General features: G+C 35.3%; 6 protein-coding genes, 1 long non-coding RNA gene and 1 other non-coding gene across 31 annotated transcripts; 3 read left to right on the top strand and 5 right to left on the bottom strand.

Annotated features, from left to right (window-relative positions):
- Positions 1–138,072: 138,072 nt before the first annotated feature.
- Ppfia2 (PPFI scaffold protein A2) lies at positions 138,073–433,114 on the top strand. Of its 16 annotated transcripts, none has more exons than XM_090328318.1 (33): positions 138,073–138,307; positions 143,010–143,260; positions 192,423–192,476; positions 305,575–305,676; positions 314,598–314,762; positions 319,356–319,430; positions 342,181–342,297; positions 356,314–356,535; positions 361,210–361,356; positions 361,689–361,823; positions 365,278–365,364; positions 365,790–365,873; positions 366,138–366,269; positions 367,114–367,176; positions 370,272–370,363; positions 373,725–373,860; positions 375,605–375,825; positions 376,295–376,532; positions 378,297–378,326; positions 380,029–380,159; positions 382,206–382,360; positions 389,035–389,128; positions 406,912–406,993; positions 410,020–410,220; positions 412,817–412,879; positions 414,024–414,050; positions 414,839–415,014; positions 416,788–416,885; positions 423,551–423,726; positions 424,851–424,919; positions 428,447–428,606; positions 429,753–429,844; positions 431,717–433,114. In XM_090328318.1, the coding sequence occupies exons 2-32, from the start codon at positions 143,012–143,014 to the stop codon at positions 429,809–429,811; spliced, it is 3,840 nt and encodes a 1,279-aa protein (XP_090184444.1). In that variant the 5' UTR covers positions 138,073–138,307; positions 143,010–143,011; the 3' UTR covers positions 429,812–429,844; positions 431,717–433,114. The 16 variants fall into 16 exon arrangements, with proteins under 16 accessions (XP_090184444.1, XP_090184442.1, XP_090184443.1 ...); XM_090328316.1 differs by having other exon boundaries at positions 414,821–415,014; XM_090328317.1 differs by having other exon boundaries at positions 414,021–414,050.
- Positions 433,115–435,188: 2,074 nt separating this feature from the next.
- Positions 435,189–576,800, bottom strand: Acss3 (acyl-CoA synthetase short chain family member 3). Of its 3 annotated transcripts, XM_090328307.1 has the most exons (17): positions 576,584–576,800; positions 574,159–574,315; positions 526,103–526,247; positions 512,030–512,218; positions 510,199–510,333; positions 506,039–506,179; positions 501,240–501,320; positions 500,958–501,053; positions 480,577–480,728; positions 469,466–469,569; positions 456,408–456,503; positions 454,204–454,267; positions 448,004–448,085; positions 444,095–444,217; positions 437,338–437,437; positions 437,078–437,253; positions 435,189–436,024 (listed from the first exon to the last, which is right to left on the bottom strand). In XM_090328307.1, the coding sequence occupies exons 3-17, from the start codon at positions 526,232–526,234 to the stop codon at positions 435,956–435,958; spliced, it is 1,740 nt and encodes a 579-aa protein (XP_090184433.1). In that variant the 5' UTR covers positions 526,235–526,247; positions 574,159–574,315; positions 576,584–576,800; the 3' UTR covers positions 435,189–435,955. The 3 variants fall into 3 exon arrangements, with proteins under 3 accessions (XP_090184433.1, XP_090184434.1, XP_090184432.1); XM_090328308.1 differs by lacking the exons at positions 574,159–574,315; positions 576,584–576,800 and adding an exon at positions 549,272–549,327; XM_090328306.1 differs by lacking the exons at positions 574,159–574,315; positions 576,584–576,800 and adding an exon at positions 548,752–549,138.
- Positions 549,869–755,429, top strand: Lin7a (lin-7 cell polarity scaffold A). Of its 6 annotated transcripts, none has more exons than XM_090328309.1 (7): positions 625,300–625,355; positions 625,803–625,893; positions 680,666–680,784; positions 718,459–718,530; positions 720,807–721,016; positions 749,557–749,775; positions 755,303–755,429. In XM_090328309.1, exons 1-6 carry the CDS (start codon positions 625,347–625,349, stop codon positions 749,773–749,775), a joined length of 720 nt encoding a protein of 239 aa, XP_090184435.1. In that variant the 5' UTR covers positions 625,300–625,346; the 3' UTR covers positions 755,303–755,429. The 6 variants fall into 6 exon arrangements, with proteins under 6 accessions (XP_090184437.1, XP_090184435.1, XP_090184436.1 ...); XM_090328310.1 differs by having other exon boundaries at positions 625,345–625,359; XM_090328311.1 differs by lacking the exons at positions 625,300–625,355; positions 625,803–625,893 and adding an exon at positions 549,869–550,171.
- LOC150067295 (uncharacterized) lies at positions 656,443–659,989 on the bottom strand. The gene is made up of 3 exons (XR_016539547.1): positions 659,927–659,989; positions 656,932–656,998; positions 656,443–656,540 (listed from the first exon to the last, which is right to left on the bottom strand). It is a non-coding gene; the product is annotated as an uncharacterized LOC150067295 (long non-coding RNA).
- A 42,869-nt stretch (positions 755,430–798,298) lies between the features above and the next one.
- On the bottom strand, positions 798,299–800,844 carry Myf5 (myogenic factor 5). 2 transcript variants are annotated; one of them, XM_090357343.1, is made up of 3 exons: positions 800,162–800,844; positions 799,259–799,334; positions 798,299–798,489 (listed from the first exon to the last, which is right to left on the bottom strand). In XM_090357343.1, exons 1-3 carry the CDS (start codon positions 800,660–800,662, stop codon positions 798,299–798,301), a joined length of 768 nt encoding a protein of 255 aa, XP_090213469.1. In that variant the 5' UTR covers positions 800,663–800,844. The 2 variants fall into 2 exon arrangements, with proteins under 2 accessions (XP_090213469.1, XP_090213460.1); XM_090357334.1 differs by having other exon boundaries at positions 798,299–798,477; positions 800,162–800,662.
- Positions 800,845–809,311: 8,467 nt separating this feature from the next.
- On the bottom strand, positions 809,312–811,477 carry Myf6 (myogenic factor 6). The gene is made up of 3 exons (XM_090357322.1): positions 810,706–811,477; positions 810,282–810,372; positions 809,312–810,008 (listed from the first exon to the last, which is right to left on the bottom strand). The coding sequence occupies exons 1-3, from the start codon at positions 811,219–811,221 to the stop codon at positions 809,890–809,892; spliced, it is 726 nt and encodes a 241-aa protein (XP_090213448.1). The 5' UTR covers positions 811,222–811,477; the 3' UTR covers positions 809,312–809,889.
- An 8,190-nt stretch (positions 811,478–819,667) lies between these two features.
- LOC150067291 (U6 spliceosomal RNA) lies at positions 819,668–819,775 on the top strand. Its single transcript, XR_016534700.1, has one exon. It is a non-coding gene; the product is annotated as a U6 spliceosomal RNA (small nuclear RNA).
- A 10,225-nt stretch (positions 819,776–830,000) lies between these two features.
- Positions 830,001–992,226, bottom strand: Ptprq (protein tyrosine phosphatase receptor type Q). The gene is made up of 45 exons (XM_090357310.1): positions 992,170–992,226; positions 991,717–991,825; positions 990,806–991,032; positions 986,639–986,708; positions 983,240–983,439; positions 982,281–982,530; positions 981,841–981,969; positions 979,481–979,627; positions 970,624–970,796; positions 960,149–960,326; positions 958,641–958,802; positions 958,357–958,536; positions 957,545–957,652; positions 954,971–955,252; positions 950,618–950,800; positions 948,994–949,095; positions 945,643–945,763; positions 934,456–934,616; positions 933,450–933,595; positions 928,056–928,224; positions 926,500–926,790; positions 925,978–926,253; positions 925,508–925,659; positions 918,773–918,914; positions 917,599–917,868; positions 898,107–898,430; positions 885,906–886,027; positions 884,080–884,266; positions 879,320–879,564; positions 877,342–877,408; positions 873,638–873,796; positions 872,495–872,717; positions 869,719–869,792; positions 858,301–858,400; positions 856,556–856,684; positions 846,282–846,308; positions 845,513–845,594; positions 841,612–841,702; positions 838,375–838,451; positions 837,176–837,310; positions 836,656–836,781; positions 835,758–835,906; positions 835,031–835,166; positions 831,277–831,400; positions 830,001–831,043 (listed from the first exon to the last, which is right to left on the bottom strand). The coding sequence occupies exons 1-45, from the start codon at positions 992,224–992,226 to the stop codon at positions 831,006–831,008; spliced, it is 6,900 nt and encodes a 2,299-aa protein (XP_090213436.1). The 3' UTR covers positions 830,001–831,005.
- Positions 992,227–1,014,672: the final 22,446 nt, after the last annotated feature.

Below are 1,014,672 nucleotides of genomic sequence, written 5' to 3'. Positions count from 1 at the left end.
ATAAAGGAAGAGGATATCTCCCTGCAGACCAACATTATCCAATGAAATGGAGTGCTCCTCTGTGCTTTCCAAGATGGCAGACTGACAATAAAATTCAAAAAAAAAATAAAAACAAAAGAAAACTATAACATATTAACAAAATAAATAGAAAGCCACTCAAATAAATGAAAACACATCCCATATGTATGAATTAGAATTAATAGTAAAATGTGTATACTAGCCAAAGCGGTCTACAAATTCCATGTAATAACTATCAAAACTCCAGTTCTGTTTATATATAAATAGAAATCAAATCCTGGAACTTACCATAATGCATGATGTGTACTTGAACATTGCGAAGAGTCAGTTTTAGGCATTCTTGTCACAACAAAAGTTAAACATGTGAGGAAATACATTTTAATAGCCTCGCTTTATCCATCCCAAAATATATACATTTATCAAAATATGTTGAACACCCTGTGCATATTTTAACAAGAACTTGAAATTAGGTAACATTTGTGATTATGTGAAAGGAGAGGCACTGAAGTAGCATTAATATCATCTCAGAACCAAATACATAAATGCTGCTTCTTTATAGTTCTTGCATTTGAAGGTGACAGACTAACAGATGGAAGGAATGGATGATGTGTTCCTGACACAAATTAAAGAACTGGCAGAGAGGCAAAGTGAGGGAGTTTCTGGACATGTGCGGGAAGTCTCGGTTGGCTAGGATCAAAGAATCCAACAAACTCTGGATTTGCCTTGATGATGACTTCATCTCCCCAAAGAACAATCAAGAACAGAATTTGCTCTTCTGCTTTTGACCCTGCCTTCAAAATAACGTATTATTTCCTGTCCTTGCAGAAAGGATAGTGATAAAGTAGCCATGAAAGGAGACTTGTGTTGGTCAGCCAAGTATTGTGGAGTCAGACTTCATAAGTCTCGAAGAAATACAGGCTCTTTCATGAGATGAGGCTTTTCAAAAGAAAGGGGTTTGTGCATGTGTTACTTTGCTATAGCTGTTGTAAAAATTCACTACCTGATTTGTGGCCCTAAGCCAAGCAATTATTATTATCACACTGTCACTCTACACTCTGAATGTGTGTGACTAAGCCTGACTATTTAAGGCTCACAAAACTCAATTCAGTAAGTGATTCAAATTCATTTCCTTGGTTACTATTTTCTTGCTTTCAGTAGGATTTTGCCTGCTTTCAGTTGTGTGTGTGTGTGTGTTTGTGTGTGTGCGCACATGTGTGTTCCTTTTGCTCATTGCATGTAGCTTCCTCAACCAGCAGCAGATTGAGTCCCTCTTGTAATTTCTCTGTCTTGAAAAACTGTCTTTAAGCCCGAGCATGAGTATATCTGGGACATCTTGATCATAAGGAAAATTACCCTACCTTTGAAAAAGTCCCTTTATTAATTCTTTGCATTAATGATGTGGAGTACTCTCCATGTCTTCAACTTTATTTTGGATATTTTTCTCTTAAATATCTTGGACATTCTTTTCTAATCATCTTCCACTCATTAACTTTTCAAATTATACGTTTATTATCTTTAAGTACTTGTATAAAATGGTTTAACCCATTTATGGTCTGTAAATATAATTATATGTGTAAATTCTATTTTTCAATTTGAGAGCCATTATGCATCTTCTGCCATTTTATGACTTACCTGTATAGTATACAATGTGCTGTGACCAATGGAGAAATGGCTAAATTGACCCTTCTTCCAACTCTTACAAAATTGAAATTATCAAGAAAACTAAAAGAACTTTTATATTCATTATTGCTAGCAGTAAGCTTAGTCCAAGTAGATATTGTTCCTTAAGTTTTTCAGCAAATGATAGTTTGGAGCCATCATAATTATTATAACCTCATGATATTTTAAACAATCTGAGTTTTAACAATATATTTAAGTAAGACTAACATTGTTCTCAAAATAAAGTTAACATATCTTAATACCATAAAAAAAGAATAGGCTTAGGTTTATAAATTTAAAAAATTTAAGAATAGCCAGGTGCTGGTAGAACTGAAGAATTCCAGGACAGTGTCCAGGCCCAGAGTTCAAGCCACACAATGGAGAAGGAAAGAAAGAAAGGAAGGAAGAAAGGAATGAAAGAAGGAAGGAAGGCAGGGCTGGAAGGAAGAAAGATGGGTATTAGGAAGACTAACACATTACATGAGGTATTTTTTTCTAGAAAATTACATGTATATGTTAAATAAGAAGATAAAGAGGTTAGGCCTGGGGCAAGCTGAAACAATAATAATGAAAATCTCAGGGATATTGGAACTTTTCCCTTAAAATTAATGATAGATAAATCAGGAAACAAATCCAAAAAGGAAATAGAAAAACTAATTGTTTTGCCTGTTGAAATAAATTCTATCTTGGCATTGCATGGTTGCATTATATAAAAAACTCAATGAGAAAGATACCAGACAAGACTTTTGAGGAGGCATACTGGTTGGGAGAGAGTGAAGAAACCCAAAGCATTGACTTCTGTGGTTTTTTTCATATATTTTTATTATAATTAATAGAAGGTTTACATGATATTTGCCAGATAGAAGGTACATTAATTCACATACATTGATACCCTTTCACATGTCTTGGTACCCATTTCCCTCCCCCATACCCCACCCCTCATCTTGTTTTCCCCCTTCCCTATCCAATTTCAAATAACCAAATACAAATATATCCAATATATCAGATAACAAAGTGAGATACCGTAATAATATGAGATAACCAAGGGACAACAAAAGAGATGAGAGATAACATAGTACAGTAAGGACCACAATCATTCATTATATGGTTTTTGTTTCTATATCCTAGAGGTTCTTTCATTTAATGTCATACTATATGGCCTTATGTATCAAGGTTTTGCTCTATTGCAAATCTCTGCTAGAAGAATTCAAGGTTTCTACTGATTATGAAAAATGAGGGAAACCATTGAGCCTAAGTTCCTTTGAGTCTGGCTTACTTCACTTAATATGATTTTTTTCTAAGTCTTTCCATTTCCTAACAAATGGGGCAATGTCATTCTTTCTCACAGCAGCATAGAATTCCATTGTGTACAAATACCACATCTTGTTGATCCACTCATCAACTGAGGAATATCTAGCTTCGTTCCATATCTTTGCTATGGTAAATAGTGCTGCAATGAACATCGTTATGTTAGTGGATTTAGTATGTCCTTGTTTCTGGACAATTGGGTAAATGCCAAGTAGTGGAATTGCTGGGTCATAGGGGAGCTCTATGTTTAGTCTTTTGAGGAACTGCCATACTGCTTTCCATAGTGGTTGATGAGTTTGCACTCCCACCAACAGTGTAGTAGTAATCCCTCCTGGCCACATCCCCTCCAGCATCTGTTGTTATTAGTTTTCTTGATCATGGCCATTCTAACTGGAGTGAGGTGGAATCTTAGAGTTGTTTAGTTTTGCATTTCTTTTATGGCCAGAGATGTTGAGCCTCTTCATGTGTCTATAGGCCATTTTTGTTTCTTCTTCAGAGTGACTCTCTTTAAGTCTTTGGCCCATCTTTTAATGGGATGGTTGTTTCTTTGGAGATTAGTTTTGGAGTGATTCAATTTTTAGAGCTGTTGATATATTTGAGATATGAGGCCTTTGTCCATTGTATGGTTGGTGAAGATCTTCTCCCATTCTGTAGGCTTCCTAATTAATTTGCTACCTATGTCCTTTGCCATACAAAAGTTCTGCAGTTTAATGCAGTCCCACTTATCCAGCCTTTCTCTGATTTGTTGTGATTCTTGGTCCTCATTAAGAGAGCTTTGACCTGTGCCAAGGAGGCCTAGTGTATCTCCTATTCCTTCTTATAAAGTTTTCAGTGTGTAGGCTTTTACCTCGAGGTCTTTGATTCATTTGGAGTTAATTCTAGTGCAGGGTGACAAAGAAGGATCCAACTTTAGTTTTCTGCAGGTTCTACCAGCACCATTTGTTGAAGAAGCTGTCTTTCTTCCATTCTATATTTTTGGCTCCTTTATCAAAGATTAGCTAGCCATAGGTCTGTGGTTTAATATCTGGGTCTTCAGTTCTATTCCATTGGTCTTCAGGCCTGTTCTTGTGCCCGTACTTTTCTGTGTTTTTTTTTAAACCATCTTGACAATGGCTTTGGCAAGCATAATACCTTAGAAAATACCTTGTTTTTAATCAGTAAACATTGCAACTCAATAAAATTCTGACTTGAATACTAAAATATGAGATGCTAATGATGATGACATGAATGATAGGCTGATAATATTTTTTAAAGAGAGGGAGGGGTGACATAATCTGAAAATTATTTGAGTTGGTGCTTATTATAATTTGAATATGAGGTAGTCTTTTAAATTCTTTTTTTTTAAATTTATTTTATTTTATTTTTTTATTGTAATTAGTAAAAGGGTTACATGATGTTTGCCAGATAGAAGGTGCATTAATTCACATACATTGATACCCTTTCACATGTCTTGGTACCCATTACCCTCCCCCCACACCCCCCACCCGTCTTGGTTTTCCCCCCTTCCCTATCAAATTTCAAATAACCAAATACAAATAAATTCAATATATCAGATAACAAAGTGAGATACTATAACAATATGAGATAACCAAGGGACAGCAAAGGAGATGAGAGACAACATAGTACATTAAGGATAACAATCATTCGTTATATGGCTTTTGTTTCAATATCCTGGAGGTCCTTTCAATTAGCTTCATACTATATGGCCTATGTATCAAGATTTTGCTCTATTGCAGATCTCTACTAGTAGAGCCCAAGGTTTCTACTGATTATGACGAATGAGGGAAACCATTGAGCCTAAGTTCCTTTGAGTCTGGCTTACTTCCTTAATATGATTTTTTTCTAAGTCTTTCCATTTCCTAACAAATGGGGCGATGTCATTCTTTCTGACAGCAGTATAGAATTCCATTGTGTACAAATACCACAACTTGTTGATCCACTCATCAACTGAGGGACATCTAGGTTGGTTCCATATCTTTGCTATGGTGAATAGTGCTGCAATGAACATTGTTGTGCTACTGGATTTAGTTTGCCCTTGTTTCTGGATGGTTGGGTAAATGCCAAGTAGTGGAATTGCTGGGTCATAGGGGAGCTCTATGTTCAGCCTTTTGAGGCACTGCCACACTGCTTTCCATAGTGGTTGAACGAGTTTGCACTCCCACCAACAGTGCAGTAGTGATCCCTCCTGGCCACATCCCCTCCAGCATCTGTTATTATTCATTTTCCTGATCCTGGCCATTCTAACTGGAGTGAGGTGGAATCTTAGAGTTGTTTTGATTTGCATTTCTTTTATGACCAAAGATGTTGAGCATTTCTTCATGTGTCTATAGGCCATTTTTATTTCTTCTTCAGAGAAGACTCTCTTTAAGTCTTTGCCCATCTTTTAATGGGATGGTTGTTTCTTTGGATATTAGTTTTGGAGTGATTCAATTTTTTGAGCTGTTGATATATTTTAGATATGAGGCCTTTGTCTGTTGTTTGGTTGGTGAAGATCTTCTCCCACTCTGTAGGCTTCCTAATTAATTTACTAGCTATGTCCTTTGCCATACAAAAGCTCCACAGTTTAATGCAGTCCCATTTATCCAGCCTTTCTCTGATTTGTTGTGATTCTTGGTCCTTATTAAGAAAGTTTTGACCTGTGCCAAGCAGGCCTAGTGTATCTCCTATTCCTTCCTGTAGAGTTTTCAGTGTGTCAGCTTTTACCTCCAGGTCTTTGATCCATTTGGAGTTAATTCTAGTGCAAGGTGACAAAGAAGGATCCAGCTTTAGTTTTCTGCAGGTGCTTAACCAGTTCTGCCAGCACAACTTGTTGAAGAGGCTGTCTTTCTTCCATTCTATTTTTTTGGCTCCCTTGTCAAAGATTAGGTGGCCATAGGTCTGTGGTTTAATATCTGGGTCCTCAGTTCTATTCCATTGGTCTTCAGGCCTGTTCCTGTGCCAATACCAAGCTGTTTTGAGAATTATAGCTCTGTAATAGAGTCTAAAGTTTGGAATTGAAATTCCTCCAGCGCTGTTCTTTCTGCTAAGAAGTGTTTTTGCTATACGGGGTCTTTTATTATTCCATATGAAATTTTGCATTGCCTCTTCTATTTCTTTAAAGAATGCCATTGGGATATTGATGGGTATTGCATTGATAGCCCTTGGCAAGATTGTCATTTTCACAATGTTGATAGTCTTTTAAATTCTTATGCATTGAAAGCATGTGGTCACCAGCTAGTAGGACTATTTAGCGGTGATTAGATCACAAATTCTCCAAGTTGTTCAGTTGATGGAACTTTGCTGATGAGTTCATAGCTAAGTAAGTTTTTAGTTGAATAGATCAACGGTTGATATTAGTTGTCGGGGGCATGTGTTTGTAAACTCTATCTTGTCCCTGGACTCTTCTACTCTCATTCTTTGTTTTCTGCACACCATGAACTGAGAAACCTTCCCTGCTCCTTCTCTCCCATGAAGAGATATTTTCTTATGTTGGGCGCAGTGGCTCATGCCTGTAACACTAGCTAGTTAGGAGGCTGAGATCTGAGGATTGCAGTTCAAAGCCAGCCGGGCACTAAAGACCGTGAGCTGAAGAGTACAGGGACAATGCCCAGGCCCAGTCTGCAAGCCCCAAGACCAACGAGAGAGAGGAAGAGAGAGAGAGAGAGAGAGAGAGAGAGAGAGAGAGAGAGAGAGAGAGAGAGAGAGAGAGACAGAGACAAAGACAGAGAGAAAGAGAGAAAGAGAGAGAGAGAGGAGAGAAAGGGAGCAAGATTTTCTTATATCTGGTAAATAGCTGTAGAACAAGCATAGATTGAAACCTTTGTAAGCAGGGATCTAAGTAAATTTCTCCTCCTTTAAATTATTTCCCTAGTATTTGGTCCCAGTAACATAAGGTGACCAACATAGCTGGTGTCATAGTAAAGCTTCATCTACATAGTTTCATTGTCTATTTTTGATCTTAACACAAGCAGAAGGGGATGGGCTGGTGATATGAAGAACATGACACTCCTAGGGCTGTTAGCTTCTGTAACACCTAGCAAGTAAAAGATGCCTGAAGATTTCCAAAGGGTGATTAGTGGAAGAGACCAGAGAGACTCTGGGACTCTGGCTGGGACTGTGGAAGTGCTAAAAAACAAGAGGCTGTGGAAACCTGAAGATTAAGAGCCACGGTAAAGGTGAGAAAGCTGAGAGAACATAGAAAACAGGAGGCTGAAAGACCACAGAAGGCAATGAACAGTATAGATTTCAGATAGTAGGAGAGGCTTTCCAGTTCCAGGCCGTGGAAAAATGGCAATGTTGTTGCCAGTTGAATTACTGATGATAAATGACCCAGTTGTAAATGTATATTAAAAAATCAAATATATATATAATATAAATACTATACTATTAACTACATACATACTTTATACTATACATGTATTTTATAGTATTTTATGCTTTTCAATAAAGACAATTTACTTTTAAAGCAAATGTGCTAGAACGTAGTCATACAGGGCCATGTGTATTGCTGGCTATTAAACATCTTTAGCTTGATCAAAGTTAGATCAAAGTCCCTGAAACTAAAACTTTCCAGTGTTATACTTACATTCTTTTTTTTTCATTTTTTTATTGTAATTAGTAAAAGGGTTACATGATATTTGCCAGATAGAAGGTGCATTAATTCACATACATTGATACCCTTTCACATGTCTTGGTACCCGTTTCCCTCCCCCCCCACACCCCCCACCCGTCTTGGTTTTCCCCCCTTCCCTATCAAATTTCAAATATCCAAATACAAATAAATTCAATTTATCAGATAACAAAGTGAGATACTATACTTACATTCTTAACCTGAAACCCTGACCACATATCTACTAGTATCTTTACAATCTAGCTAATTATGTAAACTATATTTCTAAGAATTTACCAAAGACCTTCATCCTGCCTCCATAATCACTGCAGTCCATTAGGAAATCTTGCCAAACACACACACACACACACACACACACACACACACACACACACACAGAATTTTTTTCTGTCCTCATCATGACTACTCTAATCTAGGCATCAATCATCTGTTACCTTAGTACTGCCAGCAGCCTTTTAATCATCTTCCCTAAATAGAGTCTTTCCTGTGTACAATCTGTTACAATCTGAAAACAGAATCATCCTTTAAAAACACAGATCTGATCATCTATCACATTCCTCTCTTGCTCAAACCATTTTATAGATTGATACTGCTCTTAGGATATGGTTTCATAGTTAATATGGTTCTTGAGACCTTGGCTTCAGATCAACTTCCCATATCACTCTGTTTCTCACACTCCCTGTCTTCCAAGCATACGGACCTTCTACATTCCTATGTCTGGAGCATTGTATATATGCTCTCCTTTTTCTCCTTTCTCTGAGCAAAATCTTCTTAATCTATCATCTCTCACCTTAAAGTCCATTTAGGCACCCATCACCCAAAAAAGATATAAGAAAATTTTAATGTTTCTTTTTCTTCTTATTGCACATCAAAGCCCATAATTCTACTTTTGGGAGCTATATTTATATCCACACTGACTATATATGTGTTGTACAGAATTCTGGACTATGTTTTAGTAAGGCTTTCATTAAGCCTGCATTACTTAATAAATTGCAGCCATTTGAAGGTCATCTTTTAGGGCATGTAACCGATGTGTGTATATGTATGTGTTTGTGTGGTGGGGAAGTGATCCTCAAGTTGCTATTACCCTTTCATGGTATATACCATTGGCAACACGAGTTTAAAACACAGTTGAATGATATTTGACATACCCATGACATGATATCTAACTCACGAGTTACTCCAACCCCACCCTCTGATTTCACACTGTGACAGATATGATTGAATACCACACATAATTAGCATACCAAGGCCCCTTCAAAAATTATTTTATACTTTTCTCTAAAAGAAATAATATGTTGTCTTGAAAAGTCTTCTTTTTTTTTTAACATGAACTTTCAAGAAACAAGGTTCAGATCAGATGGCCTCATAGATACCTCGAACTTTGTGAAGAATCTTGTTGACCTACGTGTAGAAATTAAATTTGTCAAATCACTGAAAGGGAGGCATAAAAAAGAGGATCACATATGTCTTATATGGGTCTGAGACTCTCTGCTTGGATGTCAGGGCTGGACTCATGTGGACCAAAGTAAGTCATATAATTTCCAAAATTTTCCAAACAGGAGATTATAAATACATAGAAAATTTAGTTAAATTTACTCTAATAATCTAACTGATTGGTAATATTACTGATGCTCAGGACATGCAGCCTGTAAAGTTTGACTAAAGCCTATCAGATTGTCTGACCTTGATGAAGTCAGCTTAAATTCTTATAAAATTCTGGAGTCTCACTATGTATTGAATAATGAGAGTTAAATTCCTTGTTGTTTTCTTTTTTATATATACTCATCAAAAACAGTGTCAGACACAAAGTTTAGAGGATGCCCAACTCAAATATATCAAACTGTGTAACAAATGGGCTTTTCTTTTTTTTTTTTTGCCAGTCCTGGGCTTGAGCTCAGGGCCTGAGCACTGTCCTTGGACTTTCTCAAGGCTAGAGCTCTACCACTTGAGCCTCAGCACCACTTCTGGCTTTTTTCTATGTATGTGGTACCGAGGAATCAAACCCCGGTCTTCATGCATGCTAGGCAAGCACTTTAACCACTAGGCCAAACTCCCAGTCTGGGGCTTTCTCTTTTATTCTGAAATTATGTACAGTGGATAACAAGCATAAAATATTGGCTATGATTCACCTGGAGTACTCTTCAATTCATTTTAATAAAATAAGCCGAAGACTTAGAAAATCTTTGAGGGCTGAGTACTCTTTTATGCTAACATTTAGTCCTTAGGCTTTTGTATGTCTAATCTTAAAATAGCAACCACTCTTTGAGGAAAATGTATAATTTCAGTTTAGCTAAAAGCTAGCAATAGCTTCACAAAGGTTTGGTCTATCTTGGAAAATAATCAAAGAAAGACTTTGAAATCTTAATTGAATTTAAGCTTAAATGATCAAAATGTTTACTCATTTTTCTTATTTTAATTTTTTTCTAGCACCATATGGCAGACATCTCTAAACTCTGGCCACAGGTTTGTCAGTTTGCATATGAATATATAAGGGTGGCCACTCTCAGTGGGAATTTATGACTTTATTCAAAAGTCTAATCCTCTCCCTTGTTTTCCCAGCCACTCATAAAGATGATGGTTGCCATGATCTGAATGTATGACATAATGTTAAGGGCTTGGAAATTAATGTCTAACACAAGAATGTAGAGTGATAAGAAGTTTAAAGATTAAGTCTTAGGAGCCTCTACTTCAAGACTAGGTTAACAAGGTTACCTTGGGAGTGGGCCAGATATTTTGAGAGAAGGCTACAGGTATAAATAAGCTAATCTCTATCTCAATGGTTTCCCCAATTTTGTTCCTTCCAACATAGAGTCATGCAAGGTGAATGCCTTTCCCAATGTGTGTGGCAAGTCCTGGGACCTCATAGCTTTCTGTGTCCTGAACAAAAAGAGCTATATTCTTCAATGACTTCAGAAGTAATAGTTTTGGCCCTTTCTGAGCTTGTAATAACTTTCTTGAATGTAGTACAGTGACTCAACCGAAAATTAATATAATGATAAGTGGCATTCTATGGTAGAATTTGAAGCAACTATTTTGTTTTCTTTTAAGAGGGCAAAAGAAAACACTTTGCAACATACAAGATATATACTTGGGCAATAGCTATAGTTTCCTTCATTGCTGCTGATAGGTAGGTATGATAATTTTCAAACATCAATTCGATATCACAACATAGCCAGTAAAGTTTAAAAACAATGTAAAAAATACAACAACAGTATTTGGTATGGATAAGATGTCACATGGCTATGATTTCAGCTAATTGGCAAGCAGAGGTAAGAAAAGCTCAGGTCTAATGGTCAAAGTTACTGGAAGACTCCACCTAAAAGCCAAAAAAATACTAAAAGACAAAGAATTAGGAGTATGGTTCAAGTGGAGGGCATTTGTTATGTCTTGAGTTCAATATTCAGCAGCACCTAAATAGCAATAACAATAACTTCCTAAATAAAAAAAAAACTTAAAAAGCTTCAAGTAGTGGTAGTATTCATGCTCTTGATATACTCATCAAAAATACTTTTGTAGGGGCTGAGAGTTTGGCCTAGTAGAATGCTTGCCTAGCATGCACAAAGACCAGGTTTGATTCCTCAGTACCACATACACAGAAAAAAAGCCAGAAGTGGTGCTGAGGCTCTAGTGGTAGAGCTCTAGCCTTGAGAAAGTCCAAGGACAGTGCTCGGGCCCTGAACTCAAGACCAGGATTGGCAAAAAAACATACTTTTATGGAAGATAACCTATGTTTCTACTGTGTCCCAGCATCATATTTATAAAAGCATTGATATATTATTCTCTGACTTATCTGTGAAGGAGATGAGAGAAAGTGTGCTTTAGCTCTTTAACTTCATTGTTGCAATTACATTTTGTGATAGAATGCCTTTCAAATCATTTTCAGTCATCAATTGGGCCACATCTCATGCATTATTATGCCTTGAAGGTATAACTGGCTATTATATCATCAATTAATGTTTGTTCACCTTTACTTATTTGAACTACTTGGTATTGTCAATATGCAGTATAGGGATATCTCAACTGTACCATGGGCTCAGTTCCAGACACTGCAAATAAAGCAAATGTCAAAATAAAGAGAGTCAAATAAGTTTGTGTTTTCATAGTCTGCATAAAGTTATGATTATATTACCTGTGGATCACTAAGTATACAATAACAGTATGTCTAAACTAGGAAACAAAATCTCTATTGCAGAGATCTTCTGAGCCATACTTTCTAGAATAGTGTGGACCTTGTCTCAATATCGATGCCTGCTGATTTATGATGAAGGCACATTTTATAAAATAAGGCAAGAGGAGTGTCTTAGCTCTTCCTTTCACCAAAGGTTATTCTGTAGCATGAAGTACTACTTAAAAGCATTTTTCCTACTGTAAAATTACCTTCAAAATTGGAGTCAGGCCTCTCAAATTACCTCATAGTGTCTTCAAATAAATATCTATAATTCTGTGGATTGTCATCATTTCAATAATTTTCCCAGCATCTTTATTTAAAAAGTTTTCTGCCTCAAGAAACAACTTCCTCTTCTCATCCATAGAAGCAAATTCTCATTTGTTGAAGTTTTATTTTGACACTGCCTCACTTGAATCCCATCTTTAGATTACAGCTCTAATTCTGGTTCTAGTGTTATTTCTATCTCAGCTGCAGCTGATTACTTCCTTGGTCTCAGAGTTGTCCATGAAGGTTGGACTTAGCCTCTTCCTAATGCCTTTAAGGTTGAAATTTGGTCCTCTCATGAGTCATAAATGTTCTTAGGCATCTGGAATGAGGGATCCTTTCCAGAAAATGTCTACCTTCTGTGGACACAACCAATTGTCATGTAAGGGTGTGGTAGACTTTGAAAAATGTTCTCTTCTTTCTTTCGCTCTTCTTGGCATTTTTAGGTAAACTTTTACACTGTAGTTCATGCTGGTTTCAGAATTGTGTTATTTCAGAGTGCTAGAAGTATATGTGAGCACAAACATGCCTGGCTTTAGAAGGTTTTTGTTTTATTGTACTATTGGGATTTTGAATTTGTTCCATTGTACTTGCCTAAGTAGGCACTCTGACCTCAATCTGGTTATATGAGTCTGATTCTTACTGTCAGGTTATTATTATTTTTTCCAACACCAGATTTACATTGGTCCATTCCTCCTTCTAGAATGACATACTTGAGACTAGGTAATTTGCAAATAGCAAACACACACACACAAACACACACACACACACACACACACACACACACACACACACAGTTCTAGAGGCTACAAGTACAAGAACAAGGTACTAGCAGAGCAACCAAGCTTTTCCAAGATGGCACCCTGAAACCTCATAAGATAGGCATGAATAATGTTGTGTTTTCCCATATGGGAAGATGGAGAAATCCAACAAGTGCCAACTAGTTTCTTCCTGCCCTTTTACACTGGTTTTAATCACATTCACCAGAGAAGAATTTTCAGAACCCATCGTTTCTCAAGAGCTCCACCTAAATTCTGTTGTACTAGGATTAAATTTCTTTATTATTTTAGATGTGATATGAATATTCTCATCACAATTTACTTGCCTACTAGTCATGATAATGCTGGGGAGAGAGCTAGAAAGAGAGAGAGAGAGAGAGAAAGAGAGAGAGAGAGAGAGAGAGAGAGAGAGAGAGAGAGAGAGAGAGAGAGAGAGAGAGAGAGAGAGAGCGCTGTTGGTAGCCGAGTGCAGGGTCAGGCTGGCCCATGAATCTGCATCACTGAGTAAGATAACCACACAAAGAAATGAGCTGTCATGTATGAACATCATGCCTAACTTTGAGCTATGTCATCGGTATTGTGAATCACTTTCTGTTGAGACTTGATTACTATTGGGTATGAATGTGTTATTGCTTTAGCACTCTCTGCTGAGAACTATAGTGAGAATAAACATGTGGACCACCTCCCCCTGCCCACCTTTGTGCTGATAGGCTCCTGCATCCTATGTTAGCTGAATGTACTTCCTCAATAAATGAGTTCCTGCCTTGATGGGTCTTCCTGACATGTCTGATTGTCCTCCGGCAAGGGATGGCTGGTTGCGGGTGGTCAGTCGGCCCTCTCCTTTCTTGGCTCATCTTAGTCGGGGCCTGTTCTCTCTCTATCCCTCCTGCAGGTCAGGAGGGCCCAAGGACTAAAAATCCCAACAATCTGGAGCCCAGCGAGAGGCATGAAAAGAGCACTCATCGAAAGCAAAACCATGGGCAAATTGAGCCAAGCAAGGTACAGGAAAGGGTCTCCCCGAAAAGATGGGGCAATCTCACACCAAGCATGAGGACCTGGTGCTCAAGGCGTTGAGATTTATGCTTAAAAGCCGAGATTTGGAGATCTTGGATCCCCAGGCTGAGAAGGTCTGGGAGGCCTTAACATGTTCTGCTACCTATGTGATGCTATCAGGATCCAGTGATCTGTTTTCCACAGGCCTCCAGCAGGCTGCTATCCCTGCTCCCCTACTAAGAACAGGTGCGGGCTTTGGGACTGGCTGGATGGAAAAAAATGGAAGAAGGCCCCTCAGAGCATCCAGTAGCAGGAATTCAAAAGGCTATGGAGGATTTTTGCCACCTTTATAGAAAGAGTACAGCAGAGCCTCCAATGTCTGACATCAGGTACAAGATCTGGAAAAATAAATTTCAGCTAAGTTGCCTTGTTAGAAAGCTTTGTTTTAAAACTTGGTTTACACCTGCAAGAATAAGGTGGCAAAACTCTCTTCACATTAAGACTTCCGGAATATGATCTGCTAATATTAATTTTGCGCACTTTAAGATCTTTGAGTATGAATGTGTGTGTGAATGGATGTGAGTGAACATATTCAAGGTTAAATTGTCAGCGTGCTGTGTAAAATAATGGAAAAATTTATACTTGGAACATAAAGGCAATTGGGTAAATCTAAGTCTAAACTTCAAGAAAATGATTAGGTTTGAATGTTTCCAGTGTCTGAAAGGATTGTTTTAAAGAGGAACTGATTAAATCTGAAATCTGCTGAAATCTGCATTTAAAAAATCTTTTATTGTAATGCCTAGAACTATTTACATTCTAAGTTTCTTTATAGCAATTTTTAGCAGGCCCATGGAGAAGAACAGCAGATCCTTATTCAGAAGTTTGTGGACCTGAGGCTGTGTCCCCATTGATCTGTATATAGGCCTACATAGGTAACTGAAGCATTGTTAGGTTCACAGAGATTAAGTTCCCCAAACAATCAAGAAAATGCCTTTGCAAATGGGTGCTAAGAAATCTACACTGTTGTAGCCAAAGAAAAGGTTTGTGCAGTTGTTAAATGTTTTATATGATCTCCAGTTTATAGTATATGTAATCCTGACAACTCCTTGGTAAAATATGCTAAACTTTTTAGGGTCCCTAAAGTATACAGACAATGCCCCTGAGACAGATTGAAGAATTTACAGAAGATGGATCTTCGCCCATCAACCCCCTTAAAATGAAGGGACCAGAGTCATTTTTGGAAAATGGATAGGATAAATTAGAGACATGGGAGACAGTAGTAACAGATGTGCAAGAGTAGACACTGCATTTGTGGAGAATGATTATAGGTTCAAGTCTTCTATGCCTGCCTAGAAAATCCTAGCCTCATTAAATCAGGCTCCAGATAAATAAGTTTCCCATGAGAGGAATCGCAGCCAGGAACGGGTGCGAGGGGATGCTGCTCTGACCAACCTAAGACAAGGCCTTCAGCTTGAACTGAAGAAGATGTTGGGAGCTGAGTGCAGGGTCAGTCTGGCCCATGAATTTGCATCACTGAGTAAGATAACCACACAAAGAAATGAGCTGTTATGTATGAACTCCATTCCTAACTTTGATGTATATCGTCAGAATTGTGAATCACTTTTTGCTGAGACTTGATTACCAGTGGGTACAAATGTGTTATTGCTTTATCACTCTTTGCTGAGACCTATAGTGAAAGTAAACACGTGGACCTTCCCCACCCTGCCCACCTTTGTGCTGATAGGATCCTGCATCCTATATTAGCTGAATGAACTTCCTCAATAAAGAAGCTCCTGCCTTGACAGGTCTCCCTGACGCATCTGATTGTCCTCTGGTGAGGGAGGGCTGAGTGTAGGTGGTTAGTGGCCCTCTCCTTTCTCAGCTATTCCTGGTCTGGATGTGTTCTCTCTATCCCTCCTGCAGGTTAGGAGGGACCAAGGATTAAAAACCCCCAACAGAGTGTGAGAAAGAGACACAGAGAGACAGAGAGAGACAGAAACAAAGAGACAGAGAGAAGCAAAGACAGAGATAGAGAGATGGAGACAGAGAAAGAGAGACCGAGACAGAGAGAGACAGAAACAAAGCATAGGCTTTTATTGTAGTTTGTTTGATCTTGGATAACAGGAAAAATTGCACTAGAGTTCATTTTCCTCATCTGTGCATATAGGGATATGCATTCCTGCTTCCACAGGATTGGTGGAAGTGATTGAAAGAGTTAAGACAGGGAAAGAAGTTAGAATTTTGCTACATATATTGTCAACACTATTACACAGTATAAAGTATTCTATTTTGCAATGCTCTTAATTTGGATAGACTATGACAATCAGTTCACATTCTATGCAGCAATTTACTTTAGTAACTTCGTGAACTGCACACTCTGAAGATCATATTGTTTTTATCTCACATGGAGAATTTTAGTGGAGTTGCACTATGTTCTCTGCATTCTAATGTATTACAATTTCGTTTTTCCTGCCACTAAACTTTCTAGTTTTGTTTTCATACTTGCCTCTGTGAACATCTGTTCTTACCTCTTATGTAGGTGTCAACCTGCCTGAGTAGCTACTTAGCTGTTACTTATTGAATGCGATGCCAACCTGACTGTTTCTGACTACTGCCTGTAATAGGTTTGTTCTGCTCCACTGAATATTTCTAATTCATTTCCTCGTTTTATTGTTTAGATGCGTAAATCTCATACCTAAAATAAGGCAAGATTCCTCAGAATTCACGATCTTTCAAAGAATTTTAGATTGCACTATTTATTAGAGTGAAAAAATTAATTGCTCAATAATACTCAATAATAAATGGCTACCATGTTTGTATTGATTGTTACTTTTGAACCAATAACAGTGGTGATAAACCTTATTACCAGGTGCAATAGGTTATTAGTGCTATAGTAGTCAGTGGAGCAGATATTACATTACATTATTAAATCTACTGCTTCTGAAGTCATCTTGTTGGATCAAAAGATTAAATTTATCATTTAGTACTGAATAAGTACAGACAGCAGAAAATATTTTGACACCCATATTAATCCTTTTTGTTATTATTTCTATTCCTATTTATAGAGCTGTTATGAGTCTGTTAGAACTATCACTTCCATTCTTCTGATGCTTTCTTACTATTTTCTCTAAAATATCATCTTACAGTTTTTGGACACTCAGAGATCCCTTTTATGAGCTACTTGGGCATGAAGAGTATATTATCCTATAAATAATATCTAAAATACATTATTATTAATAGAAAATATATTCTATAGGAGGCTAGAACATAGTGAATATAAACTCCACATTTAGAATAGATGAATTGATAACAAAAATCACATGACATTGATATCACATGGAAATCTGCCTTACACATTAGAAACAATGTCCTTGAATTCCTAACACTCAAATTTGGAAAGGGGTAAGAATCATACCAATGAGAAGAATAACAATAGACATTGTACATGATCATTGGTTTTGAGTAGCTACTTGAAGCACTTGAAAAATGAAAACATTTGTTGACACATTTATGTGCAAGTTTGCCTTTCTTTAAGAAGTTAATGAGCTTTTAAATAAACACAGTCTTAGGAGTCTCATTTAGCTTTTATTAGGACCAGAATTTTTTTAAAAAGAATATAAGCATCAGAAACAAAATCATAACAATAATGTTACATATTAGGAAAAAGTGAAAGTATTTTGGCACTGGACCAACTATTATTTGGGCATAGTACTTCAGGAATCATATAACTGAGATCCTCGAATTATAGGTGAAGGAAATGAATTGCATTTATGTCATTTCATTGCTCAGAATTACACAGAGAACATTAGGACCACTTAGTTCTATATTCCCAGCTATATAAAGTACTAGTGGATGTAGAATAACTGTAGAAGAAGACACCAGGCCTGTTCCATTTGAATTCAACCTGCATTAATTGATTCAAGTACAACTACACTTTGTACATGTATCACAGTCAGTCTTTGGCCAATTTTACATTGTAGCTGCATTATCTAAGCACCCCAGTTTTGCTATGTATAAATTTTCAGTTTGATGTATGTGTTATATTATTGACTAAGTGAACGAGCCTTATGTAAAGATAATTTCATGGTGAAATTTGTTCAGTATAAAACCTAATCCCAAGGGAACCTATAATGACATTCAGAATCTAGAATTCTTTTTTTTTTCTTTCCTCTTAGAAGGCGATGGTAGCCTATCTTAAATTGGGTACAAAGGTAATTGTAGAGTGCACTATACTTCTTCCTTTATGCTTACAATGCCTGTCTAGTCTAATCCAGAGCCTTTATCTGCTAAGAAATCACTTTACCACTGAGCTTTAGCCCCAGCTAGACTATATTTTCTGTTTATTTTCAGTTTCCTCAATATCACCACACAAAGAAAATTTAATGCAACCTGAAATCTGTAGGGAGAATGAAAATACAGAATTAAACTTTAAATTCTCTCTCTTCATTTAGCTAACAATGTAAGACAAAATATTTTGCTTACCTGTTAACATCTTCCCTGGTTTCCCTTCCCTCCTTCTTTCTATTCACTCCTGCATCTCTGCCTTTTCTGTCCTTCTCCTCTTTCTTCTCTACTTTTTTCAACTATGCAGTTCTCACTGATTTATTATGCATGCAGAAGAGTTTAGCGAGGTCTTTTCTCTACTTTCAAATATAGCCCAAGTTCTGCTTCCTCCTTAATAAGTTTTATGTCTTAGCAAATTTGAAAGCAAGAAGTTTTGCCTTACATCTGCCACTGAGTCAATTGCATACTGCTGCTGCTAGTTATACCATCTGTCTTCATTCAAGTGATGTATCAGGTATGCTACCTTTTACATAAGCAGCTAGTAAAAACATTTTAAAATTAGGCTTCTATTTTAATTGAGTTCTGTCTCCCCATGGCCTGCATTGCTATTTGACCTTAATGCTACTCATTCCAATGCATATTTTTTTATTTAACAGAATAGTTTTAGTTATTTCCACATTATCGTAGATAGCAGAGAGTATTGAGTATTCATTTATATTCTTTATTGAAGAAAATGAAGATGTTTTGTCAAGGGCTCTGATACCTTCATTATTTCCTCCTAATTTTTGATGGGAAGCAAAAATATAAGAATAGAGCAATTATTGAATGAAACCTTAACCTTAAGAAAATAAGTTCCTCGTATATTAAGTCTAAATACACATTTAATTTTATACTTTTTACTTCTAGTGTATTTAACATTAATTTAAATGAAGATAAATTCTGAACTGAGAAATATTTAAAATTATAACCTTCAGAATTGTCAAACATATATCCAGAAACCAATTCATTGTTTCTCATTTCCTTTGTTTTTGTGGTAAATCCATGTATGTTTAATTATTATGCAAGGGAATCATTATCAATTTTTCTCTCACTTCTTATACTCACATTTTTATTAATGTTCTCTCTATCTCACCTTAAATTGTTATACAGCTCTTGAATTTTTTATTCTTTCAACAGCCTCCTAAATATATTGTTGTTTCTGATCTGGAGTCTGCACATAATTATTATTTTTAAAATTCAGAGTCATATTTCTAACATGAATATCCAAAGAGTTCAATAGCCTCTCATCAATTCAAAAATACTAGCATAAATTAATTGTAGAGTTAAAAGGAGTGAGGGAAGGAATGGGTGAGAATGTTGAGAGGGATGACATTGAGCAGGACACATTATGGTCATGAACACCTTTGTTAAATAGCATCTCCTTTGTACAACTACTTACAGATATTTCTATATATACATATAAGTTATTGACGAAATCATCTAGTCTGTTTATGCTTTCTTATTCTTTTTCCACCCAGCTTTTTTCAGCAGTTTTTAGTGAGCATTATTCTGCCATTTTCATGCACATGTATGAATATATACATACATAATTCATAGCCTATTTTATCCCTTTACCAACCTTATCTGCTTTTGCTGGATTTTCTCCACTATAATATCTCATTTTCAAGCATGTCATTGTTATTTTACTGTTTTTCTGGTTACTTCAATTATTCCTAATAACTATGTTCTAAAGACCGTGCTTTATTTTTTTCAATAACTGCATAGCAGTTGGAAGGGCTTTGGTTATTATCTCTCAACATTACTATTAAATTTCCTTCAGTTTTATTATTTTTAAAATTTTATTGACATGGTGGTATACAGAGGAGTTTCAATTACCTATGTAAGATAATGAGTACATTTTTTTCATATATTTTCATTGTAATTAATAGAAGGGTTGCATTATATTTGCCTGATAGAAGGTGTATTAATTCGCATACATTGATACCCTTTCTCATGCCTTGGTCCTCATTTCCCTCCCCCCCACCCCCACCCCTCATCTTGTTTTCCCCCCTTCCCTATCCAATTTCAAATAACCAAATACAAATATATCCAATATATCAGATAACAAAGTGAGATACTGTAACAATATGAGATAACCAAGGGACAGCAAAAGAGATCAGAGATAACATAGTACATTAAGGACAACAATCACTCATTATATGGCTTTTGTTTCTATATCCTAGAGGTGCTTTCATTTAGTGTCCTACTATACAGCCTCATGTATCTAGGTTTTGCTCTATTGCAAATCTCTGCTAAGAGAGCCAAAGATTTCTACTGATTATGACAAATGAGGGAAACCATTGAGCCTATGTTCCTTTGAGTCTGGCTTACTTCACTTAATATGATTTTTTTCTAAGTCTTTCCATTTCCTAACAAATGGGGTGATGTTATTTTTTCTCACAGCAGCATAGAATTCCGTTGTGTACAAATACCACATCTTGTTGATCCACTCATCAACTGAGGGACATCTGGGTTGGTTCCATATCTTTGCTATGGTAAGTAGTGCTGCAATGAACATCGTTATGTTAGTGGATTTAGTATGTCCTTGTTTCTGGACAATTGGGTAAATGCCTAGTAGTGGAATTGCTGGGTCATAGGGGAGCTCTATGTTTAATCTTTTCAGGAACTGCCATACTGCTTTCCATAGTGGTTGATGAGTTTGCACTCCCACCAACAGTGTAGTAGTGATTCCTCCTGGCCACAACCCCTCCTCCAGCATCTGTTGTTATTAGTTTTCTTGATCATAGCCATTCTAACTGGAGTGAGGTGGAATCTTAGAGTTCTTTTTTTTTTTTTTTTGCCAGTCCTGGGCTTGAGCTCAGGGCCTGAGCACTGTCCTTGGACTTTCTCAAGGCTAGAGCTCTACCACTTGAGCCTCAGCACCACTTCTGTCTTTTTTCTATGTATGTGGTACCGAGGAATTGAACCGGGGTCTTCATCATGCTAGGCAAACACTTTAACCACTAGTCCAAACTCCCGGCCCCCTTAGAGTTGTTTTTTTTGTTGTTGTTGTTTTTTTTTTTTTTATTGTAATTAGTAAAAGGGTTACATGATATTTGCCAGGTAGAAGGTGCATTAATTCACATACATTGATACCTTTTCACATGTCTTGGTACCCGTTTCCCTCCCCCCCCACACCCTCCACCCGTCTTGGTTTTCCCCCCTTCCCTATCAAATTTCAAATATCCAAATACAAATAAATTCAATATATCAGATAACAAAGTGAGATACTATACCAATATGAGATAACCAAGGGACAGCAAAGGAGATGAGAGACAACATAGTACATTAAGGACAACAAGCATTCATTATATGGCTTTTGTTTCACTATCCTGGAGGTCCTTTCAATTTTAGAGTTGTTTTTATTTTCATTTCTTTTATGGCCAGAGATGTTGAGCATTTCTTCATGTGTCTATAGGCCATTTTTGTTTCTTCTTCAGAGTGACTCTCTTTAAGTCTTTGGCCCATCTTTTAATGGGATGGTTGTTTCTTTGGATATTAGTTTTGGAGTGATTAAATTTTTGGAGCTGTTGATATATTTTAGATATGAGGCCTTTGTCTGTTGTATGGTTGGTGAAGATCTTCTCCCACTCTGTAGGCTTCCTAATTAATTTACTAGCTATGTCCTTTGCCATACAAAAGTTCTGCAGTTTAATGCAGTTCCACTTATCCAGCCTTTCTCTGATTTGTTGTGATTCTTGGTCCTTATTAGAAAAGTTTCAACCTGTGCCAAGGAGGCCTAGTGTATCTCCTATTCCTTGTAAAGTTTTTAGTGTGTGGGCTTTAACTTCGAGGTCTTTGATTCATTTGGAGTTAATTCTAGTGCAGGGTGACAAAGAAGGCTCCAACTTTAGTTTTCTGTAGGTGCTTAATCAGTTCTGCCAGCACAACTTGTTGAAGAGGCTGTCTTTCTTCCATTCTATTTTTTTTTGGCCTCCTTGTCAAAGATTAGGTGGCCATAGGTCTGTGGTTTAATATCTGGGTCTTCAGTTCTATTCCATTGGTCTTCAGGCCTGTTCTTGTGCCAGTACTAAGCTGTTTTGTTAATTATAGCTCTGTAGTACAGTCTAAAGTTTGGTATTGAAATTCCTCCTGCACTGTTCTTTCTGCTAAGCAGAGTTTTTGCTAAATGGGGTCTTTTATTATTCCATATGAAATTTTGGATTGCCTCTTCTATTTCTTTAAAGAATGACATTGGGATATTAATGGGTATTGCATTGAATTTATAGATAGCCCTTGACAAGATTGTCATTTTCACGATGTTGATTCTTCCAATCCAGGAGCATGGGAGGTTTTTCCATTTCCTCAGTTCTGCTTTAATTTCCTTTTTCAGGGTTTTAAAGTTTTCATGAAAAAAGTCTTTTACATTATTAGTTAAGCTAATTCCTAGGTACTTTATTTTCTTTGAGGCTATTGCAAAAGGAGTTACTTTCCTGATTGTTGCCTCATTCCTCTCACTGTTGGCATAGAGGAAGGCAGCTGATTTTTGAGGGTTAATTTTATACCCTGCTACCCTTCCAAAGTTTTAAATCAGCTCTAGAAGCTTGGGGGTGGAGTTTACAGGATTCTTTTAATACAGAATCATGTCATCTGCAAAGAGGGAAAGTTTTACTTACTCTTTCCCTATTTGGATTCCCTTTATGCTTGCTTCTTGCCTTATTGCACTGGCTAGGAATTCTAAAACTATGTTATAGAGGAGTGGAGGGAGTGGGCATCCTTGTATGAATACATTTTTTTTGTAGGTGGTGGGGCTTGGGCTGTGGGCTTGGGCACTGTACCTGATCTCTTCAGTTCAAGGCTAGTGTTACCACTTGAACCACAGCACTACTTCCATGAGTACATTTCTTTTATTTTTGTAAATTCAATTTAATTTTTTATTGTAATGTATAAAGGGGTTACAGTTATATTCACCAGATAGAAGGTACATTACTTAACCTACATTGATATCCCTTCTCATGTTTTTGTTCCCACTTCCCTCAACCCACCCCTCTCAACCATCTTGTTTCCCCCCTTCCCTTTCCTATTTAAATTTCTTGTTGGACATTGTAACTCTCTTCCTTGCTTTGCTCACACTTTCCCTCCCTACTCCCTGAAAGTTGTAAAGTTGTAACATATTGTTATGAATATCACTGTCATGTTGGTTCACACTTTATCCTTTGTCTCACCACTTTGTTGTTCCCTTTCCCTTCCCTAATTAAAAAAAATTATCTTCTATTGTTGTACAAAGAAGTTGACATTCTCTGAAGTAGTGTATGAATAAACAGTTTTACTATTTTTAAGGCAGTAAGATTACAAGTTAATACATTGGAAAAATCCAGATGTTCTCTTTGATTTTTTTTATGTGAATGAGTCAGGTTATTACTAAAGCAAGAGCTATTATACCTTGAAATACTAAAGCAAAGAGAAATTTGAGTTCTTCAGTTGAACAATTGTCTTTAAAATGACTTTTCAAAATCACTTTTTCATGTTTAAATCATGAATTATATATTACAGTATAGAAGTAACCATGAGAGAAGACTAAAATAGAAAGTACCTGACATGATTGATGCAGTTTTAATTTACTCTAATTTCAGTTTTTGAACCAACCATGTTATAATTTTGTTGAAAACGGATGCATATACTATAATTAAAAAAATAGGATGTATTCTTAGGAATCACAGCTGAACTTTTAAAAAAGATACCTTATCATCTCTACAAATCATAGTTATTTGAAAATGTATTACTGCTTAGACAAACAAGAACAGTTTAATTCTGTTGTGTGTGATTCTTTTAAGATCATGCACATATTTAAAGATATTTACTCTTCTTTAAGATTCTGTGGCCTCTCCAACGTTCACACAACCATCTAACATTGCATAGTATTCTCTTCTGAGTTTTTGTAAGAAGCAATAGGGTATATAAAGTCATTAAGTATTTAGAGGACTATGCCAGTTAATCTTGGTTGTTGAGTTGTTAGATTAAGAAACACCCCAGGGATGTATAAAGTTAATGTAAATGAAGATGTTTGGGGAGATAATTAATATGTGAGGCAGCCACTTATAGGGAGAAACCTACCATCCTTGTGGGTAACAGTCCTGGATGGAATAAAAGTGGATAAAGGATCTAATCAACACTCCTTTAGAAGGTGTATCAACTGTCATTACCTGAGGACAGGAAACATGGGCTATATACAGTCCTATGGGCTGTATAAAGTCCTATGTTAGGCACTTTAAGCATGGTAATGCATTTATTTTTGTCATTAATATAAACAAATCTTAGAAAATGCAATTTGCTTAGAGAAGTTAAACATTACTATGCAATTAAAGCATTTTACAGTCAGAGTACAAATGTGGGTTTGCTTGCCTACAATGACATGGTTTAATATATAAAATTTCTGAAGAAAAACATCAAAGACTTAATTCCATAATCTAATGATATGAATTGTTTTCCTGTAGTATTGGACTTGATGCCAAATGTTTGAAAAATCTATTCTAAATCAACAAAATATTTTTACTGACATATTTGGCATCAGGATAAGATTACAAAGCAACTACTAGCAACACCTTCAAAATTGTGAAACATCATGTAAATGTAAGACTCATGTGATCTTTAGGGTGTTTGTGGTAAGTAAAGCTTCTGTTTCACTCCTTCCCTCCCACTCTCTCTCATTCTGTCTCACTTCCATCTATCTGTCTGTTATCTATCTATCTATCTATCTATCTATCTATCTATCTATCTATCTATCTATCTATCATCTATCTATCCTATCCATCTATCCATCCACCTACCTACCTACCTACCTACCTACCTACCTACCTACCTACCTACATCAGTCATAACAGTAGGGAGCCTATATGGTTAGAGTCCACATGAAAAAAAGAAGAAAGCTATCTGTAAGCCAGAAAGTAGGCTTTCATTAGATGCTCTACCTGCTAACAAGCTTGGTCTTGGACTTCCAAGAATCCAGAACCAAGAGAAATAAATTTGCACCCAATCTGTGATATAGTTGTTTTAAACTAAGATACTGATATATCGGTCTGTATGTATATGTGTGTCTTGCATTGAGAATCTATTTTTGAGATATTTCTAAATAAACTGTGAGGAAAACCAACTTTGAGTCAGTATGTTATTGGTCTGAAACATCCTGAAATGCACAAATGTAGACAGAAAAGTTATTTTAAACTCCTGAAGACTTGTGTTCATGACAGTTTGTTACTTTATTTTATCTTAAATAACAAGTTGCATGTATGTATATAACATTTTGTGATCCCTTAATGTTAGCTGAAGCATCATGAATTTGTATTTCTCTGTTATTTGATTCAGATAGTATCAAAATGAATTTGCAATTATTTCCTCTATCCAATCATGTTCTTTGTGGCTGATTCACACAGATGCTAATATCAATTCTAAACAGCTTATTAACTTATGTTTGTAGTTAACTATCTACAAGATACTTGTTTGTTTCTCCTAGAGAAATGAAGAACTAGATAAAAAGCCTAAGACTGGAGGTGGCCCTTGATATCCCTCCATGTAATTTTTAATAAGTTTCAAATTAAGTTTCAGCATTCTTTATTTTTTTGCCAGTCCTGCCCTTGAGGACAGGGCCTGAGACCTGTCCTTGGACTTTTTCAAGGCTAGAACTCTACCCCTGGAGCCTCAGCACCACTTCTGGCTTTCATTTTTCTATGTAAGTGGTAGTTAGGAATCAAACCCAGGTCTTTGCGCATGCTAGGCAAGCATTCTACCACCAAGTCAAACTCCTGGCTCCTAAGTTTCAGTATTCTTATAAACGATAGAAATGTTTATAAAGGCCACAAGAAAATCCTTTGAGATTATTTTCAGTTATATGATACAGGAAGTCAGAATTTTTTTTTCTATACGTAATTATTTGGCTAAAATTCCTCACATTGAGTTAGGGTTCACACTCATGGTCATTTCCTACTTGGGAAATTGAAATTAAAAGAAGATTTGATAGAAATAGACTTTTGTTCCCCATATTTATTAGAGTCTTGATACATATATAATAAATAAATCATCATTAAATTAATAAATGAATTAATGAGCAATGAGAAAAATCAGTTTGTCTATTATTTGGATTATGAAATGTTTTTGTAGTATATTCAAACAAAATTGAAGGGTCATAGAAAGATGGTTAATAAAAATGGCAAGTAGACACACTGACATGCTTGATACATCTGGATATAAAAATGCAAATTAAAACAACTTTGAGATTTCACCTCACCCTAGTTAAAATGGCCATTATCAAGAAATCTAACAACAGATGCTGGTGAGTATATGGCCAGAAGGGATCTCTACTGCACTGTTGGTGGGGATGAAACCTGTTCAACCACTCTGGAAAGCAGCATGGCAATTCCTCAAAAGACTAAACATAGAGCTGCCCTATGAACCAGCAATCCCACTTCTAGGCATCTACCCAAATGTCCAGAAACAAGGCCATACTACACCTACCAGCACAACTATGTTCATCACAGCATTATTCACCATAGCTAAGATATGGAACCAATCCAGATGCCTCTCAGTAGCTGAATGGATTATGAAGAGGTAATATATTTACCCCATGGAATTCTAAGCTCTCATCACAAAGAATGACATTGCCCCATTTTTAAGGAAATGAAAAGATTTGGAAAAAAGTCATATTATGTGAAGTAAGCCAGACCCAAAGAAACATAGGCTCCATGCTTTCCCTCATAACAATCAGTGTATGTTTAGGATTCTCCTAACAGAGGATCATAATAGCGAGAAAGCTATGTAAATATTCTCAATAGAATGAGGCTAAGCTAAATAAACTCCAGGATATGGAAACATGAGGCTTATCTTTGTGATTGTTGTTCTTAATGTATTATGTGAAGCTCTTTCTCTTTTATTCATTTCCCCTTAAGGTTTATCTCATGTTACTGTATCTGACTTTATTACTGGGCATATTGTATGTATGCTTATTTGTGTATTTGAAAATGGGAAGGTAAGGGAAAAACAAGATGACTGGGAGGGGATGGGGAAGGGAGAGAGGGAGAAAAACATGGGAAGGGTTAACAATGTTCAAGAAGTAATGTACCCACTATCTGATGAATGTAATTGCAAAACCTCTATACAACACCCCAACAATAAAGTAAAAATAAAATAAAATAAAGATGGTTAATAACAATATAAAACAAATTGTTAAGTCTTGAATTATACAAAAACTATCTGATAATAAATGAACTAAATTCTTAGGTAATATAACTTATTAGATGGCTCTTCAAATGAAGAATTCAAGTCTGGTTGTTGGCAAGAACTGTTAAATAAAGTAAGTGCAATTCTAGGTAGTTGGCATATTACGAGGAAGGGATTTGCCCACAAATAGCAGAACATCCAGCTTGCACTATAAAATAAGAACAGTTCATTTTAGTCATATTTTTTATGCAACAAGTAACCTAGAATGAGATAGTGGCTGTAATTAGTTAGGGACTATACTAAGATATAAGAAATAATTGTAAGATCTGAGGAAAAGAAACTCCCTCCATGCAGTTCAGGAGAAAAGGGTTTATTGTGTGAGGAAAAAGCAGACTCCTGCCGCCCAAGATGGAGTTAGGTGAGCAAGAGAGCTTAGGGTAGGAAGTGAGAGATTATATAGGGGGAGGGGAATAGACACAGCGAAAGTGGATATGACCTCAGAGGATGGGGAAATACCTCAGTGGGGACCTCCCACTGCCCCCAGGCATGCCAGTTGCCAGGGTTACAGGGGCTGGGTGGGGATTTCCAGGGTGCAGGGGGAGACAGCCAAGGAAAGAAGTCATTTCTTCTAGTTGGACCTAAAACTAATGTTTTTAGTAATATTTTGGCAAAGCTAAGGTATATTTCCTCTTGAATAAAAAGAATTGGAGAATACTGACTGATTGGAAAAGAATCTTGCCAGGCATATTATTGAGGAAGAAACTTCTTCAGCCAATATCTCCTCAAGAGAGGTCTGGCCAGAGAAGGATCCTTAGGGAACTTGGCTTTCAGAAATGTTGAGAAATCAAATGAAGATGCAGCCATGATTGACTACCAGCATCAAACTTGAGAATTCCATATTGCTTTCTTAATTGAACCTATGATTCTCTTCCCAGAGTAGGGATATTCTCCTCACAGAGAAAAGATATTGGGAGAAAATGAACAACATCTTTCACAGTTGGCCATTTTAGCCCAAATGCACAGTTTAATTGGCTCTTTAAAGAGAGTGTTCACAGATGTGCCCATCCTGTTTCCTTGGCTGACTCTTTTTCATGATTGTTTACAATAGTCTTAATTAGTGAATATATTACCTAACGGGATGTAAAATTTAAGGGAGAAAAAATTAAGTGGCTCAAGCTAAATTGCTTTTTTTCTTATCTTCAACTTGTGTTTCCTAATTTGTAAATACTACTTACACTACCAAAGCGTCTCTGACTGTAAACTGGCCAGCATATAGCCTTAGGAAAAATTGTCTATGAAATAAAGGCTTCAGAACTGGATTGTCATGGAATAGAGTGATGCTAAATTGCATCTGAGATTTGTCAGTATAAAGACATTTTTGTAAACTTCTTTTATCCGGGTGGTTGATTTTCCTTGAAACAGTAATTCCTCAATGTGATTAAAATTATATGATTCTCCAGCCTTGAACAATCTGTTTCAGTTCTCTGACAACAACTGCAAGAAAGATATTAACTCCAGGGAGTCTTCATCAGGCTTGAAGAGCTGTGATATCTGGCATGTCATCAGGGATTTTTATAAATCGGTGAAAACAAAATATCTTCTGCTTATTTTTAATTACTCTAAGAAAATGAAATACCAGGTAATACATTTAATAACAGTGATTAAAATGCCTATCAAAGTATACATAACATCTTATTCCTTAAAATGTATAAAAAGATCCATCATTTCTTCATCACTTCATCTTCAATATAAAATAATGAATATTTTTGTCATGGAGTAATTTTGGGGGAAAAGGAAAGTATATAATCTATACCTAAAAGATACAATCCAAAAATGTTTTCTTATTTACTAAAACTCTACTTATGATAGTTTCTAATTTTCTACTTCATATTCTATATTTACATATTATAGTTTACATTGGTATATTCCATAAATAAATCCTAAGGTATGTCTTTTTTTGCCAGTCTTGGGTTGAACTCAGGGCCTGAGCACTGTCCTTGGGTTTTTTTGAGGCTAGAGCTCTACCATTTGAGCCACAGCACCACTTCTGGCTTTTCCTCTGTATATGGTACTGAGGAATAGAACCTAAATCTTCATGCATGCTAGGCAATCACTCTATCACTAGGCCAAACTCCCAGTTCAAATACTTTTCAGAGAATTTTTTTTGTCAACTTATAGATGAAACAGAAATAACCTATATGTCTGAAGAAATTAAGAACATTTAACAGAGTAAATGTTGCTTTAGATTACAGAAGTTGTCTGAGAGATCTAAACTTAACTATTTTGTTGAAGAAGAAATTAAAAAAACACAGCCCAAATCATACTCTCCTACAATGTTCACCACATTCTATTGACTGTACATTCATTTTCCTACATATCCAGCTAGAATTATTATTTAAAACAGGAAACACTTCAACAATTCCTAGTATCATATACGTTAAACTATTCCATTAAACTTCGTGAAGATCCTACGTAGTGAATTCCTGAACCTCAATTAGAGAAAGATGGGAGCTATGAATGAGTGGGCAGGGTTGATACATATCATGAGGACTGTGTTTAATTAATTAATTCATTAGGCAGTATATCTTCATGGACCATTTATTTGCCTAGAGTCGTTTGAGGAACCGTGTATAGGATACTTGTGTACAGGATAGATAGCATTCTTCTCATAACACATTTAGAGAAGAAATATGGGAGATTAACAAAGTAAAGTATAAAAAGTGCAAGGGCGGGAAGTTTGGCCTAGTGGTAAGAGTGCTTGTCTAGCATTCATGAAGACCCAGGTTAGATTCTTCAGTACCACATACATAGAAAAAGCTGGAAGTGGTGCTGTGGCTGAAGTGGTAGAGGTCTAGCCTCAAGAAGTCCAAGGACAGTGCTCAGGCCCTGAGTTCAGAACTGGCAAAAAGTAAAATAAAATAAAAATTAATAAAAGGGTATTTATTTCAAGATTTTAGCATCCTTCTGCAATGTGATAATACCAATCTGAGAAATGTTACATCATTTTCAAAGTAGACAAAAATTCTGAAACATATTCAAATGCTTTCATTGAATTTATTATATTGCACACCAACATTTGCATACGAGAAAATCACTTTCAGTCTGTATTCACACATATAGCATCTCTGGTATTTAATTTTCCTCTTCTAGAAAATGGACCTAGCAGTATGCGTAGCACATTTTATTTGTGTTCGCTAAAAGCTATTTCCCTGTTCTTCTCATTATTATGCTTACAAATTAAAAATGTATAAGAATATATTTTTCTTGATTGTCTTCTTGGAATCCAATTATTTCAAAATATAGTGTGAATAGTGGATAAGAGTAGCAGTATCTTGATATCTTGACTTTTAACTTGGGAAATGTCTGTGTCTTTATTTAGTAGGGCTTTCCATTCTTTTACAGTAGTTAAAACCAACAGATCACATAGGAAAGAGTCCTTTGCCTATGTCCTTCATCGTGTCTGTACTTCAGGCTTGAGTAATTCTCTAAGTTCCACTTTTCACGATCTTGATGTTTTACTGTTCACTGGGAGGGAATCATTTAAGTTGTACAACATTGCCTAGAACACCCAATTCAGATATCATTAATACCAAATGTAATATAGAATAAAAAACCAAAATATTTCTACATAAATAGGCTTCGCATAGAATTAGAACATATATGATGGGAAATGGCAGGAGGAGAAGAAAATGGTTATGTAGCGAGAGAAAAAAAATTGGATACTGGTTTAAAATTACAGAAACTTCTAGGGAATTTTCAGATGGAGATACACATATTTGGTTATTCAAAAGATACATTTCTTCTAGCAGCATTTTACAGGATGCAATGGGCTGTGAATATTAAAATTAGAAGCATAGAGGTCACCTTTGTAAATAAGAAGGAAAGCACTGGAGGTGGAACTGGAAAGACTTTAAGATTAAATTAAGGCAGAGAATCATCAGTGTAGAAGATTAAAACAAGGGCCCAACCACATGCAATCTGAAGCAATAATTTTTTAAAGAAAATATTGAGGCATAGTAAATGCAAACATGATTATAATTATAGGTGTTACTTCCTCATAAGTTATATGGTGGAAATGAACTATTTTATAAACAGTATTTAAAGATAATTTCTATGCAATTCATGGCACATTAAGGTAGCCTTCAGGTATATACAATATGTAAAGGCTTGTGTAGCTGTAATTAACTGATTCTTGGAAGATTCACATGAAAGAAAAAATGCAATAGGATATTTAAAGTACCTATTTCTTTTGCTATTATATATTAATTATGTTCTAAATTATCCATATGATCAATAATCTATTTTCTTTATTTATTATGTTTTTTTTTCTTTTTGCTACCAAGACTTGGGGTACTTCAAATTGTTGTAATAATGAAAATTTTGTTGGGTTTCATATCAATATTCTAAGAATGAAGCTAAGTTATATAGAATTGCCAACAAGAATGGAAGAATGAATGAGATAATTGCAATGAAAAGATAAATTTCTGTGGATTTAATCTTAATGTAGTCTTGTGGTACCAAATTTTGTGAGGTGATTAAAGCCAACATATTGTTATCTGAGTCATGCTTTTCTGTGGTACAATAGAAAGTAGACATTAGTGACACAGTGATGTCAATCGGAAGTTTTATATACTCTTGGTGAGATTTTAAAATTTAATTCTGTGTATTTTCAAGAGTATTTTACAAAGCTTTCTTATTATTTTTTATATTCACTTAATAATTGTGTTAAGTATTTTTTTTCTAAGAGAAAAACGGTATTGAGTGAGGCTAAATTACTTCTGAACTTTACTGGTTTAGGAAGATGAGAGATTTGTTTACTGTCCTGTGAATACGTAGGTCCCATACTCACTCAACTCTTGACCAGTGGAACCAAAGGAAAAAGGAAAATAAATGTAAAAAGATACTCTAATAATAATTCTGCCATTTGCCTGATTTTGATGAGATTCATTTCTTAAATGATATGGCCCATTTCATTGCCTATTTTGTCATATGATCTAATGGTATGTCAGAACAGTTACCTGAGATTAAAGAAAGAAAGCATATGTTTTAAGTCATTTGTAACATGCAAATAAAAACTTGAAAATGAAAGGATTGTGGATCTGTACCTTCAGCTGGATGGATGTGATGAGATCTTGCTAACTTTTCACCCAGACTGGCTTCAAACATATTCTTACTGATTTGTTTCTGAGTTACTGGGATTAAGGGAAAGTTTTAATTAATGATTCAGTTTTCACACTTACTGTTTGTTTGTTACTAGTGTATATTACTTCATTTGCTCTTGTTCCTAGAACTGTACCCATTTCTCCTGTTACCCAAATGTTCATCTATAAATATCCACAATATTTTCTTATTTTCCTTTATATTTCTTCATTATCCATTGTAATAGTTCTTTATTTCTAGTTTTATTAGATTGAGGCTTTTATATTTCTAAGAAAAGTTTTATTTACCTTTCTTAAAAAGCTAACATAATTTTATTAATCTATTTTGTTGATCTATTATTTCCTTCCTTCCTTCCTTCCTTCCTTCCTTCCTTCCTTCCTTCCTTCCTTCCTTCCTTCCTTCCTTCCTTCCTTCCCTCTTCCTTCCTTCCTTCCTTCCTTCTTCTTGCTTTCTTTGTTATCATGTTCTCTTATCTTGGAGATAAGAATTTCTTGGACATTCTTGCCCAGGTTGGTTTAGAATTGTTCTTTCCCAGGCTCATTGGAATTGCAGATCTCATCTTCCTGAGTTGCTGGGATTACAAGCTTGAGGCACCCACTTGGTTTCCTTGCTTTTCTTGAGATCAAAACTGAAAATTAAATTAACAAAGTGTAGCAAACTTTAAAAGTACATGAATTTTCTTCACGATGATCTGCTTTTAGATTTCGACAACTATATATAAGTAATGGAAAGAGACTTCAGCTAAAGGTGTCAGTTTCTTATCCCACAAATTGAAAAGAGTGATATTAAAACAAGAGGAGTAAAATCACTTCAGTGAGATCTGTGGGAGACACCAGTGTGGAGGAAGGAGCCAAATATAGACTGCTTCTAAGCATATTTATATTCTGAGTGTAATGAAGAAACTGAGACAGAAAGTTGTTTCAGGGCCGGGAGTTTGGTCTTGTGGTAGAGTGCTTGCCTAGCATGCATGAAGACCTGGGTTGAATTCTTCGGTACCACATACATAGAAAAAAGCTGGAAATGGTGCTAGGCTCAAGTGGTAGAGCTCTGGCCTTGAGAAAGTCCAAGAATAATGCTCAAGCCCAGGACTGGCAAAAAAAAAAAAAAAGAGTTCTGTTTCACCAAATCCCAGAGGTGACACTTTACTCTTAGTCCAGTCTTTCAGGAAATCTGAGAGGTGAGGAGGAGATGCTGAAATAACAGACACTCGCAAGCCTCCTATCCTTGTCTAGTGTCAAATTATTTTAAGATGTCCTCAAGGTTCCGATAAATGAGGATTCAAGCTTTTGCCCATCCTCATATGTGCAAGGTAAGTAGGAAACTATGGATGAGCTAACACCCTACAGTTCACACGTTCCCTGTGTTACAGCAGATATTAAAAGTTCACTGATTTTTCCAAAGTGGGGCAGATTTCCAATAGTCAAAAATAGTCACAGCTTTACTTGTTATCTCTAATGACTGCACAACACATTTTTCTCTTCTTCTATGGTTATTTTTTTCCCAAATGGACAGTGTTCATAAAGTAATGATTAAAGGATTACTTAAACCTCTTTTGGAAAAATAGAGCAATTTACTTCTTATATTCAGAGGAATGTATGAACTTACATGAAACAATGTCATGAGATTTCTTGTATAGCACCAATGATTTTTTTAAATCAAGAATCCATTCTTGTGAGTCTTCACCATTTAGTTTTTTCATATGTTAAATCATGCATCCTAAGAAATACTATGAAATCTGCAAAATTCCACTAAATTTCAACATATTATGATTTTGACGTTATTTAATTCCCCTTCAGAGGAATTCCATATAGTATTTTGGATTTCATAGGGTGAGATGCTAAGCACTAAGTGGCAGCTAGGCAGCTTACAAACAAATCCAGATGTTGTAAGTTTTCTGAACAACTTCAATCCAGGAGAAAATATGTAGCAGAAATCAACACAACTCTGACAAAATTATCATCTAATCACAAAATAACTTAGTTCATGGCTGGTTTCAGGAGATCCATCTCGACATGTTTAGTTCAGAAAATAAATCACATCTAAGCATATCAAGTTGACATTTTTGAAAAACATTCATAAAGAATTTTACTGCTAAGCATAAGGTTGCTGTTATTTTTTATTTTTGTACTTTATTTTTTTCTTTCATATATTTTAATTGTAATTAATAGAAGGGTTATATTATATTCACCAGATAGAAGGTGCATTACTTCACATACACTGATACCCTTTCTCATGTCTTGGTCCCCATTTCCCTCCCCCCACCCTTGCCCCTCATTTTGTTTTTCTCCCTTCCATATCCAATTTCAAACAACCAAATACAATAAGGTTGTTTTTAGATGAGGAAGAATTAAAAATGCAGCTTAGTACTCAATAGTAATATTTGAGAAAATGTGACAATATGGTCATGTGTTTAAATCATTTAAACCAAATAGCTTCCAAAATAAAACATTATAACTAGGGATAATAACTTTAAAAATAAATATGAAATAAAACTAATTCAAATAAATGAAGGCTGAAAAATCAGCAAGTAACAGCTTGTGAGATTAGCAACATGCAAAAAATAAAATATAAAAAGAAGAGGGAGAGAATAAATAGAGTTAAAGGACACTAAAGTTCTAATATTTATAACAGAATAAATATAATTACAATTAAGATCATTCTCATCTATTCCAGGAGGTCATGTGTTCATTTCCTAATGCAAGAAAAAATCATACTGTTGTTGCAAATAAATTTATTTGAGTTTTATAACCATATGCTGATGCCCGTTGGTTTTGAATCTTAGTAACCCTTATATTGCATCTTTGAGAAGATAATTTACTAAAAGTTAGGTAAAAAGATATAATGTTTTCCATTTAGTGATAATTACTCTGCTATTATGGTTGAAGACTAAATGAATAATTGTTTAGGAATCATATTTCATATGGTATTGTAACATTTGAATTCTTTATGACTATATTCTTTAGCAGATGTAAAGTCTTTTCATAGCAGACCCAAAACATTGTGCCTATTATTCAGTGGCTTGTTTTGGAGAAAATTTAATTTCCTGATGAGTACAGCAAAATAAGAATTGTATTGTAGACTCAGTAGGCAATAACATTTCCTTTCATACTTAGATATATCTATAAATTAAATCACTACGAATTTCATGAACTGTTGTGCCTTGAGTGTTCTAAGAAACACAAAACATTTTTTACATGGTTTCTCTAAAGAATTTAGGCTAAAGAATAAATATCAAGATTTCCACTTGCATTTTTAAGCTTCCCTTTTAGGACATAATTAAGTGTGGCGATGTCCCCCAATGTTGGTGCCAACTCAGGACTTAAAATAGCTGCGCTTGAAGAAATTTTTCATGAACAGGTTAAAATTAGATAATGATTGATGTAAAGATGTTAAAAATAAAAGATGGAAATGTGTGTTCCTTTGAATATACATAGCCAACAGTGTCAACACTTTATAAAAAGGATTCTTCACAACTTTCCTAGAAATTGTCCTGGAAAAAATAGATTAACAAAAACTGTTGGCTTTCTTTTCCTTGTGAATTAAATTGTGCTCTTAATTTTGGAATCTTCTGTTATCTTGAACCACAAACTTCCATTATAAGTTTATGCAATGTACTTGAAGTGGTACCAAACATACTTTGACTCTTTGATGTCAGAGATAATGTTACTGACATCCCAACATAGCTCTCTGTTTGGGAAAACTATTGACCCTAAAATAACCTGGAGCACAGAATACCACTTTGGCAAGATGCACTGTGTTACTCTTGTTGTGACAGGCCATCAGTGAGTGGGGTGTTTTCCTGCCTGCCTGAATACAGAAGACTACCAATGCCAGAATTAAAAAGCTCCCTTAATGTGCATGCATAATTCAACACATGGACTCTACTCCAAGCATCCAGTCTACTGCACTAAAAGAGAAAACATTGTTCACACACATACACACACACACACACACACACCACACACACACACACACACACACACACACACACACACACACACACACACACACACAAACTGCCATGCTCTGAGTGAAAAGAATAAGACCTTCAGAAGGAACGAAAAGAGCATTTTATTATTTTATTAAAATAGTATTAAAAGCACTAACTTAAAAATTCTAACACAAAGTACGAGCCACTGACACCTCATGTATACAATAGTTATTCATTTAAGTGGTGGTGATTGACAAATATATATTAAATACTTTGTTATTAGTTTGTCACTTTTTTCCATACATTTTTATTGTAATTAATAGTAGGGTTACATTACATTTGCCAGATGGAAGGTGCATTACTTCACATACAATTATACCCTTTCTCATGTCTTGGTCCCCATTTCCCCCCCCCCACCCCACCCCTCATCTTGTTTTCCCCCCTTCCCTATCCAATTTCAAATAACCAAATACAAATATATCCGATATATCAGATAACAAAGTGAAATACTGTAACAATATGACATATCCAAGGGACAGCAAAAGAGATGAGAGATAACATAGTACATTAAGGACAACAATCACTTATTATATGGCTTTTGTTTCTACATCCTAGAGGTCCTTTCATTTAGCGTCATACTGTATGGCCTTATGTATCTAGGTTTTGCTCTATTGCAAATCTCTGCTAGAAGAGTCCAAGGTTTCTACTGATTATGACAAATGAGGGAAACCATTGAGCCTATGTTCCTTTGAGTCTGGCTTACTTCAATTAATATGATTTTTTCTAAGTTTTTCCATTTCCTTACAAATGGGGAGATGTCATTCTTTCTACAAAGATAATTTAAAGTTATCAGCAGCACTTAGTTTTAATAGCGTCCTGATTTTATATAGTTGAAATTGTTTTTGAGTTGGTATATGACTATGAAACAAGTCATTATGCTTGCTGGACAAGTGCTCTTCCATTTGAATTACACCCCTGTTCCAAGCCAGTTTACTCTTACTTATTTTTAAAACAGCAACTCATGTTTTTGCTCAGGTCATTATTAGGCTATGATCCTTCTAACTATGCCACCTTTACTATTCTACTTGTGTAACTAGGATTACTGTACACCAAACTTACCTGCCTTGTGTACTGAGAAGAAAGTCACACTAACTTTTTTATTCAGTAGAATTTCAGCATAATCTTGTGAATCTTCACTTCCCAAGTAACTTAGTTTATAGACATGTATCTCTATTCTTGGCTCTCAAATAAGATATTCTTAGTGTGAATAAAAACAGACTAAAATTAGGTATTCACTATGTACATATTATCTTCTATGTAATTAATATACAATGCCTTCTTTAATTATTGAGATTCTTTTCCCAAATACTTTGCAATTTCTCAAATTGAAGTTATTTTATTTCATTAGCTCCTATGCTATGTTTCCTTTTTCTCACTGAGGGAAACTCACCAAATCAATTGCAGCTGCTTTCTCTTTCATTTTATTGTGTTTTCTCTTAAAACCAATTCAAATAGTAACCAAATACTCTATGAGACATGAATGTCCCATAGTGTTGCCATTATAAACTATCATTAAAGTCACTATTTTAAAATAACTGCTTGTAAAATAATATGTAGTCTGTCCTGAATTTAACCATTAATTTATGTATTTGAATTTCTAATCTGTTTTTAAAATTGATGCAGCATTTTCATTAGAAATATATTTTATTTTCTGATTTTAGATGAAAATACAACTTAGTGGCCTCTAGAATATAATGGTAAACATAATGCTGCATATTTGCCATGCAAAAACTACTTTTCAAAGTATATATTGTCAAAACACTGTGAACATATTCCATCCTAAAGTTATTTTTGCCTTTAATGTCCTTTCATATATAGTACAACACAGTCTATATCCATCTGTAAGTTTGTTGAAAAAATTGCTATATGTGAAAAGGAAGTTTATCTTACAAAGTACTAAAAACAGCACAAATTCTAAAGGGAGAAAATATCTCATTAAAATCATCTGCCTACTAGTTCTATTTATAATTCAGAGATATATTTGGGCAGCTCAAAATAGATTTCTGCTAACTCAAAGTAAAAGTGGACATAGCAAGAAAATCTCAAATAAGCAATTCCTGCATAATGTTGATAAAGAGTTAATTCAAGGTTTATTTACATACTTTGACAAACTGTGTGTGTGTGTGTGTGTGTGTGTGTGTGTGTGCGCGTGCGCGTGTGTGAGTTTAAGTGCTATAGTTTGAACTCATTCTTCCTCAGAATTCTTGCTTATGGCTTATTCTGTTAGTTGGAGATGGCTCCCCATAAATTTTTCTTCCCAGTTTTTGACTTTGACCTGCAGTCCTTTTGAGTGCTACCCAGCATTCCAAATAGAATAACAGGCATGGTCCACCAGTGTCTGTTATTACTTTTTAAATATGTTGGATGTGCTTTTTACAACCTAGTATCATACTTATGGTAACCCTATTTCTAGTTAACTGGCATTGAATTGTCTAGAAAATGACCTACTATTTCTCATATATTTATATAAGATGGCATAAAATTTTAAAATATTTTGGGCACCTCTTTGAAATGTTTTTACACTCCACTGTATGATCAATAAAAGAATGAATATGTCCTAGCTAAGGTATTTACTTAATTTCATGAGTTTTAGATTTTATGTGCACTACAAATGCTCTATATAATACAGGATTTTTCTTCAATGGGATATATGCATGTTTGTATGTTCTGTGTATTCTACAGGTAGAATTATACATTTTACAACTAAAGTAAAATAAATTCGCTGAATTTTTTTTCTCTAGAAATACCAGTGTCAACTATGGATTTGGATATGTGGTCGTATTATATTTAAAATATTTTAGTATACTGTTAAAATTTATTTTTCCATATATTTTTATTGTAATTAATAGAAGGGTTACCTTATATTTAAAAACTTATTAACCTACTGTTAGAGTTCATATAAATAGAACTGCAAAATTATAACTGCATGTATAAAATCAAAACAACAGTATAAAATATAAATCTTGTAAGTTTGCAGTATGTATCAAGTTGTACAAATTTTTTTTATATTTTTCTCATGGAACTGAGTTATTTTTGTTGTAATTTTGTGCCATAAGATATTGTGATAAAGTACTTAAAGGACCTCCAAGATATAGAAACAAGAGCCATATAAGGTGTGACTTGTTCTTAATGTACTATGTTATTTCTAATCTTAACTTGTTATCTGATATATTGTATATATGTTTACTTGTTTATTTGAAATAGGAAACAGAAGAAGAAAAACAAGATGATGGGAGAAGGTGGGGAAGGGAAATAGGGATAAAACCATGAGCAATGATTGTTAAATGTACCTTCCATCTGGTGAATATAATGTAGCCTTCTATTAATTACAATAAAAATAAAAAATTCAATCTTTTTGTTAAATTGAATCATATTCAAATGTTAAGTGTGTATTAATGTAAGTATTTTACTGATGTTAAGTTTTATGGTCCTTAGTGGTTTTCTCAGTCTTTGAAATGAATCATAATGGTAATGGTAATGAATCAAAGCTGGTTTGTGGCATAAATGAGAGAATAATTTTAAGTGTCAGCACCAGAAAGTCTCCAATAAGTATTAAATATTAATGTTTTAGAAATTAGATATCAATTCCTTCCAGCTATAAAATTAGAAAATCTTTCCCGATGTGAAAATGATAGGTTTCTATTATTTTAGATTTTTCTGTTATTTAGTGAGGTGGAGCTTTAAAATCAGTTATTTGGTTAAAATGAAAGAAAAACTATATAAACAGAGTTTATGAAGAAATGGTTCAGAGTTATCATTCCAGTTAAGTGTGAAGAAGATGCCAACCTGGGAAAAGTAAGACACTATCTCAGAAACAAAACAAAATTGAAAGGACCAGGTTGGAGCTCAAGTGATAAAGTATGAGTTCCATTCCTACTTCTACTGTTCCATCAGAAATAACTGATTACACTTGGATGTGATAAATTATACAGCATTCTAGATGCACACAGCAAGATTAAATGAGGGTACTCTTAGAAGTGAAAGACAAAGAAGCAATGACCACATGCCTTCTACGTTAATATAAAATTATATATAAACAAATAAGAATTGATCATGTCATTAGAACTCCATTGATAAATAAATACTTTTTACACCATACGAAGTCAGTGGGATTAATACTCCTTGAAATCATTTCATTACATCACTATAAATAGTTGTCAGCTCCCACAGCTATTTACCCAAATTATGCATGATACATTTCACTAACATTAAACATATTACATCCTAAGTAAGGAGTGCCTTCAATTAGTTTGATTTGAAACAATATTTTTTTCATGTTTGGTAGGGACACAAAACTTCTCTTTTCTAAAACATTGCAATCCTGTCAGGTTTAAATAGATTTTGTTAAATATAATAACAATAGAAATATGTAACCACTTTCTCCCAATAAAAGAAAAAGAACAACAACAAAACTATGAAAAAAACATGGTTTTTCTTTGGAAACAGATCTTACAACAGTCAATAAAGCTGGATCATTTTTTATCAGTTTAGATATGACATCACGCATTACAGCATTTGTTTTTGTCTTGAGTTGACAGGATAAGCCATTTGAGAAAATGTTTGGTTTCAGTATGCACTGTTAAATTTGCCCATCAAAACTGATATCGCTTTTTTAAAAAGCATATGAAAAATGAATAGAATTTTGTGCATATAACAGTAATCTCAGCTACTGTTTCTCACTGTGAAGGACAAAGTAGTTACCATAAAATAAGCTCACATTAGACTTTCTATTACTTTCTTTAAATTGTGTACTAATTTCCTTCTATTGAATTTCACTGTTGAGATGAAGTTGGCACATTACTACAAAACATCTTTCTGTTCTTTTTCTAATAAATATTTGCCAGGAGATGTGACTTACAACTAAAAATGCCAATAGGCATATGTAGGTTCAAGTAATATCAATAATGAACTCCAAAATCAAATTTATTGTAGTTAAGCATTGATGTACTTCAAGAAATGAATGCTATGACAAATAATATTCATTAAAAATCCTTATAATTAAAAAGGGAAAAGACCCAGAAATACATCAAATCAAAGACAGTTAGGATAAGTGGGACTACATTAAACTGCAGAGCTTCTGTATGGCAAAGGACATGGCTAGCAAGCTAAATAGAAAGGCCACAGAGTGGGAGATCTTCACTAACCATAAAACAAAGGCCTCACATCTAAAATATATCTACAGCTAAAACAATTGAATCACTCCAAAACTAATCTCCAAAGAAACAACCATCCCATTAAAAGATGGGCCAAAGACTTAAAGAGAGTCTTCTCTGAAGAAGAAATAAGAATGGCCTATAGACACATGAAGAAATGCTCAACATCTCTGGCCATAAAAGAAATGCAAATCAAAACAACTCTGAGATTCCACCTCACTCCAGTTAGAATGGCCATGATCGAAAAACACAAGAAGAGATGCTGGTGGGGATGTGGCCAGGAGGGATCACTGCTACAATGTTGGTGGGAGTGCAAACTCGTTGAACTACTATGGAAAGCATTTTGGTGGTTCTTCAAAAGACTAAACATAGAACTCCCCTATGACCTAGCAATTCCACTCTTGGCCATTTACCTAATTGTCTAGAAACAAGGACACACTAAAGCCACTAGTACGAAGATGTTCACTGCAGCACTATTTACCATAGCAACGGTATGGAACCAACTCAGGAGCCCCTCATTTGATGAGTGGATCAACAACACATGGTATTTACACACAATGGAATTCTAGGCTGCCATTAGAACGACATTGCCTCATTTATAAGGAAATGGGAAGGCTTGAAAAAAATCATATTAAGTGAAGTAGGCCAGACCCAAAGAACATAGGCTCAATGGTTTCCCCAATTTGTTATAATCAGTAGAAACCCTGGACTGTCTTCGCAGAGATTTACAATAGGGCAAAACCTAGATACATAAGGCATATAGTATGACACTAAATGAAAGGACCTCCAGGATATAGAAGCAAAAGCCATACAATGAGTGATTGTTGTCCTTAATGTACAATGTTATTTCTCATCTCTATTGTTGTCCCTTGGTTATCTCATATTGTTACAGTATCTTACCTTGTTATCTTATATAATGTATATATGTTTATTTAAAATAGGATAGGGAAAGGGAGAAAACAAAAAAATTATGAGGGGTAGAGGGAGGGAAATGGGGACAAAAACACGAGAAAGTGTAGCAATGTTTGTGATGTAATGTACCTTCTTTCTGGCAAATATAATGTAACCCTTCTATTAATTAAAGTAAAATATATTTAAAGAGGTAAACATAATAAGACCTATTTAGGAATGGGGAATGAAGAAAGAGGAAAATGGTGGCTGGTTGATTATGATTATGAAACATTGTACACATAAATGGACTCGATCAATGAAACCCTCTCATACAAATAATTGACATATTAAAATTGTGTTGTAGTCACAGGCATTTATACCTTGAATATTCCTCAAAAACTGGTATACTAACTATGTAAGGGAACAATATGTTTCCTCATGACAAAGGAAAAAATATCAGAGGTATGCTGATATCATACAATCAATTATACTTCATCTGAAATGAAGAAGGCTCCTCATATTTTTCTGTCACTATTATATTTAAAGTTCACAAACTTAAATGCCTGATAGAATTTTACTGCTGCCACACATAAGTAAAGAGGGGAGATTACCTGGCTATAAATGTGCTTACATAACCCATACATAATATGTGCCTAGTATCATTGCTGATTATAATATAAATCCCAATACAGATTATAATCTGTACAGTACATATCGACTGGATTTTCATGTAACCTGAGCATGTAGTATATTTCTGCCTTTTATCTCCAATAATTCTAGCAGGTTCTGCACATCTGCATACTGTTTTTTTTTATATATCATTGCCATTGTTCTCATAGTTAAAGTGTCCTTTTTTCCTTTTTGTTACTTGATATAAGATTTTACTTTCTAGGGCCGGGAGTTTGGCCTAGTGGCAGAGTGCTTGCCTAGCATGCACGAAGACCCGGGTTCGATTCCTCGGTACCACATATGTAGCAAAAAGCCAGAAGTGGTGCTGTGGCTCAAGTGGTAAGAGCCCTAACCTTGAGAATCCAGGGACAGTGCTCAGGCCCTGAGCCCAAGCCCAGGACTGGCAAAAAAAAAAAAAAAAGATTTTACTTTCTAATAAAATGTTAACTCTTGGTTCATCTCTGATTGAATGTCACCTCGGTTTACCATTTCTGGTTTTTGAGTGGCTTATGGGAAATGATAATCTCACAGGGACTTTCATGTCCAAGGTGTCTTCAAACTGTGATCTTCAGATCTCAGATTCTGGCTAAGGACCTTAGTTTCATCCGTGCTCTTACCATTTTTCATTTCACACTACAAACTGAAATGTATGTATATGTTTTTATATTTGATTTCTGGGCAAAGAAAAGTTCTTATTAAGTATCTCTTCATCAAAGCTTAATAGTACCTGGAAAACAGGGGGTTTATACTTATATCTTGTTTATGTCTATGGAAAAGATGAATAAATGAGCTAGCACCATGGTAAAATTAAAATGCTGTTTATTTCCAAATATGATAAATGTTTCCTACAGCTTTTCAGTGGATATGATTTTCATTCATCAATTTGAATATATAGATGAAAAGAACAAATACTTTGGAAACCTTCAAAGGAAATGCTTATTCTATTTTCTTTTTTTTTAAATTTTTTATTGTAATTACTAAAAGGGTTACATGATATTTGCCAGATAGAAGGTGCATTAATTCACATACATTGATACCCTTTCACATGTCTTGGTACCCATTACCCTCCCCCCCCGTCTTGGTTTTCCCCCCTTCCCTATCAAATTTCAAATAACCAAATACAAATAAATTCAAGAAAAAATGACATCGCCCCATTTGTTAGGAAATGGAAAGACTTAGAAAAAATCATATTAAGTGAAGTAAGCCAGACTCAAAGGAACTTAGGCTCAATGGTTTCCCTCATTCATCATAATCAGTAGAAACCTTGGGCTCTACTAGCAGAGATCTGCAATAGAGCAAAACCTTGATACATAAGGCCATATAGTATGAAGCTAATTGAAAGGACCTCCAGGATATAGAAACAAAAGCCATATAAGGAATGATTGTTGTCTTTAATGTACTATGTTGTCTCTCATCTCCTTTGCTGTACTTCAAACAAGTGAAATAATCACCCATTCTGAATATGCTTGTATCTGATGCAGTAATTTAGACTAGAGCGAAGACTCTGAAAGTCAACCTGTGATATTCTCAAAAACACACTATCATGTCTCCATAAACATCATTCATTTTTATTTTTAATGTACTTACAATGGTATTAGCATCAGTATTTATAATGAATCTTACTGATAATTATATTTTCTAAATGTAGCTTCCTTTATTGTTACTGTATCTGATTATGGTACCTAGTATATTATATATATATTTATTTGAAATGGGGAAAGGGGAAAAATAAGATGATTGGGAGGAGTTGGGGAGGATATAAAGTGGGAGAAAAACATGGGAAGGAATATTAATATTCAAGAAGCAATGTATCTACTATCTCATAGATGTAACTGTAACCCCTCTATACATCAAACTAACAATTGAAAAAAAATGGCTTTAAAAACCAATGGAAAAGCGTATAATCATTATCTATACTTTTTGAATAAAGACAATTATGTATGTGTGGATCATAGCTGAAAATTTACTTTCTTTTTTTCATATATTTTTATTGCAATTAATAGAAGGGCTACATGATATTTGCCAGATAGAAGGTGCATTAATTCACATACATTGATTCCCTTCCACCTGTCTTGGTCCCCATTTCCCTCCCCGCCATCCCCACCCTTTATTTTCTTTATAGGCTTTGAAACTTTCCTCTGGTATCTTTGAAATACCTATGTTTTCATAAAACTATGCATTCTATTAGAATTGTTGGTATTTTTATTATAACTACTTTAATATTTATCTCTCATTTTTTGAAATGCTAAAGCTACTCTGATATCTCTTTTTATCCACAGTCTTAGTTTATGAACTTGGGTTTTGATATTTAGCGATAGTCTGAGTAACTTTTCAGTTATTATCTCTGTTGTTAAGGATCTGTTTAAGACATTTAACATTTCTAAGTTGTAACACCCATATCCTAGAGTTTCAAATATTGAAAAAGCAATACACATAAAACAGTAGCATCTTTCCTAGAACATAATGTGATTGAAACTTGAACTGAGGACTAGTGCTTATTAGGGTAGTGCTCTGGCTTGTGAGTCACAATCCCAGTCCTTTTGCCCTTTCTTTTATCAGACAAAGTCACATAGTTTTACCCAGACTAACGTAAGATCATGCTTCTACATTCACCTCCAAGTTAGCTGGGATTTTTTAAGTTAGCGCATCATATTCTGCTTATTTTTGAGATAGGATCTCTTTCACTTTCCTTCCTTCCTTCCTTCCTTCCTTCCTTCCTTCCTTCCTTCCTTCCTTCCTTCCTTCCTTCCTTCCTTCCTTCCTTCCTGCCTGCCTGCCTGCCTGCCTGCCTGCCTGCCTGCCTGCCTGCCTGCCTGCCTTCCTGCCTGCCTGCCTGCCTGCCTCTCTCCCTCCCTCCCTCCCTCCATTACTCCCCACCTCTTCCTCAGCTTCTCTCTTTCTTTCTTCCTTTCTTTTTTCTTGCCTTTCTGCCTTTCTTTCTATCTTTCCTTTGCCTAAACTAGTTTTAAATTATGATCACTCCTGCCTCTGCTCCTCAGTAAAATAATTTTCTGATTTTTTTTTCTGGCACTAGAACTTTAGTTTCAAAAACTAGGATGGTTGAGAGCTGTGTTTTGCTATATTAGGATGTGTGTTTTTTCCTAGTCCTAATTTGAATTTTAAAGATATCTTTGGCCCAGAAATTTTGGGGGTAATTTTGTCTCTGTATATTTTTGTGATTCAGAATGTTTTCTTTAATGAAAATAGAATTGATTCAGTGCACCTCTAGGTTTATTCTATGCTTTCTCTTTCTGAGGTATGATTTTTTTCCAGTCCAAGTTATAGGAACTTATGAATGTATATATATTTTTTCTGTGATTTATCCTATCAGATCATGATTATTCTTCCCTTTGAATTAGTTCCACTAAATAAGCATGTTGTTAAATCCTCACATGCTTATTTTCCAAGTGTCAATATCACTAAAGAGTAATATGAGATTGGGCTATTCATGGATAGAATTTTTAAGCTCCTGTAGTCCCAATCTATGCTATGAGTTTATTTATGGTCAGTGGGAGAAGTAGTTTACGATAAGAAAGAAGTTATGTTATTTTGTAGTATGCAGAAAGCGAAGATTTAGTTATCTATTTCTTTATAGGAAACAATGTCATGTATGAGCCTACATTCAGTCAAGAATGTTACTGACAATCTTGTTCATTGTATTAAAAGAGTCTTTCCTGAAAGTCTTTAGGATCGATTTTGCTGTGGTCTCAAAACCAGGATGGATTATTGTTCCCCTTGAGACACTGGTTGCTTCGGTCATAAGAAAGGAAGAATCATGACTTAGTAAACACCATTCTCTGGATCCAATATATAAATCTTCTACAAAGGATAATCAAATTTAGTTTGTTTTAAATCCATTCCATCTCCAATTTACTTTCTCCTTCATATTTCTGATTTGCTTTGTTTTTTTGTTAAAAATATTCTTTTTTTCTATATTGCATGAATCTTTTACTGTGTATTTTCTTTTTTTCATATATTTTTATTGTAATTAATAGAAGGGTTACATTATATTCACCAGATAGAAGGTACATTACTTCACATACATTGATACCCTTTCTCATGTCATGGTCCCCATTTCCCTGCCCAACCCCCCATCACTCATGTTGTTTTCCCCCCTTCCCTATCCAATTTCAAATGAACTCATTACGCATATACACAATATATCAGATAACAAGGTGAAATACTGTAACAATAGGAAATCACCAAGGGACAGCAAAAGAGTGAGAGATAACATAGTACATTAAGGACAACAATCACTCATTATATTGCTTTTATTTCTATATCCTGGAGTTCCTTTCATTTAGCCTCATACTATCTGGCCTTATGTATCTAGGTTTTGTTCTATTGTAAATCTCTGCTAGGAGAGCCCAAGGTTTCTACTGATTGTGACAAATGAGGGAAACCATTCAGCCTACTTCAGAAGTATGATATAAATGAAGGGGATACACATCCAACAAAAACTACAAAATGACTAAGTGTCAAAATGTTTGAGTACACAGAGTTATATATTGAAAATAATTTTCATATTGAGTGTATGCAATAAGCTTTTGTTGTGTCTATCAATAGATAACTAGGGAGTTACAGCTGTAGAAGCTGGTATTCAAAAACCTCTATGTTTCAGATTGAGAATAATGTATAAAATTCAGTTTCATAAAAATATGACTTAGCATTACCTTACACCTCAGTATATTTTTAAACTAGAGAATTAGATAATAATTTTGTATTAACTGCATCTCCATCTAGGATAAGGAAAATAATGTCCCAAAAGAGGCTGTGAGATTTAAGCATTTGTGAAGTACCAATTCTCAAAGAAAGCTCAAAAAACTACCTTAGTTGGTATTCTATGATTTTTTTCTTTATGATGTAGTAATTATAAAAATATCCATTTATTGTTCTGTAAACTATAGATTGCTTTACATAAATGTTTATGAATTTATCTTTTTTATTTGTGTACTATAAAGTACTGTTCATGCAATACATTTAGTCTGAATATTATAGAGTTAAATTTTCAGGAGGAATGTCACTTTTATACCTCATTTCTAGAAACTTAAAATAGCTTTGAATAAATTCAAGATCTATACTATGGCTGGCATTTCTCCCTTAATCTAATTTCTGTAATACAGGTCTCCTTCTCATTCAATATATGTATATATATATATATGTGTGTGTGTGTGTATATATATATATACATATATTGAATGAAAAAAATATATATGCTCCTTGTTCTCTCAGGAATTTCCTTCCATGAAATTTCACCTGAAATTTTCAATGATTAATTCAAATTAGGCTTAAATGACTCTGATAGGTACTATATCTCAGCAGTAGGGTGTTTGCTTAGCTTGAACACTGACACCTTGGTTTTGATCCCCAAAGCACAAGAGTGTATTTCAGGATTACCCAGTCTAATCTAGACTACCTGACTGTATCCACACCAACCACTCCACATCACATCATTCTTCTGCTTGTTTCATGCAACTAGTTTATATCCTATTCACTGATTACTTCTGCTAGATAAATACATGCTCCTTCAAGGAGTGAGCTAGTATGTCTTATTGATTTTCCTTAACAACAACAACAACAAAACATATATGTATACAACTTTTCTTGTTGGTGACTCTCAATAGAAGATTCAGGTAGAATTGGATTGACATGTGGTTGGCCTGAACTACAAATTGCACAGATTTTGATGTCTTGCCCTTTGGTTATCTTCTAGAATCTTCCTTCCTCCCACATGCTTTTCAATCCTTCTGTAAGCATTTCTAATTCACTTAAATATTTGTAATTACAGCAAGATTTTCACACAAGCTAAGTTGTTTAGAGAATAAAAAATATTTTATAAAAATATTTTTTGTATTGCTCATGCCTGTAATCCTAGCTACTCAGGAGGCTAAGAACTGAAGACCAAGGTTCAAAGTCAGCCTGGGCACAAAAGGACTTTAGACTCTTATCTCCAATTAACCTCTAGAAAATGGGAAGTGGGGCTTGGCTCAAGGGTAGGGTGGTAGCCTTGAGCTGAAGCACTCCAGGACAGTGCCCAGGCCAGTTCAAGCCCCATGACCAACAATATGTATATGTATACATATATGTATATGTATATACCCATGTAATCTTGCAGTTATTATTTTTCCTCTAGTGTTTTACAATGGTTATGTGTTTATATACATGTGTATATACACATATATACATATGCATGTGTATAAATATGTATGTACATACATATATAATATATACACACATATACTTGTCAAGGTATGTGTGTCTAAGTGTTTTCTATTCAGCATAACCCTATATTTCTTTGTATTTAATCCAACATTTTTTTATAATACATATGTCTAGAGTTTATGGCAAACAATTGTTCTGTATTAAAATGCTAATCCTTAGAGGGAGGTGTCTTTTTTCATAAATACATTTAATACAGACATATTAAAATTTATTCTCAAGACTTTCAGCTTTATTTAATAAACATGTCCAAATAAGGACATGTATTATTTTTCATATCATCAATCTCAAAGGCAGTTTCACTGGGACACTTTTACAGTGCTCTACAAAATGAAACGCATATTACTCTTTTGTTGCTGTTGCCTAGGAACACATTGGATTTAAAAATGCTTCCAGAAAACAATAGACTTGATCCAAACAATATTTTATACTATAAATGTGGTTTACACTAAACCCTTTTTATTAAATGTGTCCTCCAATATGGGTAGTAAATTTACTCCTGAGTTAACGTTGAAAAGAATACCTCATAGTAAATAATATTTCTTTTGTAAATTATTGTTTATTATTTTGAGTAATTATACAAAGGAGTTGCTACTTAACAAAGCAATTTATGAATATAATGTATCTTGTCCCTTTTAATGCTTTTCACCCATCCCTAACCTACCCACTCCTCCCCTCATTCTTGTTAATTTTTCAGGATATACATTGAATTCTTTTTTTTTTTTTGCCAGTCCTTGGGCTTGAACTCAGGGCCTGAACATTGTCCTTGGGCTTTCCTCAAGGCTAGTGCTCTACCACTTGAGCCACAGCACCACTTCAAGCTTTTTCTGTATGTTGTACTGAGGAATCCAACCTAGGCCTTTGTGTGTGGTAGGCAAGCACTCTATCACTAGGCCAAACTCCCAGCCCTACATTGAACTCTAAAATATTAAAATAAATTCCCATCTTGTCATACATAATTTGGCTAATTGACCAGATAGTTAAGAAGCTATGACACTAAGCATTTTTTCTAATTTATCCTCAAACTTAAATGTGATTCTGGTGACAAAATGCCATGAATAAAACTATTCTTGGCTCTATTATGTTTCCTGTGTAAGAGAATATTTTGTCTGGAGTTAACCAGGACAAAGGTATATTCAGTGCTAGAAAAGCAGAAACAGCTGGTTGTGCTCTGAACAATTTGTTGTTTCCTCATGTTAAATAATAGGAATAAGTGTTTTTTCTTTGTTGATTTTTTGCTATTGGTTTAATCATTTTATCATTAGTCACTATCTCAAATGGTTTATATTTTGTATAAATTATCTTATTAACTAAAACTCACATTACTCATGCTAGGGGAAATATGCATGCAGTCTTGATTTAATTGGAGAGTTAATGTCTGATTATTTTGTTCGACAAACACAATCAATGACTCATATCTCAAATATACTGGAGCACAGACCATTTCTGAAAGAAGAAATTACTGCAGAAGTATTTCTGTCCAAATAATTTAGGTGGTATTTGAAACATATATTTGTTTAACATAGTTATCCAGATGAATAGGCCAAGTAATTTTGCAGACAGATTAACCCAAAACATTTGGATCATACGTATCATATTAAGTCAGACATTTCCTGAATGAAGTCTTCTGGTATTTTAACTTACTTTGATATAGGCTCAAAATTCTAATTTCTTGACTTTTCTGTACCTTTTCTCCAAGTTTGTGGATTTCCTAGGATTTTAGTCATTCTGGTATCTCAACATTGAGCTTAACATCAATATTGCTGTGTTTTGCTCCATACTACTCAGAAGTGAAACTTCGACTTTCAAGATTTTTTTGCTATTTTTTAAAATACTTTTATTGTAATTAATAGAAGGGTTACATTATATTCACCAGATAGAAGGTGCTTTATTTCATAAACATTGATATGATACTCTTTCTCATATCTTGGTCCCCATTGTTGTCTTTGATGCACTATGTTATCTCTCATCTATTTTGCTGTCCCTTGGTTATCTCATACTGTTACAGTATTTTACCTTGTTATCTGATATATTGTATATATGCTTATTTGGTTATTTGAAATAGGATAGGGAAAGGGGGAAAACAAGTTGATGGGTAGATGTGGGGGATGGAAATGGGGATCAAGACTTTCAAGATTTAAGAGGAAAAATTCCTGCAAGAAAACCCTTACAACTGAGATAACTCCATGAAAAATGGCCTGGAAAGGGGATTATAGAAAGGGCCTGGGATCTGTATATATCGAGATAACAGAAGCAAGTAGAAAGAAAAATTGAAATACTTCTCAGAGGTTTTCTTGTGGAACTGAATTTTTGCTTCTTCTGACCTAGTTACTGTTTACTTGTCTCTACATTCTTCCTGCTTAAGAACTAAAAAAACTTTCAATATCAAATATTTGCATTAATCTTAACCTTCATATACCTCAATGTATACAGAAAGTAGCTAACCTGGAAAGACTGTGAGATTGGGATGCAATAAAGGCTCATGCTTTTGTTTATTGTAGCACTTAGTCTAGATACTCTTTAATTGATGAATGGATCAAGAAAAAACAGTGGAGATACACAATGGATTCAGTCACAAAGAAGTATAAAATTGTGGCAATCGCAAGTGGATAGAATAGGAAAACAGACTAAAACAGTAAGTCACATAGAAAAGGACAAAGATTTTTTTGTATCACATGTGGAATCTAGACCTAAAATGTGCACACATGTGCACACATACATACACACAGAGACATGAGTAAAATTGAAGTACTCCTGTGAGAATAAGAGGGAGTGGGGAAGGGGAGAGGATTGTGGGGTGAGTACTAATGAAATGCACTGTGTTTATGAATGAAGATGTCCATCAATTTCTACTGAAATATGTGGAGAGGGATGATCAGGAAAAGAGAACAACAGATTTTATCTATTCAAAATACATTAGATGTATGTGTGAAATGTTGTTGTGGATCCACTTTGTATAATTAAATAATTAGGAATAAGAAAGAAGCTTAAAGATTCATTACCTCAGAATATTTTCCTTGAGATGAGTTCTTAGCTTTTACATGGGAAATGTTGTTAGCATATGAAGCATAAATGGCTTCCATGCAACGGACTACATTGTTATTCCCAAGGGAAGGTTTTGTGCAGTTATTCTTTGAAGAGAATATAATTTGTAAAAATTATACGATAGATATGCCACTGTAAAATTTAAACAGAATTTTCATAAATACTCAAAGGCCTCTTCAGTCTGGCTGTGAAAGATGTGACTGTGTAGGCTTTAAACATAAAGGTCTTTTTTTGTGATTGAATAAATGCTAAGCACACTCAATCTTCTCAACACTAACAAATAACTATAGTATAAAGTATATTACAGAATGTTTAATTCTGGATTTTAATGGTGAAATTGCATTAATTATTTACTAATTTGAAAGTCAACACATACTTTCAAGTCAGTTGTATATTTTTGTCATATATTTTTTCAGAATTATATGGGGATTATATTGATTGAGATACATTGTATCCATAAATTGATTCTTTAAATATCAAGTCTTTGTATATCTACTTAAAGATGATATTATTCTTATTAATAATAGTAATATATGCAAAATGTTCCATTTCCAAATCAAGCTCATTTATCTGGAATAGCTAAATAGCTTTCTGTTGCTCTCTTCCTTGCCTTCAAAAGTTACAAAAAAGAAATTTAAAGGAGTTAGAAAATTTTTATGTGTTAGCAGTAGTAGCAAAAACTAAGGGAACAATTATTATTGCTATTAACTTAATTGTAATTTGATATTTCTGATTGTTTCCTACACATCTATTTTCTTTAAATACCTATGCACATATGCATAAAATCATTTTCAAATGAGAATACAGGAAATGTTTATTTTCAACTACAAAAATTCAGTCTGAAATGTCAGACTAATTACTATAGATCTCACATGTTTATATTTTAGGAATGTCTCCATATTTAAAAATCGTTTTACACTGTTGCTTAGCAACAGTCCGGTCATTTAATTCAAAAGCTAAACTACAAAGCCTTTTGCAAAAAATACATCAAATAGTCTTATTTTGTTTTCATATATCAGAAAACATTCAGAGTAGGCCTTATGTTTTGCAAAAACACAAGAATTTGGGAAATCAAATTCAGACTGAATTTGTTATAAGCTTTAAATCTTTTTATTTAAGATATTAATAACAATGAAGTCAATTGTCCTTGAGTTTATTTACATAGTTGGTGGTTAGGTTAATAATCACTTCAAATTTATGTCCAAAAGCTTGAATGTATATAGAAGCAAATCTTTTTAGAAAAGAAACAGTAAAGGAAAGCCTTTCCTGTTATATTGGCTAGAAGGAAGTCAGAAGAATATTGATATTTATAGCACCTAAGCATAAGCTATAAACATTGAGGTTATGTACCTGTTATAAATACTTGCTACATTCTGCCTCACAGTAAAGATTCATAGAAATTTTATCTACCATATTATTGTGTGTGTGTGGTGTGTGTGTGTGTGTGTGTGTGTGTGTGTGTGTGTGTGTGTATGCTTTGGTAGGTCATGGTACTTGAACTCTGGGCCTGAACATTGTTTCTGAGCTCTTCAGGTTAAGGCTAGCTCTACACCTTGAGAGAGCTTCTAGTTTTCTGGTGATTAGTTGGAGATAAGAGTCTGAAGGACTTTATACAGTGCTCTGACTGGCTTTAAACTGCAATCCTTAGATCTCAGCCTCCTGAGTAGCTAGGATTACAGGTGTGAGCCACTGCAACCCTCTTGGTGTATCTTAAAATATTTTCATTATTTGTTGAGTTACCTACAATCAAGTATTATTCTGTATGTGACAGGGACTTCATAAAAGGGTCTAATTAAATATGTTAATATTAGTAACAATAACATTTGAGTAATTATCTATGGGTAGTAGATATATATACATATACATATATATTTACCAAATATTTTACTTTACTGGTCAGAACAGTTATGGTTATTTTTAGTGATTTCTTTTCAAGGGAAGGAGCAGGATAAAATCTTAAATTACAGAGCATGAAAGGGGACATTTTGGAATAGGTGATCTAGAATTTATATTCTTTCACATTGTGATAAATATAGTGGAACGATTATATTTTTAGAAATTAGTAGATTCAAGGGTTGTTGGTTACAACTCAAAGCACATCCGGAATTCTTGGTTCTTCCTTACTGTGAAGGGTACCAGCTGAATTTCTCTTTTTAGCTGAAAACAATACTCAGTATCTTCATAATGTGTCTAAGTTATGAGTATATAGGTACACAGAGGGACAATTCCAGTTCTGATTATAGGAGAAGCAAAATAACCAATGTTTTTGTTATGGTAATGGTCTTTTATTTCTCAAAGGTGTTCAATTTATTAGGTGTGTTGTAACAGGAGTAATAGATGTATTTTTTTTGCTGAGTTTTTTTTAATTGTATAAGGGTGTTGCCATTTAACAGAGCAGTTAATGAATGCAAGGCATTTTGATCAGTCATCCATTTCAACATCCTCACTTTTCTCTTCCCTACTCACCTTTGCTCTTCATTTGGGAGGACAGATGTTGAATTCTTGACTTCATTCTCTCCCTCTTCTCTTCATTTGTCTACCCATTTCATCTTGACTCCATCCTACCCCTTTTAAGTACTCACTGGCCTGTGTTTATTTTGTTGAACTTTGACTTTGCATGCCTACAGAAATATGCCATTGAGTTCTCCCTTGAATTTATCATATTTCAGTTGATAACTTTGTACATACTTGCATAATGAATTTACTTAGTAGTTTATAAGCAAATTCTGGCTTCCACATATTAAGGCCTGATTTACTTCACTTACAATAATTTGGGGATTTCTTTCCATTCCTTTACGAACGATACCAGATCATTCTTTCTAATGGATGATTAAAATTCCACTGTGTATATATATATGTATACATATATATGTATATATATATGTATATATATATATATATATATACACCACAGTTTCTTGATCCACTCATCCACTGAGGGGCATCTAGGATGATTTCATACCTTGGCTCTAGTGAGTAGTGCTGCTATAGGCATGGTTATACCTCTGGCTTTACTGTTTCCTTGTTTGTAATCTTTTGGATAAATTCCCAGTAGTGGAATTTCTCAATTAAAGGATAGCTGGAAAGCACACTCTTTTCCAGAATGGTTAAACAAGTTTATATTCCACCTATAGAGCATAAAGGGTTCCCTTTGGGCTGCATGCTCACCAGCACCTGTTATTATTTGTTTTCTTGATAATAACCATTTTAACTGGGGTGAGGTAAAAATCTCAGTGTTGTTTTGTCATATCCTTTTTTTAAAAAAAGGTTTTATTGTCAGGTAATATATAGAGTTGTTACAGTTACATTCACCAGATAGTAGGTGCATTACTTTTCACACAATGATACCCTTTCTCATGTTTTTGTCCCCATCTCCTTCCAAATACGTTGTTCCTACTGTGCTCTGTTATTTCTCTTCTCTTTTGTTGTCTTTTGGTCAATCCCATATTGTTACTGTATCTGACTTTGTTTCCCGATATACTATATATATGTTTTGTCATATCCTTTATGGCTAGAGATATCAAGCATTTCTTCATGTGCTTATAATGGTCATTTTTTCATTATCTTCTAAAGAGGATACTCTGCCTCATTAGTCCATTTATTAACCTGGTTGTTGTTTTTTATTAAAGAATTTATTAACATTGATTTTTACATCATATTTTAAATGACATGTTTAACAAACGCGTGTTCAAGAAGGGAATCTCTATATACAATCACTGGCACTTAGTTTTTAGAACATAATCAAAATTAGGCTAAGGGTTTGTATATCATAGATACATATTAATTTGTGAAATAAAATATGTCTATAGAGTCATAGGTTTTTATATCTTTGTAGTTATGTTTATATTTCCAATACCACGTCCATAGCATTGGGTATGCAAACATGGAGTCCTCGCTCTTGTACTGTTTGGATCTAATAGCCACATATTAAGGATACCATGCGCCTTTTGTTCCTTTGGTCTTGACTTGTCTCACTCAACATGATTCGCTCTAGATGTTGGTTTTTTAAGGGTTTATTTTTTTTAAGCTCTCTGTATATTCTGGATATTAGGCCTTTGTTTGCTGTGGTGCTAACAAAATTTTTCTCCCATTTCTTAGATTTTCTTTTTAGCTTGTTGACTATGTCTTTTGCCAGGCCAAATATTTTTAGTTTGATTCAATCTCATTTATCATGTCTTTCTTTGATTTGCTATGACTTTAGATCTTTAGTTAGAAAGTCCCTTCCTTTGCCAACCTGTCCTAAGGTTTCTGCCACTCCTTTCTATAATGCTTTCACATTACATTACAGGTTTTACATTGAGGTTTTGATCCATATTCAATTAATTGCTAATATAAGGTGATATATAAGGTCACATTTCATTTTTCTGCATGTGAACATCCAATTTTCCCAGCATCATTTGTTGAAGAAGCTGTCTTTCTTCCACCATATATTTTTGGTTCCTTTCTCAGATATTATTTGTGGTTTGTGGGTTTATTTGTAGCTCTTCTATTCTGTTCTATTGGTCCTCAAGCCTATTTCTGTGCCAATACAAAGTTGTTTTCATTAAGATAGCTCTGTAGTAAAGTTTGAAGTCTCATATTGTTCTATTCCAGCACAACCCTTTCTGCTAAGGATTGTTTTTGTGATTTGGTCCCTTTTATGGTTTGAATTTCTGAATTGTTTTCTCTATCACACTGAAAAATGTGTTGGGATTTTAATGTGTGTAGCATGACATTTGAACATTGTTTAGGACAGTATTCCATTTTGACAAGATTAATTCTTCCAATTCAGGGGAGTGGAATATGTCTGTTTTGACTTCCTTCTTTAAATAAGAAATGTTTTTATTATTGGGGTCAGTGACCTTGCTCGACTTAATTATTTTCATTATTTCTTCAGCAGCAGTGTCTTTCTGAGAAAAATGGTCATATTAAAAAGTCCCTAACCAAACATCATAGAACAGCTATTATTAGAAATATCCACCAATAAGTACTGAGATTGTTGTGTGAAATTTAGAGAGGAAATAATATTGGCACAATTCCAGTATGCATAGGGATGCCAACTACAAAAAGAGAGAAGCTAAACTTACAATGGGAAAAGAAATATGGTGGAGGAATCCTAAAGAGATGATCAAGGATAATATCACCAGATATAAACATCATCAGATATAATATCACCAGATATTACATTTCTTCACTATTATGCAAATAAATATTTTTGTGCTTCCTTTCTTTCATAATCTCAATGCAAACATGAAGTTCAGATCAACACAAGTCAAGACACATCTCTGTAAATGATTGGAGTCCTTGAATGTGCTAAAGCCAAATTGATGTCAAGACTCTGGAATTCTTATGAATAGGTGAAGACAGAAGAAACTAAACAAATAAATGCAATAAACCTCAGGTGGAACTTGAGGATTTTCTAAGGAAAATTTTGTGTGTAATTTAAATGGAATGTAGTTAATTTAACAGTATTGTTTCAGTGTTATTTATTTAGTTTTGAATATTGTGAATATATTAAATATAATTATCTTTATGTTTGACATAGAAACAACTAAGAGACATATTTGAACCTTCTGTAACATTTTTCAAACAATTTTTGTAGCTCTAAATTATTTTAAGTTAAATAATGAAAAAAGAAGCAGAAGATTAAAAAAAGAATTTACAGTTGGCAATTTTTATACATCTTTCAGCTGTATTTGAAAAAAAAAGAGCTATCATCAAATACTATTAAACATATACTCCTATCTATGTAGTGTATCCACACATATACATATCGTATATTTTGATGAATATTTCTCAGCATAGTTTTCTAAATAAGTTATCATGATCACAATTTGATAAAAAGAAGAATTAAGTTTTAAAAAAGGAAGGGATGGAAGGTCATTTGCCTACAAAGCCATGAATTCATACCCAAGTGATACCAGAACTATACTAACTCTTTTTTTATGGCCAGACTTGGGCCTTGAATTCAGGGTCTGGGCACTCTCCTTGGACTTTCTCAAGGCTAGAGCTCTACCCATTGAACAATAGCATCATTTCTGGCTTGTTTTTTTTTCTATGTATGTGGTACTGAGGAATTGAACCCAGGTCTTTTTGCATGCTAAGGAAGCACTTTACACTAGGCCAAACTCCTGGCCCTATACTAACTCTTTTAAGAGCTAGTACAATGTTTTTATGACTTGTCTCTCATAACAGACCTTTTATCTTTGTTGATGTGAATATATGTTTTATTCATTTTTTTTTACTTTTGCTTCAGCATGTCTATTCCCTAAATCTCCCTTAATTCCTGTTACTTTTTATCTTGGATTCTTTCACCTTCTGTCCCTTGTACATGTATTGAATATGTAATTAATCTGAGAGATCTTCACTTTAATTCAATCTCATATGCGTCTATTATTATCTATTCTTTTATTTTCTTTATTGAAGTAGAAGCAGATATACTGAGCAGTCATTTTCTTGGCTTGGAATCAATTCTTTTTTCCTTGCCAAGTACCATAGATTCTACAAAGTGCTTCTGTTGCAGTAGTAATTTGGTTACTTAATATAAATGAACATCCCAGTTTCAGAGCTTTTGCTATAAATAGCTGGGAGTTGATCCAAGGTCTCCTACTGATCCTTCACCAGACTGATTTAATCTGTTCTAATAGTTTTAATTCATAAATTGACATTTTAACAGTTCTTTTTGGATTTTTCCCACCTTCTTGGTCATTAGCTTTCTCATTCTATATAGAGGATTGTCTCTCCCTTTTTTTGAAAATTTCTTTTAGTAGCTTTACAAATCAATATGTCTAATCTTACAGAAAAGGGAAAAAGGAACTAGTAGGAAGACTTGAGATTTTATCTTCTTTCTTATTCATGTACACTGCTCGTCTATCCACTTTATGAACAAAATTATAATTTGGAGACTCCCCGGTATATTTTGTCAGTTGTGATCATCGGTTTGTAAGCAAATATGTTGCTCACTGACTGTGTTGAGAGTGCCGTGTTCAGTGAAAGGGAAAGGATATAATGATGTAATGCAGAAAACCCTGGGAGAGGAGCCAGGAGAGGCGAGTCTTAGTCCCAAACATGCCAATGTATTCCTGTGTGCTAATGTGGAAGTTTAATTATATGTTGTGAGATAGTTGGGCATGACTACATGAATTCAAAGAATATCATTTCTTTTTGGTCCACAATGTAATTGAGATGGAGAATAAGAAGGTCCTCATTGCTCGAGAGTCTTGTAAATTTTTAAATTAGGAAACATGAGCAAGAGCTTACATTTGATATCCAAATATGAGTGTCTGAAGCTCCATTATCAAATAGATTTAAACCCAGCCCCTCACTGAACAGTGACAGAACAATGAAATAATTTCTGTCAAGGTGGCTCCTAAGAAACCAAATTGTTAATAATATGCTAATTATTCCTGGAACTCTAAAAGTCTATGTGCCAGACTCAAGCTATACTGTCATAGAGTGCATTGAATCTCACTGAATTTACTGTTCATGCCTAAACATGGGGGGAAATGTCAAATTCTTGATGACCATATTCTCTAAAGCCTATAGGCTCAAATACATTCAGTAGCAGAGAGAAAAATATCTAACTGCTGACAAATCTTACAATCTTTGACAGCTACTTAATAGTGACCAAGCACAGTCAAGATGAAAGAAAATCAATGAAAATACTCAACAATGATAGCAGAAATTTTTCCTTGCAAAGAAAATGTTTCATAGTTATTCTACCAATTAAATAAAGTAATGACTCAATAACAAATAAATAATGAAAAACACTTCAAGAAATAATCTGTATCAAGCATTGGTGCACTGTCTTACATGAAGTTATTTGACTTTTTTCCACAAAAATAATGACATATCAAGAAACAGGAATATATGTCTCATAACACAATAAAAATCTGTTTGAAGTAACTCAGATTGTAGAATTAGCTCACAAAAATGTCAAGGCAGTTACTATATTTCCACATGAATAATGAAATGTATTCTTAAGGATTCAATAAATTTAGCAAGTCTTCCATTTCATAGTATCAATTACAAAAATCATTTGTTTTAGTGGATTTTCTGTGAAACCTATGTAAATTAATTACCATAGCATTCCATTTTAATAACATTATGAAGAATAAAATATTTATGTATAAATTTTACAGATTAGATTTTTGTAGAAAAGCACAAAATTTGGAAGCAATTTTAAAACAAATAAATAAATAGAGATAGATATCATGTAAATTAATAAAATAATAATAAATAATAAAGTAATAACTGTGTCAATATCAATAAATTAATGAAAAGTCAATAGTACTATAAATTATTGAAAAGAGCCAAATTAAAATTCTGTAGTTAAAAAACAAAATAGTTCAAATAAAATATTCCATAGAATGATTTTTACAGATTTGACCTAGCTGAAGGAAAAAGAAGTGAAGACAGGAAGATTGTGATTATATAATCTTAAAGTAAGTAAAAATGAACATTAACAGAGCCTGAGGAACATGCAGAAAACTGAGGGAAAAATCAACATTCTTTCAGTGGAAATACCAAAGAAGATAAGGAAGCAAAGGAGAAGACAAACTACCAAATAACTAGTGATGAAAATTTCATGAATTTGATGAGCATATATTGCATTAGATTTCTGTGACTGTGATAAAATACCTAAGAATGGAGAGTTAAAGAAATAATGTTGTTATCTTGGGAGCAGATTCAGTGGTTTCAGAGCACTGTCACTTGAATCTATTGTTTTGCGTCCTTTACCTGTAGTGAAGTAGATCATGGCCAGGACAGTATGATAGAGAAATTCTGGGTAATCTGGGAAGGGTGAAAATTGAAAGGAGATATATATTGAAGAAAGGTAGGAAGAAGGGAAGGAGAGTAAGGGAAGGGAAGAAAGAGAGAGTGGAGAGAGAGATACAGAGATAGAGGGGGGAGTGAGGGAAAGAGAGGAAGGGAGAGAGAGAGAGAGAGAGAGAGAGAGAGAGAGAGAGAGAGAGAGAGAGAGAGAGAGAGAGAGAGAGAGAACTAGTTCTGAGCTCCCAATATTCATATGTGTTAGGATAAAAATGTTCCATCTATAGAAAGGTTATACATGACAGCAAAGTCAACTGACAGTAAAAATAGTTAATAATTATATATCTAATAAAACTATGCTTCAAAAATATATCTAACTTTGAAAGGAATAAATTAAATTATATTTTTCAGACTACATTTAGGGAATGCTAAAGAACCTATCAGAACTGAGTCTTCCATGTGCAAGATCAAATACAAAAATCATATCAGTGAATTTTCTGTGAAGCCCAAGTAAATTAATTACCATAGCATTCCATTTATTAGGAATATAAATATTTAAGTATAAATTTGACAAATGAGACTCATACTCAGAAAACCACAAGAAAAGTTAAATCTATTTTAAAACACATAAATAAAAATAGACCTCATGTTTATGTAAGACTTCATATTGCTGAAATGGCAATACTTACTAAGTTGTTCTCAAGAGTCAATATAGTTTTTGAAATGTCTGTTGGCTTTCTTTGGAATTTCATAAGCTGAAATTAGAACTCATAAAGAACTGCAAGGGACCCAGAATAGCTAAACAATCTTGGCTTCTACTTCTCATTTCAACTCTTCCGTACTGCATTGCTACACTAATCAAGACAGTGTGGTGCTGGCATAATTACAAACATATGGCCAATTTATTTTTGAAAAATATACCAAGAAAAATGGTGAAAAATAGTCATTTTAACAAATACTGCTGGGGAAACTGAATTTCCTCATGAATAAAATTGAACCCTTACCTCAAATCATGTGCAATACAAAAACAAACAAACAAGAACTGAAACAACACAAAGAACCCCACAACATTTAAGGTCAAAATATACAAAGGACAAAATGTACAAATCTTTTAGCAATAAATACAGGAGTAAGATATTATTGATTATTAATAAGACAGTAGCTTCATCAGTAGGACACCAAAGGTAAACACAAAAGTAAATAAAGTAAATTATTTTATAACTTTTGTCAATAAAAATTGAGCAGCGGGACCTGTATTGTATCTATGTTTATTTGAAATATGGAAGGGAAGTGGGGATGGGGAAACAAGATGATTGGGAGGGAGTAGAGGGAGAGAACATGTTTTTGTCCCCATGAGAAGGAGTATGAATGTTCAAGAAGTAATGCACCCACTACCTGACAATGTAACTGTAACTCCTTTATAGTCCGACAATAATTTTTTTAAATGAGCAGCAGATTTGAGTGGCCATTCTATATGAGGATATTCCTGTGATCATTAGACACATGAAAAGATACTCAATACCAGTAGTGAAAATCAATTCAAAACCATAGTGGAATATCACTTTGAAATTTCTGGTTTGGTTGGTTATATGAAAGATAAATGACATGGTTTACAAAGTTGTGGAGAAAGTGGAACATACATATTTCTTTCAGAAATCTAATCTTTAAGTAATGGGCAATTTCTCAAGATTTAAACATAACATATGACCCACGATTATTCCCTGAAGCCTATCTCCAAATGACATGTAAAATATATATTTAAAATCTTTTATGTGAAGTTATAAGATCCAAAGGGAAGAAACACAGTATTTATTAACTGTTAAATATATAAGGACATTGATATATCACTGGGATTTTGTTTGATAGTAAAAGAAATGAGATTCAGATTACATTATGATAGATACAGAATACATTATACTGAGTTAGAGAAATCATTCAGAAAAGAACATATATTGATACTGTTCCATGCACAGCAAGTGATGAGAGTAACGATAAATAAAAAGTCAGAAAGCATGTTAGCAGTTGCCTAGAGCAATCACAGAACACGAGGGAATGATGATTAATTATTAAATAATAATAAAATTTTCTTAGAGAGTCAAATGTGCTTCAAGTTAGGCTGGTGATAGCTGTATAATCCAAGTAAAATATATAAAAGTACTTAAATACATACTTTTAAAAAGTTGAATTTCATAGTGTGTTAATGTTATCATTACAAAGCTGTTTGGGAACAAAAGCAAGGAAAGAGAAATGATATCTTAAGATTTGGGAATGAAATATCTGAGAACAAATATGTATTGAGGGATCAAAAATTAGCTATTGGTTAATCTCATCTCAGACCCTTAGGTCATATGTGTTATTAAGGATCACATAGACAGAAGGGACAAATAGATGGATAACAGGGCATTTACAGACAACAAAACTATTCCAGGTAGTGCAGGAATGATAGATGCCAGTATACATTTGCTAAAACCTATAGACTGTAAAACATGAAGAATGCATACCAGCCTTTAATCTGGGCCTTCCATTAGTTCTACATCACTGTTTCATCAGCAATGTGACAAAAGTACCACATTAATGCAATGGGTTCACAATAGGTAGAAACACTGTTAGGGAGTTGAGATAAGGGAGAATTTTGTCTCCATGCTATGATTCTTTTTTCAACTTGGACAAGACTCTCTGGTTGAAACCTGAAATAATCCTTGGTTTGTGTCTATACGTATAAATGTAACAAATTTAGCTGCTTTTCTCCAGCTTAGTTCTGCAGATTAATTTTCATCACTAATTAAGACTGACAAATCTAATACAATCACAGATGACCAATTTATGACCAAAACAATAAGCCCCTCAAGCCAATCTCTATTGTATTTAAGTCCCTCTGGACGTAGAGTATAATTGAACACCTAGATACACAGCATTGCTCAACAACCATCAAATGTAGAGTTGAAGGATGAACAGAGGACCAGAGGCAAAAAAATAATATGAAAGACAACAAGGGAGGTAGGAAGAGAATAATGCAGAAGTGGAGATTATTATAGTAATGAAGAAAAGGTATCATGTAAGGATAACTGACCTAAGGTGATAGACAGGTAGAATATTTAAGTAGAAAGTTTAGATGAACTTAGATAAAACTTATGAAAATAAGAAGAGTAATAAGAAGAATATATAGAGAAAAGAGGGAGGTAGATATAGGAGATTTCAATGATACAAATTTTAAAAAGAAAAAAAACCAAAACAACAACAAAATAAAAGAAAACAGAACACACACACACACACACACACACACACACACACACACACACAAAACAAAAAAAGAAAAGGTGGGGGGAGATTCCTCACTGTTCTGAGTTCTTACCCAAGAGATACTAGGCTTGAGAACCAGGAGTTTAAAAAGCAGGTGACTGTATCAATATGGATATCGTTTTTATTCAGACTGTACCCAGAGCTGTCACTGTGTTTCTAGGAATGACCACAGTGAACAGAAGGATTGAGGGAAAAGAGAGGAGAAAAAAAATTGGTTCCAGAATGCCTAAAAACGCAGCCATGGACCATCTTTAACAGATGCTGTACCTTATGAAGCACCAGAAAAATTGTAAGGAACCTGGTTATTTTGCAATACAACAGATTTCCTGTGTATTGAGAGATACTCAAGCAGCTTTTTCTGGTCCTTTCTCCTAACTCTCTCACTCTAGCTCCTTCTGTATATTCAGCTTCATTTTTTTGTTGTTGTTCAGATAGACTTGTGTTTGTTGAATCTATCTATGACCCCTTGAGACACTAGCTATTTATGATACTAGCTCTACCACCAATTGAATATTAGTATTTCACTACTACAAAAAATCAATGTCAACAAGATTGAAGATTGAATCTCAAAATATAAATCTCCAAGATATAGGATAAACTTAACCGTATTTACAAGACAGTCACAAGTGTCCCAGAGGCCTCCTCCCCAAACAGTCCCCATTAACTTCCAAGAGAGAAGCTGCCATTAAATTTTTCCCTGAATCACCAGTTTTTCTGTTTTCATATTGACTCCAGTCCTTCCATGTAACCCTCAATGAGCCCAATCTTTTTTCTTTGTAAAATTGCAAACTCTCATTGTTACAAGAAATGAGATAATCATAAAATACCTTTGATAATATACTCCAATTCATGCTATCTCAAGACCAAATGTTCTTTTTTAATTTCAGGTGAAATAAAAAAGTAGCTATTTAAACTTAAAACATTACTTCATTTTTTTTTAATTTTCACAAATAAGGTGATAACTAGAAGTTTTGCTACCTGTAGAAAAGAATGCTCACAGCCAATTTCTTTCTCTGATGTTTCTTTTCAAGAAACGAGTAAGTGGATCTACAATATGCTTTTTTAAATTTTTTATTAAAGAATTTATTAACATTTATTTTTGCATCATATTTCAAATGATGTGTTTAACAAAGAACTATTCAAGAAGGGAATCTCCATATACAATCTACAATATGCTTTTTAAAAAATAAAATTTCTCTTCAAAATGTTTTCACTATATCATGGATATTTAATTTTGTGTGTAATAGTCTCAACTGAATTTTACCTTCTAATGAACTGCATAAAGTGGATTTTTGCTTTTCAAGATGTGTTAAAATGCAGCTTATTAAAAAACTATTTCATTTTTGTTTTCTTCTTTGCTGTCTTTTGTGCTTTGTGGATTTTTACATTTAGTTTTACTTTAGTGGAGGATTTGAAAGTTTCTGGGGAAACACAAGTGCACATTTTGCTTTCTCCTCTATTGATCAATTTCTCCTTGGAGGTAGCACTGTTTGTAAAATGGTCACAGTGTCAGGAATGTATAAAACTATATTTAATTTTGTCTCTTTAATGAACTGTATGAACTAGAACTGCCAATACTCTTATTGATCCTAAGTTTTCTCATCTGTAAAAGGGGAGAGATATAGGTAGATTTATATTTTACTTTTCTTCTAACTCTGAGATTTTTTTCTATGAATGCTCCTGTGACACTATTGTCAGTTGATCCCTGCTTATCACAGTAAGTTATAATAAACTATAACATACATGAACATTCAATTACATTTAAAATTTCTATGCAACACCATGAAAGTATCACTATCAAAGACAAGAGTTAGAATGTCTTTATTGCTTCATGTACACATGCATTTGTTCCTGATTCCGAGCGTCATGCTATTTGCCTGAATCATTAGGATATCATGATAGGGAAGGTATGGAGTGACGTAAGTATGCAGAAACAAATAAGACGAGATTTGAAAGAAGTAGAATATTCTCAAAAAACCAATAAACAATATTGAGAAAACACAGGGAAGCTTTATGGTTGTTCACTATTCAATGTGTCTCTTCTTCTTCCTGCTCTTCTCCTATTTGCTATGAACGAAAAGAATTTGGGAGAAGGAGAGTACAGAGATTGAGGTCAAAACAGTCAAATGTAACTCAAGTTATGAACTTTTGATCAAAGCAAGCAGCATGATCACAATTCGTGAGGAAGAGCAGGATTGGAAGAGCAGAAGAATCTTGGAATCAGTTTTTAAATGTATCATGTCCTTAGGTTTTGATAAAGTTCACAGAGAATATTTACTTTGTACAGATTTAATAAGCACTGAAGGAAATGCAGTGCTTCCATACCTAGCTTAGAATAGCTTTTCATTAAGTAATATTTCTTTTTCAGATACATGATTGTCATTCAGAAACCTGGATTCAGGATGATTACATTTTAATTTCTATTTTGCTTTCAAAGTATCTCTTTTCTCTACCTCTGGTACTACTTCTTTAATTTAACCTTCATATTTTCTGACTATGTTTATTGAAACAGCTTTCAGACTACTCTGCTTAAACAGTAATCTATTGCTATCTTTTGAAGAACTATAAACTCTGCATACAAAAACAGTGACTTTAACACTCATCCCTGTCTCTATAACATTACCTCTTATTCTTGTGACAATCACTACTTTTTAGCAATATTTCTGAATATACCATATCTTCATGAAAGGGATCTTTCTAAAAATAACCTGATCACTTAATGTCTGTCTCTAGTCCTCATTCATTCTTTTGAGACAATAATTGAGGTTTCTGGAACTAGTCAAGTATATCTCTTCCATTCTCACAGCACTCTATGTGTAACTGTGCAACTTAATGAACCAGTGCATCATCTTTGATTCTACATGACTCGCAAGTATCTGGAATGTTATAGGGACCTCAACTTATGTGAGTGGAGACAGCAGAGCAGTTGTAAAATTCATCATACTTAAGCTTGGGGACATTTACTTCTTCCACTATTTATCTCTCATTAGAGTGTTCTCCCACTTAATGAACTGGATTGCTTTTCTTTGTTCTAAAAATAATTCTCAGCAGTAAACCTGATGCTATTCTATCCCCAGATGATTATTATTCTAACTTTCTTGTACTGAAGCGTGACTTCATTTCTTTCTGATTGCTTATTTTGATTGAGTAGGTAGTTTATGTTTTATTCTTAAACAATCTCAAAAGGTAGTGCAAGCTAAGCTAGATTTGGATAATGCTAAACTATACATTTGATTGTGCCTAAATGATTTTGGCATCTCTTGAGCACCAGCCAGTCTCAGCATCTTCCATAATAATATCTCACAAGTATAATGGCCTTCAGGAATGAAGAGAAAGTCAGTATCAATTTGACAGGACTAATGTTTGAGTGGATCTTTCTGCATTTGCTTTTGGATGGAAAGAGAAAAATGAGTGCTATACTAAGTGCTGTGTGAATCTTGTATATGCCACTGGTGCATAAGTTAAAGCAGCCCCAGGCAATGTTTAAGTTACTCTATTTGATTTACTATCTTTCTTAAAATGGAGCATGAAGGCTTTCTATGAATTACTAGGTCATCCAGTGCTTTTCCTCATGTCCCAACTATGAATTCAATTCTTTAAATTTTAAACCCTTTAGTAGAAAAGTGAGAAATAAGACTTATGATTTACCAGAATAAAATTGCTATGAATAATCCCAATCTTTCTTCCTTCCTTTTTGTCTTCCTTCCTCTACTTTCACTCTCCTTTCTCTTTTTCCCTTCCTTCCTTCCTTCCCTCCCTCCCTCTCTCCTTCCTCCCTTCCTTTCTTCCTTCCTCCCTTCCTTTCTTCCTTCCTCCCTTCCTTCCTTTTTCTTCCTTCCTTCCTTCTTTCCCTCCTCTCTTCCTCTCTTTCTTTCTTTTTTATGCCATACTGGGGTTTATGTTAACTCAGGACTTTATGCTTCATAAGCAAGTGTTCTATCCTGGCCATGCCTTTAGTTATCTATTTACTTAAAATCTCTCTCTCTCTCTCTCTCTCTCTCTCTCTCTCTCTCTCTCTCTCTCTCTCTCTCTCTCTCTCTCTCTCTCTCTCTCTCTCTCTCTCTCTCTCTCTCTCTCTCTTCCTCCCTCCCTTTCCTTCTCCCTCTCCCTCCCCCTCTCCCCTTCTCTCTCGCCTCTCTGCTTGGACAGAAGTGAATCACAATCCTGTTTATGCTTCTATTTCCTACTCTAGATAAGATGACATGTGTGCAATAGCTATTGGTTGAGATGTGATTTCTTCTCTGGCTGGCCTCTAAAGCACAATTCTGCGAATCGGGGATACAAATGTACAAATGTGAGTCATTGGAAGATCACAACTTTCAGTTTCTTTCTTTCCTTCTTTCTTTCTTTCCTTCTTTCTTTCTTTCCTTCTTTCTTTCTTTCCTTCTTTCTTTCTTTCCTTCTTTCTTTCTTCCTTCCTTCCTTCCTTCCTTCCTTCCTTCCTTCCTTCCTTTCTTTCTTTCTTTCTTTCTTTCTTTCTTTCTTTCTTTCTTTCTTTCTTTCTTTCTTTCTCTCTCTCTCTCTCTCTCTCTCTCTCTCTTTCTCTCTCTCTCTTTCTTTCTTTCTTTCTTTCTTTCTTTCTTTCTTTCTTTCTTTTCTTTCTTTCTTTCTTTCTTTCTTTCTTTCTTTCTTTCTTTTTTGCCAGTCCTAGGCTTGAGCTCAGGGCCTGAGAACTGTCTTTAGGCTTTCTCAAGGCTGGAGCTCTACCACTTGAGCCATAGCACCACTTCCAGGTTTTTCTACTCATACAGCTTTCTATTTCTTAATAGTAAACTGTAGTAAAACTTTGATAAGTATATTTGATTTTTTCAGAGGTTTCTTTTTGGAATCAGTTTATCCTTTATTTTTCATTTTAATATTGCTTAAGGCTGACATAGTCTTTCATTATTTATCAATTAATTATTTTCCTTACTGGACTAAATAAAAGCTTATATAATTAAAGGGCAATTTACTGTAGACCGAAGTAGGCCTAACCTTATGCAGTATTATCTTTACCCAACTGAGAAAACTGAAGCCCATTGTAAAGAGCTGACTAATCCAAGGTCATATAGCCAGCTAATAAAAAATTAAGCTAGGGATGAAGACCTCTGTTCTCTTGCTTTATTTCTTTACTACCCTTTTCCTATAAGTTTTATCCACATGAAATTTTGATATTTTCATCTTTATTTGTAACAATTTGTTGTAGTTAAAAAGAAACAATTCTTTTCCTTCATGAAATTGTTTCTGGCTGATTTATTTACAAATACATGATAATTATCATCCTGCCCCAATTCCATAATGCTCTCTGTTGTTCTGCAGTATTTTATGGAAATGAACATGAAGTTTATATTTAATTAATGAAGTAAGCAAATCTTATTCTGGTTATTATGTGATTCCTGCCACAGGCATAAAATAAAGCATATCATTTATATTTAACTTGTATTTGAGCTTAAATTTTACTTGGTGCCCTAAGAATTACTTGGGAATCTTCTAAAACATTGTTCTGGACCTGTTAATGACATCTTATTATGTTTGCATTGAATCTTTAATATGAATATTCATATTTATAGCAATACAAACATTCATTTCCAACTAGATCAATACTTATACAGTGAGATACAAATGTGTCTAGATAATATTGAGAAGTATCAGGTTATATCTTCCTTTAAGTTAAAATGCTACACACATGGCAAGGTACTATGCTGTATATACACTCTGTACATTTTGCTTGTGATAAATGCTTACAGGAAAATATTTTTATATCCCTCTTGTGTGGAAAAGCAAGACAATCACTGTTAAATATTCTAAAATGGAAATAACATGCATGTATTACATTGTGTTTTAGGATTTTTGTCAGACTGGTACTTCATTTTATCAAAGCATCTCACAGCTCTTCTTAATAAGATTTTTGCAATACAATGACAAATGCATATAATTCTTAATATAAAAGCAAGTATAAGTAGACTTTCAAATTTATTTTTTCCCAGATATTATTTTGATCAAAATAAGGAAGGTTAAGTCAAGGCCTGAAATTTTACCTCTTATACTCTCCTGCATCTATGGACCATAATATTGTTAATTTTAGAAACTACCAATTCTAAAGTAGACATTTTATTAATCTAATAATAAAAAAGGATGGGCATACTCTCAGGTTACAGTGTATAATAATACCATTATTAATATATTAATGATAATAATGATGTTTTAATGGTAATAATATTGAAGTCCTTTTTCCATGTGTGTGTATGTATGTGCATGTGTGTAGTTATTTCTGTGTATGTGTGTGTGTGTGTGTGTGTATGTGTTCCAATTTAGGAAAGAACAAACTATGAATATTTTTAGGCGAGTATGAGAATGGTTTTGGGGTGATTGTAGACAAAACTTGTAGGAAAAGGAGAAAGGAACTATGATAAAATAATAAGCACTTAGGAAGACTCCACTTGGAAAAAAACCTTTTAATGAGGCCAATGTGGCTGCGAGCAAGAAAAACCCAGCTTAATTTGACTTAAACAGAAAGAAACACCACAAAAGCATCCTAAAACAGATCTGTTGCAGATCGCTTAAATCGAGACCCCCAGTGCTCCTGATGCCACCCCTTCATTCTTCTCTCTGTATTCTATAAGCCTGATCTGAAATCTTCCGACACACAATTCTTCAAACTCTTTCCTTCAAAGTTCCAAATTACCAGCATCTGTTTTTTTATATATATTATTTTTCTTTCTTTGTATTGTGCCATAGTGGGAGAGGGTGCTTGTCTAATCTGGATGACATTCTAAATAAGGCCTAAGGGTTAAACAGCTTAGTATGTGGGGTTACTTTGTTATAATCCAGGTGACATGAAGTGTAAACCTGAACAGCCCTCTGTCTTGTTTTTGATGACTGTTTCTGAAAATGCCTGAATTCTCTCCCTGCTAGCCACAGTTTGGTGCTATCTGACCAATGGTAGCTTTCCATTCTGGTCTAGATATACATGGAGATGTTCCAAAAATTATCTTTCAGGACATAATTGTCATTTTAGGATAATTATTAATTAATTTTCTCCTGATATTTGAGGACTGGAAAATATTGATAAGACAAACATCTCTTTCAGTACCTGCAGTTCTATTACTTGACTCCAGTCACTCTTCCTCTCTAAATTAAAATTATAATAAAGAGCTAAAACTTTGGCCTGGCATCCTGCCATGTTAGGCAGTATCTTAAAAACTTCTCTAGAATTACTGAATCCTCATTGACAAGCATAAGGGTCAGTATACAGCCAAATATCAATTCGCTTTTGTAGACTGTGAATGAAAGGAGAAAGAAATAATCAAATTTGGACAAGATAGATGAGACTAGGTTTTGGAGTAGAATAAGGAAGATCTATGTTATGAAAATACAGTCTTGTTTCCTATTTAAATCCCTTTTCTCTGAAGGAATGAGAGATAACTTTCATGGCCTATACATAAATTTCATACTCTATACATAAAAGAGAACATCAGATAATATTCAACATTCTTTTTAAAGACATACTTTTCCTTTTTGCATGAGTTTGGTTCATAGTATTATTAAGAAGAGAGCACAGCAATTTCTCAAATATCCTTCTCCACACATATGCATTGTCTATCCTATTGAGACATATGCTACCAGAGCATATTTTTTTTTGCTACTGATAAACCTACTTTGTTAATGTTCTCCTAAATTCTCCGTTGAATGTCCTCTGTGAGTAAAGAATTGCAATAATGTGGAATATGTTTAAGTGTTTTTTTCCAGCTGAAGTATTTTGAAATAATTTTCTCACTTGGAACAACCAGAATTATTAAAGTAAGTTATCATGGATTGAACAGTGGCAAGTTTTAAAATAAGTATGGCTATTAAAACAATGTATCTTGCTCCTGTATACAGTGCTTTATTTTCATTGCTATTAAAACGGAGCTTCTATCAAAACCATTGAGATTTGTTGGTTCTGTTTTAGGATAATTACATGTATACAAGCTTTTAAACATTAATATCTGTCATTTTATGCATTTCTTAAAACTTCAAAAGTCAATTTTACTGTCAGGGTGATGTACAAAGGGATTACAGTTACATAAGTTGGTGAGTACATTTCTTGTCAAACATTGTTACCCCCTCCCATATTTTTCTCCTACTTTCCCTCCTCCTACCCTCTCCCCTGCCAAGTTATAAAGCTTATTTCCAATATGTTATGTTGTAAGTTCATTCTATTCTCCACTTTGGGAGCTCCAATAGTAATTTCTTGAATGTATTTTATTTATCTAAATTACCTAGATCCTTCTAGTTGTTTTCATGTCTATATTTAATCTTTGATTGTCTATATTTTTATATTTCATTTTTGTTGTATTACTCTGTTTTGATGGCATTGAGTTTTGAACTCAGAGAATTGAACTTGCTAGATAGGTGGTCTATCACTGAGCAACAACTCCTGCCTTCTTTACTGATTGTTTTTTGTATGTTATTCTTGGGATAATGTATAGAGGCATCACATTTATATTTTTCAGGTAGTGGTACATTACTTCTCGAAACTTGGTACCCCTTCTCATGTTTTGTCCCCTTTCCATCCACCCTCCCCATCCCAGTCACCATGTTTTCCCCCTTCCCTTCCCCATTAAACAAATAAAACATGTAAATACAATATACCAGGTAACAAAGTCAGATACAGCAACCACATGAAATTATCCATCAGTCTTGGAAAAAGGGAAAAGAAATTAGCTTCACATAGTACATTAAAAACAACACTCACAAAGATAAAACTCTTATTGACATAACCTAGAGTTCAATTCGTTAATCTCATTTTTTATGACCCTATGTGCATCATTTTTGAACTAACTATTGTGATCTTCTGCTAGGAGAATCCTAGATGTGTACTAATTATTAAGATGAGGATGTCATGGAGCCTATTATGCCTTGGGTTTCACTTACTTTATTTAATAAGATTTTTTCCAAGGCTTTTCTACTGATTTTTAAAAAATATTGTAAAATCCTTTATTTTTCTCTCCTTGAATGGATAGCTATTCAGTGATGAATGAAATAAAAATGCAAATCAACTTGTTTTTTTCTTCAGATTACAAAGGGTTGTCAAAAAGTTAGGAAGTTAGTGAAAAGGAGATTTTTTTTACCTTAATTGTAACTGATCTGCATACTTAAAACCTTAGCAAAAACTGTCCTTGTTAAATCAGAGAAAAATCTGGATAAGTGGGACTGCATTAAACTACAGAGCTTCTGTATGACACAGGACATGGCTAGCAAATTAACTAGAAAGCCTACAGACTGGGAGAAGATTTTCACTAACGATACAACAGACAAAGGACTCATATCTAAACATATCAACAGCTCAAAAAACTGAATCACTCCAATACTAATCTCCAAACAACCATCCCACTAACAGATGGGCCAAAGACTTAGAGTCTTCTCTGAAGAAGAAATAAAAATGGCCTATAGGCACATGAAGAAATTCTCGACATCTCTGGCCATAAAAGAAGTGTAAATCAACAGAGTAGTAGTGATCCCTCCTGGCCACATCCCCACTAGCATCTGTTTTTATTAGTTTTCCTGATCCTGGCCATTCTAACTGGAGTGAGGTGGAATCTTAGCGTTGTTTTGATTTGTATTTCTTTTATGACCAGAGATGTTGAGCATTTCTTCATGTGTCTATAAGCCATTTTTTTTCTTCTTCAGGGAAGACTCTCTTTAAGTCTTTGGCCCATCTTTTAATGGGATGGTTGTTATTTTGGAGATTAGTTTTGGAGTGATTCGATTTTTTGAGCTGTTGATATATTTTAGATATGAGGCCTTTGTCTGTTGTATGGTTGGTGAAGATCTTCTCCCACTTTGTAGGCGTCCTAATTAATTTACTAGCTATGTCCTTTGCCATACAAAAGCTCTGCAGTTTAATGCAGTCCCACTTATCCAGCCTTTCTCTGATTTGTTGTGATTCTTGGTCCTTATTAAGAAAGTTTCGACCTGTGCCAAGGAGGCCTAGTGTATCTCCTATTCCTTCCTGTAAAGTTTTCAGTGTGTCAGCTTTTACATCCAGGTCTTTGATCCATTTGGAGTTAATTCTAGTGCAGGGTGACAAAGAAGGATCCAACTTTAGTTTTCTGCAGGTGCTTAACCAGTTCTGCCAGCACCACTTGTTGAAGAGACTATCTTTCTTCCATTCTATTTTTTTTGGCTCCCTTGTCAAAGATTAGTTGGCCACAGGTCTGTGGTTTGATATCTGGGTCCTCAGTTCTATTCCATTGGTCTTCAGGCCTGTCCTTGTGCCAGTACCAAGCTGTTTTGATAATTATAGCTGTGTAATAGTCTAAAGTTTGGTATTGAAATTCCTCCTGCACTGTTCTTTCTGCTAAGAAGTGTTTTTGCTATACGGGGTCTTCTATTATTCCATATGAAACTTTGGATTGCCTCTTCTATTTCTTTAAAGAATGACATTGGGATATTGATGGGTATTACATTGAATTTGTAGATAGCCCTTGGCAAGACTGTCATTTTCACGATGTTGATTCTTCCAATCCAGGAGCATGCGAGGTTTTTCCATTTCCTTAGTTCTGCTTTAATTTCCTTTTTTAGGGTTTTAAAGTTTTCATCAAAAAGGTCTTTTACATTCTTAGTTAAGCTAACTCCTAGGTACTTTATTTTCTTTGAAGCTATTGTGAAAGGAGTTGCTTTCCTGATTATCGCCTCGTTCCTCTCACTGTTGGCGTAAAGGAAGGCTGTTGATTTTTGAGGGTTAATTTTAAAGCCTGCTACCCTTCCAAAGTTTTGAATCAGCTCAAGGAGCTTGGGAGTAGAGCCTGTACGATTCTTTAAATACAGAATCATGTCATTTGCAAAGAGGGATAGTTTTATTTCCTCTTTCCCTATTTGGATCCCCTTTATGCTTGCTTCTTGCCTTATTGCACTGGATAGGAATTCTAATACTATGTTAAAGAGGAGTGGAGAGAGTAGGCATCCTTGTCTCATTCCTGATTTTAGAGGGAATGGCTTTAGCTTTTTGTCATTAAGTATAAACTAGCTGTGGGTTTGTCATACACAGCCTTTATTATATTGAGGGATGTTCCATGGATTCCTAGTTTCTCCAGAACTTTTAACATAAAGGGGTTTGGATCTTATCAAATGGCTTTTCTGCATCTATGGAGACAATCATGTGATTTTTGTCCTTGCTCCTGTTGATGTGTTGAATTATATTAATTGACTTGCATATGTTGAACCAGCTTTGCCTCCCTGTGATGAATCCTGTTTGATCAAAGTGTATAATTTTTTTTGATGAGTTGTTGTAGACTGTTGGCCAGTATTTTGTTGAGAAGTTTTGCATCGATGTTCATCAAAGAAATAGGTCTATAGTTCTCTTTCTTTGATGAATCTCTGTCTGGTTTGGGGGTGAGGGTTATACTGGTTTCATAGAATGAGTTACTCGTTCAACCACTATGGAAAGCAGTATGGCAGTGCCTCAAAAGGCTAAACATAGAGCTCCCCTATGAACCAGCAATTCCACTACTTGGCATTTACCCAACCATCCAGAAACAAGGGCATACTAAATCCACTAGCATAACAATCTTCATTGCAGCACTATTTACCATAGCAAAGATATGGAACCAATCTAGATGTCCCTCAGTTGATGAATGGATCAACAAGATGTGGTATTTGTACACAATGGAATTCTATGTTGCCATCAGAAAGAACCACATTGCCCCATTTGCAAGGAAATGGAAACACTTAGAAAAATCCTATTAAGTGAAGTAAGCCAGACCGAAAGGAACATAGGCTCAATGGTTTCCCTCATTTGTCATAATCAGTAGAAACCTTGGACTCTACTAGCAAAGATTTGCAATAGAGGAAAACCTTGATACATAAGGACATATGGTATGAAGCTAATTGAAAGGACCCTAGGATATTGAAACAAAAGCCATATAATGAATGATTGTTGTCCTTAATGTACTATGTTATCTCTCATCTCTTTTGCTGTCCCTTGGTTATCTCATATTGTTTCAGTATCTCACTTTGTTATCTGATATATTGGATGTATTTGTATTTGGTTATTTGAAATTGGATAGGGAAGGGGGGAAAACCAAGATGGGGGGTGGCAGAGAGTGTAATGGGGACCAAGACATGTGAAAGGGTATCAATATATGTGAATTAATTAATATGAGGCTAAATGAAAGGACTTCCAGGATATAGAGACAAAAGCCACATAATGAGTGATTGTTGTCCTTTATGTAGTATGTTTTCTCTCATCTCTTTTGCTGTCCCTTGGTGATGTCATATTATTACAGAATTTTACCTTGTTATCTGATATATTGTATATATGTTAATTTGGTTATTTGAAATATGATAGGGAAAGGGGTAAAACAAGACGATGGTCACGGGCGGAGGGCGGGGAGGAAAATGGGGACCAAGACATGAGAAAGTGTATCAATGTTTGTGAAGTAATGCACCTTCTATCTGGTGAATATAATGTAACACTTCTATTAATTATAATAAAAATATGTGAAAAGAAAAAATACATACACCTCAAAAAAAGAAAATACATAAATAAAAAATTGTCCTGGTTGACATAATTTCTCATGGGGCACATGTTATTTCAACTTTGCCTTTATTATTCTTCAAGGAAAAAAATAGAACTAGGTAATTGACTGGAAAATCTAATCAAATTTAGTATGATTCTGTGGAGCTTTCCTCATTGCTGAAGTACTGTAACTACTCTGTGTTATGAAGCACAAATTTGGTTCCCATTTCTTCTGAGCATTTTTGAAGAAAATGGACATTTGTCTTACTGTGGCCCATACATGTCTCCTGTTGACATCATAGACATAATTTCTTCTCCAGATGCCTAACCACACTTCAAGATGAGCAATGTGTACCAGCTTAGATCTCTCAGAAGAGGGTTTAATTAAAGATAAATCTCAACATACTCACCACACAAGATATGTAACATGAGGAGAAAAATTGAACTTTTCTTTAAATCAGTTTGTTCTCGTGAATTGTATTTCTTTTTTCATAAATACAGATCTTGGTATTCAGAAGTAACAGGTTTCCAGAAAAAGACCAAAAAAAGGCAGGAAAAATTAGTGCATTCACTCAATGTGGGACTGGTGAGTAAGAGGGCAATGCAAGTTATGTGATAATGGCTGTTATACTGTAGCAAAACAACTGGTTAATCTATCTGCAAAGGCAATACAAGAGGTACAATGAATTTGCCATTAGAGGGAAAAATTGGGAAACAGTATTTATGTTGGTTGCTGATGGTATCATTTGTCCTGGAATTTCAGAAAGCTGTGTGTGTGTGTGTGTGTGTGTGTGTGTCTCTGTGTGTGTGTGTGTGTGTGTGTGTGTGTTTGATTCAGAGCATACAACTGTAAAAATACAGAGCTTGTGCAAGCCACATTGCTATATTGGACATTTACCTGTAAGGAAACTAGATCTGGATAGTTTAAGTAGAAGTCAGAAATTAGCATGGTAAGAAGGCCCTATGCTTCTAAGGCAGATGTGGGACTCATTCAGGTTTCCCTGTTTTGTGTCTCTGAAGTTTTTTTTTTAATCTTCTATGATTTGATTTACTCACTTTAACATAGAATTAATAATATGTAGCTCATAAGATTACTATGTAGGTATGTAAGAGGTTGCCTCATAGTAAAAGCTCAAAAATGTTAGCTCATTTGATTTTGCTGCTGTTCTGGGTTTGTTGAAATTGTTAAAATGAACAGCCCAATGAATAACAAAGAAAACCTAGACAAGTGTTTACTTGGACACAATGTGGATGTTGAGCAACTTAAAAATATATACTTACATGCTAATGACTAGTCTAATCTGTTGTCTATATGTAGTTTTCATTGGTACAACTTTTCTAAGCAATTATTTCAACTCTCATAATAAAGTAAATGCACTCAAGACCACCCCCTTTAAACAAATTGGCAGGATGATTATGTATCTAAAAGACAAATGATATATGGGAAAAATTGAGTGAGGCCTAAGAAGAGGAAAATAGCTGAGTAAAGGACAAGCAAAATTAGAATTCAGTACAAACAAGAAGGAAGAGGTGACTTATATATATACGTATATATATACATTTTTTTGTGTAGTGACTGTCATTTTGTGGCAGTCTACAAATGTCAACATATATATAGATAGGAATTGATAGAAGTAAAATTGAAGATTTACTTTAAAAACCACATGGTTTATAAAAACGTATGTGAGAATTTTATTTGTGGGTTATTGAAATATACTAGTTTATACAGGAATGATTAATATTGAGCAATTTCTGTTTTTTCTGTTAGACATTTCCTGGAACATCACCAAGGCAAGTAATGGGTATTATAATTTATTCCTATAGTGCTTGAACATATTTTTCATGGCTTTCATTTTTATATTCTTTACAGACATCTTCAAAAGGTAAATGCACATATACTGAAGAAATAGTTATTGGTATTCTACATCATGACAGAGACACTTTGTCAATTTTATATTTACTGTTTCCTCCCAGTTATTTAACAATGTCAGCACTATTAGAAATATTGTTGAAATCTTCAATTCTATGAAAAATTGAAGGAAGGCTTTTGTAGCAACCAAATTAGTTTTCTACCACATGTCATGTGTCATTTTCATTGTCTCTCATTAGAATGTATACATAAAATCTCCTTAGCTCATTACTGGATTTTTCCCTAGTAAGCTTAACATCTTTTATTTCATGAGGAGTTGTTATTTGGGTGCTTCAGTTTGTAGTTTAAAATGAATCTGTATATTATTAGATGTTCTTAGTAGTTGGCCAACTGTTTTATGTCATATGTATCCCAATATTGAATGAGTCACAATATTTACTGTTTGTCAGTGTTGCATGTGAAAAATATAAAATATCCATGACATATATTCCTGATACATTCATAAATAAAGAAATTATTAACCACAATTTTGTGACTCATGCATAGACCTCATTAACTACTATATGCATTGAGAGTAAGAGAAAAAATAGCATGGTTTCCCTCATTTGTAATCATTAGTATATGTCTAGGATTCTCCTAGCAGAAGATCACAATAGCTCAAAAGTTATGTATATACAGCCACATAGGATGAGGCAAAGTGAAATGAACTCCACGATATGGAAACAAGAGGTTTATCTTTATTATATGGAGTTATTTCTTTTTCTCCTTTATTTTTTACTCTTATGGTTTATCTCAGATAGTTACTGTATCTGACTTTGTTACCTGGTATATTATACACACATTTATTTGTTGATTTGAAATATGAAAGGGAAGGGGAAAAACAAGATGATTGGGAGGGGGTGAGGTGAGGGAAAAAGGGAGAAAAATGAAGGAAGGGGCATCAGTGTTCCAGAAGTAATGTACTCATTACCTGATGAATCTAACTGTTACCTCTCTGTATATAACCTGACAATAAAATAAAATTTAAATAAATAAATAAATAAGACATAATTAAGTTAAAAAAAAAGAAAGCTGAACTTTTGGACTTAGGAAGAAGCTTTCTAGGAAGAGTTACAGAGGCTCAGCAAATCGAGATAAAACTGGTAAGTGGGCTTTTCTTTAGCTTAACCAGTTGAGTCTTTTTCAACCTGTATGAGAATTACCACACTATTTTTTGAGGATTTTGTACCCAGTATCAAATATTTATTTAAACTTTGGCATCTGTAGTTTGCACTGCTCTTGTCAATTTCTAAGTTGCTAGATTTACCATAGAAATAGTAATTATAGAAACAATCTAGTTTAAAGAAGTTTCTAAATATTTAGAAAACTTTCAGAAAAAAATTATAAAAATTATGTTGACACAAATCATACTACTTCTTTTCATTTCAGAACTCTAATAAGAAAACAGAAGAACAATGAATCTGACCGATCACATTCTATTTTGTATTTATAATCCTTAACTGAATGAATTTGAACCTCTGCTATTTTGACCCAAATATTCATGGACATTTTTTTAACCCTATTAAGAAATGTGTAGGGGCCCAGAGTTTGGCCTACTGGTATAGTGCTTTCCTAGCCTGCACAAAGACCTGGTTTTGATTCCTTGGTACCACCTATAGAAAAAAGCCAGAAGTGGTGCTTTGGCTCAAGTGGCAGAGCTCTAGCCTTGAGAAAGCCCAAGGACAGTGCTCAGGCCTTGAGCTGAACCCCCAGGACTGGTAAAAATACAGATAAATATAAATATAAAGTGTATACAGGTGCCGGGAGTTTGGCCCAGTGGTAGAGTGCTTGCCTAGCATGCACAAAGACCCGGGTTCGATTCCTCGGTACTCAACATCCATAGCAAAAAGCCGGAAGTGATGTGCTGAGGCTCAAATGGTAGAGTGCTAGTCTTGAGAAAGTCCAAGGACAGTGTTCAAGCCCTGAGCTCAAGTCCAGGACTGGAAAAAAAATGTGTATACCAGATCACACGCACATGTAATAAAGTCTTTATTCAAGATTATTTCTGTAGAGGAGACTATTACAATAAAGAAGAAAGCCTAAATTCAACTCCATTGAAGGAAAATACAGAAGAGTGGAAAAGTACTGAGTAACTTGGGGGGTAGGGAGGTGGGTCAGTAAGTTTTAAGCCATCTGTGTTTGCTAATTAGCATTTATGGTAATTAGTATCCTATTTCCCTAAGAGATACTGGGAGATAGAGGGCCTAATATGATTACATTTTAAAAGGATAACTTCCAAATAGTGGAGAAAAATCACTCCTGGTTTGTAAAAGACTTAACATTTAAAACAACAAAATAATAAAATATGTGTTCTGTTTCTAAAACAAATTTTCCAAGAAGGGAGATTGGGGCTCCATCGCCAAGACGAAACCTGTTTAAAGTTTAGACATCATGAATGAAATGTTAGAAAACACATCTTGGTAAATGATACCAATATTCTTATATTGGATCTAATATAAAGATTTTATAAAACAACAACTTATGCTGTGCCTTATACCTCTAAGTTTTTTTAGGACAAATATGAAATTATGACCTCCATGTTAATCTTTGCTTTATCTTGAAGTATGGTATCTGAAATAAGGTAACTTTTGACAGTCATACCAGTTCCTGGTAAGGAGTGGCGGCTGTTGGCTTCTCGGGGACCCTGGCACCTCTTGCTGGGGGCAGGAAATTTTCCACCCAGTGCTGGAAAGCCTAGAGCTTAGGTGCTATTTATTAAATGCAGATGTTTAGCTGGGAGGGCTCTGCTTAAGAGAAAACAAAGCCCCCTCCCAAGACACATCCCTGGAGATAGGGGTGGGCACTTGCCTGATAGTTTAACAGACCTGTCAGTCCAGTGTTTGGGACTGGGGAGCTTCCTGTGACCCTTCCTTCAGGCCCTATTAAGGCCCGAGCCAGCCTAGGTGCCATGGCGCTATGCAGTGTATCTCCTTGGTTGGGTCCTGTGTCCTGTCTCCTGGCTGTTCTCCCAGTCACTAGGGCATCTCAGTTCAGCTCTCCCTCAAAGCTGAATTGACCTGTTGGTATTGTATCTGTTGTTTCTCTCACCTCTGGCCTGTTTCCTGACTGTTTTCTGGCTTCCGGACTTATATGAGAGTCCGCCAGGCAGTTACTGGCCTTTTAATAAAGACTCAAGATTTGAATCTTCAATGAATGACTTCTGTATATTCTGTATATTCTTGCCTTATTACAATCTCTAGAGAATTTGGCGCATTTCATTTTTTGTTTGGCCTTTAAAGGTTATGCCTCAATAAAATTAGGGCTTTCACACAATTGTAAAAATGTATTAAGTTCTTTATTCTAGTAGTCAAAGTTTTGTCCATAATAATGAGAGCCAAGGAAATGCCCAACTGTTGAAGAAGTAATAAAATTATGTGGGAACTAGAAAGGAAATCTACATTACAACCCTCCTCTGTGGGAGGGTTGATATAACAATATGTCCTTGTAAAGAAGGCCTCAGCCTTTGCATGAGAAAAATTCTTTCAGGCAGTTCAGTGGAAAAAAAGAACCTTCCAGAAAGTTGTCATTTTTTTCAGATTGAAAAGAATTTTGATCTCCAAAATTGTTCTTGACTTAAAATTTTATTCACGTAGTTCTGAGCTGGCTAGCTTTTTAAGATGAGCAAAAGTTGCATGGGGGAGTTTTTTGATAGTGTATTTGTGAAATTATGTCAGTGTGTCAATCTCATTGGAAAGACAAGCATAGGAAATGAGTGATTCAAAGAAAAGACAATAAGTGAGATGAAATATTTTCTTAGATATTAACAAAATGCTAGAAATAAAAACATTTGATCTATGACTTTATAAAACAGAAATAATTATTTACATACAGAAAAAATCTGTAAATGTGAGAAGAGAACATAGAAAGAAAATGAGAACAATGCTATGATGGGATATAGAAATGGGGAAAACACATAGGGAAACCAAGACCTAAAATAAAACTTTGTGTGCATCTCACTTAAAATGCCTTATACACATGCTAAAACAGACTGAATAAATAATATTTTACTGTGCGAAAAAAAAAGAAATGGGGAAAACACACTTCTGAAAACATTGAGGCTTAGTCAAAATTTCAATGTGAAGAAATGGAACAATAACATTAGGAATAAACTATAGGTATTATCTCATGCTAATTTTGATTCTATGTTAATGTTGAGGTTTATAACACATTCATAGGAGTCCATTTTCATAATGGTTACAAAATATTCAAATTATGTCGTGCATATACATGTGTTTATGCATGTATGTACATGTAGAGAGCCATTGCAATCGCCATTACAAGATGGCGCTGACATCCGCCTCCATGGTTGTTTTTCTGAGTTGTTTGTCTAAAAGTTTCCAGGAAGAGATTTGACTGTTCACGCCCCTAATGCGTGATTGGAAGTATGTCCGGAGTGTGCTGGAGTTATGCTGTAGTTAATTGGATGTTAATGTTAAGGAAATAATTGTGATTGGTTGATAGGCCTATTTAATATTTAAGGTCTATGTTTGAGGAAGTTGGGGTCAACCCAGCATGGCTGTACTAGCTTGCTGAATAAACTGCTGCTCGAGAAGAAGTTATCTTTGTCGTGTCCTTCCTTGCCGGCCGAGGGAGTCACGGCATGTACACATTTTCAAATCCATTTTTCCACCTGCTTTTAAATTTGAAGCTGCTTAAGTGAGGGTCTTTAAAATCCTTGATCAATTAAGTCTTTTCTTATCAATTGTATACTCATAGCTGTATATTTATGATTGTGGCTTATATTCTACATGAAGGAAGAGGCTATATAACTCATAAGTTTATATATTATGCTATTATGTTACATTACTATATATTGTTATTATGTAACTTTTAACCTAATAGAAAATCATATATAATAATATATTTACATATTATATTTAGCATATATTATATTATAACACATAATATATTATATAATTTATTTATATTATATAATTATATAATATACAATCATATAATGATACAATATGATAATGAATGTCATTTTATATTGGGCACTGGTAATATAAAGGGATGTGATTCATATTTCTGTACCTAAGCCTATGCACTAAGTTCAAAGCAAACATCAATGACTTCTCTTGGTGTCATCTCTACATAGCAGTCATGAAGGTATTTGCCTCAAGAGCACTTTCAAAACACCTAAAGCTTCGCTAAGACCAAACATAGCCCATTGCTGGTGCCACGTTCCTTCCTTGAGCTTTCTGCTCATTTCCTTTTCTCTTCCCTCTCCTTCTTTCCACTGCATTACTGTGGTATGTTACTTTTACAGCTGCCATGCCTTTTGTCCTTTTATTTTATTTTGCCACTTCTGGCTTGAACACTGTCCTTGGGCTTTCTCAAGGCTAGCACTCTACCACTTGCACCAAGGCACAAAACTTCTGGCTTTTTCTGCGTATGTTGTGTGGGGGCATCAAACCCAAGTCTTCATGCATGCTACACAAGTACTCTAATACTAGGCCAAACTGCCAGCCAACCTTTTACTTTTGTCCATTTATTCTGACTTCATTTTCTATCTGTCATTATCTGACACATAAATGGAACAGCTGTATCACCTGCATCTAACTCCTTTCTAGATATAATATCAAAATCACTTCAATTGCCTATTTCAGTTTTTCAATGACTTTTCTCTTGTGTATGTGTACACCGATGTGTGCTTGCACATGTGTGAACATACATGCCTGAATGTGTCTGTACTAGTGTTTGAAGTCAAGGCCTCACATTTGCGAGACAAGTGGAGTCCGATTTCCAGACCTCTTTGCTAATGTAGCTAATTAGCTACATTTCCAAATAGGACTGATATTTAGTTGATGGTCTGCCTGGATTATGATTTTCTTATATATGTCTCCCATGTTGTTCCATGGAATGTGTGTGTAATTATGCCCCACATTTTTCATTGGTTGAGAATTCATCTTGGGAACTTTCTGCTCCCAATACATGATCCTCCAGGTTTGTCTCAAGTATCTAGAATTACAGGATGTGATCAGCACACTCTGCTTTCAGAGTAATATGGAAGTCTCTTTCAGTGCCTTGCGCTGATTGGCTCCCATTTCTCTTACCAGCTTTTTCCCATTCCAGGCTCCCCTTATCTTCTCAGAAGCCACATTGCTTTTCTTTTTCCTTCACTGCTTCCCTGACATATTATTTATCATGTTCCCACTTAGAGATTTATGCTTGCTCGTTCCTCTACTTGGATGACAATACTGTCTGCTCCTTAAGCCTTCTACTTAAATATCACTTCCTTAATGAGATCTTCCCTGGACATCTTTGTTGCTTATTTCTTTCCTGTAGCCTTTATCTTGTTACAGACTCTACATTTCATGTATTTCACATATTTTACTGCCTCGTTATATAATGAAACCCTTTGCCTTTGGGAATTTGTTCTGTTCACTGCTTATATTGCCAAGTTTAAAAGAATATCAGGATATAATGCTAGATGCCCTTATGTACTGCAATGAACTTGCTCTAAATTCTTATCCTCTCTGCTCTATGCTAAAACTCCATAGCTGGCCTCTACAGGATTTCTTGGTAGGCCTCCCCTTCCAGCTAGTTCTCCACTTTTATAAATTAGCCTGTATGAAACCCATTGAGAGCACTGGAGGGGAAAGGAAACATTATTGGCTATTACTCCCTTTGCAGCACTCTGTACTGGTTTGTCTACTCAAGTTCACTATTGTTGCACACAGCTTTCCAAAGGCTGCATGATCTCTTAGTTTCCTTTTTCTCTGCCATTGCCAATCAAGGTAGATTTGATTTCTGCTTTCATTCCTTTTCTTTGACTCCTTCCATTATTCCTATACCCTGTCCAATTTATTCCCCGTATCCACCGGTTCCACACCTATGGATTCAACCACTCCAAACAACAACAACAAAACAACAACAACAACAACCACACATAATAATAAACTGCAACAGCATTTTCCTTTTATTGTTATTATACCCTAAACAATAAACAACACATTCATGTTGTATTAGGTTTTGCAATTACTTTAGACAGAGTTTAATTATACGCAAAGATGTATAGGTTATATACATAGACTGTTTTATAGAAGGGACTTGAGTAACTTGAAATTTTGATATCTTTAGGATATTAATGGATGTGCCCTGCTTCCCATTCCCTATGATAACTGAAGGACAATTCTCATTCATCCTTCAACAAAATGTATTCAATTATCTGAGTATTCTGTCTATGTCCTGATGAGATCCTGGAAGATAAAGTAGGCATCCAGTAGTAAGTATCCAATTAAATTGTATCAATAAAATATGTTCTTGAAAAACCGGGTACATAAACAAAGTATGTTTCCCAACATATTAGAATAAACAAATAAATGGCATTCATTATTATGTGGTCAAACTTACATATTGACATTTTCATATGCTTCTCTAACACAGAATTTTGTACGTTAGTAAACATTATCGCACATGATGTAACATTTTTACTAAAGAAATAAGACCTTCTCCACCTACATTTTTTTTATCTAGGAAGCAAGCACTTTAATAAATTTAGAATTTAGTAATAAGTGAATGTTTATGATTAATTTATTTTCATTTAATACAAATCCAAGGAGAGCCTCAAAAAATCTGCTATAGTAACAGAAATGCATTCATTTATGTCAATGGTGTGACTCTTCTGTGTATAATAGTGCTGTTCCAATACAGCTCAATTTATGATATAAGCAAGAAGAAGATAAATCATAGAACAAGAATTCTAAAAATAGCCAGTGATTACCTGTCAGCTCCCCGAGCTTCAAGGAGTAGTAAATGGGACATGGAAAATGGCTTACTTCATCTTAACTCAGACAATAGCTACAAAACCCAAATGATCAAATAGAAAACTGTGAGATGTTTAAATAATTAACTTTAGAATTGGCTTTGATTATGTGCTGTTCTAATTAATGTTTGTGTATATAAATGTAAATATGATGCTATCTACCAATAACATTTTAAATGTTCTCTTGGTTAAAAAAAAACCCAAAACCAAAACCCAAAACAGAACAGCATTTCAGCCTTCTGTTTGGAAGTCCTCTTACACTCACACCTGTGTACAGCCTAATCTCTTGAGATCCCAGAAGCTCCTTAATGAGCTGAGAATTACTACATCAGGGAGCTCTGTACGTTCTTTGTTGCTAAGAAGGAAAAATTCAAAAGAGCAACCACTGCCTCTGATGTAAACTGAGAAAGAAAATGGAGAATATTTATTTCTATGGACACATGATATAATACACATTCTACTACAATATTGAACTACAAGTTTTTCTTCTTTTTTAGAATTAAATTTTTTAAGCTGGTCACTATGGCTCATTAGTTGAAATCCTAGCTACTGAGGAGGTGGTGATCTGATGATCATGGTTCAAATCCAGCTGGGGCTGAGAGAAGTCTGTGAAATTCTGACCACCCATAAACTACTCAGAAAAAGCCAGAAGTGATTCTGTGGCTCAAGTGGTGGAGCTCTTGCCTTGAGCACAAAGAGGCTCAGAGACAGGGATCAGGCGCAGAGCTCAAGTCGCAAGACAGGCAAAATAAATAAAGAGAGGGGAGGCAGGACGAAAACATTTCTAATAAATTGGTGTGGTCTGTTTGTCTCTCATTCATGCCCTTCATGACCATGAAAAGTAGAGAAGTTTACATGTTCTATGACTTGCTTCATTTAGAATTCTTCTGAATCAACTACTCCTGACACAGACAATCTATGTCTTCTAGCTCCTCATTTCTGGCATGTAGGAACCATGTAGATGTTTTCCACTTATCCCTTCCAAGCCATGTGACTTAGTGATGCTATCTCACCTCCAAAGATTTACAGGCCTAGATATACTGTGTACAATTCTATAATCTTCTGGTGTTCTCTAGAATTGCATAGTATAGGAATCAGGATTTCTCCAAGTATAATGAAGAAATAAACACCATTGTTTTAAAAAGGAATAGGATCACATCTAATATTTTGAAACTGCATACCTGACTATACCTACAAAATCAAAATGAATATTCAAAATATCATATGAATTTGAATATACACAAGTATTTAGGTTATAATTAGAACAAAATAAATCCAGCTGGGCATGGTGGCTTACATCTGTAATCCTAGCTACTCAGGAGGCTGAGATCTGAGGATCAAGGTTCAAAGCTGCCTAGGCACAGAAAAATATGAGACTCTTATCTCCAATTAACCTCTAGAAAATGGGAAGTGGGGCTTGGCTCAAGGGTAGGGCATTTGTTCATAAAGAATGCAATCAGAATTAAGGTACCAAGCACAGAAACGGAGAGGGAAATAAAAACTTACAATGTATAGAAAGCAACAACATCAATTTACTTTTGAAATTAATATGTAAAATATTGCTTATCTGAAATGATAGCAATGCTTTTAAAAAGTATTTGCTTCTGTTTGGGAAGTTGTGATATTGTTGCAGACTTTTGAGTGTATGCTTAAATATGAGCTTTTCTTTAAAGTAAAAAGATAAATTGTTCTATGTTTAGTATTCTTTGCAAGTTTCATCTGAGGTTCTTTTTTTTTTTAATTCTCAGGCTTTTCTTGTTTTTCATCAAAATTCATTTTGAAGTCTGTTGTCATCTCTTCAAGGCATCTAATTAATCTATTATTGGCATTGCTCCAAGATTTAACATGACTAAATTTATAATGCTAACATTCATAGAGCGCTTACTAAAATGTGAATTAAATTCATATTTTCAGATGTTATAAAATTCTTTCATGAATTGATTTAACTTTTAGAAGTTTGTCTTAAACAGTCTTGAAGTTGAGATTTACAGAAAATTGCACTTGTTTGAGGAGTTTGCTCCCTTAAAAATGATTGACTGAATTACTGAATTTAGAATTGATTTGGGAAATCTTGTTATATTTATTTACTCACTTCAAACATTTACTAACTTTTCCCAAATCTTTCCATTGCCCTAAAAATGGTACAGTATCATTCTTCTGATGGACAAGCGGAATTCCATCGTGTGTTTTTTTGATCCATTTCTCTAAATTTTCCTCATTTAGAGGAAAATTTGAGTAGCTATAAATCTACAAGTCAGTACACTGGATGGTTTAAAAAATACACTGGGACATGATAAATTATGCAGGTCTCTAAGCACTTACACACAGTGAGACCAAAGGAGTATTGTTAGAAAGAGGATCACAAAGACAAAATATCTATGAGTATAAAATCATATCTATCATACAATCAAATCATATAAAATAATATCTATCTAAATGAACTCTAAGAAATGGAAACAAGATGGTCTTTTTTTAAAAAAATTGTTACTGTTTTGTTTTGTTTTCTTTCTGTCTTTTTCTTTTATCTGCATTTTGTAGGGCATAGAAGTAGTCAGACACAGGATTATCAAATGCAGCAGTAATACTCACTAGACACTATGTTGAAAATGAACTATACTTGTAGGGGACCATGGGAGGGAAATACTGTGAAAGAGCATTTCCTTGCCTTGAAAAAATTTACTTTTTACCTGACTTACTTAACTGTAACCTCTCTGCACATCACCTTTATAATAACAATTAAGATGCATGAAAATCAAAGAAAAAACTGAAAACATTTGCCAAGATCAGACTATACATTACTTATACTAGCCATTGATGTGACTACAAAAAGAATAACGTATGGTAAGCTTACAAAAATAAACACAGTGGATTAATGCTGCTTGGAGAATCTGAAAGAGTTAAAAAGAAAAGGATACAAATGAACTGGCCTTTGAAAATAACTATAATTGTATCATACAGTAAAGAAACATCAGAAGGCACATGGCAGTATGAATAAGCCCACACACTGGAAAATAATTTTGATGAGATGTAGGTTGCTGATGTTATTGGGGTCAAGTAATGAAGTGTTTCATATTGAAGCATTGTTATCCAACCAAGGAAAATTGGAGATGTACTAGAGCAAGATATTGAAGAATATATGGAGATTGCCCTTGAGACAAGCTAATTCAGTATAAAGGGAACCTCAGAATTAAACCTACTAGTGACTTAGTCAGAAATCATAGGGGGTAAAAAAAAGAATGGATAATACTTCCAAGGAGGAAAATGGAAGAAAAAATTTAAAAAATGATGTTAGCTGACTCTTGATAATAGAGGATGTTTGCCTATCCAATGAACTTCTAACCGACTCTGCCCAAAAAAGAAATGTATTCTTTACTTGACTTTGTGTGACTGTAATGCCTCAGTGTATCACCTTTATAGCACTTTTTTTTTTACAAAGTTACCATTAAGAAAAAAATGTGAAATAGTTTCTTATATTTAAATCGCAGTGACTTCAGTAGATTTAGTAAAATAAAGGATATTGTAGTATGAAATTATGAGTAACGGCTATAGAAAAATGTTAATATAATTAGTGAAACAGCTATGCTGTTTTTACTAAATGCATTTTATGCATTTTTACTATAAATAACTTTAATTTTTAATAGTTTCATTCAATTCAGCAATAAGTAAAAAATAATCGCCAAATACTAAGCTGAATTTATCTCAAGTGAAGGATGCAGACCAGCCATGGTGGCTCACTTCTGTGGAATACAATTTGATGACAATTCGTAAGAAAATGGAAAGACTTGGAAACGATTATATTAAGTGAAGTAAGGCAGACCTGAACAAACATAGGTTGCATGGTTTCCCTCATGTTGTAACTAGAAAGTGCTTTAAATCTACAAGTAAGCTTGGATGGTAAAAAAAATATATACTTGGAGATGGTAAATTAGACGTGACTCTAAACATTCACACAGTGATACCAAAGGAGTATTTTTTTTGGAGACGATCACAAAGGTTTTATAGATATGAATATATGATCATATAAAATTATGTTTACCAAAACCAACTCACAGAAGTGGAAGCAAGAGATATATTATTTTGCTTCTAGGTTTTTCTCCACTCTACTTTGTTGATGTTTTTGACTTCTATACCTTTAGTTTGAATGTAAATTTATCTTTTGGGGGAACTCCTAGGAGGATAATAGAAATGATGGGACAAAGAGAACAAATACAACAATGATATTCAGTAGACACTATACTGAAGATGAACCGTACAACTTACGGGGAAGGGGATCTGGAGGGAAAAAAAACTGAGAAAACAAGGGAAGAGGTGACATTGTTCGAAAAGAAATGTACTCATTACCTCTCTTATATAACTGTTACCCCTCTGTATATCACCTGTATAATAACAATTTAGAAAAAGAATGAGTGTTACCAAATATGTATAAGATGTGTAAACAGAAGTTTTCAACAAAATTGTGGTAAGTTTTTGAGAAAATAATGTGAGTGGGTACCTCATATTTTTGGATAGGAAGTCTGCATGTCCAAAAGAGCCATAAGCCTGAAGGAAATAAGACAAAAATGCTGAATTGGTGCATTGATTATTTTATGAGGCGGGACATTCTTCACAATATCAAGGCGCTTTTTTATTTGCCAATCTTGGGACTTGAACTCAGGGCCGGAGCACTGTCCTTGGGCTTTATCAAGGCTAGAGCTCTGCCACTTCAGTTACAACACCATTTCATGCATGCTAGGGAAGCCCTCTACCACTAGGCCAAACTCCTGGCCCTAGAAAACATCTTTGATCACACTAAAAGACTGCTCCTTAAAGCTTCAGTGAACCTGAATAAACAAATGCTTTCATGTTCCCTTATAGTCCCCAGCATTTCTACCTCACGCCAACTATCATATGTCTTAGTGACAGCCTTAGAATTTACTTCCCAAGCCTGATATACTATTGTCCTTAATCTCTGTATAAAATATCCAATTGTCATTAATTTCTGTATAAAAACCATAAAAGCACTGTGCTCTGGTCATTTCTTCAGACTTCACTGTACTTAAAGAACTTCACATAAAATTAATAAAACTTGTATGCTTTTCTCCTGTTAATCAAATCTTGCATTAGAAAGTGAAATTGGATCTCTCTCATAAAACTTAAATCTTAATTCCAGAATATTATTTGATAAAAGGCATTTTTTTAAGTTCAGTTCATTTTTAGAGTAGGTACAACTTACATGATTAGACGTAGCTACATTAAACACCCATGTTATGATGGTAAGATTAGATATTCATTTCAGTAAACACGAGCATGTTTTAATTAAAATGCCTTCTGAGAAAATGGAATGTCACATTTTAAATAGAATTTCAGGTTGCTATAGTAACTAATAAAACTGTCACTACTTTTTCTAAATAACATAAAGCCCGTCTTTAAAGATGGTAAATCATTATCAATACAATTTGATCACTAGTTACTTACATTAAAATGAATAATTACATTAACAATTAGATGAGTGTTTCATATATGAGAAACTGTAGAAAACTATGTAGGGAGAGAAAATAGAAATGTCTTTTAAAAGCTGACTGGATTCGATGGAGACAAATGTTCAATGTACCTGATGCAAGAAGAATGTCTTTTCTCCAATCAGATTATCTGTGAAGTTTAAATCATCCCACAAAATATCTGCTTCATTTTTATACCAATAACAGTGAACAAGTTACTGAAGCAAGAGTAAGTAAAAAAAACCATAAAACATAGAATAAGGAACAAGAGAAGTAGCACTTCCTGGAGCCATGGATTATAAGCCTACACATTTATCTGTGTCCATCTCGGTCTCTTTATTTGAAGGAAGTAATGCTATTTTATTTATTCTGCTCTGTTTTTCTTTACTATCATCCAGAAGAATAATGTCTACTGCAATTAAGGAATTTATTTCAGTGATACCATCACAGCATTTAATAAGCCTCAGTCCTCTTTCTATGCCATTCTTATCAAAGCTTCATAAATCATACTCTGTCATGCAAGTTTATAAAAGTGTTTCACTAATAGTGCGATTTGAAATAGTGACTTAAAAATTCCAATTCCTCCAAAATTTCTGAAAAGAAAATACCATGTATGACAAACTAGAGTAACTTGTTTCTTCAGTAAAGCATGGTGTATGATCATTTGTCTTACTGGGGCTAATGGGACCCAATGTATATTGAAGAATTCTATTATGGTCTCCCAAAGACTTGTGTCAAAGCTTTCATTGCTCATCTTTGGCTTTATTGGAAGAAGATGGAACCTTTAAGAAATGAGACATGGTGGTAAGAAGTTAATTCACTTGAAAGAGATAATGGAACTCAACCTTTTCTTTTGCTTTTCGAAGTGAATGGGCCTTCCTACCCTTTCATATACAATTACCATGGCACACTGTTCTTTCATGAGCCCAAAGCAACAGGACAGGCAAGGATAAACTGAACTAATGAAAAAGTTAAAACATTTCTGCTTTTGCTGTTTTGCACTTCCACTGATTTCAAAGTTACAAAGTAGAAATTCGACGACCACAAATTATGAATAATGTATTGATTTTATCATGTCCTTACGTTCTACAATAGTAAGGATAATTGAGCTAATTTCCTTGGCAATGCATCACTTTAATGTCAAAAGAATTAGAAAAAAAATAGCTGTTATTCTGCCTTACCTCTTACTGTCTTCCAGAACTAGTTATTTGCATATTGGTTCCTAAGATTTCTTTGTATGGCCAAAGTACACACATACATATCTGTCATTGAATAGTTATTAGCAAAAATAATAATTTCAATAGGCCCTTGAGTTTTATCAATGCTTCCTGAATTAGCTATTGTCCTCCTTAGTTTCAGAAAATACTTGTTGGATAGCATGTGTTCTTTTACTTTACAAGGTATGATCAGAAGAAAGGATGAGTTTAAATTTTATTAAAGGTTAAGGATAAAAGCTATGAATAAGTATAAATAGTACCTTAGGATGAGGATTAGATATATTTCTAAGAATGAGTAATATAAGGATATGCAATTATGATAACTCCTTAGTCCAAAAGCATTATACAGTTGCCAATAAAAGTATTTTAGGTCATTATCTACAATTAGTGAGTTCCAACATTCTATTTTGTATCTTCAATATCTATTTTTTGAACATTGAAGGTAATTACACTTATATTGTAAGGTGGCACTCTATGGAGCATAAAATTTTGCTAATATTAGAAAATTTAAAGTATCCATCCCATATTCATTGCATATCCAGTGATTGCCTCCTTCAATTTCAATATGCTTCAATTCCTTCAAATATACAACAAAGGTAATTAACAATTATAAAGATAACAGATAAGATACCATTAGCAAATTGTGTGATGCTAATGAGAGTCCCTCAATATACAGAATCATTAAACATATATTTTTCTTCTTGTTACACTTAATATAATTAAGCACAGAATTTACTCTAGAGTTTGTAATTTAACTTACTATTGAACTTAAAACCAGACATGAATTTTCAGGAAAATTCATGGCTTCTACATTTCTGATTCTCCATAAATAACGCATATTTTTAAATGTTTTTATTTTATTTTATTTTATTTTGCCAGTCCTGGGCTTGAGCTCAGGGCCTGAGGACTGTCCTTGGATTTTTCTCAAGGCTAGAACTCTACCACTTGAGCCTCAGCACCACTTCTGGCTTTTTCTAAGTATGTGGTACCAAGGAATCGAACCCGGGTCTTCATGCATGCTAGGCAAGCACTCTACCACTAGGCCAAACTCCTGGCCCCTTAAATGTTTTATAAACATGATAAATGACATACATTCATGCTTTTCCCAAGGAATGTGATAAGGTACTAAATAATCTGCTTTTGTTTGATTATAACCAAGTGATGGAAATGCAGGAAGGAAAGAACTGAATCGATATCATTTCCTTAATAATGTAAAAATATTTGAACGTGCTGGGTGCTTGTGGCTCACACCTGTAATATTAGCTACTTAGCAGGCTGAGATCTGAGGATCATAGTTCAGAATAAGCCAAATAGACAAATTGGAGAGACTTATGTCCTATAACTATAAGAAAAACATCCAAAAGTGTAGCTGTGGCTCTAATGCTAAGAAAATTAGCCTAGAACATAAAAACTCAGGGATAAAACCTAAGCCCAGAATTCAAGCCCCAAGACTAGGGGAAAAATGTACATTCTTAGCACACATTTGTACATTTCTGAGATAGAGTAGTGTATATGTGTGTTACAAATGCACTATGTCATTGTATCTTACTATACACTATAGAGGTAATTTTAAATACCATGTAATTTATTATTAAAATGGACACCAACTAACATAAATAATCACATGCTTCAGTTCCACATTCATGTAATAGCCATTTTTTTTGTTTGCACTTCTATGACTACCATATCAAACAAAGTAGTAACAAGTCGCTGGGTGTTTTAATCCTGGTTTTACATATTATTTGGAGAAAGGAGTAGTAGACAATCAGGCTAAATCTTGTCAAAAATAGGCCTTACTCTGTATTGAATAGTAAATGTCACAACTATCTGCATATATTTACCACAGTGGTACAATTTGAAAGAAATATATATCTAGAATTGTATATTTTGCAATCATTATTGGTTTTGAGAATAGGTTAATAAGTTGTGTTCTTAATATTGTAAGATTCCTTTCTCTAAAAATCTGCCAAATGTATAATTATTGCAATATTTATTAGTGTTTTAGACATAAGTTTCAGTTTGGGATTACTGTGTTATTTCATATTTCAGTAACTACCTTCTGATCACAACTCATCACTTGCATTATAAACCTGTGTCTTGCCATGAATTAGATCTGTGTCATTTGTGTCATTACATTATATTTTGTTTTACACAAACAAAATGGTGGGGGGGGGCAAGTTTAACTATAGAAATGTTGTTTCAAAGATATATGGTTATGTCAAATTATAACAGCTATAAATGTTAATGGTTTGTGCTGCTGTTTTTAGAAATTATTTTTATGTTTACAATACCTCATGTGTTTTTTAACTTTATTAAGTGTTCTATAGTGACAGTAGGAGTGGAGGGATTTCTGATGGATCTTGGCTAATGACTAAAACAAAAAGAGAAAAGAATATACTGATTGTGAAAAATATCAGTAAAGGAGAATTTATGAGGTACCATTAAACAATTTCCATGTAAAATATGTATGTATTTCTATGTATTTTTTTAAAAAATTTAAGCTTATTCTCATTTGAATACCCCAATTATTGTGGCAGCTCAATATGTTAAAAAGATTCTGATACATCACAGTTAAGTTTATTTGACTCCAGTGGTTTGAATTTTTTATTAAAGAATTTATTAACATTGATTTTTTACATCATATTTCAAATGACATATCTAACATACAAGTATTCAAGAAGGGAATCTCTATATATAATCACTGGCACTTAGATTTTAGAACATAATAAAAATTAGGCTGAGGGTTTGTATGTAATAGATACATATTAATCTATGTAATAATACATTGTGTATATAAAGTCATAGATTTTTATGTCTATGTAGTTGTGTTTATATTTCCAATACCATGTACATAGCATTGGGTATGCAAATATTGAAATTTTTAAAAAATGAATTAATGTCTTTACTGTGCCACTTTACTGGCAAAATTATCAGCTTATGTTTCATGAAGAAAAGGCAAGAAATAAATAATAAGACATCACTACTAAGCTTCTTTCAAAATTACTTTATCTCATCATTCAGCTATGAAACTGTTATTAAACTACATTGTCATATGATAGTTACAGTCTTTCTTTGTCTGACTATCTGAAACATAGTGGCATACATTTGAAATCCTACTGTCTTGGATGTGCTAATATGTTTCCTGATTTCTCAAGGTCTCAACATCTTTTCTAGCATAGATGGCTTCTTATACAGATTTTCTCACTTCCTGTCTTTCTTTACAAAGTCAGATGTTTCCCCAACTTTATTCCCACAAATGCTCTTGCTAACTTGTTTCAAATCTACTAGCAGAGAGCTTCACTTCTGTCTCTATGTAGATGAGGTGCCAAAAGGTGAGTGTGTCCACTGATAAGGGCAAACATACCAAGAACTCGAGCCTGGGCCAATCTGGACATAACGCTAATCTCTACTTCAAAAATAACCAAGGCAAAGAGAGCCTGGATAACTCTTCTATGCTCTCCAAATAGAAATTCTGTTTCCTACTTTGGAAGTGTCTGTGTGTAGTTTCAAAATCGACATACCTTGGATTCTGAGTTTTATTTCACAGAAAAAAAATATGATGATATACACTGTTTAAATTTTAAAAAGTAATAACTTACTTATGAACACAAGGGCACCAATGAGCAATTAAAACTGGATGCAATGGTTGGCATAGAGTAGACAGAGATTTCGTTTTTATTACAAGTCATATTTTTCTAATTGGAAGTGCCTTATGAAACACAAAACATCTATGCCCTTCCCAGAATATTAAGAATTTTATATGTCAAAACATGCTTAGTAATACATACAAAGGCCTTTGTTGTAAATTATATAACAATTAAATTATTATTTTTAAACCAGGAAATGTTTTCCTTATTATATACTATTCAAACTTATAATATCAACTTCTCTCTTCATCCTCACAAAGGCTTGGTAAAGAAGAACATTGACACATTATGGATACCATCATTTTAGACTTAGTAAAAATTTCTAATAGCACAGTGATATTATTTATGATTTCAATTCAGTATATTGATTTTAATAAGAGAACGTTCAAGTTGATTTTAGATTGCTGCTTAAAGTTGATTAATATTTAAAATTAAAATAAAATTTCCATCCTACATTTCACAAAAAAGTCAATGTCAGAGGTGAAAATTCATAATTGGCTCCAGTTTTTATTGTAAACCAGTGAATTCGGATAGCAAAGATAATAAATCAACATTAAAATAATTTATTACATTATCCATTTAGATTAATTATATACAAACTCAAGTACTCATAATAATACACTGTAAGTTCTTTTATCATATCAATAGCCTCTGTCTTTTCACTCTGCGTAATCCACTTGAAACTGATAAAGAGCTGATTTTTTTTCTTGTGTTGAACAATATCTTTTCGATCAATAATAAAACCCTCTTGAAAAGTGAGAAGAAAACCTAATCATAATAGTGGGTTAACTGATTTGTATGCTCTGGGATGTTACCAGCTGCCGCTTTTAATAATAAATGAAGTCATCACTTTTAACAATCTGGAAAATAAACTGAAATAATTATGTTTTCAGTTTTGATTTAACTGGAAAACAGTGACTGGGAGAGGAAAAAGCATTCTCCCAACTGGAACAAGCTGTAGTTCACTGACAACCAGGTCAAGTGTGTATTTCTCACAATGGCCTAATTCAATGGTATATTTATCCACTCATCTGAAGGGGACTACAGAAAGCTTTAATGCAAAGGTGCCAGAAGAGAGCTCAAAAAGCCCTGTGTTCATATTAACCACATATCACTTAATGACATTTTGAGAATGCTACTGATTTCTGATCTTGTTTTATACTAACCAAGTATTTGAAAATTTAATTTTTAGTTAAAAATTGTATTTATATGAGTGATTGTTGTCCTTAATGTACTGTCGTCTCTCACCTCTTTTGCTGTCCTTGGTTATCTCATATAGTTACAGTATTTCACTTGGTTATCTGATATATTGTATATATGCATATTTGTTTATTTGAAGTCGGATAGGGAAGGGAGGAAAACAAGATGAGGGGCAGGGGTGGGGGGTAGAGAAATGGGGACCAAGACATGAGAAAGGGTATCAATGCATGTGAAGTAATGCACCTTCTATCTGGTGAATATAATGTAGCCATTCTATTAATTAAAATAAAATATATGGAAAAATTGTATTTAAAACAAAATTATTCTTTAAAATAGATCTGAGAAGGTTGGAGCTCTCTGTTCCTATTTTAAACAATAAAGAAGCTGAAATGGTCCAAGGTTACCCAAAAAGTGATAGCATTTTTTTTCTACCATCTCTCTGATTGCAGCTTTATATTTTAGTCTTTGTGATACTGACTCTCTATGAGTTTGTTATTAAATATACTATTTATCCAGTGAAATTATAATTAATTTACATTTATATTTAGATAGCTGTTATCAAGAGAGTCAAAGCAATTCCTTGTTTGTTATTAATATACAATAATTAAACATGCATTTATTTCATGTTTGTTAATATCTAAAAATTTGTAATTATGACAGAGATAAAAATAGAGATGTTTACTTAACAAATACTGAAAATCTACCATTCTAGAAAACTCACATTGTTAGACAACTTTCCTGCTGTATTTGTTTTACATTTAACATCAACCAACCACCATGAAGATTTATGGTAATACTAATAGTCCATGAAAATTAAAATTCTTAAAACTACTGAAGTAGTATCAACAGATACATTAAACGGTAATAGCAATCTTAAGAAAATGATGTTTGGGAAAATGAATAATTTACTTACATTTTCATAGACATGTTTACAGATCATTCTCAAAGACATAAGTTTTCATTGAAAGTAATCAATTTTTAAAACTAGATTTCTTTTATTCTTTTCATTGTAAATTCCATTTTCATATTCCTCTTAATATATGGGTTTATTAACAAAAGAGGAATTTGGGAAAGAGATAAAGCCCATTTTTTTTTCTGACCAGAGATGAATATTTTATGTCAGATATTTCAGAGAAAAATTCAGCCCAATTAACAGTTCTCATTCATTAAATGAAGGGAAAAAATATTTGGTAGTCGATTCTTGTACAAGGCAAAAGATGTATGATTATGAATGATACTTCAAGTTAAGCTTAACAACCCAATTTGTTACCAAACACATTTTCTTACAAAATTTAGGAACTTTTGTGTTAGTAATGTGCATGCTTCGGGTTGTGATGAATATAAAATTTAGAATTACATACAGAGAATGTTTTTCTACAGAGAAACACAAATGAATATTTTTAGACAACGTTGACTGAATAGTATTAGCATATCAAACTAAAATATTTTACAGGAAAAATTTAAATAACAAACAAAAATATTAACATAGTTGCCTCTTTAGTTTGCCTTTGCTTTCCATGACCAAATAGATTACTGAGTCTTTGCTGAACTTCATTGTGTATTAATTTTCAGTGTTTTAACAGTAATGTTAAATTTTCTGTGCAAAATTTACTCACTGAAATTTGCTTGTGTTTGTTTAAAATCAGTTGTAAACAAGAAGTCATAAACAATACAATAATTATCTTTGGCTTTTGAAGGTGATAGTGAAAAGCAATTATTGAACATGACATTTACAAACCAGGAATTCATATGCTTTCTTCTAAAGTAAAAAAGAAATATCATATTAAATGATAGGAGCACACATATTTGTTCTGAAATTTTGTGATTATATTGTATGCTGATTCTGAAGGATTTCATTTGTTCAGCCATGTACCTTGATATTCCATGAAAAACCTGAATTAACTTATAAAACACTATCATATTTCAGTGTTTAAATTTAGGGACATAAATTAAACTAATTGATTTGTTGAAGTTGTTTCTCTTGATAAAGTAAGTTATCTTTTCTCCATATGAAGGCAATAATACATTTACATTTACATTTGAGAAAAATGTAAATGTATATTTCAGTTCAAAAAATAACGAAGTGAGAGAATATTTCTGTAAATTTCTTTTTCTTCACACTGGTGGAGAATTTTTTTCCAAATACAACATCATAGTCTTGAAGAGGTTCAGTGAGACATGTCAAGGTTTTGAATTTAATCTATCAGTAGTGGGATCTTGAACATAATCTCTGTCAATGTTATGGAACAGAAAATTAAACAGACTGGCTACCTTTTAGAAAAGTAATAGAGATGGCATTAAAATTATATTTCTAGCATGTAATTACTTTCCATATGAAACTTACCAGCCATTACAAAAAGTATTAGTAGAATACAATGACACATGTAGTTTAATATAATTATACTAGGTGAACTCACTGATGTACTAAGAATGAAATTTACTCTACCGTCCTGATTGATTTTGTCAGTTCTGTGTGCATTTGTCTTTTTACTGAATGTTATTTTCAGAATAGCATATTTGTCACATAGTTAATTCATTTTTCTTGCTTTGTAAAATTGTTATTGTGTGGATATACCAAAATGCATTTACCCATTCTCATTCTGATGGGTATCTTTATAATCTGCAGTGGTTTGTGTGAAAATGGAACTGAAAATTATTATATTAAGCACAATCAGCTATAGTCAAATGACAGCTATCAAATATTTTCTTTTATATGAATAATATGGACCCCCCACACACATGACATGGGTGTAAAATGAGCAGTGTTGGGGGAGAAAAAGAACAACAATGAGAAGTGAGAGTGAGAACCAACGCTGTGGTAGGGGCAATTATTATAAACAAAGTACTTTTTTTAATGGTGTGTGTGAAACAGTATTGATGAAATCTGTTAATAACTAGTATGGAGAAAAGTGGGTTAGGAAAATTAATAACAGCAACAGGAATGGGTTTGATCAAATTACATTATATGCATGTATATAAATGTGAAAATGAAACCCCATTGTACAATTAAAATATGCTAATAACAGTGCTCTTGAATAAATCAGAGTTTTGTTTTAAAAATTATGGGTCTCAGCGGGACTGAGAGTTTGATCAAGTGGTAGAGTGCTTGCCTAGCATGCACAAAGGCCAAGGTTCGATTCCTCAGTACCACATACATAGAAAAAAGCTGGAAGTGGTGCCGAGGCTCAAGCAGTAGAGTTCTAGCCATGAGAAATTGTCCAAGGACAGTGGTCAGGCCCAGAGCTCAAGCCCAGGACTGGCAAAAAAAAAAAAAAAATGTGTCCGGGAGTTTGGCCTAGTGACTCAGGGCTTGCCTAGCATGCACCAAGACCCGGGTTTGATTCCTCAGTACCACATACATAGAAAAAAAGTCTGAAGTGGTGCTGAGGCTAAAGTGGTAGAGCTCTAGCCTTGAGAAAGGCCAAAGGTCAGTGCTCAGGCCCCGAGTTCCAGCCCCTGGACTGGCAAAAAAATAAAAATAAATAATAATAATGTATGCTCTATGCTCAGGAACAGGTAGAACTAGAATTTCAGGAGTCTGGGCTTGGGTCATATTTGTAAACAGTTTTGTATTCAAAATTCTATAATCTCATAATAAAAATAAAAACTTTCGTAGGCCAAGATATTTTTTCATGTATATGAATTAAAGTTGTCTTAGTTTGATGAAAAATATAAAAAGCTTACAGCAATGTAACAAGATCTTTCTCTTTTAAAGATCTCTTTTATTTTCTCAGCTTGCAAACAAAGGAATATTTTTGTGGCATGACCATCTGTTTTCCTAAACAAAAGGAATACTTATTTTCTATGAATTAATTTATGTGCAACTTAATTTAAATAAAATTCAAGTCGGATACAGGTTAACCTGGGTCATGGAACAGGAAATAAAATGCTTGTTAAAAGTAATGCAGCTACTACCTGACAAATGTAACTGTAATACCTCTATACATTATCTCAACAATAAAGTACAAAAGAAAGAAAATATAATTTTTTACTAAACTACTTGAATAATTAAATTCAATTTCAAGCGAGTGACTAAAAGAATAGAAGTAATAAAACTTAAATTGATTATCTTATTATTAAACTCTAAAATGATTATCTCTTGATATTCATTTTAAATTTAATGAGAAAATTATAGCACAGAAAAAGATATTATAATATAGTTCAACACTATGAACTCTAAAACTTTTCTTACTTAATTGGTTTTGTAGCAAGATTACTTAACAAAGGATTTTTGTTTTTAAGTAGCATGTAAATTGTTTTTCATAAAATATCATTGAAACAATACCTGCTACTTCAGAATTCTTGCTATTCTTAGAGTCCTTTATGATTTTATTGTGATTTGAAAATCTTTTCCTCTTTTTGAGACAATGAGTAATCAAGTAATTATTACTGGAAAATGATTTAATAATTTGGCCAGAGTACAATAACTGAAGATAACATTTAGGTTGGAAGAAAATAAACAATTTTATAACATTTAATGGTTTTTAAGGGATTTGGGCTTAAGATGCTGATATTGACTGATTATTGTGATAAAAGTTAGTTGTATGCTTAGTTCTTTTGGATAATTTGTGATAACTAGCAAAAGGAAATATATTGATCAAGAAACAATGCTTTATAATTATTTTGGAGAAAAAAAGCAACTATTCATGGTCCTTTTAGGTTTGTGCCAAAGATTCAAGCCAATAGATAGGATTTGGAAGTATTCATATGACCAAAAAAGTCATTGGAAACTTTTCAATTAAGTGAGATAATCATATTTATTGCTTAAAAATGCTACCTGGAAGTTGAATCAATCTATTAGAAGGGAAACAGTGCTGGAAAGCATTTAAAGTTTTGTGTTTCTCAGTTTTACTTTAGAGACATATCTCTGCCTTCTGCTAAACGGACATTTTTTAATTACTTCTTATTCAGCTAAGAAGCTTATATTTAAAAACATCAAGGTATAAGAGATCTTCAAAGGAGAGGCAAGAAGCAGAATATATAAACAGGAAAAGGATTATTACACAGGAAATGAATAAAGTCAGAAGGACATGACTGTGAATGGAATAGCCATACATTGTAAACGTATTGAAGACTAGAAAATAATAACTGTTCATATCAATTTCACTTATTTCTATATCTTGGCAAGACTTTTTTACTTAGTAATAGGTATGTATGATGAATGTTGATGAATATGTATGACGAATATTAGTACTGTATTAATATCATATTTTAAGCTTCAGGCTGGAAAAAATGAGTACAATTTGAAGAGGAAAAGAGACAAATAAGACAAATAGTGAGAAAAATGATAGCACTTAATCTTGAATATATTTTAGATGAATAGATTTTTATGTTGCCTAACAAAACTGAATTTAAATTATATTCGAGTTTATTGATTATTTTTGCTAAACAAGAGATTGTTCTTTCGGTATTCTACTGGGATTTATCACAGTTGAAGGGATTCCATATTATAAATTTATTGCTTACTTTTATAGTCACTGTATGAACATTAAGACCAAAGAAGCACTAGTAATTTTTTTTTTAATTTTTGCCAGTCGTGGGGATTGAATTCAGGGCCTGAGCACTGTCATTGGGCTTTTTGCCTTTAGGCTAGCACTCTACTATTTGAGCTACAGCACCACTTCCAGCTTTTCTATGTATGTGGTACTGAGGAATTTAACCTGGGTTATTGTACATGCTAAACATGCACTCTACCACTCGGGCAAACTCCTTGCCCATAAGCACTAGTATTTTAAAAGGAAAAAGAATTGCATTAAATTTCTACTTTTAACTATTTTCTCAAAAGTATATTATGTTTCAAAAATTTGTTTTAATTATCTTCCAGCATAAAAACATTTTGACACAAACCTGAGTGAGGAACATGAAGAAGCTTTCAGTGATAATGACTACATTTATTTACTTAATTTGGGGATGGTGTCATAGGTTTTTGAATGTATGTGTGTGAGTATGAGTGTCTGTATGTGTGTGAATGTCTCCAAACTCAACAAATTGTACATATTCAATATGCTCTTTTTTAATATAAATTACATTTTTAAAAATGCTAAAAAGAAAAATATTGTTTATTTAGTTATATAACAGAAAATAAAGCTTTTTACAAATATTTAAGAAATTCAGCATATTTCACTTTGCAATTTCTAATAAAGTACAGAAAGCAATTCTTATATAATCATAGTAAGGAAAAAATATAAGCTATTCACATCAATAATTTCCTTTCATTCATAAGGAAGAGTAAATAGTTTGGGTTGAACATGATAAAAGTACATTAAATGCATGAATGGAGGTATAAAAACCACCTTATTTTGTACATATATGCCAATGAAAATAGTGTCTCTTTTGGAGAAACAGACATTTTCATTTCTAATTTAATTTTAAGTGTTAGATGTACTCCATTAAATGTAATCCTATACAATTACAAATTAACCAACCTCCAGTTTTTTTGGTGACTAATTGGAGATAAAAGTCTTTTGGACTTCCCTGAAAAGGCTGGCTACTATGAACCATGTTCCTCAGATCTCAGCCTTCTGAATAGCTAGGATCATAGGTGAGATCCATCAGTACCTGGCTCTACTCTAAGCACTTTTTAAGAGGTATGAATATATGGGAATAGGCAGAGGAAGGATAAATATCCTGAAAAGAATAAGTTATTAGAAAGACAATATTACCACAGTCTCTTATTGGAAAGCCACATCCAAGTCAGCAACTATGTGCTTCTCTTTTAAAGGAAAGGAGAAGCAATGATTTGAGAATACTAATGTTATAGGACAATATTTTTCTTTATTATGAAGAAGTGTAATTTAAAAAACCTTCCTAATTCTAAAAGTAATCTATCTTATCAGTTTATTAATTTAAGAAGATTCACAATCTTGTCAAAACTCATAAACCATGAAGAAACTACTGGAGAATCATTATAGATCTGCATAAAATATTTAACCAGACATAGTGTTGATCAGCCTTACTCTTGTGTAGTCTTGTGTTCAAAAATTTTGTTCGTGATGAGAAGCTTGGCAGTCCAACTCTTTTTGTAAGAATTTATTAACATTGATTTTACATCATATTTCAAATGACGTGTTTAACAAACAAGTATTCAAGAAGGGAATCTTTATATACAATCACTGGCAATTAAATTTTAGAACATAATTAAAATTAGGCTGAGGATTTGTGTATCATAGATACAGTCCAACTCTGTTTTTATATATCTTTTATTGTAATTATTAGAAGGGTTTCATTATATTCAGCAGTAAAAGGTGCATTACTTCACAAACACTGATAGCCTTTCTCAAGTCTTGGTCCCCATTTCTCTTCCCCCACCCCGCCCCTCATCTTGTTTTCCTCCCTTCCCTATCCTATTTCAAATAACAACATAAGCATATGTACAGTAGATCAGATAACAATATGAAATAACAAGTTAAGATACTGTAACAATATGAGAATAACCAAGGGACAAGAGATGAGAAATAACATAGTACATTAAGAACAACAATCACACATTATATGGCCCTTGTTTCCATATCCTGAAGGTCCTTTCATTTAGAGGCCATCAACTTATAGCCTGAGCAGCCTTTTAAAGGTTCAACTAAAGTAGGAGCTGAGAGGAAACAATGACTGTGTAGAAACCCATCATTCAGAACACATATATTTTTCATAACGGACAACTCCATGTGGTTCCATGCCCAGTAGAGAGGATATGTGAAGTAGAAAGAAAATGTCACTACCATATCAGCATTCCTAATAGCACCCGGGAACATTTTGTGATATATCTAAGACTAGTTTCCGCAGCAATGAAAGATCTGAAACTAAAAGGTGACATTCACATCAAGGAAACTGATGCTGTTACTGCTGCTGTAACAAATCATCTCAAATGTCATAATACCTATGCAGTATCATAGAGGTTATGGAGACAAAGTCAAAATTAGATTTCACTTAATTGTAATCTAAGTGTCAACAGGGAGAAATTTCTTGGAGAGGCTCTGTTTCCTTTACTTTTTCTAGTTTATTGGTTACAGGTATTTGTTGGCTCATAGTTTCGTTCCACTGTCTTCTAGCAGCTTCCTGTCTTTTTCACACCACTATCACTTATTTGCTTCCATTTTTACTTCTAAAGGTATTGGTGATGACATCGGGAACACCATAGAATAATGGGAAATCTTTCTCTTGACTTTCCTCACGTATCATTTTATTAAATAATATCTGTATAACCCCCTACCTTTTTTTTATTTCACTCTGCTGTCTACCTGGGGACACAGACATGAGTAAACTACCTCAGGATCTTCTCTCTTCCTTTTCTTCTCCTTGGGATTGTAGAATGTGGAACTGTGGCAGGAAGTAAGTACAAGGTGCAAAAGTGAGGTTGGAGAAATCACTACCTGAAGATTATTTTTTTTCTCCAAAAGGTCATTGTGTGTGTTCTCTCAATCAAAGTTCCAACACCTCTTAAACCAGTCCTTACAACAGGAATGCTTGCTGCTAAACTTATGTAATTGTTCCCTCTTTGGGGCCTGCAGAATATAGTAGTGATATATCCAGAGTATAGTAGTATCACTTTTTTTCCTTTCCCCATAATTAGTCTTGGTTATTATGTTCATTTGTTTGTTTGTCTGTTGTATTACTTGCAATTAATCTCAAGACTTTGCTTGCTAGGCAAGAACTATACCCCTTGAGCAATGTTTTAAGCCTGATTACCTTAGTTATTTTTCAGGTAAAGTCTTACATTGTTTGCCCAACAACAAGTCTCAGGTTGAGATTCTTCTATGTATGACTTAAACGTGGTAAGAGGTAACTCTAGTACCATGTCCAACTCACTTAATGAGATGAAGGTCTCATTAACTTTTTTTCTTGCCTTGGCTAAAGTTGTGATCCTCTCCATCTCTTCCTTTAAGAAGCTTGTATTATAGGTACATGATAAAATATTTTTAGCTGAATGATCCTTGGACTTTGATGATGTTATACCATTAGCAAATTTTCATTATTTAATTCCTAATGTGAATTTTCACATGTTATTTTCTTACTTACACCATATATTCCTTACACTAAATACTAATAACCAAGGGAAATACTGGCTCTGATGAGAATATATGTGTTAATGAGCAACAGGAGTGATCGAAAGGGATTTTAAGATCATCTCCTCATATTATTAAAGACCTCAGTTGTTGAAAGATTATGCCTTGTGGATGTATAGTATACAAAGATAGAAAAAACAAAAAGTAAAGCAATATATCTCAGTATTATACACAAAAACCCTGTGAGGAATTTTCCTTTTTGTTACTGCAGTCATGAAAATAGTAGAGGCTTCCTGGTCCCCAAACTGGAATGGTTCTTCAAAGAAAAAAAAGTTTTAATTCTAGTGAGAGACTTCTATGCCTAGTTCTGTTAGGAACCAGGTTTCTGTGGGAGGAAGGTATCTGAACAATGGGCAAATGGATTATTTGTGGAAACTAGATTTTCCCTAGAACATCTCTTCTTACTTACTTTTTAATTGCCCTGATCAATAGAACAAGGATGACTTTGTTGTGGGAAAGCTGAGCATCAGATTCTACAGAAAGATGATTTAGAATACTGAAGAGGTCTGTGAATAAATATTACCCCCATAGGCAGGGGAGAATATAGAATAAATGTATTATAGATTTAGGCAGTTGTGATTCCAAACTTTGGGACTTTTGATGAATTAAAACCATGGAAACTTAGTTATATTTTATCCCATTTAATACTTTCTTTTTCCCCTCCAATTACCTTATAAAACACTGTTTATAGAACTTTGTGCATCTACTCTAATGAAACATACTTCTCACTCAGAACAGACAGGAGTGTGTGCTGAAAAGGCCAAACAATGAATTGCGTTGTACACCTTCTCCATGTCCCTTTCGATTTATTCCCTAAAGCTTTTCCTTGAAGGGGACCTGTATTGAACACTTAATCAGGTTGTCTTGTTCCCTCATTTCCAAGTGAGTTTGAACAAAAAGAAATATTGCATTAGAAAACAGAAGTGTATGGAGAATAAATACATGGAGCTAGTCTTTGAAAAACATTCTTTCAATAATCAAATCTAAAAAAGTGTACAAGGAATCTCTATAGAAAGATATCTGATAGACAGACAGATAAATAGAGTCAGACAAATAGATATTAAAGTTGCTTACAATTGATCAGAATTCCTATTTTTAAGGTACAAATCTGCTTCAAATACTACTGAGAACTGGGTGTAAATTGTTACAATTTACGATCTGTTGTCTTCCAATTTGTTCACAACAGAACAGTGCATCTTGAGAGACTTAGACTCATATCCTGTCTTTTTGTGACTCCCCACAAATCAAACCTGGAAAAGCTCCATGGCTAACATTTTTAGTTTCATTTAGGCCCTACCTAAATTGATGGAAGAATTTTTGTTGTTTCAATATACTATATAACAATTACTTTGATGTAGACACCCTAAGGTTTATGTGAAAATGGAGGACATCTATGAGATTGTATATAACAATCCAATGGAGAAATCACAACAGGATGTCTTTTCTTTCTCATTCGCATAACACTTACATCCACATTAAAGTCTACCAGGTTGTAACCTGCTTCTAAAACTCCAGGACACAGAGAGTTCTCTATACCCTGGTTTCTTTCTATTAATATCTAAGAATTTTAAGAACTGACCATTATTGGAGAAATAGAATTTCTCTTATTATTATTCCTTAAAACCTTAAGTTCAAACTGAAGTAGTGTGATTATTTTTCTCCTTCAGCAGAGCCCTTTCCTTCCTAAACTATTTTACCATTAGTAATTCAGGTCCTGTCTTTTAGTTTATCCCACTTTCTGGGATTGAAAGGCACAAAGATTCTTCCTTCTGTTTACTTTTTCAAGCACTACAGATAGCTTTAACTTTTGTACTTCTATCATATATTTATTGGAATTGCCTCAATCAGACATATGAAGGTAGGCAAGTGGTCATTTCTAGCCAGGTTTCTCTCAGATGTCATCACTGAGCCAAGCTTCCAGACTTCTTTCTTTTTCTCTGTCGTTTGGCCTTTCTGGATGCTTTATTCCCTTTTGGCATTAGAGAGGATGGTGCCATTCTGACCATGGTGTTAACATTGTAGACAAGAGGAGGAAGAGAAGGGAAGATCAAAAGTCTTTTGAGAGATTCAGGTTGTTTAAATTTAGATTTTTCAGGAGCTAAAGCTTAATGTATCATTCCTAATTCTATGGGCTGTATAATTCTTTTAATATTGATGGCTTCTCCCAAAGTCCAAATGCAAAATCTTGAACCCCAGGACTATAATATTTCCACTTACTGTTCACCGTTATGAGATTTCCTTCTCCAACACTACCACAAGCAATGCAGGACCTGAATTGCTAATGGTAAAATAAGTTAGTAAAATAGGTTTTATAGTCTGGGGAAGCAAAGTATAAAGACATTACATTTCCCCAAAGTATAAAACATCTCTGGCCTTCAATTTTCTAGTCTTTCCAGTGTACAGAACCTCAGGAACATCTCCAAGGCCAGTGGGGTTAACAAGGTCTCCAATACATTGGACTCTATCCCATTTAGCACCCCTTGTGGCTGTTTGTAGAAGTCTTGAGCCACCAGTACACCCAGAAATAGATACCACATAGTGTGGGCCCTGATCCTACTCTAGAACTGTACTACTGGGCTTGCTGTATTGTGGACACAATATGACACCATATGATGACCTGGGTGGCTAAAGGGTAGAGATAGAAGTCCAAGGTTAGTCCATCCTTGACACTCTACATACAACTGGGCAAGATCACACAGTGTCTTGTAACTATAAAGAAAGAATCTAGACTTACCAAGGTTTCAAAGAATATTATGGCAACATGACTCTCTTTTCAAGTGCTTGATCAATTATATCTGAGTAACACACTATCAACAAATCATACTACAATGAAAATATAAATCACATGAATTCTTGAGCTGGAAAATCCATTCAGCACAATGAAATACAGTATAAAAGGGGTCAAATAATTAGTGAGCTCAAAGGCAAATGTTCTGAAAATACACATGTAAAGGGAAAAATAAAAAAGAAAATACAGGGGGGGAGGGAAATGAGGCCAAGACATGAGAAATGGTATCAATGTATGTAAATTAATGCACTTTCTATCTGGCGAATATAATGTAACCCTTCTATTAATTACAATAAAAATATATGAAAAAAAGAAAATACAGAGGAATGAAGAAAGGTCATGGGATCATGGAAACTTTATTAAAGCAGTGAATAGTTGGGCTAATGTTTGAGTTCTTGTGGTAGAAGGAGCACTTGAAGATATAAAAGACAGAAAGGTTGTACAAAGAAATAAAAGCAAAACAAATCTTAAATCTAGAGTAATAATAATAGTATGCAATAAAGGAAGCTGATTTCCAGTCATACTTAACCAAGTTTATGCCTCCAAAATTTTGTATGCAAATTCTCAAATATGAAAAGATAAAGATGAGATTCTCATAGCTTCAGAAGAAATGAATAACACATAGGGACACCTCAAGTCACATAATTGCTTATTTTCCAGCAGCAACTTTTCAGACTATGAGGGCCTGGACTGAGTAACTGTCAGCTATAAATGTTATATGTACCCTGCAAATCTATCCTTTAGAAATGAAGGAGACATAAAGATATTCCAACAGGAATAAAGACTGAGATAATATATCTCTACCAGACCAGACATGTTCTAAAAAATGCAAAAGGAAGTTCTTTATAGTGAAGAAACAATTGAGAAAAAGAGAGAAAGAAAGAGAGAGAGAGACAATCTTCAGATATTTGAAAATAGTTGCCAAATGCACATTTGACAAAAGATTGAACCACAACAACTCTATACCAGAAAAAAAAAACCTTGGAGCAAGAGTACTCAATAGACATTACTCAAAAGAAGACACATAAAATGCCAACAATTGAAAAATGAAAAACTACTGAATATCAGCCATCATCAGAGAAGTGTAATTAAGAACATTGAACATAACTGACTGGCTATTATCAGAAAGAATACAAGGAATTGCTAAAGAGTTTATGGACATAACCAAATTCCTCCATACTGTTGGTAGAATACAAGTCACTAGAGCAATGATGGAAAATAGTATGAAAAGCTCTTAAAGATAGAAAAATAGAATTTCCATATGATTCCAGTAGTCTTACTATCGTTAGTTGGTTACCCATTATTTAAACAAGGGAAATGAAATAGGTGTATGAAAGAAACAAGAACACTCATATTCATTGCACTACTATTCAAAACAACCCAAAATAGAAAACAATTCTGTCATCCAGTAATTGATGAATGGATTAAGAAATGTACTGGAATATTCTTTAGCCATTAAAGAAATGGAAAATTGCTATTTGTGATTAAATACACCAAACTGTTAACTATTATAAGTAAAATAATCCAGCTATAGAAAAGCTAAATGCTGCATGATCTCAACTTATATGTGGAATCCAAAACAACACCAAAAACCCAAAATGTATCTCATAGTAGAATGTTTAACAAAATCTGGTTAAAGTTGAATATAGAAGGCCAAGGGCAAAATTGATCACTGAATATTTTTGGAATTATTTCTCATTAACATAATTATGAAAAACATTAATACAAATACAATTGTAAAACTAGCAGAAATGTTTTGAAAGTTTTAATCATAAAGTAACAATACATGTTTAAAGAAATAAATGTATTTACATTTATATTACTTATTGAAGAACATTGTACAATGTGTATACATATTGAAATATAGATGTTACATTAACATGTAACTTTTTCACATTTTTAGGTATTAGTTAAAATATAAAAAGAAATAACAAGACTTATGAAAAAGAACTTGGTTTAGGAGAACATCATATATATCTTTCAATTTCTCAGGTAATGCTCTGAAATGTGAGTGCAGTTTAACATAACATATTTTATTATATCCTTTAAAGATTACAGAAAAAGTAGATTAAAGATAAAATAAGTTTTCATTCTTACTAGCTTATGTTAAGTAATTTACAATATAATAACAGATACCAGGCACATGTGTAATGAAAGATGAAATTAATTCCTATAAATGGAAAGTTATGTGCCAATTTATATAATTTCCACAATGGATAGATTTTAAATGAGAATGATTCCTCATGAAAAAATAAAAATTCTAGAGTAAGACTTGAACAATTTTGAAAAATTTTAGCTAAATATACATAGCCTAATCATCTTAGAAATACTCTTTATCTACATTGTGTACAGTTCTAGATGGTGAGAATAAAGGGAGTTAGGTCATTGACCACACTTTTGATGATGCAGCCTAGAAATAATGGATTTATTATGTGTAGTTTGGTTTAAGAATAAGTGAGTAGAGCCAGAGTTGCCATCGTGACTACGCCACAGTTAGGCAGTTTCAGATCTACATTCTAGTTACAACTATAATTAGAATTTCAGGTCTCCCTGTTTTGATCAACTGATATCTTTCTATTTGCAAACTGGAAGTCAGAAATGAGTTTGTATTAGTGAAATGGAATGGTATTTGGCAGCTCTGAGAAATCATTCATTTGAATCCTCAGCGGAGAGGCTGGTGGCAATAAAAATATGCAGGGTTTAAGATGTTTTGGAGTTATTTTTGCTTTTGGCCAAAGAAGGCTGAGACTGTATCTATGTTCTAATGTAAGCCTCTGGCAAATGTGATAACTAGTTGCCTGAAGAAAGATGATCTTGAGCACAGCAGCCCAATGATTTATTTGTCCATGGTGAAAACTGTGGTTGGCAGGCCTCAAATGACAGATTTATTACATGAGGACTAAAGGAAAACTGCTTTGTAATAGTTCATAGGAAGGATTCAAAGTGGCTGACAACTATTATTATAATGGCATAGTGGTAAAGAGACTTCAGAATCTTCTGAAGTCAAACTGTACAGGCCTAAATGCTGATGCAGACATGTATTAGATAATAGCTCTTGATAACTCAATAATAAATGACTGTACTCAAGTTCCTTCTTTATAAAAATGTGTTAGTAAATGCTAGACACGGTGGCTCATGCCTGTAATCCTAACACTAAAGACCCTGAGACTCTTGATCGCAGTTCAAAGCCAGCCCAGGCACTATAAAAGTCTGAGAGATTCTTATCTCCAGTTAATCACTAGGGAATGAAAGTGGGGCTGTGGCTCCAGGGATGGAGAGATAGGCTTGAGATGAAGAGCTCAGGACAGCACCCAGACCCAGTATTCAAGCTCCCGAATCAACAACAACAAATCGTAATAGAAATAGTTTATAGAGCTGAGGTAACTGATGAATGCTTGAAAGGTAATCTTGTGCACTACTAGACTCGGAATATTAATTCTCCAAAATATCTATGTAATAATTGCTTTGAATTCTCTATATTAATATGTAGGAGAGCCTCCTTTTTCAGTGTGTGGAGAGGTGTTTATTTATATGGAGACAGAACCTGTGTAAGTCAATGCCTAGCTCGCACAAATCAGGAAAAATGTTCGTCATTACTTGAATCATTTACTTAGCTCATTCAAACTGCTTGAGGATATAGTTCAATCATTCTGCATCTTCCTTAAGGCAACATTTCCTGGGGATTGACGCATGTAAAATAGGTTTCTACAGTTATAAAAGTAGCCTTGTTTGTAGCCAAGCAAACACCTGAAAGATTTTGGATTACAGAATCTAGTCTCTGAACTTCACATGAGAAGGAGTACCAATGTGTGAGAAGTAGTGCACCTACTATCTGGCGAATGTAACTGTAATCCCTCTATACATTACCCAGACAATTAAAAAAAATGAAAAAACTACAAGAAGAATAAAGTATTCTGAAGGAATACGTAGAAATAGAGGGGCTCTGGCTCAAGTGGTAGAGTGCTAGCCTTCAAGCAAAAGAAGCTAAAGGACAGTACCCAGGCCCTGAGTTTAAGCCCCAAGACAAGCAAAAAAAGAAAAAAAAAGAGTAAAGAAAAAAAAAGAAATAGATGGGAAGACCGCAAGAAAGAAACAAAGGTATTCAGAGAAATTCATGTGATTTGGTACAGGCATATTATTTTGATAACTTACGTCAACATTTCCATTTCCCAGTTTTCTGGATGGTTTTAGAATATGATCATGTTTACTTTTAACAAAATTACACTGGGATGGGTATACCTAATTCTCTGAATAGGTGAGGAAGAAAGACAAAGAAACTACCACAAAGACTGAGAGGACCAAGACTTAAATCTATTCCTAATCCAGCTTCCCAGATAGGATATGCTTGTGTCAATATGCTTATCCTCTAATCACTTCTCAAATGCTGAACATGTAAGTTGTTTTCAATATCTTGCTAGTAAAAGTAATGCCACCATCAATATACTTATGCATTAGTCTTTGGCAGGATTTTATTGTCTTTGAGGAAATAGATATACGATAGATATACAATAGATTTCCTTTAATTATATGGAATAAAATTACTTACCAAAAGGTAGCACTGAGCCTTATTCCTCTCAGGTATAGGACTGCCAAGTGTATGCTCTTCTACTACATTTTGCATGTATAACAGAGCCAAGAAGATGCTAATGCAGATATTTGATATATAATAATGAGCTTTAAATTTCTTGTATATTTATAAGCCATTATTTTTTTCCTGTGAAACAGGAGACTAAACAAAAGGAACTCTGGGACATGGAAACAAAAGCTTTATCTTACGTGATTGTTGTTCTTAATGTACTATGTTATTGCTCTTCTCTTTATTTGCCCTTTGGTTAATCTCATATTGTTACTGAATCTGACTTTGTTACTTGGTATATTGTATATACATTTAGTTGTTTATTTGAAATAGAAAAGGGAAGGGAGGAAAACAAGATGGTTGGGAGGGGGTGAAGGAAGGGAAATGAGGACAAAACATGAGAAGGGGTATCAATGTGTGAGAAGTAATGCACCTACTATCTGGCAAATGTAACTGTATCCCTCTATACATTACTCTGACAATAAAAAATAATAAAAAAGATCATTTAAAAATGAGATTTTAGAAATTAGTTTGCAGGAACTCTTCATATATTGAAACATTGCTCATTTTGGCATTTTATAATATTTCTCTAAGCTACTTTGCCTTGATTTTATTTATGATGGTTTTATTGTTTTGATACATAGTTATGTATAGTATAATATCTGTTACTTTTCTGCATTTTTAAATTTCATATCTGCTTGCTTTTGGTAACACACACATATATACACACATTCTTATCTAGTCCCTTTATTTTTCTGGGCTTCATAGATAAGCTAAAACTAATTTTTCCAACTTTTTTCCATTATTATTGAATATAAGGCACAGATATACTATAATTTCATGTTTTAAATCAAAAAGCATAAAATCTTTCATCAGATTATACATTGATCTTTTGGTAGCATTTATAAATTTTAATTTTGTAGATTGTCTCATAGTTTTCATTTTTACAAATTTATATAAATATATATATAATGTGGCCATGGATATGGTTATATATATATTTATATCTTAGACTTTAGCATCCATGGTTGAAAATAAACATTTGTGTTTTGTCCATCTGAGCCTAGCTTACTTCACTTAATAGGACATTTTCACATCCTACCCTTTCCCTATAAACGACAATTTCATTTTTGTTGATACTTGAGTAGTAGTTCCTTCTGTGTGTGTGTGTGTGTGTGTGTGTGTGTGTGTGTGTGTGTGTGTGTGTGTGTGTGTGTATTTCCTTCTTTGGTTCTAGAACAGCTACATTATTTCTGTAGCTTGTCTATGCAGGTATCATTAGTATTTTCAGCCTTAAATTATTTGGATAATTGTCCCAATAGTAGTATATTGGTTTTTCTTTTGTTGTTTTGGGGTTTTTTTTTAGGTTTTAAAGAACTTCCATACTGACTTACATAGAAGTTGAACTGGATTACATTTCCATTAACAATGTATTTTGTGAATGACTATATTTTTTAATCTCCAACTACCATAATGATAATCATGATGGCCTGCCTTCTTTTTATTTGATTTCTTCTCCCCATTTCCTCTATTCTTTCAGAAAGCATTATTTTTTCTTATATTTTTGGTTATAATACATAGTAACTGCTATGGAACACACTTCTATTTTACAACATTTCAAGCTTAAATATTTCATTGTACAGTTAAAAAGATGGCTCCATTATGTTTGTGTGGTCTTTGCTTTAACATAAGACCACTTTCAATCTTCATTAAACTCAGTACTTCATCCTGGAAAAGAGGACAGTCTCTCCCTGTATCTCACTATTCACCACAGATAAGATGCATATTTTTCTCATTTGCTGTGCCAAACGTTCTCCCAATTTGGCATTCTTTCGACAGTGGAGTTCTCTGAGATTAAGAAATAATTTTATCCTTCTCACTTGGACTATTCCTCCAACTAAGAAAGAATGAAGTTATTCAGTCTAGTATTGAGATAAAGGGAGTTCATTCATCAGTCACAGAATGACTGTCCAAACATTCGATAGAGTTCACATGTGGGACTCTGCAAATGCCCTCACCTTGGCCAACTATATCCTTTTATACTCAAGGTCAAGTGTTAAAAGCATATAGGGGCTACTAATAGTTCGGAGCTGAAGAAAGTGGTTTCCCAGTGTTTTGCAAAGTCTGTCTTTTAGAGATTATTGAAGTTATGAGTGGGTACATGAACGTTATACATAGGCCTTTCCTAAATTGGTCTGTTGATTGAATTCCTCAAAATATAGGGCAGTTCTAAGGGTTTGTGGACACTGACCTAGTTATTGTGAATCAGTAAAACATTACTTCCAGAATGTGATATTTTAGCATATTCATTCTGAGGGTGTGGAGACTGGAACATGGGTGATTTCATGGATACTTTGAGGAGAAATTGGTGAGAACAGATGAGTCTGTCACTAGTCACAAATATTAACACAAAAGCCCTAGACTTGCTTCAGAATTGCAATGTCACAGAAACTGTGAAAATGTACACAATCACAGCGCATCATATCCACCACTTTCCTGAACATATTCGTTTGTAGTTTGTGACTACACATAAAGGAACAGGAACAATGGCCCATTTCCTGTCATCAGGCTTTGTTCTTTTTCTGGACCTATTTTTCTTTATAGAACAAAATGCTGTGAAGCAATTGTGAGACACATAATAAATGGGGGTAAGCTGAATGTAAAGAGATTTTCTTCTCATTTACTTTACTCCCATGATCTAACTCTTCCTACTTGCAGCAAGGCTTTTCTTTATGAAAATCCAGATGAAAGCATAAGTGGCTCTGGACAGCATCTGAGTCATTATCCATTCCTTCTCTTCTTTTTATGCTCTGAGAACTGCTCATAAAGGATGCCATTTTCTTTTGAATCAACAGTTTCTTCCGCATTCAGGTAATATTTTACAAATATTTGAGACAATTTCTCAACACTTACAGAATGAATTGTTTGGGACAATTTCCAGCACTTGCTCACAGCAATATATCCAAATCAGTGATAAAGTTCAAAGTGGATCTAAGAAGCTAAATGTAATAGGCTTAGAGTAGAAACTTCTATTATGCTAACTGCTTCACTGAATGATTAACATTCATTAGAGACAACATTTGGTAAATAACATGAAGTATGTGATATAGTGTGAATCCTACATGGGTAAATAATGATTATATTAATTTTTATAACAACTGGCATGAAAGAAAGAAATAAAAGAATATGAAGAAGTTTACAGTTTCTTGCACATAGCACGTGTTTCATAAGAATTTATTCTCATTAAGTAATTACAGATGCCTAGTAAGTAGCTATTGACTTTAAGTTAACAAAGACTTTAATTATTAAGCTTTATGATTATCTTTAGATTGATATTCTCCTTGACTTTATGATTTTAGACTGCCCTCACTTCATTTCTTATATAATTTAATCTTCCATATACTATAAGTAATTTATGATTTATATGTGAAAGTATACTTAAGTTTTTCTTCATATGTTTGAATTCCTTAAGGATTATGATTCATTGAATTGGCCAGATCTAAAATTGTATTCATGGAGAAATTCTCTTGAAAATTTACATATGATATTTTTACAATTATCCTTCTTGATCACAGTTTAAAAATTCACAGCACTCTTTTTATTTAACATTCCTCAGATAATGAATATATAAAAGGGAGTATGTGTATGTATATTATATATATATATAAAGTCTTGAATATAATAAATATTCATGTGTGGGAAGATTTAGAAGCCTTGACATGCATGGAGCTGTAGCTGTATAAGAAGAGTTCCTGACTATTCTTATATATGCATACATATATATTATGTTTACTATAGTACACGGATATAAAATAAATGTATATGACAAAATATGTTCTGGTTATAAGCATCAGAAACTACAGTAGATAGACCATTAGACTGAAGGTTACGGGAGGATTAGAAAGAAAGTGAATAGTTCCAGTAGGCAATAGAACAAAATTTTCTAAGTTAAATACAAAGAACAGTCGTGGGGTTGATTCCCTAATGTCTAAAATGAAAGGCAATAACTATACACTGTATAAGAGAGCATCGTACTTTTCACAAGCAATGTTTAACATATATCCTTTGTGAAAAGAATATGTGTATTATATAACTAATGTATATATTACCATCCATCTGGGCTTTCTGTCTACTCAATATCCTCTGCTGCCCAAATATACACCCCCCCAATCAGATGATGTACCCTATCTGAGTTTGAAGTCACAGAAATCAGAGCAGTGTAGTATGGAGGATGTGACATGTCCCTTCAGGAGAGGAAGAGCCCATTTCCTTTGGGAAAGAAAGACTGAACCTGATGGAGACACAGGCCTTTCTGCCTTGTTTGTTTGCCTGCTCTGTGAAGTGTGGATGGATAAGCTTGGGAAAGGGGCAGGGGTTCTTTCCTATGTAGTGGGGAACTTGCTCAAGGTGAATCAGTCTCTTCTCAGTACTCCATGTTTACTTTCTCTTGACCTGATATAAGGAGATTCTCTGGTATCTATTAGTTGCATTAAGATGTGATCTGACAGTGATGGAAGGAAAACATTTCCAGGCTGTTAATGATGTGTGTGCCAGCAGGCAAAGACAAAATTTGATGTTCCAATTTAAACACGATTTATTGAGTAAGGAGTGCAACAAATTGGGTGTTAAACGAACATACCTATAGAGTCTAATCAAATAGTGGCATAATTCTAGATGTACTGTAAGTATGGTAATATAGATGGTCACTTATCTTGTGTCTTATTTTCTTTTTCCTTGCCCTGTCCTGTGTGTGTGTGTGTGTGTGTGTGTGTGTGTGTGTGTGTGTGTGTGTTGGTGTGTTCTGGTTGGGCCCCATACTTTCATTTGGTTAACAAATGAATGAATGAAGTCCTCCACATTTTTCAGTCTCCCATTTCGCATAGAACACACACATGAGCCACTGGTACCTGACTTCATCTCGTTTTTTAAATTGTAATCTGATGTAACCATTTGGCTGTGCCTGGCTTATAGTTTTCTTTCAGTAACATATTTTATAAAGAAAGGAGAATATTCATTTCCAGCAATAGGAATACTAACATGAACTAATAAATAACTATGATATTTGACGTTTCTTAATTTTGGCTTTCATTCTTGGAAAAAAATGCATGTTGCTCCAGTTGATAACTTCTACTAGTACTATTACTTATATATGAAATTATATATTATATATTTCCTTCCTTCCTTCTTTCTCTTTCTTTCTCTCTTTCTCTCTCTCTTTCTTTCTTTCTCTTTCTTTCTTCTTTCTTTCTTTCTCTTTCTTTCTTTCTCTCTCTCTTTCTTTCTTTCTCTCTCTCTTTCTTTCTTTCTTTCTTTCTTTCTTTCTTTCTTTCTTTCTTTCTTCTTTCAAAAGGACAAAACTTCATTGGCAAAAGAAGCATGGAGCTAAGCTATAGAGGAGGGAGGCTACACAGTGTTTTATCAACACCGTTGCACAAGAACTTGCAATATTTCACAGAAACCACATTCCAGTGTGTTGCCTTGCAAATGTTTTTTTTCTTGGCTTTAAGATGTTACAAAAGGTAAGACTTCTAATACCTAATAAATAGCTTTATTATTCTGTTTGTTTAGAACTCTATAGGGGTCAACTTCCTTTTGTATGCAGATGGTTCAAATTGCATATCTCTTTAATAATTTTTATTGGCAATTTTGTTAACTTTCATGTTCTGCAAACATATAGCAGTCCTATTACTGAATGGCTTGGAATGTGTTGAACTTTAAAAAAAATGTGGACATTTTCTCTATTATGAAATCACTTAAGAGACAGTAAATGACTGATAATGCAAGAAGCATGGTGAGAAAAAGTCCGGGTAGGAAAAGAATCAAAAGTGCTGAGAATTCTCTTTAAGGAAGCAAAACAACATATCTGAGATCAGTCCTTGGAGATTATAGGTGATAGGCAAATATTACTGTTTGTATTTCCTCTGCATCTTAACCTATTCTCTTGAATTCATATGTTTAAAACAAATATGTTTTATATTTCTAAAAGTACTCACAGGAAAGGATTGTAATTTCCAGAACTCTAAATCACGGGGGGAACATCAGCTTTTGTATGAGTATTTAAATAGCTTGTAAGGATGTGTTCAAGGACAGATGACCAAGATGGTAAGCTTGTATTTCTCATCATGCTCTCTAATGAATATGAGCCATGAAAGAAACAATATGTGCTTCAACAATTCTGAAAAGGAAATGATTTTTGGATTTATTTATTTTTGTGCTTGGGGCTTGAACTCACAATCTGGGTGCAATCCTTGAGATTTTTTTTTTCTCAAGACTAGTACTCTATCACTTGAGCCACAGCTCTGCTCTGGCTTTTTGGAAGTTAATGCAAATAAGGGTCTCACAGATTTTCCTGCCTGGGCTAACTTTGAACTAAAATCTCAGCCTCCAATTAGCTGGTTTTATAGATGTGAACTCCCAGTGCCAGCTTGGAAATAAATATTTTTCAAATTTATGTGCCTTGATTAAATGATTCACTGCTATAGGAAATCAGTGATGACAACTCAAAAACAAGTTAAATAAGAGTACTTTTAATTTTTCACCTTTTACTCTCTCTTTCTCAGGCTGTGTGTATGTGTGTGTAAAAGAAAAGCATTAATTACAGATAAAAGTTCAGATAAAAAGAATCTTTAGAAATAAATCCTAAAAACTACTGAGATCATATTATATTGTAATGTAATGATTCAGTAAATATTCTATGCTCTGAGGTCTAAGGAAAAATAATTTTCTGGTGATAATTTGATACCTGATCAAATATCCAAAAGTGTATGTTTAGTATTCACTCTGTATGAGGCTATGTCCAAGAATGTTTTATATGACAATATAACACTAATATATTGTTAAAATAATATTTTGTTTATTATACAAGTTTAACAGAACCAGACAATGTTCAATGAAGCAGTTTATCAAATAATTCTTGTCACAAATAATACAAGAGTCAATAGTTAAATTTTATTTAAAAATGTAAATATCATAGATAAATAGAAAATCAGGAAAGAGCTCATGACAGCAAGGATAATTTGACTCTTCTAATTAACCTAAGAGGTATTTTGTTATGTAGAAAAACAGTTTATTAAGAACATAAATGTTTCTGAATATTTAGTTTAGAAGAGTCTTGCCAAGTTCCCATTAACTTTAGAAACATAGATTACAAAGGTGAGTTTACTTGGTGAATGCTGGTACATTGGGCAGTGAATGGGTGCTAATGAAATGTAGAGATTAGAGATAAAAGTTCAAGAAGATTAATCATAACTCTCAATAGATAGGGAGAACCATACATTTTCTTCAGGTTAGGAAATGTTTTAAGGGATAGAGGAGCCTCTAATTGTTTTACATATTTTCAATATTGAGACACAAAATTGGAGGAATTAATAAACTAAGCAGAAGAGAGCCCAATAGACCCAGATATGAAGAAAGAGTTGTGGTATAAAGCTCAGTAGTAAAGTGCTGGGATATCATTACAAGACATTCGATGTCCAAAACGAAAAAGACCACATATATATATATATATATATGTATATATATACATATATATATAGCATGAAACCTCCAGAAAACAGGCATATGTTTGAGACTGAGGTAACACCTTATGAAAAGCTCATTTGTACTTTTATTAAGGCAGCTAAAGTCACTTAGAACTAACATAAAGAGCAGAAAGAAAAGCTAAACTTATTAAGGAATAATAAAATAACAACTTATGGAGACATTATCAGTAGTTTTAAAGGAATTTCATTATACAGTGCATTAAATAAATGAGAAAATATCAAGCAAGTTGATCACAGCAGTAATGGGTTTTAAGTTTTGTGAAATGCTGCAATAATTAGGTCAGAATTTTCAAGTGGATATTGAGCTATGATCCTTAGAGATGCCAAGTATTCATGGAAACTATAATCAGGATGATATTAAAATGTTCTGATATAATCCTAGCACAAAATAATAAGCTTTCATTTATCATTCAGAATCTCTATAAAATTAGAACCCAAATGCTTTTTTATAGAAATAAAAATTTTTTGTAATAATCTTTATCATTTCTGGAGAACTTTTGAAAGTCAACTAGATTTATAAAACTTTATATTATCTTGAAAGAAAATGGTTCTGTTATATATTGATAAAATTAAGGGATTCATATGTTTAAAACCTTTGTCCACCTATGACATTATTTCACCTTTTATGTATCACAGCAGAACTCAGCACTTCGCTGTATCACTCCTCCTGTTCATTATTTATGTCATTACTCAAAAGAAATCAGTATCTGCTTAATGTACTATAGATGATAAAATAGCATTTATTTGGTATTAAGATACATGATACATCGATTCTAGTAGAAAACTTAAAAAGAAAAAAAAACAGCAGTCTTATAATTGCACTCTAAGCATGAGGTTTGAGGCTTTCACACGGTGTGACCATAAAAGCATCATCCATGCCTTTTCCTGTTTATTGTTACATGAAATGAAATGTATGAGATACAACTTTGAACGTAGTCACAAAAGAAGAGATTTCATAGGTATAGCTGTCTTATTATTTGCAGCACTTTGACTAGACTATTACTGGTAAAGATATATTCTGTTTGAGTTGAACAAAGGATGAACTAGTGCGACAAAGATAGGAGACATTATGTTGGCAGTGAACTTTACAGTCTAGAGGGGAGGGAGTGGAGAATGGTAAGCTGGAGAAAATGAGGGAAGGGGTAACACTGTTTTAAAAGAAATGTATCTATTACCTTACTTATAATTGTAAGCTTTCCTGTTCATTACATTTACAGTAAAATTAAAAGAGATGTATTCTGTTCAATGCTGCTATTTATCGAATATGTATGGCTAAACACTGTTAATGAAACAGTTTGCTTCCAATTAGGTTGAGTCAAAATAATCTAGCTTATTTTTTATTTCTACTGGTGAAAATTGTACCACAGGAGACAGAAATTTTTCTCCTGCAGCAAAATAAGTGGACATGGAATTATAAATATCCTATCTGCATGTACATTAAGAATAAGATACAATTATATATATTTATAGCTTGCAAATTAACTCCATTTTATTATCCAAAATAACCCTAAGGATGACTCAAGTGGTAGAGTGCTAGCTGTGAGTAAAAGAAGCTCAGGGACAGTGCTTAGGCCCTGAGTTCAAGCTCCATGACTGGCAAAAATAAAATCCAACTTTTATTCCGGGAGTTTGGCTTAGTGGTAGAGTGCTTGCCTAGTATGCATGAAGACTCAGATTTGATTCCTCAGTACCACATATATAGAAAAGCCGGAAGTGGTACTGTGGCTCAAGTGATAGAGCAGTAGCCTTGAGGAAAAGCCCAAAGACACTGCTCAAGCATTGAGTTCAGTCCCCAGGACTGGAAAAATACAATAATGCAAATTAATGAAGCATGTTTTTCCTCTATTTCAGTCCTTTCATTTTTTTTTATGGGTCATGGGGTTTGAACTGGGCACTATTCCTGAGCTCCAGCTCAAGGCTACCACCCCACCCCTTGAGCCACTGCACCACTTCCCCAACTCCTTTCATTTTCATATATCAGTTCTGCATTATCTGAGAGAGGATGATCACAGTTTGAAGTCAGCCTAGGCAAGGAAAACATGAGACATTTATCCCCAGGAAACTACTCAGGAAAAGCAAGAAGTGATGCTGCGGCTCAAGTGGTAGAGCACCTTGAGCACAAAGGGGCTCAGAGACAATGCCCAGGGCCTGAGTTCAAGAGTCATTACTGGCAAATAAACAAACAAACAAACAAACAAACAAATAAATAAATGGAAACAACTGGTGGTATACAGTAGGATATAGCTGGGTTACAGAAACTATTTAACTACTTGTTTTTAGAAGCATTTTGTAAGCTATGAATCCTTGTGCATTTTAGTGATAGGTCTTTGTTTTGAGTTGTCAAGCAATGCTGCTTATAAAAAAAATTTAATTAGAGAGCCTGCATAAAAGGTGGATTTTATGTAACTGTGGAATTTTGTCTTGAATTTTCATAATACTCGACATAATCTCTCCACTGAATTTTTTTTGGTGAAAATACATTCATTTAGAACAAAAAGTAATATATACTTATGAAAACATTAATTAGGGCTGGGAGTCTGGTAGAGTGTTAGAGTGCTTGCCTTGCATACACAAAGACCCAGATTCAATTCCTCCATACCACATACATAAACAAAGCTAGAAGTGGTGCTGTGGCTCAAGTAGTAGATCTCTAGCCTTGAGAGAGGTCCATTACAGTACTCAGGCCCTGAGTTCAAGCCCCAGGACTAGCAAAACAACACCTTAACTATTTTATTTTTAGTTTAGACATCTTTATTATAGATTATAGGACAATTTGGCTTTGAATATCTTTTTTTTTTCAGTCTTGGAACTTGAATTCTGGGTCTGGGCACTGTCCCTGAGCTCTTCAGCTCAAGACTTTTGCACTACCCCTTGAGACACAGAGCCACTTTCAGTTTTCTGGTGATTGATTGGAGATAAGTGTCTCACAAAATTTAGTCCCTGGGCTAGCTTTGAACCTCTATCCTCAGATCTCAGCCTCCTGAGTAGCTAGGATTGTAGGCATTAGCCATTGCACCCAGTGGCTTCAAATATCTTAATTACAAAGTAACTCCTTAAAAACCTGAAAGTAGTTTTTCTTGTGATATAAAACTAATTTGTCAAAATACTTTATTGTTTATCTTTGTTGACTTGTCATATTGTATGATGAGAAAGGCAATGGAAAAGTAACTTGAAACGTATTTGTGTAGGTTACATGATTTGGCATAATCATTTCTGCCATTTTACATCACGTGGGAAGGAAAAGTCTATATAGTGCGTTGGAGTTTGGAAACCACTTGGATTAGGAGAGAGCATGCTTTCTGAAATGGCTGTTTTCTGAGAACAGGGAATGTCACTGGGAATGGGAATAACAGCTTGTCCATGAACATTCTGGCCCTATAGCAACTCCTCTACCAGATAAAGGACATATTCTGGATTATAGAATCATCTGTTTCCATGAAACACCAGAAAGGTAGCAAGTTTCAAAACTCACATCCATTCCTTGTGTGTGAAAATTGAAAATATTCAGCAGGTTGTCTGGATATTAGCTATGTTTCAAGTCTAAGGGAACAACTCCAGTTCCACACAGGGAACTGGACAGTGAACCAAGAAAATGGAGTCAACACTTTCAGACTCTATGCATGACATGATGAGGGGGACAGGTGAAATTCAGAGGACTACAAGGTACAGGAATGTCTGCAAACCATTCCTCCAAAACATGCCTTGATGGGGATAATTATCAGAATCCTCAGCATCTATTTCCACCACTTTCATGAGAATAAGTAGAACAAACAAAGCCTGTACTGAGATGCTATTTCTTATGTGCTAAGCAAAAGTGTACCTTTGGGATTTTTTTTCTGTTTTAATTAAGATCCTTCAATATTGTTTGATAAAAGTACTTGGTTTTCTGAGACTTTCTTTCTCTCTTACCCTATCTCCTCTGAGACCAAACGCTCCTTTAAAGTACTGGAACATGGCTTTCACAAAGGACATAACACAAATGAATAGAATCACTGACAAATGCCTAAGCAACTTTTTCAACTGTAACCATGGTTTCCTCATTGAACATCTCTATTGTTAGTTACCTATTCTACTGAAGAAAGGCGAAACAACAGGACATTTTGATATCAGCATAATTTTAATGTAAAAATGACAGAATATGACACATAGCTGGACTTTGGGTGACTATAATTTCAAACATATACTCTAATTGCTAAAAGGTGATGTACATTCTATGTCAAGCAATGTATTTAATTTAGTCTCCAAATTCATTGTGAAGAAAGGAGTGCTTGAGGAAGCATGAAACCGAACTGTCAGAACTGATGTTTACATGTTGTGATTAGAGGTGCTATTCAGAGGCAGAGAACATTTGACTTGAATTCCTTGCTGGTTAGTTTCTGATTCAAACAATATGGTTCTTACAATCTACTACGAAATGGTATATATATACCTGTGACTTATTTGTCCATTGTAGATATTGGTCTTGTCAAATCACAGGTCCCAAAGGAAATATAGTCAAACAGTGGTTAAAAATTATGGATGCAGGGGCTGGGAGTTTGGCCTAGTGGTAGAGTGCTTGCCTAGCATGCACGAAGACCCGGGTTCGATTCCTCGGTACCACATACATAGCAAAACGCCAGAAGTGGTGCTGAGGCTCAAGTGGTAGAGCTCTAGCCTTGAGAAAGTCCAAGGACAGTGCTCAAGCCCTGAGCCCAAGCCCAGGACTGGCAAAAAAAATTATGGATGCAGATTTCAAAATGTTTTAATTTGCTTAGTGGCACTTCAAATGTAAATCAGCTTCATAGGCATCTGTATTTCTTGCTATTGGAAGAAAGTGCATTTTTTATATGTATAAAATAAGGAACATTGATTTGTTTGGTAAATAATGTTAAAATATTAAGTGATGGTAAAATTGAGTTGTATAAATTTTATACTCTTAAGAATAAATATTATGTAACCAAAAACATTAGAGTTGTAAAATATACTAGTTATCTGAGTCTCACTGAGATACTTCCGTAACTGTATGCAAAATATATGGATTAACCCCATCACTCCCTCCCATCCCACTACTTCATCTTGAAATTTCAGTGGTTTCATTGTTCTGTTTTCATATATGATAATGAACTGCTTCGGCCATATCATCTACATGTAATTTTTTTTGTTTAGCCTTTGTCAGTCTTGTCATTGTCCACTCCTTTATTCATTCTGATCCTGTTTTACTTTCCTGTCATTACTTTTGTGGTTGTTTTATTAACATGTATTGATTATATCACTAAGATATTTTAGTTCTGCATAGATTATGTGTTTGGTGAAGATAGAACTCTCTGGATAGCCAAATTATTTCTTGAAATGGATCCCAGAATGATATCACTCTATCTATCTATCTATCTACCTATCTATCATCTATCTATCCACCTATCACCTATCTATCTACATATCTATCATATATCTATTCATCTATCTCATCTTAGCCATTGTGAAATTGCCTAATCTATTGTTTGAATTTTTTAAAAGTTTCTAAACTTGGAAAAGTTTCCAAATCAACCAGAGATGAAGATTACAGAGGTGTTTAACTAAACTAATAAGTAAAATTTTTTAAAGTAATTTGACTTATATACCTGCTAATAAAGATTGGTTTAACTTTTTCAATTTGCACTGGAATTAGATGGAGTTTGACACGTATAGTGGTAGACCTCACTAAAGAAACAATCTATTATTCCCAAATTTCTTGTTTGTGATTATTTTCTAAGAACGGATTAGAATCTCTCCATTATTTCAACCTCTTGTTTGTTATACTACATTTTATCTAATCACACCTGAAAATAAGAAGCAAATGCCAGAAAATGATATCAATACCCAAAAGATAGCAATGTATGAACATATTAAGCAAGGTACCATTTAAAGACTGTATGTACAGGTATTTACATATGAGTGTGTGCATGCATGTCTGTATGTATACATTTGAGGAGACTTCAGCATATTAACCATCTTAGATATGTGGCAGAGGAGAAGGAGTTAGGGGGAAATTTGGAAGAGGCTTCATCTTCTTGTGATAAGGAATGGTCACGCAACGTTCCATGAACAGACATAAGTAGTATGAGTACTCTGCATCAGTATAGAAGTGAGGTATATTCCACCCACTGAAGGCATTCCAGTAAATATGGCAACAAATAAGGACTTTTAATCTTCATTGGAGAGGACTTTGAGTATCAGAAAATAGTAATAAAATACACCAACAACCCATTATAATAATCCAGGCTTGGCCGAGAGTTTGGTCTAGTGGTAAAAGTGCTTGTCTACCATGCACGAAGACCCGGGTTCAATTCCTAGGTACCACACACATAGAAAAAAAAAGCCAGAAATGGTGCTGAGGATCAAGTGGTAGTGAGTGTTCTAGCCTTGAGAACGTCCAAGGACAGTGCTCAAGCCTTGAGCCCAAGCCCAGGACTGGCAAAAAAAAAAAGAAAAGAAAAGAAAAGAAATGCACTCCTTACCTGATTTGTCACTGTAATCCCACTGTGTATCACCTTTATAATAAACATTTAAAATAATAATCCAGGTTTTAACATTATAATGTACATGGTGTATGGTACATGGTGTATGATAGATTGATGGAGACATAGGTAGAGAGATGAGAGGTAGAAGATAGATAGATAGATAGATAGATAGATAGATAGATAGATAGATAGAGTAGACAAATGGGTCCTGATCTCAGGATTTTGATTGCCATAAAATTCTCTTGTAATTACAATCACTAGTCATCTCAAAGAAATGTACTTTTGCATATACAAGCAAAAGTCTTCATAATAGTTTAGGAGATTCTTCAAAAGCCCATCCAGAGTCCACTTGAAGTTTTATTAACTCTTAAGATAAAATCATTTTCTTTTTTTCTTTCTTTCTTTCTTTCTTTCTTTCTTTCTTTCTTTTTTCCTTCTTTCTCTCATTTTGTTGTTGTTTTTGTTGTTGCTTAGTGTTATACAGGGGTATAACAGGGGTTATAGAGGGGTTACATTTACATTTGTCAGATAGTGAGTACTTCTTAAAGACTGTTACCCCTTCCCATGTTTTTCTCCCACTTTCCTGCCCCCAACCCCCACCAAAGTTGTAAAGTTCACTTCCATTGTTTTGTGACTATTGATGTTAGACTGGTTTGACCTTTATCATTTTGTTTTTCCCCTTCCCTTCCCTGATTCAAATAAACAAATAAATATATATACAATGTACCAGGTAACAAATTCAGATACAGCAACAACAAGGGATAAACCATAAGGGCAGAAAAAAAAGAGTGAAGAAATAACTTCTCATAGTACATTCAAAACAATAAGCACAAGAATAAATCTCTTGTTTCCCTGTCCTGGAGTTCATTTCACTTAACCTCATCCTATATGCCAAGACAAAAACTCTTATCTCTTTTCAGCTTTCCTCCATATTTTAAAATCGTTAACAGCATTTTATGGAAAAGTCATTAGTTCCAATTAGGCAGTGTCTATAATTGTCTCAAGTCATAATAATTTGTCTTTTACAATCATCCTTTTCTTGGAATTTCCTTTGCCAAATACCATATGGTAAATTCAAGTGATGTTTTAAAGTTTATCTTATTTAAATATTTAGTAATGTCTCAGATTGGTCACCATTCTTTTATTTTTATTTTAATTAATTAATTTATTTATTTGCCAGTCCTGGACCTTGAACTCAGGGCCTGAGCACTGTCCTTGGGCTTTCTCAAGGCTAGAGCTCCAACACTTGAGCCATAGTATCACTTCCGACTTTTAGCTATGTATGCAGTACTAAGGAATTGAACCTGGGTCTTAGTGCATGCTATGCAAGCACTCCACCACTAGGCCAAACTTCCAGCCCAGACTCTTCTTTTTTTATAATGGCTCTCTTTCATGTCTCTCCTTCATCGGCTCTGTCTATTTCTTGTCAGCATCATTTCCTGAATATTTGTGCTCACTGAAGTTCTGTCATTATTCTCTCAGCTTGTCTAATTCTGTACTCTACTCATTGTCAGAATTGTTCACTTTCAGCCTTTCAAATGCCACTAATGATTTCCAAATATCTATCATCAACCCAGACTTTTCTTCAAGACTGGCATTTTTAACTGCCTTTGAATATCTCTAATTGAATGGCTCACACTCAAGGAATACAACTCAACATAATCGAATTGAATTTTTTTCAGCTTCAGTGTACTATTCCTTCTTTCATATGCCTTTGAAGGATGGTTCGGTGTATTTATTTAACCTCCTTACAAAAAATACTACTTGCTGTTGATTGAAAACTTTCTACACTCTCTGTTGCCTTCAGGACAAATTTTAAAGCACCCTAAAAAGATCTGAATGTCATTTCAGGTACAGTTTTTATATAGATTTTCAGGTGTTCTTTTAGAATAAAGCAGATTCCTATCTCCATGCAACAACCAAATGGAAAATATTCTTTCCTTCCTATGTAAATTATAGCTTATCTAATTCTGGTTGTTGCTTATTACCATTTCATATAATTTACTTCAGATTTACTTTTTGTCTCTATCTCTGACTTCACACAGCTTGATTAGATCCTTATTTTCCCATGCTGCACATCATCAACCTTATCCCTGTCAGCACATGGTTTCTCTTCACGTTCTACATTGCTAGATTTTGCATGATGCATGGAAATCAAGAATTATAAATCATCACATTATTTATGAATGATATCCCAAATAACATTCAATTTTAAAATGTCCTTTGCATCCTTTAATATCCCAATGAAGATTTTTCTATAACAATTTTTAGAGGAAAATTCATCATCATCATCATTGGAAAATTAAAAACAAATTACCTGTATAAAATTATTTGCACCCTACTCATTTTAAAACCATCCTCCCTCCTCATCTTGTTTTCCCCCTTCCCTAACCTATTTCAAATAAACTAATAAAAATATATACAATATACCAGATAACAAGATAAGATGCCAGAGTTATTTAAGTAAGTATTTTTAATTGAATTTTATCCTTGGGATAATATATAGATGGATTACAGTTAAATTCATCAAATAGTAGATGCATTTCTTCTCGCACATTGACACCCCTTCTCATATTTTTTTTAATTTTTTCAATTTTTTATTGCAATGTATAGAGGGATTACAGTTATATTCACCAGATAGTAAGTTTATTACTTCTCACACATTAATACTCCCTTTTATGTTCCCATTTCCCTCCACATACCCCCTCCCAATCATCTTGTTTTTCCCCCTTCCCTTTGCTATTTCAAATAAACAAATAAACGTATATACAATATGCCAGGTAACAAAGTCAGATAGAGTAACAATATGAGATTAACCAAAATGCAAATAAAAACAAGATAAATAACATAATACATTAAGAACAACAATCACACAGTTCTTGATGATGGCCATTCTAAATGAGATAAAATGGAATCACAAAAATATTTTGAATTGCATTTCTTTCACGGCCAGAGATGTCAAGCATTTCTTCATGTGTCTATAGGTCCTTTTTATTTCCTCTTCAGAGAAGTCTCTCTTTAAGTGTTTAGTCCACTTTTTAATGGGATGGTTGTTTATTTGAGGATTTGTTTTTGAGAGATTCAATTTTTTTAGCTGTTGATATATTTTAGATATGAGGCCTTTGTCTGTTGTATGGTTAGTGAAGATCTCCCACTCTGTGGGCTGTCTATTTAACTTGCTAACTATTTGACTTTGCCATACAGAAGCTCGCAGTTTAGTGCAGTCCCATTTGTCCAAACTTTCTTTTGGTTGTTGTGTTTCTGAGTCTTCATTAAGAAAGTTTCTTACTGTGCCAAGGAGTCCTAGTGTATCTCCTATTCCTTCTTGTAATGTTTTCAGGGTATCTGCTTTTACATCAAGGTCTTTGGTCCATTTGGAATTGATCCTGGTGCAGGATGACACATAAGGATCCAATTTTAGTTTTCTACAGGTGCTTAACCAATTTTGCTAGCATCATTTGCAACCATATATGTTTATCATGTGGTTTGACTCTGCTCTCATTGGAAAATTGTTATCTGTGTTTCTTTCCCCCTTGAAAACAGGGGAGCGTGTGACTATTACCAAACTTTGTGCTGTGGTGACTATCTGTGACTTCTAAATCTAGATCATAAAAAGTGAATCCACCTTATCTTGTTCTACACCTTGCTCTCAAAGATTCTCTTGCCTTGTATGCCATTGTTAGGCTACCATAACATGAAAAACCCTAAATTCTCACACTTACCAATATTCCATGGAGAATCCATTAGACCATATACTCACAAAGAAATATAAATTTCTTACATCTGCAATGTAAGGGAATTTCACTATGATATTTCCATACATTATTACATTGTAATTTTGAAAAAAATACAATAGTATAGATATACCACAACCTTTGTTTTCCCTCTCATTGATCACTTTCTAATTTATTCTCCATTTATATGTTATATGCATGTCTCATTACTATTATTATCAGATTAGTGCTTTAAATAATTTAAGTTTTACCATGATTGTTTTACTCAGTAAGTAGATACTGAGTATCTCATACTTCCATGCTTCCATGCTTGAGTTTTCTATGTTTGTGTCCAACACATTTATGACTCATCAGAAGACCATGGCTAATAAATAATCTGTATATAATCAGCATTTTGGATTATCCTGAATTATTTCACCTATCTGGAAGCAGTTAAAATTAGTGATCAATTTGGAAATGAACATTTGCTTCTTCACTGTCTAGAGCATGCATTTGTGCTCAATGCCCTGAAACTTGAAACCATATCCAAAATAAAGTTTATCCATGTGAATTATTTTAAATATTCAATTTGCTGCCCACACATATTTCCTCATGGCTTTTCATGTTATTGTAATGTTTTTAAGCGGTATTGCATACAGAGGATAGTAATAATCACTATCAATTTAATACAATTTGTGCTGTCAATTGTCAGTTATTCATCTGACATCTGTAATATCAAACTAATTAAGTGATCACAAATAAATTTGAGTCATATTCTGGATGACTGACTTAGAAGTGATATAATTGATACTGAGAACTATCAGTAGCATAAATTAGGCAAATAACATTAGAAATAGCTTCTTTAGGTACTGGCCTGGAAAATACAGGGATTAGCATTTCTGTATTTTCTTTTACTCATCTGTAGGACTTATAGTAGAGCAAGATTCTCATCACAACATTCTATGATTCTTTAATGATCAACTGAGGGACTCTGACATTAGAAGTCTTTCTAATCAAAGAAGCATTTGTGTGGAAAAAAATATAGGCATGGACTATTTTTTAATAGGAAACTTATTTTCTTTTAAAGAGGAGGAAATGTTTTAGAAGCTTTCAGTATTTTTATTTATATTTTTCACTGCCCTGGTATGGCTTTTACATTTGTTGTCATCAAAGGCTGAATGGTACAACATAAAACACTTTGCAAGTTATCTTCCCTTAATACACAATGATTATAACAAACAGCTCTTCAACATCATTCACCTATGCTTAGTTTTAACTCCAGATTTCAGAATATATTCATAACATTCCTAGGTTACATACTAATCCCATATAAAGCAAGAACATTGACACATTATATACCAATGACCAATGTATCTTGTGAGAATTGATGGGTATAAATTTGTTTCAAAGATCCATACTCAGGAACTATGTAGCTTCATTGTGCCACAGCTTATTTTCTTTCTTTCCTTTTCCTTTTTTTTTTTTTTTTTTTTTTTTACTTCCGCCAGTCCTGGGTCTGGGCCTGAGCCCTGTCACCGGGTGTTCTCAAGGCTAGAGCTCCAGCAACTGAGCAACCGTACCACCTCTGGATTTTTTCAATGTACGTGGTACCGAGGTAGGCCAAATTGCTGACCCCGACAGTTTATGTTTGTGTGTGTGTGTCTTAGGGCTTCTTGAACACTGGGTCTGGGTGCTGCCTTTGAGCTCTTCAGCCCTTGAGTCACAGCCTCACTTCCCATTTTTAGGTGATTAATTGGCGATAGGAGTCTCACTTTCTTTAGTGCCCAGCCTGGCACTGAAAGTGATCCTCAGATCTCATCTTCCTGAGGAGCTAGGATTACAAGTGTGAACCGATGAGCCCAACTCACAGCTTACATTTTTTTAGTACAGTAATGTATAGTTAGAAGAAAAATAATATTAACCTTAACAAATAGTGTTCACTATTTGATAAAATTGTTTGATATTGAGTTCTATAACCAATGATTCTGATTAATTTTATTTGAACTATGTATTAATACATGCCCCACAGAAAGTTTGCATATATTTTTCACATCTTTTATCTTTTCTGCAAGTAAAATATAAGAGAAACTGACTAAAATTTTGCCAAAACACTTTTTTTTTTCTGCTGACCTTAGGACTATTGTGTGCATGCTCAGGCTGTCTTATAATTAGATCTTGCCATAAGGGTTATTCTTTCTAGTGGAAGGTGAGAGAAATTTGTGTCTGTTCAGGACTAAAGTTCCTTGAGAAATATATTTGCTTCCTCCAGTCTCCCCTTACAAACTCTGGATGAAAAACCCAAGGTAATGGCACTGCACAGGCTTTGTGCCACAGAGCTCATAGAACAAGGTAACCCACTGGCCATCATATTGGAATATAGAGAAAGGGAACCACAAGCTTCAGTTGGATTTTATCTATTTGGCATGTGAAATTGTTTTTGCCTTCTTGCAGCCTCTTAGTATCAAAACTATTGCAGTACACAAAAGATTAATTGTTATCATTTACTTGACCTTGCATATTTTTTATAATTTATGCTTAAATACTCCTTCGCTTTAGTATGTGATCTTAAAATATTTATCTTTATGGACCAATATATCTTTCATTTAAATATAAATTTTTATAAGACAGGCATTATTGTCATTCCATCAGTCATGCCAGTTGACATTCAGAATACGTAGAGATGAAAAACTGTTCACTAATGTACACATTAGCATGTATACTATATATATGATATGTTCCAATGAGATGATATAGAAATAAATTCATACTTAACATAAAATGAACAGCAGAAGCACTTGTAATAGTAGTTACCATAATCTATATGCCTCTTACTGATGTTTGGAACTAAGACTCAAAAGGCGATTTTAACTCCCTTGAGCTCACTGCACTTGACAATTTGTGAGATAAATATTCTTTATCTTGAATGATTAATCATCAGAAACAGGAGGGAATGATAACAAGATAAAACTGTATTTGTACTTGTATTAAGACTTTGTGCTTCAACATAGAAAGTCATTTCGTCTTTTTCCCCCTATTCTTGTTCTATACATCCTTCTTCAGAATGTCCCAGCACTCATGGTCAAAGTGGGATAATGATGTGGCAGGATTTGTATCCTTTGGGAACTTATTGGAAATGCAACTGCTTGGATACCTGTCAAATCTGAGATTTGGTAACTCTGGGATTTGTAAACAATATAGGTTCTAATAACCTATTTTAGATATTTTCTTATATGCTAGATTTGATTACCTCTAATCTCGAGAATGAGTATGAGAGTTCTTTTTTCAAATGAATTCCTTCACTTGATGCCTTCTGTAAAATTGATTTTTCAAAATGCCTTTCTTAATTTTGTGTTATTTATACCTTTTACAATGGTGTTCTTAATGGGAGTCTGGTTTATATGATACACTGTTACTTTCTCATCAAAATATTCTTTGTTCTATGGTTATTTCCAGCCTTCTATTTTTATTTCTGTGATGTCTTTTATAAGGTAGCCTGTCAACTATTTTGTGTCATCTAAATGTACACATGATGCTCACAATTTGACATCAGATGGTATTTTGATTGGCAGTCTAGACTTTTGCTAAAATGGGTGTACTATCTAGAAGTTATTAGAAGTGCAAAAATTAAGTATCAATTAAAATCTTGGTGACCAGATCCATGGATGATAAATTTGAACACAGTGTATGCAAAGTATTATTCCAACGGATGATTTAAAAAATCCTCATTTGTTTGTACTTCATATTTCACTCATAATTGTGATTCAGAATTTGAATGAAAATACAGAAGAGGAGGGGATAAATTCTGAATTTAACCCCACATTCCATCATAGAATCACAAATTCAATTAAATATTAACCCCAGGAAAAAGTCTTTTTCCAAAAAAAATGTACTTAACGAATTTTTCTCTGTTACCTCTGGATTCTTTGCTCTGCACTTAAGTAAAACACACCTTTTAGATATTTTATTTTTCTTGCACTCTAAGGATCTGCACTACCCCACAATTTATTTTCAGTGTTTAATCTGGCGTCCAATCCCATCATTTATGTCTTCTACATTGTCACCAAACCCATTCATTGGTTCCTTCATTGAAACCTTTCCTTTCTGTACTAATTTATTTTTCTCCTTATTCCTTCTCCTGTGCTCTATATGAATGGATTTCAGGGGCAGTGGGAAGAGAAGCAGGGAGGGGAGAGAGTGAGGGCGGGAGACAGAGAGGGAGAGAGAGAGAGAAGGTTTAAGAACAGGTAATTCAAGTACAGCCAGAGAAATCGAGGTCCTGCTCTAGAAGTACCCGAGGAACTGGAGGGTGGACATCTGGGAGAGACCAGACTCTGCTTGAAGCTCCAGCCATGCCTTCTGGCTGGGACTGGCACACACACCATGTATTCCTTCTCAGCAAGAACGTGAAGCATAGGACAGGCTTGATGAGCTAAAGCAAAGTGACAAATGCCACCACACCCTCGATTGGCCTCAGGTCCTCCCTACCACGGGAGACTACAATGTCCCCGATTCCAGGAAGACGGGGGAAGCAGGCTGATTCCAAGCATGATGAGCTCTGAAGGCCAGAAAGCCAGAAGGTGCCAAGTCAATGCCTGCACTCCACGGTGCGTGCCCACACTTGTCTCCCTATTGTGTGGGAGAAGCCCAGAGCGGGGAGAAGGTGTGGGGTGAGGGGGAAGAGTACCCCATTTCCACGCGAGCCCATCCCTGGCTCTCCCCATCGCCTGGGGCGCTACGATCAGCCTGAACCTCAGCAGATGGGGAGCGAGGAGTGAACCCGCGAGCGCGCGTGTGTGCGTGAGGAGGAGAGCAAAGACGTGATTACTTCAGAATTTATTTAAGGGCCGGTGGAAACCACTGCAGCAGCTTCCAGGGGAAGCCCTTCCAGAGGAAGAGGAGGTGGCGGCTGCCAAGGAGGAGGAGGGGAGGAGACCAGGCATCAGGCAGGCATGCAAGGAGGGAACAGGCTGTAGCATCCTCTCCGGCTCTGGGCAGGTTGGTTTCTGGCTTCACCCAAGCCAGCAGACAGACAGACACAGAGCTGGAAGGAGGTGGGGCGGAATGGGCAAGGAGAGGTGGAGGGGAGGTGGGGAGGGGGGAGAGATGCTGGCTGCTTCCCTTCTGGGAAAAGAAGTGAAATCAGACACCCTGAATGTAGAGACACTCTAAATGTAGAGACACCCTAAATGTAGAGACGGGCCAGGCGCCAGGAGGAGAGGAGTCCAGCTTCAAGCATCCCTGAGAACTCATTTTCTGACACCTCTTAGCCTGAACCCTCCAGGCATGTGTGGGCTCCGGGTGGCGTGGGGGGAGGGGGGAAGACTAGGTGGAGAACTTCCCTCCTCACGCCTTTTCCCAAAGTTCCATCTGGGAGGACATCTCTTCCCTCCACCCAGTGGCCCAGGAACTGAACTGGAGTGGACAGTAGTGCCACTTGTTTTAAGTTTCTGAAAGTCCACCATTCCCTCCCCCCTCCCCCGTCCCTCGATCACCACCCCTCCCACCCCACCCTGCAATCCCACCCCTTCATTCTCCAACTACCCCCTCCACCCCCCCTCCCAGGTTGGTTCCTTCTGGGGCTCCAGCTGCACGCACAGGAGCTCTGGGCTGCTCTGGCAAAGGGGCCGCGGCTGCTTTAAGAAGCGCCTCCCCCTCTCCCGGCTTTGACAATGGTCTGAGCCGAGAGCTCTGCTTCCCCAAGCAAAATTTGTAATATGCCATTTTTTTCCCTCCTCCCCCTCCCCGCCCCCCGCGATGGATGCTTCTCCTTTTGGCTGCTGACGGAGCCGTGGGAAGATGCCGAGGCGCCGCCACGCCACACAGCCCCGGCACGGTCGGGGAGAGCGCGAGGGGCCCGCGGGTGTCTGAGCTGCTTCTCTCCGCCCCTCGCTAGGGACCTGGTCCACCGCCGCTGGGCGTGAGCCTAGCCGCTCTTCGAGCCGGGGAGACTGCGGTTGTCACTGATCCCTTCCAGAAGCAGCAGGACCCGAACTCACAGACCTTAGGTACAGACCCTGCAAATCCCGTAGTCCCCGGATTTCCTCTGGTGCTGGGTGGATTTCTCTGGAATCACCTCCTTCCCCCACCCCCCCATCCCGGCCCCACCCCACCCCCAGGGAAGGTGAGAGCACTGGGAGGGACCTTTTTGCTTTGCATGCATCCATCCTTTCATCCCTCCTCCTGCCCCTCTCTCTCTCTCTCTCTCTCTCTCTCTCTCTCTCTCTCTCTCTCTCTCTCTCTCTCTCTCTCTCTCTCTCTCTCTCTCTCTCTCTCTCTCTCTCTCTCTCTCTCTCTCTCTCTCTCTCAGCAATTATTTCAGTGTGGAAAAGATGAAGTCAACTTCTTCAGGGTGGTGATAGGGGGTGTGGCCGGGAGAGAACTGTCCAGCAGTGCAGCTGGCCCTGGCGAGCCGCTTCTGAAGCCATCTGTAAATGCACAGCCATAAAAGAAAAGTGCAAATGTTTCTGTTGGGAGGTGATAGGGATTTTTTTTCCTCTCCTTGCTGAAGACAAGGGGATTTCAGAGTTAAACAGGAGGAAGCATATTCATGCCATGCAATCAGACAATGGCTAGGATTTCTCTCCTCGCTCCTGGTGGGTTAGCTGAGGTGGAGCTGGGGTGGTGCTAAGGAGGAAATTGTTGCAGAAGAAACTCATCAGGCTAGAATTGAATCTCAGCAGAAAGGACAGTCCATATTCTAGTGATAGGATGAAACAAAGTTAGTCATTGCTAGAAATGAATAAAAGCTATTGGAACCCTACCATCACTGGAGGGGTAGTGGTTGGATGGCATATTGGATCTTGAAATCGTTAGGGATAGTGACTCTGTTGAGCATTCAAAACTTTTATTTTGAAAGCTGAGGGATTTAGGAGACAGTCAAGGTTATGTGCTAACAATATGGGAGTTGGTTTCTCTGCTCTAAAATTCTTCAAGCTAAATTTAAACAGTGGGATAATTAAATCAAGCAGGCTTAATTTTTTTCCACCTTTTATAATGAAATTATCAGTGTCTCAACCTAGATCTTGACATCTTTAGATAATCTAGTGAACAAGTTATCGATATCTCTAGACAATGTTAACATAATTAACACATCAAATTAACTAGTGGTGGTGTGTGTGAAAGGACAAAGATCCCATCAAATTGCTCTTATTGCCTTTCTAATTTTACAGGAATTATGTGATTCTTTTTGCATTTTCTAAAACTAGAAAAGACTAAAAAAATTAAAAGTGGTATATCTGTGAAATGCTTAAGTACTAAAAGAACATACTCTTCTGAAGCATGCAAGTAGGAGAATATCTGCTATACATTTTTCATTGCTTCTAAACCTCAAAATGTTCATTTGAGTGTTATTTTTAATAAATAATGTAATATTTGCAGTTCAGGTTATGAACATTGATTCTTCTTGTAGACATGTTTTTTTTCTTCCTTTCTGATTTTGATGAGAAGATTCTGATTTTTTTCATTTGGATTGGCTGTAAAGAAAAAGTAGCAGGTAGTCCTTTTTTCCTAATCAACTTCTTGGTAGTGTGAATTTTATGAATTTGGGAAGTTCTGAAATATATCTAAAGAATTAAATATTTAGGCTTAGAAGAAGAATGAGACATAAAGGTAAAATAATCTTCCTGCAAAAATGAATTTTGGCCACTTTGTAATGGAAATAAGGCACTGAAGTTATAATTAACTTTCATATTTTTATGTTATCTCGGACTCTTGTAACTCATTGGATATTTAAAGTGAGATTCTCAAGAATGTAATTTCATTCCTATATTATAGGAGATGAAAGTGAAAATTTTAAAGGTAGCTGACTTCATTTCATGTTTTTTGGAGTGGAATGAATTCAATTCTTCTGAATGTAGATTTGGTAGTCTTCTGAAGTCATATAGTAGCTTCTCATCATAGCTGATTTTGACTGATCATATCAATGACAACATTGTTTTACTGAACTAAAACCTCATATATGAGAATGTCCAGTGTCTGACTATTAAGAAGTTGCATAGAATATCATATTGAATTCAGGTGAAAGTTCACGTAGTAATTATAGTAGTAGTTATACTTTTCCATAGAATATAAGGCTGTTGAATTTCAAGGTAGAGAGGTACTAAGGGCTTTATTTTTTTAAGAAAGTTATGATTTAAATAAAAAGTAATTTTTAAATAACTTCAAATTAAAGTTTCATTGTATTATGATGCAATTTTTCAGAATGCTATTCTTTCTTCTAATACTTTATTTTAGCTTAAGTGTCAAAAATGTACACATTGGCTTATAATAATTGTTTCTCAAAATGTCATGGTTGCTCAATACATAGATTCTAAGCATGACCCATGAAGTTATCACTTTCAATTAACAAGTGCCATTTAAATGATCCAAGTTTTTTATTTTGTTTTCCAATGTCTTTTCAATTAATATGAAGAAAATATATAGCAATTTCTCTATGTAATTTCTTTATGTTTGTGAGAGTTTTTGAGTGAACACCAAAGGTATAAGAACAGAAAATAATTGTATGTTTATGTAGTAAATAGTTAACATTATTATGAAATATCTAAGTAAGTGAATATGCACATTTAATCTACATGTGTATTCTGTACTTTGGTGTAAATAGAAAACAAACAAGAAAAGTACTGCCTTCAGGTAGCTCAGTCTTTTTACATTGAAACATTGAAAATGTTTCAAAGCATTTTAAATAATTCTAAAATCATCAACATTTTGATTTTTTTGTGCCTAGGTTATCAGTAGAAAAGCAACTTTATTTTTAAAGTTATTTTTTTAATTCTCATGAGACCATAGCCAAACACTTCACATGTAAATACATTTTCTCTCCTTAATAACTTAATTTAAATGAAGACTCATATGAAAAGTAATTAATTCTTAAGTTGTAAAACCTTAAATTAAAAAAATCATCAGAAGAATTTACTTATGGACAAGAATATTAAGCAGAAAAATGAATTGACTTTACATTATAAATCCAGAATGCTCCCGGATAAACAGCAAAACCAGCCTTTCTCCATACCAGTTTTTTGCAAAACCATGCCTCTTAACTACTAGCTCCTGGCCATTCAACAACATCTGAAATCAAGATAAGTTCTAATATACTTTTTTCAGGGTGAAAAAGAAAATAAAGCACTTCTGATTGTTGAGATGTCACATAATTGGACAATATTGCAGCTTGGTGTCTCTACTGTCAATTTTAAAGCAAACTCATAAGTGATTTTTAAAACTATTTTAAATAATTCATTTATTTGATGACTGAGAAATTGTGACTAGCAGCTGAGATGTAAAGTTAGTATATTAGCTAATATAATTTACCATATCTGTTTTGTAGAATATTTGGAATAGTGTTAATTTGTACTGCTTGGACAGAAACAACACAATACATCTAACAGGAAACAAGGGGATATTGAGTGTAATATATATATATATATAATTAGCAAGACAATTATCAAGGAAACTCAAGGGCTTTGCCCTATTTCATATTTCAGAGTATGTATAGTCTAGCCATATGGCTTATCAGCTTTTTGTAGCATTCTTAAAAAATGTAGAAAGACACTTTCAAAAACTATATGTATATATAGTTGCTCTGGAGACATCTGTTAAAATATAATAAATCCCAATTCACTTGATTACTTAAATCATTTAAAAATATTTCTTTCCAATGTATGTAAGGTCCAGACAATGCTGTTCTTTATTTACAATGTAATAACAAAGAATATGGAGAGCAGTCTGGAAATGTGTAAGGATCAGTGTTTCTTTAAATATTTAGGAAGCTGTTACAAATGGGAGTGATTAGTTGCTAAGCTGTCTAGTAATTTACATAGCAGATGACACCTGGCATGCATGAAGCAAGTCAGTCACTTGGCCTAAGACTACACTTTCTATACTGATACTTTGCTTTGCCTCCTGAAGATACCATTACAGTAGTGAGATTTTGAAACAACATTGAGATAGACTTAGTCATTATGTTTGAAATAAAGCTTTTTGGGTTGGATGGCTATAAGAAATGATGTTTTGTAATTTATGTTAAATGTTTCCTTTCTTGCTTGACTTTTAGTTTTTAGATTACTATGTAAACTGTTTCCTTTTAAAGTTTAATATGAGTTTGTGTTTTAAAAAGCTACAGGTAATTTTCAAGGTGTGATAGGATTTTAATGGGAGCCTGTATAAGTTAAACTTATGAAAGGGATCACTTTTTCTATAGTGCATTCAAGGTTATTTAATTAGGTTTAAAAGTAAAGTGTCTGATTTATAAAGTATTAAACACATTTGAATTTTGTCTTTCAGTCTGTAGTTCATCTCGATATATTAATAAAATAGGTTTGTTCTCATCAAAAAAATAGGTAGTTACACAGTGTAAGAGAGTTGCAAAGTCGCAGGAAGTCAACGGGTGGCAATATAATAACTGATAAGCCATTTCTACAAACTGACATAGGTGAGGTGAATCATGGGGAACAAAACTAAGAAGCAGGTGGAGTCAAGTTGCGTGTGTTATGGGACATGCCTGATGTGCCAGGGTAGGGGGAAGGCATGTCGTTGAAGGAGGCAAATGGTTCGTATCTTATTGTGGCCAAAAGAGTTGGGTTGGACGTGGGCAATAAGGAAAGGAAAGGAAAGAGTGGTTAACTGGCTGAAATGTTCAGTGAGCCAAGAGTCTGGTGGCAATATAGAAAATCATCTCTCTTCTAACATCCCCCCCTTGTGTTTGCTTTCTTTAAGCAATGATGTGTGAAGTGATGCCCACGATTAATGAGGACACTCCAATGAGCCAAAGGGGGTCTCAAAGCAGTGGCTCGGACTCAGACTCTCATTTTGAGCAGCTGATGGTGAATATGCTAGATGAACGCGATCGTCTTCTAGATACCCTGCGGGAGACTCAGGAAAGCCTGTCCCTTGCCCAGCAAAGGCTACAGGACGTCATCTATGACAGAGATTCACTCCAGAGGCAGCTCAATTCAGCCCTGCCACAGGTAGGAATGAGGTGCCTTGGTATTTCTTGTTGTGACGGAGGACGTAATTGCTGCGTTTGGGACCATCTCCACTGCTTTCCTCCTGTATAGGTGCTATAGATATTTTCATGAGGAACATTCTTAAGAATAGATGGTTAGATTACATGACATTCTGTCTCACAATCGTCGTGTAATGACAGGTGTGTGCAGAGTAAGTTATTGTCTAGTTTCTTCCTTGGAAGCGCTTTTCTATATGCTTTGATGAAGCAAGAAAACCACTTATGAATCAGCTTTTCAAGGCCAGGATTGGGGATTGATTACCTTAATTTTTTTTAACAGAATTAAGACATTTAAAATGTCTGCTTTGGTTTTTCAGTTGGGTATTCTGTCTTTGGAAATGTTAGTTCTTTGGAAGTCTATATTATTATTATTATTATTATTATTATTATTATTATTTAATTTGTCTTTCTTTAAAAATACACAGCACCTCCTTTAAAACTCTTAGCGTTTGAATCTTTCCTCTCACAAGATACTTTACTAGGTTCTTTGTATTTGTAAAGTACTTTAAACATTGAGAAAAGCCAAGTCAGCGTTAATTTCCCCAAAATAATGTTGCTAGATTCATTATTTTTGAATACAAATCTGTCTTCTCTGAAAAACATTTTAATGATGACCAGTTTATTTATGAAAAGTTAATGGTGAAGATAAAAATATTTACATGAGTATACTTTTACACATAAGGAAAAGTATAGAATATGAGTAAGATTTTAATAATCATTGCAAATAAGCTACAATTTCTTTGAAATTCAAGATTTGGGGATTGCATAAATATTTCAGTGTGTTCCCATTCTCTTTATGATCTTAGTGAAAGTTACAAAAATGTGACCCTACATGTAATGTTCTACAATTACATTTGCTATCTGTGCTAATCTAAAAAGTGTTCAGTATCAATTTTAACCCTATCAAGATAATTCTAAGTTAAGACTGAAAATATTTTCTTCCTATAAAATGACAGGTCATTACTTCCAAAGAATGTGGTAAAATTAAATTATCAGAATAAGCAGAATAAGATATTTTGGAAGAAAAAGTGAAAAGTATTTTCATACTGAACTGTATACATAACTTGTATACATGAACTTTTCTGAAAGGTACAAGAACAAAAATATTAATTTTAGCAACTCAGATTAAAAATCAAGATCATCATGCCATGTAATATATTTTTGATTGTAATTATGCACAGTGCATCCAAATTCCTAGAAGCCCAAGTTATGTTCACAAGTTTGGTTTTTACCTGATTTTCTACTTGGGGTTTCTTTTTACTGGTTATCTAAGGAATTATTGGATACACCATTTGATTTCTGCAAGTGTTTCTTCACCTGGAAATATTAAGTAATATCTATTTTTAAGACTAGACAAAAAGAGATGGATGCACATTTCTCAGACAACTGGGAAATGTCACAGTTTCCATGAGTTGATTCCCGTATATCCTGGTGAGGAATTATGTTCAGAGTTAGTGTTGGCCTTGTAAAATTTTAAGATATAAAGTAGAGGGAAGTTGGAGAAAGTGTCAGATTCTTCTCTAAAGATCCTTTTATTCTGTAGGTAAATCTTTTTGCTCTGCTTCTTGACTTGCTCAATAAACCTGGTCCAAGTACTTAATTCAAATAATGATAGAAACTGCCTCACAGGATCATTATGAGAAATAGATGAATTGGAACATGTCAAATGATCAGTTCAGACTCTCACAGATAGTACATGCTCAATAAATGTTAAGTGAAGTTATTGTTGCAGTTATCATTATGGCAGTTATTATCACCAAGATCTTCAGCCAGCCTTAACTGCACAATTTTGCAGTTAAGATCTAAGATCACCAAAATGCCAAACTGCTCTCAATCTTTATCCAATTATTTACATTTTATTATTACTAAAAAGCTTAGCTACAGTCTTCTAGTCTTGGCAACCCTCCACTTTCAGGATATCTAGTGTCACACATCTTTACTATGACAAACAGCATCCCTTCCTACTGTGTTGAGATTATAACATCTGGATGGAGCTACTTTATTGGTAGTGATACCAAAGGGCAACACACCAAGGTTCTTTTTGTTTTTGTTTGTTTGTTTTCAATCTTTTGCCTTGAATTATGAGCCCTGGTACTGCACCTAGGTTCCATTTGCTCAAAGCTAGCATCCTACCACTTGAACTCCAGCACCACATTGGATATTTAGTGTGATTAATTCGAGATAAAAAGTTTCATTGACTTTTCTGCATGGACTGGCCTTGAACCACAATCCTCAGATTTCAGCTTCCTTAGTAGCTAGGATTACAGAAGTGAACCACTATCACTGGGCCACAACAAAGGTCGTTATCACTTGCACACATTCAAAGTAGCTTTTACCCACCATTTTAGCTATTCTGTTCTCTTATGTTGCTTTTCTTCGTTCCCTGTAGTTGCTCCCTGTTCCATATGCAAAGGGTAGTTGCTTGCAGCCCTTATTTCACCAGGCCTCTTATTTAAGGTATCAAGTGCTATTTATAATTAAGCATCTATTATGTTCTTCCAAAAATATAGTTCTGCATGCAACTAATAGATACTTGTTTTTGTAAAGAATCTGATGAATCCTTTCCATGTTTGCTACTCCTTCAAGTATCTATGTCAAGCAACATGAATCATTTCCATTGGCATTCCCGTGGTCTTAATTCCTCATTGTCATTCATTTTAGAGACTACTCAGTCTTTCCCTCCATTCATTATCATTTCTGTACATATGATGCTCTTTTTCTATTTGTGTTCCTAACCTTAATGGTTGCTCTTTTTTAGACTAATGATTCACTCTAAATTCAAGAATCCCGCCTTTTAATCTTTAATATCTCTTTCAATGATTTTCCTTCTTTATTATCCTCAGCAATTCTTCTCTATCAGCTGCAATTTTTGATGTCATGTCCACTTCGATACCTTATAATGAAAATGATAGATACAATGACAGGGAAAACTCCCTGTGGGTCTGTTCTTATAGTCTAGTTAATCCTTTTGTCATTCTAAGCATATTTTCTCCAATTTGTCTAAGTCTCAACTTCTTCATTCCCTTTGTATTATCTTAAGGTAGTTGTACAAAAAAGTTTTAATTCAAAATGTCAGTTTATAAGTGCATTATACAATGGTCAATACATGTCACCCCTTTTAATCATTCTCTTCTCTTTCTCTCAACAATATTATTCAAAAATAAAAATAAAAGTCACTAGATGTTCACATCTGTAAGCTTAGGTACTCAGGCAGCTGAGATCTAGAAGAGCAAGGCCTACACTAAAAGTGCACTAAACTCCATCTCCAAAATAGGTAGTAAAGAATAGGGCTGATATAGGTGTAAGTGGCTCATAACCCTAACTCCTTAGGAGGCTGAGATGTGGCGGTTTCCATTTGAAGCAAGACCAGAAATATAAATTTGGGTATCTAGAATGAACCAGCAGAAAGCCTGAACTGTAGGTATGTATCCAGTGCTAGAACAACAGGAAAGCAAGCTTGAGACCCTGACTTTAAACCACAGTGCACTACTACCAAAAGAAGGGAAGAAAAAGAGAGAGAGAGAGAGAGAGAGAGAGAGAGAGAGAGAGAGAGAGAGAGAGAGAGAGAGGGAGGGAGGGAGGGAGGGAGGGAGGGAGGGAGGGAGGGAGGGAGGGAGGGAGAGGGAGGGAGGGAGGGAGGGAGGGAGGGAGGAAGGAAGGAAGGAGGGAGGGAAGGAAGGAGGGAAGGAAGGAGGGAAGGAAGGAAGGAGGGAAGGAAGGAAGGGAGAAAGGAAGAAAGGAAGGAAGTAATGAAGAAAGAAAGAAAGACAAGAAGGAAGGACAGAAAGAAGGAAAAAAAGGACAATCTTACTTTTTGTTTTTGCTGTTGTTGTTGTTGACTATTGACTATAGGGCTCAAACTTGGTCTGGCACAGTACCTGGGCTCTTCAGCTCAAGGCTAGCTCTCTACCATTTGAGCCACAATGCCACTTCTGGTGGTTAATTGGAGATCACAGTCTCACAGACTTTAATGTTGTGGCTAGCTTTAACCATGATCCTCAGATTTCATCTTCCTGAGTAGCTAGGATTACAGTCTTGAGACACCAGTGCCAGGCTACTTTCTCTGATTTGTAACCCTAGATCCAATGTTTTGATGCTTCAGTCTTCTTTAATTTTTCTCTCCATATTTTTATTCCTGAGGGAATATAATTTCTCATCAAACAGATCCTTCCATATTAAATGGTAAATTTAAGATTTGTTTTATTAGCACCCATATAATATTTAACATTCCCACTATGCCAAACAAGATTACTTTAAGCATTTGGATGATAAAATAGTCTTTTTTCTGTATGTTTATTGTAAGGTTAATCAATGATATATATGACTTTATTTGCTGGCAAGACTATAATATAGTACATACTAATAGTAAGACCAGTAAGCTAGTATTTAATAATTCTCTAAGAGCAAGGTGAAAAAGACAAATGAGACAGGATTTTGATGAGCCTTTGATTTTTAGAATGGATTATTATACTAATTCTTCACCTATACGTGATGGGATGAATCCCTTTCTTAGCCAAGTGTTAGGGACTTCAGGAAAAGGGATTATTACCAATCTAAGCCCATCTTCTTTATGTTGGTTATAGTAAACTTTGCTAGACACTTGAAGACAAATAAGTCAGTAAAAGCATTTCCAATGATTATTCCTAAATTCTATCAAGGCAAAAAATGTATTAATGACATGAGCTGATTATTGGAGTGAACATAACTATACTGAATGTAATTAATCAGGGATATCAAATCTTGGTGGTTATGATACTGTAAATTTGCTTTTAAGGTAATTTCTCATTAGATCTCATTTCTAAGCAAAAAAATATGAGTTACAAAAAAAATCTTCTGTTACTAAGGGCAATACCTGGATATTAGTTTCAATATGACTGACTAAGCTCCATGACAATGGAAAACCACTAAAGTACTGAGATGTTTGGTCACTGCCTTATAAAAGGGGTGATTCTATTTCCTTCTAATTGTTTTCATATTCTAAAGAATTTTAAGTGATTATGCCCTGTACACATTTTAGATTTATTCATTTAATTGAAAGTATTTAATAACAATTACTATTTGTGTGTGTATGTGGTGTGTGTGTGTGTGTGTGTGTGTGTGTGTGTGTGTGTGTGTGTTAGTTCTAGGGTTTGGACACAGGGTCTAAGTGCGGCCATAAGCTTCTTTTGCTCACAGCTAGCATTCTACCAGCTGAAATACAGCTTCATTTCCATTTTTAGTTAGTTTATTGGATATAAATGTCTTATGCACTTTGTGCCTGGGATGGCTTCAAACTGGCATCCTTAAACCTCAGTTTTCTGAGTAACTAGGAACACAGGCATAAAGCCACTAGTGCCCGGAAATAATTAATATTTATTCAATAATACCCAGGGTCTGATTTGCCTCAGAGCCTTTTCTTATGTAGTTGTGCTGCTAATATGCATTTGATTTATCTTGAGATTTTGTTCAATTTTTGTCCCTTGGAATATATTGTTGCAGTAACAAGATACTGATTTAAATACTCTGAATATTAAATGTATTTTCTGAATTATTTGAAAGTGCCAGTAAATTTTTCATATATTTTTATTGTAATTATTAGATGGGTTACATTATATTCACCAAATAGAAAGTGTGCTACTTCACAAACATTGATACCCTTTCTCATGTCTTGGTCCCCATTTCCCTCTCCCTCCCCCTCCCCCCGCCGCTCATCTGTTTTCCCCCCTTCCCTATCCTATTCCAAATAACCAAATAAACATATATACAATTTATCAGATAACAATGTAAAATACTGTAAAAATATGAGATAACCAAGGGACAGCAAAAGAGATGAGAGACAACATAGTACACTAAGGACAACAATCACTCATTATATGGCTTATGTTTCTATATCCTGGAGGTCCTTTCATTTAGTGTCATCTTATATGGGGTTATGTATCTAGTTTGTGCTCTATTGTAAATCTCTGCTAGGAGAGCCCAAGGTTTCTACTGATTGGGATAAATCAGGGAAACCATTGAGCCTATGTTCCTTTGAGTCTGGCTTACTTCACTTAATATAATTCTTTCCAATTCTTTCCATTTCCTTACAAATGGATGATGTCATTTTTTCTGACAGCCGCATCGACTTCCATTATGTATAAATACCACATCTTGTTGATCCACTCATCAACTGAGGGACATCTGGGTTGGTTCCATATCTTTGCTATGGTAAATCAAATAGTGCTGCAATGAACATCGTTGTGCTAGTGGATTTAGTGTGTCCTTGTTTCTGGACGATTGGGGAAATGCCAAGTAATGGAATTTCTGGGACATAGTGGAGCTCTATGTTTAGTCTTTTGAGGAACCGTCATACTGCTTTCCATAGTGGTTGAATGAGTTTTCACTCCCACCAACAGTGTAATATTCTTGTTGCTAATTGCAATGGTAAATGTTATAACACAGCCCTTCTGACATACCCAATATCTCCCTGCTTTTCCTCTGTAGGAAAATAATAATACAACAGTATATAGTACATTTTTGTCATTTATTTTCCTTTTCTTACTCCATTGGTGTCTAGTTCTATATGGAGATTCTTTACTCTTAGCCACACAATGCTATTATGTCTGTAATAGTATCTGCATTTATATGATGAAAAAGAATGGTAAATAAAAACCTAGCCCATTTTATTTAATTAACTATTTGATAAGTTTAGTGCTGCTGGAGTTTGTTCACAGGTCCTTGAGTTTGCTTGGTTTGATTTCTTGTCAAACATTTTACTTTTTGTTTTTGTTTAGCTTGTTATTTAAATACAGATTTTAAAGGACTTTTTGCCTGGTTTGGATTTGGATGGTAATTTTCCAAACTTAGACGCCTGTGTAGCTAGAATTACAGACAGTAAACACTGACATCTTTCAACAACAACAAAAATCATTCTGTTTATTAAAAAATATTTGTTGTATCTGTGTTTATTTGGTAAATCAGAAAAAATGATAAAATATATTGAAAGATCTTAGTAGAAGAAAATGTATAAATTTAATGACACTTCATGGTTTAAATGCTTACAGTATCAAATTAGTTATGCACAAGAGACCAGAATTGCCTTTGAATCTCAAATACCCTCGTACAATGTCATGAGTTTTATGTGAAGAGATGGTTGTGGCATTTTGAATATCTTCCAGTCAGAGGACTGGGAGTTAGATCACTAATGATGTGTAATCTGGGATATTAACACCAAGTTTCTTTTCTCTTTGAATTCCATTTCTTTTTATACCACTAATGTTCTTTTACTCAATAATTTATTTCCTAAATTATAAAAGAAATGTTATGTATAGTTACATGGCATTAAAATATTACTACTATTATTTGTTAACTATGTCTGACTTGCCTTTGTGGAAGGACAAAAGAGAGGTAGAATGTTCTTGATTAAATTTTGTCTTTTAAATAATTTATGTTTTAATCATTGGTACTTTCTTCTTTCCCTTTTTCTTATTCTATTCATTTTCATTCTTTCAGTGTGAAGGTCACTCATAGCCATTAGATTTACCACGATGAATTTTTAACCTGAGATTTCCTCTAAAATATGTAGTCTAACTGAGTGCACTAAATATTGACATACATATGATAAATTTCATTTTCATAAGCTTTAAAGAGAACTTCAAAGTTTAGTAACAGCCTCTGCTTTTGTGGAGTAGTTCTCTTCACTCTTTGGGGCTCAAGTCTCCTTAGGACCTATCATCTTATCACAATGCCCAGTTGTGGTAAGAGTTTACAACTATGATTGTGGAATTTTTCTATTAAAACATGCCTAACACATCTTCATTAATTTCATCTTACATTTTTGCATTGTTTTACACAGTCTATTTATAGGTAGATTATGGTCCTTAGTAGATTCTTTAATACTTCTTACTAAGTCATAAAAATTAATTTTTAATTTAAATGAATAGTAGACAAAGGAGATGCAGAATGAGAATTTTTAAATTATGCTTTTAATTGCAATCAATTTTATTTGTGATTCTGTTGATTTTAAAATGACTAATTTCTAGTAAATATGATAGAGTTTCCTGAGTAAGATTCTTGAATGATTGGTATTATTTTTCATGGACCTTGTATCAAGGACAAATTTTTCCAGTGACAAATCTTTTAACTCCTTTTTACCTTTCACAATGTGATATCCTTGTCCCTGGTCTCGTTCCCTCTTATGTTCCCCATAAAACATACTAATGTTGTGCTTTTATACAGGCAATATGTGTCTTTAGATATATTTACATATTATTTGTATTACTCATCCTACATTCCAAATCTTAAAGCTACCTGAGATTATTTTTCTCCTAACTTGAAAAATAACAACATTTTCTTTTATAAATGTGTGAAGACAAATACTTTTTCTCCCTTCAAGATTTTGTATTTGGTTATTTGAAATTGGATAGGGAATGGGGAAAAACAAGATGAGAGGTGGGGGTGGGCGGAGGGAAATGGAGACCAAGACATATGAAAGGGTATCAATGTATGGGAATTAATGCACCATCTATCTGGCAAATATCATGTAACCCTTCTATTAATTACAATAAAAATATGAAAAAAAGATTTTTAGAAAATGCCTTTAATTTACCTTTCTTTCTGTAGGATGTTAGTAGTTACTAAAACCACAGTTTAAGGCCTCAGGCCTAACTCTAGGCATTCTACACATCATGGCTGACCACTGGCTCCAACAAGTCAAATAAAGATGAACAATAATGAAGGACAGAGGAAGGAAAAACTGGAAAAGAGAGTGGGAGGCACTTATAGCTACACTGCCCTAGTCAAGGTGTGACTCTGTTGCTCATAATTTGTCCTTGTGTTGAGAAATGTTCTTTAGATGCTGATCGTAGTGTCTGGTGAGGAGAGCAATCTGGGCAGGATTAATAGGCTTTGGTGCCTGTTAGATGTTCTGTCTTCCACAGGCTCTTCTGTTATGACTGGTGTGTGTGTGTGTGTGTGTGTGTGTGTGTGTGTGTGTGTGTGTGTGTGGCAGTTTTCACCATACTTCCTCATATGGATGTTATCTTTCCTACATTCCAAGGTAGCTAGAAAGGCAAAAGTCTCAGAGCCAAGAAATATACAAAAATGGAAGTCAGAATACCTTTTTATCTCCTTTCTCAGCCAAGGGAAGAAGCCATTGCTTTTTAGCAAAAGCAGTATAAGTATCTGTTTCATTGCCTTCTCTGGGCATTGATCAAATGGTTTTCTTCTGACCTTCATTGTTACTATTAAAAAAGGAAGTTTCTATTTCACTTGCCTCTTAGAGAGTAAAAGGGCTTACATGTTTTTCCTTCTGGCCACCATAAAGATTTTGGTTCATAATTCCACCATGTGCTTGAAATGTGTATTTCTATTTTCCCTGTTTAGTGATCATAGGAATTACTGACATTGTAACCTAGTGCCTTTTCTTATTGTGTTGCCCATCTTGTTCTGGAAGTCTATTTTACACTAGATAGTTCTTTTCAACTTATGTTTTTATTATTACATTTCCATTTCTACTTTCTATCCTCTGTCTTTTCTTTTTCAGTAATACTGGGCCTTCTACTTGTTAGGCAAAATCTCTACCACTTAAGCAACATTCCAGCTTTATGTGCTGTTAATTGATCTGATGAAGTCTTACTTTTCACACAAAACCAACTCCAAATTGCAATTCTCCTTACCTCTGTCTCTTATATAGCTGAGATTACAATCACTTGACTTTGGCAAGAATGACTTTGAACCATGATTCTCCATTCTCCTATTTCTAGATAGCTGGGATTATACCTCTATATGATCCATTAAGAATTTTACTTTTTTTTTTTGCTAGTCATGTAGCTTGAACTCAGGGCCTGAGTGCTATCCTTGGGCTTTTCTCAAGAATAGAGCTCTACCACTTGAGCCACAGCACCACTTCCAGCCTTTTCTATGTATGTGGTACTGAGGAACCAAACCCTGGTTTTCATGCATGCTATGCAAGCACTCTACCACTAGGTCAAACTCCCAGCCCTAGAATTTTACTTTTGTATCTACCTTTGGTTTACATTTTTTCAGCTATATTTAATTTGTAGCTGAACATGATTTTGCCATTTTGTTTTGTTTCAGTTTTTTTTTCATTTATGTGCTTCAACATTACAACATAGCTATTTCAATTCTTTCAAATAAATTCTGTATCTGAAACTGTTACAACTTCTTTTAACTTTTAGTGTGTTGTTATCTATTCTTATAGAATTGTCTTTTCTAGTACATGCGTATTTTTGAGTTTGTGGTAGTTGTTCATTTATTTATTTTTATCTGTATAATTAGTCTATATTAGTCAACTATTGCTGGGAATAGAAGTCTACCAGCTTCAATTAATGCAATATAGGTAATGACAAAAAGAAATTTAAAGCAGTTGATTCTCTTTCATGCTTATTTCTGTGAGAATCAACCAAGAATTTATCTTCCTATTTCATTTTCTGGTGCACTCCTAACCTTGTTACATATTCCAGTTAAGAATATAATGAGAGGGGGGAGGGAGTGAGGGAAATGGGGACCATGTCATGAGAAAGGGTATCAATGTTTGTGAAGTATTGCACCTTCTATCTGGTGAATATAATGTAACCCTTCTATTAATTACAATGAAAATATATATTTAGAATATAAAAAAGAGTTTAAAGAAAAATGTGTTAAAGTAATCTTAGCCAGAATATTTTGTCAATTTGCACAAAATATCTAAGATGTAATAATTATGAAATCAGTAATTTAGAATTTGTGAATGAAGGTATAAGTGTAGATATTTTATATAAAAGGTAAACTGAATAATAAGCATCTTAAAATGCTGGTATAACTAAAGTAGGTCTTATATGTAAGTTGGTTACTAAATAAAATATGTATAACAACAAAAAAAGAATAAGAAGGTCAGTAGCCACCAGAGCTGAGAAATCGCTCCCTTCCTCCAGTATTTTCTCCTTCAAGTAATCCTCCTCACAGCTGCAAAATTATCTATCGAAAATGCAAATCAGACTGTGCTACTCTCTTTCTTAAAATACTTCCAAGTCCACGATGATAATTCATGATTCACTAAAGTCAGCAAGGTCACAGGATAATAAATGAATATATAAAAATGGATTGAATGTTCTATATATGTGAAAGAATAAGAAAAATAATTTTAAGAAAATAATTCTATCCAGAGTAGTATAAAAATAATAACAAATTTAAGATTAAATTTCAAAAAGGAATATAAAAGGATTTCATGGCAGTAGGTATAAAACCTGACCAAGAAAAATTAAAGAAGAGCTAAATAAGTGGGGAGAAATTCCATGTTCATTTTAGAAGACCTCCTATTTCTTCTACCCCTATTTCCACTCTGTTCTCCTTTTCCTTTTTCCTTCTCCTCCTTCTCCTTTTCCTTCTTTTTGTTCTGCTGCTGCTGCTTCTGCTGTTGCTTTTTCTTTTTCCTTTTCTTCTCCTTCCTCTTCCTTCTCCTGTTTTAATGATCATGGTATTATTATTGTTATATTTATGTAATATTGATCCAAGTCTCCCTACCCATGATTACTGAGTATTTTACTTCTACTTGCTGGCCTCAGTGTTAAGATTTCACTTACGCACAAACTTTCCATAAATGTTAAACAATGATAACAAAATATTAGCAAACATTTTTTTTCAGGCAAAGATATGTCAATCCTGAAATTTGTTTAGAAAATAAAAAGGACCCAAAGAAGATTAAAAAAAAATCTTGAAGTAAGATGATTGGAAAAATTAAACTTAATTTTGCTAACACTTACTCCGAAAGTACAAATATTATAATAACTTCATGTTATACATAAGAGGAAAATTTTTAAAAGTACACAATATGTCCCTAACTTTATGACCAAGTGATTATACATATTTAGGCAAAGATAGTTCAATGTGGAAAATACAGTTAAAGTGGGATTATAAAAATAAGTATGAATAACTACAGATGAACATGTAAAAGGCAATCATAACTCTAAACAAGGACTTGTATTGAAAATAAATCAATATGAGGAAAACAATCTAGTTTCTAAAAGTGGAAAAACAATTGGAATAGAACTTAGGCATTTTGGCAATAATGGTAACTGATTAACAGTAAGCACGGAAAAATATTCTTTTTTAAAAAATCCAAAATGTGTTTATTGAAACTGTTTCTCACCCATCTTGGTACAGGATGGTGTAGTACTGCTTCCTTCTGAAGGAACATCCTTCTGTAAGCCTTGCTCTTCCTCCTGTAGGCTGTCAGAGGAGAGTGGAGAAACCAATACACAAAACTGTGTAGTATCACACAAGGCTTCCGAAATGAAAAAGTCAAATGAAAAATGCCTTACTCTTTAAGGGATGCTTGGCTTATTTGAGATGAATGATGATTAAATCAATATTTGTACTGATATATGACAGAAGTATGACAGATAATGTACAAGAGCAAAGAACTCGGTGCATGGAATGAAACAAACCATCTGTTGATCAGTGAATTGGTTACCATTTCAAATATTTTATTTTATCCTCAATGAATTGTAAGATTAGTCCTTTTAATTTGTTTTTATGTAGATAAAATGTTCGGAAAAAAGATAAAATGTTTAGAAATGCATGCTTTCTCTTCTCATGCTAGTGTCAGGAAGGATGTAAGTTCAGGTTTTTCTGATTTTATTTTTATTGTGATAGTCATCATCAGTCCTATGCTCTTGAATGTTAAGTACACAATGCAGTATTAGTTTTGTGCACAGCTGTTTTCTAGTACTCAACCATCTTGCAGAACTGAAAAATCTCATAGCCATTGCACTTTATAAATACCAGTTCTTACCCCAGAGCTCCTTCAATGGATGAACAGATCCAGAAAATGTGCTGTAAATATACAATGGAATTTTATCCATGCATTTGAAATAATAACATTGTACCATTTATAAAGAAAAGAAAATACCTGAAAAAATTATATTAAGCAAAGTCAGACCCAGAGAGACAAAGGATGCATGTTTCGCCTAGAAGAGGATGTTGGATTTAGATTATAAACTTACAAGTAAGATGCTGGGTGGTATGCAAGTATGTACAAATGTATTAACTGAAATATGGTAGACTGAAGAGTACTCAAATAATGGAATTCTTTTGAAAGGCAATGTCAAAGTTGAACATAATAAACACCAGAAAGCAGATACTTAAAAGGAGTGGAGTAGGGTCAAGGGGAAAGGAATAGAGGAATGAAAAGGAGAAGAAGAAGAGCTTGCTGTTACAAAATCAGTTTATATCCTATAAAATTAAGAAAAGAAGAGGAAAGGGTGAGTAGGCAAGGAATGGATGAGAATGTTGAAAGAGTTGACATTGATAAAGATACATTGTATTCTTAAGTTGCTTTGTTAAAATGACAACTCCTTTGTACAGCTACTTAAAGACAATTTAAAAAAATCCTTTTCAGCTTCTGCACTAGGAAATGGTATTTTTTCAAAGCTCAAACTTTAGTATATTTATGTATCATAAAATAACTTTGTGTGTTGCTTTTCTTCAGATATCTTGGGATATAATATGATTAAGTTTTTCTTCTTTTTTCAATTTTGCTTTCCTTATGTTGGCTACTGTAATTGGTTCTTTACAGTCCATTTAATGAGATATTATTTCTAACCAAACATATTTCTTTTAAAAAAGCCCACATTTATGTCTTTTAAAAATCAATATTTCTTTATTTAGTCATACCAAGAAATGAATTGTACCATTTTATGTCTAATCTGTAAAGAGACTGAACTGAATATTTGCTGTATGTGCACTTTTGCAAAATCTAGGCTTCACCAGTTGTGATATCATAAATTGCACTTTACCATTGAATGATGTGATATACCATTTGACTTTCAGATTTATGGCCTACATTTGCATTCAGGTCTGAAGTTACTTATCTACAAGTATTTAGCACTATTTAGGGTCCAACTTATTTGAATTATAGTATCCTCTTATACCACCATTTCCCCATCTATGTATAATATGTTTTATTTAGATTCCTTCCTTTGAACAAATCAAATGTACTCTTACAAATGATGTTTGAAAGGATTTTTCTGGGCACTTATATACACAGTTGATACTATTCACTTTACATGTGGTTATACTTTATGTTATATTAGACAATATGCTTCCTATAATGGTGTGATATAGGTTTAAGTAATGGATTTATAGATTTCCTTTGGGGGGAGGGGAGAATGGGATTTGAATAGAGGCCATTGTGCTTCTGGTATGATGTTTCAGTTTCTTGCTGTATCTATAGTAAGTGATTATAAATTCTATGGGTGAGAAATCCAGGTACAACGGGGGTCATCTGGACCTCTGAACAAAATATCACAGATTGAAAATCAAAGTGTCAGAAGAGCTACATTTTTCCTGACAGTTCTGGATATGACTTTACTTTCAAGCTCATTCAAGTTGTTACTGGAATTCAGTTGTATTTACAGGACCTCAGCCTCAGCATGATGTTAAAACTATAGTTTTATGTGAAGTTATTTTTTTTCTTTCCAGTATGGTATCTAGCTTTGGTACCTAGCGCATTGTATGTACCTTTATTGTTTATTTGAATCAGAGAATGGAAGGAGAAAATGAGATGATGAAGGCCAAAGGATTAACCAGTGCTAAAGCAATATTTACAAGACAATAATTTGGAAATGAACTTTACAACGTGGAAGGGGGTGGAAGAAGGGACAGTGGGAGAAGAATGTGGAAGTGGTAACAATGGTGAAGTAATGTACTCACTATCTTGTGAATGTAACTGTAAGCTCTCTATACTTCACACTCATAATAAAATTAAAAAATAAAAAGTGTTGCTTTACAGATTTAAGGAAATGGAAAAACCTCCAGTGCTTCTGGATAGGGAAGATTAACATCAAGAGAATAATACTGCCCAAAACTATCTCCAAATTCAGTTCAATACCCATCAATATCCCAACAACATTCTGCAATCCAAAAATTCATATGGAATAAGAGAAGATCCTGAATAGCAAAAACAATCGTCATCAGGAAAAACAGTGCTGGAGGAATGATAACAGCAACTTCAGACTTTATTACAAAGCTGTAGAAATAAAAATAGCTTAGTCCTGGCACATGAACAGGCCTGACGATCAAGGGAATGGAATTGCAGAAATGATCCTACAGAGATGTGGCTACCTTATCTTCGATAAGAGAGCCAAAAACAGGCTGGAAGAAAGACAGCCACTTCAACAAGTGGTGTTGGCAGTACTGGCTATACACATGTAGAAAAACTTTGTATACCATCCTGCACCAGAATCCAAAGGGATCATAGACCTTGAGGTAAGAGCAGGTGCTCTGAAAATATTACAGGAAAGGATAGGGAATACACTAGGGCTCATTGGCACAGGTCAAAATAATTCCCTAATAAAGATCCAGAAACACAGCAAATCAAAGAAAGGGTATATACATGGGAGTGTATTAAACTGCAGAGCTTCTGCACAGTAAATGGCATAGGTAGCAAGATAAATAGAAATCCCACATATTGGGAGAAGATCTTTACTAACCATATAACAGAAAATGACCTCGTATCAAAAATATACCTAGAGGGGCTGGGAGTTTGGCCTAGTGGTAGAGTGCTTCCCTAGCATGCATGAAGACTTGGGTTCAATTTCCAGCAGAAATGGTGCTGAGGCTCAAGTGGTAGAGCTCTAGCCTTGAGAAAGTCCAAGGACAGTGCTCAGGCCCTGAGCTCAAGCACAGGATTGGCAAAAATTATATATATATATATATATATATGCATATATACCTAGAGCTCAAAAGATTAAACCACCCAATAACAAATCCTCATAGAAATACTGAGACTTCTTTGGAGAGGAAATAAGAATAGCCAGTAGACAAATGAAGAAATGTTCAATATCTCTGGCTATAAAAGAAATGCAGATAAAAACTACATTGAGATTCGATTTTACCTTAGTTAGAAATCATTAACAAGGAAACAAATACTAACAAAAGCTGGCATTTATGTGGCCAAAAGGGAACTCTACTACACTGTTGGTGGGAATGTAAAATTATCCAACTATTCTGGAAATCATTATGGAGTCTTCTCAAAAGACCAAAAACCAGAACTACTCTATAATCCATCAATCCCATTCCAAGGCATTTAACCAAATGAACACAAACAAGGCTACATTAAAGCATGACTATGTTCATTGCAGCAATATTTACCATAGGTAACTATGGACCCAACTCAAATGTCCCTCTGTATATGAATGAATCAAGGAACCAACTCAAATGTCCCTCTGTATATGAATGAATCAAGAAAATGTGGTATATATATATACAATATTGGAATCTTATGCTTCCATCAGAATTAATGACTTCGCCCCATTTGTAAGGAAATGGCAAGACTTGGAAAAATTGTTTTAAACAAAGTAAGCCAGGCCCAAAGAAACGTAGGCTCTATGGTTTTCTTCATTTGTAGTAATTAGTGTATGTCTAAGATAGTCCTGGCAGAGGATCACAATAGCTTAATAACAACCTACATGAGAGGGGGAATCACAATGTCTGACAATAAATGTACTCATTACCTTACTTACATAACTGTAACCCCTCTGTACATCACCTTTACAATAAAAACAAACAAACAAGAACAATCTGGAGCTTTAATACCCAGCATCATACTCTTACAGTTCCACATGTCAGTTCCAGCCACTTGCCTCAACAAACCCAGTAAAGAGTCTAGTAATTTAGAAGATCAGAAAAAGATTTATTATGGACATTAGTATGCCATAGGAAGAAAGCATTTCAATTAGAGACATGAATTTCTGACTTAAATAGGAAGAGAGGACAAAGTGTTGAGAAATATTCATTAAACATCTGGGCTTCTTGGTCCACAGTTCTTGTTCTGAGAAATTATCACTATCATTACTTCTAAAATGATAAAGATGTCATTGTTATTTAGTGGGTGATCTGTCTTGTGCAAGCTCTATTGTTTTGAGGAGCAAGTGTACATCAATTAGCCTTGTCCTTCCTCAATTCATGATGACTATAAGGTGAATAACCATTCAAAGTACAAAGGCAGATACAAAACTGTAGGCATGCCAGTTGCCAGTGGCTCACACCTATAATCTTAGCTATTCAGGAGGCTGAGATCTGAGGATTGAAATTCCAAGCTTGCCTGGGCAGGAAAGTCCATGAGACTATTATCTCCAATTAATCACAGAAAAAGCCTAAAGTGGCCTTGTGCCTCAAGTGGTAGAGGTTTAACCCTAAGCAAAATGTTGCCCAGGAGTAGTGCCCAATCCCAGAGTTTGAGCCTTGGAACCAGAAAAATAAATGGAGGCAGTAATGACAAATGTGTGTTTGTTTGTTTCCTGTTCTTAGTTAATCATGGGCCAAAATAAGGAATCACAGCTTTTCAGCAAAAGTTGTTTAAGTACTTGTCATACTTTCAACTTTTATAGTGGCTCACCTTTTTCCTTATCCCATCCGTCTTCACATGAGCCATGTTCTGTTGAGCTTAGCTCTTGATCTCTCTTGTTTCAGGAGGGCTACATTATTTTCTGATAGCTCTGGAGATGATTGCTTTCAAGTTCATTTAAGTTGTTAGTGGAATTCAGATTCTATCTTCACCAACAATAGCAGAAGAAAAAAAAAACTACCCTCATTTCCATTTCCTGGAATTCATTTTGATAAATATCATTTTATATATGAGGAACAGAGGCATTGCGCCTTTAGGTTTTGCTTTATTTATTTTTGTTGTTCCTGGGGCTCGAACTCTGGGTCTGGATGCTGTCCCTGAGCTCTTGAGCTCGTCTAGTGCCCTACCGCTTGAATCATGGCACTGCTTTCACTTAAAAGAATGACAACATTAATAGTTAAATCACAACCTTAAATTAGTGACTTCCTTACTGCAATTTGCCCTTATAGAAATCAAAATATTCATGATGGTTAATGGAAATAAGAGTCTCATGAACTTACGTGCAGTTGTAAAACATTTTGTTATTGCCTGCGACTATAGGGTTTTCAGGTCACCAGCAGGTATCACACAGTGATTGTCATTTTGAAATTTATCAATATCAAAACCTTTTTTTTTTACCAGTCTGGGGCTTGATGACTCAAGGCCTGGATATTTTTGTTCAATTTTATTCATATATTATTATTATTTGTCCAATTTTATTTTATTCTCCTATTTTTTTCTGATAGTTCAACTTTTCCTAAATAGAATAGCTCAAAGGACATTTTTCCCCAGCACATTTTTCCCAATTTCCTTCCCTCTTTATGTGTGTGTGTGTGTGTGTGTGTGTGTGTGTGTGTGTGCACGCGGGCGCACACGGGTGTTTGCATGTTATTCCTTTGTTCTGTATACAATTTTCTTAATGAGCTTTTTTCTATACAGATATTGTAGTGTCCTTATATTTAATAATTTATGTGTTTTTCAAATTAATGAGCTCCATTAAGACATTTCAACATATTTATAAAGCAATGCCACAATTCTTTGCTCAATGAGTAATTATCTTTCTGTTTACCTAAGGAGTTAGAATCTAAATAGCAGTGACAGACAATTTACTAATATGAAAGTTAAAGACTATATTTCATTAACTCCTCCTAATACCTCATTAAAGATAACTTTCTTCACTGTGACACATTTGTAATTGATTAAAAAATTTAAAAGTTTTGTTAAACTTTTGTTTGGTGTTTTATTAGTCTGATTATTAGTTTCATACTTACTCTTTTTTCTTTTGCAAATTTTATATCATTCATCAATATTCATTTTAATTTATTTTTGTATTTATTGATGCTCATATCATTGTCTGAGCTAATAACGTTTCATATATCATTTAATTTTTCACATATCATTTAACTTGTGCCATCATGGCCATGCAGTTTCTGAATACAAAGAAATGCCCTATTTGTGTTTCTTATTCAAACACAGTCAGAAAGAGTGCAATGAACTTGTCAGTTGTTTGAAATGTTAATTGCAGGGTTTAAAGGGGTTGCATGCAGATAGTCACACAAAGAAATACAAAGCCACAGAAGCACAGCCTGTACACAATACTGGGTTTTCAGAACCTGTTTGTCTGCATGCTTTACAATTTATGCACAGAACATCTAGATTTCTGCCCCCAAACATTGTTTACTGGTTCTGGGGTTTGAGTTTAATGCTTCACTTTTGTCAGGCAGGTAATTTACCTTGTAAGCCAAGCCCTAGCCCCACATCAACTTTTGAAAGAAGATAGGCACAGACGATAAAAGGCAATATCCTCAAGTAAAGTCCTGTTGCTTAGGGCTACATATTGTTAGGGTACTTGGTACTTAGTACTTCATGTATTTTGGAAACCTGCCAAGTTATAGAAGTAATTAGTATTTTAGATGCTTTGTACAATGTGGCCTTAGGAGCGTTCAGAAGAGAAATTTTGAGAAATAAGTCATATCGTGACAAGACAGCACCTGAGGTGGATTGAAATGAGGTGATCTGGAAAATAAATATGAAGCTGAAGTTTGATAATATTTATAAATACTTCCTTGGAGAAAGTGGAATGTGTGTGAAGTACTGGCCTGATTTGCATTTAGAAAGCAAAAGGAAGAAAATACACAAACCATTCCTTAAGGGATTTTGCAGGGAAAGCTGAGCTTAATATAGAAATGAGATGCACTTCCTATTTCTCATGGGTTCTCTGATATTAAACAGTTTTGTTGTTTAATGAGGGCTTTTTTGTTTTAGGAAGCATAACAATATTTTATTTAAATAATATATTACCGAGGTCAATGTCACAGCTAGTCTGTTTATATTTGGAGATAAGAACAGTGATGTTGGCAGCAAGAGAATTCTTGTAAATGTACTGCTGAATGAACATCAGATCTTTAGAGAAAAAGTTAATAGAAGATACAATGTTATATATGATATCAAATCCTTAGTGTAAATGATATATAGTGTTAAATTAATGACTATTTGGTATTTGTTAAGATTAATTTGGGGTTGGTGCAGATTCAGGATTGGTAGACAGAGGGGGAATGAGACATACTTCTGAATCTTGCCTGTTTGTGTTTAATGTGTATATCTCATCAATTTTATGAGGTATTTTTTTTTAGTCAGCATAACTAAAGAACTAAACCTGACTAAAGTAAACATGGAAATTAAAGTTTTCTCTTTCAAGATGACAGAAAAGATTTTGCATTGGGGCAGCATAATAAAAGAATTATGAATTCATGGAATCAGTGGACGTAGTTAATAAACATTTACCAACAAAGAGCTGAAGCCCTTTACAATAAAGTTGAATATTAATATAAAATAAAAATATTTTCAAGCTAATTGAATTACAGGTTATTGATATTATTAGTCAACATTTCTTTGAAATATCATCCTCAAGTTTCCTTTTTTTTTTTTTTTTGCCAGTCCTGGGCTTAAGCTCAGGCCTTGAGCACTGTCCTTGGACTTTCTCAACACTAGAGCTCTACCACTTGAGCTTCCACTTCTGGCTTTTTTCTATGTATGTGGTACCAAGGAATCTAACCCAGGTATTCGTGCATGCTACGCAAGTTCTCTACCACTAGGCCAAACTCTCAGCCCTTTTTTTTTGAGCATGTGACATTACTAGTATTGAAATTAACCCCGCACTGGATTGCTTTTGTTCAGGCTGGTACTCTAGTCCCTTCAGTTCCTTTTCATAATAATTCACTTCTTGAAAGATAGTCTATTCTGCTCTTCAATTTGACATGAATCTCTGCATTGGACATAGTAGAACTCACAGTGTAACTATTTGTCATCTAGGCAGTGGCTCACTTTTTTATATGAAGAATGTGGTTTACTTGCTTGAAACTAGTATTAATGTTTTAACTATCCCAAGAGGCTGAAATGAGAGGGAGGGTGAATGCCAAGCTAATGTCAAGCTGAGTATATATTCTGATCCTTCTGCAAAGCCAATTGGCTCTGACCCTTTTACAGTTTTGCCATTCATGGGATGACATTAAGATTCAACTTGTAAACCATTGTAATATGACATATAAAAACTGTTGCAACATTTATAGTAGAAGTTTCTTTAAATATATTTAGTAGGAAGTTATTTTCCAGATACTTTACAACTGGATCCTTCTCTTTTAGCTGCAGGAAGATTTTTACACTGGAAAAAAATGCTTTAAAATCCCAATGAGACATGTCTTTTGATAGTTGCACTAGTTCTAAAATTATATTTTAGAGATGTTGGCACCTTTGTTTTCATAGCAATGATATCCAACATTCTGTATTATTTGTCTACACCCCTTCCCCCTCTACACAGTTCTTAGCTCTCTACCTACCCATTCATACTGAGATACACTTGCATTCTAAGGCTAATAGTATTTTATTTAATTTGTTCTTCAGATAACTGCTTGACTAGCACTCAGTTCCCTCATATTTCTTTCTAAATCTCATATCACTATGAAGGCATTAATTGACCAGTTGATTCAGATCTTTCAAAAATTCTATCCAAGTAGAGAAATTTATACCTTCATCAACTTTATTTTCTCTTTTTCTCTACCCACATTCTGTTATTACCTAATATAGTAAATATAAAGACATTTCTGCTCATTATTGTCTTCCCCTTGGATTGGATGATATAAAAGTTCACGGTTAGATTTCTCTAGTGGTCACTCGGTGATGTATCTGTGTATCTGTGTTTGGAGAAGGGCTCTTGGATAAAACAATAACTCTATTTCCAGAGAGGAAGACAGGAGTCCAATAACCCAGTTTGTTCCCTCACAAGACAGCTAATTGGGGTATAACACCCATTTGAAAATTTCTTCCTGGATTCAATTTGAAACAAGTCATGGATTTAAATGACATTGTTTTTTTCATATATTTTTATTGTAATTAATAGAAGGGTTACATGATATTTGCCAGATAGAAGGTGCATTAATTCACATACATTGATACCCTTTCATGTGTCTTGGTGCTTAGCATGTTTCCTTTCTGATGTCTGCTAGAAGTCTTTCTCCCCTGAGAAAAACGTTTTCTCACAAAAGAATGCATACTTTAGGGGGCCGGGAGTTTGGCCTAGTGGTAGAGTGCTTGCCTAGCTTGCACGAAGACATGGGTTCAATTCCTCGATACCACATACATAAAAAAAAAAAAGAAAAAAAAACAGGAAGTGTTGCTGAGGCTCAAGTGGTAGAGCCTTGAGAAAGACCAAGGGCAGTACTCAGGCCATAAGCTCATGTCCAGGACTGGCAAAACAAACAAACAAAAAAGAATGCACACTTTTGGCTCTGCTTCTATCAAGCCTAGTCTAAGATGCTAAGATGCTGCTATGTAGTATCCTGTAAATTCTTCAATATTAGCTAATCTGTCTCTAAACAATATTTGTAGTGTCTCTTTAAATTAGGTAGAGCTTTTGTTGTTTTTTCTTTTATAGATACTATGAGTAGAAGAGAAAATTCTCTCTATCCCTCTCTCTCTCTCTTCCTCTGTCTCTCCTTGCTTTCTGTATGTGCATTGTTTGTTTTTTCCAACTAAGAAGCAACTTAACATCTAGTTGAAAAACTGATGTAAGAAAAATCACAGTCACTGTAAATTATAATTCTTATTAAACGTGAACACAATGACAATTTTATAAACTGTTTTAGGATTTAACTATCATAGTTAACCTTATATCTACTAAGTTGATAAGCATGAACTTCTCTTTTCTTTCTTTATTTTCTATTGCTTTGGTTTTTTTTTTTTTTGACATAAAAAAATTGTTGCAGAAGCTGACCATTAACTCAGGATCTTCCTGCATTAGCCACTTTACTGCGTATTCTGTTCTTTGTACACATTTCAATTAAGCCAAATTATATTTTATACTATATAATGCTGCATGTTAGTACTCTAAAAGTCCATTAAGGACTTTAAAAGGTCAAAGATATTTACCCCATTTATATCTAAACTTTTCAGTGAACTTTGAATTAGAATTTAGTTACACACTAAAGTTAGCAATGTGTGAAGAATTACCATTTTATTCATGAGTATTTATAATTGGTGTCACTGATGTTACTTTCATTTATTTATTTTTACCCCCAAAGTAGTCATTTTTTAAAATTATCTTTAAGTAGATGTACAAATTTCCATTTAACAAAGCAATTGATGAATACAATATATCTTGATCAATGTCACACGTTTCAGCCTTCACCCCTCCCTTTTCTACCCACACTCTTCTTAATTTTATTTTTCAGGTTTTAACTATTTTTAAATTTATACATCATATAGCAGGGTTACACTAACATTTACATATGTTAGATAGTACATACATTACTTCTTGAACATTGCTCCCCCTTCCCATGTTTTTCCCTCACTCCCCTCTCCCTATCACCTCCCAAGTTGTAGAGTTCATTTCCAACATATTATCTTGTGAATGTCTGGTTCATTCTTTGACCTTGGACTCATCATTTTGTTTTTCCCCTTCTTTTCCCCAATTCAATTAAACAAATAAATATATAAACAATGTACCAGGTACCAAAGTCAGATACACCAATACCAGGGGATAAACCATAAGGGATAGAAAAAAAAGAGAGAGATAAAAAAGAAAAAAAAATAAGAGTAAGGAAATAACCTCACATCAACCACAAGGATAACATTCTTGTTCCCTATTCTGGAGTTCATTTCACTTAGCCTCTTCCTATAAGGCCATATGCACATAGCTTTTGATCTAGTGTGATCCTCGCCTAAGAAGATATTAGATGTGTACTAATTATTACAAATGAAGGAAACCATGAACCCTGTGTTCCTTTGGTTCTGGCTTACTTCACTTAATATGATTTTTTTCCGAGCTTTTCCCATTTCCTTAAAAATGGGGCAATGCCATTCTTACTAATGGCAACACAGAATTCCATTGTGTTTATATGTCACATCTTCTTGATCCATTCATTTATTTTTTATCTCATTTTTGTTATTTTCCCATACTAAGCTTTGAACTCAGGGTCTTGATCTTGCTATGATTTGCTTATAGTGATGCTGTTCTACCAGTTGAACCTCACAGTCACCTCTTCATTTTACTGGTCATTTAATTTTTTTAAAATTTTTTACCAGTCCTGGGGCTTAAACTCAGGGGCTGAGCACTGTCCTTTGGCTTTCTCAAGGCTAGAGCTCTACCACTTGAGCCACAGCACCACTTCCACCTTTTTTTTTTAATGTATGTGGTACTATGGAATTAAACCTGGGTCTTCGTGCATATGAGGCAAGCACTCTACCTCTAGGACAAACTCTTGGCCCTGGTTATTATTTTATTTTATTTAAGTGGCTGTAAAACAGATTTCAATTTGACATGGCATTTTATGAATACAATGCATCTCGATCAAGTCAGCAGAATTTAGACTTTCCATGATTCATTCAGATCTGTATTTTAGTATTATTCTTTCATTGAGATGGGCATGATACAGGTACTGACTTCACAGATACGCATGAGCTTGAGCCATGACCCAGTTATTTGGTTCTTAGTTTATATTTCAGATAAAACATTACATGTGTGCTCAGGTAACCACAGACTATGATTTTCCTATCCCTGCTTCAAAAAATCTGTGATTACAGATATAAAGTGCCATGTCTTTTAAAAATAGTATCCTTGATTCAGGGAGTAATCTCTCATATTTCTCCCCTCAAAATTTCAACATAATGCTCTTTGCTATTTCCTTATACCCTCAAAGACTGAGCTCATCTGTTCCAGGTTAATCAATATAATTTATAATGTGCTTTGTTTTTTCAAAGAGAACTGTCATCTACAACTAATTCTGCAATAGCTCCATTTCAATTTATCTATAACTTGGACACCTGATTTCCATCAATTTCTGAAGGCATTGTTCACATAGCTATAGTAGATTTCCCATTACATCTTTAATAGATCATAAGCTTTCAATTGCATAGGCAGAAATTTTGAATCATACTAATCTTAATTTCTTTCATAAAAATATTTATTCTATAAATTAAAATCTCCACATTAATAGCTAGAAATATATTCATTTTTTATTTTTACATTGTCTTCTCTCTTTGACAGTATACTACTTTCTTTTCTTGACAGTTTCAAAGTTGCACTTTAGTTTTTCTTCTGATCCTAGTTATATATAAAGAAACATTTATGTAGATAGTTTTTATCATTTTATTTGCGGAGTGAGTCATGGAGCTTGAACTCCCTGAGCTCTTCAGCTCAAGGCTACCTCGCTACCCTAGAGCCACAGCATCATTTCTCGTTTTCTAGAGATTAACTGGAGATAAGATCTCAGAGCTTTGTAGTGCTCAGGCTGTCTTTGAACCACCATCCTCAGATCTCAGCCTCCTGTGTAGCTAGGATTACAGGCATGAGACACTGTGCCCACCTACATACCACTTTCTTAATCACACTGCTCTCCACGATGGACTTCAGAATTCTTTTAGAATGATCTTTTCTTTTTTTCCAGACCTGAATGAATCACTTCAAAATATCACCAAAGTATAGAGGCAGACCCCAAATCACTACATATAAAATGAAGCCTTCCATTTTTTTTAACCACCTCATCAGCAGCCTTGGTTTACCAGTCTTCACATTTCTCTAAAACATTACCTTCTGAAGAATTTATTGCCTATTTTCAAAGTGGCTGAAATAATCATGAATTTAATCAATGCATTTTGATGACTAAATGAATTTAGCTAAGACAGGAGTAAAATTAGACAGCAGAAAAGTTTGTGGTAATATCACAGGAATATGCCATATTTAAATTTATGAGTCAATACACACTTCCAGAACTTGCTAAGTGTGATCATAAAAGCTGGTAATTCTGAGTCAAAGAAAATCCATCTATTATTTTCTTGTTATTTGTCATAATTTCAGATTTCTAAACCTGAAGAAGTTGTATTAATTATAAAGAAGGTGATCTTACAGAATTTTTTGTTGTATAGAGAAACCCTGTATTGCTAATGCTCTTTTAAGATCTATCAGTAGAAAATAATGATTTTCATGCACCCAGAGAGCATTCTTATCCAGGGTGATGAATTTTGTATCTCAACTCTGTGGCTCTTTAGCTATGTGGTCTTGGAAAAGTTTCTGCATTATCTGGAATATTTCATTTCTCATTGGTCAAATAGGAATATAATTTAAACCAGCTTCATAAGTTATCTTTGAGGTACTGAAAGCTGTTACGTTTATTAACCCTGACAAAAAGCTCTGTTTTTAATCATTTAATATTTTCTGATAATTTGGGCTAAGGCAGTCAAGAAATAAATTTTAAACAAAAGCAGTCAAAGAAATAAATTTTAAATATAGTAACTGTAAACAAATGAAATTGGGCTTAATGTAAATATCACTACAGGCAAAGATGAGCAAGAAAATTTAAAAAAATAGAAAAACACTTTAGACTTTGAGAAGTCAACCCCAACCTCTGCTTTTTCTTTCCCTCCCCCCCCACCCCCACCCGTCTTGGTTTTCCCCCCTTCCTTATCAAATTTCAAATATCCAAATACAAATAAATTCAATATATTAGATAACAAAGTGAGATACTATACCAATATGAGATAACAAGGGACAGCAAAGGAGATGAGAGACAACATAGTACATTAAGGACAACAATCATTCATTATATGGCTTTTGTTTCACTATCCTGGAGGTCCTTTTAATTAGCTTCACATTATATGTCCTTATGTATCAAGATTTTGCTCTATTGCAAATCTCTGCTAGTAGAGCCCAAGGTTTCTACTGATTATGACAAATGAAGGAAACCATTGAGCCTAAGTTCCTTTGAGTCTGGCTTACTTCACTTAATATGATTTTTTCTAAGTCTTTCCATTTCCTAACAAATGGGGCGATGTCATTCTTTCTGACAGCAGCATAAAATTCCATTGTGTACAAATACCACAACTTGTTGATCCACTCATCAACTGAGGGACATCTAGGTTGGTTCCATATCTTTGCTATGGTGAATAGTGCTGCAATGAACATTGTTGTGCTACTGGGTTTAGTATGTCCTTGCCAACCTCTGCTTTTACAACTGAATTTTGGTCAAAAGAAAATGATCTTTATCCAGGGGCTGGTGGCTCATGCCTGTAATCCTAAATACTCAGGAGACTAAGATCTGAGGATCAAAGTTCAAAATCAGCTGGGGAAGGAATGTCCTTGAGACTCTTTTTTTTATGTTTTTATTGTAATTAATAAAAGGGTTACATGATATTTGCCAGGTAGAAGGTGCATTAATTCACATACATTGATACCCTTTCACATGTCTTGGTACCCATTACCCTCCCTCCCACCCCCATCTTGGTTTTCTCCCCCTTCCCTATCAAATTTCAAATAACCAAATAAAAATATATCCAATATATCAGATAACAAAGTGAGATACTGTAACAATATGAGATAAGCAAGGGACAGCAAAAGAGATGAGAGATAACATAGTACATTTAGGACAACAATCATTCATTATATGGCTTTTGTTTCACTATCCTGGAGGTCCTTTTAATTAGCTTCACATTATATGTCCTTATGTATCAAGATTTTGCTCTATTGCAAATCTCTGCTAGTAGAGCCCAAGGTTTCTACTGATTATGACAAATGAAGGAAACCATTGAGCCTAAGTTCCTTTGAGTCTGGCTTACTTCACTTAATATGATTTTTTCTAAGTCTTTCCATTTCCTAACAAATGGGGCGATGTCATTCTTTCTGACAGCAGCATAAAATTCCATGTGTACAAATACCACAACTTGTTGATCCACTCATCAACTGAGGGACATCTAGGTTGGTTCCATATCTTTGCTATGGTGAATAGTGCTGCAATGAACATTGTTGTGCTACTGGGTTTAGTATGTCCTTGCCAACCTCTGCTTTTACAACTGAATTTTGGTCAAAAGAAAATGATCTTTATCCAGGGGCTGGTGGCTCATGCCTGTAATCCTAAATACTCAGGAGACTAAGATCTGAGGATCAAAGTTCAAAATCAGCTGGGGAAGGAATGTCCTTGAGACTCTTTTTTTTATGTTTTTATTGTAATTAATAAAAGGGTTACATGATATTTGCCAGGTAGAAGGTGCATTAATTCACATACATTGATACCCTTTCACATGTCTTGGTACCCATTACCCTCCCTCCCACCCCCATCTTGGTTTTCTCCCCCTTCCCTATCAAATTTCAAATAACCAAATAAAAATATATCCAATATATCAGATAACAAAGTGAGATACTGTAACAATATGAGATAAGCAAGGGACAGCAAAAGAGATGAGAGATAACATAGTACATTTAGGACAACAATCATTCATTATATGGCTTTTGTTTCAATATCCTGGAGGTCCTTTCAATTAGCTTCATACTATGTGGCCTTATGTATCAAGGTTTTGCTCTATTGAAAATCTCTGCTAGTAGAGCCCAAGGTTTCTACAGATTATGACAAATGAGGGCAACAATTGAGCCTAAGTTCCTTTGAGTCTGGCTTACTTCGCTTAATATGATTTTTTCTAAGTCTTTCCATTTCCTAACAAATGGGTCGATGTTGTTTTTTCTGACAGCAGCATAGAATTCCATTGTGTACAAATATCACATCTTGTTGATCCACTCATCAACTGAGGGACATCTAGGTTGGTTCCATATCTTTGCTATGGTGAATAATGCTGCGATGAACATTGTTGTGCTAGTGGATTTATTATGCCCTAGTTTCTGGATGGTTGGGTAAATGCCAAGTAGTGGAATTGCTGGGACATAGAGTAGCTCTATGTTTAGCGTTTTGAGGCACTCCCATACTGCTTTCCATAGTGGTTGAACAAGTTTGCACTCCCACCAACAGTGTAGTAGTGATCCCTCCTGGCCACATCCCCTCCAGCATCTATTGTTATTAGTTTTCCTGATCCTGGCCATTCTAACTGGAGTGAGGTGAAATCTTAGCTTTGTTTTGATTTGCATTTCTTTTATGACCAGAGATGTTGAGCATTTCTTCATGTGTCTATAGACCATTCTTGTTTCTTCTTCAGAGAAGACTCTCTTTAAGTCTTTGGCCCATTTTTTAATAGGATGGTTGTTACTTTGGAGATTAGTTTTGGAGTGATTCAATTTTTTGAGCTGTTGATATATTTTAGATATGAGGCCTTTGTCCGTTGTATGGTTGTTGAAGATCTTCTCCCACTCTGTAGGCTTCCTAATTAATTTACTAGCTATGTCCTTTGCCATACAAAAGTTCTGCAGTTTAATACTTGTCCAGACTTGTCCAGACTTTCTCTGATTTGTTGTGTTTCTAGGTCCTTATTAAGAAAGTTTCGACCTGTGTCAAGGAGGCCTCGTGTATCTCCTGTTCCTTCTTGTAAAGTGTGTCAGCTTTTACCTCCAGGTCTTTGATCCATTTGGAGTTAATTCTAGTGCAGGGTGTCAAAGAAGGATCCAACTTTAGTTTTCTGCAGGTGCTTAACCAGTTCTGCCAGCACCACTTGTTGAAGAGACTATCTTTCTTCCATTCTATTTTTTTTTTGGCTCCCTTGTCAAAGATTAGGTGGCCATAGGTCTGTGGTTTGATATCTGGGTCCTCAGTTCTATTCCATTGGTCCTCAGGCCTGTTCTTGTGCCAGTACCAAGCTGTTTTGATAATCATAACTGTGTAATAGAGTCTAAAGTTTGGTATTGAAATTCCTCCTGCACTTTTCTTTCTGCTAAGAAGTGTTTTTGCTATATGGGGTCTTTTATTATTCCATATGAAACTTTGGATTGCCTCTTCTATTTCTTTAAAGAATGACATTGGGATATTGATGGGTATTGCATTGAATTTGTAGATAGCCCTTGGCAAGATTGTCATTTTCACAATATTGATTCTTCCAATCCAGGAGCATGGGAGGTTTTTCCATTTCCTTAGTTCTGCTTTAATTTCCTTTTTCAGGGTTTTAAAGTTTCCACAGCTAGTATTATACTTAATGGCAAAAAGCTAAAGCCATTCCCTCTAAAATGAGGAACAAGACAAGGATGCCCACTCTCTCCACTCCTCTTTAACAGAGTTTTAGAATTCCTAGCCAGCGCAATAAGGCAAGAAGCAAGCATAAAGGGGTTCCAAGTAGGGAAAGAGGAAGTAAAACTATCCCTCTTTGCAGATGACATGATTCTGTATTTAAAGAATCCTTTAGACTCTACTCCTAAGCTCCTTGTAGCAGGCTACAAAATTAACCCTCAAAAATCAACTGCCTTCCTCTATACCAACAGTGAGAGGAAAGAGGCAACAATCAGGAAAGCAACTCCTTTCACAACAGCCTCAAAGAAAATAAAGTACCTAGGAATTAGCTTAACTAAGAATGTAAAAGACCTTTTTGATGAAAACTTGAAACTCTTATCTCCAATTAACTACAAGAAAACTGGAAGTGGTCTTGTGGCTCAAAGTGGTAAAGTACAAGCCTTAAGCTGAAGAGCTCAAGGGCAGTGGCCAGGCCCAGAATGCAAACTTCAAGCCTGACCAAAACAAACAAACAAGTAGTCTTTATTTATTTATTAAGTTTCCAGCCCTATCATCACTTCTTTTCTGATTGTTTTAGAAAGGCTTGAAAATTCTCAGGACTGAAGCCTCTTTATGCAATGCCAAGACACCACAGTTGTCAGGAAGGCAATCTTTTGTGTATATATTTGAGTCAAGTGAAACAGACTACTGATTCCCCACTAAAATTCTGATAAAAGAAAATCCTTTGTGATATTATTAGACCTGAATGAAGAATTGAGTCCTGTTGTAAGGCTCTGTCAAACCATATCTCTAACTCTTTGAGCCTTTGGAATGTGCCCGAGAGTGGGATCTTCATTAGTCATAACTGAAAAATACCAAGTGGTACTGAAATACATCTTATACACTTACCACTAGACTCCCACTCTGTTTCTAAGTGAATTTAGTTCATGTATATTCTTATAGAAACCGAATTGAAGTTAATGAGAAGATACTTATGACTGAAAGATGTTAGGACTTCTGTCTTATATAGAAAAAAATATTCACAAGATTCTCTAAGATGAATCAATAGGAAGCATAAGTATGATATCTAAAACTATTACGATGGCACATCAACCTATGCTTCAACATATTAAGATAAGATCTATAGTAAGATACTTCATTAAGTCTATTAGCTTACAAAATGTACCTTTGAACACACTTGTGTAATAGGTGGTGGGAAGCTGATATGTGTGTCCATGTTTGTTTAAGTGTGTACAATTTGTTAATGATAATGTATATTAATGTCAGTAGAAATAAAAATAAGATTCCTGCTGTCATGGAAAGCTCTCAAGTACAAGCAACTTAGAATAAATATTGACAAAATGAATTCAGTTTGGTATACCCACCCCCCACCTCCGCCCCCACCCATACATACACACACAAGCAATTCCTACATTCGGAAACATGGTGAGTATTTAAACATGGAACTTATGGTGCTGTACTCAACAGATCTATAACTGAAAAGAAAAAGGATATACATAAAGAATTGAAAAAGAGACTTAGAAAATAAAGATTCAGACAAGGACAGGAATTCTGAGGTCAGAATAGATTGCAGGATTGAACAGGTTATAGGATTGAAGCGGAAGGAACACCTAAGTAAAGAGAGTATCTAATCTGTGAGGAGAGGGTGTTGAGTTTGAATGCAGGGCCAAGCACTGTCCCTGAGCCTCTCTGTGCTCAAGACTAGTGCTTTACTGCTTGAGGCACAGAGCTTCAAACCTCGATCCTCAGATCTTAGCCTCCAGTTTAGCTAGGATTATAAACCTGGGCTATCAGCTCCTGGCTGGAAATCTTATTTCTGAGAGAGCACAATTTTAATGATAAAATTATTTTCTGTGAACATTAAGTTGAGTATTGCTTCATTCCTGGATTACACAAGACTCGGACCCTTCCATATATATATATATCCTACCAGAGATGTCAAACCGCACAACCAACAATAACAACAAAATAGAATATTAAAAAGAATACTAAAATTTCAGATAAAGTCTCTTCATCATTTTCCTAGAACATCACACTGTGCCTTCCCTACTAATTTAATTTATCAGAGATCTGTGACTTTTGAATCACAGCTAATTGTAAAGCCTTCAAAATTAGCAGAAATCTTCCATTATGGGTCCTGTGATTATGTTTATTAGTATTTGTCATTTGGTAATAATGGCATTACAGTGTAATTGCATGCATTTTAACAGCTGTGTTATTCCCAATCAATTGGAGAGGGCTATAAACTGAGTTTCTTATATCAACAGAGATTTCTTAAGCAAAGTAAACAGTAACAGTCAATTTTATTTGAAGGGATTTTGCAGGAATCAGTGTAACTATATAATTACTTCACTGCTTTTCATGTCATTGTAGTTTCTTATAAATTTAGATAAATAGTTGTGGTATTTCTCTAAGTAATAGCATTGTCAAAATAATGTATGAAAGCTTTTTGCATGTGGTTCACTGGTTTACAAATTTAATGCTGTTTTTCTTAATTTACAGCAAAATACTAAACGGTAATTGTTAGAAAATTTTATCTTATATACCCCACTTGATTAATTATGTGCTTTTATTTCTGAGTTCACTCAGATTTATACATGCTAATGTAAGCTGGGTGCTCATGGCTTACTTCTGTTACCTAGCTACCCAAGAAACTAAGATCTGAGGACCACAGCTCCAAACCAGCCTGGCAGAAAAGTCCTTGAAACTCTTATGTGCAATAAACTATGAGAAAATGGGAAGTAGGACTGGGCTCAAAGTGGTAGAGCTCTAACCTTGAGCAGAAGAGCCAGGAAACAGCACCTAGGGCTCAAGTTCAAGCACAGGACTGACCGAAAAACAAACAAAATGAAGACAACATACTGTACTGAAGAGCTGACCTGTAACTGAGATTGAAGGATTAATGGCTGCTGTGTGAAGGACAGTAGAAAATGGATTCTGAGGAAACATAGAACTATGCGTAAGACAGAATGTTCGTGGGTTGTGTTTTAAAAATGAGCAGTGCGTTGAAGATCCAGTGAGGCAGTCAGGATGCAGTGAATTTGGAGGTGTAGGCAAGACTGAGAGTAATGCTGTAATCCGAAAGACAAAGTAAGTAATTTGAATTTTATTATCAGGCATTAGGAATGAAGGATATAATCCATATCAAATAGAGAAGTCTGCAGAAGCAAGTAGATGAGGAAGACAGGAGATCACATAGAGTAGTATTAAGAATACTCTAGGAGTTTCTATGGTAAAGATATTGAGTGGGAGCAGTCAAGACTGTGCTACCCTTAGGGCTAGTTTTGAGGAAGAAGCATTGAAAAGGAGTACATAGTGTTTGAAAGGAGATAGCTAAAAGACTGACAAAAATTTCCCCTTTAGTAAATGTTAGAATTTTTTTCTAAAATGAATAATAGCAAGAGAAAGACAACTTGGAGCTATAGAAAACGATAGTTAATTTCTTTGAAATTTTACTGCAGTTTATTTTTGGAATTCTTTTTTTCCATGTATTTTTATTGTAATTAATAGAAGGGTTACATTGTATTCACCAGATAGAAGATGCATTACTTCTCACTCATTGATAACCTTTCTCATATTTTTGTCCCCGTACTAAATCCACTGGCACAACGATGTTCATTGCAGCACTATTTACCATCGTGAAGACTGGATCAATGGTAGTTAATTTCTTTACAGTTTACACCACCTGTCCCTCCTTTTTTTTTCTTTAAAAACACTGGACATTAATTTGTTTATTTGAAATAGGAAAGGGAAGGGGGAAAGACAAGATGATTGGGAGGGGGTGGAGAGAAGGAACTAAGGAGAAAAACATGAGAAAGGGTATCGATATGTGAGAAGTAATGCACCTACTACATTACAAATGTAACTGTAATCCCTCTGTACATTATCCTGACAATTAAAAAACACTGGAATTTTTTCTTTTATTTGTTTGTTTATGGAATTTTTTTTATCAGACTAGAATCTTTGTATTTTTCTCAATGTGTCATTCAAGTCACTGAAAGTTCTATGGGAGGCTACCATTTTTCTTTTGTGTATGCGTGTGTGTGTCATGGGGGTTGAACTCTGGGCTTGGGCGCCGTCGCTGAGCTCTTCAGCTCAAGCTACCGCCCTACCCCTTGAGCCACAGCGCCTCTTCTTGTTTTCTAGTGATTAGTTGGAGATAAAAGTCTCATTTTCTTTAGTGACCAGGCTGGTTTTGAACCGCGATCTTCGGATCTCAGACTCCTGAATAGCTAGGATTAGAGGCGTGAGCCATGGTGCCCGGCTCCATAACACCTTCAGTGTGTTTCTCTTCTCTAGTTTCTCTTCTTCAAACTGTGAATTGTTGCTATAAGAAAATTTCGGCATAGTAATCGTTTGTGAGGAACTCAGAACACAAAGATACAAAAACTTCCCTGTCTACATCTGTCAAAAAGATTACCAACAGGCAAAAAGCAACTGGGTTTTAATAGGGGTTGGCTTAGGTCATGGGAGCCGGCCAACTATGAAGAGCTCGGTGCCTATGAATGACCAGAGCAGCTTGCTCTGTTATTTGAGCGCACAAAGAAAAGGCACTATCTGCATCCTTGGAAGTGAACTTTTTCCAAAAATGGATCTTTCAGCACTTTGATCTTGATCTTGTCACCCTCCAGAATTATTAGTAATAGAAGTTTACTGTTTGGCCCCCAATCCAGGGTAATTAATTATGGCAGCAGGAGCGAAGTAAAACATCCTGTTTCTCAGTGATTGGCCCAGAGGCTCCATGTCATCTTTTTCTGTGGCATCTTTTCTGGAGTTCTCATTCAATTCTATCATTTTAAGGGCTACTTATAACTAAGGACATTCAAAAGTGTATGCTGAGAATGTGGCTTAGTGGTAGAGTGCTTGCTTGTCTAGCATGCATAAATCCCTGGGTTCAATTCCTCAGTACCACACAAATAGAAAAAGCTAGACGTGGCTCTGTGGCTCAAATTAGTAGAGTGCTAGCCTTGAACAATGAAGCTCAGGGACAGTGCCAAAACCTTGAATTCAAGCCCCAGAAGAGGAAAAGAAAAAGAAAAAAATCTTGCTGAAGCCCAGATTTTCATTGAAGTATGTCTTTTTATTGTAATGTACAGAGGATTTACAGTTACATTTGCCAGTTCTGAAAAGTAAGGAAGACACATATTTGGAGGCATCTGCAACATATTGGAAAAGGTTTTCTAGTGGTAGATATGTAATGTGGCTGGGAGAAACCATGTTTTATGTAGCTAGCGGGAAAATATCATTACTAAAAATGTAAATAAATTGTCCTCTTCTAAATGATACAAACCTGTGCCAAAAGGCTTACAGATGTTTCTAGGTCAAATGGCTTTTAAGATCTCTTTTATAATTACATGTATTACTTATTTAATTTTCCTCTGCTTCCTTTCCTTTCCTTACACAAATTAGTTATATGTCTCTCCAATCTGAGACAATAGTTACAAATGAGAAGTTAAAAATGGTTCTGTGTGAGTCAGTGTTTCAATAATCCAAAAATAGTTTTCTGAAACATATTATTTCACATAATATTTTTAAAATTTGAATAATTTTAAGGGCTTAAGAGAGATTTATTGAAAACTATCTCTTGAAGAGTACATGCTTTTTAGTGACAAGTCAAAATTTAAAGAGAGAAGGCAGAATTTTCAGTTTTATTTCTAACTTATTATATACTTAAAGTCTTCATGAAATGAAAATTAGAATTTCAAGGGAATCCATATGCTCCAGTAACCTTTCTGCTTCTGTCATTAGACATTATTTAGCTATGATTTATTTCAAAACCAAACAGTTATGAAATCATCATGCAAGTATAGTTAAGATTAAACATTTTTACTTCTACATTTTAAAAAATCTCATTTCTCAAGAAAGAGAAGTCATGGTCAAAAGGTAGGAAATTATTTCCTTTCAAGGGCATTACATTTGAGGATAAAATAATATCTTTTCTTATTCTGGAGAAAAACCTAGCAGGAGATAACACAGGACAGGACAAGTTGGATTCCATTTTAATAGGTTAACTTCTTTACAATATATATTCAAATAAGTGTCCAAAATAAAATTTTAATTTCTTTTCTAAGGGAAGAATTCATGACATATTTTAAGAAACTACTCAGTCTAAGACTAGGTCTAACAACAACAAAAAGAAAACTGAAAATATATTCCATCAACAGGAAGTTTTATAGTGGCCATTATTTTCAGAAAGCTTTTATTGGATAGTTTAATTAAGTTCCCACTAAATCTATAGCAATATTAAGATTTTTGTCTCTTATGATCATCTCTTATGATTGTCTCAGGAGTAGTAAATGCAGGTTTGTAGTCAAATATACAAAGTTTCCATATGAAAACAAGTGATATGTCAATCATTTCCTTAAAATATATTTCCAGACTTTTCTGATGACATTCCACTACTCTATCCTTAGCAAATGGATGATGACAGTAAGAATGCAGCCACAACCACAGGCATGACAGAGAAATTAAAAGGCTTAGGGTTTTCTTGTTGACAGTATACAGATCACACCACATCAAAGCAAAATTCATAGTCAAGCCCTTCAGGGTACCACAAACTAACTTATTTGCATTGGATCTGTGAACATATTTTTTCCTCTCAAACATCTGAAGGTAGTGCTATCACTGTGTAAGTTTAATGGGTAGGGAATTAAATTTCAGAAATAGATTCAGGCTGTACATCTGGCATATATCAGAATCCAGATGAAAAATCTAGGCATCTTGGTTCCAATGCTTCTATTGGTAACTGACTTCTCCACATTAATATCAATACTGAACTCCATGATGAAAACTCAGCTTCTTTACTGAATTTCTGCCCGCAAAAAAAATGCTGGGTAAATTCGGCTGTCTTTTTTTAACCCTACTCTCTGAGACAATTACATAATGTAGCACTGAGCATTACAGAATGAGGTCATGATGTTGTCTTAGGAAACTCCAAAAATCACAAAACAGAAAAGCATTTAGAAGAAGGGAAATCGACTGAAGTAGTGATTACTTGAACAGAAATATAAATTTTCTGGGAAAAGCTCTATCTATCTAAATCCACTGATTATTCCCTAGAGTTCCAGTGGAGACACCTGCGCTAGCGAGGCAGGTGTTCATTCAGTGGAGTCAAAGTCCTAGCTTCTTTCTCTTTCATTTGTACTTTACTTAATTTCCAGAAAGGATTATGAGCCACCTACTTTTGTCTTTCTAGCAGACCCAGATGTATTTCTCTAGTTTGATATATAATTTTACTAACATTTTTGCCAGGACTGGCATTGACCTTTAACCTTTACCTCACAAGTAGCTAAGATTATAGGCATATATGACCATCACTGTTCCTATGGACTTCTTGTTGCTACTGATATGAGTGGGCTTCAGGTTAATAATTCCATGAACATACTTTGAATAAATTCACCCCTTACATTGCTATAGTGGTCTTCCTTCTTCCTCATCTTTAATGTTTTTGTGGGGGTAATTGTGCTATATTTATGCATGTAGAATCGTATGACATTTATGTATACACACTTTTTTCATATTTATGTTCTATTACCATCATCACCATAATCACCATGATCCTCACCGTCATCAGAAATAAGGATGGTGTTTTCTAAAAAAAATCTAAAGGTAGAACTTTTTTACATCCCTACTTACCACTCTTGTGCATATATTCCAAGGATTGTAAATCAAGACATGAGAGAATTAGTAAATATCAATCCTGAAAATATCAATGTTACTTACAATTCAAATATAGTCAAGCTTCAGAATCAGCATAAGTGTCCAATACTGAATAAAAAAGGAAAACATTATTTTCCATGTACATATTTATGTAAAACATTATAACATATACATATTGTATAATGTATATCTGTCTCATCATCTAGCTGAAATCTGTCTTCCTAGCCTATTGTTACTTAACACATGTGCAATCTTATCTGTGCCTTTGTATCATTTCATTAATAATGACATGTACTATTGGATATTAATTTAAGTTACTAATAGGTAACCATCTATGAAATATCGAGGTAGTATCACTATTCATCCTTATGCTTTATAATCTAAAAGCTCCAAAATTAGCTACATGTACTATTGGATATTAATTTAAGTTACTAATAGGTAACCATCTATGAAATATCGAGGTAGTATCACTATTCATCCTTATGCTTTATAATCTAAAAGCTCCAAAATTAGGTAGATGGACATCAATTTATTTTACAGAAAGAATGATAAGCAATTTTCCTAAGTTGAAGGGACTAGAATTTTGAGGAACAAAACTTGAATCTATTCTTGTGATTATTGAGCTGTCTATTTTTCCCATATATTTTTATTGTAATTAATATAAGGGTTACATTATATTCACCAGATAGAGGGTACATTAATTCACATACATTGATACCCTTTCTCATGTCTTGGTCCCCATTTCCCTCCCCCCACTCCCACCCCTCATCTTGTTTTCCCCTCTTCCCTAATAAATTTCAAATAACCAAATACAAATATATCCAATATATCAGATAACAAAGTGAGATACTGTAACAATATGATATAACCAAGGGACAGCAAAAGAGATGAGAGATAACATAGTACCATAAGAACAACAATCACTCATTATATGGCTTATGTTTCTATATCCTGGAGGTCCTTTCATTTAGCATCATTCTATATGGCCTTATATATCTAGGTTTTGTTTTATTGTAAATCTGCTAGGAGAGCCCAAGGTTTCTACTGATTATGACAAATGAGGGAAACCATTGAGCCTATGTTACTCTGAGTGTGGCTTACTTCACTTAATATGATTTTTTCTAAGTCTTTCCATTTCCTTACAAATGGGGTGATGCCATTCTTTCTGACAGCAGCATAGAATTCCATTGTGTATAAATACCTCATCTTGTTGATCCACTCATCAACTGAGGGGCATCAGGGTAGGTTCCATATCTTTGCTATGGTAAATAGTGCTGCAATGAACATCGTTGTGCTGGTGGATTTAGTATGTCCTTCTTTCTGTACTATTAGGTAAATGCCAAGTACTGATATTGCTGGATCATAGGGGAGTTCTATGTTTAGTCTTTTGAGGAATTGCCATACTGTTTTCCATAGTGGTTGAATGAGTTTGCACTCCCACCAATAGTGTGGTAATGATCCCTCCTGGCCACATACCCTCCAGCATCTGTTGTTATTAGATTTCTTGATCATGGCCATTCTAACTGGAGTGAGATGGAATCTTAGAGTTGTTTTGATTCGCATTTCTTTTATGGCCAGAGATGTTGAGCATTTCTTCATGTGTCTATAGGCCATTATTATTTCTTCTTCAGAGAAGACTCTTTAAGTCTTTGGCACATCTTTTAATGGGATGGTTGTTTCTTTGGAGATTAGTTTTGGTGTGATTCAATTTTTTGAGCTGTTGATATATTTTAGATATAAGGCCTCTGTCCATTGTGTGGTTAGTGAACATCTTCTCCCACTCTGTAGGCTTTCTTGTTAGTTTGCTAGCTATATCCTTTGCCAGACAGAAGCTCTGCAGTTTAATACTTGTCCAGACTTGTCCAGACTTTCTCTGATTTGTTGTGTTTCTGGGTCCTTATTAAGAAAGTTTTGACCTGTGCCAAGAAGACCTAGTGTATCTCCTATTCTTTCTTGTAAAGTTTTCAGTGTATTTGCTTTTACCTCAAGGTCTTTGAACCATTTGGAGTTAATCCTGGTGCAGGGTGACAAGGGTGACAAGGAAGGGTCCAACTTTAGTTTTCTGCAGGTACTTAACCAGTTCTGCCAGCACCACTTATTGAAGAGGCTGTCTTTCTTTCATTCTATTTTTTTGGCTCCCTCATCAAAGATTAGGTGGCCATATGTCTGTGGGTCTGGGTCCTCAGTTCTATTTCATTGGTCTTCTGGCCTGTTCTTGTGCCAGTACCAAGATGTATTGGTCACAATGCCTCTGTAATAGAGTCTGATGTTTGGTTTTGAAATTCCTCTTGCACTGTTCTTTCTTCTCTGAACTGTCTATTTTTAATGTGTGCAATTTTTTTACAGGCTTGAAGTAGAACTGGAGGGTACCTGCCAGGTCCCTGGGGACAATGCCTCAGCTGTATCATCCACAGTACTGCAATATCAACTTTATTTTTCAGAGATTCAATTCTTTAGTAGACTAAAAACTCACACAAACAAAAGCAATCTATTTAACAAATGTCAATGTCTTAATATAAGACGGTATCTCCACTTGATTCCACAAAAAGTCCCCTACTTTACTGTATGGAGTAAAGTTCATAATAGATTAAGATGGACATTAGTTTATCAAGTTCCTTTAATATTATTGGTTGTGCTTTATGGTAATGCCAGTGATACAGAAGTGATGAGCAAATTTTCCTTCCTATGAAATGGAAAGGCAGCTAAATAGAATTACATCATAAAAGGATTTAGTAAACGATATGACAGAGTTAAGTGCATGGTGCTGTGGAAGAAAGTGGAGTGATTTATTCTTGCTTGAGGGATGCAGAAAAATCCCTGAGAGGATGAGAAGCCTGAGCTGAGACTCAAAGGTGAATGAAACTTACACAGTGACTAGAGTGCTTGCTAGACATAACAGTCTGTGGTGCATAAGCATTGGGGTATGGAACAGGTGCCTTATTCATTATTCTATCAGTACTTGATTTCTTCTGGGAGCACGATAAAAGCAAAGTGAGCAAAGTTATAGACCTGTATTAGAAAAAAATCTCATGGACAAAGTGGTTTGATGGCCCTTACTTCCAACAATGAGCACTTCACTCTAGAATTTTAAGTATAGCATTTATACAATTTACCTTCATTGGAAATGTACTTTTTCCCCACTAAGCCTAATGTTATAAATTATCATTTGGAGGTCAGTAAAGATGTTTTCTCTCATCAGAGACTACCAGCCTCCCTTCATAAATCTTTTATTTTTGTCAGTACTGGGGATTGAACTCAGGGCCTGGGCACTGTCCTTGGGCTTTCTCAAGAGTAGAGCTCTACCACTTGAGCCACAGTACCATTTCTGGCTTTTTCTATATATATGGTACTGAGGAATTGAACCTGAGTCTTTGTGCATGCTTGGCAAGTACTCCCAGGCCCCTTCGGATATCTTTTCATGCAATTTACTTCAATCCTTGAACCATTTAATAAGTATTTCTATTTTCCTCCAATTCACTAAGTGGCAATCCTGAAAGTCTTCCCTTTTTCCTTTCTCAGTCTTAAAATTTTTCAAAAGAGCTTCATTATAAAGAACAGGTCCCCTGCAATAAGCCTTATTGATTTTGGATATTTATGGTGTGACTTTTGTCAAGTCAACTGAAACTCTTAAAGTCCCAGATGTGCCATCATGACTCTGGTGGAAATAGTGACTGCTAAGAGAACTAAGATGCATTTAAAGAGACAACAGAGCTATTCACATGGGGTCAGATACAGGAAATGTTTGAGGCATGTTAATTATCCTGTTATCATGTAAGTTACTAGACAACCACTTTCTGTTTGCTTTACAGAACACAATGTATTTCTCAGAATGCACAGATGGGCACATGTTTAGATTGAAACAACCTTAAGCCTGTGTATGTCATAGCTTGTGTATTCCCTGGACAAGCTCTTTGTAGTTCCCTGTGGTGTTGAAAAACTGGCATTGTTGTTCCAATTTCTCACCAGACCCCTAGTGCTATGAAAGCTTTGACCTTGATTTATCCATCCTCATGGCCTCCCTGTGCCCTTGCTCACAGTATTTACTCAGTCACTGTTTGTGAAGCAACTAATTGGAAAGCACAAAGCAAAAAACAGTTTTGGATTGGCTTGTGTGCAAATTAAAGGCACAGAAACATAATTCTACACTGTTTTAAAAATTTAAAGAATGAGTTAGCTTCCACGGGAAAGAATTATAAAACTGGTTTGTGTGTTTCTCGTCTCTTCTCTGCCTCCCAGGAAATTTTCCATGCAAAGTTGCCAAGGAAACAATAACAGCTTAAGCCTGGCAGAGGAAGAAGATGCCTCATTAACAAACTCAGCTTTATGATTTGAATGCTGCCTTAGGACCTGGTGTGCTCTGATGAAAGATTATTGCCAGTACACATTGTAAAAAAAAACCCTCAAAACTAAATGATTTTTAAAATGACATTTTTGTCTTTTGCTACACATTCTCTCTTCTGCAAATCAGCTCACCCTCAGATGTTATGTGGTAAGAGACCTGATTGTATTCTATATGAATAATAATTATTCATGCTAAGCATATGTTTGGTGATTTTTTAAAACATGGATACAATTTATTATATAGTGATTATTTTATCAGGTCTTTTTTTACATTTTTTTATTGTTGGGGTAATTTATGGAGGTATCACAGTTACATTCATCACATAGTAGGTATATTTGGTCTTTAATGGAAGGTATTGGCATTATTTCATCAGAAGATTAAACATTATTATACTGTTTACTGTCTATTAAAACATTTTGCATTGTTTTCCCTGTGAACTAGAAACCCTGGGATATATAGAAGCATATTTGCTAATGATTGACCAGTCTTGAGGGCTCAGGGGTATCTATCATTAGTGATGTATGCTAGACTAGAAAGCACGCTAGGCCTACGGCTACAACACTCGAGCTTTCAAAGCTTTTCCCCATCTATTCATCAGCTTTACAGTCTTCAGCAAGTAATTCACTATATATTTAGACATTTAAAAAAGATTCAGTCATTGTGAAAAGATGATTGCCTTGAGCTGTGCTTTCTAAGTGATACATTTGCACAAAGATGGGAACTAGTTCATCCTATGAACTCTGAGCCTCAGTTTTAATATGTATCAATATCAAAACGGAAAATATATGTATTCATTCATTCAGATAGGCAGCCATTCCTTCATTCCAAAAGTATTGATTGAAGACAAGTCATGTGTCTGTCTGTGCTGCAATCTGATGGTTTCCTTGCACCTTTGCTGCATTTTACAAGATGTTTTGATGCTTTACAGGTGTAGCTTCAGGGTTGTCAACAGTGTTCATCTACTGCCATCGCCTGTGTACTTCACCATGCTGTTTGAGCTCTTCTTTCATTAAAGATCTTTATTATATTTGTTGGGTTTGGCCATTTTTCCAGGTGAAAATTTTAACTGTTTCAAAAGGTTGGGAAAGAAAGTCCCCAAAACTTGATTATTAGTTTAAAGAATAATACAAAACTTGAAGATTACCTGAGTTTTGTGACACAAGTGATGGTAGATTTTATTGATTATTTAAAATTTTACTTTCCACTGTTCAATTGAATTTGATGTTAAGATATTTTTATCATTTTTTTTCTTTAACTGGCAGATCCTGTTCCACAGGGATTAAAAAAAATAAAATTTGTAAGAAAGTGACTTTGGTTCTCAATATTTTCTTTTTCCATCTGCATTAGAAGAAACTGGATTTTTATCTGCTCCACTCAATGGCTTGTCCAAAAATCTGAGGAGTTAACCCAAATAACTCTCCATTCACAATGTCTTTCAAGAAAAAATATATCAATTCAAGCAGAAATTCGTAGGGATATAGGACAGTGAGACCTCCAAAGATCTGTTAAATTCAAGGTGGCATTCATTCTAAACCTTCATGGAGATGAGACCATGCCTCTGCTTACCTAAAAGTCTCACTTGGGCATTGAATGCCTTGCCCCTCAGCAACTTAGCTTTGTCGCAAGCTAGATTTCTGCTTTTCACAGGCTTTGTTTCTAGAAGCAGAGCTTTCTTGGGTTAAAAGGCAGCATGATTTGTACGATTTGTTTCAATAACAAGCTAATAAATTCACTTAATATTGTATACCTCGGAGAATGAGGTAAAACTCTTCATCACTAGCCTTTTCTGACTTTTTTGGTGGTACCAGGTTTGAACTCAGGGCATATGGCTGGCTAGGCAGCTTCTTCACCACCTTAGCTTTTAAAATGCTCTGAGGAATGTAAGTTGGTTATATAATTAATAAATAGAGCCTTGTTTGTTTTGCTCTGTACAGATGATAGAAATCTGCATAATAGGTAATGTGTAGTCTCTGTGAGGCAGTAACCACACAGAATAGGCTAGGTTGGCTTACCATGCTTCTTTAAAGGATCAGGAGATAAGGAGAGTTTATTCCAAATGGAATTTGGAGTTATTATGTATACAGACATCATATGGAAGGAAAACAGAATTCTAGCTCCCCAGGTCTTTAAAGAACCAAGATATGACTGAGAGAAATGAAGCCTGGAGAAAAAATTTTTAAAGACTCTAAGAATCATGGAAGGCACTGCAGAGTTGGTGCCTAATTCAATTTCACACCTTAACACTGTAACTCACTGAAATTCTGGAGCTTTAACTGGCCCCCAAACCCACTGGCTGCCCTGTCAGTAAAGAGATGGAACTGAAGATGCCATTGTTTTGGGAAACTATGAGGAGGAAAGTTTCTTGCCTCATTGGTTGCCAGTAAGCAAAGGGGAATCAGTATGCCATTCTCAACTCATGACCTAGCTTGCCCTATTCTAAAAGAATAGCAGACACTTGGACTGGGAGTTTGGCCTAGTGGTAAGAGTGCTTCCCTAGCATGCACGAAGGCCAGGGTTCGATTCCTCAGCACTCCACATACATAGAAAAAGCCAGTGGTGCTGTGGCTCAAGTGGTAGAGTGCTAGCCTTGAGAAAGCCCAAGGACAACGCTCAGGCCCTGAGCTCAAGCCACAGGACTGGCAAAAAAAAAAAAAAAAGCAGACAGGATATTCCATCAAGATTGCAGGATATTCCATCAAGATTGGGGAATTTATTGTTTAGCCTTGTTTGTGTGGCCAAAATATGGACATGATTTAATTTATCAAGTATCAGGGCAAAGCTATTCCTCTAGCATCAGTATTTGAATAGTGTTAGAGTTCTAAAATTATGTTTTCTGAAACCTTTTGTTTAAAACTAGACATATAATTTTCTATTGGATGGACTATAATCTTGTAAATAAGAAAAGAAATAGCTGACTTACAATGCAAGTGCAAGGCCAACATGTGTAAAGCATGTGAAGATTTCCTGGAAAATAATAAATGCAGAATAGCTACCAGCTATTTTATTAGCTGTGTTAGATGTTGGTCATGACCCAACATCTAAAATATAAATATAAAATATAAATTTTGCAACTCAGTTCAAAATAAAGTACCACATTCAATGTTTTAGTCATGTAAATAACATAGCAATAGAAATCTTTAAATCTTTCTAGGAAATTACTGCTTTTACTACTTAATACCCCCTTTGGTTATAGATATGCGTGCTTTTAGATTTGTCGGTCATGGGGCTTGAACTCTGGCCTGGGCTCTTCAGACCAAGGCAACCACCCTATCCCTTTAGCCACAGTGCCGCTTCCAGTTTCCTGGTGGTTAATTGAGATAAGAATCTCACAGATCTTTTTTAGTGTTCCGGCTGACTTTAAACTATGATCCTGGGATCTCAGCTTCCTGACTAGCTAAGATTACAGGCATGTGCTGTGTGCATTTATATAATAATATGGACACTCCTGTCTGAAACATTTTACTTTTGCAGATACATCCTGTAAAAGATCTATGTTTAGTTATTATTTAAGAGCTATGTAGCAACACACATATTAGTTCCTCCTGGGACTTAATTTATCTTACCAGTTAATTGCAATGCATAAATGCATCTGTGAACTTGGATGTTCACTACTCACACCTGAAAGACATTCTTTGTGCAGCAAGTGACAAGCCATGTTCAACTTGGGCATCTAGCCAAGTAGGACACACGTTTTACTTGAAATTGAGCATATGCTCAGAAATGTTTTAGTATTGAATGAATAAAAGAGATAGGAATGTGTATCTGTGCATCCGTTGGCACTATCATTCATAATTTGTGTTAAGTTTACTGTTAAATTTTTCCCCAAGAGCATGAAAAACTTAATGTTAGAGAATTCTAAAAAAAAATTAGCCCAGCTTTTCTGTGAGAGTAAATTATCCTAGGATAGAATTTTTTCATACATTTTATTGTCATTAATAGAAGGGTTATATTATATTCACCAGATAGAAGGTGCATTACTTCACAAACATTGATACCCTTTCTCATGTCTTGGTCTCCATTTCCCTCCCCCAACCCTCATTTTTAAATACATGAAAAAATACACTGAATATACACTTAATTTTTTATTTTGTTTCAGAGCTCCTTGAGAATTTCTGTGGTTATTACTATACAATATAGAATTTACTTCTATTCCTATTAAGAGACATGTGTTTTCTCACAATCTAACATCTCTTTCTTTGCATTAAGCTTTGCAATAATCTTTCACACAAATAGAACTTTATTTCACGACCATATGGATGTTTCATCAAACACCATTAACCATATATTTATTTTCTATTATTTTTGTATTTTGACCACTTTATTACCCAGTGTTTTAAGTTCATTCCTAGACACTCAAAACATCCTAAAAATTATATGTATGTTTAAATTCAATAGAGATAATTCATTTTGTTTGCTAATTTCAGTTTCACATTTTTATCCAGAGGGACTCAATTTACTTAAACATTTAATAAGTATATTAAAGAATTTGAGTACACAATTTGATTATTTTTGTAGTTTTTAGAAATACTAGAATTTGAATTCAGGGCTTTGTATATGTCAGATAAGTACTAAGAATCTCCTATTTAACCTGTATAGCTTATATGGTAGGTCCATATCACTATGCCCATCTTTTTATTTATTTATTTTTTATTATCATAATGTATTGAGGGGTTACAGTTACATTTGTAAGGTAGTGGGTGCATTACTTCTTGAATATTGTTACCCTTTCCCATGTTTTTCTCCCACTTTCTCTCCCCCCACCCCTCACAAATTGTACAGTTCATTTCCAACATATTGTCTCATGAGTATCACTGTTACACTGGTTCATCCTTTGTCCTTTGACTCATCATCTTGTTTTTTCCCCTTCCCTTCTCTGATTCAAATAAGCAAATAAATGTACATACAATTCACCAGAAACAAAGTCAGATACAGCAGCAACATAGGATAAACTATAAGGGAAAGGAAAAAGAAAAAGAGAAAAAAGAAAAAAACAGTAAAGAAATATCTTCACATAGAACATTAAAAACAACAATTACAAGGATAAATCTCTTCTTTCCCTATTTTAGAGGTCATTTTGCTTTGCCTCTTCCAATATGGCCATAGGTTCATAGCTTTTGAGTTATTACACTCTTCTGCTAGGGAAATTCTGAACACATACTAATTATTACCAATGAATGAAATGGGAAGCTTTTGTTCCTTTGGTTCTGGCTTACTTTGCTTAGTATGATTTTTCCAAGTCTCCATTTTCTAACAAATTTGCAAATGTCAGTCTTTCTGATGGGAGCATAGAATTCCATTGGGTATGTATACATCCTTTGGATCCATTCATTTACTGAGAGGCATCTGGGTTGGTTCCATAGCTTAGCTATGGTGAATAATGCTGCCATGAATATGGTTATGCTGGTAGGTTTAGTAGGGCCTTGTTTCTGGGCATTTGGGCAAATGCCCAGGAGTGGGATTACTGGATCATAGTGGAGCTTTGTGTTTACTCATATGAGGAACTGCCACAGTGCTTTCCATCTTACACCCATCTTTTAAATCATTTAGTATAGTTGCTAACATTGTGCCTGAGTTGTCATCAAACTGTAATTCTCCTAATGATCACTGCTTGAGTAAAAAAAAAAATGTCTGCCATCTCATTCAGGCTGATTTCATTCTTTATAGCTTACACAATGTTGGAATAGAGAATTTCAGGGGTCTACTACAAATAGTCCTTTGTAAATGTACCTAGTAATGCATATAAAACTAGTATTGTGACTTTTGAGAGCTAGAAAGTTGTCTTACACTAAATTTTAGAAAAAGAAAATGCATCTGGTTTAAATTGTTTTCAGATGACAAAGTCACAGCATAGATATTAATGGGCTCTGTATTTCCTTTTTATGGCAGGGACTTGAATAATTTAAAGCAATTTCATAAACATACTTTGAAATTAAAATGGGGAGGAAATGGAGTTCTTCAGAAGGATTCAGAATTGGGAAAATACACCCATATTTATGAGACATGTATGTACATAAGACATACTATTACAGAGAAGATAATATAATGATTTTCTTGGCAAGTATTATTGTGATTGCCTAATCAGTTTTGACTTTTAGTGGAATATGCATATGGAAATCCATCCTCCCCTGAGTTCCTCCTCAAAGTCTGCTTCTTCTGAAGCAAAAGTTCATTCTTTTCCTTTTCCTTCTTTCTCTCCTGCCATAAATATTTGTCACCTGCTCATGTCAAGTCTATATTGTGTTGACTTCCCATTTTTAAAATACTAATATGATTAGTATGACTTAGATGAATTAGCATGGGTTCTTTTATTGCTAATTAGTCATTAGGTTTTATTTTAATAATAAATAGTTATTCTTCAATCCTGAGTTAGCCATCTTTCTTGTTGACTTTGTCTCAACTCTGTTTCCTAAGCTTTCTATCTCTTAATGAGATAGGGAGGTAAGTAGTGATTGGATTCATAAGGAAGAGTCTAGCAAAAGGATTTGCTCTGTTGAGCAGACAGTTGTTTATACTCATGGGTATTTTGATTTATTTTTCCATTTTAGAGGAATGTGAGATGGCTTAAAAGTTATATCATTTGAAAATATTTAAAACTTGTAATATTTTACTATACAATCTGGAATTCTAATTCAGAATAAGTTAGGTGGGCAAGGTTATAATAATCACCATCTATAAACACAAGCTCTCTAATTTATTCTATTATTATTCATTTGTCCATTTAAAAATTACCCTTACATATTTGTAGTAAGGGCTTTCAAATTAACACTTCAATTTATATGTACAATACATCTTGACCACTGAAAAAGGTAATCATTTCTCAACTGATTATTCTAGATTACATTGATCTCTGTAAAAGACCAGCTAATCAATTTTTACCATTTTATATCTTATACATAGACTATTTAGACTATATATACATATATCTTTTTATCTTATATGTAGACTAACAGAAATTTACAAGTAATAGAATTTTTGCCATGCTAATATTATTGAAAATAATATGTTAATTGCAGTTATTTTGTTCTCTTCTATGCTCACTTCAGCTCTTTAGAGACAGACATCTGTTTTCCTGTCTAGAAATATATTATTTGCATATTTCAAGCATAATTAACCTGTTTATTTTTTCTTTTTATAGACTAGAAAGAGGAAGAGGAAATACATATGTTTCTAGATGCATGTTACCTGTTTAGTATTATAGTATTCCAGATTGTTACAAAAGAGAATAAAAAGTAACTGAATTGCAATGTCTGACTTTGAAACTAAAGGTAGTATTACTCTGGCAGAGGAGGTAATTGGGGATGCTTTTTTCTTCTGAGTAGCATTTTACAATCACCACCTCTCTTCTTTTCAGGATATCGAATCCCTAACAGGAGGGCTGGCTGGTTCTAAGGGGGCAGATCCACCGGTAAGTTACATTGTTCCTTCAATTCAAATGTTGAATGATCTACACAAAAGATCATTAGAGAGTTGATGAACACTTTTTATAATATGTAGATGCTTTTTTGAAATACTGCTATTGTAGAAACAGATACAAAAGTATGACCTTGCTTTGAAGTGTGGTCTGCCACATACTTACATTGTACAAATTCAAAGGGGATACACAGTTGATTAATTCTTGTCAAGTGTAAACAGAATTGTTAGGGTGAAAGAGCCTAGTTTCTTGGGGATAAGTGTACAGTTATTTAGTGTCTTTTAGGATTGAACAGTTTCCTGTAGCATATTACCAAAGGTTATGCAACAAATGATTTTCTTTAGATTTTTTAAGGCATATCAACAGGAGAACTATCATGAGGGAAGTGTGGAGATGAAATGGTCATGTAACCAGGGTTACGTCATTCATTAAAAATAAAGTCTTGGAGGTGGGATATAGTTCTGTGGCAGAACAGTTGTTTAGTAGCTGTAAAGCCCAGCAATCGAACTTGAGATTTTCATAAAGGAAAAACTACTCTATTTACCTCCAGGTTAGAAAACTGCAAGTCAAGAAATTTTTACCCAGTTGTACATACATTAAATTTCAGTTGAAGTTCTGTATTATTTTTCCATCCTTTAAGAGATATAATAGACTACTAAAATGCTATTTTCCATGTCTAAAGTTAAGTATTTTATAGAAATGTTTTGAATGTATTACTAAAATCATATTAGGATGAAATATTTATTGGTTAAAAAATTCAAAGGTCTTCAATTATTCATTGAACAGAATCTAGCAAATCCTAAAGAAATGGTTTCTTATGAGGATACACAGCTGAGAAGAAATTTCTTTACCAATATACTAGAAAGCTAAGATAAATTCTTAACAAAAACACTAGGTTATTCAAACTGAAATTTCTGTTCTGGGTGCACATACTGTTTTATTTCTAGAGCATTAGGAAAAAATGAAAAGCTTGTCTTACTTCAAATAGTAAGGCATATATAAGATATTGTGTCAGATACATAGATGACATTATCAACAATTTTGCATAACTGGTGAGCATAAATTTGAGGAACTCAAGGATATTTGGCATTTATATTTTAACAATAGATGGTGAGCAGGATTTTTGAGACTTCAATCAATCTCAGTTTCAATTACATTAATACAAGATTGCTGCTCATTCATAAATTTTCTATGGTAATTTAAGATGTTTTACAATGGTTTTCTTCTGCAAAAAAATTCTAAGAAATGTATTTTAAGTTCAAAAGCTGGACATTAACTGCAAAACTACGTAGATTATGCAGAATTTTTCTAAACCTAGAAAAATAATCCATCAACAGAAAATATCAGTTATATATTAACTTAAAGCTGTCTCTGAAAAATTGCATCCATGTTGCATCTTTATTTGGTGCATGTTTTCCAGTCACAGCAGTTATGCTAGGAAGATAGAAGGTAGCTCACAGATAGAGTTCTTGCCTACTGCTCAGGGTCCTGTGTTTGATTCCTAGCACTGCCAAACTTCCAAAAATGTAGCATATGTTTACATAGTAAAATAATATAAACTGATTACTTAATCAAAGTGGTTAAATAAAACCTTTGAAAATACATTTGAACTCCATATACTTAGGCACTAAATCTGTAGATGCAAATTCAAATAAAAAACTATCTTTTAAATTTAATTTTTTTATTGTCAGGGTAATGTATAGAGGGGTCACAGTTATATTCACCAATAGTAGGTGCATTACCTCTTACACACTGATACCCCTTCTCATGTTTTTGTCCCCATTTCCCTCCCCCACCCCCTTCCTAATCATCTTGTTTCCCCCTTCCCTTTCCTATTTCAAATAAACAAATAGATGTATATACAATTTACCAGGTAACAAAGTCAGATACTGTAACAATATGAGATTAACCAAAGGGCAACAAAGAGAAGAGAAATAACATAGTACATTAAGAACAACAATCACAAAAGATAAAGCTCTTGTTTCCATATCCTGGAGATCCTTTCATTTAGTCTCATCCTATATAACCTTATGTACTAAAACCATTTACAAAAGGAATTACCCCAGGTACCAGTGGCTCATGTCTGGAATGTTAGTTACTTAGGAGGCTGAAATCTGAAGATCTTGGTTCAAAATCAGCCCAGACAGGAAAGTTTGTGGGACTCTTATTGCCAATTAACTACCAAAAGAAAGTATAGAAATGGAGCTGTAGCTGAAAAGGTAGAGGAATAGCCTGGAAAAAAGAAAGCTCAGAGACAGCACCCAAGCCCTCAGTTTAAGCCTCAGGACCAGCACACATACCCTTCTTCCACCCTCCACCACACACATATACACAAGGGAATTTCATCTGTACTTAACATGTGCAGTTTTCTTTATTCGTTCTTTTTACTTAACATGTATAAATATTTATTTTTGCTCCTTGAATAATTATTCCCTTCATATACTACTATACTAATAAACTATTATTAGTATTTTATGTAGTATTTACATTGTGCTGGCTATATATTAGAAATAATCTAAAAATGATGTAAAGCAAAGAGCGAGACATATTTTAGTCATTTATATCCTCATAGTATGCTACTTTATGTAAGGTTCTGAAACATCAATAAAGCTTGGTATGTCTTGATATTCTTACCAATTAACATTTAAAAATATGATAAAGTAATGTGTGGTTATGTTTTGGTACCATTAGAATTGGTTCTGGGTTCCCCATCAATGAGTATCAAAAGACACTCACAAATTACATTATTATACTTTTTTAGAAAGTGAAGTAAGCCAGACCCAAAGGAACATAGGCTCAATGGTCTCCCTCACTTGTAATAATTAGTACAAACCTTGGACTCTCCTAGCAGAGGATTACAATAGCTCAAAACCTAGATACATAAGGCCATATAGGATGAGGCTAAATGAAAGAACCTCCAGGATATGGTAACAAAACTATATAATGTGTTATTGTTGTTCTTAATGTCCTATGTTCTCATCTCTTTTGTTGTCCCTTGGTTATTCTCATATTGATACAATATCTTGCCATGTTATCTGGTATATTGTATATATATATATATACACACATATATATATATATATATTTGTTTATTTGAAATAGGTAAGGGTAGGTGGGAAAACAAGATGAGGGAAGGGTTTGGGGGAGGGAATTGAGGACAAAAACATGAGAAGTGGTATCAATGTTTATGAAGTAATGTACCTTCTATCTGGTGAATATAACTGTAACCTTTTCTTGCCAGTTGTGGACCATGAATTCAGGGCATGAGTACTGTTCTTGTGCTTTCTCAAGGCTACAGTTCTACCACTTGAGCCACAGCACCATTTCTGGATTTTTCTATGTACATGCGGTATGGAGGAATCAAACCTGGGTCTTCATGCATGCTAGGCAAGCATTCCACCACTAGGTCAAACTCCCAACCTAACTGTAATTACAATTTTAAAAAAATTTAAAAAATGTGAAAACCTTGACAATTATGAGGAATCAACATGATTCACGAGAGTAGTCAAGCCCTAGGAAAGAAAGAACAGGGGACTAAGATTTCAGCTTTGGAGAGCAAAAAAAAGTTCAGAAGGGATGAGTTAGGACAGATATCATGAATCCTACTGTATAACAGTGCATCAGAAACCTAGTGTCTGGAGAGCCCTTGCTGTGTAGCTCCATGTAGAAGAAAAGCAGGAGGCATGGTTTAAAAATATTACTTCTATCAGCCAGTGGTGTAGCATGTAATAAGCTCTTGGGCTACTATCGGGATTTCTCAGAGATTATAAACTGAGTCTCGGTCACCAGATGGGATTTAGGAGGTCAGTTTGGACACCAAAGTGTAATAATCTACACTTAAGTAGACTAATATTTAATAATAATAGGTACTTCTACTTTGAAGAAAATATTGTGATTATTAGCTAGCTATTACCTTGTTTGCCATTTCTTAGTTTTTCCCCTATAAAAATCTAATTTTTTTCTGACCTTCAAAAGGTTGTACAAAGGGGTTACAACTTAACATGTCTATATCAGTGTCTAGTGCTATTACATGAGTCAACTCTTCCATCATTCTCCTCAATCTAATGAAAAGAAATAAGGGTAAATCTTACATGAAATAAAACTTATTGTGTGAGGTATTTCCTTAGAACATACATTGGACAAAAGTGGAAACAGATGAGTTGTATTTCAGAATACTGCCAGGGTCTAGGATAAACTCACCTTGTTGTTTTACTCTGAATTACAGCAACAGGCCAGTGGGGATATGAAATCTTTCTGACTGATTTTCTCCTAGTTTCTTTTGTATTTTGAATAATAAAGTCCATACATTTGATGCCTGAAGAATGTAGTTGTTTATAAATTGCTCTAACTTTCTTTTTTCAAAGGTTAATGTTTTTCTAGACTGTCATGGAGAAGTCACTCTCACCTAATTTATCTCTAGCTTGGTGTGCTCACTGTCCTGAACATTTTTAACTCTATTAGTTTTTTTCCACTGAGGATCCAGAATTGCACATTTTGTATTTTTGTACTTTCTGTTCTCATATTGTTGATTCTTGATAGTTCTTAGCCATTTGGGTAAGATACTTAAGAAAAAAACATTCTTTTTAAAACTGTTTTTATTAGCCAGGTGTCAGTGGCTCATGCTTGTAATCAGAACTAGTTAGGAGGCTGAGATCTGAGGATCATAGTTCAAAGCAAGCCTGGGTAGGAAAGTCTGTGTTTGACTCTTACGTTCAATTCAGAGAAAGCTGGAAGTGGCACTGTGGCTCAAGTGGGAGAGACAGTAATTTCTATGCACTATCGACTGCAGTTACTAGAAAAGACCTGCATTCATTCATTGGATGATAAGCCTTCAGTGAGCAAAGCAGAACTGGTTTCTCTAAAAACCAAATGAAATTATATCACATTTAGGCTTAAACATTTGCTGCATTTTCTCATTAATAGGAAATCATGAAAGCCCATTGGGTGGTTTTTATATGTTTCCTTAATTTTCTTTCCTTAAGATGATAAAGGAACTGAGTTCTTACCTTTCTCTTCTTAGCTCACTCTACCTGAGCTGCACTACATTGACAATCTTAGTACCAGGAACAACATTTCATTTGCCAGGATTTTATGATCTTGCCATTCTCGCTTATCTTCCCTTGGCTTAATATCTCATGTACTCTTTAAAGTCTTTGCTTAAGTGTCACATTTCAGAGAACTCCTCCTAAACATCTTAACCTTTTCTACATCCCTGTAAGTTTATTATTTAATTTTTTTCTACAAGAATATTAACTTTGGTTAAGGACTTTGTCAATTTCTAAGGAGCAATGTTACATTTTGTTTCTGGTTTTGGAGGTTGCAGGCTGTGATTGTTTGATGCTATTACTTTGGGCTTGTAGTAGGGCAGTGTATCTTGGCGGAATTGAATGGCAGAACAAAAACCTATCCATCTCATTGCCCATAGTCAAAAAGAGATGAAGAGGAAAGGGCTGAGATCCCATTATCCCCTTGAATAACATACATCCTAGGATCAGAAGACCTCCCAGGACTCACCTCTCAAAACCACCAAGAAAGAGTAAACCTTTAACCAATGATATTTTGCTATCATTCTAGATAGGTACTAGAGTTGAGAAAATATGAGAATTATCAATTTGGTCCCACTCATGATACCATTTCCATCCATGTCTATTAAGGTGAGAGTAGCCATTCATTGAAATGATTAAAGACAAAACAAAGACCATTCACTATGAAACAGAGGCTTCAAAGGCACAGCTCACATTCAATAATTTAAATCAAATAGGCCCTCATATAATTTCTCTTTTCCCATTCCCTATACCTCCTATTACTCAATGTCTTTCAGTGAGCAAGCATTTTGTAATGCCACCAAGTACTATTGTAGGCATTTTGGGAAATAAAGATAATGACTTAAGAATATCAAACTTTAGTACTTTAATTGACTGGAAATTTCTTCTTTTTAAGATGTAAATATAAAAATGGTACAAAAATAATTAGTTTTGTGTTGCATGGAAACAATAATCATATGTTCTTTTGAAAGTATTTTGTTTTATTCTAAGGCTCATTTTGATGGATGAAAGTTCTTGAGGAGATATTGTGCATTAAATTAAAATCGTTCCTCTAGGTGGTGGTAAATGTTGGATCTTTCAAAGGTTACTTCAATTTTACAGAGTTTAGCAAACTAATAAAGTTAGCTGACACAACGTGTATACAGTGTATCAGACTGGACTTGATTGTAGAATTTATATATAATAGGAGATTAAAATTGATTTCTAGATATTGTCTTCAAAATTATTTAATAGCCTGAAGCAACTGTGCATGTGCAAACCCAGGCCTCCTGCTGTTGCTTCTCCAGGGATAGCAATAAGGTGATGCTCTCTTTCCTTTGGCTAGAGACCTAAAAACTTAGTATTCTGATGATGTCCCTTTTCAGCCATTGATATTCATAAAACTATGTATGGATCGGAAACATAAAGAGTGCTTTGTCTTAGAATTCTCCACTTTATCTTCCAGGAGTTTCCAAGGCAATAATTAGCCCTACCATAAACTATTCTGTCTGTCTCTGTGTCTATCTGCCTGTCTGCCTATCTATTTATCTGTCTATCTATCTATCTATCTATCTATCTATCTATCTATCTATCTATCATCTATCTATCATCCATCTAGCTAGCTAGTTAACCAGATATCCATCCATCTATCTAGCTAACTATTAACTTGTTTACTTGTTTTAAAGTCTAGTTATCTAGAAAGCAAAGAACCGGTTCTAGTCACTTTTTGTTCTTTATTTGGCCAGTTCTGGGGCATGAACTCAGGACCTGAACACTGTCCTTGGATTTTTCCTTAAGGCTAGTGCTCTAAGACTTGAGCTTTTCTCTTTATGTGGTACCGAGGAATCGAATTTGGGTCTCCATGCATTCTAGGCAAGTATTCTACCACCAGGCCAAATTCCCAGCCACTCTAGTCACTTTTCTATAAGGATAAAGTCTTTTCAAATGCTCCTGGTGAGGGAAATATGAATCAGCAAAATGCAAATGATGGAAATTGCATGCATATTCTCTTCTTATTTTTACTTAGCATTAATTACAGTCACTGCGGGCAATTTAAAAGGAATGTGATTGTATATTCATAACAAATTAAAGTTGGAATTCTGCAGAATTCTTGCTTACAATTAAAATTTGTGTTGATTCAAGAATACTATGTAACAGGAATATAGCATAAAGATTTAAAGATAGAGTCTTCTTTTTCACTGAGCTATTTGAAGGTACTGAAGTGCATTTAGAAAACTGTGTCATAGGAAAGAGGAGAGAAAAGATATGTTAAAATTTCAACGTATTAGTTCACAGTTCCTTAAGGTGTTTTGAAGGTCATTAAAATATTCACTTAAATTAAAAAGCTGTATCTTGCTTATAAAATATATCTTACATTATAAATATATGTATGTATACAGAGAACACTTTGTCACTATTTGCTATAATAAAAATTACAGAAAACTTAGCTAGTCTCCAATATTCACACCTGTAATTGTAGCTACTCAGGAAGCTGAGACCTGAGGATCATAGTTCAAAACTAGCCTTAGAAGCAAAGTCTATGAGACTCTTACCTCCAATTAGCCACTAAAAATATGGAAGTGGATTTGTAACAAAAGTGGTAGAGTTCTGGCCTTGAGTAAAATAAGCTGAAGGATAGTGCCCAGCTCAAGCTCGAAGATCAGAACACACACACACACACACACACACACACACACACACACACACACATCAATTAAAAACATTGTATCTAAAATAACTGACTTAGAATTGCTGCCAGATACTATAAACATTACCAAATGCTATAGTCTTTATTAAGTACTTGACATATGAGTAACATACACATTTTTCATCCTACATGCTTCAGATGGGTCACACACTGTTCAGTTCACTTGCTAAACTGGCGGAAGTTTGGTAGCAGACCCTCACAATGCTGAACAGTCAGGAAAACTTCTACTCTGTGTGGTCAAAATCATTTACTTGCTGAAAGTTTCCAAACCGCTCTCCATTTCACAGTTGTTACAAACGCCATGTAAATGTTTAGGATTGGTGTGATTAGAGGCAAACCTCCCCAATTTTCCTTTTCTATGTGATTGGAAGACATTATGTCATATTAAGTCTTCCTTCTTCAGAGATGAATCATGAATATTCTTTGAAATGGCAATTATTCATTGATTTATTTACATTAGTCTGATCTTGGTTGGACTATGATGAAAGTTTTATAAAAAATTCTATTTGTGTATGTGTGTGTGGGGGGGGGGTGTCTTGGGGCTTGAACTCAGCCTGGACGCTGTCCTTGTGCTCTTCAGCTCAAGATTACCATCCTACCCTTGGGCCTGGGAATTGTCCCTGAGCCCTTCAGCTCAAGGCTACCACCTTATCCTTGAGCCAAACCCATTTTCCATTTTTCTACAGGTTAATTGGAGATAAAAGTCTCAGGTCCTTTTGTGCCCTGGTTGGCTTTGAACCTTGATCCTCAGATCTCAGCCTCCTGAGTAGCTGAGATCTGTTTGTGTATTTCTAGTTTGCCCATGTTACAATGTATTAGCCATTACTCATAACTATTTTCTCTCTTTTTTTTTTCTACCTGGCTTGGGACTTCGACTCAGGGCTTAGAATCTTCCCTGAGCATCTCAGTGTCAAGGTTAATGAACCACAGCATAATTTCTGGCTTTTTCTGAGTAGTTTATTAGACATAGGTGTCTTACAGACTCTCCTGCCCAGTCTGGCTTCAAACAATGATCCTCAGATCTCAGCTTCCAGACTACTTAGGATTACAGTCATGAACCACTGGTGCCCGGCTAATTAAAATGTTTTGGTGAGAGGTTAAGAAAGAATAATGGAAGGTGAATATATGAAAGTATATGTATGGGATATACATTTGCATTGTGCATTTATGTGTGATAAACCCCTTATGTTTTTACATATGCATGTTTTTGTTTTCATATAAACAAGTTTTGACATCTGTTTCCATATTATATTCAAACTTACTTTTATTCCTGGAAAAGAATAACCTGGCCACACTGACCTTCTGACTGCATCATACACCATGTGTCTCTTCACATTTTCTTACTCAGATTTTAACCCCAAACTTTTAGTACCCCGAATCTAACATTTCAGTAGCCCAAATCTCTAATTTGGCTTGCATATTGGCACTTTTCAGGTGTAAAACGCCAATGTGAATAATTTCTAGGTAACAAATGTATTGCACTGCTCATTAGGTGCTTGCCTTTAGGCCCTGAGCCTATGCAAATACGAAAGAAAACCGCTTCCTGTCAGAATTTTTAAATAATGATCGCCACCTGGTGGTTAAACTAGCGCTTAACCATTTATAGAAAAATGGAAGATGATGAATACTAGAGGCATAAGAGATCATTAGAAAAGAAGCATCATTCTTTTTTCTTTTCTTTTTTACCCCCAGTCCTTGGGCTTGCTCTCAGCGCCTGGGCACTATCCTTAGGCTTACTCCAGGCTGTGCTTGAGCCACAGCATCACTTCCCGCATTTTCTATGTATATGATACAAAGGAATCAAACCCAAGGCTTCACACATGCTAAACAAGCACCCCACCAGTAGACCAGCAGCATTCCCGATTCTCACCAGTCTTTTTTAAAGCATTAAAATTGATTTGAAATTTTTATTAATTTTCTTGATAGACTAACAAAATCATTTGCAAAATTGTAAATGCCAATTACTTTTGTGTAAATTTTCACTTACAATGACCATGACATATAATGTTCCATCAAGTATGCTCATAAGAAACTGTAGGTGTGAACCAAATCAAAAAGGCCTTGCCTTATCAACGTGGAACTCAAAACTGAGTATGGAAGTTTCTCAACTTACTTACTGAGTAATGATGGGTTAGATACATTCAGCTAAGTATCATTTCTCTTAGCCTTGTTAGTTACATTCCCCAGCACATTTCCTTTGCCTTTGCTTGATTCCTACCTCCTCTCCTCCCCCCAAGTAGCTAGAGTTAGAGAGATTGAGACATAAGATGAAAAATAGAGATTTCATTACTTACCAGTCTTGTGTCTTTATGGCTGTTCACAGTCCACCTGTAATGGATATTGCAGAACATGTGGAAAGACAGAATTGTGAGTCAATGCCTTCATTAAATCTAGGGTATTCATTGGAAGTGTATGCAAAGGAAGCAGTCTTGAGTTCCAGTCACATAGTGACTAGAGGTACTTACTAATGATACAGTTTTACTGTCTGTCTGGATTTGATGGGCAGAAGGCTCAGTCACATGGGTTTCACACAGTCAGTCCATATGAGGGGGTCACTGGAAGGTAGGGCGTGGTGGGGAATGATATGGATGTAGTCCATGGAGGAGCCTGGAAGAAGTAGAGCTGGACAGTTTGTAGAAGGCTTCTGATGTGAAGAAGTCCATCCTAAATTCAAAACAGCTGCAGAGACAACACCACCAAAATGAAAGTATTCACTATAATGGGAACTGGGAATTCTGAATTTTCTTTACCCTGCTAATCGTCCAATTTTGACTGTTCCATATAATTTGTAAGTGTTCTATCACTTTTCATATGCAATAGTAAACTATAAAAGATAAGTTATGATTGTTTTTTGAGTAACCCAACTTCATATATACTAAAGCAGTTACTCATCTATTTTTAAACCCTCATTGTTTCATCATTACAACTGTCTATACTTAACTCTTTTACTAAAAGCCTTATCTTAGAAATTATATTCATCAAGATGTTAGACTGTGTTTCTCTTTTGTTTTTGCTGTTATTTTTGGTCATGCTAGTATTTTGACTGATGCCTCATGCTTGCCGCGGAAGGCAATTTCCATTTGAAATATACTTTCAGCCTTTGTTTTGCTTTATTTTTAGATAGCAACTTTCTTTTTGCTCAGGGTTGGCCTCAAACTTCCATTCTTCTATGTATACTTACTGAATAGTTTGTATACAGCATACAATACTAAAATCAATCCCATCTAACCAACAACCTTTCATAATTCAAATAATTTAATTTCCTTACATTCTTATATGTTTCTGCATTGGCAAAAAAATGTAACATTGTAATTGCTTTCTCCGTCTGGGATAGGTAAGCTTAAATAAAATTCTACATGTAACATCAAAACTTTATATTTGACATAGGACACAAACATGATGAGTATTTTATTTGCAGCATCCATATATTTCCTTAGTAATGCCTTAAAAATATCTTTTGAATAATACCTTGGTGACAAGGTAAACACATCTCAAGAAGAATTACTCCTTTGAAAAATAATCTGAAGTCAGATTTTGTGGTTCATACCTGTAGTCCCAGTAAAGGAAGGAATATTTTTAAATCCAAAAGTTGGAAGCCAGGGCAGCAACGCGGTGAGATTGATCTCTTAATGACAGCAATAATAATAATAGTTATAGTAATGATTAGTGTTGGAGGAAGTGGACATTTAAACTAGATTTTTATATACAACTCAGAAATAAAGATTCTCATAGGGAGATAGTTGGAAGATGGGAAGAAAGGAAATCTGGAACAAAAATCTATGGGGAAAAAATAAAGAGCAGGCAGTCGAAATATTTAATACTTTAGAAGACCAGATTATGGTTAATTTGGCAAGTGTGATCAGATACATAGGATAAGGAGAAGTTCCTTTTATTGTTTGATATTTTGACACTACCTTCTGCTCGTTCAGTTTCTACTCACATCATAAGCAGCTGTTAGAATACTATTCAAATGTAAAGTTTCACATTGTGTATTCTCTGCTTTCTGTGCTTGACAATCACCAAAAAGTGGAATCTAGATAAAGATCAGCCCAAGAAATATTTTTATTGAACAAGGAAGTGTCAGATTCATGGTGTAAATCACTCCAGAATTTTGATAGTCTTCCAAATAGTGCATAAATATTACATTCAGATAAACATATATATATACATACCTTTATGTAAAGTCTCACTCACATTTTAGAGTTACCATCCAAGAAAAGCTATTTATTTATTTAATTAGTTATTTATTTATGAGCCTGGGTTTTGAACTCCACAAACTGGGCTTATGTTTAATAGACAGGAACACAGTTATGCTACACTCCAAGAACCTAACACATAATAATAATAATAATAATAATAATAATAATAAGAAGAAGAAGAAGAAGAAGAAGAAGAAGAAGAAGAAGAAGAAGAAGAATTTCTTCTTAGCTTAATATAAACAACATGACCAGGGACAAATGGTACCATTAATTTACTATTAATTCAACTGCTATAAAAATCATGGCATAATCTGATTTTTTTCAAAGGTAACTAACATTTTTTTTGAGATGACTGTTCAGCTTCTTGACAGGAGATATGTTACCAGATGATTCACTGTAGGGGAGACCAATGTCCAGATTAACAATAAAATTTAAATAACTAAGTAAAGTCATATCAGTGCAAATCTTGCTGTCAATACTCTAGCAGTTTGAGTTCTCCTGCCCAGAGAGAAGATTGTCTTGTCTTTTAGCTAAGAACATATTGGTGGTCTCTACATTCACCTTCCTTGTCAAAAACCCTTTCAAAATTGGCAAAACCTGATATACATAGTATATTACATATTATTGCTTACATTAGAACAACTAAAATTCTTGACTATGTAATTTGCTTTGTAAGTGTGGTTTAAGGAAATGTATGAGTCACACTTGAGGTGGGAAGAAACGAGGTGGTTGTATTTCTATTTTCCTGGGTTGTGGGTGGTATTTTGATATGTTGGGTATATTTCAAGGTTTGGGAGTGAATGTTCTATTGTAGTTTCTATTTTCTTTTGTCAGAAATGTGCAACACATTGATTCCCCCCCCCCACAGATGGTGTTTGGAAATTTGAGCCAGAGGAACAAAATTTAAGAGAAAAAAACGAAGTGTGTGTGTGTGTGTGTGTGTGTGTGTGTGTGTGTGTGTGTGTGTGTGTGTGTTGAGGGAGGGGTGGATACTAAGCAAACATCCTCCTACACTACTAATCTGGTATTATTGTTGTGTGTCTAGTTTCTCCAGGAGGGTTATCTAGTGAAGAACAAATTGTTGTCTTTCATATTTAGTCCAACAAAGGCATTTACACTTCCCTTGCTTATGAAAATTAGCACTTTCCTCAAAGGAAGAAAGAAAAAAAGTGACAGGTCACTAAAGAAGAAATGAAGAGGAGTCTCTAAAATATCGTAAAGTGAGGTTATTTAAAATGAACATTGGGGAGAACAAGAAGCAAAATCTGCTATCTCTACCATTAGGGAGCTCTAAGAAATGCTTGCATACAGAATGTAAATTTATAAAATAGTCATCGCCTGACGTAATTTGTGTATGGATAAAAATAAATTATTCAAAGGCGAAGCCTCCGCTCTCTAGTTGTCTCCAACAGTGTCTTCCAAACTCCTAGCCTCAAGTATGATTATAAAATGTATCTACACTATAAAAATCATCCCGTAGCATATACTTTTTTAATTATTTAAGTTGGAGGTTTGCCCTGAGCTCTAAACATACCTTATTAGGAAATCAAGTTGAAAGTCCAAATACCAGATTAATAATCTAATCAAACCCAAACCCTCATTTATGTTCAATGCAGAAGCTATATTGCTGTTGTCTTTCAAGGCTCACCTTAACAGCAGTCTCTTCATTAGATCCCTTACAGGCAGTGTCACTTCCTGAATCATTTTCTGAATTCTCTGTCATCTGTCCTTTGACCAGTGTGTCTGAACATAGTACAGCAGTAGAACATGCTAGGAAAGAAAAAAATTCAGTGCCATCATGGGAGGGAGAGAACAAGGAAACAGCTTTGGGAGATTTGGCAGTTGTAAAAGTTCACTGAGATTTACAACTTTTAAGAGCAATGACAGGCAATAGCTCAACAGCTAAGTGCATATGACCATATAGGATGAGGCTAAGTAAATGAACTTCAGGATATGGAAACAAGAGTTTTATCTTTCTGTTTGTTGTTTTTAATGTACTATGTAAAGTTATTTCTTTTCTCTCTTGTTTTTAATTCCCTTATGGTTTATCCCCTGCTGTCACTGTATATGACTTTGATACCTAGTGTATTGTATATACATTTATTTGTTTATTTGAATTAGGGAAGCAAAGGGGAAAAACAAGATGATGGGACAAAGGACCAAGGATGAGCCAGTTCAAGACAATATGTTGCAAATGAACTTTACAACTTGGGAGAGAGTGAAGGAGGGAAAGTGAAAAGAAACAGGGAAGGGGTAACAATGTTCAAAAAGTAATCTGTACATCCCCCTGACAATAAAATTCAAAAAAAAAGGAAAATAAAAAAGAACAGTGACAGGAATGGTGGTGTACAAAATTTTCCAGTAAACAATAAATGGAGTGATTAGAGCAATGAGAGAAATAAATAGGCATGGGGGTGGGGAGGAAGGAAATGGGGACCAAGACATGAGAAAGGGTATCAATGTACATGAGTTAATGCACCTTCTATCTGGCAAATATAATGTAACCCTTCTATTAATCACAATAAAAAATATAAGAAAAACGAATACATAATGATAGTAAAAATTTATAGTATAAATTTTAGTGGAGAAGATGTTCGTAACTAGGAAGATAGTTTGGTAATGGAGAGAAAAGAGGATAGGATTTTTATTCTTTAAAAGTGAGCAAAAGATGGAACAGGTCAGAAAAGGCAAGACATATTTTTCTATGCCTTTTTAGATTTATATTTGTATGTATTTTTGTTTTTCTTTTGTTATTCAAGAGGCTTAAACTCTGGCCCTGGACAATATCTCTGAGCTTTTCTTGCTCCAGGCTGCCTCTCTACCACATGGCTCAGAGCTCTATATCCAGCTCCTTTGTGTTTAATAGGAGATAAATAAAGCAAGGATTTCCTTGCCTTAGCTGACTTTGAACTGCAGTTCTCAGATCTCAGCCACCTGAGTAGCTAGAATTATGGGTGGGAGCCACCCATTCCTGACTTTATATCTGTATCTTTGAAAGAGTTGTACGTCCTTTTATCTTCTTGTGTCCTTGATATTGGGTAGTTTGAAACTGCCTCTGAGTAAATCATGACACATAACACATCACCAGGCACCCATACAGGACATAGGACTATCTTTAATAGTGTCTCATTCCCAAATAGCTGTAAGCTCTGGGATAACTAGAACCAATACTTTCTTCATTATTGATGGACAACCATATTTGGCTATAACTGCTCAGTGTACATTGAATCAACATTATAATTTAATACTTGATTTATGGTTTAGAAGTTTCACAGTTTGGTAGAGGCATCCGTCATGCAGAATCATGCTATTGTTAAGACAATGTAAATAGGGCACAACACCATCTTAAGAAGTGATTCTGAATGCAGTTGCTAGCAGCAGAGCTGGACATACCTTGAGCTAGACATGCAAGTACTTATCAAAAGGGCGAAGGGTGGTAGAGTTTGGGAAATGGGAAAAAGACGGAACACGACAGGAGCAAGGATAAAGAGAGGAGTCATGGCATATAATTTTAGGATATATATTGTTCAACAAGGCTTGATTGGGAGAGTGCTTTAAAAATAGTGACATTGTCAGTTCTGAAGATTTTAGACTAAATCTCATCCTGAAAGTTATGGGTTTCGTGCTAATATTATTTAATTTGTTTACTTATTTCTTTTTTTCTTTTTTATTGTAATTAATAGAAAGGTTACAGTTAAATTTGCCAGATAGAAGGTGCATTATTTCACAAACATTGATACCCCTTCTCATGTTTTTGTCCCATTTCCCTCCCCCCAGTCCTCCCTCATCTTGTTTCCCTCCCTTCCCTTTCCTATTTCAATTAAACAAATAAAAGTATATACAATATACCAGATAAAAAGGTAAGGTACTGTAACAGAGAATAACCAAGGGACAACAAAAGAGATGAGAAATAATATAGTACATTAAAAACAGCAATCACACATTATGTAGCTATTGTTTCCATATCCCAGGCACTACCCCTGAGCTTTTTTTTTTTTCTCAAGGGTAGCACTCTACCACTTGCACCACAGTACCACTTCTGTATTTTTCTGTTTATGTGGTACTGAAGAATCAGTACCACATGCATGCTGGGTAAGCAATCTACCACCAAGCCACATTCCCAGGCAAGTACTTTTCTTATAGTTGTGTATTTGCTTTCATATTTAAGTATAAGCATCATGTCTTATAAACTAGGAGCAAAGAGTGAAAAACCAAGAAATTTGTGGCCAGTGGTAAAGTGCTCTGCATAAATTAGTGCTAAAAACAAGACTTTTTAAATTCTAAAATTCAAACACTTCCTGGGGGGAGGTACATGCACATGTGTATATATCTATACACATACACACACACACACACACACACACACACACACACACGTGTGCGCATGTGTGTGATTGTGTTTTCTAAATATAGCCATTATTGTATCTCACATTTCATATGTTCTTAAAATATGGCTTGGCATTAACAGTATTCCCAATAAAAGGAGCATTCTTTTTTCCTTCTTGTGAGATCTGAGGTCTGAGATGCCTTGTAGCTATGGTGGAAACAATGCCATGTGAATCCTCTGGGCACATATTAGAAAGCAATTCAGCTTCCACTTAGCTTGTTTTCCACAAGGGAGCTCCAACTAGCACCTTCCTAGAGGCTGATGAACAAGTCAGGCATGACTCTTTCAGTTAACAGCACAGCTGGGTTCCAGCTGACCTGCAGCACCACACCACACATATGAATAAAAGTGCCCCAGATGCTTTCTGCAGACAGCTGTAAGGTGTTTTCATGCCTTTCTGCTTGAGGCTATAGACATTCTTGAACAAAAATAAGCTGTTCTCACTGTAATCTTATGAAATTCTTGATCTAGAGAAGTCAGAATCCTTTAAAAAAATCATCATTTTCTGCTATTACACTGGTTTTTTTAAATGCCATGGTCACTGGAAGTAAGCGAATATATGCATCCCTTCCATAAAATAATTTGTATTAGTAATTGGTAGCACTCATCTATTTTTGCTATCAAAGTAAGGAATTAATATTGCATTGGATTCAAAATTTTCAAAATTAACGAGGTCCAGGAGATTCTCACCATCAGGTATTCTTGCTGTGGCAAGCAAACATTTAGAAACCAATCTGAGTTTCTAGAAGCAAGGGCGCCATTTCAAGTGAGTGTTCATTCAAAAGTCACTAGAGTAAATGGAAATATTCATTGTTACTCTCATTGCCTGTCATGAGTTGATCTGAATGAATTCTGGAACAATAAATTCCAAATATATTGCATTTTGTATCAAAACCATTCCTGAGAGTATCTCATAAATGACAGTGAAGATAAATTAGTGATAATCCATACTATGTGATATTTGTAATGATACACATGGGTCAAATTACAAGGGAATATTATCTGTAAGATTGGAAACAATGTTCAGCAATGACAAAAGTAAGAAACTTAGAAACCAGAAAATTAAACAAAGAAAAATAAAAAATAGAAATGTCATAGATTCACCTTTTCTTTTGAAGTCTTCAAATCTATGTATAATGATTGAAGTAAATATTATTACACTTTTTCATTCGGTGGACTTTCCATCATTGTAACAAAATACTTAACATAAGTTAAGTTATGTTATTTTGCTTTGTATTTTCAATCCTTAACTTTTGTTTCTATTGAAGGTTTCACAAGGTTTTTTAAAAATTGTTAATGTAAAGTTGATATACAAAGGGATTACAGCTACATAAGTCAGATAATAGGTATATTTCTTTTTTAACAATGTTACTCTTTCTTTCCTTTTCCTCCAAACCCCTTATAAGTTTTATAATTCATTTAAAACATACTGTCTAATGAGTATCATTGCATTTCTTCATTTTTTGTTTCCCCATTTCTGTGATCTCCCTTACCCTACACCAAATAGATAAACTTACAAAGAAGACAAAAGGGACAGAAAACAAACAAAAAAGAAGAGAGGAGAAAAGCCTAAAATAGACAAAAACCAAAATAACAAAAGCCCTCTTGTTTCCGTTTCTTGGAATTAGTTCCATCAACATCATTTAATGATTATATGCACATAGATGTTGAGCCTTCATGATCCTCTCCTAAGAATATTCTCCTTTGAACTCACTGTGTGATTGTCTAGAAATCTGTATAAGTTAGCATATGCAAGTGTATTTTTTCATCCCATTCCAGCAAGTATGGGATTTACCTGTAGATTAATTACATTCTTGTTGTAACAAATGAATGAAACTATGCAACCTGTTTCTTTGGGTCTTGCTTATTTCACTTGATATAATTTTTCCCATGTTTTTCCCTTTCCTTAGAAATATTACAATATCATTCTTTTTGATGGCTGAGTAGGATTCCATTGTGTATATTTGCTATTTACCTTTTGCCAGTTCTGGGGCTTGAACTCAGAGCCTGGGTACTGTCATTGAGATTTCTCAAGGCTAGCGATCTATCACTTGAGCCACAGCACCACTCCCTGCTTCTTCTGTGTATGTGGTACTGAGCAATCCAGCACAGGGCATTGTGCTTGCTAAGCAAGCACTCTACTACTAGGCCAAACTCCCGAACCCTCCCCTTTAACTCTTAAGCATCTATGTACATAACCTTTCTGGGTGGTTAATTAGGGATAAGTGTTTCAGGGACTCTCCTGCCTAAGCTGACCCCTAGAAGATACTCAAATCTCTGCCTCCAAGTAGCTCTGAATTATAGGAGTGAGCCTCTAACACTGGACTAAAGTTTTCAGTTTTAAGGTATACAATGCCTGAGTTACATCTGAATTTGTCACAAGAAATCTATTTAAGTAGAATAGACTTGTATTCTAAATTTGTGTATGTTGTTGTTGTTGGTTGTGGTGGTGGTGGTGGTGGTGGTGGTAGTGTGTGTGTGTGTGTGTGTGTGTTTATGCTAGTACTGGAGTTAAACTTAGGATCTTTGGCTCTCATCTGTTTTTGTTTTTGTGTGCCACTACTGGGTCTTGAACTCACTACTAGAGCTTGAACTGTACTTTAGCTTCTTTTGCTGAAAGCTATCACTCTTATTATTGAACCACATCTCCACTACCTTTCTGCTAGCTTATTGGAAATAAGAGTGTAACAGAATTTCCTGCCTATGCTGGCTTTGTATTGGGATCTTCAGATCTCAGCTTTCCCAGTAGCTAGGATTGCAGGCTTGAGTCACTGGCCCCTAGCTCCTGAGTATTTTAATATAGCAATTTATAATTTATACAATCCTGAAAGTAGTTTTCTCCTTATTTCAGTACACTATCATACCTTTAGCTTAAATGAGCACAGTATTAACAAAAAACTGTACTTTGGAAAAAATAATTCTTATGAAACCATTTATTCATTTAATAAGAATATAATTGTAAATGTAGGAGATAGAATTTAGTTGAGTCTCTTACTCAACAGTTCAGTTCTATATTTCCATTTTTGTGTTTATAATAAGTGGAAATGTATCTTAGTATAATACCATTTGTGACATTAAAATTATTACCTATTCATGGGAACTGGCTTAAAAATTCTACAAACTATAGAAGTATTTATATGAGAGTGTGACAGCTTAGTAGTATGATTCGTTTTTAGAGAAAGCATCATCAACTATATTAAAAAGCATTATTTTTCTATTTCATAACATGTAAAAGAGTTACAGATTGAAGAATCTGCTTGTGTTGCTGGAGATGAGTCAGGCATCTTAGCTTTTGATGTTTTATGATCTTGCTTTGAACAATAGAAGGAAGATATCAGGGAGAAAATGGAGATGATGACAGAAAAGTCATCAGGACTAGAATAATATTAGGTTTCCAGAAGCTGTCTGATGAAGGAAGAAGAAAAATAATACATAGCACAGGGTGTGGTAACTCATGCCTGTAAGACTAGCTACTCAGGAGGCTGAGATCTGAGGATTGCTATTCAATGTCAGCCGGGGCACTACAAAGTCCCTGAGTTTCTTATCTCCAATTAACCACCAGAAAACTGAAAGTGGCACTATGGCTTAAGGGATAGGACAGTATCCTTGAGCTGAAGAGCTCAAGGACAACATCCGGACCCAGAGTTCAAGTCCCACGACCAACATAAAACAAATAATACATAGCATAATAATAGTGGCTGTAATTCATTCTTCCTCTGGGCTCTTCAGCCAATGAAATATTTCAGGAATGAGTTACCGTGTGCTTCTCAGAGGAAATGAGAGCACACGTGCCTTGGGGGGCCAGCCCAACACTGACTTTTCCAGTCTCATGTATGCCTGGAGAATGACTGTATTCCCAGGCCTGGCTAATTGGATATATTAGTCCAGGATTAGAATTGAGAGCTAAAGATCAAAGAAGCATTTACCTTAAGCAATTGTGTCAGCTTTCTTCTTTCTCTGTAACAATTTACCAGAAGCTCAAAGGCTACAACCACATTATCTTACTTTTCTAGAAGTCTTAGTTAAAATCATGGTGTTACCCAAATTGTACTCTTGATATTCTGTAGGGGAACTGTTGATTTTTTGTTGTTGGTTTTTTTTTTTTGCCTTTTCTCCCCAGGCCCCAGAGATGGGCACTATTCCTTCATCTGTTCCTTTAGTGCTATTTCCAGGCTAGAAGTGAAGCATTTCTCCATAGTCCTGTCACATTGCCAACCTGTCTTCCTCTTACAAGGCCTTAGTTCATGCAATGTGACCATTGAATAATCCAGGCTAATCTTTTTCTATCCCAACCTAGTCATACCTGTAAATCTCTTTTGCCAGGTAAAGTAACATATATATAGGGTTCAGTGATTAGGGTGTGAACCTTTTGTGGAAGCATAATTTTTTCCAATGTAAGAATCATTACTGGCAGTTCTCCATAGCATCTCCATTTATTTCCTAGAGGCAACAGTGTCTTAGGTCCTAATGTCTAGAGTTTAGGGAAACTGGAAATCTTCAAAAAAGTGTTACCCCTAGGGAAAGGGATAAAATAATTATGTTTAGTGTGATCTCTCTTGATCCTAAGACTCCTAGTCTTCATTTTATTTCCAAGTAAGTTTTCTCACATATTAAGATGGTTTGTGCACCATTCTGTACTCTTCTTGTAAGTTCTTTTACTGATTAAAGGATAACCAGGTTTCTAACAACATGGAGCACATGAATGGATATCGATGGTAGTAGAGGACCTAGATGATGTTGAAAGGTGGCCATTATAGGTCAAGCCTTGTGATTCATAGCTGTAAATAGTGATGTATAGCAGGAAGTAGAGGTAGGAAAATTGTGATGCTAGCCTCACCTAAGGAAAGAATACAAATCCTTATCCGAGAAATAAATGAAAAGCAAAAGGGACTGGAGTCACAGCTCAAGTGACAGAATCTTCACCTGGGATGCCTTTAGCACAAACATCAGCACTTTTCATGTACTCAGTGGATTAAGAATGATAGGTAACCACAAACAAATTCTCATAATATTAATATCATATCCTAAGATTAATCTTCCTTCTACATATTACTCATGTATCACCAGAACTTCTTTTCATAACATCAAAGTAATAAACAGCATTAAATTAATTTGATTTTCTAAATTGACTCATTATTTATATAGAATGATCAACTGCTATCTGTAGTCTAATGTCTAAACCCTAGCAAAATCCCACTTATTTATCTTTAATAGTTTTCTTGAAACCTATTCAAAAATTTCAGAAAATATGATCTTGCTTATTAATCATACTGAAGAACATTTACTGTGAATTACATTTTGGTGGATTATCAAGTAGATTTTAAGATAGTATTTGTTAGTAAACTCTCAGTGTATTTACTGGGTGAAAAAAAATATACCTTGAAATATTTTGTTGTTAGCAGCATTGTGTGACCACAAGAGGGAGACCTATGAAAGCAATTCAAATTTCAAGGAATCCAGCAGCATTTAGCATGTGGGTGGTTAGACAACGCACCTTTTGAGCTTGTTAATATATTGTAATATTTGGTATGCTATTTATGATTATATAGGGTGTTTGTTTCAGTTAATTAGAATTCAATTCCCCACCAATTGGAAATTCAACTACGATAAGCTATATATATCTATATATCTATATATCTATATCTATATCTATATCTATATATATATATATATTCTCCCCGTCTCTGTCTGTCTGCCTATCTGTTTGTCTCTTTTGGTGGGGGAAAATTAATTGGAAGTAAGAGTCCCTCCAGCTTGTCTGCCAGGACTTGCTCTGAACTACCAGTTTGTCTGCCAGGACTTGCTCTGAACTATGATCCTCAAATGTCAGCTTCCTTACTAGAGAGGATTACAGGGGTGAGCCACCTACACACAGATCTATATAGTCTTTTAGGTGACAGTGATGACAGCTATATAATACTTTCACCCTACTTAGGACACTGGGTCATATTAAATTCTACTAGTAATCTTCCTTTTAAAAAGTAATCTTTTATTTAATTTTATTGTCAGGGTGATGTACAGAGGGGTTGCAGTTACATTCATCAGGTATTGAGTGCATTACTTCTCGAATAGTGGTACCCCTTCCAATATTTTTCTCCCATTTTCTCCTTCCACTCCCTCACACTCATCTTGCTTTTCCCTTACCTTCTCATGTTCAAATACACAAATAAACATATATACAATATACCAAGTACCAAATTCAGATAAAGTAACAACATTAGACAAACCTAAAGGGAAAAAGAAGAGAAAAGAAATAACTTCATATAGTACATTAAGCACAACAGTCACAAAATAAATCTCTTGTTTCTATATTCTGAAGTTCATTTTGCTTAGCCTTATCCTATATTTCCATAGGTATATATGGCTTTTGAGCTATTATGGGCCTAAAATGGACTGTCATTACTGTCCTAGGAAAGGGGCAGTCCTTTTCTTTTTCTTTCTTTCTCTTCCCCCCTCTATTCATGAGACTTGAACTTAGGGCCTGGGTATTGTGTCTGAGGTCTTTGGCTCAAGGCTAGTGCTTTAACACAGCACTCGTTCCAGTGTTCTGATGGTTAATTACAGATAAGAGTCTCAAGGACTTTCCTTCCCAGGCTAGCTTTGAACCTTAGTCCTCAGTTCTCAGCCTCCTGAGTAGCTAGGATTAGGGGAGGGGGAGGAGACAGTCTTATAATGATAAAAATGAATCTCATTAAAATTATCATGGAATTTGATTAACTGTATCTGACCACTCATTGCTGTCAAATATATTAGATAAGATTTGAGGCAAAAATTAAAATATAAAATAGTATTGATTGGTAAAAGACCGAATACAGTTTTGTGCCCTTCCCTGTAACTTAAAGGAATAGGGTATAAAATGTCCTTTAAAAACCTCTGCCTTTCTTCTCTTCTAATTCAAATAATGCGCAGCATCTGAAATGAACCTTAGCTTTTGTTCCTAGGAAAATAATATGATACCATCCTCTAATTTAATTTCCAGAAGCAGGTGTCCTTAGATCCTGCCAAGAACATGATGTTCAGCTCACAAGTCCAGTTTTGTTAATTTCATTAGTGTTACAAAACTTCCCTGACATATAAGACATATATGCCAGGTGACTTGAGAGGGATTCTGCTTAAATGGCATGATATCTATTCAGTTAGATGCTTTCATTTTCAAATTTTTATAGCAAATTCAATAGGTTCTTTATTATCAAATAATTGATAGAATTATAATTTGATTAGTACTTCATGCTAAACAATATAGCTGTAAAATTTGAAGGTTTTAAACATTAAAATAGCAGGGGAGGGAAATGGGGACCTTTATATGAGAAAGAGTATCAATGTTTGTGAAATAATGCACCTTCTATCTGGTGAATATAATGTAATCCTTCTATTAATTGCAATAAAATATATGAAAAAATAAAAAATAAAAGTTGAAATAGGCATTCAGTAAGTGTGTGGCCCTAGAATTGCCTCATTCCTCGGAGAAAATAGGCTCCATTTTATAGAGATCTTTATGGTAGGTTTAAAGCCTTTTACTTAGGATGAATCTTTTACCCCCATTTATGATACTGTAATGAAGAAGAATATGTATGTTTTCAAACTTGTAACTGCTATCAGCATGTTAATAACTTAATGACTCATGAATCAAATAGCAAAACTGTAGCTTTACGAAGCCTTCTCTGAATGTGGGCATTTCTGCTTCATGGTGTTGGTTTAAAAAAATATGACAATGATTGATACTGGTAATAGTCAATGGCTATGATACAGTTGCGCATTTTTCTATATAAAACAGAAATTGGAGCTCTAACACATATAAGAATTATAGGAAGGAAAAGTAGGAGAGTTAGAAGTCACAAGGGGATGTGGCCAGGAGGGATCACTACTACACTGTTGGTGGGAGTGCAAACTCGTTCAACCACTATGGAAAGCAGTGTGGCAGTGCCTCAAAAGGCTAAACATAGAACTCCCCTATGACCCAGCAATTCCACTACTTGGCATTTACCCAATCATCCAGAAACAAGGACATACTAAACCCACTAGCACAACAATGTTCATTGCAGCACTATTCACCATAGCAAAGATATGGAACCAACCTAGAAGTCCCTCAGTTGATGAGTGGATCAACAAGTTGTGGTATTTGTACACAATGGAATTCTATGCTGCTGTCAGAAAGAATGACATTGCCCCATTTGTTAGGAAATGGAAAGACTTAGAAAAAATCATATTAAGTGAAGTAAGCCAGACTCAAAGGAACTTAGGCTCAATGGTTTCCCTCATTCATCATAATCAGTAGAAACCTTGGGCTCTACTAGCAGAGATTTGCAATAGAGCAAAATCTTGATACATAAGGCCATATAATGTGAAGCTAATTGAAAGGACCTCCAGGATATTGAAACAAAAGCCATATAATGAATGATTGTTGTCCTTAATGTACTATGTTGTCTCTCATCTCCTTTGCTGTCCCTTGGTTATCTCATATTGGTATAGTATCTCACTTTGTTATCTGATATATTGAATTTATTTGTATTTGGATATTTGAAATTTGATAGGGAAGGGGGGAAAACCAAGATGGGTGGGGGGTGTGGGGTGGGGGAGGGAAATGGGTACCAAGACATGTGAAAGGGTATCAATGTATGTGAATTAATGCACCTTCTATCTGGCAAATAGCATGTAACCCTTTTACTAATTACAATAAAAAAATTTAAAAAAATTACAAGAATGTGGAGGATATGTTAGGAAATACAAGAAACAGCACATAAATACAACCAAATATTTAACTACCTACAATGCTAATCATCCTTGAAAAATGCACAAATGTAATGATCTCAAAAAAACCTCTCAAGACTGTGAGTGTGGCCTGCTGGTAGAGTGCTTACCTAGCATGCTCGAGGTCTTGGGTTTTATTCCTCAGTACCACATACACAGAAAAAGTCGGAAGTGGTGCTGTGGCCCAAGTGGTAGAGTGCTAGCCTTAAGAAAGCTCAAGGACAGTGCCCAGGTACTGAGTTCAAGCCCCAGGACTGGATAAAATAAAGAAACAAACAGACAAAAAAACAAACCCTCTCATGTTACTATGCAACAAGTGAGTAGTCTTGACACCCACAACTTTGAAAGTTGAATATATTGGCCAGAGACATATAGACATAGAAGAAGTGTAAATAATTCACTAGAGTGGCAGGTAAGTGTTTGAGAGGCCACCCAGCACAGTCACAAGGTAGAAGTCACTTCTTTACACACATATTCTCACTTACCTGTATTTAATGACGGATTCTACAAATATGCTGTCAGCCATTATAATTTGTCCATGAGCTGCCACTCACCTCTAATCTACCTTATCCTGAAACCAATATTTTGAAATCTATATCAGCCAACATTGATTGAATTTCTGAAACTTTCGTATATTACCTATCAACTGGACACCTATGAGAGTTCCTAATGGAGATCAGTAAATAAACAGAACACAAAAGATCAATGTTTCCCGCTTATTACCATTGGTATCGCTGTGTTAAGACTGGATGAACCATTCTTTGGTTATGATAATAGCCTGCAATTCTGTCCTATCATGAGTTTTCTTGCTGCCTGGGGTGCCATCCAAAAATAGAAATTCAATTTTTTTAAATATGATGCTGAGTATTGTTCCTAAAGTCAACGAAACCTTTTGGATTTAATTCTCTGAGGTCAGGACGTGAAATATAGCCTTTGAGTTCCTCAGACCCTATGTTCCCAGAGGCTGAGGGAGTTCTGCTCAAGTGTCTGTGGAAACTGGACATCAGAGAAACCTTTATTCTTATTGTTATCATGTAGTTATATATATATATGTTATATATGTATGTATCTGTATTTCTCTATATAAAACTTACTCACTGACTTTTCTATACACATGTAATAGATATCTATAAAATTAATTTTGTAATTTTGCTTGCTTATTTTTAGTGATATTGGTTGTTCCCAGTCTGATGTAATTTTTTTCTTCAGCTGGAGACTAGCACTCTACCACTTGGAGCCACTGAGTCACTTCTGATTTTCTGATGGTTAATTGGAGATAAGAGTCTCACAGACTTTGGTGCCTGGGTTGGCTTTAAGCCACAAGCCTCAAATCTCAGCCTCTCTCGAGTAGCTAGGATTGCCTGCGTGAGCCACCGCTGCCTTTCTTCTGACATAAATTTTCATTGAAGCTATCATTTATTTGATGAAGTCCTCCTATAGCGTAGAACATCTCTTTGCAAGACAGTGATGAATGTAGTTAAAAATCCAGTGTTTCTCAGGAGAGTAAAACCAATTAATTTATGTAAGTAGCATTGTAGTATAATTAGCACTGCTTCTTCACTGAGTTAATGTCTTTCTGGGTTAAATTAGATTACTTATTCATATTTAGCCCACTACTGAAACTACTCTGAGCTTGGAGCTGGTGGCCTCATGCCTATAATCCTAGTTAATCAGGAGGCTGAGATCTGGTTCAAAGCTTTCCCTGACAGAAAATTCTATGAAACTCATATTTGCAGTGAATCAGAGGCAGTGTGGTTCAATGGTATGGCGTCAGCTTTGACCAAAATGCTGCAGAGAGCAGGTTGGCCCTTAGTTCAATCTGGCATAATGAATACTTCTACTCTGTAATTAAAAAGAATAATGCGATGAAAACGCCCTTAACATTTTGGCCTTTGATATATATATATATATATCATATAGAAAATTTTATTTATGTAAGCTGCAAATTAGAAAAAAAATATTTCTATCACCAATATTTGGTAAAGTAATCTGCCATGAAAGTTTTAAGTGCAGTTTTTGGTAAGATTGTAGAGCACAATCTTAAAGATAGGTCATAACTTTTTATATGTATGAATGAATGTATATATATGTATACACACAGATACATTTGCATATACATATATTCTACCCAATCCTTCGTGAGAATTATAAAGCCTTGCGCTGGGGACTTTTGCCTTATCCACAATCATTATACCCTGACCGCCAGAATTCATATTTCAAGCTATAAAACAGATGCAAATCAGCTGGGTGCCTGTAATCCTAGCTACTTACTCAGCAGGCTGAGATCTGAGTATTGCAGTTCAAAGCCAGCCAGCAATAAAATCCTCAAAAAAAAAAAAAAGCTGGAAGTGACACTGTTGCAAAAGTGGTAGAGCACTAGCCTTGAGCAAACGAAGCTCAAGGACAATGCCCAGATTAAGAGTCCAAGGTCAGGGACCAGCAAAACATCATCATCATCATCATCATCATCATCATCATCAACAACAACAACAACAACAACAAAACAAAAAACAAGCAAACAAAAAAGAAAATGATAAAAGGAACAGAACGAGTAAAAGGGATTCACAAGAACACATGTTGGTATTTTGTGGACTTGCAAGTTGGCATAAAAGCAGTAAGGCAAATGCCTGGATGGTGCATATGAGACTGCACATGCCACAAGAGAGGAAGTACATGAGATGTGCTTCCCGAAACTTGATTTTCTTCTATCTTACCTGTGTATTCACCATTCCATATGCTTTTACCCCTGGCGATAGAAGACAGCTTAATTAGCATGAAACTATATTACAAGTGACTTGCTATGAAATATTTTTGCCACAATTCTGCAACTGAGAGAATGTGGATGTTATTTTTGCTTTACTTTTTTCCAGCCATCTGAGTAATGTTCAAAAGGTAGTTGCTGTGTTGAAGGGAGATAAAAGTACGCCAAGTAAAACTTGTATTTTTCTAACAGTAACAGCAATATCACAATCTAACTGCTATAGTATCTTAAATGGTAAATGAACTGGGTATCACTTCTCTTTTCAAAATACACAATAAAGGCAAAAACATGGTAACTCAAACTAACATATAATATTATCCATTTAAAAAATACCCTGCTGTCCTCATTTATCAAAGTCTAAATTATATGAACTATTCTTGTGTAAATTATTTTAACCAATAAACATTACACTCTATATTCTAGTCCCATGCTTCTTAGCAATACAAAAACTAGAAAATATTATAATTCATTCTTCTGAAAATGTAGGAAATATTGTCATAAGTAAGGCTTTTAATTCTTACAAATTTATTGTCTGAATTAATGGGCATTGCAAACTGAAGTATTAATTTGTCTACCACATATTATGATTTACCTGTCACTAACAAGCCATCAATAATGGCTAATACAACTAGCAACTGTATTACATAAAATTAATAATAGTTAACATCATGACAAGTATTTACCCATAGTCTTTAAGAAAACCCTCATTTTATTGATGGATGTCCATGTACAATAAATTTTAATGTATAGGAATCCAGTTATTTAAGAATTCTAACAGAATTGTAAACAGAATGAGTCAATAGCATATGAAAAGTGATCCTGCTATGGGCAAATCGTTTTAGTATATCAATTATGATTTTAATAGTTATAGTTTATGTTCAATCACCCTTGCAGTCTACCACCTAGTAAACACACAAGTTATTTCTTCACAATAATTTTTATCATCTTATGCACTGCTTTTCCTGTTAGATTCTCAAAGTTGATATTGAAATGAAAAACGAAATTTAATATTTATGTCTTTTGATGGGGTGGATGTTTGAAACTGCCTTTTTCTACTTATTCTTTTTGCATGTGCACTGTTTTGGTTTGATTTAAACTGCTTTGCTCCTGTTTTTAATTTGAGTGGTAAAAAGCCTCACAAATGTTGTCTCACACATTTTAGCCAGCACTGATGATTATTGACTGGGTAAAATTACAAAATAATCATTTCTTTTTAACTCCTCTAGTTGGTTTTAATTACCACACTATTGTCACAGCTTCTACATTCACTAAAATGACAGTCTGTCATCTAGACTGTAGGATAGATATCTCTTGCTGTCTTCTAAAAAGTAAATATACATTTAGTATCTACTTCTTAAGCAAGTGTATGATTCAAGCACAGAAAATAACTTGTCTAAGGCAGACACTTCACTGACAAAACCAGAATGGTGTTGATGCCTGGACTTAACGTGTGTGAACTAGTTCACCCATTCAGTTCCTTTTTGTTGAGTTGTTAGTTTAAAATTAAACCATTTTTCTAAGCACTGGGATTAAGATGAGGGGAAACAAAATGAAGATCATCCTTCCATAAGGAAGAGAAAATGAGTGTATCCCATTCACACCAGTTTATTCTTGCACTGAATTTATTAAGAAAATACCTAGAGACGCACCCCTATGATCACGGCCTTTTCTCAGCATGGCTCTGCTTTCAGGAAATGTACCCACACAGCTGTCAAGTGTGAACTTAGGTGTATTACAGATATAGTCTGAAATCAGAATGTGGTCAGGGTTTTATATTGGAAATACAAGTCAGTCTGATATCTTTAGGATCCCAAGGAATTATTTATATTTATAAACTAGTATTCCAATTTCCAGGCCCAAAGAGTTAATGCCTCCATTCTATGTAGTAAGTAGAAGTTAGTTTTATGTCATTTAAAGTGATCAAAATTGCCTAAGATACATATCAGTTCACTTTTCTCCACATTTTTATTAACACCCATTAGTTATGGACAGGAGGTTTTGTCTTGACATGTCCAAATATGCATAGAATATACCTTTATCAAATTCACCCTTCCACTGCTGACTCCCTTCTCCTCTCCTCATACCCATACCAAGTTCAGCAAGCTTCAACATTCTGTTTTTACACATAAAGTATTATTCTGGCCATTCTCATTGCTTTTTAGCTTCTACCTTCTCACTAGTACCCACATTCTGAGTGAATCTGATTTACCTTCCTGTCATTCATATTTTAATACATGTGTACTAATTGCTCAAAGGGTTATGCCTGGGTGCTGCCCTTATGCAAATCAATCTGACCCCCAAGTCTCACTTCACTATCTCCCTGACTTCCTATTCAAAAGCTTTCAGTGAGGTTCAGCTGTTATCTTCATAGACTCTTTCTGTTTCAGCTTATGCACCTTTTGACATATTAATACCAATTTATATTTGTCATGACAAGTACTCCTTCTAGACCATGGTTATAAAGTCATTCCATATATTTTTAGCAATTCTATTTTTGACTATTTTGAGTCTGTCTTGAATCTTTCATCTCTGTAAATAAACTAGAGTATTTCTCTTGAGGGACCCAAGCAAGATGACTTTTCTATTTACAATTTCAGTTAAGGTTGTCTGGAAACCTAATCTCCCATCTGACTAAACTAGACATACTTGTGATTGTAGATCCATTTTCATGCCTGCTCTTTGTTGCTATTGTTTTTCCCTTGATAATTAGGAAGTTGCCCTTGTTTTTCTGTCTCATAATGCCTTTATAATAGAGAGTTGAGGAAATAAATATTGAGGAAAATTTAATATACTTTCCTCAAATGAATGAGCTTCAAAGTATAGTTACATTCCAAACCACGCTGAACCAATACATGTATTTTGGACTCTACTTTTCTCCTTTGCTTTAAGTGAAGATTTGTTCAAATTTAATTTTGCCTCAATGAACCCCGTTAGCTGACACTAATAGAATTACAAGTTTCTCCACAGAAATGTCATAATCTTTCAGTCGCTGGTGGCTGGTGGCTGCAATATTGGCTACTTGGAGGCTGAAATCTGAGAGTTGTGGTTCAAAGTCAACCTGGGCATGAGGTTTGTGAGACTCCTTCTTAGTTCTAATTCAAAAATGCCTGAAATAGAGCTGTGGCTCAAGGGTAGAACACTAATCTTGAGCACTAAAGCTCAGGGACAACATCTGAGCCCAGAGTTCAAACCTCAGGATCAGAAACAAAAAAAAAGAAAGAAAAAAGTAATAATCTTGGTGGATATAAAGCCCTGAAATGATGGCTGAGACATACAATCTCCTACTATGTCCAATTTCCATTTATTACTACGTGGACTTTCCCTGATAACTTCAAATATAAATGACTTTTATTAACTGCTTTTATTTATCTATTTATGCTTCTATCACTGTTTCTAATGTGGTTACAGAGAACTCTGGGATTATGTTAAGATGCCTCAAGGACAGCTTCTATGAGGACTCTTAAGTTGGCAGTTTTCTGGTTTCCACTCCACCTTAAAACCATATATTTTGAGCTTCCACATGCAAGTGTAGTTAAAGAGTATTCTAGTTATGCAAACATTGTTGTGATGTGTCAACATTGTATTATAAGAAGATATGCTCTCCTCCTGAGCAATGCATTTTAGGATTCCAGGATTACCTTTGGAGGTGGTGGTGAGGCTTAAATCACAGGGTGAGTTCCTATTTCTAGAAAGTCAATGGCTGGTCATTTGTCATTCCACTGTCACCAACATTGATTTGGCTGAATTGATTGGCTAGGAGAAATTATCCGTTTTCCCAATTCTTGGCTTGATGTTGAAATTCTTCATAGTGGGGAGAAAGGTGTTCCATATGAACCTAAAAATAGATAGTTGCATGCCAAAACTGCCAATCCTAGAGTAATTCTCGCTAGTCTACCTTCTGAGATGATCATCTTGAGAGTTTTTCATTTTCCTGGATCCTTTATATCAGGTTGTTGTAGAGGATAAGTACTAGAGCTCTTCCTTATATATTTTCCAGCCCTCGGGCTTGAATTCAGGTCCTGGGCACTGTCCCTGAACTTTTTTGTGCTCAGGGCTAGAGCTCAATCACTTGAGCTACAGTGTCACTTCCAGCTATTTCTGTTTATGTGGTACTGAGGAATCAAACTCAGGGCTTCATGAATGCTTGATAAGCACTCGACCACTGAGCCACAGTCCCAGCTCTGGAGCTCTTCAATGTACTTACTGTTGTAAACGTCTACATTGATGAGTCTAAACTTTCTCTCTCTAGTCATGGCTCTACTCCAATCCGAGTATGTGCCAAAGCACATACTTAATATCTTCAAAAGTTTGTCTAATAGAGAGTTCCGACTTAATATATTAAAAATTGAGCTCTGAATCTTTCATCTTTTCTTAGACACATCTCCGTCATAGCCAGGACAGTTTTATTACCTAGGAAAATTCTTCGAGTTTTTCTTCACTCCTGCCTTCCCTCCCACATTCAAATCCATCTGTAAAATATAGAGTCCAGTTGTCACCACCCCCTACCATTGGACATTGCTACTGTTTGTTTTCCTCTCCCTTAGTTTGGTCCACTTTGTACCCTCACCCAACTACTTGTCCCTTTTTCTGTTTCCAGTGTCATTCATATAAGCATCCTTTGCTAATTATAATGTAACACAAAGGATACACTGGAATAAAAGGAAGCAGACCAAAGTTAAAAAAACAATAGCATGTATCCGATTCCATAAAATTTATTGGTATTTTCTTCAAAGGACATGTTTTCTTTGCTTCTTGAAGTTTCAGTTAAAAGTTTAAATTTAGGCTTCTGGATTTTAGTTTTAATTTATTTACTAAAGTACAAAGTACAAACTTTATAAAAACTTTCATAAAGCATTTTTATTTTCATTTTCTCTTAATTTTTAATTATTAACAAATAGGTTACAATACTACAATTCAGGCTATAAATATAATACATGCTGTTCAATGTCGTTCCTTTCATTGTTCTCCATTTTCTGTCTACTGACCCCACTTGCAAGTCACATAGTTTAGTTTTTACATAATGTACACTGAATGTAATGACTGCATCCTTCCTCTCTCCATTTCCATGCCCTTCACCACTAAGAAACATGTTTCCATTTCCTATTATTCATTTTGATAAACAGTACATTAATTCAAACCAGTTATAACTCTGTATTCCTTCTGAGTATACCATTCTTTAGTCTGTGTATATATGCATTGAGACCCTTATTTTGTGTTTATAGTTGTATTTTTACATCTAGCATTTATATCTGGGGAAAATACATGTAGTGTCTTATCCTAATTCAAATTTTCAGTCTTGATAAACTTTGTAGTGTCATTCACAGTGGTTAAATTAATTTATATTTCCACCCATAGTGCATAAGATTCATTTTCTACCTATTCCCCTGTGCTCCAAGAGGTGTTTATGTATATGTATGTGTGCATGTCTTTTTTTTTTTTTTGCCAGTCCTGGGCTTGAGCTCCGTCTACATAAAGCCTTACACTTTTGTCCAGTACTGGCCTTGGCCTTGGACGATAATCTTCAAATTCCCTACATACATAGCTAGGATTATAGACTCATGTCACTACTCCTAGCCTCTTCCCAGGAATAAACAAAATGAGGGGTGAGTTTATGTACAAAGTAAGAAAGAGATTAGAGAATGGAGACTTGAGCCGAATTGCCATGATAGTTTCATGCAGTTAACTATTATTCAAGGTGACTACTATTAATGCAATCAGAATTCAACACAATGTCCTATTCTTTGCACATATTCAATTCAATTCAAATTAATATTTATTTTGCTTGACCGTAGCTGCCAGTGTAGCTAGTACTGTCCAAAGCATTGCAAGCATGATGCTGATGATGTGCCCTTTAGAGAGTTAAGGAAAGTGTTTATAATAAGAATTTCCACATTTGTGATGACATGCTAATATTATGTTTTGCTAATTTATTCATATGCAATAAATGTCAAGTACAAGGAAAATAAATTGAAGAAATTAATGTATGCCTGCAATTTCTTATGACTTAGTAAACAATTCCGTGTCCTCGTGGCCTGCCTATCATCAAGCTGCACAAAGGAGACTAGACACTGGTCTTTCAAGACTAGACACTGTATTTCAAGTTAAGAGATTGTGATCCGGGGTGTGCTTAGTAATTCACTTTTGATATGTGCAAATGAAATCTTACTAACGTTATTTCATGTCAATGTTTTGCTTTACCCTGTTACTCTTTCACGAACAAAACAAACTGGTGCTATGACTTGGATTTAGAATTGAATATTGTTAATTCGAGAGAGAAGAAAAAAATGTTACAAAGTTAGAACCGTAAAAAGGAAATTTTATGATTAGCAGTTCTTGACAATAAGGATTTATATTCCAGTTTTCACCACATCCTCACACTAATAGAAAAATGACCATGTTTTTACCCTCTATCTATGTAAAGCAAGGGAGGATGATCAAGTTTAGAGACTGAGTCATCCAGTTCCCAAATTTCCCTTTTTCCAGCCTACATACTTGTGTTCCTCCTTTCAACTTCCTGAGAATATGCGCAAACTCCTACCAACACAGGGCTGAACCTGTTTCCCTGTGCCTTTCTGTCCATTAACAAAGTTGGTGTCTTCAAAGCCAGTCTCTTGGTAGAGTCTATCTCTGATTATTTATTCTATGGTGTTGCTTTGGACATTCATTTTCATCATACACCATTTGTTTTTCCTTCTCTCCCAGAGCTCCTCCCTCAGCACATGATTATATTCTTAGTTCTTTTCTTCCTTTCCTTGCCAACCATTCTCAAACTTCTTGGATATCCTTTGGATATGCCAAAGAAAGATTTTGTAAACATAGCATTTTGAATATAGTTTTCCCATTTAAGTTTTATACTTACTTTGGTCAGGTTTTTAATCTTCAATTCTCCTGATGCCAACCTATAGCTTTCTAGGTCAATGGACCTATCTAGGTTTTTAGAATTAGCATTTTTGCTCATTGCCATATACCTATTGGATTCCCATTTATTACAGGGATTTCAGGCCACCTCCTCCTGGTCTTAATTGATTTTTATCATTTCCCTCTATGCAGTTTTCTTTGGTCTTCTACCAGGGCTTTGGTTTGTTTTTGTTGGTCAATGAGATTTTTGTCCCCATGTTCTATGGATATGTGCCGGAACATGAAAATATCTGCATATACATTAAGACAAGGGGAGCCATTCAGATTTGTGAAGTATTGTATGTGCCTCTCACTTTGAAACATTCTATTAACTGTTCTATAAAACAGATTCAACTAGTCAGTAATGTTCTTGCCTTAAAGAAGACAAATTGGTAGTTAGAATATCTCTTTTTGACATTCTTCAGTTAACTCATTTATTCACTAAAAAGTCTGCCAATAATTCTATTATGTAGCAAGTAGTATACTTACTCAATGTTTAAATAGCAGCTATTCCATGTACTCACTGTGAGAGTCTGATAGAAAGTATTTATTAAGTTCTCCAAAGTATTGATGGAGTTAAATAAGATCATTCATACTGAGCTGTAGTTCACAAAAAGAGAAACCAAACAGCCAATAGATGTTGCAAACATTTCTCAAATATCTGCTAGCTGCTAGCTGTGTACCACACATTGTGCTGCATCTTGAACAGGATAAACAAGGAGTTCCAGGGAGCTTGTAATTTCTGCACACCCACATATCTTATTACATTTAAAGTTTTAGTTATGAATTATGCTTTCATTCATTAGAAATTCCAAATTCTTTATGAAAGACTGAGATAAAGTAATTCTTGTAGTAATTCTATTAGAACCTAGAAATATTTTTTATTTTTTTATTAAAGAATTTATTAACATTGATTTTTACATCATATTTCAATTTGCCTAATTATTCCTTTCCCTTTTATGAATATTTTCTTAACATAAATCAGTTCTACAAGGGTTCCTATTATCTTATTTATATTTGTGAATATGCTATGTTTCTATTAAATTCACACAATCTTCATTATTCTATCCTCATTCTTCTATTTAACACATTTTAGATGGTTTCATATGTCATTTTTTACATATATAATACGTGCCTTTCATATTTATTCCTGTTTCTCTTTTTCCCTGCAAGAATGCCTAATTAGTTTTAAAAATGATAAAAAGCTTATCATAAAAAAATCACATTATTGAAGCAGATAAAGTACACATACAAGTTGAAATTTAGTATATAGTAATCTGCATGGAGTTGAGTAGGCCCAATATTGCTTGATAATTTTTAAATATATACTTGTAGAAGTTATTACTCAGCAAGAACTTCAGGTGTTACAATAAGAACATGAACTATGGGCTGGGATGTAGCTCAGTGGCAAAGCGCTTGCCTAGCAAGTGCAACGTCCTGGGTTCGATCCCCAGTGCCCCCCCCAAAAAGAAAAGACACCAAAAAATACAGTTAAAAAAAGAATATAAACTATGCCACTCCGTGGAATCTGGAGCTGTAGATAGAGAGAAACATCCTGTATGAAGCTTCATTGTAATTTAATTTTTAATGTTTTTAATTGTTTTATGTTAGTATGGGAAAGGGGTGTTGAACTCAGAACCTGACCTTCTTGCTCAGCTTTTTCACTCAAGTCTAATGGTTTACCATTTAAGTTAGCCCTATTTCTTTTATTCCAAATATATAAAACCTGGTGCGTACTTTATTTTAGAATATGTGACTAAGTTATTACCTGGTATAGTATTTGTCCAAGATGTAGCATTTGTCTGTTAAAGGATGAACAAGAAAAGGAGGCTAGGGAGAATGGTTTCAGCTAGCAATACATACTTATTTAGCTTACATATGCCACCCATATGGATTTAGAAGGGTACATTGTCCATCTGGACTGACAATTTTACTCCATCTGTCATAGCTTAGAATTGAATGCTTGCTGACAAAATTATTTGTTATTCTATATTGCTGTGGTGCAAATGATAGTGATATCTCACTCTCTCTCCCATCTCCTCTCTTGTCTTTTCCTTCCTCTTTCTTATCCTTTCACTGCTTCCTCTCCCCTTAAGCATTTAACAGGATATGAGGAACCTTTCCAGTTCATTCCTTACACTTCCCCAAGTCCCTGTCACTGAAGCCAACTTTCTTGAGCTTATAACTCACACAATATACATTCTGTCAAATCGCTTGTCTGGAAGCAGAATATACCTTACAACTGCTTCTTAAAATTATTTTGAAGGGCTATAAAATTTTTTTGAGTTGCATTTTTATTCTGACAACCTATACAATCAGAGGCTCTAACATATTGTTGGCCTCTCTATATGTTTGAGCTGATAATTTGTGTTTTAGAAGGTATAAGAACAATTATTCCCAGAGGAATAGAATGTACTGGATGGCTTCTGGGTGTTTTCTCCATGATTCTATTAAAAAGAAGAATCTGACTAGAGTTTTTATTTTATCACTGGCTAAGGTAGTATAATTAAGTCATCCTTTCAATTTTTCACTTTCTATTGATTTCTGTAAAATTTAAAATGTTTGAGCAAGATAGCTTTAAACTCCTGGAATTTTTATTTAATTTTCTTCCCTTCACACATCCCAAGAGTATTTCTTTTGTGTGTGTGGTGGTCTGTGTAGCAGCTGAAATGAACACATTATTTTCCCTTCCTAGAAGCTGTCTTGGAACAATGATTAATATCAGGAATACATTAAACATAATTTTACATATAATATATATTCTATGTATTTTACTTTCAAGTTAATACTTGAAATTATAATAGTAGAAACTGAAAGCAATCAAGTTATAGATGAAGTTTAGTGACATCCTAAAATAGTTTTGGAAAGTATTTGGTAACCTAAAGAAACATATCAAGATATACTACTCAAAAGTTTGAAAACATGACTGTTTTCAAATTGTGTGTGTGTGTGTGTGTGTGTGTGTGTGTGTGTGTGTGTGTGTGTGTGTATTGGTTGGTTCTGGGTTTTAAACTCAAGGTTATCTCTGAGCTTAATCATTCCAGGAAAGTGTTCTACCACTTGAACTACAGCTCTAATTGCAACTTTATGGTAGCTATTGGAGATATTAGTCTCACATATTTTTCTGTCTGAGCTGGCTTCAAAAGGCAATCCATAGATATCAGCCTTGAGGTAGCTGGGATTATAGGGAGACACTGTCATCTGGCCCCAGATCTTTTTTTTTTTCAAGACAAGAATATTCTAATTTCAGATGCTCGTGTAGAAATAGAATATTTTACAAATTTCAACTGTGTTGTACTTGACTTGCTGTATAAGTACCTTTTATTAGCTGATACTTGTCTCACCAAATTTAACTTTATTTAATGATCAAAATTGTACATTCAACTTTATTTTAATATAATACAGTATAATAATTATCTAAATATATAATGCAATAAATTAAGATTTATCAAATTGTAAATATGCTTCCAGGATCTGGGAATAGTACTAATCCAATTAACATCAGTTATTGATTGGTCCCTGATTTATGCAGTGTTGGACAAATAAACTAATAAATGTGAATAAAAGAAAAAAAAGGATAATTGTTTCTATTTTAGTTAGAATAATCACTCCGGTCTTGAGCAAGTTATTCTACTCCATTGAATACAATTTTATATTCATAAAATTTTTAACATTCTCTAGGCCAACATGTGTATATGTCTGATACACAGATACTTAACTTAATTCCAGGTCTCCCTTCCCTTTCAGCATTGCAGGTGGTGTATCTATATGAAAGTAACCAATCTACTTAAGTAAATTTTCTCATAGACTGTATTATTTTGGATATGGTTTGATCATGATAAATTATAAATTAAAATTTGTGCATGCTGCCTTTCCAGATAATTTTAAAAAACTCCATGAAATTTGTGTCTTTGTGTCTGTCCTAAGTAGAAATGGAGGGCATAGCCCCTGATTTACAAAGCAGAGATATTGTTTGTCTGCTGTTCTGGAGAAAAATAGACTGATAGAAAGTCCAAATTATCTGTATGATTACAACCTCAGAGCATGATAGGCCTAGATGTGCTGTTTCCATCAGTAAAAATGTATTTTTAACTTCAACAGAACCCACTGGGAATAAATTTCTAAATTTAAAGTTAAAGAATTATCTGTTTTCTTTAGGAATCAGTATATAAACTTTAACTATATATTTGGATTTACATATATTTTTAATTTCTCAATATTTATTGACTAAGTAACTATTAGAATATTAAGGGAAAATTTCTTCATAAAATTTAATATAACTACACTGGGTGTAGGTGGTTCATACCTGTTATCATAGATATTCAAGAGGAAGAGGTCCAAGAATAACTATTGGAAATCAGCACAGGCAGAAAAGTTACTGCGAGACACTTATCTTTAATTAAGTACTCAAAACTGGAAGTGGAACTGTGTCTCAGTGTGGTAGTGAGCTAGCCTTTAGCATAAGAGATCAGGAGCAGGTATGGGAGTTTGGCCCAGTGGTAGAGTGCTTGCCTAGCATGCATGAAAACCCAGGTTCAATTCCTAAGTACCACATACGTAGAAAAAAGCCGGAAGTGGTGCTGAGGCTCAAATGGTAGAGCTCTAGCTTTGAGAAAGTCCAAGGACAGTGCTCAGGCCCTGAGCGCAAGCCCAGGACTGGCAAAAAAAAAAAAAAAAGAAATCAGTTATCTAAGATAACTTTAAATTACAGTTTATGAGGGACGGAATTTTTAGGAAAATGAGTATGGTTTATAAATAATACTAGCAAGTTAGGTATAAAGAAAGTGACCAACACTGAGACAATAGGAATTGCAAAGCAAATGATGCAATATTTAAATTATAGCCAATTGGATAAAATTTGAGTGTATATTGATATCAGTGATTAAAAACAGAAATACCAACAAAAATTAAAATTTCCCCAAGAACTAAAGCTCAATTTTACCCCTAGTTGCTATCTGTTGTTATTTGTTTAATAAGTTTAGTGACTAATTCCAAAGAAGACCATAGAGGAAAAATGGCCACTGTGCAAAAGATAAAACTCATAAATGTTTCCTGAGTCAAAATGAAGATTAAAATCATTGATGATGAAGACATTAATGAGTCCAACTGTATATTCTTCTGCAACACCTGAAGCCTTAGTTTAAGTATGAGGAAACAGGAAAATATGCACAATTGCATAATAGCATTATGTGATACTCTATAGAACTATTCTAGTACTTTTCAAGACTATCTGAATGATAAAAATAATTTCTAAAACCTGAATATCATAGTCAGAGGAAACCAGAAAATCATGACAACCAAATGAAGGTGATACACTGGATTAGATAGAGCAAGAAGAGAAACAGCTTATGAAGGAATAAAATCAATACTATCTAGTAAGTCTGGAGTTGGATTACAAGTCTCACTTTTTCACCTCTACAAATGTAGCATGGGAAGTACAAGATGTTAACAATTGAGGAAACTGAATGGAATCTTTTTCAAAAAATAATCACTATGGCCGGGAGTTTGGCCTAGTGGTAGAGTGCTTGCCTAGCATTCACGAAGACCCGGGTTCGATTCCTTGGTACCACATACTTAGAAAAAGCCAGAAGTGGTGCTGAGGCTCAAGTGGTAGAGTTCTAGCCTTGAGAAAAATCCAAGGACAGTGCTCAGGCCCGGAGCTCAAACCCAGGACTGGCAAAAAAAAATAATAATCATTGCTTTTCCATAAATGCAAATTCTTTTCCATATATAAAATATACTTAATAAAAATATTGTTCTGCTCTAGTTAACATTATCTTAAGTATGTGAACTAATACACATAGTTTACTCAAATGTCAGAACCCCATTCAAGAAATTGAAAGTCATTTTATTTCCTCCCCCTTGGCATTATATATTTGAAGTAAAATTGAGAAATCTAAAAGTGAACAATAAGTATTCAGAACTCTCACTATCCTTTTATAGCATCCAGATTTAAAGAAAGTGGTTCTTGGTCCTTGGTTATGCATAACAATATCAATTTAGATACATTCCCAAAGATACATTTTGGGCTCATTCTGTTTTCCACTTTTGTGAAGTCTCCACCTTTGAACTATGTGTAAATGGAACATTTATTTTTACCTCTAGAAGTTGTTGAGTCATCTGAATATGATCTTTTATATAGACTAAAAATTTCTTAAAGGCATAGAAAAATAAGTGTGATTTGCAAAACAGTGCAATATTTACAACCAATATTTTCAAATCTGGAGTTCAAAACCCTCAGCCATAGAAAATACATTAATTAATAGCCTTGTGCACATGTATGAGGATTAATCAAAACAATTTTATAACACTTCTTAAGGCCTTGATTGTCTAGCTTAATTTTTCAGCTAAGGTAGGATAAATGAGAGGTCATGACTAAGTTTACACTGATGATGTTCCTTAAGAGTTCAGAGAAGTGAATTATATTTGCTTATTTGTTAGTAGGTTGACTTATAAAGCCTCAAAGAGCTCTATATAATGCATATCTATTTATATAACATATGCTCCCTATATATACATGCTTTATGTATGTATTCCTGCTTTTATATTCTACTTTTAAGTGTAAATTATAAAATAATTATTTTAAGAAAATTTATAAAAAAAAGTCATCTCATTGAAAACTCTGGGAGTGATAGTCTCAGACATGCAGGGAAACCACAGTGATAAAGCTATCATTCCTTACCAAATGTAGCTTTCAGCAGCAAGTGAAACATGTTTCAGGTTAGTCAGAAGAGGTCCCCTGAATTACACTGTGCATGTTTCCCTGAAATGAAACTGTATGTTATTGGTTAACCAGGATGTTTAGCATAATCACTCTGCTAGACTCTGGTGGAGGGAGGTGATTATCACTGAGAACAGATGGGCAGGTCCACGGCACTGCCAGATTCTGCACAAGCTCCATTTATCGTTGGTTCTCTTTCCCCCGTTCTGTGTTTTTATTCTTTTTAAAGAATCATTGTATGTTTTAAGGAACTAACAGCACAAAAGATTGGGGGCTGATACCCTTTCAGGTTAGCTTTCAAACGTGGAAGACAGATTCAATGCTATCACTGTGTATCTAAGAAGAATGGTACAGATTTCATTTTCCCCTCCAGTCTCCCTCAATGCACGCACGGATTTATCTCTACGCTAAGCTCTCTGCTCTGCATCTGTAGCTCCTTGTGGATTATATTGTGTCTGTGATCAGAAATGATTTTCTCGGATATGAACACCGTTTCTGGCTCCCCTAAAGTGCATCCTCCTAATGGAACCCGGTTTTACACTTTCCAAGTAAGTGTGCTTTATGTGGCTTCACTACTGAGGAAGTTAATGCATTGTCAAACTTCTAATAAAGAGCAATATGAAGAAAGGGAAGCTGAAAAGTGTGGAAGGGATAGATGGGATGCATGAGATGAATAATGTGCATGTGAGTTTAATCTGTTTCTGAATGTGAAACAGAATGGCAGTAATTCTCAGAGAATCCAAGCAAAATGTGAGTGAGCGCTTTATTTTCTTCAAAGGTTTAACAGACCTCTACAGTATCAATCTTGAAAGTTTATAGGTTGTGTTGTGTGTCCTGATATTATTTATGGCTCTAATATGGCAAATATTGTCATTATATTCCTTGTGTATCACAGACAGAATAAAATTGAAAGACTATCAGGGAACTTTGCAAACTAAGTCCTCTGTGCTAAGACAAATGTGCTATGCATATCTTAAGAAAATTTTTGCAATTTAATTTTAAGTATATACAATGTGTAAGCAGTTTACAATACAAAAGGCTAAGTTCCATATTTACTATACTTTATTTGAAATAAAGTAGAAAGAAACTCATTAAAAGGGCAGAGTTTCTGTGTTATTAAATAGCAAAAAAATGATCCATCACATATACATAAATGTGAACTATGAAAGCTGTGGCCTGCTAAATATATTTCCATTCCTGGGAATAAATCAGTTCTTCTTCTAGATAATGGTTCTGTCTAAAGTAAATCAGGCTGTACTTTATATTTATCTTCAAATGTCTTCTTTCTGTATCCAGATGTGTGTGTGTGTGTGTGTGTGTGTGTGTGTGTGTGTGTGTGTGTGTGTGTGTGTGTTTCAGTCAGACCATCATTGCATGGACAGGGCAGATGAAAAATTTCCCTCCTTTTTGTTATGGACAAATAAACAGCCTGCCATTAAGTTGTTGTGGCATTCCAGTTACAGTTTTCTGAGAAATACAGATATGTACAGAATTAATATAATAAATGTAGTCAGAATTATCCTAAAGGTGACTCTATAAATATGGATGGGATTTATTTATGATATATGAGTATCTCGTGAACTATATGAATGAGAACTGTTCTTTCTCTTCCCCATCCATACTTCTATTTTTTAATATTTTTATTGTAATTAATAAAAGGGTTACATGGTATTTTCCAGCTACAAGGTGCATTAATTCACATAATTGACACCCTTTCACATGTCTTGGTCCCCATTACCCTCCCTATACTTCTATTTTTAATCCTGTCTTCTCTCTTGGCTTACACTGACGTCTGGTGAGAGTGTAGTTCTGGGTTGTTCCTGACTATATTGTCTTACTTGTTGTGATCTGCTTATTGTGGCAATGATTCAAAATGCAGTTGGCCTGGGGCTGTTCACAGACTTATTACTTTTTATTTTCTTCTCCAAACCCTGACATATAAACACTAGACAATATCCCAGAGCTGATTCTTCCAGGCAGCTTTTGGCATTAGGCATTCTACTTGAGTATTAAAGTTTAAGGGTCAGTCAATTCCTTATGCTCAGTCATGACACAAGCTTTTTACAATTCCTTCAGTGCAAATCTTGCCAACATCCTTTTTGGCAGGTGATTTTCTTTGAAAACATGTTGGAATAATTTGAACCACTCCCTTTCTGTGGGTGTAATGACATGTTCATATAAAAACCCCAAGATTTCAGGCAAAAAAATAAATGTCAGCAAATAAAACTCCTTTTATCTTACATTTATTTTTGTTATAAAAAGGTATTTGATTTTTGAAAAAAAATGTGCAATAATGGAAACGTGTCTTTACATTTGCATGCACATCATTTTGCTGCTATTATTGTCTTGGGTTTTGGTGGAAGAGAAAAGAGAAGTTTTTAAAGCATTAGGGAAAGCTTATGGTGGAATCCCTGCTTTTAATTTTAAAGGAAAGAATAGGATGATCATTTTTATTATTTTTACACAATAATCTATTTTTAACATAGTAGATTTTCTTCTTGAAATGTCCTAAAGAGAAATGAGATGCTGTAAAAATAACACCATGTCTTAAAAAGGTATCTTGTGAAATAGATTAAATTTTAAAAAATGATTTTCATTGTCAAATAGTGTAAGGGTACTTCTGAAATGAATCTTCTTCAAGTTCAGATTTTGATACTGACTTTCTGAAAATCATTTCAGCACAGAAGTTAACCTATGCAAAACATTTAGAAACCTTAACATGAATATGACTTGACATGAATTTTATTTGCATCTTATTAAGCACACAAACCATTTCCTATCATTTTTTGGGAAATTGTGTTACAAAAATTTAAGGATATATTTTTGATTCAATTGGTTTAAAGGTAAAAGAAAAGTAATAAATGAGAAGCTGAAGAATATTCTAAGATTTTCTATTTAATTTCATTTAATTTAGTCAAATACATTCATATTCATACATATTCATATTCATGCAAATGTTTTCTTGTGCAAAATATTTAAAGCTTAATTTAAATTGATTTTCCTATGTATGAATTCTCACTTCTATATCAATATGAACACACAAGTTCTAATCAGAAGTGCCTGGACTCTGTATGATGACAACACTTAGTTTTTGCTTCTCATGTAATTAGTTACTTATCATCCCAAATAACAGAATCAGCCAGAGTCTAATTGCCTGTGATTTCCTTGAACTGGCAAAAGTTGTGTAAATGCTAGCGTGGGTAAAATTACAATGTATTTTGTATTACAATTTGTAGCACTCCAATGTGTAGCAATAGTAAACTAACCTTAAAAATTAAACATATATATATTTCTATACTAATATATTTATATCTTTAATATGTCCATGGGTTTTAGATATGTGAACATATATTGCATGCAGTAAGTTCTTCTTAATCTTGTAGCCACAAAATGACACCCTAAGATGATTTTTCATTTCTATGTTTGCGAAGGAAACTTTGATCGTTCTACTAAACCACCAGATTGGCTAATCCTGACCTATGTCTTAACCCTCTCAGAGATGTTGCAACTAACATGCTTACTTCACTATTTAGGTATTAAACACCTTCTATCCAGTGGTTCTTCTCTTATTCCCTATTTTAATTTATTGGAGTACTGTGGCAAATTTTATGTAAAAGAAAATATTACACTAGTATCAAAAACATAAGAATCAACTTGGTTCAGGGGAAATTTGATCTATTTATCTCAGAGAAGATGGACTATTTCCGCTTGGGGTGCCTTTTTAGCTATACAAAGTTAATATTGTTAGCTTTGTGAGTGAACAACACTGTGTATAGAAATATATAACATGTACCCTCAGAAATTCATAGGAAGCATTTACCTCAAACTATGGAAGTGAAATAACTCTCACTTCTATGATTATAGTCCTAGAAGGACCAAGTTCAATTCTGTACTTTGGCATAATTTGGACTTGGTGGTTTGAATTATATGCAAATAATGTGTGATTTGTTTTGAATTTGCCCTTTGGAAAATGCTTCCTTAAAGACTTATCCAAAGCATATATCTTCTATGAAGCATTCATTCATCACTGCATTGTAGCATAAGGTATTTTTTACTTGGATACCCTTAGCCTGTTCATACTACTTACTACTGCATACATCATTGTATTTCCTGAGATTATTTTATTAACCTGTATTGTTAATGAACTGATACCAACACTATAGTCATGTGATATATAAAGTGAAAAGTTTTAAAAAAGAAATATTATCACAGTAAGATATACATTAATTTTTCTATTATTTGAAGAGTCAGGTACCACAATGCAGACAACACATAAAGCTAAATTTATTTAATACTTGTATTTAACATCTACATGTTTTAGCAAAGAAAATCTTTAACTATATTGTATTTAAATATATTGATATGGAAGCTAGCCAGAAACTTTTCTGAGAAATCTACTTTTTCCCATTCTTTCTTAAATAGATATTTTAGTATTATCTGGAGAACTTGTAATCTTGATTAGAATATATTTTCATGTTTGGGAGATATGACTAACATTTGAAATACATAAAGGATGAAAATAATAAATTTTAGCACTCACTTGCATGAACAATTCTCAAACAACAGAATTGGTAACTCGTTGCTACAACATATTTCTGCATCAATATAACTGAAACAATTCTGTCTATTTAGCAAAAACCAAATCTTGTGTATCTTATGATTTTGATATTTGAGAGGAATCATCATTATTTTTCTATTATTTACAGCACTATATGAAAGCTTATTGTGTTGACAGTTGTGAAATGCATCTGGAAATACATCAGAATGCTTGACATAAGTTCCATGCTCAAATATGAAATTAGGAGTAAAGCCAAAGTAGTCCTCATCTCATAGGACTTTTTTTTTTTTTTTTTTTTTTTTGCTGGTCATGGGGTTTGAACTCAGGGTCTGAGCATTGTCCTTGGACTTTTCTCCAGGCTAGAGATCTACCACTTGAGCCGCAGCACTACTTCCCTTTTTTTCCAATGCATGTGGTCCCAAGAGTGCTAGGCAAGCACTCTACCACTAGGCCAAACTCCCGGCCCATCTCATAGGACTTATTAAGAGACAAGTTTTCATTGTAAATAGACAGACGTCTTCATGAATGGCAGAACTGAGGTCTATGTAAATTAATTAGACTGTCTGGGAGAGGCAGTACAAGTTGCATTTAGGTATATAATAGTGTGCTCAAAGCTTTTCCCTAGTGTGTCAGACAAGCAGGGCTTTAGTATAACCACCACAGAATACCAACACGGGAACTAGCCAGATTCTAAATATAAACACAGATTTGACTGCTATCCTCAGGTTTGGGGCTTAGTATGGAAGAATTTTCAGCAAAGAATGTCAGACTGGAATTTACTCTTAAGTTCAAATAATGGATGTTTCCAGCTAGGAATTGGGCTGGAAAAGAGAAAAATTTAGTCCCTTTCAATTTAATCCAGATGATACCCACACTTTACAGATGAAGAAACATGTTCACACAATGATTCTGCATATAGTGATACAAAAAGCTACCACTGAAGGATCTGTCTGTAAGGAGGGTTATGCAACACAAAATTCAGGTTCTTTCCTCTGAAATCTGTTTCCCAGTGTTATGATGACTGCATCTAGTAACAAAAGTATTTAAGTTAAATAATTTATAATCCTATTATATATTAGGTAAGAAGTTTTATTTATAATGAAACTTCAAAGTACTGTAGTAAACTTTATGTTTACTCCTCTAATACTCTTTTGTATTTCTTCTCCCATGTCAGATTTTTAAATTTAAGTTTTTTATATTTCTAGCTCTTCATTTAGTCTTAACTAGCAGTTTTCCCCTAACTGAAAATCTATTTTATCATAATAAAATTGATCCCCCAACCTCACTAATATTCTAGAACGTCATAGAAGGAGAAATTGTTCCAACTTTGCAAAGGAAATCAGTCCATCGAAATTCTCATTTGCACAAATTTCAACCTATTAGTAACTTTCTACACTATACTTTAACACATGAAGACCATAACATAGAACATGTTCCACACTACATTCTAGATCCAAGAGCTCAGGAGTCTTAACAGTTGGAGTGCTTAGTATACAGACACAGTGGGTAGGTTAATGTTGAATTCATCACAAATTATAAAGAAGCATCATCAGATCTCCAGCATGATAGCCTGATTTATGATGACAAATTTTACGAAAGGACTGGCCAGTAGAAACTTCAATATCTAGAAGGTCTTTCTCCAGTGATAGTTCTTCATATATATATATTTACTATATATTTTCATATTTATTTATTTGCTAGGTTGAAATTATATAATCATTTATTTTATAGGCCAAATTTAGCTGTAATTGATATGTGAATTGTAACAATCCCAAGCTACTTTTTTTACACTAATCACACTGAGTAATGACGATCTTTAGTTTATATATCCTTTAGAGCACATATTGATCCAGAAGTTCACACGTTTAGACAGCATATTACCATGCCGAAAAGATACTCAACAGCTGTTAAGTTGTCATTTTCCTGCCACCCAGACAGTCTACAATGAAACAAAAGCTTTAGATCCTGACCTCTGTAAACACAATTGGTTGCCTTTTAAGACACTCTTTACAAGTTAAAATTGGATCAACATGTTGTCACGTTGATCAGCTTTCTATTACTGTGACAAAATAAATGAGATAACCAACTGAAAAAGAAGCAAGATTGATTTTGAATCATCCTTTTGGAGGTTTCAGGCTTTGTCTGGTTAGCCTAGTAGCAGAAAACAGCATTTCCTGATTGGTTATATAGTCATTGTCTCAAAGGATTTTTGTTTCTGGAAATTAACTTTCACAAGAAGAAACTTAGCAATCTCTTTATTATGTTAGTTAAATGTCACTTTAAGATGTATTTTATTATTGCACAAATAATAAAGTACCTGACTTGTTGACTGTAATATCTTTATCTCCTCTATTTTGTTTTAAAATGTACAGCTCTCCATGTAACATTTACTCACAATACCCAGACAAAGTATCAGACAGTGCCTCTGAGGCACAGCCTGGTGTGGTTGACAGAGAACAGGATGGAAAATCACACTGACACCTCACCTGTCACTTACTGACTATGACTTCAGGCAAGCGATTTATTCTGAATGTGGGTTCTTTCACCACAAAGCAAGATTAAAATCACAACCCACAGTTACTTGTGAAGATTGTTAATGGTATAAACTATCCAACATATCATAGCTTTTATATTTTTGTGATGCTTAGCATTCTACGCAAGGTGTCCTGAATAGTAGGCATAAAAGGCAGTCAAACATCAAGCTCTATCTCAGCTTTCTCACTGGAAGCTTTTATAATAGCACAGCTGATCATCATCATCGTGACCATCTTGTGGCTAACGATCAGGTAATGATCATCCTAATAATGATAATAAGTGATTTGATCAGTGACCTCCGGATTAACTTCCTATAACCCCCATCCCCTGAAATTCCCACCATAAGCTAACCCTTCTTGTTAAATTAGAGTTGACCCTCTAGGGATAACATTACCTAGTGAAGTGTCAGTACATGCTTTCTGAAGAGATTTAGTGAAGCCCTGACAGCTCCTAATGTGTGTTCATGCCATGGTGTTAGTATGCTCAAGCTGCCCTGGTGAGAGGCATCCATGGAGAGGATCTCAGGCCATAGCCAGGAGCCTGCATGGATGTGCTTGTCATGTGGATGAAACACTCTGAATGCTGGTACTCCAGCAGCCAGTCCAGCAGTCAGTAAAAGCTTCCTAAGCCGACCTCTGGCTGCAATGTCACAAGAGGCCCAAGGCAGAAACTCTTACCCAGAGCTGTCCCCAAATCCTGACCCACATCAGAAAGAGGTACCTATGAAACAGGACTTTAAACCACTGAAGTCTAGATAATGTGTTATGTAATAATAGATATCTAATGTAACCATAATATAAAAATACAACAGATAACTACTTCAACAAAAAAATGTTTAGGTTAACAGTTTACATTCTCTCTCTCTCTTCTAAATATAATTCTAGCCCCCATCTACTCTACTTCAAACCTTTATGATCACCAGTATTGTGATTTTAAAACATCAATATCTTCACGTTAACCAGTTTAATGAGTCTTTCTTTCTGAAAGTCTCCTTCATGAAATTTATTCAGTACACCTGTTTGCCATTCAGCAAGTACCATTAGTTCTCTGCCTCTCTTTTTCTTTGTGTTTTTTTAACTACTCCATCATATGTACTACTGCTATTTTATGGAGTTTGAATGAACATATGCATGTTTCTAGCATTTGCCAATGACTTTGTCTTAGTAGAAAACACATGCCTGGAACACATGGCTGCTTGCCAATATTGTGCAAGGCAAGGGACTTTATACAGGGCATATTCAGCCCAGTGAAAAAATTTGGAAGGAAAATATGAAAATCTTCTTGCATAGTTTTAAAAAGCAAAGTAATTTGCTATGTTTTACAGTTTTCATGATCCCTGTGAGCTGCACATGGATCAACTAAATTCAGATGTTGTATATTTATAAATCTACTCATCTCTCAAAAAATGGAAACCCTATACACAGAAAGTGAAAATTTTTTTTCCAAGAGAAACAAATGTTCAGAGTCAGCATGATGACTGCAGGTAGAAACTCGATTGCATATAGTTTATTCATGACAACTGCAAGTAAGTAGCATTCTGGGGACCACAGTACTGAGAAAAACAGTCCATTGCATTGATTAAGTCTTAAGTACAAAGGCACAACCTTTTATTTCTGGGAAGCCAAATTCAGTGGCACAGAATTTGTATATAGTTTCTTTCTAATTATGACAATATTTTAGCTAATGGAATTTTGTAACTTTCTAAAAATACAATTGAATTGAAATCTCTGTAGGACACGTGGAAAGATGAAGAGTCAATAATGATTTGTGTAGTTTAGTCTTAAGTGTAATCTGGCTCCTGGCAAATAGATGTACTTCAGCTATTAAGTATAATTGTACATTATCAGAGTACTGCATTAGTTCTCTGATTATAGCAAGAATATATGAACATGCAATTCATAGGCAGATGGTAAGGTGTGGCATGAAACCTTCTGGCTACACAGAAGTAGATGGTTAAAAAAGGAAATGTGAAAGTTATTTTTCCTGGTGTCTATAAAGCATAGCTAGATATACAGTGATAGTTATTTTTGTATTGTGATATTAGAAAATATAACATTGGATGTGCAGCTCAGCTCCATCTGTCTAGTAACTAGATAAACCATGAACACAGACATGGCACCTGAAGTACAACTTTAATAAGAGGGTGAAAATGGGAGGCACATTCACTTCTGAGATCATTCCCCATCAAGGACAGTTTACAAATGGATTTATTTACCTCTTTCAGTGAAGATACTAAGCTATCTTTAAATTATATGTTTGTATTATATTTTAAGCTATCTTTAATTATCTTTAAATATTGACCAGAGTGAGATCTTAAGGTCACTGAAAGCTTCTTTCACAGTAATAAATATTTCAGAAATAATTTAGTATAGTTAAGAGCGATAATGAATTACAGCATACAGGTACATTTTACTGAATAATTTTGGAACTCCTGGCATTGACAATCAAACTTCTGCTCTTCCTTGGTATTCGATGAGCCACTTAGTTGGGAAGGTAGACAGGGAAGTCATGATTATAATAGTTTAGAGAAAATATGACATGAAAGTCTCTGAATAGCAGCACAGAAATCAGTGTGAGGACTTACATTCACTAAGAAAGAGCATAAGATCCCGTTGAATTTAGTGCTGACTCTGCACTTTCCCTTTGAGAATGTTGTCTTCCTAATAGCAGTGTGGCTTCAGTAGCAAAGATTATCTACGCATGTCTTAAGAATGTAATAAATGAAATGATTCTAGGATATGGAAACAAGAGTTTTATCTTGGGTGATTGTTGTCCTTAATGTACCATGTTATTTCTCTTCCTCACCCCTATGGTTGATGTGGTTACTGTATCTGATTTTATTACCTGGTATATTTTATATATACATGTATTTGTTTATTTGAAATAGGGAAAGAAAGGGGGAAAACAAGATGATTGAGAAGGATGGAGAGAGGGACACTGGGACAAAACATAAGAGGGGTATTAATGTATGAGAAGTAATGCACCTACTACCTGACGGATTTAACTGTAATCCCTCTATCCATTAAAAATGCATGCAGACATTGATAGCATTCTAGAATAGTGACATGTAGAAAATACTTTAATGGTGTTGTCAGAAAGAACTGATAGTTTTCCCCAGTGCCATAGAAAATGCGAATGACAATTTTGTGCCTACTCTCTTGGGTGTCTTATTCTTTGTGGTGTCCTGTGCTTTGAGGTTTCTGTGATAATGGACAACAAGGAAAGATATACTACTGTTTTGTGTGGTTTCCCATTTTCTGGAAAGTTCTTTTGCCTTTGCCTTCCATCTTAGGAGCACAGACAAACATAAATAAATGGTTTTTTTTATGCTTAACTTTTTAAAATTTTATTTTTATGGTCATTAAGGTCATAAGTACATTTATTTTCAAACACTGTTAGCCTCTACCTTGTTTTCACCAACTTTCCCTCCCCAAGGACTCCCTCCGTACCCCAAACAGTAAAGTTAACTTCCAACATAGTATCGTCTATCTCTATGTACATATGGAATATGTATATAAATGCATATAAAATACTAATCAAAATGAACTCCAATATATGGAAGCAAGCAGGTTTTTTTCTTTGTTTTTTTTTCCCTTTGCTGTGTGAAATTATTCCTTTTTTCTTTCATTTTTTAAAAATTTAGCTTATCCCCTTTTGCCACTTTTCTTGATTTTTGTACCCTGTATATATGTTTATATATACCTTTATCTGATTTGGGGACTTGAAATAACAAAATGGTGAAAAAAAGGACAAAGAAAGAATCAATAAACTTTTCTTAAGGATAGAACTGTGATCATCATCTTTTCCACATGGATTTGATCATAATTCTAAGATAACCTTTATTTTATATCATAGCATTTTCCCATTAATACATCAATTATTTAGTGTACATTCTTATGCATTTTAGCAACTCTATAGGTTCATGGAGGCAATGCTACAAGCCAGTTACAAAATTTCTGTGGAGTTTTGAGTGTGGCTGAAGAGGCAGAGCATTTAAGAATTGCAGTCCCCAGAGGCCCAAGACAATCCTATCATATTCTCAAGTTTCCATTTATATTACTGTTTATCACACTGCCCCTCTCCCTTGTGTATTCACTGGCAAGTTTGAGACTGCATTCTGAAAGCATATTTATGCTTTCATACAGAATGTAATTCCTGTAGTTTCCCTACTTTCCTTCAGCTTAACACCTTTGGAGATTCATCCATTCATCCAGTTTGTAGCATCTATTAATAACAAGGATTTCTTTCTTTTCTTTTTTTTTTTTTTTTTTTTTTGCAATTTAGACACAGTGCTGGTGGTCCATTTATTCTTTCAATTAATTTTTTTTCTTGTGTAGATATACCATAGTTGAAGTTGCAGTAAACTTTAAAGTACTAGAAAAATGAGCATTTAATCTAATCTGTATTAGATTACTGTATTAACAGTAATGGGGAAGATTTTATTCTTAAAAATAGTCTAAAGGTATTTTAAAATTAGGTTTGTTTGTGCGTTTAAGAATTGATTCTTGAGAGAGCTTGTTTGGAGATTCTAGCAGGGGAGCGCAGCTACTCATATACCCTTGACACAAGACCGGTCCTCAAAAGCCATATAATGAGTGATTGTTGTCCTTAATGTACCATGTTATCTCTCATCTCTTTTGCTGTCCCTTGGTTATCTCATATTGCTACAGTATCTCACTTTGTTATCTGATATATTGGATATATTTGTATTTGGTTACTTGATATTGGATAGGGAAGAGGGGAAAACAAGATGAGGGGTGGGAAATGGGGAGCAAGACATGAGAAAAGTTATCAATGGATGTGAATTGATCACCTTCTATCTGGCAAATATAATGTAACCCTTCTATTAATTACAATAAAAAATATGAAAAAAAGAATTGATTCTTTTGTAAATTTTATTGTCCATTCTTATGCACCAATATTAGAATCAAAACCTGGATGTGGATGGTGGATAAAAGTGTTGGTTTGAGTTTTATTGTATACATGTATTTTTTAAATTTTTTATTCTGTAAATACTTGAAAACAACAATTTGAAGGCATGGCAAAAAAAAAACAACTGAATTAATGTGAACTAGTAAGGCAGTGAAATTCAAACAGAGAGTATTTTGTTCTTCCAGGGGACATTTGTCAATCAATTATAGGAAATATTTAATAGTTACAGGAGACATCGACAGTAGTTGACTTTAAAAAATAGTGAAAGATATGAGAAGTAATGCACCTATCTGACAAATATGACTGTGATCCTTCTATATATTACCTCTATAATAAAAATAAAATAAAAAAGAAAAGTGAAAAAATAGTCAAAGAAGTTTGTGAATTTTTCCTTTAATTTGTTTCTTTGAGCCAGAGAGCACAATTAAATAACATTTTCATTAGGATACTTTCCTTAAATGTATGACATGTAGATGGAGCTCACTGGATTTTATCAGAGGAACACTTTAATCAACAAATACTTTTCTTTGCTGCCCATGACAAAATTTTTCTATACCTAGATGGAAATGGGTAGCAGTTTTAGTAGCCTGTACATAATTTTTCATAAATGAGTGGTCTGATAAATATATTTTTATAAATTTATGAAAAACATGTAAACTGACACATGATATCTACATGCACACATATATGCATATTCATGCATAGTGAACTATAATCTAAGTGGACATTGTGTATTCAATCATTAGGCTTGTAATCCTACATACTGATTTGTTGGTCATCTATCCAGCATGTTATGTAAGGTAACCATTCAACTGAGTAACTTTGTTAATTTTTTAAAACTATTAAATGGACTTCTGAGATTTCAGCCCATGCAGTATATGTCCAAGTCCTTAAGAAAATATGATAGGTATTTCAAGAGAAAAATTTGCTTTGTACTGGTGGTCATGGTAAAATTTGTACCTAAAAATTAATTAGTGTATGCAAACTTTTAAAAATTAATTGTATGTTGCTTTCCTATTTAATAATAAAATTTTTGGAATTGTGAATGCTGAAGAGTGCATCCATTTAAAAAAAAAACAAGATTGTTGTAGAAATAATAAATTTAGTCCTCTCCTGTTTTGCATAACTACTTCAGCCAGGGAACTAAGGGATTTTTGGAGGTGGGAAATAGAAGATAATGAACTAGCTTTAATTAGTTTTTCACCAAGCTTGTCACAGCATCCTGACAGCAGAGGAAGGTGGGACTGGGGGACAGGTTGAGGAGGTCTGCAGGGGGTGGTATATCTTTAAGCTTTAAGGCGTTGGAGGGGTGCCTGCTGGCCTTCCAGCTGTCTCCACAGTAGAGGTCAGCTGGTCTGGCTTGGGAGTAATGAACCCAAGAATGTCAAAGTCCATTTTGCAGCCCTTGGTGAGGAGCACTGTTTTTATGTAGCTCACTCAGGGGTAGTTAAACAAACAATGGCCAAGGTTAGGGAAGGTTTACAGAAGCAGAGACAAGAACTAGAAGCTCACCAAAGGTGGTTTGAAGCTCGGTATAGTAAATCTCCCCGGTTCACCACTCTCATGTCTAGTCTAATAGGACCTGTAGTGATATTAATACTTTTACTAACTTTTGGAACTTGTATTCTTAATAAGCTTGTGCAATTTATGAAAGAGAGACTAGGAATCATTCAGTTAATGGTCCAGAGAAGCTACTTCCCTGCAGGTGAAACAACTCAGGAAAATGATTTCATAGACTAGGAGCCAAGGTTGGCTCCTATGGAACAAAAGAAGGGGGAATGTAGAGATGAAAAATAACTACCCCCAGACCCAAAATTATTCCCCTTCAGTTATCAGAATAAAAAAAACCTCTGATTCGAAAAATCTCCAAGGACCCAGAGGCTGCACAAACAGGAACTTCTGAACCCTAGTCAGCCATTGTTCGCACAGGTGTCCATAAGCTCCAGGAACTAGCCTATTTTGTGTCAAAATTAGACTGCACGTATACCATCATATAGCATTTGCTTCCCAAGCCATAAAACTACTCTGTGACAGTTGAATGGGACCCAACTGGCATGAGAACTTCCCATCAGTTTCCACCAGCCTGGGAAGCTCCCTAATCCTTCTCTTATCTCACTCAACTACCTGATGGGTGTAAACCTGTGATTTTTGCCTTTAAAAAGACTGTGTAAACCCTGACCAATGGCTCCTCTCCCCACTTCACTGCCTCACTGCATTGGGGTGCGGGTGGACAGGTCCCCTGCCTGGCTTGTAACCTGCAATAAACCTTGCTTTTGCATATTGGAAAAAACAAACAAACAAAACAAAAAAACCCAAGATTGCATAAAAGTCAAATAATTGATTATTTTCAATGACTCATATATATTGTACTTATCTTGTTAAAAATAGCTGGAATTCTTATCACCGTGCCCACATGTTATAGTTTGCCAACACAGAAGTCATTTTTCTCTAAATCAATTGGCAATACGCAAAGCGGGGCAAAAAATTTAAGTGTGAATTTTGAAAAGGAATAAATGGAGCCTATGAACTTGGAAACATTTTTGTTAACACTTGAGGAAAGCATGCAAATCAATATTCAATTCAACTGAAAAGTTACAAAATAACATCTTTCATGCTACTTTTGCTGTCAAAACAATCTTGCTCTTTGATAGGTTATTTTGGTTTCTCTGATTAAAAAACTAATTATGCTGAAAGTCAACATATATTGGAGAATAGAAAGTCATAATGATTGGGTGAAGATTTGGAGAAAAATAGAGCGGGGAATGACAAGATATTTATTTTGCTGGATTTTGAATAATTGTAATTTTTGTCAGGCTATGGAAAGTTGGAAAACTAACTGATAGATAATGCTTATTTTTTCATGCATTAAATGTGCAATTTAAACTGCAGAGTCTGGAAACCCAGCATGCTCTATGTCACTGGTAAACATAAATATTTGATAAATATAAACAGACAAACATAAATGTAAACATAAACATAGAGAGTTGAACTGACTACGTTTAACTTAACCTATAAAAGGCAAATAAAGATTGCACCCATTTCATATTCTGTGTATTAGAATATACAAGTTCTTTACACATAGGTGTAATAATTAAGCACCACTCAGTGGAAGGTATTGATATTATTTAATTACTCCCTAATTTCATAATGAAAATATCCTAAATTTGCTTAATATAGTGTTTACTTGCTGTTATATTAAATCCAAGACACACTATTCTATGTAGATGATTACATTATTACTACAAATGCTATCAAGTGCCATTTAAACAGTATGACAATATGTCCTATAAGATAATATTGCTAGATTTCTCCTGAACAATACTTTTAAATAACTTCATATGTTACTAAATACATAAAGTATTTTTTGTCAGAACACTAGTATTTAGCTAACTTATGTTTTCTATGTAAATGTACACTTTCTCTTGTTGTTGGTCATGGGGGCTTGAACTCTGGTCCTGAGTGCTGTCCCTGAGCTCTTCAGCTCAAGGCTATTGCTCCACCACCTGAGCCACAAACTCATTTCCAGTTTTCTGGGGGTTAATTGGAGATAAGAGTCTCATGGTGCCCTGGCTTGCTTTGCTTTTGAATAGTGATCCTCAAATCTCAGCTTCCTGAGTAGCTAGGATTACAGGTGTGAGCAACCAGCACCCGCTACACTACTTTTCTTGTAAGCAAAGTTAAAAGCATTCACACAAATTTCTTCTAAAATATTCTTTTTAATCTCTAACCCAGAAGGACTAATAGAATAACAATTTATTCCTAGCTAGAGAAAAATCTATTGCTAGATATTTAAATCATGTATTGTATTTGTTATAGTTTAAAGAAATAAGTCTTCCTCAGTTTGCCTAAATAAAAAATTGAGAGTTTTTATTATATGCCTAGCTCATAATAAATGCAAATTATATAATATAGAAAGATGATATGATTGGGGGAGAAACACAGGCTTTGGTAGTGAGGGCTGAGATTGGAATAAAATGTAAATATGTATATAGATATAAAAATGAATATCTTCCTGTATAACTAATACAAATTAATCTAAAGGATAATATATCATAATCCAAAATATCATCTTGCTGAATTTTTATCAATATCAATATGCATTTTTATCAGAATTTACTATGTAGGTATGATAACTGAATTATTGGCCAAGTGATTGAACTTAATCACTAGTATCTTTCTTTCACTAAAAAACAGGGATATGGGGCCGGGAGTTTGGCCTAGTAGTAGAGTGCATGCCTAGCATGCACGAAGACCTGGGTTCGATTCCTCGGTACCACATACATAGCAAAAAGCCGGAAGTGGTGCTGAGGCTCAAGTGGTAGAGTGCTAGCCTTGAGAAAGTCCAAAGACAGTGCTCAAGCCCTGAGCCCAAACCCAGGACTGGCAAAAAAACAAAACAAAACAAACAAACAAAAAAACAGGGATATCACAAGAAAGAGCTAGATATCATATGCCTGCTGTTTTTTTTTTTTTGAATAGCTACCATATTCCTATTCCTAAATGTATATCAAGGACATCTTTATTATCATAAACTCAAGTTTTTTCATAGAGAACCATTTATTAAGACTCATCATTGGAGAAATGACAATGTCTCTTCTAGAAACTCAGTACATGGATGGTTTTCAAAAAAATACACTGGTACATGATAAATTATATACATAGTGAGACCAAAGGAAGATATTCTTAGAGGAAAAGCAGCATACCTGTATACATTTGATCATTTAAAATAATAATATTGAAATGGATTCCAGGAAATGGAAGCAAGAGTTTATTTTTCTTTGTTGCTGTTTTTGTTTTCTTTTTGTCTTGTTTGTTCATTTATCTGTCTTTGGGAGGGTGAGGAGAGGGAACAGAATTGGTGGAAAAAAGGATGAGCAATTACTGTGATACTATTATGCTGAAAATGCACTATACAACTTGAGGTGGGGACAGGAGGACAAAATGGAGAGAGCCAGAGAAGGGGCAACATTATTAAAAAACAAATATATTCTTGACCCAAATTATGTAACAGCAACCCCTTTGTATGTCACCTTTATAATGACAGTAAAAATGCATGGAAAAATAGGATAGATATCTAAAAATAACTTACATAAGGTTCTTAGGCAGGTGACAATGACCAATAGAAGGGAAATGGAAGACTGGAACAATTTCGAGACATTATGTCTAATTACAATATGAATATCTTCTTGATGAATATACTCAGAAAACTTAAAATCATTTAGTAAATTAAATGGTACTTGTTTTACTGGTTTTGCATTTTATACAATGAACACTTTATTCTAGGGCATGACATTGATTTGATGCGCCTGGTTTTATCTAATTCAGGAGGAGCATTACTGCAGTGCATTTGGTAGAATTTCCTATTTGAGCCCTAGTGACATTCCTCCCTAAGGAATTGTCCACAATGGCTTAAAATAAGTTGATTTCCTTTGGCCTTTTCTTACCTTAAAACCTAAACCTTCCCAGAGAGATATGAATTCTCTGTAAACAAGTGTGTATGACAGATTTGAGGCTTTTGGATTCTCATCTGCTCTTGGCAAGCAGTGTTTTCAAAAGGAAGTGAAGAACTCTTGGCTTCTCTCAAAATGAAGCAAATGGATGACAGATAAAGTGGTTGTTGCATGCTTCATGGTGTTTTAGAGAACACAGTTTGTAATATTTTGTAAGATGTGAAAGGTGTCTCCAGGAATTTGATTTCATTATTCTCATACCTAGGGACAATACATTTAGTTGTCAAGAGACCTGAGTATGTGTCTGGATTTTTGTAGTGAAAATCAGATGTTTTCTCTTAGCAATGTTCACTTATGCATCATATTCTTAATCCCTATCCAATCAACTAATATAATTTAAGTGCTATGCATGTCTATTTGACAATTGAATCTTTCTAAAAATTATAGTAGAAGTGGGAAGAGTAGTAATTTTTCTATATGTACACATTGAGACTGAAAACTGTGTGAAGTCCTATTTTTCATTGCATTTTATTGTCAGAATAATGTATAGAGAGGTTGCAGTTACATTCTCATATTTTTGTCCCCTTTTCCCTCCCCTCACCTCTTTCCAATCATCTGGTTTGCCCCCTTCCCTTCCCTACTTCAAATAAACAGATAAAGATATATACAATATACCAGGCAACAAAGTCAGGTACAGTAACCACATGAGATTAACCACTTCCAGCTTTTTTCTATGTATGTGGTACCAAAGAATCAAACCAGGGCCTTTGTGCATGCTAGGCAAGCACTCTACCACGAAGCCAAACTCCTGGCCCAATGTGCATCGCTTTTGAAGTATTATGATCCACTACTAGAAGAATTCTAGATGTCTACTAATTATTACAAATCAGGTAAGCCATGGAGATTATGCTTCTTTGGGCCTGGCTTCACTTAATATGATTTATTTATTTATTTATTTATTTATTGCCAGTCGTGGGCTTGAGCTCAGGGCCTGAGCACTGTCCTTGGACTTTCTCAAGGTTAGAGCTCTACCACTTGAGCCTCAGCACCACTTCCGGCTTTTTTGTATGCATGTGGTACCAAGGAATTGAACCCGTGTCTTCGTGCATGCTAGGCAAGCACTTTAACCACTAGGCCAAACTCCCGGCCCTTAATACGATTTTTCCAAGTCTTTCCATTTCCTAATGATGGCAGCACAGAATTCCATTGTGTATGAGTACTATACCTTCTTAATCCCTTCGTCTACTGAGGGGCATCTGGGTTGGCTCCATATCTTAGCATTGGTAAATATTACTGAACGTCATTGTGCTAGTAAGATTAATATGCTCTTGTTCCTGGACATTTGGGTAAATGTCAAGAAGTAGGATTGTTGGGTCATAGAGGAACCCTATGTTTAGTCTTTTGAGGATTAGCCATACTGCTTTCCAGAGTGGTTGAAGGAGTTTGCACTCCCACTAACTGTTTACTAGTGATCCCTCTTGGCCACATCCCAGCCAGCATCTGTTGTTGGATTTCTTGATAATGGTCATTCTAACTGGAATGAGGTGGATTCTCAAAGTTGTTCTGATTTGCCTTTCTTGTATGGCCAGAGATGTTGAGCATTTGTCCCTGTGTCTATAGGCCATTTTTATTTCCTCTTCAGAGAAGTCTAAGTCTTTGGCCCACCTTTTAATGGAATGATTGTTTCTTTGAGAAATTTTTGAGAGATTTGATTTTTTGAGCTGTATGTGTATTTTAGGTATGAGGAGCGAGGCAGAAATCAGGAAAGCAACTCCTTTTGCAATAGCCTCAAAAAAAGTAAAATACTTAGGAATTAACTTAACTAAGGCTGTAAAAGACCTTTGTGATGAAAACTATAAAAACCTAAAGTAGGAAATCAACGTAGAACTGATGAAGGGGAAAACCCCCCATGCTCCTGGATTGGAAGAATTAACATCGTGAAAATGGCAATCCTACCAAGGGCTATCTACACATTCAGTGCAATACACATCAATATTCCAATATCATTCTTTAACAAAATAAAAAAGCAATCCAAAAATTCATATGTATGAATACTGTATAGCAAAAACAATCCTTAGCAAAAAGGACAGTGCTGGAAGAGTATCAATACCAAACTTCAAACTCTCTTACAAAGCTATATTAATCAAACAGCTTGGTGCTGACACAAGAATAGGTCTGAGGACAAATGGCACAGAACTGATGACCCAGAAACCAACTCACAAACCTATGGCCACCTAATCTTTGATAAGGGAGCCAAACAAGTAGAATGGAAGAAAGACAGCCTCTTTAACAAGTGGTGCTGGCAGAATTGGTTAAGCACCTGTAGAAAACTGAAGCTACATCCTTATATATCATGCTTTACAAGAATTAATTCCAAATGGCTCAAAGACATTGAGGAAAAGCAAACACCTCAAAAACACTACAAGAAGGATTAGGAGATTCATTAGCACTCCCTGGCACAGATCTAAACTTTCTTAATAAAGGCCCGACTTCATTAAACTGCAGAGCTTTTGTATGGAAAAGGACATAGGTAACTAGTTAAATAGAAAGCCCACAGAGTGGGAGAAGATCTTCACTAAACCATACAACAGATGAAGTCCTATTTTTATAGGGAGCATAAGAAAGAGAATAAAACAACACAGAAACTGAAAGAGAAAAGATGAGTGCAGTGTCTGGTGGTATCCAAATACTGTTCATTCTTTATTCCTAAAACTTTTAATCCTATCTCAGAAGTTTGTGAGATATCTATATTATCTCCCTGTACTGTGACTGTGTTTTTGAAATTTCTTATGTAATCTATTAATATATGATTCAAAGTATTAGTGCAGGTTGAAGTTAGATATGTGTAACTAGAGTTGTATGATTCTTTAATCTCAGAGTAAGGAAAAGGAATCATCGAGCTATGGATAGATACTTATAATATAAGATACTATTACTAATACTAGAACATAAGGTACAATACTGTTATTATCACATGCTTGTCATATCAAATATTTTTAATTCTTCAGTCTAAACTTCTGTGCTACTCCAGACCCTTATTAACTACTTAGTTAATAGTAAAGTTGAACATTTTTATTTTATTGCAGTAATAACATAATAATTATAGACATATTTGAGTAATTACAATTTAAGTTGTACTTAATGATTTCTTGGAATTTTTGTCCTCAGAATACTCATGTAAACCTAAATTTACTCATATATATATATATATATATATATTTCCAGTTGTGGGGCTTGACTTCAGGGCCTGAGCACTGTCCTTGGACTTTTCTCAAGGCTAGAGCTCTACCACTTGAGCCACAGCACCACTCCCAGTTTTATTCTCTGTATGTGGCACCGAGGAATGGAACCAGGGTCTTCATATGTGCTAGGCAAGCACTCTACCACTAGGCCAAACTCCCGGCCCCTAGTCATATAGTTTTTAAAACTGAAAACAGAGGAATTACATTGACTCAATAATTATCTTATAAAACTAAAAGTTACTCTCAGGTGCTAAAAACTATATCTGTAATCCTAGCTATCAGAACGCTGAGACCTAGAAAGCACAAAATTCAAAGCCAGCCCCAAAATAAAGGGATTCCTCTCCAATGAAACAGCCGAAACCTTGGCTAGAGGTGTGGCCTTTGTCCACTGTATGATTGGTGAAGATCTTCTCCCACTCTGTATTTCTTATATATTATACATACTAACACTTTATTAGAACATATTAGAAATATTTTAGGAATAGATCTTTAAAAGCACTGGAAAACTCTAGAGAGATACACAGGAATGACCAGATTTTTAGTTTGTTTGCAGGTAAAACTCTTAGATAGTTCAAGACAATAATGAACAGGATATGATACACAGCCAGTAGTTAACTTTCAAAAAACATGACATATAGATCATACTTCCAAAGAAAATAAAATACCTGTCAGTTCCTTTATTGGTGCTGACATGAATCACGATATTTAGAAAATAATTTTCCTTAGTCTATATAAATCTATCCACAAATCAATATAGTTTCTGGTGGTTAATGTTAGTGACAATAGGGCATTTGAGTCTTAGTCAACACTGGAAAGGAGATGATGCTCTGGGAAAGTAGAAGCAGTGATAGAATTGCATATAAAGAATTGCATATACGTGAGTATATGTGCCAATGTTTTTTTCCTATTTCTGAAAGGTAGACTTTGTTGGGCAGATGATTGGTGGGTACTGATGATTCATTGTGTGTGTGTGAAGGCAGGCCACAGTTCAGAACCTTTCATTTTGATTTTTTCTCTTGTGGAAAACTCAGCTACCTTATTACTTTCCCCAATAAAAAGTTGACCAACCAAACCTTCTCAAAGATATAAATACTATATTTTCAAGTACAATGGTAAGATACTGTAACATTGTAGTTTGTGTGTATAATTAGATAATTTATTCTAATTGGAGATACTTTTTGTACAAGACTATTCAGTCCATTCATCAATTATTGAACACACTGCCTCTGTTGCTTTAGGACATTTTTCATTACCAGACATTGCACTGAATTTGGGAAACATGTCAAGTTTAAATGCTTCATATGTTTTACTGGCAAATTTCAAGTGTTACAAATGAGGCTTTTTAAAACCTACTTATAGATGAATCATTGACTAAATTCAATATGTCACAGTCTATTTATTCTCCAGCTTTGGACAAACTTGAAAATTATTCTTTAGGCGAAATTTCAGAAACTGTTTCCTTTCTCCTCTCTTCTCTTTCTCTCTTTCCTCCTTTGTTCCTTCTTTTTTCTTTCCTTTTATGTTTCCTTCCTTCCTTCCTTCCTTTCTTCTTTCCTTCCTTCCTTCCTTACCTTCTTTCTCTTCCTTTGCTTCTTGAAATAAGAATTGAGCTATCCCTCATGCTTTTAGGCTGGCAGTCTTTCATTTGTATCCTATCTCCAACTCCACACAGGCAAACATTTTTAATGGCCATCTTTGATAACAAAGAGAATCAAGATAAATGGAAAGGGGGAGAAAGGAAGGAATATAAGGAATGCCATATAAAGAATATCCTATCTCTTTAGGAGATGGAGATTGGGAAAATCATAAGCAAGAAAATGTTGGAGCAATTCCATTTCAGTAAACAAGCTTGGCATGGTAGAATATGTCTGTAATCTAAGATATGCAAGATTAATAGTGAGGTGAATTATTATCTGAGGCCTGCCCTGAGCAAAGTGTATAAAACCCTATCTGATGATAAATAAAATAATCCTACAAGGTTGTGAGCATGGTGCATGAGGTAGAGCATATAATAGAGCATTTTTTTCTAGCAGTATGGCAGTTCCTCAAAAGACTAAACATAGAGTTAGCCTATGACCCAGCAATTCCACTACTTGGTCCAGAAACAAAGACATACTAAAGCCACTAGCACAACAATGTTCATTTCAGCACTATTTACCATAGCAAAGATATGGAACCAACCAAGATGCCCCTCAGTTGATGAGTGGATCAGCAAAATGTGGTATTTATACACAATGGAATTCTACGCTGCTGTCAGAAAGAAGACATCGCCCCATTTGTAAGGAAATGGAAAGACCTAGAAAAAATCCTATTAAGTGAAGTAAGCCAGACTCAAAGGAACATAGTCTCAATGGTTTCCCTCATTTGTCATAATCAGTAGAAACCTCAGGCTCTCCTAGCAGAGATTTACAATAGAATAAAACCTAGGTACGTAAGGCTAGATAGTATGGTGCTAAATGAAAGGACCTCCAGGATATAGAGCAAAAGCCATATAATGAGTGATCGTTGTCTTTAATGTACTATGTTATCTCTCATCTCTTTTGCTGTCCCTTGGTTATCTCATATTGTTACAGTATTTCACCTTGTTATCTGATATATTGTATATATGCTTGATGGGTTATTTGAAATTGGATAGGGAAGGTGGGAAAACAACATGAGGGGCGGGGGCGGGGGGCGTGGAGGAGGGAAATGGGGACCATGACATGAGAAAGGGTATCAATGTATGTGAAGTAATTCACTTTCTACCTGGTGTATATAATGTAACCCTTCTATTAATTACAATAAAAATATATAAAAAAACCATAGTCTATGAAATATGTAAGAATATAAGAAATGAGTTAACAGTTACCAAAATAAGAGTATTTTATACTAAAACTCAGATATAGATCTATGATATCTCAAATTCATATCATTGTTATCATTTAGAATGCAAAATTGCGAAGTATGATGTTTTGGTAACAAAAGAGGGCTATTAAAGTTAAAATGATTTAGCTTTCTAGTTAGTTATTATTAGTATCTAGCATGACCATAATTTTCATAAAATAAAAGTTCATTTTGTCCTAGACAAACAATTTCCCTGCCAACTTTAGAATCTAAGTGGTGAAAAATATTATTTCCTTTTCCCTTCCAGAAAACCCACCCCAGCATCTGCCACTCTTCCCACTGCCAGGCTTAGGGCATGGATAGAAACAGAAGTCGCAACCTGCTAACACTTGTCAAAATAGGAAACAAGCAGAAAATCTAAAGCTCTCTGATCACTGCTCTTAGAAATTTCTAGAACCACTTATCCTTAATAATAGATCTATGGCCTTCTAATGCAAGCCTTTTTGACTTCTTAAATGTAAATTCACACAATTTAATTAAAAATAAAATGTATTAAAGTCAATAGCATGCTCTACCTGCAATGAAAAAAAAAGAAGTATGATAAATATCATGCATATGCCAGCATAATTAATTCATTAGATTCTTTGCTTTTGTGTATATGCATATCTATGGATGATTTACACATACCCCTACTCAATTTCTGTTATGGACATCTTGATCTACTAGAGTACATTTATCACAGCCAATGAGCCGATACTAATCTACCACTATTAAATGAGATCCAATCTTGTTCAGGTCTCCTTGGCTTCTCCATGATACCATTTTTTTTGTACCAATATATGCTCAAGGATTCCACACCATTTTTAAATCATCCCATTTCCTCAGCTTCCTCTCAGGTGTAACACTGTGTTGGATTTGGGATTTTTTTTCTGTGATCTTCAGGGTATTGAAAGGCAGCAGTCAGATGTCCAGAAGCCTGTCCCTCGACTATCATTTGTGTGATTACATTAGGCTAGCATTATGGATTATAGGGAGGAAGATCACAGAGATGCTTTTGCTACCATATCTATCACATCACATGATTTAATGCCTACTAGCAGGATTACATATCACCATAATACTAATCCTGCTCACCAATTTAGTGAAGTGCTAGTCACATTTCTTCATGACAAGTTACAATTTTCCCTCCACATCCAAAAATACCATATGGCTGATACTTCAACTATAGGTATGTTTCACTTCTTTTGTTCTGAGTATCCACGTAAATTGTTTGAATTGTGTAAATGTTGGGAGATTTGTATATTCAGTTTATTTACTTGCATGGCAGTTTGTGTATATCTACATACACTCATAGATATTTCTTTTACAATTCGATTCATACTCAATAGTCTCCTCACTTTGTTATTCAAGGTTTTCTCCCTTTGGCCACTATCTGCTCTATTCTTTTGACCTTCATAGCTTATTCCAAGATGTCCAAGAACATAGGAACTTACTATCCCAGGGGAAGTGGGGAAAGATTGTCTTCCTTATGATTTCATTTCAAATGAATGACCCCCAAATCCTCAAGGAAGAAATTCCTGAGTTGGAAACTGGTTTATATGTCTTAGAATATATATATATATATCAAAGGAAGTATGAATTTACATTTACTTATTTTCTGAAAGGAAAGCTCTAAGACATAGGTCAGGACTTACAGACACAAAGTAGTCTCTCTAAATTCAGTCAAACTGAAGGGAAAGTTCAGAGCACCTTGTTCCCATTGTTATTTGCTACTAAAGCCCTTATGACATCTCCTTTTGTTTCCTTAGCTGTTAAGTAATATATATTTATGTATCTATCCATTCACCATGATCTATATTCCTGTATCTGCTCTAAAAAATTACCACAAACTTTGTCCTAAAACTGTCAAAATATATTCTCTCACACTTTGGAAACCTAATTTTTCTTTTGCCATTTGTGGGGCTTGAGCTCAGGGCCTGAGCACTGTCCTTGGACTTTTCTCAAGGCCAACGCTCTACCACTTGAGCCACAGCACCAATTCCAGCTTTTGTTTTCTATGTATGTTCAAGGAATTGAACCTTACCACTCTACCAGTAGGCCAAACTCCAGGCTCTGGAAACCTAATTTGAAGTGTTGGCAGAGTCCCATTCCCTCCAAGGCTCTGAGTGACTCCAGGTATCGCTTAGCTTCTGGTCACATTTCTGTGTTTCTGAGCACACAATCCTCTTCTGTCTCAAATGGCCCTATGCCTCTGTTTCATAAGACAAAAAATTATGACCCAAACAGAACCCACCCAAGAAAACCAGAAAAGGTCCATTTGAGCATCTTAAGTCATATCCTTTGCTGCTGGGTAAGAGAACATTCATAAGTTTCAGTGATTAGAAGAGACAGTTTTCAGTACATTTGAGCATCTAAAGTCATTTTCTTTGCTGCTGGGTAGGTTTCAGCAATTAGAAGAGAAGCAGTTTTGTTTTTGAAATCAGCCTACTACATATCCATCTATGTGTCTGGTAAAGCAAACATAAATTCATATTGACACATTTTAATATTATCTAGTAACAACTGGTATTATAGTTTTCAGCTAGTAGCAAACCCACTCAGACATTGAGAGACTTGGCTCCACCATTAGCCATCCGTCTGCTTAATTGCTCAAGTCCATTACCTGTGAATAGTGAGAATACAGTTTACAGAATTTTTAACTCATAGCCTGAAGCAGGTCAGCTCATTGGAGAAGTTACCTTAAGGGAAAATATTTATTTCAGCACCATTAATCACAGCATGTTAAAATATACAAGGATCTATTAATAGTGTCAGTTTCTTTTATTAACTGCCATGAAGGTACAATCTGTTTGGTTAAAAATAGAGTAATAAAATGAGTAGTAACAATTTTTTTCCAGTCTACTTCTATTGTCCAAGAAAAGAAAATAAAGCGACAGACTAATTTTTACAGTTGCTCTAAATATTACATGGGAAGGCACCAAAACTGATTTACTTTATTGGATACTTCTTAGAGTTTATAACTTTGCTTTGGCAATTGATTTCACCTTCATAAAAATCAGCCTCTTCCCATGTGAATTTCTCGTGGAAATATGAATTTTACATAAAAATGATCTTGCATAGGGATGGACAGCTGTTGAGGAGGAGCTCACTAGCAGAGCTGTCAGATTTGAATGTGCCATGGACAATTTCCTACAGCTGAATTCATTTGAATAGTTATCATTAAAAACAGAAAATGCCTGACAGTGTACTGTGTTAAATGGAAGGACATGAAAGTGGAAACAGCCTCACATTCTGTGTGAAGTCTAAATCAACTGCTCTCTTCTTATAATAGGAGATTACTTAGCATCAATATTGACAAATTTCAAAAGCTTAATGTTAAGTAAAAATGGCATGCATTTTATGCAAATGTTAAACACAGTATAATGTTGTATGTGGTTTGTAAGTGCATTCATGTGTGCCAGTGTACATGAAATGATATGTGAACAAGACAGTCCCCAGATAGTATTGGGAAAAAAGAAAGAGGGCAGACAAGCAAGAATTGTTTCTCTGTTTTCCTAACATCAGATCTAAATATACAGGATCTATGTCATTTTATTTCATTTTTACTCAAGCAGACAAAATATCTGCTATAATATTTGCAAATGGATAATTATTTGAGTGTGTGAATTCATTGCTTTTAATACTCCTTGTTTCATCAATAATAACAAATAGGAACATATACAAATATGAACTCTCATCTTCCAAGTATGATAGTCCAAAGATTATTTGACTGCATGGCAAATGGCAAGTCAGTTGGAGTTGACCTGTTTGAGCAGTCTCCTAGAATGAGAGGATTCTTATTTTCCTATTTTCTCTGAATTATTTTCCTTTCTCTACATTTGACTTATCAGCTTGCACGTGTATACAATTTTTCCATTAGGAAAGACTACAGCACACTACTAACAATCTCTAAAGCTCTATCTGATTGGATTAACTGGTCTTTTAAAGCCAGGACACTGAAAATGTATGTTTCTGTCCAGCAAATTTTATGCTAGTCTTTATTTCAGATAGTAATTTTGACCTGCCTGTAGCCAAAAGCTGTGGTTGGAGAGAAATAATCACACTGAATTCTGAGCTTTTAAGAATGAGGCAACGACTTCTCTATGAAATGTGTCCATCATTCATTCCTCAATTAATATACACTTAATCAACTATTACTTATTTCCAGAAGTAAATCACAAAATGTACGAGTTGAATGTTGCTTATTTTAAATTTCATATTCTGCTCTTCTCAGTGTCATCATCATTGATTTCATACTATAGCCTATGAAGTTTCCACTGTCTCTCCAGTCTTGTTCTTTTACAATGTTTCCTGTCTTAGTCATTGTCTTGTGTGACATATAAGAGATAAACTCAAAAGTATTTCCAACTGTTTTGCAGAAAATCTTTTTCATTCATGTAACCTATGAAATTCCTAGGAAAGCACACCTTGTCTAACTTTCTCCTATATCCTTGTCACTTGCTGGTTACCAGTTATTGCCATCTCCTCGCCCTTCATTAGTTAGCTTTGTTTAGTTTTTACACAATTTGAATAAAGTCACAATTTATATTCAATGGAATTCATCATTTTTGTTCAGTGTCTCACTTTACCATTAATTGACCTGTCTGATAACCAGAAGTTAGGTTTCTTTTTCTATGATTTCATGGTATATTATTTTTATACTATCACTTTTTTTCCATTGTTGCTACTGAACTGTCAAATCCTTTCCACTCTTCTATGGGTTTCTAGAGGGCAGCCTATGCAGTGGTTGAACATATCATAACTTAATGTGTATGCTAAATGCTTTAATTTACATTTAAACCTTTAGAGCCCAGTACACAAAAGCCTAACTTCTCTTAAATATTTCAATATCACAATCAAGTATGATAATATTTTATAAGCTCTCAGTCATAAGCCAATAACTCAATTATACATTCTAAAGTGGAAACATAAGGCTGACTTCTATCAAGAACAACTGAGGGCATGATTCATAAAATATTACAAAGACATAATGTTTCATATAGGCAGAAATTTCTTCTTAAACAAGGAATAGGATGTGGCTCTGTTTGATCTTCTCAACTGTTACTTCTTCTTTTCCTCAGTCTTATTCTACACATTCTTAGCTTTGGCCAGACTTATCTTTTGGCTGATTTAGTGAGCATGTCAATCAGATTTGAGGCTGAGCAGGAGATGGCATTCTGCTCATATTCTGAGTACTTTTCCCCCTTCACAATTCCCACAGTGAGTCTCCCTTTAAAATTCACAAATTCTAAATAAGTGTTGTAAAGTTGCTTTTTTAACTCTCATAGCCCACAGGATTTTTAATATCTGGTCTATTCTAAAAGTTCTCTACTTCTCACCTATTCTGTTACATCAGTTGATTGGAGCTTATGTTATTGTAGAGTCAAGAGATGCCTAAATTTTGTTCTGCCTTCTTATCATACTCTTCCTATCTTGAAACTCGAAAGCAAATGGATCCCCAAATTCCTTTATTGGTTGTTCTGATTACATATCTATCAAAGTTTTGCCCAACTCTATATTAGTTGACCCAATTTTCTCCAAAAATCATATTGACATTACTTGGAGCTTCTGGAAGTCAGAGACGCAGAAATTCATGGCTAGGTGTTCTAATAAAGCTTTTGATGGCCACTGAAATGAAAATTTTATGAGCTTTTTGCAAATCATGCAATAATATAAAATTAGTGGCATACAATCAAATGTGAAAAAACATGTTAATATGTGAACTACACAGAAAATTTAGTCGCTTAGATTTGCACAGGTATCTCCTGGAAAGTCACTTTCTAGGAGTATTCCACTGATACAGAACAGTAAGTATACTTGGTAACCATTTATTCTCAGTGACTAGAACAATCTTGATATATAGATAACCTCACTTTCACCCATTTTCAATGAATGAATGGAAAGCTTATATTCTCCCTGTAAAAGTATTCCTTCATGGACTGGGTTTTGCTTTTTAACTTGATTCTTCATGTCTTGAGTTCCCTTCTTGCTTCATGTTTTTGTTGTTATGGTTTCTGTTTTTGACTCATTGCCTATGATTTCTAGATTGTGCACTATAACATGAAAATAATTTTAATTTGAGGATAACAGGAAATATAAGTTAAAGAAAAATGATATAATCAGAGTTAATCTTGCAAACAACTAAGAAACAGGCTTAACAATGACTTTAGACAATATATCTAATATAAGTTAAATTTAAAAAGAAAATTCTTTCATTTGTTTGGGTAAATTAGTATCTGCCAAAGTGCAGGATGCAGTATCTCAAGGGAATCTCAGCTCTAGTTGCTGGGATCTGCAGCCAAGATCCTGTCCTTGCAATCAAGATCTATAGAATTTCCCTATGACCTAGCATTTCCATTCCTATGCATTTGTCCAATAGACCACAAAAATGCCATACTAAAGCTGACAGCACAACCATGTTCATGTTTACCATTGCAAAGATATGGCCCTTGGTAAACCAACGGATCCAGAAAATACAGTTTTTATATACAATGGAATTCCATGCTAATATCTGAAAGAATGAAAGTATACGATTTGTAAGTAAATAAGAAGACTTGAAAAAAATTCTATTAAGAAAAGTAAAAAACACACTGGAGGGCAAAAGACAAAACAAAATACACTTAGACATGATAAATGATGCAAGTCTATATTCACATATTAATACCAAAGGAGAATATTTTGAGGGAAGATCATGTAGTCTCAATAACTATTTGATTAAATGATGTTTATCAAAATGAACTCCATGAAAAAGTAAATTTTGTCACTGTTTTTGTGTTCTGTGTCTTTTGTATTTTATGTAAGTTTATCTGGTTGGGGGAGGGTAAAGGAAGCACAGAAATGGTAGAACAAAGGGCAAACAAATGCAGCAATGATACTCAGTAGACACTATGTTGAAAATGAACTATACAACTTGTGTGAGGGAGATGTGGAAGAAAAAAAAAGGAAGTAGTGATTCTGTTCTGAAAGAAATGCCCTCATTACCTGACATACTAACTGCAACCCATCTGTGTATTCCCTTTACAATAATTTTAAAAGTCTTAAAATATGATATTACTCTAACCCTAGATAGTGAAACAGTAAATAAAAATTAGCCAACCACCTCAAGTATTTTTTTGTGGGGGGAGTGTTGGTCATGGGGCTTGAACTCTTGACATGGGCGCTGTCCCTGAGTTTTTCAGCTCAAGGCTATTACTCTACCAGTTGAGCCACAGGACCACTTCCAGTTTGGGGTGGATAATTGGAGATAAGAGTCCCATGAACTTCTGTGTCCTGGCTGGCTTTGAATTGGATTCTCATATCTCAATCTCATTGGTAGCTAGGATTACAGGCGTGAGCCACCAGCACCTGGCATGTGTTTTTTGTTTGCTTGTTTGTTTTCTTTTTTGGCTTTTAAATAAATTACTTATGTTTTATAACTTAAATTATTCACATAGTATGTATTGTGGTAGTATTTTCTTTGTTTAGTAAAGCCAAATTACATTTGGGTTGTCTGATTCATCTCTGCTTTTGATGCATTAACTGTGATAGTCTGTGTCCTTTTTTTTTTTTCAGAAGAATCATGTAAATGTTGAAAATAAAATAGTTTCACTAATGAAATATTGATTAAGAAATTTGACCTGAGCTAGTAATTCTCCTAAATTTTGGACTTCAGTGGCAGTTTGAATCTTAAGACAAAATCAAAGCATTTTCTGAGAATAACTGAGAACCTGTACTCATTTCAAATTTTGTTCATCCACATCCAGCACTACTTTGCAATTGTCCATGGCCATGAAATATAATTTAGGTTCACTAATTTGTAAATAATGAAACAAGTAAAGAGAAATATGACACCAGTAACAGAAACAGGCACTATGAAAAGTGTGTTAAAAAGCATTTCCATAGCAACATCAGAATAATTATCACTATAATAAGCTGTAGATGAAATGTGTTAAAGCCAAGCTCTATTTTCCCCAGAATCATGGGACTGCAGTGATCACCCACACAACAGAATTAGCAGCACGTAAAAAAAGACAATAATATTTCATGTATATAACACTACACAATTATGTAGAAGACAAGAAACACACAAATCTATTTTGTATGAACAGTATTGGATACATATTTAAGATATTTTTTCAGACACAAGATGTATCATATTATAATTTAGTATTTATCTACTTATAAATCAGCTTGCTTTAAAATAAAATAAAATGAAATACATTTAGAAATACATGTAAAATGAAATACATATAACACCATCCAGACCTGATGTTGCAGCTAATTCAAGTGGTAGTGAGCTAGCCTTGAGAAAGTCCAAGGACAGGGCTCAGGCCCTGAGCTCAAGCCCAGCACTGGCAAAAAAAAAAATAGCAAGGGAAGGGGCAGGATTAGAGAATGTCAAAAGGGGTGACATTGATCAAGTTGTGTAGTATTCATAAACTGCCATTATTAATGGCAATTCCTTTATAGAGCTACTTAAAGATAATAAAAATGAGTGTTCTTTGATGCCCAGGAACTATTCTGTGGTCTAGGATTCTACAAATAAATATAACACTCATTCTTGTGATGATTAGACATATTATTTCATTCCTATCAGTCAATTGCAAAAAGAAACTATATATGCCTGCTAGCTTCTGAAAAATAGGATGTTATCTTTCATAAATCTGGAAACTGGGAAGTCCAAATTAAAGACAGATTTGTTGTTTGGGGAGGGCTCAACAGTTTTATGTTCATACACAGTGACCTTACAACTTCACATGCCAGATACTGGAATCAAATCTACTCAGGACTCGTATAAGGACACGAATCCCATTTATAAGTGTCCTACACTTACTATTTTATCAGTCTAGTTAATGTACAAAAATCTAACTTACTAACACTTAACTATATTAGGAAGTAAGTCTCCCTAATGCGGAAAAATCAAAACTCTTTTTGTTAGAAATAGATATTAGCCCAAGTTATCATTAAACACTAAAGAAAAATAAAGCAGGGAACACTCAAGCTTTGTGGAAAGGCTTACTTGTGAAGGTTCTATTTCAGTGAAAAGGAAAAAGAAATATATAGTTTGGGGAGTTGATGTGACAGTGTGCTCTAAAAATGAATTTAGTTAGGAAAGATTAAAATAGAAAAGGAAATGTGGGAATAACTACAATAAGTAGAGACAACCTTTATAAATTTTATTTTAAATGAAGGGAGAAAATGAGGTGGTAACCAATAAAAGCGTGGAAGATCGATATGTTCTTAAGGATAGCCAAATTTTACCATAATGGCACTTGTTTAGTACAGAAAAGAAAGTAATGCTGCACATCACCCAATTCTTGTTTTGTGGTCATTTTTGATATCTTTCTTTTACAGTGCTGAGAATTCTTACAATAAGATATCAAGTAGTCTAATTCTTGGTACATGGCATGGTTCAAGGAAAAGAAATAATTAATCATATGGTTGGAATGAAGTTCCCAACATTAGTCCTCCTTGCCATCATCAATTTCCAGAATTAAATGAATTTCCCACGAATCTCAGAAGTATAATATGGCTTTGATTCTTATTAAATTCTTCCAGAAATAGTTCTTTTAATGTTTAAGTTATAGCTCCATCAATATATGGAGCTATACCAATTGCACAGATATAATTTTATTATTGTAACTCCAAAATATGAGTAAATTGAATTACAGTAGAAACTAGTCATGTAAAGTAAAATTTCCTAAAGCTATTTTGAGTTTAGGAACTACATATACATATTAATTTAAATATATTAAAATGGATAATCAGTGTTTTTGCATATATAAACTGATGGTCATATGAGGATATATTTTAAAAGATCAAAATTATAAATTTAATTTTCTGACATCTTGCCAATAAATAGTTGAAAACACAAAATTTTAGTAACTCCATTACAATATAATTTTAGAATTTGTATTAGTTAGAACTTCACGTTTTAGCAGCAATATTCCTAGTAATGTTATCCTAAATCAAGAGTTTTATTGGTAAATGAAATCCAGAAATAAGGTATGATTCAACACTGGGTTGTCAACAGTATCGTCAAAAATGCATTAATTTGTTCTTCTGTTTCCACAATGTCTTCCCTGACTTACATAATGGCACCTCCATCCAAGAAGAGGTAAATGGACTGATACTTTTCTGTATCATTTAGAAGCTGGACCACTGCAAACTTCTGTGCATGTAGCAAGAGAAAGACTACTTTATGGTACCTGCTTTCAAAGCAAGAGATGAATTAGGGTCAACCTTAGGCCAATGTCTGAGACTATGGAAGATTTTTAAAAAATGTATCTCACGGGGCCAGGAGTTTGGCCTAGTGGTAGAGTGCTTGCCTAGCATGTACGAAGACCCGGTTCGATTCCTCGGTACCACATACATAGAAAAAAACCAGAAATGGTGCTGAGGCTCAACAAAGAGCAAGTAATAAGTATTGCAAGAATTAAGTTTTTTAACGGATTTTTTTATTTTTTATTTTATCAATGAGATTGACTCGACAAGACTAGTAAAAACTTTTATAAGAGTTTTGTTGTGTACATGTTAGCCAAGTCACAAAGAAAATATTAAACAATGTATTGTATTTTATAAATGACCTATTACTACTGCCTTCAAGTAGGTAAATATAACTAGAAATATGTAAAAGAAAAAGCAGTTATATGTTATCTAGTGTGGAGATTAAGTAAGTGTCCAGTTCTAGGACTATATGAACATATATAATATATATGCACATATAGGATATGCATTCCTTTGATATCTCTGAAAAATAAAACACCACAAATTCAGCAACACAAGCCAGCATGCATTTATGCTTCATTGGTTAGAAATTTGACTATGATTAAGTCAGGTCTTCTGCTCAAGTCTCACGATCTATAATCAAGATGTCTCCATCAGAGTTCTCATCTGGAGCTTGGCATCATCTCTCAAGCACACAGATGATTGACAGAATTTAGGCTCCTGTAATTGCAGTAATGAAGATCTCAGCTACTTATGGCCAACTGCAATTTTCACTTAACAAGAGCATGTCTTTATGCTATAAGGTTACAAAATCTCTCTGCATTCTTAAATTTTTTTTCAACTGCTTGAATCAAAATCACCTAGGGTAATATTCCTTTTGATCTTAAAGCACAACTAACTTGAGAAATTCAACTTCATATGCAAAATTCTCTACACTATTTCCTGAATGGAACATACCTGTGATTCCATCTGTTCAGGAAATTGAGAACAGGAGACTCACAGTTCTAGTCCAGTCCAGATATAAAGGTTAGTGAGAGCTCTAGTTCAATGAATAGTTAGGTGTGATATTGAGCACCTGTATTCCCATATATTATTATTGGGAGTTAGGGTTTAGTGGGATTGTGGCCAAAGGCTAGCCTAGGCAAAAATACCAGACCTTATTTGAAAAGTAACTCAAGCAAAAAGAATTATAGACATAAATTTATTGGTTGAACACTTGAGCAGCAAGAACAAAGTTCTGTGTTCAAATCACAGTTCTACCACATCATACATAGATACATAAATACATGCATACATACATCCCTCCACCCTTACTATGCTCTACAGGCTAGAAGTCACAGGCTCTTTTCATATGAATGAATATATAGAAAGTGAGTACCAGAGCTAAATGTCAGGGTCATGACCCTGATCATTGGTTCTGTCTACTAAGAAAGCGAGAATGACTTTGTAAAAGGGAAGAAGATGATCAACAAAGGTGGCATGGTCCATTAGGTTACTACAAAATACCATAATGTGGAAATTTATCAACAGTAGAAATTTCCCTTGTAATTTTCGAGGTCAAGAGGCTCATCACCAAGGAACCAGCACATTTAGCTTCTGGCAAATATCATCTTTGTGACTGAAAGATGGTCATCTCACTGTAACCTCATGTGGTAGTAGACAGAAAGGTCTGTCTCAGACTACTTTATGAAGTCATTCATTTCATTTATTTATGAGAAGTGACTTCTGCAGTTTAATTACTTCTAAATATTTAAAATCTTGGGATTAGGATTCCAATATATATCTTTTAAGGTCACAAAAACATTTTATTTATTGCGTTCTATACTGGTCCTTCTTAATATGAAACATATTTGTTTGATCCCAATAGCCAAAATATTGGACTTCTTTTCATCCTCAATTCAATATCTGAAGTCTCATTTAAATAACATATTAATAAAATACAAAGTTTGAGCTTTTCCCAAGCAAATTGTTCTCCAGTGGAAATCCTGTGAATTCAAATAGGGATCACAAGTTATGTACTTCTAAAATACAGTAAACAAGGAACAAAAGAAGACATTTTTAATGGAAAACAGAAGTAACTATGTAAAATGTCAGTTTCCTACCAAATCCATATATTCAAAGCTTCATTGTAATCTTCTATGGACAGATTCTTTGCTCAGTGGAACCACTGGGACAGAAGCCCTGCATTCTGAACACAATGGGTGATAGCTTTTCTACATTGTTCAATCCCTAGGATATTGACAGCCACAGCTCCTGCCGCAAATCTCCTGGGCAGGAATGGAATTCTACTGGCTATACCAGCCTGTGGCTTAGGAGTTGTCATATTTTGTGCCTCCAACAATTGCCCAGTGGGATCTCTTTATGGTGGCTTTGGTCTGTACTAGTTTATTTCATGAGCACAAGTAATTCCTTTGCGATTTGGTAAAAGGCAAATGTATGTCCTACAGCTTTATTTTACCCTACATAGTTGGGTAAAATAAGAGCTTAGAAAAAGAAAACAAAGGCCGGGAGTTTGGCCTAGTGGTAGAGTGCTTGCCTAGCATGCACGAAGACCCGGGTTCGATTCCCCAGCACCACATACATAGAAAAAAGCTGGAAGTGGTGCTGAGGCTCAAGCGGTAGAGCTCTAGCCTTGAGAAAGTCCAAGGACAGTGCTCAGGCCCTGAGCTCAAGCCCAGGACTGGCAAAAGAAAAGAAAGAAACTTTTTGGCCCCAACAGATAATCAAGGTAGAACATCTATGGCTAGACGTTCTAAAAGTCTGACAATGTTCAGTGTGATTCAAGTTATTCACTTTCCACATTTTGCAGAATGTATGGGGAAAGCTAATGAGTGACATTAGTTTGCTCTGCTACTGGACACAGAAGCATTAGTTCATCATTGGACTGTGTGGGACTACCACACCACAGCAGCTCTGATGGGTCAGTTTGAATTTAGCCACACAGATTGCATGAAGTCATACAGATGAATGTCTGGCTCAGTTTCTTGGAAACGTTATTTTGTTTCACTTCATTTTATAGAAGTAGACTCTGTGTTCTTTAACAAGAGTACAAATAACACCCCCAGTTTGGGCAATTAAAAGGCTATGGACAGCTTCCTCATTAACAAGTTGCATTGTCAAAAAGTCATTCCAAGGAGAGAAAGGATGCAAAACTAAAAATAACCCACATGTTCAAAGAACAGTCATGTATAAGGCAAGTTACTCATACTTGGATAAGGAGAGTAGTAGAGGTGGATAGCTAAGAATGCTTATTTGAAATAAGTGAAGAAGTAGGCCATATGTTTTGGATTAGTCTATCTTATCTTCACTGAAACTCCTCATAATGAAAAGGACATAGAAATAAATGGGTCTAAGAGGCTGTGGCATCTATTAACTGTCTTGAGAATATGTTTTATACCAGAAAAGTCGCTAATGAACCCTGTTTCTATTGTCCTTGAAGAAAAGGTAGTCATGAGAGCTGTTTAGGCTATATAGAAAAGTTCCTCATTCTTTACAGAGCACATGGTTAAGGCTAATGTCCCATTTTCCTTTCCCTTGAGCAGCAGCCATAATTGTTACAAAAATGCAATCTACCTGTTTGCTTACCCATCTTAAATATTTTCCTGTAGTTCTTTGATAAGAACTTACAGTGTTGGTCCTCTTTGCACACTAGTAGCAATGCAGTAGCTTTGATAGAACTTCTACTTATCTGGATTCTGAATAACAATACGAAGTAAAGTCCTGCAGCACACAGATAGGGAAAAACCCCAGTGAGATACTTTCTTTGAGATAGAAGATACATAGATGGATTGTGAAGCTGAACTAGCAGGAGCCTGGAGGTGGAAAATGTATATGGTTTCTCATTCAGAAATATTGGGGACAAAAATATGAGAAGGGGTATCAATGTGTGAAAAGTTATGCATCTATTACCTGGTGAATGTAAACCCTCTATACATTTCAATAAAAAAGAAATATTGCTGCAGATATTGTACACTTAGAAGTGATGCAACATAGATTGATTGATGATTAATTAATTGATGCATCCATCTAGAACACATTATGATGGAACATATCTTCTGAACATAAAAGTTAATTTTTCTTTAACATATAAAATCTGAAGTATGGTCTTCACTTATTTATACATGGAAGGCATCTATCTGTGTACTTATAACAAGTCCTATTCATTCTTTGGTAAGCTGTAGATTGTAAAATCAAAGAAAAAAATAATCTGAAATTAATTATTTAGAAGAAGTTAAACAGCAACCTTGAAATGATCTTAAAGAGTACTTCCCACCTATTTTTTTATATTTTGAAGTACTTTTTCATGTCTGTAAACAAAATGTTGTCAAATATATTAAAAACCAATCTACTTAAAAGTTATACTTGGTATAGTTTCTTCTAATCACCTTAAGCTTCCTGGTTAAATGTATTCTTTGATTCCAGTTGAGAGTATTCTTTGATTATGCTTAGATGGAATCCTTACAGTTCTCTTTACATAATAAGGTATAATATAAACTTAATAACATACATTATAGCAAACTTGGACACAATTTCCATATAATGTAAGGAAAATGAAATTTTCATCAATGTATACAGCAATTTCAACAAAAGTTTATTAATGTTTCAGAAGTATGTCCCTTCAGTTGACCTATTCTCTTCGTAATTATATTTCACTTAATAAAATAATCAACAGTAAGGAATTGCTGCCTATTCATATTGCACTTACCTGAGGATGATACATTGCAAGTGCTTGCAATTCAGGGGGATCTTTTCGAAAGAATCTGTGCTTGGTAAAGATCATCACAATCCCATTCCAAATGGATGATAAATATATGTAAAATTACCACTCACCACAGTTAGTAGAGAAGGCTGCTTTTATGGGAACTGTTATCTAAGGTATGCCAAAATATGGCTCTTTGTTGGGTCATTAGACTATAGATTCTTTCATATGAATCCTCAAATTTCTAACACATGTTAGGAATCCATTAATTCCATTAATCTACTATTAATCCATTAGCTTCAGTCACTGAATTAATAGTGAATTCTCTTTGAATGCTCCATACTTCCCTTTTTCAAAAAAACATATGATTTTTTAGAGTTATGGAATTCTATAGCACTCTATAAATATAGAATGATGTTTTAAATGGGAAGAAATTGGAGGTCAATGGGACAGGGTAAGTGTGTAAATAAAGTCATTATACTCAATATGCATATGCATACATTGACTTAGGTAACAATATGGGATGGATGGGATTTGGTGAAAAAAGGGGAATAATAGGAGGGGTGATATTGATTAACATGTATTATACTCATAAATTGCTATTTTGAATTGAAATCCCTAAAAGTAATGACTTAATTTTAACAAAAATAAATAGGAAGAAATTTTGATTATATTTTATAATATTTCAATAATGTGATTCTTTACTATCTTCCCTTCACTACAGAAAAATCAGAGTTCCATTGAGCTTTCAATAGAAACCCATCTCCTTCCCTAATCTACCAGTAAATACATGACTAGAACCCTTTGCCTACTTCTTTTGATTTACTTAGGGTCACTTTCTCAGCACACTGGCTCTTAGAATATGCCATTTTTACATCATAGAAAATATGTGTATGTGCTCCCAGAAGTGATAATCATCTTTTGATCTCATCTATTATATTTACTTTTTAAGTTGATTACCATCAAAACTCTGAATCTCAGTCACCTTGTCTATCTTATTCTTTATTATTCTGCCAAACCCATCAAACAAAATGCCTGATACACAACATTCAAACAATATTATTTCAGCAAAGAAAAAAAGCAGAAAGGTGAAAAGTAATTGTCTTTTGCAATGTTCAAAGAATACTTTGTGAAATGACAAATAAATATACTCAAAATTTCCTGTGTAAAAATAAGAGTAGGATATCTATCTTATTATAATGAGTTTTGTGGGATATGCTTCTACAGCTAAAGTTTATATGGGTTTGTTTTAGTACCCTTTTAGTCATACAAGGAATAGAGACAAATAACTATACAATTTCAGACTATTCAATATAGTACAGATCCCTAGATGGTTCATTATAGTAATGGAAAGAACATTGCTGTAAACACTCAAAAAGTGGCATGGTTGTATGATATCCCAATAGTCTCTCTTAAGCACGCTTATGTAATGTGAATCCCTCTATAATTGGCTAATCAGTTTAAATAGTATTTTACTAATTTAATTTTCTCCTGTATTTCCTATTAATCGACTGTCATGGTTGATTTAGCTGATGTAATTAATAATTTGGGATCTGCCTTATGACTGTTCAGTGGCATAATTACAATGAATTTTTAAGTGTTATAAGGCAGTTAATTTTCTTCCTTAAAGACAGACTAAAGAAGGTGCAATCAATTTGAAGATAATCAGTTTCAGTACAACATTAATATGGCCTATAGTTGTTATAATAAACCAATTTAAGATTTCATCCAATTAGTTATCTTAGGTATTGTTAATATTTTAAAAATATATTCTTTGCGCTAACTGAAGTTATTTCTATTGAAGTGTAGAAAATTTTGAGAAAAACTATGAGAACATTTTCAAATGTAGGTTACATAACAAAAATTGTAATATTTTATATTTCTTCCATATCATTAACTTTAAAAGCTGGCCCTTCTACTTGCTTTTGTGTTTAAGTATTTCCAAGATAGTATTCCTTTATGTAACTCAAACTCGCCTCAAACTAGCAATTCTTCTGCCCCAGGATCCAGACTGCTGGGAGAGAAGAGTGTGCTGCCCCTACTGGTTCTACTTGCTTTAAATGAATAGACAAAATAGTTTTAAGAGTCTATTTTATTTTTTTGGGGGGGGTCTGGCTTACTTCACATAATATGATTTTTTCCAAATTCTTCCATTTTCTTATGAATGGGACAAATTCATCCTTTCTGATAGAAGCATAGAATTCCATTGTGAATATATACATATTTTGACGGGCATCTGGGTTGGTCCATATCTACGCTATGGTAAATAATGCTGCAGTGAACAATCTTGTGCTGGTAGATTTAGGGTGGCCTTGTTTGTGTTCGGTTGGATAAATGCCCAGGAATAGGATTACTAAATCATAGTGTAGTTCTATGTTTAGGCTTCTAAGGGAAATCCATATTGTTTTCCAGAATGTTTGAACCACTTTACATTCTCACCAACAGTTTAGTAGCATTCTCTTTTGGCCTCACCCCACCAGCATCTACTATTACTTGTTTTCTTGATAATGGCCATTCGAATTGGGATGAGGTGAAATCTCAATATGGTTTTGACTTGTATTTTTTTATGGCCAGAGATGTTGAAAATTTCTTTATGTGTCCGTTGGCTATTCTTATTTCCTCTACAGAGAAGTCCCTTTTTAATTCTTTAGCCCACTTATTAATGGCGTGGTTGTTTCCTTCAGATTTTTATTGGAGTTTAAGTTTTTGAGCTCTATGTATATTTTTGATAAGCCCTTGTCTATTGTATAGTTAGTGAAGAACTTCTCCCAATCTATGAACTTTCTACTTATTTTGCTAGCTATGTCCTTTGTCAAAGAAAAGCTCTGCAGTTTAAAGTAATCCCATTTATCCAGCCTTTCTTTGATTAGATGTGTTTCATCGAATTTTTGACTGAATTCTCTGATTCTTCTCTATATTCTCTGTGATCCTGTCAAGAACTGGTGTCTATTTGATAGATTCAAGGGAGTACTCAAAGTGTGTAGTTCTTTAGAAAGGTAAAGTCAAAGTTCAACAAAATAAACACTTTACCCTTTAAAATATTTTAAATGGAAACTAGGGATAATAGAATGTAAGAATAAAAAGTTCATATTTAGGCTCCTGAGCTCCACTCTGTAGTTATGGATTAGCAATGCTAAAGTTTACTAATTAAAAATAAGGGCTAAGCGAAGTTAAATGCAGAGCAATTAGAAATGCAAACAATTTTAAAAAGCTATTTAACATATCTTTACAATTAATTCAATTTTATTTAAGAAAAATAATCAAAGTCAACAACTGTGATTTCAAATGAGATAACTTTGCAATAATTAGTATATGGCTAGTAGCATCCTATCAATGGATCAAAATATCCTAATAGTGATGTACATACATATGACCCTGTAAACTGATGCTAATCTATGATATGGAAACAAGAGGTATTGTTGTTGTTGTTGAAGTACCTGTGAAGTTATTTCTTTTTCCTTTCACTTATTTTTCTTCTATTGGTTTATCCCCTGTTGTCACTATTTTTGGTTTTGTTACCCTCTGTCTTGTATATAGATTTATCAGATGTGGGGAAGGAAAGAAAAATAATAAAATGGTGAAACAAAAGACAAAGTGTGAACCAATGCAAAGTGATACAAGACATTTGAAATGAATTTCACAACTGGTGGGGGAGGGAAAGTAGGAGAAAAATGGCGGATGGGGTAACAATATTTGATCAAAAATGTACTCATTTCCTTACTTACATAGCTGTAACCCCTCTGCACATCACCTTTATAATTAAATTGAATTGAAAAAAGAATTCGATGAATATTCTACAAAACTAAGAAGAATAAGTATTGAAATGGGTGACACTGATCAAATTGCATTATATTTTGTGTGCAACCCTTCTCATCCCCTTCCTTACTATGGAAGGTTGGCAAGGAGTGCTAGAGTCTTTGAACTATGGCTCAGTCTGTAATCCAAACCTCTGAGGAGTCTGAGATCTGAGGATCATGATTAGAAGCCAGCTGGACCAGAAAAATCCCCATAAGAATCTTATTTTTTGTTTTTTTTTGTTTTTTTCATATATTTTTATTGTAATTAAAGAAGAGTTACATTATATTCACCAGAAGGTGCATTACTTCACATACATTGATACCCTTTCTCATGTCATGGTCCCCATTTCCCTCCCCCCACCCCCACCTCTCATCTTCTTTTCCCTTCTTTCTTATACAATTTCAAATAACTAAATACACATTTATCCAATATATCAGATAACAAAGTGAGATACTGAAACAATATGAGATAACCAAGGGACAGGAAAAGAGATGAGAGATAGCATAGTACATTAAGGACAACAATCACTCATTATACGGCTTTTGTTTTTATATCCCAGAGGTCCTTTCATTTAACGTCATACTGTATGGCCTTAAGAATCTAGGTTTTGTTCAATTGTATATAGATTTTGCTCTATTACAAATCTCTGCTAGAAGAGCCCAAGGTTTCTACTGATTATGACAAATGAGGGAAACCTTTGAGTCTGGCTTACTTCACTTAATATGATTTTTTCTAAGTCTTTCCATTTCCTTACAAATGGGGTGATGTCGTTCTTTCTGACAGCAGCATAGAATTCCATTGTGTATAAATACCACATCTTGTTGATCCACTCATCAACTGAGGGGCATCTGGGTTGGTTCCATATCTTTGCTATGGTAAATAGTGCTGCAATGAACATTGTTGTGCTGGTGGATTTAGTATGTCCTTGTTTCTGGACCATTGAGTAAATGCCAAGTAGTGGAATTGCTGGGTCATGGGGAGCTCTATGTTTAGTCTTTTGAGGAAATGCCATACTGCTTTCCATAGTGGTTGAACGAGTTTGCACTCCCACCAACAGTGTAGTAATGATCCCTCCTGGCCACATCCCCTCCAGCATCTCTTGTTATTAGATTTTTTGATCCTGGCCATTCTAACTGGAGTGAGGTAGAATTTTAGAGTTGTTTTGATTTGCATTTCTTTTATGACCAGAAATGTCGAGCATTTCTTCATGTGTCTATGGGCCATTTTTTTTCTTCTTCAGAGAAGACTCTCTTTAAGACTTTGGCCCCATAAGAATCTTATCTCCAGTTAATCACTCATAAAAACAGAAGTGGCAGTGGAGCTCCAGTAGTAGAGCTCTAGCCTTGAGCATAAAGAGTCTCAGGAACAGTGGCCAGGCCTGAGTTCAATGACCACAATCAGAAAAAAATAAAAAAGTAAGTGCTGCATTAGAAAGAGAAAAGAGTCTCCGTGATTAGTGATGCCAAAGCTTGTGAAATGGTTCTTGTTTGCAAGATCCTTTAGAAAAACCACCTTTATTTCAAAAATAAACTTCTTATATTTCATTAGCTTTTGGCAAACCTGCTCTTAATAATTAAAATGTTCCTTCTAATCTTAATACATTGTAATTCTCAATCTGAGTACTATAATTTGTAACTAATTTAACACAGCACACAGAGTAATGTACTTTCACAAGTTCTACCTCTTTAGCCATATTAATTGATCTGAAAACAAAAGATAATTTATTCAGTCCACAGTCACCTAATGAATCTCACTGCTGAGCCTTCATTGTGCTGGAAACCTATAAAGATGACTGAAACAGAAACTGACCTTGAGCATGTGTCAGTCCAGTGGAAGGTCACTTGAGGAATGCTGCTATACTATCAGGCCTCAGTGAAGGTTGTATGGAGGACAGAACTCAGACCTAAGTGGCAGAGAACAATTCCTAGAGAAGTTGGAAATTGTGAATTTTGATGGAAGATTAGAAATTACATCAAGGAAAGTTATATTTCATGCTGGGGTCCACAATAGCATGAAGCCTAGAGAAAGTAGTTCAAGGAATATAAGTTCTTTGTTTTGGTTGAAAGCACATAGAGAGAGCAGTGAGAGCTAGGCTGAGAGGTAGAAATAGGCCAATTCAAGTATTTTTTGTGTCAAGAAGAGGCATGTAGGGTTTTCAAACTTTTTGAATTGCCATTCAGTGATTCTGAGTGAGGGATAATAAGAACCTCATTTATATATTAAGCACATTGCTAGCTAACATGTTAACAATAATGGACATTAAAGAAAAATGAATTGAAAGCAGGGAACAAATACCAGCCTGTATTTTACAAGCCCTGAATAATTTTGCTTACTATAGAAAATCAGTGTTGTGTGTTTTCAGTAGCTTCTCATTATCTTCTGTTTTTTCATTGATGTTAATAGTAGGTGATAGGGAAATAGTAAATGGATACTTGAATACGTATACCATTCAGAAATTCGTAGTTATATGCCATTCTGCGAAGCATGATGAAAACTCACACTATCCTTGTAACTTGGGCTGGCAATCAGTCCTTGCTCCAGTATATCCACCCTGTATATGTTCCCTGCCTTGTAGTCCCTTACTGGCAAAGCTGTCTTGGTTAGCAAATCAAATCAGTCAGCAGATTACAGTGTTTTTATTTAACGAACCCGTATTTTCCTTAATAATCACCCCAAACACAAGAAGAATGATGTTGGCAATTGCCGTATGTTAAAGGGAAGCCTTAAAATAACTTCCTTTCAGGGAAGAGCAGGGTGAGATATTTGGGGAGAGAGGTTATATTCACATCACTTTCATTGCAGTCTAGAACTTTAATTGTTCTACTTCATTATTAGCTATTTCTTTAATCTCCTATTGTACCTAATTCATTAAATGTTAATGTAAGTATGCGCACAAAGGAAAAACATAGCCTACATGTGTGGTTTCAGAGGGTGGGGTGCGTGAAATATATTCCCTGTGGTAAGAGAAAATTATTCTGTTATGAGTAACCTATTATTATTGTTTCACAAAATGAATCAAAGCAATCTTCTGATTAATTTTGCAATAATATAATGAAATTTAAACTATCTTTTTTGGCAATCCTGAGCTTAAGCTCAGGGGCTGAGCCGTTTCCTTGGACTTTCTCAAGGCTAGAGTTCTATCGATTGAACCTCAGCACCACTTCTGACTTTTTCTATGTATGTATTACCAAGGAATCCAACCCGAGTCTTCGTGCATGCTAGACAGCACTCTACCACTAGGCGAAACTCCTGGCCCTATTTTTCTTTGAAACAGATTATTCCCTATGGAAATACTAGTTCAAAAATAATCTCAGACACAAATGTTGAGTTCTTTAAGGTTTAATCAGGAATATACACTTGCATACACATGAATTATATGTGCACATATGTGCATATTCATATGTTTGTATTATTTTCTCTAATTAAACACTGGTTATATTCTGGACATAGAAGTAAAAAGTAAATAAATAGACAGCTTGATGCATCCTTGTTTGTATTTTTATATATTTTAAATCTTGTACAAATCTTTTAATGTAACCCTTCCATTAATTACAATAAAAATATATGGGAAGAAAAAGATCTTACACAAATCTATATAATTACAAGTTGCATCTTAATAAATACAACTACACATCTTTTATTTAAATCTTGACCTGTATTTCTCACTATTTATTTTCAATACTTTCCTAGAGGAAGGATTGCTTGCTTAATAAATGATACGACACAAGGTTATAACCCCTTTCAGTCCTCAAGAGCACAATACTTGATAGCAGCCATCACCACTGTTAGGAGGTGCTAAATGCTATGAATGGTATCTCATGACCAATATTTGGAATATGTCAGCTATCTGTCAAAAATGATCATAAGTTTTTGCCTAGCCTTGAATCCTAATGAAGTTTAACTAATATTGATTTTCTCAAAGACTATAAGAATGTTTAAAATCATGAATGCAAACTACTTTCAGAAAAAACTGTCATACATTTTGCAATGAAAATCATACCGATCCTGAATTTTCCTCTTCCTCATGAATTACTGTTGGTGATATAGTGACAGCTGTTTCTCCTACTGACATGTGAAGATTAAGGAAGGGATGAAGATTGAATAGCACAGAAAAATAAAAGACAGCTAATTAGAATGTCTTAACAGGCACATCAGCTCCTCTGGCTCACTTTGTGTTTCATGTTTTGTGTAGGTGGACATGTTTTCATACATGGCCTTCTTTTATATTCTTTCCAGTCATGATCTTTGGGGAGAAGAGCATGCCTTTACATTTTTTCATTTGTGATGTATATGCAAAAGACCACATCTTAGCATGAACTTAAAAAATAATTATTTACAAATATATATGAGAATGTTTCTTAAGACCCTTTTCTGCCACATACATGTATGTCATTCAATACCAAGATTTTTGTTATTAAAATTTTTATAAAGATTAAAATGATGTTTCTTTGGCAATTAAAGAGAAATAAAACCTGTAAAATATTTAAACAGTCAGATCTAATAAGTGACTAATACATATTTGATTAATATTATATTTTATTGTAAAAGTTAATTTTGGTAGTCACTGATTTCATAGTGGCTGTGTTGATAGGTTAAAAGTCACATAAGTATCAAGTCCATTTTTGTTAATGTTCAGGTAATGTATAGAGGGGTTACAGTTATATTCACCAGTAGTAGGTACATTACTTCTCACACATTGATACCCCTTCTCATGGTTTTGACCTCATTTCCTTCCCCTTACCCCCTCCCAATGATCTTGTTTTCCCCTTCCTTTTTTTATTTCAAATAAACAAATAAACATATGTACAATATACCAGGTAACAAAGACAGATATAGTAACAATGTGAGATTAACCAAGAGGCAGCATAAGAGATGAGAAATCACATAGTTCATTAAGAAGAGTCCATTAAAAAAATTAATGGATTATTTGTTTCCTCAATCTCATTTCTTCTACCTTCCTCAACCTTATTCTCTAACAAGCTTTTTGAGATACCACAGTGTTGGATTACTGGCTAGCTGCCCAGGGCTCAGACGACATCTGAGTGGCCTGGACCAAGGCTCTGTGCTTTAGTGATCCTTGCTTTGGTTCGCTTTTGTCTAACTTTTCCCTAGCAGAACTGACACTTCCAAAACCAAGAAGATACATCCAGTCAGATACTCTATTAGTTCTTCCAGACCGTCACTGCATACCAGAAGCTGAAATCTCCTGACGCAAAGTGGAGAGTCTACTTCTAAGGCCTCAATGGGCCTCTTCCTTTGTGTTCAGACCTCACATCTGACATGTACATCCTAGAACCAGAGAGTCAAGGCAAGAGAGTTTTGTTTTGTTTTGTTTGCATACATGAACCAAAATGAATGTATCCAATGCTCTTCATTGTGTGTAATAATAGCAGTAGAGTTGGGGAAATAGGAGCAAAGCATGGAATTTACATGTGTTGTTCCTACAAAGCAACAGGGCAAGCATGCAGGAAAATTACAGAAAAAAGAGGCACTGGTGAACATCCCTGTAGACTTGAATAATGAAGCAATCCTTAATATGTATATGATCATACTGTCTTAAAAAATGGTAGATAGACCAAGGATTCCAATGGTATAACTCTTCAGAACAGTGAAATTACAATTTAACAAAAATGAATATTAGAGTACTGGAACATCCTTTTCTGGGTACACTGAGGTCAAGGGAAAGGAGGCACACATATGAATAGAAGAAGGGTGGGTAAACGCAGTATTAATATTCAATGTTCATAATAATAAGGGTGACATTATTCAATGAATTCATGAAAAATAGAATCCTACAGTAATAAGAATTTTAATTAATTGGGAAACATCTAACTTATTTATAAATTTATAATATTTATAATCATACATTAATGTATAATTTATTATAACTCATCCATAAAATAATTATTTCTTACTTTATTTTTTTTGCCAGTCCTGGGCATTGTCCTTGGGCTTTTCTCAAGGCTTGAGCTCTACCACTTAAGCCACAGCACTATTTCTGGCTTTTTCCTATATATGTGGTACCGAGGAATCAAGCACTCTATCACTAGGCTAAACTCTTGATCCCTATTTCTTACTTGTTTTTAGTTCATTTCAAATGAACTGTACAAAAAAGTATCTCAAAACAAATAGCAATAGCAATCTTTCTCCAATCTAGCATTGCTCAACCTTAGTCATCTCACATTTAATATATTGTTGTCCTCAAACCACTTTCTTTTCATCTTTCTCATGAACTTAAACAACTCAAAAGATTTTGTTTTTAATGAGTTTTTGAACTAAGCACTACTTAGTCTGTCCCAGATTTTTCTACATAGTAGATACTATATAAAAATGATTTCTATATTTATGAATAGGTTTTTGCATAAATTATTTAGATTTTTGAGGTCAATTTTAAAAATAGAAGAATTTTAAAGTAGAGGAAACCATTAGCTATTTTCCCAATTACCAAGAACACCAGAAAAGTATTAATTTTTTTTGAGGACTATAATTCTGTTCTGCTTGGCTTGAAGATTATTTTTAAAAAATATAAATGTCTCACGAAAAGCTTTCCATTTTACTTTGTCAATTAATATTTATTTTCATGAACAACATAACAAAGAGAACTTGGGATATAAGTTAGTGGTAGAGTTTTTGTAGCATGCACAAGGCTGTTTTTATTCTTTGGCCATGAAAAGAACACGATATGTGAAGTCTGTATCAGCTAAGCCATTGGAGAAAATCACAAGAATCATTCTGTGGAAAACTTGCTTTGTGGCCTGTGGGGATCAGTCTGACGTTTTCTTGATTTTATTCATGACTATGAGGAATATATCTGGGCTCTAGGGATTTAATTTAGCACTAGTAAGAATGATATGGAGAAAGTAATTTTCAAAAGACAGGCAAGTGACTAGAAGGCTTTTGCCACTCCTTCAACAGCAGGGCAGTAGAAATAAGAAGCCAGGAAATAAAGTAAAGATTTTATGAGTGAATGGGAATGTTTAGCATGTGAGTAGATACCACATGAATTTCGAAGTAATTGATAAGAAATCTTGTCTAATCTAGTTGTAAAATCTCTCTTTGTTTCTTTGACCTTTCTGTTTCCCTTTCTTTCTCTCTGCATTTGTTACAACATATAACCTAAAATCCAATCCTTGTCTTGAAAACAGAACTGCTCTTGCATATTATTTAAAAACTTTCCTTGAAAAGCAGAAATATTATTGAATCAAATTCAAACAAAAATCTAGAAACTATTGTAACACATGACAACACAGCATGATCATTTATAAGATGGCAATAAATAAGAGTAATTCTTGTCTCAAAGCTTTCACATTTCCCTAACATTATATCTGTACATTTTTATTTATTATTTTTTAAATATATTTTATTGTAATTAATAGAAAGGTTACACTATATTTACCAGATAGAAGGTGCATTACTTCACAAACATTGCTACCCTTTCTCATGTTTTTGTCCCCATTCCCTTCGCCCTTCCCCCTCCCCTCATCTTATTTCCCCTTTTCCCTATTCTATTTCAAAATAAACAAATAAACATATATGCAATATATCAGATAACAAGGTAAGATACTTTAACAATATGAGATAACCAAGCTCCACATTTATTTATTAAACACATTATTTATTTATTAAATAATATATAAATATATTTTTATGACTCAGTGTCAAGTACTTTTTTTAGGATCTTTAAGGCAACAATCTTCAGAACAGATAAAAGTATGTTATCACAGAGCTTATACAATGTTTGGGATAAATGGTCAATAAGCAGAAGAATTTAAGCAAATTATATAATGTGATAGTGATAAATATTCAGGTTAAAAATAAAGACAATAGAAAACAATGTATTTGTTTAAAATCTTTATGTTAGTACTTTAATGATAGTGAAAATTAAAATGGTTTCCTTCCTTCCTTCCTTCTTTCCTTCCTCATTAGTTCATTAGTATTATTCAAAAAGCCTTTCAGCTGTAGTATTTTATTTTAAAGTAATAATGACTTATTTTGCTGTACACAACAGATGGACTCAAGAATATTCCATAATTTGTTTTTACAACCTTAAGTATTCCAAAAGGAATAAAGAAACTATTTTAAAAAAACAACACCTCTAGTCAAAAAAAAAAAAAGGTATCACAAACTTAAATAAGGAGAACAAAGTATCCATTGATGTCAATGACTAAGGAGAAAGAACAACTATTTGGAAAGTCAACCAAAATGTCTAATGAAAAATGCCCTGTGGAAAGAATCCTGCTATGTGCAGGCATAGAAGATTCCAGCAATGAGAGTATGGATCAGAGCAAAGATGGAATCCAAAGGAGATACAAACAGTGCAGTGTAAGCTATAATGTTCTCTTCCTTTTTATTACTGTGGGTGAGATCAGAAACTTTTGGAAGCACTGGCATCAGAAGAGCTGATTTGTTTGGTGTGAGTAGGATTTCCTTGTGTTGAGAACAGATCAAAGTAGGGCAATTTCTATTATTGACCAGGGTTTTGACCTCTTTTCTGAAGCAGCTTTACCTGAATTAATCTGATTATAAGAAGCACAGGTCAGAAGCTAGAGTCAAGTCAATTTACACACTAAAGCTACAGTTGAGAAATCAGGGTCATCGTCACAGACAAAGTTTAGAAAAGTTTAGAGCTCAAAGTTATGGTTCACAGAACAAGGGGGAGAATGAAGCATTAATGAAAATGAACATGTGACCTTTTGACAACAAAATGAATTGTCTCTGAAATAACTAATCTTTATCAATTACTACTTACAGAATGGAACAAAGTATGACTGTGTTTATTTCATTATGTGTAAAATTAAGTTGTTGCAGTTGTTAGTGATAGAAACTTCTGTTTCTACTGCATGTCAGTGGAGTAGTTTATTGGACTGAAAAAAATGTTCAATGTTGTATGCAGTCAGCTATATAGTTCAGGAAATATTCAAAAATCTCGCCAATCTGAACTGGCTAGAATTGTAGATAAAATGTCACAGTTACTAAAATAAGATAGAAGGTGATGAAAGTTACTTAATTCAACATAATCTGTGTCCTTGCTTGAACAAGTTATCCCTTATAGAAACTGGAGCGTGCTATAGTGCTAGTTCTGTAATATTGGGAGGGTACATACTACAGTGATTATGAAGTTGGAAATTGAGGCAAAGAGATTAGCATTCTATCTCTGATATTTGCCAGCTTTGTGATCTTGAATAAGTTATTCAACCATTGTCAACCTCATTTTCCTTATGCATAAAAGGTATGTTTTGTGTATGAGGAACAGAAGAATAAAGGAATTAATTTTATGAACTGACTAGCAGTCAAGGATATAATAATGACTCTGTTAATGATGATTGATCAGTTGTTCCTTTTTGTTTTAAAGTTTAAAGAAAAAATTACCAAAGAGATGAAAAATAATTTTTAAAAAGCAGAGTTTTGTAGAAAAACTGTAGCTACACGACACATTTCATCTATCATGCTAATCGTGTATCAGGAACAAATAAAAAACTCATGAGAAAAGTAACCTTTCTTCAACAATTTGAGCAAACATAAAATGCCTAAGAAACAACTATTGTTATTTTTATAATATGAGTTTGAGAATATAATTCACAGCAGTACCTGTTATAAAATGGAGAAAGATGGTGGTGATTAACAGACAGATCTAATGATTTCAATGTATGGATAAATGGTCCTATACAATCATTGGGAAGAACAAAATAAATGTATCTAAGAAATAAATGCAGATACAATAAAGGAGCAAAGCAGCTAGATTTTGAATACCAGTTTTCAGCTCTATGTATTCAGCCATGCATTCATTTGGCATCACTTAGAACATGTTTAATTTCATTATGTGTTTGCTATAACCCAACATGGTGCTGAACAATGAAAATACAAGCTATTGCAACCCTTTCCTGCTCTTAACTGCCACGAGGGGAACAGGTATTCACTGGCTGCCTGTAAACAGCATGCCATGAAGAAGTAAATAACGCAAAGGCTAATTCTGTTTGCAATCAGGGAAAATGTAAAATTTTACAAATCCTGCAATTGCCTGTTTTAAGCTGATTACACACTCAGGTAAACTTTACAAACCTTCTCTGAATTATGATGTTTCCTTGATAGAATGGAGAAAGTTTCCACTCAAGAGCTCGCATAAATACAAAAGGAAAAGATTAGTATGTGAATATGATCACATTCAGGAGCAGATGGGAAATGCGCCTTTACATATACCCAGCAGGAAAGGAAATATGTACTACTTTGAGAGGCATCCATAGCAGTAGATGAGTCCCTGCTAGAAGAGACTAGGTAGTCTGGATTGGAGAGGTCCTGGAAAGGACTATGAATCATAAGGAAGAATGTGAAAAGAGCATATTTGAGAGACAGTGAAGCAGATAGCTAAAAATAGCTAATCTGCTTGGATCTAGACTCAAAAATCACATGGCAAAAATGTCATTGGATATCAGGTTCTCCATGTTATCTGAATTGTGCTTTTCATTTAAGCTTTGCATCTTTCTTATAAAACAGCGTGTTCTACTCAAGATCTTTGAAAATCATAACTTTTAAACTACTGATAGTTTAAATATGTCGAAACTGAAAATATTGAATAATCATTATAACTACCCTTCATGAGAATGGGATTGGATTTTAGTTTGATTTTTGATCCAAATCTATCTATCTATCTATCTATCTATCTATCTATCTATCTATCATCTCTTTTAATTAGAGACCCTGGGTTTATGTGTGAACTAATACCCAGGGGAGGAAGAAAGCAAAATTCTTTGATCATTACAAATTGGTTTGAAAAAGGCTGAAGAGTTTGAAGAGGATGCTGAGCTTCATTCTCCTCATCTGTCACGTAGAAGTGGCACCTAGCCTCATAGGATGCTCAGATTTAAATGACATGATAATAAGTGCTCAGCAAAGTATAAAGCTGTCCTAGCAGTTTATCATATATGATGATTTTTTATTAACAGTATAATTATTGCTAGTTGAAAATTTATCTTCAAGAAAAGATATAATTTAAAAAAACAGTATGGACTCCTCTAAGCCATTGCTTTTGACTGTGCCTCTGTGCCCTGATGTAAGCTAAAACTGAAAACAGACTAGAAGTTGGTAACCTAATTGTGGTAATATCAGCAATTTCATTAGCTGAAACAAAAAAATGTTATGAAATCCCCTATAGCTTTTATGATAGTGAAAACAGATGTGGAAATGGCATACCCTTCATAAAAGTGTTGCAGGAGCATGGTGAAGAGGCAAAATGTATATATGTACTACTCAGGGTATGCCTTGAGTTTACTGATGAGGTGGCTGAGCCTGAGACAATAAATATGTCACAACTACTGTAGCATGCTACATGCACATTGAAATGACTAGTAGAGCAAAAGTACCCTACAAAGGTAAAATATTGTAATGAAGTTGGCTTCCTTCCATCTTTTATATACTGCTTTTCTTTATTTCATTTGCACCAAGGAAACCTATTCTAAAAATCCTCATAACTTTATTCTTTAAGATAAAGCAATGAGAAGAGCACATCTTCTGTATTTTCTTCTATAAAGTAAATATCAGTGCAATGATGAGAAAATATCAGTAAAACCAAATTGAGTGGCAGTCAACACAATATGTAAGTGGTTATCTTAAAAACTATCAAGTTCATGGCAGACAAGAAAAGATGTTTCTTATCCTAGAATTAGACTAAAGAAACATGATAAAATAAAAAGTAGTACCTTGGATTATCTTATATTATATTAAGTTCCAAGATAGAATAAGAATAGCAGTGGGAAACCTTGGGAAATTTGAAGGTGACATGTAGTTTAAACTAGCAGTAGGAAGTCTGTAGTTCATACTGCTAGTGTGAAGTTCATGCAAGTAGTAGGTAATCTGAAGTTCATATGCACAATAGGTGGTGTGCAAGTAGTTGATTGTCTGTAATGTGTATAAATGATAGGTGGCGTGTACTGTCTACTAGTAGTAAATGGTTGATAGTTCAAGAAAGTTCTTCATCAATATTACTTGTTTTTGTTATACGCACCATAATTAAGATGTTGCCAGTAGATGAAGCTGGAAAATGACAACATAAAAGCAGTTTATAGTTCTGCAATTCTTCTATAAATATAAAATTGCTTCAAACTAAGTTTAAGGAGAACATGTACCATATATATCACAGCAGTTCTCAATCCGTGAATAGTCTGTAAATTTGTCAGAAGAGCAGCAATACAGTTTGTTTTTCAGCAGTTGGTAGGACTGTTTTCATTTATTTATTGTCTGTTCAGTTATTGTTTATTTGTTATTTATTTTTGTTTATTGTTCAGGCAAAAAACTCATAAAATGGACTGAAAATATGATTTTGAAGCAACTGGCTCAGTTCTGATTTTTGTTTATCACAAAACAATCTTTCAGAGAATTATTTCAGTAGTCACAACTGTCATTGGTGAATAAAGCATTTGGCTGTTTGGACGGGAAGGGAAAGGCTGCCGTTCATATGCCATAGGAAATGAACAAGGGTTAGATTGTAAATTCTGACCTTTATGATGTTTTGAAAATGGCATCATGAATAATAATGACAGATTTAGAGTTTTGGCAGTTCATATTATTCGATAGCTAGTACCTATATCTCTGTGTTGGGCCTTTAGTATGGCACAAACCATTGAAAGCCTATCAGGCCTGCTTTATTTATTCTGGGGCAAGTTACACACTGGAAGAGCATGGCATGGTATGCAACATAAGACATTTAAGTTCTCAGATTGATTTTTATTCTTCAAAGTGATGACTTGCATGAGCTCCCACATCCAAAACCACCTATCGTGATGCAATCGCATTAACTATTTTATGGCTGGATGAGCCTGAAAGCAAAGTCCTCTTAATTTCAGTCTTTTTGTAGCTGTTTTGAAGGGTGTGTTTCACTGCACCCTTTTCTTTTTGTGGGTCACGGGGCTTGAACATGGCCTTGGCACTATCCCTGAGCTCTTCAGCTCAACGCTAGTGCCCTATTCTTGAGTTAAGCCCCACTTCCCATTTTCAAGAGGTTAATTAGAGATAAGATTCTCAGGTCCTTTTGTGCCAGGGCTGACTTTGAATCTTGATCCTCAGATCTCAGCTTCCTGAGTAACTAGGATTACAGATATGAGCCACCGAGCCTGGCTTATCATTGCACCATTTTGATGGTGCAATGTAGAAGGAAGTCTTGAGAATGTTTTCCTTGAACTGGCCTTGAACTGCAATCCTCCTATTTTCAACATCCTGAATAGCTAGGATTTTAGGCATCAGCTACCATGCCTGACTAGTATTCCACATTTTAAAAATAATGTATTTCAACATAAACATTCTGTAGAGAATTATTTAAATTAAAAGTGCATTCCATGTTGTGAAAAATGCAAGAGAAATACAATTTCTTTTAAATGGGTAATGGAGAGTATAAAAATTGTAAGAGTGGTCTGATTCCATTTCCTCTAATAATGATATAATAATTATATTATATTACAGCATTTTGCATCCAATTGAACACAGAGTCACAGATTTTACATGATCATTTAAAGATGTGAGGAAAGGCATATGTGAGGGAGCTTTGTGTTTCTTCAAAATATAATTGAACCAATTGTTAAGAAGGTAAAGCTTAATTTGACTAACAGTTACAGAAGTTAGTTTGTAAGATCAATGGAACAAATATAAATGGAGAACAAGCACAAAAGATTATGTTGGGAAGTGGTGCTGTGGCTCAAGAGGTAAAGCACTAGCCTTCAGCTGAAGAGCTCAGGGAAAGTGCTCAGGCCTAGATTTCAAGCCCATGACACCCCCATCCTCCAAAAGAAAAAAAAGAAAGAAAAAGATAATGCTGCCAATCTGGAAAAGTGTGAAAATGCAGTTTGGGTCTTTGTTATTTGTTTGTTTGTTTTGTTTTTTGCTCCATTATTCCCTAGTGGAAAAATACATTGTAAGATTTAGATCTGGGATTTCTCACAAAAGCCCTAGTGTTCAAAGCTTGAGAGACACTGTGATGCAAGGGATACCTTTTAAAAGGTGGAGACTAGTAGAAGATCTTCAAGTATCTGGGGCTTGCTTCCGGAGGAATTGTGGGACACCAGACTCGGCTCTTGCATTTCCTTCTTGGCCACAGGCAATTCTATGGTTGCTCTGCTTTCACCATGATGTGCTCCTGTGGATCCAAAGACAATGGGGCAATTGGTGATAAGTAGCATAAAAACATAGCAAAATCTTCTGTAAAGAGAACCTAGGGTCAAAAATGGATAGGTGAACTAGCATTATGTTCAAGTGGGAACAGGAGAAAATAAAGCCAGAAATAAAGCCAACGGCCTTAAAGAAACAAAATCTGATAGTATTTCACCGTCATTTTCTTCAATCGAAAAATACTTAATACGGAAGTTACGTTTCTACCAAAGTGGAGCCAATTGGGATGGTAAGCATGAAGGGTTTGGGACATGTCTCAAGGGACATGTATGAGCAAATGCCTTAATGTCATCAACATCAGTATAACATTAGAACAAAGCAGAAAAGTGTGACAGGATCCAAGGAAAATGTTACACTGGGATGGTGGACTTGAACTCTGGTAATAGAAAAATCTGGCAGTTTGGAAGTCTTAGAAGTCAGGTGAACTTTCATTTGTTTTCTTTCTCACTAACAGTCACAGCTGCTTTACAACATTTAACTATACCTGACGAATGGTAATCTGACACCTCAAACACTCTATAGGATCTAAATATACGATCGACAAGCATCTATTATAGGTTTGTGTTTTCTCAAGAGTAAACGTCTAATTTAGTCTAGCGTGATGTTTATTTACTATCACAGCAGCACAGTAAGCTTATGTTTTTCTTTCCTGAGTGTTTTCTTTATAGATGTATAAGGTGAAACGTAAACTGTAAAGTGAATTTTCCAAGGACCCACACATGCAATGGTGATTCTAAAAATCTGTTGCTTTTAGAGCTGGCAATTTCAACCCCATTCCTTTGTTTTCTTGAGAGCCAACTTTCTTCCCTATGTAATTAGACCAGATAATACCAGATTCTCCCAGTGAACCATGGAAATCAGCATGGCATGGCTAGATTTTTTTCAAAGCTCACCACAATGTGCTGTGATTACACCAACATTTTCTTTTCTTGAGTAAATCTCCCAAAAGGAAGCATTCATACTAGGTTTTGCAAAATATAAGGATCTTCTGAAAAAAAAGGAATGAATTGCTCTCTCACATTATCAATGGAAACTGGTTCCAAGATTTTCACTAATGGACTTAGAAAGTCATATAATTAAACAGCATATATTTTCAGGTTTACTTAAAAGTTAAATCACTGCTCTGAACAATTAACTGACAGGTTATTAAAATAAACTCCAAGAAGCTGGGGGGAGGGGCTAAAGGAGAGAGTGGCAAAGGAATGGAGAAAGAAATGATAGGAAGGTTACAATGATTGCAATTATAAAACTTCATGTACGTAGGTGAAATTGGAACCATGAAGTTGAGAGATTAGTGGGATTTGGAGAGATGAGGGAGAATTATAGATATAACATGATCAAATGAATTGCACTCATAAATTAACATGTCGAACTCTTTGTATAACTACTTACAGAAAATAATGAATAAACATGTTATTTAAAAATAAAAGTAAGAATCATCATGTAGCTAAATGATACCATATTTTTCTATTTAGTTTCACTCCTATTTTGCCATCAACAAATTATAATCAATAATTATGTAAAAGCACTGTCCTGAAATGCACAATTATTATTATAATGATTATTATCATCAAAGAATAAACTGTTTCTATCCCCATATAATGTTCTATTGTTGCTCATATGAGTAGTACTTATTATGTTTAGGTATAATTGCAAGCTGCATTAATGACTGAATAAAAAATTGAAAGTATGATTGGCAGTGGGTAGGGGGAGGGAAATGGGAACAAAAACATAAATAGGGGTAACAATGTGTGAGAAGTAATGCACCTACTATCTGGCAAATGAGCCTGTAGCCCCTCTATACATTACCCTGACAATAAAAAAATTAAAAAAAATTGAAAGCATTTGTGGAAATTTATTGAGCAGAACAACCACTAGAAATCTGTAGTTAAAAATATTACATATTAAATATAAGTCCATGCTCTGGTTTCAAAGCCAGGCTTCACTACCTTGACCTGTAAACATCACTTTCTTTACCTATAATACAAAGAAATAAAGCTGCTGAGATGCTTAAATGAGCGATAAAAATAAAAATATTCTCTATTAAAATGAATAGAATGAATCTCCAAATGCATTTACTGTATCATTTACACTCTATATAGGCCTATATCCTGAAAGTTTTGCACTTCATACATTAGTCTATGGTGCAGTGTTCATGATGTGGCATGTTAGTTGGGATCAGAGGCACAATGTTAGTTTTTAAACTGAAATTTTAACACAAGCTGACTCAAGTAATAACTATCATTAAAATTAACTTACGTTAACCATTGAACACACGATTTAAACTCCCTGTGTATTCTTTCCTCCCCAAGTAACATGAGATAATCATAGTAGAGATATCGTGTTTATTGACAATATTTAATTATTTAATAAATTGAAAAAAATACCTAGAAATATTGTAGGATTATTAGTAAAAAATGACCTTCATCTAGACCATACCCTAATTTTTTCAGTATCTGTTAAGAAAGGATCTCCAAAAATTAAAGAATAGGGCATCCAAAAGGGATTTCTACCCCAGCATACTTCAAATTTTTGCACAGGGATGAGAATTAATTTACATTTTTATAGCCACCAAATCAAAAAATAAATGGAGAACTCTACATTTCAGAGAAACCATGCAATACTTGTCTTTCTGAATCTGGCTTAAGAAATGAGAACTTTTTTTTTTCTTTTTCCATTGTGGGGCTTGAACTCTGGGCCTTGGCATTGACATTGAGCTCTTCAGCTCAAGGCTACCATCCTACCCTTTGAGCCACAGTGCCACTTCCCGTTTGGTGGTAAATTGGAGGTAAGAGTCTCACTGACTGGCTTTGAACCTCCATCCTCAGATCTCAAGCCTTCTGAGAAGCTAGAATTACAGGCAACAATGCTGTTTTTTACACCTCTCCCACCCCAACAGCCTGTATCTTCAGTGATCCTTCCTCATTCTTTTACTCTCAGGCTCCTGGCAAACACTAATTTACTTTCTTGCCCTATGGATTTCCTTACCCTGGACATTTTGCCTCACTGAAATCATGACATGTACAGTCATTTATGACTAGCTTATTTACTTCTTTTCTTCAGGATTCATTCATGAATGAGGAAACATCAATGCTTTATCTCTTCTTATTGTTAAGTACTGGTCTACTGTAAGGGAATATCAAGTTCATTTATTTGTTCCTCATCATGTGATGAAGATTTAAATTACACCCATTTATTGACTGCTATAAACATTCATTCTCATAGAAGCTTTTTGTATGAGCTTTTTCATTTCTCTGGGTAATATAGCCAAAAGAGAAATTGATTAATTGAATGGTTTCTTGAAATTTAACGCCTTGAGAAAATGACAAGCTGTTGTCCAGTGTAACTGTACTATTTTACAGTCATATAAGTCCTAATAAGTAAGAGCTCTATGCAAGCTTTTAAAATGAACAGTTGACTCCCAAAGATATTCTATCATCACTTCAATAAAATAAATTTACATCTTAATATCAATTTCCCAGAGATTAAAATACATCTGAAACATGTCTGTCTTCTAAGCTGTAAGCGGAGCTTTAGAGCTGAAGCTCAGTCTACTCATCTTTGTGTTCTTGGCAATCTGTGACACATGACAGTCACTTGCAAAATGATGAATAAAAAGTGGTCTGTGGATGCAGTCCATTTATTACTAGGAACTATCACTCTGTGCCTACTAAACAAGAGTTTCAGATTTCATGTAATAGAAGGGTGTTCTACTCTTCCCTCTAGTCTTCCCTATCTTGAGACTTCCTTTCCCCCTCAGACTAAAATTTTTTTAACAGAACCCTTTCCACTTGTTGAAATATGATTTCTTTTAGTCAAATAAAGTATTTCATGTGCATTTCATACTTCAGTAAAATAAGCTTACTTGCCATGTGTTTTCTTGGTGAGTTCATTAATATTTTATGTCTTATTTAATCAACTAACAGAGACAAAAAAAATCCAGGGATTATTCCCCACTGGCTTGAATCATGTTTAATGTTAATTCAGTATAGGAACTCAACATCTATGAATATTTCATCATGTTTAACCTCCAATTTCACCAGTATGGGAAAACATGAAAATCTAAGAGACTCTCTTATTACAAAAACTAGATGAAATACATAACATAGTTCTGAAAACAACAACAAAACCCCAACCATTAAAAATCAAAACCAAATGGCACTTTATATTCTTGAAGCTGGGGCATATTGAACTAGGATTTTATGGCTCCACATTCTGTTGAGAGCAGATGAGGAGACAAGATCAATAAGCTAGGAAGAAAGGAAAATGCAAGTCAAACTTTCATTGGGACACTCCACCTCAGTGCCGCAATGTGTTGATAGTTTGATGGGTGTGACTCTCTTGAGGTGAAGTGTGGGCTGGGACCCTAAATCTCTGTTTGATCAGAGAGAGCAACTAGTATGGGTCCCTGACATCTTGCTCAAGTCCAATGGAGAGTGTACATAATATAATTCTTTAGCAATACAAACTCAAAACCCAAGACAATAAGTTCCAGGACATGGATACTTTCCTGAGGTGGGGCAAAAGGGAGGGATAGAAGAATGTGCAGGGAATAGGTAGGTGTAGAATGCAGGCAAGTATGCATCGTGTTTACCACAGAATTGACAAAAAAAAATAAGGGAAGGGGTAGTGTAAAAGGGCAGGGCAAGTGAAGATTGTTGACGGAATGGCAGTGATCAAGATATATTACATACATACGTTGCTTTGTTAAATGACAAAAAAAATCCATACATAACCTAGAAATTAAGAAGAGTGGGATGGGGGATAGTGATCAAGAGGCATTGTGTTCATTATCTGCTCAGATGAATGGCAACTCCTTAGTATAACAACTTAATGAAAACTCAAAAAACCCAGCAAGGACTTGAAACCACTGCAAACTTGAAAACAAATACACCCACATGAATAGAGCAGGAAGACCCACCAGCTATTTGTGAGCTAAGGAGTTCAGAAAATATGCTCACCATAGTACTGCACTTCAAATGGATGGAGTTTCACATTTTTATTAGCCAATTTAAACATAAAGCCATCCTCAACTTACAGTTAATTGTGGAAGAAAGTACAGATTCTTTCAAAGTTGGATTCAACTGGAACCCCTACAAAGAAATGTATATCCAATTTTAAATCACAAGAAGAACTAAGTTTTCCTTGACTGTTGTCAGAAAGAAAAACAATGTGTGGAAAGGATAGAATTAAAGATGTTAAACATTCGCATAATACTCATGTATATTAATCTAAGTTGATTACAGAATAAACCAATGCATCTTTAATACAAGTGAAACACAAATTATCCTTTTAAAAGAAAGAAACCAGGCACCCGTGGTTCACGCCTATTATTCTAGCTGCTCAGAAGTCTCAGATCTGAGGATCATAATTTGAAGCCAGCCCGAGATGGAAAATCCTTGAGACTCATCTCTACTTAATCACAGAAAAATCCAGAAGTGATATGCTGGCTCAAATGGTAGAGTGCTTGCCTTGAGCAAAAGGAGCTAAGGGACAGTACCTAGACCAGAGTTCAAACCCCAGGCCTGGGGGATGAGGGGCAGCAAGAGTAAAACAGATAGTCTGTTTTAAGATTCATTATTCAAACACTTTATCAAAAATAAGATTTTAGTTCTGTTTATTTTTAAGTAAAAGTACTAATCCACTGTTGGGGCCTAGCCTCCATCCCTGAAGCCTGATTCTGGCTCAGCTGCAATTAAAGGGCTTTGACCAGGCATTCGGTCTTTTGCATACCTCTCTTAAGGCATCTCTCTCTTAAGGCATCTCTGTGTACGTGACTCGATTGAACCCCCCCGCAGTTTCGCGGGTCTCGCAGCAGCTCAAGTCTCGCGCGCTTTCCTGCACCTGTCCTGCCCACTACCTGAAAGCCCCACCCAGACCCTTAGTGGTAGCACAGAGGCCCTCTTCCTATTGGCTAGCTTCCCAGTGCCCACCTTCTCCTACCCTAACAGTATATAACTAATTGTCTGACGCAATAAAGGAGGAGAGCATCGGAGAGCATCAGAGAGACCGAGAGATCAGCAGAGAGATCTGATGCGCTTTCATGGTTAACACTGCTTCTGACTCAGCGTGGTTTTTTCTTCCCGGTGATTGGGGGAGGGCTGGGTCTTCGACACTTACCATCTCGCTTGGCTCCCGGGGGACTACAGGCTGGCCCTGTGTGTCCCTCCCCGTTCCCGTGTTGCTGCCCCGGAGAGGAGAGGAGCAACAATCCACAACCAACTTTGTTTACTTAACATATATAACATAATATTGCTTCTGTTTTAAAAATGTAGTACTACTGTGGGAGGAGCTGATAGTCCAGAGGCATGAAGAAGGTCAGCATTGGTGCTCAGATTTTACTAGATAGATTCAAGTGCTTGACTGACAATTTTCCACTTGAGTCTTACCCTCAGTTGACATTTTGCTGACTATCTTGAGGATGCACTTTTCTACATAGGGTGGCTACAAACCATGATCCCCTTGATTTCTTTTGAGACTGGCAGCTGTAAATTGTGATTTACATACAATTTTGTGGGTCATACTCATGTTGGAATTCAGGGGGCTTCACCATTTCTGGGAAGGTTCTCATACAGGAGAAGTAGGCCTCCAATCTTGTTTGGTTTGGGGTGGTTCGATTTGGGAGAGTCTCATTTTCTGCCAGCCTACATACATGGATGCAATTTGCTTATACTAGGATTCTTGCAGAAGCCCATGACATTGTATCTATTTCTTCATTGAGAAGAGGCCTTGTAAGCAGTTGGACCTCAACTGTCCTCGCACCACCATCTATGTAATCTCAATTTATGAGCAGCTAGAAATGTAGTCATGAGCCACTGCCTTATGGCAATTCATCCGCCTTGAACAATTTCTGATCACTGTATCTAAACCATCACAAATTTGGCACACTTTTGTTACTTTGTCAAGAAATCTGACTTTCATTAGAGAACATTCCTTTTCCCTTCCCTCTAGACAACCACTAACATATGTTCTATTTCTGTGGATTGTGGACATTTCACATTAATGTAATGATACAGCTTGTGTGTTGTGGTTGGTTCCTTTTCCTTTTGATTATTTCAGCTTCTCATATCAGTTTTTAGATTCTTTTAATTTTATTCTTTTTTATTTACCTCATATTATTTTTAGCATTTCATTCTGCATTAGTGATATATAACTGGTAAATAATAAATATCACATAATAAATGTACACATTTGGTGTATACAGTGATGTGCCATCACCACAATTTAGGTGAAAACCATGTCACTCCTCTCCAGGTGTTTTGTATGTCTCAAGGTATAACTGACAGTATGATTAGTAGGTTAGTACCAAGGGAAGAAAGGTACAAAGTGTTGGCAATGTTGTTGAGAAAGAACTCACCAATATTATTGGTAATAATAATGAAAAATGGTGGGGCTACTGCAGAAAACAATAGAAAGTTTCTTTAAAAATCTTAAAAGAACTATGTACTATATGACACAGCAGTCCCATATCTAGATATGTAGGTGAAATCACTTAAACTTAGTTGGTAAAAATACACACTCATTGTAACATTATTGACTATTTACTATTTAATGGATAAAAGCTTACAGCTATAAAAGATTATACATTCCAGAGGGATCTATTGTATAACATAGTGTTTCTAATTAGCAGCTACAATGTTTTGAAAATGGTTAAGTGGGTAGGTTTCATGTGAAGTATTCTTATAATAAAGAGCATAAAGCAAAAAAGAAAAGAAATGACACATTTTAAAACCCACTCTAAAGCTGTTGCACATCTGAGCCTGCCATTTTTAAAGTATAATGAATGTTGGTACTATGAACATTCATGTACAATTTTCTGTTTGGAAATAAACTTGAATTTTGGGGGATATGTACATGGAAGTGGGAATGCTGGGTTGTATGATTTCCAAGTTGAATATTTTTCGTACTTTTAGACTGATTTCAAAACATTTTATATAATCACCCTCAATGTGAAATCTACACCTCTAGCCAATGCTGTTTTCATATTTTATAATCCTAGAGGAAATGAAAAGATACTTTACTGTGTTTTCCTTTCATGCTGTTTTGATGGCCAGTGATGCTGGACATCTCATTACTTATTGTTTGTATATCTTTGTATAATTAATCCTATACTTGGTTTCAAACTGATCAATTTGCCTTTTTATTATATAATTTATACTCATTTTTATATATCCTAGATATAACCCCCTGCAAGATATATAATTTGAAAAAGGAAACTGTATAATCTTTAACTTTCTTGATCATTTGACTTCATCCAGGAGCTGGTGGTTTGCATGTGTAATCCTAGGCCATAGCTAGGAAACTGATCTGAGAATTGAGGTTCCAAGCCTGCCTCGGCAGCCAAGTTCCCATGACTTCAAACGAACCATTCAAAAACAAGAAATGGGGCTTTTGCTGAAAGTGGTGAAACACTAGCCTTGAGCAAAAAAAATGTCAGGAACAGTTCCCAGACCCTGAGATCGAGCCCCACAACTGCCAAAAAAATAAATGTTAAAGTGTCAAAGTTAACTTTGGTAGTAGAGTAGTTTGAATTGTCAGTAAAGGATCACAGACAGGAAAAATGGCAGCATCGATATTTGTTTCCTTATATGATTTCAAATTTATTCTTTACATAATTTAGAAGCTGGAGATCAGGGTACAAATACTAACTAGTTTTGATTAAATCACTTACAGATGGTCTTCATCTCTCTGGTTTTTAATTGTCCGAGAGTGTTTGGGTCACTTCTTATGTAGAAAAAGACTAATTTTATCATGATAGCCCTTCTATCCAGATCTCCAAAGCCGGACTACAAGTATGCTGTCTTTAGAGATGGTGTTTCAATACAAACAGCATACTCTTCTTTTTGCATTCTTGAGCACATCTAAGAAATTACTAAATATAAGATCATGAAATTTATTCTTATTTTATTCTAAGTTATTTAGATTCTTCTTTACAGAGAGGTATATATGCACTGTGTCTATGCAACTATGTCTTAGATGTAATTCCATCTTTTCCATCAGTGCCTGTATCATAATGTCTGAAAACATTTACATACTCTTCAAGGTATTAGTCATCCATTAACAATCTATAGACTCAATTAAAAATCAATATGTCAATTTATTAGTTATAACAATAGAATTGTTAAGGAGAACTGGTGTCTAGAACACAGTAACATTTTAAAATCCCACGGATGACTTGATTATCCTAAAAATATTATAATTCATGAACTTGTACATTATAGTACTTGAGTATTTAGTGGCCCTGTGTCAGTCAGTTTGTGGGAATAATGCCATTGTTGCATATGCTATCTCTACCACATTTCCCACTCAAATACATTTCTTAGGCTAGAACACTCTTTTAGAGAAAGTATACTTTGAAGAGAGAGGGAAAGTTAATTTTTTTATTATTTGTTTTCTGTTGCTGGATGCCATCACTCTTGACAAATCCTCCTTTAACTCTCCATTAGTGTGACATGCTAGGACATTAAGTATTATTCTCTGAGTCATGCTCCTCAATGGTACATAGTGAATTTCTCTAGGGTTGAACAACATGTTTTGTTATGCATGACAATTTTATAGTACCCACTATAGCATTTTAACTTAGTGAATACCCAACAAGGCACAATCCCAAATACTGCTAGTTATATAATTATAATTCTGTTGATTGCTGGAGAGTCATGATTTGATTATGTTTTGTTTTGTTTAGCATTAGAGCTTTGTAGGGAGATTTAAATATTCAGCTTGAATGCTATTTTGTGTGTCTGGGACTGTTTGCCACAGCAGGTATTACCTAACCAGATGTTAAAGCCACTCAAATTAATACACTGCACCTTGTCAAACATGCCTCCTGCTTTACCCTGTCAGAGCTGCTGAAAATTGGCTTTTCCTGCCAACATAGTTTTGTGTTGGCAAGCATTCAGCACTGACATGTCTTTGCCACAATGCTTCCTGAGCCAGGTGATATTACAAATATCCTTAAAATGTTCCTTTATAGTAAGTTTCAAGTGAGTCCACTGCCAAAAAAGCAAAAATGCATATTAAATACCAGTAAAAGCAAACCATTCTTTCCTTCCTTGTCCTTTCATGATTCAGGATCAAGGACAAGGTCGGTATAGAACTAGCAGGCTTCATTCTTCTGTTAGATTCCTTTCTGATGATTTTGCTCTCTCTTATTTCATGCACTTGATTCAAGAGCAGGTCTCACAAAGTATTTTTATTTGTAAAAGGGAAGTGCAGTGGGTGGAAGGGAAGGTAAACTTGGAGTAGGTAAGTTGGTTCTAACCCATTGTGTTGATTTCCAGAGAGAAAAAAGGTACTCAAAGTTAGAGTAAGAGCCCAAAGAGACTTCATTCAGCCTGGTCTATCCTGCATATGTACGTGAGAGAATGAATAAGAGGTTTTGGACTGTAAGCTTGGTTGCTGGACAGACTCGTCACTAGGGATCACTAAAAACTCCTCTTCATATGTATTTTATGGCATCATTAAGTTTAAGAATTAAACTCAAAGATTCATGGCCAAGGGCACTGTCTTTTTTATTGTATTTTGTTGTTGGGATAATGTACATAGAGGTTACAGGTATGACATAGAAAGAATTTTCTCCAAATTCCTATTTTATAGACATTAATATTATAGAGTATTATGTTTTTTAGATAATAATAATCAAAATCTTTGATTAGCAAGAATTTAGTGGGTGCAGAATAACAAAAGTGTACTTGCAGAAATGTGCTGAATATTTTCATTGTATCACATTGATGTCCATTATGATAGTCTAGTAATGGCAAAATACTCTGCTGTCTATTTTTATTGTTACTCCTAAGGACAGACAAATTCTTCTATCTGGGTTATAATTAAGATCATTATTATGACCTTTTAAAGCAGAAGGGTAATAGGTAGCATAGTATTTTTGGAAGTGAGGCTCAAATATGTAACTCTCAGTTTATATTTCAGATATCATTAATGCCAAAAAGTGCATGCTTTGTTATGCCTTAAATATCAAATATTAAAGCAGGTTACATCAGCCTAATACAGTCTGCAATGTGGGGGGATAAAACAACATTTTATGTACAGATTTTTAAAAATCAAAGAGAAAATATATTTTGCCCAGAGTTTAAGTTTCACTTTCATTCCAATTTGGGCAACCTTACTCAGCCAGTTCTGTGAAAATTCTAAAAGTCCAGTTGTGCTTGTCAAATCGTATTAGTTCTATAAGCCATTTTACCTTCAAGCTGTCTTGCCCAGGGCTGACCAGAAGACATGGCTGTTTCACACAGTAATTCTGGATGACAGCTTTCCCTGGGCTTATGTGGGTCTAGAAGACAATTATAGAATCAGAGGTCATTAGCAACACATTTGATTATGTAACTTAATAATGCAAAAATGAAATCTTAAATATTTAAAATGGTCCTATGATGGCATAACAATTTTTTTGTTTCCAAGTTACCTATTTTCTAAATTGGAATTTGGGGATCTTATGAGATCATGGTATCTCTTGTATAGCCATGAATAGATATAAAATTTAGGGAAGAATTTTTAATTGTAAATAGAAGAAACTAGAAAATATAGTAATTAGGGAAAATATTGCCTAAGAAACTAATTATAAAGAATATTTTGAACTGGTTAATTTGTCTAACTTAAATGTTAGGTAGTCAAATCAGCATGCTTCCATTCTATACTCTCTTCTGAGTACTATTTTGGATTTGCTAAATGGTTGCACAGTAATGTAGTTGGTGGTACTTACTGAAGCTGAATGCCAATCCATTTTTAATTTTTTATCTTCCTTCCCAAACAGCTTTTTTTCACGCTTGTTTAACCAACACTTATTCAGATACATGGCTGCAGAAATAAGACAAGCACATTCAGTCATTAAATGGTGATATTAGAGAAAGCAAGTTTAATTGTAAGGTAAAGATGGCTCAATGTGTCAGAAGTCTCTCTTGGACTGTGTGATATCACTGACATGAAATTTCAAGGTTAAATTTCTTTTTGTTATGAAACTCCTCTTGGCTTGCTTTCCTGAAGTACGTATTCACATAATAAATCAAGGTTTTCCAAGCTTTTAATAGATAGGAAAATATACTTTAGCCTCCAAATAAAGACTCCTCAAGTTTGTGAGGCATTATGAAATGAGTCAGGGGAGTTAGTTTCTTTTCGTCTCTTAACCTAACAGTTAATGATGATTGCTCAGGCGGAGAGAAGCGATGAATGGAGAAAGGAAGTTCTCAACTCCTGTTTCTTTTCTTCTCCTGCAGAGATTACCTGACAGGACAGAAGGAAACAATTGAGTAAATCTTTATTTTGACTATCTGTTTTCTGCTTCAAGAATAACACATTCATTAATTTTGCATTAAAATTGATTAAAGGCTATGTGTTGAAATGAGGACCATGAGCTCAAGCCCAACTTGGGCTACTTTCCTTAAGTTTTTGTTTTGTTTTGTTTTGTTTTTGTCAGTTGTGGGGCTTGAACTCTGGTCCTGAGTGGTGTCCCTGAGCTCTTCAGCTCAAGGACACTTCCCTACCTACCCTTGAGATATAGCTCTACTTCTGTTTTTCTGGTGGTTAATTGGAGATAAGAGTCTCATGGACTTTAGTGCATAGGTTGGCTCTGAACTGCAATCCTCAGATCTCAACCTGAGTAGCTAAGATTGCAGGCGTGAACCACCATGCCCAGACATTCATTAGTTTTGATACTGTCTCAAAACTAATATGTGTATGTATGTATTATTTACATATATATGTGTGTGTACATATGCATGCATATATGTAAATATGCACATGTGTGTATACACACAAATACACATGCATACATGTATACAGAAACATGTGTATATGTGTGTACATATCTATCCACCTCACTCCAGTTAGAATGGCCATGATCAAGAAATCTATAACAGATTTTGTGTCAAAAGGACATTACATGGCTAGAAAAGGCTTATCTACCTATTTGTCTAGATTATTGTAGAGATTTTTTTAGCTTCACAAAGTACATTAAAAACAACAATCTCAAAGATAAATCTCTTGTTTCCATTGCTTAGAGTTCATTTCATTTAGTCTCATCCTATATGACCTTATGTGCATAGCTTTTGAGCTATTGTGATCCTCTGCTAGGAGAGTCCCGATTATTAGAAATGAGGGAAACCATTGAGTCTATGTTCCTTTAGGTCTGGCTTATTTCACTTAATATGATTTTTTGGCAAGTCTTTCCATCCTTATGAGTGGGGTGATGTCACTCTTCCTGATGGCAGCATAGAATTCCAATGGTACAAATACCATATCATCTTGATCCATTCATCTACTGAGGGGCATCTGGGTTGGTTCGATATCCTAGATATGGTAAGTGATGCTGCAATGAACATCGCTGTGCTCATAGCTCTATTATGCCCTTGTTTCTGCCCATTTGGGTAAAAGTCAAGGAGTGGGATTTCTGCGTTGTAGGGTAGCTCCATGTTTAGTCTTTGGAGGAAACACAATACTGCTTTCCAAGGAGGTAGAAGCAGTTTACACTCCCAACGAACAGGGTAGTGGTGATCTCTCCTGGCCACATTCCCACCAGCATCTGTTGTTACTAGATTTTATTGTTGTTGTAAAGATTTTTGACAATAGGATAATGAAAGGAGAAGTTGGGAACTAAAAAAGAAAAATCATTCATAATTTTAAAAAATTCTTAAATTAGCTTTTCTTTCAAAAAAATAGGTAATCCATACAGACTCAGATATATGTGGTTTTTATATCAGAATGTTGTTAAATATATAACCTTGATTTATATGGTTTTAAGTCAATATTATGGTGTAAGAGTGTAAGATTATTTTAAATGCCAAGGCATTAATAATAAACAATACAAAAATGTATTTGTTAATTCTTTTCTCAATCTAAACTGTATAATATATGGTGTTTAAGGCTTTTAGAGAAGGATTTACTCCTTTTACTTGTTTATTTCTATTCTCCACTTAAATAATATGGTCAGAGAGTTTCACCAACCTTTAAGAAAGTAGCAATCAGGGGAATATATATTCATCAATCAGGGTAGAGAAATGCAACAATGCAGTCTTTTATCTAGAGTCTAATCCCTGGTTTACATGTTGAAGTCTTTCAAGTACCTACTGCACTGGTGCCATTCAGAGAAACTCAGCAAAATAAATGGTTTGAAGCAAACAACAACAAATAATTAAATTCTCAATCTTTTTCACTTTATCACATTCGTCTTACTCATTTAGATTTTTACAGAATTTCCTTTGATGGAGGTTTGCTCTTCCAATTCCACCTTCTCTATTTCTTTTTGATTTTGTATCTTCTAAGAGTACCTTTTAACTTGGAACTAAGTTACTCCAAATATTTAAGTATTTGGTAAACATTGATGTTACTATTGAGACTACTGAAAATCACTTTACAGGGTTTTATGATGATATGGATATGTTTACTACTTTTTATTTAAACAATATTTGTTTATAACTTGTAATGGAGAAGTAGCTGAAAAAGTCCCGATATTGAGTAATTTTTTGTGTGCCTAAATGAATTATATAATGGTAAAAATATCTAATTCCATTTGGGTAAAAAAGATATTGAATATTCATTTAAAATGTCATTAAGTAAAAGAAAATGGGTTGTTCCAGAACATACAATATATTTGGTTACCATGTAACTTGTTTTTAATTATTATAAAAAATTAAATGCATTAATTAAATGCCTACCATGCCTGAAACGCATAATATAATAGTAAATATATTGTGCCAACATGAAATTGAACTTTTCTGAAATACTAACGAATATACAGAAGAAAACCATTGATGTTACTGAATTTTTGATACCTCATTACTTTATACATGGCAGGTACATTCTCTTCTTCACTTTGCTATGCAAGTAAATCTTCTAATCTCTAAAAAACATACATTTTTAGGATTTTACAGTATGTTGATAATTTAGTATGCTATCTTTGAATATTGATGGATTTGATTCAATGTGTAAATTTTGAAAGTTGTTAATAAAAATAGCCAAAAAATTATTCTAAAAATATGTTTTTATATTAACGATCAATACAATATAATATTTTAAACATACTTTATAGAGGCAGTAAAACACCATATTGCAATGACATGCATATAATAAATATCATGGATTAGTAATATTGACAGTACAACCAAGTTGTTTTAATAGTAGTAGATGAATCCTATAATTTTCAACAATAGGCATTTTAGATATTATTATCTAGAAAATGTTTTCAAATATTTTTATTCCTTTTCCAGGAATTTGCTGCATTGACAAAAGAACTGAATGCCTGCAGAGAACAACTTCTAGAGAAAGAAGAAGAGATCTCTGAACTTAAAGCTGAAAGAAATAACACACGAGTAAGTATAAGGCCTCCTCTTAGAATTCATTCTATACAAAATTCAGTATATGCATGTTAACAGACATTGAAAATGTTAGGTTAATACAGTCTATTGCTTTAAATAAAAAGGAGGAATGAACATACTAAAAACTCAAAATGAAAAGGCCAGGAAACATAAATTATAGTTTCAGCTTTTAAATCAGTAGGTTGCCTTATAAAATGTCCTTATTTCTTATGGCCTTTATTGGTTTGCACAAAGAAAAGATGCATTTCAATAATGATTTCAAGCTTTCAAATGCATTGGAGAAAAACAATACCTCAGAAGCCAGAAATGGGCAAAGAAAGAGAACTTTCAGAGAGGAGGGAGTTTAAATGATGGGATACTCTGATAGGACATGGTAGATTTTGGTACACACTTCTTCACAGTAAAGAACTTACTGAAAAACACAAGAAAAAAGATGTTTAAGAGAGAAAACTATCAAACAGCCCCAGCAGCAGAACATTTAGCTAGCATAGAATATGAAAAGCCCTGAGTTCATTCACCAGTACTGAAAAAACAGAACAAACAAAGGCCTACCATTTATGTTTCAGATTTCCTTCAAAGCGATTTGCAAGTGTTATGGTTGAATGTCACTCAGAAATTTCTAATTTCTGCTATTGGAAATTCTTGTATTTTAACAGTCAGATTGTATAGCATGTGATAATCAGTTTTCTATCCCAGATACTATATTTCTTAGTTCAAAAATAAGGTTACCAAGTTTTATTAAATATGTAAGTTATCACATTATTCATAAATAAATTATAAATTCTTTTTTTGCTAAAGGAAGATAGAAATCACTTTGTGTGGACAGCTGTTCAATTTAAGTATTAAGCAGAGAAAAAGTTTAAGTGTTATACCTATAAAGATCAATACTGAGAAAATAAAACACATTTTGTGGTCTAATCATTTTATGCTTGGCAATATAGAATACTATAAAAATACAAATAAATGCTCTATAAACGGTGAAGATATCTCTCTACTAAGAGATACTATGCATAATGGCATAATGGCATTTAAGTTCAATGTATGTGGTTATGTATCCCATCACATGTGTGGTAGAGAATTCACATGGGTGATTATGAAATGCTTTTTATTGAGGAAGTGAGGGGCTAGTCACACAGACTGCCTCAGATCTTTCTAAGCGCAGTTTAGATACTGTTCACAGGTATCAGATGACTATTAATATTACATACCATTGCAAAGGCAAAGGCTTTGATTTCTGCTGCGACATTTCTTCTGCTCTCTTCTAGTATTTTATGTATACTTACTATCCATAGGTTAACAATCTCTGATGAAAGAAGCTAAACATAAAATAGGAGAATAAAACTGAGAAGGGAAGAATGTCCATACCTTTGGACATATTTCCAATGAATCACCATATTTAACACTCAGTAGTCACATACTAGAGTTTCCTGCTGGTAATCCCAGCAACCTGGAAAGCTGCAAATGGTAGGACTGCAATTTAAGGTCATCCTGGGTTGAAAAGTAGGTGCGACTTCAACTCAATATAAGGAAGCAGGATACAGTGGTATGTATCTATCATAGCAGTGATGATGGAAGCCCATGGTCCAGGTGCTTCCTTACAGAAATACTCGTGTCCTCCAAACAAGTCCCACTGATGCTGCTTCCACTGACCACCCATGGGGGGAAGGTCTGACTCTGATGGACTGACCCATAAATTATCGTAATCTAACACCTACAGATAAACATGGCCAAAAAGCCCTTCTTAGATTCTATATCAGGAAGAGAGGAGTTAGAATTTCGCTACAATTAGGTGTAAAGAGTATATATAGGGTTGGAGGGAGGGCATGGATAAAGTAATAGAGCTGCTATCACCCAAACACAAAGATGTGAGTTCAAATCCCAGGACCCCAAAACAGGAAGTTTGAGCAGTAACAAATGACAAATCTTTTCTTATATAGCCTTTTCCCCTTATCACTTTTGAAAGAACAAATTTCCAAAATCTTTAGTGACCACAGCCAACTATATGCCTTGCCTTTTAGGGTATGTAGATTCTTGCATTAATTAAATCTCAATGTGTGCTCTCTATATAGTAGAATCAATAGAACAGTTCACATGTTAATCATAATATTGTTAAGGTAGCATATGGTAAGTAGTTTCTTTAAAGAATAATTTGTTATATGTATGATATATCATAAAATTAAATACCACCTTTGGTCCCTCTGGGCCTGAAGTTGAAGCTGGCAACTGTCAAATCCAATTATATTCTTTGGGTTTCACACAAACATACATGAGTCAATATATATTTTAAGAAAGAAACCTGGCCGGGAGTTTTGCCTAGTGGTAGAGTGCTTGCCTAGCATGCACGAAGACCCAGGTTCGATTCCTCGGTATCACATATATAGCAAAAAGCTGGAAGTGATGCTGAGGCTCAAGTGGTAGAGCTCTAGCCTTGAGAAAGTCCAAGGACAGTGCTCAAGCCCTGAGCCCAAGCCCAGGACTGGCAAAAAAAACAAAAGAAAGAAACCATACCTAACTACTTTAATTGATTCTGAGCATATACTAGTTGCATGTAAATAGCTTCTCAGCCTAGCCAGGTTTTATATCTAAGACAAAAACGTTCTGCTTAAGCCAGTTTTCGATTAGATCAGTTGCCTCTAAATGATGTAAGTATATAATAAAACTGGGAATTTCTGGTAGTGTCAATTGCTATTCCTTTAATTGGAAATAAGACTTTAAAAAGATCACAAATATTGAGTCTTCACTCTTGTACTGTTTGGATCTAATAGCCACATATTAAGGATACCTCAATACTTGTGTACCCAATGCTATGGACATGGTATTGGAAATATAAACACAACTACATAGACATAAACATTTATGACTCTAGAGAATTAATGTTTTATGACATAGATTAATATGTATCTATGACATATAAACCCTCAGCCTAATTTTAATTGTGTTCTAAAATCTAAGTGCCAATGATAGTATAGATTCCCTTCTTGAATACTTGTTCATTAAACACGCCATTTGAAATATGATATAAAAATCAATGTTAACTAATTCTTTAATAAAAAATGAAAGTGAGACTCTTATCTCCAACTAATCACTAGGAAATGGGAAGTGGGGCTGTGTAGGGTGGTAGCTTTAAGCTGAAAAGCTCAGGAATAAAACCCAGGCCCAGACATAGGGCAGTAGCCTTGAGCTGAAGAGCTCAGGAATAGCACCCTGGCCGAGTTCAAGCCCCATGACCCACAAAAAGAAGAAGAAGAAGAAGAAAAAAACAACAACAAGATAAACCTCTTGTTTCCTTGTCCTGGAGTTCGTGTAGCTTCATCTTATATGGTCATATGCACATAATTATTGTGCTATTATGATCCTCTGCTAGGAAAATCCTAGGTATATTAATTATTACAGATGGAGATTCTCACTTTGGAAAAAAAAATCACAAGTAATGTTAATGTGGTAACATTCCTAGAAGCAGATGGCATTGTAGGAAAATCTGCAGCCATGATAAAGGGTAAGTCCATACATGTGAGGAAAAGTATTCTAATGCAAAAAGCTATTAATCTGGCACATAATGAAATAGCCTTGCTTTACAATGAATAGCCGATCTCCAAGTACACAGGATCATGTGAGAGGGTCAATTTGATGACTCCAACTAGCAACTTAGTTATTCAACAATGGTAGTAACTCTATCAGCTTTAATCATGAAAAAAAAAATTCCAGGTCAATAACTTCTTTTCTTGAAATCAAAATCACTCTTTCATGCTTACCGAACACATGCTAAGATATCTAAGGAACTAGGCTGATATCTACAAGATGAATATTTTTACCCAATAGATCCTTGAAAACCTCTGCTGTAGTGGCAACCAAAGAATCCATTCTAATTTAAATCCATTATCTGACACATTTTATGCTTCTCATTTGCCTAGTATTTTTACTCTGCCTAAATGGCTGCAGGCCTTTTCTTATTATCTATGGTAATGTAAAAAGTAATCCTAGCATTAAAAACATGAAACAACATTTTTAAATGCTTATAGATGTTGTGATTTTGGGATTCAGAATGAGAATGGTACTTACAGCAGTTCTCTGCTCCATTCTATGTAAAGTATGAGCTAGGCAAACTTGATAGCAGCAGGGAAGATTTTTTTTTGGAGGGGGGGAGGCTGGGGCTTGATCTCTAGGCCTGGCTGCTGTCCCTTTCAGCTCCAGGTTCCTGCCCTACCCTTAGAGCAACAGCTCCACTTCTGGTTTTCTAGAGGTTAATTGAAGATAAGAATCTCATTGTCTTTAGTGCCTGGGCTGGCTTTGAATCTTGATCCTCAGATCTTAGCATCCTGAGTAGCTAGGATTGCTGGTGTGAGCCACTCCACCCAGTTAAGGGAAGAGTTCTTTTTTCTATCAGAAAAGTAAGATGGAAGAACTGATGTATAGTGTTTGTCAATTTACTTGGTGTAAAATCTTCCATTGTAGCTGATTTTAGGCTACCAGCACAATGTCCTTGAGTGTAAAATTAGAACCATAGCACTTAAAAAAATTAATGAGGATTTCTAAATGACACGTGACACTTGGTTCCTAAAGCCTGGATAGGAAAAATCTAGCACATAATGTTCAAGGGGCAGAGATAAATACATGTGAGACCATTTTCACATTCTAACTTCTAGCAATTAGAACAAAGGAGAAAGGACAAAACAATGCAACAGACAAATATATCAGAAATGTACTTTACAACTTGTGGGGGAGGGAAAGTAAGAGATTTATGAGGGAGGGGATAAAAAGGAATGTACTCATTACCTAATACATGCAACTGTAACCCATCTGTACCTCACTCTGACAGTAACATTAAATTTAAAATGACTCAGGTGTGAATTTTGAGAAAAAAGACAAGATTTGTTACTTAGTGTTACTAAGAACTTATCCCATTACTGTGCTGTAAAAAAACCTGTAATCAACTAGCCACCAGCAAATATCCCAAATGATTAAATAGTCAACCCAAACTGCCTTAGCTCAGGTGCATAAACAGTATTATTTTGTCAGGGAAATGATAAAAGCCCATTTAACATTTTCTCCACTTTTGCCTCTTGTATGAATATCCAGTCAAAACCAACAAGAATCACCTTTGCAATGTTACTGATACTCATTTCTAAATAGGCTATACTATCTTAAGATGGTTTTAGAAGTTTCTGTCATTGATCAGGTAACAGGCTAAAATCCTTGTGATCTTTCATCAAAAGGAAGAGAATGAGGTACAGAAGAAACCACTCAGACTCAATCTTCTTTCCGTGTGGCTTGTGAGATGCAATTCCAACATTGCATTTCCCAAAGCATCTTAGTACTCCAGTTTTTCAGACCTCCATCTCTAAATCCTCTCTGACCTCCTGTGTCTCCAGAGTAAACCAGCCATTAAGCTGGGTCCAGTCTGATGTACTTTTGCTTTCTATGATTTCATTATCTTCCATGGCCTATTTGGCAACATCTTCTTCACTGCTGAAATCTACAAACCCAAACTATATGGAGGATCTATGTAGTTTCCTAGTTAGTGACTAAACTACCATCAAGAGATGTGTGTGTGTGTGTGTGTGTGTGTGTGTGTGTGTGTGTGTGTGTGTGTGCCTATCTTGATTAAGATTGCAGAATGCTGTCTCTGAGGTTTTTGCTCAAGGCTGGTGCTCAAATGCCACAGCTGCACCTGTGGCTTTTTCAGTAGTTAATAGGAGATAAAAGTTCACAACTTTCCTGCCCAGGCAGGCTTCAAACAATGATTTGCAGATCTCCTTGGCCTGAGCAATTAGGATGACTGGCATGAGCCACTGACATTCACTTAGAGAGACTTCTGGATGGCTATTTTCCTGCCTCAGCTGATTGTTCAAGGTCCTTGTAACTCCTGCATGATTGTTCTGCTCTCAATTTTCATTTTATTAGGGGACACTAATCTTAAACATCTTCAAATGAAGCAAAGGCTAGAAATTTATACATTTTGAACTTGCCATTTTGATTCTAGGAATTTTTGGGAAATTTTCTTCTCAAATATTTGTGGCATTTCTTCTGTTAAACTGTAGGAAAGTTTGTTTAAAACCAGTTTTTGACTGACTTCTCCAAACAGGGTTCTTTCCACCCCTCTAGTCTTGACATTGACCTTTTCTTCCAATGTACTTCAAGCAAATGTGATGGCAGCCAACATCTATTCTTTCATTTTTTTTCGCAGAGGCTTTTCTCTGCATGAGATTTTGTCTTAAACCGTTTGCTATTCCTATGTTCACTGACTATTCTTATCCCCATAGTATCTTCAGTGCTCCTGTTGATTCATCTTGAGTGACATTGCAAGGGACATTTAGTGCCAAAGTATTCTTATATCTCCATGTTTTGTATTTCCCATGTTTGTCTAGTTTACTTACGTTTAAAAAAATTATGTCAAGTTGTGACTTCCAAGGCTACTTTTTTCTCTCCAGGTTTTCAACAGCTTCAAAATCCAAATAGACAAGCTTTGTATTCATCGCAGTTCTTGCATGCATGAGACCAAGGGGGAAAGTATTAGGGGGGGGGGGGAAAGAAAGATGACCAACATTAGTTGTTAATTTAGTAGCAGATATGGGAGAATTTAGGTTTTACACAAAGACATTAAAAGATATATTTCATGCTATCCATTCTCCTTTTTTTCTTTTTGGAGCTACTTGCTGTTTTGATTTTTCCCTTTGTCCAAGTGCTTCTTTGACAGGTTCTTTTCCCTCCTCATACTCTGCTTTACCTTTTCATCCTTCTTTTCCTCCTCCTCCTCTTCATCACTGTCATCATCCTTACCAAGTTCCCAGCTTCACATGAACAACTTTTGTAAGATAGTATCTCCTTTGTATGCTGTGGTAGCTTCTTTACCTCCCCCATCATCTTCATTACTTATTTATCTTGGACCTGAGTCTGCTCTGGGGATGTAGGTGCCAAGACTAACAAATACATTCTTCTTCACTTCCTTTACCCCAAATGACTTTTGGGGATCTCAGTTCTTTTATATATACATATATATATATACACATATATAGTAATAAATTGAAGGGTTACATTATATTCACCAGATAGAAGTTGCATTACTTCACATACATTGATACCCTTTCTCATGTCTTGGTCCCCATTTCCCTCCCCCCCAACCCCACCCCTCATCTTGTTTTCCCCCCTTCCCTATCCAATTTCAAATAACCAAATACAAATATATCCGATATATCAGATAACAAAGTGAGATACTGTAACAATATGAGATAGACAAGGGATGGCAAAAGAGATGAGCAATAACATAGTACATTAAGGGCAACAATCACTCATTATATGGCTTTGGTTTCTATATCCTAGAGGTCCTTTCATTTAGCGTCACACTGTATGGCCTTATGTATCCAGGATTTGCTCTATTGTAAATATCAGGAGAGCCCAAGGTTTCTACTGATTATGACAAATGAGGGAAACCATTGAGACTGTGTTCCTTTGGGTCTGGCTTATTTTACTTAATATGATTTTTTCTAAGTCTTTCCATTTCCTTACAAATGGGGTGATGTCGTTCTTTCTGACAGCAGCATAGAATTCCATTGTGTATAAAGACCACATTTTGTTGATCCACTCATCAACTGAGGGCCATCTGGGTTGGTTCCATATCTTTGCTATGGTAAATAGTGCTGCAATGAACATCATTGTGCTAATGGATTTAGTATGTCCTTGTTTCTGGATCGTTAGGTAAATGCCAAGTAGTGAAATTGCTGGGTCATAAGGAAGCTCTATGTTTAGTCTTTTGAGGAACTGCCATACTGCTTTCCATAGTGGTTGAACAAGTTTGCACTCCCACCAACAGTGTAATAGTGATCCCTCCTGGCCACATCCCCTCCAGCATCTCTTGTTATTAGATTTTTTGATCCTGGCCATTCTAACTGGAGTGAGGTGGAATCTCAGAGTTGTTTTGATTTGCATTTCTTTTATGACCAGAGATGTCGAGCATTTCTTCATATGTCTATAGGCCATTTTTGTTTCTTCTTCAGAGAAGACTCTCTTTAAGTCTTTGGCCCATCTTTTAATGGGATGATTGTTACTTTGGAGATTAGTTTTGGATTGATTCAATTTTTTGAGCTGTTGATGTATTTTAGATACGAGGCCTTTGTCCGTTGTATGATTTGTGAAGATTTTTCTCCCATTCTGTAGGCTTCCTATTTAATTTACTAGCTATGTCCTTTGCCCTACAGAAACTCTGCAGTTTAATGAAATCCCACTTATCCAGCCTTTCTCTGATTTGTTGTGTTGTTTCTTGGTCTTTATTAAGAAAGTTTCGACCTGTGCCAAGGAGGCCTAGTGTGTCTCCTATTCCTTCTTGTAAAGTTTTCAGTGTGTCGGCTTTTACCTCGAAGTCTTTGATCCATTTGGAGTTGATTCTCAGTTCTTATATTACAGTTGGTTGTATATGTCTATTTTAAAATCAATGTGTTCCATCAAGATTCATCATGAGTAAGTAGAATGATTGTCACCATGGTTTAAATCAACATCATATTGATATGCTCATTTCATTTGATTCAAAAAAACAATTTACATGGTCAAATATAGATAAAATAAGTTGCATATTATTGGAGCACTAGTTTTCACATTGTTCTCTAAAACATTCTGCAGCATGGATTCTTTAGTAATTATTTTTATTGGATCATACATACTTGGACAAATATTCTATTTCTGATGAATATAAACTGGAATCATTAGCATTTAGGTAGCATAACTTAAATTTCAATAACCTCCCTTTAATGTACTTTGCAAACCCTGGCTTGGACACTTCAGTTTCTCTGTTGACACCTGCCTGTTATTGTCGGAGGCTATTATTAATGAGAAGCTGGGATAATTTAAGATAAAAGTCCTTTCTGGGTACTGATGAGTTGAATCCACAAGATAATTTGATGTTGATATTCTGTCTCACCCCATAGCTGTTACTGGAGCATTTGGAGTGCCTTGTGTCGAGACATGAGAGGTCACTCAGAATGACAGTGGTAAAGCGGCAAGCCCAGTCACCCTCAGGAGTGTCCAGCGAAGTTGAGGTTCTTAAGGCACTGAAATCTTTGTTTGAACACCACAAGGCCTTGGATGAAAAGGTATAGTATAGACAAAAGAATCAAAGCTCGTCTGTACTTTTGTGATTAGGGTCGTTTCCTGTCTTCCTCTTCTCATTCAACTGAATCCTCATGTAAGTCAGCTCACAGGATCATATATGAGTTATGTCAAAAAATCACTGTTAAAAATATAAGTGGATGACTGTGTATGCCTTGGTAGTCAGCATGACTCTTTTACATACTGAATCCACGGTTTAACAAAATTAAACCTGTAGCATGAATATTATGGGCCTAGTTCAGAGGGCCATTTGAAATTCAATGTTACATGGTATTATGCAGTCTCCATGTTTCTCTGTCTCTCTCTCTCTGTCTCTGTCTCTCTCCCTCTCTCTCTCCATCCAGTTTCATCTCCCTGAAATGCATGTCTATAGATCACAAAGTAACAGACCACTATTGGAAATTACCCCTATTTTGAAGCGCAAATTGGGTATAATTTCACTTTCGTACATTTACATTAGAAACAACCCATTTTGAGGGGGCATCTAATGTCTTAGTTTCACATATATTTGAGGAGTCAGCATGTAACAGCATTATGTATTGGAAGAAAATCTTCCTCTTAGGTCTTTTAAAATATATCTGTAAGCTTCTCCTCGTTGTTACTCAAATAAGTTTTACTGGCAGATATAAGCCAATGTGACAGTAATATACTTTGGGATTAGTAAGGTTTATAATATAATTTGAATTTTGTGAAATTTTCAAGAATGATCTTTAAAAAATTAATAAGATTTACATAATAGGAATTGGGACACTTCAGTCTATATTATATGGCAGTTTCTGAGTATTAACATTTGAATTAGAAATTATTGCTTAATTCGACCTAATTTTCAAGCTTGCTGAGATCTTTGACCCATCCAATATTTATTTACTTATATATTTTTATCATCAGTCTTTCAGATGTTCATTGAATAGATTATGCACAGTTTGTGCATAGAATAGCTATAATTTTTTCTTCTAGATTATTAACAAAAATATTAATTTTTCAGTTTTAGTCACAAAACCTAGTTTATATATAAGTTGAATAAAAAGAAATACATATTATAAAAAATTCATGATAAATACAATATTAAATAATCATTTATTATATTTAATATTTAGTTTCCATTAAAACAGCACCTCTTTCATTACAAAAGTACATTGTTAAAAATGTCCAAAATTTTATAGAATATTTACTTAGAAGCAGATATATGACTCAAAAAGTAAATAAAACATTGTGCTGTATAATATAGATTCAAAAGAGCTGTTTCTTTCAATTGTGAGAAAATAAAATGTCTTCAAGAGGGAATGATAGTTTATTGACCACATACAAAATAATGTAGAGTTGTTAGAGTGGGGTTTTCAGAGGAAATGAAACATTTTGAATGTCTTAAGTGAAGGAGCCAGCCTAGATAGATAAAACTTTAAGACTCTTAGCACCAATAAATTAGCTAAAAAAGAAAAAAGAAACAAAAAACCTTGAAGTAGATGTATAAATAAATTGGTAGAGCAAAAAAACTGGGCAAGAGTGTGAGGCCCTAGTAAGGCCACAAAAGAAAATAAAACAGAAATTAAAACTTCTTGTATAAATGTATATTTCATAGTTACAGGGTAGCCCTATAAACAAGTAAATTGTCTAAGGGACAAACTACATGGACAATAGATGTATTGGAATATTGAATTTTATTTTTTTATATTTGATAGAATTAAGGTAAGAGCCAAGTGCTGTGGTACATAAATCTAAATCTCAGCCCAGGCTACCATAATGAGAGGCCTACAAATGATAGAAAGAAGAAAGGAAGGGATGAAAGGAAAAAGGAGAGAAAGTTATATCAAATATGTACTTGTATTTAAAGAAAACAAGTAACAACACTATTCCTATAATGTGATTATTCCTAGTCACAGAAGAACAACAGATCCAATAAGAAAAGTAAGGGTAAATATGACATTTGCTGGTGAAATACTTAGAGCAAACCAAAACACTGAAAGATTTATCAAGCATATTATTTTTCCAATCAATGCATTTCTAGCCAAGTTGATGAGGTAAATATACCAATGTTTTATTACCTGGAAATGTTGGTTGTTCATTTATTTATTCACATCCCTCCCCTTTTCCCTCACTAAGTAGAAGAAATATATAAGATGATACAGATGAATTTTATTAAGACATCTGAAAATTAAGCACACAGACAATATTTCATCCTATTGTCAGTGTAAGTGAAGCTTTTATGTCATTCTTCACTGATAGTGGAGGCATGCATGTTAAGATTTATATTAATTCAAAATATGTTTAAAATCATTTTTTTCATATAATGAGTTTTATATTTATCACTTGTGGGTAATAAAATCTAATTTGTAAAAATCATTTTTCAATTTATTTGTGGATGACTATTCCATTTCCACATTACTTGATTAAGCTTGATCATTTTTATTCCTTAAGAGATCCATATAATGATACTATGAAATGCTTGGTTAGTCATAATAAGACAATGGATCGTAAAAGTTGCTAGGATTTTCAATACAGCAAATGAAAATCAGGAAGATATTTTAACTTGGATTCAGGCATTCCTTACATAACTTATGACTGTCAGAAACATTCCAAAGTATCAACAACATCTTTTGTAATAGAGTATCTTGTCTACTTCAAGCATTTAAAGCATGGCCTAACTAATGTTGCATTTAGTGAGTTCATGGGCTTTTATTTACATAGCTTCATATTAATGTTCTCACCCATGTAGATTCTTAAACCTTTTGAAAAGCAGAATATTTTATAGTTGGTTTAGAAGTGAGTACAAATCGTAGCTAAACTTACCAAGCATGTTTGTGAAGCTCTTTCTCCTATCTACATTTCATGGATCAGCTATTTTACCCAGATTAATGGTTTTGGAATATTTCCTGCTTTTGCAAGATTTTTTGGTGGGTCATGGGGCTTGAACTTTGGGCCTGGGTGTTGTTCCTGAGCTCTTCAGCTCAAGGCCCCACTTCCCATTATCTAGTGATTAATTGGAGATAAGTATCCCAAGAGCTTTGTAGTGGCTGAGCTGGCTTTGAACCACAGTCCTCAGATCTCAGGCTCCTGAGTAGCTAAGATTATAGACATGAGCCACTGCACCTGGCTTGCAAGATTTTTGTAAAGAAAATATGCTCTAAGTTAGCTCATCACTGATTTCCTTCAAAAGTAACCATTGCTTAGTTATTAGTTAGCATTAACCATATGCACTACTGTAAACAATTGGATTCTGTGGTGTTGATCTACTCTAGTTCTACATAAAAAATCTTGTGCAACTGTTTTGTATAGTAAATGCTTACTTATGAATGTATCAATAATTTTCAAAGAATCAGGAAATAGCAAATATTTAATATGTGATTTAGTGTGCTCAGCCACTTGAAAATGCATGTTATCAAAAAGTATTTGAATATAATCATTTTGATTTGTTTTTAATTCCTAATTAGATTGTAGGTTACTAGAATACTACTGGCTTTTTCTTTTTTTGCTAACTGGCAAACAATATTATGACTCTGCCTTTAAAATTTTTATTTATCTGGGTTGCTATGCATTTTAAATATTAATAAATTTTATTACAACAAATATTTTACTATACTCTTTAAGTTAAAAAAGTTCCTAATAACATAATTATTTTAGAATACGTTTTTACTATATAGGTAATGTAACATTTGCATGGGAAATCTATATTAACTCCTAAAATTAAAAAATTCATTATGAGTTACATCTTAAAATCTGTGGTTTATTGATTTTGAAAGAAAACCTAAATGGCTATATTTATCTATATAATTTAGCAAAAAAATTCCATTTGAAAATTTTAATTTTGAAAAATGTAATGTAGAGCATATCTGCAGAGCTAAGCAAGTAACAGTTAAAACAATTATAGAAGTTCTATGAAAGGCAGAGCTAAAGAAATATCTCTTTGAATTTCAGTTATGTAAAAACATTTCTGAATCATCATTACTTCCGAATTAAAATGTACAGAGTTTTTGGTTCCACCAAATGTAATTGTTTAATCTTGGATATTTGGAACGTAATCGGATTTCAGAAAAGAATTAAGTACTTTGCAACTTCAAAATGTGGTAAATCCAAAGTTAATACAAAAGAGCAATGAAAGTGCAATGCGCAGTCATTGGGTTCTAAGCAGCCATTGCTTTTAGGAAAGAATTTATTTATGCAGTTAGGTACTAACTCCCGGATGAAATTTTATTGAATTTTTTAAAAGGAGAAAACTTTCTTTCCTATTTTTCATGCTAAACTAGTGACTATTTTTTCAGATGACTTGTAACACACTTTTGCACTTTGCCTCCCCTTACTACCAGTCTGAATTCAGAGCAGCACCAGTCAATCTCCAAGCCCAACAGAAGTTCTATCAGTGAATCAGAAAAGGGATTCTTACACGAAATCCCTTGATAAAGTGAGGCCACTGAGGTGACAATGTTTTTCTATTGTTCCTGCAGGTTTCTTTTTCTGGGCACTTAGAGCTATAAATACTTTACTAATTTCCCCAATTGATTCTGATGATGTTAATGATGGGATCAGCACAACTTAATACTATGGGATGTACATTACTGCACATATTTTGGTTTTTCTTCTAGGTAAGGGAGCGACTGAGGGTTTCTTTAGAAAGAGTGTCTGCACTGGAAGAAGAACTAGCTGCCGCTAATCAGGAGGTAACATACCAAACTTTCTCCTCTTTTGAGGTGCAATACCCCAATGTTTCATGTTACTTTTGTTAAACTGTCACACATAAAGAGAAATTATATCCAGCCTATGCCATTGAACAATGCCTGTAGAACAAGTTGCTTGAGTCCAGTTCTTTGATTTCTGGTACTCAAATCTGTCACTTAGCAGTCCAGAGGAAACTCATAAATAGTTCATGAAATGAAGACTTAGAATGAGGTGGTCAGCTCTAAAAGCATCTTATGTAACTCTTGGAAAACATTTACATAAAGTTAACACACACATACATGCACACCCGTGCACAGCACACACATTCATAAACACATACACATATACTTCCCCTCTGGCTGTACCTGTGTCTTCATTTTGCATATGAATATATATTTTCAAACCACAGTATATACTATTTCCAGCATAATCTATTCTAATAGGAAAAATCAAGTAAATTACATTATACTTGTGAATGATCTGGCTTAACAACTTGAACTCTAAAGATAGTGGACTTTCAGCTACACAAGTCAGGACTATGAGATTAAATGCTAACTATGCATAAAATATTAAACGAATGCATAATATTTCTCTCTTTTTTTGGTTGGGGCTTGAACTCTGGGCCTGGGCACTGTCACTGAGCTCTTCAGCTCGAGGCTACTGCCCTACTCCTTGAACTATAGTGCACTTCCAGTTTTCTGGTGGGTAATTGGAGATGAGTCTTTCCATGCAAGGCTGGCTTTGAATCGCAATCCTCCTATCTCAGCCTCCTGTGTAGCCAGGATTACAGCCAAGGGTGTTTAGCCATACAATTCTATTAATACAAGAAGATTAGAGCATTTTAATGACTAGATTCAGTTCAGCAATTTGAACTCTTTGGGAAAAAAAGAGAAGGGTAATAAGGGTCTGATATTACAAGTCATCACAGAAGACAAAAACTTTTTAGATAGTAAGTAGCAACAAAAACCTAGGCTTTTTATGAGACAGAGTAATTTATAAGTAAGTTAGAGGAGTACAGGGAGAAACGCATATCAAATGTGTATTCATTTTATATTATGTCATTGTTAATTCAATGATTTATGTATGTTAAATATTTTCTTCTTTTGGTTACATTCCTCAAAATATTTTATTGATAAGAATGCACAAACAAAAGTTAATGACTTCTAATATAAAAGCCTTGCTTATCATAATAGTGGTATAATACCTATTTGCCCTATAACTTATATTTTTTATTTCTTTTTGTGTGTGTGTGCTGGTCCTAGGTCTTGAACTTGGGACCTAAACAGTGTCCCATAGATTCCTTTTCTCAAAGCTAGCTAGCACTCTGACACTTGAGCCACGGTATTGTTGAGGGTTTCTCTGAGTAGTTGATTGGAAATTACGATAGAGTCCCACAGACTTTCTGTCTGGGCTGACTTCTCAGCCTCCTGAATAGCTGGTACTATAGACAAGAGCTACCAGCATTAGGCTTATCTGATATAATAATATCTACTTTATTTCTCCAGCATATCTCATATGCTCGTGAGGCTCTGAAAATTTCCTCAAAGAATAGCCCTTGCATGGTTCATTCAATTATACATAACATGGGATAACATAAGAGCAAAACTAGAGAAGGAGTTTTGCTTCCTGATACAGTGTTATCCTTCAAATGTATTTTCAGGCACTCAGAAACAGGACAGTATTTTCAACTTCCAAGCATAGATAAGCTAACTTTCAATTACGTTCCTCTGAATCTACTACAGGCTTTTAAAATATATTTTTCATTTTAAGTAACTTTTATAAGAGAAAAGGTATTCTCTTTATGCATTATTAATTTTATTGAATTTTATTTTTTACTGTACTGTTGATGTGACTTGACTAAAATGCACTTAAGAAATCATAAACTCAACAAAAATATTAGTTTTCAAATACTGAACTGTTGATAAATAATTCATTTTAAGAATATTACAAACTCAACCTTAATTTTATAATGAGTTACTATTTCAAAATGAAATACTAAAAATCAAAATTAGAAGATAGTTCAGATTGAGATCTTAATTCTCTATAATAACAAAAATTAGTAAAAGAAATCAACTAAATGTAAAGCACCATATACTGGTGATAGCAAGGTGGTTTAAAAAACTGTCAAAATGAGAATTCATGCTACTGGTAGCTTTAGAAAGGGGAATTTGGGGCCTAGTAGTAGAATGCTTGCCTAACATGCACAAAGCCCTGGGTTCTATTCCTAGGTACCACATACACAGAAAAAAGCTAGAAGTGGTGCTGTGGCTCCAGTGGTAGAGCGCTAGGCTTGTGCAAAATGTGTCCAAGGACAGCACCCAGGCCCTGAGTTCAAGCCCCAGGACTGGCAAAACAAAACAACAACAATAAAAAAGGGGGGATTCGGTGAACTTTGAATAATAAAGAAAGCTTTTCAAGAAAATACTATAGAAAATTAGATCCATATTTTTTGTAAGAAACAAGGTCCCATTATTAAGAGCCCAGAAAAAATATAAATGCATATACATACATATATATCATAGATACAAATAATGTGATCAAATGAATAAAAACATGTGGAAAATTTTAATTTATGCTTCATAGTTTAAAATAACATTGAAATACATTTAAAGGCTTATATTATCATTTGAGAGTGTGTATAGCCAATTCTGCCAGCATCATTTAGTGAACAGTACGTTTTTCTTCCATCCTGTATTTTTTGCTCCCTTATCAAATATTAGGTAATTACAGGTCTGTTGATTCATTTCTGGGGTTTCTGCTTCATTCCCTTATTCCTCATGTCCATTCTTGTGCCAGTACCAAGCTGTATTTTTTTTTATAAATAAGGCTTTGTAATACTGTTTGAAATTTGGTATTGATATTTCTCTAATACTGTTCCTGCTAAAGAAGGGATCTTATTCCGTATGATTTTTTGCAATTAAAGAGTATTGTTGGTACTTTTTGGATATTGCATTGAATTTCTAGAGAGATTTTGGGAGTTTTACCATTTTCATGATGTTAATCTTTCCAATCCAGAAGCATGGAAGATTTTTCCCATTGAACCTTGCTTTAATTGCCTTTTACAGATTTTTAAAGTTTTTATCTTAGAGGTCCTTCACATCTTTGGTTAATTGCTAGATATTTTTTAGGCTATTACAAACGTAAACTTCTTATTGTTGGCATACAGAAAAGCCACTTATTTTGTGGGTTAATTTTACACCCTTGTATATTGCCAAAGTTTCAGTAACCTAGGGAAAGAATCTATAGGGTTCTTTCAATATAGGCTCATATCATCTGCAAACAAGGACATTTTTTTAACTGCTTTGCTCCCTATTTGAACCCCCTTTATGTTTTTCTCTTGCCTCTTTGCTCTTGCCAGGAATTTCAGTAATGTATTGAAAAGATATAGAAAAAGTGGTCTTTCATGTTTCATTCCTGATTTTAAAAGAAATGGTTTTGACTTTTAACTTTTCACCATTAAGTATAATACTGGTTGTAGGTTTAACATAGAGAACTCAACGATTTTTTTTTTGAGGAAAACCAACAACATATAAAAAAATTGACAGCTGGAGGCATATGCTCTCATCTGATTTCCATAAAAGATTTCATGCATTATTTGACATATCCATAAGTTTTATATCATTGTCTGTGATAATTGTACAGCAGGAGGAAAACTAAAGAAAGACATTCAGCTCATGATTGACTGATTAGGACACATATTGATATTGTGCCCAGGTCTTGGGGCACATTTTTTAAAATTTCCACAAATCATCTACTCTGGTGGACATGTATTTTCACTTATTTTTTCTAGCATTTCTCTAGATTTTATGTGAATCATTATTATACTGAAGCAGCATTATAAAAAGTATAGGAAATAACTTTACATTCTATTCTGGGAAAAGCTCCGAAGCATTTTATTATACAAGAAGTGTGGAGCTGGCGGTCTGGCTTAGTGGTAGAGTGCTTGCCAAGCATGGATGAAGACCCAGGATCAATTCCTTGGTACCACATACATAGAAAAAGCAGGAAATGGTGCTGTGATTCAGTGGTAGAGCACTATCATTGAGAAAGCCCAAAGGCTTTGCTTAATACCTGAGTTCAAGACTGGGACTGGCAAACAAAAAACAGCAGTATGATATTTTATAGATTTTCTACATACAAATCATACGTAAACTGACATGTAATATATAAAATATGTACATATTAGTATAAGGAATAGAAAAATGGTTTGTATTTGCTTACTAAATGATATATTAATTGTCTTAATCTTTTAAGCTATATGTGTTTATATTTATGTCATATTTTATTTTTTTCTTAAAAGAAGGTAAGATACTTCATAATCAAAAACCATTTTCTTTAATGAAATTAATACTAGAACATTTAATTTAGTGCTTAAGTACAGTAGCAAGCATTTTCAAAATGTGCTTTTTTTTTTTTTTGTCCATCATAGGGCTTGAACTCTGGGCCTAGGCACTGTCCCTGAGCTCTTCAGCTCGAGGTTACCATCTTACCCCTGGGCCTGGGTATTGTCCCTGAGCTCTTCAGCTCAAGGCTACTGCCCTACCTCTTGAACCACAATGTCACTTCCGGTTTTCTAGTGGTTAATTGGAAATAAGAGTCTCACAGACTTTAGTGCCGGAATCCTCAATCATAAGATCTGAGTAGCTAGGATTACAGGAGTGAGTCAACATGCCTACCTAGCCTTATATGCTGCATTTTGTGCTACAATTGTCTCCCATTTTAATCTTTGAATTTGACTTAACTCTTTGCATTCAAACAGTTCTAATTTGCTGGGGGGTGGGGGCAGTAGCTCACACCTGTACTCCTAGCATCTCAGGAGGCTGAGATCTGAGGATCAAGGTTCAAAGCCAGCCTGGGCACAAAAGGACTTGAGAAGCTTATCTCCAATTAGCCTCTAGAAAAAATGAGAAATGGGGCTTGACTCCAGGGTAGGGTGGTAGCCTTGAGCTGAAGAGGTCAGGGACAGACCCAGACCAAGATCAAGCCCCATGACCCACCAAAAAAGAAAAACCAAAAATGTTCTAATTCATACAATTTCATCTTCCTTGTTTGCCAAATACATTTACTCTTATCTTTTTCCATTCATTTTGGAATTGAGGTAGTTCAGATTTTCATTATAGTTTACAGCCAGTTTTTTTTAACCTGTTCTTTTATTTTCTTTTTTCTTGTTGGGATAATGTATAGAGGGATTACAGTTATATTTGTCAAGTAGTAGGTAAATTATTTCTTACACATTGTTACCGCCTCTCATGCTTTTGTCCCCATATCTCTTCCCCCCACCCCCTCCCAATCATCTGTTTTCCCTCCTTCCCTTTCCTATTTCAAATAAACAAATAAACATACATATAATTTACCAGGTAACAAAATCAGATACAGTAGCAATATGAGATTAACAATAAGGGCAAAAGAAAAGAAGAGAAATAACATAGTACATTAAGAACAATAATCACACAAGATAAAGCTCTTGTTTCCATATCCTAGAGATCCTTACCTTTAGCTGTTCTTATTTTCTATGCAATCTGGATCATACCCTTGGAAGAAGTCTGAGATGTAACTTCAAAACTATTCTCTTCTGGTTTCTTCACTCATGCATACTATTATTTTGTATAATTGGTATGATATACACTAAGAGATATACTATAATAAATCTAAGAAAACATGAACTCCATGGTTCAAAAATAATAGATGAGTTTGTGTTCATTAATGTCAGTGTATAAAATGATAGAAGAGGAGCATTAATTTGACATGGCTCAGCCCTGTAGGGTTCTGAATGTTAAGCTGTTAGAGTCTGCTTTGATTTTGGTTAAATGTGGGTTAAATTGGAGCATAGATGAAAGGTTAACATAATCTGACATGGTATGTTAACAGGACCTGATAGGTTATTTTGACACTGACACTTGCAATTGGGCATCTTCTGTTTACTAGTTTCTTCATTAAGTGCTGGGTAGAAATAAAGAATTAGTTTTACACTTTAGTGAGGCACATAGAGATCTAAGGTGTGAGAACAATGAAAGGAATGATATTGATCAAATGGGAAGTCCTTTGTACAACTAAAAGATAACACAGTTTTAAAAGCACATCTGATGGAGAGCTAGTGTTTACTGTGCACTAAATTACAGTTTGGGTAAGTAAATAAAGCTCCAGAGATAGGTCAATGTAATAATTGCCTATGAAGATGAATGAAGTTAATACTGTTAATGATATCCTTAAAATGATAAAAAATGATAACTTATTTATGTTTGTCTCATTACGCAAAATATAATTATAATGAACTATAACATAAAATGGATATAAGTACCAACTTGGTAGTATTACTGAAATACTTAAAAGGGAGTAATAAATTACAAGAATAAGTGACATTAAACTTTTCCTAGGTAAATTTATTTTCATTTAGAATGATGAGTAAAGGGAGATTATAATTAGTGGACAAAACAGGATATACACAGGGTTAGAATGGGAATAAGTCTACAGACACAAAAAAAATCTGAATTAGGATGATCTTTATAGCCTGAAGTGGGCTACATTCTCTTTGTAGACAATAGGAAAGAAAAAGTTTTTATGGAGGGTAGAGATGATTAAATTTTTTAATCTTCCAAATGATTAGAATTTTGAAAATACAAGAGTAAAAAAAATGTATGTAATATACATGGTACTGTGTTCAAAGTTCAGGTTAAGAAAAAAATGATTGCTTTCAATAATCAGGAGTCAGGTTCAGAAAATAATAAAATGAAGAGGACACAGGCATTGTCCAGTCTGGAATAAGTTTTTGTGCTTTAAGTAATGACAAATATAGTTGAGTCAAATATTAAAACTAAACATACACATATTGAAAATTTGATGTCAGTTTATGGCTCTTTCACTGGGATCCCTTGGGCAGGTTGTATTGTTAGTACTGAATACATCTTCAAACTTATTGTCCTCAAAAAAGTGACTCTAAATTACTTAAGTACAATACAGTCTTCAATTCTTGTCCAGTATTTTTGTTTTGCTCAATATGGAGAAACTACTCAAAAGTGTATAATAAAATGGAAGCACAAAAAGGAATAAAGGGATTACATCTAACAATATGTGTGATTCCTTAGCAGCAGCCCATATATTTTTAAAATTATTTAATTAAGCCAGATAAAATGGATTCTTCAGAAGCTCCTGTGAAAATTCAATTGACAGACTAATTTGTAGTGAATGTACAGGAGTGTTTATTTTAAAAGCTTTTTCTACGTGATTGCACTATAGATAAAAACGAACTATCACTCTTTGTTGTAGACCAAGCCATTTCTTATTCATTTTGCTCTATGTGTACTAATTCTAATTACCACATTTACCAACTTTCAAGTGGATTTCCTTAAGGAAATCAACCTTTCATTTAATCTCCTTTACAAACAGACTCATCCTGGGATATAAAAAGAATATGCACAGGAAAGTAGTAGTCATAATCATTAGAAATAATCTTGGATTCAGATGTTGAGAAGAACTAAAGGAAGTGAATTCCCAAATAGGAAATTTGATGCATAGCTATTCAAAACCATTCATTGATTCATAACCACTATTCATAACCATTATATAATGATAACTAAAACAATTCTATATTGAGTGAAAGTAAAAGTACAAAGGTGAACATGCACACATAGTTAGAAAATACCAAAGAAGCAAATAAAGGGAGTTCTATTTTGTTTTTGGTTGGTTGTGGGACATGAACTCTGGGCCTGTGACTCTGGGACTTAAACTGTCCTTGAGCTCTTCAAGTCAAGGCTCCCACCCTACCACTTGAGCCACAGGGCCACTTCTGGCTCTCTGGTGGTTATTTGGAGATAAGAGTCTACTGGACTTCAATGCCCCCAGCTGGCTTTGAACCATGATCCTCAGATCTTAGCATCCTGAGTTCTAGGATTCCAGGTGTGAGTCATCACACTAGGCAGGACAAAATGTTTTGTACCATACCATATTTAATTTTGTATTGAATCTTTATAACTACAACTGGGACCCAGCAAGGTTTCGGTATTACTTACTACAAATGTTAATTTTTTCCAGCCTTGAAATTTCAGCCACTTTCAATTTTCACCTAGTGCACTTATTTTGGAAGATAATGACTTTCTGGAATAAATCATCATATGTATTCAAAATAAAAAAGAATGGATAAGGGGGAAAAGAAACACGTAGTGTAGTAATGAAGATTTTGGTTTGCAAAGGAAGGAATACAGAGAGATTGGACTGGAGAGATTCTTCCCATGGAATTGCAACTTTTCTACTAAGGGAGGTAAAAACAAATGAAAGAATTTATAAACAAGGTTATAAAGACTCTGTCAAGTTCATCAGTGTTAAGCCAGTACAGATTTATAATAGCACACTCTTCTCATAAATCAACACAATAAATCAAATAAAAGCCTGTTTTCTATAGTGTTTACCATCTGAAGCAATATGGACTCCTCCATCATATTTTCATTTAAACTTCTGCAATCCTTTTACTAACAATATTTCAAAAGAATGAATCCAAATATGAAGTGAAAGTTATCTCTTTAAGACTTGGGCCACTTGCAATAAATTTAGAGGTAAATTATTTTTTCCAGAACTTCATGGACATAAAACCTTTGGAACCTCTTGAAATCTATGAGCAGTTCATCTCTTTTTAAATGGTTTAAAAGAAACTTAATAGGTGAAAATTATCCCCCACACACACAAAAAAAATGGGAAAATTTACTCTTCAGTCCTTATGAAGGGATCTGCTTTAAAGGAACTGAAAGAAATACTCATCTCAAATTAATTTTCCAATTAATCAAAAGGCAAGTCAGTTTTCTGATCAAACTAAGAACTATTGTATATGTCAGGTAAAGTCAAAGATGTAGAGAAATAAATCACTGCTAAAGTTCTTGCATTATTATTTTTTTAAACGTGAAAACTAAAATCATTTCAAATTACTGTTTGTCAAACTATTCAGTTTTTAGAACTTTCATTTTTATTTCCCAGGTCTGTGAGAGAAAGAAGATGTAATTTTGTTTGTCTATTAGCAGTTTGTACAATGAATCAATCTTATGATAGTTTTCCAGTTTTCTGTAAACAATATAAGCTAATTCAACTGATGAGTTTCATTGCATCATTAATACACAAACTGGTAAATTTCAGACTAATTTTGAATTAATGCTGTGAATAAAATGTCAAACATAGTGACACTATTTCATGGATGATCAAGGCAAGTGAGGATCTCTAAACTCACTGGCACAAAGTATTTGTTGAATGACAACTGTGTTAGCATAGAAATAGGACATTCCTGAATCATTGAACTTCTGTCTCTTGCTATATAAAATTCAGGGGTCACTGCCTACAAAATTATGAGAACCAAATTGTGATATAATAAACTCCTTTTTGTTAGAAATGTATGTGCTTCTTCATTGCTTTTATTTTTATAGAATATTTGAATGTTGATTTAATAATGTCTATTTATTGGAGTAATACTTATTTATTTATTTCCATATATTTTATTGTAATTAATAGAAGGGTTACATTATATTCACCAGATAGAAGGTGCATTACTTCACAAACATTGATACCCTTTCTCATGTCTTGGTCCCCATTTCCCTCCCCCACCCCACCCCTCTTCTTCTTTCCTTCCTGTCTGTTTCTTTTATTGGTGAACTCAAAAGTTTCAGCAGCATCACAGCGGTATTCACAAAGATGTAGGATTTTTATTGTATGTCTCAGTTATCCTTATGAGGATATTTTATTATAAAGATAATTGCAGAAACTGTGAATTTCCAAAGTTATTACCATCAATAGGACATTTTTTCCTTTGTTCTAGATAATTATATACTCCAAGACAAAAAACCCTTCCCAAATAAGATATCAGTGTGACTTATGGAAACAGTTCAAATTCAACAAAGAAATCCAACAAAATTTATTGTTTGCTACTTGCACCATTTTTTGCTTTAGAATTTCTAAGACCTCTGTGAGGTAATTGTCTAAAATAGAGATTCATGTTGTTTCCTATTGTGTATGAAACATTTGAATTCTGTTTGCAAATATTTTTCATAAACTCTCTCTTATTTTTGTTAGAATCTTTTCATTGATGAAAACATAGGACCTGTTCTCCTAACAGAAACAAGGGATGTTTTATCTTTGCATATGAGATTGTGAACTGTTTTCTTTTTTAATATGTCCATGCAAAGATCTTTTTCATATATTTTTATTGTAATTAATAGAAGGGCTACATCATATTCACCAGATAGAAGGTGCATTACTTCACAAACATTGATACCCTTTCTCATGTCTTGGTCCCCATTTCTCTCCCCCCACCTCATCTTGTTTCCCCCTTTCCCTATCTTATTTCGAATAACCAAATAAGCATATATACAATATATCAGATAACAAGGTGAAATACTGTAACAATATGAGATAGCCAAGGGATGGCAAAAGAGATGAGCAATAATGTAGTACATTAAGGACAACAATCACTCATTATATGGCTTTTGTTTCTATATCCTGGAGGTCCTTTCATTTAGTGTCATTCTATATGGCCTTATGTATCTAGGTTTTGTTCTATTGTAAATCTCTGCTAGGAGAGCCCAAGGTTTCTACTGATTATGACAAATGAGGGAAACCATTGAGCTTCTGTTCCTTTGAGTCTGGCTTACTTCACTTAATATGATTTTTTCTATATCTTTCCATTTTCTTACAAATGGGGGGATGTCATTCTTTTTGACAGCAGTATAGAATTCTATTGTGTATAAATACCACATTTTGTTGATCCACTCATCAACTGAGGGGCATCTGAGTTTGTTCCATATCTTTGCTATGGTAAATAGTGCTGCAATGAACATCATTGTGCTAATGGATTTAGTATATCCTTGCTTCTGGACGATTGGGTAAATGCCAAGTAGTGGAATTGCTGGGTCATAGGGGAACTCTATGTTTAATCTTTTGAGGAAATGCCATACTGCTTCCCATAGTGGTTGAACAAGTTTGCACTCCCACCAACAGTGTAGTAGTGATCCCACCTGGCCACATTCCCTCCAACATCTATTGTTATTAGATTTTTTGATCCTGGCCATTCTAACTGAAGTGAGGTGGAATCTTAGAGTTGTTTTGATTTGCATTTCTTTTATGACCAGAGATGTCGAGCATTTCTTCATGTGTCTGTAGGCCATTTTTGTTTCTTCTTCAGAGAAGACTGTCTTTTTTAAGTATTTGGCCCATCTTTTAATGGGATGATTGTTTCTTTGGAGATTAGTTTTGGAGTGATTGTGAACTGCTTTCTATATTAATAGCAAGATAATGTTTAATATTAATATTTGATCATATTTCATTATAGAATTGCTTGATTTTATCCACCTATTTATAAGGGTACATACATTTAAGCTAATGACCAAGTTTTTAAACAAATTACATACTGAAACTTAATGAAAAATAAATTATAGCATGAAGATAAAAGAACATTGACTGAAAGTGAAGGGATTTAAATTTGAGTTCTAGATCATTAACTAATTCTATAAACCTGAACAAATTATTAATTTCTCTCTGCCTCTGTCAGATTTCTTGAGGAATTGAATATTTGTGCATTTTTTAGTTTTGACTAGTTTTTTGAGTAATGATTTATGGACTTGAAAATAGCAAAATATCTTATAGAAATTTAATAAAATTATTTATATATATACAAATGAAAATAATTTTCTATTGATATAGCATCCTTGATGATAAAAAGTATTTGGATAGTGTACTCAAGACTAAACATAGGTACAATTCGAATCATCATATGGTTCCATTATGAATGTTAAAATCTGGAATACACTGAAAATGTCATACGACATGTGGGAGGGAAAAAAAAAACAGGAAGGAAAATGTGTGAAAGAACAAAGGAAAGGTGGCTTTGCCTGAAAAAAAATTTACTCATTACCTCACTTATGAAATGGTAACTCCTTTGTACATCAGCTCAATAATAACAATAATTTTTAAGTTAAAATTTGGAAATCAGAGTGTTTTTTTCTGGGTGCTATAAGGAGAAATCCAAATACAAGATGCCTTCCTCTGAATTTGAAAATTGGAAAATAGCCCCTTGGCAACCCTGTCTTTCTCTTTTTTTCATATATTTTTATTGTAATTAATAAAATGGTTACATGATATTTGCCAGATAGATGGTGCATTAATTCATATACATTGATACCCTTTCACATGTCTTGGTCCCCATTTCCCTCCCCCACCACCCCACCCCTCATCTTGTTTTCCCCCCTTCCCTATCCAATTTCAAATAATCAAATACAAATATATCCGATATATCAGGTAACAAAGTAAGATACTGTAACAATATGAGATAACCAAGGGACAGCAAAAGAGATGAGAGACAACATAGTACCTTTCTCTTAATTATATATTTCTTTTCAAAGAATCACTGCTACAGGTGTCTAAATCATCTGTTTATTTTCTCCCAGCTATAGAAATTCATTATACTATCTTCCAAATCAGTAGGTTTTAATGGATTATTTCAATATTCATACTTTCTTCATATTGAAAGGTAAACTTGGTATCAACTAAATTAATAAGGCTCATAGTAAGTCATTTGGTTAATTTAGCTAGTCTTTTTATGACAGATATTAAAGCTAAATTCTTATCTCTATAGAAAATGCCCAATGAAGCATTGATATACATGCAATTATTTGAAAATGTTGGATTTCTAAATTGAATATATCCAAATGTTTCCCATTGGTGTAGAATGAAGTGTAATTGAGTCTAAATTAAAACTTCTGAAGTAAATCGCATGAGAATGCTGAAATGACTCCTGTGCTTCAAGTGTAGAAAATGTCAGCTCAAGAGTTTCATGACACCTGAGTGCACTCTTTGTTCCCATTTCCTATTAGGCAGCAAAGCACAGTGGATCTCAAATGCTGAAAAAATTGGGAACTTACAAATAATTGATCTCTAAGAACAAGAAGATGAAATAAGCTGTGAACCAACATATTAACAATTTCAATTTTCTTGAATAAATATTAATGACTATCTTTTATTATAATGTGCAGTAAAGCTATCAGAGCCAGTGCTGATATTCCTCTAATTATGGTGGAAAACATCCCAGTAAACCCATTGTAAAATAAAATTGTCATTAGTGCAAATGGATTTTCATTAGAGTATGGGCTATTTGCTCTCATGGCCAGAGACTGCTTGGGATCTGCTATTCCTTCCAGAGCCCAGAATTGCAGGAAAACATCGAGCTATTCATTGATAGCCTGGGAAGAGATCAAATATTGAAATCAAAATATAGTTTCTACTGCATATGTATTAGATATGTGATGTCCTCATGAAGTCACAATACTCTTAAATCAAACCATAACAAATCAAGGACTGTCTGTTTAGTAGATGTTATGAGCAGAGCTTAGCCAAGCTTTGAGGTTCAAAAGCACAGAACTTCACAAGAGGGCCCTTCCCACCCCCAACCCATCCCCAGTTCTGATTCCAACTGCAAGTTCAGGAATACTCACTGCTTTACCATCAGATTCAAAGATCTGCAAAGGAGACATACAGGCATATAGAAAGTTATTACATACACATAGGTCTGGTGTATTCGAAGACAACAAATTAAAATCAGCCAAGGAAATCTTTCATTAGGGATGAAAGCTAAGGATTCATTGGAGTAGCCAAACCAGAGCCCTCACTGAAGTCTTCCTGTCTTTGGATTCTATTGGGGTTCCACTGCAAAAAGTGATTGCATTTTTGACTGTTCATGTGGCATATTTCAGTCTCCAAAGCCCCCAATACCATGGTGTTGAAATTTCTTACACAGCACTCTCCATAACTTAAAATTAACAGCTGTAATCATTCATCCTTACAAACTTTTGTGATCATCCTTCAATTATTTCAAGGTTTTCATTTTCCTTTTGTAATTATTATTATCTTAAGTAGCTGCACAAAGGAGTTTCCATTTCACAAAGTTTATGACTACAGCGCATCTTACCAATGTGACCTCTTTTAACATCCTCCCCTACAAACCCCTTCCTTCACTCTCTTAAATTTATAGGTTATATATTGGATCCCTGATTGTATTGTCCTCTTCTCTAAATTTGTCTACCCTTTTCTCCTTTCATTTTTTGACCATTCAAATATAAAACAATTTACAGATTGATGATCTGACCGAATAGAGAAAAATATGTGGCAAAATTTATTTTAAAAACTCTATGAAAAAGGGATATTTAAGTGTAGTTTGAAATTAAGGAGGGCATGGTGGGGAAGTGGGGAAAATAGCTATTCATCCTGTCTGACTGAACAACATTAATATGTTTATTCTGAGGAAAGTCGCCAGAACACAAGAGGACAACTTACTTTGTCTCTAAAAGATTTGGACTTCCACGAGATCAGCGAAACTGTGGATAATCGTTTATCCTTTCTTTCCTTATTAATTATCTCAAGCATTTTAGAAGTTACTGTCCATGTGGTTGTGAATTAATACATATAAACTTAAAACTATATCTGTGCTATTAATAATCTGTGTTATTAATAATGTTGATAATGTTACTATTGCCTTTTTAGATATAATTCCATCTAATGTATTTTGCAGGTGATTGAGCTGAAATTCTCAGGGGTAGGGTGTTCTATCTATTGTGGAGTTAACAGGTGATTATTTGTTGGGCTGGAAACGGTTATATCTCTCATCATATATATACCTCATTTTCTCAACCCATAAAATGAGTATATAAAGATCATGTAAGTTCTGCCTTTTCTCCCTATGAACACATTTGAAGATAACATAAAATAAAGTGAAAATACATACTGATTAATATAATGGCAATTAATTACCCAAGTAAATGGATTACTTTAAAAGGTTTGTTCAGAATAATGGATTCAGTATTATTTTTTTGGTGGAGTGGGGGCTATTTCTAGGCAAAAAGATTAAATGGATAAACCATTTTCTTTCCCCCTGCTTATATTTTTACATGTTGGAATGACTAATGGAAATGGTTTCTGCCTTCCACATTTTGTTAAGTAGTTTTCAAGCAGTTTGAAATGCTTTCTTTTCCTTAAGATTTTTTGCCACAATAGGAACAACAAAAAAGAATTGTTCTAAAAGAAAGCCTATAATTTTGTCACTGCTGCCCTGACTGGGGAAAAAAAACCCTGTATGTACTTATAAAGTTTATCATGCCTCACTGAGGGCATCAGATCTCATGATTTTGTAAAGACAAATCATTATGTCTGTAATCAGAGCAATTACTCTGACATTTTAAAAGTCAAATATTTGCTGAAAAATACCATATATTTGAGTTGTTAAATAGAAGGTTCACTCTAAAAGTATCAAAGAAATTCCTGGCAACAGAGGACCACACTAAAACAAAAGACAGAGATACAACTAAGAGTATATAAATGTAGATTTTCAAGTATTTCCTTTTACATTTGGCTGTACAGGAATTTGAACTTAGAGATTCAGACTCACATGACTAATTTGTTAGGCACTCTACCATGTCTCCTGCCTGACTTTTAACTTTTTGTACTCTTGCTTTAGAAATATTTTTAGTTTTTCAGTGCTAAGGGGATATCAGTACCGAACTTCATATTCTAATATAGAGCTATAGTAATGAAAACAGTTTAGTACTGTCACAAGAACAGGCATGAGGACCAATGAAATTGAACTAAAGATCCATAAATTAACCCACAGACCTATGGCCACCTAATCTTCAATAAGGGAGCCAATAAAATAGGATGGAAGACAGACTCTTCAACAAATGATGCTGGCAGAATTGGTTAAGCACCTTGGATCCTTCTATGTCACCCTTCATATAAAATTAATTCCAAATGGATCAAAGACTCTGAGGTAAAAGCAGATACCCTGAAATCTTTATAGGAAGGAATAGGAGATACACTAGGTCTCATTAGCACAGGTTGAAACTTCCTTAGTAAAGGCCCAGAAACACAACAAATTAAAGAAAGTTTGGACAAATGGAACTAAATTAAACTGCAGAGCTTCTGTATGGCAAAGGACATAGCTAGCAAGTTAAATAGAAGACCTAGAGAGTGGAAGAAGATCTTCACTAGCCATACAATAGACAAGGGCCTCATATTTAAAATATACCTACAACTCAAAAAATTGAAATTCTCCAAAACAAATCCTCAAAGAAACAACCATCCCATTAAAAGGTTGGCTAAAGGCTTAAAGATGCTAAAAGGCTTAATAGGACCGAAAAATGGCCAATAGATGCATGAAGAAATGCTCAACATCTCTGGCCGTAAAAGAAATGCAAATCAAAACAACTTTCAGATTCCACCTTACTCCAGTTAGAATGGAATTATCAAGAAATCTGGGGAAAAAAAGGTTGAAAATAAAGGTTGATCAAGCAGGAAAGACCACATGAAATTGCTTTACACTGGGATTTGTGTGCTTTTGTGGTGCTTCACATCTTATTTCCAGAAAGAAAGCCCTTATGGTGAAATAGTTGCTATACTGATTTGGGGTCCTTAATTTTATCTGAACAAGCGTTTCAGTTTTTATTTTTCCGCCAAGTAATATGTAACAACACAAATTTAAACTGAATTTGCTAGTAGAGTTGCTCAATGTAAATAATAAAGCTCTTCTGTTCTATTACTTTCTTTGTTCAGTTTGTTTTATGTATTGCAACCTCAGTGTAATCTAAACATGGAAATCAACTAGAATTAGAATAAGTACCTCTGTAGAAGCAAATTATGTGTTGGTATGGTGAGATTTCTGTTAAGTCTCGCTCCTGGAATTGTTAATTGAGTTTGGAATAAAAATAGATGAAAAAAAAACCCTCTTGTTAATTAGGCTTGGATACTGCTCTGAAGTTGTGGTAAAAAAAAAAAAAAGAGGCAAATAAGAATTTTAAAACATGTCTAGGAAGGTCCCTGCAGAATTAGAAGTAGGAATTTTATATGGACATGATTTGTTTTTTTACAGTTGTTGGACAGTTTTCAAGATAAGTTTAAATAACTCTGTCTCGTAGAAATTACAAATAAACATGATGAATAATTCCTAGGAACAATTGAAGACATCTTTTGATTTAGAAGATATTTTCTACCTTGTGTGCCATAGCAGGGAAGGAAAATTCCCTACAGACTACAGAACTGGTGTCCTAGCCTACATACATATTTATTTTGTGGATGCAGGGAATCATCTTATTAGTAATCAAGCAGAATTACAATGTCAACTTTCAATAGCATTAGTTTAGAAATTGTTTCTGTTGTATCTTTTTCTGTATGGCCTCAAGAATATTAAGTATTCAATGTATGCTATCTTCCTTATTTATTTATTTATTTATTTATCTATCTATTTATCTATTTATTTACTTATTTATTTTTGTCAATCATGAGACTTGAACTCAAGACCTGGACAGGGTCCTTGGGCTTTTCCTTGAGGCTAGCACTCTACCACTTGAGCCACAGCACAACTTTCTATGTATGTGGTACCGAGGAATCAAACCTGGGTCTTCGTACATGCTAGGCAAGCACTGTCCCATGAGGCCAAACTTTTGGCACCTTATCTTCCTTATTTATAAAATAAAAGTTATATTGAACCTAGGACCCTGTTGAGAGATTAGTACATAGTATAATGTGGAATTTGTGTTTATCTTTAATCTATCTGTATACAAATAACCTGGACAACCTGTTTTGAAAACAATGAAATAATTTTTAATACATTATAATTTCATAATTTATTTAAAAATTTATGCTACAATATATTGTTAGAAGCCTATGAGGAGCATTTAGTACTGAGCTATCTGCTCTTGGAATTCTGTTTCTCTATTTCAGGTAAATTCATGCTGAATCTAAAGCACATAAGCACACTATAGTTCAATGCATTTGAGTCATAGTACCTAAGCTGCAGTACACTTGAAATTATTTTTAGTAATATTCTGATACACAGTGGAATTGTTTATTACTTTATATTTGCTTAATATCTTGATGACTCTCAGTAGAGTGCCCTGCCTTCTCTTCTAAATGCCTCCTCAAACTCCACACATGAATATCCTACAAGGCTATATCATTACTTGTTTGTTGGCTGGTTGATTTTTAACAATGAACACTTTTATAGTTCCTTTTTAACTTTAAAACATGTAATATGAGCATGTGGAAAGCCTTCAGGTTCGAGTAGTTTTCTCCCTGGATTACTAATAACATTTTCTTACATAGATCCTACATATTTTCCAACTTCCCACGGATCTTATAGGTTTTTTGCTGTCATTTGACATTCCATAAATATTTCCGGACGATCTTTTTTTCCCCCCAGCTAGTGTCCTAAGAACAGGGGTTGAATAACAATTAAGTTTCAGTGCCACAACACTCAGTGTCAAAAATGGATTACCAACCCCAATACAGTGGCTCAAGCCTGTGATCCTAGCTACTCAGGAGGCTGAGATCTGAGGATGAGCTTCAAAGCCAGTCTGGGCACTACAGTCTGTGAGATTCTTATCTCCAATTAACAACCAGAAAACCGGAAGTGGCATTGTGGCTCAGGCATAGGGCAGTAGCCTTCAGATGAAAAGCCCAGGAACAGGGCCCAGGCCCAGTGTTCAAGTCCCCATGACCAAACAAACACACATACAAACAAAAACTGGGTTACCAACACCTAACATATGATCGCAATTAAGTAATAATTTCTTAACATGAATTATTTTAAAAAATAATACTGCAGACTTATATAACTAAATTCTCTGGAAGTTATACCCCATAGCCTATTCTCAAGATCTAAGATGAGAGGAAGGAAAAGCAACCCAGATAAGAAAAATTTAAAAAATGCCTAGCCAAGATGGCTAGTGAGTAACTTCAAGCTCTTCAGAGAGCTAGAGGACAAAGCAAGTAGACCTTACATAATGAGTATTTAAGTAGCTTCAGATGCAACTTACTATTGACAAAGAAGATAGCTATGAATATTCCCACATAATACAGAAAAAGAAGAAGGCTAATTTGTACAAGACCATTTAAGTAGCAACAGTTCAAGAGGCTAGGACTTTTCACGGATCTTGAAAGCATATTTAAGGAACGCTAGCCTTTTTAACATCACTTTTTAGGTGACCTTTTTAGGTGCTTTTTAAAGTTCTTGAAGCTTAGAAAGGATAATATAGTCTGGGCACTGGATGTTCATGTCTTGTAATACTAGCTACTCAGGAGGATCCGAGGATCAGATCAAGGTTCAAAGCCAGCCCAGGCACTGAAGTCCTTGAGACTGTTATCTCCAATTAACCACTAGAAAATTGGAAGAGTTGCTGTGGCTCAAGTAGTAGAGCATTAGCCTTGATCTGAAGAGCTCAAGAACAGTGCCCGACCCCTACTCCAAGCCCTTCTCCTACAAAAGAGGATAATATAGATAAAAAGGTTTTTTTTTTATAAATGAGTGAATTTATACTTTGTGGGCACATAGTAAGGGAAGAATACAGATTATCAATTTGTTGTCTCTGTCATGGGTGTTTTTTGGAGGCAGGAGATATTTTCCTAGGATTGAATCTAGAAGAAATTTGTCTTCATTTTTCCCAGAGTTAGATATCTCTACAATAATGCTTAGCGATTATTCATTAAGCAAATAAATTTATTGATTTGAAATCTCTGATAAGTGATAAAAATTGAGGAATATAAAGACATTAAATAGTTCTGTTACTTGCCATTTCTCTTAAGAGTCATGCCTCTTGTTTTCCAAGGCATCAGCTTCCACTGGTGTTAGAGTTCTTTTTTAGGGAAAAAAATCACATAATTTGACAAAGTAATAGAAACATTTTTGTGTATCTGATTTATGTTTCTTGCACCCTCTCCTAGGAAGTCTTTATATTTTTACTTCCCTCCTGTCTCCATGTTTATATTCACAAATCACCTAATATCCATCACATTCCCTTTCCCTTGCATATATATATGTATGTATATGTGTGTGTGTGTGTGTGTGTGTGTGTGTGTGTGTGTGTGATTTTGTTTATAAATTCTCTCCTAAAATAGGATTGGAAGTTTCATTAGGTCAAAGATTTCTCTCCTTTCACCTTCATTTCATTTGTCTAAGGTGAAGTCCGAAGAGAGAATGCTTCACTTTTCCCAGTGCAAATGGAAGGAGCAGTGTGTTGATACTTACAATTAAATCAAGTGTTTAACTTTTCTTCTAAAACTACCCAAGACATTTTATTATTGGCAAGTAAAATAGCAAGATAAAATCATATAATAGTCATTGAGCATATGATGTATTTTACATCATTCTTTTAAAAAATTGGCTTGGTTTATTTGTGAAGAAAGAAGGAAAGCAAGCAAGAAAGCAAGCAAGCAAGCAAGAAAGCAAGAAAGAAAGAAAGAAAGAGAAAGAAAAGGAACAGAAAAAGAAAGAAAAAGAAAAAAGGTGTTGCATGCTAGTTGCTGAGAACAATGCCTTCCTTGAAACTGTTATTTGCAAAACACTGTGAAAACATGCTTACAGCATTTTTAAAACATAGTACAGCAATCATATATTACATATTTCATGAATGAATTTGATGCTATGATGTTTCCTATAAAAGAGAACTAATTCACTCAGTAATTCACTCACTGAAACTTTGTAATAGGTGGCATGCTTATTTTAGGTACTAGAGGACATTTGAAATTTATTTGACTTATAACAAATGAGAATTAATTGGTAAGCTGAGAGTTAAACTTGGTGTTCTAACATTCCTAAAGAAATATTGCTTCTCTAATTCTAAGGAAATTATAAGAAAATGTATAGCAATTTTAATGTCCTGGTACATTTAACTTGCCATATATATTATTGACTGTGATACTAATATTAGAAAAAAATTAATTCTCAATAAAACTTCCCCATGTATCAATGGTAAGACAACCTTATTGCCATAAAAGTCAACATGTTGAGAATGTTATATAGACATCATTTTCTAGGAATTGACTCATTTTCCCTTGTTCATTTCATGTAATCCATTTTTATGTTAACTGAGATGAAAGTAATGGCACTCTCATCTCAGGCACTCCCCAGCTTTTGTTACTCCCGAATCATTTGGCTCATGTTCTTTATTTTTCGTATCCACTTGTTAATTAAATGATCATGCTTCCATGGAATCACCTGTTCATGATGATTTGATGTGCTACTTCCAATGAAAATTCTATTGGTACTATAATGAGGCTTAGAAAATTACATTCCCTTGACATTGTATGAAGACTTCTGCTAGCTAAGTAAACATAAGAATGAATTATTCGATTTTAGTGAGTACTAGACACAAAAAATGAGCCAGGGTAGAAAGTATAACAGTCTACTTTCTTCAGAATGAAGTTTTATTGTTGTTGGTTTTTGTTTATGTGATATTAAGGATTGACCTTGGGGATCTTACACTTGCAGGTGCTCTGCTACTTAAAACATGCCTCAGGCAACCCAGCTGAGTGTTGAAAGCTGGGATATTACCAGTTGTGGTGAAGTGGGAAACACGGTGCTGGGAAAGGAACAATAAAATTGCTCTCTTCTGAGTCTAAGAGATTCAGCTGCATTTGAGGAAGAGGACTGAGGCCAGTGGGATTTAGGCATAGGTCAATGAATGCAGTATGGATCTTGTATGAATGTGTTATTTTGGAAATGTTTTAAAAATCAGCAGAGTAATATGTTAGAAGACATTAAAAAGGTGAGTCTGGATGCTTTAGGCTGTCAATGGGTAAGAATGAGAGTAGATGAAATATTGACATATAATTATGATGATCTCCTAGATATAACCCAATAGATCAAAGCACTGAAGCATTGGCAGGCAGCACAACAAAATTCCAGCCACTTCAAAGTGTCCATAAGTCCATGTCCTGCATTTGCCTTATGATTTTAAATAGCATATAGTTGTATGATTCAATGTTCATTGTTATAGAAAATAATTTTGTTAATATCTAATTAGTCTGAGTGGGTAAGATAAGACACCAATGTAATATAAAATATTTTAAAACCATGAATATAAATAGTAAATAATATTTTAAAAGGCATTTTGGAAAGATCAGAATTGGTTTGCTCTGTAGATTATACTGAGATCACATATGTTACAACAATCTAGGAAACCTTTCTTAGAAAAAATAACATATCTATAATTTTTAAGATGTAATTCCAATGCTGTATCTAGAAAATTTTGAGGATATAATTGCTTTCTGAATTTTTGTAAGTAAATTGGCCTATAAAATACTAAATTAATATGCATTAAAATAATAATGCGAATACTTTAAATATATATAGTAGTTTTAGTTATTTAAGTCCAGGTTTTGTATGTGCTTGCTTTTCATTTGTAACATATTATCATTGTATGTAAATAATATGACCAGAATTAGTAATTGCTAACCTTCAATATCTTCAATCTTTTCATTTAGGTTTCCTTTATACTTTAAAATAAAAAATGATAAGATTTTGTGGTAATGTTTCAGAGGATTGAATTCAAGGCCAGGAGCTTACTAAGGGAGCACTCTACTATTTGAGCCATGCCTCTAGCCTAAAAATATTTAGGAAATTTCCCAAATTACATTAAAGAGTATTTTCTAAATTAGCAACACATGGACCAGATTGGATTTTTAGGTGAATTTCCAAACAGATAACATTTTCCATCTACAAAATATTTTTAGGTAATTTTCATACCGCATTAACCATTTCTTTAGAAGAGATGTTACAAACTTTTATAAACATTATCATTTAAAGTATTGACTTAAACTTTGAAAATATTTTTGATAAAGCATTGTGACTAAAATTCCATGCTTATTTTTCATCATTCCCTAACATCCATTAGTGACTAACTACAAGTCAAATAAATTCTAGCTTGACACTATTTGTTTTAAAAGAACAATGCTTTTATTTTGCAGATTGTTGCCTTGCGTGAACAAAATGTTCACATACAAAGAAAAATGGCATCAAGTGAAGGATCCATGGAGTCCGAACACCTTGAAGGGATAGAGCCTGGCCAGAAAGTCCATGAAAAGGTATGGCATATCTGACATGTTCTTTTATGGAGCTATCTCTTGTTATAACATTGAATAGTACTATGAAATACAGAACATTCTTTATGCTTGCTAACTCTTTGGTCAAAGGCCTATGAGGATTTCTCTTCTTATTTACCATTCAAAATTTGATTCCCAGAAGAATGAACGCAAATATTTATGTATATGCTTATGCATATGAATTTTAAATTTTTTATTAGTTGGTTATATATGTGTATATCTTCATATATATTTATAAATATATATATATCTAAGTAGTTGCACAAAGGAGTTATTATTCTTTCTTTTGCATTGATTTTTACAAACAATTCTTTATTTTTGTGTGTTAAGTACTGGGCACTGAACCCATCTTCTCTCATGTTGGTCCAGTACTCTACCACTTGAGCTATGTCTGCCTTTTGTTTCAATTTTGTTTTTAAGATGGTATCTTGATAATTTTGCCAGGGCTGACCTGCAAGTTGTGGTCTTCGTATTTCTGACTTCACCTCTATATGCAATATACTCCTGAAACACTGAATCTAACTAAACGAATTCAATTATATGTGATTGAATTTATACATCAGAGAAATAGGTATAGATACATGCATATATGGATTATAAATTAGACTTAGATACATAGATAAATGAGTTATATAATTTACAATGTATTTAAAGTCAGACATGTATCTATTCAGGATCATTTTAAGTGAAATAATAAAACTTTGGAATTGAGAAGTCTATTAAGTGGCATAAACAAATGATGATTTAATTGTTATTCATTAGTACAAGATATTTTTTGGTAGTGTCTTATTGGATTTAGAATTTGCTTTGTTTTGTACAAAAAGGCTTCATTACTACTCCTGTTCATGGGAGACTGTGATGGATGCCACACATGAATCTGTGAAACATTTGCCACCTTTTCGGAAGGAAATGGGTCTCCTTTGGACTGTGGCTCAGAGAGTCATGGGAAATCAGCAGTAGTGCCACTAGCAAAAGATTTGCCTGTGCTAAACCATTTTTTATAGCATAAAAGAAATATTACTATTAGGTACAGATATCTAGGAAAATTACTTAAATATGTACATATCCAGGACTTGAAATTAGAATCTCCTGAATATTTGCCTCTAAAATGTTGTATTGTGGGGATCTTTAAACTTCTTAATCATTTAGGTCACATAAATAAACTAGTTAAATTGCTCTAATTGTAAATGCCAAAGGGTTCTAAAACCTAGAGATTGAAAGCAAGTGACTGAATAACGAATAAATAGTACTCCACTTCTTTCTACAGGAAAATGAATCAAGAACTTTCCAACTGAAGCTGTAGAAACAAATGGAGGGAGCTCCTGTGCTTCCTCCTTTTCTCCAAGAGTAAGATTGGAGGGAACTGAGCAGGCCAGATTAGTTTCCAGAGAAAGACTTCCATTCCAGTGACTAAGAAATGAAAGGCATTATTCATTTGAGAGATATTAGGTTTTATCCATACACTTCATAGAAATCCTGAGCTAAATATTAAGAATAAACTAGTTTACAGAAAAGTTTCATACTCCAGATCTAAGATTACCATAAACATTATTATTATATCCTTCTGCTAAATAAATGGATATTAATTTGGCCACTTATGAATCAGCTCTTAAGAATGAGATACTTGTTGTCAGCACACAATTTGGAAACTAAAATGAATTTATTGCCATTTCATTTAAGTTGTATCACCAGGAGTAAACTTGTGCATCTCAAAGAAATAGTATCACCCTGGTTTGCATACAGTTGGACTGCTTTGTCTTTTTTGTAGATGTCCATGAAATATTGTTTGCTATAAAAACACAAACACAGAACAGCAATATTTATGCCACTCAGTTCCAGAATTGAGGAAATATGGCTCTAGAGAACACTAGCCAGTATAATTAAATAGAGGAACAGATTATTGCTATTTGGAGTATCTATGAAGTCAAGCTTATCACTACAGAAAAGCATAGTATTACAAAGTATATTGCAAAATGGGCCCTCAGAGGAAGGAACATAAGACTACTGTAACATACCAATAGATCTTTCAAAAAGTGACTTGTGATCCTAGTTAGTTACGAGTCACGAGTATTACTCCTTGTTTAGGGCAGTAAAATTGCTTAAATTACATAGTCCAGAATAGGTTATTATCAAACAGGAGGTATTGTTATGTATGTGGCTTGAAAACTCTTACCAGAAAATAGTTGACAAAAATAGTCTTGTAAAAACACAGTCTGAAATAGGACTTATTAGTCATGAAAATGTCCCACAATTATCAACACTTTTGAAACAGAAGGGAAAAAGTAAGCTTAACTGAAACAAACTTGAATATGTCTACATAACATTAAATCTAATCAATCATTTTAGGAAACTAATACACATTCATGTCATCATAAAATTTTTTAGAACACTAAATGTTATCATGAACAGAAATGGTTAGAATAGCATTTTCCATGCCCCTTTCAAAGAGAGGGCTTATTGGCAAACTTCTCAAAACAAATGTATTGCTCTCAGATCAATTGCTCTCAGTATTTTGTGCTTCCAATTTTATTTTGTGGCTACAAATATTTACGGAGGCATATGGATCACTAGAAAATTCAACAGTGGATAGAAATTCAGAAGATATAGCCTCTCTGATAAATGTACAAAGTAATCATGTCTGACATTGTGTCATAGCATGATCACTAACATGATGTCACTGGTAACAGGGGGAATACTTAAAAATTCAACATCTGGGAAAAGGAAGGCTTGTTCTATTATAGCATGATCACAAACATAATGTCACAAAGATATTGGAGTGCAAAGGAAAAAGGATAAAGAGCCTTATGAATCCTGAAGTATTTGAAGATACCTAATCACTAGATGGAAACATTCTGTGGGTGGGAATGCACTTCTCTCTCCCATTCTAGGAAAGGAAGCTGACTAGTGGGCAAGGGATGGAACTGAAAGTGACAAGAACAGCCAAAGAGTGCCAAATCTTAGTGTTTATTGATTCTGATAAGGGAGTCCAGTATTGTTTGTGCAATTGAAAGCAATGACAGTTTTTTAAACAAGGAAACATTTGAACTAAATTATACTTATGAACAAATTCGAATTACATGAAAAGATAGCTATTTTCTTGATTTTATATGTAATGAAATTGGTTTGAAATGATTGTTTTACTGAGGTAAATTAACTTTCCTCCAGTTGATACTCTATATACATTCCTTTACCAGAAAATGTGTTACTGAGCTATTATTGGTTTTTATTCTTTCATAATTAGGTCTCCTTTTTTGTTTGCTAGTGTCTGGCAATACTGTTCTTGAACTCAGGGCCTATCCCTTGCTTGGCTTGCTTATTCTGCTATTATTCAAGCTCAAAATGTCTGTTTCTATTTTTATTATTCAATTGAGCTTTCAGGTAATTAAAGGAAACGGGAGGAAGGATATATGAATTTTTTATCCTGCAATAGGAAGGCCTAGGTACCTAGGACTTGTAAATGTCTATAGTGTACTAAGAAAACACATAGAGCAGGTGGTTGAGTGGTCATTATTCATGTATTTTTAAAATTTTTCAATATGTAAAGCTCCACATGCAGAGCATGCACCATATGATGATATTTCTAGTGATGCTATTCATCTGTGAATATGGTTTCTTCTAACATAATCTATAAGCTAATCTTTAAATAATTTATTTTTATGGGTACTTGAGTTTGGTATAAATTAAAAAGCTAGTGAATTAGATGTGTTGAACTATCAGGTTGTAAAGCAGTAAAAATGTGAAAAATGCAAGTTTTTTTAACTTTTTGATTAATACAACTAGTTACACAATTGTTACATTGTCATACATTCATTTGATGTTTTTTAAATCATATTTACTCTTCTATTAAAGTACTTCCTTAAATTGTTCCTCCAACCTGTCTGGAAACCTCATTAATGAAGGGGAGAAATATAAAACAAGTGTAAAAATTATTACAGTTTTCTTAAAGTGTATAAATTACTTCTTTCATCCCTGTGATATTTTTAGAGCAAAGAGTGCGGGATTAAAGTGAACAGGAAGAGTTTGACTAGAAAACTAATAGGTGTATAAAGATTAGAAATGAATTACGATTAAAAAGGCAGCATGAAAACTACTTAACTTCATGGAATCAAGAAAAGAGAATGCACTCTAAGCAAATCTTAAGCCCACACATGTATTTAATAGGAAAAGAGCTTATTTGATCTAACCTGAGAATTTTTTCATATCATTAAGAAATCTAAAGCAAAGAAAGCTTTGTTAAAGTGTTTGAATGTCCCCAGAAATCATTTGGGAAATTTGTTCTTTTTTCAGTAATTTTAGTACTCTCTCTGTAATCATTTTTCTTAGTTTGTCTACTCAGCTCTTACTACATAAATGTTGCTTTACTTAAAAAAATATTATGTCTAGCCGGGTTCAGTGGAGTACACCTGTAATCCTAGCTACTCAGGAGGCTGAGATCTGAGGATCACGGTTCAAATCCAGCCCCAGTGATACAAAACCACAAAGCTGAGAGAATTTTATAGCCAATTAATCTCTAGAAAATGGAAGTGGAGCTGTGGCTCAAGGGTAGGGCAGTAGCCTTGTGCTGAAGAACTCAGGAACAGAGCAGAGGCCAGAGTTCAAGCCCCATGATTCCCCCTGCACCCCCCCAAAAAATTATGTCTTGGCCTCATATCCACCATCACCTTTTGTTCTATTATTTTTGCTTCTCTTTGCAGCAAAGTCCATTTAAAGGGATACCTTCCAACTGTACTCAACTAGTTACTTTACATTCTCATCTAATTTTATTCCCCTGAGCAACAGGTAAATCCCTATAGCAATTCTGTTATTAGTCCCTGTTCTCATTACTTTGACAAAACCCCTGACTGAAGCCACTTAAAAGAGGAGTATTTGTTTGGCTCATGGTTTCAGAGGATCCTATCCATGAGAGTAGTAAAAATAATATGGGACAAGAAGTAAAGTTGCCTCCTGGAAAGAACTCAGGACAGAGAATCTTTCCTCTAGCTAGTCTCCACCTCTTCAAGTTTCTACAACTCTTTGAAATAGTGCCATGTTGTGATCAAGTGTACAATACATGAATCTGTTGAAGTCATTTCTCATTTAAACAATAATACCACCTCTTCCTAAAACTTCATCTGCTATAAAATCATTTATGGTAAGGTCCAGGTATCTAGAATAATTCTAGTATCTATAAATCTCATAAGAACTTAAAATATATTTGATGAGTAAACGAATATCACATTCCACTAATATTATGTATTCATGGATCACAATTATTATGGATTATTATTCACATTCCAATCAATATTATATACTTGTAGATCATAATTATAAACCAGTTATTACCAATCATTACCAATTGCCTCCCTTTCTAAGCCCTACCAAATTTCAATTAGCTTTTTTCTTTGGTTAATGAATTAATTTGACAATCGTTTCCTCTTACCATCTATATAGATGGCTTATGTATCCATTTTTTTTGTATTTTGTAATAATACTGTTCAATTTTTTCATAACCATCTTTCAACTTAATAGATTCACTTACCAGTACTTATAATTGGCTTATGAGAGGAGATAGCATTTCATTTTCATTTTTTCTCACATGAATGAATACTACTATATAAAATACTATTGATTTGTTATTGATAATCCACCCAGAAATCTTCCTCACCAACTTTTAAGTTGGTTTTGCTCTTAAACTATCTATGTAATTAAGCAGAAAGAAAGCTTTACTTTCTCTTCCCTTCCTTCTGAATTTCATTTCATTATTCTTTTTTTGTTTTTTGGCCAGTTCTGGGTTTGAGCTCAGGGCCTGAGCACTGTCCTTGGACTTTCTCCAGGCTAGAGCAATACCACTTGAACCTCAGCACCCGTTCCGGCTTTTTTCTATGTATGTGGTACCGAGGTGTCAAACCTGGGTCTTCGTGCATGCAAGGCAAGCACTCTACCACTAGGCCAAATTCCTGGCCCCATTTCATTATTCTTGGCTAAGACTTTAATACACTATTGAATAATATGAGTCTCAGTCATCTTTCCATTGTTCTGACAGAACATCTGAGATAAATATCTTTAAGGAAAAACAGTTTATTTTGACTCACAGTCTCCTAGGTTTTAGTCTGTGATTGTTTCTCCTTGTTGTCTTGGGCCTTTGGTAGAAGAAGAGAGTGGGAGGGGAGGGGGGGAGGGGGGAAGGGAAGAGGAAAGACCAGCATCCCACTGTCATCTGGAAGAACCCACATTCAGTTTTCCAACTTTCTTTCTCTAGGCTCTGACTTCATCATTGTTCTTCCACCTCCACATAGTGCCATAGGCTGTCATCCAGAATTTCAGCATATGTACTTTTACTGGGAAATTCAAATTATGCAATGGTTCAGATGACATATTAACTTTATATATATATATGTGTGTATATATATGAATATGCATATATAATCCCAAACATGCATGTATAATGAATATATTACTATATAATGCATTTGTGTATATACTTTATATTAGGTTACATAATATATACATGTGTTTGTATATATAATTAGTATAAACTGTATGGTGCCTCTAAAAATCTATATTTTCATGGTAATAGTATTTAAGCTTTATCAATTAATAGTGATTCCTCTTGCTACCTGGAAGATACATTTTATCAGAATTAGAATTCTCTTCTACATATTTACTAGAGACATTATAAAGCAAAATATGCTAATATCTTCATAGGAGCTAATTTTAGTGGTGGGTTATTGCCAGTGGCATAGTGCTTAGCTAGCATGCCTTAGGCCATGAATGTAATATTAGCCCTGTGGGGGAGAGGGCAATGTCACTTATTTCATTTATGGATAGCTTGATTATTTCACTAAAATACAAGTGAGCCTGAATGATACCAACCAACCAACAAATAAACAGTAAATCTGATGTAATTTCTTGGGGCTGTTGTTACTTAAATTACCAAGAACCCCCCAAAACAAGCACAAAAGTCCAATCATTCATTCGAATAATTTGATTTGAGTATTGAAGTAACAATTGAGAAGATGTTCTTTATTAAACTGCTATCTCTCAAGTCCGTGAAGTCCTTTTGAAAACAAACATTCTCACAAGTTCAAATTTCACCCAAACATCATGCCATTGTAAATCTTTCCATTATTCTCCTCAGTGTTGACCATTTTATACTTATCAATAAAATTTTGTTTTAGTCCTGACTTACAGTTTGTTTTGATGGTATGTTAACACAGCAATGAACTTATTTTGGCAAAATTTAATCACTTATTAGCCTGTCTCCTTTCTACTTGGATGTAGAATGAGCTTTATCTGTGGTATAAGTACTTTCAGCTTTTCTTAAATATAATTAAAGTGATTTGAATAGATGGATTTAAATTTTAGACTGTATCTCAGTGGTAGAGTGCTTGTGTAGAAGAGAATAAGCCTGGAATTCATTTCCTATAGCACCAAGAAAAGCATTTCATTTTATTGGTGATTCTTATTAATACATATTGTCAGTATAAGAAGGTATTTTATGGGCTGGGAGTTTGGCCTAGTGGTAGAGTGCTTGCCTAGCATGCACGAAGACCTGGGTTCAATTACTTGGTACCACATACTTAGAAAAAGCCAGAAGTGGTGCTGAGACTCAAGTGGTAGAGCTCTAGCCTTGAAAAAATCCAAAGACAGTGCTCAGGCCCTGAGCTTAAGCCCAGGACTGGCACAAAAAAAGAAGGTGTATTATGATAACTCCATAGTCATATACATTGTATTTTGAATATAAAACTGAAAAAAGGAAAATTGATATCAAAAACATCCCCATGGGTACTCTCAAATTACCAAGTAGAGGAAATACTGCAATTTAGTCATATACATATCATATGTGCGTATGTGTTATATGTATATTTATATGCATATGTATCTCAAGATATAGTCTGTTATATATTTGAATATAATATATTTATATGTGTATATAAATTTATATACATGTGTATATACATATATAGTTATTTACTTATATAGATATATGTAGAGGTATAGTTAGTATATATGTCAGTTCTTGGCATTACACCAATGTTTGGCCCTTGTTATTATCATACAAAATATACAATATTAACCTATTGATTTATGTTTTGATTGGAGATAGTTTACTAACAGGTAAATTCAGAGGATACGATGTTAAAAGTTTTGTATAAGCACTCTTCAACCACATAAGTCTCATTTTCTCCAAAAGCTTTATGGATCTATATTTAAATCTATAAAATTTAGGATTTTGAATGTACTTTTCAATTATTACAAAGTATTTCTCTCAAAGGTTGTCTTAATGATTGATGTATTTTAAATATAACTTTATTTAGAAACATGTTTAAGTAAATCATTCTATGCCTTGGATATATTTGTATCTAATGTAAACATCGCTCCAGTCAAAACAGAAAAATTCCCATCACTGATACAAGCTGCTCACTGTCAATCATCCTGATCTGTACTGGCCAGACTGTAAACATTAATCTGCTGTCCTAGCACAATTGATTAGAAATGTCTTTTCTAGAATTTCATATATGCAAATTGACCTTCTGTATCCTCCTCTATGTTTAGCTCCTTTATCCCAGCAGAATGGATTTGTGCTTTATTCATGTTACTGCAGATGATGCTAGATTGTTTATGTTCATTGTAAAAATTAATTATATACAATATATAAATATATGTTATATATTAAATATAAGTTATACTTGTTTCCACTTGAAAAATACAGAACATATCTCCTACTGTATCAGAAGTATTTTTTCAATTTAATCACATAATATAGTGCATACATATTACTCAGAAAGAGTTCCTGTTGGCACACTTAATAATTTCTCCTCAGAAGATACGTTAACATCTCTACTAGAAATTTGACATATGTGATAAATCATGAACCAATAGTCATTGGTCTGTACACTTGATCAATAAAATCTGTTCCTTTGTCCAAATGGAAATCAGTGCCCATTAGTGAAAAATTATCCTTTTCTGATCACCACATCCTTTGGTTGTACCCCATTTTCTACAATTCTATGTGGCTTCCTTTTCTAGATTCTCTAAGTAAGACCATATGATATTTGTTTCTCTGTTGTGTGCCCAGTTCACTTAACATAATGTCCCCCCACATTCCTCTATGCTGGTAAAAATAAGACTTCCTTTCTTTTCAAAGGCTCAGTAGCATTCTATTTGTATACACACTACATTGTCTTTTTGCATGTAAGAGTGAATAACCACTTAAGCTGATTTTCTGTATTGGCTACTATGAATAACGCTGCAGTGAGCACGGGAAGGAAGGTATTTCTTTGAAATGTCAATTTTGATTATGTGGTTATATACCCAGAACTGAGATTATTAAAGCTTACATTAGCTCAATTTATTATTGATTTTAGGAAGCTCCTTATTGGTTTTCATGAGTGCACTACTTCACAGTATCGAAGGGTTCTAGTTTCTGTGCATTTTTGCCAAACCTTTCTGATCTTGCTGGGTAGCCTTCATTAGCCTCCAACTTTTGCTCATCGTATCTCAACCTGTGAAATATCGGGGTCACAAGCTTTCGACACTATACCTTATTCATTTTTGACAGTAACTATTCTAACAAGTGAGAGGTGATAACTCGCTCTGATTTTAACTTTCATTCCCTTCGTGGTTTGTGATGTTGAAAAGGTTTGAAGACCTGACCTAGATTTTTTTTATTTTTCATATATTTTTTATTGTAATTAATAGAAGGGTTACATGATATTTGCCAGATAGATGGTGCATTAACTCCCATACCTTGATACCCTTTCACATATCTTGGTCCCCATTTCCTTACCCCCCAACCCCACCCCTCATCTTGTTTTCCCCCCTTCCCTATCCAATTTCAAATGACCAAATACGCATTTATCCAATATATCAGATAACAAAGTGAGATACTGTAACAATATGAGATAACCAAGGGACAGCAAAAGAGATGAGAGATAACATAGTACCTTAAGAACAACAATCATTCATTATATGGCTTATGTTTCTATATCCTAGAGATCCTTTCATTTAGCGTCCCACTATATGGCCTTTTGTATCAAGGTTTTGCTCTATTGCAAATCTCTGCTAGGAGAGCCGAAGGTTTCTACTGATTATGACAAATGAGGGAAACCATTGAGCCTAAGTTCCTTTGAGTCTGGCTTACTTCACTTAATATGATCTTTTCTAAGTCTTTCCATTACCTAAAAATGGGGTAATGTCATTCTTTCTGACAGCAGCATAGAATTCCATTGTGTACAAATACCACACCTTGTTGATCCACTCATCAACTGAGAGACATCTAGGTTGGTTCCATATCTTTGCTATGGTAAATAGTGCTGCAATGAACATTGTTGTGCTGGTGGATTTAGTATGTCTTTGTTTCTGGATGATTGGGTAAATGCCAAGTAGTGGAATTGCTGGGTCATAGGGGAGTTCTATGTTTAGTCTTTTGAGGAACTGCCATACTGCTTTCCATAGTGGTTGAACAAGGTTGCACTCCCACCAACAGTGTAGTAGTGATCCCTCCTGGCCACATCCCCTCCAGCATCTGTTGTTATTAGTTTTCTTGATCCTGGCCATTCTAACTGGAGTGAGGTGGAATGTTTCACATGATTGTCTCAATAGATGCAGAAAAGGCATTTGACAAGATCCAACACCCCTTTATGTTAAAAGCTCTGGAGAAACTAGGAATCCATGGAACATTCCTCAATATAATAAAGGCTGTGTATGACAAACACACAGGTAGTATTATACTTAAAGGCGAAAAGTTAAAGCCATTCCCTCTAAAATCAGGAACGAGATAAGGATGCACACTCTCTCCACTCCTCTTTAACATAGTATTAGAATTCCTAGCCAGTGCAATAGGCAAGAAGCAAGCATAAAGGGGATCCAAATAGGGAAAGAGGAAGTAAAACTTTCCCTCTTTGCAGATGACATGATCCTGTATTTAAAGAATCCTATAGACTCTACTCCCAAGCTCCTTGAGCTGATTCAAAACTTTGGAAGGGTAGCAGGGTATAAAATTAACCCTCAAAAATCAACTGCCTTCCTCTATGCCAACAGTGAGAGGAATGAGGCAACAATCAGGAAAGCAACTCCTTTTGCAATAGCCTCAAAGAAAATAAAGTACCTAGGAATTAACTTAACTAAGAATGTAAAGGACCTTTTTGATGAAAACTTTAAAACCCTGAAAAAGGAAATTAAAGCAGAACTGAGGAAATGGAAAAACCTCCCACGCTCCTGGATTGGAAGAATCAATATCGTGAAAATGACAATCTTGCCAAGGGCTATCTACAAATTCAACGCAATACCCATCAATATCCCAATGGCATTCTTTAAAGAAATAGAAGAGGCAATCCAAAATTTCATATGGAATAATAAAAGACCCCATATAGCAAAAACCCTTCTTAGCAGAAAGAACAGCGCAGGAGGAATTTCAATACCAAACTTTAGACTCTATTACAGAGCTATAATTATCAAAACAGCTTGGTACTGGCACAAGAACAGGCCTGAAGACCAATGGAATAGAACTGAAGACCCAGATATTAAACCACAGACCTATGGCCACCTAATCTTTGACAAGGGAGCCAAAAAAATAGAATGGAAGAAAGAGCCTCTTCAACAAGTGGTGCTGGCAGAACTGGTTAAGCACATGCAGAAAACTAAAATTGGATCCTTCTTTGTCACCCTGTACTAGAATTAATTCCAAATGGATCAAAGACCTGGAAGTAAAAGCTGACACTCTGAAAATTTTACAAGAAGGACTAGGAGATACACTAGACCTCCTTGGCACAGGTTGAAACTTTCTTAATAAGGACCAAGAATCACAACAAATCAGAGAAAGGCTGGATAAGTGGGACTGCATTAAACTGCAGAGCTTTTGTATGGCAAAGGACATAGCTAGTAAACTAATTAGGAAGCCTACAGAGTGGGAGAAAATCTTCACCAACCAAACAACGGACAAAGGCCTCATATCTAAAATATATCAACAGCTCAAAAAATTGAATCTCTCCAAAACTAAAAGTAACAACCATCCCATTAAATGATGGACCAAAGACTTAAAGAGAGTCTTCTGTGAAGAAGAAACAAAAATGGCCTATAGAGACATGAAGAAATGCTCAACATCTCTGGTCATAAAAGGAATGCTGACCTAGATATTTTTGATGACCTTCTTAATTTTGTAGTATAGTATTCTGGCTATTTAGTCTTCTTGTTGGATTGTTTTCTTGCTGTTGAGATATTTGATTTCTTATATATTTCTGAAGATATGTCTAGTCTTTTTAGGCAGCACTTTCAAATTATCCCAAAATACATAACCTCTTTCAGCTTCCTTCTTATAGGTTGTGTGTACAGGTATAGTTTACATCGCTGCAATTCACTATAGTAATAGTCTCTTTTTAAAAACATGTACACTTCTGTATATTTTCTTCAGCATAAAGCCTCGAAGTTTAAAATGAAATTTTAATAAAACTGAAAATACACTATTTCTGTTTTTTATTAATATTGTCTTAATATAGTTTATCTTTTTTTATTATATGTAATAAATAGATATCATGTTCTTACTATATTATCTTTGGATAACATGATAAATATAGATTTGCTAAAATAATGGCCTCTATCTAATGATTATATACTAGAGTGATTTTTGTTGTTATATATAAATATGTACAAAATATAAGCACTCATATTTTCAGCTTTTATATGTATAGTTCTTATATATTTAAGCTTTCAGTTCAGATATATTTCTTTTATTATTGTAATTAATAGAGGGGTTACAATTATATTCACCAGATAAAAGGAGCATTACTTCACACACACTGATACCCTTCTCATGTGTTTGTCCCCCTTTCCCTTCCCCTCCCCCCTCCCCTCATCTTGTTTTCCCCCTTCCCCTTTCCTATTTTAAATAAACAAATAAACATATATACAATATACTATATTAAAAACTAAGATACTGTAACAGTATGAGAATAACCAAGGGACAACAAAAGAGATGAGAAATAACAGTACATATGTATTTCTTAATCGGATTCTTTTTAGACTTTTTGTATTATCTTTAAGTAGATATGAAAAGGTATTTTAATTCAATGTATCAGTATATGAATATAACCAGTAATCTGTTTCAAATTCATTGACTTGATTCCTTATTTTAAGATTCACTAAGTTTCCTTAGAAGTTTAGCTTTTGGCCCAAACTAGCACTTTTCTGAAGTTTCTATTTCTTAGTGTGATAGCTATTCCAGTTTCACTTCTTGCCATTCCTGCATTTTAAATGAACAGTAAAGAAATTCCTAGCTGAATGCTATATGGCCCACTCCTGTAACCCTAGCTACTTAGGAGGCTGAGTTCTGAGGATTATGGTTCAACGACAGAGGGGCACTTAAAGACCATGAGACTCTTATCTCCAATTAATCAGTAGAAAATGGTAGTGGTGAGCTGTGTCTTCAAGGTTAGGTTGGTAGCTGTAAGCTGAAGAGCTCAGGGACAACACCCAGGCCCAGAAGTAGGGTGGTAGCCTTGAGCTGAAGATTTCAGGGACAGCGCATAGGCACAGACTTCAATCCCCAGGACTTACAAAATGGAAAGAAAGGAAGGAAGGAAAGAAGGGAGGGAGGGAGGGAGGGAGGGAGGGAGGGAGGAGAGAGAGAGAGAGAGAGAGAGAGAGAGAGAGAGAGAGAGAGAGAGAGAGAGAGGAGAAGGAAGGAAGGAAGGAAGGAAGGAAGGAAGGAAGGAAGGAAGGAAGGAAGGAAGGAAGGAAGGAAGGAAGGAAGGGAGGAAGGGAGGGAAGGAGGGAGGGAGGGAGGGAGGGAGGGAGGGAGGGAGGGAGGGAGGGAGGAAGGAAGGAAGGAAAGAAGGAAGGAAGAAAGGAAAGAAAGAAAGAAAGAAAGAAAGAAAGAAAGAAAGAAAAGAAGGAAGGAAGGAGAAAGAGAGAGAGAGAAAGAAAGAAAGAAAGAAAGAAAGAAAGAAAGAAAGAAAGAAAGAAAGAAAAGAAAGAGAAATTCCTTAAATTCCTAAGTGCCAATTCTTTCCATTCCCCCAGCGTCTGTCCAATGGCTCTATCGACTCCACAGATGAAACTAGTCAGATCGTGGAACTACAGGAGTTGCTTGAGAAGCAAAACTATGAAATGGCCCAGATGAAAGAACGCTTAGCAGCCCTGGCTTCCAGAGTGGGAGAGGTAGAACAGGAAGCAGAGACAGCAAGAAAGGATCTCATTAAAACGGAAGAGATGAACACTAAATATCAAAGGGACATTCGGGAGGTAAGTGGTTCAGAAAACTGGGGATCTTTGCAACCTGAATGCTGTCGGGGAGAAGCTCTTTCCATAATTTCCCTTAATGGCATGCATGTAGGCTTTACTTCTCTAATGACTGTAACTGAGAACACATTATATAAAGTACTTCTTTGGTAAGGTAAAGAAATAGTTTCCTTCATCAAATCTTTAAATTTGTGTGGGAAGAAACATTGGGCATCAAGTCTCAAACATAATAAAGACTTCCTGAGGCTTTTAATGAAGTTTGTAAAGTTCAAACTTTTAATTTTAAACAATGATTCACATGAGAATGAATCATGAATTTTCATCATCTTAGCATATAGGAATACTAAGACATCAAATGCTCTCCTAGTTTGTATGAATGTGACTGTTTATGTGCAAATGGGTTATACATACATATTACCAAATCTTTTTTCAATTTTGGGTAAGCTTGTCAATTGAAAAAGGGAGTACTTTTAAATCACTACAAAAGATACAGGGAGGTTTTATTTTTAATATTACTCAATCATCATACTTGCTAAGATGAAAGTCTTAGCCATAGAAATGAGTCATGACTTTTCACTTTTCCCGCTTTCATATTTTCTTACAAATCAGGTATTACACCTTTTTATAGGACTGGTGCATCATTAACCAATTGTGAATACAGTTGTTGCTGTTCGGTCCATGCAGTAGTTTGTACTCATTCTCTCTGTGTTATTGAATTAAGGACTGGGTTCTCAGTCCTTCAGAGTACATGATGTCTCTCCCTCACTGCAACATGGGGTTAATAAAATGCTGTACTCTGGCACTGGGTTTATAACATGCTATTATCTTACATTTCCACCATAGTGCTTGAATACCCTCATCTCAAGGACTTTTACTAGTATGCTTCCCTTTCAACTGTGGCATGCCTTCCCTGTTCTACCTGTGTTTACTTTCCTAGAAAGCTTATATACTCTCATGGCTTGGTACCCACCCATACACTCATGAACCCCAGTTTACATCTCCAGCTTGTTCTTCTCATTTCCATATTTCTAAGAGATGCATAGAAACATGTGTCTTATTTTCCTTGATGTTTCTCCAATAAAGCTAGCCCCTAGCAGAAGGGCACATCTGGTAATATTGTTGCTGGGGCTGAAAGAACTGAAGCTGTCCTTGGTACCCTGCTAGCACTCCCACACTGTGTTAGTGCAAAAGTAAATTCATTATCTATAAACACAACAGTTATGACCATAGAATTAATTATGTTCAAATTATTCTGGGATTCTCATTACTCCACAAAACCAATATCTCCCTCTAGCTTATTAAAATAGTCTCCAGACTGCTTTAGGTCTGAACTCAGACTCTATTATTTAAGAGAACAGCCTTAGTTCTATTACTTTGAATAGGCATACCTTACTCTTCTGCTTTAATTATTTTGCAGCTCTTATTCTACTTGCATGCACTTGAAATGGCCTAAACACATCTCTGTCTCTACTCTCAAATACCTCTCTCTTGACCTTACAGAGTTCAGCTCCTCTTCTTTCATCTTAGCCCTCTGTTCAATTATTGTCACTTCTTTAGCAAGAAGGGCCTATTTTGTTGCAGTTTTTTAAATCTTCTCAAAGAAATGTTCTCTGACTTTGCTATTTATACATACATGTTTTCTCTCTTTTTTCACTTAAAGCAAAGCAGCACTTACTGTTCCTTGAGTATATATTCAGGATATATATATATATATATATATTTTATATACATATATATATAGAGAGAGAGAGAGAGAAACAGAAAGACAGAGAACCATGTGTGTCTGAGAGAAGTGATATATAATATATGTATATATTATATATTATTCCCCATCTATAATGAACTCAGTTTCTTAGTAGAAAAAATTAGTTCTAATTGCCAATCCTATGACATTACTAGTACAGTATGACTTAAACATTGTTCATATAAATACTTGCTGATTAAAGAAAAATTTAAGAGGATAAGAATAAACAAACATATAATTAAATTTGAAATGTATTTGGCTTTTCATTGAGGAAAACCTGATGCATCATTTTGAGGTAAGCTGAAGTTCTAATCACTGGTTTAGTACTCCAAAACCAATATCAGTATCAATTAGTGCTACAAAGGAGTTTCACAGTGACACATCCAAGTATACCTTGAACATGCAAACTCCCTTGAACACACTCCATCTTCCTATTTACTTCCCATTCTCAGTGAACTTCATTGGTCCAATTTTGCCTGTGGACCTAAAATGTTCTGACGGTATTCCTTATTCCTCACTTTGTGTTCAACCTTGATCTTTCTCCTAATATCCACAGCCAGGAAAGAACCTGTTTTACATACCTAATATTTGCTTTTAAGTGTATTCTAATTGCTCAAAGTGGTTTCACCTTGTTGTTTTGCCCTTCCAAATTTTAATGGAATGAATCTCTTACTGTGGCCTTCCCCAGACCTCAGCATTATTATTCAACAGATTTAGTTTCTCTCACAGATACATTCTATTTCATATTGTTCACCTCTAACATTCTTTCCATATTCAATGAATTAAATAATTATGTTCCATTAATGGTTTCTAAATCTATTTTACATTTTTTACCAAGAAAGATACTCTGCAAATTTTATTTACCTTAATTTTATCTTCAGTGTTTTTTTTATGTAAAAGTAGATAGCCTGGATAGGAAAATACATATTTGAAAAGTAGATGATCCCATGCATAGGGTTTTGCAGTCCAGTTCTAAGTCCAGAAAATCACTAACCATATATAGATAATAATATCACACTGGATAAACAGCTGTGCAAAGTTTTTCAATGAAATTTTAAATGACATTTTGTTTTTTGAACCTTGTCTACCAAATTTCTTTTTAAAAAATCTTCAAAAGTTTGTAATCAGGTGAGACTTTACAAATATCATATTTTTGGTATTGGGAACATATTTATACTTTAAAAATCAACTAGATATGTCACTCTGAAGCTATATATTATATGTATGTAATAAAATCCATGTATAAATAAATTTGAGGTTTAGAAGTCATTGAATGTTTTTGCTTTTTTATTGGGGTCATTGTTCCGGTAGAAGTTTTTAGTAGCTAAAAATAGCTCTCTGCTTCAGAATCTCTAAAGGACACAGAGGGAACTCTAAATTGTAAATTTATCATTTATTTTTAGAATCACAGCCTAAGATAAAACTTGAATCAGCACATGAATCACTGAATCAAATATGCAATCCAACTGCCTATATCATGACCTTTACATGTAGCTCATGCCATAAAATAACAGGTAATCATGGACATGCTAATAACTGATAAAGAGCAACTATTTCTCAAGTGTCTATTCTACATAAGGCCATTTACAAAGTACTTACAACATTATATCACCTTACTCATGACAATAATGTTATGTGATGAGTGTTAATAGTCCAACAACAGCAAAGAACATGAGAATGCGAAAGTGTAGGAAAATAATAGTAATATGACTTAACATTTGATAAAAGGTAAATTTATACCTTTTCCTGAATCTATTGCTGTCAGAATTTATATATACATATATGTTGGTATATATGTATATGTATGTATATATAAATGTATATGTATATAGAAATGCATATGTATATATCAATATATATAAATATTTACAGCCTTGCATACACACACAGTCGAGATTTAAACATTCTCTTCAGGGAAAAATTAACACACTATTCCCAGAACTCAACATGAAGATGAAGTGCATAGTAAGTGGTTACAAAAGAATTAACTGAAGTATCATAGACTCTATGGGGAGCTCAAATCTTTCAGAAAGACTAGGACACATATACATTTGACTTCTCTTTTAAAACTTATTTTATTATTGTTATTTTATATTACAGATCCAACCCAGGTCCTCATGCATGATAGGCAAGTAAACTATAACCTCAGTCCCAAGCTTCTATTTAAAAACTGAGTTATTCTTTTTGTCTGGGTGAAGGTAGATTACTGAGGTATGATATTTCTTAGTTAAAACCACTTTGTAGCTTTGTACTGTAGTCCCTATCATATTGCAGTTCTACCTAGCATTGTACTTACTTCTACATAGTGAGGTAAATTGTCTGCTGCTGGTTTTAGAAGAATGCCATGTATACAGTAGGCAGATTCAAAGTGTTCTCCTTTGCATATTCAGATAGGAGAAAGTTCCTAGTTACTATATGATATAAGAACATTTCTGACAAGTTAAAATTCATACAAAATGTTGTATTCCTTCTATAAAAAGATATTTTAAGAAAACCATAATTGTTCTATTTTGTCATTTTATTTAAAAAACAAAACCACATTAAATTCTGTGAGAATGTGGTTATTCTTTCCTTCCTTCCCTCTCTACTCTCTCTGTCCCTTCCTCCCTCCATTCCTTTCTCCTTCTTTCTTTCCTCCCTTCTCATACTCTTTCTCTCTGTCCCTTTCTCCCTCTCTCTCCCTTTCTCTCTCCCTCTCTCCCCCCTCCTTCCTTCCTTCATCTGTTTATTTTTGATTATCTTTTAATAATTGTACAAAGGAGTTTCAGTGCAACATGCCAGTTTTGTGAGTACAGTACACTCATTTCCTCATTCTCCTCCATCTCTCCCAACCCCACCTGTCCCCTCAGTTTGCCTAGTTCCATTTCCCTGTGTTGGAGTGTTGAAGACTGAATGAACAAGTTCATAGATAATGGTTTACATTTTTATTTTAGGCAATGGCACAGAAGGAAGACATGGAAGAAAGAATCACAACCCTTGAGAAGCGTTACCTCAGTGCTCAGAGAGAATCTACCTCCATTCATGACATGAATGATAAACTAGAGAATGAGTTGGCAAACAAGGAAGCCATCTTAAGACAGGTTTGATATCCCTCCCTTGGTTTTGTTCTGAACTTTGTGTACACTCTCACTATTCTCACAAACCATGGAACAAATAAAATTTAGCAAATGATTGATTAATTATACTCAAAGCAGTAGAATAGAGCTCATGAAACAGTCTGAGTCCTACTATGTAATTTATTTTTTAGAAAAGTAGAGAAATTATTTGGCTTTATTATAATCAAAACACTTGCTATAATATATACAATATAATATGTATAATAATTGCTTCTGTAAATGGCTAAAAAATAAAAGTGATACTCTAATCTTGGCTAAACTAAATCTGACTGTCTCTTATATAACTTGAATTTCAGATGGAAGAAAAGAACAGACAATTACAAGAGCGTCTTGAACTAGCTGAGCAAAAGTTGCAACAGACAATGAGGAAGGCTGAAACCTTACCTGAAGTAGAAGCTGAACTGGCTCAGAGAATCGCAGCCCTAACAAAGGTACTGCACTAAAACAGTTTGTCAGCCTAGATATCCGTGCAGAAACAATTGCAATTAGTAAGAAAAAATATTTTCTTTAGGTAATATGAATGTCAAATCATTTTATGTACTTATATATTGTTCAATAACGTTTTTCTTATAGCATATTTCTTAATTATGTTGACTTGATTGGTTCTTATGTTGTTTCTTTACCTATTTAAATGTTAAACAGACAAATGAAATTTAATTTTATCATTAATTCTCCATGGTGATATTTGCATATAAGAAAACTCATGGAGATGTATGTGCAATATTGTTTGATTTTTTAAATGTATTTACTTGACATGTAACAATTTAATAGACTTCACATAATTGCTACTAGAAATATAGGAAATAAACTGTTGGTTTCTTTTCAGATTCTAGTGTGATAGAACTTGTTAGAAGTTGTAAGTTATTCTTTCTTAAAATGTAACTTAAAAGCTATTAGTCAGCATATAAGCATTTGTGATTTTATCTGAAAAATTAAAATTAATCATACTCTGGTGACTATTCAAAATTATTCAGCATAGTATGCTTAATGGATTCTACACTATTTTTGAATGTTAAGAGTTTTGCAGACATCCTTCTGTAAAAGACTATTCCAACTCTGACCTTCTGATGGAACAGCATTACTTCCAATGGGTACTTTTCATTGGAATAGAAGTCCTCATTTTTATCTCTGTAAAACATTCTATTTGTATGTTTTAGAATTGATTTAAAAATTGGCATGCTAATACAAATATTAGGATTTTTATTTAACACGTCAGCTTATTTGACTTTTCTTACACATTGGAGTGTGAAATGAAGTTGAACACAGTTCAAGAAGGCTGGGTATGATGGTTCATGCCTACAATCCCAGCTACGTAGGATTCTGAGAACTGAAGACTGACATTCTAGGTCCGCCTTGGCAGAAAAACCTGAGAACCTGAGAGACTTTTATGTCCAAACAACCAGCATAAAACTGGAAGTGGAAATGTGGCTCATAGCTTGAGTGATAGAATTTTAGCCTCTAGCAAAGAAGTTAATGGGGAGCATGATACCCTGAATTAAAGTTCTAGAACTTTCTTTATCTCCCCCACAATGAACACACAAAGTATAAATAAGAAATAACTGTCTGATGAGAAAGGGTATCAATGTATGTGAATTAATGCACCTTCTATCTGGCGAATATAATGTATTAATTATATTAATTATAATATATTAATTATAATGTATTAATTACAATAAAAATATATGAAAAAAAGAAATAACTGTCTGGTCCATTGTGATATGTGTAGTTAAACACATTACTATAACACATATCACTAGCACTAAGATAAATATAAATCAATAGAATTAAGTAAATGGTCACAGTATTGCTTAGAAAAAAATACTTGAATTTATTCCTTTATCAGTAAGAGTACATTTTCATCATCCTGTGTTTGTGTGTGTGTGTGTGTGTGTGTGTGAGAGAGAGAGAGAGAGAGAGAGAGAGAGAGAGAGAGAGAGAGAGAGAGAGAGAGAGAAAGAGAAAGAGAGAGAGAGAGAAAGAGAAAGAGAGAGAGAGAGAGAGAGAAGCTCACTTTCACTTAAGTTTTCAGGAATGAATTCTTGATTAATGGCTGTAGGTAAAACTAAACATTGGCTTTGACAAGTTTTTATGCAATTAAATATAATGAAGCATTTATTTCATTTTAGTACTATTAAAATATCAGTAATGACATCTTAATGTAGACATGTCACAGTTCTACTATGTTTGAAATTAATTTTCACAATGTCTTTTTGTAATTTCAATAGTTGAGGCTGAAAAGCATGGAAATTTTGAGGACTTAAAAACCATGTATTATTAAAGATAATGAATTAATGATTTATTACCTTGAATCAGTGACCTGATTTTACTATCTATGAAAATGGGCATTTGGGAGATTATACAGACATCTGTAAATCTGGATTCTAAAATTTCAACACCATCATGACTCACTAATCTCATTCTTGCTTAAGAGAAGTTTTAAGTTATATTGTAAACTATATTTTTTATTGGACTTGAAGATTAGAACAGTTTTCTACCTGGAAATTTGCAGAAAATACAGGACTAGGGAGAAAGACAGCTTATTTGTTATATTTTCATGACTAAGGTAATAAAGCTATGAGGAAAGAAAAATCTTACAAAATATAAATATTTGCATAGAAAAACTAGATTAGAAATTCATAATGTTTGCTACCTAAATTGAAAAAATGCATAAAATACCATAATTATATATGAAAGATGACTATTTTCTGTAACTGTATAGCATACTTACAAATAATATTGTAGTGGTGTAAGTTCCACTGTTTTAGACTGACATCAGCTTGAAATGATGTGCTCTGGAGTTTAGCCTTATAGTTGTGACATAGAGTTGTTTTGATGTGACAGTTACTTAATTTGCAGTTAGGACTGAAGTGTTAATGTAATGTTATGTGTGACTTGTGCCTAACATACTAATACAATTCAGCTATCAGCTGTGTCACATGTGTTAACACTCTGCATGTGTGGTCACTTCACAGTCCCCTGCAGGACATTCAACTAACCTTCACATGGGGCAAGCCGACAGTTCACAAAGCTCTCTGCTACCTTTAAACTTTATGACATAGCAAATGCACAAAGAGCCCGAGGACATTCCTCAGTGTCATTTAGTAGATACACAAAGTTTCTTGTCCTCATAGCATTATCACTATCCTGATAATTGAAGGACTTTTAATCATTTTTGTTTAAAAGTTCAAACCAATCCCAAATTTGAGGATAGGCAATTAGATGCTAAACAAATCACCATATAATGTGCACCATGAGACCAGATGCCATTTTGTAAATTGGCCACTGTTGCTAGAAAAACTCAGTCTTGCTTGAGCTCATATTGTTTGGAAAGTAGTCACTAAAATCTGCCCTATGGTTTAGCTTCATTTCTGATTTCAACACATTAGGGTCAGTAATCATTTTTTTTCTCAAATGAATTAAAGCTGAGTCACTGCTAGTGTATCATTCTCAATATTGAGACACATTATTTCTAGTTACTATATAATGAGCAAACAAACAAAAATTCGAAACTTTAAATGAACTGATGATGTCAGAGACATCTTCTGGTGTTTGGTTTCCCATAATTCCAACTCTCACATGACTTTTCCAGAGGTGCTTTAGTTTGGTTTGTGGTAGAGCTTCATTGCCAGCCATCACTAACTTCTCATTTGCCAGGTTGACAGCTTTTTCTTTGAGCATATCATTGTTTTCCATTTATAACCATCAACTGTATCATGTTCACCAGATATCAGTGTAGTTATTTCCACATGAAATTCCGTCTGTTAAAGTGATTAAATTTGCCGTCACGCTTTTATTTTAAGCATTCTGTGCTATGTTCTTTTTGGTGTCAGTGTCTTTAGTTCTGATTTTTCAATTTTGTCCCTCTCCTTTTCCTTGACTCGTTAGTCTGATCCAACCTCTTCTACCTCATCTGATGATTATCAATATGTTACGGAAGCTAAAGTACAAGAAATGATCTCCATACGTAGGAAGGTAGTCCTACTGGACTTTACTTTCTATTGCTAAATAGAATCCATCTAAGTTTTTTTCTTTTTGTTTATTAAATTATGTTATTTTATTTATTGATAATCGACCATTTGTGCAGTTCAGTGCTTCAGGAGCTTAAGATTGGACAATGGCAGGTTTGTGTTCAAACCATGCACAGTTTGCATGTTACATTTGGCTGATTTCATTGCTCATACACAACTCCAATGTTTTGCTGATGCTTGGATGTAACAGGCCTTTGTAGCTGACACATTTCAAGCAATGCTGTTCAGCTGCCTGTTTAAACAAAGTTTATTTTTGAAAACTGTTTGCAGTTGGTAGTAGCTTGCTTTACATTTTATTTCAATTTATTTAGAGGAAAGGAGTTAACCACATCTTACTTTTTAAAATGTATTCATCGCATTTCTTATCAGGCTGAAGAAAGACATGGAAATATTGAAGAACGCATGAGACAACTAGAGGGCCAACTTGAAGAGAAGAATCAAGAACTTCAAAGAGTATGTAGATTTTGAGGGGTCTCCATACCACCTATTTGTGGATGTACAGACTTCATAGAAAGAAAAATTTTCTCCATTAAGACTTATATGTGAAATATTAAGGATATGTCATGTATATATTTAATTTAAAAGATTTCTTCCAATCCTGTCAAAGCATACCTAAAATTGAATCTAATTTAAATCTCGTGAAACAGTGAAACAAAGCTTACACAGTCCTGAAATTGCTTTTTTTTCCCCCGTGTCATTTTTTTTCTTGAATGTAAGGCTAGGCAAAGAGAGAAAATGAATGAGGAACATAATAAAAGGTTGTCTGATACAGTGGACAGACTTCTGACAGAATCCAATGAACGCCTACAGCTGCACTTGAAGGAACGGATGGCTGCTTTAGAAGAAAAGGTATAGTGACTGGGGAAGGGACACAGGAAGCTGTATTGTGAGCCTGCCTGTCTCATAGACCTCTGGAGCCATCTCACCACTCATATCAGCTTCACCTTCCTCCATGTAAAAGTGGCTGACACATTCTTAGAAGGCACTCAATAATTCCTGTAGAAAATGATCATATGAATTCTGAGTGAACAAAAATTCTGCATGACTCTATTGTGCAAAAACCTATCCTAGGTCCTTGATAATCAGAGGCAATGGCCTCAAGTGTGTCGTGATCTTTCTCATACAATAAACAGCTAAGCAGACAGGAATTAAACTGGGAGGAACTATCCTACCTTTTTTTTTTTTGCAAGTAACCAGTTACTGACAATAGTCTAAAATTCAAAGAATGAGTGAGATTAGATGATCAAACTATTTTCGAGATCATAGGTTTGGGATCCAATATTTCTAGCTGTATCAGTTCCGAAGAAGGGCATATATATGAGCTTCAAGCTGATTCACAATTTCACGTCTTAATAGTTGATACCAACCAGACAGGCAAAAATGTAAGTGAGCTGGTTGCCAATTTTAGAGCATAAACCAAAGCAGAGGCTAAAACCCAGGTGGACAAAAATCATTTTGGAAATGAAAAGATATATCATAAACATACTTTAATTCCTTACACTTTTAGATAACCTCAGTGCATTGATTATCCCAGATCATGTTTGTCTAGTTACTTACTCGTAGCTGAAGAATAGCCTAAATATTTGTAATTTGCAAAGAAAAAAATCAAGAGATTTGTGCATATTAATATATACACTTAAATATTTCCCTCAATTTATTCCTCACTTCTCTTCTCTTTTCTTCTTTTCTATAGAATGTTTTAATTCAAGAATCAGAAAATTTCAGAAAGAATCTTGAAGAATCTTTACATGACAAGGTACTATGGACACATTTGTGGGGCTTCTTTTTTTCGAAATCATGCTGATGGACTGTTTCGCAAAAAAAAAATGCAAAAACATCCATAATGTTTCTTTAAAACAAGTTTCACTTTTACATTATGTCTATGGAGATGTGTTACATAGAGAGAGTAAGTAGATTTTACTATTAATACATATTAGAACATCAGTACTTTGGGAGCAACTTCATGTTACTTACCATCATTATTTCTCCATTAAAATAAGCATTATTTTGACTTTTGAGAATAAACTGTGTTGTGTCTTGGTTTAGGCATCATATCAATGAAATAAAAATGTATGTCATAAATAATGCCTAGCATGAGGTATCATTTCTGTATTATAGGAGGAAAGATCTAGCAAGAGTATGGAAATAGAGAAGATGTTGGGTAAAGAAAGGACAAAGAAAATATAGAATAATTACCCAGGATGATATACATTATCATTTAAACATTATCATTTATTTCCATGAACAAGATCTGCAGATAGATAAGTCTATTACAGCACTATGATTGGTGGGTGGGGCCTAAAATTAGCATCTTACTCTTTCTGAAATTGTTCAGAAAGACTACAGAGAGGAACCAACACTTTAGGAAGTTCATAAAGATATGCATGATCTTAAATAAGTAAGGTAGTAGATGGAGCATCCCCTCTGGCACAAAGAAACTAAAATGGTTGACTAGATGATGCATCAGAATTTGACTGTGATCGGCATGTGTTTAGAGAACTAAGTTTGACCAGATTGTGAATTTTGGACTTGATCTTGTTATGCAATGTGATGTTATTCTGGGCTTTGTGTGATCCTGGCAATATCCCCAGAACCCATTCCCCACCACCTACCCAAGCCTTAGAGCTTCCACAATCTGCCTAAGCAACCGACATGTCTAATCATTCCATTCCTTGTGTCCTTGTTTATGTCAATCTCCAGAGAAGGTAACTTCAGGTCATTTTTCATTTAGACTATCATTTCATATAGCAAAATGCATTGTAATTTGACCATATATTAATCATTCACATTTCCACTCAGCTAAATATAATCGCAGTCCACAGTCTGTAAAATTCTCTTCACTCAACATTTTCCCTTAAGACCTTTTAATTAATATAGTTTGAAATTTTGGAATCTCTTCTTTATGTCAATTCATGGTGAGCTTGTCTGTGCTTGTAGATTTGACCACTGCCTATGCAATGAGTAATTTAGCTTACTTTCTGGTTCTTCTCTGCTGATGAAATTCATGTACACTTGTTCTATTTCATTGTTTGCTTTTGGTCACCTACATAGGTCAGATATTTGTATTTGTAGCTCAAAAATAATAGGACATTCCTCTCCCACCTTTCTTCCCAATCCTCCCCTTGCCTGGATGCACTAAACATCATCAGCACCATCCGTGATCTACTACTATCAATGGACTCTTGCAACTTCTTTCTTTCAGGCACTCATGTTAGAAAAGTGGTTTGTTTATAATAACTGTGCTTATCTTCTATCCCTTGCTCAATTGAATACACAAATTTTATTCATTATTCTCCCAAAAATAAGTGACAATTATTCTGTGTTCCCCCATAAGATCGTCTGATCAAGAAAGTCAAGGCTTGACCTTTGCTGCTATGTACATTTTAGAAAGGTTCCAGTATATTTTTTTCTTTCCTGCCTTTCAATCCCAATCTACAGCCCATTCCTGAACTCTCAGAATGATCACATCACTTCTTGGATTGTCCCTATAACCTCATCCCTTCCCCATTGTTCCATGGCTCATTCACCATAAGCATCCAAAGGGTTTACTGAAAGCTTTTTCAGACCTTTCCCAGTGGTACTCTTTCTCAGTGGTACTCTTCTAAATCTACCTCATACCCACAGTTCAGTCTCCTCATCTACCTTGCCAAATATACTTCCACTAAGAGACATTCATATTTTCTCTTCCTTCTCTACACCACACATTTCCCAAGGTCATCCCATGTTTTATTAACCTTCATTTTTCAGACCTTTGCTCAGAGATCACTTTACCATTGCACATGCCTTCCTTGATTCCACCCTTTTCTTCCTGATGAATACTCTAGCCTGTGCTTCCTATTTGTGTATTATTTATCTTTCCAAAGAGATTGTAAATTAGGGGAGAAAGGAAGTTTTTCCATTTTCCTCTCACTACTCAATTTTGGGTGTCTGGCATTGATGAGGTGTTCACTGCATTTGTCTGGAAATAATGAACATGCGATCTGATTTGAGAAGAAACACTTGACTATTTTTAGGCAAGTACTTATGTTTTAAATGACTTGTAGAAGTCTGTGTGTGAGAGATCAAAGCTTGTAAAAAATTGCTGAGATAAAGGTTTGAGAACTTAAGAGTGGGATGGTGTTGGTGAGAATGAAAGAGGAAGACAGGCAAAATATTGTAAAATCCAGACAAACATAATATGTGATAAAAAATATAAATCAAATAAAATGGCCAGTGATGGCCACTAAACAGGGAAAAACAGCACATAAAATATAGACGATACATTTTTGCAGACATAAAACTTACAATTGTTAAAAGCAAATTATCTTTATTGTTGTTACCTAATAACTGGAAGACAGCTCCTTTCTTCATAAGTTTACATTTTTAAAAGTGTAATTACACCCTGAAAAAAATATCTGAAGTGTAAACAACTGTATTGATAATGTGTTAAAAATTATACTATTCATTTCCCTTTTTAAAGTGATGCTTTTTACATATACTTTTAATTCAATATTTTTGCTTTGCCCTCATGGAGTAATGATACATTTTTAATTACTAAACAAATAAAATATTCTCTTTATTGGAAAAATTTGGTATGATTTATATTCTGCATCTTTAAATGATATCTTCATAGTTAATCTTGATTTAATATTTCCCATATTTTGAAAATAATTAAAATTATTTAACACAAAGGAATATGGATCAACTTTGATAAATATATGTTGCTTCCACAATTATTCCTATGCTATCTTATCTAATAATTTTTTATAGAAATATACTGTGTTTATTTTTTCAAAAAGCTATTTGTTTACCATAATTTAATGTTGTATTAAAAACATTTGACTGCCATCTGAGTAACATTTTTGTTTTTAGGAAAGATTAGCAGAAGAAATTGAAAAACTGAGATCTGAACTTGACCAATTAAAAATGAGAACTGGCTCTTTAATTGAACCTACAATATCCAGGTAACATTATAATTTGCTAAACATGAAGATGAATCTCAATGTGGTTTTGTATCTTCTCAACTAAAATGAATATCTCACTTTGCTCAATATTCACTGCCATATTTTGACTCCTCACAGAATTAGTTTCTGCATTCCAAAAGAACTTTCTAATTTAAAAGTCTTTTCTCAAGATATTCAGTGAAAATGTAAATCAGCACATTTGTATTCTGCATTTAATTACATAGAGATAAATATATTTTACATGATTCTTTTAATTTTTATATCTTTACATAGTTGTACAAAGGGAGTTCAATTCAACAAATCAATTTACAAGTTCAACGAATCCTGATTAATGTCATCCTTTCCATCATTTTCTCCTATCTTTCCCAAACCCACATACCCCCTCAATTTATGGTTCCGTTGTCACATCTGCACATTGAATAAAATGACTGTTTCCACCCACATTTCCTCTCTGTCTGCTTCCCTTCCCTTGACCACTCTCTTGAAAACATGTTTTAGCTTTTTGATCTTCATTTGGTTAAACTGTTGGTTAATTGCTCAGAGGAATTTAAAAATATATAGTCTTAACTTAAGAAATTGTACTACATAAGAGATTATATTTTATTCCAAAACAAGGCATCAGCCCTTTCTATATATGTTCACAATAAAGAATATGTTCAATGCTTAATATGACTGATCAAACGCCACTGGTAACAGTCATTTTGCATCTCTGTGTTTTCAAAGTAATTTTGGGTGACAATAGAAAGAGAAATGATGTGCACATGTGTATATATATATATACATATGTGTATGTATAGAGAGCATGAAATCAAAACTAGTCATCTCTCCTCAATTTGACTCACTGCTCCATCATAAACAAGACAAGCAAAAAAGATGGCATCTGACTGGATAAATATATAGGTGGCCAGCTGTTGGAAATTTCTGAAAATCACATGCTCTAGAAACTGACTTTCTTGGTGCTATGATCCTAGGGGTGTTAGCTCTGCTAAGACACACATGTACATCTGGTTGGATGACAGTTGTATTCTTAGCACCTAAAATGTGTATGTTCTACATAAATATTTTTGAATGAATGAATACTGAGTAAGCCATGCTTTACATGACCCACAAAAAGCCAAATTAATAAAAATGATCATATGCTATTTTCAAACTGTAAATGAAAATAATATTCAATATTTGACTATATCTTTTTCAGTTTAGTATGAGAAATATAGTTCTGCAGGGAAAATGACACCAAAAGGATGTTTAAATCATAAGTCTGCAATTTAAAAGTACTTGCTTATTTTTCACACTTTTCAATTTCTGATTTATGTATATGAATTTAGAAAAATTAAGTCAGTAATTTTGTGCATGCATTATTAATGATTATGTTAATGAGATGAAGGTGAGGAAGAAGAAGAAGAAAAGGAAGATATATCAAAAGAGAAAATACATGCAAGAAGCATCATCCAATTAAGGAAATTGCATTCTAATAGATCACATAGCCATTCCCCACTGTTTTTTACCTCAGGTCTCAAAAATTCAGGGGGTGGATTTTTTTTGTCAGTCCTGGGCTTGAGCTTAGGGCCTGAGCACTGTCCTTGGTCTTTCTCAAGGCTCTACCACTTAAGCCACAGCACCACTTCTGCCTTTTCTCTATGTATGTGGTACCAAGGAATCGAACCCAGGTCTTTGTGCATGCTAGGCAAGCACTCTACCATTAGGCCAAACTCCTGGACCCAGGTGGTGGAATTTTTAAAATTCCATCATTGCAGTGACTAACCAATATAAGATAACAATATGACACTTATTTATAATGAAAGTTATTGGACCCTTGCAATGTAATTGTTGTGGGATAGAACAGATAGCATCAGAGAGAACCCTAGAGCAAAAATATGAGGACCCAAACTTTTCCAATTGTACTTCTCCCTGGAATTAGCTTCCATGCTATCTACCCTCCTTTCAGTTCTGCATTAGATCCTTTGCCTTCACAGAACCCCCTGAAAACTCTGGCTTATAAACATGATTGCATCAAAAGACACACAGAGCAATTGAATGTTGAAATGGGAAAGCACCCTGAGTGAGTTAGTAATTTGCCTAAAGTCAGACAATCATCAGATGTCATCTAAAGCCTGTAACATTCCTGAAGACCCCTAGGGATTCATTTATATAAACAAGCATCTTAGCGCAGTTTGGCTAAGAGTAGAGCCTTATTCCCACTCTTAGCCAACAATTTCTACTTTCAGGGTGCTCTTTATTTTCTAAATATAATTTTATTGTTAATTATCATGCATTAATAGAACAAAGGAATTTCACTATGAAATTCCATAGATGAGCCCAGGAACTCTAAGCAACTCCCCTTTCTTTAATATATTCTCTTCTCACTGCCTTTTCAAACAGTTTGTAAATAGTGTTTTTCACTATTGCAGAAATCTAGACTTCAACTAAATTTGTAAAATCTTACTTATCACTGTTCACAAAAGAAACAGAGGAATAAAATCAATCCTCCAGAATCTCAAGTTCTATAGAAAACACATTAAGTATTCTTTCTACTCATGATAGATCTGCTATTTTATAGGACAGAATGAAGTCATAGTTGTTATCATAGTCATTATTATAGGAATGAACTGAAGTTCCTGTAAATTTATATATAAGCAATGTGTATAGTGACTTTTATTAGCATGTTTATTGAAAACCAGGGCACTGGTATTTTCTGATTGGAATTTTCCAGCCATTTCATCTCTAAACAAGTTGCAGAATCAAATGTGCTTACCCAAAGATTTTTTCCCTATTATTTTGCCTTTTCAAGCAGCTGGAAAATTGTTCTTATGGTATCTCTTCTTACTATTTTAAAATAAGATTATTGATGGCATGTTAACTATTGAGTTTTCTCTATAAATCACAAAATATAACACTGTAATATAGAGACTGTGCAGACAAATTGGTCAAAACTTTTTTAAACTGGTAAAGTTTTGAGATTCCAATAGTTTGACCCCAGTAGTTTTTAGTTAGGATATTGATAATAAATATAACAAATATGATATCTACTAAGTGAAAACTATTTAAATAGCCACTAACAAACACAAACAAAATTGTCAGCATATAATTCAGCAAATCCTGCTTATCCACCAAACATATTTAATGATACTACCACACTTGAAAATAGCAATACACAGAAAGGTTATTCATATATTCAAAAGGCAGAAAATACACTGCATGAATGGGTGTGAGATTGGCATTTTTTTCTGTGTTTCCATGCAGGACTCACAGAACATAACAATTCATCCATTTTCTTTCTTAAGGCTTTGTGCTTCATTGCCAATTAGACTAATAAGTTTAATTTCTGAGACTGGATATCTTTTACATTGTTCCTTTTCTCTAGAACACACCTGGACACCTCAGCTGAATTGCGGTATTCAGTTGGCTCTCTAGTGGATAGCCAGTCTGATTATAGAACCACAAAAGTGATTAGAAGACCAAGGAGAGGCCGCATGGGTGTGCGAAGAGATGAACCGAAGGTGAAACATTAAATCTCTTTAGTCTTTATATTAAATCCATACTCCCATTTTTGAATAGAATTTTCACATGGGGAGAGTTTCAAATGCTGCCATTTTCATTAGTGTCAAGTAATGGAGTATGACATATTTAAATTGATAGCTAACTTAAAGACTACATTGTTTCCAAAGTTTTGCATTCTCCAAATATTGTTAGAATTTTACATCTTTCTTTCTTCTTTTTTTTTTTTTTTTTTTTTGGTTGTTGTAGCTGTTGGTGGTGGTCGTGAGGCTTGAACTCTGGGCCTGGGCACTGTCCCTGAGCTTTTCAGCTCAAGGCTACCACCCTCCCCTTGAGCCACAGTGCCATTTCCAATTTTTCTAGTGGTTAAGTGGAAGTAAGAGTCTCACAGACATCAGTGCCCAGTTGGCTTTGAATTATGATCATCAGATCTCAGCCACCTGAGTAGCTAGGATTATAGGCGTGAGCCACTGTGCCTGGCTTATCACCTATTTTTTTTTTGGCCAGTCCTGGGCCTTGAACTCAGGGCCTAAGTATTGTCCGTGAGCTTTCTTAAGGCTAGAGCTCTACCACTTAAAAGCCAAAGTAACCATGAGCTTTCTCAAGGCTAGAGCTCTACCATCTGAGCTACAGTAAGCCTTCCAGCTTCTTTCCAGGCATTGAACATGGGTTTTCATGAATGCTAGGCAAGCACTCTACTACTAGGCCAAACTCTCGGCCTATGATCAGAAAAATTAAGCTAGAAAGCTGACAGAGTCAAAAGCTAGACTGCTACTTGTGTGGCTTCAAATACAATGTTTTGAACTTATGTTTCCAAATATATTTTTAGTTCACTGGAGAATTTAAACAATAGTATTTATACTATTAATTCAAATACATTATTATTTTAAAGTCTCTAAAAACATTTTTGAAAAAACAGCCATACAATATATTCTGAGTGAATGAATTAATACTGAACAACTGATGTCTACATTAAAATTATGTTTTTTTGCCCATTATTATGTGACAAGTCAATGGGTATTTTGTGATATCCATAACTTGTAATAAAAATGCTAGAAGACTTCAGAACTTTTGAAAAATAATTATTTATTTCAGGTATAAAAAATTTTATTTCTTCAAATCACAGTTTGATGAACACTAGCCTATTCTTTATTCATAACCATTTTCAAAGGAGGAATTACTACTTAGAAGATAATCATGTAAATTGAAGCTATTTGGGATTGAAGTGTCAATTATAATGTGATCAAGTGTTCAAAAGAAAGAGAAAAATTAAATTATTTTCCCATATTTTAATAATATTTAATACAAACCTATGTGAGTTTGAGTAGAGAATTCTTATTTGTAATTTTCTTATCATAATACAGTCTTAGCTTTTAAGGGATTGTTGAGAATAATTAGGATAAAAAGTCCAAAGTAGAAGTAGAGATTATTGTATTTAGAAGAAAGAACAGTATTGTAAATGTAGATCCTTTAAGTAAACTGATACATATAAATATGATTGAGTTATAAATCAAGTGGAAGTTTATCATCTTTATTCCTGTTAAATAACTGATATGTGCACTGACAATACCCTTCATTACTAAAACTGGATATATTTCATCGAACTAGTAAATTAAAATGTTAATCAGTTCTTTTTGTGAGACAAGCTAAAGTAAGCTCATGCATTTTATTGTTACTATTACTCAGGTTACTTCTTTTAAAATGAACAGTCTAGTAAATACTGTATGTTGGTCATTTATCCTTTAGGTAAAATCACTCGGGGATCATGAATGGAACAGAACTCAACAAATCGGAGTACTCAGTAGCCACCATTTTGAAAGTGACACGGAAATGTCTGACATTGATGATGATGATAGAGACACAATTTTTAGCTCCATGGACCTTCTTTCTCCAAGTGGTCATTCTGATGCCCAAACCCTGGCAATGATGCTTCAGGAACAGTTGGATGCAATCAACAAAGAGATAAGGTGATTTCAACGTCGACCAATAGTTTCAAGAAATTGAAAGACTTGATACTAAAACAATACTAAATATGTGGTTAAAAAAATACTTGATACTAAACATATGATCCTCAGATTCAAAACATTCATATATTCCCAGGAGCATGTGAAACCTAGAGAAGCTGAGACCTCACTCTGTACACACTGAATCACAAGGTGCTTTTAAACAAAGGTACCTGTCTACAGCCTGTGTAAAATTAGGCAGTTCTTAGAAGGAACACGGGGTCAACATCCTAAGGACATTTAATATATTCTTATAAAACAATCAGATAAAAATAAAGCTTGGCCTGGAATTTGCTACAGATGCACCTGCAATAAAAAGGAGGGGGGGAGTATTACCTTTGATATATAATATACAGTACTTTTAATCAGTTTGTTAACTCCAATTGCCATGATATCAGTCTTTGAATTACATGCGGTGGACTTGCATCTTTAGGCTCATCCAGGAAGAAAAGGAATCTACAGAACTGCGTGCTGAAGAAATCGAGAACAGGGTGGCAAGTGTCAGCCTAGAAGGCCTGAATTTGGCAAGGGTTCACGCAGGTACCTCCATCACTGCCTCTGTGACAGCTTCATCACTGGCCAGCTCATCTCCCCCAAGTGGACACTCAACGCCAAAGCTCACGCCAAGGAGCCCTGCCAGAGAAATGGACCGGATGGGAATCATGACACTGGTATGAACTTTGTTCCTGTTCATATTAGTGAAGAACTCTCAGCATATACATACAGCCTGTTCCAGTGTATGGATTATACTGTCATCCCTCCCCCCACCACAGACATGTATGGTAGTTCCCATTATTCATCCTATCCCATTGTGAGATGAGGAAACCTATGTTCAAACAGATGGCATTTTCTCAATACTGCATTCTATGTCAGTGGACAGGCCATGTGTTAAACAACACAACAGATTCTCCATGGCTTCAAACCTTAAGTGCAGTTTGACTGAGGTCCTATCAATCAAATACATCTGGAGTAGAATTTTTTGAATGTATAGTATCATAATAATGTAATAATATATTTACAAGCAATATTATGTTTCCATATATTTTATTGTAATTGTAATTGATAGAAGGGTTACATTATATTCACCAGTTAGAAGGTGCATTACTTCACATACATTGATACCCTTTCTCATGTCTTGGTCCCCATTCCCTTCTCCCCACCCCCGCCCCTCATCTTGTTTTCCCCATCGGATTTCAAATAACCAAAAACACATATATACAATATATCAGACAACAAAGTGAAATACTGTAACAATATGAGGTAACCAAGGGACAACAAAAGAGATGAAAGATAACATAGTACATTAAGGACAACAATCACTCATTATATATGGCTTTTGTTTCTATATCCTGGAGGTCTTTTCATTTATTGTCATACTATATGGCCTTATGTGTCTAGGTTTTGTTCTATTGTAAATCAATGCTAGGAGGGCCCAAGGTTTCTACTGATTATGACAAATGAGGGAAACCATTGAGCCTATGTTCCTTTGAGTCTGGCTTACTTCACTCGATATTTTTTGTGCATATAAAAAGGTGGCAGAGCGTTCACACATTTTCTTGAGCAGGCATAAATAAATCAGCAATAAATGAAAATTATTACACTATAGTTGCAAAACCAAAAGCAAAAGGCATTTCCTCAAAGCAAAATAAATGTTTAAAATTTTAATACCCAGATTTGGAAAGCTTAAAACAAAACCTCGAAAAGTGCTTGCTACTGAAAAAAGTTATGTCACTGAACTCATTTTTAGAGTGAGGTTCAGATATATTCTTTTTTCCTATAAGTAATATTGCAGGGAAAATATATGGTTTTTAATTCATGTTGAAATATTCAGGAAAAGATTTTGATTTGTACAGACAGAAAATTAATTATTTAAATAAGTGTTCACATTACTGAATACCTTCCAAACAAAGGAGTTTCCTCAGAAATAAATTCTGCTGAGGATATAACTTCTAAAGGCTTGTGTGATTTGGGGGAATGTTGTTGAATTGTGAAGAACCCCAAGAATAGGATTCTTGGCAAAATAGAAATGAAGCTCTTCCTGGATTGCACAAGGGGAATTTATACTCTCTATGTATGTGCAGTGGATTTTGCTTCCCATTTTTAATGGCATAATACAGTTTTGTTTGTTCTGGTAGCCCTCACACTGTACTCATTCTGTGCTTTATACTGCTCTCAATCCCTGTCTGAGACCCAAAAGATTTAGACAGGGCTCTACCAAGAGGATGTGACACCCTTGCCCTCTGGAGGTCTCTCTTTATCACACATGACTACCAGGAGGAGTGGCTTAACAGAGACCAATGGTTATTATTTAGGAAAGAATGCAATGAAGCACACACAAAAACAGTCAAATGATTAAAAAAACGGCTTAAACTTGGAACACTGTCAAATGGTAATCATCAATTCTGTTCTGTTTTTTTTATTACTACCAATTACAGCCAAGTGACCTGAGGAAACATCGGAGAAAGGTACCGTAAATAACATTTATAGAGTTATTGGTTGAATATTGACTTTTATACCTGAAAGCTTTAAAGTGAGATTCCCTCTCAAATATGTCATCTAAGTTTTACGAGCTTTTTAAATTTGGTAATATAAGCATATGCCTCAAACATGAAATCATTCATTCTCACCAGGGTGATGATTAGATTCTGAGGACTATAAAATTCTTAACCCCTGGATATGTGAGCTAGTATTTTAACATCAGTACTAGAACAATGCTGAGCGTTGTGATCTACTGGTTCTAATATTATTTAGTTGTGGGTAGTCCAACCTACTTGAAGATAACCACCAAAGAAAGGATAATAATTTGATACAGGTCCCATGGGAATATGTGTGTTGGGTCACCTAGGAGAATCTGGGAGTAGGAGATGAAGAACAGGACATCATGAGTCTGTAGGAGATCACTTCAGAAAAGAGAAGAAAAAACAGGGTAAGCAGGTTTAGGATTAAAAATTATTTCAGCTGGCTGTAGAACTTAGAGATCTCAGGAGTTTTTCAGTTCGGTGGCCCTGAGGCAATTGGGGAGGAAATATTGAGGAAGAACCACTAGGATTGCTGGGTTTACATAAGAAAGACTTCTTTAAGGGAAGTACTTTGCTATCACTAGGAATTAGCCCTGAGGGGCATCATCTTCCCAGAAACCAGAACATCAAGGGTGCAGAAAATCTGACCATAAGGAAAAAAATAAGTGTATAGTATATGTGTGTGTGTGTGTGTGTGTGTGTGTGTGTGTGTGTGTATCAGCATAGCAGACACAAAGTTAACTCCAAACCTGATTTACAAAATAATATCTTATTAGATATATATTAACAGATGAGAAAAATTTAGATAGTAGAAACATTTCAAGCATTTCTCCACAGTTAATTTAATTTGAGAAAAGTTACTTCTTTTGTTATAATAGTCCTTCTCAGGTCCTACTGAAATAGATGATATCCTAAATTGATCTAGATTTGAACTGAGTTGTACTTTCAGGAATTCCTTGCATCCTATCTACCTTTGCTTTTTCAGTATCTCTTCCGTTCACTGGTAATGAAATGATAAAATGACCCAGTAATATGTTCGGTCCTTTCACTTCAGTGTTTTCATGCAGAGAGCTTTTTAAAATAATAAACTGATAGTTTCTGTAAACTCATAGTATATTTTATTAGAAAAATTCAAAATACTTTATCAAAAAGTGCATATTTTTCTAGCTTGTCTGCATTTTTAAAATTCCACTTAACATTGGCGTTTGAGGCCAATGAGAAAAAAGTGTCAGGCATGAAGTTAGAGTTCAGGCTTCAGACATCCTATCCCCCAAAAAAGATGTCTTTGTTATAACAATATAAGTTTGCATAATACCTTTTTGTTTAATAAATTTTCTGAAATATGTATTTACCACTTTTTTATAAAAAGGATATGGTAAAATGGATTGCACAGTTGCTTTCTTCATTATTGTTTATTGATCCACTTTTGAACCATAGTTTTGTGTAGCAGGCTCATTAACTGCTAATTGTAGAATGATCAATTTTGAATAGCTATGAAAATCAAAGTGTTTAAGAATGTCGGTGTGTATAGAAAATAATTATTCACCACAAGTCTTCGTACTGGAGCTACTCAAATTACCTGGCCTTCCATTCATATCAATATCAGTTGAAAATCATCTTTCATTTGAAAGTCCTATTTCTCTTCTAGATTGCAGTGGTAGAAGAAGATGGCCGGGAGGACAAAGCAACAATTAAATGTGAAACCTCACCTCCCCCTACACCCAGAGCCGTCCGAATGACCCACACCCTCCCTTCTTCCTACCACAATGATGCCCGAAGGTAATTCACCTGAGTGCACCAAACATGGATTCAGAAATATCCATTATCCCTCAGGGTCCTAATACATATTGTTGTAATATTTAGATACAAGTTGTATTTAAGTCATAATACCCTATCACTGTATTGCCTTGCTTCCTTATAACTTGTTACAAACCAAATTTAGATCCTTATATCAAATTTTGACTACTGAAATTAACTATATCATCGTAGTCTTGTCACTATGTATTATATATCATGATGTCATTGAGCTGGAGAAAGAACTTTAAGAATAGTAACAAAAAGCTAAAGGGATTTAGGAAAAGACTAAATATTAATTGCAAATGTAAAAGGAATTAAGTTCTGAAATGCCCATGACTGTTTTTCATTTGTTTTTGACACATAAGTGTACTCTGTTTCAGAAAGAGCAACTCTTTAGGCCAAATCTTTTAGAATAATAATTAAACTTAAAAAAAAACATTGCTTAAAACACTAAAGGGAAAAACACCAAAGGGGTAATATCTCATCTGTTATAATGACTCTTCATACTAACCTGTACCTTATACCATGTAATCAGGGATTAAAAGCTCCTTTCCTTCAGCCATTAAAAAAATTAAGCAATGTATTGGTGGCTCACATCTGTAATCCAAGCTACTGGAGTCTGAGATTCAAAGATCTCAATTCAAAGGCAGTCTGTGTAGAAAAGTCCATTAGATTCTGATCTACAATTAACTACCAAAAAGTCAGAATTGGAATAACAGTTCAGGTGGTAGAGCACCAGACTTGAGTGAAAAAACTTAGCTACAACACACACACACACACACACACACACACACACACACGCACACACACACACACACACAATTTAAAGGTAGGATAGTGTTCAAAGTAGATACAAGTTTATTTAGAAATGAAAGTAGTGAGATTTTTCAAAGAGAGAAGACCCAAGAGGAGTCCATTGCACCTGTCTCAAGAGTAGTAATTACAATATGGGACTTCTTCCATATCTCTAGACTTTGTGCTGATTGCTTAAAAGCTTGTGCATGTGCCTTCCCTGGGTTTTGTTACTGGTTCATCAGGCATCAAGGGCATTATGGGAAGAAGCAATATTTGAACAGGGGACTGAGATAATATGGGATCAAAACCATATTGGTCCATATGTTATCTGCCTCCCTGTGTTATGTCCACTACTTTCTTTTATCCACATTTAACCATTCCCTTTCTTTCCTTTAATACTATGAACATGCACTTTATACCTTTTTATTGTCTTCCTATTTATACTTTCTTATGTCTTCTTATTGTATCATTTATTTCACTATCTATGGAGATAATTATAACAACATAATGGTAAATGTTACAAATTAAAAATGTCTCTTAAGTATAATGTTTTAATGGCACATACTTTTTAGATGAAGCTGTCTGATTAGACAGATATTTCTCTTTGGACTATTATTAAATTAATTTTATGAAAATGATACATGTATATATATACATATATACATTTCACATAACAAAACCAAGTATATTTGAACATGAAAAGTTACTGCTTCAGAGTTTAGAGATTATGAATTCAAAAATATGAACAAGTAGAAAATTATTCATTATATCATCTAGGCATACATGATTTTAGAATTAGGCCTCAAATGTATGAAAAAGAAAGTAGGCTAGAAGAAGCTCTAGGAAAAACTCTTGGTTATAGTGGTTAAAATTCATCATAAAACCTGATGAAAGGATGTAAACAATGTATCAAATACTAAATAATATTGCATTTAACATGAAGAAAATTAGACCCTCTCAAGATCATAAGTTTATGTGTTGTCCTACCAAGAATAAAAGGGGAGGAAAACCTGTTTGAAAAAGAAGACATTTTCCTAATGAAAATGAGGAGAGAGGTAGCCTGATGCTAAGGAAACTACATTTCAGAATCTTAAGAGAACTCTGGGAAGAGGGACAAAATGACATTCAAAATCTATTTGTTCCTCCTTTTGTACATTTATAAAGGAAGCAAATCTTGTGTACGATGTGGCTATTGCACCAAAATGAACTATTGTCCTCTTTTGTGTTTTGCAGTAGTTTATCTGTCTCTCTTGAGCCTGAAAGCCTTGGTCTTGGTAGTGCTAACAGCAGCCAAGACTCCCTGCACAAAGCCCCCAAAAAGAAAGGAATCAAGTCTTCAATAGGACGTTTGTTTGGGAAAAAAGAGAAAGCTCGACTGGGGCAGCTCAGTAAGTATGCAATGTGCATGTCTGGCAGCCCACTATCGCCACTTGCTTTTGTCCCTTCTAACTGTTCATCTTCCTTTCATTTGTCTCCTTTCCATGCCTTCCCTTGCCTGACATTATGTTTCTAAATCCAACTTAGTGGAGTAACACTGAATGCAAGTTATCCTGAAAGAACTTTATAAAGACTCCAATCCTTTGATTTCTCAGTTAATAACAACTGGAAATTATTTAGTGCTAATACTTGTGAAGCAGCAATTCTGTGAGTGATCTATGATTACTGGCTTCCTCATTTGTATGAGTAAATAATGTCTTAGTTATATACAGAAATCAGATCAACAGTAAAGCAATTGCATATACTGCCATTCAGTCTTGTCTATTATCTTTTCAATGCTGGGGAGTGAGCCTAGGGTCTGGATATACTAAGCAAGTTCTTTACCATTTGAGCCACAATTCTAGTTCTGTTGCTTTTACTTTTTATCTTATTTTTATTATTACCTTTCTGATTTTCTAGGTGGATATTCTACCACTGGAACCATAGCCCCAGTCACTGTTTTTTTGTTGGTTTTTTTTTTTCTCTTTTTTGCGAGCCATGGGGCTTGAACTTGGCCTGGGCACTATCCCTGAGCAATTCAGCTCAAGGCTACCACCCTACCCTGGAGCTAAGCCCCACTTCCCATTTTCTAGAAATTAATTGGAGATAAGAGTCTCAGGTCCTTTTGTGCCTGGACTGACTTGGAGCCTCCTGAGTAGCTAGGATTACAGGCATGAGCCCATGACACCCAGCTAGTTTTGCTTTCTTGAGACAATGTTTCATCAGTGTCTTTATTCTGGGTGATCTTGAAGTCATTTTCCTGCTTTTGTCTCCTAAAGCAGCTGAGTCTACAACTGTGTGTCAACATGTCAGGCTCTAAGGAAGTTTGCTTAATTGCATAGATTAACATGTAAATACTTTTGTCCTTAGCTAAGAACAAACATACTTATGAGGAAAACAAGGACAAAACTTTTAGCTATGGAATTTTTCCCAAACCATTCAGAAAGTGAACCAACAACTTTCAAAAAACTAAAAGAAAAATATCTCTAGTGCAAATAAGAATAGAGGAAATAAGAAAGAAATACATATATCCACATGGGCAAGCACTAGAAAAGCATGCATAGCAAAAGGACTTTGCCATGACTTTGGATAAAGTATCCACTTCAGGTTGAATTTTGTTCTAGAGTGTGAGTCCTGGGTACAACAGGAAGATCATGAAAGCTTTTCAAACCCAAGATTAGACTCTTGTGGCATCCAAGGATGCAGCAGAACATGCCAGTACTCTTTCTGATGTTCACACACAAATGCAATTCAGCCCTTCACATCTATTCCCTTGGGCAATCAATAGTTTAGCAATCACTACTTGAGCTAGGGTTACTGCTCAGCAGTAGAGCACCTACCTAACATATAGTAAGAGCCTGGGTTCAATTCTGGCACTGCAAAGGAACAACTAAAATGTCCTCTGTGATCCTTCTCTTTCCCCCAAATAGTTTATCGCTGGCTCCCTTACCCTTAACATCCAAGATGAGGAAGATGAAGTGGCTTGACAAGAGCTACTCTTTTAACATCTATCAATTACTTTACAATGTATCACAATCTGAAATACACATAAATACTACAAAAGTGTAGAAACATGTATCTTTAATTAGTACAGATGACAGTTTAGGACACTGAATGCTAGCTACCAAGAAAATCTGAGCCAATGATGACATACTCAAGTCATATTTTATGACTATGTTCTCTGAGGGCCAAAGTAATATATCTGAAATGAGAGATGTCTGCTTCAAAAGGAAGGCAAAGCAGAAGTTATGATACAACAAAAGATAGCTTTATGGAAATGAAATAGATATGTCAAAACAAGGTTAGGAAGATCACCAGATGAATAAATTGACATTTGGAAAAAACCACATAAAATATGGAAAATTATAAAACCATATAAATGTATTGTAATAAAATACTGGTGTCAATGCAAATAGTTGTACAAATAAATACAACAATCCCAAAACTCTCTTAAACAATTGGGAATTTTATGGTTATATAACCACCATATTTACACAGCATTCCAATCAAAATCATCTTCATGACACCCCAATAGGTTTCCTTGTTTCATTTTTTCATCATTGCAGTCTTATTTCATCACTCTTCAAGTTCTTTTATACTCCATACCAGCGCAAACCCTTCTACTCATTCCCTTTCACTTACAGTGTATTTCTGCTCCACCCCAAACCCTTTCAGCATGCTGTGCATTCATTTTCCTGGAGCTACTCTATGCTCTTCCTGTAAGAATTCTGTTTTTACCTTTGTCTTCTCACTTGAAAAGAGTTCACCCAGAAAAAAATTGCTAGCAGGAAGGCAAGGAAACCCAAACTGACTGAACAGATTGTGAGGGTTAAAAACATTATATAATTCAAAGCAATGTCTTTATTCTCATTTAAAATAAATAAACTTGTGCTAAGACTTTGCTAAATACAAAGTACCCCCCAAGGTCTTTAGGAACATGACTAAAATATACTTATTGGTACAAAGACACTTTCAGTTTACTGAGACAGTATATTTCCCTGAGGAAGGAAGCAGTACAAATTTAAACTTTAGTAAAGATAGATAGATAGATAGATAGATAGATAGATAGATAGATAGACAGACAGACAGACAGACAGACAGGATAAATAAGATAGATGAGATAGATAGATGATAGATAGTCAGACAGGCAGAAAAAATATGTAGATATGTGTGGCTCCTAAGATTTTTTTCTACTGTTTTATCTGTCCCATCAGGACAGCTGAATTGGAAACACTGTTTCTGGACCCTCATATTCTTGATTATGAATAAATAGTTGGAATACACTCTAACTTGACTTTTTATTTTATTTGAAGGCAATAAACTATTTTGAGATAAAAGAAAATTAAGCATGGTTAAATAAATGAATTGGGTTGTATTGAAGTTGTTACCTGTATTCAATGAAATACGGTAGATTCAAGGGAGAAATCAAATCATTTTATTCCTTTGAAAGGAAAAATCAAAATTCAACAAATTAAACACTGGGAAAGAATATTTGAAGGGGGCAGGGTGGGGTGAGGAGGAAAGAGGGAAACAAAGGAAGAGAAGAGGGAGAAAATGCAGCAAAAATATACTACAAAATTAAGAAGAGTGAAGAAATGGTTAGGTTGGGGAGGATTGGGTGACAATATTCAAAGGGGTGACATTAATGAAGGTATGTATTTTGTATTCACAAATTGCTTTGTTAAATGCCAATTGCTTTGTACAAGTATTTACATATAATTTTTAAAAGTTAAAATAAAATACATAGCCATGTTAGACTATGCTTATTGCCTCTTTGACAAAGTTCTTCAGTTTCAGACCAGGATAGGCAGTTGGCAAACTGGCTCACGACATCCCCGAAGACAAAAATACTGAAATAATTAAGAGAAATGAATACCTGGTTAAATAAGCATCACTCCATGGTGCTAAGTGATATGAATCATTCCATCTTCAGGCTTTCTAGTGTCACAATCAAAGCTCACTCTGTTGCTGGTCAGCCCTTCTTCCTTCTCCCTTGAACTTTTAACACATTTCAACACTGTAAGAACCTGATTAGCAGATGACTCATATGGGTAGGGGTCATAAATGAAAAAAATCTGTGCTACTCCCAAAAGACTATCTCAAGATATAATAGGGCTCAAGGTATTATGCTTCAGGGTGAAATTTTTCTTTTTGCTTTGGTGATTTGGAATAAGTGTGAGATCCTAGTCAAATAAAAATATCAGAAGCAGAAAGTACACTGAGAGCATGTTTTTAGCAAGACAGTTCCTACAAGGTAAGCATGAAATTCTAAAGTCAACAAACACCTGCACCTAAAAAAATAAGTCTATATATTATTAAGAAATAGAAATGCTGCTTTTGCAAATTGCTTTGAAATGAATAACGGGTATGTTAAAAAATTTTTGTTTTGTATATTAACTTTTAATTCTGTTTATGGCTCTATGAAGAGTATAATATAATGATCCAATCTCACAGAATTATTATGATGAGCATAATTCTATGTCAAATATATTTCCAAATGACAAATGTTGATTGCTAAAATTAGTCATTACGTAGTTTGTGGGCTAACTTTCAAAAACTAGTCACATTTCAAGTAAACTAATCACATTTCAAGTGCTCAAAATCCCATGTGGCTGAAGAATAAAATAATAATACAGATGAAAGATATTCCTGAAGTGTCCATAGTTATATAAATCCACTATGCCTTAAAAAGAATAAGGTAGACTCTCATCAGATTGAGAAAAATCACCATAGATTAAGTTGTAGAGCTTATAAACTGAAGTAATCCTCAGGTAAGTATGAGAAAATAAACTTGGTGTTATGGAGGTAACAGAGTCAATTCTAGAACATGGAAATGAAACATTTCAGAGGACTCAGTAATTTTACTTTCATCATTCATTTCTTTTCTATAGTTTTACTCATGAAATGAAAAATACCAATATCTAATTTTGACTTTCAAAATACAGCTACAGGGGCCTGGAATTTGGCCTAGTGGTAGAGTGCTTGCCTAGCATGCACGAAGACCTGGAAGTGATACTATGGCGCAAGTGGTAGAGCTCTAGCCTTGAGAAAGCCCAAGGACAGTGCCCAGACCTTGAACTCAAGCCCCACGACTGTCAAAAAAGAAAAATACAACTAGAATTTTCTTTGTTTTCTTCCACAGATTAGTTTGCTAAAATAAATGTTCTTTAGCTATAAAAAGTTGGGTTCTTGAAAAAAAATTAAATTATAAATTCCTAGTTTTTTTATTATTTGGAATAATACTAAAGTCTGATTCATCTAACCACCTGTTATTTGAAAAATTGCATCATTTATTGAATGAATAAGTCTTTTCAATCCATCATCAGCAAAATATATGAACCAATGAACAATTTTATAACCTTTAAGTGAATCTTTTACTTTCAGTTCTATTTGAAGAGAGCATTTATATGTTACTTGCAAATTATAAATAATAATTTATGTAAGTATGTTAAGACAAATATACAGCTGAAATAAAGAAAAAAAATTTTCACTAACTGTGCTTAATGGAAAATTTCACATCTGAAAATATTCCCCAGTATTATTTTGATCAGCTAGTGAGTGTTTTATACTTAATGAAAATGTTCCATAATAAATATTAATGTCAATATTAATTACACATGTACATGATGAATAAAATAAATTTTGGCTCTTAAGTTTCAATTGGATTTGTATAATAATGTTTCGATTAAAGATGCTTTCTTAAAGTTATGCATTTTAGTAATAAGATTAGCAGGCTACAATATTAAATTATATATACTTGAATAACATAATGACAGCCACTATTGTAAATTATCAAAATAAATTATGGAAAACAGCAGCAAAAACATATTCTATTTTATTTTAGTGAAGAGAAACTATAAGAAAATCATCTTACAACTATTAAAATAAGAAAATATTCATTGCAATGGAAGATAAGTGAAAGTTGTATTTAATAATTCTTAATTATAGATAAACTGGTGAGATTTTGAAAGTAGTCTTTTAAAAAATATCAGTTGCATCCCTTAACTTGAGCTAACTGTACTTTAAATCCCTTTCAAGTAACTATATATCCATACCTTTGTCTACTTAAAATTAGAGTACTTTTAATTTGCAATGACTTGATGGTTTTACATATACATAAAATATGAAAGCAAAAGCATTCCAAATATATAAATTTTCATTTCACACTTACAAATGTTAATTTATAATCAATGATACATTTTGAATTCTGGGCTGAAATAATCATACTGTGAAAGTGTTATGTCTATATTTAATACATATAAATGTTTTCTTCATATACTTCATGCTAATAATATTGTTATCTTCATATACTTCATGCTAATAATATTGTTGCCAATTAAAATATTCTTTATTTTTTTAAGCAAAAAAGTATTTTCTAAACAGGAGCTTTTGGAGAAAGCTTAAAAAATCAAACCGAAACCCAATCCAGGGACCATATTATTATTATTTTCTTTCTCTTTATTTTTGTGGGTCATGGCTCTTGAATTTGGCCTGCACACTGTCCCTGAGCTCTTCAGCTCTAGGCTAGTGCCCTACCCTGGAGCCTAGCCCCACTTCCTGTTTTCTAGAGGTTAATTGGAGATAAGAGTCTCGGGTCCTTTCATGCCCGGGCTGGCTTTGAACCTTCATCCTCAGATCTCAGCCTCCTGAGTAGGTAGGATTACAGGTGTGAGCCACTGTGCCCAGCTCAAATAAACTTTTTTTTCATATTTTTTAATTGTAATTAATAGAAGGGTTACATTATATTCACCAGCAGAAGGTGCATTTCTTCACATACATTGATACCCTTTCTCATGTCTTGGTCCCCATTTCCCTCCCCCCCACCTCCACCCGTCATCTTGTTTTCCCCCCTTACCTATCCAATTTCAAATAATCAAATACGCATTTATCCAATATATCAGACAACAAAGTGAAATACTGTAACAATATGAGATAACCAAGGGACAGCAAAAGAGATGAGAGATAACATAGTACATTAAGGACAACAATCACTCATTATATGGCTTTTATCAAATAAACTTTTAAGAATATAATTTTAGAATGATAGAATGTGAATGGATTAATCTGAATAGTTACTCCTTCACAGGAGGTTTTATGGAGACAGAAGCTGCAGCTCAAGAATCTCTGGGACTGGGCAAACTTGGAACTCAAGCTGAAAAGGACAGAAGACTAAAGAAAAAGTAGGTTTGGAGAAGTTATTTTTTTTCTTCTCATACTAATATTTTTTCATAGTTTACAGGTAATTATGAAGAGATTAATTGGAAACAAAATAATCCTATACCAGTGTTTTCCTAGCATTATCGAAAATGAAAATGCTCATGTTTTATTAATTTAATAAGCTATATTTTAAAATGAGTAGAAAAATCCTCAGCTGATAAAGGACCATTTCTTGTAAGTGACCATAACATTTATTTTAGAACTCAAGAAAACAAGCTATCTAACTTTGTATTTTTTTCTCCAGACTAAGTTTTACTCTTTATAATAGGGTGTTAAAGTGGAGAACTGTTTCTCTGATTAAATATAAACTTATTTTAGACTCACAGCAGACTGTTTTACATCTGTCAGGAAACTGATTGTCTTCATTCACATTTATAATATGGAACATTTAGATGTCTTACAAAATTGGCAAGTTGTAGTTTCAACAGTTGTTGGAAAGCAAATGAGCCCATAAAGAACATATTTTCAGGAGACATAGTAACATTTGGAGACAAAATAGTAGCTCTAGAATTTTTTCTTTAAAAGCAAAAATTTTCATCGATCCAGAATCTATTGTTTAGTTTTCCATTTTTTTCCATTCTCAAATATTTATTATATAATTTTTCTGTTTTTCAAATTTCTCTAAGAAAGAATATTTATGGCCTAAGTCATCATTCTTCAGAAGATAAGCCTTACGGTGATAACATGCAGTATTATTAATTATCTTCACATATTTTCCCTTATGCTTGACTTGTAGATTTTTGTGAGTATTAGAAAAGGTGCACTTACTAGTTGCAGAACATCCCACTATCTTGTTTATTAATCTGTTACTCTATATAGACATATGTGTACATATATACATCCAGATTTACAGAATTCTAGAGAGGAGAAAAATATCTTAAAATACTATTTCATGAATAAAATCTATTGCTCAGTTATATTCAATGACAAATAGTTTCTTTTATAGTTACTAATCACTCAAAATACATTAAAACATCAAAATTTGTTCAAGATTTTATTTTTGCTTAGTAAAATGAAGAAATTCTATATTTAAGAGCATAGCTTTTTTGCCAGGTGTGTTGGCTAATGCCTGTAATCCTCCCTACTCAGGAGGCTGAGATCTGAGGATCATTATGCCCTATTAACCACTAGAAAACCGGAAGTGGCTCTGAGGCTCTGAGCCTGGAGCTGAAGACTTCAGGGACAATGTCCAGGCCTAGAGTTCAAGCCCCACACACAAAAAAAGAATATAGCTTTCTGTGAAGAAGAAAACAAGTAACTTATTCTTCAAGAGAGTTTTCTAATTATTTAATTACAAATTGAAAGAAATAGGAAAAATTAAAGCCAAGCCTGGATATTGAAGATACAGTCCCTAATTTTCCCAAAGGAAAATTGGCCAATGATGTCGATATGACAGCTTTCACAATTGTACACATGGTTTACACTGATATAGACACAGAATCATTTATTGGTTGTTTTAATATGCCACGTTTACCCTTTTAACAGCTACTTAAAGTTGGATATTTTACTTATGAAATCATCTAAAATGCAATATTTCAGCTTTAGGTATTATTAAATTTATATTCTCTTGGCTGATCTATCAAATGTGTAAAATAAGTTATTATTTCCTAAGTAATTTTACAGTCCAAACTTTATTTTAGTTGTATACTCACTTTGAAGATCTGACTGTGTTTTGTTTCACATGTTTTGTAAAGATGTATTTATGAAATGAATTAAATGGAACACTTGTCATTTGTATTAAAGTACTAAGTGCAACTGCTAACATTTCTTAAAATAATTACTTCCTAGAAAATGATGGTATATAAATTAATAATGCCAACAAGGGGAAAGGCAGAGTCAAATAAAAAAACAAAGTATTTTCCTGTTTTGTTTTTGTTTTTGGCTATTCAATAAGATAAATTCTAGAACCATAAATATACAACTATTTTCATGAGACATATAAATAAATTACAATTATTCAGAGTTTTCTTAACATGATACCTCTTTGTTCCTGTTATTAGAATGTGATATGTTTTCATATGCATTTCATTAGATAGACAAATCACTCCTAAAATACATGGTTTCAAATTTTATTTTTTAATGGATCTTAAAATTGAGAGCTTGCTTACAAACCTTCTTACATCTATAATTTCATTTAAGCAATCCCAGTTTTCTTTTTGTAAGAGACACTATATCCTATTTTATTATATTTTAAATATAGTCTAATCTTTGATTTTCATATTTACTGGACATCTTTTAAGATTATGTCATTAAACTATTTTATTTAAAATGAAAACAGTAAGTGGAGAAGTACTTTAAAAATCTTAAACTATCTGTTTTTTTATAAAGAGTCACAAGTACTGTTTCTGTATTACATCTACTTTCCATCTAGCAATTCACAAATATTTCAAGACTTCACTTAAAACTGTTCAGTATCTACTATTTCATGTCTCATATTCTTCTGTTTCTGGAAATAAGCAGAGTTAGGGAAAAAAACCTTACTTTTAAACTTTGCTAGAATATTAGTTATCTAGAATTAACAATCTGTACCTTAAGTTTAATTGAGAGAAACCTTCTCTAGAGGTGCTACTTATGACAATTACAAACCATACTGGGAAGAATAATTTTCAAGAGCAACCTCTGAGACATTCCTGATTTTTGCAAAATTTAGAGACTTATAATGTTGGCAGTCTCAAACAAAGGTGTCATTGGAAGTATACTTACCATCTGGAAAATTTAGCATGCATAGGTGAGAACTGTTATAAAATATGTGTTTCTATTTTAATCCTACTTTTCCTTTCATTTCTGCTATGGGCATTAGTTTTGCCTATTCCTCTCATAGGAAATAAATAATTAGTAACACTGGATCTGAAAAAAAATCTCATTTGTCAAGAAACTCTTTTCTGCATGTCTCCTTGCCTATTTTTCCAACAGAAGTTGTTAGAAATGTCTAACCTATGTACAAGCTGTTCTACCTAATCTAATTTAAGCTTATTTTTGCTTTAATTTTTACCTGTAACCCCATCCTTTGCTCTGTCAGGATTATACAAAATATAATTAATACCTATAATAATTGTGGCAAACTTGAAACTTACCCAGGCAGCAGTCTTTGAAAATTTTGGATTATGTTTTGTCTTCCCTTTCAAATTTGACCAAGTTCTTTCTCTCCCTCCCCCTCTCCCTCTTCCTCTCCCTGTTTCTCTCTCTGTCCCCCTTTCTCTGTGTCTCTATCTTTCTCTCTTTCTCTCCCCTTCTGTATCTCTCCCCTCCCCCTCTCTCTTCTTTTCTTCTTTATAGCCACCTGGTGTAGCTCTCTTAAAATGTGAGGAGAAAACAATTTACAATTTATCCTTTATATGTAGTCTCCATGTTAAAGTTGTTATTCTTTAATTTTCTCAGTGTGAGCTCCCTCTGGTGGTATCTTGACACAAGGACCTATTCCTTTTTCTATGTCTAATTTTAATGGAGTGCAGATATCTTTTCCTTTTTAACAAAAAACATTTTTCCCTTTCTAAGGCAAACCAACTGAGAATTTCATCACTTTCCTTTTGTTCTTGTCTATTAGAACTTGCATTCTTGTCTCAGCTCTCCAACCTTTTAAGAACAAAAAGACACCTAAAACTACAAGAACTAGGATAGTTCATTAAAAGCAACCACAAAAAATTAAAATTTAAAAAGAAACAGCAATAAATAACAGAAATAACATCAAGACCAGAAACTTACATGGGTTAGTCTAACAAAAAATAAATTTTTAAGTCAAGTTCAATTTCTATGAATTTTATGTAGAGTCTAGATTTATGTACTTTATAGTCCAATAAGTATATATTTCTGGACACAGAATTTATTTGATGATTTAAAAAAGAGAACCTTTCTGGTTAGAGATTAAGATGTTACCTTTTCCTCATGATACTTTTACAACAGAGCTCATATATATAACAAATGTATGTGTGTGTGTGTGTGTGTGTGTGTGTGTGTGTGTGTGTGTGTGTATTTTGTGCATATGCACGTACATGACTTTCTGGAGTAGCAAAATTCTAACAAAAGTTATCTGACACAGAAAAAGCTTTCAATCATAGTTTTCTAACATTCATTGAGATAAATTTAACTTTACCTTTACCTTTACCTTTACCTAAAATAAAATATTAGGGCTAGGAATTTGGTCTAGAGATAGAGAGCTTGCCTAGCACGCATAAAGCCCCGGGTTTAAATCCTTGATTACCACATACACAGAAAAAGCCAGAGGTGGTGCTGTGGCTCAAGGGTAAAGCTCTAGCCTCAAGAAAGTTCAAAAACAGTGCCTAGGCCTTACACACTTTCCTGTGTGGACTGGCTTTGAACTGCAATCCTCATATCTCAGCCTCCTGAGTAGTTATAATTACAGGCGTGAGTCACCATCAACCAGATTGTCTCCTCCTTTTATACAAATTATGTCTTTTTTTAGTAAAAAGATATGCTGAAATCTCTGTAAGTTAGCAATTGAACTGAAAGACCAGACATTTGAATATACTGAGTAAGTTATCACTTTCAATCTTGAGTGATAATATTGATGATATTATATGCTGGAATTTTCTACATGCTTGTACAAGGATAACAGTGATAAATGGAGTTCCTACGTGAATCAATACCTCAACATCATTAAAATGAAATTAACATCCCACCTCTGCTTTCATCAGCATCCTCTCTAGAGAAGCCGTTTCATTCTGGGAACATGGTAGTCACAGTTAATCAGAACTAGTGCATCTTAATGCTAGAGCTTCAAAGGCATAAAAGTGAAGCTCTGTAGACAGTTAATTTATTCTCCTCACAATCCTTAGGGTCTCTTTCAGTGCATAATCTTTAATGTTTTGAGATTCTACATTTTTAATCTTTGCCATTTGGAAGGTTGAGTGTGCATATCTCTAAGCAGAATAAATGTCACTGCAGATATTCATACTCCAAGGTATCAAAAAACTTCACAAAATCCACAATAAATATTTATTAAGTGTATGTTTGCCAAATTTAACTTATAAATGAATGCACACCAGAAGTCTATTTGTAAGACGTATGGTAAAAGCATCAAATGCGTTTTTTTCATCTAAAAGCTACATACATTGTAGTAAACATCTTTTTTCTACACAAAAATGTTTTCTATGTGTGTTCTCAGAAGTGCTAGGATGAAATGTCTTGCATAGCTCATAAATTCCCACTTTATGTGGTGGTCCTTTCTTCCCAACTAGTGTTTGATGTGGTTTTAACATTCCTTGTGTCTACTTTTTGCTTATGATTACTCCTATCTTCTGTTGTATTTTTATGCATTTATTTCATCCTCATTTTTATACAGTAATGATAAGAACATTTGTTTTATGTAATGACTGCACAATAATCTTATTGAACAGGAGAGTCAATGTTCCATTAATTTACCTTTTGACTTAGTTTTCTTGAGACTTTGTGGCAGAATCCACTGTTTTCATTCACATAGGAGAAAGAATGGAGCACAGAGGTACAGAGTGTATATCTCAGAACTCAATTATCCACTGGATTGTTTAAGGCCTCAGGCATAGAATGCATTTTAAAATGCATCAGCCAATCTCAATTGGATTTTTACTATCTATAATCAAGCTTACAAAGCAAGAAATCAATTGTATGCCACATATGAAACTCACAGAATTTATTTCTTCTTATCTGCAATTTCAGAGCCTAAGTTCATAAGTTTATGAAGAGATAACATTGCATTGAGCCAGGTGTGGTTGCTCACGCCCATAACCCTAGCTACTTAGAAGGCTGAGATCTGACCATCAAGGTTCAAAGCCAGCCCTGAGACTCTTATCTCCAACTAACCTCTAGAAAACAGGAAATGGGGCTTGGCTCAAGCATAGTAGCCTTGAGCTGAAGATACAGGGACAGTGCCCAGGCCCAGAGGTAGGTTATAGCCTTGAACTGAAGAGCTCAGGGACAACACCCAGACTGAGTTCAAGCCCTATGATCCACCAAACAAACAAACAAACAAACAGAAAACCAAAACATTGCATTGATCTGTTAGAAGATCCAGAAGATAAAAGGGAGACAATTTAAAGGTTTAAGATTCCCATTTGAAATATTATATATATATTAGCTGATAATATTCATATCTGAATATATGCTAACACCACCAAAGTTTGGCAATAACTGGATATGTTTTATTAGTTAGTAATATAGTCTGTTCTTTAGCAAAAAAATTATTTTGCTATTCGGAACAGTGAATTTCAATTGAAGAATATTTAATCTTGAAAAGAACTGTCTTCCTGTTATCCTAATCTTGACAGTTGGCAAAGGAGAAATGATGTCAATGTACGTTTGTGGAAAAGAGTGTGTTAAGTTTTATGAACCGAAATCTTAAATACTTTATTCATAGGAAGAACTTCTCTGCAAATACACTTCACCTCTTATGTGCAGTTTGTATTTCTGTAATTGTGAAAGCTCTTTATGAAAGTAGTTTTTTTTTGTATTCTGCAAAACAGACTTTTGAAAGCCATGAGCTAATGTGCTTAATATTTAAAATGAGCTAGCTGCTCAGAATGGATTTAAATTCATTGACTATGGAAATGCAGGAGTTGCTTAAGTGGTATAAAAGTTGGCATAAATCTGTACAAGAAATCTTGCACAAATTGAGACTACCAAGATAATAGAGCTTTGAGTAATGCCTTCCAAATTTGTGTTTCCTGTGGGATTTCATTGTTTGTTTTTTTTGTTGTTATTTTGTAGAGTGTGATGTGAGGCTTGAACTCAGGGCCTGGGTGCTGTCCTTGAACTCTTTTTGCTCAAGGCTAGCACTCTAATATTTGAGCCACAGTTAGACTTCCACTGATTAACCGGAAATAAGAGTCTCATGGACTTTGAATCATGATCCTCAGATCTCAGCCTCCTAAGTAGCTATGACTACAAGCGTGCACTACCCAGTGCCCAGCTTCCTGATTTTTTAAAGTAATTTATTTTACATTTTATTAAGCACATATTTTATTGGTAGGTGTTCTGTCGGTAGAAAGTAATGAATTAAGAAGATTTCACTGTGTACATATTGAATTAAATAATTTTATTAAACAGATTCCTAGATACTTATAGGCTAGAGATTATTTCCATCATTGTAGAAAATGGCCTCAATTCTTTTGAGCAATTGTCCTGGAAAGCTCCAGTGTTTCCTTTTTTTGGGAACTTCTAATAGAGTTCAGGGATTTTTGTGGCAAAAGAAGCATTTGAAATTTTTTTAAAAAAACTGAAAAAAATGATTCCTATGTTCTTAATTTTTGCTTTTTTTTTTTTTTGCTGGTCATGAGGCTTGCACTCTGGGCTTGGGCATTGTCCCTGAGATCTTTAGCTCAATGCTAGTGCTCTACACTTGAGTCACAGCACCAACACTGGTTTTCTGGTGGTTAATTGGAGATAAGAGTCTCACAGACTATGCCCAAACTGGTTTTGAACCATAATCTTCAGATCTCCACCTTCTGAGTAGCTAGGATTAGTTAGACAAGTGCTTAATATTTTATCTGTACTGTTTATGATATGAAAAATATGACTTGAATTTCTTTGATGTTATGGTGACAGTTTTTTCAGGACTTATATTGCTGTTTATGTGAAATTTTAAAGAGCTTTCCACAACTGTTCTAGAGCTAAGGCCAAATAATATGCATTCTTCCCAAGTGCTCATTTTGTTAAAAATTAATGGTTTCTCTGAATGAATACCTTTAGAGGAGGCATGTGCAGGGTGTTTCATTGCACGCCAAGCTTTTCTATATAACAATTGTGTAATACAAAAGAAAATGCTCTAATGTGTCTAATCTCTATGCGCAAAAAAATTATGCCTTATATTTTGTTGGGGAGAACATTTTTTATGAGTTGTAGTAACAGTTTCTTTTCTCAAAAAATTAGCCTATTATGCTTATGTAGAAATTATAAGCAATACTCCCATTGCTTTTTTTGTTGTTGAATTATTTAACTTCCAGATTTTCTCAATGCTTCTACTACATCCCGGGGAATAAGTTGGCACTTCCAAAGAATCTGTGGAGTCAGTGTGTTTTGCAATGGTTTCTGGTAATGTTAATGAATTGATCTAGCTCATTATTTTTTCAAAGAAAAGCAACATTTACAAACACATGTTCAAATAAATAAGTATTTCTTCTGAAAGTAGCATGATTGGCACAGACTTAACATTTATTTTTTCCAGTTCAAATCGAGGACAAGGTAATGGGGTAAGACCAGAAAAGCTATCCAATTCTTTTTCATTTCTTCCTGTTCTTATTGCTGGCACATACATATTTACAACATAATTATTATTGCAGCACTTGTTTAAGTAGAACATATCTGAACTTGGATTGGACTTTGAAATTTTATTTTTGTTCCTAAATAATGTTTAGAGGCTTGAAGCCCCAATTCACTAAGAACTGTGACCAATTTTGAAGAATGTCAGAATCCAGGTAGTTTAACCTTCAGACCAGTCAATACTTTATCTACTTTGTGAAGCTGCCTTTTATAGAGGTCTTGGCTTTTCTTGAAATTTAGCAGTAGTCTCCTATTGCTACTTAAAAATCCAAGTGCCATTCAGAAACCATTTGTTTCTAATTGTAAAATAACAGATGAGGCCAGAGGTAAAGAATCTTCTTTACCAAAGTACCCTGATTTTTCTCCTGGGATATACTAGAGGCTGGGAAAATGTGGCCATGCATGTTTCAGAGTGGCTCATGCTGAAGATAGACTTATTGGTCAATGATTACCACTGTTTTTGACACAGTGAGTATGTGTATCATGGTGTCATTAATAAGAAGAGGAAACAAAAGCACCATGTCATTCTCATATCTGAGAATTCTCACATCTGAAATAATGCTTTTCTTTTATTCCATGGCTTTCTTTGGATTGAAATGTATCCATTAACATTTGTGTGCTTTTCTTTTCCATCCATCCTTCTCCATCTCATGAAAAGCACATCTGGGTAAGTTGGCACACAATGGCTGCTGAACATGGTGATTTTCAGCACCATCTTTTTCTTTTATTTGTAGTGTTTTCTCTTTTCGGTTGTGACACAAGCTGCACTGCCTCTGACCTAAAGTAAAAATCATCATGTGTATTCATTTACACACAGGGGGAAAAAAGGAATCATTGGTTCAGAGAAATATTCAAAATTCAAAAACTTACATTGGCCTTTCAGGAATGTCTGTTTCTTTGATTCTATTAGATATGCGTCCAAAGACATTTTCAGAGTTTATTTTCCCTAGTTCTCAAGACATTCCTCAAGAGCTAGTGGAGGACACACAGTCATAAATCACTGATAGTCACAGGATTTGTTAGTGCCCACTGTGTTGCATGATGAAACCTGCTTTCTCTATGGCTTGTGGCTCAGCTCTCCGCATATTCTATTCAGGGGATAAACTTACTTACTAACTACAGAAACTGCACTCATTTAGAAGAGGTCAAATGTTGAGTTTTCCCAACAAAACTTGTACACTTAGGGAAGCCAAAGCAATATTTGATTTTTGGCTAAATATGTATTCATCACACTACTTCCTGTTCTGCTGGTTAAATTTTAAATATTAAGTAAAGAAGAATCCATATCTCTCAGATAGCAGTTTTAATTTAAAATTCCTCCTCAGGACAAAGCTAGAGGCTATCATCAAGTCCTAAAACAAATTGAGTTTCAAGGTATAAAATGAAATAACGTTTATCAAACATTTACATAGCTAGATTTTTGCATTGGCAGCATGGTGAGCTCATTAAAACATTTTGTACTGGAGGAAAGAGGTACTACTTTTAGATTAAAACCACTTCCCTTTTCATAAATGAAATGGCTCCAGTGAGATGTGAATGGAAGAGAATGAAGAGAATTGCTACTGGATTTATGAGCATTTTATAGAGTAATACAAGGTTATATACATTTTATTGATTAGTATTTTTGTAGTTTCTTTCTAATTTAATTTTTAATATCTAGTTGCTATTACCAATAATATCTAACATGACAATATTTGCTTCAGTTATGATAATTTATGAGATAAGGAGAGCTCCGATGAGATGCTGTTAGAGTTTTGTTTGGAATGCTAGACAGTGAGACTTCGCCAAATGAATGTTATAAACTTCTACTTCAAAAAGAAATAATAATACTCTCAGTTTTAGAATTTTGAAACACCATTTTCATGTCATCCTGTACATTTGATTTTCTATTTTCTGATAGCTTTCAAGTTTCATTAGCATTCCATGGTTAACTGGTTAATTAAAATTGCCAGGAAAATAAAATTAGTCTCACAATCCTTTATTGAATAAAATATTGAAAGAGTAAAAAAGAGGGGCCGGGAGTTTTGCCTAGTGGTGGAGTGCTTGCCTAGCATGCACGAAGACCCGGGTTCAATTCCTCGGTACAGCATACATAGAAAAAAAGCCCAAAGTGGTGCTGAGGCTCAAGTGGTAGAGCTCTAGCCTTGAGAAAGTCCAAGGACAGTTCTCAGGCCTTGAGCTCAAGCCCAGGACTGGCAAAAACAATTTTTTTTTAAAAAAGAAAGAGATAAAAGAATAATTCCTTGTAATAAATGGCGGTAAGACACTGATATCATTGCCTGTATTCTAAAAGTGAATTTTGAGTTGTCTTGCACATACATGCTCTTAGTACTTAATTGAAGCATCATATCTCAAAATTACTTCACTAATACAGTCACTAGAATAAAGATTAGGAAGGAAGAATGTCCGAGAACCATACCACAAACACGGTGAAGGTGACTTGGGAATGTCTGAGCTACCTGTGTCACTTAATTAGGAATTCAAAACAAGACTGAATTAAAAATCCCACTTCTCCCACTTGATTATTGCATCCCCTTGTAGTCCTCAGTATTTTCTGTGCTTGCTGGTATTATTTTCTACTCTCTGCTCCCCACCAATGAAAGCAAAAGAATATATAACCTCAAAAACACAGAGGTTGTCAACTCAAAGTGAGTGAAAGACATCTGAAAATTAGATGAAGCACTTAGCAATCTAACTGATAGCCTCATAAGTTTGAAAATTTACCATTGCTTTCCAGTAAGTCCTCAATTACTATCGGAAAGTGCAGCTCATAGGGTCTTGCAAAACTCAAATTGTCTAATGGAAAGTAATACAGGATCCTTAGTTTTAAATAACAGCATGAGTAATTGCATTGCTTAATCACATTTGTGTATATGCTTTTACATCTTTTTATTGGCTTTGAAAATAATTAAATTCAACTAAATTGAAGAAGATAAGTATGTAAATCTCTACTTTAATTTCTAATTTTTTTTCCTGAGAGTATGCCCTACATTTCAGTATAGCTTGAGTAAAAAGGAAAAATTTTAATGTGAATGAACTGAGGACATAAAGTAATCAATTTCTTTCAAATCGAGCAGTCCTGTGTGTGTTATTGGAGTCTAGATAAAACACTACTTTTCAAATGTGTCGTGGATTTTTGTATATTGTTGCTGAATGTGAAAATATGAAGTAACAGGATGTGCACACTTGCACACACAAAATTACAGAATGTTATGCTCTCAATCAACCTTAATGTTGAATTTAAAACTGAATTTTGTGGTGCTAAATACATATATTTAGGTAATCAGTGTTCTGAAGCAGCTGATTGAGATTTGTGACATAGTTTTGTTTAGAATAATTATGTTAAGTAAGAAGTACTTTTTCAGCTTAGAGATGTTTTCAGTTTCCATGGAACAAGATTTCGTTCACATTTGCTGACCAGAATTTCAGCTAGTTGTTCATACTAGTTTAATTTTAAAGAATTAAGAGAATTGACAACAAGTATGTATTCCAGAATGATGGGATTTTAATAAGCTTATTATAGACCAGCATGAAATCCAGTTCTACCAATTCTACCTCCATCTCACATCCTGGATTCTGAGATTGCAAGGAAGTGCTACCACATCTGTTGTAACAAAGCTCATTTGTAGCTGACATTTGAGTAAGATCATGTTCTATTTATCCTCTTACATGTGGGATTTTAATGATACAAGGAAGGTTCTATACATAGTAATCATGTAAAGTGATATTGCACGAGAGAGATTTATTCCCTGGAAATTATATTAGAATAGGTTCAACTGTCAAAACCTTTGGATTTATACATTTTTAAATCAATTCACATATTTCTTCTGGAATTATCAATAATTATGTACTTGTTATATGCAGCAGTACACCAATAAAGCCACAAAGGTAATTTTTCAACCAGAGAAAGACTACATTGCAGGCAGTCATGAAAAAAACCAATTGAACTGAAAATAAACAACTTCATGGTCAACTTTTCCATTTCAATTATATAAACTACAACAGTATTCATTTGTTCAAGAAGTTGTCTATCGATAGACAATGAAAAAGTCAATGTTCCTTTTCAAAAATAAGATTGTGCATTGACACATGTGACAGTAGTTGATATGAACCTTAACCATGAACCAGATAGTCACATAAGTGTATGGTGATTCTAAAAATAATGAAGCCATAGGAAAAGATGGGATGCTCCTCATTTTTGTGCTCACATGAGAAAGGTGCTATTATTCTCCTTTTGCAGTTATACAGTTTCAAAGAACTCAGTTAGCTAAAGGGCAGTATGACTCTGTGAACAAGTTGTGGAGGTTGAAAATTTTTGCTCTGCCATTCACTGGCTCTATAATTTCACACGGCCTCTATTGTTGTGTCCTCAGCATATACTAATGTGATTCAGAGCACATCTCACTGAAGTGTTATGAGGATGAAACAAGTTAAGAGATAGATAAATAGATAGATAGATAGATAGATAGATAGATAGATAGATAGATAACATATAAATTACTTAGAATAGTTGCTCAATAAATGTATACTAGCTTTTAACATGATGCTCAATAATTAATTTGCATCTGGAACCTTCACCCTTTAAAACCATTGTATTGTATTTCACAAGAATTTGAAGTTTTTCAAATTAACAAAAGAGAACTCTAGATAATTCTCTACTATAACATGGTCTTAAATAGTAATATCATTTATTGAAAGTACTTAAGTAATGTTACTCACTTTAAATGAAAAGTATAGTCAGAACAATAAGAGTATATGCAAGTTTTAATTTTGTGTAAGAGAAGTAATTCTTCCTGGGAAAGTCTTAGAATAATGGCAGGAAAGAAGTAAAAGTCTGATTCTCTACCCTCACAACCCGTCATCATCCTTTGTTTGACAACTGTATCTCTAGCTGTACCTCAAAACACTGGACTCACAGTTATCTATACTCAACAGCCAGAGAGACCTTCATGTGGAAAATTCATGTTACATTCCTGATCTTATACCTTCTGATGACTTCTCAGTGCACTTTGAAAGACCCTATTTCCTATAAACTCCAAGTTCACCAGATTTTGCTTCACTCTAGGCTAGCTCCCCAATTTCATTCCTCTCAGCCCCTACTCCTTCATCCCTGAAATGACTCCCATCATGCTGTCCTTAACTTGATTCCTTTCTTTTGCTCAAATAACCAATTTCAAACCTTTCACTGTGCAAAAATATGCTTATTTCTTCTCCTTGAAATATTTCCTACAAGGGTTTCACTTCCAGCACCTTTTCAACAGGTGTGTCATGAACTCAAATATTGCTTCTTCTAAGGGATCTGCTCAACACTAGAAACAAAGTAGTTCTAATTGCATCACTCACCACCTAACTAACTTGCCTAACTACCTTAGTCTATTTTACCTTCTCTTGGCATAAATCAATGCTTCAAATTTTATTGATTTATTTGATTGATTGTTTTTGAGACCTGATCATACTCAGTAACCCAGGCTGGCCATGAACTCAAGATCCTCCTGTTATAAGTGGATACCACCAGCTCTGGCTTATGTATTTATTTCTGTTCCTCAGTGGAATATGGATTCTTTGAGATATAGAGGTCCTGTTCATTTTATTCTGGCATATGCAAAGCCTATTAAAAATCAGATGACTATGTTATGGTCAACTGAGTCACAGGGGCTTACAAAGGCCCCACTCTTGAGCCCTAGGAAAGACCCAATTATCTACCACCAAGTTAAATAAAACATTAAAAGCATAGTCGGGAAGATTGCTCAATCCTGTGGGACCCATAAAATGAAAGTGTACATATATTGCCTCAGGACCATGATGATGATGGTTTCAGAAAGGAAGCAGATTGGGCTGGTGGCCTGGTGTTTGTCAGGTTCTGTGTTCAATCCCCAGCATCACAAAAATAGAAAATAAAAAAATGTAGAGGAGGAGGAAAAGAGTAGAAAAAGAGAAGGAGGAGAGGAAAAGAAGGAGATTTCTTCAATCTTACAACTCAAGATGAAGTTGTTTCGGAACATAAAGCACAATATCTGCATAGATATTGCTCTTTGCCTAGCATGGCAGAAGCATATTTTGCAAATGCAAGATATGAGGCTCTTTTTCCCAAGGCATTCTCCCAGTCAGATACAACTGCAATAGCTGGAGAGATACTAAACCCAAAGAATTGAGCCTGACATTTTCGTTGGTATTTAGCCATTTAAGCAAACATCATACCTGCTTTGTTTTGAGTGAAAGCTAGAAATGGATGTCTCTACATGTAATTGACAATTAAATATGTACAAGTCTTTAAGTCTTATTCTTGCTCTGTCTCTGTCTCTCTCTGTCTTTGTCTCTCTCTCTGTCTCTCTCTTTCTCTCTCACTCTTTCTCTCTTTGGCAGTTCTGGACTTTGAACTTATAGCCTCACACTATACAGAATTCTACCACTGAGCCTCATTGCCTCCCATTCATTTTTGCTGATTATTTTGCTGATTATGCTTCTGAGCATAATTCTCAAAAGCCACAAATTGATGCTTCCCCTGATTACTGAGATGACAGGTAGATGGTATTATGTCCAGTTTCCCTCTGTTGAAATGGAAATTTCTAGACATTTTGGCCTGAGCTGGCCTCAATCAAGACCTGGGAAACACATAACATTTTCAGAAGTGGACTGTGTGAGTTACACGCAACCCATTTTAAAGTGTGCAAATACTTCATAATTTTGGTACCTCTAATTCCCTAATAAAAATGGTATCATAAATCCAGGATGATCCTGTTAAGTTAAAGTGTGATCATATAACTTCTCTACTCATACCTCTCCAATCACGGTCTCACCAAGAATATGATAGTCTTCCATCTAATTTTTCTGACTCAACCCCCACCTCACCCAGAAGTACTAATCCACACTCAAATCACATGTTCTCTCTGACCATTCCCTATCCTTTATCTTTTGCCCCTCCCACCACCATGCACTTCCTACCTGGACCTTCCTTCGATTTTTCTCCATGAAATTGACCTTCTAATTTAACTTTTATTACTGAGTAACTGTCCAGTAAAATACAATCTCAAGAAATAGCAGGTGATTTTATGTATTTAATTCAGTGACACTTTATAAGTTTACAACATAATTGTACTACCTACTGTGTATCTCTACTTTTTTTTTATAAATGTCCTTGATGCCAGTTCAGTTTCTGCAACATCATCACCACACTCTACCCACTGCTAATTCACCAAAACAATAGCTGTTAATGACTAAAATCCTCACATTCAGCATGTTCAACTTTGCACCTAAGCAACTCCCTATATGTTGTATATGTTGGAAAGTTTCATATATTTATTTTTTATCTAGCAAGTGATCTCCTGGGAAACAGATCCATGTCTCTGTTTTTCACAGTAATACAGTCTTAGGTCATAGCCGGTTCTCAATAGATACTGAATGATACTGAATGCTGTTTTTTTTTTCCTTCAGTCTACGTCTATAAACCCAGCTCTCCTGGTGAGACTAAGCTATAAAATATGATTTTTAATGAATTAACATCATTAGGAATCCCAAGGGAACAGGGGATAACAGAGAAAGTAGAAAAGGAAACACATGTGTATTTCACTTAGCATTCAGATTATCAGTATCACTGTCCAGAAGCTTACATATACAACTTAATTATGAAATCTACTCCAGGCTGGGGGCTTCTTCAGGAGGCTAAGATAGAGAATTATGATTCGAAGCCAGCCTAGACAGAAAAGTCCTGAGAGACTCTTATCTCCAATTAACCCCTTAACTTAGATCTTTTAAAAGTATTATCTATTGAAAATCTACAAAGACTTTGTAATGAAAGTCTTGTTAGTAGTAACAAGTAAAATACGTAGGTGTTTTAATGTAGAAATGCAGTCTCTCACAATAAGGAACTAGTTGACTAACAGCAGATAATACCCAAATGCATTATTTTGAAGTCAGTTTAATATTCATGATACATTCCGAGGCACACACAAAAATACCCATTTGATTGCCAGGCAATTGTTTTTCTAATTTAATTTAAATTCAAATTTAATCAATACTGATAATGCCATATATACCTACCAGCGTGTGTGAAATTTTAAAAGACTGACAGTACCAAGTGTTATTCCCAAAGAAGCAACCATAATTCTTAAACTTTGCTGGTGGAAATAAGAAAAAAGATTGCATTGCTTCAGAAAGTAGTTTGAATAAGTAGTTTAAATAAGTATCTAACCAAATACTTATTGCACCAAACAAATACACTCATATTGCCAAGCAATTTTTATACATTTGTGTGTATATGTGATTATGTCATTTAAAAGTAAAGACAATATATTTCTTGTTATATTCCTGGGCAGATCTATAATAATTTGAGATTCAGTGGAAATACATACTTGTTTTCACCATAATATATGCTTTCCGTTTGGTTTTTCTATGTGAATGTCATCTCTAACATCTTAGTAGCAGAGACAATGAAATCATACCAGTCACTGGCAAGTCTCTTTAAATCATCTTGTTAACAATATTTATTTTTGCTGAAATGTTCACTTCCATTTAAAAGGTTAGCGACTATAAGTGCAAATAAGTATACTGTTGAATTTCTCATTTTAAATTATTCTCTAGTAGTGAAAATCAATTTACATGGGCATTCCCTTCAAAGGAGGTGTGGTTTTCAGCTATGGGGGCCAAAAGATCAGAGCAGAGAACACTGAAAAGTGTCAGCAGCACATGCATGGGCCCTGGGTTTGAATGACTTCATAACAGAGCAGCTACTGCCAAGTTTCAAGCCATAGGCCACAGGCTCCTAAGTGCATTTGTTTGAAATTACTGTGTTTTGGTCTTCAATAGGCACACTCTCTCTCAGCAGTGATCCTGGCTGTCTTTTTTTTTTTTTTTTTTTTTGCTTGGTATAACTTTGCCTGATATGTCTTTTGTAACCTTAATACATATTCAGTTTTGATAAATGATGCATGCCACGCTTGAAATGCATGTCTCCTAATTGTTGACACTAGCATAGTCTATAACTCAGATTTTCCAAATCTCCAAAAAGTTGAGATACAGGTATAACTCCCAAGACAGATCCCCGGACCCACAAATTGTATTAAAATCAAGCACATCATGACAAAAGAGGTTGAAATATTCAACTATATCTTCTGTCTTTATTCATAAACATTTTCTCTTCTTTTGAGATAGTAAGAGATAGAAAAACATGTGGAAGAAGCTAACCTTCGATTGCAAATTGCATATTAGTCTATGAGCCATTTCCTCATTTTTGATCATTTGCTGATAATACAGTTCAGCTTATTAGTTCATTGGGACTTTGTATTCAAATTTTAATGAGTAAAACTTAGAAGAAATTATTCCTAGATGTAACTTCTAATAAAACCTTTAATTTTTAAATTTTTATTCATTACTCTAATATTCTCATTATCTCACCTTAAAAATATTTAAAGCTATTATTAGTTGCCTTAAAAATATTGTCATTAAAAACCAGAATGGTCTTCCATATTATCTGACATATGTTCTTTGCTGTATAATTCAGGCATGAACTTCTTGAAGAAGCTCGGAGAAAAGGATTGCCTTTCGCCCAGTGGGATGGGCCCACTGTGGTAGCTTGGCTAGAGGTAAGAGAATCACACCTATTAACTCTTGAATCAATCCTCATCAGTTAGATGGGATTTCAATGACTCGTTTCTGAAATCAGAGCTTCCCTGTAGCACAGAATTGTTCATCAGGAAGTATTTGATTTATCTCTAGATTTCCAAGCATGGTAATTTCACTCTTATAAGTTATGTTTGTGTGTGTGTGTGTGTGTGTGTGTGTGTGTGTGTGTGTGTTTGTATGTGTGTGTGATTGAAAGAGAGAATGAAGCCCCTAGTATAATGAAAGGAGAATTTCTAAATTCCACTTTTTTTTGTACCTACAGGAAGAGATTCATAACGAAGCTACACAATTCTTGTTGTAACAAAAAGTCTCTTCCCACCTATTAGTTCTCCTGACCAGATTTCCAAAAAAAATTATATCACATAATATTTTCCTACAGCTTGTCTTAAATTCCTGAATCTAATTCATATATATATGTATATATATGTATATATATATATATTGTCTAGACCCACAAGGTTTGACACTTGAAATAAAGTAGATGTGTCACTATGGTTTCTTCTATGCCAAACATTGAATAGTGCTTCAATTTAATTAATGTTAACTAAACTAATTATTTTAAATAGTTAACAAAGCAAGAGCTACTTCAGCATTTCCTTCATTATAGATTGTTCTGCCCGCCACAAAGTGGAGGGCAGCAGCCAGAGGAGTTGACAGTGAGCAAACTACATATTTGACCTCGGAGGGTCCCTTCATGGAGCCAATCAGCCGGCTGCACTGCCCTTTCCTTCATTTCTATCCTGGCTATAGCAGCTGCTCAGAAATACCCATGTCAGGGAAAGGACTTTGGCTGTCAGAGGCAAGGATATGCCATGTTTTAATTGGGTTGAGCCTCTAAAATCATCTGCCTTCATTATCATGTCAAATCTGTGATTAGTGAAGAAAATGTAGTCTGTTTTGACTTGGGAAATAGACTTTGAACCTGGCATGATGACTCACTCACGCCTGCAATTCTAGCTACTTAAGAGACTGAAACCAGAAGGACTGTAGTTTGAGGCCACCCTGGACAACAACCCCTAGTTAACAAAAAACTCTCAGTTCACACCTCAGTACTGAAGAAACCAAACAACAAAAACAAAATCCCACAAAAAACTATAAAAGCCGGATGTTCTGCATGTTGCATGCCTGACATCCAAGCTGTAGTGGGCAGCAGGAAGAGATTACAGGACAGCTCCCAACAGACAAGAAGCTATCTAACAAATAATAACCTGGCAAAACAGTGCTAGAGGCATGGCTCAAGATGTAAAGTACTTGTCTAGCAATCCAAAGTACTCAGGTCAAAATCCCAGCTTCCCAAAGGACATATATAGGACTGACAGAAACAAGGTTGGATCTAGCTTTTACTTCACTCTTTCACATTAGAATTTCAGCACATTAGTAATCAAAGTTATTTATTGCAAATATATCTTTTAAATTATTATATTTTAAAGATCCATTGAAAGAAAGAAAACAACATGACATCTCAATAATGATACGTGTTCTTTGTTAGGATTTTACTCTGCTAAAATGAGGTACAGTTTGACGAGAGCTGCTATTTTGGCAAATGATGCACAAATTCTTCAGATTAAAAAAAAGAACAGATTTCCTGACAGTAAGGTGGTAGGAAATGACAGGTAGTGATGAGGTAGCTAATTAAACCTAACCTGAGCACACAGAAATTGTTCATAATGTGATTCAAATTACAAGATGGAATAAACCAGATGAATGAATTGGTGATTCGGTGAATGAGAGCTCCAAACTATCACCTCCTTTCACAACTCTTTGAGTGCATCGTCTGCAAAGAGAATTATAAGATTCACACACCATTTACTCACATCAAAAACTCTTTAAAATCTAATCATGAGTGACATTGATAACAATAGATTGCAACAATTGGAGTTCCATTAACCAGCATGGAAATCACAAGTCTTAGAAGCAAGGGATAGGAAATTATTAGTACCTAGTAAAGCTAAATTTAGATGTTTAGTTAATTATAAACTAAGAAAATGGCTCTTCTGTCTTCTGTAATGTACCTGTCACAGTAGGTTGTTCCTTGTGCCTTACTGTTGGAAAATAATAAACAATACACTAGATTTTTTATATTTGTCACAGACCAGGCCACATTGGATCAGAAATTTGACTGTTCGATTCACTCCATATCACCCTCCATAATCTTTTAATATTGTGTTATTTGTACAACAAAAGATATCTGTATTAATTATATATTGCTGAGTAACAAGTTATGCTCAGAAATGGCATTTATTAACTCATAGATTCTAGGTTTGGGATATTAAGTTGGTAAGCGGAAAATTCAATTTGGCTGTAATATGGACTTAGATCAAAACTGCAGATCCTGAAATGGTACAGCAGTCTCATTCTGTGACAATGTGTCTCTGCACATAGGATTACAAATTAGACTGATAAATTGAAGTCGCTTATTAGACAACCATTAATTGAGTTCCTTCACACAAAAAGGAATGTAGTGCTGTGAAAAAATTGCCTTTGTATTTCTAGTACCTACTGGTCATTAAAATGTACTCCCTGAAGCCAGAATTGCCTGCTTCTTGTTTCCTTTCTTACCAAACGTGTTTTCAGTAAACTACTAAATGTCTCTGGCTATCTCACCCTTCTAAAGAAATGCTAATAGAATTCATTTAGTGAGGGCTAGGAGTTTGGCCTAGTGGTAGAGTGCTTGTCTATCATGCATGAAGACCTGGGTTTTATTCCTCGGAACGACATACATAGAAAAAAGTCGAAAGTGGTGCTGAGGCTCAAGTGGTAGAGCTCTAGCCTTGAGAAAGTCCAAGGACAGAAAGCTCAAGCCCCGGACTGGCCAAAACAAAAAACAAAAAACAAACAAAAAAAAAAGAATTCATTTAGTGAGATTGTGAGCAGTACATGCATTCATATGAGTAAGCTGCTTAGAAATTCCATTTAATGTAAAAGTCACTCAAATCTTAACTATTGTTGTTGTTGTTATCTATATCTGTATTTTTCTGCCTATCAGCTCTGGCTAGGAATGCCCGCTTGGTATGTGGCAGCTTGCAGAGCCAATGTGAAAAGTGGTGCCATCATGTCGGCTTTATCTGACACTGAGATACAAAGAGAAATTGGAATCAGCAATCCTTTGCATCGCTTAAAGCTCCGATTAGCAATCCAGGAGATGGTTTCTCTGACAAGTCCTTCAGCTCCTCCAACATCGAGGACGGTAAGTCCCACTTCTGAGCAAATAGCAGCCGTTTTAAGTCCACAGAGAAACTGTGCCAGCACATATTTCAATGTCAGCATGAATTATTCTAAAGAGATTTGGCTTGCTTTTCATTAACCTTGCTGCTATTTTTAATAGAGTCTCAATTGAGGAGCTGTGATTCATATCCCACTTGAAGCCTGAAACCAAGTACAGATTCTTAGCTAGCATTTAGACTGAAGTTTCAGGGCTTTTTCCCCCCAAACAAAAGATTCCAGGTTCACTGATTTTCAGAATTTTCCTTTTACTCATGTAATATGCTGGCTTTTCTGAAGAAGAAAAGTATACGTAAGTATACATTGCCACGTCGTGCTTAACTCTGTATGCCTTTTAGGTAATGTTCATTTATACAAGGTTTGATTTTCTGCACCTAACAAGTAGAATACCTTCTTTCAAAATCAGTTTGAATCTCATTTATAAATCTTCAGTTCTTTTAGATGGTTGTCTTGAATCTAATGTCAGGAAAGACATTATAGAAATAGGCAATAGGGCCGGGAATTTGGCCTAGTGGTTAAAGTGCTTGCCTAGCATGCATGAAGACCCGGGTTCGATTCCTCGGTACCATATACATAGCAAAAAGCCGGAAGTGGTGCTGAGACTCAAGTGGTAGAGCTCTAGCCTTGAGAAAGTCCAAGGACAGTGCTCAGGCCTTGAGCTCAAGCCCAGGACTGGCAAAAAAAAAAAAGAAAAGAAAAGAAAAGAAAAGAAATAGGCAATATAGAAATAGGCAGGCTCTAGCCAACAATCGGTGTAATAAAAATTATTTCTCTTCTAATGGACAACAGAAATCCAAATAAAGAGAGATGTAAAAGTAAGCCATTTGGAAAAGGAAATTACAACTTTCTTTGCTTTGTAATTCAACTGGAAAGTTAAAAAAATACTTGGAAATGGCTCAGGTAGTCTCACTTTCAGCATGCCTAGAATTCTTCAGACGTCTATATGAATTACAAACCTTGCATCTTTGACATCAAGAGGATTAGTTATTCTCTCCTGATTAATTTTAATGTATTATTCCTTCGGTTCATTTTAATATTTACATTTCTGTCATGATGCTTTCTGGGATAATTTAATCAGGTGAGAACGCAAATTCTTAATAACCTTTAGGGGCTTGCCTTGCATTTTCATTTGATAACACTCACAAAACCAGTGCTGGAAGTAAACAAGGCTTCTGTGCCACACAATGTAAGAATGCTTGCTTTTGCTGGTGCCAAACTTGCACCCACATCAGGCTACAAATGGGTCATATCCTGAGGAAACATTAATTTTTACCTTAGTCCCAGTCCTCTGTTAGAAACCTGTTACATTTTTATCTTAATATTTCAGCAGTTTTTATAGTATGAAGTATATACTTTTAGTTCTACCTAAGAGATGAAAATTTGAAATTTGAGTTTCTTACAATAGTCATTGAACTACTCTTGGTAAGTTTCACTAGACAACCTACTCATTGAATTAAGGGGAAATTCTCAGTGTAATTATAGAGAAATGGCGTGACTAGAATTTAAGTCCTTTGAAAAAATTTGATCACAGGAAACTGGAACTGTAAAAATCATTTGTGTGACACAGATAATGTTGGCTAGCAAGAATAACTGTTGATTTACATTCACTATCTCAGACATATAGGGGATGGTAGCACAAATATCCAAGGGCAGAAAAACGACAAAGGGTTCTTTTATTCCTTTCATATTTGCCTTTATATTCTTTTGATATCTGGTCTCAAGTCACCTGTATTTATGATACTTGCTTTCAACTTTATATTGACAATCCATTTCCTCTTTCCAAGGATACTGATGAATCAAAATTATGTGTATGCCATTTGGTTAATGAACAACAAAGTACTGGTGTCATCATTTTCCTGAAGAAAAAAAGTTATTATTTTATAATCTCTCTTTCCTTATATAAAAGTACATTATTATATTGTGTATCATCTTTCTTCATTATATTTCCAACATACCTAGTTATACAAATATAACATTATATTTATATATTTTATATAATATATAATATTATATATTATACATTATAACTATAACTAGATATATTTGAATACAAAGCTTGCTCATGCTCACTGTTCTGAGAATCACAGAAATACCTTTTTTTAAAGAAAAGTTTTTTAATTAATTTTTTGATAGCTCTGAGATTCAACCTCAGGGCTTTTCAGGCTCTCCCCTTGCTTGCTTGGCTGGTGTTTTGCTACTTGAGCCATGCTTCCAGTACTGCCTTCTGCAGATTACATTAGAGATGGAATTTCATGTGCTTTTCCAACCAGTTGTCTAGATGTAGCTGCCTGATTGGCTTGTGTGAGCCATGCAAGCATCAGGCTCACAGAATTATCATTTTAAAGCCACAGGATCGCGACCACATATTATGCCTCTGGTCCCCTACATCATTTGAGAGTATGAAGGGAAGGCTGAGCATCCATATGGTATCTGAGGGCTCTCCTGCCTGGGTAAAGTGGGGGCACTATATTGAGGCATATTTGGCTTACAGAAGTGCTGCCTCTCTTTTTGCTCTGCTTCCCTTTCCGGATTCCAATACTAACCTTTGGGCTCCTCACTAGCCTTCAGGCAACGTCTGGGTGACCCATGAAGAAATGGAAAACCTGGCCGCTCCAGCAAAAACGGTTGGTCTTTACAGCTTTATTGAAATTGAACAGAAGTTACTGGCTGCTGTTGGAATGGAAATAAAACCAGCTTGTTTACTACAGACCACAGAAATAGGAAAAGATCATCTAGATACATGCAAAGATGTTAACATATTTTTGTAACAGCTTTATTTTATAGTTTTTGCATTTTGAGAAGTTGGAATGAATCAGGAGTTTATTTCCACATTCTTGTAAATACAATGAGTTCATAATATGCATTCATTATGAAATTTTTAATGATTATGTTAATAATTTTGCAACATTAGCTTTTTAGTAATGAATATTATTTAATATTAAGTATATTCACAGTTCATACATAGTTTTAATCTAAGGTCTGTTAAAGGAAGGTTTTTTAATTACAGAATTTCATATAATTACCAAACTCTCACACTGAGTTTAACCCCTAAAAAGTGTTTTATTGATTTGTATTGAGAAGCACAGTTTTAAATGATATCTGTGTGCCTAATAGTGGTAGACTTTTAAAAATATGACTTTTAAAATATACTTAGTCATTTTTCATATCAAATATCAAAGTTTGGTATTTCATCATAAATGTTATCTCAAGCAGCTGATTTTAAAAGTTGTTTTATTCCTATTTGAATAGTTCTCCAGAAGTTTGTGATGTATAATACAAATATCATATATTAATTTCAGTTTTACTTTAGATTGTTATGTTTACTTTTTCACACTGAAATATATTTAATTACCACAAAACTTTTTAGAAGCAGTTATCAATTTTACTTTATTAATTTATATAGTATTTATATATCATAGACACAAGCATACTCTACATATATAACCAGAAATTTGTATTTACACCACATAAGATTTTTGAGAAATTACATCTACCGAATAATTACAATAGGTTTGGTAAGAACCAGAACAAAATCCGAAAAGTCCCATATTTCATACGTGTACTATTCAAATTAGAATTAGCTCGAAAATATTATGTTGATGGATAGTTTTGTTCTAAGAAGTTTACTATTATGCAGTGACATGAATCTATGTACTTCTCTGTCTAGGTATTAAGATTATACGTCTGTTAGATCATTTTTACTAAATTCATTGCAATTAATTTATGTTTAACCTGCTTTATTAATCATTCCTGCTGCTAACACAGAAGGAATCTGAGGAAGGAAGCTGGGCCCAGGTAGGAAATTCATATGCTTGAATATGATTATAATTTAGTAGGCTATGTGCATATAATTTATGAAATTATTATAAGTTATAATGCTTAAAATGAATACTCTTCTGAATAATTACATTAACGTATATACTTAATTGGATAATATATTTAGTATTTCATTTTTTTAAACACCATGATATGCAATCATTTATATCATAACTAGCCAATGGCATACTGATTTTTTTTTCTACCTTAAGTAATGACCTGTAACTTCATGTCTCTGAAATTACTCTTTAATATACTTTAAAAAATTGCTCAAGTAATTCTAGCTACATGCTACACTCGTTATTCAGCATTCTATCTTTTTACCCTTATCAGTCATTACCCTATTTATTTACTGAGGTTTCTATTTCACATCACGATTCACTATTACACTATAGAAATGCAATAGCACTGGAAAAGGATGGTGGTGGAGTAGTGGCTGACAGATAAATTATATAAAACCAGTGATATAAAGAATGACCCAGTGGTCAACATTGACAAGACATAATTATATAATTCTCAAATTTTACTGACAAAATATGTCTAGACAATACATAACTACTTTAGCATATAAATGAATTGGTTCTTTTTTCTATAGGTAAATTCTTTGAAAAATAGATGGAGAGTTCTGTTAAAATATTTTCATGATGAACATTGTTTTTTCCAAATAGGATACTCTTTATGAGTCATATCTTTTAATTACCATCTAATCTTATTGGTTAAGTAACTTGACTGCTATAAAACAATTCTAGTGTCCGGTTTTTCTGCAGACTCTGGCTTACGGAGATATGAACCATGAATGGATTGGAAATGAATGGCTTCCTAGCCTGGGATTACCTCAGTACAGAAGTTACTTTATGGAATGTTTGGTTGATGCAAGAATGTTAGATCACCTAACAAAAAAAGATCTTCGTGTCCACTTAAAAATGGTGGATAGTTTCCATCGGTAAGTTTTCACTTACAAAAAACTGTAAAGTGTTAAATAATACAGATTTATGAGTACAAAAATAAATATTTCAGATATAGAAAATGTGTTATTTGATCTCCGTACTTGAAAAAATATATTTACACAACAAACTACAATGACCACTATATGGCTCTTTTTATATTCTATGACCCCATTTTGTAGAAATATACACGTACAAAACTATTCTCACAAAGCATACATTTGCTTTCTCTTGGCTGTATTTTTATAGGATTCTGTAACTTTTATGGTTTGTGTGTTACTAAATATTATTTATAAAGAATGAACAAAATGTATAGTTTTGATACTGCAAGTACATGTACACAAAGTTATTAATTTAGACATAGACTAGAAGAAAATATGGCAGACAATGCTATGAAGGACGAGTATGGTTTTGTTTTTACACATATCCTTCAACACTTTTACTTACTTGCATATTAACTTTCAAAAAGAAATACTTGAACGTGCTGTTAGACAACTATGAAGAAACGAGTGAATAAAGAACAATCTGCTTATTCAAGTTATTACTGCCTACCCAGGAAACAGAAACACAATTCTGTGCCATGAATGTTAAATAGTCACTTGAACACCTTGTATGCTAAGGGGCAAAGCTAAAAAGGAAGGTGTCATCAGATCTAGTTATCTGAAGGCCTCTCCCCATTGGCTAGCTGATGCCAACTTCTCTATCCTCATATGTCCTTGCCTTTAGGAGTACACATAGCTTTTCTTCTAATGGATGTCCAAATTCCCACCTTTTATGTGGGGATGGATCAAGATGATTGGATTAAAGACACCCAAATGGTCTCATTTAAATTCATTGCCAGCCCAACCACATATTCAAATGCAGTCTCATTCTGAAGCACCAGGAATCCCAGCTTCAGTGCAAGCATTTTGGAAAGATAGTTCAGCTCATCAGATTTACAGAGGTTTTCACAGATTTCTTTCTTTCATTCTCTCATTCTAGGAACATTTACTCAATATTGTTCTTCCTAAAACATATCTAGTGTTTCAGTGTCATCTGACCACTAGATGTGTTTAATTTTATATACATACCTAAAAACTTATGAAATCAGGTAATCACTTGTCTCTCCCCTTGAATCCAGAGATTCACTTTTTCCCCCATCCCAATTTCCTATGGTTGGCATATCTAATATCAGAAAATCTTCTCATTTCCTTTCCTACTCACCTTTAATCTCTGCATTTTCTTTTCCAACTTAACACCATGACCACTTAAGTGGTTTTTCTATCTCTTTGGACTACCTATCTCCCCTGTGGTTTGCTATGCAATGATATTCTTCTTACCTAAACTACAAGCAAAAAGAAAAGATTTTTTTTTTGGTCAGTCGTTTCCATCTGAATGCTGTCGAATAATTCTCCTGAATGCATTTCAAACATGAAATCCCAGACTTCCCAGCTTATACCCTTATTCTCTCCACCTCCTTTTTCTTCTCTTATGTCTTTCTTTTGAATTTCTTTCTGTCTTCATGAAAGACATAATTATCTTTGAGTGAATAAAATATTAGTCTGTCAGCACATAATGTAAAAACAGCAAAGTAAAAATCAAATACTTTAGTGAATATCTTTACTCATAGCTATTTGTAAAACAATGCTGTATACTGGTTTCCTTTTTATAGTGAAGGATTTATGTACAGATTATTATTAACCTGATTTCCTAATTAGTGCTTATAGGCTTGCTCAAAAAAATTGCTCACATTCTGAGTAAATTTAATGTGCTTTCTTCTAAAAAAATAACAGAACAAGTTTACAATATGGGATTATGTGCTTAAAAAGGTTGAATTATGACAGAAAAGAACTAGAGAGAAGACGAGAAGCAAGCCAACATGAAATTAAAGGTACTATTCCTTTATTTTGTATGAAACTTGGGGGATCTTAGTGTTATTTTTTTTGTATTTAAGATGCTCTGTAGGTTATTGTGATCATCATTGAGTGTATTTGGCTAAAGATATTATTCATGTTTTGCCTCATTACAGCATGAAAAACAATATTTTCACATAAGAGAGTGAATATCCACCCCATTTGGGACATAGAATTAATTTTTTGAATGGTGATTCATTCCTATTAACCTATTAATTAGGCATTCTCTAGTACTTAAGTGGACTCCGTATAAATAGTTTTATCGAACTTCGGGTACAATATTATCATTATGATTGAGGAACATAAACTGTTATTGTGGTTGTTTTATAGCAGTTCATTTTTGGTTTCTGCCATTAGAATTTTACTTTAGTGGCTAGAAATCTTATTTTTTGTCATGTAAATTATGAGAATTTTATTGAGATTTTTTTACAGAAATTATGTAAGAAATTCCTCCGTATAAACAAGAAGAGTTTGTAAATAATTTTAGCTCATGGTGGTTCTAGGAGCACAACTAACTGTATGTACTAAAACAAATGCATGATTTGAATAAGAAAATTCCCAGATTTGCTGATGTATCACAAAAGTGCATTGTGGTGTTATTGATTTCGCATTACTTTTCCAAAATACCCATGATAGTCTACCTTCATAAAGTGGTTTATATTTTCAGCTTCATCTTCTCTGTCACCTCATGCTGATGGCAAAGATACAAACACATGTGCTAGCTGACAACCCCGTGGCCACACGGAAAGCCAGAGAGGTCTGGAGGCCTCTAAAGTCACCCTCCTGTAAATGCAAGAGAACTTCTTTAATCACTTCCAAAGGCTATGTTCTCAACCTAAACAACTTGACTAGGCCCTAATTAAATGTGCCACATCATCTCTCAATGCCACAGCACTAAGAGCTAAGCTCTCAGCACTCACAACTTTGGGAATACACTGAATTTATGTCAAGCTACCTATCCTGTATGTTAACAAGTACCTTAACATACAGGGGAAGGAATGATTTTAAAAGAAGAGTATTTGGGGCTCTATACTTATTAGAGCACAATGGATCTTTACTATCATTGTGAAAAATAATTTGTTGAATGACAGATATAAACAACCATAGGCCTTTAATTTGGGTAAACAATATTCATTCACTTTTCATATGTAAAGGAAATAGAAGGCTTATTACATAAGGGACAGTTTGACTACTGAATTATCAGTTTTATTTCCATGTCCTATTATCCAAGAATTACTGCAGGAAAGCATATTATCAGATTTACTGTATTCTCTATGATCAGCATTAAGGATGTCTATTCTCATGTTAAGTTCCTTGGAGTTACTTAAGAAAACAATACTGAATATAATGTGTCTTTGTCTTCTTTTAATATTAAGGTTTTATCACTGTTTTGTTCTTTTAAATTACCTGAATGCCATCGGCTTCTGTAGGCTTACTTGCGGTAGCTGTGGCAGATCTTAGACAGTACATTTACTTCTAGACTGTACTTGAATGCATGAGAAAGTAATTGGTTAAAAGCATTTTTTTTCTGTGTGGCTAATCATGGAGTAGATAGATATACAATGCATTCCTGTAACACTTCGTTTGACTCATTACTGTGAAGAAAGTGATTTCCATTATCATTATTTGATTTTTATTCATTATGGACACATAAGAAATAAAAGTTTATCTCAAAAACTGCATTCTTCTTCAGTTAAATTGAAATTTGGGGATGACTGGAGCAAGATAGACCCCATCAGTAAGTGTGGGTACACAATCACCTAACAAATGGTATGTTAGCTCAGAAACAGATTTTACCCTTTGCATATCACTTTAAAATTGTCTTTCTGAAATGCTTTTTCCATTTACCTTTTATTACAGGTAGACTTACCATATGCAATATTTCACATATAAAGAGATCTAAAAGAGAAGAATTACCCACTTGGCCCAACACTAAATGCAATATTAGCATTTACAAATAGTGAGTCTGAGTATAGACTTAAGGCGTAAACAGCTATGATTCATTGTGATTATATACAAACAACTCCATGTTATAAATAGCTGTTTGTGAGATCATAAATAGTTCCTCTTTCCGGTAATTGATCTGGTGACATTTATAGGAATAACTTTCAACTGTGTCTGGGGGTCTCTGTTATTTTCTGAAGTATTAATTAACCTAGACCTTAATAAAAAGGTTCTGAAGCGAGAAAAGTGTCAAGAATGTACTAACATCCAATTTGTTGCTAGGAAACAGTCAACACTGATCTCTGGCTATTTATTGCTTAGGCCAAGAGGATTCCTACAAAGCATTGAAATTAGGAAATAAATCTTGCTTGGAAATATATTTATAGGAAGGTGTCTGACATAAAATGAAACAGGGATATGTTGCTGCTCAGAAGCAGAGAACTTTAGCTTAGTACTTTCTTTTTCCTCATTAATTAATGTATTAGTTTATGGATTTGGTGAGTCTTTATTATTGTTACTTGTATCAAAATAGCTGTACAAAATTGTTTCAGTTCCACAAGTCAGAATATGAGTACAATACATCTTGATTGATGGCTTCCCTTTCAACATTCCATTGCATTTGCATACTCATAACTAAAAGCATGAGTATTAGAATTGCAATTGACATTATTATACAGAAATATAATGACAATCTAATATGTTTCCCTCTATGAACAGAAATCTAGATCTAGAAAAGAGCAGGCACTGTCAAGTCACGAATAACTTTAATACAAGAAACAGTGGATTTTATTGTGGGTGTGTTTATGATTGCTTTTGATTAAACTTTTGAAACTCTGGTTAAAAAAATATTGCATTTAGCAAACTCAAGTGCACATCTTCCCATCTTTCAAAGTATAAATGTAGCCAGTACTTACAGGGTACCCGTTGCTAATAATATAACACACTCCACATGCCTTTTTATGAGACCGACCACCACAATGAAACAAAACACTGTACCTCAGAGAAATTAACATGTCAGAACTAACCTAGAGATACTCAAGAATCATTTGTACTATAAACTTGCCAGATACATCTCAAAGGTTGTAGGTACCATGAAAGGAAAAGGAAAAACTCTAAGGCAGACATTATATTTCCCATTTTCCACAGACCTTCAGATAGAGTCGGCAATTGTAAGACAGGGGCATATACATTCTCCCCAGAACTTTCCTCTGAAATTAGATTATTCAACCCATAACAGTAAATAAATTAAGAGGCATGAAGCAGGTATTCCTGTAGCTTCCAGATTTACATACAGTGATTTTGCCAGCATATGAAGTGATGGGCAGAGACAAAAAAGTACAGACTTAAAGAGTAGATTCAAGAAAGCTAATCTTTGACCAAAAACAAATCAATAAACAGAAATGAACAGCTATTTGGAGGTAATTCAAGGCAGCTAAGTTTTAACAGGCTGTCATCTGAGGGAAAAATGTGATGCATGTAGGTAATGGCAAATCTGTTTTCTCCACTGCTTTTCTTATAGAACAATAGGGGTTGGAAAGTTGGAATTTAGAAGTATCAAGCCTATGAGGAATTGAAGATAAAAAACATCTGGAGAATAGGCAAATAATTATGTAAGCTCGGTAACTGGGGGGATATGGCAGCTCTTGTGATTAAATCTATGGACTGGTAAATAGTAAGCATATGCTTTGCCAAAGACTGGCAAAAATGTCCCTCCCCACCAAATTCTTTACCAACATTTGTGGACTCTTAGAATCATGTAATTAGAAGATAATTGTACTATTGGGAAGTACAATTTGGAAAGTTAGGTATATATTACAATGGAAAAAATGTAGAAGAGTGAAGTCAGAAAAATAGTTACATATATCTGCAGTTGATCTTTATTCTGTTTTTTTTTTTTTCTTCCAGAATAGTCCTAGGAATAATTAGAACTTGTACGTAAGGAAAATAATATCAAAACAGAAAATTTCAATATATAGTTTTATATATATATATATATATCACTCAAGATCACTCAATAGGAATTTTCATGTAATAGAATTGTCCAGTATTAAAATTAACAGAAACTCCATAGGCTGAGTACCAAGAACAATCCTAGAAACCCTGTGTAGCATTTATGAAGCCTTGAGGTTAAACCTCTGTCCCAAACAACTCATCAATAGAAGTATATATGAGAACTATCTCATCTGAAATCTGAAAAGAAATAAAAAGATGAATCATATAAAGCAGTCTATTATAAAGAGTCTAGAATTTAGAGTCTACAAAGGAGACTCTCTAAAATATAGGCAAGCAAGAAGAGGAAGGAAGCAGTATTTTAAAAGGTAATGATGGAACATAACTGTTAATGAATGAGGGCCTAGTGGATTCGATTCCTTGGTACCACATACATAGAAAAAGCTGCAAGTGGTACTGTAGCTCAAATGGTAGAGTTCTAGCCTTGAGAAAGCCAAAGGATATTGCTCAGGCCCTGAGTTCAAGCCAGGCCTGGCAGAAAAACAAAAAAGAAAAGCAAATGAATAAAAGAATTGGATACAAATTACAGAAACTCAGTGAATATCAAGATAGGGAAAGAAGAGATACAAATACAAAATACAAAAGAAATAATAGAACATCCAATGAAAATAGAAAAAAATTGATAACAGAAGTACAATAGGGCCGGGAGTTTGGCCTAGTGGTAGAGTGCTTGCCTAGCATGCACAAAGACCTGGGTTCGATTCCTTGGTACCACATGCATAGAAAAAAGCTGGAAGTGGTGCTTAGGCTCAAGTGGTAGAGCTCTAACCTTGAGAAAGTCCAAGAACAGTGCTCAGGTCCTGAGCTAAAGCCCAAGACTGGCAAAAAAAAAAAAGAAGAAGTACAATAGATACACGTAGACAGAACAGAGAAGAACTTGAATGTATAGGTAACATTCAAAATAATAATACCAGCAGTATTTAAATTTTACCTAGAATTAAAATCTATAGCAAGTATTTTTCAAAAGGCAAGAAATGAATAAATGAAATTCAGTTGTTTGAAGTTTTTGCATTATGTAAGAAATGGTTTTGATTTTTGGTCGGGGGTCTGGGGGGTACGGGGCTTGAACTCAGTCTGGGCACTGTCCCTAAGCTCTTCAGCTCAAGGCTACCACCCTACCCCTGGGCCTGGGGACTGTCTCTGAGCTCTTTAGCTCAAGGCTACCACCCTACCCTTGAGCCAAGCCCCACTTTTCATTTTCTAGAGGTTAATTGGAGATAAGAGTCTCAGGTCCTTTTGTGCCTGGGATGGCTTTGAACCTTGATCCTCTGATCAAGCCTTCTGAGTAGCTAAGAGCCATCAGGGCCAGGCAGAAATGTTATTTTTAAAGCATATATATATATATATATATATATATATATATATATGTGTGTGTGTGTGTGTGTGTGTGTGTATGTGTGTGTGTGTGTGATGACAACATATTGTAAACTTTAAATATTACTAATAAAAGAATAATATTAATTCTAAAAACTTGCAACCTAATAGAGAAATGGAATAAACTTTTCATAAACACAATATTAAGTCATAGGAAAAATGAGAGAAAAGGCAATTCTCTTTGCCTTGTGCCTTCAATTTACCTTTATGATAGAGTTAAACTTAGATATCTGAGAAATAATTATAAATGAAAGTGTATTAACACATGGTACAACGGATACCCCTTAATGCAAGAATATGAAAAAAGAGCATAAAGGAGATATTAATGCATATACTCACTAAAGTTCCTATAATTCCTTTCTATATTAAACAATACCTTAAAGCAGGAAATGCATAACCAAAAGTTGAGCATTTTATAATTAAAGCAATTTGTATGCATCTAATATGTAGAGTAAAATCTGACTTCCTAATTAGAATTAAGGTAAGGTACACACGTCACAAGTTGTTGGGCTGCTATAACAGAAAGCACCACAAACTGGGGACAAAAACATGAGAAGGAGTATCAATGTAAAGTAATGCACCTACTATCTGGCGAATATAACTGTAACCCCTCTACTAATTACAAAAAAAAATAGAAACAGAAAATAAAAAAAGAAAGCACCACAAACTGTGAGGCATAATCAATAGAAATGTCCTGAATTACAGTGATACCACAGGGAAGCATGTGGTCAGTGAGCTTGCAGGTTGGTACCTTCTGGCAGCTGTGAAGAGGAATCCCTATCTGCCTCTTCTCTGTCCTTGCCTCTTCTTTGGCATAGATAAGAATCTACTGTGTATATATGTACATATATGTATATAAACACATACATACAGATAATTCCAGGTTAAAATAACGCAATATTTAAATAGTAGTTGTTTTACAGTTTTGATTCAGGATAGTACTGAAATCTGATTTGCTCTGTTATATGCCTATGTGGGGGGGAGGTGTCTTTGTGTTTTAAGGCATTGATAAGAAGTATCTCCACCTGGTGGTACAAATTCTAAACTGCAGACATAGCCACACAGCTCTAGCATGAAAATTGTGAGGAAAGTGATAAGAACCATTCTGAAAATGACAGCTTCTTTCTAGACGTAATGTATAAATAGCTAGTCATCAGAAAAGCATATACATCCAACAAAAAGGACTCAAATACAAAAGGGAGTTTATCAGTCAACAAAAATGTGATGTGGCCAGTACTGACAGCTCATTTTAGCCAGCGATTCTGTTTCTGTTGCAAAAGTCCTGCGGCCTAACATGACCTGTCCATTTCCCTAGATGTTTTGGTATGGAGTAATGATCGAGTTATTCGCTGGATTCAAGCAATTGGACTTCGAGAGTATGCAAATAATATTCTTGAGAGTGGTGTACATGGCTCACTCATAGCACTGGATGAAAACTTTGATTACAGCAGCTTAGCTTTATTATTACAGATTCCAACACAGAACACCCAGGTAAGATTTTCCATGCTGTAGATTAACTAGGTCTGAGCTTATATAGTCACAAACAAAAACAATATGTCACAATGTATAAGATTGTGGATTTATTCTTTTTCTAATAGGATTTATTCTTAACTGGCACATAAAGTCATAAAGAAACATATTAGCAATATAATATTACAATAGATGAATAACTTCTTTACTGTTAAAAATTAAGGGTAAACACATGTATTACCATATTGTCAACAATTTATAGACCCTTTCTTTCTAGCTTTTTAGTAATGCACAGAACATTATCAGTAGTCTCCTTATTGTGGAATAGCACATGAGAACTTCTCACTACTAGTTAATTTGTAACCTACTACTCATCAATCAATCTTCCTAGATTATCCACCACTCCCCACCACCGAACTCTGTTAACTCTCATTCTGTTCTCACTTTCTGTGAGATCGGCTCTTACAGATTCCACATCTTAATGAGATCCTATGGTACTTGTCTTCCTGTGTCTGGCCTATTTCACTAAATACAATGTGTTAATGAAGGTTAGCTCCCTCTTTGAAATGTGTCAGCAGAGTTTGAAATCCAAATGACTGGATTTCTAGCTAAAACAAAAATCATCAAAATTAAAAGTGAATTCAAGGTCATGAAGCCCAACTTTGTCCCTTCTGACTACCAGACTCCCCCAAACAATATCTCTACCAGATGGCCTTTTGCCTCTCTGAATTGTATGTCTCTCTACTTTAAATATCTGAATTATACAGACAATTAACTTTTAGTGTGCCATTGATTCCCAAACCTGGATAATTATTTAGTCATCAGAGTTTCACATAAATTAAAAGTAAAATCCCTTAATGTATATCATTTTAAAGTTTCTATTTGAAATACTTAACTGGAATTAAATATGAATGTTGGAGTCAGGTACTCTCAACCTGACATTTATGTGAGGCTATCTCTGTACTGTCACAAACACAGGAATATAGTTCTAGATAAACACTGACAATGAACGGTAGAGATGCAGAACCAAAATCCTTAAGACCATGTAACTAACACATGCCTTGTTATGCATTCACAGATGAGTATAATTTCTTTCAACATGAAGTGTTTATGTAGTGATGGTAACTATAATTTTGTACCAACAGGCAAGACAAATTCTTGAACGGGAGTACAATAACCTCTTGGCTCTGGGAACAGAACGGCGACTGGATGAAGTAAGTCCTTAGCTAGCATTTAAAGGAGACTAGAAAAGAACAGTGTTTGCAAAAGTACTGGGGAATTAACCAAATATTTAGTATGATCTAGAATTTTGCCTATGAATATTTAAAACTATTAAGTGATGGTTCTTTGATTTTTGAAATTTATATAATTGTCTGTATTATCATTTCAGTATTTACAAATACCATGAAGAATAATTCAATGATTCTTTCATAAACAGTGATTATAAAACATTGAACATCATTTAAAACTGTGTAAGCATTACATATGAAACTTATAAAAAGGGGTATGAATCCATATATATGATATATGTATATATATGTTTAAATTATTTGGAAATCAAGAACATGTAAGAAAGCTCCTGAGATGAATGAACATAAGAGAGACCAGAAAGCTGCACTGACAGATAATTTCATAGCCACAGGTGTTTTTTTAATATGATCTTACTGGAAGAAGAAGACAGGGAGCCTTTTTATGTTGTGGAAAATACAGAGAAGCACATGTTTGTGGTACAAAGTGCGAGTGTTTCTTAACTTTAAGACAAGCCATTTAAATGATATTTTAATAATTCTGTATACAAATGGGCATGGCAAATGATTTCCATATTATAAAATCCATTCTGTCCTTTGTGGAATTTAACAGAAAAGCTCTGTAATGTTGACCATAGCTAACTTCAAATAAATTAATACAATCAGGATACTAATCAATGTTGTTTAAAGTCCAGTTAACACTTTAATGCATTTAATCTTAAAAATTATAAAACGGCTTCACGTTAATTCCAAAAGGCAGCTTTATAAGTTTCTATACTTCTGAATATAATTATTCTTACTTGAAGATATGTTAGTAAAATGCACTAAAGATCTACTGTACTGCGACCTTTTAGAAGGTGGCTGGTTCTTAAAGACCTGTTTTGGTATAGGCACTACCCTAAGTGAGCGAAGGCTTTGCCACCTGTAATAAAGAAATAGAAGGGTCTATTAACTAGGACGTCACTATTCTTTAAACACTCTCCCTCCTTTCATATTTATTTGGGATTTGGGCAGTATTGGGGAACTTAGAACGCTTCTGCTTGCTTAGCATGTGCCATAAAATCTGAGCCATAACTCCATCTTTTTCACTAGTTGTCTTTGACACAGGGTCTTGTTTCCTGATTAGGCATGGATGTGAGTTGTCATTGACCTACTTTAGACATTCTGTTGTTGCTGTGATCACTGGTATTTTTCCACGGCACCTGGCTTCACTGTGAAAATGGAGTCACGTGGACTTTTTCACCCTAGCTGGCTTGGATCCATGATATTTCCAGTGTCAGAATCCATTGTAAGTTAGGATGACGGGCTGACAACACTGGATCCAGCTATGACTGGAGAATGGGTGTCACTCATTTTTGTGTTCTGACTGCCCTTGAACCACCATCCACTGACCTCAGTCTCCCCACTAGCCAGGATAACAGACACAAGCCACTGGTACCTGTCCTTTTCTCCCCGTATTTTTAAAAGTATAAAATATGAATCCATTATTCAAACCCTATAGTATCTTTTTTTAATTTTTTTCCCACATTTTCTTATTACAAGCCTATATAGTAAAACAATTTGTTTAAAATCATAATAGATTTGATGAGCACACCCAAATTCTATTAGAGTAATTTGAAAAGAGTTAATGTGCTTTATAGACTTTGAATTCGATTAAAAGATATCTTCTAATCTTAGAAAGATGTTTTGCCTATGATGTCATAGCTCAGTAGCTACATTGCATTTGTAATTCAAACTCACAACTTATTATTTTTTCCACTTTTATCTCATGTATGATCAGCATTACATGGACAAATAATGTGACGTAGAGTTTTGTGAGACACATGATTACAAAGGCTAACTGAAATAACTTCTCCAAGTGCAAAAAAGTCAGAGAAGGCCATACTTTAAAATTCTCTTTGTTTTCTACATATACAGTGTCTGGATGTCTGGAATTATATGAAAGCACAGCAGTTGAGGATAGCAGACAACTGTTAAACTTATGAAATCATTGTCAAATATAAAGAAAATTTACATTGTCAAACCTTGGGCCTGTCCAATCCAGGCAAATGGTTTACCATAAGAGTGTTTCCCCCAGACAAAATTTAAGACTAATAACAGAAATTCAAGCAGTAGTTATATCTAATCATCTAAAATTTATCTTGCTCAGATTGATTTCAAATGTCGCTGTCATTGACAGCCTATGAGAAATACCATTATTCATTTATGACAATAATTTGAGCCAAATATCAGCTGATTAGTCTAAGTTACCCAAGTGAAATCATTTGCGAGAGCAAGGCAAACACAGCTTACTTGAATCTGACTTCTGGATATCAAAAAAATTGCTGCCCTATGGGAGAAATGTAACAATTCTAAACAACAAGATGTGGAAAGATTAATATTATCTTTAGGATTAAACCCATAGAAAAATAGAAGCCAGGTGCCTGTAATCTTAGCTACTCATGAAGCTGCGATCTGAGGATCAAGGTTCAAAGCCAGACCTGCCACCAAAGGACCTGAGACACTTATCTCCAATTAACCACTAGAAAATGGGAAGTGGGGCTTGGCTCAAGGGTTGGGTGGTAGCCTTGAGCTGAATAGCTCAGGGACAGTGCCCAGGCCAAGTTCAAGCCCCATGACCCACAAAAAAAGATACAAGTTAAGTGCTAAATTACATACTGCGTTTTAGGAACTTAAAAGGACATAATTGCCTCTATATAGTTATTTTTATGTACATAATAAGAAATAAGAGATTGCTTTTGTAAGGTATAACAGAGTGAGTACCAGAATTCCTTGACTAATAAGGTTATACATTATGTGTTTTAGTGGACTTAAAATTGCACATGTTATTAAAAGAGTGAATCCACGATTGCAAAGAATTTTTTTGACAAATTACAAGGTGATTCTTCACTCAAGTCTAGCAGTTGCAAATCTAGCTATTTCCTTAACACAGAAGAGAATTTAGAATTTCGCATCTTAGTCACCCTATCGCAAATAGGTATTTCCCACAATATACATGTCATGTGCACATGAAAATAGCATTTACAAAGTGTACAAATAAAACACAGTTCATCTAACATAGGCTTCAATTAAGCCTATCATCTTATCACCTGATACCAAACAGTTGGCAAGAAGTATAACTCTGTTCCTTTTTTTAAAAAAAATCCAACTTTGGAAAACTTTCAGGTTTTCCAAGAATGTTTAAGGATGCCAACCCTTACATATGAAATCAAATTCAACATTTTATGAAAATATTTTTGTTTCCAATCTCCTATGTGTTCATTTTGTAATCAAAATGCTATGATTTGAGACAAATCACAGCATAAAAGTTGAATGAAAATGGAAAATGTCACAGGCTTCTAAGTACAGTGTTTTGTACCTGGACTACTTTAGTTTTGTTACATCAAATTATAACTCCTCTCTCTCTCTCTCTCCATATATATATATATATATATATATATATATATATATATATATATATATATATACTACACACATACACTCTTAACTGGCAGAGTGATGACAAGAATTTCAGACGTGGTTCGACCTGGAGAAGACAGTTTCCTCCTCGTGAAGTGCACGGAATCAGCATGATGCCTGGGTCTTCGGAAACACTGCCAGCTGGTTTTAGGCTGACCACCACATCTGGGCAGTCAAGGAAAATGGCAACAGATGGTACAGTACTTCTGCGGTTTTGCTTATATAGGAGAAAGCGCGTTTAACAAAACTAATGTTGTTCTCTGACTCTGCCTTGCTTCCTGGGATTGATTCTTCTCCTCACCTGGTCTGCTCTGCTTGAAATTTACTTTGCTTTCATCAAAACCCAATCCCATTTATAAACTGCATGAACATTTACACTTGGCATTCTATTCACCTGTTAAAAGTAGTTTATCAGCATCCTAAAGAGAACAATTTGGCTAATGTCCACTTCTAGCAATGACAAGGGGCACCCTTGTTGTTTTTATTCCTTTACTCTGCTATTCCCAATGTGAATAACTTAAGATAGAGCCTGTGTATGGTCTAAATGACTTTAATAAAAAATATTAGTCCATTGACATCCATGTTACAATACTGCAAGTTTTATATTTAATCTTATAAATTTAGACTCATTAGACATGTTTACCTCTGCCAAAGACAGAAGGCTTTAAATAAACAAGTGTTGCAATGAAAAGAAAATTAAGTGAAAATCCAACAACAGTTTCCTATTTGTATTTCCTTTGGTGGACATTAGACTTTTATACCATTCACAAAGTAAAAATCAGTCCTTTTTACAAATTTGAAAGAGTGATTCTAAAATGACCTGTCTTTGGTAATCATCAACAAAAAATAGTCCTACTCCCATTAAGATATTCATCTAGAAATATTGATTTGTTTTGTTAATAAATAGCTATTATGGCTCTTAAAAATATTTTCAACATAAATTGTGATCTCTGATCTACATTTCTTGTAGCTTCTTCTAAATTCATGAGGAATTTAGCATGATTAAAATTAGAACAGAAGTTTGTCAATCTTTGGAGAAAAATGCAATCTATCGTGCCAAATTCTTGAGCAGCCATCTTCTCAACACAAAGTAGCACAAGACGCTGTTTTTGTTATGAACTTTAAGAAGGGTAGCACAAAGCCATTCAAAAGCTCAAGTGACATGAAATTGGGATACATTTTCATTCATTACTGGGTTGAGAGGATGAGTGGCTTCCATGAGAAAGAAGCCAGTGTACTGATAGACTCAACATCCCTCTATGCAGGGAAATAAATCTTTCTCATCTGAACTCTCGTGTTCTATCATCCAAGAACGTCTAAAGCCCTTTTCTCCATTTGCAGTTGCTTCTTCAAGACTGCAGAGGTTAGACAACTCCACTGTTCGCACATATTCATGTTGACAAGACACTCAAAGGAGGCAGCACTGACCTGCTGTGAGTAGTTTCCCTTTGACTGACAAACAACGAACTAATGACAACAACAATCAAAAATCCCTGGAACCTACTTAAACTAGTAAATATGCCCCATGCGTTTGCATAGTCTAGCAGGACAGAGGTGCCATCAGCCCTTTCCACTGCTAAAGGGGGGAAAGGGCATGGTCTGGAGACTGTAACTGCTCATCTAGATTTCCCTACACCCTCTGTCAGCAACGGACTTGGATACTAACAATTGGAGGCCTGTCATTCCATAATTACCCATCATTGGTTGTTACCATATATATATATATATATATATATACATATATGTATATATTTTACCTTTTTTGAAAAGATTTTTTTTTTGCCAGTCCTGGGCTTGAGCTCAGGGCCTGAGCACTGTCCTTGGACTTTCTCAAGGCTAGAGCTCTACCACTTGAGCCTCAGCACCACTTCCGGTTTTTTTCTATGTATGTGGTACCGAGGAATCGACCCCAGGTCTTCATGCATGCTAGGCAAACACTTTAACCACTAGGCCAAACTCCCGGCCCTGAAAAGATTTTTTTTCTAACTTTTCGTTTTTACTTTCCGGGGAACAAAACTTATTGCATAAGAATGAAAGATAGGGACAATAGGAAAACTCAGCTATTTAATCATAAAATATAAGGTTTTTGCGTATGAAAAATTCTAACCAATGGAAAGCACACTCAAATCCATACAAAATGGCAACTGTACTGACCATGTCAGGTGAGCAAAACTGTGTTTTCCTGGACTTATAAATGTCAAATGTTCAACAATAATTTCACCTAGAATCAGCTGTACCAATATCCTTGGATTTTCAGTGAGTTAATCTTTTGGAAAAGTACTTTTGAAACAATCTTTAGAACCAAATGTGTGCACAGAGAGGAAAGAAGAGCTTGCCTTGTTTAACCCCTGGAATGAAAAGCTCCACGTAGTTTATAGTTGATCCTTCATCCACATGTGGTAACTGGTAAAAAAAATGAAACTCAAAAAGCATCCCTAGGAAAGAGTTAATTTCAGAAAGTTCGTCCCCAACATTAAATTTTCAATTATGATATATGTTAGGATGTACATATAATATTTTTTCTCAAGAAAACTGAATAAAAAGTTATTAATGAGTAGTATGGCCAACAGTGCTTGCTTCTTAGCTTCTTGACTGATGGATAGAATTCTTCTCCAATTACTTGCAATCTATTTTTTTTTGTGCATGGCATTCTAATTCATATTTCCTACTTTTTAACTAGTTTTCCTACTTTTTGAAGAAATAACAATATTTATCTATAATAAGTAACATTAGGACAACTAATTTGGGTGGGACTTTAGCTCTTTTGTTATTTAAAGTAATCTATGAATTACTATCCCCTCGTTGATCACTGGAAGGGTAAGGCTAAGTACGGAGGTTCCTCTCCACACTGACGGGAAAACATTTGTGATCCTATATTAGTTGCACAATCTTTGAAATACATTCTGTTTTGTTTACAAATAAACAGAATTGCCTTTTTAAGAGACCTAAAATATATAAACCAGACTATTCTGACGGGATAGTCCAATTGTGCTGACTTCTTAATGAGCAAATTGTGAAATCTTTAGAAGGCATGCTGACATTCTGTGAGACTAGCTTTGTTTATATGACTACCATAACTTTCCTCAAAGTCAAATAAGTCCTGGCATTTATTCAGCAATACTGTGCAAATATGAAGAGCAAATGGGCCTTTCTACCCTTATTGATTACACCCCGGATGATTTTCCTTTTCAGCATTGTTTAGGACAAGAGCAGGCAGGCTGCATGAAGGTAGACTACAGAGCAGTGGGTTGGAACTAATCCAGTGTGTCCTGAGGCATATTAACAATATCCATTACCCGTTTTAGATGTCGTCTTTTCAGTCTACTCTACCTAAAGTGCACTACCATCTAAGAAGTCGAGCAGTGAAAAAACCTGTGTGAAGACCCACTTCAAAGGAAATAACGACAAGTGATGGTTTGTGAAAAGCTAAAAACACGATGGAGGGGAGTCTAACGTTTAAGTTTGATTAGTTTACTACCATTGTAATAAAACACTTAAGTCATTTGAATAATAAGCCTCATCCACATTGTCAACTCTGCACAACAGATGCTTTTATGAAACTAAGCCACCTGTTTTTCATGATGTAATATACTAGACATTTATGTACTGCTGTGTATTTCTTTTTAAATGTGTAAGTCTTCTGTAAATGGATATAAATATGATTTTTTTAAAAAATAAACTATATGGTTCATGGAGTCTGGAGTGCAAACATTTGACAATTCCAAGTACTGTTTGTATTTTACCATGCCACCCTTTTTACAAGTTTTTGAACTGTAATGTGTCAAATCGGTATGTTTTCTTGAAGCATGTTCATGCTTCAATGTGGTTCTCCTTCAATCTGTCAATATTTAAAGCTGAATACCTGCCTCTGATCATGAACAAAGGAAAAACAAGAATGATTTTACCTGGCACTGGAGCCAAAAAAAAAAGACCTTTAAAGGCAATCAGGTATGCCCTCCTTCTTCTATCTTTAAAAGTAGCACTGTGATGGCTTTATCTCCTTTTCAGAACAAAACAAGCCAACTGTTTACAAGAGTCAAAAACAATTGTTTTAGAAAATTTATATTTAAAAGAAAAACATGATCGCCTCTTGTTGCCTGTGGATGGATCAAGAAAAAAATCTTTTGCTAAGAACTACATGTTCATACACCTTGAATTGCCAGCCAACACTGGACATTAAACATCAATCACTTAAGAGTCTCAGGCTCATTTCCACTTAGGGGTCAAAAAGAGTACCCTAACCCTTCCTTCCTTTTTATCAGTGTAACAGGGCATTAGCCAGATTCATGCCCAATGTTATAAGCCTTTAGCCGAAATGGCCTTTTGGTGACTTCCCTGAAGTCAGTTTTATCAGAGGAAATAAAGGAAAGACAGAATGACTAACGTATATAGTGTATACAAAGTATAGAAGAGTGATCTCTTCCCTGTGGATTTATTTGGTGGTGTTACTGTTGATTATTCTTGTTTATCTGGGGAATTTTAAAGTAAAGCCTATTTAATAATTCCATTTATCTAACTGCTGATTCTCTGCTGCTTGATTCTTATTAAGCGCAAGACCTGTTGTTAGTACTTTCTTTTTGTATTTTAATTTGCTCTGTTTGCACGTACATTACACTTGTTTTGATGTCTATTTTTGTTTTAACAGATTCCATCAAAGATAATGGTAACAAAAATCCTCTCCATTGTCAATAAAAAATACTTCCACCTCGATGTTTAAGCTTTGTTTTCTAGTAACAACAACAATAACAAATTCCTTGGACTGTAATGAAAATATTATTTTCATTTATTTAGTTTCTAAAGCAAGTTCACCACTAGAGGGAGTACTTAGCTAGCTTTTGTAAGTTACACAGCTCTCTAAGCTGGGCTGAAATGGGAATCTTGATTCATATTATTGAAATAAATGATAGAGGGTATGACATTAAAATGTCTAAAAACAGATACATATTTACTGATAATATACCAGTGAGTTAATCAGCTTTCTGCTGCTATAATGAAATTACTTGTGATAATTACTTTATGAAGAGAAAAGTTTTGTCTGGTGGCTCATACCAGTAATCCTAGCTATACAGGAGGCTGAAATCTGAGGATCATGGTTTGAAGCCAGGGATTTCTTGAGACACTTATCTCCAATTAACCACCAGAACATCCAAAGTGGAGCTGTGGCTCAATGTGGTAGAGTGCTAGCCTTGAGCGCCCAGGCCCTGAATTAATGTCCCAAAGCTAACAAAAATAAGAGTGAGAGGAGAGCAAAAGACATAGACAGACACACAGACAGACACACCGACACACACAGACACAGGGTGCTTATTTATCTCACAATTTGGGAGAATCAGGTCTAAAATCAGGAGAAACATTGCTTTGGGCCTCTGGTACACATTTCGGAAAGTAATGGTGGGAAACAGGTAGTGAAGAAAAATAGTCAACTATTAGCATGAAAGCAAATGACACATGAGACTCTGGCGCCTCATTCTCTCTCTCTCTCTCTCTCTCTCTCTCTCTCTCTCTCTCTCTCTCTCTCTCTCTTCTCTCTCTCTCTCACTCTCTTCTCTCTCTCTCTCTCTCTCTCTCTCTCTCTCTCTCTCTCACACACACACACACACACACACACACACACACACACACACACACCACCCCTCTTTGGCACCATGTTTTCCAATGACCTAAAGTCCTCCCACAAAGCTTCTTCATTTTACATTCCATAACCCCTTTCAAATGCACTATCCTGGTGATCTGGAGATCAAGGCTTTCACACATGCATTTTTAGTGGATATTTAATAAAAAGCCCAATCACTAAAGTCACATTCTGCTTCTAGAGATCAGTAAGAAATACGAGTCATATACAAATGATCATATTACTTGATAGTACAAAGGATGCAGCTACTTCTCTCTCAAGTTGAAATATGCTTTAATTAATAATGACAATGTCAGACTCCAAAATCCATTGTATGGCATAAGCATTCCGTGTTCTTCTATTTGGCTATTCACTTGATGAATTCTGACACTTGACAATCTATGAAAACATAGCGTTCTGCTTTCAAACATGTAGAACAGTTCTCATTTACGTGAGCTGAACTGACCATTATTTTCATGAGAAACTATGCACACTTTTCTAGCAATTTTTGAAAGTAGGTTTTATTTTCATTTTTGAGTGTCTTATAATAAAAAAAATCCATAAAATGCCAAAAGTCACACAGAACTTATTTTAGTAAATTTAGTTATGTTTGCAATTTACTAACATGACTGTTTGTAAAGGCGCATTTAATTCACAATAGTTTAGATGCTAATTGTAAGTATTAAAATAGAAAAAAATCTTTTTTTCTCCCTCTCTCCCCCAATTATAAGCATTTATGATCACAATGTATCTCTCTTTAAAATTATTTTCTCTGACCCTGAAAACTTAGTTTCCTCAGTGGGACACAAGAAATAACTACTTCTCTGATCTCATGAACTGTTTTCTAGGACCAGTCAACTAGAAAACACGCCAAGCCTACTAGATAAAGTATCCCTTCAAATGTAATTACAGGATAATTGTGCAAGAGGACCCAAAATCTAACTTTCACACATTTTATATTTGCCTTGGTGCCCAACTTTCACATGAATACATCCAGTTTTTGCAACTTTGAACAAAGTACCTTTCACATGAAAATAAAATTTTAGTACATGTAATTGTTAAGTATTTTACATGGTTCATTTATTAAATACTCTATTTATGACAAAGGATAAAATATACCCAACAGATAGACACTTCAAGGAACTCAATAGCTTCAAAGTGCAGAATGACTATCAAGTTACTTTTATTCCAGCTAATGAATAAACTAAAGACAATTTCTTGATGTAACCATCAAAAAGGTAGTTTATACAATTAAACATTTAATACTCTGAGAAGACATTTGTTTCATCTACAGCCCAACAGGAGCTAAGACTTTTAGGATGTTTCTATACAGGATTTGCATCATTTTTAAGACAATACAGGTCAACTCTCTATTATATCTGATATGTATTATCCCAGTCAGTCTCTGAAGTTAGAACAATTTGTTCTCCAAAGGGCTGACATATTTTGAAACACTTTCCAAGAGCCACTGAGCCTGGTACCTATTTTGCATTTAAATATATGCCTTGATTATGGCTGTATATTGAACTGTAAAGTCATTACCAAATTCTATTTATTCTACATAAGTGACATAAACTAAACCTCATTTTCCAAGTTTTTAATTAGAAGGATTAATAGTTTTATGTAAGTTTAAGTGGAAATACATATCAAGATATATAATAAATTTTTAATTATAATGATTTTTAAACTCAGACATTTTTTAATAGTCTGGACAATATGCATTGGGCCATATTACAAGCAATTGGCACCAATTCAAATTGAGTCCCAGAACTCAAGAGGTTTTCTATTCCTCACTAAACTAGATTGCATCAAGCTTTACAATTCATATTTCCATCAGCAAGTCATTTGTATTTAAACATGGACCTCCAGAAATATTATAATTTCAACTAGAAAATTAACAAGATCAACAAAGAAATGAAAAGAATAAGAAAAGTCATGAGGCCTGCTTCAGCACTTCCTCTATGTGCCCAAAAATGCTGGGGTCTTCAATAGTGGGAGTCACCTGGAAGGAAATGGAATGTCAAATGGAAGCTGTTTCATGAACCCTTTCTCTTTCTGAACAATTAAACCATTATGTGTAGTCTAACTCCTCTTACACTACGCCTACGAAAATGTACAAAATAGGGAACTTTGACCCTTTTATTTTAAAGCTATGGATAGTCTTCTAAAATAAAAAAAGTGGTCCAGTTAACAAAATTATTGATCATTGAGGATACCTTTTTGTGGATTTCTTGCCCATCAGAGGCTTTCTATGCATTCCCATAGCTGTCTTTTTTTCTTAATATTGCTCATACAAATACTTCTTATTATTGTTACTGTTATTAACAAAAAAAGAAAACTGCATGTATGTGCACAAATAATGTGATTCAAAGTAAGTCTAAAGTTGTCTAAAATAATTCTCATTCAAATCAGGAAAATGTTTAGCACATGTGTCAGAAAATGTTGAGCATCCATTATCACCAAAATAGTTAGCTTTCTTATTTACTCATAGTCTTTAGGTTTCCAATAAAGGAAAATGCACTGCTAATTTAATAGGGTTGAGTTTTCATAAGTATGATTGAATTAAACTGGCATAAATATTAATAGTAAAAAATCTCTACACATATTTCTAATATTAAAGCATATAATTTTAAGTACTCTTTCTTAAACCTTCACCATTTATACCTCTTCTTTATCAAACCAATGTCAGATACTAGTGGTTCCTGTCTGTACTCCTATCACTAAAGAGGCTGAGATCTGAGGATCATGGTTCAAAACCAACCCTGACAGGAAAGTTCATGACCTCTTATCTACAACTAACCACCCCAAAACTGGAAATGGACCTGTGGCTCAAAGTAGTAATGCACTAGCCTTGAGCAAAAAGAGCTCAGAGGCAACATCCAGGCCCTGAGTTCAATTTTCACAGCTCACCAAAAATCATCATCATCATCATCATCATCATCATCAAACTAACATGCATTTTAAGAGTTACAATTCATGCCTGAGAGACGTCTGCTGATGCAAACATGAAAAAAAAAATCAGCGAATTCATTAGTATACATCTTGGACCATTTACCTTATATGGCTTGCCATTGACAAGGGCAGATAGCGTAGACCTTGGAATTTTGCCAGATCTGGTTTTAGGCAACTGTTTGACAAACACTGCATTTCGAAAAGCAGCTACAGGACCGATGCTCTGTCGAACATGCTTCACAATTTCTTCCAAAACCTGCCCCTCTGTTACATTTATATCTAGGAAGACAGTGGAGATAGTAAGTTCTGATGATCCTAAGTTAAATCATTCAGGCGTTGTCATGCAGGACCCAGCTGTCTCACCTTCCTTCAACACACAAAGAGCGAAGGGGACATGCCCTTTCAATGCATCTTCCTTGCCCACCACAGCACAGTCTGCCACAGTACCATGAGAAAGGACTGACTGTAATAAGAAAAGATACGCATTTAGAATACACATTTTTACACAAAAACATTTACGTGGATTTTAATACAAAACAAAAATACATGGCATTGAACAAAAAAAAAGACAACTAAAAACATTAAAAAAGGTAGCTGCTGGCCTGAAAATGTACTACTAATTCTCATCATTATATGACGTGAATGGTTAGCAACCTCATGGCATGATAGTCAGCAAAGGTTGACAGTAATTAAGACAGATTGCTTAGCTTTCCTGGAAAGTGAGGGAATTGTTCCACCTTCATCTTGTTTGTTAATGAAGTGAGAGTATACATACAGTGAGTACTATATGCAAACAAAGGACAGCATGCCTCCTAAAGCTCGTGATCTTAGAGCTAATGGCCGGAAGCATACCTTTCAGAGGCATTCCAGAATGCTCCAAAATAAGTTTGGGAACCTCTTAAGGAATAATTATCAGACCATCTCATGCATTGATCTGGTGCCTCCTATTGAGAGAGAATTTTTTTAGGATGCAAAAGGGGAGGCTGGGAGCCCTTCTAGCAGCGAGTTTCATATCGCTCCCTGGAAGCTCTCGAGTCCTCTGAGAGCAGAGCTGATATCTGTCTGGAATAGCAAGAACTCACAAATTTGAATAATCACATGAAAAATGAATTCTTAGGGCAAAAACACCCTGCTGTGATGGGAATTTTAAAAATGCATGTTCTAAAAGTCCTCTTCTGAGAGATGAAATTATTTCAGTGGTTCTAAGGGTCTAATACCCAGAGGACAGTAAAATAAGTTAATTGCAGAAGTTCACTTGGTAGTCCTTGTTCAGTTTTCATTCATTCAACAAATGTTATATGTTTTCATTGTTTGTGATTCGAATTCACTGGGCTTGGTAGTGAGCACAAACGGGCAGACTAATTTTTCATGGGTTGATAAAGAAAATAAGCATGGGTACATCATTTTCAACAGGAACTAAATATAAAACTAGAAAAGGCATGGAGGAAATGAAGACATTTATATGCAAGAGATCACCAAGGCATTAAAGTTCACAGACAATATGAACCTCAAGGAAGTCTTCCCTTACTTAGCAAATTATTATGTGATTAATCAAAGGGGGGAGGGCTAGAGCAAAAAGCTCAGTAGAAGAATGGCACAGATGCTATTCAAACCTGAAAAAAGCCAGTATGGATGCAAAGAAGAGAGTAAAGGGTTATTGGTAGAAGAGGGCATGTTTATGAGCTGAGAAAGAAAGACAAGAGGTAAGTTAATTTTTTTAATCAACCCTACTTTTGCAGTAATTTTAGATTCACAGCAATATGAACAGGAAGAAGAACATTGCCATATACTCTGACTTCACACACACACACACACACACACACACACACACGCACGCACGCACGCACAGCCTTCTGTACTGATCTACCCCAAAACAATACACTTATTATCATCAGTGAACTAACACTGGCTCATCACTGCTCTACTGGTCCAGAGTTCACTTCTGTGGCTTCTGACAATCCTATAAAACCTGTGTCTATCATATGAGAGACTGTATCATACAGAAGAGTTTTGCAACCCTGGAAGCTGCTGCTGCTGTCTGGCCCATTCTTTTCTCCCTTTGCCATTCCCACTGCTCACACTGATCTTCTGAAATGAACTTGTATTTTCTTAGACTGACTCCTTTAACTTTACAGTAGATATTGAACAAACACTTTTGAATTCTGTGTGTAAAATGAAAAGAGAATGACTGAAGGTGAGTGTTGAAATGTATGCAGGGCAACTACCTGTGAGACAGCTGTTGAAGGTTAAAGTTACACTGGTGAGCATCCTTTGATTCTGCCTTCCCTTTTCCCCCTTTCCCTTCTTCTCCCACTTTCCTTCCTCCCTACCACACTTCTTTCTTTTCTTCCTTTCTCCTCTACACAGTCTCCCTAAGCAGTCCAGGATGACCTCAAAGTCTCATTACACACTTGAGTTCTGAGATTATAAGACATACCAGCACACTGGGCCTTGTGCTTCTTTAGGAGCAAAAAAGACAGACAAAATGTGGTGACAAATTGGATTCCTAGAATGAATAAGCCATACTAGTTGAAGAAGATTCTGTACTTTTTTTTGCATCTGGTTGAATTTCCTAAGCCAGGAAATGCTAGAGTTAGGAGCAAAGATCATGTATTTTCTTAGAGACATTCCATTATGCTTCCTTTAAGACACTGCAGTAAAGATAGTTGTATAAAGGGATCTGGAAAGTCACTGATAGATTACTTAATGGATAAAGTGGTGAGAAAACAAACTGATGCTCAAAAGGGACCCAACTATCTAATTGCTACATGAAAAAGAATCAGTTGGAATGTGACACTAAAAACAGAGAGACAGGGAGAGAGAAACCAAAATAAACCAAACCAAACCACAGTTGAGACACTACTTTTAAGTCACAAACTACGCCTGAGTTATTTTTTTTAATGAAGCCAAATTAAAAATGCGTTTTGCTGGGTACCCATAGCTCACGCCTGTAATCCTAGCTACTCAGGAAGCTGAGAACCCAATTTGCTTTCCATAGATTCCTCCATACTGTGAAACTCTGCCTACAGCAGCAAAGGAGAATTAAACAGGAGTATTGCCTGTGTTCCTGAGAGGTTCCTCTTACAAGACTCAATTTTCTTAAGAACTCCTTGAACTTCCATAAAGTTTCCCAAGTGTCTAGCTGTTGCTAGGCTTTCAAATATTAATCAACTGTTAAAATAGATCTCATTACTCAATAGCTGCAGAAGGTCACCACTTGTATTCAGATCTGCAATATTGTCCTCTTCAATTTATAAAAGCTTTTCTAGGGCTCTGTTTTCTTCTGAAAAGAATAGGAAAAGCATAAGATCTTTCCTGAATTTTTTACGTAGCAATTTTAATCAAATATCTACTAGATTTAGTCTTATGTAGGGTATTAACACTTGTAAAATTATTGCTTGGGGAAAACAGAAAAGCACAGCTATTCTCACTAGATATAAAAACAACAACTAATTAAATGTTTTCCTATAAATCCATTTTCCTACAAATCAGTCTCACAGTGTACTTCAAAAAAATTTTAAAGTGGGATAGGCACTGGTACCTCACACTTGTGATCCTAGCTACTCAGCAGGCTGAGATCTGAGGATCAAGGTTCAAAGCCAGACATGAAAGTCCATGAGACATTTATCTCCAAATAAACACCAGAAAACTTAAAATGGTGCTGTGGCTCAAGGGGTAGAATGCTGGCCTTGAGCCGAAGAGCTCAGGGATAGTGCCTAGGCCCAGGGTTCAAATCCCACAACCAACCAAAAAAAAGTTTTAAGGAAATTCAGTAGTCACAATTGAAAATTCTGGAGATCAAATGGTGAAGGCCAGACACTTTAATCAGAACTGATTATATCATCAGTATAAAACATTCAAGGAACATATTCTATACCAATGCTGTATTAAGTTTTGAAGAAGCTGGAAAGAGCCAATAAAGATGTCAACTCTATAAGATATTCCAAGTACAAAGATGACACAACTATTTAATTAGGATTAATTTAATTAGGATTAATAATCTTGGGTTATATAAATAATTAGAAACCGTTACAAAAATTTGATTCATATAAAGAGAGACGCTAACTGAAAGAGCTAAGGCTAGAGAAATGTCCTTCTCTATACTGGAAATCCTGCGTGACATAATGGCAAAGTTTCTGTTGGATGCCATTCACTGGCTTATTCTCTTTATTTTCCCACTAGCTGCCTATCTTAAGCTTGTCTTAATTATTATGTACATTGAAAATGTTGTCAGTAGATACACATAAAAGTATAACCTGTACTTCAGTAGCCTGACAGTTCTATTTCTCTTCTAAAAATAAGAAGAGTAATAGGAAGAGAATTAGAGTCTCACTAATGTAATCTTCAAATTTTGATTAGCTGAGTGTGCCAAGTATGCAATGCAAATAGTGGAGGCAATCTTCTAGAAGCAAGAAGGTAAAAGCTCAAGCAGCCAGAACTACCTTTCGTTAACACACCAGAATAGGTGAAGCAGAAATTTCTATTTCAGCTTATCACAAAACACAGAGACATTTTAAAAACAAGATATTATAATAGCAAATAAAGGTCACATGTTTTAAAACGAATTTTAGAAGTTTTCTTCATTTGGCACAAAAATGCCAAGGATACTAACAGAGAAAGAACATAAAAGAAGGAAGCAAGGAAGGAAGGAAGGAACGAAGGAACGAAGGAAGGAACGAAGGAACGAAGGAAGGAACGAAGGAACGAAGGAAGGAAAGAGGGAAAAGGCAAGGAAAGTAAAGAAGAAAGCCAACATAGTATTAGGTATTGAGCTGTTCAGGTTGGTCTAAGTATATGCATGACCATTAAAAGTGACCATTTGTTAATTTGAGGGAGAGGAGCTTAGCCTTTGAGTCTGCCTACCTGGATCCACTCAATCATAAATTATGTGACATTAAGCTTTTCTTTCATTCAACTGCCGTTTGTTTGTCCCATTCTGCTTAACACTATTCTGGACGTTAGTTCTAGATGGAGGAACCAAGCTAGGCACGGCGGTCAATACCTGTGATTCCAGGTACTTGGGAGGTAAAGAGCAGGAAAATCCTAATCTTCATCTCAACTAAGAAAATGCTGTGTGTGGGGAATGCCTGTCATCCCAGCTATGCAGGATGTGTAAATAAGAAAGTCATGGCTCAGGCCAGCCAGGGGAAAAAATGCAAGGATCTGTTTGAAAAAGAAGTAAAGCAAAGAGGCTTGGAAGGATCTGTCTTGCTGAGGCCCTGAATTCAGACCCCAGTACCATCAAAAAGAACAAAAATAAAAAGATAGAGTAGCTAGTTCCATGTTATCTCTCCTATTCCTTACAGTACAGAAATGCTAGGCGAAACATCAGAATAGTCTATCAAACTATGAGACCATTTGATGGTGGCTATGTGTTACTTTGTGAGGCTTGTGTACTTGTTCTTTACTTTTTAAAAAATATATTTGTTTCTTTTATTCTAGCCTGGGGTTTACAGCGATGCAAAATATGGAATCCCTTTGAGTAAGACAGAAAAAAAAAAGCCCATTTAACTTGCCCAGAGGCCCAGATAAAGGAACTGAAGAGGATCAACAATCTCACCCTCCCTGTGGATGGAAGCCACTAAAGAAACTCCAACAGCCTCTGCCCAAGAGTGGTCACCAAGTGAATGACACCAATGCTGAGCCCCTTCCATTCTCCAGCAGGGATCTGTTCCCCTGCCCTGCTTCAAACCAGGAAGCAGAAGCATGGCGCCCCGTCTCCCGATTATGGGACAGGAGTGAGCAACATAGAGCCCCTACCCACGATTCAGCAGAATCATAAAGAGAACATGCTGGGAATTGCAGGAGCAGCTGGTAGGCTGATTTAGGAACAGCTTAGAAATCATCTATCATCCCAGCTATTGAAGTGTTGTAAATAGGAAGATATGGCTGAGGCAACAATGACAACAAATAAGACATCACAAGTTAAAAAAAAAAGAAAGAAACAAAAACAAACAAACAAGCAGAAGACAAACAGAGGAACATAGAAACCTATGATATTGTCAATGGTAGAGATTCTTTCTCCAGCCAAGTGCAGTCTATTAATCACCCCATCAAACACCTTCTGCATTTCAGTGTTACAGTGTTTTTGTTTTTGTTTTTCGTAGCTCTTTCTTTGGGTTCTTCAGTTCTGGGCCACAGTTTACCCTTCAAGAGTATGCTACAGGCTGTATGCTGAAGGCTCACACCTGTAAACCTAGCAACTCAAGAGTTTGAGATCTAAGGATCACAATTTGAAGCTAGCCCCAGCAGGAAAGTTGGAGAGATTGTTAGCTCTAGTTAATCACAGAAAAAGCCAAAAGGCACGCTGGAGCTCAAGTGCTAGAGTGCTAGCTTTGGGCAAAAGGAGCTCAGGGACAGTGCCCAGGCCCAGAGTTCAAGGCCCAGGATTGGCAAAAAAAAAAAAAAGTTTGCTACCTACCTAAGGCCTAGAATCTTTCAGAAGGTACTACCTCTACCACTTCCCAATATTGCTGCTTGCAATTAAGCCATTAACACTTCTATTTTTGAGGAAATTTTCCCAACCAACCAAACTGTAGCTCGTGTACTGTTCATAAAACAAAATGCATTCAGGTCACCTTTAAAAGTCCTCAAAGTGTTACCAGTTATAGTATTGCTTTCCAAATTGAGTTCCCCTTGAGATTTAGAGCAAACTTAGCTGTAATGAGCCCCTACATCTCAACAGCTACGATGGATGTGAGGGTACACATCTCCTTAAGCCAGGTTTCTCACGACCTTAAACATATGTTTACCATTCAACCCAGCAAACCCAAATACACGCGCACACACACACACACACACACACACACACACACACACACAAAGATAGAATGAAGTGATGCAAAACAAGTGTCCCCAAGCTCTTTCATAAAAAGTAGTATACAAAGGTGCTTTAAAAGACTTAATAACTACCTAGGAAAGAAGAAGGTGAAGAATATGAAAATCAATCTATGCAAGCAAAGGTAAGGTAAGTTATCAGTGATCCAGCCCCTGCCACAGATGAAAAATGCCGTAATTTTTCACTTGTAATGATTTAACCTTCATGTTTCTTTCACTAAGCACTCTTTGTAGACACTTCTCAGAGCTGAATAACAATATTAATCAATTAATCTATATTAACCTCTTCAATTGCTCCTGCAGAAATCCTGTGACCTGCAACATTTATTACATCATCCACACGAGACATCACATAGAGGTAACCTTCCTCATCCATGTAACCAGCATCCATGGTGTCATAGTAGCCCTGAAATAAAGAATAAAGAGTGTTTAGTTCATATGAACTATTCAGTGATTTTATTTTGTTTTGTTTTAGTGGATTCTTTTTCTTAAGTAAAGTAGATTATTATTTTTTGTGGGTCATTGGGTTTGAATTCAACTTGGGAAAGGTCCCTGAGCGCTCCAGCTCAAGGCTACCACCCTAACCTTGAGCCAAGCCCACTTGCCATTTTCTAAATGTTAATTGGAGGTAAGAGTCTTAGGTCCTTTTGTGCCCGGGCTGGCTTTGAAATTCAATGCTCAGATCTCAGCCTCCTGATTAGCTAGGATTACAGGTATGAGCCACCATGCACTGTGCTGGTTCAGTGATTTTAAACTTGGAAAAATATAAAATGTGACAAAAATGAATGCACTCTGTGTGCTGAATTTTGAATGAGGACACTATGAAATTAAAATTACTTTTGATTTAAAAACGTACTAAATCCGGGGCTGGGAGTTTGGCCTAGTGGTAGAGTGCTTGCCTAGCATGAATGAAGACCCAGGTTCAATTCCTCGGTACCACATACATAGAAAAAAGCCGGAAGTGGTGCTGAGGCTCAAGTTGTAGAGCGCTAGCCTTGAGAAAGTCCAAGGACAATGCTCAGGCCCTGAGCTCAAGCCCGGACTGGCAAAAAAAAAGTGTACTAAATCCCTTTGCTTCTGAAAGTCACAAAAAAGTTAAACTATCCTTACATATTTTCACCTTAAGGGTTTGAACTTTGAGTTGCAAAGTTTATGGACTCAATTACTTTTTTTTAAATGGAGAAGTAGCAGCTCAATATTTCCAATTCACTTTGGTATTTCAAAGTAACTTTCCGTTAAAGTTCTTCTCTAATTGTATTAATTTTTTAAAGCTTCAAAGATCCCTATGAATAATTACAATGTAGATCATTTACTTATTAACGTGGATTGGGATTAAATTTAAGCACCAGTGAAATGTAGTAACACTTAATTTCTTGTTTAAATTTCAACCGGCTCGTGGTATCCCATTTTTGCTTGTCTGGAAATCACAACAGAAAGAATAAACTAGATGTAGAAAGAAAAAGGCACTGTCTTTTCTTATGCTTTCTAGCAATTTTGATGCCAGCATTTATGAACATGGTGTTTGCTGCAAACATGGTGTGAATTGGCAAATTCATTCATTCTGAGACTCAGTGTGCTCATATACTAAATGGGTTCAAGACCTTTTCTTATGGACACTTGTGAGGCCTGCATAAAATAGTGTATACATAGTAAAAGGACACGATCATATCATGAATTCTTGAGAATTGTGATTCTTATTACAATCCTACTGTTATTACTGTTAGACTGACCACCTAGTGTAGCAAATAAGAGTGTGACCTCAGGAATCAAATTATATTGGCTCAGCCCCAACCTGTGTCTAACCTGGGTGAACTCTAGGGGTAAGTCGATCAACACGCTCCTGATTTTAAGATGCCCTCAACAAGAGGATCAGGGTCAAATAGCAGGTTTCACTGTAGTCACTTCATGTAACTTCACCATATCTTAAAAGTTTTGAGAGAGGTTTCAGTGTTAAATGTATTCAGGTTAAAACCCCACACACATGTTGTTTACTGTTACCAGGTTATAATGAGTTGTTATCAGTACCTGATGATTTCACTGTGATCCTTCAGGTAGATAGACTGAGCTGACTGTGGTCAACTAGGCTGACAAATCTTGCTGCCACAGTCCATCAGGGTAAGGTTTAATCTTGGCTGTTGAGGTCATTCAATGCTGAGATCCTCATTCCAAAGAAAGCTATTTTTAACTCTTGTCATTTATCCAGTTGATTAGTCTATCTATCTTTCACTCACCAGTAATGAAGATAGAATACTGAATACTTGGACTCACATTTTTTATGAAATTCTAATCATTCATACCTGGTCACCTAATGCATAATTAGGACATCTATAACTCTCAGGGAAAAAAGGAGAAGGTACAGATCAGGAGAGAGATAATGGTGGAACACTGGCCTGTGTTATCAATGAAATGCTGTTACGACATAGGACATTTCATTTTGGTATGAGGCAGCAGGAAAATGAGAAACTGGAAGACAGACAGACATTGTTTGTTATCCAGACTACCAGAAAGAAGAGTGGCTTTGAGACTATGCTCAATAAAAATGTACTGATTTGTTTCATTACTCACTAATTCATTATCTCATTTACTTATTGTTTGATTTATTGTGCCAGTCTGGGGATTCGAACTCAGGACCTGGGCACTGTCCTTGAGCTTTTTTATTTTTCTCAAGGCTGGTATACTACCACTTGAGTCACAGTTCCACTCTAGCTTTTTAATGGTTCACTGAAGATAAGATATCATGGACTTTCCTTCTGGGCTGGCTTTGAAACAAGATCCTCAGGTCTCAGCTTCCTGAGAATCTAGGATTATAATTGCAGGCTACTGGGTTCTCTATTATATCTTTAAATTGGATTATTTTATTTTTTTATTTTTTTCCAGTCTTAGGGCTTGAACTCAGGACCTGGAAGCTGTCCCTGAGCCTCTATGTGCTCAAGGCTACTGCTCTACTACTTAAGCCATAGCACCACATTTGACTTTTTCAGCAGTTTATTGGAGATAAGAGTCTCCTGGACTCTTTTGCCTAGGCTATTTTCAAACAGTGATCCTCAGATCTCAGCATCCTGAGTGAATAGTATTATGGATGTGAGCCACCAGTGATTGGTAGAATTTTAAGATATAAAGTTCAGAGGTCATCCAAGAAAGAATGTCAAAAATAATACAGAGATGGAAAATATACTTTCCTACAAATGGAATAGGCCTTTTTGCGAAACAGCCTAGAGAAGATGCCAAGGGACCTTTATGACACCGAAAAGTTCAGACTAGGTTTTTTAGTCTATACAGTAAGAATCTAGTGAAAGAAATTATTGGAAAGTCAAAATAAATTTTTAGTTAACAACAACAAAAAATTGCTTTATCCAAGGTATAGAATCATCCCAGATGCCCATCAATGGATAAATCAAGCAAATGTGGTATATATACACAATGGAATTTTGCTCATCTATTAGAAAGAATAATATTCTACCATTTGTAAGGAAAATGGAAAGACGTAGAAAAGTTATGTAAAGTGAAGTAAATCAGGCCCACAGAGGCAATGATTGAAATACACTCCCTTATATATGAATGCAAGAATTAGCTTATTAACTAATAAGCAAATATGTTAGGAGGTATGCAAATGTAGATGCCTGTGTTAATTGAAATATGGTACATTCAAGGGAAAACTGAAATAGTGTAATTCCTTAGAAAGACAAAGGCAAAGTTCAACAAAATGAACACCAGAAAAAGGCCACTTGAAAGGAGTGGGGGCGTCTGTGAGAGAGGAAAGGAGAATGCAGCCAAGACTTCACCGTATACCCTACAAAACTGAGGACAGTGAGGGAATGAGGTCTGGAAGGGAGGGATGAAAAATTTGAAAAGAGGGACACTGATCAAGATACATTATATTTATAAACTGCTTTGTTAAATGGCAACTCCTTGCACAAGTATTTACAGACAATAAAATATATTTTTTAATTCATGGGTTTGAAAAGGGAAATGATAAACAGCGATTTCTGTGTTCAGAGTCTGATAACCAGTTAAAAAAATGACTTATTAAGAGAATTGTAATTTGGAAGAACTGGAAGCATATCCAGACAATATTTTCAAAGTTGCTATTAGTCTCTAATTCTAGAAGCAGTATAGATAGAATCATTATAGAAAGTAATCAAAACACAGAGAAATATCTGAGAGGATTAAAAAATATATCAAAAGTTCTTACAGGAAATTTTTCAAAGTATAAATGCTTGAATGCTTCTTGATTCTTCCAGAGTCCCGAAAAGGCCCCAGGTGGTAATGGCAACCTTATACAAAACAACAGAGCAGTTAAAATTACTAGGAAAGTGATCATCAAGAAGGCTGATTTGAATCATTAGGTTTCACTACGATGTGAATTTACACTTGAAATCCCTCCCTGAAATATAGCCCCTCAATCCACCTGATACACCATGTCAAGCCAAGCCTGAAGAATTCATCCCCATTACAACACAGTTACTGAAGAATGACTGTATTTGGACAAGTACATAGGAAGCAAACACATATGGTACTGAGGTCCTACAAATCTCAGTATTTCAATAAGAAGCAGAGTTGCAAAAATCTATCAGTAATTTCCTTTGAAGAGAATTGTTTCCTTCTGAGGAAAATAAATTCATTTTCAGAAGTACCAGCTGTCACCTTTGCCTGAGTGCAATGTCTCCTCTCTTCTCTTCTTTCCACTCCCCTCCTTTCCCTTCCGCTCCCCTATCTCCATTTCCTCCCACACTTTCTCTGCTTTTTTCCCCACACTTCTGTCACATTTCTAGTTTTGCTGTACTCATTTATTTTTTCATACAATGTCTTTATTGGGCCAGACATGGACCCTGATTCTCCTACTTATTTTTTGTGCCTAGCTCGAATACCAGGTGTGTCTCACCACATGTAGCTCCCTATATATTTTCTTTGGAACCAGCTTTCTCATATACTTTCTTCTTTTCTCTATAGTACCAAATATCTGTTATAAGCTGGCAAGAGCTTACTATCACCTATCTACCTTATATTTATGGGTTTTGTTTGTTTGTTTGCCTGTCCAGGGGATGAAACTATGCCTGAGCACTGTCCTTGAGCTTTTTTTTTTTTTTTTTTTTTTTTTTTGCTTAAGACCAGCACGCTGCCACTTGAGCCACAGTACCACTTGTGGCTTTTTCTAGCTATATGGCACTGAGGAATTGCACCAAGGACTTTATGCGTGCTAGGCAAGCATTCTGCCACTAAGCCAAATTCTCAGCCCCTATATTTATGTTCATTTAAACAAATTAAGGAATTCTGACTTTGGTTCTTCTGCAGGAAGTACTTTGTAAGAAAGATTGTTTGGGGGTACAGAAAATCTTTAGATAGTTTGTAATTTGTTTTCATTTTTGTCTTTGTGCTATATAAGTCTTGAGGACTTAAAAACACTTCCCTCAGTCATTCAAAAAGATAAATATTAAGTGATATGTTGGCTTAAGATGTTGAGAAAAATCAAACACAACATAGAAATGCCTATTTCCTCACTCATAGCCCTGGATGCATTCTCCGTGCAAACAGTGTCTTCAGTTCTGAAAGAAGGAGAGAGGAAACAGGATGGTCTAATGACCACTGCAATATTAGGTCTTGTTGGCACTAAACTTTATTCTCACATCTGTGCAACAGAACATGCCTTTACAAATAAGAGCTGCTTCCGATATTTTGGGGGCCATTCTCCGTTCCTCGTTCAGCCTTCCACTAGTAATCCTGGCAAGCTGCTTGACCCTTACTAGATCTTTTATCCTTGGTTTTGACTTTTAGGACAGAGTACAAGATCTGTCCACCATTCTGAACTGCATGTATATACATATTCATGAAAGCATTTTTATAATCGGTAAAAACAAACAACAAAAAAAGGTTGCAGAGATGCTAATGCTGTTGCTGCTATTATCATCATTGTTCACCATTAAATCTGTTTGAAAAAGTGGTCTTGTGAGGATGATTCTCCCAGGTTCTTTTCACTAACACATTCATCCATTCCAATGACCATGTAAATAATTTCATGCCATCAGTTTGTTTTAAATCAGCTTGCTGCTATTGGGCAAAAGGGAAAAAAAGTCTTTGAAATTATTCAGAATCATTCAGTATTCAAATAAAACACAAATAAGATGACTAAGAATAAATTCACTTATAGTTTCTTGATGCTAAAGGTAAAGAAGTAGACATTATGAAGTGGAAAATCAAATACCCATAAGGGTAAACCCAGATAGAGAAATAGCAGTAATGAGTGAGGCAGGTTATCTATAGGACAAACAAAAACATATCTGACAGAGAAGCACATTAAATAAGATAATGTTCAAGTGCTTTCAGGAAGTGGAGCAAAGATAGTTCTCTATATCTTTCCTGTAAGCATTTTCAGACAGACATATGAGTTTTAGAAAATGTATTTCTACTATGATAGGGAAAATAAAATGCAATTGTAATAACTAATGGTAGCTGACATTCATGTTGGAATTAGGCAACTAGAAAGCATTAGAAGCTGGACTATTTAAACACATAATATAACCCATGCTAAGAGAACCATCCATATCAAAGACCATATGATTAAACATGTATTTCTCTTTTATTTTGATCTCCTGATTTTACTCTATAAGTGTCAACATAGTGCCTCCTCATATTAACAATCATGTCTCTTTGTTTATCTCTGTCTCTCTCGGTGTCTCTCTCTCTCTAATCTCTCTTTGTCTCTATAGATTCGAAGTCCACCAAATAATATTCTCTCTCTGTATTAATACATGACCAAAATTATAAAACCTCTTAGATGCCTCTTATCTCAGATAAAGGATGATCTCTATTCATTGTCTTCTTGCAATATGATTTCAGAAATAAATTGGAGACACTTCCTATCCTCAAGATAATTCTGGAATTTGAGCTCAACATAACAGTCCTGATATTTCCTACATGATCTATAGGCTTTACCTGAGATTTTGTATGAACTTACCTTTTTATCTCCTAGAAGAGATTGCCTGCGTCTCTCTCTCTCTCTCTCTGGTAGACAAAACATGATACTACTATGTATTCTAGCTTGGGAATCATTAATGAGGCTTAGTCTGTCACAAGTAAAACAGAGCCCATATATATTTCTTTTCCTACCTTATAACAGTGCTGGTCTAAGGCAAAAAAGACAGTATCATAACTCTTGCTATGAGACTTAGAAGGGAACAAGATTACAATTATGTGACAGGCTTGGTATTTCTCAAAGGATAGTCAGTATAGTGACGAAATCTCTGCTTGTGAAGATGTGAACAGACTCTTGCCAAAGAGTAAGAAAGAGTTCAATAGCTGAAGAATGAGAAATTGGCAGGCAGGGAAGGAAAAACCACTCGACCAGTTCCACACAGCTCCCTCGTCTCCTACCACTGCCTGGAGGACACAGCTCAGCTGCATACAGCAGGGAAAGAACAAGCTGCACTTCCAACAGCAACAATAAAACTGGTCAGAAAAATGTGTGCCCATCAGAAAGGAAGAGCCAGAGACCTATGACTTTAATAACAGAGAGCACTGTGGTGCAGAGGAAGGCAATTGCAGTTACATTTTTTTCTCTCATGCAAGGCTCTCTGTTGCCTGGGAATTACTGACTCATGGTTTTATTTCTGCACTTTGGATATCTGGATGCAATTACAGGAACACCTTCTAAAATTCATGAGCATTTGGTATTCACAGCAACTCAGACACTATAACTTTCCCACTAAATTAACTGCCTGGAATAGATCTTTTTAAGAAATCAAAAGAATTTTCTAACATCCATGTGGACATGATGTTTCATTTCTAAGAGAAAAGTAAAATCTCTGAAGACAATCAGCCAAGACACTAAAACTGCAGGGCTCTTGTTTATTACTCACCCTAGGGCTTAAAGTTGTTTAAGAATCAATAAAATGTCTATTCTCTAGTGATGGGTGCCCCTTGAAGAATAAAGAAATAATGAGTGGAATGCTATAACAAAGCAAGTGGAAAAAGGTAAGTTGATCAAGAAGTTTCAGATGCATGTTTGATTTTTTCCGTAGGCCACAATGTCTAAATAGAAATCCATGTGAAAAACTCATACTGAGAAATGTAAATAGGAAATATTGTAAACATACTGCCAGCAGCCATTAGAATGGATGAAAAAGTTTTAGATTGATGAGATACAGTAGAACTGCTACTGGCTACACAAGTTTCAAAAGGAAATCCTTCCTGTTATAGGTAAACCTAAATAAAACTACTCTATTAGGGAAAAAAAGAAAGGAGAGATCTCAGTGGTAGCCTTTTCTTTTGTTCTGATTGTTTTTGTCTTACCTTTCTAAAACAATTCTACAAATAGAATATATTATTTTAAAATATGAGCTTTAAATTCTACTACATGTAGATGAATATCATATCCTCATAACTCATAATGAAATCTCAGAAGTCTGATTTTATACAATAAATATTCTCTGCTTAGAAATAAAAAATGAAGAAAAGAATTCTGAAAGGGCCACAGCCTAAAATGTGAAAAGCTTTAAGACAGGAGTTGTGTCATTTTCAATGATCTGAAATAACACTGAGGGCCATAAAGAAAAATTATAGTTTATTTGGGATACTGCTCTATTTTATTATATCAGAATGGATGTAGGGCGAAGCCACCCATAATTAGAGTGACAGAATCCATGGTGGGTTTAAAACTATGCTGGCATAAAATGCCACATCTGCAATCTTGGAAGACTTGCTTATGGAAAGATGACTCACATGATTTGGTTATATAAAAACTCATGTGGCTGGGTGCTTTTAAAAGCCTTTGAAAACCATGTGCTTCTTAAAGCAAACTGAACACCCACCGCCTACAATCATTTTCATATTTTCTTTAGCACACCCATCCACCATCCCATGGTATTTTTGTAATAATGGATTTTAATTCAGAGAATCTTCACTAGAAAATGGAATATACAATATTTAATATTTTTTGTTCTTTTGGATACTGTCCCTGAAAGAGTAATATAATGCTTACATGTTTGCTGCTAGCATACAAGTAAGAGAAGAAATGTGCCATTACCTTTGTCTCTTTTACTAATATTTTATAAATTAAAATATTTCTATTTGAAAGAATACACTTATTTACTTCTGGTTTTCATGGACATTTCAGAAGTTAATATAAATGGAGGCAACCTAACTGCTGTCCAAGAATGGATATTCCTAAGAGCTCTTTTCAATTCTGATAGAAATAAATGAGAAAACAAATCTCTTAAGACCTGACATAAGATGGTCTACACTCATAACTGTGTATTCTAGAAGGTTCTACTTAAACAAAAATGGAAAAAATTATATGAAGATAATCAACAACACTAATCTGTATCGATTATTTAAATGACACTGGTTATGTTTTCTCTAATATAGTTGGTTTCCACTAGCATAACAATTTTAACATTTTGATCTAAGCAAAGTAAAATTTAAAAATATCACTTCAAATTTCATTCTTTTTGCCTATCAAATGAACAATGGCAAAACATGTTAACAAGGAACTGTACTTGGTGAGCCCAGGATTTAATGATATGTTACCATTTCATCTGGCAAAAAGAGAACAGATAAAACCAAAAAAAAAGTATTCCACACAAGGTTATTTATAATCATGGAATCAAGGCCTAGAGGCTCAAAGTGAGGATTTACAAAAATAAAAAGGCAGTATAAGGATTAAAGATAATTCTAGGACAGAATTGAAGGAAGACATATTCATGCTCATATTAGTCAATGGTAGGATGTGTTCCAAGAAACGTGTCCTTGGGGGATTCTTCACATTGCATGAGCACAACATTAAGTATGTTTACATTCACCTAAATGGTTAATTATTCAACGGGGATGGTGAAATGCAATGAATAAGTTACTATATGAAACATGTTTTTACAAAAAAACTTCTGTACAAGCAGGAGTATACTCTAAATCATGAAAAAGGTGTTTCATATTAAATTCATGAACTAATGACTCAGTTCTTCATTATCACTTCAAGTATTACATGCTGTACATATGTGCATATTACCCACTTTTATAAGACTGATGGTACAGTAAGTTTGTTCCCAATAGTGTGACCAAAAGCTCAGGAAGATATGTGGCAAATATAGCAATGTGTTTAGGGGAGAGGAATTCTACACGTCATCATTATATATGGGAAGACCATCTTGTACTTGGTCCCACATGTACTAAAACAACATTTTGTATAACAGCGGCGAGATTTATTTTTTTCCAAAAATGGTACCTAAGTGTGTTGACCTTAATGGTGCTTCCCCGTTAAAAAACCGAAGTGGTAATACTCTACCCCAACAGTGCATGAACTGATTCTGTACACTGTTCACTTGTGCTATATAATCATTCTAGATTTTTCCTTAATCCTCCAACTTTTGATCTTTAAATAATAGTATTGAAAATTTTTCTTACTTTACCACAATGTTTCCTAAACATCGAGCCTTCAGTTTTTGCATGTTGTCATCCAAAATCATAACTATAACATAAAATACAAATCAAAATGTGAATAAAATTGGTAACCTCAAAACTTAAAATGTATCCATATTTTGTACATATATATTAGGTGAAGTATCTTTAAAAACTGAAAAGCATACATGCATTGATTCCTTACAAGATCATAAATTTTCCTTAGTATTTTGTAGTTATTTCTGTTTTTATAAGTACAATTGAGACTGTATAGATTTAGAGATTCAGTGGATGTAAATCAAATATTAACAATATCACAATGAAAAAAGAAAATAAAAATTCATAAACTAATAGTTTGAAAAAGAAAGAACAAATTAATATTTAAAAAAGCTTTCTTTCAGGGGCCAAGAGTTTGACCTAGTGGTAGAGAGCTTGTCTAGCATGCATGAAGATCCAAGTTTGATTCTTTGGTACCCCATAGATAGAAAAAAGCCAGGAGTGTTGCTGTGGCTAAGTGGTAGAGCTCTAGCCTTGACAAAGACCAAGGTGTTTAAAAACATGGAGAAAAAAAGATCCTCTATTGTAATTTTAGGCTTACTTACTTTACATTAGGTTAATATGATCTTGCCAAACTTTGTCTTAATGCTAGTTTGTGTTATCTTGACCAAACCTTGAAAGTGACTACATCTAAGCTTCTATCCACCTCTGTAACCATTATTACAAAGGAAGAAAAAAGATAAATCATCACCATAAAGCTTTAATACATTCTTTATAGGATTCCATCACCCGGAAGAAAATGTTCTTTCTTTGGGCTCCTCAGCTGTTTTATTTTAAAACACTATTTGGATACTTAATTTGTAGAGTTGCACATGTCTGCATCTCACTAGACTGACAGTTCAGGATGGGTGAGGCCAAACCTGGATTCATCTTTGTTTCCTTAAATTCTACACAGTGGCCAAATCATTGCAAATGCTTGTGTGTACTCTATTCCTCCTTCAGTTTTACCACCTATAAAATGGGAGACATCCGCTTCTCATCACAGTAGTAAAAGAAATTGTTTGAAAATATGGATACCAAGCAAGCTACCAAGTGGTGCCCAATGGTTGTGAAATTATTACCACTATATTGCACTGATGTTTAGCACAAAGTGCTCCCTTTCGTTGGTCCAAGTATCCCGTTTATTATTACAACATTGAATGCTTTATTATGCTTTCACATATGTCAATATTCACAAAACTCAGTCACTGGTTTCTCAGTTTATAGAAGCTATAATTTATCCTGTCTCGAATTCAATGGCTTCTACCCAGTGAGAAGCTTCTACATCAAAACTTAAATGTCTTATAGCTACATGTAAAAAAATGGCATTGAAATACTAAGGAAAACTATATTTAATATTTCCCACAATCAGCAACCTCTAAAAATGTGTCAACACAAAGAGATGGCAGACAGATGGAGGATTTTGTTAAATCTGGACTCACCTGTCCATGGATGCACAAATCACTGAGTTTACAAAGTATAAAAGAAAGCTGGGGGCGGGGGATGGGAGATGGAACACTTCTACACAGTTCCTTTAAAAAATGTTGTCCAAAAGGAAAATACGATATTTTCCTTAGAGAAGCAAAAGTTATATATTTTGAATATAAAGTAAATAACTTTACACTTTAATGTGCTTTAAGGAAATGTCCCTTATGACTCTATTAAACTGTTTTTAATCCCCTTCCTTGTGTGTGTGTGTGTGTGTGTGTGTGTGTGTGTGTGTGTGTAATACAGGGGTTTCACACTCAAAGCTTAATGCTTGCTAAGTTGGACAAGCAACTTTCCTACTTTGAATAACACCTCCAGCCCTTTTGTTTTCAGTACTGGCTCATACATTTTGCTTAGGCTAGGCTCAGTCCTACCTGTAAGTCTGGTATAGCTGGGTATAGGCCACCATTCACAATCTGCTTGTTCTTTGAGATAAGGTCTCACTAATATTTTTGTTCAATCTACACTGGAACCATTATCTTCCTAACTGCTTTTCATATATCTGAGATTACAGGCCTGAATAACAGCCCCGGGTCAATTAATTATTAATTTACTTAGTAATTAATTCAAAATAGTCATATAAATACCTATTGCCTACCTAACAGATGACATATAGCAAACACTAAGTTCACAAACCCAACAGATTCATTAATATTACACATTTAAATTGGCAGGGTCATTCTTACCATTGTATCCTGGAACACATTGCCCTGCTTGCCCTGGTGGAGGTGTTTTAGAGTTACCTAATCCAATACATGATGCTGTAATTGGAGATCCAGTCTCTGGAGAAAGAATTTACAATGTGTTAATGAATGCTCCACATGGGATAATAGCGCATCTTCAGTACATGAACACTTAATCCACAATAGCTTTCATCTTATTTTAGCTGCATTAAGAATAGATAACTGTAAATGTGTTATTTGAGAACAGTCCTTTATCCTTTATCAGAGAGCAGATTTTGAACTTTATAGGTATCAGAAGTAGGAGTTCAGTACTTTTTATGGACAAACCAATTTAAGATATACACAGTCTATTTATTCTTTCTCAAAAGAGGGTAGATAAAATGTAACAAATGCGACATGGGGGAATTCATCACCAGATTTTGTTGTCCTTATTCCAAAGGAAGTTATATTGTTTCCTTCAATATTTGTTGTGGACTTGGGGGAGGAAGTGTGAAAAGCAACTTGGATGTGAATTTTTTCTAATAAAGCAACATCTATCTAGCTCTAAGTCTCTCTCTCTCTCTCTCATATATATATATATATATATATATATATAGTCTAGCACTTTTAATACATCCACATTTTTAAAAGTTAAGGACACAGCTGGGTGCTAACAGCTAGAGCTTGTAATCCTAGCTACTCAGTAGACTGATACCTGAGAACAGTGCTTTGAAGTCTGCCTGAGCATGAGAGTCCATGAGATGCTTATCTCCAATTAGCTACCAAAACATGCTGGAACTAAAGCTGTGGCTCAAGTGGTAGAGTGCCAGCACTGAGCCAAAAAAAGCTTAAGGAAAGCTTCTATGTTTTGAGTTCAAGCCCTAGGACCAGCACACACACATACATTTACCATCATTTCTATAGCAGTGTTTTGTTTTGTTTTGTGTAAAGAAAAGAAAGATTGCTCTAATATTCTCAGGGATATAACAGGAAATGTGAATAGAAAAGTATCTGATCACCAAGGTTTTACACTGCAATAAATCTAAAAGATCACTAGAAAAGATGTTTTCTCTTTACTTAAAATTAATATATCTATCATTGTAAGTTTAAGCTGTGTGCTAAATATTTATGGTATTTGTCACTTTTCTCTGAAATACATTGCTCAAAGGTTTTACATTTTTATCATGCTCTGCTTGCCTTAGGACTTACTTGCCTAGTTAGAGACTCCCACATTTCAAAGCTTATTTCATCAGTGCTCCTAACTGCCTAGGAGATCCAAATGGTAGAAAGCAGATGTGTGTGCTCTATTATTCATCAACACTATAAACATCATTTAAAAGCAAAATCCTATAATGAACCAGCATACATTAACAAAGGTATTAACAAAGAAATTGAAAACAATGTTTGGATATGAAAGAGAAAGAGGAGAGACGGGGGGGGGGGGGGGGGAAATACCCTTCTTCCTAAACAAGTATTATAACTGAAAACTCCACTATTATTTTTCATATATTTCTATCACTTTAGAATGGGGGGAAGGATTCATTATTGATTATACCTTCTGAATAGATTAGTAGATTAGTTTATTACTGACATTTTATGGATTATGAGTCATCTAGCATCAATAACAGAAGATGAGTTCTTGACCACTAAAATCAAATTTCTAAATAACATCTGTAGGAGATCCTCAGCTCTATGGTCACTGCTAAAGATAAGCAGAAATGAGTAGAATCAGACATTTATGATGTTTAACAAAAACAATTCACGCTAATTGCTATATCGTGACAAAATAGAAGGCATTAATATCAAAGTGGCATTTAATAGCCATGCCATACTACTTCCCTGTGCTCTGCTTCATAAAGTATAGATGGAGAACCACAGAGATGGAAGTATTTTCTCCTTGGCCTTTAAATGAAAAATGTCTACTATTCATCTGAGATCTCTTCCCAAGTAAACATAAACACAAGAGCAGGGTGAATTATAGAAAGAAACCTTGCGGAATGAGGTTCTTAATGCAAAGTACACAGGAAGCACAATTGTGTTCAGCACAGAGCTGAAGCTCCCAGGACATAATGGAAGAGGAGATAGCCTTTGGAAATTACATCTGTTCCTCTTCCATTACGGGTGGAAGACAGCTGCTAAACTCAATCTACATACTTCCTATCAACGTTAATCCAAGAGGGACACTTCCATTGTCTGGAGTTCAAACTAAAGTTCTTAAGTAAGGACTCCATATATAATGTAATGTATGTATGTATGTATGTATGTATGTATGTATGTATGTATGTATATACATATGAATGTAAAACTTATGTATCACTCACTTGACATTAAATTTCAAGGTGTTTCAAAGCACAACACATACCCGATAAAAGAGCTAATGTTTCATACCTGTAATCCTAGCTACTCAGGAAGCTGAGATCCAAGAATCAAGGCTCAAAACCAGCTTAGGCAGAAAAGTCAGTGAGACACATCTCCAAAAAGCCACTCAGAAAAAGGCAGAAGTGGACCTATGTTTCAAGTGGTAGAACATTAGCCTTGAGCACAAAGAGGCTCAGGGACAGTGCCCAGACTCTGAATTCAAACCTCAGAATGGGGGTGTGGAGGGGAGCAAGGCAGGGAAAGCATGTTTATAGTTTAAACACTAGTAATTTAATTACCCCACTGATTTTACCGAATTAGAAAATGCACTATTACTAGTGACTTTTATATCAAACACTTAGACAAATGATAGTTCCCAGGTTCTAACCATAAGAATTATAGGAGAAAAACAGGATGAGAAAGACTACCATAGATATTTTGGTGTTCTGCCTCTGTATTGTTGAACATCTTGGTATCTGAGGAGTGGCCCAGCTGCCACACCAGCGCGCGCGCACACACGCACGCACACACACACACACACACACACACACACACATGTACTATACATTCATACACAGAGCCCCATCTCTGGTGTAAGTGAAATATAAGCCCCCAGCATAGTGCTATCCTTAACTGAAATCATTAGGTCTCTCATAGGTCTCCATTTCAAAGATGCTCTACAAACATCTGCTTCACACTACCCAGGCTATAATTAACTGGATAGCAGTCATCTAGGGAGACAGGAAATCCACATGTCATGTTGTGATTGGGAAATACCTACAATCAACAAACCCAACCATTCCCTTTGAAGAAGAGAATTGGAAAACTTCATTTGGAGAAATCTTTACAAAGATATCTAACTTTAGAAAAATTGCCGTCAAGCACCACATGATTCCTTTAGGTAAGAGCCACCAAGGAAGAAGATGGGTAGGAACTGAAGAATGTGAAGAGCAGAAAACTGGCACATTTATCTCATACTTCATTAGACATAGTAGACAAACTTCACTCTTTTGAAAAAGCCAAATCTCAGACCATTTCTATTGCCTTTACTTCACTGTATGGTGAGTTGTTACCAAATGAATTTTCCTTGAGAGATTTTTTTTTATATTCTGAACATAAGAAAGGAAACAAAAATTTTCTTTCAAATATCAATTATCTACAGGGGAAGCACTATCTGTTTATGATCACATTTAATCTGACCATCAAACAACAGGGAACAAAGAAAATAATATTTTGATAGATAACAGATACTGAAACGTAGTCAATATAAACTTTTTTTTCTAAGCCACACAATTATTTCAAAGAAGAAATAAACAAAGGGAGCTAATGATAATGAAGAGGAAAACATCTCAGGGAAATCACTCAGGCCCTGAGTTCAAGCCCCCTGATACATAAAAAAGAAAGAAAAAGGGAAATAAGTTTAGAGATATTGAGGACACTGCATGAAAGTCGATTTCAATTAATCATAAAACCTTTATCAGATTTTAGTCTGATATTGTAAGCTACGGATGCTGTAAGATCATGAGTTTTTGAGCAAAAAGTTAATGTCATAATAATGCAAATACAATTTCTTTAAACATCTGTTCATCTTTCACATTCTATGATGAGATTTATTTTTTTCAGTTGGACTTCAAGAAATAGTAGTGAGAGGAAATGAAGAGACAGACAAGAGTTGTATTAGAATAATTGCTTATTAGATTCCTGTCATTTCCTAACCATCAGCAACCCATTCTTATGAGAATTTACAAGTTTGACCCAAAAAGTAGAACTGAATGAGACAAAGGACAGTAGACAAGTGTTTATGAGTATATCATCTACATGAAACAACGATCATCACTTCTGTTTCACATGTATTATTGTGTATATAAATTGATGTGTTTTGAAAAGGCAATTTGATCTTTATAAAGTGTGGGATCTTTATAAAGGCCAGAGTGTGGCCTAGTGATAGAGTGCTTGCCTAACATGCATAAAGCTCTAAATTTGATTCCTTGGTACCATATACATAGAAAAAGCTGGAAATTGTGGTGTGGGTTATGTAGTAGATAAGGCAGTGCCCAGGCCCTGAGTCAAAGCCCTAAGACTGGGGGGAAAAAAAAAAAAGCAGCTGTATTAGCCAAGCACAGTGGCTCACACCTATAATCCTCACTGCTAAGGAAGCTGAAATCTGAGGATCAAGGTTCAAAGTCAACCTTGGTACAAAAGGACCTGAGATTCTTATCTCTAACTTCTAGAAAAACGGGAAGTGAGGCTTGGCTCAAGGGTAGGGCGGTAGCTGCAGAGCTCAGGGACAGCTCCCAGGCCTAGTTCAAGCCAAAATAATAAATAAATAAATAAATAAATAAAGTGGGCAAGAAGTTTACAAATACAAAAAAAAAAAAACAGAATTCTACAAATGCAAACCTCTTCATCTAGCTAAAGACTTTTCAGGAGTACCTTTAAATCTTTGTAAAAGTTGACAAATATTTAGTAATAGGAATGTAGGTTGTTAAGGATTGCCCCCAAATAAGAATTATATAATTAAAAACAGTGAAAAATTGTTCAAGCACCACAGAAAGATTCCTAATTGTAGGTAATAATTCTCTTAAAATTATTATCTAAAAAAAAGTTGTGAATGTATAATAAGTAAAATATGTACCAAACACGTGTGCCACACTATCTCTGGAACCCCTTGAGCTGCCACACACAACAAATACCTGATGATCCTCAAGTCACCAAGAAAAAAGTGCTGAGTGAGGGTGTTGTTATAAAATTCTAGGTAAGTTGGACTTGATGGCTCATACCTGTAATCCTAGATACTCAGGAGGCTGAGATCTAAAGATCGTGGTTCAGAGCCAGCCCGAGCACTGAGTCCATGAGACTCATCTCCAATTAACCATTAGAAAAGAGGAAGTGGTGCTGTGGCTCCAGGGGTAAGGTAGTAAGTAGCCTTGAGCAGGAAGCTCAGGGACAATGCCCAGGCCCAAAGGTAAGGCTGTAGCTCTCCAGCTCAAAGACTTCGCCCAGGCCCAGACATCAAGCCCCACAACTGACAATAAAATAAAATAAAGGCCCAGACATCAAGCCCCACAACTGACAATAAAATAAAATAAAGTCCTAGGTAAGTTAATCTTTCTAGTCATTTCTTGCCACGGGATAAAGCTGTCTATGCCCCCCTCAGAGCAATCCAATCACCACTGAATATTATAGAGGTTGTTTAGTTTTTGTTTGTTAGTTTTATTAATAGTACATGGAGAACTATATCCACAAAGTCATGAGATATATTCACATCATTAAGCAAAGGCTTTGATTTAATTGGATGTTAAGATACCAAAACATCTTTTTCAAAAGATTTAGTGCAATTCTTAAGGAAAATTTTGTGCAAAGTTACATGCACACATTCTTCTACCTTGCAGATGAAATCAGTTTACTTTTTTCTGTTAACCCTAGTCATTTGTATCATCAGGACTAAATACTTTTCAAATCAGTTTACTTTTCTCTGTTAACCCTAGTCATTTGTATCATCAGGACTAAATACTTTTCAGTCCTTGATATTTCCCACTCAGGAAATGTTTGCTGACTAGTCTGTACACTCCGATGTGATTCCTTTGTTCCATATCCCTTTATGAAGATCAGGAATCTTGAAAATGAAATGGATGATCACAGACTCAGTAGAGAAATAGAGGGCTTCAAAAGGGAGAGACTGTATGTTACTGTTATAATTGTTATCAAGTTTTCTCACTTCAGAAATGATATTCAAAGGTCAACAGTACAAGTGCTTGTTGAAAACATTCTACTCACCAAAATACATTTCTTTAGGGAGAAGGGAATATTAAAGTATAATAATGGCAAATAGAAATAACAGTATACGTGAAAGTTTACAGGGCAACATCGAGGGACTGCTGGTTAGTCAGCAAAGAAAAGCCTGGAGGTGGCAGTAGGACTGAGGGAGGTGACAAGAGACAGATTATAAAGTGTCTTTCTAGATATGTTAAAAAAAACTACAAATTAGTCCAGTCATGATGGAAGACACAAGCATTTATCAAAGGCAATTCACTCCAAATTAATCTGTAAACAAGGAAAGGGGAGCTGTTCATCAAATAAATGGTAGAGAGACAGCTTTGAGTGAAGAGGGTGAAAGGTAGTGCCCAGATTCCAAGTTCCAAGCCCCCAAATTAGCTCCAATTTGGCTGCAAATCGAAGCCTTCAGTTAATAATTCCATGCCAATAGGTCAATCAGATGGTAGAGATGTGGTAAGGGTAAACAGTGGTGGAGGACAAGGAAAATCTTAATTAAACTCAAAATTAAAAGGTAGTTGGAATATAGGGAAACAGCAGTATGGAGACACTTGGGTTAAAATCACACAGAGAGAAGATGAACAAGGTTTTAGGAAAATGACAGAGGGGCAACTTCGTAAGTCCTCTTCTGTAAATAAGAGCCCTTGATATATCTGGCAATCTTCTATCCATCTCCTTTTGTAGTTGTAGAAAGACTACATTTAGACAATCTGGATTTCAAAGTTGATAGTTCAGTATTGTACATAAATCAGTTCAGCCACTTGACACTGCTGAGTTACATTAATTATAGCATCACAGTGGTAAGAGTGGCAATTCCTAATCATTCTTTCATCCCTAAGCCCATACAGTGATCTATAAATACGTTGAATGTTGGTAGTATAAAGAAAGCAGAACCAGTAAGATGCACACTGGTGAAAGAAAATCAATTTAATCACTCTGTCAGAAGATGGTATGATTATAGTTCAGAACAATTCAAAGCAATCTAACATTGTATACTATAATCACACCACTAGTGTGAGCTGTGAGACACAGGTCTTATCTGGCTCCCTCACAGCATGCTGCAAATAGTGCAATGAAAAAGGCCACAAATAAGCTGTACTTCATTTAGAAGAGAATTAATGAATTCATGAGGACATGAGATAAAAACCTAGGAAGAAAGAACCTTGGACAACACAGAACAATAGGAGTTCAGGTTCTAGTGTTAATGATTTACTTGACATTAGCAAATTAACCGCTTCCATTCTAAATTTTCTTAAATCTGAAGTGTTTCTATAGGCTAGGATGTTAAAGATGGTTCTTATACTAATGAAAGGTTATTCATACAAAGGAAATGTAAAGCAAATAAACATACTGAAAGGTAACTCTGGACTGGGAATTTGTGTCTATAAACCTACGCCTCTGGGAGTGCTCACATGGGAGGTTGTATTTTGGGTTTAGGAGCCACATTATTTTACTTCATTTAAAGCTTCCTATTAAGCTTCTGAGGAAACACATAATCAAAGCATCCAGGACTTGCCTATGGCCATGGAGTAAGTGGCTGAGCTTGGATTTAAACACAGAATTTAGCATCACTTTGGACTCACCACTTAATTCTTCCAAGGAGCATAGTCACTTGCTGGTTTCAAAATTAAGACTGACAGCAAAGAAAGAATTGGGAGCTATTTTGTAGGGCCAGTGGTCTGACTACAAGAGTTTCCATAACACAGGGAGTTAAATTTCCAGGAAAAAGAAAAAGAAATAATGGAAAGCTATAGAAAATCTTGGTCTAGTGAAGATTTATTTTAGAATATGATGATATTTTCACATTTCTAGGATCAAAGATGAGAAATTGAGTATATGCTGCTCCGAAGACTGAATTATATCATTAACCAATTTTCCATTTTTGGTCTCTTGTCAAAATATCAGTAACAAGTCAATGGACACAAATAATGGCTCTAGTAAACAATTATGCAACAACTTGATGTGCATTTCCCACTAGAATTTCATGAACATGAAAATGATTCAATGACTGATACTAAGTGTGGGGATTTATTCTAAAATGAATTAGCAATTTGTAAACAGTTACTTTCAAGACAAGTCTTTTCCAACATGCCTTACATTTGACAAAAAATTTATTCTTTCCACAAACCAATTTCATGTAGCTTACTTCCAAGTTACTACTTATTCTAAACAGCAGTAAAATCATTACTTCACGCTAACAAAAACTTCTCAAAATAAGGGAAAAAAACCTTTTTCCAAGGAATAACATAAAGACTTTTCTTTCACTCTCACCAGATGGATCCTGTCACAGCCACTTCTAAGTGATGTGATAAGACAATACCAGTTTTGTAGCAGTTTTTTCTTTTTTTTCCAATCACAACTTCTCAGCCTCAGCTATCTAAAATACCCTTTCCATGAGTGAAGAAAAAGAAGGGATGAGATTCTTTCTGACCATTCAGTTGTGAAAAAATATATATAGATATAGTAAGACAGAAGCAATTCATTCATATTCCTGAATGATTCTGCTAAGACTTGAAAGTGGTGAAGGGCATCTTTCAGAAAACTCACTTGATGTTACAAGGGCTCTAACAATCCAGGCCTGCACACTCACTGAATACTGTTCTGCGCAGTCTACATGAGTTCAATCTGTTATATTTAAATATATAGGTATAAGGGATGTACATTAAAGAGCCTCTTTTACTATAGCTCATCCTTCATAGATTCATAAATGACAGAGAAAACCTCAGAAGCAGGGAATAAGGAAGAATTAAATGTCAAAGCATGGAAGACAGCACTTGATCATATATGGAAATATTATGCTCACAGATTTGTGGCTAGAGGAATAGTTATGAGTGACTATTGGGAACCAGTAGAGATAGATTTATAAATTGGAGATTGAGCCCTCAAGGTAAAGTCATCAAGAATATACTTTCCCTGTGTCTACTGAACCACATGCAGCCTTTTATGGCTTAGCTCTAGGAAGACAAAAATGTTTCCAGTAAAATTTGATGTGAGATTTTTGCCTGAGATACAAGCTAAATGTGTTTAAATTGAAATATGATAAAAAAGGGGGGATGACAAGGAGGCAAGAAATGCATTTATTGTTGAACTCCAGAAATAAAGACATTTCCCTGTAATAGAATAATCTTAACTGTGGCCTGAGAGATTAAAAATCCCTTTAAAAATGAATAGATGAGAATACAAGGATAACAAAGAAAAAAGCATCCTGAAAAAACAATGTGTCTTAGACATGGTACCTACTTATCAAGTTCAAAAATACTAAGCATTTTGCAATGTTCACATAGGAGAAATAACACATAATGCTAAAAGTTGGGCCTAACATGGAAATCTCTGCCTAGGGTAGTTACTATTAAATTGCATTTGATCATTTCATTTCATAGGTTTGATCCTTATAAATAATGTTTTGCAGTCTTTAGCAATTGTCATTTTCAAAATGTATCCATTCCTTTAAAAAAATATCCTGATCTAATATATCCTGCCCAGATTTACCTAAGAATAAACAATGAATTTGTTCAGCCTAAAACACATTACAGGAAAAACACTATTGTACCAATAACCTTGGAGAGTTCACTTGATTATGAAATCAAGTAATTTTTACAAAATTCTGACAATCGGGAATTAGTTTATGTATGTCTTGTGGAACAGTAATGTTGATTGAAGAACTGGCATGACTCAAGTTTTCTGCAGCCTTGGGTCCACTTTAATAAAATCTAAAATTACCAAAATTCACCTTCAGGGAGAACTTGGCCTCTTTTTAGCTACTTCAGAATTAAAACTGCAGCAATTTAATCTAATAGTGAGAAAAACAAGTTGATTTCTCTAGGATACAAGAAGTCAACAAAGATGACTCAAGGTAGATAAAGTGAAATCAATAATTTCAACATCACCAATATCTCAATCTATTAGATGACCGGCATTTACACATTGAAATTCCTCCTTGGGTTTTATTCTCTTAAAAATGCAACTTCATTGTTCATTAAAGTAAGGATACAAAATAAACAACATAATTGCTTATTGCTTCTCAAATATATGGTCATTACCTCCTTTTACATATGTCACTACTTCCTGGACAGGATGACAGTGGAAACACTACTTTTAAGAAATTCCATTGCCTATATTAGTCGTATAAAGGGATGTAGGAGAATTTCGTTGCACATCTCCTGATGGGAACTATACCAGTGGAAGTCATGAACTCTGTTTATATGTAAAACCTTCACTAAAAAGCCAGTGTAGAATTTAAGTATTATTGGTTTGTAGTCTTTGTGTTTAGCCCATAGAAACCATGTGAAAGAATGAAGTATTTCTGCCCAAGATTGAGTAACATTAAATACTTGGGGGTAAGATCTAACATTTTTTGTTATAATAATTCTAAATAGATAATATGCCATAGAATAAAAGGAAAGAATTTAAAAAAAAAACAGGAAACCTCAAAAAGGGTTATTATTGACTGCTTTTGCATTTTAAAGGTCTCTGATATATAAGGAAAACATGTTTGTTTTAGAACATTTACTAATAAGGAAAGGATTCACAGCAATATTGCTAGTTTTTTTTTTCTCATTACAAAAATAATTCCTGCAAAGGACATCAAGAACAGATTTCCTTTTAAAATTGTGCTTCTTCTTTGATTTCTTAAAAATATCCTCTTTGTACTAAAACTGACAGCAATTCATTGTTTTATCAAGGCATATTACAACTACAGATAATGCTGCTTATTTTTTTCCTCAGTATGATTAGCATAATTTAATGGAAATTTTAGCTATTCTCTTAATTGTCCATTTTCCATTATGCTTATAGCATCTCTATTACATTTTTGTAAATGAAGAAAACTGGAAAATTCAGTCAATAATCTAGATGCTTTCAATCAATTTAAGGATAAGTGACTTGGAAAATAAAATTTTCCAGTAAATGACAAGCCAACGTTTATCCAGATATATAAACTAATAGATACTGTCTTCTTCTTTAAGTTGAGAAAAAACAATTTCTTTCATAAAAACATTTACACCATTACCATCCACAGCTAGAACTGAATGCTCCAGTGGTCTGGAACAGCAACAAGTCTTAATTAAAGTACTCCATTGAGGGATGGAGGTTGATGTGCGCTTCTTCCCAGATTCTCCACAAATTCATACACCTATTCCAGGAAGCTCTAAAAAAGCCTGAGTATCTGCAGATAGCTACATAGGCCCTTATATACAAATATCAATAAGGAAAATAAAATCATAATTTCATTTTAAATATGGTAGCTCCCTTCAGAAAACTTTAGCATAGGAAGGGGGAAAGCATACAACTATTTAATTTTCAGTCCTAGGGGTCACATTATGGGCCTGGGTGCTGTTCCTGAGCCTCCTTGTACCCAAGGCCAGTGCTCTACCACTTGAGCTATCGCACCACTTCCAGCTTTTTCTGGGTAGTTATTTGAGGTAAAAGTCTCCTGGACTGCCTGGACTGGCCTCGCACTGTGATCCTCAGATCTCAGCCTCCTGAGTAGCTGAGCTACTGGGTCCTGGCAAGAATAAAACTTTGAGATGTATGTAAGTAAAGTTACTCTATTTTGCCTAGGTAATAAAATTCATGAAATCCACCTTAATGGTGATGGTAAGATATTCTTGGGTTTAAGGACAGGATAATAATGGTAAAAAATTAAAAAAAAAACTTCCTTCGAAAATAGAGAACATGACAATAATAAAAATACTATTCAGAGATAGATTTTTATAAACAGTGCAAACATGTATTTTTCCCCAATGTGTTGTATTTTCTAAGCAGCTATAAATGGGTACTTAAGCGAGTAATGTTTCCTTTAATGAATAAAACTTGAAAGGGGAAGAAACACTTTCTGATTCCCAGTTATGTTAGGAGTGTATCTCCTGGTCTGATCATTTATTTTGTACTTCATATTATCAAGAATATAGAAAATTTATTTTCCAAAGACAGCACCTAAGAAAAAATATAAAAATTGTAGTTTATTTTTAAGAATATAAAGACCTACTTCATAAAAATCCAGTTTTAATGATTGGTCTTCCAGAATACAATCATTTAAAAAATATGAGCAAATTTTTAAAATGAATCTCATTAATTTTCTAAATCAAAGTAGAAACTCTCCCCTCTATACTCAAGTGTCTTCTGAAAACAGTGATATAAAGGCAGTGTTCCAAATGATTGAACTAATTAGAACCAAACTGAACTCTATGCACATAATGGTGACCAAACTCCCATAATTCATAGCTTCTTTCATTGATTCAAATGGGCAAAACTACAAAGTCAGTGAGGCAAAGAATAGACTATCCACTCTCATATGCATACAAAGTCCATTTGCTTGTTCCTACTTTATATTTTACCTACTTACAATGAAATTACATTTGCCAAGGATCCTGTAGTATGAAGATTACAGAAAATAAGCAAAATTAATAAATACATCCTATGCTTGTATTGTGATCATTGCTTTGGAGTCAAGTAAATTTTTTCTTCCTTGAAAATAAATGAGAAGAAAGTAGACTTATTTCATACATAGAAAGGATGCCAGAGAATCCTATGACAAGAAGAGCACTGTGAGATTCTTGCCCCTGAATGGACAGGAGAATAGGAATGACAGAGATGAATGATGAGGACAGTTTACATGACGACACATGATACTGTGGCAGCCACAGTGAAAAAGCAATGGTAGAATCAAAGATGGGGATAAATCCAGAAGACACCACAAAATGATAGCTGAAATTCAGTAGCTTTCTGGGTAAAGAAACACTAAAGAAAAGCCCATTAGTGCTTTGTGTCATTGGACCAAGGGAAGGGTGGTCCATGTCACCTATGAAGACACTACTGACAATCTCACCATCACAAGTTGCTTATTTTGAGAAAAGCAAGAACTACCTGGATACTGAACTGGCACTTGATGGATTTACCCCAGAATTGCTGAGCATTTCAACAATCAATGTGCATACTTGGGAAATACTTACCCGTTTGCCACCAATGATCCAGGACAGGTACTCTGAAGACATTTTTGGACCATTCCAGTGTCTCCACATCACATCTTTCTCCAGCCACAAATAATGTTTTGAACCTGAATGCAAAAGAGATGCCGACTTTGAAATACTACTTGAAAATTAATCTAAATTATTTCATTTCCATTTGAAATATACTGTTGAAATGAACTGTATCAGCAATAAAGCAGGGGAAAACAGGGAGAGTACCACTGTTTCATACTGTTAAACAGTGAGAAGTGAAATATTTTTGGGTTCAAATGTAATCTAATGTGCATCACAGCAATAGAGTGAGCTATTTTCAAAGCAGATTTCACAGCTACAAAGTTTCAGTGCTGAAAAAAAGAGCAATTGAGTTGATCTTTGTAATGTATCTGTCATATTCCCCTCATGATCAAACATAGAAAAACTTTTGTCTTCCTGAGATGAGCCCTGCTAATTTTAGCTCAAAGCTTGATGGCTGTATCCGCCTGAAGAATATACTCAGAAATATACTCATAAGGATCAGCCAAGGGAGTACATTTGCTCATAAATATGACACTGATTTCAAGAACCTATTTATTTCATTCTGAGGATGTACAGAGGACAGAGTAGGAACATAAATGTTAGTGTGTGCTCTTGCATCATGAAAGCTCTTATCAAAAATATGTGATTACTAAAGAACAAAAGAGAAATAAGGTCATTAGAGAGAGAACCATGCCCCCAAAAAGGAAGAAAGGGTAAGAAAAATACATCTTTGAATAAGCATCATTTTACATGTGCATATTATCATATGCACACTGAGCCTTGTGATTGTCTTGTAAGAATATTCTCCTTTGGTCTCCCTGTGTGAATGTGCAGGGTCCTGTCTATCATGTCCAAGTATACATTTTTTGTCTTTTGTTACTTATTGTATTTACTGAAATGAGCTCCAAGAAATGGAGACAAGAGATATTTTTAGTTTACATTTTGTGGGGATTTTTCTGTTTTCTCCCTTTTCATTCTGTTTTTGATTTCTGTACCTTTTGGCTTGCATGTAAGTTTTCCAATTTGGGGAGAGCAAGAGGAAGCACAGAAATGGGGGGAACAAAAGATGAATTTAAGTATCAGTGATACTCATTAGATGCTATGTTGAAAATTATCTATAGTGGAGGAGAGAGGCTGGGAGGAGAAAAATAACTGGGAGAAAACAAGGAAGAAGAGACACAGTTCAAAAACAAATGTATTCATTACCTCACTGATGTAACTGAAACACTTCTGTACATCACCTTAACAATGAAAATTAAAATTAAAAAAAAAGAAAAAATAGATCTTGCCAGACACTAGTGGCTCACACATATCAGCTTTGCTACTCAGTAGGCTGATATCTGGAGGACTGTAGTTTGAGGCCAGTCCAGACAGAAACATTTGGTAGGCTCCATATCCAAAATAATGATCAGGGGCCAGGAGCATAGCTAGTGGTAGAGTGCTTGCCTAGAATGCATGAAGCATTGGTTTGGATTCCTTGGCACTACATACTCAGAAAAACAAGAAGTGGTGCTGTGGCTCAAGTAGCAGGGCACTAACCTTAAGCAAAGAGTGTCCAAGGACAGTGCCCAGGCCCTGAGTTCAAGTGCCAGGACTGGCAAAAAATTTATAAAAATAAATGACTCTGTCTCCAAAATAACCATCAAAAATAAAGGACTGGAAGCATGACTTAAGTGGTAGTGTCAACCTATCAAGCAAGGTTCTTGGGGGAAGAAGGAGGAGGAGGAGGAGGAGGAGGAGGAGGAGGAGGAGGAGGAGGAGGAGGAGGAGAAGAAGAAGAAGAAGAAGAAGAAGAAAATACATTTGGTCTGAATCTTGGTAAAGGTTTAGTTAAAGAATGGTTTAGTTTCATGTATAAAGCTCTCACATGGACTGTCTTTCAAAAGATAGTGTGTTTAATAGAAGTAAAATTATTAGCATCAAAGTAAAAACCAATCACAAAGCTTCCTGCTTATTTGGAACAGTGATCTGTGACTGTTAACAGCTTCTTCTCTTAATTTAGCATATCATTTCATGAACATTCATGTAGATTCAAATCGTCCTTCTTCTACACTATAGTCATGTTCAAATCCTGGTACAAATATGTCTCCTTGAATAGTTGCAAGTTTCTTGTGTATTTTGCATAGTATATTGAACTATGAACTACACGGAAGCATTCATTTTCATCACTCTGATACCGGCAAGATCTATGAGGATTTTAGGTATTTAAAAGCTGCTAGATGCTCAGAATCACGGTGTAAAGAGGTGGGAATTGACGAAGGTTATGTCAGTTAGACTCATCCTAACTAAAAAAGAAGTCCATTTAAGTGTATAGAAATTGGCAAAAGTACACTGATTGAAGTAGCAAACAGATCTGAAATGGTTATTTTAGAAAAAAAAATTAGTACTACAAGTGAAAGGTCTTAAAAGCAGCCATTTGGCTTTTCCGGTCTCCATCAGTTGCCTGGGGAGCCGAAGGGAGGGAAAGTCAGTGGTGGAAAGGCTGAAGGGGAAATCCAGACCCAATACTTGTGGTTGAACAGCGACGTGGGAAATAGCAAAATAATCGAAATCCTGAGGAAAATAGAACGTTGTTGAAAGGAAAGTCAGACAAACAAGATGTAGCTCTGAGGAAAGGCAATTTTAAACTTAGAAAGATGTGTCTGCACTAAAGGATGATTTGGTTTATGATGACAGTCAGACTGGAGAAACACACTAAAGAACCTAACATTGTATTGCTGGAGGGGTTATTGCCAAGATATTAAAGATTGCTTTGTACCATAGCTGTGAGAATGAAGAGGAGTTGTTATGGAAGGACGGTGAAGGCACCTCCGCAAATGTTCAAGAGAGGCTGCAAATGAGGGGCATGATCTTCAAATGAACCACTGCATCAATATTACCAAGCTGCAATACTAAAATGCACATCGTTTTTACGTGTAGATGTGCACATCCTCTCTAAGTCTCATGGGTCATTTTGGCCACAGAGCTACAGTTTGACCTTTGTAGGAGGAAACTATCAAAATTGTGACACAAGAAACCTCCTTTGCCAAGAAGTTGTTGAAAAATACATTGCTTCATTTTGACGTATAAATGAATAATGCAACTGTTGTTTACACCAGCAATGCTACGCCTAGATATTTTTTTATACAACACTATACTTGTGTCAAAGAAAGTTTTGAAGTTAAATTGTGCAAAACACCCAATGTCTTACTACTCCACACACTTCCTGTGAAGTATTATTATGTGTCTAAACTTCAGTTATTATTTGAAATACTAGTGTCTTCGTAACAATAAGTGAATTGCAAGGACTCCTTAGTCACTAGTAGCTAGTGCCTGACATGGCAGAGTTTAGTCTTATGTCCTAGGCTATTCTGAATAGATGAATGAGTGGGTAATATCCAGGTGATCACAATACATGGAAAGATTCATCTTTTCCCAAGGTTTTCATCACTTGATGCATAAACAAAATGAGAATCCATACTATCCAAAGTAGAAAAAATAGGGAAAAATAATGTGCCAGCAACTTAAGCACCTATCCACATCTTTTCTACACAGAACAGCACAATTCAAGACTTAAATGGAGCTGAAAATTAGTCAGAAAGAAAACAGATAAATTGATATATTTTCAAATTTTAAATCCAAAATAAAGGAAGCCATATAGAGATAAAAATAATAACCAATATGTAGAAATTTTTTCAAGTATTAAAGCAGAGGTAAAAGAAAAAAATGAATATTTCTAGATCCATCTACTACCCAGCCAGTAAAAATCATTCTTTACTGTATCAACAGAGGTTAAATAAAAATAATAAGTAACTTCAATAATACCTCATCAACTTTCTGATCCTGTGACAGATCATCATTATGGTGTTTGTTTGTTTGTTTGTTTGTTTGTTTGTATCAGTTGTGAGACTTGAACTCTGGGTCTGGTTGCTGTCCCTGAACTCTTCAGCTCAAGGCTACCGCCCTACCCTTTGAGCCAAAGTCCCACTTTCAGTTTTTTGGTTGTTAATTGGAGATAAGAGTTTCAAGGATTTTAGTGTCCAAGTTAGCTTTGAACCACAGTCTTCAAATCTCAGCCTCCTTGGTAGCTAGGATTACAGGCATGAGCCACCGTGCCTGGGTCATCATTTTGTTTTGCGAACTATATCCCTGTGGTGATATCTTTCATTATTCTATTTGATTCTATTTGTTACCAGCAAAATTCACATCTGAAATGTAGAGACACTGGTGTTAATATAGCCTTCTCTTATCAACACACAACTAGCACTTCATCAAACATTTCCAGGCATCTGAGAACTGGAAAGGCAGAGAACTTTTGAGCATCAGGACCACAAAGAGAAACAGGTATACATGAAAATTGACTTAATGCTCTTACCTTTTGGTACTTCCTTTTGAATAGCAGTTTAAAAGTTCAAATATAATTTTAAAAATTCTGTGACAAAGAGACCTAGAATCCAAATATTCCCAGACATTATAATTTTGGGGGAAAAGAAAGCTGAAGTTAAAACCTAATAGTGGAAAAGAGGATTTATAAAGGATATACAATGCAGTGTTGAAACTGTATCCCAGATTATTGAGAAATGGCAATAGACATTATTCTGTAAATAATGTTCTGTGAAACAGCAGTAAGCCTTCATTCTCCTCTCTCCATTTTATTTTAGGTTTGGCCTTGGGCATAAACATATCCAACAGTACTGGATAATTCCAATTACTCTTAACAGCAATGAGAGTGGTCTTGACAGTCTACAGTTTCATCAGTAAATGTCATTGTTATATATTTTAATTTTTGCCTCCATGTTGAGAGTGAAATGCTATTCAGGTAAATTTATCCAGGCAATGCAAATTTGCATCTGTCTGGATATGTAACAATGTGATCAAAGATGTCTTAAAGCTTTATTATATTCTAGTGCAGTTCTCCATGAACTGAATATAATGCTGCACCATTTTTCCAATTTTCCATTGTACTACTTATCTACATTCTCAGTAATTTATAACATATATAATGTAGCTTATATTATAACTTAAAAATACTTTTATTATTTTAATTAGTTGTGCATGGGAGCTTCCATTCCACACCTGAGGAGTACAGTGTTTTGATCACTGTCACCTCTTCAACATTCTCACCCATCTTCCCAACCCACCTACTTCTCTCTTTTCTTAATTTTCTAAGGATATAAATTTAATTCTGATCGCATTTCTCCCACCCTTCTTCCTATTTCTTTAACAGTTTTATGTTTCAAACATCTTCTCTTAATGCCTTTTACTTTGTTTATTCTTTTAGTAAGTTATTCTATCTAATGTAATAGAATGCCATCATTATTTTCATTAATATTTTATAATTTATGCTTAAAATAATTCTCTGTGAAAAATATTTATATATTTTTAAAGTATTAGTTCTTTTTAAAAATATAATTGTAGTAACTTCAATCCAGTTAAAATTTCTTTAAGTGTGGCATATGATAGGGAAGCACTTTTTTTTCTATATGTAATCAGTTGTTTCATACATGAATACCTGAAAAAATACATGGAGAGTGATGTTTATTTGTTTGTGCTACTTCCAGTACTTTAATTCTAGGACCTTATGCTCTGCCTTGGCTTTTTCACTCACTGTGGTATTCTAGTTCTTGAACCACATATCCATGTTTTTCTCTTTCTTTTTTTTCTTCCTTCCTTCCTTCCTTCCTTCCTTCCTTCCTTCCTTCCTTCCTTTCTCTCTCTCTCTCTCTCTCTCTCTCTCTCTCTCTCTCTCTCTCTCTCTCTCTCTCTCTCTCTCTCTCTTTTTCTAATTGGATGTCGGAATCTTGAAGACATTTCTTCCTTGGAGGACTTCAAACTGAAATGTTCAGTTCTCAGCTTCCTGAATACCTAGGATCACAGGTGTGAACCTGTAAATATAGAAAAATCTGTTTCCATAGAAGTGTGGCCCTTTATTCCTTTATTAAGCTCTTATTCTATTGCTATTCCCTTCTCCAACACTAATGTCATAGGTAAAAGAATATTACAAGAGATTTGCATATATATTTGGCCTCCCCTCTCACATCATATAGACCCAAGTCTGGTCATCTATCATAGTCGCATGGGGCATAGTGACTTTTTATCTAGATATAACATCCCATGAAAATTTTATAGAAGTTAATTATATAATTATTTTTTCGTATTTCTTCAATGTTTGCCATTTCTGTTTTGGGGGGAGATTTTTTGCCAGTCCTGGGACTTGAACTCAGGGCCTGAAACTGTCCTTGGGTTTTTTTCAAGGCTAGAACTCTACCACTTAAGCCACAGCAACCCATCTGGCTTTTTTTTCTATGTATGTGCCACTAAGGACTCTAACCCAGAGGTGTTTATGGATGCTAGGCAAACACTCTACCACTAAGCCAAACTCCCGGCCTCTGTTTTTTGTTTTTGTTTTTAATTGCAGGTCCTGGAGCTTGAACTAAGGGCCCAGGCACTGTCCTTGGGCACTTTTGCTCAAGGCTATTTCTTTGCCACTTGAGACATGTTGCCACTTCCAGCTTTTTCTGTGTATGTAGTACCTTCCGAGGAATTGAACCCAGGGACTTGCGCATGCTAGGCAAGCAGTCTATGATTAGGCTATGCTCCTGACCTATTGCTGCGTTTCACGCTTTTTTTATATTTTTCTTTTTGGTTTTTATAACCTATGCCATCTACCTACATCTACCCCGTGAATAAAAGCCTTTGCATTTTAAGCTTCCTTAGATTTGTTTACATTAAAATATGTATTTTGAAATTTGATAGGGAAGGGGGGAAAACCAAGACGGGGGTGGGGGGTGGAGGGGTAGGGGGGAGGGTAATGGGTACCAAGACATGTGAAAGGGTATCAATGTATGTGAATTAATGCACCTTCTATCTGGCAAATATCATGTAACCCTTTTATTAATTACAATAAAATATATATATATAAAATAAAAAAATAAAATAAAATATGTATTTTTTATTTTGCTCTTACAATAGTACTTTCAAAGTCCTATTCTATTGCCTTCTGATATCCATTGGCATTGGTCTGACATACATCTGGTGATCTGTTGTGTCTCTCTGAAGTTTATTGGATTTTTCTCTCTAACCTCAATTGATGTTCTGAAATTCAAAATGACATGCCAAAGTGAATTTATTTATATCTATTTGTAACCTGCTTGGTATGTGGACAGCATTTTCGAACTAGTATCCTTGTTTTTCCATAACACTCTCAATTACTGGTTCTTGAACAACCTTTTTTATTCTTGAGCATCTGGCTATTCTTTTTGCTGAAATTCCTATCAAAAGCATTTTTAGATTCTTATTCCTTTCAAAATTCTTTTAGAATTTGTTTTACTTTGTCTGTCATATTCTTATAGTTTTTAATAGATTCTATGATTATGGGGAAAGTATTTTATGTTTGTGCCATCCATTGCATTTTTATTTTATATTTGCAGTCATATGCTTTCAATTTTTATGTAAAATATATTAGTCTGCAACTTTGATTATAGTTTGAATTGATTGCACCATAAAATTTATTTCATAGGAAATGAATCTATGTTCTGTTTATTTTATTAGCTTAGGTGTCTTTGCATGTTTTGGAACTTTGTTTCCAAGTTCTTTGTAAAAGAGCATCTCTTTGTTCTATCTTTCACTCTCAGATAACCTCCTCTGTTTGTTTCAGGTACCTTTTCTGTCTAAGAGATACAGGTTTGGCAAACTGACCTTTCAAATCAGTGTTAAAATGGGAGTTCAATATTATTAAATCCATAGTGAAACCTGTAATATTGCTGTAGGATCGTGTTCCAGGAAAATAGGTGAGCACTTAAGCTCAGTCTCTAGTCATTGGATACTCCCTATCTCATCCAAAGCTTTCATGAGCTTGCTGTAAGTTACTGTTTCGGAAAACATATGACAGAATATATTGCCAGGCTCCTTTCACATGGGGGGCTACTGGCTCAGTTTTCTGCAAGTGTGGAGCTGACTCTAATTCCTCATGATTCTTTCAATGTTTGTAAGTACATCTGACAAGCATCTGACCTCAGACAAGCATACAGCTTTACACCTCCACACCCTTTCTAGTCCACAGAAACGTTCAGCTTTACGTCATCTTTCATGTCCTGCTTTTTATCTTTATTATCTCTCATCACTCTATGATTGAAAAAGAAGGGACGCATCAAAGTTTTAAGTTGCTGTGAAGTTTTGAATGGAAGTCACAGCATTAAATTTTTTTCTAGCTTAATTAAAATCAAAGTAGAAGAACATAGGAAAAATAAATCACTGTGATATAATCCAAGTGAGTGGAGAACTAGAAATCAGAAGGTAATAAAATGAATAATCAAGACTTAATTAATCAACATTAAAAACCATTCCAAATGCTAAGCCTTTCATTTTATCCTTAAACCACTGCTAATCTGAAGATGCAAATAAACAACAACAAAAATAACCCCAAACAATAGACATCACACGGGTAGTAAATGGTAGATTTGAAATCAGAGAATAAAATAGAGTGAGAATAAATACTGTGTAATATTGCCTCTTCCCAGTCTTGACTAGAAGAGCTGCAATCTTGAGTATGTTATTTCATTGTTCTACAAAAAGGTAACTCACCTGTGAATGGAGATGATAATACTCAATGAGTCCTAACCTAGTTTTCCAAAGTCTAGTCTCCTGAAATATTAAAATGGACTCACAGTTTTATTTAGCTTCTTACTTTGAGTACCTTGTAAATTTATTTGTGATAATGAAATGTTTGACAAATGTCCAAATTAATGGAACCAAGGTTTAATGAGACATGTAACATAGTTTAAAAATTCAGACTGCAAAATGTTCTATGATAGAAGAGAAACCCAAACTTTACAGAACATAGTGAACATCAATTCAATGAGCATAAAATACCTAGAACATAAATTTAGCACTAAATGTATAGTTGAATAAGAAGACTTTAGATTTTATCCTCTTCTAATCCAAATTAACATTTGTGGATTTAAATTTCCTTTATTTTAACATAAAATACTTGAAGTGTGTATGTGTGTATGAGTGTGTGTGTGTGAAAGAGAGAGAGAGAAAGAGAGAGAGAGGTAGAGAGAGAAGAAGAAGAAGAAGAAGAAGAAGAAGAAGAAGAAGAAGAAGAAGAAGAACAACAACAACAACAACAACAACAACAACAACAAGAGAGAGAGAGAGAGAGAGAGAGAGAGAGAGAGAGAGAGAGAGAGAGAGAGTTCCATTATTGGGTTTGAATTCAGGTACTGTCCCTTAGCTTTTTCTTTCAAGGATGGTACTCTACCAACCAAGCCACCAATATTCTTATGCACTTTCCTGCCTGGACACTCTGAATCATGATCCTCAGATCTCAGTCTCCAGAGTTACTAGTGCCTGAATTAATTCTCTGATTTTTGAGGTCACTTCTTTCCTCAAATAGTTTTAGTCTACAGGATGAACTTCCTTGGATACAAGGAGTGATTTTCTTTAATATTCATCCACAGTGTTAGATTGTTTGAGATACTCTCTCTCCCAAGAATAACTTAAACTGATGGACCTATCTTCATTTACTAGTAAATGAAGATAATCACAGTTCCTACCTTTAATGATGAAATTAGTTGTACCTGACATAAAATAACTGTAATAAATTGCAGTAATTTGTAGATCAAAGTAGTCTAAATATCTTAAACATTCACTGAAAATAACTATATACGTGACAGTGAATAATTTCAGTGCAAAAAAGAGAGTGGGCTATCATTCATTATTCTTACAATAAAACCTGACATTCCATGTTTATGTATATTCATTTGAAAAGTATGATGAGCCAGTGAACAGTCCTTATTGTCAAAGAAAAATATCAAAAACCAAAATACAAATAATAAAACAAATGTGAGACATCATCTTGCTTGTAAGACAGCTTCCAGTCTTGTAACTGGAATGCCCTGGTCAGTAAAGAAACACATGTTACTATAATTGCTGTAATAATGGAACAGGTGCACATATGGAGACATAATTTCTAAAATTTTTTTAAATTCTATTTTTTATCCATTAGGCCTACATTGAGGAAAAAATGAACTAAAAAACAAATTAAATGCAAAGAGAAGGCAAATAAAACATTACAATGAATTTTATGAAATCATTTCTGTTTAACACAGCTTTGTTTTATACACTATAATCATTTTTTCCAAAAGAATACCTTAACTGAAATCTACTTTTCACTTAAAGAACTTTCATAGCCAGGTGCAGTGCCTCATGCCTATAATCCTAGCTACTCAGGAGGTTCAAAGCCAGCCCAGGCACAAAATGATCTGAGATTCTTATCTACAATTAACCTCTAGAAAATGGGAAATGGGGCTTGGCTCAAGGGTAGGGTGGTAGCCTTGAGCTGAAGAGCTCAGGGACAGTGCCCAGGCCAGGGATAAAATGATAGCCTTGAGCTGAAGAGCTCAGGGGCAGTGCCCAGGTCTAGTTCTAGCCCTGTGACCCACCCTCCCTCCTCCCCAAAAAAGAACCTTCATAAAACTCTCTTTTCTTTAGTTCATGACAGCAATGACCTAATCAAAAAGTCCAATGGAAACTGATGTTTAACATTAATCCAAAGGACTATAATTATCTTTGAATGTACACATTACTAAACTAAAATTGATGTTAATAAGCTTAGCAAGAATCATGAAAACTTTTAACAACTTCTCATTACAAAGCAAAAGTGAAATGCTTTCCTTCGCCCAACTTCATGTAGTTTGCATGACCACTTTCACATTTCCTTCTGTATACATGAATCCAGATAATATTTCCCCCATCTATACCATTTCATTTCCAAAAGACAGTGAGATAGGGAGGTAACTTGCATTTTAAGTCATAATCCATATTTTTCTTTTGAAGAAAAAAAATGCAAGCAGTTTTAAAGAGAGAAATGTTTTGATAAGAGTTTAATTGGAATCAACATCTGTTAGCATTTAGAAAATCTCCACTGTGAAGTTAATCATTCCAGCTAATTCAGTTCTATTTAGAAGAGCCATTCTTAATAATACTCAGACTATGTTGGCTCTTTCTATAGAGATGGTGCAGTACTAAAAAGGTATGATGTTTAGTTCTTCATTTTGATTGGGTTTTTGCATAATTTGCCCTGTGTATGCTTACTTCACCTTGTCAGAGAGTACTGCTTCCCCAAGGCTGCCCCAGGGTCCTGTTGACGGATTGCTCTAATCGCAGTAGGCGCTGTAAACAAGGCAGCTACCCCATGTTCTGCAAGCACTCGGAAATAAGCCCCAGCATCTGGTGTTCCCACGGGCTTCCCCTACAATGAGATCCATTTAAAATGTCACTGGGTATACATGTCTCATATTTCATTGACCATTGTAGCACTTACACATTGAACATGGAGATATGAGCAAAGTTGTGTTCTCAACAAATCTCACTTTTCAAATAGTCCCATGCTCTATCATAAATAAACCAAATATCCAGGCATCTGAATGTTTGCTTCCTTACAGCATCTAAAAAGATAAAGTTTTCAAATGACAAGTTTTCCATCCTCAAGTTTTAAAAGGTAAAAGACCGGGAAAAATATATCATATGCAAACAAGAACAGAAAATAGTCTTTTACTTGCCACTAAATTAAATGCATTACATTTTGAGACAGACCCAAGGAGAAATGGGGTTGTTACTCTAACATTAACGCATTGCTTTCAGAACCACTAATAGAAGTGGCAATAACAATTCTCAAACATTCCAGTAAAACAAAACTCTGAAGTCACATTGATTCCTGAGCAATGACCTTTTCAGTTAAATGTCTAGCTCCCAGGTAAGTAACTTCTCTACAATAAAATAACATTTAATAAGTTACCTGAAACATTGTTTTTTTCCAGAGTCTCAAACACACTTTGACCACGTTCAGTTGCAAGATCATGCACAGATTATTGAAAAATTTGTAAAATTATACAAGTAAGAAGCATACAAAACACATTTCAATTGGTAAATTCTACAATGGAAGAAAATAAGCAAGTTATTGAAATGAGCCAGTAACTATAAATATTCTACATGACTATAAAAATCTATGTGTGCCCAGTCCTATTCCTTCTTTGTGTGGAGGAGGAATGGAGTAGCGAGGGAGGGGTTACTGGGACTTAAACTCTGGGTCTGGGCACCATCCTGGACCTTTTTCTCTCAAGGCTGGAGCTCTAACACTTGAGCTCTGCTTCTGGCTTTTTGCTCATCAGTTGAAGAAGAGAGCATCACAGACCTTCCTGAACTTAGATCTTCAGATCTCAGTATCTTGAATAGCAAAGATAACAGGTATGATCCACCATGAGCATTTGGCTTATCTCTTTCTTCTTTAACCCCTTCTCATCACTATTACTTCTTCCCCTCCCTGCTTCTGCAACAAGGTACCCAAACTGTCAGTACTCATTGTGTAGTATACACCTATCTACCAGTAAAACCTTTTTTATTACAGGTTGATAAAGCAAAGGAAAGCAAGTTTCTTTATTTAGATCTTTTCTTGATGCCTTAATAAGTGCTAAGTATTATACAGGAATTTCTGTAAGATGGGTCAAGATAGGTAATGTTTGGCAAGCTTCTCTGGCCTATTTCACTTTCTGAGTTACCTATGGATTTCATTCTGGAAAACACTCATGGGATACTCTGAACTATGGCAAAAACAAGAAAGAATTTTTGAGAAAGCTCAGAGATCACCCCAGACAATTATATTTTTTAAAATAGATGGTAAATAGACCATGGTTGGCATATATTTAAATTTAATGTACACTTCTAGGTGAAAATTTGATAGGACAATATCCCATTTTATGGTTGAACCACTGTCGTCAATATTCCTTAATATAATTATCATTCTTCTCCTTAACATAATATCCTCTCTTTGACTTTTTAAAAATCCTTTCTCATGCTCTTTTCACACCAAAGGAAGAATTTGTTGCAATTAGAAATTCCTTATTATCACAGTTATCCCAAATGACTGGATTTCAATTTACTTCACTATTATTTCATACAGATTAACATTTTCAACCATTATAAAAAGCTGCCTGTTGCTGGGAGCTGGTGGCTTACACTTGTAATTTTAGCTAGTCAGGAGGCTGAGCTCAGAGGATCATGGTTCAAAGCCAACCTGGGCAGCATACTCCATGAGATTCTTATCTCCAATCAACCCCTAAAAAAACCAGAAGTGAAGACATGGCTCAAAGTTGTAGAGCATAAACCTTGAGCCAAAGAGCTCAGGGACAACTCCCAGGCCCAGAGTTCAAGCCTTATAACTAACAAAAAGGCAAACACAAAAATAATAAAAAGCTACCAGTTATAATTCATATGAGGAATTTGACTTGAAAATTTTGAAGCTTTAAGATTCAGCCAGAAATGATTTAGCAACTTGATTCTTTTTAACATGAGGTGAACATTTGACTTTGAATATTTTGATTAGTCTTAGACATCAACAACTAGATTGTGACTTGGGAATCCTGATTTCATGGACATAAAAATGAGTTGTTGGAAAAAAATGTCTCACACATAGCCTCTCTATCTATACTTCAATTTTCTTGCCTGCTATAAAAAGAATGAGCCACTTTATCAATATTTCCTCAATAAACTCAAACACTGAAATAATGTTCTAAAATACTTTCACCTCCACTGAAGAAACATACTTTATAACCCACTGAAGTTGAATTTTACTGGAGTACAAGGATGATGGAGCAATGATACTTAGTAAAGACTGACATAAATGTTATAATGAAAGTGCTATGTTATGATTAAGTACCTACATAGACTACACAGTTTGATATAATTTACTGCCTTAATTATGCTTGAAGGCCACAAAAGGAGTGGACTAAGCATCACAAATACTATTTACAAGATACACCACATATTTTAGAAATAATATGCGATTATAATTACTATTACAAATCTGGTCCTTAAACAAATTTCTACCTATATTATATTTAGCAAAGAAAAATCATAGTACAAACCTCTCAACCTCTCATACATTTTCTATCAAATCTCCAACAAAAAGGTAATAAAATCCAAGCCCTCCACAAAATAAAGATAAATATTTAGCTAAATGTTTGAAGAAAAACACACAACACTTGCTATATTGATACTACTCTGATTTAGCTTATCCATAGCTGGTAGTCAAATGCTACTTATTATTTTGCAGACTTAGACATAAAATATTTTTGCGTTGCAAGTTTTTACTCTTTTTGTTGTTTTTATTGTTGTAGAATTAGAAATAAATCTGGTCAGGTTGTGAACACTACTTAGGAAAATGTCACCCGAGGCATGTTTATTTGTTTTTGTTTTTATCTGCAAGTCTGAAAAGAAGACACCAATATCCTTCATCAGATCGAGCAGAACTTTATTTCATCAGACAGGGACAGAAGAGCTGTGTCAAGCACATGTATCTCATGTGCTTTTACCATGAATATTTAAATGTACAACAGTAAAGCTTGAGATTTATGAAAATGTAAGTCAACCTCTAAGTTATATTACTTATTAAAAAATCAAAATGTAGAATAACACAATATCTGAGCAGAATAGGAGAAAAGACATTGCTTATATATTAAGTAACTCTAGTTCCTACACAAGATCAACTGCCTACAAAGGGGAGAAATTACAAACTTGGAAGGAGGGGACAGTGAGTTTCACACTATACTTTTGCAAGTTTTAAAATATGATTCACTTCATGTATGACCTCTTTATAATAAAACTGAGCTTTTCCAGGCTGGGGATGTAGTTCAATAGTATAGTATTTACAAGGTGCTGTATTCAATACCTAGCACCATTCTTAAGTGGGCTTTTTTCTTCGCTGGAGCCTTTCTTTTTATTACTCACACTATCTTTGCTCAGATTTTGAAAACATTGCCGCTTCTCTAAGGCAGCAATTGTTTATTGTCCTGTGCCTAGAAATTCTGCAACAAAGACTTGTGTGATTTCCCTTTGAAAAATTGAAAAGTTACTTATAAATACATTTTGATTCATACAAGACTGCTTTCCTGGCTTGTTTTCTAGAACCTGCCCTCATTTTCTTGGCCTTTCCTGTCAAGTTACACTGCTGTATAGGCACTGCCCACTTGTGAGCAGTAGCCACTTCTCAGCTGGCAGTGTGCAACATTAGGGCAATGCTTATGTTCAAGTAAGCAGACGTGCTTACCCTCATGCGAAGTCACAGTGCAGTATTACTCACTTCTCCTTGCCTAGTCAAGAGCACTGAGTCTTCTTACATTGTCCTAAGTAGGCGGAGCTCAGAACAAAGTATTTTTGTGAAAGACCCATGCTCACATAATATTCATCAGGTAATGTCGCTATGATTGTGCAATTTTGATATAAATTATGTTTGTTTATCTTTTAGAGTATTTAATTAAAACTGACCATTTTGATATAGCAAAAGATATCGTATATAATCACAATATATTCACAATATTATCACAGTTGTAGGCACACACTGAGAATATAAGAAGATGACCTAAATGCATCCCTCAAGATACAAGTGCAGAAAAATTAATCTCTAAGGGAAAGATTTTGGAAAGTAGAGGCTTTGGAAGCTGTTTAGCTCATAGGATTTTCCTCCTCATGAATGGACAGATGCTACTATCTGAGGAGCCCCCCAGGAATTGATGTGCATTCTCTTGCCTTTCTGTTCCTCTGCTGCATGAGGATCCATTGTTCCTTCTCTCTAAAGTATGCAAAAAGTAAGGATCCATCTTGGAACCCAACAGCAGACCTGTGAGGGTCTTGATTTTATATTTCTCAGGACTCTAATGGTGATAAATATACCTATTCTTTGAAATTACCCAGTGAGTGGCAAATAGTGATAGCAACACAGAATGTTGTATATCTTAAACTCTGTCTAAATCTATCCCTCAAGATGTGTTCCTTCTATTGCGGCTTTCCAGATCTGAAAGTTGACTATAGTTAGCCCAGTGAAAAAGGTAATTCCCCAATGGACAACGCAGATTTCCACCTCAGTGATTAGAATCTGACTGCTGAAAAAGCTGACCTCTGGAAGCATTCCTGTCACATAAATGAAACTAAGCACTGGAACTACTCATTCTGCAGCCTTAATGCTGGGCTAATTTGAGAGTTGGACATGTTTAGCACTCTCAGTAGTCACACAGACAATTATCCATAGCTTCCAGAGGGACTGCTTTCCCCTCTTTTTTATTCCATTCCTATATGAAATCTCTGCTGTCCTACACTAGAGAGAAATGAAAGTTTCCTTTATTCTTTAGTGCCTAGTGAGGTTTTTCTATAAGCACAGAAACTAAACACTTATTTCTTAACAACACTACCTAACTTTTGAGCAAGAAGTAGCTGAAGTTGCAACACAGTCTAATTCTTCCAACACTGTCCAAAACAACCTTCAAACATTCCCTGTTTCCTCCTTGTTAGAACAGATGAGCTCAGGAAACTCTAAATTTCATAATTTCTATCAAAAGTGATAAAGACAGCTTAGTAAACAAAGCTCTATTCTAATCTAATGTCTCTTTACTGCTTGGCACTCCTCTCATATTTAGAAAAACGTCCCTGCATGGTTATTCAGTCTACTTTGCTTCTCTGATACTCTAGTCTCTCCCAATTTCTCACTTTCATTCTCTAGTTCTGTTTGTTGGCCTTAAAGCTGACCTTGATCTCTGTTCATAATCTTCACCACTATGAGACTCTTGATCACTCCAGGAACTTAAATCATTAGATCTTCCATTCCTGAAAGACTTTCTCAGCTTCAAATCTGACTTATGTTACACACACACACACACACACACACACACACACACACACACACACACGAGCAGCACCTAGAAATTCAGCATTACCCAAAACCAAAAGTACCATGCTTGTCTCTGACTCATGAATCACTGATGTCATTTTCTCAGCTCTCATGCTGAATATACTTCAGAGCTACATCAAACTCCCCTAATACCTCTCTCCTACTGCATTTACCTAACATCCTAATATTATGCCTTCTCTTAATTTTCTGATTTGTTATGAGACACTACTCAACAGCTTTCCCTTTGGTCATCTCAAGACTGTGGAAAGGTAAAGGTTTGGCATTAAGTTCAAGGACCTGGTTTCAAATCCCAATCTTCACCCTTTTACCACTGCTAATCATTTAAATGTTCCTGAGTCTCCTCTCTACAGAGATAAATAGGAATATAAAATAGTTAGAATTAAGTCTTTGTGTAAAATGTTTAAAAGGGTCATGATTGCCTAAACTCAAGCAATGGTAGTTAGTATTTTGTTTTACTTTCTCATAGATTTCTCCCTACTTAGTAGACAGGAACTTTTCTTTAAAATACTCGAAAAACTTAGGCCTAACTTTGAGAATTAAATGTAGAACATTATTCACAGGTTTCAGTCCACTGAAGTTTACAAATATTTTTTATAGCTTCTATACAACATAAGAGATTTTTTAGTGATGTGATGATTTTCTTTTATTTACTTTCTGCCCTCCATATCAGTTTTAACTCTAACTATATTGTCAGCCTTTTCAGTGCTTGAGCCATATATATATGATATTAACTCTGTTTCCCCTTCAGCCTCTAAAATGACTCTGACCTCACAATAACCTCCATTAAATATTGTTGATGGAGTTGGGATAATAGCTGTACTTGCTTGCTCCAACGTAAAACACAGGCACATATATAGAAAAGAAACTCAATAACAGATATCTTTGAACTACTGACCATGGAAGAAATTTAAGGATGCTGACATCAGCTTCATAATCTTTTTGGAGGATATAATCTATTTGAAAGATTAAATTACATAGCCTAAATCATAGCAATAACTAAGTCATCATTTTTCTCATACCCTACATTCAGAAAAGCAGATTTTTTGCACTTGATTGGAAAAAGAAATGAAGAAAGGAAAACAAAAGAATTTTCCATTACATAAAGGAAATACAAGGTCTATGAGGTTGCCAACTAAGTGCCCTGGTTAGCCACATCATTGCTACTTGTCACAAAAGGAAGCAATAAAACCCTAACCTTGATAAAGAAATTATATTAGCAAATTACAAAAGAAATAGTCAACATACATGGAAAGGTCAATTTATGATAAAGAGAGGGTCACTATATACATGGCTAAGAACTCAGATGATTCCTTTTCATGGAAATGCAGCACAGGATGATTTGATGGAAACTGAAGATCTAATTCAGGACCTGATTAGTGAAGAAGTGGCAGAGTGTTAAATATGAAAATAGGCACTAGTGAGTCACGTCTGTCATACTAGCTATTCAGGAGGCTGAGATCTGAGTAGGATGTGAGAAGTCATCTAGGCAGAAAAGTCTGTGAGATGTTATCTCCAAATACCCAAGGAAAGTCAGAGGTAGAGATGTGCTTCAAGGGGTAGAGTGCCAGACACCCCATGCAGGAGGAAAGAAAGACAACGGAGAGTAGAGGGCTCTGAGTTCAAGTCCTCCTACTAGTACCAAAAAATACAAAAGTAAAAAAAATGAGAATAATATGCAAGTAGTTTTCATTTTCTGTATTCGTGTGTGTGTGTGTGTGTGTGTGTGTGTGTGTGTGTGTGTGTGTGAATTTGGCTTGGGCTCTGTCCCTGAGCTCTTCAGCTCAAGGCTACTGCCCTACCCTTGAGCTAAGTCCCACTTCCAATTTTCTAGAGGTTAATTGGAGATAAGTGTCAGGTCCTTTTTTGCCTGGGCTGGCTTTGAATCTTGATCCTCAGATCTCAGCCTCCTGAGTAGCTAGGATTATAGGCGTGAGCCACCTTGCCCTGCTCATTTTTTGTACTATTAAAAATGAGACTTTACAACAAAAATGGCTTAGTGTTGTGGTTTCAAAATTTATATTTCACGTCAACATAAGGTAGAACGATGACATATTACATACATGTGCAAAATATGTCTATACCATCACATGTATATACTTATACACATGCACACACAAACATACACATAAACAGTTCCACATATACTGTCCAAAAAGATCCATATGTGAACATGTCAGCTAATCATTCAATAAATATAGAGAAAGTGAGTTTATCTAAACTCTGTTCCTAGAACAAATATTCAATAAAAACTTATAAAGCTGAAATCTTCCAGTGAGAAGAGCCATTAGAAATAAAAGGAAAGGATACAAACACTCGGATAGAGGTGAACTATGAATTGTGCCTTGTTATTCACAGATAAAAAGCTTCAAGGCTATGTTCACTTCGCTCCCAGTTTTGACCCTTAAAGAACAGATCCTTGAGGGAAGATACCACTGTGTTATTTTGCACATCTGCTCCTCATTCTTCAAAGATAGTAGTTGAAGAACCATCTCTGTGTGCTGATTCCTTTGCCTGTGCTTAGAAGAGAATTAATGGGCTCCGAAGGGAGCTGCCTCCCGTGCTCTGATGATAGCTTCCATGTTGTAAGGACAGACTTTAAAAGAAAGAATGCAGAATATCTAAAGCCTTAAGCATTATAAATGAAGGAATCCAGTAGAAAGAATGGTTGGTTGGTCTTTACAATTTAGGATTCTATTCTGGGAAAGAATAAAAATATGCTTTTAAATATTGACCAATAGCTTGTAATGTCCAAAAAATGGATTAAACGATTGAATCTTGGAAATTATACCAAAATCATTTCATGATTGACCAAATAATTGATATTTAAGAAAGGTATTATTACTACTCATATTTACAAATGAAAAAAACATAGCAAAGCAGGTAGTTTATCTGAAAGCAAACAAATAATTTATAAAAGTATTAGAAATCATGATCTAGCTGTCATAATGTCTATGAGGTTTTTTCAGTAAATATATCATCACTAAATATAAAAATTGCAGTTAATTACATAGGTCAAAAGTTAAAACAAGCTGGACACAGTGGTTCAAGCCTATAATGCTAGCTACTCAGAAGGCTGATATCTGAGGATCACGATTCAAAGCCAACCCAGAGACTCTTATCTCCAACTAACCACCAGAAAACCGGAAGTGACACTGTGGCTCAGGGGATAGGGTGGTAGCCTTGAGCTGAAAAGCTCAGAGACAATGCCCAGGCTCAGAGTTCAAGCCCTACAACTGACAAAAAGAAAAGAAAAAAGTTAAAAACAAGTTACCAAATGAGGTGTTCATTCTGTACAAATAATATAAAAAAAGAAAAAAATTGTAGAAGTGGAAACTGAGATGTGTCAGTTCTTTCTTTAAGGATGAAAATGTAAACTAATTTACCTAAGGTTATGTAGATAGATTAAAAAAGATAGGTAATATATGTAGTAAAATTCTCAGTCTACTGTCCAAGTTCTCACACCACAATACAGATTTTTTAAATCCAATCCATTCTGTAACCAATATACTATTTAAGAAGGCAGAGTATCATACTTACCTTTAAAGTTAATTGCTGACTTATTAACAAAAGCCATATATCCTGTTTAGTCCATGGAAAACACAAGTATACAATATGCAAAATGCATATAATATGTAAAACATAAACAGATATAAAATATGAATAAGATTTTTGATGACTTTTCTTGAGACTATGAATACTATACGTACTGTCCAGTTTACCACTCAGTTGTAAGCTTGAGTGGATGAGAAAGTGAAATAGGCCAGAGAAGTTTCTTTCTTTACCTAGGTAATAACTTAGCTAAAGGCCATTAAACTGATTTCTTGCTTAGGTACACTTGCAGAAGCCTTCATGTCTGCATTGTGAAATGTGTTTACGAGCCACACATTCACAAACTGGGACACAGCAACGGTATGGAGAATGGCAGGCACCAGAATGATTCATTTAATCTTGAGAGGAATTTTTGGAGCTGACTCTGTAGATAGTAGGCTGGAAAAAGTGAGAAGAGGGCAGCAAACATATCCATTCATACACACTATTTGTCATCACATATGTGTGTAAGCACAATATTAATTTCGTGAATTTTCCTAGTCTTTAAAGTTCCCAAATGAAAAGCTTGTTCTTTGTACATTCAAATCCTTCTGGATCACAATTTTGACTGATTTTCCTAGGAGATGATGGAATCCTTAGGAACTGAGATCTTATGGGAGGAAGTTACAATACCGAAAGTAGGTCCTTGAAGGATATATTGGAAATCCACCAAATTATATTCTCTCTCTGTCTCTGTCTCTATCTCTCTTTGTCTGTCTCTGACAGTCTCTATCTCTGTCCCTGTCTCTCTCTCTCTCTCTCTCTCTCTCTCTCTCTCTCTCTCTCTCTCTCTCTCTCTCTCTGTCTCTCTCTCTCTCTCTGTGTCTCTCTCTCTCTTTCTCTCTCTCTCTCTCTCTTTCCCTCTCTCTCTCTCTCTCTTTCTCTCTGATTTCTTGGTTCCCTTATATTAACAACTTTTTCTTCTATCACTTCATGCCATCATAGGCCAAGCAATAATGGACTAAAACTTCTGAGTTTGTGAGCCAAAATAACTATTTGCTACTTTTATGATGATTAAGGCATTTTGTCACAATGACAGAAAGCTTCGTGACAGAGATTATTATACTTCATCCTTCTCGTGTGTAAATCCGATATCAAAATCTGTCCTTGTCCATATGATATTGAAATGAGGTATGTTGTAGTCAAAGTTCCATTATAAGCCGAATGCCTTTAAAAATTTATATTTTGTGTACTTCCCCTCAAGATAAGGATTGAGTTATTCAAAACTGGTTTCTCTGTTGTAACTGATCAGTGTTGCTTGGCTTCTCTAAGTATTTTGAATGTGTCCAGTTCACTTACAGAAGCAGCCTTATCTTTAATATACATAATATATAGCAAATATATTCTATGAATATACTATGTATTATATGACTATATCATAAGAATATTATATATAGCCTGTCCTACTTCAGTTGTTCATGATATTCTAAAAAACAAAAGAGGAAAATAATTATATGTCACCCCCTTCAAGGAAAAAGAAACTTATAAATCAAGTCTTTTCTCCCTAATACCGTTATTCAGCCACTTATTTAACTTATTTTTTGAAAACTGATTATACATCGAAAAAATGGGTACTGTGGAGAAACAGTGATTACTCTATTATAAAATCTAGAGCAGAAAGAGACAAACAATAGATCAAAGTAGCCTAAAAACTACCAGCATACAGCAAACTGACACAGAAAACAAATTACAAAGTTTTGGGGAGTGATAACTCATCAGAGAATCTGGAGAGGACTTCCCTGAGAATTGCACTTGAACTGAAACATAGGGCGCATATACTTCAGGAAAAGACAAAATAAACTGAACCTGAACCAAGCTCTCAGTTCAGGAAGGAAAATATGAATAAGTATAGAGAAACAGGAATGGGCTGTGCCTCACTCAAAAAGGAAGAAAGTGAATCAGGAAGATGTATCAACACTTCCAGATATTAAGAAATTCAGCTGGAAAATGATGAGGATGGAAAATGTCCATTGGCTCAGAAAAAAATGTTAGATATTAGACTAGTGGTACTAAAAAGGGCTCTCGTTAGGAAATGATGCCCATAGAAACAAATGGAAAGGCTTCCAAAGGAAGTTCTAGATTGTGAAACAGCAACTGAGGGCTGTTCAAAGACAGGGAGAACGTTGCTGCAAGAGGAGAAGAGGTGTAAGGGTTGTTATGTTTTATGTTAGTAAGAAAAATTGTGTGTATTTTAGAATGTGGAAATCATCAAGATGTGAAAGATAAAACTAAGGATCAGGGTTCCTTTTGTTTGTACCCCATAAGAGAGAGAGAGAGAGAGAGAGAGAGAGAGAGAGAGAGAGAGAGAGAGAGAGAGAGAGAGAGAGAGAGAGAGAGAGAGAGTGTGTGTGTGTGTGTGTGTGTGTGTGTGTGTGTGTGTGTGTAGGGTATGAAAATCAAGACTCATAGTTGACAGGCAGCAGCTCTACAACTTGAACCATGTATGATTACTTTTGAGAAAAGGTTTTTGCTTTTAGCCTAGGCTGCCTTAGACTGACTGGGACTCTAATTCTCCATTATACATCCTTTGTAGCTGGGATAGCAGATATTTTGCCCCACATCCAGCTTTTTATTAGTTGAGATGAGTTACTGCAGATTTCATTCCTGGATTGACCTTGATCTCCTATTTTCCTATCCCTGCCTCCTGAGTACCTGGGATTTTAGGCAAAAGTCACCACATCTGACTTGTACTACATACCTTATGACAGAACAAAAATATTAACTATCCATTGTATTATTTCATCTTGTAGCAGAACTTGTTTCTACGAAAATTATGTGAGATCTAGAAGAGAAACAATGCCTTAGTTTTAACTATTTGAGATTTCTTTAAGCCGAGGGGGTTTTAGATTTATCTTAAAGTCCAGAATATTAAAAAAACAACCTTTTCTGAAGCAAAAGGATGTATATATTTAGTATTCATTCATATGATATCCTGGGTTGCTTGCATTTCATAAAAGAAATGAATTGGCTCTTGTGCTCCAGACAATTGGGCACATAATGAACTGCAAATCTGCTGGTATTTTGGACTATCAGTTTTCTTCATGTGAGATTAATTGTCAAGGAGAAATACTGTCCCAGATACCGATTCATAATCTCCTTTAGATTATATTTTCGAAATGCTATAATTCACAAAGCACAAAAACAAAACTTGGATCAACTGAGACAAGCACACACATATATATAAACCTTTATTAGTGGATGCATTTGAAAATAGAACCCTATATAACCCTATAAATGACTTACTAAGTTACAATAAATGCATTTTTGTTATTTAATATGACACTGGCTTGCTAAATAAAAAAATGTTAATTATACTAAGTTAAAAGAGAAGAGTCAGCCATTCTCATTCCTATATCCATACCCATGAATTCAATCAACCACAGACTCAACATTTACGAAAAAGTAATATGTGTTTGTACTGAGTGTGTTTGTACTGTATATGTTTTATTGTAATTATTTCCTAAACCATATAATATCATAACTATCTAATCAGAATTTATATAATGTTAGCTATAGTAAGTTATCTGGATGTGATTAAAGGTTTATAAAGGATGTGTGTATATTTATATGCAAATGCTATACCATGTTGACTAAAGTACAGAAAGGGTCCCGAATCTAATCCCTTATGAATACTAATTGACAGAATGTTTTAAATCTCACACTCTGCTTAAAAATAAGGACAGAAATAGGTGAACTTCGGGGCTCACAAAACATGGTTTTCTTAGTGACTATTCATGACTTTTGATTTAGCTTAGTTTTAATGAATCCATCAGACAAAACTGAAATTTCTATCCTTAAATTGACAGTGCTCTGAAAGTAGACCACTGAGCACTGAGCAGGGACTGGTGGATCACACCTGTAACCTTAGCTACTCAGGGGTCTGAGATCTGAGGATCAGGTTTCAAAGCCAGCCTGGGCAAGAAAGTCCTGGAGACTCTTATCTCTAATTAAATACCTAAACACCAGAAGCTGTTGTTTAAAGTGGTAGAGTGCTAGTCTTAAGAGAGTGTGTGTGTGTGTGTGTGTGTGTGTGTGTGTGTGAGAGAGAGAGAGAGAGAGAGAGAGAGAGAGAGAGAGAGAGAGAGAGAGAGAGAGAGAGAGAGGGGGGGGGGCACGTCCAGGTCCAAATCCAAGCCCTAGATATGACTAAAAAAGAAAAGGACCATTCACTCAACAAAGATTACATATTTCCTAGAAATCACTGTGCCAGGAGTAAATCACAAGCAACACATCCTCACAGTTTACAGAATGATAGCATGGAATGTGTGAATTTTGAGGAATCTGAATAGCCTAATGGAAATATAAGGAATTTTTCAGTCTACCTGAGAAAATCCAAAATAAAAATATCACAGAAATAGTGATGCTTAAACCTTAGTACACAACACTTTAAGAAAATAAATACTGTTATATGAGCATATTAAAGATGAATACAACATATAATCACTAGCAGAGTTCCTTTCAGGTAAATGCCAGGATGATAGGGTTTTTGATGAAAAGCAACAAAATGGGGGTCAAGAAGCTGGGAGAAGATTACCAGGGTAGACAGATCAGATGACAACAGATCATTTGCTAATAAGCAAATGTTATAAATTATATTCATTAATAGAAAAGCATTCCTTGAAGGCTTTTATATTTTTATCTTTTATGAATTTTATAAAATCACACAATCGAAGTAGTTATAAGGAATACCACAGAAATATAAAACGTAACTTTTACGAAGTTTTCTCTAGTAATAACATCTTGTAAAAACTGCAACTGTATATCATGCAGGATAATGATGCAGTTAAGTTATGAAACAGTTTCAAATCCACAGGGATCTCTCTTGTTGCCCTTTTCAGCCACGTGCATTGATTGCTAGTATATATCAGTAAAATAGATATTTGTATTTTTCTCTGGTATTCAGAGGTGGGTTGAACTGACTTAATATTGGGAGAATTTTCATGTATCCTATCATTTTCTATATACATAATCAGGCCATTGTAAACAGAGAGAATTCTTTTTTTTTTGAGAGGGGGGTGGGGGCTAGTCCTGGAGATTGAACTCAGGGCTTGAGAACTGTCCTTCGGTTTTCTCAAGACTAGAGCTCTAACTCTTGAGCCACGGCACCACTTTCAGCTTTTTCTGTACATGTGATACAGAGGAATCTAACTTTGGTCTTCATGCATGTTAAACAAACACTCTACCACTAGGCCACACTCACAGCCCTGAAAGAATTCTTATCCACTCCTGATCTGCATGCATTTTATTTCTTTGTTTTCCTGTATTACTAAAACTTCAGTCAGTCAAGTCAAAATCGAGATAAAGGCTGAAAATGGAGATTTAGACTTTTTCCCAAATACTACAGAAAACCATTCAATTCTAACACTAAACATGCTATAATTAGAACTTTTCAGATTTTTCAGGTTGAGGTTTATTTCTCAATTCTTAACTAAGAAAGATGTTGAGTTTCTTAATGCCTTCTGTACCTACTGATATGATTATACATTCTTGCTTCTTTAGCCTCTTAATATATTTGATTAATAAATCAAATTAACTAATTTTTTAATATTGAACTAGTCTTACCTCTTGGAATGAATTCCACTTAATCATGACATCTTATTATTTTTATATACTGATGAATTCTATCTACTAATATTGTATCAGGGATTTTTTGTATTCATGGAAAATGTTAATCAATAGTAGTTTTTCTGTCATTGTATGCTCCTCTTCTAGGTCAATACTAGTCTTTTTTGTTTGTTTGTTTTTGATTTTGCTTGTCCTGGGGCTTGAACTCAGGGCCTGGACACTGTTCTTGAGCTTTCTCAACGCTAGGGCTCTACCACATTAGCCACAGCACCACTTCCAGCTTTTTCTGTGTATGTAATATGGAGGACCCAGAGCTTCCTGAATGTTAGGCAAGCACTCTACCACTAGACCTACACTCCCCACCCTACTCTTACTCTTCTTATACTTTCTGGATAAAATTATGTAATGTTAATTCTTTTTTAACCACTTGACTGAATTTTCTAGAAGCCTAGAGATTTCTTGCAGGGAGTCTTTAAAATTGCAAACTTGATTCTATTGTTATTTAAAAGGTGATGTACACAGAGGTTACAGTTATGTAAGTCAAGTAATGAGGACATTTCTTCTTGAACAGTGTGACCTCCTTCCTCTTCTTCTCCCAGTTTTTCTCTCCAGGGCCCCTCCCTCACAAGTTGGATAGCTCATTTCCAACAGAGTGTCTAGTGAGAATCACTGTTGAATTAGTTCACCCTTGGTCCTGTCATTTCAGTGCTTTGTCTAACCCTTCCCAAATCAACTAAACTGACATATACTATGGAAGGTACAGAAATAAAGAACAGTAACAAAGGAATACAAACAAACAAGCAAGGCCACACTAAAGCTACCAGCACATCCATTTTCACTGCAGCATTGTTTACCATAGCCAAGATATGGAATCAACCCAGATGTTTCTTAGTAGATGAATAGATCAAGAAAATATGGCTTGTGTATACCATGGAATTCCACTCAACCATTAGAAAGAATGGTATTGTACTAGTTGAATAATATCATAATGATATTGCCAAGGAAATGGTAAGACTTGGAAACAATTAGATTAAGTGAGGTAAACCAAATGTGACGAAACAGAGAATGCATGGCTTCCTTCATTTGTTGTTATTAGAAAGTGCCTATGAACTTACAAGTAAAGACACTGGATGGTAAAAAGACAAAACATACACAACAATATAAATCATAAATGATAAATTATACAGGAGTCTAGACATGCACACAGTCAGATGAAAGGAGGATATTCTTAGCAAGAGTCATAAAGATTCAATAGATATGGGTATATGATCATATATGATAATAAATAAAGGTTTTAATGTTTAATAAAAATATATGATAATAAAATCGTGTTTATTGAAATGAACTCTAAGAAACTTGGCTTTCTTACTGTTATTCAAATGGTAGACTTCTTATTTGATGACTTGTACTAATGTGTGTCTCTGGAGGAAATGGCCCCATTTATCTAAGTTAACAAGTTTTCTGTGGCTCAGTTAGTCTTTTTGTACCTCCTTATTGTCCCTTTTATGCCTTTAGGGTCATTTGTGACATCTTAATTTGTGATATTGGCAATTTGTGGCATTTTTTTCTCTGTAAGACATACAGATTTGTCAATTTGATTACAGAGAATCAACTCTGTGATTTATTGGTTTTCTCTATTGCTTTTCTATTTTCAATTTCATTAAATTCTGTGTCTACCTTTATTAGTCCCTTATTTGTTTGTTTTGTACTGGGTTTTTGAGATTTCTCCACATTATTCTAATACACCTATTTAGCTCTTTTCTTCTTTGCATTACTTTGTTCCCACAAATTTTGTCATATTTTCTTTTTCTTTCACGTAGACACAGACATTACAAATATATATATGCATGTATATAGACAATTTTCCTTCAGTGTTTATTTGACCTATGAATTATATAGAAGTGTATTAATTCTATTTCAGTTGTTTGATTTTTCTTTTACTTCTCTGTTTCTAATTTCTGTTTTGAATATATTATGTTCAAAGAACAGATTCTGTATAATTCCAATGATTTAAAAAAATTGTTTTTCAGGTGATACATAGAGGGACTACAGTTACCTAAGTAAGGTAATGAGTACATTTCTTTTTTAACAGTCACCCCCTTTCTTATTTTCTCTCGTTCCCCTGACTCTCCTTTCCTCTAAGTTGTAAAGTTCATTTCCAACTTTGTGTCTAGTGAATATCACTGTTGAATTATTTCACTCTTTGTCCCACCATTTATGTGATTTCCCCTTTCCTTCCCCAAATCAGATCGATTTATATACAAATCAGCTGAAGTTTCTCCTTTTAGAATTTTGTCTATCTTTTCTAAATATGCAAGAAATACTTGTAAGGAAATGTATATTGTTGTTGTTGCTGAAATTCAAAAAAATTTTTTTGGTAGGATGAGAATTTTGGCTGTGTGTGTGTGCACGTTTGTGTGTATGTGTGTATGTGTGTGCATGTGTGTACTGTTTCTATATTGCTGCTCTATCAAAAATTAATTCAAGAATGTTGAGGTGGAAAGAGCTGATAAATGAGACGAGCAAAGATAGCTTAAAAGGAGTAATAATAAAGGTAGAGGCATCTATCCAAAATATTTTAGACTATCTAATGATAATCTAGAGTATCGATAAGATTTCAGATATTATATTTGCTAATAACAGTCCGTGCAACTGAGTTGGACAGGTACAAATCAGATTAAAACCCCAAGCACAAAACAAATATCAACCAAAATGACTTCCTTGTTTATACCAGCTGAATATCAGCATTGGACATAGAGTAGAAGACATAAGAAAAAGAAGACACTTTTGATAGGCTAGGTGAAAAAAAAACTAGGCTCAGACTTTCATAAAAGATGAAAGTCTAATAATGTTTGACTATATGAAGATGTATCTAAATGGATAAAAGTGGCATGACCAGAACTACAGAATACATAATGGGGAATCATTTGTACCCAAGAATAGCAGGGCAATACAGAGTCAAGTTCATATTCTCTTGAACATTAAGATATGAATATATACCTATTACCGATGTCCAACAATAGCTGACACTCAAAAGGAAGGAAGATTGGACAAAAAAAGAGATTTAATGTTTAATTTCTTCAGCAAGTGTAGTTCCAATATGTACAGGTGTCTCGTGCTAGAAGACTAGTGCTTCTTGCGTCTAGTCTTGTCAAGAAGTCAATAGACCATTTTCAGTTTAGGTAACAATGAAACATCCTGGAAGAACACTGCATCTAGCCTGAACTTGTAAACTTTCAGAAATTGATGCCACCTAAGTAGAATCCTTCCGGATACCAGAAAGTAACCAAGTAAGGTTAGAGAAAAAAGTTAAGCAAAGAATCTGGAGCATAAGAGAGTACAATTCCCAGTAGGGAATAATAGCCATAGCCAAAAAATAACTGAAACAGAAAACCAAATGGGACTGAAGAAAATGCTCACCACAGCAACAGGGAACAGGGATAAGAACTTGGGTAGAATATGATTTAGACAGTCTTTTTAAGGAAGTTATTGGAGAAGAAAGCTAAGATTCAATAGCTACAGTGGATGAGACTAAAAAGGCTTTGTCTAAGTAAATGAACTTGAGCACATTGTATATTGTAGCAGAGAAAGAGCAAAAGAAATTCTTTTAAAGTGCTGTATCCTGTAGTCATTCACACAAGTATTTGTGCATCATTCAGCGCACCATTTGGAGACAAAGACAAACAACCCAGCTTCGTTAACATTGTCAGTTTCATGTATTAAATAACCTTGAGAAACAACAGCACAAATACAGCATGAATTGCCATTGGTAAGTCAGCTTAAACGTTATAAATATTTACAAATGTCATAATGAATTTTGCTTTTCCACATTTATGTAAGCGCAATTCAATGTGAACATTCAGTGTTAAGATTTATTTTATCTGCTTAAAGAGGAATCATTATCTTAAAAATACATTCTCTGTAAAGACTTTAATATGAAATAAATGTGTCAAAGCTATTATTATCATAAATTACTCAAGTACATATTGAGTCTACAAAGTACAAAAACATAGCATAAGAGATGGGGAGTGGTGTGTGATGGTTTATTGCTTAAATCAATGTCAGCCTTAATTTCTCTTAGCACTCAGCTGCAAGTGGTGAAAGGATTAGGAGAACCTCATGAACATAGAAAATGTTCTCTTTCTCCTCTCTCTGGTAAGTTGATTGAATTTCATATTTGTAATATTGTAAAGAACCTTGACATTATCTAATCTATTCTTCATAATTCATATTTCTTGTCTGATTCCCTGACTAATACTGACAAATTGCTTATACAACAGTCTTATGTCTAAGAAGCAAATCTACCCCCACACAGGTATTAAAATTTATCTTTATTATTCTAAAACATAAATATAACCATATTAGGGAAGTCCATGCTTACTATGTAGCAGCTTACTATACATCAACATATATATACAATACATAATCATTAAGTTTTTTGTTTCTAAGACCGAATATTCCCAATTGTTTTTTTCTTATGCATTATTATTATCTTGGACTTTTATTCCAGATGTTTTACAATACATTAATGATTTTTATCCTATTTTATGGACACAAATTTTCAAATGTGACAAAAGTAAGATTAGAACCTTGTTATAACTTAATACTATTATTATTACTATTATTATTATTATTATATTGCTGGTAAACTCTTGGTCAAGCTTGCCTGGAAAGCTTGATAGCCATGTTTACTGGATGCCCTTTCTCTGTTAGTGTGCTACAACTTGCACCATGCCTCTGCTCTTACATTTTGCTGGTTATTTTTAAAATATAGAGTATCACAGACTTTTCTACTAGAGTTAGATTCAAACTATAATTGTCTATATCTTAGCCTTCTGAGTAGCTGCATTAAATATAAAAGCCACTATGTCCACCTCGTAGTTAATACCTTTAAAGCAGTCTACCAACAGTCAATTTAGGATATGGGTAATTATAATACTTAGGGATTTATTGCACAAAATAAACCCAATCTGATGGTTTTTATTTTATTTCAGCATTATGTACGACTAAATTAAACATAAGAATATAAAGCTATGTATTTTTATAACTTGTCAGTATTTCTCAAAAGGTCTGAGACAATTTTGAAAAATAATTTAGCAAACTATGATCATTTGTTATTCACACACTATTTTGCATGCATCAGAATATTTAAACAGTTATTTGTCCTGCTATGAATTTGGAGAGTCAATATATCTGTTCCTCAAAATTGAAGCCAAAAAAATAAAATCAAACAAAAGCTAATCAAAAACTCGAAGCTGATGACACAAAAAAACTACTAATTCTATAAGAATGATAAATATCTTCCCTAAAATATTAAATTTAGCACCAGTTTTTTAAATTCAAAATCTGTTAGGAAAACACATTAGGCTTGTTATTGTATCTTCCCCAAAATTTAATTTTAGTGACTTTTCTATAAAATTAAGCAAGCTGGCTCTTATTAATTCATACATCTCTTTTATTGGAAGCATATGTTTATCTGGAAGAAAATATTAAACACTACTCCAACCCAGTTCTGCACCTCCAAAGCTCTGATTCAGTAAGTAGTCTGTAAGGATGAACCCTATGTGTTTGAACTTTTTATTTTGTTACCTCATATAAAACTGTTGTGTTCCCATGAAGAAGAGGTCCATAACAGATGTAAGAGTGTCCGACAACCCAGCCTAAGTCAGAAGCTGCCCACCATACCTAGAAAATAAGAAAATACAATGAATGGCTTTAGAAAAATAAAAATCAGGCTCTCACAATATAAAGCAAGTTGTCCTCAACTACAATGATCTACTTCGGCTTCCCAGGTGCTTAGAGTATAGTCATGAATTATCTAACTGTATTGCCAGGAATTCTCCTCTAGTAGAAACTGAAAACTCTGATTACCTCTCCAGGTTTCAGACCATATATTGAAGACATTGTCCAGTTTAACATCACAGCATATCCTCCTGTGGGCCTAACCACACCCTAAATGAGAGAAAAGGTGGTTAGTATCACCAGAATCACCAGCACATTAAAATATTATCTTCATCCTATCTATGTTAAAAGTTTCAAGTTTAACATACCTGACATTCTGTAGAGTACAAATTTGGTTTTTATATAGTTGTATTTGTATCATTATTTCTTTTGCATTTTCTTTTCTTTTAACCATAGCATATTGTAATTTATTTTGGAAATGCCTGTTTTTCAGAGATACACTACAGTGTTTTAGGAAGAATGTATTTTCAACCTTGTAGACAGAGATCCAAGGCTTGTATTATATTCCTGCACAAGTCTCTTTTTCTGTTGCATTTTCAATAGGAAACTCAGCAAAAAAAAAATTGTCTTCAATTCTATTAGGAAGATCCAATTTCAATATTCTTGTGCTTGTAAAGAAAACTTGCATTTCACAAAATGATACCTAGTAACAATTCCTCAATGATGACATACACTATTAAAGCATTATATTGTCAAATATTTACAGAACAAAACCGGAAACTGTCAAACATAAGAGTACAATGTTGCAATGTAGGTATATGCCTAAAATGGGAAATAACAAGCAGATACCTATTCCTTAAGACTAAATTATACTAGACTGAGGTATTAAAGTCCCATTCTTACAAGAACCTGGTTATAATGTTAATTGGAAATCAAGCAAACACAATATTAGAGTTGATAACTTCTAGAACTGTGAGGGATGAATTCAGATGAGTTATGCCTAAATCTTCCTCATATGCTTTCATGTGGGGTAAAATAATAAGGATTACTACAACATTAGTTTATTGTTTTCATATATTTGTTTCTTGGAGCCTTCCTGAATATTATGAATACATTCAGACTCAATAGGAAACTGTTTCCTGAACGTAACACAATAGTCAGCATTAATAAGAACTCCTGGTAAATGAAACCATGAACTTTATCCCTATAAATGTAGTTGTGAATGGAGTCATTTCTTCATCATAAACATGACTCCTCATTAACTCCACAAGGCCTGCCTATCCATGAGTGAGCAGGCAAATACAGGCTAAAAGCACTACGCTCAATCTGCATGTGCTTTGAAGCTTCTGTTATTGTAACAATTGCAATTGCATTATGAAAAACTACTCATATGATATAAGAGGAATACCTTGGCCTAATCAATTTATTTATTGTTAGTTGTGGGTAGACCTATGAAGTCTTAACATATATGTATGAATCAAGGGAATAGAAAAGAATATATCATTCCATTAGTTATTAACATAACTGCTCTCCTTGGGAACCAGTAATAAAACATAGGTATCAAACTGAGAACGTATTTTATCCATGAGCAACAACACCTGGCCTCTTGGCAGATATCACATGCAGATCAGTTGGCATTTGACAGCAATTTTCTCTGCTATGTGACATGGTTAGCAAACAGCTGACTCCCTAGACTGCCCTGGGGACACCAAGAATCCTCAGCTGCCACAGTGAGAGAAACACAAGCCTTTCCCTCATGTACTGAGTGGCTATCTTCTCAGGATAGTCAATCTTCATGCAATAAGCTGATGTATTCGTGAATTTTTCAGACCTTTATAAAACCTTGAAATCACTTTGCAGGGGAGAAGAATCAGATGTCCATAATAATATCAAGTAAGATGGTTTAGAATGCTTTCATTGCCTCACCTGCCATGAATATAGAGCACATTTTTTGTCAATAATTCAAAAATGAACGCAATGGAGTAAATTTTAAATTAGATAGTGAAATTCATGAACTGTAAAGAATTAGAGCCTGCCGACACTCATTTGAGCAGTATTTTATATGTAAAGTCCAGAATATGAATTTGAATGATCAATGACCTTATTTCTTATTATCTCTTAAAGGGGTTCTTTCTTAACATTGTATTTGTCAATTAGTAAATATTTAAACCCATCTGGCAATTAAATATTAAAACTTGAGACGTCACTTAAAGACAACATGAATGAAGAAATAGTTAATGTTATAAGGTCTAAAATGTAGCATCTAATGATTGAATCCTATGACATTACGGATCCTAAGCACATACTCTACTACTCAGCAATTCCTTGTTTAAATTCAGTATTTTTGAAACAAATCCAAGAACAAAGTTCTAGAAATTGATATTTTTAATTTTCAAATTGTAATACTGATTTTTTAATTTTAAATGCTCATATCACTCAAAAAGAAGACATGTTAGAGATAATTGGACTTTACCACCAAAGATCTTTTGTTTTAAAAATAATCTGCAATTATATAAAATATTATTTATCAAAATAATCTCCAGGAAATTGTAACAAGAGATATTTTTCTGTGTTGCAGTTTTTGTTTTCTTTTCATCTAGTTTGTCTGTTTGTGGAGGGTTAGAAGGATCCATAGAAAGGATGGGACAAAGGATGAGTAAATGCAACAGCAGTATTCACAAGAAACTATGCTGAACCGCAACAACTTATGAGTGGGAATGGGAGAGGAAAACTGGGAGAGAATAAGGAAAACGGGACATTTTCTAAAAATGTCATTTTACATGGCTTTTGTGACTGTAACTCTCTATAACACCTTTATAGTATTAATTTTTTAATTAAATGGAGCTAAACTACACAGTTTTCATTGGCCTTTAGTAATGACTACATTTGCCCTTTTTTTTTCCTGTCCTGGGGCTTGAACTTAGGGCCTGGGCACTGTTCTTGGACACTTTTGCTCAAGTCTAGTGCTCTGCCACTTTAGCCACAGTGCCACTTCTGGCTTTTTGTGAGTATGTGGTACAAAGGAATGGTATCCAGGGCTTCATACATGCTGGGCGAGCTCTCTACCACTAGGCTATACTTCTGGCCCCATGACTGCAGTTTTAAAAACATGACTAGAAACATTTTAATCATTTTAGCTGTTTTATCTTCCATTAAACATTACATTTATAATTTGATCTTCTCTTCCAAAGCATTCAATATCTTCTGCATGTAGCTATTTATAAAAAAACTGGAAGGGAAAAAGATGATTTTAAATTTGTGAATAAGATGATAAAATATATATTTCTTCTTGTGATTGTGTTTTTCATATAATGATAATTACAATGCAAAGCAGAAACACTGATCTTCCACTGATTTGCAATTTTCAAAAAAGCATATATTCATATATATGTATGTATATATATATGTAAACATATGTATATATGTGTGTGTGTATATATTGTGTATATATATATATTCTTATAGTCTTTCCACCCTAAAAGTAAAAAGCATTAGATAATTTAATATCACCTCATCAAAGCTCTTTGACCTCTTTTTTCAAAAGAAGTTGTTCTTAATGTACTATATGAAGTTATTTCTTTCTCATTTTTTCTTTTCTCTTTTTTCCTCCTTATGGTTAACCTCATGTGGTTATTGTATCTGACTTTGTTACCTAGAATATTGTCCATATGTTAATTTGTTTATTTGAAATAGGGAAGGAAAGGGGGAAAACAAGATGATTGGGATGGGGTGGGAAGAGGGAAAGGAGGATAAAAACATGAGAAGTGTATCCAGGCTTGAAAAGTTATGCACCTGACAAGTTTAACTGTAACCCCTCTATACATTATCCGAACAATAAAATACAATAAAAAAAGAAAATACCTACATTAAAGAAAAAAACAGAATTCTAACTTAATGAACTGTTTTTGAAAGTAAGAAAAGTGAAATATATATATGTGTATATATAATAAAATATATCAAGCCTTTTAGAGTATAATAGAAAATACACACTTAGGAAATATTGTGTGCAGTTTCAGTTGCCACAACTCAAATGAGAAAAATACGATTGGAATAATCTGTGTTGAAGGAAGGAAGAATGATATGTTCCTTAATATTAGGAGCTTAATATCTACAAGTTTCAAAATATGTGTGTGAGAGAGAGAAAGAGAGAGAGAGAGAAGGAGAGAGAAGGAGGGAGAGAAAAGGGGGAAGAGAGAGAGAGAGAAAGAGAGAGAGAGAGAGAGAGAGAGAGAGAGAGAGAGAGAGAGAGAGAGAGAGAGAGAGAGAGAGAGAGAGAGAGAGAGAGAGAGAGAGAGAGAGAGAGAGAGAGAGAGAGAGAGAGAGAGAGAGAGAGAGAGAGAGAGAGAGAGAGAGAGAGAGAAGTACATGATAAAACTACACGTCACTGGGCTGGGAGTTTGGCCTAGTAGTAGAAATGTACAAAAGGTTGAAAGCCTTTGTCTACCCATCTTTTCAATCTTACATTCAGACTTCTCTCCCCATACTAGTCTTTGGCAATGGACTGTATTTATCTAGTATTTCTATTATTCCATATAAACCTGAAATAAGATAAATATGAACATCGCTTGATCTTTGATTGCCAAAAGTATACACTTTATGACCTATGCAAGTAAAATCTCAACTCAAAGACTGAAAATGTTTCATTTAAATATATTATTCTTTGAATTTTAGTTCAGCACCACAAAAGCAAATATGTACTTCAATAAACAAAACTTGTTTTGCAAAGTTTTATTGAACCAACTGCTATTCAATTAAATACAGATTTAGCAGCTTTCTAAACCCACTATATATGGATGACAACTGAGATAAATTGGGCATAAGCAGGAACAAAGCATTCAAAGCAATCATTTTGTGCCCGTATAGTGGTAAAGTATTTCTGTCCAGACATCATGTCACATGTCACATTTTCAGTAGGTAATGAGGGCCAATACTGACAAGAAGGAAAAGTACTAGGGGAAAGGGTTGCTTGTTCCGAGATGAGCGTATACCTTAGGAAGCCCCGTGGTTCCAGACGTGTAAAGGATGTAGAGCGGGTGCTCTGAAAGAACAGGGACACAGTCATGTGATTGGGCTTCGGACATTTCTTCTTCCCAGTCAAGATCACGACCTGGCACCAAGGGCACTTTCTCCTACAGAGCAAAAATACAGAAATATGTACTATAGAATGTAGATTCAATCACATAAATAACGGTGGAACATCTTTTATATACATTTCTGCTTTTACCGACTAAACATCAGCTATCACTAGATTTATGCTTAAAATCTTAAGGCTGGGCATTAAAATAAGTGCTTATAAGAATCCAGGGAGGGGCTGGGAATTTGGCCTAGTGGTAGAGTGCTTGCCTAGCATGCATGAAGACCTGGGTTCAATTCCTCAGTACCACATTCATAGGAAAAAGCTGGAAGTGGTGCTGTGGTTCAAGTGGTAGAAACTCCAGCTTTGAGAAAGTCACAGGATAAGACTCAGGTCCTCTTTATGACTTAGAACTCATTATTACAAATGAATTCAAGCCCTAGGACTGGCCAAAAAAAAAGAATCCAGGGATTTGATGATGGCTTGAAATTGACTATGAAAGGAAGATGTTTTATTAAATTTGGAGACTCCCTTACGATGCATTCTAATCTGTCTATCTAATGCATTTATGTTTTCTCCAACACTCAGAGCTTGTTGAACTCAAACTTCTGTGTTTCCACACATGTGTATGCTAGGGAAAAATTTAAACTAATTCATTATATACATAATGACACTTTACAAATTCTATATATAAATTGGAAATTCTGTCTTCACAATGAAATGTAAACTAACTAAAATTCTTCCTTACATAATGGCATTTAGGATTGATATTCCAATGAGCATTACAAATTACCTCCACTTATATTAGAAGGTAGAGGATAAAATGTGTTCATTTTCTAACACAGATAATGATTTTGAAAATTATTGAGAGTATATTATTTGTCTAAAAGACTATCCACTTCTTTTAGATGATTAGTGTGGTGAAAATATTTTACAATTAGAATCAGGCTCTAAATATAAATTTTATGGTAATAGTCATACGTTAAACTGATATAGATATATCTAAATAACAAGTAGAACTTTTAAAACATTTGGTCATCAAATGGACAGATAAATAAAGAGCAGAGACACAAGCTTAATGAAAAGTTATACTCTAATAGTGAGTGACAATTGTGAGGTAGAATCCATACCTATGAAATATTTGGTTATTTTCTGAGTCCTTAAGTTCAAAATCACAGATCAGGAAATTTATAATTGATAAATTACACATAGCCTGGGCAGACCCAAGCTACACATGCTCAGTACCATTATGGAGACAACAAACTAGAGTTGACGCTGACCTTCTACTTCATCCACTTCATTCCTCAGCTCAGAGGAAAGATTCTGCAAATGGATTGCATTTCCAAAATCGCTGACATATTAATCAAGGCCATCAAAACCACATAGTTCAATGCGCATATTTTCAAGAAATTTTTTCAGTACAATATTATAGAGTTAGTGTCTCATTGAATAAAAACAGTCATAGATAGCAATCTGAATTAAAAACTCATCATGAAGGTAAAGTGTTAGGCCCATGTGCTTCCTCCAGCCATTTAGATAAATAGAAATAGCTCAAGTATACACAAAAAATGTTTTCACTTATTTTTATAAATGAGATAAAAAACAGCTCATTTCAAATGATCAAATCTTTAACATCAGAATTAAAGAGCTATAAAAGTCACCGCACTGCAAAATGAGAAGTGTGGAATAGATGATCACAAAAATGATTGCAGGTCTATGATTTTTATAGGTCTCTAATGAAGGAAGCAGGAACACAAATGATTATACTCTTTAGCTAAAGCATAGCTGTGTATAAAAGAGGTTTTACAAATAAATGCATATATATATATGCATTTACTCTATAGACATGTCAATCCTCATTGGTAAAAATTCTTTAAAGACAGAGGAGGAATACCACTCAGGTGACTGATGTGATATTCCTTTGATTCTGTCATTGCTTGCCTGAGGCGTAGAATAGCAGCCAAGTTTTTGTTTTTGCTGGCACAAATCCAATCCTGGTTAATGAGGCCCACCACCCAGCCTCATAATTTGTGACTCTAAAGTCAAAGCAAAGTTATTCCACTGGGTTTAATTACTGCCTAAACAGTAAGCCTTGGACAAGAGCTATGTCAACTAGAGGAAAGAGTCTGGAGAATAAGAAAAAGTGAGCAAGTACCATGAGATGAGAAGAGGAAAAGATTATTTGTAGCAAAAGGAAACAGAACAGACCCACATTTTAAAAGAATAAATATAAAACAGCAACATTCACATGCTGTATATTTATGGAATAGAAGAAATAACATGCATCATATTGGTCAAAAGTGACAACCAGAGTTCAAACCCCATAATAGGGGAACTTTAGACTTTGCTTCAAGGCTCAGCCTCTTCATCTACAAAATGGGACCAGCTACAAGATTTAGTTCTTGTTCTATCATAATAAAATAAGAAAATATATTTTAAAGTTCTTTGTGTTGGGCCCAGCCCATTGTTAGTTCACAAATGCCATAAGAATCCATATGTGTGTACGTATGTGTGTATTTGTATATAATTGTGGAAATACATTATTTTTATTTTTTTCTATTATTCCTCTAACCTTTCCTCATCCAAAGGTGTGTTTTCTCTTTGGACTTTGCCTTCCTTGATTTAATACCCCCAAAGCCTTTTTTTCCAAAAGTATGCTCCTTGAGCTACCATGAGCCACTGTGCAGACTGTCCTAGACCTATACTAATTATGACAAATGAGGGAAACCAAGAGACCTATGCTTCTTTTACATTTATCTAACTTGGAAAAGGGAAGGCAAATGACAAAATGGTGAGACAAAGGACAAACCAAAGCAACAGCAATACTTACAAGACAAGGTAGTAGAAATTAGCTTTACAACTTGCGGGGAGAAGGTATTAGAGGGAAGGGAAATGAGAGGAGAAACTAGGAAGGTGGTAATGATGTTGGAAATGAAATGTGCACTCATTACCTACTGTATACAACTGTAACCCCTCTGTACATCACCTTGACAATAAAATAAAATTAAAATAAATAAATGAATAAGTACCCTTTAAGACTTTGAAACTATTCAGTACATGAACTTAATGTAATATAATGGGAATAACATGATTCTAACAAAACCATGTAGTTTTAACACTCTCTGTTCCCCTATTTTGTCAGTGGAGTAATTTCTTCAGATAACCTCTTACGTAGGTCCATCAAATTGTACATGAGTATTTATACTCTTATAATTTCATTTATTAGAAAAAAACTGTTAATATCTGCTAAAAAATAGAAACACAAAACTTAGCCCACCATAAATAGATTTGCTATCAGAGTTACTTGGGAAAGTATTATTAATTCTATTAACTTCTACATTATACTGCTTTACCTGCTTTCACAGGTCACAGAACAACTTTTCTCATGAGAATATTCAGGTTTTCTTCAGGATTATAATTTGTTTCTAGCCTAAATTATTCTCCTCAATTTTAAAAGATAGTTTACATACTAATTAACCGGACATCTCAATAGGTAGAGGACTGGAGGGATTAAGCACACAGTGAGACTGCCAGTGTTCATATTCCCAAATCTGATGGTGAGCTAATGTTGGTAAATATTATTGTTAATGAACTTTGAGTAATAAATGGTACCCTTTGGGCAGTACATATAAAAATTAATTTGACATAATTCCACTTTCTTAACCTAAGTTTTTTTTTTGGTTATTTGGGGGGAGGGAGTCGGTCGTGGGGCTTGAAGTCTGGGCCTGGGCATTATCCTTGAGCTAAAGAGCTATCACACTACCCCTTGAGCCACAGCACCACTTTCAATTTTTTGTTGGTTAATTGGAGATAAGAGTCTCACAGACTTTAGTGTCCCGGCTGGCTTTGAACCATTATCCTCAGATCTCAACCTCCTAAGTAGCTAGGATAACAGGCATAAGTCACCATGCCCAGCAATAGACTTTTCTTAATCACATCACTTTTCCCTATGAAAAACAATTTCAGGATGTATATTAAATAGCTTATGACTCAATTGTCTCTTTCATATGATCTTCCTGGAATCACCCTCATTACAATACCATGAACAATAAGCAACATAAATACTGGGATTACCATATTGGGGCGATTATAAATGAGAACTTTCTGTGGTTGGTGTTGTCCCATCCTGAGAGCTTCTTCTAGAAGTGGTATGTATTCCACCTTCCTTCCCGGTTCAATGCCAAAGGATGCTGTAACAACCACCTTGGGCTAGCATGAAAAAAAAAATCACAATTGAGAAAGTTTTAACAATCCTAATTAAGCCCACTATAATATATCAGGTTCAGACTGACAACTTCACATTTCTAAAGAAAGGTGTGAACAACTCAGCTTTAAACAGAATAATTGATTTGAAAACCAATAAACCCTTCTATATATTTTATTCCTAAGAACTTACACATAAATCTCACCTACTGTTTTGAATTACAGACTCAGTAGTGTTTGAACTATGCAAAATATCTTCTACAGAATTCATTAAGTCAAGTTCATTTGCCACGATCCAGTGAAATGCAACACTTAAGGATCTGGGTTGCAAACACACACACACACACACACACACACACACACACAATACTTCTTGCTGGGCTTGTAGTATTTCCAAAATGACTGAAATAAGGAAGCATTTAGATTTTTAAAAGCCAAAACCTCCAATAAATTTTGATGTTTTTCTAATTCTGAGCACATAATACTGTATTTGTAATTTTATGTAGTCATCATGTTCATTTACACCCAACCTGACACATTAAGTTCTCCAAAGCCAAATTCAGGTGTCATTTATCTGCCTGCCTCCCATGTCTGCGATAGCGTTAGCCACACCATAAGCTGACAATTAAAATTGCGTGACTAAACAACAATTCTCCTTAATTTGCAGATACAAACACATCATCATCCTTTTCTATCTACTGTTTCTTCACCAAGAGATCCAAAGCAAAGGTGACACAATAAATTATTCAGAAGACAAGTAACTAATCCACAATATCACATGTGTGCCTGAATTCTGACTTCTCATTATAAATTATTTTACCTAGGGGATGTCTATACTGTGACAAATATATGCACATATAGTACCTTCAGCTCTTTGAATATCATTCAGTACTCATGGAGCAAAGCCTCATGAAGTTACATAGCTTTCCCCAGGTTACAAGTGGTAAAGTTAGAAGAGGGCTAGTTCTGCATGATGGTGAGATGCTTCTCTTTCCACTATATCAAGCTAAATTTCAAAAAGAGAATTTTTTAATGGGGTGGAACAGAAAAAGGAAATAAAAGCAATTCCTGTTTCCTTTTATTATATTCTAAAGGTAAATATTTGAACAGAATTCACAGTGTAACATTAGTAATACTGAAATATATACCTCCAGCTGCCCTTCCTTAAGATTAGAATTTTTTAATAAATGGAAGTCAGGTAACATCAAATCATGAACAGATATAGAATATATAAGAACTTAAATAATTTAATAGAAGCAAACTTATATTCTGCCTGTAAAAAGTAAGCCTTTCCTCATTTTTATTCATAATCTGAGTGTCCACCTACACAATCAACATTCCTTCTTCTCCAGTTCCACGGACAATGTCAGATACACAGAAGGAGCTGAAGAAGTGTGTGTTCACTGAAGCGTTATTAGTTAATTTTTTGTGTGTTTCCTAACTGGAACTATGACAAAATAATGCAAACAGCATACACATTATCTTAAGATTCCTTCAACTAACTTGCAAGATGCTTTTCACACAGAACAGACTCCGAAATAAATATTCGTTTCACAGCTCTATGCCAAAGGGGGAGGGGAGGACAAGTTTAAAGTATCAAATTGGAAAGGAATGAAATCATTCTTGGCTAATTCCTCCTTGGGCAAATGTGACTTGACTGTAGATCTATCCACAGCTTAATTTCTCCAGAGAGAGCACTTACCTTTGCATGATCAATGCGAGTACTTAGTTCTTTGGATGCAAATCCCCCGAAGATGAGGCTATGGATGGCACCAACCCTGGCACAGGCCAGCATGGTGTAGATGGCTTGTGGGATCATGGGCATGTAGATAACCACAGTGTCACCTTTCTGGATTCCATGCTTGACCAAAACACCAGCCAGTTTAGAGACCTGTGGGCAACACGAAGCATCGACATGACAGTGGTTAAAATGGTGACACTGATAACCTATCTACGCTACTATTGATCAGAAATAAATGTACTAGTGTATTGTATGAACTTCCTGGATGAGGTTTGCTTGAGCATCCACCCTATTTAGTAAACTGTCATTATGTATCTACCACATTAACAAAGGAAAGATACAGGCTTGATCCTTTAGAACAAGGGAAATTCTGTCTGATCAGAAGAAACAAAAGGATAAATTTAGATATATAGAGTCATAATTGTCATAAGAGATACTAAGAAATCCTTGCTTTAAGTAAATAAAGCAGATATGATGTTACTGTCATTTCATTTAGAAGATAAGGTAACAAAGGCAGAATTGATGGATGTCCAAACCATGGTCAAAATTCCAGTAGCCTGTGGTACCGCCAGGAACTGTCACAGTTCCACTGATCTCATGACCTCTGTTCTTCCATTTCCCTCAAGCCATTTAATTTTTCTTCATAGTTTTTAAAATAGTTATTTATCGCAAAGTAAGTTCCTATTGGATTAAACACACAATTTCTTTTGGCATTACATGTGTTTTGGAGACCAAATATACAAATATTTCTTTCTTTTTAACATGACTTTTTGCGCTTTCTATTAATAAAAGCAAACTAGATCATAATCTCATACATAATTTACTATAAATAACCTTCCCATGGACAATTATACCAGTCTATGGAAAGCATGCCCAGGTCAATGGAGTTTGCTATTCTTTCACGTAAGAACTGTTCATTCATTTACTTAATATTCTTTCTCTCTTAAGAAGAAAAACAGCACCTGAATCAACACAGCGCTCAGGAAAAATAGGCAGAAAAATCACCATAACATTCCAAAGCAAGCCCTGAACAAGATTCTGTCTCAAGGAAAAAAAACATATGCTCTCTCTCTTTCCTCTTCCCTTTGTTCTACATTCTCCTCTTTCCCTTCCCTTCCCTTCCCTTCCCTTCCCTTCTTTTTCCTCCTCTCTCTCTCTCTTTCTCTCTCTCTGTTCTCTCTCCTGTATCTTACATGCTCTAGTCCTATTCTCTTTCTCTATCCTCAGTTATCACATCTTTCTCTATCCTCAGTTATCACATCATTAAGTAAAACAACAGACTATCTCTACTTTGCAAGTACTTATATTTAATAAGAGGGAACACTTTAAAAAATCCACTTGGCATAATAATTGTGTTATATATTATCTTGATAGACCATCAACTGTAAAGTGATAGTGAGCAGAAGAGGGGAATTGGAAGTGTGAGGGAAAGAGTGAGTGCAATTTTCAATGGGAAGATTAAAGAAGCTTTGAAGTTTGAGAATAATTTGGTATCAATGAATATGCTAATTTAAACCATGGGAACATATAGCATATAAGGGTAAAGGGAGGGCTTTTATAAGCTAAATCAAAAGATATTTGGAATACAGAAAATCGTAGAAAGAATAAGTAAGGTGAAGCTGTGAACCAGTTCAGAGAGCCGAAGGATCACTAGGCATGCAGTGGGTAATTGGAAGAATGATGTCTGGCAATGGATGCAGTTCTTGAAGAAAACCAAGAGTGGAGGTTTGAGAGAAAGAAGTGAGCCATAAGCTTATTGGTTGTTCCTCCCATTTCATTCTTCCTCTCCTTTCTGGGTAAGTTTAAAGACTTTTGAATAGTGACCAATTTTCTTTTGTCTCTTCAGTGAGTCCCTCAGCATAGTTGAGGAAGGATGTCAAGAGTTCTGGTGAAAGGGGGAAAAATAATATCATCCTTTCTCTATACTGCCAATCCTACAATTTAATTTTATGTCTGGCAGCAAACTACAAGATAAACAGGCCAAAGAACTATGAACTATACATTTAAACTATATGGGACTCAGAATAAAGACTGAGCACCTGGGAATACTCTTCAATGAAGACTCACTATAGTAAACACTGTGGAATTTCATATCCCTGTCTCACAATGTTGCTGTAATATTACCACCACTTTTCTGTCCTCTGAAAGAAATGAAACCAGGGAAGTCAGAGTGGGTTGTGATAAAACAACAACAAAAGAAAAACAAAAGAAAAACACCACCACCGCATTGGGACCTTTGAATCTCTCCTGTGTTACCATGTAAAAATCTCCCGCATGCATACACACTTCTGCTGAGTGGCATCCATGATGTTGTATTGGGGAGAAAAAAAACACACCTTAGCAGAGTCAAGCATGTTAGATGCCATGTTCTTGAACCTTCAAACTCTGAACTGAGGAAACATTTCTTTTCTGTATAAAGTATGTACCCAAGCATGGATGTTGTGTGATAGGAAATGGACTAAAGCAATACATGATGCTACATTATCAAATTCCCTTCAGTAATGTGCTCTTGAATGATATAAACCAGTTGCATCTACTGATCAATGGAGTAAAACTCACTGGTGCTGGGGCTATTACCCTTAGGGGGATGCATCTTTCTTCTTTTAATCTTCTTGTCATTCTGTTCTTTTTCCTTCCATTTACCATCCTTCTTTCCTTTCCCCCTCCCTACCTCCTTTTCTTCCTCCTTTCCTTTTTCATGTTGTTGCTTATTCCTTCCTCTCTGTTTCTATTTTTTTCTTTTTCTTTCCTCTCTATATGTTCTAAATTTAAAATACATTTTCTGCATGCCAACTGTGCATGTAGGTAATATGTTTTATAATAAATAACCATAAAGTTACTGACCCACTTTGCCCATGGATATTATCTGTTTGCTCCTGAAGGTCTAGGAGTTGTCTTCCAATGTCTTGAAACCCCAACTTTCACCCAAATTAGCCTGTAGTAACCATCTGTGACCACTAGATGGAGGATATGTGGCCTTGTTTCAGCTACTCTATTTTGATTTGATACCATTATCATTTATAAAAGTAATATGTTCTAAAATTGGTCCATATACATATTTATTTTTCTTTAGTAGTTTCTAGGCATAACTATCATTATTTCTACTGAAACTTGAAAGTTTTAATAGTTGGATAGCAATAGATAATAGATGTAAAGATACAAAATGCATTTCTGATAAGTCTTTAATAAGAAAGCATTAGAATTTAGCAACAAGAGGTAAATGCACATTAATTTTAGATGAAAGTGAGAATATTTAATTTAAAACTTTCACATTATTATTATTAGTAGTAGTAGTAGTAGTAGTTGATTAATATAGAAGCCCAAAACAGAATAACTAATAATGTGACATAAAAAGAAAATCAGATTATTTCCCAGTTAAGTGGAGGCCATAGTAAGCAATATCTGATGAGAATATCTAAAAAATCCCAGTCAGTTACGAGTTTCCTGATTAGTTTCAAGTACTGCTGAAACTTCAACTGAAACAAGGCCTTGGGTCTTCAAAATTATCAAATAGAAGAAATAAATATCTATATATATGTTTATATAATGACATTTTTGTTAACATGGATGTCTGCATATAGGTTTATAATTTTTATTATCTGCATACAAAAACAAATTTTTGGTCAGTCATGGGGCTTGAACTCAGAGTCTGGACACTGCCCTTCAACTCTTCAGCTTAAGGCTAGCACTCTACCAGCTGAGCCACACAGCCACTTCCTCGGATGTAAAATATTTTAACCTATAGCTTCTCATATGAAAAAAGGGCTAAAATCTGCTTAGATATAACACTGACCTATATTAAGCATAACATTACACAGAAGAAATTGTACAAATTAGGCTTTATACTTGTTTAATAAGTGCACCACTTTGTGTCACACCTCCAGCCCTTTTGGCTTTCTGTTACTTTTCAAACAGGATATAATTCTTTTCTTCCTAGCTAGTCTTGAATTGTGATCCTTCTACCTGTACTTCTAATCTAGCTGATGTTTACAGATATGACTCACTATACTTGGCTTATTTATTGAGGTCCCTGACCTCTCTGACTTCTTACCTGAGCTGGCCTCAAACTATTTTTCCACCAATACTTTTACGAACTACCATGCCTACCCAACACATTGGAATATACAGGTATCCCATTGATTCAATTTATCTAATATCAGCATGTGCCTTATACTGAGATCAAATCTTCAAGTAGAAAAGAATACATATTTGCTCTTAAAAACAAAGAAAGTTGAAGTCACATCTCAGCCTCCTTACTAGGTAGGACTACAGGCAAAAGTCACCAGTGCCCAGTTGTATTTTGTTTTAAATATAAGTTGATTATTGATAATAACCTCTACATGTACACATGCCCATTTTTGGTTTTATGATTATATTTTTACTTACACACGCTAAAAAGATAAACCTCTAACTTCAGTGAATATTTTTTCATTTGGTCATGTTCACATTATATAACATTATATAACATTATTTACAGAAATAATATTTCAGTCATGTAAATATCTTCAGATGACAAAAAAGGCTTCTAGAAAGTAACATTTTTAGGGAATTGACAATTGGTTAGTTTCAATATTGAAAATGAATATTGACTCCAAATATTAAGTCAATCTAAGTGTGTGATAAACTTTTTAATAGCAGAAAAGTAGTATCTTTAAGTGTAAAATTCATTATTTCTTATCTCATACAGAAGGAGAAATAGTTTGTATTTAAGAGTGGCATTCTATTAAACTTTGAAATAAATTTTATAAAATAATATCTTATGTCAAAAATTTACCTGACAGTGGCATAGGAAGCATATCCTAATACATTTTTCTTTGTCAACAATTTTCTCCAAATGAATGAGTAGTACCATGACAGAATAATAATTTTTCTCATTTTCATTTTCTTCTCATGTGAGTTTTAATCAATATTTGGCCATTTTCAAGACTATGTATTCACAAGCAAAGTGAATGAAAAATTATTTCATTCATTCAGTTCAAGGTTGAAATAACTGCAATTTCAATAATCTGTGTGCTTTTGAGACTAATGTGATTTTCAGACAGTATTTCACAGAAAATTAGTTCAATTTCATATATTTTTCTATGCATATGTGGTTGGAGTCTTAAAAAGAAATATATGCTTCCATTCAAAATTAATCCTTTGGAATTTACAAGTATAGCATAAGAATTTATAACACTTGTTTTTTAATATTTTGAATGAGAATTCATAATTCTTTGAAAAGGATACCTCATTAATTTTAAAGCAACTTATAAATAATAGGCCACTGTTGTTGACATAGGAAATAATTCTGCATCAAGGAGCCCAAAGTCTTTAATGAAAACTATGCTTAGAAATAATACATACCATGACTTCAATAAATGCAATTAAATAGAAAGTATGCAATGGTTTGCCTTCATGTTTTACCATTTGAACATCTCGTTTTAACACCGCCATAGGTTTTAATAACTTGCACTTATGACTCAATCCCACTTTTGTCCACTTTACATTTTCTGCCCAAAGCCCTCATCCTTATGAGATGTATCACTTGGCTGGAAGAATAAAGGCAGTTTAGATGGGAAGGAGGGGGAACAGTGAAAGATCCAGGTACAAGAGAGGTTAAGAGAACAAGAACTCTAAAAAGAAAATAGCTGAAGAAAGGACTTCACCATGCCAAAGGGTGAACCTCCACTGTAAAAAGGGGGAAAGAGAAGACAATGGATTGGATACAGTCAAGTTTGCATGTATGATTGTGGAAAGATCTCATCATGGCTCTGGTATTTGAATCAATACTTCCAAACAACCTTGAAGAACTGAGATGAGCAGGTCAAAAGTTTGAAGTGTTCTTTGATGGGAAAATGGAAACTTCTTCAAAAAGCTAAAGAAAACATTAAAATGGCTAGGGACCAATGGCTCACTCCTGTAATCCTTGCTACTCAGGAGGCTGAGATCTAAGGTCATGGTTCAAAGCCAGCCCGGACACTAAAGTCCATGAGACTCTAATCTCCAGATAACCCTCTGAAAAACAGAAGTGGTGCTGTGGCTCAAGGAGTAGAGCAGTAAGCTTGAGCTGAAGAGCTTAGGGATAGCACCCAGGGCCAGAGTTCAAGCCCCACAACCAACAAAAAGAAAGGAAGAAAGAAAGGAAGAAAGAAAGAAAGAAAGAAAGAAAGAAAGAAAGAAAGAAAGAAGGAAGGAAGGAAGGAAGGAAGGAAGGAAGGAAGGAAGGAAGGGGAGGGAGGGAGAGAGGGAAGGGAGAGAGGGAGGAAGGGAGGGAGGGAGGGAGGGAGGGAGGGAGGGAGGGAGGGAAGGTAGGAAGGAAGGAAGGAAGGAAGGAAGGAAGGAAGGAAGGAAGGAAGGAAGGAAGGAAGGAAGGAAGGAAGGGAGGGGAAGGGAAGGGAAGGGAAGGGAAGGGAAGGGAAGGGAAGGGAAGGAAGGAAGGAAGGAAGGAAGGAAGGAAGGAAGGAAGGAAGGAAGGAAAGAAAGACAGAAAAGAAAGACAGAAAAGAAAGAAAGACAGAAAAGAAAGAAAGACAGAAAAGAAATAAAATGAAATGAAATATTATGACTCCACTGGACATGGATTCAAGAATATCTACTATGCCAGTATTTGTAAATGTCTGATTCCTTTTCAACAGGATTCAACATAGTAGATACTGGATGGTATCTGATGGTATGGAATAGGTTTGATTCAAACCACAAATTTTGCTATAAATGTTGAGATGTTCCCGCAAAACTCAAGGAAGAGGAGGAGTTGTATGGTTAAATGACAGGAACCACCCAAGTAACAAAAGGAGAAAATAGAAGGGACTCAAGTGCTAATCACATGCCATCAGAACAGTGAAATCTATAGTACATAAAACAGTATCTCTAAAAATGCAAACTATCTGTATTATATTGTATAAGAGCACATAGACCTTACTTTATAAGCTTTAATTTACATATTTTAAAAATTCTTCCTCCACTTTTCATGTACAAAAAGATCCAGAGTACAGGGTTCCATTGTACATCTGATTTTCTGTTATTATCCACATCAAGCCCTCTTTTCAATTCTAGGGAACATACTATTATGTTGCTCTCTTTCCCTTTCACCATTCATTCCACCACTCACTAAAACTATCTCTGATTGAATAGGTACTTTTTTTTGCAATAGTTATTTTTCAATACCAAAAGTATGGATGAGTGTTTTTTCTTTATATTAAAAGAAGATTGCTGAATTATTACTTTAGTTTTTTCTGTGATTTAAAGTAAAAGAAATATTAAAAAAGTGAGAGAAGTTAACAGGAACTACACATTGTTTGGGTCAATTCTGCAGTGATTACCTAATTAAAGTTCTAATTAAGCAAAAACCTCTAATTTCCAATTTCCCACAGGCAGTACGTAAAACATTACAATCTCTCTGGGTGCCTCAAGCTGGCTGCCTATGCTGTGGTGTGTTTCTGTTAATCTTTGACTTGAAAGTCAATCAATACATGTGAAGGGCTCATAGAGAATTTGCAAAATACTGTCAAGTACACGAGAACATTGGTAATGTTTGAGTCTATTCCAAGAACACTGAGATCACTCAACCAAAGATTCTGTACACACTTAAATAAATTTTACAAATATACTGTAACAATAATATAGCAAACAGATCATTATATACACTCCACATGTATCATACATTTTCAAAAATACAACAAATTTCCCATTGAACCATAAAGGAAAAATTATTCAGTTTTATAATATATATTGCTTTCCAATCAAGAATGCCATGAGAAAAATAAGCAATCAATTTACTCCAGATCTCCAATTTTATTGACTACAACCATTTATTGATTTATTCAAATTTTCTTTTTAATTATTACACATTTGTACAAAGGGCACAAATGTGAGCATAAAACTGTCAAGTAAATTCAAATAATTGTTAACTGTACCAGGATTTGAACACATAGCCAGAGCTTTGTATTCTCTTTGCTGATTGTGTGGGTCTTGTCTTTCACTCTGTTGACATGATAAACTATTTTTATTGATTTGCAAATGTTAAACCAGCCTAAGAACTGTGGGATGAAGCCCACTTGGTTATAGTGTATAACTTAAAAAACACTTCTAGATTCTGTTGGCTAGTATTTTATTGAACAGCTTTGCGCCTATGTTCATCAGAGAAATTATTCTGTAGTCCTTTTTTTGTTGTCAGATCTTACTTGTTTGGGGTATGAGTGTGGTATTTTCTTCATAGAATGATTTTGGAATTACTCCATCAGTGATTTACTACATAGAAAAGCTTGGGGAGTATTGATATTTTTTGGTCAGTTATAGGGCTTGAACTCTGGGCCTGGGTGGTTAATTCTTATAGAATTCAGCAGTGAATCCATCTAGGTCTTGGCTTTTTGTTGTTGGACAACTTCTGATTTCTTCCTCAGTCTGACTGTGTGCTATTGGTTTGTTTGACTGCTCTATGTCTTTTTGGTTCAACTTAGGGAGTTTGTATATCTCTACATATCAGTACATTTCTGCTAGGCTTTCCTTCTTGAGTACATATTTTGAAATTAGGCCTTTATAATTGTTTACATTTCTTGGAAGTTTGAGGTAATGTTTCCTATGGCATCTCTGATTTTGTTCATTTGAATCTTCTCTCTTCTATTTGTCAGTCTCACTGGTGGCTGTCAATTTTATTTATTTTTTCCAAAGAACTAGCTATTTTTCATTGATTTTATATATAGTTTTTAGTCTATTTTATTAATTTTTGTCCTATCTTTGCTATCTTTTTCCACCTACTAGTTTGGGGTCTTGTTTGTTCTTGTTTTTCTAGAAGTTTTAGTTGCATCATAGAGGTTTTTAGCTTGAACTGTTTGTTTACTTTATGTGTCCCATTACCTCTAAAACAACAATAAAGTAAATTAGAAAAAAAGTGAAATTCATTAAAACAAGGAATATCCTCATTACCATTAAGCATTAAAGTTTCCTAACATTGGAAGGGAAAATCAAAATGTAAGAACAAATAATACTTTTAGAAATAATTATTCCTGTTCATGGAGGGTTAGATTTCTCTTTACAGTTTTGTAAACATTACTGAGTGTTCTGTTCATGAAATGATTCAGTGCCTACTAGGCTCCTTCACTCAGTGAAGCTTGTTGAAATTAATTCTAAGTTTAAAGGTTGAATAAAATAGTTTATCTACCTTGAAATGTCTTTAGTCTGGTGAGAAGATTACATAAGTACATTAATAAACAGATAAAAGCAAAGAATGAACTACAGTAAGAGAAAAGGTTTTGAATCAAACACTGTGGATTTCTAAGAGTGAAGAAATGTTTTCTTGAATGGTAGAAAATAAAAGTTAATGAGTTTATGATTCAGACAGCATCTTGACTTCATGGACAGTGTCATCATCTCTAGAAATGTGGTTGAGGAAACTCAAAAGGATTGATTAAATTGTTACTTAATTTATGGGATATTCCAAACTAGCATAGCTCACCGATGGTGTTTAGATGTTTGGGTAGCAATCTCATAGCGGCTGGAAAGAAATGGCCAAAGGAGATTTCTAGGCACTTGGGAACATACTGTTTTCCGATTTGGTTTTCATTTTATGAAAAGCTAACAAAATGTATACATGTGATCAGTATTCTTTCCTTGACATTTATTTAAAGAAAAATTCAAAAAATTGAACCCTGGGGAAAAGCACGTTAGTGATTGTATTTCTATCTCATAATTTATGTTACAGATATAAATATTTTAATGAGGCTAACTATAATATAAGTGAACTTTCTAGAGTTTGATAAGTAACTTACAGAAAAATAATCTCCATCATTTATACCACTTTATATGTTTTACTCCAGAATTACATAATTACTCATAATTACAACTACTGTCATAATTACATTTCCTCTAGCGGAAAAAATTTTGTATATACATGTATACATTCATGAAAATTTCTCAAATTCTCTTTTGAGCCACTTTCTTGTTTGATGACTAAACAAAAAAAATCGCCAAAGAGGTAATTTAAAAACTAAACTAATAATGATGAAAAAGATCAGTATAGCCGTATATGAAAGTGCCTAACATATGGGCCGAGAGTTTGGCCTAGAGGTAGAGTGATTGCCTAGCATGCACAAAGACCCACATACATAGAAAAAAAGCTGGAAGTGGTGTGTCCTAAGTGGTATATCACTAGCCTTGAGGAAAACCCAAGGACAGTGCTCAGGCCCAGAATTCAGTCACCAGGACTGGCAAAAAAAAAGTGCCTACCATAATGATATATATATATACACATATATGCAATATGCATACACACACTGAACTTACTATACATATTATATATATTCAGACATACACACATACAATTTTCATTTTATTGAGGTTTTATTAGTCATTGTAACTTGAAAATAGGTTAAAAAATTATAGACACCATAAACGTGTACATATACTGAAATGCAGATCTTTGGACTGTTATATGTGAAAAAAATCAAAGAAGAAAATATTCATCTTGGAATTCTACAATGAGTGTGAATAAGTTAAAATTCTCCATAAGCAGATGTTAAATTTTACTTGGAAAGATAATCAATTTCTATTACTGCCATAACTTAAAATTTTCTGCAACCAGGATTTACTCCAAATGGATCAAAGACCTGGAGGTAAAAGCTGACACACTGAAAACTTTACAAGAAGGAATAGGAGATACACTAGACCTCCTTGGCACAGGTTGAAACTTTCTTAATAAAGACCAAGAAACACAACAAATCAGAGAAAATCTGAATAAGTAGGAATGCATTAAACTGCAGAGCTTCTGTATGACAAAGGACATAGCTAGCAAACTGACTAGAAAGCCTACAGAGTGGAAGAAGATCTTCACTAATCACACAACAGACAAAGGCCTCATATCGAAAATATATTAACAGATCAAAAAATTGAATCACTCCAAAATTAATCTCCAAAGAAACAACCATCCCATTAAAAGATGGGCCAAAGACTTAAAGAGAGTCATCTCTGAAAAAGAATTACGAATGGCTTATAGACACATGAAGAAATGCTTGACAACTCAAAGACCCCATCTCACTCCAGTTAGAATGGCCAGGATCAAGAAATCTGATAAACAGATGCTGAAGGGGATGTGGCCAGGAGGTAACACTACTACACTGTGGGTGGGAGTGCAAACTCATTCAACCACTATGGAAAGCAGTATGGCAGTTCCTCAAAAGACTAAACATAGAGCTCCCCTATGATCCAGCAATTCCACTACTTGGCATTTACCCAATCATCCAGAAACAAGACATACTAAAGCCACTAGCACAACGATGTTCATTGCAGCACTATTTACCGTAGCAAAGATAAAGAACCAACTCAGATGACCCTCAGTTGATGAGTGAATCAACAAGATGTGGTATTTATACACACTGGAGTTCTATGCTGCTGTCAGAAAGAATGAAATTGCCCCATTTGTAAGGAAATGGAAAGACTTAATAAAATCATATTAAGTGAAATAAGCTAGACTCAAAGGAACAGAGGCTCAATGGTTTCCCTCATTTGTCAAAATCAGTAGAAACCATGGGCTCCCTTAGCAGAGATTTACAATAGAAAAAAACTAGATACATAAGGCCATATAGTATGATGCTAAATGAAAGGACCTCCAGGATATAGAAACAAACACCATATAATGAGTGATTATTATCCTTAATGTTCTATGTTATCTCTCATCTTTTTTGCTGTCCCTTGGTTATCTCATATTGTTACAATATTTCACCTTGTTATCTGATATATTGTATATATGCATATTTGGTTATATGAAATAGGATAGGGAAGGGGGGAAAACAAGATGAGGGGCAATGGTGGGGGAAGGGAAAAGGGGACCAAGACATGAGAAAGGGTATCAATTTTTGTGAAGTAATGCACCTTCTATCTAGTGAATATAATATATCCCTTCTATTAATTTCAATAAAAATAAATAAATAAAAGTTCCTGCAATACATGGAGCTAGTCATTAAAAAAATTATTTTGATAGGCCAGTAGTGTGGACTAGTAGTAGAGTGATCCCCTAGCATGCATGAAGACCCAGGTTCAATTCCTTGGTACCACATATAAAGAAAAGTCAGAAGTAGTGCTGTGGGTTACATGATAGAGTGCTAACCTTGAGGAAAGCCCATGGGCAATGCTCAGGCCCTGAGTTCAAGCCCCAGAACTAGCAAAAAAAATTAAATATTGAAAATTTCTTTCATTTTCTTATCATTCAGTAAGTATTTATTTGGTGCTATTTTTTCACAAACAAAACTATAATCTCTGTCCCTGTAGAACTTACATAGGAAATAAGAAAATATCACTAAATAAGTAAATAAAATAAAAGTATTAATGATTGTTAAGTGCCAAATTTGAAAAAATAAAAAGGCCTAGAAAGGAGGTATGACATGGTATTGGCAAAAACATTTGTAGTTAATATGGTTATGGTAGATATCATTGACAAAATAACATTTAGGAAACTTGACTTATAGGACATCTGAAAGAAAACAGAAAACATTTCAAGGGAAAGAGGATAATCTGCTCTATTTTTAGACAACCAATTCCCCTAGAAGGATTTCTTTTATTTTATTTTTTGCTCACTCAGCTATGATAGTCTGAATTAGTGTCCCTCAAAAATCTAGATGTCAAAGCCTTTGTCCCAGGGTAACGATAACAAGATTTGTTGAAACCTGTAAGACATTGGGTCCAATGTGACCCAAAGGTCATTTGGATCTGTCCTCAAAGGGAATTGTGGGAGTTTGTCCTCCTTCCTCTGTACTTTGCTACCTGGCCATAGATGAGCAGCATGCGTCATCAACGTGTTTCCTACCATTGCCATCTGGCACAATCTTATATGTCCAAAGAACTATGTCCACTTGATCATGACTGAAATTTCACAAGATTTACCTAACCCTTTTCTGTGTATAAGTTAATTTCCATATGTATTTGTTTTAGTCAAGGAAAAATAATATAGGTGATTTACCATGGATTTCTACAGAATCACCCTTGTATTACATTGAGATTGCCCATCTATATTTGTTTACTTAGCTCACCAAGAAAGAATATGTTCATTTACTTGTTATTCTTTGTCCCTGTCTGTAGTTGACATCTAAAATAAAATTGTTGAGTGAAGCGTGGCTCTTAACTGGAGCTCAAATCTCTGTAAAGTATTCTTTAAAGAATTCACATCCTCACAAAACTTGGCAGCTTCAGAAATGCTGGTTCTGAATCACTGTGTAAAATTCCCCAATCTTTCATGTCACTCTGGCAACTTAGCCTAAAATTTGTTGGTTCCCTAAATAAGAAATTCTAACTAACTTAATCAAGTTTTACCTAGCCAGAAAATCCCATTAGAAATGAAACAGAGGTGATTAAGTAAGTAATAGTACAAAGGCTGTTCTCTTTTTGTTTGTACCCAGTGAAATTACCCATTAAATCTGTCTTCCCTATTTAATAGCATTAAGGCCAAAGGGACCCTGGCACAGGTAATCAAAGTAGCACACAGTGCTCCCTCTGTTTCCTAACATTTCTTCCTTCAGTACTTTAGTGAAGAAAGCCAGAGGAATCAGAGGCTGTCAGCAGGTGAGAGAAACTGTCCTCGTAAGTGCTTTGATATCAGGCTAAACTGAAACCGGTGAACTGGTACAAATGCTTAAAAAAAAGTTTCAAAGTCCAGACTCAGTATTTGAAAATAAGAGGAGCTATCAGAGAGCTTCAGAGCAAGATAAATTTGTATGATTATCAAATATACTTATATCCTAAATTAATTTTAAAAGAGATGAAGAGAAAATGAGAAAGATGACCAATCTTATTTTAGATTTTTTTTTCAAAGCTATTTGTCTGACTCTGGTGTTTTGTTAGGTATGAAAATTAATATGCTAATATAAATTAATATGCTAAAATAAGTAACTGTGAGTATCATAAAATATAGGTTTTTATATAGATTCATATACCTGTATTCACTTCCGTGGTGCATCAAAAATGAAACCATGATAATGTACCATTGTAATAAACAGACTATATAATGAGAACATGGGCTATTTAAATAATCAGTGTAACGTCCAATACACACATCAGTATTTATGGTATTACCTGCTCCAGGACTTCCTTGTAGGTAATAGCTGCTTTTGTATTTGTAACAGGGCTGTCATAGATGATAGCGATCTTATCTCCTTTTCCATTTTCAATATGACGATCAATAGCATTGTAACAAATGTTAAGCATTCCTTCCACAAACCTAAAAAGAAATCAGAAAGGAAAGGTAAATGAGTCCTTCCAGAATATATTATTGTTTATCTCAGCGGCTTTGTCTCTAGTTTGGCAGAACTGGTTTACAATCAGTGTTTTCTAGTGCATTCTGTTCCAGCTAACAATGGATACAATGAACCCATTTAAGATGAAATAGAGTGTGCACATTTATATTGCTGAATATGTATTTATTTTTATGTAGACAAGAAAAAAATACACTTTACATTTCAATGTGACAATGTGTGGGTTTTATGGCTTAAGATGAAGCTAGAGTGTAGAGCATTAAAGTCATCGATTCTACATAGATGAAATGAACCATATACAAGAGTAGAGAAGGCCAAGCCCTAGTGGCTCAAGCCGGTAATCCTAGCCACTCAGGAGGCTAAAGTCTGAGGATCTACCCAGAAGCCCATAAGACTCTTATCTCCAATTTACCACCCAAAACTGGAAGTGACACTATAATTCAAGTGATAGAGTGCTAGCCTTGAGCCCAAGAGCTCAGAGACAGTGCCCAGGCTCAGAATTTAAGCCCCATCACACACACACACACACACACACACACACACACACACACACACACACACACACAAAAGAGTAGAGAAGAAGCATCAGGGATTATGAAATAAAGAAATGGTAAGCATATGACTGAAGTCCTGGTACCTGCTGCAAATACACAAATTTACTGAAACATTCAGTGCTTTGTGGATTTAAAATCTGTTTTGGCAGGCTTCTTTGTTCACTGTGATAGAGGGGAGATACTCTATCATTACTACACTCAAATCTAAGTGGTCTAAAGAGCATCTTCTGACTGATGGGTGGTGGTAAAGTTTTAGGCTTCTACTGGTTTTCCCCATACCACCCTGGATGAGAAGAGAAAGGGCCCTCTTTTCTGCTCCCCAAATAAACTCCCAACTTTGACCAAAGTCTCAGCTCCCCATACAAACTTACCCGATAAGTCAGGTAAGATGTGATGCTATGGTTACCTTGATAGACTGGCAAAGGTAGAAATTTGAACTCGCCACTAGGTTTTTATTGGTAAGTATGGAATTAAGGTGAAGTGTTTTCTGTGTGGTATTTTACTGGAGTAGGATGATTATATCTAAAAGTTTTCTGTTCTCCAAGACCTTGTCATTTTTTTTGCTTCATTTTCCAGAGAGAGAAGGTTTGTTTTCAGTGGCTTTATAGAGTCTGAGCCCAGTACTGTTTCTAAGTGCCAGTTTCTGAGAAACCAGTTTACAATGTATAACATAACAGAGAATATAGGAAGAACTTCATTGCTGTGTCTGTTCTCACATCCTCAAGTCTTTCTTTCAATATTCTTATGTGCCCTTGATGTGAGATGGCCTACGCTGTGCTCTTTCTGTAGTGAGATACATGAGAAATTCATTTTCTTTAACTTCTCTTGAAAACAAAAGTTCCTAAATTTTATTGATCCTTTGCTCCAGACCAATACTCCAGACCTTTCCTCTGTGGAGTACTATTTTTAAGCCTGTTTTATATACAAGGGAACTGATTGCAGAATTTGCTCAAGGTAGCAAGTTGGATAGAACCAAACACTTAACAATTAGTACTTTTGTAGATATTCAAGGAACATCGATTTTTATCTAATGTTTGTGACTTTTGGATAGTTTAATTTTAAGATCATTAAGACCTTAAGGTGATTTCCTGTACTTGAACTAAGCCCAGAGTGTAATGGTTCATACACATCTATTTATGGCAACTAGAACAAATAAAAATGAACAACATATTTTGTGTCCAGTCAATGTTATGACCATTTAATATAACTCAATTCGCTGAACCTTAATAAGAACAACATGAAGCTAGGTACTGGTGGCTCACTGCCTGTAAACATAAACTACTGAGGAATCTGAGATCTGAGGATCATAGGATGAAGACATCAGAAAACGACCAAAAAGCCAAAAGTAGAGCTATGGCTCAAATGATAGAGTTTTATCCTTGAGTAAAAGAGCTCAGAGACAGCACTCAGGCCATGAGTTTAGGCCCTAGGTCCAACACACACACACACACACACACACACACACGCGCACACACACACACACACACACACACACACACACACACACACACACACAATCAGTATGAGTTAAGTATACTAATATCATGCTCAAAACCAATGAACATGGGTCCAGAAGCATAGCCTAGTGGTAGAGTGCTCACCTCGTATGCACAAAGACCTGGGTTTGATTCCTCTGTACCACACACACAGACAAAAACTGGAAGAGGGGCTGTGGCTCAAGTGGCAGAGCTCTAGCCTTGAGCAGAAAGTGTTCAAGGACATTGCCCAAGCCCTGAGTTCAAGCTCCAAGACTGACAAGAAAAGAAAAGCAGTGAACAAACTGAGGGAGACCAAGTTAAGTGACCTACATTGGTCTACACAAGGAAAATAATGAACCGGCATTGATGACAAGCAGTCAAGTGCTGAGTTCCAACCATAATTCTGTGTTGATGAATTAATGTGATAATACTCTAGTTTCACATTTATTATGTGCTTCAAAACACAAGTTTTGAGCTTTTTATTCCCAATGCATTGTTCAAAGCAAGCCTTTCAAGGAAGTAAGTGGTTGAATCATGAGGACTATGACCTTATGATGCATGGGTTTCATCCATTTGTGACTATATAACTTCGTGAGTTATTGGGTATTGGTAGAAACATTATTAATTAAGGCTCAATGTTCACTAGTAGAGGGTTTTATTTCTTCTCAAAAATGAAATGTCATAATGTTAACAACAACAACAAAAACAAGTAGCAATTTCAGAAATCTTTAAAATTAAGAATAGAAAAGATAGAGGAAAACAGGGAGACAATTGAAAGAACAAACACCAACTATTTTAGAATAATGGCCAAAAAACTGCAACCCACATGCTTAATCTGCCTCTTTGCTCAAATAAAATGTTGTTAGAACCCAGCAGTGTTCAGATGTTGGCAAATTTTGGACAGCTGTTTTTGCTGTTTCAAACAGCAGAAATGACTGTTTAACATGGAATTTATTGGGCCCAAACTAGTCAATATGATCCTTGAACTGAAAGCTTTCTGAATTACTTCTGTAGATCAGCCTTGTCCAATAGAAATTTCTGTGGTAATGGAAATGTGTTGTGTCTCTGCTGTCCAATAGTGTAGTTACAGGAAAGACAGGGGAACATACAAAATGGAGGACATTGATCAAACTGTATTGTACTCACAAACTGACATGATGAATTAAAACACCTTGAACAATTACTTAAGGCTAAGTAATTAGATAAATAAATAATTATCAAATAAGTAATAAAATTGGGCATTCATTAGTCACATGTACCTAATTTCTTTAAATTAATTAATATTCAAAGTTTAGATCTGTAATTACACTATCTATCCCTTCAGTGCTCAGTAGCCACATGTGACTCATTAATAAGTCTGAGGGACTGTTATTTTGGTTGTATTTAATTTTAACCAAATAATTTAATTTTATTAAAGAATTTATTAACATTGATTTTTACATCATATTTCAAATGTCATGTTTAACAAACAAGTATTCAAGAAGGGAATCTCGATATACAATCACTGGCACACAGATTTTAGAAAATAATTAAAATTAAGCTGTGGGTTTATATGTCATAGATACATATTAACATATGTAATAAAATATTGTCTAAAGAGTATATAGCCTATCATAGATTTTATGTCTATGTAGTTATTGGTTATACACTACCAGTGGTAGGAAAAGAAATAACAGATAGATATTAATGAACATCAGAAGAGTATTATTATTTTTTTTTTGCCAGTCCTGGGCTTGAGCTCAGGGCCTGAGCACTGTCCCTGGATTTTTTCTCAAGGCTAGGGCTCTACCACTTGAGCCACAGCACCACTTCTGGCTTTTTGCTATGTATGTGGTACCGAGGAATCGAACCCGGGTCTTTGTGCATGCTAGGCAAGCACTCTACCACTAGGCGAAACTCCTGGCCTAGAAGAGTATTATAAATAGAGAATAAGGGGTCACCTTGCAGTGACTGGAGGAATACAGGGTGAAGGAAAAACTGGAGTTAAGATTCATGTCTGGAAATTAGAGCATGGTATGCTGTAGCTTCTCTTTAGCTTGTTCAAATTTTTACTTGGCTTTAACTAAAAGAACAGGGTGAAAATGAAGAGTACTGAGGAAAAATGGCTAAGAATCAACGGAAGAAATGTTTTTTTAATAACACAGCAAATGAGAGAAGAATATAAATGGAGCAAAGTTCAAGTTCAGCTGTGAAGTGCAAGTGCATTCGCTTTGTAGAAACAAAAGGGATGCATTCGAAACAGGAGCCTACTACGAGCAGAAAGCAGGAAAGATCAGGGCAAAGTTCTTCTGAAAAGCTTGAGTGCCCTGTTAAAGAAAAGAAAACCAAGAGTTTGCAGCAAGGAAACTGCCTTCTGAGAAAGAGATTTCAGTGAGATCCTCTGGAAGACTTGAGAGACAAACAAGGAAATGGTATGCCTTGGAACTATCAACTAGCATAGGAAATCATGCAAAGGCTCAAAAATGGGAGAGGTGGGGAGAAAATTACAAAAATAAATTAAATGCAACCAAAAGCTGGATATTAGTGGCTCATGCCTGTAATCTTAATTACTAAAGGATCTAAGATCTGAAGATCATAGTTCAAAGCAAACCTGGGCAGAAAAGTCGAGAAGACTTATTTCTATTAGCCACCAGGAATGTTGAAGTGAGGGTGTCGTTCAAGTGGCAGAGCACCAGTCACGAGCAAAAATCCTAAAGGACAGAGCCCAGATCCTGAGCTCAAATCCAAACACTGACACCAGAAAACAAAAATTAGAAGTAGAAGAAAGATTGTATGACAGGTGGGTGTTAATTTAATGTTTTCTTTGAGAAAGGCCTGGAACAAGTCTGTAGAATTTTACAGTAGAGAAGGAACTCACAATTTATTAATCATCAGTGATGTAACAGGCTCTGAGCTTTTGTTTAATACATATAAATATATTTATAAATGTTGTAAGATTATATTTATAAATAATCATGCTTTATTACAATAATCATGAAATAATAAATAATTATGATATTATATATGCATATAAAATAATATAATCTGAACCATATCTATTGGATACAATGTTATCATCCCTTTACAGATAGAAAATAAAGCTCAGGGGTCAAATAATCTCCCGCTCCCAGAATTATGAATGTCACAGAGCTTTCTGATGCCCAGAACAATTTTAAGTATCTGTTTATTTGAGTCCCATTTAGAATCTCAGCTTAAAAACATGCAGTTATGCATTAATGGAACACAATCAATTCTCAGCAATTTTTTAAGTACAAGTCTGAAAGTGTGACTGAATGAGAACTGAGTTGTACTCTTGTGACACATTAACACAGATCAGAAAGAGAGTTGCATGAGGTAAAGGTCAACCTTCAGGGCAAAAAAGACCAGTTCAAAAGACTACTGTTGCACACAAACAGAGCAAACAGAGAAGGTTTTCAAGCATTTTTAAGAGGGCATCATGTTGCTTTATTCACACAATGACATCTCATCTAAATTGCAGATATTTGGCTTTGGGCAGTACCAACCGACTGTTCCAGGAAACTCTCCAAATTGGGTAATTGCTTACTTAGAGCTGAGTAATAACCTTATGTTAATTTAACCACTAAGGATATTGTTTTTATGGATGTATTTGGAAAGCACATCTCTCTGTAGGGCAGACAATTGTTTTAGCAGAGAAACCTAAGGGGAAGCGAGGGACTCTATATCCCCACACATACGATGTACTGAAGTTTGTACACCCAGAACCCATCCATAACAGCAGCTGTGACTGAAGATTCTCCTCTCCCCTCCTGTCGGCATGATAGGATAGCCCAGCCATCTGCCCCTCTGCCAGATCATCTCGGATTATAACTGAGTGAATTGCCAATGATGAGAAATGCAGCCAAGGGGGGGGGCAGAATAGAAAGGTTTTCAGGAAATCAATACCTGCTATCTGAACTGAATGCACTGTCAGTGAAGGGGACAGGAATGAATGGATGAGTTTAAAGATTCACTGGTGGTGAGTCATGCCTGACAATAAATTCAAGGACCAAGGTGAGGACACCATTTCCTCATGTTTTTATTTGTATGTGAGAGAAGATGGAGGGAAAATACAGAAAACTGGAAAATGTAGTGTAATAGGGGAAAAGGAAAGCTTGGAGAATTAATAGGAAGGGTTGAAAGCAAAAAGATTAGAGCACATCTAAATTTCAAATTATAAAATATACAATATGCACAATTACATAATACATATTATATATTATATGATGTAATATGTATTATGTTATATATACATTGCGGGCATTTTATTACATTTTAGTAATCAACTAGTGTAATTTTAATATAGACTACATATTATAATATAGTATGTATTGTCATATACATTATGGTATAATATGTAATATATAGATTTCAAATAATATATACTATATACTATATAAAATATGTATTTCAAATTACATTTTTATCATTTATATTATTTTATTTTTATATTATTTGCTTATTAAGTCAAGTGTAACACAGAATAACCACTAAGTAATTTTTAAGGATTGACAACTTTATTAGCTAACCTTATCATGATAACTCAAGAACTGAGATTACTTAGTCAAACAACTCAAAAACAAATCATGCTGAGTTCTTATGGACCTAGGCTGTGAATCAGAGCATGTTACTAGAAAACCAGACTTCAATCCAGGAAGGCCCCAGAGACTTGAAGCAGGTACTATACAAGTGACCTTAAAATGACTCCGAGAACTAGAGGAGGGGAAACAGAGGGCCAGCTCTGTGTCAACACTTATTAGGTGAAACAAAACATGCCTCTGAACATTTAAGCCAGCTGATAACAACAATGAAACAAAATAAAGGGAGTGAGAGAAAAAAGAGACTACAGCAGAAGCATGGCAGGGGATTAGTAAACCAATTTATTGCAACATATTAACAGATTTGAGTTAAGAAACAGGGGCCAGCCCAGAGTTTATTCCTCAAGTGAATTCTAATTTTGTCAGGAACACATCTTCCATTGCTAAAGAATGTAAGCTTTGGCTTGAATCACTCAGGCAATGAAGATAGCATTTAAGTATAAAAAGAAAAAAGGAAAAAAGAAACAGGGTCCAGAAATTTGGCCTAGTGGTAGAGTGCTTGCCTAGCATGCACTAAGACCGGGGTTTGATTACTCAGTACCATGTCCTTTGCTTCTTACATGTTAGCACCTGCACCTAAAAATGAGATGGTCTACAGTGTGACATCATTAAAATAAGCTGATTCTTTCATATATTAAAAGACTATTTGTTGGAGGACCACTGTTCAGCAGAATTGTAACTGTGTATTTTTGATATTCAAATTTCAGCAGCTAAAGATAATTCAAGATGGGAGTATAAACTCTTTCAACCACTATGGAAAGCAGTAGGGTGATTCCTAAAGACTTAACATAGAGCTCCCCTATGATCCAGCAGTTCCACTCCTTGGTATTTACCCAAATGTCTAGAAACAAGGACATGCTAAAAGCCACTAGCACAATGATGTTCACGGGCAGCATTGTTTACCAAAGCGAAGATACAGAACAAACCCACATGCTCTTCAGTAGATTAAGGGATTAAGAAGATGTGGTACCTATACACAATGGAATTCTATGCTGCTATCAAAAAGAATGACATTGCCCATTTGTAAGGAAATAGAAAGATACTATGTTATTTCTCTTCTCTTTTTTTTGCCCTTATGGTTAATCTCATGCTGTTACTATATCTAACTTTGTTACCTTGTATATTGTGTGTATATATATATATATATTTGTTTATTTGAAATAGGAAAGGGAAGTGGGGAAAACAAGATGATTGGAAGGGAATTGGGGGAGGGAAATGGAGACACAAACATGAAAGGGGGCATCAATATGTGGGAAGTAATGCACCTACTACCTGACGAATAATGACTAGTTAAATTATAACTAGGTGTTACTACAATTAATTTATCCATTGACTGTCAGGGCCTGGACACTGACCTTGAGCTGCTACCACTGGAATCACAGCACCACTTCTGCCTTTTTCTATTTATGTGGTACTGAGGAATTAAACCCAGACTTCATGCATGCTAGGCAAGCACTCTATCACTAAGCCACATTCTCAGCCCTACAATTTCAACTTAAAAAACCAATTCCTTTTCTTGATGTGACATGGATTTTGGAATCTATACTTTAACTCTGTAAGACATTAGATAGGTATTTGTTGACAAAATTAGATGGATTTACAGATGCATTAATGAATGAATACATTCTATAATCAAGACAAAATGCTTTTATAAATACAGAGTAATCAAACACACATATATTTACATATACATGCATGCTGGTACTTTGTGGATAAAATGGGATTAATTGGAATGAAAATACAACAAAATGCAGTTCTAATATATTCTAGAGTCCACCAGGACTGTTTTGCCCTAAATCTGTCTTATACATGCTCAATGAACATTACATGACATAAACTGCCTTTATGTTTTTGAGAAGATAAAGAACTATGTTATTGTTCATTTTACTGAATTTAACTGAAGGGCTCTATATTTTTAGCATATGATACTCAAAATAATTGTGTGTAATTAGTAAAATATTTCTTACTAAAGTTATTTTATTATTAATTTAAAATCAATCACACTATAAGCAAAAATTCAATGAGAAAATCATACCAAATTAAATCTAATAATTCTATTACAAATTATAATTCAACCAGCTGTGAAATAATTAGGTAAAGTAATAACATGTTTTGCTATAAGTATCAGAAGTATTAGCAAATGTAGTAATAGCAAATGCATTCTTAGGGAAAATAATGTTTTCCTTTGTACATTATATGATCATTATCAAAGTTAACATAGTATTTATTTATTTAAGGTATTCACACACAAAATAAATGACAGTGTGAAGACACAGTGTAGATCTAGGTCTTAAATCTGAAATTCTTAGACTTTGATGTGTGCTGGAAAGATTATTTTCCACCACATACTCAAATAAATTCCCATTCTGAGTCTCACAGAAATGTTTCCCTACTTTAGTGAAGAGTGTTTCCTTCTTGAAGAATAGAAAGTAATGTTGAGGAGGCCGGGAGTTTGGCCTAGTGGTAGAGTGCTTGCCTAGCATGCATGAAGACCTGGGTTCGATTCCTCAGTACCACATACATAGAAAAAAAAAAGCCAGAAATGATGCTGAATCTCAAGTGGTAGAGCTCTAGCTTTGAGAAAGTGCAAGGACAGTGCTCTGGCCCTGAGCTCAAGCCCAGGACTGGCAAAAAAAAAAAAAAGTGATGTTGTTGATTATAAAATACACTCTAGTACAGCTGGAAAAAAATCAATCAGGTAATCAGGGCTAAAGGCAGCCAATAGCTTCAAAATAAAGATTAGATCCATGAAGACCACAGAACTCTTCCAAAGACAACAGAACAACATCCTAATTGATGCCTTGATAATTCGAACCTCTGATTGGATGGATGACTCGTGTCCTATCAAAATTTCATTTGTACAGGAGCCTAGATTTGTGAGATAGATATATTCAAGTCCATGTACATTCTACCGCAAAAATAGCAAATGGAATTTACACTGGATCTCTGCTTTCTTGCCTAGTAGTGATTTTATTAAGCTACTGGTAAAAGTATGAATCATGAGCTTGAAAAATGAATGCATAGTAATCAACTGGAGAGGGGAGCAATTTTGTCCATGTAGTGTAAATTTTTTTTAAACTCCTTTAACAATTTTAGTTAAATCTTTTTTTCATTTTTATTGTAATATACAGAGGGGTTACAGTTATATTCACCAGATAGAAGGTGCATTCCTTCTCACGCATTGATACCCCTTCTCATGTTTCTCTCCTCAATTTCCCTCTCCCTTCCCCTCCCAATCATCTTGTTTTACCCCCTTCCTTTTCCTATTTCAAATAAACAAATAAACGTATATACAATATTTAGAGACATAAGGAAGTAAAGTCAAGGAAACAAACGTATGTTAGCATTGAAAGAAACAATAAAGGTTCACATTACTATAAGGTGCCAGGAAGATGAATGCATAGGATAAATGAGGGAAGATTCAGAGAGAATACTTAACAGTAGGTCTTATTAGAGCAATGTTCAATAATTAATACCCTTGCTGATATTGCTGTTGTGACTGCCTTCTGGGTGGTATTATTATTGTTTTCATAGTCAAGAGATAATGCATCATCTTGGGGCAGAAGTATGACTTAGTGGTAGAGTTCTTGCCTAGTATGCATAAAAACCTAGATTCCATTCATTGGTTTCACATACACAGAAAAAGCCAGAAGTGGTGCTGTGGCTTAAGTGGTTAGAGCACCAGCCTTGAAAAAACTCAAGACAAGTACCTAGACCCTGAGTTCAAGTCCTAGGACTGGCCAAAAAAAAGCGTCAGTCACATACCAGGAATTATATGTGAATTTTGTTTTTTAATCTATTACAGACTTTTAAAATAGCCCATTTATTATTTTCAAAACAATCAAAGGAAGTATTTAACATTTTTAAATCTTTTGTTCTCCAAAAATTTGGCAACACCTATAGAATTACACAATGAAAAAGATTACAACTTTTCCTTGACTTGCATTTAGATATAGAATACTTACTTGTTAACATCATTGAGACAGTTCAAGATAGAGAAAGAAAGAGGGAGAAATAGAGGAAAAGAGATAGAGATTTTTATTAGAACTAACAGCTAAATGAACTAAGATTAGTGAGAAATTCATCTCCTCAAGTAACATACACTATTTATCAAGATCTGTTTGCCTACATATCTGCCTCTTGTTTGTGCATAAGAAAACTAGGATTACAATAAAAACAGAAGAAATATAATAAATATAATCACATTTAAATTTAAATGAAATCAACAACTTCAATAATTGCAAACATACAACCAACCCTAGTTTTTTTAAGGAGAGGTTGTAGGGAAGAAAGGTTTTTATTCATAATTAGGTGATTTAATTAGACATTATTAACCATTTTCTCCTAAAATTAACATTAAAGCATATTACATGTGATGGATAATATGGTCATTATTGATTTTCCTTAAACCAGAAAGATAACGAGAATTTTTCAGAGGGAAATTAGTATTTCTTTCTGAAACAGTAGCTGTCAGCTAACTGAAACCTTTCTTCCCCCAGTATTTGGGAATTGTTGCGTACAATAAAATATAAAGTGTCATTTCTTAAAGAGTGCTTCGTTTTCCACAGCTAATACGAATATAATAATCTGCAGGTCCAGATTTTTTAGGTTTTCTCATGCCACTATTTGTTTCAAGTAAACTATTGTTCAAGGATTTCAATAGAAAGTAAGAAAAGAATCTCTAAAGTTAATAGGAATGTTCATTATTTAAGCAGTAGAATGTACTTAGAAATATTGATGCTAAATTCATACTGTCTGGGTCTAAGTTCCAGACTTCAAAATTATTTTTTGGCTTTGTAAAATTGAGACAGGGAACCCCATCTCCATCCTCCCACCCCCCATTTAAGAGAATAACATTGTCCTTCATGAAGCTGAGTATTATTCCTGGCTCACACATGCATACAATCAAACTATTTTAATCATATCCCTGACTCTACTTGTATACTTCAGCGTCATTAATGGTTCAAAAAGTACTAAATATCATTTTCCTCTTCAAATGATAAACTAGATTCTACTATAGTAACAATGGCAAAATCTCTACCTTGCAAAATTAAAGGCTGTTTCTCATTTATGGCACTCCACAGTGAGTCCAGCCAAAGCTTCCCAAAGCACAGTCATCTGTGCATTTTTGTTCAGTAATTCAGCCTACTTCTGTCCAATATATATTTCCACAATGACCGAAGCAGATGAGCCAGGAGACAGGATTGAAGTCCTAGCAGTTTGCTTCATACTCAAGTGACAAAACTTACTCTTCTTGTGAAATTACCTAACAGCATTCATAGACTCATGTTCATGTGGACTGGTGGAATCTTATGAGCTCTTCAAAAGACAGTAGGGGAGAGTACAGATTCCTATTTGTTAATAGTAGCAAATGTCATTTGGATATGACTGGGAATATTTTGAGAGGAAAGGCACAGCCAGGGGTAAAATAGTACTTCATTCTTACTTTGAGAATCATTGAGATTCTATGGAAAGCAAACAGAAAGGAAACAAAGTGAGAACAGACAAAAATGGACACACTTATAAGTCCTATGTATCCATTATCTGAGTTATTTACTAAATGGCCAATAGTATTGATTTTCTGTCCCTTCAATGAATTGCAAATTTTATCATTTGTCTTACTAAACTTTTTACAAATATCTCTATCGGTTGGTTCTATAACAGGGAACAAATATTCTTTTTGTCTTATCCTCAATTATTAAAAAAAAACTCAAATTTCTCTTAGTTTATTTATGCATCCACTTAGAAGAAACATCTGAAACTACTATGATTTGGAAATATCATTTCAACATCAAGCCTATAAAGAAATTATTCCTTGTCTCCAGAGTTAACTTGTGAGTCAAGTCAATCACTTATAGACTTTAGGGCATTTTTTTTCTACTGTGAGTAGTTAATATTTTAAATCTTTAGATTTCTTATTTACCTAAAAGTCACATAATTAAATCTTATCTCTTATTTTTTAAATTAGTATTTGAAAGATTCTTAGTATATCTGCTGGGCCCTTTCAAGCTTACAATTCTTCAAAATTAGTTTTCCTAGGTAAAAATAATAACTTCTCCTTCTTAATGTATTTTTCTTTACCTCATTCTGCCACAAAATCAGAAAAGGCAAACACTTAATGAGTTTCAAAACAGGGCTTGCAGCCTGGTAAACCACTTGAGCAATACCTCCAGAACAGACTAATACCTTTAATAAAACAAGTTCTCCATCCACATACTTTAAATCTGAATTCTTCAGTCACATATACTTCTTATAACTGTGATTTAGAAAGGTTGTGACATTCATATATATTATTGCAAAGATTCATTAGCCTCCTACACATTCTCTTACAAATGTCACAGCAAAAGAGAAAGCAAGAATTTCCTTGAGAGAATTGCTTATGAAAATGGAATTTTTAAATAGTAGCAAATATCTTCAAGAACTGTACTTTTTTTTCTCAACCAACAAAACACTGCACAAAGAAACAGTAAGCCACTTTGTAGGAGGTGCTAACACCTGGTAGTTGATAGGTCACAGCTGATTGAATTTCTTTTGTTCACTGATTGTGCTATTTACGGGCAATCCATCCTTGCTTATATAATTGCAGCATTCCTGTAGTTCAGTCTGTTCTGTCCTGAAGTTTCAGCAGCATGACAGGCTGAGAAAATTAGATACGGCACAGCAGCAAGCTGCTGACCTTCAGAATATAAAATAAGGCCCATTTGTAAAATCAATCTTCCTTCATGACGCTATTTTGGGGGACATTATTTCTAATTGGTGATCTCTCACACTGACCACTATACCTTCTTAAAATAGTTTTTAACTATAAAAAGTTTATCATTTTAAAATTTAAATATACCTATGCTGCATCTAATGTCATAAACAAACTGATTTCATTTAAAGTTTTTGAAAGGGGATTAGTATTTCATATTTAGATAAAATTCTCACCTCAAAATGAAGTATGAATTTTTTTCATGTATTTTTAATTGTAATTAATAGAAGGGTTTCATGATATTTGCCAGATAGATGGTGCATTAATTTCCATACATTGATACCCTTTCACATGTCTTGGTCCCCATTTCCCTCCCCCCAACACCCACCCCTCATCTTGTTTTTCCCCATTCCCTATCCAATTTCAAATAACCAAATACAAATATATCCGATATATCAGGTAACAAAGTGAGATACTATAACAATATGAGATAACCAAGGGACAGCAAAAGAGATGAGCGATAACATAGTACCTTAAGATCAACAATCATTCATTATATGGCTTATGTTTCTATATCCTAGAGATCCTTTCATTCAGCATCCTACTATATGGCCTTTTGTATCAAGGTTTTGCTCTATTGCAAATCTCTGCTAGTAGAGCCCAAGGTTTCTACTGATTATGACAAGTGAGGGAAACCATTGAGCCTAAATTCCTTTCAGTCTGGCTTACTTCACTTAGTATGATCTTTTCTAAGTCTTTCCATTTCCTAACAAATGGGACAATGTCATTCTTTCTGACAGCAGCATAGAATTCCATTGTATACAAATACCACATCTTGTTGATCCACTCATTAACTGAAGGACATCTAGGTTGGTTCCATTTCTTTGCTATGGTAAATAGAGCTGCAATGAACATTGTTGCGCTGGTGGATTTAGTATGTCCTTGATTGGGTAAATGCCAAGTAGTGGAATTGCTGGGTCATAGGGGAGCTCTATGTTTAGTCTTTTGAGGAACTGCCAGACTGCTTTCCATAGTGGTTGAACGAGTTTGCACTCCCACCAACAGTGCAGTAGTGATCCCTCCTTGCCACATCCCCTCCAGCATCTGTTGTTATTAGTTTTCTTGATCCTGGCCATTCTAACTGGAGTGAGGTGGAATCTTAGAGTTGTTTTGATTTGCATTTCCTTTATGACCAGAGATGTTGAGCATTTCTTCATGTCTCTATAGGCCATTTTTGTTTCTTCTTCACAGAAGATTCTCTTTAAGTCTTTGGCCCATCTTTTAATGGGATGGTTATTACTTTGGAGATTAGTTTTGGAATGATTCAATTTTTTGAGCTGTTGATATAGTTTAGATATGAAGCCTTTGTCCGTTGTATGGTTGGTGAAGATCTTCTCCCACTCTGTAGGCTTCCTACTTAGTTTATTAGCTATGTCCTTTGCCATACAAAAGCTCTGCAGTTTAATGCAGTCCCACTTATCCAGCCTTTCTCTGATTTGTTGTGATTCTTGATCCTTATTAAGAAAGTTTTGACCTGTGCCAAGGAGGTCTAGTGTATCTCCTATTCCTTCTTGAAAAGTTTTCAGAGTGTCGCTTTTACCTCCAGGTCTTTGATCCATTTGGAGTTAATTCTAGTACAGGGTGGCACAGAAGGATACAACTTTAGTTTTCTGCAGGTGCTTAACCAGTTCTGCCAGCACCACTTGTTGAAGAGGCTGTCTTTCTTCCATTCTATTTTTTTGGCTCCCTTGTCAAAGATTAGGTGGCCATAGGTCTGTGGTTTAATATCTGGGTCTTCAGTTCTATTCCACTGGTCTTCAGGCCTGTTCTTGTGCCAGTACCAAGCTGTTTTAATTATTATAGCTCTGTAATAGAGTCTAAAGTTTGGTATTGAAATTTCTCCTGCGCTGTTCTTTCTGCTAAGAAGTGTTTTTGCTATACGGGGTCTTTTATTATTCCATATGAAATTTTGGATTGCCTCTTCTATTTCTTTAAAGAATAACATTGGAATATTGATGGGTATTGCATTGAATTTGTAGATAGCCCTTGGCAAGATTGTCCTTTTCATGATGTTGATTCTTCCAATCCAGGAGCATGGGAGGTTTTTCCATTTCCTTAGTTTTGCTTTAATTTCCTTTTTCAGGGTTTTAAAGTTTTCATCAAAAGGTCCTTTACATTCTTAGTTAAGGTAATTCCTAGGTACTTTATTTTCTTTGAGATATCGCAAAAGGAGTTGCTTTCCTGATTGTTGCCTCATTCCTCTCACTGTTGGCATAGAGGAAGGCAGTTGATTTTTGAGGGTTAATTTTATACCCTGCTACCCTTCCAAAGTTTTGAATCAGCTCAAGAAGCTTGGGAGTAGAGTCTATAGGATTCTTTAAATACAGGATCATGTCATCTGCAAAGAGGGAAAGTTTTACTTCCTCTTTCCCTACTTGGATCCCCTTTATGCTTGCTTCTTGCCTTATTGTGCTGGCTAGGAATTCTGAAACTATGTTAAAGAGGAGTGGAGAGAGTGGGCATCCTTATCTCATTCCTGATTTTACAGGGAATGGCTTTAGCTTTTCGCCGTTAAGTATAATACTAGCTGTGGGTTTGTCATACACAACCTTTATTATATTGAGGAATGTTCCATGGATTCTAGTTTCTCCAGAGCTTTTAACATAAAGGGGTGTTGGATCTTGTCAAATGCCTTTTCTGCATCTATTGAGACAATCATGTGATTTTTGTCCCTGCTCCTGTTGATGTGTTGAATTAATTGATTTGCGTATGTTGAACCAGCTTTGCCTTTTGAAAACACCTAAACACAGTGTTTGCTTGAAAAATGATGAGAGTATATTAAGTTTCCACAACATAAAAAATGATATCTAGTATATGAAATATTATCTACAATAATTATATTGTTATTTTTCAAACTTTAAAACACCTTGCTTGTGATAAATACATGTATCATGTATGCATTCTTTTTTTTTTTGCCAGTTCTGAGCTTGAGCTCAGGGCCTGAGCACTGTCCTTGGACTTTCTCAAGGCTAGAGCCCTACCATTTGAGCCACAGCACCACTTCTACCTTTTTCTTTGTATGTAGTACCAAGGAATCGAACTTGGGCTGTCATGCATGCTAGGCAAGCACTCTACCACTAGGACAAACTCCCGGCCCTCATGTATGCATTTTTAGAGGGAAAAAATCCTTAATAAATATCAGAATAGATTCAAATAAGCTTAATTAAAGGATAAAAGTGAAAAATTCATAGCTCATCATCACATAACTAAGCCTTTGATTGACAAACAACCAATATTCACTGAAGGTATTAAATCTTTTTCTTATTACATTTTTCCCTTCTTTTTGAAAAAGAAGTTAAACTCATTGAAAAGTTAAAAGTACAAAGTAACTTTTTTCCCATCTGAACTACTCAGGAACATGATACCCAATGACCTTAGTATAATTTAGTTTGTAATTGCTACAAATAAAGACATTCCTCTGAAGAGCCATAAAACCACCATCAAATTCAGGAAATTAACATTGACACATGACTACCATCTAATCCTCAACTCAGTTAGGTTCTTTAATTGTCTCTAAAATGTCAATTAAGCACAAACAGCAAACACAACAAAGAATCCAATTCTGAATTAGTTATGCACCCATCTCTTTAGTCTCCTTCAATTCAGAAAAATTTCTAAATCCCAAGCCTATTTTAAATGATCAAGTTTACAATGGGCTTCTAGAATCGTTTGCATAGATATTCCTAGGGAAACATTCTGGGCTTGGAGACAGGACCTTGGGAGTGAATAATGCTAATCCAGCCACACCCTCTGCTAAACCTGGGGTTCACATGTAGGCTGACTTCCATCCTCAAGCATCTGAAAAGACATGATGATGCTAACCCTGCAGCCTGTGCAGAAGGATGAAGGACAATGCACTAGAAACCATTCAGTACAGTTCATGGCTCAGAGACAACGGAATAAAAATGAACTCATCCATTTTCAAGTGTCCCTTCTGTCAAGACTCACAACCAAGTATTTAGATCTTCAACTCACTGGAATCCTTACAGAAAGAATGAGAGCATAATATTCACAGTAAGCTCTTTATTCTATCTTTTAGATGATTCTATCCTGTTTCTTCCATGAACTAGTAACTATAGAAAAAATTAAGAAGAAAACACAAAAAGTTTAACTTGGAGGAACAAAATGTCCTATGAGGCAATTGGCTGGTTTCAAAATAAGCAAAATTCCTACTTATTTATTACACTATTAAAAGTGGGTTTCTGCTAAAAGGAGGAAGATAAATGATAAATATACAATAATCTATACATTTTATTTGATCCAGATTGTGCCACATGCTGTTCTTCTGTCTCTCCTTCCTGCCACTGTCAAATAAATCAACAAAATGTTTTGGATTGTTTTCCTCTACCCCAACTCCATTCTGTAATGGATTGTTCTAGATTTGGTCTTCATCTTTCCATTGACATTATTTTATTAAAAATCACCACTAACTCAGGCTGGTTATTTTAGATAGTCAGGAGGCTGGAACCTTCAGGAGAAATATAGTTCAAGCCAACCTGGACCAAAAAAAAAAACTTTTCAAGAATCCATCCAAGTAACTGTCAAAATCTCAGTCTGAAGGTGTGACTCAAATGGTGAGTGCCCGCTATGAGCAAGACAGTCTACTGAGAATATAAAGCCCTATTTCTAGTATGAATGTGTACACACGCACACATACACACATATACATACCACATAAATAAAATAATAATTTTGCTCAATAATCTTATATCTTTTCTAATGTCCTTTATCACTACTGACTTTTCCTGTTTTTATCTCTTCTCTCATTTGTATTCCATGATACTCAATTATTCAGCCATTCCCTTTTGTACTTCTGTGATCCACTGGCACAATTTCTGTATCATCTTTTGTACTTCTTTCCATAGGGTAATACATAATATGTTGTTATTCTTTCTCCCTCTATTTCTCCTTCCCATCCCTCTCCTTTTCCATTTTTCCATCTCTCCTCTTCCTCCTCTTCTTTTTCTTTGCAGTGTGTGTGGGGAGGGAGGGGTTCCATCACTGGGGCTTGATCTTAATCAGACCATGCCTGCAGCATTTTGCTGGTTAATTAGAGATAAAAGAGTCATGAATTTTTCTGCTTGGGCTGGTTTCAAACTATGATCCTCAAATCTCAGCCTCCTTAGTAGCCATGCTTCAGGCATGAGACATTGATATCCAGCATCCTTTAATAATTAGGAGTTAAGACATTAAAATCTTAACCAATTGTAATCTCAAAGCTAGTAAAAATAACTGAAATGTTGCAACTTTAAAAAATACACCATTTCAATCACAGAAGTGCTAGCTACAAGTAAGTAATTTTCTTTCTTTCTTTTTTTTTTTTCTTTCTTTCTTTTTTATTGCAAGTCAGGCTTGAACTCAGGGCCTGGGTATCATTCCTAGGCTTCTTTTGCTCAAGGCTAGCACTCTACCACTTAAGTCACAGACCCACTTCTGGCTTTTTCTGTTTATGTGGTACTGAAGAGTTAACCCAGGGCTTCATGCACTGTGTCATGAAGCCACATACCCAGCTCTAAATAATTTTCTAATAATCTGTATTTAGTCTTTTCCTTTTATGTATGTACTCCTCATTATTACATATTGAGTTCTAAGTTTAAACGTTTTTTGAGAATGCTGTTTAAATAAAAACAAAATTGGGGCCGAGAGTTTGGCCTAGTGGTACAGTGCTTTCCCAGCATGCACGAAGACCCAGTTTCAATTCCTTGGCACCACATACATAGAAAAAAACTGGAAGTGGTGCTGTGGCTCAAATGGTAGCACTCTAGCCTTGAGAAAAAGTCCAAGGGCAGTGCCCAGGCCCTGAGTTCAAGCCCCATGACAGGCAAAAAAGGGAATAAATAAAATAAAATAAAGTTGGATTACAATGCTTCCAAAGAATTGGACAAATTGATGATGAGAGTCAACCACTTCACAATGGAAAAGCAAATTGCTTAATTCTTCAGGGACTTGCAGGAATTTCAATTTCAGAATAGGCAGCAGAATATCTAATTTACCCAGTAAAAAATAACCAGAAACATCCACTGAGCTGTTCTAGAATTAAAGAAATCAGCAAGACTTCTCATTGTCTAGCTTTTGATTGTAGTTCTCCACTAAAGTCTCTCTGATAGAGACTTAATATCCAAAAGCTAGGTGTCACCTTTTCTTTTCAGTGTGGGGAGTGTTTCTCCACAAGTTTTCTTCTTATTATTATTGTATTGTCGGGATAATGTATAGAGAGGTTACAGTTGCATTCATTGGTAGTGGGTGCATTACTTCTCCAACCTTGATATCCCTTCTAATGTTTTTGTCCCCCTCTCGCTCCCCCAATGCCCTCCCAATCATCTTGCTTTCCCCATTTCCTTCCCTATTTCAAATAAACAAATAAACATATGTAAAATATGCTAGGTAACAAAGTCAGATACAGTAAACCACATGAGAAAAAAAAAAGAAAAGAAATAACTTCACATAATACATTAGGAACAACAATCTCAAAGATAAACCTCTTGTTTGTATATCCTATGCAATTGAAATGAGTCTTTTAAAAGTCTCAGGCAGTAGAGTACTGTAAATGTGTCTTACAGGGTTATTCACTACAACAGAAAGTCTCTTCCATATATCAGCCTTAAAGATTTCTATACTGTATTCCTTCTATATGTGTGTAAAATATTGGGTAGGATATGCCATTGTGAAAGCTAATCAATATGTATGTCATGACTTTGGATAAGTCTCTGAGGGGAGTTTACATCAATCAAATAGGGACAGCTTTATAATGAAGGAGACTAACAATTGTCTCCAAAAGGCCAAAGGGCATTATTCCCTCTGCCCTATTGGTACCAGCTCCAGCTATGAGATAACAATTATCTGTAACACAGCCTTCTTACTTAGCTTAAATACTTCACTGTCATCCTCCCTCAGATACCAGCTTCGAAGAAAATAAACACAATCCCTTCAGATCTTGTTTATGCCAGCTCACCACTTCTCAAAATCACAGAGCAGTAATGTTTCAAACTATGACTATAATCTTTAAAATCATATCCTAGCCTTACTCCATATCTTAGGAGAATGCCCACAGAAGGACTCTGAGGAGGAGATTCACTCCGGAGTAATCTGGCCTTGTGTAGAAAATAACCAACCAATCAGCAATATATGATATTCAATATCCCAAACAGTAGTAGATTCAAACAGGAACCATTCACTGAATGAAATTGGTGACTGGTATCCTATCTTACCTCCCTCCCAAACTCTACTCCATCAAGCATAATCCTGGGCAAGACTGAGTCACACTGCTGAAATGAATTCAGACTCTAAGTTTTATCATTCACTTTGATCTTCTGTGCTGCTATGAACCAAGTGCAAGTTCCTGATTCCAAGAGTAAAAAGATGAATAATTCAGATAGAGTATTAACAAATGTCAGTGATCTACAATGCACTGAATTTCTTAGAACCTGAAGGCCTTTTTGAAAATAAAACAGTATTTTATGAATGCATTTTAGACACTTTAGTCAGGCAACTACAGTTTACAAAGGAAAAAACATGAAGTTATAAAAAAGAAAATCCAGGTCTTAAGTGTCTATTTGCTAAACATGGGATCCACCTTTCTCTGCCCTCTCCTGGCCTTCCCTGACCCTCATTGTCCTTCTAGAATGACCTTTTCTCCACCACTGCTTTTGTCACTGCCTTCAGTCTGGCCTTCATTTACTTTTCACCTTAGAGCTTCAGTGCCTTCTTAATGGTAATCTCCAAACATTGGCTTTATTGTAAAGATGGACACATAAAACAGGCATCAAAGTCCTGACATTGAATTGGCCTTTGAATACTGGGACAGTTCCCTGCTCCTAAAATGACTATGTAAAATCTGGTTCTCTGGCTTTATCACATGTAGCCTATTACAGACAAAAAAGGGTCTTAATCCTTTCTTTCCTCAGTTCATTATTGTACACATAATCTGTTTTGGAGAAAGCAGAAAGAACTTGACTATAAACAGAGTTCTGAACTATGAGAAGCAGAACTCAACCCCCCCAAAATCTAGTCTGGATCTAGCAGAACTCAACCCCCCAAAATCTAGTCTGGATCTAGAGTCCAGACTATTTTTTTTCATGGCTACCAAAAAGCAGTAGCCATGTTGCACTGTTCTATCCAGTGTCTGGTTCAGGGTCACATACAAATGGAATATTATTGGGGGGAGACGGAAATGGAAAGCCATGGTGCTCATATTCTCCAGGAAAGACCTTGTAACCCCTCCCCCAGCAAGCACAACGAGAGCTGAATCACAGTCAGGCCTTACTCATAGGCTTGAATGTCTCAATCTCACTAGCCTAGCAAGTGTAATCTCTACAGTGTGGCCTGTTTGTTGCAATATAAAAATAATGTTTGTAAGCCACTTTCACTTGCATGTCAAGAAAAATTTACTCTTTCTTATATTGTCTGGCTTGGGTGTGAGTTCTTTCTGGATATTCTGTGTTTCAGCTTCACAAACACATCAGGCCTATGGAAGGACCCTCCTGGCTACTTGCCTATACTTGGGACTCTCTTTCCCACAGGAGCCCCTGACTGGCTAAGCCTCTTCTTCCACTGCTCCAGCCAACATAATTACTTGTAATCTCAGCGTCTGTCACACTTCAAGCTGTTTGCCACCACTTGGGCTTTCATAATTAATTAGACCCTTGAGAACTTTGAGAAGACAAAGGCATCCTTCCAAAGTATACTCAGATTTTATTGAAGGGAAGACAGATAACCGGATAACCAGATGATGCCTTCCTAAGTTTTGTACCAGCAGCCTGGCTTTGTTTATGTCTCCCCTTCTGGACTGGACTGTTGCTTTACCTCCAGGGGCCAAACAGAGACCTTGTCATCCAAGGAATCCCTGATGTTGTTTGTTTGCTTGCTTGCTTTTTAACAGATCTGGAAACCTCTGGTTTATTGGATCACCTTAGATAACTTCCAGAGGAGAAAGCAACACAGGATACTGAAATTACCGCCCCCCCCCCACTCCCCACCAAATTCGAGCACATCTCAGATTGGATTTTCTTTCCTTGAAAGAACTCCAGATTCCCGATTCCCAGCTGCTGAAGTCCAAAAAGTTAAGAGTGAGGAAAATTGGCCAAGTCACTCACCAGCTGGTGGAAGGAGGGAATCTGTTCTCTAACGTTTTGGTCCAGGGCTTGTACCAGCTTATCTGCTCAGCAGCTTGTCCCCAGAACTTCTCCGGGTCCGCCACCGAGGCTGCGAAGTGGGTCTTGTACTCGCTGCCCCCGCCCGAGGACAGCGCCCGGCAGCTGCGCCCCCCGAGATGGGCCCGAGGGCCCCCCGAGGCCACGAAAGCCCTGAGGGCCGCACCAGCCCCCCTGGAGGAAGGGGATGCCGGGAGGGATCCCCCGAGTGTCCCCACGCCGGTGACTTTGCGACATTGTAACCAAGAAGGCTTCATTGCTCAGGGTACCCCCTTCCCACCCGCAGAGCAGACAGGGCTCCAAGGCTCCTCCGAAGGCAACAACTGTTACCCGGTGACCAGGCCGCCGCCCCCCCCCCCCACTCCAGGGGAACAATCAGGAGGTGGAGGCGGGGACAAGTTCTGAGGTCAGGCTGGAGCCTTGAAGTTTGGAAGTCTCACTAGAGTCGCTGGGAAAAACCGACCTGGAGCCACTGGGAAGACCGCAGGCTCGAGTGGGGCCTGGGGCCGGGGAGGGGGGCGCTGGGCAGGGAGCGAGCGCGCGTCCTGGTGCTTTGTGCTGGAATCCAGTTGCAAGGCTTGTAGTAATAAGTTAACTGGCTCGGGCATTCCCGGGGCTGCGGCTTCTCCAGAAAACTCCCCCTCCCCACTCAGTCACACAAGCTGGCGGAAGTCAGGAACCAGGCACCCACCTCTCTCTTCACTCTGGAAAAATACAAGCTGCGCCCTCCCTCCTCACTCCCCTTCAATCCTGAGCATTCGGGACTAAACTTCCCTCCCTCCAACCCCCTCCCCATTATTTGTTGCATTTGTTTATTTGTGTATTGGAAGTTCAACTCAATCTCTTGTTCAAAAAAAAAAAAAAATCAACAACCAGAACCAATAGTCTGCTCCAGGGCAAAGCAATACTCCAGGATTTCCAACCGCTGGGTGGTAGGGTCGAAGGCGGGGCTTCCAGGGGTGATTGACAGGCCCTAGGGCAGGGAAGGTAACCCCACTGGGAGAAGAAGTCAGTCACCTGCTCCCAGTCCTCCCCCAGGGAGCCATGGCAGAAAGGATTTGTGCTATTTCTTGCTTTTTATTCTGCCCCATTGGAGTTTCTGTGGCCCTCTTTTCTGATGAAAATGCAAAACAAAACGTGGCTGTGGTCTTTTTCTTTCTGAAGCGATTAAAAAAAAAAGTTCTGTAAATGGATAGTGGTGGTATTTCCAGAAGTCTGAACAAGCTAACACCACGCTACGGTTAACTGGGTGAATTGTGTGATATGTCAATGACATCTTCATAAAGCTGTTTGGAAACTAAAGGAATGAACTAAAGAAAGAGGAAATGAATCTGAAGAAGAAAGGAAAATTAAAGAAGGAGAGGTAAGGAGTTAATCCCTACCATAACATGCTTGAGGCCTTGTGGTTTCTCACAAAATTAATGCATTTCACAAACATTTGTCTTAATAGTCTATCAAACACATTCTGCCTTGGTATAACAACATTTCCATTTTTAAATATCAAGGTGTGTATTCCTAAATCTTAGGTGAGAAACAGTGAAATGAACTGACCCTAGCAAATATTATAACTTGAACATCTGTAACCAAATAATCCTGCAGAAAGAAAAAAATGAAGTTCGAAGCTTACAAAACAGACATAAACCTAAGGCAAAATAAGCAACTGTAAATAAGCAACTGAGCTAGTCTCTTCCATCTGAGAAGCAGGGCAAGTAAATTAACATCTACAATATACTTATTTCCTTCCTTCAAAGGTTCTCATATCAAATAATGCATGATACCGAAACTCATGGTTACCACTTACAGCCAAAACTTGCTAACATTTGCTTCTCACCTTCATTCTCCACACTGCTGGTCTCTGACAAACAAGTTCCAACTCCCCAATATGGCTCAGGTTAGCCAGTCATTTAACAAATGTGCAAGTGTCCACATAATGTGAAGTATGGTTTAATGCAAGAGATAAAGGTGCACATTTTTCCCTCTGCACTTTTTAAAATAAATCAGTTCCCCTCATTCTTACAGAAGTGGGAAGCATAATCCCCATGTTTATAGCTCTTTTTGCATATTTACATTTCTCTCTGCAGCTCTTTTGAGAGCTTAGAGCTAAATTAACACATTCCAGATTCAGTAGCTACTACAAAAAACAGAGAAGACTCAAACCTTGCGGGGCCTCAGAGCTTTGGAGCCAGAATGCTTTGAACTCCACGTGAACATAATACTGAATACCTTAAAGAGGAGGGATGAGAGTCTACTCCAGCACTGTCCCTCTAAAGTCATAAATAAATATTTTCTCCCTGTTGCCCCAACTTAAACAAGTTAAGGAATTTGACTCCAAAAACCATGCCAGGCTGAATATGTTCATATATTAAAAACAAACAAAATATGAAGGACTTTTGCAGATGCAGTCTCTTCTCTTGAGAGATCCAAACAAAAGAACACTAGAGGTGCGATGATGGTGATGAGGAACTAGGAGGACTAAAAGTGGAACAACTTTAAAGAGGAGAGTATATTAGATTTAACTGCTTGTGAAGAAAATGCATCTCCTCTTTAGAATCAGAGATGTCTAGAACTTTTCTGGCCATGGATTCCTCTGAAAGTTCAGCTTACAAAATAAAAGATTGATTATAAAATATATAAAATAAAGGAAGATCCCTAAATTGCCAAATGAAATCATTTCCTCTGAAGCCGAAAGAACTTGCATGAACCCACTGCCTATTCAAGGCAAGGAGCTCTGTGATTGAAGAGTGTAGTTTACTGGTAGCCAAGACAGGACGGTAACATTAGAAAATTATCGGAGCCAGCCAGATTGGGAGTTGTAAAATAGTGCCCAACACCAGTACAGACTTTAGAGGATACCATTGCCATTCAAATTAAGATCTGAAAGCCCGCTGACTAATCAGTAAGTAAATGAATAATTTCTAATCACTACCCACTGAGTTCTTAGTAGTGTGTGGAAAAACTTCCTTTTCTACCTGAGTTAGTTGCTTAGAGAAGTTCTTGCTTCAGTCCTCTAGCTTGGCTCTTGTTGATTATGCTACTAAGACAATATCAGCAAGTAAAAAGAGGAATAAAGAAACTCCTTTGGGACAAGGAACACATTTTGAAGTGTAAGGTTTTACTTAATAGGCTGCTCCAATATGGAATTAAGACACACCTCAGGTGATTTACCTCAGATGATTCAAGAAATACTAGAGGGTGTGAGTATATTTTGAGAATAGTTGTGGGATGTTATCTTATTCCAGATCTTATAGTGGTCACATTATGTAAATACCCCTTACCTTATTCAATTAGCGGATAACAAGCAGATTGTAAACCTGCCCTCAACCAATCTGAGAGCAAGGGTTGGCCCTACTGCATTAAGAATAAGGAGGGGGAGCAGTCTGCCTGCTGGTCTTGCTTGCTGAGTTTTTGGCTGATGGCATGGCCTTCTGCAGAAGTAAATGCTTCCTTGCTGAGAAAATTCTTCAGGTATCATCCAATGGCTCTTGGAGAACATATTTATGACAAAATTGACACATATTAAGACTTGAAAAGTTTCCTAACTTCCCTATGCTTTATTTTTTACCTCTATAGCCTGAGTTTAATAACCATACTTCACAGGATTTTTGCAAGGTTTCAATACAAGTGACGTGCTTCGCATCTGATCAGTTCTAAGCTGAGCTTGTTCAGTATTGCAGCAAAGCTCATGATCTAACAATCATCTCTAAGGCTAACCCTCAAAATCTTTCTACATGCCTAAAATTTCACAATAAAAATATTTCAGAAGCAATTTTTAATTTAAACATTCATGTAGTGATTGTACTATTTTAAAATATTTAATTTGAGAGGTAGGTAACTCAGAACTTTTCAACATTTAAGTGTGATTAAAAAAAACTCTAACTTTGAAATACACATTATTTTAAAATACATGAGTAATGATCTAAGTAATTTATTTTTCAAGAAGACATTTAAAATACCTTAACAGAAATTCATTGATGAGTTTATCTGAGAGAAGCATTCTAGTCAATAGAAAAGTCAAAATGGGAGAGGGGATACAAAGACAGATGACTAGAGGGAGCAAAAATTGTGATAACCTACTAGGAGAATGATGGAAGAGGTGACATTAGTCAAAATACATTGTACTCATGTTGGATTGACATTACTTGTACACATACTTAAAGATCTTTAAAAAAGAAAGAAAGAAAATCTCTTTGACTGGAAAGGAAGAAAAAGAAAAGAAGAAATAAATTAAGAAAATAAAAAAGAAAGAAAGAATGAAGAAGGGGAATAAGCAGAAGCCAGATATTTAATATGAAAGGAAAAGATGTTGAAAAAATAAGAACCAAGCAGAAAGAAACTAGTATGGAAGAGAAAAAAGAAACTGGATTCTGGCATGTAATGTTTTCTGTTTATAAATGTTATCACCTAGCATTGGACCTCACCAATACAGATAAACATGGTTTTAGGAGAAAGAGAATAGCCTAAAAGAACACAGTTTAAAAACAATTATACATTTTCTGTCATACATTTTGCTGGTGATACAATTCATCTTGTTTACCTAAACTTAAGAACTCAATATTTAACTTCATACATCTTATTATGACCTTTATGCATCTTGTTTCTTAGATAATATAAAAGCCCGGACAGTGGAAGTAGAAGTGTTGTCACATTATCTCAGAAGCAGTTAATGTTAAGCTGACATCTGTGTCTATGGGAACTACATATATATTCTGATTTAGCAAAGAATTTCAGGAAAATTCACTCATTCTCATGGCTTAAAATAGTCTTACGTAAGGTAACTGAGGCTCACATCTGTAATGCTCGCTACTCAGGAGGCCAAAATCTGAGGTGTATGGTTTGAAGCCAATCTGGGCAGAAAAGTCCATAAGATTCTTAATCTCCTGCTTTAAAAAAATCCATAAAGGAGCAGTGGTACAAGTGGTGGAATGCTAGCTTTGGTCAAATAGCTCAGGAACAGTGTCCAGGTCCTGAGTGCAAGCCCTAAAATCAGCACAAAACAGAACTAAATAAAATATATTCAAGATAGGAACCAATATAAACTTAAAAAGATATAAACCATATTAAAATGAGTTCATATACCAATGTCAAAAATACTGTTATCTGTCTTAGAAAATATAATGAACTTATGTAGCAAGATTATATTATTATGAATCATTTTTATGGTTAATACTGAATTCAAACTGAAGTTTTCCCTGTGAACAACAACAAACCAATAACAAAATATGTAAACCATAAACACTAACAACATTTTTAACTTAAAAAGATATCTCACTAAACACAAAATCCATTCTTCGGAGTATATAAATATTTATGTATATTTATAATATATATACATATATATATATATATAAAATTAACTAACAATTGCCTGTCGTATTTTTTTTAATGTCTGTCTTACTTGTAGTATCCATTGGTTTGGCAGGCCTACACATTGTAGTTTTCTATATGATTTTGTAGAGGAAAATAAATTTGTATTGTAGCATTGTAAATACATTTGTGGTAATTAAGAAAATAGCAGTCCTAGTTAAGCTGTAATTAGGATAATTAAATTCTTCCATTTCTATGAAAGCCAAAATAATTATGTGGAGCAAAATAAGGACTTTTGCAATAACAACAAAATTAAATTTATCCTGGAGATTTGTTTAAATTTTATATAACTGATTTATAAGTACATTTTATGTGTATATGTTTTTAGCTCTCAAACTTAATTTTTTTCTCTACAAATACTTTTGAAAATAACATTTTAACAACTCATAATATACATCTTAATTACTTCAAAGTACAGAATTATGTAAATGTTTAAATCAACTGCTACATTTTCTCTTTTGATTAAAAATGCATACAAGGTCTATATATGAAAGATTTGAAACTTGTAGGCAATATTTTTCCTTCATTTCTCAAAAATATAAACAATTCATTTAAATTAAGAAGATAATACTAGGAAGGTTTTCAAAGAAAGGTGATAGCCCACTCCAGATTTCTCTTTGGTGATAGAACCTTAATTTTAAAAATATTAAGTGTTCCTTTTTATGTAATCAGAAAGATTCACAAAAAGCAAAAATAGTTAACAGGTTTAACTAATATTTGTGCTTTTCTTTGGTTTTAACAATCAAAATGTCATTCATTCTTAGTATTTTGCAGATCTGCAGGACTTGAGTTATGTGCCATTAAAATACAAATAACCAAAGTAAAATCTAAATACTGATGCTGAATACGCTAATATCATCCAAAAGGAAAAACAATAGAAAAAAATGTAAAGATATTTTAAGATTGTATGGGTTTCTCCAGTAATTTCAATGGCTTTCGAACTAGGAAGAAACTGCTAGGATAATAGAGAAGTTATGAACTATCGAGTCAGACACTCTGATATCAGTCTTTGCACTGTCTTATGCTGGCCATGTGATTGTTAGTCAAGCTTCTCATTTCATGGCTCAATTTTTTTTTTCATGTGTGAAATGGATTCTACCTAGGTTTATTGGAGGCCTAGGTGAGATAATGTATATAAAGTAGTTGCCATAGTACTCAGGTTATACATGGGACTAAATAGGTGATTACTTTCATTCATTCATTTAATTAGGTCCTAGCTATATGCCAATCATTTTGTCCACTCATAGGCCTATACAGGAGCAAGATTATTAAGTGTATATTTTAGTTAGGAGGACAGAAGCTATTCTACTATAAGACAATACTGTGGAAATATGGGAACACAGAAGCACTCTTTAAAAGGGTAGAAAATTGAGGTTAAATTGGAGAACTTTGCTATAAGATTATTTTTAGCCGAAGATCAAAATAGTGTAAGCTTTGTACCACTATATTTGCTACCTGAAATTACTAGCTCATAAAGAAAAAGCTTTATTTTGGCTTACAATTTCAGAAGTTCCTCCTGTCCCAGATTAGATGAGCCCTTTGCTATTAAGGTTCTGGCAGTGATGACAGATGGTAACAAGAGAGTATATGTTGGTTCAAACTATTCACCTCACTGCCAGGCAGCAAAAGAAGAAGAGAGAGCTAAGGAACCACAGTTTCCTTCAAGGACATATTTTCAGTTGCCTAAGACCTCTTCCTTACTAGATCTTTCATCTTAAAAGTTCACTGTTTCTCAGTACTGTTACCAAAGTAACAGCAATGAGCCTTCAGCAATCACATAATAGTGTATTTCTAGGAAAACTGTGATTCAGATGCCTTCTTCATTTTTATAAATGATCTCTCTCTCTCTTGGAAGCTGTTAGTTCTTGCTATACGCAAATATTGTCTTTGTTTCAAAGAACACTAAGAACACTGATACAACATGGTTTTTTTCCTTAATTATACTTTTGTCCCCGCATAACACCTATTGTTGGCTAAGATATTTCTAGTGGACAATTTCCTTTCAGAAGAAATAGAAAACTTGGGGTTTCTCAGAAGTTTGGTTTAATAAAAATCATTGTTAGTTGTCAAGATCCTTTTTATCAAATTTTGTCATGAAATACTCATTCCAATTAGAATTAATTCTCATTTAATTTCATCTTATAAAATGAATGTATTTTCAACTTCCTATTTAGAACCAAATTATGTAATTATGCTCCACTGATTAGTTTTTAGCAGTGTACGTTTTCTCATTTCTAAACATACTGGAAAAATTGAGCATCATGGTTTATAAAATTAATATAATTATTTCTGAAATATTCTCTCTTTTTTGCCAGTCCTGGGCTTGAGCTCAGGGTCTTGAGCACTGTCTTTGGACTTTCTCAAGGCTAGAGCTCTAACACTTGAACCACAGCACCACTTCCAGCTTTTTTCTATGTATGTGGTACCGAGGAATTGAACCTGGGTCTTCATGCATGCTAGGCAAGCACTCTACCACTAAGCCAAACTTCATGCCCCAAGCATTCTACATTATTTGTGCTTTCATTATATCCATAATGACTTTAAGGTTGAATAATGTTTTTCTTGAAATAAGTTCATCCTAAGAAGATGTGAACACTTTTACATCACAGTACATGATTTCATTTTGTAGATAATTAAACTGAGACAGAGAAGAAAGGAAACTTTCTCAGAGATCCATTGGTAGTAAATAGAAGAGCTATGCTTGGACCCCCATCAGAAACAGATCTTAAATCTTTTTGTACATTAAAGTGGATATATAAAATTATCATTAATAAAAAGTGACTAATATAAACATATTCATCTAAGAACAATTAGCAATAAAAGTCATTGATATTAAGAATAACCTGAAGACTTCTCCTCTTCTAATTCTCCACTATTTCCAAAAGAAATATTAGTTTTGTGAGAATCGTCAAAGACTGAAGGAAATAGCATATTAAATATTAATAGCTTTTTCATGTATGTATCTGTAAACATTTGTTTTCAAACAAATGTTTGATGGTTTCTGAACACACCCAACCTTGGCACAAACCATTGCTAAGAAAAAGACAGGCTTTGAAAAGCTGAAACAGTGTAGGTTAGTGAAGTAGAACCCTTTTTGAATTCTATAATTGTGTGTAAATATGTGCTTGTGTGTGTTGATGTGTGTATATATATGAGCATGTGTGGCATTCCTGGGGCTTGAACTGAAAACCTGGCTGCTGACCTTGAGCTTTTCATGCTGTAGGCTAGTGATCTAGCACTTGTGCCACTTCTGGCTTTTTTTGGTAGTTTATTAGAGATAAAAGCCTCATGGATTTTCCTGCCTGGAATGGCTTTCGATTGTGATCCTCAGATCTTGGCCTCCTGAGTAGTAAACCATCAGCATCCACGTTAAGTAAAATATTCAATATAGTTTTGAAGGCACTAATTCATACAAGATATTCAACCCACTAAAACACCTGGTATTGCAAATTTTAGCATCTTATAAAGTGGATATGCTTTTAATGATAGGTTTCCTATAATAAAAATCATTTCAAAAAAGTGATTATCTTAATTTCTGTTTTATGACCCAGCAAACTTAAAAGAGAAAACAATGAAATCCTAGAGAATTCAGAGCTGCATTCCACAAATTTGGTTTAAAACTTCCTACATGGTCAGTATTGATTAACAAAATGTTATGTAACAATTGAATAATAGAAAGGAGAAAGATAGATCTACAGGGATGCTAAAGCCTAGCATAGACTCAAAGTTCATGAAATTGAATTTAAACTGCAAAGAGCTAAATTATCCTATTTTCTGTTTATGCGGGCAAGTAGGTAGCTTTGTTTCAGTGGATTTTTTATTTAATTTGTTTTCATTTAAGAAAAATTTTAATTTCTCTTATGTGCTGTTAAAATATTATTTTTAATGTTTAAACAATTACCATTGGTAGAATATATGCATTCTGAATGCAGAATGGTTTACAAGGCTATGACAATGACATCCAGGACCTCACTATTTCCTTAAAACAGAATTTTTTCTCATTAAAATGATCATCTGTAGATATTGCATGGCAATTTTAAGTCTATATGAATTATGGTTATATTATGTCTCAGAAAATGGACATAATATAATAGTTTTCCCTGGGGGGAACCACAGTGGTTATTTTCAATTGGCTGTTTCTATTAAATATAGGGAAAGCACTGAGAAGCTTTGAAAATTTAATAGTCTTCAACTCTCTAGAGGACTAAGTCAATACATTGAAATGAAATGCTAGGCTGGATTTTAAAATGGGGTTTTTGGAACTCCATGCACTAATTAATATTAGAAGTCATTAGGAGAAACAATCAAACCTTGCCCATGTTAAACTAACCATGCAGGATGGCATGAGTTCAAAAGTTCAAGGGCTACATGAAATACTGCTATGGGCAAATAAACAGCTGAATTTAAATTAAAACATAACCTTCTGGTCTGTGGTAGAATATATGTTCCTGTGAGTTACACACAGACACAGACAGACAGACAGACAGACAGACAGACAGACAGACAGACAGACAGACACACACACACACACACACACACACACACACATACACAATCATGTTTTTTATGAATGCAGTTTCCAGAAATGACTATAATGGACCGTTCCCATCTTGGTTACTAACAGCTCAGTGGAATACATTTTTGGCTAGAAACCAAAACTGGCACTTTCCTCTCTGATCTACAGATGTTCTTGAATATCTACAGATATTCAGTGTTTTACCCTAGCAACATGCATCACTGCTAATCAGTGCAAAATACACTATGTATTATTCTTCATCCAAAGCCGAAAAATTATTTTTGAGCAAATATGCTATTTAACTTATCTCTTATGACTTTTAAGCCTTCTGAAGAACAATAGCTTTGAGTCGATAACAATCCATGCTATTACTCGTAGATCTGTGTAAATGCATCCTGTGAAGTGTAACTAGCCCTCCAATATGAGTAATCAGAGTTGTAAATGAAAATTACATTAAAATAAAAATTATCCCTGTTTCATCTACCAATTAATAAGACAATTGAGTAAAATAAAAATCTGCTATCTGTTCTATGTGTTAAAAAAAACCCATGCATCTATAACATAGACTTTTGTAGCATTTTGCTCATAATTTCCAGAGGAGAAATATTATTATTTTTGAGAGTATTCTTCAAAATGTTTGTCTCTGAGTTATTTTATGGATTGATGATTCTTGATAGGTATTGAATTCATCCCACTTATTACTTCAGTATTATAATCTCTTTGGGTGCTTAATATAATGAAAATAGCTCTTAGTTTATTTTCTTAAATTATTTTTATTATTATTTAAATTATTAAAAGAATTTTGTTTTGGGAGCACTGTCATTGAAATCTCAAAAAAACTTACTTTAGTTACATTACTCTGGGGGAAAATAGAGCCTTTTTTTTAGTAATAGAGTTAAAAAAAATTGTCAGATGGTATTACATAGTCTCTGTAGAAATATGCTATACCAAAAAAGGTGTTTCTACATACCAGGAATCTTTTTTTTTTTTTGCCAGTTCTGGGGCTTGAACTCAGTGCCTGGGCACGGTCCTTGGACACATTTTGCTCAAGGCTAGCACTCTGCCACTTGAGCCACAGCACCACTTCGGACTTTTGCTGTGTATGTGGTAGTGAGGAATCAAATCCAGGCCTTTGTGCATGCTAGGCAAGCACACTACCACTAGGCCACACTCCTGGCCCCAGATATCTACTTTTATATTGAATTGTATTGTGCTGTACTTTTGTTTCACTTGAGTTAGTTTCTGGCTTCTATTTTCACAATTCTAAAAAGAAACAAATGCATTACTGTTTATATAAGACTGAGGTTTATAACTAAGCAAAGGTGTAGGAGCAACTGCTAAAAATCCCTCCTTAAATAATCTCTCCACAGACATACAACACAGGATATGTGTCAAATGCCTGATACTCATCATATGATAATAATACTTTTGGATAACAACTGAGTTTTGTTTGTCACTATGAAGTACAGCCCAAAAGGCGAAGTAAATTGCGTGCTATCCAAACAGAGTTCACTGATCATTCCTGCTTTCCTCTGAGAATCTCAAGCTGTGGTTTACAAAGTTTTCTGGTGGAATGTTCTGTGAAATACCAAGCTGATTTTAACTTAGCTGTTACCTTCAGGCGTTGTTTACTCTCCTAAATGGAGAAGCAGCAGGACATAAAGAATGGATTTTGGAAAGATATGCCATCCCAACTGTTTTCCAATCCCTCTTCTGAAGAAAAATATTATGGTCAAATGCACTGTAGAAATAACTGATTAAACAAAGATGAATTCTTTCCTTTATCTGCTTTTAGATTTAGCTCTGGGCTTTTCCTACTCTAATGTGTTTTGTAAATCAGAAGAAAACATGGGCACAAGTTACCTTAGCATTCTAGAATGCAAACAGAATATTACAGTCTACTCTGCACTCATGTATTATTATTAAACAGCTTCTGAAAGCTTATAAGCAATTCTGCATAAGCACACATATGTTATCCATTTTTAATGCTCTATCACTTTGATTAAGTCACAGTCCTGCTTCTAGTTTTCTGGTGGTTAATTGGAGATAAGAGTCTCATGGTCTTTCCTGCTTTGGTTGGTTCCTCAGATATCAGCCCCCTGAGTAGCTAGGATTAACAGGTAGGCATGAGCCACCATAGCCCAGCTCAAGAATGATATTTAAAGGATCACACTTTGGGAAATATTAATCTGGTAGAGGCTAATGTCAATATCTGTTTCAAGAATCAACCATAAACATTTCAACACTATTGATAGTTTAATACTTGAAGTTGAAAAGTAATGAATTATGATATTTGAAATACTTTTCTATTTATAGTCCTAATGAGATATTTCATTTTTCATGGGATATCTACCAACTTTCTTTCTCAAAATACTAAAAAGTAACTTAATTTTTATATTTTGTAATAGATGTGATTATACAAACTATTACACAATTATTCATTTTTTCTACTAAATAATTCAGGATTCTAAGCACAAAAATATCATATGAACTACTAGTAAATTCCCCTCATTTAAAAATATTTTCTAACTCAAGGAGCAAAGTGACATTTATGAGTAATAGAAAACAAAAGGAAAAAAGTATCAACAAACAAATAGAATAATCGTCTCAAGGAAATAAGCATCATGTTTCTTTCCTTCTCCCATGTGTGGAATCTCCAAGTTTCCAGACCAGGCTCCTTGGTTTGTTATTAGGCTCTAAGCAGCTTTCATTTAGAAGAGCACTTCACAGTACCTAGAGTTTCCACATTTCATTTTAACTACCAAGGAGGGAGGATTGAAAAGACTCTACTTAAGAAGTTGAACCTATTACTCTTCTTAAGCACATTATCTACAATTTAGGCAGATGGTCAGATCTAAAGACAAGAAAGCTATTTGTCTGGCTACAAATTGAGACTAACTTCAGAAGTGAGACAAGCAACTGGGGAGATAATTAGCAGCCCCAATACTCAGGAAGCCAGGTAAGGAAAAACTTGAGATTCGTGCAGCTTTTCAGAATCTCTATCTGCCCTTCCAACACTTCATTCCCACCTATGATAGTGAATCAGGTTTCCTGTGATTAAAATGCCTGGAATACAACCTCAAGGCTCTCATTTTTCCCAAAGACCCTCTTTATTACCACAGTTCAGAATGATAAACTCATTGACTATGGATGGGTCAAAGATGCATTCTGGGTTAAATTGTATTAGAGCTCCATTTGTCTTGCAGAGAACAGGGAGAGTAGCTTTGCTACAGAGCTATAGATGGATGGCTTTTTATTTGAGGCTTTTGAGTCCCGTCATAGTACTTAGTATGTTACCCTATGGACCATAATTGCACACAAACACCCCATTCCTTGGTTTCTATGATACCATTGGCCAATTCATCTTCTTGTGCCTGCCAACCAACATGTATTAGAGCATGTGTCTGCAATCCACAGATGAGACCTTAAACTGATCTCTCCGGCACCCCCACTTCTGAATTTCAATTCCTACTCTTAGGAAATTTTAGTATAATCCAAGTTTTTACACTTTTGGTCTATATCTTCTATCTAGTTATAGATATAATTGTGTTCAGCTCATATAATGTTATTAAAATGAAATTTAGATGTAAGCATTTAAAATGAAGGGATTCATTCAAGAAGTAAACCAGACTTCAATATATCTTGAAAATTCTAAAGTCTGGCCACATTGGGCCAACAGTCTTTTGTTCATCTAATAGAGATGGCTAGGTCATCACACTGTCTGATGAGAATGGTGTGTATTCACCAAATCCTAATTCTGTTCATTCTTTATCAGACAACCGAGTCCATTTCCTAATAAACTAGGTAGAGGTGTCTGAATTTAACTAATCAAAGTTAAAATAGAAGTCACTTTAAGGAATAATTGCTTCAAGGGTAGGGTAGGAAGGAAGGATACAAGATCATTAGTTCTCACTTTCAGATCTTTGTAAGCCACTTGTATTTTAAAATAATAAAGGTGGAGAAGTCCAAGGTTTCAGAGATGTTGAGGAGCCTGTGCTAGAGCAGAGTCTTCATGCTAACTCTCTCCCGATGAAGTAATCAAGTTTCTTTAGTTTAATTTATTGGGATTAGGGGAATTGCATGATCTAATAGGGAGCCTAGCCTAAGTACTGTATCTCTTATATACAGTGATAGACAACCTAATTCAAATAGACTCCACCAAGACGATGGATTTATCTTTCTTGTGCCCATGTACTGTTAAATTATGCCTTTATGCAAGTTATAGCAGAAACTTTGAATTTCGAGGTTAAAAGACACTGAAGTACCTAATCAAAACAAAACAACAACAATGACAACCACAAAAAACAGTTTACCAAAGCCTGGACTACTTATCATGGAAGCAAAGGTTGAAGGACTATGTATGTGGAGCTCAGAAGTGCAAAGCTTTGCTGTTACCAAATGAGCCTGAGCTACTTTCCAGATTGATTTACTACTTATGAACATAACATATAACTGCTTCAGTAGTGAAATTAGTCATCAATGGCTTCTAACCACGCTAATGCTTTTACTTTCACTGTTGCTAATATTCAAGATAGATAGACATTTATATTTCTTTGCTTTAACCTTCCTTAATAGGTCCATAGACTATTCAATCTTTAGGCATCTATAATTAAATATGTTTTCCTCAGAGTCCCAATTAATGTTAATATTATTCACTCATAAAATATACTTAAATTACTTACCTAAGAATAATTCCTGTGTCTGATCTCACCACATATTTTCATGTATTTGTCCTCTTTGATCTTTGTTCATTTATCTGACTTAATTGCATATTAAAATTCCTCTAGCTTCTCCTTCCCAAATCCTATTCACCTACTTTTCCCTCCAGAAACAACCCTGAGCTACAGTTTGGAATTAATCATCTGTATAATTTTGAATTATTACTATATAAAAACTACCAAAAAGACAGATATTGTTGATTTGTCTAGTATTGAGTTGTATATGGACAGCAGGGAATGCAAATTGCATTTTTTTCAAATTTATATTTTGATGTTACAAAGTAAATCCTTTTGTCTTGTATACTTTACTTGTTTAAGAAAAGTAAGGAAAAGCATGGACTAGCTAATTGCTTCACATGAATGAAGTCAGTAAGAAAAAGTACTGTACAGTTGTCTTCCTCCCACTCCTGTACTTACTCAGTTCCCACCCACCTTAGTGCTACAAACTAGGTACCCATGGTTATTAGTCTCCTGTGTATTTTAGAAATATCTTGAATGCATAAATGAGTGGTAGCATGGTATATACATTGATCTGAACACTGCTTGGCATCATGTTTGATTATCTTTCCTATCAGTTCATAAGAATAGTCTCATTCTTTCTTAAGGTAGTGTCTTATTTTATCTTATGAATGAGTCCTAACATATTTAGGTATTTCTATTATCTTAGCAATTCCAAACAATGTACCAATATATAACTTTATTTTCACATTAATATATTATGTAATACATCTTTATCCATACATTAGTGATAGTAGTAATTTGTGGTACATACAATGATTCTTCAACCACAATAACATTTAAGGATTGTATTTGGGGCATAGTCAGTTCAGTGTTCTCATTTATAGGACTGGCTGGGGAAGGATCTGCTTTGATGCTAGCAGACGTGGTTGGCAGGATTTCTTAGAGGCTGATAAAACTTCCTGGGTTCCTCACTGTCTGTTGGCCAAAGCACTTTAAAAAAAAATTGTACTACGTAGATCTCTCCATTGGACAGCTCACAGCATTCGTTTGCTTCTTTCAAAATAAAGGCTCTGGTAGAAGACGTTGGGGGGAAAGGGCAGGTAAGACAAGGAAAAACAGAAGATAAATGATAGGGACAGAGATAGATAGATAGATAGATAGATAGATACATACATACATACATACATACATACATACATACATACATACATACACAGATACATAGCTACACAGATGGATACAAAATGATAGATAGACAGACAGATGGGATACTCAAGAAATTTTCAGTCTGAGATAGCTAGTTCAAAATAATACTATGATATGACTTTGGTCCTATATTTATTCATTAGAAGTAAGTCAATACTTAGTGAATAAGCTGATTATAAAATAACAAATATGAGCGTAGTTCCACTACTGTGGAGAATTAATCAAAATCACAGAGTCAGAAACAGAATGTTGATCCACAGTAGCTGAAGGGAATAGGAGATAAGGAGTTACTGTTTAATATGTGTAGAATTTCAGTCTCATAAAATTTTAATAATACATCAGACAATGCTTAATATCCAGTATCTACAAGGAACTCAAGAGACTAATCCCTCTCCCCAAACCCAACAAACAAATCACTAAATGGGGAAGGGAACTAAATAGAGACTTACCAAAAGAAGAGGTTAAAATGGCAGAAAAGCATATGAGAAAATGCTCATCATCCCTGGACATAAAAGGAAATGCAAATAAAAACAACCCAAAGATACTACCTTCCCCCATTAGAATGGCCAAGATTTTGAACTCAGACAATGACAGATGCTTAGTGGGCTTATGGAGAAAAAAGGAACCCTGCTTCGCTGCTGGTGGGATTATAAACAAGTTCAGCCACTCTGGAAAGCAGTGTGGAGGTTTTTTTTAAGAACTGAAAATTGACCTTCCCTACGATCCCGCCATACCACTTCTGGGCACCTATCCTGAGCATCATAACCCAGGATATGATAAGGACACCTGCTCAGCTATGTTCATCTCTGCACTATTCACAATAGCCAGGTGCTGGAAACAATCCAGATGCCCTACTGCAGATGAATAAATACAGAAAATGTGATATATATATATAATATATATATACAATGGAATTCTACATAGCCAAAAGACAAGATAAAATAATGGCATTTGCAGGGAAGTGGATGAATCTACAGAGAATCATGTTGAGTGAGACAAGTCAAGACCAAAGGAACAAAAGGCTCCTGGTATCCTTAATATGTGGCTATTAGATACAAACAGTACAAGAGTGAGGACTCAATAATTGCATACCAAATGCTATGAACATGGTACTGGAAATATAAACACAACTACATAGACATAAAACTTTATGACTCTATAGACATAATGTTTTATTACATAGATTAATATGTATCTACGACATACAAACCTCAGACTCATTTTAATTATGTTCTAAAATCTAAGTGCCAGTGATTGTAGAGATTCCCTTCTTGAATACTTGTTTAACACATCATTTGAAATGATGTAAAAATCAATGTTAATAAGTTCTTTAATAAAAATTGTAGTTGCATATTATAAATGTTTAGTAGCATGGAAATACACATAAAAATGATTAAGATGGTACACTGTCCTTATAGTTTGAAAGTTCAAATCTTTCATGAAAGTTTATTTGAATTATATTTTTAAGTATGTACTCTACTCACTATTGGTTTTCCGAAACCCTGATCATGAACCATCTTTTATCAATTTTATCCTCTCAATCTATTGTTTGTTTTGCATTTCCTGTAGCTCTTTAATGTATATTTGTCATTTCTTCATCTGATTTTTCCAGTTTCTATTTTCCCTTTTACACCTTTTAGTTCTCATTTTCATGAATTTTATCCCTTTTTCCTACTTTGATTTTAAATTATGTTCTCAGTCTCATTTTCATGTTTTGTTTTCCTTCATAATTTTTCATTTATATTTTGCATATTACTTTTTTTGCTTACTACTTAGTCAATTTCTCAATGTAAAGAAATATTAGATGAAATTTTCCAGATGCACTACTTTTAAATTTTTATAGTCATTCTTCATTTGTTAAAATTGTTACCCCTTTTGAAATTTGGTTTCTACATTCAGCAAATCCCTGCATTGCTTCTGCCATAGAGACAAAGTATTTCCTGCAATTACAAGCTCTTTCTTTCTGTGATTCAATTTTCCAACATTTTTTTAAAATGTTACTAGGACCTCAGGCCATAAATTTCCACTTATGGTACTCAGGAGGGATCTGATTACTGTATATTGATAATCAACTTTTTCTACAATAATCATACATGTTTCAATGTAAGATCTGCTAAGATCACATCCACTGTGACTCCTCTACACTCTTTCATACTCAACTCATTCCAGGTACCTCGGATCTGAGCCTGATTTCTGTGGGAAGATTCCCATGCACGGCTGCACACATAGGTTATTTTTATAGCAGAGTTGTGAAACATGGAGTTTCTGGGTACAGATGAATTACATTTCAGTGTTCCTTCCCCTCCCCTCATACTCAGCCTTGGCCATTGGCATCACTGACATGTGTTCTGAGTATATTATTTGATCTTACCAACTATGAATTAACAAAGGTGACTAGCTCCCAGTTCTAGACTTGGATCTTAATAATACTTCTGTTCCCAATCTTTTTTTTTTGCCGGTCCTGGGCTTGAGCTCAGGGCCTGAGCACTGTCCTTGGACTTTCTCAAGGCTAGAGCTCTACCACTTGAGCCTCAGCACCACTTCCGACTTTTTTCTATGTATGTGGTACCGAGGAATCGAACCTGGGTCTTCATGCATGCTAGGCAAGCACTTTAACCACTAGGCCAAACTCCCGGCCCCTTGTGTTCCCAATCTTATTTTTCAATTTCTAACTTTGCCACACTCTGACTAAGTCACTGGTGCAGGAAAATAAGAGACAGATGAAGCAGAACTACCTTGGGTGACACAAAAACCTGCAGCGAGAAACACAGCTGTCACTGCCACCACAGCCCAAAGCAGGTTTGCACAGAGGGGCCCGGACAACCTGCAGAATAACTGTTGTTTGAAGCCACAGAATATTGTGTCTTCTATGCAGCTGGAGAAGGTACATATTATTTTTTACATTTCTTTCTTTAATGTGTTTTAAAATTATTCCTAGAAAAGAAACCTGATGATTTACTTCATCGTGTTGATATTTAAAAATGAACATTTCAAATGAATTCTCCATATTGATTTTGATATAGTTTAGTTAATTCATTTTAAAGATTGTAGCACTTCATTGCACATTGCAATTTATTTATCCAGTTTCTTATAATGAACATTTACATTGTGACTGATTTTCAAAGAATTGCTTTTTTAAAGCATCTATGAGAAGATAGAGACCACAGTCATGGCTTAGCTTTTCAATCTTCCCAAATGCTTATAAAATCTCAGAAAAAGCACCTAGTTAGAAAAACAACTCCAAAGGCAATTTTTGTGAAACGCACGCACACACACACACACACATACACACACCATATATCATTTATATATATGAATATATATACATATATATACAGATATGTGTATGTGTATATATATACATACTATATATATATATATATATATGGTGAGTGGAAGGGGGTGGCCGTGGCCGGGGGAGGGAGGTTGAGATGAAGAGAAGGATATCAGGAAAAAGAAAATAAAGTAAAGCAATAAAGCACAGGTAAGAATAAGATAAGAAAAGTGACATCCTCACAGCCAGCTGGATTTTACTTTAAAGCCCTGAGAGATCATCACCGAACCTGAAGCTGGATTGGGGTAAGGCCCTCCCCAGATGTAGCTAAACGCAAAGGCTCCCAGTGGAGAAGTCTAAAGAGGCAGGAACACACTAGTCCTTACAAAGGCTTGATGCTGGCCTATTGAGTTCCAATTCCAGGACTGAGGGAGCTAAGGAGTGGCATTCAAGTTTATATGATTTCAGAATCTGGGAAGAAGGAAAAGATGATACCCAGGCAGGACTGACCAAAGCCAGATTTCTCAGGCCTCAAACTGAAACATTGAAAGAGGGAGCTCCGTGAACTTAAAAAACCATAAAGAAATGCTTCCTTGAAAACTCAGGAAACATAACTTCAAACAAAACTGAGCAAGAAACGGTGAACAATGTAGCAATGATGCTCACAAGACACTAAGTTGAAAAAGAACTATACCACTTCTGGGTCTATGGAAGGGAAAAGCAGGGAGGGAAAAAGGAAAGGGTTGGCATTGTCCAGAAACAAACGTGCTATTTACCTTACTTATGTAACTGTAATCCCTCTGTACATCAACTTTTCGAGAACAATATTGTTATTTTTTATTTTTTGCCAATCCTGGACCTTGAACTCGGGGCCTATGCTGAGTCTTTGGCTTTCTTGAGGCTAGAATTCTACCACTTGAACCACCGCAGTACTTTTGGCTTTTTTTTTTAATATACATGTATGTGGTTCCCAGTAATCAACCTTCGTTTTCGTGCATGCTAAGCAAGCACTCTATTAGTAGGCCAAACTCCTGGCCCCTGATAATGTTTGTTTGTTTGTTTTTTATGGGCAAAAGTATTGAGAGTAAATGCCATAAGTAAAATAAACATCCATACAGTAAAGAAAAATAAAATAAACATGAAATCATATCCATACAATAAAGAGCACCAGAAAAGATAGTCTCTGAGAAGTTACAAGAATCTATATATACATACCTATGAAATAAGATTGAGAGGGGTTGCGGGGAGAGATGGGGGACAAAAACATTAGAAGGGGTAATGCACCCATTACCTGATGAATGTAACTGTAACCCCACTACATATTTTCCTGACAACAAAATACAATAGAAAATAGATACCAAAACTATGTTATTTCAATATGAAACTCACTAGGTATACTAACTCACTAAGTATAAAAATGTATCTTTTTAGTTCATAGTCTTTCTTTCTGGGCCATAACATAACATGTTAATATTGTCTTCACATTTTGCAATATATTTGTGCTTTATATTTTAGATCTTTTATCTATGCCTTAACATTTCCCCAAACATTACTTTTACATTCAAAATTTTAATCTCTGAGAAATAAGTTTTAAGCATGGGATGAATTATGGTTTTATTTCATCTTTGTTATATCAATACACTCATGGAGGTAAATTCTCACTAATAGAAACAGAACTGATGACCACCTTTCATGTATATAGCATAATTTCTTTGTGGTAATACCTAGGAATGGTGATATTAGGATAAAGGATATGCTCATCTTCTAATTCACTAGCTATTTCCAAATTGTTCCCCTAAGCAATTTTTCAAACTGACATTCTTACCAGTAAACTATTAATTCTACTGCCCTAAAGATGTTATCATATAATAATTTATGTAATCTGATGAATGTTCATTATGTTGGTCGTTTTGCTTTGTTTTCCCTCAACACCCCTCTCTATTTTTGCTTTTAATTTGTTTTCTTGAGATATGGTATACAATCACTTGTTCAAATTAGATTACCTATTTTCTGACTTGATATAAATTTGTAAATCCCAGATTTCATAATGATACCGAATTTATTCGGTTAATTATGTGTTACTTAACAATTTCTGCTTTGTTATTTTGTAGAGAAAATACTATTTTAATGCTTATCAAGGAAGTAAAATTTAAAATAACTTTTTTGAACTTTCCTATCCTCTTGTTTTAAAAATCTATAATATTAACACCTTAGCACTCTATGAGAACTTAGCAGTTTTAAAAGTCCTCTTATGTTTCCATAACCATTTAAGGTTCAGAATGCAATTTTCCTCAAGTACACATAATCAAAATAGCACAATGTTCTTTTTGGTGTCAACGGGAACCATTCTGTTTTTTTCAGTAACCTACTATGTCATGTTTCATCAAAAACACTTGCATATGAATACCAACATTGTTTACTCTTTAGATTATTCACATCTGAGTGGAATGACAACTGCAGAAATAGAAGACATAATGGGTTTCATGGGGATACCTCATTATAAAAACAACAAAAAAACAGTGAAAAATATGACATAAATGCCTGCATACTAATATGGCCCCTTGTTAGATGCGATCTTGGGAACACAAGATGTTATTTATTCCTATATACAATTTACAGCTCCTTTCCAGGTCTTTTGCCTCATAGGTTTTTTCCCCTTTGTGTAAGTCATTCTCCCAGACACATTTCTGATACTAAATATGTAAAGTGTAAATGCCCAAAGGGAAAGGCACAATCATTGTGCACTGTTGCATTTCTCCACACCTGCTCACGTGCTCTTTAAAGCCAGTGCTTTGTTCTACTCAGTTCTTTATTACTTACAAATTGTTGTCTGTAATAGAAATAGGATGCTATAAAAGTAAGCATTTAACTTATTAGCATTCTCACCATATCCTCTGCTTCTTTGGGAGGACCTTAATTTACTTTGGTGAAGATAATGCATTATAAAGTGCCTTTTTTGCATATTTAATATATGCTCTGTAGTGTCCGTCTATAGGGAGAGCAAGCAAAGTTAATTTAGAAAACAGTGAAATTTAAGGTTGATCGAAGTACTCGAAAAATGGAGAAGGAAAGCAATTATTCATTTTTTTTACTTTAATACTGAGTTTATGCCATATGTGTATTTTTTTGTTTTTTTAATAGAAGGGTTACATTATATTTGCCAGATAGAAGGTACATTAATTCATGTATATTAATACCCTTTCTCATGTCTTGGTCCCCATTTCCCTCCCCCCCACCCCCACCACTCATCGTGTTTTCCCCCCTTCCCTATCCAAATTCAAATAACCAAATACAAATATATCCAATATATCAGATAACAAAGTAAGATACTGTAACAATATTAGATAATCAAGGGATAGCAAGAGAGATGAGAGATAACATAGTACGTTAAGAACAATAATCGCTCATTTCCATATGTGTATTTTGTACTCCCACCATTACCATCATGTCTTCTATGCCTTGTTATTCATGTTTCTTTAAGATTAAAAATTTTAACTATGTATATATAAAAAAGAAATTAGATTTATTGCATAGTATGCATTATGTGTGTATGTGTATGTGTGTGTGTGTGTGTGTGTGTGAGAGAGAGAGAGAGAGAGAGAAGAGAGAGAGAGAGAGAGAGAGAGAGAGAGAGAGAGAGAGAGAGAGAGAGAGAGAGAGAGAGAGAATGGAGAGAATGTGCAAACTCAGAACAATAACAAGGATTTAGGATCCTTTAAATATTTGGTTTTATTTCATGAAAGACAATTTTAGCAAAATCTTTAAACATTGCTCTGCATTTCTTAAGTTTGGTGATGTTTCTGAAGCACTATTTTCAAGTGGTATTTACAAGAATTTCAGTAGTTCATATGAAACGCTGGGAAAACTTTGATTTGGCTTTGAATCTCACTTGGAACACTACCTAACACTTCCTGATGGGTGTTCTTTAGATTTCCTGATTTTCTCAGATTTCAAAGAGAATAAATCTTGGTCATTAAAAAGTGCTGATTTCTGCACACATAAAAGGAGAATGTGAAATGATACTCACAGATGACAAAGAGAATGAATGAAGACTGGCAAGAGAAACAAGAGGGAATGAACATCAAAGCTGGACTAATTTTTGTGAAGTGCTTTACAGATATTATTTATGCTATTATTGCAGTTGAAGTCATCTACTGTAATCTTTGCATGTATTCCTCAATAAAGCTTATTCTTTCCTTTGTGGGGGAATGGAATTAAGACAAAGACATGTTAGCTTTCTAAGTGCCAGATTCAAGATTTGAACGGTTCAGTTTCTTTGACCCCAACATCTGAATCCTCTCCAACACACAGAAAGAAATGCATAGAAATGTTGACAATGTGATGCAATCCACAGTTGTGTGCAATAAAACCAGGAGTTTTTTCTGAGTGCTCTTCTAGTTTGTTGAGATAGAATGAACATGATGTCAGCTACACTTATCTGAGAAACCAAATTACCTAAAGAACAATCAAGTATTAGGTACTACTGACAGGCCCTACAATATAGAGAGTTTACAAAATATGTGATTTTTAAAAAAATTTGGTAGTACCAGGGTTTGAACTCAGGGCCTCATCTTGTTAAGCTGGTCTCTGTCACTTGTGCCCATTCTTTTCCAGGCCTATTCCTCCCGCCCCCAAGTCATTTTTAGAATGGGATAGGAAGTGATAATCCTGCCTTTCAGCACACCCTGACACTTACTTTATGATTCCTATTATGGCTGAGATTGAAGGTATGTGTTCAATATCACATTATTTGGATGTATAACAGAGTAAGGAATACTTCTTTACTTTTTTGAGTTTGTCCAAAATGAATGGTAAATGTTTCTGATTATAATTTAAGAAGACCACCTTTGCTCTCAAACACCATTCTGCAGCTCCAAATTCCAAGGACCCAAATGTTAGTTCTAGCAATAATTTTCTCAGGTAATGACATTGCTTGCTTGTTTATTTATTTATTTATTCATTCATTCATTTGTTATTGCCAGTCCTGGGGCTTAAACTCAAGTCCTGGTTACTGTCCCTGAGTTTCTTTTGCTCAAGCCTAGTACTCTACCGTTTGAGCTGCAGCACCACTTCCTGCTTTTTCTGTTCATGTGGTACTGGGGAGTGGAATCCATGGTTTCATGCTTGCTAGGCAAGAACCCTACCGTACTACTCAGCCACATTCCCAGACTGACATAACACATCTGAACTTCATATTGCCTTATATGAGTAGCAGGATAATATATTTCAGAGTCATTTAAGATAGGAGCTTTTAAAGTTCACAAAATTCTATTCAAATCCAACTTAACCAAGATGCATTGACTCATCTAAATAAAGCGGTAGAGGTTTCAAAATTGTTTTCATCAAAGGTTTGGCTTAATTTTTCTAGGTTTTTGTGCCAATTGTGGCTGATTCTACCTAATCTAAATGGCTATAATAGTTGCAAACTTCTCAGAGACACACTTTTCCACAACACCAAATACAAGCCCTCAGGTTTCATCCACATTTAACTTTCTAGAGACACAGGCCTAGCTTAAAAATATATTTTAATGATGGAATTAAGAAGAGAGAGTAAGGGAGACTGAGGATAAATTTATTGTAAACCACAGTATTATTTTCCAAACTTCTTAGTTTTTTAGGAGATATGTGTGAAATCTCTGCCCCCTTTCTTTTTGATACCTTATATAGTTTCAAGGAGGACATGGAAAAGAAGACATTGCAACATTTTTGGAGACTGCACTTGTACAATATTTATAGAGACTTAAATCTGCTCAGACAGAGAAGCTATTTCTGCTAAAGTTTCTTTTGGTTGAAATATAGGAATATGCTTTTTATAGGATCTCCTCCCTACTGAAGTTAATGTTAAATGAAAAATTTCCATCAACTAGGCTATTTTTAAATTAATTAATGTGTAGGTATCCCATGTCTATTCATTATGTGATTAAAATTTTTAAAGTTAAATTATGTTGGTGCTTAGGGAATTGTACCAATAATGGTAGCAGGATTGTAATACATTTAGTAGAATAATGATTTTAAAAAATAAAATGAATCTACTAATAAAAAAGTGCACCAAGCTCTCTGAGTCTAACTTTTAGAACATTAAGAAATCACATGAATAGTCTCAGGCTTTTTTCCCCAGTAATTAATTATTCATATGATCTGTAGAACAGGTCTCTGGTTTCTTTTCTAGTCTGACTCATTTCATTGAGATGAATATGATCAGCCAAGTTTGAAGTTTGGATTTCATTAGTTTCCAATGAAAAAAAAAAACCTCCCCAATTGAAAAAAAAAAAAAAGAAAAGAAAAAAGAACTGAGTACTAGTGGCTCCTACCTCTAGCAGAACGTGTTCTTCATCCTGATCACCTCAGCTTCACCAGAGTCAGGATTGGGAGAATCATGATTCCAATCCAGTCTGAACAGAAACACCCAAGACTCCACACATCAACAGAAGAGTACTGGACATGTCTGGCACATACTTGTCATCCCAACTACAACAGGAAGTACCAATAGGCATTTTAGGACAGTTCAAGAACAAACTGTATCTCAAATATTTCAAAATACCACGTTATTTCCTTAAAAAAACCAGTTTTAACACGTGTATAATTATAAAATTAACTGCAACTACCGCTGATAGTGAAGACATTATCAGCTCTATTATTTTAGATTATTTAAGTGTCTTTATTTCATCCTCTCTTTAATACTTGACTAAATGTTTGACAGACATTTGGTGAATGTGCACTCCCTCGTAGAGTGCATACTTCTCTCAATCACACAAAATCAGTAGTGTCATTATTGTGTGAACAACTTTCAATGATGACTTCTTTTGTACACATTTTTAATTAGCATACATTATTTGTTCAAGGAGGGGTTCTGTTATAATATCCATTCATGAACATTATAAAAGTCATTCAAACTCAGTAAATTAACTGTAATATTTGCAAATTCAGAACCCTCTCTTCTTTTGATTCAAACGTTATCATTCTAGCAGCCTTTTCCATGACCATCTATTTCAAGGCATACGTAGAATATCCCCAATCCCCAAGCTGATATTCTGTTCCCTGATATTTATAACTGTCTAACATCTTATATTTCACTTAATTGTTCATGGTCACCCTCCTGCCATTAGAATAGTGAGATAAAACATCACAAATATTTATGGTAACTTATCTTTGTTCATATCTATTTTTGTTTATTACCCAGTCACTGATACTAGAAGAATTCCTGGAAGGCAAATGTCTCACTGTTTGTCACTTATACAGAAAACAAATCATCCAGGGTGCTAGAAACATCATATATATGTATATATATCATATATGATATATATCATATAAATATTATTTTTAATTTAATTTTATTTGCTGGTCCTGGGCTTGTACTCTAGGTCTGTGCTCTGTCCCTGGGTTTCTTTTGCTCAAGACTAGTGCTCTACCACTTGAGCCACTGCATCATTTCTGGATTTTTCTGAACAGCATATTGGAGATTAGATCTCATGGACTTTTCTGCCCTAGTTGGCTTCCAATCATGATCGTCAGATCTCAGCCTCCTAAGTACCTAGGATTACAGGTGTGAGCCACTAGTGCCTGGCTAAAAAGTGTGATTATGTGACACATAATTATCATGGACACATACAAATATTTACCAATATGTATGTATAAATTATATATGTTGACATATATGTATATATCATATATGTACATGCACATAGTATGATTGTTATAATTCTCCTAATAAAATGTCAAGAAGGTTCTCTGAGTACACAAACATGGTTTGGAGTAAAATACCTGATTTTTATATTAGACATATCATTTAATATCATTGACCAACATACCAAAGGTATGCTTTGATGTGTTACTACGATCACTCTTAGCAGATGGATGGGTGCATAGAATGATAATATTTGGCAAAATCTTACAATAGAAAAGAACAATGTAGTCCTTAGTGCACTGGATTTATGCTCCCAGTGCAGATCCTAAATTATTAGTGAAATAAATAAAAAGGCATGCATGTACTGTAAGGAACAGAGGAGAGTAATCTAGAAATCCACATGAGATATGCTGGTAAAAGATTGCTAGTCCATTTTCCCTCAACAATGGTGACTTGTTCTTTCTACCTTCAGTATTCTGCAAAGAATTTAAAAAGATGTCTCCTATTGATTTTTTTCCCTGCACTTCTGGCATGCACAGCACTCTGGGAAGGAGTGGTCCCCAAATACAGTTGTATTTGTTCTCTGATTTTAGGTGCATCTCGGTGTCTAATGAAGGAAAATGCTCTATAACTGAATGGGTGGGTACCTCAACACCAGAACAGCTGGAGTCCTAGCTCATCTTGACACTTGTGACTGATACAGGATGACGAATGTAGCAATATGCCAGGTGGAGATAAGTCACTTAGCTGGCTGATTACATCAAATTGCTTCCCATATAATCAACAGGGATACATTTACAAAATTGGCATTTGAAATCATTGTGCAGAAAGTGAATCAATCACTTAGGTATATGGCTTAATATCATGTGTTCCTTATGTGTTCATAGTAGGAAGTTAATAAAAATGTTAATTGTAACTCATTGAGGGAGAAATACCACAGATAGAGTCCTAGCTACTTTTAGGAACGTTAGGCTTATTTCCATAGTATGATTCAAATATTATCTTAATCAACAACTCTGTTAGCTATCAATTATGTTTTTGTGTAGTTTAAAAATAGCCTGATGAATCAGATGAGAAAACATGGAAAGACTACAACCTGTAAGAGTGAGTACCTGATATTTTTCTGTTGTTCTCTATTGAGAGTCAATCAAAATTAGATTACCACTCCTTGTGCTTTAGTGCTATGTGTCTGCCAGCCCTTGGGTCACAATTCAGCTGTGCTGTGTCACATAGACATTCCTCTTCATTAGGAAACTCTTGGTTTGTGAGGTGAGGTTTTACACAGTCCCTTGATCCCAACAAAGTTCATTTAAATTGTCATTCCATTTTCACATTTCATTACATGGAGAAAATGAAACATGGGTAGGATGCAGCAGAGTAGCCATTATTTTCCAACCTGTAAAACAGATGACATGACAAATAAAAATATAAATGTGCTTCAAATCTGTATAGTGACATTGAAATCACCATAGATGGTAAAATTCTATGGCCATTTTTCTCTTCTATTTTAAAACAAATGTGGGAGACTATCTCCTGGGTACTGTAACAAAGGCTTTTTTGTACTGTTTGTTTAAGCTTAATTCCTTTTTTATATAGAAAGAGATTTTAAGGCCCTGAGAACATCCAAATTAGAGTTTCTGCAAAACACTGTTTCTTTTGTTGATGATACTGTATTCTGCACTTAAAAACATGTGAAGATACTAGATCTTGAGTTAAATATTGTTACCAAAATAGAAAACAAAACAATTTGACATTCTTGTATCACTTATTGTCATTAGCCTTCAAGCATTGATATGCTTTTATGGACTCTTTGGATTAAAATTAATGTCAAAGCCACAATTAATTGAATATTTTCTTTACCAGTTCAAAATTAATTTGGTCAGAGAAAATTTAAAAATAGTGTTCATTATAGGAAAATACAGCAAACTAATAACCAATTGGAAAGTATGACATTTTCTTTTTTTAATGACCTATTAAAATAAAAAGTACTTATGTTTTTAGTTAAAATACTTAACAAAATATATTTAGTCTCAAAGCAAAAATCTCACATCTGAAAGAAGCTAGGGAGCCTTTAGTTTTTATTGAACACATTAATGCTAGTTCATAAATTCTTCTGCTCAAAAGGAGATGTACTTATTCCACTGAATTTATTTCTTGAGTGTTTTTGTAGTGAAAAGTTGATTTCACTTCATATCAGGCATCTTATTCATTTTATTTAAGAAGAAATCCTCTTATGTAAGTGAGTGAGAATTATGTCTCCTACTAACCTAAGTGTCTGGATCCCTCCTCTCTCTAATCCCTTCAAATACCTGGCCATGACACTTGACCATGACATATGAGCAAAGCATCAACTTTGATCTTGAATATGGGGTAGTGAGGCCAGGTTGCAGGTGCAGTTGTCTTTAGTGTCTTATTACTGAGAATCTCTCTGAGATGCTACCAGTGTTATTATTAGCACAACCTTGGGTGTGTTTCCTGACCCTTAATCTACTGGTGCCTGCTTATTTCCAGAGATGGATTTTCTAGCTTTTCTATGAATTTTGAACTAATCTTTGTTCTTCCAGGGAAATAGTTTCTGCTTAAGTTTTGCAGAGTCAGTGTTCTTGCTTATGGATGCAAAAGCAAAATTCCCTGGTTCAGAAATAGTCACATGAATGTAGATTGCCTGCAGTGGAAACTTAGAGAAATATGTATTCTGGAATCAAGAGCAATGAATAAAATTAAAATGTATTGTAATTATTGCCGGTTAGAAATCTAGCAATGAAAGTATTCAGGGCATGAGTGATATAAGACTGCAGGGAGGGATATTTAACGTAACACACTGGATATCTTCAAGAGAAAGAAGCTAAACTAGTATTGGACTTCACAATAGCCACTCTTCTCATATAGCCACACTAGTGCAAAATAAGAGCATAAAATATTTACTAATAATTTTACATTGTTTGTAAGATGAAATAATAACATCTAAGGCACATCAGGGTAAATAAAATATAAATTTATATTTAATGGTTCATTTTACCTTTTCAAGTGCCATGTGAGTCTTACAAGTTTGGCTCATATGATGCTTCTATTAAATCCTAAAGACATCAGTTTAAGGTCGAGAGGGAAACCCTTAGTCCTTTTTATCACTGTGCTTAAAAAGTGATTTAAATAAAATAATAAAGCCCCACATGACTGGCTTTACAGCAGTAAAACTGAAGCATCAAAATACTAACATTTGATTGCCATTTATAGTAGAGTTGGATTCATGGTAATGATTCATTTTGATTATTGACCTGACTGAATTAATAAAAGTATAGATTATTAGTAAATCACACTTTAGGATATAGCCCAGGGGTGTGTGTGTGTGTGTGTGTGTGTGTGTGTGTGTGTGTGTGTGTGTTTGGGGCAGGGAGAGGGTTGTAGTTTCAGAGACATATAGATCAGGAGGAGTGTTACCTAATATGAGATCCATCCTTTGATGGATTCAAACTTCAGATGCTCTTAAGAATTAGAATCGTTTCTGAAAACCTGGTGTAAAAAAGGGAAACTATTTATTTTACAGTTCAGAAATGTGTATGTCAAGGATTTAAACAGAAAATTATTTTTACTAGCTTATCTGATTTCCCCTTCCCTGTTTGTTATTATACCTTGTGGTTGTAACCTCAGTTACTTCACAGGTATTATAACTTAGCCAATTTCTCTAGCATACACTATAACTACAATATAACATAGACTCTAGGACTAAGAGAAAGACAAGTATAAAACAAATAATTTTAAAGGTGTACAATTCTGGTAGGTATCACAAAGTTTGGACTTTCTCAAGGATAGAGCTCTACCACTTGAGCCTCAGCACCACTTCCGGCTTTTTAATGTATGTATGTGGTACCAAGGAATCGAACCCCGGTCTTCCTGCATGCTAGGCAAGCATTTTAACCACTAGGCCAAACTCCCAGCCCGGTATCACAAAGTTTAAAGGAAATATATGAGAACATAAAAATAAGTTACCTGCCAGTTAACTGACTCTGATGGAAACCAGGGACTTTTAAGTGGTAGCTAAAGATGCCACCTGGATCATATTATAACTGAAGCAATAGGTGCAAGCTTTTCTCCAACTGACAAATTTAATGCAGCTCACACAGAAGAACATTGCAGCGTGGGATGTGTCCATATGCTTGATCTTCTTTCCTCTTAGAGTTGTGGGGCATGAAACCCAAAAGAGTTGCATCCTTTGAGCATTTATACTATTTGAAATGACAGTCCTGAAAAGGCAAATGAATGTCCTCAGGTTACTTCCAATATGAAGTTATCTGCAAATGCTTTCCTTAACACTTATAGAGAATTTCCTTTCCTGGATAGTTTCTTCTTTTTAAACTAAAAGTTAAAAAGTTTCCACCTGCACAAAGTAAATCCAGGGTTCTTGAGAAACAGAAGAGTGCTATAAAAACTCACTGTTCACAAAGCAGAAAGTAGATTTTATTTTAGGCTACTGTCCTCCTTTCCTTTGCCACTTTAGTTTAATTTGGGGCTTGGGCATGCGTTCATTTTCACAAAGATATTTATTTATAGAGAGAAGAAAAAGGAAACCTTAAATATGGGTGTCTCCAATAGTGGAGGAAATGAAGAATTTCTTCAATGAATAATGTGTTTCCTTCATGGGGAAAGCTTCTTGAACAGGGCAGTAGGTTGATTCCTTTGCATGAGCAAATCATGAAGTCACTTGAATCTCACCCTTCCACTCTGCAAAATATGATGAACAGTAAACAAGATGTTAAGAACTGAATCAATCACTTATGTGAAATGCATAGTACTGAGCCTAATACCTTCTTTGAAAATGTTAGATAGTAACTTAAACATCCTTATCACTTGTAACAAATAGCAAGGGTGTGGTAGAAGTATGTGGGGGGGGGGAGGGGTTGTTTGGGAAGTTAGGAGCAGTTGTGTGTTTTGTGTCCTGCAATTAGCCTCTGAAAACATTTAGATTTATATAAAACAATGCTCAGCTCTATAATACAAGTTAATTATTTTTATAGGTTGCAATTCTTGGATTGGCCTTTATCTTATTACATAGCAGCACACTGCAGTGATGAGGAGAGAATTCTTAGAGAAACAGAAAAGCTGTGGCATCTCACTGAATGATCCTCTTTAAAAAAAAAAAATCCCAGCTCCACATCTGCTCCAATGTTGCAGTCAATAAAATGCTTGTTACTTAACATCAAAAAGAAAAAGCCTTTGGAGAATGCCTGAATATAAATGCAGTCTCTACCACTGTCAACACGCACAGTATCAGAGAAGTTCCCAAGGCCTCTGTTTTTATGTTGTTAAGAAAGGGACCTTCCTCATGTGGTTGTTGCACAAACTAAATGAAACAATAATGTAATACTGTTCTTAGACTCTAGGCACAAGACAGGCAGTCAGGAAATATTACTTCAATATAAATATATTGCAGAATATAGGCTTTCTTAATATTAGTTCCCAAGAATCAGTCATCTTCTTTCATTTTACATACTGCTGAATGGTTTGTCTCAGTAGACGGAGATTTGACCTTGCAAAATTTTCATTGAAAAAGTTTAAGCTGAATCTACTAGTGTTGCTACATCTTCACTTCTCAGGATCAGTTTGATCAATGATATGGTGTCTGTACAGGTTCAAGCAGAAAATTTTAAAGAAAAAAAGAAAAACATTTTTGGCATTGCAAACAGGAAGAAATTTTAATCAGGGAAACTAGATAATTTAGTGATGCTTTGGAAGGGTAAAGGAGCAGAAGTCATGCAGAGTGCTCCTTATTATTCGGTTCCAGCGGCTATGAGAGGACTAAGAATCGTCAGCAATCATAGGAACCTCCTTCGAGAAGCACCAGGTGAATGATTTCCAAGGAACCCGATATACTGCAAAGAATCACAGTCTCTTGAAGTGCACATGGTTTTCCTTCTGGACAAAGAAAGGTTTGATTTCTTCTTGACTTTGACCTTTGAAACTCTGTGGTCTCAACTCAGTTCTAAATTAGAAACTGGCTGGCAAAGCATTCTGAGAAGTGGGTTACCTAGGTCTCCAAGCCACTGTGATAGGAAGGCCAGAAAAGAGAAGGAAAAAAAAAGAATATGTACAAATTTCTCTCAAGAAAATTATATACTACCCTGTTGCTCCCTCAGCCAGTTAAACTTCCTATGACCTCTTCTACCTATTTAAATTCATAAGCTAATGACTTTCTCAAACAGATTGAAATTATTTCTTATTCAAATCAAAATGTATGCAACCTCTCCCTACAAAGAAAACAGAAAAAAGTTTATTTTTAATTCCATTGGTTATTTTATTTAAATCAGGGTAATGGCTGATAATCTTCTAATTCAGTAACAACACTTGGTGCTAAAATTTGATCTACATATTATAAAGATAACAAACTTTAGACTCTATTACAGAGCTATAATTATCAAAACAGCTTGGTACTGGCACAAGAACAGGCCTGAAGACCAATGGAATACAACTGAAGACCCAGACATTAAACCACAGACCTATGGCCACCTAATCTTTGACAAGGGAGCCAAAAAAATAGAATGGAAGAAAGACAGCCTCTTCAACAAGTGGTGCTGGCAGAACTGGTTAAGCACCTGCAGAAAACTAAAGTTGGATCCTTCTTTGTCACCTTGCACTAGAATTAATTCCAAATGGATCAAAGACCTGGAGGTAAAAGCTGACACACTGAAAACTTTACAGGAAGGAATAGGAGATACACTAGGCCTCCTTGGCACAGGTCGAAACTTTCTTAATAAGGCCCAAGAATCACAACAAATCAGAGAAAGGCTGGATAAGTGGGACTGCGTTAAACTGCAGAGCTTTTGTATGGCAAAGGATATAGCTAATAAACTAAGTAGGAAGCCTACAGAATGGGAGAAGATCTTCACCAACCATACAACAGACAAAGGCCTCATATCTAAACTATATCAACAGCTCAAAAAATTGAATCATTCCAAAACTAATCTCCAAAGTAATAACCATCCCATTAAAAGATGGGCCAAAGACTTAAAGAGAATCTTCTGTGAAGAAGAAACAAAAATGGCCTATAGAGACATGAAGAAATGCTCAACATCTCTGGTCATAAAGGAAATGCAAATCAAAACAAGTCTCAGATTCCACCTCACTCCAGTTAGAATGGCCAGGATCAGGAAAACTAGTAACAACAGATGCTGGAGGGGATGTGGCCAGGAGGGATCACTACTGCACTGTTGGTGGGAGTGCAAACTCGTTCAACCACTATGGAAAGCAGTCTGGCAGTTCCTCAAAAGACTAAACATAGAGCTCCCCTATAACCCAGCAATTCCACTACTTGGCATTTACCCAATCATCCAGAAACAAAGACATACTAAATCCACCAGCACAGCAATGTTCATTGCAGCACTATTTACCATAGCAAAGATATGGAACAACCTAGATGTCCCTCAATTGATGAGTGGATCTACAAGATGTGGTATTTGTACACAATGGAATTCTATGCTGCTGTCAGAAAGAATGACATTGTCCCATTTGTTAGGAATGGAAAGGCCATATACTAGGACGCTAAATGAAAGGATCTCTAAGATATAGAAACAAAAGCCATATAATGAATGATTGTGGTCCTTACTGTACTATGTTATCTCTCATCTCTTTTGCTGTCCCTTGGTTATCTCATATTGTTACAGTATCTCACTTTGTTACCTGATATATCAGATATGCTTGTATTTGGTTATTTGAAATTTGATAGGGAACGGGGGAAAACAAGATGAGGGCTGGGGGTGGGGGAAGGGAAATGGGGACCAAGACATGTGAAAGGGTATCAATATATGGGAATTAATGCACCATCTATCTGGCAAATATCATGTAACCCTTGTATTAATTACAATAAAAAATATATGAAAAAAGATTACTACTAAAAACCTCTACAAAAGTAAGCTAGGTTATTATGCGCAAGTAAACGTCTCAATTGCTAGAAAGAATGTCTGTGTATAACAGTGATTTGTGCACCTGGATTTAGAGGAATATTCAGTGATCCATAATAGGGTATTAATAGTTGCCTTCTTCTGCCAACTGTTCTTTATCTTCCTGCCTTCAGCTGATATTTTAGCTGCTCTGATTTTACCTTGTGGGGTTCCCTAATCCTTCCTAATCCTAGCTACCTTCAATTGCTCTCATTCTCTGTGAACCTCTCTAGCTGCAGAAAGAAGAAAGCAAGTTTCCCAGAGAATCTCTGCCATTTCATATCCCACACCAATCTTGGTGTAGCAGAACTCATTTCCCCTTAATAATGAAGACCACCCACCCCAAACAATTCAACCAACCCCTTTCTTACCATGAACCATTAGGGAAGTGTTCCAACCTCAAGTTTCATAGAAATTTTGCTTCGCACCATAGTATTATTTCTCCCTTCCAAATCAGGAAGCTCAAACTTGTTAGGGCAAGAATGGAATTCTCAATAATATGAGCTAAGCCTATTTATTCTTTTGATTCCAAACTCATCTGTTGTTCCTATATGTTTAGGTAGCAAAAATACCTGAAAATACCAGTGCATCTCATGATACCAATTTATTGATCTGTTTACCATATGGTCAATGGGTTTGTTGGTCAACAACGACTGGGATCCTCTGATAGTGAGGAAAGCATTTTATGAGTCCAGTGATATTACTAGCAGATCCTGAAATGGGAAGGAAAATCCATATTCACAGTGTCTACTTTGAAGAGTTTAAATTGCTCCCTTCAACACTGTATAAAAATGCAGTGGAACCTGATCGGTTGATCCTAAGGTGTGGTACCAAATGGAATGACTTAACTTGCAATTGGGCTCTTGTCAAGGTGATTGTTCAGCAAATTCTCTGTGCTCGTCTTGAAGAAAGCTATACTCATATAGTTTACCACTTGCATGATTTTCATTTGAACCAATATGAATACCTTGTTCTTGAATCTACTGGGCATATATGAGGGTGACCCTTAAGAGAGGGGAACATCACAGAACAGGGACCTCATCTACAGAACTATTAGAAGTTGCCTATGCAGTATATTCTCTTGGCTGAGTCAGTGTATATATGGGAGTGAAATATAATACTCAAAATGATCAAAGAAGTCCTTTTAAAATATATTATCACTCATGTGCCTCCTGCTCTGTGGCTTTATTGTTAATCATTGATCATATTCTTTCCTGGTCAGGATACCCAGAAGACTCACTAAGATCAGTTGTTAGGCAATATATAGGCTAAACAGCTGCTAAGATTTTTCGTCCTTGCTATCTTTAAGGACATTATTCAAGTGAGTTGTTGTTTAATACTTGTATAGTTCTGATTGTGGCAAATCTATTTTCCATGTACGAGTCACCTTCGAAACTTTTCTGTCTCATAGGAGACTTCTTAGAAAATCTTAAGTAAAATCAGATGGAGCATTCTGCCTCCTGCAGAATGTAATGGAGCCTTTCCTCAGTTTAAGAGTCCTACAAGATGTATAAATTGTCTCCCATTTGGGGAGAAATATATTAACATGTTATAGGACTTACTGGCACATCAGAAACTTTGCCAAGGTTCCTGAATTTTCATACTGATTGAGTCTCACTACCTAGAACATGATATGTCATACAAGGAATCTAGGAGGCTTGTTGATCTTCCTTAAATACATTAGTGAGTTCCTGCTATATTTTTAATTAGTTTAACCTCAATGATAGCCAATACATTTTTCATTTCTATGAGTTTGTGTTTCAGGAAAAAAAAACTTGAGTGAAAGGAAAACATTATTTGATGGTATCAGAATTTGAATGTGAAGCCTTATGTGAGGCAGCCATTCTATCTAACAAGGTCATAAGCCCTTTTGTTTTTTGCTATGTTTTAAAGATAATGACATGTGTGTTTTCACAGAACACCCCAACTGTGATCCTTCTACTTTTGTCTAGTAGGTAGCTGAGGTGATAGATGTGTAGTACCAAATTCAGCTTATTGGGTCAGATAAAACTTTGCTAACTTTTTTTCTTAGTTGTCCTTGAATGGACTAAAAAAATTGATATCTAATAAGGAGATACATAAAACAAAGGAGATGATTCAAGATATCACAAGGGTATTAAGATTAAAAATACAATATACTTCATAAAAGAGCAAGAGAGAATAATGACATCATAAATACGGGAATTAGGGGCCAGCAGTTTAGCCTATTGGTAGGGTGCTGCCTATCATACAAGAAGACCTGGATTAGATTCCTTGGTACCACATACATAGAAAATGCCGGAAGTGGTGCTGTGGCTCAAGTGATAGAGCTCTAGCTTTGAGGAAGTCTAAAAACAGTGCTCAGGCCCTGGGTTCAAGCTCCAGGACTGGCAAAAAATGGCAATTAAAAAGTATTACTAGAAATAAAAATGAATTTGGAAAGATATTATATAAATGAGGCATAAAAAGAGAGCACAGAAAAGGAAGCAATGATTATATAGAATACTGTGATAATCTATTGAAAAGTTCTTTTGTTTATCATAAATATTTTCTTTCTAAATTAACCATTATGAAAGGGAAATTATCCACTGTGTTTAGAAAATTTATTATTGGCCGGCGCAATGGCTCAGGCTTGTAATCCTAGGTATTCAGGAGGCTGAGATCTGAGGATCACGGTTCAAAGCCAGCCCCTGCGGGCACTAAAGTCCATGAAACTTTAACCAATTAACCAAAGAATTTATTATTGGCATGTAAAGAAATTAACATTTTGCAAGAATTCTGAATTCAAGAAAATCATCTATTTTATTTGAAATTTCAATATATAAAATATTTATCTAGGTATTTTCAACACAAACATCCCGATTCTATGCTTTGTTGGTCATGGGTCTTGAACTCTGGGCCTGAGCTCTTCAGTTCAAGGCTACCGCCCCAATGCATTGAGCAACAGCACTATTTCTAGTTTTCTAGTGGTTAATTGGAGATAAGAGTTTCTCATTTTTTAGTGTCCAGGCTGGCTTTGAACTGTGATCTTAAGATCTCAGTCTCCTGAAAACCTAAGATTATAGGAGTGAGCCATTGTTATGATTTTTTTTTTTTTGCCAGTCCTAGGTTTGGGCTCAAGGCCTGAGCACTGTCCTTGGACTTTCTCAAGGCTAGCTCTCTACCACTTGAGCTTCAGCACCACTGGGTACTTGGTACCCAGGAATCGAACCCCGGTTTTGGTGCATGCTAGGCAAAAACTCTACCACTAGGCCAAACTCCCAGCCCTGATTCTTTTTTTTATACACATTTTTTATTGTAATGTATAGAGGGGTTACAGTTATATTCGACAGATAGTAGGTGCATTACTTCTCACACATTGATACCCCTTCTCATGTTTTTGTCCCCACTTCCTTCCCCCCACCCCCTCCCAATCATCTTCTTTTCCCCACTTCCCTTTCCTATTTCAAATAAACCAATAAACATATATACAATATACCAAGTAACAAAGTCAGATACAGTAATTTCATGAGATTAACCAAAGAGAAACAAAAGAGAGATAAATAACAGTACATTAAGAACAACAAACACACAAGATAAAGCTCTTGTTTCCATATCCTGGAGATCCTTTCATTTAGCCTCATCCTTGTGTATCTAGGATTTGTGCTATTGTAATCATCTGCTAGGAGAATCCTAGGTTTATACTAATTATTACAAATGAGGGAAACCATTGAGCCCATATTCCTTTGTGTCTGGCTTACCTCACTTAATATGATTTTTTTCAAGTCTTTCCATTTCCTTACAAATGGGGCAATGTCCTTCTTTCTGACAGCAGCATAGAATTCCATTGTGTATGAATACCACATCTTCTTGATCCAATTATCTACTGAGGGACATGTAGGTTGGTTCCATATCTTTGCTATGGTAAATGGTGCTGCAGTGAGCATTGTTATGCTAGTCAGCTGCCAATTCTTTACATTAGTATTTTCTGAGTCATTCCTCTGGAAAAAAATTCTGTTGAATAATTTACTATCATTCTCTCTTAATAAGGTTAGCCACTTTTACAATACTGTTAAAAATTAGGAAGTCTAAAAGTAATCAATTTCTTTGCTTCAAAAGAAACATAATAAATACAAAGAGTGTTTATATTCATCCAATTTCTTTCCAAGATAACAATTTTTTACTAAGTTGTAATCTTAAAATTTGCATTTTATTGTTTTGCCGTACTGCCTTACCTTTAGTATTTTATCTTTATTTTATAGTACATACTTTATGAACATATAATAGATTTAAAATTTTAGAGCTCATCTGCAGGGTCTTTAATTTTACTAGGGCTAAGTCTTAACATTGCACATCCTCAAAATCATAAATATTTTCATGTATTTTCTCAGTCTTTTTACTTTATCAATGTAGTCTTTGAGTGACAAAAAAATTTTTCATTTTGATGAAGATAACCTGATCTAATTTTGCTTTTGTAGCTCATATTTCTGTTGTAATATTTAATTCAAAGTCACAAAATAAAAGTATTCTGAGAACTTTGATAGTGTTAGCTTTGACATTTATGCCTTACCCTGATTTGACTTCAATTTTGTATACAGTGTAAGGTGGGAATCAATTCCTTTTCTTCATGTAGATTATCAATTCTTCCAACACCACTTAAAACACTATCCTAGTCACTGATGTCTACAAGTCACATTTCCATTTCTTTTTTAGTGCGCAACTAAGTATATATATGTATATACTTAATATAGTATATTAGTATATGTACGAATACATATTAATATGTATATATACTTAAATATACATACGTATATGTACATATGCACTTAATATAGTATATTACTTTATATACTAATATATATTAATATGCATATTACTTAAAATATACATACATATATGTATATATACTTAATATGTATTAAGTATATACACATATCCAAAAATAGGTTTTTTGGCAAAAGCCCTAAGCTGAAAATTTTTATGAATATTTTTGGGGAGGCAATGTACTAATTGGATTAGTACGAAGCTATTTTCCATTTTATCTGATTGTTGGCAACATGATGCCATACCTAGATCCTTCTCTGGTCTTTCCCATTGTCTTCAAAACACTGGCCTAGATTTTCCAGTTGGAAGCATTCATGTGAGAAATGGAAAGCAGGAAAGAGACTGAAAAATGCCTTATGGCTCTTGGGACAGCAGAGGACTATATGTGAGCCAAAATAGATGTGAAGTTTTGCAGCGGACTCCAGAAACTCTCCAGCAAACTGTTTATCTTGGGGGGTTATGAGAAGTGATGGACACACATTGTGGGTTCTTGCATGCCCTAAAACTGCAGGGAAAGCTAGCAGTAGACCTGAGAGTTATGGTGGCTTTTTTCTGATCTTTGCTCTTCCAATATACCCAATGAATGTCCAAGCTTTTAACTCCTTATAGTAAATCTTCCTTGCTTCCAATAGCTTCTAGTGCTTTCTGTTTGTTTCTCCACTTGAAGCCTAAGTGATATATTTATGCTGAAATATATACTCTATGAACAATATTTTTATGTTTTATCTATACATAGAAAAGGGCTGTTATTATATGAACTTTTTTTTTTTTGCCAGTCTTGGGCTTGGGTTCAGGGCCTGAGCACTGTCCTTGGACTTTCTCAAGGCCTAGCACACTACCACTTGAGCCTCAGCACCACTTCCAGCTTTTTTCTATATATGAGGTACCAAGGAATCGAACCTGGGTCCTCGTGCATGCTAGGCAAGTACTCTACCACTAGGCCAAACTCCCGGCCATTATATGAACTTTTAAGGGAATGCATAAAAATCCCCTTTCCATTCTTATGCTGCCATGATTTCTGTGGCTTCACTAGGTGTATCTACCACAAAGAGAGAACTGTTAAGCTATGTTCTAAATGACAGCCAATGTCTTTGTCCTGCGCTTATTCATCCAGGTGTATTTGTCCCCATAGTTCATAAAATTCAATGCGAAATATTTTGAAGGCACTGGTCTAAAAAGTTTATAGTTATAAACACATTAACTCTATGAGGTAGGAACTGTTATTCTCACTTTTTACTAGGAAAAGACTTTAAAATACGTTCAATAATGTTTTCATGGTCACAAGTTTACTATGTAAAAACATTTCATAACTAAATCTGTGTGGCTCTGAAGATAGTATTTTTCAAACTAGTTGATGCTATGACCTATTTATGTCGCATACTATGAAAACTGATGGTTCTCTCGATATGAGTCTAATCCATCTCTCACTGCCACAAAGTATATTTTCTTTAAATAGATAATAGAAAGTCATATTTTTCTCACAATTCTTCAATGATTCCCTATCACTGATTCTAGTCAACTTAGACTCAATCTTGGCTCAAAAAGGATTTTGTGGTTTGTTTTCTATAACCACTGAGTTTTCTTTCCCTCTTTTTCTTCTCAACTTTATATTATTTTAACATGTTTTTGTTTCTGCCTGGAATACTTATATTTCTGATAAAGTCCTAGTAACTCTTAATGTTTCCAGTGCTTCTCCAGGCTTGCCTCAAAATGTTCACATCACTGTGAAAATTGTATTGATTTGGTTTCTTCAGAAAGGCTTTGACAGAACTTTGCATGGACTTTTATTTCTTCCTGGGCTTTTGTATAAGCAAAACATTGTGACAAAGAGGAAAGAGAGAAAGCTTGTCTTTTCTATCTTTCTTCACATGACACTTTGGAAATAAAAACATATTTTCCATTGTAGGTTTTTCTAAAGATCAAATAAAACCATCTGTGTAGAAGACTCAACAGGAAGTCTAATTTTCATTGTTACCTTAAATTTACTGTTTATCCTTTATACTATTGAACTCATTTAGACAGACATTGTGCATAGGACTACATAAAATCCTAGGAACATTCTATGCAGTTGCTCAGATCATATTTGGATAGTTCTCAAACTAAATTTGAGCATGTCTGATTACCCTCAAATAAAAGCTGCTTGTTATGATTATGTACATGTGCATTTGTATTAAAATAAAAATGATTCCGAAGAAGTGAAGTAATTCAGTGGAGCATCTTTGGTGATGACAGGATGAATGTACATTCAATTACTCCATTCCTTATAAATTGGAGGTTCTAGGGTGCTTTTTGGAGGTATCTTAATGGCACCACATAAGGTCATTTCCTCTTCTGTTGGCTGCCAAAATGTGTCAGTCTCCACTGATGAGAAAAGATGATGAAATGGAGACTCACAGACTGTGACGCATTCTACCTCCTATTCCATCTGTTAGAGGAACTCATGTTCTGTCCTTGAAAAATGACAGCCAGAAATAATATAGCCTCATAGTCCTTGCCCCAAAGTGAGGAGGCATGAAGATGCCTTGTCATCATCAGTAGAGCATGTCTATGTTGGGAGTAATCTCATCAAATATTACTATTACATTAAACATATATGGCCTTTCCCTGTATCATTTCACACATACCTTCAGATGTTTACTATTTTAATAAACATCTTGGGAGTTTTGGGACTGTTATCCTGCTACTCTGTCTCTTCCCTCACTGGTATATACCACTATTCATTATTTCTAGTTTCCTTGTTGATGTAGCTTCTTACTTCTTTTGTTTTTTGCCTAACAAAACAATTGAGGATTATGCCTCAAGCCATAATCCTTCTATCAATACCTCCCAAATAGCTTGAATTGTAAGTGTGAGCAATTGTTCCCAGCCATTTTGTTTCTCTTTTCCTTAATGTCCAATATTTGAGTAATATTCTAATCACACATCATACATTGATACTGGGAAGAGAGAGGAAAAAAGGGAGAGGGAAGAAGAGAAGAAAAATAGATAAAAAGGAATGGATAGAAAATGAAATTTAAATAATGTTCTTTTTCCTTCTGATTTTGATATGCCCATTTCTTATTCTGCCAATGTCTATAGATTACCTCCTTTAAAACTTTCTTTTCTCCATTACTCTTTGCCATATGTCACACTGAGTTACTCTCTTCCTCCCTTCACACTCAACACCGTTCTTGCGGACATAATGGAAGCTGTCCTGGATGGCAAGGAGGAGCTTTGTCCTCTTACACATGGCACCCATGTAATTTGCTCAACTTCATTAAGTTTAAAGGATTACTCCAAAGTGTTTTCTTGGTCTCCTTTTGATAGAAAGATCTCAGATTGGATAGCCAATACCTGTGTTTTCCTTCTCTGTCAAGAAATGGTGAAGCATCAAACTGATGTAGTGACCTACTTGCAAACCAAGGAAGCTTAGCTACTATGTCACCACAGCCAGAGCTCCCTGCCTAAGCTGTGTGACTCTACAACATATCTGACAAACAAATAAATGTTTTCACAACTAACATGCAGATATGAACTACAGCATAATCTTCTGAATAATATTGAATAAGAATATTGTGAATAACATTTCTATTTAACATATAACATAACATGTTTCTACAGACCTGAAAAAAAAATGTGAGGTTTTAGATCCTGAAATTCTTTTACATCTGTGATCACACAGAAGAGGAAATTCTAAATGGTGTTTCTCCCAAGAGATTGCTCTGGCTAGTCATGTCATTGGCTACACTGAATTTCAGTCCTATCTCACATAATAATTGGTGATCTCTTGGTTTTAAGGAAGAAATTCTTAATCTATGCCTGGTCTTATAAATTAAAAGGAAGAGCTCTTAATTTCCATGTACCACGTGAGGTAATGAACTAGAAAATTGTCTGCATTACAAGGAAAGCCACCACAGTAGCTTCTTCTGTTTCATTCCTCCTTGTGATAAATGACTCAGACTTTTTCCTACTCTAGTACCCATCTAACATGCAATTGTATCTTCTCCAAATAGATCGCATTTTTGTCCATTCCATTTTTATCCAGCTCATCATGTTTCTAGTTTCATCCATTTTTGCCTAAACTCTGAGGATCTTGTTTCTTCTAGACATTTTTTTACCTCTGTTTGATTGTAAAGATAAGCTGGACTTCCACAGTTTTTAAGATATGCAAGAAACTGAGTTATTCTATTTTCCCTTTGTAAGAAATAAGGGCATAGCAAACAAATAGCAATTTTATTATTTGTCAAAGATGTATAATTAATCTGACAGTTTAATTTCTTTCTTTCTTTCTGTTTTCCTTTGTGTAAATGTATGCCAGTTTTAGGGCTTGAACTCAAAGCCTGAATTTTATCCCTGAGCGTTTAGCTTTTTTTCCCTTGCTTTCTCCAGACTAGTACTTTAATACTTGACCCACACAATTCCACTTCCAGCTTTTTGGTAGTTTATTGAAGGTTAGATTCTCCCTGACTTTCCTGCCTGGGCTTACTTTGACCTCAGTCAGACCTCAGTTCCCTGAATAGGTAAGATTACAGACAAAGAATTACTTTCTTGAAGAAAACATTTTTTAAGAACCTTAACATCCTTGATTTATTTAGTCATTCAACAAAGGTTTATTTTGTGGCCATGCAAATATAGTGAGTATGGTAGCCCACACCCATATTCTTAGATACTAGAATAAAAAAACTCTAGCTCTAGAAGTTTATAGTGCTTGGCATCCTGAACAAAAGAATTAGCAAGGCTTGAGTATGATGGCTTATGTCTACTACCATTCATGTGAGAGGATCACAATCCAATGCCAGTCCAGGCAGAAGTATGAAACCCCCCCATCAAAAAGTTACTAAAGAAAAAACGATGGGAGGACTGGTTTAAGTGATTGTGTACTTGGCTAGAAAGCCCGAGACCCTCATTTCCAATCTAGTACCATCAAAAACTAAAAATAAAAAAGTATCTGGGCAGTTTTCTATGTGCTAGAGTGCCTGGCCTCATAAGTATCTGATTAAGAATGAAACAGAAAACCAAATGAACTAGACAATACCAGAAAGTTTTATGGTTTATCAATAAAGTGAAGTGATAGTATAGTGTTTTGAGACAGGGAGGGTCAGTTTAGATCAAGAGCTCACAAAATATCTCCTGAGGGTGACAAATACAAATTAGTGGTCTCCTTCACCTGAGTTCACATTGTAATAGGAGCTCTGTACTGTAAAACAAAAGTAGAAACAACAAAGGACAGAAAACTGGCTAGTCAGGAGGCTGAAGATCACGATACCAAAACAGCTAGAGTAGACAAATCAGCAAAACAGACAAAACCAGAGCCTTTGCTCAAATGGCAGAGCAGCAGCAGCTGTGAGCATAAAAGCCTGGAAAGAGCACAAGACCCTGAGTTCAAGTCCTGATATCAGCATCAAAAACAACAAACACACCACAAGTTGTTTTCAAAGCTGTTTATGGATTTGAAAAGAATGAAACAATAAACAAATTAATACAGAGAACTCTTTAACTCCCTTCATTTTCTGTTCACCCTGATTTTCTATCTCCAATGTTCAAGATTGGTCCAAATCCAGCTAGAGTAATTTTTGACTAGACAACTTGGGTGTAAGGATGTGGTGACTCACATTAGCATCTGATTCTGTGTGTTGGCTGGAAGCCACACTGCAGGCTTGGAGACAAATAAAGTAACTCACTCCAGATCTGAAAATGTCATCAGTATTGTATTCACTGAGCACCCTTTTATCACAATGCTTGTATTGACAGGTCTGAGAGGGAGGATTATTCTTATCAAAACCAAATTTCAAAACCAGTCAATGAGAAGAAACTCAAGTGCCTTGTCACACTAAAGATACTTTGTTCTGTGTTGACAGCAAATAAAGCAGCCATTTAGAACATCTAATAGTGTACACTCTAAATGGTCAATGAGCCTTCATTCACAGTGGGATTGAGGTTCTCCCCCCCACCCCCAACCCCCCACAACTCCCCCACCCCCCACTCCAGGCTTTAGGAAGGATGGTTATTGATCTATAGTACACAGAAGGCTAAATGTTATTCTCTGTGCTTCTCATGGGCAAAAGCAGGTGATAATACTCCGACAACTGACACCTCCAATCTGAGGAAGAATGTCAAGAAAATTGGGACAAAACCCAAAGATTCTGTAGACTGAGCCAGTGTGTTATATATTTTACATTCCGGGTTCCCTCAAAGTTCCAATTGGTTTCTTACCTGTGTGAGAAACGCTCCTGCCCAAGCCTAGAGAATGGACTTGGGAGACAAGATGGGCAGCAGAAAGGATACTATTACAAAGGTCTTGCAAGATCCAGTATCTGATGGACAGGCATGTCCCCGAGATGTTTCAGCTAGCTATTTATTTCCTAATGGGCAACTCTCCCCACCCCTGTCTCCATTAGTTGAGTACTACGGGGTGTACAGTCTTCCTGGGTATATTGTAGGTTTCATTTATTTTTATTCGGTAATGTTAATTATTTTGGGAGTCGATTCAATTTTAGCAGAGTCTTATCTCACCACACTTTAATCCCTTATAGCAGGAAGGCTCTCCCAAGTCTGAGCTTTCTGGCACTACACTAATTTTACTTTCTCATTTTACATGACCCACCCTTCCCACTGCTAGATATGCCCTCCCTTTGTGATGGGCTATTTGTCTACTCTGTATATGAATGGATTTGGAACAAAACTGACTTTATCTTCTACACCTGGCCATTATCAGTCTTTGCCTTTGATATTCATAGAGTCAGTCTCCAGTTAGGTTCAAGTCATTCTAGGAAAATAAACTTGGATCATTTTGGGTGTAGGTAAGGTTTACAGTATCAGTATAGAAAGCAATGGGCAGATGCCAAAAAGAGAAATAAGTAAATACATATTTCTAATGGGCTAAAGGCACAAAGCGATATAGTCTCTCAATATTCCTCTTCAGTAGATAGAGGATCTTAAGTTTTAACCATATTAGAATTACGTGTACATAACTTTAATTTTTTAAATAGAAATAGAAGAGGAAGGGTAAGGAGAAAGTAAAAAAATGGTTCTGTTGTATTGTCTCTGACTTTTTTTCTGAAGATTTTTGTGTACCAAGATCAGTAAAGAAAAGACAGGGTCCATACTGTGAGAAGTCTTGAGGAAGAGACAAATGGTGGAATATAGATTGAAGACTGGAAAGAGGATCACCTCAGGCAAGGATGTATGTTAAACCATTTTCCTAGGCTGGCCTCTCTAGATGAGGTCTGGGTTAGGGGCTCTTTTGTTTATTGTCTGAGTTTTTATGCTCTTTTTGTGACTAAAACATATTGGACTGCACACTCCTTTTTTTTTATTTCACCAAGGTTATAAAAGTAATTTGAATTGTATATGAGCCGTTTTACATCCTCATGAAACCTTTCAATATGACACATTTGAAAGTGAATGATTATATGAGGTATGTTCAGAATAACAAAGTGTACTATAAAATGTGAATTGCATTTCTGACATTTATTTATAAATTAATTACTCAAACATTCATGAATATGCAGATTTTCTTAAATTTTCTTCATCACTTAATTGTTGATCAGAATTCTATTAGTATTTAGATGCACATCATTCAGGCATTATTTTCTTAGGTAGATTATACCTTGGGAAATAAACTATTATCCTCTAGGATAATGACATTTTATAATTATCAAATAAAGTCTGAGGTAGTAAATATTGCCTTTACAACCTCTGGGAAGCCATTATTTCTAAAAATAATTGTAAACTAAGCATGATTTTATTTTGTGAAACATTACAGCTGGAAATCAATTTCTGGCTGCCTCTATTCATTTAATCCATTTTTCCCTCACATTCTCAATTTCCAAAGAAGTGATAATCATAACCCATCTACACTTTCAAGTGACTAGTGTGAAGATAAATGAGAGAATATGTGTGAACACACTAGAGCACTTGAAAGAGAATATATATGTAGCTATATTTGTATATGTATATTTTCACATATTAATTGCTTTGAGGAACTATGGGATGAACATTTAAGAAAGTAATATTTAAACAAAATTTTATTAATTTCAATAAAGCAATTTTATTATACTATCATTTTAGATATTCTGAACAAACTATTAATTATTTTTAATTTCACTTCCTTATTTTTGATAACTCTAGTGAGATCTGCATGAATAGTGATTCAGTGACATTTTTCTGCACAGTGCAACTTGAACTCATAAATGCACCCATCTTCCTACCCTATAAACAGTAAAGTCAATGGCTGTCTAGAGTTAACAAATAATATCCTCAGCACTAATTTCTAAAAGTCATTGTGTTATTATCTTCCATCTTAATGGTGCTATTCAATCCACAGTTTCACCCATAAACAGAGAGGAGTAATGATGCCAGTTATAGAAACAACAGACAATCCATTGATCCATTTATCAGAATAAGCAATTGTGTGCAGGAGGGACACTTGAAAGGATTATAAAAATGCAGCTATAATTGGGCAGGATTTAGGGTTTTTTTCTGTGGCCTTAGTATATTATTGGAGGGGAGTTCCAGCTGGGTTCAATCCCAGTTGAATTATGGCTATTCATGGTTTCAAGGTCACCAATAGTCAGAAAATGAATACAGATTAATGTAGGGAATTGAATTTAATTCTCATTACCCTGGAGATATAGCACTGGGAATGGATGCTGTGTCAGCTTGCCTGATCCTTTCACTGTGCTCTTGAAGTACCTTATCTACAGAAATATTTTCACTGGGATAAATAAATAATCCAGAAAATGGTGTAACATTTTAAAAGAATCAAATGTGGATTGGGCACTTTTACTGACAGTAACTAAAATGTGACTGGAAAGGGACAAATACTGTATAGATTATGCTTACACCAATGGATGAGTTGGAAATCATTAACTCTTTCAGGTTTGCTGTGAAATTGTTAGTCATATTCTGAAATAGGCCAAAAGTTAGAAGATGAGGAGGTTTAGTTGGATCTTGGGCAAAAGTGTTATAATTTGGACATTACTTTGTCACATAAATTGCTTTGTTGGGAACATTTTATTAGATAATTTAGTTAAGGTAAATAAAGCAAGTGTTCTTCTCTTGTTCCTTGTCCTTGGAAATTGAGGAATTTTGTTTTGGATCTTTTTAATTAAATCTCTATTTCTCAATATGTATTCTTTCCTTTGTCCACAACCTTTCATTTCTGCCCCCCCATTCTATTCTGTTTCCAACCTTCTCTCCCTTTATTCCCTTCCCCCTCTCTCTATATATATACAGCAGGATCCCCAGTGACAGCGGTATACTTGTCTTTAAGATTAAATGTTCTCTTTCGGGAAGTTGTTTATAAAACAGAGGAGCTAAGTGTCCCCAACTGACGGTTCTGCTTACCTGAGGCTGGAGTCAGGAACCAAATGGTGATCTTAGAAAATTTCATAAACACTAATGAGCCCAGCCCAAATAGGGCTTCCCTAAGACTGTCACTTTGTAATCACCTTGGCCTCCAGAAAAGATAGAATTCACTGACTGCATTTTGTGACAGAGAGAAACTGTTCCTCAAATAGGCAATGCCTTAAAGGAAATAGCCAAAAATCTTGAGATCGCCTACTAGACAACTTGTTTCTGTGCTATCCCACTAGTAAAGTGATAATAATTCTGGAATTCCTCCAAGGGCGGAGATGATGATCAACTAGGTCATACCAGGTTTTAGGGAGTGTTTTAACTATATGTGCCTTCCTTATTCCTTCACCCTAATCCTCCCTATTGAACCAGAGGCCAAGGTCTGTAATGCTGAAGATGTTTGATGATATACTGAAGTGTTTTTTTCCCACAATGGCCATGTAATATATAAGTTTAAATAGGGAGACCAGGGGTCAGGGAATGAGGAAAGTATGTACACACAGGTAAAATAATCCCTAAGTCTCCGGTGTGGCCTGATTGGCAATTATGTCAGTCATTGTTTCTTGTAGAATTTCAGAGAAGTTGTTATCACTTTACCTTTGAGACCTGGAAGGCTCAAGTTGCCTGGCTTGAGGTCTCCAGTGTGTTTAGCTATCTTCTTTCAGATGACACAAAGGCTTTACTTGCTTGAAGGGTAGTCACAAGATGCTCATCAGTGAATTCAATCTGGAGCCTAGGATGGTTGTAAAGTGACAGCAGTGGGAGGATAGCTCAGATCAGCTCTAAATGCACAGATTTGAAGTTTGAAGGCATATAATTAATTTAGAGTATTTTTCGGTTGCTTCTTACAATAAATCTGAGAATGTGTTTAAGAAAACTTATACCTTTGAAATATCAAAGGGATATATCTTGAAATATATCTTTGAAATATCTTTGTGTATTACATATTTGGGAATTTGAAGTTTTTGATATGTATTAATACACGTTAAATCTTCCTGTGATGCTAAAGTAATGCTCAGATTGTATATGGGCTATACTGGTTTGATTGCAGAGAACATTTATCATCTATTAACCACTTTCACCATGCTTGGATGTGAATAATGTAGAGGTTATTAAAATATATAAAATAATCTTTAAAATTTCAACAGTAAAAATATAGATAAATGTTCTTTAAAAGAAAATGGATTTTAAATTTGTGCTCTCTGAAGTTTACATGCAAAGACAACTGCATACAATTGATAAAGGTAAAAAACTTAAGTAAATAAATCTGACATGAGCTATTTCAGTTTTAGTGAGCTTAAAATAGATTTATTACAGAATTTAAGGAACATTTGAAAATTTGCAAACAACTGCTTAATAAAATATAAACAAGGAAATAAAAACATTTGCATGGTTGTAAAGAAGATTTATATACAACACTAAAACTAATTTCTCAGAGCTTGTTTCCTATTATAAATTCAAGGAATAGTCTTGATGAAAGAGTTGGGTAAGTTTAGCCTGAAGTTATTTAAATATTCTTTATCTCATTATTGAACCATTAGGAAGAAATCTAATAATGTGTGAGATTCTCATGATGTAATCATTGTGAAATGCATATGCATTGATATGCATTGATATGCATAACAAAATTATTCATTTAATGAGTTTTGTTCAATATTAATTTAGAATATATCACTCTTATTCAAGTGTTTAAGCTTATAATTTTGTTGAATGATTCCAAATATAAATATTGTCTTATCATTTTACTAAGAATTCCAGAAAAACTTAGTAAGACCCTATTTAAGCTCTAATGGTGAGTCAAAAGAGTTATCTATATTAGCATAACTGACAATATAAATATGTGAATACCAAAATTATAATACTGTAAATGAAACACAAATGAAAAGAGAATTTACTACATAAAATAATCATATAAACTTTATGTATGTTTTGTTTTATTATTCATCTAAAGAACTTCCTCTATTCAATGAACCAAAAATGGATAGATTATAATAATTAAATTTGGCCATTTTTTCTGATCTTCCTCTATTAAGAAATACTACTCAAGTTTAATATACATATATTTCAATGTAATCCTAATGAAGGTCCAGATAAAACTGTAAAATACTTTTCACTTGATAGCCTATGGTCCTGGTGCTTGGCATTTAAATTTTTAGTAATGGCATATTGGAACAGTACTCATAGGTATCAGGTATAAACTGGTTGTAAGATGTGTTCTGAAGGAAATCTATCTATCTATCTATCTATCTATCTATCTATCTACCATCTGTACTATTCATTTGGAAAGCCCAATCAGAATGTTACAATTTTCCAAAAGTTAAAAAGAAGGACTGCTTTCTTAGAGGAGGTGTGGATGGCTGGCAAGGATCTTGTTAAACAAACTCAAAAACATCCATGTGGTAACAGCCAACTGGCCGTGACCATTTTCAGAATCAGGACAGAAAGTGGGCCAGGCAGCAGTGTCTATGACTGAGATTCTTCAAGAGTGGACTCAGACTGGTCTACTCCAAAGCAGTCTTATACTTTATCATATTTGTTATAATAAGTATATGCTTTTATTGTTTTTTTTTGTCTCCAGATCTCAGCAAAGTAAGAGTATTTATAACCCATTTTTAACCGTGTTATAGGAGATTAAAGCAAAGGAATTCTCCATTTGGGTAGTGAGGTATTTATGTTGGGCATGGACAGAAAGGGAATAGAGAAACAATGCTTGTTTTCACACTGAGACTAGTATGGCAGTAACAGTAATAGCTTAATGAAACATGATTAAGGCAGAAAAACAATGTGAAATTACTTCTTGACATTGTTATGTACCTAAAGAGTACACACTATCCATGTATGTCTAGCTTGATCAATAAGAGAATTAAGTGAAGATCAGGTTTCCATGAAATAACTCAGCATATATATACCAAAAACAATTGAATGGAGACTAGATTTTGTTTTGGAGAAATGAGCGGGATATAGTGTATCTATGCTTGCTAAATTGCATCACAGTGGCAAATACAGACTGTAGAATCAGATTCAGATATGAACTCAACCACTTAACAGCTATGTGAAGTTGAGCGATTGCCTATCTTTTTGTGTCAGTTAATTCATGAGTAAGATACAATAAAAGGATAACTACCACATGCAGTGTTGTGAAAATAAAATGAATCTCTCGTCTATTTATCTATCATAGATCTAATAGATATTAAAACATTTAAAATAATGCTTGCTATAGTGTATTTATTTGAATAGTTTTTCTCTTGGCATAAATGCTAATCCTTACCTTCTAGGCTCAGCTTTGAAGTGTAATGGTAATTCCCTGAAACCTATCTTCAGAGATTAGAATGAAGAAGCAAAAGGATACCATTTCTCCTGCCTTTGAAGGTGTCTTTACCAGAAGTACTACTGGCAGTCAGAGTCCAGCTTTTCAGTGGGTCTTGCTCCCAGATGCTCAGTCAGCTACAATAATTGCACCTGGCCAATAAACGACAATCAAGACTATAACCCTGCACCCTTCTGAAACTAATTCCTTCCAGAAAAATCACTCTACATAAGAAACTCAGTAGTCTCTGTTTTCCTAGATGGAAACAAAGTTGATCCCACTTTTAATACTGGCTACATGATATTATTACCTTATATGCTCTGAAATATTTTCTTAAGACCTAACAGTGTCTCCTTGCCCAGCTTTGCCTAAACATGACTTTAATTCTGATCCTCATAGACATTGTTCTCGGGTCAAGAAGTGTATGTAGTGATCAATCAATAATTATATGAACCGGTGTCTCCTTGATTTGCTGTACTGTAAGTTTATCTTCATCACTGATCAAGTGCCTAATGGAAGGAGAGATTTAGTTCATTTGAAGCCAGTCAAGAATCACCAATAGTTTAGGAAAGAGATTTCTTTTGAACAATTAGGAAAATGTATAATCAATAAAAGGAGAGTTCTTATGTCTAAAAGGCAAACCTATCTAGAAATATTGTACAATTCACCTTCAATATAGTATCTTCTCTCAGCTCCCTATTGATTACCTATGACTTACTACAGTTTGGAGGAGAAATATATACTTCACAGGCAACCTTGTTGCAGGGCTGAGCAAAGGAACTTTATTCCTAATCCTGGTCTTCCCTGGTTAGAGGAGCTTTGATCAATATATTTACCACCCAAAGCTAGAAAGTCATAGAATTTGTGAATGTGGGGCTTTTAAACTGAGGAATAATTTAAAACTACTAGAAAAGACAGAATCAATATTGATGAAAAATGTGTGGACCAGCAATGACTTAAATGATTCAAGGGAGTGGCTTGGATGAGAGTGGTTTTTGTTTTGTTTTGTTTTATTTCATTTTTGTTTTTTATTATAATTTTTTACTCTCGTTCTTCCCTTTCTTTAATGGTCCAATTCTGCCTTAAAAGTATTATATCCATCTTTTCCCATTTTTTCTTTCTGAGACGATGGAGAACACAGCTGTTGAAATTGTCCATCTTCTATGCTGGCTTGTCCTGCCCAGCAGGTTCTTCATGATGCACTGAGATACATATATTGCTATAAATATTAGCTAGAAAATACCTTTACTTTGGAGGACTCTTTCCAACAACATTTTCCAGCAAAAATATTTTGACCAATTTGATCTTTTTATTATATAGCTGTACAATACATGTCTAAAAAGCAGGAAAATTAGTATCCTCCTGTAACAGAATCAGTACTGCTATCACAGTTTCATCTCTTGGGCCACCTAATTTGTCTATGAAGTACACATAGAATAGTCTGCTACTTTTTGAAAGCTGGAGAAAGAAAATACAAAGAATTGTTTGAAGAGCTCAGGCTAAATTCAAGCCCTATGCCCCACAAAAAAATACTAGAGATTAAAGTAACTCTATTTTAGGTAGAAAAGACAAAAAGAGAAGTAAAGAAGTTATACTTTTTTGAATATAATCAATTTACTCAAAGGTTCTACATAAGAGAGTTTTATAACAGAGACCGGGATACAATGAAGGGTAAAAATCTATTAGAAACATACTTAATCCAAATTTTGTACTTTGTATGCCACCCCAAAGCAATATAAGAATTTGTACATCCTTTGGAAAATTATAATGAGCCACACAATGAAATGATAATCCTCTACTGGAGGTGGGGGAAGATCGGCATATCAAGGAGAAAAACTCTCAATTCAATGGAAAATACAATTTAAACCTAAATTTCCTAAAAAATGCACTTTCTTCAGGAAGAAAATTGTACAGTCCATAATGTAACAACATTTCTATTCCAAGAAGAGTAACTGATACACAATTCATCTCTGGTATTTGTCATTTTTAAATGCTTTTGAAAAATTAAATGCAGAGCTGTCATCTGAAGCATTTAAAGTCTTTTACAGCATACTTGATCCTAAAATGACAATTCTAAGCCAAATTAAGCAATGCTGGCATCTCTTTGAAAGCTTATGTGGCAAAGGGCTGCATCAGGACCAGCCAGAACATGGCATCATCCCTGTGTTAGATACCTGGGCTCTGGTGCTCGAAACAAGCTGATAGACTTTGATTTAACCCTCAGCAAATCTCTTTATCTATACAAATAAAAGGGTGCATGCAAGTCAGCCACTTAGGTGACTTATGAAATTTCCACACCCCAACTGTGTTGTTTTGAATACATTTAACCATAGGTCAATATTTTCAAAATTTTCTCTATATAAAATAGAAAATCGCTCCATATCACACTGCGTTTGGCCTGATATTGTTGTTGTTGTGGTTTTAATCATGGTGAATCCTCAAGTTAAAGATAAAATCTATAAATCTAGGAATAATTGCAAAATAGGATGTGAAATACCCTCATAATTCATATATTATTTGTTAAATATAAAAATTCAATATGTATGGCTTTATTAAAATAATTTTCAGGGGCTGGAAGTTTGGCCTAGTGGTAGAATGCTCGCCTAGCATGCATAAAGCCCTATTGCTCAGTACCATATACATAGAAAAAGCAGGAAGTGGTGCTATGGCTCAAGTGGTAGAGCTCTAGCCTTGTATATATATATATATATATATATATATATATATATATATATATATATATATATACAGTGTGGGAGGGGCGGGTCATGGGGCTTGATCTCTGCCTAGGAGCTGTCCCTGAGCTCTTCACCTCAAGGCTACTTACTGCCTTATCACTGGGCCTGAGTGTGGTCCCTGAGCTCTTAGCTCAAGGCTATCACTCCACTCTTGAGCCAAGCCCCACTTCCCATTTTCTAGAGGTTAATTGGAGATAAGAGTCTCAGATCCTTTTGTGCCAGGGCTGACTTTGAACCTTGATCCTCAGACCTTAGACTTTGGAGTAACTAGAATTACAGGTGTGAGCCACCACACCCAGCCTCATTTACTTTTTTTTAAATAATAATTTTAGTTGTTGACTTTTTCCCATTTATTTATTTATGTATTTTTTTTGGTTGATCATGAGACTTGAACTCCGGGCCTGGGCACTGTCCCTGAGGTCTTCAATTCAAGGCTACTGCCCTACCCCTTGAGCCACCGCGCCACTTCCCTCATTTACTTTTTTTTTCATATATTTTTTATTGTAATTAATAGAAGGGTTACATGATATTTGCCAGATAGAAGGTGCATTAATTCACATACATTGATACCCTTTTTTCACATTCTTGGTCCCCATTTCCCGCCCCCCTACCCCCATCCCTCATCTTGTTTTCCCCCCTTCCCTATCCACTTTCAAATAACCAAATACAAATATATCCGATATATCAGATAACAAAGTGAGATACTTTAACTACAAATATCTATCATTTTAGCTAGTGAAGAATAAAACAGACAAGTTTAGACTAGCTCTTTTGACTGTGTGACAGTTAGACCTGATTTAAGTTCTTGGTCACTAGCTAAGTAATTCATTTTGATTGTCTTAGTATAGCCTTTCTCCAGTTGTTTATCCTCATTCCTTCATTTGACAAATACATATCTATAAAATCTCACAATGTATGAGCCCAATGGTCAATATTCTGGCAAGTAAGACTGATATTAATTTAAAAGTTACATGAGCCACGTTCAAACTGTTCTCTTTATAATTGCCAGAAAAACCTGGTTTACTAATCAGATTTACTAACCTGATTTATTCAGAGAATTATAGAAACATTGAGGAAATCATACTTCAGATAAGACTCAGAGTATGTAAAAGTATACTAGATAAGGGAAGAAGAAATATTTCCAATTAGAAGAAAGGAGTTGGAATCATGTATGGGATTTGCCTTTCTGCTTTGTTTTTGGTTTTTTTTTTCTGTCATGGGCTTGAAATCTGGACCTGGGAGCCATCCCTGAGCTCTTCAGCTCAAGTCTAGCACTCTACCACTTTAAGCCATAGCCCCACTTCTGGAGACTTTCTGGAGACTTTCTTACCTTGGCTGACTTTGAACTGCAATCGTCAGTCCTCACTCTCCTGGGCAGCTAGCATTACAGGCATGAGCCATCATTGCCTGGCTTCCTCTTCCTTTTCCTCTCCTCCTCCTCTTTTTCTTTCTTTTCTTCTCTTCCTCTTTCTTCATCTCCTCCTCTTTCTTTGTTTTATACTGGGGTTTGAGTTCAGCACTTAGGCAAGCACTCTTCCAGTTGGGCCTTGACCCCAGTCCTCTTTTGCTTTAGCTATATTTCAGAGAAGATTCATATTTTTGCTTAAGGCTGGCCTTGAATGTTAGTGCTCCTTATGTTTCCCTAGTGAGTCGCTAAGATTATAGGTACGTGCTACCTTTACCACCACACAAAAGATCATTTGAAGATCATGGTAAGAATATTTATCTTTCTTTTCTGAGAATAGTAAGACATTTAGAAGTTTTAACAGAAACTGGGATAACTAATTTAAATTTTACAAAGGAAGCACAGTTTACAATGGGAAATAATGATAGGATTGGCACTTGCCTGGATGTAGATAATTAAAGCATTATTGGCAGTCAGGTTTCAGATAAGATCTTCAGCCATGGTGTTTTCTCTGTAGATAATACTAAATGGATAAGTTTGGTTAATATTCAGGAGTTTATGGGAATAGAAAGTGGCCACTAATTCATATGTTCTTTAATTAACATTATGAAAATGATCTAAAATTAGCTAGTTGTGATGACTTTACAATTTTTTGAGCACTGTTTTTTTGTTTGTTGGTTGGGAGTGTGCAATACTGGGGCTTGAACTCAGGACCACAAGCTTTGGCTCATGGCTAATGCTCTACTGCTTTAGCCATATTTCTATTTCCAGTCACTTAGATTTGTCTGCCCAAACTGGCTGTGACTCCAAATACTCAGATCTCAGCCTCCTTAATAACTAAAATTATAGGCACAAGCCACCTGTTCCTAGTTGAATATGCTTAATTCATTGTTCAGTAAATACATATTAATGGATTTTTCCCTAGCTTGTTAGCCATTACAAATGAACTCTATGAATATTCTTAAAGTCAATGGTTGTGTACTTTATATGGGTAAATTTTGTGATGTGAATTGTTCTGAAATAAATTTGTTATATGAAATGTAAAAAATATGTGGCTATTAGATCCAAAGTGTACAAGAGCGAGGACTCAATATTACATACCCAATGCTAGGACATGGTATTGGAAATATAAACAAAACTACATAGACATAAAAATCTATGACTCTATAGACATAATGTTTTATTACATAGATTAATATGTATCTATGACATACAAACCCTCAGCCTACTTTTAATTATGTTCTAAAATCTAAGTGCCGGTGATTGTATATAGAGATTCCCTTCTTGAATACTTGTTTGTTAAACACGTCATTTGAAATATGATGTAAAAATCAATGTTAATAAATTCTTTAATAAAAAAATAAATAAATATACTAACTAGAAAAAATAATAGTCAAATTAAATGTTCAGTGTTTACAGGAAAGATAAAACTTTGGGGTGCAAATTACAAAGTTTTGGTCAGTTTTGAATTAGACAATTTTATAAGGAAGATACAAATTACAAAATTTAGAAGGAACATCACAAATAAAATGAGACATCTATGGAGCCCAAGAATTATATGAAGCAGTAGTGAAAGAGAATGTCTTAGAGATATTACATTTATATCCCTGGTTTATACTAGCTTTAGGCTATCATTTTAGAGAACAAAAGTTCCTTTGCAACCAGACAAAAATATTATTAAGATAAAAGGCACTAGCTAAGATTAAAGCCTATGGTGCTTCACTATTTTCGAAACTTCTCAAACTTTTCAAAGGTATGTGGACAACAGAACAAAGTATAGAAACAGAGGAAGAATGAAAAGGAGCCACTCACGGTAATTGAGATAGCCAGTCCTAAAATGCAAATAATTTTAGGGCATTTGTTCTGGGCTTTGAGAATGTGAAGGGTTTCTTTGGGAGGAGGGAATCTAAAGGTGGATACAGTTTATATGAATAGAGAAAGAAGATTTCAGTGAGAAAGAGACATTATATCTCTTCTTATAAGCATAGTTCATTTAAAGCAAATGTATGCTTTATATGTGGGAGAAATGATAAAATAGATGTTTTATTGTGCTGGTCTTTTTAAACAACGAACATATTATAACATCCAATAAATCAGTCTGTAGTCTCATTGTTTTAGTTGTAGTTCCCTAATCCACTTCAGTTACATTAGAATTTTATTCAACGATGTATTCAAGTCAATTCAAAAAGTCTGACAAGGTAAATAATTGTCATTTAAACAATTGCTGCCATGGATATTAATATCTGAAATACTAACCAAGAATAGACTGAGATGGAGAGACAAATTAATTTTTGGATTATTTTCTTTATTTGGTGGCAATAGGTTTTGAATTTGGGTCTTTGTGCTTACTGTCACATGCTTTCCCACAAGAGCCAGGCCTTCAGCCATGCAATGATCTAGCTCTTGGCTGCCAAGCTGACATACTCTACAATAGGTTTTCAAATATAACTTTTGAAAGATAGATTTGGATAGAATGGAGGAAAAAATGAGCTTTGTATTTTTGTTTATGAAAGTTCTTGTAATCCTTATCTGTATCCTGGTTTATTATCTGCAAATGTATAATATTTTTCATCACGACAATGTAAGAAATATAAATAAAACAATGCTCATAGATTACCTAACACACCATGGGCTCTCAAGTACTCAGTTAGCATAGAGACTATTATTTATGTAATCAGTGAATCATATTTTATAACAATGAAAATAATAAAAAAACTGCAACATTTCAATGACACCAGGATCAGATTCTGCATGATTGTAATAAGCTTTGGCCAACCATAGTCTCATGTCTTAGAAACTTGACACAGATGCACATGAGTAAAGATGATCAAAAAGTAAGTCTCTACTTAAATATGACATAGAGGGTCAGTGCATATAAACAATGTTTTCCTTATTTTTCAAGTTTAAAATGAAGAGAAAAGATATACTTCAAAGAGATTATGCAAAAACTAATAGAATGAGTGCTGCAATGAACATCGTTGTGCTAGTGGATTTAGTCTGACCTTGTTTCTGGACAATTGGGTAAATGCCTAGTAGTGGAATTGCTGGGTCATAGGGGAGCTTTATGTTTAGTCTTTTGAGGAACTGCCAGACTGCTTTCCATAGTGGTTGAACAAGTTTGCACTCCTACCAGCAGTGTAGTAGTGATCCCTCCTGGCCACTGGCCACATCCCCTCCAACATCTGTTGTTACTAGTTTTTTTGATCCTGGCCATTCTAACTGGAGTGAGGTGGAATCTTAGAGTTGTTTTGATTTGCATTTCTTTTATGACCAGAGATGTTGAGAATTTCTTCATGTCTCTATAGGCTATTTTTGTTTCTTCTTCAGAGAAGATTCTCTTTAAGTCTTTGGCCCATCTTTTAATGGGATGGTTGTTTCTTTGAAGATTAGTTTTGGGGTGATTCAATTTTTTGAGCTGTTGATATATTTTAGATATGAGGTGGTGAAGATCTTCTCCCATTCTGTAGGCTTCCTAATTAATTTACTAGCTATGTCCTTTGCCATACAGAAGCTCTGCAGTTTAATGCAGTCCCACTTATCCAGCCTTTCTCTGATTTGTTGTGATTCTTGGTCCTTATTAAGAAAGTTTCGACCTGTGCCAAGGAGGCCTAAGCCAGACTCAAAGGAACATAGGCTCAATGGTTTCCCTCATTTGTCATAATCAGTAGAAGCCTTGGTCTCTCCTAGCAGAGATTTGCAATAGAGCAAAACCTAGATACATAAGGCCATATAGTATGATGCTAAATGAAAGGACCTCTAGGATATAGAAACAAAAGCCATAAAATGAGTGATTGTTGTCCTTAACATACTATGTTATCTCTCATCTCTTTTGCTATCCCTTGATTATCTCATATTGTTACAGTATCTTACTTTGTTATCTAATACATTGGATATATTTGTATTTGGTTATTTGAAATTGGATAGGGAAGGGGGAAAACAATTGGATGAGGGGTAGGGGTGGGGGGGGAGGAAAATGGGGACCAATACAGAGAAAGGGTATCAATGTACGTGAATTAATGTACCTTCTATCTGGCAAATATAATGTAACCCTTCTATTAATTACAATAAAAATATAAAAAAACTAATAGAATGAGAAAAAATGAATAAAAAATGTCAATTGCAGAATGACCTTCTCTTCTTCACCAATGAAAAGTAGGACAGGGAGAAGTGATTATTTTTTCGAATGCCTATCCTTGTCACTCAAATCAGAATAATAGATATAGTTGAATGCCCACAAATAATTCATATTGAAGTAAGATGTACTCTGTGCTTAACAGCTTACAAAGTTAGTTACAAAATTGCATCAGTGGTAGATATTAGACATTTTTCTAAGTATAATTTTTACTTTTCCCTTCCAGATCTTATAAGTCACAGAACTAGTGTAACATGTTCACTAGTTAGTATAGTAAGTATACTGCAAAACATCTGATATACTGCAACACTGAACACAGTGATTCAATTAATGAGTCACTTAGACTGGATATGCATGTAACATATCTACCACCTCTTCTTCAGAGGGGATGGGAAAATCTTGCCCTTATATAAACATAGGTCTGATCTCTCTGTAAGAGAAAAACTCAATAGAGGTGATGAGAAGAAAGGAGTTAGAAGTAAGTTGATACAGAAAGTATGTTTGTGTGTGTGTGTGTGTGTGTGTGTGTGTGTGTGTGTCATTGTAGGATAGTGTATGTATGTGTGTGTGTGTGTGTGTGTGTGTGTGTGTAGATAAGCAACTGTGAATGTGCATGAAAAAGTGTGCATTTGTGTTTGTATGTGAGAGAGAGGAAAAGAGAGACAGAGAATGACAGAGAGAGAATAAACATGAATTCTGTGAACTATAGGACAGAAGAGTAACTATTTATTTGAGGATTTAAGCTGGGGTTGGATATGCTATAGATGAATAGTCAGATATGATTTAGAGAAAGAACCATTGGCCAAGGAGCCAAAAAATATTTATACAGGAGGAGACAACTGTCAGGACTGAGGGCATTCAATCCATTTTACATAGAAGCTAGCCCTTACAGAATGTGCATTTAATCTAAGACCACATCACCGATCCTGTTCAGCAAAGTTTCTAGATGCACTAACAGACTGGGAAAATTGGCTGCCTACTGCCAAGGTCATCACTGTATCTTCTCTAAGAATAGTGTTCATGTCAGTCTGCTCGAGCAAGATTTAAATTAAAATCCAGTATTACCTACTGTGTGCAAGGTGACATTTATCTCCTTCCCCTCCTCCTCAGAAACTATTTATTTATATTCATTAAGTACACAGAGGCTGTTTTATTAAAACAGAATAGAATAAATCCTTCAGGCATCAGGAACATTTTATAATCCTCATCCATCATTCGTTCTGTATTAGGAGTTTTATAGATATTGCAACTTTGGGAAGGAAAAAGATACACACAACAAGCCAAATACTGCTTCAAACCATTTGCACAGATGATCACATTGGATCCTCCCAGCAACCTGTTCTATAAGCGCAATTACAATCCAATTTTACAGATGTGTAAATGAAGCAATTAAATCACTTTGCCAAGGTCACAGGTCTACTGAGTGATGGATGGAGCTTGGTTCACCATCAGCAGAATCACTGTCACTGGGAAAGGCTTTACTTATAATACAAGGTTTTGACTATTGTTCTATCATATGTTTTTCTCTTCAAATTTTTAATGCATTCATGATTCACTATATAAAATAGAGACAAGCAAATCAAGGTCTATGATAGTATAAGGGATTCCAAGGGCAACTTTTGGCTTGCTAACTGAACTTGACCCTAGTAAGAAGCAATTTCCTTGAAACTTAAAGTCCCATTCATTTGAAACAAATGGGATGTAAGTAGAAGCCAGCTCTCTATACAGAGTGTTTGAATATGCTAGTTACAAATAACTTGTCAATTAATTAGGACTCAGATATTTTAGGTAAAATTAGTCTGACTGTGGGTTTGTGTGTGTGTGTGTGTGTGTGTGTGTGTGTGTGTGTGTGTGAGAGAGAGAGAGAGAGAGAGAGAGAGAGAGAGAGAGAGAGAGAGTGTATAGGAGACTTTAAATGCAACATAAATATTTACAAATCTACATTATTAGGATTATCATGAAATTAGACAAGCTTCCATCATTCTACTATTTTTTCACTTATTTGTCCCTGTTCTCTTTCTCCTATTTCTTTCCATTTATTAATTATGCATTCAACATTGTATATTAGGTTTGTGAACAAAACAAACTCCATATCCAATTATGGATGTTTATGGCATTTACTGATAAGGGAATTAGTGATATGGAATTTGGTGATAGGTTGTTCCATGTTGATTTAACTATTAAGAGCACACTAGATATTAATTAGTAGAACCAAATCTTTTGGTTGAAACCTCAAATATATCTAAGAATTTATGCCTTGATATTTATATTTCAGAACTTAATTGAGTGAAGTTCTGGTACTTGATAAGAATTGTAAAAATCTAGTTTGAATTTTTCATTGTGATATTCTCCCTTTGTGACTAGAAAATAGAAATGAAGTGATTAGCTCTAAATTTTCCCATCTGTTGTCAGCAAGGAAGGCCAATTTTCTATTTTTCTCATATTTAAAAAAACTTTAAAATAAAAGTTCTTGGATTTTTTTTACTTTCAAGTGTTAACAGTGACAAAGATAGAATTGGTAAAATTTTGATGTCTAATTGCTCTTGCATGTGCCCCAAAACCAATTCCAAAGTAATGCTTCAAAGCAGATATAACTGAATAAATGCTTCAGAGAATTCCAAAGACCAGGGAGATAAGGAAAATCAATCCAGCAGTTATTCTGTAGGAAGCATATTTGTATCCTCGTGGCAATAAGGAAATGTGCATTTGAAAGAGCTCACTTGGTAGAAATAGGATATTTCTAAATTCCTGAAAGACACCTTAACAAAACTTAAAATGAACTTATATATGCTATATTCAGAAAAATGAATGACTATGCCACAAGTTCTGACCAGATAAAATAAATCTTCAAAGTCACTCATAAATCAATGAGCATATGAAATAGCAGAAAACATCATTCCTTACAAGCCATTTGGGTTTATAAACATTCAATGATAATTTTAAATCATTATTTATCCAAACAAGGATTTTTGTCAGACTTAAATTATAAAACAAGCAAGGTAATGAATGTTTTAAATACAGATGTGATGTCAGACATATAAATTTAAGTTGAATTTTATACCTACAAAATATCCAATAAAATCTATGACTTGGTGGAAAGTTGTTTCCTCTCAGAAAGGCTGAGAAACAGTAGAAACACTAAGCTTTGTGTTTGAGAATATGGATAAGCTGAAGAGCATGATTGACATTATATAATATCTATATGTACTGAATGAAGCCTCACACTGTACCTCATAAATATATACAATAGCCGGGCACTGGTGGCTTGCACCTATAATTCTAGCTACTCAGGTGCCTGAGATCTGAGGTCATAGTTCAAAGTCAGCCTGGGCAGGAAAGTCTCTGAAATTTTTATCTCCACATCAATACCAAAAACCAGAAGTGTCTCTGTGGCTCAAAGTGGTAGAGGCATTAATCTTGAGCAGAAAGCACTTAGGAACCATGCCCAGGCCTCACATCCAAGCTCTATGACCTACAAAGAAAACAAAAAGTATTTTATATGTTGAGAAAGGCTGTATTTCTTTTTTCCAACTTTCATTCCTTCAGCATTTGTATATATATATATGTATGTATATATATACATATATATATATAATTTCTGTTTTCAACAGTGTACTGTGTTGGCCAGCTTTCCATCTCTAACCTGAGAAAAACACCTTTATAAAGGAAGGATCATTGGCTTTCAGTGGTATCAATCCATGATCAATTGGTTCTATTGATTTTAGGCCTGTGGAGAGAAGGAAACATGAACTGTTTGAAGCAGTACACAAGTCATATGTTGACAGTAAATGTGAAGCTCAAACTTTAGGAGAATTTTGACCTTGAGTTGATGGTTAGCTAGTGGCACCTTTGACACTTGATTATATGGTAATTCACCGCTAAATCAGGTTGTAATATTAACATGCATAGAAAATCCTAAAGCCAAATTCCTGAAGCTGCACATTTGAAGTCACAAATCCTTTTATCACCTGGAAGAAACATCTATAGTATTCAAGAGACTGGATCCCTAAGGGCTACAAAACAATTAAAAAGGAAAAATGACCTGTCAGGTAATAATTAAAATTACCTACAGGCTTAACATTATTGGTTTACTACAATCCTTAGCATGTCATGAAGACATCTACCAACATGCCTCTGGCTTCCTCAGCTCTATTTTTCAACCACATTCCTTGGTAATATTTTCCATGGAACTATATTTCTGACTCCATATGGAAATTAAATGGGTGATATTTTCCTTATTTTTTTTCAGTTGCCTTGAAAGTTAACCTTGTGGAACGAATTTGTTTGATAAACCAAGGCGACAGTAGTAGGGAAAAAGTAAAATGTGGGATATGTATTATAATAATAAGGAAAGGAAATGAAACAAGTACAGAGATAAATCTAACTTGGAAGGCAGAATTATAAATGGTGCAATTTTATTTCCATTTTATCTCCTGAATAATGTTGAATGCAACAATTAACCTGGCAGTAACCTCCACCCACACTTCCCATTGAATCAGTAGGAGCTCTGTACAGAGCTACAATTATGAGCTGTACATAACACAAAATTGTTAACTTACTCATTTACCATCTCTCTTATTCCCTAAATATTTTCTCTCATCAACTAGTATGAAATATCCACTGACATCAAAGGTAGGCAGAACTCTGTCTCAAGTGTTCCAGCATTTATATACATCTTCTATAAAAAGAAAAGCTAAATTTCATGTATATACTTAAAGTATATCTGATTCACATACTGATCTTTTGACTCATATGTTGAGTAGTCTAAATAAAACTACTAATTACTTTTTAACATAATACATATATGATACTTATTTTTTTGCCAGTCCTGGGCTTGAACTCTGGGCAGGGACTTTCTCTAGGCCAGAACTCTACCACTTGAGCCTCAGCACCACTTCCAGCTTTTTTCTATGTATCTGGGACTGAGGAATTGAACCTGGGTCTTCATGCATGCTAGGCAAGCACTCTACCACTAGGCCAAACTCCCGGCCCCTATATAATACTTATATACAAATTTGATATAATTTTTCCAGTTTTTCAGTTTCCTAATTGAATGGGGCAATGCCATTCTTTCTGATGGAAGCATAAAACTCCATTGTGAATATATACTCCATCTTCTTGATTCATTCTGGATTGGATCCACATATTAGCTATAGCAAATAATGCTGCAATGAACATGGTGGTGGTAGTAGGTTTAGTATGGCCTTGTTTATGGTCATTTGGGTAAATGCCCAGGAGTGGGATTGCTAGGTCATAGGGGAGCTCTATGTTTAGTCTTTTGAGGAACCTCCATACTGCTTTCCAAAGTGATTGGAAAAGATGTTTTTAATTCATTGTTATTTTAGAGTTGATATATAGAGGAGTTACAGTTACTGGAATCAGGTAATGAATACAATTCTCTTTGAACTATGCCACTACTTCCCTGACTTTCTCCCAGATTTCCTCTCATTCCCACCCAAAAGATCTATATTTCATTTTCCACACAGTGTTTAGTATCACTGTTGTATTTTCTTAGTTATTTCTACTTAATTCTTTGTCCTTCACAGTAATTTCACTTCTTTGTCTCCACTTCACTGGTTCTCATTCACTATTTTTTTTAATTCCAAGCTTCTTTTCCCTCCAGCTGTTCTCTACAGTCTTCAATGACTCCGCATAGGTAAATCCCGTGGCTTTATTTGTGTCTGCTCTTATTCTCTTAGCCACACTTGTGAAACAATCACTCATCTAGATGTGCGTGCCCACAGGCAGATTCCTTAATTTTCCTCCTACTTCATTTTACCCCTTCCTGGATCCTCTTGCTTTGCATGCAATTGAAATGTAGGATTTCCTTGAGGTTTAATCTGATACACTCATTTTCTCAGTCAGCAATCTTTCTTTATGAAGTTTTCTCCACCCTAGTGATTTCAATCATATTTCAAATGGCTGTTAAGTTTCTGCTTGCAGTTCAGATTTCTCTTCTGATCTACAGATTCAACATTATAAGTGATGGCATAACTATCCCAATATCTCAAAGCTTCATCAAACTTCATATACTTCACCGTTTCTCCCCAAACTATGCACCTTTAAAATTCCCTGATACCATTTATACATTCATATATGCCAGGAGCCTAGGTGACATTTCATATATATTATTTGCTTTGGTCACTTGTATCTATCTTATTACCAAGGGACAGCAATGTATTCCTTCAAACGTTTCTGGAATCCATTTCTCACCACTTGAATTCCATGTTCCTAACTGAAAACACAGTAACTTGTCATCTGATAACTGAACAGCTTCTTCAATGGGTTGATTCCCATTTCTACCTATTCTTGTGCCTCAGTCACTCTATATTGCATATACTTTGCCTTAAAAGGCAAAATACAATTTGCTCATTTTCTTTAGTCTTCTGTTTAAGACCTCTTTATTACTGACCATGTCTCTTGGGATAAAATACGATATCTCCAATGAATTTTCCCAGACCTGCCATTTTCATGTGAGCTGACTAGACTCTATGGCTACATTCCTTAATTACATTAGTCCTTTTTGTATCTCCCATATGATTCTTGATTTTATAATGTTCTCTACTTCCTTTTCTCTGCTTGATTAATATCTGTAGTCATTCTTCTTATCATAACACAAATATTACTTCTTTAGAAACATCTTTTCTACATGCTCAGATTGATGTACATACTAGATGTAGCTTCCATTTTGCCATGTACTTTCCTTTTAATAGCCACCCACACCTATTTTAATGGAGTAATAATTCTGTAGATATTGCTGTGATATTTATTGTCTAGAATACCATGTTATCTTCAGTTCTTGGCACAGAGTAGCCTCCAAGATGAAACCGTGGAATGAATGAAAAATAGCACTCTCGCAAGGTCTCTCTGTCTCTGTCTCTGTCTCTGTCTCTCTCTCTCTCTCTCTCTCTCACACACACACACACGCACACACACACACACACACACACACACACACACACACACACATGCATACACCCCACCACCTGTCTCTCTCAAGTAAATCACTTTAATAAAATAAGCACTGGTAATAGAATGTCTCCTGTGCATAAAAATATAAATAAATGTGAGATTTATCTTTGAGCTTTATGGGAGTTCTTTTTGAGGGGGAGGTAGAAGCAAAAGGAGTGAGGAAGAAGAGAAAAGAAAAGAAAAATACTAATCATAGTGGCAGTTGGTATCTCATGTAGCATCATCCATTCTACTTTTGTGAAACCTGCACTTGTCTTCTCCAGGAAAAGGAAAAGGAAGTGCTTTAAAAACAGCTGAACAAACTGCATGCATTTTATGAATACTATTTCTTATTTCTTATTTTTATTACTGATTAGTTGATATTTGCCAAAAACACATGTAGAGTTCCCCCATGGGAATGAATATTATACACACACACACACACACACACACATATATATACACATACACATGCACACATATATACATACTAACAGCCATAAAGGAAAAATCTAGTGAGAAGTAAAATATGGTAAATCCTTTGAGATGGATGGCATTCATGATCCTATATAACTACACATTTGATAGAGGTTTAGTTGCAATAAAGACAAGGCCAGTAGAGAGTGCTATATGCACTAGCTTTAAAATACTCTTTAAGAGTATTAAGAACAAAATGTAACAAAAGCATATTCTTTCTTCATTATACATCGTAACTCTGTTTCCAATTAATGAACAGAGGTATTGTTTTACTTGAAAATCATGGTTCTCTCTGTGTACCAGTGGATCAAGCCTGTAATCTTAGCTTCTCAGGAGGCTGAGGTCTGAGGATTATTGTTTGAAACTATTCTTTGAAGCAAGCCAAGGTGGAAGAGCTTGGAAATTCTTAGCACCAGAAAGCCACAACTTTTTCTGTGGCTCTAAATGGTAGAGCATCAGCCCTAAGCCAAAAAGCTAAGAGATATCGCTCAGGCCTTGTTCAGTACACAGTACCAGCACAAGAAGAAAAAAACAAAGAAGGAAGAAGGTAGGAAGGAAAGAGGGAAGGAAGGAAGGAAGGGAATTCAAATATCTTTGTGTTTTTCTGTATCCTTTGCACGTTCCTATACTATTTCAATGTGACAAAATAAATATCCAGAAGTAGGTCTATTATATACTATAGTGTTTATAGTTAATAATATATTCTATGGTCTTCAAAAGTGCTGCTGCAAGGTAGTGGTTCAGGTCTGCAGTACTACTTACCTGGAAGACTGAGAATGTTAGGATTGTGGCTTGAGGCCAGCTAGGTAGAAGCAAAGCTCACAAGACCTCTTCCCAATGAAGAGCTGAAAAGGTGGACATGATGGCACATGCCATTTGTCCTAATGACCAGATCAGGAATCCTAACACAGGTACATTATTTCTAGGTACATGCCACTGCAGAAATGGACAGCCCCTTTCAAAAATAATAAGCAACATTACTGGAAATGTGGTTTCATTCAGAGTGCTTGCTTAACAAATATTAGCACCTGAGTTTATACCTTAGTATCACATGTTATACATTTTAGGTACACACATCCATATTTATCTGTCATTTTTCAAAACAATTTTAGATTGTGTTTCTTAGTCTTCTAATTTTTGTTTTGCTTTGGGCATAATAACTGTCAATTTCCTGGTAGAATGTTATAATAATCCTACAAGGCTGGGAAGTGCATGATATGGTAAAATATATATTTTCAATGAAAAATTAGTCATCAGTCAGTGTTTCCTTAAATTATTTTGGATTTTAGAAGTTCAATTAAATATAAAATTTCTGTAAGTAAAAGGAATCAACTGGCATATGACAAAATATATATACTGCTGCAGAAATTACATGGTCAGTTATAATCTGCAAGGCTAATATTGAAAACAGCCACATTTACACTGAGTGATTAAAAACATAAAAATCATACCCGATTAAGATCCATGTTCATAAAAGCAATGTGAACAAGAATGATTTTCTATTTGTAGTATGTTTGAGATAACAAAGATAACAACACTGTAAAAGTATACTTATAAATGACTATTTCAATGTGATGTAGGTAAGAAGGAGTATATAGATCTACAGGTACTGATATGGAAGTAATAGTAAATCAAAACAAATCAGGGCAAAAATATGGCGTATAGTAATTTATTTTCTTTTTTGTTTGTTTCAGTCCTGGGGCTTGAACTCAGGACCTCAGCATTGTCAGCTAATGACTAGTGCTTAACCACTTTAGCCACAGTGCCCCTTTTGTTTTGGTTTGTTTTGTTTTTCAATTTACTTTTATTTTCAACATGATGTGCAGAGGGGTTACAGTTATATAAGAAAGGTAGGTAATGAGTACATTTCTCGTTGAACATTATTATCCCTTCCCTCAGTTTTCTCCCACTTTCCCTTCCTGCCCCCTAACTTCCCATCCCCTTGACAAGTTGTAAAGTTCATTTTCAACATAGCATCTTACAAGTATTGCTGTTACACTGATTTGTCCTTTGTCCTTTCTCTCACCATTTTGTTATTATCTTTTCCTTCCCTAAATCAGATAAATGTATATACAAGACACAGGGTACCAAAATCGAATACAGTGTCAGCAGGGGATAAATCACAGGGGAGAAAAAAAGAAATAACTTCACACAGCTGTTTCCGATCTTTGTTTTGTGGGCTTTTTTGTTTGTTTGTTTTCCTGAGTAGTTTACTGGAGATAAGAGTCTCATGGACTTTTCTGCCCAGGGTGGCTTTTAACTGGGATCCTCAGACATCACTGAGTAACTAGGATTACAGAGTATCTTTTTAAAGATGATACATTCACAAACACACACACACACACACACACACACACACACACACACACAGACACACACGGGCTCCTTGTTAGTAGCAATTACTCAGGATGAATGTGATTTTGTGACAAAACTTAAATTGTTTGCTTTGTCTATTTTAAGCATTTTCTGATGCTTAAGTTTGTGAAATAAAACCCCCATCAAAAAGATAATATATAAAATTTATAAAAGACTTAGTAAATTTAGTCTACCTAGACAAAGATGGCAGATGTTTATTTATTCTCCCAATTTCTGTAGGACTGCTTTGTTTCATTGTTCTAGATAATATATTTTTTCATGAATATTTCATAAATATGAAAGCTTCAGATTTGGTCTGTGTTACGCAGATGAAAAACATCTAGATTTTCTATGACAGAAGCATCTAGATTTTCATGTAGAATTAAGATCGTCATGGTCTCATTCCTTCCTTTACTAGTTTAATCCTTCAGAGGCCACTAGAAAGTTACACACAGATCAATCTAACCCTAGACTGTACAATGAGACCTCGGCTCAAAAACTAAAAGGAAGTAAAATGAACAAACCTTTGGAAGAAGAAACTTCTTTCAGAGACATTGTATTTCATGAAACGAGTCCACCTTGGATATCTGTCCAGTGCCAGGCCACACAGAGAGACAAGCAGCAGAAACACCCATCAGAAAGACAAAAGTTCATCCAGGACTCCAAAGTCCAGGCAAGGCAAACAGGACAAAAGTGAGGAATTCCGTTTTAGAGCAGCGTAACTTTGACTTCACTAGTAAGTTCAGAGGAATTCTGTATTCTTGAGGTTGTCCAGAAAGATCATTTTTAAATACTTAAAGAATGACATCACCTCATTTGTAAGGAAATGGAAAGGCTTGGAAAAAAATTATATTAAGTGAAGATAAGCCAGACTCAAAGGAACACAATCAGTAGAAATCTTGGATGCTTCTAGCAGAGGAGAGCTCACATCCTAGACACATAAGGCCATATAGGCTGAGGCTAAATGAAAGGACCTCCAAGATATAGAAACAAGAGCCATGTAAGGTGTGATTATTGTTCTTAATGTACTTTTGTTGTCCCTTGGTTATCTCAAGTTGTTACAATATCTTACCTTGTTATCTGGTATATTGTATATATGTTTGTTTATTTGAAATAGGATAGGGAAGGGGGAAAGCAAGATTAGGGGTAGTGGTGGGGAATGGAAATGGGGACAAAATCATGAGAAGGGGTATCAATGTTTGTGAAGTAATGCACCTTCTATTTGGTAAACATAATGTAACCCTTCTATTAATTACGATAAGAAGGAAAAAATATGAACTACTTAAAATGTTAGCCTTTTTTGGTTTCTTATTAGAGCTTTAGAGGATGAAAACTAATGAGTGCAAAACTCTTTAATATACTGGTCATGCTAATGGTTCCTTTAGCTATTAAACTTTCTAATTATTGACATATGTGTATGTGTTTATAAATGTATATATACATGCCTGCATATATATGCACATTTAGAGAAAACTCTCTTACTAGCCTCATTTATTGTATTGTGAAAAATAATTGAGAATGGCCCTTTTGTCTATCTACCCCTATGTCCTTAATTAATCCCAGACAATTAAAATTGGAGGAAAATTATACTGCTGGGTAAAATAATATAAGCTATGTTTAAAGAAATAAAAGCCAAATACTGAGATGTTTTTCAAAGGAAAGTATTTAATGTACTTTAACTTCTGGTTTTATTTTCCTGGTGGATTTTGAGATTAGACTAAAAGTTAAACAATTGACTGCCTGGAGGGGGAAAAAGCAGCTGTCATGTATAACTTTTGTTAATCCTAAATGTGTAAATATTTTCACAAAGGCCAATGCAAAGACACCAATGAGGTGTCTTTGAAAATTACATTAGATCAACGCATAGTCAGGTGTCACAAAACACTGTTTTAAGTCTTTGTGCTCCCCATCACCTAAGATTAATTCATTAGTTATTTGAATTTTACATGCCTGCTTTCATAAACTAGGATGTAAGGATAGAGCAATTCCTGGCTTAAACAGATGCTTATAAGCATTTGTTTTCTAGTCATATAATGGTTGGCCCCAAAGGAGAATATATTAACATTTTTAGGATGATGATGATAATAATAATAGTAAATATTTAAATATGGATTCTAGTAATTTAAATATTGCTCCAAAGAAATTGTGAAAGAGAAGTGGCGCTGTGGCTCAAGGGTTAGAGTGATAGCTTTGAGCTGAGGAGCCCAAGGACAACAACCAGGCCCAGAGTTCAAGCCACACATACAAGAAAAAGAATTTTTTCAAGCCCCATGTCCAACAAAAAAAATAAAGAAAAGAAGTTGTGAAAGATATGAGCTGTGTATTCCTTTAAAATCTGTCATTTATCTGTTGTATCTTGTAGACTGTCCTAAGAAATGTAAATATGAATTTGGGAAAAGATGAGCTTGCTAAGCAAAAAATAAAATAAATGCTAGTCTTGAATTTTAATTGTATTACTAAAAGATCAATCATAACCTTCAAGAAAGAAAATAGAAATATGTCCATTTCCAAAGGATAGAAAAGTATCATTTTATATTTTACATGTCAAAAAGCACAAAGGAACCAATTCAGAATCAGAAACACTCTATCTTTAGGAATTATATGTTTTATTATATATGATAGAAGCAGGTAAAATGTAATTACTATATTTATGATTTTCATAAAAATTTGCAAAATGACATAATATAATTATAACCATATTACTGAAGTACAGTTACTAAGATGCCAGTTTTCTTCCTTTCAAAGTTGTTTTATTTCATTGAAGAAAATGAAAAGCATTAGAATTGATATTTAGTATTTTCATTTCATCTTTAATTTTCTAGCATTCAATTCTGATTAGCAACTCTCCATTTCATTCTGATGGTACTAATTTTTATTACAGATGATAAGGAATAATTTTTTTTCTTAGCATGGATTATATTTGTCAAGTTTATTTTATTATAGGTACATCATTAGGTTTCTGTAAATTACATTACCTTCCACTGTCTGACTGGTGATATTCCCTAAGCTTCTTTATAATAGTTGTCTACAATAAACTCTGATCTTACCAGAATGTGTCTTGTTTCAGCCTTCCCCTCCTGGCTTTGTCACCTGTTCCCTAAGATCCTCTCCTGTTCCCCATTTCTGTCTTTTGCAATTCTGTGACTCTCCTGGACATAATGTAACTGTCAGCTTTTCATTCTTTAAATTGTCCTAGTCATTAACTGTTCATTCTTCTTTATTACATTTATGTTCTTTATAAGTAAAAGTCAAGTGAGCATAAAGCCTTTTCTCATTCATCAAGTAAGCATACATAGAATCTTGGTGAGCCAACAAATTAGTAGTTATCAAAAATATGTAAGTATAAGGCCGGGAGTTTGGCCTAGTAGTAGAATGCTTGCCTAGCATGCATGAAGACCCAGGTTCGATTCCTTGGTACCACATAGAAAAAAGCCAAAAGTGGTACTGAAGCTCAAGTGGTAGAGCTCTAGCCTTGAGAGAGTCCAAGGACAGTGCTCAGGCCCTGAGCTCAAGTCCAGGACTGACAAAAAAAAAATGTAAGTATAAAATGGAAGCAGAGTAAGATGTTTGGTTTATGATTATTTTTAAAAGCATATATATTCATATTCTAAAGTGTAACCTAACACTATTTTCACAAAGCTGTGTGAATTAAGAAAGATGACATAATATGTTGAACATGTCAAAAGTAATGTCTAACACCAAGCCTTAAAAAATTTCAGTGTGAAAGTGTTATTTTCTCATATGAAACTGTGCTCATTGTACTCCATTTATAATCTAACTAAACACATTTTTGGTATGCTAATGCTTTATGCCATTCCCTTGAGTTTGTCATATAATGTTAACAAATTCAGTTAAATAGACCTTAACTATCTTTGAAAGCAACTTTCAACAAGAAAAACTTTTATATTGCACAACAGGCAGTTGTCTTAATATTAAACCCTATTTATAGAGATTGGAACCTGAATCCTAGCTTTCTTTCATGCATTTATCTCTTGGAGTAAATAAATATACATATACACAAATACTCATATACGCACACACCTAAGCCTAAAACTCTAAAATTAAAGTCTAAAACCACTAAAGATTCAATAATGCATAGTGAAATAAGTTTCTTCGTAAGAAAGAATTCATGTGCTACTATTCTGAAGTAAACCACTCAACCTCTTGGATCCTCAATTCATCCAGAAAAGTAGGATAAACATGCTTATTGAAAAGAGAGGAAGCAGTGAAATTAGTTACCACACATTGTATAAATAAAGCATGTAAGTAGTAAGTGAAACAATCGTATTGAAACTATAGTTTCTACTGAATTAAGGTATTACATATTTCATGAAAGAGTTGTGACTATGTTTCTAAATAGCTAAAAGTGTAATTACAACTCTCTGATTAATATACAACAAAGAAACCATCACAGGCATAGATAAAATACATTGACCTTGAAATACTGTGGTTGGTACATGAGTGAAAAGGTTTGTGAGATACACATAGGCAGGAAGAAATTAAGGGAATTGTCTTATATATTGGTGTATGCCAATATATTGGCATACACCAATATATGTCTTAGAAAGAAATTCACAACTATTATTGGAAAAGCAATATTCATAGTTTATATAAACAAATCCTTACAGATACCAATTATTTTCTACACTAGGGCGACATAAGCTACAAACATTGAACTGGCCATTACTAGAATTAATAAATGTTGAATTCATGGTGGGATTTGCTTCTTTGTTTTTTAATCTTTAGAGAAAAAAGGATTTACAGAGTCAACAGAGGGGGAATGATAGAACAAAATGTCAATTAGACCACTAAAACCTTCTGAAATACATTATGAAATATTTGATGCTGGAAATTATATTAGGGAACAAAATACCAAAACTCTGCTTGCTTAAACCTCACAATCTGTGATTTGTGTTGAGATAGATATAATTCTGGCTTTTAGACTTATGAATCAGGCCGCTTACATACACGTACCTAATAAAGTACGTTGGCAATAAACAGCTACATTTGTGGCCAAGGGATTTGTATATCTTTTCATCCTCAATTACTAATGAGATTTGACATTTTGCAAAACCTGGAAGCATACTTTGATATCATTGTATGCAATCCAACTTCTTTCTGATTCAGAAAATGAGAAGTTATGCTAGCATCTGATTTTTTTCTCCAGCCTCCCCACAGTGCTTCTCTTTTTTGTTGCTTTGCAAAATGGCCCCACACTATCCCATGTTTTCCTTACTATCAGTCTCCTAATCAGAACTTTCAGTGTTCAGAAAGGACCATACCTTATCAGTCTTCTGAATGTTGCCAGCTTTCCAACACAAGAATAAATCTGTGTATTCCTTACTACTTTCAAAGAACAATCATGTCTGTGACCTCATCAGAACCTCGCAAAACTCAATGCATTTGCAAGGGAGAATGAGTTTCCTCATATTACAAACTGTCTATAGCATTGAATGATGCCATTTTCCTTGTAGGACAGATAAGGAAACTAAGAGACTTTGGCAAAGCATGTGACTAAGACTTGGTTTTCAGGGCCAGAGAAGTTTCTAAAGCCATGAATGATTTTGTGTGCCTTAAGGTCTGTTGTGAGTGTATGTGGCCAATCATCTTTGAACTTCTCCATCATAGGCACAACTGACTTTTTTTTCTTTACTTGTGGACTATAAGAAGATGGATAAGACCTTCAGAAGTTATTCCAGTTGTAATCTGAAGGAAAGGGCATTGATTATATGCAAATATTTTATGGTACAACACTGTGTGCTTTGAAGAGTTTGTTACTAGCTGACATCAATTTAGCTCAGTCACAAAGAAGGTAAATGGATGAAGAGAGTTTTGTTATTTCCAATCCTGCACTAGTCACCTCCATTATGTTTATAGATACTCAGATTCTGGAGTCTCTACTGTGCGTGATAAAAGATAAAATCGTGAAGTTAATCATTTATGAGGGGAAGATCAGCATAGCTAGTACTTGAAGCATTTAGTACTTAAATTCTGGGCAAATGAAATCAACTAAAATCTTCCTACTAAACCACAGAATGCAGGGACTGTATTTGATCCTCCAATTTAGGACATGGTTCATAATAGGTAACTATCCTGGCTCAATTCCCAGCACATGTTAATCAATAAATCACCTTGTGAATAAATGCTATTTAATGTAGATCAACAACAGAAAAAAGGCTGAATAAATAATTTTTTCTGTCAGAGCGATAGAAGTCAATCTTCATCTATTTTACTTGAATATATATATATATATATATCTTTTGAAGCAGCTTGCTTGAAAAGCCAAAATTGTAATCTAGGCATTATTCCTAAATACCCATAAATGACCACTTGCTGATAGAACCGTGTGCTGTGTCAGTGATCAGATACTAACTCAACATTCCAAGGGGGGGGGGAAACTTTAACAGATATTAACGGCAACTGCAAGGAAACATGAGCACTAGAAGGATGGTCTCAAGAAGATGAGATTCGTGGGTTGACCATTTCTCCTCACCTGGAAAAAAAAAAATCCTCTCCCTTCTCCATCTGCCTCCCCATCTCCTTCCCTATCTCCTGTCTTTCTCCTGACGCTATCTTCTGATCATTTTTATTTGAGTGGAAAGTTGAAGGGAAGCAGCCAGCCGGCGCTGCTGCTCAGGGTGGGGTGGGAGAGCAAACTTGCAGGGCAGAGCCTCCCTCCCTGGCCACAGCCTGGCGACGCAGTCCTCCTCTCCAATACCTGCTTGGTTTCGCGCTGCATCTGAAGATCTGCCAGCGCAGAACAGTCGCCTCTCCATCTGGCTAGCAACCCACCCAAGCTTTCTTCTTCTCCTCCACCACCACCTTCCTGCCTTCCCTCCCCACCCCCGTCTCCCCCTCCTCTCCCTCTTCCCTCTCCACCCCCGCCCCCAATCTCCTCCTCTTTTTCTCACTACAAGCGGTTGCTGATGCTGAAGCCGAGCGTCACTTCGGCTCCCACGGCAGACATGGCGACATTGACAGTGGTCCAGCCGCTGACTCTGGACAGAGGTAAGGGAAGCGACTCGCCCACGGGGCCACTGCATCCCCACTGTCCCCCTCATCCCTCTTGTGTCCCCAGCCAAGTCCCCCCCCCCTCCTCCCCCGGGACAAGGGGACGCGCCCGCTCTAGGGAAGGACCGAGGCGATCGAGGACGAACCGAGGAGCTCGATACTTTCTTCCCGGTTCTCTGTGGGCCGGGTCCCCTCTGTCCCCTCCCCGCTGCCCTCGCCTGGGAGACCGTGCCTCCCTCCGCCGGGCTCGGGCGCCCCCCGGCCGCCACTCCCAGCCCCTCGCTGCGTCCGCGGGCTTTGTTGGAGCGGAGGCGCGGAGATGGCACCCCGGGCTCGGGGTGGCTGAGGGGCAGAGGAAGCTCTCGGGCCAGGGAACTGCCAACCAGTCGCACACCCCGGGGACCCGGGAGGAAGGAAGTTTTGTCTCTGCGCCCCGATGGCGAGGGCGGCCAGATATCGGTGCTGAGGAGACTTCCCCGGGGGCCGGGAGGGCGCTCCCCGGGGGTGACCGGGCGCTCAGCGGCGGGGAGCTGCCCGGTTCCGAAAGGGCAACCGCCAAGAACCCTCAACCCGGCCGGGCTCAGGAACCAAGCACCCCGAATTGCCACGGGTGCCGCCCGCTCCGGCCACCCCGGGCCAATCTCAGCGGAGGCTGCGTAAGGCGCCTCCCCGGGACAAAGCCCTGGTGGGGTTAAACTGTAACTTCTGACCTAGGGCCCTGTGCGTCCTGTCCTTGAACTTGAATGGGAAGCGACTTTTCCCGCCCCCCAACCCCACCTCGCAGCCCCAGAGCCTCCCCAAGTACAGATCAGGCCGGTCAGATGCGCCCTGGAAGGGTTATTACCTGGGTCTGCGCGTTTGAGTTTCTTTCCTAGCTTTCCAAGGCCAAGTAGGAAGGCTCTGCAGAGAGTGGACACCACGAGTCCCCGCCCGCAGTGGCCATCTAGAAATGATGGGTTCAGAGGGAAATGATTGGGGTGGCTGGCCCACTCTTCAGTTGGTCTTTCTAGCGGATTAAATTGTACAGCGCGGGTAAAAGCAGAAGAGCAGCCAGCTGTGAGAACGCTGGGAAAGCCAGGACACTGGGTTTGAGGTTTGTTAATTCGGAGAAATCCTCGCTGGGTGACTTTAACTCAGTCTTGAGGCAAGAAGAGATGTCATGTGGTGTCCATAGCAACCTTATGTGGGATAAGAGTTGATAAATTAAAAAATAATAATTATTGATTTCATAGTGGGCTATGCTGATTTACAACCTGGTAAATTAATAACAGTAGTTACAGAGCCTGAGAAATCTATTGTATGATCCATGATTTTACCTCCAATATCATCATCTGTGCTAAGCAGGATAAATCCATTGCCAGGAAAAGACAAACAGATGGCAAGCTATTAGAAACTATGGATTTACCAAGTATTTCTATTTTAATGTGATGAGCTCTTATATTGTTCCATTACTAAATTAGAGTCATTAAACATCCCAAATAAAACAACTATGCGAGGAGCAAAATCTCCGGAGAAGGTTGCCAACCTGAGAAGCCTTTTATTCTACTCATCATAATAAAAATATCTCACTTTGTGTTGTTATTTTAAATCTGAACCCTTAAGGGTTTCAGTCAGTCGTTAAGAGGAGGTGCTAAGTAAACAAGAAATTGAGTCTTAAAGTGTATTCTTGCTCACATTGAAACTGTGCCTATCCATCCCTTCTGACTAGCATGATGAACTAGCTTAGGAAGGAAGCTGAGTTAGACTTCAAGAAACCAGGTGACCTCACCAACAGTGGACACAGCTATCCTAGGAATGATGGACAATTGACACCATAGATGTGCATGGAATATATATATATACATATATGTATTATATATGCATTTTCTCTCATTATGGCTAATATCTTAGAATGACTATTTGATTAACTTGTACTTTCCATTAATGAAATTAGGGCTTCTGACTTGTTTTTTTCTAGAAGAGTGCTCCCTGTGGTTCCATCAGCTAACCTCTTTGGAAATCAGTTTTCCCTCTGTGCCACATCAGGAGTTGGGATTAGCTGATTCTCATACTGTGAAAAGTTAGTAGTCTGTAATTCAATTAATGAGCACTAGGTCTGTGTTTGGTCACTTCCTGGGAGAATTTTTTCCAATCACACCAAGCTGATTTGGTACCCTTCGAAATGCCTTACATTTGACCACTCTTCTGGTCCCATTAAAAGCTTTTGTCACCTTATATTACATTTGTCTCCTCAGTGGCTTGAGTTCCTTAGGGGAAGAAACCATTTCTGAATTCATTTTTGAATTTACAGTGACAACCATCATTCTGCCTCATGATTAGATGCAAACAAAATTAATGTTTTAAAAACTAAAGTCAGCCATAGCTGAGGCACTGTAATTATAGGAATGTAGTTGTGTTCTAAGAGACATCTTGTATCATTAACATTTTGGTGCAAGAAAATGATGATAGAGATGATAATGCAGGCTCATGATTCTGCCCCTAGCCTCTCCCGCTGCAGTTGATGTAGTATCATTCTTACAGTAAGTAGCTCAAGAAGGGGACCAACTTTAACCAGAAAGGATTGTGGCAGGTGAGCCAAGAGGAAGGAACGAAGAATATGTTTGATAAAACCATCCCATGGTATCCACAGCAAATCAAAAAGACACAAGTTATGATTTAAAGTTGCTGATTCTTTTCCAGTATCTTCATTTTACAAATGTAAAACACAAAAGAAGTAGCAATAGGGTCTGAAGGTTCCTCAACCATTAAATGAGAGATTCTATGTCAAAACCTAATTCTTCTGGCTAGTGCCCTTTGGCACCCACCATAAACTTATAGGAATGGATTCTTCATGGCAAAGTTATAAGCAAAAAAGCAAGTTGAAATTAAGGTTGATTCCTCAAATTTAGAAGAAATATACAGATAGCAAGATTCTCTGAAGTCTATACAGTCCTTCTCAAGTCTTCTCTGGGAAACAAGACTCTTCAAGTTCTAAGCTATATCCAACAGAGTGGACAGGGTAATAGTGCTTTATGACTATGAAATCTTAAACTTTCCATCTGTAATTCAGACATCAGACTAAGTGTTCAGACCTGTGGGAATCTGTGATCATAGCAGACTCTTATTCACTGTGCCCCAGTCTTAGATACAATGGAGTCTTGGCATCCAGATGGAGATCATCTCCAAGAATCTGCCATTCTGGAAAACCCTCAAATACTCAGAATGCACAAAAAGTTCCGTACTATACTGCAGATGCTGGATTTTTTTGATTCCTATAACACCACTTGACTTTTTCTAAAGATATAGTGTCTTTAAATAATCCTAAAGTTTTTTTTATTTTTATCACATGACCACGTTGACTTTTACCTTTCAGTGCAACCTGCATTTTTTTGGGGGGGGGGGTCATATTTTCAAAATACGCCTTCAGTGCAACACTCCGTAGATCACACAGTTCAAACATTGCTGACAATATATGAGGTGGACTGAGAGTTCTTCCTTATCAATGGAGTTGTTTAATATATGTAGGAATTCAAAAATCTTGTTTTAGAAATTTGTGTTTGTGTGTGTATTTCTAAAATTATCTTTAAATATACAAGGGAGTTGCTGTTCAACAAAGCGGGCAATCAAAACAATTAATGTCATCCCTTGCAACATCCTCATCCAGCCTTTCCAATTTTCCCCCTTTCCTCCCTTTTCCTAATTTTGTAGGCTATACACTGAGTCTTTGCATTCCTCCCTTCGCTTCATTTGTGATTTTTATTTATTATTTTTAACTTTGGTCAGAATTACATCGAGTAAGGTCACAAAAAGGCAGACTTACTCACTTATTAACTTAGTGTCAAGTATAAACCAGACCCTTCAGTGGGATCAGTACATACTGACAAGATACTTTATATGATAATTAGAGGAGATCCTAGGAATGTAGCTAGATTGTGTGTGTGTGTGTGTGTGTGTGTGTGTGTGTGCGTGTGTGTGTGTGTATACGCACATACCAGTCCTAGGGCATGAACTCTGCAGCTGGGGCAATGTCCCTGAGCTTTTATGTTCAAGGCTAATAGTGCTCAGTCACTTGAGCCACAGCCCCACTTCTGAATTCTGGGTGGGTTATTGAAGAAAAGAGTCTCACAGACTTATTCTTGCCTGGCCTGGCTTCCAACCATGATCCTCATTCTTCAGCCTCCTGAGTAGCTGGGATTTGATTTTAAGAACACTCCCACACAAGCAACAATCCATCCATTTATTTAATATTCATATGTTGCCTGATGAAAGATGGAATAGGAATATTAGAAAATTTCTACTTCTATGATCATTAGAAGAGGGGAGACAGATACTAAGAATTCAGTTAATTAAACAAAATAAGTTTTGAGCCACTTTTATTTTCTGTGGCACCACTAATGAGAAAAACACACAAAAAATGTAATTGTGTTTACATGTTAATGACAGTCACACAGTGAACATTCACAGATGCACATATAAGTGTCAGGGGAAAGAAAATCTGGCAAAGGAGGATGATGGGGAATTAATTATTGTGGACTAGACACGTAACTCAAGAGAAGCTTTCCTGCGTTGGTGACATTTGGGAAGGGGTCGAAAGAAATTTTTTGGATATTTTAGGAAATAGGCTCAGGAGTGAAAACTTAAGTGGATACCCTTGAAATGTTGGAGACAACCAGTGTAAAATAGTGGGCAGAGGGACATGGAATAGAAAATAAGCCAGGTGAATCTCACTGCCAGTGTCTTCCTGATGTGACATACAAGAGATGATAGGAGTTGAGCATATAATGTTGTCTGGGGAGAACACACATTACTGAGATAAAGACAGAAAATAAAAACAGGTTACTGAGATATAGAATAATGGAGAAGGACCAATTTGGTTAGGGTTGTTCAAGGAAGACTCACTGAGAAAGAAAATGTAAATGCTGTGTGGATATATTGTATAAATACAATACACTGGGAACAAAGAAATAGTACATACAACAGCCGTGCCACCTTTGCAGTTTTGTTAACATCTGGTTGATATACCAAGAAAATGATGAAAAATTGAAATTACCAAGAAATAATTATGCCATTATTATGCATCCTAGGGTAGAAAGGTAGTTATGTATGCCAACGAAGTCTATAGATTAGATTTTTCCCTTATTTATATTGTGGGGCTAAAACATCGTATGTTCTAATTTGATTGTCAAAACTATACTGAGCACTGTAATTTACATGTCAGTACATAAATCTACATGTTGAATCCAAGTGGTCATGATGGAAGATGGCTTTACATCAGGAACGTAAGAAACAGTACCTGTAATTTACCCTTATGGCAAAGCAAAAATGCCAATAACAGAGATTAGTGCTGAAATTCTTCTTTTCAAAACTTTAAAATGTTCACATCAGCTATTCCTAGCACCAGTGATTGTCTTGCTCAGATTTTAACCCAAAAAAAGAAAGGCCTTCAGCTAAACTCAAGGCAACAAAGTAGAATGTAATGGTGATAATACCACAGTTTAAAGATTATAGCAATAATTCATTAAAGACCATGGGGTTTTAGTCACTTTTTAGAGTATAGTATCCCTGACTTTCTTGCACTTCAAATTTCAAAGTCAGAAAGGATAATATAAAATACCTTTTTCATACTTTCATTTCTGCTTACCTTTTTCCCTTAGATTTAAACCAAATGGAGTAATAAAACAACTCATGAAGCAGGATGAAAAAGTAAAGCAGTTCAAGGAGCCAATTGAAACTATGTCATATTTTTAAAATATGGCAACTGATAACATGATCAGTGGATTATAATCTGTATTAAAGACATCCAAAGTTATATATTGGTGTACCTTTCCTTATGCAAAAATGTAAATGGAAGTTTTTTTTTGTTTCTTGGCTTTTTAAAATTGCAATTAAAATATTGATTAAACTAATCATAGGGTGCACTCTTACTTTAATTAAATCCAACTCTTGTTCTTTAAAAATAATAGTATAGTGCTAAGAGCTTTTGTTTTGTAGATTATGGTGGGGGAAATCTACATGAGAACAAAAATTGAAGGTCAGTAAAAATCCCGTGGGTGCCACAGTTATCATAAGAATTTTTGATGCATTAATTTTTTTCTTTTTTTCCTTTTCACTTTTGAGGCATGCAGTGCTTATTACTTTATGTATCTTCCAATTCAAGACTTGGGCAGCCTATAGCTTTTCTAATCAGCTGTATTTACCAGCTTTTATAAAATCTGTATTTGCCTGAAAATTGCTTTGGCTCACAGTCCAACGAGGCCTGCTCCTTCTCTTCATTTTTATTAGTTCTTTTTTCTTCATCCCCATTTGACAAGAAAAAGAAGGAAGAAAGAAAATAAAAATTAAGCTCTGTGAGTGTGGTTTGGAAATTGTAGGCCCTGGTGGCCTAGACTGAAGAAGAAAAAGAGAAAATCTGTGTATGTCTTGTACCAAAAGTCTTCCCAACTCAGCAGGCAGATACATTTTTGTCCGTGAACCTGTGGTGGTTTCATGCTTTGTCATATTTTCCAAAGATGACTAGAAGATATTTAGAAAGTGTTTTTATCTTACTGTTTTGGCATGTTCCTGTCATTGATGATATTATAATTTTGCTTCTGGAACCTTTTCAAGGATCACTAGGGGTTTAGCTCCCAGTAGGGGATAATAAGCATTTATGGTTATAATAGAATATCTGCTTGCTGAATATGTTAGTTGGTTTTTCTTCAAATATTTCATAGTTTTAGGAGATGAAATGAGGAAACTGAGCAGAAGATAAAAGGTGACAGATTTGTATTTAGAAAAACATTCTCATGTTTATTTGGTTCAAAATTAGAAATGGTGCCTACTGCAAATTAGTAAACAATCTGTGCATGGAAATTGTGCAGGCAAAGTGTAAGGCAAAAAATTGCAAGTTTTGTTGCAGAATAGACTTTATGATCCAGTAATTCTTTATAATGACTTAGTCTGTGTAAATTTGTGGTCTTTCTTGATATCAGTGAAACCATTTGCAGATATGAAAAGTGCATGGCATTTATATTTAATCTATATGAAATGAAGTTTCAATTCTACCATCTACTTTGTATGGAAGCTTACAATGTTGCTGCTTATAGCTATTTTTAATTTATTTTTAATCGTTCTATGGAAATAATGAAACATTCTTTGCAGGGTGATACATTGAGTCATCTTTCCTTCATTTAGCTGGTCAATAAAAAAAATGAGAGATGACAATATGCCAGGTACCAAGTTAAAAGTTATGGCTAGAGCTAACATCCTAACACTGAAGAAAGACACTTAGCATGTAGTTTATGGGAATTATGTCTTAAGTATTATGACAACTCACACGCATTGAGCACTTACCATATACCAGAAGCACTTCTAATTTTTTAAACCATTTTCACAGTTAGCTTAAGAGAAATATATTATTATTACTTGAGTTTGGAATTAAGGTATAAAGAGGCTGAATGGAAAGGTTTGGAAGTCCAGGTAGGTGATTCTAGAGATGTAGGGCTGAATTACCAACCTATACTCTCAGGAGTGCACAGGTCTATTACATAGCACAAAGAATATGAACTTGTAAGCAACAGTAGAGGCAAAAAAATAGCATGCAAAGTCTTTAAAGAATAGACAGTTAAGGATAAAACAAAGAGCATATTGTCCTACCCAAAACAAATAGACTTTGTCTAGTCCTTATATAAAAAAAAAAAACATGGCATATTCTGCTCATATTAGGAAGGACTAAATTAGTGTGTTTTAAAATCTACCACAAATTTTGGAAAATAGCAGTGCTACTAAAACAGTTGAGATGATTGTTTATGCTTGTTATTAATTTCTTCATGCTAAAGATTTAAAAAATCTATAGGTAGCATTATTGGAAAGTAGCAGCAGGATTCTGATCTATCTTCCTGGGCTGTGCAAGTGAAACCGAGAGATGGCTGTGACCTTCATATTACCTTTCAGTGATCTGTAATGCCCAATGTTCTTTATAGATCTTAGATTCTGACAGGATCCTGTAAGGGTATGAAAAAAATAGTAATCCTGTCCCCAAGTTTCCTCTTCCCCTTAGGCATTGCTTCCAAGCGAGGAGAAAGAACAGGATTTGGGGCAGCAGCATACTCTGAATTTCAGGGATAAGGAGAAAATTGCAGTTTCTCTTTTTCCTTCTGGATTCCTTCTAAACACCCTTCAGGGTACAAATGTACTCTACTTACCCATCATCATTAAGGTACATACCTTAGGGTTTCAGTGACCCAAGCAATATATTATTACCTAATATTAAATGTGGAAGAGATGTTCTACCTAAGGAGATTTTTTATCTAGATGCATGACGCTTATTTCTTTAAGCCAGTTTCTTTTCACTTTAACCTTTTTAAACATTACTTCCTCTTCTTCAACAGTACAGCATATGTCTTTAGAGAATGATTTTTTAATGATTAGTAGAAGACAGTAAAAATTAAGACTGTAAAGCTTAGTATATGGTACCCAAAGAGTACTTGAGAAACTTATTTTGGTAGCTCAAAAGGAAGATTTTTCATCAATCCATATCCTCACACCTAGTCAAGACTGACAAATGTCTTTCTGGAAGAATAATATATTAGGTGCCCATGTTGACATTAATGTCTTCTGATGTCAGACATTTTTCAAATACTGCTAGCTTCCCATTCAAATGATTACTACGGGGAGAGAGGGTTAAGGTAAATATATTTCCCTTAATTATTCTTCATTGTTTTCAGAGATTTAAATGAACATATTTTTAGTGATTTCTTCTTAAAAGCTTCTTATGAATGTATTTCAAGATGAAATGTTTTTGTCTTGGTAAATTAGGAATTTACCAAATGTGTGGGAATTTTTTTTCTGCCAAATTAGTTACCTTATACTCAATACTTAATTGATCTAATATTAACAAACCTCTTTGCTTGTCTTACTGTATACTGAACTTACTGTTTGTAGTGACCCTTCTTCCCTTTCTCCTTCTTCCCCTTCCCCTTCTTCCCCTCCCCCTCCCCTTCCCCTCCCTCTCCCCCTCTCCCTCCCCCTTCCCCTTCCCCTTCCTCCTCCTCCTCCTCCTCCTCCTCCTCCTCCTCCTCCTCCTCCTCTTCCTCCTCCTCCTCCTCCTCATTTTCTTTTTTGCCAGTCCTGGGGTTGAACTCAGGGCCTGAGCCCTGTCCTTTGGTTTTCTCAAGGTTAGAGCTCTGGCACTTGTACCACAGCAGCACTTCCAGCTTTTTTGTATGTATGCTATGCAGAGGAATTGAACCCAGGCCTTCATGCATGGCAGGCGAGTAGTCTACCACTAGGCCAGATTCTCAGCCCTGGAGTATGTATTCTTAATAGCACTTCTTAAAGACTACTATTTATATACAGTGGACTACTTCCAGTTGCTTCCTTCTGTTATTTAAATATGAGGTTTCTTTGTTGAATTTTACCTGGATAATCTATCCATTGATAAGAGTGTGGTGTTGGTCTCCAACTGTCATGGTGTTTGTTTCTATTTGTGTGTTTTGTTTTGTTTTGTTTTATTGTTGTTGGTGGTGGTCCTGGGTCTTGAACTGTGGGCCTGGGTGCTGTCCCTGAGCTATTCAACTCAAGACTACCATCCTATCCATGGAGCCAAAGCACCATTTCTGGTTTTCTAGTGGTTAATTGGAGATAAGTGTCTCTCAGACTTTATTACCCCGGGTGACAGAACAGCAATCCTCAGGTCAAAGCCTCCTAAGTAGCTAGGATTACAGGCATAAGCCACTGGACCCAGAATCTAGTTGTGTTTTTAAGTATAACAGTGTTTTGACAAAATTTGGATGCTCCAGCATCAGATTCAACTTTCGCCTTATTCAGAATGGTTTCTCTATTTCTCTTTTCATGGCTGAAAAAGTTGAAAGAATATTTTGAGACAAGTTACAATAAGAAATTTCACATGTCAATGTCCCTAAGTTTTAGGGAAATACGTGGAAGCTGGTTTATTGATTTGTCAATGGCTGCTTTTACACTACAACTGCTGTGCTGACTACCGGATACATAGACTGATCTGTGCCCAGGGAAGGTCGCCTTTCTCTTCTACCCTCCTCTGGGCACAGACAAACAGATGCTTGTTATGAGATAATTGCTATCCTAGTGATGGGGACACAAACAGGTTTTTCTGCTGCTTGCATGGGTAGGTCTCAGAATTTGGAAGATCCTGTTTGTCTGGGTCTGAGAGAACTTTTTGCTAACCTACTGACTTTGGTCTGTCAAACTCAATTCTATCTTCCATTGATGGAGACTCCTATGTGAGAAAGTTTCTTATACTTTCTGCTGATAGAAGAACTTCCAAAACTAGAACTATTTCCTACCTCTGTTTTTTTGACCCTACCTTGTTTCCTATTTGCAATGATCTTCTATCCTGTTGTATGTTTTTCTTTATTTTATTTTATTTTTTATTGTCAGAGTAATTCATAGAGGGGTTATTCACCAGAGTAGGTGCATTACTTCTCACACAATGATACCCCTTCTCGTAGTTATTTTTTTTTTGGGGGGGGGGTCATGGGGCTAGACCTCTGGCCTGGGTGCTGTCCCTGAGCAATTCAGCTCAAGACTATCACCCTACCCTTGAGCCACAGCACCACTTCCAGTTTTCTAGTGATGAATTGGAGATAAGAGTCTCAGGTCCTTTAGTGCCTGGGCTGGCTTTGAACTTTGATCCTCAGATCTCAGCCTCCTGAGTAGCTAGGATTACAGGCTTTCTCATGTTTTTGTACCTTTTTCCAATGGAAATCTCTGAAGGCCTGCCACTTTCAGAAGGGAAGTACTGCACTGTCATTTTGGCTTACATTTAGCTTTTTATCAATTTATTAAAATTTTTGCTGAGTTCTTATTAACTTATACAATACCTAGTGCTTCTTCTTCTAATGTTGTGCCAAAGGAGAGTAACTGAGTTTGCTTCTCATCTCTGCATAGATATGTTACTATGTTCTCTATTATTACTGTCTTGCAAAGCTAAGCCATCCACTGCAAGACATAATTTATAATCACCCAGTAGAATAAAGGAATGTGTTCCAAGATGAAAAGACAGACTGAAAGAATTACTTGTAGCTTGTTTAAGTCTGAGTACTTATTTTCACATCTGAGCTACTATTTTGTTATGCAAAACTCTCTCTACATTGTTGCACATGACTCAAATTAAAATGCAATTTAGAGACTAATTTAGGTGAATCTGCAATATGGCAGACTGAGTCAACCAAGAACGTCTCCCATTATAAGCATCAAGGAGTGGTGGATAAAATTTAACAATTAAAAGGCCGTCTATGCCTTCGCTTGCTGATGAAATGTAATCTCCAGGTGTTGGAAATTAAGAAGAAAGTAAAGACTGGAGTGATCACGGTGTGCATTGAACCAACACTTTGATAAAAATAGAAGAAAGAAAATAAAGAACAGAAGTCTCACAAACCCTGTGGGTAGACCGTGCAAGAACTAGAAATGGGGCTTTAGATCTGTACTGTATCCATAAGCCAAGCCATATTGCTTAACTTGGAATCTCACTATATGCAGTTCAAAAAACACCCCTCAAAAATTTACATAAAATGTAGGCAGGTAAAACAAAAGATTGAGTGCTTAAGGGTAAACTGGTTACATAAGTTTTGCATGTGTCCTGCTAAACTAAAGGTCTGCTCAAAGCTATCTAACACACATGAGACGAAGAAGTTTGGAATATGTAGTTTGCACATGAATGAGCCCTGAGTTTCAGTACATGTTTGAAAATTGGAAAGACCTTCATATAGAAGCCAGATGCTATAAAATATTTATTTTCTCTTTTTTTCCCATAATGGTTAATCTAGTGTGTTTAGTATGACTTTGTTACCTGGTATATTGTTTATATGTTTGTTTATTTGACATAGGGAAAGGAAAGGGGGAGAACAAAAACATGAGAAGGGGTATCAATGTGTGAGAAGTAATGCACCCACCACCTGATGAATGTAACAACCGTTCCATACATTACCTGGGCAAATAAATAAATAAGTCCAAAGCGTAGCTGGCCTCCTGCATTGTCTAGAATTGGTCTCATGTTTTATTCTTCAGTTGCTCTTTTTTGGGGAGGTGGGGGGACTTGGCAAGGTATATATTTTGAGTTAAAATTTATAAATATACCATTCTCTTCCTGAATTTGCTGTTCCCTATTATTTTCTCAGGTAATTTACCCTAAAATTTGATCAGTTCCTACCTAAATATCACTTCCTCACAAGGAATCTCTGTCCTATCTAAAGTCTTATGTTTTTTAAATTGGGGGCACATTTTATGTGATGAAAAATCAACTAGATAGCTACTCATCTTTCCATGAGTCATCATTCTTTGTTTTCTATCCCTTCTTAATTTGTTTTCATAGGACTTGCTCTTTTTTGGGGGGGTGGGGGGACTTGGCAAGGCATGTATTTTGAGTTAAAATTTATAAATATACCGTTCTCTTCCTGAATATTTGTATTTAACTTTTCCCTTCCACGGCTTATGTCTCAAATGCTTAGAACATAGTGAGGCAAGTAGATATTCCAAAAATGTTTCTCAAGCTAGTAAACTCAGGGTCTTGGCAAGGCCCTTGGAGGAAGATTTTCTCCTCTTCTTTTTCCCTGTATCTAGCAAAGTCCTATTTGTCCTTTTAGCATTCAGGATTCCGGGTTTTCAAGAAGTCTTCTCTTGTCTTTTTAGACTAGACAAGATCCTTCTGCTTTTCAATACTGAAAGGAACAGAGCCCGGTATCCCAGACCTTTCTTGTAGAGAGGTAGAATGAGGGGCAGACAATCATAAGTAAATAAGTACAGACATAGTACTTCATATAAGTATAGTGATATGATGAATAACAAGCAGAATTTAGGGCATGCAAGAGCCATGGGATGTAGAGGTTGAAATGCTCATTTATATAGAGCAAGAAGAAAGTCCAGATATAGTAAATTTTTGAAAAATAGTCCTTATAGGATTGAAGGGGTCCATGAGGAAAATTTGGGAATACTAATACAGTCATAGGAAAAGGCGATAATGTTCCAAAACTGTTTGAGGGAGTTCAGTGTGTCTCCCAGTCAAAACTTTCTCCAACAGTCTTGTTGACTGTTTTATGCCTAGTGCAATATTTAATCCAAAGCAAGTTTATTTATTTCATAAAGAAATACATCTTTCATAGAAAAATTGCATACTTCATAAAGAAATATTTCTGTTAAAATTATAAAATTTGTTGCAGTAAAAAATACTTGATTAGATAGAGCTCTTTTAAATCAAATAAAATATGTGTTTTGACACTGGTAAAGAAAATGAGGAATTATAGATAATGTGATCTTTTTTTCTTTCAGATTTAGTCACCAATTCTCTAGCTGACTCAGATACTGTATTTATTTTAGAAGAATAATGCAATGTGACAAGCTAATTTGCTAAAATTAATCAATGCAGGTAGATTTTAATACAGTAAAAGAGATTAGAGGTTTTTCAAAATCAAGAATGAAAAAAGTAAATAATTTTCTTTAGTAGAGCTTAGAGAATATCAGAAGCCATTAAAGGGGATTTCAGTAGAAACATAAGAGGCAGTACACACTAACTTAATACAAAGTTTTTTCTATGATGTGAGGATGGAAAGCTATAGCATAAAAATGGTAAGCTGAGCTTGACATTTGGAGAGTTACAAGTCAAAATCATGAATGATGGCATGAAACATAAAGGTATCAGACATGTGGGCTTCAGTGTGTGTGTGTGTGTGTGTGTGTGTGTGTGTGTGTGTGTAAAGTGAACATTTGAAGATACTGAAAGGGAAGTGACTTGATTTTGGTGTATATTATGAAAATTTGTGGCAAGATAGATTGAGTATATGGAGAGATTGGTGTTTTATAAACATCACTCATGGAGATTTTATTGGATATTCTGAAGAAAAGAAAAAATTTGTAATAAAATAAGGTGGGGCAATATTTGCTCTCCAAAGAATATATTGGGATCTCCAAATGGCAGGGAATAGTCAGACTATGCTCAATATTAAGGTGATTGTTTTGACCAAATTAATGTGGTAATCTGGAAAAGTTGACCTAAATTTCATGAGTTAAGGAAACAGGAGAAATAAAGGAATAAGGAAATACATTTTCATTCTGTGTTAAATGTTGAGTATGGTGGTAAACATAAGGAAAGCAAAAAAAGTCAAAAGTCAAAAGGAAGTATGTTGATCCATGAATTCATGAGTTTAGCTTATGAATTAACTAGTTTGCCTGTGCTGAGAAACAGTAAGACAAAAAAATGGGTCTTTTACATTGGGAAAAGTGTTCACGGCTGGATGTTAGCATTGGAAGCATAGACAACGTGTATGATGTACTGATGAAGAATGACTTCAAAATAATGGAAGTATGAGTTAGGGATACTGAATACCTAATGGCTGCATATACTTTTCAAAAGAAAATGCATGATACAGCAAAAGTATTCTTAAAGTTATGAAAACAATTCAAAGTATTTTTGTTTGGTTTTGTCATATATATGGCACATGTATGACATTACATGTGAGTGAATGAATGATGATATACGATATATATCATGTATATGTGTATATAGTAGATATAATAGATATAAGAATGAATATATGTGTGTATATATATATATATACATGAAAGTCAACTGAAAGACTTATTTTTCTGCTTAGTATATTGTTTGTTTTTCTTGCCAGTCCTAAGGTTTTGAAGTCAGGGCACTGTCCTTGGACATTTTTTGTTCAAGGCTAGCACTCTGCCACTTGAGCCACTCTGCCATTTGAGCCACAGTCCCACTTCCAGCTTATTCTCTGTATGTGGTACCAAAGAATCGAACCCAGTACTGCGTGCATGCTAGGTGAGCAGTCTACCACAAGGCCAGACTCCTAACCCTAGAATATTCTTTTGTCATGGCAGTCAAAGGTGAGGCCTGCTTCCCAAATCCTCATATACTGTGGATCTTTGGACAGTCAGTATTCTCTCAGAACCTGGAAAGTCCTACTATTTTAGCTCTCTCTTCCCTTAGGTCGGTCTTGCTTCCCTTTTGTGTGCACTGGGATTTCAGTCCCAAACTACTGCCTTAGCTTCTGCACATCATTTGAGGTCTGCCTTCTTTGCCTTCTTGTGAACAGCTCAGTGAAGTGCTTGCTGCTTAGAACCGAGCCTGTCAGCAGGAATACTTACAAGTGTATCATGGACAGTGTAGGAATTTATAGAGTGGCTGAAAAGACTGGAAAACAGCATCATCTTTTTAAAAACAAAACTTAAAAAAAAACTGAGATGAACTTAAATAAACACAAAATACCATTTGCTGTATTTAGACCATTGCCCAGTTAGTTCTACCTGTATTAATGTTCAGGAAATGCATGTAGAAAAGAAAATTCATTATCAAGGTCAGAATAGGGAAGTTGGAAGAGAAATATGAAGCAGATTGTAAGCTTGTAGGAAATTAAGCCAGCCAGCTTTCCCCAGATGGTCACCTTTATACTGTGTTTTTGTAGCTTGTGAATTAGGCACCTGTGTTTTCTTCAACTCCTTCCTTGCCAGGTGAATTCTTGCATTTGTCATTTTAATTGCAAATACAAGTAATAAATCCTGTTGTGTTTTTCTCCATGAAACTCGTGTGCTCTACTCCTGTCTTTGCTTGGAATGAAATTTATATTTTAGAGTTCCTAAAATGCATATTTGAGCAATACAGTTTACTAGGTGATGTAATAGAAATGCAGGTATGTTGATGAACTCATAAAATTGAATTTTTTACACTTTTCTGAAAATTTGTTTGGGTTATATTGAAGGCTTTTTAAGTTGAAAATATCAGTAGTGTTTACTTTATGAAGAACTCAAAGAAATAGGTATGGACCTGTAATTAATAAGATAGCCATGTTGAATTAAAAAGAATTGAATTAAAAATATTTCTTGAATATGAAAATCACTTTGGATATATTTCTTCAATTCCATTTTCATGCAAGAGAAGAACATAATTCCTTTTGTATAAACAATAATTTGCTGGTAAATAATATGTTTTTCAATCACTGCTTTCAAACTTCTCTGGCATTTGAGTTGGCATTCTAGTTGGCATTCTATTATTGAAATGTCAGGTAAAGACAGGAAGCTGCTTCTCCATCCATGCTTAATAAACCAACAGAAACATTTTTTACTTTCTGTTATATTGTTTATATGAATTACCTAATTTTAATAGGAGGTAAGAAGAGACACATATTGTAATTTTCTTAGTTGTTAGAGATACTTATTAATAAATGTAACACAAATGATAAATACGTTCAAAGCATCAATAGAAATCTGATAAAGTACTTGTATATAGGTTTATATAGTCAGTTTCTGTATAATTACTGATGAGAATACTAAATTATCACAGAAATGGTTTATGTTAATGTCACTTGAAAAATATCTTCCAAATTAAACTTATTTATAAGTAATTCATCTTGCATGTTAAAAATGTGAATTAAGTACTCAGACTTCACTCATTCTCTTAGAAAATAAAGCAATGCTAAGCTTATTTTATCTTTTTCTACATGGAATGAAACTAAGCTATGGATTATAAATTCAAAACATTGTTGAACAGCCATTAAAGTTTATCATATTTCCATGCTTATTTTTAGCCAATAGTGCCTAGTAACTCATGAATGAGGAAAGGTAGAAATACAATTTTAAAGATACCTTAGTGGCTCATAGGACTAAATTTTTTATCTGACAAAATTATCAAATTATTTTATAATCAAATAGGAGATTGTTGTATCTGTCTTCACATAACTAAGTACTTTCTTTATAAAGTTTAAAATTAATTCCTCTACTCTACTTCATCTGCAAACTTGTACCTTCAGGATTTTTTAAGATTACATTTCTTTTTAAGTTTTTAATTATTTTTATTTGATAATGCTAAAAACAGGAGCTGGAATTAGGGGTGGGGGACTTTTCCTTTAGGACAATACTCCCCTCTCCCTTGCTCTCTCCCAGTTTTTCTTCCCAATCCATAAGATTGCATTTCAAAAGTTTCTGGTAAGCCTGGTACCTGTGGGTCACACCGGTAACCTAGCTACTCAGAAGGCTGAGTTCTGAGCATCGCAGTTGAAAGCTAGCCCGGGCATTGAAAGGATAGTCTGTGAGACTTTTATCTCCAAGAAACCTCCCGAAAACAGGAAGTAGCACTGTGGCTTGAGCTGAAGAGCTCAGGGACAGAGCCCAGGCCCAGAGTTGAAGCCCCACGAATGATCCCCATCCCCCAAAAAAGTTTCTGATATACATTTGAATATAAGACATGGAACTTAATGGAGTCATTTAACTATTATTTCCTCTTTTCTTTTGACTGGAACTCACTGAGTGGCCCAGACTGGCCTCAAACTCATCATCTTCCTCTTCTATTTTTTTTTTTGCCAGTCCTGGGCTTGAGCTCAGGGCCTGAGCACTGTCCTTGGACTTTCTCAAGGTTAGAGCTCTACCATTTGAGCCTCAGCATCACTTCCGGCTTTTTTCTATGTACGTGGTACCGAGGAATTGAACCCAGGTCTTGGTGCATGCTAGGCAAGCACTCTCTACCAGTACGCTAAACTATGGCCCCCTCTTCTACTTTTTGAGTGTTGGATAATACTCTACATCTTGAACAACCTTTTCAATGGTGTGTGTATATTATGAAAAGATACGATAGTATCATTACCTCAACATAGGTCCTGCCTTTTCTGGCTAGTTATTATGACTCATTTATTTCTTCATTGAAGATTTAACATATACCTGCTAAGTTGCAGACTTTAAACTAGCTGGCAAGGAAGAAAAGAAAAGAATCGTGGTTATTGTTCTCCTACAATCTAGAAAAGAGAGACATTAATCAATTAATCATGATAAATGCAAAATGATGATCATTCTGGGCAGCAGAGATAGGTAAAAGAAATATGACATGTATTGGGTATTTTTTACATACCTGAACTGTCTGGAATTTTTTTCTTTCTTTTTCTTTTTTTAAAATTGTAATTAATAGAAGGGTTACAATTATATTCACCAGATAGAAGGTGCATTACTTCGCATACATTGATACCCCTTGTCATTTTTTTCTCCTCATTTTCCCCCTTCCCTTTCCTATTTTAAATAAACAAATAAATCTATATACAACATTCCAGATAACAAGGTAAGATACTGTAACAATATGAAAACAAACAAAGGAAGACAAGAGATGAGAAATAACAGTACATTAAGAACAACAATCACACATTATATAGCTCTTGTTTCCATATCCTGGAGAAACATGACTTTTCTATTTGTTCATTCTGCTACTAATCAATTAACTACAATTCATAACAACATTACTATTTTTGGATTTTATTTTTTATATATTTTATTGTAATTAATAGAAGGGTTACATTATATTCACCAGATAGAAGGTACATTACTTCACATCCATTGATACCCTTTCTCATGTCTTGGTCCCCATTTCCCTCTTTAGCTGGCTGAAAATAGATGTTCACAAATTTAGATTGGTATTATCACTATCTCTCTCTTTTTGTGCACTTACAGACAAGTCTAATACCACCACTGATCACCGATTTATGACCAAAACAATAAATACCTCGATCCGATCTCTATTGTATTTAAGTCCCTCTGGACCTAGAGTATAATTGAACACGTAGATATACAGTATTGCTCAACAACCATCAAATGTAGATCCATACATTATAAGAGTTGAAGGATGAACAGAGGACCAGAGATAGAAAAATAGTGTGAAAGACAGCAGGGAGGTAAGAAAAGAATAATGTAGGAGTGAAAGATTAATATAGTAATGAAGAAAAGGGATAGTGTAAGGATAACTGAGCTAAGGTGACAGATAGAATATTTGAGTACAAAGTTTACAAAAAATAAGATAAAATTTACAAAAATAAGAGTGATAAGAATATATAGAGAAAAGAGGAAGGTATATATAGGGGATTTCAATGATAAAAATTTTAAAAAGAGAAGATAAATAAAATAAAACAGCAACAACAACAAAAAAGAAAAAAAAAGTGGGGGGAGATTCTACACTACTGTGAGTTCTTATGGCGCATTTGTATTTGTCAAAATTTGTCTTTGTGCTTTCCGAGGCATTGAGGACTGTTGTTGTAGTTCGCTCTGTGGTCGGTAGGTGGTCATCTTTACTTGGTTTGGGACTGGTGGTTCTGGGAATCTGCGTATACATATGGTTCTCAGCCAAATTAGTTCTGCTGGTGACTAGGTCAGAGTTTGCAGCTTTTGCTGGTGTTCAGCCTGTTCCCAGAGGCTGTGTGCTGCTTCACGACTAGCTCTCAGCCCAACCAGTGGCCCCACAGTGAGCTGTGGGATGGAGCTGCACACTTCAGTCTCTGCTAGCCCCAGTGGTTTTCCTAACCTGTTCCTAGGGGCGGGGCCCAGCTGAGGCCATGGGCTCCGAGGGTGGAGCCCCGCCTTTCTGACTCTCAGAGCCCCAGCTTGGCTACTGGTCTGCCCTTCAGTTCCTGCTTTGGCAGGACTCTGTGGGGGGGCCCCTTGGTACTGTCTTGCTGGAGACTCCCAGCAGTCGGGTGCCTTGTTTAGGTTTGGGTGAGACAGATGCTGGCTCCCAGACTCCCTCACACCCCCACCTGCTGTTGGAAGGCAGGGTCTCAGCGCCCCTCAGTCTCCAATTTCAGTGGCCTGGGAGAGGAGGCTCTTGGGCAGGTGGGAGCATGGACACCTCAGTCCCCTTTGGTTGGGTGCTGGGTCTTAGCACCCGCCTGCCTATCAGTCTCCAGTCAATGGCCTGGGGGAGGGGGCTGTGGGGGAAAGGACAAGATTCTGAACTCCGTGCCCCCCAGCCCTTGCCAGTCTTTCTTGGGTGCAGTGGAGGGGTCTGGGTTTAGTTCAGTAGCTTACCACCAGCTCTGCTTTCCTGATGGGTTTGGGGACCTGCTGGACTACTTACTCCTAGGCATTTGGCTGTGAGCTGCTCCGTGGTGCTGAAGGGTTGTTTGCCTTGCCTTCCCTCTGGTCTCTGCCGCTTCCTGAGCTTTCCCCGCTGGGTCTTTGTGGGTTCCTGTGTCTGGATTCCATCACTTGCTGGCCCAGTCTGTGCTGGTTTCTGCGTCTGGATTCCTCTGCTTCTGGCGCAGCTGGAGGTTCGGGCTTCCTAGGCCTGTCTGGAATTTTTTCAAGAAAAAAAAAATACCAAATGAAAGGGATAAACTGTACAATTTGCCCAAAGGAAATTTCCCTGAAGAAGTGATTTGGGATCTAAAGCATTAAGCATTGGGTGGTAAAGCAGATAGGAAAAAACACATTAGACAAAAGGAAAACCACTGAGAATACAAAAGAATGAGAGTGTGATAACAGTTCGAAGAGAAACACCTGCATCAGAACAAGTTGGGGTAGGAGACAAGGTTCAGAAAGGCTATGTCATCTATGTTTTTAAAAATGTAGTCTCATTTTCAAAGCAGTGGAAAGAAATAGAAGAGTTCTAAATAAAGAATTAGCATTCACCAGAACAGTGTTTGGGTGGGAAAAAAATAGGATACTACTCTGATTGAAAATAGATTCCAATATAAGCCAAAATAGAAATGACGAGATCAATTAGAAAACTGTTGCAGTTACCTAGGTAAATGACAATGACTGACGATAGGAAGAATGGAAAAAATAAACAGGAATAAGCCTATTTTTCACGGCCCTCCAAAAAATGGTAAATTTAACAAGAATACAAAATGGGTGACCTGTGGGAAATCAATATGGGACTCCAGAGAGAGAGGGAGGGGGGAGGGGGAAAGGAGAGAAAATATTCTCTAGTCCTGGGAGAAGTGGCAGAGCTCCTGCTTAAAATGTGGAAAGATCTAAGTTCAAACCTAATACCTCAAACCTCTTTCCCAGAGAAACCAATACAGATCCCTCATTTTTTTTTAAAGGTTTTTAAATGTCTTAAAAAAATTTAATGTATAGAGGGGTTACAATTATATTCACCAGATAGAAGGTGCATTATTTCTCACGCATTGATACCCCTTCTCATGTTTTTGTCCCCATTTCCTTCCCCTCCCCTCCCCTCATTTTTCCCCTCCTATTTCAAATATATATATATATATATATATATATATATATATATAATATACCAGGTAACAAAGTCAGATACTGTAACAATATGAGATTAACCAAGGGCAACACAAGAGAAGACAAAAATAAGTAATACATTAAGAAAAACAGTCACTAATAATTAATCTCTTGTTTCCATGTTCTGGGGGTCCATTAATTTTGCCTCATCCTATATGGCCTCATGTATCTAGGGTGTGAGCTATTGCAATCCTCTGCTAGAGAGTACTAGGTTTGTACTAATTATTAAAATTGAGGGAAACCATTGAGCCTATGTTCTTTTGGGTCTGGCTTACTTCAATTAATATGATTTTTTCCAAGTCTTTCCATTCCTTACAAATGGGGCAATGTCGTTCTTTCTGTTGGTGGCATTGAATTCCGTTGTGTATAAATACCATACCTTCATGCAGATCCCTCATTTCCTCTCCAATGTGAAGACATAGAAGCAAGAAGTGCATGTAGAAAATGATCTCCTAATCTGCCAGCAACTTGATGAAGGACTTCACAGACATCTATAAGGAACAATTGAAAAAAATTCTTTGTTATTTACAAACTCCCTAATCTATGCTGTTTTGTTAAGACAGACTGAATGGACTAACACATATGAACTACACTACTAACCTACTATCCACCTGGTGGGATATATTATTCAAGAGCTTGCAAGGGACATTCAACTTTCAACAAGTTGACTTTGAAGAGCTTCTAAAGTTTGGAAGAAAAGTTTGATAAGTAGGTACTTTTGTGTCTGGTGTTGGATTCGGAAGAGAAGTTTGGACTTGAATTTTTATAATGCAGTGAGGTGTATGGTACAAATATTTTGCAAGTTTTATAAAACACTAATAGGCAACCTTTTCTGCAAAAAAAGGCAGATGGTTTCTGAAAGAACTGGCAGGTTCTGGCCATAGAACAATAATGAAATGTCAAGTTCAATTATTTAGGGTAATTATATGACCAAGACAAAACAGAAATATGCATATATGAAAGCAGGTTCTATTTTTTTTGGCCTGTCCTGGGCTTGAGCTCAGGGCCTGAGCACTATCCTTGGACTTTCTCAAGGCTAAAGTTCTACCATTTGAGCCACAGTGCCACTTCCAGCTTTTCTTTCCTATGTATGTGGTACCGAGGAATCGAACCCAGGTCTTCGTGAATGCTAGGCAAGCACTCTATCACTAGGCCAAACTCCCAGCCCAAAAGTAGGTTCAGTTTTAACTTTTACTGTCTTTGTGTTATTTAACTTTCCATTCCTGCAACAAAGGATACTGGAGATAACTTCTAAACAAAGTTTACGTGTATGGGGCTGGGAGCATGCCTGGTGGTAAAGTGCTTGCCTAGCATGCACAACGCTCTGGGCTCAATTTGTTGGTACCACATACATAGAAAAAAAGCCAGAAGTTGTCCTGTGGTTCAAGTGGTAGAACACTAGCCTTTAGAAAGCCCAAGAACAGTGCCCAATCTCAGAGTTCAAGCCCCAGGAATGGCCAAAAAAATTCATGTGGACTCAAAACTTCAGATATTTCAATCTATGAACAATTAGTACCATCCATGTGGGTCTTCAGAAATCTAATCTTTATATAAACATGTCCACATTAAAATTAATTAAAAACATCACATTAAAATTTTATATTATTGGACTCTATAGGAGAACTTGGTGGGACTAGTGGGACTACATGTTCAAATAAGAAACAAACAAAAACATGCTGGCCTTGGTGGCTCACACCTATAATCCTAACTTCTTAAGAAAGAAAGATCAAGAAGATTAAAGTTTGAGACCAGTTCAGGCAAAAAATTTCTTGAGATGCCATCTCAACCCCTAGGTTGGTTTGGTGCTGTGCATCTATCATCTCACCTATGGCAGAGAGCATAAATAGAAGCATCAAAGAGCAGGCTGGCCTGGACCAAAATCAAGATCCCATTTCAAAAACGAGAGAGAAGAGAGAGAGAGAGAGAGAGAGAGAGAGAGAGAGAGAGAGAGAGAGAGAGACAGAGAGACAGAGAGACAGAGAGACAGACAGAGATTTCTATCGTCCTAGGTGAAGTGGTAGAGCTCATGCCTGGAAAGTGGCAAGACCTAAGTTCAAACACCTTTCCCAGAGAAACCCATAGAACTCCAGTGTGAAGATACAGTAGTAGCAGGAAGTGCATGTAGAAAATGATCTCCTCCCAATCTGCCAGCAACTTAATACAGGACTTGACAGACAGGTATAGGAAACTATTGAAAAAAATTCTGTTATTTACCAACTCCCTAATCTATGCTGTTTTGTTAAGGCAGACAAAATGGACTAACATATAGGAACTACACTGCTACTTTGTTTCCTCAAAACTTACTGGGAATACAGAGTAATGAAGACAGAGTGATATAGACATATGTGTCAATGAGCTAGAATGCAGCTCAAAAATAACCCACAAATACATTTGAAAACTCAACAGTTGTGCCAAAGCATTTAACGGGAAAAGCTAGTTATTTTGATACTGTGTCATGCAAATTGAAAGTTCAGTTCTTCACACTTCACTTAAAAAATCAACTTAAAATGCATCAAAAATCAAAATGTAAAACCTAAAATACACTATTTTAGAATAAAATATAAAAGATTATCTTTGAGTTATTGGGTAACCTCAGGATTTATAAACTTAGAAATAGAAAACATAACAGAAAATATAAGGTAAAGATTGCTTATCTTAAAAAATAATCAAAAGCCTAGGAGAAATAATTGTCAAACTTACCTGGTAAAAGAATAATATCCACAAAATTTAAAACACACTTTTAAAAAAAAATTTAATGTATAGAGGGTTTACACTTATATTCGCCAGATAGTAGGTTCATTGCCTCTCACACTGATACCCCTTCTCATGTTTTTGTCCCCATTTCCCCCACCCTCTTCCTTCATCTTTTTTCTCCCTCCTATTTCAAATAAACAAACATATATATTATACCAGATAACAAAGTCAGATACTGTAACAATATGAGATTAACCAAAGGGCAACACAAGAAAAGAGAAAAAAGCATAGTACATTAACAACAACAGTCACTCATAATTAAGCTCTTGTTTCCATGTCCTGGAGCTCCATTAATTTGACCTCATCCTATATGGCCTTATGTATCTAGGGTTTGAGCCATTGTAATCCTCTGCTAGAAGAATCCTAGGTTTGTACTAATTATGACAAATAAGGAAAACCGTTCCTTGGGTCTGGCTTACTTCATTTAATATGATTTTTTCCAAGTCTTTCCATTTCCTTACAAATGGGGCAATGTCGTTCTTTCTGACAGCAGAATAGCATTCCATTGTTTATAAATACCACATCTTCTTGATCCAATCATCTACTGAGGGGCATCTTAGTTGCTTCTTTGCTATAGTAAATAGTGCTACAGTGAGCATCATTGTGCTAGAGGATTTAGCATGTCCTTGTTTCTGGATGATTGGGTAAATGCCAAGTAGTGGAATTGCTGGGTCATAGGGGAGCTCTATGTTGTCTTTTGGGAAGTTGCCATACTGCTTTCCATAATGGTTGAATGAGTTTACACTCCCACAACAGTGTAGTAGGGATCCCTCCTGGCCACATCCCACCAGCATCTGTTGTTATTGGATTTCTTGATCCTGACCATTCTAACTGGAATGAGGTGAAATCTCAGAGTTGTTTTGATTTTCATTTCTTTTATGGCCAGAGATGTTGAGCAATTCTTCATGTGTCTATGGGCCATTCTCATTTCTTCTTCAGAAAACTTTCTCTTTAAGTCTTTGGCCCATCTTTTAATGGGATGGTTGTTCAAGTTAAATAAAAAGCTCACAGAGTGGGAGATGATCTTCACTAACCATGCAACAGACAAAGGTCTTATATCTAAAATATATCTACAGCTAAAAAAATGGAAACAAACTCTTAACCAGGTACTAGTGTCTACTGCCTATAATCCTAGCTATTCAGGAGGCTGAGATCTGAGGATCATGGTTCAAAGGTAGCCCCTGCAGGAAAGTCCATGAGACTCTTATTTCCAATTAACTTCAAGAAACCAGAAGGGGTGCTGTTGCTCAAAGTGGTACAGCATTTTCCTTGATCTGAAGAGCTCAGGGACAGCACCCAGGCCCAGTGTTCAAGCCCAACTACTGACAAAAACAAAAATAAATAAATAAATAAATAATAATCTCTTAGAACTCAACCATGAAAATGAATCCATTTAAAAACTGAACAAGTATTCAGTGGAGTAGACACTCCACTCATGAGCATATACAATAGAAAATAAGCATATAACAAGCTATTCAGTATCATCATTTCAGATAAAACAAATTAAAATCACACCTAGCTTTTTCTATTGGAATTTTAGTGTATGGATTACATTTTACAAGGTAAGTTTTGTGTCATTACTGTCTTTAGTGTGCTAGAGAAATGGCTCATCTTTCATGAAGCTCTCAAGTTCTTAAGTGATCTCTCTCCACAAGCAATGCTTTATTTGATGATCATCATTATTCCCCTCCAAATTATTCTTGTCATATTCTCAGGAGATGTATACTCTGTACTTGGACCTCAATTTCTTTTTTTTAATTTTTTCCCATTATTTTATTTTGTTTGCTGTACTAAGGATTGAACCCACATCTCCCTATTCTAGAAAAATGCTCTACTGCCTGAGCCATTCCTTCATCCCTGACTTCAATTCCTTTACATGTGAAAGATAGGGTTTGAAACATAAAAATATTTAAAATTGTTTCATACTATTTCAGTCTTGCAAAGTTTTTGTGCAAAGACCAAGTAAGATTAATGTCAGCATCTTTTTACTTACATTTCATCTATCCCTGGTATTAAAATTAGATATTTAAGTCTAATAAGCATGCAAACAATGCAGTATGCTAAAATCATAGCATTTATTTGTTATTTTCATTAGTTTTTATCATGGATGCTTATTGTAATTCTCATTAGAGACATATAGATTTCATAAGAATTATAGACACATCAGTTATGTGCATATTGACTTAAAAATTATTGGATTCACCCATCTGACTGGTACATTTTTGTATACATAGCAAAACTAATTACAGTTTTTAATTAAGACTAAGTGACAAAAACATGTCTTGAAAATTTCCATGTAGAAATGAGAACTGCAGTGTGAAAAGATGTGGTTTGGAATTCAAAGTATCTAATCCTTACCTCTGACATCTGGTACTACTTAGAAAAGCTCAACTTTTGTGTCTTGGGCAATGTTCATTTTGTTTTGTTTTGATTTCCTCATCTACAAATTTATGGGAACTGATAGATGATCATAGGACATCTGCAGTTTGAACAGTCTAATTACTTTTAAACTTATTTATGTCTTTAAGACACATACAATAAGTTAGATTACCTGTATGTCTTGAATATTTTTAAATAACTTATTTTCTTTGACTATCTTTTATTTATGGTTGGGATAATGTGCAAGGTTTTTTTTTTCTTTTTAACTACCTCCTACTCTGCAAATAGCGTTCCTTTACTTTTCTCTTCTAAAAATCCATATTAGTGGGACATTATATTGGTTCCATCCTTCCTGGGACTCAAATTCATGCCTCTTTATCACTTTTGTTTGTGTCTCATTAATTAATGGCAGTATTGATAAATGGATCACAGTATTGATAAATGGGCTGTCCCTTCAGACAGACCACTCATTCTTTAAGGCCAGAGGAATTGAACTCATTCAAAACATCCATTTTACAGACAAAGATGCTGAAGCTGAGAAAAATTCATCAGATTTCCAATTTTAAAAACTAGAAATTCAGGTTCATCATGTTTTTTCCCCCATAATACTTCTGTGCATTTTGAGAGTAAATACATGACAATGAAAACAGGATTTAGATCAAGATGTTAGGTTAAGCAAATATAGAAGATATATCTTCATTCCTTCTTCTGGTCCAGTTTACTATAGATATCAGAAAGATATAAACTAATTCAAAATGGTTTTGGCTGCTGGAACAAAGATGGGTATAGTAAATGCAAAGAGTTGAATAGGATTCAACTTACTATTAATCAAGGAACAATGCTAACATTTGCATTTATTCCCTTATTTAGTTCTTAGCCCTAAGGTATGTTATATTACCAGCATTTGACTGAAAATAGAACTCCAGTAGTTTGGGTGGATTGTTTAATGTAGCACAACTTGAAAATGCTGTATTGATGAATGTAAGTGTAACCCCTCTTTACATTACCCCAACAATAAAATAATTTTTTAAAGAATCCCTTAAACAGGGAAATACACATTTCAAATAAAGAGAGAGACAGAGAGAGAGAGAGAGAGAGAGAGAGAGAGAGAGAGAGAGAGAGAGAGAGAGAGAGAGAGAGAGAAAGAGAGAGAGAGACAGAGAGAGAGAGACAGAGAGAGAGACAGAGAGAGAGACAGAGAGAGAGGGGGGGAGACAGAGACAGAGAGAGAGACAGAGACAGAGAGAGAGGAGGGAGGGATGGAGGAAGGAAAATGTATTGGAATTTGATTCAGACAGCCTGTGTTTTGAAACTCCCTCCTGATAAAATTTTCTGACCCCATAGGCTCTCAATTTTCTAGATCCTATATCCCTTCTAGTCCTTTGGGGAAAATAACAGAACAGAGAAACTATTCTGCTATACTTTCTATGTGACAGGCATAGGCAGTGATACTACATGATCTCATATGTAGAATCTAAGCATGTTGACTGTTACCAGGGGATCAGTGGGACACATGGACAAATCATAGAAAACTTTAGCAGTCAGGAAAAAGTTTAAGACAGCTAGTATACTACATTCTTAGCAGGGCTGAGGGTAGATTTGAAGCGTTCCCACAAAAACAGTTGATGTGCCGTGTCTCTTGAGTGGATTTATGTGACAAGTTCACTCAGAAATGTACACATTTCACAGGCCTGTACTGTATATGACTAGTATTTAACATTTTTATGGATTTAAATACAAATCCATAAATTTTAAAAAGAACTCAGTATTAAACTAAATTACCCATGCACTTAAACTGTTTGAATTAGGTTTTTATAATAAAACTTTCAGTTAAACTTAAAGCTAAATATGAATAAACAGAAAAATGTAAGCATAGGAAACTTTCAAACATAGAAAACAATCTAAAGTACAGGACTGAGATTGGTACCTTATAAGGGTTCAAGATATTAATTTATTTTATATTTAGGAAATAACAAAAAATAATTCAGCTAATTTGTGATAATGTTTAAAAATACATTGCATACATCCTGTAACTGTAGTTTTGGTTAAATACCACTTAATTGGTTCCTATGAGTTTGTTATACACATGTATTTACCACTTACTTTTTTCTTCTCAATTGCTGAAATTTGGTTTACAAAAGAAATATCAATAAAAAAGACCTGAGAATGAAGAGAAACTTGTCCTTTTATATACATTTTTTTTAAATTAGTAGTTTAAATCATCTTAGATACTGCTTGAAAGTAGTAAGTTCTCAATAAAATACACAAACTGTTCACCGCAACAATTGCTGCAAATGCCAAGCTCTGCTGTGCCCTCTAATCATCTTATTAAAATGTAGATTGCTCTACCCTGGCCTCACCATACAATCTCTGAAGTAAACAAGGAATGGGGTGACAATATGATACAGTACTGATAGGTAAAAGAGGAAACATATTATTAAGTAGCTTGGTAGCAGAGTAATATATCAAAGTGTCAGTTGGGATGAAAATATTCATCCATTTTGTACTATAGGATGTGTCTGAGGACAGGAAAAGTTAAATTTGTAGTTTCTTTATAACAAGCTTCTTGAAAACACCCCTCCTTGATTGCAAGCCTGCAAGTTTCCAGCAACTTCCTGAGAGTCTTTCTCTTCCAATTTCCCTGAGCACAGTGAAGAGGGAATTGGGATTTACTGATAATAATTATAAGAGAAACAACCTCCCAGTCATAACAAGTATATGTTTTCTATGAAATAAATGAAGTAGAGATTACAACTGGCTTTCTTTTGTGCCTGGTACTTTAACTACTTAACTAGTCTTGACTGAGAGATGGGAGGCAGATGAGGGAAGCTGTAAAATCTGTAAACTCAATTTAAACCTAAAACTCAGTGGGAAAAAAATTGGTCCCCTCACCTAGCTTTCCAATCGAGCATTTAACAAGATTTCCAATTGATGTTAGCTGTCAGTTGGGGTCATGGAGACAGTGAATGAATTACACTACACTACACACACACACACACACATACACAGAGGTCAGGAAGCTATTTGTACACACTAATCTCATTCTGCTACTAGTTACATTATGGTTTTAAATTATTTCTACAGCTATACTTTCCAGATCCACTTTGTCAGAATTCCCTAAACTCAATCATGTCAAGTATTCATTTACATGAATGCCTTTGAGGCTAGAAAGAAGAATAGATGAAGCGAATGGATTTCACTGTGGTTAGGAGTAAGACTGTAGAATAGTTGGCTTTCATGGTGTAAAGACAAGATGCAAGGTGACTAGAACAAGAAGAAAAGATACCAAGTATGATAAAGAGGAGAAAAAGAAATTACATTCAGAAAGTAAAGTGCACGCTCTGACTTCCTGGGGTTTTAAGTAACAGGAGGCAAATCAAGCTTCAATCTTAGCTGCTTGAGAAAGAAAATTAGATATTTCTTTTAAATGAAAGAAGTAAAAGCAACAAAATGCTGAATATATTTCCCAGAGATGCTAGGAACATATTACTCCGTGGGACCACATAACATCAATTGTTTAACAATGAAAACTGCATCTTAATCTTTGTGTACCTAAAGATTTGTTTATTGGGAAAGTAATCACTTTCAAATGAAATAGGTACCTTCCATTATAGAGAATCTCTTAGCAACTACAGCTTTTCATTTTGTAACATAAAATGTTCCCTTGGTTTCAGTAAAGTTTATCTAGCAATTTGAAGAGTCTGGGTCAGGATTTTGTCATATAAGGTGTGCATTTTAGAATTGTCAAAATTTTCTTCTGCAGGGCCCGGTGGCTCATGCCTGTAATTCTAGCTACTCAGGAGGCTGAGATCTGAGGATCAAGTTTCAAAGCCAGCTTGAACACTAAAGAACATGAAACTCTTATGTCCAATTAATTACTAGAAAGTGGGAAGTAGAGCTGTGGTTTCAGGGGTAGGGCAGTAGCCTGGAGCTGAAGAGCTCAGGGACAGTGCTCAGGCCCAGAGTTCAAGCCCAGTGACCCATAACAATTCTTTTTTTTTTTTTTTTGCCAGTCCTGGGCTTGAGCTCAGGGACTGAGCACTGTCCTTGGACTTTCTCAAGGCTAGTGCTCTACCACTTGAGTCTGAGCACCATTTCCGGCTTGTTTTTCTATGTATGTGGTACCGAGATGTCGAACAAAGGTCTTCGTGCATACTAGGCAAGCACTCTACCACTAGGCCAAACTCCCGGCCCCTATCCATAACAATTCTTATGTGTGATCTAACTCTATGTTGACCCAAAATCCCTAGAGGAGAAATAACTTTTTATAAAAATCCACTCAGATTTAATCAGAAATATACAGTGAAGTACTGTCAACAGCATAATGAGCAAAATACTTTTATTGACACTGAACACATCAAAATTCATCCAGTCCTTCCTCTGGTTGAATAATTAGGTTCCATTTTATGGCAAGATGTTAGCTGATCAAAACAGAGATGGTCAAATGAGTCAGACACTCTTAATTGTCATGTCTCATTAGGGACTTTTAAATTGGTAAGATTTTCTTCACAGCCCTGGAAGAAAAGAGCATTATTGACCACTGATTTTTATTTCATTTGCACACATACTCTGTTGTACAACATTTAATTGAGCATTTTGCCAAGTTTGGATATGTCAAGCAATAGGTTAATATTTCGTGGACATGATTTCAAAGTCATTTTTTTTTGCCAGTCCTGGGCTTGAGCTCAGGGCCTGAGCACTGTCCTTGGACTTTCTCAAGGTTAGAGCTCTACCACTTGAGCCTCAGCACCACTTCCAGCTTTTTTCTATGCATGTGGTACCAAGGAATTGAACCTGGGTCCTTGTGCATGCTAGGCAAGAACTACCACTAGGCCAAACTCCCAGCCCTCAAAGTCATTTTTAAGAGTTAAGTTTTACAATATTGTCCATAAAACACTGACTTACAAATGAGGATGTATGAACTGAAGAGCTGTGGCATTTAAACTTGGATTGTTCAACCATTAGAATATACCTGAAGAAGGATACATACATAATTAACCATTTTATTAAAGGGAATGGAATGCAGTTGCAATCATTTTCTTCCTCTAATTTTACATCACTTTTTCAAATATTGACACTGATATAATGGGAAGTAAAGTATTGCAGTGGCAAAGGGTTAGGAGAACAGATAATCCCCACATATAGATGACATCTAAGGCAGTTTATATTAAAATCTCATTAGAACTATATTCTCTTTCCAATCTCACAGTAACTTTGTAAAGGCCACATTGATACATTATAGTTATCCAATGGCTTTGACTTTCAAGCCTCCAACAATCATATTCTCCTTGGATCAGTGATAAAATATTTTGGATAATGCGCTACTGACCTTGCCAATTGAGGGATCTTTCTTTCTTTTTTCTTTCCTTTTTTTTCTTATATTTTTAATTGTAATTAATAGAAGGGTTACATGATATTTGCCAGACAGAAAGTGCATTAATTCACATACATTGATACCCTTTCACATGTCTTGGTCCCCATTTCCCTTCCTCCCACCCCCACACCTCATCTTGTTTTCCCCCTTCCCTATCCAATTTCAAATAACCAAATACAAATATATCCGATAAATCAGGTAACAAAGTGAGATACTGTAACAATATGAGATAACCAAGGGACAGCAAAAGAGATGAGAGATAACATAGTACATTAAGGACAACAATTATTCATTATATGGCTTATGTTTCTATATCCTAGAGATACTTTCATTTAGCATCATACTATATGGCCTTTTGTATCAAGGTTTTGCTCTATTGCAAATCTCTGCTAGGAGAGCCCAAGGTTTCTACTGATTATGACAAATGAGGGAAACCATTGAGCCTAACTTCCTTTGAGTCTGGCTTACTTCACTTAATATGATTTTTTCTAAGTCTTTCCATTTCCTTACAAATGGGGCAATGTCATTCTTTCTGACAAGCAGCATAGAATTCCATTGTGTACAAATACCACATCTTGTTGATCCACTCATCAACTGAGGGACATCTAGGTTGGTTCCATATCTTTGCTATGGTAAATAGTGCTGCAATGAACATTGTTGTGCTGGTTATCTTTCTTACATAGGAAAAGAAAAAAAATGCCACCCTGCAATTACTTACTATTAAAATAATTTTGCCTGTTAGGATCCTTATATCATTTTATTTAGGTAATGAATCTACTATATGTATTAACACCATTTAGTTACAGATAACAAAATCTCTATAATTTATTTAGTGCTGAGAAGGATAATGTTCTCCCTAACATGCATTTCACAGAGATGCTAATCATACAACTGTGTTAGAGGTTAGGGCTCTGGTTCTTTTTCTGCCACCTTTGCTTTAAGTATGTTCACATCTCACCATCCCCACTCCACCTTCCAACTTGAGTTTCTACTATTTATTTATTTATTTATTTACTTATTTATTTATTCTGATTGCCTTTCCAGTCTTTTGTAATTAAGAAAATAGTTAACATTCGTAGTAATGTTTATAACGTGTAAATCAGATAACATAATTGTGTTCGCAGATAATCTCCAATGGTTTTGCTTAGGAAGTATACTAAAATCAAATGCTCATGATTTTTCTTTGTCGTTCACAAAATCTGGACCCTGCTTATTTCTCAAATTTTATCTCTTAGCCAACCAGATGTGAGGGTTGGTGCTTCCTTAGTTTGTGAGAGCAGACTACAACATAGTCATAGATTTCACAAGGCATTGTCAAGTGACACCCACTTGGAATATTTACGCCACAGAAATTGGTAAATACCACGGGTCAGGACTTTTAGGGTTTGCTTATTTGTTTTGGAGAGCTGGTTTTCAGGGAAGTTACTAGCACACCACTGTAACTATTGCCCCACTGAACACTGGTTTTGTTTATGAAGTTAACTTCCTTCACCGTAGGGCCTCTTTAACCCTTGATACTCTCCTTGTCACAATAGTCTTCCTTTGGATTTTCTTTTTATATATATATATTTTTTTTATTGTATTTAATAAAAGGGTTACATGATATTTGCCAGATAGAAGGTGCATTAATTCACATACATTGATACCCTTCCACATGTCTTGGTCCCTATTACCCTCCTCCCACCCCTCTCTTGGTTTTCCCCCCTTCCCTGTCCAATTTCAAGTAACCAAATACAAATGTATCCAATATATCAGATAACAAAGTGAGATATTGTGACAGTATGGGATAACAAAGGAACAGCAAAAGAGATGAGAGTTAACATAGCACCTTAAGGACAGCAATCATTCATTATATGGCTTTTGTTTCAATATCCTAGAGGTCCATTCAATTAGCTTCATACTATATGGCCTTATGTATCAAGTTTTTGTTCTATTGCAAATCTTTGCTATTAGAGCCCAAGGTTTCTACTGGTTATGATGAATGAGGGAAACCATTGAGCCTAAGTTCCTTTGAGTCTGGCTTACTTCGCTTAATATGATTTTTTCTAAGTCTATTTCCTTACAAATGGGGAGATGTCGTTCTTTCTGACAGCAGCATAGAATTCCATTGTGTACAAATACCACATCTTGTGGATCCATTCATCAACTGAGGGACATCTAGGTTGGTTCCATAGCTTTGCTATGGTGAAAAATGCTACCTTTGGATTTTCTTATGCTGTCTCCTCCATATTTAAGTCTGAATCCAAATATGACAAACAGAAAGAAGTCTTCCATGTAAGTTTTTTTTAATCAAAAGGCCACCAAATGTCATTCTCACATCAACCTTTTCCTTGAAACTTAAGAGTGTGCAGTTAAAATGAACATGGTTACCTCATAGATTAGCTTGCGGGTGGTTGCAGGCTGAAGAAGACCAAATATTAAGCCACATATTGCCTGATAGGGAGCAATCACAGGTTTGGGCAGTTGAGAGGGCTAGTGACGGAGACGTCAAGGATTCAGTACCTTCCTTTTGCTAATTCTACTGACCTGAAGACATCTTCATGATCACAGAGTGACTTTTTCACCTCCAGCCCTTTAGTGGATTAAGGCTGTCAAGAGAAAAGGAAAAGAAAAAAAATGCATGAGCACTTTGTCCATTTCAAAGGCCTTTTGAAAAAGGTCCAAGTACTTATGATAAGTTGACAAAATTACAATATAGTTTCGAAAGTGAAATATGTTGACTTTCCAGTTTCTAGAGTAGCTGGCAGCAAGAAATAAAGAGGGTTGGGGATTGCTTCAGAATAGATACTTCACATTTGCGATAGCTTTCAACAAATTCTTTTGTAGCATGATTTGACAAAAGCTTTGGTGACAGCTCTATCTTGATCCAAGTTCCATCTACAGATGAGTCATGGGTTAAATTTCACATTCTAAATGTCAATAAAATTAATAAAACTCAGCAGTATAAATGAGAAGATAACTGACTGCGCATCACTGCAAGCTTATTTCACTTTAGTTTAATTTTTTAAAGTTTTAACAAGGATTAGTTTTTATTATTATGTGAGTCAAAATGGAGAGAAATAGAAAAGGAGAGAAACATTTCTGGTTCCTCATGAGGAAATGGAAATAAAAAAGCTCAAAGTGGAAAATGTGTTTCTTTAATAACCAGGTCACTAAGAATGACTTATTCATTTGCAGTGAATGCAGCATTACCATTTCGAGTATATTGTATTCCATTGTATTGGATTTTATTGTATGCCATGGGGTCCATGGGCATTGCAACTATTCCAGATAACGGTCCATGTCATTATATGTAGAACATCAAGTTCGGTGGTTTTATTTCTTATCCATATTAAGTGTCACTTTCAAGGAACCATGGAAATCATGGGCAATAGAATCAAATACTGCTGGGTTTGAACCCTGCCTCTAACAGATAATACATTTGTATAAGCTTTGGATGTTGTTACATGTCTTTTAGTAGTTTATTTTTATTTTTGTGGGTCATGGAGGCTTGAACTTGGCCTGGGCGGTGTCCCTGAGCTCTTCAGCTCAAGGCTACCACCCTCCCCTTGAGCCGAGCCCTACTTCCTGTTTTCTAGAGGTTAATTGGAGATAAGAGTCTCAGGTCCTTTTGTGCTGGGGCTGGCTTTGAACCTTGATCATAAGATCTCAGCCTCCTATATACCTAGGATTACAGGCAAAAGCCTCAGCACCCCTGCTAATATTTGTTTATTTTTTTAGCTACATGGTAGACATAATGGGAATCCCTTTATAAACCAGTAAGGATTTTACAAGATGATCTCTATAAGTTAAGCAAGCACTGGGTAAATGAGGATCATTAGTTGCATTGTTCAGAATCATATAGTGAAAAGTAAGGGTGCATCTGTGCATTTGTGAAAGACATTCTTCATCAAAACCACATAAAGGATGAATGCATAGTGGATATTACAGCAGACATCAATATTTCTTATTTTTGATCTTATTATTTTTTATTGAAGAATTTATTAACATTGATTTTTATATCAGATTTCAAATGACATGTTTAACAAACAAGTATTCAAGAAAGGAATCTCTATATACAATCACTGGCACTTAGATTTTAGAATATAATCAAAATTAGGCTAAGGGTTTGTATATCATAGATACATATTAATCTATGTAATAAAACATTATGTCTATAGAGTCATAGGTTTTTATGTCTATGTAGTTCTGATCATATTTCCCATATCATGTCCAAAGCACTGGGTATACAACTATTGAGTCCTCGTTCTTGTACTGTTTGTATCTAATAGCCATATATTAAGGATACCATGCACCTTTTGTTCCTTTGGTCTTGACTTCTCTCACTCAACATAATTCACTCTAGATTCATCCACTATAAATGCCTATAAATGCCATTATTTTATCTTGTTTATTGGCTATGTAGAATTCCATTGTGTGTGTGTGTGTGTGTGTGTGTGTGTGTGTGTGTATACCACATGTTTTGTATCCATTCATCTGCAGTAGGGCATCTGGATTGTTTCCATTGCCTGGCTACTGTGAATAGTGCAGAGATGAACATAGCTGGGCAGGTGTTCTTATCATAACTTGGGTTATGGTGTTCAGGATAGATACCTAGAAGTGGTATGGTGGGATCGTAGGAGATGTCAATTTTCAGTTCTTTAAGAAACCTCCACACTGCTTTTCAGAGTGACTGAACTAGTTTATAATCCCACCAGCAGTGCAGTAGGGTTCCTTTTTCTCCACAACCCCGCCAGCATCTGTCATTGTCAGAGTTCAAAATCTTGGCCATTCTTGTTGGGATAAGGTGGTATCTTAGGGTTGGTTTATTTGCATTTCCTTTATGACCATGTATAATGAATATTTTCTCATATGCTTTTCTGCCATTTTAATCTCTTCTTTTGATAAGTATCTCTTAGTTCCCTTGCCCATTTAGTGAATGGTTTGTTGGGTTTGCAGGGGTGGGATTAGTTTCTTGAGTTCCCTGTAGATACTGGATATTAAGCATTTGTCAGATGTATTCTTGGTAAATATCTTTTCCCAATTGGTTGGCTGTCTTTCTACTTTTGAGACTATGTTTTTACCTGTACAGAAACTTTTTATTTTTAGGTAGTCCCATTTATCAAGTCTCTCTACAATCTGTTGTGACCCTGGGATTCTGTTCAGGAATCTTCTGCCTGTGCCTATGAGTTCCAGTGTCTCTACTACTTTATCATATAGCAATTTCACAGTTTCCCATCTGACATTGAGGTCTTTGATCCACTTTGAGTTAATACTTATGCATGGTGAGAGGCTAGGGCCAATTTTTAGTTTTCTGCATGTGACTGCTTAGTTTTGCCAGCACCAATAGTCGAATAGACTGTGCTTGTTCCACTATATATCTTTGGCTCCTTTGTCAAATACAAATTGACTATAGGTATGTGGTTTTATTTCTGGATCTTCTGTTCTGCTCCATTGATCTTCTGGTCTATTTTTGTGCCAAAACCATGCTGTTTTTGTTATTATGGCTCTATAGTAGAGTTTGAAGTCTAGTATTGTAATACCATCTGCATTGCTCTTTTTGCCTAGAATTGTTTTGGCTATTCTAGGTCTTTTCTTGTTCCATATGAACCTTTGGATTGTATCTTCTATTTCAGTAAAGAATGTCTTGGGATTTTGATGGGAATTGCGTTGAATTTGTATATCAATTTTGGCATTATAGCCATTTTCACTATGTTGGTTCTCCCTACCCATGAGCATGGGATGTCTTTCCATTTCTTAGTGTCCTCTTTAATTTCTTTTGTTAGGCTTTTATAGTTTCCATTAAATAATTTCTTTACATCTTTGGTTAATTCCTAAGTGTTTTATTCTTTTGGGGACTATTGAGAATGGGATCATTTTCTTGATTTGGTCTTCTGTTTGTGTATTGTTGGTGTACAAGAAGGCTACTGACTTTTGAATGTGAATTTTGTATCCTGCCACTTTGCTAAAGTGGTTTATTAACTCTAGGAGTTTGGGAGTGGAGCTTATTGGGTCACTCAAGTAGAGGATCATGTCATCTGCAAATAGGGATAGTTTAATTTCTTCTTTCCCTATGTGGATCCCTTTGATGTCCTTTTCTTGCCTTATTGCTCTGGCTAAGGCTTCCAGCACTATATTGAAGAGAAGTGGAGAGAGTGGGCATCCCTGTCTAGTTCCTGATTTTAAGGTAAATGGTTCCAGTCTTTCACCATTTAGTATAATGCTGGCTGTAGGTTTGTCATATATGGCTTTAATTGTTTTAAGGAATGTACCTCTTATTCCTATTTTTTCTAATGCTTTCAACATGAATGGATGTTGTATTTTGTCAAATGCCTTCTCCACATCTAGAGAAATTATCATATGATTCTTATCGTTAGCTCTATTGATATGATATATTACATTGATTGATTGGTGAATGTTAAACCAGCCGTGCATCTGTGGGATAAAGCCTAATTGGTCGTAGTGCATAATTTTTAGCCTTTTTTGTCTGGATTCTGTTGGCTATTATTTTATTGAGGAGTTTTACATCTGTGTTCATTAGAGAGATATTTCTGTAGTTTTCTTTTTGTTGGGTCTTTCCCTGGTTTGGGGATGAGTGTAATATTAGCTTCATAAAATGAGTTTGATATTGCTCCTTCTACTTCTATTTCTCAGAAAGGTTCAAAAGTACAGTTGTTGCTTCAGCTTTAAATGTCTTGTAGAATTCTGCAGTGAAACCATCTGAACCTGGACTCGTTTTGGTTGGCATTTCTCTGATTGCTTCTGCAATTTCATTGTATGAAATTGGTTTGTTCAATTTGTTTACCTTGTCATTTTTCAATGTGGGTAGCCTAAATTTATTTAAGAAGTCATCCATTTCTAATAGATTTTCTTGTTTCTTTGAATATAGGCCCTGGTAGTACTTATTCATAATGGACTGAATTTCTTGGATATCAGTTGTGATTGTTCCCGTAGGGTCTCTAATCTTGTTTATTTGAGTCTCCCCTCTCCTTTTATTGATTAATCTTGCCTGGGGTCTGTCAATTTTGTTGACTCTTTCAAAGAACCAACTTTTCGATTTATTAATTTTGTGTGTAGTCGATCTTATTTTAATCTTTGATATTTCTGATTTAATTTTTGATTTCTGTCCTTCTAGTTGTTTCAGTGTTAACTTTTTCTAGCTCCTTTAGGTGCTTCAATTTCTTTTTTAGGTTATTTACATGCTCTTCTATCTTTTTAATGATAAATTTGCCCCTTACAACTTCCTTTCCTGTGTCCCATAAGTTCCTTTGTGATGTCTCTTGATTGTCATTACATTCAAGAAAGTTTTGAATTTCTTCTTTGATCTGTTGTATAATCCAGGAGTTATTCAAAAGTGTATTGTTCAGCTTCCAAGTGTTTGAATGTTTTTTGACTTTTACTGCATTGTTCAGAACTAGTCTGACTCCACTGTGATCAGAATGCATGAGATTATATCAGTCCTCTTTTATTATATGAACTATTTTGGAGTGTGTTCGATGTGCTACTGAGAAAAATGTATAAAGTTTTGCCGTTGGATCGAAGACTCTGTATATCTGTTAAGCCCATCTGGGCTATGGTGTCATTTAAGTCAATGATGTCGTTGCTTAACTTTTGTTGAGTTGACCTTTCATTTGGTGAGAGTGGCTTATTGAAGTCTTCCACTGTAATTGTGTTTGAGTCTATCTTGTTCTGTAATTCTAAGAGAGTTTGCTTGACGAATTTGTGTGCTCCCATGTTGGGGGAGTAAATGTTTATAACTGTAATGGGTATGGATTGTACCCGTTACTAATATGTAGTGGCTGTCTTTATGTACTGATTTTACTGAGAAGTTAATTTTGTAGGAGGTTAAGATTGCTACTCCTGCTTTTTTGCCCAGTGCATTGGAGTGGAAAATTCATTTTCATCCTTTCATTAGAAATTTGTTTCTGTCTTTGGCAGTGAGGTGGGTCTTTTGGAGCAACATATGGATGGGTGGTGTTTCTTAATCCAGTCTGCTGCTCTGTGTCTTTTGATTGGATTGTTCAGCCCGTTAGGGAAATTATAGAAAAGTGGTCAGGGTCCTTTGTCATTATTTAATTTTACTTCTAATTTTCTGTCTCTTTTTCCCCCTTTTTTGTTTAGTGATTTATAGGTAATTGCTTCGAGGTGGGGGTTCTTGCTGTTCTGCAATTTGTTCTTGATTATTCAATATTTTTTGTAATGCTGGTTTAGTGTACATGTATTCATATAGCTTCTCTTTGGAATGAAATATTCTTGTTTCATCCTCAAAAGTAAATGCTAGTTTTGCTGGATATATCAGTCTGTGTTGACAGTTGTTGGTCTTCAGGATATGAATGATGTTTTTCCAAGATTTTCTTGCATTTAGGGTTTGCATGGAAAGGTCTGCAGTTATTCTAATTTTTCCCATCGTAGTATAGCTCTTTTTTTTGTTTTTGCAGCATTTAAGATCAGCTCCTGGGTATTCGGGTCTAGTGTTTTTACTATGATGTGTCTAGATGAGTTCCTTCTAGGATCTTGCCTGTTTGGAGTTCTGAAACCTTCAATAATGTAAGTATTTTCCCTTTTAAGGTTGGGGACGTTCTCTGCTTGATTTTGGTGAATAAGGGTTGCTTTCCTTTATCGAGGAACTCTGCCCCTTCATCGACCCCTATTATACAAAGATTAGATTTCTTGGCTGCATCTGCCCGGTCCTGGAGTTCTCTTTGTTGAATTCTGACTGATTTTTCCAGACTGATGATACTCTGTTCCAGCTCTTGCATTTTATCTTCCGTTCCTGATGTCCTATTCTCCATCTCAGTCAATCCATTGCTTAATGCATCCATTTTGCTTGAATTTTGGACACTGAGTTGATCATGTCTGCTGAAAGGGTATTAATCTTCCACTCCTCTTTTGAATTCGAGAAGGTCCTTGGTAATTTCCTGCTTTTGTTTTTGGAATTCTGCTTTAATCTCTTTAGTCATGTCCACAATCATCTCCTTGAATAGAGTCATGTTTCATGTCTCTTGTTTCATGTCATTTCTTGGGATGGTGACATCTCTCTCGTCCCTTCAATCTTGTTTCCTTTTGGGCTTTGTGTGGAACTTTGATTATTTATATATTTCGTAATTCGTTTTTGCACTTTCCGAGGCATTGAGGACTATTGAAGGTTCCCTCTGTCGTCGGTGGTGATCTTTACTTGGTTTGGGACTGGTGGTTCTGGGAATCTGTGTATACCTGTGGTTCTCAGCCAAATTAGTTCCGCTGCTGACTAGGTCAGAGTTTGCAGCTTTTTCAGGTGTTTGGCCTGTTCCCAAAGGCTGTGTGCCACTGCACGGCTAGCTCTCAGCCCAACCAGTGGCCCTACAGTGGGCCATAGGATGGAATTGTGCACTTTGGTCTCAGCTAGCCGGGAGGATAGTTGGTTTTCCTACCCTGTTCCCAGGGGCGGGGCGCAGCAGCAGGCCTGGGGTTTGAGAGTTCCTGGGAGCTCTCAGCTAGGCCAGCCAGGTTTCCTCCCTGTTCCCAGGGGCGGGGCCCAGCCAAGGACATGGGCTCCAAGGGCGGAGCCACGCCTTTCTGACTCTCAGGGGTCGAGCCCGGTCCCTTTTGGTCTGCCCTTCAGTTCCCTGCTGTGTTTCAGCCACTTTGGCAGAGTGTCCGTCTGTGACTCTGTGTGGTCCCCTTGGTGCTGTCTTGCTGGAGACTCCCAGCAGGCAGGCACCTCACTTAGGTTTGGTTCAGTCAGATGCTGGCTCGCAGACACCCCCACCCCCACCCATTATTGGAAGGCAGGGTCTCAGTGCCCCTCAAGCTCCAGTTTCAGTGGCCTGGGAGAGAAGGCTGTTGGGCAGGTGGGAGTAGGGGACATCTCCACCCCCTTTGATGGGGTGCTGGGTCTTACGTCCGCCTGCCTGTCAGTCTCCAGTCAATGGCCTAGAGGAGGGGGCTGTTGAGGGAAGGGACAGGATTCTGAGTTCCTTGCCCCCCTGCACTTGCCAGTCTTTCTTGGGTGCGGTGGAGGGTCTGGGTTAAGTTCTGTAGCTTACCACCAGCTCTGCTTTCCTGATGGGTTTGGGGACCCGCTGGGCTACTTATTCCTCGGCATTCGGCTGTGAGCTGTTCGCAGTGTTGGAGGGTCGTTCGCCTCCCCTCTGGTCTCCGCCGCCATCTGTGCTGCTGTCTGAGTGGTTCCTGTGTCTGGATTTTCGCTGCTTGCAGGTAGCTGGAGTTCGGGGCTTCCCAGGCCCAGCGCCCTCCACCGCATCGAGGGGTAGGGGAGGGGTCCTCAGGTTTCGGATTCTTTGAGAACGTTGGATATAAACTTTATCTCGATTTCTTTTCTGGTTATTTGAGTCTCCTCTCTCTTTTTTCTTTGATCTTGCCAGGGGTCCGTCAATTTTGTTAGAAACCAGCTGTGTGTGTGCGGGGGGGGGGGGGTGTTTGTCTGTCTGTCTGTCTGTCTATCTATCTGTCATTTTGCTTGAACTCTGGACCTGGGACTTATCCCTGAACTCTTCAGCTCAAAGCTACCACCTGCCCTTGAGCCTCAGTACCCCTTCTGGTTTTCTAATGGCTCATTGAAGATGAGAGTCTCCTGTACTTTAGTGCCCTGGCTAGCTTTGAACCACAATTCTCAGATCTCAGCCTTCTGAGTAGCTAGGATTACAGGCAACCATACCTGGTCAAAAAATGAGCTTTTTGATTTATTAATTTTAGGTATAGTAGTATTAATTTTAGTTCAATCTCAAAAATTTCAGATTTTATTTTTGTAATTTCTAGTTGCATTAGATTTAAATTTTTCTTGGTCCTCTAAGTGCTTTAAATGCGTCTTTAGGGTATTTACATGAGTTCCTTCTGTCCTTTTAATATTGGCTCCTAGGGAGATAGACTTGCCCTTTAGCTACGTCACAGAGGTTCCTATGTGATGTATTTTCATTTTCATTGCATTATATGAATTTCCAATTTGTCCTTTAATTTTTTTTGTAACCCAGGTGTTACTCAGTATCATGCTATTCAACTTCCATGTGTTTGAGTGGTTTTTACAGTATACTATGTTGTTCAGAACTAGTCTGATTCCACTGTGGTCAGATAGAATGCAAGGGATTATATCAGTCCTTTTGTATCTGCTTATGTTCTTTGTGTGAACTGTTTTGAAGAATGTTCCATACATCACTGAAAAAAATGTATAGTGTTTTGCTGTTGGGTGGAAAACTCTGGGGATGTCTGTAAAGCCAAGCTGGGCTATGGTGTCATTTAACTCAGCGTTTCCCTTGCTTATCCTTTGCGTGGTTGATCTATCCTTTGGTAAGAGGGGTATAGTAAAGTCTCCCACTGCAGTTGTGCTTGAGTCTATCTTGTCCTGTAGCTCTGTGAGGGTTCACTTGACATATCTAGGTGCTCCAGTATTTGGTAAGTATATGTTGATGATTGTGATACTCTGGTTATAAATATAAATATTTATTAATATGTAGTGGCCATCTTTATCTTTATGTTGGCCTCTTGAAAAGTTCAGTTTTTGAATGGTGCATTGGCATGAAAATTTCTTTTCCATCCCTTCACTTGGTAGGGCAGTGAGGTGGATATTTGTCCTTAGGTAATAGCTATTTGACATGATTCCCTGCTGGTGCTTTTCTACTCTTTGTTCTTTTTTATTTAATATTTTTGTAATGCTGGCTTAGTGTGCATGAATTCATTTTTTTGTTATGAAATATTTTTCTTTCTCCATCGAACGTAAATGTTAATTTTGCTGGATTTATCAGTCTGAGTTGGCTATTGTTGCTCTTCAGGGCTTGGATGATATTTTTTCCATGTTCCTCTTGCATTGAGAGTTTGTGCAGAGAGGGCTGCAGTGATTCTAATTTTCTTTCCATTGTAATATAGCTCTTTTTTGTTTTGTTTTGTTTTTGCAGTGTTTAGGTTCAACTCTTTCCTATTCAGGTCTAATGTTTTTATTATGATTTGTCTCGAAGAGTTCTCTCTGGAGTCTTGTTTCTTGTGTGTTCTATAGACTTCTATGGGTGAGATTTTCTCTTTTGAGTCTGGAATGTTTTCTGTTATAATCCTGGTGAGTAAGTGTGAACATTCGTTTCATTCGAAACTCCTCCCATTCATTGAATCCAAGTATATGATTACATTTCTTGGCCTTCTTGGACTTCTCTTTGGTGAATTCTGAGTGATACTTCCAGATTAATGACTCTGCTCCAGCTCTGGTGTTTTATCTTCCATTCCTGATCTCTTGTTTTCCATTTTAGTTATTCTATTACCTATAGCTTTTACTGTGGTTTGTATTATAAAAATTGAACCCTTCATGTTTTCTATATCTGAACTGATGGTGTTCATCTTTCCGTCTAAAGAAGTATAAACTTGGTCTATTTTGGACTCCATTTCTCTTTTAAAATTGAGAAGTTCCTTGGAAATTCCCTGTTTATGTTCCTGGAATTGTTTTTGGAATTCTCTTTTTATTTCATTGGTCAGGTCTGATATCATCTCTTTAAGTGGTGTCCTGTCTCCCATCTCTTCACTTTCAGTTCCTTTTCCGAGTTTGAATGAGACCTTGATTACTTATAAATTTTGTGATCTGTCTTTGTGACTTCTGCTCTGGGGCTTCAAGGTTTGCAAGTTACAACTATTAGTTTGTTCTGTTGGTGGCTAATAGGTGGTGGTCTTTACTTGGTCTTGCGCTGGTGGTTGTCTCTGGTTATCTGTGTATATGAATGGTTCCCAGCCTGCCCCTTAGCTGGTTCCTAGCAGCTGGGTCCAGCTGTGGATGTACACTTTTGTTATTTCTGGAGTCCAGAGGAGTGTGTGGTTGCTTTTTAGCAGGAGCCTTTGCTGGCATGCCCACTGGTTCCCAGAGGCGGCACACAGTTGTCTTTGTGTGTACCTGAATTTCAGGAAGATAGGGTAACAGTCGCTGGCTTGCCCACCAGGTTCCCAGCAGCAGGGCCCTGCTGTTGGTGTGAATGTTTGGTTTTATTGAGGTAAGGTGGGGCACACACCTGATTCTCAGTATGAGTGCACAGCTGTTTCTGCCACGCCTTCCTGCTCCTACTGGTAGCTGGCAATAGCTATCTTTGCACATGCCTTGGTTTCAGCTGAATAGCTCAGCTGTTGCTATCTTGCACACTTGATGTGCTGCTGTAGGTGAGCTCTTTAGGGTTTTCTACAGTGCAGGAGTTGTAACTAACTCCCATTAGGAGCACATGCAAGGCTACTGCTGACACACCTGCTGGTTCTCACTGGTTCCCAGCAGTGGTCTGCAGTTGTTGGCGGTGCCCACACCTGTGTCTTAGCTAGATAGCGTCACGGTTGCTGGCTGGCCCACCCAAGGCAGGGTGTAGTGCGTTTTGGGGTATTCTGCAGTAGGGTGGAGTGCACTCCCGATTTCTGGTCAGAGCAGCCTTTGCTTGTGTGCCCAACAGGTTCCCAATAGTGGCCTGTAGTTGCACACAGCTGGATAGCTAGATGTAGCAACAGTCGCTGGTTTGCCCAGCCAGTTCCTAGCTGCTGGGCCCAGCTGAAGACGAGTGCTTTCGGGATTTCGCAGTGGGGTGGAGAGCATTGCAGATTCTCAGAATGAGTGCTCAGCCCTTGTTTGTATACCTGCCTGTTTCCAGTGGTGGCTCAAGATTGCTATCCCTGCCTTTTCAGGTTGTTTGTTGTTTTGTTGTTGTTGTTTTTTCTGTAAGAGGAAAGAGCACACACCTGATTCCCAATAACAGCACAGGGCCGTTTATGGCTGTGCCCCCTTCTATGTCTCAGCTGGGAAGCCCCACTATCTCTGGTTTGCCTACTGGTTTCTAGAAGCAGCGGAATGCCCTGCCAGGTACTGGCCCGGAGGCATGCATGAGTGCATACAACAACAGTGCTGAGGGGATGCAGGGTCTTTGTGCCCAACACTCTTGTCTCTATGGCATGGGGGAGAGAATTGGGGGGGGCAGGACTCTGGGTTTCTTGTCCTCCCAATGTTTGCCATTCCCTTTGGGGCGGGAGTGAGTGGGGTCTGGGTTAAGTTCTGTAGCTCGCCACCAGCTCTCCTGAGGCCAGCCAGGTGATCTCTGTGGGCTACTCACTGATCCACTATCTGGCTGTGGGCTGTTCTATGGTGTTGAAGTCTCCTTCCTGATATGCGCATCTGCCCTCTGATCTCAACAAGTTTCTGTGCCCTCTTGTGCCCAGGCTGGGTGAGTTTCCTATGTCTGGATTCTGTAGCCTGCTGGAATCCTGGGATTCCTGTCCTGGGCAGCTGCTTTTGTGGCTTGGAGGTGAGGGGTGATAGAGGGGTCCCCGCCATTCTGTTTCTTTGAGTGTGTGAGTTATGAGCTTTTGCTGCTTTTCTTTTTCCAGCTCATATACTTCTCTGTTCTAGTTTCACAGTGTTGAACTCTTAGGAAATTTAGCTTCTGGGACGCCGACACCTCTGGTTTTTGTGGAAGAGAGCAAGGCTGGGTTCCTAGTGTTTGGGCACCATCTTCCTCTCCTCCCTGGATCTTATTTTTTAAACAAAATAGACCAAAGGAAATCTTTAAATCTTTTTTTTCTTTCTTTCTCTTCTTTAGTTTTTCTTTTTTTTTCTTTAGTTTTTCTTTCTCTCTTTCTCCTCTCTTTCTCTCTCACCCCCTCCTTCCACCCATCGATCACTACCCCATTTCTCTCCAGTACTGGGCCTTGAATTGAGGACCTTTAATTCTTGCTTGGTTTTTTTATCCCATTCAAAACTGGTGCTCTATCACTTGAACCACACCTCAACTTCCAGTTTTTCATTAGTTAGGATTTGTCTGCTTGGCCTGGCTTTCAATCCCAATCCTCACGGCTCAACCACCCTAATAGATAGGATTACAGTGTGAATCACCATTAGCACCCAGCACCAGGAATGAATTTTAACAAGGATGAAAATGTAAGAACCTAAGCAAAAAGTGACTTATCATATTAGCCTAATCTTGTTACCAACCAACTAGAAGGAAGTTCTGGAACTGACTGTAATTATAGCATCTCTTGGTGTGCACACAAATAATACTACCCTTCTCTGAAACAGGCAACGAAGTCTGTAGTTGGTCAAGTCTCATATAAATTGTAATTATGCTTGCAAATGACCTACAGCATCCTCTTGCCTACTCACCTGGTTACTTGTAATTCCTAATAAGATGTGACTGCTACACAAAAAGTTATGTTCTCTAAAATCTATACACATAAGGCCATATAGTATGATGCTAAATGTAAGGACCTCCAGGATATAGAAACAAAAGCCATATAATGAGTGATTGTTGTCCTTGATGTACTATGTTATCTCACATCCCTTTTACTGTCCCTTGGTTATCTCATATTGTTTATAAAATTTCACTTTATTATCTGATATATTTTATATTTGCTTAATTGATTGTTTGAAATAGAAGAGGGAAGTGGGAAATCAAGTTGTGAGGGGGCAGGAGGGGAGGGAAATGGGAAACAGGACATGAGAAAGGGTATCAATATTTGTGAAGTAATGTACCTTCTATCTGATGAATATAATGTAACCCTCCTATTAATTACAATGAAAATATATGAAGAAAAAAGAAGATACTATAAAAAAGTTATGTTCTATTTCTTGCAGAATGATGATTATAATATATATATATATATATATATTCTGTATATGTGCAATCACTAGAGCTATGTTTTGGGTCCATGATGGTTAGTTGAATCTGAAGATGAAGAACCTGCAGATACAGACAGATAACTGCATACAGATTTCTAACCCACTTCTCAGATATAGGCCCAATTTTTGAGTCAGGTGGCAATTCATGTCCCGACCTTAACACTTTGATTACCTCATTTTTGGAGAAGTAATTTTAATTCTATGAGTCCTAGTTTCTTCTTCTCTATAATGTGCAAAAATAATAGTACCATATCATAGTGCTATTTAGGGACATAAGCAATTTTGAACAGTGATATAATAAGCAACATCAGTGACAGAAATTGGTATCATAAATTAAAACAAGGGATATTAAAATTTCCAGTGTATGTTGTGACTTCAATGATTCCAAATTATGATCACTGCAAAGCTCTGAAAGGTCCCAATGCCACAGCCTAGTGCAAGATCAATGAAACTAGAAACATAGGTGAGTAGGATCCAGAAATCTGTGATTTTTTTTTTTATTCTCTCAGGTAATTCTGATGGGTAGCCAAAGCTGAAATCTATTCCACTTTATCATTTAAAAGCTCTCTGGGTAATTCTGTTCATCAATGGATACTACTCCCAGAGAAGTATGCTGGTAAATGCCTAAGGGTTAATCTTTCCTGAAAAAAAAAAAATAAGAGCTTAGTCTCTGACCAAGCAGGCCTGCTGAGCACAGAGCTATTATAAAGGTACTGAATGTTAAGAAAAGCAACTAAAAGTGAAGCTATGATAGAAATAGAAATAATAGGTGTTGGGTTTGCAATCACTCAGACCCAGACTCCAGACTCAAATTTTTTACTTTGTAGTTAGTTACTTAAATTTTCTGTAGGCATCAATTTTCTCATTTGCCAAATATAGATATTTACCACAATTTGGAGTTATTACAGGGTAAAATAGGTTAAGAGATGTAAAGATCTCAGCATATAGTGACCTTAGGTTCCTTAAGTAATATTTTCAAAGTCCCCTATGAAACATAAAGTTAAAATTTAATGGTCATCATAATATATTAGGAACTTTTAAAGGTGATAAGGTCATGAGGCTCTACTCCAGTGGTTGAACGCATGCCAGTATTAAGGAATGTCTTTGTTATAAGAGTAAGCATTTTTTCTCTCTCCCTTCTGCCTCCTCATGTACATGCTTGTTCTTTTGCTATGCTAACATGCAGCATAGAGCTTGTTCTTGGACTTCTGGACTTCTCAGCTTTTACAGGTGTGCAAGATACATTTCCTTTATATATTTTCTGGTCTGTGGCCTTCTGTTATAGCAACAATAAAAACCTACTAACACAGAAAACCAGTACCCGAATGTTAAGGCTGTTGCCATGACAAGTATCTGAAACATTGTAATTTGCAGAGAGAAGCAAGTGTAGTTTGAGTGACTTTAGGAAAAATCTGTATTGATACAAAGTCACAATAGCCAGGCTATGGAAACAATCCAGTTGCCCTACTGCAGATGAATGGATACAGAAAATGTGGTATATATACACAATGGAATTCTACATAGCCAACAGACAAGATAAAATAATGGCATTCGCAGGAAAGTAGATGAATCTAGAGCGAATCATGTTGAGTGAGACAAGTCAAGACCTAAGGAACAAAAGGCGCATGGTATCCTTAATATGCGGCTATTAAATCCAAAGAGTACAAGAGCGAGGACTCAATAACTGCATACCCAAAGCTATGGACATGGTAATGGAAATACAAACATAACTATATAGACATAAAAACCTATAACTCTATAGACATATGTTTTATTTCATAAATTGATATGTTTCTATGACATACAACCCCTTAGCCTAATTTTGATTTAAGTTCCAAATACTAAGTCCCAGAGATTGTAATTAGAGATTCCCTCCTTGAACACTTGTTTGTTAAACTTGTCATTTAAAATATGATGTAAACATAAGCCATATAATGAATGATTGTTGTTCTTAAGGTACTATGTTATCTCTCATCACTTTTGCTGTCCCTTGATTATCTCATATTGTTACAGTATCTCACTTTGTTACCTGTTATATCAGATATATGTGTATTTGGTTATCTGAAATTGGATAGGGAACGGGGGAAAATAAGATGAGGGGTGGGGGGGGAGGGAAATGGGGACCAAGACATGTGAAAGGGTATCAATGTATGGAAATTAATGCACCAACTATCTGGCAAATATCATGTAACCCTTCTATTAATTACAATAAAAATATATGGAAAAAATATGGGTAATTCTGGCAAGAGAGTAGAAGGCTAGGGAAAGTTTGGAATTTCTCAGAGATGACTAATGTGGTCCTGATTAAAAGAAAAAATGTTGATAGAAATACAGGTCTTAAAGGTCAATCCAATGAAGTCTTAGAGGAGAAATAAGGGATCAGAAACTGGAGCAAAGTCCATCCTTGTTTTCCAGTTGTCAAGAACTTAGTGGAATTATGCCCATACCCTAAGGATTAATGGTACATAGAACTTCACTGTAATGAACTAAGAAATGTAGCAGAAAAACTAGGCTGCATACATGCAGGCTACTACATGACTACCTTTGTCCACAAATACTAAGGTACAGTAGCATATAAGTTAGTTGAATGTGCCAAAGCAGAATGGCAAGATTTTTAGTGAATTTGAAACTTGTCCAAAAAAACAAAACAAAACAACTGGAAAAGAATACAAGAGGTTTGGTGGATATCATCAAATAGATGGGAGAAAATTACAGAAGAAAATTATTTTCAGAACCTATTGTCATAAGTTCGGAGAGGTAGGAGACCCAGGAAATCCTTGACTGACTGACTGACTTGGATCTCAGCCATTACATGCTAGCTCAGTGGAACTCAGCCACTCCAGCTGCAGCTCCAATGGGTTCATATGTGCAACTTCACTTGCTCAGTAGGAAATCCAGATGTCAAGCCTGGGAGGCATCCACCTGGTATGAAGACTGCAGACAGGCAGTATTCAAAACCTATAGGGACAAAGCTTCATCCAGTGAAACTTCCAAGGATGTTATAGATAGATTCCTAGACAGAGACTCCCAAAGTCCCTGAGAAGGCATACGGTATAGGTAATTTAATTAGACTAAGTGTCTTTAGTCATTGTTGTTTTGTTCTGTCGTGTGTGTGTGTGTGTGTGCGTGTGTATTGGCTTGGGTTTGGAGCTGTGGTTTTCTTTGGTAGCACTGTGGTTTAAACTCAAGGTTTTGGGCTTGTTGGGCAAATACTAGACTGTTTGAGCCATGTTTCTTGTTTGTGGGCTTATTTTTAAGATAGACCTTCATGCTTTTGTGTGTGGAGCAGGAGAGGTGGTTATGGGACTAGAACTTGGCCTGGGCGCTGTCCTTGAACCCTTCAGTTCAAGGCTACCGCCCTACCCTTAAGCCAAACCCCACTTCTCATTTTCTAGAGGTTAATTGGAGATAGGAGTCTCAGGTCCTTTTGTGCCTGAGCTGGCTTTGAACTTTGACTTGAGATCTCAGCCTCCTGAGTAGCTAGGATTACAGGCATGAGCCACCTAGCCTGGCTAGAACTTCATGCTTTTACCCAGGGGACCTTTTACCAATATCTCTTACCTTCATCTCTGGAGGTGTGGGAGCTGCTAGCATGTGAATACCACACCACCTTTATTTTTGAGATAAGGTCTTTCTAACACCTCTCAGAATAACCTTGAACCTTCTGTCTAAACTTCCCCAATCCAGCCCAGCTTTTAGTTTGTCTTAACGAAGGTTGTGTCTGGTTTCTTCGATGACTCTTTTCAGAATAGTATTCTCCTGACTGCCCTGATGGCCGCAGACATCTTCTGGGAGCTTTCTAATGCTTAGTGGATACTTGCTACTTTGAAATATCGTTATTTAATTGGTAAAGCATGATAGACCATTTAAAATTGCTCACTTGATTCCAAAGCCTGGAATATTCCAAGGACCTACCTGGTTAAAAAAAATAGGTGCACTCACCATTGACCTCTTTTATCCACAGGCTTTAAGAAATCATTCTGAGATGCTTAGAAGAATCACATTCAGTATCCTTTTACCAACATTACATGGAGAGATAATAGAGTGCCAAGGGTCCAGAAATGCTGAAGTGGAGAAAAAAAGCTTAAAAGATCATTTTGTCCACTTTTCTTTCTTTGAAGGTCTGTGGACCAAAAGTTACAGAATGACTGTGAGCATTCTTTAAAGAGATCTAGGCTTTATTTCTCACACCTAAATCAACATGTCTCAGACAGGGGTGAAGGTTAGGAGCCTGCATCTCAGTAAGCTCTACTTAGTGATTCTTACACACAATTCTGTTGTATAACCCTTATCTTGTAGTGGAGGTCCTCAACCCTACCTACACATTGGAACCATTCAGAAACTTTCAAATTGTCCATACTGACTACATCAGGGTTTCGATCTCAGTTCCACTAGACCTCACACTCACCTCTTACCACACACCATCTCTTAGTCACTCTTCAGAGTTACTCACTCTGACATCTGTGAAATTTTTTAATTGCCAAAGTAATTCTAATAAGAAACCAAGGTTGAGAACCTCTATTGTATGTAGAAACTCTGGGTTATTATGTTTGGAGTGGAGCTTAAGAGTTAATAACTTGGTCAGTGCACAGTATAGGTTAGGAATTGTTTAACATGAAGTCTGGTGTCCTTTTAAATTTTTCAGAACTTAGTCCCTTCTCTCTAGTACCCCTCAGAATGTAAGATCAAACTTGTTTCTTATTCTACATGAAACCCAAGTAAGTCTTTACCCATGTGAATAATGATACGTGATAATGGTCTAGATTTATGAAAATGTATGGCTCTCTGGAGACAGAGATCTCTAAGATTTGTCTTTCTGAGTTAGATTCATAAATTAACCATCCATTCGCCAAATGTGCTCTAGACACTTGTAATGTGAACAACCAACTATGGATAGAATGATTACAAACACACATTTGCAGTAATGAAGGAAGGAACAAGTGAGTAAAAACAGTTAAATCAGAGAGAAATAATTAATACAATAAATGAGTAAAAAAAAGAACCATGATAATAAAGATCTGATAGTGACTAAATCTGCCTTGAAGAATCAATGAAGAGATGCCTAGAGAGATATTACTTAAAAGTGTTCCCTGTTCAGCCTAAACCACCCTATATGATGTATTTTGTGTCTGCCTTATCTCTTGCTATTCTGTACCTGGCTTCAACTGTAGCCAAACTGAACTCCATTGGGTGTTTTGAATGATCCACACTCTCTTACAGAGCCTTCTATCTCTATTAGGTCACTTTACCTGAAACATTCTCCCTTTCTTCACTTCCATATCTTACCTAGGAATCTTCTTAGCTTCTCTTTCCACAAAGAAGTTCTCTCTGACCTCTTGCATGATGCTACTTGCTTTTGTTATAAGTTTGTGAACCATCAGTAGCACTTGGTCTATACAATGCAAAGCTTAACTACACATGTGACAAGCAGACTTCCTGCACACCACATGAAAGCCAGAGAAAAGGCAGTCTCTTCTGTCAGTGCCTCTCTCCTATGTCAGGAACACAGATGACTCAACTGCAGTCCATGTAAGAAGACACAAATGTATGTCATGCCTTAGAGGTCCGCAATTTTGCAACTTACACTAGGACTTAGCATTAGCAAGGTAGAGCCTGGGCAGGAGAGGTGCCAAGTGAGGAGGGGGAGGCCATGGCCTGCTAAAGGCCTTTGATGAAACGTTAAATGGTGAGAGCTTTAAAATGAAGGACTGAGATGCTGGTGAGGTTTAATGCCCAAGAGAATAATAATTCGATTTGTGGTTTATGACAATGTCTCTGAAAGCAATGTGGAGGATGGACTGACAAAGAAAAGGAGATCAATCAGGACATATTCCAGCACTGCAGGTGAAGAATGATGTAAGCTCCCCTGAAATAATGAATTGAAGGAGCTCCTGTCAAAAGACATTTTTAATTTTTTTCTCAAAGAATGTACAGCACTTGCTGACTAGCTGCGTGTAGGGGTTGGTGTGAAAGATGATGTGGTCTAGCTTGGGAGGCAGGCTGCTTGGGGATACTATTAATGGAAAGATAGTATATAGGAAGAACAGCACTGGTTTCAGGGGAAAAATAAATGAGCTCAGTTCTTAACATAGTGCAAGTTCTATGTACCCATGGGGCATTTGGGTAGAGTATTTTATGCAGTTGGAAGTGCACAAGGTCTCAGCTTGGTACCTTATTGATTTTAGATGTGACTAATGCTGTCCAATTGACTATGTTGTCTTCCAGTTTATGTACTAAAAGACAAATCTTGGGAACTTGACAGTGCAATATTGATTTCGTGATTTATTCTACTTTAGGGTACAATTGGCAATCAAAATAATGACATCAGGGAGAGATTCTATAAAGTCACTTTCCACTCATTTTCCTTAGTTAGATACATACACCTATGCTAAGACTGTCCAAATTCTGTAAAATTACCATTTTATTTGGTGTCATTGCTGGTCATTATCATTTTCTTTTCTCTTAGGTTTTGTTGTTTGCTTTTCAATGCATCCTCTGAGTCCCAAAGCAAGTGTGTTACTATTTTTACACATAGAGCCAGGTAAAATAGGAGCTAAAATTATTGAACAGATGGATAGATGGAAGGATGTATAATATAACTATAGCTATGTGATATTTTCTGAAGTTAATCATCTAAAACCTGGAACTTCATATCCAACAGTGTAGATGCAATGTCACTTTTCAGTAAAGTGTTTACTGATGCTTCAAGGTAGAAGAGATTCCTGTATACTGTTTATCAGTTTGCTATTAGAGATTGAATCCAGGGCTTTGTACATGTTCGGCAATTGTTGTACATTATAAGCCCTATCAATATTTTGAAATGGATTTTTATCATATTATTTTTTCATAGCACAGTCCCTAGACTTCCAATATCCACAGCTATAACCATCTGCACCTCTTTCCATACTGACCTTTCATAGTAAAAGGTGAGGGGTAATCAGATTATTGTTTTGTGGAAGAAACCTTGTGGGCCATCCAAGGACTGTAGTAGAATGAATTTCAGTTGAATGAAGTAGAGAGGAAAAGGATATGGCATAATGTAGTTGTAAAATGGACAGAATCCATTAATTTATCTCTTTACCAAGTATGTGTTCCTTGTATTACACCAGACTCTAGGGATGTAATGACAACCAAAGAAGTTAAATGCATACTTCAAAGAACTTACAGACAGGCGAAGGAGGCGCACATCAATCAAATCATCACATTACTCAATCTAGCTTTGAAGTTGTGATAAATATCATATGGGAAAAGCAAAGTCAAACTGACAGAAAGTACCTCATAGGTAAAATTGACAGAAATTATTTGGATATTTGGGGATCAGAATAAATACTAGGCATTTTTCTTTTCCTTTCCTGTTTCAAACCGATTTCCTGGCAGAAACAATACATGTGAAATGCCATCAAAAGTGTATCAAGTAAAAAATATGTACAAGAGACTAAAGTGACCTTTTACCAAAAAATGAAACCATTAAAGCTATGAGATATATATTCTGATTTTGCAATTTTATATGTTATGTTTGGAGGGAATAAGTCATCAGTAGTTGGAAAAGTAGTTGACTGTAGTAGAGATTTAAAATAAACAAAAGAAATAGCCTCTCTGTGGGAATATTGTTGTTTTGCTGATATGACATAATTGAGTCCATGTCTTTCCATTTTGATTTTTTTTTCATTCAGATGTTGCAAGAGCAATTGAATTACTGGAAAAGCTACAGGAATCTGGAGAAGTACCAGTACACAAGCTACAGTCCCTCAAAAAGGTGCTTCAGAGTGAGTTTTGTACAGCCATCCGAGAGGTAGGACACTATGATTATGTTAATCATATTCTGCCATATGCTTTCCGAATAGAAAGCATGCCTTTTCGACACAGTGGAAACAGTTAACTATTGGAACATCATCTTAGCTTTCTGTTTTTAGCTCCCTGGAGAGATGATAAAATAAAATTTAGCCTGCTAAATTCTTAAATTAGAACCAGCTAGAATTTATACATTTCTGCAGAAGCAAATGTTGATCTCATGGTACGAAAGAAGGAACTGATTCAGCAGGGGATTGCTGTATGCAGTCATCACTACTTATTAGTTCTGTGAAATTACCTAGAAATTTAGAAGTGGTTGTTACTAATGAGAGTAAGATCTTTTCAGAGGATAGAACACTCACCAAGTCTTCTACGGATAAGACTGAAATAGTAACCTTCCATGGACAACAGTTATGGCAAATATTACTGTCTGTTGCAATAGTGGACATCTCTGAATAGCCTGGCATATTTGCATATTTTACAGGAAGTCTTTGCTATAATTTCCTGCCCAATGGCTTCCAAGTAGAATGAGAGTAAACAAGTGTTTGGAAATGACTACTTTAACTCACTATGGACTTGTGGTAGTATTGACCCCGCATTAATAAATTTAGTTGATTTCAGGGAAAGTCTTGTGCATTATTTAATAAACACACAGGCACGCACACACATATGTATATATATTAAATATATAGTAACTAATTATAACATGCCTATCAAATACTCAATGATGATTCATTAATCATAGGCTAGAGCCCCTAAATCCAGGATATTCACATTTATAAATATTCCCAGTGATGAATTAATTACCTAAGGCCGAGATATAAACTGTAGGTCTATATTGCAGCAACTGCAGCATAGCTTCACTTTAAACTTTGCTGGGATTTGATTTATTCCGTGCTTGTGTTCAAGTTTTAGTAGGCTACTCTAATTTTTATTAATCCTGGACATAAGTAAATAACTGTGATTGTTTCTCTAAGTTTTAACATATATTGATCAGATGCTGAAAGGAAATTACTTAATGTATCAGTTTTCTTCAACTGGCCTTCCCTCAATTGGACAAGCATGCCTAGAAACCACCCTTCAGTGAAGCTCAGTTAAACTCCACCACTCTCAAGACTGGGAAATGTCTGGCCACTGGAATGTAGGAGGGCCCCAAACTCATCTAGCCTAGTGCATGATAGGACAGAAAAGGATGCTTTTTTCTATGCTTTATGTCAGCTGCCCTTAGTTATCTGCCTGTGATGGTAATTTTGTATGGCTTACAATTTGATGTAAATGTTCTTTGCTCCTGGCAGAGAAAAGCTTGTTAAACAAAAGCTAAGTTTCTTATGCATTTTTCCCTCTTTCTCAGAGTGTCCTTTCCATGAGATTCAGTAGCCAACATTTTCTTCCTTTGAGATCGTATGACTTCTTCAGGGCACAGCATTTTGCAGAGCACAGAGCTTACTGAAGGAGAGGATTCATCAAAATGTAGACCTCTGCCTATTGCATATATTATAGGGTCATGATGGTCCATTGAAGGTTCTCACATTCACAGAATATACATTCTGACTGCAGAAAATTCTCATTAAACACACACACAATAGGATATTAGAGAGGAGGAGAAAAGAGAGTGTTAAAGCATGATTGAGGAAAGGGAGCCTATTAAATCAGGAAGGTCAGGAAAAATAACCCATAAGAAAAGTCACACAAGTACTAGAGTTTAACGCTTCTAGGCAGAAGAAATCATAAGTACAAAAATCTCAGAGAAAAGAATGATATCAGGACATGGAAAGAACATTCTAAAATCCAATGTGAATACAGTAAACCATACAGGCTAGACTTCCAGGAGATAGAGAATAGATCATATACAAGAACACTTAACTTGATTCTGAAGGTGATAGGAGATTTTAGGAGAATTCCCAGATCTGGTTGGTTTCAGAAAAGGTTGCTAGGGCCTCTGGAAGAAAATAGTTGTTTAAAGTGTAGAAGCAAGGGAATAAGTAACAAAGGAATAAGGAGATGAAATGAGAGTTTACACAATATATGCTTGGACAAAGGTAAAAGCAGTACAAATAGAGGGAAGTTGCCAGTCTCTAAGTGTGCTTTTGAGACTAAAGGAGACATTGTTGGTATGTTGGATATATAGCAAATGAGAGGTTTCAATTGATTCTTAGGTTTGGGCTTGACTAATTAGGTGAATGGTATTGTAAAATTCAAGTCTTTGGAGATGGTACAGGTTTGAAAAATACCATCTAGTAAATTGATATTTTCTAAAAATTCCAAGTAGAGGTATCTCTTACATAAGTTGAATTCTCAGTTCAAAAGGAGAGAACCTAGGATAGATGTTATGTGTTACAGATACCTATTGAAATATAGACTGATCAAAGTACATGTTTTATATGTGTGAAAATATCACACTGCCACCCATTATTTTGTATAACTAAGACACATTAATAAAAATAATTTTAAGTGGTATGCTAATAAAAAGAGACTAGGAGTTATAAAAGGAAATAAATATAGAGCTTTGTGTAGGCATCATATCTTACAAGCCTTGCTTATATGGAAGTGAATGTGTATAGCATTAGAATCCATGCAGGCTTATAAAATTGTCTGTAGGTAAACTAGAAATTTCAAAAGGAAAAATAGGTGATATGATTTATCATCCATGAACTTTGAAAAAACTGAGGTCTTAAAACTAATTTTGTGTTAATAATATACTTCTTTGTAACAATTTTGCTCTTAAAGGCACTAAATGTTATGTAGAAATTGTGATATATCACTCTACGTTGCCTAGAATTTTATACCAATGCTATGAAATTGCATGTGTAGAGCTGTCTTTTATTATTCTTGCTTTTATTGCTGTTACTGTGGGAAATAATGGCCAAACAGGAGTATATAGGACAATTCTAAATAGTATCCTTAATCTCTCTAATGAAAATAGCCCTACTGACATTATAAAATATGAGTACACATTGCCAGATAGGTATATCATAATTCAGTAAATGAAAGTGAATCTAGGAAATGTGACTGAATATCTGACAATTAACTTGATTTGAGCCAAGAGCATTTTCACACCAAGTTTCTCTGTTATCCTGGCAAGAAACTGTTGAAAATGTTAGCTTTTATTGATAATAGTGCTCAGATTTTGTTCAAATTGACTTACTTTTTCAGAAGTATTTCCTAGTTAGTAACTTAAGGTGTCCTCAGTTACATTTATCAGAGCAAAAAAAGAAAAATGGATAAAGACCACATCAGTATGAACACTGTAAGCTTTTGCTAAAATTCTCTTTTGTAGGCATAATTGTAGCTATTATAATACACTGGGGAAATCTGATACTCAGCTTTCATTTGGGTAAAAATAAAACACCACTGAATAAGCTCTGAGAATATATGTGGCCTATAGATGTATGTATGTATATCTATATATATATATGAGGAAAATAATTTGATAAAATTGATAGGTTTTAAAAGAAAACTACATCCTTAAAAGAAATCAGAGGTTTTATTTATTTTAACTATTTTTCAGAGATTCATATAACAATGACTAATAAAAGATAATTGAAGTGGAATTCAGGTTGTAGAGTATCAGCCTGGGCTAAAAAAGGTAAGGGCCTTCACGTCTCACTACTGGCAAACACACATATACAAACACATATACATGCATACACATTCTCTTTTTCTCTCCCAGGCAAAATGGTTTAGAGTGTAGTTCAACATGTAGAAAAAGGTTAAAATAGGTAGAGCAAAGGTAACAAATACAAGCTCTGAGTTCAACACCTAGTATCACCAACAAAAACTCTTAGTATTTATAAAAGCAAACCTGTAAGCATAGATTTTTTTTCCTTATTTGACAGGACCCACATTTATCTAGCAAATGTGTTTGAACCTAAAATTCAGAACAAATTAATATAGTTAGCAAAAAGTACCTTCTTTGGCCACCAGTTGTTACATGTCAATATTTTCTAATGTAGCATAAAGATAAATTAAAAATAAATAAACCATCTCCATGTGGGCTATCATTCTGTGGTTGTCAATGGAATTATTTTTAAAAATCCAAATTCTCCTTCTTGGGTTTCTGTATCTCCCTCAGGAATAACAGAGTGGGTGATTTGTATTCCCTTTCCTCCCAGAAACCTGTGTATGTGAGTCCCTGTGTTTTCTTCCCTTTGCTAGGTAACAAGTGATACTGTACTTGATATGTCATCAGCTTAGGTTTCAGAGAAAGAAACAGGAAAATTATGCTTTAGCCAACTCTTAATGAACATGTAGTCCAAGAAAGAAAGAAATGTCAATGCTCTCAAGATTTTCAGATTGTCATACTCTGGCATAAACCTGACTAGATTGACTGACAGTATACCATAATTAGCTTGGATAAAGGATTTAAGTAGGATTAGTATTTTCACTGGAATTTAAAACAAAGTCATGATTAGGAATTTCCATGTTTAACAAGTTCTGATACGTCTTTTCAAAATTCGATATGTTTTAAAAGAAAACTACATCCTTAAAAGAAATAATAGGTTTTCTTCAACTATTTTTCTGAGATTTATATAACAATGACTGATAAAAGGTAATTCAAGTGGAACTCAGGTTGTAGGGTGTTAGACTGGGGTTAAAAAGCTAAGGATTCTGCATAGATTTTAGATTTTTTGAGAAAGTTAGGTTATAGATTTTACTTATTTCTATATTGCATCTAACTTTCTCTCATTCTTATTTTCCTTTTTTTTTGTTACTGAGGATAGAATGTGCTGTTCACTTAGCACCATTCCTAGGTCCTATAAATCCTACACCATTTCTTTAAAGATGGATTTTTGTTTCATAGACTTAAAGATACACTATAGCTAGTATAAAATAAGAAGTTGATCTATCTAATATTAAAGTGTTCTTCAATCTTCAGTAAAATTTTTTTTCTTTTTCTTTGTATGTGAACTAAAATATTTTTATTATCTGCAACTAGCTGTACAAAGGTATTGTCATTCAACAGAGCAGTTTATGATTACAATGTGTCTTGATCAGTATCATCCCTTTAAAAATTCTTATATCCCTCTCAATTCATCCCTTCTGTTCCCTCACTTTTGATAACTGTGTAGAGTATACTTTAAATTTTTTTTATCTCATCATCCCTCATTTCTTCTCTTCGTTGGTTCCCTTTCTCTTGACACCACCCATCCTGTTCATGTACCAATTTCCTGACATTCATTTAGTTGAACTAGAACTTTTGCCTTTCTTAGTAGTTATACTCTTTTAGTTGTCCTCTAAATCTACCTCATTTCAGTTAATATATTTATGCACATTTGCATACCACTATATTCACCATGTATTTTTAATTTATATATAAAATTTTATTTATGTATATTTATAAACCAATTCTAGGATATGACAGAAAATAAACAACCTTGGTGTCTCTGGCACAGACTTACTTCAATGATGTTTTTCTAGGTCTTCCCATTTTTTTTGCAGGTGATATACTACCAGTTTTTGTAGTGGAGGTATAAAATTCCATTGTGTATATTTACCACATTTTCTTGATCCATTTGTCCACTGAGAAACATTTAGGCTTTCTAAATGTTGGCAATGTGAAAAGTGCTGCAAGGAGAATGGTTGTGCTGGTGGCTTAACTATATCCTGGTCTGTGATCTTTTAGATAAATGTCCAGCTGCTGGATCATTCAGCAGTTAGTTGTATGTTTAAATTTTGAAGCCTTTCCATACCACTTTCAGTTTTTGAGCAAGCTTACATTCCTACTAGCACTAGGGTTTGCTTTTTCCCACATCCTTGCCAGTACTTGCTATTGTTTGTACTTTTGATAATGGCCATTCTAATTGGGGTGAGGAGGAATCTTAGTATTGTTCTTATTTGTGCGTCCTTTATGGCCAGAGATGTGAGTGTTTCTTCATATGTCTGTTGGGTATTTTTACTTCTTCTGATAAGTCTCTACTTGAATCATTAGCCTATTGGTTAATTGTTGATACTTTTGAAATTTTCCTTTCTAGTGGCTCTATAAATTGGGAAATTCCTACCAGGGATATATGGAAAAAGTCACCACAAGGCACTTTGTCAGATCAACAAAAACAGTAAATCATTAAAGCAGTGTTCCAGTCAAATTGACCAAGTTTAGAATCTACCCTTGACTTCTTATTTTAATCTATCTGCAGTTTGTTATCCAGTCCTAAAATAATGGGATTCTTACCAGTATGGCAGTGGCTTTGTTATCTAGAGATTGTATATGTAAAGCCCCACTACATGGTATCTGATAGAGAATTATTATTAATAAAGTAAAGCTACAAATCATCCTTAGGTATAGTGTTTAATAAGTCAGGAAATGAATAACAGGTAAAAAGAAAAATAATGTCTGTAAAAGCTGTATCTAGTAAAACATACACGACAAATAAACATATATTACTTATTCTGCTATCAAAAATAGATGGAACCACTGAATCCTAATTCTACAATTATTTGAGCATGATAATTAATATTTTGATGTGAGATTTTGCTTTCCCTGCTATTCTGAGTTTCTTACTTTGCTGTGTGAAACAAAAATCTAGAGGGCAAACTAAGGTTTTGTGAGAGACCTGATTGATTGCCTGACAGAGCCAAGAATAAATTTCCCTGAAAAATCACATACTCAGACCAATTGTAATGAGAGGAAATGAAAGTAAGGTAATTTAAGAGAAAGTGGTTGGAGGAAAGAGAGTGAGAAGGAGTAAACAAAGGAAAAAAAAGGAAGGAAGGAAGGAAGAAAGGAAAGGAAGGAGGAAAGGAGAAATGGAATGAAGGAAAGACAAATAGAAGAAAGAGAAAGGGAGGGAAAAGGAAAGAGAGGGACACAGATAGACTTGCTAATGCTGAATCATTAATGTAGTATACCCAAAAAGGCAGATATAGTATTTATAATGAATTTGGGAAAACCTGGATTTTCTCTTTTGCTTGGACACTTAATTGTGTAATATTCATATTAAAATTTAGGAACTTGCTTTATTTCCTTATATTAAAATATAAAATGAGATATGATAGCTTTGTGGGAAGATTTTTTTTAAAAAAGTAAAATGCAATAAAACATGAAATGTTTTAATGTAGTGCCTAGCTAAAATGGAAGTAAAGAGATGACAATCATCCTTTATATTAATGATGAATGAATTGCAGTTTGTTCTAAAAGGAAAGTTAATTAAGAAAAGAATACTATTTATGGAACATGGCAGAACTTTTCATCAAGGAACTCACAGTGTTAAGAAAGATATTGACACACTGTAGTACTTTTAGAAGAATGTAACCAGTTTATAAGAAACTTGACTGACTTGTCATATGAAAACAAAGCCTGAATAATATTTATTTATTTATTTATTTTGCCAGTCCTGGGCTTGGGCTCAGGGCTTGAGCACTGTCCTTGGACTTTCTCAAGGCTAGAGCTCTACCACTTGAGCCTCAGCACCACTTCGGCTTTTTGCTATGTATGTGAGGTACCGAGGAATTGAACCCAGGTCTTCGTGCATGCTAGGCAAGCACTCTACCACTAGGCCAAACTCCCGGCCCCCTGAATAATATTTAAATAGGAAAAAGAAAAAGTATGTATAACATGAGATTAGTTACCCAGTATTGATAAGTAAAGGAGCTGTATCAGAGTACAAGATGAAAAATGGAAGACAACAGGCCATGAAAGACAAGTAAAAATATCTTGTAGTGGATTCGCTTCAAGTATAGAAACAGTATAGGATAGATGTGACATTTCAGATAGCCTTTGGATGGGAATTTCCTTTATTGATAGCATAAACCTGATGTTTCATACATGTATTTGTTGTACAGATCAATTCAAAAGTATGTCCATTACCTCATATGCTTGTCATTTCTTAGTGTTGCAACCATTCCAAGACCAGCAATTTTGAACAACTTTATTGTTAACTACAGTCACTCTGCTGTACAATAGCACTAAAATGTATTACTGCTGATTACTCTTCTGTGCCTTTTTATCACTGCCCCCATGTCTTCCTTCTCCATTTCTATCTGCTTCTCTGAGATCAGCTTCTTTTCTCTTTTTTTCCTGTTCTCTTTTTTTTTCCTTTATATTTTTTAGATTCTACATAAGAGAGAACTATACAGGGTTTGTCTTTCTGTTTCTATGTGAATTTCATTCATCCGTAAGGCTAAATACTGTAGAATTTAAGTCGATTTTTATTATTAACTTATTTCTGCAAAAAAATATAGACAGCTGTTTGACCTTCAAATTTAATTAGTATACTCAGTAGTCCAAATGCTGATTCATGTGCAGTTTGATTTTTAATATATTTTCCATATTTTAATATTTTATTAGTATATGCTAGTTGTACAGAGCTTCACTATGATTTTTCTGTACATACATACCAAGTGCCCTGCTCAAAATCACCTTCACATTTCCCCTCGTCTTTCTCCCTCTCCTTAAAACAATATCAACAATTTTCATCATTCTATTTATATATAGTTATATATATGTTTATAAACATAAAAATATATAAAATTATACAATATTTGCCATAAATATAATATGCCTTCGGGCATATTAATCTTCTTTCACATTCTAGATCATTTTCTCCCTCCTTGCTAGTACCCAACCCCAATCAGAATCTGCTTTCCTTTCCTGTTATTGTTAAGGAGTAGACTCTGCATATAGAGAGAGCATGAAAGATTTGTCTTTTTCACTCTGTCTTATTTCACTTAATATTACAATGCATTAATGTTCAAGCAAACTACATAGTTTCATTTTCTCTTAATATTCCATTGAATATATCTAGATGTGCCACATTTTCCTGATCCATTCATTGACAGAGAAGTACCAAAGCTAATTCTAATTTTAACTGTTTTAAGTAGTAGTGCTATAAATATGGGTGTGCCAATATAGCTCAACTGTATGATGACTTACATTCCTAGACATGCCCAAAAGTAGTATAATTGTACCTTATTTTAAATTTCTTTTCCAGAGCAGCTATAAAATGTTATTTCTACCAGCAGTGTGCAAAGGTTTTTTTCTACATATATACATGAATATTTATCTTTAGTGCTTTTAATAATGGCAATTCTAACTAGAAATCGCATTGTGGTTTTGATTTTTAGTTCATTGATGATTAGTGAAATTGAGCATTTTTCCTATGTCTATTTTCCTTTTGAATACTTTCTGTCAAGAAATGTCTTTTACCTATTTTTAATTGACTTGTCCAATTTTCTGCTGTTAAATTCCTCATGTTATTATGTCACATTAGTGTCTGTCATATGCAGAGTTTGGAAAGGATTTTGTTTATAACAGAAACTAAAACTTCAATTGTTGGCAAAGTAAGAAATAACATGTAGATCCACAAATAATTTTTACTTAGCTTTATTTTTTTCGTTTATGCACACAAACTTATAGCAAAATGTTTTTAAATTTTTAAAAATTTTATTATAAAGATGATGTACAGAGGGGTTAATTTTTTTTGTTGTTTACTTGTGAGTGCTAGAGAGACAGGTGTATATAACCACACCTTCCTTTCTTTAATGTTTGATGTTTTTTTTAATGTTTTCTCCTTGAGTACAGATGGAGTAGCATGGCTTCCTTATGTAAAATTCTCACCCTCATATGAGGACATCTAGAATACCATTGCTTTCAATGGAATAAGAGAAAATGTATCTCGCACTATATTTATACATAGCTTTCTGTTCACATTAAACATAGCTTAAGTTGGCAAATGTCAAAGCAAAGAAAGCTGATGACTTATATTTTCTTTGATTTTATTTGCATTGCTAAATGTGGTAGAACACAAAAGACAGATAGTTCCTTGGGTGAAAATCTTTCCTGCCAAGGAGTACATACAGTCAAGAAAGCTTATTATTTTAGCACCCTGAGAATAAATCCCACAATGTAGATTGTTTTCCTTAGAGAAATATCAAGTCTTAGAAGGATGGAAATTTACCAAAGCTTATATTTTCCCCACCATGAAAGTCTTGACACTTTCCAAACCAAAGAAACCATAAATAACTGGAAAAAGCCTTATCAAATCAAGTTGTCTAGAAATGCCTGAACTGGTTGGGTTATTTAGGGCCAGAACACAAATGAAAGTCATGCCTCTGTGTGCCAGGCTCCTGAGCTCTGACATTTTTCTAATATTTTGAGGCCAATTGTGGTGAAAATATGAGCTGTCATTACACCCATTTTTTTGTGTGCAACAGGGTGAAAATGTCATTGTTTCAGGAAACTGCACATTTTTTATCTGTCACATGAATGCTAATGTCTTATTATGCATGTGAATGATGCCTCACAAATACCCTAAAGACCAAGTTCTTTCAACAATGAAGAGTTTCTTAATGAAGCAAAATTCCTAATGGAAGAAAAATGTAGCACAGGATGCACATATAGAATCTGCATACATGAAGCTCAAGGGCTGTGCAAAATATCTAGTTTTTAGAGGGTTGATCACACAAATAAGTATCTGATTTTACGATGGAGCTTTATTAGTCTGAAAAAGCCAGAGGCACTTACTACTTCAACCGTCAGCATTAGCATCAAAGATGGCCAATTGTCCTAAGCAAAAGAAAAAAGAGTCTTGCCTTGCCTGATCACCTACAAGTGTCATCCTAATGTCATAGCCTTATCTTCAAATACATACTTTTTTCATATATTTTTATTGTAATTAATAGAAGGGTTACATGATATTTGCCAGATAGATGGTGCATTAATTCCCATACATTGATACCCTTTCACATGTCAAATACATACTTTTGAAAGTTGTTTAATTTTTTTCTGAAACAGAGAAAATTCTGTTCCTTTTACTTTCTAAAATGTTTTGTTTTCCCACAGAAAAAGTTAATGCAGTTGACTTAAGATGGGTCAGAAAGTTAATTTTATTCTTTTTTTTAAAAGAAAGAGAATCTGAAGTGTAGAACAATTTACAAGGGATTAATACTTATAGCAATACTTTTTTAAAAATACATGTTGGGCCTAGAGGATGAGATGTAACAATTCCAGATCATCTAGTCTAGCAGGATGCTCTGACAACACCTGCCCTAAGGGATGAAGAAGAGTTAATGTATTGGCAAGTGCAAACTTCTGACCCTCCCTAGGCTGAAAAAGAGACAGATGGAATTGAAACTTAAGAAGTATAGGTTGTCAGTCATCCAGGGAGAAGACTTACAGCACCATTTACAAATATGGAAGATGACAAACTCTGTGTGTGTGTGTGTGTGTGTGTGTGTGTGTGTGTGTGTGTGTGTATTATGGGGCTTGAATTCTGGGCCTGGGGGGTGGGGGGCTGTCTCTGAGCTCTTCAGCTCATGGCTACTGCCCTACCACTTGAGCCATAGTGCCACTTCCAGTTTTCTAGTGGTTAATTGGAGAGAAAAGTCTCATGGTCATTAGTGCCCAGGCTGGCTTTGAACCTAGATCCTCAGTTCCCAGCTTCCTGTGAGTGACCCTGTGCCCAGCAGACAACGTTTTTTTTTTTGTTTTTTTTTGTTTTTTTTTGTTTTTTTGCCAGTCCTGGGCTTGAGCTCAGGACCTGAGCACTGTCCTTGGACTTTCTCAAGGCTAGAGCTCTACCACTTGAGCCTCAGCACCACTTCTGGCTTTTATCTATGTATGTGGTACCGAGGAATCGAACCCGGGTCTTCATGCATGCTAGGCAAGCACTTTAACCACTAGGCCAAACTCCTGGCCCCAGACAACGTTTTTTTAAGGTCAGTTCTGTGTAACGATTTAAAATGAAAAGAACAATGAGTGGGTTTGGATTTTATTATTATGTTTTCAAAGAAGAAGCAATCAAAATGGAAAATAAGATTCACATAATCCCATCTAATAAGTAAAGTGGCTCAAGGTCAAATATAGGTAAATATATGTTTACACACATGTTAATCTTTTTTTAATTTGATACCACAAAATTTCTTTACTATAAATGGACATCTGGAATTCTAAGATGAAGTTATTGACGTCTGACACCTGATAAGTTTTCCTATTTCCTATTCCCCTGGCAGAAGGAAGAAGGGGAAAGTTAGTAAGCTAGTTTGGGGGCCTATTTTGCTATGATCTTATTAGGAAAATAATGCCATGGACTAATCAATCACTTCTTATAGCTTAAGTGCCTTATTCTGTCACATTGTGGCAGTACATGAATTTTGGAGTCAACATATTCAAACCATAGCAGTAGTCTTTAAGACTTTATTTAAAATAACCCTATGAATTTCTGATTCTCAGAAGCATCTATGATATCTTCTATTATTCTTCATCTTAAAAATGAAGAGTAACTCTTGGTAAGAATTAAGATTTTCTTTGAGAAAATACTGTACCACTACTTAATATGTTACCTAAGGTCATTCCAGGGTCTAGATAGAGGAAACACATTAAATGTGACATGGTGTGGGAATAGGAAAACACACTGTTGGAATCTGGATGTCTTAATGCATTTAAATCATCACCAGGAGACTGGTATCTCAGTACTGTTGACATTTGCATTTGTTTGATCACTAAATTAATATCACTGCTTCGGGGGGGGGCATGCATTCATGTGTTTCCTTACTAGCTTGGCTTGTCACAAATACAAATGTAGTAAATCCATGATTAAAATAATACTAATGAATAATTATGATCACTGAAGTTTTCTAAGAATATGATCAACTTAATTAGAAAAATGGCCAGGACAGACTACAACATTCATTACAACCATTTTTAAAGCATAGTTTACCATGTTGTTTTTGTAGCATCATCAGAATATAGAAATGTTTTAATGATGTACTGAAAGACTTCCTCAATGTAAGCTTGTCAGTTTGTAGGAGCCAGAATGGGGTCTGTGTTGCAGGAACCATTTGTAATTGCTGTAATGGGTCATTGATCTCAACGATATCTAAACAGATGCTTACAAATAGTCTACAATAACTCTGAAGGCTTAGTGTCACAGTTGTGTAAATAATCAGCCCAAGCCTTTATTTTCTATTACAAAGGATAAAATAAACAGCATATTTCCAAAAACTTGTAATTACATGTACTCTCACAGTAGATCAAAATTATAGTCTTTGGAGACACTCTATTTTATATCCATCAGATAAAGTGAGTGTTCTGTCTTCTGTTGAGAGTACAGTATTAGAAATCAGAACTTTCTGTTTTTGGCATTATGGATGATAATGGTTTTTCCCTCCCATGGGATAAGTTATTCAACCTTTTCCTCTCTCTGTATTGCCAACATACATGGAAACAAGCCTATTCATGTTATCTCTGTTAAGTTACACCATGCCCCTTCTAAATTATTGGCTATTCCCCCAAACACTGGTTTATATATGAAAGTGAAATTAAATTAGCATTATTAATAGAGCAAACATATGGAAAGAAATTCTTTGCTTTCCCCCTTCTACCTTCCTTTTCTTCCTTTCAGGGCAATATATAATTTGAAAACTAAACACTGACATTTTGTCCTCATCATTACCAGGACTTGCTTTTTAAGTAGCCTGATTTTATACGTATTTTCCTAAAAGATTTTTAATTGTATTTTGTTCTCAGGATGATCTATACAGGGGTTACAGTTACATAATATGTTACAAAATACACTATATTCATGGTTTTTATAAATTTAATATACACTATATTCATGATTTTTATAAACTTAATATTATACTAAGATTTTAGTCTCATTGTTTGTTGTTCCTTTGTTTGGGCTACTGTGTTGTATTCCTCTAGAAGACTTATTTCACTTCATTAAGTCACTCTCCCATGAGTGGGCATTCAAACTGTTCCTCAACTTTCACTATTAGAACTAGTATTACATGTGACATATCTGGATTTTTTTTTGCCAGTCCTGGGCTTGAGCTCAGGGCTTGAGCACTGTCCTTGGACTTTCTCAAGGCTAGCACTCTACCACTTGAGCCTCAGCACCACTTCCGGCTCTTTGCCATGTATGTGGGGTACTGAGGAATCGAACCCGGGTCTTTGTGCATGCTAGGCAAGCACTCTACCACTAGGCCAAACTCCCGGTCCCATATATCTGGATCTTTTGTTCGATATCTGAAACTTCTTTTGAGTCCACAGTAGATGTAGGCTTTCTGAGTCATAACATATAGGAATGTGTGATATTTTAAAGAGAATCTCAATTTTCAACGATGGTTGTTCCAGCATAGATAACAAAGGTGCATTTGCATTATTTTCAGTACATACTAGTCAGACATCTGAATCCTTACCAATTAAATGCACTAAAGTGGTTATTTCATTGTAGTCAGTATTTATTTAGATCTTTACATTTTTGAATACCCATTCTTATAATTATAGACTTATTTCACCACTTTTTTCATGTTAATATTGATCTTCTCTACGCAAGACGTCCTTAAGTGTCATCTACAGTGTTGCTTTAGTGGTGATAAATTCTTTTAGTTTTTGTTGATCATGGAATATTTTTATTTGCCCTTCAATTATGAATGAAAGCTTGGCTAGCTAGATTATTGGATTAGCAGTTGTTTGCTTTCAGTGCTCAAATTACATCATTCCAAACCCTCTTTGCTTTTAATGTTTCTGCTGAAAAATCTGCTGTTGTTCAGATAGATTTTTTGCTCATGTAATAGGCATTTCCCCCTCCCCCACTAGTAGCCTTAAATACCTTTCTCTATTCCTGTGCTTAAAGTTTTGATAATAGTATGTCATAGGTAGCTAGTTTTCTGATCTGGTATGTTGGGGGTTCGCAAAGCCTCTATACCTGTGTGACAACTCTTTTTCAAGATCTGAGAAGTTTTCTGCTATTGATCTGTTAAGTATTTTCAGTGAAATAGGTAGATCTGGAAGAAAATGATGATAAATGAAGTAAGTCAGCTCAGAGAGACAAAGGATGCATGTGTTCAATCATATGTGGAAAGTAGATCTAAATTATAAATATATATGCAAACATATATAAGGAGTCAAATGCATACATACTCAAACATAATACCTTAAGTATGGTGTAAGCAGGGGTGGTTTCCAATGTTGTAATTCTATTCAGGAAACTAATTTCATGTGTCATTTAGTGTGGTCAAGGTGAGGTAATACACTCCTCAAATTTCCAGAATGTGTTAATAACACACGATTCCACTAACTCTATACATTCAGTAATAGTCTAGTAAATTCTCCGTGAATATTTACCACCTACCTTTTACAGGGAAAAAAAAACATACTATGACTTTTAGATTCATGTAATTCTCTAATTTTATATAAAAATAACCACATTTAAGAAATTGGGGAACAAAAAAAACTCTAGAGGTCAAAGAAAATTAAGGAAACAAATGAGAACCAATTGGGTGTGCTGTTACAATTATAATACTGAGATTGGAAAACTGAACCAATGGGTGTGTTATTTGAGGGAAATGAGAGAGAATTATGAAAGGGCTGATATGGATCAAGAAACATTGTCCTCATAAACTAACATGTTGAATTGAAACTCCTCTACAGCTGATTAAATAAGGCAAAACACTTTAAAAATAATAATGTATTTCTTTGCTCCTGGACATAATTTGTGGGTTTTTCTACTTGTCTTTATTATCGCGTGTATTTCAAACTGTGTTTTTCTTGAAAATTCTGTACTGATGATAGATTTAATGAAAATGGTTTGCTCATAATTTTGAACATAAGTGTTCCCAGTGGTTCATGGACTAAACACTTGCTCCTCAGATAATGGCATTATTGGGAGCTGAGATGATAGTTTAGAAGGAGGGCTGGGTAGAAAGAGTGTAATCACTGATGCTATGTTCTGGAATGGGATATTGGAGTATCCATTCCCTTTTATTTCTGCCTCCCAGCAGCCAGAATTCCAAAAGTATTTTTCTGCCATGTGTTATTTGCCATAATGTTCTTTCTAGCCATAAGCTAAAAGAGTGAGGCCATACAACCCTGGACTGAAACTATGGAAGTCATTAACCTAAACAAATCTTTCTTCCTTTTAAGTTGATCATATCACATATTTTGTCACCAAAACATAATGCTGTTTTTGCACAATTCTGCTCTGTAACTTGTCTTTAAGGTGCCTTTCAGCAACAGAATTCTTGTTATTTACTTTTTAACTAGTCAATGCTTTATAGGAATATCACTTAAGAAATATTTCTCTATTGTAATACTTGAGATGTTTGCCTATATTTTCTACTGAGGCAATATTTAGAAAATGTTTTCTATATATGCATCTTGATGTTGTATACAGATTCAAGTTGGCTTCTCCATAGGATAACTTTGGCCTCATTTATTGAATAGTACATAACTTCTGTTAATCTATTATGTACCTATACATCATAAACTCCACACATGAATCTCTTTCTTGTTTCTCTGATTCATTAGTTTCCTTCATCAAAATTTATTTATCCCTTCATCAAAATTATTCAACTTATTTTGAAGATCCAAATCGATGAGTATAAAGAAAAAGATCGCATATAGTTTTCATTCTAGCTAGTTGTGATCCTAAATTTAATTGTAGTGGAAAGTCTTTTGGTGAGTGAGTGTGTGTGTGTGTGTGTGTGTGTGTGTGTGTGTGTGCGCACGCGCGTGCGCATAACTAAGTGTAATAAAAGCCATTTATAGGCCAATGGATAATGATAATTTCATGCCATGAACAAAAGATTGTGATGTCACCAGTTCTGCTGTTTTGCACCTCAGATCTAATGGGAACAGAATAGGGGGAAAAAAAGGACACACTTAGACTGATATTCTTAAAAAGGAGAACAATACCAAATTATTATTTGGGAGTTTCTTTCTCTCTTTCATTAAAGTTAATTAAGGCTTAAAATAAGAGATTACCTTATTAGACCAAAGATAGAAAATATCTATTAATTATGACAGGAAACTAGCACTTAACATGTTATCTGTCAGAAAATGAATGTTCACTAAGTATGTTTTAGATGCAGGGAAGAACTTCTTTGATATGATACATTTTCATCAGTATACAAACATATACTTGAATTTCATGTAACATTTTTGAGTTTTCTGATTGGACTCTGAGTTCATATAAATCCCAGGGTAACCGTACTAACAAGTTCTAGCTCAGCATGAAATCTTAACGTTGCTTTCACCCTCTCAAAATAATTAAAACCAAAATCGTCAAATCCTTTGGATTTAAATTCTTTTGCTTTTGAACATATATGTATACATAGTGCAAATGTATTACATGTTATGCCAATGCATAATACATAGATTTTCATATAGTATATATATAAAATTGTGAAATTAATGCATACAAGTTAAAAGCTACTCTAGACTTACCAGAGAACTTGTAATTCTTACCTTTTGTGAAAAAAACTTCTTTCAGAAACTGGTAAAATGATGGGTCTTTTCCCCCCAGAAATTTGATGCATACAAATATTTGTATTTTTAAAAAAAGGAATCTTGCTGGGCATAGTGGCTCATGCCTGTAATCCTAGCTACTCAAGAGGCTGGGATCTGGGATTGAGGTTCAAGGCCAGTCTGGGCAAGTCTGTGAGACTCTTACCTCTAATTAACCACTAGAAAACTGGAAGTGGTGCTGTGGCTCAAGGGGTAGGGCTATAGCCTTGAGCTGAAGACCTCAGGGACAGTGCCCAGGCCCAGATTCCAAGCTCCACAACCAACAACAGCAACAAAAGAAAGGAATCTGGTAAATCTGAAACAGATCCATTTGTTCCCTGGATATCCTACACCTGCCTGTTAGAAAAGATTACAGATGAGTATATAAGATGCAGAAAGTGAACCAAAGTATGCTGAGTCTTACTTCACATATACTTGCCACAAGAGCGACAATAACAGAAATGTAATATGGAGAGACAATTAAATATATTATTCACTAACTTGTTAAAAATCAGCTAATATGCATCATGTTTCCTGTTTCCATAGTCTTCATTTTTTATCAGGATGCCATTAATAGCATCAATGATCATTTTAAATTCCAAATTTCTTATTCTTTCTTTGCTTCAGTTAACACAAAATCCTAAGGGCTATTACGAAGAAAGCAAATGCACATGGAGATAATATGGGAATAATTACTAGCAATGCAGTAAAATTAACAGATCTTACATTGCAGGGTCCTTGAACAAAAAATATTCCATTGATTTTTTTGTGACCAGATGCTTATCAGTTATTGTTCTCTCCTTGTTTCAGAAAGTGGCTTGTAGTTGACTTCTCTTACAATTTCTATGAGTATAATAACATTTCCCTCACTTATGGTGGGAGCATAATTATCTTTGTCATCAGAACAGAAACTAACCAGTTACCACTGAACATTGAGAAAGCAGGGACTGCTAGATATTGACCAAAACAGACGTTCACAAACAAGCAAAAAACATGTCCTTCAAGTGTTAGAAAGAATTTTTTGTCATTTATATTTCAATGAAAGTTAAATTGGATGAGCAAAATTCAGAGAAATTTGAAGGTCTTAGAAAATGATGTGTATACCATAGTAGCTCAACAGCTTTTTAATAATAAATATTTTAAATGATTAAAGATAGTCTCATGAGAGGACAGTAATTAATTACTATAGCTGAAGAGTTGGAATTATGAGTATGGTTCAAATCACATTGTTGACATTTTGTGCAAAACACCTCATCAAGCATCCATAATTATTCAAACAATAGTTAAGAGGAAAAGATTCATTTAGAATGGTCACTTGCCTTAATTAATTTTGACACTGTATCACTGTGGGGGAGGCATTTTTCAAGTGCTCCATGACTCTATAAAACTATAAATTATAGAATCACTGAATCATACTTAATATTCGAAGTTCTGTCTTAGAAGAGATAAGCTTAGGTAATAAAATATGGATTTAGTCATCATTATATAAAGAATAAAAACATATTAATTTATCTCAATTATGTTTTTACAGTCTCAGATTCAGAGGCAAAATCTGATGTCATGTAACAATATAGGCAATTATTTTCCAACTTGAAATTCTGTACAGTGAGCATTGTACTATGTTTAGCAATAGACAAAAAAATCCCAAACAACAAACAGAACAAACTAGCTTAGATTATCAATTTTCTGTTTGCCCTTATTAGCTAAATAATCACAATGATCTCAGAATGAAAAAGTAATTTAAGTATCAACTGATATGCTCATATTTTAGAAAATATGAAAATTTTCCATTTTATAAAACACTTTCCTTTCATTAAATGCTCTGCCATGGAGAAGTTTTTGTATGCTTGTTTTAAGATTCTAGAAATTTTTATTCTTTAACTAGTTGTACAAAGTAGTTGCCAGTTATAAAAAGCAGTTTATGAATACATTTTGATCAATGTCACTATTTCATAATCGCATATATCATAGTTTCAGATTTTTTATAGCCAAGTAATATTTCTTCATATATACATATCATATTTTCTTTATACATTCATTGGCTGTGGAACATCTCAACTGATTGTTCAGTTGGATATTGTGAATAATGCTACAATAAACATGAGTAGACAAGTTATCAGATCTCTGGTAGTAACTTATTCTCCTTCAGATACATGCCTAAGCATGGTATTGTTTGATGATAGAGTAGATTTATTTTTAGTTTTCCTAGAAAACTCCATCTAGAAAGATTCTCATCATTAAATTTTTACATTTAATTTTGCAAGTTGCCAGACAGCGTAGACTTAATTGAACATGGCTTTATAACCAAAATATCCATGTATTAACCACGTTTATTCAAATCAAAATGTGTATGATTTTTACTAATATTGACTTCATTTCAAGGAAGCAACATTTATAATGTTTAGGAAAAATGTTTCTAAGTTATATTTCAATATTTTCGTATTCATGTGCAGACTGGAAATCAAAATATTTAAATTGAGAGGGTTTCTTCTCAATTCATTGAATTTAGAAACAGTTGCTGAGTAACTAAGCTTGCTGATTCTGCTTTCCTGGGAAAGGAATAACTTTTTAGATTATTTTAGACTTTGCAATGCACTAATTTTAGTTTAGTTTAACAATTTATTTAGTTATATTCTGTACACTAAGTCCAAGGGAAAATTCATATCTTTTTCCTATTATCTTTGACTCATCTTTAGTCTGGGTTACAAAACTACTAATACTTTCCCTTTCCCTTCCTCTCACCCTTTTTGGACACATCAGGCTGGAAGAAGGCAAACAGCTGATTGTGATGTTTCCATGTACCTTATTTATGTTAGCCTGGAATTCCTAAGTTTTGCCTCTGACATTGGTTCCTTCAAAAATGTAGCTGATGTTATGTCTTTGTGCCTTAGAACATTTTCACATGAACAAATTTTCCATTTATCGCAGAATTGACTGTTACTTTATATTACTCAAATAATGACCCAGGTTACTTGCTTACTGTTCAAATTCTACAAACACATCATATTATTGGCAAGGACAAACAAAAAGCCAGACCCCAAGATTTCAAAGGTGGACACACCTAGGTGAATGCAATCAACAATATTTTACTTTGCAAACAAATACTAATTTTCTTGTTTACACCCAGCACCTAGAGTTGGGGCATTTTGTGATATGGATGATTCAGATCCTTTGCCTGGCATTAGCTGAAGAAGTTTCCCTCCTGTGTGTACTTTCTACTTACAAGAGACTTGATCTTCTTTTGCAGTCCCCAACTAAACCATAAATGTTGCCAAAGGAGTAGACATTCATGAAGGTATTTGCAATTCAATGCATCATTGGAACAATTTCTGGTTTCCCATGACTGCCTTGCTTTCTCTTCCATTCATTTTGCAGCAGCTACTTGTCCTATACTCTCTGGGCAACATCTGCCTACTGTAAGTACAGCATCATTTCTGATCACATAGGCTGAGAAAATTGACTTTTTATTGAAGGAGAGGGTGTCCTATCAGTAATACTTCAACTCTTAAGAGAGACTGAGCAAGCTTTTTTCACTGCCCACTTCCAGGAACTGTTCACTTTTGTATCCATCCTAGATTTACATATTTATTAGTATAATTTCCTTGCAGATAACCAATAAAGAACAGCTTTGATTTACTTGCACAGAGGTACCAATTTTGTTAAGTATTGGACTGGATTTCCCATGCTTAGTGTTGTACATTTATTACAGGAGGGAAATACCATCTATGTTGAGCTACAATAGAGAATCAGAATGTCCTAGGAGTTAGTCAAAATTCCCAGCAACTTGCAATCAGTAAGCTACCTCTGACAAAGGTAGATATCATCACTTCCCTCAGTATCTTATTGTGTCTCATCTGTCCTATTACCTGGCTAACATCTCCATGAACTCCAAGTTTCCTGTTAATTGCTTACTGACAGTATCTGATTCTATACTTAATTTCAGATTTTCAGTGATTTACATGAAACATTGTCAGGTGAACTCTTGCTCAAGTGTGACCCTACATATGAAACCCTTGGCATAATTCACTTTAGTTGACTCTTCATAGCTGTAGTGTACAATTATTTAAATCTATCTATCTATATAATTGTATAATGCAATATGTGAAATACATAAATTGTGTGTATATAGATAGTGTATATATATATATATATATATGCCAGTACAGGGGCTTTGAACTCAGTTCCTCATGCTTTGCTTAGCCTTTTCCCACAAGGTTGGTACTTGACTGCTTGAATCACACCTTGAAGTCTGGCTTTTTGCTATTTAATTAAAGATGAAAGTCTCTGCACAGGTTGGCTTAAAAACATGATTTTTCAGATCTCAGCATATTAAGTAGCTCGTATTATGATGGTGAGCCACTGGCACTTCATTAGTCTATTTTTCTACATGCACATTAAGTACTTTGATTATATTTCTCCTGTCACCTGCTTCTTTCAGCCTGAACTGCTCCCGCTTTTTATTGGTGGTCCCCCTTTAATGGAGACCCCCCTTAAGCTCCTAGTCTTTTTTTCTGATCTACATTTCCACATATGAGATAATATTTGATATTAGATTATTTCAATTAACATGATTATTTTGTCATTTGCATGCTGCATGGCCTCTACTTCTAACAATCTCCAAAAATATGGTCTGGAGTGTGTGTGTGTGTGTGTGTGTGTGTGTGTGTGTGTGTGTGTGTCCCTGTGATTTGAACTAAGAGCCTGAGCATAATAGTCTACCACTTGAATTACCATTCTATATTTGGCTTTTTGGTAATTAAATGGAGATAATAGCCTCACAGACTTTCCCACCAGGGCTGGCTCTTGAGCCATGATGCACAGATCTCAACCTCTTGAGTAGCCAACAGCATCCAGCTCAAAAATATGGTACTTCGGGCTGGGAGTTTGGCCTAGTGGTAGAGTGCTTGCCTAGCATTCATGAGGATCTGGGTTCGATTCCTCGGTACCATATACATAGAAAAAGTCAGAAGTGGTGCTGTGGCTCAAGTAGTAGAGTACTAACCTTGAGGAAAGCCCAAGGACAATGCTTGGGCCCTGAGATCATGCCCCAGGACTGGCAAAAATAATGGTACTTATTGAAATGATAGAGAATGGTTGTTTTTAAACTAAGTGTGTTTCTATTCTTTTTTTTTTTTTTTGCCAGTCCTGGGCTTGAGCTCAGGGCCTGAGCACTATCCTTGGACTTTCTCAAGGCTAGAGCTCTACCACTTGAGCCTCAGCATCACTTCTGGCTTTTTTTTTCTATGTATGTGGTGCCGAGGAATCGAACCCGGGTCTTCATGCATGCTAGGCAAGCACTTTAACCACTAGGCCAGACTCCTGGCCCGAGTTTCTATTCTTTATTTAAGATGTGTCTAAAAACTCCTGATAGTAACATCAAAAATAAAATGAGGAATGCCAATGTCCATAATTTTCTGCTGAAACCTTGTGCTTCTTCCATTGTGTTAAGCCTCTTTCATGACATTCAAATGAAATACCATGTTTTTTGCCAAAAAGTGAACCTACCCCTAGACATGCAGACAGAAACTGGAATTGCTTAGAAGGACATAAATATGCCCAGGAGTCCCCAGGTAAGCCTCTACTAATAATCCTATAAAGTAAAACACAAGGTTTTATTAATGTGTGACCAGAAAACACATGCATTTAACTTATCCAAGTAAGTTCCTACAGAGCCTTCACTTGAACTACAGAAGACCCCATTCACTGATTTCCTGAACTATTTGTCATTACACACATATATATCTATGATAATGACATATATTATGTGTATATTGATAGTTTGGCCTAAATTGCTGTTTCCCAGTTACGTTTTCCCAACTAAGTAAAACTCAGGCCACCTTAGCTTTTCCTTCTGCTGCACTTTCCAGCTTCTTGTTGGCATTTATGGCATTGTTTAGATTGGGTAGCATATTTTTATCCATCTTTAGTGTCAGGTGCAGAGCAGTTGAGATGGAAGAGCCTGGCTTTTGGCACTAAAAACAGTCTCTGGCCTTAAGATTTCCCAGAGGGTGTGCTCGTCCTGCTCCCTGATAGTAATCATGCATGACAGGAGCTCATCTGAGAAACCAGCCCAGAAGCGAGCACTAACCTGTGATCTTATGCAGAAGGCTCTGCCTGCTCAGCTTTGCTAATGAAATCTGGGGAACCAGCACTGCCACTACTGTGCAGCTGGTAAGGGAACTTCTTTGATCTCTCTTGCTAGTGACAATTCAGTGAGAGACTTGATGAGTGAATTAATTATTGCCTTAGAGTTCTGACCCAAATTATATCAAAAGAACATGAAAACATACATGTGTGGAAAGTCCAAACTCTGGTAGCACAAAGGTGACCTTCTTTTTGGCTATGTAAATACTGACATACTAAGAGGAGTTTGTGAATGATTTCCTAGGGACTATGCAGTTAGAAACACACACACACACACACACACACACACACACACACACACACACTCATATATATAATATCTGTGTGCTATTTATTATATATTATATAATCATATATATATGTGTGTGATGATGCTTATGTTGCCTCCCACAAGAGTGTTATATATAGATGTAGATATGTGTATTTATATGGCAATTTTAACATACAAAAAAAGAAATGCTACCAAAGTTCCATCAAGTTTCTGCTAGCCATCCATTATTTTACCACAAGATGCTGAAAACTGCAACTTTCAGCCTTCTATTTTCTCTGGTATCAGTTTAGTAATACCTCCTAGACAAATATTTTCATGGAGACTATAAACCCACAGTATACTAAATGAAAACGGCAATGTAAAACATATGCAGTAGAATTTGTCTTCACACATTCCCTGGTATGCAGGAGATTGTTGCAAATACTAGCAAATGGAAAAGAATTGATTTTTACTGACATTGAGCTCTTACACACAAAATGATTTAAAAGATGGAGAAAGCAATTCAGCTTCCTAGAAGATCTTACCACCTGTGGAAGCATGCTCAGGCATTATGGTTGTTCCCAATTGATGTTCCTAAGGCCTGACATGATTTTTCCTTTCTCTGGGTCACTGTCTCCATGTTAAGAGCAGACTGAAAGAAGAAAGTTCACAGCAGGAAACCTATCCAAAAGGCTGTCCGGTTGTGGGACAGAGTGTGGAAAATGAAATAGAGCAGCTACTCCGTATTTTAAAACTAGCTATCTCCTCCTCTGTATGTGGTATTTGATTTAGTGAGATGCCTGAACCAACTCTTTTTTTCATATATTTTTATTGTAATTAATAAAAGGGTTACATTATATTCACCAGATAGAAAGTGTGTTACTTCACAAACATTGATACCCTTTCTCATGCCTTGGTCCCCATTTCCCTCTCCCCTGAACCAACTCTTAACCATGCCTCAATGTGCCTTGAAAAAGGCCCCCTGCCCTCAGTGATAAGTTATGTCTGAATTGTCTAATCTCAGATAGATGTCATGGTCTCATTTCTCTTATTAGTACTTAGGCTTGGACCGCAACTGCAGTCTTGATCCAGAAAACCTGACATGAGTGCAAATTCAAGGATGAGTTTTTAATGGTATCACACTTTCTAAAGAACAAAGATAAACCGGTTCTAGTGACTCATACCTGTAATCCTAGCTACTCAGGATGCTGAGATCTGAGGACTGAGGTTTGAAGACAGCCTAGATAGGAAAGTCCATTCGATTTTTATCTAAAAAAAAAAAAACTACTCAGAAAAGCCTGGGAGTGACTCTCAAATAGTAGAGCTAAACAAACTCAGGAACAGCATCTAGGCTCTGAGATCAAGCCCTAGGACTGGCAAAAAGAAATCATAAAATCTGGAGAATTTATATGAATCTCCATGCTCAGGTTGCACCCTATTGTAGTTTAGTCAGGAGGTGTGAGTACTGGTCAGGTGCCACTCTATTTTAAATATATCCCAGGTGATTCCATGATACCATGACATTGGAGGACCATCTGGCTCGGTCCATTTTTGCTTACAACTTTTGATTTCCAAGGTCCTCCTAATCAAAACAATAAAATTTAAACTAAAGCAGCAAAACAGAAAAAAAAAACATTATTGGCTGGCAAAGTAGCCAGAAGTAGCTATAATTTTTAAAGAAGTCAGAAAATACTTTTATAGTTTTTGAAAGAGACTCCTAAGTCAGTTACTTAGCAGTCAAAATGAGCCGTATTCAAATGTAATCAAGGACTTATTAGTGTTGATAGAGTAGTCTCACTGATTATTTCCTTTTAGAAAGCTTTGTATCTCTGCAATAACCTGTAGTTTCATTTATGTAAAATGACTGAAAGTGAGAGATTCGTTTCAGCTTTATTAAATCTGGTCTTTGGAGAATATGAGTGCATAATAGAAATAAATATTGGGTTCTATTATATCTAATTTTGAGAAAGAAAGGTGAATTATTCTTTTCACTTGATGTAAATTCTATACATACACACATACACACACACAAACACACACACACTATGTTATATGCAATTGTTTTTTTGACATTTTTATTGTAATTAATAGAAGGGTTACATTATATTCGCCAGATAGAAGGTGCATTACTTAACAATCATTGCTACCCCTTCTCATGTTTTTGTCCTCTATATGCAATTGTTTTTGTCTTAACTACCTTTGAACTGTACCGTAGGGCTCTCTAGCATTCTATCTCCTTGCTGGTACCCACATTAGCATTTGGAAACCATCTAAGAAATGGTCCACAGTTACTTAGATTTCCATGGAGCCATCCAGATACAAAGTTGACAAACACTGTGACTCTTGGCAGAAAATATGTCCACCCAGCTTTCTCTTATGTTAAGGATGGCTTCTCATCATTGTCCTCTCCCAGTAAACATCACATAGAAATAACTCTTCAGGCTTTTTTTTTATTATTTCAGTCCAAATGCCTCTTCATCCTCATATTTATAAAATTCTATGTCCTTAGTGAGAATCTTAGTGAGAATCACTGTGCATCCTACAGTAGATATATTTTTGGTAACCTAAATCGCTATTGCCATGTTTGTGATCATACCACAAATACCATGGTCTAAATTGACAGCTGAAAAGGGAAAACTTCAGTTTCTGGAAAAGTCTTAAGGTCCCCTCACTCTTCTTGGCTGTATCTTCCTTCTCCCTTGCTCAGTTATTGAAGTTGGGACTTAATATCCTCTCCTCTTTAAGTACTTTTAGTCATGATAGAATAGATGTGTTTCAAGTCACCATGTCTGGTGTCAGGAAACAACACTGAAAACCACTAAGCCCAGACAAGCAAACATGGTAGGCTGATAGATTATTTGGCTCTGCATTTCCAGGTCATATCAATGCAAAATGTCATTAATTTTAATAGATAATTGATTAATAGAAGAGTGATGATAGCCAGTCTTATGCTTTTGAATACAAGATGGAAAAATATATACTGTAGAAAGAACACAAAATTGCAACAGGTACTGGATGGAAAGGTTATTTTTCTTAAGCACTGAATTGTGCTGATCATTATTTCAGATAGAAATAAATGGGCCATGTGACAGGAATGAGTGGCAGAGAGAATGTGCAGCCATCTAAACTGCTAGCATTTGTCTGATTGAGGGTAGGTACTAATGAAGCATTTCAACCTAATTAAAACTATCTGAGCTCTTTTCCCTTCCACATTTTCCGACCTAACTTAGGTTTTTATATAACTTAATTTGAAGGATAGGGAAACACAAAAACAGGATTTTTCTCATCCCCAAAGGCAGGTTAATAATATATTCAAATTCAAATCATCTTTCACATTGATAAAACTGACCTACTTTTTTCCTTTGGAGAGAAAAATGCCTTATGAAATATTATTCACATGAAAATGTTGGGAGGGCATTAGTACTTTTCTTCTTCCACATTATAATTAAACCTGGCATATCACTTCCAAAAGTTAAATGAAGTTTGTTTTGTGTTCAGGTGGGTGCTTTTGAATGAGCTGGCATCTCCGCTGCCTGGGACAAGTGCCTTCACTACTTTGCATTCTGGGGAATTTTTCTGACAGCAGTGATAATGATGCAGATGTTTTACTTTGTGGAGCTTTTCCAACAATGTGTCTAATGAAAATACATGCCTACTTCCTGGCAAATGAAAAATAAACTTTTTCTCCAAAGATTTCAAATGTCTTCATTCTCACTTGGCAAATATAAATAACCATTATCTTCTCCACATCATTTTGTCCTGTTCTGGTTTGATATGGAAACAACTTTCATTAAAACAAATTTTTATGCAGGTCTTAAATGTTGTGGGGTCAAGACATACAAATGGACTGTTGGAATTGATTTGCCATGTCATCTCGAACTTTATGTCTAGATCAGCTGATTTGGTCTCAGCACAGAAGTAAGTGGTGCTACTACAAGTAGTTGGCCCTTAAACTTATAACTTAGACCTATCTTCTGATATGTGAATGCAGAAGGAGAAGTAATGAAGTATCTGTGTGCATAATGTTTTAATGAATCTCTTTCTTTTAAAAAGAAGTAAACCAATATAATCTAGCTGAGATTTTTGCAAAAACAAAATTCCAGTTATGTTTTTCACATATAATGAGGGTGCTGCCACCATTTCCTCCAAAGAACATTTTAATGGCTGAAATCATAGTTCAGGGGTAGAGAAATTGAGTAGCATCCCTGTGACTCTGCCAGAAGAAACTAAAGGGGAGGGGAGAAAAGGAAGAACACTTACACAGCAAGTATTACAGTATATTAGTTTGTTCTTATGCAGAGAATTTCCATCTGATAAGCAAAAGAGAACCTATCTTAAATATCCAGTACAACCCAATCACAACACTAAAGAGATGATCAGGCGTGTTTGCTATGTGCATTGCATGAAAATTTTTTAAAAAGAAAAATAGTCTTGATTTTACAACATGGAACTTCTTGCTCTGGGAACTAGTAGACACCATTGAGTTATATCTGTTTTCTGATCATCAGAGCTGAATAGTAACCTAAGAGCTGTCAAGAGCCGTTTGTTGCTCAACTGAAATGTTATTGACTGCAGAGCTTCTGTGTGTGTCACCCTCCATAACTGATGACCAGTGCCTTCAGAGAACATTAAGGCTTACCAGCTAAAGACAAGGAGACAGAAATACAGCATCGGTATGGTATCTGATGGCCTGCTACTTCTCAATGCAGAGCTAAGCTTACTGAAGAAAACCTACTTCAGTGAAGATTTCATCACAGCCCAGCTGTGCCAGTCCTGGCTGAATTTAAGGTGGAACTCAACCAAAGTCCTAAATGACCTCCTCACTATCAAATGTGGACAGAGCTTATGTCGTTCGTGCATCCAGCAATAACAAGCATTTTGTAGTTCAGCTTCTTTCTGCAGTACCAAGAGGAGGTGGCTTTTAAGGAGGTGAATCTAGATGGAAAGAGTGGATAAAATGACCAAGCTACAACACTTTTGCAGAAACAAAACTAAGGGGCAAGCACCAGTGGTACTGCATGTGAAACTGAGGTCTTGATATTTTCCTGTAAAATTGAACTACATGTGTGATGACCTCTGGTTCACAGACCTATGTCAGCCTATTAGAAGAAGTTGCTTCTTATCAAAACACTAAGCTTGGGCATTTCATGAGTTCATTTGAATTTTGAAGAGGCAAGCTGAAGATGTTCAAAACATAGTAGGCACCCAAGATAGAAAAATGACTGGTTATACTGTTCTCATAGAGTGCCAGCCAGATACAGAAATGATCTGGAGTACTTGAACTGGTTCGTAGGCAGTAGAGGACCCTGATCTCAAGGTTCTCTGGTTCAGATTGCATTTCACAGACACTTGGGGCACACACAACATCTTCATTTCCACACTTAAAGATCTAAAGGAGGTGACAGAGAAGACTTCAGCGTCTGAAATGAAGCTTCTGATGTTTATCCAGGAGTCCTTCGGTATGGTAAGGCTGAGAAACTGGCTATCTCTTCATCCCTGGTTAGGAAAGAAGGATGCTGCTGTCCTCTGTGAAATCATTCCTAAATGGAAAGTTATACCTCTGGGTCCTAAAAGAACATATCCTGACTTGCTCTGTCAGAGGATGAAATGTGTATGATGTCTGTGAAGAAAGAGCAAATGAATTCATGCAAATCCAAAGACATTTATAGTTTGTCCAGTTGTTCTGGTTTTAGAAAGATTCAATTCCTGCTAACATTACTAAGAGACTGAAGATCATTTGCAAATCTGTATGGAAGATTTTAATGACTCCCTTTTCAGAACAGGAAAGCAAATCCCATCATGAAAGAAATGCCAGCCACTGGGCAATTCAACTTCAGTCTGGTATTGCTGCTGCTCCAATTACTGTGTTGCTAAAAACAAGATCCCCAGGATTTTAGTACTACTCTGGACTAAAAATTGGAGACATTTTGTTTCACAATTTGAATGACATCATACATCCATTCTTTCATTGATAAATTTATCAAAACAAACTTATTTCCGCATCCTATATAATTTCAAAACATAAAGTAACTATATTTTAACATTTCTATACTTTCTCCCTTACATTTCAGGACAGTAGGTAGAATAATATACAATTATCAGTAAATCAGTCACTCCATTACACCAAAAAACTGTGTAAACTTAAACATATATAATGTTATTTTGTATCTGTTTCATCTGGCTTCTTTCAACTGAAATAAATAGTTTCAGGCCATCTATATTGTTACATGAATTAATACTTCATTCATTTTATACTGTTGGGCAATCGTCCACTACAGAGATATACTGAAATTAATTCACTCACCTCACATTAGACATTTGGCTGTAAACCCTCTCTCCCTGGGGTAAATAAATTGCTTTTAGGCCAGTCTCTTAATTATTAACATGTACTGGGCTGGATTTGGTCTTCTGAATACAGTGTGCCAAATCTGTGTCAATGTTGGAAGTGTATATACTTTTGTCTCCATATTCCACTTTAAAGAATTCTTTCATAAAGAGATAATGTAGCATGTGTAAAATGCATGTTTTTTTCTTGTGGTTTAGTGTATAACATGAAAACAGAAAAGGTCCCTTATTAGAGGATTGCTTTAGTGAATTATAACTCCAAATTGGAGCAATATGAAGCTTTGCATAGAATAAGCATTAACATGTACCCAGATGTCTTATTTACCAAGATCACACAAACTCCAAACAGAAGTTAAGATATAAATGACAGTATTTATTTTTAAAAATCAATAAATAAGGGGATGGGAATGTGGCTTAGTTGTAGAATGCTTGCCTAGAATGCTGGAAGCTCTAGGTTCAATTCCTCAGTTCCACATAAACAGAAAAAGCTGGAAGTGGCAGTGTGGCTTAAGTGGTACAGCACTAATCTTGAACAAAAGAAGCCCAGGGATGGGGCCTAAGCCTAGAGTTCAAGCCCTAGAACTGGCAGAAGAAGAAGAAGGAGAAGGAGAAGAGGAAGAAGAAGAAGGAGAAGAGGAAGAAAAAGAAGGAGAAGGAAAAGAGGAAGAAGAAGAAGGAGGAGGAGGAGGAGGAGGAACTGGAGGAAGTAAAATGAGCTACCAATAAGTACCATAATGCACTAACAACTTTCCCTTGATTTTAACTTTTTGTTTGTGTGATTAAATATTGTCAACAGTTCCTGTAAAGAATATGAATTATCTTTACTTTAAAGTCACTACTGTATTTCTTTGTACCCTCCTTTTATCTGGGTATAATTCACTTGATCATGAGTACATGTGAGATATCTTAAGTTCAAAACACAGATGTCTTGACTTCATAGGTTCAACAGAGGACTAAACCTAGATTGAATTAGTTATTCAGTTACTAGATAGTGTTTAAAAATCTCACTTTCTTAGTCAAAATCTTTTTGAATGGAAGGCATAGACACAACTAAAGAGATGAAATGCAAATTACATTTTATAGTTTCTATGTTTCTTTTATCACACCTACAAATCCAGCCATCTACCAAACATCTCTGAGATCAGAACTCAAATGACATTGTCTAATATCAATCTCATTATCTCAAATCCTGTCACAAACTTAATCTTTCCTTTTCTTGTCTAGAACAAACTATGACCAAATTCTATTAAGTTTACTTCTTAACTACATTGCCAACATCCCACATAATAGTGTTTGGTTTACCTTATTACATTTATTTATTTATTTATTTATTTATTTATTTATTTGCCAGTCTGGGCTTGAGCTCAGGGCCTGAGCACTGTCCTTGGACTTTCTCAAGGCTAGAGCTCTACCACTTGAGCCTCAGCACCACTTCTGGCTTTTTTCTATGTATGTGGTACCAAGGAATCAAACCCAGGTCTTCGTGCATGCTAGGCAAGCACTTTAACCATTAGGCCAAACTCTCAGCCCACCTTATTACATTTATAAAGACATATTAATTATGAAATGCTATGTCTCAAGTATTAGATAGAGCCTATTTACACTAGAAATTTGTTCATTGTTTATTCCCAGTTTCAATTTAACTTGGCTGGCTTTTTATATTTTTATTGGTACACGTGATAAACCTTCACTTGCTATAATATATTATTTCAATCAAAAGAGGCAATTACGTTGGTTCTTCGTAATTGGGCTAAAGTTTTCCTTCAGTGTTCATTTAATTAGCTGATGTGGCAATGGCATTTAAGACTCAGTGATTCCAAAGCAAGCGATTTGGTTTCCTGATAAAAACCTGTGTAATATAAAAACTGACTTTAAAACACTTTCAGACTTTTACTCTTATTTTTATTGCTGAATCCTTGGGACACCTCCATGAGATTTCATGAGAGAAAGTCCACTCAAAAACAAAAAGAGACCATTTCCTTTAAGTTACAAAATAAAATTTTAAGCCAAATCTTATTGGCATCTCACTCAAAAAAAGCTAGTAGAAATGATCCAGACACTTAGAATAGTTTTCCAATTGGAAATGACATCTTCCTAAAATTTTGCTCAGGCATTTCCTGTCACTAGACACTCTGGCTGCAGAACAAGTTCAGGACAGGAACAGCTGCCTTAAGGGAATACTTTTTTGGACAACTAGAAGGAAAGAGATTTATCCCTGGTGGTTTGGCCACTGGCCCTATGAACCCTGTGTAAATGTTCTGTTTTTGTGGTTTCAGTTTTTCCTCTTAAAGTTATTATTTGTACAAATGAGCACCTACAACCTAATAAAAGTTACATATTAGAAGAACCCATTGGAAATATAAACCACTTATTAAAATATGCAGCTGAATTAAAGGTTAATGGCACCATTTTAAAAATTAGAGTCATTTTTCAGTTTTATGGTTTCAGTACTAATTACTCTGCTTTTATATAACAGAATAATTAGTACTGAAACCATAGAACTGAATAATTTTCTGTTCCCTTTGGAAAATTAAGTACATGGCACAGTCATTTTAACTTGCTTAAAATATATAAGTAATTTCTATAAATTTCAAAATGAGATTTGAGACCTGCATTATGTAATTTTATCTGTGGCCCTGATACTTCCTGACTAGGTCCCACAAAACCAAATACAAATGAAAGGAAGTAGCCTCTACTATGTTCATGCTGGGGGTGGGTGACATTTAAGCCTCTTTGTCCAGTGATTCTAGAATACTCTAGGGGAGACATCTGCCTTCCACAGCACTTACGAGCAAGAAATAGAGACGTTTCTTAATGGGCTTTTCTTATCAGACTTCACCTGCAAAGAATATTCCAGGAAAAGCTTCCATTCTGATGACCAGATATTTAAGGGTTACTCTTTGTCCAAGATTTTTCCCTTCTCTTTCCTAATCCAAGCATTGGAAATCACTTTCTATGTTAGAATACATTTTCCTTCTAGCTAGTAATATCATTTTCACATTAAATTCCCCTAAAGACTTGGGACTGATCTCATATTATTGGAGGGGAGGAAATAATGGATAATTAATTCTATGGGACTGATGGCACTTGATCTTATATTATGATAATAGATGGTGATTTAAATGCTATTTCACTTTCACTTGGAGTGAAGCATTTTGCTTTCACTGTTGCATTGCACATTTGCAGCCACTCCCTTTTTACAGTAGCCTTTATGTATATAGTAGCCTTTATGTATAAAGGGACATAATATATCATGTGAAGGTATTATTTACATAGTAATGTAGAAACAGCAATGAAAATATATACCTTCATGCAAAATCTAAAGAAAGACTTGTTATGTGCACAAGGTTTGCTTTTCATCCTTGGTGCCGAAATAGTAGTGGTTTGATTCTGTTTAGCACAAGGAAATGTGATGTATGGGAAAGACGAAAGGTTATGGAGGCTGACAGATATGAGCCTGTGTGACACTTCTGCAGCTCACACTTGATGTATGGTCACAGCAGATCACTGTTTTTGAGGTCCAATTCCCATGCATCAAAAGTGCCTAAATGGAAAGTCCTGTGAAGCAAATGAACTCATTGATATTAATTGAAAACCAGAAATATAATTTACTACAATGATTGTTCACTAAATCTCTCTAAGACCCCCTTATTCTGTGCTGCATACATGTATTTTTATTGTATAATATTTATTTCATGTATGAAGAAAAGAGTTGTTTAGATCAGGGTTTCTCACCGCAGTACCCTAGACATTTGGGCAGATACTTCCTTGCTGTGGGGGCTACTCTATGTACTGTAGGATGATTAGTGTTCTTCCTGACCTCCAAGTGCCAGATATCAGTAACCACACCTCTTTTGTGTTTAGATTGTTTGTTTGTTTTTGCCAGTCCTGGGGCTTGGACTCAGGGCCTGAGCACAGTCCTTGGACTTTTCTCAAGGCTAGAATTCTACTTGAGTCACAGCACCACTTCCAGCTTTTTCTGTTTATGTGCCACAAAGGACTCGAACCTGGGTCTCCGTGCATGCTAGGCAAGCACTCTACCTCTAGAGGGGTGGTGGGTCATGGGGCTTGGACTCAGCCTGGGCACTATCCCTGAGCTCTTCAGCACAAGGCTACTGTGCTACCCTTGAGCCAACCCCACTTTCTGTTTTCTAGAAGTCAATTGTAGATAAGAGTCTCAGGTCCTTTTGTACCTGGGGTGGCTTTGAACCTTGATCCTCAGATCTCAGCTTCCTGAGTAGCTAGGATTACAGGTGTAAGCCACTGCACCCAGCCTCTTCTGGTTTTTGACAAATAAAAATCTTACCAAACATTATCAAATGTCTCCTGGAGGACAAATTTTGACCCTTTTAGACAAGTTTTGGAAACATAAATTTAATTAATAAATAAAGTGACATTGCCGGCCGTGGGCTTGGGCTCAGGCCTTGAGAACTGTCTTTGGGTCTTCTTAAGACTAGCACTCTACCACTTGAGCCACAGCACCACTTCTGGCTTTTTTCTGTGTATGTGATACTGAGGAATCAACCTTGGTCTTCATGCATGCTAGGCAAGCACTCTACTACTAGGCCAAACTCCCGGCCAGTAATAGTTAATTTTTAATTAAACATATGTGGCAAACTGTGCTTATCTTACTCAATCTTCATAAAAATATAGAAGTTAGTTTATGTGAATGTACGTGTTCTCATTTGAAAAATGAGAGAAATCAAGTACCTAACCTGACCCACAGCAGTTAGTTAGAAGGTACTGTAGCCAGCGTTTGCTTCCAAATTCTTCTCTGGACCCTGTGCACTAGACACTACTGCCCCTTGTTTGTCCCACTTTCCAATTATAAAATCAAATTGGGATAGTAGGAATAATTATACTTGTGATAGTTGTTGGGCATTTGCTTTATCTCAGGTACTTACATAATTATTACTTTGTCTTTATCACTTAATGACAACCTACTGATTATTTGCTAAATGAATGTCCTCACAATCACTTTCTCTGGAAAGATTAGCCAGAATAAACCTAGAGAAATTCAGGTGGCAATCAACTGAGCAGGGAATGGTTTGCTCTACTTTATGAGGCAGAGAATATTTAACAAAGGACTTGTGATGTCTGGACTGGTCTTTCATTGCCGTGTTAAACTATGATAAGTAACTATCTGTCTCATGGAAGGGCAATCCCATCAGCGCTCAACAGGATGTGTGCAAAAAACCCAGACCACTGGGAGAGGTTGATATGTTCAGGGAATAAGCAGAGCCAAGAATAGGAGTGAGCTGAAAGTAGACAACTGGGTTCTGCACCAGGCTCTCTGTATTAACTGGCATAGGCTTTGTTTGGGGAGTGTAGAGGCTTGAATTTAGGGTCTAGGAACTATCCCTAAGCTTTTTCCTAAAATGGGAGAACTCTACCACTAGAGCCACAGCTCCACTTCTGATCTTTGATGGTTAATTGGACATGTATCTCATGGACTTGCCTGTTCTAGCTGGCTTAAATCACAATCCGCAAATCTCAGCCTTCTGAGTACCTAGAATTATGTGTGAACCACCAGCAATTTTGGCTTCTTTATTTCACTGTTATTGTAAGGTCACAGATGGCCAAAAATACAGTAGTGACATGATCAGGTGAGCAATTGACAATGACAGTAGAAGTAATATTGGTGGTAGGAGATCCTATAGGTACTAATGTAGGGCTTTCAGCAAAAGACAATATAGATGGATATATCACATATGAGAGTTAATTGACAAGAGAAACAGAGCAAAGGAAATTAGTCTGGTAATGGACTATTAGAGCAAATAAGTGCAATTAATTTGTGGAATTGTGTTTGTATAAACAAAATAAAGCCTTTCCATTGAAATATGTAAGGCAGCCACTCTGGTCACCTAGACATATTGCAAATCCTCTAGAGACTAGGTAAACCTGTTCTTATCATCATTCAGGTATCCCCCCAAAACTAAATATCGCCATTTGTTTCGTGGAGGACCTAAGCTGCAAGGTAGATTTTGAATTGTGTTCTTGCCTTTATAGTCCAGATAATTTTGTCTATATCATTCTAACTATGTCACCAGGGAAACATGAATCACTATTATTAGAGACTCAACCAAATGGTCTTGAGAAATGAAGAGGAAGCCAAAAATGATAGGATAACGGCAGTCCCAGATACTCAGCAGATCGTTGTAAGCTGATGAATGAATCAAATTTTGGATTCACTTTACTGACCTGTGACTGTGACATTTAAAATAAGATAAATAGAAAGCAAGCAGTTTCCCTTCAAACATTCAATAATGGCTTTATTGTTTTATTTTCTATTAAAATAAAGTATAGCCCACTTTCAAAAATACTCCAGTATAATATGAGAATGACGGTTACCTCTGTGCATTATGCAGTAGATATTTTCAACTTTACTACCTAAACCTAAAGTGAGTCTACAGTCATATATATGTGCATATATATACTTATTATGTTATATATTATGTTTTCCATGTACCTTCTTCAAGCATTTACTAGTCATTCTTCCTACTTAAAATGAAGCATTTTATTTTGATAATAGTGCATTTTAGAATCTTATTTTTGCAACTATAAGGAAAACACCATTTTGTTTCTGTTTTCTGTAGTAATACTTAGGGTCTTGTGCTTGAGTCACACATTCCATTACTTTTCACCTTGATTGTTTTTGAGGAAGCCTCTGTGCCTAGGCTGGTCTGGGCTCTGCCATCCTGTCCCTTGTGATGATAGGATGGAACCACAGCAACCAGGCATTGAATGTCATGGAGTCTTGTGTACTTTCATGCTAGGGCTGGCTTTGAAGTATGATCCCCTGATTTCTCTTCATCTGGACCAGCTAGAATTCAATCCTGAGACACCACAAGCAGCAAGAAAACAGTTTTAGGCCGGGAGTTTGGCCTAGTGGTTAAAGTGCTTGCCTAGCATGCACAAGACCCGGGTTCGATTCCTTGGTACCACATACATAGAAAAAAGCTGGAAGTGGTGCTGAGGCTCAAGTGGTAGAGCTCTAGCCTTGAGAAAGTCCAAGGACAGTGCTCAGGCCTGAGCTCAAGCCCAGGACTGGCAAAAAAAGAAAAAAAGAAAGAAAACAGTTTTACCTACAAGTTTCAAAGGTTTCTATATTTGGGTCTAAAACCATAATCTAAGATTAGAATAGCTGCTCTTAAAATAGTGTCATTAGTTTTCAAATGCTTTGAAAGCATTTTAATTGAAATGATCCCAATAAATAAATATTCTTGATCCAACACATTCTATGCTTGGGCCGAGGGAAAGATTGTAATCATAGTTTTGGTAAATATCAATTTAGAAAATATTTCCAAATTCAGGAAGTAACTAAACATTCAGGAAATAACATGACATTTTAACAAGAGCTATGATTAAAAAAACTTTATTAACCATGCAATTTTTCTAATACCAAATATAAGTATATTTTCAACATTGGTAGGTTTTTTTTCCCTTAAAGATTTTATATCAGTTGTTAAATTTTTAACAGTAAGACATGGGTAGATCAATTAAAACTTTTGAATAAATGTGTTTACCTTACTTCCTCTCACCTGATACCAAGCATAAAGGATAAATACTTGGTCCAAGTCACCCAATAATTGATTTAGTCCTATTTCACATATGATAGTGTTTGGGTCCTAAAATGACAAATGTGTTAACTGTAATAAATGAGCTGCTGTTCATAATATTCTTACATGTTTTTTTTTATGTGAATATTTTAGGTGTATCAGTATATGCATGAAACGATAACTGTTAATGGCTGTCCTGAGTTCCGTGCAAGGGCCACAGCAAAGGTAAGGCTAGAATAACTTTAAAACTATACTTGAGCCCAGTGATGTAGTAATTGATTGTGCGCGTGTGTGTTTCAGGTATTCTCGTGTGTACACTAAGAGAATTTAGACATCAGTGGCAGCCCAGAGTCTAGAACCAGTACTACTTCCCAGGTAAAACTCCTAATGGAAAATTGAACGTTTCTGCTGCTTCTGTAGCTTAAGAAAGGAGAATGATTTCATTAAATTCGCTAAATGTCCATTTGGCACAAGCAAATCTACTGGTTCACTGTCCAAAATATTTGTTTTTCTGGCACATTCCTCTGATTTTAAAGAACTTGTCTCGCACTCAGTGCATGAGGATTTATCTGCACGATATAAAGACAATAGCTAGGTATGCACAGCATTCACCCTGACCTAGGATCAATCCTTCCTTACATTCAGCTGAACGGGCAAATAGCTGAAGAATGTAAACTTGGTTTAAATGGGAGACCTGTCATCTCTTATAGTGATGAACACTTTTGCTCTTTAAAAACTCAGATCCAGAGATTACAGAGATTCTACTAACAAAACGATATGGTAATAGAATCATGAGATTTTTCTGAAGGATAGATCATTAGGAAACAATAGTAATTTCAAACTAAAATTACTGACGCAGTTCCTATTTCACAACTTATAGAAATGTTACAATAGAACATGACTTGCTTTTTGGAAAGCTTTTATCTTTCTAATAATGTATCCGAAGTAAGTATTCAGTGAATCTAATTAGAATTTTCCCTCTAGTTCTTTTGTGTTTTATCACCTGTTGTATGGTTTCTCCTCTGATTTTTCAGTTTTCATTCTGTAACTGAACACTGTAGATTTGTAAGTTGGTTTCTTTTTTTTTTTTCTCTAACTGGGACAAAAAAAAACAAAGAGGGTATAATTACCATTGCATCATGCTTTGCTTGTATTGAAGTAATGACACAGAGAAAAATGATCCCAACATGGTTTAATTAAGGAGAAAGTGAATTATGTAGTGTTTTGCCATTCTCATTTCTTATTCATGTAGAACAGCAGGATAGCAGCATAATGTTGCGATAGCACAATATTTTCTGGTTGTTTCTGGGCTGTCTGCATTGCATCCATGTCAGCCATTAAACCCTATGCATGACAACAAGGTTTGCATGAGCAAATGCATGTAGCTAAAACAAGTCATTATTTCCATGTCAGCCACTAGCTCTCACTAAATGCAGGCAGTACCATAATTCTGAATTGATGTGATAACGTTGCGTGTGGATAATGAATGTACAGTAGTCGAGAATCAATATTTTCACAGTGTTGAGTAAATCCCTGTACAGTAGGCATCTAATCAACTGTGGTTGAATCAGGCTAATGCAATTGGAAACTAAGAGGCAGAGAGAATCTTTGTTTTTTTTTTCTCAAATGCTGTTATTTCATGGGAAGGAGGGTGGGTGGAAGGAACTAATGGTAAGTTATTTCCTTGAGTTTGCTCAAAGAAATTAATATATGAATTTTAAATGAATGATTTTACTATATTTCATGATGTTTTCCATATGTTAAGCTTGCCTATGTCATTATAGTTCTTGAAATACGAATGTTAAAAGTAGGGGGAAAATCTTGGGTCAAACTAAAAGTCTCCCATAACAATATGGAATATTGCTACTAAATATGAAATAATTGCCTTGAATCTTTAGTTTCACTTTACTTTTAAGTTCTTTTGTTTTTTAAAAAAACCTCACACTTATTAAACTAGTGGTCTTATTTATAAAATCAGTAGTCTTAATTATTAAATGAGTAGTCTTACAATAGCAAGATTACATAGGTATCATAACATTCTGTGTGTAAAAGTGCTTGTCAGTTTATTAAGTATTTATGAATATTGATGGCAAGCACTAAGTTAGAATGCATGTCTCATGAAAATTACCACACACACAATCCGCCCCTAAGGTGATAATAAACATTTAAAGTACAAAAAAATTAAAATACTAGACAATGTATGTATCAAATTATTTGGAGTCCCCAATTAGAAATATTTGCATTTATCTAAGATAGTAGTGATAGATTTATCAGGGGCATGTTTATTGTGCTGCATAAGCTCTGGAAAGCTGGAACTAGGTAGGTGGGGCTTCACCACAGAAATAACTCAGAGATGGTATCTAAATAAAGACATTTGCTGTTGGTCCTTCATCAGAGAGGGCTGTAGAAATACACGGAGTTGCCTAAGTTGTTCACTGCCTATGCCTATTATTTGCCTTCTTTCCCTTGTTTTGTTACCAAAAGACCATCTTTTCTTTCAGGCAACAGTTGCAGCTTTTGCAGCAAGTGAAGGCCACGCCCACCCGCGGGTAGTTGAGCTGCCAAAGACTGATGAAGGCCTCGGTTTTAACGTGATGGGAGGAAAGGAACAAAATTCCCCCATTTATATCTCTCGAATCATCCCCGGAGGGGTGGCAGAAAGACACGGAGGCCTCAAAAGAGGAGACCAGCTACTATCAGTGAATGGAGTGGTATGTTCATAAAAATAACCAGAGATTTTCTCCCTAAGTGCATTTCTTTTCTTTTTTTCTCACCTTGATGTCTGCTATTACTGAAGTTAGTGTTGAAATTCTTGAACAGATTATGATTTTGTCCTCAACCAGTTTCCTGAGCCTTAATAGATATTAACCCTGCTAAAAACAGTCATTTTGTATTCAAAGATCCCATTTTATCTCATTCAGGTATGACAAATAGCAACCAGTTTGGAAATTAATCCCAAGAAACTCTACAAACATGTAGAATTTTTCCTAGAATATTGTAAATGAATTAATGTTTAAAAGAATATCTTCATTGCAAGGCACCCTTTCAAAATTGCTGTAAACAAATATGCACATTTTTAAAAGGGCAAAATGCATTCATGATATTGCTGCTTTTTAACTTAGAAAAAGAGTAATTTTAATACAGAGTAATTTTAATGTTTTCTGTAACGGTGACACAGGAAACAGGGAATTGCACCCAAATATGTTAAAGCCTGTCTGTAACTGTAATATAATGAAAAAAAGTCTAAACTCTCCCAAATGTTTAATTATAGTATCTATTCACTTTCTAAATTATAGTTTCCTAAAAAAATTAGCAAATTAAAATACATAGAAATTTTAAAGTAAACGTGTATGCGTACCTTATTGTTTTTTTCAAATCCACACATTATTTGGGTGTCATTACCACCTTATGGCATACACATTATGAATTACTACAGAGATAGCTTCCTATGAAATGAAGGTCCAGAGCTTCCATTTATGTCACACATAAAAAAAAAATCTAAGATAAATTTTAAAAATACGGACAGGATCATATGAATGTTTTCCCATCTATTCACTAAATTTCTTTTTCTAGGAATTTATCACTGAGTACAGGCCTTAGTTTTCCTATCAGAAAAAAAGGAATAACAACTTACTTTAGGGTCACTGATTGAAAATTAAAAACAGACTGTCCATTAAGAATTACTCAGTAGCTGGGCACAGTGGCTCATGCCTCTAATCCTAGCTACTCAAGAGGCTGAGATCTGAAGATCATGATTCAAAGCCATACCAGGCACTAAATACTTTGAAAATCTTATCTCCAAATAATCACCAAAAAACTGGAAGTGGTGCTGTGGCTCAAGGTGGTAGTGTGCTACCCTTGAGCTGACGAGATCAGGGACAATAGCCAGGCACAGAGTTGAAGTCCCTCAACTGACCAGACCAAAAAAATAAACAAACAGAAAACAATCATTCAGTAGTAATTTAGTTATACTTTTATTTCCTAGGAAAGTGTGTGTGGCTCCTGGGAACCTTTGAATTAAGTGAGGGTTACAACCCCAGTGACAGTGCTTTTTCTTTTTCAACTTAGTTAAAGGTAAATCTTAGAACAAATTCTGTTATTCATATTGGTATCTGCTAGTAAGCATCTTATTATCAGGAAGGTAATAGTGAACTCTTAAAACCTTATCTTGAGCCAGGCGCAGTGGCTCACGCCTGTAATCCTAGCTACACAGGAGGCTGAGATCTGAGGATCAAGGTTCAAAGCCAGCCAAGGGACAAAAGGATATGAAACTCTTATCTCCAGTAAACCTCTAGAAAATGGAAAGTGGGGCTTGGCTCAAGGGTAGGGTGGTAGCCTTGAATGGAAGAGCTCAAGGACAGTGTCCAGGTGGAATAAGAGCCCCATGACCCAAAAGGAAAAAAAAAAAAAACCTTGTCTAGTAATTTGACAAACTCCCACTTTCCAGAATGTTCAGATATTTCTCCAAAGTGCTAAATTTGGGGAAAGGAAAAAAATCTCATACCTGAGATGGGAGAATATACCAGGGCTTACCCTGGTATTGGTCTAGAAAACCAAAAATGCTATTAAACTGACAATTGAAAGTAGGGTGGCTTAGTGATCACATTTTGATCCTATCCTAACCATGTCTCCATGCAAACACTACTGTGATTGTACAGACTCCCCAAAATTTTTACACCCTGCTCATGTCCCCAAGAGATTTTAAAAACATTCCAAATATACTTAAAACATATAGCCCTACCAATTACATTTCATTTGCAGCATATATCATGCTAGTTAAAAAGTCACTACCAATACCAATGAAAGCCAATTTCTTACATATTTTGCTATTAGGCATGACATCATGTATTCACTGAAATAAGTATTAAAAAATGCCCTTACTGAGGACATGCATGGCTAGTGTATTGACTTTCTGACACAGGGAGCTGGTCATGAAAGCCTCCCCTTTTTTTTCAGCTCCCAAATTTACAGATTAAAATGCTACACTTCAAGGCAATTAAAGTATGTTATACATTGCCTATGTTAAAGAGTTTAAATTAAATTGTGTGCATTTTATCAGTGCCTAATATTTATCAAGTGTTCATCCAAAGGTAGTTTTCTATAAATGGGACACTTCATGACTTTATGACTTGCTTGCAATCATACAGCAGTGGTTAATTCAGTTCTAAAACTCTAGGATTTTAACATTGTGTTCAGTATATGTAATCCCAAGCAGGTAGCAATATTTAATTAAAACAAATTATAAAATACTGAAATGATTTTTTTACTCTGTAACAGAAAGGGAGAGAGAGACGGACAAACAGAATGACAGGGAAACAGAGAAATAGAGACAGAAAGAAAAAGAGGCAACCAGAGAGACCGAAATAGAAAGAGAAAGAGATAAGCAGAGAGAGAGAAAAATAAATGATAGAATGATTTCTATTTCTACTAAAATACCATTTGGAAAAATCGATATGGGGGACACCTCATGATAAAATAAGAACAAATTTAGGAATAAAGTGATTTGGAAGACCAAAACAAATGTTGCTTCAGCATAACTCTGAAGAAAATTACTAAAGCCTTTCCTTAAAAAAATAAAATTATTCCATGTATCCTTAAATATCTGGAGAGAAAACTTAATGTCTGAATATTTTTGTTTTATTTGTCTGCTGTTTGTTTTTTATATCTGGGCTTCTTTTAGGTCATATTATCTTGCAAAAACTAATATATTAATATCAAACTATTAACATGGAATGTTAGATATTAATATAGAATGAAAAGAGGGAAATAAATAAATAGAAAGAAGGACACAGCCATTGACCAAATGATTTTTTTTTCCCTTTTGGCATCTTATCAGTCAAATCAGAAGGAAACTTACATCAGCTCAGCTATCGTTGAAAGTTATTAGTGGTTTTTGTTTGTTTCTTTTCTCCTACTTTTGGGCATCAAAAGATATTTCCTATGGGATTTTTATAATTGAGACATTGTAACACCTAATATAATTTTATGCCAAATACAGAAAGAGCTTTTATGTATGAGTACTTATTTCTTATGACAACACTCAGCCTTAGACAGCTTATACCTGAATGCTAAATTGAAATTTAACATCAGTAGAAGGTCAAAATGTTGCAGTTAGGACTTATAGATTTTGTAATAGTCTCCTTTTCTCCCTTTTAAGCTCAAGTGTTACGACAAGAAACTTTGAGGAAAAATCTCTAGAACTATAAAGGTTGCAGCCGAAGTGGAGCCAGCATAGACAGTAAATGTATTTGGTGATGTCAGGATAGAAAAAAATCTCAGTGGCAGAGTACAATAAGACTAATATAATAAACACTACTTGAAGTCCTGCCCCTATGCCAGGAAACTAACAATATGTATACAGAACCAAGGAGAAGTAGATATATATAAAAGCTTTAAAAGAAATTCTGAGGGGCAGTATTGGATTTCAGGGATGATACAAGGAAAATTTGTGTGTGTGTCTATGTAGTTATATATGTGTATATATGTAGGTATATATGTGTATGTATATATGTACACATAGTAATGTGATTTACTGACATTGATATAAATGTCTTTGATGTAACATAAAAGAAATGCATCCAGTGCCACTTGCAAAAAAACAGTTTTTTCATCACCATTTATTTGTTAAGAGGCTGTCTATTCTCCAGTGTATGGTTTGAGCTCCTTTGCAAAAATCAGATGCCTGTGTGAGTATATTTTGGTCTTCTGCAGATCTTTTAGTTTGTGTGTATGCCAGCGCTGTGCTGTCTTTATTCCTATGGCTGTGTGGTATAAATTGAAGTCAGTCATTGTCGTAGCTCTAGCATAGTTTGTTGGTTTTTCTTTTTTCCCTTCAGGGTCTTTTTTTTGATTTCATATAAACTTTTAATAAAGTACATTTGATTGTGTAAATCTAAGTAGAGAAAGAATGAATGACAAATACATATTCATCTGAAGTTTTATTCAGAGGTTAGAAGACCAGCCAACAGGAGTGTTTCAAAAATACATGATCCGTGTGGACAATAAGAGCAGTTATCTTCTAGGTCCCTTCCAACCCTGACTCTGATTTCATGTCCTCAAGTAGCATTTTGCTTAGACCATTACATATGCTATGTCCCCAGCATGCATGCACCACCCCCCCCACACACACACAACCTTATACCCTGAGGCAGGAGAGTAGGCTTTACCTACTGTCTGGGGACTTGTGAGATATTTTTCCTCAATGAGAATGTTAGAAACCTAGTGCAACATGTTTTATTTATTTAAATTTGCTTAATACTTTAAAGTTAATTGATAGTATTGACATAGCATTTAGTATTCTGAACTATCATATAATGTGTAGGGCCAAGAATGTTTTCTCTGTATCTATTTCTCGGTCAGTCTGTCTCTTTACACACACACACATACACACACACACACACACACACACACACACACACACAGAACAAATGCACACTGCTGTACGCAGAAGACCATATCCAAAATCCACATATATGGAATGAATCTGAATTTTCACTATGGTGACTTCAATTTAAATTGGGTGTCTAAAACCCAATCCCAGTGAAATCTGAGTGGGTTCTCTGGTTGTACCAATGATGATTCCCTGCTTTTACGATTACGTTACGGTTTTCATTAGTTAATTTGTTTGTTTGTTTGTATGTCATGGGGCTTGAACTTGGCCTGGGAGCTGTCCCTTGAGCTCTTCAGCTCAAGGCTACTGCCCAATCCTTAAGCCAAGTCCCACTTCCCATTTTCTAGAACTTAATTGGAGATAAGAGTCTCTGATTCTTTTGTGCCCTGGCTTTGAACCTTGATCCTCAGATCTCAGCCTCCTGAGTAGCCAGGATTATAGGTGTGAGCCACCACCCCCAGCTACACTATGGTTTTATGAGATTTTAATCTTGGAAAAACCTGGGTAAAAGGTTCATAAGACATTCCTACATCTTTTTCTCACTTCCCATAAACTTCTAATTTATACCACAATAACTTTTAAAAGGGAGAAATTTACAAATGTCATACCCAAAGGTGACATCTTAATGATACTGCTGGCAGAGAATGCAGGTGAGGAGGAAAATGCAGAGGGAAGAAACGAAAAATACAAGTGTGAGAACTTAATAAAAAAAAAAATGTCCTACTGCTTAGAGTCCTTCATTAGCTTCTGAAATCCAAGTTTGTTTCAGGCCACTACTGGAAGATTTGCAGCTCCAATTCTGTATCTTTATAGTTAAGCCTAAATAAAGCTGTCGATACAGTGCATGCACATTGCTAATTAGTTTTTTAAGCATAACAGATGAACAAACAACAAAACAGGGATAGGACAGAATAAATTATTTTCTTGAAGTCTGGCCTGTCCTCCATTTTATTAATACCTATTGAAACCTCAAGGTGAGTATTCACAGCCCAAATTAGTGATGCAGACTAGAGGTCTGAGACAAAAATTAGAGTTGGGCTCATACGAAGCTAAAGCACACCAAAAGAGAAATCTGAAATGCAGTCATAAAACTCATCTCGTCAAAGTAAAGATAAAATACAACCCATTTTTTTGTCAGAGGCGGGCCTTGAACTCAGGGCCTGAGCACTGTCCCTGAGCAATTTTGCTCAAGGCTAGCTCTCTACTACTTTGAGCCACAGCTCCACTTCCAGTTTTTGAGTGGTTAATTAGAGGTGACAAACATACAGAGACTTTTCTGCTGGTACTAGCTTCAAATAGTGGTCCTCAGATCTCAGCCTTCTGAATAGCTAGCAGTGCAGGCATCAGACACCAGTGCCATGCTTCCAAACTATTTCTTACTTGCCTTGAAATTCCCTGTGGGATTTCAGTGAAAAATTAAAAATCTCCCAATTACAAGAAGGCATCATAATAAAAAGTAGGTACCATTGACAGCAGAAATGTTTGGTTTTTGCTCTGGTTTAAGAATAGTCTGTGTACATCGTCAAAGCTCCGTAAATACTTGTTGGATGCCAAGCAGTGCTGCACTTTACTTAATGAATTTATTATTATCTCATCATCTTTGGTGGTAGGTGCTATTAATATCATCCTCATTTTGCAAATAAGGAAAATGAAGAAGAATGGATTTATTAATGCAGCCAAGCTCCTACAGCTACTGAAAGGCAAAGCTGAGGATTCTGAAGGTGGCTAGCTTTTCCAATCATCATTTAATGGCAATTAAGTGAATATTTGGTACATTCAGCTATTCAATAAGGACTTTGACCTTTCCAAAGCTAAGAAGCAGTTTCCAAAGCAGTTTGTAAAAAGAAGTTTACATGAATTAAAATGACTCAGGATCCTGTGGGTGTGTGAAGACTTTGAATTTGAGATTGTTTCATACGCACCTTCCTAGCTATCCTTTGCACCAAGGCACCGGAGTGTAACCTCAACAGCTGCTGCCATCCTCTCTAAACAAACTGAAGAGTGCCGGTCATCAGTATTGTCAAACTGTATTCATTAGAGCAGAAAATAAAGGAGTGATAGAGCCCTGATCTTTCACTTCCCTGTGTACTAAAGATCTTCAACTAAATTCTAGGCTGAGAGATCTCAAAGTTATTTTCACTCCCCACTCCCACCCCCATCTCCTTCAGAACAGTTTTTTTCCCTTTCTTAGCAGCCAAGTGAGAGTGAGATTGTTTGGGTTACAATTACAGAGGAGTGCAAGCTGTGATTTCAGATAAGTACTGAACATTTTTGTTGTTGTTGTTCTCTGGATCACATCATCTGACATTTCACTTGCATTAGAAGGAGCTAAGAGATATGCAAGTATACTGCTTTCTCCCAGTCACCTTCCAAAGGACACGGTGCAGTGTGAGCCCCAATACGCTTGGAAACATTAAGCAGGTAGCTTTCTCTTCCAATCTCAGTTGCCTCCTGATAAAGAGATCTTTTAGCTTAAAAAGGAGAATAGGCACAACAGAAACAGGTAATAACAGCTACTCTAACATGTTAGAGTGGCCACACCACCATTCCTCTGTCATCAGGGTGAAAGAATGACATACCATGTATCTTCACTCACCCATTTAATAGACTAATCTGAGTTTCAGCATCCACCCAGATGCCTTAGTAAAGCTGACTGAAAGTACATAATGGGGTCTGAACTCCCAGTTAGGGTTAAAGGATAAATCTCTAGATGAATGCATTGGGTCATACCGACCTAAACCTCTTATTAGTTTGCTTGTAATGGGTGATTTCTGATACAATCTTTCTCATAGTGGTTCTTTTACTTTTTTAAACCAGTTTTCCTTTGTCTTTTCTTCATTACCAAGATGTTGTTTTAACAATGTTGTTTTACTATTCAATAATTATTTGTACAGTGATTATTTTATACATCATTACTGAGAGTTATAACCCTGGGCATAGCGCAGAAAACAAAGTAAGGCAGTTTTAATAACCCTCATGGAACTTTCTGCCTGATAGAGCGTAAGAATATGATAAAGGTAGTAATAACAAATACCTACAGAAAGCTTGTATATGTCGTAGTGATACAGTGCTGTGTCATGCATCACTTGTACTAACTTAAGGGAAATTTCCCCAGTGATTTTACGCAGTTCTCCATTGCCTAGAGAAAGCTTCTGCAGCAAATTATCACCAACTTGATGGTTTAAATGATAGTCATGTATTTTCTCATAGCCATGGGATCCAGCCATCCCAAACTAGTTTCAACTAAAATAACAATCAACAAACAAAGCCAAGGTTCTATCTAGAGAAGTAAGTGAAAATCCTTTTTTTTGTCCAGTTTCTGATGGCCTGTATTTATTAGTTTGTGGCTGCCTACTAATAGTCTCTGACACCATGACCACATTACTTAACCTTCCATGACAAATCTTCTCCTCTAATAAAAAAGACATCTGTGGTTACATTTGGAGTACACATCCCAGGATCTTCAACTTAACCACACCTAAAAGACCTTTAATTGATATAAAGTAACATTTATACATCCCAGGAAATGGAATCTGATGTCTTTAGGAGCTTCCTAAACTTCTACAATGTGTAAATATTACAACTCCAGAATGACTACAATTATCCAGGGCTATGGATTGGGAGCCATTATCCATAGGCTATGGGTTGTACACCAGCAGCACAGCATGTAGTGAGGATTTTGCACTCTTATCCAGATTCTAACAACACAAGGTCCTTCTTCCTTTGATATTATAGTTTCTTTGCTTCCCATTCATCTGTCTGTGCCATCAAGGGAAGCCCACCATCTTTTACTCCCTCTTTCCCTCAGACCTAATCTTATTTTTTTGACGAGAAAAAATACTCATAAAAAAATGTGGCCCTTGGGCTGGGAGTTTGGCCTAATGGTTAAAGTGCTTGCCTAGCATGCACGAAGACCCAGGTTCGATTCCTAGGTACCACATATATAGAAAAAGCCGGAAGTGGTGCTGAGGCTCAAGTGGTAGAGCTCCAGCCTTGAGAAAGTCCAGGGACAGTGCTCAGGCCCTGAGCTCAAGCCCAGGACTGGCAAAAAAAAAAAAATGTGGCCCTTATTCTTGGGTTCTTTAATATTTTTTTCTTCAGTGTGGGCTGAAGGAAGTGGTGGAGTGAGAGACACACAAAGTAGACAAGTTGATATATCAGGACATAGCACTGCCTGAAAAAGAAACAAGGTGATAGGTGCTAGAGGAAAAAAGAGTCACGGGTAGAACAAGGATTATTGTTTTCACTACTGCTAGGAATGGACCCCTGAGGGTCACATTTTGGCTCAGATTAAAGATAATTAAAAGCCATTAATCACCATAAAAGTAGAATGTATATGAAGTTATCAGGATAAGACAGTCCACAGATTGCCATATTGAAGTAGATGAAAGAAGGTCAAAGTAGCCTAAGCAAAAAGATAGAGAAGGTAAAAATAAACCTTAAAGGTTGATTGGAAACCTAACCAAAAGAGTCTTAAAGGGTATTGCTCAAACTTTTTCTCTTTTTTTTTTAAAAAGGGCAATGGAAATTAGCATTAGAAGAAGGGTTGAGACTCCATCCTTCTATCTGTAACACTTGCAGAACAACAACTAGCATGTCTACATTTCATTTCGTTAGGACAGACACCCAATGAGAGATAAATTTGACTTTGTTTCCCCCAAACTATAGAATTATGTATCTTATTATCCTTTCTGCCACCATCTTTCATATTGCAATGTCTTAACTTGTTAATGGGGAAAAGATAATTGGAGTTATGATCTTCCTGTTGTTCTATCTGTAAAATATGACGTTCAGCTCAAAGAAATACCACATTCATCTTCATGTGTTTCAAATGTCCAATTTGTATCATCCATGTTGTGTGGAAGTCACTTAATGCAATTTCCAATTATTTCTTTAAGCCCTAATGGAAACATCAGAGGCAATAGATTAATGGAGGGACTTACAGGGAAAGCCCGCAACAAAGTCACAAGCATATAAGCATAATGTTTATAGCTAAAGAGAGTAGTGTTGAGAGGATGGACATAAATCCTCATGAGCCATGTGAGTGAGATTGAACTTAACATTTGTAGGTGGGAAAAAGCTAACAAACATCGTTTTACTTTCCTTGTCAACAAACAATTCTGGCAGCTAGGCATGGGGTGGATAAAGGAATTGTAGATAACCTGGAGTTATAGAGGTCAATAAGACAGATGAAGAAGAGCAATTAAAATAGAAAGAGGAAGGGTACTGAAAGCCGCCATTCTGGAGATAATTTTACCCAAAACAAGATCTAGAATTGGATTAGATTTGAGAAATGAAGGACAGACGTTTATAAAAGAAGAACTTCCAAGCATTGAATCTGAAGAGAGGTAGCAAAGTGAGGAACCCTTTCTCAGCCACTTGTGGTATCTGCAGCTATTCATGCATACGTGTAAAGGGACAATTGTTTATTTGGCTTCATCTTTTAAAATAATCATGTTTAAAATTAAATTATATCTGACAGCAATACAGTTCAGGAAACATTTTAATCCAACTAAAAAGTACATTCAGTACATGTATAAAAATAGAATCACAAAATCCACTGAAATTGTTTAAAACCCATGTGATAAAAGATGAATTTGACCAGAGGATATTATGACCAGAGGATATGTAGAATTATTATAAGAAACTCCTCTGTGCAATTGATGAATGCCAATAAAAATTAAGAACTGATTGTCTTAAATTTAGGCTAACCAGGATTCCTCCCTATTAAAAGAGCTGATATTTTGAATGAGAAAGATTTTTCCATGCATCAGAGGACTTATCTTGCTCCATTTGAATCCATCCTTATAGCCATGACAATAAACAATAATTTTAGGCATCATCACCCATCCCCCGAGAGGTAAAAAAAAAATCCATAACTGAGAAGCATTGTCTTACACTACCTTAATAAGATTTCATGAAAAACTCATGCAAACCAAATAGCAGCTAGATACTTAAAAATCTAGTTAACATACAATCTATGCTGTATGGTGTATGTCAATAGAATGAGTTTCAATGAAACCATGGCAGAGAGGGAACTCAATAAATATGGAACAGTCTAGAAAAACCACTTCAAGAATGGCTTGTCTCCAGAACAAAGGATTTTCAAGGAGAAGCCTCCTTGATCCTAATCGCCAGGGTGACAAAGGCAAAGAATAATTGACATCTCACCACTGTTAGATTTGTCAGATATTTATTTGTCTGTGAGCAAACAATATTATAGGAATATGAGTTTAAGGTTTTCAATCATACTACCAACAAAAGATTTATTAACCACATTACATGCCTGGAACTAGGAACAGAACAGTTTAAAGAAAACATAGGTCATACCCTTAAGGAGTTTATTTTATCTAATGGTCCTAGAAATATCAAGTTCAATTTTTTTTCATAAGTAGAAATAGCCTGAGTTTAGTCCTGGGTGGTTTGTGAAAATATTGTGCTAGATGTCAAAAATAGAAATAGCCTTGCAGACTATCTATTCTGACCAAATTTAGAAAGCTGTTTCTCTTTGAAAACTCAGTAGTCTATAACCAGAATCCACATGGAACCCAACATAGCCCTTTCACTCTTGCTCTTCCCCTTCTTCCTTCCTTGTTTGCCTCTTTCTCTCTCCCCCTCCCCCTTCTCTGTTTTAAAATGGGTCTGAATGTAGCTGACCAGCCATCTAGAAGGTGGACAGCTTCTATCCAGAAATCCTCCTATTTTTGTATTAATTGTTCAGATGTATTTATTTTTAGTACTATATTAAAATTTTCATATGTAAGTCAAATGATTTATTCTGCCTACTTGTTCTGCTATTGGTTCTAGCTACCATAGAGCCTCTGTTCATATACCATTCCATCCGGGTTCAGTTTCATGACATGAAATTGGCAGGAAACCTACATGATCCTGATTACCAGATCACAGGTCAATTTCCGGAGTCAGTATTTATAGGTTCTTGAAAACATATTTTCTTTCATTTGCTGGCAAATAACTTAGTACATATTTGGCACGTTCCACAAAGAACGTAAGTCATTTTTATCGTGCCGTCCTCTAATTTAAAAGTAACAATCATAATGATCAAGAATTTACTTATATACCACTTTTAGTATGTATGATTTTTCTGTGAACAAATAGGCTCTTAGAGTTATAAAATTTTCCTCTGAATTGCTTTTAATTATTTATAGAAATGTGATATCTTCAATCATGTAGCTTCATCTTCCTGCTGAATTACTTTGCCTATATCCAAGTCCATTCACCAGCTTTCCCCGAATAGACTTGCTGACCCATCACTTCACCAAATCTTTAGTTTGAGGAACCTTCCATAGGACAACCAGTTGACAATAAAGACAAAAGTATTCTGCATCTGGAGCTGTAGATGCAGAGTATACCACTGCCTAGGCCTGAGCCCCAGGGTGTATTCTTCCATTCACTCAAGTATTTATAGCATCTACATTGTGTTGCTTGAGGCAGACAGGTATCTTTTCTGCAAAGGAACTTGGAAAACATGCTTATCTTTGTAGAGTTTGCATTACAGTAGGGTAGAGAAACAGTAAATGAAATGAATAGACACATACAACTTGAGACAGCAGCAGCACAAAAATGCTAAGTGGAAAAAAGGCCAGGTGAAGGATAAGGAGGACAGGCAGAGAATGTGGGGCAGGAGGAAAGATTGCAGGGCATGGGTCAAGGCATGGCATGAGTCAAGGCAGCTCTGTGACAGGGAAGTAGAAGAGATATCACCCCTAGTCCCACCCTTAGTCTTGGGACAGGGGCCCAGTAGCCAAATGTAAACTAGATCAGCCACTAGAGAAATCAATGTGGAGATTTCTTATTGAAAAAGAAAACAGATTCTTTGTTCCTAAGAGATGATAGCAGCAGTGGGTATGTGGGTTTTGTCTTTTTAGTATTTCAGTAGAGTAACACAATTCACAAACACATACTTGAATGGTAATTTATGGGATTGTGGCTAGGTCCAACTGAAGGAAGCAGTCATGGTTTAAATAGGAAAACATTAACTTTTCAAAAATGTGTCAGTCTATTTAAGTCTCAGAATACCTTATGACCATTTACCTAGTCCATGAAGGTTAGGTATTCATTCATTCAATCATTTGGCAAAATGTTATTAGGCCTGGCCTGGTTTAAGTTACTGTGAAATGAAAAAAAAAAAAAAAAGACGCTATGTCCAATTTCACCTAAAGGTATGGAGACAAAACAGGTGATGGGTCAGGTCGCCTCTGCAACCCAGATGGTTTTATCATCACAAGAAGTATGGGGTTCTGGTGCCAACCAGCCCAAGTGAGAAGCAGGGGACAATTTAAGCTGCGATAATTTTTCCTCAAGCAAGTGAATGCTGGGTAGATGCATATAGACAGTGGAGAAGGTAAAAAGACTGCCCCACTTAAAACAAACCAGACTCTACAGAAAATGGCATATTCTGTGTGGGGCCTTAAGATCATTGTTGCAGCAGAAAAAAAATAAAGACATTAAAATAGGCAAGGCACACTGTGCTGTATCTGAGCAATATGAGGATACAGTGATTTCAAGCAAGAATACTAAATTATACAGTTTCGCATGTTTGTGTGTATGGGGTGAATGCGTGAGTGTGTGTGTGTGTGTGTGTGTGTGTGTGTGTGTGTGTGTTGCATCAGTACTAGGGTTTGAATTCAGGCCTGGGGCTCTGTCCCTTAGCTTTTTAGCCAAAGGCTAGTTGCACTACCATTTGATCCACACTTCTAGCTTTTTGCTGTTTAACTGGAGACAAGAGTCCCACAGACTCCATTGCCCAAGCCAGCTTTGAACATGGATCCTCAAATCTAAGCTTCATGAGCAGTGAGGATGATAGGTTGATGCCACTGGTGCTCAGCACAGTTTGACTTTTTGAATTGTGACTGCAAACGTAAAGGTATGTTTGAAGGGTTGAGAGAGAGGAACCAGTCATGTATATAAGTTGAGGTCTAGTGAGAGACGAACATAGATCTCATTATGAATGGGTATATGGAAGATGGTGGTGTTTCTTTGTTACAATACATTGTTATTTGGGGGGAAAGAAGAGACCATCAATTTTAATTGTACCTAAAAAGAAATGAGAAATCAACTCATTTTATTTTCAGAAAAAAACTTCCAAGTTCGATTGATGTGTACCTCTCTCTGGGGTTTTACATCTGTCAAGACTGAAAGCACAGCAGTTTTTCATCCTGTGAGCCATTAGGTGGAAAACAAAAATTAAACATGAAGTATTTAATAATCCTTTTTCACCATTTCCCAGTCAAGCACGATTCTTGAAAACACATATTTATAGCATATTTTCTGAAATATGAATGATCTGCCAGACCTTACAACTGATAGACTTACATTAACAAATGAACAACTGAGAGGAAACCAAAAGGAAAAATGCTCAGATTTTAGGACATGAATGATACCAGCATAAAAAGCATCCAGTTGTGATTGCTCAAACACAATCTCTAGGCCATTCCATTATAATTGGTGTTTTGAAAGGTCCGTAGACCTCACTCTGTACCATAATTTCTGAGGTACTTTAGCTAAAAATCCCTTTATTTCATCTAAATTGAATAGGCATTTAAGGCTGAATAATCTCAAAGTAATGCTACAAAGCACTATTTAGACAAAATTATGAGTTCTTCTACCTTCTTCAGTTTGTTATAGAATGTCCCACAGCTTGTTTTGTTCACAATGTATATACACCTATATGTATTTGTATTACATATATATTGTTTACATATATTACATATATTACATGTAATAAATACAAACACATATAGGAAATATATGTAATAAATATATGTATGTAATGACAGTTTTTTAATAAGATGAGTTAGCTTAACATTTCTTTATTGGTTATACATATATATGTAATTTAAATATGTGAAATGTTTCTTATAAAATTTACCATTGGTGTATTTGAAAAGACTAAAATCAGATAAAAAAAGGACTGTTTCCCTTAGGCCCTCATTCCATTCTAGCTCCTTTCTCTTTTGTCACAAGTGCTGTCATGAATATTCATCCAAACATTTTTTTAATTCAAGTATAGACAGACAGATAGACACACACACACACACACACACACACACACATACACAAACACACACACAGTCATTTACTTATTTCAAGACAGCGCACATCGCTACTAAGCTCTTAACTCTGGGGAAACAGATGATTGTGTTAAAATGTGGCCCTGCTCCCTCTCCTCTGAAACCTCCAAAAGGGTTTCTTCATTCATAAAACAGATATCATATCATGCATACCTCCCAAGGTTCCTATGAAATATGACTCTTGACAAATTTATAGCAATTACAAAAATTGCTATTAGAAAACACTCAATGAATGTTGACCATTGTTGGCATATGAACAAGTTTGAAAAGCCAGTGATACTTTAACATATTCCCTTCACATCCCATGATTGCTTTTGATTAGAAACATGGCTTTTAGGCCTTATATTGTCAGCACAGACTTTTTTCTTTTATCTGCTGTAGAATATTACCTGAAATATGGATTTCCATGGTTAACCTAACCACAGCTCTACTAATGGAAATTTAGTTTGCTAGCCAATTGTTTCTTTTTTTTGTTTATGTACTGTAAACACTGCTCAGGTGAAAATTCTTGTGTGTGGGAATGACTGTTTTTCCAGCATGTGGTAAAGATATGTACCATAAGGAGTAAGGTGGTAAGAAATGGAAGGACACATTACTTTAAATAGATATTGACTTCCAAAATGCCTACACTGGTTTATACTTTCAACTTGTATGGGGACCTAGATATCATAAAAGAGTTGACAATAGGTTAGCTTTTGTACCAAGTGAGTATTTCTTATCCCAGCCTGAGATTTAATTCACACAGTTCTAATAAATAGTATAGTTGAGCATGTTACAGCCAAGGATTTTATGAGAGGGCCAGGTGCACAGAATTCTAGGAGTGAAATAGCTTTGAGCCATATAAAAAACAACACCTATGACTCTATGGTTTAGAATGAGTGACAAAGAGAGTCTTAGGAAGGAGATTAGAGACTCTAGATGAGAAGAAGTAAAGTACTTTAGTGGGTATGGCTCAGTTGGTAGAGTACATTTCTAGAAACTATGGGATCCTAAGATATGCGCCCTAGTACTATTAGGAGAAATAATAGGGGTTTGCATTTTATGTTGACCAAGAGAGAATTATAATAGAGAATAAGTGCTGTCTGGAATAGACATTGGGTGATGATGGGTAGATTTGGGTTGGTATGAGTAGATTTGGGATTTAATTCACTAAATCTTAAATGAATTCTTTGAAGTAGATGATGTTAATATGTCTTGTATGTAGAAAATGAGCTGAAGGAAATGAAACTTCTCAGTGCTGTAATCTTTGGGGCTAAGAATCAGAGCCAGTTTTTGCCATGTTAGGCAATTGTTGGCTGTCTGCAGTACATGGTGTTAGGCTTGGGAAAGAAATGCTCAAAGACTGGATCTCCCTAGCTTTGCTATTGTTTATTTCTTGCTGGATTTGAGGGGTTAGGGGGAAGCCAGCCTGTGACTACCAAGTAATTCAATCTGGAGTGTGGAGAATACCTTAAAGAAGATGAAAGATATTTTACAATTTAGGTTAAAAGCATTGTGGGAAATAGAGGAGAGAATGAAGTATAAGCAAATGCCAACCTGTATTGGTAGTTAATTAGAGATGGGTGTAGGAGAGAGTTTAAGATGTACCCAGGGGTTGAGTTTCTGATGGCTGCCTGCACAGCAGGAACTGTGGAGGCATGTTGAAAAAAATCTTTAGAAGTTTTAGCCAGTTAGAACATTTAAACTGAACAAATAAAAATCAGTATATGACAGAGGTGACAAATGCAAAGAATACTCCATGGTTGTGCATTTAATTGGAAAGGACATTTATGTGTATTTCCAAGAGATATTGGACAGTAAAGCTGAAATATCCTTAAATTTTCATTTCTCCTACAGGAAGGCAGCTACAGTATTGAGCCCCTACAATTACATTAAATGTTATGGGCATTATTAATGTTTTATTATTCACAGTACACAACAACATAAATGCCCATGCCACTTTATACTTCACAAGAAATATATCTGACAACCTCAGGCTCAGAGAACTCCTGCCTGCATCTGCTGTGCTTCTTCTTTATGTTATATACTAATTGTTCTACTTCTAGAATATTTTTAAGTTAAATATTGAAGTGTACCTTTTGAAGGGTGGTTTTGAACAATCCTAGCAATCTATTGCCACTATGATACCTTTTGAAAAACTTTGAACTTCATGAGATCATTCGAGTAAGATGCTGAAGGACAAAAGGAAAAGTGTACGTGATAGAATCCCAGATGTTATTCCACAGAATACATGCTGTCATACTGGGAGAGAAAACATGCTGATATCTATAGCAAGATGATTCTCCCATCCCCCAGATGTTCTATGTGCCAGGCCTTTCTATCTATGCAGTTCTCTCTCTCTCTCTCTCTCTCTCTCTCTCTCTCTCTCTCTCTCTCTCTCTCTCTCTCTCTCTCTCTCTCTCTCTCTCTCCCTCCCTCCCTCCCTCTTTCTCTCTCTCTCTGTCTCTCTCTCTCCCTCCCTCCCTCCCTCCCCCCCCTCTCTCTCTCTCTCTCTCTCTCTCTCTCGCTCTCGCTCTCTCTCACTCTCTCACTCTCCTCTCTCTCCCCTTCCCTTCCCTTTCCCTTCTCTTTTATTCCTTTTTGTTCATTTGTTTTCCTTTGGGGGGAACAGGATTGGAATGTTAAGAGGCCTCTACTTGCAAAGCAATCGCTGCACCATTTGAACTATGCATCCAACTCTTGTTTGCTTTAATTTGTTTTTCAGATAATGGTCTCACTAACTTCTTTCCTGGGGTGGACCTGAAAATTTAGTTCTTCTGTCTCTGTCTCCGAAATAGCTGGCATTGCCGATGTATAGAACAGCTGGGCGTTCTTCTAGGTTTGACTCATAGACCTCTCTATCTTTAGCTCTGTCTCCATCATGATAGCCACCCATCTGTGATAAACATCAGTGAACTGTTTGAAGGGTAGGCATTGGTGTGTGTCCTCAGGAATCTCCTCTCATGTATAAGTATACAACACTGTTTCATGTCAATTTGAATATAACCTTTTAAACCAGCAGAGCCACTTCAAACCAGTCTGGATTTTCCTTGGTATATTGCAGAGGCAGGAGATAATGCCCGGTGGTGATAGTTCTCCCTTTAAGACTCTTGGTAAAATTACAGAGGCAAGAAAAGTAACAAGATTGCCTTTAAACCTACTTTCTCAAACCTTTCTTTGACTTCTATCTTCACTTTCTCTTCTTCATGCTTCATTTTGGGGTTCAATGTCCTATTCTTTCAGAAAAGAATTATCCCCGTCCCCCAATCTCTACTATAAATGGAATCACACAGGGCTGATTCAATTTAAAAAGAAAAAAATAATCTATGTTAAATAAGTAGCATGCTCCAGTCACTGCTCCTCACCCTTCCACCGTTGCAAACTCTCAGGTATTAATAGATAAGAAAATTTCTGTGGACTAAGGTGTTTCTTTGTTTAAACGAAGTTCTGCCTCACAAGAAAACTGAGCATGAAGAGGAGCAGCACCCCTATTTGTAAGTCAAGAACTTCCATGTGCTGGGCAGAAGTTCTACCACTTGCGCCATAACTCCAGTCTCTTTGGGCATTGGCTGTCTTCAAGGTAGAGTCTCACTTTAGAACTATACTATAGTTGTCCTACCTATCCTTCTCTGTGTCTCTGGGGGTGACAGATGCATGTCACTGTGCCCAGACATTGAGAATGGCATCTTGGGAACCCGTTTTGCCCAGGATAATCTCAAACTATGAAGGATCCTGCAGTTCTGCCTTCCAAGTATCAAAGACTACAGGATTGAGTCACCTCACCCATCCAGGAGAGATTGATACCTAGTAGTCACACTGTTAATCTGAAATTTATCCAAAATCGAGCAAAAATCATCTTGATCCCAAGTGCACTCTTTCCTGCTGTCTCTCTGACTCTGCTACAGATTATTTGATTACAAAGAGATAATTTTAGTGACTAGGACTCTAGTTAACTGGAGTTGTAATAATGGCTATGAAAAGATAGTTCCTGGTGCATATATTGGTAGGCTCTGCCACCTCCACAAACCCTCCCCTAAAGTGCTACTTAAAACCAATCTGAATCTTCCTTGGGACTCTACAGGGGAAGGATATAATGTCACATGGTAGCACATCTGCCTTTATTGAGCAGAGTGAATCATGACACTTCAGATGACAAGTCTTTGTGGAAGATTCTCTCAAGCCATCATGAATTGGGAGAATATATTCGCTACCACAGCCTGCATTTCACAAGCACAGGTAAAAGAGGATCTGGGGAAGGGAACCCCACAATTTCAACTGCCTCAGTGAAACCTAACTCTCACAAATGAAGAGGGAAAGATCTCATTTTCTAGGAATACTCCAGGCAGCTTTGTACTGTTTTAAGCCTCTAAATTTCCCATCTGTTCTGGATAGAATTGTGCTCAGATGCGTGTGTGTGTGTGTGTGTGTGTGTGTGTGTGTGTGTGTGTGTGTGTGATGGTTTGGGTAGGGAATCAGTTTTTTGCCTAACAACCATTAAGGATTTCAACAGAATTACTACAAAGCATTACAACTGAGATGTGGTAGCAGCCTTGATTCCTATTATTAGTCTCCAGATCTGAAAAATTGGAATTGTGTTCTGATTTCTGACACTGATTTTGCTCTAAAGCATTCATCCATTTTAGGATTTCTGCCCTCTGGGCTGACAGTTAATATATGGCATTTTCCACTTTCATGGCTCAATTTTTTAAGTATATTTATAACTTCTCTTACAGGATAAAAATCTGTGCAATTATGTGCACTTTTCTCCCATCAACCTCCTTGTCCTTTAGCAATGGGTTATTTTGGTTTTCCTCTCTCAAGTTCCCTCACATGAAGCATGCTCCTCCTATCAAGTGTATCTCTTGCTCTCTAGTCCTTCTCTTGACAAAAATGTCACAACTTGGTGAGACTGAGACAACAACTTCCTATGAATAATAACTGATGATCATTTGTTATTAGCATATCAATTCCATGTATGGAACTGATGCTGCTAAATTATCTAGTGATTAAATCAGTAGATTCACCTAAGTTGTTTTTATTTTTCCACCAAGCTCTGGACAGCATTTAGCTATTCAGTGAATTGCTTCCTAGATAATGTAAAGGAAACTTTCACCTTAGACCTACTGAAAAGGCAACATTAGATTTTGTTGCTGCGATTGTTCTTAAGCATCTGAAATCCTAAACCAGGATTGTCTCAGAGGAAATTGTAGATATGGCCTTCAGGCCAGCCATTCTTTCAAATGCTTTTGGTGTGTTCAAGTTAATACTCATAATGACTGTACATAGAAGACACTCTTTCACAGATAGGGAAATTGGGGCTTGAAGTCATTAAGCACCTTGTCTGATTCCATAAACAAAGTTCATACTCAGGAGTACTGTTCCTTAGCCTAACAGATCATATCTACACACACACACACCACCACCACCACCACCAACAACAACAACAACCATATATATATATATATATATATATACATACATACATATATACATGGATGCTTTATTCATTGACTCTCTTGAGTACATAATAATGCTGCAATGCAAGTGGGTGGATAAGACACACCCTGCCCTAGCAGCAGCAGAATTTGAGAACCCCTCAGTTACTGTGTACTGAGACAGATATTATCATTTAGGCAGGAACTCTGGGAGAGCATTAGCATATTGTTTCCAAGGACAAATGTGACACTTTTATTTTTTTAATAAGCTTACCACTTAAGCAAGGGATAATACAAATAGAACAGGAAAGTTAACATATTTAAGAAAAGAGCAAGGTGAAAGAATCATAGAATTCTTTTCTGAATATATGCTGCTGTTTATCCATGGATATTCTATTCTGAATTAAATATAAACTTGATATAACTTATCTTGTTAGGAACCTGCTGTTCTAAATATAGAACTGTATTAAGGCAAAAGTGATAGAGTTTCCTTCACCTGACTACCTCTCTCCTTCTGCATTAACTATAGAAGTCAGTAACCCTTAAGAAAGCATTCAGTGTTTAGGTTGGTCAAAGCCTAGAAGATGGTGTCCTTGCCCCCTAACACTTGGCATAGCTGTGACTTCTTGCTGGCTCCCTAATCAGTTTTAGTCATAATGAAGAATCCATAGGAAATAAGGCTTAAGAGTATACATGGCAAGTCTAGGAATATTCTAGGTTTATATGTTCAACAGTTCATCAGTTATTTTCTTTTATTTTTCATGTTTGAAAGTTCAGTTATTTGGTTTGGTTTTATTTTTTGTATGTGTGAGGTTTTTTGTATTGTTTTGAAGCATTGTCTCACTACGTAGCTCAAATTGGCCTGAAACTTATGATATCAATTATGAACTCTATAGTTCTCTACTGGCCTAGAACCTGTGTTGTTTCTGCCTGCCACTCCTAAGAGTTCTGCTATTACAGTTCTGTGTCACCATGCCTGACCTATCTATGTATGAACATGAAGGTTAGTTTGTACAATGAGATTTAAAATTATTGGCCTAAAATACCCCCAAGAAAAATGCAAGTCACATACATGAGAGTGACTTTGCCTATATTATTTTGTTTTAGGGTATGTCTTGTTAGGTAAAATTTGTCCCTGTAATAAAAAGGATTTCAAGTCAACTCAGTCTGTTCTTGTTACTGCCTGGGGACCTAAGAAAAAAATATTCTTAGCCATTCCAATACTTACATATGTCGTATAAACATTACATAAAATCCATATAAAAATTAAAATAAATGCTAAATAGATATTATGACATATTCACACATGCCCACAGTGTATTTGTATGTATAAGCATATACAACAGACGAAATACTAATAAAATTGCATAATAAAAAAATAAAACTATCATGAACAAAGTGATCTGTCTGGCTAAAATAAATCTCATCTTATATCCTTGAAAAGAGCAGCCTTTTATCATTCCTTAGAACGTATTTAAGGATTTAGATTATGATAATAGCTTGTCTGAAAATGTCTCATCCCAAGCTCTCCCTGAATTTCAGGATTAAGAACTCATGTTTGGATAAGTGCAGGTAGACCTTCTGTTCTCCTGACAGATTTGGAAGGATTTGTGACAGCTGCAAGCTTGTGGCTTATTAGTGGAAAGGCAGCTAGCTGGATGTTCATGGGATACAAGATTAAGCATTTTATCAATTTTAATACATTTTTGGAAACTGAAAACAAAGCAAAATAATCCATTGTCAATCACCGTTGCCCTCTCAAGAAAACCTTGGGAGTCTTTTTTTTTTTTCCCACTACAGTGTTCTGAGAATGATGGCACTCACAGCACATTCTTCGGGGGTCTACTTCTTCACAAGCTAACCCATCAGCCTATCACCTATAACTAGGGATCGACAGATCTCTTCCCTGCTATTAGTTCTTCCCTTTTACATCTTACAGAAACTGACCTGCTATGTGTTCCATTTCTGAACAATTAATTAGCCTGGAAATGTAGTGTGAGGTTGTTAAAAAAGACAAGTCATCAATAATAACAAGTCCTAAAAGATTTGTACAATGGGCTAGGTCCTAGTGACTATTGGTCAGTTTCAATATGTATGAAGAAACAAATTGATACATGAGATTATTTCTAAGGGCATTTTCAGGTGTAATGATCTGAGTTTCTAAGCTACTGAACTACAATGAAACAGTGTATCCCTATACTATTGACAGCTTTCACTGGAGGAAAACATTATCTGGCCTTTTATTCAAAGGAAAGATTAATGTCACTCCATAACCCATGTATAACCCTTCCTCTAAATCTCCCTAGTTGGGGAACCTTTTTTCTGCCAAGGATCATATGGACATTTATAAGATCTTTCACTGTCCATATAAAATTACCAATACAGGAAGGTGAGCCAAGACAGCCCACAAGAATGCCACACAGGTATCTGCTGTCAGGTATCAAATGATTTAACAATCCTCTTATGGCTTTATGGGCTTCATTGTTGGCCTGGAAAAATCAAGATGCCCACCTTGAGTGTCAACCAAGTGTTGCAGCAATCAACTTAGTAGCTAACTCAGCCAGGCTGATAGCCACTTAATCTGCACAGAGAAAAAAATCTGCATAAAACTTTGAGTACGGGTCATTTGGCAAATGATTCTGTACAGATAGAAAGATCCACTCCTACAACAGGCATCTTTTCAACCTGAGGCCTGACCAGGGTCAAAATGCAACTATTATGGGAAGGTCAGGTGACCCATGGAAAAATTACTGTACATAGTGCAATCCCAAACTCTCTCTTATTAGGCAGGACGGTTACCAAACTAGGAAATGAAACCTACTCCAAACCATGGGCATCTTAATATCTCTCAGTGGGTAGAAATAGAAAAACTAGTGAAAGATTAAAAAGCAATTTTATCTAAAGGTTGATTGGTTTACCAGCCACTGCTTTACTAAATTTTCACCAAATGAAGTCATTGTTAAAGCATTCAAGTGCTTACTACTGCCTATGAATTCTGGCAAAAAACAAATATGCATCTAGTTATTTCCTGAGCTATTTTCTTCTTCAGTTTCCTGAATTAAAAAAAAGTCCTTTATAAACATTAGAAGAGATTCAGTTCTCATGGCTTTACATAAGCTTCAGGTTTCACTAGCATACATTTATAAATTTTAAAAATAGTAATAATGAACTCTGTCAATACTGATATGTATGGATGGCTTTAAAAGGTTTAACAGAAGATTAATGTAAATATTTTCAGGATAGAAGTACCATTCTTCTTCTTTTTTTTTTAATCAGTCGTGGGGCTTGAACCCTGGACCTGAGCAATGTACCTGAGCAATTCAGCTCAAAGCTGTAGCTCTACCACTTGAGTCACAGCACCACTTCCAGTTTCTGGTTGTTAATTGGAGATAAGTGTCTCATGGATTTTCATACCCAGGCTGGCTTTGAACCTTGATCTTCAGATCTCAGCCTCCTGAGTAGCTAGGATTACAGGAATGAGCCACTGCACCAGCTTACAGCTTTGATTTTTAAAATAGCATAACTATTTACAAATGATTTATATCACATTTCCAAACAGAATTTTAAACAGTTTGCCAGATTCAAGGTATATTTTCAATCAGAGTAAGAAACAGACTACATAAAAAGCATGAATATATGAAACTATAGAGTTTAAGAATTCCTGGAAGAAACTGGGCGAGAGTGAAAGAGCAGAAGACATTATATAAAAAGAAATGTAATGGTTGTCTGACTCATGTAATTGTAATCCCCCAGTACCTCACCTTTATAATAACAATAAGGTAAATTAACATAAAGAAAAAGATAAATACTTGCTGGCAATGAGCAACTTAGCATATGATCACAAGGAGAAGGGCATGCTAGAGGATAAAAAGGGAAATCAGGAAGAATAAAGTAAGATTACTTTACCTGAAAAATGTCATGATTTCCCCTGAATTGCCTTTTAAGAAAACAACACAAATTGTCTGAGGAAAAGACAAAGATAGAGATATGGGTGAGATGGAAAAGTCCCCACTTCTAGACTGGGCATGCTAAGAAAATTCCCTGGTAAAAAAAATGTTCATACTCCCTAAGGAACAGATCTATTGGCCTCTTTTCATTAATTCTCTCAGGCTTCTGTGGGAAACTGGTTCATTTTCCTGTTCTTAGCATAAAGGGAAAGAAAGTTTGGGAAGGAAAAATAATTCATTCTTATTTAAAATGTTCTAAAAAGCAAAAGCACCCTGGAGATACATAAATGATAGGTTAAGACGATGAACATATGGCTTATCCCACCCCAAAGCATAAAATAGACAAAACCAGGGGATCATCCAGAACAATCCACAAAACAAGACTGAAAACAATTTTCTAGAGACAAAAAAGCAGTTAAAGTGCATCTGGGATAAATTCTCTAAGCATGCTTACATTCCTTAAAAGTTTCTCTAAAAATGTATCCACTTTCTAGTTTCCATTATCTTTTTTTTTTTTTAATTTGCCAGTCCTGGTGCATGAACTCAGGGCCTGAGCACTGTCCTTGGTCTTTCTCAAGGCTCGAGCTCTACCACTTGAGCTACATTACCACTTCTGGCTTTTTCCTGTGTATGTGGTACCGAGGAATCGAACCCGGGTCTTCATACATGGGAGGCAAGCACTCTACCACTAGGCCAAACTCCCAGCCCAAGTTTCCATTATCTTGTTTAATTATATGACTGGTATTATTTTAGTGAAGTATTTTAAATTGTAGAAATGATATTGGATGCAGTCCAATTCTCCCAAAATGGTTATCACAGAAAGTTAGAATCAACCACTAGAGAACCATTTGCTCCAATGAGCCCAAAGAGAGAATTTAGTCTTCATGTGAACCACTCAAAACCTAGGGCAAAATTCCCAGGTTTGAAGCACAAGGAGTCTGGGAGGGGGCAATACTGGGAACTAAAGGGATTTGAAGTGCCCTGGATAGCTCCCCAGGACTGAGTAAGGAGCATGGCAGCCATATTTCTCTGTTTAACCCTGCCCTAGGAACTTGAAGGTTCCAGCCTTTGTGCCTTAGCCTGGCCCACCTGCCCTAAATTGCCAGTAAAGTGCCTCTGAGGAGACAATGACACTCACAGCATCTGGCCTAGAATCTCCAACCCTACCACAAAAAGCCCAAAATAAAAAAAGGATTAGAAACTAATCAACTGACCTAGAAAACAAGTGAAACACTTGAAAAATAGGAAAACATATTAGGTTTAAATTAAAAACAACAACAGAAATTAGAGAAGGGTATTGACAGCCAAATCACCAAGTTTTCCTTTCAGAGGAATGCTCCCTACAGTAACAAATCACTTTGGACAAACCACAAGAAAATTATAAAATCAAGGCTGAGGCTGTATAATATTATCAGTGGTTTCCCTCTGTCTTACATATTCTTCCAAAAAAAATGGAGTAGAATAGAACCAGTAGCATAAATGCTTAATGAAAGTCTATCAAGTGGCTGTGTCAAGGACTGAGCGAATAATTTAAAAAATGAATTTCATCAGTGAGCAAGCCTATTTTCATAGGTTCCAACCACAGCTAAAAATTTCTTCCACCTAGAAGGATATTTATAACCTCTTCTTTCTATTTAAAACCAGAGAAGTGGTTATATAAGTTGCCTCTGGGGCTCAATATGGCCATTTCTTAAACCCTTAATATTTGTTCAGTACCTAAATGACAAGCAGTGCTCTTTTTCTTTTTTTTCCTCCACTAACACCCACCCTCTGGTAAAATGATGCACTTGTTCACACAGTCCTCTGTATTTCCTACTCTGCCTATCAGTGGTCATTATGAATCCCAAATATCTCAGCTTAAGATCTACCTGGATTCCTTCTTCAGCTTGTGTTATGGAAATATAATTCCACCCATGTTCAAGTGGCCATCTCTGTCATCTGCCACCTGCTGCCACTTCTTAGATGATCTGATTACAATTTCCTTCCTCTTCTCCTTCGTGCCAATCCAAATATATCCTTGAAGATATCAAGAATCTCCTGGTAAACATAGTTTACCCAACCATTGTCTATGTTCTGATGTTCAAAAGTTGTTTTGTTTTGTTTTGTTTTTTGTGGGTCATGGGGCTTGAACTCGGCCTGGATACTGTCCCAGAGCTCTTCAGCTCAAGACTACCACCCTACCGTTGAGCCAAGCCCCATTTCCAGTTTTCTAGAGGTTAGTTGGAGATAAGAGTCTCAGGTCCTTGTGTGCCTGGGCTGGTTTGAACTTTGATCCTCAGATCTCAGCCTCCTGAGATGGCATGAGCCACCGCGCCATCTCCAAGACGTATTTCAAAGCCAGGCATCCGTGGCTCATGTCTGTAATACTAGAAACTTGCTCAGAATGCTGAGATCTGAGGATCACACTTCAAAGCCATCCCAGGCAAGAGATTTGGTCAGACTCTTATCTCCAACAAACTACTCAGGTAAAGGTAGACTTGGCACTGTGGCTCAAGTAGTAATGCACTCAACCGGAGCACAAAGAGGCTCAGGGATGGCGCATGGTCCCTGAGTTCAAGCCTCAGTATTGGCAATCAAACCAAATCAAAAGAAACAAACGAAGAACTGATTGATGGCTCATTTATTCTGCTTTCTGTTAAACTTACTTCACTTCTCCAGTACGTATACACATATATATTTTTATTTTTGTCTCTGATATTAGGGTATAGGCTCTTGGAATTTTAACAAACTGAGATCTGTTGATGCAACTGTGGTATCTCAGGGTAAGATGAGGAAAGTCAACCCAACCAAGTAGCTTCTTCCCTGAGCCCTCAGGTCTAGGGCACTTCCATGGGCTAGGCTGTAGGGAGGGAGTTCAGTGTGTTGATTTTATGTACAAAATTACAGAGCTTCATTTAAACATGTAAGGACTTCTCAGGAAAGCAGAAAATGAGGAGTGGGTTTACCTGCTCAGGTGCTTTCAGAATCAAGGTGGTGACTTGAGGGGAGATGGAACACATGCATTTAACCCACACCATGATCATGAATAGATGAGTCCTCCAGATAACTTTCAGGTTTGGAAAGTTCCCCTCTGGGGACCATTAGCCAGTGTACCAAGAACTAGGTCAACCAGCAGAACAGGGTTGTTTGTGGAGCTGAGAGTTTGGCAGGGAATACCCAGATGTGATTCAGGACCTGCTCTTTGGCTCCATCTGTTCAGTTGTTCCCTTTCCAACTGGATGCTTCATCTTGCTTACCATGTTTCTCTGATACGCATACCTGATGCTGTCCTTATTATGTATCCTTATTTAAAATATTCATCATTAAAGGCTTATTCAGCAAGTAACAAGAGTGCCAGTTTGATTATATTGTTAGCCACCAGATGGGGTCACATGGCTATACATCCCTGTCTGTGGACCATGATTAAAAATACATAGTTATATAGAAAATTGAACATCTGTCTACCTGTGGGTATCTTTTATGACGTATTTCTTGTCTTTTCTGTTTTGTTTGTGTTTTTATACTTGTCCACAAGTGTCATTTTGCTTGAGTGTTCATTTTTTCTTAAAAAATGTATATATTGGGAAGTAGCACTGTGGCTCACTGTGACAGAGTGCTAGTCTTGAGCTGAAGAGCTTAGGGACAGTTCCTAGCCAAGAGTTCAAGCCCCACAACTGACAGAAAAAAAAATGTATGCAATGACAAGTACATTACAAGTTTGTTTTTCCTAGAATGTTTGCATTTGCGATGTGGAAACTTAAAAACGTCTTACTCTAATTTTGTGATTTCCTACCCTTGGTGTTTTTATTGAAGAATTCTTTTTTCCATTGCAAAATGATGCTAATTACTTGTTAAGCAATTTTCTGTTTTAGATAGTAAAATTTTTATTAATACATTTTATTTAGAATTGAGTTTAGTATTCTTTTGTTATTATATTTGATATTGGTTCCAATATCGGTATTTAACTCCTTTGGTCCAAATTTTTCATTTATTGTATGATTCTTTTTTTTTAATACAGTAGGTCCTGCTCATCCACCATGCTACATATGGTCTATTTCCTCATACTATTCACAGTGACACTAATTATTTTACATTCTCCTGTGCTTTAATATCAGAGAGGAAAAGGCCCTCTTTATAACTTGCTTTAATTTTTAATTAATGTCTTGGCTACTGCAATTACTTCGTCAACCACTTGGCACTTCCTTAGTTTTCACTGGACCTTGAACTTCCTGTGCAATGTTGTCCTTCAGTAGCCTTACTAGTTGATGCATGGGTCAACTACCAACACAATACATAACAATAAACATGGTGTCATATTCCATTGGCTGCATTCAAACTTTGGGCTTTTTAACAGGCTGTTAATTACAGTTTAATCCATGAGGGATAAACTTTTAAGCCCTTCCCTAAAGGAAAGGCCCTTGTCTTTTCAGAGCGTGGAAGGGGAGCACCACGAAAAAGCAGTGGAACTTCTCAAGGCTGCTAAGGACAGCGTCAAGCTGGTGGTGAGATACACCCCGAAAGTCCTGGAAGAAATGGAGGCTCGCTTTGAAAAGCTCCGGACAGCCCGGCGTCGGCAGCAGCAGCAATTGCTCATTCAGCAGCAACAGCAGCAACAGCAGCAACAGACACAGCAAAACCACATGTCATAGGTGAGGAGAGGGGAGGGACTTATCCTGGATAGGGAGGCCCATGGTATAGGTGCAAGATTGCTCTTCCTCTTTAGATGCAGTTTCTTGGACAGCAAAACCACTAGTCCTAAGAGGCCAGATGAAAGCAACCCAACAAAAGCCAATGCTCTCAAAATTGTAAATGGGATTTTTTTGTTATTCAAATATATTTTCCACAAACACGAAACATATGCTGGAAAATAATACACTTTGTAATAGAGAAGTCCGGGCTCTAGGGTGCCTATGTGTAAATTAAGAAAATGCAATCTCTGTGCTCACCCAGATCGCTATAACAACAAAGTAAAGTGGATTCCAGTCCACACTCATCTCCTTGCCCATAATGCCAGCCTTGGTAAAGGCCCCCTTTGGAGTCCTGATATACAACTTATTGGAAAATGGGTCCACTTGGTAGAATGAAATAGCAACCCCATAGTGCCTTATCATCTCAAAGATTTTGAAGTTATATGAATTTACTTTTTCAAAATACATCTGAATATCCTGCTTTCTTCCAAATTTCATTGGGTGACAGAGAACGATAATTCAAGATTTTTTACCTGTGCTTTTTCAAGAAATGGAAGAAAGTTAATAATTAAGAGTCACAACATTGGAAGTATATACAAGTGATAGACATTTCAAGGCCAATGTGAAAACTGCCCTGTTTTTCTGGATGGATGCTGAAGCTACAAAAACTTCAGTGGATTTCCCACTGGAACTTGCACTCAAAAGTAGCATAAGATTATTTTTCTTCTGCCTTCTCTGCAGTATAAATTGTTCTGAAGTTATCTAAACTTAGATAACTATTCTTTAGGAAAAATGGATTCAGTCACTAGATAGATTACACTGTGGTGTCTACAGACTGTGTATTTGAAAGGCCATTCAAATGTTCTAGGGGAGGTGATAATCAAAGATGATGGTTTGAAACCATCCTGTTTACTCATTATGCCAACTTGAAACACTTAGAAATAATCTGCAACTTTCCATATGTTGTGACTTGCAGAAGAAATGAATGGGATGTGCTCTCTGACACTTTTTATAGCCTGGTGGTATTATTTCATATGTAGGATGTTTTGTCTTAAGCTAAAATACATTCTCTTTCCCAAAATATATTTGCTCATTAATAGATATTTACTTGCAATCAGACAAGTACTGTTCAATGAGCTTCATCATTACTTTCTGTTTAAGAGAAATCATGAATAAACAAGTAAATAAGAAACTCGTCTATCATGTATGATCAGATCTTCACTGCATTAACGTAGAGATGTTTGAGTAGAGCCTAGGTAGGTGGTGTCTTTAGACTGAGTTGTTTGGAAAAATCTCAAAGGCACTAAAAAACAAATAGAATACATGAAAAGAAGTAAAAGAGTAAGTAGCTGATGTAGTAGTGCCTGGGTGATGTGATGTTTGAGGATCAAAGAGCAGCCCTGGGTGGTGAAGGAAGAATAAATAAGGAAGGGCAACGAGCAAAGTTAAGGTCAGGTCTCCTAGAGCTTTATGCAGCCCTAAGGAAAATCAGATTCTACTACAATGCAAGACATGGGAGGTTTAAGCAAAGGAATGAAATGGTTTGATGTGTGCACCATAGAGATTATTCTATCTGTTATGGAGGGGATTGGTCCAGGATTGGAGTACAAGGAGAATTAAGCCAAAGATTAATATATGGTTGTGTAGACCAAGGGCAAGGGTATCTTGGGCTAGGTCATGGTAGAGAAAGAGTATAAAAAACAGATGTGGACAAGACCTTTTTCCCAGAGCCTTCTCCTCTGTTTTCCATTTAGATTCTTAGAATCCTTTTACAGATATTTTTTTTTTGGTAGTCATGACAATCCACTATTAAATTGAACACCAACATGGTACCTCATAAGTGCCTTTTTTTATTTTTTCATCCTAGGCAATGCAGTCTTACACCAATTTTCCTAAAGCATATGCAATATTGGCCCTTGATAAAATTGTTTAAAAGATTTTTTGAAACATCAATTTTTATTCAGACTTCTGGGATCTTACCAAACGTTTTCAATAATGTATTTATTCAATTACAGTTGGTAATACCTAGTGTCGTCTTCAATATATGCAATCATGTTCTCGGCTCCATTTCTTTGTTCCATCTGACTACATGAATGCTCCTCTGTATTTCTATCATTTCATTACCGAAGACTTGCACTTTCTAAAATACTAACGAAAAACACATTGTGCTTTGTTTTCCATTTTGTCTTTTGCATGGGATGGGCTATAGTTCTACTTATATGAACATGAACTTTTTATTTACTTCGATCAAGTCGGCCTTTGCAATGCACACAGTTGTGGTCCCTTACGACGAAAATGTAGTGGCTATTTCAAGTATAAATAAAACACAACCATGTCAAGTCATCCATGGATTGTATGGTAAATTCAATCAAACAGACCTTCATTAGTTCTTACTTCACTTTTAATTAATTCAATTTTTAAGGATCAAGAGGAATTTGTTACACTTGCTAACTCAAACTACAGTTGTTTATAAGGAGGATTTTGAAACCTATTTGGTCCATTTCACTTGGAACACAACTTAGATTTTTTCTTCATAACTAGTGTGTGTGTGTGTGTGTGTGTGTGTGTGTGTGTGTGTGTGTGTGTGACTTGTATCAAGGGCTCTCTTTGTAACCCGGACTAGCCTTGAACTCAAAATCTTTCTACTTTAGCTTGGTGAGTACATATCACATGTACCCAGACTTTTTTTTTACGTTTGGTCAGTCAAGCGAACTCCAGGTAAAAAACACCAGATGCTGCTTTACTGATTATCAGAGAAATAAACTATTATTTCTATCCCTCAAATTGGAAATAATATCTTCATCTAAATGTGAAGTAACTAACAATCATTAATTGCTACAAAAACATGAAAAAAAAGGAAGACTGGCTGCTGTAGGTATCTAGTCCTAGATACATGGGAGGTAAATATAGATGGATTATAATCTGGGGAAAGGGGATATTATTAAGACTAACTCAAAGGATAAGCCAGGGATAGCAGCTCAAATCTATGGTCCCCACTAGGAAAAAGAAGTGTGTAGAAGGACAAAAGTTTGAGACTAGGCCAGTTTAAAAAATATGGGACCCTGGGAGTTTGGCCTAGTGGTAGAGTGCTTGCCTAGCATGCATGAAGACCTGGGTTTGATTCCTCAGTGCCACAGACATAGAAAAAACCTGGAAGTGGTGCTGTCGCTCTAGTGGTAGAACACTAATCTCAAGAAGGCCCAGGGACAGTGTTCAGGCCCTGAGTTTCAGCCCCAGGACTGGCAAAAAAATTTTAAAAAATATGGGACCCTATCTGAAAAATAGTTAAAAGAACAAAAGATTAAAGGCATAACGTAAGAAACATCACCAAAAGAAAAGCATATATAAAGTTGAATGTATATAATATATGAGGAAATTTGTCTACTGTGCCTTCTTTCAATTCTAAATTTTCTTGGAATACAAATTGATGGTATTTTCCTATGAATTCTACATTTGCACATTGAAAAGAATAAACTGCTTTTCCTAATATGTAAAAAAATGTAAATTTTATGCAATTACTATACAATTACATGATAGAAATGTAAACTGAGAAAATTGACTATAGTTTTCTCATGTTATACTACATTTCTAAAAAAATGTAGCTCCTAGGATATGTTTATATTTCACTAAGATTGCCAATGAATATAAAAGTAAGAAGGAAGGAGAATCCTTCTTGAGATATCAGCATTCTAGAGAAGAAATCAAAAGCAAACTGACTTTCCACTGTTGAATAGAGAATTCATTACCTTCAAAGTCAGCTTCAGTGTTTGGAGATTTCTAAAGTACCTGGCCCCTTGTCTGTGTTCTCATTGGCTCTCTCTCTTCCAGCTCTGCAGACCCCTCCCTGCTGGAAGTATTCCCTCCCTTCTTTTACTCTCAGAGTAAGAAGTGATTCTGAAAATTGGACCCAGGAACTATCTACCTCATTGAGCCTACGTTCCTTTGGGTCTGGCTTATTTCACTTAATATGATTTTTTCCAACCATCATCCCATCTTCCAACTGAATTTCCCTTTGATACAAAATCCATCAGGTCCTAAACACTAAGAACTAGATATAACCGCGATTGTGAGGAAGTAGTCTGCTAATTTCCATGACTTATTTAAGAAACAACAAGGGAGGGCTGGTTATGGTGACACTTGCCTGTAATTCAAGCCATGTAGGGTAAAGAACGGCCCTGAGTTCAAAAATCCCACTACCATCAAGAGCTGATGATCTACAAAATTCACACTGTCTTTGGGATTTGAACTCTTGGAATGAGGGAAAGAAGGATATTTGATAGAAGTCTCCTCCCAGAAGGAACATCAGATACCCCGGGGTTGCCCTGCTGCTATCAGACACCTCGAGCTGCCTTCTCTGAGGATGGTAGAAAAGCTCCAGTACCCTCAGCACCTTCTGTCTGTCCTCTGCCCCCTGCCCTTGGCATGTGTGACTGGGATAATTTAACCAATAAAAAAAAATCCATCTCTAGATCCTGTTTGTTGGTATGTAAGTGACCTTTAGGAAGCCACTCAACCTAAGACACAGGAAAAGGATCTCTGGTGATGAGAGAAGCAACAAGAAATAGGCAAGATTCTGCAAAAGGTGCAGCAATACTGACCACTCATCAGCGTTAGCCGTAGCAGTGACAGTGGTATTATTGGTGATTTAGCACGTTCAAGGTTAATGTACAAGCTTCTGAATACTAACTTGTCATTGACTCATAGAGAAGCACAGTATCCCCAGGCGTCATTCCCAATCCACTCTGCAGTCGGCAGGGTTCTCTGATGTCTGTGAAAGGCAGCCAGAGAGTATTGGTGCAGAATAGGAAAAACATTTTCATTCAATCTGTTTTGTATATGGCTTTGGACATTCGTTAGCATCTTTAAAGTACTTTTAATAATATTTAAATAGAACGCTTGAGAATGATTGTTCCCTCTGACAGAAATGACTGGCTGCTAAGAGAGGAGTGGCAATACTGGGGTAGCTCTCTGGGGATGCAACTACCCCATATCTGATCACCCAGCACTGTCTAGTATGCTGCCTGAGGCTGACTTCTAGGCAGAGTTACTGGCTTTACTTCTACTTAGGAGAAGGAATGTTGGTGCTTCTGGCCTGTCAAGCTGGTTTGGTCAGCTTGTGTCTCAACAAAAGCTTCACACTCCGTGCCTTGCAACAGGGTATGCATGTTTTTATACTTTGCCTTCAGGAAGAAAAATAAAATCATCTGGTAATGGTAGGGGGAAAAAAACATATATCTGAGATGTTTGCGAGTGGCTGTTCTCTATTTCATTTTGGAGAATAATTGTGACTTTTTCTGTCTCCTTTGATAATTACTTTCTTTTTAATATATCATTTTATTTTCATGTATGGAAGTCTGTCATAAGTGATAGTGCCCAAGATAATCTTTGGGGTGCTCATAGAGCACATGCTCTTTTGATATTTTTAGCATATTGTCATTGATCAATGAATACTAATGACTGATTTCATTTCACTCTTTCCCCCTTCCAGGTCCTTGAGGAAAAGCTACTTGATCCAACATGTGATAGTCACACATTTGAATATGTGCTTCAAAATCCCAGCACCTAGTAAAAGGAAAAGATGATGCTGATAATTATACCTGCCAAAAAGCTGTGAACACATGGTATATGAATTCTTTATCAAGGCCACTTGACTCTGTCTTTCTCTGGGCTTCAATTCCCCTGACTTGCATGCTCTTTACACACATAGGCCTTCCATTCACTGAAGTGTGGGGTTTCTCTGTGTGTGGAGAGAAAGAGAGATTCAATCTGCAGACTGAAACAGCATGAAAAGAATACAGTCTGTGACTTTTTTGGGTAAATCACCAAGGCCAGGATGAAGTTTAACCTATAGCATTTCCAGAGATAAGCGAGCCCCTCATTAGGCTATAAACATTCAAACTGCATCAGTTCAAGGTTGCTGCCATTTGAAGGAAACTTACACATGGCCCCTCGCCCTGACGGGTTCCACATTGCTGAGTTGTCTAAATGGGAATACCAGTTCATTTGCAAATTTAACCCTTATTCTCTTGAAAATGGCAAGTTATCACATATATTCAGGTTCTTGAAGCAATTGGTTTTGTGTGTTTTTAGTTTTCATAAATTTATTTTGCATTCTCAGACTGAGACACTTGTAGCTTAACTATTAGTTAGAAGCAAGGGTAGGTCTAATAATGTCCTCTTCAAGTTTTGCTTGTATCTGTTGTCTTTAACAGGATATATTTATTTCACTATATAATATATATATATATGTACCATCAGAGGAGATGTGTTTATAACTTGGGTTCTTTTCTTACCAAAGGGTATGAGTCTGGTAGGAGAATGTAGCAATGGCGCTAGTTTTGTAAACTAATCCTTACTACATTGGTAAAAACCCTGTTTTCAATGTTTTTATTTTTTGCAATTTTGTTTGTAAGATAAATTATGGAGAAATCAAAACTCATTCTGCATATATGATGTGCTTGTCATAGATGTCTACTTGACATTTTAGACCTAAAACTTCACATATTCGGATAATATAGTCATAAGTAGTATATATACACACACATATATGTATATACATATATATGTATACATATATGTACACATACAAATGTGTATATTTGTATTATCACACACAGAATTTAGAAAAGCTTCCCAAATTATAGGCTGTAATATTTGTTACAGGCTAAGTATCATTCCTTTTTAAATTAGGCATATGGAAACCAGTGACATCGGCACAGTGAATAACAAATGGCAATTCCTCCAGAGGAAAACAGCTTAATTTCACATATTCCTATATATATATATTCTTATATAGGCCACAATTTTTCACAGATGGCAAATCTAGCTAATTGATCTGGTTTCATACTATGGAAAGAATCTGAAACAGTAATTATCAGGGCACTGAACCACCTTAAGCACAAAAAAGTACTTAAAATTTACAAAAAGGAATAATTACCTAGTTTATCTCATCGAGATAGATCTCTATGTTTAGAAATAACTAAATGCTCTTTTATTGATTTCCCAAGATCTCACATAGTTGGCATTTCAGAGAGACTTCCAAAATAGAAAAACATGATGTACAGTCAAGAGTGTGTCTTCTAACACCAGGCAGAATTATCCAGCTTGTTTTCTTTTGCCTTTGTTCTTTTTGCTCTTCAGAGTACATCACATCAGGCAACCAACAGCAAGGAAACTGGGCCTGCTCCCATGTATTTCAACCATGTCCTACTGTGGTAACAGGTTCCCATCCATGAAAACACATCATTTGCTTTTTTTTAACTAGAGAGAAATAGGGAAGGGGAGGGTGCCGGGGAGGATCCAGAATGTTATGTAAAATAGGTTTATAAAAGAAACTAGCATGACAAAGAGGAATGAATGTGGACTATATGCATATTATTCAGTTTGAAAGATAGTTCTCATTTTTATAAGAAAGAAAATAAAACATATATTTTAGTTATCATTTAACAAAGAAATATTAAAGCCATTCAGGCAACACCATAAGATTCTCATCCCCAGTACACTGTTGTAAGGAAAAACAGGTCGTTTCTACACATTTCCAAAACATTGTATGGATTTGAAGCTTAAGATAAGTATGTTTTCATTTACCTGTTAACTGTATAGTTAATATTGAAATTTATCATATGTTTTCACGTTGATCCAAGTCTAGCTTCGTGGTGTTACAAAAGCAATTTTCTAATGAGCAGATACTTTACTTTGTTGTGTTTTCTAGAAGTCTTCATATTTTATGTTTCATTTGTGGAGTGTAAAATGATGATAAATGTATGTCAGGCTGTTTGTCAAAGTGAAGGAGTGACCCAGATTGCATGTCATGGTGACTCTCTGTACAAACCACTCAATTTCTTCCATCAAATTTAGTTCCTAGAAATGTAAACCATCTTTTAACATTTTGATTTAAAAATAGCCATTCCTCAGACCTAGAGAAGCCACTTGTAGAATTACTGAATTTTATTGAACCAGAGCAAAAGGGAGAAAAATTACATTTCTACAAGTGCTATTTATTATTATCACAATAGAGCCACCAACTTTCCAAAGTCATATTACTTCTTTAAAGATTAATTAAGCTCTCTTAAGATTGCTCTTACATGAAGCTCAATGTTCAATAGAATGAGCAAACCCAGTGTTTGATGACTTTTCACTAGTGATTCTACAAATTTAGTTCTGTCCCTTGGTCAAGCTGACAGACGGGGAAGAGATTTTTCTAAATCTTTTCCCTGCTGTGATATTAAAGGAAAACACCAGGCATAGTTCAGTTAGAGAATTCCAGGAGAACCTTGTCCTCAGTGCATTTACATCTTGATTCTCTTGCCATTTGAAGTAGTCCATCTGCTGGGAGATAATGAGCTGAAATTACAATTGACTTTGGAAAGAATAACAGACATTGTGCCTCCTAAATCATGTAATCAATGAGGAATTTTCTGGTTATGTGAACTACTGCTCTCTTTTAAAAACAATGCTAAGATCTAAATGCAAAATCTAGTATCAAGAGATTTTTTTTTGAGACTGAAGAATTTGGTTTGAGATTGATTACTCCAATTTACAAGCGCAATTTTCAACTGCAACACCAAACTGAACTTATTTCATTTTATACAGCTGTACATTTAGGACTTGCAAGATGTGAAATATTTTGTCTACATTACGTTAAAACAAGTTTAGATATTGGTGAATGTATGGATAATGCCTGGAATTTTTCATCTTTTAGAGTGCTGTAAATAAAACCATCAGGTATCAGGAAGTAGACAAAGAAGTGCCCTGAAGTTTCAGGGACACCCATAGAGAGTAAAATCTTACAAAGCATGAAACAGTCCTACCCACAAGTCCCTCTCAGGATCACAAACTCCACTAACCAAGGCCCATGGCTACAACCTTGTTTATTGTCTTGCCTCAGTAGGGGCATTCAGTGAATATTTGTTGAGTGAATGAATTGTTGAAAAGCTGAAAAGACAAATGGACTGCCCCTTGCTAAATCCACTTGCACATATTACACTGGATGGCATTATTGGTTCTAAGTGGCATAATGAGAAGCAGAATTGACTCCCACACACATGAATTTGTAATCAAATTGCTTCAAAGGTTGCAAGCATTTAAGGGCATTAGGCCAGTCACAAAGTTTGGGATTTCAGCTTTTTTACAATGTAGAAAATCCAGCATTTCTAGTTCTTAATGAGAACTCCTGGAACTATTTGGCATGGTTTACCAAACATAGAACACCATTTCCAAATCTTGTAAAGAGTGTTAACTTCTTAAAAAGAAGAAAAGTCACATCAAGTATTGTTACTATCCTCTTCAAGATGTATGGTCATTGGAGATATCATCGCTAAAACTTCTGCATTCAGAAAGTTACTTCTTTATAACTGATTCCCAGATATAATGGAGCTGAAAACTCACACCTACTCAAATTTCTTTATGAGTTCACTTAACAAATACGTATTGTGTACCTAATGCAGGCCATGTTCTAGACACACAATGAGAAACTAGACAGACAACATTGTGCAACTTACAGTAGGAAATGCCTCAACATTTACTTTTGTCATTACTAGAGTTGGCTACCCACTGGGCCTCCTTCCAACATGCTAGAAGAAATAAATTCCCTCATCCCCTGGAAACCATGAAATACTCCTTGCAAAGGCCTATGTGAGCTTATGTTTCTAGACACACCCCTCAAAAAGTTTACTTGTAAACCATCATTATAACCTGCTTGACTTAGGTATGAAATAATTACTTCATAACATTTCTTCATCCTTGTAGGTACTGTCTCAAAGCTTCCATAAATGGTTGTTGAATCAGTAGCCCTACGGGGTTATATGATTTGTCCAAAGTAACACGGCTAGCCAGTGGAAAGTGGGATTTGAACCCATGCAGACTGACACAGAGCTCACATGTATCATCACTTGTGGGGTGAGGGGATACCAGTACATGAAAATGAGTGGGTTATTAAATGTGTCATTGTATATAAAAGTATCTTGAAACCGTAAAGTGTTATACAAAAATTATAGAACAGTATTACTCATTGTTCAGATCATACCAGTGACATGAACTGGATTAGATCTCAATCTAACGTTGTACCTTACTCTCATGAAGAATAGAATACTTCAAGCCAGGGACTTGGATAAAAGTACAGATCCAGAAAATATCTGACGTGATAAATATTTCAATGTCTTCTCAGAATTATTGTCAACCACTGTGTCTATCTGGTGCTACACAAACTGAAAGAAACAAAACCCCTGATCTAAGGGCTTATAATAAATACACAGTGTAGAGATAAAGATGTTACATTCATGGGGATGGATTGGGCAGTTGTACATTTTCCACACCATGGCATGTGCATTGTGTCTTTCCAATTGTTCTCATTATTTTTTTTTCTGAAAGAGCTGCAAAATTGTGCAGTGGTTCATCCAGACCAAAGTGGTATTATGCTGCTGGGAAGTAAAAATATTAAACATCAGACTGGAAGTATTGTTTTTATTATCAGTGTACAGAGGGATTCTTTTAAGTTGTTGAGGCCAGTTGCTTGTGTTTCTTCATTTGAACATCATTCAAACTCTGGAGAGGATAAAAGGAAAACACTTCTGTGATTGAATCTGGATGAGTTTAAGTGCAAATAATTTTCCCAAGTGATGGGAATTTTCCCTCTAAACATTGCTAGATACCTCCTCCACAAGTTATTCCTTGGATCAGAATCCTCCAAGGGGTTTTCCTATCTTCATTCTGTCAATCATAAGCTTCATATTCTTAGTCAAGTTTCAGCCATGACATTAGTAATGACATCACACTAGGAGAACATTGTGCTACCCTCCCAACCAGGAGTACAAGATATAATAGGGCATGAAATGAGGCTGAAATAGAGCAGTTGTAGAGTTCCATGTCTTTGAAAAACATACTTTTTAAAAAAATTTAACGTGTAAGTTTAGTAGTACTCCATGCTAAGGGCAAGTACCATGACTGCGTCAGATTTTTGACTCATCAAGTCTAATGCATTTGTTTGGAATGTGGTAGGGAGAGGGGGTCAGCTATGAGTTGAAAGAGATATCATGTGAACCTGTTTTCCTGCCCTGTATTTCATTGCTTTCTTGTCTTCTTGTTGCACATTACACAGTCTTAAGTTGACCACTACCTACCTCTAAACATCCCAAGTATTCCTCTTAGGTTTTTGGAAAATTATTTCTGAAAGTCACTTTCCTGGAAAAAAAAAAATCCTCTACCTCTAAGCTCTACTTCAAATGAAATCTTCCAAACTTTTTCCTTATTCTCCAAAACTTTATGCTATCCAAATCATCAACCTCATATTGTGATATGAGTAACCCTAGATAGACCCGTTGTGTCTCTATAGCCTTCATTTCTTCTGTAATTAGGTATTTTTTATTGACTAAAGTATCTCTAATGGACTTGCCTTTCATTTGTATGTACAAATGGTTTTTGAATTATTTTGGTTCTCCCTCAGTGCTCTGGATCTTACAGAGTTCATCTGCATTTAGAATATTGCTCCCGGGCAGTTTTAGAAGATAAAAGAACACAAATGCAAGGACACTTTTTTCTCATGCAATAAGTTTTTCTCACTGAATGTTTATCCTCAGAATGGGTGTAGAGTTTGCATAGTATTTACAAGGACAGCCACGTGACCTCCCCTCCTGCATCCCTCAATACACAATAGCTTAATGCAGATACAAATCCAGTTCATACTCCAAGAAGAGATTCTAAAGGATAAAAGTAGACCTCACAACCACGGAATAAGAGTAGTCAACATGAGCAAGAACGTATTACTGTGAGAGTTACTAATATTGTTATAATACAGGATTCATGTTACTAATAGTCTTAATTCAGTTTTAGAGTTTAACATTCATATACTTCTATAACTTGAGAAAAGAAGGTATCCTTTAAAGTCTATTGTGGGAAAGGCTCAGCAGCCAGCAGGGTGCTATAGAAAGAAGGTTGAACCCTTAGGAGGTGGATCCTAGTATACTCTTTGTCTAACTTCTAGAGTGGAGTACTAAGACCCCAGAGCCTTCTCTAAGTTACAAGGTGAGTGGTTTTGTTCCATTACATACTTCTACCGTGCTATGCTGATTCACTATGGCTGTAAAGCGACATGGTCAAACCAATCCTGGACTATGGTAAACTAAAACTAACCTCATCTATAAATTGGTGTAGACATTTGTTACATTTATTATTTGACAGAAAACTGTCCAGTATACACACATCTAGCTTACACAGGCATTTGTTGGATTTTATTTACAAGGACTAAAACACAATATCCTGAAGGAAAACAACCACACCTGGACTACCACTGACATGTTTTTAACACTTAAGAATGATTACAAATAGAAATACCGCTACACAAATACAAAATCATTTAAAGGGCTTAATTGCTAACTGCCCAATAAGTCTTTACCTCCCATTAACTTTTTTTTTTTGGTGGGTCATGGGGCTTGAACTCAGCCTGGGCACTGTCCCTGAGCTCTTCAGCTCAAGGCTACCACCTTACCTTTGAGCCAAGCCATACTTCTCATTTTCTAGAGGTTAATTGGAGATAAGAGTCTCAGTCCTTTTGTGCCCAGGCTGGCTTTGAACTTTGATCCTCAGATCTCAGCCTCCTGAGTAGCTAGGATTACAGGCGTGAGCCGCTGAACCCAGCTCCCATTAACTTTTATTAATGTCATTGTTGAATTGAAAAGAATATGAGCAAGGCCAACTGGGCACCACAGAGAAGACGCCCAGGTGCTTTCTGTAACCAACATCTACTCAGCTTTGCTGATTCAGAATCATTTATTCTCTGGGAAACCCAGGGAGATAGTCTCATTTAGCAGGTTTAAGTTTTGTTTTATATATTTTCTGATAGCACTCTTTTTTTACTTTTTTTTTGCCAGTCGTGGGGCTTGAACTCAGAGCCTGAGCACTGTCCTTGGGCTTTCCTCAAGACTAGTGTTCTACCACTGGAGCTGGAGCACCACTTCCGTCTTCTTTTCTATGTATGTGGTACCAAGGAATCAAACCCAGGTCTTCATGCATGCTAGGCAAGCACTCTACCACTAGGCCAAACTCCCAGACTCTGACTTTTAGAAGTAGCACAATTTAAACAATATGATGCAGAAGTTCAGGTATATAGCTGGCCTGCCAGATGTAATATGGCAGAGATGAGATAGCACTTCAAATGAATTATCCTGAATTCTTTTTTAATTTTTTTGACAGTCCTTGGGCTTGAACTCAGGGCCTGGAAACTGTCCTTGGGCTTTCTTAAGGCTAACACTCTACTACTTGAGCCACAATATAACTTCCAGCTTTTTCTGTGTATGTGGCACCAAGGAATTAAACCTAGGGCTTCATGTACACTAGGCAAGCACTCTACCACTGGGCTACACTTTGCCATCCTCAATTCTTATATGATCTAAAGTTTTCAAGTAACCAAAATTAACTCAGTTAAATTTGAGTTCAGAGGTAAGGGAAGAATCATCTCCAAAGAAATCCAAATCCTCTATTAAGTTGACAGCATTCTTACTTCTTTTTGCTTGCTCCTATTAAGTTATTTTCTCTTTCTCATTTGAATCCTCTCCTTGTGCACGACAGCACCAGACATACATTTTGGCAATTCTTAAGAAAGAGAAACCACATTCTACCTTCCAGTCCCTACATAGTCACCTTCTAGATGCTTGGGGCTGATTATGAAGATGCTGCTTAGATCTGGTGCTCATTTCTTAAGAAAAATCACTATAGAAACAGAAATAAAGAACCAGGTATGGTGGCTTACATCTCATTGGGATGATGATAGTTCAAGGAAGACCAGGCAAAAGTGAGAGACCCTATTTGAAAAGGACATAAGCAAAAAGGGCTAAAGGCTCAAAATGTAGAGGTTTTGCCTAGCAAACACAAAGTTGTTAGTTGCGAACTCCAGTACCACCAAACCAAACAACAATCATAGTTGTGTATCCACGTTGTGAAAGAGAAACAGAGAGAGAGATAGTGGCAGCAAACTACAGAGCAAGTTAAGAAAACTGCACTAGAAAAAGAATATCCATCTGGGGGTCCAATTATAGTGAGATATTACACATACTTCTGTGTAAGAGGAACTTTGGGCCCATGTAAAGGTTTTGCAGCTTTAAATAGAACTGTTCTCATTTCAGTAAACACAAATAATCAGAAAGTTAAAGAAAGAATCTGCCCAAAGTACTGTCTAAAGGGCTTTCAAGCAGAAAGAAGGAGGAGGAGGAGAAGGAGGAGGAAGAGGAAGAGGAAGAGGAAGAGGAAGAAGAAGAAGAAGAAGAAGAAGAAGAAGAAGAAGAAGAAGAAGAAGAAGAAGGAGGAGGAGGAGGAGGAGGAGGAGGAGGAGGAGGAGGAAGAGGAGGAGGAGGAATCACTGTTGTCAGTTATTCCATCTACTTGAGAGGTGAAGATGAGGGTCAAGGTTCAAGAAATCAGGCAAAAAGTTATACAGAGACCTCATCTCAACCACCATGTGGGGGCACGTACCGTGGCCTTATTTTCAAGAAAGGAAAACAGGATCAATTCAATCTAGGCCAGCCAGAAATGCAACTAAAACAACAGCAACAAGGAAAACAAAATCTAACTGAAGTTCTGGCTCAAATTGAAGGGCGCCTGTCAAATCAAATCACAGTACTACCTACAAACAACAAACAATAATTGCTGGAAACAATCTGGAAATAATTACAGCAACAAAAGGTCCGTGTTGTTTATGTATTCATTCCAAAGTGTTGAGATGCTTTCAGAAACCCATTACTTAAAATTCTACCTTTTGCCTTATTTTTGAACAAAGTCGTATAATTGCAATAGACCTCCCTGCTTAAAAATATAACTAATTTTAGTAACAATCCCAATGTGCTTTGGTATATGCAAAGTACAATATTAGACAAACTAAATTATTTTTTCCTATAAGGTATAGTCAGTTATTCTATTAGCATATATACTTGGGTTTCCTACATAATATTATTCAAAAAGTTATTCTATAGAATTAAGATCCCTGACAAAATGGTAAATAAGCCTAAACTGCTTTAAAATTTTTTTTTAATTTTTAAAAATTTTTTAAAGTTTACCTTTAAAAAGCCATAGAGAGGAGAAAGGGAATTTGAAAAATCATAATACAATGATCTTTGTAAAAAGGAAAGCTCTCGGAAACTGGTGTTAGGCGGAACTGGAAAGGCTAGCTTGGGGAACACACACACACACACACACACACACACACACACACACACACGAGGGGGGGGTTCTCTGAAAGGACACAATGGAGAACAGTTTAAATTCTCTACTTGCTTCTTCCAATCTTTAACTATTCCTGAGGGCTGGATTCTAATGCAAATACCCACAAGAAAGCTAAGGCCCCAGGCAGGCATCCACTGTAGGAAAACTCAAGAGAGCTGGAGCCCAGCCCAGTTTTCAACCTTGCCTGAGGCACTCACATCTTCATTCTTTCCCATCATGCCCCCAGGACTTCTCTATTAGAATGGACAATAGCCACTTTCTCCCCTTGCTAAATCTGTTTGGAAGTGAAAGGTAAATACTGGTTGGCAAGACTCAAATGGGAGTAATTATGCTAATGCCTAGGGCCAGAGCCCCATTTTCCCTCTTCCTGGATTCCTTGGGATCTAACTTAAAAATACCATGACCACTGTGAATGACTTAACCCAATTAAAGCAGAAAAAAATATGTATAATGGAGATACCTTGAAACCTTCAGAAAACCAGAAAAACCTCTTTACCTTTTGTTGCTCATCTCCATTCTTCCCTGAATTTCAACTTCCCTCATATCTTTGTTTTGACTAGCTTTGTTTTGCATGATGTATCCTGACTCTACAGCCTCTCTAAGGATGCTTAGATAGCTATAATTGCTCTAACTTCCTAATCATCAATGACCTGGATAAGTTATGTGTGTGACATTATAGCTGCTGGTGTGGGAAATAATAGAAAGAGAGATTGGATAGTAGCCTGCATAGATGTATTGTCAGCATTATGAACACACCCCTCAGAGGAGTCCAGGACAATATTCTATTCCAAGTTTAAAAAGCTAGTGAATATACCTTATGCATGAAGACAAATGATCAAAATGCTCATCAACTAATGAATTCACAAAATGTTTGTTTTGTTTTTTGCCAGTCTTGGGGCTGAATTCAGGGCCTGGAAACTGTCCTTGAACACTTTTTGTTCAAGGCTAGTGCTCTGCCACTTGAGCCACAACGCCACTTCTGGCTTTTCACGAGTATGTGGTACCAAGGAATCAAACCCAGGGCTTTGTGCCTTATAGGCAAGCACTCTACCACTAGACCATGTTCCTGGCCCCCACAAAATGTTTTAACAGAATATTATTTAGCTATAAGAAGGAAATGCTTAAATGACACGAATGACCCTGGAAAACATGTTTAGTAGAAAGAAATCAGACATGAAGGGACTATATCATATGATTCCATGTATAAAATGTCCAGAGTAGGCAAATCCATAGAGAAAGAAAAAGATTAATGCTTGACCTGATGTAATCCCAATAAGAAACAGGAGTAAAGTCTCAACTTCATGTAGAAATCGAAATAATAAGACTTTGGGGAAGATTAATGAAAGTATTATATTTGGAAGTTCTTGGGGAAAAATGTTAACATTTTATGAATTTTAAAGACTATTTTGCTCTTGGTGAAAAGAAAGATTAAAAACAAACAAACAAAAACTAGTGAATGTTCCAGGACCAGTTGTTTGTTTTGCAGATTGTACCCTCTACAAATAATGCATTGAGTAGAGCTAGTTTCTTACCCAAACTAACCTGGCCTGAGGCCATTTATCAGTTTAAAAGAGTTGTTTGTGATGTGGGGTTTTTTTGTTTGTCTGTTTTCAGTTTATCCAATGAGAGTATCTTTTGTAATTCAACTGCTCAGTTTTTGTTGTTGTTGTTCAATTTTCTGATTAAAAAAATTTGCAATTCATCTGCTTTTTACAATTTGAAACAAATAATTAACTAATAACATTTAAAACAGGCTTAATAAAAAGTAGTTATATTTGAATAACTGAGTATGTAGTCTTAAAATAGTAAGAGCTCTGATTAACACTTGTTCTCTCTGACGTAGTTGGAAACAGAGAAAGTCTTTATCTCAATTTTTCCAGTCTACATGGAGAATATCACCAACTGTACCTCCCTGCACTTAGCTGTGTTTACAGTTTCATTTGCTGATACTAAGCCAGAGAACTACTTTATGCAGAACTACATGCAATCAAGCGTGCTAAGTAATATGGAGTACCTAAGACAGAACTACATTCAGTCAACAGCATTAACTAATATGGAGTAACTAAGACCAAATATTTGCATTCTACATATGATTCTTACTGAATTGTTAATGAAGTTTCAATTCGTAAAACAATGTCTTAAGTGATTTAAGACAAATCACTTAAGCTTCCTAGTTAGGGAAATGGGGAAAGATCAAAGACTGAGCCCACACATAAAGTATAATTGATTTCTTACAAATCACCAGTGAGTAGGTGGGATACTTAAACTCAATACACACAAGAATCTAAATGCTTCTTCTTTTAGACATTCCCCAAAATCTGGAAACTGAAGAAGAGATCCATGAAGCTGTTAAAAAGGTTGAGTTATGAGGTAATAGAAAATCCCGATCTCAAAGAAGTGCTGGTTACCCAGCATCTTGACATTTATGAAGAGTTTCCTGTTTCTCAGTATTCCCCCTCACCACCTTTTGTTATAAACAATTGTTTAATATTCTTCAGATGAATATCTAGCTGATGCCTAAAAAATTCTATAACTACGAATGAAACCAGATAGTTCAGTAGATAAAGGGTGGTTGTATCACATATTCAAGGGAAATTATATTGGAACAAGTTTTTCTACTATTTTTTTCAGATATACTTTTAGAACAGGATCACATTTCATTTAGCATTAATACAATTTTCTCTCCTCGGGCAGAAGTAAACTAGAGTATAAAGATATCATAATCACATATCCTCCAATTATGAGCAAAGAAATTATTCTTGGAAAGTTAATAAAGATTTAGTTAAATTAAAAGTCAGAAGAAATAGGAAAAGAAAGTAAAAACACCTCCTGCTTCATTCAGGAGAGGAGTAAAGACTCCGAATAAAATATTATTAAGCAAAACAAACACGATCCATCTGTTATGCAGGTTAATATCTGTCTGTCTGTCTGTCTGTCCCTAGTGTCTTTAGTTCTGACAACAAACCATTTTTTAAAATATAAATACATTTTGAACCTAGTCACAAGAAGCATTGGGACATTTGATTACAGATCTGAGTAAGGAATCAAAAATAAACGTAAAGATCTAAAGTTTATGAGTTTTATTTTGTCTATTCCATGTGTGCCATGTTGAGTTCAAAACCGTAAGCAGCTCTCTTATGTCAGAGCAAAGCAAAACATTTATACTGAGGACATGTCTCACTATTCAAGTGCAAAGTTAAACCTACTACTCAGGCTTGATTCACCTCTGTGCATGCAAATGTGACTCTTTGTGTGTGTGTGTGTGTGTGTGTGTGTGTGTGTGTGTGTGTGTGTCCAGATGAAAGCCTTGCTCTTTATAAATTCAGCTTCATAGTTACAGAAATAATTGTTTATGTGGTTGCTCCACATCTTTTTCTTACCAATGGTGTTCTCTGGTTCTAACTCTACAATCTAGAACTTCAAGCAAACAGGAATTCCACTGAATATGTTATAAGAGGAAGAACATTTAGAATGTCAAGAAAATTAAGAAAACAATATTTTAACTTAACATAATACCTACCTATGGGTCAAACATAAGGGTCTACACTGCTGAATACAAATGCAAATTATAATTTTTTAATATAGTTTGCATGTTTGTTTCAAGATGTAATTTTCTTTCTGACCACCAGGGAGCAGACAAATACCTTGAAAGAAAGGGTCTTCAATCAGGAATGATCATATCAAAACTCATAATATGAATATAAATAAAATAGGGTTGATAATTTAAGTTAGGAAGAAAGAATCCAGAGAAATATATTGGAACTCAATGTCTCACCCATTTGCCATCTGCGTCTATTGTAAGGTTTGATAATCCTCTATCCTTGCAGGAGACTATCTTTGAAGGTGAACAAGTACTAATTAAAGTGAAATGTTCATGCATATGCAGCCTGTTCTGTGCAATTGCTAAATGTGTGTAGGGAATTAAACATTGTGAATATCACACAGCTGTTCTATGGATACAGCCTTTCCTAGGAGATAAAGTAGTTAGCTGGAAAGAACAAGTAGGGGAATGAATTTAACTTAGTTCATAAATGACCAAAACCTCAGTTTATACACTGGAACATTTGTAATTAGACTCCAAGGCTAAACTCATAAAAATTCAATTCAGTGGTGACCAGTATTTCTTTGTAAGAAAGTTTGAATAAATTATTTTGACATATACATGATCAACATTATTTTTCTTTAAGCTAAATAATTAAATCATATTTAAATTACACAATCTATATTACATATCAACCTCACAAAGATATAATTTAAACACTTATATATTAAAACACACATAGTTATTTATTTACTTATCCTGCAGTATTAATCAGAACCTTGGTAGAGCTAAGTTGGAGAATGAGACTTTTGAAATCTGCAATTATCTCTCATCCTAGTACGTTTGCTCTGATATCCCATCTCCATTTTCCTTAAGAACCAAACCTATTTCCCATTTGCTTTCCCCTCACTTTCTCAGTGCCTATTTTCACAACTGTTATGGAAGATATAATGAAAAGCTTTTCAAGTGAGTCACCAAAGCACTAACTTCATGTTTTAAGAGCTTTAATGCTTAAGCAAGAAGGAAATGGTTTGGTGTTAAACATTAGGCTCAGACACCAGAATGTGAGGTTTAAGTCTGAGCTTTCTCATTGACCAGCAATTACTTAACCTCTCTGTGATCTATTGGCCTCTTTCATGAATTTGGAAAATGGTTTTTTTCAGGGCTATTGTGAAAGAGAGAGGAAGAATCCTTGGCTTGATTGAAAAAAAATGAATGTGGGCTGTATTTATTTATTTCTTTGTCGGGCCTGGGGCTTGAGCTTAGGCCCTAGGCACTGCTTTTGGGCTTTCTCAAGGCTAGGGACATACTATGTGAGCCACAGCACCACTTTCTGCCTTTTTTTGTGTATGCAGTACCAAGGAATCGAGCGCAGGGCTTTTCATGCATGCTAAAACACTCTACTACTAGGCCACTAAGTGGATTGTAGTTATTCATTACTAGAGAAGGTTTTCTAACTGACCAATGATAATTGTACATATTTATTTGGTAGAGTGTGATGGTTTTTATTAGGTGTAATGATCAAATAGCTTAACTACTTAAGAGTTTCAACTTTTAAAACACGATGCATTTCTTTGCCTAGGGCTTATCTTTTTTCACTTCTTCAAACAATATGCAATAAATTGCTGTGAACTAGAGTCATACTACTGTGCTACAGAATATTACCATTTTCTCCTTTTAGGTAACTGTATTTTGATTTTTTCCAAATTTGCTTCTATTCATCATTTCATTTCACCTTTTCTATTCTCTGTTGATAGCTATTCTTTTAATTGTGTTGAATCAATTTCTTTAGCTTTTACTTTTGTGCATTATAAATATACATGTACTTCAGACAGGTGTTAGGCTTCCATGAGTACAGTTTGCAATGCTGATTTAACAAAAAATGTGTTTATAAACAAAGAAACAATTTTCTTTTGAAGGGAATAGTTATAACTACCTTTAGTTGCAGCAAAACATGTATTCATTCATTCTTATTAAAATATATAATGTGAATGATACACTCTGAATGATATTCAAATAGATCGTGTACTTGAACATATCATTCTTTAACTCCTTCAGACAGCCAGCTGATTTCAAGATAAAAATCCAAGTACGTAGTCATTTGATCAGCAAAGCCTGATGGGCCTCCACCCACTTCTCCAGTTTCATTGCAGATCAATCCTCCCTCCTCTACATTGAGCTCTTTTATTGGACCCTTGTGCAGGCAAGATCCCTATTCAGTTCTGTCTTCTGGGAGCTGCTCATGCCTATTCTCCAGCTAATTCTCCTCAAACAATGATCTGGTTTTATTCTCACACTATTACTTTCTTTCTCAGTGAAACCTTCAGACTACACCAGAGACATAATTACATGCCAGTGAGCTACTTGAGTAACTTGGTAATGTTCATAATTTTATTTCTATGTAGATTGTTAATTTGTTAATGCCTTCCTCATTAGAGAATAGACTCTATTGCAGCAAGTCATACATTGCCATGTTACATTGTAGGCTTTCATTAATATTTGTTGAGAGAATGGATAAATAAAAGTGGCTTTATCACTGAGACTTAGTGGAACAGGATAGTTTACAGAAAGTTCTCATTTGTTCACTGTATAAGATCCAAATTAGAAACAAGCCAGATTCAGAGGTTCAGGAAATAGCGCAGGAATCTTAAATCTTAAACCACGAAACTGGATTGCTTTTGGCTTAGTAATACAGAAGCAAGAATAATGGATATTGTAATTTATGCTCAGTGATGTTTTAGACAACAAATATGATTTGTGATTAGTCTGAGTAACTGGAGGCTATACATTCTAGCTGGTAGTGCACAGCTTACTAAGCAATGCATATGACTGAATTCAACTCATTAAGCATCCATCACCACAATGAATTTGGAAAAAATTTCAAAATAATAATCATCCACCACAAATTATTCTGCAAAATTTCTCTCCTTGTTACATATGATGCTAAAACAGCATGCAATTCTAAACATATTATATTTTAATACACCCACCATGCCTTATGGGTACCAGTCATAAAAAGCTTGAAGTCAATATGCTCATTTTTAATCTGAGAAGAATTTTAACAACTGTGTTGCCAAAATTCAAAATCACCATATGTATCATAAATTGACTACTGTTCAACCATTTTCCTTATTGTTTAAATAGGGTTGCAGGAGAATGCAAGGGCTCACATTTGTGGCCATTGTGGCCAAAGTTTTATTATGTCTGCTTTCAAAGTCCAATGAAAGCCAGTGTTTCTGTCTTCCTTTCAAGGAGAATGATAGATTTGCTTCTCAGTTTAGTAGTGACTCCTACCAAGTTAATTCCTTTTACTCTAAGCCAAAGTTTATTTTTATTTATTTGAATAGTCCAGGGAGACAAAAAAAACCATGGTGATTGTGCAAAGATTTGGAGATTATTTTTCTGCCAGAGCTTTAGTTTAGGCCTAAATGAGCCTTGTTAAGTGAGGAGTTGAAAAGAGTAAGGAATTCTAGACATGGAGGAAAAAAATAGAGGAAAAACAGGAAAGAGAAGAGCAACGGTGGGTAGTAAGAGTTAGGCATATAAATGGAGTGAATTTGACCAAAGTTCATTTTATATCTATACTATAACCATCACAATTAAATTTCCTTGTATAATTAATTTACAGTATTAACAGGATCTTACCTAATTAGAGTGAAGTATGTTTTAGATGGTAGCTTTAATTGAGTAAGAGGCTTAAGAGTTGATCTACAGCATTAATAAACTTATAGATTTGGGCTGGGAGTTTAGCCTAGTGGTAGAGAGAGTGCTTGCCTAGCTAACATGCACAAAGACTCAGGTTCAAATCCTCCATACCACACACATAGAAAAAAGCCAGAAATAGTGTTGTGGCTCAAGTGGTTGATCTCTAGCCTTGAGAAAGCCTAAGGACAGTGCTCAGTCCCTGAGTTCAAGGCCCAGGACTGGCAAAAAAAATTATAGATTTAAATAAGATAATCCCTGGAAAAGCTTTACGTATCTTTGACCTTACATAGTCTTTCATATAAATACTATTTTATTTTTATTATAGCTCTAATTGCTATCTAATTATTCTGTATTATACATGGATATAAGTTGATATGTATTAATTCACAGTCTCCCTGTCCCTTCTCACAAACTCTGAGATCAGAGACTTAGATGGAATGTTCTGGATTGCAGTCCTACCACCCAGAAATGTACATAGCTATGATTAGGATGGTCAAAAACTGTTTACTAAATACATTAAAATATTTAAAATTCCATTAAATATTTCTTCCAAATCTTGTAGAGGAATCCAGTGATGACCTGCATTCTCTCTTCTGGATTATATTTTGTATTCATCCATTCATCATCCATGCAACTTTCCATCCATTCACTGGTCCATCTTACTTGCTCACTCAATAATTCATCCATTCACTCATGCAGTGAGTTTGTGCAATATGCTAAGCACTGTGAAAGACAAAGAGTGTATAAGGCTGAATGAAATTCTATTGTTTTCACATTGCAGGCTAGATAAGAAAGCACAAGACAATGACCAAGAGCTATGCAAGGGATTTTAGGAGATTTTATAGAAAGAGGTCTTAATCTATTCATTAAAGTTCTAGTGGGACCTTTGAGAGAGAGAGAGAGACCCATGTAGGCTGAGATCTGAACTATCTGTAGGAGAGAAATCACATTTTACAAAGAAGAAACTTCATCTCCAAGGTTGCAAGGCTAAATAAAGAATATGATACATCAACAGCCTCTTTATTCATCTAGAAAGCCCTAGGAATTAAATAATAGCAATTACCCACATATAGTAAATACACAATAAGCATTTACCTTAATAGATACAATAGTCATCCACCACAAATGATTCTGTGACCACCACAAATGATTCTGTGATGTTTAAATCAATATCGCTTTTTCCTCTCTTGCTACATCAATATCTCTATAACATTAATTCCTAAATATATGGGACTTAAATTACTGTAAAAATAGAATATGTCTTCTACCTAGTGCTTTTGCAATACAACACTTAACACTTCAGTGATTGTAAGAAGTTCTTTTTCAGTGGGAAAAGCCCCAGTACCAACCATTTCCCCATGTCTGAAAGGAAACCATCCATCTCTCTCTTAAGAGAGAGAGAGAGAGCAGGTGCTTAAAACCTATCAAAAACTTTGACTACTCTTTGAAGTAAACAATAAATTCCATTCTTCTTTCTAATGTTGGATCTTTCCGCATTATTGGGTCATTCAGCATATTCTATGCTAGTTAGTACAGAATAACTGTGGGGATTTCTTGGCAATCATAATTCATAGCTGATTTCTCTCTGTGCTGTGTGATTTCCAGCCAACTCCCTTGTGTTGTGTAGGCTCAATACAAGCTTGTCACCAAGAGATTCACTGCCCATTTAAGGTTCAAAGTGGTAGATGCAAAAGCTGAGATGTTTCACATCTCAATCTGTAAGGCATATGCAAAGGCTAATATCCTGTTAGAATCAGAAACTGTGCCCATTACTAGACAGTGAAAAGATATACAAAGGATATAGCTCATCAATTAACTTCATGCTGAAACAAAACAAAAGTAATCAGTGTGGGATATGATGAGAGGATTGTTGAGAAAAGACTTTTGTTGCCCTGCACTGCATTTAGTGCCTTAAAACATTTCCTCATCATTGGAGCCTACCCATTTTCTGTCTTCATGTCATCTTTTCTTCACCACACACATGCAAAATTAAAAAGTTTAAAATGTGGATGCTTTGTGTAAATATGGAGGAAATGAGCCTGATTGCTTCCCCATAATAGAACTGACAATGCATATTGTCTGGGTTTTCTTGTTTGTTCCAACTCTTACTAATTGCAGCCTCTTTAGCTTTCCTCATGGACAGTACAGTTTCTATAAAAGACTGAGTTTCCTTTCTGTTATTGCTTCCTGTTTATTCTGTCAATTATCTTAACATATGGTCTCTGGAAAAGTCTTCTGCTACAATTTTTAATTTCCAAAAAGCCTATAAGTGATGACCAATAAAGACTGTTGAAAACCTAGTGCAAGACATAAAACACATTGAAGGGAAAGGATTTTCTACCAGGACCAATAGGACTTGGCAAACTATTCTTCCATTTGGGGGAAGGGTTTGAGTGCCTATGGTTCTAAAACATAGAATTGTAGATGCAATTTTTCTTTTTTCTAGAACTTTATGATTCTAGAGGTCTTTGAACTGGATTTTTCTTAGTTTCTGTACATTTATCAGTTGGATCATAAAACTCCAACTTCTTCTCCACTGAGTATGAGTGGGAAGCGATTTCCATTGTAACTTTTCTGAGAAAGGCAAGAGAAGATGTCAAAGAAAATAACACTTGTACAAGCTAAATACGATTTTAAACCAAATATTTTTAGACTATTTTTTCTTTGATGTACATTCTCTAAAACCTTCTTGTAGGGCTCCTCTTACAGATCCAATTTAAAGTTCGTAATATGGTAAGTGCTAAGCAACTCTGTTTTTACCTTACACTACACAAAGGGAGAGAAAACAAGTACCAGGAACCTACCAGTGACGATTTTGTGTAGTCTTGTCTTCCTTTATATTCTGCAGAGCAGTGAGAAATCTATTGCTCGTGAAAGATAAATAATAATAATTGTAATAAATTAATCATTGTAATAAATCCAACTGGGGCTGTCAGAATTAGGAATGTACATTTTTAAAAAGTCAACTGACAGTAGAAACCTTAGGCTCTCCTAGAAGAGACTTACAATAGAACAAAACCTAGATATATAAGGCCAAATAGTATGACACTAAATGAAAGGACCTCCAGGATCTAGAAACAAAAGCCATATAATGAGTGGATGTTGGCCTTAATGTACTATGTTATCTCTCATCTCCTTTGCTGTCCCTTGGTTATCTCATATTGTTACAGTAATTCACCTTGTTATCTGATATATTGTACATATGTGTATTTGGTTATTTGAAATAGGATAGGGAAGGGGGGAAACAAAATGAGGAGTGGGGGTGGGGGGAGGGAAATGGGGACCAACACATGAGAAAGGGTATCAATGTATGTGAAGTAATGCACCTTCTATCTGGTGAATAAAATGCAACCCTTCTATTAATTCCAATAAAAATATATGGAAAAAAGTCAACTGAAAAAACACATGTCCCTGCTGCTCCTGGCAGACTTAGACCCTAAGCACTACTACTGAACACTGAGCCTGGTAATGCTTTCTTCTGTCACTGCCCTGTGAACCTCAGCATTCCTGTCTTTTGCCCACTAGATGCCAGTAACACTCCTTCAATGTTGACAACCCCCATTTTCTTTTTTTTTTTTTTTTTTACGTTTTAGCTGTTGCCCGGTATAGTGTAGCAGTATGTGGAGACTAGGGGTGGGAAAACAATACTATACAAGTATTATTGTGTGACTGAGCTAGAATAAAATTCCAAATGGTAGGCCTTACCATTTGACATACCAAAGGAGGCAGAAACTGAGACTACACAGTTCAGTTACAGGATTCCCTCTGGGATCTGCTTGCTCCAGGGATGGAGTGTGAGAGAGAGAGAGGTGAGGGGGTTCTGAGCTTCTAGGGATTTATCTATAGGAACTTGAAGGTTTGTCAATGGTTTATTTAATCAACTATTCTTTTCTTAATACTTACTATATTATATTATATTATAATACTAAATTATGTGTCACACTTTTAAAGAATATTCATTTGTCTTTAACGTGGTCCAGTTTACATGAATGACTTTAAGATTTGGAAATCTGTTGAGTGGGAAGTTATACAAAGCTATACAGGAGGCTGAGAGAGAAGTCTCCTAAGTACAAAGTCAGCATTGGATACATATGAGTTACAGACTAGTCTCTCACACATTTTAATTCTCAAAAGAATTCAAACAAGATAACAAACAAACAAGCAAAAACCTCCTACATGGTATGATTTGGGCATATCACCGTGGTTGAAACCAATTGATTCTATCTCAGTAGAAGTGGCCCATAATGGTTTTGGCAGATGTCAGAAATATGGACTATAAAGGCAAGCCACATCTGGCTTGGCACTGCAACTGAGACAGAACAAATGGATTCATTCTTTCTGAACACTGAGAGGCAGAAAAATATTTGGGGCTTACATTATATTTATCAGCCAGTCTTTTAAATAAGGACTTTGAATGAACCATCTGGTGAGTTCCAGGTGGGCTTTATTAATAAATTCATTGCAATCTTAAACTATTAGTGCCAACCCAAAGCAGAAATTGCTGGATAGATGCCGGAAATGCCAACCATCATCGTGTTGACTTGAAGGGCTAGCTTTTTGGGAAAGTCAGAGTCTTTTCCATGTACAGCATTGTGTGTTCACCAGTACCACCAACACACAGTCTCATGTGGTTATGGTTTTGTGTATTGCCTAAGTTCTGGCTAAAAATTTAGAAGTCCAAACTATGAATTTCTGCTCAGAAGGTTAATTGTGTTAAATATGAAACAACTATGTAGTGCTTTAGTATAAAGTAGTTCCATCTTCTTTTTGGGTGGAGCTAGAAAAGTAATTCAAAATCTTCTGACAAAACTAAAGTTCATCTAATTAATTAAAGAGGCCAGTGACTGCAACGATACATTTCTTGGAATCACAGTTCCGAAGAAACCATGAAAGGCCTTGGTAAAAAATAACATTTCAGTCATGGATTTAGAAAGAAGATAGAAAAAAAATAAAAATAAATAGGAGAAGACAACTAATTATACTTGAACAAGAGAAAGAATTCTTTAACTTTAACATCATTAAAGATAATTCTCACAAGATCTGAAAGGAAAAACCATACTAGATCTTCAAAGCCATAGAAAAGCAAAAATAAAATTGTTATCAGGTCTCTTTCATTGTGAAGAGAATACACAGAATAGAGAAACTACATCATTTTCTCAAAAAGTAGCTTTAGAGTTCAGTATTTTGAACAGGCAGACAAACAAAATCTTAAATGTAAGTTAGAATGACTCTTCCCCACATAGCCGAATTCAGGACATTTTCTTTTTTACTTTGAATCATGCTATTAGAACAAGCAAAGTTTGAACAGAGTGAGACTTCTTAGGAAAAATCACTTGAAGAATAGCACAGCTATGACAATACTTCAATATGGAAATTTGGATCTCATTGGGAAAGAGAAAAACAGGACTGAGAATTTCCTGATAAACTTTTGAGCCTTTCCGAGGTCACCTGTGCTGGAACAATTAGATTCCAGGAAATGTTGACAATGTTAATGAATGGGAAATCACAGATCAATGATATAGCTTAACGGAAGATGACACAACAATCACACTGGCTTGCCTGATGTGAATATTTATTTGTGAGAGGTGTGTATGTTTTTTATGGGATTATCTACTTGGGGAAATAAAAGTGGAAAATATTCGTTTGAATAGTCCCAGATTTCACAGTTCCACAGCCTCATATTTCTGTTCATGACAGCCACAGAAAGGACAACTTCTAGAAGAATATGCAATAAAAGGGAAGTGCATTTAAGTTTGCCTCACAACTTCTCTAGCTTGAGAGATACAGGTAAGATCAATGAACAATACTTCTGGTTGTCTCTGAGAGGGTGTATCCAGAGATTGTAGTCCTGAAGGACAGCAACTGAAGGTAAAAGACACTCTCTGGATATGGCAGCACTGTCCAAAAGGCTGGAGGTCCAGATGTCATGAAGGTGAAAGGAAAAAAAAAATCAACCACGGGGTGCCAACTTCACTCTTGCTGGCAAGTGCATATATTGGTGCTGCCATGGTCTGTAGACACAAGATACCAGATTCTTCAGCCTTTTGATATAGAATCATACCAGCCACGCCACAGGAAGTTTCCATGCTTTACAACTAAGGAAGGAGGCTGTGTCATTAGATCTCCTTGCTCTCAGTCCTCCCACTTCTTTGACTTTTGAGCTTCACAGCCTTCTGGGTTTCCAGCATGAAGATGGTTGCTGTTGAACTACTCAACTAAGCCAGTAATCATCAAAGCCAATCTAATTTATCCCCTTTAATAATTAAATATAACATATTAGACACATTTCACAAGCTCTGTAAAGCTTACAATACTATGCGCTCTCTCTCTCTCTCTCTCTCTCTCTCTCTCTCTCTCTCTCTCTCTCTCTCTCTCTCTCTCTCTCTCTCGATTCCTGTTTACCTTGATTAATACAGCCAACAAAGAAAAATGACACAAATCTTACTATTACTACCTGAGTAAGCAAGGGAATAGAGAAGTCTGAACTGAAGTTTTATGAAATGAAAATCAAATGAAGAAGATAACCACTAGAAAGCAAGAATAGATCTAGGAGAGCTGAAGCTTTTTCTTTTTTGAGAAAACGATGTTCTGAGGAGCACCAGGAAGAAGTATCGGTCATTAGTTGCATCCTGAAACACTATCTTCAAACTAATAGCAGCTTCAAGTCTTCTGTCGGGGGAGACTGTGCAACCAAGCGGAACCTCACACAATAACCACCAAAAAGCAGTGGAAATGCACCATCACCAGTCCTGCTACCCAGGAGAAAGTGAAAACTGTCTATTAGAGCAAAAACCACAGCATGAAGCAAACTCCAAAAGAAGATGGAGTTTTGAATATGAAGGCTTTGAATATAAAGAGTTTTTAATATGTAGAATAATAAGTAAGAAGTCCTCATCACTGTGGATTCAAACTTCAAACTTTACCAAGAAACAGCAATATTCTGATGCCTCTGAGTAAGCAAGGGGCAGTGAAGGAAGACTGAACCAGAGAGAGGAAAGAGTGTCTTTCAGATAAAGAGGCTTGGGGCACCTGTCACAACTGAAGAATTGTAATTAAGGACAGAATTGGGTAATGATCAGAGATAAAGCTGAAGATCATATCTCGTACATAAGGAGCTTCAAATGTCATAGGTAGAAAGTATATGTAAAAAAGAATATATGTTCCTATGTTAAGAAAACAAGCCAACAGGAAAGAAAACAAATTTAGTGACAAATATACTTACTGCCTCTCAGGGAAAAGCAGGGGGTAGTAATACTTGTGGTTAAAAAAATGAGGTAAAAGAAAAAAGGGGTATTAATATAGCATACCGATGATTTATTCCTGCTTGACACTTAGAGGAACTTGTTGCTGATTGCAACAGTTTACCTTTCACAGTTTCTGGGATGGCTGGGACATTTTCTGCTGGATGTTCTAGGGGTGTCTTGGTTGCTGGCTACAGTTGGGTTCAGCTGGAATGGCTGAGCCCTTCTCTGTGTAGTCTTATAAAAGACTCATCAACAGATGAGGATATCTTTTTTCTAGCAAGACTTAGCTGTTCAATCTGCTTCCTGGTGTTGGAAACTTGCATAGTATCTCTTAAGCCATCGTTTATTTGTTCAAGCAAACCACAGTAAGATCATCACCCAATTCTCTTCCCAGTGTACTAACCAGAGCAAGGAGAGATCTCAAATATCTGAACTCAAATCCACCATCCACTCTATGTCAGACTTTCTGCCACTTTAGTCATTATGACACTTTGAGGCTCATGGAGTGTATCTATAGTTGCGCAACTTCTCTGTCCGGTGGAATTAATTCGTGTTTGGTTTGTTTTGTTGCATGAATTTTACTATCTGTTATGTATGCCCCATCTTCCATGTTTTAGCTTCTCTTCTCATAGCTAGAAACAGAAGGTCCTTTTATCATCTTACTTTGCTGAGGTTGTACTATGCAAACCAATCTGTCTTGCTTTACTCCTGTTCATCAGCTGAACAGCCATCTACTGGGAATCTCCCTTCATCCCTTTCTTGATATGTATTTCCTGTTCCACAGATCTTTGCTCTTGCTGCAATTATGGTAGAATAAGGCATCTTTCTGAAAGAATATACGGCAGGTACATTTTCTAAAGCCAGGTATATGAACTAAGTATACCCTAGGCTATATTAACAGTTTGATTGGAAAAGTCTAAATGAAATAACTTTCATCTAGAAATGCAAGCACACAGCGTTGCCCTCTTCTCGCTGTCATGATTGATCTGGAGATGGCCATTGATTGTTATTCTGATCTTGCTCACATGTACAAATCTGTATTCTCTTAGACTGGTTTGGAAATTGAAGAATGATGTTACTTAATTTGCACCAAATACTCACTATTTGCATTGTCTCCCAAGTGAGTGATTTGATGTTTACAATTCTGTTGTCTTTTGTTATCTGTTGGAAGCTTTCCTGTAATTTTGAATTTAAAAAAAAAATTCTGTTCCTCTCCTTTCTTGGTTGGTTATGTCCTATCATGTTGATGCAACACTGCTTTGGACCAATACAATTACTCATATTTTCAGTTTACTTTTTGTTTCTACTCTCTAGGAGATTTTTTTAACTAGTTTTCATTTTTTTCTCTACTACTTCAATGACCTTTTTTGTATTTTGTTTTCTACTCATTCCTTTCAAAAGATTCTTATCTCACCACAACAGGTTCTGAACAGCTCTGGGGCTAAGCTTTTTCTCAGTCTGCTCAATGTCGCAGCTCTATTTCTGGCACACAGTAGGTTCTCAAATATCTCTTGAATGAATCTCTCTGGGAATATTTTGATACATATTTTTCATTTATTTCATTTATTTCAGTTTTATTTTCATTTACCTTGGCTCCTTCCATTGTGCATCTGTTGACTCTTGTCTTTAAACACAGATGGAAAGCTCTGCACACCCAAACAGAATGTGTTGACAGTCCATTTCTTATTTAGCCTCAGCAAAGTAGAATTGAACATATTCAGTTTCTATGTTTAACAGAGATTTAGTTAAGTCTATGTAACAGAGTGTTCTAAATTATGTAGGACACATTCAGAAGTCTAAATTTAACCTGTTCTTTTTCACATTTTTTTCACTCTCCTGAACATTTCTTAATGGTTACTATAATGGTCAACTCAGAGCAAATTTACATCAAGTAATTTATTTCTTAATGAAACCTTCTGAATTGAGTCACATTAGTATCAAGAAGTCTGTATCCAAGGGTATTTATTAAATGATTCATTATGAACAACTTCTGCATTCATCACTGTGACAGCTAAAAACAAGCAATGATATCATAGAATGGGGTACCATACTGACTTTAGAAAGTATGAGAGAGTCCTACATGAGCTTACTGTGAAATGAAGTCTGAATTTTCTTCTGAGCAAGGTATAGAGCATAAAGAAAAGGTATGGAGTCTTATTCCCACAAAAATTGAGTAAGCATAAAGTCAGTTTCTCCCTCGCCCACAAATAAAGCTGGAATTGTTAGGAAGGGAGAACAATCTCTTCCTTGTTTGATTAACTTATTAGGTTCTAATAAAAACCATGACAGTTCAATTATTCTTGCATCTTCCTTTTCTAACTTCAAACCAAAATTTAAACGAACTGTCTATTACCACATTTTAGGTACTCTTTTACATACAGCTACACTTTTAGTAACAAACATAAACCTTAATTCTCACAATGAAACTCACAATCAATACTATTATCTCTATTTCCTAGCACAAATATCGTAGGTAAATTACATGTTTGCAAAATTAGAAGAATTAATTCATTCTATAATTTCTATGAAAAGTGCCAATTTATGTCAAAGATTTATGCCTCCATGTTATCTTTATCCCACCAAAAATATTGTTCCCAAGAAAGCATCACACAGTGTGTAAAGGTACTTCAAACTTAGGCAATAGCTGAAAAGGTGAGGCAAGAGTCCTATACAATTAATTCCTGAAATGAGTCTCACTTACGATTTCTTTCCATGTCTTTTCAGTACCTCTTATGCTGTAAATATGCTCTTCAGCTTTATTTGTCTGTTTTTTATATGATTCCTAATAAGTTCTGCTCACATTGATAACTGAATAAACCCATGCCCAGGGGTTATAATTTAAGCCCATCTAATCCAAATAGAGGCATAAGCAGATGAATGCTGACTAAATGCTAAAAAGGAACATGTAAACACTGCATTTGCTCAAAAGTCTTCACAAACACTTCTCTCTAAGAAAGAACACAGAAGAAACCCTGAAACCAATTGTGTAATGGAATCCATTAATCTTTTTGCCAAGCAGCAGAAAGTGAAGAAGCCTTTGAAAGGAGCTGCCCTTAAGAATGGAGTCATGGTTTAATGTGTTGTGGTAAGAGCACCGTCCTTTGCAAAGCCAGCACCTGCAGAACACTGACAGTCACTGTGTCTGGGAGCAGAGTGGGTAATGATACCGATGACATTTATGGTTCAACATTTCAAGAATTAATTTACAATGGAGATAGTTCTTACTGCAGTGAATACATCATCACAGTGAAAGACTGTCTCCTAGTTTATCAGCCATAAACTATGCAGGTCAGCTTAATTCTTTTAGATGGCAAGTTTCAAATGCATTACCACAGTCATTCACTGGGAAGATATTTGAAATATGAAAGTAAATGCCACAATAATTTTTAAAGAAAATTTTAAAAAAACAAAAGCAAAAAAAAACCTGCAAAGAGATTTTGAGGGAGAGGGAAGCAATGAAAGGATTTGTTGTTCCTCTTCTAGATGGATTTTTTTTAACAAAGCCATAATATTTCATTTCCAACACTCAGTATTCTGCAACAGCAGTAGAATGTCATGATTTCCTAACTGAACTGCAGCTCTCTATCACAATGTACACACTGCTTCAGTAAAAGCTAGTATTTTCCTGGAATGTCCTCTAAGTGGTTCTATGTATCACTTCTTTAGGCCGAAGACGGTTTTGTCTACTCAAAAAACAACTATGTTTTAGGATGGATGTATTGGTAATAAATGCAAAAATAAATGTTTAAATTTAGTGTTTGTGAAGTCTGTGAGTATTTTAATTGCAAAAACTAATGAAAAGGGGCTAAAATAAACTACTAAACTGCAGAATGTGAAAACTAGGAATTCCATGAAAACAATCATTAGCAGGGAAGCTGGGAGCTGGTCGTTTTTGCCTCTAATCCTCTGCTACTCAGGAGGTTGAGATCTGAAGATTGTAGTTCAAAGCCAGCCTGAGCAGAAAACAAAAACAAAACAGAAAAATTCATGTACTGATTTTGTTTTATGAGAATGATCTGTTTGACATGAACTTACCAAGCCTAGTAAGTCTTAGCGACCACATTCATATACATCTTCCTTCTCTTTCAACTCTCATTCATTCTTATGTCTCTCCCAAGAGCCAAAGCTTGAATGCAGGGATCTGATGGTTTCTCAGCTTGCCTGCTTGCCTGCTTAGGGCTGGCACTCTACTCCTGGAGTCATACTTCCCCCCTGTCATGTTACTTGTTAAATGGAGTTGGAGTCTTGGGCATTTTTCTGTCCAGGTTGTCCAAATCTCAACCTCCTGAGTAGCTAGGATAACAGTTTTGGTTTTTACTAATATTGAGGTTAGCTTGAACAGGATCTCTGGATGTAACCAATATTAACCACAACCCATAATCTGCCATCTCAGCCTCCCAAATGAAGTGATTGTGTGAACTATCATACATACTATCATACCTGGGTTTGTTTCCATTATTCAAATGTTCACCTAGAAAATTTGGCTGGAAAAAAATCACACTATAAAATATAAAAATACATATGTATATGTAAATATATATGTACATGGGCAATGACATCTACATTTCCTTATCCAGAGATGTTTTCCAAATACGCTGTGTTAATAGGTAAGGATTTATAGTTAAGTACTAGGTAGAATAGCTTTCAATATTCTGTGGAATTGTGGAATGTCATTACTTTTGACTGAATATGTATTGGGAAATAATTCATGAAGTACATGCAAGAATACCACCTATGAAAATAGAAGTGTTTCATGTAACTTACCAGCGAGTAACTTGACTCAGTGAGTAAAGCTGGAATGGACATACCAGAGATGATCAGCTCTTTGTCAACGTTTCCAAGTACCACAGTAAAAATAATACCTGAAATTCAATAGCCACAATTGAAAGAATTAATCTCTGGAGAAGAGTTGACCACTGAATTGTAGCTACTTGAGCTTTAGCAAGCTATAAGCGCTATTCTTTTTAAAGAAGACTTTAATAGAATGACTGCACTTACCACATTCTAGTAAAAAATTAAAAAGTGTTTTACTAACCTTACCTGGAATAGTCAAATGAACCTAGAGAGACTAAAGAGTACTATGATTGCAATATGATTACAGACTAGTTATAATAAATGCCAGTATAGGGATTTCATATTATGACTCAGGGATCATTCTATAAGAACTATTAGAAAAGTTTCTGTAGTTCTTTATGTTACATGTTTTAGTATATTTATTAATATTTCATTTTTAATTTTTTGTTGTGTAAACATTTTAAAATTATGACATCTTAATTTGTAATTTTTAATTGAGGCCAAACCACAGAGTAGACAGTCTTTGATATTGAAATAAGATTTCACTGAAGCTTTCAAACTAGCCAAAATAAATGAAATGGTTACTCTTACATCATTGATTTTAATAAACTTTATAACTGACTTTTCTGTGACTTCTGGTATAAAAAGGATCTCTGACTGAAAAATCATACAATTTATGAAACAATTTGGAACCATTAATTTTAAGATTGTGATTAGACTTATTTCTGAGCAGAAATAATACAGGGGAAATCAACAAGCATATGTTTTTATTTGTTTGTTTGTTTGTTTGGCCTGTCTTGGGGCTTGAACGTGGGGCCTGGGCACTGTCCTTGGACAATTTTTGCTCAAGGCTGGTGCTTTGTCACTTGAGCCACAGCACCACTTCTTGCTTTTTCTGTCTGTGTAATACCAAAGAATTGAACTCTGCTTCCTGCATGCTAGACAAGCATTCTGCCTCTAGGCCACACTCCCAGCCCAAGCATATGTTTTTTTCCTAGTTCTACTAAATATGACTTCTAGCTATAGCATTTTTATCTCAGCATTTCCCAACATTCTTAAGCCAATATTTTGTCATATTCCTAGGTTAAGAATTACCAGGAAATTTGTAAATGTTTCTCTGAACTCAATCTTTGAGCATTTTATATGAATTTTGATGGTCATTCATTTATGTCCATAAATTTATTATATATATATTCCTAAAAGAGCTTGTGAAGGTAGAGATGGAAAAATAACTTGATTAATTTATAGAAGAGGCTTAGCAGCTCAACCAAGTTTATTCTTCCTTCAAACATGTTACTAACCTAACATGCTAAAAGAATAGCATCTTTTCTCAGTACATTATTGCTTTTGCTTTCTTCATATTGGATCATATACTAAAAAAGCTCACTCAATTAAAAAATTGAGTGATTCAATTACATCTTAAGTTTGATTTAAATGTAGCGTGAATCTTAACTACTATCAAGGCTCCTAGAAACTGTATACACAGATAACTCATTTAAAATTTCAATCCTGGACAAAACTCTAGTTTGAACAATTTTCCTTTGATGCTCTATTTTTGATTAGCTAAGCCATTCATCCTGTTTGACACTGTTGTGTGGTGTTGCTAGGCTTTACTCTTACCAGCTGTCGCATTCCAGTCCAGAGGTGCATGAACTGATTCTTGTTTATGTATAATTCTTAGAGAACATTTAGATGCTTTTAGTTGTCCACCTGTCATCAAAAAACACATAAACAGCCTGAAAGAGTTTGAGAATTCTTTATACAGCTATAAAAAATCTTTCCACCATTCAAATGCTGGCAGATTATTTTTATGCAATTATTCACAGCTCTATAATACGTTTGGGGCTCTAAAGAGGTGTTCCTGGGGCGGATAGTCCTTTTTATGTTGAATTGATTCTAAATTTATACAATTTATTCATATCTTGTATCCTGTCATTGTAAAAGAGAATATAGCATTTAAAACCAGATAGCTTCTTGATTTTCAATTAGACAGAAATAAGTTTGATTCCTCTAATAGATGGTCTTCTGATGTGTACACACTGTAATAAGAATGTAGAAATACATCCAATGAGCATTTATTTTGATAACTTTTTTTTCCCCAGTCCTGGGCTTGAGCTCAGGTCCTGAGCACTGTCCTTGGACTTTCTCAAGGCTAGAGCTCTACCACTTGAGCCTCAGCACCATTTCCGGCTTTTTTCTCTTTATGTGGTACCGAGGAATCGAACCCGGGTCTTCGTGCATGCTAGGCAAGCACTCTACCACTAGGCCAAATTCCCGGCTATTTTGATAACTTTTTGTGCCTTATGGAAGACTTGGTGATAGAGATTCAGAGGAAAGTTCCAAATTTAGGGAATCCAACCAACAATTCAGCACCGTAACTATCAATGTCTTCATCATTCTGCAAACAAGATTACTTGATTAGGTTAGCATCTCCATAGAAAGACTGGCTAAATTAAAAAGAATTGCTGCCACTCACAAATTAATTCTCTTGTTTCCAAGTTATATTTATTTTAATCTGGATATAATTTTAAGGGCATTTATTTTATGCATTACCATTATTTAGTTGTAACATTATGGTTTAATCAAAACTAGAATTCTCAAACTATGTTATTATGTGAGTTGCTTATTTACAGTGAGCTGCATATGAGACTACAGTGTTTTGTTTTTATATTACATTTTAACTGTGCCCACACAGTGCCCACAGAAGGAAAGTGTTAAAATTAATTGTCTGTGAAATATTTTCAAACAGTTAGCTTTGATGTGCAAAGAATAATAGTTACTTAGAGAACTGTAATGCTGTAAGCTTGAGACATCAAATCCAATGCAAATTCTTTGAATAAAAACAAGAGAAACCACAATCAATAGTCTTTAAAACATCTCCAACAATGCAAACCACTTCCTTTCTCTGTTACTTACTAGTTCTCACTTAGTTTCCTATTCACCTGTCTGTGGTACCACTCAATTTTATTTTTTAGTGACTCATCAACAACCTGATGAGTTGAACTGTCAAACTGATTAACCATTCCCTTGCAAGGAATTATAAGTGGTGTATGCTCAAGCTGAGTTAACTTAATGCTGCTCATCTGGATGGAAAGTTAAAAAAATGGCAGTCACTCATTCAGTTAAAAGTTCCTTTTCCTTTACTTTATGGTTACATATCATATAACCGTGACATCTGGATACCGGGGTTTTCCTTTCTCTATCCAGATGTTAGCCATCACAAGGACACATCTCAGTGGCTTAATCAGTCAGCACATTTCATTGAAAAGTGCTGGGCCACTCTGGGAGAGCTGAAAGTCAGTCCCATCCCCAACACAGGCTTATTAAACAAACTTTTTAATGAGTCCAAACTCCACCCGTTCCTTAGTCCAACTGCCAGAGTACTAAAATTCCATGTTCAAAAATGTTAGTTTTTTGCTTGAAATACTTGCATTTCCTAAAGTTAAGAATTTCACTCAACTCTATTTTTAAAATATTTTTAGCATATATGTGTTTTTAATTTTTTATTATCAAGGTAATGTATAGAGTTATATTCGCCAGGTAGTAGGTGTATTACTTCTCACACATTGATATCCTTCTCATGGTTTTGTCCCCATTTCCCTCCTCCCACCCCCTCCGAATCACCTTGTTTTCTCCCCTTCCTTTTCCTACTTCAAATAAATAAACGTATATACAATATACCAGGTAACAAAATCAGATACAGTAACAATATGAGATTAACCAAAGGGCAAAAAAAGAGAAAAGAAATAACAGTACATTAAGAACAACAATCACAAAAGACAAATCTCTTATTGTCATATCCTAGAGATCCTTTCATTTAGTCTCACCCTATATGACCTTATGTACTATGTTTTGCACTATTGTAATCTTCTGACAGGAGAGTCCTAGATGTGTACTAATTATTACAAATGAGGGAAACCAAATTGCTGCACAGGACTCTAACTGGAGAGTTTACAAAACCCCACTTGTAAATTGATGCTATCACACACATGCAATCTGTAAATCCTTTCTCAGCACGGAGGTGGAGATGTTGGTACCTCATTCCTAGTACTGTTTCTATGTTTAGGTGTACATACTATATATATATCAGAACCCACACAATTTCCGGCATGTACTAGTCACTATTAACTGTTACTATGTAGTACTACTAGTATATTTTAATATTTCTAGCTAGAAATGTGTAACAAATATCCTTTGAATTTTCCCTGGTGTTTCTGCCACGTTTCCTTTATTCTAAAATCTGATTGATTATATGGAACAATACTCTCTTGAAAAGGAATTCTACTCAATTATATGCAGGCAAATGCTACACATCTCATACTGACTTCATAAATGATACTTCTGATAAAAGACACTATTGATTCTATTGCTAAAAATAATATTATTAATATAATTATGTTCCTCATATTCCAAGCAAACAATTGTCTTGAGAAGAGAGAAGAATCAAAACTGATTATAAAGCATAAGATTCATCAAAATGAAAAATTTTTTAGATATATTCAATTCTGTCCATGTTGGGATCAACATATTTAATTGGTCATTAAAAATACCTACAGCTTGCTTTGCAGATGGAAGATGTTTAATTCATTGAGTTGCTTGAGCATAGTTCACATAGAGGATTCATGATAAGTTATAAGAGGGGTAATTACTTAGGCCCCTGTGTATTAAAGCACAAGGATGTTTCAGGAATTATGAATATTTCAAAGATACCCACAACAATTTATACATAATGGAATTCTATGCTGCTGTCAGAAAGAACAATATTGCTCCATTTATAAGGAAATGGAAAGACTTAGAAAAAATCATATTAAGTGAAGTAAGCCAGACCCAAAGGAACATAGGCTCAATGGTTTCCCTCATTTGTCACAATCAGCAGAAACCTTGGGCTCTCCTAGCAGAGATTCACAATAGAACAAAATCTAGATACATAAGGCCATATAGTATGACGCTAAATGTAAGGACCTCCAGGATATAGAAACAAAAGCCATATAATAAGTGATTGTTTTCCTTAATGTACTATTTATTTCTCATTTCTCTTGCTGTCCCTTGGTTATCTCATATTGTTACAATATTTTACCTTGTTATCTGATATATTTTATGTATGCTTAATTGGTTATTTGAAATGGGAGAGGGAAGGGGGGAAATCAAGTTGTGCGGTGGGGGGTAGGAGGGGAGGAAATGGGACCATGACATGAGAAAGGGTATCAATATTTCTGAAGTAATGTACCTTCTATCTGATGAATGTAATGTAACCCTTCTATTAATTACAATAAAATATATGAAAAAAATAAAAAAGATATGGAACCAACCCAGATGCCCATCAGTTAATGAGTGGATCAACAAGATGTGGTATTTATACACAATGGAATTCTATTGCCCCATTTGTAAGGAAATGAAAAAACCTAGAAAAAAAGTCATATTAAATGAAGTAAGCCAGACTCAAAGGAACATAGGCTCAATGATTTCCCTCATTTGTCATAATCACTAGAAACCTTGGTCTGTCCTAGCAGAGATTTGCAATAGAGCAAAACCTAGATACATAAGGCCATATAGAATGACGCTAAATGAAAGGACCTCCAGGATATAGAAACAAAAGCCATATAACGAGTGATTGTTGTCCTTAATGTACTGTTATCTCTCATCTCTTTTGGTGTCCCTTGGTTACCTCATATGGTTAGAGTATTTCACCTGGTTATTTGATATATTGTATATATGAGTATTTGGTTATTTGAAATAGGATAGGGAGGAGGGGGAAACAAGATGAGGGGCAGGGTTGGGGGGGAGGGAAATGGGGACCAAGACATGAGAAAGGGTATCAATGTATGTGAAGTAATGCACCTTCTATCTGGTGAATATAATGTAAACCTTCTAGTAATTACAATAAAAATGTATGGAAAAAAAGGTACCCACAACAGAAATCTTGTCAGTTGTCATTCTAAAACTCAGTCATGATCTTTTTAAAAAAATAAATGGTCATTTGATGAATATGTTTTATAGTAAACATTTAACGGGCCTTATCTCCTACAGTTCTAGTAATTCTACTGCCCATATTTCTAAGTGAAGAAACAGCATTTGAGAATTTAAGTAACTCACCTAAGTTCACCAAGCTCTCATTAGTGGTTACACAGGCACTAAACCTCAGTTCTTGTTCAGGACCTTACCCTACTCCAGATAATAGGACGTGGTAGTAAGGTTCCCTGTGCAGTCTTTGCATAGTGTTCTACTCTCCAGTGATGTCTATATCTCACACTACTAGCCTGGGTATGACCATCATAGTTTTTCTAATCCCACCCAAATAATTATTTTCAAATTTAGTCCTATTACAGACTAGGGGTTTATTGTTTTGTCACTAGGTCTGAGTTCTTGAAAAAGAAGCAAATTTATCCCAGTTCAAATTGTTGAACTGAGTTTTACAGTTCATAAGTGTTGGTCAATCAATGGATTGGCTGCTATCGGGTCAGATGCCCATCACTAACTGATTAGTAGGAAGACTGGACAGACCAATTGTAGGCTTCATATGAAGAAGCATTGTTTCAAAGATGGTATGAATGAGGAAATAGTAGGAACCTCTCTGCTGTAGAAAACAGGAGGTAAAATTGAGGAAGTTTTAAAAAAAAGTTCATAACAGATAAAAAAGAAAAGGAAGCTGGGAGCCAGTGGCTCACGCCTACAATCTTAGCTACTCAGGAGGCTGAGATCTGAGGACTGCAGTGCATAGCCAGCCTGGGGAACAAAAGTCTGTGAGACTCTTATCTCCAATTAACCACCAGAAAACCAGAAGTGCTGCTATGGCTCAAGTGATTGAGCTCTTAGCCTTGAGCTGAAGAGTTCAGAGACAGCGCCCAAGCCCATAACCAACAAAAAAAGGAAAAAAAATAATAAAAAAGAAAAATAGACCACACTACAAGAGTCTTAAGAAATGAATATATAAAAGCTGGCCAAATTAAGAGAACATAGTGCAATAAACTGAAGTAAATTTAAAGAGAACCAATAAAATAGATAATTGTGTTAAGAAATTCTATGGTGGAGAGTTTGAAAAACAAGAAGCCATACACAAAAGATTAGTACTTCAGCTATGTGGAACCATTCATTACAAACACACACACACAAACACACACACACACACACACGCACACACTCACACAATTCATTGTACTGTGTCCATACATATGTGAATATATGCATGTAATCCCTCTGTTCATCGCCATTGTAATAAAGTAAAAATTAAAAAAGAATATGTGCATGTAAAAAATGGGCATATGGATATGGACATGAGTATATATATGAATAAACATATGCAATATATATCTAAAATACAAGAAAAATAATTCTGTTTCTCTAACACTCTCACAATCTCAGATGTGGCAGTAGAGTTAGAGGGGGTGGTTCCCTCACATACCAAGTAGTCCTTTGGCAGTAGATACTACCTGAGTGACCTTCCATTCAATGTGCTTATGACATTATCTATCTGGATATTTATTTTGTCAGATTCTGTACATGGACAGCTGAGCCCTTCAGAGCTACTCCCTACTTCTATTACCAATCAAAAGTTCCAGTTTTCTTTACCTGTGCTTCTGAAAAACCAACTATAAATCAGCCTTCCCATAACCCCATCAGTTTATTTGTTAGAGTGATTCACAGAACTCTGGGAAATACTTTACTTACATGAACCAGTTTACTATAAAGGACAATGCAAAGGTCGCAATGACCCCTCCTTGCATAAAGCCAGTCATGTGGGAAGTGGGGAGAGCTTGCTTTCCCTCTGTGGAAGTACTCTCCTCCACTATCTTCCCGGTGAGCTGCTTTGTAGAAATTTTCAAACCCAGAGTTTGGGGGATGGTTTTATGGAAACATCATTTAATGATAAAATAATTGCCTGGTGTTTGGTCATCTTAATGGTTAGTCCCTTTCTCAGGGGTGCAATTATGTGACTGACATGTCTCAAGGATTTTAACAATGGCCTGATCTTCTAGTGACTAGTTCTCATCTTGAAGCTACCTGGTGATGACTGGACAATGATCAGATCATCAGCTTATGAAGTCATTTATCATATTGAAGATAGCAATGATTTTCCACATGTATATTACACAACAAGCCAGAGATAAAATATATGCTTTATGATATTACAATGTATATCCCCCTATTATCGAAGGGTCACGCAGCAAAAATACATCCTTGTGGCTGTCATAATAGAGGCATAAACAAATCTTAATAGTAATGAAAAGTGATCCATAATTTTGATTATGCCACAGTGAAACCATATAAATTGAGCTCATAGGGCAAGAGGACTTATAGACTGCTCAAGTATTCAGGAAAGAAGTGTATAAATGATGATGATGACACTCATTCTATAGTTCCAATTCACTTGCTGAAAAACATGGGTTCCATCTATTCAGCAATGGTACCTTCCTTCAGTATTCATTATTCTGGTGGGGGCAGGAAAACCATTGAGTTCAGGACTTCTGGGCCATAGAGAACCGACACTGTTTTTGGGATCAATAAAGTATACTCCAGGGGCTGGGAGTTTGGCCTAGTGATAGAGTGCTTGCCTAGCATGCACAAAGACCCGGGTTTGATTCCTTGGTACCACATACATAGAAAAAAAGCAGAAGTGGTGCTGAGGCTCAAATGGTAGAGCTCTAGCCTTTAGAAAGTCCAAGGACTGTGCTCAGGCCCTGAGCTCAAGCCCAGGACTGGCAAAAAATAAATAAAGTATGCTCCAATAAATGGAATCAGCAAGTCCCATGAATCAGAAATAGAGAGGCTCAGCATGATTGCCTGAGCTGAGAGATGAGTGGGAATTGACTGGGTGAAGTAGAAGAGTGAGGAACCAGAGAATATGTAAAAAAAAATCTTTGGTAAGAAGGACCATGATGACTGACAAAAGCCCTTCTTTAGGACAAAATGATCAGAATAGGGACTTGACTAAAACTCAGTGTGCAAATGCTTTTTAGTCACATCAGCAATCTTTTTTGTCGTTACCCTCCATACAGTAAGCAGGGTTGAAACATGGTTTCAGATAAATATTAAGACCATTACTCCAGCAATGATATAAAGAATATATCAAAGAATGCTATTGTACAAGACTATTTCTATTGCAGACTGATTAGAATTTTCATTCACATTGATTTAAAGATAATGAGATCATTTGTTGGCTCTCAAATTATTAGTTATGACAGATATTCAGACATTTTAGGATACAATTGCTCAGTATTTTAGGAATATACTTTGGCTCCATGGTTCTGCTTTCTAATGTATGGATTTTATTTCTAGGTAGGATATCATCTTCTGGAATGGGTTAGTATCCATAAGAAGAGACTTGTCTTCTGAGAGGCAAATAGTTTCATCACAGCAGAAAGTGACCTTGTTCCCTCTATAGTTGCAGTTGTTCACTTACTGAAAAACTTGCCTTCCAACTATTCAGAAAACAATCATGCTGGCCACCAGAGAGCAAATACTCAGGATCACAGCTGGAGGACTTCCTCATTCTCTAAGTTAGCTGAGAGAGAAAAAGGCAGACATTCTGGCTGAAAGGCAATCGTTCAGATTAAATAGTGGGGACTTGTTAATCATTAGAATAAATGTGTAGAATTTTGAAATAGACAAGTGTTTTAAAGAGAATGGGATAGAAATAAGAGATGAAAAATATTCTTAATTCCATGTGTCCATAACTGATAATGTCATGTACTGTGAGTCAATATTGAAAGAGAGCCAAGTTTGGAGGTAAGAAGACAGGGCAAGATGCCGTGTTATTTGGGATATATTCACTTGGAGATTCTATTGTGACCACCATCCATTCCCTCTCCCCCAAGACAATGTCCCTAAGTTTCTTTTGCTCAAGGCTAGCACTCTACCACTGCAGCTGCTTCAGGCTTCTGTGATCAGTTGGAAGTAAGAGGCTCATAAACTTTTCTGCTCCAGCTGGCTTTGAACCACGTTCCTTACAATCATTGAAAAGGTGATATACAGAGGGGTTACAATTACATAAGTCAGGTAATGAACACATGTGTTTTTGAACAACATCACTTCTTCCCTCATTTTCTCCCAGGTTTTCCCCTCCCAACCCACATCCCAACAAGTTGTGTAGTTCGTTTTCAACACAGTGTCTACTGAGTATCACTGCTACATTTGTTCATCCTTCATGCCACCAATTCTGTACTTCCACTTACCCTCCCCCAAACCAACGAACTTACATACAATAAAATGCAAGAAATCACAAACAGTGACAAAGAAGAAAAACAAATGAAAACACACACACACACGCACACACACACACACACACAGCAAAATTAAAAGTAACCTCTTGTTTCCATTTCTTGGGATTTACTTTTATCAACAACATTTTGTGTGATTACATAGCATGCACATAGCTAATGCACAGTTACTGAGCCTTTTAAGAAGATATCTGGATATAAAGAAATCAGGGAATACCTCTAGCATAGAGTATAAATTGGCTCAGGAATGAAATCATCTACTGATTGGAAGGTTATCAGAGACCATGGAAAGTAATAGAAGCAGAAGTCAGTAGAATAGGGAAAAGATAAGGAAATGGAGACAGTCATTATACACTATTCATTATGGTAGACTATGCTACCCATTCATTATTAACTAAGCGGTGTTTAATTTGCTTCTTTTTTTGTTCTAGGGTAGTTTTAGTAACTTTCTTAATCAAAACAATATGGCAGAGGTAATGTTCTGGTAATTTCATGAAATCATAAAATATCTTTAAACTTCTGTCAGTCCTCTAGAGCAGGTGGTGTGAAGACATTCTGTTCTTTAGTGTGTTCTTGCCACTTATTAAATTCCTTAAGCCTGAAAATTTTTCTACTTTGTATAATGATAAGTATTCAGAAATTATTCATTGCTCCTTTATTATTTGCTACCTAATATTTACTGACTTGAATTAATTGGCATAGGGCTAATAATGGGCATACATTTTTTACCTCTACAAAGGATGCTTTTATAAGATTTTAAGACTATAATAATATTAGTAGTCACTATATATAGTCTTACCATAGAGGAGTCACTAGTTCCCTAAAACCCCTATGATCAGAATCATTAAAGGAAGTAAAATTTGATGTTCTGTCCTTTCTGAGACACCATGGGTACAACCAGAGGTGATATTTTCAGAGGAACTTGGCTATTTAAGCAGGGTTTTCTGAAGTTACAAATAGCTGTACACTAATACCATTCCCAGAAATACCACCTCCACAACTCAGAGAATTAAATTACCAAAGTGAGAATTTCAGGAAATGCCACTCTCAGATTAGAGATTAGTGAGAATGTCTTTTTAAATAGGGAATTGTGGATACTAAATTTATCTAATTAGCATCTTTCAAATAAAAGGAAAATAGAGTCAGTTAGGACACGTGGAGTATAGTAACATGCCTTCAAACACCTTTTACTGATTTCCATAATACTGAAGGAGATTTACCGATTTTCATATATGTGACTCAGTAAGCTTTCATTTCCCAGGCATGAAGAGAAAAGAAATTATCTTGATTCATTTCCTGGGAACCTCCTTCCCACTAGGTTTACAGTTGAGGAAAAGAATTCCTTCATTGCTTCTAGAAATTTGATAGTAGGCTGGGTACATATTTCACAGGAGTTTGTATTCAAAGGCGGCCCCCATTCTAGAAAATTTAGAGGGCAAAATCCTTTTCTTACTTGAATCTTTTCTTAGCACCACTTGTTCCCCATTCCCCTTCCTTTTTGGAGTGAAGAAGACTTTTCTACTGAAGAACGAATTCCAAAGACCTCATATTCAGAACAGTGAGTTGTTCAGAACATTCACGAAGTAGAGGTCAGCCTTCAATGGTAGTACATTGCAAATGGCATTATCAACAACTTGACATGAAGATTACTGGCTCTAGTTACATATTGGTCAGCATTTGTTAGTAAATTCAGATCCCTGGAAAAATTCTAAGTACTTGTGAATCGTTTCAGAATTAATGCAGCATATCAAATGTACTTAAAAATGATTTTTTTCAGTTTATGATTTGGTAAAAACAAAAAACTATTTTCTTTATCCTGGGTAATAGGAGAAGTAAGAGTGATGAGTCTGATTAAAATACTTTAGCATGTAAAGTGAAACTTGTTTGAACAATTAGGGCACGCTAAAAACTGATGAGAATGCATGGGGTATGGACAAAGGAGAAGAGAAAATGGACAGGATGAAGAAGAGAAAATATGCTCCCTGTATTTTATGTACATATGTAAAAATAAAACATGATTTTTAAAAAAATTAAAATTGGTTTGAGAAGGGGGAGAGTTGGTGAGTTCGATTAAGGTAGATTGTATGAATGAATTTCAAAAACAAAAGACTTTTCTGTGTGCTAAAAGTTCCATTGCACACAATAGCATGATGTTAATAGCATGATGGTGACCATGGGAGTATTTTTGGAAACCCTTTCCTTTCCTCATTTAAATTCTTTTAAGCCCGATGACTGAATATACAGAAGAAAATTAATCATGATAAGAAACTTTCCTTTTACCTGCCCCTAGCAAAAGACTATGACTTTTGTTTAATTCATATAAAACTAGAAACCCTTAGCAAATTTAAAGTAAAGTAAAAAAGAAAAAGAGGCAGAAATAATCATTGATTTTTCTCTGTTAGAAGCTATTTTCTATATTTCAGGGTATTTTTCTTTTTATCTCTCTCAATAATAAATTTTGGTAAGTTATTCCAATAATTGTCTCAAAACTTTCCACTCACAGGTTGTATTTTCATCTCGACGATTTTTCAGCAAAAGCTGTACTGTGATAATAATAAAATATACATGCCCACTTCAAAAATTCATAGGAATGGAATAATTAAGGATGCTTGAAAGGCTCTAAAATGAGGGAAACAATTGCAAATATACTTCACTTCAGTTTAAGTTTTCTTATATTGAAATGTTAACCACACAAAAAAGTCAGCCCAATTACTTTAAAACATTTTATTGACAATACTAGTGTTGATGTATAAAAATATTTTGAAGCATTTAGAAAAAGGTAAGACCTTCCCATGAGTCCTAGGACATTGCAGATATTAAAATGATGTGATATTGCACACCGTATCTGCTTAAATCTGTATTCTTGTCCTGAACAGCTTCTATGTTCCTTTCCATACACAACTTTACATTATATGAAACAGTGCTAAAATAAAGAAAAAAATTCACTTAGGATCTTCTTTGAATTACACTTAAAATGGAAATATGATATCAGCATTTGTGACTTCAACAAGATCTAGTTTAGGTCCGTTAGATAACAAATACTTAACTGTATATATAAAGCCAGCTACTGAATTATCTTGAGCCTTGCCTTCAGGTTTATATGTCAATAATTACTAATTCAATTATGGATGAGTTTTCAAAAAGTCAGAAACTAAAGCATTTCAGGTAGTAAACAATTTTATTTATGGTGGAACTTCCAAAATTTTCTTTTATCTTGAAATTATCCACAATGTGTCATTTAGCGCTGAAAAATGCGTTTCTTATCAGAAAAGATCAAAATGTATTCCATCAGGCAATATTGCTATATTTTTACTTAATACAATAAAACCAAAAGATTAAAAAGAAAAAAGTTAAATATATTCAAAATTCCCTGTAACTGATTCTCAGTTGTTAAAATACTTTGAAGGAAGCATAGAGATAATATTTTGATGAGCAATATTATACTTATAAAATATATTTATATATAAATTAAGCATTGTATCAAATTACCTTAAATGAATTGCCTCCTATAAGAAACAATGTTACTGGAACTATATCTCTAAAGCAAGAAGAAGATGAAAGTAAAAGACAAAGACAAGAGGGAAGGAAAGGGGAAGAGGAGGAGGAAAATATTAATTGCAATATGACTTTTAGTTAAATACACTTTCCTATAAAGTGACAAGGTAATGCTTTTAAATTTACAACTGAAGAGAAATCATTATGTACAAGTTGGCTTTGTTCTGGACTTCCTTCTAGATAAGATACCCTCCTGTCATAACTGATCTAGAAGGCGTTTTAGTTCATAGCACATGGTAGATGAGCCTGGAACTGGAAGCTCCTGGAGTTGCAGGCTGTGAATCGGTGCTGGCACAAGGGGATAGCAGTGCTGGTTCCTGGAGAGACATCCCAGGTTGTTCTGTGCAAGTGATCCGATCCACAATGCTGGACAAACAATCCAAGCTGGATAAGGAGCTTTTGTCTGTGGCATATACTAACAACAGAAGAGAGCAAGAGAGAAAAAAAAAGTAACACTTAAGAACTTATCCCCAGATAGACAGATTTGCTTATGTTGCCCCTTAAATGGCAGGTCAGCTCCTTTGACACCAGAGGTCAGATGATCTCAGAAAAGCCTGATACAGAAATCTGAAACAAATATCAGGCAATTCCCAAGGGTAGAGGTGTGGAGTGAGAAAGTGACTTGTCATCTTTCAAACAAAAGTTTGTGTGTGTGTGTGTGTGTGTGTGTGTGTGTGTGTGTGTGTGTGTGTGTGTGAAAGAGAGAGAGAGAGAGAGAGAGAGAGAAAGAGAGAGAGAGAGAGAGAGAAAGAGAGAAAGAGAGAGGAGAAAGAGAGACAGAAAACAGAGAGAGCAAGAAAGCGAGAGAGCAAGAGAGAGAGAGAGAGAGAGAGAGAGAGAGAGAGAGAGAGAGAGAGAGAGAGAGAGAGAGAGAGAGAGAGAGAGAGAGAGAGAGAGAGAGAGAGAGATTGGGAACAGAAGAAGTGTGCTCATTCTTTCTCAACAAAGCCTCCCCAGGAGGGAAATGGGAACCAAGACATGAGAAAGGGTATCAATGTTTGTGAAGGAATGCACCTTCTATCTGGTGAATATAATGTAACACTTTTATTAATTACAATAAAAATATATGGAAAAAAGAACCATCTCTTTGCTTCTTTTCCCAGTACTGCCAGGAAGATAGATTAGTCCCCACTTTGAAAAGACCCCAATTCTAAGGTTAAATTGGTCTTCAAATCCGTTCTTACCATTTGATACATCAGGGCAGTAGACACTATCAAAACTGCTGCTCTTTCTGGACCAGATAGGACTGTTACATTCAGGCTATAATACAAGGAACAAAGAAATTCATTTTCAGGTGTTGGCAAAAGAGGTTCTGACCTAGGATAAGGTCAGTTTATGTCCAATAGCTTGGTGAAGTGGTCACACTCAATAACCTCCACTGCCTTGATTTAGGATGGACTGGCCCTCCCCAAATTTCCAGGGCACCAAGGTCAATCTTTGTGCTTACAGAAGAGGAGAGCAGCGGCCAAAGCAAGGGAGGGCTGTGCTTGTGGAATTCGGCAGCAAAGCACAATGGGTTAACCATGCAAAATGGATTGGAGTAGAAGGAAGCCACAGTAATTCTGGGAGAGAACAATTTCCCAGAGCAAAAACACATTAAAACCTGGCAGAGTTGAAGCAAATGCCCTCTGAAAGGAATGCATCAACATCTCCTTCCAGCCTGATCTCAGCAGAGCAGTGACAGGGGCCAGGCTCCTGGTCCTTTCTAATTACTCTTGGCGTAGTAAACTATGGGGCAGGGCAGAGCTTCAGATGATGGCCTTAAGATGTTAATGCATGGTCCATCCAGTGCTGTATTTGCAAAAATAAATGGAATACTGGAAATACCATTTGATCATTTCTAACCACTCACCGACCACGCCAACCCCCTACTCTAATGGACAACTTAGAATCTGCGAGGAAGTCAACCCAAAATCTCATTCAACGGTAATTCCTTGGCATCCTTCTAAACGTGAACCCCTCTTTTCTCTTACAGCAACCCACCAACTGCATGCGCTCTACTCCATTCTATGCCAGGTTTCAAGCGAGGTGTAACTGGGGGTAGCCAAGAGTGTGTGTGTGTGGGGGGTGCTAGAGATGAGGCTTACCATGCCATCAGAGCAGTTGGAAGTGGGGCTATTGGGCTCCGAGCAGCTCTGTTCAGGCAAGCTGTAGTAATTCTCCACCTGCTCCCGCAGCAAATCCTGCAGGTTCTCGATGTAGCGGATGGCATTTCTGAGGATCTCCACCTTGGGTAACCGCTGGTTGGGGTTGGTGGTGGTGCACCTCTTAAGCGTCTCGAAAGCCTGGTTGACCTTCTTCAGGCGTCTGCGCTCACGCATTGTGGCGGCCTTCCTGCGATCCATGCTGGTGGACTTTCTCTTGCAAGCCTTGCAGGCCCACATGAGGCAGTGACCAGCCTGATGGTGGCCGGTTGGCACTCGCACGTGTTCTTCCTCATCGGAGCCCTGCAAGTCTGCTTTGTGAGCCCCAAAGGCGGCCATACGAGCCTCGAACTCATCTCCAAACTCGCCCTCGGGAGACGGGATACAGGAGCCATCGTAAAAGTACTCAGAAGGGGAGAACTGGCAGCCGTCCATCATATCCATGCTGCAGTAGGGTCGAGCACTCTACCTGGACTGCAGGAAGAGAGAGGAGGGGAGAAGGGTGAGCTTCTGGCTGATGCAGGCCAGCGAATCTGAGGCAGAGCTCGAGGTGGGTTTCTTTGGGAATTCACAAGGGCAGACTCCTGTCGACCTGGGTCTGCAGGCTGGCCTTGGGGATCTTTATATATTCTTGAGGGGTGGGGTAGGGAGGCTGGCCCAAGTGGCTGACAGGGCCATATTAGCATATCCCACTGCAAGCCCCGCCGGGCAAACCTCCGCCTGTCCCCTGGAGACAATGTGCTGTTTACTGGCCCTGTAGATGCTGATTATTTTAGTGCATTTCTGTTGGCGTGGGCAAGGCTCCCCATCCTGCTCACTTACATTCTGCCCCCCTATACCAAAGGATCACTCCGCGGATCTCAGAAAGGATCTTAGGACCTGCGGGGATTTGTTCTTTTTTTGTTTTGTTTTGTTTGTTTTTTAATAGGTAGTGCATTGAAATAATGGTAACAAATAGACACCTTTAATCCTGGACATGACCTTGTTCTTAGAGGCTTCTCTCTCCTCTCTCTCTCTCTCTCTCTCTCTCTCTCTCTCTCTCTCTCTCTCTCTCTCTCTCTCTCTCTCTCTCGCCTTCTGTCTGTTCTCAATGTGAATTTTCTCACAGGAGTTGCAGTCAGCACACTAGATAATAGTTCCTCAGAGCTTGAAGTGGATTCTTTCAAGCCTGGAATGGACCTCTCTTGAGCTTTGTGAAATGTATTTTGAATTACAGGTTGAAGGAGTAAAATTCTAATCAGATAGTCTTTTCTTAGACTCTGCATTACTGGGGACAGAAGGGAAGTGTTCTTTTCCTAAGATAGGACTTCCTGGGAATTCTATGCTTCTGCTCATCCAAAGGGATGTGAGGTCAGAAAGTCCAGGTGGCTGAACAGTAAACATCTCCTCCTTTATTTCCAGCCATCTCTAGAACCTGAGCAAGCCAGAGATCCCACCGAAAGCATCTTAAGACAGGCAGTGGAAGAATCCCAGTTTTAGACCTCAAACTTCCCTTCTGGGAGCAAGAGTCTCCTTTCTCCCTCTTTTTTCTGTTTTTCCCTATCATTTCCATAGACTAAACAGTCAAGCTGGGCTTCGCCTTGCTAATTTTCTGCTCACAGGCAAACCAGCACCGTTACAGATGAGTCCCAGCTGCCAGCCTAGCCTGCAATCCCAACCAGTGTAAAATTTCCAAGTCCTCCAACCAGAGTGACTTCACACATCTCAGTGAAAAAAGCCTAACAGAAAAGCAGTCACAGCAGGGACTTTTACACTTTGGTTGATAAAAGGTAAGCACGGAGAACTGCCATTTGAGTAACAAAGTCTAGGAGTCAGTTTCACCCATTCTTCTTCCCCTAAACCCACATTCAGATCCTTAGGGAAGGAGGCATTGTTTATATTTAGGAAAGCAGTTATTTATCTCAGGTCTACACAAGAAGTCTGCAATCTGGGGACATGGTTTGTCTTCCTGAAGGAAGAGAGAGGAACCCCAGTTCCACTTAGGATCACTCAGTACACACAATGATATTTGGGTAGCAAGTTGTCCTTTGTTTATATTTTTGCCCCCAAATTGTTTTCCTACTATAATCTTATTTGGTCGTTTAACACCGTTTGGAGCAAAAGTAATTCTAACATTTTTTTTTCTGGGTGAAATCTTGGTAAAGTGAAGGCTCTGAAAACCAAGTGGTTCACTTTCTGTCCCAGTCTCTTCTGTTCTGAGTTCATAAGACAATTTTCCCTTGAAAACCAGGCTTTCTGTCCTAAACCAATGGGCTATTGAATCATCTGGCCAGTAAAAAACCAACCTGCAGCTTATTTTTTTATGTATTTACAAGTGTATGCTTTTGAAAAGAATATAGTGCCCAAGCAATACCAGGTAGGCATCAAGTTCTTTTCTGTTATTTCCCCCCTCCCTCTCTCTCTTATTCTCTCTTATTCCTGGAGCTTAAACTCAGCGATTAGGTACTGTGCTTGAGCTTTCTCAAGGGTAGCACTCTACCATTTGGGCCACAGCACCTGTTCTGCCTATTTCTCAGACTGTGGTACCAAGAAATTGAACCCAGGGCCTTATTTATGCTAGGCAATCATTCTACCACACTTCAGGCCTGGCATCAAGTTCTTAAAGAAAAGGGTTTCTTCTACCTGAGTGGAAGCATTTCAATGTACAGAACATTGCAATATTATGCAATATTATGGTGGTAGATATTCTCACTTAGAGATTCTTAGCAACATCCCACAAACTCAGGTCCATACTCTTGCAAAATACTGTTACTTTATCTTTATCATCATCATCATCATCATCATCATCATCATCCTTTGCCTGGAGCCCTCTTTTGTCCTATATGGAACAGATGAAATGGACAGAAATATGATTTGATCCTCGACATGGAAGTGATTAGTATGCTGCTCATCTTTTAGCTACTTTCTGAAAACATTTGATGTGTTTTGTCTCCAATCCCCTTTGTGAAGGATATACATAACTAATAATTATTGAGAGCCTCCAATTTTCTAAGCACTGCTAATAACTTTTCCCATAAGGAGCTATAAGCCAGCTGATTTTTAAAATGAAGGCAAATCAAATTTGAGGGCGAGGTAATTTGCCTCAGGTCTAGTGGAAACTAGAGACCAAATTCCTAAAGATGATTTCTACTGTTTTCTTCCATCACTGAGGTTCAGTGGGTTGCCTTTGTGTGTATACGCTGGCTGCTTTGGACTTCTTTCTTTGGGCTTCTGTGCCTGGAAAATGCTGTCACTCAGGAGTCTCTGTCAGTAACTGCAGTTCTCGGAGGTTAGGGCTGCGTTTGGTAAGGTGATCTCAAAACAAATTGACCCGAGTGTGGCAGGCAAGTGGAACTAAAGAAGCTCAAAAACACCACAGTCTGACTAATGAGAACTGGAGGTGGGGCAGAGAGAAAGAGGGAGGCACCAGGTCTGAGTTGAAGGCCTCTGGGACTCAAGTGCTGAAAATAGGATCTCAGACTCAAAGTAAAAAATGAGATGAAACCGTTAAACCTCTGTCAGGGCAAGAGAAGAAAGAAGTAAAAACCAAACCAAACCAGAAGGAAGTATACAAAAAGAAAGGACACCAGAGCATCAAAAATGACAAGAGTTCCTCCAGTTCAGGAGAGCTTCCACCACTCTCTTCCTAAAAGACAGCAAGGGGAGGAGGAAGACATACATAATGCAGTCGGCCACTTGGAAAATAGACAGAAAATAAATAGAGATGAAGAACTGAATCAGGAAGCAGAGGAAAAGCAAAGATTTGCTTTTATAAAAGATGGACTCCTTTTCAACACGTGTCCTCTATTACTCAGAATCACACTAAATTGGATTTTGTCTCTCAGGAAGAATGAAAATGTAATCTGTTTTCCATTGTTTCTTCCCAGAAGGGACTTCCTCATATGCAGAGAAAACTCACATTTCTTTCAGACTTACAGAGGTGTCTGAGCCTGACTGCTCTGAAAACCCCAATAAAGAATGACAGAAGGAAAAATTGACCACACCCAGAGTTGTAAAAGAATACTCACCAAACTTCTGATGAGGCAGAGGGATTATTTATTTATTTACCTTCAAAAGGTTTACATTCCGAGCAGGAACAAATGCATGTTTGATTTTCTAACAATTTAGACTTAGAAACAGGTTTTAACTGCAATGATCTTTGAAACATCACCAACTGTTTCCATCTTCTCTTTTTCTTTCTTTCTTTTTCTTTCTTTCTTTCTCTCTCTCTTTCTTTCTTTTTTGTTTAGCAAAATTTGTGTTAGCTTACCCATTTTGACAAAAACCTAGTGTTAATGGACAGACTACATCAGACAAATGCAGCTCATTTATTTGTTTTCTAGTAAAAAGTAGCCTAGAAATATAACCTTCTGCCTAGTGGAAAAGTCTCCATAAGTCTCCATGCTCCTCTTAAGGAAAATTATATATATATATATATATATATATATATATATATGGATGGAGAGAGAGAGAGAGAGAGAGAGAGAGAGAGAGAGAGAGAGAGAGAGAGAGAGAGAGAGAGAGACTTATCCATTCCTATTCACTTTTGCTCCTACCTCAGAAGCCCATGTCAACTCTGAGGCAAAGGTAGTTGTTCTTAAGGCTTTTTGTTTATTACTAGAGAAGACATCACAATATGCTAAACAATTTCCAACTACCATTAGTTCTGGGGACAAAGCACACCTAAGTAAACACATTAGTACCTGCCAGGGCTGTTGCAAGAATTTGTGATGAAGACAGCTGAGGAAGACATTGGCCTCTGCTTGAATTCGAAGACTTCCAGGAGAGATCAAAGGACTGAGTAAGGACCTTGAGAGTGGAGAAAGTAGCCAGTTCTTAAAGCATTATCTTTGTTCCAGCACATGGTGCAGCCATTCTATTTCTTAGCCTGAAATAGGAGTGTAAGAAATAAAACATGAGAAGGGGTTTCAATGTGTAAGAAGTAATGTACCTACTACCTGGCGAATGTAACTGTATCCCCTTTATACATTACCCCAACAACAACAAAAAAATCAGCAATGAACCCTTGCTTTGAAGCACCACTAAAATATGTGAATTTTCAAAGTGTTATTAATTAATATAGTTTATTTTTAAACATAGATATGTAACTTTATGTTATGATTTTTCAGTTTACTGAATTTCATTGAGAATATAATTTTCTAAGAGTTACAGTGTGGAATGGTTTCTAACAACATTCCTATGATTAAAAAAAGAAATAAAATACTTCCTGGGGACTGAATTCACTCGAGCCAATGATCTATGTTTCATGACTTTGAAGGAACAACTGTACAGGTTCAGAGGAAATATCATGCTGTTACTAATTTGCTCTTGGACAATGAGATCATCAAAATTTAAAGTAAAACATTCAAAACATTTTTAGGAATGGTGAGGTAGAGGCAGGTTTCAAAAAATTTTTATTATTTCATTTTATTTATTTTTATTTTTTAAAGAATTTATTAGTCATGTTTAACAAGTATTCAAGAAGGAAATCTCTATATACAATCACTGGCACTTAGATTTTAGAACATAATTAAAATTAAGCTGAGGGTATGTATGTCATAGATACATATTAATCTTTGTAATAAGACATTATATCTAATTTGCCCTTGGACAATGAGATCATCAGAATTGAAAGTAAAACATTCAAAATGTTTTTAGAAATGGTGAGGTAGAGGTGGGGTTTCAAAAAAATTCTTTTTCCTGAATTTCTCATGAATAGTTGAGAATGCTGAATTTCTGCATTTTGTGGGTTTTTTTGAAATTTTTTATTGTAAAGGTGATGTACAGTGGAGTTACATAAGTCAGGTAATGGATACATTTCTTTTTGAACAGTGTCACCTCCTCTCTCATTTTTCTCCTCTTTTATTTTCCCTCCCAACCTCTCTCTACTTCAAGTTGTGAAGTTAATTTCCAACATAATGTCTAGTGAGTATCTCAGTTCACCTTCTGTCCCGCCATTTCTGTGCTTAACCTATCGCTCCTCAAACAGATACACTTACATATAAGACAAAATGTACAGAAAGCACAAGGAGCAACACAGGGTAAAGACAGACAGAAAGAAAAAAGAATAGAAAAAAAAAAACCTCTTGGAGTTCATTTTGATGAGCATTGCTGCAGACAAAAAATGTAGAACAGACTGGAAAAATAGTGAGACCAGTGAACATAAGTGGATTTCCACAATGTCCATATAGAGTGTTCAGAGATTTATATGATGATTTAAGTTATTTTGACAAAGCAGGCCTTTGATGTACCAAGAATTATTTCTTATAATAAGAGAACCAAACCACTCATTATTTTCTACTTGGAAACTTTCATGAGATCTCTGGAAAGAGGCTCAGATGCAATCTGAAATTGCTTATCTTCACCACGTTATTAGGTTTTGATTTTCTTGCTTCCAGAGCCCTGTTTGTTTGGACTTTGGCTTTGGTAAAGAATATCATCATAAATATCAAGCAGAAACATCTTAATTGCAAACACACCAAGGATTTCTTTGGAAAGCCCAACGTGTCAGTTCTAGTGGTGGAGGTCACATGAAGTCTTTGGGAAATATTTGCACTATTTAATGAAGCGAATTCTATAGACAAACTTATTCCAAACAACGTCTCAAGTTACCATGCTAAGAAAGATAGGATTTGGTTTGCAAAGACAAAATAAAATCCATCAGCAAGTAAAATCCACAAATCCATTTAAATGTTCTCTGTTTGAGTAGTTTATAACACAACTGTTATTGTGAATGTATGTGTGATTATGAAGCCAAAGACTTCACCTGGTCGCCTGGTATATTTGATTTCAGCCATGTCATGAATTTGCTTTTAAAATAAAGATGCATATAAGATCCATCACTGATAAAAATGCATATCCCGTTATGCATGCTAAATTGTATAATTTCATTGGCAAATGATTTTGCCATATTGTAAAAATGAAATTACTGCTCTCATTTGGAGTTCACTGGCCAGCTACTATCTGAGAAGAAACTTTTAAAAAGAACTGTCAAAGAGAAGCAATTCATTCAGCAGACTATGCAGTGTTACTTGTTAAGTTTCCAGAAGCTTCTCTTCCCCAGTTCATGGTGCTTGAGGACACAGGCTTGCAGTAGTTGATTATGGTGGCTCTGAATCCTTGCTTTATATTCAGCAGATGGTAGAGCCCATATATTGCAGGAGGTCCTCTTCTCTGGCATTAGAAGGAATAGCAGCACTTCACCCACTAGTTGCCCAAGATTATATGAACAGAGAAGCTGCTAAGAACAGCCCATTCATGTTGCTGAGCATTATAATAAATATGACTAAAAAATGTGAAGGAACTGTGGTTTTGGGTAGTATAAAACCTTTTGATAATTAATTTTGATTTAAAAAATAACCAAGAGAACTGATATCTAGTATTTATTTTATGCCCATCTTAACTTAGCATTTCACATGTGTTTTTTGTGGAGGGGGGGTAGTGTTTCAGAACCACCTGAGTCAGGTATTATTAACTTCAGCATCCCAGTCCTCCATCATTTTATAAATGAGGAAACTGAGAAGGAGCAGGTACTAGCTCGAACTCTCATAGTAGCAACACGGATTGCATCCAGGTAATAGGCTCCCCAGACCTTCATAGGCTCAGGTTCCTCCTCCAAACTTCTCAGTTGCTTCTCTCAAATCTTTAAAAGGGATTATATGTCAACATTAGTTTCCCCTAGGAAGCTTTCTGTATTCAAATGATATTTCAGAAACAAATGAGCAACAGATTGACTATACCAAATCCCAAATCCTCAAACCAGAAATGCTCCCCAAGCCAAAACTTTTTAATTTCCCATGTGCTACTCAAAGTTTTAGATTTAGGGGTATTTCCCTTCCCAGGGGGCTGGGGGGGGGATGGGAGAGGTTTTTGTTTTTGTTTTTGTTTTGGATTAAGTTTACTCAGCCATAATTTCTATGCAAATACTACAAAATATAGAAACCTTACAAATCTAAAACATTTCTGGTTTCAAGAACTTCAGATAAGGGGATGCTCAATGTATATTTAACAACCCTACCTTCCCACTGATCCCAGCCACCAAACGCCTAAGTTTTCTCGTCTGGAATAGAAATGAACAAGATAGTGCTGATCCAGCTTTGTACTTGTAGAGGGCGCTGTGTGTGGTACCCCTTTAAATTTGCTAGGTGGAAAGGCACAATTCTTAGGAAGTTAGGAAACCAGGCTGGACTGAGAAATAATGAATTGGGCTTGACTTTTACACATGTAAGCTAAAGACTAGCTATGGGCACAAAGGAGGAGAGAAGAGGTTTAAGGGAAGGAGTAAAAATACCGTTTAGAGAATGTAAGAGAAGTAGCCATTCAACAGGCATGAATAACTTGTCTCCTCTTCTTCACTTCCCACTGTGATTCTTGGTGGTCGCTTCTTCCTGAGGTTACAGGATAAACAAACCTGGCACACGTTGTAAAACCCTCATGGCGAGGACCTCCTGGGGCTTCCAGCATCTCTAGGGCTTTGCTGCTAGGCCCAGCTAAGAGGTTTCATGTGTGTTGTTGTTGTCTTTTGCTCTCACCCATTTAACCCTTCAGTCTCTTGAGGCACCTTCCCTTCAAAGGAACCCACTTCAAGAGACAGATTGTTCCCTTCTTTTATCTTTGTATTTGGAAAACATGCCCAGGCTGAAGAGGCCTTGAGGATAATCCAGTAGGCTAGGAATCAGTCTAGTTCAACAATGACCAATAAAAATCTCTGGGCAGACCAGATTCATGCTGGAAACTTCCTGGAATACCAACTAAGAGGAGAACATTATTTAGATTACATTAGTTGAATATCTTTTAGGGGTAAAAAAGCTAAAATAAAGCCACTCACTTTTATGCTGATTTTTCTGCAGCAAGGTTAAAAAAGAAAAAATTCAATGGTAAATCTGTGGTAAGGAAATCTCACCCAGATTGTCAAGTCCAGAACAGTAGGAGGAACGAAATCCAGGCTGAAGAAAACTTAGATTCTTCTTACATATTCTTCCCTTTCAACCACAAGTGTGTCATCTCTATGAAGTATTACTGTGCTCACTCAGTTTGAGTCAAAAGAAAGAAACCATTTTCCCACTTTAAATCAACCTGGGCTTACACGGTGCTTAAATTAAAATATGGCTTTTCTTTATTTTTTGTATATGTCCTCAAATCATTTCTTTTTCCAGTTGAGTCAAATTAAAGCCAGGTTCATCTGTATAGAAACTCAGGATCCTCACGCATTGTATATACAATCCACCATCTCACATTTAAAATATATTCCTTAGGTTGTACATAAAAAATAAAAGTACCAAGACAATTATTTATTTACAAAAATACATTAAATACCACTAAAACAAACCGTTCCCATTTGAGACAGGAATGAACTTCTTGTGCACAGGACACAAAAGGATCTGCGTAATAAATTACAAAACCAAACAAATCCAGTCTGGCTGCCTGCCCTACAGTGCTCTCAGTTCTAAAAAAATAAAATAAAATAAAACAAAAAACAACAAAACAAAACACCCAAAGGCCTTTTTCCCTGGAGTTTGCACAACATTTTCTTTGTGAATATGCTTCCTCTTCCCAAAACTCTAGGGTCTGGGTTTCCTAACTACTAATACAAGATGACCTAATCCATATAATTAGGCCAAGAAGGGCTGGCGTGGGACAAAGCAGTGGCCCTGGTGCGTGGAAAAACGTGTCCACAGCCTTGGGGCGCGGAGTTACTTCTCCACCACCTCCTCGGGGCAGGGGAGTTTGCGTTCCTCTGAAGAAATGCTGTCCACGATGGAAGAGAGGCATCGAAGGCTGCTGGAGGCCGACGAATCCAGGCTAGCTGCTCCTGAGCACAGGAAACACACACACACACACACACACACACACACACACACACACACACACACACACACACACACACACGCACACAGAGTGTCCAAGGAAGGAAGAACGAGTGTGCCCAGCTGCCCAGCCAGAGACCACGGGCAGGGACAGCAGGAGCACCCTTCTTGCAAGGCTCCTCCCATCCCTCCCCCGAGCCCCCTTCCCCCCCCCCCCCCGTCTGGCTTGGAGCTCACGGTGCACCCATTTTCCCAGGATGTCCCTTGTGTTCTTTTACCTTCCTTGGCTGTTATCTCCAGCCCCCTGGAATGATCCGAAACACTTGGCCACTGGGAGCTGCAGGTGCTCAGGAAATCCGCGCCCTCGAGCTGGAGGGGGAAAAGAATCCCAAAGATTAGGAAAGTAGCCTAAATTCCAGGGAAAAAGGGGTGAGGAGGGGAGAGCCCTCGGAGGAGGGGGGTGTCTCCCCTACTTCCTTAGGCCTGGTACCTATTTCCTGCCTATTGCAGGGACTTCAGTTTTCTTAGGTCACTGGGGGTTCAGGAAAGGGGGAGCCCCAAGGGGCGGGTAAGAAAGGTGGGAGGGGGAAGAGGGTGGGCAGGGAAGAAACCGGCAGCTGGAGGTGAAGGCCAAGGCCGCGTGTAATCTCTCTGCCTCTGCATTTTTCCCCGGCTGGGCGGCGGGCAGGCATGTGGGCTTACGATTTCTTGCTTGGGTCTGTAGCTGAAGGGATCCACTCCCATCTCCTGCATTTTCTCCTGCTGGTCCAGCCGGTGCAGCAGGTCCTGCAACCTCTCGATGTAGCTGATGGCGCTCCTCAGAATCTCCACCTTGGGCAGCCTCTGGTTGGGGTTGGGCACAGTCCGCCGCTTCAGAGCCTCGAAGGCCTCGTTAATTTTCTTTAACCTCCTCCTCTCGCGCAGAGTGGCGGCTTTCCGCCGGTCGGTGGGGGCCGATTTTCTCTTGCAGGTCTTACAAGCCCAGATCAGACATTGGCCTGGGCAGTGGGGAGGCTGCAGGCCTGGGGGTGCCAGTACATGTTCCTCTCCGCTGCTGTCACTCCCGGCTTCTGGGGGCAATGGGTCCTGGCAAGGGGATAAGGTGCCCTCACTCCCTGGATACACAGGAGAACCCTCTGCCACTTCTAAGGGCTGCAGAGTAAGGTTTTCACCGTCCAAATAGAAGAAATAGGAACCCGTTTCGAAAAGGTCCATCATCCTGTTCTTCTCCCTGGCCTCTGACTCGATCTGAACTGGGTGATGGATGCACAGACCCAGAGGAACCACCCAAATGGCATTTAATTAGTGCGGTGACATAAGGCGACCCAGCTTTATATATAGTAGCTCCTGAAACTCAATCCAACTTTTAGCTGTCATGAACATCAGTCTCCCAATGCCACTACCACCAGAGCTCTCTAGACCATGGAGCTGGAAAGAAAACGGAGACCTGTCACCTCCCAGAGTGAGGTGACAGTCTCTGTGAAGAACAGGTTAAAACAACATACCTGGAGAGAATCGTGTAGTTTAACGCTTCCATTCTAGACAGTTTAGAGGTTACTGGCCAACTTCAAAACAACTGGGGATTAACATTGCTCCCTCCCCCCTCCCCCACCAGTCTCATCTGAATTCTAAGTATAGACCGATGATGAAAGATGTCAAAAGCGATAGCCATTGCTCCAAAATAGCCTGCTTTGCATTTGCAGACTGGTTCAGCCCTTTTCTCTATCCTCCTTATCCAAAAGATGTTATTCTTCTGATTAAAACCATTACAGTTCTTCAAAGGTTAGACAGGACTTTCAGGCGTCAGCCTCAATAGAAGCAGGTAATTCTCTTTCCTCTCTTTTTACTATGACTGTAAGATTTGGGAACTGGAAGGGGTGTCTGTTGGGTGCTCACATCTCATGTGACTGTATGAACCTATGTTCTAGATTCTTCCATAAAATCCTCAACCTCCTTATCTTCCTTGTCTACTTCTTTTTTTATTAATTAAGATCTAAATTCTTCCACCATGGAGGGGATAGGAGTGTCATGGAGGAGGGAACACAATTCCTATGCACTAACTTCCTCTTTTAAACTAGTTTAGGAAGAACAAGACGTGCTGTGGAGCACAAGTAGAGGCCCTTGCTTCCCTTCTGCATGTGGGTGGGCATACTTTTCATTTTCTTTCTCTCTATGCACTGACTCTAAATAATTTGGTTGATAGGATTCAGGAGAGAAAGGTAATCACCAACACACAAGCAAGGAAGCTGAATTGTTTATTGCATCTGCTCCATGGTCTACAGTTCAGTACCAAAGGCCTAGATACCAAAGAATGCTTTTCAAGACCTAGCTAGGCTGATTTTTTGATATGTTCCTGAAAGTACTAAGTCTTGCTAAGTCTTGGCTTTGTCAAGGTAATAGTGGCTGCTTCACTGAATTTTGGTGAGGATTTAATCAGTTTTCATGTGAAACATATTGTAGGTAGCTTCTTTGTGAAGACTAGTTATTTATAGCATGAAGCTGTGCCACGTTAAGACCCATAGTCATAAAGGAAATAAAGCACAGCTGTTGAAGAAGCTCATCTCGAATCCTATCCCCCACCACCCACCTGCTTGGTTGTTTCTGTCTTCCTTCATCTCTTCCTCTCCCTTGGATTTTGTCTCCCTTATGACTGTTGAAGAATGCCTTTTCCTGACCACTTAGGGTGACTATCTACTTGGTTTTTTGCCTTTATAGTTACTACCTAAAAAAATTAGATAAATGGAAAAGTTAAAGTTTTATTCTTCTACCTCAAACAGAGATAGTTTTAGGCAATGTAACCTATGATTTAAAAAAACATTTACATGGGTATAAACATATACACTCTATGTGTGGGTATATAGATATAGATATATAGACAGAGAGAAGATAATGCAATGGTCAACTGTCAGACAATTTAGGAGCTAGTTAAATTTTTAACTTTATTATAGAAGGTGATTCTTCAAAATATATCCATTAAGCTATAGGATTTAGTTATTAAGTTTAGACTTCATTGGCTGGCTTTTGGTTTTGGGTATTGTGTGCCACATAAATCAAGTCTTGGGTTTGGGGAATGACAGGAGGCTGAGGAAAGTGTTATGAGAAGCCAACAGTATTGTGTGTGTGTGTGTGTGTGTGTGTGTGTGTGTGTGTGTGTGTGTGTGTGTGTGTGTGTGTGTGCGTGCACACATGTTTGTATGATATTTCTTCCACTTCCACCACTCTCCTGGTTTTTAAAATCAATAATTAAGACAGCAGATGGTCATCTTTGGCAGAAGGTATCATTTGTTACAGAAACCAAGCTTATGCTCATAGCCACAATTTATTCTGTCTTTTACAGATATGAGACAATTTAAAACTTATTTTTAGACAATAGAATTAGTCTTATTCATCAAATAGGAAAATAATGACTGAGTTTACTCATTGATATTTATTTGTTGCCTACTAGGTGCAAAAGATGAAGCAGTATAATACTAACTTTGAAATAGCATTGTAATTTTCCTTATGGTGTTCAAAGCTAGACAGATGAATGAAATTGATAAAGGAATAAAAATCAGAGAAATTGCCCTTGAAGTGGGATATGGTAGGCTAATAAGATAACTGTTTTTAGCTTGTAAGAACTAAGCCAAGCCGGATATCTTAAATGCTATGCTTTTATCCATAAAATTGGTATTATAAAAAAAGTCCATAATTTCAAGGTTTGTCATGAAGGTAAACATCTACAAATTTAAAATGTAGCCCATGTTGGGAAGCAGACAGTGATGATCAATAGATGTCAAGTTGTATCTAGATAGGAGGAAGTTCTTCTAGGATAGTACACTGCGGACGACCAGGCATAACAGAAATAAAATGCATTTTTTCTACAAGTTAGAAGTAAAGAATTTAAGAGTCATCCTGATAATGAACTGATAATTGTTTAAAGAGAATTATGCTAAACTTAATTGAAACATTATACACAGTATATATGTATCAAAATACCACATGGTGGGGCTGGGAATGTGGTAGAGTGCTTGCCTAGCTTGCAGGAATCCCTGGGTTCAGTTCCAAAGTACCACATTAACAGAAAAAGCTGAAGGTGTTGTGGCTCAAGTGCTAGCCTTGAACAAAAGAAGCTCAGGGACACTGTTCAGGCTCTAAGTTCAAACACCAGAACCAGCAAAATAGAAAAAAAATCACATGGTTATGGACACACGATAATATGGTCCCTGCTTGATTTTGTATGTCAGTTAAATAAATTCAAATGTTTGAAAGCTAAATAAATTCAAAAGGTCTGCGAATGTAGCCTAGTGGTTACTTATACAAGGCCCTAAATTGAATCTCTAGCAAACAAACAACAAAGAAAACAAAGTTTAAGAGCTTAATTATGAGTGATGGTTATTCTTTATGTATTATGTGTTTCTCTCTTCTCTTGTGTTGCCCTTTGGTTAATCTCATATTATTACAGTATCCCACTTTGTTACCTGGTATATTATATAGATGTTTACTTGTTTATTTGAAATAGGAGGGGGAGAATGAGTGGATTGGGGGAGGGAAATGGGAACAAAAACGTAAGAATGGATATCATTGTGTGAGAAGTAATGCATCCTCTATCTGGTGAATATAATTGTAACCCCTCTATGCAATGAAATAAAAAAATTATAAAAAAGAAAACAAAGTTTAATACAAAATTTGTAGTATACAATATATGAAAGCTTTTTATTACTGAAATTATTTGGTACAGATTACAATTAGGTTAAAATATCAGTATTCAAGAATTCTGAAGTTGAGTAATTACATTTGAGGCACTCCTATTCTTAGATTTTTCTGTCCATTTCAAAAGATAGGAGCTGAGTTACATTCAACCAATTTGATCATTAGGACCTAGCTAAACACTATGAATGTTTTCTCTTTCTTCATTTATTTTCTAATAACATGCTAATATGTCAATATTAGCATAAAACCAAGATTCTAATGAAATTATAAAATGGAAATAGCAAAAGCTTTTAGGGAACTGATAAGAGCGGTCACTGGGTGAGAGTAGCTTTCTGAGGTATAAAGTCAACTTTCACCTGTTATTCCTTATTAGATTATGACTTTCTTTTATCAGTGTGCTCTAGAACTCTGTCAGTAAAACTGGTATTAATACGCTGCCCTTCCTTTTTGGTTCTCTTTGTCGATATTTTGGAGGTTGAAGGCAGAAAGTAGAAGATAATAAGAAAATGCCAACTTGCCAAATAACCATTCTTTATTAGATTAGACCAATGGGGAAAACAAACAACAATAACAAAATACTCTGGTTCCAAACAACAAGTTAGTGAACTCTTGGAACTCAAACTGTTTACAAAATATGAGATGCCTGTAATTGCCATTGCGTTATTTCTCAGAACTTGAGATCCCAACACAGATCTTGACAACTGGTTAAAACAGTCTGATGTAATATTTCAAATTGCCCAAGTTACAGACAGTTAAATCATGCTAACTCAAAAGCTATGTACAAGTGCTTGTCTAGCATGCATGAAGTCTCGGGTTCAATTCCCTGGTACCACATACACAGAAAAGGCCGGAAGTAGTGCCGTGAAGTGGTAGAGCTCTAGTCTTGAGAAAGCCCAAGGCCCTGAGTTCAAGCCCAAGGACTGGCAAAAAAAGCTATGTATATATGGTCATATAGGATGAGACTAAGCAAAATGAACTCCAGGATATGGAAACAAGAGGTTTATCTTTGTGATTGTTGTTCTTCAATTACTAAGTTACTTCTTTTCTCTTTTTTTCCCACTGTGGTTTATCTGTTATTACTGTATCTGACTTTGTTACCTCGTATATTGTATACATGTTAATTTGTTTATTTGAAATAGGAAAGGGAAGGGAGGGAAACAAGATGGTGGAGGCTAGGGAAAGTGGAAAAAATGTACAAAGGAGTTCCAAGTCAACATGTCAGTTTCAGAATATAATTAGGTTTCAGCCATTCTTCATTATGTGCCCCAAGTCTCCCTAAGACTTTTATGGATTAAATGGCATAAGCAATGGATATACCAAAGGCTTCTTGTTAGAATGAAGTGAGCTAATTTATGAGAGAATTACACTCAACAAATGCTGGTGTTTTTTTCAACTCAGAAAGCTTCATAGTGAATCCATTGTAAACCTTAATTTATAAAAGGTTTTTAAGATATATTTGGATATTTATTTGTATTGATATCAAAGTGAAATATGGAAAGTAATGACTTCCTTAATAGTATGTCGTGTCCAATGTCTTTGGTTTATGAATGGTGGGATGAGGACAGCAGCTAAAGATCACAAAAGAATGCAAACAAGTTAGGAATTTTAAAGGAAAGATGACATTTTCTCAAAGGTTTTAGCAATGAAAAATTTCTACTCATTGGGAATTATGAAAGAAGGAAGTATAGAAGTTAATGAGTAATTGAGTTCTACTTCTGAAGATCGAAGTTGAAATTTCTGGAAAAAAAACCCTATACGTTGGAATAGTGTTGAAACAGGACAGAGCTCAAAGAGTAAATAAATGTAGAAACAAAGATGAGGGTCTGCTTGAAACTAGTGGAGTGGAGTTTTGTGGATTATTTCTAGGGGATTTTGACTATATTGTCAAATAGTTGGATCCAAAGAAAATGATTCCAGTCATTAGAACTGAGAGCCAGACTGAAAATAATTATATTTTTCCACATATGAAAAAGAGACAATAAGAAAAAGGGAGTATAAAAGAAGGAAGGAAGAGAGGAATGAAAGAAAGAGGGAAGGAAAGAAGGAAGGGAGGGAGGGAGGGAGGGGGGAGAAACGGAAGGGAAGGGAAGGGAAGGAAAGGAAAGATAACTCAGATTAGGATGCAAAGAACTGGTCAACTAGTAAAGGTTGTGAGTATTCCTAAAAAATCGAAGTGGAAGGAAAAGCCAACTGAGTGAAAAGTAACAGAAAAGGTAGATTCGAAACTTAAATTAGTAAGTAACATGAATCCTGCACCTGTAATTTGCCTAATCTGCAGTTTGTGTGCCAAGACTTCCAAACACTGTGGTAAAAATAGTCACTTAGTTTGACAGAACACTTGAGATACTTCAGAGGACAAGGGGCACAGACCACGCAGAGGAAAAGGAGATGTTCAAGTCAAGTACTCTGCCATTTCCAGATGATGGTAGTAAGGCAGAAATGGGCTCTGGCAGGGGCTGGAAAGGTGGAGAAGACATTTTATTGAAAAGCTTATTGTGTTGTATAGCCTTTCTGGGGAGCCTTTTTTTTTTTTTAAATCTTCCCCTTTCCCCTACATTGCCATACTATCTAACAGTAGGAGCAGAGGTTCCACAAAAAAAAAGACTTGTGTTCAACTTGTATACTAGAAAAAATTATACATTAGCTTCAAAAATTATACATTAGCTTCAAAATGACACATGAGGAATGTTGCTGCTAATTTCATATGAGTGAGGCATTCAGGGAAGGAGTCAGTGAATACTGCTCTCCCTGAGAAACTCTCATTCCTGGGTGTAAAATAACAAGATGGCTCCGGGATAATTCTGTATCTCCTTCTGCATAGCTTTCATCCCTATTTCTGCATGTATGAGTAAAATCTATGGACTATTAGAATTCTTTCAGGTCACATTAACAGCTAACTACAGAAGAACTGATGATTATTAAGTGGATAGCAGAGCCTGACTTTTTGACCCCCAGAAAAGATCATAGCCGTTTGCATGAATCTTCATAAATAAGAGTAATACGTACAATACTTGAAAAAGATTTTCTTTCAAAGTGGCTAATAAATATGAAGTTGATTTTAAACTATATAGAAGGAGTAACCCTAGCTCTGCAATATACCAATCATTATACACACACACATACACACATCTATCTATATCTATAGCTACAACACCACTTCCAGTTTTCTAGTGGTTAATTGGATATAGTCTCACGGTCTTTAGTGCCCTGGATGGCTTTGAACCATGATCCTCAGATCTCAGCCTCCCGAGTAGCTAAGATTACAGGTGTGAGCCACTGCGCCCGGCCATCAATCATTATTTTTAAACTTGAAAATGTTTTGTAACCTCACTAAGTTCAATTTACTAGACTATTAAATATAAACCAAGTTATGTTGTAAGGCTTTTTAAAAAATATCAAGATAATTTTATTGAAGCCATATATTAGATTGAGAACATGGCAAATACTGAACATAAATTAGTATTGTGCTATTTAACCTGTACATGAAGGGGAAAAAACATTCATCTGCTTATTCACCCCAATAAATCAGACCCTTCTGATTTATATATGAATAAGATTCAATTTACTATTATAAAATATAGATTTCCTACTACATGCTTCTTCTTAAAATATAACATTATATAAATGCTGCACCTTTTCACTTAAAATATTATACAAACTTTGTATCATGATATAATGTTGAATACAACCAACATTTAAAATATGCAAGATACATGGAATGATATCTCAACATTGTTTAAACCTTTGTAAAAAGAAATGAATTAGGATATTAACATGATCCAAACCATAGAAGAGCCTCGTGTTGCTATCCTGCTAAGCTAAACAGATGTCTCTAATGTAGAATGGTTAGCCAAGTATTTTGTTACTGCCCTCCAACTGGTTGCTTATGACATATTGCCCAAAGTGGTTGGAACTTTAAGACCTTTGTCAGGGTTTACTGTGATAAATAGCCACCACTGTTCAAACACACGATTCTACCATGTTTCTACAGCAGCTTGCAAAGGAATTGTTGTGATGCATTTCCACCTCTTTTTGTTAATCTTAGTATCTGATTAGTTTTGAGGTAAGTAATAGATTCCAAAGATTACATTTAAATCATCTGGAAGTTTTAAAATTATAGGCACTATTTGTTCACATAAAAATGAATCAAAATATAACACTCTATCTTTGCTGGGTTCAAGATCTGGGCTAGATGGTGAGATATCAGAAAGGCATTGTGTGATTTCAAAATAGAATGGTCATTTTTTATTAAACCACTGAAGTTCATTTTTAAAATATTTTTTATTTTTCGTTTTATTTATTTTTATTGTATTTTATTGTCAGGGTAATGTGTAGAAGTATTACAGTTACATTCATCAGGTAGTGGGTACACTATTTCTCGAACATTGATACTCCTTCTCATGTTTTTGTTCTCATATCCCTTCCCCACCCTTCTCAATCATCTTGTTTTTCCCCTTCCCTTTCCTATGTCAAATCAACAAATAAATGTATATACAATGTATCAGGTATATTTATATGTAGGTTATCACAGGATGTATCTTCTTGAATTACAGCGATTAATAATTGCTACTCCTGGGCCCCTGGTAGAGTGCTTGCCTTGCTACTCCTGGGCCCCTGGTAGAGTGCTTGCCTAGCATGCACAAAGACCGGAGTTCGATTCCTTGGTACTACATATTTAGAAAAAAGCCAGAAATGGTGCTGAGGCTCAAGTGGTAGAGTTCTAGCTTTGAAAAAGTCCAAGGATAGTGCTCAGGCCCTGCTCAAGCACATGATTGGCAAAAAAAGAATTGCTACTCCTAAATAAGCTAGAATAAAAATTAACAATATATACATATACTTTTATTTTTACATATTTATACATGGCGCTGTGGCTCAAGTGGCAAGGCTCTAGTTTGAGCAAAAAGTGCCCAAGGACCGTGTCCAGGCCCTGAGTTCAAGCCCCAGGACGGGCAACAAAAAAGTTGCCTATAACTTAGTGCTGGCTTTACAATACATATACTAAAAATTGGAAAGATAATTGAGAAGATTAGCATGGCCCCTGCATGAAGAAGGCATATACACTTGTGAAGCATTCTATATCTTTAAAAAGTTCACCATAATTTCTATAAGGTGGAAATAATACAAACTTCAGCATAAATATTTTAATATAGTGGCTTACTAATGTGAATTAAATTAATTCATAAAGTTTTTATATTAATACTTTTTATTAATGGCTCTTAAAATGTAGATAGAATATACTTCAAGTTTTCAACCAGTGAATTAGTCCTTCAATCAGATTTACTAGAATAAAAGAAAACATTTTACTTTGATAAATATTTATGACTGATCGGAGAGCATTAATTTCAAATGAGGCTACTACTGAAAAAGATGAAAACTTAAATATATTTTATTTCCCATTTTTAAAGTTAAGTAGAACAATTCAGATTGGACATAGAATGAAACACACTAGCCGAAAGTAAATTTTTAAAATTTGTTTCCAAGAAAATAGGCAACCATATTCTGTTGGAAATCAAAATAAGGGCTTCTGTGCCCAAAATAAGACATTTCTTTCATCTGAATACTTTAATGTGGACTGTGACAAGCAGGACTCCAATGGTAGATATTTGTTCAGTATGGTTTTTATATTCTCATAATTCCTAAACTACACTTCCAGAACTTGGGGTTAACACCAACTGTCCATTTTTACACATGTTCATTAATTTCTTTTCAAAAGGAATATTATTTTGGCTCCACTGTTATGGCAATTGAAGATTTTACAAACTTCTGATATAGCTCTTTCTTTCTGTTTGCAGAGGAGTAATACTAACAGGGACTAAAGATATGTCACAGTGTGAGAATGTAGTTTTCCACAAGTTCCTGACACACTCCCACAAAGATACTTTAGCTTGACCTCTTCAAAAATAAAATAGAAGCAAAGCACAATTAGTTCTCTTCATCATTCCAAATTTAACAGACATGAAAGAAGTAAATTCACACTCAAGCTTGATCTTCTAACCTCTCTCCTTCCACACACCTATATACCACATACAAAAAAAGCTCCTTTTTCAGATCTATAGTTGAGATTGTGTGTGCACACACTGCCTAAACAAGCTCCTCGCACGAAGGAGGAGCTAAGGGATAGATCGCCAGCAAGAGAGAAGAATTATTGTGTCTTTTTGTGAAGCATGGTCCACTTCACTAATTTTTATAACCATCAGGAAAGCCCCTCATTTTTAGGATTAGTAGGCATGAGAATGACTAGCAGCAAGAATCTTTACAGATGTCCGTAATCTTTCTGTAATCATGTGAAGCTGGACCGTGAAGTAGTCTAACTTTTCCACGGCACAACAAGTTCTTTTCTTGTGTGTCAGTTTTTGTTTTGGGTTAGTGAGAAACATCACCTCACAAAGAAAGAATGTGAGAGTCAAGGACAGCACTGGACTTTACCAATCAGTTCTACTGTTCCTGGAAATGTCTGTATTTGAGGGTTGCCAAAAGGCAGCAATTATTTTGGGTTTGTTATACTTAAACCCACATAAGTGGTTTGATAGTTTTGATATTCTTTTAACATTTCTTTAAGATCAATTAATATGACTTAGTCTATTGACCTTATATTGCTCAAATAGTTCAGAAACCATCTACAGCCTTGTTTTTTTTAAAGAACCACATTCTACTGCTTTTTTAATTTAACGTGTAAGGTTCTAAAACACCCAGACTTCTCATTTGCTAAATGTTTTCCTAGATTGATGATTTGGTATTTTAAGTATTTTTCCTACAACTCAATAGCAATCTTTTTTATAATCCTATTTATTTCAATCAATGAAAACCTTTTTCTTTTCTGACTTTGAAGAAAACCCTACATTTTCAAAGGAATAAGTTATTGTCTGAAGATTAAAGTGATGACTAAAATCAGCTTTTAGGTACATGGTAATACTGTAACATATTTTAGCAGTGGAAGTTACTTAAAGTGTTTTATAAATAAATTTTCTTAGTAATACCCTTAATCACAGGAAGTATGAAATATGATCTAAGATTCTGTAAGCTTAGTGAAAAATTTTCTAAAGTTGCAGTGATTTAGACCTACTTTCAGAAGTGAGCAGCAGGACTTTTTCTGGTATCTGGGGCTTTCTAATATTCTAAAGACAAGTAATAGTGAAACAGAGACAAGAGGAAAAAAAGAAAGACAGAAAAAAGTAACATAGAGAAGGGAAGAATACAGTAATTTTATAAAATGATACTGACTTCAAGATTGGTCAGACTTCTGTCAAAATTGACTCTATTAAAACTCACAAGATTACGAAAATCAATGCATAATCAAAAATTATTTAAATGTTTACCGGATTGATGTGAAAGGCCTTAGGGTAAATTATATCTTCTTTTTAATGGCTTACCTCTTTGTCAACGAAACATGGTAGACAAGAGCACAGGAATGACCGGAACTTTGGAACACTTGAGGTTGTCTCCTATGTGCTCACACTTCAAAGTTCATGACTGTAAGAAAATACTCACAGGCTATTTGTGGCATATGGACCATCACCCTGGACCAAGTTTTCACAACTGCCTTTTTCCACATGGCTCATACTAATGACAGTAGTTGCCTCTGTGATTATTCCTTAACACTTACACACTGCCCTACAATGATTATTTGTTCAAACGACACACTGCAATGCTATGGGCAGGAATTAGAGACTGAGGGGTTTCAATTACAGAAGGCTAAAACAGATTCTCTGTAATCTTTAGGAGTGAAGCAAAATGATCTTTATGGAAACATTCATTCATTCATTTTTTAAATATTCATTTTGTCTCATTCTATTCCAAGGAAGAGTTAATATCCACTGAGGAATTTCTCCATTTAAAGTGAAAAACCAATTGTCAGTACATTGTATAATGAAATCATAGATGGTAGGGAATGAAGAAAAATAATTTTATCTAGCTCACAATTCCAATGGCTGAAAAACCCACATAGTGCGATACCAACATAAGGGCAGAATATAACTAGCTGGGTCGTGATGAGGTAAAGTAGGAAGGACACTGACTATGTGCTGAGTGGGCCAAGCACATGGGGGCAGAATCACTTCATAAGGTCTTATGCTTAGATGACAGCTGATCTACATAGAAAGGAGACCTATAGCTCTCCAGGAGACAGAAAATACTACTGCACAAGGGTGGCGTCACTGATTATTAAATGCTTCAGGGCTCCACTGCGCTCTCTCGCTCTCGCTCTCGCTCTCTCTCTCGCTCTCGCTCTCTCTCTCTCTCTCTCTCTCTCTCTCTCTCTCTCTCTGTCTCTCTCTCTCTTTCTCTCTCTGTGTGTCTCTGTCTCTCTCTGTCTCTCTCTCTCTCTCTCTCTGCCTGTCTCTGTCTGTCTCTGTCTGTCTCTCTCTCTCTCTCTCTCTCTCTCTCTCTCTCTCTCTCTCTCTCTCTCTCTCTCTCTCTCTTCCTTTCTTCCTTTCTGTCTTGGTGCTGTACCGGGGCCTGATCTCCTCGGTATGTAGAAGCACTAGTCACCAGTACTAGACTATGACTCTATCTCTTAAAAGTTCTAGCACATCAAAACTTCCACACAAGGACTTCAGCTTCCAGTACAGGAAAGTTAGTAGAGACATATCATATTCAAACCATAACTCAAACACAAAGTGAATGCTAGCCTGAATCAATTCCCTTAACTTTTGTTATGAATTCCTTGTTGGAATTATATCTGCACAAGCCTGTCTTAGGGGATTGTCGCTTCTGTTTTTTTTTGGGGGGGGTACAGGCTTCTTGGTGGATAATCACCTACCTTATTAGATTATGAACATTCTGAGAGATAAAGTACAAACTATTTTATATTATCATCTCCAGTGCTAGGTTATGTGGCATATCATATAAAGATCAAGTAATGGGTTTCTATTTATCAGAGCTAATTTATCCAGTATACATAGCCTGTTAAAAGAGTTATGAAACTTTTTCCTTTATGACTTGTCTTAAAATGTAAGGAAATTGAAAAAGATGTAACAAACATATCTTAAAAAAAATAATGTGACTGGAGCCGCAAGTTTGGCCTAGTGCCAGAGTGCTTGCCTAGCATGCATAAAGACCCGGGGTTGAGTCCTTAGTACCACATACATAGAAAAAAAAGGCCAGAAGTGGTACTGAAGCTCAAGTGGTAGAGCTCTAGCCTTGAGAAAGTCTGAGACAGTGCTCAGGCCCTGAGCACTGGACTGGCAAAAAAAAGTGTGACCAACTTCATAGAAAGAATCTAAAGCAACAGCAAACAAGCAGAACACATGTAATTCAGCAAGTTGGGTAATTAATGAATTTATAAAATACTTGTGTAAATTTCACATAATTAAAGGTTGAGTTCTGTAATGATCAGATTTACTTTTGACCAATGGTCAAATCTGCCAATTGTTTTATTAGGTAACTTGTTTAAAATCTTGATTCATTTTTTTTCTATGATAAGTAGAAAAGGGACAGAGAACATTACTCCAGATTGTTAGTTACAGTTGACCTTATGTACTAGTACTATCTGGTAAATGAGGTCTAGCATAGCTGTTAAAGCATGAGAGAAAGACCATTTTCATTCTGTTGAAAAAACCACGTTGTAGGTTTTATGGAATGCGTAAGCAAAGACGAAGGAAAACTTGGTGGAGTAGAGTTACATAGCTGCTTTCTTTTAGTCTGCTCCGTTGGGAATCTCCTACTTAGATAAGTTTGCTGGTAGAGTGAGACTGGTTGGGGTCAAGTTTTGTTTTCCTTACATAGTGGCATTTACAAAACATGCCCCAAATTTCATCTATGTTTGCAATTCAAACAAGCTTAAGTTTCTTTCAAAGCCTAACTGGCTTTTTCTACTCAGAGATTTCTTTAGATTTGGTCTTCAATTTATTTTATTTTAACCTGTCACTTCAAATTGTAATAGATTACTTTATAGGCTACTTATATTAAACTTGTAGAGCTGGGAAGTAAAGGTACAAATAGTAGCTTACTATTTTAAACTTTGGGTTTTGTTTCTGGAACAAACAATATGTGAACCCATCTAAAAATATTTTTAAAGTATTTTCTGTTTTATTGTGGTAATAGTTCTTTCTGTTTTCTTTATTATATTATATTTTGGGTACCTTATTATGGTGATTTTTCTGCCACTAAATCTCCATAGCATACTAGTGACATAAAAGATTTGTCCATTCACTCAGTTAATCAGTGCTCTGGTGCGATCTAAAAACTACGTATCTATCACATATTGTCTATTCATTATCTATCTAGCTACCATCTACCTCTATGTATCATCTATGACCAAATTGCCTACAGATATGCAGAGGGAAGAGAGATTTTGATCTTGCCTGAGTTTCTGCCTTGTGCATATTCCTAAGGAAATGAGCAACCACTGATCTAGCTAGTGAGTAGAGATGGGCTTCCCACTGGCCTGCTTTTCTGTGACTGCTATATACAACCTCAGTTCCTGGAATCTCTTTAGCCCTGTTTCACCTGCCTGTTATGACATGCTACCTTTTACCAGCCTGCTCTCAAGTGTCCTGCTAGCCTGGTTTGCCACCTGTTGCTTGTTACTGTACTCTCTGCGCAGACTGACAGCTAAGTCCAGACCCGCTTTGCTTCTCCAGCACCTAGCTTGGCCTGAGTGATATCTTGTTCCAGGATATCTTGAAACTGCCTTACTTATCTTCTGAGTCAAATTACTTTTGAGGTGTTTTTATTTCTTCAAAATTGCTTTTAAAAAACCCCTAATTTCTGCGTCCTTAATGAGTAATCACAATACAGACCAATATGTTCATTTCATTATTCATTGTTTAATGTTTAGCAAATTTAACAATGTGCCAGTAGGCTGCATTGTGTGTATGTGCATGTGTGAGTCATGGGGCTGGAACTCTGTCCTACCACTTTGAGCCAAAGTGAAACTTCTATGCTGCAAATGTTAAAACAAAGATTGTATAAATGCATGTGAATCCTTCTCCTGATTCTATCCCAATATTTCTCTCCATTTGCTTTCTGCCACTCCTGGGAAAATTACAATTCTTCCCCTCCACAATTTTATAATTGTCCTATAGAAAATGCATTCGTATAAAAATTTACTTCTTGCATTTCAAAAATGTCTTATAAATGACATTATAAATGTTTTGAAACTGTTTTTCACCATCCATGTTCCTTTAATCAACTTTATTATATGTGTATATAGTTTACATAAAGTAACATGCACTCATTGTATACATACAATGTAATTCATTTTACATATTACCTATGTATATATAATTCCAGCCACGATAAATAAAATTTCCAACATTGCCCAAATGTTCCCTCTCACCATTTCAACCAGTTCCTCACACATATCCTTCCCTGGCTAATCATTTCTATACTATCTATCACTATAGAGTATAGCGTGACGTATTAGTAAACTTCATGTTTACTCTGTTCCTGCATTTAATCTCTGTGGCTGCCTTCTTTCAGTCTATTTTTTGAGAATTTTCCATTACTTGTATCAGTAATTCATTTCTATTTCATTGCCAAGTTAGATGTCATTGTCCAAATATGCCTCAACTTGTTTACTATTCTTGCAGATGGCCTTCTGGACACTCCAGCTGTTATGAACTAAGTTACTAACCATCTTCCATAATCCAAGTGCTTTTCTGAAAATATGTTTTCATTTCTCTTCATTTTCCCCATATTGTGAAATGTGTTAATGTGGTAGTATGTTTGACTTTCGAAGAAATTATCAAAATGCTTTCTAAGTACCAGTTGATATTCCCAACTCCATTCTAAAGCTTGTTAGATAACATCACATTTTCAGTCCCATTCATTTAAATTATTCTATTGAGTAGTGCTTAGTCATACTTTAAACTTGCATTTTCTTCCCCATATCATGAAACCAGGTATGGTTTGTCTTCTCCTGATAATAGGATAAAGACTTTGAATATTTCTTCATTAAAGTTTAGAAGCCCTATTTGTTGTTGTTTGTGATTGCTCTTAATTTGAGGAAATAATGTTTACCTTTTTGAATGTGTCATCCCATGTCTTGCATTATTTGGAGCAGAAGTTCATGTTTCTTTAAAATGTTGTCTTTGAAAATCTCCAACTTGCTGTAATTTGATTAGATATGTTTTGATGTAGTAATATATCTGTAGTAATATATCTGTTAAGAAATCAAACTGGGTCATGTCAGGTGATGGTGGCTCACGCCTATAATCATAGGTGCTCAGGAGGCTAGGATCTGGAAGACTGCAGTTCAAGGCCAGATTGGCAAAAAACAAAACAAAACAAAAACTTTTGCTTGATATCATCTTTAAAATAACCAGCAAAAAAGCAGCCATTTTTTACATGGTTTACTTTCTCACTGCAGTGTGACTTATTTTTACAGTTTATTTATTTTTGAATGTGGTTGCCAGGTGCTGGTGGTTTATGTCTGTAATCCTAGCTACTCAGGAGGCTGAGATCTTAGGATCACGGTTCAAAGCCAGCCTCAGTAGGAAAGCCCATAAAACTCTTATCTCCAATTAACCACCAGGAAACCAGAAGTAGAACTGTTACTCAAAGTGCTACAGCAGTAGTCTTAAATAGAAAAGCACAGAGGCAGCATTCACGCCTTAGATCAAGTCCCATGACTAATCAAAACAAAGACAACAGTGGTTTATTTATAAAAAGTCTTAAAGTTTTGTTAGCAGTGACTATCAGGGAAATCATTGTGGGGGTTTTACTGAGCTCCAGGTAATTTCCAGGTGTATTTCATATAAAGTTACCAATTAATTTAGAAAGAATTTATAACTGCTATTATAGTCTTGTTCCTGGATTGTGGTATAGTCTCCATTTATATAGATGTGTTATATATTTCCTTTAAAACTATATTTTACTTACATTATCTTTTCTGCCTTATTTTCACATGATTAGCAGAAGTTGCTAAATGGCTAGTTGGAAATTGGGACATGAAGTGATTACATTTCTTTAAAATGGCCATTTCATATTACTCAAAGTATACCATTTACAAGACACAGTGGTAGAACTTGCCTATCATCTCAATTAAAGTAAACATAAAATCTGTGAAACATGGCCCAGACATAAGCCCAGGGAGAAAGTGAGACCTTAATTTCAAAACTAAAATAATTCAGTATTTCAAAACCAAAGCACAGGAGATATGACTTGTAGTAAAGTGTCTGTCCTGTAGTAAATTCATGGCCCTTTTCTCAAACCTCAGTGGTTGTAACCACCCACTCAAAAAAAAACCCCAAAAAACAAAGAAGTCTGCAATCCACTAAAGTGGTTCCCCATTCCAAGAAGATTTTTTAGAGGAGAAACATAATTTAAGCCACTAGAATATAAACATAATTTTGTCACTAGAAACATAATAATTAACATTCTATTAATTTTTAAAGGATGGTATCATAGGCAATGACTTAAAATTCATGTTTAAATTCAATAAAATTTTCTTGTTTACTCAGTCATATTTTCTTTGTACATGCTTTTATTTATATACATGTCTATATTCATTTTAATTCAAAAATCCTTTGAGTAAGCTCTTCATAATTTATTTAAAAATTTATCAGTGGTATTATTTGGTAGAAATCAATATATTCTGCAATAATTTCCTCTTTGGTCCCACCATGTGAAATGACAGAAAGAACCTGTACATATCTAAAATGAAATATATTATCTTATTGATATATATATTGTCCACTATCCAGTATCAGTACATGACTATCTTAGTCTGTGAAGGGTTTTTTTTGTTTTATTTTTTATTTTTCAAATCATTTTTATACATGTGATCTAATCTGTTTAATATGTTCCTCAGAAGGTCTTTGGATATATTAGACCCAATTGTCCATGGAAACACTATTTAGAGTTTTGAAACGATTTACCACCTAGTATTTCTTTTAACCTTTAACTATCATTCAGTTGGGAATTTCAGTCCTCATCCAATTTCTACTATGAGTTTTCTGAAAGTTGGCTCACAAAAATAGATTTTTTTTAGATATCACCATTGGAACATAGGTTTCACAGAGTGAATTAATTGCTGAATTTAGTTTTAAAAATCAAATGTATCCAAGTATACCTTGCTATTCTTCTTTATGGAGAACTGAAGTTTAATTCATTTTAATGAGACATTCATTATCCATATTATGTCCAAACGAAAAATCCTGCATGGTAGTGCAGGAGGAAAGTCAGGGTGCTATCCACAGCTGCTCGCTTTTCTGGCGCACAGTTCTGAGAGGCTCCAGTTTCATCTGGTTTATATGAAACACATGTTGCTCATTTATTGTACATGTGTCTAAGTTAATTTTGACAAATATGATAAAAAATGTTACAGGTGTTCCTTGCTATTTTAATTTGCACTTAGTAGCCACCTATAGAGCTTGGGTGTGCATGGTTATTTTCACAATCTAATAAACAGAAAATTTAGCTATCATAAATGTGTGAGCTTTAGTTACAGCTTCTTGACATAGCTGGTGAACCATGCACATGTAACAAGGTGTGTGCGCGCGCGTGTATGTGTCTGTGTGTGTGTGTGTGTGTGTGTGTGTGTGCTCAAAAATGAAGTCAATATCTAGATATCCAGTTTCTCCCTTGGTTCTGGAGATCAATAATTTTAGGATGATAACTTTATAAGCATTTTCTGGAAGGAGAAGTAATAGTATTATTCTGTTGTACACAGGCATGTATGCATACATACTGGTCAAGAAAGTATTTTCTATATATCTGATTTATATATCTGCTTTCTTAGCTTTCTCCTAATAGTTACTTGTTTCCATAGCTTTACCTAGTGTATAATTGGTGAATAACTCAGAAAATTTTAACTTCTTGCTACAAAATACTGGATATAGATTTCAATATTCCCCAGGAACTGATTGTGAATATAAAAGGCTATAATTTCTTGGATAGTGAATTCTAAGTATAAATCTACTTTCTCTCTATTGGTTGTCTAAGAGATGATTACATTTTGATTATTTATACATTTATACATAAAATGTATGCCCGTTATACTATACTCATATATAAAGCATTATTTTTATATGAAGATATATGCTATAACTAATACATTTCTATTTACATATTGATATATAATACAAAATCAAATTAATATTTAAAGTATCTGTCAGATGATGCTACAAATAAATCACTAAATTTCAGTTTTTTGGCCATGATATTTTCTGTATATGTAATCCAGGAGAAATAGGCAAAGGATATAGAACTTATCATAGTAGAAGAATTATTGCTACTCATTTTGTGACTTCAATTGAAATTGGAGACAAATTCATATAGATGAAGTAATTTAGTACATTATCATTATTGAATGAAAGAGAGGTTGCTGAAAACTTTTCTTTCTAAACATTTCTAATTTCCTATCACCTGGTTAATTTCTTCCTTTTCAGTTTCATCAAATTCCCCATCATCATCCTTTGGAAATGAGATAAAGATGATTTCATATAACCTGCTCAGAAGTTTCTATTGGCCCCCAATAACAATCATTTTATAAGCTTGCCGCACACTCACACAGTTTTTATTACTGCTTTTCTCAATTTCTGCGAAAGAAACTTCAAAACAATTAATATTGGGTCAAACATAAATATAAGGGGCAAATAACTCTGATCATATATGTCTTTAAATATACAATGCACTATGATCACATAATGCCTGAGGATATATAGATTTGGGCATGCTAGACAGGCACTCTATAACTTCGTATGTACAATTACACTTTTAATTTTTTAAATTTCTTTTCTCCCCCAAACGAACAACAATTTAAACTGCTCTCCATTTCTCCCAAAGAGCAACTGTGTGTTGTCTGGAGGCTGCATAATCCCCACAGTGTCAGGGGTGAGTGTTCAGCTGTTGAGGATCACAAGATGATATCTCGGCACTCATAAAACAGAGGATTCAAAATGCAGGGACACACATAGAAATACAGATCATTATGACAGCCTTGGAAGTCACCCATAAGAAATGTCATTATCTCAAAAGCCAAAATGACCCTACTGAATCAACATTTACCGCTTTGGTTCAAAATCCAATCCAACATGTTGGGGAAAATAATTCACACTGAAATAAAATACTAATGGGATAATTTTATGTTTGGCTTATTCTGAGAAATAAAATACAGAAAATCTCAAAAACCCATAGGCTGTCTTAAAATAAACATTTTAACTGGGTAACATTTATTTTGTACAAGTCACTACTCTAAAATGTACTTTTCTAGAACTGTCCATACAATAGTAAATCCATGTAGTAAGGCACAGTCAAGGAAATATGAAGATTGCCACAAGACTGTATGTTTCAATTCAGAAGCTAAAGGGGGTAATTTTGGCCCCTGGAATTTGAGAATATCTTCCAGTGGTAATCTTTGGTCTGATGATTTACATGGTGGTTTCTTCCCATTCAAGCTCAACATCACCTGAAACATAAAGTGACATGTCATCAGAGTATTAAAGTTAACTGCTCAAAGAACTGAAATATTAGATGGAAAAACATATAATCCAGATAAACATATAATTGATAAAGGAGAAATGAAACTTTTGGCATGTGCATTGGCCCATTTTCTATACATTTTAATGTAGTTATTATTAAATTAATATCTCTATGATAGGTGGTAAGTAAATTAATTGGATGCACATTGTGCCAGTCTACCTTCCATGGCATCCAAAGAGTCCATCTTCTGAAGAGCAGAATAGTTGACAAAGCAGATAGGCTGGTTACTTCCCTTATTGGATAAGAGATCTAGAATGCACTGGTGCAAGAAAATATACTGTGCCTAAATATCAAAGGAAAAGTAGTTAAACAAGTAACAGCTCTGGGGAGTTACAATACCACAGTGAAAAACATTACTGAATTCAACAATGTGAAATAGCTAAGGTAGAAATGGAGCTGACCATAGTATATAAAAGGTTTTATGGCATTTCAAACATAAGGTTCACTGAATTCCTGTGGTTTCCTGTAGCTTTTGTAGAATACCAAGTGTTAACATATTTTTTCCTGCTGTGATTATTCAAAAGTAGCAACTCTTGCTAAATTTGTTCATGAGCTTCGATTTTCCTATTAAATGTAACTGAGTATTTTCTAAATACTTTTCTTGTTAGCATGCAGATGATATAGTTACTTTTGAAATCAATGAAGAGAGCATGTTTACATACTATTGGCAATTTTAAAATACATTTTAACAATTCTGCTATTTACCCAGACATCTAACCCACTTAAGGTCAACTATCTGTTTCCAATTTGTAAACTCCAATTTGTAAATTTGAAAATACTTTCTGTTTTCAGCTTGTAAGAAACAGGCAGTTGACTACTGAAAATCTAAGTATCCAGGTGCTAGACAAGTACTTTTAATTTTTCATCTGAATGTGTTAAATTCAGTTCCATCTGGATTCTTTATATTTATTCATTACATTTCAATAACTTCTTAGCATTTTTGAATTTGGATTTTCTGAGAAGTAGTGAAGACTGAAAGCAACTATATGTTTAGGCTTATTTGTACACATTAACCAAGCCTGAATGACATATACAAAGTTGATATTCTTTAAATCAAATAGCCTCACAAACAACTATTTAAGAGGTTATATTCCTATCTATTGTGACAAAAACTGAACAGCTTGTTTGTCTATTTGAATGGTGTTTAGAAATCACTGATTATTATTTGTACTATCATTTCCTCATAGATAACAGCTCATCATTATGGTGTCCATTCTGTGAGAGATATATGACAGTTGTTGCTACTATTTCATAACCTGTAACAGTTCCCAGCACAGAGTAATTGTACAAGAAATGTCGATTATTTTATTCTCACAGCTACCCAGTTGTTTGTTTGTTTGTTGTTGTTGTTGTTGTTGTTGTTTTTACCATTTAAGAGTGGATAGAATTTGGATGGAAAGCCTGCAGAAGTCACTGGAGGCCAAGTTTTGAAAGTGAGGTGATCAATTTACAAATAAAGGATCAAGCTACAGAATTCAATTTGGGAACAGAATGAAATGTGACAACAATCATTCTGAAAGTGTAAGTTATTTTTTCACAGTAACTCTGAAGGAGTATTTTCATCATGCCATGAAAGACATTCTTCAAAAGTCATTTACATTTGTAAATTCCCATGCTCTTTTTCAAAGTCACATTTGATATATGAAGCATGTGACACTCCAGATCTCATCCTCTCTGCTGGAAAGAATGATGGGTGTGAACTCTGCCAATGGAGTAAGCTGAGCTCCATAGACAGTCCTACGGGTTCCAAGGTCTCCCTGTCCTCTGTCTGTATTGCCAAGGAGAGTATCTTGTGTCATGTAAAGCCCAGTTTCTGCTGTGGATAGCCATCCATGCTTCCTTAAATGTGAAACTTTTCTGATGGTGAGTCGCCTCACCTGGCGCTCAAAAGATCTATACTCTGAGATCTAGAGGTCAATATAAAATGTGTGGCAATAAAGTAGACATCCACAATTGGAGAGCTATTATATTCTTCCATTGTGTGAATAGACATCAGCATGTTTCCAAAAGAATCCAGCCCCAGGAATCACTTAGATCCATCAAGGCACCAATAGCATTTCAAGATATTATGTCAGTGAAGAGGAAGAGCAGCCAGTCCTCTCAAATCTCCTTAACAAAGCTCTCTGCTGAGTATGTGCTATGGCCCTCTGGTGTCTTTGAGTGGAAGTATATTACAGAGACTGGCTGCCTCCCAGACCTCTCCGTGGCTTCTGTTGTATGTGTTGAGACATGATCATTTTTCATGGAAACAGGAATCACTCCCCAGTGCAGCTGAAGAGAATAAGAAACCATCCTTGTGCAAGGCAATGCTAGCTTTATTAGGGTCAGAGCCAAGACAAGAGTTATTTTCCTGTTTTCTATCATGGGAAAAAGATAACAAGAGTGTAACTTCAGGGAACCACAATAAATGAAAGAGAGCTTCAGAATACTCATTTTTCATTTGGAAGGGAATCCAGGAAAATCTTGTGAGACACTTAACTACACATTGGGCCCTGTCCTTTCTCTTACAGAACACATCAAACTTCTGAAAATAGCAACATTATCACAAAAAGAAATAACTCCGAGAGGCTGAAATCTTACATTGGAAATGAGAAGAACTAGATTCTGAAATCAGTTTTCTCACCATTCTCCCAAACAACCCGAAATACATTGCTCTGTGACTGTTTAGAAAAGTAGAATGTATGAAGTGTGCACCATATATGGAGTATCAAGTCGGGTAAAATAATTGATACATATTCTTATTCCTCAGTGTTAGGGAATGGTATTGACTCTAGAAGGAAGCAATCTATACTATCATCCTATACAGGATAGCCAACTATTAATTTTTCCAAGAGAATATTTAACTAAAAATAACAACAATCATTGATTTGGTATTGGAGCCTAAGACTCTTGAAGGACCAGCTACCTGATTTCCAGCTGCCACAGCTAAAAGAAATTGCAATATCTGTCTCTCAAAAATTACTAAGATAGTGGAAGTAACTGCAATGCACTCAGATACTGAAGAAAACCTAGAATGTTTCTTGAAAGTTACAAATAACTTGAAATAATATGTTTAAAGTTACTACCAAAATGGAAGAATCTTTTCTCTGCATATATTTTCCTGTCCTTACAGCGTTCAAAATCCAATCAAAAGATACAGATACCATTTGGGCTACGTCACACTAATAAAATTGCCTTCTCTATCACTCACTTCCTTTAAACATATGCTTCCCTACATGGAGAGTACTTGCAATAATACCTAAGTTGTTGTTTCATTTTATTGGCTCTGCTTTACAAATAACTGATTAAACCAGGACTAAGTAAGATGAAACACATAGAAGATCTAATATAGCTCTTAGAGCCAACTAAACAATAGAGGGCTTCTAGATTAACTGCTATTAAATGATTTGCTTTCTCAATGAAGAAAAATATATCTATTTTATGACTATGTTTGTCTCCAAGCCAAAATAATGAAGACTTTCCACTTTTTTAGCATGCTGTAATAATTACTATTAATACACAATAGAAATAAATATAGACAAGTACTATGCACAGAAACTAATTGAACTAAACATTATAAAGTTTTATTTCCCCTCATTTATTCCTTTTAGACTATTTATAAAGCAAATTTCTTTGAAATTATTTTCTAGGTTCCCCACTGTAAGTGATGAATAACTATTAGTTTTAAGAATTAATTTCTTGCACACATGTCAGTAAAGTTGGTCAGTCATAGGACTTCCGGGTGACTTCAGTTCTGTCATAATCTCTACCAGGTGCCCTCCCCAAGAGGGTTACAAGGCAGTCAAAAGAGTTCCTGTTATGCAAATCTAACTTCAAACCCCACTTCCTAACAGATGGATGCTTGGAAGGTCCTCCCACATGGAACATTTAGAGTTACACAGAGGAGTGAGTGAGTGTAGACTGGGGAACTTACCAGGTTCTGCACCATGCACATTCTTTCACTTCTCAGTTCAGCCACTAGTCCATATATATCTACAAAGTCATGGTCATTTATGTGCTGTGTCAAGTGATCCAGAGCAATAAAAACCCCAGTTCTTCCAACTCCCGCACTGTAAGAAGGATGAGATTCCATGACAGTGATGTAGTAAAGATTTGTTCACGTTGCTGGTGAAGAAAATGAGCTATGGCAAAATTCAATTTGAACCATTTTTTCCCTTATTCAGACTTACGTTTTCTCTGCAGTTTACAGATTTTTGATGCCACTAGGACTGAGATTTAGACATAGCAAATTGACACTGAAATGTGTCTATCTTAGTAATCTATAAGAAAATACAACCAGGCATGGTGGCTCACTCCTTTAATCCTAGCTACTCAGGAGGCTGAGATCTGAGGATGGTAGTTCAAAGTTAGCCTGGGTTCCTAAAATATCTGTGAGACTCATCTCTAAGTAATCACCAGAAAACCAGAAGTGGTGCTGTGGCTCAACGGGTAGGGCAGGAGCTGAAGAACTCAGGGACACTGCCCAGGCCTAGGGGTAGGGTGATAGCCTTGAGCTGAAGAACTTAGGGACTGTACCCAGGCCCCAAGTTCAAGTCCCATGACTGACAAAAAAAGAGAGAAAATACAACTGGGTATCATGGTAATATTTAGTTTCAAGTGCATTTCTAGCCTTTAGTGGGTTCTAAATCTGTCTTTCTTACCTGCAGTGAATGATCATTGGTGTGGTATCATGTGCTCGGCTTGCTCTAACCAGCTTCACAAAGTGAATGAGAGGGGCGCTGTTCTCAGGAACTCCATGCTCAGGCCAACCAGTGAAGTTACACTGCCGAACAGTCATGAAGTCCCCGTGCTAGGGAAAGTGACAGATTAATTCATAATCAAGTTTTTAAGAACTTCTATGAAGACCAGTGCCCTTGATGGGTGGTCTTATGAAAATGATCATTTCCCTAACAAAACAAATTTTGATCTTATTTTTATGAGATTTTTTTATTGTTAGAGGAAAATTAATTTATTTTCCATATGAATGATAACAATTTAAGAAAAACTCTCAAATAGATGTTCATGTAGTGTATTAACATTTGTATAACATTTTATGCATTTAGGACAGTTGATTTTGAAATAATGTGCACCTAAAAGAAATAAGTAAAACATTAAGTTTTAAGAGCCTAAAAGTATAAAGATTCTAAGACTGTCTTCTCTATGCACAGACAGATATTTATACAATACAATGGGTCTCTTGTATTCTGTCTCAAATAAAAAGAATATCAAAAATGTAGCACTCAAAGATGAGTGCTTGGAAAATTGCTAACTTATGCGAACTAATCAAGTTTCTTCATCAAATAAAAGACACCTAGTCATGTTGTTTGTTTGCTTGCATTTTTTGTCTTTTGTTTCCTTTTCCTGTTTTCTTCTTTTTCAATCTGAGAGTTTGATGTTGATAGATAAGTTATATGAATTGGAATTAAACAGTAACAAAGGCAGTCAATTCAAAACGATTCAGAAAACAACTGCTGAAATATACGGGTATACTTGCAAGGCAAGTATACATAGATCATTCACATTATATATCATTTCTTTTTCCTTCTTTCTTTTTTATACCCTTTCAATTTTCAAATCCCTGATGGTCCAGTTTATCTGGATATCTTCCATGAGTTTTGTGATCACTATATCTCCAAAGACAGTAACGGGTTTGTTGTCCTCTGGCCAGTACTGATGACATCTGATCTGTATTCAGAGAAAAATGACACCATGCATTATTGTACTGATTTTCATTACAATTATTGCTACAAAGTTAAACCTGCTTCAGGCTGGGAACGTGGGCTAGTGGTTGAGTGCTTGCCTACCATGCACAAAATCCTGGGTTTGATTCCTCAGTACCACATACACGGAAAAAGCTCGAAATGGAACTGTGGGGGGCAATGTGCTACCCTTGAGCTCAGGGACCATACCAAGGCCCTGAGTTCAAGCCCCAGAATTGGCAAAAAAAAAAAAAGGTTAAACCTGCTTCATAGACAGTTGTTCATAGACATTATTGAGGGTTTACAGTATGAACTGAAATATTCACATGTTATTACAAATATACAGTCACATTTTCTGAAAAGATTTTTGTATAACTTACTCGTCCTTTCTCAAAACACTGCGTTAACATTACTAAGGTTTTTGCTCTGGTTTCCCACACCATTCTCCAAAAATCTCCAACTGTTCCTGGTAATGGGCCTTGAGTGGCAATAAATTCGTTTGGACATAAGTAGCCCTAGAAGGACATAATTACATGTGCACATTAGTAATTATATTGATACACTATTTTTGTGTGTGTGCAAGTCATGGAGTCTGAAGTCAGGGTTTGGGCATGCGCATTGTGCTTTTGTGCTCTAGGCTAGTGTTCTCTTACTTGAGCCTCAGCTCCACTTCTGGCTTTTTTGCTAGTTAATCAGAGATGAAAGTCTCAAGAAATTTCTTGCCCAAGAAGGCTTCAAACTGCTATCCTCACATCTCTGCCTCCTGAGAAATGAGGATTAGAGGTAGGCACCAACACCAGTGTCCAACAAAGACAATACTTTTTGTTTTTCATCAACACCTGAAAATACACTAGTTGTAATATGACCTTCTAATCTTACATGTATTCTAACGTTAAGTAAGAGATACTCAGATTTCCAACATGTACCATTAGCCTCAGGTTTAAAATATGAAGAGGAATTTTCTGAGATTGGATATCAAAAGGGAGATAAACAGATAAATCAATCATGACTCCAAAGGAAGACAAGGGAGTCCTCAAGATAACCATATTGTAAGGAAAATCAAGAATTTATATGAAACTGATTTCTCCTGAGATTATATCATATTGAAATCACTAATAGAGGTTCAAGGGGAAATGCCATGAAGGTGATTCGATATGCCTATTTGGAATGCAGGAAGAAGTTCAAAGTTCAGAGATTGAAAACAAATCAGCATATTGATTTTATTTAATGTCGTTAGACATTAAAGAAAATCCAGTATGGAAAGGAAGATGCAAAAAGTTCAAGAAATGAGCTTTAGATCATTTCAAACTACACAGGAAGGTTAAAGAAATCCAGTATGGAAAGGAAGATGCAAAAAGTTTAAGAAATGAGCTTTAGATCATTTCAAACTACACAGGAAGGTTAAAGAGGAGATCAATATTTAACTGGCCTATGGCAACAGGAAAACTATATTTTAAAAAATAATGAAAGCAAAACAGTCTTGTGGTAGGACTCAGATTTTAGAGCATAACCAGACCCTGAGTTCAAATCCCAGTATGGCCAAAGAAAATAAATACATAGAAAAAAAATAATAACTTACAGAAACATAGCTGGCATTAATGTAATCTGATCCTGGAATACTTGCATCAGCTATAAGCTTCACTCTGTTATTATTGTCTAAGATGGGGGGAAACAACAAATGCATACTAATTGGTCTTTTAAATTTCTACTACGTTTTTACTATAAAAGCAATACGAGTTCATATTACATTATAATGTTATACTTGAGTATAAAATTAAAGAAATTCTGTCTTATTTCATCTGTCTACTACCCAAAGATAAATGTTTTTCATCATATATATATATACATATATACATAATATATCTCCGGAATTATATATAATATATCTCCAGAATTTTCCATACACTTTCTTTAGAAAACTGACTACAAATATCTATCTAAAAATTTTTTACAGATAAGCCTAATTTTTACCAGCTCATTATTTTAAAAAGACAAATAGTATTTTCATTAAGTATAGCATACTTATTTAACTCTTTATCTTGATTTAAATTGATCTTCCTTGTTTTTATAAAATGTTGAATGAACTTACTTGAACTTTCTCATATAGGTTGAAATTCATTTGTGGAATATATCAAAAGCAGTCAGCTTAAATGACGTATGTACCTTTCCTATCTTGAAAGATACTGCTAAGTTGTTTCCTGGTCTTGCCAGCTCCAACTCTGAGTGAGGGTTTAAGCAAATCTGTTTTGCTACTTTCACTAACCCACAAATAAATTGTGGGGATTATATTCATTTGATAAATAAAAAATTATATCTCATGACATTTATTGAATTCCCTTTAATGGGAATGAATTGAGCTTATTTGCCTGTGTCCACTGATCATTTCAAATATCTAGTCTATTAAATTATTTCATATTTTCAAATTTTTCTCTTTTAAAAAATAGAAATATATCCTTATGCTGAAGACATACGCAGCCTTTTGTCATAGATGTCATTTTTCTTACTTCATCATTTGTCTTTATCTTTCCACAAAATTTGTGCCATGTTGTAATTAAAATTTTCATTATTTTACTTTATCATGATTTTCAAATTGTAAGTAATTCATAAAACTTGTTCATATCACTATTTTGTCTTAACGAATTCATCCATCACTTCTACTAAAATGGGTTACATTGTCTTTCATCCACAATGAGTTATATTTTTAGGCAATAGAGTACAGATATAACTTTTATTTGGGGCATTATTTTAAATAATAAATAGTATCAATATTTTTAAGTTTCAATACTTCTTTCTCTTTTTCAAAATACCACTTTGATGATACCTTAGGTTTCTCTGGTATTATAGAGTATTTTTAAACTAGTTTACATTCCTATTAACTTATCTGTGTTTGTTCATTCCTCAACACAAAATTACTATTGAATTATTATTTAGAAAATTCTAGGATATTATAAAATTTAATCATCTGTACCTATTAATTTTATCAAAGAATATGTCAGAAATAATTTTTCCTGAATATTTTTTACCAATTTGATATCACAATTAGAATGTTCAATGCCAATTTTAACTAAATATAGAAATGGTATAAAGTATCGGCTGCTAAGTTATCTTAAAGGTCTTGATATTTTGGGTTGTTTTGGAAAAAAAGAGTAGATAAAAAGAGAAAGGCCCTGGTAAACTACTAGGCCCTCTAATCTGAGGTAGCTCAACTATTCCTGCAGTTACAATACAACTTTTCTGTAATCCTCATGAGGAAATCTTACATGAAAAGTTAGGGGATGTCCTTGATACTGTTGTGATGTTTTCAAAGTTTAAGCAAATATGTCAACCATGTTTTAAAAAGCTTACATTTCCCTATTCAATGTGTTTCAATTTAGAGGTGACAAATGCTTTAAACATTTCTGCTGTGTGATTCACACCAATGATTTCTGACATTGTAGCTACTTCTGTTACTCAGAAAGGAAAGGCATCAGGATCCTATTTACTTGATGTTTGAAATTATACTTCCAACATTACTCAGAGAAGACCATGCACTTCACTTAGCTGACTCTAGTAAAACTCCAGATTCCATTAAAATATATCCAATCACCAAAGAGAAATAAATGTTTTTTCCCCAACTTTATGGGTTATACCTTCAGGAATAATATGGAAAATGTGGGTAATCTATATATTGTTTTGGGGGTGTACATACATTATTTTAATTGAGTATTCACGCTGGGGTATCTTGCTTAAAGTGGTGGCTATGAAATTACAGCTTGGATTTCATCCCAGGCTAGAAAACTAATACTATGTATTTTCTGAAGCAACGTTTTTGTTACCTTGTTCATAAAGTCTTTTGCTTGTGATTCATTTTGTTGTCAAAAGATATTAGGTACTTCAAGTGATTTGTATTTTCAGCCCCTTCTCATTCTTACATCACATTTCTCTAAATTTGTTTCTTGCATGTCAGTTGTACTCTAGTTTAAGAATATCAGAATTTCCCACTTCTATCTAAATCCTTCTTGATTTTACAATTTGTGATCATATCTTTTTCCATGTCTATGTCTTTCTAGACAGAATGTTCTAGATAGAAAGTTCAACTACCCAAGTATACTTTTGAAAATGTTTTGGAAGTGTGTATGTTAATTTAAAAATTAAGAATAACTGAAAACTATGAAGTTGAAAATAGAATTTCAGAGTATCAAAATATCCTTTCATTTCTTAGTATAAAATATGTTAAGTTACAATTCAGTACAGCAGAAAAAGCTATTCAAAAATAAAATATTAACAATGTTATTGGCAAGAATATCACAATTTCTCCTACATGCCATCACTAATTTTTAAAGCAAATGATGCTCCTCCACAAAAAAAGGTCGTACTCTGATATGGCTCTGCTGCTTTGTAAAATCAATTCTGGTAAGCACACAAGAGCTCTGAACTTCATCTAGCATTTTACACTGCATTTATGTTTCATAAGACTTCATGTACTTGAGGGAAATGAATGCATAAAGTTAAATGTCAATTTTTCCTTTTTATTTGAAAGTAGGCTAGTAAGAAGATGTTAAATAGTCTTCTTACATGGTTTAAATCAAAAAGCTAAGAAAACATTAAACCTTGCAACTTCCTTGAGGGAATCCTGTACGAACAAGCTAACATGCATGCAAATGAACTTTAATAAATAGGGACAATGCAAAGGAGATGCAGTGCTCAAGTCATTGATGAAATGTACTGATATAATTCAATCAACATGCCATGAAACAGGAAAAAAAATAACAAAAAGATAAGATGGTAGATATATAAACCACTTCATAGTTTAACCAAAAATAACAAGTATACATACATGGTTTTATGTTTGGAAAGCGGTTTTTTGCTCTATTCCAAGGAAGATCAGCGTCAGTGGAAGAAAGATCCTGAAGGAATTTTGGTAATTCCTGGGAAAGAAAGTCATGGCAGTTTATCAGCATTAGAAATAAATTCTAAAACTTCTAAAATGTTTGTAAACATTAGAAAAAAAATTCACCTAAACTTCTCAAGTTTTTAAAAAGCCTATATTGTAAAGAGGGGTGTATAGTGTTGGTGAGTACTCATTTTTTTTTTTTTTGCCAGTCCTGGGCTTGAACTCAGAGCCTGAGCACTGTCCTTGGACTTTTTCGAGGCTAGAGCTCTACCACTTGAGCCTCAGCACCACTTCCAGCTTTTTTTCTATGTATGTGGTACATAGAATTGAACCTGGGTATTCGTGCAGGCTAGGCAAGTACTCTACAACTAGGCCAAACTCCTGGCTCAAGTACTCAAATTTTTTTTATTAAAGAATTTATTAACATTGATTTTTACATCATATTTCAAATGACGTGTTTAACAAACAGGTATTCAAGAAGGGAATCTCTATATACAATCACTGGCACTTACATTTTAGAACATGATCAAAATTAGGCTGAGGGTTTGTATGTCATAGATACATATTAATCTGTGTAATAAAACATTGTGTCTATTTTTAATTGTTATTTTATGCTTTTGATGCTAGGGATTGAGCACAGGGCCTTGTACACAGTAGACAAGTGCTCAAACGCTGTGTTCTGTTCTCATTTCCACATCCCTTTTTGTTTTTAACTAAAAACACCTATCATAACTGTGAGTAAAATGTTAAATAAGCAGTAATGAATTTACTTAGATGGTTACCTTTAATATTTTGAATGATGTTGGTCTGTTGGGTTATTATCTTCTATAAGATAATTTCTTTGTACTTCAGAAAATTCTAAATTGTGATCATGCTAACAATCCTGGTGATATATTTGCTACCCAAGGTCTCACCCTGTATACACCACCTATTATTGAATATTTTATTGTCCACTTAGTAGGAAGAAAGACTTCGGTGATTTATTTTTTGTTTTTCCTCCTTGGGCAGTGTGATTTCATGCCTGTTAATTGGGGCAACACTGGCCAGTTCAAGAAGATGCAAAGGTCAATTTCTGTACTCTGTAGACCTCCTGCAATTGATAGTGGAATTCAAATGGGGCAATTAGGAACAATAAGCACAGATAGAAGGAAAGAGAAGAACTATGGCTGAAGTTGGAGAGAAAAATCATGGCACTATTTGTCTACCTTGTTCCTTGTTAGCATCTTCCAAGGAAGCTGGTGCAAGAAAATGTGTTATTTTGTTGAAATGATGACTTACATTCATGAGACATAATTTTCCATTTTAGAAGTCTCAATTTGCCAAATTTCTTTTTAAGAAGTTAACTCTTATGCAGTGTGTGTGTGTGTGTGTGTGTGTGTGTGTGTGTGTGTGTGTGTGTGTACTGAACCCATAACCTGGGTTCTGTCCCTGATCTTTTTCACTCCAGGGTAGAGCTCTGACACTTGAATAATAGCTCCACTTGCAGCTTTTTGTTTTTGGAGCTGAGTCTTGCCAACTTTTCTGCCCAGGCTGGCTCTAAACCATGATTCTCAGATCTCAGTCTCCTGAGTAGCTGGATTACAGGCATGAGACACCAGCACACAGCCCCTTCCAATCTTTTTAACATTGTTACAAGTTATCTCTTTTTAGTACAATATTCCTCCCTTCTCATTTTTCTTACACAGGAAAATGTAGACAGTTGTTTGCCAATAAATATGTTTTAAGTGAAAAGGAAAGTGTAGGCTTCTGATTCCTAAGCCCCCAGCAAAATATTTTTTTACCCAAATGAGGAATTCTAGGAAAACTTCCTGAATCTGGCTTTGAGAGTAAAGAACAAGAAAGGAAAGGTGTGTTGGAAATCCACTGAAAAGTGGTACTAATATTTTGTAATTATTTCTCATGCTTCTTTCTCATTATAGATGCTAGTGAGTCTGGCCTTGATAGCCAATTTTCAATCACAAGGCTGACTAGACACTAATGTTACGGTGGTGGTGGTCTCATTCTGACTGGGGCACACAGAACCTGCCTCAATAATTTTTCCTTGCATAGCTCTTTTTATTTTTATTTACTGCAGCAGTCTCACAGATGAAGTAACCATTGCTCCTATGCTCTTGCATTAATTTCTTCTCTCAGTTGCCCTTAATTTTTCTTGAGTTCTCTTCAAGCTACAATTCCTTTGGAACTTAATCATGTTTATGAAGTCTTTTCTGACTGATGTTCAGAGTTGTTCCATACTTCTTTATGCATACCACAGTCATGGACAGTATATCATCTTAAAAATACATGTCTGCATTTCTTACTATACCATAGTTTCTCTGTGTAGAAACAATTCATCTTACTAGCTAATACTTGTGCAAATGACTGTTCATAGGGCAGCAAATGTTCAGTCATTTTAGTATTCACAGTTCAATAAGGTAGATATTGACATATTACAAATGAGGAAGTAACACGATTTAAGTAATTTATCCAGGTCACTTAACTGGTGAGAGCGAAACCAACATATACACCATGTGTCAGACAGAATACCTATTCTATTGTAGGAGCATAGAAATATTTAATGGAAGTAAATATGACTTGAGTTCAGATGCATATCAAAATATACATTTTATTTGCATTTTCTAAAATCTGATTTACCACTAAAATCTGATTTAAAAACTAAAGCATTAGGATAAACACAATTTTCTAAATAAAACATATAGTCTCTACAAAGTTAAGCATGAAACTTTCTCAACATGTGAAAATGTGATTGCTCATAAAACTTTTCTCCTGGTGAAATTACACTTTTGCTCCTGAAAAATTGGGAGTTCTCACTGTATAAATGTATGAAAAATTTTATGGTTCCATTGATTTTGTTGAGTCCAGGCCAATACTACTTAAGAAGCATATTCTCAATGCTGCACGAAATGCCACTAACCTCATATTTTCATTATTATTCCCTGATAGAATGAAATATTATCAACCTGAATTATTTAAACCAATTGATTCTTTGTTCCATTCTTTGATTCACAACTAAGAAATTCACGGAAAAAATAGGAATAAAGAATTTGGTTCCATTTGGAAATCAATTTTATTTTTTATACTATAATCATCTAACTTGATTTCAAGTCTCAGAACAGCTTATAAATCTAATATCTACCTTGTGTTTTGAAATAGCCTTAATTTTATAAATATGTAGTTGATCGTGTTAAAAATAAAATTATTCCCACTTTTTAAATAATTTTAAAGCAACAAAATCTACTATCCACATTTCTACAAGGTAATGAACTATTTACTTCATAATAAGTAACTAATAGGCCTTAAAAACAAGGTTTTATTCATCTTTAAATTTAGAAATAATACATTTGTAATTTGGGGAAACATCTAGATTTGTTCTTACATTCTTTTGTGCTACTTGTGTACATGAAGATTTATTCACTCTAGTGACCTTATCATTATATACATTGTTGATACAGGACACAGAAAAAAAATCATTTTGGGTAGCAATGTAAAATGATCATTTAAATATTAAGCTACCTTTGTAGCAGGACCTAAAACGTGCATAACAGATAAAAACAAACACATCAGTCTAGACTTCCTTATATCAGATGAGAGAGTGGAGAGGACAGGGCGTGGCCTGCCCTTGCCTGTAGGTCTGAAGAAGAGCATCTTTCTCTGACACAGTAGGTGAGTAATTCTTATCAGGTTGCACTGGAGGCCTCCCAGTGTCACATTACTATCCAAACAATCAACCTAGTAATTGGGCATTGATTATCAAGGCTGGGGGTCCTTCATGGCCTTGCCTGCTTAAAATGTGACACATGAAACTGGAGGTCTCAGAATGTCGTGACAACTGCTGGCAACATACCGAAAATTCTTCTTGAAACTTTAGGTTGTTGTTAGTGCACAGCTCTTCGACGTGTTGCAGGAAGGATTTCTTGCTTATTGGTCTCCAAGTAAAGGAAGGTATAAAATAAAGTCATATTAGAGTCCACTCTTTTTTCTTTAGCCTGAGCACTGGCCCCACTAACATTTAAAAATTGAAAGGCATTTTAAAACGTAACCATAAGATCTTTTAAAGTCATTGTGACACATTGACCAAGTTAACTTTTCTCTTTAAGTTTCCTTTCATTGTGTTTATGGTACCAAATTCCTTCAACATCTTATTGACTTTAACTGAAGGATCTAACATTCTAGTGAACAAAGCTTTTCAAATAAACTAAAGGTATAAAGTTATCACTGAATCCTAAAGCACATAATACCTCTTGGTCATCCAGAACACATTTTATACAGTACAAGGTTTTAGAAGATATAAAATATTGCAGTGACCTCATTCTCATAATGACATGGTTTTTAAACCCCAAGGAGTTTAAATATCCCCGTATTACTTCCCAAGCTAAAATACAGACATGCAGGCTTCACCCCAGAGAGAGAGAAAGCATTTCTCCAGTTACCATGCAATTAGTCATGCTTTTATGATTTATATCCAGCTTACAGGTTTTTCCAACAAACACACACACACACACACACACACACACACACACACACACACGGGAACCACACATTAAGATTCACCAAAGTCCGTGAATCTACAGTTGATATCCAAAAGAGAAGAAAAAAATAGTTCATAAACTTACTTGATAGATTTTCTATAACTAAGTAACCTGCAACAGAGATTGTGTTAAGTACATTGTGAGTTGGAAATGCAGCAAATTCTGAACGACTTCTAGATTAAAATCAGAAAACTATAGTAATTCAGCCAAATATAACATATTATATTCCTTTAATTAGCATATGATGACTGTTTTAGGCTCTGTTTTATGTTTTGGTGAAATTATAGTACTTGGATTCAAATATGGTGAAATGATATTTTACCTTCTTCATTAGAGGACTCACTAATACATTGTTAGACTCCTGAGTCTGGATTTAAGTCAGACCAATTTTTAATACAGTCTCTGCTGGGAGATGCTGGCTTGAAAGAACTAACACTGTCTTAATATTATTTTATCTAAAGAATATCTGTGAAAGCATTCTATAACCAAAATAGTATTTACTTAGTTGGACCAATATGTAACCACAACAAATCACTTCGGTTATTTTACAGTGTGTATGTGTGTGTGTGTGTGTGTGTGTGTGTGTGTGTGTGTGTGTGTGTGTGCGTGTGTGTGTGTGTGCGTGTGCCAATATAGGAACACAAACTCAAGGTCTTCATGCTATGCCTAAGCTGCTCTGCTTTCAAGACTAGCATTACACCTCTGGAGTCATAGCTGGACTTGCATCATTTGGGGGTAGTTACTTAGAGATATGTGTCTCAAGGACTTCCTGTGCTGGCTGGCTTCAAACAATCATCCTCAGATCTCAGCATTCTAAGTAGCTAGGATTACAGGCACGAACCATCATTGCCTGGCTGAGACATATTTTTGTGACAGGTCATTGACCAAATTATTTCTACTCTAAAGAAAGAGGTAATTGTACAGTTACATAGATTGTGCAACACACACACACACAGTTTGAGATGAACATCCTGTTAATAAAAAGTCATGCACAGCAAATGAGCACGGCAAAAAGTACAAGGCATACATAAAACATAATGAAACATCAGGAAGAAAACAGCCTTCTCAAAGTTTTTTTTTTTTCTATGTATGTGGTCCGAGGAAATGAACCCGCATCTTCTTGCATGCTAAGCAAGCACTCTACTACTAGGCCAAACTTCCAGCCCCCTCAAAGTTTTACGTTTTAAATAGCATTAAGAAATGTTTTACTATATTCTTTAAGTGAAAAATATTTGCAGGAAGATTTTTTTTAGGAATAACAGATAAATGCAAGAAAATCCTTGGGCTACATATGAAAAATATGTAGAGATGACCTCTGAGAGGCAAGTTTATGAAGAAAATATGATAAAAGAGAAATGTGTGTGTGTGTGTGTGTGTGTGTGTGTGCGTGTGTGTGTGTGCATAATTGTGGTAATACTTAAGCGGTGACAAGTGAATGTTGGTATTTTTAGCGTTAGATGATCATGATCTACCAGGAGGTGTTTTCTAATCTCTCAAGATGCAAACTCAGAAAGAATACTATTACAAACACAACACAGCAGTAGGGTCAAGGCCAGAGAGACTGGATGGAGTTAGGTGGATGAATTTAAGAGCTTCCCACACTATACAACAAAGGATCTCTAACTAGATAGATACAGAAATGGAGGAATGGATATTTAAATGAGAATATTTGAACTAAGGAAAGGAAAACAGAGTCCCTATTGTATCCTTCCTCAACAGAGTTCCCACAAGAGGAGCGCTTACAAGTGCTCAGTTCAAGGTTCCAGTTAAATTATAATAGTAATCCAGTTTTATATAATCCTATGAGATTTTTCAAGTTATTCCCAGTATCCAAATCTACCTTGGCTCTCATACCATATTTCTATTTTGCAGTCTTTTGTCTCTCCCCTCACTGTAGTTCCATTTGAGGGCTCACCCCATAACCAAATTCTACTTCTTTCTTACTGTCTGATTCAAATGCTAACTCCCTGTGCACTTTACTAAACGACATAATTTATTTTCTTTGTGTGCAATCAAAAATTGAAAGACAAATCACCTTCTCCCTTGTGCTATGGCTACTTCCACACAGGCACTCACATGCAGACATTCTGGCTCCTGTATGCTTGACAGCTGGAGCAGGATTATCACCCTGCTTCTTTCATGAGCCTCTGACCCTTAGTAAGAGTAGCATGCAACGAATTGATATTACATGTAAAATTTTTCATAAATTCAGACCCAGACACACTCTAAGAACGGTGAGATAATATCAAAATAAAATATTTTTCCCAATTAATTATTAAGAGAGAATTCTCACGAGGTCAATATTCAAATCTTTAAATAATTTTATGAGATTCACCCAACAGCCAGTTGAATGTCAATAAAGCCCCTGATGTCCTACCTAATGCTAGAAGATACCAAGTGCCTTAACACTTTATTTAAAAAGTTAGATGTGGCTGGGAGTATGGCCTAGGAGGAGAGTATTTTCCTAGCAAGCACAAAGCCCTGGGTTCAATTTCTTCATTCACAGAAAAAGCCAGAAGTGGGGCCAGGAACATAGTCTAGTGGTAGACTGCTGGCCTAGTATGTATGAAGCCCTGGGTTCTATTCCTAGGTACCACATACTCTGAAAAAGCTGAACATGATTCCATGGCTCAAATGGCAGGGTGCTAGCCTTGAGCAAAAAGTGTCCAAAGATAGTGCCCAGACCTTGAGTTCAAGCTCCAGGACAGGCAAAAAAGAAAAAGAAAAAAAGTTAGATGTGTGGACAATAAAATTGTTCTTACCTATTACAATAAATAAATAAAAAACAAATACATAGAACCAAATAAACCAGAAATGGTGGCACAGCACTCTTGTGATAAACACAGCTTCAACAGCCAGAGGCCAGGGCAGGAGGCTCCTGTATTTGAGGCCAGTATTCAATTTATGAGACCCTATCTCATAAAAGCCAAAACAAAAAAGACATAGGCTTTGTTTGAGCTTCTTGTGCTTTCATGTCATTCTGTGTATCTAAACCCAACACTTTCTGTAATCTGCTCTTCATATTTCTGTGTATAAGAAACAATTAGCAATAGTCTATGTTTCAAAAGTATGATTTTTGGTGTAATATTCAGTGTATGTTTATGCTATAACTGTGTGTGAATCGAAGTCCTGAAATATTTTCTAGACATTTCACACATTGAAGACACTTTGCTATACATTGATTAAACTATTTCAGATAAATTTTTAATTCTTCCCTCACATTGTGACCTCGAGGCACAACATTTGACTCTTAGCTCCCTATTGAATTGCTGTACTTGCCCCTTAAATATCTGTTGCATCTTCCATTTCTGTTACTCTTTAAAAAAATCTTAAACTCTTATTTTAAAGTGGAATAGAGTATCAATTTAGAAATAGTTAGAAAAGAAGGTGGGACATATTTTGAGAACAATGCAATTACTTATCATTGATGAGATAATAAAATTTCTTGGAAAATTTAGATGTAGACATGGTTTCTCAAGTGTCTAATCCTAGCTCCTCCAGAGTGTAGTCAAGAGAGACGGTCATAATTCTAGGCCAGTCTAGGAGCAAATAAAAATAGTTCAGAGATGTCAGAACAGAAAACACACTGGTCATCACAGTACAAACTTGTCAATGCAGCTACAGGAGAAACAGAAATAGAAGATCAGAGTACAGATCACCCTAGGCAAAAAGTGAGAAAAATAACAAAATCTAAAAGGGCTAGGGGGTGGCCAAAGCAGTAAAGTGATTGCCTAGCAAATGCAAAGTCCTGAGTTCAAACACTGGTACCACCAAAAGAAAGAGACAAGAAAATTTCATTTGATAAGCATAAAATCTCACAGAAATACATTCCAGATGGATTACTATTTTCAAACAAGAAGTCTGAGGAATCATTCAACTCAGGGCATTTTTTTCCTTAGTATTTTTTAGCTGTCATTTGAAAGTTATTAAATGAAAAACATTTCCAGGCTAAGACAGCATTTTCTTCACTTATTGTAGGAGGGTTTCTGTACAGTTCATTAGTGGATAAAGCAATGTGGGACATACCTAGATTTTAGTAAGATTACACACCACTTTCCAATATAAAGGGGTAAATGTTTTCATGCAATAAATCCTAGCTGTCTTAAATCCTATGCCTCTTTGTTGAAAAGGGTATCATTTCACATCTCAGTTCATTTCTTTAAAGTCTATCAAAAACTTAAATTTCACTCAGATTACTCTAGCTGGATCTGGAGTAGGACAATTTATTTATGTTGGCAGTGCTGATTGAAGACCATATTGTCAGAGACTCAGCTTTCTCTCAAGGTCAATTAGTTGGAATCTACAGGGAATTAAAATATATGCCTAATAGAGACCCATAGATGATAGGCTATAGATGAGCAGCTTAAATCAGATTTCCAAGCCATACTATACTCTGTTGAGAACTTTATTTTTCAATTTCACCAAATGAGTTAAAAATAAAGAACCTCAAATTTATTGTTTTGTTATAAATATGTTTGTATAATGGCATGTATACTGTCAAATATATTATTAATATTAACACATATGTAATATTTCTTAAGTTTTACAAAATTTTGAATTTATGTTTTTAGTTTATCCCATCTAGTAACTTCTCAGAAGTTGATATCTGCAACTAACGTGATATTTTGTTTATCAAAAGCATCTACTCTGATACTTTTAGACCAAATTTTTATTTCCTATTCTTTTTATGTATTAAAATAGTGTCCTTTCAAATCCTTCCTTATTTCTTTTTGCCAAATTGTCAGTAATTTTTCTTTATTCCTTAATATAAATAAAAATATCCTAAAAGTGGATGGTCATATGCAGCTGACTCTAAAACATAGTTTATAAGAGAAACACATCAATTGAATAAGTGAGTAATTTACTACTTAATTAAAAAGATAATCATTCAGTAAATGACATTAAATATTTTTTATTGTCATTGTGGGGCTTGAACTCAGGACCTGGGAGCTATACTAGAGTTCTTTTTGTTCAAGAGCACTTTGAATCACAGTTCTACTTTTGATTTTCCTGAAGTAAAAGTCTCAAGGACCTTCTTTCCCAGGCTGGCTTTGAACCATGATCTTCAGATCTCAGCCTCCTGAGTAGCTAAATTATTGGAATGAGCCACCGGCACCCAGCTCTAGTGCTTTTTCAATGTTTTCTTTTATCTGTAAGGTCAAATAGATTTTTTTAAAGGAGCATTAGCTATTCAAATGGCAGCTCTTTGGAGTCAATGTCCCTTCCTTTACCCTGTGGGTATTCCCAATGTTTAGAAGAGTTGACACTTGATAGATGGTCAATGGGTTATTTCATTTGAACAAGGTAAACTAGCCTTTTAGATTCTGATACAAATGTGGTATTCTGCTGGTGTCAACAGACTGAGGTAAAGTTTCCAATGTGATAGAGACTGAATTTTCTTTATTACTGAGCCTTAGCATGTTAGCAATTATGAGAACTAATTCTTGATACGTGCCTTATCCACCAATCATGCATTCTAAGTTAAAATTCTGCACATAACTGTAAGGGCTATAGAAAAAAGCAGATTAAAGACTGCTGACCTCTAAGTAATAAAATGGACTAGGATCTCCTTGCAAGATTTAAAGAGAAAGAGACAGAAAGCACCACACATACACATGGCCCAGCAGTAGCCACGGTAGACCATGGATTTTCTCTGAAAGAGCTTGAAACACAACCTCTACAAACTAAACTAGGAAGATGATCAGAACCATATAAACTTATATGGATGGGTCCTAAAAGGCATGGGTTAACATATACCACTAAGTTCAGCTCTATCAAGGTAAGAGCTCGTTGTGAGAAGTAAACAATTTACTTTGACAAATATTTGAGCCCTACCAAGTAGTTTCTCTGAAGAAAATCTGTTTTCACATATCTGCATTAATTCTGTCAATGAAAATCTATTAATTGTTCTAAAGTGAAAAGCAGACGTGGTAGTAATTCTAGAAAGATAAGTGTGTTTAGGGTAGAAAGAGGGTTGATTCCTCTTTTGTAAAATCACAGAGCATTATATGTGGTCAAGTAGAACATGAGAAGTATTCAGTCTTACCCAGACTTATGGCTTATGGAGATTGACCCTACTGCACTAGATTTGAAATTCTAAAATCAAATAAATTTTCATTCTCTGTCTCCATTCATATCCTTTTCACAAGGAACTTTATTCTGGGACAATAAATCCACTATTTCCCAAAGGCATGCATAAGTAGCTACCCATCTATCAAGACAGAAGTTCCAAAAAATATGCCACTCTATAGGAACCAGTCAGTACAGAAAACATTAAATATCAATGTTTATAGCAGAAGAAATGCTTATCTGTGATGTATAAATACAGGTTCCATATATCAGAAGGAGAATTCAGTTTTTAAATCATAATAATAAGAAAATAAGAAGTCTGTAAAGAAATCTAGGCAAAACTTAATCTATGCCAAAGCTACCATGATATGAAAACACAGCACATTCTCAGGACATGCACATCATGAGTCAATGTGCATTTTGATTAACTTTACCATTTCAACAGCATGCAGTCTTATAGCGAACACATTGTAAGTAGAAAGCATTTTAAGGAGGCCTTGTTTAAAAAATAGCATATTGAGTTATTCAATACTCAATGTCGCATATTTTAAACTGCAGAGCACACCACCTGATAAGATTAAAATAGTCACAGCAGATGTCTTCATTACCACATAACTTACTGGATGACAAAAATCTCCTTGCGTCTAAAGAAAAATGAAGAGTATCTGAAAGTAAAGATTCATTATTTGTTTAGTATACAAACACACTTCTTTATTTTTGATTTTCTACTATAAGAACATGAGCATTAAATATCTTAAAATTCATTTTACTCACAAGTATTTCTTCTATTCTGAATCACATATATTGTGTTTACCACTGCTTGCAAAGATAGTTTAGAACAGAAGTACAATTAATGACCAGAATCTGTCTAATGACAAAAATTTAAATGCAAACAGCTTTTAAGGATAATGAATTCTTAGCTGGGTGTGGTGGCTCATATCTGTAATCCTAGCTACTCAGGAGGCTGAGACCTGCGGATTGCAGTTCAAAGCCAGCCTGCACTAAAGACCAAGAGACTCTTCTCCCAATTAATTACCAGAAAACCAGAAGTGGGGCTATGGCTGAAGGGGTAGGGCAGTAGCCTTGAGCTGAAGAGCTCAGGGACAGCACCCAGGCCTAGAGTTCAGCCCCATGACTGACAAAAAAAATTTTAAAACAGATAATGTATTCTTGCTGATAAGAATGAACTACTGTTTTTCAGTTTATGTAAGTTCATCCTCCACTGCAATACCATGTCTTCTCTCCCCAACCACGATACACTAAAAATGAATTCGATTATTTTTTCTTTCTCACTATACAAATGTTGCTGAAGAATTTTCTGTGAGTCGCTGTCTATTTAAAATAATTTACAATGATCACTTCCTCTTTTATGCTGCAGAGTTAAACACAAGCATGCACACATGAAAATACAAGTTCATCTTGGTAGCTCAGAATAACACACATGTGAGCAAACATTATAGCTCTCTTACTTTCTACCAATAACACCTGAAACAGTTACTTAAATTGTTTAGGCATTTTTTTGCTTTGTTTTCTATCTGTAAAGGGAAGATATGAGTACTAGCAAAAATAAAAAAAATGGAAAGAATTGAGATCATTACCTGAAGTGTTTTTGCTCCTAATCAAAAACAATTAATATGTGAGCAACTTTCTATACATAAAAGCTGACTGGGGTCATTTTTTTTTACAAATATAAATAACAATAATAGAATATCAAATGTATTTTTGTTCAGAATATACAAGCACATTCATATGATTTTTTAAAAATATTTTCCTGAACACATATTATATTAAACAAAAGAATATACACTTCTAGAGATATTGAAGAAAGTTTCCACTTAAAAATATCTACTAAAATATAAATAATTCAATTATTTGTTTGTTTTGTTGAGAGCTGTAATTTATTTATGATTGCTAGGTTGAGTGTTAAAACTTTAAAATATCACTCAGCTAAAATAGGCCAAATTATTAGTGTGAAATTTTTCACACAATTTTAAAAGAGAAAATTTGATTATCAATTTGATGTAAAACTGGAATTTGGTTCAGTAAAACAATACTACTTTACCATTTCTTTTCTAATTTGGTTATTAAAGCAACTAAAATGTATCTTAAATAAAAAGATATGCAAAAATAAGCATTTTAGCAAATAAATACTTAATCCATGGACGTTTTCTTGCTATTTAATTTTCATTGTATAAGCAACGATCATGTGAGGTAGACTGTGTTCAATACAAATTGGTTTCATGTAATCCACAGGGTCAGTCAGTCTTGTGAGCTTAAAGATCTAGGTCTGTGCCTTACTAGGTCAGTGTATCTGCTGTTCTTATGGCCAAGTTCTAGACATCTTTCTCACCTTAGTTTACTAAGAGCCTGTGATTTGTAGAGGCCACACAGAAGTTGTGTGGTCTATCAGATAACAAATCCCAAGAGTCCATTTTTTTCAGTTGGGTGACAAATATTAAATATCCTTTCTTAAAAAATGCAACTCATGTCACCTAAACTTGTATACAAAATATTTACAACTGGTGCAAAAGATAATTATCACTTCAAATAAAAATATAACATTATTCTTCCATCCCTGAATGATGTTCCTATGGAATTAAGAAGTGCTAAAGATTTTTTTTTCACTTCTGTTTTTCTTTGGAAGAAAAAGAACGTGGGAGAGAATGTACTATCAAACTCTTCAATAAAACATGGTAGATTTTAGCTGAATCATGAGACTTTATAAGTAAAAAATTTCAAGATAGTCTTTATAAACAAAATGTCTGGGTAGAGTCCCCAATTTAAATCCTTAAATAAAAAATCTCATTTTTAAATGAATTTAGTTCCAAGCAATGTGGCTTTATTTTGCCAACTGGATAATTCTTTACAATTAACAATTTAATTAGAGGCTAAATATTCTCTCATAGCATTTCTCTTTTGGACATGTGAAGACAATAAAAACTGAGGAAAATCAACAGCTTACTTTACCATGAAAAACCTGCCATGTTGGAAAGAAAATTTTCTTTTACTATCAGAAGACCCTTAGAAGAGTGGACACATATAATGCTCTAACATTTCTATGATACAGTTTTGATATGGTTGGTCATTCTAGGAATCTATTTTTTTGTTTTACATTTCTTATGTGGAAATCTATTCCCTAGGTAATACACAATCATATGCCTAAATCTTTGATACACAAGTGGCTGGGAACGTATGATTAGATTATAAATAAATATCCACCTCTAAATGTTAAAAATTAAGTTTTCAAATCTCACAAACCAAATTCCCTTGCAAGTGAATGATACACTGAATCACCATTTTGTATTTTCTAGGACTTTGCTTACAAGATATACTTCCCTGTGCTGTAAAACCTTAGATTTTATTAGCCACAAGGAAGGTATATTTGCAAAGTCAAACTCTTAGATAATAACTAATTTTGATAAGTGACATCAATAAATTGATTAATTCATTTTAATATTTCAAACTTTTAATGACATGTTTTAAAAATAATAACTTGTAAAATGTCATAAGATCTATGGACGTACTTTCTAATAATCAGGTACATGCAAGTATCAAACACTGTTGGATAAGAATGTAAAGCTATGACAGTTTGATGACAGCTTTTCTCAAAAAATTGATGAATTATCTTCTAAAAGGTGCCAATATCTTGAATAATGTGGAATTCTTTTAAAAGGTCTTAACTTGGTTTTTAAATTAAATATGTTACTAATTTCAATACATACTAATGATATATAGTCAGTCATATGTCTGTATATGTCTCCTTTGTAGGGTAAATTTTTATTTTGCATTAGATTTTAAAATTCTGGACCATATCTAAAATGAAACTGCCATAGACAGGTTATGTAATTTTCATGTAATTGTATCAGAAAATAATGAGCTCTAAGTAGAGCCCACAGAAAATGATATAAACAATAGCATGTTGTTATAAGTCTAATTACATGAAGCTCGTGGTTAAAATGTATATACACATATATTACTTGATTTTAAACATCTTTTGTACAAAATAAATGATTAAACAAAATATTAAAGATAAAATATATATCTCAGGCAAAGAGTCTTGGTTGAGTATTATCATCCCAGGTTCATATTGAATTCAAAATACTAGGAAGATGAAGTAATCCTTTGTACATCACCAAGACGTGTGTAGAAGACGGAGGTCACCCTTTGAAAGAAGATCTCTGTGACCTGTGTAAATTGGAGCCCCACAAACACTTCCAACAAGCATAGGTCAGGACAGGGTCATGGCTCCAGGCCCTCTGACCACTGGTCACCCAGGGAAGTGTGCTCACCGCGTTAATCTCTCATCCTTCAGTTCCAGGTCTGCCACAGTGATGAGCTGGTCCAGCTTGAATTTCGTGTCAATAATTTCTGCATCCCGAGGAGAATATGTACCACCTTCTTTCTGCTTCTGTCGAATTCTATAATGAGTACCATTAAGTCCCAAAAGAAAATACACAAAAATTAGATTTTTTTAAACATCAAAGACATTTTGTCAAGTAAATTCTCTATTGGAATCACTTCTCTGAGTGTTTGATAATTTACAGCCATTCAACTTCTGTTTTAATTGCGTATGATCCAATCTGTTCCTGTTTTCTTCTCATAATAAATTGGCTGACATTGCTAATCTAATGAAATTTGGGACTTACATGACCAAGGCTTATATAATTACCACATCTAAAATATGGAGCCAGCACAAGACTGAAGCTATGACCAAGTTTTGCTCTCATTAGCCATCACTGATTTGTCATCCAAAGAAAATATGTCAAAGTACAAAAAACCCAGTGCTTACTAATACCAGTCTAAAACTCAATGGTCCATTTTTTCTGAGTAATGAAAAATTTTGAAGGCATCCAAAGACACCAAACTGGCTTTTGAAGCATCTCATTTATTTTTAAGATATGCTATTATATGATGTATATATTGTTGTCATATATATTCATTATAATCAGAAAACAAGTTCAAAAAAATTAAAGTTACATAAATAAGAGAATTTAATAAAAATATTCTTGTTGGGCCCTTTACATGCATATTTCTCCATGGCCTATATCTCGAAAATGGAACATTTATTATGAGTTAGCTGTTAGTGCTATAGGAAACATAAAATATGTTCCCAGTCATCAATAGTGCATCCACGCATGCACATACATGTGCATGCATGTGTGGAGAAATCCTGGGAGCTTCTACTTTTGTGTTATGATTCTGTAGTCACTCAGCTTCAACTCCTTCCTAATTGCTCTTGGTTTATATAAAAGGGGAAGACCTCTCTAACATTTCTACTTGGCCAGGTGGCAAAATATTAAGGTCAATATTGGGTGCCAATTTGACCTTGCAATGCAATAGGGTCAGGAAGTGACTGTCTTTTTAGCCCCCTGTGCTATTGTGTTATTGTGTGTTATCATTCCTGGTAGGAGCCTAGCAGCCCAGCTGGGTGAGCTCACATTGCCTCAGGTACATATGCTTCCAACTCCATTTGTGAATTACCTTGCTGGTGAAGAATGGGAGACTTCTACCACCAACTCTAACCTGCTTTCTCTTCAATAATGACAGTAGCTTTAACAGCTCTCCTCCCTTCTCCAGTCATATTTCTTCTTTGCCCAGTGATGGTTCATAGACTACATGTACTTACTGTAGTCATTCAAGACAGCCTTGGGAAAAAGTCTTTGCCCAGTTCTGAGTTCCCAATTGTCCTCTCTCCACTGTCTAAAAGTTGTTTTATGGAACTCATTACTTGGGGACCTCTCTTTTGTCCCAATTAACTAGTTAATCATTTCTTCTAGTCAATAATTCTGAATTCTGTTTTCATTCAAATGGCAGGATTCCTGTTTTAGGACTAGATTATCTCAGTTTAAAAGTACAAAAACTTCAAAACATCATCTGGTTCAGGATAAATACACTATTTTTTTTTCAGGTTTTTTCAGTTTTTTTTTCTATTTAAGCTATGGGTGTTGTTTCTTTTTCCTGGTTGTAGACTGCAGTGCAGCTGATACAATGTCCCTAAAGCATTCTGAGAGTGTGTACACAATACACATCTTACCTTGCAAATGTAAAAATAGCCGTTCCAAGAAGTATTATTGAAAGGATGCATAAAGTGACTGAAAGAATGATCTCTACAATTCTTTCAGAAAGTCCTTCACCTGAAAAAGGTAATAAACCTTACTTCACAGTAATATCTTGAGTCTCAAAACACAAACATGTGCAAGCACACCATTCAAGGTTGCTCATAGAATGTACAGCCTTGTTTGTTCTTTTTCTCCTAGATCAGTTAATTTTGTAACTCAGTCTATAGGATTTTCTTTATTCTATCTAAAATAGCTCCTTTTGTGGATGTATCTGATTCTTGGTTAAAATTTTTATATATGATTGTAATTACTTAATATTTCACTGATCAAATGACACATGCATATCTGATTACTTATATAATAAATAGTTAGATTTTTTAAATAAAATTTCTAAGTTATTATATTTGAAAATGAGCTCACAGTATTTTTCATTGAAATAGCATCCTTCTACTTGTCTGATTTGTTTGATAAAAACTTGGTTATTCCAATTTGTCAGGCCAAAACAATAATATTTCACTCATTCATAGCATAATTCTAACATTTGTGAAGAAATTCTGTTGGCTTTTTCATCAAAGTATATTTATATGTACTTTTTACAGATTGAAACTTTTGAAAGATGGTAGTTCCAATATCAGGATAAGGGACACAATGAATTAAAAAATATATATATAGTGCCAGAAAACTAGAGGCTTACAAAGATTTATGATACAAAAAATAAAATAAAATGTCATCTCAAAGAATCTCCTACTGCCCAAAGATAGAACCCGATTATGCACTTTAATGAAACTGAATATATAACAACCCATGAGTTCTACTGATATTCAATAAGAGAAAAAATGCTGATTTGTTTTTGCTAGAGCACTTCCTTACTCTATACATTTGTTAGTAATTTATAGTTAAAATTTGCAATTTTCTAGTTGGCATATGAGTTGTCTTTATGGATTTTTAAAAAAGATAGCCTTAGTTAAGGAGATAAATCTCTTTTATTATTTCTGTATGAAATTTGAAGTCAAGGTCCTTGCTAGTCTAACACTCTTTTAAGAGTTCCAAGCATTTTTGCTTGTATCCTGTTTTAGACATATAGAATCTGCCTAACTTTTCCCAGGCACCTGTTTCCTTCTCCTGAATAGTTGAGATTATAGGTATGTATCTTCACGTCCCTCAGGTAAAGCTCTTTTTTCAAAAGGTATTTTTCTGTTCAATAATACAGATATAATAAATTTAAAATACTTCTAATGAAATAATTGATTCAGAAAAGAACCATAAATACATTTGAAATTTTTAGGAGAAATGCTGGTAGAATATTAGATATTAACAGGATGCTACCATAGATTTACCATAGATTATGTGATAACATTAAAGATAAAAAATAACTTCTCAATTTTAGTATCCATTCTCATGACCAGAGAGTATCAATTTTCTTGATGTTAGCAGTCATTATCTACAAAATATACTGCAAAATGTTGCTCATGAGTACTCAGTCCTTAGGTTTTATTCATTTACAGGGAAGTATGATAAAGAATAAATTAAGTAACAACAAGAAAAAAATCATAGAGATCCAGTTGTCTCTTACAAGCCAACTTCTCTCCACGCTTCAATAATTTCATTGCAGGGATACTGAAAGAAAAAAGAGACCTTACCTTTAAGTTTTAAAAAATTATGGAAGACACCATCCAATACAAAAATTTTAAATGTTAACTTTTATTTGTATTCTGTTCAATATAAATTTTAAAGTAAAAAAGTTTCACTAAAAGTATCAAAGATAATTTTTAATTTTAATTAACTTGTGGTAACATAACAAAATATGTTTATTAAAGAATCACATGAAAGTATTGAATGGTGGAATAACATTACTACAAAATACACAAATGTAATTGAATAAATATAAAAATAAACCAAAGAGGGGTCAGGAGTTTGGCCTAGTGGTAGAGTGCTTGCCTAGAATGCATGAAAACCTGGGTTCGATTCCTTGGTACCACATGCATAGAAAAAAAAAGCTAGAAGTGGTGCTGAGGCTCAAATGGTAGAGCTCTAGCCTTGAGAAAGTCCAAGGACAGGGCTCAGGCCCTGAGCTCAAGCCCAGGACTGGCAATAAATTAAATAAATAAATAAATAAACCAAAGAAAAAATTTTATAGTTACAAAATCTAGTTGGGAAGCATCTGGGGGTTCATGCCTCTATTCTTTGTACATCTAGTTCTGTTCTATCCTTGTCTCATGTCCTCTGCTTCAAGCCACCATTCTGTCTTCCATGGATTATTCTATGGGTATCTAACAAGTTTCTCTACACCCACCATAGTCTTTCTCTTATTTACTTTTAAAAAATAGAAATAGCAAGTTGAATTTACAAAATACTATGTTTGTATCTATTGTGTGATACAAAATAATGCTACAATGCATGAAAATAATGTGTAATAAATGATTCAGTCAAATTAATATATCTCTCACCTCTAAGTATAGTTATTAAACTATGAAATCAGATACATTTTTCTAAATTCTTTGTGCACTGTTTAATTATAGATTGTAATGGTCTTTAGTAAAATGCCACTATGACAAGTCAAAATGTTCCCCAGTTGTCAAGTACTGCCATCCAGAGAGCCAGAAATCTTCAAGCACAGAATGAGGTCACTGCTCCTAATGCTTTATATACACAGGAATTCTTTTTACTTGACTCTTTATAATACAGAGAAGCTAGTTCTCATTTTTACATAAGCATGGTCTAGTATTTATTAGTTTAAACATTCATAAAATAAATTCAGTAGCATTAAATACATTGAAAATGTCCTATAAGCATCTGTCCCCAAAGCATTCTATGATCCTCAACAAAAACTCTATGCCCTTATCAATAAATACTCAATACCTCCTCTTTTTTTGTCAGTTTTGTCAGTTTTGGAGCTTGAACACTGGTGCCCAGCTCAATACCTCCTCTTTCTGTTGCTTCTTCTTCCCTCCGTCCTTAGAGCCTACTGTCTCTCTATATTTAACCACTTTTTTCCCCCTCTTTGTGGCAGTTTCTTTAATGTTTCACTAGGCACCTTATGCTGATTAAACTGTACATTTTATTTTATTTTATCGTCGGGGTAATGTATAGAAGGGTTACAGTTATAGTCATCAGGTAACGGGTACATTATTTCTCAAACATTGACACCACTTCTCATCTTTTTGTCCCCCTTTCCCTCTTTCCACTCCATCCCTATCATCTTGTTTTCCCTCCTTCCCTTCTCTGTTTCAAATAAACAAATAAATGTATATACAATACACCATGTAACAAGGTCAGATACAGTAACCACATGAGATTTACCATTAAGAGAAAAAAGAAATAACTGCACATAGTACATTGAGAACAATCACAAAGATAAAGCTCTTGTTTCCATATCCTAGAGTTTATTTTGTTTAGTCTCATCCTATATGACCATATGGACATAGCTTTTGAGCTTTTGTGATCTTATGCAGAAGCTATTTCATCACTAAATTTAATACTCTCTGAGAAATCAAATTCATTTTATGTTTGTTTAATAAATTGTGCTAATATAATTTAGCAAATTTTAAAGCAATATTTTTCCTAAATATTATCTCCTGGCTGGAATGAACATTTTTGAAAATTCAGCATATGGATCCAAGTGTTTTTATTTAGTTAGTTATTTATTTATTTATTTTTAAGGAGTTCTACAAAGAGGTTGAGTTCAACATATGCATTTAAGAATAAAATGCAGAACTGAGATTTTTTTTTTGCCAGTCCTAGGGCTTGAACTCAAGGCCTGAGCACTGTGCTTGGACTTTCTCAAGGCAAGCATTCTGTCACCACTTTTGGCTTTTCCAGTGTATGTGGTACCAAGGAATTGAACCCCGGCCTCTGTACATGTTATTTGTTTAAGATGATTGGGAGGGGGTGGGGGATGGAAATGGGAACAAAAACATGAGAAAAAGGGGATCAATCTGTGAAAAGTAATGCACCTACTATATGGTGAATATAACTGTAACCCCTCTATATATTACTCCGACAACAAAAAATAGAAAAGAGTACAATGCAACCTTTTTTCATATTGGAGGCATTTAATTTTTTAATGTACATTTAATTACTTGTATGGAGAGATTTTAATTCACTATCCTAGTATAAGAGTACAGAAGTCACTGCTTCCATAATTTTTTCTATTGTCTATCCATCATCCATTCTTCCGAGTGTTCAACTGCCACGTTTTCCCCAAGATTAAGTTGGTATTCCTTTGATTAAACTGTCAGTTAATTGTTCAAAGGAGTTACATCATGGGAAAACACCCTTTTGTATACCATATATATCCATGTTTTTAAGCATTCAAAAATATTTTATACAAAGAATCTTGAACATGAGAAAGAGTATCAATGTTAGAGAAGTAATGTACCCACTAACTGACAAAAGTAACTGTAACCCCTCTATCCATTACTCCAACATAAAATGATGCAATTGAAAAAAGAATAACCTTGAATTACAAAAGAGATATGAATCTTATAGTACAATGCATGTTTCTTCATAAAGAGGCACACTAAATTATAAGTACTAGTTGGGAGGGATTTTTTTCCCTGTTCTTTTAGTCTAGTGCAAGATAGCTATAATGTTCAAATACCAAATGAAGAATTTACTAAATGTTACCTAATTTTATGCTTTAAGAAAGGGATCTGGGTTCTAGGAATTTATTATATACATTTGAGTGATGGAAATGTTAATGACACAATCACGCCACACAGTAGTTCACAGCATCTTTTGTATTACCCAAAACGTATAATTATACATTTAAATAAGAATTCCTAAAAGCAATATAAATTAAAATGTTCTGAAAGGATTTCATTTTCACCTACGTAAACTAGCAACTTTTTAAAAGGTAGATAAATGATTATTGCAGGATGTATAACAAGTTATCCGTATTCATTATTAGAAACATTGAACAGTACATCTTTATTTAAATGCTCATTTGTGAATTTTTTTTATCTCAAAAGGAAAAAATGGTAATACAAGAAAGCAGCCATGGACCGGGAGTTTGGCCTAGTGGTTAAAGTGCTTGCCTAGCATGCATGAAGATCCGGGTTCGATTCCTCGGTAGCACATATAGAAAAAAACCGGAAGTGGTGCTGAGGCTCATGTGGTAGAGCTCTAGTCTTGAGAAAGTCCAAGGACAGTGCTCAGGCCCTGAGCCCAAGCCCAGGACTGGAAAAAAAAAAAAGAAAGCAGCCAGACTAACTTAAAATATTGAGAAGAGAGAGTGATGGTGAGAGTAAGGAACCCCGTAAGATAAAGAAATTGGATCCTACTTGAGCAGTCACTGGCTTGCATGCACATAGAACAGCCGAGGACAAGCACAGCGCTGACTGACGTCATGTTGCCTACAGTTGAAGGATGATGCTGCCATCAATTTAGCCATAGTTAAAAACTATGGGAAATTTGCTTAGAAAATCCAGTAATTGCTTGTCATAGCTTGCCTATGAATTGGGATCATTTCAAATAGTCATACCATAGTTATAACAAAGAATATGTGTGTTTCTATGTAAAACTAGTAAACATATGCAGGCAATGAATGGTACCTTCTTCAATAGACATATTGTATTTATGCATCCAACACATATCAATATCCATCTCTCAGCTTAAGAGGTAAATACTAGTTTCTCATTTTTGAAATATGTCCATGGAAAGAGAGAGGAAAACTCCACCTTGATATGTGTGTGGTGGGAATTAGCAGGAGGTGGTGGACACTAACAACAAGGATAAAAAAGGATTTGTATCCCAACACAGTTATTTGAAACTATGAAAATAGAACAATGAAACTTTTTGAAATTGTGTTGAGAAGACAGGAAGAGGGAGAAAGAGTAAAGGAGGGGTAAGATTGATTGGAAAATATTGTGAACATGTGTGAACATGTAACAATGAAATCCCACTCTGTATAGTTAATGTAAGCTTAAACAATGAAAAAGAAATAAGAAAAAAGGGAATGTAATTTCACAATTTAAATAGTTCGTGAAGTATCTAATTCAAGGTCATATAATTAAACACTGCCTGAATTATGCCTGTAGATAAGCTTCCCATTTCCTTAATACTGCCTTCTTATTGGAATAAAAATTTCCTTTGCTCCTTTGATGTCTTGGGAGAAGTGTACTTTTGGCTGCAAATGGCATAGCAACTCCCTTGTTCCTAAGTCTGAGTATATTGGAACCTTTCATTGTTAGCACAGTAATTAAATGAGACGTGTTAGGACAAAAGAAAACAATCACAGAGTGCCTTTGCCTTGGGGTTTAAGTTTCATCTTGTTCAGCTTTAATGAGAGCCCTGTAAGGTACAGACAGAGGTGTCTGGTTTTCAAATCACATGAATCCTCAATAATTAAACCTTGTAATCAAAACATTACCCACAAGCACTTTCCATAACCTGATGTGTTTTAAGAAGACTTTTAAAAAAAGCTAGAGAGAGTTTATGAGAATTAAGTTAATAAAAATGCTAATAATCATCTTGAGTAAAAACAAAGAAATATGCTTTCAGGTTTCTTTCTTTACAGTTAATACAATACATTTCTCATTTCCTTCTTTTATTTCTTTAAGCCAGAAGGATTTTCTTAAGTGTCATCCTCTCTTTCCTGTGGCCTCTCTCTCTTGTACATAAATCATTTGCACTAAATTTTCATCTGTTTTAGTTGATCAGTGTATAGTGGTTCTTTTCCTCTAAATCTTAATTACATGTAATATCTCTGAAAGGCACAACTAGCAACACAATCTGAACAGAGAGAGCCTTTGTCAGTTTTCTTAAATCATAAAGGATTTTTCCTTTATCTGTTAGTTTTTGGTCTCCATACTAGGATTTGAGTTGGATCTTTTTGTTCTCTGTTGGCTTTTTCACTCAAGGCTGGCACTCTACCACTTCAACCACATCTCCATTTCTGTTTTTTTTTCTAGTTAAGTGGAAATAAGAGACTTTTTGTTTGTATGCTTAGACTGACTTCAAAGCAGAAGTCTCAGGGCCAAGAGTGTGGCCTAGTGGTACAGTGCTTGCCTAGCATGAACAAAGACCCAGATTCGATTCCTCAGTACCACATATACAGAAAGAGCCAGAAGTGCTCAAGTGGTAGAGCACGAACCTTGAGGAATACCCAAGGACAGTGCTCAGGCCCTCAGTCTAAGCCCAGTACCGGTAAAACAAAGAAACAAAAACAACATCAAAAACCAAACAAAATTCTCACATCTCAGCCTTCTGAGTGGGTAGGATTACAGAGAGGAGCTACTCGTACCCAGCTAAATCCTAAAGTTTTTATAGAGTCGCTCACCATAGAACTCACTGCTGTGGTTTGCAGTACCAGGGAGGGAATGTTTACCCATTGTGTGTTTGATGACCTAGATAGGGCCTATTTTTCTTTCACTGAATTCTAATATTACCTGAACACATACGTCTTCACTAGGCTTGCAGGAATGAAGGAACCCACTGGCCTGCAGTAAATATCTACCTCAACACATTGGAGAGAAAAAAAGCATCATCATCCTTTGCCATCTTGTGATGACACTTAGCAGTATTATTTGTATTACTTTACTCTTTTCCTGCCCTTATGCTAAAAGATTTTCTTGTCATGAGCCATTGTGGAAATGATCAATATCATTTCCTTTTTGAGACTTTTTACTGTATCTTCCTTGGCAACATTCTTTTGCCAGGCACTATTTTGACTCCATGAGCTTCTATAAAGTTCAACTCTCCTAGTATTCTATCACTAAGCTACATGCCCGGTCCATTTTTCACTTTTGTCATAACTTTTCAGATTTGCTTGTTACCATACCATTTGTCTATATCTAACTTCCCATCATCAGTCCATAATACATGGTAGATGTTCAGTACTTACTGGAATGGTAAAAAAACAAAACAAAACATAAAACATCCAACACAGAAAATACACCTTCTTTCATTTCTGCTTCTATGCAATAGCATCTCCCTATGACCTTACAAGTAACCATCCTATCCGTGTCTTTTATCTTCCAAAGTAAATGCACCACTGAGTTAATGGTTTCTGAATGCTATAATCTATTGGAAGATGTACTGCTGACAACAGAACATTTATTTTGTGACAGTGGCATCAGTGTGTGCTAAGCTCACTTATCACATATAGAAGGATTTCAAGGCCACAAGCCAAATCAGCCAGCTTTGAAATAGTTCACTGACAGGGTGAAGTTAATTAAACTCATGAGTTCAGGGCCATGAAGAGTTTCATCAAATAACTCTTGTTATTCCTCTATAAGCATCTATCTGGCAAACCTTGCATGTTATACGTTTTAATAGGTTGTTTTATTTAAATCTTTCCCTGACCCTTCAGGAGAAGGTAAAGAACTCCCCATTATTATTTTTCAAACAAGGAAACTGTGAGTTATAGAAATTTAAGTTAGTTTTTTTCCAGAGACAGAGCCAGGATTAGATCTATGTCTTACCCATTCATTTGTATTGTAGTAGTCAATGGGATCCTAAGTTTGGAATCTTGAACACTGGTCCAGATATTTCATTACTGACACGTCTGACTGTTAGTTTACACATACGTAAAAGAAAGAAAACCTTAACACTTCACTGAGGGTTTTTTAATCCTCAGCCTAATTAATGTCCTAGGTTCTTGGTCTACTGTAATAATTCAGCAGCATTCCTGGCTGCTGCCCACTAGGTGCCAGTAACTTTCACCAATACTGCCATGACTACCATCGTCACAATACCACCAGCAGGATCACTACAGCCCACAACATTACCACTGTGACTTCCATCACTTCACCATCACTACCACAATCCCTACCTCATCACAACCACCATGACCCCCCTCAATACCAACTCCATCATCACCATCACCACACCAGTCTTTTACGACCAGCAAATATTTCAAATAACTAGAGAAACACTGGTCCAACTTACAGTGGTAAGAAGTTTGTCATTAGATATATAAAAAGAGCCTGAAAAAATGTGTCTAACACAAAACATTTAAGGTTAGATATAACTGATGTTGGTCATGAAAGTTAAACAATAAAGATGAAATATACATGCATCCTACTAAAATATGTGTGTGTTTATTTAGGCCTAATTTTGAGCAATCTAGGAAAGAGTAGAATGAAAAGAAAATTTCAGTCTAAAGGAGGCCTAAAAGGTTTTAGGTTTTAGAAGCAGGCAGGGAATAGTTTTGTAAAGGTCTTTTATTTTTCATGCAATATAAGATTGCACACTTAAAGAGCAAAGTAATGATTTGAGATAATGTTATCAGGTTTCAGCAGAGGATCAGTACCTTAACCAGATCTTTATCTAGATTTGAATGGAAGGTACATCCATATTTTAAAAAATTTTATTGTTGGGATAATGTATAGAGGGGTTACAATTACATTTGTCAGGTAGTAGGTGCATTACTTCTCACACACTGATACCCCTTGGCATGTTTTTGTTCCCATTTCCCTCTCTCCCATCATCTTATTTTCCTCCTTCCCTTCCCTATTTCAAATAAACATATAAACAATATACAAGTTAACAAAGTCAGATACAGTAACAACATGAAATTAACTGTAGGGGCAAAAAAAGAGAAGAGAAATAACCTAGTACATTAAGGACAACAATCATACAAGATAAAGCTCTTGTTTCCATATTCTAGAGTTCATTTAATTTAGTCTCATCTTCTATGACTTTATGTACATGGATTTTGAGCTATTGTAGTCCTCTTCTAGGAGAGTCCTATATGTGTAATAATTATTACAAATGAGAGAAACCATTGAGCCTACGTTCCTTTGGGTCTGGCTTCATCAGATGCTGGTAGAGATATGGCCAAGAGGGATCACTACTACACTGTTGGTGGGAGTGTAAACTCATTCAACCACTCTGGAAAGCAGTATAGAGATTTCTCAAAGGACTAAACATAGAGCTCCCCTATGACCCAGCAGTCTCACTCCTTGGCATTTACCCAAATGTCCAGAAACAAGGACATACTAAAGCCACTAGCACAACAATGTTTACTGCAGCACTATTTACCATAGTGAAGATATGGAAACAATCCAGATGCCCCTCAATAGATGAATGGATCCAAATACTCTTGATGTGCATTAAGAGGATACACTATTTGGGTTACATTGAAGAGGGAAGAGAATCTAGCTCTCTAATTGGCAATTTCCATAAATCATAGGTCTACAGACAACTTTGGAGAACAGAGGCTACTACTTTTGGAAAAAAATCTAAATTTTGAACAGTTACTAGTAAGAAAAGAAACAGATAATAAGCAAGTGCAAGATAGGCAAGTCAATGAATTACCAGGACAGTAATGTGATATAGCACAAGTACAGTAAGAGAATAAAAGAATATTTATGTGAAAGGGTATCAATATATGTGAATTAATGCACTTTCTATCTGGCAAATATCATGTAACCCTTCTATTAATTACAATAAAAATATATGAAACCAGAATATTTTCTAAAGATTGAAGTTTCTTTTCAGAACAGATTCATATTTATTCTTGCTCTAATTTTCACTTAGAGATGACAAAGAAAAATGTAACAGCCATTTGTATCTTAATGTTCTACTTTAGTCCTCATTCCTTTCATACCTGAATGACATTAAAATGTGCACTGATCCTATGTATCTTCACACCCAAATTTGAAAATCTATCTAGGCTTCTTTTGTAAAATTGAACCAACCAAAATAGAGTCTGCAAAATAATATCAGAGCAATAATTAACTAGTGTTTAAGATTCTTTCTTATTTATTCAACAAGCTGCCTTTAAAAACTACTTTGTTCTTAGAAAAGAGTTTGGAGAATATAATGTAACCCTTCTATCAATTACAATAAAAATATGTAAAAAAAGAATTTGGAGCTTTAATGCAAAAATGATTCAAATAAAACCTCATATTCTTACAGAAACATGGAAATTAAAAGCATCTTACTGTGTTCAGTTTAATTGATAGTCAACTCTTTATATCGACATTCAATAAGCATTTTTATTACTTGGATTAATATTGTGCTAACAATATTAACATTTTATTTCTTTTTTGATCTGACATTCTCTGCTTTAGTATACATAAAAATCCTGCCAAGCAGAAGATCAATGGAACAGAATAGAAGATCCAGAAATAAAACCACATACCTACAGTCAACTTGTGTTGACAAAGGAGCCAAAGATATATAGTGGAACAAACACAGCCTATTCAATTATTGGTGCTGCCAAAACTGGACAGCCATAAGGAGCATCCATCTTTTAAAAGAATATTGTAAGTACCATTTTCCTAGGCATATTGTTTAACTTTGAAATTAATTTTAATGACAAATACCCAGTCAAGCATTAAGATACTCATTGAATACTTAATAAAATTTAATAACAAATTAATAAATAATTATTCCAACTATGTAAAATGTTAAAAATTTAGATTAAATTACAAACTATGTCTTACCTAAAGTCTTAACAGGCTCAGAGTAATCAGAGTCAGTAAATTGTCCCATGATATTTGTGGCTCTGAATTTAAATCTATAAAATAAAACAATTAGAAGATAACTGTGCATGCTACATAATTTTACCATAAAAATTTAACCACTACTTATGGTTTAGCATCACTTTTAATCACAAAATGAAATTATTTTTTTTGTTTTGTTTTTTTATGCCAGTTCTGGGCTTGAGCTTAGGGCCTGAGCACTGTCCTTGGACTTTCTCAAGGCTAGTGTTCTACCATTTGAGCCTCAGCACCACTTCTGGCTTTTTTCTATGTATGTGGTACCGAGGAATCAAACCTGGGCCTTTGTGCATGCTAGGCAAGCACTCTACCACTAGGCCAAACTCTCAGCCCACAAAATGAAATTATAAGATCAAAATTTGGAATTAAGGCAAATTTACAATGTACCTACACAAGATAAATAATTATTCCATTCTTTGGCCTGTTGGATTTTGATGTGTAGTTATTAAAATTCAGCCAAAATTATAAGCAATCAGTGATTGATAAAAACTGATAATACAATAATAATATTTCATTCAAATGCTTCTGTATGTGCTTAATTTACTTAAACATTTGTATGGTTTTATATTTTACATAGAAAAAGGCACAGAATGTAATGAATCTTAAAAATTAATTTTAAGTCCAGGATACTCAAAGAGAATTGAAATTTGTCTCATTCATAAACTAAACAGAGACAGTGAATAACATAAAACCAATAAACGATAGCACATGATTTACTCTGCTCCATTATCTAATTATTATAATCTTTTTTTTGCCCAATGAGCTTAAATGAGAATAGTAAAGAATTTTGCAGTGCATCATTTTCAAAACTATCATGTTCGACTCAACTGATGATGATGATGATGATGATGATGCTTTCATGCTACTTCTGGTGCTCAAACTCAGGGCTTTACATGCTGTCTCTAAGGTTCTTTTGCTTAAGACTAGTGCTCTAACACTTGAGCTACAGCTATACTTCTAGCTTTTTATGTAGTTATAGAGATAAGTCTTACAGACTTCATTGCCCAGGTTGGCTTTGAATTAGGATCCTCAGATCACAGTTTTCTAAGTAGCTAGGATAATAAGCTAAAATATTACTTATAACTGCATGATTTCACTCACTTTTCTAATGCTAGTGGTATAACATATTTATAAAGTATTGAACAATGTGTTAATTTGAAGGAAAAATGGAAACAAATGCATTTTAAAAATTAGTAATAAAATTGTATTTGGAAAATTAAAGTTAAGATGAGTAAAGTTGATTGTGCCCCTATGATGTAAAGTATTATAATCAATTTAATATCCAGGAAATTAACCAATTTATTAGTTATTAATAAGCCAAAATGATAATATTGATTTTAATATAATACATTCTTAAAGATTATAAATTTCTGAAATATTGACCAGTTTACTAAAGATTTCTGCACTCATCCAGATGTTTGATGAAATGAAAATCAGTGACCATATATATATATATATATATATATATATATATATATATAATTTGTCAGTCATGGAACCTGAACTCTGGGCCTGGGCATTGTCCTTGAGCTCTTCAGCTCAAGCCTGCCCTTTACCCCTTGAGCCAAAGTTCCACTTCTGGTTTCCTGGTGGTTAATTGGAGATAAGAATCTCAAAGATTTTAGTGCTGGGCTGGCTTTGAACTATGATCCTCAGATCTCAGCCTCCTAAGTAGCTAGGATTACAGGCATTAGCTACTGTGCCTGGCTGAAGCAGTGATATATATATACATTTTTTTTTTGCCAGTCCTGGGCTTGATCTCAGTGCCTGAGCACTGTCCTTGGTCTTTCTCAAAGCTAGAGTTCTATCACTGGAGCCTCAGCACCATTTCTAGCTTTTTCTATGTATGTGGTACCAAGGAATCGAACCTGGGTCTTTGTGTGTGCTAGGCAAGCACTGTACCATTAGGCTAAACTCCTGGCCCAGCAGTGATTTTTTATGAGCAACTTACAAAGCCATATAATTAAGAAAGCATGACAGTTTTTCTGAAAACCTATAAGTAAAAATGTGTGGCAAAATAACGAGAGAAAAGCACAAAAGCACAATAATTACATTGTTCTCTATGGAAAGAAGCAAAACCTCCTGCCTGCACTTGCTCTTTACCATGTTTTCAATTACATATATAATATATATACATAATAGAATTTTTATAATTATTTTGGCTTGTATTGAGGCTTGAGCTCAAGGCCTAGACACTGTCCTTTACCTTTTTTACTCAACACTAGTGTTTTACCATATGAGTTACAACTCCACTTCCAACTTTTTGGTTGCTAATTAGAGATCAGATTCTCATCAATTTGTCTGCCTAAGCTGACTTTGAACTATAATCCTGAGATCTTACCTTTCCAAGTAGCTAGGATTGCAGGTATGAGCCATTCGTGCTCAGCGCCTGGCTTAACAATTGCATTTTCATTTTTTAAAATATGATTTTATTATTGTTATTTTGTTTGTATAGTACCAAGGAATTAATCACAGGGCTTCATGCATGCAAGGCAAGCACTCTACCACTAAGCGACATTCCCAGCCCATTTTTCAATTTTGCAATTCATATTGTTATAACTTTTCAGATTTGCATGTTACCGCATCTTTTGTCTATATCTAACTTCCCATAATCAGTCCATAATACACGGTAGGCTTTTGATGCTTATTGGAATGGTAAAAAAAAGGGTAGTTATCCAACATTAGCAAATAGTGCAGATATAACATTAAACATACTTACAAATACTGCTTTTTTGGTTTCAGAGGTCCATTGCAAATTTTCTCTTCATTGCCAGGAATCATGCAAGCATTATCAGCGCCTATCACATAAATCTCTTCACTGCCACTGTATTTTGCCTTTCCTTCTATGCATGGAGGGTTAGGGAAGCCTTCATTTGTAAAATATGGCCTTGCTTTGTTAAAATATGCATCATACCACTTTGTTACATTTCCATCATACTGAGCTATTTTCAGATAAAAATAAAATAAAATATTAACTATACATAGTATTTGGAAAGAGTTTCACATTTGTAGAAAGCTTTTGTAATTGGATTAGGGGACTCTTAGAAGCAACAACAATAACTCTGAATTACCACCATCATTTAGCTTGTCTATGTGAATAGGCACGTAGACCTGTGCTTCTCCATTGTAAATGAATCTAAGCCACTGCTGTAGTGGAGGAGTTCTTGGGAAGAAAAAGGAACAACCTTCAGTCAAGGTCATACTGATTCATATATTCAAGGAAGCTATCTAGGTACAACTTGCAAAAATCACAGCAGTCTTATTAGTATATAAAATAAATAAGTCACAAATTCTTGCTATAACTTTTCTCATGTAGGTAAAATACTTTCAGCATAAACAATGAATAATTGGTGCTATTGACAGTCTAGCCTGGCACCTGTGGCCCATGCCTATAATCCTAGCTACTCAGGAGATCAAGCCAGTGTGGGCAGAAATGTTCCTGAGTCTCTTACATCAAATTAGTCACACAAAAAGCCAGAAGAGGTGCTTTGGCTAAAGTAGTAAAGCCCCAGCCCTGAGCAAAAAATGCTGAAGGATGGTGGTCAGGTCCAGAGTTCAAGCTTCAGGACAAGCAAAGTTAATTAATTAAAAATAAGATAAAAAATTAAAATATAGACAATCTACTAATAAGCCATAAATCTACTTTATGTCTTCACTTTTTGTTACTTCTTTGTTTTAGAGACAGGTTTCATTTCACAGCCCAAGTAGGCCTTGAATTTATAATCTTCAGAATCCACAGCATTAGAATTAGAGATTTATGCCATCATGGCCAGCTCACTTCTTTAACTGCAAATTCTTCCAACTTACAAATTTACAAGTGCATGCTCCACAATTAACAAGAAAAATTAATATCTGCGTGTACCTCCAGTTTCTGCTACAAGCACCTGCACGTTCTTGATTGGTCCATAATCATCACTGTAGTAACATATTGGCATCCTTATTGTAATTGTTGTTGAGGTCACAAGCAGTTTTCCTGTGGCATCATAAATGGGGATTGGTTTGGTTTTGGGCCGGGCTGGAGCTATAAATAGAAAAGAAATATCATTACAACTGATTATTATGCTTCTAACTGGGATGGGGGGGATCAAATTCTCATTTCAGGTAAGTAACTTACAGATAAAATGATTGCAAAAAAACAAATAAAATATTAAGAGCTATCTTTGTATATGGCATCTGTTTACCAATTGTTATCTCATGACAGTGTAGCTATGCATTCGAGACTTGCCTGAGATAATTGGGCCCAGGTGTGATTTTTCAGGCATCTGGCTCATCTCACATGTTAGAAAACATTCAATTTATGTACGCTCTTGCTCATATGTAATTTTCATAAATGTACAAAACATTTCCTCTAATATTTCACTGTAATTTTCCCTTTACTCCTTTAGCTGCTGGTCTAGTAGAGAGTGTGAGAGCTCTCTTTCAGTTGCTCCATTTCAGATACCTGGAGGACCGGACTCCTGTACTTTTCCTGTTGTTCCCATAATCATATAAAACACAGAAAGAGACTTTTCTCATTGATTTTCCCTCAATATCACTATATCAGGCATTATCATTACTCTACATATTATTTTCCTCACTCCAGTGTAATTTGTATAAGTCTTCCTGATATATCAGCTCCACTGCAAATAACACTTCTTAGACTTGGCAGCATCCGTGGCAGCAGTTTCATGGTAATCCGACCATCTGCCAAGCCAGGGAAATGCAACCATCCACCTAGAAATGGTACTATTATTCCACCTTTTAGGTATTTGAGATAATAACTAGCCCTGCATGATTGCTTCAATTTGTTAATTCTATTTCTATGGATACATTCCCAACAGGAAATTTCTGGTACAGTGTTACTAGATATTTCCAGAATAATAATGTATCATGATATTGATCTTTTGTCATCAGTCAATATAAACATTTCTGAAATGTGAATTTTTAGGGGTTCTTTGAGATATATGCATGTGATGAAACAATTATATATCACATATACATCATACATATAATATTTAACATACTCCTATATATCATATGTGTACAGATATACATACATGTGACATATGTATATGTGATGAAACATCTTACATATCATATATAGCATATGTGCTGTATCTGTATCTATACACATATAGGTTGTTTGAGCATCAATATCAATACAAGTCACTTAACTAAACTTGTTTCCATAGTTTTGAGATCTTTTCAGTCTCTCATTAATACTATAGAATTGACAATGTTGTTTCACATTTTACAGACAAGGAAATGAGCTATGTCCACAGAATATTAAGGTAGGAATCACATCTTATTGTATTCGTTAGCTAACTGTCTTTTGTATATGAATCAAAATGATGTATCAGTTGGTTAGTCTGACAAGTCAAGCCTGAAATGAAGTTTGTCGTGCAGATGATTTGTTGGGGTAAATAAGTAATGAAGAATAAATAGGTAGAGAACAAAAGCAGTTGGCAAGATCTGCAAACCACAGTTTATTGATAACAACTCTAAAGAGTAGAAACAGGATGAATGGGGAAGAGAGTTTAGGGAGTTTTGTCTCTTGGGCTAGGCCACTGGGGAGTTTCAAGTAGAAGGAAGCCAGCCTTACCCATTACTCCAACTTTACATTTTCCACCAAATGTAATTCATAAAACTAGTACTAACTCAATACTCCTGTCAATTAAGTTACTAGCACCCCCACCACCGCTAACTTGTTCATATACCTTCTCTAGATTAGTCATAATTCTTTCCTTAGAAAAGAGTGAAAATAAGAACCATGTTGACATGGGGGAGTAAAGCCATATGAGATAGGAATTTTTGCTAATGTGTAAAATTGTTTATTATTATTGATATACTGGCATGTCTGACCGTATATTTATCTTACTTTTCTTGTATTTGGGAAGTCATTTTTACCAAAAAACCTGAGCATTCAAATGCTTTATATGTTTGTACATTCCAAAAAACAGAATTCTCCAACTGAAATTAATGATTAATGTTACCAAACTGGCTCCACCAGTAGTTGTTCTAGCCACTTAGGAGGCTGAGATTGAGGATGTGGTTTGAAGCTGGCCAGAGCAGGAAAGTCTGTAAGACATCTCCAATTAATCATCTAAATGCAAGAAATGGAGCTGTGGCGCAAATGGTAGAGTACTTCAAGTGAAAATGCTCAGAGACATTGCCCATGTCCTGAGTTCAAGCCCCAGGAAGGGCACAAAACGGGATAATACTATTACCAAGAAATATTCAGCTGTACTGATTTACTGATTAAAAATTTAAAAAAGTATAGTTTAAATAAAACTGATTTTTTATTCCTCATGGTAAATATTTCCAGATACTTTATTGAAAAAGATTTTTTCATAATTATAACTTTTAATCTGCATACCAATCTATCTGCTGGCTTATGAAGAAACATCTCTAAAATTAAATGAATATCAAGAGAGCAATCCAGGATACACTCTCAAAAGTTTGATACTAAATCTCTCCTAGTCTCACATTTGTAATCAGTGTGATGTGTTGTGCCTGCCACAGATTGATGAGTTACCTCTTGCTTTAAAAGAGAAGTACTAGGAGGCATTCTACATAGGTCCAGGTATTTCAGAGGGGTTGTTACATTTTAAACTCTTTAAATTTTGTATTACATTTGTTTATGTGTACTACAAAAGGAACACAATCAGTTTCTTGGTTTCAGTCTCTGGAAGAAAATTACCCTAGTGACTCAATGGATCCATTGAGGACCATTTGCTCTTCACAGATTTTATTGGCTTTTGTGGATCATTCTGTGGGTGGGGATGAGAAAGAGAGGGAGAGAGAAGGGGGACAGGGAGAGAGAATTTTAGCTATGTCTTCTATAAAACAAAACCTGCCAGAATAATGGACTGAAGGATCTACATTTTTAGTCATGAAACATATTATAGGTAGTTGGGTAAATACTATGTGTCCCAATGGAAAAGATCTGATTTATATGACAGAAATCAGTCAAGGAAATAACTTACATCTACTCAGAAAAATTCAGGCATAGGTAATTTAAAAATCTTCCTTAAAATAAAAACAAAATTTAAAGTATAAGAAATCTTTTTTTTTTTTTTGTCATGGGGCTTGAACTCTGGGCTTGGGCAGTGTCCCCTAAGCTCTTTAGCTCAAGGCTACCACCCTACCCCTTTAGCCACAGCCCCACTCCCCGTTTTCTAGTGGTTAATTGGAGATAAGAGTCTCATGTTCTTTAGTGCCTGGGCACTAAACTGTGATCCTTAGATCTCAGCCTCCTGAGTAGCTAGGATTACAGGTGTAAACCACTGAACCTGACGTAAGAACTTTTTTTTGGAGAAATTAAAATGTACGGCCTAAGAAATACAATTACTTAAAGAAAATAAAACCAAACCATAAAGTGGGTAGTCACTTTATCAATACATAATTATATATTAGACATTTTAACAATACCTTTTATAAGCACACATTACTTAATATATGCTTACTGGGTACATCAACATCATTTAAAGACTTGCCTACATCTTTCACTCTAGCCTGGAACTCAAATTATAATCACTCTTTGATGAAGGAAGCACTAGTTGACAGACAGGCAGGGCACATCTGTACCTTTAATATCCATGGTTATTCTCATTTGCACTTTGGGCCCTGCGCCAGCACTGTTGATTGCATAAACCTGAAATAAAGCGGAAGCTCATCACTTTTTCTTGCTATGTGTATATATAACTTAACATGATTATGTATAATTGCACAGTGATTACAAGTGTATAACTGCATGTAGTCTATTTATGAACTATCACTTTTCAGACCAGGAATACAATTATGTCCAAAGAATTTGTTAATAAAACATTTTGAAAAATGGATATTTTAGTAAAAGTCCTAACCGCAAAGACAGAGTGACTTAAACAATCTCCATCATGGAGGTCAAGAAGAATGGTGGCTTCTCTGTGAACCTGGAGGAGGAACAAATCAGAAAGGCCACTATGTCTACACTGTCATCTCCTCCAACATCTGTTCCTTCTCTCTGAAGCTAGGAAACTCCTGACTCCTTTAAATCCATATTCAAGATCCTCTTTTGCTTCTGAGATGAAATCCTATTCCTTCAGCCTCCCCGTTTTCCTGTATTAAATCATCCCTCTGAAAGTTGGCCTTCATGCCCTTCTTCACCCCTGCCCCAAAGTATCTGATGGTAGAACCTGCATAATGCAGCATACACACATAAAACATTTCTGTTTGTATACACAGAGGGTGATTTACACAAATGGGAATCGTTTCAATTAACTCCATGCTTAAGAAGTGAAGACACCAAGTCTTGCATTATTTCATCCTGGTAATGAAATAAGGACTATGTTCAGAATACAATGTTTACTACATTCAGCTCATTCATTTGGGAATAGTTTTGTTGAATTAAATGTGTAATGATACCTTACAATGTGATAAATACAGTAAAAAACCAAGCCCATAAGATATACTTTAAAAAGGGCATATTTATTTGCAAATTAAAAATGAATGATTGAAAATAAAAAGTGATATTAGAATAGTTCATTATTTTTATTCCTCTGTGGTATAATTTAACATTTAAGTGAGATAATAAATTAAAACTGTGGCAGGATTTCTCAACTAGATATATGTGACGATACCTACAAATCTCATTAAACAGGAACATTCAGGCATGAGTCAGGCTAGCACTGGACATGACATCCACTTCTAACAAAACAAAAGAGGTACAGGACTTTGAACATGTGTCTCTACATTATAAGCTATCTTTATTTTATTTCCCATTTTTCTCTTTTATTTATACTGGCCCAAACAAAAACAGCACAGCATGGTCTATCCTAACAGTAAATATTTAATCCTTACAAAAACCCTATTCCTCCGACCAAGTATTCACAGAGGAAACTAGAGACAGCAATGTGATGAAGCTGCCCAGGCACAGAAACTAATTCTCTCCATCATCCCCCCTTCTCAGTAGATATTTATTCCACAGTGATTGCCTATTAATGGAACAGTTAGCAGACTATAAGGTTACACAGTTAAAGTCAGGAATATATATATGTAAAACATTATTCATTTGTAAGCACTTTATTATTCACAATTTTCTGATAATCACAAAGTATTGGTAGGACAATCAAGCATTGAAGGTTTGGGATAAATTATAGGCTGCTTATAGGCTGACATAGCTCAACCAAATTATTTCCCTTTGTAAACTCCAAGGCATGATACAAAAATAGGCAAGGGATGAAATAAATTGTATGTTTAGATGCATGTGTGTATATGTGAATTTATACACAGGGTGAACAGAAAGTTATTTCTGCCTGCTGCCTTTGATATCTGCTTTCACACTCTCAGTATTTCTTTTATTTGTAAATGTCTACTATCATAGGCAAATTTCTTAGTAATCTACACATCTCAATATTACCCATGATAGTACTAGATACCTATTTATTACACTACATTACTATATATTTATTAAATATATTTATTTCTCTAATAATATCCAAATGACAGTGATATTCAAATTGCAATGATGATTTTCATGAATGGATTCCATAACTTGAGCAAATAATGGAAAACTATGGATGCTTACACTGATGTTGTAGGTGTGTCCCCCTTTCAGTCCTTCCAACATGGCAATGACAGAGGTGTCTGTTGTCTGGATGATGCTAAGGTTGCGGATCTGGATGGCAGTGGGGTCATCTTCTCGGTACACCAGTGCTTGGTATGCCTGGATATTTCCATTCGGTTGAGAAGGAGGAAGAAAAGTTAACTGAAATTTTGTAACTTCATCTGGAATCTTCTGAAACGTCATGTTATTCGGCGGATCCTTGGGGGCTACAATGAAATGGTTGCAATTTATGATTTTTAAAATTGTGTTGCATTGGAGCTCAGCATAAAATTAATGCACTGCAAGTTCTTGTTTTTTAGTGGGAAATATCAAATATTATTTAAGCCATGCAAGTTATGGAATCTACTCACAACCATAAGTTTGATCCTTGTAGTTCACAGGACATCCAATTTGTTTATTATTTTCACCTTTTATATACACTCATTTATTTAGATGCTGAAACTCAAACTCAGGTCCTCACACATGACGACAAAGGGCTCTGTCACTGAGCTACACCCCAGACCTGTATGCATTATAGTTTTGTACATAATGTGTTCCTATGACTTTTCAAACTTACTGTTTTAAAACTATATACATTAATAGGAAATAGCCAAAATAGCAACTCAATCCTATGTAACTTTCTCCGAGCTTTCCCCAGTGGTGACAATATGACTGCAGTTCAATATCAAATCACAGAATTTACAACTCTGAGAGATTTTTCCTGATTTCTTTAATATTTTCTATATATGTATATATAATACCATACAATTTCATCTGATGTAGATATTCTGTAATGACCAAAATTAAATAAGAATATCCCATTACCCTAAATGCCCTCCCACAATTTGCACTAGTGTAGAATTCAACCATACTAATTGTTCTCCATTACTACTGTTTGTCATTTTAAGAATATGAGACTAGGGCTGGGAGTTTGGCCTAGTGGTAGAGTGCTTTCCTAGAATGAAGAACACCCAGGTTCGATTCTTTGGTATCACATACATAGAAAAAAAGCTGGAAGTGGTGCTGTGACTCAAGTAGTAGACCTCTAGCCTTGAGAAATGTCCAAGGACAGTGCTCAGGCCCTGAGTTCAAGCCCCATGACTGGCAAAAAATAAAAAATGGCTAATAATCTGGAGAAACATCCAAGTTGCTACATGAATCAATAGTTTATTCTAATATACATATATCTAGTGTTCCATTTTCTGAATATGCTAGATAGCTTATGCAAAGAAAGATATTTAAATTATTTCTAGTTTTTTAATACCAATAAAACCATATTGATATTCATGCATAGAACATACATTTTTGATTCTTTGTGATCAATGCCCAAGATTATGATTTTTATGTAATGTGGTAAGTATCATTTTAGTTTTATAAGACACTGTCCACCTAGTTTTCTATGTGGCTTCCACATTTACAATAGCAGGATTCCGAGGTTCTGTCTCTGTATCTTTGCCAGTATTTGCTATCATGATTGCTTTTTAAGAAATAATGTTTCCCTCTCCAAGTGATCTACAGTCATATCTCACTGTGCTGTCAATCTGGATTTCCCTTATGCATAACGAAAAAAATTCTTTCTTACATGTTTACCTTCTAATGGAATCTTCTTATTGATAGGATTTCTGCTCAGCTCTTTTTTTTTTTTTACCAATTTTCGAATTCCTTAAGTAGTCTAGATATTCCAGCTTATTTGATGATAAATATAAATTAGATTAAGCCAGGCTCATGCCTGTAATCCTAGCTACTCAGGCGTCTGAGATCTTAGGATTGTGGTTCAAAGTCAGCCTGCGCTATCTCCAATAAACTCCTGAGAAAAGGCTGGAAGTGGTAGTGTTGCTCAAGTGGCAGAGCACTAGTCTTGAACAATAGGAGCCCAATGACAGTGCCCCCACCAAGTTCAAGCCCTCTATACCCCAACAAGCAAAAAACAGCAGTTTAATATATGACTAAGCATGACAATAAACTATTAGAAAATAAAGTATGTATGAACCTAAGCTTATTTTATGAATTAGTGTTGTTTATAGTAATAGCAGGTTGAATCAACACATCTATTTTGATCAGCATAAAATGACTATTCTTTTATACTAAGTCAAATATTTCTACAGAAAGCCTAATTCTGGGAGCTCATGCTAACAATTGTAGCTTCTTGAAATCTGGAGGATCACAGCTTGAAACCAGTCAGGCCTGATAATCGAGCTAGACTCTATCTCCAAAATAACTAACAAAAAGCAGATTGGAGTGCCAGCTCAAGTGATAGTGTCAACCTTGAGTTCATGCCAAGAAAAGAAATAGAGAAATCATTCCTATGAAAAAGACTTCATAGCCTGGCATGGTGGCTCATGCCTGTAATCCTAGCTAATTAGGAGACTGAGACCTGAGGATCTCGGTTCAAAGCTAGCCTGGGCACTAAAGATCGTGAGGCTCTTATCTCCAATTAATCACTGGAAAAGGGGAAGTGGCTCAAGGGGTAGAGTAGTAGCCTTGAGCTGAAGAGCTCAGAGACAGTGTCCAGGCCCAGAGTTCACGCCCTATGATCCACAGTAGAAGAAGAAAGAAGAAAGAAGAAAGAAGGAAAAAGGAAGAAGAAGAGGGAGGAGGAGGAAGAGGAGGAAGAGAAAAAGACTTAATGTTTGGCTCTCAGTATTTCACATTTTCAACCTTTAATGTTCTGCAACTTTGAAAACTGCCCTGTATAAAGCCAAGAAAAGTAAGTAAATGACAGTGAGAAAGGAGCAGATACCCATGTTATTTTTACCAAGTATCAAACTGTAACTAGAAAAATGCATAGCTAAAACACTGGGTAGTATAGTTCAAGAGCACTGTTTCTCACTTTCTATTACCCTCTCAAGATACGTAAGAAACAAATTTTTACTTTAAACATGGCTTTCTCTAAATTTAGGATCAGTTTTGTAGCTAGATAAGCAAGAAAATTCTCTCAATTCTTGAGTTTCTTTTTCCAAATTACTTTTAGCTTCCATTTAAAAGTCTACTCTTAGAGAGACAACAAAATAATCATCTCCTTAAGATTTGACTAATGGTACTTCATGGCATCAATGTAAATGCAGTCATCAGAGGTTTTGCTTCCCCTCACAGTGAAGTAGAAGGAGGGTCAAATGCAAAAGGCATGATCAATACATGGATACCAGTTAAAGAGGGAGAAATTAATGGAAGTTTGGAGAGTAGAGAATTTGCCTCACCATGTAACATAAGGAAAAGTCATATTGAAAAATATTTCATCTCCTATACACACCTCACCAGCTGTGACAATTAAATGACAGCAACACATCCATTTCTCTGCTCTTTCCAATGATATATTGGCCAGCAAAGAACATCAGGAAACTGAAGGCCTGGAAGATTCAATTCCCACATGGATGTCCATTGGTTAGAGTCAGAGAATGCACTCAGGCCCCATCCTAGGAGCCTGAGAAACTCTGTATATAGCTTCTGACATTTAACAAAAAGTTATGTCCTAAAGAATACTAGTTGACCTACTATGGAAAGCAGTATGGCAGTTCCTCAAAAGACTAAACATAGAACTCCCCAATGTCCCAGCAATTCCACTACTTGGCATTTACCCAATTGTCCAGAAACAAGGACAGACTAAAGCCACTAGCACAACAATGTTAACTGCAGCACTGTTTACCATAGCAAAGATATGGAACCAACCCAGATGTCCCTCAGTTAATGAGTGGATCAACAAGATGTATACACAATGGAATTCTATGCAGCTGTCAGAAAGAATGACATCGCCCCATTTGTAAGGAAATGGAAAGACTTAGAAAAAATCATATTAAGTGATGTAAGCCAGACTCAAAGGAACATGGGCCCAATAGTCTCTCTCATTTGTCATAATCAGTAGAAATCTTGGGCTCTCCTAGCAGAGATTTACAATAGAACAAAATCTAGAGACATTAGGCCAAACAGTATGACACTAAATGTAAGGACCTCCAGGAGAAGGAAACAAAAGCCATAGAATGAATGACTGTTGTTCTTTATGTACTATGTTATCTCTCATCTCTTTTGCCATCCCTTGATTATCTCATATTGTTACAATATTTCACCTTGTTATCTGATATATTTTATATGTGCTTAATTGGTTATTTGAAATTGGATAGGGAAGGGGGAAAATCAAGATAAGCTGGGGGAGGATGGGAGGGAAATGGGGACCATGTCATAAGAAAGGGTATGAATGTCTGTTAAGTTATGCACCTTCTATCTGGTGAATATAATGTAACCCTTCTATTAATCACAATAAAAAATGCTCTGGAAAAACAGAATACTAGTTAAAGAAGTGAAGAAAACAACCATGCTAACGTGACCTGGATTATAAGTATGAATTCCACATTGTTTAATAATGAGAATATTGATTTAATCAATATGTATAGCACAGGATACACACAACAAGAATCAAAATGGAATTTTTAGATGTAGTACTATGGGCAGTGGGCATTTGAGAAAATCATCACTTATTTAATATCAAGTTTATTTTGGAAGGATTTAGTGGATTTAGTAAGCACATAAAACTACAGGAGGGCACCATTCATATGTTTTTATCTTTGTTTTTATATACAAGCACTGAATAGTCTCCATAATTCCATTTTATCTCCAAAGCATCAATCGCAGTGTCATTGAACTTGCTAAAATTTTTTGGAAAATTTATTCATAACAACATGCTATAAGGTAGTATGAAGAATAGTAAGAAAGAGAGACAGCTGTCAGACTACTATTAATGACTTCTTTACCTGACTCTAACGTAGTAACGACAACCATAGCGCTTGACTTTCCATCCACATATGCAGCACTGATATTGCCAGTAAATGCAGTGACCACCACAGAATACTGGGTGAATATTTGTAAATCATTAATTTCTATGGTTTTATTTTCTTCATTTGATTTCATGAAGGAAACATTAAATTCATCATTCTCTACCTATGAAAAAGATAGTTAAGAAGTAAGAACACATTTTTTCTTTATAAAAATGATTGCAGCAATGTTCACATCAAAATGACATCAAAAAATACAATAAGAAAGAAAGGCAAGAAACAAAAGAAAAAGAATTACCTGAACTTGCTTAATTTAATGCATTAGATAGATAGAGAATTAGGTTTTCAAGCGAGGCATGGTTGGCCCATGCCTGTAATCCTAGATACTCAGGAGGCTGAGATCTGAAGAACGCAGTTTGAAGCCAGCCCTGGCAGGAAAGTCTGTGAGACTCATATCTCCAAAAACAAACCAGAAAATCAGAAGTGGCACTGTGGCTCAAAGTGGTAGAGCACTAGGCTACCCAGGCCCTGAGTTCAAGCTCCATGATCACCACCACCACCAAGAAAAGAATTTGGTTTTCATGCTCAGGTTTCCTTCCTCTTGTTGGTGTTCTATAATTTGGTTTCAGCAGTGGACTTTATTAAAATGTGGGTTTCCCCAGTATCTTCCATTAGTTTCCATGTTTCATAGTTCATCTCATCTGCTTCTGTCATATCAACTATCTTGTAAATGCCAATGTTTCACAAACCCACACAGTCAGAACTTTGTGTGGGAACTCTAAACCCAGATGTCGATCTGCTTTAATGAAGGAGTCCTTCATGTGAAAGGTTCTGAGGCTTTTCTGGCTCAGTGCCCTGTACAGCATTCAATCGTCCCTCCACATATACGATTTCCAAAATCATCTACCTGATAGTTGTCCTCCATTGTTCCTCTTATTCATTACCACAACTTGGTTGACATTTGCCAAATCTTATAGATTTAAGTTATTTTTCATTCAATTCTCTTACTATATTTCCTTTCTGCTAGCTTTTCTCATCTATTTACTCATATAGTTTCCTATTTCCCCAACATATCACCCCAGACACAGTATAGAAACCATCCAAAGCAACCACTCTGTATCACTTCATTGCTTTAATTCTTTAACTGATGCCCTTAATATAAACCTGAGCTCTGCAACAGGTTACACGGTTATTCTCTTTCTTTTGAATGGCATCATGTGTGGTGACTGCACTGGCTTTTTTGTTGTGGTAATGAGGTATGAAACTCAGGGCTCTCCCTCACTACACAAATCATGCCTCCCAAAACATCTCATAATGTTCCTATAGGTTCCTTCACAGGTCTTCTCCATCTCATTTTAGTCTATGTCCCTTTTCCATTGTACTTTAAATCAAAATTAACAACATATCTATATCTCGTCTCTGCCCTGCAAATAAGTGCAAGTTACAGGACTAAAACTGAGCACTGATTTTGTGTCAAAATGTTCTAACTTCTTTATGCTGAAAACCTCAGAATCCCTAGATAGGTAAGAAGGAGGTAGAGGGTAGATGATAGACAGACAGACAGACAGACAGAACATACATAATTACTTCATGGACAGATACATAGATACATGGAAATACATAGAAACACAGATAGATACAGGTGAATGTATATCTATGCATATTATTTGATACAGGTACTAATAAACAAAAAGGTGAAACACATTTCCTAAATAATATAAGCAAGTCTCAGATTCAGACTCTGATTCCCACACCTGTAACCACATTCTCTAACTGCCTATTAGAGAAGGCAAGTCATGCCTTACCGATTTGACATCAATCAGGTACAATGTTGGTCCAGTAATGACAGCAGGTTCACTCCAGCTGATGCGGATGCTAAAAGGTGATGTTGCTATTACACGCACATTTTCAGGAGGACCATCTGGAGCTGTGTCAAGGGAAAATCAATTATCTGCGACAGTAGTAAGTAATTTCGATAGTGTTATAGAACAGACCATGAAAATGAACAGTTAATTTTATATTAACTTACAACATGTTAAAGGCATTAGCAAATTAAAAGTTCCAATTCTTTAAAACTCATTACAGTAGAACAAGAAATTTCCATAGGAGAAATTAATTAAAAGCATGAACACATGATTTTTTTAACTCTGAATATTTAAACAGGAAGTATAAAATTGCTCAAATAAATCTGAAGTAGATAATTATTTTATTTCCATACAGATAAATTGCCAGTCGGAGTTTTAAAAAAGAAAAAGGGTACAGCTGGAAACAGAAACTGGTATAAGGGAATTAGAACTAAAATGGTCTGTATTATGAGACAAGAAAGCAGAAATAATATTCCTATGAAATTCAGAATATTGAGAAAATGGGTGGGCTTGAGAGGGATGGAAGAGAATAATGAAAAGGGTGACACTGTTCAAAGGTGTATTATACTAAACCTCACATGTTGAATGGTCACTTTTTTGGTACAACAAATGGGTCATTAGACATATAAGCTTCAAATCTATCTTGTATGCATCATGATTCCGAACAAACTATTATTTCCTACTGTACTGTTTCTTTTAAGAAATTTTGTATTAAAACCTTATGTGTGAATTTTAAATACTGGAACTATTTGAAGAGTTAAGAGAATGGTGAGAAAGATCTTGTCATCATCATTCATATTAATCCATGAACATTGTCCTATATGCTTCCATGGGTAGTCAAACCTATTTTTAAATATTGTCATGAAAGTATTTCCCAACATCTCTAACTTATAAATCCACACAAGGGATACATCACTGACCAAGTACTATTACATATATACGGACAGTATGTCATTTCCTCAAATAGTAATCTAGGAAGAATATCCAATTCTATGATCTTGGTAAACAAGAAAATGTGTGAACTTCTATTTTTCCTTCTATTTTACACATTTCATAGTAGTTATAAAAGAATCATGATTATCATAGAGAAGATATGGAACCAACCTAAATGCCCCTCAGCTGATGAGTGGATCAACAAGATGTGGTATTTGTACACAATGGAATTCTATGCTGCCATCAACAAGAATGACATCACCCTATTTGTAAGGAAATGGAAAGACTTAGAAAAAAATCATATTAAGTGAAGTAATCCAGACACAAAGGAACATAGACTCAATGGTTTCCCTCATTTGTCATAATCAGTAGAAACCTTGGACTCTCCTAGCACAGGTTTACAATAGGGCAAAACCTAGATATGTAAGGCCATATAGGATGAGGATAAACGAAAGGACCTCCAAGATATAGAAACAAGAGCCATATAAGGTGTGACTGTTGTTCTTAACGTAATATGTTATTTCTCATCTTATCTTGTTATCTGATATACTATATATATGTTTATTGGAAAATAGGATAGGGAAGGGGGGAAAACAAGATGAGGGGAGGGGATTGGGGAGGGAAATAGGTACAAAAACATAAGAAGGGGTAGCAATGATTGTTAAGAAATATACCTTCAATCTGGCGAATATAATGTAACCCGTCTATTAATTACAATAAAAAAGAATCATGATGATGTTGGGAGAATGGATAGTTCAGTGTTTGGAACATTATTGTGAATTATTAATATATATCAAACAGTAGGACAAAGAAAAGAATTAACTAAGAAGAGTTTAGTGACATGGCAAAGAGCTATCAAGTCAATGCAGAGGGAACCAAGACTCAACATAAACTACTCAGGGAAGCTAGGATTAGGGTTAAGCTCTGTAGTTGAAGAGTCTAGGAATCTGAAGTGTAGACTTAGGAACACTTCTGTGCTAAGCCACAAACACAAATGACAGCATCCTTATTCATTTCTCTCTCTGTCTCTCTCTGTCTCTGTCTCTGTCTCTCTCTGTCTCTCTGTCTCTCTGTCTCGGTCTCTCTGTCTCTGTCTCTCTCTCTGTCTCTCTCTGTCTCTCTGTCTCTGTCTCTGTCTCTGTCTCTGTCTCTGTCTCTGTCTCTGTCTCTCTCTCTCTCTCTCTCTCTCTCTCTCTCTCTCTCTCTCTCTCGTGTGTGTGTGTGTGTGTGTGTGTGTGTGTGTGTGTGTGTGTGTGTGTAGGCTAGTACTAGGTCTTGAACTTCATGGTCTTGTCAGTCCTTACCTTTTTCACTCAAGGCTGATAGTAACTCTGTACTTGAGCCATATCTCCCCTTCTAACTCTATGGTAGTGCACTGGAAATAAGATTCTGCCCTGGCTGACTATGAACTGTGATCTCAGATCTCAGCCTTCAGAATAGATAGGATTGTAGGTGTGAGCCACCAGTGGTGGGCTTCAGAATTGTACCCTTATAGAGCTGTGTACCACAGTAATCCTAGCTGCATTATTTTGACACATTCAAAAATTATGGAGTTCCTAATATATATGCCAAAGAGGTCCATAATAGATAACCAGAACATTTATTTCAATACGATATAACTATTTAAGATATTGCTCTAATTGACGTGTTCCTCTCTAAGATTTAGGTGTTGAAACTGGACTGATGCTCTGATGGCATTAGGAACTAGATATATTGAATGGACAAAGTGGCTGAGGCCATCCATTTTAGTTACATGGGAGGCAAAGATCTGAAGGATGATAGATGTAGGCAAAAATACAAGACTCTATCTGAAAAGTAACTTCAAATAAAAAGGAATTAGGGGAATTGGGGAATTGTTCAAGGGGGAAGAGGTGCTTGCCTAGCAAGCACCAAGCCCTGGGGTTCAAATCAAGTACCATCAAAAAAGAAAAATACAAGGTAAGACCTCAGATCTTTTCCTCTTAGGAATGGAATTGAGGCCCTTATAGGAGAAACTCTTCAGAATATTAAACTAGCTTGCCTTTTGGCTTTCTACCAGATGAGGATACAGCATTTCTCATTTCTTGCTCACCTTTTCTGAACAGTTTCTATAAGCAATCAAGCATGTTAGTGCCTCAGTCTTGAACTTCTTAGCCTCTGGAAGAGTAAGTTTCTGGGTTTTTTTTTAAATTACTAGCCCTCTAATATAGTACACAGAACCAATTTAAAAAGGAGTTAACAATACTGACAGTCTTCATCACTGGATTATTGATAATGACAAAAGATTTTCCAAGTACATAATTTGGAAAGAAAAGAAACTAGAAACAGATTGTGCAGGGCCTTTAAGATTACTACTGAAGTCTTTGTAAGAAGATATATTAGACAAAAAGACAAATGTCACCATTACCTATTATGAACTAGAAAAGGCCACCATAGATTGTGTTTCTTTTTTCCTTTTTTTTTTTTTTTAGTACCAAGACTTGAACCCAGTAACTTGCACTCTTACATGGCTTGTTTGCTCATAGCTGATGCTTTATCATCAAGACACATCTCCAGCCTGATACTTGCTAGAAATGAGCTTCTCGGCCTTTTTCTTAGAGCTGTATTCAAATCTTGATCCTCTAGGACCCAGGATTCTGAGTAGCTAGGATTATAGATATGAGCTTTTGGTATCCAACTAGATGGAGTTCTTGATATTATATTTATACTATGAAGATTACCCAAATTTAATAGGCCCAAACAAGGAAAGACCATATCAAAAGGCAAGTTGATACTTGAGCCTCTATAAAGTCAACTCAATACTGCTAGGACTAAAATTTTAAATTCAATTCATTCTAGCAGACCAATGGGAAATCAACTTCCTGTTGCCCAATTATGATTACAGACATTTTTGCTGAGTATTTTTTCTTGGTTTGGGAAAGTTCATAAACTTTCATTACTTTGAAATCTTTTCAGGAGATTATGTCTACATGCATGTTCCATAGTATGTACTTTTGCAATATCACTAAGGACAGACTTAAAACAGTTTCTCCAAACCTGGGCTTGCAAATAGGTGTATATAGAAGTCAAAAAGCAGCATCATGTCTTATCTCAACTTCTTGTCTTCCACAGTAAAATGTCAACCCTGCAATCATTCTCGTAATAGTCATAATCAAATGCTGCTACCCACCCAGCACTGAGAGGAAAATGCACAATACATCTAAGCCTTCCACTAAATATTTTATGTGCCATACACTGATAAATCATGTTTTAAAAGCAAAGTATTTAGCCCCTTGCTGAGCTCTGCTTAAATGTCATTCCATGAACTTTCCTTGGTGTTGTTGTTCTTTTTCCTTCTTCTTTCAAACTGTGCTTAAATGTTCATTGAACGTAATACTAAAATTGCCTGTTTTATTATAGTGTTTTTGTGTTGAAAGCTTTCTTGAAAATTGTCTCCTAGCTTGTATTCTACCAACATCTGTCTTTGAAAGATGAGAATTCTGAAGTCCAAACAAAAATTTATTTAAACATGCATAACACCATATATATTATATGTAAATAATAATGTTATATTTCTGACTAAAAGATGAGATCTAATTTTTGATTAATTCATAGGCAATCTAAAAGAAAGTTTTAAAACACTCAATAATCATCTATTCTGAAAACAGCATCTAATTATTTTAATATCATTCAAATAGTCCAAATGTATTTATGAGCTCATAAAATTTGTAATTTGCTATAGGTAAATTACTCCAGGAATATTTCAAAATGGATATACCAAATATATTTTTGGCCATAGTATATAGTAATCTATTACTAGAGTTTCATAAAAGGAAAATACAAATGAACAATTATGAATGTCCACTACCAAATAAAGGAGGTAGATGGGGTTTAAGTGATGGGAGAGTGGCTGGAAATCCACCAGTCTGAAAGCTTAGTAACTCCTAAGCATCTTTGTAAGGCTTTGTTTGTCTCCCCATAAACTGTCACCTTCTGATTTAAGATTGTTTGTGAAATGAATCTGGTCAGTAATGGGCCAAGATATCACTATACCCTTTCTCTTATAAATCACAGCAATTTACTCAGTAGAAATGATCTATCCTCATTCTCTTATTCTCCATAATCCAATCACTTCCTCTCATAAGCACTTTTCCCTGGTTTTCACAATAATGCATTTTCTGTAACTAACAACCATCATTTCCTGATTATCATGCTTCTATCCTTGCACAGGAATGTGGGTCTTATGTGGGTCGGGGTCATCTTTCCCATCCATCTGTGTCTCCCTGCTAAGTGTGGTAGTTGAAAGGTGAGTCTGGATAGACCATCATTTTGCCTAGTCCATGTAAAACTCTGAATGTGCTCAAATCTGGGACAATTTGATTAAGGACCACTATGTTCTGATGTATGTCACACTAAACTTTGAGAATAGGCACATTGAAAGACTTGTTAGCCAACTTTTCCTTCTGTAGATCTATTTCAATCTAATTTAATACTAGAAAATATTATAGAACATATTGTATGAGTTTTAGACCACCATCCGATGGTGAGTTTCCTAAGAAACTAGACATCAAATAATGAAAATATTTAACCATCACTCACAAGACAGAAAATCTTGAGCTCTGTACATTTAGTTTGTGTATTTTATCTAAGTTCATTTTAAGGTTTATTTAAAAGGAATACCATTCTGAATGCTTTTGTTTTGAAATCTAATAGATCCCTAAGGACTATCACCACAAAAGAAAGTACTTTCTTGTTACTTAGTTACATAGTACTAACAAATTCCAGAACTGTAGGTTGGCTTTGTTTAGTAGACCAAGATAATTGTCTTTGAGCTGTAGACATATCTAGAGATCAGAGAAAACATGATTATCTAGGTGAATTCCTTGGTTTTTAAAGAATTCAAGGCATCATGCTCCCAAAAGAAGATCAACAATTAGATTTTCATATTTCTTCACTCCAAGAGCATCTCTACACCCACCTCTGTGCAGTGGATATGGCTCTGTGGTATTTGGCTTATCTACACTAATGTTGGATTTTTTCCTAGATGTTAGTAGCACCATGGCCTACCATAGAATACCACCATTGAAATGGTATTGCAATAGAAATATATAAACAGGATATATGAAATATCTCCTACCATTCTACAAGAGTTTAGTTTTACATTTAGATTTCCCAATAGTAAGATGGTACCACAAAAAGCAAATACTATAATCTTAGGAATGTATCAGCTTAAACTGCTTCATGAGGACTAAGAATGATTCATGGAAGTTCACACTGATTTATTACATAACCATCTCTTTGGATTCTTTGTACACAGTTGCTATGAGACTCATTTCACACTAGATTAGTTTAAAAACCACAAACAGTACACTAAAATTAAAAAAGAAAGAGAAAACACGTAAAACAAACCTCACTAGCTATGCTAAGTCAGAATGAAAATGTTCTAACATCAGCACAATTGATTTAGAAGAACACATCTTCTCCAAGCATTGGATTTTCAAAACAACTTTGTACCTATGATTCTCAAAATGTGGTCTCCAGGCTAGACATATTGGCATCACTGAGAATACCATTGGAAAGCAAATTCTCCAGTCATGCCCTACACTTGCAAATCTCACCCTAAGCATGAGATCAAGCAAACAGAATCCATTCCAGTTGAGGGTCAAGATTACAGGTCAAGTTTAAGAACAAGTTAAGAACCAATACTAACCTGTTATTGGAAAAGCTTTTCAGATTAATGACCAATGACTACAACTCTTAGTAAGAGTAGAATGAGGATTACATTACTGCTTCTGTGAGGTCAGAGGAATTAGCAGGGAGGAACTTGGGAGGAACGTGGGAGCAGTCAGTCAATATGGCTACAGGCACATCAAGTGACATCAACAGTTCCACAGATTGGTTTACCTGTCTATCATTCTATTTTTTTCTATTTGCTCCTACTATGCTGCAAATTTAATAAACTATTTTAGCAAATTATTTAGATATTTTAGGTGCTCCAATTCATTTAAAAATAGACATGTATTGATTTAACTTACTGAAATCTTTCTGTATTTAATGTACATATCCCTTTTCTCTGTGAAGTAATTCACATTCTTTACATTTATAAAAAAGATAAGTAGTCAAGCTAAAATAGACTGATTTGGTGAAATAAAACAGGAGAGTATATCAGATACAGATAATAACTGAGTAGGAGAATGCTTTTTTTCTCAGTCACCACATAAATGTTTGAAATAAAAAGTCTGATATAAAAATAAAAGGAGATTCATATAAGCTATTTTGAAATTGGAGACTTTTGACATTGAAATACTTCTCAAAAGATAAATGCTTTATTTCTATATTTATTAAAAGTCCTTTTTCACAGTGCTGGGTCTCAAACCCTTGACTTCCTTCATGCAAGACAAGTGCTCCATCACTGAGCCACATCCCAGCCCTCAGAACCAGATGTAAACACCAGCTATATTGGAAGGGTGGAAGTATTCATATGATATGGCAGTAGACCATTTTTATTTCTAATGTGCTTATAATCTCACAAAAGCAAATGACAAATCATCATAATACGGCACGTTTAATATTTCAGAAGTTAATGTGTGCGAGGTGGGAATGGTAAAGGGGATTTATTGAAGGCTTGCCAAATAATATAAGTAATATAAAGCAAAAACAAAAGGAAAAGATAGCTGGTTTCCAAAAGCGGAGTATGAAAAGACAGTATGAAAGAAAAGCGAAGGTTTTAGAGCATAAAGGATGCAGATGTGGAAGATATAACTCCCAAATTGAATACGGTAAAGCTTGTTAAAGATGCATCTTTTTTTAACATATGAACAGGAAATGACTGAAGATTTTCAGTAGAAGACAGACATGGTCATTCAATGGTAATCAAAAGTTTAATTGAGCTAGAAGGTGGAAAATAGGAATAGACCAGTCATTTGGTTTCTTTTACAATAGTCTAGGAAATCAATGCTAAAATATGTTACCAATGAAAAGTCAGTAGTAATACAAGAGAAGTTTAGAAAGTAAATCCAATGGGGTGTCAAGTATTGAATTGTGATGGCTGAGAGTCACCAAAAACAGATATGAATAACTCCTAGAATCATAAAAATAAAGACTAAAACATTGGGAGACACTTATAGTCAATGGTAATAAGGAAACTGTGAAAATCTACAGTGATCTATCAGTAGCTGCAATGTCCCTTCTTCACAGGTGGCTGATGTTTTGAATCTCACATTCAGTAACTTTTGTGACTGACTTCACCAGCTTCTAACTAATTTTACAGAAGTGTAGCCATCAGGCAAAGAATAAAATGTGCTGCTTTTCTCTGGTAAAAACAACACAGAGAGTCATTCTACAAGTAGACTGCCACTAAATAGGTTTTTCTATGTCTCGAAATATATTTTTCTTATTGACTCATAAGTAACATTTTTTCTTTTATTAAATAATAGCTTTGTCATAGAAAGTAGAAGCTATATTTGTGTTGCTGCAGTAACACATTGTAGGTGCATTAAACAGTTTAGCATAAATTAAGAAAAATGAATATATCTCAATATATTCAATATATTGCTAGCATTTTTAAAAATTCTAAGTAATGTGAAAGCTTACTTTGCCCTCTGGCTTTTCTTCTTTTGAGATGATAAAGTTACATTCCTTAGAAACTTCTTTGATGAGGCATGTTTTGTTGAATTTTTTTTACTCAACAGATGTTTGGCTAGTTAAAATTCCTCATGAGTATGGTATCCTGTGGCTTTCACAACCTAAGTGTTACCCCAGGAATTTTTCCTCTCTCACAATCTTCCAGTCCTGGTGGTCCATAGGAGATGCACATCATAAGAGTGTCTTCATTCCATACTAATTTCACACTCACACTTCTTTAATGTTGTACAGTTCTTCACTGCTGACATTATGTGTACCACACAAATTTTTAAGCAATTTTCTCTTCCTATCCCACTTTATATTTTTCTATCCTCATTCTTGCACAAGTAAAACTGATTATGAGTATAGGAACAATCAGAAAGATAGAAAGGAGGGAAATAGTATGCAAGAATTTAGTCTTTCAGGATAAATGTTCCTTACTTTTGAAATTTTTATATTTTGTATGGCCACATACACAGCATGAAGTAGAGTTATTGTTATGTAGACAACGCAAAGAGACATACAATTTGACTTCCATTATGCAGATCAGAATATATGAATGAAGGGAATATTAGCCTGAGTTCACCAAATACTGTTTCCCTTATTCACTCTGATGTGCCATTGTAAATTCTGATTCATAGAATAACTCAATTTAGTTCTCATTATAGTCTAATTTTGCTCCCTGGATTCCCAGATTTTTTTCCTCTCTTCAAGAACTCAGGGAAGTTTAATATAACATGTTTCTTTACCCTACAAGACATTTTAAAGGGTTTTCTATTTGTCATTCAGACCGGTTTTAATTTTTTTTACAAGTCAAAAGGATGTATATTTTACATGTTTCTGTGTGCTAGTTAAACATTTCTCTAATCACTTCAAGAGTGCTTATAAGAGCTGGCATATTTAAATGACTACTTCCTTAGGTAGGACCGAGTTCACGAGACACAGCCACAGTGTCTCCTAGCACACGTCACACAGATACATTTTAACCCAGTGATATATATATATGGACTATCCACTGGCTAGATCTGACATGTTTAGGTCAAGCAGCTATATTTTTTTACTGTTAAAAATTACCTGCAAAGAAGGAAATGGAATATTTTCCCAAAGCAATCTTCCCATTTCCCAGGAAACATCAGAAGATCTAATAACATGGGCTATCTACAGGATAGTAATCGTCCAGCAGTAACATGGTCCCTTTATGGAGCACATATTCTCTATTAACTTGCCAAGGGTTCATCACTCCCAATCAGCTACCAGCAGCCAACTTCATTCATTTGTCTGACTCCAAATTACTTCAGTTCCTGTGATTCTAACGTTTATTATTCAATCAATGCCTCACTTTTCTATCATATTTGCCTTTGCAATTTTACCTCCAGCTACAAGCAAAGAGAACTATCACCCCTAGCGTTAGTGGTGTTGTATTCTTCAAGCATCCTTTTCATTTCAATTATAATAGTCATTTTTTTAAATCAATAGGTCCATAATTGAGACTGATTTACCGATTCTAGAATGAATCACTTCTCATATTTCTCTCAGCTTTTCATGCCACCGTCATTGTCACCATCACCTATATTGTAGAATTTTCTTGTCTCACTTCATACTGTAGCTTATTCCAACAAATTTCACTCATTTGAGAAATACCTAGATTATCTACTAGTACCAGGCATAACTCAATGTGATAAATAGCAATGATCAAGGCAGTCTCTAAAAACATGTCAATAAAGAAAAAGGAAAAAGATCAAATTAAGTTCTAAGTGTTGGTTACAAAATGATGTTATATAAAATTGCTAGCTACCTATTTTTAGGTTGAATGGTCAGGGGAACTTACTCTGAGCAAGAATTGTATGTAGAAATCTACACATATCTTCTGTCCTGTGCAGAGAGACGTTGAGGGACATTTTACCCAAAGAAAATATATTGTTCCAAGTCATAGGAGCTAAAGTTCCTTTTCCATTATTGGGTAGTAAAAACAGTGCAGTGTACATAGGAGGTAAAAGAAAGGGAAAAAGTAGTAATAAATGAAGTGAAAGTATTAAGTAGAAACCAGATCATGATGACTGTTAATCTTGCTAAATAATTTAAAGTTTATTCTAAAAGCTATGGGAACTCACTGGACAGCTTTAATCAAGAAAGTGACTCATCTGTTAGGTTTTCTAACATGACTCTGACAGCTCAAGCTAGCAGTCTGGTTAGCATAGTGCTGGAAAGCAAGCAAGGGTTGGATTTATACAATAGTAATGCAGATGAAAACCGGACATATTTAGACAAGATTGTTGGCAGAGAGAGGATGGTGTGCACTTTCTGCAAGCAGACAAATATGTTAGTATCTGTGGTGAACATAAAGGAAATTTGAGGATGAGAAGGTTCAGTGTTTATACCATGTTAATTTCAAGATTCATTTGATACCTGTGTCTAAGGGTATCAATTTATTCAATAAAGAAATTAAGCAGGAATTCTAAATTAAGCTTCAGGATTGCACACAAAGACTGGAGATTAATCAGTAGACTCTAAAGCCCTGATTCATACGGACACTTATGGAAAGATAAGATCTCTTCAGCTTTATGTGCTGATAAAGAACAGAAAAGACCAAGTCTAGATCTCCAAAAGCTGAAAAAAATATATATATGGTCCAGTCACCAAGGAGAAAAAGCTAGCTAGGGAGGTAGGAGAAAAAAAATAGATAGGTCCATCTTCCAGAAGCCAAAAGCTGAAGCACTGGAAGAGAAATTAGTAGAAACCATGTTAAAGACTGGCTTGTCAATATACTACCTCAAATGTTGGATCACATGAAAAAATATTTACTAAACATTCAATCCCACAAACAAGATACCAGGTGCTCTGGGAATTAGTAAAATGGCAGCATATTTAGTAGTCTTAATAAATATTCCGGATCCAGGTATATTTCATGATCTATAAGGGTCTAACATCGGATTCACTTGTCACTGGGAACCTAGGATGATTGTGTATAAAGTATGCTACTATATGAATATGTCCCAATATTTTTTAAGAAATTATAATTTGTATTTGAAAGCAACCATTAAGTAAGAGCCTTGATCTCTAGGAAAAGATGGCCGAATAGGGCATGGGTATCTCAATCTAGATCCACAGATATGGATGCATATTTGTATATGCAAGTATATGTATTAATTTATGTTGTAAGAACAATATTTATCTACATTTTAGTGATTTCTATGCAAACACATTTAAGATTTCCTGGAGGTAAAAATTACAAAAGCAATAATAAAGAAATGGAGATGACAGTTTTGAGATATATGTTTTTGTGTGATTTTCTTCTCTTGATCTAACATCAAAAGAATATATATATATCAGTTAGGGGTGTGAGGTACCAGTTAACATACCTAAATGGTACACCACTACAATGCTTTGTTGCAGTGTGAAATTTGCCATAGTTCTGGAAGCTTAAGAAAATGCTTGATAATAACCACAAATGAATCTTCTACTGGATTTTAACTGAATGAAAGCACATCATTGCTTAAGTTAGCCCACATATGAACACCGTTTCATATCCAATGATTTTTATACTCAGTTGGATTAAGTAGAAACCTTTAAGATATCAACATGAAGTACAGCAAAGTTGAGGATGCCTGAGACAGGGCAGCTACTCACGTCCAGGCAGGGTTTGTGTAGAAATCCAGTGGGAAGCGTTACCATAGCCAGCACTGGTACTGGCAGCCACTTGGAATCTGTACCATCTAAACTTCTTCAGTCCATACACTGTCTCTTCAGTGAGGTTAGCATCATAAAGATATTGAATGCTTTGGATCTCAACACAGTCTTCAAATTCCCACTCACTGCATTTTCGAGCACGAAGCTGAGTGGTTATCTTATAATTCTGGAAGTAGCCAAGGATGGTATCGGGTCTCATCCATGTCAGTGTTACACTAGTAGATTGAACATTGGAAAATGCAAGGTTGGTGGGTGCACTGGGAACTAAAAATTAAAAGGAAAGAGAAAAATCAGAAAAAAACTGGAATTACCAATCATTTATAAACAGAATAAATGAGATGTGAAAATATTCTATGATGATGCAGCCAGTGGAAATCAATCAAATAATACAGCACTTATATTAATTAACAGCTGCATGTTTAATCAGAGAGACAACCCAGCAGTCATCACTTCATAACAACAAAAAAAGGGGGCATGATTTTTAAGTCTGTGAGGTCTCCCAAATCCATGCAAACCTGGCTTCATATAGAAAGAAAACTTTGGGTGGTAGAAAAGACAATTATGTGCTTATATCATTCTAAGTAATTCCCCAGGAATACTCTATATTTTTAGTGTTCAGTTCCCAAGAAAGACCCTCTTTATACTTAGTGGTCTATATAGACATAAGCACATTTATGATGTTTATTATAAAATGACTTTAAATCAAATGAGTTTACCTTCATTTGTTTCATGCATATTTAAGCTTACTATCTAGTATATTGATTTTTAAAATACAGACTAATTCACTGTCACATCATCTCCAGAAGAGAAAGATTAGGCACTCTAAGACAACGCTGCTTTCGGGTTTTTTTGTTTTGTTTTGTTTTTTGGCTATTATGGGACTTGAACTCTTGGCCTGGACATTGTCCCTAAGCTCTTCAAGGCTACCACCCTTCCCCTTCAGCCATAGCACCACTTCCAGTTTTCTGGTGATTAATTTAAAAAAAAAAAAGAGTCTCACGGACTCTTTAGTGCCTGGGCTGGCTTTGAAGCTTGATCCTCAGATCTCAGCCTCCTGAGTAGCTAGGATTACAGGCATGAGCCACTGTGCCTGACTGACAAGACTGCTTTCTATACTAGAAGAATAAACAGGAGGCCAGGATGACTAACAGTAGCCCAGCCAAGGTCTGAGAAGAAAGAGTAAAGGGCAGTTTTTCTACTTTCTTCTAGACATTGTGATGGCTTGCATTTGAGCAGAGGTGTGATTATGTTATAGTAGGAGGCTCTAACATATGCTTTCATAGAATGACGCTAACTGCTGAGTTGAGAATAGCCTGAAGACAAAAAAAGAATGGCAATGAGATTAATTAGTAGGTATTCACCATTAATGTTAATACAAGAAACCTTGTAGGCCTGGACTAAGATGTTATCATCAACAGAGAAAAGAAATATTTAGATCATACATCGATCTTACAAGAAGACAGGATTTTCTGATGTGTGATATGTGAAGTGTGAAAGAATAGCAGGAATAAAAAAAAAACCAACTCTTAGATTTTGGTTGACCAAAATGAAGGATGACATCAGGATTAACAAAAAGGAAAACTCTAGAAGGAGGTAGCTTCAAGGATAAAATTCAAGCTTCGAAAATTCCTTTCAAAGACCCAAAAGAAGATATCAACTGGTAGATGAATGCTTGAGTATAGAGTTGTGTTGTGAGGAGTCTGATATTTATTTAAAAGACTGAATTCCTTCTTAAAATTTTTCTAGATTCTATTCAGACTTTTAAGCACACAGACACACACACACACACACACACACACACACACACACCCCAAATGGAAGATAGCAGGTATAAATAAATTAGTGGAAAACGATTATATTTTATATGATTTTAATTATTACATGATCATCTTCAGTTACTCAGTTTACAAATTTTAACATTTATTACTATATCTTACTGAATTTAATTTACATTACCTTAAAAGCATACCTAAAAATAAAAGAACTGCACATGCTACTTAAAATCCAGTCTGTTTAGTCATTATTTTTCATGAAGAGAATAAAATAATTCCTAATAGAGAATTCGGATCATTTCTAAGAAGTGACCACAGCCCTTGGGCAAGAGGCAGTCAGGAAACAGGTAAGATGGGTGAAAGAGAACTATGAGTTCCAAGTGAAAATATACAGTTGAATGAAAACTTTGATTGTCACTTAAGAGACTAAGATCCAAGGCCGGATATATTCGGAATTCTGACTGAGAGCACTAGGAATTAAGACGTGTGTCCTGTTTTAAACCATCAATTTTATGCTCATTTGTTATACAGTGATATAAGTTCAACAGACCCTCCATGCAAAAATGGCTCATCACTTGTAATTTCAGACAACACCATTAGCTAATTTTTGTTACTTTTGAACTATCTATTATCCAAAATGTAATCTTAGTTCTGTATTGAAAATCCATCTTGTTTTTATCTTTCTTACTCCAACATTCTAGTCAAAAGATTAGATAAATTTTCCTTCTTTATCAATATTGTTAAATATATTTTTAAAAAACATTTACCATAGCAAAGATATGGAACCAACCCAGATGCCCCTCAGTTGATGAGTGGATCAACAAGATGTGGCATTTATACACAATGGAATTCTATGCTGCTGTTAGAAAGAACAACATCACCCCATTTGTAAGGAAATGGAAAGACTTAGAAAAAATTACATTAAGAAGTAAGCCAGACTCAAAGGAGCATAGGCTCAGTGTTTTCCCTCATTTGTCATAATCAGTGGAAACCTCAGGCTCTCCTAGCAGAGATTTACAATAGAACAAAACCTAGATATATAAGGCCATATCGTATGACACAAAATGAAAGGACCTCCAGGACATAGAAACACAAGCCATATAATGAGTGATTATTGTCCTTAATGTACTATACTATCTCTCATTTCTTTTGCTGCCCCTTGGTTATCTCATATTGTTACAGTATTTCACCTGGTTATCTGATATATTGTATATATGCATATTTGGTTATTTGAAGTTGGATAGGGAAAGGAGGAAAACAAGATGAGGGGTGGGGATGGGGGGAGGGAAATGGGGACCAAGACATGAGAAAGGGTATCAATGTATGTAAAGTAATGCACCTTCTATCTGGTGAATATAATGTAACCCTTATATTAATTACAATAAAAATATATGAAAAAAACTAAAAAAATTCCAAGATATGTGTGTTTCTAAATTACATACACATAAAGTACAAACTTACATATTGATTTGTATCGCTTAACTCTTGGCTAATGATAACAACAGTTTTGTTGTTGTTGGTTTTTTAGCATGTGAGTAAATGAATAGAGGGCATGACTGGGGATTGACATGGCTAGATGGCCAGGAAAGTCTTTCCTAACACGGTATGACTTGTTAGGTGTTTTGTGGAGCAAGTAGTAGCTTCCTAGATCAAAAGTCTCAAAGTGTTTAAGTCCTAGTGGAAGAAGAGGGCATGGCTCACTGAAAACAGAGAAGGCTAGTGCCTTCAACAGGAGATAGATGGGATCTAGGGTTGGATGGGATACAGGCAAAAATCACATCGCGGTTTTGCCAGTCCTGGGGCTTGAATTCAGGGGCTGGGTACTGTCCTTGGACTTTCTCAAGGCTAGCTCTCTACCACTTGAGCCACAGCATTACTTCTGACTTTTTCTGGATATGTGGCACCAAGGAAAAGAACTCAGGGCTAGGTAAGCACTTTACCACTAGACCATGCTCCCTGCCCGTGGTAAACCTTCTTAATATGAATTTTAATTTTTTAACTTAATCCTTAAGTGCTGTGTGGATACTTGAAAAATCTTGTCCTGATTTTTCTTTGCATTAAAAATGATACTATGAACTTTCACCTTGGAAACAAAGGAATATGATACAACTAATTACCTGTCTTTGTTTCCCAGGGACTGTCTTCCATATTTAAGTCTGCTTTCCCTAGGGAAGGAAGGGGGATATATTTGCTACACAATGAACCAGAGAAAGCAGAGAAATAAGCCCTTTCTGATCTCTTTATCAGAGGTGATAAGATGTCTTCATTTCTATGGCCAAACATTTTTATTACAATTTTCAGACATTAGAGAAGAATTTAATGAAACATTTTGATGCAGAGTAGAACTGCATATTAGTTCTACTAATTAGTTCTACTAGTATCAGTTCTACAATATTAGTTCTGAGACAATGTTTCTCCAAGTAAGTATTTCAAGGGAGAAAACTCTAAATAGAATTTTACTTTAACCCAATCAGAAACAAAGGGTCCAGGCAAGTTATTTTTAAGGGTATACTTAATCTTTCTTAAAATTATTATTGTGTTTCATTATTGGGGTGATGAATAGAGAAGTTACAGTTATATTCATGAGGTATTGGATATATTACTTCTTGAATATATGGATACTCCTTCCTGATCTGGGAAACACTGCCCTGGCCTATGACTGACACAGAGATGGGACATTGGGACAAACATTTCCCAAGAACTTCTGTTAACTTCATGAATAAATTATGGTTCACTGAACATGTCTTCGGATTTTTCATGTGGTACAAAATAGAGTTCATATTTTTCTACTAGACATATTTGAAAAGATGTACCAGAAATGAACATGATCTGTCAAATTCATAGATTGTTTTTGACAAGACAACTTCACAAGTACTCATAACTGATTAGCAGTAACCACTCATCATATTCACTATCTTCTTTTCTGGTGAACTGTGCGTAGAACTAGACTATTCTAAGGCAAGTGCCCTATTGAATTACAGATACAAAAAGGATTACACATTTTAGCATGGAGAATCAGATTTCCATTCTTTAAGAATGACTAAAAACCTCAACTTTTTTCTATCCACAGATGGTACTAATTTGAACACATCATTCCATGCTTCCTGAAGTAATCTCACAGCTTGCTTAAATTTTCTAAACATGACTGAACTGTGATGAAGCGATCAACATTCACTGCCAAGGTATTCAGTAAATTACGTTTTATTCATAAATTATTTTTTCTGGTAAAATATTTCATCACAGTTGAAATGAGTGTCTGATGAACTATATGAGAAGGACTTCTTACGGATTTCAGTATATGCCAGTTGATTTTACTTAGAACATGAAAATGTGTAGAGAGTGTAATCACTCTATTAGTTTCGGCATGACGATTCTAGATGCTATTATCCTCTTGTATTAGGATTCTGATATAGTTAGGTACACTCATGCAGAAGAACAAGTTCCAGCAGTTTTCTATGACTATACATTTTAATCATCAAGCATAGAAGTATTCTCTCTTAAGCAAAGCATCTATCTGAAAATTTATATTCATCAATTATACTTATAGAACATGTAAGTTTCAATATAAATATTTCCCACTTCGCAAAAATGTATTTTGGCTCTAGAGCTATATAATTTACAATAATTTTATAACCTGAGTTACAGATATAAGATCTTTTTAATATATGTGTATTATAACATATGTATATATGTAGTATGAAATGTAGTTTGTTATGAAATGTTAAGACTAGGTCATAACAACCAGAAAGGCTCAGGGGAAGAAAGTGACCTAGGAACTGTAATTGGAAAGAACAATTGAGGACTGGTACACATGTACAATGATATTCAAGTTGGTTGAGTATTAGAAGCAGTAGATAGGTGATAACTAAATATTTATCAAGACCTGGGAAGTATCCTAGACTAGAGAGAATTAGTTTAATTAAAGAAGCAATAAAATAATAAAATGGAAGAAACTAAGTATGGAGTTACTGAGAAACGTCTAAGCTTACTATTTCTAATAGAAAGTCTGACAACATTTGAACCATCATGTAGTTATGTATCTTGCAAAGCTACGTTTTATAGAAACTAGCCAGATACTGTATATATGCTGATAAGATGCACATTACAATGCTAAGTATCAAGAACACAGAGGAAAGTTAGAAGAAGGTGAGGATGTAATTGGTAGAGAGGAAAACAGAAATCAAACTGTGACTGTAGGTATTGTATTTGTAGGCAAATGGTGCAGAAATAGGTTATGAATTTAGCACTTATAATTACAACAAACAATACAGAAGAAATCAAGACTGTAAATACTGATCATAAAGACAAATTAAAGAAACACAAATGCAATAATGTCTAATACTGAAATCAAAGTATGTTTCCTGGAAACTAATAACATATTATGTATGCTTATGTATTGAATTCATGCAATTTAATTAGTAATGCAATCTTTATATGGTACATAGTAAATCTGCTAACTCATATCTTTCCTACCATATCTTTCAGTACAGGTAGATAAAATGTTTTCAGTTACTTTTGGTAAAATTATTTCTTCTTTCTGGTGGGTTCTTGTCAAAAGGGTTAAAACAGAGCCTCAATAGCACTAGAAAGTATACTGCATAAATACATTTTTAGGTACTATGAAACTAAGAATGAAGATGGATAGTCACATTTGCATTTCAAATGAAATAATTTTATAACTGTCATTTATAATACTTAAGTGAGAAACAACTGAAAAAATATCGATAATAGAACTAAAACTTACTACAATATCTTTCAATACATGTTCAAATGGACAACTAGAGATCCAAATGATAATTTAGCTTTGATATTTTATCCTTTACACAAAGTGTTTTTGAATACATATTTTATTCAAGCCCTTCAGTAATCCTCCTAGAAAGATAGACCTCATTCTAGAAAACACTATGAGAATGCATTTTAAATTGGTTCCGTTTGAAAAGCAGTGGGTTTACTTGAGATACAGATTCATTAGGTTGGCAAGCTCTAAATGGCAAGGTATGAAATATCTAACCCCAAATGACAATTTTGATTTCATTTATTTGAAATACTTCTTGGGAGAGTAATAGGACATTGCACTTAATTGTTTTTAAGACTACTTCTGTCACATATGGAGACAAAACTGAGCCATTAGCAGTGATGATAAAATTACAAAGACATACTAACTAGTATGTATTCATTTGAGGTTGAGCTTGCAAATACAATATTAGCACCATGTCTTGTGGGCAAAGATAAAATTATCTTGAAAAGAGAAGTAAGAAAAGTTCACATTAGCAGACTGTGGTGGCTCACTCCTGTAATCCTAGCTACTCAGCATGCTGAGATCTGAGGATCAAGGTTCAAAGCCAGTCTGGGCACAAAAGAATCTGAGACTCTTATCTCCAGTTAATCTCTAGAAAATGGGTGAAGTGCGGCTTGGCTCAAGGGTAGCCTTGAGCTGAAGAGCTCAGGGACAATACCCAGGCTGAGTTCAAGCCCCATGACCCACAAAAAAAGAAAAGAAAAGTTTATATTAATACAAGATACCAGGTAGATGGCCTGTGAGACATCTGTATACATAAATTGAAGATTAGTAGTGAATGAATGAGATGAGAACTTCAAATATCATAAGAGTAGATGAAGAACTGAGGTCAAGTCAAAAGTCAATAAACAGTTAAAAAATAGGAATGTTGTGAGAAGACATACAGACAAGCATGACATAGACTGGTAGATATCTATGCCTGACATACACAGGTAGATATCTAATAATTAGCTACCAATGCTGATTGTAACTGAATACTACCCAAAACAGCATTTCTCTTCTAAGGGTTAGAGTTCTAAAACTAAACAATTAAAATACAGAAAGAAGACCTACATCTAAACTATAAGAGGAAAATCATAATAAAGACTTTGAAATTTTCAGGACTTCCATGAGATGGAGTGAGAAACTGAGAGGGAGTGAGAAAGGATAGAAGGAAGCAAAATAGACAGAAAGTAAAGATGGTAGAAAAAAAGAGAAGAGAAAGGACAAATATGGTGTGAAACTGGTTCTTTATGGACCACAGAAAGCCAGTTTAAAACATCTTGCCATTAATGTATTTTAAAGAACTGAAAATTTAACCACTTATTAAAGTGATGTATCTTATTACAGTATAAATCCCAATTCTGTGAACCCATCACCAAAAATGTATTATGTCATCTTACACAAAAACACTTTCCATTCACATATCATTTTTAAAAGAAAACAGATTTATCAAAAGTAACCAAAAATCCAATCCCCAAACATAGTAAGTTTAGGGGGCTCTAACATGGTGTATCAAACTTACCCAGCTGCCAACTATGAACTCAGAGATCAGAAAAAAAGTAAAACAGCTCTTGGCTTGAGATACCAGAGAATGATCTATGAAGCTGCTCAAGTAGCTCAAAAAGAAGCGAGAGCCACAGATAGGTTCAACCCAAATTTGGGGTCTAAATCTGTTGTGCTCCCTGCCAAGTTTCTTAATTATTCATGCAGGATAGAGAATTCAGGGGACATAATAGAAAATAACAGCTGAAAATTAGAGAAGTTTTAGCTACTGCAGGGGAGAGAAAGCTTGTGGTTTAAATCCCTCACAATTAAGAAGTCAGTAAATAGCTCAGGCCTCATACCAAAACCTCATAAGTTTTTGACATACACTTCAGTTTTTATCTCTGTCCTTACATAAATTCACTTATAACTAAGAATGAGAACAAATCAAAGCACTGAACCACACATTCACAGAGTAAATATTCAGTAATTCAATGGCTCATTAGAGCAAAAGCCAACTCTCTAGAATTTCTGCAATACATTTCAAAATATTTGGTATGAGCTCAAAACTCACTAGGAAAGATGGGAAAATTTATCAGTGTCAGGGAATGTGATTTATAGACAGGAGAAAATATGGCAGTAGATAGATAACAGGATTATGTAAATAAACAGAAAACAGCTTCAAAGCAGCTATTATCAATAATTTGCTTGAACAAATGGAAAATATGAGAAATGTATTCTCATAATTGGAAAACAAATAGATGAAATAGATGACCTCAGCACAGAAGTGGAATTGATAAAACAAAATGAAATGAAAACTACACAATCTATAATTAGTACAATGTTTGAAATAAAGCCCCACTAAATGGTTTTTAATAAAGAGGTCACAGTACAAAGTCATTGAATTTGATGACAGATCCGTAGAAATTTTTCAGTTTAAAAAGAGAAGAGTCACATAAGGGATACAAAGAATTGCCTACCAGGAATGTCAGAAGAATAAAATGGAAATAAAGCAGAAAAATGTTTGAAAAAATAATTCATCATTTTGGAGCCGGACATGGTGGCTCACACCTGTAATTCTAGTTACTCTGGAGGCTGAGATCTGAGGATCAAGGTTTAAAGCCAGCCCAGCAAATATACAAAGCAGAAAGACTCTTATCTCCAGTTAATCACTAGAAAATGGGAAGTAGGGCTGTAGCTCAAAGGGTAGGGTGATGGCCTTGAGCTTAAGAGTTCAGGGACAACACCCAGGCCCAGAGTTCAAGCCCCATGACTTCCCCCCCACACAAAAAAGTTTAATATTATTAAAACAGATAAAAATGAAAGGCCTAATTATGTGCTGCCTGGAAGACTCACATTTGCTATTCACTAGTGTTATCTTAAAATGACACAAATAATTTAAGAGAAGGGGGAGGGAGTGAAAGATATAAAATGCTAACAACAGGTTTAAAAGAGTCTTTAACAGAAGATTTTTTTATAATAAAAGGAACAATTTATATTGATTAAATGATTAGCCATTACACTATAATAATAATTATAAATATGAATCATTTTAGTTATAATCATTAAAATGTATGAAACAAGAATGTAGAAAAATGCAAAAGAGACTTGGATATTTTCTTGACAGTAACTGTTAGATTACAGAGGATATGTTTTTCAAGAAGCTGCCTATCATATTAGAATAATATATAACTCAATATGGCCAAACCTGGAATATATACATTATTTTCTAATGTATACATATGATAATTCAATAAGATAAATCATATACTAAGAGGAAGGAAACGTCAATATTTTAATTGTTTCATGAAAATGTTCTCTGACAACAGCATTAATTAAAAATGGTACACATGAAAGCATTGGAAAATTGGAAAATTAATTAAATGACTATAGACAACTATGGCTCAAAAAGATATCTCAATGTAAATTAGAAAATTCTAGGCTAGATATTTTTTAGATTGGGTGATTTCATGAAAGAACTTAGGATAAAATAACAATAATAGTAATAATAATAATTATAAAAGGAAGTATAATTTTCAACTACTTTTTATAGTCCAATGTAACCCATACATAAACTCCAAAATTGATATTAAAACAAAAGGAAATTTCAGACTAATGTGTAACCTGGACACATATACAATCCTGCTCTTTACAATTCATATCCACCCATAAGTAATAAAGTAATGCATCAAATAATATGTTTAGTCCTAAGAATGCAAATTGAGCATTCAAAATAAAGGTATGTGTGTGTGTTGTAGCAAATGTCTGTCATGTGAGGACTCAACAGGCTGAGGCAGAGGAAGAACTAATTTGAAGCCTGCCTGGCCTACAGAGCAAGAACTTGTCTTTAAAAACAAATAAGAGTAACAAAAATAACTAACCCGAGGGGAAACGTAAACAGAGTCATATTAAGTAACAGAATCTAAAAGAAAAAAGTATATTTCAATAAATTCTGAACTTGACAAAATTCAATATTTATTTTACAAAAACACTCCCAGAAAAAAATTTAAAATATCATTTCTAAGTTTGACAAAAAATGTACATCAAACCAAATGATTGAGGACTAATACTCAACCTAGTGCAGCAAAAGAATTTCAGCTTTTACCACTTCTGTTCAACCAGTGTTATAAGCCTATTTAGTATAATGAAATAAGAAAAGTCACCAAGTAAAAGGAAAAAGAAAGATAAAACTGCTTTTAGAATACATAATTTTAAGATAGAAAATTCTAAGAGAATATATCTCATAAACCTTCTATGCCTGAGAAATGAGTTTATCAACTTTATATTACTATATAAATCAATTATTTCTAAATTTTGCATCAAATTGAGAACAAAATAATTCTATTTTGAAGTACTATGATAATAATAAAAATAACAAACAAGACTCATGCAAAACTCCTTCATTAAATCCTAAAAACCTGCTGAAAATCTGAAGACATATGAAGACCTATGTTCACTGATAATCCAATTCGGATGTCCGTTCTCTACAAACACATGTACAAAATAGATTTTCATTATGAAATAAATCTATTAGGAAATTCAAAGAACTAAAAGTAATCATGTCTTTGGAAACGAACACATTTATAAACTGGCACTTCCTGATTTAAAAATTTACTTAAAATTATGATAATCAACATATAGTGGTATGACCAAAAGGTAAGCAAATAAATCAGTGAATGGAAATATATTTCAAAAATAGATTGATGTGATAGGGTGATTTTACCTTTTACAGAACTTCCAAGGAAATTCAAAATGGAGAGGGAGGAAATTATTCAACAAATTTTCTGGATATTTTTGAAGTTTGGTCAATGTATAAAAATGAAATGTGAGTCATATTCTTCATGTAAAACATACGATTTGAGATGCATCACAGATATAAATAAACTTGATCTATATAACTTCTAGAATACAATACAAGAGCATAATCTATAATACCAAGAAGGAGTCAATGATTTTTTTAGGTAAGACCCAGAAAGGTACTTACATGAGATTAAAATTTGTAATTAAGATTTTATTAAAATTAAAATAATCATCTCATCCTAGTCACCACTGAATAAACAGAAAGGCAACCTATAAATTAAGAAATTGTATATAATATGCATATAACACCTGCATATCTGGTTAATATAATGTGCACACATATGTATTAAAAATGTGTTTTGGATCTGAAATGTCATCAATAGTTCCAATCCTAAGGCACTGCTGGCAGCCTGTGGCACTAGTTAGATGCCCTGGAACTAGAATCCAAATGTACTGGTATTAGAATCTAAAGGAAGTTGGGTCAGTTCCTTGTCTTTGTCTCCTTCCACTGACAATAGCTGACAATATGTATGATGTTCTAGTCCAACACAGTTCTAAAATTAATGGAGCCAAGTAATCATGTATTTAAATCTCTGAAAGCATGAGGTAAACTAAAATCTCTTCTCATTTAAGTAGTTTACCTCAGCCATTTGTTACAGTGACAGAAATCTAACACAAAGAACTTCCAACCAAAATATGTAAGAACTGCTGTGGCTCAATATTAAAATGATGATTAATTGATGCAAACATCTGTTAAAGATGTGAACAGAAACTCACAAAAATAAGATAATCTTTAGTTTGCACAGTCCAATGTGCTTGAATTTCAGTGCACAGTCCAATGTGCTTGAATTTCAGTGATTATGGTCTAATTAAATAACACCTGTCCTCCTACACAGGGTTCAAATTGGTTACCATTTCATGCTAACTAGGAATTATTTTCTGAAATAAAAACTCTACTGTTAACTCTTGCATTCACCTAATTACTACTTCCATTATAGGTGAACAGCGAAATCATTAAGCCATCAATTTTACCTTTCTGTCTATCATTGCTGATGATTGCACATGTGCTAGTTCAATAGGTGGCAAATGGTATCATGATGTTGCTTCCTGTCACTCAGTGATAGGCTCAGGTGACATGGTGGCCAACGTGATAGTGCGGGAGTTAATGTGAAACAAAAAGAATTTGAGAAGACATGGCTGACCATGGGAATGTTGACACTGCTGCTACTCCTGAAGAGGACGTTAGTGAAGACAAGCCACAGATGTGGTTGTGAGAATGCGGATGAAGAAAGGTCCTGTAAGGAGGAGTATGAATAAAATCACAGGAGAAAGTCTCACAGACATTTTCTAAGATTCAAAGCACAAAGGAAAGAGACACTGGATACTGATCCAAAGTGTAACAATTCAGCAAGACAAAAAAGTTCAGTTTCTAAAGCTAAGCAGTGAGAAAAGAAAAACAACCGCCTTAATTTTTTATTTATTTATTTATTTATTTATTTATTTTATTTTTGCCAGTCCTGGGCTTGAGCTCAGGGTCTGAGCACTGTCCTTGGACTTTCTCAAGGCTAGAGCTCTACCCCTTGAGCCTCAGCCCCACTTCTGGCTTTTTTCTATGTATGTGGTACCAAGGAATCGAACCCGGGTCTTCATGCATGCTAGGCAAGCACTTTAACCACTAGGCCAAACTCCCGGCCCCAACCGCCTTAATTTTTAAGGAAAATATTAAATGTCACTTGTGTGAGTGAGTGTGTGTGTGTGTGTGTGTGTGTGTGTGTGTGTGGTGACTCATTGCTGTAATCCTAGCGTTAGAAAAGTTAAAATAAATCCCATGAAGTACAGGACAAGCTGGGCTACATATTCCTATTTCAGAAAAATGAACAAATATATAAGACTGATTCTCAGTGATTTAAATTATGACATATGAAATAGATATTAGTTTTGCATTTTTTAAGTTTGCACATTTATAACGGACATTTTTAATGTGAAGAAAATCTGAAGATCAAAGAGCAATTACAATTTTTCCCCTTGCTTAATGAAAATTGCTGTGCACACAATCAGCTTATGGAGTCAGATTTATAATCCTACTTGACCCTCCAAGGACTTCTTATATATTCATACTAGAAAGGAAGCTTAATATATTGTATCATTTGATAGCGGTTATTTTGCAGACAAAATTACTAAAGATACTCCTGACAATAGCATCCTATCCAGGTTGAAATGATCATATCTTACACATTTAACCATAAACATCCTGGCTTCCTAAATGCAATGCTGGTATTAAATTTAAGTGTAAACTTTAAAAAAAAAACTTGGGAGCCAAAGTGGAATCAAACTCTTTGGATAGCTTTTAAATAGCAAATTTCATTAATGTGCTTGCAGTGAAGACATTGTAAAAGGTCACTGTTCTTTGTATACTGATATAAATAGGGATAATATAATATTGACAAGCATTTGGAAACTGAAATATTAGCTTTTCAGTGTACTCTTGTAATTGCTATAGAGGTAATCATTATGATTCATGTGAAATCATATTGAAATTTTTCCTAGTACTGTAACTTACTTTTAAGGCACAAATTCTTCATAAACTTGTATCCAGGCATAGAACCAATGGTTTGACTTACTAAAGGAATACTAAGTAGGTGGTAAAAAATTCAATTTCAAATAATAGTTCATTAATATAGTGAGAAATATTACCTTTTAAATTTAAATTTAAAAATAACTTTAGTGGTGAGTTCACTTATGAATATTTTTATTTTAAAAATTGCTTCCTCTTCAATATTAAATTTTGCAAGCAGTGAATCAGATTTTCATTTACTAAGCAATAAAAAGGAAAAATTTATCAGAATCTGTACTAAGCAATAAAAAGGAAAAATTTATCAGAATCTATCAATTCAGATCCTTCATCTTTTCACTTGACTTAAAACATGGTCTAAATTAATTTGATATTACTTAAGAAATGATGCTGCCACTAGCATTCATTTATTCTGCATCTCACAATATTTATGCCATTAGTAAATGTATTCCATGAAGTTTATAATTTTATGCAAACAAAAGGCACCTTCCTGAAGAGTCCAAGTAATTACACCAGGAAGCAACATGATTTTTGCATGCACACATATCTACTTAAAAGACGATGTAAAATAGAACAAGAAATAAATGGAGGAGGTTGATATGTAAAGGCTGTTGTGAAAAGTATCAGCTACAGCTGCATTGGACAGCAATGGAAAATAGAGTAATAAGATATGCTTCGGTTCCCAAATAAGTTAATAAAATCACTGCTTGCAGAACAGCTGGCCTTAGCTGGAGCTCAGATGAGGTAGAGTGGCTTTTGGGGTCCACTTAATGAGGGGTATTAGAACATCAATGTGGTCAAGGAGAATTACGTAGAGTAACTCAAATTCAATTTTAAAGAAATTGCATTTTAAAAGAATTTAAAATTTTTAATTCATAATTTGATGTATGAGATTACTTTTATTTCTCAGATAATACTTTTTTGGAACTTGCCAAAGAACAAAAAATATGTGGTATGAGAATAGGAGTGGTTGTTCTTAATGTACTATGTGTAGCTATTTCTTTCCTCTTTTCTGCTTAAGGTTTAGCTCATGTTGTTACTGTATCTGAATTTCATACCTGGCATATTGTATATACATTTATTTGTGTACTTGAAAATGGGAAGGTAAGGGAAAAACAAGATGAGTGGGAGAGGAGTAGAGGGAGGGAAGGTGGGAGAAAAACATGGGAAGGGGTAACAATGTAAAATAATGTACCCACTACCTAATGAATGTAACTATAACCACCGTACATCACCCCAACAATAAAACAAAATTAAAATTAAATGAAAACTACAGTTTTAAAAAAGAAATAGAATGAGAGAACATATAGATAGCTACAGAAGAAAACTCTACATAGAAATAGATCCTCTGAGCCATGCAAGTGACCGAGATTTTAATGTGATAAGTTTTGAAGGCCCAGGAAATTAATGAACATATACTCCATGTAGAGATTGCTTCAGTGTTTAGAGAATTTTTCCTCAAATCATTGTTCTTTGAGAAGTCACATTGTTTCCAAATTTAAATTTAGAAAAGCAACCAATTTTCCATTTGTCATCTTCAAATGTTTGTGACATCTCTATAAAACTAAAAGTAGAGCGAGTCCCAACCATTTCTTCAAAGCTCCTATATTTTTTCCAGTTGCATTTCCTTCTCTACTGCATGTTATCCCTTGATCTATCCTGGGATTCCTGCCCACTATTCAATATAGTATAATATAATATATCCTATATAATATCACCATATTCCTAAATATTGAGGGTATTTTTGTCCATCCATCATCTCTTTGACCCCCCTCCCCTTACCACAAGATGCTTGACATAAAAAGCAAATTCTTTGAGTCCTACATTTACACAGCATTCTAAGGCGTTGCAAAGAAAAAATAGTATAGCCAAAGACTTAAAGAGAGTCTTCTCTGAAGAAGAAATAAAAATGGCCTATAGACAAATGAAGAAATGCTCGACATCTCTGGTCATAAAAGAAAAGCAAATCAAAACAACTCTAAGATTCCACCTCACTCCAGTTAGAATGGCCATGATCAAGAAATCTAATAACAACAGATGCTGGATGGAATGTGGCCAGGAGGGATCGCTACTATACTGTTGGTGGGACTGCAAATTCGTTTAGCCACTATGGAAAGCAGTATGGCAGTTCCTCAAAAAACTAAATATACAGCTTCCCTATGACCCAGCAATTCCACTACTTGGCATTTACCCAATTGTCCAGAAACAAGGACATACTAAACCCACTAGCACAACAATATTAACTGCAGCACTGTTTACCATAGCAAAGATATGGAACCAACCCAGATGCCCCTCAGTTGATGAGTGGATTGATAAGATGTGGTATTTATACACAATGGAATTCTATGCTGCTGTCAGAAAGAATGACATCACCCCATTTGTAAGGAAATGGAAAGACTTAGAAAAAATCATATTAAGTGAAGTAAGCCAGACTCAAAGGAACTTAGGCTCAATAGTCTCCCTCACTTTTCATAATCAGTAGAAACCTTGGGCTCTCCTAGCAGAGATTTACAATAGAACAAAATCTAGAGACATTAGGCCAAATACTATGACACTAAATGTAAGGACCTCCAGGATAAGGAAACCAAAGCCATAGAATGAATGACTGTTGTTCTTTATCTAGTATGTTATCTCTCATCTCTTTTGCCATCCCTTGGTTATCTCATATTGTTACAATATTTCACTTTGTTATCTGATATATTTTATATGTGCTTAATTGGTTATCTGAAATTGGATAGGGAAGGGAGGAAATCAAGATAAGCGGGGAAAGGGTGGGAGGGAAATGGGGACCATGTCATAAGAAGGGGTATGAATGAGTAGGGAAAGAGGAAATAAAACTATCCCTCTTTGCAGATGACATGATTCTGTATTTAAAGAATCCTATAGACTCTATTCCCAAGCTCCTTGAGCTGATCCAAAGCTTTGGAAGAGTAGCAGGCTATAAAATCAACCCTCAAAAATCAACTGCCTTCCTTTATGCCAACAGTGAGAGGAACGAGGCAATAATCAGGAAAGAAACTCCTTTCACAATAGCCTCAAAGAAAATAAAGTACCTAGGAATTAGCTTAACTAAGAATGTAAATGACCTTTTTGACGAAAACTTTAAAACCCTAAAAAAGGAAATTAAAGCAGAACTAAGGAAATGGAAAAACCTCCCATGCTCCTGGATTGGAAGAATCAACATTGTGAAAATGACAATCTTGCCAAGAGCTATCTACAAATTCAATGCAATACCCATCAACATCCCAATGTCATTCTTTAAAGAAATAGAAGAGGCAATCCAAAATTTCATATGGAATAATAAAAGACCCCGTATAGCAAAAACACTTCTTAGCAGAAAGAACAGCGCTGGAGGAATTTCAATTCCAAACTTTAGACTCTATTACAGAGCTATAATTCTCAAAACAGCTTGGTACTGGCACAGGAACAGGCCTGAAGACCAATGGAATAGAACTGAGGACCCAGATATTAAACCACAGACCTATGGCCACCTAATCTTTGACAAGGGAGCCAAAAAAATAGAATGGAAGAAAGACAGCCTCTTCAACAAGTTGTGCTGGCAGAACTGGTTAAGCACCTGCAGAAAACTAAAGCTGGATCCTTCTTTGTCACCTTGCACTAGAATTAACTCCAAATGGATCAAAGACCTGGAGGTAAAAGCTGACACACTGAAAACTCTACAGGAAGGAACAGGAGATACACTAGGCCTCCTTGGCACAGGTCGAAACTTTCTTAATAAGGACCAAGAATCACAACAAATCAGAGAAAGGCTGGATAAGTGGGACTGCATTAAACTGCAGAGCTTTTGTATGGCAAAGGACATAGCTAGTAAACTAATTAGGAAGCCTACAGAGTGGGAGAAGATCTTCACCAACCAAACAACGGACAAAGGCCTCATATCTAAAATATATCAACAACTCAAAAAATTGAATCACTCCAAAACTAACCTCCAAAGTAACAACCATCCCATTAAAAAATGGGCCAAAGACTTAAAGAGAGTCTTCTCTGAAGAAGAAACAAAAATGGCCTATAGACACATGAAGAAATGCTCAACATCTCTGGTCATAAAAGAAATGCAAATCAAAACAACTCTAAGATTCCACCTCACTCCAGCTAGAATGGCCAGGATCAGGAAAACGAATGACAACAGATGCTGGAGGGGATGTGGCCAGGAGGGATCACTACTACACTGTTGGTGGGACTGCAAACTCGTTCAACCACTATGGAAAGCAGTGTGGCAGTGCCTCAAAAGGCTAAACATAGAACTCCCCTATGACCCAGCAATTCCACTACTTGGCATTTACCCAACCACCCAGAAACAAGGACATACTAAACCCACTAGCACAACAATGTTCATTGCAGCACTATTCACCATAGCAAAGATATGGAACCAACCTAGATGTCCCTCAGTTGATGAGTGGATCAACAAGTTGTGGTATTTGTACACAATGGAATTCTATGCTGCTGTCAGAAAGAATGACATCGCCCCATTTGTTAGGAAATGGAAAGACTTAGAAAAAATCATATTAAGTGAAGTAAGCCAGACTCAAAGGAACTTAGGCTCAATGGTTTCCCTCATTCGTCATAATCAGTAGAAACCTTGGGCTCTACTAGCAGAGATCTGCAATAGAGCAAAATCTTGATACATAAGGCCAAATAATGTGAAGCTAATTGAAAGGACCTCCAGGATAGTGAAACAAAAGCCATATAATGAATGATTGTTGTCCTTAATGTACTATGTTGTCTCTCATCTCTTTTGCTGTCCTTTGGTTATCTCATATTATTACAGTATTTCACCATGTTACCTGATAAATTGGATATATGCGTATTTGGTTTTTTGAAATTGGATAGGGAAGGGAGAAAACAAGATGATTGGCGGAGGTGGGGGGAGGGAAATGAAGACCAAGACATGAGAAAGGGTATCAATATTTGTGAAATAATGCACCTTCTATCTGGTGAATATAATGTAACCCTTCTATTAATTACAATAAAAATATATGGAAAAATGCACTTCAATAAATGATAAGTTAGTATTTATAGAAACACACTAAAATGTATTTCTCTTTTTGTTTCCTTCCAACTTACCAAAGTTGTGAAGGGCCCATGCACTACATGACTGGCACATGACAGCTGAAGATCAAGTACCTATTGTACATTTTAATACACATTTCACATTATTTAATACATGTGAATCAGTGGCTCCTAGTTAATCAAGAGGCTGGAATTGGAGTATCATGGTTTGATTTCAGCTTGATAGGAAAGTCTGACACTGTTATTGCCAGTAAACTACTCAGAAAAAACCAGAAATAGTACTGAGGCTCAAGGGGCAGAGCACGAGCCTTAACCAAAAAAGGCTCAGGGATAGTGTCCAGGCCCAGTGTTAAACCCTGGGATTGGCAAAAATCAGACAGACAGATGTAAGAAGGTTATAACTAAAATTGACAAGAGTATGACTCAGGATATAAACCATTAAACACTTCATGCTGCTTAGAAGTTTAGGACCGGCTAGTTGGCTCTGCTAATTACCTGTTTCAGGTAGTGTGCTGACGTTGCACATGCTCTCATTACCTTCACCAGCTGAGGTTGAAGCTCTCACTTTAAAGACATATGAGGTATTGGCCAGAAGTTGTAAGAAAGTATGCATGTGGTCTTGGGGAGAGACTTTTGTAGAATTCCTCTCAACAGTTATTGTATAGTGTGTGATTATTCCATTGGTTTTTATAGGCGGATCCCACTTCACTAAAATCGACTGCCAGTCACTTGCTATACACCGAACTTGCTGCACCACATCTGGAACTTAAAAGATAAACAGAATGCCCACTGTTAAAAATTGTACACGTGTTCGAATTAAATTATTGGATATGTGATTGTTAGGTAAAATTAGGTTTAGGAGTACAGATCGAATAAAACCTTAACATCTCAATGTTTCATCGTGTAGTCATGTAGTTTTTAAGTGGATCATCTGGTTGTTGACATGTTTTCTATATTTTTCTTATTAAAGTTTGCAATATTGAATTGATCAGTGGATGTAAGCAGCAAATTCACTGTCAAATCCTTAGAAATGATTGGGTAGCCTGGAGCCCACGTGCTGGTTGGTACCTGTGCTCTTAATCAGCAAGAAACAATCTTAGCAATATTTTAGCATGGGGCACTTTGGTAGACGAAATGCCATGTTAATGAAGCACAACAATACTTAGAAGGCCTGGGGAACCCCATAACTGATTTAGGGATCCTGATTTAATATTATACTTCTTCTTAAGAAGAAGCTTGGAATTCTCTAGAAGCCATCGAAGATGATGTATAAAAATCTAAATCTGTTAGCTAGGATTGATAGTTTATTTTTGTCTCTTGTGTCTTCTATCTCAGTTAATCATAAACTTTAGATAATTTTCATAGTTGTTCTAGAAGCCCACTTTCTTATAAAAATAGACTCCGGTTTAACTTTTCCATTTCAAGAAGAAAATTGTAAATATATGCAAATATATTTATATATTTACATATATTTATATGTAAATAATAGTTATATGTAAATATAAATCTATAAAGACATACAGATGATTTCAGACAAGACCAAATTTAACTTTAAAGCATTCAAAATGGAGTGAAATCCTAAATTATGATGCTTTGTTACGGAGTAGAAAGAGAGAAAAAAAAGAATGAGAATTAAGTATGACACATCCAATATCAAGCATTGTCTCACCTGATTCTTGGGTTGTAAATTTTACTACATTACTAAACTGATTGCCATTTCCAACTTTGGTAAATGCAGACACACTGACAGAGTAGGTACTGACAGGCTCAAGCCCAATAAGTCTGGTTTCAGTTTGAAAACCTGAAATATTCTGAAAAAAACAAATTTAAAAAACTATTATTAGTAATCAACACACTTCTATTTATAACTACATAAATACATATGTGTAACATGTTACTAAATGTAGGACTGTTTGAGAAAATTGGGGGAAGAGAAGAGTAGAATATGAATAATATCAAAATACCTTGGATCTGTGAATGAAGATGGCATAATAAAATTCACTGATGTTGAACTAGGTTATTGAAAATAGGAGTCAGTGGGGACAGGGAGATGAGAATAAGTGAACAGGTCTATGATCAGATTTGTGTATGTGAGTATGAAATACTAGGTGAATCTTCTTCAGACAATATATACTAAAACATGATCAGAATATAAAATAGGAAGTGGTACTGTGGCTCAAGGGATAAGGCCGTGGCCTTGAGCTGAAGAGCTCAGGGACAACGCCGAGGCCTCGAATTCAAGTCCCACAACCAACAAAAAAAAAATGTTCTCAGTACTATGTAACTGTAACTTCTGTGTTCATCACATTAACAATAAAATAAAATTAAAAATATTTATTTTTTATTGTAATTAGTAAAAGGGTTACATGATATTTGCCAGATAGAAGGTGCATTAATTCATATACATTGATACCCTTTCACATGTCTTGGTACCCGTTTCCCTCCCCCCCCACACCCCACACCCGTCTTGGTTTTCCCCCCTTCCCTATGAAATTTCAAATATCCAAATACAAATAAATTCAATATATCAGATAACAAAGCAAGATACTATACCAATATGAGATAACCAAGGGACAGCAAAGGACATGAGAGACAACATAGTACATTAAGGACAACAATCATTCATTATATGGCTTTTGTTTCACTATCCTGGAGGTCCTTTCAATTAGCTTCACATTATATGGCCTTATGTATCAAGATTTTGCTCTATTGCAGATCTCTGCTAGTAGAGCCCAAGGTTTCTACTGATTATGACGAATGAGGGAAACCATTGAGCCTAAGTTCCTTTGAGTCTGGCTTACTTCACTTAATATGATTTTTTCTAAGTCTTTCCATTTCCTAACAAATGGGGCGATGTCATTCTTTCTGACAGCAGCATAGAATTCCATTGTGTACAAATACCACAACTTGTTGATCCACTCATCAACTGAGGGACATCTAGGTTGGTTCCATATCTTTGCTATGGTGAATAGTGCTGCAATGAACATTGTTGTGCTAGTGGGTTTAGTATGTCCTTGTTTCTGGGTGGTTGGGTAAATGCCAAGTAGTGGAATTGCTGGGTCATAGGGGAGTTCTATGTTTAGCCTTTTGAGGCACTGCCACACTGCTTTCCATAGTGGTTGAACGAGTTTGCAGTCCCACCAACAGTGTAGTAGTGATCCCTCCTGGCCACATCCCCTCCAGCATCTGTTGTCATTCGTTTTCCTGATCCTGGCCATTCTAGCTGGAGTGAGGTGGAATCTTAGAGTTGTTTTGATTTGCATTTCTTTTATGACCAGAGATGTTGAGCATTTCTTCATGTGTCTATAGGCCATTTTTGTTTCTTCTTCAGAGAAGACTCTCTTTAAGTCTTTGGCCCATTTTTTAATGGGATGGTTGTTACTTTGGAGGTTAGTTTTGGAGTGATTCAATTTTTTGAGTTGTTGATATATTTTAGATATGAGGCCTTTGTCCGTTGTTTGGTTGGTGAAGATCTTCTCCCACTCTGTAGGCTTCCTAATTAGTTTACTAGCTATGTCCTTTGCCATACAAAAGCTCTGCAGTTTAATGCAGTCCCACTTATCCAGCCTTTCTCTGATTTGTTGTGATTCTTGGTCCTTATTAAGAAAGTTTCGACCTGTGCCAAGGAGGCCTAGTGTATCTCCTGTTCCTTCCTGTAGAGTTTTCAGTGTGTCAGCTTTTACCTCCAGGTCTTTGATCCATTTGGAGTTAATTCTAGTGCAAGGTGACAAAGAAGGATCCAGCTTTAGTTTTCTGCAGGTGCTTAACCAGTTCTGCCAGCACAACTTGTTGAAGAGGCTGTCTTTCTTCCATTCTATTTTTTTGGCTCCCTTGTCAAAGATTAGGTGGCCATAGGTCTGTGGTTTAATATCTGGGTCCTCAGTTCTATTCCATTGGTCTTCAGGCCTGTTCCTGTGCCAGTACCAAGCTGTTTTGAGAATTATAGCTCTGTAATAGAGTCTAAAGTTTGGTATTGAAATTCCTCCAGCATTGTTCTTTCTGCTAAGAAGTGTTTTTGCTATACGGGGTCTTTTATTATTCCATATGAAACTTTGGATTGCCTCTTCTATTTCTTTAAAGAATGACATTGGGATGTTGATGGGTATTGCATTGAATTTGTAGATAGCTCTTGGCAAGATTGTCATTTTCACAATGTTGATTCTTCCAATCCAGGAGCATGGGAGGTTTTTCCATTTCCTTAGTTCTGCTTTAATTTCCTTTTTTAGGGTTTTAAAGTTTTCATCAAAAGGTCCTTTACATTCTTAGTTAAGCTAATTCCTAGGTACTTTATTTTCTTTGAGGCTATTGTGAAAGGAGTTTCTTTCCTGATTATTGCCTCGTTCCTCTCACTGTTGGCAGAAAGGAAGGCAGAAAAAAGAATATAAAACAGTGGGGCTGGACCCTTGTGGAAAAGATGAATAGAGAGGGCAATAGAAGATAAGAGTAAACAAAATACTTGATGTACACATGTGAGAGTGGAACATTGAAGCTAGTTGAGATTGTGTGGGAAAAGGGAGTAATGAAGGAGTGACAGAAGAGATGGATCTGATCAAGGCATATTGTATGCATGTCTGGGTAAATACAGAATTAACCTCATATATATAATTAATTGATACTAATAAAATGCTGGGAAACTGCTTCTATATGAAGAAGTTATTCCTTCTATATTTATTGTCTGGTTCAGTAAGTATTGTAATTAAATAGAACAAATAGCTCACAGAGTATGCTCAGGTTGTCTTGAGTGATCACTTACTTGCCGTTTTATAAAAACTAGATTTTTTTGTTTCATTTTATTCACTTGGGTTTTACATGCAATTATGTGTTCATTACTTCCCTTGCATTTGCTAAAATAAAAGCTCTTTAAATTTTAATTTTTGGTTGTACTGAAATTTGAGTTTCTCTGAATTTACCTAAATCCCTTTTCAATATCTACTAGCATAACCAAATAAGTAAATGTATTTGTCAACTACTGTAGCTTAGGCATTTGGAAAAAACAAAACAAAACAATAGTGACTAAACAAGAAGCTCTGTTCTTTAAAATCCTAAAGAAGCCTAACTTTCATGCAGTTTTTTGATTAAAAGTGGAAAGGAAAAGAAGAGTATAGGTTTTCATTCAAAGATAATTGTCCTAATCAAAGAAAATATTTTAATGTTTAATGTTCACAAACATTCTTATGAGAAGAGAGTATGCATGGTGTAAGGTTAAGAATCTTATATCTGACATGTTAGGAATCATACTGATTATTAATTAAATATCAGATGTTTTACAATGCTTTTTAACTCTTGCACTTACAGAGATATCTAAAATAATCTCCAGAACATCAGGATCAATTTAAGAGACTTACTGTAATACCAATTTCCTCCTATTCTTTCAGACTATTTAGAAAGCACTTAGTGATTGTAAAGATTTTGCCATCAAGCACAGTGTGTGTGTGTGTGTGTGTGTGTGTGTGTGTGTGTGTGTGTGTGTGTTTGCCTTTTTTTTTTTTGGTCAGTTGTAGGGCTTCAACTCAGGGTCTGGTTGCTCTTCCTGAGCCACTGAAGTGTGATGCCCAGATCTCAGACTCCTAAGTAGCTAGGATTACAGGTTTGAGCTATTGGCACTTGGCAAAGAAGGTATATTTGAACAATGAATCAAATAATTGCTATCAACAATTGCTTATTGAGAAGAAGGCAATAAAACAAGCACAGTTGGATTTCGGTTAGGAAGGCTAATGCCAGAGAAATCATGGAACCCAGGTCGGGGGCTGAATACAATGGTGTCTACACCTGTCATCCTAGCACTTAGGAGGAGCTCAATCGAGGTGGATCCTGGTTCAGTATATTCCTGCATAAAGACAGTTTTGGTACCAGTACAATAATAATAGGGATTTTTTATATTAAGAATATCACCACATAGCCCACCCTTGCCTGAAATTTATAGCCTTCAGGCTCAGCTTCCTAAATGTCCCACCCCCACTAGTTCAACATTAACATTTCTATTTAAAAAAAGTAGAATATTTACAAATATTAGAATCTATTGAAGTATGATGTTCTGTCATTTTATTCATAGAGCTACTTAGACACTTGATAGATTTTTAGGTTTTGTAATTCTGTGTATAACCACAGCAATAATACATATAGCATACAGAAAAAGCAAATAAAAATGGAGAAATGTGGAGATAGATAATACGATACTTGGAGGCTTCGTGTCATTAACATAATCTTGCCCTCATTGAATCAGCTTCCATATTGTAAAGTAATACATTGCAAATTCTATTTAGCATTTCAATTTTTTCCATTTTATTTTTTATTATCAAGGTAATTTATAGAGGGGTTACAAAGTATTTCAAATTTTAAAATGACCCACCAGCTTTGAGTAAGTAAGCTATTGTTCCAAGTATCATAAACTTAATCACTGCTTTTGCCTTTACTATTTGCTTTTTAGCTATCCATGGCATAAAATGATTTAGTGTATTAATAAACTATTATGCTTTTAATATTGGCCAAATTGTTCACTGAATATTCTATCTCTTTTTCTTGCTGTGACTCAATAAGGCTATTCCAGAGCTCTAATAAATATTAGTCAATTATAACTTATTTTGGCAATCAAATGATGTATATTACAGACACTTTGTTAGGGTCAGTTATTGGCTGTTTTACCACTGATTCTGGGACCTGAAAATGGAGGAGAAAAGAAACATGTCAAGTTACAAATGAATAACCACTGAAAGTAAAAGAACATAGATCTATCCTAAAAGATTCATACCTATAAGGTATTGAAGTACTGGGTATGAGAATCACAGTCCACAATGACCCTGGGAAGAAACAGAAGACCTATCCAAAACATAACTAAAACACAAAGGGGAGAGAGGATGTGGTTCAAGTAGAAGATCACTTGCCTAGAAAATGCAAAATTGTATTCAAACCTAAGAAACAACAAAAACAAAACAAAACAAAAGACAAGTAGTACTGAATTATATGTTATCAGGAAAAAATTTCAGAAGTGTGGATATCCACTATTATACTTCTGTTAAAAGGTTTTAATGATATTCAGTATTGTTTTTCACAATATACCTAAATAGATTTTTAACAGCTTTTAAATAAGCCAGAATGCATTCCTATATCCAAGATTAGCAAAATGGTACAAGTAGTTCTTAAATGGCAGATATCTAGAAGTTTCAAATTGAAGTTAATTATTCTGGGAAATGTTCAATTTATTTATCAGGCAAATTTACATTTAAGCTTTTTACTTAGAATTCATTTTGATTAGTATCGTTTTATGTGGTCATATGTACATAGCTATTCAACTATTACAATCCTCTGCTAGTACTGTCCTAAACATATACTAATTATTACAAATGAAGTACCATGGAGGTTATGATTCTTTAGGTATGGCTTCACTTCAAGATTTTTTTTCAAGTCTTTCCATTTCCTTACAAATGGGGTGATGACATTTTTTTTTTCTGCTTAGAAGCATAGAACTCAACATCTCTGGTCATAAAAGAAATGCAAATCAAAGCTACAATTTGAAACCTCATTCCAGTTAGAATGGCCGTTCTCAGGAAAACAAATAGTAACAGATGTTGACAGAGATGGGGACAAAAGGGAATGATACTACATAGTTGGTAGAATGTAACTAGGTTCCAACACTCTGGAAAGCAGTGTAGAGGTTCCTCAAAAGACTACATAAGGCTCCCCTATGATTCAGTAAGCCCACTCCTAAGCATTTATCCAAATGTCCACAAACTAGGCCACACTAATGCTACCAGCACAGTTGTGTTCACTGCAACATTATTTACTATAGCTAAGATATGGAACTAACCCAGATGTCCCTCAGTAGATGAATTAATCCATAAGATGTGATCTACCTTATTGTCTCATTTGTCTCATGAACTACAGTTACTCCTGCTTTTTTATTATTAACATTTAGATAAGGTACCCTTTTTCATCTCTTGACTGTTAACCTATATCTACCCATTCTTAAACAGTAGTTGGTTGACCTTGCATTTTTACACAGTGATTGCTGTTCTTAATGTACTATATTATTTCTCTTCTCATTTGTTGCCCTTTGGTTAATCTCATATTGTGACAGTATCTGACTTGTTTTACCTGGCATATTGTATATACGTTTATTTGTTCATTTGAAATAGGAAAGGGAAGGGGGGAAACAAGATGTTTGGGGGTGGCAGGAGGGAAATGGGGACAAAAATAAAGAGAAGGAGTATCAATGTGTGAGAAGTAATGCACCTTCTATCTGGTGAATATAACTGTAACCCCCTCTATACGTTACAATAAAAAAGATTTCATTTAAAAAAAAAGATTACTATTTAATTGAAATCAACCAATTTCCCCCCTAGATGTCTAAAGATTTTCATTGTTTTTGAATCTTTAAGGTAAACATAGGCTGCTATAATAAACCTACCTTATAAAATACAGTATCAGTTTCGTGGTCATGAATTTTAAAACTATATGTTTTAACAATACCGCCTGGAAGAGGGCTTGGGCTCCATTTTAGCCACACCAAATCAGAAGTATAGTTGATCAAAGTCAAATTTTGAGGAGGTGCTAAGGGCACTGTAGGGAAACACATTAGAAAATTTGTATTCATGAAACTGAGAGCATAGAAATGGCATCATGACTAAGAAGATATAAAAAAAATTGTATTTTTTGGTTTTAGAAGCCACTGTCAAGAGCAGTTACATTTTGGCACATAGGACACAGTAACTCCGAAGTAGCTCTCTGTAGGAAAAATGACTGTGAAGCTTCAAATAATAAAAAAATTAAATTAGATGAATAATGCCAAGTAAGAATGGACAATCACATTCTTTGGTTCTCTATGCCGTTGCTTAGAAGGAGAGAGCAAGCATGAGAAGAAGCATGGGTCTGGCTTACCTGACTCATCTGTATAAAAGAAAAGAGAACTGGAGGGACCAAGTCCTTTTACAGTTCTTGCAGCAGCAAAAAAACTATACAATGTAAATGGTGAGAGCTCTTCCAGTATTATATAGTTATCAGCAGTAACAAAGGAATCATTCCCATGTGGTCCTTGTAAAGTCAAATCGTAACTTATTATTGCACCATTTGGCTTGAGTGGGGGATCCCAAGATAAGAGAATGGAGGTAGAGGAAAGATTTTTGAAAGTGTTGATGATGGGTGACGTTTCTGGGACTGGAAAGGAAAAAGATAATATTAAATGAAACAAAAGCAAATTAACCTTAAAAAAACAAGAAGAAATGATAATTCGACTTAATTTGAATAATACGTCAATTTGAAGAAAGGTAGAACTTATGAAGGTTGAAAGACTATGTGAGAAGGAACAAAATCTAGGTAAGAATACTGTTGCCAGAAGAAAGCAATATAAATGAAGACAGCAATAATCATCTGTTTTGTAAGCAATGAAGTGGTCCAGCCTACCATCTTCTTCAGTTTTGATGTGTAGCTGGGCAGTATAGGTATCAGAGAATCCTTTTTCTGTTGATGGAGTGATTCTAAATATATAATCACTGTATTTTTCCAGATTATCAAAATACATGCTGCTTCCATAGGTAACTAGAGGTGGTTCCACATGACGAGGCATCTGCTGCAAATGCAGTGAAACATAGTAGAATACTACACCGTTTGGCAGAGGTGGTGGAGACCAGCTTACATTTACTGCAGTTGATGAAATGGATTCAAAAGTCAGGTTTCCCACAAGCCCTTCAGGTACTGTGATAGGCGATGAACAAAGCATGAAAGATAATCAGTTATTGGAACTACAATTTACACTCATAAAATGGATAGTTTTCTGTTAGGTTATCAGCTCTTACATTATTTAAATGCAGATGTGATGAACATGTATGTTAAATGCCCTCTACTAATTTAAAACTGTCAAAAGATGTCTAGTCATATGTGTGAAAATTGTTTTATATAATGTTTTTTACTGGATTTTTTTCTGTTACACTGAGATGTTGGGTATATGTTTGTGTAACTGTATAAAATGTATAAAAATGTTCATATTTTGGGAATTAAGCAATATATTAACTTTTTTGTGAAGAGTACCTTATTAGTTCTATGAAGGAAGTGCTCAGAGTCAAGGTTAACTTGCTCAAGATTATGTTGTTAGTGAGAATAATTCATACTATTAACTATTTCTGGTTATCAATAACAAAATCTCTCCATGACATCACCAACCCATATAAGTATTTCAAAATATTGCTTCCCAGCACTCAGGAGACAGAGATAGGGAACATCTTGCTTTGAGGACAATGAAGGTCGGAGTACTATTACTAAAATTGATAAGATACCTTTTTGGAGATATCTACATTTAAAGAATGACTGAAACCTCTTGAGGGATGACTGTATTCTAACGTAAAAAGAAAAGAAAAGAAAATGCTTTCCTAAAACAGAAGCAATTGCAAGGAAAATGAGCAGGGACCCAATTTCTACCTAGTCCCAAAACTGAAACCTAGAAAATGCCAAAAGCTCCAATCTTTCCACTTTTCTAACACTACACAGACAGGATTCTGCACAAACTTCATGCAAGAAATGTCTTAAGACAGGATAGTATGAGAATGTTAGTCACAAATGCAATAAGCCCAAATGCTGAATTAAATCTACGTAGACTCAAAGTCTAAAATGGAAAGAAAGTTGCTGCAGTAGTTTTTAAAAAGGAGTTCCTAAAACAGACAAGTATATTTGTGATTAGAAAAGTTAACCACATTAATAGAAGTATTTTTCATGCCCATAACTGGATGAATGGCTGACATCCTTCAAAGCAATAAAAGCAAGAGAATTTTTATGAAAGCAAGGTAACAGTTTTCATGGAGAAAATAATTTTAGAACTATATCAAATACAATGTAAACTTCTATGGTAAATAAATAAGTTGAAAATAGATTTTGCTACTAAAACCCAAGCATAGCAAGTTTCTCAAATCATTATTAAAAATTCAATAAATCCAAGGAAAGACTAATAAATGCTTTCATTTACATACTGTCTTGATCTGTGTATACTTGAATTATATCACTGCTTTTATTCCCGTTTCCAACTGAAGTACTTGCTGTTAACCAAAAAGTATAGTGGCTGAATATTGCCAGTTTATCTATTATTGCAGATAAGGTCATATTGTCAAATTCATTGTTTACTTCATGGAGTGTGAAATTCTGAAAAATAAACATATTGTTTTAATAGTTCAGCATGCATTTCTAGATGCATGAATGTTTCAAAATAAGTATTATTTATACATTTTCTTCTATTATATTCATGTATTTTTAAAGATCAGCACTGAATTTTCTGTGTGTGTGCTAGTCCTAGGGCTTGAATTTGGGGCCTGGCCATTGTCCCTGAAGGTTTTCACTCAAGGTTAACACTCAATCATTTTAGCCACAGCTCCACTTGAAGAGTGCCACTGACTTTCCCATCCAAGTCGCTTTCAAATCAGTCCTCAAATCTCAGCCTCCTGAGCAATTAGAATTACATGTGAAAGGGTATCAATGCATGGGAATTAATGCACCATCTATCTGGCAAATATCATGTAACCCTTCTATTAGTTACAATAAAAAATATATGAAAAAAGAATTACCATTATGAGGCAATGGTGTCTAACTAACATTCAGTATTTGTCTTGCAGCAATTAAAATGAAAATGTTTTATATGAAAAGATGAATAGATGATAGCAAGGTTTTATTGCCAAATCAACATATAATATAGTAAAGAGCAAAAATTGAAATATTGAGCTGTTGACAAAAGTCACATGCCCAAGGGAGAGCTCTTCCCTCTGTGCTTTGGCTGTCAATTTTCCTTATGAAACATTAGTAGTCTTCAAAGCATTAGTTATTTTTTCTGGACAGTTTGGGAATGTTATAAAACTCAGGTTTTTTTTCTTCCCATCAATAATAGGGAAAGTATGGAGGTGTCTGTTTCTTTTTACAAAGAATTCATAGAATTTATTACTAGTTATCTTTAGTAACTGTTCCTCTGACTACATTTTGCAAGGAGTGAAGAAACGAAGTTAAAGGTTTTGTACTATACCAACCAAGGAACATTTCTAGGTTCTTTTGCTTGACTCTAATGATAGTTATTGCGCAATACATTTTTCACATGTGAAGTATTAGTGCAATTATTTCCTTCCTGACCAAATTTTAAATACAAAGCACGGTTCCAAACAAGATTAATCCTAAAATAAAAGAAAAAATAGCCTTTGGAAGCATGTAGGTAGGGAAGCTTGGTGGTATATAGCTTTAATTCCTGCACTTAAAAAGCAAAGTCAAGAAGATTGTGAGTTCAAGGCCAAACCAGAGTATAAAGGGAGACCTGGTCATCCACAAAAGTCCAATCTGTATGAGTAATTTAATAGCAATGGCTATTTCTGATGAGCAAGTGAATCATTCTAATTTATGTAAAGCCTTTTGAATTTTATAGGTCGAGATTCAAGTCCTGATAGAGTAGCTCAGCATAAATGATCTAATCTCAAAGGTTTCCTTCCCTAAGCTATAAAATGAGAATAATGGTTTTCACTTCTCAGAGAGCTCGAAAATCAGCTTACAAAGACACACGTAGAACAACCAATGCCACGTCTGGCACTCAGTAAAAACAGTTTATGTGTTCTTTTCACTTAAGTAAATCATAAACATCAGTCAATTTGACTTAAGTTTATAGCAAGAAAGCTCTGAAATTTAGCAAATTAAATAAATAAGTTTTGGAAATTCATTTGACAATATATGAGGGGAAAATGAATGAATACAATAAAGAACTAACTTGATTTTGTGGTGACATTTATGGAAATCGACATTTTAAAAGACATAAAAATCTCACACAAAATAAGATCTATGAATTCTATTGCCTTTAGTATATCTACTTTATGCATAGAGTAACTGGTATATATAGAAGACAACTTACAGTATCAATTACTTAAGGAGTTTTGAATACATTATAATTATTCTTCTCATAGGATTTACACTAATTACATGTCCTTGACTAGGGAGTAATGAATGATTTTTAATCACCCAGAAATCTTTCCTGCTAGATATGTGACTTAGAATACAAAAACACATAACAAATTTATAAATTAGTTCAATTAATCAGAGGATTATTTCATTCATCTACTCAGTGTATTATGTTTGCCCAGCCATCTTTTTTGCTCAAATTAACTAAATGAAGCTTAATTTGTCTTTTTCATGGAAATATAGTCATACAGTATTTAGTAAAAGCTTCTATATTATTATAATCTATTAAAGTTCATTTACTATCTTAATATTGAGCATTATGTCAGGCACACTGAAGAGACAAGAAATCAGTTGGAAGAAATTAAAATATAGAAAAGTTACTACCCTAAAAAAAAGAAAAAGAAAAGTTACTACCCGACTCTAAGGCCCAGCAATCCCACTCCTTGGCATTTACCCAAAAGTCCAGAAATAAGGACATACTAAAGCTACTAGCACAACAGTGTTCATTGCAGCACTATTTACCATAGCAAAGATATGGAACCAACCCAAATGCCCCTCAGTAGATGATTGGATCAAAAAGATATGGTACTTATACACAATGGAATTCTATGCTTCCATCAGAAAGAATGACATTGCCCCATTTGTAAGGAAATGAAAAGACTTGGAAAAAATCATATTAAGTCAGACCCAAAGGAACACAGGTTCAATGGTTTCCCTCATTTGTCAGAAAGAGTATAAACCTTGGACTCTCCTAGCAGAGGATGACAATAGTGCAAAAGCTATGCACATAAGGTCATATAGCATGAGACTAAATGAAAAAAGAATTCTAGAATATGGAAACAAGGGGTTCATATTCATGATTGTTGTTCTTAATGTTATTTCTTTTCTCTTTTTTTCCCTTACTCTCATGTGTTTACTCTATCTGACTTTGTTACTTGGTATATTATATACATTTACTTGTTTATTTGAAATAGGAAAGGGAAGGGGAGAAAACAAGACGATTGAGAGGAGTGTGTGTGAGGGAAACAGACAAAAACATGATAAAGGGTATCAATGTGTGTAAAGTAATGCATCCACTCCCTGACAAATGTAACTGTAACCCTTCTATATATTACCCCGATAATAAAATGAAAGAAAAAAGGAAAAGTAAAATAAAGTTACTACCCTATAGCAAACAAGGACAATAGATGGCTAAGTAGTAGAATTATCAAATTCCCCAAAGAAAGATCTTTTACTTCATCCTGGAATGTTCTAAAATTGTAACTGCATAGCAAAAATGTAAGCCTATTATAAATAAATAACATTGTAAATATTGTATATCTATTGGACACTAGTCTAGGGTACATAAGGGAAAGGAAAGGTGTTTTATGTCAGTTTTCTTTAAAATCTTTGATTTGGCAAAGGGAGCTAAAACAAGCAGTGGAAATACTTGAAACACGTGGTATAAAGGATGATGCAAAGTTCTATGGAAATGGGAACGTAGAAAGAGAAAAAAAGCTCTCATTGTGAGGATTTCTAGTATTCTAACAATGTAAAATAGAAAAACAGGTACTGAACATCTTATTTTTGACATTAATTTTCAGAATACATTAAACCAGAATGAACGCAAAGAATATGAGGCTAGACTTCTGAAATGTCTTAACATCCTTAGCCTGTGCCTTGCAGCTGTCCCACTTAAAAGCATTCTTAAGATAACTTAATCAAAGTTCAGACGTATTCCAGGACAGATGAATTCCAAAATGGATCATATTATATGCCCAAGTGCAAATAGGAGTTTTAGAAGATCATGCTGAAACCATAGTCATGTCCATGGTTGGGTATTAAATGTGGAGAGATAGTCAAAATATGATTGTGATAAGCTGCAAGTATATTGTACAGTTTTTAAAGCATTCCTAAGATCTAGAATTATAAGTCCCATTTATCATTGCCTTTTTTGATGTGGGAAAGAAGAAAAATTTCAATATGAATGCATTTTATAGTATAATGTAATATTGTCAAATTTATAAAAGTGAGGGAAAAATAAGTTATCTCATTAAGTTGTCAACCTTTCTTTTTAAAAAAAATTAAAATAGAACAGCCCAAACTGCTTGATACACATAGAAGACTGGATTCTTGTTTTTCTTTTCATGTTTATGGTAAATGCTCTTATATCATTAAGAGGTCTTGTTATATGGAGTTTTTTTATCTTTATAGGAACCTCTGTGTAGCCATCAATTAGTCTGTCTAGCATCTATCTTTTTCCTTTTTAGCATAAAATTCTAAATAGTTGGACAACCCTACTTTTAGAGGATAGAATGTATACAAACCCAAACTTTGGACTTTTGTTCTCTGTGGACTTTGCTCTGAGATGGCCTGTGAAATACTACCCTTCCTTACTCCTGAGCAGACACTGCACTATAGCCAGCCTTGTCTTAATTATAGAGACTGTCAGTCCCAACAAGTGACTCTAATCAAGGGCTGGAAGTGACAAATGGGATTAGAAAGTTCAGGAAAAGAAATATGTCTCCTCTCCTTTTACTTAAAAAATTATGCAAAGTTTCTGGGCACTGGTGGCTGAAAAATACAAACCTAGCTTCTCAGAAAACTGAGAATAAGAACTTGACACCAGTTCAAGCTGAGACTCTTACCTGCAACTAACTAGCAAATATCCAGAAGTGAAGCTATGGCTCAAGTGTTAGTGTGCCAGCCATGGGCAAAAAGGCCAAGGGAAAGCCCACTAGCCCTTACTTTAAGTCCAAGTAAAAGCACAAAGGGAAACAGGGGAAGGGAAAAAGAAATAAGAATTTCCAAGTCACAGTCAATACACAGATGCCATTTCCTACTTGTGAAATATGCACTCTATAAGTATCTCCCACAGTAACATTTTTCAGACTATATTCTAATTCTCCCCACCTTTGATTCACAGGCACTCTAACTTTGTTCTTTCTGTAGATATTTAATTGGCAAACATAATACAATTCTTTGAAAATTTTAGGAGAATCTGGAAGGGAAAACTGGGAGAACACAAGGAAAGAGCTGACACTATTCAAAAAGAAAAGGGTACCAAGACATGTGAGAGGGTATCAATGTATGTGAATTAATGCACCTTCTATCTGGAAAATATCGTGTAACCCTTTTATTAATTACAATAAAAAAGAAATGCATTCATTACCTGATTTATGTAAGTATAACTCCTCCATACATCACCTTTACAATAGCAAGTTTAAAAAGCATAAATGAACACCAATGTGTATGTCACATATATGTGTGTATTTGTATAGATGTGTGGAGTGGGAGAGAAAAAAACTCTAACATTTCTCTACTAAATTTCTCTGTCAGTGTGACTTGTATACCATGCCTTTTGCACAATTGTCAATATAATGTACATAATTGATTAAAATGTCAAGGCTATATTATCAACAAATTTAAAGGATTTAAATATTAGGAGAACACTTGGGTCTTACCTGCATAAAAGTTCCTGAATGATTTCTGTAGTAAACAGAATAATATTGTATAATGCCATTTGGTTTTGAAGGAGGTGTCCAAAAGAGAATTATTGACGAGGAACTCAGGTTTACGTAATGAAAATCTTTGGGAGGATCACTGGGTGCTGAAGAAAAAGCAGAAGAATGGAGACCTACACTTGTAGCCACCAGTCCTTAAATTTTACTGGCAACTTTGATATGTTAAAGTGGAGATATTTGATTTCTGAAGACACTCATACCAAGAATATCTGTTTATATTTTAGAAACAAAAATGAAATCCATAAGACCCTTTGTGCCCTTCCACTTACATTCTATAATTTAAAAATCACAGATTCCTTATTGGCTTTAAGACATGTCCATTGTTCTGGATTTATAAAAAATGTTATAACAAGTTTCCAATGTAACGTATGACATTAAATCCCAGGATAGCTTAGACTGTCAAAACAGACTACTAAAGACAACTAAGAGCATTGTGTATTATTTTCTTTCATTTAACATACACATAAGATGCATATCATAAATCATTTTCAAATACAAATTAAGGTAATCCATTTGTGAAGTAGATTTTATATTGTTTCTGCACCATGGATGGAAATTGAACCACAGACCATTTCTCTAGTTTTACCAACATTGCATCATTAGAAAAGAGGAAAGATTGTATAACCAATCAATGAGAACATTAGGGTAAAAATACCTTTTTTGTTGTTTTGTTTTTTGCCAGACCTGGGGCTTGAACTCAGGGCCTGAACACTGTCCTTGGGCTTTCTCAAATTTAGAGGTTAGAGTGCTATCACTTGAGCCACAGCAGCACTTCCAGTTTTTTTTTTTCTACGTATGTGGTGCCAAGAAATCAAAGCCAGGGCTTCTTGCATTCTAGGCAAGCACTCTACCACTAGGCCAAACTGCTGGCCCTAAAAATACATTTTGATATTATTTTTTCAGATCAGAATATTCATGGGATTAGATTCCATCAGCAGGAACTCACCTCCCTCTGGTGTTCTGAAGGTAATGATAGGGCTCCTTATTTTCCCATCACCAAATCTGGTGCTACCTGTTACACAGGCACTGTAGTCAACATTATAGTCCAAATCTGAAAATTCTAATGATGTTTCAGTGACATTAGTAGCTTTTAATGATGAGTTATCCCTGGAGTGTGTCGGGGTTGGGGGGAGAAAGAAACAAATGCTGTCAGTAAAATGGACTTTTTAATTAAAACACCAAAATGTACTTTAGGAGTCCAGTAAGTGCATTTAAAGTAAACAACATTCATATGCAGAAATTTATCCATCTAGGATAAAGATAAGGATGATGAAGATGTCACTTACATTGGATTAATGCAAATGGTAAGTTTTAGAATACTGCAGTTCATTCATTTGATTTGCTTTCAAGTACATTCAATAACCCAATCAAGTGCTAGCAAGGTGTTCACTTTTTACAGTTTATTTTATAGGTTTTATGAATCTTTGGTGTTTAATCTCACCAACTGGATCAGATTAAGGAGCATTTAGGAATTAGTGGCACACCTGTAAGTGTATCTATAAGGATTAATTTAGTAGGGAAGATTAAGTAGGGTGGGGAAGACTCATTATCCTTTAAGGGAAAGAGACAAGAAACAACCAGCATAGCAATCTTTCTCTGCCTCTCAGCTGCCATGGGGTGAGCACTAGGTCACAAAGAACATTCTACAGCCTAATAGCACTGTTTCTGTGTTTGGTGGATGGGGATATGTATTTTTTTTTATAATTGCTGCACAAATTTTTGTTCATAAATTGTTTCCTATCTCAGAGTAGCATCAAGTTCATTGTAATCAGCAATGATCTCTAAAGATTTTTTGTTTGCTGGTTTTTGCTGGTAATGGGGCTTGAACTTAGGGCCTGAGTACTTTTCTAAAGATTTTGCACTCAAGGATAGTGCTCTCTACCAGCAGAAACTGGAGGAACTGGTGCTGTGGCTCAACTGGTAGGGCAGTAGTCTTGTGCTGAAGAGCTCAGGGATAAAACCCAGGCCCAGAGTTCAAGCCACACAACTGGGGTGGGGGGGAGAAACAAAGGCATATTTCAAAGTGTTTAATGAGGAGCAAACCTGAACGTACAATCTGGAGTCAATTGTCAGTTCACAAGGGATTTGAAGATATCATCAAAAAAATTAGAAAATGTAAGAAAATACTGGAATAAAAGTTTTTTGGGGGAAATTCTGCACCCTCTGAGTCTTAAAACTTTTTTTCTTTCAGCCTTTCTTCAGGAGCTCTAAATGACTAATCACCACATGCTTTTCTTATAAGAACTTCAAAGAGTGTGTCTATAATTTCATTTCTCAAAGATAGTATTGCTGAGTTCTCAGCACTGTAACCAAATGATATCAACCTTAGTTCCTTCTTAAAAAGTGTATCAATCTTACTTAAACTTTTAGAATAGTGCTACTTTTAGATCTCACTATCCAGCACAAACTATCTGCATTTTAACAAGTACTGTTTGAAGTGTTATTTAAGAAATGATGTTGATCTCTAGATTTGCTTATAATGTTAGCCTTTGGATAGGCAGATAATCTAAAAGGTCATATATGCCAGGCCTTCAATCTTCACACTGTGAAAGTACCAGCTAAGTGGTACTTTGGAGTAAATTCTTATGGAATTTCTTTTCCAATGCTGGATTCTATATAGTGCACAAAAGGATACTCCTTGGACTAATATTGTCAGTTCAAACATTACAAAATGTTTGGGATTTCAAAATACACTACTTGTTCTTAAAGCCAGTTTTCCCATGATTACTAATTCTGAAAACACATCATTAGCCCTGGGTTCCATTTCACTCCCTCTCACTAAAGATTTTAATTCTCATGTGAGGGACCCATATATTAAGGAGCACAATATAATGAGATATATAATCCTGGAAATTCCAAGCATTAAGATGGCTAAATTAAAATGGCTGTAAAATGGAAAGATTATATATATATACATATATATATATATAATTTGATCATTTTCCCTCCAGATTGTCCATTATTCATTTAAATTTATATTAAATAGTACTGCAGGCCTATAATGCCAGCTACTCAAGAAGCAGAGTTCAAATCTCAAGTTGAGGCCAGTATAGACTAAGTTACCTAATCTCAAAAACAAAATAGAAAAGTAAAGATCTTGGGGTTGTGGCTCAGGTGATAGAACATTTTGTATAACAAGCAACAGGCCCTAGGTTCAATCCCCAGTATATACATATATACATGTAAATAAATAACACATAAAATAATAATAAAATTAATAACAACACTTGTACTATGTATATCTGTGTGTCAGATATTGAGCCTTTAACTATAGTTCTACTGTCCTATTCTCCTATGTCTTACCATATAATAAGAAAGTTCTTATAAAATACTAATCCAAATATATATATATATATATATTCATTGTTCTTGTAGTATTCACATTATTTAGAAAGGAAGTAATGGAGGCAACTAAGTTGCAAATTGCTACTTAGTACTTAAAAGTGAAGTTATGTAATTCTTTGTCACTCTGTTTCTGTCTATCCATCTGTCTCTCAGCCTCATTCACTCTCTTTCTCCTATGACAGAATAAAATGGAATTAAAAAATTCTAGCTGAACCTTATACCCAAAGACCATATCCCTGGAGAATTCACTGTGGGAATCCCCACTATATTTTTCAATAAAACTCAAACTCCATTGTGGAATCAAAATTCTCGGGCCTTGCTTCCTCTCTGGATTTGTCTTTCCCAATGTTTTTCCTATGCTATTCATTATCCTCAACACACCAAGGCAATCTTGTTGTTGATCTCACAAAGCTTTAGAGTATTGACTATTCTTAATAAAAGTGAGTTCTCACATCCAGTTGGTAGACCTTTTTCATTTTAACTTTATGGGACAAAAAAATGCTTATTTGGGGGCTGGGAGTTTGGCCTAGTAGTAGAGTGATTGCCTAGCGTGCACTAAGACCCAAGTTTGATTCCTCGGTACCACATACTAGAAAAAAGCTGGAAGTGATGCTGAAGCTCAAGTGGTAGAGCTCTAGTGTTGAGAAAGTCCAAGAGCAGTGCTCAAGCCCAGGACTGCCCCCCAAAAATGTGAATTTGAGGTTGAGAGTAATCCCAGTACTCAAGTCTGAAAATTCTTGGTAGTTATATGGCTCTAGTCCCATATTTTGAGTAGTTTCTCAAATGCCTTGATCTTTTATGTTTCAACTATCATAATATCTCCTTCCATAGACTCTACTCTGCCATATACTATTGACTGTGGTGATTTATATAGTAATTCAGCTGGATTGATGAACAAATATCAAGCCAGTTTTTATCTTTTAGGCTTTTTGTTGGTTTGTTTTTTGAAGAAATATCCCATGTGAAAGGCCAAGCACATGATAACCCCTGCTACTCAAAAGGCAGAAGTAGAATTGTGGTCCAGTTCCAGTCAAGGCAAAAATAGATGGAAACCCTCTCTGAAAAACAAACAAAAGTTAAAAGTACTGGAGGGATGGTTGAAGTGGCCAAGCATAATAAGCTCTGATGAGTATAAAGCACAGTACTGCAAAGAAGAAAAAATTCCAATAATCACAGATAAATTAATGTAACCAGTGCAATTTTGTTATCATTGACTTTTAAAATGCATGCTATTATAACACTAAGATTTCTGTAATCCTAAATTTATAGCTGAGTGTCTAGAGAAAGTGTCAGTTATTTTCTACACTCATAGTATTGTGGGAAAAACATTTTTGGAAGTAAGACAGAGATTGGTAGGAACTCTGACTCCATCAGCTTCATCTCTGTAACCTTCGGCAAATCCTTAAACTCATTAAAATTCTATTCCTATAACTATAAAATGGGGATAATATAGAGATACAGATCTCTTCTTGATATTTTTGTGACTATAAGAACAAAGTAAATATATGAGAGAAATACTTGTTCTAGAACAACAAGTGCTACATTGCTTGTAGCCTACTATGTCATTTTTCTGAGACATTTCAGTCCCCATCCCTGCAAATAAACCAATCCCATCCAGGTTTTTCGCACTTTAAGAATATTACATATTATCATCCCCATTTACAGCAGGAGCTGAGGGTGTGGCCTAGTGGTAGAGTGCTTGCCTAACATGCACAAAGCCCTGGGTTTGATTCCTCGGTACCATACACACAGAAAAAGCCAGAAGTGGTGCTGTGACTCAAGTGGTAGACAATGCCTAAGCCCTGAGTTCAAGCCCCAGGACTGGCAAAAAAAAAATATATATATATATATATATATATATATATATATATATATACACAGAACCAATGTACTGTTATCTCTCATCTCTTTTGCTGTCCCTTGGTTATCTCATATTGTTACAGTATCTCACTTTGTTACCTGATATATTGGATATATTTGTATTTGGTTATTTGAAATTGGATAGGGAAGGGGGGAAAACAAGATGAAGGGTGGGGTGGGGGGGAGGGAAATGGGGATCAAGACATGTGAAAGGGTATCAATGTATGTGAATTAATGCACCTTCTATCTGGAAAATATCATGTAACCCTTCTATTAATTACAATAAAAATACATGAAAAAAATAAACAGAACCACTAAATTAAGGATCAAAAACACAACATTCAAACATGTACAATAAATGATTAACATAATTTAGGTTTGAACTGGGTGCCATGGGATTCAGGGAATAACACACATGACACGTTCCATCTAAAAATATAGTCACCAATCTAGATCAGCAGATTTTCACCATGGGGCATAAGAAAAAGTTATTTTGATACTTGTAAGGAACAAAAAGTCATTATTAAATGCTGACAATGGCTTCAGAGTTATTGAAGCTCCAGCCAAGCATGACTACCCCAGCCTCAGAGTGAAGAAATAGATAAGACAGCTTTTATCATTGCAGAATTAAGCTCATGTTTGAAAAGCACCCTTATACAAGTAATCCATCTTCCACTTTTTTGTTTCCTTCTTCCTTCCAACCTAGCCCTAATATTCCATTCGGTAGGATCACCATTCAATCCCTTACAATGTTATACTGCCTTCAGTCCTTCCTGTACTGTGGTCAATGATATGTTCTCTTTCACATTCATCTGATCTTTGCAGCTTGCTTTCCAAATAGGAGGGCAAGGTAAAAAAACAAAATCAGAAATGGGCCCCTTCACATCCTGATGATTGGTCAACATTATATTCTCTAAGACTGAGAACTTTTTTTTGTCAGTTGTAGGGCTTGAAATCAGGGCCTGGGCACTGGCTCTGAGCTATTTTGCTCAAGGCAAGCACTCTACCACTCTGAACAACAGCACCACTTCCATTTTTGGAGTGGTTAATTGGAGATGTGTTTCAAAGGAATTTCTCTGCCCAGGCTGACTTTGAACTGTGATCCTCAGATCTCAGTCTCCTAAGTAGCTAGATATACAAGTGAGAACCACCTGAACCCTGCTTTCCTTAGGACATTGTTAATACTGCAGAAATCTTCTAGAAAACTGGAAGAAACAAGATGAAACAGACTTGCTAACACATGGAAGGCTAGATTCCATGGCAACGTTTTATGTTCCCAGGGAAGCTTTTGACTAGTAACATTTAACAAAGATTGTTTTGACTTCCTAAGGTATTGTAAAAGTGCTGATAATTATTCCCATTTACATGTTTAATCCCTAATATGTCTATAATCACATTATAGTTCTACACATTTTGTAGCTCCCCAGAGATGATAATAAATACTTATTAACCTTTGTGATTCAGAATAACTTTTTTTCATATATTTTTATTGTAATTAGTAGAAGGGTTACATTATATTTGCCAGATAGAAGATGCATTAATTCACATACATTGATACCCTTTCTCATGTCTTGGTCCCCATTTCCCTCCCCCACCCCACCCTTTATCTTGTTTTCCCCCCTTCCCTATCCAATTTCAAATAACCAAATACGAATATATCCAATATATCAGATAACAAAGTGAGATACTGTAACAATATGAGATAACCAAGGGACAGCAAAAGAGATGAGAGATAACATACATCAAGGAACCTGAGAAACTTTCAACACATGATTCAGAGATGATTTGGAATAGCTATCCAGAAATTCCACTTCTGTGCATTTACTCAAACAATTACAAAGCCACCAGTACAAAAATGCCTATAGTGGAACTATTACTATAGCCAAGATATGGAATCATTCTAGATGAAATGTAGTATATACACACAATAGAATTTTATTAGTCCAGGGCCGGGAGTTTGGCCTAGTGGTTAAAGTGCTTGCCTAGCATGCACGAAGACCCGGGTTTGATTCCTTGGTACCACATACATAGAAAAAAGCCGGAAGTGGTGCTGAGGCTCAAGTGGTAGAGCTCTAGCCTTGAGAAAGTCCAAGGACAGTGCTCAGGCCCTGAGCTCAAGCCCGGGACTGGCAGCAAAAAAAAAAAAAAAAAAAAAAAAAAAGAATTTTATTAGTCCATTAGAAAGAATGATATTGTACCATTTTTAAAGAAATGGAAAGGCCTGAGGAAAAAATATGTTAAGAAAAGTAGATCAGGCGTAAAGACACAAGAGATGCGTGTGTTCCTCTATATGTAGAAGCTAGATTTAGCTTATGAACTTGTAAGTAAATATGTTGGGTAGTATACAAGTATATATAGATATATTAAGTGAAATATGGTAGACTCAATGGAGAACTCAGATAGTGTAGTTCCTTAGCAATGCAGAGTCAAAGTTCAAGAAAATAAGACACCAGGAAGCAGGTACTGGAAAGGGATGGGATGGGGTCAAGGGTCATTTGAAGAGGAAAAGAAAGAGAATGAAGTCAAAAATCCAATGCACATCCTAGAAAGGTAGTGAGAGTGAAGGAAGTTCTGGTTAGGAGAGAAATGATTTACAATGTTAAAAGGGGTGACATTGATGAAGATATACTGTCTTTCAAAACTCCTTTATTAAATGGCAACTACTTTGTACAACTACTTAAAGATTACCATACATATATATATACATATTCAATGTGAATTCAAGTATCTAATAAGTGAATTAATCTTATATGCATTACCAGAATACCATATCACAATTCAAGTTTTATAATTTGTATTCCTGGCTATTTAGGAGACTGAGATCAAGGTTCAAAGTCAGCCTGGGCAGAAAAGTTCCTTTGAAACTCATATCCAATTAACCACTCCAAAAATGGAAATGGTGCTGTTGTTCACAGTGGTAGAGGGTTGCCTTGAGCAGAAGAGCTCAGAGCCAGTGCCCAGGCCGTGAATAAAAATACAATTCCCTAATAAAAATCAAATTTCCTCAAGGAAATTGTCCACATACTTTAAGAACTGTGCATTATTTGGTGTCATAAGATTCATCAGTATAACTGGGAGGAAAATGCTACCATAACATCCTGATGGATGAAAACAGTTACTTCAGAAATTCAGAAGGAAAATTTATTTTAAAGTATGGTGGCTTAAAATGAATTTCTGAACATATCATCAACTACTCTAATATGGCTAACATAGTAGTAAAAATAAATTGAATACATATACATCCTCATGAACTATTCTGTAGAGAAATCTTCATGACAAGGAAAAGTGTCACCCAATATAACACAGAATAACCAGCATTTTGAAAATATACTGGGAAGAATACATATGTACAGAAGTGTATTTTAATGTACTGCTATATTATCAAAACAACTAAAATAACAGAAACAGAGCTTTGAGTAAAACAAAGACACTGAAACAGAAATTTTGCTGATAACAGCATTTATTCATTAACCCTAAGGAAATGCACACATAATGCATTGGACAGCAAAGTCAATATTCAATCCCATTTTTTCATCAATTTAAAATCTGTAGTATCTTATTGGTGTCCAAAACCACATTGTGATACCATTTCATGTTCTCGACCAGAGCAAGAAAACTCTGTGAAAGCAAACTTGCCAATCCTAACCACTAACAGACTAGGGCTAAGGAAACAACAGAAATGATCAATCTGCGTGGATGCCAAGACACATAAGAGAGCCAAGGCACCCCAAATGCAAGTCCCATTGTAAGAAAAGGGTATAGAGCAGAAAATTTAAAAAGCCTTAAATCCAGGAACCATTCCTGAAAATCAGGGACAGAACCTGCACCTGGCTAGATATAGATATACATATAGATATCTGATACAGATATCTATATCTATAGATATACATATAGATCTATATCTACCCAGGTGCAGGTGGCCCACACCTGTAATCCTACCTACTCAGGAGACTGAGATCGGAGATTACAGTTCAAAGCCAGCCCAGACACAAAAGTCTGTGAAACTCTTATTTCCAATTAACCACCAGAAAACTAGAAGTGGCACTGTGACTCAACATGGTAGAGTACTAACCTTGAGCTGAAGAGCTGAGAGATAGTACTCAGAACCAGAGGACTGACAAAGAAAGCTAGTTAGAGAACCACAATTACTACATACTTGATATTCCATACCTCCACACTCCATCATCTCATTTTAAGAAACTTCTCTTGTAGATAAAATCTATCATTAACTACAGGAAAGGTATCTCTTAGACAATGAGAGGAAACATAGAGGAGCTGGGTTCCAGCAACCCATAGTTATAATTCTAGCTAAGGAAAAGGCTCAGACCCCCCGGGACCTCAATTCAAAACTAGCCAAGGCAAAATGTCCATAAGACTCCATCTCTAACATAGCTAGCAAAAAGCCATGCTAGAGAAATGATTCAAGTGTTAGAGCACAAGCCAAGCAAGCATAAGACCCTTCAACTCAGATATCAAGGGAAAAAAATGGGGAGTGGAACTTTGAATTAATTGAAGATATTGAACTAATCTCAGAGATATGAGACAAAAATGAGTTATATAAGTAAGTATCTTCACAATCGAACCATTGTCATAAAAAGGTACAAAAAACCAGTTACTGAAACTAAGTCATGTCTTATGCAGCATCTAATTGTAGCATATGAAGTATCAGCCTGGATGTACTCTTAAGAAATAGGATATAGCTGAGTGCCACTAGTTACTTTGATAAAATTAAAGTTTAAAAATAACTAGAATCTTAGCCCTAACTACCTAAAACAAGTAGCTGCTATAGACAATCATACTTCAAAGACAGAATGAGAACCAGGTGAGCATCAGACCTTAGATACACTCTAGCTATACCGGTGCCAAACATTATGCTTACAATACTTAAGGCTCTGGGAAGAGAAACATAATCACTATATAAGGGAACAAGGTTCTTTTCAGGATCTGGGGCTTGAAACTCAGCCAGAAAAAATATTATGAAATTTAAGTAGAACAAGTTAATGGTTTTCACTTACCATTGACCTGTTTCACTTAGACTATCTTCTAGCTTTGTCATTAAAATTCTAGGATTTATTGACCTCAATTCAAACATCAATGAGTCATCTTTAATTCATCTCTTCTTTAAAAATCCCTGTAGCCAGTCTCAGCTTGTCTTCCTAAATGCAGTTCAGAGCTGCAACTGCTGTTCTTTACTTCTGATATTATTTCTTATCCACACTGTGAAAATAGCCTCCTTCTTTAAAGTGCTACTGCAATTTATATTTTAGTTAAAATTTAAACTAAATTCTCACTAGGATTGGACTCATACTTTGCCCAGTATTGCTCTCTTTTTGTACTCCAAATGAGAAGCCGTGTTTCTACACAGAGCTAATGCAGGGTAGCTACAGTTAGTTCCTCCCTGTAGGTGAGAAGGTAACTAAAGGATAATTCTTATGTGTGCATCCTAGCTCAAGGCAACTTTTGTCAAAGACTCAGTCCCTAGTTATTCCATCATTTTTCTGTTTAGGTATGATAAAATACCAATATAATCTAATGTTCTATTTAGAATTTAAGCAAGCTCCTAAGAGCATCTCATCTGTATCTTTTTCAGAGGCAATATTCTAACAATAATGCTGAAGGGATAGATGGGTTGATGAAAGTAAAAAGAAGGGAAAAAAAGAGAGAGGAGGCAAGGAGGGGAAAAAGAAAGGAAGAAAACAAGGAAGGGAGGGAGGAAAGGAGGGAGAGAAGGAATTAGGAAGGAAAGAAGGAAAGGAAGGAAGGGAGGGAGGAAGGAAGGAAGGCAGGAAGGAAGGAAGGAAGGGAGGGAGGAAGGAAGGAAGGATAAGTCGATGGAAGAAGTTTCCTTCTCACCATTATTTCCATTAACCTCTCTCATGGGACTCCTAATTTCATTAATTAGGCAACATGATTAGTAATTAGGCAAAAAGGGGAATAATCAGGGACTAGGGAAAGAAAAAATCTTTTGCAAAGAAAAGAGAAGGAAAAGAAAAAAAACCCACTTCTTCAAAAACCACATTCAGTGCAGGTCTTTCCAAGTCAGAAATATAAAAGCATACAATTATCTGTTTCATAAAATACTATATAAATTGCATTTTAGTGGCAATATTTTAAGTCCACTAGGAAATGTGTTCAATAATTGGTGAATTCTCTTCCCAAGACTTGATGCCAGATCAAAGTAAGGTTTTAATGTAATGAATTTTAATTTTTTTGTCAGTCATGGGCCTTGAACTCAGGGTCTGAGCACTGTCCTTGGAGTTTTCTCAAGGCTGAGCTCTACCAATCGAGCCACATCACCACTTCCAGCTTTTTTCTATGTCTGTGGTACCTAGGAATCGAACCTGGGTCTTCGTGCATGCTAGGCAAGCACTCTACCATTAGGACAAAGTCCCAGACCCTTAATGTAATGATTTTTTACTGAAGCAATACAGCTGATATGAGTGACACTATAAAATTTTGTCTTTCAAAACTGAAGGATAAATAACTGATCAAAGAAAAACTGTTTATGAGACACTAAGTAAATATTCTAACTTATAGTGGAAAGTTTGCCTTAAGAGAATCTTAAAGAAATACCTCATAGTTAAATTTAAAGTGAGTTATTTTGATTATTAAAACTTAAAGAGTAGCAGAGTATTTGTATAAATCATCAAAAGAGCTTAAAATTATATTCTTGCAAATCAAGTAAGTTATTAGTTGGACTTTTAAGAGTATAAATGATGTATAAGAATTGTCTTTTAGATTTAATAGCAAAAATTATATTACTAGTGCTGTGAAGCATGAAGTATATTTGCCACTTAACCAAAGCGCTTTAAGTAGCCTATTAATAATCAGGTTCCTAAGTGGCATCGGATTCTGAAATAAAAACCTCCATTCTTATTATGTTACAGATTAATATTTGTTCTCAGAACTACTTCCAAAAAATTCTTACCAGACATAAACTGTGTAATAGAGGATAATTCCATTTGGCTCCCTGGGCGGTTGCCATGACAACTTCATAGTGACACCAGACAACTGTTTCACGGAGAAGTTTTGAGGGGGAGAAGCAGGAGCTGAAAAATTCGGGTATAGAAGAATTCATTTCACCAGCTATATATTGGAAAATGGTTAAAATGCAAATGCGCACATTTTACATGATAAACTTCCTGGTAAATGAGTTGGGTTCAGTGCTCTTTACCACAAGTCTCAGAGTATGTTTATTTTCAAATGATATGATAAAAGAAGATTTTGCACGGTGGTGTTAGAACATCTGTTTCTGTGATTCAATGGAAACAATTATTTCATGAGAAAACATAAGATGGGTATGCCACCCTGATTCACCTACTGTTCAAATACATTTTAGTAAAGCATCATACCCTAACAAGGACAAAAACTTGATTAGGGTGAATAAATAAATAGACTAGAGAATCAAGCTACATTTGAGACCATGAAAAAGAGTTGGAGGAAAAATGTATTACACATCTAAGAAGTGGGAAATCGATAGCTTGACACTGAAAGAAACAGTTACCATGACTGACCTCACCAATGAAAACTATGTTCCTCAGTCTCTGTGGGGTTATTAAACTGTAAACTAATAGCAACATCTGTTCACTGAGTACAAATTGAATAGTCTCCAAAGGAAACCCCAGTGTAGCACAAAAACAAGAAGACAATTTTGGAACTAGTAATTCTGTTATAGAAGGATACAAATAATTTTGCATTCTTATAAAGAATATTATAGAATGGTAATATCTTGGTACAACTACTTAAACATAATTTAAAAAGTTATTATATGTTATAATTTATAAGAATACAAAATAATAAATTTGGCTCACTATCTAAATTACAGGTAGAAAATTAACTTTTATGTAGCTTATACAGATTCTGATAATTTGGCTGAATCTTTAAACTATGTGAAATGATAGTGTAGCTTCTATATAGGTCATTGTTTCTAGTAATTAAAAAATGCTACCTGAATTATATCAACTTTTTTGGAATCCAAATAAATTCAGATAGAGCTATGTGTGCATTCTGTTATTTTAGAAACAATAAGTTTGTTAAGCAAAGATTTCTGAGATGAATAAAGGAAGTAAATGTGACCGCTGTATTTAGTAACTTAATTTTATTCTCAATGGAACTGAAATTAAAATGCTATGAAATACTGATTGTGATAGAGCTTTCTGTCATTTAGAATTGTTTTTCCAAACAAAGGAGACCTCTCATTCATCAAAGGAATAATCTGGTCATATTTTATCTTTAAAAAAATATCACCTCATTTAATTTTTTTGGCAAAATATCACCTTTGCTACTTTTATTTTCTCTTTCAAGTCACACCTTTGGTTCAACTTCCACATTATATTCCCATTCCCCTAGTGGTCCAGAATAATTATGGTCCCTCTTAAGGCTCAATGAATATTTTTTGGAAATACTTAAACTCGTAAATAAAATGAGAAAAATTGTCTGTGCTTTTTTTTTTTAACAAAGAGCTCCTCTTCAAACTTCAGTCTCCTTGAGAGCCTAGCACAGTAAAGTTCAACCCATTCTCGATGTGCTGTTACTTTTCAAGAGAGGAAGAGAATCTTTCTTGTTTTTTACCCTGTGCCTCCAAAATCATACAATGTGGCTCAGTACTTCTATGAACATTTACCTTGGGAATCCACAATTTTTAAATTATTACCTTTTAAACAGTTGTACAAAGGGGTTTCAGTTCATTGTCACTTTATGACTACAGAGCATCTTGATCATGTGACTCCTTTCATCTTTCCCACATCTATCTAAATCCCACCCTGCCCCTCCATTTTCTTAGCACCATTTTTCCATTAAGTTATTAAATATTATAACTGCATTCTCCCAACCAGGAACCGACATTTTTTTTTTTGCCCGTCCTGGGCTTGAGCTCAGGGCCTGAGCACTGTCCTTGGACTTTCTCAAGGCTAGAGCTCTACCACTTGAGCCTCAGCACCACTTCTGGCTTTTTTTCTATGTATGTGGTACCGAGGAATCGAACCCGGGTCTTCATGCATGCTAGGCAAGCACTTTAACCACTAGGCCAAACTCCCGGCCCCAGAAACCGACATTTTTAACAGCCTGAGTGCTTTTTGACACTTAATACAATTGTGAAGTATTTATGTGAGTGGTACAATCTCTGCCTGTTCCAAATACATGTTCATTACTTGCCCAATTCCTTCAGATTCTCATCATTAGGACTATCTGATTAAATCACATATTTAAACCTGGCACTATTTTCAGAAAGATATTGCTAAAATGATTTAACAGTTCTAAGGCAGAGTGAGCTAAACTATCTTGCATATCCTTTTATTATTAATCTACTGGGAAAGATTAATTCATTAAGTTAACTTTCACTTTGAGAGCAAGGAGAATGTACTCAAAGAAAAAAAAATTCAGAGAGAACTTTTGATGGAGAGCAAAAGTATCAAATAGAGGCATCTCTGCCAGTACTGCCAGGAGACTTTTGGGAAATGAAGTAAAAACAGGGAAAGGTTTCCAAACAGGGAAGAGGATTAAAAATATAAACCATATTATTTTGTGTCAAATGAGCAATGCAAAGTGTTCCTCTTTTCCAGAAGGGTCTTGTGGACGCTGTGCTCTGATGAATAAGTCTAAACCAACAGAACAAAAACTAACTCCAGAGGACTTGAAAGAAAGATACAAGGGAAAAGAAAGAATACTCCACAAACACTTATGACTTAACCTTATGGCTTATTCTTCAACCCTCATAAGTACAGGAAATCCAGTCATATAAAAAGCAACTGTTTGAAATAAGAAATGTTTAAAATATAATATGTAAATTCTAATCACAAATTTACTGCACAAAATCATAATCTCTATAAACTGGTGAGGTACTAACATAAAGTGGCTAAGTAGTAAGATTGATTTTACATTACACTTAAACATTCTGGGGCCAATGTCATAAAAATACTAAAGTTTGTCATTTTCAAAATCTATTTTAAAATTTATGCAATGGATTTTGCATTCTTATGAATGCAAAAGTTGAAAAATACAGTTGTAAAACAGAGCATAATGTTCAAACTGTTGAAACCAAATGGTCATAAAAATTCCAATCAAAATTTATTTTTACACAAAGGCAAAAAATACATTTTACTTCTGATTTTATTTAATGTAAATCTGGATTCACTCACATTTTTGCATCACAATAAATCTCCTATATGGTGCTTGTAGATAAACATAGCACCATATTTTTATACTAGGGTTCAATCTATATATAAATGTTTCTTGAAATGTTATGGAATCAAAATATATCAATCAGTGTTACTATAGTTACCATCTTCTTCAGTCAATATGCTTATTGGCACACTCCGAACTCCTTCACCTTTGAGTGTACTAGCAGATACCTCAATGATGTATTGGGTATATTTCTTCAGTCCTAAGTAGAAATCAAAAAGATAAATTGACACTTAGAAACGTCTTGGGCCATGAGAAAGGGTATCAATATATGTGAATTAATGCACCTCTTATCTGGCAAATATAATGTACCCCTTCTATTAATTACAATAAAAATATATGAAAAAAAGAAATGTCTTGGGCATCAGGATTCAGGGTCCTATAAGAAGACCTGCACATCCATGTTCATAACAGCACTATTCACAATAGCCGAGAGAGAGAGCCCAGAAGTCTCACAATAAATGAGTGAATCAAAAAAAAATATGTGGTACCTAAACACAATAGGATTTTACACAGCCATTCATTAGAAAGAATAAAATAATGTCATTTGCAGGGAAACATGGAGCTAGAACAAATCCTGTTAAGTGAGGTAAGTCACACTCAGAGAGACAAATGGCCCATGTTCTCTCTGATATGGGGAAACTAGATCTAAAATGTACTGGGATATAATAAATTCTACAGGATTCTAGATTCTCACACACAATGAGAACAAAAGAGGATATTCTTAGGAGAGAAACTCAAAGGCACAATATCTAAGTGCCTCTTCTCATTTATATTAAATAATGTATATGCTGAAATGAACTCAAAGGTACGGAAACAAGAGACCTCTTTTTTTCAGTTTTTAGTTTTCAATGATTCTGTCTTCTTTATCTTATGTATGGTATAGTCAAGTGTACATCTTTATAAGGTTTGGAGAAAGGTGGAAAAGTGCAGCAGTAGAGCTAACTGGAAATTGATGAAAGTGAACTACACAAATCATGGGTGAGAATGGAAGGGAGGGACTAGGAGAGAAGGAGGGAACAGAAGCCGCTGTACAGAGGAAATGTACTCATCACCTGATTCGTGTTGTTCTGTAAGAACAAAATGTAAATAATTTTAAAAAAGAAAGAGAAGTCCTTAAAATTGTGTATGGAAAGAAACATTTTAAATCCCAAAAATTGGAAGGCAGAGGTAAGAGAATTACCAAGTTCAAGACAAGTAATACTTATGACTAGCCTGAGATATATAGCAAGACTTATCTTAAAGAGAGAGGGGCGGGGAGGGGTAGGGAGACTTTAAGGGAGAGCAAGGAAAGGAAAGAAAGTGAAGGAAGGAAAAGGAAGGAAGGAGGGAGGGAGGGAGGGAAGGAAGGAAGGAAGGAAGGAAGGAAGGAAGGAAGGAAGGAAGGAAGGAAGGAAGGAAGGAAGGAATCAAACGCCTCTTAATGATTAATGAAAGGTGAAGTTGAAAGACCTTAAATTCAATAATCTTCCTAATGTTAAGACTAAAATACAATTATTTAGCAGTAGTACCTTCTATTATGAAGACAAATCTTTGAATTATGTGGAAAGGGACTGACCAAGAATATTCTTTCATGACCTGCAACAAACTTAGTTCATTTTACCCAAAAGAATTTTAATGCCCTATGTAAAAATAATCACATTTAAATATATTATTAAGCTAACATTTTATGGCCACAGTGACAACACGAATGCAAATATCCACTATTAAATTTGTTCCCTCACCTTTAATGTTCTGGGTCAAAGAGGTTGTATTTATTGTTCTTTCCTCGTTTCCATTACTTCTCCTGAGATAAATTGTATATTTTTGTATGATTCCATTGGGATGACTTGGAGGGAGAAATGAAATCTCAATCTCTCCAGAAGAAATGTTCTTGTAAGTGATATTTTCTGGTGCACTACCAGGCACTGCAAAATAAATTAAAATAATTTCCTTCAAAAATTATATTCTACTTCCATTTTCATGTAAGTGTGCTAGATTATTTATACACAAACATTATTCACAATTTTATAATATATGCCCTACATGACATAAAGTGTAGGTAAACTGTAGCACTGATAAGCATGTAACAAGCTTGATCTCAAATAAAAAAGTGTAATTCTGCATAACAATACTTGATGCTATATTTCAGAAAGGATTTAAAATACTAATTACAAGTTAGTTTGTACTACTGAACAATTAGATGCCAAAAAGAATGCTAGAAAGTATTTAAATTTGATTGTACTATTTACTAATAATTCTTATAAGGACTAGTTTGGGCTCAAGGTAGGAACTAAGGCAGACAAAAAACCTGTGTTAGAAATGAGACCGCATCACATGACCTGATAATAAAATCATCTCCTATAAAAGCAGGGTACCATTAATAACACATTGGCTTACTATGTTTGATACCGTTGTTGTATTTAATGTAATGTTAAAAACTTGTTAATCTATGCATATTCAAAAATGAAAATCAGATATTGGGCTCCTGATTCTGGCAAAATATATTGAACAAAATACTGAATGAATGTTTGACTTGAAATAACCGAAACTCTGTCGAACATTAAAATTTTTTTCTTCAAGAATTGCAAAGCTGACAACAAAAGTAGAAATCATTGAGGGCCAAAGGAGATAAAATAAAAAGACCAAAAAAATTAAAAAAAAAAAAGAAAACCATTGTAGCCCGAGTGCTAGTGGCTCCTGTCTGTAATCCTAGCTACTCAGGAGGCTGAGTTCTAAGAATCAAGGTTCCAAGCAAGGTAAAAAAGTCACTACAAATCTATGTCCAATTAACCACTCAGAAAGACACCAACAAACAAAATACAATGTAAGTGGTGCTATGTCTCAAGTGGTGGAGTGATAGCCTTGGGCACAAAGAAGCTCTGGGATAGCACCCAGGCCCCATTTCAAGCCCCACAACTGACACACACATGCACTGAAAAGTCACATTGTAAAGTCTAACATTGCAAGCTGCTTCTGAAGCTGACTCTGCCTTAAAAAGTACTGATGAGCTCTGGTAGCCTTGCATTTCTTTATTAACAAAGGTGAATAGTGACATAACATCCAGTTAAGACAGAGAGCTGAAAATTAGGAGGAGAGGCACTGGACTCAACCGTCCATCAGTAGACTTCTGGCATCTGAAAGTCAAGGGTCAAGACAGTCTATTTTTGCACACTGAGAAGGAGGGCCAGAGAGGTCTGCATAAACTGTTTATCACCAACATTATTAATGAGCCAATGAGTCCAATCATCAATCCTCAACAGTTCTTTTCCTCTACTATAATTTAGGAGTCATTTTACTCAAATTGTACCTTTTCCTTGCTTATAAAATTTTCTAGCCAGGGCCAGTAGTTTGGCCTAGTGGTAGAGTGCTTGCCTAGCATGCACAAAGACCCAGGTTCGATTCCTCGGTACCACATACATAGAAAAAAGCCAGAAGTGGTGCTGAGGCTCAAGTGGTAGAACTCTAGCCTTAAGAAACCCCAAGGACAGTACTCAGGCCCTGAGCTCAAGCCCAGGACTGGAAAAAAAAAAAAAGTTCTAGCCAGCTGTAGGTGGTTGAGAGCTGAAGATTGCAGTGTGAAGCCAGCCTGAGCTGGAAAATCCATGAGGCTTATCCCTAGTGAACTGCCCAAAAGTTGGAAGGGGAAGTGGATTTGTGGTTCAAGTAGTGGAACAGCAACAGTGAGCAAAAAAGCTCAGGGACAATGCCTAGGCCCTGACTTTAAGCACCACAACTGGCATACATACATACATACAAACAAATACACACACAAACACACACACAAAGTATACACACACAAAGTCCTAGATGTTTTCTAAGATATAGTCCAGAATTACATTCTCATTTTCAATTATATCTCAAATTATATTTACAAATTCACTTGAGTTTATTATCTTTGAGATCTAATTAAATTCATATATATAATAAATTAAAAATTAAATTTACTTTCCAGTACTAAGAGAATATATACAGGTAATAATCAGAAAACAAAAGGTGTTTTATAATTAATAGTTAAAACAAAATATCCTTGCTGTGGTGATCACTTAGTAAAACAGTTGATAAACATTCATGAATCTAGTCATTTTTAATTTAGAATGTTATTTATTTATGCTATAAAAAGCCCACACATAAAAAATATCACTATAACAATTAACAGAAAGACTGAAAGTACATCCTATAACTTTTTTTGTTGCTGTTGTTCTTTGCGGGGCTTGAACTCAGGGCCTGGACACTGTCCCTGAACCTCTTTGTGCTCAAGGCTAATGCTCTATCACTTGAGCTACAGTGCCACTTCCAGTTTATCAGTGGTTAATTGGAGATATGAATTGCATGGGGGCCTGGTCCTGTGGCTTAGTGGTAGAGTACCTGCCTCTCAAGCAGGAAGGCCATGAGTTCAAATCCCAAAGAGTCACATAGAAACTTTTCTGCCCAGGCTGACTTTGAATCATGATCCTCAGATCTCAGCCACCTGAGTAACTAGGATTGCAGGCATGAGCCACCAGCACCTGGCTTAACTTTTCATCTTATTGATGACTCTGAAAAGAACTGAACAGTATTGTCAGATGAGATTAGTATTAACTCCAGCTCCATGACTTATCAGTTGGATGACATTAAGTTCATCAATAGCTTAAGCAATTAAACAACAGCTAAAGTACACTTTCAGTGGACAAGAAATCGTTTCCTTCCATACTGCTAAATATTCAGTGGATCCTGGCATAGTACAAATATCTATTGAAAGAAAGAACTAGTCAGATCATCAGTTTTTCATGAGACAATGAGGATCAAAATTCAATGTTTTCTTTTAGAGTTACAAAGACAATTTGTGTAAAAGCTACTAGCAGAGCCCATGGTATTTCAGAGGCCTTCAAAATTGTTTCATTTCTTTCCTTAACCTAGTGTAAAATGTGTGTCTCCTTTAACCAAAAAGCAGATCTTTTTCTCAAAAACATTGACTTAGGTATAACCTCTACAAAAGTAAGGAGCATGTCAATAGATAATTCAATATCAATTAAGTGCGCCTAAAAAGTATTTCAAGTGTTAATGATGTAAAATACTTCCTTCTCCTTTTTCATATTACTGCAACTATAATTGTCATCACTTATGAGCACATTTGTGTCATTTCATTGTGTTTCATTTCTACTCAGTCTCAAGAGAATACTTTCACCTAAATGTAAGCCTTCTTGTATTTCTAGCTCTTCAGTGTCAAGAACAAAACTTCATGTGTAATATCTGGTCAATTCATATAGAATAGGATAAAAATATCATACTGATATTTGGCCAGGTATAAGCTATGAAAATGAAAATTTAATAATGTTTAATAGTAGCTAATTAATAAATATTTATTCTTTAAATGTACATTTCTTTCTCTTAAATTTTAAGACTTAGAATTCTTTACCTATTTTTTTTAAAAAGAGTTACTCTACATTTAGTTCTGAACTCTCAGTATACATTATGGAATTGACCTACTAATAAATCCTTTAGATGTACCTCAATGGACAGACAAATAAATCAAGAAAATATTGTATACAGATATATTTATATAGACATATGCAATAGATTTTGCTCATCCACTACAAAGAATAATATTTCACCATTTGTAAAGAAGGGGAAAGGCCTGGAAAAAATTAAATAAGCTGGCCCAGATAATGACAAAAGAAGAAGAAACTAGCTTATAAGTAAATATGTTGTGTGATATGCTAGTGTATACAAATGTATTAATGGCAATATGCCATTCTGGGCTTCTCTATACTGCCATCTACACCTAGACCTCATTAAAGTATAGCAATCTATTCCTTTTAATATATCTGTTTTTAGAAAGCCAGTAGTTAATCAATGCCATATTTACAGGTGTGTTGTCTTTTATTTGAATTCACTTCCTTTATGTAATCAGAAATTCCCTTAGATATAAACTACCTTTTAACTTTGCCCAGTACAGATTTTCCCAGAAAAAGACAAGAAATTTCTGGGCTATACAAAAAAAAACAATAATGAGGTTCTTAGGCTACAAAAAAATAAATATCCTGCAATTGTGAGATATATTTACTACATTTTTATGCATTATTAAATATCAGCAACAAAAGAAACATAACACTTACCTGTCTCCAAAGTCCTTACAGAGAAGAATGATGATGAGTGATTGCCATGACCGAATTTGGTATAAGACCTGACAGAAATATTATAAACAGTGTAGGGTTTTAAGTCCTTTAATGTTATGTTTGTTGTGGAAGAGTTCTTTATAAACAAAGAGTCTATATTTTCGTAAAGTACTTCGTAAGCAACAATAATCCCATTGGGCTTTTTAGGTGGTGACCACTTTAACTTTATTTCATTTGGGGAAACCTCGATTGCTTCAACATTCTCAGGTGATGATTCTGGCTCTGGGAGGAGAAAATAAAAGCTTTAAAATATCCATTTTTCTTATTGTTTCAACACAAAAAGAAGCATAGAATAGAAGCAATAGCCATATGAAGCCACTTTTCTTTTTCTGTTTTTTTTTGTTTTTTTTTGTTTTTTTCATATATTTTTTATTGTAATTAATGGAAGGGTTACATGATATTTGCCAGATAGAAGGTGCATTAATTCCCATACATTGATACCCTTTCTCATGTCTTGGTCCCCATTTCCCTCCCCCCACCCCCACCCCTCATCTTGTTTTCCCCCGTTACCTATCCAATTTCAAATAATCAAAAACAAATATATCCGATAGATCGGGTAACAAAGTGAGATACTGTAACAATATAAGATAACCAAGGGACAGCAAATAGATGAGAGATAACATAGTACCTTAAGAACAACAATCATTCAGTATATGGCTTATATTTCTATATCCTAGAGATCCTTTCATTTAGAGTCATGCTCTATGGCCTTTTGTATTGCAAATCTCTGCTAGGAGAGCCCAAGGTTTCTACTGATTATGACAAATGAGGGAAACCATTGAGCCTAAGTTCCTTTGAGTCTGGCTTACTTCACTTAATATGATCTTTTTTAAGTCTTTCCATTTCCTAACAAATGGGGCAATGTCATTCTTCCTGACAGCAGCATAGAATTCCATTGTGTACAAATACCACATCTTGTTGATCCACTCATCAACTGAGAGACATCTAGGTTGGTTCCATATCTTTGCTATTCTTTAAAGAAATAGAAGAGGCAGGGCCAGGAATTTGGCCTAGTGGTTAAAGTGCTTGCCTAGCATGCATGAAGACCCGGGTTCGATTCCTTGGTACCACATACATAGAAAAAAGCCAGAAGTGGTGCTGAGGCTCAAGTGGTAGAGCTCTAGCCTTGAGAAAATCCAAGGACAGTGCTCAGGCCCTGAGCTCAAGCCCAGGACTGGCAAAAAAAAAAAACAAAACAAAAAAAAAAGAAATAGAAGAGGCAATCCAAAATTTCATATGGAATAATAAAAGACCCTGTATAGCAAAAACACTTCTTAGCAGAAAGAAAAGTGCAGGAGGAATTTCAATACCAAACTTTAGACTCTATTACAGAGCTATAATCATCAAAACAGCTTGGCACTGGCACAAGAACAGGCCTGAAGACCAGTGGAATAGAACTGAAGACCCAGATATTAAACCACAGACCTATGGCCACCTAATCTTTGACAAGGGAGCCAAAAAAAATAGAATGGAAGAAACACAGCCTCTTCAACAAGTGGTGCTGGCAGATATGGCTTAGCACCTGCAGAAAACTAAAGTTGGATCCTTCTTTGTCACCCTGCACTAGAATTAACTCCAAATGGATCAAAGATCTGGAGGTAAAAGCCGACACTCTGAAAACTTTACAAGAAGGAATAGGAGATACACTAGACCTCCTTGGCACAGGTCGAAACTTTCTTAATAAGGACCAAGAATCACAACAAATCAGAGAAAGGCTGGATAAGTGGGACTACATTAAACTGCAGAGCTTTTGTATGGCAAAGGACATAGCTAATTAGGAAGCCTACAGAGTGGGAGAAGATCTTCACGAACCATACAACAGACAAAGGCCCCATATCTAAAATATATCAACAGCTCAAAAAATTGAATCAATCCAAAACTAATCTCCAAAGTAACAACCGTGCCATTAAAAGATGGGCCAAAGACTTAGAGAGTCTTCTCTGAAGAAGAAACAAAAATGGCCTATAGACATATGAAGAAATGCTCGACATCTCTGGTCATAAAAGAAATGCGAATCAAAACAACTCTAAGATTCCACCTCACTCCAGTTAGAATGGCCAAAATCAAGAAAACTAATAACAACAGATGCTGGAGGGGATGTGGCCAGGAGGGATCACTACTACACTGTTGGTGGAAGTGCAAACTCGTTCAACCACTATGGAAAGCACTAGGGCTGTTCCTCAAAAGACTAAACATAGAGCTCCCCTATGACCCAGCAATTCCACTACTTGGCATTTACCCAATCATCCAGAAACAAAGACATACTAAATCCACCAGCACAACAATGCTCATTGAAGCCAGTTTTCATTCCTTTCCTTTGCATTCCTTTTTTACTTTCCATTCCTTCCTTCTTTCTTCTCTCCCTCTCTCCCTCCCTTCCTCTCTCTATTTTCTTTACTTTCCTTCCTCCTCCCTTCCTTTCTCCATTCCTCCAATTTTCCCTTCCTTCCTTCCCTTCTTTCTTTCCTTCCTTCTTCCTTTCTCATTAATTAATATTGCATTTGCTATTCTTACCATCCTCTGGAGTTTTGACAAAGATATCATTCTCCTCAGACAAAGAACTTTCTCCAACATGGGTTGAGGCAGACACTCTCATTTTGTAACTTGTATATTTTTTTAAACCTACAAGGACAACAAAGCATGTTTTAAAGTCAGTGTGTGTGTGTGTGTGTGTGTGTGTGTGTGTGTGTGTGTGTGTGTGTTAGCAGGGATGGAATCCAAGCCATTGGTCATTCTCAATGCCACTTGAACCATACTTCGAGCCCTATTTTAGAATCTTAAAATAACATTCTTGATTAGTGCCATTTGCTATAGGACCAGTGCAAACAAATGACTGGCTACCTAAATTGGAATTCATAAAACCCCAGTCTACCCAAATTTCTTCCTTTTGAAGAGCTTTCCTCAGATATAATGTCAGATTTTGTTTACCAATTAAATATTATGTAGATGATCTAAAGCTGAAAAGTAATTTGGGGCACTGTAAGAAAAACTGGCAGATACCCGGTCAGCTGAATTGATTCAGCCGATTTTCACATCCTGTTCCTTCAAGTTTTCAATAATGAGGTATTTTGATGAATCAGACATTAATTCCTAGGTCAAGTAAATTTTCTGTGAAACTCATGATCAAATGAGTTTTAATGTTCTTTAGATAAATCTAGGTAATGAAAAAGTATAGTAGTGTCAGTGTTTTTTATAATACTGGTAGAAATGCAGAACAATAAAATCTAGCCATATGGAATATGTGTCTTGTAATGCTAAATGTATTCAGAGGCATGTCTTTTCCATCAGAGTAAGACTGAAAAAAAGAACAGCATATTTTGTTCTACCTGTGATGAGAAAGCTATTCTCTACAGTCGTCATCTGGAATGTTCTGTGTGTATCCAGTTCCATGGCATAAATTGTATAATGAGTTATTTTTCCATTGGGATATTCTGGAGGATCCCAATATAACAAAATAGATGAAGAACTCATATTTTTATAATTTATAATTTGAATGGAGCTTGGCACTTGAAAAAAAGAATGTAGAATTAGTATGAATTAAAAGAAAATTGATGATAGTACCCAAGATTAACATTCACATGCGATTGCTCTTAAGGAAACACATTCTTACCTTGTTCACGTGTCCTAACATTGAGAACCGTTGGTGGTCCTTCTCCCATGATGGTGAAAGCAGATACACTAATCATGTGCTCCGTGAAAGGTACAAGTCGTCTGATAACGTAAGACAGCTGTTCAGCAGAAATGTCAGTGATATACTGATTCCTTGCTGTTACTATTTGAAATCAAGAAGGAAACAAAACAGGCTTGGTAGTCAAAATTACTTTTGCTCAGTGAAACTTAATAGTGCTTTGTTTAGTAATCCCTTGAAATATTTCTGTATACAACAGGTGTATGGATAATTAACAGTAAACATGAAATCCATGATTTTTTGGATATCATGTTGAATGCTATTATGAATTATCAACATTCCCAATAATATTTATAAACAAGTGTCTTCTAACATAGATCTACTAGTTTTGGGAGAAAATACCTTCCAAGAATGGCCAATTAAGGATTATTTCTGGAAACAAACCCAAGGAAAGACTATGAAATGGCAATAGTATAAAGCAATACTCTTTAATACCAGAATTTTTAAGTATGAGTTTTATTTGGATCCATAAGTCACCTTATATTTGTTAGTCTCAATAATCTTTAAAGCAAGCATTTATGGATAACTGACACAATATATGCCTACAAAGGATTTTGTATATTCAATTTTAACTTAGAACTTGTATTTCAAGAACTAATTAGCAATTAAGCCAAACTTGAAGCATTTAAGGAAATAGCTATGCCAGAAATCATGGGCTTCTTAATTTTAATACCGCCTCCAATTTGTTCTGAAGCAGGAAAAAAAATAGATCAATAAAGCATATAAACATAGATTGAACAAAATGTGATTATTTTACTAATTCTACCACAAATAGAATACTATGGTGCTTTTAGTTTCAAACAGGGCAAATATCAGAATCAAAGCAATAAAACATTCTTATTGCTTAATGTTCTATAAAACCTAGAGATAACAGACCTCTGTGTCACCTAACCAAGTAATTTTACTTTGCCACATATGACACTGTTCTTTTAGAAACAAGAAGATCCATTGACCCTGAAGAACAAGTGAATACACTAATGACATCACCACATCTTTGGGGCCATCTACACCTGTTTATCATCCCATGGGCTAGAGTTGTAACTTTCTGACCTATTTACCTTTAGTGACATTTGAAAGCCTATTAGTCAAAAGCTGCAGAGAGTGTGAGGCCTGTAAATGATTTGAAGATATGTTAATCCCTCCCCATCACACCTGCTTTGGCAACTGTAATAACTGATTGTCTATGCAGCTTGGCTGGAGACTCTAGGGTGCTACTTTCTCTAGGAAGAAGGTCAAATGGGTTAGTGGGGGCAGCTCCTGCCTGTGTGGCATTTCCATTTGTTGCATGAGGTTATTCAGCAGTCAAAAAAAGAATCCCACTCCAACTTATGGACCATTAATAATAGGGTTCAACTCTAAGCCAAGGTTCATATATGTGCTAGCTAGTACTGGTTTGAACTTACTTGATTCAGAATTAGATTTTTACTTACCAGTGGGTAGACTATGGTCTTCAGCTCTGTTCCTCACAGGAATGTTGTGTGGGTGACTGTTATACATAAAAGAAGCCAGAGAATGCAGATCAGAAGACATCTCTGCTGAGCCTTCATAAAATCCAATCATTGGCTCGACTATGCTCATCATTTCTGGAGACATGGGGTCATTTATATACTGCAATTGAAAGTAGATGTTTACAAAGACGGAGAACGCACAGTTACACTCCATGACTACAAAACATCATTTTTGGATCACATTTTCTTAAAATGGTATTATTTTCATTGCAGTTGTTTACTATTCATTCCAAGGTTTCATCCCCAAATGACTAAAACCCTGCATCATCATAACAAGTGGTGATCACTTACAAAACTATGCTGCATTTTGAAAAGAAGCAGGGATTATTTTCTGTAATGAGCTAGTTTCTTTATGTTAAGATTACAAATTTTCAAGGAAAGCATGCATAATTTAAATACCTTGAGGTCTATATCCACCCTCCCTGATGGCAGGTAATCTAGGCATACTATTGTAATTGGTTTTATTTTCCCTTTCTCGGCATTTTTATTTGTATAACAAATGTAAGAGGCCTTCTTGTAATCAACAATAGTAACATATACAAAAAGAAGAGAAATTATAGGTAAGAATAAAATTGAACAGTTACAATTGTCAAATAGGGTTTATGACACACCCATCCAGGGTTCTGGACTTAAGCAATATTCTTTAAGTGTATGAAGTATTCTTAAATATTCAATATTCAATCTTTAGTTATATTAAATGTTCTTTAACAAGATGATTTGGAGGAGTGGGGAAAGGGAAATGGGGACAAAAACATGAGAAAGGGTATCAATGTGCAAGAAGTACTACACCTACTACCTGACAAATGTAACTATAACCCCCCTATACATTACCCTAACAATAAAATAAATAGTATATATTAAGAAAGAAAAAGGCAGAAAGAAGGAAGAAAAGAAGGAGGGAAGGAAGAAGAAAGGAGGGAAGAAAAGAAGGAAGGAAGGAAGGAAGGAAGGGCACCTAAATGGTAGATATTGAAGTGAAAATCTCAGGTGCAATGGTTCAACCAGAGCCAAGGAGCCCTAGTGGATCTCCTACCCCTTCCTGTAATATTTTCAGGGTACCTGTTCCTTGGCACTGGTTGCAACTTTCTAAATAAAGATCCATAAACACACAAAAAATCAGAGAAAGCCTGGATAAAATGAAATTGCATTAAATTGCAGAGATTCTGTGAGGCAAAGGACACAGCTAGAAACATGAATAGCCTACAAACTAGAAGATCTTCACTAGCCATACAAAAGACAGGAATCCCAAATCTAAAACATACTTACAGCTCAAAAAACACAGAAAAAAACACTCCATTAACAAGTAAACTAAAGACTTAAAGAGAAAATTTTCTGAAGAGGAAATAAGAATGGCCAATATATATGTGAAGAAATTCTCAACATCTCTGTCCATAAAAGAAATGCAAATCAAAACAACATTGGGATTCCACCTTATCCCAGTTAGAATGGCCATTATCAAGAAATCTAATAAAAACAGATGCTGGCAGGAAGATGGCCAAAAGGGAATGCTACTACACTGTTGGTGGGAGTGCAAACTTGTTCAGCCACTCTGGAAAGCAGTGTGGCAGTTCCTCAAAAGACTAAACGTAGAGCTCCCCTATGACCTAGCAATCCTACTCTTGAACATTTACACAAATCACCACAAACAAGGCCATACTGAAGCTGCCATCACAGCCATGTTCACGGCAGCATTATTTCCCATAGCTAATATATGTAACTAACCCAGATTCCCCTCAGTAGATGAATGGATCAAGAAGATGTGATATGTATACACACACAATGGAGTTCTGCACTTCCACCAGAAAGAATAACAGTGCCCCATTCATAAGGAACTGGAAAAACCTGGGGAAATTACATTAAATGAAGTAAGCCAGGCCCAAAGACAAGTAGGGTTGCATAGTTTCCCTCATTTGTAAGAACTAGAATATGTCTATGATATTCCTAACAGGGATCTCAAGAGCCCAATTGCTAAGTTCATGAGATCATGTATAATGAAGCATATCAGTATGAATGAAGAATTGGAAATAAGAGGTTCTTACTATGCCCTGTATGCAGGTATTTCTCTTTTGCTTTCTGTACCCTTTTATTGTTTTTAAGTTTATTGGACCCATGAAAGGAAAAGGGAATCACAGAAACAACAGAGGGGAGGTAAGCAGGAGAAAATAATGGATGGGTTAACTGTGTTTTAAATGTACTCATTATCCTACTTATTTAACTGCAAACCCCTACTCATCACCTTTTCAATAAAGAACAGAAAGAAAAAAATAAAAAGGGTAGATTAGGGATATGTGTATATATATGTACATATATGTATATATATATATGTATATAGTAGAGATTCTTCTGTAGAGATAGCATGATTTCTCTATTGCTTCTCCATCCCAACCCAGCATAAAGAGTAAAAAAAGATGTTTTAGACAAATACTAATAGGTTCCTGGTAGAAAGTCAATATGAATCTCAATGCAAGGGTTACTTGGCTTGGATTCTAATTTGAATATGCCTGTCAACATAGTGACAGAGAGATTATGAGGAAAATTTGAATGTAGTCTAGGTATTTAGATGATGTGAGATGAGGTTGGTAACTTTGTCAATGTTAGTCATGGCATTATTAAATGCATAAAATGACCCTGTTCTTTAGATATTCATGTTAGTTAGGCACACAGAAGCAAAACCCATGTGATGTCTGGCATGGATTTTAAAATATTTCTGTAGCAGCAGAACCACAATGGGAGCCAGCTAGAGGAAGACAGAATGCTGTTCATTATGGAAGCCTGGTGGTAATACATATGCTGTGTACTGTGGGCTTTTCTCCACCTTTATACCTGTTTGACATTTTACAAAATAAATTGTTTTGACAACAAACATGACAAAAACTACACCTTTATCAACTCTCAAGCTCATGAAACACATCTCCTAAAATCCTACTTTACAGAATTTATTCTACTCATCAACTGTATGCCCTAGTATCACCCATCAACACTTATAATTAATTTATAATATAGTTTTTGAATGTTTACAAGTGTTGATAGCCTTCTCTCTTAATTTTGTAATATATTTTGGGGGGTTACATTTACTAATATCTTGCTAATGTCAAAGAACTTTGCATTTTCAATAAAAAAGTAAATATAAAGGAGATGCTAGGGGGAGGGAATCTCAAGAATACAAGAATTTTAGTTTAAATCCTAAAAATGCATACATCTTTAAGCCTTGAATTTTCTGAGAGATAAAAGAAGGGGAAAAATAATTCAAGAAACTAGCCAGTGGCCCAAATGAGATATATAAAATCAAATCTCTTAAATCCTGTTTTATCCTTACCCACAAAAGCATCTTAGGAAAAAAGTAATGTGTAACCATGAGATTTACTCAGGTTGGAATAAAGAAGCCTGGAAAGGGAAATTCAGATTGGACAAAGCAAAGACTTTCTATCTTCCAGTAACTTCCAGCATCTCATTTGTACTCTGTCTCTACAGGAAAATTAAGGAAGACTGAGATCATAAGCGCATAGTTCAGAGATGGTCTGGTATTCCAGTAACTAATGTAGGCCTGAACCAGACAGCTGTTTCTGCTATCAATCAGTCATCCTTAGATAATTTATTGTATATAAAGCACTATTGATGGGACAGTGAGTTGGTACAAAGAATTTCCCCTTGAACTAGGATTTTACATTAAATCTCTCAATATTTTCTACTACATGTCAAATAAATTATAAAGGAACAGCTCTTAAGTAGCATTCCATCAACAACTGCACATTTTGGTTAACTCACTGCCATAGCAATGAGTATATGGTAGAGAATTGTTGGTTGTTTGAATACTATCAACTCTGGGAATTTCTCTCAAATTTTTGTTTTCCTTGCATACAATCTGCAGTCAGAGTAGCAATCTGGACATTGGTTTCATAACAACTCAAAATTTAATAATCAATTGTGTAATGTTTGGAATATTTCTTACTTTGCCTCTTTCAAAAAGATAGACATTAGGTTAGATGCTAGTTTTCCAGTTGGGGGATGAGGAATGTGTTGATTTTAAGAGCAAACCTGATTGAAAAGAATTAGAATTGAAAACAGTTATGATAAAAGACAGAAACAGGTAGAAAGGGAAGCAAGAAGCTAAAACTAAAACCTCTACCATAATATTTAAAAGTTTGGACTCAATGAACATGAAGGATAACCTAAGCACCACTGGCATTCTCTATGAGATACTTTTGTTATGGGTCCTAGAGGACCCTGGGCATTTTAATATATCTAGCTGCATTCTGTATTCCTATTCACTCATACTCCTAGTTAAGACAATGAAAATGTCTCCAGAGATTACCATATGTCTCTTGGAGAGCAAAACTGTCCCTGGTGAGGGACACTGAGTTGAATGTGAATGTCACAATTTATCAACATAAAAGACCTTGCATATGCTAGCCAGGAATCCTTGGAATTTATGTGCAAGAATTGGAAGTCTTCAGAGTTAAATTCCAAATCCACCTGAATAAACCAACTTAATTCTGCATGTAATTATCTTCATTGTAGTAAGTGTGATATTGTTCGGCAGAAAAAAATCTGACCTCTATCATTTTAGGCTCACTGAAGATCTGCTGAATTGAATGAATGAAATATCTGATATGATTTAAGTAGTTTTTCAAAGAAGTTTCAGTTTAGCAAGTGAGATTATGAGTTCAGTGCATATGATCAATATCAACCCTTCAATCACTGATTTCTTATTTAAAAAGAAGATAAAAATAATTAAATAATTAATTAAAATTATTCTTTAAGTCATTGTATAAAGGAGTGCGTTTTAATGCAGTTTATAAATACTTCTCGATCCATTTTGCTCCTTTCAGCCTTTCACTCCTTTCATGCATCCTCCCGATCTATCACTTCCCTTGCTTTCTCATTAATTTTGTAGTATACTCATACATTTGAAAAATGATACTGTATTTACATAAAGAAATGGAAACACCTGGAAAAATTATATTAAGTAAAGTAAGTCAGGCACCGAGAGACAAAGGATTCATGTTTTCCCTTGTATGTGGAAGCTAGATTTATCTTGTAAACCTGTTAGCAAGCATGTTGGGTGGTATGCAAATGTTTACAAAGATATTAACTGAGATATGGTAGATTCAAGGGAAAACTCAAATAGCGTAATTTCTTAGAAAAGGAAATCCAAAGCCCAACAAAATAAAGACCAGGAAATGAGTACTTTCAAAGCTGGGGATGGCGAAGGGGATTAAGGTAAATGAAAGATGAAGGGAAAGAGAATGTAGTCAAGATTTATTCTTAAGAAATATTTTTATTTTAATATAGGCATAATTTAATATATTAAATATAGGCATAATACTCAGGAGGCTGAGATCTGAGGATCAAGGTTCAAAGCCAGCCTGGGCACAAAAGGACCTGAGACTCTTACTTCCAGTTAATCTCTAGAAAATGGGAAGTGGAGCGTGGCTCAAGGTCAGGGTGGTAGCCTTGAGCTGAAGAGCTCAGGGACAACACCAAGGTTCAAACCCCATGACCCACACACAAAAAACATAGCATAAATATAACTTAAACTGTAACTTAACTGTATCATCTTAGACATTTGAGTGACAAATACTTAAGGCTTATTTAATACCATATGTCCCATTTGTGCTCAATAAAGTAAATTAACCTCAAGATTTTCCTAAACTTTCTGTCCTTAGCCTGATTTCACTGTCCTTAACCTCATTTTGCTCCATTTGGCTAGGTACTATAATACTTTCTCATACACTTCAGAAATAACTTAGATAAAAGATATATTGATATTATTCTCAGATGTTTATAATACTATGTATCAAGATAATGTCTATTAGAAAAAAGTTTCAGACTTCTAAACAGAAGTACAACATCAAATATACATGTAAAATTCATCCAAAAATCAATGTACAAAAGGGTGATTTTAAGGGTTTTCAGAATTCAGTCTCAACGCAATGAGACTATGAGATAAATTAATTTAAATCTTTGGTAAGAATAAGTTTGTATCGAAAAAAGAAAATAATTTTTCTCAGTTTCTTTCTAGCTGAATTCTATACAAAATACTAAACTTTCACAAGACAGAGATTAATTAACAAACTAGGACATACACACAGGAAAATAATCCATTAGGACCTAGAAGCCGCAAGTAACGAAACACTTTGAGTTTAGTCAAAGGATATACGTTACAGAAACTATGTCCTTTGTTTTCAATTAATTACAAAGTGATTGTGTGTTGAAGTTATTTATACAGAGATTAACATTCTAAGCTACTGTGTTAGGGTGGTCAGTGAAATTCTGTACATGTTTGCACATGTGACCTCAGCTCAAGTTTTTGGCACCATTCTAGTTATTTGTTCAAATTCTTTCCACCTGAAGGCACAGGAAGGATTGGGAACCATTCTCCTCATTTCATATCTGATCCTCATAGTGCTATTGTTTATGGCATACATCTAAATAGGATAGTTAGACCAACTCTTCAACCTTAGGAGGCAATGGTTGCTTCCTATTCATTCTTATTTCTCCTGAGCTTTATGGAGTACTTAGAATTTCATTCACAGTTAATAAATAAATGTTGGATGACCATACGGAAAATGTTTTACACATTATAGAAGTGATACTTCAGGAGTAATAAAGAATTTATAATCCAAATAAAAATCCTGTCTACTCTCTCAGAGCCTTACTCCTTCAAAGCAACACATGAACCATTACTGTTTTCAAGACTCATGAATTTTACTCCTAAAATCACTAAACACTATGTTTCTGCCTCTGTTATGATTCTCTTAGTTGGTATCTATTGACTTTCTGCTATGCTAGTGAGAAGCCACATTACATAATTACATGTACAAACTCACCCATTCCTCATCTGGCCTCAATTATTATTTGGTTAACTTTATAGTATAAAAGAGATACTAAAAACTACACAGACTATTCTCATATCTGTGTGAAACATAAAGCAGTGGGCTGAGAAATTGTGGCACCTAGCCTCTCTGACAGTACCCCATTTTCCTGCCTCCTGAAGTTCATGTTTCTGTATCTCTGCCTTTGAGCACAATAGGACGTGTCACTTGCCCCATGAACACATTGCCTATATAGATCTTCCCTGCTTGTTTGAGGAATTTCATGACCTGGTTGAGGAAGACGTTACAGCAAAATATTAAGGAGTGGTTCTCTAAGGAAAGAATAAAGTTACCAACTAAGAGCCTGCAAGAAGCCAAGGCCTGAGTGGTTTTGCAGTTCATAAGGAAACTTACGATGAGACCACAGTTCACCTAGACCCCGGCTCAACCTGACATAAAGCTAGAAGTTTTCTGATTTCTGTCTGAACTCCTAACTCATAGAAACTATAAGATAACAAGTACAAATTGTGTGAAGCTACTAAATTTGTAATAAATTATTACACATCAAGGGCATAGTAAATACCATGAGATAACAAAATTGCAAGTAAGAGAATATGCAATCCTTTGTCAGGGTCAGGACATGGAAAAATCAGAGATGCATGAAACTCATAGTCTGAAGGTAGAAATTAAAGGCTTTAATATTTTTAGGGGAATATGATTCTATTTTTAATAGAAATTATATGTTCTAAAACATTCAACATGGAAATTTTCACTAAAAGTAGGAAAAAGAACCTAGATACTTAACACCAGGATAAATACATCATTGATACTTTAACTGTGGCTATACTGAATGTATCTTTATGTAACACTTCTATAATAGGACATTTCATACTGTGTTCAAAGATTACAGGGAAGGGATACTAAAGAAGTAGAGAATGCTGAGTTCTGTGGCACAGGAGTAACTCACAGGAGCTAGAAAGGGGCACTTGGACAGTAGCAACAGAACAACAATAATTAAAACATGTTAAGAGTTTTTTTTAATGCCATCAAATGTGTTAAGACACAGCTTACAAATGAATGAACACCAGAGAATTCATAGGACTACGGTAGGAATGTAATTTGATGGTGAGACTTTTTTTAGTCATGACTCTCATCTCACTGTACTGTATTCAGAGAACTATATCAAAAGGTCATAATCTCATTGCAGTCAGCATTAACTCATTCAAAGTAGTCAGAAACTTTATCAACGTGCCCAAACAGAAAAGTCCTTAACCAAATCATAAAACTTGGTTCCCTTCGTGTACAAATACCACATCTTGTTGATCCATTCATCAACTGAGGGACATCTAGGTTGGTTCCATATCTTTGCTATAGTGAATAAGGATCCAATGAACATCGTTGTGCTAGTGAATTTAGTATGCCCTAGCTTCTGGATGGTTGGGTAAATGCCAAGTAGTGGAATTGCTGGGTCATAAGGGAGCTCTATGTTTAGCCTTATGAGGCACTGCCATACTGCTTTCCACAATGGTTTTCACAAGAGTGAAAAAAAAAAACCACTGGACATGGAAGCTGTATCTCAAAAATAAGTAGGAATTTGCTTGCCATACAAAAGAACATGAAAGTACTAAACTGTACAAATGTATTAAGGTTGATAAACAATAAGCACATTTTAGGAAGAAATGGAAGTACCAGTGATTTCTTGATCACCATTTCTAAAAAAGGCAAAGGGAAAGTCTGTCTGGGCTATATTAAAAGAGTTAAAATCTTTACAATTACCTCTTCAGAGTGGTGTAAAGATAAGTCAGAGGCCTATAGGAACAGGGAGTGTCCCATTGTCCCCAAGATTCTATCAGCATTCATCTGATTATCAAAAAACAGCTGGGCCAGGCACTGGTGGCTCATGAAAAGGCTTTAATATTGTGATTATTGAATGCTAATAAGTCAGGAATAACGCCAAGATTTCAAATGTTCATGGGACAAGGATATTATCCAAAAAGACAAGTACCCAATACATAAGGATACCACGAAGTCTTGCCCTCAAAGGCTTGTGAGCCATTACTGATTAAATATGACCTTCAGGTTAGCCCAAGGGATTAGGGAAATCTAAGCTTGTTATTGGTACCAAGGCTTTAAGACAGCTTCTCTTCAGACCAAGTTTCTATGCTTATTGAAATTGTTAATGACGGGACAAGTTTTCTTCCATGTGACCTATGAAACCTTCAGAGGTTCGCCTCGTTTCTGTCAGCAAGAACTCGCTCTCCAGTATCTGTGCCCTTTCCCAAATTCATTGCCTTTCTACTGTCTACTCCTATCACTCTGTTACCACAAGAAAGGCTTTTGTTCTGTTTTGTTTTATTTGGCAATGAATGAAGTTGGTTTGATATGGTGAGACCTAGCAAAACTTCTGACAGACAGGTGCAATTAGGAATTCACAGTGTCAGCAAGAAGGATCAGGGGGTGAGGGGGAAGAGTCATATCTATCAGAAATAGTGGTTGAAACTGTGAGACCATTTGAAGAAAATGTTTTGAGATGATTGGAAACAGAACTCTCTAGAAAACCCTTTATAAAGGTGTTAGAAAATAGAAAAGAGTGTTAGAGTGTTGGCTTTTCTATCATCTTCATTTGTACTTGTTTCAAGCTAGCCTGAGTATTGCAACGACTCAGCATATAAAAGAAAGCACTTAGGCAAATGGTCTAAAAAGCTGGAGAGTGAGAGGTACAAGGGTTGATTCTGAAAAAGCAAATAGATTTCTTTTAGGGAAGAATTATTCACCTAAGGTCTCCTTATAAGTATAAAATGGTTAAAATATTTCATTACTATATTTGATACTGTGGTTGCTGATGACTTCAAACAAAATTTCAAGGAGTTAAAGAGATCTTGAGACAGGGAGTGTCAATTAGTTAACTAATAGAAATGGAAGGACAGCATCTATTTCCTAAGGGAGGTATCAAAGTAAAAATAATACTAATGATAATAAATGAACTTACTAAACCAAGCATTTTTCCACCTATCTAAGATAAGCATGTGAATCATATTATAAAAATGTAAGTAAGAACTCTCTGAAAGTTGACTTGTCCCAGATCAAAGAACTAGACTATGGGCAGCAACCCTAAGCCATTCAGATTTAGAGTTTGTGCTACATCCATCTCTCCTCATCATCTTTCTGAAAGACAAACACCAATCACACAGGGAAATGAAAGTGTCAGAAACAGGTCTGATATAACAGCAACAACAACTAAAGTGTAATGTCTCCTACTGAGAGAGGATTCAGAAACAAATATTGAAAATCAACTAGGGTAAATGATCAATGTCAAAATTAATCATTTCAACAGGTCTCAAATAATAGCATAACACCTACTATATGCCAGGTACAGTCTAAGTTCCTTATACATGCTACTTGTTAAGCCTTCATTGTTAACCCTGTGTTATATGGACTTTTTAAATCCCCTCCTTAACTAAGAATCTGAAGTGCAGAAAGGTCAAGCCAAATGTCCCCAGATTAAACTGTCAATGATAACAGAAGCAAGGTCTACACCTAAGAATTCCACCAGAACCAAGATGGGAAATGGGAGTGTAATACCTCATCTTTTCCTGTGAGCAAAGTGTTTTCCAAGATAACTCCTGTCTCTAAATCCAACACAGTCACTCGGTATTGGTTAATGATTCCATTTGGCTGCCGTGGTTTTCTCCAAGTAACTCTTATTTCTGTGGCCTCTACCTCTGCTAGTTGTAAATCAAATACTGCACCTGGAACTAAAAGAAGGAAAAAGAAAGGTATAAGGGAGGGAAATTATACCTTCAAATTTTTTTAAAAAATGCCCTAAACCCTTGAGTTATGATTCAAAGCATATAAACAATGCTTTTAGGAAATGAACTGACATAGTTGACAAATTTAATGAAAAAAATACGCTATATGATTTCTTAGATTCCAAGATTCTTTAATTAAATTTCTGAGCATTTCTTTCCAACATAAATAAGAACAAGACTAAGATAAAATAGTCTTCTAAAATCAAAATTTTAATCAATTTTGATCAAAACAAATTGTTATGGAGAAGGCGTAGCTACTCAGAGGTAGCAGAAGGAGATTTTTACTGCAAGACAAACAGGAGGGCTGGAAGTATGGAGCTCTTGCCTAGCAAGTGAAAGATCCCGAATTCAATTCCTAGAATAATTTTTTTTAAATCAGAATATATCAATACAAATAATTTCCATAAAAAGCTATTATTGAATGATTAACACCCAGATAGAATAAAGGCTTCGTAAAAGTTATAATAACACAGAGCTGGGAATGCTTACCTACATGCACGAAGCCCTGGTTCAATTCCTTGGTACCACATGTACAGAAAAAGCAAGAAGTGATGCTTTGGCTAAAGGTAGAGTGCTAGCCTTGAGAAAATTCAAGGATAGTGCACAGGCCTTGAATTCAAGCCCCAAGACTGGCAAAGAAAAACTTATAATAATACAACATAAACAATATTTCTTTGGGAATAAAACATTGTTAATAAATGTAATATTAATAAATGTAACTTTTAATTTATTATGTGAAACTGTGTGTAGTTAACATATTTTTTTTCTGCTGAATGTTCAGGTTAATCATGTGAACCACAATGATAGAGGCTATCGGTTTCTATAGTGGTAAAGAAAAACTCGGACAAATTAACAACTGGTTAAGATAAAGAACCAAATATTTAAAGCAGGCTCCTTAAAATATCACCAATATTCCTGTTACATCTGGGAAACTCCCCGGTCCCTCAAAATAATGGATGAAGACTTTGACTATTTATGTTCATAGTTCATTGCATAATTAAGAATTATCCTCCAAATCCTCACCTTCTTCAACCATAATATAGATAACAAAAAGAAAATTAAATTTTAAAAAATATATAAAATAAAATATACATATATGGGTAACAATTTTATTTTTCTAAATATTTCAAGAGAAATGATAAAATATAGGTTTTATAATGAAAATATATGACATCAAAACATTGTAATTTATGATCAAGATAAGCACACACATTAAATTTATTTTCCTAAACTGTTTTGCAATGATTTGGACATACTAACTTCCATATCAAAGACACACACGTTGTCTTAAAGGAAACAGAAAGGAATGGTTATCTCGTTTTTAAGACAATGGGAAAATACTGAAAACAATGTGATAACTTCCATTTTAATTATTCCAGTAGTCAAGATTCTGGTGTCCAGCATGTGCAAATCACAAGTATTGGAGACAAAATCAGCATGAATATTTCTACCATTGGCTAGCCCATTGAATCTCCCATTTATTTAATTAAAATAATGACCTTATGCTTCTGGATTTAATGAACTACCGTTTCAATGATGGAACAGCTTTCTACTTAGACATGAAAATAACACAAGTATTAAAATAGCAGAGCTCTCATTCTACCTTTAACACTTTATTTGGAGGCTGTGATACAGGAAAACACTTCATCACTATTTTGTGATATAAATCACAGAAAAGATCAGACATTTTCCAATTCAAGGTGAGCTCATCTAGAGTCTTGACTAGTAGAAAGAGTTTAATCAGTGAATGATCACAATAATAAAGCTTATTAAAAATAAACAAGATGGTTTATTCCACATGATATAACAAATGAAGCTTATGGGAAGATATCAAATATACACAGCACATTAGGATGTATGCATATTTTATTATATGTATATATTTACTCGACTGTTAACCAAATAAGTAGCAGATATTTTTTAACTATTTTTTGCCAGTCCTGCGATGGGGCTCAGGGTCTGACCACTGTCCTTGAGTTTTCTCAAGGCTAGAGATCTACCACTTGAGCCGCAGTACTAGCGTTAGCTTTTTTCTATGTATGTGGTACCGAGGAATGGAACCTGGGTCTTTATGCATACTAGACAAGCACTCTACCATTAGGCCAAACACCCAGCCCCAAACTTTTAATATCTACTTTTCAATCAACATTAAGCTGTTCCATCTAACATCTAAAATTGTTTCACATAAAAATTAAGTGTTTCTCATGTCTCTTTAATTGATCAGCTTTGGACCTAGAGCCTGAATGCCTGTTGATACTTCTATTAAAAGTCATTGTGTCAAGAGATAAAAAGAAAATAAAAAGTACGTTATATGTGTGTATGAGAAAAAGTTAAGTGTTTCTATATTTTCCCTTGAGTGAAATTAAGAAGTAATGTATTCACTAATAAATGCAACTGTAAAACACTCTACAAATCACCCTGAAAATAAAATAAAATTTTTAAAAATGAACTCCAATATATGGAAACGAAGAAAGGATAAAATAAACAGAACTGTATCTTCTCTTTGAAAAGATTGTTGGTCGGCTATACCACAGATTATTAAGTAGATTAGCTTGAGCTCTTTTGATACTGTTACAAACTAAAAAAAAAATCACTATTCGAGAAACTTTTTCATGGTTCATCATCAATTCTGAAAGGGTTGTCCATTAAGTGTAGAATGACTATCAAAGATTCATTTGCAAATAAAAATACATCTGCAAATTTTACTGACAAATGAGAACCTAAACAGATACATAACTGGTTAAAAATATTGCAAATGTAACAAATTAAAGAAAGTTTGGGCAAATGGGACTGCATTAAACTGCAGAGCTTCTGTATGGCAAAGGACAAACTAAATAGAAAGCCCACAGAGTAGGAGAAGATCCTCACTAATCATACAACAGATAAGGCCCTCATATGTAAAATATACCAACAGCTCAAAAAATTGAATCTCTCAAAAACAAATCCTCAAAGAAACAACCACCCTATTAAAAGGTGGGCTAAAGATTTAAACAGAAACATCTCTGAAGAGGAAAAAAGAATGGCCTATAGACACACAAAGAAATGCTCTACATCTCTAGCAATAAAAGAAATGCACTTTATGAGTATAATACATCTTGATCAATGTCGCCCCTTCCAACAAACGTTTGGGCTTTTTGAGTGGTTCTCCTCATCTAACACTTCCACAATACGGTTGTGGCTATTAGTGAGATAGTCCAGTAGAGGAAGTTATGTCCTGTAGGCCAAACCCAGCTTGTCACCCAATTCTTTAAACTACAGACCAAGCTATGTATCTTACAAGAGTCACTGCCAGGTTTAACATTAAAATATCAATTTTCTGTGATTAAAGAGCAAAAGCTTACTAACCCCTGTCTAGATGATAAAAATTGGAAAGTGTCTTATAATATTTCCATACAGGAATCTTTCTGTAATCTAAAAGAATTTTCTAGGGGAGGAGAGTAGACAAAGAGAAGAAGCAGGGGAAAATGCAGTCATAAATTTCAATGTATATGCTACAAAATCAAGAAAACTGAGGGAAGGGCTGAGTAGAGGAAGGTGGGTGAGAATCTTGGTAGGATGATATTGTTCAAGATGCAGAATATTTATAAACTGCTTCGTTGAATGGCAACCCCTTTATTTGGAGCCAGATACTTACAAATGCATATACTTTGACAGCACTATAATTATATAAAGGTACATGCATGATACTTTGCACTTCTTTTTGGTAGAATCTAATGGTAAAGTTGGCTAAACTTACATGGCATTAGCTATAGAGAAAAATAAAATAGGAAACTATCATTTCTTCTTTTTTGTTTCTCTGACTATTCTTTCTTATCGTTCACAGGATTTAATAAAAAGTAGAAGCTACACAGATGCTTTTTATTTTATTTATTTGAATTCAGATCCGTACACTTGCTAGGCAATACTCTCATTCCTTTTTATTTTTTTCCAGTCCTAGGGCTTGAACTCAGGGCCTGGGCACTGTTCTCAGGCTTTCTCAAGGATAGTGCTCTGTCACTTGAGCCACAGTACCACTTCTGGGTTTTTCTGTGTATGTGGTACTGAGCAATCAAACCCAGAGCTTTGTGCACGCTAGGCAAGTACTCTACTACAAGGCCACACTCTCCACTCTTTAGTTCTTCTTGTTTTAGGTTATTTTTCAGAAAAGTTCTCACAAGTTCTTGTTTTTGTTTTGTTCTGGGACTAGGCTGTCCTGAAACTGCAATAAATTCTCCCATATTTTCTTCATAGCTGAGATTATAGTATGAACTAATATATACCTGGCTTGTTTGTTGACATAGGGTCTCCCTAACTTTTTGCCTGAGTTTACTAGATCTCCCTGATCTCTACCTCCCGAGGGAAAAAGAGCTATTTTAATGGATATATTTAGATAAATAAAATTGACATGAATATTAAAAAAAAAGAAATGCAAATCAAAACAACTCTAAGATTCCACCTCACTCCAGTTAGAATGGCCATGATCAAGAAATCTAATAACAACAGATGCTGGAGGGGATGTGGCCAGAAGGAATCACTACTATACTGGTGGTGGGAGTGCAAACTTGTTCAACCACTATGGAAAGCAGTATGGCAGTTCTTCCAAAGACTAACCATAGAGCTCCCCTATGACCCAGCAATCCCACTCCTGGGCATTTACCCAAATGTCCACAAACCAGCTTCTAGCACAATGATGCTCATTGCAGCATTATTTACCATAGCTAAGCTATAGAACCAACCCAGAAGCCCCTCAGTAGAAGATGCAGTATTTATACACAGTGGAATTCTATGCTTCCATCAGAAAGAATGGCATTGCCCCATTTGTAATGAAATGGAAAGACTGAGGGAAAAAATCATATTAAGTGAAGTAAGCCAGACCCAAAGGAACATAGGCTCCATGGCTTCCCTCATTTGTAATAATTAGTATACATCTAGGAATCTCCTAGCAGAGGATCAAAATAGCTCATGTACATAGGCTGATAATGGATGAGGCTAAGCAAATGAATTCCAGGATATGGAAATAAGAGGTTTGTCGTTGTGATTTTTTGTTCTTCATGTACTATGTGAAATTATTTCTTTTCTTTTTTCCCCTTTGATTTATCTCGTGTTGTTACTGTATCTGACTCTGGTAACTGGTATATTGTATATATATTTATTTGTTTATCTGAAACAGGGAAGGGAAGGGGGAAAACAAGATAATTTGGAGAGGGTGGGAGGAAGAAAAGCATAAGAAAAACAAGAAAATGGTATCAATATTCAAGATGTACCCACTACCTAACTGTAACCCCTTTATATATCATCACAATAAAGTATAATGAAAATATTGCAAATGATTTAAGTTCATAAGTGAAAAGCTATCAGAGAAAATGTGGAAAAGTGACATTGTATCAAAGAAAATACATTAAAATAACTTTTCCATTATCTAGCAAGTTCAACTTCCACTAAAATGCATTTTGGGAAAAGTAAAGGCCACTGACAAAATGGAAATTTGGGTTTTGCAACAGAGATTGCACAACTGTACATAGAAAATACGTAGAAGTTACTGATCCTCTTCCCTTATCCTCCTAAGAGCTAGGCTGCTAGCTATGCAGTACCATTAACAGCTCTATTTTTAAGCAGATTATAAAGCTCTTTTGAATATGAGGAAGCAAATAGATTAATCTTCATTTGACTACAAAGAACCATATAGTAACAGGAAATGAAAACTATTAAACAATTGAGCTCTCCCTTTTTAATTGAATGCAGATAGTTCTAATAACTTTTGAAGTATTTCTCGTAGAGCTTAGATTCCTTTGTTGAAAAATTATAATTGCTGGGACCAGGATTAATTAGTATTGTCAGAAGCAGAAAAATTAACTTAATATAGTTGTTAGAGCATTAACCTGAATCACATTCTAAGGCTCTACAATCCCCAGAGAGTGCGTTTGAGGAGATAAGACATGTCTTTCCAGTCTTTAGGGGAGCTTACGTGTTGACAATGGTAGCCTACCATCCGGCCCCCCAGAGACGCACCAGCATGTAGCCTGTAAAATGATTATATAAGTAAAATGATATATTCCGGGTTCTTGGCTGCAAAAAAAAAAAGAGTCCCATTTGAAATGGGTTGAAAAATGCTTTTAAAATTGTACTTATAGCCGGGGCACAATGGCTACTCGGGAAGCTGAGATCTGAGGATCAAGGTTCAAAACCAGTCCAGGCACTAAAGACCATGAGACCTCTTAACTCCAATTAACCTCTAGAAAAACAGGAAGTGGGGCTTGGCTCAAGGTTAGGTAACATTAGCCTTGAGCTAAAATATTTCTGCGACAGTGTCCAGGCCCAGTGGTTAGGATGGTAGCCTTTAGATGAAGAGCTCAGGGACAGGGCCCAGGCCAAGCTCAAGCCCCATGACCCAATTTAAAAAATAATTGTACTTATTTGGGCCCAGAGTTTTGCCTGGTGGTATATTGCTTGTCTAGCATTCACTAAGCCTTTGGTTCCATTCGTTGGTACCGCATACATAGAAAAAGCCAGAAGTGGTGGTGTGGCTCAAGTGGAAAGGCTCTTGCCTTGAAAAAACCTTAGGACAGTGACCAGACCCTGAGTACAAGCCCCAGGACTGGCAAAAACAGTACTTATTTACTAAATAAAATAAAAATAAAATTTAAGGGCCGGGAGTTTGGCCTAGTGGTAGAGTGCCTGCCTCGCATGCACGAAGACCCAGGTTCCATTCCTCGGTACCACATACACAGAAAAAGCCAGAAGTGTTTTGGTGGCTCAGGGTAGAACACTAGCCTTGAGGAAAGTCCAAGGACTGGAAAAAAAAAAATAAATAAAAAACAAATAAAATTTAAGCACTATGCAAAATATACAATATAGCATTTTATGAAAACTTTTGTCAAATGACATAGGCTAAAAATGGTGACAACAAATCACGTTTTGTTTGTCTGTCTGTTTCAGCACTGAGAACTGAACCTAGTGTTGTCCTTAAAAGCATACAAAGGTTTAGGACTTACTTGATGGTGTAGTAGAAGGACCAAAATTAGTGGGTCAAGTAGTTGGCAGAGAAAATGCTATTAAGACAGTCAATGAGCCTGGCACAGTGGCTTGTGCCTGTAATCCTACTCAGGAAGCTGAGATTTGAGAATCTCGGTTCAAAGCCAGCCCAGGCACTAAAATCCATGAGACTCTTACCTTCAATTAACCACTAGAAAATAGAAAGTGGGGCTGTGGCTCAAGCGGTAGGGCCATAGCCTTGAGCTGAAGAGCTCAGAGACAGTGCCCAGGCCCAGAGTTCAAGTCCCATGACCCCCCCCCCAAAAAAAGACAAAGGTCAAGATTCTTGGTGTATTTAACAACCATGTAAAAATCAATCTAGTTTCTGAAGAGCTATATTTAGATGGAGATGGGAAATTTTAAAGTCTAATGAGAAACACTACACAACACTAAAATATCTTCCAAAAGAAATGACATGGCAAAATTTGAAGATAAACAAGGGCATTTTCTATATGAGCATGTATTCCTGTGATAATCGATGTGTTGAAAATAAATACACTAGGAATTTCATTTAAATAGACAAAACATGTTTTCATTCTTTCAACAATTAGATACTATCAAATTTGTTAAGTGATGTGTAAAATTTCCTAATAGTTGCTGCCCCCTAGTGATCAAATATTTGAATGATTATTGTATGAATGAGCATGTGAACTTGGCCACACAAATGAAATGAAACTAGAAACTATTGCAAATGTTCATCTATTATGTAAGAATTATAGTATGCTTTTCAATAATGATGATGTCTAAATAGAAATGGAAATATTTAGCAAGTTGTAAAATACTATGGTTATTATAAAAGCAGTAGAATAAACTAAAATAATAATGATCATTAAATACAGCTAAGAAAATTACACGAAGAGAAATATTGCTTTTATAAATTTAGTAAAGGCTGAAAAATTTGTATCCTGTATCCACAAGGAACTTTCACTTGCAAGAATACCCTTACCCTTTCTTTATAAATACATTTTGTTATAAACATGAAAAAATTAGATTCCTCCAAGATTTAGTTTTGTGAGAAAATAACATTGCAATCTAAACCCTATATTTAAATAATATCATGTTAGATTTATGAGGTCTTGAGGTCATGCGACACTTTTATGAATCATCTAACAGGTTGATATGATGATTATTTCCTAATCTTATTTGATCTTGAGTCCCTTTACTTGTGAAGCAAGCTCCATGCTAAATATCTAGTATAAATTAGATAGTAATTTGGATTACAAAATATAAGCTAATCTGGTCACCAATGGTTACTCCCGGCAGAAAAATTAACAGAACCCCAAGTCTAAAATAACAAGAAAAACATTGGGCAGGAGGTATTGTTCAAGGGATAGAGTGTCAGCCAGATAAATAAACAAGTAAATACGTAACTGTGAGGCCATGCGTTCAAAATTATGGTACCAGCAAAAGGAAGCAAGGAAGTAAGGAAGTAAGGAAGGAAGGAAGGAAGGAAGGAAGGAAGGAAGGAAGGAAGGAGGGAAGGAAGGAAGGAAGGAAGGAAGGAAGGAAGGAAGGAAGGAAGGAAGGAAGGAAGGAAGGGCTTTAAAACTATGTTTTAGCAATTCACCAAAATTACAAAGAAAGAGATATATCATTAACTCTAAAGGAAACATTCTTACCATCTGGAGGAGTGAATACTGTAAGATTTGACTTGGGTCCAATCCCTGCACTGGTTTCTGCCGTAACGTAAACATCATACATTGTAAATGGTGTTAGGTTAGTGAATGCAAATCTAAGGTCTTTTGTGCTATTATCCAAAATCCGACCTACAAAAAAAAGAAGAAAAGAAAAAAAGAAACAGAAGATGTCTACAGATAATTAACAGTCACACAATATCTATCTATCTACCTGTCTATCTATCTATCTATCTATCTATCTATCTATCTATCTATACAGCCAAGAACAATGACCAGTAAGGCTATGCACTGAAATTAATTATAAATGAGTTATTTAGGAAATTTTATAAAATAGTAATTGATACCAATTTAAAACAATGTAAAGAGTATAAACATATTTTAGTGTTTAATAATTATTCTGTTAAATCACAAAGTCCTATTGTATTACCATATTATTTAGTTAAAGCCTGGCTCTCTTCTGAGAACATGCAGCCACCACAAGCAGCTCTCAAGTTACACAGCCTTCAAGCACCAGAGGGGTTGTTCCTCTGATGAGTGGAAATGTGTCTGCCCAGACAGTTCTCCATGCCTCCTTACCAAGCCTGCACCTTTAAATCCTAGAGTACCAACTCGCCCTCCAGTTACCACTACCACATTCTGGATGGCCTCACTCTAGATCTAATTTTCATTGTGTGATGCGTTTAATATCAGGAGTGATAACCGTTAAGCTATACGCTATTGTTTTAAATAATCTTCTCTGCCTTCTTACAGACACTCCTGCCTACATTACAAATCACTATTACTAATAACTACAAATTATCTACTTTTTCAAGTTCACTCACTTGTCTTCTGCCTCTTTTCCTTAACCGTACTTTAATTGTTCAGGAAATGGAAGCAACACTTTTCAGTCTACTAGAAATTCCAATCCATTGGTCTTACTATTTTATTTTTTATCTTATTTTCTTTGCTCTCTTTCTACTTGATGTTCACTAGTTATACAGTTTCAATGCCATTGTTAATAACTGGCTGCTTAGCTAAGCCTTCAAGTCCTCCTGAACTTCTAGTAGAAGGGAGCTATAGAAAAGTATTAGAGCACACAATTGATAGGACTGGAAGCAAAATCACATGCTTATCCTATTATTTCTCTCTTTTCTGCATTCATTTTTACCAACCATACCTTATTTGTTCCTAGGACAAACAAGCATTTTGACTCTACTACTTACTCTCATACCTAATTATTCTACTTCCTGTCCAGATTTGTTTTATTGCAGCCAAATTTAAGGGTTGTGTATATCTACTCTTCTAATTTTCTTCCCCAACTTTTCCTTATAGCATGCCAATAAGGTTTACCATACATACACCGTTAAAAACCACTCCTGCCAAGCTGAGTAATGATTTCATGTTAAGTACTGTCGTAACTATATGTGTTTTACTTGATCAACCAGTCTCACAAAAGAAAATTTACTTCAAGAAAGTCTTGAAAAATAGATTTTAAAAAAGAGATATCTGTGTACCCATGCCTGTTTCTGAATGTGGGGTGGGGTGCAGAAAGGACTATCGTTTTTAGGAATTGTACATATTTCAGAATTTAAGGAATATAAGCTATTCACAAATAATGGTTACTTGTGTGTGATTCATAGGATAGAAATTACAAAATGAAATGTCTTACAATTTCCAATCTTTTTCTATTTTTCAACTAAATGAAAAATGTATGTAGTCATGCTATTTCATCATTGTTTGAGTTAAACTTCTTTCACAGAACCACAAAATTTCAGATCAAAAGAATTTTTATAGCTGACTTAATTTACTCCCTGTAATACTTGAAACTCTTAAATCATCTGACAAGTGAATGCTCCAGTTCTGCTTAAAAAAGAGAGAATCTGTTACTTTATAAAGCTGCCCATCTTGTTCATTTTAATAGGCTTTATTTTCATGTTATTTTTATTTTATTTTAATAGGCTTTATTTTTATTTTATTTTATGTTCACAGTAAAAATGTACAGAAATTTTCTTCCTTATTTCCCAGAGAGCTTTGATGGTCAGAAATGGACTCTTTTCTAAGTAGAAAATTGATTTTAATTAATCAAATCGCACAGTTCTGTAAGCCAAGGTCGTCTAGTTCAAATGTTTGAAGATGCATATCCCTTTTCACAGTTATCTTGAGGATTTGTAAACCGAGAACATAACTAGTTTTTTTGTTCACATGATTAAAACAAATAATCTAAATGACCTCATCTTACTGATTACTTCCTTTGATTTACTCAAATTTTAACATGTTTAAAAAATAAAAGTTTGTCAAGTTTTGAAAATAATAAGAAGCAATTTTTGTTCCAAAAGTTGAACGCAAAATGGATTAAGACTTACCCGAAGGGCCATATAATTCCACTCTATAACTGAACTTGCCCGTTACTGTATTTGGTGGGTCCCATGAAATTGTAAAGGATTTTCCTGTAACATTGCCAGTTATGCAATTTTGTGGTGGTCCTTCAGGAACTAAAATGATTACACAAAAAATGAATATAGGATATTTATTTAAAATAAGGAATATAAACTTTTATTAAGAACATAAAATTTTTAAGAGAAAATACTACACTGAAAACCGAAAGCTCATAAGGATCACATAAAACTAACACTGTAAGGATTTTTAAATATGGAGATAACTCTACATTGGATGTTTGTTAAAAAAAAAAAGGAGACAGTTTCTGAGAGGTAAGGGATGAGTGTTATTCAAATAATCTATGACAAAATGAAAGAATTTTATATAAATAATTTATAACCTTATTATAACAAAAATGCAGTCATACCTGATTCTGGTGTTCTAACAATGGTACTATCAATATAGCCTGCTTCTGTTGTAACAGCCGAAACTTCAAAAAGATAAGTGGTGTATGGTCTCAAATGTGTTACCACAAAACTGATGGGCTCTTTCCACACAGAGCTGATCTTACTCCCTGCCAGTGTGCCTGGGGAGTGTGTGGTACGCGACGGAGGTGTAACTCTTGCAAGAGTGGGAGAAGGGCTGGTAGTGCTCCAAAGAAATGAATCACTCTTCTCCTAGTGAAGAAAACAAAGCTCAGTGGGAAAACAACATGCTGTCTTTGAGTAAAACAAGAAATATAACCCATTTCTTTTTCTGCATGCTATAAGGAAATAATGGTTATTCTGAGGAAAAAGAAGTACTAGTACTCTTCTGTGATGAAAAATGATAAAGCTACTAGCTCATAGTTAGCTATGGAAATGCATGCATATGAATGTGAATATAATCAAACCATATCCTAATTTAGAAAAGATAATGCCACAGTAATTGTTATATTCCTTGACAAGTCTTTCTGTGCATGACTAGACAACAAATCCATGAAAACAAATTCTCTGCAACTTCATACTTGACTATTTACTCCCCGAATGGCCCTCCCCTCCTGTCCCACAGAAATATAGCCCCCTTTTCCATCTCAAGGTTTGATAAAGAACCTTATACCTAGAATACAATACTTGCAACATAAAATCCCCATCTACCCTTCCTCTATGGCTGAGCCAAGTCTTAGCACTTTTGAGAGGTCTTTCCATTACTCTATAATGGGTAATTCCCAAGCACTCTAGCTACATGGCCTAAATATACCCGTTTGTAAAGAGTATGATACTGAGGACTGGTAGTGGAAGTGATACATTAAATAATAACCACTTGTGTAAAATGTGCAGTATATGGAGGCTAACAACTTGCTTAACGTTTCTGAGACATGGTAAGTAAATAGTCCAAGCTACTTACATTACATTCTGGTAATTTCCCAGTCAAAATGTCCTCCACTCTGATTGAGACATCTTTCACTACTATCCCACTTCTAGCATGTTTGACGCTAATCTTGAAGCTGGTAATTTTGCCATTTGGTTGCCGAGGTAAATACCAAATCAAATTGACTGCTGAGTAGTTAAAAGCCTCAACTGTGAGATTAACCACTTTTCCTGGAGCTGAGGAAATGACAGAAAAAATATACTTGTTATGAAACAAAGAACGACATCTATATACCATTGGGAAATCCAATTTCCATGTCATAGGACACTATCCATATCTATTGTATATAAAGTCTATCTCAGTGTAACTTCTGAAAATGTAATTGGCTATCACCTTAATTTTTTAAAAAAACTGAAATTAAAGCAAAAATCTATTTACTTCAAGGATATAGGACCAAAATGAGCATTAATGAACATTTCTATAAAGCTTTGGGATACATCCAGAATTCTGGCATATGGGTTTCTAAAGCAAAAAAAAAAATAAAATCTGAAAATTCTAGGTCAGATTGGACTATATAGTAAAACACTGTCTCAAAAAACATCAGTTGATAATTGGTAAACAAGTCAGGATAAATTTATTACTTCCTTAAATAGGTAGCAATGGATAAATTTCGTAGATCTTGCATAAAAGTAAAAGACCAAAATAATTAGCCAATCATTTACATTCAAAACATACATTTCGGGGCAGGGAGTTTGGCCTAGTGGTAGAGTGCTTGCCTAGCATGAACGAAGACCCAGGTTCGAGTCCTTGGTACCACATACATAGCAAAAAGCCGGAAGTGGTGCTGAGGCTCAAGTGGTAGAGTGCTAGCCTTGAAAAAGTCCAAGGACAGTGCTCAAGCCCTGGGATCAAGCCCAGGACTGGCAAAAAAATCCCCAAAACAAAAACAAAAACAAAAAAAAACACATTTCTAGAAATTTTGTCAAGATCTAGTGCCTAACATCAAGTAGACACCAAGTCAATTATGGGATTGTGAATATTGTACTCTAATTTTTAAAGAAACTGAAAATCAACTTTCTTCAAAATTTCCTTAAAATTTTCTATCAATTATTTATTACCACTAATAATAATAACAATAATGATAATATTCTGAATACTACTTGAGGTGGAATGAGAATTATATAAAGGAAAATTATGTCCAGTTATCTTTTTTTTTTTGCCAGTCCTGGGCTTGAGCTCAGGGCCTGAGCACTGTCCTTGGACTTTCTCAAGGCTAGAGCTCTACCACTTGAGCCTCAGCACCACTTCCGGCTTTTTTCTATGTATGTGGTACCGAGGAATCGAACCCGGGTCTTCATGCATGCTAGGCAAACACTCTTCCACTAGGCCAAACTTCTGACCCTGTCCAGTTATTTTATGGTAACTCAAAATATAAGAAATAGGCAAGATTCTCCAAAATTTAGACAAGTCATTGTTTGTTTGTGTCTTTTTGTATTTTTGTTTTGCTTTGAGAACGAATCTTCCCTTACCTTCCAACTGGCCTTTCCCTCATAGCACAGGCTAGCCTCATGCTTAAAATCCTTCTGCCTCTTTCACTGACAAGTCAATTTGAGGGAAATCAAAGATAAAATAGTATATAATGATAAAACTGACCAATCTTGAGATGACCAGAGTGTACATTATAATAAAATAAAAAACACCAAATTTGATTTGGAAAGACAATCCAAACAAATTATGAGATGGAAAGTTCTGGGAGGAGGGCTCTATGTGCATGATAAATGTTACATAGGAGTAATTCAGAAATTTTAAGCAAAATCATTTTAATGGAAAAAAATTGAAATTTCAAGTATTGCTGGGAATGATTACAAGTGGATGAAATAGTGGGTGGAAATTTCCTCCAAAGGAACTGGTAAAATGGAATTAAAAATTAGGAAATATAATTTAATAACTATGATACAAAAGATTTATTTCTAAATTTATTTAGAGTAGGTAAATGGAATAAAACAAATGGAAGATGCTATGATGCTGCGGAAATATAAAATTAAAAATATTACATTTACCTGAAGTAATGCTGCATGGGAAGCTGAGCTTTGTGCTTTGTGCATGTGTGGGCAGAATAACAATAATTAGTATATTAGCACTTTTTAATTTGTGTACATTTCTCAGGAGTATTTACATTCATAAAAATTACTTCCAGTAAAAGTTATTAGTGGACTTTATTATATAGGAATCTTTCTTAAACTTGGGTTTTATGGACCCAAAGTAATAAAAAGAAATGTACTTGGGAGAAAATATTAGAGATCACTAAGCAAATTGAGCATATTTATATTTTTAAAGATAGAAAGATGGTGCAAACACACAGCAAGTCAGAGACAGCCACTCCAGATGAGCACTGTCAACACTAATTTTGGAGTTTCTCTCTTTTGTCCCAATCATCATTTGCTAGGAGGGTTAATATCTGTAGAAATTATACCACTTGGTGGAAATATATAATACCAGAAATCCAAAAACCCTGTCACATTGAACTCACAATCTGTAAATATCATCCTTTGTCATGTGGCAATGTAAAGAAAAGAGTTAAAACTATGTTCCAATGGGCTAACATTGACATTAAAACTTAAACCAGTAAACATGGAACACATCAAATTGGATCAATGAAGGGGGGAAGGAAAGCTTGTTAAAAAAAAATGGCAATGTGGAGAAAAAGTGGACACTATACTATGACTTTGCTCTAGTGGGTAGAGTAGGCTGTATATAAAAGCAAGCCAGAAACCTGTAAGGAAGTTTTGGGCCTTCAAGCAGGATAAGTGCAAAGGGAGGAAGAAAAGATCGAAAAGGGTAGGATTAGGGAAGTATTTTGATCACATTTACAGGCAAGGAATTCTGATGGCGGAGAAGTATACTATAAGAGGAGTCATGGATAACTTGAGGGTTTTTCCTTCTAGTCCTCAGAAGACAGGCCATGCTTACATTTGCTGGTCATAACTGCAGACAGTGGAATGGTAGGATAACCATCAAAATCTCTGTTTCTCAAAAGTGTACTTTCACAAAATGCTCACAATGTGATATTAAATTTTTAAAGGTAGGATATGGAGTTATTGTATATGTGAGGTAAATTTGTTTTCATTAATGGACTCAATAGGCACACACACACATAGGGAAAGTGAAAATAAAATGCCCCAGAAGTATTTTACATGATATAACTGGGTAATTTCTATTATATGGATGTTAGTCTTAATTTTTCAAAGTTTCTACTGTTTAACTTTTGGAGTGATTTAAATTAACTATCTGAAAAGAGTACAAGGAACTGGGCATCCATGCTCAAGAGAATGTTCGGCATCTTAGCGTTAGATTCTTCTGATTCCATTCTATTTATTTTAAATAACAAAAACTCACATCTAAGTTAACTTAGAATAAACAGTGTGAGGAAATTACCACTTTCTGCAGTTTGGAAAAGAAATGGGTCACTGAACACTCCGATGCCAGCACTGTTTTCAGCAGCAACCTAAAGTAGAACAAAAGCATTAAATTTACTCCTGAAATACAAAATAACAAAAACGTTTGATGTATTCATATAATAAATACTAAAATTCAAAAAACTCTTCCAAGGTATACAGCAATAATATTATCCACAAAACAACATAGCAGATGTTCTGCTCAACAATTTGTAGCTAGGTAACTTGATTAGAGTTAAAAACACTTGCCTCCAGTCACATGTGAATCATGCTATATGAATTCAGTTGTAGTACTTGTTTGAAAGCTCAACCTTTCTCCTATATATCCATTCATAGAAGAAACTATGATTGCCTTGCTAGAAACTACGGTTGTTTTTCTGACAAATATAGGACTCAGTATTATGGCTTGTAGCTTTACAAATCAAATTAAGTAAATAAACATTCAGCAGAGTGATTTGTAAAAAGTAACTAGGCCTAACTAATAATTCAGACTACATAGTCCATATTTAAAGCCAGGTGGATTATTTTTGGAATAGAATAATATAGTGAAATATATTACAATAGGCAGAGAAAATGCCAGAAAGAGAATAAGGCTCTCAAGCATTAACAAAATACCATGACTGGAATTAAACAAATGTTGGTTTAATTGTAGTTCTACTACGTTCCAAGTAGCTTACTTGTGTCTAACTCTTCTAAAACACATTTTCATTTTCTTTCCATAGGAATAATGATGTACCTATGCAAGAGATTTCTCCAAGACTAAATGAAATAACACATGTAAAATTTTTAATAGGGTCTCTCCACAGGACTATTTATACTGTAGATATCATATGTACCACACCAAATACCTTTTGTAATTCTGTAATCACTAATACATATTTGAACACAGTAAATGTCAGAACATTGATTTATAAACTGTGAGATGAAACAGATAAAAAGAATGGTCACATCTGAAATAGAAGGAATAGAAGATACACTAGACCTCCTTGGCACAGGTCGAAACTTTCTTAATAAGGACCAAGAATCACAACAAATCAGAGAAAGGCTGGATAAGTGGGACTGCATTAAACTGCAGAGCTTTTGTATGGCAAAGGACATAGCTAGTAAACTAATCAGGAAGCCTACAGAGTGGGAGAAGATCTTCACCAACCATACAACAGATAAAGACCTCATATCTAAAATATATCAACAACTCAAAAAATTGAATCACTCCAAAACTAACCTCCAAAGTAACAACCATCCCATTAAAAGATGAGCCAAAGACTTAAAGAGATTCTTCTCTGAAGAAGAAACAAAAATGGCCTATAGACACATGAAGAAATGCTCAACATCTCTGGCCATAAAAGAAATGCAAATCAAACCAACTCTAAGATTCCACCTCACTCCAGTTAGAATGGCCAGGATCAAGAAAACTAATAACAACAGATGCTGGAGGGGATGTGGCCAGGAGGGATCACTACTGCACTGTTGGTGGGAGTGCAAACTCGTTCAACCATTATGGGAAGCAGTATGGCAGTCTTTTGAGGAAAGACTAAACATAGAGCTCCCTTATGACCCAGCAATTCCACTACTTGGCATTTACCCAATTATCCAGAAACAAGGACATACTAAATCCATCAGCACAACAATGTTCATTGCAGCACTATTTACCATAGCAAAGATATGGAACCAACCTAGATGTCCCTCAGTTGATGAGTGGATCAACAAGATGTGGTATTTGTACACAATGGAATTCTATGCTGCTGTCAGAAAGAACAACATCGCCCCATTTGTAAGGAAATGGAAAGACTTAGAAAAAATCATATTAAGTGAAGTAAGCCAGACTCAAAGGAACGTAGGCTCAATGGTTTCCCTCATTTGTCATAATCAGTAGAAACCTTGGGCTCTCCTAGCAGAGATTTGCAATAGAGCAAAACCTTGATACAAAAGGCCATATAGAATGACACTAAATGAAAGGATCTCTAGGATATAGAAACAAAAGCCATATAATGAATGATTGTTGTTCTTAAGGTACTATGTTATCTCTCATCTCTTTTGCTGTCCCTTGGTTATCTCATATTGTTACAGTATCTCACTTTGTTACCTGATATATCGGATATATTTGTATTTGGTTATTTGAAATTGGATAGGGAAGGGGGGGAAACAAGATGAGGAGTGGGGATGGGGGCGAGTGAAATGGGGACCAAGACATGTGAAAGGGTATCAATGTATGGGAATTAATGCACCATCTATCTGGCAAATATCATGTAACCCTTCTATTAATTACAATAAAAAATATGAAAAAAAAGAATTGAAAGGAAGACAATTCTAAAGTCCATAAAAGTATATTTAAGCAGAACTAGATTGCTTAAAATTCCCTTTTTCTTTAGCATTATATCATATTAAAATGTACTTATTTTCCATAGTAATATGCTTTAACATAATTACATCTGAATATGTTCATGCTCATAGAAAATATCCATATTATGTAATTTCCACATGTTAGGAAGAGTTGTCTTATTGTTGATGTTATTTTTTGAAGGTTTTTTGTTTGTTTGTTTTGTTGGACATGGAGCATGAATTCAGGGCGTGGGTGCTAATCTTCTTTATTCAAGTGTAGTGGTCCACCACTTTGAGCTACTGTGCCACTTTCAGTTTTCTGGTGGGTACGTGGAGATAAATGTCTCACAGACTTTCTGCATAGGCTGGCTTTGAACCATGATCCTGAGATCTCAGCCTGTTAAGTAGCTAGGAGTACAGGCATGAGCTACAGGCACCCATCTAATTTTTAATTTATGCCTGCGCATGAAGTAACTAGTGTAATTTTTTTTAATTTCAACTGCATAAAAATGTACTTTCTTATTGGGAGAACATGGATGTTGATGTATGCTATCCAGTGCTTATTTTTTTTGCCTTTAAGTCCACAAATAAAGATATTTCCAGGAAGAAAAACTGCTGATCACATCGATAGACACCTTTCACAGGTTTTCTCAATAATCAAGTATCTCTTAGGCATAAAGAAAATACATATGACATTGAGCATAGCAAGGAGCCAGAGATAGCTATTCTTTATTATCCACTGGAAATGTCATATTTATCTTATAAAAGTAAACATTCTCATGGGTTTCACATAAGCTCTTCTTTATTTCGTAATCAAAAAATGTTAAGAATTGCATATACAACAATGAAAATTATCTAGAAGATTCTCTGTTTTTATATTTCATATTGAGTCATAGTTATAATTTACTTTGAGCCATGGCTCTAGCCCTTTCTGCTCTAGTTAGTTTTAAAATATGGTTTTTCTAACCTTTTGGGGTATACTGTCATGATCCTTCTCTATACACATTCTCCCACAGGTGGTATGACAGATATTCACCACTACAATCAAGTTTTTTGAGACAACTTCTCATAAACTGTTTTGCCCAGGCCAGCCTGCAACCATGATCCTCTCAAACTCAGCCTCCCACACAGATAAGATGAAACATGTGAGCCAAGGTGCCTGGCTTTCAGAATATTGTTTTATAAATAATAAAGAAAATAAATAAATTGAACTGAATGGAATTTTATTGTTCTCAGTAAAATCAGCTTTTCAGAAGGTTTAAAAATCATACAATATTTTAATAACATACAAATGCAACAGAGTTAGGAAAAAAGCAGCAAAGCTCACTTTAACTTTTACCAAAAAGTAGAATATTTTCAGAATGAGATTGTGGCTCTGTGGTAAAGCATTTGACTAGCATACAGAAGCCAGTAGATTCAATGACTAAGATTTCAGAAATATGGCAATATTTTCATTTTCATTCAAAAATTTAAGTCCTTTATTCCAAGCTTAATTTATTCTCTGTAAATTGCACAGAGAGAAAAATGTACATACATGACAACATACACGGAGGTATATACAAATGGAAATGAAGAGAGACTGCAACATTTCACCCACTTTGAAAATTCCAGGTAGATGGTGAGATAGTGACTCCATCTATCCATCATCTGCTACTTATTTTTTTCATATATTTTTATTGTAATTAATAGAAGGGTTACATGATATTTGCCAGATAGATGATGCATTGTATGGAAATTAATGCATCATCTGCTACTTATTGAATTCAGTTCCAAGTCTTGACCCACGAGAAAAATCTTCCTCAATTTGGAAAATATATGAAATGATTACCTTAATTTCATAGGTGGTTCCAGGATTAAGATTCGTGAGAAGAACTTCCAGACTGTCTGGTTTTGCTCTAACTTGTGTGTACGTTGTCTGCATCCATGGACAGACTTCCTTGTATTTAACAATGTAAGACAGAATTCTTCCATTCGGGTTTGGTGGTGTGTTCCAAGAAAGAAGAATCCCAGCAGATCCAACTCTTTCCCCTGCTAGGAAGACTGGAGGCCCTGGCTCTATTTTGTAAAAATTATTATTGTTATTATTATTATTATAATTATTATATGTTATGTTATGTTAAAGGATCAAGTAATTCTTGCATTTCCAAAAATATCTGACAAACATATTTACAAAGGCAAACTTTCAAAATTTCTAGAAATGAATGTGAGTTTGTACTACCCAGAGCTCTATTACAAAATAAATGAATAACTGAACAAAAAATGGTTTGGAGAATACCAAAAACATTCTTTCATAAGAATGTAAAATATGGAATGCTACTAAATATTACATGCCAGATATATTTTGAATGCCAAATCAGTTTTTAAAGCAATTTAGTGGGAGGCCTACACACAGGAATTAAGTAAACAAGAAATAGCTTCACAAAGAGGATAGTCTCTTCTGAGCAAATGTAGTTGAGTTTACTTTCATGGCTTGGTATTATGTAAATCTTACAACTAACAGTATCTGATCCATTCCATTAAAAAAAAGAAAAAATAGAGAGCAATTATCTTTGTGCTTTGAAAGTCAGGAAGCTAAAGAACAAGTAAAAAGCAGGGTCGAAAAGTATCACTTTCTTAAGTTTCCATGTGGGTTTAGTTCTTCTAAATTGTTTTCTTACACATTGCCAATACAAGTATTTCTGTGCCATGAATACTCACTCCAGATACTTAATGAAAAACCAATTTAAGTCATATACTTACTTGTTATATTCGTTGCCACTGTCCTAACAGGTGAGCTATATGTTGTAGCAGAAATTGGAGAGACAGTTATGTCGTACCGTGTCCCAGGAACAGCATTAGAAACATCAACCTACAATATCAAGAACAAATAATTACATTAAAACTATTCCTAAAAGAAAAAATACAATCATACCTCCATCATTATATAAAAGGACATTTCAATATATAATTACACTGTTTACAATATCACCAAGCTCCACATTTTTTTATAAAACATAAATTTGTTGCAGAATGCTTTACCAAGGAACTGATCAAGCTAAAATAAGAACTCACTAAATATACTGTATTATTCAAATCTGAATCAGTATGTCTGTCTATCTCAGTTCATTGTCACAAGCAACAACAAATTAGGAGTCTTTAAAATATCTACAGCCTGTTGCTTGGCCCTTGTTTGTAAGAGTGCATGTAAAATACCTGTGTCTCTGAAGTTCCAATAAAAGATAAAAGAAAAATAACAAAAAAGTCCATCATTATTACATTTTTCAAGCAGTAGAATCACATGGATGGCTCTACAGTGAAATGTTGCCTGCATTAATGATTTAAAAACAGATCCGCCTGGCAAGTACACAATTAATGAGCCTGGATTACTCAATAGCTCTGCCCTTTCTTTGTTAAACTATTCATGAACTCTTGGATGGCTGGCTGTAGGTTCAGGGTAGAGTTAAGAAAAAAAGTGTAGATGTTGCTAAGGCAACAGTCCACTGATGTTGCAACTTATACTCATCAATCCAATCCAACATCATTTTATGCTTTCAAGAGAAACCCCTTCGAGGAGTTTTCATGCTCCGTAAGTTGCATAAGTACTTTCCTTCTAGGACTTAATATAAATGCACCAGGCTGGCAAAGTACCAGGATGAAAACTATACCTGATATTCTCCACCTCCAAGATCTTTGATAATAACAAAGCCAATGTTAGGAACAAGATCCACGTAATACCCCTCCATGTGGCCCGAGGGCAGGCTCCAGCGCAAAGAAAAGGAATGCGCAGAAATACTGACACCTTTAAACCTCTCCACTCTTTCCAGGTCTGACATTGGAAAAAAAAATAAAGATTTGAAATAGTTATTCTCCTAAGGTTCCAAAAAAATCAATAGTTCTAATACTCAGAGTTCAAATTGCTAGAAAGTACCGAGTACTATACATGATATCTGATTATAAATGGACATTAAGCAACTATATCTGCAATGATACATACTTTAGAAATATTATTATTAATATGTGTACTTGGTTATTTGAAATCGGATAGGGAAGGGGGGAAAACAAGATGAGAGGTGGGGGTGGGGGGAGGGAAATGGGGACCAAGACATGAGAAAGGGTATCAATGTTTGTGAAGTAATGCACCTTCCATCTGGTGAATATAATGCAACCCTTCTGTTAATTACAATAATATATATAAAATAAATATAATTATCAGCAATAATATATCAAATTTATGTATTTATTTCAGGGATACTTCTTACATGCTAAAACATGCTAGTTGACTAGACTATTGTTGAGAAATCTATGCTCTAATTGAAGATATGATTCCTGTTAGAGCAAAATAAATATAAACTGATTAACTGAATGATTTACCCAAGAAGATAATTGGAAAAACATGACCAAACTCCATCAAATTTTTACTGTTATTATTATCTGTAAATAGTTCACTCCTTTCCCTTTGCCCCCACCCCACCCCTTTCCAGTACCCACTTCCCAGTGTTTTATTTTGCTGAATTTTGACTTGGTCTTTCTTTCTTAAAAACATTTTAATTGTCATGATAATGTATAGAAGGGTTACAGTTACATTCGTCAGGTAGTAGGGGGATTATTTCTCACACAAATGATACCCCTTCTCATGCTTTTGTCCCCATTCCTCCCACCCCCTCCACTATTTGAGTATTTTAATTGATACATTTGTATACAATTGTATACTACACAATATATTTTCTTCTAAATTTCTAAGCTAAATCTAGCCCCCATTATAAAGTAAAATATGCATCCTTTGTTACTCTGAGCCTGTTTTACTTCACTTAACATAATTTTTTCCAGGTCTTCCCCCAGAAATTTTTAAAGAGTAGATGTTTCTGATGCATATGTGATTGGGGAGGGTGTCCTTTTTTCCCTTTAAAAAGATTGGAAATGAGGTAGGATTGTTTTGAAATGACATAAAAACAATCCCATCATTTCTATCCTTTTTTCCCCACCTCTGCTTCCCCTGTTTTCCAGCATTCTGTTTATGCTGGCTGCACCGCCATAAAGGAAGTTTGCCCACATAAAATTTCCCTGATTGGATGCCAGAGTCAAGTTTGTACTTCTTCCTTATTTTTAGTGCAGATTCCAGACAATAAAGGGAGGAGAGAGGTACATTATGAAGCAAAGCCTGTGAAATATACCTAATACAAACCCCATTCAACACCAGAATGAAGGCGGATAGTATTAATCATGGAATTCCACTTACCATCTACCAAAGATAATCATACTATAATAAATACAATGCACATTTTATTTAAAACAGGAATAATGCATACTGCATAAACTAAACAAAAATGTAATAGATCACTTTCTTGTTATTATAGAGGGAATAATTTTCCATATATTTTATTGTAATTAATAGAAGGGGTACATTTTATTCACCAGATAGAAGGTGCATTACTTCACATACATTGATACCCTTTCTCATGTCTTGGTCCCCATTTCCTTCCCCCCACCTCTGCCCCTCATCTTGTTTTCCTCCCTTCCCTATCCAACTCAAATAACCAAATACACACATATACAATATATCAGATAACCAGGTGAAAAACTGTAACAATATGAGATAACCAAGGGACAGCAAAAGAGATGAGAGATAACATAGTCCATTAAAGACAACAATCACTCATTATATGGCTTTTGTTTCCTTATCCTGGAGGTCCTTTCACCTTTAGCCTCATTCTATATGGCCTAATGTATCTAGGTTTTGTTCTATTGTAAATCTCTGCTAGGAGAGCCCAAGGTTTCTACTGATTATGACAAATGAGGGAAACCATTGAGCCTATGTTCCTTTGAGTCTGGCTTACTTCACTTAATATGATTTTTTCTAAGTCTTTCCATTTCCTTACAAATGGGGCAATGTCATTCTTTCTGACAAGCAGCATAGAATTCCATTGTGTAGAAATACCACATCTTGTTGATCCACTCATCAACTGAGGGACATCTGGGTTGGTTCCATATCTTTGCTATGGTAAATAGTGCTGCAATGAACATTGTTGTGCGGGTGGATTTAGTATGCCCTTGTTTCTGGATGGTTGGGTAAATGCCAAGTAGTGGAATTGCTGGGTCATAGGGGAGATCTATGTTTAGTCTTTTGAGGAACTGCCATACTGCTTTCCATAGTGGTTGAATAAGTTTTCACTCCCACCAACGGTATAGTAGTGATCTAGAGGGAATATTTTATAGTGTGTGTGTGTGTGTGTGTGTGTGTGTGTGTGTGTGTGTGTGTGAGTGTGTGTTTGCGCCAGTCATGGACTTGAGTTCAGGGCCCGAGCACTGTCCTTGGACTTTCTCAAGGCTAGAGCTCTACCACTTGAGCCTCAGCACCACTTCCAGCTTTTTTTCTATGTGTGTGGAATCTGGGTCTTCGTGCATGCTAGTCAAGCACTCTACCACTAGGCTAAACTCTCGGCCCTTTTACAGTGGTTTTTCTCTTTCCCAATACCTGGATATCAATTTTCTACTGTTCAACTTGACATTTTTTTTCTTTTTTAAAATTTTTATTTTAATGCATAGAGGGGTTACAGTTGTATTCACCAAATAGAAGGTACATTATTTCTCTCATATTGATATCACTTCTCTTATTTTTGTTCCCATTTCCCTCCTCCCACCCCCTCCCCTAAATATTTCAAATAAATAAACATACATATAATATACCAGGTAATAAAGTCAGATAGTGTAACAATATGAAATAACCAAAGGACAGCAAAAGAGATGAGAGATAACATAGTACATTAAGGACAACAATAACTCATTATATGACTTTTGTTTCTATATCCTGGAAGTCTGATTCTCTCTTCTTAATTCTAGAACTTAGGAATTTTTTCAGAGACACAGAGAATAAAGATAAGTGAAAAGAAATTGAAGAATCTGGGCAATGAGTAACAAGGTTTGAGAAATTTTCATACTGATGAGAAATGTTTTTCCCAGGAGTTCAGTGGAATAGTTCGTGAGGTAAAAGAAAGAATATGATTGTGGGTGAGACACAATCTGTGAATTTTGGCCATAATACAATTTTAAGATTAGTGGATTATCAGTAATTGTTAATACGTACAAATGCTATTTGATTCTTTCTCTCATTTGTTTTATGGAAACCTCTTCATTTAAAAACATTCACAATTAAGTTTAAAAATCAGTGTTACAGGGCCGGGAGTTTGGCCTAGTGGTTAAAGTGCTTGCCTAGCATGCATGAAGACCCGGGTTCGATTCCTCGGTACCACACACATAGAAAAAAGCCGGAAGTGGTGCTGAGGCTCAAGTGGTAGAGCTCTAGCCTTGAGAAAGTCCAAGGACATTGCTCAGGCCCTGAGCTCAAGCCCAGGACTGGCAAAAAAAAAATCAATGTTACTGGGACAGGGAGTTTGGCCTAGTGTTAGAGTGCTTGCCCAGCGCATACACAAAGACCCGGGTTCGATTCCTCAGTATCACATACATAGAAAAAGCCAGAAATGGTGCTGTGGCTCAAGCGGCAGAGTGCCAGCCTTGAGGAAAAAACCCAAGGACAGTGCTCAGGCCATGAGTTCAAGCCCCTGGACTGGCAAAAAAAAAAAAGAGAAAAGAAAAATCAATGTTACTTATGCATTCAATAAGGGCAAACTATGTCCATTTGCTATTTCCTATAGTCTAATTTTTGAGAGCTTTTCAACCACATAAAAAGTTCATTTTATTAATTACAGATATAGAAAACTGGGAAACCTATGAGTCTAATGAATATTTTCCTCCCATAATGCATCAGCTGGTCATCTCTATGCAAAACCATTCAACTTGACATTGTTATACAGATACTTTCTCAATGCCATCCTCAGATTATCTACATAGTAAGTACTACAGGATTTTTTTTTAGCAACTATTCAGGAATAAAGCAAATGGAAAATAAAAGATCAGAAAAATAGCCAGTTTGTGTTGTCTCTACACAGCTCCCTTGTGTTTTGTCCACCATCTACATAAGAGCCAATCATATTGTGAGTAAAGGCATGGAAGTTCCAGGGAAATTAAGTAAAGTCCTTTCTAATCACATAGATGGACATGTAAAAAGGAAAGGATGGGAAAACTAAGAAATCCAGACTGAATTTTTGGCATCTAGTCAGGGAAGAGTAGAATATGACATTCTTAGAGATTCTAGATATCTTTCCCCCCCTAAATGCAATGGGAATACATATTTAACTATATGAATGATAATAAAAACTATTATTCTAGTTATCACCCAAACATTATGGAAGTAATTGATGGTGAATTCACAAACCTTGGGTAAGAAAAAAATAAAAGTTCTCCTCTTCATGGATCATGAAGTCAGTAGAAAGTGAATTATCCATACAATTTTTGTCCTAATACATGCATACATGTTCCATGTATGCAAAATATATAACATGTAAATAAAAACATTTGTGTGTAGTTTGGGGTTCAGATTACTTTTTAAACTCTGTAGAGTTTCTAATACATTTAATGCACAAATACTTTAAAATTCACATCATTTGAGTTCCCTTAGCTATATTCTTCCAATCATCCTTAATTAACAGGCTTGAAATGTATATGTATGTGTTTATAGTTCTCACTGATATTGTTATGACATCTTGTATATATACATATATCCCATGTGTGTGGCATACATATCGATGTATTCTTGGCATTACATATGTCAAAAATATACTGATTTGTCTGTGTGTGTATACAGATATACTGCATAATGAATGACACTATTTCTTATGGTCATCTAAAAATATTCACATACTATGCACATTTTTTTTGCCAGTCCTGGGCTTGAGCTCAGGGCCTGAGCACTGTCCTTGGACTTTCTCAAAGCTAGTGCTCTACCACTTGAGCCTCAGCACCACTTCCGGCTTTTTTCTATGTATGTGGTACCAAGGAATCGAACCCGGGTCTTCATGCATGCTACGCAAACACTTTAACCACTAGGCCAAACTCCCAGCCCACTATGCACATTTTTGAGATAGCTAATCTATATGGTTAGCTTCCCCACACTTTCCCAACTCTATGCAGTATAAAAAGCAAAGAAAGAAAGGAGAATCCTTGTAACCTTATGGACAATGCCATGCCACTTAATAGCTGCCCACAGGGTGAGAAATTGGTGCTTCTGCACTCACCCTGTTCTCCAAATATAAATGAAGAGACTCTCATGTGTATCATACTATCATGAAATAAGAGTGGATGCTAATGATTTTAACGTCTCCCAATTGAACATATACTGAAGACAACAGACTACTTTTTCAACCTCTGTGCCTGCTGAAATTGATTTCTAAAAGAAGGAAAATTAAAGAGGAGAAGAACAAAGAAATGTATCTGGGGAACAATTTGTATCTCTATCTTTGTTCTGACAATGATTCTAGTCTCTTATGAATCTAGTATGACAACAAAGAGTGATTGTATTTGAACCATTGTATGGCAAAGACTAGCCTCTATGCCAGAAGACCTCTGCAGCAGAGGATACACCACAGGAAAGAGGTGATTGAATTTATTTTTTAAAATTTGTTTGCCAGTCTGGGGCATAAGGGTCTGAGCACTATCCTTGGGCTTTCTCAAAGGTAGAGCTCTACCACGTGTGCCCCAACATCACTTCTAGCTTTTTTTTTCTATGTATGTGGTACTGAGGAATCAAACCCCGGTCTTCGTGCATGCTAGGAAAGCACTCTACCACTAGGGGCAAATTCCCGGCACAAAAGAGGTGATAGGATTTTAAGAGGATGAAGTCAGAGCCACATTCGTCAAGTATAGGGAAGTAAGCACTGGAAATAAACCACAGGAGTCTCCAGAGAATCCAATCATGAATCTCAGGAGAAAGCTCCTGCTTACATGTCAAGTCAGCCAGTGATAGTCAGAGGCACAGTGAAAACCCAATAAACTACAAAAATAGATACCAGGAATAGATGAGTTACTTCAAACATGCTAAATGAATGAACTAATGTTTGAATAATGTCATGCATCATGTTAATCTATTTTTCACATAACTTTAGCCAGGTCAAGATTATCCTTGCATTTTAACACACTAAAAGCTACTTATAAACATCTTTTTCATTCTGTACTTCATGTTTGCAGAATAGAAAGGATAGATTTACACAGAAATAATCATATGATAGGCAAGGAGTTTGGCCTACTGGCAGAGTGCTTGCCTAGCATGGACAAAGACCTAGGTTTGATTCCTCAGTACCACATACATAGAAAAGGCTAGAAATGGTGCTGAGGCTCAAGTGGTAGAGTTCTAGCCTTGAGGAAGCCCAAGGTCAGTGCTGAGGCCCTGAGTTCAAGCCCCAGAACTGGCAAAAAAAAGAATCATACTAATTATAAATCGATTTTATAAATTGTTTAATCTTTATCATAGTTTAAAAACAAGTCATGTGCTGACTTAAATTTCTTAGGGAGACATGTTTGTCACTATGCAACAGGAAAAGTACTTTGTTAGTGGCAGAAGATAATCATGAAGTCTAAACCATTTCTTTGTTCAGAGAGTCATAAGGTGTCAATAACAATAACCTTGATTGTGTGACATACGGATGGATAGAAAGAGTCATCAGAATGATGAAACTTGTATAAAAGAAGAGTAGGGAAAAGTCTCATAGGGTCATGGAAGAACATATATTCAATAGAGTGCTAAATTAAAACACACTGAGATCGTGTTAAAGCATTAATAAAGAGAAGAAACAGTGTCTTCTGTGATTTAATCCTATGATTATATAACTACATTTTAATATAGTTCCAAAACTACAAAGCCTATAAAGTATACATCCCTACCTAAGAGAAACCAATTGAAGGAAATGTAATTTGCATTTTATTTCTACTTTCAAAGATGCTTTGGCGACCTGGGTTGATTAATTTTAAATGAAGAGAAAAATGATCCCAATTATGCAAGTGTACTTCCCTGAGCAACCAGGATACTGTTGCCCAGTTCATTAAAATTTAACAAATAATTTCATTGGCTGAGAAAGACTCAGCCATCAGAGACATAATGGGGTCCATAACAATAATGAGTCCTAAAAATTAATATACTTTCTTAAAATCAGTTTCACTTGATAAGGGATAAATAATTTCCATTCTCCAGGAAAAGAATATGTTCTTTTAGTAAAAAAATTTATGTAGTTCTATTTTTTGACCACAACTAATTGTATGGCCTCAGCCATCTGAAAAGATCATTCTATTTGGAATTTGACTTGAAATATTAGAATTAGGACAGATAAATGAAGGTAAGAAATGGAGATCTTTTACATGCAACTGGAAAATTCTCAGATTTTCCTCTGTAGAATGCTCATATTGAATATAAGAATTCAATTGTTCTTGAAAGAGTAGAATTTTTCATGAATGATTCATTATTCAGGATGCCTTGGTCTTAAATGACATTTACAAATGACAAATACAACAAATACTTCTGACTTTGTGACCTTGCTAGTGTATAATATCCTCTCCTTTTTTGCATGAGTCTGGATCCTACCCAGTATTAAAAGTTCACCTCAGGTTCAGTTCTTCCCTGGTAATGAAATTCAGAATACTTAGTATATTCGAAGAACTCAGAAATCTATGGTTACAGCATAGTGACTTAGTGAGTCAGATAGTTAATGATGATATCGTCACACAAGATCATAGAAACTACAGAAAATGTTTTACAAGGTGAATGGAAATCCAATATGAAACCTGTATAATATGAACTATAAGAGTCTAAAAATGGGGACAGAACAAGCAGAGGGTAAGATCCTATGATACGTCATCTGGATTGCTAGGTTTGTTGGAATGGGCAAGAGGAATGCAGGAGAGAAGAGAACATTTAGACAGAGTTAGGGTCTGTTTTAATCATTGCCATAATACTAATGAAGCAGCATGTAATAAAAAAATTGAAAAGATGATTCAAAAGAATAACCCTGTCTATTATTGAGATGACAGGTAAGAGAAAAGGGGTAGGGGTATAAGACTGTGTATGATCTTGTAGGCCATTTTAATGAATCTTTTAAGCACATGAATATTAGTTTACTTTTACTTACGCTTGTGTGGAAAATGGTAAGAAACAATATAAAATTAAATTAAATTTCAACAATGAAGTGTAGTTGAAATACATAATTACACTTTTTATTCTCATGAGATTTGTCATCACAGATTTATTCTTGCTTTAGGTCAAGTGCACTCTCACTTTAGACACACATCTAGCCTAGAAATATTTATCCGGCATTGGTATGCCCTCAACCCTGGTCTCAGTAACGGCACAGCACAGTGATCACAGGCATGGGAGGTATTTGTTCTGGTGGAATTTACATGTCACCTTTAATTTTTAACCAAACACATTATCTCTCAACAACTCTTTAGAAAATAATAATAGATTAGACACAAGGACTTAGGCTTCAAGATATCACAGTAGGGATGTATTTTAAAGAAAGGAATTCTGGGAACATGATGCTTTCATAACACAGCCTCTAAAATTATAAAATTACAGATATACCACACACACACACACACACACACACACACACACACACACATTTCAGAGCTTTATAACATGGTTTCATAGCTAGTCCCTGAGGAAAGAGCAAGCTGTAAATAACAACAACAAACACAATGCTTTATCCAGTTTGCAATAACTTTGAAATTTACTCCCATATAGAACTAAAATGTTGCTCAAGGAAACAGCACAGGGGTTACTGTATTTATATACTGATAACAACAAAAGAAGGAACATGACCAAAAAAGGAGCCTTCATGAAAACTCAGTGTGAAGATATCCCTCACTGATAATGTGTCTAAAGAAGCTTCTAGGATGAAATAGGATTTGAGGTAAGCATTTATGGGCCACTTTTTTGTTTTGCATTTCTACACTTTATCATTAAACCCAGATAACACTTACTGTGTCCCTTCTGTCCAATATCATAGCCACTTACTGCATATGGCTGTGAAATGCCTCAATATGTTTAGTCTGAACTGAGATGTATTTTAAGTATAAGATGGATAGTTGGTATGAAAATAAAGTATCTCAACAATTTTATATTAATTACATATTAGAATCTTGAAACAATCTTGAATTTAAAACAATTATTGTAAAGTTAAATTTAGTTATTGCATTTTACTTTTTTTCCTTGCCAGTCCTGAGCCTTGAACTTGGGGCCTGGGCACTGTCTTTGGGCTTTCTCAAGGCTAAAGTTCTACCATTGGAGCCACAGCACCATTTCCGCCTTTTTTCTATGTATGTGGTACTGAGGAATCGAACCTTTGTGCATGCTAGGCAAGCACTCTACCACTAGGCCAAACTCCGGCCCCTGCATTTTACTTTTTAATGTTTCTACTAGAAAATTTAAAATTCCTTGTGTCTCATTTTTGGTTCATTTCATATATTTTGGTTGGATAGTATTGGTCTAATATATAAAATTACTCAGAGTTCATAAAAACCAGCAATTATGTGTGAGAACAGGAATAGCAAAATTCTATAAATAGTCTCAGTCAACTGCTTATTTCAAAGTTCACACTAAATTCTTTTAGGTCTTAAGTATGCAAGGGAATGTTTATTTTCATACTTGGAATAGATTACACCTTGCATTCCCTTATGGTTCTGAGAGTCTTCAAAAGGATATAAATCTAATTGCACTCCCCTTGCTCTTAAAAAGAAAGCCAGGAATCTAACGGCTTTCTGAGAATTACAGAGTAGGACAAATATTTGGTGTTTAAATGCATTTCACAGTTTGTCCATATTAATAGATGTTCCTTATCTTTTGAACTCTTATTTTGCTAAAACAAAATAAGGATTGTTATTTAGTTTTATCTTAACTGCCTTAGAAAATCGGTTATCAGAATTACATTACTATATTACTAAGAGGTTAAATCTTCTAAAAATTATAATAGTGTTGATAGAAGTCAGTAGCTATTCATCTAGGGAAAACATTAGATATTTATGCCATGGCACTGTACAACAGAGATTCCACGGTGTTTACATGGCACACAAGCCCCATTATCTCAGAGTCATAGATAACGTCGAGCGTTTGGTGTTCTGATGATCCTGAAGAACCAAGTGAAATTTATATTACAGAGGAGTTTCTGACAATGCTTGGTAAAAGAAGATTTTGTTTAAAAGAGTCCCTCATGAAATCTGCCTTGATGCATCAACTATACTGTGAATCTACTGTACTGTCCTTCCTTGTTTTATCTGTCCTTTCAGTGTTTTGGAGCTATTGCTTTAGTAAATTTCCCTGGTTATAAAAAAAAAAGTGGTAAAATTGGGTACTGGAGGCTCACACCTGTAATCTCAGCTACTTAGGAAGCTGAGATTTGAGAATCACTGAAGCAGAAAAAGTCCATGAGACCTCTTATCTCTGATCAACTATTCAAAAAAAGCTGGAAGTAGTGCTGTGGCTGTAGTGGTGGAGCACTTACCTTTAGCAAAAGAAGCACAAACTGGACAATGTCCAGCCCCAGAGTTCAAGCCCAGAACTGGCAAACATAAAAATTAAATTAAAAAAGGAGACAAGTTCCGTATTTTATATGACTGGGTCATGAATGCATGTCTATTCCAATCTGGAATACTTACAATTTTCTCTACGTCTGATAACATACAAGCACATGTGCTTGGAAGTTCTGTATGGCATCACAGTTTGGATTGTTCAGTTGAGGAAGTTGTTCCTTAAGAAACAACTTCCTTTTGCTTCCTTTTGAAAAAGAGCAGGAAATATCAAAAGAGAGTAAAAAGGATAATTCATTGGTATGGGATTATAAATAGGCCTAAATCTGTCTGGTTTCAACCTAAAACCTGTTACCAGAAACAAAAAAGACAAAAGAAAATACTCCACACAATGTCCAATAAAGCAATTAATTTGATGCCCTCAATATAACAGTAAAAGCCACCATGAAAATGGTGGCACATACTCACATCATGTAAGTGGTGTTCACAAGATCCGAAGGGGTAAACTAAACCCAAACAATAACACAACAAAGACAGTGCCCTCAATTTTGACCCACTCCAAGGCTTATTTCCTAAGACACAAGTGGATATAGTCAGTGTTAAAAGAACGTTAGTATTTGCATGACAATAACACCTTTTTAGAGGTTTGACACTCTTTTGAAGAGTTTTATATGTGGTTTTAGTAACAGGATTTCTTTACTGAGGCAAGAATAATTATTCTCATCTGCCCAATAAAAACTTAATTGTTTTGCTGGAGGTCACATATCTAATAAGAGAAAGAGACAGAGATTGCTCAGACTTTCTTCATATAAATGAGCACTACTCCTCCTCAAGCAGGTCTTCAAAAACTTCATAGTCATTCATTCTTAATTACATATTGGTCTTAAACACAACTATTTCCCTTCTGTTGTACCCAGGAAATATAATTACATGTAAAATTAACTCACAATTGTTAACCACAAGAACAGTCAAATGGCTTCTTTTCGGTCTCTTGGTCATCACAATACTAATTTTAAAAAGTTAGTCCTCAGAGAAAGGCTATTAAAAATAAATGCTTACATATTATAGAAGATCCTGGACAGTAAGAATCCATGAGAAGTCTATGAGAGTACATGTCTAAGAAACCATCAAAAGCTAGTGTACTGACCTTGAGCAAAACAGCTCAGAGACAGTGCCAAGGCCCTGAGTTCAAGCGAAGGGATCAGTGCACACATGCATACAGACAAAAAAAAACCCCAACCAACAAACAAAAATCTCCTTTGTTATGTCTAAGTATAGTTAATAACAATAATTTCTTATGCAGAGAAATTTTGTGTAGCTGAAATCTATGTATGATACATGTAAACACACCAATATCTTGAATTATTTATGTGCAGAAATAATCTGATACTTAATGTCAGATTCAGTTGTTTTTATTTCATTATAGTCCAAAAACTTAAGTGTTCTCTAATATTTGCTTATATTGATACACTAACGAGGCTCTCTAATGCATATATACACACACTATATAATATATAGGTTATATTATTCATATAATAATACTAATATACTTATATATAATACTGTACTTACATATATATGTATATATGAATCTTGTATCCAACGTTACTGATAAAATTTCATAGCAATATTGCAATAACTTTTAGCAGAAGACAAGAGCTCTTTCATTAAGCTTTAAAACATCCCAAAAGCAGGGTTACAGTGGCTCACATCTGTAATCCTAGCTACAAAGGAGGCTGAGATCTGAGGATCAAGGTTCAAAGCCAGGCCAGGCATGAAAATCTGTAAGATTACTATCTCCAATTGACCGACCACCAGAAAACCAGACGTGGTGCTGTGGCACAGCCCAGGCTAAGTTCAAGCCCCGTGACCCACAAAAAAAATGTCAGCATCAATTCTATATAAATTTCTAATCATCACAAGGTCAATCAGCAGCAGTAAAATTCATAGTATTTACCTATGAAGTGCCTCCCTTCTTCCTAAGAAAACAAATGAGTATATAGTATATATTTTATTTCCTCATTAATGTTCTTCCATGCATAAGAAAGGAAGAAAAATCCCACTATATTCTCCCTCAAATTCATTCTTTGACGACAGTAAAAGAACACCAGCCATTACCCAGTTCTAACCACATGAATCAATGTTTCCCCAGCATATGTCAAGAGCAACTGAAAGAATTATTTTAGCAGAATAGCTGACAATTTTATTTCACTCGCAACATGACTTCTAGATTCAGTGTGCATCTTTCCCAATCATCCCTCATTGTATGTGACTATCATGAAATGACTCACCATCTGCCATTGGGAGTGAACTGCCCTCACTGGGAAATCAATACTTCATTGTCTCCTTACTGAACAATGTGGAGATAGGGCACAAATGGAGGATCTGGGAGATGTAGACAGCAACTCTCTCCTTTGACAGAGTAGACATGCAAATTAATGGAATCAGAAAATGATACAAAAGACACTGCCCAGGAAGAGTAAACTCAATACTTAATCTTCCTAAAAACATATTTTAATATGGAAATGGCTACCTACACTCACTTAATCCATTTGTATTACTTTTGTGTTTTGGAGACTGTATGTTAACACCTGTTTGTCAATCTGAATAGAAAAGTTGTATACCACAGCAGGATACACATCAGAGACTGTCATTTTCTGCTACCACTCTCTGTGTGTCCTTCCAATCCTAGAAGATAAATCATAGTGTTTAAGAAAAGCTTCATAATCTGACATGAGCCAACAGGCTTAGAGGTCACTTAATTTCACTACATTCTAATGGAAGAATGAAATAATACAGGCTTCAAGATGAAGTGCACAAATTTAATTCCTCCAAGAGCCCTTTATAACAAGCCATGAGAGCAGCAGCCCAGCTTGTGAATCTGATTTCATGATGCTCAAAATTCCCATCAGCTTGATTCCACAGATTTCCTACAGAAGTCTCTAACCTTGCTCTCATGTATATTTGATGGTGTTTCCATAACTATCCAAAGATATAATGTACTATGTGTGCGTATTTGTAAGGGATCAACAGGAACAGGGCATAAAAGGTAGAACGCAGTTGTAGAAGTGGATTTACATGCCTGCCTTGAGAGGTATTTATGAGAGGAATTTAGACTAAGTATGCCAATTCATTTTTACAAACACAGCTCTGGCACCACTGTAGAGAAAGGATTCATTTGCATTTTCTACTCTCCCTGACCTTTGTGAAAGAGCTTTATAGCACTGCAATCCTCTAAAGAAGATTGGAAATTGTAGATTTCCATTCACATTTGTTTTCCCTCTGTTCAATTTAATTTCAATTCTACTTGCAGATTACTGGGGTATCATCCAAAATTTCTTTTAAGGCTGCCTTTTTTCCAAGTAGATATTTCCTTCTACAATTTTATGGAAAAGTATGTTTTTCCCTCTAGAGAATAATTGAGAAGCCTTTTCTTTTAAGTTCATTTGTGACATCTGGTTCGAGGCAATGGAACTTGTTCTAAGTTACTATAAAATTGTTGATAACATCATTCTGCCACCTTACCCAGAGCCAGGACTGTGTGAAAGCAATTTCCACACACTCCTGCAATTAGCATCTTAGCACATAAAATGAGTCTGATACCCCCACAGGTTCATTCAGCTGTAACTTGCAGCCTTCTTGCTTTTCCATTCTGGGCGGTGATGGGGAAATGTTCAATAAACTAACCATAACAGATCCCATATGGTTACACTACTGGGTTTCAAGGCACTTTTGCCATGGTTTTACTTTTCCAATGGTTTTCCTTTTCCAATTACACTACCTTTTCTTATTTTCTCACCACTAACATTTTTGTAGATTTTCTTTTTAAATTTCACCCAGCCCTCTTCAGTTACAAAGGTTTTACAATAAGTATGGGTTTTCCAAGGCTAGGGGGAGACCCCATCAGAACCGGTGGGAAATGATCTGTGAAAACTTCCAAGTGTGTCTTGAGCAGGAATTAAAAGATCCAGGAGTGGGAGACGAGTGGCTAAGTACAATCTTGGAACCAATGTTTCAAGAATCATGTTCTTTCATGCTAAGATGGGTTATAAGAGTAGATAAGTGTGTAAGCTCTTGTCTAGAAAATTTTACAAACTATTTTGAGGACTGTTGACAGGTTTGGTTTCTATCTTTATGGCTATGACCTCTTTCCTCATGTGTTTAGCCACACAGGGAATTTTATAGGTTTTCAATATGAGATGAACAGGACTGGGACAGAGTCAAAGCCTTTCATTAAGCAAGTAGAATGAGGTTTCAGGAATGCCTAAGCCATTCAAAACATGTATTCTATATTAACAGGGGGAAAAAAATCCTAGTTCAGTCCTTCCATAACTATTTTGCCCTCAAGAAAACATAGGTACGCCAGACTCCAGTGACTTACTCCTGTAGTCATAGCTGCTCAGAGGCTGAGATCTAAGGATTCCGGTTCAAAGCCAGCCCAGACAGAAAGTAGGAGAGACTCTTATCTCCAATTAACCATGGAAAGCCTGAACCTGTGACTTAAGTAGAAGAGCTTTGAGCACAAAAGCTCATAGTTCAAGACCCATGATTGGAAGAAAAAAAAAGAAAACATGGGCATAGTTAATATCTTGGAAAAGGAGAGACCATACCAGAAATTGCAATTGGGCCTACTTCTCACTAGGTAAGACTATCGCTCCCCGGTGTCTCCAATTCCATTCCTACTGATGAATGAAAATCACAACACACACTCTACAGTGTCTACTGATGTCAAGTAAAACCTAAGCTTTAAATTCAGTTAGCTTCATAAAGTAGGTAAGATTATTGTCATTCCCATTTCAGAGAGAAGGAAACTGAGGAACAAAGAGGTTGAGTGAATTTGCAGACTGTAAGCTGATAAGCTGTGGCACTGGAATTCTAACCCAGGCAATCATTTTCCAAGGTCTGCACTCATAAATACTTTATCCTTTCAAGGACACACTTTATGGCTCAGGTGCAAAAATCATAGCTAGAGATCAAGTTCTGCTAGTTATTTTCAAAACAAATTAAAGAGAGAGAGATGGAGAGAGATAAGTTTCAAAGGGGAAAGAAAACTAAATTTTCATGTAAAGTATGGTCTTTTGCATGCCTATACTAATCATAAAAAGATAAATGTTATTCCAAGCCTGACTTCTTCAAAGTGTGTGTGTGTGTGTGTGTGTGTGTGTGTGTGTGTGTGAGAGAGAGAGAGAGAGAGAGAGAGAGAGAGAGAGAGAGAGAGAGAGAGATTCAATATGGTAAATTACACATATTAAATGTTGAATAATTGCAAGGCAGGGTTTACCTTGGACCCTATGCATCTTAGGACAGACAAATCCTTGCTTTAGGAGTTTGACACAAGTAAACATGACACTAAGAAAATATCTAATGATGCTGAAGGTTATTGTCAGGTGCAAGAATGGAAAAGTCAACAAGAGTATGAGTTATCGCAGAAAGTTAGAAGGAAACAGATAACCCTCTAAAAGAACAGACAGAGACCACAAGTCAGTCAATGTCTCTAGACACTTGGTCTTTCTGGTGAATCAGGGAGTAAGTTTATTCTGAAATGTTCTGCTTAGTAGTCACTCATCCATAATTGGATATGAGATATGGAAAAGAATTACAAAAGTCCCAAGAGATCAGATATTACTCTAGGAGTTATGCATCTGATAAGACATTTGCAAAAGCTCTGTTTTAGCATTCGACACCCAAATGTTCTTTTTCATAGCAAACCTAAGTAGAAAAAAATTAACAAATTAACCAGAAAAAATTAGGTTATAACCACTCCCCCCACAAACAAACACCATACAACAATCAATGAAGTTGATTTGATTGCTCACAGTAATTCATGAATGGACACAGATTCGTATTCATGGAGCAGTTTCAATTGCTCCAGACTCTAAGGACACTGTTGCATAGAACACATCAAATCTCTACTTGAAAGGATGCAATGTGCTACTGGGGGAGGATATCAAGAAAGGTTGTCCAGTACCCTGCAACCAATACATCTTGCAGGAATGGAAGGCATTTCATTCTTACTGAGTTTGTAAAGCACCTACGACCTCACTCAAGTCCCATTCATCAATGCTGCCCCTCTAATAGTTATGGCTAATATGTCACTCCAGGGAAGAAATTAGCAGTTGTGAATGGACTGACATCATTAGTATTTTTTAAAGTCTTTAAATTGTCTTTGGGACGTGATACAAATTAGGCTTCAATAAAGACTTTCTGGCCATCAGGTGAGGGCTTCTACATCTTCAAGTCCAGAATAAACTTTCTAAAGTGGATTAATACCTTAGAAAAACAAGTAACTATATGTGTGTTGGCATTATTCATCTTTAGCATTAGTCATGCTGTCAAATAAAAAAATCTCAATTTTATATTAATTAAGTTCTAAGGTACACTTATCAAATTGGTATGTCACTGTCCTGACATTTTTCAATTTTATTACTAGTAAGATTTATGAAAATGACTAAACATAGACATCATAATTCAAAGGAAAAGAAAATTATAATCTCCAGTGTTTGGCAAATTCATCAGTTTTTTATGAGTTCCTCAAAAATATTCTTGCCATTGTGAAATGAATCATTTTTTTATCAAATATGAGGGCACTTTCTCTTACCAGGCAGAGTGACTTGATTAAAAAGAAAAGTCCCATGGTATTGGAAATATAAACACAACTACGTAGACATAAAAATTTATGACTCTATAGACATAATGTTTTATTACATAGATTAATATGTAACTATGACATATAAACCCTCAGCCAAATTTTAATTATGTTCTAAAATCTAAGGCCAGAGATTCCCTTCTTGAATACTTGTTTGTTAAATACGTCATTTGAAATATGATGTAAAAATCAATGTTAATAAATTCTTTAATAAAAAGTCTCAATCTTTGTGGTATTTCTGTTCTAATGGATGGAAATTATAATCACAAACAGTACAACTAATAAATGCATGCAGTTCTTTAGAGGCAATATGTAAAAAGCAAAAACCAAATCAGGTTGAAGAAGCTCAAGAGTATGGTGACTTAGGGAAGGAAGCTAATGCTATTATTTGGGAATTCCTTCACAGTTGTAGATGAAAAAATAGGATTTTCACCAAAGAGTTAAAGGAAGGTGAAGCAGATAGTTATCCAAATAAATAGAAGAAGATAATTAAAGCTAAAGACAAAACTAAGTAAAGTCCATAAAGTGGAGATTATCTAGACTGTTTGGGAACAGAAAGAAAGCCTGAGTGAATCAAGAAGAGAGTGGTAAAATGAGGTCAGAGATGAGGAGAAAGCTGTCATATAAAGCTCATAGCCTTTACTTCCAATCAAATGATAGCAACCACTGACCTCACATGCAAAGATACATGGCTGTTCTTGAAGTTTAAGAAAGGATTGGTCTATTGTGTAGAAGCAGACTAGTGAGGGCTGATGGTGAAAATAGGGAACGTGTCCAGCATAAAAATACTACTTAGGAAGAGTTTTAAGTTTTGTTTGTGCATCTAAACTAGCCAAATGCAATTACCACAAATGGAGATGGAGGAGACTGTGGAGAAGGCGTATTTGAAAAATGCATCTGAAGTTTCCTTGAGGATATGTTAAATTGGAGATAGCCCTCCATTCCTCAGTGAGGTGTTTGATCATGTAATGTTTGAAACTGCAGATCAGGACAAAGGGCTGGACTGGAGGCAGAGAACTCATCAAAATGTAGATGTTTTTCACCTTTTAGAACCGGTATTTATTATCCAGAGTTTCAGCTTCATTTCAGATTGCGGAAAGGCCTTGGGGTTTAGAAATCAGAAACTTCTCTTGCGCCACCTGCTGGCCACCTCCTATGGGTTTTTTTTGTCTATTTTATTTTAATTTTTTATTTAATTTGATTGCCAAAGTGATGGACAGAGGGATTACTGCTACATACACATGATAGTAAGTACATTTCTTGTTGAACATTGCTACCCCTTCCCTCATTTTCTCCTACTTTCCCTTCCTTCCAGCCCTTCACACCAAGTTGTAAAGTTCATTTCCAATGTATTGTCTTGTGAATATTGCTGTTGCGTTCTTTTGTCTTTCATCCTTTCCCTCTCCATCTTGTTTATCTCCCCTTCCCTAACTTAAATAAATGTATATTCAATACACAGGGTACATAAATCAAATGCAGTAACAACAGGAGACAAACCATGGCAGGGGGAGAAAGAAAAAAAGAAATCACTTCGCATAGTATATTCAAAACAACAACCACAAAGAAAAAACTCTTGTTAGGTTAAGCAGCAGTAGAAAACTAAAGTTAGATCCTTATATATCACCCTGCACCAGAATCAATTGCAAATGGATCAAAGACCTTGAGGTAAAAGCAGATACCCTGAAAACATTACAGGAAGGAATAGGAGATATACTAGGACTCCTTGGCACAGGTCAAAACTATCTTAATAAAGACCCAGAGATAACAGATCAAAGAAAGACTGGACAAATGGGATTGCATGGAACTGTAGAGCTTCTGCATGGCAATGGCAAGATTGGAAGAAGATCTTCACTAACCATAAATAGACAAGGGCCTCATATCTAAAATATACTGGTATTTATTCTTCATATTCCATCCCAACTTTCAGCTGTAATTCCAGGGCTATCACTGAACCCTGAGTCAGAATTTAATCCCTCTCTATACTACCGCAGTACCCAGAGCATAAACCTTATAATCAGTTATATGTAACAGTATTTATTGCTATTGGCCAAATTACCTGTCTCATTTAGTTATATTATTATATATGATATTATACATATACATCCCATTGCGAATAACTTTTTCTCATTTTTGTATGTCTACTGCCTTCCAGACTTCCTGGTACTGAAAAATAATTTATTTATTAAAAACTAATTTAAAAGAATTTATGAAAGTAAAAAGATGGGCCAGGAGTTTGGCCTTGTGGTAGAGAGTGCTTGCCTAGCATGAACGAAGATCAATTCTTTGGTACCACATACATAGAAAAAGCCAGAAATGTTCAATTCCTTGGTACCACATACATAGAAAAAGCCAGAAATGGTGCTGTGGCTCAAATGGCAGAGTGCTAGCCTTGAGGAAAGCCCAAGCACAGTGCTGAGGTCCTGAGTTCAAGCCCCAGGACTGGCAAAAAAAAAATAGAGTAAGAGCATGCACTAGGTTTCCTCAGTCCTGAACTTGTTCTGGTGTGTCACCTTCTACTCAATTTACAGAGTCAATGACTTTCAAAATAAATGTATAGAGCCACATTCCCGTATCCTACTACTAAACAAATAAGTATATGCCATGTACAAGATTAGCTGACTTTAGACTTAATAGATATGTAAGAAATCTTTACCAGTTGGATTTAGAAAGAGAGAGAGAGAGAGAGAGAGAGAGAGAGAGAGAGAGAGAGAGAGAGAGAGAGAGAGAGAGAGAGAATAACTTCATAATGTATAAAAAAACCCTGTAAAGGAGTTGCTAATCAAAGTATATTTTGTCTGAAACCCATAGAGATGGATGCCATGTAGCATCCATTTGGGAAAATGCAATCCATTAGGATTCACCACAACAAATACATATAAATTTAACATCTGTCTTTAGTAAGTGCTAAAATGTACTTTTTTCCAAATAATCTCAAATATGCACAATGAATTTACACTGTGCCTATATGGCTATCCAAGACTTCCATTCTTTTACCCTACTTAGCTCTGGAGAGCTTACATTTCAGCTGGTCAAATTCTAGTCAGAAAATTCTTCCTACAGCCTGCGAAATAAACTCATAAATGTTCCCTGCACTCACGGATATAGAGCCAAAATGTGCTCTATGCATATATTTCATAAATATCTTTCAAAATATTGCCTTTACTAAAGAAGACAACTATAATTACTAATTAAGTAATAAATTTGCTCCATGAAAAATTTTAAAACTGTCATGTGATGCTTAGAGCAGAAATGTTTTGGACAAAATTCCTAGCATAATGCTGCCCCCTGGAGGTCACCTCAACAAACCATGCAAGAAAGGAATCAAGCAAAATGTGTAAACCCCTTCATATAATTTATCATCTTGTGGCAATTTATGCTAAATTTATTTTCCACCAGATATTACAGTAAGGAAAATTACTCCTAGGAATAACATTAGTCCTAGAAATAAAATGCAGATTGCAATAATGTTTAGAGTTCATTTAAGTCAACTGAATTTAGTATTTAGAATGCTAGCCTCAAATTATGTTTAAACACTCTAATGTGTGCTCATCTCTAAAAGTTTATAACAAGAGAGATCAACACAAACTTCAAAAGTTACTATTTTGAAATAGGCAATTTACATTCTTAATTCAAAGATGGTATGAACCCACTTTGTTGACCTGCAATAGATGAAATAGGTTTCTGAAAGTAACTTAAAGTTCTTCATTCTGCTACACTGAACAGATACATTGTATAATGCTGAAAAACTCCAGACCTCCAATTATCATTGTTACATTTTTCAACAAACACCTTTAAGTTTTACTGCTTTCAACCTCCAATATTGTAATAGGAAATGGTAGAAAGATACCAAATGGGAGTTAGAAAGACACTGCAAGACCCTAGTGTAGAAATATCTTCCATGAGTAATTGTAAAGTTTTGGAGACACAATATGAGCCTGAGATATTATCTAAAACATATTGCATTTATAATATGAGTGGATCAAATAAATTTTCACTTAGCATTTCTGACTACCCTGACTTGATCAGGAAAGTAAACCTTCGTTCTAGTCCTGGTCCTCCCAATTTCTAATTCCATTTCCCTTATTCACCTTCATGCACCTTCGCTTCCTACATAGTGCTCCACTTTTCAAATTATCACAGACTCAAAGCAGTGTGTCCTCCTTTATGACATTGGTGTTGGGCAGAGAGACAGAAGTTAAAAGACATGATGGCTTGACTATTACGTACTTGACTCATGATCTCTCTAAAATACATTCTTATCTATGAAATGGAATTAATAATAGTATCCACCTCATAATATTATCAAAATTGGATAAGAAATGCCTAAGTAACTCTCCCAAAGTAAAAGAAACTATTGATCTTTAACTCATTAAGCTCATGTTAAGTAACTAGCCGAATCTGGAAACGAAGAATGTAAGAGTCACAGGATACTGTATTTATCCTTGAAATCTTAGCAACAAACACACATTTACAGAGTATAAGTTAAAGACTGATAACCTGCCAAAGAGATTATAATCCAGGAGCTTTGATATCAGCCTCAATAGACCAGCTTACTGTAGAGATCAAAAACTGCAATGGTTCAGAGTTGACTTCCAGGAAGACCTTCACCAGCAAAGTTCCTGACAAGGGTCTGAGAAAGTGAGCTTAAAAACCAAAACCCCTAAAGA

This window comes from Megascapheus bottae, chromosome 2 (assembly GCF_031878675.1).
Source record: "Megascapheus bottae isolate mThoBot1 chromosome 2, mThoBot2.hap1, whole genome shotgun sequence".
Classification (NCBI taxonomy): Eukaryota; Metazoa; Chordata; class Mammalia; order Rodentia; family Geomyidae; genus Megascapheus; species Megascapheus bottae.
The sequence above is the reverse complement of the archived record's forward strand: the minus strand, read 5'-3'. Positions and strand labels throughout refer to the sequence as shown.

Bases quoted from the DNA above. Each gene is read 5' to 3' on its own strand.
- Ppfia2 (XM_090328315.1), top strand. From the start codon at position 143,012: ATGATGTGTGAAGTGATGCCCACGATTAATGAGGACACTCCAATGAGC. The intron at 356,536-361,209 runs GTAAGTGGTTCA...TTTTTATTTTAG, and splicing joins ATCAAAGGGACATTCGGGAG to GCAATGGCACAGAAGGAAGA. The intron at 373,861-375,604 runs GTGAAACATTAA...TTTATCCTTTAG, and splicing joins TGCGAAGAGATGAACCGAAG to GTAAAATCACTCGGGGATCA.
- Lin7a (XM_090328309.1), top strand. The intron at 625,894-680,665 runs GTAAGGGAAGCG...TTTTTCATTCAG, and splicing joins GCCGCTGACTCTGGACAGAG to ATGTTGCAAGAGCAATTGAA. The intron at 718,531-720,806 runs GTAAGGCTAGAA...CTTTTCTTTCAG, and splicing joins GTGCAAGGGCCACAGCAAAG to GCAACAGTTGCAGCTTTTGC.
- Myf6 (XM_090357322.1), bottom strand. From the start codon at position 811,221: ATGATGGACCTTTTCGAAACGGGTTCCTATTTCTTCTATTTGGACGGT. The intron at 810,373-810,705 runs GTAAGCCCACAT...TTCCCCCTCCAG, and splicing joins ACAGACCCAAGCAAGAAATC to CTCGAGGGCGCGGATTTCCT. The intron at 810,009-810,281 runs GTAAAAGAACAC...TCCTGTGCTCAG, and splicing joins GGAGATAACAGCCAAGGAAG to GAGCAGCTAGCCTGGATTCG.
- Acss3 (XM_090328306.1), bottom strand. From the start codon at position 549,065: ATGAAGCCTTCTTGGTTACAATGTCGCAAAGTCACCGGCGTGGGGACA. The intron at 526,248-548,751 runs GTGAGTGACTTG...ATTTCTTTTTAG, and splicing joins TTCCCTCCTTCCACCAGCTG to GTTTGTGGAAGGAATGCTTA. The intron at 501,054-501,239 runs GTAATCAGAGTT...CTTATTTTCTAG, and splicing joins ATGGTCTGAAACCTGGAGAG to GTATGGTGGGCAGCTTCTGA.
- Myf5 (XM_090357343.1), bottom strand. From the start codon at position 800,662: ATGGATATGATGGACGGCTGCCAGTTCTCCCCTTCTGAGTACTTTTAC. The intron at 799,335-800,161 runs GTAAGCCTCATC...CTTGTATTATAG, and splicing joins CCAACTGCTCTGATGGCATG to CCTGAATGTAACAGTCCTAT. The intron at 798,490-799,258 runs GTAAGAACGGAT...TTCTGTTGTTAG, and splicing joins CTGCCCTGATGTATCAAATG to TATATGCCACAGACAAAAGC.
- Ptprq (XM_090357310.1), bottom strand. From the start codon at position 992,226: ATGATGGACTTTTTTGTTATTTTTCTTTTATCTTTTATTGGAACTTCA. The intron at 884,267-885,905 runs GTAAGGCATGAC...TCTTTTTCATAG, and splicing joins ACCTGATTGATGTCAAATCG to GTAGAGAATGATGAATTTAA. The intron at 877,409-879,319 runs GTAAGCATCCAT...GCTTTATTTCAG, and splicing joins GACACACCTACAACATCAGT to GTTTATGCAATCAACAGTGC.